A 910000-nucleotide genomic window follows, 5' to 3' on the forward strand; every position below is an offset into this window, starting at 1 on the left:
ACACTTTAAGTCAATTGTATGGAGAACCCAACCCGACCCAACAACCCCTCTCCCCACACACACACACACACACAGACATACACACTTCCTGCGAAGCCTGTAGTGTCCGCTGAGACTGGGCCCCGGACTATAAACGACGTCTGACAGCTTTTGGCGGACACGAGGAGCCGTGTTGGCAAAACAGAGCATGTAGTGGGGAGTTAAAATGGCACAAGCATGTGTTCTGGTGACACTCGGGCCCGACGAGGCCACGCACTCTCCGAGTCAACTTGGAACCATTTCAAAATAATGAAGGAGGGGACTGTTTAGGTACTTCCTGTAGGTGCTGCTGTTTTGGTGAGCAACAGCCTTGTAGTGTACTTTTATTATCATTGTTGGTTTCATTAATGCATGATTAACCCTCTCCAAGCAGGTGTTGCAGATTCACAACAAGTAATTGCTAATCCCCTAATTAATACACATTCATATTATATGAGCCCTTTTTTTTTTTTTACTCAGAAGTACTACTGAACTATAACTAAAACTTAATTTTAGCCTCAGGGGGTTAAAAAATCTACATTTAAATTTTTTTTTTTTTTTTACTTTTATAATTTTGATTTTTTTTTCCTTTTTTTAAAATATATTCAATAATTTCAGGACTTAAATATGTAATAATAACATGAGATGGAATGAAAATGCCATTAATCGGTTCCAGTGTAATGTGAAGTGAGTTAAGGTGACTGCCACCATACAGTACTCGCATAAAATTTTTAAAATAAAGTTCAGATAAACGGCCGATTAATTAAAAATAATATAATGAATAAAATAACTTATTTTTTTGTCCATTAGTGATTTGCAAAAATAAAGACATGAATTACAGGCTGAAAATTCGACTGTTTTACAATACTTTTTATGAACTTGGCAATTTCTTATTATCTTTTTTTTTTTTTTAAATAGGCAATTTTTGGGGGTGATTTTATTTTAATGTTTGAATGTCATTATCTTTGTCTTATGTTGTACTGTGTTAATGTGTAACAAAGAATTTTTTTAAAAAAACGATGGGCAAAAAAACCAACAAAAAAAGGCAGATTTTTGCTGCTTTTAAAAGGGCTAATATAAGGCAATTAAATTGGTCGGCCAATTAATCGGTCGGGTCCTAATGATGATAAAAGTACACCACGAGGCGTCATTTTGCATTGCAGCTAGTAATAATAATAAGAAACCAATTTTATATTGCGCTTTTCTCGACATTTAAAGATGAGTAAGGGGTGAAGAAAGGCCTCCATCTGGGACGTTTGTTTCATGGTCATTGAGCTCATTTCTGTCCTGCTTTATGTTGTACTTCCTAACTCCATTAGAAGCAGACTAAAAATAAACGTAGTTGGGCATAATGACGGCGTCTTAATGAAGCTGTCTAATATTGTTACCAAAATAAAACAAATTCAATGTTGTTCCGTGTGAGACGCTGCTGCACCCGCCCGCCAAATGTTTAGAATTATTGCTCGACTCCTCCGTGATTCATACGTCCCGACATTCAAGCTCGCTCTCTTTCTCCTCCTCTTTTTCTCTTTTTTTTTCTTCTCCCCTCACTGCCACTGTGATGTTAAAACCGCTGGCGATTGCATAACGTGTTAAAACTTGCATCACCAATTTCCTGCAGTAAAATACTCCCATTAAAAACACGAGAAGAAGAAACCCGCGTTTGCTTTTTGACACACTTGTAATGTGGGGGGAAAATAACCATGCCGTTGCTGTAATGATTGACAGGTGAGAGGCTCCAATGAGCAGTGCTTGGAAATGTGCCTGTGATGGAAGTTTGTCATTCATGTGACACTTTCTTATTAAACCAACACATATTGAGATTAAGGAATCACAATTCTGTGATTCATAAATTTTGACATTAATTATACTGTATTTTAATTAATCATTTTAAAAATATTTAGTTTTGAAATGAAAATTATTTTTTATCAAAAGGTTCAACACGATCCGAATTGTGACTTATGTGATCTGTTGTTAATGGTCAGGCCTGCTCAGAAATTTTACATATTTATGTTGCTTTATTTTATTTCATTTAAAAGAATACAAAAAAAACTAAATTTTCTTTAGATTATTAATACAAATAAATATAAAATACTGTATATTTAAAAAAATAAAAAATAAAAATTGTCTGGTCACGCAAAAATAAGTGACTTTATTTTAATTTATTTTGTATTATACATGTTATTTAAAAAAAAAAAAAACTACCTTCATTTATTCAAAATTTGTGAAATTGTACACAAAGGTATTGGACTTGATTTTAATTAAGCAATGTAGTAGTTAAAACAATTTTTGATTAGAATTTCACAAAATATAATTTTCAAATAAATCCCGCCTCGCCCCCCCAAAAAAAGACATAACCCCCCCCCTAAAAATCAGGTCTAATCTATATGTGAACTTAAACCCTGACAATCAAAGTTCCTCACATCTCCAAACCTTTGCTTTTATTTTCCTGCTTTGACAAAAGCAGTTGTTCTCTAATGATTGACACGTGACATCGTCCAAACAGTGTGCCTGTAATACCAACTACGATTGAAGGAACCCCTGCTGCCTACATCTGCTTATTCTCCGTGATTTAAAGATCCCGACATCTGCGTCAGACTTTTTCCCCCTCTCGCTGTGATGTGAAAAGCGCTCTCGATTGCATCACCGATTTCCCGCATAACCACAGCAGCGTTTCAAACCGGGGGAATAACTTCATCTCTCCTTTTTTGACACACATTTTACACCTAGCGCTTTTTTATTTCTTTCCCCGTTGTGTTTCCGCGAGGCCGATCAGGGCTGACGGGTGGCAGGCTGCGCTTTGCACGCGATTTATGACCTGGCAGGATGAACTCGCCGCCGCTAAATTTACTGCCGAGCTGATTCAGTGCCGCGTCTGCTCGGTGCCTGGCTTTACTGCTGTGGGACCAGCGAATGAGTGAGCGACCGGAGGAAAGACGGGACAAAATGCCGAATGGATGAGTCACCTCGGCGGAAAAAAAACAAAAAAGGGGAGGGGGGGAAGGTGACTTAACGAAGCTTGACAAACGAGCCTCTTGTGCCGTTTACGAGGACAAAGTTTGAGGAGATTAAATGAAGAAGAAGAGCGGACGATGATGACTGACAAAGAGAGGAGGGATGCTAGAGAGACAAAAAAAGAAATGTGGCTACACGAAAATAACATCAAAGCTTTCTCGAAAATGGCGGCGATGGATCGGACATGCTAAAGTTAGCGTTACTAGCACATTTTGCCATGCGAGAGATGAAGAGTGAATAGCAATGACTCAAAAAAAGTGGAAAGATGCTACTGGGAAAAGACGAAAATAACATGGTTGAGTAAAATTAAGGCTTTTCAAACTTGGGTCGGACATGCTAAACTTGGCCTTATTAACTTATTTAGCCCCGACAACAATGACTCACAATGAGAAGAGAGATGCTAGCGAGGCAAGCGATTAAGCGTGAACAGAGATGATTCAAATAGGGACGAGTGATACTAGCATGATGAAACAAAAAGTTGAATTAAAAAAATGCAAACATTAAAAAGCTTGACAAATGAGCCTCTTGTGCCGTTAACAAGGAGAATGTTTGAGGGGATGGAGATAAAAAAGAAGAGTCGACGACTGTGACTCACAAAGTCGAGAGATACTAGTGAGACGAAAAAAAAAATTGTAGTTCAATGAAAATAACGGCAACGTTTTTTTTTTTCCCCCAAACATGGCCATGATGGACTGGACATATAAGCTAATTTACCTGAAATGACAATATTAAAAACAGAACAGATGCTAGTGAGACGAGCCCCAAAAAATTACAATACAATAAAATGGAGCAGATGGATCGGACATGCTAAACATAGCATTGTTAGCTCATTTAGCTTTTATGAAGATGACTGACAAAGGGAAGAGAGATGCTACGAAGACCAGACCAATCCAGTTAATTACAGTATTTGAAGAGTGGGAAACGTAACACACTGACTATTCCCGCCCTGTTGTGTTGATAGCAGTTGTCACTGTGTATATGTATCCTGTACCGTTAGAGATAATAATAACGATATACACAGATATTTCGCCCTGCCGCTGGCCCAATAGTGTTGCTATTAGAGTCCATTGTTTGGACAAGAGTCGCGGAAACTCCCTCATGTTTTTTGTCTAAGCATATTTCCTTGCCTGGGGGAAGCGAGTGCGGAAAAAAAAAAAAAATATCGGCGACCCACTGCTGACCCGCCGCAATGTCACTCCGACTCATGACATCAGCCAACTACCGCCAGGCTCTTTGTCACTTTCTCTCGGCAACCGCGGCAGGAGACGTTGCCTAAAGTCCAGAGGGGTCACTTTCTGCTGCACGGTGGGATTATAAGGCGGAGAGGCAGTGCCGGGCCGGAGCAGGACGTCGGCGGCACTCCTGCCACCTTTTGTTCTGCGCAGGGAAGCCTGATGTGTGGCCCGTCATGTTGAACGAAAGTCCGAGACGGACGACACGGGGTTCACTTTCAGCTGCCGAGCGGGACTTAAGGGGGAGAGGCAGTACCGTGTCACGTTATCAGCCGGAGTGAGATCGCTGCACCCCTGACACCTTTTATTCAACACAAGAAAGCCTGATGTCTGGCCCGTCATGTTAAACTAAACTCCATGTGGTTCGGACAGGTTTGTCAAAATGTGTCTTCAGTGCGGTAGTGCAAAGGGGCAAGGTCAGGAAAAGCGAAAAAAGAAAAAGAAAAAGCCCCCACTACGCAAGTTTTGAAAAATTTGAATATGACGGACGATACATCAGACCACGATGAGACCTCTTTGCGCAGAGCAAAAGGTGGCAGGGATGAAAGCAGCACCGCGATCTCGTTCCGGCTCGTACAAAGTGGCCCAGAACTGCTTCGCACGCCTGATGCGTGGCCAGTCATGGTAAACTAAACTGTGTAATTTGCCGAAACTTGAGCGTCCAAGAACAAGAGAAGAGAAGAACAAGAGAATCCTCAACCTCTATTTTTCCACATTTTCCTGACCTTATAGTGCAAAGTGCCACGTCAGGACAAAAGTGGAAACAAAGAAAAGGTTGGGCGACTCTGGCTCGGAGTAGGATGGTGGAACCTCTTCCACCACCGCCACTTTACCCAAACTCTGCCTCTTTGACCGTATTCTGCAGAGGAAGTGCAAAGTGCAAAGTTCTGGAAAAGCGTGAAAAAGGGTCAGGGCTCTGACTCTGCACCGTCTTGTTTCTGGAGCTGCCAGTCGTCCATTCGAAAGAGAGGGCTCACTTTTTGCTGCCAAGCGGGTTTCAGGCTCAGTGGCAGGGCTACATTGTTCAGGTCGTTGCGAGCCCGTTTTGTCTCCTTCCATCGGTGTGCCTTCTTAACCACATCATGGTATGACATTTCTCTTATGTCCCAAAGCTTAGGACACTTGGACACCGCATTTATTCTTTTAAGTCCTCCAAAATGTTTTGCTGTCAGCAGTCTCAAATCACTCCTGCCAACTCCTCTCCGATTGGATGTGCCGTCCGACACCGACACCTTCAATTTCTTATTCCGAACAGTGGTGGACTGGAGTGATCTGAAAAATCCAACTTCTGCCCAATCCCAGCCTCTGAGTGGCTCATCACATTGAATGAAATTGAGATTAAGATCACTTACTGTTGCCAAGCAACATTTAAAATGCACAGGCAGGCCAAGATGACACCTTGATCCTGGTCTGATGCGTGTGCCAAACTAAACTCTACATGATCGAGTCGAGGTGGTCAAAACTTGTCCGGTAAACCAAGTGAGTGAAACTATTTGCATTGAGGTAGTGCCAAGTGCCAAGGTCAAGAAAATCGGGGCGAAAAAAAAAGGGTGGGAGGCTCTGGCCTTGTGCCATCTCGTTCCTGGACCTGCCAGTCGTGCGTACCGGCATGCAAATGTACTTCGGAGGCAGCTCACACCTACACTCAAGAGGCCAGGCCAGGTCAACTGAGTAGAAACTTCAGCTCAGCACACATCCGGATGAACATTCCGTCAAGGAGTGTCACAAACATTCAGAGTGAGAATGTCACAAACAATTTGTTGGAAAATACGTTTCGAGGTCGCAGAGGCCGAGAGCGAGGTCCCCATTTGGAGGATCAATCCTTGTCTGTGTGACGCACTCACACCTACGCACACGTTCAAGTCAAATGGTGAAGAACACGCCATCGCAGCAATTTGTTTACGTAGCTCAGAGGTGCAGCGCCAAAAGGATGCCTGGGGCAGCCGTCAAAGATTGTCAGGTTGGGATACTGTCGAGATAATCGCGCTACACGCTAGCGTACCTCAACAGAAAGAGTTCAGGCGAAGTATGACTTGACAAGACAGTACTGTATGGTTTTTATGTCCCGTTACATATCTTGGGACCACTGTGTTGCTATTTCGTAGCATCTCAACTATTAGCATGTTAGCGTCATTTGTCATCTTCAACATTGCTAATCTTGTACGGCCTTACTGGGGGGTGCAGCTGACTTCAGGTGAAAGGCCAACTACACCCTGAACTGGATTAGCATGTTAGCATTGAAGCTATTTTCAAATTAAAATGATCAAAAATGTAAATCAATGTTAAATCTTTATCACGTTGCCTTAGCACTTTCTCCAATCAGTTTGCTTTCTTACTCCTCATTTTTTTCCTATTTTCCACAGACTTGTCTATTAATTTGCTTTTGTCATAACCTGGATTGTAAAGAGACGCTACGGGCACCCTGTACATCTCTTCGTCCAATATTGCTGGTTATGTGAGCGAGTGTGTAAGGAAAGAAACGGCTATTGGCAGCATTCTTTACTTGTTCCGGTACAATACTAACCTCTCGGAAAGGCAGAATATAAGGATCATAGCGGCATCTTGATGTCATTGATGTGACTTTAATTTGAGCTGACTTTTTCCCGCCCACACACCTGTCACCACTCCCCGTGACGGATATGCGGGTCGTCACATGCAGACGTGGCCATGCGTTCAGGGCCCCCTCTCAGAGACTGCAATACCCCCCAACACACTCCTCACACACAGCCCTGTGTTGAGTCATCAAATAGTCATATACGTATGTCTGTGTGTGTGGTAATTGACTTGTGTACTTTCACACGTAATTAAGTTTGTGTTAATTCCTCAAAGGAGCCCAACAATTAGACAGCACCGGTATGAATGGGATGGCAAATGGCAGCGTGTTGGCTCACTTGCCAAAGGCAATTAGCGTGTTTGGGTGGCTAACAGCACTGCATGCTAATTTTCTGCCCATCCCAGCCAAGTGATGATATTCTTGCGATATTTTGACAATACATGAGTTGGTGTGAAAAATGGCATAAAGCGAGATAAAGATAATAGCGGCCTTCAAAACTTGCATCAAGACATTAAGGTTTTATTATTATTATCCCTTACCTCATTATAATTTTTCTTTACTTTTTATATATTTTTCCTTGCATAACATTTTTATCTATTTTTAATTTTTAATTTTATATATTACATACATGCATATATTTTTTATATTTAATTCTTTCTTGTATACTTTTTCATTGATCGGTATTTGTACGTTTTGGATTTTTTAAAAACTTTTTCGTATAAACATTTGTATTAATATATTTAAATCTTTAGAGTTTTTTTCACTTTTGCAGTCATACATTTTCAATACAATTTTTTGCATAATATCTTTACCTATGTTAGTTACTTGTAAAGATGTATTAGACAGTATTTTATTTTTTTCATGTTTTTACTGAAATATTCTTGTGTATAAATATTTTTATTTGACACATTTTGACATATTTGTATAGCTTTCATTTTCATGTTTTATAATTGTAAAAATATTTACATATATAATTTGCAAAAACATTTTCAACTGTATACATATATTTTTGAAATATTTTCTATCTTCAAAATTTTATATATCTCCTTTATATTTGAATTAGGAAAATATTTCTTTGCAACCTTTTTTTTTTACCTGCATAAATATCTGCATCCATTTTTACTTTAACTTCTATGAATATTTTTACATGTTTTCTTTCTACTTTCTGGTTCTGTGCAAAATAGTGCTGCCTTTTCTATTCTATTTTCTATTCTATTTTGCACCAATTCTGCATGATCTCTGCTTGAAAAAGATTACTTACTTAATTACTGTAAAAGTTATTTATTTTTATATGAACAGCACCAAGATGGCTTGACTGTGCTGTTTGCCGGTAGTAACAGTGGCAGGACACCACCTGTGTGTATGGGTATTTAAAGGGGATTAAACGCAGGAATGGATATTGGACTGCAATATTATTTATAAAAAATAAAAAAAATTTAAAAAAAAAAAAAAAAAAAAGGATTTTTTTTTTTAGGATGGCTAAAAGTGCGACAGTACGGGATAAAAGGTCTCACCGTTGAATAATGGCAGCATCAAGTTTAAACGGTGTTAATCTGCTGGATTGGGGCTAATGCGGATTGCGCCTCCATTTGAGGAGCGCGACACGAGCTCACAAGGCCTTTAAGCAGCTCAATGTGTTGTCACTAGTTGATTAAGTGCTCTACAACAAGATGACAGGATTACTATTACACAAACACACACTACTCCACTGAGTGGGTGTGTGTGAGCGTTTAGTCATTTGTCACATATACATAATATTCTCATACAGCGTGTTTTAATGACATCATTTCCTTGCTGCTGTACAAAAAAAACACTTTTGTTTCTGCTTCCATTTTTCACGATCAAGACTTTTTCTATGTACACAAAATTTTTCTCTCAAATATTCACAAATTTGTCTAAATCTGTGTTGGCGTGCGCTTCTCCTTTGCCGAGAAAATCCATACATCTGTGGCATGATGATCTAGAAACTGATTAGACAGCATGATTATTGCAAACGTTTATGTATCATTTAGAAAACATATTTATATAGATGATATTGTATACATTGAATATTTTTATTTAATGAATATTGTCTAATATTTGTTCTAAATTTTTTCGAAGTATCAATTTTACATTTCTTGTTTTTTCATATTTTTATCATACACATTTTTATAATATATATCTTTACATTTTTGTTTTGTACATACCTGTATGTATTTTTATATGTATTTATATACATATATATATATATATACATATTATATTATATTATATATATCGTATTAAAAAATATTATATATATCGTATTAAAAAATATATTTTTGCAGTATTTATTTACATGCTAATAACTGGCCAGAAAAAACATCTAAAACGCTAAAACTCTATAAATCCAAGGTAATTTAAGTATTAAGACCGCACACCTCATAAACGCATTTAACATATGCTTTAAATCATACACATAAAAATCATTCTTGAAATGTCTTTGCGTATATTGTAGCAAATGAATAATATAAATAAATAACTAAATAAATAAATATTCCGCCTTCATTATGCGACTGAAAAGGAGAGTATGAATAGAAAATGAAGTGCGATTTGGCTGTAGAATGAAAAGACGAGGAAGGTTATGAAATCGTACTTCAAACTTGTATTACAATGACCTCAATCGCTCTTCAAGTAATGGTTATGCTCCGAATCATTTACTCGTTCCCCAATCCTTAATCACAAAAAGGATTCCTGTGTGTACTTTTTCCTGAACCATATAGTCCACCATATACATTGCATACAGAGTCTACACACCCCTGGTCAAATACCAGATTTTTTCATGAAAAAAAAAAAATAGACCAAGATGAATGAAATCAAGACACACCTGCCACTATTTAACCACCTCTGACCCCAAATAAACTGCAGATGTTCTAGTAGGCTTTTCCCTAAAAAAAACCCTCCGACCCCCGTCCTTTCTTGCAGAAACCAAGAAAGAAACAATTTTGAACTTTTCACAATTCCTTGCACCTCGTCTAAGGCCCCGAGTTCTATCTGAAGAAAAACAGCCCAAACGCATGATGTTGCCACCACCATGCTTCACTGCAGGTATGATGGTACTCTTCTTTGTTTGCGCCAAACATACCTCTCGATATTACCACTTTAGTTTCATCCTATAATAACATATTTTCCCCACATGTGTTTGGGGAGTTGGTATGGTTTAATGCAACCAAGGTTGAACTTTCTGAACAGCTGATACCTTTATTGGGGTTAATAGGAGGCACTTTAAATTGTGGCAGGTTTGTACTACCTCCTTCTTACTTTGTAATATGTGATTTCATTTTATGTGGATAATTTTGAACAGCCATGTGCCCAGTTTGTAACTAACTGACTAAGTAACTGAAATGGTAACTGTAACTAAGAAACTAAGCAACTGCAACAAACTTCACCTCAGTAACTTGTACAGGTACATGGAACTAACTGTACCTAAGCAACTGCAAATACGTTCTAATGTTATTGAGTATCTGAGTTCATGTAATGTGTGCAAAAATTGTCAGGAAAAGCCTACTAGAACATCAGAAATGTGTTTTGGGGGTTAATCAGAGGCACTTTAAACAGCGGCAGGTGTGTGCTGACTCCCATTTGACATGAGTTTGAATGTGATTGGTTCTTTCTCAACACAACCACATTCCAGTTATAGGGTATGCTCACCACATTATCTCAGTTGTTTATTTTTACTTCCCTTCTTATAGCTTACAGGTCACCTATTTTTTTTGTTGTTGTGAACTACAGTATATATTTAGTCCACCACATAAAAATACCTCTATAGTGATTTGGGAGACTATATATAGCGGCATTTGTAGTTGTAAGAAAAGAAGATGAGAAAGCAGCGCGAGGGCAGGCCTTCATCAGTCAACCACGTTTGACTGACAGGTCAAGGCCGCGCGAAGGCAGCGATACGGCCGCCGTCATTTCTTTGCAATAAGCTCGCTTTTGTAGCACGCCAGATAATCGTCGTAATTACATTTAGGCGGCTCGGTGTCCGTCACCTCGGGGATGCTTGGAGAAATCCTGGCAAAAAAAGAGGCGGAGGACAGATTAGGTTTTATTTTCTTTTAACAGTTATCTTTATCTCGTCACAAGGCGTTTTTCAATGTGACCTTGACGCACGTAGAGCACGTTGACAGTAAACGGACGCGTGGACGTTCACATTCTTGTTCATGTTTTTCGCAGACCAGAGTGACAGTTCTGCACGCTTCTGTTTTTGTGTACATTCAACCCAAGTACACCAGATTCAAAACCACAATGGCAGATTTGATCACAGGATTTTTTTAAAATACATTTTTACAGAGAAAATAAATCTTTTCTGAATAAACATGGGTCTTCTATTCTTTTATATTCTTTAGATTATAGGGATGTCACAATATCCAAATGTCATGATACGATGAGATCACGATATGAACCTCACGATAGGATAATCATCACAATATTGTGGGGAGGTTGGTGATGTATAAAAAGCTCATGATACTATATAAAAGCTCACGATATTGTAATAAAAAAATATAAAAAAAAAAAAAAAATCACAATATTCTGTTTTTGTACATAACAGCATTCACAAATATATATATATACACATATGCATATTTCCTAAATATTATAACCTGAATATTTTCAACATTTTAATATTTTGCCAAGAGCAATTTTTATTTATTTATTTATTTACCTACTGCCATTTTTACATTTTTATTTTATGAATATTTTTATTCATCGGCAGCTGGACTGTCCAAAGGGGCCAATGCGGAATTTTCCAGTTTTGGCAGTCGGTGAAAACAGGGACCAGGGTGCACATTCGTCCCAGGGCCGAAGAGCCTTGAAGTGCGCCTGTCGGTATATTCCTCGACTGATTGCCTTGAGTCTGAGGCAAACTTTTCCTCTTCCTTCCTCACAGGGGAGCGACACTTCTGGAGCCGCCGTCGTAATCGCAGGGGAGACGCACGCGGGATGGGAATAAAAGGAGGAGGAACGACTTCCATTAAGGAATTCCGATTTTCTGCGCCGTGCTTTTTTTGATCCTGCGCCAGAAGAACATTTATGCTGATGAAATGCATAAATAAAGTTCCTCAATTATCCCGCTTGGAGAAGTTCCAGACGAGACAGGCACAATCGCAGTGAGTGCCTCGCAAACGGGAAGATTTAAGAGACACGGCCGGGCGCCACCTCTCCTGCTTTCGCACGCCTCGTACACCTACAGCGGCCGCAACTTTCTCGTCCATGCCCATTGCAATGAAAACCACCTTGAGATATATGAACCACAAAAAAAGGATCCATTTATGTGTTCTGCTGTTTCTTTGGCACATTTTTTTTTAGTCCAGTCACTTGATTTTGAGTATCTGCTGATACTGAGTCTGATCCAATACGGCGATGCACTCAGAATCTAATTTAAGCTTCAACATTGTATGTATCTAACCTCCACCCCAAACCATTCACTGACCTTATACCTCAGCCCCTAATCCTAAAACATCTCTACCAGTCCAAATTGAAGTATTAGAGCAAATAAACTGTTGAGGCCTTGGTGGTGGTCCGTATTCATCTGAGCGCTTTGAAGTAAAAGTGACTGACGACTTCTTCCAGTAATTAGTGGCGCGTCAAATCGCTGCTTATGAATCGAATCAGTGTTGATGCAGAAAATGGCACAATCCAAATCTAACATTTCCACCCCAGAAGCGATCAGAAGAATTCAAACTTTTCTTTCTTCTTCTCCTTATCTGCCCGGAATAGCTAATTAAAAAACATTCCGACGTGCTTTTGACATTTATTAAATACACAAAGAGCGGTGGAATGCCAGCTTATCGGCGTATCGCCGCCATCGACTTGCAGATAGCATCGGCTCCATCAAAACACGAATAAGAAGAAAAAAAGTCAAAGAGAAGCTGAGATGATTATTAAGTCTTTGCAACTTTGTCTTTTTACTCATTTACGCTCGCAGTACATACAGACATTGTTTAACTATAGTAAACAAAATCCATAACTGCCCTTAAAAAAAAAAACCTAATGAAAGAGAATTTAAAGAAATCAATTGGTTTTGTATTGTAATCACTGTACGTACTGGAGTATCCGTGGTATGAATGCGTGCCTTTAAAGCGTAAGTCAACCCAAACTTTCTACTCATGGTGGTTCGCTTTGAGACTTTTCTAATCAATCTGTGCCTTGGCTCAATAAAGGTCAGGAAACTTTTTTCAAGGGCCAGCGGCGTGGTAATGACGAGTGTCAGTCTGGCTATTAAAAGCCCACGGGTTCAAGTGCGACACGCTTTGAAGAAAAAGCGGCAACGGCACTCACCACGTAGCAGGGCTCACAGTAGGCCTTCTTGTCGACGGCATAGAAGGGTTTGCCGCGCAGCTTGCCGCTGCAGGTCATGCACACGAAGCAGTCCACGTGGAAGACCTGGTCCATGGCCGTGCAGCCGGTGCCCTCGCCCACCACGTTCTCCCCGCAGCTGGCACAGCGCCCTGGGGGGAGAAGACAAGAGGGAGGGTGAGCGATGCCTTCAAGGTCACACGCAGATCGGAAGTAAACATGCTCGGACAATAAATGCAATGGAAAGTCAAGTGGGGATTTTTTTTTTTTTACTGACAACGGGACATGAGTGTGACACTTACCACCTGACACTTCTCCCAGTCCATTGTGCTGAAGGGTAATTGGTAAAAGTGGGATTCTTTAAAGTGACACAATGTTACAGGGAAAAAAAAAGTTGTATCGTTTTAGAATTTCGAGGGATCCCATAAAAAAAAAGGTTTTTTTTTTTTTTTTTTTTTTTGAAGAGGCATTTTCATGTTAAAAAAATAGAAAAGATATACTGTATTTTTTAAAATAAGATTTAGATTTTTGAGAATTTTTTTTTATATTCTTCAGAAAAAACATTTTGGAAAAAAAGTGTATATCTTCAAATGTATAAATAGTAGTGTATTTCTTTTTAGTTAGATTTTCATGTCATTTTTTTATGTAATATTTTTTTTATTTTTGTGGAAGTCAAATTTTTGGGGGAAAAAGTCCAAACCTTCCTAAGTGTCAGGCAGCAATGTGAATTGTTTTTTTAATCCTAAATTGGACATATAGTACATGTTTTTCACAGGACAGCAACGAACGATAAAAAAAGGAGCATTAAGAGAAAAAAAGTTTGAATTGTTCAACCAAACCATCTTGAAAAAAAAAGTCATATTTACAAGATAAAGTTCAAGAAAAAAGTTGTGGATGTTTGAGAAAAAAGGCATTGTTTTGCAAAAAGAAAGTATTATACTAGTATGTTTTATTATTATGCACCAAAAGAGAAGTGGTATGCTTGTCTGTCTTGTTTTCGCACTTCTAATATGAAAATGTGCACAAATGGATGGGCAAACGGCCACTATTTCCAAGACGACCACTTCACTTGACTTCAGATCCCGTCTCGGAAGAAAGTCGACTTCCCGCGTGTGCGTGGCTTCAATGTAATCCCACAAAGAGAAGCAACAAAAGAAGAGAATAAAGTGTCGGTGCGATAAAACAAACTTTTTAAAGGGGTCACGAGCTATGAGCTATGAGATATGATTGCCGGCGAAATAGCCCGATTGCGCACTGGTGTGGCATTTGGATATCTTTAATTGCGTCGGCGATATCTTTAATTGGCTTTAAGATGTCCTCCACTCAATGCCACTTATCTGCACGCCCAATTAATGCCACTGTCAATTTCATTAGCGCTATCTCACAATAATAGCCTTGAAAGAGATATCAGAGAATGGGTTATTTTTTGACACATCTGACGAGCGATGCCATCTCTGACGGCACATTTCATTAATTTCTCTTCCCCTTCAATTTGGGGCGATTTGGCGGATGATTGGCAGCCCGTGAGCTTGTTAGCGTGTGTACTGCTATCTGATATTTGATTGTATTGACGTTTGGCAGGTAGCGATGCGACGCTTGTGGCTGTTGGGCCTTCTCATCTCAATCAAGTCATTGATTGGATTACCAAAGTCAGCCAGGAGTAAAGTTTTTTCGAATGTTGGCTGTGACAGAGGGAAAAATAAAGGCGGGATTTATACAACACGCTTCCGGATTTTGGCGCCCAAGTTACAATTCTGATTTGCGTCACCTGGGAAACAATTACTGTAAAATTATGTGAATAGCAACCATGAAAAAAAAGCATGCAGTGAAAGAACAAGATTTTCTAAAACGGGATTTTAAAAATACTTTGGAAGACCTTAATACAATACAATAGCAAATATTTAAAAATACAATTAAAGATGGATTTCTACATGTGTCAGTTAAACAGGATATCATCAACACCTTGACGACAACACACTTAAAGACGATACAAAGATCCCATTTGTTAAAAAAAACAAACAACAAAAAACCTTCAAGTTTGAAATTGATTGGCATGTTTTCATACAATATCATCCAATGATTCCCACAATCATGAGCTCCCTCTGCGCCTCAATTACGCCACCGATACCGATTGCGCGGAACGGGAGTCACATTAAACAAAGGAGGGAAGGCTCGTCTCAGGGGAACATGTGGGTGTCGGTGGAATCACGAGAGGGGTAATCACTTCACACGGAGCGCATGTGCGTGTGCGCGTGCGTGTCGACGGAGCCTGTTAGTGGCTGGGGATCACAGGCCATCTCCGGTGAGCTGATGGGAATGCCAAACGTGTCCCGCGGGGCTCCCACTTTTAAACAGCGAGCAGGAAACCTCGCGGAAATCCTCACGCCGCTCCCCTTCCCCACTTTTTATGCTCAAAATTGAAAGAAAAAGAAAATCGGAAGTTATTGTGGCAAAATGATTCTACTTTATTACTTATAGACCAACTGCATTTTTGGGGGGTAGAAATTTCTTTTGTTTTTTTGCTCGGGGATTTTGACAGTGAAATTTTTCTTGCTTCAAAGTGCAACAATTTTATGTATTCTTTTTCGCTTCGCTTGATATTTTCTCATAGTTTTCTCATAGTTTACCAGATTTAAAAGAAATAATTTTGACCGATATATATCTATGAATATATTTAATACTCATTGGTGACACTTTTTTGTTTTTGCAAGTTACAAAATTCGCAATTTTCTTTCTTGAATATAATGAATTTTTTTTTTCCTCGTGACCAAAATGTTCAAATTTTCAAACCTGACAAAAATATGATTTTTTTCCCCCACTTACAAAATTACGATTTATTTTTTGCTTGCTAGTGACAAAATTCTTTTTCTTTTTTACTTACTACTGACAATATTTCCATTTTTTTCTTGTGAGTGACAAAATTTGATTTTTTTTTCTCTCATAAATGAAAATAAAATGCTCATGAGTCCCCAAATTCAGATTTATTTTCCTCATTAGTGCCTATATTTGGGATTTTTTTGTTCACACATGATAATTTTTTTTTTTTATATTAGATGACAAAATGTTGATATTTTTTGGGCTTTTGAATGACAAATATATATTTTTTCATGTCAATGACGAAAATCAAATAGAGGAAGTCCTCAAGTTACGCAGTACTCCTGTATTTTTTGTTCATGGGTCACAAAATTAATATTTTTTAATTTTGTAAATGATAAATTTCCTAATTTTCTGCTCCAAACTTAAGCATTCTCCAGAAACAAAATTGGCTTCAAAAGTGAACAATTCCATTTTTCCAAGTAAGGCTTTTATTGCAAGCGTGTAACTTTTCCACAGCTCCATATGATCACGAAACAAATGTTTTTGCGTGAAGATGTGTTTCACATCAATAATTCGTAGCCACGAGACCCGACGTGATCGTTCTTGCTGAATAATACAATTCCGAGCGCTGCGATTATTTACCCGAAGGACGGACGGCGACCAACCCTTTCCACAATTTCCAAACGGTCGGTGGCGGGCCCATCAAGGAATCATGAAAGACGGCCCGGGCTGTCCCGAGCGTCCCGCGGAATAGAATGGAAGCCTTAATGTCTCCACTTCAAATGTTTCCTGTACAAGCAATGCAAGTGTGACGGGGAGGGCGGGAGCTTCATTTACACATGACTCGCTCTCTTTGCTTTCATTCTCGCCGCTTCAGAAGTGTCTCTTCTCTGCCAAAGTCAAAAAAGAAGAAAAAGAAGAAGAGGAGAAAACCTTTTTTTTGTGCACGTTCCCCGCGAGCTGCCTGGCGATGCTTAGACAATTTAATTGGATAAAAGGCAAAGATTAAAGGGACCCTGACTCTGGGCCATTAATAATTGATTTCTAATGTATCGGCAGTGACAGGGAGACGGCATTGTTTGGGGACGAGAGTAGAGGGCTGTTGAGTGGCAGGAAAGCCTTCTTTTGTTTTTTCTGTGCGTGTTTTTACACACACACTCACAGGCAAAAAAATCTCACACGCGCACACAAACACACACATGGTGATATCAAGGCAGTGAGGGAGCGCACATTCGCGCCTCAATTTGATCTTACATCCTCGCAAATCAAAGACGCGGCGTGTAAAGGAAAAAAAAAAAAAGGCGAGAGCATTCGCACGCACGCAACTTTTTCTTGTGGGAGAGGAAAAACTTTATTTCCAGCCACTTGTGTGAAAATGAAGAACGGCACACTCGCTGGCGCAACCGTTGCGAGCAACCAACAACACCCCAGCCCCCCCCCCGCCCCCCAAAAGGGCACGCAGACGATGTCTGCAGGCAAACTAATGAACAAGGAAGCTGAATGTAACTAACTCCCCAACTAACTCAATCAATCAATAATGACATAAGTCAACATCCACCAAAACAAATGCCTAACCAACCAAACAACCACATGACTAACTAATCAACCAAATAAAATAGGAATTTAAGTATCCCTTCTATCGACAAACCAACAAACCTAACACCTAACCAAATGCCTTACGAACCACCAAACCAAACCAACCGCCTAACCAACCTAACAATAAACGAAACTAACCACCCAATGAACTTAACTAACAACCAGATATCCAATGACAGTCCAAGGTAAAACTAACCTGTCTCACGACGGTCCCATCAAATTAATCAACCAAACTAGCAAACTGAGTATGCGTGAGTAAAACCCATCAAACACTTATCCAATCACCTAAACAATTAACAAACCAACAACCATCAAACCAAAACAACAACCTAACTTAGCAACCACACACCAAGACAATTCCGTAACCAACTAAGAAATAAACTAATAACGTAGGAAATGACATAAGTAACCATCATCAAAACCAAACGAACTACCCATCGACCATCTAATTAACCAACCAAAGAACCGTTGACATAACCTAACCAACAGTTAACCAACCAACCTACCAACCAAATAAACTTGCAAAGCATCACTAAACTAACTAAATTTGTTCCTTTCAGGCTAACAAAAATAAAGATAGGATTTCCAGGCAACACCTTTGACCGTTTTACAATACTTTGCCCAACCGATTAATCCCTATTGACGACATGACTAAGTAACCAACCACTACAACAAATTCCTAACCAACCACCTCGTTAGCCAACCAACCACAAAATTAATGACATAACTATCCACCTAACCAACAGCCTTGACTAACCAATCGCCCATCCAATTAAACCAGCAAACGAAGCATGTGTTTCCATTCATCACTTGGGCTCCACTATTAAAACGAGGCATGACATTCACGGCAACTCCAGTGCAACGCGGCTTCGGTTTCCTGTTTGGCGTCCACGCTGGTTCGCCCTAAAACGCGCTGTGGCCTACGACAGCCCGTCATGGCCGCCTCTCCGCGCTTTGCGTAACCCTGCCTTTAATCTCATTCCCAGTGTCAGCAAACAGCAGACCAACCCATGCCACTCGACATTAGCACTCACCCCGTCGGGGGCTCGCGGTGGGGCAGCGAGTGTAGCTTACATGTTTGAGGAGCAGGTCGGCGTGGAGTCAAGGCAGGGAACAGGTGATTTTATGTATGTGTGTGTAGCATGTGTGTGGAGCGTGTGTGTGTGTGTGTTTCGGGGGGGCGGGGTTGGTATAGCGCCTGTTTTTCCCTGTGTGTGCTTGCGTGCGTGAGCATGCAGATGTCTGCACACTCCCGAGGTCAAACACTCGCTCACAAATGAAATCTAGCAACAACGTGAGCGCCCGGCAGCCTGGCATGCGCTCGCACGCCAGCTGATCTTGCAAGCCTGACTGGAGCTGTCTCAACGAGGCAGGAGCGCCGGCGAGCGCCCCGGCCCGAGGGGGGAGACGATGGGGGGACGGGGAGGGGAAAGTGGGGGCGGTCACCTCGCATGAACCGCTGCCAGAGAGAAAGAGAGAGAGTGAGTGGGGGAGAGAGCGAGCAAGAAGCGCAGACTCGGGTCGCCAAGAAAAGGGAAGAGAAGAGAAGAAAAGAGAAGCGCTGGCACACGGCGGCGCGGGAACTAGAAAGCAGAGCTGATGCTGCGGAGTCCGTCGTCAGGACCAGGGAGATGCAAAGTGGGCGGGGTCATTTTTGTCCCAGAGCAAAACAAACAAAAATCACATTTTGCTGACTTTTTTTTTTTTTTTTCAAAAAAGAAAATTTCAATTTAAGTGATCTGCACCATATGAGTTAAAAGAGTTTAACTAACATGCAAACTAACAAAGTAAATGACTAAGTACTAAACTCACCAACCAACAACCTAAAACAAAGACACCAAACTAACCAACCAATCAGCCAACTCACAAACCTGCAGTAACAATTCTATTCAACAATACATTTGCTGTCTGTCTACTTCCTGGTTCGAGCAGCACACTGATGGATCATGTGTGGCCATTGTGTGTTTTCATGTGGCCTTTTTGCAGTCACGCACGCGCGCGCACGCACGCACACACACTGCATCCTAATCCAGTGTAGGTGGAAGGACACTGATGCCAGGCTTAAGAGGAGAGCTGCCATGTCACCAGACTGATGGCCCCTGATGCCCCCGGCTGCTGGGTGACCTCCTTCCAGCCGCATCATAATAATGCGCGCACACATACACACGCACACACACAAGCACAGCATGACAAAGAGGCAATGCTGTGATTGAGGAAATCCTTAAATAGGAGTAAAAAGAGGAAACAACTAAAGGGCCTGTAAGGAGATTAAAAGCGGGGAGAAGATTTGGAGGCAAAAAGCTAAAAATGATCCCATGGAGAGCCACAAAAAAAAAAAAAAAAGAACATGAAGCATGAACATGAAGCAACTTATGATTTATTATCTCTGTGGTTATGTGTCTGTATACATCTGTATTTTGGGCTGTAGTATTTGAATTTGGAAGTGTGTTCATTCTGGTGATATTTGATGTTTGGTAGGATTAGGGACCATACTCCCCCACTTGTTCAGATTTGGCACGTCTATCCTGAGGAGACCCACAAAAAGTCTCAAATCTGTCATTTTGGTTTGGGGTTGCCATTTTACAGTAAGGGAGAACATGAGGGATATTCCGCAAAATAGTGATTTGCTTGGCTTACCAATGACAAAAATGAAGTCATTTCTAAAAATAACGCAGTGTTTGGAAGATGGTGGATGTGGAAGGTGGTGGTGCAGGGTTTATCCTTTCAGTCTCCTCTGACACCTGTATCTTTCATTTGGATTTGATATCGCCTTGTTCTGACAAGCCAGGCAGCACCTAAAAGCAAACTCCCGAGAGGCTGCTAAGGGCGACCTGCGTCAGATGAGCTGCTGTCTAAAGAAGGGGTCTATTAATACCTTCACCAAATAAGAAGAAAAAGCAAAACTTCCACCTGACCCAATTACCTCAGCTGATCCGCCGTCCGGAGTCTTCCAAGATTCCTCATCAACATTTCATGCGAGGTGTCTCATGAATTATGACGCCTCTTCCGCCTGACATTTCCCGGAAAAACGGCAAAAGGTTTCCCACTTTTTCCACGCTTGTATCGACTCCACTAATTAAAATGAAAGAAAAGTCACACGGAAGCTCGGGAACCTCACTGGAGAGTAACTTTATGTCAATACTGACTGGACATGATGAAAATTATATTTGATTCCATACCGTAAGAAGTCGCCAAGGGGAACAGAAAGGACTTTTCAAACTCACAATGAAACGATTCAAAAGGAAAACTGGACATGATCAACGTTTTCAAATAATGCAGATCCTCTCATCTTTTGAATTATTTGCAGCTTTATGTAACCAAACTAAAGAACTAAGCAAAAAACCAACCGACCGACAAACTACCAAACTAAGCTAACTAGCCAACCACGCCTACCAAGCCAAACAAAACACCCACCTACCACCTAACAGGTCTACCAAACTACCCACCTAAACCAACTAAGTAACTCACTATTACTATATACTAGTCAACCAAAGTAATGAAACACCTAAGAAACTACCTAGCTCACTACTGTCAATACATGTGAATGAAAATTCCGAAGACAGAGAGAAGACGAAGGAATTGTCGTTTCCGCATTAAAACAAAACACAAAGCAAAAGAAATAAAACGCCATCATCACTAATTGTAAATAATGCAGAGCCGCTCATCCTTTTTCAATTATTCAGCTTTTTGTCCTGGTTTTTGCTTGACAGCCGTGTAGCGACGACAACATAACGTACAAATGCCAGGGAATTTGTACAGCCGCTGCTGCGTCTTATTAGATTTGCTTGCACGCTACACACACACACGCGCACGCACACAAACACGCACGCAGAGTACACCTACGCAGCAGCTAAGTGGATTAAACATGACGGATGATGACATTTGTACAAGAGGCTCCTTCAGATTACTCCAATCTAATCTAAGACTCTAAATCAGGGGTCTTCAATCCAGTTCCCCGAGGGCCGGTGTCCTACCTGTTTTCCGTCTGTCCCTGCTGCAACACACACCTGATTCAAATGATCGGGATCGTTATCCAGCTTCTGCAGACCTTTGGTGAATATCTGTAGCCGGGAGGGATGGGAAAACAGGCAGGACACCGGCCCTCGAGGAACAGGATTGAAGACTCCTGCTCTAAATCAAAGATGCTAACACGTTCATTTTTTTTTTTTTGCGCCATGCGCGTTCATTTTCAGGTTTTTCCCCAGATCAAGATGAGTACTTGACCACACTCATGAAACGCAGACTGGCCAATCACAGCACAGAGATCATTCATTAAATTCTTTTTTTTTTTTTTTGTTAGCTCAAAATGCTAACGCTATAGATAAAGTTTTGGGTGTCGGCAGTCATTTGTTAGCTTGTTAGTCAAAATATTAAATCATATTAATTCATGCTTCATTTGCATTTGTTTTAGCGTAAGCCTCACTTATGCGACCAAAACATTTAGCTATGATGAATCTCATATTGTTTATTATAATACAGATGTATTTATTCCTTCCAAATGGGAGGAGGACCTTGAAAAAATAATCACATATTCAAATACGATATTGAGGGGGGAAAATATATAAATTAGATAATTTTTCAAAATCAGCCAGCCTTAATTTATAGTTATTAGTACAGTTATAGAGGAGAGTGGGCAGGCCTTTTTAAGTCTGCCTTGAGGATCTCTCATAGCAGGCCTATAACATTAATTCAATTCAACAAAGCCCCGGTGGACCAATGAGACGTCGCCGTTTCAACTTCATCAAAGACCCTGGCGATAGCGGTGGAACTTTGCTCGGGAAAGACAACGATTCGGTCCAGATCACGGCCTACTTTGATTAATCTCGTTAATTACTCGCCCCGGGGTCTCGGCGACCGAGAGCCCCCCGTCAGAACCCCCCCAGCCCCCAACCCCCATTCCCACTCTTAAAACAAAGTGTGCAGAGGCTTATGCGCTATTACATTCTTTGTAATTACAAAAGTCTCATGCTCTGAGACTGGCTCCGGAAAACATGGCAGATTTAAGTGATGGATCTTAAGGTTGCTGTGGTGACTGAAGGAAGAAGAGGCGTGGGGGGCTTGTTAGCGGGGGTCTCTCTGTGGACGGCCAACCGACTCTGCTAATGAGTTCCTGCACTCACCTCAGCCAGGCCTTAATCTTTTCCCGATCCTGGTTTACAGAGGTTCATGAAGCATGAGATGGAGTGTAGTGGCTATCGTGGCGAGTTATCAAACTTCGCCATCGCCGGTGACGTAAAACGCAAACTCCGGGATTGAATTTTCAAAACTGTAGGGATAAGCGTTTCCTATTTTTTACTGACCTTTAGAAATCTGCGTAAAACGAACCACAAACTTCTAACCAAAATGGTAGCCTCCGAGTCGAGACTTTTTTTCGTAGGTCTCCTCACGTCAGACAAGGCTATTCAATTTCATTTTGGTCAGGGAATTCGTCTTCAGGGACTGATTTTTCAAAATGTGGGAGTTAGAATTTCAATTTTTCTTCTATCCCCGTGGAAAGGAGCCTAAAATTACTGCTTCGACCTAAATTGGCAGACATCCTGTGTCGTTTTTTGCAATGTCTTATCGAGACTTTCTTGTGGGTCTACTCGTGACAGACAGATTTTAAATTGTCTTCAAAGGAAAACCGTGTCTTTGTGAGCTACATTTTCAAAATTGTGGAGTTAGAGCCGGTTTTTCTAAAACACAACATTGCTGAACTGTCTGGCAGGCAAAGCTAACCGGCTACCTCGGCTGACATGCGACCCATCCGTCAACTCACATGTCCGCACGCCACCCAAAAAAATTGAGGCCAGCGAGGCTTTGAGGGTCTTTGAGGGTCATTTCTCTGCTGTGCTTAAGCCAGGCAGGCAATTAAGGTCTTCGTCATCATAGCCTCTCTAAGCAGAAGCAGTTTAAATACATGTCCCCGGCAGCGCTAATATCATAATACACCTACACGCCACCGCCGCAGCCAGCCATCTAATGGGCACGTGAGGCGACGCCAGCCTACCCGCCCCGCCACCCCCGAGGGGGATTAAAGGCTCCAGAGGGGAGAGAGGGCGGGAAAATATCAGCCACGTATAAATGCGGAGAATCCTCGTTCAATCCCCGAAAGAGTATTAACGTTTAATCCTGGCAGTTATATTTTTATTTATGAAAATGAGAGCTAAATTAATTATCAAACACCTCAGAGGAAAATGGAAAAAAATCCCCACCCAAAGAAAAAGAAAATAGTGTGCAATAGAAAAGAACAAATATTACACAAAATCAATCAATAAATAAAGTCCAAACAGCATGCTTGGGAAAATGTGGTCTTTCCATCTAATTACAGTAGATCGTTCCTGGCAAGTTATTCATGATATTCGCGACTTTGCACAATTGAAATAAACCGAATGACTAGAAATAATCAGGCAACAGAAAATTATTTCATACACCATGTAGACGTGGAATTCAATGAATTCCAAGTTGCCAGTTGGTCATGATAACGGCAACCCTCCACAAAAAAAAAAAAAAAAAAATCTACGCAAAAATAAAAAAGTCCAGGTCACACCCAGACGGATGCACAATAGAAATAAACAGAATAACTAGAAATAAAGCACAAATAACAAATAAAGTCAAATAAAAAGTTCATGGCACAGTTGGTCGCGTGCTTGTGTCATATGATGACTACCGCTACCTGGCACAATAGAAATTGATAAAAGTGAAAATAATCCAGAACAAAACTAACTAAACACTTACCAAAATATTCCTCGGATGGAGGGTGGTCCATGTCAAAGAGCATTTTTTTGGTCAGGCGCTCCAGCTCGTCCTCGGGGTGAGCGGCGGGTGGTCCGCCGCCTCCTCCGCTCTGAAGGAAACACAAACAAACATAAAGTTGAAAATAAATGAATACAAATAAAAAGTGCTGAGTCATGAAATAACAGTCGTGACCTGCGTCGATTTCCACCTGGCTGCTGAGCATCACCTGTGGTCTGTTTGTGGTTGCGGGGGAGTAAATGAGCAAAATTGAAAGGCTTGAATTAACGCACTCAGGTATGCGCACGCACACCATGTTAATGAAACACCGCCTGAAGGTCAAAGTCGGCGAGTGCGATTTGCATGCATGCGGGTGCTGCTGTTGGTGTGTCTCCCCCTCCCGCGAGAGTGCTGACCCTGGATCAGGCCCCGGCGGTGCGCTACAAGGAGGTCGCTCACGTCCTGCCGTGGAACAAAGGCCGACCCTGACTCATCCTTGCATTGGGCCCAAAAAAAAGAATAAAAAAAAAAAAGAATACAAAAAAAATAAATAAATTCTTGAGCTGTTCATTTGTGTCAGGACGTATTCACACGAGGCAATCTGTGCAGTACTAAAAGCCTGGCGCGTGCTATCACCTTGCACAATAGAAATAAACCCAACGACAAGAAATAATCGACAGAAAATCTATGTAGCATACAAATACTGTAATAACTTTGTTCCTCGCCATTTACAGTACAGTGGAACCTTAGTTTTCGCGAAGAATCCGTTCCACAAAGTCTGACTAAAATCTAATCTAATCCCTTGCAGTTATTCATGACAACTGCCACCTTGCACGATAGAAATTAACAGACTAGAAATAGAGTGTATGGATAGATACAATACATAGTTTTAAAAAAAAAGCCCCATTTTTGTCTGACATTTCCACCCGTGCTTATCTTGTGCCATCACAGGTGTCCTTTGTTCAGCGTTGCTCAACTGGCCTTTTTTTTTTTTTTCTGTCTTTCTTTCTTTGCATTTCTGACCTTCGCCACGTAGATCTTATGCCGGCTTTGATTTTCAATAACACACCTCGGGTTGACGTCTATCGTGACCTTTGAGTTGTTCCTCCTAATTGACACGTTTGGGAGCGGCGGGAAGGTTCCGACTCAATTCAATCCCAGATCAGACCAGTCGATGCGGATCGAGCGGAAGGTCTTTTGCTTTTCTAACGATAACGACGTGCAAAGACCCTCCCTCGTTTTATGTGTCCAAGTCTTGGGTAGTATCTATTTGGACAAGAGCCAGAGACAGCAACTAGTAGTGTGATGTTAGCATTTTGGCTAATGGATATTGGATTATGGATAATACAAGTACACCGGATCTTTGCCGAATTCAAAAGACGATGCAGACAAACCAGTGACCAGTTACTCATGACAACCACCACACCGAATAACAGAAATTAACAGAGTGGCTCGATATGATCCAGATTAAAAGTCCACCACATACTCACAAATACTGTAATGTGATCTTCCCTCAGCCGTTAAATAATGTTAAACAACCTTGCGCAATAGAAATGAACAGAAAAAAAACAGAAATAATCCACGGAGTAAAAAAAAATAAAACCACGGCAGACTTTTTTCATAGACGAGTAAATTGAGCTTGGTCACAAAACGAATTAAACTTGTCGCAAGTAGGGCTGCACATATCGACTATATTAATAATTTGAAAAAAGTATTGTACATATTTCCCCATCCATTAATCAGAAAAAAAATCATTTCTAAACAATAATGGTCACGTAAAGTGCAGGCAGTGGGCTCGTTAAGCCTATTTTGGGGAGTTAAGCTCCCCTAAAATTTGGTTGGTAAGTGATTTGGTTGCATTTTAATGTTTTTTTTTTTAAATAAAATGTACCAAATGTTCAATAGAAAGGCACCAGAAATGTATTTTAAATAAATATCCACCTAATTCATAATTATTCTCTTAAATATGATCATAAATCTGTGGGTTTCCCCCTTTTCCTCAGGACGCCCCTCGCCTTACGTCATTATCCAATCCATTCCACTTAATCAAATCCAGTTCATGGTTTTCCCCGCGACCTTGCTTGCAGCTGTTTCTCATTTATACACAGTATGCCAACGTAAGATGGCCGCAGGTGGCTTCTCCCTACGGCCATTGATAGTCCAGCCATATATAATTCCGTGCCCTAACTACACTATTGTTTGACTAATTAGCAAACAGGGCGATTCAAAGCAAGAAAGGGAGGTAAAGAATGTGAAGGATGGAGGTTTTTCAAGATAGCAAGTCTTCATTATTGCAGGTAGTAACAATTAGTAAGTTCCCGCCTCAATGTCATCGAATCATTTGTGATGCAGACTGTCTCGGAATGATATGTAACTCAATGCGGTTATGAAATATGAAACATTTCTGGCAAGGTGCATCAGATAAGACTTGTATTATTTAAAACTTGATTTAGGAAAGTAATTATTATAAAGTGGAGAGAGCCAAGGGAGAAAACCAAATGAGCTTGTCGCCGATATTTTCAATAGTGCCACTTTAATATTACCTTTGTTATTGAATTAAAACATCATTGAGGAATGTTTTTCTTGAATCAATTAGGCACATATGCACCAAAACATAATCTCTGCTAGAAAAGTAACAGTTATTGTGCCGTGAACCAAAGTTATTAAAGTTGAATGTGATTCGCCTCATGCACACAGTCACAATCGTGTAATTGAGTGATTTACCACCCTTGAAAACTGACGACATTCTTTGATGCTTCCACCCACCATTTGATTACATTATTAACTCCCAGAAGGTACATTTTTCTGTCATTTTTTTCCTGATTTTGCTTTGACCATTTTTTTTGAATGGAATTATTCGAGTTATTCGAATAATCACCGCAGCCCTATTGTGATTCAAGATACCACTGTACAGCGTTTGTGAGAGTCAAAGTGTGGTATTTTGTAAATAATACACAGATTTGAAGGGAGGCAAATTGGAGTACGTCGACTTAACCTCAAAGGAAGTGTATGTCAGGACCTATTAAGGACTCTGGTCTTGGTTTTTTTTTAAAGGCACAGTGAGATCTTACGTAGGTAATCTGAGCTGCACATCAAACGTGCAGCGGAAAAATGCAGCGATTACCCCAAACAGACTTTTTGACTTGAAGCTGGGTTTATATACCTGATCTGCTCGTTTGACAGCCCGCAGCGATGCGGTGGCAGAGTTTAAAGCGCCTTGTTAGGCTTCTCTTTTGTGACAGCACCCCAGACTTTTTCACTTGAATAAAAAAGAAATTGCTTTGCCGCCGCACGCTTTTGTGATGCCGCCGCACTTCCCGACGAGCATTTTTTTTCCCCCTTCACCAGCGACAATAGAAATCATCGACGCTCTTTTTTTTTTTTTTTTTTTGACTTCCATCTGTCTCAATGCAATCATTTGTTTGCCTCGGCCCCTCGGGACACTAACTTACATTTACCTTTGTGCTTTAAAAGCAGCAGACATTCTTTCCTCCCGTGTGCACAATGAGACACAATGGATACCAGGTAGCCAGATAATCCAAACTTTGTCGCCGTGATTCACAGATGCACAATTAAGAAAACTCAAATATTTGTATCTTAGCGTCAACAATCTGCCTGCTATACGTGGTTGAAATTTCGAAGTAACTGGACAAAATGTCTACCGCTATTTAGCCTTTGAACAGCTCCTAGAAATGACCAATAATGACCCTAAAATCAAATAAAATTCAATTTAAAATGGCAGACTTCCATCTCAAGACCTTGAAATAACGGGGAAAAAAAATCTAGTTTTTGAAATAGTATATGATGATGACAGGGCATCAAATTTAGCGTTTTATACTTCTTTCTCTAGAAAAGAGGAAATGCTGAATAACTTCCCTGTTCGTACACGAAAAAAATTTCCCAATTTCACATTCATACATCACGGGCTGAAGACATCTATGACACAGACAATATGAGCTTTCGATATACATACAGCATGGCGCCACCTAGTGGCGAAAAGAAATGCCATCTTGTCAACTTGTGGTGTCACATAACACCACACATTATGTTTAATTCTACCCAAACGCCACAGACCTATCAACACCCATAATACACACACATACACAATACACACACACACCCACACACCCGCACACACACGCGCCGCACAACAAGCGAGTGTGTGACTGATCCCAGCAATCCTTTCATTGTTTGGGTGAAAGCGAGTCGCCTAAGCTATAGTAATCACTCATTTAGCGGCGCCACACGACAACAAATTACTTATTTTTTCTAAAGTCACTCCAATCCAATAAAACATTTCCATCCCACGTGAATCCCAACAGACAAACATTGCGGTCCATTTGCCCTGCTCTTCTTTTTTTTTTGCTTATTGCCGCTACGCTAATAATAAAATTCTCCACTTCCATCTTCCGATAATTCCATTGTCTCGTCTGAAAAGATTGTTGAAGCTGCAGAAAACCTATATTAGATTATGCGGTAATGCCTTACACGAGACAGTAATATATTACATTATACAGTAATATATGACAGTACACTGTCACTTTTCTTAGTTTGCTTTATTTTTTTGGTACGCAAGACTACCAGCGATGTCCTTAAAAAAAAAGAGAAAAAGTCTAATGATAACCATAGAACTGTCAAACATCTGTCTAGTACACACGGTTCCAAAAAATGTGTCTATAAATTTTGTAATGAAAATGATAAAACTGAGTCTAAAATGGCAGCAACTGAACAAAAACCTCAAGGTCGTGTTTACCTTTTAACAACTCATAGAAATAACTAAACTGAGCCTAAAATGGTCACTTCCAACCAAAATGGCAGACTTTCTGTATCTTTTCAGGCATGCCTTCTTGAGACTTTTTTTGTGGGTTTACTCATGATGGCCATGTTTGCCAAATATCATGTTTGAATAAAACAGCTTTGGGGCAGAATTTTCAAAATTGTGGCATTATTACTATTTTGTTTACATTTCATCAAACTTTGCTTTCAAGCTGTGCCAACACGCAAGTGCAAAAACTCAAATTGTTCCCAATGTAGCGTTGCCCATCTGTCTAGTGCAAATTTTGAAGCACTGAGACAAATTATCAGGGACAATTTGATTTTGAAGGAACCCAAACCCAGGAAATAGCCAAATTGACCTAAAATGGTTCAAACCAAAATGGCAGATTTCCTGTCTCATTTCAGATCTGTCTTCCTCAGATTTGTAGTAGGTCTTCTCATGATAGACTAGCCCACCAAATTTAATGGCATTAACTCAAACTGGCTCCAGGGGCTGAATTTTCAAATTACACAGTGGCAAAAACTCAAATATTTCTGAATTAAACAGTATATTCCATACAAAAAAAAAGCAAATGTCTGACTTTCTGTGTTTTTTCAGGCATGGCTTCTTGAGACTTTTTTGCAAGTCTCCTCATAACAGACAAAGCCACCAAATTTGTCAACAAATCGAACAGGCTTTGGGGGCTGGATGTTCAAAATACACAATGACAAAATCCAAAATATTTGGTCTGACTCATATATGAGTTTCAAATTTGGAAGCGATTGGTCAAAAACTAAAGAACATGTTCACCTTCGAAGGACCCATTGAAAAATCAAAATGGAGTCTAAAATGCTTAATAGTTTAGCAGTTTGCTATGAAACCAGAAGAAAAAAACACGGCTGTGTTTGTGTGTGTCTGTATGTGCTCTCCAACATGAAGACATTTGTTTTGTTTTTGTTTTTGTTCGGGGCGACAAACTCGTGCCTTTTGCAAGCCGCCACTTGAGTGACATTGGAGACGACGGCTCTCAAATGTCAGTCGGCGACTGACGACGTCTGTCAAGTGGCACGAAGCGCTGCTGATGGGAGCGTGACACGACCTACCCATGTCCCGCCCACCATCGCAGCACTTCTGTATCTTCCGACGAACATCCAAATACAGTACATCATTCTAATCAACCTTAACTAAATGGAATTAGATGCAAGTCATGCCAGAATTGGAGGACATTTTCTTTACACACACCCATGAAAATCCAATAATCCATGCATAAAAAATAAAAAAATGCACTTATTGTGTAAATAATAGTTTTCCTGAGACAAAATATAAGAGTAGCTGTTTTAAAAGTGAGTCCTAGATGATATTCAATAGCTAAATAGTTGTGTCTCTCAACATACTATATTACGCAACCCGTACTGTACGTTACCAAAACAATCCAAGCAATTAGAGGAAGAGGGAAACAAAAGTGAGCGACATGACTCGGCAGAAATCAAGCTAATTGCTCTGACAATGGGTAGACCACAAGTAAGTCCCATCTTCGTTGCACAAACGCTCCTTCCACGCTGCCTGGAAATTCAGAAACCTTTGTCACGCCAAATTGACCCTAAAATGACCACCTTCAACCAAAATGGCAGACTTACTGTGTCATTTCAGGCATGCATTCTTGAGTTATTTGTGGTCTACTCGTGATAGACATGCCCACCAAAAGCATAAGTGAAATGGGCTTTTGGCTGTTTATTACAGCTTTCTGTTTCATAGCAGGTAATCAAACTTTGCTTCCAAGCTCCCTATAATAATCCCTTGGAAGTAGCGTAACATGGGCAGCTATGCTACTCCTTAGCTTCATCCAATCTAACTAGTTTCTTGATGAAACGCAGAGACGGCATCATGACTGACGATTGTGTCCAGTAGACGTCGACATGTAGTCGCTCCACAATGTCATGTGCTTCCATGTTGGTTTCGAGGGAAATTTGCTTCGTCATGTTCCCCTGCTAGCTGCATGTTTAATCTTTTTTTATACGCCAACACGTATTTTCATAATCCTGTTTGACGAATTTGCTGATTGCCAATATGATGCATTATGATTTTATTAATATTACATTTTTCCTCCAGAGGAAGCCTTGCAGCCCAAGGCCACCTTCCGCCTCATGAGGAGGAGCACACATAAGTCTAAATGTTCCCCAAACAAAATAGGTCATTCTCTTTCAGCTCCAATTAAATGCTGAGGGGTGCAGAGTGGGGGCGGACGGGGGAGGAGAAAATATAGAAATATAACTCTAGAGCAGCTGTGTACCGTAATTAAAAATTAAGGCTCAAGCCATAACGGACGCGTGTTCCCGTGCAGACGGGATTCCCGCAAAGAGACAACGTGTAATGTATGCGAGCCAGCGAGAGGGAATGGCTTTCTTTTTCTTTTTACGTTTGTAAGATTGTGCGTGAGTACAAAAGTAGGTCATGTGTTTGGAAGTGACACATGCGCCTGCAAACAGATATTTGAAAATCTGTTGAGTGCAGAGAGGGGCCGCCACCAGCAATCTGGAGGGGCGGAAAAAAAGAATTAAAAAGGCAAACAACATAACAACAACTGACGGGTTGGTTGTTGGGACAGAGGGGAATTTATTTGAGGTGTCTTTATCGTGTAGAGTTAATGACATTATAATTTTGTACTAATGTATTGATTTATATATAATATATATAATATAATAATATATTTTTGTGTTTATTTTCAAGATTTAAAGTGGACGTACTGGAGATTCCTGCACCTTTCTAGTAATGTTGTTCTATCAAATATTCTGTCTTTATATTTTTTTAATCTCAATATATTAATTTATCAATATTTTTGTATTTTCACTAAGCAAAAATATAAATCCAAAACTTGAGTTTTTGTTACCATTTTTCATGAGCTGAACTCAATGACTTTTCTAAGCAGAGAAAATTTCTGTGAAATATTCTTTAGAAATTTAAATTCATGCTCATGGGCACCTCTCCTTTGCCGACATAATCCAGCCACCTGACGGATGTGGCATGATTCGACAGTATGATTATTACAGTATATCATAACACATTATTACACTTTGTAATGGATATGAGTAAAATCTATTTTTCTTAAACAACTGAATCCATTTTTTTTCAAATAAAAGAAGATTTTAAAATGTTTTTTTTTAACAAATTAAATGTACCTTTACTCATGTGCAAATATTTTTTTTAATGTAGTTTTTTACACATTTGCCCAATGCTGTTCATTCTTTCATCAACGATACTGACTTTCGAATATTTTGACCTCATGTCGTGAAATAAAGAAACCGAAATATTACAAACTCTGTATTGCCACGTTGGATTATCAACAGTTCTTAACTTTTTGCTTTTTTTTGGTTTTGTTTTACACTTTAGGACACTGTGGTATAAAACGAGCCAGTAGGGGCCGCTGTTTCTGTGGTCAAGTGATGGGAGCCAGCAGCCACTACTGCCCCTACTGAGTGCACCTACAAAATAACCAGTGAGAATAGTAAGATACACAACACAATATCAGTATGAGGTGGCAATACTGTAACGCTGTAAGGTATGTATTTGGCTTGCAGAAGAGAGCGAGAGGCATTTTCCACCGAGCTGCATTCCCGACTGCAGCTATCGATTTGAGGTCGTTATTTAGCGGCCGCACCGTTTGTCTGGGAGCGGGCGAGCGAGCAATCGCTTATTTACGAGCATGTGTGTGACAAACTGATCTACGTCGGCTGACCACCGACCGAGTCAACTCGGTTCTTTACTTCACATGGAGGCCAGGGAGAGGATTTAATGGGCAATTTAAAATCTGCAAAAATCTGAAAAAATAAAAAATTAAAATAAAATCTGCCCCATTTTCGCGGGCTTATTTTTCTATTTTACACTGTAATTTACTCAGTGACAATCAAAATAGCCTTACCGGTCAGGATTTTTTATTTTATTTTATTTTTTTAAACGTCATACTTTTTAATCGTATTATTTGGCATGGCTGTCTGGTTAGGACAAAAAAAAAAATTTATACTGTTCTTATTATTTCCCAAATTTCTCAATTCAATTTCCAATTGAAATTTACCCCAAAACCTATGGAAAATGTTCCACGCTTTTTCAACTCTACTTCTAACAGTGCGTAACATGGCCGACCTTCTGGTGGACATTAGCCGCCAGTCGGGATTGTGAAATAATAATCCGCTGCTGTCAAAACTGCCGTCACTCAAGCTCAGCCGGCAATAACACGAGTCGTCATCCCGCTTAGCCTTAGCGTTCCCATTTCGGGGAGTGGAAGGGATTCGTGGAAATTGGTCGTTTATTTTTCACGCAGTGATGGAGAAAAAAAATGTAAAGATTTGGGTGTTGAACTTGTCATAACCTTCTGTGAATATTCACATGGTGATGCTTTAATGAAGACATCCATCACAGAGCATCCCAATATTCCGTCACTCAATCAAGCTAATGGACGAACTTCTTTAGTGTGGCTTTAATCTAAAACGGCATTTAAAGAGATGGTGGCGGTCAATTCATATCGCCATTTGCCAAGGTTACCAACAAGTCACCACATGATTAGGGAGCAAATGTTTTCATAACGTTGCAAATTTTAATTATCGGCAGTACCGTATTTAGCAGATCTGAGACGAGTTGTCAAAGAGAAAGAAAAAAGATGAGAAGCGTGACAAGAAAATGAAGGGAAAGATGAAGATGAGGTCTTGCGAAACATGGATGGATTTTATTGTTGTACATTTCAGAATTTTCTAGTTAATTTTTGTTGTCTGATTTGTTTCTAGGACTTGAGTAATTAGTCTAATATTTGTGTATTTTTATCAAATATTTTTTGCACTTTTTGTCTAGTATCAGTATTGTTCTCAAATATAAAAACATTTTTTTATTTTATGTATTTTTTAATGTATTCTGCCACTCTTTAGTGTATTTTTCATCTAATATTCATTATGCTTAATATTTTTCTAATTTTGTCATCATTGCATTGTTACTGTATTTTTCAAATATTTCTGTATTCTGTATTATATTGTTGTATATTTTGTGAACTATTGTTTCATTTACTGTTATTTTATTCAAATTTCAAATTTATGTATTCTTTCATGTACTATTTATATTATTTTAATTGTCATATTTATGAGGTAATTTTTTTATTGTAAATGTTAAATTGTGTTTTTCCTTAATAGTTTTGAATTTGTGGCATCATACCTTTGTATTATTGTTGACTTATTTCTTGCATTTTGAGGATTTTCATATTTCTAATTTACGTATTTTACATCTAATATTTGTTTTGTATTACAGTATTAGCGTTGTTCTTTAGTACGTTCCTAGTATTTCTGTATTGCTTTAATATTTTTGTTTTGTCAAAAATCTATTTAAATTCAATTTAATTGTATTATTTTTCTTTATATTTTTGCTATAGCTAGTGAAAAAAATTCTAAATGTTTGCTAATAGTTGCGCAATCTTATCTAGTCTAATCGTTGTGTTTTAAGTTTTATTTTTAGAACATTAAATCTTTGCCTTTAACATTAAGACTTATGAATTGGAAGTAATTATCTAATTTTGACACTTGATATTGCAGTATGGATAAGTCTGACTTTCAATCTTGCTTATGGGGGAATAGCTATATAACCTAGCATCCTTGACAGAGGTAACACACAGCAGAAAGACCTTAGAGAGTGAAGTCTAAATATATACAACACGCTCATTTGCTTTTATAGCATTTAATTAATTCTTTCCTTTTCTTTTATGTGGCATCAAAGGCAAACAAACGTACTAAACGTCACCTTTTGTGTTTTGGCGCCAAACTGGGACGTCGGGCGAGTGAGCTTTCAAGTAAAAAATGTAGATTTTCTTGTTTTTGAACAAATATAATTAGGCTTGCGCGTCTAATTTGTGTTTAGTAAAACACGTACGGTCCTTGATGAACGTCTCCCGCAGGACGGCGGAGGCGCTTTGTATGTGAACAAGAATCCTTGAATTAAAGGAGAACTCCAGGGCCTTCCACTTTCCAGAGATGTTGTTCACATTACAGCAAGTTTTTCTCTGCGGCATACGACTATACTTGACAATTCTCAGCACACAGACGCACGGTACTATTAAAAGCTCTGTTGGCAACGGTCTACATGCTGCAAACAAGTTGCTTTGTAATTAAATAAAAATACATTTTAAAAAATCTAAATTAAAAATGGATTGATTGTTTTTTTCCTTTATATACACATTCATACACATATTAAGTATAATATGAAATATAGGTATAATACGAACTTGAATGATGAGTTTGGTGGGTCAAGTAAGATGGAAAGTTTTTAGAGTGACTGAAAACAAAAGGTATTGACTCATTTTTTTCACCATTGTTTTATTTCATTTATTTTAGGCTGTTACCTTTAACATTGATTTTGCGCATTATAAACTCCAGCATTTCAAAACAACTGTGTTGAACTTTTTGCTGACTGCAGCATATTTTGGAGTGTATTACTTTCTGTATTACTCGCATTTGAAGGTCAACAGAGCTTCTCCATTTGGACATGTTGTAACTCTAAAAACAAACACATCTCCACCTGACACTAAATAAAGTGTAAACCTTTTAATCTCTGCACGAACGCTACCACCAATCACAGCGAGGGAGGCGTGGATGAAGAAAACGCAGCAACTAGTAACTTTTTCTTTTCGTTGCGAGACAAATGGATTCAGATAGCGCATAGCCCCAACGGATGCCATCTTTGAAAAATTTATAAAGGTTAAAACAACAGTTTATTCTGTGCATCACAATCAAAGGCCGCAAGCATCTCCCCAGTCACTTTACCGTGCATGTAAATATTGTATATGCATGCACACACATACACAGAAAACGTGTGCGAACACAAGGTTGAAACAGACACACAACATTGCGGAACAACCACATGTCAGAGTCTACCGGGAAACCATGGGAATTATAAAGGAGAAATATAACAAAACAAAGAACTTGTAAGGTGGATATTTCCTTCACGTCACAAACATGGATGCACATAACATTGTGGAGTGACCAAATGTCATCCTCCTGGGCTGGGGGGACCTATAATGGAGAAATGCAACAAAATTGCAAGAAACAAAGTTGACTGCACGGAATTAAAATGTCACATATGGTTCCTGGAATATAAATATAGTCCCTATTCATACGTGAAATGTTTACAAAAAAAAGAGCCTCGCAAATTTTATTTTTAGACTCGTAAGTTGGAGCATTCGTAAGTCACGGTACCACAGTGTTGTGGGACTGTTCTTACCTTTGGTGGAACAGCTGGTCCAGAATCATAGGGGTCCAGGCTCTGCGGCACATCAGTAATGTAGGTCTTCTTGGGCCCCGCCGCCTGGTAGGGTTGAGGCTCGGTTCTCCTGTAGGCCTGCTGCTCCTGATAGGTGCCCGGACCAACCGGGGAGAAGCCCGGCTGGGGCGGCCCGTAGGCGAAGTCGGGCCCTTTGGCCTGGGCCGGCATGTACTGCACCTGGGTGGGGCTGCGCGCCGGCTGCTGCCCCCCGCCAAAGTGCTGCCCGCCGGCGGTGGGGTGCTGGGGGCTCGGCTGGGCCGCCCGTACCTGAACGTTGAAGGTGGGTTGGCTAGGAGTGGAGGCGGTAGCGTAGGACGCCGCCACGGGCTGGAGCTTCGCCGGCAGCGTTGAAGACCCGCCGCCCAGGGCCTGGGCTTTGGGGGTGGACTTTTTGGTGGCGGTCAGAGGCGGCTGATTAGGGATGACCATGCGCTTGTAACCCGTCACTGGAGCACTGGGGGTGGACACCGAAGAAGGGCCAAGGGTCTAGGCACAGAAATTACAGAGAATGGTTAACGATGCAGACACACACAACATTGTGGAGCAACATGTCAGCGCCTACCAAGAAAATGTGACTATTACGGTGAAATAAAGTGAAACATCAAGAAGCAAGGAATACTGGTATGAAACTAGTAATGCATGCAGCTGCCCAGAAGAATAAGAATAAGATGTGTGGAAAAATGTTGGTAAACGTCAAAAACTGAGACTGACTGGGTTAAATTAATAAATCTTGTAGCTTTTTAAACTTTTGTCATTTCTCCACAATAGTCCCTTTTTTCCAGTAGAGTCTGACATGTGGCCGCTCCACAATGTTGTACGCATCCATTTATACTCTAAGTTCTATGGAGCTATGCCACTAATTAGCAGAGCTGGGAGAAAGTTTAGTCGGACTCGCCGACGGACGCCCGTTTAAAATCAGAGGCGGACTGGCCTATAGACGGGTACAATTCCCCCCCCCCCGGAAAAAAAAGCAAACGACGGCCGACGGATGGGTACCCACGCTGCAGTCGGATGACCAATAACTGACGCTCAATTTTTAGTAAAATTCCAAGCTCTGCTTATAATTTCTGCCAAATTTGCTTAATTTGTAGACTATTGTCTTTATTTCTCCATAACAGTCCATGTTTTCACAGTAGATTATGAAATGTCATTGCTCCACAATGTTGTGGGGTCCAAGTTGGTACTTGACATTTCCCTGTCGAAAGCAAAGTGTTGCCCTGGTTGAGCAGATGTCTGGTGGAATAGCAAAGGTCTTTTAGCGTAGATTGTCTCTTTTTCTCCTTGTGCTGTAACTTGTAGTAATTGACTTCTTTTTTTTTTTTTTGTCTTCAGGCGCTAACCTAATAAGGCCGTCCAAGGTTAATGACAGACCCTTTTTAGACGGGCTGCGTGTTTGACACCGATACGTGGCGTTGGGCGGAAAACAATTAAGACTGACACCACAGATACTTTAGCTCTGACGCCCCGTGATGGAAATGTTATTATTTTCGCGGCCTTGAGAGCCGGCCGGCGTCCGGCTGAGCGGCTCAGTCGCCACAACTCTTCCCAGGAAACGCGGAGTGCGTCACAAATCTCAATGATTTAACGTCTTTTCCCATCCGAGCCGCCCGAGTCAGCACAAGTGTTATGTGGCGTTTCCAGCCTGCGCAACCATTTATCCCGACCTCCGTCCTTCCCTCCGCCCATTAGCTGTACATTGTGTGGCTGCTGTCAAGATGCTTTGGAATTTACTCTGTTGCCTCACTACTGTCCATTTCACCTGAAAAACGAGTCATTCCACATTGTTGTGTGTGTTCATGTTCATGTCCGTGGAGCTAGGTGACATATCTGCCCAGTCTGCTTTGGCTCTTGATGTTTCACCGATTTTGTTAGAAACAGTCCCTTAAAACTGGAAGAAATGAAAAAATAAATAAATAACTAAATAAATAAATACATATAAACACATATATATATATATATAAATACACATATATATATATATATATAAATACATATATATATATATATATATATATATATATATATATGATTTTTTTTTTTTTTAAATAAAGAAACTGGTTATAACTAATAAGGCGCGTAGCTCCCTGTATGCACACAACATTGTGGAGCAACCACATGTCACAGTCTATTAGGAAAGTATTTACTATTAAAACGGAGTGAACCAAGGTAGATTGGATGGAACTATTAAATCCTGTAGTTTCCTGGAACATAAACATGGACGCACCCAACATTGAGGAGCGACCACATCTCGCAGTCTACTTAAACACTAATGGCCTAAGACACAGCCTCCACATAACCTCAAAAAACTAAGACTGGGCGGAAAAAATAAATGGCATAGTTCCCCAGAAACAGACTAGAACATACACAAAACACTGTGGAGTGACCACATCAGAGTCCACTGGAACAGAAAAAAAAAAATCAATTGTCTGATAACGTCTGGGGTATAGTGGAACACCTTTTTTATTATTAGGGAATTCCTCTGCCACTTTTTGGCGGAATGACACCAATTGCCTTTAGCATCTCCGTTGCTATGCTAAAGTTTGCAATAACATTTGCGTAAAGCAGTGTGTTAGCATCCGAGCCACACGCGATGTTTGTCTAAATCCCATCTAATCCACGTCGGAGGGGAGGCCCCTGAGGAACGTTAAAAAGCGCCAAAAAAACATGACGTGCCTCCACTCTGATTTTTGCCAGGCTGATTAGCGCTAATGTTCATTAAAAGGAAGAAAAAAGTCAAGGGTTTTTCTGCATATGTATGGAGCGAAATCTCCACTGTGCCCTTTAGGAAGAAACATTACTTCATTTAAATGTTTCATGGCTTTTAAACAGTGTCGATTATTCATTAATCTCTTCAGGCATCCAGAGCTAGCGTTTAAGTTAGCGCGTCCGCGGCTAATGCAAATCAAGGGGCCCCCTCCAAAATAATTACGCCGCCATGGTAGATTTTCTACCAATTACACCAGCGGAATGTGATGAAACGAATCAAATGCGCACCATCAGTCACTCTGCCGAGCGGGATACATTTTTAGGATCCGGCCGCGAAGATAGCATGTCTGCCCGAGCGGCCATTGTGACAAAGTTCACGCAATCACGCCCAAAAAAGACAAAACACGCTATCGTGTTTCTTGAGTTGGGCTGATAAGGTGTCGCCAGTCAAACATTCCGAAAGTCGTATAGTTTGGATCCTGATTGGAGTTAAACCCTTTGGGATCTACGTTGGCCATTCATGTCCACCTCACTTACTTTTAAAACAATTTTACATGTGATAATTAAAATGTAATGAAACTTCCCAAAGGTTTGGATTTTTTTGTTAATTCCAACTATTTATACGCATCAACAATATAATATTTACATCACATTGTATGTTTCAGCTCTATCGTGGCCATTTATGGCCAATTGAAATAAAATATGTTTTAAATCTTACTGTCTACAGAAAATATAATAAAATGTCAGAGAAAAAGAGACTCGGAACTGTTAGTAACTAACTTCATGAACATGAAAATTAGTGCACACAACGTTATAGAGTGACTATATATCAGAATCTACCGGGGTAAATAAAACTATATAAATGGGGAAATGCAGCCAAATGTCTGGAAATGAAATGGACTGGGAAAGACTAATTAGTCCGATATAGTAGCTGCATGAAGCAAACATGGTTGTACACAACATTGTGGAGTGATCACATGGCAGATACTCCAATCTGGAATTTGAACATTTTTTCTTTTTGGAAAGCCTCTAAAATCGCTATAATCCAGTCTTCAGCTCAGTATATTTTGCCTTTTATTTGGCTTGTTCTTTGTCGGTCACAAATTTCAGCTGTTTAGCCTCGATGCAAAGAGACCAGCCTCCCAGGCACCACAGACTGTTTAGACAAGGCAACAACGGCTAATGCTCGGATGGACATTTGTAGCCAACAGTGCAAAGCATCCGCGCATTGTGTGAGTAAAGAACAAAGTTTTGTGATGCATCAAAAAAAAAAAGATGAAGAGCTCCCTTCCTCTGGGGCTTTTCCTAAAGCTTAAAAAAAAAAAAAAAAAAAGAGTGAGAAAGACGAAAGACGATTTGAAATGCAAAGTTAACAGTTTTTAGCGAACAGCCCCCAAAGGCTGCTGGAGTGGCTCCTAATCTTTCCCTCACGTGTCGAAAAGGCTTTCTGGAGACTCTGACAAATTTCACACTCAACGTGTCTGAAAAGTCGCTGTGAATTCAGAGCAGAGGGTTGAGTGGTATCTTATTGTTTTAATTGAAAATGCATCACTGTGTTGCATGGAGTCTACCCGGCATCACAGGTGTGAAGCAGTTCAGTTTATATAGTAAATGTTGGAGGTAAAACCGCACACCTGACATGAGCTCTATTGAGGTACTGGAGTGGACCATGCAACACAGAAGTGAATCATTTTCCAGATGCGAAAATGGTTCACATCTGTGTTGCATGTTCGACTCCATGCAACACAGTGATGTAATTTCTTTTAGAACAGTAAAACGTACTTGACTGATGACAGCTATTTCAGCCACAGTGTCACATGGAGTCAACTACGCAACACAAGTGAGAAGCATTTTACAGTTTAGCGCAGTAAATGTTGATTACTGGAATGAATGTTACTGGGCAAAAGGAATAAGTCATGCAACACAGATGTGAAGCATTTTTCATTCCACAGAGTAAATGTTTGAGTTGTTACAATGAACTAAACTATTATCGAAATGAGTGCTGCTGTGGTTCTGCGTTGCATGCAGTGGACCATGTGATTATGTGTTTGCAGCATAATAGTGGCAGGCATGTCCTCACGAGTGTAACATTTTGTATTTTGCCTTTGATTGTTTGCACGACGCCACCCTAGCCAGTGGTGGGTGTTGACTGGAAGGTCAATCCGGCAGCAGGTTCAGAGTTTTGACAGGGGCGGCCCACTGCGGGCTAGCATAGCTTAGCCTCGAGGTGACGGAGGTGCGGGGCGCTCGCTGCATTGTTCCGTCAACGTTTGTTAGTCACCGTCTTTTTGTCTTTGATAAACAGGCCGAGTCAATGACAAACAAGGGTCGCAGCCGCTAACCTGACTCTTTATGGCGGAAAAAAATAATAAAATAAAGTCCTAGAAACAACGCTAACAGGCTCCCACGTCAACTGCTGTCACTGTAAATTATGACACACAAACACACACTTTGATGACATTGACACTGTGAGTAATATGCCCCATTTTTGGGACTGTTACTTCATGCAAGATGTCACAACATCCCCAGTATTCAATAAATGCGGCGCGTTGACTTAAATGTGGACAAAATTGTTGGTACTCTTCTGTTAATGAAAAATACCCACAGTGGTCACAGAAATAACAAGCATCTGACAAAAGTAATAATGAATAAAAATGTAATAAAACGAATCGATGAAAATCAGACATTGCTTTTGAATAGTGGTTCAACGTTATTAAATAAAAACAAATTCATGAAACAGGCGTGGACAAAATTGGTAGTACCCCTGGAACACTATATGGACATGTTCAATTAAGGTGAGTCCTCCAATTAGCATCACAAGTGTCAAACTTGACCTATTTCAAGGATGACAAGTAGTCACTGTGCTGTTTGCCGACATGGTGTGTACCGCACGAAACATAGACCAAAGGAAGCGAAGGACAGAGTTGTCTCGGGAGATTAGAAAGAAAATGATAGATAGGCTATAAAACCATTTCTTTGTTCCTGTGACTACAGTTGCACATACTGTACGATTGACAACGTCTGAGTTTTTCCAGTTACACGCATGGTCCGTTTTTTGTTTTTTTTTGTAGAAGTTCATGGGGCCCGTTTATGGAAAACCCTGCATATTCCCAGCCTAATTTTAGCTCATAAGGTAGTAGAATTAGTAAAATGATTAAAATAATTTGCTGAAGGGAATAGTCAGCTTTAGCAGCAGCACTCGTTCCCTACTCCCGAATCAGGATTTTTAGCGAGCTGTACGGGAGCTTAACACCCCCACCGTCCTCTGATTGGCCGACAGCCGACGGTGACTATCACCATCCAAAACGGCAAGTCGGTCAAGCGCACTGAAGTGTAAGTGAGCACACAAAGAAGAAGTCCAGTTGTCTTTGCGCATCACGATCACCATCCGCTCAGCTACCTTACACGCTATATTTATACTTGGGGTCAAAAGGCCCGATGTGGAGCTAATGTCATGTCGGGAGCGTGACATGCTGACAGAAGCCGAGTACTGGAAATGGCGCAGAGATGACGGATGGCTTCGGCGAAACGCCCCGAGGGGCGCCTGGCGTCACGGCGTGTCCGTCAAAGCGTCTTCCGTCGCGGGATGTCACAACACGGCAACGTGATCCACCGTCTGGATGCTCACTCCCACATTTCTCCACGTGTGTACAAACTGGAGACTGCAAAATGTTGGCCAAGAAATGATCATGTTACATCAACTTAAAACACTAACCCTGGTTTGAAACCCTCATTTGAAACACTAACCTCGACGTGAAACCTTAGCTTCAAACCCAATATGAAATCTTGAGTCTTGAAAAACATAATTTGCACACCAAATCCTGTTTAAAACCCTCAATTTTGGCCCTTACTCTAGCATGGAACCCTAATTTGAAACCCTAACCAAGGCTTGAGTTTTCACAGACACTTTCAAACCAAATATAAAACCCTAACTTGAAAACTTAACCCTGTCTTGAAATGGTCATTTCATTTGAAACCTTATCCATGCCCTTGGAACCTAATTTGAAACTCTAATCCATGGTTAAAACTAATTTATGACCCTAAATCCATTTTGGTACTCTAATTTGAAACCCTAACCAAGGCTTTGGACATTATTTTGTGACGCCGACTTTCTAATTTGAAACCCTTACCCAAGCTTTGAAGCCTTACTTCTAACCCATTAAGGCCTAAAGTGCCTGGCTCAACAGCCCTGAGCAGTTGTGATGTAATTTTCAGTCGACTGAAGTGACAAAATGGCCGCCCCAAGAGATGGCGAAGAACGGGTGGATTAACTCTTGTTCCACAAATGCAATATTGATCAGAATGCCTTGTTTCAACTAGTGAGCTTGCATAGAATATATTCTTGAAAAAAATATGTTTGACTTTCCTCTTTAAGGCCTTTTCACACTGCACTTAGCAACACAGCGCAGCATTGTCAAAAAAGGTGGGCCTTTGCTCCCTTGTGTTGGAGAATGTTCAACTCGAGAGCGGCGTTGTGGTGACGTAAGAAGGCGCATCCAATAGGAGAGGGCCTTGGCGGAGCGATTTCAGAGCGCTAAGCAATTGACCAACCAGTGGGAAAAGCCTCCCTGTTACTATCTGGTTGGTTGCTATGCAAGCACTCCCAAATATGCGCAAAGCATGCACCGGGGCGCTGTTGTCCATGCGCGCCGCGCCACAACGAACACCGAGAAAACAAAGTGAAGTATGAAACAGCCCTTAGAATGGTAACACCTCAGTCTCAATTCGAGCCAGGAAAAACCTTGCTGGCAGAGGTCCTGACCTCAGACATCTCTTACCATTATGATCCTTTGGCTTAGAATTGATGTCAAACAGCTCGACTTCACTTTCAAACTTAAATATGAACAAACACGGGAGAGCACTTAGTCCAAAACAAACGGCCCGATGATAACTTTTACAAGCTTGTATGCCGCTAAACGGGCGGAAGAAATACGCGGCTGGCTGACTGGTGTATTAATGAAAGATTCAGACCACGCGATGAGATGGTTTTGTACATGGGGAAAGAAGAACACAGCTTTGATTTCATAGCGGTGTCACGTGAAGGTTGTTAATGACGACATGGAACGATCAGCTCGCCGTTAGCCTTGTTCTGCGGCAAGTAATTTAAGGACAAACAGCAAAAGTGTTTTCCAGACTGTGATTCCTGCCCTAGAAAAACAGAAGCACAGAAATGCCAAAATTTTGTTCATCTTGCACGTAAGGCTCTTAAAATAATGGCTAAAGTCATATTTTGATTTTTTTTTTAAAAATGCCTTAAACTTCTCAGGATGATGGCCACCTCTGCAAAAATCTGCTAGATCCTTAATTCATTTCTTCCCCGTGAAATCCAAAATCTGGTTTTGTGTTTTCTGAAGAAAAACTGAAAGAAACTTAAAGCGGAAGTCAACCTCAAACATATTTTTTTCAAGAATATGTTCCTAGCAGGCCCACGAGTTGAAACATGGCATTCTGATTAGTTATGGCTAAAACAAGAGCATTTTGATGCTTAACTTATATTCCACAAACGCAAAATTTATCAGAATGCCATGTTTCAACTAGTGGGCCTGCCATTATTTTACAAGTTCTTTTTTCTTTTTTCTTTTTTTTAATCACCACATTGTTTGACAAATACATGCACAGCTAGGGGTGGGCGATCTGGCAAAAATATCATATCACGATTTTTTAAAAATAAAATAAAAATTTCATTTTAATATGTATATATATAATACGGTGTTTTAATATTTTTATAATTTAAACATAGCTAAAATACTAACATTCAAGGGTGTGGCCTAGTGAGTGGCATCAGGATCTGATTAGTGGACAATTAGTTTTTGCGAGAGTGTTTGGGCGTGAGTCGTGGCCTACAGCAGCTCCTTGCGAGTGTTTTTATTTTCTATTTGTCCCGTTCCACACAAGGCAAAAAAATGTACTATGTGTGACAGCTTGTAACTGGAAAAATAAGCAAGTCACTTACAGTAGAAGTGAAGATACCACTTGATGTGTCTTTTTCGCATCAGGGAGTGTTTGCGGCGAGCTGGCTAGATGTTTTTACTAAAATGAGGTTAACAGTGACCTCCAGTAACCAAACAACAGAGGCATCAAGTGTGTCTTTGATTTCGAGAAAAAAAAAAGAATTACCAGCGGTCAGCGAGGATCCGAGCAGGAGGTCAGCGTAGTGTGGTGTAGCGTAGCGGTGGCGGCGCTAACGCAGCGGCTTGACGAGTAGTCTATTTTGACACTGGCGCTCGCCTCCTTGTTAACTCACCAAAACAGAGATGATGAGCTCGGACAAGCGAGCAGCAAAACTCTCAGAGGGAAACATTTAGAGGGAAGGGGAAAAGCCGTGCTGTCGGGTTTGTCCTCGTGTACACTAAACACCAGAGTAGGTAGATATCATCACATCATGCACTTGCTCACTCAGCACAGCAGTACTCAAACCGGTAGAGGTGCTAAATGGAAAACAAAAACACCGTTCTCAAACTCAGGATCACTGAGGGCAAGTGGTTTCCAAAACAGGATTAGCGTCTCAAACGAGGGTTAGGTTTTCAAATTCTAATCCTAACCCTGGCTTCTTGAAATCATAGCCCTTTTGAGAAACCCCAATTTTAAATCCTAACCCTGACTATTTAGAAACCCTATTTTGAAACCTTCATTTCAAACTAAACAAAACACAGGTCTTGGAACCCAAATTTGAACTACTAACCCAGGAGTGATCAAACCCCTTTCAAGAAATCCTTATTTGAAATCCTAACCCCATCTTGAAACGCTATACATTCACTGAAACTGTAATCCTGTCTAAAAACTAGGGATGTTCCGATCAGGTTTTATGACACCGATACCAATCATGCATGAGTGAGATCGGCCGATACCGATTCAGATCACATGGGATATCTGTATATTTTTCGATTTATTTATGGTGACTGCTATTATGCAATATTATCTGAAAAAACAAACAAACAGGCATATTATTGCCGTAATTTTGACAAAAATCTATATATATTTTCAAAAGCATGAAGAAATACAAAACTGTTGCTGGCACAATACAACAATTACTCAGACACAAAGGTAACTGAAAAACTTAACTTCCGTGCAGGGCGGCACGAGTTATGCTTTAGGACTGAGGGACGTCGTCGTGTATTAAACAAATCAACTTCTTTGCCATTTCGTCTCGCGGCAGCCAAGCATGAGCTGCGGGTGATCGGATGTTTTGATCGGCAATAAAAGTCTTTGATCGAATATTCTGATCACGTCATTTTTCACGAAAATCGGCCGATCATAATCGTTGCCCGGTCGATCGGAGCATCCCAACTAAAAACTTAATTTGAAACCCTAGCCCTAACGCTTCTCTGAATTCCTAACCCAGGCTTGAAACCTTATCTTGATACCCTAATTTAAAACCATATCTTGAAATCCTTATCGTGGGTTAGGGTTAGGTTTATAACCTTAATGCTTTTTATCAGCACTAATTTGATACATGAATACAATGTTAATTCTTTCACACCTAATTTGAAACCCTTATTTAAATTTCCCAAAAACTAAATTTGAAACCTGAACTTAAAATCCTTGCCTAAAATCTTGAAACCCTACATACATACAATACTACAATGACACTAACCTTAACTCTGTCTTGGAACCACAAGTCTGGATAAAAACCTTAATTTCAAATCCTAACTTGAAACCCTAATTAACCCTAGTTTGAAATAACTCTTGATCCTAAACTGAAGGTTAACTTGAAACCCTGACCAGATTACTTTACACACATTAATACTAATTTGAAACCCTGAACCAGGCTTGAAACCCTAACCGCTTATTTCTGGTTGTCAACACCACAGTGGAAACCCGTGCAAACCATACCGTAGCAGACCTGACCTGTCCCACTTGGTGGCAACACGGCTACATCAGGCTCCCTTTTTGTGACTTTTTCCATCTTTTAACACTCAGGGCGCAACTGTTCCCGCCGGAGAATGCGGGTCAACCGATTGATTTTGACCGGCCTGCTCCGTAATTGCCTGTAAATCGTCCAGCAGTTACTCGTTACACTGATTCGGTTACGGCAGAGCGAAAGAATAACAGCGTGGAAGGAAGAAGTCGTCACTCGCCAGAGAGGTTGAATCAGTGTGTGTTTATCTCACAGGTATCAAACTCAAGGATTTGTGGCCCGCGAAAGCAAATCAGCAACTTCCATGATTCTGCTAAAATCCACATTTCAAATTGACATATGTATTGAATAATAACTTGAAAATATTTTTTTTTGTTACCAGAGCCATTTACAAAGTAACTTGAACAATAACTTAAAGTCGAACAAACTATTATCCTAGATATCTGATTTCAAAACTAGTCATTCATTTGTTATTTATATGTAAAGATATGATGGGTTGCTGAAACAAAATATGGTTTCTAGTCTTACCAGCCCTGTGAGAGAAACCTGAAAAACAATGTGGCCTGTGACAAAACTGACATAGACACCTCGGTCTATATCAGGTGTGGGCAATTCCGGCCCTTCCTGCCTGTTTTCCATCTTTCCCTGCTGTAACACACCTGAAAACATGCAGGGTATCGGACCTCGAGGGCTAGAATTGCCCACCCCTGACCTAAACTCAAGTGCGTTTTGAAGCATGCACACTACGGTGCCTCAGAGAGAGCACAAATCTACCACCAATTTCTTCAGAAGTGGCGCAAGCAAAACGTCATCACAACCAACGTATTCCCTCAAATGACCAGAGGTGGGTAATCCAGGTCCAGAAAGTATAAACCTATCACAGTTTGGCTTTAGGTAAACGAGCTCAGTTGTTCAGAAGTACCTGTGGCGAAAGCCAAACTGTGGCAGGGTTTTTACTTTCTGGACCTGGATTGCCCACCTCTGGTCTATATGTTCATAAGTGGTATATTGACTTAAAATTCTTTTTGTTAAAAGAAACATGTCAAGAACAGAAAATTTGCAGCTAATATTTTTTGCTTTTGTGACACCTCGCGACACCTAATTTGTGACACTATCGCGACACACACTTTCTACTACCTACCGTGACACATATTCGATTTATACTAGGGGTCGGAAACATTAAATACTCAAAGAGCATTTGAATTGTCTCCCACAGCAAAAACACCAGGAGCCACAAACCATTTGTGACATCTAAAATGATGATAACACTGCATACACACGTGTTGTTGTTTTTTTTTTTACCTGCATGTATAAGAAACTCGTTGCATTTATGAAAACAATGAACCATAGTCATAGCCATAGTCAACATGAAAATTTATTTCTGCATCTGCAAAACACTTTTTACTCTCCCTTACGATTGACGTGACAAGCCAAAATTCAATCCCTAATCGTTATCTTAAAAAAAAGCCATGAATCGAAATCAAAGAAATGTGTCTCTATTCTGCACTGTACATTTAAATAAATTAAAAATTAAAGCTAAATCTTCTCCATGTGTACGTCCATGCGCATCAAAAACAAAAGCGTCCCATTTAAAACATTTCATGATTAAATCATGCACAGGCATGTTCGCAGCAGCGCTCCTGTAGTTAAAAATAAAATGAAATTAAATAATAACGTGTTATTTTTTTTACCGCGTCAGGTAAAAAGCAGCGGGTCGGCCATACATTACTTAGCACAGACGCTAACCTGCGCGCTAGATCCTGGACAGGTGCCTATCAATTTTTTACGGCGTGTTGACAAAAGCTTTCAGGTCCCCTTGGCTAATATGGTATAGCACATGTTTTCTCCCGACTAACCTATGCACTTATACTATATTTTATTTACAAAACAAAAAAAAGCTAGCTCTATGAGCAAGAAAGAGGCGTACGTGCGCTTGTCAAGTTCCACCATGCATAGCATAAAGCTTTTGCTCCACACACTTTTTGAAAGGTCATATTCAAGTGCTTTTCAAGCACTTTCAGGTTCCCCTTTTCCAGGTTTTTCTGCACCTTACCACAATGACAGTTATGACACATATTTCATTTTACCATATACACTTGTTTCATTCCTTGATTTTTGTTGTTGTCATTAAAACTTTAAAAATTGTTTATTCATTTCAGCTTTATTTTATTTAATTCCAATCATAAAATATTTCTTAGATTACATTTGTGTAATGTAATAAATATTTGTATTATGCATTTATTAATTTGAGCTGTTTTTCTATTTTTTTTCTACCAATAATAATATCTATTTATTTTTCAATTTTATTTTTGGAATAAAACAGGTTTTTTCGCATTTTGTTTTGTACTAATTTTTTAATTTTATCCATCCTTCCATCCATTTTTTTCCACTTATCCAGGGTCGGGTCGCAGGGGCAACAGCTTTAAGGGAAGCCCAGACTTCCCTTTCCCAACCACTTCAAAGCCACTATGAATTAAATCAATAAAAATGATTTTTAAAACACACACACACACACACACACACACAACCAGATAAAGCTGTATTACTGAAACATTGTCTGAGACTAAACTACTCATGTTTTCATTTGTGCATTCGGTTGCGCCAACACACACACACGCACGCCCAAACGCACACAGTACATGTTGTATGAGGCCACAGGGTTCAAATGGGAGCTAAATGAACAGCCAGTCAATTATTTATGTCCGTGTACGTTAACCTTGTTGTCACTTTGTATGCATGTATAAATGTACAGTATGTACTCTATGTATGCACTAACACAACAACACTAACTGCGCCATAGGCTACGTTATCCATAACCTTTTTTTTTTTTTAATACATATAAATCACGTGTCTGTCCTACATTGATTGAAATGATTTAGTTTTGTGCCTAAGGCTTTGACTTTCTTTTAATATCCTTAAAAATCAACTCGTTTATGTAGGTCGAGGCACATTTAGTCGCTATCACCAAACAAAATGGGGCCTCGTTCAGGCTTCCCTTTTTTAATGAAGAAATACTGTGCTATTTCATAGTACTCTTAATAACATGTCTGGACACGTTTTCTTCAAAATAGCCCAAGGATCAACCATTAAGCAAGCATATGACACACTCCGTCTTGTTGAAAATAAATAGCCTTGAATTCTGAAAGTAGCCTGTTTTGAGGGGGCAGTACTGTGTTATGCAGATGAACTCCTGCTTACATCACAAGCATGGGCAGAGCGAGGACACTGCCACAAGGCAAGTAGCTTCTACTTTGCTGAAGCAGCCCAAAGTGTGAAAAAAAATTCAAGCGCTCAAAAAATGTCAATGCCCGTTTGGACAATAAAAGCATTTTTACCGAGGGAGGCAGCACTTCATATACCTTGTCATTAGCATAGCATTCATGGGCAATGCAGACGAAACGTTACAAAGTCTCAACCGACTCTGCTATTTTCTTTTTCGTTTAAGAATAATTAGTTGTTTGAAATGAAATTAAGTATTACTTGGCAAGGTATTATTAATTTTATGAAGAAAACCATCCAGGGAGCTCACAAAATATTTGCTGGGCTGTTTAATTTAATTTAAGATCTTGAGGCAAATTTTCTGGAAAAATAGGGCTCTAACGTGTCAGTAAACATGGAATAAGGAACTTGCGTTACCTGAGTGTTTCGTGGCTTGTATGGCGAACTGCTCTCCAGGTCGGCTAGGATGCTGGTGAGCGAGTCGATCTCGGCGTCCAAGCTGGAGCGTCGCTCCTCCAGAGTCTTCTCTGGTCCTCTCGTCTGCAACACACAACATCAGAGCAACATCAACAAAACACGTAGCCATTGGATATTCATTTTTGTACGTTTTTTCTATTGTCAAAAGTTGTGAAAGATACCAAAAAATCTCTGCTAAGGTTGAACAGGTTTGGTTGTTTGTATGTTAGCTAGCAGGCTACGTGAGATGTAAACTTTGGCAAACAGGACTCACCAATTTGCATTCTGGAGTGGGATGAGGGGGTATCACTTGAAAATAAAAAGGCGAAAGGAATTTATCACGTGAATCGTGACACTATTGAAGTGAAGATATCGACCATAGTTACTCCACAGATACCGTAAATAAGTGTAAAGTTGACTTAAAGTGGAAATCAACGCAAACATTTTTTTCCAGAATATGTTCCCAGCAGGCCCACTAGTTGAAACACGGCATTCTGATTAATATTGCGTTTGTGGAATATGAGTTAAGCAGCAAAATCCACCCTTTTTTAGCCATCTCAGGGGCGGCCATTTTGTAACTTGTCGACTAAAAATGACATCGCAAATGATCAGGGCTCAGGTAACGACCAATCACGGCTGAGCTTCAGAAAACAGGTCAGCCGTGATTGGTCGTTACCTGAGCCCTGAGTAGTTGTGATGTCATTCGACAGAAGTGACAAAATGGCCACCCCCAAAGATGGCTAAAAAACAGGTGGATTTTGCTGCTTAACTCATATTTCATATTAATCATATTGCCTTGTTTCAACTGGTGGGATTGCATACAATATATTCTTGAAAAAAAATATGTTTGGGTTGACTTCCTCTTTAAGGGCCAAAAATTGCAATACCAAAGTAAACATTGCACAAGTCCGTAGTAGGTCTGATGTTATGTTACATTAGTCTTTTTCTCCCAACCATTACCAAATTCCCCAGAATTTTCAGTCAATGAAATGGCAGCAATATGTTTATTATATCTTTAGTTTGTATATTGTGATCGCAATGCTCCAACCTGCCTGCAATGTGCCGCAAATGTTTTTGTTTTTTTTAGTTGTCTGGATCACTGACTGCTTCTTATTTTCATTTTATGTGTTTAGATTACCTGTCATCCAAAATTACAGGCACCATGCTATGCTTCTACGCTGCTGCAGCCGCTTTAAAACATCCGAGCGACGGAAAACAAAGTGCAACGCTAATGACACGTCTGGATAGCACAGAGGCAGGAGTGGTGCTAGTCAACCATTCCTGCTTCACGGAGGACACCTCAAAAATAAGTTACACGCAATACCATTTTACCAAAAACAACAACAACAAAAAATGCTGAGACACGTCATGATATCTGCGCAAGAGAAAAATGAAAAAGTCAGAAGTAAATTAAGATAACGGATTGCATAACACTATGTTAACATTTGTAAAAATAGTATTGAGTACAGTGCAACAAAGCACACATATTTTGTGTCTTACAACATTGAACCATATTTACAATTTCATATCCACCACGGATGAAAAAGACGGAACGTGATTTCGTGAGTGTCACACAAAGCTCGACGCCAGAGAGAACTCACTCTCATTCATCTGGCTGCCTCTCCGAGTCAACGGCTCGTCGTCTTCATTCTGCGGCCTCCGAAGCCCCCCGGCGGGCACCCAAAGCCGCCATTCCTGAGGCGGGGGGCCACGATCGATCGGGCCGGGGGCACAGCGAGGAGGCTCCTGCTGGAAACCTCTCATTCAATTGAGTGTTAACTCTGAGAGCAAGCAGTGTGTGTGCTGGCGAAATCTTTTAACATTAACTGTCAAAAATGTTTTCTTTAGTACTTATGAAATTGTAAATATGGTTCAGTGTTTTTGTCAAACACTATTATGTTTATTATATATACTGTATTTTTATGACTTTTGGCGACGCAGGCAGGCGTCTCGTCTAAAACCAGGAAACGGGCGTGGGCGGCGGAGCTCCTTGCTGCATTACCGTCGGCCAATCAGATAACAGTGACGACACGGCCACCGCTCGGCCCAAGATACCCGGCGTTTCAGAACCACCTCCGAGATAGTTCTGGTTCCACTGGAACCGCTCGGTCACGAATAAGTCTTGTGGAAAAGCTAAAGTTAAAAAAAAAAAAATGGCTACATTTTTTTTCTTGTTTTCCAAAAATGTACAAATACCACTTGGGCAACTATGCTATTAGGCTAACAATTTCTTAAAATAAACTTGTTGACATGCAGACATGAGAGATTGACAATGCGTGTTTTCATTAATTGTCACAAATGTTTGGCTGCACTAAGATAAAATGAATGATGGAATGGAAGCTAATGCAACACCACAGGAGATTGTGTAACTTTAGACACAAGTGAGGCTTTGTGGAGCAACACATCAAATCATCAAATGATCATTGTGGATTATTTTGGACTCATCGTTACCCACCACGATGGAATGTCAAGCATTGAAACAACTTGTTGCCATGTTTCATTGCTTCCACGTTCCAACGGATGTTCTATCGTCATTTGTTATTGGTTTTGTGCTCTTTTTTTGTCCCTTTTTACTATCAGGTTTCACCTGGTTGTGTTTTATTGCCGTTTGCGCTCTTTTCACCTTGTTTATCGCCGGATTAGCCAACCCGGTTCAAATTAGGTAGCGTGTTCCGTGGTCCATTGCTTTTTGTGTATATTTTTCTTTGTTCGTACCATTGCCCCAACGAGGCCCCAAAAGGTGTGGTTATTCTCTATTGTGGTGTTTGGTGTGAAAATATTTTAATCATCAAGTTTATCACCAGCCTTCAACAAATGCCCTTGGTTTTTACTTTTTGTTGTATTTTTTTTTAACTGGTTTAAGTCCAGCTTTCCAAAAAGGCGTCAATGTTATCATTTGTTACTGCTTTTTGTGATCTATTTTGCCCCCATGTATCCTCACTTTCCCCAATAATGCTCCGAAAGGTGTCGATGTCTTTTGTTACTGCTTTTTGTACTCTTTTTTTTGTTGTTTAACTTCTGAGTCAACACCAGGCTTGAACAGCTGCTGTCATCATTTGGGTATGCTTTTTGTGATCTCTTTTCACCTAGTTTATCTGAAGGTTCCCCAATAGGTGTTGCAGTCTTTTTTTTGTTTTTTGTGCTTTTCCCCCTCTCTGTTTATCCCAAGATTCCTCAACAGGTGTTGGCATGTTTTGTAATTGCTTTTTAAGTTCTTTTTTTTCCTCCCGCTGCCCCAATCAGAGTCCAACAGTCGTCGTCGTTATTAGTTTTTGTACCCTTTTCTCCTTGTTTACAATCAAGCTCCTCGACAGGTGTTGTTGTCTTTTGCCATTGCTGCTTGTGCTCTATTTTCTCTTTTTGATCCTCAGGTTCTTCACCTAGCATCGCCATCTTTTGTTGTTGTTTGTGTGCTATTTTGTCTCTATTTATCCATCAGCGTCAACTGATGTTGTTTTTGTCATCTTTTGTAATAAAATAGTTTTCTCTTCTCCTTACTTATCGAAAAGTGATATTCTTGTTGCCCTCATTACTTTTTGCACTCTTTTGTTTTTCCCCAGCTCGCCCTGTTCCGGCAGTTAGTTGTCTGTTTTTATTGCTCTTTGTGCTCTCTTCTCTCCATTTACCACCAAAGAGTTTCTTTGTGCACTCTTCACCTTATCGATCCCCAGTTTTCACAAGATGTCTTACTGTTTGTCGTCTTTTATTGCTTATTGTGCTCTCCAAGAGGTTAAGTTGCCATTTTTGTTTTTAGCTTTCTTTTCTCCTTGTTTGTCAGCAGCTCAGACAAACAGGCTCCAACATTTGTTGTCATTTGTGCTTGCTTAGCGCTCTTTCCTTCTTGCCGTCCCCAGGTTCAATCTGGTGTTGTTTTCTTTTCGTCTTCTTGCTATTGATTTTTACACTCTTTTCACATCGCTTAATCCCAGTTTCACCAAAAGGTGTTGCTGCTTTCTTTTGTGCTTTTTTTTTTTTTTTTTTTTAAATCTTGTTTACTCTCAGGTCCCAACAGATAGTCGTCTTTTGTTATTGCTATTTTTGTACACTCACTCCTTGTTTATCCACAGGTTCCCCCAACAAGGCAGGCATGACCAAGCTTCACCAACAGGTGTCAGCCTTCAGTCTTAACAGCTGAGAAAGTTTGTTTGCTTGCATGTGTGTGTGTGTGTGTGTTTGTGCATGTGTGTGGGGGGGTCCTGGAGTTCAGGCTCATAGCTGCGGGCGTGGAGCCGAGCTGCAAAGTATCCACGCTTGGCTGCGAGTCAGCGCAGACGAACGGCCGCATGCTTGGGCCGGACCTCACCACGTGAACTTGGGAGCACGGCACGCTCGCGGCGCTCCGCTTACTCCTCGCTGACACTTCGGACAGAAATGAGAAGGGAAAAAAAAGGAGAGGAAAAAAAGTGGCGAGCGAGCGTTTCTCACCTGATAGTCGTACGAGTTGTCAGGCGGAGGCGGCGGGAAGGAAGCGGCTGACGACGGCGGCAGGCGGATCGGATCAGCGGCGGGCGGCGGAGGAGGATAGTCAGCTAGGGAGGGGGGGAAAAAAAACTAAGACACTTGCAAGGCAACACTTCATATCACCAAAGGATTATTTCTACATTGTAAAATGTGTCATTCCACCTACTGTTGGGAAAAATTTGAGAAAGTGAGTGCTGAAAAGAAGCAGATGATGTTTATTCTGCCATGTGCAGTTTGGCGTAGAGCAAACAGCTTTTTAAAAATGTGTCCGAGTATGCTTGCTTCACCCTGTTTCTTGCTAATCCCTTTTGAAGTTAACTGTAAAACTACATATAAAACAAAGTTACCACCATTTAACCAAACCACCTATTGTAAAATTTTCACATGAAATTCTGCTAGCTTAATGCTAACACGAAATGGAAAAAGCCATAAACGGGCTAAGAAAATTATCATTGACTTTGCAGTAGTTATAAAACTTAAAACAACTAGTATGTCAGCATAACACATATTTATGCTCTGCACAAAAAGACTAATACTACTTCTAATTAAAATGTTTGTAAAAAAAAAAAAAAAATGGATGAAACCAAATTTGCAGAAACATATGACTGTAAACTTGTGTAAAAACTTTGCAGTTTGCATATCATGCTAGACCTTAGTTCAACAACCTTTGTACATGTGGTACAATCGGGAATTGGACTCAAAGCGATAAATGTGTTTAGATCATAGTGCCCCAAGCCGCAGTTACACCAAGCAATAAGAGTCAATGGAAAAAGCATTCTGATAACTAAATAAATAATGTTTAAAAAGTCCTTTTGCAATGAGAAAATACAGACATCATGGCAATTGATCTATCAAAAATAAAAGCCAACGTTCGCATGGTCCCCACTGAAGGTCGATTACTCACTATAGCAAATATTGCCCTGCAAAATGAATCAGCACCTGCGTCCTGTTTCATTTTGACTGGCATTTTATCCAGCGCATACGGGAGACAAAGACCTCGATTGTGTCGTGTTTGGAGGCCACCCAAATAAAATACAAGACTAAAATTGTAATGAGTGACAAAACAGCAGACACGCGACACGCCGTTGACCCGTTTTGGTTCATCAGCTGATGCCAAGCATTTCCTCAGTTGGTTACGCCTCTCGCCAGTTATTTGTGATAGCTGCCATCTTGGGACAATAAAATACATATAAAGAATATGAAAAATGCACTGATTAAAAAACAAAACAATGGCCACTGATCATTTTGTCAAACAGTAAACACTTCTGTAAAATATACATGTACAGTATATAATTAATGAAATCAGTTTTTGAAAAAAAAAAAATGTGTCCCCTTTAAATAGATTTCATTACATTAAAGAAAAAGCAGACATGTTTACATGAAAATGGAAAATTTGAATGACAAGAAGAAGAGAGAAGAATGAATATGATATTTTCTGACCCATTTTAACAGGAAATGTTTACATTATCACATTTAAATAACCCAAACACAAATACCCCCATTATTTTTTACACCCAACATTATTGTTAGGACGAAAAGATTCAATTAATACCATGATATGAATCTGAGCACATATTTCAGATCGATCAGTCTCTGTTAAGTCTCTAGCAAAAATATGGGAAAATATTGATACATAATCGTATATTTATGTACAAAGTACATGTACGTTATTACAAAATGTAAAACATTTTGGGGTTGAAAAAAATTCTATACACAATTACACGTGAATGCATATTTATACTTCACGGCAAGTAGTACAGTAGGTCTTGCCTTACTTGAACCATTTGTGAAAACTTGAAAAAGGACTGCCTCACTCAAAACTTCTTTACTGTCCTTGCATTATTAGAGTACTATCTTTTAATGTTTTTAATGATTATAATGGCATTTTTGTCATGTTTTGAAATGTTACTGTACATTGTGAATATTGCACTGAAGCTTTATTTCCAGAAAATCGCAAATCATATCGAAATCGCAATATCTGTCAGAAAAAGTGCAATAATTTCTTTTCCGAAAATCGTTCAGCCCTAGTGGATTGACACATAATTGCAGCAATTTGCCTAACGACGAAGTAGTAGTCTGATAATCTGGATGTAAGGTTGTTGGTGTTTTTTAGATTAGAAATGTAAAATGTGTTTTTTTTTTGGGGGGCGAGGGAAAGGAGCCAAATTTGCACTCCTTAAATCGGCGCTAATCCAAAAGGATTGCGACGGCAGCCACATGTTTCAGACGGGATAAGGAGTTCCGGGACAAAATTAAACCAAGACTTAAGACGGCGGGATCATCGTACACGAGGCGGACATGGACAGGAACTGGTGCCAATTCCGAGACTTTGACGAATTTCATTATGTCTTAATTGATGTCGTCGGTGTCGCTTATCCGAGGCAGACTGGCAAATTAATTTAGCAGACAGATAATATGCCGTGGTCCTAATTGGACACATGTCGTGACGTCTTGTGTGCTTAAGACATCGCGGAAATAGAGAGGGTCATGCCGGCAGCCTCCTTGGGGTTTTTTTGTTTTTGTTTTTCTTATGCAAAACATAAGAAACATGTGACACCAATGTGATCGCTGCGTGGAACTTTGAATCCAAAACTGCTGTTTTGGTTAATTATCATTTTGCTATATAATTAACGTTTGGTTTGCCGTTAATGGCCTTTACAGTTAGCTTTTTCATTACCAAGTTTTTTCGTAAGACATCTCGTTTCTTAATTAGTTCGTTTGTGACTTGGTTTCTTTGTAAGTTCCTGTAGTTTGCTCATTACTTCATTTTTTTTGTTACCGGTAGTTCATTACTCAGTTTGTCCATGACTTGTTTTGTTCATTAGTTGGGTTGAGTGTAAGCTACTTTGCTCCTTTATTTCTGTTTGGTCGTTACTTTTTTTTTTTTTGTAAATGTGTTCATTACTTAGTTTGTAACCTGGTTTGAAACTTAATTTTTTAATTAATCGGTTACTTAGTTTGTTTGAAAGATGTTTTGTTCATTACCAACTCTGTTTGTGACAGTTTGTATATTAGTTTGCTTGGTTTGTTCGGTACTTTGTTTGGTCATTACTACTTGGTTTGTTTGTTAGTTAGTCCGCTTGTTGCTTGGTTTGTTCATTGCATGATTTGTATCTTTGTAAGTTTCTTGTTTTGCTCACTATTTGTTTGTTTGCAAGATATTTTGCTCGAGCAAAAATACGTTTTTTCCCCCTCTTAAAATTACATTTCATACTGGAAAAATCCATCTTTTTCTTGAAAAGATTACTTTTTTTCAGAGTAAAAAAAATCATCACTATTATCATAATTACTAAAACTATTGTTGGGACAAATTAAGTATGCTCTTGAAAAGACTTTATTCTTGTAATATTACAACATTTTATCTTTATTATAGACAGAATGTTCTCTTTATAAAATTAAACCCATAAAATTATCTCCATAAAATAACCACTTTTTTCTTGTAAAATACCACAAATTTATTCCCATAAAATTTCAACTTTAAGGCAGACAAAATAAGTCTTTGTCATTGGAAACATTCTGACTGTTTTTTTCTTGATGAAATATGGCTTTATTCTCATAATAATCAAGTCAAATTTTTTTAAAATTACATTCTTATTATTTTCACAAAATTAGTCCATTTTAATGTCTATGGCATTGAGGACTAAGCATGGTTGTTAAATTTTACACGTTTTACACCAGTAATGTCCGGATTGAGAAAGCCCTGTATGAGGTTCTGCACCTAAAACGCTTGAGAGCCTCTGCTTTACAGGTTAGTCAAGAGGAGAAAATGAAAAAAAAACAACATTATTTTATTCTTCCAAAATTAGTTCAACAAGAACCCTTAAAAAAGCCAAAAACAGATTTTCATTGTTAACAAACATCCATGTGACAAAGAATGATCGGTCACAAGGTTGTCTTTTTCAAAACAATTACCACCCCCCTCCCCCTCAAGCTAAACGGATTTGTTGAAAGAAAGTGGCCCTTGTCGCCACATGATGTCGCAGTGCTGATCAGCATGGTCGATAAAAACACTAGGATTAAAAAAAAAAAAAAAAGTTTACCAAAAAAAAAAAACATCTGACGAGCTCTTTTTCTTATAAAACTTGCTAAAAGTTGCAAGTAAACTTACTAATTGTGGGTTCGCTTAGTGTCGTTAAGCGTTTGCATAAGCGCTTTTTCGTTCCTGCTCTGAGGCGAGGTGGATGAGCGACTGTTTAGTTGCGGTCCCTGGCGCGCCTCGCTGGGAGGATTGACAGGAAGTCCAGCAGCGAGCGGTCTCGGCAGCCCCGTGGAGACCGCTCGTTCACGCCTGGCGGCTTACACATCAATACATGCTTTATTTTGTATTAGCACAAGCCCTTGATGTTTCTTTGCCTTGTGACTGCACTTTTTATGCCCAGCAATGCCATCTGATGACAATCAGTTTGCACAGGAGAATTTTTTTTAAAAAGTGTTTAAAGTGAAAAGTGGAGCTTAGAACTAAACAAAAATGAGGATCAAGGCTACCTTGGAACTTAACATTGTTGAGCGACCAGATTTTAGCCTACCGGAGGGAAAATTGTCATAAATGAAGAATTATGAAAATGTAGACCCCCAAGGCCAGTTTCAGTTCACAACATGAAATTTGGCTGACATGTGTCATGGGGCGGCATGGTGAATGACACATCTGCCTCACAGTGCAGAGGTTGAGGGTTCGATCCCGGGCAAAGGCCTTCCTGTGTTGCATTTGCATGTTCTCCCCGAGCCTGCTTTGGTTTTCTCAGAGTATTCCGGTTTCCTATCCCATTCCAAAAATATGCATGGTAGGTTAATTGCACTCTCTATATTGTCCCTATGCGTGACGGTGAGGCTGAATGGTTTGTTTCTCTATGTGTGACCTGAGATTGGCTGGCAACCAGTTACGTCAGGGTTTACCTTGTCTACTTCCCGAAGTCAGCTGATATAGGTTCCAGCACGCCCACTACCCTCATAAGGATAAGTGGTTCGGATAATGGATGGATGGATGGATGGATAGATATCAGGAGTGTACCCCAAAAAAAATCTTAGGTAATGCCCGAAAATCCCCAGGAAGTGTGCCATTTGCTTCAAAGTGGCCATTTTCGGCTCATATTCGAGGGTCACTACGAATAGGAAACGAACTTCAGAATTCTGAAAATTCAGCCCACAAAGCTTAACAACAACAACAACTTTGACTTAACAACAAATTTGGTAATCATGTCAATTATGAGTTGGCCCGAAAAAAAAGTCTTAAGAAGCCATGTCCGAGAAAAAACACAAAAAGGCTGCCATTTTGGTTTGAAGCAGTCATTTCAGGGTCACTTGCTGTAGCACCCCATGGATTTTGGGGGGAAATTCTGCCCCCAAAGTCAGTTTCACTTAATCCATTAAGGCCGGGTGCGCCTAACCGTGTTTCTACCACTAGATCCGGGAGCACTGTTGCGTCTTTCTACCCTTAAAGCCAGGGAGAGCATATACGTTCTTTTTTTAATCAAATTCTTGGTCTCTTAACCAATGAAATGCATCAGAATATAACACGTAACGGTGTCTTGAACCCGGGGAGGATGTTCCGGGATTCTTTTGAGTCATTTTCACTTAGCAACATGACATTTGGTAGACATGACTATCATGAGTAGACCTATAATAAAGTCTCAGAAGCAATACCAGAAAATGCACAGGAAATCTGCCATTTTGGTTTGCATTGGACATTTTAAAGTCATTTTAGCCATTTCTAGGGGCCCTTCAATGGAAAACTAGTATGACAGCGACCAAATTTCAAATACGTATACTAAATGGGTTGCGACGCGAAATTGTGAAACATTTCAGATTTCGTCATTGTGGGCGAAGAATGGAGGCAAACTTTGAAGACTAATTCCCCATTTAAGGTTTTCATTGGACAAACATTTAAGTAACACTTTAAATGTCTAAGGCCTAGATAGACCAAAAAGACGCTGGCCAACAGGGACAGACGCTTACCCCCTGCGGCGTCCGGCCTGCTCTCGGCACGTCACGCTGGAGGAATACACCGCAACAACAGACAGCGACGCTGATCATTAAAGTACTTTCTGCGCATGTGTGAGATGTAATACCCTTCCACACCATCGGCGGTGGTAGTCACCATTTCTCATGGTTAGAAAAATCCAACCGGAAAGCTGTTGGCCGGAGGCGGATTACAAAAACGTAAACAAGGCTTTCAGCTATATTCTTCGCTCACGATGAACTCCCACGCGAAGTAAACCATCACGTTCTTGACACGGTATTGTGAAATACTTACGTTGTCAACCCTCGCTCTTGTACTTGTAAGAAGATTAAAGCAGCGGAGGCGTGCCCACTGTTTTTCCGCATTTGTCACTTCCCGTTGGTGCTCCGAGCGCTGATTTGCTAGGTAACAGCCAATTCGAGTGACCAAATGTCACGACTGGCGACGCCGATTCAACATACGTAAACGCCCCCAAGACGCTTACAGACGGGTTACGACACTACGACGGCGGCCACTACACTAAACAGACGGCGCATTCGGACGTCACGGCGCTTCACGACCTCCGACGTCGGTTTGGTCTGTCAGGGCCTTAATTTCACTGCACCTTCTCAGCAAGACTGCAGTCTGTTTCATGTTTTGACACATTCTCTCTCCACACACACACCCATACACACAAACAAATACACACATACGTACGCGCGCACACGCACACACGCGCACAGTCGACATTCATAGCGAACATTTCACAGCCGTCATTTGTTTCAACCCGTCTCAAATATTCCGATAAGGAGTCTGGCTGCTCTTTGAAAAGCATTCACCTTTTCTGCCAGGGTTTGTTTTTTTTTCCCTGCTACAATAAAATAATCCACCTATTGTTCCCCATCTCAATTTCTCATCCGGAGGGAATTCTCTTTTTTCAGGGTTTTCCTGCTTTTTCACATCTCCAAAGTACCCCAAAATCCTCTTGCTTTGTCTGCACTTGAGAGGACTAAAATGTCATAAATCTGTATTCTTCATCTTGTGTATGCATCTCGCTAATTAAGTGCTCCACTCCACGCTTAGCTTTTCTTTTCAATGTATTATTTATTTATTTGGTTGTTTTTGCCTCTCCAGACTAAAACAGATCCCGTAAGTATAATAATGTGTGCTCCAAAAATGGAGGAAAAACAAAACAAAAAAACAAAAAAAAAAAACAAGGCAGCTCATTCTCACAGCTTGGAACATTTCTTTTGTCTTGTGGGCCAGAACCAAATAAAATATTTTCTCTTTATTTTACATAACATTGTTGTTTATTACAGAGGATTGTAGGGTACAAACCGTATTGACACACTATTTATTTTTCAGTGGTCATTTTTCAATTGTCTTTTACACAATATTAACAATTTTATAGCCGAATGAAGGTGTATAATCACAATATAGTATTTTCTTAAAATGACATGAAATTAATGGCAATTTTGTTGATCTTTTCTCCATTTCTTTATAAAACACGTTTTATAAAGACAACATTTATACAATGACACATAAATAGAAATACAATAAAACACAAATAAGTGGAAAAATACTCGTGAAAGTATCTGGTAGCACACCAAGTTTTCGAGGGTCGATTTTCAAGGTTTCCGCAAATTCAAGTCACGGTTTCAAAACCGGTCAAATTTTCTCCCGTTTTTGGCGTGAACAGACAGTGAGGATATCGCTGCTTGATCTCACACTCTGTGCTTCTTTTTCAGATTTTTCTTTCGTGTACGAGATTGAAACTGCTGGGGTTGTGGATTATTTTTTACCCATATTAGGTTATCTTTTTAATCCATATTGGGTTTCATGCTTTTTTTTACACTGCTTTTTTGGGGGTGGGATTCTGTGCTTCTTTTTCCTGCTATTGTGGTTCCACTTTGTCACTCTGTGCTTCTTTTCCAGTTTCTTTTCTTCACTGCACGCTGTTGTCACGCTAATTTATTTTTCAAACTTTTGTGTAGCAAAGTGCAGTAATAATAAAAACTAAAATCAGTTTTCAGGCTTCTTTTGTGGAGCACATCAGTGTCAAGCTTTGACTTACTCTTGTCTGGCTTAGCCACGCTGTTACTCTGGGCCTTCTTTAGGTTTTTGTTTTGTGTAGCACACTGCAGTCACGTTATGACATACTCACTTCATGGATCTTTTTCTGATTTTTGAGTGTATCAAGTGATATGTTCCATTATTTTGTATTTGTGTGTATCCCTTTTCTGGCTTTTCTTAGTTCAATGCATTTCTTTTTCAGGCTTTTTTGTGTGCTTGTCACACTTACTGTGTACATCTGAGTAAATCAACATTACTATGAGGAAATACAACATTTTTAGGGTCGATCAATGTATCTATCAGATCAATGTTAGCACATTAAACTAACATGAAAAGTGACAGCACGTGTAAGCGGCTGCAGACGCTTGTCAAAAAGATAAGACGTCTTTATGAGCGCATTAATCCCTCCTATTTATTTATTTTTTTATCAATCGTCTGATGTAAAAATGAGGATTAGCATAGAAATTAAGAGACAAGTCAATTTGGCACCGCGTCTCGCAGTCGCCTTTGTCTCGCCTTGCTGCTTCCAATGGGATGGGGGGGAGGGTCTTCACTGAGGCCATTAGCGGGGTCCGCCGCCTCCAAATCTTTTTGCGAAGAACTCGTGTCGATTCCCAGCGGGAAAGGATGCGAGAGCCAGACGACGACTCAAGATGACTTACAACAGATTTGAGGGTTTAACTTGTCGCTATAGATTGATGCCATGCAGATCAGCTGCTCTTCCATACGCAGCATAAAGACACTTTTATATGGAAATACTGAAGATACTACAAAAGAGTAATAAAACGGGTTTTGAGCACTCGTTCAGAGTATGTTGTCTGCCCATAGAGGATTGCTACGACAGGCTTTGATATTTAAAATATATACAGTATATCATATAAATATGTAAGTAGCAGTGGTGCAATTGATCAAAAAAGTCACTGTTCGGATCAGTTTACGGATTTGGGTCATCAAAAGGATTGGGGTTTTTTTTGGATCAGCAAAAAAAAAAAAAAAATACAACTTTGTCTTTATTTACATTTACCTTTGCCCATTAAAGAAATAAACATTCAACTCAAAATGTCAAATATGCAACATAAAGCAGGATACCTCCTTGTTTTATACATGGACCGTTAAGTCATTCAGTACCAGACTTTCACAGACTCTCTGTGAAATGACATAAATGTCATTGGGATAGATTGAATTTTAATGAGAAAGACCTCAAAGTGCAATTTAAGGCACATCCTCTTGCTTGCAAACGAGAGAGCTCAATATAAAAAGGTTTTCTTGAGAATGAGCAAAATCACTTCATAATTTCTTACATATATTGCTTTGGCATTGTAGTGCCAAAAACGTTGCTTTTAGGCATTCCACATTTTCTTTTGTGTCAGTTAGTCACTTAATACACTTTTAGTGGCACCAGAGCTTAAAATAAACAAGAAATTGAAGAAAACATGGTAGTAAACAATGCGCAACAATACTCTTAAGTGAATATGAAAATCATAACAGATTTTTTTGGGTGACATTTGCATTTTTCGCTGTCACTCATCAATGAGACATACTGGATGGAACAAGACGTCATGCGTCTGTGACTTTTTCCCGTCTGTGCCGTGCATGCGGCGGCGTCCATTTTGACGTCAGAGGGCTTTGAAGCTGCGAACGCTAATTGAGAGAAGAAGCAGCGGGAAGAGCTCCTTAATCGCAACGCTTCCACTCGCTTTATTGAGCAATTAGCTTCAAGAGGCTGCTCGCTCAACAAGGAATCCTAATAGGCTGCTTTAAGCAACGAGCGCTCTTAATCGCCATCCGGAGTGTTCTTTATGGATCCGCCTGTGTCACCGGGACTAATATTGTACTAAGCCCCGTTTTTCACATTGGCCGGTCTAAAGAGATTGTGAAACTGCATGATTTTCTCATCTGCATGAACATAAATGGGATAGCAGGTGAAGGGCCTCATGTGTTATCCAAGTAGATTAGGTGGAGTGCTAAATGAATAAATTAAAAGAAACCCCACGCAGGCACAGGGAAAACATGGAAACCCCACACAGGAAGGCCGGGGCCGGATTTGAACCCACGACCGCCGCACTGTAAGGCGAACGTGCTAACCAGTCAGCCACCATGCCGCACCCATGACATACATGTCAACCAAAATTTTTGACCATCAGCAAACAAGTGTCAGGGGCAAATTTCCCCCCCTAATTTACAAGCCCTGGAATACTCCCCAAAATGGGTGCAACAAAACAAAATTGTTGATTTCTTGTTCGATTTCAGACAGCGGCCCAATAGACTTTTCCATGTATTAAATCTTGTGATTGCCAGAACAAAAATGTAGGGCTAATTCTTTCTCACTTTCGAGCACTCAAATTGGCCCCAAAGTGTCTGCTTTATGTGAGCCAAAATGGTCAAAAAAATGGCTGGGAAAAAAAGTCGACAAATTTGACCAAGTCGATCACAGAAAAGATGGTTGACTCAAAATGTTTTGCCCCCCCGAGTCATTGCCAGCACCATTATACGACATTTCGACAGTGACAGCGACACCAACAACTTGTTCAATTTTGAGCATAGGTCCTTGATGCTTTTTTGTGTGTCCTGCTAAGATTTACACATTTTCACCAAAATTCATCTCGACTGGTAATACTTGTCTTCATGTTCATGTTTGTTTGCGTTTACCTGCAGGATCCGGGTCAGTGGCATGCTTGTACGGGTTGAACTTGGGCTTGGGCGCCACCACAGGGGCAAACTTTTTGGGAGCCTGCTGCTGCGACACGGAGATGCTGGCGCTGCCCGGCGACGGCGTGGTCTCCATCCTAACAGCCACCTGACCACCGTCGCCACTGTTGCCTGCGTTCCACATGGTTCTGGTGAGCAGACAGAAAAAGAAAATCAACCACTATGGGACAAGCAAAACAGTGACTCGTCCACTCTGTGGCTAGCCCATAAAGCCAATGCAGTAGTCGACAGTTTCACTTTGGGAAATTTTGGTATATTTTCCAGACTAAAGTGAAAATCTTACAAGAACCAAGTTATATGTCTAACCCATTTTGGCCGGGAGCGCATTACCACGTTTTTACCACTGGTGCCAGGTTTCTGTTGCTGTATGTTCTTGAGAAAAAAAGTTGGATATTTTTTTTAAATATACAGTTGGATATTTAAGCCTTCCTATATTGATGAAAAAAAGTCTGAGGAAAAAGTCAAACATTTTTGGAGAGTAAAAGTTGAATGTTTTTCAGAATAAAGTCATTATGAAATAAAAATCTTTCTTGAAAAAGTCATGGTCTTATGAGAATGAAGTTGTATCTTTTGAAAAAAATATTCATATTTTGAGGACAAATCCTAATCTTGCGAGAATAACGACGTAGCTCTTCAAGGAAAATGTCATACGTCATAAACAAAGAATAAAGTTGTATGACTGAGAAATAGTTAAATATATATCTGTATAGTAGAAATAGAGAAATATATATTTTCAAGCAAGTCACTTAGTTAAATAAATCTGTATGTTTACAATAATAAAGTTATACATTTTAAATAAAAAACACCCTTATTTTGCAAAAACTGTGTATTTAAGAAAAAAAAATTCACAATAATAAAATTGTAATGCTACAACAATAAAGTTATATATTTTGAGAACAAAATAATATTAAGTGAATGACTGTAAAAGTAAATATCCTATATGCCAACATAAGAATATTTTGAGTTTTTCCAACAACATGTATATCCCCCACATCCCCCACTCCCAGTAATTAGGAAAGCATGAGACCTGAGTGAACATTTTAACTATTGAATCAGTGGAGAAGACAAGCAGAAGCGAGAAGTGATCCTGTGATCTTGACACCTTTTAATGTGTCCAAAAGGCTGGAACAAGAAAACTATCAAAATGACTTTGAAGTGCCAAACCTTTTGTTGCTCTTTTTCTTGAGCTACAAAGCCCAAAAATCAAATGAGAGACAAAAGCGCACTGAACACAACAACAACAACAGTAAAAAATAATTAAATAAAAACATTGAAAAATGCTGCAATGCTGCTGTAACCACTGGTGTTAGTTTGTATTTTGACGCACTTCTCAAAAAAATCCAGATTTTCATTAAAATACTGTTGGCTAAGATACTGTTGCTAAGATAAGGCTAACAAACAATAAAGACTAAGGACAACAATACAGTATAGCTTGCTGTATTTATTATGACAAACATTTTTTTTAAATGGAGAATTGTTGGAAAAAGCCCAGGGAGACCAGCTAGGACAGCGTGAGCAAACATGAGTGTAGAATTATTTTTTGCTTTTGTTACTCTACTACGACGGAATTAGTTTTTTTTTTTTTTTTTACGATTACACTACTATTGCTAAGATACTGTTGCTACGCTAATGCGAACAAGCAAACGTAAATACTTAACAGCAACTGTAAATATATAACTAAGCAAATGAGTCTTTGTAACTGTAACTAAGTAACTGTAACAAAGTTAATTTAACTATGTAACTCAAGCAATTTCAGTAAGCGAAGAAGAAAAGCCTACCGGAACATCTGATCGGAACTGCTGAATCCCATTTAACATTACCTTGAATGGGTTTGGTTAATTTTGAACACAGTCTTATCCCAAGATGGTAACTATGTAACTCTAAATAAGTAACTGTAGCTCAGTAACTATATAACTAATGCAACGTAAAGTTAGCAAAACAACTGAAATGTATTTAGAGCGGAAGTCACCTAAACCTATTTTTTTCAAGAATATGTTCCCAGCAGGCCCACTAGTTGAAACACCGCATTCTGATTAAAAGCAGAAAAATGCACTCGTTTTTAGCCATCTCTGGGGGCGGCCATTTTGTCTTCTGTCGACTGACACGGCTGACCTGTTTTCTGAATCTGAGCCGTGTTTGGTCGTTGTGAGCAGTTGTGATGTCATTTTCAGTCAAAAAAGGTTTCGAAATAATTTACCTTCATATAACTGAGCATTTGAACAGGGGTGTGTAGACTTTTTATGTTGACTTTACATTTATGTAAGCACCCCCAATTTAAGGTTCCAAATGGTGCCAATGTTAGCATTGTGACTCACTATGATGATGATGATGATGACGATGCTTTGTTCGACAAAAAGGTAAACAGTATGTTGACTGTTGATATTTGTCATCGCAAAACTGCAAAGAAATAAAAGAAGTCTCTATAACAAGAAGTCTTTTTAACCACGAATCACTAACTATTTCAAGTATTTATATGCCAACATTTCTGCCGTCCTCCTCTTCCTCCTTCCGTTTCCTTCTTGTTTGTTGGTTGTGCGGTTTTCTTATCCCGGCTGTGACTGATTCGTGGGGTTTACATTCTTTTGGCTGGGGCCCACGCACAATCATCTTTTAATATCAGCTGAAAACCCGGCTCCTCACGTTTGATATCTTAACGCGGGATGTCTCACACCCACCTGTCCTTTCACAAAACAAATGCGAGCGCAGGAAAAGGAAAATGATCTGAGACGTGCGACACATTCAACGCGCCGCATACAATACACGCCACCACGCTTTGATCGCGACGTTTACAATCGCAGCGTGTCGTCGTTTTGTGCTTCCCGGGTGCTAACATGCGCATTGGGCACGCCAGCGATCCAAACGTGTCGGTGCCAGAAAGCTAACAAATGACGTGATGGCCATAGAACAGCAAATGGGACTTAAGATACCACTCTGTCCCACTAACAAAAAAAAAACAATAACAAAAAAAAATTATAAAATACACACAAAAAGGCATGAAAGTGTACATTAATTTACAAGTGATGGCAAAGAGGAGATATATATATGAATATATATATATAGGTTTTTTTAAGGCTATATCACTGACCCTATTTTCAACTATCAAGGACTAAATATTTGGGATATCAGTGTCAATCTGCGTCACAGGAGGATACGTCGCGAATGTCAGGTTTTTACCATGTGCCGAGCTGATGACAGAGGGTATAAAGTTTGCCAGATACGTACGTGCCTTACTGGTGACGGTTAATGAAAATTTCACGGTTGTTTTTCTGAGTAATCACACAACACAATGCTGTATTAAACATTCTCCTACTTTGACAGAACATTTTCCTAACCCATGATTCCAGTTAGTTAGCACGAGGATACATAGCGTTCCACTTTTAGAGGTCAGACTCATTAAAAGTTGCTTTATCTGGAGCCGCACTAATGGAGGCATGTCCGAGGAAGATTACATTAAAAGATTGAGCGCGTGAGCGTGTGGATGGCATGGAGGCTTGTTGGCTATGCGCTACAACTCACAACTACGTACATGTTGACACTTAGGACAACGAGGTGATAAGCATAGGATAAAGTATTTGCAGTGTAGTAGACTTCTACATCAAATTGTAAACATTAGTCAGGAGTCACGACTAACGCTGCTGACCATGTTGTCACTAGTAACACAGGGTGATAAAACAAGCACCGGAAAAATTATTTGTAGTGTATTTCTTCTACTGCAAGTCCAAAATATCACACACGACTAACGTTGCTGACCATGTTTCCAAAATGAGCCACTGGCAACACTTAAATAACAAGAAGCACAAGAAACCATTTTTGGAGTGTCGTTGATTATTACATCAAGTCAACATTACTGACAACTAACACGACTGACCAAGTTTGCACGAGTCACTAGCGACACTGAAATAATAGAACAAGATCATGTCTTCTGTACATGATGTAGTCAGCATGACGCGCTCTTGGTCTTACGACTAACGCTGCTGACCGTGTTTCCAAAGAGTCAGATACTCGATCAATCAAGCATATGAAAACAATAGTTAATTTTAAATGGACACTTTTATTCGGATTAAAAACCTGATCGGAATAAAAGTGCTTCATGCACACAACCCATTTGGAATATTCTGACCGGATCAAGCCCATTCCGATGAAGATTTTATTCCAAACGAGAGGGGTGGTTCATGTTGATCGATAATCCGATCGGCGCGCATTAAAACAATTATTCCGAAATTTCGGAACAAACCATCTTTACCGTGCAAGTCTGTGACATCAGTATACACGATTTTGTTATTCCCAGAAGCTAGTAGAAGCAGAGTAAGCAAAAGACATGGCAGGCACAAGACTGAACTGGTACATTTGCAGCTCCATTAGGAAGTGTTAACTCAACAAAACAGCGCAAACAGGAAAACTGTGTGAAATAATGCTAACGTTAAAAGTAAAATTAAGAGCTATGTTTTGTTGATACGGAAGTCGCTGCGTTTTTTTCTGCTTCTCCTACTATTTCCAGTATAATTGGTCAATCTGTCAAAATAATTTGTTCTGACCGAAAGTGTGATGCATGGACATGCATGTCCTAATTGGGTCAATATTTATATTGTCCATGAAAACAGTGCATCCGATCATTATTTTAATCTGAATTCTGATCTGATTGAAGAAATTTTGTCCATGGAAACGTAGCCAATCATTGTAGTGATGTTGATTTCTACATCAAGTAGTCAGCATGACACAATTACTGAAGACGAATGCTGCTGACCGCGTTTCTAAAACCAGTTACTGGTGACACTGAGACGATAGAACAAGTCCAGTAAACAATTTGTGATGCATTTTAACTAGGGCTGTCAATTTAGGGTGTTATTCTCGGCGTTAATCCAACCCCCTTGTGACGCCATCAATTTTTTGGATCGCGTGATTAAGGTTTCCATAGCAACCAGCGGCTGCATTGATAAAGGCTGCTGGTCACCATGATCTATACATGTATATTTTTAAAAAAGCTTTTGAGTAGAGGAGGCGATGAATTGCTCAGCTGACACATGCACGGCTGAGTTCCCCTGCCACGCGGTGATAGTCGCGACGTACGCGTTGGTAATGTAACGCTTAAAAGTTGTTCTTTCTTATCTTCGGAGGCCGTGGTATGGCGGGTTACAATATAGGTTTGACTATGTATTTCTTCTGGCGTCTTCCTTGCTAAAGAGAAGGGACACGGCAGGACAGTGTTTTGTTCCGTCTTCGTATTCAGACGTGAACAGCCCCGCTCTAATTCACCTCTCTCTCCCGTTTCTTCTTCGGCACCGTACCAAACCAAATCGAAAAGGAATGACTACTTAAGCACAATATAAATATATACTCACAAAGCAATATTGCAGCATTTTAGAAAAATAATAAATACAAAATAATATGCCGTTTGCTCCAAAGCAGCAGGAACCATGGAGCGCGGTCGAGAGCCGCACGGGACAATCTCAGCGTTGCATCAACTGTTTCTCATTCATTTATCTGACACAATTTACATTAAAATATACCCACAACAGAATTTTAATAAACAAAATACCCTTATAAGATACTCGAGGGGGGTCGGCCATTTTATCACTTCTGTCGACTGAAAATGAGATCACAGATGCCCCGAGGGCTCAAATAACGACCAAGCTCAGTTTAAGAAAACAGGTGAGCTGTGATTGGTTGTTACCTGAGCTCTGAGCAACGATGTCATTTTCAGTCGACAGACATGACAAAATGGACGCCCCAGTGATGGCTAAAAACAGGAGGATTAACTCTTTTTCCACAAACGCAATAATTATCAGAATGCCTTGTTTCAACTAGTGGGCCTGCATAAAGCATATTCTTGAAAAAAATATGTTTGGGTTGACTTCCCTTTAATAAAAGATTTGCAGGAGAAAATCAATCCTCTTATACATGTCAAGGGTATTAAAATTCAAGAAAATAATGGGACAGAAAAATCAATTTTAATTTTAGAATCAATTTTACAATAAAATCTGCGATTAACTGAGTTAACTATAAAAAATGCGATTAACTATGATTCAATATTTTAATCGCTTGACAGCACTAATTTTAACTTTTACATCAAGTCATCAACATGTCTCATTGTTAATCCAGACTAATGCTACCGACCATGTCAATGTGGCAAAGATACTTTTTTTCTTTTATCCGGCACTCCATTTTGCTCCCAGACACCATTAACCACCAATCAATCTATTCATTTTTGTTGCAGACAACTCCATTCAATTGACTCACTTAAGCAATTAACGACTTCCTGGTGGGAACTAACAAAAAGGCCACACTTTCACTCAAGTTCGCCTCCCCGCCATGTTTTAACCGCCGACTGCACTATTTTTTCTCCCGCTTGTCATTGAGGAACTCACTGCAGGTGTTTCTCCGCTGCATTAATTTTTCATGGCCGCCATGGAAGCCATCAAACATAGACACTCTGGTACACTGTCAAACATTTTTCTTTTGGGAATGACGTGCTTTCTAGCAAGTCTTCAAGAAACAGACGTGAAACTGCCAGCCAAACTCCTTTCACGGGATGTTGCTAAAATTCCGCCTAGACGGGCTGCTGTCATCTTGATGACACCCACCCCCCGCCACCCCAAAAAAACGTGTTTCTGTCCTGGGAGTGGAGTTAGCTCGCTCGGCTAGGCACCAATCCAAACATCACTTAAAACAGACACTATCGTCGTACCGCCTCAACAGGCTTGCGGGGCGGGGGGGGTTGTTGGTGGTGACCGGGATTAGCACTTACGCTGGGTGACGCAACAAGCGCGGGTCGACTCAGCCAGGCGAGCGGAAGCTCTAAAAAATTCAACGCTCCCATCCTAGCAAGCGAGCCTATGGCAGTAGTGGCAGCGACGGCCTCCTTGAATATGCCTGAATGGCTGATTGGGTTAATACGGCACTATACAAACAGCATCGCAAAACTTGGCATTTTTCCGCATTTCTGGCCACTGTACCACCCGAAGACTTTTTAGAAAAACCGCGAGGAGCAAAGAGTTCAAGTGGTCCTTGTGGCTCACGAAGATTTTGAGGAGGGCCTTCCAAGGCTGCCTGACGTGGTGCTTTATTAAAAGCATGGAGAGCTGTTCGGGATGTCTTTTGGGTGTTAAAAGTTTAATAGAGAGGAGGCAACAACAGTGTCAGACCACCAGCGAAGTCAAACACTGTGTTCTGAAACATAGCTACTGAAAACGCTACATTGCAAAATTACATACTGTCTGACATAAATGATTTAAAAAATGCTCTAAATACTCTACATTTGTTTGTGATATGAGCACTTTTTTCCGATACTTCCATTGTACTTCTTTACATAAATCTTCCTCGTGAGGTCTCAATAAAGTTTGATCTTTTTGTATGCATTGCTTTGAATGCTATACACTTTTTTTGTTTAAAGCATATTGATGATACTTGAGGCTACGGGTGTCTACTTGAATGGAGCTCCTTTAACTTTCCAACACCTCCTCAGGGGGGAGAAGCTGTGACGACAAATCTGCCTGGCGACTTGTGACATGCTTCACCTGCGACACCTGCACGCAGTCACCCACGTGTGAGCCGAATTAGCGGACGGCTGACACAAAGCGGCCTCGACAACGCAGACGAGAAACGCCGCCAGCTAGCGTCACCTTTTTACAGTGTCCAAAGTAACTGCAAAAAAAAACAAAACTTTAGCTACCACTTTACTTTTTTCACTTGTAACCACACTCAAACACTTGCTAAGGGTTGAAGCTACACGCTAATGCTAATTGTTTGTGTCTGTCCACCATTATGTCTCCTCTAAGTTAAGGCAGCAAAGGTACTGATTCTCTTAACTTCTCGTAAATTAGATTCTGGTCAAAGTACTGACTGAACTGTTTCAAGGTACAACTTCTGAAACGTACTTTACTATAAAAGTAAAAAGTAAGCACTCAATGTTATGGTAATATCCTGCCGTGAATTGGGTTTTGTCTGTAAGGCAAAGTCACTTGTTGTTGACCAACAGGTGTTTAAAGGGAAGTCAACCCAAACATATATTTTGTTAAAGAATATGTTCTATACAGTCCCACTAGTCCAAACACTGCATTCTGATTAATATTACTTTTGTGGAATATGAGCTAAGCAGTAAAAAACCACCAGTTATTGTCCATATCAGGGGGTGGCCATTTTGCCACTTTCTGTCGACTGAAAATGACATCACAGGTGCTCACGGCTCAGGCGACAACCAAACATGGCTCAGCTTCAGAAAACAGGTGAGTCGTGATTGGTCGTTAGCTGAGAAACTGTGATGTAATTTTCAGTCAACAGAAAGTGACAAAATTGCTGCCCCCTGAGATAGCTAAAAACGGGTGTATTCTGCTACTGAACGCATATTTCACAAACGCAATATTAATCCGAATGCCGTGTTTAGACTAGTGGAGGCACATTACTGTCAAGGACATTTTTATGTTGACTTCCACTTTAATACCAGATGCTGGCTTTACAGGCGGATAAAGGCTGCGTTTTCAGTTACAGTTCTAATGCAGGACTTTTGCAGGATGTCTATGTGAGTTTGGGAAGGTACATGATTCCAGCAGCACTTTTTTGCCCCCCCCCCCTTTTTTTTTTTTTGAACACAACGATCTCTCAGCAGAGAGAGGGAGCACGGGATGTGATAAGGTTTATCCTGCTAAAGCCCGCCATATAATGAGGCTAATTACACAAAGGATAACGAGAAGGTTAATCAAACCATAAACACAAATACACATTTGTCCCCCGGTAGCTATTGTAACCGATAAGCATTCCGAATCTGATTGCCAACTGTGAATAGTACAAAGACATAAGACACACGTGCACGCACACCCCTACACACATGCATACACACACTCACACACACTTCTTTGGGGGGCCAGATTTTACAATGATTTTTTTGTGCCAATATGTGACAACAGCCCCATTTCTCCATTGAAATACATATAGGATTTAATTAGATACTGTGTATATTTATGTCACTGTGTATATTTAATTTTCTTACATATTGAATATTTAGTATTTCCTACATTACTACAAGCTGATATTTTCTATTACAATTGGGGCTAAAACGGGTCCTCGAGTACCCGCTTATTTACCTGTACACTGTCAGGAAGAAGTCAAGCTAATCGCAGCAATAGTTGTTCATACTATACATGACAGTAACACGCCAGCAACGCGGTAAGAAGGCCAACTTCAAAATAAACCTTAGTTACCTAATAATATACGGACATCATTGCCTAGGTACACTTATATTTTGAGGTTGTGTCCAGCAGTGTGTCGCAGCAGGCCGTTTTCCAGACTGTGTTTGGGGAGTCGTTTATTGTCATCAACTGTTGCTTCCGACAACATCAATACATTGTCCTGAAATAATGTTCAATGGCTAATTAAGGCAGCTAAAAAAAAAAAAAAAACCTACTTGATTACGCTAACACTATGGTACGGCGCTAGCCACACTAGTCGATAACGATTACAATTAAAATTAAGGAAATAAACAAAACCCAGATACACAAAGCAAAATACCTCAAGAAGACCTACAATCAACATCAACAAGTCCAGGTTTTCTAAAACAGTGATTGTATGCAGTTATTTTAGTTTTCTCATATGTACAATAAAGTTGTGTTCAAACGTCTTTAAATAACAAACCTAATGGATTATATTATAATTCTTACCATTAATCACATTATTGTTTTTCTTGATTCATTCAATTATTTTCTGCCGGAATAAATGGTCGATACCGCTAAAACTTGTTGACAAAACGCTCACGGTGTTGTTGATGCGAGTTCAAGTTGGCCTTTGCTCCCTAATGACGGTGCGGAGCAAAACTTGTTCCTGTAAATACACCGAACGTGACTTTAACGCTGACTGACAGCCGGCGTCGGCGGGGGAGGAATCAAAAAGAAAAACGGGACGGGCTTGCTCGGCTCGCTCCTTGATAAGTGCGCCGCGTCTCGGGAGTCGATCTCGCTCGCGTCTCGGGAGGTCGCTGAGTGACAGCTGTAAATATATCACGTCGCAAACCCGCGAGCCTCCGCCGAGGATTGCGCTCTTCTTTTAAAGGCAGGAACGCCACGCCGACAACAAACAAACCCAGGCATCTTCAAATCAATATGAGTCGCCTGATTAGCATGCCAAACATTCAGGTGCGGAAAAGCATGAAAGGCTGGAAATGAAGGCCGCACCTCTTGTGACACAAATTCATAACCTGCAACTTGTTCTATTTGGCTTCAGAGCAAGACTTTTTAGAAAGTTTTACTCGGGGTTAAACTGAACTTCGACCACAGTCTGTTCCGGTTAGTATTTTTTATTTTTTTTTATGGAGTCATCAAATTACTCCACCATGCTTCTATAACAGTCAGTGACAAAAACAAAAATGTGTAATTTAGCTTTTTACATCTGTCTAGTTTAAGTGGTTCGATTTTGGTAATGATCAAAAAAAAAAACTATTAAAAAAAAAAAAAGAAATCACTGTAAAGGAAATGGTCAAAGTGGCCTGAAAACGACCATTTCAATTGAAAAGGCTGACCTTTTTGTCTTTTCCAGCATTGCTTCTTGAGACATTTATTGTGGGTCCATTCATGATAGACATCAATAAAATGTCCTGTTGCTAAATTAGACCTGTTCCGGGGGCTGGATTTTCAAAATCAGGGCGTCCTTACAGATTCCTTTTTTTTACGATGAGATGAGTAGAGGTGCAACAACTAATAAATTATCAAATGAATCAACAAACATTTTGACAATCGATTAACCATTTAGCAAACTTGTCTAACTTAATATTGTCCAAATCCCCTGACAGCCTCTTCACAGTAAATCTCAGATTTCTGTAATCCTCATTGAAGGCAGACTGATTATGTTTGTGTCTAATTAAAATAAGACATTTGCAAACAGTTGCTTTTACTTTGGAAAACAATGATCAACATCGTTGCCTATTTTCTGACATGTGACGGACCAGAGTGAATCACAATCAATTTATGTTCGTGCATTGTCTGTACTGTCAATTTGGGGGATGTAAATTAATAAATGCTTTATTTAATCCAATTCATCAATTAATCAGGAAAGAAAAAAAACCTGATTAATTGTTGATGAAAATGATAGTTAGTTGCAGCCTAAATGATGTGTCTAGCCACGTTGAACAAACTTCTTGTGTATTTTCAGGTAAGGCTTCTCGAGATTTTTTGGTGCATCTTCTCATGATAAACCTGAGTACCAAATGTCATGTTGCTTAAATTAACCGGCTTTAGGGGCTGAATTTTCCAAATTAGAGACGTTACCATCCAGGTAGCCAGAAGAATAAAAGCCATGCGGTAGTGCTAATAACAAGCTCCAGGACAACACGACGCATGTCAGATGAGAGCATTTAATGCTGGTTTGATGTGACATTTAATCAATTCAAGGCAATGTTGTTCACTTCGAGATAGGCTTTACTGTTTTTCGTCTTTGCCAGAAACCTCTTCCAAAGCCAAAGCACTGATTTGCTTGTTTGTCACCTAAACCCCCCACTGCCTTAACACATGTAGCCGCTGGCAATGTTTGAATAATGTCCCGTCATTGTCACCGCTGTCATTTCCGGATTAACACGTTTGAATTTAATTTTCATCCCTCTCGCGGCGAAAAATTTTGGGGGAAAAAAAAAAAACAGCCAATTGGAATTTTGGGATGTAAAGACCAACCGATGAGTGCTTCAAGCTAAACAAGTCGAACGCTCAAATGTTGAGCATCAAAGCACAGTGGACTGCTTCAGGAAAGTAAATGCACTAGGGATAAAACTGTTTATCAATGAAACACGATTTTTTTTTTTAGACGATTACTATTACCGTTTGTGTTACTATATTTACTGCATTTAAGAGAAGTACTGTAGTGCCTTTCATCTTACTCCGCAACAGCAAACAAAAGCAGAAAGACGAAGATGCGAATCATAGAAGAGAAATGTTGAAAAAAGTTGGTTTCACTCATTCTGCAAACACACCCACAGCATTTGAGAGTAGAGACAACTACTTTATTTTCACAGTTTTCAAGCCTCATTATATGTAATTGATGATTTTCTTCATCATTCAAATTCGGCACACTAATTTAGAAGACATTTATTTTCTCTTTAGAGGGGCTTTAAGCCATTATTACATGATTTGTATAATTTTTATTGTATCGTGTATGTTTTTTGTTTATTTCAAACAAACTTTCTAAACTTTCATTTATTGGAGAATAAACAGGTAGCAGTTCATATTTTCTTGTTTCATTTCTTCATATAGTGTCATTCTAGTGTCTCATATGTCATTCTAATCTGGTCCCGTTTACCAAACTGTACCGAACATGACCATGCAACCAAGTTATGACCGGGACTGACCCACCGTTACACACCTAACATTTGCAAATATTACACAAAAATCTCCTTCATTGCTTCTTATTTACGGGGGGAGAGCTCTACTGTTTATTTACTGTTAAAACATTTTCAAGCCAAAGTAGTGGAAAACAAGTTTTTTTTATTTTTTTTTTTAACTACGCCCGCTGACCAGATGCTACACGTAACGTCAACTTCCACACAGCTCAACAACAACATTTGCTGAAAGGGAGCTCAGCTCAATGCAAAGCTAAGGAGGTAAACATGGGGAAAGTGGGAACGTATAATCCCCATGGTGAGTGTACTGTACAAGACTGCCGGATTAGTGTGGATTTTTGGATTTCTTCTCAGCCATATGATGCTAAAAAGCCACTACAGTTTGCTTAATGACAGAAACTATTATCACTGGCAATTAGAGAGTTGATTTATCCAATGTTTGGAGATGACAATAGGTTCGGTATTAGTGTTATTGTTTCCGATGTCGATATGCAGTCTATTCAAACTTGTATCGGGTTTTGGCTCGGGCATGTAATCCCTTCATCCCTGGCAAGGCCGCATAGCCACCGCTCAATAGCACTTTGTCTACAGATGACTTTAAGAGAGTCTTTATCTTCCTCATAGCAACAGTGTCCCTGTTATCGCAATGGCGGCTGATGAAAGGGGGTGAGGTTGATTCATCCACTCTTCTTGACTTACTACGATTTTAAACGTACGTGCACTTGTTCTTCGCAAACAGGCAAGAGCTTCTCCAGCCTTTAAGAAAGAATACATCATACACATAATGAGCAGCTGTAGGCCCCGTGAAAAAACTTCCATCATGTCAGAGTGTGCCAAGGTTCCCTCATATTGTCGTTTGCACAACACAAAATGACGCAAGAGAATAAAATGACACAAACCATAGAAGATGCAAACTGGAGAAGAGAAGTGGAGGAAGAATGAAACGTAAACCATAGACGACAAATTGTGAAAAAGACAAAACACAGACGATGACAAATGCCTCCGAACGTAGCGAATGTTGGGTTTCGTCAGGATTCATGAAAGGATGCAAACTTTGATTTGTCGCAAACAGTTTTTCTTACCATGTGAACATGCTCAAAATTTCCTTGCAAATTCGCTAACAGTGGCAAGTGTTTGTAAAACAGTCGGAAGCGTTTGTAAACTGTCGAAGCACATGTCGCCAAAGTTCTTTTTTTTTTTTACACGCCAATGCTCGAAACTACCATGGTTCTAATTTGTGCGCAAGCATTTACAAGCATTCGCCGCTCAGTAAGATATCAGCAGTGGTACCCATTCTTCACATTGATCATTATGCCAGGCAAGAGGAAATAAGGCACCAAGAGGAAGGCAATGACTCCTCAGCGGGCTTTTGGGGAGGTCATGCTGAAGTCCTAACCGAGGAAGAACATCCGTCAGTTTCAAAAGATGCTCCAGATCCCTCTGTTGCTGCTGAACCAGCAGGAATTCATTCAATTAATGTCTATATTCAAAATATATCAAAATTCATCTTCGAGGATGGGCAGCAGAAAATTGAATGCTGGGGAAGGTTTGCACACCTTTTCATTGGGTTGACTCCTAGTACTCGAGGAGTTGGCAAAAGGTACCAAAAGGTTGCCCAACATTCGTCAGAAATGTTGACAAATCCAACATTTGCAACCTTCGCAAGCATTCACGGCGCAGTGCCACCGTAACGGAGAAAAGCACAACCAAAACTGTAGAAGAAGACAACTGGATAAAGAAGATTCAAACCATAGAGGACAATGACAAAGAAGAAAATGCAAACCTTTGAGGAAAAGATAAACTGAGAAGGACGACAAGCACCATAACAGAAACTGGATGAGCCGAGAAAGAAAATGTGAACCGTAGAAGACAAAAGATACGTAGAAACGCCACATAGGCGGCCAGCGCACATCAATATCACTCGCAATTGCATCCACGTTATCTCAATGTGGCTCGATGAAAGAGGCCGGGCTTGATTTATCTGCTTGTCTCGACTTCTTACTGCATACTTGAACTTCTTCTCGGGAAAGTTGGCAGCCGCGTGGCCGTTTTCTCCAGCCTTTCTCGGAGAAAGGAGAGGAATACGGCCGAGACATAACAATGAGCAGCTCTAGGCACCATGAAAAAACTTCCATCATGTCACAGTGCGCCAAGGTTTCCTCATCCTGCCTTTTGCACACAATAGCATGCGGCTAAGCTCACCACGGGGTTCTTTTTTTTTTTTTTTTAACTTGAACTTCACAAGCATCTGATTTTGGAGGGCAAACGAAGGAGTGAGAAAAAAAAAAGTCATTTTATTAGATTTGTTTCATCAGTGTACTGTATTGTAACACAGATTACGTTGCATCACTATTAAACCCACCTGAATACTTGAGCTAACCTTTGCATGAACCACCAGCTGCCTGTGGATTCTTCCTTGGCTGCTTTTCTGTCATGACGGATGTTAAAATGTGGACTTTTTTTTTTTTTTTTTATTCCTTTAACTTGTTATCCGCAGAAGGCGAGCACCCTCGGAGATGTCGATCGCTGCGGGCCCGACGCAAGGTTTAGTCGGGTTTAATCCGTCCCTCAAACAGTTTCAGCGTTGCTAAACAAACGTGCAACAAAACAACCCCGTCCGCTGCTGTGTTTTAACAGAGCTGGCTGACGCATGATCATGTAATATACTTGTCATTAGATAAGGTGAAGCAACATGTGGCTCAATATCCAAACTTAGTCTTCTACATTATTTTTTAAATGATTGAGACAATTGTGTTGTTGTTTTTGTACAAGTGTGACCGATCAAACAATGCCACAGTCAAAAAAAGGTTCGGAGCAAAAATACACAGACATTTGTCATCACAGTGAACTTCAAGTTGTGTTATAGGGTGATGACAAAAAAAAAACAATTGCACATTTGTCACTACAAAGCAAGTGCGGCAGACGGAAACAGCACCATGGTTTACAAAAACAAGTTCTGTCTAGAAATATGCAGCAAACATTTGTGTTTGTTATCGAGAGATGCTCCACACATCCCCGTGTAAAAACGGACAGTTTTTGCATAAAAGTAGGCAAAAAATAATTCTCAGTAGGTAGCTCAATTTTTTTCATACGTGATAGAAACAGACCATCGACTTAGTAAAGACGCACAAGCTCCGTGTAAAAAAAATACACAAACAATTGTATGTTTGTCATCACGGGTTGGCTCATTGTTTTATCAGCTTCCCTGTTAATCAGAAGATGGGGCATACTTTTTTTTTCTCATGCAGCAGTTTTGCAGTTCACTGTATGAAAGTGCATACAGTTGCATTCCTGTTACGCTTAGTTCTGTGGGAAACACATTATTGTTTTGATGCGGCATGACTGTGTGAAAGAGGCTATGGAGACAGAAGAAAAACAAAATGCTTTAGTAAAAATCTTGTTTGCCTGAAAGCATCTGGAGGTTGAGGTCAGAGTTTTGGCCTTGGGTTGGGAGCTTCCAGCTGTTTGGCTCGTCGCTGCTCACTCCGCAGCATTTTGACCGCCCCAAAGGAGATTAATTGAAAAATTAAACTCGTTGTTTTTGGCCGGCTTTGGACTTAAATTGACTCCCGGCTCAGGCTGTTTATCCAAGCGGTATCTATATCAGCTTCTTAATCAGCGCGGCCTATCTTAATCACATCCGGCCAGCCTTAAGCGTGTCTTATTTACCCCTTTTTACGCGCCTCCTCACTTTCCTCAGCGAGGAGGAGGAGGATGATGATAATGATGATCGCGGCTCAGCTCGGGCTTTATCCCGCCCTTCGCTCCCTGCTCAAAACAGGCCTTATCCTCAGCGTAAGAACACGCCGTCGCGCTTTAAATTTCCTATCCAATGTATCAAAGCGACACAAGCAAATCTCGCAAAACAAGTTCCCTATCATGCAAATACAAGAAAGTCACCCATTCTCTGTTTACCACTACAAAGCAACAACAACAACAAATTCTAAAGGTTTTAAGCGGTTCAGATAATGGATGGATGGGTTATACCAAAAGTAGCAAACTCAAGGCCCACGGGCCAGGTCTGACCAGCCAAGGCAAATTATGTGCATCGACTTCATGCTTCTTACTAAAATACCAAAATTGAAAATTGTCTTCATTTTTAAAAATGTATACGTATTTAATACGGACTCCTTCAATTCCAGTGATCTCTCCAGGCTTTTCACCCTTTTAAAGAGGAACGAGTTCAAAACCAAATTTACCTTTTTTTATCCCCTCGTCTCATGCTGAATAATCCAACTAAATCTAAAGAGTAAACACAAAATCAATAGGATGATTACCCCTGTGACAGCGCGGCACAGCACTGCCTTCCTCACTCATTCCAAATGTGCCAAATGTGATGCTAATGAGGCGCCAAATCCCACACGGTGCCAGCAACAGAGCAATCAGGACGCTTTGTTAAACAGACGCTGGTGCATGTGAAAACACCGGAGGCAAAGTGTCACGAGCAAATAGTGGCACGTTCATTAGTAACATCCGCTCTGGACCACCTCGTATCGTCATGTCGTGGACTTTTTAACAACTGTGACAAACTGAAATGATGTCACGGCTGACTGTCCGGTGGAACCGCTCAAGTCCAATCGAGTCTGGCTTGCTGGGTTTGATGACAAAAGATTTGGGGTTTTTTTTCAATGCCAACGCTAGTAAACAAAACCTTTGATATCATTTGACATTCAGTTGAAAATAACGTGAGCTAAGATGCTTGAAAATGAGATCCAACGCCAGACATAATAATTCACAGTTCAAAAGCTTTTTTTCTTTCTTTTTTTTTTCTTAAATAAAAAGACATGGTGGAAATTCAGACCTAGTTAACATGACGATTAACTTTTCTGTTGCTCGGATTAATGGCACAGACATTCATAATAGCTGCCTTATTCCATAGGGAAGCCTGAGCTATATAATGTCAAAGCCACAACAAACGCACTCGCCACGGGAACGGCACGGGGCTGCAGTGTACACACGGCTGGCCGAGTGACTTGCCTGAGTCCGTGTCAGAACCAATAGTTCAATAATGCAGGCTACGGCACTTGTTTATACAAGGCTTGGTCTTGTTTTGATTCAGTTGCAGTGCAATGTAAACATGCTTAGACCAAGTTTAATAAGGCAGGTGTCAAAATCACTGTGACTGCCTCTTTGATGGCGGACGGAACAATAACAACAAAAAAATATCTCCATCTCAAATTCCTGGGCTAAATGTGGGGCCCGGTACGTCCTTAGCCACAGGCAAAGTGAAAATCATATTTTCGCATTCTTAAGTGTCATTGCGTGACAATTACGCGCTCACAGAGTTTAAGTTGTGCAAAATATGCCGAAGTCTCTGGGAATTTTTACAGGTTTTGCAAGATTTGCAGCGGTTTCCCACCGCCTTGTATGTGATGGTGGCTCAGGTAAAGTTCAAGAGGTTTGGCCCATCTATCTACCTGTTTATCTATTAAAAGCTTGTTCTACAAGAGTGTACTTACTGTAAGTCTGGGGTGTGTTAAGAGGGGCTTTGTCCCAATAACAGGGTCCAAAACAAGTCAGGCCGACAATCTAAAATATTAAACGTGTTCAATATTTATGACCAAAAACCTTCATGTGTGCGGGGAAAGCCGACATCTCTAGAGTCATTTGACTTTGTGGACGGTGATGTGAACGGAATGTAGTCAAGCAAAGAACCGCCCTGACTGACCAGCAAGGAAGCGAAGGTAAATAAAACAAAATGTCCTACCCGATGTCGTTTTCGTAAAAAGGTGGATTCCCCAGACGCCAAGAGGTATTTTCCAAAGTTATTTTTTTAACAACAATGCCATTTTTCAACGCTCCCAACCTCTTCTGAAATATCGGCGCATAACCGTGAATTTCTGCTCTTCTTCATTTTGGAGAGATCACAGCAAATTTCGTTTCGAGATTGGAGAGGAGGACAGAATCTTTATGTGTGTGGTAGTCTGTGTTGACATTACCGGAGCAGAACACACACAATATGACCAAAATTGCTAAATACCTGATTTTCTGTCTTTATGTGTGGGCTCTGTCAAAGATGAAAAAAGACACATCTGAAAAGTCCTTTTGTGTGTACCGGGCCTTAATTCTTAGAAATACTCACTGAGCTCAAATCTCTCCATATATGCAATTTTCGCAATATTGGCAGAGATCTTGTGGCATTAAAAAAAAACTGCAAACTGAGGCACTCAAAGTTATTCTGAATTTAAAGGTCTTTATTTTAACATGGCCAATTGGAAAAAATGCCTACGCGTTTCAGTCTCGGTAGGCCTTCGTCAGGGCAAGCTCCTCTTGTGGAATTTGTAGACATTTCATAAGATTTGTAGAAACCTCACAGGATTTGTAGACATTGCGTGAGATTTACAGAGAGTTCACAAGATGAGGAGAGGTTTCGGCAAAGATTTTGCAGGATTTACAGAAGTTCTGTAAGATTTGTCTTGTGGTATTGACGCGTTTCAGGAGATTTGGAGAGTTCTCACAATAATGGCAGAGGTCTCAGAGGATTTACAGATGTTTTGGAAGATTTGTAAGGGTCTTGCTGGATTTCTAGATGTTTCGCAAAACTTGCAGCGGTTTCACAAGATTTGTAGAGCTTTCCCAGGATTTACAAAAGATAAACTCATGAGATTTGCAGAGGTCATGTTTTACAGTGATTTTGAGAGATTTGGAAAGGTCTCGCAAGATTTGTAGACATTTCGTAATATTTGTAGAGGTGTTGCAGGGTCTGAACACATTGCGAAGTATTTGCAAGGGTCTTGTGGTATTTGCAGATGTCAGGTTGTGCCGAGATTTCACGGGATTGGCAGAGGTTTTGCGGAAGTTGCAGACGCCTCGCTGGATTTACAAATGACGTGCAAGATTTCCAGAGATTTCACGTGATTTGGAGAGGTTATTTTGGATATGTTTGCAGAGGTCTCACAGTACTGTCAAGAGTTTTCCTGGGACTTACAGATGTTTCATGAGATTTGCAGATGTTTTGTATGATTTTCAGACGTTTCGTTTTGCAGAAGTTTCGCAGGATTTGTAGCAGCCTCGCAAGGTTTGCAAACGTTTTGCAATATTTTCAGAGGGCACGCAGGATTTGCAGACGTTTCATGATATTTTCAGAGGTCTTGAGAGGTTTAAATCGGTTTTACAATATTTTCTTGCCGAATTTTTGCAATTTTCAGACATTCTGCGAGATTTGCACAGGTCACGTGAGATTTACCGAATCTCTGTGATAGTTGCAGATGTTTTGCAAGGTTGCAAGCTTTCTGTAATAGTTGCATAAGTCTGCTTGCAAAATACTAGGATGTTCTGCATGGCATGTTACAGACGTTTGCTAAGAGTAAAATGTTTGAGGCTTCTTTGGAGGAATTTTGTTCAAATTCAGACTTTTGTACAACTTCACAGATTTGTGAATTTTGTGCTTTCACAGTGACAATTTTCTACTTATCTTTCACAACATTTTTTGGGTGAAATTTCAGGGCCCAGTAGGAACATAAGCGTAAATTCACAGGTAGGAGAAGATTACAAAGAGAATGCCAGGACGAGCTTGAATGGAAGCGGGACTTTAAAGTACATCTATGAAAAGATGTTTACCCGGCAAAAAAAGCAGCAATCACACAATTACATAAGCACTACATTCACAACACAAGTCAACAAACAAGCACGTCCGTCAATCTCAAGCATTTAAAAATCTTAAACTGAGTTCTTGAAATTCACATTGGCAGCCGGCCTGGCTATTCATCCCGGGGTTTGGACAGCAGCTTGAAGAAATCTGGCCCCCGATTCAGCATCAGGAATGCGAGAAGGCGAACTGACAAGCATCCATCGCTGGCACGTCCCCCCCACACACATTTTTTCGAAGGAGCAACCGCAGGAATGCAGAGATGCTCCTGCGGATATTTTTAACACATTAAAACTCAGAACAGAGCTCGTTATTACGCTGGCTGTCAAATGAAACTCGCAGCCACTTGTGTAGCGCTTTTCGTAATGTGTTTTTTTTTTTTCCTTCTTTTTACTTGACTGGGTCAGCGGGTGCGAGGTGAATGCAATGACAGTCGACTATGTTTAGCCCTAACGACATAATTGCACACATTTTTTTCTCTGTTTTTTACAAAAAGAGGTGCAGCGGTATTCTTGAGGAGGAACATAGATGGTTATCAAAGCGTGTGATATGGAGGGATGAGGAAAACACGATTGGATTGTAATGAGGGCATTCACAGCCACTTTGTGCCACATTCAAACCTTTCATCTTTCAGAGTAGAGTATTTGTAGTTTTTTTTAATTATATTTATTGTCAGTCATTAAAGGTAAGGCAGTGTGGTTTGTGTTTTTTATGATTTCATATTTACAGCAGTGGACTTAATTTTACACTTGTATGAATGGATTATTTTCATTATTTTGTATAGGTATATTTTTTTTTACAGGCAATGGAATGAAACTGCTTATTTAATATGTTTGTAAAAACACAAAATATGGAAATGTTCCTTTTGTGTTGTAAAATGATGCTGGAAAGTTATTTTTCTTTTATCTATTAATAGATAATATCTATTGTTTTTTTGTGTGTGTGATTTGTCATATTAATTTAAAAAAAAAAACTTTAACAGGGACTAAGCCAAACATCAAACATCAACAACGTCAACCGTGAAAATGTGATGTTTTTGTCAATTAAAGTTTATCACACCAATTGTTTCTAAATGGGTGGAAAAATCGAGTGTTTTTGTAGATTGAAAATACAGATTATTATAGATAGCTATAGATATAATAATTTTGTATGTTTGAACAAATGGCAGCATTTTAAAGATGATTTTGAAAAATCCCTTAACTAATAGTACTTGGTATCTGATAATGTGTTTTATGAGATTTTATATGGATTGGACAATGCTTGAAACTCATATTTCAATTAATCCCACCTTTTTCTAATTGGTGTAAATTTATCACAAATATAAAAAAATACGAGCCAGATAACCATTTCCATGATTTTGTATAGGAAAAAAATGTTTTTATAAAGTGGAAGGTCTAATTAGGTCTAATTTTTAATTTGTGTAATTTGTCCTACTCATTTGGATGTTTTAAACATCAATTTTGCTACAGATTATTTCAATTATTTACAATAGGATCTTTTTAACATAGCTATGTTGAAAAGGTTCATTTTTAAAAACATTTTTTTAACCCGAGAGCCAATTACTCCCATTTCAATTCATATATGACCATGGAACCTGTTTAACACCATGCTTTCCAATAGACGTTTTCTTTTTTTTTTTTTTCCAGAATACAGTGCAAATATGATGATCACAACACATCAACGGCTGAAAAGTTTGTGAAGCCCATTTAAGAGAAATAACAGATGCAGTAAATAATGGATGACAATGAAAAAATCATGCCCCTTAAATGCCACCAAACCCTCCAAAATGTGACATAAAATATACATCATGTTGTACTACACCCACAACATGTATAAACAAATGTTACAAAGAGAGCATTGCATCACTTTTGTATCCTTTTCTCATACTGTGTAATAGTACACACACCAACACAGAGCGCACGGGATTGTTATTACTAGAAGAATAAAGAATCACTCTAGGAGCATCTGTTCAACCAGCAGCAGGCCATCTGTTCTTCAAAAAAATACATTTTCTACATTTTCATATTCAACAACAGTAATGCGGCGGCACAGTGATCGACTGGTTAGCACGTCCGCCTCACAGTTCAGAGGTCGTGGGTTCGATCCCGGCTCCGGCCTCCCTGTGTGGAGTTTGCATGTTCTCCCCGTGCCTATGTGGGTTTTCTCCGGGTACTCCGGTTTCCTCCCACATTCCAAAAACATGCATGGTAAGTTGATTGGACTCTCTAAATTGCCCCTAGGTGTGATTGTGGGTGCGGATGTTTGTTTGTCTCTGTGTGCCCTGCGATTGGTTGGCAACCAATTCAGGGTGTCCCCCGCTTACTGCCCGAAGACTGCTGGGATAGGCTCCAGGCTCCTTGTGAGGATAAGTTTATTTTCCATGACACCTTTGAGTATGCCAATGGTGACAGTATTAATTAGATTTTATTTACGAATACATTTAGGAGAAATTGCCACCTCAACATACCATAAGCTATGGTGGTTTGGTAAGTGCGAGGCAAAAATAATAGCAATGCATATAATTAAATTACAATCAAATTACAAATAATTCACCAAGAGGAGGCACGGTGGTCGACTAGTTAGCACGTCCGCCTCAAAGTGCAGTGCAGTGCACATTCCAAAAACATGCATGGTGGGTTGATTGGACACTCTAAATTGCCCTTAGGTGTGATTGTGAGCGCAAATGTTTGTTTGTCTCTGTGTGCCCTGCGATTGGCTGGCAACCAATTGGGGTGTCCCCTGCCTACTGCCCGTTGACAGCTGGGATAGGCTCCAGCACACCCGTGACCCTTGTGAGGATAAACGGTATGGATAATGGATGGATGGATGATTCACCGAGAATTCAGTGTACATGAACCTTTTTCATTTCATAAATATTTTTGCAAAATATTTATGTACAATAAAAAAATATTTATATACTAAATTACAAGTTTCATTACGAGTCCATGAGCATAATGCTAACACATTATGCAAAACGCCATTGACTGGCTAGAAATACCAGCATTAATATGCAGTAATAATAAACCTTTAAAAAACTTATACTTGAACAGAAGCAGTAGTATCACATTCGGGCGCAGCATATAAAACTACTAACAGGCATATATTCTTTATCCTCTGCGAAAAAATGACTAATATTGCAGCTTAGTTGAGACAAATCTACGAACATTATGTCTGCATGTATTATACAGTATTGCCCTCTGGTGGCCAGGATGCGCACAACAGAATGAGCAGCACAATGCCATTGAATTATCATGACGCACAAACGTTAATTCTTTATATTCTATTTAATCATTTAAATGTTACTGTGTGTTTCTATGACGTGCAATACACTAGAGTGGGGTTTTTTTTCCATTAAAAAAAAATTCCAAATGTTATTGGTGCTTTTTCGGCGAGGCATTTCTATTCTTTTTTATAGGGAAAGACAATTTTAGAAATGAGTGTTTTGAGTTAGCAGGGTCACAGAATGGATTAAACTCAGAAGTGACAGCACCAATGTGTTGCAGAACTCTTGATAATGTAAATGCTTGGCAGTCCAGATTAAAGAACGGAACGGACCATTTTTGTCACGCGGCTAATATTTTGCCCACCCCCGCTTTCAACTAAAAGCAACCCTTCCAACTGAAAACAAAACTGGTTACAGCAATTAGTGCATATTAAGGAAGTGTTAGGTACATTAATTAATCCTTCATCGAATCAGTTGCTATCTCTCAGTGGCCGACTGGCTGCAGTGTTGTTATGTGCTGATAAGACTAATGGTGCGACTAATTGATTGGAGAAAGAACAGCCGCAAGTCTAAGTCCTTATTTTACAGAAAACATTATGACAATAAATAAAGGTGAGGGTTATTAGTTTGCATTATAGACAGGACTGCACAAAAACGTAAGCAACCTTTTCAAAGAGCAGCAAATAAGATAATTTATAAAGACTGTTGGAAAAGAACGCTTATTTTGCTCAAGATGTTTTGTATGACTATACTTGGTGACCTCCCTCCCTCTAATCACAACACTGTCAAGAATGGAGATGACTGTCATAACTGTTTTAATATACTGTACTAAGTTTTTGTGGCGAAGTTTTCTCATTTTCGAAAAACTTTCAAAAATGGCCTAGGCAATTATGCTAATTGGCTAACAAAATGTGCCCGTAATCGGCTACATCTTTGGATGACGAAATGAAGTCAATTAGGGATTTCCCAAGAAAAAAAAAACGGTAATGGAACTGTAGTCAAAAGAAGGAAAAGAAATACTCACCAAAACTTTTGACACAACACGATGGCAACTATTACACAATGCCGCACCTGAAAGAAACAACCCAACACACATTCAGTATTACGCTGGCGTCCAACACAACGAGTATAAAAATACATGTCGTTTGTTTATCTGCGTTGTCCAATCTCCAGCGAACGTTTGCCTCTCGCGCGTCCGCATCGGCGCTTTTTTTTTTTTTTTTTTTTTTGCCAAGTTAGCATTAAAGTGCAATGCAAACAAAGTTAAACAGCAACTTTTGACTGCAGGGGATAAATTGAAAAAGATAATTGTGAGTGAAATTGCTATTTCTGGCGCGGGGAATGTCCTACATTTTCTTTGGATGCAGGTAAAAGTGGGGGCGGCATGATTTCTTTTTTATTTATTTTTTTATTTTCTTTTTGTCTCCAGGGCCCCCCAAAAAGATGTGCGTTGCTCTCGCTGAGGATGCCTTTTGTTCCCGTAAATTGACAGTGTCAGTTTCCCACATGGCGGCGTATACTACAGGGAACGAAGGTAGCGGCGGTGGAATATAACACAGATGCTCCGCACGATGGGCGTCAGTCAACATGACAGTTGTTGTTTTTTCTCTTCTTTTAAAATGAAGGAAGGAGGGAGGGTGGGTCTCCTTTTTTTCTGAACTTCCTAGCCGAGGAAGGCGAGGAAGGAATGGGAATTAATACACCTACACTCCCCTTTTTCCCTTTAGGACGCCATGCATCTTCTTCTTCTTTGTACTCGTATCGTAATTACTGGTGGGCGCCAGTTTGGATGTGATCCAGGCAGCCTCCTTCGCACTTTTTTTTTTTGCAAGTATAATTTTCTGACAAGCTAGACTTTTTCTCAACTTTTTGCTTGTTCGTGTGTTAGAGAACAAAACAGTGGTGTTCGCTTGCTTATTTTTTGACTAGTACAGCAAAAACGGAAACAAAAAAAAAGGACAAAAACTTTTTTGTGCCCCATTTCATTGATGTGCCAATTTACGACTTTTGTTTTGTTTTTTTTCACGATGTGCATCTTCATCAGTAAGGCAAATGTGATACATACTGTAAACTTTCAACAATACAATACACTGACAAAATGTATAATTGTACTTTTGATACAAAAAAACACCGACTCCAATTACAATGTGATGATTGCCCCATTAAATCAAAATCACTGAAGAATATTTAGTATATCGACTAACCTGCATTAAAATGTATGACAAAACCATTTTATTACCAATAGCTGCTTATTAACCAATTATTGTTGTTTATTTGATATTGTTTAGTGATTAAAAAACAACTAAACAACAATCACGCAATACGAGATGAGGGGGATTGAAATGAACGATTACCCAATTATTAAAATAGTTCTCAATTAACTTGATCATTGATTAATCTTCACACCTCTAATTACAATATGATATGATTCATTCATTACAATCATATACAATAACGTATAAAGCAACTACCATTCCAAAACTATTATAATTTTATATATAGTAATTGGTTTAAATTACGACGGGACATTATGATTCACTCAGTTTACGATGTGACACGATTCATTCCAATTATGGTACAATATGATTCACTCCAATTACAATGCGATACGTTTTCCTCAAATTACGAGAAGAAACAATTCACAAGGGTTATTTTCTTACAATATGATACGACTGACTCGAATTACAATGCAATATAATACAGTTCAGCTCAATTATAATACGACTTACTGAATTTACTAAATTCATCCAATTATGATGTGATAAGTTTGATGTTTACTGTATACCTAAGTTTGATGTTTACTGTATACCTCTCCCGATACAGTGATTTACTCCAATTACAATGTGATATAATATGGTACACTCAAAGTATGACACAATTCACTCCAATTTAGGCACTGACGGGTTATGCCTTGAAATTGGTCAAAGTATACCGCGATTTTTCTTTCTTTCTTCATTTATTTATTAACAATTAAGTCACATGTATGCTTTCCTACTAAAAGTGATGCACTTGTACCTTCATTGTTTTGTTTTTTAATATTAACGGAAAAACCGTAAAACAAATTTTTCAAGTACAGTACAAGGCTTTTCATTGATCACCCAGAAAAATATCATGTTGCAATTCATTTTCATTCATTCATCTAAGTAATAAAACGAGAAGGCTATTACTTGTTCCACTTACGTGCATTGAAAGACGACGATTGTCCAAAAACCCTGAGCAAACATTATCAAAAGGAATGGTGCTTCTTTCTATCCTTTTTTCCCTCTTTCTTCTGCTGCTGCTGCTGCTATTTTTGCGGACTACATAAGATGTTATTGTCTGTTATTTATTTATTTATTTGTAACTAGGACGTGGCACTTCCGTGGAGATGTGTTCCATCAAGCAGTGGACAAACCTTATTGGGCCATAATGCACTAATAGCCTGGAAATGGTAGAGCAGCGCCAATGAAAAATACATAGACTCTTGAACACACCTGGCCTTGTGGCTGTGTATTTATAGCCTCGTTGCAGCTACAGTGAATGCAGACATTCACTTTGTCAATTACACAAGGGACGGAACAGATGAATCCAAACAAAGAACTTTACCCTTTTGTTTAAAACGATTAGAAGATGACGAGAAGAACATACAGAGGTTGTTACTTCGAGTGAGCGCATTCAAAGCAGATTCCAGTGCTCACTTAGTATTTTATGCTTTTTACCCGACTATACACTAAGAATATATATATATATATAGCCACACCAAACGACAACTGGACACCGGGTTTTCGTCGTCCACTTTCGTAACACGTGAAAGTTACTTGAAAGGGGCCAAATGGATTTTACAGATTACAGGATTTGTCTGCTATGAAAGCATTGAGTGACCTCAAACCTGAAACAATGTCCTTCATCTTTCCAGCTCAAGTAACTCCACTGAAGAGACAACACCACCAACTGTGATCCACAACGCACGCTACACTCTATATACTGTGTACAATTGGTTAATCCGTCAATAAAAAAAAAATTCTGGGACAAGCCGCTAAAAATGTGTTTAGACATGACGAGAAGAAACTCCACACTCCCCTGTCACAGTCACGCACTTATGATGGCATTAACAACGCAGCGTTCCAGCTTTTACACGCACCACCAATAAATAGTTTCAATTCGGTTAAGCCGACTTTTTCTGTTTGTTTTGTTTGGGGCCTCAGCGGAATCTAATTTAGGTTAATCAGAATGAAACACCAAATGCAAACAAAAAAAAAAATAATTCAGAGATTGACAAGTGAGTCTTCCATAATAGATGCCTACACGCAGCTCTAAAATGTCAGCTACTGCGAAGCCATAGACTTTTTGATAATGTTTCGTAAAATTAGTCGCCGGGGTATTATCAGTTGAAAAGAATTAAATACCTGACTCTATTCTTGATATTCTTGTGTGGGGTCTGTAACAGATACATATACAATCTCTTATGGTTAAAAAAAATCCAGGGTTTATTCCAGAGGTGACGTCTCGTGAGTATGCCGAGGTCTCACGCCGATGTCAGGTTTGGCGATGTTCCGAACTAGAGATTCGATGTCTACTGTATTTCCTTTAAGACACCGCATTCATGCGATCAAACTTTTAAAAATGGAAAACTTTTAATTCAGTGGATGAATAATAGCCCGATGAAACATTTTATGGTGACAAATGTTTGCCTTACATCACACACGCTGGCTAACACGGGACATAAAGCGGTGCACCACTGTGATATATGAATGCTGTGTGAGGACTTCAGTCCCGAGTGTATCATTGCCACAACACACACACACAGGTGGCCGAGAAAATGATTTGGGTCAGTAGGTAATTGCATTCTGGGACCACGGGGAACTTGTCAGCAATTAATCCCACCGACGGCGAGCCAGTTGACGTACGCGTGCTCGTCCCATTTGCCGCCGTGTCAAAACAGTGACGGATGTTGACACATTTTGACTCAGCACAAAGTCCACGGAAAGATTGCGATGTTACGGGACAACCAAAAAGTGTTGTTTTATGTTATAGCGCTTGCCGCTTAATTCACTGCTAGCCTCAACTCTCATGTGGTGGCTAAGGGTTAAGGATAGGGTTAGGCTAGGGTTTAGCTAAGATTTAGAGTTAGGGTTACAGGCCAAGGGTTAGGTTTGGAGTAAAAGTTAAAGGAAAAAGGGTTACAGGTTATTGGTTAGGACTACAATTATGGCTTCGGTAAAGTAATTAAGAGGGGAGTTAAGGGCTAGGCGCAAGCAAGGACAGGTAATTAAATTAATTCAGGGTTTAGGTTGATGTTAGGTTTTGTGGTTAGGGTAGGCGTATTGGAGATGGATTTTGGCAAGGTAGTGCTAGGGTTTAGGTTAGGGTTAGCGTAGGTTTGGGTTTGAGTTCTGGATTGGAGTAGGGTCACAGGTTAGGGGTTAGGTTATTGTTAGGTTAAAGAGTTAGGGTAATCGTCAACTTTTCGAGTCAAATGTTTCCCTTTTGCACCCGGAAGGCCACATTTTTTACGTATATAATACCAGATATATTTTAAAAATGAGATGAATAAATACAAGGGTTTTTTTCCCCCTCATGCTTCCTCACATCCTTGCTGTTGATGTCATCCTAAACATTTGTGTATACTTTGTTGTTTTTCTAAACGGCGGTATGTTTTGGCAAAAGGCCTCCGCAGTCGTTTGAGAGTCTTTAGAGGCTGGCATCTGAGAGTGTATCAGTCACACACAGCGCAAAGTGTGTCCCATTAGCCTGCAGCGCCCCGGCTGCCTAATCTCGGTTTAATCACTTAGCGGCATCCCATGCTACACGAGAGAGGAGGAGGAGGCAGGAAACTTCTGGCACAGCGCTAGTTTGGCTGTCCGGGATGGTTGGCTTCATGACGGTGCATTTCCTTGACTGGTTAAAAATGCTCATTGACAGGAAGTGGAAATGTGTAGAAGATGACTTGGCTAATATGAACATCTTTCGTTTTGACTGCAAACATCTTGTGGCACATGCACTGCAACTATAAAAACTCATCCTCCAATGAATGTATAACTTTTAGTGCTCCAAAAATGCAACAAATTGTTAAAGTTCTTCTCAGAACAGTTCTCTCAAAAAATACTATTTTATTGTAATTGAGATTGAGATTTTATTCTAGTAATCGTGTGAAGTCATTCTCAAAAGATTCTGACTTTGACTAAAAAAAAACGTATTTGATTCCTCATAACGATTTTATTCTCGTAAAACCGTGACTTATTCTCACAATATTGTGAAGTTATTCTTGCAAGATGCAAAATAATTCTCGAAAAATACACATTTACTTTCTTCATACAATTACAGTATTGTCAAAAATACTCAAAATAATACGATTTAAGACTAGATTCTCCTAAAATTACGATTTTAAAATAAAACATCCAACTTTATTTCTGTAACTATGAATTTATTCTAAAAGAAATACTGTACAACTTTATCCTCCCAAAAAATTATGAGTTCCTTGATAAAAGACTTTTGTCAACTCAAACTGTGCACAATGTAATCAATCCCCGGCTAATTCACGCCAACGTTTTCTGGTCTTGGGTATCTCTGTCTAGCTTTAGGGTGGAGGTCTTTCATACAATTCCCAAATCATGTGGCTCACTCGTCGAAATTGATTTGGAGAAGATCCGACATATGCTTAGGGACTCCGAGAACAAATTCTATGCCATATGGACAAGTTTTCTCTCTTATGTCAGGAAATTGAATTATCCTGATTGGTTTTGTTTGTGCATTCACATTGATGGCCGTTCCCACCGACTGGACTGGGCTAGACCTCTGTTGTCTGAATGTATACAGTTTTGAGTACGCATATATAATGAGGTATTTTCATAGCCGAGTTGGACTGTTCGAGGTCACTGCTCCATTGTTGGACTACATAATATTGTATTATTGGATTTAAGGATGTCGAGGTACTGTCTGTCTGTGTTGTATTTTTTTTAATTTTTTCCTTTGCGTGTGTGTGCTTTTAGGGATGTTTGTCACTCTTAATGGTCACTGAGGGGGCTGCATATATATATATATTTTCTACAGACTAAGCGTGCTATGTTTATGCATCCTTTGTGACTGAAAAACTCAAAAACGTTTTTAAAAAATGATTCTAGATTTTATTTTAATAATACAACTTTAGACTTTATTCTCAGAACATTAGGACTTGATTCTGAAAAAAAAATCAGATTTGTAAGATTACATCTGTATTCTTTTATTAATTGTAATATGATTATGACTTTATTCTTGTATATATTCAATGAATTCTACAAAATATATAACCCAACCTTAACACGTATCAAACTGCATTGTGGCAGCAGAAGATTACAAAAAAAAAACAACTACCACAAAATTTCCCCAGGTCTGTCTCAAGACAAAGTGTAAATCATTATTACACTATTTCATTTCTGCTTCTCTGCTCGATTCCATGGAAACTGTCATCTCGTGACAATGACAATCGAGGTCAAGTATTGCCGTTTTGCAAATGCCAACACAAATGAGGCTAAAGGCCTGGATGCCAACAAAACAGAGGCCACAGGTAACGCTAGATTGAAGCCTCAGAGAGCGAGCGTTTATTAAATCACTCCAACAGGCTTGAACAGGGCTGGGGGGTTAACAGAGTAAATCCAAAAATCCTTCAAAAGTGCTTAAAGCCCAAGAGGAATAAATGGAAATACGCTGCCACTACGATGGCACATGTGCGTATAATCTCCAATCGGCACTCTAAAAGCATCAACAGTAAATAGCTGTTTGGGAAGGGCTAGCATTGCTTAAAGATGACTTTAAGCGGGAAAAACAGAAAGTAATCAAAACCTTTAAAGTGATTAATGACATGCAGATAATCTGCGCTTGAGCTGGTTCGGGATCGGCGGCGGTGTAATTGCTCCCGTTAATCATGTATTAATTTGTTGACTTGTTGAGATTTCTTTTCAGACGACTTGCCAGCATCTTGAAATTAAGGATGAGGAAAAGAGGAGTGAGGCCAGATTAAGTTTCTGAATGATGTAGTGTAATGTTCAGTAGGCCTTTTAAACTACTAGACAAATTACTGTTAATTAAAAGAACTACGCCAACAATTTTAATTCATGCAACAATTTCAAGAGGATGCTGTCGTTTAGCCGCAATCAGAAAGACACGGACGTTAACGAGTTCCAGCCTATCAGATCAATTCACAGATTCACAGACATTTTGACCAATTTCTGATTATTTTCAAAACACAAAGACTCATTTTCAACCAAAGTCGAAAATGACGTATGTGTTTTTTTTTGTTTGTTACCATTTTAAGTGAAAAGGGGGGATTTACTCGTTGGCCTGGAGAAAAAAATTCTAGAATTCCAAACCAGCTATAAACATGACAAGTAAAAATGTATTCTAACTAGACACCAGCAGTTTAAACAGGCATTGAACCAGCTTCAAAAGTGTATGATAATTATCGTACAATGACCTTTTTTTTGGCCATTTTCAGTTAAAAACGTAATAGGCATGATACCAGCAGGGTTAGGGGGCGCTAAACTACCTTAAAAGGTGAGCAATGTGTAATTTCCACAGACAAGCGTTTCCTGCCTTGAAATTGAAATGGTTGAATTCCAGCTTTTTTAAAACTGTTGCCGTGTAAAACAAACACTCAAATCACCGCATTTTTTTTTAACAATTTCCATTCAAAACAGGCCCTTCGGAATGCAACATTTCTGGCTTGGAGCTACAACTTGACGGGTGGGATAGGAGCAGCTAAACAATAGTTTAACTACGTGAAAATGTCATTTCTTGTAAATGAATGGACAACATAATACTTTTGGCAGTTTTCAGTTTAAAACAAGCTCTGTGTAACGTGACGTTCAGCAGGAGGGACCAAGCAAACCGATTTTTAAAAATGTAAATGTGCATTTGGGGAGTATATCTGTATTTTAACTTGATGAGCAGGACACACTAGCGCTAGCCAAATCAAAGGTATGCAATAACATTTTTCACAGACAACCGTTTTTTGCCTTGAAAGGGAAAAGGCCACCGTTTTCTAAAAATGCCAGACCTATTTTCAAATTGTCATGTGAACAAATGTCCACACATTTTTCCCACTTTTTGTTAAAAACAAAGCCCTGCGGAATGCAACATTGTTGGCCTCGAAGCACAACTAGACGGGTATGATAGCAGCAGGTGCACGGGTGCTTAATCGGCTTCAAAAGCTCAGTGATAATGTGGTAGCCCCTCGCGCCAAACCGACAATATAAGGACGTCTCTCGGCCCTCGCAGCCAAGTCAAAGTCATTTAGCGCTATATCACCCCCCCAACTCCCCCTCCCATGTTCTCTGCCGGGCCACCCAATGTTTGAAGTGTGAACGTGGGAGATGGAAGAAAGGAAGGAAGGTCAGCGCTCTTAAAGGTACAGTCGCTATCATCAGTCTTCAAAGGCCTTAGGGACAGCCAGAAAATTGTACCGAAATGAGTTTGTTGTTATGGTCTCGCAGTAACCATTTAAGCCTTAACACACACCAGACGGCGGCTTCTTCAGACACTATTAATCAATAAAAAGAAGATACTCACAATTTCTTTGGATGAGGGAAGCGCAACAGGAAAGCAAACGGCAGACAAACGTGTGTGCAGCCCAAGTGACTCACATCCCTTCTGTGCTGATCACTGTCGAGCATCGCAAGGAGGCAAACATTTCCAAATATGGAGAAAGTATGAAGTCGGCTATGGAGGGGCAATGTCACTTTTGGTTTGCTTTCACTGGGAATGTCAAGAGAGAGCCAGTACTGCGGTGGATAGCTTCGAAATCAAAATATTGGATGCCTCAAGCAGCGATGAACGGGCCTCTTTTTAATGGCAAATCCTCAATATGAACTAACAAAAACGGCAAGGCATTTTAGCCAACCTCTTCTAGTGTACCAAGTCGGAGTTCGTCAAGAGTACGAGTCCTGGAATTGCTGAAGTCTGTAATTGATTGCCTCAAACCAAAGTGAATTTCACTACCATCTGTGAAACTAGTACCTGGGGCTTTTTCTTTTTTTTTTTTTCAAAAATTCTGAGAACTTTGAATCCACCAAATAAACAAAAAAACTTTGAATCCACAAAATGATCAAACATTTACACCATGCTTCACCCACATTAGTTGCCCTAGGTAGGAAAAGCAATAAAATTGTGTCCATTTATCTGGGATATGTTTGTTCGAAATCCGAATTGTACAAACTCATAGTAGTCACAAGGGTAGGGCTGAACGATTTATCGTTTTGGGACAGAAATTGCAATCTCAGACAACGCGATTTCAAGATTGTCAAACCTGCAGTTTTTCCAAAGGGCTGTTATCCCCATGCTCATGAATCAGCAGCATGCCACTGCGGACCGATCGCACTAATCAGCGCCTAAATGGTGCTGGCGTAATATGAATTTCAGGCCATATTGCTAAGCCCTCAGTCTCTGTGTGAACTTAGTTAAGTGTCTAGCAAAAATATGGGAAAAATATTTACATATAATCTTACATTTATGTACATTTATGTTTTGGTTAAAAAAATATTTGTATATTTACTACATTTATATACCATTTCAAATAATTGCATATTTATACATGATGGCAAGTTATAGTGTAGGTCTTGCCTTATTTGAACCCTTTTAAAAACCTTGAAAAAGGGCAGCCTCCCTCATAAAACCACTTTAGTGTACTTGCATTATTAAAGTAATAGTTTTAATGTATTTGCTGTATGATGTCATTTTCTGTCAATTTGTAAATGTTGTATGTTGTAAAAGCTTCATTTGAAGAAAATCGCAAATTGAATCGAAATCGCAATATCTGTCAGAAAAATCACAATACAATTTTTTCCTAAAATAAATCAGCCCTTCACAAGGGTACATTAAACACAGTCAATAGTAAGCAAAGCAAGTGTTTTCATGTTTTCATAACAGGACGGCAGTTTGTCCCCCAGTAACTCCAATTGATGTTTGAATGAAAGACGTGTCCTAGAAAAATGCTTCTTCACAGAGTGTTTATCCCACTTACGAATTGAATTGCAATAATTACAGCACATTCCGCCTGTCCACCACTGCCTCTTCCACTACACCCCTGGTGGCTCTTTTTTCGCAGAGAAAATTAATATCCAAGAAACTTGTAATCTGCTCTTGCGTAACAGGAATTTGTCTGTGGCTTTTATTGCTCAATGTTGCAGGATACATCATGTGTTTGCTAAATGCGTGTTTGCCGCATGCAGCACAAATCATTGCTATCGGCCGCTCCAAAAGGGGGTTTGTATCCGCATACTGTAGATTACGAGAAAGTTCATACGCTTGCTTGGTAAATCACACAAACATGTAGAAAGTCGAATCCACTACATGGAATTGGGATGGAAAGTCGATCCATCTTTGGAAAGGGTATCACAAACCCTTTTCAAACACCATGATTCACCATTTCCTTCCCTGTGTCAATGGTGTGTACAAACAGCACTGGGATGAAACAGTGGTATGAAGTGACCGGGCAATTTTTCAGCGTTGAAGGTAGTATCAGGAGCCCCTTTCACGCAGCTTGATTAATCCATCATTTTTGCACCTTACTCTCTGGGTGTCTGTTCTTTTAAATGTCACTGGTACAGAATTGCTGTACTGAGTGACTGTTCTGTATAAGAGCACCGACGTAGAAAGGGGGTGTTAAGTCAACCGGGCAATTTCCTTCCCTTCCCGGTAGTACCAGAAGAAAAAGAATCATTCACAAGCACACTCTTGTGTTTCATCTTGACTTCATGTGCACCTTGATTACCAGCCAATATACTAACCACAGGCAGTTGGCAGGAGCTATACTGACCTAACAAAAAACTGCAGCGGCTTATATATTAAACCCAGGGAGTTAGCATTAGTAAGAGCGCTAACACTGGCTAAATGCAGCTAATACACAAACCTCACACAGGTAGCAGTAGTTAAATGTAGCTCACACTAGCTGATAAAATACCTTATAAACCCTACAAACAGTTAATACACTAACCACCTAAAAAAAAAAAAAATCCTTAGAAAAACTAAATGGGAGATAGCATACACTATGAAGCTAACATGAGCTAGAGGCAGTTAGCACTAGTTAAAGGGCGCTGAGGTGAGTTAAACAAAAAAAAAAACAGCTTGTAAAACCTAAAGGCAGCTAACAAAAGTGAGTTTAAAATACCGGTATATATTTTCCCTTGTAGATCAATAAAATATCTATCCATCTAAAACAAAAACAAAATAGACGCATTCAGTCTAAAAGACCACGATGATAAAAGAACCACTCCACGGGATAAAGTTATAAAATATAGTTTGTTTATAGACAACAAATATGATTTCTATATGCTACTTCTTAGGTCTACACAACATTAAATATGATTTAAATATGGTACAATATAGTTGTATTCATATTTATAATACATATACGTAATGCGTATGATAGAAATATGTTACATTATTGGTGTATAAACAATAAAAATGATGTTAATATGGTACATTAGTGGTACTAAATATGTTTATGTAAGAATGGTAAAGAAGAAGTGTACGGATAGAGAATTTTTTTTTAATTAACTATGGATGGTAAAGAGGTAAACAACACATTGAAGTACTTTAATGACGAGAGAGAGAGAGAGGGAGAGAGTCTGAAAAATATGATAATGTAAATATCGTACAATATGGCATAACCATTAGATATGATGCAAATATACTACAATATTGCAATTTTCTGTCTTTCATGTTCATGGATTACAGATATGCTGTGCATTGAGTTTGTCAGTAAACCCGCAGTCTAGTCGAGAGGACTTGCCTGTGTAATAATTTTCTGTCTATCTCTCCTTTGCTGCTGTTAATATCACCTTCATCACCGCTGACCCCTGCGGCACTCCTGGGGAGTCATCAGACTTTAATTATACCTTTTTAATCACTACAATGTAATCTGCAGAGTAAATGGACCCTCTTTTTTTCATACATTCACACAATCTGCTACTTTGATTAACGAAAGCGCTCATTTCTTTCCATTCAATGAACGTCAATGAGTCAGACTACTTTCTTGCCACATTTTACCTGAACCCCCAAACTCTTTCCTCTTGGAATTTCTGGTCATCATTATTCTTGTTGCAAATTCATCACCTTTTTGGGGCCACAATGTGGCCAAAAACACACCACTTTTTAAGGCATGTGTCAAATTTATGGTATTTCGTGGATCCCAACATAACCCCCCTCCCACCTAAAATCCAGTAATGATCCCCTAGAAAGTTAGCCCCACAAAAACAAGGCCACAGGAAAAAGACTAAAAAGGAGTGTGGTGGATTACCTGGGTGGATTTTCTCCTTGCATTACTTTTACTTTTATACTTTAAGTACCGGTAGTTTTGAAACCATTACTTTTGTAATTTTATTAAAGTTTGAGTTGATATTTTAACTTCTTTTTAAATCCTAATATATATTCAATAATATATATTCTATATATATATATATTCAACTTGAGTATTGAGAGTGAATATTTTTGACACCTCTGGTAAATATGTTACCAGGTAATAAAATATTACAGTATACCTTTGATAACAAGAGACGAGTAGAAACGTAATAGTTAGCAGCTAATGTTAACAAACACGGAATAATAGGTTAACAATTCATTGTAGTGTAAGGTGTTACCAGAATAAAACACTGTACCATTGACAACACATGCGAAAGCACAAGTAGAAAATATGGCAGGATGGAGTTGGCCGGCTAGGAGCTGGTAGTTAATTGCCCAAAAATCACCTATTAGCGTCACATAAGATGTTACCAGAATAAAACGTCCTTTGACAACAGGTGATATTAGAATAATGGGAGTGTTAGCAGTTGGCAGCTAGTAAGCTAGGTAACAGCTAGCAGCTAACAATACCACTGACTATTGATAAAAAGTGGCTTGGCCTCTCTGTGGCTAGTTACCAAGCAGCAAGAAACAAAACATAGTAGTCCCTGAAAAATAAATTAACCAATCGTGTTGTGAAAAACAATAAAAATAAAATATTCTACCTGAGACAAAAAGTGATATTAGAAACTTGGGTGCATTTAGCCACTGGCCAGTTAGCAGCTAGTGAGCTAGGTAGCAATAATGGCTAATATCAGGACTGAAAACACTTCAGCATGACTACAAATGAAACACAACCATTCGTAACAAGTGATTGTAGAACCAGTAGCCTAGCTGGACCAGATAGTTAGCTAATGACTAGCAGCTAATGTCAGCCGTGGACAGCGTGACATCATCATTATGCACAAATAAATCCCAACAGGTGACGACACGTTTTGTTGGCAAGCTAGCAAAAGGCAGCTAACATTAACAGTCGACTTCATTGTCATATTGTGATGTGGAAGCACTGCGATTCATTCCACCCTATTTTGGAGAGAAGACACATTCATAGGGACTTATACATCAATTACAATCAGTGTAATGTGATTTTACAGAGGTGGCGGTTAAGAAACAAACAGTATTGCGATGTCAACTCGTTTTGACTTGGCACCGGAATAAACGAATAGGAAAAAGAGCCTGACTGTAGTTGTTAAAAGGAGGACTCACACATAGTCTGAATTTCAAATCAATAATACGAATCCCATCCCCTCCCACCCTACCGCCCCAGTACCCCTTGAGAGCAGCCGCTATCAAACCGCATACATCTGCGTCGCTCAGAACCATTTCTGACTGCATTAAACGCGGCAGAGCTCTTTTAAAAAATAAAAAGGACACGTTTGACAGTGTTGATGATGTTAAAGTTGAAAGACGCTTTGAGCCGTGGACCCTCCTGGTGGGTTCATTGCAGTCGCTCAGGCACATTTTAATGGGGGTACGGCGGCGACTCAGCATGAGTCGTCTGAGAACTATAACGTTAACGTTAAGAACTTTGAGAGGAAGTTTGAGCTTCTACAGGTATGACCAGCATTATCTTTAGTCCATAAATGGCCAAACCAGTGTCCAACATTAAGCCTTTTTGGGTGGTGGCCCAGTCGGGCCACGATGAGCCATGTTGTGGTTACCCTGCTAAAACTGACACTTACCCTGCATATTCATGATATAGTACGCTTAAGTTTCAACGATTATGACAAATTTAGACTGTATTATTCATGCCTTTAGGAAAATATTACTTCTGTGTGGTTACTATTTTCCACTTTTTTTTAACAGTATTAAAATCTAACTAAATATTTGACATTTTCTGGGAGTTATATCTTGTTCAAGCCAATCTTTATTGAAGGATTTAACCTGATGAGCAAAAGAATGTGCGTGGTACAGTAAAAAGATGATTGACCTATTTTAGCAGATAACACTCAAAATTTGTGTTTGTTTTTTATAGCCGAGGCTGCCATGCAAGGTGCCGCCTGACCCACTGGAAGCAATTTGAGGTTCAGTGTCGGATCAAGCTCCTACTTAGCATAGCAACAGTATGCAGAAAATGGATTCCTCCACAGGTAAAATCTTTTAGAATTGCCTGAATCAAGTGTTTCTCAAACTTTGTGGGTCCAGGAGTCCCTTACATTGGAGATTTTTTTCCCAAGGCCACTCACCCCCATGGTCCTTATTACACCAATCCAACATAAATACCACGTGTACACATGATCATTTGTTTTCAACTTATTGCAACCCATCCATCCATCCATTATTTATACTATGTTGCATAAATGGTGTTTTATAGAGACGATATGCAAAGCGAGTATGATGCTCTCTAAACTGCAGCGTTGTTGTTGATGACTTTTTATGGTGCGACTAGAAGTGGTGGGTGACCAGTCATCAGTTTTTGAGAGAAAAAAAAAAGCTTTCCTGTAAAAATGTTTCAACAGAGAAAATATAATATGATTGCATTAAGCAATAAGCATTTACAACGCTCATAGGGTTTAAAATGTCTACTTTTCCCCACAAGGGCAAACTATCATACAACCTTTAACCTTTCTCAACTGTACACAATCAATTGTGTTTTTGTTGTTTTTTGCATTACCACGCTCATATTAATATATAGCACTTAAAAAAAAGAATAAAACACTCTTTAAACTCTTAACTGTCATAAAATTGTAAAATGACTTGTGTAAAATATGTGCCATGACGCAGTAAAGGTTGGGAATCATTGTTCCAAGCAAACAGCGAGGGTTCACTGTACCTAATGAAGCGGCCTCGTGTGAGATGATAATTCACCTGCCTTTCAACTTTGGCTGGGGCCTTTGCTCACGAGTGTGTTTTGCAGTAACATCATTATATTATCTGCTAAGTAGTGATTGGAATTCATTACAACAAACTTCGAGCAATAAAACCCGGTACGGTCTGCCTGATGAACACTACTGCTCCTTCATACTGCAATTCTGTGCTGTAAAACATCCCAGTGAACTGCTATACTTTTTTTCCCACCAGAACCAGCACTGACACTGATGTAAAAGAATACTTAACAGAATTTAGAATTCTATAGGTTGGCCTACCTCTGGGTGAAAGAATGAAGCTGCTGTCAGCAGCCAAAACGCACGCAAGTATGTGGATCAAGGCAGCTGCTTAAAAAAATATCCACATTCTGCACTCCCCAGATAATGTGATTGTAAAAAATATTTAATGAAATTCATAAATGTATATGTTGATCTACCATTGGATTAAGTAGAGAAGTGTGTAGTCTCACTGAACGAAATGTACACAAGTACATTGCGTCAGTGGACTATCAAGATGTTGTGATTCAAAACAACATTTAACAAAATTCAAATTATATATGTAGGCCGTTGTGTGGATGAAATAGTGAAGCGTGTAGACTCTGTGGCCAAAACGCATGCGAGTAAATACCGCATAATGTGTCAGTGACGGGAGCGACCAAATGTGCACAGAGAGGGGTAAAAAGAGCACAGAAGATTGATCAATTTGAGTGGCCAAAACGCAAAATATTGAATGTTACATATTAAGAAAGCATTAATTTCATCACAATTATTTATAAAAGTTTGTACTCTGGGCCCAACGCAGTCACATGATGGCCCTGCAGGGAGGGCCATTGGGCCACTGTGAACGTCGGACTTTGTCGCTTGTTTCACTGAAGGTAGAGAAACGCGAATCAGAGCCTAAGTACAGTTCAGTTGTATTCAACTTTTTAGTACAATACATTGACATTATATTTAATCTTTAAGAGCACTTTGTTTTAAAACTTTTATTTAGATTCACTTTGATTCACTTTATTTTATTTAAAGAGGAAGACAACCCAAACATATTTTTTGAATCAATTTTATCAGAATGCCTTGTTTCAACTAGTGGGACTGTATAGAACATATTCTTTAAAAAAATATGTTTGGGTTGACTTCCACTTTAAGACTGACTAATTATTTCAGAGCTGTGTTAATGTTCCAACTGTGCATAGTTTTACAGTGGCTTACATTAACATTAAATGTAATTTTTTATTAATAAAACTACTGTGTTTTAATGAGTACTTAATTATGTTAGTGGTACATAGAGAGATTTAAAGAAAAGAGTTTAGGAGTTTGGCATTAGTTTGAGAACCATTTATAGGCTAATATAATCTATATTGACTGAGGAACCCTGATCCAAAATAATAATAAAGTTTAAGTTAATAGTACACAACTAAAAACTGGTTATAATCACGAGTAACAATCGCATGTAAAGCCTCTGTGGCAGTTTGACGAATCTGCGTCTTCAACTCAAGGGCTAGATTTACTTCAAGGGGCTAAAAAACAAGCTAACAAGCTTTGCTCTTCTGATTTTGTCCCCCTAAAAAGTAACATTTTCTTGACATTTTTCAGCTCCATGGCTTATTGTTCCGTCTTCGGTACTGTCGCAGAGCGCCACCCGGCTAAAAACAGAGCAAGAGACGCCAACGTTTAGAGGGAAAAAAAACTTTCCCCAACTTCGCTTTGCTTCTTTTCATTAGCTAGTGACTAGTTAGCCCGGCTCGTCATGCTAGTTAGGCTAGTAGTGGAACGTCAACCCCAGGTGTGCCCACGCCCTCCGCCCGTCATCAATGTCCGAATCTCGGCCACACTCGCATTCTTACCGCTGCTAACACGGAGCACCAAAGATGAAGCAACTTCTTCCCCCACCCGAGCTGTCGCCAACCTCACGTCAAACACTTCTTAAAACCCTCGCGTCAGCTCAACGCAACCGCGCCCGGTTGGGTTCGGTTCGGTTCGACTTACCTTTTTGTTCGGACTACTTTCGAGGAAATCAGAAAGATAGGAAGACGGTCACAATCCTAGGGGGAAAAAACAGCCCAAACTTCTTGATCCTCAATTATGGGAGAGTTTTGTGGCCAGTGACGTCACGCGGTGAAATTCCAAGCCGAGGTTTGCCCATGTAAGGCAGCAGGCCAGCGGGGACAGCCAGCCGGGACACCCCGCTCCCGCGCACCGTCACCCGGCTAGCGCAGCGCCGACGCCTTCTTTGCTCATGTGGAAGTATGTTACCTCGAGCGAAAAAAAAACATATATTCATCAAATTAATTAAAGCAGTGGTAAATACCATGTTACACCACTATCTAAAAAAATAAATAGCAGTACAATTATCATGACCAACATTAAAATACAGTACCGTTCATCAAAAAGCATACAGAGGTATACCTTAAAGTTATATTTGTTATTATTGTAAGCCACTGTAACATTAATAAACATTAACACTGAACTAAATACGTGATTTTTTTTTCTAAATGTTCCACAAAAAGAGAATGTTTGATTGATTAAAATCAGTGGCGGCTGGTCAATTGAGGGCGCTATAGGGCCCACCACACCAGGTGGTCACCACTCACCACATTACTTTTGTTGAAGACAAAAAAGAAAGACTAAAAATACTAATAGATTAATTGAAATATTTTGAAAAATATGTATATCTATCTTTCCGTGAGCAGGAAATGGTGTAGAAGGTTTCAGAATTTTATGTGACTTCACAAAAACCCATAGGCCTATCTTCGGAACTGGCAAAGGTTGCAGGATATCACCGGTTTCGCTTGAAAGGTGAAAAAGTTCAAAGGTTTTCTGCTGGACTTGTCAGGCCATTGTTAAGGCCTAGATAGAAAAAAAAGACGCTTACCTCCTGTAGCGTCCGGCCTGCTGTTGGCACGTCACGCTGGAGGAATACACCGCAACGACAGACAGCGACGCTGACCATTAAAGTACTTTCTGCGCATGTGTGAGATGTAATACCCTTCCATACCATCGGTGGTGGTAGTCACCATTTCTCATAGTTCGAAAAATCCAACCGGAAAGCTGTTGGCCGGGGGCGGATAATAAAAACGTAAACAATGCATTCAGCTATATTCTTCGCTCACAATGAACTCCCACGCGAAGTAAACCATCACGTTCTTGACACGGTATTGTGAAATACTTACATTGTCAACCCTAGCTCTTGTACTTGTAAGAACATTAAAGCAGCGGAGGCGTGCTCACTGTTTTTCCGCATTTGTCACTTCCCGTTGGTGCTCCGAGCGCTGATTTGCTAGCTAACAGCCAATCAGAGTGACCAAATGTCACGACTGGCGACGCCGATTCAACATGCATAAACGCCCCCCAGACGCTTACAGACAGGTTACGACACTACGACGGTGGCCACTACACCAAACAGACGGCGCATTCAGACGCCATGACGCTTCACGACATCCGACGTCGGTATCAGGGCCTTTACATCACAATCAACATTTTTAGTTTTTGCGTAAAACACGGTCTGCACTGCTTTCATTTATATTTACTGGTAAGCGATGAGTTCGATAAGAATTAGTCATGCACACGTGTTCAACACAGATTTCGGATCGAATTTTCAAAGCGTTTGGCAGGAAATTGAATACTGTTACTGTGTATGCTGTGTAATCAAGCGCTCGCATATTGAACATTTGAGTAAAATTTAGTAAAACATTAAATACTTAAGACTTCAAATCAAAGAATCAAAGTTCACTTTGTTTCTCTGCTATAATTGCTTTTAATTTATTTCAAGTTTTACGTATCATCGCATTGTTTGGTATCATGCTGATTTGGTGTGGTGTTCACTCAATACAAAGAGCGAAAACATCATTTAGGGCAGCTACAAAACATTGTGAATAAAATGTTAGTAATGTCTTTTTCTGTGAGACTGATGAAACTAAAGTCAAGAATAAAGTGTTATGTTTTCAAGGATGAATTCATATTCGATTGAGAAAACAAGTCATATCTCATCTCAGGATTATATCACCAGATTTAACGAGAAAATAAGGCATGTTATCCATGAACAATTTTTGAAATTCACACACACATATGCACTTAAAAGTTGTTTGTTTTGTTTTGTTTTAATGCAAAAAAAAATGGAAAAGTCCCAATTTCACGAAAAATTAAAGTGAATTTCAAAATGCACACACCTAAAGAATCTGTCTTCTTTCATACCTGACAATATATTTTTTTAATGTGCTTGGGTTAGTGTTTGGCATTTTTAATGTTTGTATACATAAAAGGCTCCTGAATGACATAAAAACATCCCCCAATTTTTTTGTCTTGATTTTATGTACATAACCTCCGTTTTAAATGGGGGTGTATATGCCCGTTTAGATTGCCCGTTCATGAGTTCATGCAAATACCCCAACTGCTTCCTCCTATGCTCATCTTGATAGTTCAGTGTCTTCCAATGCTGGCATTGTGTAGTGTACCTAAAAACATGCAAATATACAATGATGCTATCTTTTATGAAAACCAGCGCCAAACATTTCCAAGGGAATTGTCACTCTGTCACGGGTTTAACACGAGAACGAGCGGAATTCTCTTGTCGCGCGACTGCATCTGATCACATTGTGCTGCCAGCAGTCGAATATTCTCTTGTTGTTTATTTCCCATCAGGAAGCGTAAAAGGCACACACAGATCCAGCATGCTGATAACATACCAAAGGATTTTGGCTATTTTACCATCGTCGCCTCGTCCGCGGGTCGCTAAAGCTAATCTCATTTGTAACGTGTAACGTCTTAGTTCCTAATTTCCTAACGGGACCGCTAGTGGCGACCGCTCCCCAATACACCAGCAAAGCTGATTTCAAACAGACACCCCGTAACAAGAAGTGAAGTTCGCAATCAAAGAGAAATTAGCATGCTGTGTTAGAGGACGTCGGGAGCTTTGATGTATTGCCTTTCCTTGATATGATGCCTTTCAATTTCACACATGAATGGGGTGGGAGGTGGGTTTTACGCTCTAAGGGTCCACCACCACAGATAAGTCACACTAGTACCACAGATAGGTTTTTATCGCAACGTCATAATTTTAGCAACATGCCGGAGAGAATAACGTCAATTGTTTTAGCATCCGATATACTGTTGCCAACATACAGTATTTCATTAGCTTATAGCATGTCGTATTTGAAAATTTTTGCAAACCACACACACGCACACGCACACAAAAACACTTTTTACAAGCACATTTGTATTTCATTGATTTGGTAACAGTAAGTTAAAAACGATTGTGGCAATTATGCTAACTATACTGCCTACCAGGCATTAACAATTCCACAAGTTGTGGCCAGGAGCAGAATTTTACCCAACTGCAGAGTGTGTAGGAATCTGTGATGCGGCGTAAGGCCTTTATTTTTGAATAATCTTAATCAACAATATATTACATTCTATGTCAAGTGAAAGTGAACAAATAAAAAAAGACAAGGATTATTATAGAGAAATGGAAAGAAATGAGCCAGACTAGGTGGAAGAATCAATGTCAAACATGAACATGGATCCACACAACATTGCGGCATGCCAATATGACAGAATCTACTGGAAATTTTTGGACTCTTATGAAGAAATTGCAGAACAGGTGGACCAAAGACTCACGCAAAACATATACATGGACGCACACATTGCAAAGTGACCGCATGTCAAAACCTACTGGAAAAAGTCACTATTATGGAGAAATGCAGTGAAATGTCAAGAAACCAGATGGGGTAGTACTAATAAGTGGCATAGCTTCGCAGAACATAAATATGAATGCACGACGCACTGTGAAATGGCCATATATCACAATGTACTGGAAAAAAATAGACTACAAAGCAAGATACTGTACAGAGAAAAGACAAGAAGGGAGGCAGACAATGTGGAACAAACAAGCGATGTATAGTTCACATGCCAATCTACTAGAGAAAGATGACTATCATCGTGACACAGACAAGGGAGCGACCACATCATCAGTGTCTCCTGGAGGGCTAAACGTTGCAAAAGACATTCGACTCCACATAGCGTTGGTGCTGCTGTTCTGGTCGGCAACAGGGTTCAAATTGCGGAGCGCATTAACCTTTTTGTGCATGATAGAATTCATGAACTGAAATAATTAAGTTCTTTCAACTGAATGTCGTAATTAGCCATACAGAGAAGATCGCAAGACTAACTAGAGGCAGATGAGCCACTTCAAAAGGGACAGACTGGGAAGCAAACCTCCATCGTCAAGTTTGTGGAAGACATTTTCTCACAGGTGTGTATAAAATGAAGGTTGGGTTGTCTTTGAGTAATTTCGCAAAACCGAAAGGCTAGTGTGTAAGTGTGCTAGCTAACGTAAGCTGTACAGCGCGCTGTCCATTTCAGTGTCAAGAGATGCTATGCTCCTCAGTCGCAAACGGGTGGAGTGCCCTCTCCAGGTCGGGGATGAGATTCTGCTCCAAGTGAAGGAGTTCAAGCCTCTTGGGGTCTTGTTTACGAGTGAGGGGAGGATGAAGGTGGATTGGTGAATCGCCTGCAGTGATGCGGACTCTGTAACGGTCCGTTGCGGTGAAGAAGGAGCTGAGGCGGAAGGCGAAGCTCTCGACTTCACGGCCGAGCTACATTTCTACCCTCAACCATGGTCACGAGCTGTGGCTCGTGAATGAAAGAATAAGATCCCGGGTACAATTCCTCCACAGGGTGTCCGGGTTCTCCCTTAGAGATAAGGTGAGAAGTTCGGACATCCGGGAGGGGCTCAGAGTCGAGCCGCTGCTCCTCCGCATTGAGAGGAGCCAGATGAGTTGGCTCGGGCATCTTGTCAGGGTGTCACCTGGACACCTCCCTGGTGAGGTGTTCCGGGCATGTCTCACTGGGAGGAGAGCTGGAGGACGACCCAGGACACGCTGGAGAGACTATGTCTCCCAGCTGGCTTGGGAATGCCTCGGGATCCCCCTGGAGGAGCTGGATGATGTGGCTGGGGAGAGGGAAGTCTGGGATTCCCTGCTTAAGCCGCTGCCGCAACCCGACCTCGGATAAGTGGGCGACAATGAATGAATGAATGAATAAGATACTATTAATCAGAGTAACAGAAAAGTCTGAATTAGACCAGGGGTGTCAAACTCATTTTTGTTGCGGGCCACATCGTAGTTTTGGTGTCTCTCGGAGGGCCATGACGACTGTGAACCCATATAAAATGTATGACCACCTTATATTAACAAATGTACATAACAAATTAATGGATAAGACAGTAAATAGTTTGTTCAACTATTTTTAAATGTATTTTAAATAAATCAATTTGAAAGAAACATGTCAACACACATGATTTGCCTATATGGGCCACATAAAATGATGTCGTGGGCTGGATCTGGCCCCCGGGACTTGAGTTTGACATTTGTGAATTAGACAATCCCTAAATGGGCACGTCAACTTAGTCTGAATTTCCACCACATCTATTTTTTAATCAACCTAACCTGATGAACTGTAAATTACGGCCAGCACTATATCTCACTCACAAGCATCTTACCTCACAAACCATATTATTTTGACTGACACTTATCTCTGGGTTAAATGAAATAGAAGTTATTTTTGTTAGAGGTTTTGCCACTTGGAAGTACATGGAACATCATGGTGAAAAGGTCTATTTGAGAAAGGAGGAAAGAAAGGAAAAGAAGAAGAAAGAAGCTTTTATTTGTCTTTAGTTGATGACATCGGCAGAGAGATTAACTTCACATTTCAATTTGTTCCAGGTCAGATATCCTGTTTGACTCGCAGGTTGTAATGCTGCCCACACACACACCACTTCCCCCCCGAGATGAATAAACCTCAAACTCAGAAGACAGCAGCTGCACTCCTCACTTCCTCTTTCAACGTCTGATTGAACGCTCACATTTCAAACCCACCGCAACCTAACATGTGCTCACTTCCGCCATATCAACAGTCTCCAGGAATCAGAGGTGGTTGATTCGAGTCAGGACTTGATTCGAATCAAACTTAACCCTGACATATTGGTCATTTTCCATGCACACATAGCATGTTGAGGCAGGCCAAAATATATCGTCACAATAATTGTCTATTTCAAATTATGAACTACATATTTTTGCAAGTTGTATTATTAGCCTTTCTGAAAACGAATGATGAATGCTTAATTGTTTCAAACCCCCACGTGAACACTGTCTTCACTGTTCCATAAAAATACACATATACTGACTGTACATTATGGAAATGTAACACAGCATTTCAGAATAAGAGTATCATACTAACAGTCAAACATGGTAGTGGTAGTGTGAAGGTCTGCGGCTGCTTTCCTACTCCAGGACATGGTTGGCTTGCTTGATTTGAAGTGTGCTGTTTATGGTGGCGCAGCCAATTATTAGGCTTAGGGGGCAAGTACTTTTTTTTTTTTTACCCAGGGCATTATCTGGATAGCAACTAGCATAATGTAGAAATATTTTGTAGGTCTCGAGTCCATAAGCTCGATTAGCAATTTACAAAACAGCTACTTACTCAATGCGTGTTCGTTTTGTCTTTCAAGAAGGTATCGGATGGAAATAAAGCCTCACACAAGTCGATTGAATTTTTTCGTCAGTTTTCTTTTCCGTCTCTGAAGTTCAGACGGGCGAGGGCAGAAAAGGAGCATGGTCTAACATGGGGCCCTCAAATTTATACTTTCTTCAAAATCTAAACATAATGTGGGCTGGTCTCCTCCCTGGCTGGCCCTGCCTATGGGGCTGATCTTCTCCAGCTGGTCCCGTGCTCAGATCAGGGCACGCTGACTCTGAGACTTTTAACTGATTACGCAATGTGTAATTCTTGGTTTTTGGTTAACCTGTTGGCTAACACAAAGTCATTCATATAGATTTAGATCCTTCAATAACCATAGCATTTTATTTTCTTACTAAAACTAAGTATTTACCTTGGGACTTGGGGATTCAAATGAATGTATGGACACACACATTTATCTGGGTTAATTTCGACTTTCTGAAACAAACCCAAAAAACTGTTAGAAGGAAAATATTGGTACAAAACTGTCATTCATCCCCCAGGAAAGTGTCAGACCGCTGGTCTGCGCTGTGCCCCGATTGGTCAGTCAGTGTTTGTAGGAGGTGTGGCCTAGTGACAGATCAGTTCTGACTCACATCTGACTCTCAAGAGGATTCTAGTGATGTTTTGTGTGTGTGTGTGTGCGGGTGTGGGTGTGTGTGTGCGTGTGTGTTGATTTGCAGGGAACAGTGGCAGGCCGAGAAAAACAAGACTTTTATAGCAGACAGGAAAAACAAGCGTGTCTGGGAAGCACATACGGCACCTTAATTAAGAGTGTAGATAGCGCAGATTAGTCTGCAAGCACAGCAACCACGTTAGCGGTGCGAGTCACGCCAAATAAGGAGCCAACAAAAGTAGGCAGCAGGCAAGCAGAGTGACGACAAAAAAAAAAAAAAACAATGTCCCAAAGCCACTCATCAAACAAGTTGGCGTCTTGATGGAGACCCCAGATTGCGCTAATGAATTCTAATTCTTGTGTTTGAGCATGTAAATCAAACAATCCCTGCCCGGAGCTAGCGCGTTAGTTAAACGTGGTGTCATGCACAAACCTTCAAAGCGCTTGCAGTTTTGTCATTGTTGCCCTGAAATCGGTTGTGTTGATGTGCCATGAAAAAACATTCCGACACGTTTGAAAACCCGACACTTTCACTGATTGTGTGGAGAGGAATTTTTTGGGACATTTTCGTGGAAAAAAACACTGCTGAAGCGGAATCAAGCTATAGCCTCATCAGAAATCTGCGTTGCCGCAGTTAAGCCCCTCCAGCATTTTATTTGATATTCTAAAGTATATTTATAAATTATTTTCTCAGCCCCCCATGTATCAGTCAAGCCCCACTTTAGCCCTGGGAGAGAAAAAATCCTGGAGCCGTCCCTGTCCACATCATTGCGCCCCCTGCTAGTCTCATGACGAGGATCCCCCGCAAAGGCGTAAATAAATACATCAGGCCTCCCTGACCTCACAATATGGAGCATCTCCCATTTGATCCTTCTTTGAAAGAATCCTCCTCTTGATGCCCCTTTTTCGTTCCTTTGAAACGACATCAGATGACAGCATAATCCCACCATCATTATCAACATCAAAAATTGCGGCAGGCTAGCTAGCAAGCTAGCGGGCGGCCACGCGTCGCCTGTGTGACGGGATGATATGGATTATGCCGGGACAACCGACCTTGCCCTCCCGCTTGTTGCTTGTTTTTTATTTTTTTATTTTTTTTATGCCTGCCAGTGGCACAGCAGCACTCGGCCAATAAAAAGCCAAATAACCCGCCTGATGATTAAGGTCATTCATGTAAGCCTCAAACGGCATAAAATGGGGGTAGTGATGCGTAGATTTTGTTGTAGTTTCCTCTTCAGAAGGTCCTTTTGATCCCTCTTTTTTTTTTTTTTTAAGTATTGGTATTGGTTGCCCCCGCAACACCCCCCCCCCCGCACCCCAAGCATTTTGGGAAAAAAAGCATTTTGTGCAACTCAGAGTGAAAAATGTACTTTCTGAAGTAATGTAGGTGGGAAAAACAAGTTTTCCTCACCTGTTGTTGGCTTCCACGTGTCTGTCCCAAACATGGGAAAAGGTTTTAATCCATCACGTTTATCCCGGGATGACCAGGGATCTGATAGTGAATTTTCCCGCCAGCGTCCCCCGAGGGCTCAGCTTGGCTAGCCCCTCCACAGTGATGGAAATGTGTTGGACTAATTTGTTTTAAAACGGGATTGGCCCCATATTAGTCCACTCATCCATCAGATTATCCCCCACTGGACGGTAGCATTCTCTCTAATGTCCGCATCGTCTCTTTGGGTGAGATTATCCGCACAGGCAGTGGGGTCATTTCAAAATCAGGTGTGAACGACATCATGTTAACTAGGAACGGTTATGTTCAAGATGTTAAGGTGACACTAACAACCAGAGCTGGGCATTTTACTAAAAATTGAGCGTCCGTTATTCGTCATCCATCTGTTACCCTTCCGTCGTCCGTCATTCGCCTTTTTTTCAGTGGGGAGAAAATAACAACCGTCTATAGGTCGGTCCGCCTCTAATTTTAAATGGCTATCCGTTGGCGAGTCCGACAAAACTTTCACTCGCCCGCTCGCTTTGAACAGAAAGAGTGACTCACTGTGCCATGGAAACAGTTCACAGCCCTGGTCCATCACTCGAATCTGTCCCACAGGCAACTGGAACTCACTATTGTTCCTGACGGTCATCGAAGCCCCGCCGCGAAAAATAGACTAATGACGGACTACAGACGACTGACTGATTAAATAGAGGGCTTCCAACTCTGCTTAGTCCGTCTATTTTAAAATTTTTCCCATCATTCGTCAACCGTCAGCAAAACGGGCAGCCGTCAGTGACATCACATAGGAGGAAGGCTAACAACTCTGCTAACAACAAAGCAAAAAGCAACAGGGGGCAGTTAGATTAGTCGGTTGGTTAGTTTGTTGCTTGGTTTGCGCAAGTTGCGCGCATTCTCCTAACGGATTAACGGTGCGGGAAACATCTGGATAATAATGCTCATCTACTCAGACCGATGCACATGCGCGACCACCAAATGTCAGCATACAGTATTACAGTCCCCTAGTTTGCTAGTAAATTGGTTGGTTGGTTGGCATTTGTTAGTCATCTTTCACTAAATTCTTTTTTTTAACTTAACTAACTAGCCAATGAAGCAAATAACTAACAAATGGGCTAGCCAACCAAATGTGCTCATTACGGTTGTGAGGTCCAAATGTCACAACGGTATTCTCAGACGGACCAACGAAATAACAAATTGGCTAGCAGACAGGCTGATGGATTGACTAACAAACCAATTAACCAGCCACCTTCGCGAGATATGTCAGTTTTGCAAGAGTTTGCCTTATCTTTTCAACATCAGTGACGTATTTCTCCCTCAATTGTTATTCGAATTCCGTTTTTGTGTGTGTGACCTTCCCAGGTTGAAGTTGTGACATCTGGCGTGATGCAATAACGTGATACCCCTCCTTCCCTTCTCCCCTGCGGACAAGTTATAAAGAGCAATATCTGCTTCCACAGATTGAGCTGAGTTTAGCTAGATTAATGCACTCAAATGTTTGTTGTATAAAAGCTGTGTTTATCAAACAATGTGTCTCTATGGCAGATGGCTCATCATCTCTGGACGCTCGCTCGCTTGCCATGCTAAAGGCACAGCTAGTCTGTGTGTGTCCTAATGGGATTGGAGACTTCTTCTTTCCAATGAATTATATGTAGAACAAGTGGGATTACTTTAATCTCTTTTCTGCCCCTCCTCCACAAAAAAATCAGAGTTTGTAACATTCATGGGAAAGCCGAGCAAGTGAGCACTACAATCTCTATCTCTGACTTTTCCAAGAGATTTTTGCGTCCTTCCATCTCTCTGGAGGACTTGATGATAGCTTTGTCCTTCTCACGTCTCCACATCTAGGAGAAGTCAAGTAAAGGTTCTTACCGTCGACTGGTGGATTCATTCAAGATTGAAGACCTTTTCCCAGCATGCCTCACTCCCTCCAGAGGAAAAAAGGTGAGATGGCTTCTGGTTCCACAATAAAAATTGTTCATCGACTGCCGACCCACCAATCAACCAACTAACTAGAAGATCAGCTAACCAATCAAATTTGTCTGTCTGTAAATTGGTGATTCAGTCGGTCAACCAAACTTTTTTCAAGTTAATTGGCTTGTGGATTTTTGGGGGGATCGTTTGTTCCTTCATTTGTTAATTAATTCATTGTAGTTAATGAAATAACTGACTAAATAAACAACTGGCTGAACAACAATCAGCCACCCAGCCCATTGGTTGTTAACTTGTTTAGTTAAACCTAACCAATTAAACATTACGTTGACTAGCCAACCAACTGACTAGCTAACTAACCATCTTAATTTGTTTGTCAGTATTTTTTTTTCGGTCGGATAGTATTTTTGTTAAATTGATTGGTTCGTTGGTGGGGTTTTTGGATGGGGCGTTGTTGGTTGACTTGTTCCTTTCTAGCTAACAATTAACTATGTCAGTCTACCATTGGTTGATTCAGTTACCAACTTTGTCCCTCAGTCCATTTTTAGTTGGCGAGTCAGTCTTTTAGTTAGTTGGTTCGTCAGTTAGCTTAGTTTTAGTCAGTTCATTGTAGTTAAGTAGATAACCAATCAACTAACCAACCAACCTACCGATAGTCCATTAGTACGTTTGTGAGTCCGTCGGTCTGGTCAGTTGGCCAGGCCATTTGTTAATTAGATTTCTTGTTTAGTTAGTTGGTTTGTTGGTTGGTTGGTCGGTTGATTTGTTCACTAACTAACTAGCTAACTAGAAAGCTAACTAATTGAGGAACCAAGTATCACATTTAATTAAACAATAGATAATGGATTAGCTGGCCGTCGAACCAACCTACCAACCAATCTACAGTATATCATCATCATAGTTAGTTAATTGGTTTACTTGGTTGGCTGGTTAATTCATTTCTTTGTTAGTTGTAGCTAGTTGTAACTAACTAACTAACTGGCTATCAGGATTGACTGACTGGCAAACTTTGTCTGCCAGTATGCTTGTTAGTGGGTCTGTCATTTGAGCATTCTGTTTTTTTTAGTTAATTGGTTGGTTAGTCAATTGGTTTGTTAGGTTGGTTGCTTATTTGATTCATTTGATAGTCTCTAGCTAGTTAGTGTTAAATAACGAACTGATCAATTTACGCAAATTGGCAACAAACCAACAGCTCAGCTAACCAACTAACCAACCACCTAAGCAACTAACTACTCTACATCAGTTTGTTAGTCAATTGATCAAATTTGATGAAATCAATCAACAACTAAATCAGTCAGTTGTTCTTGTTGGTCGATTTGTTAGTTAATTAAAAAAAATGTAAGTTTGTTTCTTAGCCAATTAGCAAACTAACTGTGTTGCAGTGAATCCATAGAACTGCATGAACTTGAACAAACAAAATAATGATAATAACAGGAATGTATCAAGTTAGTCAAATATGATATGAAAGAGCCACAAGTAAGCATAAAGGATCATGCAAAGTGTCTGCAAAACTGAGACCTGAAAGTGTACTTAACGTACCACTAGAGAGCACACGAGTGGCACGTGTACCACACTTTGAGAATCATTCCATTAGATAATTCACCATGTCAACTGGACATATGCACGCATCATCTCCATATCAGCGGAGAGTGGTTTAGGGATTGAGTTGATCCTGGTCAATCCCCCTGGTGTACCCGCGTGGGATTGAAATCTAGTAATGTACTGTACAATAATTCCTTCTGCAGGGACAATACGCCGTTATGCTAATGAATGTACAAAGACACCATTGCAGATTCATTGGGATTACACAGACCGCGACCTTTTTAACGTTCCTGAAGTTGAGTTGCGAGCTTGGTCAGAGAAGGAATTTAACTGGTAAATCACAGTAACACTGTATACCAGGGATGGGCAACTTGAATGGAGAGAACCACAATTTTTCATCAGCACTACACATTGGAAAACGCACTTGCAAACCAGATGTATGATAAAAAGGCTATGTTAAATATGGACAAAAGACATGCATTTGTCCGCTTTCTGTTGTTGTTTTTTTGCCAAGGCAGAGGGCTCTTGTGCAGAAAAAATAATTCAAGAAGCCATACAAGTGCTGAACAGCAAATCAACATCAAATGCAAGAACTCATTTTTCACAAAAATCAACTCACTCTAAATTTAAATATGATTGAGGCACTATGCTACTATGCTAATGCTATCCTACATTTCATTCCAAATCTGCAAACAATTATTAGGCCTACTCACGTTGTCGTATAGTCAGTTAGTTAGTTAGTTAGCAGAGCTGGGCAGTCCGTCCCTGGGCCGGACCGGTCGGACCCTCCCATTTTTGGGGCGGAGGGGTGAGGGGATGACAAATTTTTAAAAATAGCTGGACTAAGCATGGCCGGAAGTTGATTTTAGTCCGGCCCACTAATCGGCCCTCATGCGTGTGACGTGCTCGCGAGGCAGCCAAAAATCATCTCAGCCTACTCGGTGAAAGGCTTCTTTTTAGGCTTCTTTCTACTCCCGCGTCGGCGCGAGCGACAACTGCTGTTATAGAGATTGTGGTATTGCCCCCCCCCGCACCCTTTTGTAATGGTATGTCCCAGTTGCAGGTGGGAGGCGCGGGTTACGTGATGTGACGATAAGGAAATACAAACACGCTCGAGCGCACGTTGCTGTCTCAAGTGCCCAGTTCTGTTAGTTCCTTAGTTAGTTGGTTGGTCCTTCATTGTTTCTTTCATTGGTTTATTCTTTAATGCGTTATTTATTCCATCTGCCAGTTTTTTCTTTAGTTAATTTGTCAGTCAGTGAGTTCATCTGTCCATGAGTAGTTAGTTAGTTAGTTAGTTAGTCAGTTAGTCAGTTAGTTAGTTCTCTTTCATTATGTTAATGTATAATGAGTTATTCTCTGTGTCCGTTTGTGCACTCATCGGTTAGTTTTTTGTTCATTAAGTTCAAAATTTTGCTCATTTATTTGTTAGTTCATTTCTTCGCTAGTTATTTAGTTTGGTTGTTTTGGCTTTTATATTTGCTAAAATAGTCTGCGTAAACACACAGCAGTGACAGTTTCTGTTTCTATTGTTTCCTATGGGGCACATGATTGATGTTTAGATGAGTTTTTTTCCTGGCATGCATAAATGCATACTTGAACCATGATATGAGGAAGGTTGGTGAAAATGGGCAGGGTTTGATTTTCACTGGCAAAGAAATGAGAAGTTCTTGTTCACCTTTCCTGTGAGTTATCCTGCAAGTTGCATCCCGACTGAGCGAGAAGGCTCACGGTGTGGAAATTCCAACTTTGCAGGCCACATTCCTGCTTAGCTAAAAAAAATACTTGATTCCACATGATTTGTTTTCCCGAAAATTGGAATCAGGGCCAAGCAGTGCCAAAAAAACACCCAAAAAACCACACCCCTACTTCGACTTCTCAAACCTTGGCTGTTTAAGGTTATTCAAAAAAGCTGATAGAAAGCAATAACATTGATTTAGAGTGTGAATAAGTTGCACATATGATTTAGAGTCATACCTGCACGTACGCTACTTTGGCAAAAAAACAAACAAAAAAAAAACAATGTGGGCCGCCTGCGGGCACACAAAAAAGCTTTGATGTGGCATCGGGGAATTTCTGTGTGAGTAAACTGACAAGAAAATACACAGAAATCATTTTCACTTGCAATTAATTCTCATTCAATTGTCATGAGTGAAAATTAAAAAAAAGGGTGGTAATAGATGATATGCAGTCAAATATATACCGATTAACCACAACAACAGGTACACATGCACAATCAGATTCAATTGAATAACAAGCCTTTATTTTATTTATGAATTTAATTTTATGTATAAACGTGTTTTTATTATTGTATTTTATACTAATTTTACTAATTACGTTTTCTTTTACTTTAATTGCTGTTTCTTACCGAAAGCAGTTTCCAAAATATGTACATCCAAATTGTACTATAAAATTAATTAATTAATTAATTAATTAAATAAATACATACATAAAATTGGTTTTTAAAAAGTAAAAATACTAAACCAAGAATATATTGTAAAAAATGTAAATAATGTCCACTGAAGCATGTGTCATTCTTATTCTAATCCTATTCTTACACTTATTCTTGTTCATATTCTTATTTTTCTTATTATTATTATTAGGATAATTGATATATTTTAAATTATTTTAATTGTGCAGCTTTCTGTAGTGTATGATTGTGCAAAATCACACAGAAAGCAGTTTCTAATATTTTTGCTGCTTTGTACTTACTCTATTCGATTCTATTCCAAAAACTATATTTAGCGCTCTGGAAAAAAAAGAAAAGACCATTGCAAAAGGATCCATTTCTCTCATTGTGCTATTAATTTGTATTTGTTTTAGTAAAATTAGCATTTTTCTTTTATACTCTTTTAAATACCGACGGCATAACTCACAAAGTTCAAATACAAATATCGGCATTTAAAGCATAGAATAATAGCAATAATAATTTCCATAGCTGTAAGTAAGTGCTCATTTATAAATATATACACTGTATGCAAGGTGATAGTTCAAGTGCAGCCTAACGCAAGACAAATGATGATGATTAGGATCACGACCGTGGACATCTGCGGTGGTCTACCAGGGCTTTTTTTTTTTTAAAGTGAAAGTTAACAATAAGAAAAGAAAAGAGTTTGAAAAGAAAAGAAGACAGAGGAGGAGGAGGAGTAGCTGTGTCGCTAACAGTGCTAACATCTCTGTGTGTGTTTGGGTGTTACAGCCATGTTGCATCATGCTGCTCAGAACAAAAAAAAAACTCTTTGCTGACAATGAACGCTCAAGTCGGCACAATTTTGCTGCGAAAACCTCAGACAAAAGTGAAGCACTTTGCAAGTGAGGCAACCTCCGGGCCTCGGGCCTTTGTCACCCGCCGTCCGCGCGCCAAAAAAAAAAAAAAGTAGTGACGGACTTTTTACGCATTTTTTCCTTTTGGGCAGACCAAGTCAAGGCGGCCTTCAGAGATAGTATCTGTGCCTTAACAGATGGGAGCACAAGGAAAGCCGGGACAGAGGTGTGAAGTTTAACGCTATCTGGCCTTGTTGCGTCGAAAGCAATTGTCATGGTCCCATGACTCTTTCATACGAGTGTGTCACACTGCATGAGAGCATCATGTAATTATCTGATCGTGTAGTATAGCATAGTAATAGCAAGAAAGCAGGTGAAGTTTATCACCTCACATCTGTTAGGTCTGCCTGTTATGTCGAAAGCGATTGTTGCTGCCTGACATCCATTGTATAAATCACACCCAGATGCTGCTGTCATCCATACTGCGGCTAGCAGGGGGATAGTCAAAAGCTATTCAGATATTCCCAAAACTACTCTACTTCAGAAAATGCACTCCAATTTGGCACTTTTACGCATGTGTACTCCCAACGTAGATAGGACGGACAGACACAGGGAGACAGGACGCACTATCCAAACATGACCCTTTGACGGCAATATGCTATGACGTGTTTTTGACTCGAATGGGAAAATTCTGATTTAGCGTTCAAATTCAACGACCAGTTCGCTTTTTAATTCGACTCTCCACCGATTCGTGCACAGCCCGTAGTCACAACAGATGCTGGTGTTGATGCTAATATGGAGTATGATTGCCGTAACAGAGGCAAGTTTGAGAATTCTAGTACAATTAACGCTATTCATGTCAAGTTTCTGCATCTGTTCTTGTTACCAGCTAAAAGCCCGGTCTGCCGGGCAGCGGCCAGTACCCTCTTTGAAGTCTTGGAGGAGTGAGGTTGTACTAACGTACAATCGCGCAGCTCAAGCTGACATCTGTTACACTGTTACCGTCACGGAAGAAAACACCGAACTTCTAGAGCGGGCGTCTGCGCAAAGTCAAGGAAAGTCTATATGGAACCCAATGTTAACAAGACCTTGATTCAACAGATGCCTTGGAAAGTAATAAAGGTTTACCCGTACCAAATACTTCAAGCGGAAGATAACGATGCTGAACAAGTTGAAATCGGTTTGGGTAAAGCTTTATGACTTTCCTGGCTTTGCGCAAACGCCTGGTCTTAGGAGTCTTTTCATCAGTGGTGGTAGAACAGGCAAGTCGATGCCTGTTTGAAAGGGGATAGTGGAAAATCGGAACGGGGTGTGAAGTTTTTAATACGATTCTGAGTAATAATCTGTTACCACGCTGATACACCAATTTTGCCTGATCTCTGTGTGAAAGAGGCCGGGAATTTTCCGCTAGTTTTCCGTGTCGTTGTTCTTTACCGACACTAAACATTGGTGATGACGCAGTCCTGAAAATTTCCCACCTCGTGGGATAGTTTGTTTAATTGTTTTTACCTGTTTCCAGCTAAAAAACATGGCAATGAACAACTTTTTTCGCATCTTCGCATGACGATGTGGTACAAAAGAAGCGGGCAAACAATAACACCGATTCCAAAAGTCTTGTTATTTTCTTATTTTACGAAACACAATCAAAACTATTTTTTTATGATCTCCCACCATCTGGGGTCGATTTGTTTAAATGTTTTTTTTATCCATTTCCAACGACGGTAATAACCATAGCAGTAAACGTCCCTTGAAGATGTTTTTTCACATCTTGCCAAGGAAGTGGTAAGCATGCAATACATCACACAGTTATCTAGCATTTTTAAAAATTGTATTATTACATTTTTAATTTAAATGTAAAAGTTTGTTTGTTAGTTTGTTTTCTTGCCTTCTGAGGTATTTTTTCAAATTCATTTTCAAGCTAAAAACCATGGGAGTGAACATCACTTGAAAGTGTTTTCTCACATCTTGACAAAAGAGTGCAAGTATAATAACAGTGATGCCAAAATTATATATATACTGTATTTTTTTTCCAAAAACACAAAGATTTTTTTTTTTTAATGTTTTCCATCTGAGGTAATTTGTTTGGTTGCTTTTGTCTATTTACAGCTAATAACAGGGTGGGAAAAATATCTTCAAAGCGTTTTAAGAGTCCAAACAACAACACCAAAACCATTTTTTTTGTTTTTCTTTTCATCCTTAATACAAACAAAACTGTCTTTGATGTTTTCCTGCCTTCTGATTTACTTTGTTTTGTAGTTTTCATATTTCCAGCTAACAAGCAGCCGTGGTAGACGTTTAGGGTTTTGGCGTCTTGGCGATGAAGAGGCATACAAGAACAAGAACAGTGCAAACAGCAACACTGATACTAACAATTTTTGTTTTTCATTTTTTGGTTAATCTGAAATACAAAGCATTTTTTTGGTACATCTTGTCTCACCTTCTGTGGTAGTTTGTTTCATTGTTTTTATCCATTTCGAGCAAACAAAGTCCCTTGAAATTGTTTTTCCTTGCTGTGGCGAGAAAGCGCTACAGAAGAAGAGTCGTCATCGTTGTGAGAATCAATATCCCTCACGTGCCGCCACACTTGCGGTGCATTATGCATCAGCATGCCGGGAGAGCAGCGCCTCGAACATCCCCCGAGTGGATGGAAATAAAGTTGACGCTGCTCTTTGTTTGCACTCTTAATTATTTTTTTTTATTTTTTTTTAGCCGCCTCCCGGGTGGTTTGTTTACACCTGCAGTGATTTTTTTTTAATGGCGGGGGGTGGGGGTGTAACAGCGGATATAGATGGTCGGATGCTCCGGCGTTCCTCAAGGGGTGAAAAGCAATGTCAGATGCATTACGGCGGCGAGCGTCACGATACGAAAGGGTTAAACACAAAAAGGGAAACTGCAGGCGGCGTTGATTTGGGTCACGTCACGTGGATGCTTAATGAGCGGCGGAGCTCTGCTCACGTCCGTTGAATAGCGTTTATCGATCGAGAGCTTTCGTCTGGTCAAAGCAACTAAATTGATCGTTTTCAAGGTCCAAAAAGCGTCAAAATATAATAATAATATTAATAATAATAATAATTATTATTATTATTGTTATTATATATATATATATAATGTAAAAAATTAAAGTGCAAAGTGTACAAAGTTTCACAGAGTACACTTGAACAAAAATTATTTTTTATTTTTTAAGTAGAAATAACAAATGCAACACATTCATCGTAAAAAATTAAAGTGCAAAGTGTACAAAGTTTCACAGAGTACACATGAACAAAAAATATTTTTTATTTGTTAAGTAGAAATAACAAATGCAACACATTCATAGTATAAATGTTTTATACAAAAAAGTAAATAATAAATATTTTTAAAATCTATACATATGAACATTTTTGAATAAAATAACACTGACTTTAAATAACATTAAAATCTGAATATGAGAATTATATTTCAAAAATAAGAAATGTTAAAGAAAATCCATGTCTCATTTTTTTTTTGTTTATAAATAAATATTCCCTGTCCAAATACTGTCCACTCCAAAAGTATTGGAATGGCAAGGTCATTTCCTTTATTTTTGTTGTATACTGAAGATGCTGAAGGTCTTACACTGGCGAAGTCAATCACCGGACCCAAACCCAACAGATAGCATGCATTTTACCTCCTGAAGAAGAGACTGAATACAATACAATATAATTTGGGAGAAACCCCCAGAAACAAACAAGAACTGAAAGATTCTGCAGTAAAGGCCTGGAAAAATATTTCAAACGAAGAATGATGCAGTTATTGCAAGAAAGGGTTATGCCACCAAATATTAAATACGTTTAATAGTGTCCAGTCCGATACTTTTGCTCACTTTAAAAGTGGGTGGCTTTGCACAAAAGCTGCTCTGTCCTGAGTTGATTGATGATTTCCGTTTAACATTTTTTCCTATAATGCCACGGGCTATTGACTTGCGCATGTGTATACCCTGTGGCATTATGGGGAAAGCACATAAAATTAGGCACTGCAGAAATAATAAAACCATAAAATGATGCATAAACAATGTTTACTTAATTTTTGAATGTTTTGGGATAATAATGTAATAATAAAATGCCCTTTTTTATTTGCGCACAGCAGCACACTGTGGCATTATGGGAAAAAATGCTACGTTTGTAGCATTTAGCCTACAAGTATGTTCGAACGTATTCACGAGTACGCTCAAATGTCTTTGCCAATCAAAAATATTTACTCCGCATTGGTAGTTTGGAGTTACACACTTCCGTACTCTCCAGCAAATGGAGTTAGTCCAGTCGAGTTCTCAGTGACTCAAATGTACTATCTTAATTAACAATTTCTTGTTGGTGTGTATTATGGCACTAGCCGATGCATTTTTTGATTAAAGTAACATAATGTGGTGGTATTTTTGTGACTTCTCAGTGCAGAAATTGTCGCTTCTGTGCCAGGGAGTCAACAAGGACGGGGAATCCCTGCTTTGGAATCACCACAAGCAAACTTTCCAAGGTGAGTCAGCGGCCACTTTCTACAACCGTAGCGTTACTGTCGCTCAACAGCTTGGCCCTGACGCTCATCGTCTTCTTTCAAACTAAAAACACAAACAAGTTCAAATGGTGTTTTGTTGTTGTTGTTTTAATGAATCAGCTTATTGTGAGTGAGAAACAGCACGTGTCCTCCATTAGATGTGCTTGTCACGGCCTGTCATTTTTGTCTCGTACAAACCAATTCATTCTGCTTTACGTCAATAAGAGAAAGAAATTAATAAAACTAAGAAAAATAAAAATATCTTTAACACATTAAAAGGCAGTTGAATGTAAAAATGTTAAAATACAATACAATAAAAACAAATACTTTAGACTGAAAAATATACAATACAATTTTAAATATATATACACATATACATATATATATATATATATATATACATATATATATACAAATTTATTATAAAATATTAGACTCTATTAAGTATTTATAAAACAAAGTAAAAGGCAGATAATAAAGAATAATAAAATGAAATTAAAAAAAAAAATAAATAAATAAATATGAAATCTAAATAAAATACTATAAAACTAAAAAAAATAACCTAAATACTTATAATTAAACTTATAAAATAAATTATAAAATATTAGACTATACAAAGTATCGGACAGGCATAAAGGAAAAGCAAATAAGGATATCATAACAAAATAAATAAAAATAAAACATATACAAAAATCTACAGAAAAATATTTTTTTTATCAAAATATCAAAATGAAATAAAATTCAAATAAAAAAAAATAGAAATAGAAAATTAATTAAAATATTAGATGATTACATGATTACATGAAGTCTTGGACATAAATGCAGTGCCACAAAATTATAATACAATTAAATAATATGAGCAATGACTACAATTTAGTACATCCGAAAAACTTGGAATGATAAGAATAAATATCTACGGGAAAAGAAATGTATTTTACTATAAAATATTAAACACACACATACATACCATACATATATATATACACGCACACACATATACATATATATATACATACATACACACATATATACATATATATATACATACATACACACATATATACATATATATATATATATATATATATATATATATACATATACATTACATATACATACATACATTAAAATGTTTCATATATATATATATATATATATATATATATATATATATATATATATATATATATATATATATATATATATATATATATATATATGAAACATTTTAATACAGAATTAAAACAGGTCCTATTAACTCACAAATAATCAAAAAAATGTTTAATACTGAAACCTTTTACTCCATTACCACGACTGTAACTAATTTTTATGTCACATTCAATCGCTCGCTTTTTCCCAGTTTTTCAAACGCGTCCCAGCAAAGTTCAGCCCGGCTGCCACTTTTTTTTGTCACCGATGAGGCGTTCACGGACATGCAACAAGTACGCCACTTCCCTCATCTCCTACCAACGACATAAACATGCTTCGAGTTTGACACCAACCACGACCGCGACTAAACCAACCATCTACGCATACATTTAAATAAAAAGCGTCAAATGTGCTGTCCACGAACCCCCCACCGCTGGTGATGCCAACGTTAAGGCTCCTTAGTAGACTCTCTCGCTTCTACGTGACGACTCCCAGACACTTCTTAGCAGCTCCTCGGAGGGGCGGAGCTCACAGACGTGTGACGTCGACATACTCTGGACTCCACCAACCTCACCGGGGGAGTCCGGGCTAGCGTGCTTGTCCCGCTCTGATTATTTTACAACAAAATAGTCGATTTAAAGCCATTTAGATGTCAATTTGGTGTTTTGAGAAGACGTGGGAATGGATTTGGGGTGGGAATGTGGAAGAGAAGCGTTAAAAAATGTGGAATCGAAGCTAGAGGGGACTTTCGGCGTCTCCCCATGGCCGGGGACGTTGGTACGGTCCCGGGCTCAAATTCCGAGAATTGAGCTGGTCTGATTCTTAGAACTGGGCTTCTTAGAAGTGGTGATGCAAGAAGTTTCTAGGAAAGCGCTACCAGGTGATTTTTCAAAAATTTCATTTTTTTTTACATTATCCCTCCCCTCCTCGCCTTCTCTTCCCTCTCATCTTCCCTTGTTATTATTTAGCGGCCAACTTGTCTTGTCGCTAATGTCACCGTTTTTTGGGAGTGTAAATTTATTATGTGTGCATACTTGTTCGGTGGCGGCGGCGGCGGCGGCGGCTGTCCGGCTGTCAAACAATCGAGAAGCCAGAACCTTCTTTTCCCTTTCACCACCTCATCGCACCTTCCCATTCCCCTTCTTTCCGTGGCTCTCCGCTTCCCTCTCACTCTCCCACCTCCACCTCCACCATCAGCACTCCGCGTCTTATGTAGCCGAGATGAGACGCGCGTCAGGCGGCTGCAGCGAGGGCCAGAGCCGCTCCCCCCGACGCTCCTGGTTGTCACTCACCACCAACTTTGACTCGGGATGTTTTCGGTTTTTTTTGCCAAATTAATCATGTATTTGCTATGATTTCATGTTGAGACCCGAGTAGTTAACGTGACATTGTTGCGTGAATGTGCATAATGGTGTTGTGTCGTGCCTGTGTTTCCGAAGTGGAGTTGTCAACTTGTCTCTTTGCGTTCGCGCAAAGTGGGGTTGCGTGTGCACGTTGGATGCTTATTTTTTTCTCCAAATTAAATTTATAGCGTTGTTGTGCGAGTGTTGCCACTCGTAAAGAGATTCAATTTTCAGCCAAGTATGCATGGTGGAAAAAAATTGTGCAGAAATTACAATAAATGAATGAAGTAGAGTAAAGTCCAATAAATAGAATGCGGATAAGTGCATGGGGGCCGGGTGTAGTTCAAGTTTATCGACGGCAAAACATCACTTCAGCACGCGTTTTACTTTAAAAACTGTTAAATCTGTGTTTTTCACTCATAAAACGGTTAATGATGGGCACTTGTTCTTGGTTAAAAGAGTAAAAATTGCGTTTTAAAAGTTGCGTTTTAATAATAAAATGTAAATTGTTACGTTACTTTTGTGCTTGTGCATGTTTTAAAATGTTGTTTCTAATTTTTCTGTTTTTAAAAAATGTTTAAACATTGATGTATTAATTGCATCGCTCTAACACGCACTTTTTGCCCTGCACAACCCAATCGTTTATACGCTGTGCACCCTCACCCCACCCCTTATTGTAATTCACTTAAATAATTTGTTGTCCTCTTCTTGTCAAGCCGCGTTTCCCTCAAAGCTGCGGTTCTGGAGTAAAAAAAAAAAAAGGTGTAAAAATTTAAATGTCTCAAAGCAGCCTTGTAGTCGGCTAAATTGCGCCCTCGTGTGGCATTCAGATGAAATGCAACAGGCGCATTCAAAATATAGCTTTATCAAAAATCACATGCAACTAAAGCTTAAATGTGAATGTTTCTCCTCAACCCCTCAGAAGTCGGCAGGATGTCTTGCTTGGCCGACAGCTGCATCCAGTTCACGCGTCACGCCAGCGATGTCCTGCTCAACTTAAACCGCCTACGCAGCCGGGACATCCTCACCGACGTTACCATCCTGGTCAGCAGGCAGCAGTTCCGGGCACACAAGACCGTCCTCATGGCTTGCAGGTACATATTTAACTTTATTTCTTCATTTATCCCCAGAGGGTTCTTCAGCAAGACTGCAAAATTAGTACAGTACATACAGAAAGGTTGGAGCTGTGCCTCAGCTCAACAGGTGGGACGTTTTCAAACTGATGCTTTGCGTTATTGACAGAGCGGTATTGTTAGGCACCATCATCTAACACCGTTGAAAACAAAAACAAAAAAAACAAATGAGCACAATACCAGTTCCAAGATAAGACCAATTATAAAACAGCATCTTTTTATATTACGCTTGCAAAAGGGACTAAACTAATATTTAAGACTTTGGGTCTGTTTCTTCTTTCTGGAGGTTTGGTTTGTCTTGAGATTTATGACTTTTTGTAAGTTTGCCTGTTGTGTATACGCATGCGTTTTTTTCCCAAAGAGGGGCACAATCAGTACCTGGAGCCAGAAAGCAAAAGCTGAAAACGCCATGTAAAGAGAATGAGCGCTGTCAAAAAGGATGGCTGTGATCTTTTTGTCTTTGCCTCCACACAGCGGTCTCTTCTACACCATCTTCACCGATTCGCACAAGTGCAACCTCAACGCCATCAGCCTGGACCCCAAGGTGGACCCGGAGGGCTTTGCCATCCTGCTGGAGTTCATGTACACCTCCAGGCTAGCGCTCAGGGAGAGTCTGATCATGGCCATCATGAACACGGCCGTCTACCTGCAGATGGATCACGTGGTGGACACGTGCCATCGCTTCATCAAGTCCAGGTCGGTGAAGCAATCTCGGCACGAAGGCTCTCTTATTCGGTTCCAGCAAGCGGTCACGCTACATATCTGTCTATCGGGGCCTTTCTGTGTGGACTTGGTATGTTCCGCTATGGGTTACTCCTGGTGCTTTCCAATCAGACTTATTGACCAAAGGCTCTTGATTGGGTCCTCCGGGATGCAAACAAATACGGGTTCTGTAAAGGTGTGTCTGATGATGATGATGATGATGATGATGATTCAAAGGGCCCAATGAGGTTAATGAAGCAGAGCAGACAACCTTTTGGGGTCTTTCTCTGTGCAGCTGTCATGTTTCTAAGAGTACTCCAGTCTTCCAAAGTGAAGGACTTGTCATTTCCGGGCTTCGACTTGGTGCCATCTTGTGGCAACTTGCGGTATTTTAGAAAGCGTACAAAAGAAGCCAATTTGAGAGCTTTCAGTGAATTCGAGCAAAGTGACCCATAATTTTTTAATTTTTTGAATGAAGGAAACAAAAACCAAAACGAAAAATCAAAATAAAGGGTCAGTACTTATTTTAATTCAGTAAAGCTTATATGTTCAAGGGGAGAAGTAAAAAAACCTGTCGAGTCCTACCCCTTGGTCACTATAAAATATTGGAAATCATGTCCTATCCATACTAAGGTGGGTTATTCATAAATACATACACACATATACCTGAGCATAACCCATATAAAAACGAAACTAAAAACGCTTATTTTACATATATACAAAGTAAACGCTGTAAATAGAAACAAAAAAAGTATAAATATAAACAGACATGCACCTATTGTACACGTGTATAGATAATCATATTCATAAACTAAAGACTTCACTTTCATTTCCTGTGTCTATACTGTGAATATGCGAGGACTACTGCACCTTTTCCAATTGACAAAGTTCATGTTGTCTCTTCTCCTGCAGCGATCCAAGCGCTAAGCTTCCCAGGGATGAATTCCTGGTGAGCCCGCTCGTTCTGCCCCAGGACGTCCACGCATACCGCCCTCACGACGTGGTGGACGCCTTGCACGGCCGCGTGGCCCCCTTCCGGGACGCGCGGCCGGCGTACAGCTCCGGCATGCTCGGTGGCGTCAGCGCACCCGGCAACTACCACCTCTACGGGCAGTTCCCCATGCCGGGGTTCCCCTTCCCTCTCTGCAAGCTGACGGATGCTAAGAACGCATTCGGCGACCTGTCGCGGAGCGCGATCCACCACAAGCACCCGCACGACGCCGCCGCGGTCGGCAGGGCCGAGTACGCCCGGGCGGTGGGTCCCCCCGGCGTCCTACACGCGGCCACCTTCGCCCCCAGGGAGTTTGGGCGGGAGGACGAGGTGAAAAAGGAAAGCCACGAGGGCCTCGGGTTAGCGCTGGGCCTGGGTGGCAGGAAGCGAGTCTACCCCGTGTTGACCCTGGAGCACCACAAAGATAAAGAGCACGCCCCGCCGGCTGAGGAGGAGCTGATCCATCACCACTACCCGCTGGGGATCTCCTCCGCCGGGCGCAAGACTCTCATGAGCAGCCCGCAGAGCCCCCTCAAGTCAGACTGCCAGCCCAACTCCCCGACGGAGTCGAGCAGTAGCAAGAACGCCGGGCTGTCGCAGGCCGCCTCCGGGGTGCAGCAGGCGGGGGCGGGAACTCAAGACCCCAAAGCTCGCAACTGGAAGAAGTATAAATTCATCGTGCTCAACCAGAGCGCCAGGGAGGACGAGGCCGCCCTGAGGAACCCCGGCCTGTGCTCGCCCCAGCGCGCGGGCCTGCAGCCGTACCTTCACCCGGCCGACTCCGACAACTCGGAGGCGCAAAGCGCAAGGAAGAGCGTCGAGGATCATCCCATGCCGCAGAGCAGCCGACTCAACAACATCATCAGCGGGTGAGAAAAAGCCGCGGGCTTGATAAAATCTACTTGCTGGCCTCGCCCAGATCGTGGTTATCTGCAAAAGTAGAAATGAGCGAACTCTAACTTGTTGGAACGCAAAGGAGAGTCCAGTTTCTTCTGTTCTACCTTTCTGGTTTTTGGACTTCTACTTCCCTCTAATTCTTACGATCCACATTCTTCATAAATTGACTTTGCTAAAAAGTTCGTAAATTAGAGGAATCCAGTTGCTTCGATTCAACTGACGGGTTTCGGACACTCTGACTCCTTTGTTTTGTACTTAAACCCGCTATGCTCTCAAAAGTAGGAGACATTGTAATGTTTTTTTTGTTTTTTTCTTTTAATCGCGGCAACGGCACTCTTGTTGGTCTTTGGTTGACGGAAAACCCCTGGTTCCCTCAGTCATCCAGGTCATGGTTAAACCAAGTCAACGGTGCTCGTCTTTGTTGTTCGACAACATTCTATTTACATTTTGTGGGGCTTGACTTGCCTACCATCTAATCCTGGAACTTCAGACTTGTACTTTAACCGGCCAGCTTGTGTTCGGGTCCCACTCCGTGACCGATTTAATGGTTGTCTTGCCTTTTATGTGAGCTGTGATTGAGTGGCGACCAGCTCAGGGTGGAATCTTCCATTGGCTGGAATAATCTAACCGGCGACCCTGAACAGGATAGGCGGTATTAGATCCTTTCACCGTCAAGTTGGACGCACTTCTGAGTGACAATAGACAACAAAATCTTCACTCTCATTCGACCAAGGGGGCGCGATCGAGAAAATGGAGTCAATTCTCAACCGGCGTAGTTTGAACGTGCGACGTGTTAGTCCACATTCGACAAGCTGTTACGGGAGTTAAGCTGATTGGAAGTGAGAACCAACGCTGTCCGTAATTTGCATTTCAACAGGTAGGTTGATTGAAAAAAAATAGACATGGTGGAAATTCTGACATGGTAACCCGATCGTTGAAGGACTGTTGCTTAGAGTTAGAGGGAAGTCTTACAATCTTACAATATCCACTGGATTTATCCTGATCCACAGCTGAATTAATTTGGATTTTTTTTTTTAACTTTTTGACAGAAATTGGGGAAGAAAATCCCTGAAACCCCCTTTGAGAATATATGGCGATGAATTAGACTCCAGAAGAAAAATGGATATTTTTTTTTAACACTGATGTCTGTGTGTTTGCTCTGAAGTGCGCTGGATGGGTCTCTGAGAAACGCAGAGGGCCAGCACCCGACACGGTACCTGAATCGCCTCAACTGCTCGTCGTGCGGCGCCCAGTCCCCGCAGCACTCTGAGGTCTGCCCCTCCCGGTCGCGGCTGGGCGAGGACATGGGCGAAATGCACTCGGAGTACTCCGACTCCAGTTGTGGTAGGTCTGGGCGATTTTAATCAGTTTTATTGATTTAACTCCAGTTTATTACTCAGGATGATTTTTCTTTTAAAAATCACATTTTATAGGGTTAGGATTTCTGTAGTGCAAAAAGCTTGTTCCCACTGATGTGCGCCGCTTCTGCTAACAACATGGCGGCAAAAAGAGGGGAGCTAGTTTAAAAATGCAGTCAGTGTTGCCAACTTGGCAACTTTTTCAACCGCAATTTTTCAAAAAAAAAAAGCGGCTATATTGAGCTCCCATTATTTGCAGTAGATGGGGACCGAGCCCTGCCACGTATTGCGAAAAAAAGTCATTGACGCAAAAAGGTTTGTAATTTTTCCCCTTAACAGACACGGCTATAGCTTGACTAAATGACTTCATAATTTCTTGGCCCCAAGACGGTGCAAGAAAGCACCAAAACAATATTTCTATATTAGACATGGCTTTGTCCTGAGCGCTTTGGTCTGGGTTGCAACTATAAACGGGTTCCCTGTAATGTCATTGTGGTGTCCTTTTCTATAAGTGAAAGAAATTTAAAATTGTCGGATCATATTGCCTAACTGTTGTGAGTTGTCAATTTTTACTTTTTTTGGGGGGGGGGGGTCCGTCCCGTCATTTCCTAACTTGTGGTTTATCCGCACCTCCCTTCTGAACAGAAAACGGCACCTTCTTCTGTAATGAGTGTGACTCCAGGTTCGCCGAGGAAGAAGCTCTGAAGCAGCACGCGCTCCAAGTCCACAGCGACAAGCCCTACAAGTGCGACCGATGCCAGGCCGCCTTCCGTTACAAGGGCAACCTCGCCAGCCACAAGACCGTCCATACGGGTGCGCCCAAGCTCGGTCCTTCACGACCCCTCCCTGGCTGTGTTCCCAATGGAATTCTGCTTATTTATTTTTAATTCTGCCTGTTTTCTAAAGCTGAGCCGTGATTGGTCGTTGCCTAAGCCCTGAGTAGTTGTGATGTCATTTTCAGTCGACAGAAGTGACAAAATGGCCGCCCCCGGAGATAGCTAAAAACGAGTGGATTAACTCTTATTCCACAAACTTCCATAGAACATATTCTTGAAAAAAATACATATCTGGGTTGATATCTCCTTCAAGTCCCAGATCCGGCCCAATAAACCACATTTTGCGTCTACTTTGTTTCTTGCTAAATAGATTTGTTCAGAAAACCTGAACCAAAATCTAAAATGTTAAACAAATAATAAAAGTAGCTATTGTGTTTCACCAAACACTTTTTTAATATAGTGGACTATAGTTAGTAAAAAGTCTTGTAACTAACCATGTAAAGTATATTTTAGTCAGGAAAGTATCCCTTTTAGCGATTAGAGAATGATACCAAACACAGTCCCTGTTTTTTGTTATTTTTCAGCTCACCGCCTGTTGTTGTTGTTGTTGTTATTGTGTTTCCAGGTGAGAAGCCGTATCGCTGCAACATCTGTGGTGCTCAGTTCAACCGACCAGCCAACCTCAAGACTCACACTCGCATCCACTCAGGAGAGAAGCCATACAAATGTGAGACGTGCGGCGCTCGCTTCGTACAGGTGCGTTGTTTTTATTTATTTTTTCCTCTGCCTCACTCAAATAAAACTTTGGAGGGCATCAACGTGCCTGAACACACCAAATTTTGTGTATACTGGTGAAAAAAATGATGTACTGCAAAATATGTATTTGACTCGACCCTCGAACTTGAAACCCAGTAATTTGAAACCCTATCTTGAAAGCTTATCCATGAAACTAACTACCTGGTAAAGGACAGTCATTAGGACATTTTTAAAAACCAATTCCAATACAGTTAGGGCATCTTCAAACCTTAACCCCATGTTAATTTCAAAAACGGTCTTGAAATGCTACTTTGAAACCTTAGCCCTTGCTCGAAACCTTAACCGCTGACTTGAAACCCTGGTTTGAAACTAACTTGAAATCCAATCCTCCAGTTGAAACCTGAACCCCATCTTGAAACCCTAACATTACACCCAATCCCCGGTTTGTAAACCTTAACTCTACCTTCAAACCCTTACATGTACCCCCAACCCTGACTTAAACCTTACCTCTATAACTTGAAACCCTTATTTGAAACCGCAACCCTTCCTTCAAACCCCATGCTGATTTGACACCTGAAACCCATACATGGAAATCCTAACTTGAAGCACTAATTTGAAACCCTACCCCTCTAACTTTAATCCCAAACCGTGAAAACCTTCATTTGAAACCAGAACCCTGGCTAAAAACCCAAACCTTAACCCTGACATGAAACCTTAACCTTACATTGTTAATCCCTAACTCTGGCAAAAACCTTAATTTGAAACCCCAAGACTGTCTTGAAACCTCAACCCTTCTTTAAAAAAACAAACAAAAAAAAAAAAAACAATGATAATAACTTATTCAACAAAGTTCATTCTGTCCCTAATTTGTAATTGAAATCATTGGTTCTTTTATCTCAGGTTATTAGATTATCATTTATCTGACATGTTTCATGTTAATTAAGAGTTTCACTTTCATTTCCTGTGTCTGTACTTGATTCATATATATATATATATATATATATATATATATATATATGAGGCGAAACGTCTTCGAAAACAAACAAAAGTTACTCTGTTGCACCCCTTGGAAACTTAGAAATAATTCTCCCCTGACACCTGTTTTACCGATCAACACGAAATTTGCCGGCATTGTCTATTGTAGTCGACCACACAAAAAAAAAAAAAAACTCAGAAGAATACGTGACGGAAGTTGAACAGGAAGTTTTTGTGTGAAGCAGCCATCCATGGTTAGCTGGTGGTTTTCCTCATGACTAACTTGCTCTGTTTTTTATTATTATATTTTTTATGCTGTCAGGTTGCCCACCTCCGAGCCCACGTGCTAATCCACACGGGCGAGAAGCCGTACCCCTGCGAGATCTGCGGGACGCGCTTCCGCCACCTGCAGACCCTTAAGAGCCACCTGCGTATACATACGGGCGAGAAGCCCTACCACGTAAGTCACCATTGCATCACCATTTTTCTTATTATACATTTTTCCTGTCAACTCCTTGATTGAGAGAATGGCAATTTGCGTAAAAGTAATCAAACATTTAACAACTGGACTTTCAAAAGCTGACATAGTCCAATTAAGTTCATCTGTAAAGCTCATAGTACATTTTCAGTTCCTTCAAATTTGACCCCAAAGTCCAATATCACAAATCTTTTCTGTGTATATTATATATATATATATTTTTTCTGAGCTAGTGTTAACCTTGCGATTTGACTTTTTCTCCCTGTAGTGTGAGAAATGCAACTTGCACTTCCGCCACAAGAGTCAGCTGCGTCTTCACTTGCGGCAGAAGCACGGCGCCATCACCAACACCAAAATCCAGTACCGCATTTCCACCGACACCATGCCCACAGACCTCACCAAGGCCTGTTGAAATGGACAACGCCAAGGTGGTCAGCTTGATCCCACCCCACACCCCAAAAGCCCCCTTTGACGTGTACAATCAGCCAAAAACGCTAGTGGCCACACACACTGTTCGTTGGACTAATCAAAATGGCCGTTTCCAATGTTTTTTTGGGGTTTTTTTAATTTATTTTTTTGCAAAACACAGGTTGTAGTTTTTTCAGATTTTATGTGGTGGTAGCAGTAGTCAAGATCTGCACATGGGCCAAAAATGGTGTCACGTTCTGCAATTTTGATATTTGTAGCAAATTTTGCTGATGTCATTCAAAAGAGTAGCCTGTGTTCACAGACTAGTCAAAACTAGTTCTTTTTTTTTTTTGTCTGTGCGATTTGAAATGTTGCATATTAATAGAAGTTCTTGAGAGCTCTACACAGGCCAAAAATATTATTGCTTTATTCAGTTTTTATTATGTTGTTAAAAAAAAATCACTTTCCAATGTTTTTTTTGTGCAGTGAACAGAAGTAGCAGTTTTCTTCGGGGCACGTAAAAAAAAAAAAAATTACATTAGCCAGAGTCAAGTTTTCAACATGCGCTAAAAAATGTTTCTTGTTTTTGCGTCGGACACACACAGAGATTGCTTTGTCTCACAACGTACTTTTGACGCTAATTTAAAAAATGTCCTTACTTTTTTTTTTTTAAACATCAGGATTTTAAGCAATTTTCATTTTTTGGTTTTAAGTTTGACCTATAAAACCTTGCGCAATACAGATTTTACCATGCGTTATTTAAAGCTGACATTTTAGAAAAAAAATCCACCTGTTGCTGCACTTAACCATTAATTCCTAAACATTACTAAATATATTACATATATACTATTAAATTTCATTATTATGAAAATCTGATGTGTTAGAGAAAAAACAAGGGCAGATGTGGAATCAGCCCAAGAAAAAGCATCTAGAAAGGTTTATCTCTGATTTTAAAAAATGTTGAAAAGCGTAATGATTCAAAATACTCATGCCGCAGTGTATTCACTGGGGAAAAAAAAATCAATGTTTTCAGAGAACACAGGTCAATTTTATTCGAATCATGTTAAAATTTCATACATCAGGAGCACTACTTGAGATGGCAACACAAGCCCCAAAAAACCTTGCAAGCCAACCTGCCATTCAATGTTTTTTTTGTTGTTTTTTTTTTATCTGGCTCATGTTCAAATTTCAAATATCGGTAGCAGAATTCAAGACATCCACATGAGCCTAAACTGGTACAAACAGTTTGATGTGTACAATCATTCCTGATGCTAGTGCCACACTGTGACAAATCAAAATGGCGATGTTACGCTAACCAACGGGAAAAAAAAACGGGTTTCCACTACATGTGAACGTAGAGTCACTTTATGGTTTCTATACGTACAGAGCTATATAATTAGTATGTATATGTACGTTTGTGTGTTTCTAAGCTTCGAAAGTACGCGTATAAAGCTTTATTTTGTCAAAGGATGGAATGTATAAAAAAAGGTGATTTTTAAGGAAGAATAAAAAAAAAAATACAGTATTTTATATGAAAGAACTTACTTTTCTGGAAACATTGACTGACGAGTGGTAACATATATTTTAAAAAGAAAAGGAGTCAGCTATTCATTTTTAAGCACCATTGTGAAAAGAGTAAAAAAATAAAAAATAAAAAAAAAAATTTGAAAACTGCTTATGCATGAGCCACTCACTTGAGAGGTACAATTATAAATATTGTGACATATAGTGTGTATTTATACATATTTGTGGGATTGTTCTCTGCGGGCGGAGCAACGTCTTTGATGTTTAATTAAATTTTGATGTATTTGTATAGGTGTTTTTCTTCTATTTTTTTGGGTTGTTATTGGATTTTGTTTTTCATAAGTGAAGGTTTAGAGTTTTTTGGTCATTGTTATCGCTCCCGACGTACAGTTGTGTAATTGTCACTTTGTACATACATACACTGTGGATTCAATGTGCCTTTTCTCCACGGCAACGCAATTCATCTCTGTTAATGTACAACGCCCCACCCCTGTGTGAGTGTGTGTGTGTGTGTGTGTGTGTGTGTGTGTGTATGGGTGAATGTGTGTGTGTATTTTTTTCAATGCTTGTCAACAACCTTAAAAACATGCAAAATGCATCACTGCAAATCTTTTGGAATTGGGATTTTTTTTTTTCAAACAGAATTGAAAAACTATTGTTAAATGTCCTTTGATGTATGAATGTAAAATAAAGGTATTTGATTTCTATGTATTAACAGGAGTGGACAAACTTTTTTTACATTTGTTTTTAAACTGTTTAATTTTTAATCGCGATTAAGCGGATGAGGTCGTTGCGATTAATCGCCCCATTCTACACAAAAGCCCCAAAAATCAAAAGTAGTGTATAGCACACTTTTATTATGTATTGCCATATACCGGTAGTTGAAAGTGCTATAACATTTATTGGGCTAAAACCTTTGGCATAACTGGCAGTTAAATAAAATATTCACTGTAAATCTGAATTTAAATACAATGTACAAATATAATACGATAATTGAGTATAGTACGGTATGTATTCTTGTAGATGAACATGACACAATGACCCTTAAACATTTATGAATTCCGCCTTGAAAAATATATAGGAACCCTGTGTAACACCCACAAATATTCTCTACATATTAATGCTGCACACACTATTTCTCTCTTACATTCACACATGACAGGGTAGTGAGATATATGATGTATTGTAAATCATACCTGCAATGCTCCAGTAGCGTTTCCAACCTGTGCAGTTTGTCCATTTCAGCAGTTGATGGCATCGCAATCTTAGTGTGTGGGTTGAGGACAGCCCTCGGCGATTGTTCATTTCTGATGATGTTTTTTTTTTTTTTATCATGGCCAGAGTTGAATTCCATCTGGTTGGAATATTCTTGCATAAGCGACTCCTTCTTTTATCCATGTTCAACTTGACGTTGCTCTAATTCCGCAGCATTTGCTGGACTGTTTAAAATGGCCCACAACTTTTCTGCACTTCGCCGGGGACATTGTCAAACGCACTGTTTTGCAGAGAAACAGTGACAGAAAGCTGGAGAATGTGCGCAAAGCAGGGTCTGTGTTCGAAAGGCAGGTGTCTCGCCGCAGCAACTATATTTCTTGCAGTCTTTGCGAAGCGTGGTGACTTTGACACGTGCCACTACTGTGCAACTTCAATCAAATGTCCTGTGCACGTTTCGACATAATGTCTCTCTTCGGTTTTCATTATAGTCAAAGCATGTGAACACAGCTCACAATGTTCATCAATATAATGCACTATAATCCCGAGGTAATTATGGTTACCCAGTGACGTCCAGTAGTCCCCGGTGAGAGCAACACAAGGTGTACGTTGTAAAGTCATTTCTTTTGCAGTCCTCTCCATTTCACACAACTCGCGAATTCTTCTTGTGATGGTGCGTCTTGAGGGAATCTCATACCTGTCGTCATTTGTTTCGATTCTGGAAGCGTTTCTCAAGCAGACGTCTTCCACAACACTCACTGGCCATTTTTAAGCTTCTGTTGCTTTTGTTTATCATTAGGTATTCCACACGCCGCATCTCACGTAGTCTGCTGAAGCACCGATCCACTGTTTGATTCGTTGAATGGTTTGCTGGTGTCAACTGTGTGTCTCGCATTTAGATGGTATTTCAGACTGGATGTACTCAGGTGATAACAAAATTCAAGTCTGCAGTGGTTATAAACGGCTTTGGTTTTGTCGACCGCATCGTTTGGAAGAACTTTAAAATGAAAACGGCCGTGTAAAAGTTCGGTGCTCTTCTCCATGTTTGCTTTTGATCTGACCGCCACTATTCTTTCTTTTCCGGTTCCAGTGAGCGCCGCAGTCGGAAGTAACAGACTTTCACAATAAAAGAAATAGTACGACCGGTTTTCATGCGCGATCAAATTGTCGGCATTAATAAACTATTGAGTTATCGCTAAATTAACGCATATATTCTCATAATATTCTGATTTATTACATAATTTTCTTAGTGTAGTCCTAACACTCCTTTGCAAAAAACTCAAGACAACAGCTAATTTTAAAGATGATACCTTTAAATGACAATTAAAATGCACGCATACAGATTTGCCATGAAATTTTGCATCTTTATTTCCCAGAAATGAACATTTACAAATCAACATTTTACATCTTATTGAGGCCCAACATAACATCAGTTAAAAAAAGAAGAGGCATCAAAACATGACATTAAAAAAATACCTGGTTTCATATAAAAGTTTGTCATTTGTTTTTGTTTTTTTTTAAACAGTAAACAAACTAAGAAAGGTATGAAATCTGCTGGCCGTTGTTGACTCAATGTTGTTTTCACTTGGAATTAAATCAACCAAACCCTTCTAAGGATATTGACATGATTACTATAACAACAACCATCATCGTTTATGTCTTTTTTGTTGAGATGTGTTCTTAATATCAAATATGAAGTCGACTAACCAAGATGGGTCAATACTTGACCTCTTTTTAAATCAACGCAAAACAATTCAAGTCTTCTTTTTGACCTGAATAATAAACACCCTAACCACCCATGCCCCACCCACACCTGCAATCACTGCTTCTGCTGCATGGCCTCTTTACGTGCAGCGTCTTGAAGTAGCTGCGTGTCCACCTCGTCGGCAGGCAGCTGCACGTAGCGCACGACCGAGCCGCGGATGAAGCAGTTTTTCACTGACAACTGAAAGCAACCACCGCAAGTGTTCTTGTCAGTAAGAAGCCCATAACATTGCGGAGGGGCCACATATCAGAGTCTACTGGAAGGCTTATTGTCACACTTCACATTTTACTACGATGTCAGTGTATAGATGGTACAACAGTATAAATTTACTGTCTTCGCAACAATGTCACATTGCTTACCATGTGTGGGTATTTTTCTGGATCTGTGACGCTGATGTCTGTCAACTTGATGTTGAGGTACTGAAACAGGAAAAGGAAAAGAGCCAGAGCATGTCAAGCCATGTTCAAAAGTCTTGGGTCAGCAATTCAGCACAAGGTTTGGTGGTGGTTTTAATTGCGTCCATTTTGACACACTCAAACAGTACATTCACTGCAATAGCTCAATTCGAATCAAGATTAAATTATAGGGGTAACAAAAAACAATTTGAATGGGAAAATCGGTTATGATTTCAAAGATGTTTGTCCAAAGTGTTCCACTTTAAAATATATTGATATGTTTCGATTCATCATTTATAGTAAAGGTGCATCTTTGAAGGTTTACTTCTTTTTGTTTTTTTTAAATCTTGCCAAGTACAATTTTTCTCTTCTATCGTCACATGTATTATTTCTCAATTTGTTACTCTTGAAACACATTTTCCCCTCGTTGGGACTTTTTTCACAACACATACCGGTATTTCATAAATATATCAACAAAACAAACACACACATACATACAGTATATTAATACAAACAAAATGTATTCATACCTGGTCAACCGAATGAAGAGTTCCACATATGCTAAAAACACAAATTGATAATAGGTAAAACAATACAGCCGCGCTTCCGCGCGAGTTACAATGAATTTTCGATTGATTCACTAAACGTTATGTTATCAGTTTTAACCAATACAACAATTAAGCTCACCTCAGGTCGTTTTTCAATTCCACCACCACGTCTTTGCCCACAAGCGACTTGAAAAACGAGTAGAAAAGCTGAACATAAAAAGAGCACAAAACGACACAACAACGTTAGGCTAGCAGCAAGCTAACAGTGCAGAGGACGCACTTAGCACACAAACAAAGCCAACATTTTCTTCGTTCCGACGAATTTTTCTATTAAACATCGCAAAAAAAGCCTAAAACCGTGACAATTTCATTCATTCGAGCCGGTTTTCTTACCATTGCTGCGCCGTTTTGATTTTTGCGGCGTTTGGACTGACGTCTATGATGTAATTAGGGCGTGCTTGACGTCAATTCACTGCGACACAGGTTGTTGATGAAGGCTGTGTCAGTACACTCAGAGTTCCACCAAGTGGCGTCATTTAGCCATAGTGTATGCTTTTTTTGCCTACTTACGCTGAAATGCTTAATGCGTATAGTCGTATGTTAATATGTTTATCATTAAATGTTGGTTCTGAACGAAAGTAAATGTTTTTGGCGCTTTTCCTATGATTAGCAACACAAGAAGGCTAACACGTGGAGTAATTGAGGCTTTATGCTAACACGGCTAAAACTTATTTATAAGAGGTGTTGACTTCATGTTATGTTTGTCAGTTAATTAAGTATATATTTAGGACATGTACTCGATTTTTCCTCCTCGTCCACAGGTTCCACGGGATTGTTATGTATGTATATATGTATATATATATATATATGTATATATATATATATATATATATGTATGTATGTATGTATGTATGCAAGTCGAAAATAAGAAGAAAATAAAGAAAACTTTGGTTATGTCTGACAGCACCCCAAACACATTGTGTCATGGTTTTATTTCAGGTCAGTGGAGCCACTCACTTGGTAGCCATTCACTTTTACTTCTATTTAAGTCAAATGTGAAGAGAACAACATATGTTATGTAGCATTACTCAATTGTGATTTTTTTTTTATATACTGCTAAAAAACACAAGTACTGTACATCCAGATCTTGTAGTTACGTTTATTGGAGCAATGATCATACATTTCAGTGGCATCAAATGTACAATATGTACAAGATGCGACTGTAAACATTCAGTGGCACGGGAAAGATGGAACACAATGAAGGAGTAGTGAGGCGGGAAAGCGGTGTCCCTAGCTGCAACCACGTCTCACTTCACAGAATGGCCCATCTTAGAAACGTTGGGATGCGCTGAATAGAAAGAAAGACCATCACGAGACAAACTGGTCTGAAAATGTGGGACATACTTGTTAGGACATCGTTAAGTCCGTTTTCCCCCTTTTGTACGGTCAAATTGTCTGGTGTGATTGACAAACAACTAAATAGTGTGCCGCAATTTCAGATAGTAAATGGATGTCTTATGGAGCATGTCTCTTACAGTTTTTGGTTTGCCTAGGAACCGAACTGGGGTGAAAACGGACCAAAGCAACAACTGATTTGTGAACTATAGGTATGGAAACTCCTTACGGTCTTTTTGGGGGAGCGTCTGGCTGGCTCTTGATGGTGGTCTATGCTTGCTTGGAAGTTCAGAGCTATCCCTGTAATCTTTGGGTTTGGGGGCCTGTGGATCTGGAGGTCCTGGGCGAGCTTTGGTGGGCAGCGGTGGTCGGCTGTTGACCACACAGCCTTGCGAGCGTGATGGAACCACTGGCTTTTTTTGCTGGTCGACAACGGCTGGAAGAAGAGTCTTAGACTCGGAGCAGGTGAAGGAACGATTGCGAGGGGTGGGCACCGGGGGGCGTTCGGGGTCTCCGTCAGGTGGCTTAGATCCAAAAATAGGATCTGGCTGCATGAGCTGGTTCTTCTGTGTGGTATCCTGGTCCTTGCACTGACTTTGTGATGTTCTCATGGAGCCGTAGAGTGGATTATCAAACATCGCTGATGCCTCCACACCCCTAAGAGACAAAGTAACATTTCCACCAAACAGTTTGGTTCAGTTCACATTGTATGTTGCTTTGTCCCAATTGAAAATGCCCCACTTTACAATGCAAAAAATAAATTTTGCCTAGTTGCACGGTGTTGCTTCTTTTCCGACAGTGGAAAAACAAGACCGATTGGGAGTTAGCGGTCAAAACCATACCATAGTAAACTGAACTGAACTTCAGGTGAAAAACGGCTCTCACGCAGTTGTCAACTGTGAAACCAGGTACTCACGCTGGCTTCAAAGGTTTTCCGGTGGGACTCTTCTTGGAGTCTATCCCGACTTGGCCGCCAATGGGCAGGCTCCTGGGTGGCATGCTGTAACTCCAGCCTTTGTCAATCACGCTCCTGTACGACACCTCCATGTAGCTTGGGTTGGATATGTCATGGCTGACCGGAGTCCTGTCGCCACTTTTGCCTTTGGAGTCATCCCTCTCCACTTTGACGAAGTCTGAGGGTCAACGAAAAAAACGGATGAAGCTAACGTTTCCAACTAAATGAAGTGATCTGACTCACCGTATAACTTCTCCGTGGGTTTGCCTTCGGAGGTGTGCAGCTGAATACCGCCGGTCAGCACGCCAGATTTCTCGCCGTGGTGCGTGAGTGCCACTTGGAACTCGGTGTAGCAGAACTGGGCGGCTCGTAGGGCCACACAACCCTCCCCTTGTAACAAATGTAATAAAAACCCTTCCATTTGATAAAAAAAACAACAACTTATATTTCGTGTCTTTTCCACCGTGTTTTTCAGCCGTCTTTACCGTATGACTCATCCGAGTCTGTGGACTTCACACAGATGAGGACGTGCTGGTCAAGAAGGTACTCGGCATCCGAGATGATTGGCGTAAGCTGCAAATAGACAAGATTCACTCGATTCCGCGACAGGCCCACTTTCTTCGTAGCGGAATCCTTACCTCAACTTGGTTGCCGAACCACACTTTGATGGACCCATCCGAATGCTCTGTGTTCTCGCCTTCGCAGGTCCTGACAGGTTCTGAAGAAATTCAGCAAAACGTTCAGTTTTGGGGAGTTTCTGCCTGCTGATGCGATTAAGATACGATGGACCGGCTGAAGTCAAGATAGCACAATTCAGAATTGATATTCCTGTAAAGTTGCATTAAACGGCGGAATTCAAACCACCTTATCATTATGTATGACGATATAGCGAAAGACTCCGTTGACCAATTAGAGGCATTAGAGGGTGAATTCTAGGCTCTTGCTTTTTCTTTGGCTTTTTTTTGCAACACACAATCAACAAGATGGACCACAAGATGTCAAAATTATTTCAAAATCAAGACTTGAACATACCAAATATTTATTAGTGTATGTGAGACTCCTCACAGTAAGTATCGAAGGAGGAATTTGGGGTGTTATGCTTTTTTTTGGGGGGGGGGGGCTTTTCTTTTGGCAAAAAAAAAAAAAAAAGGAACATCGTCATGGATAAAGTCATGCAAGGTGTGAAAATCATGTGACGTCCCTAAGAAATACTCAGATCAGCAAGCATCACATAATTTCCCATTTGCATCCTTTTTGCTTTGTCTTTAACATTTTTTGGAATGGAAAAATAAGATATCAAAACCACAAGAGACCCTCAAATCATGCCAAATAGCCGAGCAGTACCATTCCATTCAAAGTCACGTTAGTGTTTATTTATTTTTTTTACCTTATAGTATCAACAGTGGTCAAGTAACACAGTACAAACAAGCATGTTCAACCTAAGATGTTCCAACTGTGGCATTGGCCAAAAGGTCTGTTAGCTTACTCTCCAAGCAGCTGGAGTGGTATTCAATAAAGAACTTGGTCTTTGACTTTGTCAGCAGGGTGGCCTTGCAGTTCATGATCTGGATACCGCCTTGGGGCGCACTGTTTGGATCTGGAGAAAAGAAAAAGAATGTAAACAATTAAAGCGCTTTTGGAGAAGATGAGTGGAAATTCATCCATAGCATGAACAAACCTCGCTTGGAGACAAACTGCGAGGCGACGCCCACTTCAAATGAAGCGAAGACCGGTGAGTGGTCGCTGGTCATAATGTCGTTTGTGCAGCCTGGCCAATTGAGAAGAAAGACTTGAATCAAAATGCTTTATGGTAGTTTTTTTTTTTTTTTCTAACTTCTTCTAACTTAGAAGACATTTTTTACTAGAAACGACTCACCGTAGGCTTGACAGACCACGTGGACCAGAGGGTACGACTTCCGCAGGACACGATCACACCATGACGGCAAATTATATTTAGTCTGAGAGATTTCAGTGAAAAAAAAAAGATTACATTAAAGCATGTATGCTTGGACATGTCAAGGCACCAAGCAGTTGGGGGGGGGTGTAGAACATCTGGCAAAACACAAGCGTACCCCTGTGGTTTTGGCCTTTGTGTAGGCATACTTGTCACGCGTGTAGCGCTCAAAGCGATATGTGGGCGCAAATGTGATCTCCTCCTCGGCTGCGATCCGAAATTTGAGAGAAGGAAAAGAAGTCTCAGTATTTTTCAAAACATTTTCAAAGTATGAGTCTGATCAATCGAGACGTACCAAAATGCAGGAAGACTTTGTCGTCGTTGATCTCCATGTTGAGCTGATCTCTGCACAGGAGTTCCTGGTACTGCTGCTGCTTGATCTTTGATACCACATACTCTGCATCCTGACAAAGTGTAAAATGGTACCCCGAAACACCAGTAACAACCTTCATGGGGTCATTCATGTAGCCACCCATCTTTACAGAGCTATAACAACACTTAAACTCTGTATGAGATTTTTCCTCGATTTTTGCAGTTTACCAGATTGGAGAAATCCACCCGATAGTTGAGATCGCCGAGCCAGAAGAGGTGTGTGAATTTATGGGTGATGTCAAACGGATTGAGCTTCTTGTCTCCCAGATTGAGGAATCGCAAGATGTTCAAGTAGTTTTGGTTACGTCTGCAAAGACAGGAAATGTACACTTTTGAATTCCAAGCTTGTTATTTGAGCAGAACCGGCAGCGCTGACAGACGACTGTCCTGTCCTGCGCTGTCCTGCCCACCTGAGCTTTTTCTCGCTTCCCGACGTTAGGTGGCTGTTGACAAAACCGAAGGATGTTCCGTTGAACATGAAGGACACTCCTACTGCTCCTTTGTTTCCTGAGAAAAAAAAAATGAATGTCACGAGGGATACACTTGCACAGGACAATTCGTGTGGGGGCATTTTTAGGCTTGCGTACCCAAAGTGTTGGCGATCCCTGTCTTGACACTGTCAGAGAAAACATGTGAGATCCTGTTCTCATGCTCCGGCTTGGCCAGGACCATAATCCGAATGTTCCACAGTGTTTGGATAGCTACCTGCGGGGTGGGAAGGTGACTTAGGATGGACACCTCCAGAACTGCCGTTTCCTGATGCACTGACCTGTTTGAAGCTGATATTTGTGATATCCCTCAAGACCCCTTTCACCGTGTCGGCCCACTCCCTCTCGCCCAGAGGGTCCTCCTGTGTTCCGATGACGTAAATGTCGTGCGGGATGTGGTCAGCCGTGTCATCCTGCGTCTTCCCTTGGCCTTTACACTGAAACCAGGAGTTGATGTTGTGCGGTGGACCCGCATTTCCTACAGGTTCATTGGGAAAAAGCGTTTCAGTACAACATGGTCCCTTTTGGCCTGATGGGTCCGATTACTGATTTTAACCGGGCAGCCCAGGTTTGACTCCTCGCATGGGAATGTTTTTTTTTTTTTTTCCAGAATTTCTGACCTACTTGATGTGGCCAGAATTGAAGAGTCTTACCCAAATTCCAGGTGCCGACAAAGACCGTGATCATGTCCGGTTCTGGTTTTTCCGAGTGTTTGTTCTTCATTTGTTGAAGAAGCTGACAGAAGCCTTCTCTTTTCTGATGTAGGAAGAAAAATGTCACCCTAATAAACTTTGAAATGAGTCTTCACTTAAGCAGGGAACAGACATCTCGATTCATGGACGAATTAGAGCATTTTCCCCTTTTTTGCAAAAGGGGGAAATTCTCCGATTTTCCTGAGGGATTATCTTGCAGGGTGGAGTGTGTTTGGAGTGATTTCTCCTCATTGTCAGCTCGCAAAACAGTTACTACTGATAAACGTTAAACCTGTTCAGTATTTACCATGGCAAATCTTGATCTGTGTGATCAACACAAGAGTTCAATGAAGTGTTTGCAACTGCAATCTACTGTAGTTACCAGGTAAGTGACTAAACAATTAGTCTGGCTTCTTGTTTGTCTTCATCTACTACAATTCAGTCTTCTTTATATTTTCCGGCCATCCTAATACCCTGTCGCACCTTGCTGTCTCTCACAGATCAGTCCCCGTACCGCGACGGACATTGTTTCGAGGAGGAGGCTCACGATTGTTGTGGACATGTCGCCGTGCGTGTGTGGGTGCTATTTTTCTTAACCCGAGTACACACACATTTTTAAAGGTATCAAAAAGCAGCATGTGCGTACTCTGCTCGCCGAAAGTGTGTCTGACCTTGGTGTTGTCAAAGACAAACTCCTTTCGTAAAATCTTCTCTTTCTCCGTCTCCACCACTATGACCAGTTTGGCGTGCATCTTCTGCGACTTCACCAGCTGTCTGACTGGGTAATAGTTACAGTACATGGTTTAAAATGTTTCACATTCACACCAGGTCAATAGTGGGATCGGGTCATTAAAAAAAATGGCAGTCAGGAGCCACCGCGTGTGTGGTTAAAAAAAAAAAGAAAGAATCCTTACTTTTGTTGTGCACAAAGTACTTGTCGTCAGGCCCGTCCTTTGCCTTTTTGATGTGAAGCTTCCCGCCTTCCACGTCTACTTTCACGAACATCTTGGTGGGGATTCCCAGAGATTCTTGCTTGACCTTCCAGGTGAGAGACGACGATCATTCATATTGACAAAGCATATGTTCCACAAGGTGCCAGGAGTACCTCAAAGACAACAGGCGGTATAAGAGACTTTCTGTGTCGTCCTTCATAGCCGACAGAGTTGAACACAGCGTTTATAGCCTAAATGGAGGGAGCAGTGTTTTAAACCCGACAGCATGGCTCATAGTACATTTCGGAAAGAACATTAGAAGCTACGTTATCCTCGATGGAGTAGAGCAGTTTTGTCAGTTGCTCCAGCCTCGTAGACACAGATTGGCCTGGATCTGGTGGAATCTGAAAAAAAAAAAAAAAAAAAAAAAAGCCCAGTGACAATTTTTTGGGGTTGAGTTCAGTAGTACATAAAAAGGAGCATGCCTCTCACTTGTTTTGGAAGCAGTCCAATGCCTGGCGAGAGCTGATTGTCCAACGCTCTGTGGCAAACCTCCAGAGCTGGTAGGATGCGGGAAATTTCACTGCCACCCCAAATAGAATATGTCTTATTATTTGCTAATAATACATTTGTCTCGGTTATCTGCTGCCGATGAATGGGTGGGCAGTACGGTGAAGCATGAGGTTGGCACAGAAAAAAAAAATCTAGGGTTGAATTTTGGCTTGGGCCTAGGAGTTTCCCGTGTGGAGTTATCAGGTTGTCACCCAGTAGTCCGATTTGCAGTCGAAGACTGTAAAGGTGTGGCTCATGACTCTGTACGGAATAAATGTAGAAAATGGATGGACGGACAGTCGAGGAGTTTACCTGTTTAGATTCTTGCAGATTGCCACCGTGAGCTTCTTGAGACCGGGAAGGCTGGTGTTCCCATTCTCGACTTGTTCAGCATCCAGACAGATGGAGGTTCTGAAGTAGTCAAAAATGAGGATTTGCTGCTCCTCTGATATCCTGAAAATACATGTAAAAAAAAAAACCCTTTAATCCCGAGAAAAAGTACCTAGCTGTTCAATTTTGCCTAAAAATGAGCATACGTGGCCATGTCCATTTGCTGCAGCCTCATCAGGAAGGTGTCTGACAGGCATTTGCCGACTTGCTCGCAGGACTTGATGTCGCTGTCCTTCGCCTCGTTGGCCATGAAGTTCCTGGGTGGAAGCTGCGGCGGAGGATTGTTGGCTTCTGGCGGACAAACCAGAGCTTTTAGGACCTTTTGTCGCTCATCAACATTTAGTGGAATGTGCCCTAACCCGGTTCCTCGTCGAATTCCTCCTCCCTTTGGACGGCATACTGCAAATGCGTGATGAGCCCCATGCTAGGGTTGTGATAGGCCTCCACCAGCTCTGGAAGCATGGAAAAGAACCTGATGGGAACGCCTTCTGATGCCTGGTGGGACGAGAGAAGCACAAACACAAAATCCTTTCCAGGTCTTTGGAGGAGATCTTTGGTTGTCAACAATCGAATGGAGCACTTAAGTGACATCCTGCAATTTTAGACCCTTCGCTCCAGCCTTCAACTTTTCAAGTATCCTACCTAAAATTGATCTCCCCAATGCCCAATTTGGAGTGAGGATTACTTTACTATTTTGTATTTTCTGGTTAGTTTTTCTTCCAGTGAGTGTCCAGTGATTATATTTGACCTGTTCCATTCCACCTGTGTCAACCAATCAGCTCTTTGGCTGTCCTGTTCGGCCCCTTCCAACCAACTATCCTTTTTCACCCAATCAGCTTTTTCCCCCATCTTGCTCTGTCCGTCCCCATTAAAAAGATCTTTGCCTGTCTTTTTGCTGTATCAACCACTCAGCACTCCTCCTGTCCTCTTCTGCCCACTGCATGCCCACCAATCAGCTCTAAATTACACTGCTCAATGCTCATTCTGTCTCAGCCGATCAGCTCCTTGCCTATCCTAACCTCGTTCTACCCAGCTGCGTCTGGTCTGTGACGCATCGATTTATTTCAGCCAGTTGCACTACAGTCTGTCACCTGCCAAGAAAATGCCACAAGATGACAGTATCACTCTTCAAACACCTTCCTGTTCCCTCTCCGCCTTCATAGGACAAGCCGTTTTCATTTATTTTAGTTTGATTTAGTTTTGCCACACATGGGATGACGTTTTTTTCTTTAGCCTTGTACAACAGTTGGAAAGTAAGTTTATAAACAGATTGTGACCCACCTGGACTGACAGCTTCTTGTCTTCATTGGGTAGGATTCTGTACGTGTATACCTGGTTCTGGAATCTGTGGTTGACATCGTAAAAAGTGCAACTATGTCACTGACGTATTTAACAAGTACAAGGAGGACTAGAATGTTGTATACTTACAAAACACACAAGGCGAATGCTCCTTGTATGGACTCGCTGTCCCGAATGAGGAAGCTTCCATCTTTGGCCGCCTTAGAGAGCAGATCCTCTGTCTTGGACCGAGTGATATTGCCATGACACCAAGCCTGGTAGCTGTGCATTATGACCCGTCCTGTCCCTTTTGCATCTAAACTAGACTAACATTAATGCTGATTGTTTTTTTTTGGGGGGGGGGGGGGGGGGGGGTGGGCAGCTTCATCTTTCACAAGTGTGCTCTTTCATTCTCACTTCCTCATTTGAAACAGACACCCACATCCCCGCACGCACACACACACACACACAAACACACACCCATATGCCAGAAATGGCACGTATCCATAAATGCAAATACATGTAGAAAAATTACGTTTTTGGTCATCTTAATACCTTTCTTTTGTAAATTGCAGCTTGTCATTTTTGCAACGGGATATTATAACGGTGACAAGGAAAATCAAGAACTCACAAAAAAAAAAAAAAGGAAGTACCAATAATAACATATTTAATAAACATAATGCATTGTTTCTACTATAAATAGATGTGAGACACTGCTACAAATAAAATGAATCAACCTGGTGTTCTACACTTAAGTTAATGTGATCTGATGATCGGCTTCATTGAATTTAAATGAGAAGTCGGGTCTTAATATTCAGGAAGCACCGGTTTAAAATGGCTTGCCATTTTCATGCAATGGACAGGAAGCATTGCAGAAATAGGAGGGGGAAAATAGACGGCTGAAGAAAACCACAACTCAGGTCACATGACACGAAAAAGTAGATGTGCGGATGACAAACCCTGCCTGAGCTTTAAATAGCTTTAGTCACTTTCACAGTAAACCGTGATGGCGAAATGTCCTATTTTTTTTTTTAATTAAATATGCTCATAATAATGAGAGATTAACTACACACTTTTTTCATAATACATTTATTGTTGACAATGTAAAGTCATAAAAGGCTCACACTGTTCCAAACTCTCTATTTAAAATCACATGAAAGCACAAAAGCAATAGGACTATGAAAATGTCACCCTGTTAGCTTAGCTGGCCTTTGCCGTAGCATTTTGGTTAACAAACAAACAACAGCGTACCATTAGTATACAAATACAGTCAGGGGCGGAGCCAGAAAGTGGCTAATGGGTGGGCCTGGAAAATCCAGGGTGGGCCTGAATATTTCTCTCACTGAGTACAATTCTCCTATCCTGACACATGCTATATAGAAATAAAATGACAAACTGAATAATATGAAGTTCAGATCTTCCTTCAACAACCACAATTATGCCATTCTTAATATTCAATCAAATAAAAAAATCCAATGAAACACAAAATCATCAATAATTTATAATAATTTTCAAACAATTTTAAAGTATAGAAATATTTTTATGAAACTCACTGGGTGGGCAGTCTGTCAATCTGTGTGGGCCTGGGTGCGCACAGGCCCACCCATGGCTCCGCCCCTGAATACAGCACAAGTTTTTTCTTAGTTACCGTACATCAGACAAAATGGATGAAAGGAGACAGGGCCATACGGAAGAGAAAAAGGTAACATGAGTTTAAAGACTGAAGTTTACGAAATGAAGCAGTATATTTTTCAGGGAAAAAATATTTCAAAGAAAAAGTTGCCACACCATTTTTAGGGAAAAAAAGTTGTATGCTTTTGCGGAGAAAGGCACATTTTGAGAAAAAAAAAAAAAAAATTGGGAAAAATTGTATTTGAAATGGTTTTAAAGTTGTGTTTTTTCGAGAAGAGTTGCCTGGATAAAAAAGTTAGAACGTTGCGAGAATAAAGTTGTAATATTGTAAGACTAAAGGTCATAATATGAGAATAAAACCAATTTTTCGCGGTAAAAAAAATGCTTTATTTTCAAGAAAAAGATGTATTTTGGAGGAAAAGAAGTTGAATATTTGAGGGAAAAAAGTCAGTTTTTTTTAATTAAAAAAAAGTACATTTTTCTGAAAACGATTGTATATTTTTCAGAAAAATAATTGTATATTTAAAGTTATAACAAAGGTTGTTTGTTAGTTTGAGTAAAGAAGTTGTATATTTTTAACAACGTTTTTATATTTTTGAGAAATAAATCAACAGTATTTAAAAAGTCAATTTTTTCTCAAAAAAAAGTTGCTTCTCTGGACAATTCATCAATTACCCTTTAAAAAAGTATAACTTTTGATTGAATTCAAGGGCAACTTTTCTGTTGGACACTATGCTGTGTTTGGTCGATCTGCATTTCCTGGGGTGTAGTTTAGTGACAGGTCAATTCTTAAAGCAAATAAAACCTCTCTGGAACGCCTCCAAAAGCCCCAAAACATGAAATCCACAAATACTCAATACGATTGATTAAAAACTGAAATGTAACAAAAATAGTTTGTAAGGTACTGGACAATGACGTTTATATTTACAATGGCGATTTGTCAAGCACAAGTAAACATGATACTGGTATCAAACTGTGATGATAAAATATATACATATATTTATATGCAAAAATATTCAATTGGGTTAGTGCTTCTTTGAGGGTTTTAACAGGAAACTTAAGGTAAATGCTAACATGCTAGTACTCTGACTTATGTTCATGTTATATGATAAAATTGTTCCCGCTAGTAATCCATTATCTTTGTCTTTTGGCTCTCACTTTGGCTGACATTAGGATTATGATGGCAGAATGGACTGTTAGCATTATCCTCCATGGTGGAAAAAAAAAAAAAAAAAAGCAGTTTTGTTAAGTGTAATCTTTTCGTCTTTTATCTTGGCTCTCTTTGTCATTTTTTAAGTTCATATTGTCGTACCCGCTATTAATACTATGGCTACAATGTTTGAAATACGTATGTGTGTAAAATTTCAAAGATAAGTTCATTTATACTAGACCAGATTGTGATATACTGTTAATAACATTTCCTGAGACAAAAATTAACGAGGTTATGACAAAAAAACAGTACACTAACTTCTGGTCAACGCATGAATGTAAAGCCAACAAGTGTCGCAATATCAGGTGTGACTAAGCCTGAGCGATTTATCGTTTTGGGGCCGAAATCGCGATCTCAGACATCTCAAAACCTGCGTTTTTTTCGAAAGGGCTGTTATCCCCCAGGCTCATCAAACAGCGGCATGCTACTATGGACCGGTCACTATGGCCGAAGCGGCGTCAAAATAAAAATAAAAAAGTCCACGTCACGCTCCCGCTGTCACCCATACTCCCGAAAGTCACGTCTTTCGCGGCCGCTTGGCAATGCTAGCCGCTAGGCTACCTTGCTTGCTCCGCAGCTCCCAACGTAATGTCTGCGAGCTCAAACTAAGTAATGTTTGGGATGCATTTGGCCGATTACGATCCAGTTCAAAACTCTGACTTGGCACTAACAGAACTCTCATGGGTTCCCTTCAACTCCCCACTGGTAGCCCCGGTTACCCCCGCCGCTTTGTCTTTGCACAGCAGTCGTATCAAGGTACCGCGGAACTTTTCCGCGCCAAACAGGTAGATGAGCGGGTCCATGGCGCCATTGAGGCATGTCAGGAGTGACGTTAGCCGGTTGGCCAGGCTCAGGCCTCGGCGCGTCTGGCATGACACATCCGGGTGGCCGTAGCCCAAGATGAAGGTGGCTCGGCTGGCGTGGTAAGGCAGGAAGCACACCACGTAAATGAGCATGACCAGACCGATTGTCCGCAGCGCCCTCAGTTTTAGGGTGGGCTCCAGCCGAGACCCTCGGTGCAGGCCGCGGATGATGAGCAGGTAGCAGGACAGCGTAGCAAGGAAGGGTGGCGTAAAAGCAACGGCGAGGGAAATTAGCGCCTTGCGCGACGCTTTTTCCCGGTAGAGCTGCAAGCAAACGGTGGTGCCGTCCGCCTCCAGCGTCTGGCGGGTGACCAGCAAGGGAGCCATGGAGACGGTGACCAGCGCCCACAAACTGAAACTGATGATGTGGGCATAGCGGGCGCGGCGTACCTTCAGCGACCGGACGGCATGAACCACCGCCAGGTAGCGGTCGCCCGCCACGCACGCCAGGAAATACAAGCTGGCGTACATGTTGACGTAAAAAAGGAAGCCCGCCAAGCGGCAGGGCACCTCGCCGAAGGGCCAGTGGCCCCCGGTGAGGTGGTAGGTGGCCCTCAGGGGCAGGATGACCACATAGGACAGGTCGGCCACGGCCAGGTGGGTCAGAAAGATATTGGCCGGGGAGGACGTGCCGCGCTGGTGGGAGAAGATCCAGAGTGCCAGGCTGTTGCCGTTGAGCGCTAGGAAGAAGATCAGGATGTAGAAGCTCCCAAACAGGACGTTCTCCATTGCTGACTCCGCCGCACAGCTTTGGGACGTCTGATTGGACGCCAGGGAGGGCAGCTCTGTCGTAGCCAGCTCCATCTTGGTGTCTGTCAAACAACATTTGTAAAAAAAAAAATAAAGCAGGATTTTATTTTTGGAGTAGGAGCCTAAACCGGCTGACTGGGTCAGCGACGGGCTACGGAGGTCACTTCGAGACAAGTATTCGCACTCACATCCACACCTGTGGAGAATTTAGAATCTTTAAAACATCCAAGATGATTTTAAGCAGGAGAAGTGGGGTACACCATGGACTGGTTGCGATCCCACCGTAGGGTACATATAGACAAACAAGCGTGCACAACCATATTCAAACTAATGGACAATTTAGAGTCTTTCATTGCAAATGTCGATAAATATCTTCCCAGTCCTAAATATGTTCCCTTATTTGCTGCCAAGCACCGGATATGCATCACATGTAAATAGACCATCGGAAAAAATGTAGCCTTAGCTAGCAAACAATCCGTCGCTGTTTTTGTTGCTAAATTCGGATTAGCAATCTGGAAAAAAATAAAATAAAGACTGAGCAACGTTTTAGACTCTTGCTTTGCACAGAGGAAGTCTTGATCTTTAAGCGAGTCAAAATGAAGTCACTTTCAGATTTTTTTTTTTTTTGCCAGTAACGACACTAGCATCTATTGTTTGGAAGTGGGGACTGGCCTGTGACAAACACCCCCCTGCTGCGTGGAGTTTCCTGTCGTCGTCCGCTTTTCTGCTAATAGCAGATGGATGGTGAAGAGATTACGGTTAAATGATTTTACGACGAGGGCAGCATGGTGGTGTTAGTAGTCATGTCGGGGTTCAAATCTTATCTCCAGCCTTCCGTTAGCATGTTCTCCCGTTCTTGTATGAGATTCCCCCCCCCCCCCCCCCCCCCGTTTCCAAAAATATGCATGTTGGGTCAGTGGCGGGGCCAGAACGTGGTTAATGGGGGGGGCCTGGAAAAATCAGGGTGGGCCTGAATATTTCTCTCGCTGAGCACAATCCTCCTGTCCCAACATATCGTATATTCAAATATTCAATTGTCAGATCTTCCTTAGACAATCACAATTATGCCATTCTGAATATTCAACAAAATAAAAACAAACAAAAAAATGCAAATTAAAAAATAATTTGATAATAAATAAAAATGTTTTTTTTTTTTTTTTTCAGGAATCTCACTGGGTGGGCAGTCTGTCAATCTGGGTGGGCCTGAGCACACCCAGGCCCACCCATAGCTCCGCCCCTGTGTTGGGTTAATTGCAAATAGCCCATAAGTGTGATTATGAATAGGATTGCTTGTTAGTCGATAGGTGCCGTCTAATTGGCTGGCAACCAGTCCAGTGTGTATTCTACTTTTCTTGCCAAAAGTCACCTTGTAGTTGAAAAATAAAATAACTTACCGGAACTTTGGAAAGCCAAGCGCATCATCAAAGTGCTAAAGGTGTCTCCTATTTTCAAAAAATGCCTGTTCAAAATGCCCGGAAACCCTGAAGTAACCTGGGTGGATATCCCCCAGTTGCATCTATATCAATCTAAAATGGAATAAAGTTTGACTAACACATTCCCACATTCCACTTGGGATTGCGTGTTATCTTTGAGACACACCTCGCACTTAATCATCCTCGACTCTTGTCCTCTGGGAGCCCCCCTGACAGACTGCATCGCCCCCGCCTTATTATTACCATGTTGTTATGGCATTCCTTTTCATCCCGACGGCAGGGTGGGAACAACGAAAAAGTAAAAAGTAATGACTTGTTGCCGGTGTCTTCATTTTTTATTTCTTTTTTGGGGGGGGGGCCTCACAAGCTCACAGATGTTGAAAGGAGTGGCGGGTCGAGGATATGCCGAAAGGAATCGGTGTCGATTGCAGCTGCCCTGACTTTTGGTGCCTTGAGAGTCAGCCAGACATTGTAATGTGTGCGTTTGTGTGTGACGGCTTTCAATGAGGGGGAATCAGGCTGCCGGCATTCAGAGGCTCAAATAGTGAAAACTAATTAGAGGCAGCTGACAAGAGTGAAAATTACCCATGTCAGTAACCCGACAACAAAATCATAGGGATCTGGTCCCGAAACCACTGGTGGTGTACGGCAAGGGAAAGCAAGGCAGTTTTTTTTGTTTTTTTTCCATACATAAGTCAACTCAATGTGCTTCACACAACCAAAAGCACAACACCTAAAAGCATTTACAAACATCTTAAGAAAAAGCAAAGCAAAGAGAGCAAAAGTAACTTCCTAAGAATGACTCAAATTTGTGTGCAGCATAGCAGCTAAATGCCGCTTCACCATGTTTACTTTCAAACCTGGTCTCCGCTAATTGACTCGAGTCTGCAAACCTCAGGGCCGTACTGCGCTTATAGTCAATGAGTATTTCTTTAATGTATTCAGGACGCAAACCATTGAGTGATTTATAGACCAGTAGTAGATTTGGGAAAATGTATTCGACAGCTGATTGGGAGCCAGTGTAAAGACTTTAGGACTTGTGTAATATGCGAGTCGGAACCTGAGCGGCAGGATTCTGAATAAGCTGCGGTTGCTTGATGCTCTTTTGAGGGAGTCCATTGAGAAGACCGTTGCAATAATCAAGTCTACTGGAGATAACTGCTGAAATTCAGGACTGAGTCTATCAGCGCCCCAAGATTTCGGACTTCGGTCTTTGGTTTTTAGAAACGGTGACTGTTTACAAACAGCAACACTAGGGTGTGATGATAACTCCCTGGATATACCATACTGCATGTATTTTTATAAAAACAGGAGCTAATAATCGATTTTAGACAGAATAAAGGAACCCCAAAAGCAAGCCTTATACATGACAAAAAAAGTTCAACTCGTTGAATCATACTGCGAACACAACAGCGTGCTCGACCGAGAGTTAACATTTGACTTGAAACACAGATGCAATCGTAAATCAAGGTCGACAAAGGATACATTTATTGCAAAAGCTTTACTCCTTTTCTCCCTGACATGCTATTTTATCAAATTTTTCTCAGTCTTTTATCGAAAGCCTTTAATGTTTTCTTCTATGCGTTGCTTCAATGGTTTGTCAGTCAAAGACAAGAAAAAAAAAACGCCCAAAGGGATTTGTCAAAGTGTGCTCCGAGATATTTGGAGACTCGGGGGCGGGGGAGGGGCTCTCATTGAGAGAAACTGAAAAAGCCACAAAATTACCAGACAAAAAGAACACATTCTTGCCACGGAATTTGTCTTGATGCCCTTGGGCCGGCAATACTGCGTGCCCCCCAATCAGGACACATTCTCAAAGTCTTTCATTCCTTCTGCCATTAGGCTGCTCGACAAATTAAACGAATGACTTTTCTCTTCATCTTTCATCTTAACCTTTCATACGACGTGGCTTGTGTTGCACGTATCTCATTGTTGTTATCTATCGCTTGCATCCGGCCTCGTAATCTATTTGCCATGTCTTTTCACGAGGTTCTTTTATGAAGTGCAGTGATGCCACTCAGTTACTTTTAGTCAATAATGGCTGCCATTTTGAGAACTAGTTAATATATTTAACGTAGTGGTCAATTGAAAGTTATTACTCATTTGACATTTTAGTTTGTAACAAAATAGAGCTCCATAATATTTACCACTTAAATGCAGAAGTGAGTCCACTCTAAAAACAATTGGGTTAAAAATGGACCGATACACAAATTGGGTCAATTTGCCCCACTTTCTTGCATTGTTTTGTACAAAACAGCCCATTTTTGGGGGTTGTTTTGTACAAAAACTACCCGTTTTTGTGTTGTTTTCTGCAAAATCAACCAAGAAAGTCGGTCAAATTGACCCAAGTTGTGGATCGGTCCATTTTTGACCCCAAATTGTGTTATTTTTAACCCAGCTGTTCTTAGAGTGTAACATAAGGCCCAAGTCATTAATCACCACAGCAAAGTCACATGTGGTCCACGCGGAGTTTGCACTTGCAACATGTTAAGAAATAACATAAAGGAGGGAAAACACACTCTTTTAACTAACCAACAGGCATACTAAAGAAAGAAAGGGAAACGATTTTCATCTTTAATCATGAAGGATTATGGGAAGAGGTCATTCGCGCCCTATCGTCTGAGCCAAGTCGTGTTTTCAGCATATTGACATTTCCCATCGATGGACCAATGGAGGACGTTTTCAAGATGGAAATACAGTCCTTATGTTGAGTTTGTGACAGCCAAAGATGAAAATATTCAAGGGATACGTCACTAATTTTGCAATTTTCAGCAGTAAAAAAAAGTTAATATTTTGTCTGTAATGAATTTGGTAACTTTTATTTTTTGTACAACTCACACTTTCCAAAATGCATTTTTGCCACTTGCTGTCGACTGAAAATGACATCACAAGTGTTGAGGGCTCGGGTAACAACCAATCACGGCTCACCTGACGTTCACAAGCTGAACCGTGAAGTATTCATAAACAATGTAAATTACAGGTTTTTTTCTGGCACTCCTCGACACAAAAGTTTGGGAGGAAATGGAATTTCGCGACAGTTGCGAATCTGTCAAAATGGCAGAAAATTGAGCTCCCTAAAAAATGCTGTTTTTTCCCTTTTTGGAATCAATATTTTTTCTGTTCATGATCGTGCAGGTTCATGTGATTCTGACTGAATCTGGCAGAAAGATTCATCCAAAACAAAATCTAATAATTCTATTTTTTTTCTTTATTAAATTACAGAGTGTTTCATAAGACTATGTCACGTTATCTTAGGATCTGTCAAGGGTAGCAAGCTAAAACCGGTGTATTTGAAAGGGGAAATCTTCAACTTTTCTGTTGCAGTGGTCTTGTCAGACCATTGTTATGTCGCAATCAATGTTTTTACTTTTTTTTGCGTAAAAAGTGATTTGCATCGATTTCTTTATTTCGAGATAATGTCGTTCACTGGAAAGGAGAAGGCGCTTTGTGTCTTCGTTTGGCAAGAATGGATGATCTGAAGACTCGCATAACTGAGGCTTTCACAACCACTGATCCCCATTTGCTTGTTCGAATTTGGTAAGAAAAGGAATACCGTTTCGATAAACAAGGACTCACATATTGAACATTTGTGGGAAAAAAAAAAATTCATAAAACATTCATTTCTTGGCATTTTGTGTTTTTTTTTGCTTCAAAATTTACAATCAAAAGCTTTCAGGAAATAGTTGGGTTTTTGTTCAACTGTAACGTATAAATATATTACGTAACATAAAGTAATCTAGACTTATAAAACAGCCTGTACTTTCAAGAGGAAAAGGAGGAGTTGAAAAAAAAAACTCACCTGATATTCTGAGAGAAAGCCCGAATGAAAAACTGATGACAGTAAGACCGGCAAAGAAGATGAAGACGTCAGGGGGGTGGGGTGGGGGTCCCTGCGAGATAAACAGATCGTGATTCTTCTGAACCTTCCCTCGCCTCTCCTCCCTCAAGATGTTCTCGCCGTTGAGACGGCGGCTCTTTTTGTGGCTGTACAAATTTGACAACACAGAGAGGGAGTCCCGACGGGAGGCTTGGGTTTGAACCCTGAACCCTCCCCTTTCTTCTTCCTCAGAGAGCCACTTGTTGCACTCCACAATAGCCCCGAGTCAGACTAAGTGGAGAAGAATGGCATGCTTCGTCCCGGCCGGAGACCCGCTTGTCGGGCCGCTGCTCCATGGAAACCAAGAAGGCCCCCGGACTCGTCTCCCCCCCCCCCCCTGCTGATAGAGAGTGTTGTCAATTGACACGTTTATGAGGGAAAGCCTCAGAGATGATGGCTCGGAGATGCTCTGTTAAGATTCCACAGAGGGCCTCATGCACGGGAGCAAAACAAGAGTGTTGCTGGTGGGAAGAAGGAGCGGGACATGGGGTGGGAGGGCCTGGTCTGGGGGGGGGGGCGCTCGAGAAACAGAGGCCCTTGTTGGTCTCCTAACCCCTTGGGGCTATGCCGACTCACAACGCCCCAAAAATAATCAGTCACATAGCCAGCGGCACAGATGTGGAAAGCAGAGAGATATTTCTTTCATAGCACAGCTGTCCTTGCGCACACACATCAGGCCTTTCTGCTCTTTGTCCCTGTCCTCATGCAAATGGACCCCATCAATGAGGCCACTATCTGCGCCTTGACATTGCTACCCTGTTAATCGGCTGCTAATTGGGACAAAGAAGGCCCGCCGCCCCGCCGCCCCCCGCCACTTCAACTATAGGCTTTGTCGAGGCCAGACGCTGTCTACCGTGCATGCGCCCCTCCCTTTCGCACTCCTTCTCCCGTCTGAAAAAAAGAAAAATTGCCTTGTGAAATTTGCATGCATTGCTAGGCATTTCTTAGGGGGGGGTTCTTGGGTTTTGTTGCTGTGTGTTAATCTGAAATGAACAATACTACAATTGGGTCCGCAGTAGAGTCCTATTCCTTCACCATAGTTGATCAGTAACTTAATTGTGTTTGTGTTAGTTTTTTTTTGTCTGATTTTTAGCAAATTTTGTTTGGTTTTATTGTATTTTGGTTCAAGTTTGGTTAGCTTGTTGATAGTTTTTGCTGAATTTTTGCAGAGTTTTACATTTTTGTAATGTATTTTTGTTAGGTTTTTGATTATTTTTTGGGCACAGATTTTTTTTTATTTTTATACTATTATTTTTATTATTATTTTTTTTTATATTATTTTACCAATTGTGGGTTCAGATCCCAGTCAGTGATATGTGAGTGTGAATTTGTCGTCAGATTTGAATCAGGTTTGGCCTTTTCGTGTGCTAACGTAGTTGGAAAGTCACGTGGTGTACACAGAAAAAACATGTTGTCCATAACTTGAATCTGATGAAAAAATATGTACAGCACTAAGTGAGTGTGCTTTCCCGTGGCAAGTATTCTTACACCACTGTATTTCCCTGCGTATCATTTGTAACCTCAAAACCTCATGTCAGCAGCGCCGTAAACCAAAGACCTCCTGTCTTTCCTTGACCATGTCTACATTCCAATTGAGTGACTGATCAGACGTGTTTACTCAAATAGTGACTGTGCACACCATTATCAGCGGCAAAGTTATTATTTTAGTAGTGAGGCACCATCGGAGAAAATGCTGAAAAAGTTTGATATTTCGCTGCATGCTTTTGAATGGGGTAAAAAAAAGTAGCGCAATCTGGCGGACAAATGTAAAAGCCAGTGTAAGTGATGTAGTTGTCCGTCGGCTCAATGAGCAGGTGAAACGTTTTTTGACCAGTGCTTCGCTTTATGTACAGATTGGTGCAGTCATCTAACACTGGGAAAATTAAGTAGAAATATCAGTTAAGATCAGGACAAAATACTATGACGCCTACAATTGTCTTTTTATAAAGAGGAAAATAATCTCCTTACGCTTGCCAATGGAGCAAATCTGAGACTGAAGATTTGGTTTAGGCTACGGTTTAACCCGTGACACTCTGATGTCGCAGTTTGTCTCCTGTGGCAGTTTTGTTGTTGTTGTTGTTGCAGTTAAAAGCAAAGGCAAACTCGAAAGTTTCTGAGGCAGGTCGATTTGGAGGAAAACATTTGATCTGTGTGCAAAAAATGAACATTTATTTGTGAAGAATCAAATCCGATCGAGCAAAGTGGTGAATGTAAATATGATTCCAAGGAACTTGAATAAATACTTCAAATGCATTCCAACAATTCCTACATTAAAGTTGCAACACTGTCACAGACTATCGCATGAATTTTGAGTTATGTAGGGCAGACGTTTGTGATGTCTTTGTACATGCAATAAGCAAGTCGGTCAAGTAAATATTTATTCTTGCAAATAATTGGGACTCCATACGCGGTGATGAGTCGAGCCGGACGTGCAGGGATCATTTGAAGCGCTGGTTCCTGCTCTGCACTGGCCTCCTCTCTTGCATGTACATATTGACATATGAGGTGATAAGGTCGTCCATCTTGTAGCCCTTTTTTGAAAGACGAAAGGGACACAAACGCACATTAAACATTACTTTTCAGATATGATCTTTTCAGGTTTGATGTCCACGTTTCACGTTGCTAGCATTTCCCGTTGTATGGTGAGTCATCAATTTTGACCAATCACGGCTCAGATTGAGAAAACAGGTCAGCTGTGATTGGTCGTTGTGAGCAGTTGTGATGTCATTTTCAGTCGACAGAAGACAAAATGGCCGCCCCCAGAGATGGCTAAAAACGAGTGGATTAACACTTATTCCACAAACGCAATATTTATCAGAATGTTTGGGTTGACTTCCGCTTTAAGGGGGAATGAATTTGTCAAATTTTGGAGTTTAATATTAGAGTTTGCTGTTTTATGGAATGTCATTATACTTTGCAGCCATGCTCTACTCACAGGTAGTACCGGTAATACAAATTTAAATCCCTCACAATTTAGCTTTGCCAAATCATCTAGTACGCACCTATAAATGGTTCAATTTTGGTAGCACTGAAACAAAATCTCAGGTAATTTTTTTTTTCTTTGAAGGACCCTGGGCTTTGTGTGCTGAATTTTCAAAAGTGTGGTGTGATAACGTTTGAGTTCTGTGATGAGTCATCAAAACCTTGCCACCGTGTTCAAATTTGGCGGCAGTTGGAAAAACTCTCGAGGACAAGTTTGTTTTGAAATGGCCCAAATGACCCGAAAATAGCCTCCAAACGGTATTTGGAATTCGGAAGATTGGGTGGTATGCACACAAAGGTGACAAAAAAAAAAACAAAAAAAAGTACTCACCAGCGACGTTTCGCACAGGAATTTGCTGCCCTTCACCAAACTGCCGACGGTCATGTGGAAATACGTGCTCCCACTGCACCAGCTGGCAATGCGGTTAAACGGGTGGTTTGCCAACACTTCCTACGTGAGAGAACAGACGTCTTAATAACATGGATGACATTCATCACCACCAACATGAGAGCGTCTGTCTGACTTTGCTTTTGGGGTGTATAATTGTCAGTCCTTGCTTGCTGATGGCAATCCGCACAATGTCCGGAAAATTTTGCTCGGATGTTTGCTGAAATGATGGAAAACGAGAACACGCCCTCAAGGTCGTCAACTGTGTAAGAAAAATAATATACGAATGGAGGAGCGGGGGAGGGGATCACCTTAACTTCGAAGAAGGCACAGCCAAACGTCGGCCAGCGGCAAACAGTCTTCAGGAACGCCACCTTTGCTTCCTCCACGGTCATTCCCGCTTGCTTGTTGAAAGACGCCACGATGCTCTAATGTCAACGAAGCAAAAACTATCAATTGCAATAGTTCCGTTGAACACACAAAGAGACACAACATGCAGGGAATTCATTTAGTGACAAGATGCTGCTGTTTTGGTTAGCAAACGCGTTCGGCAGTTAAATCCCGCGGTCGTACCTTCTTCCACTCGTTCTCAGAAAAAGTCTTGAGCTGGTCACCGGGTACTAGTTCTTTCAGCATCTTGGGGATGGTCACAAATTGACTCTTGTCGTTCCCAACTTTAATGCGGAAGAGCAGGGATGCGATGTGGGTCATGTCTTCCTTGGTGCACACGTGATAGCCCCTCAGATACTTCGGGACTTCCTGGAAAACAAAAACAGCCCAGAAGCACAGTCTGGTTCTAGGAATTTGGTGGCAATTGGACAAAATCTCTAGAATGAGTTGGTTTTTGAAGGACCCCCGGAAACAGCCAAAATTGAGCCTAGAATGGCCACTTTGAACCAAAATGCAAGATTTATTGTGTCTTTTCAGACATATTTAGACTTGTTTTATGCCTACTCGTGATAGATATGACTATCACATTTTATGGTGCAAAGAGAAGCGGGGCTGAATTTTTTAAATTGTGGCTTAGCAGTTGACTGCTTGGCTTGAGTCAAAAATGGTCCCTTCATAACCACATTAGCAGACTTGCCTGAAAAGATTTTTCAAGTATGGCTTTTTTTTTTTTGGTGACTTTTTTTGTAATTCAACTCCCAATAGACGCTCCTGCCAAATTTTACAAACCCCATCTGTGCCTTCTGGTTCTCAGATTTTGGTAGCAATAGAATAAAATCTCTAGGACACGTTTTTACTATAAATGTAAAGTAAAGTTTTCCGTGTAAATGAACAAAACTGATCCTAAAATCACTTCAAACAAAAAATGGCAGACTCCCTAAGACTTTTCAGGCATAGCGTTTTGTGTCTTTTTTGTGCTTCTAACCATGATCACATCTAACAATGATAGACATGCCACATTTCACAAACACCAATTGTTGTTTGTGAAAAGGAATTTGACAGCATTCAGACAACTTGAATTCGTCTTTGACCACAATGGCATAGCCTACTTCTTTTTTCAGCCACGGCTTCTTGAGATTTTTTTGATCTAGAGCTACTAATGATTGATAAACATCTGCCAAATTTCACCAACACAAACTATCCAGTTTGCTTCTGGGACTGGAATGACTTTATTGCTTCTCCGTGTGCACCTGAGGGAAGTGAAAGATGAGGTCTGCCTCCAGGTCTCTGCCAGGGATCACGTTGAACCACAACTTCCTCATGAAGAAGACCAGGTAAGACAAGCTGACTTGACCACCTGCGGAAAAAAATCGTATGCTCCGAAAATGCCCACGTAGAACGTTATATCAAGAGTGTCCAAGAATTTACCGTCTTTAATGCGTTTGTTCTTTTTGGACCAGTCCGTGATCTGCCTCAGACTGTCAAAGAAGTAGTCGCTGTCATTCAGACTGAGGACCTACAAGGAAAAACAACTGAATAAAGCCACAGGAAATTCGTCAGTAACGTGTTAAAAGAAAGGTATGCAAGGACCTTGTTGTGCGTCTTAATGAAAATGCTGAAGCCGTCGGCCGTAGTCAGTTGCAGCTTGTTGGAAATGTTCCTAATGAGATCCCTGATCTTGGTGCTGGTCGCCACCTCAAAGATCTACACACGGGCGACACGTGCGTGAGGTTCTTCTCCAGCATTGAGCGCGCAGCACGAGTTTGTCGTTACCTCCCCCGTGTCATTAGGAAAGTGGACTTTGTGGAAGATTTGCGTGCTGTTCTGCTGGATAGCGTCTACTTCCACCTGGTGCGGCGGAAGCTTCCTGGGCTCCATTCTGCAGCGGGACAGAATAAGTTTGACATGAATCCAAATTAAAAAGGAAAAATAAGAGAGTAGAAGCTCTATCGTATGTATTGATGATGTAACCTGACGCTAAATCTAGCAGAGTCTTCCTGTTGTTGAATTTACTGTAAATGCGGGTTGTGTGGTCACCGTTTGTTGGGCGCTGTTTTGTGCATTCGTGTTTGTGTTCCCATTGTTATCTGCACCCATGTTTGTGTTGAAGCACCCGGGGCTTCTCCTGACCTCAAAGAGCTCTGCAGTCGTTGCAGGCAGTCGGAGGCCAGCGGCTCCATGCGCCGCGACTCCAGGAATCGCTGCGCGTGCTTCAGAAGTGACTGGCTGGGAGGGAAGAGGCCGCAGCACAACCACAGCAGCTGCCACCCCTGTTCCACGCTGAACCTGCCAATGGATTCATTACAGTAGTTCGTTATGATACACAAGGGGGAGGGGGGGGGGTATCAATGCCTGGTCGTCGTAATCACGAGAATGTGACTCCACCTTACCGGTTGTTATTGCTGCTCATTTGCTTCATAATTTGGCAGTAGATCTCATCTCTGAGGGTCTCGTTTTCCGTGGAGGGCCCAAAGATCTGATCGGTGAGTTCAAGGGGACTCTGCATCTGCTTGGTAGGGTAATCGCCCATGTATTTTAGAATTGGTGAAAAGGGAGTCAGGGAAGAAATAGGAACATTTGGATTCCGGCGAGGCAATTTTCAAACTGGTGGAGATGCGAAAAGGCATCATCGAGAGGATATCGGTGAAGGCTAGACAGGCTTTGTGGCTCAAATCCGAGTTGCCCACGAGCTTCTTGAGGAGCGGCTGTCTGATGGGCTCGCGCGAGTTCAACCACAGCCTCTCGGGAGCAGCGTTTCGTGACATCACCTGCCGGTTCACGTCCTTTGTGGGCTGCCTGCAGAATCGTGGACACGAGATCGTTCCTAGAATCTCCTCGAGCACATCGAGGTTGCCACAAACAAGGTGAAAGTACCTGAAGTAGTCGAGGGAGAACTCCCTCAAAGTAAATGGAGCTAGTCGCTCCACTGTACCGCTCTCTTTCTGGTTGGCCAGGATGGTCTGCCGCTGGTTGGGGGACAGGTTGAGCAGGCTCTGACATGGAGATGGAAAACCAAAATCAAAACAATACAAAACCAGCGCAGAGAAGACGCACGACATCAACCCGTCTCCGTACCATGACTGCGTTTGTGGGTTTGTTGATCGTGGGCAGGATTAAGATGGCCTCCATGGGAACGGCTCCCGTTTTTCCCGTGCTGTCATTTCGCCCGTTTATCCAGCCGCGCTGCTGCGAGAACTCATTGTGTTTGAGTATGACGATGAGCTCGCCCTTCTTAAAGCTGAGGAACGTTGGGTCATCTGTCAGAAAGACGCGGACGTGGTTGGTTACCAATGAACACGGTCTGTGATTCTATGACAAACCTTGCTTGTCCATCTCCTTCAGGGTCACGGCATACTGCGAGCGCTCAGTCAGTCCACTGAGGAACATGGTGGCCAGCTCAGCCATGTCCTCAGCCGTGGACCCACTCAGCGTGAAGTCTCCCTTCAGAGTCAGCAAAGACACCGCTGGGCCTTTAGCACTTCTGGATGAGAAAAGATGCCTTTAGCGATCAGGTATGGAGTACCCTCAAATCGCTTCTTGCTTTCTAGCCTCTACCTCGTGGAGTTAACGCCAGTTACTTCTGGGAAGGAGAGTTCCAGCAGCCTCTTTTCTCGCTCATCCAGGAAGGTGATGCCAGTCCAGTTAATGGCCACGATGAACTTGTTCTTTGGCAGTGGAGGACCTGGAAACAAGCCAAAAGATATCTTCAGTTCTAAATTTTAGGTCAACTCCACATCTAAAATTTGGGACTAAAAAATCATTTGGAATTAAAAGTGAAGCATCTTCAACAACCAGGAAGAATCCAAATTCCTCGATTGCACTTTTTCGGATCACGGGTGGACCGGTATAGCCGGAACATCCAATATTCTTATGAGCAGGCATGTCGTAAAGTAGGAAAACGTTCTAAAGATTCGAATGAAGCATGACTAGCAACCACCACCTGTTGCTTCTGAGGGTGTGTAGCTGGTCCAGGCCTCTGTGCTTGGGACAAAGACCTTATTGCACCTCCTGTACCTAAGGTTCAACTCCAGGCCGGGTTCTCCTCGGCATTATCCTCAGGGAGGCTTAAGAGGGTGATCGCCTTATTGGACATTCCCTGTCCGTTTTTTTTTTTTTTTTTTTTTTAAGTTTCCTGCTCATAAAGTAGATACCTGATGGACTGAAGGAAGTCCTACCTGACAGCTTGGCCACCTCAAAGAACCTAGAGAAGAAGATGGGCCACTTCTCACGGGCGTAATCCACAATCTCCGCCTTCACCGAATCCGCTTTTTGCAGAGAACTCAGATAGGAACCCTTACACAAAAGAAGGCAAACATCAGACACGAGGGGTTGGACGGTGACAGTAGAGGAATGCAACTGACCTGTGTGTGGGCCGTGGTAACCATTTGCACCCATTTGCCTTCAGACTTGGCCTCCAGGAGGGAGTTGCTGATGCAGGCCTGCACCGCCTCCTTCACCGCCTCACTGCTGTTATTTGAGCCGTGCTGGATATAGAGATGCTTGGCGGCAAGTTGAACAATATCATCTTCCTGCATCGATTTCAGAAGGGAACACAAAACATCGTTTACTCATGGAGCATCGGTACCATCCAGGTCTGAGCTCACCTTGTCCATTTGGTACTCTCCGAATTTCAGGCCGTGGACGACCTGCTGGTAGATGAGCTCGGTGCTGATCTTGTCCTCGGCGCAGTCGTGCCATGGCGTGAAGATCTCCTTGCGGAAGAACAGGCGCCAGGGTGCATGCTGCTCCTGACCGCCGCGCCGCTTCACCTCCTGCTCGCACTGGGAGATGGCGTCCATCACATGCTCACGGCCGCCGCCCAGGGCCCACACCTTGGTAACGAGAGTCCACAAGTTATGGCGAGCTTACCTGCACTTTGACCCCGGATAAGGTCTCATTGATGGCAAAGGTGGGAGATTTATGTCATATGACTTGGCACAAGTCAGACTTAAGTCACCAATTTTAGTGGGTACTTGGTACTCAACTTGACAACAACTCTTTCCTGTTTACATTTGACACTGTTTACAGGACTATAGTTCCACTTTTTTTTGTTTACTAGTCCGATTAAACCTGGCAACCCACCAATTTGCTGTGATGCGGAGTGCAGAGGCAGCCTCATTAAGCAAGTACGGAAGGAGAGCCACAAATTTAGATTCAAGGATTCCGTTTTTGACCAAATTGGGAAAAAAGAAAAACTCAGATAAGAGACAACTATAAACCTCACAAAGCTTCACAACTTAGTTAACCGATAACTGGGTAAAAATCAACCCTAGTACACTAACGTTAAAATTAGTAAGACCATCACTACCATTGGGTATATTTAACCCGATATAATAAAGTCTTCATCAACTTATGTAAAAGTTCAACACTGTATGCCAAATTGGAACTTGTCTTCTTTAATTTCCCAATACAAAATATCACCAAAAAAATTGCGTGGGTGAAAATCACCCGACGTGAGTGTTCTAGGGTTAATTAAGCTTCATGTCTGTAAATGCCTTTAATTGAGAATAGACCAAAAAATAATGGACAACACAGAGACTGGTTTGGTACCATTAAAAAACTACAATATGTTAAGTTGTGACCGAGCAAGATTGTAGGATTTCACCTATGACTTGTTTAATCCATTGAAATTTAGTGCAGCCTCAACTTGACTTTCTTGTTTTTTTCCACAGTAAGTCGGTAATGTTGAAACTTACTGATATTTACCTTTTCATACAGAGCAACGTAGAGAGAAAAGCCAAATGTGTCTTTCAGTTTGACTTTGTTAGCAAGAAGCTGGCAGAGTTCCTTGGACGTGGAAGCCGAGTCCAGGGGAAGGTTGACGGAGTGCCCGTCCATGAGCGTGACTGACACCACCATGGGCTTCTTCGTCTTGGTTGCCTGCCATGTCAACAAATTTGGTAAACGTGCTCCATGAAATTCGCCGCTAAATCAGCTGCAGTACCTGTAGCTCAAGCCAGGCGGGAGGCTCCCCTCGCGCGCCGTTGGTAAGGGTGCGACGCAGCCTCTCGGCACAGTAGGATGCGTAGCCGCTCGGAGCGGAGCGGATGAAACTCTGGATGTACTGTTCCAATAGGAAAACAGGGGGTTGGGGGAATAGAAATGGCTGAACTGTAAAGAAAGGATTCTCCAACCGGGATGTCCCTAAGGTTTGATACTTGTGTGGAAAGAATGTAAATAATAACATTGAAAATGATGTTATTATTCTATGATGTATAATAAACGTAGCTAAAGCTACAAGTGCCAAGTTCACCAACCAGTTCGCTGCCATATGCTTGTCACTTGCAAACAAAAGGTAGTTTATTTCAATGTTATTTTTTTTAACATGTTCTATTACATTTGTGTGACGATGTAGACTTTCCATGCTTGTTAGCCGCAAACTAACTTGCTACAGCTGGTTAGCTGCCACGTTTGTTACTTGTGAATGAAAGGTAGAATGTACAACACGTGTCATTTTTTTACGTTTTACATTAAATTAGTGTGACGATGTAGACTGCTATGTTAGCTGCTTGGGTAATTTCTCATGCTTACTAGCCACTAACTATCTATCAGATGTCTGTTTAACAGTGTTTTATGTATTTATTTTTTGTTTTAACATGATCAATGTAGAGTAGAGTCTTATTAGTTTTCCCATGTGTCTTTTACCAACAAGGGTAAGATTGTTTTATGAATTTTCATTTCACATTTTATTTAAAAAAAAATCGAAGCGAAAGTGTAGGACTGCTACGTTAGCTTGAGAGTGTCAAAATGGCCTCTTCTTACCCTTATAATCCTCTCACTCGGCGGGAAGACGCCCAGACAGAGTGAGAGCAGGATCCATCCTCGGAAGTAGCTGTTGCGGTTGTTGTTGTCCTGCAGCTGCTTGCAGATCTGGCAATAGATCTCATCCCTGAGGTCGCGCCGGACTATGGCATAGCCCACGATGATGTGCAGCTTCTCCAGAGATGTAAGGGGTCGGTCCAAGGTGGGACCCTCTCCAATGAAGACATCGCCACCATCCTCCTTCACCGTCTGTAGGGCGGGAGCCTTGGACACCTCCGTCTGATCCTCAAACTAAAGAGAATATAGACCTTTTCATAATATTTGTAAACAATGAAGCCAGGTACTTCCGCATGGCGGAAAGAGTCACTACCACTGACTTGATCTGAAACGTTGACAAAAACTTGTGTTTGCGATTACTCTGCAAGCTATACCCCAAAAGATTTTTTTTTTCTATTTTCTTGCATAAAAATGAATCCAGCAGAATTCATGAGTGAGGAGGATAAATCACTATTTCTTATAAATATTTGTATAAAAGGGAGAGGAAGACTGGCCAAAGTCTTAGGACAGTTGCAGTCTCACCTCTTCCATAATGATGGAGGGTTTCCGGAAACTCGAAGAGGATTTGGGAATTCCATTTTCCTGAATGCTTGAGGTTTTCCGACTCCGGGACAGTAGGTCTGTGAAGGTGGAGCCCTTCCTTGTGCGAGGGCTCCCTTCAGGGACGGTGTAGACCTTGGCGTTTGGGGCCACCTCTCCCGGAGCGGCCCTCTTGTTTCTGGACAGGAGATCCGTGAAGATGGACGCCTTTCTGTTGGAAGTGGACTCCTCCTGAACAGGAGAAGGCTGCGGGTCCTTTTTGTTCCGGAGCACACGCTAAAACAAAAAGGTGTAAATACGGAGGCCTCTTTAGATGCAGAGTTTTTGCAAAGTTGGTGTATCGGGAAGACTACTTTGAAACTCTAACCCTGGAAATCCTAATGTCAAACCTAGCGCATGCCTGAATACCTAATGTGAAACATAAACCCTCACTTAATGCCCTACTTTGATCCCCTAACTCTTGTTGAAACTCTAACTTGAAACGTTAACCCTGATTTGAAACCTGATGCTTGTAGTTACGCTTTGAATTCGCAACCTAACTGTTACTAGAACCATTTGGGCTGGAATTTATCCCAGCCATATGTACTACTAGACCACTAGTGATGTATTTCAAGGGCCATTTACCTGATCTAGCCCGACCATGTGGCTGAGACGTCTGTCCTTTCTGTTGATGGCATCCTGAGTGAGAAAGCGTTCCTGTGAGGATCTTCCCTGGACCTGGAACTGCTTTTTTGGCTCTGGAAGATCCCCCATGAACCTCAGGATGATCCACCAAACTGTCAGCGAGGCCTGGTAACCACAAAAAGAACAGGAACAGCTAAATAATTACATCATAAGAAAATTAGCTAACCTTGCAGAGTGATTGGGGCTATGTCCCAGACACCTGGGAAGTCGTTAACAAGCTAGTTGCTAGCTTGTCGCTAACTCACCACCGACCGGCTACCTGTCATATGCTTGTCATAGTGATTAAGATGTAGAATGTTTTATTTGTATTATGTTGAATAGTTAACATTGCATTCATGTGACGATCTCTACGTTTATATTTTCATTTTTCATAGCCACTACTTAGCAATCCAACTGTTTTGCTGCCTTTTGCTTGTCATTTGTAGACAAAAGGTAGTGTTTTATGTTTTAACATTTTAGATTACATTAATGTAAAGATGTAAACCGCTCCATAATCACTTCTTACAGTGATCTAGCCAGTGATCTAGCCAGTTATCAACTCCTACGTTAGCTTCCTGTTCTAGTTGCTGGCTGGTGACTGCAACCAACTGGTATGTCACTGAAAAGAAAAATGAGTTAATGTTTTAAGTGAGTCTGAAGATGTAAAGTGCTTTGCTAGCTTCTCACACTCAGTCAGTCGACAACTAGGTAGTTAGCTATGTTATGCTTGCCGCTTTGTGATCAAATACAGTGTTTTGTGGGTGTTACATTTTAATTTTACATTAGCATGAAGACGTAGACCCCTGTTAGCTTCTCACGCTAGATGCCACCTGGGTAGTTGCCAAATGGAAAACGACCAACTTCCCGGCTGGTCTGGAATTGAGCTGTTAGTGGATGGAGAAGTACCAGCACATCTCCCTCGTCCTCGTGGTAGAGCAGCGGACGTCTCAGCCTCTGGCGGATGTGCGAATGTGACGCACCGCCCTGGAAGTACATCGAAGCCAATTTGGAGAAGGGGTAATCGTCCAGGTCATCCTGGTCCTCTACGGGTAGATCTTCATCCTCAATGGAGATGGTATCAATGTCGATCTCTTCCAGGAGAACCCGCTTGCTCTCCAAGGCCTTGAAAGCACACATAAACAATCTGTTGACATCAAAGCAGGACTTAGGGGAGTTTTGTGTGTCCTCACCTCGAACCCTTCAGGCGCCTGCCCCTCTTGGCCCCCCACCATGACGGGCAGGAAGCCAAAGATGTCGTCCACCTGCTGATCCATGATGGATTCGGACTGAGCTCGAGCCTCCATCTCCTTCTTCTGCCTGAGCACGTCCTCAAGATGCTTCTGACGCTTCAGCATGGCCAGACGCTCGGCCTCTTTCTCTTTAGCTGAGAGATACTTAAATGTATAGATAGATACATATAAATCAATACAATACAAAAAATACAGATGGATACATATAAAGCTATGCAGTACATCTACAGACAAAGAGCAGAAAATGTTTTCATGCCTCACTCATTAGGTCATAGGCATTAGCTGTGAAATGCTAATTTTAAAGCCTAACCCTTGCTTGAAACCATAACCTTTTGTTTGTAACCCTAACCCTGTCTAAACACCCTAATTTGAAACCCTCACCCAGTCTTGAAAGCCAAACCCTTGGAACAAAACATGACTTGAAACTCTTAATTCTGGTATGAAATTCTATTTTGAAAAACCTAACCCTTATTTGAATCCCTCATCCAGGGGTCTTCAGTCCTGTTCCTTGTTTGAAACCATAACTCTGTCTTGAGACTCTACTTCAACCCTGACGTCAATCTTGAATTCTTACATCTGGTGGAACTCTACTGTGACCCCCTTGCTCTGTCTTAAAATCCTAATTTTAAGATGCTAACCTTGTTTATGAACACTAATTTGAAACAGCATGACAGGCTTGAAACCTTAATTTCAAAACCTAACCCATGTTTGAAACTTTATCAAGGCTAGAAACCCTAACTTCGAAGTTTTTGGAGGTCTTCAGTTGGCAAAACCATTAAAACCGGGCGGGACATCAGTGTTATGATGACCTTCAATTACATTTTAAATGTGTCGGACGTTGTCGGTGGTCTTACGTTTCTCCTCATGTTCTTGAGAGCCCTCCTGGCCAGCAGGCCTCTGGTGTGCGCCTGCAGGAAGACCACGGCATCCCTCTTGCGTTTCCAGTCCTTGCGGGCCACATAACCCCGCACCTGTGCCTGCAGCAAGATGGCCGCCTGCCGCTTTCTCTTGTACTGGAGGTGCAACTGGCGGGAGCGAACCTGTGCCTGCAGCCTGGCAAAGCCCTTCTGGACCTAAAATATATCATATGAAGAGTGAGGGATCATTTTTATCGTTAGTGGATAGCAATAGACACAACTCACAAAAAAGGGATATTGGGCTAAAATTTCAGGATGAACCAAAAATGCGCTATAACCTTTACAAGTGAACAAAATATTTCAACATTTGGATGCACATGTCCAACCATTCAATGTTTCCGTTTTTGTATACTTTGCTGTTCTCTAACAAAGAGGTGAAAAGGGCATGGAAGAACACATTTCCATCCCGTCTATGCCTTTCTGTGCCACTTTCAGTTTCTTTATCTCTGTTTCAAGCTGCTGATAACATTATAAACTTGTGGTGAGACTGCAAACGGGATGTTCCAAGAGAGAAGTGCCCACTAATCTTAGAGTGTCACAGAGTGTCGTCAGCAGGTTGCATCAGAGATACAGAGAGACTAGAAGAGTCGCCAAAAGGCAGAGAAGTGGACATCCCTGGAAATGTTCATGGATCAAACACCAAGTTGTGCAAAACGTACTGAAACATTAAACAGGTGGACATTCGCAAGTTTCGAAAAGTCAATTAAGTTCAGTTGTAAAGGTGATGTAGTACATTAGGTTGATCCAGAAATTTCAACCAAAAGCCCAATACCCTCAACTTTTGTGAATAATGCATAATAAGAATATAAAGTTGCCTGGACTTACCACACGGTACACTTGTCTCCCTTTGTGTCCTCGCCAGTGCTTCTGGATGACGAGAGCAGCTGCTTTTTTCTTCAGGAACTGTTTCCTGCAAAGAGCCATGACTCATGAATAATAATGATCAGAATACATGCAAGGGATAAGTTATCTCTTCTACCTGTATTTGTAGCCTCGTAGAACCTTCTGAATCAAAAGTGCCTTGGCGTTTAGTTCTTTCATCCGCTCCACTTCCAGCATGGTGTCATGGAAGTCCTAAGGGCCATTTGTTATGATAATAAAGGTTGTTGTTTGGGCAGGGTTAGCATATTCATTCGTAATTCCAAGGCAGCTCACCTTCAGGAAGATCTTTGTCTTTCCCGTCTTCCAGTCCCCCTCTCCGGCCAACACAGACTCACAGATGCTTTCGCAGCACTTCTCTTTGCTTTCCTGTCCATACAAAGTTGGAAAAATAATCATCTGACAAGTCAAAAACCACATCCAGACCAATAATTTGTACAGTTGAGAATGAGTCAAGACTATGAGGAGCCAAACCAAGACTTTGAGGACTGTGGACCATGTCAAGAGCAAAACTTTGAAAAGCCAAGACCAAGAGATGAAGGAGTTGAGGCCGGGTCACAAACGAGCCAGTAATCAGTCAAGACCAAAACGAAGGAGCCAAGCCAAAATGTTGCAAAGTCAAGAACAAGACTTGGACAAATGACTAATCAAAACCAAGATATTAAGGAGGAGAGACCAAAACAAGACCGAGCTTTTGAGGAGCCTAACGAAGGTGTTGAAAATTTAAGAGTCAAGACCAAGACGTCCAGTCCAGTCCAGAATTTGAGGGATGAGAGCAAGTCAAGACCAACAATTTGAAAGCGAGGTGACACAAACAAGCAAAGACCAATAATTTGAGGAGCCAAGACCAAGAGTTTGATAATTCGTCAATACCAAGGAACCAAAACCAAGTCAGAACCAAAACTTTGAACAGTTAAGACCAACTCAAGACAAATAATTCAAGGGGGTGAGAGAGTCAAGACCAAGATTTGAATATGCAACAAGTCCACACACCTTTTGTGGGTCACAGATGTAGGTCTTGAGAAGCACCCTGTAGCGGTCCAGGAACTCGTCAAATGTGTAGCGTACTGGATAACCGGCTTTGCGGATCCTGATGGTCTCCATCATGCCGGAGTAGCGCAGCTGACGCAGGCACAGCTCCCTGTCAAACAGCTGAACACACGAAAACAAAAAAACGGACACAAATCAAATGTGTGTGCTGTTGTGCGTTGGAGTGGGTTGTGCTGACCATGGGCCTCTTGTAGTCGTTGGGTTTGATGCACCGGATGAAATACGGCTGACACACTGTCAGGGTTTTCATCAGAGATTCTAGGGATTGGCGGAATTGACCAGTCAGAGTGGGAACTCGCTTCTTGCCATCATTCGTTTGCTGTCACACACAAACAAAAGACATTTTTATTATTACTTACACCAAGTCAGGTTTTTAAATTAGGGTTTTAGGAGAGGGTAATGGTTTTAAATCAGGGTTTCAGTCTTGGACTAGGGTTTCAAGCATAGGTTAGGGCTTCAGGCCTGGAATATGGTTCTAGAGAAAAGCTGGCATTTCAAATTAGAGTTTGAAACATTCAAGTAGGCTTATGGCTTGAAATGAGAGTTTCAGGACAGGGTTCAAGACAGCGTTATGGTTTCGAACCAGCGGTAGCTTTGTGGGAAGTGCTAACTGACCCTTAGTGTGTTCTTGGGTGTGTTGATGACCATCCTGGGGTTGGCTGTGTTCTTGGTGCTGTTGTTGTTGGTGGACATCTCATTGTGAAAGACCATCTTGAGCAACTTGTTACTGGATGTCTCCACCAGCTGAATGAGGTCTGGGCTCAGGGCGTCGCGGTTCTTCTCCAGGAAACCTTGGGGTGTTTCATTTGACAAACAGTAACTTAGTTAACTTTTCTCTTTGCCGCACAGATACATTAGGGCCAGTCACAATAATACTTTGGATTTTGTGTAGAAGGCACAATTAAAACCATAATACAGTCTTGAAATCCTAACCATGCCTTACACCCTAATTTGAAATCCTAACTCTGTCCCGAAATGCAAATTTGAAACCCCAACCATGTACTGAGATACCCTAATTCACAATTCTAACCCTTGTTTGAAACCCTCATTTAAAACTATAAACCTGTCCTGAATCCCTAACCTCATCTTGAAACCCTAATTTAAAACCCCAATTGTTTGAAACCCTAGTCCATGCCTGCAACCTTAATGTCCTGAAATACAAATTTGAAACCCTACCCCTACTGTGAAACCCTAATTTAAAATGCTAACCCTTGTTTGAAACCCTAATTTTAAACTACCGTATAACCCTGTCCTGAAACCCGAATTAATGGAATCCCTTGGCACCAAACCCTACTTCAAAACCGCAACTGTTTGAAACCCTAATCCATGCCTGAAATCCTAATTTAAACCATGTCCCTGTCCTGAAACTCTAAATTGAAACCCTGACAAGAAACCCTAAGACTGGCTTCAAACCCTTATTTGAAACCGTAACTCTTGTTTCAAATCCAGGCCTGCATTCATAATATGAAACCATGATCCCAGTGTCCAGAAATTCTAATCCTGGTTTGAAATTTGCCCTTAAATCCTAGCGCTAGCTTCAAACCCTGTTTTGTAACACTTGTTGGAAACCCTAACCCTGCCTTCAAACCATAAGGTGGGGCAGACTTTGATGGTTACCTTGCTGAAGAATGACTGTGGGCGAGTTTTTAGAGTTACCTTTGGAGTCGTAGTAGACAACGCCTGCGAAATGACTGACTCCAAACTGAGTCTCGTAGTTGTTCTTGGGTGAAATGTACATGCTTCCCTTCCCATGGACCTGATTCATTTTTTGGAGCATGGTGGTATCTGTACCCTGAAGAGTCAGACGGAACAACAAAACAAAACACTATGAAGCTGATTATGAAACAGGAACATTTTGACCTTCGGACTGAGAGAATTTGGACCTTTGGGAAGTTGCTTTCTTCATCTATGAGGGCCAGTATGTTGAGGGCCTTGTTGGCAAGCACATCCAAGGTTTCCTGGTTATCCTTGTAGTCAATGCGCTCCCACACGATGCTTTCTCGGGCATACTCCTCTTGCTCCAACTTGAACACGTGCCTGACGAAAAACTGCTGTAGCTGCTCGTTGGCGTAGTTGATGCAGAGCTGCTCAAAGCTGCAGTGGTCAAAAGTAACCAAGTAAAAAATACTTCCTTATTGTACTTACGGGTTAGTCCATTTTTCTGGTAGTTGTACTTTGCCTGCGTATGGTGGTACTCTTGACTCATGAATTTAATTTGTTAGTCGTATATCAAATCAGTAGTATTCGCCATTGTAATGAATTGAAAGGCGTCTATTCCATTTCGGTACCCCCCCAAAACACTACAATCATTTTTGTTGCAATAGCTAGTGACGATAACAATATAGCGTTGTTTCCATCTGATGGCAAATCGGTGCCAAGAAACTGTTGAAGTGCGTTGAGTGCCGTCATTTAGACAAAAGTAGTAGTTTTTCCACTTCACGCCATTGGTGACATACAGTATCTGAAGTTTACCCGTAACTTAAATTTTGGCTTGCAACACAAAGCAAAAAAAAGAAGAAAAAATACGTACTTAAAAATTCCTAAATTGGGGCACTCGGAAGTCAAGGTACCACTTTATTTATTTTTCTGACTTTTTGGTCTTTTTTTCCCCACAGATACAGTATTTGTACTTAACTGCGTAAGTACAGAGTGTGAGTACTTTTGCCATCTATTTGAAGTTACGAAAACAACATTGATAAAGACCGATCATAGATGATGCCAGAAAAGACACTCGAAGAAGAGAACACTGACCTGTTTGTGTTGAAATTCTCGAAGCCGAAGATGTCAAGGAGGCCGATGGACTGCCTGACCTCTTCGGACTCCCCGGGCGGCTTGTGAATGGCCGCATTGATTTTGTCCACCACCCAAATGAAAAGACGGCCGTAAATAGCCTGGCCGACCATAAAGCAAATAATTTCTGTCATAAAGTGTGTCCACCGAAGCACAAGAGCTTCACACGCACACACACAGTGAATCAACAGAACAAAATATCCACTTGTGAGACTCTCAACTTTATGCCTCCTTGCATTCTTGTTAAACTACTATTTAAGTAAGAGTGCTTACTTGTACTCATAGCATCCTATTGAGATCACCTCGTTTTAAAACCTGTTGAGAGTCCTTAAGACTTTGAGGAGGTCAAGATCAAATCAAGACTTTAAGGGGGTGAGTCGAGACCAAGATACAGAGAGACTAAAATCAAGTCAAGGCTATGACTTTGAAGGTTGGTTACCAAGACAAGACCAAGATTTTAAGGAGGCAAGAAGTCAAGATCAAGACTCAGAGTAGGGACCAAATTAAGACTAACATTTCGAACAGCTGAGACATACTCAAGACCCAAATGTTGAGGTATTGATATAAAGTCAAAACCAAGATTTTGAGCAGTCAAGAACAAGTTAGGACCAAGACTTCAAGAGCTTCAGATCAAGTATAGACCAAAATTCTGAGGGGCAAAAATCAACTCTTGACTGAGATTTTGAGAGATAGGGACCAATCCCAAGACTTTTGTTTTGTTTTATGCATTTGTTGCCAAGTTATACTGAAGCACAGTAATTAATTACATTGTCAACCAAAATCACACATTTGACAGGTTACTACAGGTTAAGGAGTGACTTCCTGTCACCTTGACAAAGGCATCCCTGCCATCCAGGGCCTGTGCTGAGGTCAGGACTTTGCTCACGCTCTCCCTGATGGTCATGAAGGAACGCTGAGCCAAACTCTTTTCCAGAACTTTAGGATCCACCTAAGAGACCAGGGCAATGGCAGAAAGTGTTGCAAAGCCTTAATTAGTACTACAACAACAGCAAACTCACATTTGCTATCAAATATTTTTACTCACCTCCAAAAGTTGGCTGACCATGTCGAAATGCAATGACGCCAGGACTTCGCAGCCCTCTAGATTGTTAACGATGGTTCCTGAAATGGAGGGGAGTGGGGGTATTTTACGATTGAAGACAAGTTCGACTTTGAGAAGCTAAGAGCAAGTCGAGACCAAGTCAAAAACCAAAACTTTTAGGAGGCAAGACCAGGTCAAAAGCTAAGACTTAGAGAGCCAAGACCATGATCAAGGCTTTGAGGAGTTGGGACCAAGTCCAGAACAAGATTGAAGGTTGAGAGTGAGACAAGATTCAGGATTTGGAGGGGAAAACAAGTCAAGACAAAGACTTTATAGCGCTAGAACTATGTACAATGAACAATACCAAGGTTGTCAGAAGCCGTGGCCATGCCAAAACCAAATATTTGAGGAGCTGAGACCAAAATCAAGACTTTGAAGAGCCCAGACCAAGTCAAAACTACATTTTGGAGAGCTGAGTCAAAACCAAGACTTTGAATGGTTGAGGATGTGTCAAGAGCAAGATTTTGAGGAGCCGAGAACAAGTCAAATACCAAAACTTTGAGAGTTAAGACCAAGAATTTGAAGCCGAGGCCAAGCCAAGACTTTGAGAAGAAAAAAACAAATCAAGTCCATGATTTTAGTAGCTGAGACAAAGTTAAATACTAAGACCAAGAATTTGAGGTACCGAGACCGAGCCAACGCCAAGAATTTGAGAAGCGCCGACCAAATCAAGACCAAGACTTTGAAGAGCCAAGACCAACGTCACGAGCGAGAATTTCAGGAGCTGGGACAAAGCCGGGACCGAGACTAAGATAAGATAAGAATGCCTTTATTGATCCCACAGTGGGGAAATTTTCTATACAAATATGCCCACCTTACACCTCTCTCACCTTCAAAGTTGACATTGCCGATGTGCAGGATGGCTGCGAGTAGCTTGCAGATTTCCCAGGTGTCATTCTCGTTGAACATGAGGATCTTCAGCGCCGAGCGGAAGTGTGCGTATTCCTTAATATCATCGCGACCCTCGCAGCTGGTGCACTTTCCCTGTTCATACGGCACAGTCGTGTGTGTTAATCCCCGCACAGTGGTGATATGTAACCAAGTACAAATACTTCCTTACTATCCTCAAGTACATTTTCAGGTATAAGTATAAGCTCCGTCTTTTGACTGTGGTTGTACTGAGAATATACGAAAATGTGATTTTTTTTGGGGGGGGGGTTGATTTACAACCTGTGCGTTGCACAAACAAACTGTGGTTCAAGTGTTAAAAAATACAAATGAGAGGATATGTTTTTAGCAGGAATCTTTCTAAAGGGCGTTCACTACCATCGTCAAGTAATTGTATTGATCGGCGCTCCCGAGGGAAAGGATCTTCTTCTGCTCGGCCGGCATTCCCATCAGCATGTAGTAGAAAACATGGTAGTTCCTCTCCTCGGATGCCTGCAAAGCAAACGTTCTTCTTCAACTTCAGGACACTTCAATAGATTTTGTTTCTAGTGGAACTGACCTGGCGACACACCCTGGACTTCTCCAGCAGGTACTGCTCGATGCGAGCCCCTTCAATGGCACCTCCTTTGGTAAAGTTGATGTCAATGTACTTGCCGAAGCGGCTGGAGTTGTCATTGCGGATGGTTTTTGCGTTCCCGAAGGCTGCAGGGTATTGGTAAAGGAAGTGAGAAGCTTTTCCCATCCATTTGTGCATTTTCTATAGCGCTGCTTATCCACGACTAACTTGTGGCCTGTACTCAGCCTGTACTAGCTGTAGCTGACTTTGGGAATACACCCTGGACTGGACTAACCACTTGCACCGTAAATATAGACCAAGAACCATTCATAGTCACATTTACACCGAAAGACAATTTAGTATTTCGTGTAGAACATGCAAACTCCACACAAGAAAAGACCATAACTTGGATTTGAACTCCCAACCTCAGAACTGTGAGATGGATGTGACAACTTCTACGGTTTTTCCAGGGTCTAAAACTTGTAGGCGGTCGCCTCCACCTAATATCAGGCCAACGCTTGCCCTAAAAGCTCTGAGATCATGAGAACTGGTACCTCTGCCTCAATTTGAGCCAAGAAAATCCCTGTTGTACCTTCCAAAATGGGATTGGCCTCCAGGATCTGCTGCTCAATCCAGGAGTGCTGGCCGCTCACCGCCGCTAGGAACTGCAGCATGAGTTTGGTGCTCTCCGTTTTGCCTGCCCCTGATTCACCACTGTGGAAGCACAACACACAAAAGTGTAATACACACTAATAGTTTTAAACTGGGGGCAAGTTTAACCAATTTCCGCGACAATGCTTGTATCTCAAATAATTTGTATCACAAGTCAGCTTTCCCCACTCAAATGAATGAAAATGCCATTAATCTGTTCCAGCCCCCTCCAAAACACTACCGTTTTTTCACTCGTAAGTCAAGGTACCACTGTACTTCAAGGTAAGGTTCCGACCGGGAGAAGAGATTATACTTGTTAATTTTTAATTTTAGAAGAACCCAAAAGGTCCCCAAACCTGATGACGCAGCATTGGTTCCTGCGGTTGCGGCGCATTTTGAAGAAACAACTGTCTGCGATGGCGAAGACGTGCGGTGGTAGCTCGCCCAGTCGCCGATCTGTGTACTGGTGCACGTGATCGGCCGTGTAGAGCGGCAACAGCTGGTAGGGGTTCACCGCCACCAGGATAGAGCCCGTGTATGTCTGAAAAAACACAGGCTCAGCCATTTAAAATCTTTTGCAGCCTTTGGAGCCGCCGTACTCCCAGAGTTGCCATTGGTAACAGTCTACCTTGGTTATTCTCATCGCACACTACTCTGTCCGTTTCCATATGAGTCTAATGCAAAAATATTTGAAGAGAAAATTTTGGATCTGAGGTAAAGTAGCTATGGTGCATTGAAAATGCACATACACACACAAAAAAATGCAAGCGTATATTCTTTATCCTCTGTGAAGAACACAAGAAATTTTACCATGACAGACAGGTAAACAGGTAACTAAAAACTAGGGGGGAAATGGTGCCCATTGTGGTTACGACCCCCCTTGGTCTGGAACTCAGCCCAACCTCCAGACCCACCATTTGACATTTAAAGCTTTCGTAACTACACGTGACAAAACGATTCTCAATCTCACTTCAGTTTCCTTTTTCCCAGCAGAGGCCGATTGGTCACCATGGAGACGAGTGATAAAACCCCAAGAGGAGGGCAAAGTCCAGGGCGGCGATTAAGCACTTCCAGCAGGGCGATTACGACCCCATAAACAGCGGGGCGGGATGGACTTACGTAGATGTGTCCGTCTTTGTGTCGCACCAGGAGGTTCCTGAGGAGGCCGGCCTCGTTCAGGTCCCCCAGCCGGATCATGTCGTCCACACCGTGCACCGAGGTAGGGTGCATGGGACGGAGGCCACCCTCGATACGCTTGGTTATCTTATGCTCCTGGAAGTTGGGTTCGTTAATACACATCATCAAGAAATTGACAGATTTATATTTTAATTTATACAGTACACAGGAGAGCGGATAATTCTTTTAAGTCTTTGTGATGGACCGGTACGTCTATGACACCCGTTTTGCTGACGGGTAAAATTTTAAAATAGACGGACTAAGCATAGTTTTACCTTTCCTTCGTCATCGATTAGCTGAAGCTGCCCCGTGTCAGTCAACTTCACCTGGGCCCCGATGGGCACGGCGGCCCCGGTGTCCACCCACACGAAATCCCCCTAATTGATGAAACATCCACAGTGATTGCATCCTTTACACACATAACAGCGCATTCAGAAAGTTTTCACAATACTTCAATTTTTCCACATTTGGTTATATTATAGGCAGCCTTATATCAAAATGTGTACGGTGTTACATACATTTTTTCCTCTTGAAATTCTGTGCAATTCCTCTACAATAAAGAAAGTGACTGAAAGTTGTTCTTTTTAGATTTTTGCAAATTTAAAACAAAAGACAGTATAGTGGTGTCTTGAGATACTTTAATTCATTCCGTTATCATGCTTGTAACTCAAAACATTTAACCCCATTGAAATGAATAGAAACACCACTAATCTAATCCAGACTAAATAAAAAAAAAAAAAAGGCCAACAATTTATTTTTTTTATAATAAATCGCCGCAATGATGGCTCATATCCCAATAAACATTTTAAAAAAACAAATTTTTAGCTGTTATTATGGGGTTTTGTGTGTTGAACTTTGAGGGGGGAAAAGAATGTATTACATTTTGGAGTTAAGGCTGTAACAAGATGTGGGAAAAGTGAAACCCAGTGAATGCTTCCCAGATGCACTTTATATACTGTCGCATCATTATTAGTCTAAAAAACAAAACAAACAAAAAGCGACCATTTACCTTGGACAGATGCATCACTGTGGAAATCTGGAAGAAAAAACACAATCATCAATCACGCTTCTAGGATTACTTCAGTGTCATGAACATCTTTTTCCTATCAAGGCCCATTTAAGGAAGTCATCCGAGGGATATCTATTACCTTTTTATTTGGTTTTTAGAATTATGTATGCTCTTCTGGGACCATTTTTGGACCCCAAGCCCAAGGTTGCCCACCTGTGCTTTATTTACACCATTTCATTTGGTCTTTGTCAGGACTACAATATCTTTATACAACATTCCAATGTAATCTTTTAAAGGCATTGAATTCCTGATTCAACAAATAGATACGCTCGTGGTGCCCATTTTGAGTTGACCTTATCAAAAAAAGTAGATCTCATCCTTTAAAATGGCATGAACTTGAATTTAAAAACATATACACAAATTTTAGCGTCCTTAATATGAGCGTCAAGACTTACCTATGGGTTTGGTTTCTCTGCGAGATGTTGTTCCCTCAATGACACTGAAGAAGGAAGTCTTTTTTTTTTTTTTTATGACTCTTTGACTTTGCTCCTGTAGAACCACCCAGTGACGACATAGTACACGGCAGAATCAGTACAGACAACACATGGATGACAGTAAATAACTACATTTCTTTTTTACACAAAGTACTGCACCACCTTTATCACAAAAGAGTAAAATACAGTAATAATGGAAATGTAATGGACTTAAAATTCAAATACACCTGAACTGTGCTTAATATACATTTACTGAATTCAAAAAGCGTAAGCCACTGTATTATGCAGTTACTATATTTAAATCAGTTATTCTTTTATGTACCGCTAGAGGGAGTCACACACCACACTGACGTTGAACTGAACTGCTGTGTTCATCCTAATTTAAATACGAAAAAATGTTGAATGAGAGACTTTGAAAAGGTATTTAAAAGATACAGGCACATTTTTAAAACTATCAATTAATTTGGGGACTCTCACAAATATGTGGAATACCCAATAATAAATAAATACATCATATAATTTGGGGTTGGGTTGTGAAAATGCTTCCCAAATTATCCTGAATATACTGTAATGGACAGTTAGAAGTGGAGTGTTTTGAATCAGTTCAGAAATGTGGAAGGTGGTAGATATGTAAAATTTCTGTGATGATTTGGGAATTTTGACTTTGGAATATGGAATAGTGACAAACAATATAGGAATAATAATTTTATCATTTTTTAATTTGGAATGGTATAAATTAGTTGAGAAATGTGTATTTGTTTTTTTGTTTGTAATTTGATAAATGTGTCATTCATTTGATAGTGATTTATTTTTAGGGAAAATATGGAATTGTAAGAAAAGTAGAAATTTGGAGAATGTGGAAAATGGCAGAGCTCGGCATTTTACTAAAAACCGAGCGTCCATTAGTCGTCATCAGTCTGCAGCGTGGGTACCCTTCCGACATCCGTCATTCGCCTTTTTTTTTCGTCCTGGATATTGTGAAGATTTTGAGATTGCCATGGTTTGAATCAATTAAGAAATGCAGGAGGAGTATAATAATGAACACAACCGAATCTGAATAATTTTGCTGCAGAATAACATCCGAGTACGTGTGCTGTTGAAGCATCTTTACTATACTTACAGACAAAAACAATGTACAACGTCTGGGCTGAATAATCGAGTCTCACTACAGCTCAGCCTCTTTGTGAAATTTTGTTTGTTTTTACACATCACACGGCACAAAATGTCTCCATTTTGAGGGTGGGGGTGGTGTACAAAAGAAAAGAGCACATTTAAACAGTAACATACGACCTTGTGAACATGAGGACGCTCCATTGCGATTCCTTCTCTACCTTCTTAATGAATAACAAAAAAAACATGGATGATTCGTGCCTATTACGAATATTTCCCCTACAGTGGACCTCTGCTATTATAGTCGTGAAACCCCACAATTGATGCTCAACCAAAAAGGTTTGACCTGCCGTTAGATGCCACCAGATGGTTCACAGAAAAACTAACTTTTTTGCTGTTATTGTGCTATGGCCAAAGCCAAGCCATATGTGTTGTAAAAATATTCCTTTGACACCATCGTGTGGCATTGATAGGCAATTGCAAACCTTTTTGTGTCAATTTGTGATGCGGATTCTCATCATTTGTAGTATCATAAACCACACACCTTTTGTGGGGGAGTTCTACTTGGGAGTTTCCAAAGTAATGACAAGATTTTAAAGAGAGAATTTGCAATTTAAAAAAAAAAAAACAAAAAAAAAAAAAACACTTTGTTAAAACATACACAGCATAAGTCACGCCTTTGGTCTCTGATTGGTTGTTTTTCCTCTGGCGACGTAGTTTCTTAAAAATCAAATGAGACGTAGAAGCTGGGGTCAGCTTTGGATGATTTTTTTTCACAGATCAGTTCACGAATGTACTTTTAAGCCTCCCGTGGACAAGTGGTGTGAATTAGCACGCTTGCTAAAACACTTAAAGCAATGTAACTGGTTTGTCCGATGTTTTTGTGACATCCGAATCAGACAAACAAATTCTACTTGATTCTTTTTAGTACTGATAGTTTTACAAATAACAAAAAAGTTTTTTTTTTTTTTTTAATTGCAACCTCCCCCTTGATAGAACCTGGGACTAATTTGAGCCTAATTGGGTGCTACAAAATGGAAGGAAACGAGTGACAAGCGCGCACACGTCGTTGGAAAACGGTGACGGTTAAATCATCCGCGGACACAACGAAGGCACCGATCAAAACAAAAAAACACAGCACGTTTGAGGTTGGTCTTCACGTTACCATTTTCAACTCCTTCTTGCCTCTTTAGCTCCACGGCTAGGCGACGCAGCGGAAGCTAAGTTAGCAAACATTGTCTCTTGAGGTCTTCGGAAATGAACAAAACAAAACAAAACAAAAAAGACAGAGAACCTCTTCCTAGAAAGATCCCCGCCAGCCACGTGTCGCCCACGGTGGGTGCTTGTGATTGTATGAAGCAGATCATAGCACCAGATTCTGAGCGGCGGTAAAGGGATGGGTGGGTTTCAAGGGAAGAGTTCTCACGCCCGCTCTTTGCGCTTGAGCTTGGAGGACTTCTTGACGGCACTGTTCTTGTTTAGCAGCTTCAGAACTTTGTCTTTGTGTTCCAGAACTTTCATCATGGTGTCCCGAGCCTCCGTCACTTGGTCCATTACCAGCTTGCACCGCTGCATGTTGCCCTGCGGGTAAACGACGCATGAGAGGGGCTAACAAATGACATGAATTTCTGTGGTGTTTTAAAACCCTTTAAGCAACAGATATTGAAACAGAAAGTGACAATATCACCATGCTCATCAGGTATATGTATTTTTTTGTCATCTACAAAAAACCCGAATAATACCTGTATTCGTGTGGCTTACTAATGAGTTTTGATCAGCTCCATGTATGTCTGTATTATACTGCTCCCAGTGGCCAAGGCACCAGAAGGAGTAGCACAATGTCCATTGAACTGAAGCAAAAATTGAATCCTTATAAAAAATAAAAAAAGCCTATAGTGTTCAAATTTGAAAAAAAAAAAAAAAAAAAACCTAAACAATTTCTTACTATATATTTTTTTTAATTATCTATATAGGTACCACTGTCTGAACTTTTTACTCGTGATTAAAGCCGGACCTGTATGAGTTCATTGATGCAGTGCAGGTCGTCGTCTGCGCTCGCTCTCTTCTTAGGGATGAGGCCCTCCTGCAGGGAGGACAGGCGGCTGTACACGTCATGCTCCAAACTAGACTGAAAACACAAAACCACCAGGAAGGCCGGTCAAATACGCAGACTCAAATATCGGGAATATGTTGGCATAAGCGAGTAAAAAGGGAAGACAAATTGGCTGCTTTCACTTGAATGGGAAGATTGTGTTCACAATTATCCACTCATTCGAGGGGTGGATGGGGTCTCTGTGGTCCTGTCAGTTCATGCCAAATACGTATGTGTCTTTGCTAAATAAAAGTTGGGAAACACTGCTTCAACCTCTTTACCTTGAACTTTTCACTCACCAGCTGTCTGAGCTGTGCGGCACACAGGTGAATCTTCCAGCCTTGCGCTCGACACGCCACCCCTCTCTGGTTGGCCATATCCTGTAAGGTGCCCTTCTTCTCCTCTGAGATACAAACACAAAAAATGAATTCATTACATTTAACTGATAATCCAGTGACATTTTGCCTCCATCTGGGAAGAAAAAAAATAATAAAAAAAACTCACCTTTGACACGGATATCGCTGTACCTCTGGAAGTGGTGGTAGGCAGCTTTCCAGGGGTTACGGTAGTGCCGCAGGAGGGTGACAGGTGGCCGGGGCCTGACGGGTACATAGCGCACCCCTTCCTCGTCTGAGAGGGGAACATTTTTCAAAGTTAAGCGACATTTGAATAGGAAAGAACAATAAAATGCATGTAAATATTTCAGAGAAAGTGTTTGCTTGAGCTAATAGAATGGTACCACTTTTGCCACGGTTTGAGCCAGGAAAAACCCTGCGTGAGCTCCCCCTTGTGCCAACGCTGTCTACGTACCAACATATTCTCTGGGGGGAGACTCTCTGCGCTCGGCCCTGCCGGTGACGGGCCTCCCGGGCGCCTTCTCCTCGTCGGTGCTGTTGGTCTCCATCATCTCGCTCTCTTCGATGGAGATGACGTGCTGCTGCTTGCGAGGCTTCTTCCTCGGGGACGCCCCGGGGATGAGGTCTCCCGTTGGGGGCACGTTGAGGGCGGAGGATTGAGCGTTCACGGCGGGGTTGGCGTCTGTGAGGAAAAAGCAAACATTTTTTAAAAAACATCATTGCGTTGTGGAGTATTGTAAAGCTCAATTCAATGTTTTTATTTTTATTTCTTATTTTACACAGCACTGGCACCAGCTCGGTGTAAAAGTGCTGCCGTCTCACCAGGCTGCGAGGTGTTCACGGAGTCCACCTCGTGCTTGAGCTTGATGTCGGGGCAGCTGGCAACACAGGCGGCGGTGCTGCTGGGGGCCGGCTGCGTCGGCGACGCCACTGTGTTGGCCATGGAAGCGGGGGTGGGCGGAGTCACCGCCATGGCTGCAGGCAGGGCCGAGAGGACGGCGGAGGGCTGCGAGGGCGGCGCGGGGCCCGGCGTGGCCAGAATGGCAGGCAGGGCCTGGGCGAGGTGCGGGGCGCCCGATGCCGCTATCGCTTGCTGCTCGCCACCCTGCGGCGGGGGCAGCGCATCCACGGCGGCCATGACAGGAGGGGCCACCGCCATGTGTACCTCAGCTTTGGGTTTTACTCTGTGGGGAGAAAGGTCAAAGTGCACTCAGAACTGTTTTCCAGGCTCACCTCTATTTTGCATGGTCGGTGTTTCCTTTGGTCAATTAGCACGACCACATCGAAACTTTATTTTACAAAAGGTAGTGTTAGCTTAAGGAACCTAACATGACCACATCGCACCTCTAATATAAATCGTGTTAGCTTCCCCCAATTTTTTAATAGTTAACACAACCGTAGCACAATACTGTTAGAATTAGCCGGCTAGCATTACCACGACGGACCTCAAATATACATTGTTTTAGCGGACCACAGCACACCTCTTCTTTTCATACTATTTACTTTTGCCAGCAAGCACGGCTCGAACCCACTTCCAATTATCTGGACAATTAGCATTAAGTAGCTGATATGATAATGGCACACCTCTATTTTTACATACGCTAAACGTTAGCTTTAGCCAAGGTCTTTCTGGTTGGAAGGGATCCATGTGAGGGATGCTCACCCTGCGGGTCGGGGGGAACTGGCCCCTCTCACGCCGCTTTCCATTCTGACACTGCTCGGTTCACTGGGCTGAGCGGAAATGAGGGTTTTGCGAACACAACTGAAAACAAAACAAGAAAAAGGAGTTTAAATCTGATATATTACAGGTGTATAACCATTGGTGTAGATATAAGTAAAATTAACGTTTTTGTCTTATACAATAAGCTACTCATGATATTAGGACATTATTCCCACATTCTAAATAGAAATATTTTCATTAATGTATTCATTTGCAGAAAATAGTGAGCTGTTATTATTTTATTTTTTCCAAACTGTATATTATAGGTTCACAAAAAATGTAATATGATGCAAATATGTACGTTAGAGGCACATAGTCATTAAATATAAAACAAACATGATCCGTTCAATGTATAGCACATCAAATACAATGTTAACAATGCACATTATATGTACCTAAAAGGAAAATGTGTGGATTCCAGTGCCACCTAGTGGTCAACTAATGTGCGTGCGTTTTGAAGCACAACACTACGGTGCCTCCGAAAGAACACACGGCGCAAGCCTACCAACCATTTCTTCAGCAGCGGTGCAAGAAAAATGTCATCACAAACGACTTCTAGTATTTCCTCAAATCAGGAAGTAATGCATTGTAGTTGTTTTTAGAAATGCAGCAGTCATGATGCTTAGGAACTACGGTCGCTATGTTTGTCTCCGAGTATCTGTAGCACAAAGATGGCTGTGAAACATGACAGCCTCCATCCAGTAGGGGAAAGTGCGCCCAATGTAATATAATTATAGATTACTTCACCTATGATTTAAATAATGAAGTTGATGTGAGAAAACATTTTTTTCATATTGTTGAAATAGTGGGTTTTCAAATTGAGTGAAAATCAAAACATTCTACACATTGTCTCTTTAAGTATGGTACAACATTAAATATGTCCATATTGAAAATTAGGGGTCTAAATACTTTAAATATGCTGGCGTAGAAACAGACCGAATGCGATAAACAATATGGAATGTTTAATATAACGTTTGTTTACTTCCTGCCCGATGATGATTGATCTTAATGTGTACAGTAGTTGACCTGTGTTTTAAGATGTAAACAACTGGAAGTACAATAAATGTAAACACCAGAAAAAGTATACCAAATGTGCATTAAGACCTGGCGAACGCCAGTTGTCTTCCTCTCACCTTTCGGCGGTGGGCTTCTTGCGTAGGATGCAGGGTCTCGACGAGGACACCTGGGTGGGCGTGCCTGCTTGCCCGTGAGCCTGCACCATGGTGCCGACTGGCTGAGCGGTACTGTTGATCGGGTTAGCCAAGAAGCCGTCAGCCAAGACCACGCCTGGATGGGGTTAAAACGGTTGAGTCATGTAATCCTTGAAACCAATTACTGTGCTACTGTCAAAAAAAAAAAAACGATGAATAGTGAACTGCAAATATTTATGGGAATAATGGTACCAGATTTTGCTTCAGCAGGCGGCTGCTGTTGCTGGGCGGCACCAGCACCCTGCTGAAGGCCCGGCGCGCCAATGGACGCCGTCCCCGGGTGAAGGCCCTGCACTCCGATGGGTGCCGGTTGGATGCTCTGCGTGGCGATGGGTGCCGGCTGGATGCCCTGGGTGCTGATCTGCGCCGACGGCAGGCCGATGCGATCCACGGCCATCAGCTGCATGTGGTTGAGGTGCACGGTGGTGGCCACCCCCACGCCGGCCTGGGCGGGTAGCGCGGAGCTCGGCGCTTGGGGAGTCACTTGGGAAGGAGGAGACACTTTTAAGTTAAAGTACAAAATACGGCCCAGTGTTATTTGGTCTAAAATGTTTTTCCACAGCTTTATATTAAGAATATGACCTGACCAATTAAACCAGCCAATGTTAGCTCTTTTAAAGTCATCAAAACGTGACTAATTTCTTTGCAGATTGTTGTTCTTGTTTTTGTTTTTTTGTTGTTTTTTTTTACACATAACAAAGATTGTGACATTGAACTCATTCAGTACCAGAAAATTTTTAGATTTCTCTTTTACCCTAACGTATGAAAAAATATAAATAAATTCCTGGGATTAAATGTCTGGACTGTGAAAAAACATAAATATGTCTTTGGGATTTAATGAGTTAAACACCCCATCCCTCAAAATAAAAACAAAAAGAAATTGGACGATTTTTCTCTGCTGTAACGTTATTGTTAATTTACTATTATTAAGTTAAATAAATAAGAGTAATGTAAAGAAATCCAGTGTTCTGTTTATCTTTCATATTTTGATTGTTGTACGCATTTAGAGACCCCAAAAAAGTTATTTTAACCATTATATATGCATTTATTAATTGATTCTATTCTTCCGGATATCGAAATCGGCCTAAAATAATCAATCTTCCCTGAGATCAACCTGCAAAAAAAAAAAAAATGCTCCTCAAAATTACAAAGTTGCTCCTCAAATGAAGCCTTTCATTAGCAAAAATGCTCCTCAAAGTAAAAGTTATATCAAGCCTAGAGTACTTATCTATGGTGCTTCTTACCAGGATACTGACGGATGGTGGACACAGAGCTGCTGATGGGGGTGTAGGTGTGAGTCAGGGGGTACGACGACGAGTACGTCGGCAGGAAATACTGGAACTGGACTGGAACGGGGGGCCTTGACAATTAAAGTTAAAAAAAAGGTTAGCCTGTACAAACAGTAGCACAGCCTGTTATGTCTAAGTCTGCATTCCGACCACCGATTATTTTCCCCAATTTATAATATATCAGAGACGTTTAGCAAAAGGTTTGACAGTTTTGCTCACCTGTTGTCACTTCTCGGCTCCATGGTGACGGGGTTGGGCGACGAGCGATGGCCCTGGATGGGTATGAGGTTGGCCCTCTCCCCGGGGTAGTCGGGCTGCACGCGAGACGACGAGTGGGCGATGGGCTGAGGCACCACTTTGGCTGCGAGGCGAGGTGAAAGTGAGGGAGGGAGCGGAAAAGTTCAAAATAACCAGCAAGACCCAACTCACCGACGGGGATGGTGGAGGTGGTGACGGCGGTGGCGTGCGACGAGTGGGAGGCCATCGTCATGGTCACAATAGTGTTGCTGCTCATTTGGGTGTGGGGCACGGAACCTGATTGCAACACACGCGCATCATATTGCATTATGGGTTCGTCCGGACATTTTAACTGAGAAAGACCGACACCCCTAACTTTTTGACAGTAGTGTCTTTCTTGTGACTATGAGTGTGTACCTATAGAGGTGGTCGAGGGCACCGTGTTGGTGGCAACGATGGGCGCCACGGTGGCTGCCGCGACTGGCGTGACGGTACTGAAGATCGGTTTCTGTGAGGGCAGAACAGAGCCTTTACCTTTTGTGTCTCTGAAATGAAAAACTCTTTCATTTGTCATCGAGGCGAGTAACCTGCGTCATGGTGTGCGGCGGCTGAGGCTTCTGAGCGCCGATGGCCGGGTGCGACGGCAGCGTGATGCGTGTGGCCGTGTCACGCGACGTCTGAGGCCTCTGGATGCTGATGCCGGCCGGCGGCGGGTGAATGGTCAGGCCGGGACGCCTGCAAGAGCACAAACCGCCCGCGAATCAAAAACGGACAGAACTGACCACCATAAACTTTAAGGCTACAACGAGGATTTTCTGCGATTAGGTGATCGTACATTCCCAAATGCGGATTGGGGGAGAGGGGGGTCATCTTACCCATGAGCCACCTCTGCAGAGTGCGTGACAGTAGGACTGATGACGGGAGACTGGGTCCTCGTGGCTGAAATGGGTGCCACCACAGTGGGAAGCACGGACGTAGATGTCGTCACAGCCGGACGAGACTGCGGAGGCAACGTGAAAGACGTGTTGAACGCCAAAGTCAAAAATGATGTTATGGGATACACAGTATGTGTGTACTGTACCTGAATAGTCTGGTGGATGATGTGTTGAACAGTGGGCTGGCCCGGGCCTGCGCCTGCTCCGGTGGCTGGTCGGAGGACCGTTTTAGAGCTGGACATGACCGCGGCTGCAGCTGCGCCTGTGGGCGAAAACATACGATGGAAATTAGCAAATTAAATAAATGCTACTAAAAATCAATTCCAGCATTTTCACTGTATGCACAGGAAATAAAAGCCATAATCCGTTTCATAATGTTTGGAAACATCATTTTGTTGAAATGAACTCTCAAGCTGTTTAAATTAACATTAGCATACGTGGAAAACCTTTGCGACTAGTTTGTAGTTAAGGACTGTATAAATAAACGTAAATTAAATGTTTTGCTAAGTTGAAGAGTGTTTAAAGCATGTAGGAGGTGTGGAATTATTTTTTTGTATTTCCTATGGTCCCTATATATTGACGATTTTCACAGGTGAACGGGATTGTGAATCTTGCAAAGTGTATAAAACTTTGCATCACGAATGTTAGAAATGATATTAAGATTTTATTTGATAAGATTCCAAATGAATAAAACACTGCTGAAAATGGTTCGGTGGCAAGCTTCAGCCTTCCGGGACACCTGCATGTCAGGGTATGGCAATGCTAAATCTAACGCTAATTTCTCGCTTTGTGTTGTTGAAAACAACTGTAGCTGTCAAACTAGCCTGTACGGTACCTCGTGGCAGATGTGACGTGAAGGTCTGCGGCGGCACGGCAGGGGCCCCGATCTGCAACGTGGGACCGCTGCCTCGAATGATCTGGATGTTGGCTGGCATTAAGTGGTGCAAATTGCTGGAGTGACCCTGACACAAAAAAAGGCAACCGGAGTCATTATGAACACATTATGGATGTAGTGCTGGGCATTATGGCCTCAATAAGAAATCAAAACTTGATTAATCATCAAGTCCTTTTTGGGTGTAAATATGACGTCACATCCTCACCTGCTGTCCGCTGATGGTGGCCACGGGAATAGAAAGTGTGGTGGCGCTGCTGTTCTCCGGGGCGGACGTCATGTGGCCCGGGACCTTGGGTGGGATGGGTATATGGCCTTGATTGGAAGCTGGCGCAGGCGCTATCAGGCGGCTCGGCATGGGGGACTTCAGGACTGCCTGGAAAATGTACGGTTAGGGGGTGGTTAACGCAATTATGTGTCCGTCAGGAGTCTTCAAAAGGGTGGTTATTTTCACTTTGATTTAGTTTTGTTTATTCTTATTTTTAAAAACATATTAGAAACAATGATGGTTATGAAACAAATTCAACTCGCAGACAAGGTACCTCTGTCTTAATTTGTAAAACACCAATTGAAGACATTACTTTGAGACTCACCTTCATCTGTCCGTCAGTGAGGACTGTGGGCTGGCCTTGCGGCAGATGCACCGGCGGAGCAGGCAAGGCCACGGGCGGGCCGCCGGTCTGGATGGGCAGCACCTGAGGGGCGGGCTGTGGCTGCCCGTGTGTCTGCACCTGCGGGTACGGTCGGACCACCATGGTCTCCTGCTTGTCATCCCGGAACACCACCGACCCGGCGCCAGCCGGCGGGTGCTCCTGCTGGTCGCCGTCCGCAGCCTCAGCACCAGCTAGCAATCAATCATATTTAGTTACAGACTACATGTCCTGTGTCAGACTTCTGCCAAAATTAATACAACGAATGTAGAAGAACTAACACCATTAATATTGATACTCACTATATAATTACTATTGCTAATACAATTTAAACAGTACAAACAACTCCCTTATGCCATCTTAAATCGGTTGCATTTCTCTCACTGCCTTATGCTCATCTCATCACTTGCAACCCAAATAGTCGAGAATCAATTAACCAAGTTTTGGGGTCTGGCCGACTAAAAAAAAAATCCTGTGTATTTCTTTAAGAATAAAATCTGATCATTTGTTTTGAGGCCATATTGCCCAGCCCTCAGAGCTTGCTTGACTGGAGGGCTGCTCACCTTGCGGGTTTGAGGACTGACTGACAGGCACAAGGTTTCCACCGGTGGGCATCAGCGGAGCCCCCCCTGGGCTCGAGGCGGGCAGCCCGTGTCGTGGGAATTGCTGGGAGCTCATTCGAATGTTTTTGCTTGACTCGACGACCTGAAAAAAGAAAAAGGACGTAAATACACGCGTGTCAAAAACGCTTGAGAAGAAACTGTGCGCATGCGCAGCGCTGACAACAAAAGTACGAGCACCTTAACATTGAAATGCTCGAAAATTAACCCTTAGCGGAACAAGCGAGGACGCGAAAGACTGAGCTGAGTTATCGTAATTGTAAACAGCCGACATTTTAAGACACCCGGCTAACATGAGCAAATCGATAGGTAAATTGATGAGTATTTTGGCTTGCGTTTATGGTCGAAACATTCACCTAACATCAAGTTTATCATGTGAAGCGACGTCTTTTTCGCTGCTTTGGGAAGAGAACCCAGCGCGATGTTAGCCCGGTGAGACTTTAACGGGAAACAGTCGACATTTTTGCTTCCATAACCTTACATAGTAAAAGCGATACATTGCTAGCCTAGCGAGCAGATTAGCAACAAGCTAACGTGAGACTCGCTAGGTCTTCTGGTGCCGCCTGTTTGTCACTCACGTCCAAATCCTCAACTTTTAAGGCGAACAACGGCATAAACCCAGTCGCGCTACACAAGCGAACGCGTTTCCAAGTACGCACAGGTGTTCGCCGTATCGCTGAATTCATAAGAAACGCTCCTTTTCTGGATTACAATTTTTCCATTCGTCTTTTCTTTTTCTTTTTTTCTTGGTTCTCGACAACATGTAAGCCGGAAGAACGCTTGCTGGAGGGCCGGCCCCCTTGACTTGTTTCAACCAATCGGCGAAGAGAATTGCGAGGCATTACCCAATGGGAACGTGGAAAATGCCTCGACCAACCGCAAACTTCGATGGAGAGCCAGCCCTTCTAACTTGTTTTAACCAATAAGAAAAGAGAAATCGGGGTGTTGATAAAATAGAAGCGTGAGAAATGCGTCGACCAACCTAAACCTTCAATAGATAACCGGCCCCCTTGGGTTATTTCAACCAATCAGCAAAGCGAAAACCAAAGCGACGACCTATGGGAGCGCGAGAATTGCTTCGCCAATCCCACTAAACACGGAACCAGGGAGGGCGGTGTGGACTAGGACTGGACTCCTCCTACCTCCACCACCTGCATGGCTACCGTCGTGCAAGTAAGGAAAATAAAAGGGATTGTTCACCATTACTTACGTTACTTGCACTTGTTTACTTTTTATTCGTCAATTAAAGTGGCAGCGACGTATTTTTCCCTTCTGTTGAGTGAAAATGGCAACCATTGTAGTGAGTTCAGGTTGTATCAGTCCCTCGTGAATCTCCCGCCTCTCAATCTCAGCCTTCTTCTAACTCCAGGCTGTGATATCACCGTTATACACTAGGTGGCGCCGGACAGCCATTTATGTATAGGCCGGCTTCATGGGAATGAAAAGCAGCATGTGCAAAGCGACAACGGCATAGTGCTTTAGATGTACCATTTTCACCTGGGAAAGTTGCATTTTATTGCCTGCACCTGTCAATCCGATGATGTTGTTCACGGCCCCAGTTCAGCAAGCATCAAACAACAACGGCTGTCGAGGAAATAAATTATTTTTCACATTTGCATGACAATGTCAAAATGTTTGCATTGGATCATATGCCCAAGCGCCACATACACACAGCATAGTGGATGAAGACGGCCAAAGGATGAACAGAATGCATGCACACACTCGCTGGTGAGATAAAGCCTGCTGCTACACAATACAGTTGCAAGCAGCCGGCACTGCATGCACTTATTGGTGTGATCCAAGCTCATCACTGGCAAGGTCCAAACTGCTGTTACACATGCACTCATTGGCGAGATCCAGCACATTGTGAGCACACACTCGCTGGCAAGATTCCACCCGCTGCTATGCATGCACCCGTTGGCACAAACTCAACGCAGTCTGTAGAAAACCAAACACCAGCCGGAATATGCAGACTCACCTGCGAGATCCAGCCCGCAGATATGCACGCAGTTGCCAGCGAGAAGACGAGAGTAAGCCTCTGTTTGTTGCAAAGCTACGCTGCTCGCCATGGTAACAGCCATTGGGCCAGCATTATTTATTTCCATTACTCTTTATGGAGTTTAGTCATTTGCATGCAGTGTACATGTGGCCATATAAAACCATCTGCGTGCTTAGACATGACTGGACAATTCGGTACAGCTGTGCTCAGACACACACACACGCACACACACACACACACACTTAGACACACGCACAGCTGTCAGCATGTTGATTTCAACAAGAAGCAGGGCATTCTTGACATACTGCAGCCGACTCGTTAAGAAAATAGTTAGGAGGATAACATGAGAGGTCAATGGGGGCAAAGTGAAGCAGCCCAAAAAAATGATGATGCATAATGAGGCTTATACATGCTGTTTTTTTATGTGTACAGTTTGATAAAGGATATTTACCACCAAAATGGCTATTACGAACCAAAATGGCTTGATTCCTCTTCAATTTGAATTTGAATTTTGGCCTTTTTTTCTGTGTGTACTTTTATGATAAACATGTCCACACAATTTTGTGTCAGTGAAACTTTTTTTTTTTTGTGTCGGGGAGTTTCAAACATGTTTTTTTTTTTTTTTAACTTTTAGTTTCCCTTAAAATACACAACATTTTACAAGGTTACAAGCACTGGTTCGCTGTCGGGTATTCATTCATGGTAGAAACAATCCAAATATCAGAAGCTTCATGGAAAAGCTGATGAGGTGGGGTGCTGGGGCGGGGGTTGACATTCCATGGAAGCTGTCGGCAGGAAGTTGTGGAATTTCCATGAAAATGAGAGCAAAGCACAGAGTTCCACATGCATATTTTCCCCTGTATTCTGTGTGGCTGACCTTTAACGACAATAATAACTATATTATGTAGAATACCTTAGTAGCGCCACATGGAAAGTTCGGAAAAAATGGGCTGATAGCTATTCCAACGATTGACACGGCTCAAAGTCTCGAAGACCCGTGACCGAAATTCAACAGGAAGTCAGCCATTTTTGTTTGAAGCAGCCATTTTGGAGCTGATCCAGGGCTTGATAGTTATATATTGAAAAGTAAATAATCCCTGACAACAGTTTCACTAATAATCACAAAATTTGGTCGACATGTCTACTATAACAGGACGCACAACCAATTCTCCTATACCTGACGCACAACCAATTCTCCAATAAGAACCTATACCTGAGGTACACTAGCTAGCAGCAGCTCCAAATTAAATTGGGTGGGCATGTTTATCATAACAGGACACATGAAAAGGTCTCAAGGACCTTTGCCATAAAGTGAGCAGGAAGTCAGACATTTTTGTCTGAAGCAGTCATTTTGGTGTTGAATTCCTAACCCTTAAAGTTGGAACAAATTATCCCCTGACGCTAGTTTCACCAATAAACACAACATTTGGTGAAATAGGAAAGTCAGGCATTTTGTTTTCAAGCAGCCATTTTGGGCGCATCTATGGCTCAAAAGTTGGAGAGAAAAAAACATTTCTGGACAACAAACAATTTGGTGGATATGTCTTTGATAGCATGTAAAAATAACCAAAGACCCATGCCGTAAATTGAACAGGACGTTTTCCTTGTTGATTAGAAGCAACCATGCGAAGTGAATTCCAGTTCTTGAAATTTAGAAAATGGATCCACCTAGACTTGAGATGCTAGCTAGGTCACGACAGTCCCAGGAGGAATCCAGATGTGGGGTGGGGGGGGTGTAGGATGGAATGACACGAGGCCTTAATTCCTGGGAGCAATGTTCCATCATTCACCGCTCCAACTCGGAACATTCCTCTTAGTTCATCGCCAGGCGAGGGAGGGTGATGCTTTCAGGAATTAATAAAAAATGTGGAGTATGTGAGTGAGAAATGGGCCAGAAAAGGGGGACGGCAAATCTCAGAGACACCATTTAGGAAGAGATTCTCCACCGCTTTATTCAACAAGTAAAGACAGTAGCAGTGAGAGAATGTGTGGCATCTGCGGAATGCCATCGCCGTCTCACCGGAGGGGGGGGGGCTTGATGAGGAAGGCATAAATATTGACATTAAAAGTCGACGCTTGCTGAGGAATTTTTTTTTTTTTTTTTTTTTTTTAGTGGCACAGCTGCACATGCCAAGTGGAAAGATGCCTGATAAACCACATCCCAGCATTGCAAGATAGACGATTTCATAGTTTACAGGAAATGGTTTTCAACTGAGAACTGATAATAAAATTGAGCTAATTTAACATTTTGGAGCCTAAAAATGCAAATAGTTTAAAACAAGTCTCAAAGTGCTAGCGTTTCCACAGTACAAAAAAAAAAACCTAACCCTCAGCCATGACTTTCAATCCAAAACCGAGCCTCTAACCCTAACCTCCAACCCTTAGACCCCTAACCTAACATCTTAAACCCAACCCATAACCCTAAATTCTAAAACCCAGTCCAAACCTAACCCTAACTCATGAACCTAAACTCTAAAATCCTAACCCTAAACCTAAACTCTAAACCCCTAAATTTAAACCATAAAACTACTTAATCGACCCCTTGACCTAAACTCTTTTCTTAACCGTAACCTCGTAACCATACCTACATCCGAAACACTTACACCAAAATGCCAAGAAACTTTTTTCGTCAGATCAAATTCTTTTGTATTGATTTTAGAGCACACCAATGACTAATAAAGGAGGGAGACATTTGCAGGACATATATTAATATCTTTAATCTCTCAGTGGGTGAAATATTAAGTAATACATACTTTACAAAAAAAGTTCACAACAATGTCCAAATGGGATCAGAACCTTTTGTTTATCCGTGTCACTTGTTATAACATGAGAACAAAAATCCGAGTACATCTTTGGCACCATAAAAGAACACAAACACAAGTTTATGGCTGAGAAAAAAAAAAACTATATACAGTATATATTAACTTAACTTCCATGTAAACACATTCCAAGGGAGCTTAGGGACATTTTAGTCAATCTGTCACACTGCATTGACCAGCAAATGCATTCATTCATATTTTGTGTGTACGTGTGTGTGTGTGTGTGTGCATGTTCAATAGAAAAGCATGAAGTGGAACGAGCCATTAAATGTCAGAATTTACGTGTGGATAATCCCCATTGACACCAACAGCGACAGTTCCAAACTGGATTAGTCTACCGAGGCGGTATTTCCCCCTTCCAGAGTGGGCATTCCAGTTTAATATGAAAACACATTCCAGGCAAACTTGGAGTTTGGCTGATGGTGGAAACCAAAGTCTATCTAAAGCGGGGAATGTACAACCTTTTAACGAGGGCTAAGGGACTTCACATTCCCCGCTTTAGATAGCCTTTTTTTCTCACTCCCTCGGCCAGGAATGTGAGAAGATTAGCTTCCAGTGCAGGGGCGAGGCAAGGCCAGGGGGAATTTGCGCCGCAAGGCCGCAAATATTAGCTTCAGAGCTGGAAGTTCTGATTTGTGTGAAGCCTAAACTCTGAAACTAAACCCTAAACCTAACCTAGCCCTAATCACTAAGCTTTACCATAACCCCTGACTTTCAAAACTGTATCCTACCCCATGAACCTAAACCTATCCTAAATTGTAACCCCTAAATCTAATCTGAAAACACTACAATCTCCACCCATAAACCTATCAATAAACCTAAACCATAAACTCTAAACCCTAAGCCAAACCTGAAAACAACCTCAAACATATCCCCAAACTTAACTCTTACCCTTACTCTAACACCTAATGCTGCAGAAGATGCGTTTTTGTATCATCACCATCTTGTCTCCTTGTCGCACAACATTGACATACAGTACGGGCCAGCGTCTGGCGAAAATACATCGGAAGTGCTTCGTTACATTCGGAAATTCCACGTACAGCACCGACAAGATGGCGACAAACGCGACTACTGTATACTTTCTTTCGGTCTGGATCTTCTAAAGCCGCTCCGCATTCAGAGGTTTGTAAACGCTGCATCCCCAAAGATAAATAAAGTTAAATACACATTGTCCTGTCACACAGAACAACCCTCAAACACACCGGATGCCTCCACCAAGAACATTGACAATCACTCCCATTATTTTAAATTAAAAAGACAAAAACATCATTTAGCTTAAAGGGAGACACAAAACAAATGAGCAGCAATAACACATGGGAAATAAATAAGATACAGCAACATGTCTGGACTTGTCTCTCAAATGAGGATCTCCACCATCTCTGAGTCAATTGTGTTGTTGACGCTCTCCGAGGCTTCGACTCCTCCCAGCTCGGCTTCCTCGGGAGCATCTGCACCGAACAGCAGATAAACAGACATCATTGTCATTACAATGATAACAACTTTGGTAAACTAAAGCCAATACAATCTTCCCTGACCTTGTGTTGCTTGACCGTGGAATTTATCATCCTAAATCTACACTAACCTTAAACCCTATTGCGTGTTCAAGATAAGCATTTTGACGAAAGAAATGGTGGACGCACCTGATTTTCAAAATAAGACTTCTGTAAGACTCTGACTCTAACACCTAAAGCTTACTCTTAAACCTAAACTCTAAAACACTATTGCTAAATCTACCTCTAAACGTAAATCCTAATCAATGAACCTAAACTGTAAAACTTTAACCCTAAACCTAACCCCGAAATGTATCCATAAATCGAATTTCTCTATAAAACTAAACCCTAATATCCTAATGCTAAACCTAACCGCTAACCCTTACCTTAAACCTTAACACCTTACACTAAACATCACCCTAAACTCAAAACTCTTAAACACAGCCCCTAAACTCCAATCCGTAACCCAAACTTTTTGTCTTTGCAAATGCCTACTTAGATTATATCAGTGTTTAAAAAGAACCAAACAGTGTTTGGCTATCAAAAATGTAACCCACCAGAGACGGGCACCACCAAGTTCTTGGATGACTTAGGCTCTACTTGGTCACATTGGGTGCTGGAGTCCCGGCTGGCACTCTTGCGTTGCAGCACGGCACCACCTGTCTGGTCATCCGAGAGGCTCTTTCCTGCAGATGCGGACAAAGAAAGAAGTGGCTTAATTACCCCCCGCTTACATCCACACTTACACGCTTGGTTCTTCCCATGACTATTCTGGATCGGGGCTATTCTGGAGGCGGGCGAGGACACGCATTCCAACTTAAAAACGCCTCGTCTATTTGAGGCCGCCGGGTCGTCGCCGTCTCGTTTTTTTCTTGTGACGTCCTACATTCTGTCTGACTGCCGGCCAGTTGTCGCTCGATACCATCGCAAGTTAGTCACAGTGCTGCATTAACAAGGGGGTCGGGGGTGCCGACTCACCTTTAGTCTCGGTATTGCCGGCTGCCATGGTGATGGACGGGACGGACCTGGCCAGCCGAAGACCTTGTTTCTCCAGTTTGCACTGCTCCCACCTGGAGCGCTGCTGTAGGACCTTAATCATGGCATCCTTCTCCAGGAGCTGTGCGTGAAGGGCTCGGATTCTGGACCAAGACGCAAGGGCGCTCGTGTTAGCCGATAAATAATAAGACTTCATTTGGGTACTTATTTGAGGTGTTATTTTAAAAACACAAAGGCCATCTTGTCTTCTTGTCGCACAGTGATCATATCTGATCGATTACACAGAACACAAAATGTCAGATTCTTCCTTATCAGCTGGAACCAGAGCACTTGGTATCTTGGAAGGTCAATTTTAGGAGAATTCTGCTGGTTCTCAATGTGTGAAAAGTCCTGGATCCGACCCATTGTCGAGTAAACATACCCTCAATCATAATTTAACGAAAGACCTGAGATTCGCAGTGTTCTGGTGGTCCAAAGATTGTAATATTTGTAAAAAATGGAAGTTCCTAAAGATTAATTGTCATTCACCCAGATTTTTAGGAATTGAACATTTTCAGTGCTGAGTTCTTGGTACCACCGTCATTCTTCTACAACATCGGGAAGGATCTGACCTGTAATTTTGTGTATTTTGGTGGTCTATGGATCGTTAACATTTAAAAAACAGAAGGCTAGTTGGGATTAATTTAACCTCTATCATCAGGAAGTATCCAAATCTTAGAGTAGTAGGAAGTATCCAGTATCCAAATCAAGGTTTAAGAGCTTTAGGTGTTCTACAAAACTGTACTTTTGCGGGGTAGAACGGAAGGTCATACAGGGATGAATTTGAATCTTGGAAGGTCATTTGGTGGAATTCTGCTGGTTCTGTCCTGTATCTGGAATTGATCCACGTGACCCTAATCGTTGGGTAATCATACCCCGCATCTGACATTTTTATTGATTCAGTTCTCTAAGTACAACTCCTACATATTTGGATGATAATCATTAGAAGATCCCTTTGACAAGGTGGCAGCTGGTGTCTCTACCTGTTCTCCATCTCCTGATGTCTGTGATTGGTCAGAGGCAGGTCCTCGTTAAAACTGCTGTCGGGTGAATGTCGAGGCGAGTTGTTGATGATGGTGGTATCTCTGTGAAGAAACAAAAACAGTTCAAGATGCTTGATGGCCGACAGATGTTTTCAAGCACCCGTGCCTTTGTCATGGTACCTCTGTGCCGCTGCCGTGGCGGCGGCGTCCATGGCAAATTGTTTCATGGTGCTCTCCTCAAGGTACTTCTGTTCCCATTTGGTGATGTCTGCTTCCAAGGCTAAGATACGTTCCTCGCGCTCCCTCAGCTGCGGCTGCGACACAGAGGAGCTCAGCTCGGAAGCCAGGGGGCCTGAGTTCTGGTTCTAAAGACAACATACGGGGATGTAGGTTTTAGTTTCCTTTGGGGTTAATTTTTATGGAAGTATCTAAATCAGGATTTGGGGTGTTTCTGCAGCAGATTGTTAACAATTGGTAAAAAAAAAAAAACAGAAGTTAATAATGAGGTGAATTTAATTTCTACCCTACACAGTTTTTGGACTGCACTTTCCAACAGTGCCACCTTTTCATATCATAGTCGGATTCTGGGTGTTTCTGGTATTTACAGAATAACAGTTGGAAAAAACTTGGAAGATTACAAGGGGATAAAGTTAAATTCTACCCCAAGACTTCTAGAATTCAGATGGCCTACAGTACTGTGCCACCCTCATCTTTCTGCAATGTCGAGAAACGTCCAAGATCTGTTTCGGTAGCCACAGATCTTTAATGTTACAAACCAGTTAGCTAACGCTAACAGTTGAGGTAACGCGTGGGTTTGGTTAAAGTTTTGAAGATGAAACGTGACTTTTGCAAACACACAAGGCAACAATTGAATGGTGTTAAAAGCAAGCTCGCTAATCAAAGAAGAATTCAACTTCCACCCCAACATTGTTAGGGTTCGGTTTTGATTGGAATTAATGTTTAGGGTTTACCTTTACAAGGCCACCACACTTGTCCTTCTACAGTGTTGCCAGCCCAGGATTTGGGATATTTTTGTTTTCAACAGACTGCTAACGGAAGGTCATGGAAGGGATGGATTTAACTTCCGGCCCCACATGTTATTGGACGGGGCTTTCCAAATGTACCATGCTTATCCGTATGATGTCAGGAAGTATCTTAATCAGGGTTTGGGGTGTTTCTGTGGTCCATGGATTGTTAACATTTGATGACTGTTGAACAGAGAGTCATACAGGAATGAATTCTTCTGCATTTTAACAGTTAAGCTTTCCAATAATAGCGCCCTTATTTTTCTATGATACTGGGAAGTACCCAAATCATAATTTTGGCAGATCTGTGGTCCCTGAATTTCTAATGTTTGAAAGAACTGAAGAAGACCCAAAGCTCCTACTACGATGTCAGGACATATCCGAACCGAGATTTGGGGTGTTTCGGTATCCACAAATGGTTCGGCGTAACAAAAGAGAAAAGAGTTCCTCACCTGTTGCACCCGCATGCTTTTGAGTTCCTGCTCAAGGCGGGTCCGCAGCCGCATCTCCAGCTCTTCCCGCTTCTCGCACGCCGCCTGCAGCTGGCCCAATGAGCTCTGGAGGCGCTCCACCTTCTCCACGTAGGCGCGCTTCCTGTGCAGCTCGTCCTCCAGTTGCCGGTTGCGGGCGTGCGCCGAAAGCAGAGCCTTCTCCAGGAGCTCGCGCCCACGCTGGCTCTCCTCCGCCGACACCCGCAGGTTCTGGATGGACCTCTCCAGACGCTCGCGCTCGCGCTGCTGCTCCTCATCTGGACACATTTACACAGTTAGAGCAGCCTGAATGAAACCTGTTGGCTCGTTTTGCAGAACCAGGTGGGCATTAGCGGTAGCATTCTAGAATGATTTAGATCCTATTTTTGACAAGCTTTTGTGTTAGCCTTGGTCGCTCTGAGTCCCATTCTGCCCCACTGTCATATGGTGTTCCACAGGGTTATTTTACGGGCCCCCTACTGTTTTCATTGTATTTGCTGCTCCCATAGCAAAAAGGACACTTTTTCCTTAAATCCACTTTGTCCAGTCTAGAGGAAATCAAAGCCTGGATGGCACTAATCAAAAATAAAACAGAAATTATGGTGTTTGGTTTCAGTTGCCCTTTTTCCATCTCACCCTGTTGACTTGGGGCCGCCTGGCATCCTAGCGAAAGCCATTTGGGTTTTAAATTAGACAGTGATTTTAAATTGGACCAACAAATTGGTGCTGTTGTTAAATCCAGCTTTATTTATTTATTTTTTTATCGTAGCATGGTCACTTTCCAACGCCAACTATTGTCCTGTCATGCACACTGCAGCTTTTGTACTTGTTTTACGGTATCTCCTCAATGAAACAAACTGATGTGTCACTTCGAAAGGGGCTTGATTACACAACCACCACCCCTGTGCCGTGACTGCATGCCTGCCAGGGGAATGCAGACTTCCTCTGATCCACTTACAGGCACACACACACGCACACACACGTACATACACAAGGCGTAGCTTTGTACTGCCAAAAGCTGTGGAATGCCTCCACGGAAGGCAGAGTAAACAAGGAGCTGAAAATATAAGAGCGCCAGAGAGATGGTGAAGTAAACGCCCTACTATTGTCCAAGTTGCGTCCACTCCACAAACAAGCACATTCGCAGTCTGGTGTGTGTGTATGCATGCGCATGTTGACTGAAAGACACATCCTCAAAATGTCTGTGATGGATTTGTTAGGTATTCAAGCCAGGGTTAGGGTTTGAAAATATCGTTGGGGTTTTAAATTAAAATTACAAGGAAGAACGAAGATTCGAAGTTCGGGTTAGATTTTCAAAGTAGGGTTTCAAGGCAGAGTAAGGTTTTCAAGATAGGGTTTCAAAGTAATCTTTCAAGTCACTGTCAGTGTTCAAGGCTTTGCATGCGTTGGTTAGGGTTTCTAATCGTGGTTTTAACATCAGATTTAAAGCCTAGGTTGGAATTTTAAAGAGAGGTCAGGTTTTCAAAACAGGGTCAGCTATTCAAAGTAGGTTTTCAAAGTAGGGTTTCAAGCCAGGGACAGTGTTTCAAATTAGGCTCAAAATTATGGCTTTAAGTCACCGTTTTGTCGGGATAGGGTTTCAAACAAGAGTTTCTAGCTAGGCCCTAGTTCTCACTTTGAACTCACTTTGTTCGAGTAGCTTGAGGAAGACGTGCTGCTTGTGTTCCGAGCATTCTGCTTCCTTGTCCGCTCTCTGCTTGGCGGATGCGCACACTTGTTCTGCAAAACAACGCACATCATCGTTAGGCATTCAAGTTAGGGTACAAAGTTATGCTTCGGAGCCGTGCCGTACCTTTCAGATCCCGGTTGAAGTCGTGCATCCTTTTTATCTGGGCCTCCAGCTTGTTCCTCATGGTCTTCTCCAGCGCTTCACGCTTGGCCGAGCCCTTCATCAGAGTCTCGTACGCCTCGGAGATCCTGGCGATCTCATTCTCCAGCTAGCGGGAGATGTTGGAAAACGCATCAATCGAACGGTCCGAGAATGCAAGGAGGACTTGAAGAAGGACGTGAAAGGAAAGATAAAGGGGAATGATAGAGTGGAATGAGATAAATACTGTCGGTGTAAGGAAGGATTAACAAGGGAAATGCAGTGATATTGAAGGCGGGAAACAAGGAAAGGACGACACACAAATGAGAAGGAAAGAGAAGGATAAGAAAAGAATGACGCCAGGAAGAAGAGACTTAGGAAAGGGTTGAGAAAAAGAAATATTGAGGATTCCAAAGCAGGAAACAAAAGGGAAAAAAGATGGAAAGAAAACAAGGGGAAAGGAAAAACATAGGGAGAAAAAGAGAGCAGGATGGAAGTGGCAAGAAGATGAAGACGAAAAGGGAGCACGAAATCCAGAGGAGCAGAGACGGAAGCAAGGATGGAAAAGAGAAGAGGAGGAAAATGAAGGAAAGGGAAGATAAGACTTCTGGAAGGGAGAAGGACAGAAACGCGGAACTGCTAACAGGAACAAAAGCAAGGAAAATGAAAAGTAAAGGAGGAAGAAAAGAAGGACATCCCTCTCATTACTTCCTTTGAGAATCTACATATTCTTTTACCTTATGCAGGCGTGTGGCCTTCTCCGCATAGATGTCCACTTCCCGCCTCAGTCTCCAGTTCTCCTGCAGCAAGGCGTTGCCCTCGTCCCCGGACGCCGTCCTTGCAGGAACGTTGCTGTTCCTGGTGGGCGGAATGAAGTTAAGGGACCGCGGACTGTGAGCCACGAGTCAAGGCGGTCATCAATATACCTGTGCTGAGAATAGAAGTGTGGAGGCGCAGAAGGAGGCGTGAAGTACACCTCCTGCTCCTGGGGCGGGTACCCTGGCGGCGGCCCCCGCAGGTCCCCTTGAGGATGAGCGGCAGAGTTGTACAACTGCGGAAAACTCTGCGAGGAGCTCATGGCCGGGACGGTCCCAAGTGGCGCGCTCCCTTCCAGGGTGAGCCGCATCAGGCGCTCGCTGAGGGAACGAGCATGCTCCCGCTTGGCATCCCAGTGCACGTCCACGCCGGAGTCCAGCTCCCCTCTCAGGAACTGCGAGTGCACTTTAGCCTCCTCATAGGTGGGAAGCTCCTCCCCGTAGTAGGAAATCCTCAAGGGGTTTTCTGGATGAACGCAGTTTCCCTGGTATTCCTGGCCTTGGGGGTCCTGCCGGGTGGACATGTGCATATACTGGCACTCGTCTTGGGTCAGGCTCTCCTGGGAAGAACGAGGACTCCCGCTACCACCGCCGCTACCGCGCAGGGCCTGCTGCTGGATGGCCAGCAGGGCGCGGGTGTCCGTCAGGTTCCCAAAGCGGAGCTGCTCCTGGATGAGGCGATGCAGGACCGTCCCGGGGGCGGCCTCGGCGGTTCTCATGTCCAAGAAGGCGGCGGGCCGGCCTGGGTGGTGGGACTTGAGGAACAGCACGGATCACAAGGACTCTGAAGGAAAACACACTTGTCAGGAGACCAACCCCTTAATCCTTAATTAGGGTTTCATCATATGGGATAAACCAATTACTGGATGCAGAAGTTTGGTTTGGTGGTACTGCACTGAAACTGTCTGAAATTTGGTGGGCCTATCATGAGTTGACCCAAAAAAGTCTCAAGAAATAATAGGCAGCAAGCCTGCCATTTTTGTTGGATCCCCAGGATTTTTTTTTTTTTTTAATCCTACCCTGAAGTCAGTTCCCCATGTCTGTCATGAGTGCACCCACAAAAAAAGTCTGTATGTCACGAATCACAGGGGTTTTAAAGTAAAACAAAAGTTGACCAATCCTTGAAAACCCTTTAGAGACTGAGTACATCAGGAAAACATTAGTTTGGTAGAAGTCTGGACACTACAGCCAAACTGTCTATGATGATGGATTTTTCCAAAATTCAACCCCCAAAACCGCCTTCATTTAATAAAATGAGATTTGGTAGAAATGTCTTTCATGAGTCGACCCACAAAAAAGTCTCAAGAAGACATGACTAAAAAGACACACAAAATCTGATACTAATGATTATAGGACACCACAAAAATAAAAGGTTAAGATTAGGATAAGGATAATTAGGAGGTTGATACTAAAAATAGGTAAAATTAATATGAAAAAAATGAGGTTGTGGTTAGAGTTAAGAAAAGTTCAAGAGTTTAACCTATTTAGAAAAAAAATCATGGCAGGCCCAGAATTCCTCGCTCATGCGATGGACCAGTCACGACAAAATAACTACTGCTAATTAAATTTAAGGTTCAATTAACTTTTGCGTTTAAGGTATAGCAATGTGATGAAAATATTCTTGAACGTTTAAAAAAATGGTCAAAAATGTTTTTTTTTACTCCCAATAAAAAAGGGCAAAATGATAAAACATGCAATGTAAAATCCAAAAGCCAAGGAATGTATCGAGCTCTCCTTAAATGGTCAACATCATCATTCCAAATATGATATTGAAACAGCTTTGTGTAAATCATTTTTAAATAAAACAATATTTTTGCTCATTTTAACAAACGCTAGCTCTGCATGACCGAACGGGACTGCAAACTGCCAAATCCCGTTCCATGCATACTTCAGTTCATATCATTGCGCCGTTGTACAACGTCATGTTCCATTAAAAAAAGGGGAGAAAACAATCAATTTAACGCTCCAAACTCACCAAATCTTAGTCTCATCACACAAAGAACACGTCAAACTCCAGGAAAAAAAAGCCCCCGAAAAGCTCCTGGAGTGCGCAAATGCAGTCCACGCGCGTGTGGAGTGTGAGTGTGTGTGAGCAGAGCAGACGAGTGAGTGTGGCTCATAAAGGCTCACAGGCTGATTGTTGCGAGGGAGGAATGAGAGGAATGCTGAGGCTCCAAGTCCCCCGGGGATCAAACACACCAGGAGGAGGAGGGGGAGAGGAAAAGGAAGGTGGGAGGATACAGGGGGGGTGGCCTGGCCAATGGCATGGGGGCGGTGGGCAGGAGCTGATGATGAGGGGGCTGTCTAGCTATTTATTTATCTACCCATCTTTCATTCGAAGGGTCTGATGTTGCCTTCAGGGACTGTCAGAAATTCAAATCTTCCTAAAAATTCTCGATCGATTTATAAGGGCTGCACAATATAAATTGAAAAAACATCATCAGCACGGTAATGGCTCGATAATGGCGTATTGCAAAGACGTTGCGATACGTTTCATACGAAGTTGGATGCTTTTGTCTCAATTTAACCAATCAGATCAAGCCTTAAATGCGCATCACCAGCCAATAGAAGCACATTATCTCGGGGCAGTACTAACACTAATTAACTTAAAAACCGACATTTATAAAAAATACTTACATTACAATACATTCATATTCATTTATTACAATTGATTAGCTAAGTATACATTGAGTCTGGTTGGTGCATCTATTTCTTTAGATAATAAAAATGACATTTCTTTAGCTACATGTTAAATGTCACAATAATATCGATATCACAATATTCAACATCCATATTGCATGCTTTTCCAATATTGTGCAGCCCTATCTATTAAAAAGTCTGGTTGTGCCTTCAGGGACAATCAGAAATATTGTTTTCCTTAATAACTGCCTATATACACATCCATCCATCCATCCATCAATCAAAAAGTCAGGTGTTACATTCAGGGGCTGTCCGAAACCCTAGGATTCCTCAAAAACGGACTTTGAAGACTATCAACAAAGTAGCTACAGAAAAGTCAAATGTTGTCTCCAGTGACCGTCAGTAGTTCTAGTTTTATGGTTACACAAGTGTGCACATCGCCAGCTTCTGCTATAAGACGTGACTACAAAAAAATGTCAGCAAAAGCATCCTAGAACATCTGAACTTGATTTGTGGTTATTCTAGAGGCACTTTAAATGGTGTGTGCTGACTCCAATCGAACATGAGTTTGAATGCGATTGCATCATTCTCAACACAGCCACATCCCCAATTAATGGCTAATGGCGGAACAAGTTTTGATATGATTTGTAATTATCTGGGTCCAGGATTAATCATTGCGTTGCGTGTTTGCATGCACCCGGTAAATATTCAAGCCGGGCTCGTGACGAGTAATTGCGCGTGTCCTGTGTGTATGGGCGGGGGTCTGCGAAGGGGTTGTTGGTCTACGAGGCACGCTGCCTGCCAGCTGTCCACAAACTCACCCCCCCCAACTATCTCGCCTCCTTTGAGCAGAAGCTGTGAGAGATGCATTGTTCTCCCCCCAAAAAGCAGACATGACGGGGGCAGACCTACCATCTGCTATCCACCTCACCCCACCCCACCCCCTACCATCATTCCAGCTACTACTATACGTTCCTTTGGGATCAGCTGGCCATCCGCGGGGGGGATGACTAATATGTCGGCAGCTTGTAAACAAAACAGCGCTTGTTAGCGCTTGCCTCGCGGCCCGGAGATGTCGCAGTTTTGCCTTATCTCTGGCGGGCAAACGTCCACCTGCTCATTTGCATGGCAGTTAAACAGACACTAGACACTAGTCTCCAGATAAGAAGAGCCGTTATGCAAAGAAACGACCCCTCAGCGCTAAAATGCTGACTGTTTACGCTAATCATCAAAATGGCGACTTTGTGTTGACGGGGCAGCGCAGTTTTCAGAAAGTCAAAGAAAAAGTCTCAAAAAGCCATGCCTAAAAAAAACACAGAAAGTCCACCATTTTTTTTGAAGCAGCCATTGTAGGGTCACTTGCAGTATCACCCGCCAGAATCTTTCAAATATTCAGCCCCCCAAAGCAAGTTTGAGTTAGCAACATAAACATAACAGCAGCATAATAGCAACATAAAGTCATGCCTGAAGAATCACAGGAAGTCTGCCATTTTGGTTTGAAGCGGTCATTTTAGGGTCATTCTTGAAACCCAGTTTGCCTTATTTTTTTTTTGCTGTTTCTCTACAATGTCTATGCTAGTTCATTTTTTTTCCTAGTAGACTCCTATAAGCGGATGTGCACATTGTTTGTGCGTATGCTGAGGTTCCACTCAGCCCGCTCCATTTCTTCAGTTTTTACATATAAGTAAACTAGGGAAGGTTTGCGCTTCGTATTGAACGTAAATATAGAGTTAGCTTGGCCTACGAATGCCCTAATTTACAATTATTTGTAGTTACGATACGTTCCAGGGCGCTCTGTCACCAATTAGCCACCTTTTTGTCTTGTTGTTTCACTGTTGTCGTCGTGAAGTAGTAGTGTGTGTGTGCACTAAACACATTCTTTGTTTTCACCTGCAGCGTTTACACAAAAAACAGCACAGAAACCAGTTTTCCAAAGTCTCCCAAAGGCTGCTGTCTTATAAATAAACACACCTTTTTGTGTGTGTGTGTAGCTATCGGAAGTGCGGGCGCCACTGGTCGCGTTGCATCGAGGCCGGATCAGTTGAGCACAATAAAGTGAGCTGCTGTGTGCTGATGGTGATGTGAGCTGAGGTGGGAGAAGCTTCTTTTGTTTGAATCCCCCCGCAAAGGAGGAAATGGACACATTCCTCAAATTACCATGACCATGGCGTCTGACCTAGCCTGCAGTCTGCTGCTGGGGGGATTGGGGGGGGGGGAACCCCACATGGTCGTCCTAATTCATGACCACTACCTTTCCTCCAAAAAAACTACAGCAGTGCCTTGAGACATGAGTAACCTGACTACTGAGTTTTTCGAACAACGAGCCATCATTTGGGTGATTTTTTTTTTTTTTTCTCGAGTTGCAAATGTAAACTTGAGATAGGGGTGCTGTATGGTGGGAGTGTCAAACAAAACGAGAAAGAGAATTATATGTTGTGTATATAGAACAACAACCACAGCCTTTAGCCTGCTAGCTTAAAGTTAAGAGGCAATGATTAGCATCTGTGGCTGTGTCATAGCTTTTTAAGCAACGGATATTTAAACACATTTAGACAGGCAATATAACCGTATTTCTTGTCATACACAGTTGGAACCTCGCTTTAACCTTTTTTTCATGGCCTAAGAACACCCAATACGGTACAAAATGAGTGTTTTGTACTGTTTTCGTGAACTAAAACTGCACAGTACCATACTCAGTTATTGTAAATAAATATTTTTTAAAAACATCAAATTGTTTGAAACGCTTTTAAGTTCATCCCAACTTACCTTGTTCTAGTCGCAATATTAGTGCTTCCTTTTTTCACCTCCGTTACGATTGGATTTCATAAATACGAGCTTGCCATATCACATGCTCCTTTTGAGCTGCGTACCTATGGTGATGCTAATCTAATGTCCAGGGATGTTTGATACCACTTTTTTTAGGCCGATACCAGTACTCACTCACAGTAGTCACTCTTTGAGTTATCACCGATAACGAGTACGATACCTCTAGTAGTGCCAACTACTGTCGAGGAGCACTTACTCAATGACAATTTAATTTTTTTACTCAAATATCAGTAGCTAGTATCGGCAGCCTCTAAGAGTGCGGGATACCTTGAAATATCATCCAGATACCGATACCTGGTATCGGTAATCGCCCCTCCCTAATGTCTATGTTGCCTTTGTTGGGGAACGTCGCCACTGCTAACATGGCTGTCACGCAGGCTCGTCTGTGAACCTGCTCTCGTCTACCCTATATTGTAAAAACATCCCAGAAATATGTGCGCCAGTCTCTGTCTGTTGATTGCACCATTTCTGTGACTAACGTAATTTGACAACTACTGTACAAAGGGGCATTTTGAGTAGAGTTGGCACTATTTTCTTTCCGTTAAATCTGGAGTCCATTAGTGGCGCATCTGTTCAATGATATATAGTGAATTCTTTATCCTCTGCGAAAAACGACTGAATCCCATGACTGTTTGAATCCCACTTGAGTTCGTTGGGAAAACAACTTTTGCCATCGGCACTAGACGTGGGGAAAAAACATTTCTATTAAAAGAGTTGCTTTACAAGTCATGAATTTGTATATTTAGTACGTAAGAACAAAGAAGGTACTAGTATTTCAACGTTAAGCTGGATATAGAATAAATGCCCACTGAATCCATGTGGAAAGATTCATGTGAAGCCTTTAAGCAAAACGGCAGATGTTTCCGCACACAAAAGAACATGTCCCGCCCTGCAGCACTTACATGTGCACCTGTCACACACGCGCACACACACAGCATATGAAGCGCGACACAAAGGCTGTAATGCATGTTGAAGTGTGTTCGCAACAGACCTTTCACACTCATTTCACCATTCATGATTCGTTTAACGTGAAGCCTTATATAAGGTATGGAAAAAAAGTTGAAAAAGCATTCAACTGTAAATACACATTTTCAAGTTAAACATTTTTTTGGTGTGGATTACGCTACATTGACCAGTCAAAATACTATAAAAACAATGCTCCAACATTTTTAATTTGTCCTTATATTTCATTTTCCCCCCCTCATCATTAGTATATTTTTAATATACTAATGATGTAAAATTTCAGCTTTGTTTTTTAGTAACGTTTAACCTTTTTCTTAATTCTTGTAATATTTCAACTTCAATACATCATCGTCATAAAAGGTCTTCTTTTACCCCCAAAAAGTACATAATTCTTGTAACACTCATAAAATGAAGCCCCCCCCCCACCCCATCACCAAATTAGTCATCTTTCACAGTTTTCTTCTCTCAAATTATGTTTTTCTTACAATATTTCACCTTTTTGGTTGTGAAATTATTTTATTCTTTTAACATTTTGTTTTTTTGTATTAGCAGTATTTTGGAATATTCTTACATTTTTCTGGCAACATCATGACTTTGTTCTTATAAAAGTGTAACTCCCACCACGCTATGCCTTTTTTCTCTTAAAATGACAACTTGATCCTTCTATCATTCCTTTTATTTTTTAGCTGTAAGATTTTATTTTTTTAAACTTACAAAATTACAACTTTATTCTTGTAACAATGATTTTTTTTAATTATAAAATTATGACTTTATATTTACAACATTCTTATATTTATAATATTTTTTCTTCTCATATTTCAACTTATTCATTGTGAAATATTTTTTGTTCTCTTAACTTCTTTTCTCATATTGCAATTTTACTCTCATATTTCAACTTATTCATCATGAGATCATTTTTGTTCTCTTAACTTCTTTTCTTATTGCATCTCTTTCCTCATATTTCAACTTCTTCATAAATTCTAATTTTCATTGAGACAACATTTAAACTTTTTTCTCATAAATGACAATTTTTTTGTTTTGATTTCTTTGCTTTGTACTGATAAAATGTCAGTTTTACTTCTTACCACAACATAACGTTTGTTCTATACGGATGTTGTCATAATTCTGCCTTTTTTGCCCCTGACAAATGGATGCAAAGATGACAGAAATCTGAACAAAGCCTGTGGGGGTTTGCTTGTTATAAGCCCCGCCCCCTCCCAGATGGCCAGTAAAGAGCAGATAACGGGGTGACCTCCCTCAGGCAACAAGATGGGCGGAGAGCAGGTGGCCATGCTGCAAAGGTTCAACGTGATGCACGCAAAACACTCATTAGTCATTGGTTAACATTTTTCATTTTGTTGGTAGGCAGAATTCACAGGGGATAATCCATTGCGTAAAGTGGTACCACATCGGGAAAAAAAAATCAAATATGAAGTTGCAATATGAACCTTATTCTCCTGAATACAATGTATTGACTTTAGTCTTGTAGCTTTAGGAGTGTTTCTTTTTTGCTTGACAAATAACTGCTTTTTTCCTCTTAAAATGATAACTTGGTACGCGCAGTAAATTGACTTTAGCCATATAAAATTAACATCTTTTTCCCCCTATTATTTAAACAAATTTCCCTTAAACGTACATTATTATTGTCATTATATTCAGACTACCGGTAGTTTCAGTTTGGTGTGTGTGAATTGTGAATGCCACAGACCCTCACACACACAGGCAGGAAGTGCATGACTCTGGACTCAGTCAAGCGTCAAAGGAAAGTGACATTCCTTTCTAAAATTAAAATCGTTCATGTGTGTGTGTGTGCGTACCTGGTTGCTTTTTTAAAAAAAATCTATTTTTTGAAATTGAACTATTTTCTTACACAATTGCATTCAACTTTCTTTTGTTTTTTTTATGTAAGAGTACAAATCTTAGATTAAAAAAGTCATTATAGTCATTATATTACAAAAATATCAGTCATTATATTACAAAAATCCGGTATGTTTTTCTCAATCTATTGAGTCATTTTGTAAGCACAAAAGTGTATTTACTTTTCATTATTTTCCTTTTTTTTCCATGTAAAAATAATGTTTTATTCTGGAACAGTTTTTTTCTCTTGTAATACCACAACTTTGTAGTAATATGACAACTTCTTAGCATGTGAACTTTCTTCTACTTATTCAGTCTTTTTCTTGTTAATTACAACCGCACTATCAAAGCAGATTTTTTTCCGTAATAGTAAAACTTTTAGTAATATGATTAATTTGCACCAAAATGTTTTATTTTACAAGAGCGTTCTTGCTCTTTTCAAGTGAAAAGTTAACTTTAAAAAATATATATATACTTATATCTACAAATGTTCAGTTATCTTTTTCAAAAAATGGTTACTTTTTAATATACAACGTAGATTTTTTTTTAACCATTAAATTTTAATGCTGAAATGTTTATCATAAAAAAAAATGATGGTATTTTTGTGCCATTTAAGATTCAATTTAAATTTAAGACACTGCCATTGTTTTTTGTATGGTTAAAAAAATTTTTAGGTTTTATTTTTACCATGTATATCAACAGTTGTTAACGTAGACACTTCAAAAGATATTTAAAAAAACGAGATGTATCAGAACTCTTGTCACTTTTGAGACATGTTTAATGTGCAAAGTGTTAAAAAAAGGAAAAAAAAAAAGTAAGTAAGATTTTTGTTCCACCTTCATGAAGTCTTAGCACTGAGGCGCTTGGCTACGCTGGCGGCGTTGCTGTCGCCCATGCCGAGGATGTGCGTGTCCAGCTTGTGCAGGAACTCTTTAGAATGAAGCCTCTCCTTCTCCAGGTAGTGAGACACGGTGGCATCCACCTGAGATGACGCTGCGCAAACATCCTGAACAAATATCAAAGTCCATTTAGCGTCCATCGTCCTGGGAGTACACGCCAGAGGATTTGCACAGCCAGTATAAACATATTTGACTTCAGTTTTTTTTATTCCCTACATTTGAAAACAGATATAGTGGATACACAAAGTCTTTTTCACAATTAATGTGACCTGTAACCTGAACTTCTCAATTCCCCTTCCACCCAAAAAAACGAAACATAAACTGAGACAATGTGGTTGCATAAGTGTGCGCACCCTCTTCTAACCGACGCTGTGTTTCGAATTAGCCAATTACATTCTTGGAATTGTTCATAATTCCCTCCATCTTGACATAGTTCAAGCTAAAGAAAATGAACCGAAACGCAAGATGCTGCTTAGCTATGGTGGTGTTTTTTTTCTTTTATTTGTTCGTTTTTTTTTTTTTAAAATGTGATGACCAGTTTGTGTTTGCGCCAAACATTCCTTTTGGAATTATGGACAAAAATAACATGTATTGTAATTGTTCAGGTGAGGGGAAACTATATTCGAATAGAGCAAGGCAGCTAGTGTAAACAAGTTTTGCAGCACTCAAAATGTTCGCCTTAAGTGACAATTATACCCCCCTCAAAAAAAAAAAAAGTTCCACACTTAACTCTTGGTCGACCTCTTGTGTTCCAAGTCTGCCACTTCTGGCCAGCGTCACTAGTTAGCAAGTTTAGAATTTGTTGTGTTTTTTTTCTTGTTTTCCGAAAACATAAAAAAATGACTGAGGCAATTATCCTATTAGCCGAACAAAAATTTCCCACACACGTTTGGGAAATTTCCAAGTGTATGAACTGTGAACATGCATGGATTCTCTGTACTTTTGCAACCTGTGCTCACCGGCGGCGAGGGCGAGACGGAGCTGCGTCCCTCCGGAGCGCGCTTGGTCGGCGCAGACTTCCCGCCAGAGAGTGTGCCGTCACCGGGCGGTTGCCGAGAGCCCGACGGGCGAAGCTGAGTGAACTGACACTGGATGTTGCCGTCGTAGGAAGTCCCCTCACCGACAACGCCGCTGAAGTAGGAAGCGGTGTTAATAACAACGAACAAGTCCTTTAAAGCAGCGTTCTCATTTTTTGGGGGGGGGACTTTTGACAGAGTTGAAATTGTTCCAAAGCTATGTACAAATGGAAGCATGTTTCTTCTTCTCACCAGATGTAGTTACTATTAATAGCTAGTTTGCCTGGATTTCCTAACTTATTATTGTGTGAAAATGACAATAGGTGTGATAAACCATGAGTATGTGGGGGTCCATTGTATTAATAAAAGTTAATAGCAATTTTCTTCTTATCTTAATGCAGGAGTCTCAAACTCGCATCCCAGAGGCCATATGAATGATATTTTGCGGCTCTTTGCCATTAAAGTTTAATATTAGTGCAGGCCCAGTTTTTTTGCTGTGTCGGTGCCCTGGGCGTTTTGTTTTGTGTTTATTTTTTTTCTAACTTATAGGGAAATATAGCTCAGGCTCATGAAAGCTTTTGGCAAAATGTAATACTGAAGTGACACTTAATGGAAGGAAAAGACATACCTGTCACCCAGTCCCAGTCATGTCTTTTTCAAAACCTGGCCGTGAAGAGCAAGTTGGCGACAAGAACAACTATTTTCAAGAAAAATAGGCGATGGGATGTTTTTTTGTTGAGCAGAGGGGCACCGCCGAAAGTTGTGAATGTTCCGTCAACAGTCTTATTGTCAATCAGAAGAACCGTTCATGTTCTGAAGTGTTACTAAAAAGTTTGGATTAGTTGTACAAGACCCACCCAGACTATCTTCAGTGGCCCCCACATAAGTTCGGTTTGAGGCCCCTGTCTTAAGTGTGTAGGCTACCCCATTCATGCACGGCACCACATTGCCCCTCAGAGGCCAATGTGCGTACAGCAGACAGTATTTCTTTCTACTTTTTTTTTTTTAATTACTATTATATTATACTAATTTATTTTCTGGTTGTTCATTCAAGTTATATTTAAAGAAAATTTGGAGTAGAATACAGTACCGTATACCTTTCCGCAGCGGTCTTGGATTGGTCGCCTGCGGCATGTCCGTGCACCGCCGGCCTGTCCCCGCCCGCGGCCCACCTGGGCGGGCGTTGCGTCTGCGCGAGTTCCGGCCTCAGCTGCGGCTGGTCCTGCTCCGTCACGCAGCTTTCTCTGAGGGAGGCCAGCGACGCTGCAGACGGTGCCTCGGCCTGCAAGAACACAGGACCTCGCGAGACTTGAGCACAGTGAGCATCTCCAGAACTAACTCCACAAGCTTGATTTGCTTTTTCTTTGTCTTTTTGGGGGGGCGGGGGTGTCAAGTCACCACAGAAAAGAAAAGTGTGATGATAACCATAGAATAGACAGCCGGTACAGCGCAAATAACAACCAACCTGCTTCCTCATGACATCCACTTCTCCGCTGTGACGCTGCTCTGCCCTCGACAGCTCCTCTCGCAGCTGAGAATGCATGAAATGTAAACATGATATCGTTTAAAAAAAACAAAAAACAGTTGTAACAGTTGTCAAATAAATACACAGAGATGTTATTGGGGTACATTCAAATCGTAAATGTGAATAATGTGCCATTTCCCTATACGTATTGTGTAAGTAATATATGGAAATATAATTATGCTGTATGAAGCTTGAATGTTGTAAATGTTACATACACAATTTTTTTGAAATAATAAATATGATGTAGAAACATTCACTATACACCGAAATATTAACACTGTTGTGGTACATCAGAAGTATGGAGTATTAAATGTGTGTATAGATTTTAGGGATGCACGATATTGGAAAAACGTGATCTGGATGTTGGCTATAGCGATATTGATATCACTGCAATATTTAACCTGCACCTAAAGAAAGGACATTTTTATTAACTAATGACAGAATTACATTTTTTTACATGCACCAAAATAAGTAAGATCAATGTATTCTTAGCTAATTAAATGTAATGTTCAACTACTGGATGGTGATGCACGTTTAAATTTACACCTGACTGGTCAAATTCAGATAAAAACATACAGTTTCACAAAAAACTTATTGCATGTCTTTGCAATATGCCTATAGCGTGGGCTAATATCGCGATATCGATATTTTTTTCTATATATTGTGCAGCCCTAATAGATTTAAAAAAATAAAACACTGTGACATAATTAGCTATATTTTGAAACTATAGGTGGGATTAGTCAGACCAAACGAAATGAGAGGGAACATTAAGCGTAATGTTTGTTGACTTCCCGCCTGATGATGTCATTTCCTGTATTGTGTGTCACCAGCGGGTGAAAAAAAGATGTCGAACCCTTTTCACTTCTGCTACTGAAGTATCAAAGGCGTCTTTTAGGACCCTGGCTTCTTGTTTCGCCTTCACGTGCTCGACGCTCGTTTCTTCCAGTCTGAGCGCACACGAACACACAGACATCGAAACATGAATGCAGACAATACATTATGAACACACGCACGCCATACACAACAACAACAAGCAAAGAAAATGAGCGGTTACCTCTCTTTGAGTCGTGCCACCTGCGCGTTGAGGTGAGCCTCACACGAGCGAGCGTGGTCAAGCTCCGCGGACGTCATGTGCAGATCCTCACGAAGCTTCTCCACACTGGCAAAGTCGTGAGACGTCAAACACTCCTCCATTGAACTGAAACACATCAACACACACACACACAAACACATTAAAACATGTCGATTAACATAGACAAAAAAAAAAAGACATTTCAATTCAGTACATACACATTAATACACAAACACGCAAATACACACTACTGCGCACACACACGTTAATGCATCCTCACACACAAGACTTGAAAACACATGCACTCACACGCAGACACAGCAACACGTTAACACTCGCTCACATATTAATACATAATATTGCATGCACACATTATTAAATAAATTATTACACACTCACACACACACCAACTCACAATCACAAACATATTTGTTCACGCTCTCAAACACACACTCATTGACACAGACACATATATTGACACTAAGGTTATTATAATTAACAAAAACTTACCAAATAAGTAATACATATTTTTTTTTAAATTCCGTTAACAAAATAAAAATAAAAATGAGAGTGCTTTTAAGAGAAAGAAAAAAAACTGTCACTAAGTGAAACTACATCTTACGTTTCTAAAACTAACTAAAACTAACGTAAAATATCCTTCATTTTCGCCTTTGTGAATTAATATCATGCATGAGCTTTCGGAGTTCATTTTGAATGTATTCATTTGAGTACCGCTGTAAGTCCGTGCAGAAGAAGGAAAGCCAAACAGTCATTTGGGAATTGTAGTTTACTTTACTGAACAATACTTTAAGAGCCCTTTTTTTCCTTGCACTCGACTCATACTAAAAGTAATAACGACTAAACTAAAACAAAATATTTTTGAAAAAAATAATAGCTAACTATCCTGCTGTAAATACTAAAACGAATTTAATTCAAATATCAAAAACTATTATTATCATAACCCTGGTTCATGCTGAAGCATGTTTAACACACTCACTACTCACAACTACACACACATAACAATCAAACTTGCTTACACACAGACAACCATGCCCTCTCTCACACATACGCATAAGTGTGTAGGAGACTGCGCACCGTATCGCTTGCTCCTTATCGTGCAGCATGTGTTTGAGTGTGCTGACATCATTGTGAAGCCTTTCAACCTCCTCGGTTTTGTCCTGTCAGTCAAAACACAAGTTGACTGGTTGTCCCAATGCTTTTGTCAGCAAGGTGTTGTCCCTTACCTGATGCTCCCTGTGGTCACGTGCCAGCCTCGTGTTTTCCAGGGCTCGGAAGCGTTCCAGTTCCACTTCCTGCGTGTGCAGCTCATGGTGAACTTTTTCTAGCTGAGCGCGCATTCGCTGGACGTCACTGCAGCAGTCTGCGTGTTGGCGCTCGGATGCACGCTGTGCCTGGACACACCAAAAGGTTATCGTAAAAAAATATTTTTAAAAAGGCTTCTAATTAAATTGTTGGATTAAAATTTGAATGACATGTTTTTTTTTTTTTTAATCAAATTCACATCTACATACTGTGATGTGAATGAATATGTAACAGAGAAAATACGAGACAAAATGACACAATTTTGAATTAAAATAAAGCAAAACAATACATTGATTTATGAAACTGATAATACATTTTGAAATAAAAAAAATACTGAACTGATCTTTAAAAAGATATAAATATTTCAACTATAATTTAAGAGTGCTTCAGTAGTTCTACAAATTTATTACAATTTAATTCTACAAGTCATACTTCCTTTAATAGATAAGCGTTAAGTTCATTAGTTAAAAATGAATTATTCTAATATGTAAAAAATAGCAAGAAAAAATAAATGTAAAAACTATGACAACTTAGGTTTACATCATTTTAAAACATCCATCCATCCATTATCTGTACCGCTTCTCCTCACAAGGGTCGCGGGGCGTGCTGGAGCCTATCCCAGCTGTCTTTGGGCAGTAGGCGGGGGACACCCTGAACTGGTTGCCAGCCAATCGCAGGGCACACAGAGACAAACAACCGCACTCACAATCACACCTAGGGGCAATTTAGAGTATCCAATCAACTTACCATGCATGTTTTTGGAATGTGGGAGGAAACCGGAGTGCCCGGAGAAAACCCACGCAGGCACGGGGAGAACATGCAAACTCCACACAGGGAGGCCGGAGCCGGGATCGAACCCGCGACCTCTGAACTGTGAGGCGGACGTGCTAACCAGTCGACCACCGTGCCGCCTCATTTTAAAACAACAAAACTCAATTAAAAAAAAAAGATTACAAAATCCATTATATGTATAAGTAATGATATAATGATATAAGCAAAAAAAATACAAATAATATATATATATAAAATAATTATAAAAACTACACTTTTAATTAAATGAGCTTTTTTGCTCTATTATAATGGTAGTTTATGATGTTAAAATAATGATTAAAAAAAACATTATTTTTACAAACTAAAACAATCAAATAAAATATGAAGATATAACAAATATGAAATAATCAGTTATTGAATTGAATAAAGTGCTAATGTGCGTTTACTTTAACGTGTGCAAGCTCATCATTTAGACTCTTCTTATGGGCCTCCAACTCTGCCAGCTGATTCTGGTAGACCGTCAACACCTGACTGTACTCCTGAAGCCAGGATGGAAGTCAGTCATATCACCAGCACGTGGCAGCAAAGGGACATAGACAGAAAGTGAGTGTTATATTATTATATTGACTATTGCTAACCTGAACTGAGATCGAAGGCAAAAATGTGTTGTTAGCTTAATGCTAACACAGAATGCAAAATGTCATAGACGAAAAGCATTGTCATTTACGCAATGCATAGTTGATCACAGATTATATATTCTTTATCCTCAGTGTCACGCAGGAGTTTGTATGACATCCTAATGTAGTACCTCAAGCTTGTCCTTCAGAATCCTGACTTCAGACATGTCCTCTTCTTTGGATTTGGATTCTTCAATGATGGCCTTCTTGACATGTCTGCGCTCAAGCTTCTGGTAACTCCTTTTTAACTTGTCCAGCTGAAAAAAAATAACACAGAACCAAGTCAAGTAGGATATTAAGGAAAACTTACAAACAGCAGCGCAGCATCCCACATCAGACAAGTCGATTGTCGGACAGTGACAACTGCTTTCAAGACAACAGGGCGGCAGGGATGAGTGCTTGGTAAGGGTTTAATGGTACGCTAAATGTTTCACCTTTCGGTTCGGTCCGTTTTTTTGGTAACTTCGGTTCGGTATATTTTCGGTACAAAAAAACTGATTTTTTTTTAATATGTTTATTTTGAAAAGATGACAAGTAAACTGTACTTTTTTTTGTAAAAATAAATAAAAGCGAACCATTCGGGTGTAAGAAATTACACCAGAATAAAAAATACACTGACAATAAAGATCTCTTAAGTTTGTAAATTATTAAGACACTAAAATCTTTAAACACTCAGCAGCAACAGCCTATGACACATCTAAGTATTCAAGTTAAAGCCTAGTTGTCATTACAGTACATATATACACTTTTTGTGATGAAAAAAAAAATGCAGTAACAGTTACAACTATTGCTAACTATATTAAAACTATTTTTATAATGAAAAAATACAGTAACTTTAAAAAGTCTTTTTGAAATTGTATACACTTTTTAGGCATTGAAATCAGCATATTGTAACAAAATGGGTTAGCTGTGTTGTGGTCGGATTTGTGTGTTGCTGAGTTGTTATGTTTCTGAGGTTCATGAATGCATCATACGGCAAGCGAGTGGAGCAGCGGAGAAAAAAGATCACGAGCAGTTGTACTTGGATTAATAAAAACGTGATAATCAAACTACGTCTGACGGCGTTCCTGGAAGACGCTACAATATGATAAATCTCGCTATTTAAGTTTGACGTTTTTGCAGTGGGCAGAGTACGGGGGGACCTTCGAGCTCTGGCTCTTTTCTGGCTCTCACTGTTGTGCCGCCACTGTCCTCTGCCGCATTCAACAGTCAATAGCGCCCGTGCGTAAGCTTGCGCTAATAAGTGGACCAAACGGAACCCAAGTGGACCGAACCGAACATGCCATACCGAAACGTATTAATACACCCTTGTGTACCGTTACACCCCTAGTGTTTGGTATTACAATTCAAACCTCAGTCCTGGGTTTTCTGGCATTTGTTCACACGAAGGATGTTGTTATGTGTTCAAAGCAACTGTGGTTGTCTGAAGAGTATTTTTACACATCTTGCATCTCATTCTCTGATGTTCTTGTGATCTTAAAAGTTGCTGTCTCTCTGTGTGAAAGCGACCTAGACTAGCGCCTCACCTCCTCGCTGACTTTCCCCAGCTGCGTCTCATACTTGGATGCCAGGTCCTGTCGTCCGGCTTGGACGTCCTCCACCTGCTTGCGGAGAACTCCGATCTACAATGGCAACGGCAAAGACAAAGATCAGAGGCTCAGCAACAAACTAGTACACTTGAGCCTTAAACACACAAACACATTACTACACTCAAATGCATTAACAGACACAAACACATTAATACATACTACAATACACGAAGACACATGTACGCACACATTTTTAACACTCGATCAGTCTCACTCCCACTCTCTCTCTGTGTCACACACGCAAACACACACACACAACTAAACTGGTTGTAAGGTAGTATCACACGCCCCCTCTCGTGTGCTTCACCTCCAGGTCCTTGCGCTGGATGAGCACCCTGGAGGCGGAAATTTCCTCCTGGCTGCCCTCCAGCCGCACCTGGAGGTCCCGCACCTGCACCTCCCACTCGCTCCTCTGCTGGCTCATCATAATGTCGATCTGCCGCATCAGCTCCTGGAGTTCCGGTTCGCACGCAGACAGCACGGAGCTGGAGAATATGCAGACAAACAGTCAAACGAATGAAATAGCCGTCATCGCAAGTTACTAAACAAGTAGCACGACTCTACCTGACGTCCGAATTTAGCAACGAGCCCAAACACGCCTCCATATAAGCTCATAAATGTTTTCCAAGGATCAATTTACCATATAGCCTTATTAGACTATACAGTTTCGTAGATAGAGTCAAGTTGCAGGCATTTGGCGAAACGGTGGGTTTGCAAACGGCTAGCAACCACCAAGCTAATCAACCTCTACGGCGCCACCAAACGTTCAAAGCGACGTGACGTCACGCGTACTATAGGTCTCCAAAAGGCTAACTGCTAGCAGCTGGTTCGTTAAACGTATGAAAATAAACATTTACGATAGCCAACTGGGCATTGAGGAAATAACTGCTATGGTACATTAAAAAATAAATAAATAAAACGCAAACTACTTCCTGTTGTGAAGTGGTAGCCCCCGCCCCTTGCTATACGTCATTATGACCTACGTAGGCAGCGAGCATGGGCAACACTTTTATTTCTTTACTGTTGTTATTTGCTTATGTTTAAAGTTGGATTTGGTTGTTTTGTACAATGAGATGGAAAAAAAGAAATACGCAGGCGGCAAAGTTAAAAGACAAACCAATACCCGCCCCTTGCTGGTGACGCCATCATTTCGTACGCCATGGGCAGCAAAAGTGGATGGAAACCTTGGAAACGACGCCAGCGGAGGAGAAAAAAAAAACGTCAAAACACATATCACATCGTCACAGTTTCGCAGTTTGTTTCTAAAAGCTAACTGCTATCAACTAGCTCGTTGAGGTGTGATATAAATACTTACAATGTCAATTTGACTCCGGTGGAAGAACTTTAAATAAGTTACGTTAATAAACAACTACTGTGCTTCAGTAGTGAAGCAGCAGCGTCCGCCCCTTGCCTTCGACGTCATAACATCTCACGTAAGCAATAAGGACTTTTTTCAAACCAATCTTTATTGAAAAATACTCAATTTCCAAAAATAAAACACACAGACAATGTAGCCATTAATACTATACATAAAATAATATAAAATAGTAGCCAGGAGGATTTTAGACTTCATATCTACATAAGCAGGGACTTGGAAACCATGGAAATGGTACACGAAGCTGAGGGAAAAGCGTTCAAATGATGTGTTCCACAGTTTATGTTGCAAATGTAGCTGCTCTCTCCTTAAATGTTGATACCAATACTCATCGTGTAATAACTTTTTAAAAAGTGAGTCGTTCCCACGGAGAGAGATGCCTGTAGCTGTGAGTATTGTAGTATGCTCTCTATGTGTTGCTGCTCTGTGAGTGTTAATGTAGCAGTTAAAGGTTTTTAACTACTGCAACATCTAGGCTAATTTCCGTTAGCCCATCTATGACGTTTCACATTATATGTTAATGTTAGCATTAAGCTAGATAGAAGAAGTCGTTTTGGTTGATCATTATGGTGTCAATATATGCTAAAATTACAATGACTATCGTAATTCTCTTTTGTGTTATGTGTCACTTGTACAGTAAGTCAACATGGATTGGTAACGTTGTACGGTAATCTCCCATTTCTTAATGGCAAAGAGTGAAAATAGGTATGGTGACACAATAGAAAGTGAATAACCTACTGATTTTTATGATTTAAAATGAATTGTATTAATTTATTTATTATGGAAATATCTTGTATGTCACAAATCATGTCAACTCGTCAGTGAAAGTGTGAAACAATTGTGATTCTAATGTTAAGAGTCAGACTTTGCTCTTGTGACAGTGCATCAGTGCATCCCTCAGAGCCTCCAGCACCATATCGGCACACGAAATGCTGCTGTTGCATCCCATCAGACCAACGCGAAGAACCTGCAATTGGACATGCTAGTTAGATAGGTATGTGGGTACCAAGATAGGTTGCCAAGATGTCGGTAAGTGACACCAATTTACCTGGTGCTAGCTAGTTTGGCAGATGATAGACTGGTAGGCAACAAGATGGCTAGATAGGTTGCTGACACGCTCACAAGATATGTTGGTGAGTGCCTAGTTAGGCTGCTAGATAGTTAGGTAAATAACATGCCATGCTTGCTAGATAGGTAGGTTGGGAGCTGGCTAGGTTGCTAGATACATATGTCACTTGATAGCTAAATAGGTAGGTGTGTAGCAGGCTCTGTTGTCAGACAACTCATTAAGGAGACAGCTAGTCGGGTTTCTAACTAGATAGGTAGGAAACACTCTAGCTCGCTAGATAAGTAGATGAGTAGGTTGCACACTACCATGCCGGCGGAGGGTCCCAGCCCCCCGGAGATCTCCAAGTTGTGTATCTTCATGACGTAGGCTGTGATCTCCTTCCAGTCATATCCGTCCGGAGCCACGATTGTCGTCACCGTCGGCAACCTCAATGCCTTAGAAAAAAAACAACCATCACAATACTCACCGACATATTCAGTATTCGTTGTCCAAAAAAACGGTATCTCAAGGCAACACTGTATTATTTGCATAAGCTGATTGGTACACTCAGCAGTTTTTACATTTAAAACAACTCAAACATTTCACCTTATCCTCGACGAAGAGTGTAAGTCCTATACGCTCTAAACCGGCGTGGAAATACTTGGCCACTTTCCTGTGTCTCTCCCAGGAAGGTTCCAGACCCTAATGAGCAACAGACAATTAGATCCAGTGCATCCCTTACTATTTAACATTTACTGTGTACAATACAGTTGAGTGTTTTGAGCCACTAAAAGGATGATTCAGCCTCACCTCCTCCACCAGGATGGCCAAGCTCTCCCTGAGGGAGTAAAAAGCAGAGACAGGGCCCGTGTGATGGTACCTGTGCATTGGACAAAAAGGAGGAGTTGATTAGTTCATGAAAAGATTTCTGCTTCGAAACGTTTTTAATGGCGTTCTTACACTCGGCTTGCTTTGCCGTCACATCCCCAGTAGTTAGACAGCCAGCTCAGGTCCAAGAAGAACGACACCGGCTTTGTTCTGCGGTTGAATATTTTACGACTGTGGAGGAAATCGGTCATACAACAGCATTGCAAGTGATAACTGACACGTGGTCGCTCCACAGTGTAGTGCGTGTTCTAATTTATGCCCCGCGGTGCTGCATTTCTACATGGAAGTCCTTTTTTCAAATTGTGGTCGCTCCACAATGTTATGTGTGTCGATTTTTACGCTCTGGGGACACTAACATTCTTCATTTTCCACAATGAAGTCTCACCATGCTCGCTCACTGAAGGAGATGGGTGCTGTTCCCGGTGGGGCGTTCAGAACCTTTTGAGAACCCGTGTACAGGATGTCGATCTCTAAACGTGGCCGATAGAGAGATAGAAACTTCTTTCATAGATAGATTTCATATTTCATGTTGTTTTGATCAACAGTTCTCTCAATTGCAAAAGTTAAACAAATTTCTGTGAAAATTATTTCATAAATCCGAACAAAGCAGATTGTTCCAGATGTCACACCACACCTTGTTGATCCATGTACACTGGAGCTCCGCCTATTGACGCCACAGAGTCCACCAGGAACAAACAGTCGTACCTGTTGGGGCATTAAAGTTATCGTCATAATTGTTTTACGCTGCTGCTTTAATTTTTAATGTTTTTACTTGTGACACAGCTGTCCGATGCCGTCCAGTGGGTGCAGGACACCAGTGGACGATTCTCCGTGTGCCAGGAAAAGCAGCGCAGGCCTGTGTTTGATTAAAGCCTAGCACAGCACATCCATCATTTGACATTGGCTTGTTAGCTTGTTAGAGTGTGTGTCCATTACCTGCTCGATTTCTGCATTGGTAAAGAATCCGCCAGGGTTCACAACAATGGTGTTAACCCGAGCACCTGTTGAGTCAAAAAAATATATAGCATATCGATCCACTATTTAATTGTCAAAACTTGTGATGGAACAGAGGTTTTTGGGATCATTTTGATTACATTTTAGCACTTGCTGTGTATTCAGCTACCTAATATCAGCTAACGTTACCGCTCGTCGCACATAGTGCAACGAGATCATGGTAGCTAAAACGATTAAAACGTTATCTCACTGGGTATCAGCAAAATGTCATTGGACTGTCACATTTTCAGATGGGACTGCGCTATTTGGTATCTTGGGATGGCATTGAAGCACTTTAAATATGTCTTCATGCTAACATTAGCTCACGTATGTTATAATTGTACGATACACGAGTAAACGATCAACACTTATTTCAGGGAACATTGGCAGAACAATAAATGTTAAATTCGCCATCAAATTCGAAGTTGATTCTGTATTTGGTATCTTTTGGACTGGATTTCAGCACTCCCGGTGTGCATTCATGCTCACTAGCTAATGTAAATAGACACATGTTATTATTGCGTAATGAGATCATGGGCAAAGGGATCAAACGGACACTAGTAGAAGGGGAATATTCCCAATCAATTTCTCAAATGTAACCACACTATTTGGTCTCCTTTGGACTAGAGCGTAGTATTTGTTTTCAAGCTAACTAGCCAAAGTCAGCCCACCTATGTCATCATTGTGTGACAAGATCATGGGTAAAACATTTTAAACTACAACATGAAAAACATCTCAGCAGAAATTTTAATGAAACTCCAATCTTCTGATGAGTATGTTGCGGGTGATGCTCATTAAATGTGAATTGTAACAAGCTAATGCTAACTGTTACCTATCCTCTCTGCCATGTCCGCTGCCCGCTCTCCCCAGATGCCATTGACTGCCGCTAGCATGCTGTCGCCGGCCTCCACGGCGTTGAAGATGGCACACTCCATGGCGGTGTGTCCCGTGCCGCTCACCGCCAAAGTTACCGGGTTCCGAGTCTGGAACATGTACTGTATTCCGCTCCGGATGTCAGCCATTATCTGCAAACCAACACAGGCATTCTGGGGAACGTAGATCCAGGACATTAACATCTCATTCAACGTTCTACCAGGACCTTGCCCTCTCATTCAGTTTGGACTATGCAAGACTAATCAAATCCTCTTAGCATCCAAGTCTAGCATCCAAGTCTAGCTAAAACCTCTTCCAAGGTGTCTCATTTAACGCGCTATAACTTCCAACGGAGGCATCCCAAATTGAGATCTACTTAAAACCTACCGACATAGACCAGTACCTTCTCTTTGACTCACATCAGCCACTGGAACACAAGCTAGAGGTTATCAAAATCCCAGGGGACTCAAAAATCCCCACCATAACAATGCAAGACATAAGGAGCAGACTCACATCAAAAAGTCTCTTCCTAACTGGACGTTAGGGTTTTCTCCAAACCGAGTATACTGTACCAGTGCATTTCACACCCACTTACACCCTCAAGAAAAAAACTGTTTGTGACCAGATTGGATTTTGCAAAGAAGATGCAAATATCATGAAATAAAAGACGGAATTCTGGACTTTTCTCTGATATTCATCTCCTGAAACCCACGTCTTCAGCATACAACAAAAACAAAGCAATTGACCTTTGTTTCCTGTTCTGTTGAATGAATGATTGCCATGAAGACAAAGAACTTGTTAAACTGCAATTAAACGTGAGGCGTAAATTTATGCAAGATTTCACAGCACAAATGCGTTGCTATTACTATTGTAAATACGACCTGTATTAAGATGCCTAGTTGACTGATGTGATATTGACAATATAATCTTTTCATGTCTTTTTTTTTTTTACGACCCGTGGAAGCTGGAGCCATTTGGCTGAAGGGAATCATTTTAAATAAATAAAAGTCCTGATTGTTTCTTTAATGCACCCAAGTGTTTCACTGTCAAATAAAAAGCCAAATGACCCCCACCCACCTCCCCTTGCTCAGTTTACCTCGAAGGTCTCCGGATGCATGTGCCCAATGATGGGATTGGCTCCCGCCCGCAAGATGCGCGGAGGAACGTTAGAGGGTCCGGGTCCAAACATGTGGCGTTGAGGAACCGTCAGGGGGGTCCGCAGACGTTGAGGAGGCGGCACCGCCAGCGAGGACATGGTGATAGATGTGTGGATATCTGTGTGAACCCAGGCAGACTGAAAGGCAATGAGTTTACCAACTTTGTTTGTCTTGGTGCTAGGCTAGTGTCAATGATTAACAAATGACTCTGCACATTTTTTTTTCAGCTTCATTGTATAATCCAGTCAAGTTGTAATTTAGCACATTTGGTGATACAAAATGATCAATTTAAAGTCTTTATCATAGTGTGTCATGTTTCTTTGTTTTTCTCCATTACAGTTTCCTCCAGTTTTTATTATTGTGTTTGTTTGAGACAAATAAAAATCAAATGAAATTCTATTCTTAGGGCATCTATCATCAATATCGTTGTTTGGGACCTTTACAAGTTTTATATTTGTTCTTTTTAGAATATAAATGAACAAATATATCAAAATAACTGTATAAATATATATATTTTTTAAATACACAAACATACATAAACATTATATATTTTTGTATTCACTTACCTGTATAGTTTTTGTATACATTTTACAGTCACATGTGTACATATTCCATAGTATATTTACATAATAGTTTTGACATACTAATTTTTGGAAGATTCTAAAATATTCAAACCGGACACTTTATTAAGAACACAATCTCATGACACTCAGTACAAGAATGCGTTAAAAACATTACAAAATTACAATGCTTGTTTTTAATATGATTTATTACTCTGTTTAGCCTTTTTAGAAGTTATATGGGATTAGAAACTGTGCTGAAAAGGGATCAGGGTCTAAACATTTGAAACAGTGACAAACTACATCTAATATATATAGCGCTTTTACATTTATACTGTCTGGTTATATTTTTTGTGGGTACAATTCGATTTTAAAAACACTTGACTTCATTCCCACATCCTCGTTCTTTATGCGTCATCATGAGGGGTGGTTCTCGGGGGTACGAGAAGTGTCTTCCCCAGGGGCTCTGCGCTGAAGGAGCCGTCGCGGTACACCAGATGTCCCCTCACGATGGTGGACCTCACCACGCCTCGGAGCGACATCCCCAGGTACGGAGTTATCTACACACACAAAAACATGGTGTGATTGTCAAGGGAGAAGCAAGTTGCCACAAAGAGAAGAAACGGGCCAGAATAAAGAAGAGAGGATATTTTGGGAGGCTACCAAAAATGTTTGTGTGTGTGAAAGCTCATGTACATTTTTGATTTGACTATTACATCTGAGATATGATGATGTACGGCAACAGCAATTTAATTCGGTGTGCGGTGTGCTTTAGAGAACAGGGCCGGAAGGTTGTTTTTAACTCATGTAAAGCACTGTGAGTTGCATATTTTATATGATAAGTGTATGGAATGTGCTGTATAAATAAAGATTTATTGAACAGTAAGTTATAGTTATTGTGCATTTTAGGTTCATTCTGAAATTTCACCTCAAAGCCCAATATCCCTACCTTGGGTGAACACTGTAGTGTAGGTTTATATACAATAGATAGATGTTATATAAATAAATGAATACTGTAGTGAACGGTATAAATGATGATGGATTGTTGGTAGTCTCCTACCTTATTCTTATGATGTATGCCTTCTTCTTTAATCTGTAACAGAAGGAAACAAAGCTTTTACCAGTCATAAATGCTTCATCACCCCCTTGTGGACTGAAATATAGCCCACTATTCTTTCAAAATATAATATTGTACAACCAGAATCAAGTCCCAAGCTCACAAGAGAGGTATATTTTGTATGTGTGCGCGTGTGCGTGTGAAGTATTAATAAATGACATATTTTCCCCCAAAATACATTGTCACTTTATCTCGATAAATAAGTTGTTTTCTTGAATACTAGGGCTGCAGCTAACGATTACTTTAAGAATCAATTACTCTGTTGATTATTTTGTCGATTAATCGATGAATCCGTTTTTTTTTTAATCTTACAAATAATAATGAATAATGGTTTTTCAAATTTAAAAAAAAGGGAAAATACGCAACTTCATTAAAGTTGAACTGTAAATATGTGGCGGTTCACTGTATTACTATAATAACTGACAAATGTCTGAGTTTTGGGCTAATTGTTCAGTAATTACGATAAGGGAATCTATTCAGTGATTTGCTCTCATACCGTAAGTTATGTGTTTATATTGGTTTGTCCCCCTATTGTTTCTTTGTTGTTATGGCAACTTTTAGAACCTGACAATAGCAAAGTGGTTTTTTTTGTACTCATTATTTTCAGTTGCTATTCATGCAAACCTCAAATTCTCTCTCAGGGTCCCAGATGACCAGGTCAGCGTCATAGCCCGGTACCAGGCTGCCCTTCTGCTGGCCAAGGCTGCACAGCTGGGCTGTGTTCTGGCACAGGAGGCGGACCGCATCCCCTAACTGAAAGCCCTTCTGACTAGCCGAGCTCCAGAACAGAGGCAGTCCTGCCCAAAAACAGAAAGAAGTCATAAACGTTTGGAGTTATGACAAAAAAAAACAACCTTGAAATTCCATTTTTTAAAACTTTTTTCCTGGGGGGTTATGCCTCTTTTTTACCGGAGTGTAGTTGGGATGTCATAAATCACCTAAGGGTCATAAATCAATATTTTTGCACAAACTCAAATGTTTTTCACATTTTTGACAATGTTGTATGACTTCTAAAGTGTATGTGTTGCTGTTATTACCAAACTGAAGAGATGAAATTCCACCCCAGGCCTGAGTAAAGTCTCCAGAATCCAGTTTCTTAAGATCAGGTGTGCAGGGGGAGTGATCCGAGACCACCATGTCAATATGGCCCGCCTTTAGCGCCGCCCACAACTGGTCCTGTGGGGAAAAGTAATCATTCACAGTTTAAGACCAGCACCGACACACATACACACACACACGCAGCAATACTTTTAATATTTTTATAGATTTTGCAATAAGTGACAGAGTCAACATATGAAAATAAATATTCTCCTTGTGCATTGTTATGGTTCAAATATGTGTGTGTACTGTAGATGACCAACAGAGCACAGCATAGACAGAAGTGGAGGATGACCAGAAAAAAGGAGAGAAGGAGGAAGATGAGGAAAAAAGAGAAAGGGAAAAACATGAGGAAGGGGAAAAAGAGTAAACAAAGAATGATGGACAGAGAACGGAGGGAGGAAGGAAAAACGTAAAACTAAGGGAAAAAAGAAGGGGATGAAAAAGACTCAGATCGGATAACAGATGAGGAGGAGGACAGCGAGGGAAACAAGCAAGAGGGGAAAAGAGAAGAAAAAGAGGAGGAATATGAGGAAAACTGAGAGGAAAAGAGGAAGAAGGGAAAGGTTGGAACGGAAATGAGAAAAGTGGAGAAGAGAAGTTAGACAGAGGGAAAGGGGAAAAAAGGAGAGAGTAAATTAGGTAATGGGGAAGATGAGGAAAAACAAAGAAAACTGGAAGAAAACGAAGAGGAATTTGAGGTAAATGGGAGAAAGAAGAGGGAGGAAAATGATAACATCAAGGAAGTAAGTAAAATGAGAAACAATGGCATGCTGCTGTTGACCTGGTTGTGAGACGATCTGATGGGTGGGCAACACTTGAACTGCGTGCCCCCCGCCGGTACGTTCTCTGCGCTCAGGCTCAGGTAGTGGTGGGTGGTCTCCACTGTCAGAGGGGCGCCACCCTTCTTGGCCTCTTGGATGATGGGCAGCGCCTGGGCTGAAGACAAGTGTACCACATGGCAGCGCACCCTAAAGCACAAAAACACACACTGTACAATATAATATTGTATAATATAATAATTATATATTATATCTATTATATAAAATATTGTGGTTCTTCATTCACATATTCCCGTAATATCGCAGAATTTTAGATTTTATACACTCTTTGTATGTGCTGTTGCTCACGCTCCAGGACACCCGTAACCCTCATGAGGATAAACGGTTCAGATAGTGGATGGATGGATGAATTATTGTTAACACCGATGCTAATTTCTCTTTGCCTGTTGATGGTGTTTGACATTATATGTTAGCATTAAGCTAACAGACTTTTGTTGTGATTGGGTGAACTTTTGGTGTTTAAATATGCAATGTTTAATTCTAGTTTGTTTCATTTGTTAGTTTTACAGTCAACGTCAACTTTCAGAGTGACAAGAAACTTTAAGCAAGCAACCTTTGCTATTTTTATAGAATGGTCTCTCTGTATTGCGAATCCCTGTGATAAATGGGAGTTCACTGTGTCTGGTTGCTGTGATGATCTTACTGGTAGTCAGTGCAGAGTTGTACCACACTACGGATTGCCTCCACCTCCATGATGTCAGGTCTGGACTGCAGGAAGGTGTCATATTGCTGAGCGTCTGACGTGGACACAAATCAACACAAGTCCATATCGACGGGTGTGGCTGTCAAGGTACATTGATAGTTAGGCATGTACGGAGGGTTACTAGCTGTGTTGCCAAGTTGACAGAGTTGAATACATAGGTGGGTGACATGCTAGCAAGATAGGCAACCTGAGCCACATACTGTACCTAGCTAGCTAGCTAGAGAGTTAGCTGACATGCTAGCTAGAAATTAATTAAGGTTGATGGTTAAATCGAACAGTGGCTGAACGAGACAACTAGACGGTTAGGCGGGTGGCAGGCTAGAAGGCTAGCCTTGGTTGGTGCCGCTGAGCCTGTTTGCGATAGATAGTTAAGTGGCTTACTAGCTAGACTGGTTGGTGGATAGCTGATTGGTGGCTAGATAGGTAGCTGAAGTGCTCACTAGATGAGTAGGTGATATGGCCACTGACTGTGATCGATAATAAAAGTATTACAGCAAATAGAATGTTACCGCCATTGCTCTCACTGGTCTGCTGAACTTCCTTCTCAGCGTGAAACTAAAGGAGACAAAGAAGATTCAGTTATGACCTTCCATAATAAATCTCTTTTTTTTGTGATAACGTGCTAACTTTGTAAGTAAAATAGAGGTGTCATGTGGTCAGGTTGAATGGCTAATGCTTTCTGTATGTGCACTGTGGTTGTACTAGCAAACTAAAGCTAAATGTAACTAAAGCTAATGCTAACTATGTGTAGTTTGTTTACGCTAGCTGGCTAAAGTTAACTGTAAATTAGGTGGGCCTGTGGTTGTTCTAGCTAACTAGCACCATATAGGGTAGGACAGGATGCTATATTATGAATAGGGAGTGATTCCCAATGCAGCCCTGTCTGTAGTGCATTTAGGTACCAGTAGGACACTTCCAGTTCCTCTCAGCTGCTCCATGGCGTCGTGCAGGTCTCCGTGGCTCACGTGAGGGAATTCGTCCACGCCGCTGTTGATCAGGAAACACTTGAAGCCGGCCACTCCGGCCTGGATCATGGGCTGAAGTTCTTGCTTTAAGCAGAGAGTTTGACACTATGTTTTTCGGTGTCTATTTTATATAATATTTTGTGTTAATTTATTGATTTCACTTGTTGTATTATGGCTATTTTGTTGTTGTATGTAAAGTGCTTTTTTACAGCTGTAGCTGTTGTGAAATGCGCTCTATAAATAAAATTGTATTGTCTTATCCACCATGTGCATGTGCTGAATTTAAAGGGAATGAGAGGACCTGCTTCCATTGGCTGGGAAGCAAGTCGGATGTGTTCACCCCCACAACGGTGCAAACACAGACTTTGCGCTTGGCACGAAAATAGGGCCCTATGTCTATGGGTAATGTCTAAAGAACAGTAATATAGCGCCCCCTTACCTGATTGCCAGGAATCACGCCACCCCAAAAGGCGGTGTCCACGAAGCATTTACCCATGGCCTCGCGCAACTTCTCCTGTAAATTAGCCAGCGTGGTGGTGGGAGGGATGCTATTTCTGGAACAAATGGGTTATGTACTGTGTTAGGTACAGGTTGGGAGGGTTACTTTGAAAATGTATCCAGATATATTGTTACTAGTTACCTGTTAAAAATATATAGTTAGTAACATAATGATAAAAAAAGTGGATGGGTGGATGGATGGATAGATAGATAGATAGATAGATAGATAGATGGATGGATGGATGGATGGATGGATGGATGGATGGATGGATGGATGGATGGATGGATGGATAGATAGATAGATAGATAGATAGATAGATAGATAGATAGATAGATAGATAGATAGATAGATAGATAGATAGATAAAGACGGACACAGACAGATACTTTATTCATTGCTTTATTCATTTTCGGTGCATGACAGCTGCACAGTCACTCAACTAGGTATACTGTCCACCTACTGAGCTTTCTACCCATCTGCCTATTTAGTCAGCATTTCACATGCCTAATTTCTAACCTACCTAGACAGACATGTAACTGACATGAAGGCTAAATAGATGGGTAGGTGACTCACAGCGGCATGTCCACGATGGTAGTGACGCCTCCTGCTGCCGCTGCCCTGGTGGCTGTCCAGAACCCTTCCCAGGAGGTGCGTCCCGGTTCGTTGATATGGACATGACAATCTACGATTCCCGGCATCACTACACTATTGCCTGCATCCAACACCTGCAAACAAGGCAACAGGGTTAACTGGCCACCTACCCGTCTAACCAGCATGTAAACTATCTGCTTAATTAACAGCCTAGCGAGCTATACTTCTGGCTAGTACCTAATATGTTCCCTCGGACATAAGCAAGTTTTTCTATTTGGTGACCTATCTCTATACCGTACACCCTACTTATTGAGCTAACATGTCACCTACTTATCCAGGTAGAAAGGCATACCTGACTGGTGTAAAATGCTAAGCACCTACTGAGCTATCTTGCAATCTCACCAACAACCCACTAACCTGCTATCTATCTAGCTACCAAGTTACTACTCAGTAGGATATGTCACCTCGAAAATTAACAAGTTACCTACCTATCTAGCTGTCAGGCAGAGTTAAATTATAAATTTAATAGTATGCTCTTACCTCCACACCCTCCATATCTTCCCCACCAGGTAGCACCTGGTGGATTTTCCCATCCCGTATGAGGATGACGGCAGGCCCAACTTGTTCATTACCCAGAAACACTCTTGTGCTCTTCACCGCTGCCACAGTGGATCCCAGCTCAATGTCTGCCTTCATTGCTAGTGAAGACGAAAAACAAGTCCGATGAGTCTCTTTACTCGTCCCAGATCATGTGGCATACTCGTGTTCATTCTTGTGTATCCCCCGCCCGCCGTCCAAAACGGTTCAAAGGATCAGCATAAATAGCTGACTCATATCACCATGTGATAACTATCAAAACAATCCATACAAGAAAGAAATGTAATGTTCCACTGAGGGACTACTAACATTTTACACTATTTTTAACAAATGCCACTGTCTTTTTGGCTCTGATACACCAAACCGACGTCGGAGGTCGTGAAGCGCCGTGGTGTCTTTAAGAGCTATCTGATTGATGTAGTGACCACCGACGTAGTGTCATAACCCATCTCTAAGCGTCTGGGGGGCGTTTACGCATGTTGAATCGGCGTCGCCAGTCGTGACATTTGTCACTCTGATTGGCTGTTAGCTAGCAAATCAGCGCTTGGAGCACCAACGGGATGTGACAAATCATTATCATGGCCAGTTGTGTATCCATCTATCCATCTATCCATCCATCCATCCATCCATCCATCTAGCAAACCTAGCTAGGTAGCCCCCTACCTATCAAATGAGCAAATACGTTATACCTGGCTACAAAACAAGCTATTGAGCAACACATCTAGGTACCCACCTACTTATATAGCTATCATACCACCTACTGAGCTATCTACCAACTTAGCCAGCTACCCACCCGCCTAGCTAGTTGTATACTGCACCTGTCTAGTTATAGTAAACACGATACACTGCATAAAATCAGCTACCTAACCTAGACTTACTCTTAATATCAAGCCAAAAAGTGTTTTTGATCTTGTTTTGAGAATAATATACGATACAATGCAGAATTTGTAAGATTACTAATATTGTTTAAAGATTATCTTTTTTTTCTTACTTAGTTTGTCGATCCTAAAATTGATTAATTTACATGTAAAATAAACTGAATTACTCTCAAAGTTTCAGTTATGTTTTCAGAGAACCTTCAGCTGTAAAAACTTGTTTCAAGAACGTGTACCAATATCAACCCACTTCATTCACACGTTTTGTGTAATGTACTCCAGGACGGCAAGGTAGTTGACTGGTTAGCATGTCTGCCTCACAGTGCGGTGGTTGTAGGTTTGAATCCGGCCCCGGCCTTCCTGCTTGGAGTTTGCATGTTCTACCTGTGCCTGCATGAATTTTCTCCATCCAAGCATTCTTGTTTAATCAGGCCAATCAAATTTATTTAAAAGTGCACATCCGTAGTTAATACAATACAATACAATTTTATTTATATAGCGCATTTCATAACAGCTAGAGCTGTAACAAAGCCCTTTACAAACAGTAGACAATAAATAAAGACAATAAAAAATGTCGTATTAGTGTGTGATTCCATGTGGCCAATGTTTATTTTCAACCCAATTTAAAAAAAAACATTTATATAGATAAAAAACGCAGCAAATTCGCTTGTTTAACTTTATATTTCATGCTAGTACAAGTGACGTAATGACGCAAGTCTCGTCGCGTCACGTGGCTGTTTTGATTACGTAATGCACCGGATGCTGCACAACCGGGGAGGACGAGGCGGAGAAAGCGATGGATGGCTAGTTCGAAAAATGGAAGAATGGATGAATAGTGTGAACGTGAGAGGCGGGCTGCTTTGACGATTAACCTCGACCACCCGCATTATCCTCATCTTCATCACACAAGCAGCGATGGCGGGGCCGGAGCAGCAGAATCAGCATCAACAGCAGGTGGAGGAGGAGAAGGCCGAGAACATCGATGACGCCGAGATGGCGCTGCAAGGCATCAACATGCTGCTCAACAACGGCTTCAAGGAGAGCGACGAGCTCTTCCGGAGATACAGGTGACGTGCGCGCGTCTGCCTGGCGACGTGTGTCCGCGTATGGGCGTGTGTTAACAAATAGATGCGTTGAACTGGTTTAAGGTGAAGTCGACGTCATGACGTCACATCCCGAGGAGCGTACATTGATTGGTGGGTGAGGTATTTTTGGGGGGTATCTTCGAAGTTAAATGTTTTTGTAAATAATAAAAACAAGAAATTGATCTTGACGTAGTAAATTTCAGCTTTACAGATGCCCCACCTGTATGACACTTGTACTTTAGACGTCTACCGTGGCACATGCTAGTAGGAAACATCAGCTTTGCAGATACCACGTCTGTGGTCAAGACGTCTACAACGACACGATTGTAGCAGGCGTAATAAACGTCAGCTTTACAGATCCCATAACTGTGGTAAAGATATCTACTCTGATACTTAGTCATATCAGTTCTCATAAATGTCAGCTTTACAGTTGCCAAGCCTGTAGGAAGGACAAGCACTGCAAGAAATTGTATCAATAGTTGTAAAGTTCAGCTTAACAGATGCCAGGTATTTAACTGCTCTGGTAAAGACAGCTTCTGCATGATGGTATTGGTTGTTGTAGATTTCAGCATTACAGATGCCACTGTGATGTGCCTTCACTTGTTTGTGTCCCCACTGCAGGAGTCAAAGTCCGCTGATGAGCTTCGGGGCAAGTTTTGTCAGCTTTTTGGTGAGTTGTGTCAACGTTAGGGAAAAGTGCGGTGTGTGCAAAATAGATGCAGTGCATTTTGGCTCACTGGTGTAGTTAGCGTTTTACCTCATTAGCTAGTTATTTAACCTATATTCCACAAACGCAAAATTAATCAGAATGCCATGTTTCAACTAGTGGGCCTGCTGGAAACATATTCTTAAAAATATATGTTTGGGTTGACTTCCGCTTTCAGTAGCACCACCTAGTCAGCTAGTAGTTGTTTTTTTAGCAAGCTAGTTAGCCAGTTATTTTTTAGTATTGCTATTTAGTTATTCAGTTATTTAGTTAGACAGCTAGTTTAGTATGGTTGTTAACTAGTAGTTAGTTACTAGTTATTAGGTAATAGTAACTAGTAGTTAGTTTATTTGTTCCCTGCCTAGTTAGTTAGCATGTTCGAATTTGAAGTTGTTAGCTTGGTACCTAATAGTTGTGGGTGTTAGTGGAGTTAGTTTTTTGCTTGTTAGGTAGTTATTTCATTTGTTGTTGAGGTAGTTTGTTTGCTATCTAGTTTGTTAGCCAGTTCATTTTTAAGTTCACTAGTTAGTTTTCAATTCCTGTGTGTGATTAGGTAGGTCCGTAGTTTGTTGGGGTGTGTTTGGAAATTGACTCCAAACATGTCCTAACACCACTCTGAGGTTGGGTGTGTTTAGAGAGGTAGAGTGTGCTCCCCTCGAACGCACCGCACCCTACGTTATAAACCAGTCTGCAGCTCATGCTTGAACTGTTTCCATCTGTACTGCCTGACGCTGTGGGCACGCCGTGTCCACAGTTGGAGCGCCTAGAGCACCCTCCAGCATTCCTTTTTTGGGGCACTCTGAATATTCGAATGGTATATTTGAACGCTGCTCTGAGTTTCCAAACAGGCAGAGTGAAGCAGAGCACGTTCAGAGAGTATTTCCGAACGCACCCTTAGTTGCAGCATCATCAGTTGTAAGCGGTTCAACCTCACATACCATCAGCTTTTCAAGTGGCACTTCACACACTTAAACCATGGCGGGAAAGAAGAATGCTAAACTCACCATTTAAGCCAATTTACCCTGTTTTCAAAATCACTCTGCCTTATCCAAATGACATGTAAGGGATTTTTTTTTTTTTACCTGTGTAGTCATCGGAGCGGCCTTCGGCTTTTGCCGCGCGCAAGTACTGTACATGTAATGTCATGGTGAAACGGTCAGTTGAGGTGAGATGAATTGTGTTTTCAGAATGCCATGATGACATTCGAGGAAGAGAAGATGCAGACGGCGAGCGATGACCTGAAGACCACCGAGAAGCTGTGTGAGAGCGACAGCGTTGGTGTGCTGGAGACCATCAGAAACAAGATTAAGAAGAGTGTCAGTGTATATACCCAATTTATTGTGCGGAATACGTTTCAGACCCACCCGTGAAACACTGAGAATTATACAGTATCCAATATATGTAGTTTTACCCCTCCCATCTGCTTTAAACAGTTGAATGTAATGCTACTTTACACACCAAGTAGCAAGTTATACAAACACAGCATAAACCAATAATAATGGGTGTATTCTCTCTGCTCTGTGGGAACAACAACTGTTACTGCAGCTTAGTAGGGGAACTTAAATGCAAACGATGCACCATGATATATCGTTTGGTTAATTTTATGCAGCAGCATTGATGAAGACAGGTGTGTTCTTGAATGTGCTGTGTGTGTCCAGATGGACTCTCAAAGGTCCGGCGTGGTGGTGGTAGACCGCCTGCAGAGACAGATCATTGTGGCCGACTGTCAGGTTTACTTGGCTGTGCTCTCCTTCGTCAAGCAGGAAGTCTCAGGTCAGTTTCAAACTTTCCGCCTCACCTGTTGTGTGGAGTAGTCACTAGTTAGCAAATTAGTTAGCTTGTTGGAGAGTTCATTAGAAAAACAAACATCATCTAGGCTGCTAGTGAGATATTAGCTAATTAGTTTGCTAGTTCATTAGTTAATAAGATAGTAGGTTGTTATTGTGTTAGCTCGCTAGTAAGTTCATAGGTAACTAGATATAGTTCATAGAGTTTTACCTAGTTCGCTAGTAGTTTGCTTGGTAGCCAGCTAGTCATTAATTTAGTTTGTCATCTAGGTGTCTAGTAGTTAGTCAGATAATTAGTAGGTCAGTTAGATAGTTAGATGCTAGTTACTTAATATGCTTGTTTGTTAACTGGTGTTACTCATTTAGGTGGCTAGTTAGCTAGGAGTTTGGTCATGAACAATGCAACTGTTTCTAGAGCACTTAACGAATGCAGCTACAACCAGTTAGGTAGTTTATCAGTCATTTTTTTTGCAAACTACTCAATTATTGGTTTTGTTTGATAGTTATTTAGAAGTTGGTAGTTAATGATTAGGTTATTAGCTAATTAGGACGCTAGCAGGTTGGTAGTTAGGTCAGTTATTTTTGTTAGCTGGCTCGTTGAATAGTTAGCTAATAGGTTAGTTAATGAGTGGGTTATGATTAACTTGTTAGTTTTTTAGCTAGTTGCTACTAGTTAATTTGTTTCTTAACCAGCTAGTTTCTAATTTAGTTAATCATCTAGGTAGCTAAAAGTTTTTTAGTTGATTTCATTATTATCATTTTCTACCTAGGAATTCTTTATCTAGGTAGCTCGCTAGTTATGGAGTACTACTCTACTGAGAGCTGTTTTGTGTCTTTCTGATGAATTTTTGCTCCAAAAATGTATTAAATGATGTCTTTTGTGTCGTGACAGCATACATCAAAGGTGGTTGGATCCTCCGCAAGGCGTGGAAGATGTACAACAAATGTCACAGCGACATCAGCCAACTGCAGGCCACTTGTCAGCAGACAACCACCGAGACCACCACCGAGGCCACCACCACCACCACCATGCCCGACAACGCCAACCACAATAAGGTGGAGAGCGGCGTAACGACTGAGGCCCTGGACCGCCTGAAAGGCTCAGTGAGCTTCGGCTACGGGCTGTTCCACCTGTGCATCTCCATGGTGCCCCCGCACCTTCTCAAGATCATCAACCTGCTGGGCTTCCCTGGAGACCGCCTCCAAGGCCTCGCCGCACTCGCCTATGCCAGCGAGAGCAAGGACATGAAGGCACCCCTAGCTACGTGAGTACGCCACATACAGGTAGCTATTGTATACAGGTATAGCTGTTAGTTGTTTAGATTAGTGGTTCTCAAACTTTTTAAACCAACTGCCACGTCAAAAAATGCTTACATTAGCTCTCCAAGTACCACAATTATGACTAACATTAAAAATGTAGGGTTTTTTTTCTCTAATGATTCAGTTAAGTGGCATCTTGCAGGTTGGCTCTCTTGTGGTACCACACGGTAGTGCTGCCCTTCTTTGCGCTAGACGGTTGTGATTCTCACGCTGGTCTGACGGAGGCCAAAGAGATCCTGCACAGGAAGTCGCTGGTCTACCCGAACTCCTCCCTCTTCATCTTCTTCAAGGGACGTGTACACAGGCTGGAGGTAGGGCTGCTTATGCTACTGGGAGGTACAAGTCGCAACGCCAGAGAAAAAACATATACCCCGACTTCACCGACTGTCTTCAATCTGACGTCACTTGACAATGGCGACCCCCATGGAGACACAGACCGTGAATGGCAAAACATAATTTACAAGAATATAAAAATATATTTATTTGTCTTTATTTATTATTACAGTAATTTACTTTCTGTTAAAATATGCCACTATCTCCCTACATCAAGTTATTCTGTGAAATGTATGAAATGGTTAAAAGATAAGATATTCCTTTATTTATACACCAGTAAATAAAGCAAATTATGAATGCATAGGTCAAAATGTGCTTTCAAGAACAAAACTAAAACAATTTATCACAATCAGCCAGCTTTGTTGTTTACATTCGCCTTGAACGCTTTGTGGTTGCTACTGATACAATCCGAGTGGGCTAAATCCGAATTCCTACTTTTCTGAAATACAATATTAGATTAAATTAAATTGGCATGTCAGCAAGTTAGCTTGTTCTGTAGCTACTGTTGCTTGGTATGGTGAAGAGATGTTGGAGGGTAGCTAGATAGGGAAGGTTGATAAGTCGGTATCTGCCAAAGAAACTAGATAGTTAGGTAGGTGGGTATTTCAATGGCCATGTCAGAAGGTAAGATGGCGTCTAGGTGGGTACCAAGCAAGCATGATAGATAGCAAGTTGGATAATTGGGTCATTCGCTGGTTTGCTAGATACTGTAGATGCTAGGCACTTTGAGGGTACCTTGGTAGATTGTTAACACGGTTAGTTTGGCCAAGCAAGTTTGTGAGAAGTTTATGAGATAGCTGGCTAGCATGTACCTGTAGTTACAGTATTTAGCTTACTTGCTGGGGGTACAATGATTAAAAAAGCTACAGTGATGCGTTCGGGATCATGTGGGTGTTTTGTGTATCCTTAGTGTCACATCAACAGCGCTCTGGCCTGCTTCAACGATGCACTGGAACTGGCTTCCGACCAAAGAGAGATCCAGCACGTGTGTCTATACGAGATCGGTATGTTTGCAACTAGTCAGGTCTGGTGCGACTCATCGGGCCTTTACAGTGATGGATTGTTTCTATCTGTCTTGTCAGGCTGGTGCAGCATGATCGAGATGAACTTCGAAGACGCTCACCAGTCCTTCGAGAGGCTGAAGAATGAGTCAAGATGGTCGCAGTGTTATTACGCTTACTTGACCGGAGGTGGGACGCTACCTTTTAGCGTTAGCATTAGCATTGGAGCACTGCCGGGCTTGTTTTCAGCTCGGTCTTCTTCTTTAGTGTGTCAGGGCGCCTCGGGCGACCTAGATGGTGCCAGCGGTGTCTTCAAAGACGTGCAGAAGCTGTTCAAAAGGAAAAACAACCAGATTGAGCAGTTTGCCGTGAAACGGGTATGCATTGTAAAAAAAAAGGTTGTTCTCTCTTTGAAGTGTTGTCGACTGTCTGTGATGTGTCTCAATGATGAGAATCTGTGATGTGTGTCTTTGATGAGTGTCTGATTGAATCTAGGATGAGTTTCTACGGGATGTTTTTGATGTATGTATCCGAGTTGTGTGTGTGATGTATGACTTTGGTGTGTTTAGTGTTGAATTGTTGTGCACCTGTGATGTGTCTTTGAATTGTGTCTGTGATCTGTTTGTCGTGTATCTTAGATGTGCATCTATGATGTTCATCTGTGAAGTGTGTCTGTCGTGTGTCTTGGATGAGTGTCTGATGTGTGTCTGTGGTGTTTGTTTGTGATGGGTGTCATTGTGTTTTGGATTAGTGTCTTCAGTCATATAAAATAAACTTTATTCATCCTGAAATGGGGAAAACTTTGTCGTTTCAGCATCAGTAGTGGCTACAGGGTATTAAAATACCTATGCATTTATTTAGTTATATATTTCTATCCATTCCCATATTTCTTAGAAGGTGTGTCTTTTTAATGTGTGTCTTTGATAATGTATCTATTGAATTTCTTTGAAATCAGTCTTTTATGTGTGTGTGTTTGATAACTGGTTTGTGATGAGTTTTGGGGCGTGCTTATGTGATGCGTGTCTATGATATGGATCTGTGGTGTGTGTTTTGGATGAGTGTCATTGATGTGGATGTGGCTTTGATGTGTCTTTGATGCATGCATGCAGGCTGAGCGTTTGAGGAAGATCCCTCCCAGCAGAGAGCTTTGCATCCTGGGCGTCATTGAGGTGTTGTACTTGTGGAAAGCACTTCCCAACTGCTCCTCGTCCAAGCTGCAGGTCATGAACCAAGGTACAAAAGTGATGGCGCTGCCACGGGTATGACAAAGCCATGAGTCAATGTTTGCCTCAACAAAGCTGTGCAGTTCAATGCTCAGGAATCCTCTGGAAATTCTCTAGTTGATGTAAAAAGGTAGTTGATTAATACTCCATAGTTTCATAAGGGTGTTCATGTTACTGGTTCACAGCATGAGCAGTGTGGAACAAGTGAAGAGCAGAGCTGGGAAAGATTTGTCAATCTGTGTTGTTGGTTTAGTGCTGCAGCGTCTTGACGAGGCGTCGTGTCGCGGCTTGAAACATCTCCTGTTGGGCGCCGTCCACAAGTGTCACGGAAACACCAGAGACGCCGTCCAGGTAGCTTAACAGAGTCTAAAAATGACCCCATGTGGTGTTTATCATGGGACATTTTTGTGCAGTCCTTCCAGATGGCAGCCAGAGACGAGTACGGACGTCAGACAAATTCATACGTTCAACCGTACGCCGTCTACGAGCTGGGTTGCGTGCTGTTAGCCAAACCCGAGGTCAGTCCAGTCCTCTTCTGGCTGTTTATTAAAGAAATTCAAGTCAAACATTTTCTTTGCAATAACTTATATGGGCCAACACCAATGTACAACAACACTGTATTCTGATTAATAGGGATGTTTGATAACACCTTTTTCAAAACAATACCAGTTTGAGTACTCAACTATTGAGTAACTGACACCACTAGTACTTATGGTAATGTAAAATTTCTATGACAAAAGTTAGAACATGAAAAAGTTATCTGATCAAAATAATAGTGATAATAATTTTGAGCTACACTTTTTGTATACATGCTGTGTTCTAACATTACTTTTGTTTTGCCACCAATCAGACAGTGGGTAAGGGGAGATCGTTCCTACTTCAAGCAAAGGTAAAAATGATCATCAAAATCGCTTCTTTGAATTTGTAATGTTTTAATCTGCTACTGCTTCGTTAACATGCACACATTACAGGCTAACGTGATCGTTCTTTAATTTCTTGATTTGTGTTTCCAGGAGGATTTCACGGGCTACGACTTTGAGAACAGGCTTCATGTGCGCATCCATTCGGCATTAGCCTCTCTGAAGGAGCTGGTGCCTCAGTGACTCCAGAGGGGGTTGATGTTAGCCTTTTTACACCATCTTGTAACCCATGGACTGGGACTTTTAAGGGAAACCTCCAGACCCGATGTAAACAATTTGGAAAAAAAATACACTTGTTTACCCAGTGTACAATATTAAGATATCAGGTGCCAGATGCAGGAAAATTAAGTCAGTGCATACAAGTACTGTATATTTGTCCCACTTGCAACAAATGGTGCCACTGACATAATTTTTGTCCGTGCAAAAATTATTTCACCCACAGTATGATTTCGCTAATCACAAGCACCACATGTATACGACATAAGAAATTGGGTGCCGGATGCAGGGAAACAAAGTGAACGCGTACATAGATATTTGTCGTGTTCGCATCAAATACGATTTTAACAGAATTTTTGTCACACAAATGTTTTAAAAAAACGTTTTTAACAGACTTTTTGTCCATGTAAAAACACATTCACCTGCTGTGAAGTATGTTCCTTTAGCCAATCACAATTAGTGTATGATGCTAAGGAATTTGGTGCCGGATGCAAGAAAATTAAGTCAATGAATAGGTCACATTCGTAACAAATGTCTAAACACATGTTTTTAAACAAAATACTTTTCCGTATAAAATTTTCTCCATGTTTAGTGAAGTATTATTCAGCCAATCTGGCACCGCTTTTACTACATGTAAAAAAAAAACCCCAGCTACTTTATCTCCATTTTGTGTTTTTTTCCTTTTAGTTGAGGCACAAAGAAATTAATTTTTTCTTTTTTTTTTGGGATAAATTTTTCTCTTAAACATACAAAATTTGGACTAACATGTTGTTCGCCAGACAGAGCGATGTTATGCTAAAATAAGTGTGTTTAAAATAATCATGTACGTTTGTCATTGAGAGAAATTTAATATGTTGTATAATCACAATCATAAATTAATCATTTCATTTAGTGTAAGGATATGTTTGATTTATGTCGCAACAAGTATGTTGAAAATTTTAAACCCTTAAAGAGAAGTCAACGGAAACCTTTGTTTTTCAAGAATATGTTCTATGCAAGCCCACTAGTTAAAACAGGGCATTCTGACAAATATTGCGTTTGTGGAATAAGTATTAAGCCACTCGTTTTTAGCCATCTCTGGGGCCATTTTGTCTTCTGTCGACTGAAAATGACATCACAACTGCTCACACGGCCCAGATTCAGAAAACAGGTCAGCCGTGATTGGTCGTTGTGAGCAGTTGTGAAGTCATTTTCAGTCGACAGAAGACAAAATGGCCGCCCCCAGAGATGGCTAAAAATGAGTGCATTTTCCTTCTTAATTTATATTCCACAAACGCAAAATTATTCTTAATGCCGTGTTTCAACCAGTGGGCCTGCTGGGAACATATTCTTGAAAAAAATATGTTTGGGTTGACTTCCGCTTTAAACGTTATCGTTTCAACACAAACCAAGCCAAAGTGTTTTTGTTGCCAAAGGCTAACCAGCTAGCTATTATCTAGTTGAATCTGCGATGTTTCGCGGTTGGGCTTGCTAACTTGAGTCAATGAATTTATTAAACTGACTCAGAAACAACCGAATCATCCAAGTCCATTTTTATGGTTTACGGTGAGCCCACTAATTCGAGTCAGTGGACTAAATCACCTGTGTTCGCCAACTCGTGTCAGAAAACTGATATAACCAAATCACCAAAGTTCGCTATTTCAAGTCAGAGAACCAACACAAGAGAATCATCAATCATCAGCAGCGTTACTGGTTAGTCCGACAACTCGAGTCAGTTAACTTATATAACCAAATAATCTGAATCTGTGGCATTTTTAGTGAGTTTGCAGACTCGAGTCAGTGAACCCATCCATCCATTTTCTTCCACTAGTCCGGGATTAGGTCTCAGGGGCAGCAGCTTCAGCAGGGAAGCTAAGACATCCCTCACCCCAGCCACTTTGTCCAACTCTCCCATCCTGAGGCGTGCCCAAGCCTGGGCCCCTGATCAGCGAACCCATATCAAGAAAACACCTGAGTCGACTCTCGATTCAGTGAACTGAAATTTCATGTGAACTTTAACGTTTTCGGAGAGTCAACTAACTTGAGTCAGATACCCAATACAACCAAATCAGTCAGCGAAGTGGTAAAACCGAATTAGAATCAGAATTTCCACTAACTAGAGTCAGCAAACCAAAACAACTGAATCAGCTAACTCAAGTTAGTAAACCGATAGAATTGAATCATGTGAGTCGGCTGCGTTTCTGGTGATATATTTTTTTTTACTCAGGTCAGTGAACCCATATAAAAGAATCACCAGAGACTGCTCTCTCGAGTCAGTGAACCGATACAACTGAACCATGTGAATCTGTGGTGTTTACAGAGTCATCTTACTTGAGTTAATAAACGGCTAAAACCAAATCATCTGAGACTGAGTGTCAGTGAACCGATATTACCAATCCGCTAACTTGACTTGAGTCAGTGACTCAATACGACACCATCGGCTAAATTGAGTAAGTCAACTGATAAAAATAACAGAGGACTCATAGCATATGGTTTAATTAAACTGGTGATTTTTGATTCAAAAGATTTGACTCATGAACCCAGAATTTTAGTGTGCTCTATGCATGGTGGAGCTTGTACACGAGAGTGACTTAATTCTTAAATGTATACGCATGTCCAAATTGAGCAAATCTGACTTCAAAGGTGCTAGTAAATAATCTTCAATCTGCATAGTGTCCTGATAGTGACCATTTACATCGGTTTACACTGTGTCATCCTGAACTGCTGTGCGTCTACTTTAATTAAACTTCAACGAAAAAGCCATTTTAGTGAGGCTACTCCAAGAAAATGTAAGAAATAGTGCCATTGTGTTTGTTTTTCCTCACCTCTTTGTTGTGAACGTGGAGGTGTGTGAGTGGCCTGTGTGTCCAGTAACGTTTAGATCTACATTTAAGTTCAATCATTAAACTCTACAATAAAAAACTCTTTTCCCTCAATTCAAACAACTACTACTGTGTTTTCTTCTATAGTTGTCCTCCCTGCCTTCCCGCCTCCTTTTCATATTTTTGAATCCTTCAATCCACCCTTCCCTTCTTTCCAGCCTTGCTCCATCACTTTCTTGTTATGCATCCTTTTTATTTCCATCCTACCTTTCATACATCCCTCCTCCCTTCCATCCCCTTCTCCATTGTATCCCCCTTTCTTCCTTACTGTCTCCCTTCTTTCTTTCCTTCCTTCCACCATCCTTCCTTAAAGAAATACATTTCAAAAGTGTCCACTGACCGTGTTGTACGGACACTATGACATCTGAACAAAGGGAAGAACTGCCTGTCACACTTAGCTGGAGGGAAAAAGCTGGTCTAATTACTCCCGCCACTGCGTTTCGACACTGTAGAATAGAGATAGAAGTACCTATAGGGGGCGCTCTTAACCTGACTATTTATAGTAGTAGCTACATGCTGGATTGCTAAATAGCTAGGCAACATAGGTCAGCGATATGCTTCCAAGTCGATTTTTTTCTAGAAAATAATTATTATATCCTTCTTGTAGGTGTCCTGAAGTGACCCACTTGGTCATAAATGTCCATCTTAAGAGATATGTTTCTATAGTCATCATACATTTGGAAAACTATTCATTAAGATGAGCGAATGACAAGCTGAGTGGAAAGCTCTTAACCAAGTCATGACCTGATGGCATAGACATCATTATGAATGTGCATGAAACTTGACAATATTAGCATAATTACTGTAGGTAGCGAGAGCTAAATCTAGGTGGGTAGCTACCAGCGAAGTTCTCAAACGTTGCTTCCCACCTACCTCGCAACCTAGCTCAGCTACTCTGTTTACTGTAGCTAGCCTTTTGCCTATCTACCTGCTTAGCAACCTATCATGCACGTTGCCTAACAACTAAACGTAGCTGGGAGCTAATCATCACCAACTTGTGTCACTCCGCTAGCTTTCACAGAAACCATTTGGTTGATTCAAAAACGAGCATTTAGAATTTTTAGAATAAACAACAGTAGTTTTTGGTATGACGTCAAGCATCGGCGGGGTGCACTTCCTCCTCCCTGCTCGCTCTTCCTCCTCTCCCCTCATCCCCCTCCGCGCTCTTCCTACCACCGCATTGATGCTGTTACCTCCCTCGGCGGTGACGTCATCGCCCTGTGGTTCGGTACAGCATCCTCCTCCGACACAACCATTTTGGACATCACCATCCACTCCAGACCCAAGCCCGGCTGTCAGCGGCCGCCACGGCCACCACCTACCCCGAGAAGGCACCTCCTTTCCCGGGTCGATAGAGGACACCGAGTCCTTCTGTCTTGATGGAGGCTGCTAATAGGCGGGAAGGATCCAATTGAAAATACGACGGAGCTCCACACACACGGCGCTAACATCACGTATGTGGTATTTGATAAATATTTGGCTTTTATTCCACACATTTTGTACGTTTTGGTGTTTTTGTGTGTGTTTTAAATCCCACCGGAGGACGTGGGCTCAGGGTGCGGCCATTGAGGAGGCGGCTACTGCCTCCCCCGGGACACTTGTCATGTTTACACGTTATTGTATATGTATGTAATATTAACACAACTTGGAGGGCTGAATTGAATTAACATTTTCGACAGAATTACAATAATTGACGTGTAATTTCTTTTTCAAATGACATCTCTATGCTGGTGACTGATTATTTGTTATAAAAAATGTGCACATTTCTGTCAAAATGGTTAAAATTTGATGTCTTGGGTGTGACATGAGGTGTAGTCTTTTGTCACCAGCAACCCGGTGACCGCCCTGACTGTCCTGCATCGTCATTACCAGGGTAAAACATATACAAAAATCCTACTTAATGTCATCTTTAGGTATAGAAATAAAATACACTGAATCATTGTTCGCTTGTGTGTGTGTGGAGGCTACACTTGAGTGCCAAGCGACTGACATAAACAAGATGCCACTCTTAACAGCCTCAATGCGTGGCACATGATGTTCGTTTAGGTGCTACTTGGCAGAGGCGACAACCTCGATGACTCAGCAAAAAAATACCAGCGTGACTCGACGCTGTCTCTCAGTAAACCTAATTTCAGCCAGTATCAAGGGAGTATCCTTGCGAGTGTGCCCTTTTGATGAAATAAAACCCAAACCGAATATAAAGCGGAACTTAGCAGGAAGTAAGCGGACGCCTATGTGGCAGAAAACACCCAAGCGGTGTCCAATTACTTCTGTCCAGCCAGCGTTTCAGTGTCCGACCTTCTTAGCATCATACTTACAATGTATATAAAAACTACTAGTAAACTACTAGAACATCTGAACTTTGTTTTGGATTAATCAGTCATTTTAAATGCTGGCAGGAGTGTTGCTGACTCTAAGTTAACATGGGTTTGCATGTGATTGGTTAGTCAATTATGATCACTCCAACATCCCCAGTATTTAAAGTGGAAGTCAAGACAAAAATGTTCTTTACAATAATATGTTCTATGTGCCCCCACTAGTCGAAACACCGCATTCTGATTAATATTGCGTTTTTGGAAGATGAATTAAGCAGCATCTCAGTTGGCTGCCATTTGACCACTTGCTGTCGACTGAAAATGACATCACAGTTGATCGGGGCGCAGGGAACGACCAATCACGGCTCACCTGTTTTCTGAGTTTGGTCATGTGACGCTCACAAGCTTTGTGGCGCTAGCGAGTTACCTACCCACCTACTTAGTAACCTAGGTGGTAACGGGTGTCCTAGCACTGACCTACTGTGCTACTCACTGTCTCACTAGCACGTTGCCTACCTACTGTTTTAGCAGCTTAGCATCTACCTACTCAGCTACCTATTACCAATTATCTGTCTGCCTGAATGCTTCCTGTGTTCCCACTGTAATTGCGTCATCCCGACCGCCCTCTGACTGCTATTGATGAGGATCGTCATTAATTCGATTAGCAGCGATGAGTCACGCTTTTTCCCGACACACATTAGAGTGACAGCATTGTGGCTTTTAAGTTCCGCGAGGTCCGGGAATGTGGAGCTCTAATCCCGGGACACACGTTTTAGCTGCGCCTGCACTTCTTTTGTCGGCCCCTCACTTCATCTCGCGTCGCCATGGCAGCAGCTGACCATGCACGCGCCGCCATTGTCCCAAACATCCGCCCCAAAGGTCGTATTCCATCTGTAAGAGCAGGATGTCTTCACTTGTGCTGCTAAACTCTGAGTCACTCACCAAAGAGATCGGATTCGCTGGAATCACTTGAGTCAATGGTGTTTACAGTGAATCCGGTAAATTGAGTCAGTGAACCGAGATTGTGGAGTTTGTTGTGTTTCTGGTAAGTGAACCAAATCATCCAAGTCTGTGGTGTTTCCAGTGAGCCTGCTGATTGGCACCGCACTTTTGGTGAGCCCAGCCACTCCAGCCAGTGGACTGATAAAATCGAATCAGCTAATTTGAATCATTGAACCAAATTATCCGACTTTTTCTGTGAGTCTGTTGACTGGAGTCAATGAACTGAATGATCCGAGTCTCCAGTGTTTCTGGTGAGTTCATTAACTTGAGTACACCGAATCATCTGAGGCTGCAGTCTTTACGGCAAGTCCAATTACTCGAGTCGATTAATTGCATCATCCCAGTCTGTGGGGTTTATGGCGAGTCCGCTACCCCAAGTCAGAGAGTCCACTACTCTGAGTCAGTGAACCGGTAGAACTGGCTCATCTGAGTCTACTGTGATCCCACTGAGTTCACTAAATTGAGTAAGTGAACTGATACAACTAAATTATCAGAGTCGATTTGACTCAGTGAATCATCTGAGTCTGTGGTGTTAGCAGTGAGTTTGCTAACCCGAATCAGTAAACGGAATCATCGGAGTGGGCGGTGATTCTATTGAGTCCACAAACTCCAGTCAGTAAACCGAATCATCCAAGTCGACTGTGTTTCCTGTGGGTCTGCTTACTCAAGTCAGTGAACCGAATTATTCGGCTTTGCGGTGTTTCCAGTGAGTCCGCTAACTTGAGTCAGTTAAACAAATGATCAGATTGCTACAATGAGTCGAAACATAAACCCAGGTTATTCTGGAACTGTCCAGCTGCAGTCTACAGGAAGTTGTCAGCCTTTTCTATTTATTGACATACAGTAAATGTAACCAGGGTTCCCTGTTCGATTCCCTCCACAGAGTTGCAGTGGTCCAACTAAGAAAGACAGTGCACCATGGCGGGAGCCTCTGTGAAGGTGGCGGTCCGAGTCCGCCCTTTCAACTCCAGGGAGATGAGCAAAGAGAGCAAATGCATCATCCAGATGTCAGGAAACACTACGAGTGAGTAGTAACCACACCCATATTTCAATTTAGGGGGTAGTATCAGCATGGAACAGCAACTGTGTTGTTTTGTTCAATAACTGTACTGTACTGATGTACAACTGTGCATTTCAAGTGGACTTGTTGCGGTGTGTGTGAAATTTCACCTTTAGAATTTCCATAATGTGTTTTGTCACCCTACACAAACAAGGAAGTACAAGAAAGTGGCCTTGGCTGAGGTCAGCACTCTACTTGAATGCTGTTTTGTTTACATGGTGGTAAATAGGGCCCGGCCGATATGGATGTTTTATGAGGCGGATGCGGCTACCGATATTGGTCAGAAAAAAAATACAGATTTACCGATTAATCGGCCGATTACTTGGAATAATATATAATACATAAAATCACTTTTTATGGTGCCCTATAGTATTTTCCCTTAAAATTACATAAAATGTATGGCAATTTTATATTATATTTTTTTACCTGGTTGTTCAGAAAATATATCATTTGTATAGAACTCACAAATGTATTTACAAGGTGGAATATTTGGACAGTGATTTACTAAGTCACAGTAGGATTGGCATGGCTCATGTGATAGTGGCCATTTCCCAACTTGAAGGTTGTGGGTACACTCCTCAATTTTTGAGTGACTTTTTAAAAATAATAAACTAATACTATGCAAGTAAAATTTACTCAAAAACTGTCCTTGAAAAATGTACTCAGAATTTCTGAGTGAACAAATTTAACCATGTTTTTCTGTGTAAAATTTACTCTTGAATATTTTACTCTCTTTCAAGTGTAAATTTGACTCTGTTTAGACTGGGACCAAACGTAGTCTTTTTAGAGTAAATTATGAAATTTACAGTGAAGCATTGCCCTCGGAGGAGACACTGGATATGTGGTCTGCTCGCCGAGTTAAAGCCACATGTCAATAATAGATGAAGCCTTGTGAAATATTTAACGTTTGGCCTAATTTAAACCCTTGCCCTCCCCTGTGCCGCGTCACGGCTGACTAAACGACAACATGGCTTCTCAGCTGTGTGACTTTTTGATTTTTTCAAAAAACAACTGCGATGTGCAGTCACTCCATAATGTTGTGTGTATCCGTGTTGATGTTCTAGGGAGATGCATTATGTGTAAATTCCACTCAAGATGGTTCGTTTTCTGGCATTTGTCTTTTCCCAGTAGACTCTGATTTGTGGTTACTCCGTGGAATTATGATCATTATTCTTTTCAGATTCCAGTCTACGTTTTCTGTCGTTTCTCTGTATTTTTACATAACAGTCACTTTTGGTCAGTAGATGCTGGCATGTTGTCGCTTCACAGTTTTGTGTGTGTCTGTGTTTACATTCTGAGAAGCTACACGTCTTAATTATTGCAGCCAGTTGTCCTTATTTTTATGTTTCGCAAAATTTCTCAATAATACTCTCTTTTTTTTTGTGGAGTTTGACATGTGGTCACTCCACAATGTTGTGTTTACGTTCCGGTGGGCTACAATCACATTTTTGCTCTGCATAGTCTGCATTTCTTGTTGTTTCTTTGTATTTTGCCATAATGTTCCCTATTTTCCCCAAGTAGATGTTGATGTGGTTGCTGCACAATGTTTACTCCGGACGGGTTACTACAGACTACCCCGTTTTTTGTCATTTCTCCAGAAAATCTGTGTTTTACTGTAGACACTGACATGTAGTCACTCCACATTAATTTGTATTCAACCCAGTCTGCTTTGGTTCATAATAGTCCTTTCTAATGTCTTTTAAACCCCAATTTCACATAATCAGTTCATTGCAATGCAACTGTGTCCACACAAAGACTCGCCCATAGACATTCACTGTTGAGTGGATGTGTCTTGGGAGAGTGTGTGTGTGTTGTGTGTGTGTGGCAAAAGGATGTGAGCGAGTTCATTGCTTCTGCAGTGTGGACGGCATATAAACGTCTCCTTGTCTTCCTGTCGTCTTTGTTGCCATGCTGGTCGACAGGCTGCTTCCCACATGGCAGGAGAATGGCAGACATCTTGTTTTTTTTTTTTTTTATAAGGGTAGGGCTGTTGGGATTGGGAGGGGTTCTCCCACGCTGAGATGAATTAAGATGCAAGGCACTGAGCCAAAGCATTAATAGGCCTCTTTTTGGAGAGCCCTTAGACTTAGTTTAAAACACCCATGGATCCCTTAAGCCAAAATGACGGACTTCCTGTGCCTTTTTAGGCATGGCTTCTTGAGACTTTTTTTGTGGGGCTGTTCATAATAGACATGTCTACCAAATTTCATGTAGCAAGTTTTCTGCTTGTGAATGTTCTCACTCAATCGGAGTTTCCTGATTTATGGGCGTATCAACAAACTTGAAATTTGGTACCAATTGGACAAAATCAAGCCCATCTGTGAAGGATCCCTAGAAAAGGACAAAAGGCCCGCTTCACATAAAATTGGCAGACCTACTGTGTCTTTTTGAACCTGGCTTATTGAGACTTTTTGTGGGTCTGTTCATAATAGACATCCATCCATCCATTATCTGTACCGCTTCTCCTCACAAGGGTCGCGGGGCGTGCTGGAGCCTATCCCAGCTGTCTTTGGGCAGTAGGCGGGGGACACCCTGAACTGGTTGCCAGCCAATCGCAGGGCACACAGAGACAAACATCCGCACTCACAATCACACCTAGGGGCAATTTAGAGTATCCAATCAACTTACCATGCATGTTTTTGGAATGTGGGAGGAAACCGGAGTGCCCGGAGAAAACCCACGCAGGCACGGGGAGAACATGCAAACTCCACACAGGGAGGCCGGAGCCGGGATCGAACCCACGACCTCTGAACTGTGAGGCGGACGTGCTAACCAGTCGACCACCGTGCCGCCTTCATAATAGACATGTGTGCCAAATTTCAAGTTGCTATGTGAAATAAGTGAAATAAGAATTTTCAAAATTGTGGAGTTATTGGAGTATCCTGTTTTATGACTAATCTTCAAACTGCCAAGCTGCACCCATACAAATGACAATCACAAACTCTTTGTTATTTATTCGGGATGGGAGCGTACCGATACCAGGTATTGGCATCGGGCCGATACCGGCCCTATTTTTAAGGTATCAGGTACTCATGGAGCCTGCCGATAGCAGCGACCGATACCTAAGGCAAAATAAAAATCTGACATGGACTAAGTCCTCCTTTGCAGTAGTTGGTGCTACACTGTGTAAGTTTGGCACATCGGTGAATCATTCCTTTTTTTCTCATCCTTCGCATCACTAATACATCCAGTTTGCATAGTTCAGATTACAAATTCATATTACCCCAAAATGGCCGCTTTGAACCAAAATTCAAATGACCCCAAAATGGCCGCTTTGAACCAAAATGGCAGACTTCCGTGTCTTTTCTCGCAAGGCTTCTTGAGAATTTTTTTGGGGTCTGCCCTCGGTAGACACGCTGATGAAATGTCATATTGACAAGTAAAACAGGCTTCGAGGGCTGAATTTAAAAAAGTGAGCATTGCTCACGTATTATGATTCGCTTTTACGTCTAGCTCTTGCATTGGACGTCACAAGCTTGTGTACCAACTGTTGAGAGCGATGCGCGCTCAGCTGCTGCCACGCCCGCACTGCCCTCGTGAAAAGAAATGCATGCGTGGTACACGGAAGGACGTGCTCGGCGTGCTAATAGCGCCGCTCAGAGTGGCGTCACCAGCAGAGCACAGCGAGGGCCGCTGACGTCAGCCCAAGAGCTCATTAGAACATCCGCCGCTCTAGGTCACGTCCTCAACGGCCGGCGAGGTGCTTCGCTGTGCGGCCAACTAACGAGTTGTTCATCTTCTAAATTGACAGGCCAGTAATCGGTTTTACTGGATGGTTTCCGCCTGTCCTTTTTCCCCCTGATACATTCACACAATGCTTGACAGATACAAATAAATGTTCTAAAAATATCACTATTAATGTTTTAATAATCATTAAATAATCATTTAATCACGTTTTTAAATTTCTTTATTAAATCTAATCAAATTAAATTTTCTCTCTCTCTCTCTGGCTCTCTCTCTGTGTGTGTTAGATATATATTATTTAATAAAAATGGACAATAATAAGTAATACATAAAATATTACTATTTTTAAACAATTTTTAAAAAATGTATTATGATATTTATTTACAAATAGGTTATCACTTTTATGTATATTTTTGTTCATACAACTTTATCATTTTTCTTGGCAGGCACCATGCATGTTAGCTCCATTGACAACTCCAAGTTGTCCATAGGTGTGAATGGTTGGTACACGTGCCCTGTGATTGGCTGGCTACCAGTCTAGGGTGTTGTCCGCTTCTCTCCCAGAGTCAGCTGAGACAAGAGCCTAATGAGGAAAACGCTATAGAAAATGGATGGATGGATAATATCTTTTCTTAATACGCTCTCTACGTCCTTCTGTCTTATAGCCATCATCAACCCCAAGCAGGCCAAAGACAACAAGAGCTTCAACTTTGATTACTCCTACTGGTCACACACCTCGGTAACATCCCACACCCACGCACACACCTGGATGCTGTACATTGTTCATATTCACAAATATGTTTTATTGCCACCGGCAGCCCGAGGATGTGAACTACGCATCTCAAATGCTCGTCTACAAAGACATCGGCGAGGAAATGCTGCTGCATGCCTTCGAGGGTTACAACGTCTGCATCTTTGCGTACGGACAGACAGGCGCTGGCAAGTCCTACACTATGATGGGAAAGCAGGACGTCAAAGATCAACAGGGCATTATCCCGCTGGTACGCACGTGTACTGATGACTCATCCATAAACCTTTTCTCCATGACATCACACGTAATTACGGGCGGCAAAGGGTTCCAGCAATTTCTGATGGCACCATTAGTAAACAAAGCCCTTTCGTGTCATTTGACAAAGGCAGAGGATTTGATTTATCCTCCTCAATCACAAGTTCTGGTGGATTCATTTTAAAAAAATTTCAGGGGGCGGGTGGAGAATTTAAAAAAACAAAAAAAAACCTCAAGCTTTTGTGGTGCATCAGGCGGTGCATCCCTAAACACAAATTTTTGTCACTGTTTTCACTTCAAGTTATATAACTTTCTGCTGAAGTACCCCGTCACCTATTTATTACAGACATTATGAAAAGGTTCATTTTGAAAATAATTGTGTGATTGTGAAGGAATCCTGATGAATGTCCTTTCCCTGCTTGCAGCTGTGTGAAGATCTCTTTACCAAAATCAATGACAACACAGACAACAGCATGTCCTACTCTGTGGAGGTAAGAGCCCACATTTTGTCCCTCTTTTCATAGGGCTGCAACTAACAATTATCTTAACAATCAATTAATCTAAATTATTTTTGTCGATTAATCGATGAATGTCGGTTAATCGATAAATTGGATGAAACATTTGAATTTCCAACCCTTTATACAGAAACAGGACATTACTTGAAATTGACAGTGCAGAAATGCACAAACATAAATTCATTATGATTCAGTTACTCGTTTGGTCCGTAACATGTTAAAAAAATTGGCAAAACTGTAGATAATTTTTAAAAGTAAAAGCAGAAATTTGCTAATGTTTTATTTTCATTCAAAACAAAGCTCAGTCTGCTGCGGGTTAGAAACGTGTGTTAGGTTAACTGAAGACTTTTAATTGAGTGTGAATGGCTGTTTGTCTATACTTTATGTCTGCTACGAGCGGTGTACTATAACTTTGTGGTTCAGTGCTGACTTGCTGCCTCTTGGTAGGTGAGCTACATGGAAATCTACTGCGAGCGCGTGCGCGACCTGCTCAACCCCAAGAACAAAGGCAACCTGCGGGTGCGAGAGCATCCGCTGATGGGTCCCTACGTGGAGGACCTGTCCAAGTTGGCTGTCACCTCCTACAATGACATCCAGGATCTGATGGACTCTGGCAACAAAGCCAGGTAGGGCAGACTGACACCTCAATTGCAGTTGTTACTTGACTTACAAGGCCTCTAACTCCAGAGTTTTTCGAATGACGAGCAATCGCTGGGCTGATTGATTTATTTTTCTTTTTTTAAGACAAAATTTGAGTTACAAGCAAAACGAGAACACTGGCAAGCCGCCACAGTAAGCCAAAACTCACGTCCAGACGCTCACACGATGGGTAACCGGTCATTTTCCGATGTTACTTACTAGGTGAATGGTTGCCGGTCTGCAATAAGCATTTACCTGTACGAACAGGTCTGTGCTGGTAAAAATTTTGGGGACCACCACTGTAAAGCATTCTGCCGACAAACTCAAGTGACAGTCCTTCTCCCGACAGGACGGTGGCTGCTACCAACATGAATGAGACCAGCAGTCGCTCACATGCCGTTTTTAACATCATCTTCACTCAGAAACGCCACGACGCTGACACCGACAACACCTCTGAGAAGGTAACACACACACAACGTTGTAGTGACCACATGTCAGAGTCATTGTAATAAATAATATGAAGAAGCCTTTTTTCATATTTTCCTGACTGGAGTCTCCTCAACTCTGCACTTTCAGGTGAGTAAAATCAGTTTGGTGGATTTGGCCGGCAGCGAGAGAGCTGATTCCACTGGAGCCAAAGGTACCAGGCTGAAGGTAGGACAGTTTTTTTCCCAAAATAGTTTACACAGGCAAACGCATTCAAATCATCGTTGTCACATGTGACCTTATTTGTGTTGGGGCCCAGGAAGGAGCCAACATCAACAAATCTCTAACCACGCTGGGAAAAGTCATCTCAGCTTTGGCAGAGGTGGTGAGAATTATTCCTAAATCCTTCTCATTATACTAATAGGACCAGAACTGGATCAAGTCTCAGGACTGAGACATGAAACAGTACAATAAACAGAATTTGAACAACAACTAGAAAAAGAACTACAACAATCAAAGCTACAACTACAACCAGAACTAGAGCCTGCACCAAATCTAGGACAAGTACAAGGACGCCAACCCGAATAAGAAGCAAAACTACAACAAGAATAAGAACAGTTTCCTATACTAGAAGAAAAATAAGAACAAGAATTACAACAAGTAGGATCTAAGACAATATTTAGAACAAGAACCACTACTAGAACTACAACCAAATTTAGAGCCTGCACCAGAACTAGGACCTGAACCAGTACAAGAAGCAGAGTCAGAGCTGGAATTCTAACTAAAGCCTGAACCCCTTCATAAAACTTGCACTAGAACAAGATTAAGTACTTGGACTAGAAGAAGTGAAAGCAGACCCACTCTTGAAAAATAACAAGAACAACAGCTAGAACTATGTGCAAAAGTAGAGCTAAAATAAAAACAAGAACTATAGACTGTACTAGATTTTGAATTAGACAAGACCCAGATGCAGAACTAGAACCGTTCACTTTTATTCATGTTTATTAATTATAACGATGTTCACACTGTGCTTCATTTCAGGACTCTGGACCAAACAAGGTACGCCTTTTAATTGATTTTCTGGTAACTACCTAAACATAAGCTATCTGGTGGAGGTAATAACCAGGCCTTAACTAACATGCAGAACAAAAAGAAGAAGAAAGTGGAAAGTTTCATTCCTTATCGCGATTCAGTGCTGACTTGGCTACTCCGAGAAAATCTTGGTAGGGATCAGCTAACCTCTCACGAGTGCCTTTTTTTATTTAAAGTTTGCTAATGCCACGTGTTTCCACCTTGTGTCAGGTGGGAACTCTCGCACCGCCATGGTGGCTGCACTGAGCCCGGCGGACATCAACTATGACGAGACACTCAGCACACTCAGGTAAAAAAAACAAAAACACGCTGACATCTCTACTTTTGCCATATAAAATCCAATCAAAATGTATTTAAAGTTAAAATCCTGGTCAACTTTTACACCCACATTTGGTACAAGGTGCAAGGGGGTTAAGGAATTGAGCACAAGTGCTCGAGTCGTTTTTCTACATTTTCAGTTCTCTGGGCTTTTTAAATAATAGCGCCACAGGTACAAACAAATAGAAAGTAAACAAGCCCCAGAATGGAACCCTGGAGAACTCCATGTCAAAAGGAGCAGATGATAAATGCAATTCACCAAGAGAGACAAATGCTCTACCTTACCTAAAACAACTTCTGGTAATGTGTGTTCATGATGGCAGGTATGCCGACCGCGCCAAGCAAATCCGCTGCAACGCGGTTATCAACGAGGACCCCAACAACCGGCTGGTGCGCGAGCTGAAGGAGGAGGTGTCCCGCCTCAAAGACCTGCTCTTTGCCCAGGGCCTGGGTGACATCATCGAGAGTGAGCAACATTTTTGGGGTTTGGGGATTTAAAAGTGCTTATGAAGTAGTGATACTTTTAGGACAGCAAAAGTGTTCATGTTAAAAACAAGCACGGCTAACAACAGTAATAAGATAATAGTTAGCAAGTATACAGTATTTGTAAATAAGAACAAAAAGGTCCAAAAAAAGTCTGCTAGCTTATTGCTAACATATAATGCGCAATGCCATAGATGGGCCAAAGGAAATTAGCACATATGTTACAAACTTTTAAGCAACTGCTATTTTAACCCACAAGGAGCTGCTTTACAAAAAAAAAAAAACAACGCAGGTGCATTCTGTAGAGCCCGGCATGTTGTGGCACAACATGGTACTGCAGCATAGGCCTGCAAATCCAAAATGGGACTTGCCTGTGTGGTGTAAAAAACCATAATAATGATCACTAAAAATCATTGATGAGGTGATATTGAGTGAGGGTTTACTGTAATGTTGGATAATGTTAAAGGAAGCATTGTAATTAATGCTTAGCTCATTAGCCTTTGATACTTGTCTCATACTGTCTCTCTGTCTCTTTTCAAGCATTTCGAGGTTCTGCTGCAGAGATTGAGGGTTTGAAACGTGTGTTGTTGTTGGTTTCTTGCTCTTCTGCCAGCTTTGCATCATATTGAAATGTCAGCTTTATTTGTGCTTTGCTCAGCAGACACTCACACAATCTGCGAATGTCACGGTGCAGCAGAGATAATACGTATGTTCTTGATATAGTATTTTAACGCCCTTAATTCATTCTGTAGGCTTTTTTGAAGCAGAGTTCCCGATATTGAACCTTATTCCGTTCTTTTGTAATTAAAGGAAAACAGGGTGTTTTCATCGAAAACACCGGTTTCTTACCAAAAAGTGGAGAAAATATACTTTTGTGGAAACATGTCAAGCAGAGCAGTGACTTTAAAGGGAGACTCAAAAATAGTTTTTACAATAACATGTTCTATGCGCCTCCACTAGTCGAAACACGGCATTCAAATTAATATTTGTGGATTATGAGTTAAGCATCAAAATCCACCCGTTTATAGCCATCTCAAGGAGCGTCCATTTTGTCACTCGACTGAAAATGACATCACAGTTGCTTAGGGCTCAGGTAACAACCAATCACGGCTCACCTATTTTCTGAAGCTGAGTCATGATAATTTGTTTACCTGGTCCCTGAGCAACTGTGACGTCATTTTCAGTTGACGGCAAGTGACAAAATGGCCGTCCCCGAGATGGACAAAAATGGGTCGATTTGACTGCTTAACTCATATTTTTAATTGTGACACCTCAACCTGTAAAACAACGACTTTTAACGACGGCAAAATCAGTATGAATTTACATATTTACAACTAAGAAACGCGCTGTGAGCGATGCCGACTCACTTCAAGTTAAACGGCAGTGCCTCCGCACTGAAATGACACAGCTGGCGGTTGGGCTGTATCAATTAAAGTCCAAAAATTACAATTACAGCAAAAACCGCAGCATTGAAATGAGATGCACTGCTCATTAGTCACAGAAATGGCCTCGCTGTTCTATTTCATTTGTGTTGACTGTAATCCTCGCTTATCTGAAATGGCATACGAGCAAAATACATTGTGCAGCTTGTTTATTTTTAGCTTGATGGCCGCAGTGTTAAATCTCATTTTGTTTTCGCTTGTTGGCTTGCTTGTCGCACGACGAGAGCAATAATAACAGGAAAGGCCCAAGTTATGAGTCAAAGGTTTGCTTTCTTTCTCTGTCTCGTGCTTTCCGCAGTGACCAACGCCATGACGGGCATGAGTCCCTCGCCATCGCTGTCAGCCCTTTCCAGCCGTGCCGGCTCCATCGCCAGCCTACACGACCGCATCATGTTCAGCCCGGCCAACGAAGAGGCCATTGAGCGCCTGAAGGTGTGTGCGGTGGCGCAATTAAAAACATCAAATTCAAATTTGTCCACAATTTTGAAAATTCATCCCCAAAGCCAGTTTCTCTGAAAAACATTGAATTTGGCAGGCGTGTCTGCGCTTAGGATACACACAATAAAGTCTCAAAAAGCCAAAGGACATACAGTAGGATGTCAGCCGTTTTGCTTTGAAACGGCCATTTTAGGTTATATATCAAAGACTAACTACCACAGACGGAAATGTAGAAATGCGACAACTCTGCTGCTTTTTTCTAAACATCAGGAAACTGAGAAAATCATCGCAGAGCTCAACGAGACGTGGGAAGAGAAACTTCGTCGGACCGAAGCCATTCGAATGGAACGGTGAGCTCCAACTTCCCTTTACTGAAAAAGACTCACACGTATCATGGGAGCGTCTTGTTACGTCGCGATTAGCGTCTCGCAGCTAACTCAAGCGTTGTTTTCATCCACAGAGAGGCCCTGCTGGCAGAAATGGGCGTGGCCATGCGCGAGGATGGCGGCACAGTCGGCGTCTTCTCCCCCAAGAAGGTAATCAGACATCCACGGAGTTGACTTCTCAAAGTGTTTTGAAGCATTTGAAGAATAAACGGCTCTTTATCCGATCCCCTAAGCTGTCAGACAGCCACAGAAAGCCCCAAGCTGTGTTTATTGACACTGTCGGGCTGTTTTCCCCTAACGAGGTTTGTAGCTGCGAAGTGTGCGGGTGCTTTTGAGTCTCTGACCTTCATTAAGTTTTATCTCAAGAGCTCCAGAGACTGCCTGACAGGTTTGAAGATAAAGATAGACAAGGCTCGCTTTATCTGCATGTTTTTTCTCTACAAGATTGCTTTGTGTGGGTGCTGTGATGTGCAGTGTTTGCATAATGTTCATAATTCATAAAGGGATCGTAAAGAGACAGACAGAAATTGACTTGTACAGATGACTCATTTTATTGTTTTACGTTCCCCCTCAGACGCCTCATCTGGTGAACCTGAACGAGGACCCTCTCATGTCCGAGTGCCTGCTCTACTATATCAAGGATGGAATCACCAGGTTAGATGCAGCCAGGCTTCTATTAATGAGTCACATGCTGCTTTACCAATTCTAGAGACATTCTTATCAGATCCCATAGAGAAAGCCTGTTCGGGTGCGTTTATCTGTACTTTTGGTAACTTGGATAAGGCACCAGGCAGGCAGCTAACTAACCAACTGACCGATTAACCGACTGACCAAACGACCAACCGACTGACTGACGAACTAACCAACCAATTAACTCACCAAGTGACCGACCAACCAATCAATTGACCGATTGACTAGTCTAACTAATCGACCGACTGACTGACCGATTAACCAATCAAGTATCCAACAAACTCAACAAGTAACCAACTAGCCAGTCAATTGAACGACTGAGTGATGAACTGACCGACTAACTAAATGATTGACTGAGGAACCAACCAACCAACTACCTGACCGACCAACCAACTGACTGACTGACCGATAAAAAAACAAGTTCAGTGACTAGTTAACCAGACTGACTAACTCAACAACTGAGTGATTGAACGAATCACTAACAACTGACAGAATAACGCTCTGTACCAAGTAACTCTTGCATTGTTTGTGTTTTCTTATATATACATTAAATATACTATGTATAAACAGTGCCATGAAAAAAATGCTTGCTTCTTTACATCGTTTCCCCACTTTAATGTTTAAGATAATAAAACAAATGTAAATACCAGACATAGATAAGATACCCCAAGTAAACATAAACTGCAGTTTTTAAATGGTGATTTGATTTAATAAGGAAACAAAACTATTTAAAACATCCTGACCTTATGTGAAAAAGTACCCCCTGCTCCCCCGCCTTGTTAAATCATGAATTTACTGTAGTTAGTCACAATTTTCAGTTCATTCGCACTGATCACACCCAAGTCTGATTTTCCCCAGTCAAGAAATTGCCATAACCATCCCTTTCTGACAAAATGAAGCCGTTTTAAGCAATTGCTCCTCTTTCACATAATCCCGCTAACCAACCAAGAAAATATTTTTCAGGGTGGGCCGCGTGGACGCCGCAAGCCGCCAGGACATCGTCCTCAGTGGCCACTTCATCAAGGATGAGCACTGCACTTTCACTAGCTCCACTGGACCGCAGGGAGAAAGTGAGTGTTCTTAGAACCAGACAGGCCTCGTTGTTGTTGTCTCACATTGTTGCCGTCTTTGTTGCCGAGTAGCCGTTGTCCTGGAGCCCTGCGAAGGAGCTGAGACCTACGTCAACGGCAAGAGAGTGACGGAGGCCACAGTCCTCAAATCAGGTCAGGAAAATATACTCCCTTGCTATTGTCTTAAGAAGGACATCATTGTATGAATATAGAACTATTACTAACTAACTTACGGACTGACTGGTTGACCGACGTATTACCCAACCAACTAAATAATCGACAGACTTACTAATTGCTATTTTGGTCAAACTACGGTCATCAACCAATTGACTACTGTGTTTACAATCCCTATTTAGTATAATCATATCAGTATATACACACACACCTTGATATGATGCTACTGTGATGTTCAGGTAATCGTATCATCCTGGGCAAGAGCCACGTGTTCCGCTTCAACCACCCCGTGCAGGCGCGGGCCGAGAGGGAGAGGACCCCGTGCGCTGAGACCCCAGCGGAGCCCGTGGACTGGGCCTTTGCTCAGAGGGAGTTGCTGGAGAAGCAAGGCATTGACATGAAGCAAGAGATGGAGCAGAGGTAAACAAATTGAGGGCATATACTGTACACCAGTACATTGTACGTCAAAATGAATGCTTAAACTAACAATGTTTGTGTTTAGGCTGCAAGAGCTGGAGGATCAATATCGCAAAGAAAGAGAGGAGGCCAACAACCTCTTAGAGCAGCAAAGACTGGTACCTGACTCTCTTTTCCAAAGTAGATCACCTGTCAGATTAGTAGAACTAAGTGAGCTTAGTGTCTAAACATGGGTTTCCGTCTCATTTGTTAGCTAGCAGGCTACTTTGTTTTTCATGACATACTCCATACATGATACTCTGCATGGTACCATTCACGACATTGTGACTCAAATGGCGAAAAATTATGATATATAATTATTATTGACTGTCTAACCAACTAACAAACTAGCCAACCAACTGACCACCGACCAACCAACTGACAACTGGCTAACTGATTTGCCTTGATGATTGACTGACCGAGCGGGCATTTGACCAAAAAACTAACTGGCTAACTAAAAACTACTAATAACTAACTAGCTATCTGAATAACTGACCCTGACCGACAAAACAACCTACTAATGAGTCAACTGACTACCAAGCAACTAACTAACCGAGCGATCGACCGACTGTATGAAGGACCAATGATTCAGCTTGCTGAAAACTGACTAAATGACTGACTGACTCTGTCCAACCAATTCCCCAACAGACTGACTAACCTACTGACCAACTAATCAAGCCAACTAGCCAACTATTTCACGAACAAACTGACTGACCACCTAACTAACTAACCAAATATTATTTGACTGACCAACCAAATAAGCAAGCCAACTGTCTGACCAATCGACTGTTTGAGTAACTAGGGAAAAAGTCGTTTGCATTTTGCAAACTGCACTGCGCCATAACGGGAGGTTTTTCTAATATTTTGACACAAGCAAAATATTATTTCTCAGTGTTATAATAGAGTCTCGCTTTGTACTACTGGGAACATATTTTTTTGTATTCTAGCTCATTATTTTGTGAATGAAGTGTGCGGACGCATTATTTTTCAGGATTATGAGAGCAAGCTGGAGGCTCTTCAGAAGCAAGTGGATCGTTATTACCCGGAAGCTCCCGAGGAAGAGGATGAGCCAGAAGAGGAAGGTAGTAACCCATGAAGCGAATTGACGCTTGTATGTCATGTGAGTAAAAGCTGAATTTCGAGGTTGATTCCGTCTCACAGTTCAGTGGAGCGAGCGTGAACGAGAGCTAGCCGAATGGAGCTTTCGCAGGTGGAGGTGCTACCAGTTTACCTCCCTGCGGGACCTCCTGTGGGGCAACGCCATTTTCCTCAAGGAAGCCAACGCCATCAGCGTGGAGCTAAAGAAGAAGGTAAAAAAAACACCTAAAAAAACCACCAAAAAAAAACACGTGGCTGCGACGGCCATACCGTTAGCTGCCGTGACGCTAAAAAAGCGTTGTGCCTGGCAGGTTCAGTTCCAGTTCGTTCTGTTGACCGACACCCTCTATTCTCCGCTCCCGCCCGACTTGCTGCCTCCTGAGACCAGCAAAGAGCGCGAGAGGCGAATCTTTCCGCAAACCATTGTGGCTGTGGAGGTGCAGGACCAGAAGAATGGAGCCACTCACTACTGGACACTGGAAAAACTCAGGTTCTCATCGGATAGTCAAATTTGAGGAATTTTCAAAGTTGGAAACTTCGCTTGGGGAATTGTGGTAATAACAGAGATTTTGAAAGTTGAAGCTTTACTTTCAATAGGAAACCTTTTCATCTTAGGAGCTGTTGCTTGGTTCATTTAAAACTTTTTTTTTTTTTTTTGCTTTGTGTTGTCAGCCAAAATTTGAGGTAAAAGCAGAAAAAACGGAGCATCTAAGGAACCGTTAATGCCCTCGCAAGTTGGTAGACGGGAGACATGTCTGCTTATGGCAAAACAAAATGTTTGTATTTGCAGTTGTAATGAACCTAATGATACCTTTCCATTAAAGTATCTTCAAGTTCAGGCCAATAATATCGATTTGTGAAAAAAATATGAAGTTTACCATATTTGGACACACACGGTTTCTGCCTAACAGCAATTATATATACACTTCAATTGACTCCAATTAAAATGCGATTTGATTCACTTCAGTTACGTCAATTTATCTTTGTAGGCAAAGACTTGACCTCATGCGGGAGATGTATGACCGTGCCGCTGAGGTTCCCCCTGCCACTGCTGTTGCCTCCTCAACGGGTACGAACTCCACCACAGATGACGGTGAAGGCGCCATGACGGGTGGCGACCCTTTTTACGACCGCTTCCCGTGGTTCCGTCTGGTGGGCAGGTACGCTCTTATACTGTGGTAAAAAAAAAAAGAGTCTTTTACCATCCCTAAGAATATTTTTTTCCCCCACTGGACATCAAAGCTCATCATCTGACGATTGCGGCGAAACATTCCCCCGCCTGGTTCTTGTTGCATCCCGTCCTGGTGTGCGTCCACTAACAGGCGGGGCCGATCCATATTCAGTGTGTGCTTTCTCTCTACTAACCCGCTTCCCCCAGAAACCCTCTTTTCAACACGTGCATGAGCGAGCGCATGAGCGACCCCACCCCGTCCCCCACCCTCTCCGCCTCCGAGACCACCGACTCCCCTCAGCGGGATGCCCGCGGCGGCGCCGAGGACGACGAGTCGGAGGAGCTGGACGATGATATCTTTTTGGATGAGCCGAGCTCGGAGCTGGCGGGAGAGGAGGAGGAGGATGATGAGGATGAGGAGGAGGAGGAGGAGCGAGAGCTGTGCCGAGGCTCCAGCGAAGGCCAGGATCCCTTTTACGACCGCTCGCCATTATTCAGTGTAGTGGGAAGGTTGGTGAGGTTTACGGGGAGAGAGCGCGCGCTGACGGGCGAAACTAGCTCTTTCACGCTGAGACGCATGGGCGACTTTACGGATGACCAGCGGGATAAAGTGCGTGTGTGTTTTTCGGATGGAGATGAGCAAGATTTTTCATAGATGAGCTCAAACGTAAAACCTATCCTCTATAGGTGAAAAACTGCAATATTGATTAAGCTGTATATGAAAGATATTGAATAAATGCCAAGTGACTTGCAGTGGTTTACAAGGACCGGTTTATGTTCTGGTCTTATGATGTAACAAATATTTCCTATGCAACTATCCGATTCTGGAGTAGACATTTCTGGGCTTTTATTTTTTTGACTATTTCCCGTCCTCCAACTCATGTTCATTGCTAGCAATTGTAACACGCCAACACTCATGTTATATAACAGCTGTGATGTTATCATACCAAGCAATGTCAACGCTCAATGACCTGCTTGTGTTGCGAGTTAGTGCGTGCGTGTGTCATGTCTGACATGTCTAATCACTACGACACAGGAAGTTGACATCTCAAGTTGAAAGAGCTGGTTTCTACCTCAGCCGTCTCTTTTTAGGCATGCCAGAGCACAAGTCCTTTCATTTTTATTTGTTTAATTAGTGTATTTCTTTTTCATGACCTCCTCGTGGCCTTGGCGAGGTGTCCTTTGATTTGATTGGTCGGCTGTGTGGCTGAGCCGTGTTTGCCCCGCCCTTACCCCGTATGATGATGATGATTTTTGTGTCATTTGAACGTCCAAAAAAGCATTGTTTAATTTATTTTATGTCCTGAGCATGCCTTTCTTAACACCTCACCAATCTTGTCATAAGCCTGCCCCCCGCCGTCTCTCTGTTTTAACACCCTTAAATGTCTAGCCCCTCAAATTGGCACATGGAGAGGTGGTGCAGTCCGATATGTGTGACGTACTACATTTAGAAAACATTCCAGAAAAATTACAGGCTATTTCTGCACACTTATGAAAACAAAATGGTCTTCCACGTGGCAAGGCAATCAAGTGCACATTATTTTCAAGTGTGTGGGTGTTTGAACCAATCAAACATCAGAAGAAAGTCACGTCTGCAAAAGACGCAATGGGTGCCAAAATTAAATTGATATGAAGCCAACTCCATATGCAATTAATATATTTACTCATTCCATGAATTTTTTTTTTAAATAGAGGAATATTCATTTACTCGGTTGTAAAATATAATCTTACATAATCATATTCAACTTATTAAATATTTTATTTCATGAGCTTGTCTGATATTTAATGGCAATTTAATTTGTATTTTGGTTCAGTGAATAAAGAAATCAAATGTAAATTTTATATACATCTGTTTGTAATTAAATATGATTAAATTAGTGACCCAATTATGTAACACATTTTCAATGTATTAATTATATTGTGAAATATAATAATATAATTGGTAACCTTTTAAATTCATTTATGATGTTTTTGTGGATTTATTTGCATTTTTAATTAAGTGGAATTTGTATGATTGTATGTTTTCGTGCAACTAAATTATGTAAATTAATGCATTTAGTTACCCATTAATTAATTACATAGCGGTCAATAATTAAATATTTAACCTAAATAATTGTTAGTTTATTTTGCAACCATTATTTTCCTAACCGATGTATATTTTTCTAAATAAATAAAGCTAACCAACTATGTCCTTAATATATATGATCAAAATTGCAATAAAATGTAATTGAAAAATGTGTATAATTGTTTCATGTTGTATATTAAATAGACAATTAATCGAGAATTCTGATACAACAGTAGTAGTTAATAAGTAATTTATTATTTCAGTAAACTGTGGTAATTTAGATTTGACTTGTTTTGTAGTTAAGAAACAATTTAATTTTGGCACAACTTTTATACCAGCATAACTATTATACCAGATTGCAATGATAATTTAAATCCGGTGCACCTCCTGGAGGCTGTTTGTGCACCCCCAAGGATGTCTTAAGGAATTACTCATGTTAACTGGTTTATTTGTTTTGTTTTTTTTAATAATTACAAATATAATTAGTCTACCAGAGTTGTGATATCATTGTTAATTAAGCGCACCCACTGGCCGCACCACATTTTGGCAATCCCTGACCTAATGCAAGCCAGACAAAAGAATCTTAAAATATGAACAGTGAAAGCAAGAGTAAAGGGCAGCCATGGCCATCGCTCAAGAGCAGTCCCAGCTTTTGTTTGGTTGCTTCGCAGCTCAGTGTTCTTTGTATTGTGATCTGTCATCCTGTCCTGCTTGACTCTATCATTTTGTCCTCCTTCTATTTCCATTTCCTGTCCAGGTCATTCGTGTACTTGAGCAACCTACTGTACCCCGTTCCACTGGTGCACCGTGTGGCCGTCGTGAGCGAGAAGGGCGATGTTAAGGGCTTCCTGCGTGTGGCGGTGCAGGCAATATCGGGTAAGGCTTAGAGGAGGGGCGGGGCTATATAGTGGGGTTGCGTGTGATTGGCTCATAAATGCTGTTGTTTCCACACTCCAGCTGATGAGGAAGCCCCTGACTACGGGTCAGGGGTGCGACAGTCTGGCACTGCCAAGATCTCCTTTGAAGATCAACAATATGAAAAGGTCTGTAAACAAGACATTACAGTATATTTTTAGCATTAGTGGGTTAGCATAGCATGTAGCATACAGTGAAACCTCTTTTCGTTTTCTATTGCCGTGCGATCTAGGGGTATAAGGGTAGCGGCAGCTGTCGCTTTTTTTTTTTTTAATTAATTTTTTTTTTTTTAAATTTGTAACTTTTTGTCTCGCAGCACAATTAGGAGGATTTTACGTGCTGGAAAAACCCTGTCATATCAAACACCTTTGAAGTTACTCAAAACCTCAGTGTACGAGAGCTTGGTTGGAACGACAAATGATTTTTGCTTTATTTTTTTTCCGCAGTTTCAGTCAGAGTCCTGCCCTGCGGGCCTGTCCCACACTGGAATCTCCCAGGAGGAGCTTCGCATCGTTGAGGGCGAGGGGCAGAGCGCGGAGATGGGACCCTCAGCGGACGAAGTCAACAATAATACATGTGTGTCATTGTATTGTAGAGGGGGGCACAAGGTGGGAGGCGCGAATAGAGTAAAGGGTAGGAGGCAGTGGTGAGGAGAGTTAAAATAGCTCTTATTTTAGCAATATTTCTTAACTGATGATAGAAGGACAGGTTTAGTTCATGGATATGATAGTCAAATTTCAAGTACTGGTCGAAGATGATACAGAGATTCTTAGCAGCGGTGAAGTGGGCCAATAAACCGAGTAGCAGCAGTAATAAATATTTCAGGATCAATGAAAAGAAGTTATTGGGTTTAGCAGAGAGACTAAATCTGATTAACATCGGCATAGCAGTGCTATGACATTTCATGAAAGTAGCTGAGCAGCTGATCCAGAGGGAACAATGAAAAGATAATTGGACCAAGGATGGAACTTTGAGGAACTCCACTATCGTGAGCAATCCAGGCCATTGTCTAAGGTTTTGTTTTGTTTTGTTTTTTTGCAATAATGGCAGCTGGAGGTGATGACGACGACGTAGCAGGGAAGTCGGAACTGGACGGCCAAGTGGATGTGATAGCGGAGCATTTGAAGATCGGGAATGTTTTTACCTTTCGTGTGACCGTGCTGCAAGCATCCAACATCTCCACTGAGTATGCTGACATCTTCTGCCAGTTCAAGTAAGACATCCCTCCAACTGAACGCACTTTGAACAGTCTCGTTCTTCCTATTTCCTTTTGAAAATATAATTTTTCTCCAAACAAATTTACAAGATAAAGACTTATAAGTACTTATTAGTAAAAAATGTTTTTTCCAAGGAAAAGTTGGAATATTTCAAATAGAAAAGACACATTTTTAGGCAATCGTTCAGGGAGGAAAGCCGTAATGAAAAAAAGTCCCAATGTAATAAATGCTCAACAAAATGGTATTTTTTATATATGTATATATCCAGTATATCGAGAAAAGGTTGTAAAAAAACAACAATGTAAATACTTTTGTAAAAAAAAATAAAAAGTATTAATCGTGTGTGTCTTTTCTTGTGCACAGTTTCATCCACCGGCACGATGAAGCCTTCTCCACGGAACCCTTGAAAAATACGGGCCGCGGACCCCCGCTAGGCTTTTACCACGTGCAGAATGTAACAACTGATGACGATGATGATGATGAATTCTCGTAGCTTGTTTTTGTTCATCAGTAGCTCGCATTGTGGCTTGTGTTTCTTTTCAGATCGCCGTTGAAGTGACCAAATCGTTTGTGGACTACATCGGCACTCAGCCGATCGTGTTTGAGGTGTTTGGACACTACCAGAAACAAGCTTTTATTCCTCTCTGTAAAGATGTTATTAGGTAACACTATTTATTATCGATCAGCTGTTTTATAAAAATGTATTTAATTTGAATAAATCCATCAGAATGCAGCATTAAAGAAAATTGAAAAACAGGTGAAAGTTTAGTCGGACTCGCCGTCGGACGGCCGTTTAAAATTAGAGGCGGACCGGCCTAAGACGGGTACTATTTCCCCCCCCCCCCCCCCTGGAAAAAAAGGCGAATGACGGACAATGGAAGGGTACCCACACTGCAGACAGATGGTGAATAACGGACGCTCAATTTTTAGTAAAATGCCCTGCTCTGGTTAGCATATAATGCGAAACCCCATAGACAGGCTAATGGAAATTTGCATAGATACTAGGGATGAGCTGATTATTGGCCGGGCCGATTATTCGTCAAAACACTGAATATCGGCATCCGCCTTTTTAAACATTTGATGGCTGATATTGTTGGCTTTTCCCTTCAGGATAGTAATTCAATTTAAAACTGAGTTTACTACAAGGAACAATTTGTTAAATTTTCAGTTACCTTTATCAGAGATTCTACTGACCCTGGCAACACTCTGCACTTTCCTTTTAGATACATGATATGTGAAATTTTAACATTTCTGTCATTTTTACATTTTGGAGGACTGTTATTTACTGTAGAAAACTACATGGAGCTATTGTGTAAGTTTTTATTTAACTTTTGAAGAGATGCTGATGACCCTGCACAATCCCTTTTTGTTAGAATTTTACAAGAAAGGCGTATATTGGCAAACATTAATAACAATAATAATAATATATTCTGCACATCTAAAAAAGTGTTCAATAAACATATCCTTGAAGATGTTTCAACTAAGTTAAGAGTTTACATTTTTTTTTAATTCTGACGCCAATATTTTCCTTTTCGTTAAAAATGAATATGGGCTCCAACTATTGATTATCGGCCCCCTTGACCACTAATAATCGGTACCGGCCCTGAAAAAAAAAATATTGGTCTATCGCTAATAGATGGTAATTACAAACCTCCAATACTATACTTTGATACCGCAACACTTTAATACTTCTTTAACACCCTCTTCCTTCTCCATAGTCCACTGCGGCCCTGCAGGAGACAGTTCCCGCGCGTGATGCCTCTGTCCAAACCAGGTGAAAAAAAACAAGCACAAAACTGACTGTTTTGTGCACGTTGTTGTGATGGTGCGCCGCCGGCCGCTTGTCAGTCATGTTGGTGTCGTTGGCTGTGAGCAGCAGACTCGGAGCAGAACCAGGAGAAAGCGCTGGAGCTGATTCGCTACCTGGTGCCCGACGCGCTCAACGGGGCGCTGGTGGACTCTCTGTCTGGCCACGCCCTCTCCGCCGCGGGCCTGGCCGCTTCCTTCCTGATGGAAGCGAACGAGCCTGCCTGGGCCGCCGTGTCCGCCACCATTTGTTCTGTTGTTAAAGCGCAGACGCCTGGTTGGTTCATGATGATCCCAGACAATCCTGACATTAGGCTTTTTTTTTTTTTAACTCTCGCTCACTTTGTTGACTGTTGGGAATAGGGCCCGACCCGTATGGGTTTTTTGAGACTGAAGCCATTTTAGATATTTAGCTAAATACAATTTCACAAACCGATTAATTGGCCGATTAATTGAAAATATATATAATGAATAAAATAACTTCTTTTTTGGTCCATTAATGCTTACAACAATAAAGTTATGAATTACAGGTCTTTGTCTTATATTGTAATGTGTTGGAAAAAAATAATCGTCAAAAATTGGCTGACGTTTGCCAATTTTAACAGAGCTAATATCGACTGATTTTGGAAAATGTGTTTTTCCCAAGAAATAAGTAAGCATATTTAATGGAAAAATGTCACGTATTACCGGAAAAATAATTTAATGAATACAATGAATTCGATTTTTTTTTTCAAGAAAAAGGTTATATTTTTTTGCAAGAAAATTAATGATACGGTATGACGAAAATTGCATTTTTAAAAACTTTATTTTCAAGATCTCTCTATACCTGTTATCAGTATTTTTACATCCTAGTCTTTATGACACGTATGTACTGTTTATGAATTGTCACTTGAATCAAGTTGTGTATGTCCAGCTTTTTTATGATCATGCTTCATCAACCAAAATTGAACCACCTCTAAACAAACAGACATTATTAATAGATAAACCTCAACTCAAAATATCCAGTTTCATTTTGAAGAAAAAGCAACAAAAGTGAAGTGACATAAAACAAGCATTTGTTTGAAGTGTCAGGATTGGTCACTTGGATTCTGGCTTTTTTTAGTGTCGCGTGTGTTTTATCCTCCCCTGTTCTTCCTCCTCTGGACCGCACGGACTTCATTCAATGGCTCTTAACTTACATTTAAAAGATATACTTTGTATATGTGCATTCATATATGATGAATTCCACAACATTAGATACACCTGACCACCTCGCAATGTGCAACACATTTCATCACCACTGCAAACTGCAAACACATAAGATATATAGTTAGATTGATACCTCTCTGACATTGCCAATCAAAGGTGATCATGCAGGTGTACCTAATGATCTGTCGAGTGATGTTTTGCTTTTGTAAACTCTCACTTTTACTGAAAGACTTCACTTTTTATTTTCAAAGACAAAAACCTAGTGGTTTTTTTGTTTTGTTTTCTTTTTCAGGAGTTTTCTGGTGTTGGAAATGAGCTGAGTCATTCCTATTTTTTGCTGACTTTTTGTTTAAAAATAAAAAATAAATCACAATTTTCAGTGAAAAACACAGATTTTTTTTAAAGTAACTTTTTCCTGAAATAGAAAAAAAAGCTGTCTTGAAAAAGTCATTTTTTCCTTGGTAGAATGTTTTTTTCTTGAAAAAGTAATCATTTGAATTATATAAGATTTCTTGAATTTTTATAAGAAAAAAATTATGTTACAAAACAAGTCATGATGTACAAAAGAGAGCAAAGTTAGCTGTAATATTACTATAAAAATGTGTTGTATGTAATTCATTAAGCATGTTTTATTTAAACGAAAATCTAAGTGCGAAAGGGATAAAAGGGCTCCTAACATTTCAAAAAAAACGTTTGTTACTATTTTCAGAAAAAAAGTCAGATTTTTTTTCATCTGGCAAAAGTCTTTTTTTAATCACCAAAAAAGGCAGACTTTTACAGGAAAGTCATCAAGTCATGACAATAAAATGTCTTTCTCTTCATCGCTCCATGACCGCAATCCTGTCTTGTTCCCTCTCTTGCTCCCATATAGGACTAGCTGGCATTACTTCCTGTCTCGCCTGGTCTACTTCCTGTCTAACCTGCTCTATTTCCTGTTTAGTGCCGGCCACCAAGCTGACGGCGGTGGCACGTCCGCAGGTAGGACCGTGCCACTGCAAGTACGATCTGATGGTTTTCTTTGAGATCTGTGAGCTGGAAGCCACCGGAGAGTAAGTACTGTATATCCTGTTGGGGTCTCTGCAAAATAAAATGTTGTGAGGTTTCAAAATAAAATAAATGAATGTGTGTTTCTTTCTTTGTTTTTCAGATACCTCCCTGCTGTGGTGGATCACAGAGGAGGAATGCCTTGTCACGGCACCTTCCTCCTGCACCAGGTTGGTCCCTTTTTTTCCCTCCACCAAGAAGGCCAAGCACTCGTTCTGACTTTTGTGTTGGAAAAAAAAAGGTTTTTTTTATATTTGTAAGAAACCAGTGACTCCTATTGTAACATCTCAATTTTTTCCAACTTTTTCAGACAGAAAATATATATATATTTTAATATTACAACTTTTTTCGTGATTTTACAACCTCTTTCTTGAAAAGATTGACTTACGGTAACTGTAACATTATAAGTTTTTTCCGCAAAAGATAGAAAAAAAATATTTAATGTAATATTGTAACTTTTTGGGTATTTTTTTAACTACTGAATTTTTTTCAAAATATAACCACTTTTTTCCAATTTTTTTGTGTAAATTACAGCTTTTTTCATCCAAATATAAAAAATGTGTTGCTGTAATTTTAAACACTTTTTTTTTAATGTTGTAACTAAAAAAAAATAGAAACTCAAAAAATGTTAATGCAATATTCCAAGGAAAAAATTACATTTTCACTTAATGTTAAACTATTAACAAAGTTGTAATATATTGAAAAAACTGTTGTGGGCTGATTCTTTTTGTAAAATAAAAACATTGGAGTATTCAGAAAAAAAAAAAAAGGTGTCTTTTCTATACAGGGCCTCCAGAGGAGAATCACCGTGACCATTGTGCATGAGTCTGGCGGCGACATTGAATGGAGAGATGTGCGAGAGCTCGTTGTGGGTACGTTGTGGCTACATCGTTTATCTGCGCGTTAAATTTTTTGTCTTCTTATTGGTGCGCTCGTTTTCGACACCAGGCCGTCTCCGCAACACCCTCGAATCTGACGAGAGCATCGTGGATCCCAACATTCTGTCCCTCAATATCTTGGCCGCCGGCTATGTCAGGCCCTTGCACGACGACAGGTACTTGCGGTGTTAGTGTCCACTCTCACATCATAACATAGAGAGCCTTCGAAAAGCTATTTAAGCATTTATCCATATCCTTGATTACTAGCTTAAGGTGCACATACTAGTATGCTCTTTGTCCTCACTAGTAAGACAATTCAGCGCTCTAGTAGAACGACTGTCTTACTGATAAGGTTTTTTCCACTTCTTTATTGCACTACTGTATAGCATTTTTGCACACTATTGCACTACTGCACTTCTTTTCTAGCACTAGTAGTACTGCAAGTATTATTAATGACATTATGAAGCTCCTACCAGCTATTACCTAGCACTTTACTAGTTGTACTAGTAGTGCTACTAGTACTACTAGTGACATGACTTTCTACTAGTTATCTAGTACTTCACTAGTAATAGTACTGTAATGCTATCAGTAATCTTAGTGCCTTTATAAAAAATCTAGCACCTCACTAGAACTATTAGCACTACTAGTAGTACTTTTAGCACTACTAGGTATATTTGTAAAATTCTACGTTATCTGCCGGTTCACTAGTAGTACTAGTAGCGCGACAAGTACCATTAGTGACATTATAAAAGTTCTAGTAGTTATCATCTAGTGCTTTACTAGTAGAACCGACAACACTACTAGTACTGTCAGCGACATAAAAATTCTAATAGGTATTTAGCGTTTTACTTATGGTAGTAATGCTGGTAGCACTACTACCTATTATGTATCACTTCACTTGTAGCAATAGTAACACGAGTATGATCAGTGACATTCTAGGAATATTACTAGTCATTAGCATTTCACTAATAGTACTCGTAGCGCTACTAGTACTATTAAGATCTACAGGTTAACATTTTGTGCTTCACTAGTAGCGCTAGTAGTACTATTAGCGACATAAGAATTCTGCTCGTTAATATCTTGGGCTTCACTATTAGTGCTTGTCGTGTGCAGTTTTGCCTAACTGTTAAGATGTCGTTGTCCCACTACTATTATGCCAAATTTGTCTCCTAATGAGGCCAAAGGGCATACTAGTACATGGACCTAAAACCGGATTTGAAGGATATGGAATAAATGCTCAGAAGGCTTCCCATACAAGCATACGATAACTCTATCATGCATGTTCAACTTACAGGAGCTCACATGCAAAATGGTCACTGCGACTTGACATCAATCTAGCTTTGCGAGCTTCCAATGTTTGCTTTCACGTTTGTCGTTTCGCGTTTTGTCATGTCACGCCAGTCATCCCGTTCACTGTCACACATCATGGCGACTAAGCGCAAAATTAACCTACTCCATGCAGACTTAAATGGTCATTTTATTACATTTTTTTACATCACTTGTTTTGTACATACTTTACTAATCAGCATAAGGTCACAGGGAAAAAAATGTAAGTCCAGTAAATGTTTAATGTTGCGAGAAGAGATTCATGTTAGTTGAAAAAGGTTGTTAGGTTTTACTAGAAAAAAATATTGAATTTTGCGTTAAAAGTGACAATTATTCAAGGAAGTTTACTTTTTTTTAACAGAAAGTTATTTCATAAACTTGATAAACTATTTTTTTTAAAAAAGGTCTAATTTTCTCAAAATAGAAACATTATTTTTAGGCAATAAAAAAGTCATATTTGCTAGAAAAGTCACAGTTTTTAATTGGCAAAGTCTTTTAATAGTATAGTTTTTTTTAATAGAAAGAGTAATTTTGAAAAATTATATAATTATTTTTCCACAATAATTCTTATGTATAGTTTTAAGTAATAAAAGTTGTTTTTTAAAATAGAAAAAGCCATGCTTTTTTCATGGGAAAAGTCTATTTTTTAATAAAAACGCATTTTGCGGATAGAAAATGTCAAAATCTTCGACTGAATTAATAATATTTTTTTGATAGAATTAATATTAATAGAATAGGAATACAATTTTTTGGGGGGGCAAAGTAATATTACATCCTGTTATGTTATTTTTGCATTTAATATTTTAGAAAAATATTATAACAGAAGTTCTCAGAGAATAGAGAAAAAAAAATGTTATAAGAGCCTTAATATTTTATGGAACAAAGCCTTAATGTTGCGAAATACAGTGGTAATATTACCAATATACCCTAAATTTGTCGTACCTTGAGGGAAAAAAAATCTTCTTTTACCAAAAAGTTGCTAGCATTTCTGAGGCATTGCATGTTTTTTTAACATTGCAAGAGGCATGTATGAGAAAACACATTTCATCAGCATATTATTACTATTGTAAAAAATCCCGCTAACATATCATTTGAAGTAATTCCATGCCAGAAAGTAACACAGCATGCAGTACATTCATATTTACTCTGTTGCATAATCACTCTTTTTATTATAACGCTTCTAGCCTAAGCATGCTAATCCTAACATTTATTCCCCAAAAATGTCAGTGAATGTTTTACATGTTACATGCAAGAATGACTTGTATACGTTGTGTCGAGCATTTTGAATCTCAATTTATGAATTTTTTTTGAGGGGCGGGTGGGGACGGGGGCGATTCCGTCGCTTTGCCGAGCTACCTGCCTAGCCCGGCCCGCACTGGCTGCTGTTAAGTAGCCTGCATTTGGTCCTTTGCGTTGCTGTGCATTGAGGGACTAACATGAAAAATTCGAATGGCTGCTAATGTTTTTTCTCCCTCCAGTCCACTAATGGAATGTTTTTATTTATCAATTGATTTGCTTTTTTCAGACAGTTTCTTGATTCGGACATGCCTAGGTATATTTTATTTAATTTTTAAATTATGTACAGTGAACCCCCGTTTTATTGCGGGAGATAATGTGTGAAGGAATAAAAAGTAATCCTCCAAATAATTACTTGTGTTGGAGTAAGTCTTCAGTGATTTAAAAACTACTTAAGTACTGAGTCACTGATGAGAAACTTCTGATATATTTATTTTAATCATGAATGTCAAATAGAAACAAATACTACAAGAATGTTCAAGTGTATGAATTGAACAACAATATCACAATTTTGTAGACTTACCTGTATACTGTAAAAATAAAAGTAAATAAATTTTTTTTAAAAAAGTAAAAATCTGTGGAATAGCGGAGGTGCAAAAGTTGAACTGGAATATAGCGTGGGTTCACTGTATTGTATTTTACGCCTTATCTTTTCACATGTGCCCTCATGGTCATTTCTTCGTCAGCTGCACCTGAATCACTGTTTTGTTGTTTGTTCTCTTCATACTTTGCTTGATGTGTGTCTGCATGGCTGGCTTCGCAAGGGGGGATCGGGGGGGTGTTGCTTTTGTTGCTTTTATCACATACACACGTGACCCAGCAGTTGTAGCGCTACACCGTAAAAAAAAAAAAAATACATGCATTCTCTGTGATGGAAACATTTGGTATGAAATTTCTTGAACTTTAAACCGTATTTTCTGTAAACAATGTTTACTTACCGGTACTCAGTTTTCACTGTTGCTGAGCTTTGTCCTGTCCTCCTGTGAAGTGGCTGTAGTGCAAAATTGCGCACGTCAATTACCCCTGGCATTATGGTAAAAAAAAAATCTAATGTTTTTATTATTTACCCTATATGTTACCCAAAATAACTATTACGATTTTTTTGTCATTGTACTTCCAGATTTATTTTTTTTTGTAATTGTTTATGAAAAAATAATTGTCAAGATTTTTAAAAATCTATTTAATAAATAATCAAATCCAATGGTATGATGAAAAAAAGAGAAGAAAGACGCTATGTGGTCGTGTGCATATTTGATGACAGATTCCAGGGAACCATCCAGAGCATTTTCTCTGACGTATTGACCCACAGTGTCCATAATCTTGTTTTTTAGTCTAAAGGTCGGCCTCATCCACGCATGAAGTCACTTGCGGAACTAGTAGCATACACAGCCCACTTCCTGCCTCTCGACCTCTCTCACTCTTCCTCTTCCTCTGTCATCTCTTCTTCCTCACAGCATCTCCCGTCTGGGACTTGACCCGAGGTATTGATCCTCTGTCTCACTCGCACTCTATGGAAAGCCTTTGAAAACTTAGATCCATGTATTAGTACACTCTTTGTCCTCATTGCTAGGACAGCTACGTCACTCGTGAGGGAAAACTGTGCTCTAGTTGACAACTATTACTACTACTGATGTTATAAAGTTCTACCGGTTAACATGTGCTTCACTGGTAGTAGTAGTAGCTTGCATATGTCCACTAGTGCACAGTTTTGCCTCACTAGTAACAAGCAGTTGTCCTACTGATACATCAAAATTGTCTTACTGGTGAGGACAAAGTTTGCACAGTACATGGAACCTCAGCTGGATATCGAGGGTATCGAATAAATGTTCAAACAGCTTCATGGAAAGACATTTGAGCGTTTTGATAAGGAAGCTAGTAGTGCATGACACATGGCTACTAGCCGGGCTTAGTTGTGTTTTTAATGCAGCACAGTAGTTTACTGGTTGGATTATCTGCATTCTAGTAAGACAAAAGTGGCACGAGTAGTAGAAAAACATTGCTAGTAAGATAGCCATTCTACTAGTGCACCTCAGTTGTTCTACTAGTGACAGCAAACGGCATACTATTAAACAGACCTGAAGCTGGCTATCAAGGATATTGAATAAATGCTCACATGGCTTTCTTAATGGACATTTAACTGATATCCTTGATATTGACTAGTGAGGCTAAACTGTGCGTGATACTAGTGACATTATAAAATTCCTGTAGTTTATGTCTAGTGCTTAACTGGTGGTAATAGTAGTATGCAGAGGTCAACTAACAGTACTACTAGCAAGCCAACGCTGTCCTAGTGCATAGTAGTACATGCACCTTAAGCTGGATATCGAATAAATGTGCAAATAGCTTCATGGAAAGCCTTTATTCAACGTCCTTGATGAGGAAGCTACTAGTGCATGATACATGCCTAGTAGTTGTGCCTCATAGTGTTACTAGTGCAGCACTGTTATTTATTAGTAAGGTTTAATTGCAAACTAGCAGGTGAAAATTAGCATTAGCAGTGATACACATTCATTCGACTAGTCTTTGCCATTCCACAAGTGCGTAGAGTTGTCTTACTAGTGAGGACATGGAAGTACATGGACCTTAAACCGGATATGAAAAAAAATGCTCAAATGGCTTTCCGTGCTCATCTTCTTCATTTGTTCATCGTCTCAGCCAGTCAAGCATGACGCCATCGTTTCTTCACCACTCGCAGTAACCTAACAGTAGCGTCTTTCCGCGTCTCATATTGATTGGCCGCGTGTGCCTCTGTTGCCACCGGTCGCCTTTAGGACGTTCTACCGCTTCGAGGCAGCGTGGGACAGCTCCATGCACAACTCCTTGCTCCTCAACAGAGTCACCCCGTGCGGCGAGAAAATCTACATGACGCTCTCGGCTTACTTGGAGGTGACCCTTGAATGGCAGTCACGTGGATGATGAATGTATGCACGTACGTTGACGGGCCGAGATAATAACGTCTGCGTTTTTCAGATGGAGAAATGCACACAGCCGGCCGTGGTGACCAAAGACGTGTGCATGGTCTTCTACTCTCGCGACACCAAACTGTCCGCCTCGCGCTCCATTCGCAACCTTTTCGGCACGGGAAGCCTGAGAGCGGCTGATGGGTGAGTTTAACTCAGACTCCTTCTCGCTCAAACCAAAAAGAATTAACATCTCGCATACATACAAAAAATGTTCACACGCACACACCGAAAAAACCACCTCGTCGAAAAAAACATTCACACAAAGTAAACAATCTCTTACATTCACCAAATAACCTCTCTCTCTCAGCCACACACACACACACACACACACACACATAAAAAATGATTGTGAAAACCCCTCACACTCTTAAGCGATAGTCATTATTTGTGTGAAAGATTGCTCAAAACTTTAAACTGAAGCTCAAATCTCGAACACAGCCAAATAAATCTCACAACCACCCCCCCAAAAATCACCCTGTGAGTCAAAATTGTGTGTAAATAGAAGGCATCTCAAATCTGAAACACACGCAAAAAAACCAAAATGACGCTAATTCACACACGCACTAAATAACACTAACACACAGCAAAACACCTCTTATACACAAAAAACTCAGATTCACCTAAAACCTCTCTCTCACTCTCTCCCTCACTCTCTCGTTTTACTCTCTCCTAATCTCTTGCGCACGCACGCGCGCATAACATAACAAAACACTTCTCACTCACCACAAAAAAATCTTTCACACACCAAATAACTCACTGATACCAAAAACCATTTCACAACACGTGCACACAAACTCCCTCTCTCACACACACAAAACCACAAACACAGACACTCACACACACACCAAAACACCACTCACACATATCAAAAAGTGCCCACCCTCTTCCTAAAACAAAAACTAAAAACTTACACACACAGAGAATTAAAAAGTAATAGTGCGTAAGGTTTTTTTTCTGGCCTGAGATTCATCTGTGACAGTCAAAAATTGTGAAAGTCTCAGCTAAAACCAAAAAATGGAAACATTCTCCCAATTTTTCCTTCATCATCTTCTCCTTCTTCCACAAGGAACCGCGTGACGGGTGTGTACGAGTTGAGCCTGTGCAACTTGGCGGACGCGGGGAGTCCGGGCATGCAGCGGCGCAGGCGGCGAGTGCTGGACACGTCGGTGGCGTACGTCCGTGGCGAGGAGAACCTGGCCGGCTGGCGGCCTCGCAGCGACAGCCTCATCCTGGAGCACCAGTGGGAGCTCGACAAGCTCAGCCTGCTTCAGGACGTGAGTGACTTTATTTGGCCTTCTTGTTCGTCTTCTGTTTGGGAAATGTCAACCGGTGATGCCCAACTAGAGAAATGCGATGATGATGAAAATGTTACTTGAAACAGATTTTGCAGGGATGAGAATTTACTGCCAATCGGCAGCTTTGTGACTTTTTTAGACCAAAATGAGCATTCTCGGGATAAGTGCAAATCCGTTGAGAAATGCGGGGGGCTCAGGTTGATAAGCAATTAAAGAGTGGGGGACTGTTAAGAGATTGACGACCCGTCAAAGGTGTTGGTGTTTGAAGAGAGTTTTCGTGCGCCTTTTCCAGTGTGTGTCCTAGAGAGGTGAATGGCATTGCCATTTAATGTGTAGTGTTCTTTTTTTCGGTTTGCTACCGATGGACGCGCGCTAACGTTCGCATTAGCTGGCGCTAAATTGGCCGAGTGCATAATGTCATTTGTGTCTGTTTACCTCAGTTAATGTGCCTTATATCCGTCGGGTATATTTGATAAGCACATTAGCATCCAAGTTTTTGTCGCCCTCTACCCCTACGTCGACGTTTTGGCTCAAGGCGGTTGTAATGATGAATAGAATACTGTATACAAAAATAAATATTGAGATACACATGTATTGAAGGAAAATTCCAGAAAAAATGAATTAATTGAATTATTTAATTAAAAAAAGAATAAGGAAATGATCAAAACACCAATACTCTATAATTCTTCAAGAAGAAATGAGGGGTTGGACAACTAAGGATTTTTTATATTGTGATGAGATTCTCGTCTAAGTCATTAATTGGGCCAACCCTTTGAGGAAATACTACTACTAATAATAATAATGCATCCGATTTATATATACTAATACTCAAATGTAAGAAATCTCAACTTTGTTTGTTTTTGTCCGTCAGGTGGAGAAGACCAAACATTTCCTGCTGCTGCGGGAGAAGCTGGAGTCCACCTTACCGCTGGCGGGTCGGGAGGCTCAGCAGCCGGCGGAGGAGGAGCCCGACGACCGGTCTCCGCCCGCCCGGGTTCAACCGGAAGTCTGCGCTGCGTCCGACATCACCACTGAGAGGCAAAAGGAGCTCGCCACTAAGGTCACATACATTCCCACTTGACTGCATTGAACTTTACCACTGCTGCACACTTTAAACACGTTTATTGAAGCGTAAATAAACTGATCAGAACACACTTCTAAAAGTATTCCTTAGCGCCGGTTCACATTCTCTCGCTGTCAAGAAAAGCGAGAATATTGGGTAAATGAAAGGAAGACTCCAAATAAGATCCTAAGCGTGTATGCTTCAAGCTGTTGTCACTCCACTCACACGTGAAGTGTACTGTAATACTGACACGTATAACAGAAATGATTCAACCAAATCATAGTCATTTCATCTTAACAAACATCCATGAGCTTAAAGCTAACGATAATGTGAAACGTCTTTGAGGGGCTAATAGTAGTTAGCATAGATGTTACATCAATTATTAACCTGTAACAATTGCTAATTTAATAGACACGGGCAACAACACATTCAAACAGCATACAGTATTACTCCCATAACAAAATATAGTGCTGAAATGAAAGCTATATTGAAAATGAAAAAAAAATACAAATTTTAATAAATGAACTGCTGTAAAAACAAATTACAAAATTGACATGCAACATTTTACAATAAATTGATAGTAAATGTTCAAACCAATTGGGCGCTTTTTGTCCACACAGTGTTTGCGGCTGCTCACTCACTCCTTCGACAGAGAGTACACTCACGTGTGCATCAGTGCCAGTGAAAGCAAGGTACTTCCTCTTCATACCACAACAACTTCCTTTCACGTTAGCCCTAACATAACACACCTGTGCACGTTTGTTTCAGATCTCTGAGATGTCCGTCACCACGCTGAGAGACTCGGCCTCCACCTCCGCCCTCAACACCATCACGCCCTCGTCTACCTGCCCTTCCCTGGTGGAGGGTTGCTATGGCAACGCTGAGCTCAGGTCACCCCTGAATATGTCAATATTGTAAATTAGCAGTATAGACATTAACTCAAGGTTTTTTTTGTGTGATGAAAGAAGAGTCCAATCTTTCATTTGGTAGTTTCGGTGTTTACATATGTGTCAGAAAACACAATATTCTGTGAGATTCTGAGCGAAAGACTTAAATATGATATAAATATGCTACATTAGAGGTGTATTGTCATTAACCATTTTGTAAATATAGTGCAATGGAGGCATATACAATAAATAAGATGGAAATATATTCACTTTTCTGCAGACCTCCCGCTCCGCGCTCCCGCGCTGTCAGTCCAAGTCCCGACGCGCAGCCGGATGCCGACGCCAAGAAGTGCGTGGGCGCAACTTCTGAAGTGAAACCTCGCATACGTAGATTTGTCCCTGACATCCAAGAGATCCGAGTCAGGTGAGGCGGTCGCGTCCGCTGGAATGACTGATGCCGTATAGAAGAATCTACAAACGCTGATAGCTGACACAGACATACAGTACCTTGTTGGAGGTAATGGCGTTGTTGCCTCCTCGCAGCCCCATCGTGTCCAAAAAGGGTTACCTGCACTTCCTGGAGCCGCACACCAACGGCTGGGTGAAGCGCTACGTGGTGGTGCGCCGGCCGTACGTCTACATCTACAACACGGAGCGTGACGCCGTAGAGCGCGCCATCCTCAACCTGTCCTCGGCGCAGGTGGAGTACAGCGAGGACCAGCAGGCCATGCTCAAGGTGTGACACGTCATCTATTGATTAGCGATTGACACCTAGCCAGCTCCCAATCATTTTCCTTATTTTTTTTTTTCCTCTCCAACAGACCCCCAACACATTTGCCGTGTGTACGGAACACCGCGGAATATTGCTTCAAGCCACAAGTGACAAAGACATGCATGACTGGCTGTATGCCTTCAATCCTCTCCTGGCGGGGACTATCAGGTATAGTGTCGGATGCTAACATGCTAACATTTGGCATGCTAACAGATAACAATATCAGTTTAAAAAGCACTGAGGCAGATCAATAAGTATCTTACATCCCACCTCTGTAGTTTTGTACCATAACAAATAACAATTGATCAAATGTTACAAGTTAGATAAAAATGCTAACATGTTAGATAAAAAATGCTAACATACATCGAGATATCAACCTGAATAGAGAAAGCGCTAAAGTAGATCAATCAGGTTTTTACATGACTCTCTGTAATTGGACACTATTATAAATGAGAATTATTAAACATACTAATATTCAAGTTAAAACGCAAACACGCGAATAGCTTGCGCGATATCAGTTACCAAGATAGCAACCAGAGTAGAGCGCACAGGCAGCTCAATAAGGATTTTCCTATCCCTGTTAAGTACTATAACAAATAAAAATGCTATCATGTTGATAAATATGATGCTAAAAATGGTGACATACAGCAAGATATCAACTTGAATAGAGAAAGCACAAAGGCAGATCCATAAGGTTTTTACATCCCTCTCTTTAGGAGGAAACTATTCCAAATGAGAATTGTTAAAATGCTAACATTCTAGACAAAATGCTAACATGATAGGTGGTACAGTAATATGTAAAATAAAAAAAAGTGCTCAGGCAAGTCAATAATGCTCTTGTGTTCCTCTCTGTAGTTGGCTACTATTACAAATAAGGACTATCAAAATGCTAACATTTTAGATATCATGCTAACACGCTAGTAGTTGACATGCTGACACACAGCAGGATAGCAACCTACATAGTGCTATGGCACCATTATAAGTGTCTTACAACCCGCCCTGTAATTCATGTCTATTAAAAATAAGTTAGGTGATAGAATGGTAGCATGCCAAATGAAACGCTAACATGCTATTTGGCCTCCGTCCCTCAGATCCAAGTTGTCCAGAAGACGAGTGGGACAGATGAGGATGTAATGGAAAAGACTTGAGATGTACATAGACCACCGCCCCATCTCCATTTCCACCACCACCGTCGCCATATTCCTTCCCCCTGCTAGCGTTCCTCGACGCCATCTTGTGTCAGGACTTTTCTAATCAGTCCGGTAGTCAGACTCCATACGTGTGTGGTGATGTCATGTAGTCGTGTCAGTGGCGCATCCGGCCTTATACATACAATACATTACATACTGTACGTCTGTGCGTGCGCGTGTGCGTGGACACGCAGGAAGAAAGGAAATCGGAATTTGGGCAAAGGTATTGGGACACTCACAAAGTGAGAAAACTGGATATTAGGGCAAAAGTATTAAGATACCCAAGAAGTAAGAAATTTTGCGTTTTTACAAAAGTATTGGGTCATCCAAGAAAGAAGAAAAATGGAGTTTGGACAACTGTATTGGCAAATCTGTCAGAAGCTATAAGTGAAGACAGTTTGGACAGAAGTATTGGGACACCAATAGGAAATGGAAAATGTTTGAAAAGTTGGATAAAATAATAGAACATTGGCAAAGATATGTTGGAATGTGTCTTGGATTGGGAATTTGAATTTTTTCTGTCTAGCATGCATTTTTGGCCTCGGACGGAAAATGACCTTCCCCCAACACCTGACCGGTTAATCCACGAACAAGTGTGTCCCAATACTTTTGTCTTTATATGCAGAAAAAAATGTTTATCTTTAACAGATCTCTTCTTTTTTTTTTTTTTTCCATTTCTATGACAAATTTCCTCACGCGCTGCCTTCCATGTGTGCACATCTGCACTCGCGCAACACAACAGCGACGCCACATTCATCCTCACATTTTGAAACTTCCACTCTCTCTTTATTTATTTTTGTATTAATTTTCCATCTGCATGTATTTATTCATTGACAAAGACGTTTACAGTATATTTGTAAAGTGGTGCAATGTCTGCACACGGCACTTTGTGAGACGCTCCCTCCCATATTGTTGTTTTGAAACAACCACAAATACAACCACAAATACAACCACACTTTTACTTGAATGAATCCCCTCCACCCTTTAAATTGTCAGGCCAGTAGGAAGTAGTATGAAATTATACATATAAAAACTGTATACAGTTTACTGTATAAAGTGCATATGGATGACATGTAGTGCCTCACGGTTGCGTTCTATCGCACAACCTTCACGCTGCTATTTGTGCTCTTCATCCCTACATCATCATCAATATGTGTCATCATATACACGTCTCCACTTTAATCTCACAATAATCTCAATCCGAGCATTTGTAACACAACAGAACCTCCAAAGTGGTACACCATTAGAAACGTTTTTGTTGAATATTTATTGCCATTAAATTAAAATAAGAATGTAACTCATTTTAAGTTACATCTTAGTTTTATATTTGATTATATATTTTATTTATTTTTATTGCTATGCAGTATATAATTAACATATATTACATTTTATATCATTTATACATGCCTCACGACTTTAAATAAAACAATTTTCTTGTGTGACTTTTATTAAAAATGGACAACAATATTGTTGATAAGCCGAAGTCTCGTCAGATTTGCCAAAGTCAAAATCCTGCGTGATGTCACATATGACGAATATTTGTGTGAACTTTAAAAGACCAATTTTTAATGGGCTTTGGAGGTTCTGATGTACTCTACTTAGCCCACCCCGCCCAAATTCAAACTTGAAACGTAAGATTATTTTTTTTTACATTAATTGGTAATCCATTTTTCACATCTCGGATGAGGTGAGTGTGCGTCAGGTCAACCAACCTGAGTGCACGCTCACAAAAAAAAAAAACGTTTCCTTTACATTCGTGCGCAATGGTTCTCAGACTTTTTACATCAAGTACCACATAAAAAATATAATATCACCATCAAACATTAAAATACAGTAGCATAGTACATTGCGCTGAAATGAGGAAAAGATGTAGTTAAATAATCAATTCAAATGTGTGGCACAAAAAAGTTACAATTGAGCTGTAATTTAAAAAATGTACTGCACTACCTCAACAGTAAAAACATCGAATGTAACATCAACATGCACATGCGCTTAAATATAGGGAATTAAATACTGCACTTGAATAATGATTCAATTAGAATTTACTGCGCATAAAAGTCAAATACAACTGAACTGTAAAAATGTACTGTACTAAAAGCGTATTTTTTTATTTATTATACACAGTATAAACATTAAATCTGCGCTGACATACAGGAAGATAAAAAAACGAATTAAATATTGATTCATTTCAAATGTATTGCGCATAAGTTAAATACAACTGAACTAATGTACTATGCCAGTTGAAAAAAAATACACGAAAAGTACAAACTGTGCTGTTCTGGATTTAAAAAAAAAAAAGCCAATATCATTATGCACATTTCGAACATCAGTACTGCGCCAAAATATAGGAATACTGTAATGTACAAATGGAAATGGTGAAATATAGAATATTAATTAATATTAAATACCGATACAATTAAAATGTATTGAGAATAAGTTAAATAACAATTGGATTGAAATAACATACACTACTGTACTGTATTAAAAAGTTCAATACAACTGAAAGTTTTCAAGAATTACTGCCCTTAAGCGTACGTCGTATACATGTCCATTCATATGCAACACATTGACATTTTGACTACATGTACAACCAATGTCATCACGTTTTCATCAGGCCTTTTCATGTGTGTCACATTGCATCCAACCAAAGTTGTTGCAGTCACTCAACACTGAATGTACAAGCCACATTTTTAAGCTCCTACCACTACTGAAGTGCTCGTGTGTGCGTGTGCTCCCATAAGACCTCACGCACTTCAAGACGTGCACTTATGTGTGTTAATGTGTGTGCGGCACCACTGTTGTTATTACGCACCCGTTGGCTGTCATTTTCTATCACCCTCCGCTCTGAATGGAAAAAGGCAATTTTTGTGCTTCCACATTTCTTTTTCCTTCTCTCTCTCGAAGAAAAAAAACGACATTGCATTGTATATAATAAACATGATTGCTGTGAACGGTGTGTATCATATCATCAAGCGGCCGAGATCTTACTGTAAATGGGCTGTAGGAGTTCAGTGTGCGTCTTTTTTTGAGTGTCGGAGTAAAGCGTCCAAATGTTTGTGCGTGTGTTTGCACTGAAGCACATTGTCATATGTGGAATAAAAATAAAATAACAATGATGCAACACTTACTTGGCCTCAGTTATTTATTTTTTTTAGGCACCGCTGGCAGTTATAGCTGCAAGTGATTCAATGTTATTTATGAAACGGGGCTTCTTGAGATACACAGAATGGTGATTTTCAGTGCTGTACTAGTAGTACACGGGTGCCCTCTAGTGGCATGCACAACAATCACTGTCAAGTACAGTTCAGTTTTATTTCACTTTTGAGTACAATACATTTATGTTTAATTTTTAAGAACTGTTTTGAAACTCCTTTTAGATACCTTTTTATTTCATTTTATCGAAAAATCATTGAATTGAATCATTAAGTAATGTTTTATTGTTTTGTGTTTAAGATCAGTATTTAATGTTGAAATTATGTTAGTGGCTTCAACTTTTTATTTTTAGTTCTGTACAGTACATTTTTTTACATTGAGGTACTGTAAAGTAATTTCTTTTATATTTCAAGTAGTACGGGATTTTTTAGTACAATATTAAGTACAGTTCTGTTGTATTTAACGTTTATGTGCAGTACATTTTAATTGATTATTTGAGTACAGCTTTTTTTTATTTTCCTATTTTTAATCACGATATTAATGTTCATACTTTTCATGTTACAATGGCTCACAATAATATTAAGTACAATTCATGGGAATAAAACCTTTGTCTTTTGACGAACACTCGGGTCGCAACCTTCTACTGTATTTTAATTTCCGTCATGATAGTACTTGAAGAGTTGAGGATTTTTTTAGGTATAAAAAAAATCTGAGATCCAATGGCTAAGAATGAAACTGCGGTTTTTGTTTGTTTGTTAGTTTTTAATAAATTGATTAAATAAAACTAAATGTGGTTGAAAAAAATCAAGATCAAATCTGGCAACCCAGTCATGGAGAGTACATTGAAGACAGCAAGGTTGCCATAATCAGAAAATCAAATGAGTAGTGTATGAGTGCATCTTTAATACAGAGAAATCAATAAATCACCATACATATAGTAAAAGTATTAATACAACTAGTGATAGTAGTAATAGTAGTAGTAGTAGTACTCATACTACTAACGACGATTCCGGCACCGTAATTCGTTATCTGGATATTCCATTCTGGAGGATATTATAGTATACTGAACATGAGTGTACATTTTAATCATGTGAAAACACCTTTGAAACAAACACATTTATTAAATAAAAGGATTGTGGTTGTAAAAACGGAACGACTGCTTAACTGAATTCGTTAAACCTGGCAACCCAAGTAGAGGAGCGTCTATCACTAGTCTCCTCTGCTTTCGCTTGGCTAGCAGATTATTCACGAGCGAGGCGCAGTAAGAGTATCTCCGGGACAACTTGACATCACTTGACAAGGTCAGAGATGAAGATGAGCATCTAAACCTGCCGTGGCGCTTCTATATTGAACATATTTTATGACTATTGAATCGCTATAATTCTGCTAGTAGGTATACCTGCTACTTGTAAGTCGAGCTCACTTCACGGCAGCAACTGTAGCGACCGGTAAAACTCATTTAAAATATGTCAATACAGACTGACTTTTGTCGCTAATTAAGTAGTCGTGCCACTCTTAAATCATACCTCGGACATGTCTTTTTGTTACTTTCAATTCATTTTGTTTCAGTTTCACAATGTGTCATCACTAACGACACATCAGTTGACACACACATTCTGAATTTACCTGTGTGTATGTTGTAGACACGTTCTTAATGTGATTGTATGTTGACTCATTGGTCAAAATAATTGTTTTGCCCTCCTTTTTAGTGTAATACCTCAGTGATGATGTTTTGGATCAACTGGCTTTCCCGCAAGCATCTTGAACATGGCGCGCTCGGATGACGCAAGGGTTTCGTAGGCATGTTTAGCGCAGCCATATTGGAGCGGTACATGTCGGGTTCCTCATCGCGGTTCATCGTTCGCCCTCCCTTTATATCGAGGATTCCCCAACCGATTTTTAAAATGGATTTACCTTGACATACGAAGTTAATTGGTTTTGTGTCAATGCTCAGAACGCAAAATATCACAGATGAAATGAATAAAAAACACATCAACGTGTTTTGTGACTGATTCAAACCTTTTCAGCTTCAAAATGTTCAGCTCATTGAGGACATCTAGACAACTATTCCCGTTCACTAAAGTTACACATTTTTTCACAGTACAATCTCAAATATAAGAGATTTTTTTCTCTTATGCATTTACCTCCAAGTTCCACATTTCGGAACTGAATCAAACCATCCAACTTTCAGACATTCAGATAATTCAAGACATATTCCACATTCCCCCAAATTCCACACTTTTGATGTAAAAAAATTCCAAATTTTCCACCGTAAATTTCTTACACATTTGCGTACCTCCTCCTGTTACATTTCTTGACCGATTTGAACCATTCCAACTTAAGATGTTCAGCTCACTGAAGACATCTTGTGAACTATTTCCATTCCGCAAATCTTGGCAATAAAATCCCAAAATGTAAGAGATATGTTACACATGTACTGACCAATTCAAACAATTCCAAGTTTCACATTCTACATTGCAATTCATTCCACAGTGTTTCAGTTCAGCTTTTCAGCATCTATCATCCATCCATCTATGGATCCATTGATAGTTAAAAGTGCTTTTTCCCCAGATGTCGAGTCAATGCAATGCCGAAACATCCCCCAGACATGGAAGAGAGTTTGGTAACACCGAAAAGAGCCACGACAGGTGGGACCTTAAAAAAACGATTGATGAGTCAACGTCACTGCTAATGCTAATTGCTAATAAACACACTGATTCAGCATATATATGGACTATAATGCTACGACGCCGGTGGCACCTGAAGTGATCCAGGCCACATACGAGGCCATGCGGGACGCCTGGGGAAACCCAAGTAGCAGCTATGTTGTAGGTGAGGCTACTTTTGCTGAGAATGTAAATTCAAAGACATTGAGACCATTCCAGCTTCAAACTGCTTAACTCATTCAGGATATCTACAAAACTGTTTCAACATTCCCTAAATTCCCCTATTTTCAATATTCCACATTTTCCAAGATCAAATTCCCAACTTCATGCGCAGAAATTTCACAATTTCTACCTACTCCGAATATCTACACATTTCTCAACTGATTCAAAGTATTCCAACCAGCTCATTCAGGACATATTGGGAACTTTTTTTCACATTCCAATAATTCCCACTTTTTTAGAATTCCACGTTTTAAAATGAGCAAATTACGAGACATTTGACATTTGTTTGCTCTGCCCACATTCCTTAACCGATTAAAACTATTCCAACTTGTACATTTTTAGCTCATTCGGGACAGTTGCTTTCCATTTTGAAGTTACTATTTTGCTGTATGTTAGCATACCTACTGTTAACATTGAGTAATTCCCTTTAGAGCTAGTACTTGAATACTAGGCAAGATGTAAAATCTGCTTCGACTGCACTGATCAATATTATTAATCAGTATTTTAAAAAGATTACAATTCTGACATTCTACATCAATGTTAACCTTAATTCCTCAGTCTCAGCTCTTCAACATTCACATAAAATTTCAACACAAATTGCATTATCTTTTTGCAATTTGTCCTTTTAAGGCATGAAAGCAAAGGCCATTATTGCTCAGTCCAGGGAGAACGTGGCGAGAATGATCGGAGGCAACTCCGAGGACATCATTTTCACCTCGGGCGGAACTGAGGTAATGCATCTCTTTCCCCGCTGACATTTTAGGAAACTGAAAAATTAAAAAACGGAATTCATTCCAGTGCAACAACATGGTGCTCCACACTGCCATCGAGCATTTCTGGTTTAACCAACGTGACGCCAGAAAAGAAGACGACAGAAGCTTGCCACACATCATTGCCTCCAATGTGGAGCACGACTCGGTTAAACTGTTGGCCGAGCATCTGAAGAAGAAAGGCAAAGCGGGTACGAGGACGGCAACAATGAAATATAATTGTCTTTGTTGAAGTTTAGTACTGAACTGCAGCCTCTTGCCTTTTGCATCAAAATTAAAGGAATGTTCTTTTGCAGATTTTACCTTTGTGCCGGTTTCCAAGGCGACTGGCCGCGTGGAGGCAGACGACGTGGTCGCCGCCATGCGTCCCAATACCTGCCTGGTGTCCATCATGCTGGCCAACAATGAGACGGGCATCCTCATGGTAAGAAAAGAAGTTGGGGAAAAAGACAGCTTTTCAATCAACACAGAATTGGACATGGACCCATATCCAAAATTCAACAGGAGGTCGGCCATTTTGCTTTGAAGCAGCCATTTTGGGGCAAGAAAAAAAATAGTCCCTGACTCCACGTCTACCAATTTACATCAGTATGGGTGGGCATGTCTATCTTAACAGGAAGGATATTATATTATTATATTTTTTTCAAGAATATGTTCTATGCAAGCCCACTTGTTGAAACAGGGCATTCTGATTAATTTTGCGTTTGTGGAATATAAATTAAGCAGCAAAATGCACTCATTTTTAGTAATCTCTGGGGACGGCCATTTTGTCTTCTGTCGACAGAAAATGACATCACAACTGCTCGCAACGACCAATCACGGCTGAATCTGAGCCGCAATTGGTCGCTGTGAGCAGTTGTGATGTCATTTTCAGTTGACAGAAGACAAAATGGCCGCCCCCAGAGATGGCTGAAAACGAGTAGATTAACATTTATTCCACAAATGCAACATTTATCAGAATGCCCTGTTTCAACAAGTGGGCTTGCATAGAACATATTCTTGCAAAAAAAAAAAATGAAATGTTTGCGTTGACTTCCACTTTGAGGATTGCCCAAAATTGAACATTCGGTCAGCTATGTTGGTTGAAGCAGCCATGGAGCGAATTCAGGGTTCAAAATGTAGGAAGAAATAATTAGCCCCCAACAAACTCGGTGGACATGTTTCTTGTATTGTATTATAACTTTCCATTTGTATGTCAGCCCATCCGCGAGATCTCGCAGCGCATCCTCTCACTGAAGCAACAGGATGAGCGTGTGCGTGTCTTCATCCACACGGACGCCGCTCAAGCCCTGGGGAAGATCCCAGTGGACGTCAAAGAACTGGGTGTGGATTACCTCACCATCGTGGGTCACAAGGTGGGCAGTGTGTGAACATTTTTCATCAAGGCGCAATCACCTTATAAAGAGTTTTTATTAGTTCATTTGTATTTTTTTTTTTTTAGTTTTACGGACCCCGCATTGGTGCGCTGTTTGTAAACGGCTTCGGGGTGAAAACGCCGCTCTATCCTTTGCTGTTTGGCGGCGGGCAGGAGAGGATGTTTCGACCCGGGTATCATGTTGAGATTTTAGAACTTTTTTATAAATGAAGCAGCGAAAACAAAATGTTAATACATGTGGTGCCTTTAGCTTGTTTTTAGAATATACCTTGCTTAAAGGGTTGTAGCTAGTGCAACTTCAAACCTAGTTAAGCGCTAAGCTAGCGCTTAGCTAGCAATAAGTTAGCAGATTTTGGTGAGGCAGAGTTAAGTGGTTTGGTTAAATACACAAGGTGAATTTGTCTTCGCTTTAGCTTTAAATGTAAAAACAAAAATGTTTGCTCGCAACTGAAGACTCAAAATTGGGTTAGCAAAGGCTTGTATCTCGAAAAAGTGGTTTGTCGGGTCACTCGTGAATCGAGGTACCACTGTATTCATAAATAGAGGAATAAACTAACGTTTCTGTCTTCGTTTTTAACATGGCAGCACAGAAAACACACCAATGATTGCTGCACTGGGAAAGGTATGTTTTAAGGGTTAATGATTATAATAATATTGATAGATAGGTACTTTATTCATACCATGAATAAAATTGTCAGAACAATAACATTCACTCATACACTTGTAGGAGTGCATATTAGTAGCCACGAAATACAGCCCCCCTCCCCAAAAATGTACTCAAGTAACAGGACTGTAATGTTACAGTATTTGAATTTTACTCTTAAGTATTGCCTGGTAATTAAAAAATCTACTTACGTTCTGAGTAAGTGGTAAGTACTGTAACTTTGGAATTACTTATTTTTTTAAGTAGTGCATTAATCCTGAAATACACAAAAAATGTAAAACGGGAAGTTGCAAATGACCGCCATTGATCACTTATAAATACATATTTCTGTGTAAAATAATATAAACTAAAGCTCATTCAATTTTTTTTTTCCAAGTTAACTTTCACATATGAAACAGCACAAAAAGTTCACCAGGCAGAAATTATTCATTGTGTAATATTAGTATATAAATTGATAATATTGAACTTTGATAGGTGGGTTTACCCACATTTATCAGCAAATGACGTCTGTTTCATTACTCAAAAACAATTTGAGTTCTGCCACCTTACATATTCATCTTCAGTATTGTCCACACATTTCTGGTTGCCAAACAGTTGCCATAAAAAAACAACAACATTTGTGTATGTAAGGCATATTTAATTAATAACATTATTTATTATTCAATTGTTTATCATATTTTCTTCAGTCATAATCACCTATAAAAGGCATCCAAATGACTTCCTAAATATTATGAAATGCTACATTTTTCTTATTGTATGATACATACCAGCCCTCGCGGATCCTGAGGTCCTCTGGCGCCGGCCTTTTATTTATTCCAAGGGTGAGGACCAAAATGCATGGCGAGGCTGCATTCAGCCGTTTTGGTCCTCACCTTTGGAATAGCCTGCCAGAGGACGTCAGGTCTGCAGAGACTGTTGATATTTTTAAGAGGAAGCTCAAGACACACCTTTTTAGTTTGGCTTTCAACAACTTTTAAATAATGTATCTTTTCTTTTGATTGAAGATAATTCTATGTTTTGCTTTGAATGTTTTAAAGCACTTTGAGTTGCATTTTTATGTATGAAAAGTGCTATATAAATAAAATGTGATTGATTGATACTATTTTGTTTGTAACTTTTTTGGGGGGTGTCCTTTAGGCTGCTGAACTGGTGACGGCTCGCCTGTCCGACTACGAGAGTCACATGCGAGACGTAAGAGAATACTTGGAGGAGCGCCTCAAGGTTAGTTTGAATATGGTCTAAAAAATGAAATCTCCGATTTTATTGACACTAAATTCCAATTTCCGAGTAGCTTATAAGGAAATGATGATGACATTATTGGAAAAGTTTGACTTTTTAATGGGCGCAGCAAACTCAACCTGCTTCACAACAAGCATCACGATGCAAAACATCAGAGACAGGCTAAAGAATAGCATCAGTGTTGCAGCGTTCTAACACTTGAAGCAATGGATATTTGAACACACAGACAACACCTGTATAGACAGACGGTAAAACTCACAGGTATATATTCTTTATCCAAAATTACTGCATCTTACTGAGCAGGTGTGACCGACTCCATTTATATCTTTAGGATTCATATTTGACATGTGGCCAAAGTACGCACATGAGAAGGAGCCGCACAATGAATTAAACATGAAGCCCAAACTGTTTAATTCTTTATATTCTTTTAAATTATGATAGGCACAATACCGTAAACTACTATTTTTTTAGATAAAAAAAAAAAAAACATGTTGCAGAAATTTTTGTTTGTGCTTTTTGGAAGACTGAAACAGATTCATTCATTGATTCTCATACATATCACTGACTGGTGTCTTAAAAATATTTGCGAGGCACCGCTGTACGGTTCTGTTTTTCTTTATTAAAATCATGTAACAAAGGAATTTTGTTTTTTATTTGGAAGGTTTGAATAGATGAATGGCATTTCCATTCATTTCACCACGTTTATGTGTTCCCCTGGCAGGCCGTCTTCAAAGACAAGCTGCACTTCAACAACCACTTCCAGGGTTCCGATTGCCTGCCCAACACTTGTAACGTGTCCATCCTGGGTCCAGGCTTACAAGGTGTCCTTTCGACAGCCTCCTGAGCCACTTCAAGCTGCTTTGGGATCATTTATAATAATAATTCAAACTTTGATTGTTGTCGTTCTGCCTCAGGCTGGCGAGTTTTGTCCCGCTGCAAGAAGCTGCTGGCCAGCGTGGGCGCCGCCTGCCACTCGGACCAGGGAGACAGGTGACGTAGCTTCGAGGGCCACTGAGCACGCTGCCAGCTTGGCTCGTGAAGTGCTGGAAATTTTCCGGTTCAGACAAAATGGACTCTTCAACTCCAATTCCAATCGAATTTGACTGAATTGTGTACAACGGTCAATCTTAAATCCAACGCGCATCCCCACCTGGGTTGATTCACACCACCGATCTTTTTGCGGTCCGTCAGGCCTTCGCCCATCCTCCTGAGCTGCGGCGTGAGCCCCGAGGTGGCGTCCAACGCCCTACGGCTGAGCGTGGGCCACACGACCAGCAGAGAGGATGTGGACGCCGCTGTGGAAGACCTGCAGGAGGCCGTGAAGCTTCTGGAGCGCAGCCAATAAAGCCTCTTGATCACACAGGCAGGCACACGCTTTTTTAACAGATTTTACGATTATATCTCAACTATGCGCAATGGCTCTTTTTAACCATTTCAATTTGCATTTGCACCAAATTGTACCCGTCTTATTTACTCTATGTAACTGAACAGTATTCATTCATGCATCTTCTACTGTATACGGCTTGGCCTCACCGAGAAATTATGAATCCCAATAAGCTAGTTCGACAGCAGCAAAATTATATCATGTAAACTGAGTCACTCAATAAATACTGTACAATGAATAAATCTTGTTCTGGCACTGTACATTCTTTTAGTAATTTTAATAAGATACTCTTAAGTTCTTTACTTTGCATTTAAATGTCTTAAATTATTTTTTTGGGCGAGGGATGTGTTTAAATGTTGCATTTTTAATTTTGTGAAGCACACCTTGTGTATGAAAGCTGCTTTGCCTTGTAGCTGGCATCGTTGCAGAGCTTGGTTTTAAGATCAGCACAGCTTTTGCGTAGAAGATAAGATTAGGCGGTGAATCTCGACTTGTCACATCGATTATGGGGGAGAGAAACGGCAACACGATGAAAGTCGGGACAAGTTGAGGTACCTCGCACTCGAATGGACTGTATATGTATGGTAGAAGCGGAATATGTTTTTCACGGTAAGTAGTAGAAAGTGTGTCGAGATCGTTCTTTTGTATTTTGCTACCCAAAGCAATTCCTCAGTCTTGTTTTTGTTGTTTTATAAATTGGGGTGTCACATAAGCAAAAAGTAGCAGCATCAAAGTTGCTATTCTGTTTGACATGTACATTTAAAAAAAAAAAAAAAAGCTTGTTTTCCCTGCTTGTTGGTCATAAACTTGTGTTTTTGGGAAAACCAGCCCATATTCCACTGCACTAAACGCATCTACTCTTTCTTTTGGTAGGTTCAGTCACTAAAGTGTTTATATTGTCAGAGAACACAGCATTCTGTGGGCTTTGAAAGACGAGTCGAAATACTTTCAAATGTCTGGAAATCAATGACAAAAGGGGGAAGAATCGCATTTCCATTCAGTGGCATCATGCTATCCCCCTGACTTGAGTCATGGGTCAGCATGTGGTCAGCGGCACACAAAAGCAACTCAGCAGTCTTTCGTTACCTTTCCGAGCGGTTGGCTCGGCTGCCCCTCCGCAGCCACGCCGGCCAGCTGGCTGCCTCTCAGGTGTCACTTTTCCGCCACGGTAGGAGGAGACAATGACACGTTTAACCTCCGAAGAGCTCTTTGGTTCCCAAAACTAACTATGGTCCTCCACCAGGCCATCCGAGCGGCCCGAGCGGGCGACCTGCACGCCCTGCGGGAGCTGGCGTCTCGTGGCCTTCTCTCGCACGCCGTGGACGCTCAAGGCGCCGGCCCCGCGCACCACGCCGCCCGCTGCGGCCGCCTGGAGTCCCTCCGCTTCCTGGTGAGCGAGTACGGCCTGCCGCCCGACGCCCGGGCAGCCAATGGGGCCACGCCGGCCCACGACGCGGCGGCCACGGGACACGTGAGAGAGCTGAAGTGGCTGCTAGATGAGGCGGGATGCAGCGTGGAGGTGAGTCATACATTGAAGCCCCTCGAAATCACGCCGTTTATGTTTCGCGTCCACTGCTCTTTTGCAGGACCGGGATGCCGCCGGTGCCACGGCGCTGCACCTGGCCGCCCGCTTCGGCTGCGTGGAGGCGGTCCGCTGGCTGCTGTCCGTCGGAGGCTCGGCGGCGGAGGAAGCGGAGACCGAGTGCGGCGCTGTGGCGGCTCACTACGCCGCCTTCTACGGGGACCTCGGCTGCGCGGAGCTGCTTGTTGACGACGCGCAGCGGTCAGGTCACACAGGGGTCACGCGTGTGGCGCTACTGAAAGGGCTTTACTTTTTCTACATTTTGTTATGTGATTATTTCAAAACTGAAATGTTTTTTTCCTCTCAAAAACTCACAGAAACCCCGCAATGATAGCATATTTTTTGCTATTGTATTCACACTGCTTCACTTCTTCATCGGGTTATGTTAAACTTATTCCAAAATAGAATAAATTCACTTTTTCACCCCAAAATTCTACACACAACTCCTCATAATAAAAAAAGAAAAATGAAATTGGCCATTCAGTGTAGTGCAGTGCTTGACCTATTCCATCTTATCTTGCAGTGCCTTATCCCACAATGGAATACAATCATTTTTTCTCCTCTAAAATCTTGACACAACACTATAATTTGAAAAAGAAAAAAATGTATTCATTTTTTTTGCAGATTTGTGAATAAAAACTTAAGCTACTGATTATTCTCTTTTTTTCCTAGAAATGTATTTCATGTTATCATGTGAAGAATTTTGAGGGAAAAAAAAGAATGTAATCAATTTTGGAATATGACCACTACATAGCAAAATATGACGCCTCTGTGACATTCCTTTTAGATGCGTGAACTGGCAGATGTCCACGGGCGTCACACCGCTGTACTTGGCGTGCCAGGAGGGGCACGTGAACGTGGCCCAGTACCTCGTAGAACGCTGTGGCGCAGACGTGCACGTGAGGGCGCACGACGGCATGAGCTGCCTGCACGCCGCTGCACACATGGGCCACGTCCATGTGGTGGCCTGGCTGGTGGGTAGATGTTGATTTCGATTGTGTGCGACGTCCAAATAACAGACATTTGACATATTGACTTCCTCCGTCCGTGTTTCTTGACCGATTCAAACCATTCCAACTAGCCCCACCTTCTACATTTTGATCCAACATTTCATTTAATCTTCATCTCTTGAGCATTCTCACACATTTTTGATGACTCTTTTATCCCCCCCAAAAATTACAGTTGACCAACACTGACGTGAACCCATCCTACCAGGACCGGGAAGGTGCCACCGCGTTGCACTTTGCCGCCAGCAGGGGGCACTCTTGTGTCTTGGAGCAGCTGCTTTGTGCTGGGGCAGAGATCCTCAAGGATTTGTGGGGCGGGACGCCACTACACGATGCCGCTGAGAACGGAGAGATGGAGGTTGGCCTCTAATCTTAACCTTTGTCCACTCTTCAAATCCATTACCCAAACAAGCAAACTGCTCTAAAATCATCGCACATCAATCGTTATTTTCAACTTTTTTTTCCCTATAAATTGCTTCCAGAGGGTCCAAAATGTGTCGTCAACACTGTATAAAAGACATGTAAGTGGAAAAGCCACTGGGTTTAAAAAAAGAAAAAAAAAATCTCCAGCCACTAATTGTAACACAACAAAAAATGATTGCCCCTTCCAAAAATGAGCAAAAACCATGAGAAGGGCACAATTGATAATTAAAAAAAAAAGAAAATAGTAAATACAGCTGTAAATCATCTGTGCATATTTTTCAGTGCTGTAAACGGCTGATCTCCAGCCAGGCCGACCCCTCTGACAGAGATATGGACGGGTTCACCCCTGCCCACCTGGCCCACTACAACGGACACCACCAGTGCGCCAGATACCTGCGAGCCCACGACAACCACGTAAGATGACCTCCTCTAGCGTGAGTTTGCCTCTGGTTCGGCGCTGACCATCTGCTTCTTGGCGTGCTCGGCGGTGGGTGTGGGGGTGGTATGGGGTAAAAGCGAAACATCTGGAAGCATCTCGCAACAATCATTTTCTCCATTTGTGACACTGAGGTCACTCGGCTTTGTTGGCTGGGAAATGAAAGCGCTGGTGCGCCTACAACTTGGACCAAGGGGACTTTTGTTTTAGACAAAAACGTCTCAGGGCTTCCATTGTGTGCCTGAACAACATTTCTAAACAGTTTCCTTATTGGAAATAATGCAAGTACATTGTTTCCTTGACTTTTGAGTACCCAGACTTTGGAGGGTTTTTTTTTGCTTCGGTTTTATGAGCAAAAATTTGAGACATTGTTCGGTGGCAGTGAACTCAATTCACTTCACAGCAAGCCAAAGTTTGGCAGATAGTGAACAATTCTTCAAAAAAAAGAGGCTTCAAGCTGTTTAATGCCACTGCCAGTTGAAGTTCGCTGTCATCTAAACAGAAAACAAATGAATTACATGTGTATTTAAAACAATGAGCTTTATAATACAATAGCTTTACAATAGTTTTGCTTTCAGTTAGCTTCATGCTGACAAACGATACAAAGCACCATAGACGGGGTAACAAATAGCATCAGTGTCGCCGTGTTGGAATCCTTTAAGCGGAGGAGCAAATTAAGTTCACCTTTACTGTAGAGGTTATGGTTCATTTTAGGTTGATACAGAAATTTCAACCGAAAGCCCAATATAACTAACTTTTTGCGAGCGGTGCTATAAAAAAAACAAATTTATGGGGTAAAAAGTAAGGTATTAGAAACTAAGTTAGGGGAAAAAAAAACCTCAGGATCAAGGGATCACTGGGTTTCATTTGAACCGTGTACAGAGGTTCCAATGTACTTTTTACAATGGTCTTGAATAATAAACAAAGAAAAGTTTAAAAAAAAAAAAAAAGTTTAAAGGCACGAGCTCAGTCAGTTTGCGCCATGTCTTCTTGAGATTTACGGCCCCCCCAACGTGCGATCAAAGGCGGCGTAGTAATCAGGGAATGCTGTCCGCCGACAGACCTTAAAGCCTCCCAGGTGTCTCGGCGGACCACCGGCCAGGCCGACGGGAGCCGGCAATAAGTCAGGAAAAAGCAGCGCAGCTGCACTTGTTCTTCGGGATCCATGCCTCGCCACCCTTAGAACAATGGCCGGGTAATTAGCGCAGACTCTGCCAGCTGCCGCCGGGCGAGGGGTCCTATCAGCTTTCCCCCCCACTCCTCTCAGGTGGAAGGCCCTGAGGTCTGTTATGAGATCCATGGGGCATCTGGTTTCACACTTTTCACCAGCTCTGTGCCTGGAATTGGCAACTTAATCCAACTAAGGAGCAAGACTCAAGGAAGACTCTTGAGCTGGATCCTCCTATTACCAGAGATCATCTGAGCTTTAATTACATCTCTGCAGATGTCTTCAAAGCGGAGGTTCAGTTCAGATCATTCCCTTGCGTGAAAGGGGGCGCAAGAGTGACATAACACAAAACAGATTGGGCGCAACCAGTCGAGGGCAAAATTGTTCTAGGCCCAACTAGTAATTATATTGAAGCAATGGAGGCAAAACAGATTGCCAGCACCCAGTAGAGGGCACATTTCATTCAGGTAAAACAATTTTGTCACCTAAACGGGTAGAAGCAGGAAGTTAAAGCAGCACTGAGCAAGAATTCGACCTTAATAAAAAAAATTCACAACTCCTTTGATGAAACATTGACTTACAAGGAGTTGAACGGGACTTTTGTCATGCCCTGGGGGAAGGGGGGGGGGGTCTGTATCGTTTTTACTGCCACTAAGCAACTTTGAGGAGGATGGGAGCAACCCTAGCACACAAAAAAAATACAAATGTCCTGCTTTACGCCATACTCGCTTCCTCTTTTCGTTATAAGGTCGGAAGTTGATTCGAACGTTTACGCACTATTACTTGTGTCATGGCAGAAGCCCCAAAACAAACAAAAAACAAAAGTATCGTTTGAACAAAATTACATTCATTACCTCATCGCAATTCATCTTTCACACAGCCACTGGAAATAGAAATGTAATTCAGTCCAACTTGCAGGCCGGCGAGAGCTCAGGATTTCACGACACACCGCTGGCGCGCATGAGAAATGTGGTTGACTTTTGTCAAAACACTACCTCTTTTGTCCACACGGCGCCGCCATAATCAACAAAAACTGACATATGACACAGTGTTGCTTTAAACTAACCCGAAGGAGGCATAATGGAATTCTTTCAGGCCCAATGAGTTTGTTGTCTAAAATGGCTCGCTGTAGAAACGGTAAGTAACAAAATAACGCGACGGAGACAAAATAGATTGGCAGCAACCCGGGGAAGATACAATCGTTACCGATCCAACTTTGTCCACGGGTGGCTTGCCGTTGTTGTTGAAGCGTCCCTCAGGCGTGACGGTGTCACATTGTCTTTCCACTCCCGCCTTTCACGAGTCCTCTCCAGCTGAGCGTCCGCTCCATTCAACGGAAAAAAAAAAAAAAATCCTCAGGATGCGACAGGATAAAATGTCTCTTTTCGAAAAGGCAATTCCGCTGATACCTGCTCCGTGCCAGTGCGCTGTTCGCATTAGCGACATTAGCGGCCACCCAATCCTTTCCCCCTTCAATTATTCACACCATCCTCCGCCGGCTTTATTGTTTACGGGCCCTCGGCCACAGCGCAGACGGCGCCGGCGTTGAACCAGCCGTTGCCGCCGCCACATCCTCAACGTGCAGCCATGCTGAACCGCTGACGACAAGGTCGGTTCCTTTTTACCTTGTTAGAACTTTGATATGCGTCTCTCGATATGTGTACCTTGGCTTTTTTATCTACCTGCCAACTACCAGGGCAGGAATCACGTCGCAATTTGCCGTGGATGATATCACAATACGGTGATACGGTCCATATACGATGGTGCTTTGAGATGCAGTGGAGTCTACTCGGTTCATTTCACAAAAGTTTGTCAGTTAAAGAGCAATATTTGACAATTTCACTCTCAGTTGAAGTTTACGTTCAAGTTAATCATAAAACAAAGAGAATTATACATATGTTGAGCCTTTCAAACAACCAAACAATTTTGCCTTAAGAATGCCCACAATGCAGACAGCCATTGACGGGATAATGAACAGCATCTGTGTCGCGGTGTTATAAAGCTTTCTTTAACTCATTCACTGCCAGACATTTTCAGACTCTCTTTTACCCTAACATTTGAAAAAAATTGAAAAAAATATAAACAAGTTCCCGTAATGAAATGGCTGGACTGTGACGAATAAATCCGTCAATGGCAGTGAATGAGTTAAGCAACGCATATTGAAACACAACCTGTGGTAGACAGATAATATAACAGTAGTCATAGATATATGTTCTTTATCCTCTGCGAAGAGGATACCTCTAATATCACTGCGGCTTACAGCGGAATTTTGACCGGAGCAACGTGGTACTATACTGAAGACGCGCAATACAAAATTCAGATTGTAAAAATCCATACAGCGGGTGCACTAAAGATGAACTGCGAGAAAACATTGGTTCACTACAGTGGTTCACATAGCTGGTGTTTGCACTCAATGCCCCTGTGATTGATTGCCGATCCGTCCAGGGAAATGGACTACCCGGAAACTCGAGAGTGTGAACTCGTGAGAGGATGTGTACTTACACCCGCAGCCTTGTGTGTGTACACAGTGTGTGTGCGTGTACTATAGTGTGTGTGTGTGTGTGAGCGTGTACATCCCCCACGTCGCTAATGCAGAAGAAAAAAAAAAGATGGAGGAAATGCTCCAAGTTTGTTGCAAACACTGGCAGGAGCGAACTGTAGCGCAGTGCGAGGTTGTGAACTCTTGATGTGTTGTGATCGGGGTCTTTGATAGCGTGCGGGTGTGTGTGTGTGTGTGTGTGTGTGTGTGAGCAGCTGAGAGGTGGCGTTGATGAAAACCAAATGCTGGCTGCCACTGGGTCCAATTAAAGGCACGCACAGGGACGTTGAACTGTTACGAGAAGGGTCACCCAGGAAGCACCACCTCCTTCTCTTCCTCTTGTTCTTCCTTCTTCTTCTCCTTGTTTATCTTTTGGGGATTGCACAACTTCGGGGAAGCTGTAGCGCCGTGTGAGAGGAAGCGGCGAGGACCAGCCCCCGATTTTTGACTTTGATGTGGACTCGCGATGCGCTCGGAGGGCGGAATGCGATACGGCGCGTTGTCGGTGGAGCACATGAGGACAGTGTAAATTTTTCAACACAACTGCCATGCATGGTTTGCTTTATAGTCCTGATTTTTTTTCTTGTTTTTTTTTTTTTTTTTTTTTGGTGCATTCATCATATAAATTGTTTTGTTTGTAGTAGATGTGTCACGTTAATCAAATGCAAAACCAGCTTGAATTTTGTTTAGGAATTTCCTCTTTGTGGGGACAAATAAAGCCGATTTTTAAAGTCCCTGTGAAGTTAAAATAGGTACAGTATGTCTAAATTTCACAAACCGCAGAGAAAAGTGTTGACAACCTTGCCAAATTTGAAAGATTAAAAAAAAAAAAAAAAAATCACCAAGTATATACAAAGGCTTTAAAATTGTGTCAAAAAAGAAGACCCTACTAGGGGGGTAGTACTTTTATCTCAGAATTCAGAACTTAAGGGCAACCATTGTGTGTTTGGACAACAGAAACGACTCCATTTTTTTTTGTCTGGGTAATATATGATATCGAAAAAAGTACTTTTAAGAGGGCTAGGAACGGACATCATCAGGTACTGCAGGAACTTTGCTTGATATTGTTTTGTGGACCCTGTAACTTTAGGACAAGTGTTTGAAACTATCCTTCGAGAACTATTGTGTGTTTGGGACTTGGGAACTAATCCATATGTAGTTATGGGCGGGAAATAAAGACTTTGTACTTTTGAGAGATGCAGGGACTTTTTGAGGCGGTTTCTGCATCAGCTCATACTTATTTTTTTGCGCATTTCGACTGCAGGGACTTTGGGACAACCGTTGTTTGTTTGGAGCACCGGAGTGTCAGTTTGCTTTGTTTATATATGCTACGTGAGTTAAGCCTGAAGGCAACTTGAGAGCGACACGGATACTCGTCACGCGTCGTCCGTTCCGTATGTTGCGTGTCCTGGCTTACAAGCAGAGGAAGGTGCCTGGGAAGAGGAGTCAGAGGATTGGTCACACGAGTGGAAAAAAATCAAATAAATCGCATTCACAAATTTTGCGCACAGGCCGACGGGCAAAGCAATACTTTTATCGCTTCGGCACCATCTTGTGGCGTTTTGATGCCAAGGCACTATGTCAAAGTTAGTTGAGAAGCTTCACCCAGCAATAAATCGTGCTTTTCCGCCATCTTGCAGCATCTTGACGCTCATGAACAATGTGAGTTTAGGAGCTTCATCCAGACAAAAGTAGTCCTTTGCCGCCACCTTGATGCCAAGCAGCAATGTTAATGTGAGTTGAGGAAGGTTCATTTAGACAAAGCTTTCTGTATCATTAATCCTGTTAAGGGCCATGTTTACTGTATGTGCCCTGCGATTGACCAGTGACTTGTCCAGGGTGTACGCTGACTCTTGCCCAGGTTCAGCCGGGATGAGCTCCAGCTCACCCGTAACCCTAGTAAGGATACGCGTTCCGGAAAATGGATGGATGGATGTTGTTTTTCTGATGCTACCAGGCCGCCGTCCCAGCAGCGCAGGGAGACGACACGGAGACGGCTGTGACCATCATGGACACCTTGAAGGTGCGTTGTCAACTGCAAACGTCAAAACAACGAAACAAAAAAATCACCTCCTCTTCGTCTTCTTAAATCAGCAACCCGACAGCGAGGAGACGGTGGCGGCCAGGTACCCTCTGCCTTCTAAGAGCATCATCCCGCGCATTGAGAAGGTCCAAACGGCCACTTCTGGTAAGTTTATGATAGGTTGGGCGAAGTGGAGGAGGATGTGACGACATGACGCGGACGGTTTGTGTGTTCAGTGATTAAAGGTCTGCATCAGCCAAAGAAGGCGCCGCCCGACGCCAACAACCTCCTCGCCGACAGAAAGCTCCTCGGCGACATGAAGCCCATCGTGTCACTCAAGCAGTCCTCCCTTTCGGGTGTCTTCACCGGACAAGCCGTATGCGCAGCTGCCTCCATTTTAGATTTGTCATTTAGCATTCATGTTTGTGGTGGATTTTTGATTTACATGCACAGTACAGATAAACGGAAAATCTACTTGAAGAGGTTACTTTTTTTTTTTCAAGAATATGTTCTATGCAAGCCCGCTAGTTGAAACGGGGCATTCTGATAAATATTGCGTTTGTGGAATAAGTGTTAATCCACTCGTTTTTAGCCATCTCCGGGGGCGGCCATTTTGTCTTCTGTCGACTGAAAATGACATCACAACTGCTCACAACGACCAATCGCGGCTCAGATTCAGAAAACAGGTCAGCCGTGATTGGTCGTTGTGAGCAGTTGTGATGTCATTTTCAGTCGATAGAAGACAAAATGGCCGCCCCCCCGAGATGGCTAAAAACGAGTGGATTAACACTTATTCCACAAACGCAATATTTATCAGAATGCCGTGTTTCAGCTAGTGGGCCTGCTGGGAACATATTCCGGAAAAAAATGTTTGGGTTGACTCATTCACTGTCATTCACTTGTCTTTTCACAGTCCAGCCATTCAATACCAGGAATTTATTTCTATTTTTTTCAAATTATTTCCAACGTTAGGGTGAAAGAGGGTCTGAAAATGCCTGGCAAGTGAATGAGTTAAATGTGCTTGGTCACAGTCACAAAGTATTTGTATTTGGTTCCTTCCCACCGCTGCCCGTTGCAGAGTAAGATGGTGGTCTTGCCCTCTGAGGAGGCCAACCTGGCGGACATGGACTACCTGGTGCCCAGCCACGACGAGAAGGGCCGGCCCATCGCCGAGTGGAAGCGGCAGGTGATGGTGAGGCAGCTGCAGGCCCGACTGCTGGACGAGGAGGACCAAAGGTGGAAGGTAACGCCAGCCGTTTTGCCTAATTGCCTTATCAGAGCCGTAATAGCAGAATTTTTTTTTGCCTAACTTACAAGATATCAGAGTGCCTTAGAAAATTGCCTAGTTTCAGCAGTGGCCCGTAAGGTTAAAATATATTAATAGAGTATAAAATATCAATAATATAATTTGTTTGTTTTCACAATTGAGTCCTGAGTTTTGATTTTGACTTTTGAGATCTGCACAATAAATGTTCTCAATTTACATTACAGTAGAGCTTTTCTTTTTTTAATCAATTTAGCTTTGTTTCTAGACAAGATAATACAGTTAGCTGGTATAAACAATGTGAATTTAACAAATAAGAAACTTTTGATAATACAAAACAACAAAACCAAATGTTCATTCGTTAGATGTCACATTATCATTGTTTCAAAAAACCCTTTGCCCAGGTCTCTAGGATTACTAGCAAAACATAAAAATGCTCCACAAAATTAAAAAGTTGCTGCTCAAATGAAGTCATCGCTTTGCAAAACTGCTCCGCGGAGAAGAAAAAATATTTTGAGCCTTGAATACCCCTAAATTACGTAAGAAATTCAGGCCAACGCAAGCAATGAGACTCTTTTGGTCATCTGTTCAAGGAGAACGGCCGGAGCTTGTCCAAAGTCAACTGGCGCTACTCGCAGGCCCATAACGCCATCCTGGGTCCGTCGGGCGAACTCCTGACCGAGCACGACCTGGTCTACCTGGAGCGGCAGATCGCCAGCGTGTCTCACCGCCGCCACGCCGGCGAGGGCTACGAGCCGGAGCTGGCGCGGCTGGCCGACGAGCTGCGCCACATCCTGCCGGCGCCCATCGTCAACATCAGCGCCCACGCCCGCTTCGCCGACCCGGCCGGTCGGCCGCCGCTGCTGCCCGGCTGGTGCGGCCGCATCTCGGGCATCGTTATGAGCATGTCCCTGCTCATGAGCGACCTTGCCGAGCAGCCGCACTGCAAGATGCCCGACAGCCAGCTGGCCAGCGTCTTCTCGCAGGCGCCCGACCGCCGGGCCTCCACAAGGGGCCGGCGCCAGAGGATCGAGGACGAGATCCAGCGCTTCGGCGTGTCGGTGACGACGCTCAAGTCCAATTTCGAGACGCGGGACAAGCCCGATGAAGAGGAAGAAGCCTTGACTCCAACGCCGGATGCTGAGGAGAAGGCCCCGGGAGTGGTGGAGAGCACCAGCCTCAGGAAGGAGCGCATCGTGGTGCTCTTCCTGGGGCACTGGAAGAAGTCGGCCTACGCGGTGACGCTCAAGGGCAAAGACGCCGCCGAGAGGAAGAAGAGTAGTGACGGTGGAGGTAGTGAGGAAAGCGGGCGGGAAAAGATGATGAACAGTTCCTTGGGCCACTTCTTCAAGCAGAGGAGTGCTGTCAACAAGATGCTGGGCAACTGGAGGAGGATGATCTCCAGCGTGCCTTCGCGACAGATACGACGGTAAGCTCGGAAATGTTTGCTCACTAACCGGATGAGTTGCATCCTCTTAGCCAGCGTTTCTCTATTCTTCTTTTTTCAATGAAAACAAAATCATCTGATGATGTCCGTCCATTTCTACCAGGGACGGGTTCACGGCGGTGAAGATTTTTTGCAGACTGATAACAATAAGTTGACGACGGGGAGGTTGGCTGCTAAGAAAATCAAATTAAGACGTGGGCATGTGTAGAAACCAAATGCAGTACAGCAAACTAGAGTAATAGTTGGAATTGACCTTTAACAATCATGTACCTGTGAAAAGTCTCAGCAAGGGATGGCTAAGTAGCAATGCAGCTAACCTCAAAGTCCGGATAAAGCGTTTAAAGCTTGGGAATGAGTTAAGATGCAAAATCCACCCGTTTTTAACCATCTCTGGCGGCGGCCATTTTGTCATTTCTCTCGACTGAAAATGACATCACAACTACTCAGTGCTCAAGTAACGACAAATCACGGCTCAGCTTCAGAAAACAGGTCAGCCGCGATTGGTTGTTACCTGAGCCCACTATTCAAGTTGTGATGTCATTTTCAGTCGACAGAAATGACAAAATGGCCGTGAGATGGCTTAGAAACGGGTGGATTAACTCTTATTCCACAAATGCAATGTTTATCAGAATGCCTTGTTTCAACTAGAGGGCTTGCATAGAACATATTCTTGAAAAAAACATGATTCCTCTTTAAATAGGCAGGCAGGTATGACTGACTACGGGTGGGCACCACTGAGGTCCATCCTTTGAGTGTCCTCAAACTGTGGTTGGCATCATGTTGTTTCCAATGTTGTGGTCAATGAAAACAAATGCCACATTTAGACTCATCCCAAAGTGTTTTTTTTTGTTTGTTTGTTTGTTTTTTACTTTTATTCTTTTTAGGCTCCACAGGCAGCAAGCCCTCTACTCCCCGGAGCAGTTCCTCCCACGCATGGACGGCGTACCGCTGGAGTACGACAAGCTGACGTTGGACCTCTTCATGCTGGGCTACTTCCACATCCTCGAGCTGGACCTACCGGTGGACGAGCGCAAGATGAGGCACCTGCTGTGCTTTGAAGTCTTCGACCACGTGGGCAGCTTCCCCTGGGAGCTGGTGCGCGACTTCCACAAGGCTGTCATCCAGGACATCGAGGCCGGCGACCGCGAGTGGAAGGACGGCTTCGAGGACCTGAAACTCAAATTTTTCGGCGGGGTGACGGCCGGGTCCGCGGAGGCCAATCCCAAGGCAGAGGCAAAAACAGAAGCTGAGACGCACCAGCTTCCAGAGTTTCGACCGCTCCCCAAAGTCATCGTGCAGACACCCACGCCGGACGAGGGCTCGCTCTACGCCGGGACCGACATCTCCTGTTTCAGCAACGAAGAGATATGCCAATACATCGACCGCAGCTTTGCCTTTTGGAAGGAGAAAGAAGCGGAAATTTTTGATTTTGAGTAGTTGCTCCGCTTTTCATAAATGATACAGGTACAACACATTTTATCTAGGATTGTAGGCACCTTTCTGAAAAAAAACAAACAAAAAACAAAAAAAGAAAACAATGTACAGTGAACTCCCGTTTACATACATTCCAGACCCACCTGCAATAGGTGCTAATCTATGACTGAAAAAACCTTTTCCCTCCCAAACACATTGAAATTCATTCAAATACATAAACAGAGCATACAACAATACTTTAAGGCACTAGTCGCAAATCGGATGTACTGGAAATGACCTAAAAATCCCGTATTAGTCGGTTCAAACCAAAATGACCGATTACAATGAACCCTGATGTTTTGAAGGGGATAGCGACCGAGCCCCGCCGCGGGCAATTGACTTCCATCCAAAAAGGTTTATAATTGCCTACAGATTCCACCACATGCCACCAAATCCATATTTTAAAATTAAACATAGCTTTGGCCTGACTGAATGCGTGAGTTGGCGAACTTGCAAATGCCAGGCCACGAATACACAGGGGTTTATTGTAATACCTTTTACAAGGTTTTAGATTTCTATATTGCAATGTAAACTGTTTTGCTATTGAGTCTGACCTAGACGCTAGTGTGCTTACACTGAATTTAGCAGTTTGTTTTTCATGGTGAGAGGCAATAAATGAGCAAATGTGCACATGAGCAAACCGGACCATCACTCGTCTTTTTGGTCATATGAGCTTGCCCTGCAATGTGTCTGTGTGTGTGCGACAGCAGCTGCACGTTGTTTGGAATCTGACTTCAGCCCTTAGCGTCACTTGTCAGTTGCAGCCCAAAATAACCCAAAGGCAGCACGACGCGAGGCTGCCAGCGTCCCGGTGACTGAGCACAACGTTCCCCTTCTCTCTTTCATGTTGATTCCCAAACAAAAAGCCCGGTGATATCGCAGCATGAGTCGCCCCGGTGAGTCTGTTAACCATTTTATGATGAGGAAGCTTGCTTTTAATGCGCTTTGAGGCCTTAGTTTTCTTTTGTGTTGTTGACTCAACCATGGGGAGCCGCGTGTCGGGCAGACAGTAAATTTGAAATATTTCCTCAAATGGGTTCATTTGAAACATCTAAGTCTATCGCGAGGATACTTTCAAGACCCATAAAACACAATTAAACGTATTTTATTAAAAAAAAACACTTTTTAAAGTATTTGTTTGTTCTCACTCATGCGTTACGAAATGGGAGACATCACTTGGAAGAAACAAGACTCTAGCTGGCAGAGTTATATTATAGTTATATAGTTAAATTAGGCAAAGTTTGTTTGTGTCGAGCCGTTTGTCACTCCCAGTTGAAGTTTACTGTAAAAACAACAACACAAAGAAAGATAACTAAACATAGTGTTTTAAAACACCAAAATGTTCAACCAAACCATATCCTATAAGAGCAGTAGTCTGCTAGCTTAATGCTAACTTAAAGCGGAAGTCAACCCAAACATAATTTTTTTCAAGAATATGTTCCCAGCAGGCCCACAAATTGAAACACGGCATTCAGATTATTATTGCGTTGGTGGAATATAAATTAAGCAGCAAAATGCACTTGTTTTTATCCATCTCTGGGGGCGGCCATTTTGCCTTCTGTCGACTGAAAATGACATCACAACCGCTCACAACAACCAATCACGGCTGACCTGTTTTCTGAATCTGAGCCGTGATTGGTCATTACCTGAGCCCTGAGCAGTTGTGATGTCACTTTCAGTCGACAGAAGTGACAAAATGGCCGCCCCCAGAGATGGCTAAAAACGAGTGGATTAACACTTATTCCACAAACACAACATTTATCAGAATGCCCTGTTTCAACTAGTGGGCTTGCATAGAACATAAAAAAAAATATGTTTGCGTTGACTTCCGCGTTAATGCCGCAGCTATGATGTGAAATGGCATGAAGGGCTAACGGAAATTTGCATAGATGTTACGGTAATTGTAAACTTTCAAACTTAATTGTTTACATTGACTTTCAGGTGAATGACTTGTTGCCACTGAGAGTTTCTTCTTATATCTCCTATTTGGCGTTGAGGTGGTTGCACAGTTGAGTACCTTGACCTCTTCGTTACTTTCCATCATTCAGGGTATTTGTCTCCCAAGAAAATACCTCACAACTTTTTTTTTTTTTCTTTTTTAAAACACATTTATTTATTTTTTTCAAACAGCTTCATTATTTTCATGTGAAGTGGTACATGGACTTCAGAGCGTTTCAAGATGCAATTACAACTTTCCTCCCAAGAAAACATTTTTCATTTTGTCTTAACTTTCAGGTAAATGACTTCATGCAGCTGTGAGTTTCTTCTTGACTTATTTACTTGGCCTTGAGGATGGTGCGCAACGTGGACGACCTCGACTTCTGCCTGCCGTCGCACGCGCAGACCATCCTGGAGGGCCTCCGCTCTCTGTGCTCTCAACCCAAGATGGTGGACGTGACGCTGAGCGCCGGGGGGCGCGACTTCCCGTGCCACCGCGGGGTCCTGGCCCTCTGCAGTGCCTACTTCGGCAGCATGTTCTCGGGCGACTTCGCCGAGAGCATTGCGGCCCGCGTGGAGCTCCAAGAGGTGGACCCGGATATACTGGGCTGTCTGCTGGACTTCGCCTACACGGGCAAGCTGACCATCAACCAGAGCAACGTGGAGGGCTTGATCCGCACCTCCAGCCGGCTACAGTTCCAGACCGTCCGCGCCGTGTGCACGCGCTACCTCCAGCACCAGATTGACGCCACCAATTGCCTGGGCATCCTGGAGTTTGGCGAGATCCACGGTTGCCCCGAGGTGGTGGCCAAGGCGCGGGCCTTCCTCTTAGAGAACTTTGAGGCCATCCAGATGGGTGAGGAGTTCTTACTCCAGGAGAAGGACCGCCTGGTCTACTCCCTGAGCCACGAGGGCTTGCAGATCCGATGCGAGCGCGCCCGTGTGGAGGCCGTGCTCAGGTGGGTCGGGCACCAGCGGGAGCCTCGGTTGGGCCACATGCCAGAGCTGCTGGGCCTGTGTAGACTGGAACGGCTCGACCTGGACTACCTTAGGGGGACGTTGATGCAGGACGCTCTGGTCAAGGCCTCGGACGGCTGCAGGGAGGCTGTGGAGAAGGTCCACATGGAGGTTTGGACATATTAAATGCTAGGTTGCTAGCATTTCATTTAGAATTCACTTTACATTTGGAGGCAAATCCCAAAGCGATCGGTAGAAGCAACAGTAAAAAATAATACAGATAAAAAAGAAAACAGATAAAAGGAGGGGGGGGGAAATGCAGTCAATAGATAAAATCAGCTAGGAAAAGCTTTTTAATATGGAGCCACGTAGCATTGTAACCACAATACTAGGAGACCACATATTAGCATTGATAACATTTTATTATTTTTTTTTTTTTTACTTTTTATAGTCATGATATAAGGTTGCTATCTATTAGCATTGCTAAAGTCCCCAATTTTATTGGTGATTTTTACCTGACTGACTTATCTGCATACGTAGGCATGGATTTGATTGATTGGCTGATTGATTGATTTCTAGAAAATGCATTTAGTCCCGGAGTACACGGGCCGAGTGGACGGACAGAGTCCACAGCCCAACTTGCAGGAGGTGCTCTTTGTCATGGGGGGTCGCTCCCTGGATGACGACTCCGACGACGATTCGGATGATGACGATGGTGAGCGAGCGAGAGCAAGAGAGCGCAGAGCTCAGCCCAGGAACTGTGCCTTCTACAACACCAAGACAAGTATAAACCCTCCTTAAGCAATAAAATAAATCCAACGTCTCAATTTGAGGCTGTTTACCGTTCTTTTCAATGACTTTCCACAGCTAAGGGGCTACTTTGTATTATATTAAGACTACTTTATTTTTTGTCCAAACTCCAAATGTTTTTGGGTTTTTTTCACATTTCACTTCCTGTGCGTATACATTTCATGATTTATCAAGGCGACTTTCCATAATTTGTGTCTCCTTTACGTCTTCGTTTGACACACTTTAGCATTATGTTGCGATGCTTGTTTCCCATCTCTGAGTTTACAAAACTCCAAATGTTTTTACTTTTTGCTCCTTGTACCTGTCCCAATATCTTTTTCCAATAGCTATCTTTACATTTTTTGGCATCATCTATCAAGTTAGTTTTAATTTAACGTGACTTTCCATCATTTAACGTGAATCCTTTTTTTCCCCCCAATACTTTTGCCCGAATTCCCTATTTTTTCGCTTTTCACTTCTTGTGCCAGTACTTTACCCCAAACATAAATGTTTTTTTTTACTGGCATAATTTATTGAGGCTACTTTCCGTCATCTAGGGTGACTTTCCACCATCTGAGGCTACTCTCCGTTATTTGTGGTGACTTTCCATCAATTCAGCCTACCTTTCCATCGTTCGCAGCTATATGTCGTAATACTTTAGCCCAAACTCTCAATTTCTTCACATTTAACTTCCTGCACATGTCCCAAACCTCATATTTTTTTTACTTCATGTATACATTTGCCCATCTTTGTTGTCTTTCCAGAACAGTGGCATGAGCTCCCAAATTTCCCCAACCCCAATAAATGGGGCTTCTCTATGGTGTCCCTGAATAATGACGTCTACGTCACAGGTGAGCATCCATCCGTCTGGCTGTCTGTGTTTCAGCCATTTTTTACGCTCAAAACGAAACGTCTCACCGCAGGAGGCTCGCGGGGCTCCAACACCAACACCTGGTCCACGACGGAGACGTGGAAGTACATCACCAAGGAGGGGCGGTGGGTCACCGTGGCGCCCATGCTCAGACCTCGCACCAATCACTCATCAGCCACGCTCAACGGAGAGATTTACGTCATTGGAGGTAAGCGAGTACATCGACAACAAACTTCCCGTCTGATTGTCCAGCTATTTTTAAGTGTCCCAATACTTTTGCCAACATGTTTTCCACCATTCGCGCCCGAATAGTTTTGCCCAAATTTTTCCAACTTTCTTTGTGTCCAAATATTTTATGCCCACGTATTTAACGTTTTTGCGAGTGTCCCAATAATCTTAGCCAAACCCCACATGTTCACTTCCTGGATACTTTTGTCCAATCATGATCTTTTCCTTGTGTGTGTGTGTGTTCAGGTACGACTCTGGACCGCGTGGAGGTGGAGCGTTACGACCCGTACCACGACACCTGGACCTCTGCGAGTCCCGCCGTCAAGTACGTGACCAACTTCACGTGTACGGCGTGCCAGGGAAAGCTCTACGTTATCGGCTCCTGTGCCGTCAAGTACAACGCCTTGACCATGCAGTGCTACAACCCCGTCATAGGTGAGGATGTGTAAGACTTTGTCATTTGAGGCAGCTTTTTTTTTTAGAGTGCGGCGATGCGGTAAATAATGAAACGATGACCCTTTACTCCTCCCAACAAAATTACGTTTCCACACAGGCAGCAGAAAGGTATTGAGTGCATCCGTTACGAATGAATGGAAACAAAGACTGCATGCTAAGTGCAGTTTGAAAATGGCTTTCGTCTTACAAAACTACGCACTTTCCTAACACTTTTGTCCATTTGTTTTTTTTCTTTTTGTCCCAGACAGCTGGATGAGTATCTGCTCACCATTCATCCCCAAGTACCTTTCATCTCCTCGCTCGGTGTGCATGGAGGGAAACATCTACCTGCTGGCCGACAACACCAAGAAAGTCTACTCCTACGACCCCGATGCCAACATGTGGCAGAAGGTGGCAGCTCATTAACATACAGTGAAGCTTTGCTATATCACCCATTCCAGAAATTAATGAAATTAACACCATTTATTTCCCATAACATGATCTTTATCATTTCAAATTATTGCCTAATTTTCATTCAGATATCATATATTGTATACTATAATGCTTATGTGTGTATATGTAGCACATATTTAATCACATTTGTTGTATATTCTGTTTGTATGTGTGTTAAAAGTAGCAGTTGTTTGAAGGGTTGTATTTACCGTTACATCGTGCTAAATACCTTTAGCCCATCTATGGTGTTTCGCATTGTATGTTAGCATCAAGCTAATGGACTTTCATTCAACAAAAGGATGTGGTTTGGTGGAACATTTTTGTTGTTAACATCTTATTTAGAGAACCTTGTTGGAACATATAACCAGGAAAAACGGTTCACTGTAGCGGCTCTTTCGGGACGATATCATCATAGTGCAACTTTTCTTCCCGTAGATCCAACTGCTCCACATGCTGCATGAGAACGGCGGCCTGGTGTCGCTGGACGGGAGGCTGTACGTGACAGGCGGCCACTGGAAGGGCATGGAGGGCGACTACGGCGTGGAAATGGAGGTGTACAACCGGGCCTCTGACACCTGGGAGTTGGAGGGATTCCTGCCCAGACTCTGGTTCTACAGCGGCGTCTCCACCATTTTCCTCGACCCCACCAACTGGCCTCGCGTCTTCCCCGCCGACGCCACGTAGGTGATGTCACGTGATGGGTGTTGGTGCGGGAGCTTTGCGGTTGTTTATTTATATGCAGTGGCGCCTTGACTTATGAATGCATCAACTTTACGAGTTTTTCAAGTGACGAGCAGTTGCTTGGTCCATTATTGGCTTTGCGAGTGTCAGATACGCCGCCGCTCGGAGCTATGCTAGGTACTGTGATGTCCTCGCATGTGGGCAAGGAGAGCCAAAGTCCCCAATGCACTTTTAGCTATTTTCTGAACAGGACAAACACGTCAACAGACACAAATACAAAATGAGAGCACTCATGGTTTATCAATTATCAATCAATAATTTGATACTTGATTAATTGGGGATTCATTATTGCACCTCATGTTTATATATAATACAGTCCTATTTTTCTTTATGAATGATGTAACAAAAAATGATGTTTTTCTGGCAGCTGGAACAGATTTGTATCAGTTCAACTGAGGAATATTGTAACTTGTAAGTCAAGTTACCACTGTACATTGTTTTCAACATATTTTGAATCTTTGGTGCTGTTTTGCAAATGACCCCACACACACATGCACACACATAGTTATACCTTGAGAATAAAGTTGTAATCGTACAAGAATGAAGTGATGGAGAGATTTGAATGTTTTACAAAAATCGCCTAGCTAACGTAAAAAAAAAAAACAAATCTAATGAGTAGTTGTTTTTTTTTAGAAAAAGTCACAATTTTACAAGAATACCATAACTTGTATATCATATTTCATATTTTGTGTCATATAATAATATTTTTAGAGAAGTAACATTTTTCCAGAAAAAAGTTACTTGCAAGTTTACTTGAATACGTATTTTCATGATAAAAAAAAAAATCATACACGGTCACATTTTTTCAAAAGTTAAAAACTTGTCAGAAAAAAAACAACGTCCTGGGACATCAAAAAATTAAAATTTTATGAGAACAAAGTAAAGATTGCTTTTTTTCCCTCCCAAAAGATCCTTTTTTTTTAACTTAAAAAAAGACATACAATTCCTGTAAGATTATGACTTTATTTTTTTTTTTTAAACAATCTTAGTCTTGCGAAATACGCTTTGTGGTTAAACACACGTTCATTTTCATATGACTGATTTTATTCCGGTTGTGTATTTATTATGTATTTATTTTCAGAGTGTCCCTCATCATCTTTGGTAATTTTTATGCTTTTTGATTGAGAAATAAAATAATATAATGGCATTACGTGGTATTGTGATCATTAACCCTTGAGGAATCCAGTCCTAGCAGAGGCTGTCCGGGCAATAGTCAAACAACACTCAGTTTCCCTGGCAACGACCCCCACCCAGGACTTGTGTGCGGTCACCATGGCAACCACACGACCTGGCCGGTGGTCGTGAGGACGCCAAAATCTCTGCTGCCAACTAAAAAGTTTGACTTGCAACTTTTGCCGTACTTAATTTTTATTAAGAGTATTTTTTTTAATCCGCTCTTTCTTTTTTATTGGGGATGAGTTCCTCGCAGGAGGAGGACGGCACACTTTCACCTACACTAGACCTCGTCATTCAGGCTAGTAAACTTTTATTTTTGTATAGCTTGTCTCATTTAATCGTTGAAGGTTTGAACAAAATATATGTATTTATTTATCTTGTACGTACATGTGGAGAGAATGCATTTTACTATGTTCTGTGGGTATAGGTTTATTATTGATTAAAATGTTGCACATGCAAAACGCATGCAATGCCTCGTGATGTTGGAGCCGTCTCCTAACTTGGAGTTTGTGATTAGTAACTTTTCAGAAATGTATTTATTTAAAACAACTTTAAAAAACAACCACATAATTATTATTTATCATTATTATTGTTTGCAAGCGATTAACAGACGGCAGCGGAAATAAATTAAGCTAACTTCCGGGTTGTCTTCCGGGTTTAAACGGCGTCGAAAATCATCAAAAATCAACGTTTAAGTCAGTTTTATATTTATTACAATAGCTGCTTGTTTTAACTTTTTGTGCTATATATTTTTTGTTCTATTCAAGCACAACAATCACTTGACAAAAGAACACCAAAAGAATTAACTCATGAAAATGAGAGTCACTTCAGATATAGAGGACAATTTAGGCAATAATAGGCATCAACATTGTTTTTAAACTGACCGCTATTTTATAGTATTTTGTTTTGTTTTCCAGACTAACAATTCATGAACCCTCAATTATAATTTGATATTTGTCATATATCTTTCTGTGTTTGGCGCTACCTTATTGTTACAGATCCCAAGCCACCTGAAAAACATTTGTTTAAAAATATTGCTGAGTAATTCCTTTAGAATTAAAGAAAGTTGCTTACTAGGGTTACAGTTGGTCCCAGAACAGCTATAATAGGCACCAGAAGTGCATGTTTCCGTAGTTTGTGCATGGAATATTTGACATTTCATGAGGGGAGACAGAAATTGTCCTCCAATAGAATCTGAATCTGAAATAGAGAAAGAAAGAGAAAGAAATAGCTCCACTTAAACCACCTTGATACTTTGTATGCAGATCCTAAAATATCAAATAAATTAGTACTTTTGCACTGAGTCACTAAAAGTCAACTCGCATGTACAAATTCTTCTTATAAATGAGCCAAAATACATTTTAAAAGACATTTTTAATTGTTATCAATGACTTGCAGAAGTTGGAGGAATCTCTGCTTGACTTTGAGAGCCATGAACCGGACTCTGGAGTTGCACCGGCACTGGTGTCAACCCGCATCCGCCGCATCATCACCGAGAACCTGGCCGAGTCACCTGGCGGTTGGTTGGCAAAACGAAGAATCCAATAAAGCACTTTGGAAGAAAAGTCTAATTTTGTGTGGTTTTCTTTCCTGGTGGCAGGTGAGGCAACCAAAATGGAGGAGAACCTAAAGGATGCGGGTTCTTCGACTCAGACAGGCTGCAAGGAGAAAGTCACACAGTGTAGCCTCACTGAGAAGGTAACAAGTGGTGATTTAAACTTCACTCCTAAGAGATGGGAAATGTATCACTTAAACCTGGAAGTGGAGGAATTAAGTTATTTCATGGAGAGTTAATTGGAGAGTCATTGAAAAACGAGGAATCCTATGACAAAATATTTTTTTTCCCCAACACAAAACGTCATAAAAGAAATTACAAGAAAAAAAAAAAAGAATTACTTAAACTGAGAGTGAAGTCATATTTTCATTAAGAGAAAAAGTCAGAATCTTATCAAACCTTTGTTTGAAACTTAAGTTTTATTGTTTTGTGTAATTCAGTGAAATTTGACTGATTTTCAAAACTTTTCCCGAAAAATTTGGCCTGATTGTTGGACTTCAGCGGGCATTTACGGAATGCATTACAATGACAACGACTAACTAGCCAGGGTGATTTCTGAATGTAACTGTGACTAAAGATTTTGCGGATGAAGGGATCCATGAAGGCTTCCCTTGTGGTGTCTACACTGCCAAGGGCCGCCGTCTCCTCTGTGTCCCCCTTCCTCTCCTGCCGTCATGGTGAAGAAAAAGCTCTTTTTTTTAAGCTGCCACACAAAGTCGCCATTCGTGACAACACTGCGCTCATTCTATCTGCTCGGACCAGACTATAAAAGTCAGTTCATTAGTTTGACACTTATGTTTACGTTTACCTCAAAGGGATACATTTAAGTCCCAATTAGCAACCAGACGTCTTTACTAGGTTGTTGTGCGGTTCTGACACACACGTTACACTTTACTGTAAAGCTAACGCTCAGCATTTATCAGTGACTTTTTCTACAAGATGCTCAAAGAACTTACTAATCGTCCCAAGCGGGTTGCAATTCATAGACACTAGGAGGTATTTTTTTGGTAATTGGTGATTGGTGAATAATTTAGTCAATTTAGATAAGTAAAGTAACCTTTATGATTTTGCCAAGAATCCAAACCACTAACGGACAGTGTACAGTGTAACGGATGATGTAATTTTTTTCCCCAAGTACAAAATATTGATTGGCTTTATTCTGCAAGAAAATCAAATCCAAAATGATAGATCTTGTTAAATCTCTGTTCCCATACCGGGAGTTGAACCCGGGCCACCTGGGTGAAAACCAGGTATCCTAACCGCTAGACCATATGGGATGATATGGTGGTTCCTGCAGGAGGTTTTCCTCAAGAAAAGAACCAGGAATCTGGAAGAATCATTTTACCAGTTCACCAATTTAAACCTATTTCTCCACTCCTCCCCAAAAGGGAAGAAAGAGTAGTAAGATTTGTTTCCGTACTGGAGTCAGGCCCGGGCCAAAACCAGGAAACTAAAACACTAACACTAACTAATTTAGGATACAGCACTTATTGTCTTTGAAAGAGTGTAGTTCTTTTCAAGTACATAATTTTGTCTTTTTTCTGCATGACCAGAGCCAAAATGGAAGATTATGGTAAATACCTGTTCCCATACCGGGAGTTGAACCCGGGCCACCTGGGTGAGAACCAGGAATCCTAACCGCTAGACCATACGGGACACCTCTTATATTGTCTTAGTCTTTCTGAAATAGTATTTGTCCGACCAAAATCGTAGATTTTTATTTATTTATTTATTTCCCCACAAGAAGTTCAAGACTAAAATGGTAGCTTCATGGTAAAACTGTTCCCATACCGGGAGCCAAACCTGGACCACTTGGTTAAAAACCAAGAATGACAACCAAAAGAAACCAATGTCAAAGCATTGCCTCAAAGCATTTACTAATCACTCAATCAGATCTGTATTCCCAGCCAATAGCGTGAATCTCTTTTCGGTGCGGACTCCACAGTCTCCGCTTTTCCGCCGTGGCCCTCAGTCTCTTCATGGATAAAACAAACAGTTCCCAGCTTTCCCAGCTAGTGCTCTCAGCGTGAGTCCAGCGTTGACATCCGCCGCAGCTGTGTTTCGGAATCTTCCAGATAGCACGCTCCACGAATTCCCTTTATTAAGCCCCTTGGCTCGAGGAAAAAAATGGCGGCAGCTGGGCTAAACCTTTGCACGGCGGCCGGGCCGGGCCGGGCCGGGCCGCCAGATGTGGCAGATGCGGCCCGAGAGGTTCGATCAGCTGCTCGCAAGAAGCGTCACGAAAACCCCAACCTCGGCCATCTCGGTTTGGCGCCGACACCAAAGGCTTTCACGGGGGCCTCCGGAGCGAGCCTCCGCTTGCTCACTGGCAGCCGCATCAAAGCGTCTCCTTCAAGTATTTATCAGAGGAGACAAAAGCGAGGAGGGGCACAAATCATACGTATCAAGGAAAAAGATAATTCAAAGCACGTTTCCAAAGGCAAAGAGGGCGGTGGAAATGTGCGCATACGCCCAGGGTGCGGCATCAAAGGCAACCATGGCAACCATTTAAGAGTCCTGAAATGACATGAAGGCTTGTGTGCTAAATAAATAGTACGTACGTACAATTGACACACTCCCAACAGCTTGCCAGAACCTTTAAACTTTTAAACCTTTAAATCTGGTCATGTGAAACAACTAATGTGGTGATTATCCGTTGTTTCTAAACCCTGCTAAAAAAAAAGAAAAAAAAAAAACAGCATAGGGTAGACCATGGGGTTTTTGTTGTGTTTTCGAGCTGGTCTTGCAAAACAAAACAGATTTGAACAATTGAACCTTGGACAACCCGCTCAACGCGGTCGTCCAGTGACTGAAGGTTCAGGTTGAATCTTGCTTGTTTTGTTTTTCCAGCACAAAAACACATCAAAATCCATGCTGATTTTTTATTTTATTTTATTTCTTTAAAGTGGAAGTCAACGCAAACATTCTTTTTTCAAGAATATGTTCTATGCAAGCCCACTAGTTGAATTGGCATTCTGATAAATATTGCGTTTGTGGAATAAGTGTTTTGCACTCGTTTTTAGCAAACTGTGGGGGCGGCCATTTTGTCTGGTGTCGACTGAAAATGACATCACAACTGCTCACAACGACCAATCACGACTACAGATTCAGAAAACAGGTCAGCCGTGATTGGTTGTTTTGAGCAGTTGTGATGTCATTTTCAGTCGACAGAAGACAAAATGACCGCCCCCAGAGATGGCTAAAAACGAGTGCATTTTGCTGCTTAACTTATATTCCACAGACGCAAAATTAATCAGAATGCCCTGTTTCAACTAGTGGGCCTGCTGGGAACATATTCTTGAAAACAATATGTTTGGGTCGACTTCCGCTTTAAGGAGGGAAGTCACCTTCTACCCAGAAAGCATGCCAAATAAAATCCTATTCCACTAACCCAAACTCCAAATGAACATCGACCAACTTTGTAGCTCATCCAAACTCAATCGAATTCTCTCGCCATCCAGCTGGATCACATGCTGAGCATGCCGTCGCCGGCAGACTCGGACCAAGAAGGCATGTCGCCATGGCAACAGGCAGTCCAGGAGCAAGGGTACAGGCGGAAGCTGTTGCTCTTCCAGGAGGCCCAGCAGAAGCAGGCCCAGCTGGTCCAAAGGCTGCAGACCAAGGTAAAGAAACACTCATATGGAAGGCAATCCGAGCATTTATTCTCATAGCCTTGATCTCCATCTTAAGGTCCGTGCACCAGTACTCTCTTTGTAGTAAACATCAACGATATGAAATTAACGCTGAAACGACTTTTTGTACAGTACGCTCCGCAATCTGAATCCTGTTTTTTTTTTTCCTTCCAGGTCCTCCAGTACAAGAGCAGGTGTGGCCAGCTGGAAGGACAAGTCCTGGAGAAGACCTCAGACATGGAGAAGATGAGACTCTTGGTATGTACCAATATATCTGTCTTGTATATACATAAAACCAACTCCTGTTTCTGTGTGTGTGCGGGTGCGTGTGCAGTTGGAGGCTCACAAAGACTCTGCCCAACGTCAGGTGCGAGATCTCAACATCAGCATCCGGAGCAAGATCGCTCAGCTGGAGGAGGAACAGAGAAGGTGGGCGGAGCTACTTCTGTCTTACCCAGTCCTCACCCCGAACCAGTTCTATAACCCTAACCTCTAAACCTATCAATATCCTAAGCACTGACATGGGCCGATATTAGATTCTGACGATATGACAAACGTGAGCAAAAATACTGCAGAATCATGGTATTAAGATTACAGCTCTAAATTCCTTTTAACGATATATTTCGGTAAATAAAAACAGCCCTTTATTGTACTGAACACCATCTTGAAAGATGACCAAGCAATATAGTGTGGGTTCAATGCACTCATGCTGCATTTGAAGTTGCTGGGAATCGGAAACATCCCGCTTGAAGTTTACGATGCATGTGTTAAATTCACCAACAAAACAAATTCTCAAAACATTACTGAGGTCCTCAGCTGCGTTTTTTTGTTTATGGTTGCCTGGAGGTGTTTACCGTCGGACCCCATAAGCTCCAAATAGGATCTTTCCGAAATCCCAATTGTCATGAATGCAGCGTAAATCCACCGCAAACATCATTAGGTAATACAAAGCATCATCCAGCATGTACGCACACAGATCGCATCAGCGCATGTAACAGGATGTGTGTGACTCGAGCTAAGCTAACGCAGATGTGCTAAGTTGGTGTTGTCGTATTTCCAGATGTGGCAGCCTGGGCCAAGTCAACTGTGTGCTACGAGAACAGCTGGAGGAGGCCGACGCCCTCAATCAGGGCCTTGTAGAGAGCTTGCGGAAGGCCCGCCAGGACGCCGAGCTTTGCGATACGCGCCTGCGCCACGTGCAAGAGGTGAGCAGCATATCATTTTAAATGAACCCCCCAAAAAGAAACAACTTGATAACAAAAAACTAATAATGGCAAAATGACATTATAAAATATAATTAATATAGTATTTTTTACTTATTTGGGGGGATTTTAATTCAAAAATAATTTAAATGTAATAAAACTTAAATAATATATGTTTTTAATATATATATTTTAATAATAGATATTTTAATATTTAACAATCTTTCAAGCTGAAGAAATGTAATCAATGTTTGGGGAACTTCAACTCTTTAAAGGCCAGTGTGTTTGCGTACTTTTTATTTTAAAATGAACATAAAAATACAAAACAATAACATTTCAACGATTCAAGTATGAATAATATTTGAAAATTTAAACTCGTTATATTTGGGTGCTATAAAAGCAAAATGAAAATATAGTCAGTATTATTTAATATATACTCTATGTATTTAAAAAAAAAAAGGAACAGCGAAATATGCAAAATGGTGAAATGCATATTTTATAAGACTATTTCAAAGTGAAGATGAATTGCATTTTGGTCATTTTAAGACTTTGAGTTAAAACAAACAATGAGATAAAATCAATAGTTGCCTTTTTTCTAAATAATTATATTTTGGAGACTTTTGATAAAAACCAAAACACCAAATATTAAAGATGTAATAAAATAAAGTTAAGGTACATTACAAGCTGAATTTTAACCATTTATTATTGAATTAGTTTACAGCATAAGGCGCAGTGTGCACTTCAAAGACCAGTTGCAGGGCACCCTTGCAGAAAACAATAAATAAAAATAGATAAAATTGCTGCATGCTTTGAATGGGAAACAAGTACCGCCATCTGGTGGAAGAATGTGAAAATCAAAACTTGCAAGCCAGTCTAATGTCCCCAGCATCTGTCAAGGGTTAACCTTAAGTAATGTCATTCGGAGTCAACAGTCACTCTCGCATTATTTCTGCTGTTGTTTTTTCCTCTGAAAACATTCCAAGTGGCCAGGGTGGGGGGGGGTGTGGGGGTTGTAAGAGGCCCCCTTTGTTGCCGTAAACGTCGGACGTGTGTTTATTCAGGGAAATCCAATGACTTGTGTGTGTGCCAGCACACTTCCAGGACAGCGTCTGTTTGGAATCACAATAACATGAGAGGTGCCATCTCTCGCTAACGTCTCTCCCACAGCGACTCACACACACACACACACACACACACACACACACACACATACATATGCTTACCCCTTCACAGACGTCGTCTTGCCACCTGAGTCGGGAGCAGGCTCGCGTCAGAAGCTTGTGGCGCCAGGCCGCTTCCCTGAGGAACGCCTTCACGCAGCTCAGGACCTTCGCTGACAGGTGAGTGTGCAGTCAACAAAAAGCACACGCAATAACACATCAAAGACAGTTAGCGTTACTTCCTGCCTTGTTGGGTTCTGGGTAGAAGACACAGGCAAAGTGTGTAAAGTTTTGTAAAGTTTAGTCGTAATCGCCGACGGACGCCCGTTTAAAATTAGAGGCCTACAGTGTATATTATTTTTTTGCCGCCGGAAAAAAAAGGTGAATGACGGAAGATGGAAGGGTACCCACGCTGCAGACGGATGACGAATAACGGACGCTGAATTTGTAAAATGCCCAGCTGTGCCGGTAACATCTCTGATACGCCTTTCAGGAGGCTGTCCGACATGCGAGGCGAGTGCGCCGCCGCCGGCCAGCAGCTCCGCGAGGCCTGTCGCCATCTGGAGGCCCCGGCCGTACAGGAGAGTGCCCCCGGTGGCGCGGAGGTGTCGACGCTGGAGCGGCAGCTGAAGGACAAACTCCGTGAGGCCATGCAGCTTCAGGGGCGCTGGGACGCCGAGAAAGTGGAACTCAATTCCAGGTACAGAACAGGAAGGAGCCTGTTTTCTCTTAACAATGAAAATGTTTTTTTTTTTTTTTTTTTTTTTTTAATGCCTCTGCTAAGGAAAAAATACAGCCCCAACACCAGTTTTCACCGATCAATGGCAGACAGGTTGAGCACAATGGGACGAAGTTGCAAGGATCAATGCTTAAAATCAAACAGGATGTCAGTCATTTTGTTTAGAAGCTGCCATTTTGCCATTGAGAGAAATGATTCAATTTCACATAATTAGGCTGATAATTATTCTGCATTCATTATAAATCTTTTTTATCCGTCTATGCAAGCAATGTATAGTGCCAGGCAGAATAATTAAAAGCTCATCACGAAATGCCAAAAGGTACAATCATTCCTTTTCAGGTTAGAGGACCCCCAAAACAGTATTCAGAAGCTATATGTAATGCCAAATGGCATTTCTGACTGACAATCGGACCAAAACCAAACAAGATAATGAGCTTTTTTTCCCCCCATGTCCGATTCAGGATCATGGAGCTAACGGACGCAGTGAAGCACCTCCGCAGCCAAAACAGCGAGAAAGACGCCAGCCTGGACAAGATGGTGAGATTTTCAGGATGGGTTAGGTTGGCTGAAGTCTGCTCTCAAGGCTTTGATCAACTTCCTGGTGTTGAGCAGCTGCCGTCTGGAAAATGTCGGGCTTAAGTTTCCAGTTTGTTTGACCTACACGGTCAACCCTTCAGGAGACGAGCAGAAGCGAGGACAAAGGAGAGATGGAAGTCCTCCAGGCCGAGAACCAAGCCTTGCGCAATGTACTCCGCGAGGTCCACCAGGTCCGAACAAAAAGTGTTCATTGTGTGCAAATAGCCACAGTCTAACAATGTCCGCAATGGATCGCCAGCTGGTGTCCAGTGAAGGTGATAGCGGTACGTCCGGAGGTCTTCTCGATTGTTCTCCACGGAGGATCGCCATCGCTGTGCAGGGTGCCCTCGAAAAACACAAGCAACAAACCCAGGTCTGCCTCCCTTTTCCTCGCGCTATCTATCCCAAACAATTCTCCTTGACATGGTAGGAATGACACCCAACCAACCTTCCAGGACCTTTATGATAGCCTGGAGGTCTCCCTGAAGGCAACTGACTTGCTCCGTACTCAACTGCATGAGAGCGACTCGGCCAGGACGGAACTGGAGGCGAGGATCCGGGCATTGACGAAGGAAAGCCAAGAGGTTCAAAAGGCTTTGGAGGAAACTGTTCGGGAGAAGGATAGATACCACTCCTCGCTGGATGTCATCTCCAGGTACCGCATTCACCCTCACTTCAAAAACAAGTAGTCACATAAGCCACACTGAAGAGATACTAACCTTATAACTTGTCACATGGGTAGTAATAAGGACTAAAAACGAAAAAAAAATGTAGCAGATGCATTGCACTTGATGTTTTGAACAGCATGAATTATTCATAATTAATAATAGCATATAATATAATAACAAAAGGTCATTTGAGCAAATGTGTTATTTCAGATGTATCAAATTGGTAGGCCTTCATTATCCGATTCATCTTTCTTCCCAGTGAGAAGTGTGGTGTGGAGCAGCTTTTAGTAGGAGTGCGGCAGGAATGCGACTCCCAGCGCTACGAGCTGGAGACCCTCAGACGGCAGCACCTAGACGTCGAGCTGCATTTGGAACGGCTGCGCGCCGAGGTCCAGCGAGGGTGCGACTCACACACACACACACACACACACATTTGTGTATACTAAGTCAAAAACGTCATTAAAGGGCTAATAGGAAAGTAGAACACGCTAACATCCTGACACTTCCGGTGTATTTTTCCCAAATCAAATAGCTTGTAAGACATTTATTTTTGAGGGTAATGTTGTACAATGAGTTTGAAATGAAATGAAAGTGTTTTGGGGATCCTAGCGGAACTTGCAATCCAGCTCGGTCCCCCATGCATGGCGGCCTTTGGCGCTCCATCATTCAAAGGCCAGATGGGTTATCGCTCGGGGGCTTTATTTTATTTTTTTTTCTTGTTTGCGCCATGACACAAAAGCGTGAGAGAATACGCTTACGTTCCAGCGAGCGGAGCCTGGAGGAGCTGGAGGGAAAGCACTCGGACCTCCGGCGGGAGCTGGTGTCGGCGAGGGAGGCGCTGAACAAGTCGGGCCTGGAGAAGGAGGTGCTGGAGGAGGACAAGGCTAGCCTGGCTCTGGCTCTCACCAAGGTTCGACCACCGCGACTGCGTCCGAATCCGCTGTCTGAGCAAAATGAGGCTTCCTTGCGCAGGCGGAGTGTCGCGGCACGGCACAGGAAGCGCTGGTTGCCAAACTGCGCCATCAGGAAGCGGGGCTGAAGGACTCCCTGGCCAAGATGGTGGCCCTGAGTGAAGGCCTGGCCGAGGACAAGGTGGAGCTCAACCGCCTGCTGCTGCAGGTTAGCAGCCGTGCCCGCAAACAGAATGCTGAAATCCGCGTTAACTGCAACGAAATAAAATGAAATTACACAAAACCTTTTTTTGTCCATGTGGGACCCTTCACAACTTTTTTCACCGGACCCTAACGCGTTCCGTCGGGTCCCCCGTTTCAGGCCGAAGCTGAGAAGGCGGAACTTTGTGACCGCCGTCGGGAGGCGGAAGCAGAGCGGACGGTGGCCCGGGAAGAGGTGGCCCAGCTACAACGGGAGAAGGCGAACGCTCTGGCGGAGAAGGAATCCCTAAAGTGCTCACGGCGCCACCTGTGGGACCTGCGGCGCAAGACGGAAGAGGACCTGGACCGACTGCAGAAGGAGAACGCACGCAACCTGGAGCAGCATTTGCAGGTAACGGCTGCAGTTGTAGCACTCACTTTTTTGGGGGGGGAATCAAATCAAAAATTACATTTTTCACTTGGTAACACGGAATTTGGTGCATCTTACGATCAGACGTAGACCCACAAAAACATCTGAAGCAGGAAATCTACCATTTTGGTTTGAACCAGCAATTTTATGGTTACTCCACAATTTGGAAAATTCACCCAAATTTTCCCAGAGCCACTTTAAGTTGGCAACATGAAATTTGGCATCCTGAGTAGACCCACCAAAAAGAAGCCACGCCATTAATAGACACAGGAAGTCTGCCATGTTGGATGAAAGCCATTTTGGGGTCCTATTGGCCCTTTTTAAGACAAACTCGGTCTCATGATTTTGCCCTATTACCCACAAAAAGGAGGTAGATGAAGAAAAATGTCTGCCATTCCTTAATGTCATATTTTTGTGAAGGCTCTTAAAAAAGTGAAGGTCTACATTTCTCGCTCCACATTCTAAGCTACTGCAGAGACGAAGGCCAGTACATAACTTTCAGTATCATTACTGTCTTTTTTAAACTGATATTTTCTTAAGTCTGAAGTGCTAATAATAGTATTTATGAGTCAGCGGGGAGAAAGAATAGTGCACAAATGCGAGGAAGATAAATGGAGCGTCAGAGTGCTTTTTTAAGTTGAGAGACTCGTAAATTTGCACCGCCAAAGTCTTCTCATTCTTTGCCCGCTGAAGAATGACAAGAATCCTCTCTCGCTTTATTATCACTCGAGCAGGACCTCCGCGTTTGAGCTCAGGTAGTTTTTAACAAACCAAACAAATGGACAAATTCCATCCAAACACTTGGAGATAAGCGAGCTGTGAAAATAAATGTGAAAAAGCTTGGGTGTCATCCAGCCTGAGCCGGGAGACGTGGTGCGCTAATATTTAGTTTGACTTCAATTTAGCCTGGATGGAAATCAAATTACGCTGATTGTTGCTTTTTTAAACCTTCCGCCGTGCTGGAAAAAATATAATAAACATGAGAGGGTGCTGAGGTCCATTATAAACTCGGCCATTGTGTTACAGCTCCAAGCAAGTGCACTTTTTCTCTCTGCTTTGTCTCATAGATTTATACATACGTCCCACCCCAAAGGTTCCTAGACCTCTGGAAAGTACTACGTACTCTCAGTATATGAGTTATTTTTTGTTCCTGGATCTACATTTAGACAATCGTTCCTGCAGTCCAAATGCACAATAGCCCTGCAAAAATTCATAGTCCCCATGTGAAGTTCTTTCAATCTCTGGCCCTCAGTTGACCTCTTGGTACTGCACAAATTTGAAAGCAAAAGCGACGTTTCCACTTAAAGAGGGGAAATCGACCCAAACATATTTTTATCAAGAATATGTTCCCAGCAAGGCCCACTAGTTGAAACACGGCATTCTGATGAATATTGCGTTTGTGGAATATGAGTTAAGCGGCAAAATCCACCCCTTTTTAGCCATCTCAGGGGGGCCGCCATTTTGTCATTTCTGTCGACTGAAAATGACATCACAGATGCTCAGGGCTCAGGTAACGACCAATCGTGGCTCAGCTTCGGAAAACAGGTCGGCCGACAGAAGTGACAAAATGGCTGCCTCCATAGATGGCTAAAAACGAGTGTGGATTAACTCTTATTCCACAAACGCAATATTTATCAGAATTCAACTAGTGGGCTAGCATCAAACATATTCGTGAAGAAAATATGTTTGGATTGACTAACTCTTTAAAGTAGGTACGTACTTATGTATACTGCAATCATGTGTCTGTGTATTCGTATGCAGGTGAGCAGACAGGCGCAGAGCACATCGGAGGAGCTTTGTGAGAGCAGGAGGCAGCTGGACGAGCGGGCGGCGGCGCTGGAGAAAGTCGCCGCAGACAGAGACGATCTGGCCAAGGACAAGGCCGCCTTAGAGGTCCGACTCTGCTTGGCCGAGCGCAAAACATGTGACCTCACGCAGGAGCTGCTGGCACTCAGGTGTGTGTGACAAAAACAAAGATCCGGCACGCCCGCCACCATCCGTGAGGATAAGCGGATGGATCTTACTATAAAAAAATCTGATTAAAATCGGGGGAAACAAAGTCATTTGAAGGCCGTTTCACCCAGCCAAATGTGAGACCGTAGCCTCTGACTTCACTTGTACTTCCAGAGCCGAGAAGCAGTCCCTGGAAACCGCCATCTTCCAGAGCCAAGAGCTGGCCTCGTCCCTGGAGGCCGAGTGCTGCCGCGTGGAGGCCGAGAGGCGCAGCTTGATGTCGGCTAACGAAGCCTTGACGCGTGAGTAGACCCCGTGCACCCCCCTCACACACACACACACTTTAACCTACCCCACCCTCACCCATGTGCCAACCCGCTCGGGTTCCGTGGAGCATTTCCATTGGGCCCACATGAGAACCATATTTTATGTAGCTCTGCAACAGCTGCACATGTATGGAGATGAATTTCCCAGCACATCAATCCCATTGTGGTGCCAAAAACATGACATGACAATGCGAAAACCACCTCACACGTTCTGGATCATCTATTTTTAGTTCCATGCGCGTACTTTATTTCAGAACTAAGTATTTAAAGCAACATTGTGTCTTTGGACGGCAGGAACCAATGTCGAAATGTTGTTTTGTAATTTTACTTCCATTGGCTTCTTTCCACTGCAGGATTTTTCCTGGGAATGCGAAACTGTTAACAGCACCAATGTTTGTTTGGACGCAAGTTCTAAATTTAGTTCCGAGGTAATTCACCAGGGCATAAAGAAGACCCTGCTTGGGGGTCTAATCTGTGTCAATTTAAAACCATGTTATTTGTCCCCCGGGGGAAATTCACCAGCCTGGAACGATTCAGGAACCGTCTGATTTTTACCCCAGGATGAAGCGCTTTTAGAGGACCATTTTGTGTTTGGACTGCAGACTCTAAATTTAGTCCTGGGAGAATGTATCAAGGTGGAAGCAAATCGTGCAAAGGAGTTACTTCAATTCTAATGAAGAAAAAAAAAAAAATCTCAAGGTGACAATTCAAGAGTCTCGATTTTTCATGGGCCATTGTGTGTTTGGACTGAAGGTTCGACCTAATCTAGAACTAATTAGAAGACAAGAAAGTTTACCATGTTGGTTCGAAGCTGGCATTTTAAGGTCATTTCGATTATTTTCCGGGGCCCTTCAAAGACGCGCTCGTCCTAGAGAATTTCTCCGATTACGACCACGTTTAACAGCCCCAATTTCGTGCAGGTGATGTTGCGCGAGTGCGTTTGGATGCTGAGCGCGAGCTTGCTCAGGTTGCGCAGGAGCGCAACGACCTGGAGGAGAAGCTGGTCCAAGCGGAGAGGAAAGCCCTGCGGAGCTTGAAGAACAGGGGTGACCTTCACCGAGAGCAGCTGGAGGACGCACACAGGCAAAAGGTTTGACCACGATGAAAATGATGACGATGCGTCACAGACGGCCCTGGCGGTCTGCAGGAGCAGCAGCTTACAGAGCTGACGAGGCAGCAGGAGCAGCTGCGCTCGCTCAACAAGGAATTGGCAGAGCGCAGCGGGGAGGAGGTGCAAAGGGCAAAGGAGGAGATGCTGAGAACCCAGCAGGACTGCGAGAGGAGCATCAGGAAGGCCCACAGCGAGAAACAGCAGGTAGGTAGGATGCAAGATAAAACGGAGGGAATATGTAGGTAGTTATCTAGTCAGGGTGGGTACTGGGTAGGTAGGTAGTTAAGTAGGATGGCAGTCAGATAGGCAGGGGAGGTATTTAGACTCCTAGACCAATGAGTCACAACAAACCTTTTTTTGGACCGGAAAGCAGGGCCTCTCGCACCAGGGGCGGAGCCATGGGTGGGCCTGGGTGTGCACAGGCCCACCCAGATTGACCCAATGAGATTCATGAAAAAAAAAAAAAAAAAAAAACGTTATAATTTTAGTGAAATTATTCAATTATATTTGAATTTGTGTTTTTTATTTGATTGAATATTAAGAATGGCATGATTGTGGTTTTCTAAGGAAGATTTGAACTTCATATTCAGTTGATCATTTTATTTGAATATACGATGTGTCGGGATAGGACGATTGTGCTCAATGAGAGAAATATTCAGGCCCACCCTGATTTTTCCTGGCCCACCCATCAGCCACGTTCTGGCTCCGCCCCTGTCTCGCACCGTACGTCAAGGCCAATGAGCCACAGAAAAATGGACCAAATCCATCGCTTGTCATATGGGTCACCGTGTTTAAAACTCCGGGGATTCATCACCGTAGGTGTTTTGAAGGAGGACTTGACAGGGATTTGCACGCAAGATCTCCCAAGACCCAAAGTGAGAATCATCCCCCTTGGGCGCACACAAGGGTAAAACCTATTATAAGGAGGCTTCTTTGGGGATTTAATAACCACAAAGAGGAGAAAAAATACATCACTTGTCACATCAATTGCAAGGAGGGCTCATCTGGGATTTGAACCCAGGACCTCTTGCACCCTAAGCAAGAATCATACCCCTAGACCAACGAGCCACACGATTTCTGCGATGACCTAATGGTTCATGTGTGACATTTCCAGAACCCTTGCTAGCTTGCCCAGGACCTGTCACATCTAATGCAAGAATGACCAGACCAACAGGCCCAAAAATTCATAATAGGGACGAATGTATCTGGACAGATAGATACAGTAGGTTTGGTTAGAGTTGTGATTGTCTGTCTTCGGTGATCAGGCGTTGTCCCAGAAGGAGGTGGAGAAGGCGTCGCTGTTGGAGAAGCTTGCTGCCCTCCAGAAGGATCTAAACGCTGTAACCAGTGATCTGGATCTCGCCCGGAAGGAAGCGCTCGCTGCGCGGGAGCGGGACGAGGTCACCATCACCACCCTTCCGTCCTTGAAGCTTCCACAATTTAACCGCACGCGTCCTCTTCCCATTGTCGTTGTCCAGACCGAAATGTCGGCCCTGCGGCACGAGACGCAGCAGCTGCGAGCCGACTTTGAGGCCTCGCTTAACTCGCATGAGGCGGCCCAGCAGAGTGGACGCGAGAAGCTGTGTGAGCTGAGCCAACGGCAGCAGGCGGCCCGGCACCAGGTCAGGAATTTCTGTGGGTAGCGACTTTCACCTGGATGTGATCCCTGTTGGTTTTTAATAGGGCCCTTTTTAAAAAGTGTTTTTTTTCTGTTTGCATGACAACATTGTTTTTGGTGCCTGAAGAAAAACAGACTTCCACCAATATATATTACATAATATCTCACGAGTAATTCCTTTTTGTTGTATCCAGTAGTCAAAGACAAGTTAAGTCTATTGGAATTTTATTTTGATACAACATCACATTAGAGTCGTGGAGAAGGAATTCCACTGTGGATACTTTTTTCTTGATTAGGTCGCAGGGCAATTCCCGGGCCTCGTCTAGGAATTCCTTACATAACTGAGACTAACTAACTGACTAACTCGTTTGTAGACAGACTAAACCTTTGAACTGACTGACTGACTAAGTGAATAGTTGACTTAGTAACTGACTGACTAAATAAAGAATCAGTTACCGACTGGAAAACTAACTAAGTATAAATAACTAAAAGAGCTGCTTTCCAAAGTCACATGGCCAACATGTAGCCTGGCATGTTCCATATTTTTTTGTGATTAGGGCTGTTCGATTTTGCCTAGCAAGAAAATCCCGATTATTTTCTCTCAAACCCGATTTTACGATTACGATTTCTTTGTAAAATAGAAAATAACGAAAAATGTAAAGCTATTTTGAATGTCCTTTATTTCAACTGAATTTTTCTTTCTTTGAACTCAAAATGGCAGTCAATTTAACTTAATACACACAGAACAATCCATTGGGATTAACAGCATTTTACTTACACAATAGATTTCAGATCTGTTCTTAATCAAACCAATAATGAAAGAAGAAAGTGCACATACCATCTGAAACGAAATCATCAACATGAGAGAAGGTAGACAGTCAAGTCTGTAAACCAAACAGTCTGTCGGCAAGTCATTTTGCCAACCGTTTGCCAAATCATTTATTAACTAAACGCTCACTTGCCTGAGCAAATAGCAGAATCGCCGGTAGCCATGGATGTTGTTGTTGTTGTTATCGGAAATGCAGAGGAAACTACGGTGGCTTAGATACACCAAAAATGAAAAAATGGAACGTGCCGATTTGAACTTTTTAACATCGTTTTATCCAGAAAATCCAATTTCGGTTCAAAATCGCTTAATCGAGCAGCCCTAATTGGAGGTGTACACATTTTAACAAGAAAACTTTCCTGTACCTCTAAAACAAAGGAGATCTAGCGCCCACTCTGAGGACTGCCCTTATTTTACCTCAGAAACGACAAAAGGACAGATGACAAGGTCGCCGGGTCCTTTTCTCGTAGCGGTGAGCTCACAGTCACCTCATAAAGTCGTAAGGAGGCTCGCTGTGCCGTGATTTAGTCACTCGAAAAGAGCAGATGTTTATCTTTGAGGGAAATTTGTCTTTCAGCAGAGGGGATCATCTTGTCTTCAAGTTGTCAAATTGTAGCAAATGAATGCAGACGCCTCCCAAAAGACCACCGCCACCATTGGAAAGGTTCCCACGGTTACGTGAAATGTTTTAAAACAGTAGCATACCCAATATTAAAGGTGACTTTTATGCTATGTGGAGATTCCATGTTAAGCGACAGTTCGCTTTTCTGGTCTCTGCCATGCGGTCACTCATGTTGCGTGAGTCTGTTTATTTTCGGGAGAACTACGACATTTCACCTCATTTCTCCATAATAGTCCACTCTCCCCATTGGTTCTGACACGTGCTTGCTCCCCAATGTTGTGTGCATCCATGCTTACGTTCTCTTGACTAAAGGCACTTATTCATCCCGCCCAGTCTGCCTCGCTTCTTGTCGTTCGTCTCCGCATTAACCAAACAATGCTCCTTCAGTCATTTGATTTGATGTTATTTGTATATGAGTGGCAGAGCAGGAGAAGCTGGACAGCATCAGTAAGAGGAGGGCCGGGTGGGAGAGCGTTGGGATGAGGGGGGGGGGGGGGGACCCTGGTACCGTATTATGAAATCAAAGTTTGTGTTAACCCCCTGTGTAAATAAGCCAGCAGTAAAGGGGGGTGGGGGGGGTGCGGGTGTAGGTGGTGTTTATTTTCTCCCCCTTGTAACAGCAAAAGGCTGGCTCCACCGGGACCCTCAACCCCACTCCCACCTCTCCCCTCCTCTCTCGTCCATATAACACAACACTGCCCCATCTCATCCTGAAGAAGAGGGGGCGAGGGGGGGAAAAAATCACATAAAATTAAAGCTGCAAGGAGCGATGAACAGACCCTCACACCTTCAGGTCTCAGGGGTGTGTGATACATTTCTGCCAGTCGGTAGCGCCAGCGATTCTCTTCGGGGCGGAACCGTCATCACACACAAGACGTTTGTGAACTTGTGACATTAATAGAGTTTTCTGTTTTATGGCTGCCAAGCTCCGCCCACAAGCAATAATGAAAGCTCAAATGTTGCGCAATTCACCATCATCCGTCTGTCTAGTAAATGTAGTTCGGTGGCAATGGGACAAAATATCTAGAACAAGTTCATTTTTGAAGGGCCCACACGGTCAAATTGAATCTAAAATGGTTGCTTTAATTAAAATGGTTTTCCAGCGTGGCTTCTTGAGACTTTTTTTGTGGGTCGAGTCATGATAGACTACATTTTATGTTGCTAAGAGAAACTGCCTTCGGGGCTGAATTTTTAAAATTGTGGTGTGATTAGCGTTTCACGTTTTATGGCGAGTCATCAAACGCTGCTGCCAAACTCCGCTTACACGCAATAATGAAAATTCAAATTTTTTGCAATTAAGCTCATCTGCCCACAGTGTCCAGTACACTGTACATGGTTCAAAGTTTGCCTCTGAAACAACCCTTGAAATGTACAGTAAAATGCGGGCTTCAAACCAAAATTGAAGATTTCCTGGATCTTTTTAGGCATGGCTTCTTGAGACTTTACCAAAATGAAAGACTTCCTGTGTCTTTACGGGCTTGGCTTCTTGAGACTATTTTGTGGGTCTTCTCATGCACACGTATACTAAATTGGACGTTACTTGTGAAACTGGCTTTCGGGGATGATTTTTTTTAAAAAGTAAAATGAAATCAACTGAAGTGCATAAGTGAGTCAAAATGGTTTCTTCAAACCAAAATGTCAGACTCACTGCGTCTTTTCAGGCCTGGCATCCTGCGACTTTTTTTTGGGCCTACTCATGATTAGACATGCCTACCAAATTTCATGTGACTAAGTAAAATAGGCTTTTAGGGCTGATTTTTTTTTTTTTTTTATTTCATTTTTTTTTTTTATCTCAAGTGCACTACTGAGTCAAATGTCAGATTTTCATGTGTCGTTTTCAGACATGGCTCCTTGAAGCTTTTTTGTGGGTCTACTCAAGGATGAATACATAGATACATGTTGCTGAGTGAAACTGTCTTTGAGGGCTGCATTTTCCAATGTTCCTAATAAAGACTAATTGGTCGGATCAGCTTGTTATTCCTCTCATGCGTTTATGAGCAGGAATCATCCTGTGTGGCCTCCTCATCCTCCCCCACACATTCAGAGGTTCAGGGGGTGTGCTGCTGTTTATCACGCTGCTCTGTGGATTCTTGACACAGTGAGCTTAGCGAAGAGACGCAAGATGGCCGTGTGCCCAAACGGCTCTTAGCTGGCCCTGATAAGCCCCGTCCTCCCCCGAACCTAATATAAATATCCAAAAATATATATACACTAATATAGGTCATGTGCTCACTCTGCTTTGTTTACATGAGCTCATTCACCCATTTGGACTTGAACTCAACTAACTCCTTGTTACTTTTACTTTTTATCACCAGTCTCATCTTTTCCCCTGGTAGCTGCTTCGACATTTTTGGAGTTGTTCCACTAAATTAAGCAATAAACTGAGAACTTGAACAGTGGAACCATTTTTTTTTTTTCCCCGCATAGGAAGTAATGAAAATTGAATCCTGTATTTATTGTTTTAAAACCTTTATTATCCGTCCTGATCATATTTTTTTTCTCTCATTTGAACATTTTTAAGTGCCATACAAATGCAACCACTGTGAACAGAAACGCTTGAAAATATGAACAACCATCATTTCCTGTAAAATTGTAATAAGATGTACGGATTAAAAAAAAGATTGGTTAAAAATTTGCGATGGAGTGGGGCCGATAAATATGAACAACAACATGGCGTGTAGTTCATTGCTCTCTAGTGTTTGATTGTGAGTTGCAATGTTGTCTCCTTTATGTGTTGTCCGTCCTTGACCGTCACGCGTAAGGTGGAGACTCTTCAAGGGCAGCTGCAAGACGCCGAGGAGCGACTGGGAGAAGCCCGGGGGGAGCTGGCCAAGGCCCGGCAGTCCCTCCGGGAGAGCTCTCAGATTTGTGAGAAGCAGCACAAGGAGGCCCTCAAACTGCGACGGTTACTGGAGGACGAAACCGGTGAGAAGGAAGCAATTCGTGCCTCCAACCAGGAGCTCAGAGCCTCCATCAAGCGGGCGGAGAGCGACAACAGCAGGTGAAAAATCGGATTCTTTCGAATATGTAATTTGCATAAATCTGAATCGAAATCTGAAGCTGCCCGTGTGACAATTTAGGCTCATTCGCTGTCATATGCGGTCCCTTGGTCTCGGTGCAGGATTGTTGTGTAGGAAGCAAGGTCGTTATAGTGAACAAATAAATGACCTATTTTCTGTCACATGGACCACTGTGTGACAATTTCCAGGAGAGAGAACCTTTTAAAGTAGAGCCTACTCAAGAGCTCTATCAAAGGGTGAATCATTCACCTAGATTGGTGAGCCACAGGGAAAGGGGTAAAACCTCATCACTTGTCACATTTTCAGAAAGAAGAGTAAACATTAGTCACCCTGTTCATGTTCGGCTTGTCTGGGATTGGAACCCAGGATACACTCTAAGCGAGCAGCATAACCCTACACTAAAGAGCTACAATTTTTTTTTATTTTATTGACACTCTTTTTGGTGGACTACAGTGTGACTACATGATTATTAGAGAATGGTTTAAAAAAAACACACAAAAAAAACACCCTTCTTTTAATTCCCCTTCTCGCCATCAGTTTGAGGCGAGCGGCGGAGGAGCGTGAGCAACAGTTGTCCGTCTCGGAAGAGCGCAACGCCTCCATGCAGCGGGAGGCGTCCACCCTGAGGAGCAGCGTGCGGGAGGTTGAGAAGTCACGGCTGCAGGCACGCCGACGCAACCAGGAGCTGCGCAGACAGGTCGCAAAATTGGACATGAAGTGAAATATACCTAAAGTTCATTTGCACACAGCTAAACACAAAACCGTTACTACAAAGTAGAACATAATATATGTCTAGATGGATATCTTACTCATCCCGTGAGGGGAGTTAAATTGTGCTTACTGTTTATCATTATCTTCAAATTGGGAAATGTCTCCCTTGTAAGTTTGAGAACCACTGCCTTCACGACACCTTTATTCGCCAAAAAGATAAATAAAAAGACTTGATTCATCAGATTTACTGTATGTCACAATCATATCAGAACTTTAAAAAAAAAAAATTTGGATGAAAAATGAATTTTTCCAGCCATTGAGGGTCAAACCCGCTGGCTCTGTGTTTTGGGGGAAAATCGGTGACTGACGTGACCAGAAGTTACGTCTACGAATAAAAAAGCTGGTTTATCGCAGGTGAAGGTCCTGGAAGGTGAGAAGCAGCGTCAGGAGCAAGAGCTCAAGCAGCTGCAGGTGCAACTCTGTCAGGAGGAGCAGCAGCAGGAAGAAGCGCGACGCCAGATCTTCGGCCTCAAGCAGAGAGTGTTGGAGTGCGAGGCAGCCAGAGATGCAGCCAGCAATCAGGTAATGCCTACCGTTCGCCGTTAATATATATATATATGTATATATATAAATATAAAATGTTTACGTAAAATAGTTTGACAACTAAATCGATTATCAAATTAATTGACAACTATTTTAATAATAACCGAGTAAACAGAGCTGGGTATCGTCCCCCCATCCCCGGGTCTCCGTCCTGCATATTTAATCGCCCCATCTACAATACTAAATAAATAACAATAATTGGTTAATGAACAGTAATCGGGAAAATTTGTTTGGTTATGCAATGTAATGTAAAATAAAATTGTATCCGATTATTCCATTGTTATTAATCGATGATTTTTGATTTAATTTATTTTTGATTTACCAACTTTAGGAAAAATGGCTAACTTGATAAAACAAATATTACTTCACTCTCTATTGTCTTGGCTAACACTTAGTAGGCCGCATTCCAAAATCCACACTCTCTATTTTGGAGGGACTTTTTCTTAATGCAATTTACTTTCTAATAGTCTTACTCACCAGACACGTTCTGAACACTGTCATCTGTCATCTTCCAAACCGCTAATGCCGTACCGGTTCGCGGGGAGGTGCTGGCGCCTATCCCAGCTGACAATGGGCGAAAGTCAGACTACACCCTGAACTGGTGAGCGGGAACCGATCCCACGCTGCCCGCACACAACTCAGGCGTGTGTACCACCACACCATCGGTGACCGTTCTAAACACACTTAAACTTATTGAAAACCTTCTCATCTAATTCTTAAAGTATTAAAGTGTAAAGTAAAGTATTCCTAAATACTCTTAACAATCTCACTGACAATACCCTTTTATCTTTTTGTAAGCCACTGTAACATTGTGGATACTTTGGACATTCACAATGTGCTTTGCCTACCACCCTTTGAGAATCACTGTGTGCTTTACCGGAAAATGTAATTGCAGCTCTGTCCCATTTGATCAGGCGTCATCCCTGCAGCGACGCGTATCGGAGCTGGAGGAGGCTGAGCGTCAGGGCTCGGAGCTCCTGCGGGTCCGACAAACCCAGCAGCAGCTGGCCGACCAGAAGCATCGAGACGAGGCCGCCCGGCTGCAGCGAAACCTGGAGGACGCCGCCCTCCAGACCGGAGAGGTGAGCGCCCGGCTGGGCCGGGCAGAGGCCGCCGCCCTGGACCTGGATCGTCGGCTGGGGGCGAGCGAGGGCCGGCGGCGCGAGCTGGAGCGCAAAGTGTTGGCGGCGGGCTCCGCGCTGCGCCGTCTCGGCCTGACGTCTCCCAGGAGGAGACTTCCTCTTCAAGGTTTGTCTTGTTGGTTGTTAGTTTACATGCGGCTGTCAGGAGGTTTACACACGCTCGCCGCAGGCTCGGCGGGAGACGCCGTGACCGGCATCTCCACTTCCTGTGCTGATGATGAAGAACTGGACTTGGACTTCATCCAGGCCAGCCTGCAGGACCTCCAGAGAGAACTCAGGGACACACAGAGAGAAAGAGTATGTCTTCACTTCTTACCAGTTCTCCTAACCCTAAACGCTAACGCAGGCTCTAAGGCAAGCGTCATCAAAAACCCGACACGGGGACTTTATTTCTGAAAAGTGCATTTCATATTATTGTAAGATACTGAAACTTTATGCACAATTTGAACATTGACACTGCGCTTAAAAAAAGCTGTACTTAAGAAATGATTCGATGAAAATGTCTCCCACATAAACGTTAAATATGAATTGCACATTAATAAATGTTTGAAAATATATTGTTTTTAAAAGTAAATGTAACTTCAAAGTTAAATGCAACTGAACTGGACAGTGGTGCCTCGGGATACGAGTCGAATTTGTTCCGTATAAACACTCGTATTTTAAATCAACGTATCCCATTGAAATGAATGGAAATGCCATTAATAGGTTCGACCTTAAAAAAAAAAAAAAGGTTATGTGTATTTTAAACAAGAAAAATACCACTCCATAATATTCCGTAATATTGTATTTTATGTAAAAACATATAGAATTTAAAAAAAACAACCTTTTATTATAGTTTTTGTCAAGCTGCATCAATTCACTGCTGCTGGTTCTGATGTCCCCACCTGGGGGACAGTATAAGACAGACAGAGTGATACTGTTCATTGAGACATCTCAACTCCTCTCAACTCATCAGTACGGCACTAATATTAGTCGTTCTTTGCAGAGGATTAAGAGTACAAAAAAAATACAAAAACCTGCAAATGATTTATGTTTATTGTAATTGCCATGAAAAAGCATAGCGTTAGCTAGTGGACTGGAATGCTAATTTGTATTATGTTCGGTTTGAGAGTAAACCTCAACTGGAAGCAGCAATAAACAGCTTGAAGCTTCTTTTTTGAGGAATTGTGAAAAAATAGTGAACCATCCAGCGCTCGCATCTCAAGTCTGCGCTCCCAAGTCAAAGCAAAAAAATTGAACGATGACAACTCTTAAAGTTGAGTCGCTCATATGTCAAGGCACAACTGTACTTAGAGAAGGTCTATTTGTTTTTGTTTTTAGGATGACTCCAAGGCGCAGCTAGTCATTTTAAGCGAACGGGTGTCAGCGCTCCAGGACAACTCGGCCAGCGAGGTGATCAAACTCCACAAGTCCCTGAAGCAGTTCAAAGACGGTAGGGAGTGGACGCGCTTGAACGAGAGCGACTCTACAAAATGAAACGCAACTCCTATTTGCAGGAAATCGGGAGATGGACGAGCGACTGCGCGAATCCCAGACCTCCCTTTTCCTGCAGCGGGAAGCAGCCGAGCGAGACAAGATGGGCCTGGAGGAGGAGGCGACTCAGCTGCGGTCCGCTCTGCTCGCTTCCCAGGCTGAATCGAAGTCACTCAAGGTGTGTCTTCAGACAGCAGGCTACGGGCTGGACGAAGGGCAGCTTCCTATTTTACCTGAAAGACACCATTTTCTTGACTTCCACTGGTGACGGGCCACAATTGCTTGGCCCTGTCCTAGATTGCCACTTTGATGATTCTCTCCTAGGATAAGCTGGATAGCTCCCAGGCTAACGCACATGCGGAACGCGAGAGACTAAAAGAGGCCCTGGGGGAGGCCCAGAGGCGCACGGTCCGCCTGGAGCTGGAACGGCGCTCCCTGGAGGCCGAAATGCAACGTGCCCGCCAAAGAGCATCTGAGCTGGAGGCGGAGACGACGGCGTTACGGGAGAAGCTGGCCGGGGCGTCGAGGAGCGAGGCGGCCGGCGAGGGGCGGCAGAGCGCAGCGCTGGCCAGGGCCGAGCGGCGCCAGGGACAGCTGGGCGAGCAGGTGCGAGCGCTGACCGCCGCGCTGGCTGAGCAGCGCAGCAGCCAGGGGGCGCTGCAGGAGAACCTGAAGCAGCTGCACAGAGCCATGACTGACAGCGAGACGGAACGACGACTCTTGCAGGTCCCCCCCGCCCCCGTCATCGCCATGAACAGTTTGATCTTTGTTTGTAATCGCCAGTGTGAAATATTTGTTTAAAATTCTCCATTTGTTTCAATGGCAATCTCTTGTGCGTCGACTTGATTTGGGTTGACGCCAAACATACCCGACCAGTGTGAGCTTTGACCTCAACGTCCCGACGTGTGACATCACAGGAGCGTCTGGACGAAAGCCGAGACGCCCTGGCTAAGAGCAAGAAGCTGAACCGCTCTCTGACCGAACGCAGTCGGACGCTTAAGAGGGAACAGGAAGACTCGGAGCGGAGGAACTATGAGCTGGACAAACGCAACAAGAGCCTGCAGCAGGTTAGAGCGCGAGACACTTTATTAGGTACGGTGGTACCTCGACTTGGTACTTCGCGTTGCGTATTCAACCAAACCAATTTTAACATTTGAAAAAAAGGGTGCCGCCATATTTGATGATGAAGATCCAACACGGTGGCGCACTGTAACAGTTCCAAATTTTGGCACGCTTGTAACCTGCGCACTCGAACCCTATGCGCACTTCTACTAGGCGTATACTTCAATGAGGATCGTGCGTTGTATTGTGCGTATTGGGAGTGAGCCTTATTACATAGTTGAGACATTGTATCCGATATTTTAAAGACACCTTGTCCTATATTGTCGTAATTATATATTATGAGCTTACCGGTGGTTTTCGTTCGCCTAGTGGCGCGGTTTTGTTTCTTCTTCACGTGTGTGTTGGTGGACGGTTAGGCGGAGACGGACAGGCGGAGGACGGAGGAGGCGGTCGCCAGGGACACGCGGCAGGCGTTGGTCTGCCTCGAGCGGCAGCTGCTAGAGCGGCAGAACCAGGTGACAGCCCTGCAGGTTAGCACCGCTTTGTACGTTGGATGCCGGGCACATGATGTGTTATGCTTTGGATCATGCCCTGTCCCATTTCATCGATGGATTGATGGATGTCGGGCATAAGTGTGTACTTGTACTTGGAGTATTTTGTGGGTAATTTTGTGCACTACATGTAATCAGGCGCACGTGGGTCAGCTGGAGCAGGCCCAGGCCCAGCGCCTCCTGGAGGTGACGGCGCACCATCACCAGGAGATGGAAATGGCTACGGAGCGGATGCGCAATGCCCAGCTGCAGGCCCAGCAGGCGCTGGAGAGCCGGGAGAAGGCCCATCGCCAGAGGGTCAAGTGTCTGGAGGATCAGGTGGGTGTCACTGGATAGTAAACCAAGAGTAATTGACACCCACCCCTAAACATTTTTTAACATCAGCGTGTGCTTACTTCAAGCTCACTCCCAGCTGAAGTTTACTGTAGGGTAATCGTTTAGCTGGAACTGGTTAGTTAAGGTGGAGGGAATTATGAACAGTTCCAAATAGCAGTCAGTGTTGGCGCAAACATTCTGCTCAAAGAGTGAAAATTGTCAGGAAAGGCCTACTAGAGCAACTGACCTTAATTTGGGGCTAATCAGAGGCATTGTAAATGGTGGCAGGTGTGTGCTGACACAGTCACGATAAAGGGAATTATGAACAGTTTCAAATAATGATAAGCATAAAATGTTCAAGCTTTTTCTGGAAAGCAAAATATAAATGTCAGGAAAAAGCCTTCTGGAACGTCTAAACTTTATTTGGGGGTCAATCAGAGACATTTTAAATGGTGGTAGGTGTGTACCGACTCAGCCTTGTACAAGGTGGAGGGAATTACGAACAGTTCCGGATAGCGGTCAGTGTTGGCAAAAATACATTCAGGCTTCTGCTAAAAGAGTGACATTGTCAGGAAAAGCCTACTAGAACAATTGAGGTTTACTTGCGGCTAATTGGAGACATTTTAAATGGTGGCAGCTGTGTGCTGACTCAGCCTTAGTCAAGGTGGAGGGAATTATGAACAGTTCAAAATAGCAGTAAGCCCGAAACAGTCAGGCTTCTGCCAGAAAGCAACAAGTAAAAAAATGTCAGGAAAAGCCTACTAGAAGATCTGAACTCTATTTGGGGTTTATCATAGTTTGACTTTAATTCTCTTTTGAAGTTCTCAGTCAATGAAGGTACCGTACATGTGGTGCGCAGGTGTCCACGCTCAAGAAGCAGCTGGATGAGGACACGCGCAGGCCACAGGCCAGCGTCCACAAGATGCTGCAGCCGGGCAAGCACTCAAGTATGTAGCGAGCGACCGCCACAACAGCAAAGGTGATTTTGTTTACCACGTTGGACTGACTGGACGAGACGAACTGTTGAATTCCTCTGGATGACAAACAACTCTCACTTGGGCGCAGACCATCAAGCTTTTCACTCATCAACAGGCTGAACAGGATTACTTTAAAAAACGTATGCCGATACAGTTGCTAGTTAGCTGGTAACATGGAGTTAGCAACGTGTCCTTTGCTAAAGTCGGGTTGGAAAAGCTTTCAAATGGACATTGAAGACAACTTGGTGTTTATTTGACTCTCCGTTGTTTTTAGCAAAACAAAAAAAAGACTGTGTGGATTTAGTGTGGTGGTGTCTGTGAGAGTTTTCCTACTACACTGGAAAAATTTGTTTAATGAACTCAAAATTTCAAGGCAATAAACCGATAACATTTTAAGTTGGGCATTCAACTAAATATCAAAATTTTTGCTAACGTGATAATTGGCTTTCCCGCATTTTCAACAAAGAAATCAAGAGTTGGCAGAACTAATTGTCCCTTGTATTGTCCCCAACTTAAATATATACTGAATTTAAAAATAACTCAGCAAATTGTTTTGGAGCAAACAATGTGCTTGCAACCTTGTTGCCCTAAATGTCAATAATTTAGATTTTAAAGTTGTTCCAACTTAATTGCTGTTTTGGCCCCCAAAAATTCAAGTTGTGTTTTTTACAGTGTACCAGTAGCCCGCAAGTTGCAAACTACTAAAGCAACGCGCAATAGCTGTTTGAGCAATTATTCACTATCCGTACTAATAGTCCAAAAGCGGCACTAGTAGTAGAAAAATATATTACTATCAATCAATCAATCAATCAATCAATCAATCAATCACATTTTATTTATATAGCACTTTTCATACATAAAAATGCAACTCAAAGTGCTTTGGGCATTCAACTAAATATCAAAATTTTTGCTAACGTGATAATTGGCTTTCCCGCATTTTCAACAAAGAAATCAAGAGTTGGCAGAACTAATTGTCCCTTGTATTGTCCCCAACTTAAATATATATATAATATATATATATATATAATATAATACTAGTAAGACACACTCATTCTAATGCACCGAGTGTATTACTAGTGAGGACAAAGAGTGAATTAGTACATGGATCTTAATCTGAATGTTGACAATATGGATTTGAGGCCCAGGCGGCTTTCCGCAGTTGCCATTTTAATTGTGTACTAGTAAGACAAAAATGGCACTAGAGGATACAGTCATTCTACTGAATTACCTTACTAGTGAGGACAAAGAGCGCACTGGACCTTAAACTGGATATCAAGCATATTGAATAAATGCTCAAAAGGCTTTCTCTCGTGTGTGTTTGTGTGTGAGTGTGTGTGCACGCTCATTTCATGAGTGCGCCTCCTTGTGCGCTCGTCTCCTGAGCGGCCGGGCTGGGCTTCAAGCGGCCCTTTGATTTCCATAGCCCCGCCCCCGGCCTCACTCCGGTTACCCGCCCCCCGCGTCGCCATTGGCTGGCACCGGCTAATTATGCAAGGTGGTCTATCCCCGCTGGGGGCGAGCGGGTGGGTGTGGCCAAACAGTGAAAGAAGTCCTTTAGCAGGCTTAGAATAGAGCGCTTTTATTGAGGATATCTCACAAGCTCAGTCATCAGGGACCCCCTAAAAAAACAAAAATTGCAGGATTGTTTACCCCCTCCACATAAAAAAAAAAAAAAAAAAAAAAAAAAAATCAGCTCCAGCTCCGGCTGCTGCTTGTTCATTCCCAGAGCAGAATGCGAGGAATCCCCAGTATTCCTCACACGCTGCGGAGCTGAAGGACCAGCGAGAGACCCTCCGAGACGACTTGTTCCCCCCTCCCGAGGTGGGTTCGAGTCGGGGCCTCCTCCATCCGCTCCCCCCCTAGGGCGGCTGAGGCCATGCCGCCGCCACCGCCGCCGCTGCCCTCCTTGCTGTGCGCCCTGCTGCTGCTGCTGCTGACGCCTGGAGGGGCGGAGGCGGCCGTGCCCCTGGAGGACTTCTACCCCTTCGGCCCCGAGCGGGGGGACGCGCAGACGGTGGCCCAGGACGACGGAGGCTCGGGACTCTTGGACATCTCGGTGGCGTTCCCCTTCTTTGGAGACAGGCACACGGGGCTCTATGTGAGTGTGTTTATGTCTTTTGGTGCGTGCGTGCGTGTGTGTGTGTGTGTGTGAGGCAAAGTGACAGGACTCCAGGGGGATGATACAGAGCAGGGGGTCTGGCGGCCAAGCACTACACTGCACAGTTTGTGCATGTTTTGTCCCGTGTGTGTTTTTACTGTAAAAATAGGACTTTTTTGCTTCAAAGTTTTTTCTCGTGGAAGAATAGATGTCCATTGTTGATAAATACAACTTGTTTATTTTGGGGCAGGAAATACAGATCACTCATCCCCACCCAAAGATTACAACATTTTCCAAAGAAAATCTGAATTTTTGCAGAGTTTTGTTTTTTTTTAAGTGAAAAATGTTTTTTTTTTCTAAATTTAAGAGGTTTTGCTTGAAAGAAACGAGGCATTGTTGTTCTAAACTCATTGACTGGCCACCGTTTTAGAGCATTTTGAGTTTTCAAGACCTACAGAATATTGTGTTCTCTGACAAGAGAGTAGCTAAGTTTGTTTGTAGCTTTTTTCATTCTTTACTAATCAGCATGGGTTGGTTTCACCAAACCCCTTTTTTTTAACCCAAAAAACTGAGAAAATAAGCTTTTTGTGGAAATGAATCGTGTCAAGCAGGAAAGTGACATTGACACTATTCAATTTTGTTTTGTGACCACTCAAACTATAAAACAACAAAAACAAGACCGAGGGGCTTTTAATGACAAATACAACTGAGAAACATGCCGTGAATGACGCTAACCGCTTGTGATAAACACTTTCTACAGCCTGAGATTCACTACTTGAGCTTTATCTTCAACTCAAAAGCTGTGCTGATCTTAAATCCAGTGTTGCAACGCTGCCATCTAAAGGGATCTGTTAGTTATTACAGTGATTGACAAACTTAATTTCACAGGCAAGCTGGTAGAGAGACCTTCTTCCACACCTACTAACTGAAAAACGAATATATCAAAAAGTTTTTCTTTTCCTCCTCATTTTTTATTCGCCAAAAATAATTTTTGCTTGAAAAAAATAGGCTTTTTTTTGCCCCCCAAAAATTTTTTTCCCTCAAAACAACAATTTTTGCAATTTTTGAAATGTGCATACTTTTTGTCCAAAAACACAAATTCTCCTAAGCAAATCAGAATTTGCATTCTCAAACAAGACTTTTTGCTTGGAACAAAAAAAGGCATTTTTGTTCTTAAAAAAATGGGCATTTTTTTGTTAGAAATAAAAACTGACCATAAAAATACAAAATACTTTTTTTTTTCCTTAAAAGTAAAATAAAAATAAAAAAAAGACTTATTTCTTCCATTACAATGCTTTTCCCATGAAAGAATATGATCTTTCCTTTTAAAAAAAATCTGGTTGTGTATGTTTGTGGTCGTGTACACGTAACCAACCCCCATTTGCACCGTATTACGTTTCCACCGTACCATGCGACCCGCAGAGGAACCTTTTGCCGGCTTTTCACGCGCACACACTTTGATGTGCCTTAAATCAGCACCACCTGTTGTGTGCTGATGCATCCCCTCCTCCTCCTCGTCCTCCTCCTCGTCCTCCTCTTCTTCCTCCTCATATCTTCAAATGGCCACCAGGGGATGCTGAGGAACCACAGCAACAATGGGCAAAAGTCAGTGAAGTTAGTGTACTATGCTGCATTTGAGAGTGCAAAATGTTGTATTCGCAAGGTCGAATGTAAACAAAAAACATTGTTTGATATATAACTTGTATTTCCCCGAACCCCTACCTAGGAATCTCCAAACATTTTCCACTGAGAGCAATATAAAGAAAATGTCTTATTTTATTATAATAAAAATATTAGAAACTATAATAACAAATACATTAAACATCGATGTAAGTAGAACAATAAAATAAGACACAATTCGTAATTGAAAAAAAAATCTTTTTAGCAAAGTAACATCAATAGTTTGGGACTAGGAGTGGGACAAAATCGCAAAAGTGAAATATATATGATAAATGTCAATATTGTCATGTATGGTCTCATTTTAGGTTACAGTTTTGACCAGTGAAAAAAAATGTAGCTATCGCCATACAGCTTTATGGTACAGTGTCAATCCACAAGCAGCAAGTAGTGATATTTTCGTGGTTCACTTTGAGACCATTTGTTACTATTTTCCCAATGTGTATCCAAACGGCCACAGAGAAAAATATCATTATTGTGATATAACGTATCACTTTCACGTACAGTATCCATACGGAAGCAGCAAATATGGATAGTGACGTTTCTTTACAATTTTAGTCCATTTTGACGATCTCATGTCAACATGATGTATCAAAACAACTGATGAAAAATGTTGATATTGTCATGTATGGTTTCGTTTCAGTATCGATACATAAGTAACCCATTTCGATATTGTCAGGGTCCGATTTCCAAGTAACCATCCATTTGACCATTTTGAATGGATTATTATGAATATTCTTTTGTCAACACTGTGGATTTAAACAACCAATGAAAATGTCCAATTTTGCAATGTGTGGTACCAGTGTCACTTACAGTACAATATCAATACACCAGCATCCAATATTGTTATTGTCACTTTAGTGTTTTTCCGTATGTACAATTTATTAGAACAATTTAGCTTTTTTTAAATTTTTATTTTTATTTTTTACTTTGTCCGGTCAAAACCTCCAATGAAAACTAATTTTTTGACCTAACCATGTAAATAAAATATAGACCCTACGGTATAGTTATAACTGGCAGAAAAAGAAAAAAAAAGATTTAATTTCTAGTGCAATCACTGTATCACTATTTTGGTAGAATTGTTGGTAAAGTACGGCAAAAAAATCTGACCATGAGCTACTCTACCAATCACAGTGGTTGGGTACCAAAAGTGGACGGGGCAACACACTTTACGACATGTTTATTGATCAGCAGAGAGGACCCAAAAGAAACCCAAAAAACTAGTGAGGCAACACTATGCACCAGTTGACATCCATGCTCTACTTGTACTACTAGTGAAGCACTTGATGTTTAATGAGTAGAAATTTATGTCACTATTAGCATGCTAGTTACATGTACCAGTAGTTGTTCTACTAATATGCTTAAATTGTCGTACTAGTGCTGATCAGCATGTACTTGTCACGGAGGTTAAGCCGGCCATCGGGGCTATCGAATAAATGCTGAAAGGGCTTTCCATATGTTGCCTTGCCTTTATTTTGGTCTGCTGTGATTGACAAACACGGAGCCTCAGTAACCAGGCAGCCTGCCGGTGTGTTGTTGTGCTTTGTGAGTGGGAGTTTTCAACTGTTGCTGTGGGATCCCACCCCCCATAAGCCCCCCTCTGTCCCACCCTCCTCCTCCCACGCCTCAGATAACATGGCAGGGGTCTTCCCCCTGGAACTGTCCAGCTGCTTTATCTTAGAAATGACCAATCAAGGCTTAACGCAACCCAGATGTCAGTCCCGTGCGCCGCGGCTCCCAAAACCGAATGCTCCCCCCCCCCCGTTTATTTTCACCGTACTTTTTTAGCGCAGAGGTTCAGGAGCGTGAAGGTCAGGGAGGACAGAGCACATGTTTGGAAGCAGATGTGAGCGAGAGATAGTTACGATCTGCCGCTTTTTATTGCGGGAGAAAGTGGAGAGAAAGAAGTAGGCGTTACCGGGAGTGAAGCACATGATACATGTATGTAGAATCTTACAGAGTATCTGGCCAACATCTGCAAGCGCTCATCTCCAAAGATTTATTTATTTATTTATTTTACAGTGTTCCATTCTGAGCAGGCCAACAGCCAGTCATAGTTTAGCTTAGCATAGCCTCTGGGAGCTAAAAAAGGTAGCGCAAAGGCATGGTGTCTTGGTTAGACTAATGACTCAACTCTCTATACTTTGTATCACTTAGTTTTTAGCTTGTTTTAGTTTAGCTTACCATAACCACTGGGAGCTAAAACAAGCAATGAAAAGGTATAGGCGCTAATATCTCTATCACTTAACTTAGCATAGCCACTGAAAGCTAAAACAAGCAGTGGGAACTGAGAAGGCCTCTATTTAAGCCCCCTTTTACACTGCCAAGTACTGACTGAACTTTATATGTATATATGTTATATACACATGATACAAAGTACGTATCACTTAGCATAGCTTATCTTAGCACTGTAGCAGTGTGTTAAAACGAGTAGTGGCCTTAGCTTTCTACCTTAGATTTTGACCAGATCGCATTACTTATTCTGAAAGAGGTGTTTAATGGCTTGCTGTGCTACAATGGAACAAATGATTGACACAATTTCGATTTTTAAGAAGTGGAAACTCCCTCTGCTGAATGTAGAAAGGATTGACAGTACTATCAACAGAGCTGGGCATTTTACCAAAATATCCCGGTCCATTTATCGCCTTCCGCCTGCAGCTTGGGTACCGTTCCGCCGTCCGTCCGTCCACCTTTTTGTCCAGCCGGACAAGTCATCGCCTATAGGCCATCCGCCTATCATTTTAAACAGACTTCTGTTTGCGTTTCCATCTACAAACTTTGACCAATTTTTTTTTTAGGTTATACAACCTGCTTAATGTGCTAAAAAACAGGAGCTTAGCTATATGGCAAAAAAAAAAAGAATGTCTATTTTCTGCTAATGACAAGAACTATTGGATGAAAGAAAATATGTAGTAAAAGAAGTGAAAAAACAACTAGAAAAAAACACACAAGGCCTGTTAATGAGATGTGAGATAGTCTCACCCAGCGTGCGTTGTTATGTTTGGCTGAAAGTGGGCTAGATTTGTCATGACATCAACTGACTATTTCCCTTCATTAAAAACGGAGCCTCGCAATTACCCGCAGAGTTGCCGCCGTATTAAAGTTGTTCCAAAGAGGATTTATGAGCCGAAAAGCCTTTGGAGTAGCGGAAACGTCCATCTTTTGACAAGAAAGAAGTAGTGTTTCCCCTCCTGTTGACGCCTAGGCACCTTCTTCTCCATTCGGCAGGTTTGCTTTGGCCCAGCGTAAACCACATCAAAGTTTGTTGTGCTCCATAAAAGCGCCTATGCCGGCAGAAACGCACCCAAGCTAAATCCTGGATATGTCCACCACTCAATAACTCCCCCCACCAATCCTCCTCATTTTTTTTCAAAAAGAAATATGGACACAGAGATGTTTCTCCTGTGAATCTGACCTTGGCACTGTTTCGACACGACAACGCCGGGCAGCACTTGAACCCGTTCACTCTCCCACATAAGTGCAAATCTTCAGACGCCATCCACTGCTTGCTCGGACTGATTTTTTTACTCAGCAAGCAAAGAAAAGGCCCTCAGTTTATCTTAAATGCTCATAAATTCGGTCGGTTACATACGACTATTCTTGCTGCTCGTGTTCAAATTCAGTTATTTAGCATGTGTATTATGGTATAGTATTATGTTAATACTGTCCCTCCCCCAACACTTCCCCCTCTTGTTGCCGTTGTTACCGTTTACAGTACATTTGTATTCGTTCATTCATGACAGTTGCCAAACCACTTCGGTGTTTCCTTCACAACTGTTTCTGTAGATATAAACAATTTGTTTCTGTTTGCTACATAAAATGCTGCTGACTATTTTTGCTGCAGTTTATATTCACTTAAGTGTATGTATGGAATCTACTGTATTTATTCATGTATAGTTGTCAATACACTGATGGTGTTTATTTCATTGTCAACTGCTTATAGATAGCTGACTATTTTCGCTGCTTCACATATTAACTTCCGTATACTGTATATACTATTTACTGTATGGTTGTCAATCTGCTGCTGGTGTTATGTTCTTAACTGCTTATAAATAGACTCATTATTGCTGTTTGCTACATGCCAACTACAGTATCCTCGCTGCATGCATTTGTATATATATATATATAGTGTCTATGTATTCATGTACAGTTCATCCAATGTCATCTGAAGGCCCTTTTACACAGAAACACATCATTAGCGCATCTCTCTGCGGGCGTGGGAGCTTCACAACTCCCGAGCAGCCGTCCTTTTCATCCCCACCACTCATCGTGCTATCGGATGGGCTGACCTATGCGGCCATGCTCCACACACAGGCACACACGCGCACACAGGAGTCCAGGTTCTCACCGCATCCCGCTGATGCGAAGGGGAAGAAAACTGCGGTGGGGATCATTAACTGAGCTTCCATCCTTGTAGCCAAACAAAACTTCCTGGGCTGTTTTTACACCAAATTATGTTTTGGAGGCGTGAAGCCAAAGCTGGCCGGGTGCCTTCCAGCAACTCTCCCTTAGGGTTGTTGTTTTGTCACATACTTCTTGGCCACGCGGGAATGGAGACAAAGCTCGTCCCTGCCCATTAGCTGCCCTCAAACCTTCTACCTACCTACCTATCTACCTACCAGCCTGCCTACCTACCTTGCTAGCTAGCTAGCTAGCTACCGACTACCTACATAGCTACTGACATAACTACCAACTATCTACCTTACTACACTGAAAAAAAGTACGTACTTGATTTTCGGTTGCACATGATTGAAATGTGTTAAACTAATACAGAAAACACAGAAAAATGACATTTTCCCACATTTTAATCATATGCAACCGATGTACAAATTTGAATTAAGTAAATCTAAAGGATTTTTTTTCAGTGTACTTATCTAGCTATCTACCTACCTACCTACCTACCTACATACCTCTACCTAACCACCTATCTACTTACTAACATAACTACCTAGCCACCTCCTCAGCAGAAGTGTCAAATCCAGGTCCAAAAACTAAAAACCCTGCCACAGTTTAGCTTTAGCCACCGGCACTTCTACTCAAAGGAGCTCCCCAGGGCTCGTTTACCTGCCGGTTGAGTAGAAGCACCTGTGGCTAAAGCCAAACTTTGACAGGGTTTTTACTTTCTGGACCTGGATTTGACACCTCTGTTCCTAGTAACCTACCTTCCTTCCTAGCTAGCTAACTAGCTACCTACCTACTTAGTTTCCAACTACCTACATACTTACTGACATAGGAAGCAGACGTAATGACATAACTCCCACCTATCTAACTATTTAGCTATCCACCAACGTAACTATCTGTAGGTAGGTAGCACCGTAGTGAAACTGGGAGCTAAGTGTAGTAGTCGTTAGGATGTCTTACTTTATGGTTATGAGGGTTATGATTTCTAAGTGGAAAATGTCTGAACTTTCCATCCTTTTGAATGACATCCCAGTTGCCAATCTGTTGGTTTGCTCAGCTGCAGCCTGTCCTTCCTCGGAATAAATGAACCTAGCATGTGTTTGCCACTCGGGAAGCGCAAACACCTACCAGGCCGACGCTGAGTCACTGATGATTCACTTGTCTCCTTCGCAGGTGAACAACAACGGCCTGGTGTCCTTCCTTAGGGAGGTGTCGCAGTTCACGCCAGTGGCATTCCCCATCGCCGGGGACCGCCGGGTCGTGGCGGCTTTCTGGGCCGATGTGGACAACCGGCGGGCGGGACGCGTCTTCTACCGACAGAGCCGCGAGCCGGACATCCTCCGCCGGGCCGCCGCCGACATCAAAGTGTATTTCTCAGACTTCCCTGACTTCAATGCCACCTGGGTGCTCGTCTCCACCTGGCACCAAGTCACTTTCTATGGCGGAAGTTCTACCACGCCAGTATGGACGTCTAACTCGATGAGCCCACATTTAAAAAAATATAATAAATGCTTAAAATGAAAATGAACACTGTATACTAATACAAACACAAATGTGTTCTCTTGTTTTTCTGCAGGTGAACACATTCCAAGTGGTACTCATTACTGATGGTGAGCTCTCGTTTACCATCTTCCAGTACAGCAACATCACCTGGACCACCGGAAGGCATGCCAGTAGCGGGGGGGATGCAAATGGCCTGGGAGGCATTGCAGCACAGGTAAGCATGGTAGATAGCGAAGGAAGTAGGTAGGTAGATAGGTGTATAGTTCATTAAAAAGATAGGTAGGTAAGTAGAAGGTTTAGTGTAGTGTTGGTAGCTAGCTAAATTAGCAGGTCGATAGGTAGGAAGGAAGTAAAGTAAGGTAGGTAGGAACTGTATCCAGGTACTACTAGGCAGCACCCTCCAGTCTGTTTACTTTGTCAACCCTTAAAATCTCATGCAGTGTTCCTGGTAAGACCTCTGATCGGCTAGCAGACTCGAATTAGTTAGCAGGTTCTGATTGGCTCCCCCACTTCCCGTCTCCAACCCAGGCGGGTTTTAACGCCGGCGACGGCAAGCGATATTTCAACATTCCCGGCTCGCGTACCCAAGACGTGGCCCACGTGGAGAGCACCACCAACGTGGGCTTCCCGGGCCGCTGGGTTTTTCGCATCGACCACGCCAACGTGGAGGTGGGCGGCTGCAACAACTCAGGTAAGAGAACCCCCCTTTTGACCAACTGCGGGGACTATTTTCACCCAGTGACTTGTTGCCGCAGCGTCGGTGTGCCCGCACCTGAGACCCTGCCTTAACGGAGGCCGCTGCATCGACGACTGCATCACCGGAAATCCCTCGTTCACCTGCTCCTGCTTGACGGGATTCACCGGACGACGGTGCCAAATCAGTGAGTTGCAAAATTTATTTTGATTATTATAAGGGCCACTCAAAGTGTGACAGTTTCCCATCCCTGTTCTGTATTACTTGCAGTGTGCCAACTAGCTGAAAAGTTTGAGTATTAAATTAACCATCTACGTATATTTTGCCTATTTTGCCTGACATTTTTTTAGGCTGAAAGTGGAGTCTACTGTTTTATCTCTTTCATAGGGTGCGTAGAAAATTAAAAGATGGGGGGACAAGATATGAGTAGATTCTAAAGAGAAACATAAATTACAGCTTAATGTATTTTATTATTATTGTTATTGTTAGTATTATTATTATTAGTATTAGTATTATTATTTACATTTGAAAATTGTTTTGCCTGTATATTTGTAAGAGATGTTGCCAATGTTTTAGATGTGTGTGCCTTTGTGCAAGCCCGTGCAAATTTTATTCAATACAAAAATGTCAATTGTTGATGAGGTGTTTTTAACTTTTTGCATTGTGGACCCCTGAGACAGACTTGGCCCCTGTATTGGTATCTTTCACGCACCAAAACTGAATTGATGGACCTTTTTAAATCCCTTTCACATTGTGTAAAAAACATTTGCCTTTGCAGATGTGGACGAGTGCGCTTCGTTTCCCTGCCAGAACGGAGGAACGTGTCAAGACCACGTCAACAGTTTCAGCTGTCAGTGTCCACCTGGATACACCGGGTCTCTGTGTGAAACAGGTACCACCGCCGCTTATGTGCAAAATATGAATGAATAGTGTGAATTAATGACAATTTACTAGATAGATATGTGTATATGTGTGAAATTCACTATTTAATTCTGTGGAGTTTTCATGAACATTCCCACAGCCCGTCGGCGTGAAGATGTATCTGACCTCTTGTGATACTTTATTTGACGGCCAGCGGCGCATACTTGCAGCACGAGGGGAGCCGCGTGGCGGATATATCAATCGGCTGAGTAAATATTGAAATATGGATGTAACATTCCGTTGCAGACATGGACGAGTGCAGGGACGGGCCGTGTCTGAACGGCGCGCTGTGCGTGCAGACCGCCGACAATTTCACCTGCGTGTGCCCGCCAGGCTACACCGGCGTGCTGTGCCAGACAGGTGGGACACAGTTTGTCAGGCTTGACAGTGAACTCCCGTTCCTACAAACAAAAGTTTAAAAGTTTAGCGCCTGTTTGCACTCTGTCGCTGTCAAGAAATGGGAGACTATCGTTTGACATCACTTTGAGCAAATGAAAACAAGACAGTCTCGCTCCCAGTTCTCCAAATAAGAGAATTTGTCAATTCCAATTCAGGTTTACTGTAAAACAAGCAAAAAAGACAATTAAACATCACTGCTAGCTTTATGCTAACATGTAGTGTGAAACAGCATAGATAGGCGAATAGAAATTAGCATCATTTTTCGGTGAAAGGCGATGTTGCGGGGGTTCACTGAACTTCCAAGCAATGTTATTTGTACAAAATATTTTTTATTCCCATAATAATTTGAGTTTGTCTCATATTACTCTGCAGAAAGGGACAAGTGCGACTCGCAGCCCTGCTTGAATGGAGGCCAGTGCGTCAGTAACGGCAGCAACTTCACCTGCCTTTGTCCTGCTCCATTCACAGGAGTCGTCTGCGAGTCAGGTGAAATTCAGGTCAAATTTTCAAGAAAAAAAACAACAGAAGTGTTTTGGTCATTGTGTTGTCAGATGAGGGCATATTGACAAAATAAGTCAAATCTAAAGGATATAATGTATAAAAGATAGGATAAAGTTGTTTTTTCCAGAATAAGGTTATATTTTTTTCAGTAAAAAAATTAGGATGTCTCAACATTAAATCTGTATTTTTCCACGGCATTAAAAAGGCATAAATTATCAGAATAAAGTTGTACATTTGTAAAATAAAAGTGTGTATTTTTCAAGAGAAATGCAAAATAAGTTATATTTTTTCAAGAGTAAAGTTATATTTTGGGGGGGGGTCATAATGTTGCAAGACATTCAAAAAAAAAATTACAAGAATAAAATATTTTTGTAGCATAATTTAAAATTCTTAAAATTGAGACAATTTTAGAGAGAAAATGTTGAAATAAATATATTTATATATATATAAGTATGTGTGTGTGTGTGTATCCCAATTGAAATTTGTCATTTTGTTTCCCACAGAGCTGATGGAGCTTCAGTTCAATTCAACCGAGTCCAAAAACCAAACCGGTGAGCTCTAAGACGACTTTATTCGACACGTCTGCTTGTTGTTTTGTGGTGACTTTTTTTTTTTTTCTTTTAGATTTAGATTTTTTAAATTGTTCTTTTTCTTTTTCTACAGACCCATGCCAACCCGACGACTGCGGCAAAAACAGGATCTGCCAATTGGACGACGTCGCCGGAGCGCACAAGTGCTCGTGTGCGCCGGGATACTACGGCGAGATGTGCCAAGGTAAGCGCGTCTGTGTCCGGACCGGTAGCTCCAGCCGCAGGAATTTCGACCCCTGCCTTGGAAGAGGTCGCATGCTGATACGTTGTTGTAATCATCAAAACCGACACATTTTTGTTGAACCCGGGGGTTAGGCGGGCCGCCTCTTGTAAATATTTGTTTTATGGAGCTTTTGTTTTTATGAGTTTACCAACAAAAAGAGAATGTGCCTTGTTTGAAATGCCCAATGGCTTTTTTGAGGGGGTACCATGGAAATATGTGGCTACTTGCCCCTCTGGAACATGAGGATAAAGTCATATTAGATTAGTATGAGAATAAAGGGATAATAGTGCACAGTAAAGTTTTTTGTTTCCTTTTTTCAAGTAAAAAGATGCACTATTGCAAGAGTAAAGATGTTACTTATCTAGAATAAAGGGGGGAAGAATTACTGGAAAAAAGACATACCGGTACTATCACCAGTATGTGAATAAAGACGTGTTATTTTCTTGTATAAGGTTGTATTTGTCATGAAAAAAATAGGTATATTTTGCATGACGGTTTTCTAGAATAAAGTTGCATTTTTTTTCAAGAGAAAAGATGCACCAACATGACAATAATACCTTTTCATAAAGTCCTATTTTTAGAGAATAAAGTTGTACTTTTTTGAGGAAAATGCTACTATTATAGGAATAAATCTGTGTTATCGTTGTAAAATAAAGTTATACTTTTTCAAGAAAAAAATCATACTGTACTAGTATGAGAATAAAGATGTGTTATTTTTCTTCAATAAATCTCTATTTGTCGGGGGAAAAGGCATATTTTTATATGAAGAGTCATATTTTTAGAGACAAAGGTTGCACTATTATGAGAATAAAAATAAGGTATTTTTCTCGAATAAAGTTGTATTTTTGGAGAAGAAAAGTGATACTAATATGAAACTAAAGACTTTCTATTGTCTAGAATAAAGCTTTGTCAAGAAAAAAGGCACATTTTTCATGAAAATAATCATGTTTTTACAAAACAATGTATTTTTTTCAAGAATAAAATGATTTTTTTGCAGAAAAAAATCATAATACAAAAATAAAGTAATATTTGCATTGAAAATAAAGTTTTAATAGAAAAATGGGGTATATTCTAGATAAAGGTGTATTTTTTGAAAAATTGTTATTTTTAGGGAAAAAAAATCAGAGCCTATTATAAGACGTTTTTTTTTTTTTTAAGAATAGCATTTTTTTTTTTCAAGGCGTAATATTCCGAGAGTATATACATATTCACATTCATTCATCATTCAATCCAACCTGAGGCAACATCGGTTCCTCTAAATATTTGTTTTATGGAGCGTTCTTTATGAGTTTACTAACAAAAGAGGAAGCGCTTTGTCTAGACGACCAAATGTTTCTTTATGAGGGGATGCCGCACTCCGTGGTATTCAGCTCATTGCTTCCCGCCGCAGAAATATGCGGCTACTTATTTGCTACTTTGGAACACGGCCAGAACGCCACACTGAATACCAAAAACGGCCAAGCCGCGTTTTTCGAGAAAAAAAGGAAAACCGAACAAAAATGGAGTTTTAATAACGTTTTTAGAAAATATGACCTAGTGTTGTATTATGACGACAAAGGCATTTTTTTCTAGAATAAATTGTATTCTTTTGAAAAAAGAGTCCCGGTAGTATTGCAAGAATAATCTTATATCGTACAAAGTTGTATTTTTTAAATGGTATATTATTACAAAAAGCGTTTTTGTTTTGTAATAAAGTTTATATTATATTACATTTGTATATCTTGAGGAGGAAAAGGCAAATTTTCACAAAAAAAGGCTTGGTAATTGTTTCGTCATATAAGGGAATATTGACAAAATAATAAGTGATCTTGAAAGCCCTCATTGTGTCCTTCAATTTGAGGTACGACTCGACGTGGTTTGTTGCAAAAATTGTTTTACCTTGTTACTGGTGCAGTTTGACCTTGGGTAGTCCCTTTAAGGTCAAAGTCAATCGCCACACAAAAATAAATCAAGCAAGCGTTTCCCTCCCTCCTATGTGTTCAATGAGTTTGAAACAAATGGGGTGAAAATGCGGCAATATTAAGGTATTTGGTATTTGATGCGTTTGACTTTGCTGTGATCGTAAAATTTGTCTTAAACCTTGACACTTTGACTTACGAATATCTCTTAATCCAAAAAATCCATGTGGAGACTATCAAGTGTTTCTGTGCTGATTTGTGGCGGCAAAAGAGCGGAACGCAGCAGCAGATCGTGCCTGGCTGTGGCGAAGCTCTTTAATAACTGGAGCTCCAGCAAACAGCATGCAACTTGTCACCCCTGAGCTCAACTAAGCGTCTCCTAAATCTTCCCCAATGCTTTCCTTGGAACGGCAAGTGGAAAAAAAAAAAAAAGCAAGCAGGACACCAGGGAACGCCTCATGGCTTCAAAGGTAGCCAATGAAAGAGCACGTTGTGCTAATGAAGCGTCTGCTAATGGGCCCCAGGGTTCTCGCCACATCGGCTCCGTATCACGAGAGGAATAAACTTCAAAGGCCAGGCATTTTTGTTTTGCGTGATACGGCTGCTTCCTCCGCCTCGACGCTTCAATTAGGATGCTGAGGGTAAACAACAACATCTTGGGGGCCCCCGAGGTGACTGGTAGTAATAACTGGAGAATTCATGCAAATTCTTTAGAAATTGCATGTGGATGCTGAATCTGCGCTGAAATGCTGTGAAATTATTTAATTGATGAAAGTGAGTGGTTTAGATCATATTTAGCTGACAGAACTTTTTGTAATAGCCTTGTTTGCTCTGAGTCTCGCTCTGTCCCACTGTCATGTGGTGTGCCACAGGATTCAATTTTAGAGCCCCTGCTGTTTTCATTGTATTTGCTGCCCTTGGGTTCCATCTTAAGAAAAGATGGTATTTCCTTCCACTGCTATGCGGATGACTGTCAGATCTATGTCCCGCTGAGCAAAAAGGACGCTTTCTCGCTCAGGCCACTTCTGTCCTGTCCGGAGGAAATCAAGTCCTGGATGGCACTGAATTTCTTGAATTTCAATAAAAAGAAAACTGAAGTTATGGTGTTTGGTCCCAGTGGCCCTTATACCTCCCACCCTAGTACAGGGGAAAAGTACAGGCCCCTTAGTGCCTTATCTAAAACAAACAGTCTCTAATTTGGGTTTTAAATTGGACGGTGATTTCGAATTGGACCGGCAAATGGGTGCTGTCGTTAATTGAATCCAGCTTTTTCATTTTAGGCAGCTGGCTAACATAAAGCGTTTCCTTTCTCAACACCACTTAGTAATCCATGCGTTCGTTACATCTCGGCTGGGTTACTGTAATGCACTTTATTTTGGAGTCAGCCAGTCCTCCCTCAAGCGTCTTTTGTTTCCAAATCTTTAAATGGTCTCAGCCCAAGCTGTCTGAGCTCCTCCACCCCTACGAGGGAGGAGGTCACCGTGTAAAATACTTGCATTAACGGTAGTTTGGGGATGTTGTTTTTGAAAATGTGGAATAATGAAACGTAGAAATGTTGTGGATGTGATAGTTCCCTGAGCAGGTTAAAGTTGGAATGTTTTAAATCAGTTGAATGAGACTTGAAGTTGAAATGTTTGGAATCGGTCAAGAAATGTGGAAGGAGGAAGTCAGTATGGAAAATAGCTCTTTATTTGTGAATTGCATTGTGAAAATTTCTGAATTTGGGGAACGCTTGTCAAGATGTCTTTATTGAGGAGAACAATCGGAATGTTTTGAATAGGTCAAGAAATGTGGAAGGAGCAGGTCCCGTCTTAATTTGGCAATTTGACTGTGAACATCTGAGGAATGTTGATGAATGAATAGGTCCTTAATTGTTCTGAATGAGCTGAGCAATTTAAAGTTGGAATGGTTTGCTCAAGAAATGCCAAAGGAGGAGGTCAATACGGAAGATATCTCTTAATTGTTTTTTTTTTTGGGAGGGGGGGGTGTAGAAATGTGGGAATTTGGGGAATGAATGTCCTGAATAAAATAATGTCTTTTAGTGGGATTATTTTCCTGGGAAAATGTGGAATTGTGGTAAAAGAGAGATTTTTCTTCATGTCTTGAAATTTATGGATCGGGATGTTGGAATGGTTTGAATCAGTTGAGAAATGCGGAAGCAGTAGGATGTCAAGTGGCCAAAATAATAATAGCTTTTTTTATTTATTGCTGCAGAATAACACGTGTGTGAATGGTCTTCAGCATTCGCGCAATAATAAGTCACATGACAGTTAATCAATAACAAGATGAAAGGCGCTCGGTATCCGCAACAGATGGTCGCCATTCATTCATTCCAGCCCGCAGACTGCCTTTTGTTTACATTTGGATCAGCACCCAAATCCATTCGCTAACTTTTGCTATCCGCGTGTGTGTGCATGTATTTGTGCGTGCGTGCAGAGGAATGTTTGTGCCAGAATGGCGGCGTCTGTGTGGACAGCAATGGGACGTGTGAATGTCCCGCCTCATACACGGGACTCTACTGCCAGTTCGGTAAGTCTGGACTCGACCCTGTTTATTGTTTATAAGTTGCTTGTTAAACTGAACAGAATGAAACATTTCAATCAAACCATATCATTACGTTAAACAGAAGTCTGTAGCTTCATGCTAACTTACAGTATAATGTAAAACAGTGTTTTTCAAACTTTTTGGAGTCAAGGCACATTTATGTCATTAAAAAAATCCCGCGGCGCACCACCAGCTGAAATTGTGGGGAAAAAAAGCTGATTTTAACAATATAAGTGTTATATTGTTGAAGCATTTTTTAACATTGAAGAATGACGTTATATTATAACATCGTAAATAGGAATTAAATAAACACAAAGAAAAAAGTATTTTATAATGTTTCATATTGATACTTACTCAGTGTGAAACACGGGCCTGTTTGGATAAACATGAGTCACTAATTCGCTTGTCTCTAAACAAAGACAATTAGCTACCTGCTGCTGCTACTGCTACCTGCTGGTATGGAAGAGTACTACAATGCAGTAAAGACATGATTACGCTGCCAGGCGCTAGATCGCACAGGCTCACAAATTAGATAATTTCCCACGGCACACCTGACAATATCTCGCGGCACACACAGTTTGAAAAACACTGATGTGAAACACCCTCGATGGGCTAACGGAAATTAGCCAGCAATGCATACAAACAGTGCATCCTACAAAATCGAATTAACCATTGTACTGACTGTTGAACCAAACCATATCATTTAGCCTAACATTGCTAATAACAATAACGTAATAATGTGAAACACCATAGACCTGCTAACAGAAATTAGCATTGATGTTATGTAGTGAACACCCTCCTTTACTTTAACTTTTTAACTTTAACACACAAGGAGCAGAAACGGAAGATACAACAGGCATATACTGTATTCTCCAAACCAAATGTTCAACCAAATCTTATTAGTTAGTCTAACAAAAGTCAGATAGCTTAATGCTAACATATAATGTGAAACACCAGAGATTGGCTAACAGAAATTATCCTCATGTGTTTTGTGGTTTGTGTTCAGAGGTGACGCAAACACCGTGCAGCAACAATCATCCGTGTCCCGACGGGGGTCCGTGTTTGGAGTACGGGGGTGCGTACTTGTGCACGTGTCAGACCAGCCCCACAGAACTGGACCAGCAGGACTTTTACCCTTATGGTAAGAGCGCTCAGCCTTGGCCATTAAGGTATTTACAAACAGCCTACAAGTAGTAGTGCCCAGTTTTCCTATTAAAGTTATCCTATTAAAAACATAATTAACAGATATTTTTCAGGACAGAGAAGGCAAAATATGAATAATATATAGCAATATACTGTATTATTTACATAATATATGATGTTGTATTTTTTCAATGAAAAAAAATGCTGTAATGAGAATAAATTACATTATTTTTTTCTAAAATAAAGTTATTTTAATAAGTAGTAGTAGTAAGTAAATGTGGATTTCTTCAAGAAAAAAGGCATAACAATAGAAGAAAAATGCATTTTTTTCAAAGAATATTTTTCAAGATTAAAGTAAGAATTTATCGAGGAAAAATGGTGTCATATTAAAAAGTTTGTTTTTTTGTAATCTTTCCACTGTGGTTGCTCAAATAGCCCTTGGCGGGTTTGCGGTTTTAAAAAGCAGACGAGACGGAAGGAACACAGTCAAGTGTCGCTTTGTGTTTTTCAGTACAGCCCCGATCCGTCTGTGACTCGACCCCGTGTCTCAACGGCGGCTACTGCTACGAGCGCGACGGAGGGTACACGTGCCAGTGTGCCCACGGACACTGGGGCAAGCACTGCGAAAAAGGTACCCGCGCCCTTTTGGAGGTTCACACAAGTGGGCTTGATGAACAACACAAGCAGCCGAACTCGTAAATACAAAATGACCAAATGTACCCAACTTGTGGTTGCAGTACGACTCAACACGTGCGCCTCCGGTCCGTGTCGCAACGGGGGCTCGTGCAGGGAGGAGGCGGGCAGCTACAGATGTGTGTGTCCTTACAGGTTCACCGGTAAACACTGTGAAGTGGGTGAGTGGGCCTCACACAGACACACTCGCGCATGCACAAAAATGGATTGAATGCATTTTGGAATGAGGCTTTTTTTTTTTTTTTTTTTTGATGAAAGTTTGCAAAAATGTGTCATTTAGGGAAGCCTGATCCATGCGCGTCCAGTCCTTGTGTGAATGGAGGGACATGCTTCCACTACATTGGGAAGTACAAGTGTGAGTGCACAGACTTGTTCACCGGAAGACACTGTGAGGTCAACACTGCCACCGCCATTCACCGTCACGCAGGTCAGCCATCACAACATGTACTGTACCCGCCCCCACCCAAATATCTTAAAAATAATATACAAGTTATTGTTTTAAAAAAAATTACCAGAAACATTGTTTATATAAAAATCTGGATTTTTTTTTTCGCGTAAAACGCAAAATGATTTTTATAGGATTAAAAAAAAAAAAGTACGGTATTGTCTCACTATTCTAACTTTTTTCCCCAAAAATGAAAAGATTGTTATTCTTGCAATATGCTGATTTTTATTCTTGTCAAAATACATTACTTTTGTAAAATACAAAATCACAATTTTATGATTCTTTTTCACTCCAAAGAATTAGTATTATTCTTGTAAATGTGATTTAAAAAAGAAAAGTTTAATCTTTTTCAGAAGAAACTAATTTGTCAGTGAAAAATACCTCATTATGTTCATAATATTTAAATTATCCAAAAATGAGACTGATATAGAAAATAACATTTTTCATGTTCACTTTTGATTTAAAGGGGTTGTCACTCCCCCAAAATTATTTGCAATATTATGCGTACAGTATAATAATGTGTGCCTTGTTTAAACATGGCATTCTGATCAATATTGTGTTTGTGGAATATAAGTTAAGCAGCAAAATCTACCCGTTTTTAGCCATCTAAGGGGGCAATCATTTTGTCACTTCTGTCAACTGAAAATGACATCACAACTGCTCAGGGCTCAGTTAAAGTTGCTCACCTGTTTTCTGAAGCTGAGCCATGATTTGTCGTTATCTGAGCCCTGAGCAACTGTGATGTCATTTTCAGTGGACAGAAAGTGGCAAAATGGCTGCATCCTGAGATGGACAAAAGCGGGTGGATTTTACTGCTTAACTCATATTAGGCAAAACGTAATATTCATCAGAAAGCTGTGTTTCGACTAGTGGGCTTGCATGGAACATATTCTTGTAAGAAAATTATGGGGGTCTTTAACTCTTGCAATGTAACACTCTGCCCCAAAATAGGACAATATTCTGGTACTATACCACTTTGAATCTGACGCACCAGTGGGAATGGTGCTCCGATGATCCCGGCTGTGTCCGTGTGACGCTAATCTTAGCGTTGGTTGCTGCCCTGTAGCAGCTCGAGTCCATATACAAGTACAAGCAAGTAAAAGCTATTTCAAGTCAAAGCCCAGGACACATGAGCATTGACGGCCAGCTCATTTTAGCCTCAATGTGCCCCTGTTGCCATTGCCATGTCCTGGTGGCCCACCTCACTTTATATATATTTTTATTTAATACAGAGCAGTGATTTAATCTTTAAATCAATGCATTAAAAAAAAAAAAAAAAAAAGAATGGCTCCAAGATCGTCTATCAAAAAGCTCAATGGACGTGGCTGCTATGTAACATTTTATTTCCACTGTTCCATGGTTCTAGTGGGAATGAGCCCCATGAATTCTGCCTAGTGACAAGTGACAATGCAAACATGACCCAGGAAGTAACCTCCAAGCTGGAAATGTTGTTGTTTTTTCACTTTTTGGTTGATTTCTCTATTTTTCTCAACAACAACAAAAAATTGAAATTATGTTTGCTATATTATACTTTTATATTATACTTACGCTTGTAGGATTACGACTTTCCGCCCCCAAAAAACATTTTTTTTACTTGAATAATACACTATAAAACATTTTTTTTTCAACTTTTTTCTTCTAAAAGAATGACATTGTTCTTTTAAGATTACTTTTACAGTACAATTATTTTTGCAATATTATAGGATAATATTGCAATTATAGTATTACACTTGTAATAATATTAAAATATAAAACAATATTAGATAGTATTATATTGTAATATTATGACTACTATTGCTATTACTGTTATTTCACCCTCAAAACCTTTTCTGAACTAATACAGATGTTAAAAAAAAAAAATTATAGCAATTTTTTTCCCCCCCGAAAAAATCAGATGTTACTTTTTTCCTGAAAAAAAAAATTCAAAAAAATATCTGACATTCTTTCTTGCTAACATGCTAACAAACGCGACATGATTGCTGATATCTCAGAGGTGGGTTGCGGGCCGCCGCCGCAGGTGAACCACGCCGAGGTTCAGTTTTCGTCCACCTTGCCGGGATCAGTGGCTGTTTACCTGTGCCAGGCGGGATACGTGGCGGTGCCCAGAGCCACACAGAGCGTCTGCGGCATCCAGGGCGACTGGAGCCAGCCCCCCGTCTGCGAGGGTGCGTCACAACAACACACAAATACGCACTGATAAATCTATTATTCTACATCCTTGAGATCCAGTTTTATCCATGTAGAAGTACACTCACGTTTCTTGGGCAGAATCTATCCTACGATATTTGCATAAAAACTACATTCAACATTATTAACATGAACAACAACAACTATATTGAAGTGATGTTGAGGAATTTCATTTAAACACAAGTGGCGCTTTGCTGCCATCATGAGGCAGCTACGGGCAATTATTAATCTTTTTCAATTACTTTTCGCAGAGCGGTAGCTACCTACAGGGATTTAGCAGGATATCAAAAATATGAAAGAAACGTTCAAACGGATTTTCATACACAAATGATGCTAATATTTAGTTATATCGGTCCTTCAGAACTTAACGAGTGCTCATCTGAGCCTTGCATTAATGGCGGGACGTGTCGCAACCACGGAGAGTCTTACGTGTGCGACTGTGAGCAAGGCTATAGTGGGAAACAGTGTCAGACAGGTGAGTGCTTGGTTATTATTTATTTTAATAAATTAGCAAAAATGTAAAAAAAAGAAAAAAAAAAGAATTGCTTTTATAAGATGTTGAATGTAGAATTTCAAGGGGGGAAAACACTGTTTTAATACATTTTGGAGGCAGGCTCTAATATAATAGAATGTGGAAAAAAATGAAGGCCTGAGAAGTGTGAATACTTTCCGGATCCACGGTTCATATCAGTAAGTGTGTTGTGCTGACCCTGTTTAAACTATAGTTAATGTCCACTCTATTCTATGTAAGACATAAACGAGTGCCTGTCGGAGCCCTGCAAAAATGGAGGAACCTGCGAGAACCGGCCGGGGTCCTACTTTTGTCGCTGCCCAGCCGGCCTCAAAGGTCGCCACTGCCAAACAGGTACACCTAAAACCACACTCTTAACTGCCATTCAAACAACAAGTTAACCACACAAGGTGCAGTTTAGACCAAAAATAACATCTACTTCTCACAGACACAAAAAACATCTTACGTTTACCAAAAAAAAAAAAATTTCACCAAGGAAAAAAAACTCATACTTTCAAGTGGTTGTGCTCATGTTGACTGTATTGTTTATGTTAGAAAATAAGGGCCTCAAACGTGGTTGTCATCACATTGTGTACGTGTTTGAATGTGTGTTTGTGCGTGTGCGTGTGCGCGTGTATGTGTGTGCTTAGAGCAGGACAGCTGCGAGTCCAACCCATGTCTAAACGGCGGCGTGTGTCGTGCCTACAAGAGGACGTACATGTGCACATGCAAGGATGGCTTCTTTGGCGACCAGTGCCAGATGTGTAAGTGGCTTTCACTCCTCCTCCTCCTCCTCTTCTTCAAGTTCAGTCAGTTCACACTTTTTTGAGAGCAGCGTAGTAGCAAGTGTTTGACTGTGTCGCCCTCCAGTGGAGGACCCCTGTGTACTGCATCCCTGCGGGAGCAGGGGCGAGTGCAGAAGCGACAGGAGAGGAAACTACAACTGTGTGTGCAAAGCCGGACACACCGGGAAAGACTGTGAGAAAGGTCTGACATCTGCATTTTATTTTATTTTATTTATGTATTAGTTAAAAGGTTTCATTTTATTTAGCTGTTTTAGCTAGCTCCATCCCTAACCACCTACCTTATCTGCATAAGTATACATAGCTATCTATTCAAGTTTCTCCCAAACTATTTACCTACCTAGCTCCTTACCAAACTAGCTACCTACCTACACTCCTAGCTACCAAAGTAGATATCTACATACCTACAGAGCTCCTTAACTACCTACCCTCCGACCTACCGACCTAATTAACTATCTGCCGACCCACATAGAAATCTACATACCTAGCTAGCAATTTAGTCACATGCCTACCCACACTAACTAACTAACTAACTAACTAGCTAACTAGCTAACTAGTTACTTACCCACTTACTTACATACCTAGTAGCAACCTACCTACTGTACCAAGACAACAACCTACCTACAACATAAATTTACTGTACTCTACATTACTTTACTTCATACCTAGTTAGCTACCTAGCTGGTCACCTTCCTAGCAACCTACCTTCCTCCCAATTTAGCTGCCTACATAGTGTTCCAATTTAACGAATGAACTAACTAATGAACTAACTAACTAACTGCTGACCTACTTAGCTTCCCACATATCAAGCTACCAAATTACAAATTCTAGCTAATTGGCTATCTACCTAGCTCCTTAAATACTTAGCTAGCTGCCTACACACCTAGTTCCCAAATTAGCTAATTATCTACCCACTTAACTAAGAACCTGCCATTGTACCCAGCTATTTACCTACCTTCCTACCTACCAAACTACCTGTGCACAAAACTGTGAAAAGCTATAACCACGGGGGCATCCCCCTGACTATGTTATGACGGCTACCCTTGCTGGGGGTCATATTCTGCCAACTGTTCCCAGATCTGCTGCCCCCCTCGGGCCTGCACGTGCAGCATGTGGAAGAGAGCGAGATGGAACTGCGTTGGGACCAGCCGGAGGCATCCTCTGCCGGGTGGCTGAGTGGCTTCGTGGTGACATACGCGCCGCACGGCCGCGGAGGCGCTCGCAAGGTTGACTTTCTGGACCGGCAGAGCCGGCGGCACGTCCTGCGAAGTCTGGTGCCCGGCCTGCTCTACAACATCTCTACCTACTCCATCAAGCGCAACGCCAACAGCGACCACGTCAGCAGGCCAGCCACCGCTCTCATACGCACCAGTCAGTGACAAACACACTACACACTTTTCTCATAGTTACTACTGAAATGCTCTCACACGCATATCGTCTCCCACATCATACTGAAATATGCTCATGTATTATACTGAAATATACCCTTTAATATACTGAAATACATTAAGTAGTGTGAATAAGAGCGTTTCAGGAGTGTGCATGAAAGCATTTCAGTGCGGTGTTGAGATATAATCCTAAATTGTTCCTGACGACCCCTTATATGATTCAGTGTTACGCTCTCACACATGATACTGAAATGATCTCGCACACATACTACTAAAACGCGCATGATGAAAATATTTTAACTCACATAACATTCTCTCACACATTTTTTTAATCCTCATATACTATTGTTTTCACCCACATACACTACAAACAAATGCTCTCACGAACACTAACATTTTTTTGCTGACACACACTACCCACTACCATAACGCTCTCTCTCATTCTACTGTAAGGCTCTCACAATTCTACCGAAATGCTCTCATCTATACTAAGTACTGAAAGCCTCTCATATAATATATAGATTATTTTATATATTCTACTGAAGTACTCTCATATATTACGTGGTTCAGTTGTGTGTGTGACGGAGTTTCAGTAGTGCTGTGAGAGCTTTTCAAATGTTGTATGAGAGCGTTTCAATAGTATGCCATCTTGAATGATGTCCCGGGCAGCCTCTCATTCTTTCAAATGGTTGTGCTCATGTTGACTGTACTGTTTCTGTTATAAAACGAAGGGCCACGGCGTGTGGAGCATCTTCAGGTGCTGAACGTGTCGTCGTCTGAGGTGTGGCTGAGCTGGAGCCTCAACCTCAAGACGACTCGCCACGCTCCCGTCAGCAGGATTCGAGTCACACTTACGCCCGAGGATGACGGTCAAGCGCACACGGCCCTGCTCAACGCCACCACCAGCGAATGCACCTTCAGGTCAGACCCTGAACCTACAGCCAACCAGTCATTGATCACTACCATCTATTTGAGGACCTACCTAGCAACTTGCCTACATTGCTCCCTGCTTGCCTACAATCTCTGCTATTTTGCTACAAAGCTAACTAGCTAGCTAGCTAGCTACATTCCTACTTTTCAACTACCTAGCTAACTAGCTACGTATCTATAGACATTACCTATTGAAGTTACTTGGCCAATGTGTGTATTTTCTTACCACCAGAGGGTACTGTTGTACAACTCTTCATGTTGTAATGTAACGTTACTAAAATGTTGTTCTCAGTTCTCTACTTCCTGCCCACAAGTACACGATAGACGTGTTGACCCAAAGTGGACTCAGACCCGACGAGTTTCCCTCCACAAGCCACTCGGCAGGACCCTTGCACTTTTGGACAAGTAGGATACTTTTTTTTTTTTTAACCTTTGAACGCCAGCTATCTTAATGCTAGCATGTAATGTGAAAGGTCATAAACGGGCTTACGGAATTTAGCACAGATGTTATGGTAATTATAAACGTTATAAACTCAAACTACTAGTTTAACACATTTGGAGCAGCGACACATACAAACAGAGCATACGACAATACAGGCATATACTGTACTTTAAAAAAATCAATACAATTAAATGTATTCTTCCCCTAAAAAGTTGTCATCTGACATTTTTTTTTCAAGAATAGTTATTCTCTGAGAGAAAATAAAAACTATTTACTCTAGAATAAAGGCATATTTTTTGTGATTTTTCCAGCAAAAAATCTGTATTGTTTTTCAATTTCTTTTTTAAAACGATTGATTTTTTTCCTAAAAAAATTTAAGAATTTATTTTTTCAAGAATAAAGTTTTTCTAGAATAAAGCCATATATTTCAAGAATAAATGTTACATTTTTCTATGAAAAAGTCTCAATAATTTTGTGAAAGAAAGTTATTTTGGGTGAAAAAGAAGTAATCCTACAGGTTTATTTATTCAACAATAAAAAAATCCTGGAGAAGGTTTTTTTCCAAGATACAGGCATATTTTTCTAGAGTAAAAGGTCACATTTTTATAGTTGTATTTTGTGAAGTAAAAAAGGAAGAAAAATGTTGTTAGAAGAGTTTGCATTTTCACCGACTAAATAGAAAAATAGTAATCTTGCATGTTGTATTTCTTCAAGAATACCCACAAATAATAGTTTTTATCCCCCCCCCCAAAAATCTAAATTTGAATTGATATTTTTTTCTTGTTTTTAAAAGAATAAGCATTTACCTTGTTTGGAGAAAAAAAATATTTTCTGAAAAATAGTTTTTTATTTTCAGTAAATAGTATTATTATTATTTTTTTAAATGAAGTTATTTTTTGTCTTGTTGCTTTTAGGGCCCCTCCCCCCGCAGAACCTGTCGCTGGCCCACATCACTGCCAACTCGGCCGCCATCACGTGGACCCGCCACCCGGGACTCGTATCCGACGGCTTTGTGGTGAACGTGACGCGAGGGCTGACCACCAGGAGCCGCTTTCTGCCCGGCGGCCTGCTGGGCTCGTATACGCTGCGAGAGCTGACGCCGGCTCAGCTCTACCGACTCGCCCTTACCTCCGTCAAGAAGGCGGGACAGGAGCAGGTCCACAGCCAGCCTCAGTACCTGGAATTCATCACCTGTGAGTACCACAAGTCAACCCAACCTGGGAATTTTCCACGTTCTTAGGTAGTTTCAGGTGCCCCCTTTTATACTACCTGTAAATTTTCAGACTTTCTTCTGTACGGCACAAATATGGAATAAGGGGACCCAATAATTTTTCACTCTTCGTAGGTAATGTCTTAAGCCCCTTTAACATTGACTGTACAATATCCTACTTTGATATGTTCTGTGTTGAAAACATGCAGATAAATACCAGATTTTTTTATTACGCCTCTGAATCATCTGTTTTTCGATTACCGGTATATTTTACATAGATTATGTAATCTATTAACAGCAACAACAACAACAACAATAACAAAAAAACGCTTTGCTTTTCTTTGCGCACAGCGCCCATGGAGGCCAGGCCCGGAAGAAGAGAACGACCGAACAAGGCAGGACGAAGGACATCGCAGCCTCAGGACCTGGGAGGTGGCGTGGAACCGAGGTACGAAAATAAAAAAGCAAAATGATTGATGGAGCGGTTGTGAAAAAGGTGGGCGGAATAATAATGAAAAACAAAAAATAATTGGACTGACATGGATGTTGTCTGCAGGTACACTGAACTGATTGACAGGAGGGGAAAGATCACAGCCAAGTTCACCCACTTGCCAAGAAAAGCCATTCGACATCGGACCAGTAAGCATAATCGCTGTGTTTTTTTTTTCAAGATACGAGCCATTATTAGGAAGATTTTTTCCTTTGACTTGTGAGCAAAAATTTGAAATACGAGATTTGTATGGTGGCTGTGAATTCAATTCACTTCACAACATGCAGGAATTTGGTAGTTTACAAGCCTTCAAAAAAGAGTCTTCAAGCCATTTACTAACACACCCAGTTGAAGTTACTGTCAAACTAAACTAAAAAAAGACAGTTACACATTGTGTATTTAAAACAACTATTTCTTTTTTTTAATTCATTTTTACCTATGTTGTATTTTGATGTTGACAGTTTTGGCCATTTATGGTAGTCACATTTGAGTTTTTTCCCCCACTTTAGTTTTTCTACATCTGCGTGTTTGTGTGACGTTTGTTTACGTTGAGGAGGCCCCCAAAAATCTCTTGCTTAAGTCATTCCATGTGTGTCTCCAGATTAGGCAAAAGGATCTCTTGTGTTGTTTTTGTTGTTTTTTGACATGTTAAGATGTGTTGTTATGCTTTGGTAATTGAATCATGCTGCTCATGACATCATCAGCTCCTAAAAGGTCACAAGCGTGACTCCACAGTGTGTTACAGGACTCCTCAGTTGAAGTTACTGTAAAACACTCAACTTTTATCATTCTTTTTTTTTTTTTTTTGCGGAAAAAAATAGTAATCGTACAAGTTCATTTTCAAGAATAAAAAGTTTGTTTTTCTGTCAAAAAATTGATTCTCCAAAATATTTTCCAAGAATAGAGTCACATTTTTCTAGAAAGAAAACGCATATTTTCTTTCAAGATTTTTTTCAGTTGTATTTTTCACTAGAAAAGTAATGCCATAATCTGTGCCGTAAAAAAAAATTACATTGTGTGTTTAATATTAAGCTAAACTGACTTTTGTAAATGAAAGCAGTGTGTTGTTTTGAATACAAATTGTGTCATTGTCTTTGTTTTGTTTAGTTTGACAGTGAACTTTAACTAAAAGTCGCATTACACAGCTGGATGCAAATTTTCTTTTTCTTAAGAAGAATTGTTCTGCCAAACTGCTGCTTTGATGTGAAGTGAGTTGAGTTGAAAACTGTATGTTTTTGCTTGGCAGAACCCCAGCCGCCGGTTCGATTGGAGCGGATGGAGGAGACCACAAACAAAATCAGCCTGGCGTTGGAGATTCAAGAGGAGACCACATCCAGGGCAAAACTTGGTAGGTGTGGCGCAGTCGCACTGAATTTTCTTACTAGTGAAGACAAAGCTTTGCTCACTAGTACCGGTACAACCGCTACCAAATTATGTAATACATGCCCATACCGCAATCTGTATGGAGAAGGCTCGTTATATTTTGGGGTCTGCTTTGCTACGTCCAGTATTTGTGCAGGATACAAAATCTTTCATGCCAAATTGGTGTTAAATCAAGTTGGATTTGCTTGAAGACTTGTGGGTCTTAACGTTTCAGATTATCATTTTGTCTTGCGTTTGTTGTGTTGTTTCAGAGTCGGCCCAGGACTGTCTCGGTGTGCCCTGCCTGAATGGCGGCACATGCAGAAATGGCGACGGCAACTCGCACGTCTGCGACTGCACCACTGGGTTCAAAGGCAACCAGTGTGAATTGTGTACGTTTGCCTAGACACCCACACGCGCCTCCACTTCGTTGTAGTGTATAAAGCCCCATTTATTGCCAGGGATAAGTTGTAGACCCACCCTAGATCAAAAACCTTCTAAACTATATCAAATAAACCATATCATTTTTTACCCCTCCTTTATCCTTTCAACATGTTGGTCTAAGGGTATGATTCTAGTTTTGGGTGCAAGAAGTTCAGGTTCAACTCCCAGACAAGCCCCTCTTTAAAACAGTGACGCCAATCAGCTGGTTCCTTCTGATGTGGCTGATATGATCAGTAATGGGGTCATTTTATTTCCTGTGTGGCTCGTTGGTCTAGGGGTATGATTCTCGCTTCGGGTGCGAGAGGTCCCGGGTTCAACTCCCGGACGAGCCCCTTTGTTAAATCAGTCATCGATTTGCTGCTTTTGTTACTTTTTGGCCCTTGTCACATGGGCACCATATGACAAGAAATGGGGTTGTTTTCATTTACTCTGTGGTTTGTTGTTCTGGAGGTATGATTCTCGCTTAGGGTGCCAGCAGTCCAGGTTTCAACTCCCGGACAAGCCCCTCTTTAAAACATTGATGCCCATCAATCTGCTGCTTTTGCAGTTTCTCACCACTTGTCACGTGGACCACCATATGACAAGTAATGGGGTTATTTTTGCTCACTGTGTGGCTCGTTGGTCTTGGGATATAATTCTGGATTGGGTGCGAGAGGTCCCAGGTTCCAGTAGTGTACAAGCACCTCTTCAAAATTATGACACCCATCAATCTGCAGATTTTGGTTCTTGGTCCTTGCCACATGGGCCACTCTCTGACAAGCAATGGCGTATTTGTCACACCTGTGTGGCTCATTGCTCGATTGTATGATTCTCACTAAGGGTAGAGAGGTCCTACCTTCCAGGTCTGGACAAGTCCTTTATAAAAACACTGAGGATGACCAGTCTGTGGCTTTTGAAATACTATGGGCCACCGTATAACAAGTAATGGAGTGTTTCTTTGCTGTTGGACTTGGGGTATGATTTTTGTCCCAGATTTGAACCCAGGACCCATGGCAACCAAAAGCAAGAATCATACACATAGATCACCGAGCCACAAGGCTTTAATGACACCCCTACTTGTCACATGGCAATTAAAACTTCTCGGACTGTGGTACACGGTGGTCAATGTGACAAGTAAATGGTTTCTTTTCTTCACACTGTGGTTTGTTGGTTTATGCGTATGAGTCTATCCTGTGGTCAGAGAGGTCTGTGGTTCAAATCCTATAGGAGCTCTTTCCAGTTTTCTTTGACCATATTGTCCCCCAGAGGATAATTCTTTTCTGCAAGCCCTACATGGACTCCACAAGATTGACATCATCAAAAACAGACAACACTTTAGAAAACGCAACAAACATTACAATGCCATGCTCTACGGCACCTGTTGAGTCTGCTATGACTGTGGGAGTCTTTGCAAAAAGATGCATCCTGCACTTTACTGTTGTCTACCAGCACTTTGGCGTACTTGCTATTTGGCCATGAGTCTTGCTTCAGAAGACAGAAGATTATCAATTTTTTTTTTTTAATTAAAAAGTAGCAATCTCTCGATTCTAAAGTCTTGAGTTTTTTGACAAACAAAATACCACAGTTAAATTGTAATCTTGTAATATTTTGGTAAGATTTAAATGTTTTTTACAAAGTAGTAATCTTACAACAATAAAGTCTGATTTTTTCCTGTCAAAAGTAATATTTTTTTCACCAAACAAAATATCAGACAAAAATTGTATTTATAAATTGTAAATTGTATATATATTATATATAATATATACATATAATATATTATATATTATAATATATATATTAAATTGTATTTAATATAAATGTTGTATTTTTTGAGAAAAAAATATAATTTTACAATAATTAAATCAATACTCAAACAAATTTAGTAAGAGTTTTTAAAATAAAAATGCAGCAATCTTACAAGAATAAAGCTGTATATTTTTGACAAAAAAAAACTTTTTTTATGACAAACAAAATATCTGATATTCATTAAGTTGTCGTTTTTGAGAAAAAGGTAGTAATTTTAGAGGAATTAAGTTGTAATCTTACGAGATTTATATCACATTTTTAAAAATAAAAAAATAGTCATCTTTAAACACTAAAGTATTATTTTCTGGATGGAAAGTCGTACATATGATTGATTAGCAAGTAAACTTTTGGCCTGTTTAGCATAGCACAGCATAGCATATCATTGCATAGGAGTTTATCCCATCTGACTTTAAAGCCTCAGGCAAGGCGCATATAAATGTTTTATTCAAGCAACACCTTGTTTGTGTCACAACAGACGGCGGGGCTCTGAAATAGTTATGATAATTTACTCTAAGCAAGTTAGCATGCGCTCATTTGGCGCTTAGACGCTGCGTTAGCATGAAAACAGTTGCAAAGTGAAAGTACAACAAAAGGACTCGTATGGAGGTAGGAATAAAGTTGGTCAGAGTAAAAATGATTTGTTTGACAGCACCTATCGGCTCGACTACCACTCAGAACCATGAGGGAAAAAAGTATATTGGAAAATAATCATTGTGATGTTTTATTTTTGCGCAGCATGCCAGCGAGTGCCTCACCCATGCACCCGACTCTACTCTGAGACAAAGAGCGTGCCCGTGTGGGAGGGCGACGTCTGCCATTACGTGTAAGTCACCACCTTCATCAAGTTGCATTTCGTTCAGAAACGAGAGCAGTTTTACAGCGGACTACCAGAATAAAAACACCACCAGAATAAAATTGTAATCTTGTTTGAAAAACATTTTTTTCAAGAATAAAAAAAAAAATAGATGCGTTAAATTGCCATTCAGCAACTGTAGGTATGTTGTATGTAAATGAGTAAAAATGGAGAGGTATAAATAGGGATAAAAAGTAACAGCGTCTCTTTTTTTTTTTTTTAATTCATGTATATTTTTTTCAATTGAAAACCCATTTTAAAATTGGGGAAAAAAATAACGAAAGAAGCGGTTATCTTACAAGAGTGAAGTTGTGTTTGTTAAGAGAAAAAATGAAAAAATTACAAGAATAAGCATTTTCGTGAAAAAATATTTAACATTACACAAATAAAAAAAACAAATTCCTCATAGAATTTAAACTTTAATGTTATAATTATGTATTATTATTATTGTATTTATTTATGTGTGTACATATATGTATATATATATTTTGTTTTGCAAAAAATGACTCCTCATAAGTTTATGACTTTATTCTTGTCATGTTATTTCTTTCTAATCCTTGTTCATTTTTTTTCTAATGTTTGTTCCTTTTATTGTTCTTGCAGGTACAAAAGAACATATAAAGTCCAGCAGGACGTTTGCTACCAAGAAGTTTGTGAATCGACGGTGCCAAAGAAAAGTAAGAGTGCGTTCAAATCTGATGTCACAATAATAATAAAATAAAATAAAACCAAGTACTCAATTTCTGTCAATTCATACTCTCCTACAGTAACAGTCAGAAGACCAAGCGGACAACAGTGAAGGTTTGTCTGCTTTGCTTAAATCGCATACTAACAGTACAGTAATCACAAAATGCAGTTGTAAAATCCCCAAATTTGAATGGCTAAAAAGTCATATAAACTTCGGAATTAGACAAACCTTTCGTGGAAAAATATCCGGTCAGACAAGACCCAAAACATCAGCAAATTACTCAAGACTTCACTGTACTTTATGTGAGTTCAATTAAGTGCTGTTTTTTAATAAATTTTTTTTTTTTTACTTATTCCATAAGAAGGAGCAACCAAAACAAAGGGAGAAGTCAATAGCTAACTGTAATGTTAGCCGCTAACAAAAAAAGCTAATCATGGACTTGCTAGCTGGAAAAATAATAGTAAGAGTAAGAAGAATTGTAAAAACTAATTGCGATTTTATAAGAATAAAGTTGTACAGTTTTACCGTCTGTTTTTATTTTTTTCTTTGTCTTGCGAGCAAACAAATCTGACATTCGAGTGATCTTCAGGCACTCCACCTTTAGATGGCGGCAGTGAACTTCACAACAAAGTGTAAAAGTGCAGGTAACTGTTTTGTATTATGACTCCCAGTTGAAGTTCACCGGAAAACTAAACATAGAACAAATAATTATTTGTCGTGTATTTACCCAAACTACATTACTTTGTCTTACAAAACTCCCCTAACTTAATGCTAACACATCATAGGAGGCTAGCATCCATGTTGTAGCCATAACCCTTTAAGCAACAGACACGATGCCGTATACGACACATATATTCTTTATCCTCCGCGATAGATGACTAAGATTACCGCAGTTTACTGAGTTTTTTTCCCCTACATCATTTGTAATCATTAAGGAAGGAACTAAACGTGTAAGTCAAGGTAACAATGTATTTGTGCTTCGTCGCATTTCCTAACGTGTTGTTTTTTTTAAATCCTAGAACATTTGGAGGCCGGCGCAAGAACTATGGAAATGTCCACGTTGGTGTTGATAATGTACTTGAACTAGCTGGTTGCAAGATAAGATAAGACGAGGTTATGCTGGTGTTGTTGATGCCGTGCAATCCTGTCATGACACACTGTAACATTTCAGGCCCCAGAACGTCCGACAATCTCATCGCGAGTCGCAGGAATTCATCTCTCCCTCTCTCTTATGATGGCACAGTGTTTTCTTTGTAACATATCTTGATTTTATTATTATTATTATTATTATTATTATTATTATTATGTTTTAGCAGGCATCGCTGCTCGTTATGCTGTAAATAGTGTTCAAAGGCCAATTTTGTAGGTGAATATTTTAATAATAAAAATGTTAAAATGTCCAGTGTGTTTGTGCCTTTTCTTTCTATAATAATACATTTATTTACAGTAAAACCAGATTTACAAACACAACAATAGCGTCCATAAAAAAAAAAAAAACACCTACCAACAATCATGCTCATATATTGTATAGTAAAGTGCCAACAAATAAAATTGAATTGAAATTGGATTCTTGTACACTCACTTGTTATTATTTTTTATTCACAAAGCATAGTATTTACCATTTTGACGTAAGTTTATAGTTCTGTGAAAGTTTTGGACTTATCTTTTTGGAAAAAAAAAAAACCTGAAGTTGTCTGGTTTTGTAATGAAATCACTTTTTCAATAAAAAAGTTTGATTTTGTTTCTAACCAGCCTCTTTATTTCTTAATTCATATTAAAGTTGTTAAAATAAAAAGTAGTAAACTTAAAAGAATAACATTTTATGTTTGCTAGCCAAAAGCATTTTTGAGAAAGTCGCACTTTTTTAGGCATCAAAGGAGATTTTTTTTTCAGATGTGTATTAATCTTACTGGAATAAAATCATACTTTACCAAACCTACATTTCCAACAGCATAAAGCGACATTTGGACTGAACGGTGCCTTCGGGAACATCGGAATTTGAGTATTCGCCTGCATTTCAACCACATATCAGATTGCCTTATGAATTTTGTGAAAATGTGGCGCTGAAACCACAGTTAATACACTCAAATTCGCAGTATTTTCAAACGTTCCCAATTTGCGTGTTTAGTTTAAAGTGATAAATGTGGCGTGATCGCCAATCTTTATATTTACCACTTCCCTAAATGCGTTTTTTATAATAACGTAGTATTTTTGTAGTAAGGACACTTTAGCATATACGTGGCACTGAAACGATAAATACTGTATATGGCTTAATGCTTTTAAGCGGCGTTATCGCAAGTCTTCCTCGGGGAGTGTTTCTTTTTACCATAGCACGTAGAGGCGTCATTTGGACAACCACAGCGGTGCGCGCCCCCGCGGTTCCCTGCGCGCTCTCCCAGCGAAAAGTGAGCTAGAGGCGGTGGGGAAAGAATCGGGACGGGACAACCATGAAGGGGGAAAGCTGGATATCTTAGCCCGGTTTAGGAACACTTTTAATTACTTTACCCAACAGTGGAGGCTAAATGTGCTTGTTTTAGTGGTTCATTGTTATGTGCGGCGGGTGGGAAAGTCGTAAATCTCCCAATTTGAAGCCCGCAGTAGCACTGAAAAGTTAGCCAAATTAGCTTGCCTCGGCTAAATTAGCCCGCTTCAGCTAAACAAGCAGAGGACAAAAACAGGCCCGCCCGGGGGAACGAGCGAGGCGGCGAAGAGTGACGAGAAATGTCGCCCCCCGGGATTCGGAAGTTCACCTATCGATGAGAAGAAGGAGACTCGGGAAGGCGCACGACAACTTGCACGCCAGACGACCGCTGCCATGTTGGGGTTGCTGCCGCTGCTCGGCTCCGGCGGCCCGTCCGAGCGCCAGCGATGGCCGCCCTCGGTGGTGCCTTGGCGCCCGCTGGAGAGCTTCTTCGTCGGGCTGTTGCTGCTGCTGGAAGGGGCCCTCGGCTTCGGCGTTTCAGTTTCGGGTCTCGACAACGACAACAGTGGCAACAACCGCAGCGTCAACATTTACATGAGTGTGGACGAGCTCAACAAATTACTGGGTATGGCAAACTTATTTTGTTGGGGGAATGTTGTCATCTTGCCACTTGATTTCAAAAGAGTGGAAAGTCATTGTTAGCTATCACTTTTGCTTGTTTTTAACCCACACTTCTACGAACAAGAAAACACAAGACAACAAAATATTTGACAAACAAATTGGGGGGAAAAGACAATATAAAAATAATATTGTGAGGGGGAAAAAACTGAAAAGTATCAAAATAAAATATTTGAAAGTTATTGAAACACAATCAATATTTTATTTACACACTAGTTATTGAGGCCAATATTGTGATCCACACGCTTTAAAAGGGCTGAAAATCCTTAACCTCTCATATTTACTTTCATGCGCCTACTTTTGTCTTTTATAGCTGTGTAAACACAACGCCAAGCCTGTTAATGTTAATTATTCCACTTAAAATTTGGACTTGCTGCTGATGCGTCACCTGATTCAGGAAGTGACATCAGCGTGCATTTTAATGGCCTCAAGTGGCAGTATTTGGGTCAGAGCCTTGGTCACAGATGTGAATGTGCTCTTCTGGACAAGAAAACGAGTTGTCAGAAATGTTTCTAGGGCTAGCGTCACAAAAAATCAACTTATAACTAGTTTTCATATCTAATGTGGGCCAGATGATCGACCAGCACCTCTGCAAAGCCGTCCTGCTCCATTTTCTTTGTTCAGAGCGTGAGAAGAGGCAAAAGTTGTTGCAGGAGAACTCGTGGCTGCGTCACAATGACAACACGCCTGCTCACAGTGCCCTGAGCATCTGACAGTTCCTGGCTGAGTCGAACAGCGCAGTTCCCAGTCACCCGTGATTTTTGTTTCCTCTTTCCTTAGCTCAGAGGGATAAATAAAAGGGACCCCATTTGACATGTACTACACCAAGAGGCTGCAACTCATACAAACAGAGCATACAACATTACTCATAGGCATGTACTGTATTCTCACTTCTCTGTGGAAAAAGGCCTGTTTCATTTAAATGAGCTGCTGCCTCAACTGCAGGGTGTGTTCTCAGCATCCCTCCCTTTTTAAATGTTCTTGTATTGAGAATAGAAGTGCAGTATCTGCATGTCAAGTCGCTCCGGGACAACAGATGGAATTCTTTCACCGTTAACTTAACCAAATGAGAGTTTTCTCCAGTGGACTGCGAGATAAACATTTGAGCCCAACTAAAATGTGCGCACTGCGTCTTGCGGAGCGATGAAGAGCGGCCATCGCCCTTGATCGCTTTTGCATGTGATGAATGTGTCATTTAAAAAAACAAAAAAACACGCACACACATTGGAATGTAGAAGATGTCCAGCGGGTTACATTTTGGTCCTCTACGACCGTGTATTTTGTGTTTACGATCCGTCGCAGCCTTTTATAATTTATATATCATCCTGCAACAGGGATTTGCTTGTGGCATTGACGTAGTCCAAATTTGAGGTATACATAGCCATGCAAATATTTGACCGAATATGTAGAACTATTCGAATCCAAGAATCTAAAAATAATTAAATGACATAAATTAGAAAAAAAGTTAGAAAGACATTCACTTAAAATTTAAAAAGCGCGCATAAGTATTAGACAAAATTTACAGGAATAGTAAATGAAAGTACAAAAATATTTGGAAAAATATATACTATTTAAAAATATATAGCTATTAGTAAAAATATACAAATTTATAAAAAAATATATACTGTACTGTACGTCAGTGCTTCCTCACGGTTTTCATAGAAGTTAAGATCAATAAGAATCTTTTTTTGTGTGTGAGGCTAAAAATAGCTTCTAAAAACATGTACAGTCTGTTAGGTTTTTAAATGTAGTTTCAGCTGGGTTTGACATTCTGTCAAAAGCATAGTGTTAGCTATGATGCGTGCTAGCCAGAGAGTGGGCTGCTCTGTATTTTTTTTATGGCGTAAAGTAGTGACTAGAGCACAAGTGAGAACAACAACGATGTCCCATGTGGGAACTTGGTACGACTCCGTATTGCCCCCCCCCAAAAAGTTAGCATACAAATAATTTTTTCAGAGCTGTCCGCAACTCACTTTTGGGGCCCGACCCACCAGTTGAGAATCGCTGCTGTAGATCACGGTTCGCCAACACGGTGCTTGCCGGCCCGTTTTAAAATGAGGAAAAATACATCCATAGATGCAACTGGGACACATCTTCAGTCATGTTCCTGAAATCGTTTGGTGTTTTGGGTCTCCATGTTTGTTTGCTATTTGTTCCCATGAGCGTGCCATGCGAGTTGAATTTAACCCCAACCCCCCCTCCCACCCTTCAATGATTTAGAGATGTGGGTTTGTACCCTTCCAGAAAATCTACTTAGCTAAATCAGGTATTTAAAAATATTTGTTCTCCTTAACGTCTAAAAATAGACGTCTTCATGATGAACTAATTCTCCCGACGTAATCGTTTCTTGAGCAACCTTTCCGATGTTTAGAGCAAACAAGCCCCCTCCCCTCCAAACAAGCATCAGTGAGGTGCTTATTACGGTATGGATGCAGACGGCCTGGCTGGGATTCTTGCCTTCATTGCCTTCATCCCCCGAGGCTCTCCATTGAATCAAAGCAGGCGGCTGATGTATGGTCCTTTTGAAGTGAAAGAAAACCGCACTTTGTGGCTTTGAAAAGTTGCTATTTTTGTAAGCGCCTTTCAAGTTTTGGCCCACAGTCCAAGGACAAAATACAGACGAGATTAGCATCCCGTGCTAAGATGCTACCTACCACTTCATCAGGAGTTAGTGTCAAGAGCATTATACGAGGGATGGTCCGTGATGCTGAGATAGAGGCGTGAAACATTCTAAAAGGATCTGCGCTGCCGACAATCACACCACCTGCCCTGCTGTGTCGATAGCAGTTGTCGCTGTCTGACAAATATTTCTTACGTCCTTCATTTTCCCGATGGGAGGGTTGAAGTTGACTCGTGAAAGTTCCGAATTTGCCCGACCGGCGTGTGAATTTAAACATGGAGACTCAACAGGAATCTCGTCTGCGACCAATTCGGCTGCCCCCGCAATCTAATTTCGCAATGATATGCCCAAAGAAAAAAACAAAAAAACATTTTGTCAAAGGCTATTCAATATATTTTGTCTGCCACATATTATCCTTTTGCCTGCGTGTTCTCGTGTGTCCGGTGTGGTAGGTGTAACGGGCATTTCTCCATTTTCTCCTGTTATCTTCTGGAGGTTTGTGGCTTGGGGGAGGTAAAGGTACAAGTGTGGGCTGCAAGGGGGTCTTTGTTAGATGCTACCCGGACTTCAGCACCTGCTCGCGGCCACCTTTTGTCCTCTCGCTTTCAACGCGCAATGTGATCCATGCTTCATGTCTATGTGAAATTTTGTCGTGAGTTTACTTGGACTACTTCACAAACTGAATGGAGCAATTAAGTATGACAGGTGTCTATTTTGCATGGATACCTGTTTATGAAAAATCTGAATGTTTGTATTTATGCTTGATACATTTCAATAAAATTACCACTAATTCTCATGGAGAATTTACAATTTGGAATACTTCCAAAATTCAAAATTTTCCCTCAGATTTTCAGAGTGGTGTAAGAAAAATTCAATTGCAGACAATTTCAGCTGTCACTTAAAAAACTATTTTCATTTTGTTTTTGACCTTGGCTGATTGTCGTAGTCAATAAACGACCGAAAGTGTATCAGTGAGCGTGGCTCTGCCGCTGTAATTATAAAAGCGCTAATAAATGATAGCATTGATGTTTGCCACCCATTAGGGAGGTCAAGTGCACTTGAGTGGGAGTGTTCCTGTCCCGGGAAGGTGATGTGTTGATCCCAAAGGAAGTGATCACTCAAAACAAAATAAACACGCTGCCACGCTGGAATTCAAAACACCAAAACCCCACTGGACAAACAAGCTTGTTAGCATCTCGGTTAGCTTTTAGCCTCACGCGGTGGAATTTGCTTGCAAATGCTTCCATTGAAGAGTTGTTGTTTTTTTTGGGAGTGACAAGCTCCTGTTGACTTTCCTGTCACTACCTGTGTTAAAGTCGTTCAGGTTGAGGGCTAAAATACTTCGAAGTAGAGGAGAATTGGTCACTCTTCCACGCCTGGTTGGGCCGCTTTAATTGCTATCAAAGCGCACCGCGGCATCACGTCGAGACAAGGGAGGCACACAGAGTTCAAGCCAGAGAAAGGCAATTATCACAGCACCAGGGCAGTTTTCTCACAGGAGGCCCATTAGACCGCTCATTGTGTGTTTGACTCCAGCTGTTTATTAATCCTCCGCCACCAGCACAACATGTCCTCAGTACAGCGACAAAGCACAGACTGTTGCCGGGCTACAATTTTAGCTGTCGCTAGTGCTAAACGGCATGTAATTGCACTCGTTTTTAACATAAGCACTAACCTGCTCCTTTAAAAAAAAAAAAAAAAAATCAAGTGGAAAACAAGTGCAAGTCAGTCATCCATCCATCCCAGCGTCCAACATTAGGCCTTTTTGAGTGGTGGGTCACACAGTGAGCCAAGTTGTGGTGGCTAGCCTTGCCAGCCTTGTATTCATGATCTAAACTACTGACAGCCTATTTTTTTAGTACACTTGATTTTTTTCAATGTGAAGTCTTCTATATTGCTAATCGAATTTACAAAAATGTAATGACATTGTTTTTTGTTACGAATGATACATTACAAGAAATATCAAGTTTAGGGATATCTTAAGGGAATTATTCGAGTAGATTTCGAAGTCAACGAAAAAGATTGTTAACCTGATACGCGCAGAAAAAAGTGCACAGTGCGGTAAAATCACCTTATCGATTTTTTTTTTTTCCTGCCGGAAGAGGTGCGGTGTGTTTACGAGCAAGAAGAAAAAGGCAGGGAAGGTCCCCTACTAAGATACAGTAATAGTCAATGCTCCCACAGAGCAGAGACAATATATGCCTGTGAGATTGGTTTGTGAAATTTGTGTGTTAAGGTGACAGTGATTTGAAGCTTTTTAATTACCGTGACATCATTTCTGTTAGCTTTACGGCGTTTCACTTTTTATGTTGGCACCAAGCTAGCAGACTTTCTCGTAAGAGTGAATGAAATGGTTTGGCAGACCTTTTTGCTGTTGAAATACACTATCCTTAATTATTTTTGTTTTATGTGTCAGTTTTAGAGCGAACGTCGAGTGGGAATAATTATTTGGAGGACTGTGCAAGCGAGAGACACAGTGTCCTCTAACTGCTCTTAAACAATACTCTCCCATTTCTTGACAGTGACAGAGTGACAACAGGTGCAAAGGAATGCCTTAAAAAGTGTTTTTTAATAAGTCAAAGTGTGTCAAGAGTCAGCGCGGCCGGTTGGAGCAACAGCGACGTGTGTGCCGTGCTTTGATCTATGCTCATAAGTTGAGGGGAAAATCAGCCCTGTAGGCTTGACTGTTAACACGCCCACTGCCACCCCCGCCGCCCACACGGGGGCCTTTGTAGATACCCCTTTAAGATGTCGCCCATCTGCTCCCTGAGCTGGCAGCAAATGCCTGAGATGTTTTTAATTGAGTCAATGTGAGAAAGTGGTCAAAGCCCGAGGCTGTTGCGCACATTCTTGCCTTTAAACGAGATCCTCAGTCAGGACGGAGAGCTTTAACCCACCCGTCACCCCACCAGCCTGGCTTTTTATTATTTTTTTTTTTTTTTTGGAAAGTTTTTCTTTGTCGTGATTTGTTAACAAAATAAACACGGTGAGACTTCACACTCTTATGTTAGCGCCTGTGACATAGTGACTTATGTGAACCGTTCTCTTAACCCCTTGATGAAATTGCACTCATTTCAGAGCTCGTTCGCACTTGAGCGTTTTGAACTTCTTCACTTTGGGCACGGAGAGGTTTCAAGTGCTAGCAGATGTGCTCGGGCCGTCGCTCTCATTTAGCTGGGGTGAGGGCGTACGTTGTCGTCCGCTGTTTGTGGCCAACGGGCAGTTTGAGGGTGAGCTTTACCAAGCCGGATGCTCTAATTCAGTATTTCCCAAACCTTTTTTGAGCCATGGTCACTCTCTTTGTTTAAATGTAATCACAAATGTACTTTTTGTGAAATCTGAACCTGTTTAATTGAACACAAAGGTGATACACGCACAGGGAGCTATGGCAACAGGTGGATACACATGCATATGTTCATTGTAGGGCTGAATGTTTGTGCAAAATAATCTAATTGTGATTTTGTTTTTGGGGGGGTCAAGATTGCAATTTAATGTACAGCATATCCATCCATGAAAGACAGTTTCATATATAGATTCTCTGAACTTTTGGTCTTTTACGATGTGTAACAGAATCCATTCTATTTTCATTTTTCAAACGTGAATAAAATCGAGGCCGACCAGTGTCAACATGTTCTCGAATGCTGCCAATTAAGGTCTGTCTTGATGTCTTCTCCTCACCCAGGTCTGGACGCAGAGCTTTATTACGTCCGTGACGACGTGGTGAACCAGAACGCCATGTGCTTCACAATGCCAGTGCCCAGTGAGACCAACAGCCTTCACTTCACCTGGCACTCCAAGTCCAAGGTAAATAAATGCCAACATCGGTTGAGACACCACAACAACATCAGAACCCATTTATAGGCTGAGTCCGTTTTTGATTCTCAGGTGGACTACCGCTTAGGTTTCCACGTGGAGAATCCTGCTGCCATGAACACACCACGCAGCAACATTTCCAGCCAGGGGGAGCTTCCACGCATTCCCTCCGGTTTGTTTAAAATACTGTACTGTTTCCCTTTTCCTCTGCTTGGATTGTTCCATTCACCTCATACAAGTTCTAAAATAGTCGCTCTTGGACACATGTAAATAGAGAGTTGAAAGCAAACCGTTTAAAAAAAATTACATGTGAATGTAAAATACTTCAATGTTAAATACATCGCAATGAATACATTGAACTGTACCGATCAAATCTGCCGGACTGGGTTTAAATACATTTAGGCCATTTAAATGTTTAATTCAATACGTTATTTCGCATACCACTGGAGGGAGCCCACTAGTAGAGAATCGGACTGCCCGTTGTCGAAGTGTCCTCGGGCAAGGCACCAAACTTTAATTTGCTCCCAGTGGGCCTGGCAGCACCTTGCTTGGCAGCAGCCGCCCGATTGGTGTATGAATGTGTGCGCGAATGGGTGAATGCGAGGCTTTGTAAAGTCCTTCGGGCAACTGCGATGGTGTAGATAAAGCACAGCCAAAGTATTCAATTGACCATTTTAGATTAGCGGTATGACTAAATGGTGGTTTTTTTGCGCACGCTCCTAACAGTTTTTCGAGTGGACCTTTTCTGTTCGGGCAAAGTGGACGGCGAGGCTGTCGTGACGGTGCAGCTCAACGTGACCCTGCACGGCAACAACTACACAGTGCTCAACTTCAAGAGGAGGAAAATGTGCTTCAAAAGTAAGGGGGGAGGGGGTGGGGGGGCTTATTAGCAAATGTTGCCTCGATCAATTTGCACGATTACGTGCAAACGGTTTGGCTGTTCACCCGCAAACGCCAACGTTGGTCTCTTTGTCCGTTTTCTTTCAAGCAGGAGTAGATTCCGACCCAAAGATTCCATTTCCTTTCAACAACCACACCCTTCACACGCTTCAGCAGCCCGACTGTGAGTATCGCCTTGTGACCTCTGAGTACATGCTCCTTCCAGAGCCCCTTCATGGTTTGCCCCAAAGATAGACATGGGCCGTTTCATAGACAAAAACAAAAAAGACCGTTCATAGGTACAGTCATAGACATTTTTCACTTTTTGTTTTTGGTGTTAATGAGCCTCAAGATTGAAAAGTCTGGATGCTTTTTAGACAATCACACGGGAAAATAGCTCGGTTAGATGCGTTTAAGTAAGTCTGTTTTGTTAAAAATGTCCTGTAATGCTTCTGTGCAGAAGGAACTAGTCAGACCCAATGGTACGTTGCATACAGATTCATTTCTGGCTATTACGGTGCTTAGTCATCTTATCGTTTTATTTATTGTTTCACTCATGACTCTAAAGACCTTTGAAAAGAAGTTTAAAGATGTAACCACCATAATTTGCTTTTGTGAAGTATTAGAGGCTGTTTGTCCGATTGGGGGCTCGGAGTGACTCTAAACTTTTAATCAGTGACAGAGTAATAAACTACCGTGTCCCCCGCAATATAAATTATCGATTGAAAATGATTTTGTCGCGGTGTTGTCTGATGGTGGTACTGAATATAAGGTACCAACTTAAACGGTGCTATGTTTGACAATATTGTGTGGTATTTTTGGCTGTTTTCATTTCCTGAAAGTAGTGACTTTGCAGATGCGAGGATTATGCTTAACCACCAACCAATATTATGAGTAGTACATATGATGTTCATGAATGGTCCATATCTATGAATAGTCTTTTTTTTTGGGGGGGGGGGACTATGAATCGTCTGGATACCCATCTTATGTAATGTTTGGCCTCCTTTGTGAGCTTATTGCCATTAGTACCATTAGCAGTACCATTAGTCGGTCTCCTTATTTCTGCTCCAGCAGGCCGGAACAACCTGAGGCATTCTAACGCTTTGAGTAGGAATGTAACAAGTGTCCGCCTTCTTTGTGGAATTTTCAGGGGAAGAAAAAAAAAAACCATGAAATGAGCACCTCGAATGCCTCTGAAATCCCCCCATGATAAAGACATTCGCAGAAAAACTATTTACTGCTGAAGCATCTCCCGTTTTCACACGCAACCATCATGGAAATGCATTCTAACAACTTTTTTTTTTTTTTTGTCATTCAGTAGATGGCATGACTGCCCCCACCACCTCCACCCAGGTGTTCTACATCAGCGTGAGCGTGTGCTGCATCGTCATCTTCCTGGTGGCCATCATCCTGGCCATCCTGCACCTGCACAGCATGAAGAGAGTGGAGATGGAGGACAGGTTGGCGCCTTTGCTCAATGGTTTGTCCATGGACTTCTTTGATTATCATTGTCTTTTTTTCCCCCCCTTCATTCTTCCAGTGTGAGCGACAGCGGAAGCTCACAGGGACTTTCTCAGCCTTCCACGCAGACCACGCAGTACCTGCGGGCCGACACGCCCAACAACGCTGCGCCCGTGTCCAGTAAGAGTTTGGCATTTATTCCTCACAAAGCAACAACACAATGTAGCACTTGCAAGTCTTTCGAAACGATAGAGATGTAAAGTCAATTCATCTGTTCCCTTAAAGCGGAAGTCAACCCACACATGTTTTTTTTTTCAAGAATATGTTCTATGCAAGCCCACTAGTTGAAACAAGGAATTCTTATTAATATTGTTTGTGGAATAGGAGTTAATCCACCCTTTTTTAGCCATCTCTGGAGGCGGCCATTTTGTCACTTCTGTCGACTGAAAATGACATCACAACTTCTCAGGGCTCAGGTAATGACCAATCCTGGCTCATCTTCAGAAAACAGGTGAGCCGTGATTGGTCGTTACCAATGAGATTGATAATAATTCTACATATTACCCTTTTACTTGATTACTTTTTCTTGTGAAAATTGTTAAAATGATACCATGTACCAAGACCACAACATGAGTGGAGAAAGCACTAAAACGGCTGGATAGAATTCCATTACTATTTCTAATGACAGTTGCTGAAAATGCTAACAGTGGGTGTGCTAACATAGCAGCACATGACACATGTTGTCATCCTGTGGCATTCCGCAATTTGCCTTGTCCAAATGTGGTTAGCGAGCGGGAATGCTGAAATTAGCTGAACTGCTGTCACGAGATGGCCACTCTGTGTCACCACTTGTTTCAATTTGTTTCATTCAATCTTTTATAGCAAGGGCATCAAACTTATTTTTGTCACGGGCCACATTGTAGTTGTGGTTTACTTTGAACCCAAATAAATGTATGATCACCTCATTACATACACAACACAAATTGATGAAATTAGAGGCCAATAAAAAATATTTGTTCATTACATTTATATTTAAGTGGGTTTTGGTAACAAAAACGCTTGCCATATCTCAACATTTTAAAAATTGAAGACAGTTTGCACTTTCTGTATTTTAACAAGAAACATGACATCGATGTACATAATTAGCTTTTGCAGGCCGCATAAATTGATGTGGTGTGCCAGATTTGGTGCCCGGGCCTTGAGTTTTACGCCTGAATTTTATAGTGGAAATATTTTTGTTTGCTTTCAGTTTTTAAGTCAACTTCCAGGATCTGGCACCTCTGAAGCTATTTTGCTAACACCTAGCATAACTTATGATTTTGACACATGCAGAGCTACTGTACGGTCAAGATTGTTTTTAGAAAGGACAAGAATAGCTAGAAGATGGAAATTCGTCTTTCAGGCTTTGACACTTACAGAATGTTTCCAACCGCATGATGACACAAGGGGGGGGAAGTCTTCCAAGTCCTCGTCGCCCTCTTGTGGATGCAACACTTATCTCACGCTGCACATTGTTTTGCGCTAGTGTTTTCACCTTCCACCCCCTTTATGCCTGACTTTTCATGTGTGTATGAGCTTATAACAAACACCTATGCAACACTTACTAGTCCCTTCATTGGGTATCCCTGCACAATGTCGTGACAATTTTTCAAATAGAAAATACTATCAAGTCATTTAATCTGTTCTCTTAAATTCTCTCAAATTGATAAAAGGTGGGGTTGTCACAAACAAATATGTAAGTTCAATTTCATTTTATGCAGGTTTTTTTGTTTTTGTTTGCAACACTTGCAACTATTCCATCTTAGTGTTTTGTTTACATACATAAACATTTATTTCATACTTTTTTAAGAAAACGGGAATCCTGTAGCTCAGAAAGTTGATGTGATAGGGAAAAAGTGAGATCACTTTTGGATTCCGTACCCCAAAATTAGTTAAAAATAGCAGTCAGCCATAACGCGACAAAAATTGAATCCCATTCCATTGTGCTGGTGTTCCTAATGAAGTGGCTTGTGAACGCCTTAATCATTAGTGTGAGCACCCCATTGAATCCTTGCCCCTCCCTCTTTGCCTCCCTATCCTCTTGTCAGACAACCACCCTGGTTCCGCACCCATTCTCCAGCTCGCCACCTCCTCCTTCCAAAACACCGGTGCCCCCCCTCACGAAACCAAAAGTAAGTGACCGGACTGTTGTGCTGTACCCCTGTCAGATCTTCACATGCGCCACTTTGCTGCACAGTTTCCCTCCAGGGGGCGGCATTGATGCACAAGACCTCTCCTCTTGCCCAACCCGCATGCCACCACCGTGCCTTCACCTTATCTCATAACACATAACAAGAACATCAAAACACTCAAATGACCGGTATTGCCTCCCGATGATATCTGCTTGTTTTGCTCTGTGCGCCCTTATCTCAAAGTGTACACACGGAGTGTGTGTGTGTGTGTGTGTGCATTGGGTCATGTTTACATTGTGTTATTCGGCCTACACATGGGGGAGGTTATGCTGTTGAGTTGTATTTTACCTAGAGGTAATATACAATATATATGATATTTGGCAGGGTAAAATTCAGATACCTGATTAATCGGCAGATTCATTAAAAGTATATATACTGTAAAGGATAACAACATATAATGAATAGAATATTTTTTGTCCCTGACACTTGCAACAATGGAAATCAGATGTACAGGCAGAACATTTGACTGTTTTACTTTACTTTGTGCTTTAATATTTGTCTAACTATAACAGAAAAATTGGCAAAAAAAATTGTTTTGAATGTCATTATCTTTATATTATCTACATATGTTCTAATTTTTTTTTTTTTTTTAAATGGGTAAAAAAATAGGCCAATTTTTTAAAAGACTTGATATCTACCCAGGTTTTTATTTTTTTATTTATTTTTTTACCCTCTCACCTTGTTTGTAGCCATTTTGACTATGTACACACATAGGCTGTGATAAAAAAAAAATTCTTGTTTTATTGCAGTTCTTGATGTTAGTATAAAACCTTCAGTATTACCTTTCCCTTCAAATTTCAGATTGTGCACAGACCCCCACCGTGTGTTGAGAAAATCTGCAAATAATTGACACATCTCTAAAAGGGCTTGTATCTGCACATAGGTGCCACAAGATGGCAGCAAAGCACTTCAAATGGAGAGGATCATGAAGCACCAATACCAAGCATTGAGTGTGAACAAAATCAGGAACCTGTGTTACATAACACTGGCATGTAGTTGAACGCTGGCATCTTCAAAACTATCATTGCATATTTGTTGAGTTATTGTCACTGTCAAGAGCCATTTTCAACACTTTAGATTGGTTAAAAATGTCAAATCTATGTGTGGACTGATCAATATTACACATTGGTGAAAAAAGATAAAATTGATCAAATTGGATTTTGGAGGTTTCTGTCAGACAGTGGCAACTGTATTCACTCTTAAAATTATCCAACATAAACAAACCACTTTCACATGAGGCTTATCAATAGTATTAAATAGCATACTAGCCAAAATGAACTAAACTAGCACAAATGGCCAGCATCAAGCCAAGAGGATTAAGAGAAACGTCATGTATACTGTCAAAGTGATGTAAAGCAGACACTGCTCCAGTAAATAGACCGAGCCAGGCTTTTGTGTTTACGCTTGGATCTTCTCCCTCCCTTGCTCGCAGGCTTCCCATCTCTCCGCATCGAGAAAAACGACCTGAGGAGCGTGACCCTCATGGAGGCCAAGGCCAAAGTCAAAGATATCGCCATCTCACGGGAGAGGGTCACACTGCGGGATGTCCTGCACGAAGGTATCTTTTTTTCCCTTTTTCTTTTTTTTTTTTTTTTTTCATGACATTAACGGCAATTTCCTCATGATCTTTTCTCCATTTGTTTAGAACTAGGGCTGATCAGTTAATCGAATTCAAATCAACATCTCAGTGTAGTAGAATGCAATTTTCAAATCGCAAAGGTTGAAATTTGGTGGTGGTGGGGGGGGGGCTGCTTTTTTATATAGTCTCCTCCAAAAGTATTGGAACGGCAAGGGTAATTCCTTTGTTTTTGTTGTATACTGAAGACATGTGTTTCCCGGCCTTTTTCCTTTTTAACGCAGCCTTTTGCAGTTATTTTTTTTTTCTGCGGTTTTCTCTCTTCAGTCTCCTTTTCAGGAGGTAAAATGCATGCTTCATTGGGTAAAGGTCCAGTGATTGGCTTGGCCAGTCTAAGACCTTCTGCTTTTCCCCCAGATGAAACCCCTTGTTGTGTTGGCAGTCTTGGATCACCCTGTCTTGTTGAATGACGAAGCTTCTCCCAATTAGTTTGGCTGCATTTTTCTGTAAATTGCCAGAAAAAAATGGTTCTGTCGACTCGAGAAGTCATTCTGCTGCTACCATCATTTGTTGCATCAGCAATGAAGACTAGTGTGCTCGTTCCAGAATTACCTCGTCCATTCTTCACAGATGAGCTTGTGTGTTTTGGATCATAAGCAGTTCCTTTCTTTTTCTTTATTTGGCCCTTCATCACTTTGTAGAGGTTAATTTTGCTCTCAGGAAAGGTGGAAAATGCCCTTTTTAAAACTCATTGAGATCGCTCATCATGCAACTATGTTAGTCTTCCAAGTATCCATTCTGTCTACATTGTCCTGCCTCGCTGCTTTGGAGGCTGCTTAGCTTCGTCATGGCGTGAACAAGACTGTACTTCAGTCTGCTGGAGTCTGGCCCACTGTGGTGGATTTAGTGTCCTTCCGATTCCCGAATGCTGACGCAGCACACTAGCCTGTGTCTGGGAAGGTGGAATCAGAACGTAAATATTTTAAACCTTACCGGTCTTTGATAAGCACCGTTAATAAATCCCACTTGACCGGTCCGAGTCATCCTGAATAAACTCGCTATTTCTCAAGACGGAGGTTAGCTCGTAATTCCTAGTGTACAAAAGCGGTGGATGAAGTGGCTGCCTGGCAACTTCACTGTCCGCCTGCAAGTGAAATTGATAAACATACGAGCGTAAGAGTTTTTCGTACGCTCGCCTGAAGTTGTTTAGTACCACTCCCATTTGAAGTTAGAGCAGTCTTTCTTTTAAACACTTATACTACATATTTTGTTTTTACAGTCATATGACATACAGTTATAGTCCTGAAATGTTACTTAACATCTTTTAAGTCAGTGTTGGGTTAATGACCCTGGAACATATAATTAATTCACTTTGCAGGATTTTTACTTACTTACTTTATAGCAGCTTGTTTCTACTTTTTTTTTTACACTTGTATGACAGTTAAAGATGTTTAAATGTTACTCAAAAACGTCTGTACAGGTTAATCAGCTTTCCATTACATTCTATGGGAGTGCTTGTAAATCTAATAAATTTTAAATCAGCTCAGGCTAAATAATCTTTCTTAAAATATTTCTGCGCCAACTATTGCGGCATACGCTCGGCAGAATGCATTTTGCCGCCGTTAGCATGACGGTGTGCAACTAAAAAGACCACGAACATTGCGGTGAAAAATGAACGCTTGCGGACTGCGAACTGGTCCGGACAGGCCCGATGCACACGCTCCAGGTGGGAGGGAAGGCGGTTAAACACTAACCTTGTTGTTGGGCCCAGTTGGCCTCAGGGCTCAGATGTTTTTCTAAACTTTACGTCCACGCTCTGTTGCTCACCTCATTCGAATTCCCGCCTCAAGCGCCCTTCTGACAGTTTAGACAACGGTGATGATGAATGCGCTCGCTTGGCTTCTCCTGCTCTTGTTCAAAGCACTGAAATGTCTTTGGAGCACAGACGAAATCCGTCTTGTTCTGCCCAATGTGACAAAGTGTTTTAAATCTGTAGCCTGACCCGGCGATTAGCCTGGTGTGACATTTAAACTTGTCCGGCGGTCTAATAGAAGCCATTGATTTATTTTATTTATTTATTTATTTTTTGGACAGGCACCTTTGGCCGCATCTTTCACGGCGTGCTGCTGGATGAAAAGGACCCCACCAAGGAAAGGCCAGTCTTTGTGAAGACCGTGAAAGGTATCCACGCTTGGTCATGCTAATCAGTTTTTTTTCCAGCCTAGATTGTGCCAAAGCACTTATTTTACATGTTTTAAAAATCTCAAGACACCTCAAAAAACAACTTGTTTTCAAAAGCTATTGATATTTGCGTTTCCGAATGACCGCTGAACTTATTGCGCAATCTCCCCAGAATATAAACATGGGCGCAGACGACATTGTGACCACATTTTAAAGTCTACTTGGCTGAAAGGGACCACCGCTGAGCAGTCAAATGTCCCATTACTTTTTGTCTCAAAAAAGTGGGGGACACATTTGCAGACTGTTGTAATTCCTACACTAATCACTTTAATTGGGTGTAAATACCCTCAAAAAATAGCTGAAAGTCTGCCATCAAAGCACATCTTGTTCGTTTCATTTCAAATCCGTTGCAGTGGTAGTTAGAGCCAAAAAGATGAGAATTGTCTGGCTGTCACAATATTTATGGACCTGACTGTATTTTGGCAAGATACAGAAAAACGAGGCAGACAGAGGAGGACAAATAATTGGCACATCTTCCTGGCAACATTAATGCGGACACATAACATTATGGAGCTACCACATATCAAGGTCTACGTGGGGGGGGCGGGAGGCGCTGTTTTGGTGAGATGCAGAAAAACAAGGCAGGCAGAGCGGGACAAATAAGTAGTTTAGCTCCTTGGTACATCAACATGGATGCACACAATATCGTGGAACAATCACATCATGTGAGAATGTACCAAAAAAAAAAGGACGCATAAGTCTCCTTTAAATAAGCACAGTATTCATGTGCGTGTTATGCTCCACTTATGTTTGTAGATCACGCGTCGGAGGTCCAGGTGACCATGATGTTGACTGAAAGCTGCAAGCTTCGCGGCCTTCATCACAGGTGAGCTTATTTTGCACAATTTGTCTTGCAACATGGGGGAAATTTTTTTCCCCACAGCGCAAGTTGCGCCAAATGACATGAAATTCGCTAAATATGTTCATCATAACAGGACACACTGAAAAGTCTCAAGGACCAATGTCAGAAAGTGAACAGGAAGTTGGTTATTTTGGTTCAAAGGTGCCATTTGGTGCTAAATTCCTGGCCTCAAAAGATGAAAACAAGAACTCCCTGACACCAGTCTCAACAAACAATACTGAATTGGGTGGCCGTGTCTATCAAAACAAGATTCAAGAAAAAGCCCCATGCCTGTAAGTGAACAGGAATGCAGCCATTTTGGTTTGAAGCAGCCATTTTGTGAACTCAAAACTCCTCCACCTGAATCTGACGAGCTTTAATTGGAAGCAAGTATCTAAGAAAAATGGGTGACACTACATTTCAAGGCTACAATTAGAGTTGGGGCCACTATTTGAGGTATTTGTCAAAACTGAATTTAATTAATGTTACGTACCTGGTTAAGGATGCATGCCATCCTATTCGAGGAGTCAGAGTTGTACTTTTCAGTAACTCTTTGGCAAAAAAAAAGCAACTTCTTTATTCCTGCTAAGTCCACAGAGAACTTGTTACCTAATTGTTCAGTGGGTACGGGTAAGTCCGGGATAACTTTCCATTGTGCATGCGTGTACATTGAATTTTGCTTGAAATGCTTCAAACAGTCAAGAGGAGTTAACCTTAACTGGACACATTTTGGCCAACACCTTTTCCTCCACACTATGCCAAGGTTTCCTTTTCCCCTTTGCCCCCGTTTAACAGTGTTTTGAAAGAAATCCCTGCCGGCGTAGCTTCCGTACCTAATAAAGTGGCCGGTGAATGTGTATTTATGCCAAATGTTTCCCCCCTCCTTCCAGAAACCTGCTACCCATCAGCCACGTGTGCACGGAGGACGGCGAGAAACCAATGGTGCTGCTGCCCTTCATGGCCTGGGGCAACTTAAAGCTGTTCCTGCGCCAGTGCAAGCTCGCCGAGGCTAACAACCCGCAGGTGAGGGCGCCTAGCTTGAAGCAAGCATTGACTCCTTTTGAAAAACTGCCGTTTGTTGTCTGCAAAACTGCACACCACACGCTCAGCAAGGACATAATAGTGTAGTTCGCGCAGTTTATCACATGCTGGTATCGGCTGGCCTAGTATCGGAGAGTTTGTGCAAGTACAGTCTACCACTATCGGTGCAGATGTTTCCAGACTCTCTTTTACCCCAACACTTGAAAAAAATATAAATAAGTTCCTGGGATTGAATCGGTGGGCTGTGAAAAGTAAATTCGTCAACGGCAGTGAATGAGTTAAGCTGGATATCAGGGATATCGAGAGAAAAAAAAAAAATGCTCAAACGGCGGCACCACTACCTGATTTGCAGCTGCGGCGCTTATTGCAACAGCGACGCCGTTTCTCCCGCCAGTGCCAAAAGGCGCATAATAATATTTCTTCAAACTAGCATGTTTATGTCAAAGGCTGCAAACGGAGTTTTGATCCAGTCGGCAAGCTCCATCTTGCAAATGCTACATCTACGGAGCTGATTGATGAAAAGCCTCTCTGTTTGAGCGCATACAAAAGCCCGATTGTCTTCACGTAGCCTGATCAGATGGCACACATCTACAGTCTGCTGGATTGACACCTGATCTGACAGCGTGAAAGAGTTATTGCAAATCATGCCAAGTCAAGCCTGATTCTCACATAAGCTTGCAAAGCTGTTTTGGATGAAAGCAAAAAAATAATCATTTGCAAAGGAACCCCCAAAAAAATGTGTCAAGGCTTTTACATACCGCGGTTCGAACCGCTGTCGCACAGGATGTAAGCGTGTCGTGAAATGTATTGGACGAAAAAAAGTTAAGTGAGCATCCCCAGAAATTTAGCTTGTAGGTTTTGCTTTGGGGAAAATATTGTGTTATTAGGACTGCGTGCAAATTGGTGGTTACCAGGGTTATAAAGTTGTGAATTTTTCATTGAAGTTAGTTTTTATTCATTTAGCCTTTTTTTAATACATTTTTTATTATGTTAAAAGTGCTTCGTTTTAGTTGAGTTTTTTATTAGTTTTAGTTCGAGCTGGGCACTTGACCCTTTTTTGCCCGTCCGGCCGGCCGCGACCCTCCACCCTTGACCTGGGTACCCTTCCGGCCGCGACCCCCCGGCCATATTCATAAACATGGTCGGTCCCCTCCTTCACACTTCCCGGCCTTCAAAATAAAAGCATGCCACCTATTTAGAGAGCACTTCGAGATTTTCCTCGCTTTCTTTTTTTTTTTTTCTACTGTTGCCTACAACACCACCAAAATATCCTGCTCGGTTCACTCTGAAATCAGTCCACCACCGTCTTGCCTTTTGGTTGCACCTTCTTACATCACGGTGGCGCTGTGCCCAGTTGAAACATTTTTCAGCCCAGGCAACACATACACAATGAATGGTTTTGTTGATGCCACACAGCGCTTTACCATCTGCAAAGTGAAGAGGAATTAAAAGACTCTCTTCATATCAACTCCAACATAGTTTCTTGGCAAGTCAAACTGTCCTGCATTTTTAGATGGCTAGTGTCCCTGTGTCCCACTAGAATGGATTCGCCCCTGCCAAATTCGGAACCAAAACAGAATCTCTAATACAGTGACCTTGACACGGAGCAGAAATTGCAGCAACCAGTCACAATTCACGCTAGCTGCTTCTGTAACTGAATTATCTTTATTCATCTGGATGTTATGAGCAGAAATGTTGCTATTTTAGTTATGCCTGATTGGTGGGGAAGCACAGAAGTAAGATGTGATAATAAATGTGGGAGGATTTTTCCCTCCTGCCTTACCGCCCAGTTTGAACTGTAACCACAGTGATTTTGTAAATGGAGTGCAATCAAATAGCGTGTTACTTTGTTCACACGGCGCCCAAAGTGTTTTCAAAAGTCACCAATGGGTGGCTGCTGCCATGCGCCCTGCCAGGCCCGCTGGAAGCAAATTAAGAGTTAAACGTCTTGCCCGAGGACGCAGTGCACAGTCGGAGGTGGGATTTAAACCAAAATTTGAATTTTGGCTCACGACACAAAGCAAAGTAACTCAGAAAGTGGCTTAACTTGCGGCAGTCATTAGGCAATGTACCACTGCAGGCAAACATGGGCAGATAAAAAATGGAGGGCAGACTGAAAATGGCGAAGTTTAGACTCCCATCTTCTAAATGATTCATTCCACTTTTTTTTTTTCTTTTAAAACCTAAAAAGGAAATGAGGGCAGCATGACACCTAATGTCACAGTCAGTGGCTACCGTGTGTTTCCTGTTCTCAAGCGCTGTGTCCTCCCCCTGCTTCCTGCCAGGCCATCTCCCAGCAAGACCTGGTCTACATGGCCATACAGATCGCATGCGGAATGAGCTACCTAGCCCGCCGCGAGGTCATCCACAAAGACCTCGCTGCCAGGAACTGCGTGTAAGTGTCTGTCCACGCAGGCCAAAATAAGCTCCCGCGAGCGATTTCTCCTGAACCCGGGTTTCTCCCTCCCGGCAGCATCGATGACAACATGCAGGTGAAGATCACGGACAACGCCCTGGCCCGCGATCTGTTCCCCATGGACTACCACTGCCTGGGGGACAACGAGAACAGACCCGTGCGCTGGATGGCTCTGGAGAGCTTGCTTGACAACGACTTCTCCAGCGCCAGCGACGTGGTAAGAACAGTTTTTGTTTTAATTCTATGTGTACCTCTCCTGGGCGCTCATCAATTTCCCGCTGACATGCACCGACCTCCACCGACAGTATGGTTGTAAAGAGAGGGGTGCTAATTTACAGTGTAATCAACAGTGAATCCCCATTTATCGCGCGGGATACATTCCACAGCCACAATAGCCAAACATACCCAATATAGAGAGTCAAAAAGGAAAAAAGGAAAAGGTTTTCCCCCTGCCACACGCTTTAAGGACAGTTAAACTTATTAAAACACGCTTTTTTTTTTTAAAACACACTTTTCATACTGTCTCTGAGCTACAACACATACTGAGCATATAACAACACTCACAGGCTTATATTCAGTGTTGTATACGTCACCTGTTTACTGTAAAAATTCAAATGATATGCTCTTTGTGTCATGGATTTGCATCTCTCGTTGGGGAGGCTGTAACGTATCCCCTGCAAAAAAATGAGGTTTGATTGTATTTCTCATGGGGAAAATTGCCCACCTCCGTTCCACCTTAGAGGTTCTACGAATTTAGGCCATGTTGGTTAAGGTGCAGGAATTCGCAGCGACGCCCTCTACTCAACCCAAACTATCCCCCACACATTCCTCTTACGGTCTCGGCGCCGAGTAGAAGCCCAAAACAGCCGTTCCGCAGAGACCTGCTATTTAGCTAACAGCTGAGCTTCAGGGGGAAGTCCAGACGAGAAGACGATGAAAATGACAGCGTGACACATTTAGATTCACCATGCGCACGGTTGTTTATCATGCCGAGCTGGAACGCTCTGGTCTTGATTTTCCTTTAATGAACATGTTGCTCCTTGACATCATCACTGCCTCCGAGTCCTCAGTGACGTCTTAGAACGGTCCAATGGGATGCGAGAGTATCTGAATAGTCACCATTGACTAAGTCTTCCAACAAAGGGTAATTTCGCTCACACGTCCAAATGTAGTAAGCAGCGGTGAATCACACACACCAGCGTGTCCTCACTCGCGGCGTTTCGCTTGGTTTCGTAACGGCAGTTACACGCCGGCTGTTTGCAAGTTCACTAACAGGTGTTTGGCATCACCGATTGGTATTGCGCACAACATTGTGGAGCGACCATGTTTGCTTACTGTGGAAATTGTCAATACGCGAGGTACACGTGACGCAAGAATCGCCGTGGCTCCCCAAAACAAACATGGATGCACACAACACTATGGAAAGACCACATGTCAGCACTCACTGGAAATATGGCGAAGATGTAAACAAGAAAGACTGGACAGGACAAATAAGCCACGTAACTATAGAGCCTTTTGGTTTGGTTAGCAACAAGAGTCCAACGGGCTGGGCAGTTAACTTTGTGATGAGATAAAGAAATTAGATTCTCTCTCTCTTTCTATCTATCTATCTATCTATATATTAGAAGTAACAACAAAAATAAAATCTATATTTTTCTTATTTGGGATTCCATTTTTAAAATTGTGTGTTTTTTGGCGTTTATTGTATGTCTCTTATGGTCTATTGAAGCAAATTCACCCCATTCACTTGTTAGCAGCCTCTCTGACAACAAGTAATTTATCCTGCATGTAAAATGATTTCAGCATTACTTCCATGTATTGTTTGTCCCGCCAGATGTTCACAAATGATTTCCATAATAAATCATTTTTTATTTTCCCGGCACAGTGGGCTTTCGGCGTGACGCTGTGGGAGCTGATGACTCTGGGCCAGACGCCGTATGTTGACATTGACCCCTTTGAGATGTCGGCATACCTGAAGGACGGATACAGGATAGCGCAGCCAATCAACTGTCCCGATGAACTGTACGTGCCAATCGCGCACTCATTTCTAGTTTGCTCCACACGGAAGGTTGCGAGGTTCCAACAGTTTTTGATCATTTAATCTGCATTTTTCTTAATATGCAGTGCATCTCGTCTTGTTACAGCCTTGTTGCGAAATTAAAATAGATATTTTCCCCCTCAGAATTCTACACACAGGACCCCATAATGACAACATGCAATCTTTTATTTTTTTTCATTAATTTTTTTTTCTAATTTATTAAAAATGAAAAAAATTAGCTTAATATTGAGGCACCTTGAATACGTTACAGTGCATTTGGAAAATATTTACAACACTTTTTCTGCATAATATTTTAGCCTTAGTTCTTAATTTTTCCTCAAAATTCTACACAAACCACCCACCACTTATGACATAATGATAAAATATATACAGCCAAGCCTAAAATTGTTCATACCCTTGGGTAATATTTTATTCGAAAATGTTGGTTTAACTCCACATTTTTAGATTTTTGAGGCATATTTTCACAGAAAATGTTTCTGAAGTTAACAGCTTTAGACTTTTGAAAGTCATTTTCTCCCCAAAAGACTTTAAATTTAAATTTCTGTCCTTTGGGGCATATTTTACTCGAACTTGTTGGTAAAAGTCCACATTCTTTGACTGACGGATGTTTCCCCCAAGAATGTTGATATTTTTTTTTGTCGCGTGTTTTGAGGCGTGCAGAGACTTCCTGCAAGTACAAAAGGTGATGAGGTGACTGTTCCAAAATATTGCAGGCCACAAAATAAAGCACACCGATACCGCTTCCTGTTGTGTGTGCCCAAATTCTGCCGCCTTTGCTGATGTCTTCCCTCCTTTGCCTGTTTGTGTTGCAGGTTCGCCGTCATGGCGTGCTGCTGGGCCCTGGACCCTGAAGAGAGACCCAAGTTCCAGCAGCTGGTCCAGTGCCTCACAGAGTTTCACGCCGCCCTGGGAGCTTACGTCTGAAAGCCTTTCGGATCCTACTTGTGCCTTATCAAAGAAAAACTAAATGGAGGCTGGTGACTTTTTCCATATTTGTACAGGTCTTATTTTTTTATATAGCTTTTTACATAGCAAGTATTTTTCCGTAGGATCTTTTCCCACACGAGGACCCTCCCGACGGGAATTTTCCGCCAACATTCACGTGCCGTTTTAAAGGCACTTTGACATTCACTTGTATATGTACTGTAACCCCAGTAAGACGCAACAACGTGGTACGATAGCGAGAAACTTGAGCACAGATTTCTTCGTGTGCCGCATTACTTATTATGCCAACATTAAGCATCGGTCGCTTTCACATTGTCGGGATTTTTTCACGCTTGGGAATTGGGCCACAAATTCAGCCTGGCAACCCTCGGAGAGAGTGTCAGAGCCGTAACAGAGACAGGACACCACCTGTGTATAAGATCATTCCAGCGTCAAGGGAAGGCCATCAAAATGTAAAAGTCGGCATTCTTTAGCCATTATGAGGGTGGCAGAGTCACATGAGTTTGTAAGTTAGCATCCTAAACCAGAACAGAAGCAGGGTAACCAAAAATTTGCGCATGTAGTTGGCTGCCTTGGGAAGAATTCTGACTCTTTTACAGTTTCTTGTGCAGGATCTGTTTTTGAAAGACTGTAAAAGATGGCATTTTCTGCCAGGATGAAGTAATTTCACACCTTCAGAGGTAGTATTGGACACCAACTGTGTGTAAGGGTATTCCACAAATTCTAGGTTTCTGTGATAAATTCCGGATTTCTTGTTACGGTTGTGATGCGTTTTTCTTGAGGTATCTTTGTATGACAGAAGTTTTATATTCCACAAATTCAGTCAAGAGTATCAGGGCTCTCCTGATGTTCCGGGTTGGCCGCTTTTTCCTGCCATTTAACACCACCCATCACAGGATTCATTGATCTTCACAAATTTCTCGGCATTTCTGTAAACAGTCAACATACTTTGATGGGTGTTTTTTTTTTGTTTTTTTTGTGGGTGGTGTTTTTTTGGTGTTTTTCTGGTCACTGCATGTCAAATGATGGTGCTTGGATTCATTCATTCATTCACTATTAAATGTTATTTCTTCAATGTATTATACTACTTGATTTTGTCGTAAGACAAACCAACTAACATCTTGGTGTGTGTGTGCGTGTGTGTGAGAACAGGGTAAAAGCACTGCTACAGTCCAGGCATTTTAGGCAAATTTTCCAATGCTGACTTGTCCTTGAGAATTTGTCCGATCGCTACCACATTTTAACCACATATCCTCACTGTCCAAATGTGGTAAATTTCATATTTTTTCCCAAACTATTGGTCTGGCCTCATGTTGTCTGTCATTTATATGCATTATTATCCAATTAAGAGTGTTGAAAACTGCTTGAGAGCAAATCTATTAACTCTTGAACACTTGAACTATCTGAAAAGTGAAAAATGGTCAGGTTAGATACAATTGAGTGAGCCTGTTTTGTTAAAAAATGATTGCTGGGCTTCAGTGCAAAATGAAGGGGTCAGCCATGAAGGTATGTTGCGTACAGGTTAATGTCTGCCAATTATACCGCTTAGTCAGTCATGGCTCTAAGACCTCTCAAAAAGAGTTTTGTAAGATGATGTAACCACAGTAGTTTGCTTTTGATGATTTTCCATAACACTTGGGAGACTTGTCTATCATAAGTCAGGCTTTTTACAGCATGTAAAACATAGGCGGCCACCTCCGCCTATATTTGTTCCACCGCAGGCTCTAAACTTCCACATCATGAAACTTATCTGTTTCCAGTGTGGCAACAGTTGACATTTTTAACATCAATTGCAACACTATCAGAAACAACTGGAAGTCACTCCAATGAGGAAATACTTTTCAGGGCAAAGTGACGATGAACGTTTTTGGAAAGATAAAACATTAAAGAACATTACAATAACATAAATGAACCACCTCTGCCTCAATTTAACCTCGAGAAAACACTCTGCCATACACCCACAAAAAAAAGTCTCAAAAAGCCTTTTTGCTTTCCAGCTCATGGTCAATTCGTGAAACATTTTTGATACGATACGATCCACATGAAGACATTTTGCTTGTCTTGCTCATTAGTCTTTTTGTGGAACACCAGAGAATTGCGAGCCACGCCAAAATGCTTTCACAGGAATTTTGCAATGTCCATCATCATCAACATAGTAAAACCTTCCATTTACTCCCAGACAGTTTCCACAGTCAACAGATTTGGATGCGTCATCATATTGTTGACCATAGAAGTTTCTCTTATCTGACTCATTTTACACAATTTTTACTATTTAAAAAATAGTAAAATATTTACCAAAAAAACATGCTGTTGACCAACTACTGAGGTCGATAGTGAGGTTAAACACTGTCAAGGACACAAATTTATGTTACCTTTCTCCCTGTTTAAGGGTTAAATAAATGCAGCAACTCTTATCTGAACAAAATGGCCATTTGCCAGCCAGCCATCTAGCAGCAATCAGTCATTTACCATCTTAGCCAGCTTGTTCACGTTTCAAGCATATCCATCTAGTATGCTTTTAAATGGACGTCCATATCAATCCACGTTAACATTATCTTAGCTATCTAGTTAGCATTTTCTATATATTTGATCAGTTACTTTCCATTTAGCCTCTAACCCTTTCAATCTTAGTTAGCTTTAGCTTAGCTAGCTACATACAGTATATTTCTTAGATGTGTCCATATTAATCTAAGTTTGTCTTATCTCAGTTATCTAGTTAGCTTTGACAAAAATAATAAATCTTTATTTGGAAGGGACAATGCAGTCAAACATAGTTACAAGCTTGCAGCTGATGTGATGCATATAGAGGTTATAGCTAATGCTAATTCTCAACTCTGGTGGGGACCACAAACGTCTTAGAACATTTACAAAAGATTTTCATTTTGAAAAGTCATCTAATTTTAGGGTGTTGCTGTCCATTGTCAAAACTGGTCAATTTTGACCTGACCGACAATGTAAGAGTTAAGTACAGTGTGAGTACTTTAGCCACATCTTCATTTAGCAAAGAAATGAAAGCTAAACTATCTATAACCACTATGGTCCCAGCTCCATTCATTAGCACTAGCTTCCAGCCTCCACTACTTCCTCATTAGCTTCAATTATCCTGTCACCAAAGTGATGACTTAATGAGCAGATAATTCACTAACAATGCTTCCTTGCATTATGTCCTCTGAGCATGCGGGAACATGTTAGTAATTGACCGATTTGTAATCACAATTATTTTTTATTATACAATGAAACCATGCTGCATCACAGTTCACCCTCCACGCCCACGGCCACACTATAGCACATATTTTTAAGCAATTTTTTAAATGGGATTTCACTTTACAGTGTACAGGCCAGTCCGAAATTAGTTGCACCTTCAGTTGTATATGCTCTGTTTTCATGTGTTGCTGCTAATTTCCATTAGCCCATCCATAGCTGTTTGCATTATATTTTAGCGTTAAGCTAGCGTACTTTTGTTAATACAATTTACCCTTGCTATTTGTGGGAGACAAGGACTGACCACCGCTGCGAATCGCAAAAGTCTGCTTGTAATTGTCGCCACCCAAAAAGCGTTTGTAATTGCCTATAGATGCCTAAAGATAAGTAAACCACTTTTTTTTTTCTATCACGCCAAGCAATGGCCTGACGAAATGAAGCTCTTCCCCTCAGTTCAACATAGTTGATCGGCACCAATATTCCCCCAGATGGTGCCACAGCAATATTTTTTTTAGACTTGGCTTTAGTTTGAGCATAGAAATAGAATAACGGAGGATAGTTTCACCCCAAAAATTGAAGAATGCTAAACCAAGAAATGCAGGGCTTCAATGTTTGATTATCTTGTGTTCTAAGTGATGATGCTGTTGTGTTGAAGTAGCGGTTGGTTGAAGTTTTATGATTACCATAACGTTTTGCAATATATGTTTGCATTATGATAAAGCACTTTTGTGAAAAGCTTGAAGCAGGCACGTTTTGGTGCTTATTTGGAGAAATGTTGTGAGTGAGTCTCCAGCACACAGATTGACTGGTACAAGGCACATACTCTTAATTACGTTCAATATTTTCCATAAACGTTATGCTTTCAATGTGTTAAAGTACGATCATAGTGAGTTTTAAAAAGTATTGCTTAATAGGTTGGAATACATTGGTTATAACACCACCACATAGACGCATTCATTAGCATTCCTAATACTATTAGTATTAGCACTAGCAGCAAAGCTTTGTGGTTGTTTTAACCTTCACTGTCATTGACATATATTTGTCTTTAAAGAATTCAGGCATTCAATCCCAGGTACGTATACTATTTAAACATATATTATAAAAATAAATCATGTTGTAGGGTAGAGGGTGTGAAATGGTTGGCAGTATACAGTGACTGTGTGTATACAATACACAAAGTGTAATTCTTATGTTCTGCTTGACAGTGAACTGAAAGAATAAAGAGCAATAAATAACTAGAAACCTCTTTTTTGAAGAATTCTGACAAATGCTGCTAGTTGTGAAGTCAGTCAAGTTGAGTTCATGGCCACCATAGAGCGCTTGTATTAACTTTGCGGTCGCAACTCAAAGCAAAAAAATCGGACGAATGAAAGCTCATATCCAGAAACACTTCATAAGGTGAGTCACTCGTATCTTAAGGCACCACTGTGTTTAAAGCGTGTGGAAGGTATACATTCGTAACTGAGTAAAAATATCTATATACTGTATTTTTAATACATGATCTCGACTCAGCAGGTGGCTCTGGAACGTAAATGGCGGTCGACTGAATATGAAGCGCCTGTGACTCAGCCAATGGCTGGCACGCGTTGTACTGTGATGTCACACGCGGGCTCTCACCGAAGGGAAAGTAAATAAAAACTAAGCGCATGCGTACTAGTAGCACACCGCACACGGTTCATTTGACTTCATTCCAGCATAGACGTGAAGAGACAAACAGGAGGACCATCATGTTCCGCAGCATTAAGGTAGGAGCTAATTTTATTATCCGTCCACTTAAAAATAGTCACAGCTCAATTTAATCGCATTTTAAGTCACCCGGTAACTGTGTAAATTTGCAGGTGAACGTCCCCCCCCACGATGCTAATGTCAACATTTCTTCGAGTGAGACTCGTTTAAATAACAAAAATGTCGGGTTTTTTAGATCACCGGAATCAAATGGACATGTGACACTTGGTTTTAATGTTCTTGAGTCATAACAATCAACTTATTAAAATGTTATGCGTCCCCAAAACTTCACGTTTCAGTTAATTTAGTGATGTTAATGGCAATTTCAACCATCCATTTTTTAGCTAAATGTCCCATGTACATTTCTCCCCATTTTTAAATAAATTGTGCCACACAATGGGCATATTAACATGTAAGATGTGCCAAGACCAATATTTGACCAACATTAAACCGCAGTAATTGGCTAGTAGGGCCAAGGTTTATCAAAACTCCGAAAAAAAATATATTTTTGTATGTCAGTGTGACATTTTGTCGTTTTGAACATTCAGTTAAACTGTAAATTTATCTACATTGGACTTAAAATCACTTCTCAAAGATTAAATATCTTGAGCTTGAAAGCCAAATACAAGTTAAATATCATATATGCCGTTTGAAAGTTACAGGAAATACAACTACAAATTTAAAATAATAGTAATAATAAAATGAAAAATACCACTCTATAGTATTTAGTGTATATTATGAAATCATACAGTACTTAAATAAAATGAAAAAGAAAATTGTTTTGCCACACTATTTTTTTCAATTTATGGACATTGTGCTGCTCCTTCTGGTGTGTGTGCCTTGACCATCAGGGCCAGAAAAAAAAAAAAAAAACCTGAAGAAACAATGTTCAAAAAAAAAAAAAAGTAAGGCGATTCACTCGTATCTCAAGGCACCACTGTATAGTCCCCTCCAAAACCTTTGGAACGACAAGGTGACTTCCTTTGTTTTTGTTTTTATACTGAAGACATTTGGGTTGTCATGTCATGTGATTTTCGACTGCGGTGAGGTGGGCATTCATCTATGCTTTAGTCCGTCAATAAGTTCACGTCAATATTTCAGATGCACCCGGTCGGTCCGAGTCAGCCAAACAGTGTCGAGAACGGACTTTACCGGTACCACGTCACACACAGGTGCCCCACTCCTAACATGCAGCCAAACAAAGAAAAAATAAAACTGTGTTGTATACCTTTCGGTCCCACAGATGCAATGACATATGCCCCTTTTTATTTATCACTGATCACCACGCTGTGTGTGTGTGTGTGTCTGTTGTTTTTATTTGATATTTTCCCTTTATTTTTTCTCAATGCCGATTGATTGTCGCCGACGGGAAACTGGCTGGGACCACGTGGGTCGGCTAGAAATACCGCCCAGAAGTTATAGACGATGCACAGCTCTGATTTTCGACTCCGCATATCCTGTACATCAGATTAATATGAGACAAAAGTTCAGAAATCCAACTTTATTTTATGGTATTTATATCCAGCTGTGTGAAATAACTTTTTTTTTTTTCCCTTGCTCAGGGAAATCAGGGGATTTCGTTTGTCAACTGTGGGTATGTGAAGCCCTCTCAGACGTTTCTATGATCAACGGACACTATTTAATGAATTTAAATAACGTCAATAACGTTTAATATTTGGTGGCATAACCCTTACTTGCAGAAACTGCCTCAATCATGCGACCCACTGACTTCGCTAGAATGTTGCATTCTTATTTGAAATGCTTTTCCAGGCCTTTACTGCAGCCTCTTTCAGTTCTTGTTTGTTTCTGGGGGGTGGTTCTCCCTTCATTCCCCTCTTCGGGAGGTCTAATGCATGCTCTATTGAGTTAAGGTCCGGTTATTGAACCGTTATTGGACCTTTCCATCACTTTGGTTAGAGGTCAAACTGGGTCTCATCAGTCCATAAAACTTTTTTTTTTTTTTCCAAAAGATTTGTGGCTCATCGCTGATCGTCTTTGCAAAATCCAGCGTGGCTTCCAATTCTTTTTGCTGATGAGTTTGCATCCTGTGGTATGGCCTGTTTATTTCTTCTCTCAAAGTCTTCTCGGAACAGTGGATTGTGATACCCCCACCCCTCACTGACTCTGGTTTTTTGGGGTGTTTCTTTACACCTCACAATGTTTCTTTCTGTTGGCAACTGCTGTTGGTACCCTTGGCTGACTTGTTTGACGTCTGCTGCTCAGTACACCTGTAGTTTCTTTTGCCGGACATTCCACATTCTTGTATTGGCTATGCCCAATGTTTGCGCAACTAGCACTGATCGATTTTCCCTCTTCTCTCAGCTTCAAAATGCTTTGCTTTTCTCTCATGGACAGCTCTCTGGTGTTCACGTTTGCTTGACAAATGTATTTTTGCTGAAACCGAAAAACGAGCACGATCGAATGTTTAAGCAATCGATGTATAAGGCAACACCTGAAGAAGTTTTTTAGGGTCGGTCATAATGTTTTATTTATTTTTGGTGTGAACATTTTGTGAATCGCTGATCTATGTCCTACCTGATGTGGTTGCGCTGCACAGCCCTGTTCTGTTGTGTTTTGATAATGGGAGTAGCGCTGCACAGAGTGGAGGCCCTTTTGTGTCGTAACTTTGTTTGTTCATCTCCTTTTGCACCTACAAAAAACACTTCATAATAAATCCATCTTTTCTTGGCTCCGGAACACAATGTTCATTCAGCGCTCTGTATTTGCTCAATTCCATCGGGACATTCTGCACACACACACACACACACACACACACACACACGGGGCAGGATTGCAACATAAATTCTTCAGGGATATTTCCGTCATCGCCATTGTAAGAGACAAAAGGGAATGACAGATTGATATTGATACGCTTAGAAGATAAATCATCAGGCACACCAGCACTATTATCTAACGACTTCCAATCCAAGATGCTGTGTATGCTCATCAATGCTAACTCCTTGATTGGCACTTTATTTTTTTTTTTAAACATCCGAGAAATTCAATGACCCACAAAAAAAAACAACGTACATTTTTTTAAATGCACTTTAGATGCTCCAAGTAAACTAACATTTGTCATTTTTTGCAAACATCAAAGACACATTTTCTGTTATTTTTATAAACTGTGACCGTTTCAAATCTCCGGTTTACCCAAGATTCATGTTTTCACAAACAGTAAAGGCAATTTGTCAATTTCCTAACATATTTCCGCGCACAACAGACGGTATCATCGGGACTTGAAATCAACAATCGCGTTCAGATGTAAACATCACAGATAATTTGCTATCTGTGGTTGCACCAAAATAAAAATTTGCTGACATCAAAGACCATTTACAGTCTTGTCGTGAGGACAAGCGGTTTAGAGGATGGATGGATGGATGAATCTGATGTACATTTTCCTAAACATCAAAGACAATCCTGAGTCGTTGACCGTAACGGGTTTGTTTGTAGTTATTTTTTTAACATCAAAGACAATTTCAAGCCTTTGTTTAATCTTGCATATTTTTGATCATTTTTAGCCTTGTTGAACCTGTTTTCCTAAATGTCACAATTAATTTCAGAGTGATTATAACAATAACGATGCTCACATTTTGACACTGGTGTCCCATTAACTCATTCAGCGCCAGACATTTTCAGACTCCCTTTAATATTTAAAAACATTTAAAAAAAAAATATGAATAAATTCCTGGGATTGAATGGCTGGACTGTGAAAATACAAGTACATTTGTCAATGGCAGTGAATGAGTTAAATGAACATAATTCTTTTTAACGATCCGTCAAGCGGTTCACTTTTAGTTGCGTAAAATCTTAACTATTGTGTAGCCAAACGCCTTTCATGTCCTCTACACAATGAGGGGAGTTGATTCCGTGATCTATCTTGGGAATTTTTGTGCATTTCCTTTGTTTCATTTTCTTTGACTGTATAGGTCAGGTTAAAAGACCAAAAACAACAACAATAACAGTCGAGATTTCCGCGTGGAAATCCACAGACACGTCAGGCTCTCGTCCCTTGTAATGAAAGCGTTTGAAACGGGAGTGCAAACTTCCCTCAATTCTTCCCGTCGCAGCAGGTTTGGAGGAAAACGAGCGTGTTTAAACAAGGACGACGCTTACGAGCTCACATCTCTCGTCATAACACTTCACGGATCAACACAAGGTGTCATAAGAATGACATAATGGTGCTTTGCCACTTTGCGGCATCATTCATTCTTTCATTCGTTTTTCACTTTTGGGTCTTGTTCAACCTAAGGTGTTTCGGGGAAAAAAATGAAAGACACTCTTATTGAAACTGGCATAGTTGTTTTCATAAAAATAAAAGTCAAGTTTGAGTCTGTCAAAATCTGACACGTTTTTGTAAAGTTCAAACAGTATTCTAAGTGAGCCAAAGACACTTTTTTTTTTTACATTGAATTAAATACATTTTTGGGAAACATCAAAGATTTGTCTCGTTCAACCTAACATACGTATTTTGTAAACATCAAAGTCGAACCTAACGTGTTGTGAATGCTAAAAACTTTCAAGTCCCTGATGAACTTTTTTTGTAAACGTCAGACAGTTCTATTCATTCAACTGAACGTACGCATTTGTAAACCTCAAAGACACCTAGCATACGTTTTCGTAAATGTCATACGTTTGAGTCTCACTGAGCCTAACTTCACGTTTGTAGACATCAAAGACGGTTGAGGTTTAAACCGAGGGTGTGTTTTCATGAACATCAAAAACACTTATAGTTTCCCTGATTTGCCTAAGATACATGTATTTGTAAACATCAAAGACAATTCTGAATCATTCAATGGGACATACCGGTATGCAATTTTGTGAACATAAAAATTGATTTCTTTTTATTCAACCTAACCTATGTTTTGTCAATATCAAAGACACCTTTGAGGCTTGTTGAACCTAGCATAGGCCTACATATTTTATAAAAATCAGACACGTTTGAGTTTGAACCCTAACATTTAGAAAACAAAGTAGTTTTTTGTTAATGTCAAAGACACTTACGTACGTTTTGATAACGGAGACAATTTAGTCTTCAATGAACCTAATTGTTTTTGTAAACACTGAACACCATTTAGAGTCTCTGACACAAACCTACATATTTTCATAAACATCAAAGATATTTATAGTCTCGTTGAGCCTAATGTCCATCCATCCATCCATCATCAATACCGCTTGGGTCGCGGGGCATGCTGGAGCCTATCCCAGCTGTCTTCGGGCAGTAAGCGGGGGACACCCTGAATTGGTTGCCAGCCAATCGCACGGCACACAGAGACAAACATCCGCACTCACAATCACACCTAGGGGTGCCGTACCGCCTGAGCCTAATATGTGTTTGTAAAAATCAAAGAGCCTTCTAAGTTTCCAATTAATCGAACATATGTGTTTTCCTGAACGGAATTTTCACAAGTTTCAGTCTGCTAATCTAATTCGTAAACATCAAGGGAAATTTAGAACCTTGTTGAACCCAATTAATGAGTTTTTGTAATCATCAAAGACGGATTTGGAGCCCCATTGAACCAAACTGGGGGAGTTTGCCACTTGACCGCACCATTCAAATGGCAAATTGGGCCTGCTGTCATTAATTTACAACTGCTTTAATCTACATCGGCAACAAAGGCGCCCTTGTTTCCAGAGAATTGCCGTTCCAGTCCAGTACCCCGTTTTTACAGAGTGAACCCGAACGCATCGTTTGTTTGCTAACTAACTGTTACCTCAAGTCAGAGCGTGATTGTTTGGACCCTACCATCTATGTTATGTTGTATGTACGATTTTTCTGTTCAACCTATCGTTATTATGCAAACGATTACTAATCGTTAAATGTTTGTCCAAGGTATTCGTGTTATGTCACGGTCTGCTGCAGTTCTCCCAGCTGCTGTACAGCTCCTACTTCAAGAGCACTCTCAGCACGGTGGAGAAACGCTACGGCCTCAGCAGCTACTCCGCGGGAACCCTGTCCTCCCTGCACGAGGTAAGGGAGAAAGAGCGAGAGCGCCAACAACAACACTGGCAAGGCTAGCTGGCCTGGCTTCAAGGATGTACTCGTGACAAAAGGGGAAACGGCGAACAAGAGTCACGATCGGATTTCCTGGCTAGCGAAGTGGGGTCTTGACTGTTTAATTGTCTTTGTTGTCATGTGGCATGATTCCTACACCCAAATGGGACCTGAACGTGTCAAAGAGATACTGTAGATAGATATCGCTGGCATCGGGCCAAAACCTCATAGGTCACATTTTGGTGGATTTCATCTTTTTTCCAAAATAGATACTGTTGGTCAGTCCGCACGCGTGGGTGTTATTTTTACACATTGACCAATCTAAAGTGTTGAAATTGGCTTGCTCTTGGATGGACAAACTTGGCCATTTTGGGGGTCTCCTGAAAAGCAACTGTTTTGCAGTTACAAGTTTTTGGCCGGATGCCAGCGAAATGATAGATGAAAAGGCTTGGCTTGATAGAGGGATACTGTTAATTGATAGCTAGGGAGTGACCAGCACAGTCATTCGCGTGCGCGACAACGACAAAGTGAATAGAGAGACACAAGTTTACTGTAAGTGCCGTGTTTGGAACAGGCTTTATTGTTTGCACAAGAATGCACCATTAGGCTTTTTTCCATGATGTTTATTTGTGAAAGTTACCGGTACAAACATATCAATCATGACGACGCAAGCGACGTCAGCTACCGGAAGTGGTGCGCTTTGTCTTTCAGAATAAGAGAAATATATCGCTTCGCTGGCGTCGGGCCAAAAGATATTTATTTATATGTATGTATATATATATATATATATATATATATATATATATATATATATATATATATATATATATATATATATATATATATATGTGTATATATATATATATATATATATATATATATATGTGTATATATATATATATATATATATACATGTGTATATAGATAGATAGATTATGCTATCTGCGTAAATGTTGCTAGCATAGCATTCTTCATAATTAATGAATTCAAAAATTAAAATAAAAAATATTCACAGCCTTTGCAATCACAAGTCTTTTTGTGTATGATATGAGCTTGGCACGCTTATTTTTTTGAACAATTTTGCCATTATGGGGGTTTGCCGTGTAGAGTTTTGAGGGACAAAATGATTTGAATTCATTTCCAAATAAGGCTGTAACATTTAAAAACCTGCAGAAAAGGTTCCAGATTCACGATCGATAAACCTCCACGGTGCATCTGTCTTTCCAGGTGAGCAACTGCGTGTTGATCGTGTTCCTGAGCTACTTTGGGAATCGTGTACATCGCCCTCGCATCATCGGCATCGGCGGACTGTTGATGTCCATCAGCGCCATGATGCTCGCCTTGCCACACTTCCTGTCACGGCCGTATGAATACGACTCGGTGCTGCAGAGTAAGAACTGAAACGCGAGATCACGCTTCACAATCTTTTAAACATCAGAGACCATTTTTAGTCTCTTCAACCTAATTTAGCAAAGGCCAGTTCAAAGTGTTTTCGTTTCGAACAATTTCAAGTCTCCGATTGCCTAATATACATGTCATTTAAATCGTCCGTCATAATACATTGTCTCCAATTAACGCCTATTTCCCCGTTTACTGCAAATGAATATCGGCTCCAAATATTGGTTATCAGCCTGCTTGACTTCTAATAATTTAAGACAATTTAGTGTTCGATGAACAAAAATGGCCTCAAACAAGCTGGAAGGGTCAAACAAGGCCTAAATGCGAAGTGAACTTAACGTACGTGTACTTGTAAACATTGAAGACAAATTGAGTCTTGCACATGCAAATTCAAGGAAAAACGCATTAACTAATTTCCTTCTAACTATTAACTAAATTGAATATCAACAGTTTTTAATCTAATGAATGTCTGCATGCTGGAGGGTTCGTCATGCCATGTCCAGCACAACATAGCGCCCGATGTTATCTTCGTTGAACCTCGATTACGCACTCCAGCTCAACTTTCCATTAATTACAAGGAAATTCATCATCGCGCGTGCATTATCTGACATGAAAATCACCATTCATTCATTCATGTGGCCTCCAGACCTAAAGTTCAGGAAATTGAAATAATTACACTTGTCACGAAAATGTTGGGACTATTGGGTTTGCGGGTGAAATTTTCCAGATGAACCTAAAATGCACTAAAACCTTCACTGCCTGTAAAAAAAAAAAAAATGGCAGAAAAAAAAAAATCTCCGAAGCAAGTGGTCACTGAGCTTATAGTGTCACCAGCAGAGGGACCGGAAGAGTCACAGAAAGGAATCGAAATAGACCTGCTTGCAAATATGTCAGCCCATCTCCTTTTTTTCCTAGATCGTCAGGACATTTGCGACCTGCAGAGGAACTCCAGCGCCTCCGAGTCTTGCGGCCGGGACGAGAGCAGGCGATTGGCCGACACGCAAACCCTGTGGATGCTCATGGCCGCCGCCCAGCTGCTGTTCGGTGTCGGCTCGGTGCCCATGCAGCCCTTTGGCATCTCGTACATCGACGACTTCGCCGCGCCCGGGAACTCTCCGCTCTACATAGGTGAACGGCCCCGCCGTGGATCCCTGCTGCTGTTATTGAACAATCCGCACACGGTTCATCGCCCTCATAGCCCAACTTATTTGTACAGGTCGTGTTTTGATTGCCTTTGATACCCGCCTGCTAGAGGTGAAAACAACAAAGACATTTTAGAACCTTTATTGAATTTGATGGTAAACATCAAAGACACTTTTGTTAAACCGAGTGTACGTTTTTTGTAAACATCCCCCTCAAAAAATGTGTCGGGTTGAACCTAGCGTACGCGTTATTAGAGGCGATTGGATTCGTCTCGATGAATCTTTTTGTAAACACCGAAGACAATTTCGAGTCTCGTTAAAAACCTCGCATACGGTTTTTTTTTGCAAATATCAAAGACAATTTCAAATTCTTGAATTTAGCTTGTTTTATAAACACCAAAGACAATGAGTCTCATGAATCCTAATGCACAGCTTTTTGGAACCTTTGAAGACAATTTAATCTGGCAATTTATGTTATTATGAACATCAAAGACAATTTAGTCGCCGAGCCGACGTGTTTTTGTTAACATTCAAGATCATTTTGAGTCGAATGTTTTTGTAAACATCAAAGACTATTTCATGAACAGAAGACAATTGAGTCTCAAATGTTGCATGTTTTTGAAAACAAAACAATTGTGGGTGGTGTCATTATTGAACCCAACGTATGTGTTTTTGTAAAAATCAATGATTTAGATTCTCAGTGAACCTGAAGTACTTTTTTGTTACCGCGTACAAAGAAAAAAATAAATCTAGCTAAACCGACTGTTTCACACTCTGATCAATCCAAAGTGTGTGTTTTTGTAAAAATCAAACACAATTTTGAGTCTTATCAAGCCTGAATCTAAAGCATGTTTTTTAGAATCCATGGAAAAAAGTGTCATTGAACCAAGACTGTGTTTGTCATCAAATCAAAGGCAGTTTCAAGTATTATTGAAGCTAATGTATGGTTTATTTTCATTTGCAGCCATCTTGTTTACCATTTCCGTCTTTGGGCCCGCCTTTGGCTTCCTGTTGAGCTCCGGGATGCTTCGTATCTACGTGGACGTGGACAAAGTCGCTTCAGGTCACGCCCACCGCTCATCCCGACATGCTTTTACACTCTCTTGACATGATTTTTAATGCTGTTTGTTTTTCTTCCTTCCATGCAGACGGCGGCGTGGATCAGGCGCTGAGTCCGGCCGACCCCCGCTGGGTGGGCGCCTGGTGGATGGGCCTCCTCATCACGTCAGCCTGCCTGGCGCTCGCCTCCCTGCCGTACTTCTTCTTCCCCAGCAGCATGCCTTCAGAGGGGCGGGTAAGAACATCTGGAGGGATTTGCCGCCATCTACTGGCTGGATCTCCTCACTGCAAACAGAATAGCTTTGACCTGCCTTCACAATATCGATCAAATATCAAAGACAATTTTTTCATTGAATCGATAGTTAATTGGATTTTTCATTGAATTAGATTTTTTTTTGTAAACATCAAAGATAATTACAGCGTCTTTTTGGCCTGAACCTACGTGTATTGCTGTAAACAAAGTTCATTTTTACACTTTGAATGGCAGGTAATAAAAATTAAAGACAGTTCTGGGTATCTGAAAACCTTACATACAAGTTTTTTTAAGCATCAAAGACACTTCAAAGTCTCTCATTGAAACAAAACTTTCATAAGCATCAAAGACAGTTTTAATACTCCAGTGATGCTAACATTAGCCTTTTTGTAATCAGCAAATATTTTAAGTCCCTGATTAACCAAATATATGTTTTTTCAAACGTCAAGGACAATTAGTGTTCTTCAGTGAGTTTCTTTTTGTTTTGGGTGTTTAAAGTGTGGTGGTTCTGGAGCATATACATAACGATAAGAAATATACTCTTTAAGAAGCAGCAAAAAGAGACCAGGGTTCTTGAAGTCCGCGTCGGATTCCGGTCAGCTGGACGCATACGTACAAGTCCAAAAGTTGCGCGGCTAAAATTAAGACTACCGTAAATCCTCCTAAAGTTGTGCAAGTTCAAATAAAATGACTGTAAAAGAACCAAGAATTTGGACAGGTAAAACTAAAATAACTGCAAATTCCACAAAAAGCCATGCAGGGAAGCCCCCAAAATGTGTGCAAGTTAAAATGAGCCTTCCATAACCCCCCATAATTTTGTAGTTTTGCTTTATCTTTGTTGTATGACACAATGTTGAACTTACTTTTACACTTGTTTATTTCCAGATGATTGGGAGCGAATCCAACGTGGACTTCAAGAAGCCGCGCGTCTCTTTGTTCGATTTCTTAAAAAGTATGTTCCTTGAATTCCTCATTCTGGAAGGTCTTTTGTTTGTTTTACAGTGACAAGAGATAGCTTTATGGGTCCCTAAATTTTTTTTTGTCGCTCATTTAAAAAATAAAAATAAAAAAAGTGTGTGTGTATGGCAGACGTGTTTAAAAGTCTGACATCCACATAAACGCCTAAAAGTCAACTTTTTTATATATCTATATTAGGAATGTAATGATTCACTCAAGCCCCGATTCGATTCGTTTTTCAGTTCCCAATTTTCGATTCAATTAGATTTTTTTAAAAATTGCCACCATGCTTGTCTCTGTGCACTAGTGTGGTTCTGCAGCCATCCAAAAACGCAATACGCAATGATTTTTGGTGCAAGCGCATAATTTGATCTATACATTCAAAATGTGCTATGCATCTCTAATGAAAAAACGTTTCAAGACATCATTTTCCAGATGAATTTATTCATAATCGATTGATCGTTACATCCCTAATATATATGTATATATTTCATGTTTTTAAGTTTCACCTATAAAAACTTGTGCAATAAGGATTTTACCACGCGTTGTAATTTATAGCTATGATGTTCCAGAAAAAAAATATCCCTGTTGCCAATGAACTGAATACGATTTTGGTCTTTCTATATGCTCAGTGTTTCCCAGGATGTTCTTCCACCTGCTGCTGAGTCCCTTCTTCCTCTTCCTGATCCTGGCTCAGTGCTGCTTCTCCTCTGTGATCGCCGGCCTCTCCACCTTCCTCAACAAGTTCCTGGAGCGCCAGTACAGCGCCTCGGCCGCCTACAGCACCATGCTGGTCGGTGGGTGTCACACACACCGCGGGGCGGGAAACGAGATGAGCCTTGGCAGAGGTCTCGTCGTCGCACGGGACTTCACTTGAAACTCTTTGTGTGTCCTCCGCAGGTGCCGTGAATCTTCCCGCCGTGGCGGTGGGCATGCTGGTGGGCGGCGTCATCATGAAGCGGACGGGAATGTCTCTGAAGAATATCCCTCGCTTCTCTGTGCTCATGTTGAGCATTTCCACGCTGATGTGCGTGCCGCTCTTCTTCATGGGATGCTCCACGCACAAAGTGTCCCAGGTCAATCACTACCAGATCGGACAGTACGGGTGAGCTTTCGTCATCTCTCTTGCTGTAATCCTTTTTTTGTAAACATCAAGGTGTTGTCTTCAATCTCGTCCAACCCACCCACCGTACGTTGTTTTGGGCAATGTTGTTCAGGTCTCCGTCCATGTGCTACGCCAACTGCTCGTGCCCGTCCGGCGCCTTCAACCCAGTGTGCGGCTCTGACGGCGTGGAGTACATCTCTCCGTGCCACGCCGGCTGCACCAACTTCACCAAAAACCCAGACAACACACACGCCGTCCAGGTACAGGAAGTCACCCATTCAGCAAAAGTAATAAAGTGTCACAATATATGTAACACAATCAAAATTGTGGAGCAACCGCATGACAGTCTATTGGGGGGAAAAAAGGCAAAGATCAAGGAAGACTGGGTGGAATTCTTTATGTGCAGTATGTGGTCTGTCACAAATTTATTTGAAAAAAAAAAAGGCCTGGGATTAGAAAATTCCTGATGTGCTTACCAGGTCTTAAAATCTAGAGCACCGTTTCCCCTCGGTGTCCAATTGAGTGTCGTGTGTGTTTTTAGCTGTACACCAACTGCAGATGCATATCGGGCAGCCAGGGTCACGCGCGGCCCTCACCCTGCGCCAACCAGTGCCCCCACTTCCTGCTGCCTGTCATCCTGATGCTGTCGGCCGGGGCGCTGGTGGCCTGCCTCACCCACAACCCCATGTACATGATGCTTCTCAGGTCAGGCCGCCAGACCGTCCTTCCGCACCAAGCTCATCCGAATCTCAGACTTGCACATCCATGTGACCGACTGACTAACCACGGGCTTTGTTGTCATAATCAGGAGCGTAGCGTCAGAGGAGAAGTCCTTTGCTATCGGAGTTCAGTTCCTCCTCCTGAGGCTTTTGGGTAAGTCCGAATATGTTGTGCTATATGCTAATAGCATTATTTGATTACTGTTTTGGTTCAAGTGGGGCCGGTTAAATATTGAATTTTGCGTCCTCTCTCCGTCTCAGCGTGGCTTCCGGCTCCGGCGCTGTTCGGCATGGCCATCGACACCTCCTGCATTTGGTGGAAGCGCGTGTGCGGCAGGAAGTTCAGCTGCGGCTACTACGACAACGACGTCTTGAGAAACAGGTTGGAGGCACACAAAAACGGCTCACCTGTTTTTTGTAGCTGAGCTGTGATTGGTCGTTATCAGAGCCCTGAGGGTGCGTGATGAGATTTTAAGTCGACAGAAGTGACAAAATGGCCGCCCCCCTCGGAGATGGCTAAAAACGGGTGGATTTTGTTGCTTAACTCATATTCCACAAACACAATATTAAACAGAATGCTATGTTTCAACTAGTGGGCCTGCATAGAACATAATCGTAATCAAAATATGTTTGGTTAGACTTCCACTTTGTCTTGTTTACATTGGAAAAATCTGCATTTTCAGTCTGGCTTTAGTTGTCCCTCAGCTCAGTGAAGAGGCGAGTTGTTTTCAGATGGGCAGTTCACTTTTTTCCGATTCACTGACCTCATCTTTTGTCTGCTACTCCAAAGCTATTCTGATCTCAAATCCATGTGTCTCCCCCTTTTGCTATTTTTGCAGGTACCTGGGCTTGCTGGTGGGCTACAAGGTGACGGGTGTGGCGCTGCTGGCCATCCTGGGCTGGAAAGTCCTGCGGACACAGGAGTACAGTCTAGAGAAGAGACCTGATGGCGTGCTATAAAATATGACTCCCTCATCCCTCCCCCCTTCCCATTTTAAGGTGGGAATGCTCAAAAGACCAAAATGTGGTAATACCTCACAGCTTCTGCAGGACTTGTACAATAACATGTTCACTACTGCCAGTCAGGTAGGTTCTAATGCACAGCCCATTCATTGTATAGCTTAATATTTAAGTAATATTTTTTTTATACTGTCCAAGTGCACGCTGTTCATTTTATACACTGATTTCTTTTTTGTATTTACTCGTATTAATCACATATTTTTCGGTGCTGCACATTATGCTTGCTTTCTAATAAAACATGCTGGACAACAATCAATTTATCGCTAAGTTTTTTGGAATTGTATTGCTACCTCCTAAATCGCTGGTAAATGCCTAATAAATGAAGCCTTAGATTGTCATATGATAAAAATGTGTTTCTCACTGTTTGTTTTTATATAAAAATATGAATTTTGCATTTCATATTCAGAGAGGGTGAGTAATAATAAAACGCTGAGATAATTTGGTTGCAGAAGTGTGCACACTCAATTTTAACTGGGGACGTGGCTGTGTTCGGAATCATGATTTTTTTTTTCAGAGTAAATTTTTTCTCCTTTTTTGTGGGATTATTTTTCTTTCATTAAACAAAAATACGAAAACAAATAAAAAATCCAAAAACAGAAAAAAATAAATCCAACAAAAAGTGTTCCATTTAAGTGACTGCAATACGCTTCCGTACATTTAGCCTCAAAATGTTAATATTAATAATTTTGCTTCGTTTTTATTTTTTGGCGCCTCTTCACATGACGTCATTTCACCGTTCGTCTCAGCTCAATACGCATGCGCACAAGCCTCCGGGACGTGCAAGGAGCGGGGCGGTAAAGATTCCCCCCCACACCCAGCACCGCGAGCACCACCGGGAGGGAGCGAGCTTTAGGTTCGGTTTTTTTTTTGCTGAGTGTCGACTTGTTACCGTCACAAAGTGAGTGACAGAGCGTGGAAGAGAGACATAAAGACTAAAGAAGGAGGAGAGAGGAAGTGGGGAGGGTGTGCGACACCGCCGCCTTTTTCTTCCTCAGCATCTTCATAGCTGTCCGGCAGCACTGAGAGTCTGAAGAGTGCGTCCTCCGGTGTCCACTGGCCGCCCTTTTCTTCCTTTTCGTCAACATGTCCGTGGCCGGTGACTTTGGCAACCCTTTAAGGAAATTCAAACTCGTCTTTCTAGGAGAGCAGAGCGGTAAGACATAACATTTTATTTACGCTTTGTGGGGAAAGTTCTGGATTTTTGTTTTTCTGTGGGAAAAGGGGTGAGGGTGCTCACGTGATGCCGATGCACCTGCCAGGTCACCAAGTTCATATTTGGTCAATTTCAAGCTAGCTCGTCAAATTCAAGCTTTAAAAACAAGCATCCTGAGAAATCTCAATGCTTTGATTTTAGCTTAGCATAGCCTAAGGGCGTCTCTTTGAATCGAATGAACCATTTAAAGAGTGCTGTCATTCATTCATAGACGTTTTAAAGGAGCCAAAATGGAGGTCAAGTGTGATGCGGTGGACGGAGTGAAGTTGTCTGATTGACAGTGTGGGACACACCCAGCTTGTTGTTGGCCGTGGGAGAACTTGTCAAGGTTCTGGTTCCGCGTTCAAGTCAAATTTGTCCGCCGTCCTCGCCGAATATAAGATCCATTTAAAGAAGGCTAACTTCTCCATGATCCAAAATGGACCCGCAGTTACGCAGCTTTCTTCCACGAGATCCTTGTTTGATCTTCCAAGCTTCTCACGATGACGTAATCTTGGCAACCAAAGCTTTTATCCTTATTAATTGTCTATGGGCAAAGGATAAACACAATTGAAGTCCATAAGTTGGATGGTACACTTTTAAAGACGACTAAACCGTTACAGTGGATGCTTTTAACACCACCTTCATTTTGTTTTTCAAATAAATTTTCCCTTACGGGAGTACAGTGGTACCCTTGCAAGTATACTCGAGTTCCCTATTTGAATAAACTAAAACGCCATTAATCTGTTCCGTCGTCTCCCTAAACTTTTATTTTCCAGCCGATCATAGAACACTTATTGACAGACAACCATTCACACTCAGTTACCTATTGACAATTAGTCTTCAATAAACTTAACATTAGGGCTGAACCATTTTCAAAAATTACTTAATCGAGCCCCCTCCCCTTTTCAATACTGCGATTTAGTATGCAATTATTTTTCAAGGTCGACTTCCCATTCATTTTTTTAACAAACAACAAATTAATCAGTTTTGCAATGAACAATATCAGATTTATTATAAGTAAATGTTTTGGTCTTTTAGGTGAGGCTTACACTAGAATAAAGTCAAATGAACCTTGAATTAATAGGAAAGAGTTTTATCTACTTCAATTAGAGTTTTTAACCTCTTCACAAAATTCTACCGAACGGTGTGGTGCAAACATAAATCTGCAAGTCATGAGTCAGGTTACAACAAAAATGCAAACAAATCTCTGTGGCTTTATCACTTCAACTTGATACACAATGATATGTAAACATGCGGACTGCACTTCAGCTTTTCCCTGAACTTATCCAAGCAGCACCAAATAAAGCTAACCAACTAGAATGAATCTGAAGTACCTGCAGTATAGGCACGCAAGTACAGGGAGAATTACCTTTCCTCTCGTTTATCCCGTTTTTTTTTTTTTTAGTTACTGCATCCTCCATTATTCACTGGAAAAAACTCAACTGTTCGCTGTTTTTGTGCCAAGGCAACTATCACCATTGTGTTGCATCAAGAGGCAATTACCAATCCTTTTAGTTGCTCGCGGATTTTCACTCTTTGCAGCAGGGCTCAGTCCCTGTGGGTTTACTGTAATCAGTTTGCCTATAGGACATTTCACCATGATGTCACACACCTGGATTTACTGGTTAAAAAAATAAATAAAAAACTTCAATAGCTTGACATTACGTTTACCATGAATATTTTTATTATACTTTTAACATTTTGACGTTCTAAACAGTCAGGATTTTGGACAACTAGTTAGCGCTCGGCATCTTTTCTGTCTTATTTGAAGTGTGTACCATCAGGTTGTCCAAGCTCAAACAAGACAGCTTCTATCTTGATGAGTGACATGTGAGCTGTAATTGCAGCCACTGAATCCCCGCAGCTCCACCCGCGGCAGATAACTACTTTTTCACAAAGGACCAGTTGCTTTTTCAATCTGGTATTACTGGCTTGCGGGTGCAATTCTGGTTAAATGAAAATTGATTTTCGGACTAGCTCTGTTTTCGTTACACCCCAAAGAATTTTTTTCACTTTAATAAAATCACCGATTAAAAAAAATCCCTGCAATTTTTGTTTGTTATTTTTGTCTGATATTTACACTTGTTTGATTATCTTAAAGTGGGGAAACTGCAAAAATAAAAGAGAGAATTTGAGAAGAGGTCACATACTTTTTCATGGCACTGTATCTAGACATACCTTTTCATAATGTGAGGATGTTAATCACGTCGCAGGTGTCTGGGGAACAGCCCCCATCACTTAAAAGGTCAAAAGGGGATTTGCAAAGTCATTACGATTCAAACAGAATCACCACACTCGGTGGGAGAAAAGTTGATTTAATTAGCGCCAGCCAATGCACTCAGGAAATCAAGACCTGATGCTAGGCTAAAGGTTCACAGTGTTCCAGTGACACGTTATATTGGACGTCGTCATGCTTATTTGTACATCAACACTGGAGGGGGAGCTGCTTCGTGCATATTTAACCAGCAGGAAATGCATAGCGCAATCGATAAGCTCACACTAATGCTACCTTATATGTAAACACGTGTGTGTGTGTGTGTGGAATGTCTGTTCCACAAATGCAATATTAATCCGAATGCCGTGTTTGGATTAGTGGAGCCACAACGAATTTATTATTGCAAAGAAAAGTTATCACTAGAGTTCAATATCAAAGATAAGCAGTAATTGCCTATGCGGCTTACCATATGTGTGTAAACACGTAGCCTCACTCCATCGCTATCTGTGGTGAGGAAATCTTAGTAGGCCATGGCTTCCTGCTAGCGCGCACACACACACACACACACGCTGATTGATGCCTAAGTGCAGCGAGCAGACTTTGCAGTTCAACATACTGCTCAAAGTGATTCAGCACTATTGTCAAAACAGCCAAGGAGGGGGGAGGATTACACGACACCTCAAGCCAAACTGTTGCTTTGGCATCATCTTGTGACATCTTGGTGCTTAATTTAGTCAGGCCATAGCCTTGTCTAACAGAAAATGTGCTCTGCCACCATCTTGTGGCTTCTATAAGGAATGACAAACCTAATCAGGTTGGTGTCAATTACTTGTGGATTTTCCTAATTCCACGCTAGGCTGCTGAAAAATGCACTGTTTGTATTTAGCCGGGTCATTTCTGTCTTGTTCAGTTAGCTCACAGACTAACTGGGTAGTTTCTGACTTGTTAGGCTAACTCAGAATTTATCTGTTGTTTGCACTCGTTACTTACTCAATTAGCTCGCTAGTTTGTCACTTGTCCAGTTGGATCACAGGTCATCTGGCTAGTTTTGTCACAGGTTAGCTGGCTAGTTTTGTCACGAGACAGCAAACGGCATCATGTATTTTCAGGTGTAGCTTCATGAGACTTTTTGTGGGCCTACTGAAGGAAAACGTCCTCATTTGTACTGCTTCCCATCTGCCTGGAGGATGCAATCTAATTGTACGCATTAAAGCAACAAGTGTGTCCTCTCATAACAGCCTCATGTCTGTTTTCCTCAGGCTAATTCGATGAGTCTAACATGGTGTCACACACACCTGGCTGCATTTGTTATTTTGTCCTCAATATGTACGTTTGTGTGTTCGTTCGTGTTTGGCCCACGGTCAGAATTCTCCATTAGCCCACGACGGAGCTGAAATGGATTTTGGTGTGCATTTGTGGAGTTTGCTGACATGTTCATCCATTATTCAGAAGCTACTGCTAAATGTGTCTTATGTGTATGCCTTGAAGAGTTTTACACAGGTGTCATGGCAACCTTGTGACAGTTTCTCTTTTTAGTTGGCCGGTAATTCTTTTTTTTTTTTTTTTGTTGTCACTAATTGTTCAGGCTGCTCCGAAGTTAGCCGGCTAGTTTGTCACTTGTTCAGTTAGCTCACAGTTTAGCCACTAGGTTTTGTCCCCCGGTGGTTGGTAAATTAGCCCACAGGTTAGCTGTCAGATTTGTCACTAGATAGTTGTCAAGTTGGCTCAGAAGTTAACAGAGAGTTAGTTATTGCACTAGTTTCTCACTCATTCAGTTAGCGGGCTAGTTTTGTCACTAGTTTCTTGTTTGATTAGCCTTGAAGTTAGCCGGCCAGTTTGTCGCTTATTTATTTAGCTGACAGGTTAGCTAGCGAGTATTGTCCTTCAGCTGTCGGCAAGTTCCCTCACGGGTTAGCTGCCTCGTTTGACACTTGAGTTAGAGCACGGTTTCAAAAAACACTTCAAACTATAGAATGTTGAAATCATCGTGGTAAGGTAAACCAGCTGATATTTGCGGTATTTTGCAATTATAGTAACAAAATGAGAATCTCTATACAGTATAGTGATTGGGGAATAGGGAAAGAGTAAATGATTGCAAACACAACCTGTGTGTGTGTGTGTTGTTTTAATGTGGTTCAAAATCTACTGTGTGGCATCCTGCTGCTGCTAAAAGTGTGGGCAGTATCTGCATTTTTCCTTATTTTTCCTTGGTAATTGGCCCGCACGTCGCTCCTTTAATAGCTTCAAGCACCAGCCAGACGGGAATCCACGCCATCACCATTTGTGTGCCAGCGTGTGAAGAAGAACAGAAAATGTCTGCCATAGGATGTGAAAGATTCAGATGCTTTATATAACTCCGATGACTTTGCCCTCCCTCAACCCTCCAGTGGCGACGTCATGCACACTCGCCTCTTCCACAGATGCAATCGAATCATCAACGCAATATCTGCCAGAAAAATCCCAATACGAAATTTCCCTGAAATCATTCGGCCCTATTATGGCTTACGGTAGTATTTAATTCCATAGATACTTTTCAATCAACTCTTATTAGATCGAGCGCTTAAGTGCCTAAAAGTGCTGAACGCAATCACTGCCAGATTGGCTGCTACGTTGATCTAAAGTTAGCTCAGATGAGGCGTTGATTAAAAAATTAGCCAGGCATCATTAGGGTAGTCATTCTCGATGCGTCACATTGTGACTGGCAAGACATGCACAGCAGGCGCGTGTAATTAGTCTCCTTGATTAAAAGTCTTGGCGAACACAGCGGAGCTCATTAGAGATTGGTGATGTTCATTCCTGATAAGAGCTCGCGTGATCCCTTTGGGCACCATTTTGTGTCAAGAGTGTTGGATGGCAACTCGTAGCTTTTGGTACATAGTATCCCCATGGGTGTATCGAAAGAGAATCACAGTAATGCCGCATTTGTCCATTTAATAAATATAATTTATCAATGACTAAGCAGTCGTTCCCCCTGGCTAGGGAGGGGAAAGTCTGGGCTTCTCTGTTTAGGTTTCTAAGCTGAAGTAAATGGATGGATTCTCAGTCATTGATTGTGGTCCGACACTCTCAAGAAACTACCAGTCAAGTGTATTTTTGTAAGAAAACGCTGCCTTCATTCAAAAAAAAATAAATAAAAATACAATCCATGCCTTTTTGTTGGCACTGGCATTATTTAGACTCGAGCAAAATAGCTTTGTGCCTAGTCATCATGCGAACAAAAGGCCTACTCTCTTGGCCCAGCAGTATTCAGAAGTGTGCTGGTAAGACAAATCAGAACACTATTAAATTGTACAAAAAAAGAAAAAAAGTCATTTCGTGACAACTTTGCAGTCTTCTCCATTAACAACGTTTTCTCTTGCAGTGGGAAAGACGTCGCTGATCACACGCTTCATGTACGACAGCTTCGACAGCACGTACCAGGTAAAAAAAATTAAAAAAAACGAGCTTAAAAGCACCGTCAGTTACACAAAGACTGTCTCATACTCTGATCAAAAGGCATTCAAATAAAGCTCGCAAAGCCTCGTTCTAAGTGGTGTTCGCGTGGGGTATGCAAGCTATTACCTCAGGGAAATAGTAATCGGATTAGCGCCACGAGCGCTGAGTTGAGCACCATGACAAATGCACGATTGTTCAATCATTTTGGTCTATCTTTTTGGGGGCATATATCAAGATGTGACGGATGTTATTGTGATGAGGGGAGCACACTCCTTCGAGTGAACACATTTCACCTTTTGCCTCTGGTCTGCTGTTGACCTGAATGCTGCTGGATAAATAACGGCCTCGGCGGTCATTCTGAAGGAAAGTACCAAGAGAAAATGGCCGCCGCCTTGTCCTGATGTAGATGAGCCCCGAAGTCATGGAGTTCTTCCCTCACCCTCCTCCCTTGTTCTGCTTTTCAGTATGCTGGCAAAATTGCATCTGCTGTTTTAATCATGTCCCTGCAGAGAGCGCCGTATTTAATAATATCAGCGTCGGCCACAATCTATAAGCTCATTTCACACTGGCACCTTTTATTCTCTAACTCTGGATTTTTACACTGCGGGTCCGAATGTCCATTTCTGATTTAATGCCAGCGGTGCAGCGACACATGCAGACAGACCATTTTACAATATTCACAAGCATGTATTCTTTATCCCCTGCGAAGAACGACTGATATTACTGCTGTACTGAGGAGCCGTACAGTACAGTACATCCGTATGTTTGACTTACACAAGGGGTGGGCAAGGGGCGCACATTGAAGGAGAAAGTATGACAAATATTGTTAACTATTTTGAATTCAATTCATTTATGTTGCATTTAATGAGAAAACATCTCAAGCAGAGGATACACAATCAACGAAATCCGTGCATCGTTTTCCTTCTTCCACAGGCAGAACGGGCACGGAGCCGGCCTCCCTGACGACACGTGCTCATTAATCATTCAAAAAGACATCGTGAAAAATTCACAAGGTTTTAATGTGTGTTCATGTATAAGCTAGCTGTCTGTGTGGGGATCCTATTTTTAACATCTGGGCCAAAAGGACCCCAGAAACCTTTTACTCAAATGACTGCAATGTCAATACCTCAAAACGGCGTCTTCACATTGTTAAAGATTATTTACGTGAATCCAGTGATTTTTGCGCAGTAAAAAAAACATTTATGCAGGTCCAGACTGATGGACGAATGTCTTTTTTTTCTCGCCGGTCGCTGGCATCGCCAAGGAAACGAGCCCCGCACGCCTCTCACGGACCAACACAAAACTGGATAGCTACGTGAGGTCCCAAAACCTTTGCAAACAAAACCTAAAATGGATTTTAATAAGACAAAAGATCTGAAAACTGCCTCAAATGGCAGCAAATCCGCACAGAACAGGAATTCGAATTTGGCAAAGGCTGTGGCCACTCTCAAACTATATGAGCTGTACACCCAATTAAAAATCACAATATTTTATTAATTTTAGTCATAGCTTTAAAATGCCAGTAGGTGACAGTAGAAATAAGTAAATACGGAGGACAGGCTGTGTAAAAGTACGTGTGACGTCACGATGGAAAGGTCTGTAACGAAGGTTAACGTCTCTTTACACTTGTATGACATGTCAAAAGTGATTTAAAACATGGCCTGTATAGTTTTTATGATGACGACAGGTTGAGTCCGGATAGAATTGACGTGCCTTCCTTTCAGTATTCTCGATTTGAAAATGGAAATATCAGGATTTATTTTGAGCCAGATCACCTGAGGACATCATAGCAGGAAAAGCTGTGCGCTTAGCGACGCACTGTAAACACCCCGCCATGAAGGAGCGCAGAGCCATCTGCTTCGACGCAGACAAAAACAGCCGTACCCAAGCAAATTTGATTCAAAAAAATAAATAAAACAATGACAGATTTGTCTTTGAAGAGCCTGGGAAACGGCCAGCATGAGCCAAAAATAGCCGCGTCGAACTAGAACGGCTGACTTCCTGCTTGTTTTCGGGCATGGCTCCCTCAGTGTATTTGTTGAAAAAGTCTCCAAAAAATGTCATGTTGCAAAGTGACACTGGATTCAGGGGCTTCATTTTCAAAGAATTCTAGTACAAAGCGACTGCCAACTAGTGGCGTGGCATGCATATGACAATTACATTTTTGGGATTCTGTAGTTCTTCATCCCGTATTGGCAAAGTGCACTTCCATTATAGAGTTTCTTTGGAAAAGCTGTATTTCTCTTTTTTTCTCTCTATCAATTAAGGTTGCAAGTGGTGTCAAAATTTCAAGGTTCCGGTCAATTTCTGTGAGGATTTAAGATGGGGGGTTTGGGAAATAATCAGCATAAATGCATTTGGTTTTGTGATAAGGCATCTATGAAAAAAGTCTGACATTTCAACGCATTAATGTGAAAGTCCATTTTTTTTCATTGAAAAACAGGAGCCAAAATGCCAGCATTTTTGTTTAATTGTGCTCTTTAACTGTATTGTGAAATCTGCTTGTTTTAGTCATGATTACGCTAAATTATATTGTTCACTGTTATATTTAAGTTCCTTATTAAGAACCATTATATAATTTTGTAAGTTCCTGGTTTAGTACCGTTGATTCCAATGGAAAGTTTCCAAATATGAAAATCCCCATGATTTTTCATCCCTCCTAATCAACTCACCTCTGGATTTTCTCTCTCCGCCCACAAGGCAACAATCGGAATTGACTTCCTGTCGAAAACCATGTACCTGGAGGACCGAACGGTAAGACGCTGAGTCGCTGACTTGAGTCCATGTTTATCTTAATCTTGCGTTCAACATACTGACTGCGTATGTGTTGCTGGTCATCAAACCTCAGGTGAGGTTGCAGCTGTGGGACACAGCGGGTCAAGAGCGCTTCAGGAGCCTCATCCCAAGCTACATCCGTGACTCCACGGTGGCTGTGGTCGTCTACGACATAACAAGTAAGTTTCATCCTTTTCACACGGTCCAGACCGACCCGCGATTGGTCTTTTGTTGAAGAGGTGATCACCTCTATTAGATAGCTAAATACTAACATATAATGGGAAATGTCTCAGACGGGCTAACGTAAATTAGCATAGATGCTACGGCAATTCTAACCCTTCGAACAAGTCAGAGCACAAACTGAGCATATGTGTTTTATTTTTCATCTTTCTTTTGCAAGTATTTTTATGTTTGTGTGTTACCGCACCCCATGTATCGAATCGTCTTTAATCGGAGAGGTTCACACCCCTCTCAAATAGCTAAATGCTAACATCATGCGAAACGTTTCAGACGGGCTAACGTAAATTAGCGTAGATGCTACGGTAATTTTAACCCTTCAAACAACTCGGAGCATCGTCACATACAAACTGAGCATACAAGTTTTTTATTTTTCATGTCTTTTGCAAGTATTTTATATGATTGTCTATTATTTTACTTGTTTGTTTGATCAATAGTATATGTTTACGAAAGAGGATTAGGGCCAGTGGGGGGGAAAAATAAAGTTGGTAAGGTTCTCACTTTTATTTCAGAATTCTGACTTTTTTCTCAGAATTCCGACTTTAAAGTGAGAATTCTGACTTTATTCTCAGAATTCTGACTTTAAAGTGGGAATTTTGAAAAGTGAGAATTCTGACTTTATTCTCAGAATTCCGACTTTAAAGTGGGAATTCTGAAAAGTGAAAATTCTGACTGAGAATAAAGTCTAAAGACTTTAAAGTCAGAATTCTGAGAATAAAGTCAGAATTCTCACTCGAAAGTCAGAATTCTGAGGTAAAAGTGAGAATCTTGCCAACCTATTACCCCCACCCCCCCACCCCCCCACCCCCCCCCCACCCCACTGTCCCTAATTTTCTTCCGTAATGTTCGACCGATGCCAGCGATATTCTTTCTGCTTTGTGGGAACAACGAATACTGCATCAAAACGTCAAAATGAGATATTGTAATACACTAAAGGGCCGGCCTCTTCTTCACTTCCACTCCATCTCTTCCAGTAGAGCTCAGTACTGCCTGGCATGTTGTGGCATGACATGGTACTACACTGAAGGCACGTAACTTTAAATGCAGACTTTCCTACGTACAAAGTACCATAAATTCCCATCAAAATGATAGCTTAAAAGGAGAATGTGTAGAATCCAGCGCCATCTACTGGTCAACTAATAGAATGCAACGAGCTAAGACGGAAGCGCGTGCATTTTGAAGCCGGGAGACCACACGTCGCAAGCCTACCAACGGTTTCTTCAGCAGAGGTGCAAGAAAATTGTCATCACAAACGACTTGTAGTATTCCCTCAAGTGGTGAAGTAAATGCATTGCATTTGTTACACATGCAGTAGTCAGGATGCTTAGGAACTACGTTCGCTAAGTTTGACTCTGCCGAGTATCCGTAGCACAAAGATGGCAGCGAAACATGGCAGCCTCCTGTAGGGGAGGCCATGTGATATAATTTACAGATTACTTCACCTACGATTACATAAAAATAATTACGTTGTGATCGAGCGTATTTTTTTTTTTTTTGCATATTGTTGAAATGAATAGTGTTTTTTTAAAATGAATGATCATTGAAAAATTCAAACATTCTACACATTGTCCTTTTAAAAAATCTGTGAAAGGACTTGTGGATGGTTCAAAGTCCGGCCTTCTTGATAAGGCTTCGCCTTGTCTCAACAGACGTGAATTCATTCAGGCAGACGTTCAAATGGATTGACGACGTGCGGACAGAGAGGGGAAGTGATGTCATCATCATGCTGGTGGGCAACAAAACAGACCTGGCAGACAAGAGGTACACGCTGCCCGGGAGAAACGGACCTTGTTTATTTTAGGACCAGGGTTATGCAATCTTCTCTCTGACGACGACGACGATGATGGCGTCAGCTTCAATAGCAACACACACACAGAAATAGCAGTACTCAGGCGGCACTGTTACATTAAAGGAATTTATTTGGTTATTATTTCAAAAAATCACTGTCAGGTGTATTTATTTGAATAATCATAAATGTCCTTAGACTTGGAAGTCTTACTTTGAAGACATAACCCTAAAAGAAGTTCAGTGGCGCTTAACGTGACATCACTTCCTGCGTACGCTCCTCAGGCAAATTAGCATCGAAGAAGGAGAGCAGCGGGCTAAAGAGCTCAGCGTCATGTTCATCGAGACCAGCGCCAAGACGGGCCACAACGTCAAACAGGTGAAACACGAGCCTCGAGGAAATGGAAGTGGTAGCATAAGTCGAATATACCGTACATGGATGTCTGGTAAGCTTGGACTTCTCGGCTCCTTGCAGAGGATAAAGAATATACGGCAAAGAGTACTGTTATATGAAATGTTTTAGTATAATAATAAATGTCATTTCAATGGGGAAATTTGATTTGAAAACGGATTAAATTGAATCACCACTGCACTGTTGTTTTTGGACATTCATGTCCTTCATTGACTTTGTTGAAATGATGAAAGCATTCATTTTAATCAGACGGAAGAAACACTGAATATTCAGGGTTCCTCTTTCTTTTTTTTTTTTCTTGCAGTTGTTCCGCCGCGTGGCCTCAGCTCTTCCCGGCATGGAGAGCATGCAGGAGGCCAGCAAGGAAGGCAGTATCCTTCTTTCTAAAATGTCCATAAAGCCACGGGGAGGCTGCCCGACTTCGAATAATGCTCATTGCGGCCTTGTTCTGCAGTGTACACGCAACGCGCTACGCTTGGGTATGGTCACGCAAGTAGCAGAGCATCGCTAAAGTGACATCCGGTGACAATATTTCTCGTATTATACACAAAAAAACATGATCTTGCCACCAAATCCAGTCGAAGCCTTCAAGCCTTAGTATGCGTTTGACTGAAGCTAAACAGCACCGCCAAGTGGTAGTCAAGGAGCACTACATTACAAAAACTGCCAAATTTGATCGCCTTGCTCGAAATCTTAACTTGAAATCAAGGCTTCAACCCCTAAATTGAGACCCAACAGCAAAACATCACCCTGGCTTCAAACCCTTCAATAAATTCTTAACCCTTGTTTGAAATACCAACCCTGACTTCAAACCCCAACTTGAAGGTCCATCCTCATTTGAAACCCTGTTATTTAAAACCTTGATTTGAATCCCTAACCATTGGCTTGAAATTGTACTAATGAAAACCTTATCCCTCATTGGAAACCCTAACTTGAAATCTCACACCTTGCTCGAAACCCTACCCTCGGCTTTCAACCCTAACCCAGGCTTTCAACCCTAATTTGAATTGTAACCAACTTCATCTTGAAATTCCTCTCCAGCTTTGTCGTCCGGCGGAGTCGCTAAGCTCCGTCTTGAACCATTTAAATTTCCTTCACGATCTCCTCCAGTGATCGACATCAAGCTGGACAAAGCACAGGAGCCGCAGACGAGCGAGGCTGGCTGCTCCTGTTAATGGCCGCTAGCGTTACTTGCTAGCAGCTAGCGGTCATCATGTGCAACCCCCCCCCACCCCCAACAGGCCCCACACCCTCCCCATCCAGACACGCTTCTTATGCTAAATTGAGGCTTCCTATTGGTTAACATCGTCCCGACTGCTGGTCAGTGCTTCAAGAGAGAAATTAAGTCAACACTCAAGCTCCCAAAAAACAAACAAGTTTACTCAATTTTTTTTTTTTTTTTCCTTTTTTTGGGGGGTGGGATGTGGGGTTAAATGTCAAGATCAAGTCTTGCCCACGCTTTGTTTTTGTATTTTTATATTCAGGGACATTTCTCTTCATGTTTGGACCCCCTTAACTTTAAGGCAGACAGCCACATGAGAGCCTTTAACGTCTTTTTGTCGCGTCCACGCATGCTTCTCTAGATGTCAAGTAACATCTCTCACACACGCAAATGTTGAACTTTGCATTGTTTCTATACATTGTGTGTGTGTGTGTGTGTCACTTTTGTTCTTTATGTACACGCAACATTCGGGCATTGTCACTGTTGCCATTCTAGGACGTGTGTGTAAATATGAGTGCTGACATGAAGACTAAGATGCACCTCGTTCAAGTGTTTGGACCACTCGGGAAACATCCACAGTGGAACCTTTACAGTCCAAATAGCAATTTGACCCAATTACACTTAATAGTATTTGAATTATGACATAAGAGACTTCAACAGACCAGTTCAGCGAGCAGCGAAGGATTTCTATGGGTTTTACTTGTTCGTGGGATTTTTTTTGGGGGGGGGGGGGGGACATAAGATAGTGTCACCAAACTCTGGACTCAAACCTTTGCCCAATCTTTAGTTCAGATCTTCAGGTCTTAGTCCAGACTTGTAAGATCCAGAGCCAGACTATTGTCTAGAATTGTCAACACCTACGTCCAGACATTGCTCTAGATCTTGACTCAGACCTTGGTTTCGAATCTGATCTGATGGTGCATCACTCTGGTAGTCAAGCACTTTCTGAAACTGGAAAGTACTCCGGCACCTATTGTTTACAAACAATTTGAAATAGTCTTTTGTTTGGAAAATGAAAGCTGTTTGTAATGGTCTATTTTAAGTTTTTTTTTTTCTTTTTTTTAGCTTTCAATGCATTGAAGATATGCACTGGATTTTGTATATCATCCCATCACAGGTTGTTTTTATCATCGAGGTTCCACTGTAATCGGGGGCATCAAATGTTTTAAAATTGAGAGCACGGTTTAGTTTTGCCATTTTCCAAAGTCTCAAGTTGAGACTTTGACACTGCCCCGCCCTCTACACACTTTGCTGCTTATCATTTCATATTCATTATTTTACAACAGGAATGTAGAACACAACATGCAGCCTTACCGTCAGATGAGCACTTTGTTTTTGTTTTTTCTCATTGAAAGAGGATTCTACAGATGGTTCTTTGTATTTATTCCTGGTGAATAGGAACCCTGGTGTCCATATGCCAACGGACGTGAGCATTGTAGTGATGCTTGTGCACTGAGGGGGCAGGGACGACCACAGCTCTCCTCTCACTAACTGTACAGAGCATGTCTCCATTAAACGTCTTGCCAACCACCACACGGCTCTCTGGTTATTCAGACAAACCAGACCAAGAACTCGAGACGGACTTTTGTCCACACCTTAGTCAAGATGACACTCCAGACTTTGGTTCAGACATTGGTCAAGTCTTTTGTGCAGAATCATAACTAAAGCTTTTGTCCAGCTCTTGGTACAGACTTCTGTCCAAACGTTTGTCCAGATTTTAGTCCAGCCCTCGGTCAAATCTTGGTCCTGACTTTTGTCAAGTCGATAGTCCGGACTTTGGTTCCGACAACGGTTCAGACCTTGTGCGGGCTTCTGTTGTCCGAGTCTGGATCCAAAAGACTTCTGTCCACACCTTTTTCCAGACTTGAGTCCAACCCTCTGTCCAGAATCCAAATCTTGGTCCTCACTTTTATCCAGATCTTAGTTGAAACCAAGTACTGTAGTTTGCAACAATTCCCACAAAAAAAAAAAAAGTCCTTAAAGGCAAACTGTCACAGTTACTCAGCGTGGATTTCACAAGCTGATCTGACTTGTTCCAACGATCCACACCAAACCGGATCAGCAACAAACGGATTTCTTGCGCCATCCCACTGGGACACCACCCTGGCCCAAATGTGCATCATCAACCGTGACCCGAAACTCGAGACCTGTTTCGCCTTTAATCTCGTGCTTGTTTGTTTGCTTAGTAATGAAAGTGATGATCCAGTATTTTCATCATCTCCCAACGGAGACTTTTTGACAGATGCTGGATGAATGCTCTTCATAATCCTCTTTCATGCTTCAGCGAGTCTGTTGTCGCACACTTTTATTGTGTGGCATTGTGCTATGAAGAAGCAGTCTCCTCAAGTGTGTCATCATTCACAGGCAGAGGGACTGGTGTCTACAAGCCGATTGTTGTCCTGTAAAACTGTGCATGATACTACCAAAACAGTATCCAAAATTAAATCCTCTCACAGGTACTTTGTGGTCATGAATAAAAAGCGATAGTTTTAATTCTAATTCAAGGCGTTCACAAGAAGGGCTGGTGTCTTTAAGCCGATTGTTGTCCTGTAAAGCTGCGATGCTACAAAACAATCCACAATATATACTCATAGCTACTTTGCTTGTCATGAATAAGCGATTGTTTAATTTAACATCCTATATGCATTTTTCACCAAAAACGGGCGGGGAAATGGAAAAAATATATTTAATATATTTTTTTTTAATGTGAGAAAAATAAAAACAGCAAACATGCAAATCTGCGGGCCCTGAACTGTGAGGGGGGGGGGGGTCAACTGTAGTTTATTTCAGGGCATTCACAGAAAGGCAGCCTGGCGTTTTTCAGACGATTGTTGTCCTGTAAAGCTGCATGTGATGTTACCATGACAGAACATACAGATCTTCATCTACTCACAGCTATTTTGGTCGTCATAAATTTAAAAAATAGTTAGCATTCAGGGCATTCACAGGACGGGTGGGGCTGATGTCTTTAAAGCAATTGTTGTCCTGTAAAACTGTGTACGATGCTACCTGAACAGATCGCGCGCGCATACTCGGCAGCTACTTTGTCATCATTGGTAAGAAAAGAATGGTGTTCATTAAAAATTCGGGCAGGCCATCTGTTCCTTGGGGGTCCCTCTATATGTTTTAGTCCTGATTGAACCAAATCCCCGAGCAGCAGCTGGGACAACTAAATCCAGAATAAATAAGGGGGAGTCTGAGGTTGCTTCATAACATCTCTTCGCTGGAGAGCCTACGCCAGGATTTCATTTCCCTTCAAGGATGGAAAAAAAAAGACAATTAATCCAGCGTTTGCTTAAGCGTCCACATTACAGGGGGCGTCCAACTTACACATTACTGCTGGGCATGGTCTGCTCTCGGGGTCTCTTGGTCAGCGTAAACTTGCGAAAGAAAGAGCGAAACTTCAGCTTGTTCCTGGAGGAATTCCTAAGACGACAGTGGCCTTCAAGTTTGTTTTTTATAGTGCTGAACGATTTTGAAAAATAATGTAATTTAGATTTCATGCGGTTATTTTTCAGGGTTAAATCGCATTTGCAATACTGAGGGGAAAACAATTTTAAAATTGTTCAGTCTCAGTCTGTTTTCAGACAATTTTTTCATCATTCACGCATAACTTTCTCCAGAGCCCCTAAGGTGACATGGAAATAAAAAAAATAAATAAAACTTTGCGTTCCCTCGCAAAGATTAGCGTTCCCTCGCAAAAATTGCGAGATAACGCAAAATTTTTTGCGAGGGAACGCATTTTTTAAAAATGCGTGTTTATGTACTTCCGGGTCAGTTTAGCAGCTAGCCTAGCCTAGCCTCTAATGTGCGGCTGTTTGAGGGACGACAGTACGTCAAAGACGGATAAACCGTGCTTGATATCAAAAACTGATTTTAGGTCTTTGTATTACAAGCGAATTTCAAAGCAATTTCATTAAACCCACCCACAGCTGAAAACGCTCACTTTGTTGCTTTTGTTTACCCGGAAAATGACCCGTAAGTACATAAACACACATTTTAAAAAAATGCGATCCCTCGCGAAAAGCGTTGCGTTATCTCGCAAATTTTGGAGAGAGCGCAAAGTTTTTTTTTGTTTTTTTTTTACTTTCATGTCACCTTAGGGGCTCCGTAATTTTCTACATAATGCATTCATAATGAAGTGGTTGTCCAATAGCTACCATTGTGGTTGGGGCGTGGCCTCAGTCGCCTCCACACTGTCGTCTTTCATCTCGCCTTCGTTGTCGTCGTCGTCTTCCTGATCGCTGGGTATCTGCTCCCACAGCGCGCTGTCCACCCACAGCGCCTCCCGCAGGCTGAGGCCACGCCGCACGCAAGTGACGCGGCGGCACAGCGGACAGCGAACGCTCAAAGACGGCCCGACGTTACCCGGCGCCGAACGCGCCGCCATGGCCTCCAGGCAGGCCTGGCAGAAGGCGTGTCGGCAGTGCAGAAGCCGAGGCACGCGTTCCGCTCGGGAGAAAGCCAGCAGGCAAACGCTGCAGTCGCCCTCGCCGCACAGCACCATGGAGGACCCCAAACTAAAAGACGGAGTGACGCAATTTCATGTTTACTACGTACCGTCCGCCCTGGACTTGTCGCCAAGACAGTCACAATGCACATATCGACAAGCATTCACACGTTCACATCTATGGACAATTTTAGACTTTTGGAAAGCGTGAGGAAGCTGGAGTAACCTGGCGAGAACCCACGGAAGCGGGTTCTCCAGGTGCTCCAGCAAACATACTAAACCCTCAAAGGAAGGTCGGATTGTTTTGGGTGTTTTCAGCTGGCGTAGAACAGCACTTGAGGTCCTTAGACTTAGCAAAGACATTAACTTTTAATCAGCACATAAGTACAAGACGCAACGCCTGGGTGAGTGTTTTGATTCATTTCAGTTTTACTTTACAGCTGTTCTCTTATTTTTAACACTACATAATGTAAAAAAAAAAAAAAAATCACGTTGCTCTCTACTTCCTTATAAACAATCTACTTGGATAAGTAATTATAGATTTTTCACTTTAACTAGTTAACCCAAAATGTGACCGGAAACATGCCTGTTTAAGACACAGCAGTATTTTGTTGTATGTACCGGTACTTCAACGTTGGAACTTATTTTTCAGAGTTGGGCATCGCCTAACTGCAACCGCGTTTCGCCCTGCATATTTAATCGGTCCAGCTCTCGTCGGCGACAGCCAATCGGCGACAAGAACGTATTTTCTTACGTCACAAGCTGGCGCCAGACACGCCGCCAAACAATATCAGACAAAAACAACTGACACACACAAGCACAGTGTGGTGATCGGTGAAATCAAAACAATATGGGGCACGTGTCTGTGGGACCACAAGGTACACAACACTGTTTGATTTAGTATTTTTTCCTTACTCGGCCGCGTGTCAGGAGTGCGGCACCTGCGTGTGATGTGGTACAGGTTAAGTCCGTTCTAGACGTCGTTTGGCTGACTCAGACTGGGACCACGTGGGTCGATTAAATATGCAGACGGGAAATAAGCAATGCCCAATTTTTACACTTGTGACCATTCAGAATGATTAAAGAAAAAAACCCGTGATGCTTGAAGTCCAGCAGCACTTCCTTTCCTTGTACTGTAAATGATGTCTGGATGAGTCGATTTAAGTTTCTTAATAGTTTCCTTATACAATGGTTAATTATTTATTTGTACTTTGTTATACGTTCATTACAATATGCAATAAACAGTAAATGTATAAAAAAAAGTAATTGATGTACAAGAATATATATTGTATACAAATGTATACAATTATAAAATATACTAGTATACAATTACTATAAAATCTAAAATATATACAGTATCCATCCATCCATTATCTATACCGCTTCTCCTCACAAGGGTCGCGGGGCGTGCTGGAGCCTATCCCAGCTGTCTTCGGGCAGTAGGCGGGGGACACCCTGAATTGGTTGCCAGCCAATCGCAGGGCACACAGAGACAAACATCCGCACCCACAATCACACCTAGGGGCAATTTAGAGAGTCCAATCAACTTACCACGCATGTTTTTGGAATGTGGGAGGAAACCGGAGTACCCGGAGAAAACCCACGCAGGCACGGGGAGAACATGCAAACTCCGCACAGGGAGGCCGCAGCCACGACCTCTGAACTGTGAGGCGGACGTGCTAACCCGTCGACCACCTATATACAATATATTAATTAAATTATAATTAGTATTACAGTACTGTATGTAATTGTAAAAAAAACGTAAATATATACATAAAATATTTTTACATTTGTAGGTTGAAATGTGACAAAAGATTGGCTGCTTAAGAATGCGGGGGTTAAGCCTGACATGAAGTCGACTGAGCACTTCCTTGTAAGCAGTGAGCACCTACGCCAACGTTTGTATTTTACTTTTATACAGTGGTTCACCCGTGGCTCACCCATTTTTCCACGTATTCACATTATTATACACTTTGTCATATTTTGTAAAAATGATAAGCAATAAAAAGAATGGATGATCAATTTACCGGTACATGACATTTTTGAAATAAGGTAGTATTATGGTGTCAATTTGACTTGATTTATATTGTCCATTACTTTCATTCCAATATGCCCATTATTTTTTCCAACAATTTAATATTACTCTATTACCGACAGAGCAAGTTGCATTTATCTTGACTTCCCCACAAAGTGTGTTGGGGGGGACAAAAATACAAAACACGTACTTACACAAGGCTTGATGAGTAGAAATCAAATCTGGAAGAGTGGATGCTTGCTGCTGAGAGATGCTTTGGTTTATGAATGAAGGCTGCGCAGCTTGTTTCTTTGCTATTGTGCGTATTGTGGGGGCGGTTCCCGGTTGCCTGCTGTAACGTCCACAGGAGAGCAGCTGTGGAAGCAGACAGCACGGAGGAGGAGCGCTGTCCTTTATCAAGGGCAGCTGGCCGACGGACACGGTGGGTTTAACACGTCGGGGATGCTGCTATTAGCCATTAGTGAATACATGGGAAGGGGGTTCATCTCTAATATTATTATGGGAAAAAAAAAAAAAAAAGAACTGGGCTCGTCCGGGATTTGAACCCGGGACCTCTCGCACCCAAAGCGAGAATCATACCCCTAGACCAACGAGCCGCTTGACGGAGTACAATCTTTATAAAGATTTAAATCTGTTTAATTACGAATTCAGTGCAACACTAAAATGGGGACAGGTTTGAACTTTTTAAAATTGGCGAATTTGAGCCATAAAATAGTAGAATTAATTCTGGTAAAAAATAAAATAAAAATCTGTAACGTCAGAAGACTTAAAAAAATTGTAATAAAAGAAACCAAAAAAACGACATTTGCAAGTTTTATCCTAATGTTTAAAGAAAAAATCTTTGATTTTTAAAATGGGTCACTTTGAGCCCCAATATAACGGATTAATTCTCGTAAAATTGCTTTTAACTCCTGTATTGTTACTTTATTTTAATCAATTAGCATTTTCATCCATCCACCATTATCCAAAGCACATATCCTCACGAGGGTCGGGGGTCAAAATTAAATGAATAAAAACATTTTGAAATATTTACTATTTTGATAAATAAGAAACAAATATACAGTATAATCTGGCCATTAAATTGTAAAATAAGATATTATTATGAAATACGTTCTTAATATTCGTGAATATCTATTGGTATTGATTTATTATTTTACTTTTTATTTTATTATAATTAAATATTTCATAATGATTCTTTGAACAATGTCATGCTTTTTCAAATAACTGTTTATTTTCCAACATTTCATAAAATTAAACAAACGGTTCTTTTTTATTTCAATGTCCTTTACCTCTTGCACAATGGCCTTTTTATTTCATAATGCCCTTTTTCAGCACAATGACTTGTTCTGTCAATGAAGTCACATTAGGCGAGCCAGTTAAACAATACAATACAATACAACTTTATTTATATAGCGCATCTCACAACAGCTACAGCTGTAACAAAGCACTGAAATAATATGAAATAATAAGGCCATTGTGGAAAAGGACTTTATGAAACAAAAATTGACTTTGTAAAACAAAACCTTTTTTTTATCATTCAATGAAATCTTGGAAAATAACGTTATTTTAAAAATAAAATGACATTGTTCAAATAATCATATTGAATTATAATAAAATATTTAAAAATAGATTTAAAAGAATATTAAGAACGCATTCCATAATAATATTACCTTATTTTACAATTCAATGGCCATATAATACAGTTGTCTGTTATTTATTAAAATAATATTTATTTCAATTTTTTGTTTATTTATTTATTTATTTAATTTTGACTCTTTTGGGCTTCCAAATATACTGGAGCCTCTCTCAGCTGTCTTCGGGCAGTAGGCGGGGTATACCCTGAACTGGTTGCCAGTCAATCACAGAGTTAAATTTTTTTAAATTGCACTTTGCTACTGGATGTTGATACATAGTAATTTTGTACCGTAAGCCACCACAAGATGACCATGTACTCATTCTATACTAGAGAAGCAAATCAACCGGTTCAACGTAATCATAGAGGCCGCCCAGGAGTGTTGATTCCGTGGCTCCGTGTGGAACCAAAATATCGGGCTCGTCCGGGATTTGAACCCGGGACCTCTCGCACCCGAAGCGAGAATCATACCCCTAGACCAACGAGCCACGTGTCTACTTCTGAGGCCTTTTTGGTAAATAAAATTATAAAATTATCAAATACCAAACCGTCAGGCTAAATCCTTATCATAAAAACGACTCAGTATACAATACCCTTTCTGTATCTCGCAATTGTCATTTTGGACACGAGCGAGACGACTGCGCTAGCTTCTCTTTTAGCTTAGCCATTGCAGTTAAGTGCGTCGCTTCCTCCTACGATCCACAGTCGCTGCTTGCGTACGACGTGATGACGTTAAACAAGTGGAGGGGCCTTGTGACCCCCAACGGACAGGAAGTGCTGCTCTCAACTTCCGTGTTTACCGTTTACGTTTTGTGCGCGCGAAGAGCACTCGGGCGACGTCCAGCGTTTTGTCTGCCGGTATGGCGGCCAAGCGAGGCGCGCTCATCGTGCTGGAGGGGGTTGACAAAGCCGGCAAGACCACCCAGTGCAAGAAGCTGGTCCAAGCGCTGCAACAGAGCGGACACCCGGTGGAGATGATGAGGTTTCCCGGTGAGGCCTGACAAAAGCATGGCTAGTTTAGCTTGCGTAGCCTCGAAATATGGACGTGCGTCGATCAACAGCTCTCAACTCAACTGTTAATTACATTTCCTGTGCACACATTAGTATTGTCCCTCATAATGCCAATATCAAATTATGAACTAGATCTTTTCAAACTATATTTATAGACTGATATTAAAAGATAAATAATGCCTCAACTTTTCAGAAGAAAAGGGCAAGTATTTTTTATGCTTTACACCAATCGTTTTGGGATGGAAACATCTGCTGTCAAACATTGTGATCTTTTGCATGTATGGTCATTCTTAAGCTGTTGTGAGATTCTCTGATCCCTTTACAGTCTAAAAGAAACGTGCAGAAATGTGGTAGTAACACAGACAGTTTTCTTGACTGGCCTCTCAAACAATGATTTCCCATCAAGAAAAGACATTTATGGAATTCACTTTCAAGACTCCCGACATGTTTACATGTTTGTGTATATTGGGGCGCTCAAGGAAGAGTCATCCAATTTCAGGGTGAAACGATGTTTTAAGTATTTAAGTGATAAATGTTTGTGCTCGGTTGTTGGCAGACAGAAGCACGACGATCGGAAAGTTGATCAGCGCTTACCTGGAGAAGAAGAGCGAGCTGGAGGATCACACGGTGCACCTTCTCTTCTCCGCCAACCGTTGGGAAATGGTGTAAGTACGACCGGATCTATATGGAAATCATTTTCATGATCATGCTGTTTGGTTCTTTTGCCAAGTTGTTCACTTGGTGATCACGTTTTCTGTTTTTTTCCACCCATAGTCTCCTTTGACGTGACCTAGTTTTTGTCTTTTCCCCCTCTTAATTCTGCAAGCTGATTTTGGAGAAAGAAAATCACTTTTAAAAAGTTGCCAAAAATAAGGTTGTAATATTATGGGGAAGACATTTTAAAATGCGGAGAAAATTTTACCACAAGAAAAGTGTTGTAATGTTATAACAATGTAATGATAAATTAAGTCATTAATTTATCAACTTAATTTGACAAGAAGTCACGTTATGACGTTATTGTAACGTTATTGTAACGTTAAACGTTTAAAAAATAATAATTTTATGAGGAAAAAAAGGTCAACATACCATGAGAACGTAATTTTACCAGTATAGCTAGAAATTATTTAAAAAAAAAATCATTTTACTTAAATAGTTGTAATTTGATGAGGGGGAAAATGAGGTAATTTTTCTCAAATTGTAGTAAACTTTGAGAAAAATGTCATTTTACTTAGTTGTAACTTCACATGAATAGTCATAATCGTATGAGGAAAAAAATTCATTTTAAAAAGTCATCATCCCACAAAAAAATGTCTTGATTTTACACTTGGAAATTGTACAGCATTGACACTTTTTTTGTGTTACAGCTTTATTCTTGCAACTCTGTGACTTGATATTCAATTTGCATTGACTTTTTGTCTTTTGACTTTTCAGACCTTATTCTAATGCCGCAACTTTGATTTTTTAAAATTTTTTTTAGGACCGTTTGTCTCCAAATTTTGCACCTTTTTCCTCACAAGTGGATGACTCAAGCTTTATACTCGCAATAATAACATGACTTTTAATTTCCTCCCAGGCCTGAGATGAAGAGAAAGCTGGAGCGAGGCACCACACTGGTGGTGGACCGATACGCCTTCTCTGGGGTCGCCTTCACCAGCGCCAAACCGGTGAGGTGCTCTCTCCTCAGCCAGTGTATCAACCCAAAAACGTCAGAATTTTACTAAACCAGTTAACCAATATTACACAAAACAATGTTATCATTTTACAAGAATAAAGTTGATATTTTGAGGGAAAAAAAAGTTGTGATTTTACCAGAATAGTCTTAACATTACGAGCAAAGAATGTACAATTTTACGAGAATTACTTAAAATATTGTACAAGCAAATAAGTTGTTTGAACTAAGTCATATCTTTGAGAAAAATTTCATTTTTTGAGGGTACCGTCTTATGTTTTTACTTCCAAATGTTGACCATTTTAGGCGGATCAGAACTTGTCCAAATTTCACTCTAATGTGTGACTTTGACAAAAATGTCATTTTAGTTGATGTGACTTTAATTGTGAAAAATGTTTTCGCTCGAAAAAATGTAAATTTGTTTGAAAATTTGGGGAATTTTACTCACTCGTAACTTTGAGAAAAACATTCTCAAACAAGCCAAACTGAGAATTTTAGTCGTAACAGAAAAATTGAATAGTTGTGACTGAGAAAAAAATTGTTTTCACTTGAATAGTTATAAAACAAAAAAAATAAATTAAAATTTTGGATTCTACTCACTCTTTGAGAAACTGTGAGAAAAATGTAATTTTAATCAACCAGACCAAACTGAGAATTTTAGCTGTAACAAAAAAAAGTCAAAATTTTACTCGCATAGTCGTGACTTGTGAAATGTTCGAATTTTACTTTAATAGATGTATTTTTATGCAAAAAATAAAAACATATTTTCACTCAAATCGTTTTTTTTAAATTTTAATTTAACTCTATTAATTGTAATTTTACGCGAATATGCCTGAATTTTAAAGGGTTTCAGTTTGGACTGGTGCACCAGGTCGGACGTGGGCCTGCCCAAGCCGGATGTGGTCCTGTTCCTGCAGCTGAGCCCGGCCGAGGCGGCTTTGCGAGGTCGCTACGGCGAGGAGCGCTACGAGGACGCCGCCTTCCAAAGCGCCGTGCTGGACCGCTTCCGTCAGCTCATGGACGACCCAGACGTCAACTGGAAGGTGAGGACACCAAAGACCATACCACGCTCAATCCTCTTCCTCTCTCATGTTGTGTCCCCGTCCCGCAAAGGTGGTGGATGCATCGGGGAGCGTGGGCGACGTTCACGACGATATCACCCAGAAAAGCCTGCATGCCATCCGCGTGGCGCAGACGCAACCTCTAGGAGAGCTCTGGAAGTGAACTCTCACCGCTACGTTTTTAGAAATAAAGGCTAATTATGCTCAAGCCTCACACAAAACATTAGTAGAAGTCGAAGGATACAGTATTATATAATAAAGTTGTAATTTTCTCATATTTTACGAAATGGTAAATATTTGAGAAAAATGTAGATTTTACAAGAAAAAGTGTATAAATAGTGGTGCTTTGTGATTAGTTACATTTGGTCCGTTACCAGGCTTGTATCACAAATCATCAATGAAATGAACAGAAATGCAATAAATCTGTTACAGCCCCCTAAAAAAAAAGCACAAATTGGATTTTTTTTGGGGTGGAAAATGAGTTAAGCAGAAAAATCAACGCATTTTTAAGCATCTCAGGGGGCGGCCATTTTTCCTTGTACTCCCACTTGCTGGCAACTGATGATGACATCACAGTGGCCAAGGGCTCAGATTGCGAACATCACACAAGTGACGGTCAAATGAAAGCAATACCTCAAAGCTTGTTTCAGACTTCACGCTGCTTCAAAATGGTGGGTGAAAACATTTGGATTTTTCTGCTTAATTCATATTCCACTAACGCAATATTAATCAGGATACAATGTTTAGACTAGTCGGTGGCGTACAGAACATATGGTAAAGAATTTTTTTGACTTGCCTTCCCCTTTAACTCGGTGTCCTTTCGTCACAATGCAATTTTTTTCCACCGTTTGACGCATAATCAGCATGGAGATGGAAAAAGTGTCACCCTGCCTGACCACCTCGGAGTGCACTTTCACCGGGAACATGCGCCAACATTTACGACTATTCTAGTAGCACAATTACTCCTTTTTCCCTCCAAGACTTCCTTCTGCGTGAAGTTATTATTTCCTTAAGATGACAGCGCGGTGCTTCTGACTCACTCAAAAGTGACTCCAGACGTGTGAAATATTATCAGTTTATTACTCACTTCCCTCTCGTATGCGTGTGTTTGTGTGTGTGTGTACATACACCACTCCCAAAAAGTAAGTCAGTTTGGGTCAAACGTCAGGATGAACCTAAAACGCACTCTCACCTTGACAGGAGGTGGGGGAAAATATCTAAAGATGCTCACTTCTATGCCTTTCAGTGACTCTTCCAGTCTCTGTTGTAATGTGCAGTGTAACCAGTAGACAACCTGAAAGAGTCACAGAAAGGCATAGAACTGGGCACGCTCGGGAATTTATTGGCCCAGTTATTCGCATTCAAAAGTTCAGAGGTCATTCGGTATGGACGTGTAGCCTAGCTTAGCTTTTGAGAGTAGTGTATGTTGGTGAGTAAATAAATAAATCTGGTGGCCAAGGATACTTTTTCAATGCGTGGTCACGTAGCGCTAGCTGAAGCGGGTTAAGGGATGGACTGCGGGTTGGGGGGGGGGGGGGGGGATTGAAGTTAGGGGAGGGCAAGGCACCGTTCTGCTCTCCTTCCTCAACGTTAGTTAGTGATGTAGTTAAGACTCCCACGGAAAAACGTTTGCAGGCGAGGACGCGCACACCAGTCCCATCCTGCCTTTCGGGGCCAGGGCGTTCCCGAGCTGGATCGCGGCTTTTCCCCCTCGGAGCGCGGGAAAACACGAGAGAATCTTTTTTTTTGTTTGTTTGTTTGTTTCGGCGTCAAACCGTGTTGGAACCGTTGGCGTGTTCCTCACAAGGAGAGGATCTCAAACTCTTCGTCCTCAGAGTCAAAGAAGCGCTCGAGACGATCCGAGTCGGAGAAGTCTAGAAACAGAAAAGAGTGCCTTAAAATGAAGTCGTAAACGTCAGGATGTTGCAAGTTTTTCGAATTTTAAGAAAAAGTTGTATTTTAAGAAGTTGTAATTTGAACGTCAAAAGTCTTTTTTTTTAACAATACAAGTCATTACAATAAAAGAAACAAATAATAAAATATTTCAAATAAAAGACTCATAAACAGCCCAATTTTACTGACTTCTTGCAATATTTCAATAACAACACATGTTTTTTTCCCTAACTTTATTTTCACTAAAAAAATATGGCTTTAGCTTCCTTACGGTCTAACTTCTTTTCTTGTACAACCTTTTTTATACAAACGCCCAACATTTTTCTTAATTGAATTTAATAACTAATAACTTTTAAAAACTATTGTTAAATTATTTACACATATTAATCAATAAAATGAATTCCTTTATTATTACAATGCAGTACAGGTTTTACTTTCTTTTTTTTTTTGGGTTGACCTTATCTACAAAAAAAAAAAACGTAAATTTCACAAATCAAAAGTTGCTGCGACAGAGTTTTTACCAGGAGTAAGGTTGAGTGCGTCCACGCTGACCATGTGTGACGGCTGACAGTCCACCAGCTCAAACATTGGTAAGCCTCCTCTGTTGCACGACAACTAGAGAAAAAATTGAAAACGGCATAATGGAAAGGGAGTATGGAGAAGTCAAACTTTTCATTTCCTTCAGGTCCAAACCCTTTTGTGTGTCGTTTCAACATTCAAGTACTCACCCTCCTTATGCGCATGCACCAGTCATCAAAGTCGTCTTCTGTTCTGCAGAAGAAACCCTGGAGGACACATGGATATGGGTTCTGTTACCAATGCGATCCGGGCACAAAATGGCTGCCAGCGGTCGGGAAGATTCATTACGGCGGCAATGGACGGGTCCAGTTCGCAGATGTGCATGCGGCAGGGCGGGTGCTGGCAGTGGTACGTGTCGTCGGGCACCTGGCCGTCGTCGCAGGGTTCCACGGCGGGCTGCGTGGTGTGAGGGTCCAAGTAGATCAGCTCCTCGCCTGCAAGGCGGGAAAGCACGAGAGATGAACAAAATGGCTGACGGCGGACAACGGGTCAAGTGGGGGGAGACGGACCGACGTAACCGATGAAGTAGTGAGCGCTGTTTGGTTTCCCGCCAATGACGCCCAGCGACTGAGGCAGCATGAAGCATTGCTGTGTAAAACAACAACACATTTTTTTAATACTGTCAGGCCTGGATAAAAATATTGGGACACCAACAGGAAGTTGAAAAAAAAAAATGCAGATTAAAGTATTGGCACACCTACAAAGAGATTTGTCCTTCTAATGTCCCAATACTTTTGCACATCCAATCAACTTGCTGTAGGCGCTTCAGTAGCTTTTGTGCAAAATAATCAACTTCCTGTTGATTTCCCAATCCCTTTGCCCTCATGTTCAAAACTTCAACTTCATGTGAGTGTCCACATTTCCTGAAAGTTGAACTTCTTGTGGGTTTCCCAATACTTTTTCCTCCAAACTTTACAACAGGAAGTTGTGTGTCCCAATACCTTTGCTCAAATGTTTTCAACTGCAATTCCCAGCGGGTGTCCCAATACTTTTGCCCACATCTTTTTCACATCCTGTGTGTTTTCCAAAACCTTTGCACTCACCTTCAAACTCCCTGTAGTAGTCCCAATACCTTTGTCCAATCTCTAGTTTTCGCAACCTGTCAACTTCCTGCGGTTGTCACACTACGTTTTATCCCAATTTTTATTTGTATAGCTTTTGAATTTCCTGTAAGTGTCACATAACTTTTGCCCGCACCTTTTCAAGTCCTACGCAGTGCCTCACAGACTATTTACGTGTGGACATGTGAGCGTCACCTTGAGTGTTTGTATGTAGGCGTCGTTGATATCGCTGAGTCCCAGCCTGAGCGGTATGAGGAGGACGAGCGGCCTCCAAAGTTCCACATCTTCCCCCGGGAGAGCGCAGGCGCCCTCCACGCAGCCGTTCAGTTCGCTCGTCGCCGCCGCCGCCGCCGAATCGCCACATGCTCCGAGTCCCGCAGCGTCCAGCCAAGGCATGCAGAGACGCTCTGCGATGTTGACACCGCGACCGCTCGTCATCACTCTCGGCCGTCTTCATGCGACCGATCGGCGGCAACTCACTGATCTCCTCGATGACCACCGTGTTGTCCATGGCCACGTGCACCACCAACCTGCTCCACGTGTCAAACGCCGCCAGCTTCCTGGGCAAAGAAAAACAATGGACTGGCGTCATGCTAACTGGCGGCATGCTAACCGCCAACACACCGCGCTGCCGCTTGGATGACGGTTAATGTTGAAAAAATACTCACTTGAGGACCTGTGCGACTGTGTTTGGTCCGTACCACTGTCCTATGGGCTTGCCCTCGCCAACTCCCATTTGGGCTGCGGGATTCATTCCACAAAGCCAAAGAATAAGCCAAGTGCCTGACGCAGGGGGGGGGGGGGGGGGGATGTCGGTCGGTGCGAGGCGGCCGCCACTCACCAATCTGATGTATGGAATAGTAACTGTCCTTCTTGTCGATGAAGGCGTTGAGGATGCTGACGTACTCTTCTCTCTGCTTGTGCCCTGACGACCATCGCCAGTCTGCCACGGAGGAAACCATTACAAGCACTGGGACGTGTCTAACGGCTGGTTACCCACCACACGCTACCTCTGCCCAAGTGTCGGCACGTCAGCGCCTCGCCCAGGATCATCTGCCCGCACCGCAGCATGCAGCCCCAGCCCGTGTCCGACGTGGGCCCCGTGCCGCCTGAAAGCGTGCGTATGCGCTCGCGCTTTTTCTTTGGCTTTAAAAAAACATTTCAAAAGTTGTTTTGCGCCGGCGCCCATGGCACTCACCTATGGGGGGGAAGTTTTTTCTGTACGTGAACCAAAGTCGCGAGGTGACGTCTGATAGGATGTCATCTTTCTCTGTCGGGTAACACACATTGAGTCACACAGTCACACTTTGTGATTTAATTCAGTGGTCATTATGCTGCTCCTTCTTTTGCGATCGTGGTCCAAATAATCGCCAGTCACGAGTTTCGGCAAGAACATGGACGCCTGCTGAAATAAATAGGTGGTGGGTTCGTGCAGCAAACTAGCAGTGGTGCCTAAAGTGTGTGGCAATACTTTAAAAAAAAAAAATTTTTAAACGGTTAACACATTCATCTGCAAAATGAGCAAGTGTATGCTCAAGTATAACAAAAGCATAAGACTATTTTTCACATAGTGTTTAATTTTATTGTCATAAAAAGAAGGATGGATTTTTTCTATTTGCCATGTTTATTGCTATTGTGCTTCGTGACCTGCAGTGTAGAGCCATAAAGAGTCCTTACCTGTGAGCGCGTTGTATTCTCTCCCTAAAATCCAGACAGGGTCCGAGGTCTCGGGGAAATCCTCAAACTCACCAAAGCGAAGCGTGTCGTATGTCAATGTCGCTGTCGAGAGAGAAAAACATATGAAGCCACGTCACAATAAAATAAAAGAGTTCCCAAGTGTCTTAATCAAATAAAAGGGCCCACAGTTTTCACCCCAGAGAAAAAGCCAAGTTGAAATCAGGAAGTTTTCAGGTGGCTGTCCTGTCTCATTCCTCGCCATGGATTATATTGATCATATTTTAATTTGTAGGATTCATGAATTTGTAATAGTACAGATCTTTTTCGTAGTCAACAGACTACTTCCTGGTTCACTGAGGGTAACGTAAGACAAGGTGATTGTACAATTTTTGCTTCCGGGAAAGGGGCAATGGGTTCCATTGACAAAAAATACATTCATCAAACAAAAGTGTTTAATTGTGGAGTGTCATCATATTTGTTTGCTGGTTCGCCCGTATGCTATGCTACGTTAGCAGTCTGCTTCCTGATTGACTTTGGATGGCGTACGACAGCAGGACTATACCATTTTTTTATATACAGATTAATTTGTTCCTTGTGTTTGTTAAAAAAATACATGGGGAGAGGACCTTAAAAAATAATTGCACATTAAATCGTAGTCGCAATATTGAGGGAAGAAAAAAAACCATTAGATTATTTTCTAAATCATTCAGCTCTAAAATGAACCTACAGGCGTCACTTCCTGTTGGCATGAAAAGCAGGATTGAAGGCGACTGACATTCAATTATCTTCAACAATAAATAGGGTGAGCTGAACATTTTCACAGTCTTTAGTCACATTTAGTGTCAAACTAAATAGCATGCCACCATCTAGTGGTCAACAGTGGCATTACATCAAAAATAAACAGGAGGAAGAACAGCTGGGACAGATATGAACTGCACAAAAAAAATGCAAAAAACAGCATGATGGTTTACTGTACTTTTTGGTTCACTTACGATGACGTAAAACTACAGGATTGAACCATCTAATATTCTAGGACGGCGAAACTGTTCCATTGTGGCTAAATTACCTGTCACAACAGTGACTAAATCACAAGCACCAAATATAATTGATGTGGGGAAACTATTGCGGGGGGCGATCTGAAATAAATGCCACAAACAAAAAGTGATGTATAATACATGTAATATACATTTATAAGAGTTTGTATATTAGCTAGGCAGCTACTGTCTGGTGTACTTAGGATGACGTCAGACAAGACAGTACCATTTCCATTCTGGGACATCCCCCTTCCCCCAGACACTTATGGAACGATCCGATTTTGAGTTTTTCTCCCACTTATTTCACATCTAACACCTTATTATTCACAATAAGTTGGCATTTATCAAGTACCAGCCAAAAGGGACGCTATTTAGCACGTAGTCTTAAACAATGTGAGAGTTGTCAATCATCTTTTGATAATGATGACTGAGCAAACACTCAAATATTAGCATTACCAAACCAAGCACGACCGACTTATCAAATCGTGTTACAAAGTACAGAAGGCTTCGACACACAATGTAAGATTTTTAAAGAATAAGAAAAAAAAAATCACAAAATCAAAACAAAACAGCAAGCTAGCGTAATTTAGCAGTTAGCTTTGGTCATCACTCTAGCAGGGCTAACGCCAGCGAAGCTCCAAAGGAATGTCGCTTCTGCGTTAGTGTTGGCAACCCGAGCCGACTGTCGCCCGGAGTGAACTTTTCTTGTTTACATGTTGTTGTGTTGTTTTGATACGATATAACGTTATGGAGTTATTTTTCCTCAAAAATCTCGCCTTACCTGCGTCCATCCCGAAGATCTGTTCCTGTGCTGGACTTGTTTGTTGTTCTCGAGCCAGTCTGGACCCAGATCTACCAATAGCGAGAGAGGACTAGTGCGGAAGTTGGGAGAAAGGCGGGATGATCGCGAGTATAGCCAGTAGCATTTGATATACGGCAAGTGCTGACCAATCAAAAACTGGTGACGTGTGATGGGGCGCGCGAATGCCTTTGAACACTAGATGGCGCTGTCACTCCACCAACACGTACGCAAAATATATACGGACACCATAACGTGACTTCTAATAGTTGCAAAAATTCTTACTGTCCACCGTGTTTTGTTTTTTTTTTGGGGGGGGGGGGGTGGCGTGGGGGTGGTTGGTTATTATTGTATCATATATGACTTTATAAATTATGTAATTGTATGTAATTTTGTAGTCGGTGCCGTGAACTTTTTTTTTTTTTGATACGTCCCTATATTGGTCCAGCAAACCTACATGTATAAATCATGATACCTTAGTGTAAGGCGTTTTTATTTCATTGTGTTTTATTTATCCAAGTCCTTTATAAAACAGAATTAACTAGCCCCACTCTGCTAAATAAGACCATACAACAACGTGTCAAGAATGAAAGAAACATTTATTAATTACTTATATAAACATTTCTGGTCCAACATTCAGAATGTCTGAAATAAAACATAGCCACAATAAAGTGAAAAGTGCTCATCCATGTATCAAATCTATAACTATAGCACAGAAAAGGATTACCACATCCTTTTGTCATTATTCTTATCAAACAATTTAAATGCTTAAAAATGAGCATAATAGGCAGTTTTGTGGAAAGCTAAAAAATAAAAATTAAAAAATGCGCACATAGTAACAAAATATGCGCTTTAATAATTAATAAACAATTAATAAGGTGCAGCTAGTGTGTGACTCTGTGCAAATAATTATAAACACAACCAAAGGCTGTATTGACAGTCAGCCATGTTGCATTATTTATAGTGGTTGTGTTTATTTCAAGGTGGTGGTCATCTTAATAACTGGCATAGGTATTAATAACATGACACGTACAATGTGCACGTGTGGACTTTTTTTTACCCTATGGATAATTGTATGTGTGTGTGTGTGTTTTGAGAGTTGGAGGGGCATCATGAACCAGGGACCGTCACTTGTCCCTAAGCAGGTACAGCACCACAGCCTTGACATAGTGTCCAAAGGTGCACAGAGACAATACCAACCAGTGGGAACGCAAACCAACCTCTGTGCTCACCACACATTTAGTCAGGTCTGCCTAAACAAGAAGAGCAAGAAGTACAAGTAAAACAATATTTCATATTAAATACAATACCACACTTGAAACCCTACTTTTCAACATTTATTTTCACCTGAAACCCTACTTTCAAACCAAACCCTGGCTTGAAACCCTCCTTTCAAAACTAATTCAGGCCACGGAATTACGTGTACTTGAAGCCCAACTTTGAAGCCCTAACCTAAATTTAAACCCCTAATTTCAAACGCTAAAGCAGGTTTCAAACCCTACTTTGAACGACACTAAACAGTTAAAGTTAACATTGGTGTGTGTGCGTAAGTGAGAGCGCGCTTACCCAACCTCCTCTGCGTTTTAACCACGTGGACAGACTTTTACGGACAAACTCCCCCATGCAGTCCACAATGGTATGAACCATGGCAGGGTGGCCGTGGCGAACGCAGTCCACGGCAAGAGAGCCAGCCACCGCATACAAAGACACAACCTTACCCCACGTCACACCTGGACACACACATATACACACATCTTGATTAATTTCTTTTACCACCCTAGAAGCATTCTCCTGGGGCAGCCAAGAATCCCCCCAAAAATTCCCGTCATCCTCAGTGAACCAGGAGGTGGTCTGCTAACGTAGCACAGCCAACAGGCGGGCAAACAAATAAATATGGTGCTCAGTGATTTATTCCCTTTTTTTCAGGAATCGTATTTTCTCTGTCAGTTTTAGTCACAAAGAGCTCTCCAATTTCCAGAAATTTAAAAAAATGATGTAGCCCCATCGTCTTATGGCATCCTCAGTGAACCAGGAAGTAGCCTGCTAAGTGAGCTCAGCACTAGTAAATGAAAAACAAAACAATAAACAAATATGGTGCTCTGTGATTTAGTCACTTTTGTTTCAGGAATCTAGTCACAATGGAACCCGTTCTTCCTGTCCCAGAATCAAAAATGGTATGGTCCTAATGTCTTGTCATCCAAAGTCGACCAGGAAGTAGCCCGCTACCGGTAATCAAGCATAGCATTCAGGTGTGTAGACAAATTAACAACAAATACAATAAGGTCATTTGAGTCAGAACGGAACCGTTCCCACTGTCCCCCAATCAAAAGATGGCCCAGTTTGTCTCCTTACATCATCCTCAGTGAACCAGGATGTAGCCTACTAGCTTAAACACAAACACACACACACACACACACACACACACACCCACACACACACACACACGACTGGACAATCAAAAATATATCATTCCACAATTTTCCCCCATTTCTGTTTGAGAAATCAGGTTTTCTCTTTCGAGTTTAGTAATGCTAGAACTGTTCTCTTCTGTCCTATGTGGTACATTCCTGTCATCATAGATCATTCTCAGTGAATTAGGAAGTAGCCTGCTAAATAGCACACATGTGGAAGACAAAGAAATACAGCCCTAATTTTCAGTTTTTGCTATTTGAGTCACAACAGAAGTGTTACCACTGTTCTACAGTAGAATGAAAGATGGTGCCGTCCCATTAACCTCCAGGAACCAGGAAGTAGCCTCCCTCAACACAAAGATAATTTTCTTTTATTTTTGTTCACAGATGATCCTTGGCAAGGTCCTGTGTTCTTCCGGCGGCAAAGTTGGCAGCAGAGAAGGTTTTTTAGGGCAGAAAAAATGCCCCTGTCTGCATATTTTCCGGCTGGATGAGATGTGTTAGTGTTACAATGTCCCATTGAGAAGGGTGAAAAAAACCAAATCAGAGCAGTGTGTATCTCATTTTACAGGAACCTCTGTCGACCATATTTGTACCGTTTAGACGTCCCGACTTTGGCTTCCCGTCCGTCTCCACTTCCCATAAACACACTTGACTCTGTGTTTGTCTTCCATGAGTATAAAGTGCAGCATGACATTGCTTTGCTGGCATTTTACAGCTGCACTGCTGTGCAACGTTTTAAGACAGAAACATTTTCTTTAAGAGAAAAAGTCCAAAGTTTTCCCTTTGTGGATGATCATGTGCAATAAATTCTCCATAGCCAGATTAAGATAGATCAGTGATTCATTTTACATCAAGCACCACCTCCAAAAATTCTTAGCTCTCCAAGTACAATCATTTTGACAAACATTCAAATACAGTAGCTAGTTGGCCTAGGGGAAAGCTGTTCATTTATTGTCGAAAACAGCTTTTGTTTTACATATCGGTGAGGAAAATCGGTGCTAATTCCACAAATAAATAACTACGCAATTTTTTAAAAAATTGCAAAGGCTGAGAAGGACGAGACTACTGTGACTTTCTTGGACTTCTCTTATTGGCTCGTTAGTGTTCCCGTAGGAAATGTCTGTTGACCAAATATCTAACTAAGCATTTTCTGAACCCTTGTTTGATTCACCTTAGTGGCTTCATGATTTTACTAACCTGATGACTGATAACAAGTTCCCCTTCATGTCAACTCCACTTCCCTAAGCTAAAACCATATTTTAGTCGTGAGAAAACATGAAGGCTTGCAGCCCAGTTTCAAACCTGGAACCTCAGAGCCGCGAGGCAGACGTGCGACCCACTAACCCGAGACTCCTAAACTGCGGACTCACCCGTAGAGAAGATGTCGGCCGCGACGGCCAGGAAGGCATCTGTCACCGCGCTCTCTGCGGCCACCGTGATGTTGAGCTGCCTGGCCACATTGCGATAAACGCTGGGACGCAGATACTCCAGCTCGTCACCTTAAACACAAACAGGTCACCACGCAACATTCACTTCAACCCATGTAACAAACAGGGTTATAATGGTTTAGGATTTTTCATTATAGGTATAGTTTTTATTTCTTTTTGACTTCAGTTTTTTAAATTCAGTAAGTTATAATTAGTTCTTAGAGCAAGTTTGTTAGGTTTTAGTCATTCAAAAATGTTTCATTTTTGTTTAGTTTGTGATTTTAATATTAGTTTTATAAATATATGGTATATTTGCAGGCATGGCAGTACATCGGGGCTGGGGGGCGAGGGCGGGGTATAGCCACGTCAGAAATCTGTGTAGCCCCAGTTTAAACCCTCCAGCATTTTATTTGACATTCTCAACTATATCATAACTGGTGGATGAAAAGGCTCAGATGTGGCGCTCACCCAACCACAAGAGCACTGCCGACACGTCGCCGTGTGTCCCCCACGAGGAGGCGAGCTGCTCGGGCTTGGACCAGCCGATGCCAGCGCGGCCCAGCCTGGATTGGATGTAGTCCCGGCACAGCGCCTTGGCCTGGGACACCAGCTCCTTGTCAGTAGGCGAGCGGTCGAACACCTCGGCGGCGAACACGGACGAGCGGCGTAACATCTCCATGTCCTCTTTCTACTCCCCCAGCAAACTCCAGGAGCGCGCCGCTCAGCGAGCCGCCTCCGCGAGCTCCTGGAGGATAGCAACGACGACTTACTCGGTGATTGTGTGTTGAGAAATGTCCGGCAAATTGGTCATTCTACCTATCGTCACGTCACTGAAGAAAAAACAAAGTTAAAGTTTCCTTCTAAGGACACATTTTTATATCTAGACCATAGGCCCGCCCCTGAAACAAGAGCATGCGCACAAGACACGACCCAAGAAGCATTTTTAATTTTTATTTCAAACCAATACAGTATATTCTGAATTAAACATTTTCTAATCTCTTAGTTTTTTATATATATATATATATATATATATATATATATATATATATATAATTTTTTTTTTCAGTGAGATTTTTTTAAAATACTGTTAAAAAGCATTTTCAAATAAAAATGAACCATTTTTTTCATCAGTATATATGTAAAAGGATACGTGCAGGCACAGTGTGTAGTCTGAAATGATATTTTTATTTGACAGCGTTTTAAAAACAATCAATGGGAAGACTAAACAGGCTCCCCGCACACATGTACGCATGCACGCACACTACACAATAAATAGACGACTAGACCGTAGCGCCTTCTGACATGATCAGACGCATAAGACGGCCCTTGTTATGAGACGAAACAATACGGCTTGAATTGTTTAAGAGCATCCATCTTAGTAGGGACCAGCCTTGGTTAATGACAAATACTGATTCAACGCCAGCACGAACAGCAGCACCGACACACTCAAGTCTTTCGTGTGCACTTTCAGGAACCTTCTTCGTCATCGATATCTTCACACCTCACTTCCTTCAACATTAGACCTGCTACACCCTTTTTGCTAAGTTGGTCCTGTAAAACTTGAAGAGCCTCCACGCAGTAATCAATGTTAAGGTGGTTAATGTAAGGAGGCATGCAGACGTGGACTCCTCTGCGTCAGCTTCCATTCATCTCGGTAGGAAGGCCTCCATCTCCATCTCCTTTGGTGGGGACCAGCAGACTCACGCGGCCTGTAGCGCTGGCTGCGCTTTTGATCACCTCCATCCACCTGAGAGTGCAACACGGCTGTTAGCGGTTAGGGGCTTTAAAAAAAAATAAAATAAAATTTAAAAAAAAGTAGAGGTATGACAAAGCATTGGAAACAAGATACTGACCTCTCAAAGGTGTACTCGCTCTCGGCCCGGAAGAAGTACACGTGCGACTTGAACTGCAGCTTGAAGACGTAATCCTTGTGGATGGCGTCCTCCTCCTCAGGCGTGCTCACCGTGTAGCCCAGCAGCGGCAGGCTCGCCAGCGGGAAGTCGTCCTGAGCACAACCACACAAATTTTAAGAAATAAAAAAGAAATCTGAATCAAAAAATATGCTAAATGCTAAATATTGGGCGCAAACATTAGATGAAAACTACACACATGCTGGGAAAACATTGATTATTCCAAAACATTGATGATTCCAAAATAAGAAAAAAGGAATACAAAGACAATACAAAAATATTGTGAAATAAGTTAACAAAATACACAAATATGAGAATGAAAAATAAAAACATTGAGTAGAAAATACAATAAAGTAGAATACAAAAACTATTGTAGTAAAATATTAGAAAAATACAAAACAAATACTGTATTAGACATAAAATGCAACAGACTAAAAAAGGTTACAATGAAAATACAAAAACTCTAGGAAACTAAAATTTTACACCAAAATATCTGAAAATACAAACTATTAGATAAAAAAAATGAAAAACTACAAAAATCGGGAAATGACATTTCATGAAAAATACATAAATATGAGTATTGAATTTAAAAACTGTGGCGGAAAATACAACAAGTACGTCAATAATACAGACGCAAGGCTTGGACTTGTGATGATTGTGACATGTGTTTTCCATTTCCATCATGTCCTATGAGAACCATTTTTATCACATCGGAACAAAATCGAGAAAATTTGGCCAATGTTCAACCGTTTGTGTTTCAGTGTGTGTGTGTTTCCACACCTGGTGCGTCTTGTAGAAGAACAAGCAGAAGTTGGTGAAAACCACCCAGAGTTTCTGCCAGCCGTTGCTGTTCTTGAACTTCCTCAGAAGGTACCCCGACAACTGGTTCTGCACACCACATCACAGCATTTATCTAATATATTCAACCACAATGAGATTATGCACAATTTGAACTTTAACACTGCAATAAAAACAAGAAAATAAAAAAAACTGTACTTAAGTAATGATTCCATTTGTGTATTGCCTATGTACAATAAATAATAATAATGACCCCCCCACATTTTTTTTCTTATATGAAGCTGTTAATTTTTGCCAATTTTCCTCTCTGTTGTAAAGTCAAATACTGACGTTACATGGTATGAAAAACAGTAAAATGTTGTGCCTGTAATTTACATCTTTGTTGTTGTAAGCATCAGAGCTGCATCACCTATGTGACGGACCGGTCCATTTATCAGTCACTGACGGACACCCATTTGGCTGACGAGAATTTTTTTTTTTTTTTAAACAGATGGACTAAGCATAGACTTTATATAGTCCGCCATTCGTCACTTGGGGGACAGATTTGAGTGAGGGACCAGGCTGTGAACAGGCTTCCAAAGTGCTGTATCGCCGACGGACAGCCTTTTAAAATTAGAGGCGGACCGGCCTATAGTATGTACTATTATTTTTTTTTTTTACCCCCAGAAATAAAAACGAATGACAGACGACTGAAGGGTAACCCACGCTGCAGACAGATGACGAATAACGGACGCTCAATTTGTTGTAAAATGCCCAGTCTTTATATATACACACCTTTATTAATTGGTCGATTAATCAGTTATCGAAATATTATGCTGACAGAGGCATTGGCCTTAAAAAAAAAAAATCCTTTTCAGTCAGGACTTAATTTTTATTATACATTTTCGCAGCTCAAATATGCCATACCATATGAGGGAGCCCTTGCACCACACTAAGAATGACCAATTTATTCTCGTGCGGACACTGTTGGACACGCAAGGCTATCTAGAACTCATTCTACTCCCGTGGCGCTACCTGGTTCATGCGCAGGTAATCAGTGAGCGAGAGGTTCTGGTTGCGGTACCAGCAAACGTGTGTGATAGTGTTTGGTCTCTGGCCCTGACCCAGAAGGTAGCGAGGAGGCAGCTCAGGTGACGCGGCGGGAGAAACTGAACGCGACGGTCGGGGAACAAGGAAAAAAAAAAAAAAAAAAAAAGGAAAAAGAAGCGTTAGTGTGTTACCCCAAAGAGAATCCGTGTTAATGTGTTACACAGGAGTGCAAGAGGAAGAGGTGGCGTGTTACAATGGACAGGAAGAGGAAGTATGGATGACTCGGGAAAAGAAGAGGAAGTTCATGTTACAGTGCACAGGAAAGGTTTAAAGGTTTCATGGGAGAGTTGGCGAGTTACCCTGTGGAGGAGTGTTAGCGTGTAACACTGGAAAGGAAGAGGCCTGGTTATAGTCACACTGACGAGTAAGTGTTACGAAGAGAGTAGTTGTGTCTCGCTAGAGTTCGCGTGTTATAATAGAGAGTTAGCATGTTACACAAGAGCATTAGCGAAGTACACTTGAAAGCTTGCGTTTTCTACTAGAGTTAGCAAGAGGAAATCAACCCAGACATTTTTTTTTCAAGAAAACGGCTCCCCTGTCTTCTGAAGCTGAGCCGTGATTGGTCGTTACCTGAGCCCTGAGCAACTGTGATGTCATTTTCTGTCGACAGAAGTGGCAAAATGGCCGCCCCCCTGAGATGGCTAAAAACGGGTGGATTTTGCTGCTTAACTCATATCCCACAAATGCAATATTAATCAGAATGCCTTGTTTCAACTAGTTAGCCTGCATTTCCCCTTTAAACTTGAAAACATGTTACACTAAAGAGGAAGCGGAAGTATTCGCATGTTACAATGGAGAGAAAAAGGAAGAGTTAGTTACACTAGAGACAAAGTGGAAGTAACCACAGTAAAAGAAGAGGAGGGAGATGTCATCCATCAGAACATCAGCGAGTCTCCTTAGCGACACACGAAAACGACCCGCTGTGTTCCAACGCGTTTATGCCTCGTACGTGCGTCTGACATGAAGTGGTTGGGGTCAGGTGGCAGCAGTACCTCCACAGCCAGGCTGTGGTCTGACATGGACACGCTGGTGTTGCGGTGCCAGCACACGTGCATGGTGGTGTTGGCGCGGTGGTGGGTCTGCTTGTCCAGGGACGTGCGCGACGAGTTCATGTCGTCCTCGGACTCCTGCTCCAGAGAAACCTCATCCGAAGAGCCTGACCGGCGCCGGGGAGGAGGCCGGGGAGGAGACGAGGGGAGGGATGGAAGGAGGTGAGCGAGGTGGAGGGTGAGGCAGGACGGGAAGCTAACACGCTCAGCGGACACTTCATTAGGTACACCTGCGCAATGTAAGCAATCTCACAAAGCACTTAATTAAAACACTCATCTTGTCTTGTCTATTATATTTGAACCTAACCTGTTTTAAAACCGTAATCTGAAGCCCTAACCCCATTTTAAAACCTTAAACAAGGCTTCCTACCTTAAACTAAACCACTGAGCTCTGCTTGAAACCTAAACGCTAACGTGGAATCCTAACCCTGGTTTGAAAGCCCAAATTCAAACCTAACTCTGTCTTGAAACCCAAACAAGATTTGAAACCCTACCAGACTTCATTTGATACTCTGATTTCAAACCCTAATCACTTCTTAAAACGATAATGTCAAACACTAACATATATCTTGAAACCTTGAGCCAAATTTGAAACCCTAGTTTCTTTATGTCCGGTGTTCCTAATAAAGTGTCCCACCTCCAGGTCACATTGACTCGCTCCCTCTCTTACGATTGGAGTGATCGGCGAGGCCTCCATCCAGGAAGACGCTGGACTTCTCCTGAGACTTCCTGGCCAAGTCGATGGCCATGTTGAGGTCCTCGATCCACTTGCTCATCTCCACTTTGGAGCTGCGTGAACACAAACAAAACATGAAGGGCTTGCGCGCAGAGCAACAGGAAGTGATGTCACGGACAGACAGGAAGCGATGCCACTGACCTGGCCGCCACCACGATGGTCCTGTGTGCAGAGTAGATTGTGAAGCAGTGAGGCACCGCCCATTCCATCTCGCTCTCCTCCACCTGTAGATGCAGAGAACACAAAAGTCACACACCTGTTGATGCCCTACTTTGAAACCCTAAGCCAGGCTTGATACCCTACTTGGACACCATATGAAACCCTAACCTGTGTTTGAAACCATAAGTCAGGTTTGAAAACCTAATTTGAAACCCTAACCCTGACTTGAAACCCTAGCTGGAAAATATATGCCCTGACTTGAAATGCTTATGCAACAGTCTAATATACGCTTGCAACCCAAACTTGAAACAATAACGCTGCCATGACAACCTGACCCTGAACGTCTAACTGCAAACCTTAATACTGACTTCAGACCTTAACTCTGGCGTGAAGCGCTAACCCTGTCTTGAAACCTTACTTTGAAACCAACACCTTGATTTAAAACAGCAACCCTAACTTGACACCCTAATCCTGGCTTGAACCAAAACCCCAGCGCTTAAAACTTAAAACCATATCGCCTGGTCTGAAACCAAAATTCCAAACCCTAACCATGTCTACACACAAGACTTGAAACCCCAACCCTGGCTTGAACCCTTCACTCTGACTTAAAACCACAAACCTTATTCAAAATCATATCCCTGGTCTGAAACCATAATTCTAAACCCAAACCAAGTCTTGAAACACTAACTGTAAACCACAACATTGCCATTAAACATGAACAATAACATTGACATGAAACCCAAACCGGACTCAAAACCCAACTTGAAACCTTAAGCCTGTATTGATACCCCAACAATAATCCTGTTTTAAAACCCTAACCAGCTTTTGGGACATTACATAGTTTTTTGGGGGATTGCCAGGAGTATGTGTAGGATGAGTTCCCTGCTATTAAGCAAGGAAGTAAAAGGAAGCCGAGGAAGAAAAAGACGAGGAGGTTTAGCAGGTGAGCTGACTGACAGCACATCAGACTTACCGGAGCATCCAAAATTATGAGCTGCGGCCGGAGTTTAAAAGCAGAGACACGCAAACGTCAGCACGAACCCGCCCTTCACACCTTCTTTCTATCCCCCCCGTAATGGGAAAAACTCACAATCATGCCGTGGAGGGGCAGCTGTCCGTGCACTTTGAACTGATTGGTTGCCGTGACGCCTTTGCTGGTGTAGAGGAGCATGTCTGAGAACTGACAGATGACAAAAAAAATAAAAAATGTAAATAAAAATAAAATTCAGTCAGACCCTAGTAATAACATAACTAAACAGAATGTAAAGAATTAAACCGTTTGTACATGCTTAATTCGTTGCAGCTCCTTCTGGTATGAGTGACAAGGCCAGCAGGAGGCAGTATAAAACAGTCATACAGACAAACGAAGACGAATAGTTTCACAAGCACTCAAGTGACTCAGTGAGCAGCAATAATATTAGTTATTTGTTGCAGAGAATTAAGAAAATATGCCTGTATTGTTAAGATTGTCCTTCTACATGTGTTGACGGACCATTTGTGTCCAAATAGCCGTTGCTTAAAAGCGTCTTAACAGCACGACTATCAATGCTATTCGTTAGCTCGTCTTTGACATTTCCCTCGCACCACTGCATTGGTAATGTGAGATAAAAACGTGGTACTGGTGGTTAAAAAAATGAAAACAAATGTCTCTTTTCTACTAACGACAAGAACTGATGTTAGTTCAACACTTTACGCAGTACAAGTAGCAAAAAACAAAGTAAGAAAAATGGCCACCAATAAGCTTTGAGGGTTATTAACACTTGGTTCATGTAATTGTTGATATCTCCTCACCAGGAAGAACATTCTTTGCTGCAGTCCCTTCTTGGTCAGCTTGTACAGGCAGCCCTCCCGTATGAATTCCTTCAGAGAGAGTCACAGCACTTTATTTATGCCACCATAAGACACTGCTCCCACTTAACCCTGACTCGAAAACCCAAATGAAAAATCTCAGACCTGACTTTAAAGCCAAATGAAAAACCCAACCTCAGATTGCAACCCTAAACCAGGCTCGATAACAGCCTAGTATAATCCTAGCTTGAAACCCAAACCTAACCTGAAAGCCTAACGCTGATGAGCAACCCTGACTTGAAACCCCAAACCCTGACTTGTAATACCAAGTCGAAACAACACATATTTAATACCCTAACCCAGGATTAAAACTCTCATTTCAATCCACAAGTCAATACTACAACCCTAATTTGAAAAGCTATAAAGGTTTGAAACCCTAATACTTTGAAACACTAACCCTATTTTTTAAACCCAAATCCTGACTTGAAATGCAAATATTAAACCAAACCCTTACTTAAAACCCTAACCTGACTTGAAACCCTAACCTTGAATTGAAATGCAAATTTAAAACCCTAACCAAGGCTTGAAACCCTAACTTGATCACAACCAAGGCTCAAAGCCCTACAGTATCTTGAAACCTGAACCCTGACTTACAACACTTACTCTACCTTGAAACCCAAAGCTTGACTTGAGATACTAATTTGAAACATTGTGTTTGATACCCTAACCCAGGCTCAAAACAATAATTTGAAGCCACAACTCAGGCTTCAAACCCCAATTTGAAATGTTATAAACCCTATCTTGAAAAACTAACCTAAACTTAAAATCCTAACCCTGACTTCAAACAAAACTATTTTGAAACCCCGATTTGAATTGCTCTATGAAACTCTAAGCGAGGCTTGAAACCCTAACGTGAAACCTCAATTTACAACCCTAACTCAAAAGCCAAACTCACCCTCCCGGGTGCCGTCAAGTTGTCGATCCCGATGAGGTCTCGCTGCAGCTCAGTGAGCTTCTGGAAGTTCTCCAGACGGATGAGGCTGCTCTGGAGCTGCGCCGTGATCTCCGCCACCTCCTTTAGAGCCTCTGCACACAAAATTATTATTAATTCAATTCCTTTATGCCACTACTGGCCATTTAATTTCAATTCTCTTTTTATGAAACATTTTCACGGTTTCATTTAAAAAAGAAATAAAAAAAAAAAAGAATGAAACAAATGTGTTTGTTTTTTGCAGAGCCTTACATTCCTTTCAATTGGCAAAAATTATGTAAGTGTTTTGATCGAGGCGTCACTGTATTAGATTTTAGGTTGTAAATGTAGGTCAATGCTTCTGATAGTGTTAACGCCAGCTGAGATGACTTTGCTAAGCTTGACCGACCACTACCGCTTCTGAGCATGTGTTTTTTTTTTTGTTGTTGTGCGTGCGCTCACCTTTGCAGTCGGTGTGGTGGCGGTGGGCGGGGCCGTAGTGCTTGCACAGGCGCTCCAGGATGAGCTTGTAGTGCATGAGGCGCTGGATGGGCTTGAGCAGGAAGGTGTTGAGTGGCAGGTAACACACCTTCTGAAGCTCAAACTCCTTGTAGACCGTCTCCAGCTTCTTCAGCCGCTTGCTGGCCTTCTCCAGCTCCGTCAGCACCTCGTCGTGCTTCTGCAGGTAGCCGGTGTAGCCCTGAGGGGAGGGACAGGCATGTCAAACGTTTTACACATTAAGTACAATGGAAAAAAAGAGAAAAGAAAAGCTCTCAGTATCACAATAGGTGAATTCTCACCTTGAGAGCCGACATATTCTTGAGCATCACGTCACCAATCCTCTGGTAGTCGCCTTTGACGTGAGCATTAGAGCGGCCCTCCCTGCGGGGAAAACAAAACTTGTGTCTTCATTTCACGAGGCCACACCACCTGGAAACTCAGACTGATCAATCAGAGATGACTTTAGGAGCTTCTTTTAGACAAAAGTAACTTGTGGCATCTGTACGCAATTACGGTAGAGTAACAACCCCTTCAGAGAGAGAGAGAAACCTCAGTTACTTGCGGATTTTCACTGTTTGCAGCAGGGTCTCGGCCTTTATCCGCACGGGGATCAACTATACTGAAATGAGGGCAAATCCCCGCAAATGGCATTGGCAAGTTTAGCCATCCAGCTTCGTCTGCTCCAAGTTAACATGGAATAGAGGTTAGTTGTAGAACGCGTCATTGTAGTTAGCTCACGATGCTTAGTTACTATCTAAGCTGCTAGCGATCTTAGCCGGCTAAGCTAACTTGGCTAATAAGCGTTACGGGAACAGTGTTGCTCCTTGATAACGGCGTCTTTGTCGCCACGTTGAGTCGGTGGTTTGACTTGTTGCTTCTGTGATGTGTATGCAAAGTTAGCTTAGTATCTCGCACCCACCAGAGAGCCAGCCGCTGATCAAGCTCCTTGAGGAAGCCCCGGTGGAACTCATAAATGGGGTCAATGTTGGAGAAGAGCAGCGTCATCAGGCCGTCAGGCATGGCGTTCTCCTTGATCACCGCACTGCGGAACCACTGGGGGGGAGGGGGAGACGGAGAGAAGGACCACGTAAATTATGTTTCCTATCCTTTATTGAGCCAAGTCGCACAATTTAAAGTAGAAAAATCCAACAAACGTTTGCACATTTTCTACATGACAAAAAAGGAGCAAGTGGAAGGCAATCGTGGAGTCACTCTGAAGACTTCCAAAGACCTGGTGCGAGGAGTGCCCGGTAAATAAACGTAATAAATTTGGCCAGTGATATATATTTGGACTCGACCAATCAATCGCGATTAGGCTTGTTTACCACATCATCGTATCGGCCTCAAATGGTTTCGAGGACATCTGCTCGCTAACTACTAGGCCCTAAACTAACTTGCTCAACACCAATTACAAACTGCGGCTGGCCAGCTAACATGGCTAAACACTGTCCTTCTGTGGTGCTGAGCTGATCCACTACGTCATTATTCCTGATGTGTAAGGTAAATGTTATGTTAATGTTATATATTTTAGTTTTATTGTTGCAGTTTTTAACTTTGTTTCAATCATTTTAGCTTATCTTAACGACTATGTAACAGTCGAAGTAATTCTGAATAGAATTATTTTACATTTGTTGGTATCACAATATATAACATTACATGAAAGGAATTTATACTGTAAACTTACAAAGTGGCCATTTAGAATGTTGCAAAAGCAAGTGATTTATCCCGGTTGGAAACTTGACTCAAGGCATGTGCTTCCAAGCCACACATATTGGGCCGCAGTCGCCCTGCCTCAGCTGTACAACGCTCTCTCGTTTAGAAATGCCAATTTATGAAGGATCGCGTTTATGTATAGACACGCACACAATATACATGTTTTAACAAAAAGGGAACTTTTCCAAGTAAAAAAAGAACACGTTTTCACATTGTTCTGTCGTGAAAAAACATTCGATTAAATTATTTTTGTGGAAGTTAATTCAATGGGAAAATGTTGCTTGGTGTTAGGAGAAATAAAACAAATCCTAGATGTGGAAAAAGCAAAACTTGCTTTGCCATTTGCTTTGGATTGTTTTTGTAATCGGAAATCAGATTTTTTAGGGGGGGGGGAATAAATTTAAAAAAGGGATTTCTTTGAGAATTAAAAAAAAAAAAGTTTTGGGGGGGAAAAAAACATAGATGTTATTTAAAGCCAAATTGCCCTTAAAACCACCAATGTTACTATATCCACTCACCACAGTGATGACTTCCAAGTCCTTCAGGTAGGTTCTCTCTGTGGTCAAAATCTCTTTGGCAATGAAGTACGCCTTGTCTGCGGGATACCTCTGAGAGCAAATAATGTTTAAAAAAAAATCTCAGGAAAAGGTGCACACTTTTGCTGCAGCTACTACAGTGGAACCTTTAAGACCACCTTTAAGGAGGTACTAATTTGAGTAAAAAAAACTTTAAAAAAAATACTATACATTGATGCAAAAAATTTTACAGCACTCTTGAACATGGAAATGCTCGGTGAGCCAGATTAAAGAAGGAGCTTGGCCCATACTTGGGTCACTCTTGCTTTACACAGTAAAACGTGGGATGTGGGGGGACTGAGGCAAGGTGGTAGGGGGGCGTATACCTTCCTCCTGCCCTCCTCCTCCTCCTCTAGTCTGGCATTGCTGCCCACCTCGCTCAGGACGGGGCTTTGCAGTGGCGAGGAGACGTTGACGGCGGCCTGGCCCGGCAGGCTGAGTGTAGACATCTGGAAGGAGGGCGACAGGGAAAGGGGGCCGGCAGCATCGAAGGGGGACATCTGGGGGCTTTCCAAAGCCATGTCTGCACACAATGACAACAATAAGGACACAGCTGTCAAACCCTTGTTTGTTGGGTAGAAAATGTGATTTACATATGCGCAGAAATGAGCATATTGCGGACTCAGTGGATTATTTAGAGGGTTCATTTTTAATTAGTAAGAGGTGGCAGTTACCGTTAATAGCCATCAAAAGAGGCAATCACACGACATCATGAGCAATCAATTATATTTAAGTAATGGTTCTTCATGCACAGGAGTTCGCACTTTAACTAGGTTTTTTTTCTTTACTCAGTAGATTATTTCCAGTCTGATTCATTCTGATGTGCAAAGTGGCAGTCACCCTGAAAAACGTCTGTGAGGAGTGATCGCATTACAGTCACGGAATGACATGACATGACCATGTGTGTCCACGCGCGACTGACCGTACCGGGGACGTTGTGGATTATTTCTAGCCATTGTGTTTATTTACATTTCATTTTATTGTTTATTTACATGAATGCCTGTCAAGATCAGCAACGCGAGTAACTTGTTTACAATAGTGCTTCACGTCTTCCAGTGCATGTGGCCTGCATGACATGGACTTGTCTTTGTTTTATTTAAACTGTGGCTTATTTTTTCTAATTGTTCTGTTTATTTCTATCGTGCAAGGTAGTGGCTGACACAAGGAAGCAATTACAATCATATGACGCGACCATTGCGCACACCCGTACGTGCGCGTGCGAGACGTGGCCTTTTTTGTTTTGTTTACTCTGCAGATTATTCCTAGTAGTTTTGTTTATTTCTATTGTACAAGGTGGTTATCAGACTGCTGACATGAAGAAACAAACCAGACTTTCCGTGTTAACCGTGGGCCCGAGCACAACACGGAGTGAATATACAATAGTCGCTGCGGCAAAAACTGTCCTCCAAAAGTTTCTGGGTTAAATTCCTGCGGTCAATGAAAAAGTGCCTAATGTTTCCCACATTTTCTCCTTCCTCTGCTATTGTTTGGACAAGCCACAGTGAGAAGAATGGATGATTCAGACTCAGAATCCAAATCAAACCACAACAAAAACTGCACAACTCCTAACATCCTCCTGCAGCCTCCTCTTAGGTCAGCACACAGCTGCTCTTCCACTTGTCTAAATACAAAAAAAAAAGGGGTGGGAGTGGAGGAAGGAGAAAGGGAAGAGAAAAAAAAAGTCTCTCCGTGACCCGGAAACAATTGCTTGCGACTAATCAGGAATGTGGTCCGTCTGGAGGGCGTGGAGTTGTTTATAGTTTATCTCCAACGGGCCCTGCACCAGACAAGAGGGAGGGGCAGCTTTTTTGGGGAATGACTTTGGCTACGAGTTTGTCCAAATAGAAAAAAACACACGCACACAAAACTAGGATCCAGTCAATCCTGTTGCTGTCTTTAACGGCAACAGAAACTACTATGCATGTTTTGGTTGTTTTTTTGTTTTTTTTACCCCCCAAAAAGAAGTATCAATGCTGGAAATGTATTTGTGGTATAAAAAGTGGATTTGTACAGGTATCTCCAAAAAGAATGTTTAAGTCCAACATGTGTGGTACTTGTCTTTATTCTTCTTGAGAGAAACATACAAAACATTTAAAAGTACATTTGGACTTAAAATACACATGTGTTGGAAATTAGCCGGCGGTTGCAGTGCTGAGCGGATGTCTATGTAAGTGCATACAGTAACTGTCAGCCCCGCCTTGGAGAATCTAACAGTGGGTATGGAAAGGGAGTTTGTAGGATCAAGTTTTTCAAATAAATGAAACTGCTAGAAAATAATTTGTTTTATCTTGAAAAGAAAAACTGAATCATAACCAGTACAATTCAGCCACGAATAGACAAATCTTCATTTTAAATTTATATATTTTAAATTGGCAGAATTTGTTTTTTATTGTACTTTTTTAAAATTAAAACAAATTTTAGGTAGCAGAAAAAAAACATCAGTGACCCACTAATTACTGAATACATTTTGTGATTCAAAATTGTCTTGATGCACTTAAAAGTACTTAAAAAAACATTTCCTACCAACATATTTTGTTCTTTTTTCAATTTTATCGTACAGGTTATCATTTTGTGGTGTATTTCGACATCAGAAAAAGTTGATGTATTTTAACAGGGTTTAGCCTTCAATACCCACTGCAACTAATTAAATTTGCAAAGCGCACCATGAAAAATATATTTAAAATCAATGCTCCGACGGATCACAGACGTCTAAGTGACATCCGACCGGTGAGATATAAGAAGCAGAATTTTAAGAGTCATTTGACCATTTCCCGAGGTTGTAGACTAACTTGTCGAAGAGAAATTGTCCCATGGCTACCAAAATTAAACCACTTTTACTAGAAAGATGAACAACAAAAACACATCGGGATTTTTTTGTCATGGAATGTGGCTAAACGCGGTAGCAAAGTTTGACAACTCAACATAATTAAAACTTGAAGCTCTAACTAGTCAGGCAACATGGCTATGGCAAAAAGACGTGGCACAACCTGTTGATTTTTGTTTTCCTGAGGAGGGGAAAGGGGGCATCTATGTGGGGAGAGGCCACCATTTCTTGCTCTACGCTACCTCTGAGATAGTCAAAAGTTCCCATGCAAAGAAAACCCTGAAATTAACTCATGCCAAACAACCTTAACAGGCCCTGAACCCCACATCTTGCGACACACTAGCGGTACATGATGCCCCACAAGCGCCACACCTACAAGTTTACAATGAATCTTTTAAGCGGATACATTCACAGGGGACAAAATGGCTCAACAGCAGCCGATAATCTTCAATGCACCAAATTGAGCAGTGGTGGGGATTCACCGTAACAGAAGTTCAACAGCTGCTTTAACCAGCAGGTGTCAGCGAAGGATCACTGCAATTACTTCCAACTCCACCCTAAGACTCATAATTCGCAACCAAGAAGCACCAAGGATAAGATACCGGCCATCCCTAATGATCAGGATTTACAAACCACAGGAAGTAGAGTAATACAATCTTTATACACATGTTTTAAAACCAACACATGCAGAAAGAGATTCTTGCATGTGTCTGGATATGGACAAAGTAAGAAATAAAAGACCTTCAATTGCAACTAGTCACTGTGGGGCGGAAACCTCGTATGTCTTACTATCGTCTTTTTCATTTTACATGAACCTTTTTAAAGTGCAGAAAAAAAAAATGAAAATGAACAAATCTATTAATTGAATGCTGGAACTCCCTGAGAAGTGTTGTTAAAAACTCTGCCTTTTATCTCACTCTGTAGGGGCCGTGCGGGTTGACGTTGCCACACCACTGAACGTCTGTTTTATCTTCAAGAGGACTGAAAATAGGTGAAATGCATTTCAGGCAGCTTGTTTTGTTAAAAATGGATAGCTGTAATGCTTCAAGGAAGCTGTCAGCCCCGAAGGTAAATTATGTACAGATTATATAATGGTAGCAGGATAAGGTATAACACCAACATGAACAATGCAGTGTTTGGTAACTTAACATGGCTTTTTTTTTTTTTTGGAATTCTTGAAAGTAGTGATTTTGGACATGAGGATTCCGCCCAGCAGCAAGTAGTAGATTAAGATTTAGTAGTTGAGAAGAAGTGCTGCGCAGCCGAGTTATCAATCTAAATGTTACTTCAGTACAAAAAAAAAAAGGTTTTAAGTGCAGATGACTACATTGTGGCATGTTGTAATACGCATTTAATATTAAGGTTTATTATCTCAACGGGCACATAAATTAACACTGGTCCAGGTGGGCTCAGAGAAGGTCAAGGCGACCAGGAACTCGACCCCAGGAACAGGAACAGGAACTTTAGGAGAACCATTGTGTGTTTGCGCCATGGGGTAAACTTTAGTCTGCCTTTTGTTCCATACCAAAAGATGACCATTTGGGGTAGGGGACTGCTGCACCAAAGTACTTGACTGGAACCTTTTTTTTTTTTTTTTTTTTTAGTATTTTTAATTTTCAGGAACTACTGTATAAGTGCTAAGAATAAAAGTTGTAAGAACTTTAGGTTTACAGCATTTACTGTGTAAACCATATCGGCCAAAGCGACATTTTCTTTCTTAGGTTCTGAACTATAAAGAGCCAATAAATTTGCACTGATCCAGGTGGGACTGTGAGTGCCTACAGAAAACATTACCCCAGAACCAGTAACGTTGGGGCGGGTTTTTTGGACAGTTACAACTATTGGCTGAATTTAGTTCCAGAACTATTGTACACGTGCCAAGGATTTTTAGACAGAACTGCTGTGTCTGCATTATCAGGATCCAGAACAGCATTTTTGTGACACGGTTTTGGGCCCCTACTTTGTCAGAATTTAGTTCCAGGGCCAAAAGACGACCAGTGGGGTAATACTCTCCAGAGGTTCAGGACCCTTTGAGGTTGAATCTGAAGCGACGGATTGGACTCCATTTAGCTCCACGAGTACCAAGATCTAAAAGTTCCTTAATCTTGTGGCTTTTGTGACCCGTTTGCATTCTCCAAAACAGCGTTTTTTGCGTATGGTCAAAGCGACACGGTTTTGTTCGAATTTCAACTAAATTTGCGCAGGTCCAGGAGGGTCTGAGAGGGCCAAGGCTTGCAAGTTATGGCACTGAAGGAGAAAGTTCTCAATCCCAGCATTCCCGGTGAGCGAGTTGCTGTAAAACAGGTTCTGCTCCGGCGGCAGGACGCTGTCTGAGCCCCAGTCCGAGTCCGAGTCGGAGCTGCCGTTCCCCGAGCCCTCGGTAGCGGTGGGCGGGTAGCTGAGCTGCTCCAGCTGCTCTACCAAGTCGCTGAACTGCATGGCCGAGCTGCTCTCGGAGCGCACCGAGCACGCCGGGAAGTTGACCATGGAGCTGGCCTCCGACTGGACGTCGGAGCCCGGCAGGCGCAGCGAGGAGGCCGAGTCTGGAGCGGCAGACATGGACTCGCCCGCAGAACTGAGTCCCAGGTTGTCCAGGGAGCTGCACTCGGAGCGGTTGTTGAGCAAGGAGCTGGTCTCGGAATGACCCACCACGCTATCGGGGAAGGGGTTGACGCTGCTGTTCAGGTCTTCGATACCCACGCTGAAGAGGCTGTTCTTAGCCGACTCGCGTTCATAATCAAACTGCTCCACATTGTCATTGCGCCCGTAAGGGTAGGCCTCCACCCCGCCGCCGTAAAAGGACATTTGCGTGGGATCGTCGTCTATAAACTCCTCAGTGACGCGTAGCGGCGAGAACATTTGTTTGGTACGCAAAAGCTCGGCCTCGAAAGCCTCGGGTGTGAGAACCCCTTTCCTGCCTGACCTCCTCGCAAAAGGCTTACTGGCCTCATTTTTGGACGCCGGCAACTGCGGGGTGCCACCTTCTACACACACAAACGCGGGGCTGAAGTGAGCGGTGGTGGGAGCACCTGGGAAAGAGTAGTGAGTCGGGGGACTGGCGCCGTTGACGACTTCTTCCTTCGGGAGCATGTGAGGCTGCTGCTGCGGTGGCAGCTGTTGAGGGGACGCCGGCGAGGGAGGCACGGCGGGTGAAGGCGCCTGCTGCTGCTGGTGGTGAGCTGGGTGGTCTTTTCGCGGGCTGACACTGGTGATGTGCGGCGAGTGGAAGGACACAGAGGACGAGGGAGGGGAGCACGGCGTCCGGAGACGCTCGTTGAACGAGAAGCTCTGCGACCGCAACACAAGACCGTGATGACAAAAATATACAAGAGCCACTTTTCAACCTTTGATTCCAGCAACTTTTAGTTCTTGCTACCAGATATCAGAAACATTCAGTACTGCAGACGCCTTGGAGCTCCTCAAAGTATCTAGTACTTTGAAGAGCTCCAGCTTTATATTTGTACATACCTGTCAACCCCGGCCGGGCTGTGCTGAATCTTACAAAAATTGTAATTTGCCCGTACATTTCTGTATATAATCTTACACAGTATTTATCGCTCAGCGGGAGAGGTGGGGGAAACGGAACGGATATTTCGATATAGAATCTTACACAGTGTTTATCGCCCCACTATGGGGGTCGGAACTTGGCGGAACTTTGCTCGTGAAAGTCGGCCGAAGTTTGCAGTCGGAATCGCTAACGGACGATCCGGATTAGAGCCGAAATGGGTAAGACGAGATCGGTCTGACAAAAAAAAAAAAAAAAAAAAAAAAAAAATTTTTTCCCCGTCCAAAAATTGATATACGGCGTACACAATTTGAAATGATCAAAAAAATTATAAAATACGGGGAAAACGTACAAGATGACAGGTATGTTTGTAAACAAAGATAATGTAATGAATCTCATGACAGTAGGTGTACCTAGCGTTCTGGCTACAGTGCATATAAAATCAAATTTCAGATGAGAATCAAACTGACTGACCTGTTTTGGCACATCAATGGTAAGGGAGCGAGACGACGTTTGTATTTTACTGTTCCTCCTGCCAAATATCAGACGTATTATAAAGACATTGTGGGATCAAGTGATAACCAACAGAAAAAATCTAATTGGTTCATTTCAAATCAACACACACCTCTGATACGGTGTTCTCTTGGCTCCGTTTTCCCTCACGTATTCCACAAGCTGCTTCTGTGTCCGCCCACTGAAAAGAACAAACTACAATCAATAACGTGAAAAAGTTGTTTGCCTCAGAGTCTAATTACCAAAGTCATTTTTCAAGTTAGGAAGTCATTTTTTAAGACATTCTCAGTCAGCTCGGTAGGTCATCATAATCTGCAAAATTTGAATTGAGGCAACGATGTGTTTGTTGAATTTATTTTCCTTATTTTACGAAAATGTTCAAAAATGACTCGGGCTTCCTACACATACACGCACAACAGTTTAAAAAAAAAAAAAGGGTGCTGAGAGTGGGAAAAAAAAAATATCCAGTCTGCTTTTACCTGTGTTAATTTCAGAAAGGGAGCACAAAAAAAAAAATCCTACCCTTCAACCTCTCTGGAGCATGTAGCTAGCCTAGTTAGCAGCCAACTCGTGACGCCTCACGTCAGTATTGGCGATTTCATTCACAAGCAAACAAGATGGATCGCTGACGACCAAATAGCGTTAACCAGGGACTATAGTCATCTGGTTTAGTTTTGGAGGGTCGTAGCCAAAGGTGGCACACAAATCCAAGCATACCTGTATCGGAAAGACGAGCCTCTGGTGAAAAGTATGGTTTTGGGTTTTGGTTGGGGTTGGTCAAAGAGACGGAAAAAGGAGTGATACTCCACGCAGATCTTCCAGAAGACCTTGCACTGGTCCCTGCTGCCCATCATGAACTCAAGAGTGTCTTGATGTGGGCCCTGGAACCGCAAGAGAGACCACGTCCATCAAATCTGACCTGAGATCAGTCATCTATGAGCTTTCATACGTACGTGAACTTCCGGGTGAAGCTTGATCAGGAAGCGCTTCCTCTTGAAACTCAGCTTGCGAATCTTGGACCAATTGAAGGTGTTTATTTTGGTGTGGCCCTGAAAAACAAACCCGAGCATATTCAGGCAGGAGTTTGGTTGTAACCGAACCACATGAGACAGAGAGAGTGAACAGAAGATCACCTGAAAGACCTGAAGGCCCATGTGAGCCACGGCCAGGTTGATCTTGGTGCCTTCCCGGTCGGCCGCCGGGTGGAAGCGCACTCCATACATCTCCAGCTTGCGAGCAATCTCTAAGATTTGGAAGTCCGATTCGGCGGGGGTCTGGCCACTGAATGGGGTCAACAAACAAAGACTTTTACACACGCTTGCATCTGTCACACGGGACAACAACAGCAAATGGAGTGCTGCAAGGTTCAGACCTTGAGCCACTTTTGTCTTGGACGCTATGCTCACACTATGAACTAAAACGGCCAACTTCCTGTTCAATTTCAGGCATGTGGTCCTTGAGACTTTTTTTGTGCATCGTGTTACGATGGACATGTTTATGCAATATTGTATCAACTGATGAAACTCGTGTCGGGGCCTAACTTTTTCTCATTTTGAAGCCCTGAAACTCACAGAATTGCTGCTTCAAACCAAAATGGGCAACCTGCTGTTCAATTTCAGACATTGATCCTTGATATTTTGCCCCCCCATTCATGACAGACATGTCCATCAATTTTCATGTCACCGGGTAAAAATGGCATCAGGAAGAAACTGTTTTCCTAGTTTCCAGGGGTTGCGAGTGAGTTCTCGGGTGGTGCTCATTTGTTTACATAGTTACCATCCACACCAGAATACAAGTGTTCAGTAAACCTTTGCTGAGTTTTATGTGAAACACAGCCCACTAAAACGATCTGGACGTCCGGGATTTAAGCGCCATTATCAAAAATAAAGCAAAAGAAGTGATTACAAACATGTTAGGAGGACATATTCATCCAATCATCACCGCATTCTAATTTGGGTGATCCGTTAAGCGGTTAAATCTCCTTAGAGCCCTCCCCTGCTGCCCTACTGGCCTTAAGGCTAATAGACCGAGGACAGAGAGGGAGACTGAGGACGATGGGGGATTAGGCTGCTTGTACGTCCACTCTGGCAAGCGAGGGAAGAGATTAGCAAACTAGTGCACAGCGTTGAAAAGAGACTGTTGGAAGAGAATGGTTGGGGGGGGGGAAGCACTCTTTACGAACTAAAAATGCAAGGTCATTGCATAAAAGTAAAAACATCACTTTATGCAATGACCAACAATTATAAAAAAAAAATATATATATATACAGTATATCATGAAATATGAATAAAATATATGTGAGTAAATAAAATACAAAGTATATACACATCATTAGCCTTATTTTGTGTTTAAAGACACCAAATATAGTCCCTCAAATATAATTAAAATATACGAATAAATTGTTCAAATATTGTGTTTAAAATGGCAAATTTGTTCACTCAAAGTAAAACTAAAAAAATAAATACAAACCAAAAATTAATATGTATTTTATAAAATATAAATAAAATTAAAATGTAGGACTTATATTTTAAAATATAAATTCAAAATAAAATAAAAAGACAATTTAAAATAAAAATAATAAATTTTAATACTGGTTATTTTAAATAAAAACAAACATCAAATACAAAGAATCATAAAATGCATTCATCACATAAACCAAATGGTTAACATGTATTTTAAAAGCACAACTAAAAATTAAGACAAAAAAAATTAAAAATCCAGACTTTCGCAGCAAAGTAAAACAAAGTGTAAAACAACATGTAAAAAAAAACACACATAAAAAAACAACTAAACAGCGCCATGAGAGCTCTAAGAGGTCACCAGCAGGAGGCCAAACACTTACAGGTGTCTGCGGTGGAAGTCCACAATGGCCTCCAGGACTTTCTCTTGGTACGGCAGCAGTTTATTGTTCATCAGGAAGTCTCGGTCGGCGGCCGCGTCGTAGTCGCCGATTTCGGCTGGGGATGAAAATCGGGACTATTCCATTTATTGAGTTCGGACAGCGATGCAACTTTTGAAAGGAGGAGGTTAACATGTAAAATATGTCCTGATTTGGTCAGCTCATTAAGGACATGTACAGAACTATTTATCACATTCCTTAAATTCCCACAATAAGATTCCCAGATTAAAAGATTGTCCATATCTACCTCCTCCTCCCACATTTTTCGATGCATTCATATCATTGCAAGTTCAAGCCTCACAATTGACATTTCAACACTTCACTTAATTTCACATTTCAGTTCATCTCAAGGTGGGCAGCATTCCTACAGAAATTGCATTCTCTACTTGCATGACGTATTCAGGGATACTTTAATGATAACCAAATATTTTTTTAACCGTACATTGGACGAGGTGAGAGGCGAGGAGGGCGCCGGTGTTTTCTGTGCAGATCAAACGTCCCTCCATCAAATCCCTTTTCATCTGCAGGGAGAACAAGTACCTACAAAAAAAAAAAAAAAGAAATAATAAAACACAGGTTTAGTGTCAAAATAAGCAGCATCAGGTTGTGTGTACAATGCTAAGTCAAGTCCAGTGGTTGGCTTGTTCAATGTTGTGATTTGTGAGTTTGTAATTTAGGACCTGGTGAACTCCTCCTGTAGCTGACCAGGGTCTGGGGGGAAGAATTTCACAGCCAGTCTAAACAGAGAATTTGCTGGTCCTGAAAAACAAACAAAACATTAGATTACACTGTATCCGGTGTTATTAAATTCATATTAATGTTATTCGAACTTACTTCTGACTTGCTTCACAATGAGTTTGGTGGGCTCCAGCCAAAGCTGAATGGACACAAACAGATAGCTGACTTTTAGATGACCACACGCCTGGATTATACAATTAAACAGGCAAAAGTATAGGAACACATGCCTCCGAGACTTTTAGCTTGCCATTTGAATCAATTATGCTTTTAGCAGTATGAATACTTGACAGTTCTTGTCGTCATCACCAAACAGTCAACTTTCAAGCCTTTGAGATGCTTGTTTGCCTTTGACAGTTTGGTCACAGTGTGTGTGTGCGCGCGTGTTGACATAGATCTACGCACCCAGTTCAACTGCATGTTCTGAAACTCCAGCCCAAAGTAATCACTCTCGATGAGGTTGCCTCGCAGAAACACCTCAGAGAGAAGATCCTGCCCGAAAGCTCTTGGCTGAAAGAACAAGGAAAAAATAAAAATAAAACAAATATTTGTACTATAATCTCATCCCTGTGTCAACAGCACAATAACAAACCTTCAACATGTCTGTCTGATAAAGTAGAGTTTGCGTAACAAGCACTCGTCCAAAATCAACAACGGTTTCAATGGAAGAAGAACTTCAGAATGGCCTTAACCAGACCTAAACCCAATAAAACGTGCTGGGTGACTTGAAGCGATGCGGCGCACAAGAGATACCTCGCACGCTTCTGTAATGAAGTCAACGTAGACTTCATGAGAACACACATGACCGTGTCGGTGGATGTATGATTTGGTGCCGAGCCTGTACAGAGGTCTGAACTCTTGATTGAAGTTGAAAGTGTCTCTGGATCTTCTCCAAACCGTGCTGCCAATTTAAGGGCAGGGAGATCGTGTGGCTAGAGGATTATGTAAAATATCTGGCATGTGATATGACAAGCCAGCGAAATTCTGAATAGCTCACTCACAGACATGTTTTTGACCAATTCATTTACTTGGTTGTGCAATTTCACACTAGATGGGTGGGCAAGCACTCCGGGGACTTAAGTATTTGTTTTGCAGAAATTAAACAGTCCCAAATATATCCCAACAAGAAAATAAATCATTTACAAATCGACAATTGTAAATGTTCCATGCGTCCGCTCCTATCATTTGATTTCCCCCCAGTAAGATAAGTAAATAACGGCAAACGGTTGCACGTTCCCATCGATGCGAGCAGGAAGCGTGCCCAAGTGCGGCTCCTGGCAGGCTTCTTCTGGGTTTATTTTCTCTGGGCCAACTAACTAATTACTACGTACTCAGCACACACGTCACTTGAGGTTTGGACATGTAGCATGCAAAATTATAGCCTCAACATCTGGTTGTAATGTAAAATTGTACTTAAAAAAAAAGGGGGGGGGGGGGGGGGGTTTAAAAGGAACTGGCCCACAATGTTAAAAGTAGTGCAAGTCAACTTGAGATGGAGTGTACCTCACCCATTACAATTAAAAAAAAAAAAAAAAATACAAATGATTACAGCTGACAACAGCTAATAAAGTGTTGTAAAACTGATTTTTCCATGAGTCTACAGTGTCTCATTTCAGTCGGTCCCAAACCAAAGAATAAAATCTGCTATGACATATTTTCCACAAATCGTCTTTGACTCAACTCACAATCCAGACGCTGCAATCCGAGGAACATTCAGAGGTGTTTTGTCTCACGTTACAACATTCTACAAAGTTCACGGAATGACTATGTCGTGTAATCCAGTATCCACCAATGTCTGGCCTGTTTTCATAAACCCAAAGTTGGATTCACCGTGAAAGGTACAGACATGCAATTGGTGTACAAAGCCGAAACAAGAATTTCCAGACACCGTCTATGTGTAAGTGGATTCCGCCTTCAATCGTCATCCCTCATCATGTCGCGGTTCAAAAACACATTCATAAATAATAAGCACATTCATTCACGAGTTGCCAATGGCCACAACTTCCGCCCAGTAATCCAAAACGTGGAATGGCTAATGGTTAGCCACTTAACTCGTTTAGTATCAGACATTTTCAGACCCTCTTTTACCCTAACATTTGAAAAAAAAAACTGCAAAAAATATATACACAATTCATGGGATTGAACGCCTGGCCTGTGAAAAGACATAAATATGTCTTTGGTATTGAATGAGTTAAAAGCTTAAAAGCCAGCGCAATCCTGGAGCGACACAGCCAACTCTACAAATCACCCTCCTTATAAAGCAACCGAGCCACCCACCCATTGATAAAAACAAATAAAACACAAAATGAGGTCCCAAATCTCATGCTCATGTTAAACACAAAGGTATAAAAATGGGTTTTAAGAATGGCAGCCAAAGGGCTTGTCTCATGTGCACCGACAGGTCATTTCATATTATAGGACCAGCGACAGAAAAAGACCCGTCCACTCTGAGTTTGTGGATTCAACTTCCTTATTTCTAGGAGCAGCTGGTCAGATTACCTGAGGCAACAGGCAGGAGTGCCGGGTTGGAGCAGCTCAGAGAGGTAAGGTGGGGGTGAAACCATTTTGAGATTTGAAAACAATGGCAGAATCTTAAAATTAATTCTAAAAGTGTACAGGTAGCCAGCGGAGGGAGGCCAGAACGGGAGATATGTGCTCCCTCTTACGTGTTCCAGTTAAGATTTGAGCAGCAGCATTTTGAACCAACTTGAGACACCTGAGAGAGAACCCTGAGAGAGAACTGCCTGACTCGGGATGCAGCGTTGCCGTGTGAAAACAGTTCGGGGCAATATCTTGCCAATACCTTTCTAGGTTCAGTGTAAAAGGCACGACGAGTACATCAACATCAACAATCTAAGCCGAAATGCGAATGAGTGTGTGCGCTACGACCTAAAAAGCACATCTGGCATTTGTAATTTCACACAAATCCACGACGCATTGACGTGTCAGTAAGCGGCATGTCTCAGAAGTCGAGCGCTAAGGCGGGTTAGCGGGTCACGCAATCACGTTCAGAGAAAGTGGTGGCCGCGGATTAGGACAAAGCAGCTGTTCAGCCTGGAGATGACATGTCTAGATGGCGTCGTCAATTCCATCGACGACCCAACGGACTAGTCAAGTACTTACTGCACATACCCAGTTGCCGTTAGCCGGCTAAAACGACCACAGTGCACATTTATTTTCCATCCGCAGGTGTTGAGGACACGTGTGAGAATACGCAGTAATCTGGATCAAATGCTAGTCTACTCAGTGCACCTGGGTAACCTGGATCAGGTCCAGCCTTAGCGAGCTCCATCTTCGACACCGTTTGCACAATCTAATGAGATTTAAAGCAGTAATGCTTGACATAGAAAATACATATTAAAACAAGAAGATAGGAGCTGGGAATAAAACTAAAAAACTAAATCATGAAAAACATATATATCCATCTATCCATTATCTGTGCCGCTTATACTTTATTAATAAAATTTTAATTTCTTTAGGTACGTGTTAGATGTCACAATCTCAATATTCAATACTATTCAATATAAAAATTTTTTTTTTAAAAATACAGTCTTCACTGTTCCTTGGTCTGCCTTCAACACATTAAATAAAAACAGCAGTAGCATATGATAACATTAAACTCGTTGCATAATCCACAACATTGCCGTAACTCTCTCCCCGTGGTTAAAATTCCTGACCCAAACTTCGCTTCCGTCCCCCTGCCGCCGCCGCACCCCCCCCCCCCCCCCCCCCCCCCCCGCCGACCAGCTCAAACTTTGCACTGCCTCCTCCTCTTTCTTGTACACGTCTTGTGGTTACCAACCTTGCTATTTATGTGCTTGTTTGCCTAAAAGCAGAGCCCGTCCACATCTAATGAATGCAGCGCCGTCTGTACGCGGCGAGGCTCCGCATGCGAGTGAAGGCCCAGCGGAGGGGCAAGGCTGTGCGCCGCATCAAAGGAGCCTGTGTTTCAGCAACCACAAGGCCAGGCTTTCTCTCCCGCGCCGTTGGCGGGAGGGGCCTCAGCGCAAGAACCCCCATGCAAGCAAATGTCATCTAAAAGATAAAATTTTAAAATGCAGATAATGAAATAATTGGTAAAACAGCTGATGCCAGTGATTCTCAACCACACCACGCTTCTTTGAGTAGTACGAAAAAAAACCCCATTACTGTTTCACTTGACTAAAAATGGAGTTACGTTACACATATTAATCAGAAATATTTTTCTCTAAGTCCCTCCCACCATGTACTGTTATACAAATATACACTCTAGGACACTATTTGCAGACATATGCTCCGTTCTATAGTCTTTTGAAATAATTATAAAATGGCTACATCATTTTTGAGCAGCATTTTACGCCACTTTTTCAACTCTGAGGTCTGAAATGTCCCACTTCCCATATTTCTGGAACGTGAACCAACCAACCACAGTACGATGCTCGACTGTCAGCATTCGTGCACCAGGCAAGGCCGTACTGCTTTTAGTGCGGCGGCGAACGCGTCAGTTCACATGGACCTCCAGCCAGAGTACGACCAAATGATGTGCGAGTGGGGGCGGTCCTTTGAAAGGCCACAACCATTTCAAACATCCAACACTGCAATTTGGTATCTATTCTTGTACACAGTGCACAGGAAAAGGGCACAATCCTGGAATTAAAAAGGAAGAAAAAAAAGCTACAGCTGCTCCTCAGACCAAGCACTAAACATTTGGAACAAGTTCTGCTGGAAGTAAAGCATACATTAGACCGGCCCACGATGCCTCGCACTGAATGAAGAGAGACACTCAGAAGCCATCTTGTTTCTTGGCAGATTACAGCCTGCCGGACAGGGTCACAGCCACACATACATTATGCTTTCCTAAACATTTGTCTGCTCGCTATGTCGAAAGGTACTAAGTGTCTAATGCTAGGTTCAGACCCAACACAAAATATCGCGTCCCCTCCCGCATGTCTCGCGTGCTTTTGTTCACAGGGGGAACTGCACGGGGGTTGCTTCATTACTTTGGCTGATGAATGCTATCTTGGTTGGCAGTTCAACAGCTGTAAACAAGTCAATACACTCGCCAGATAGCCAACTTCTTTGCTCCCCATTTCCAAGCCTGCTCCGTTTTGGCTCTGTCCCTGACGGTATTGGAAGCTAGCCGTGTTGTATACCTCTCTGTCCTCACAGACCGCAATGATATTGTCCTCCATTGTTTATTTCATCACACGGTCTGTTTGTGCTTTACTGCTGCTGCATGTGACGTTGTAAATGCGCCCACGAAGCCACATTAAGTTCACATTAGCATACCCGAGCGAAGAGCAACATTTTTGCTTCAACCGCTTCACACGTAACCACGCCTGACCATGCGAACTGCATTGAAACGTGCCGCCAGAAATGCGCAATTAGCGTTCGGTTTGACCACAGCATAAAGCGTGAGTTGTTAGCAAGAGGCCGTGAGCAGAGTGAGAAGTTAAACACCCGACACTCAAAGCCCAGACCACAGGGTGTCGAAAGCAATTTGCCGCTGTCCCACAACATCGTGAAAGCACACTACAGACACGCCGATGGTACTGTTTATCGTATTCTGCCTGACAGGCAGAGCCAAATATATACGTGCTTTACCTTTACCATTACAACAATTTGTCGCAAAGGTGGTTTGAAAAGGCCTTAGAACAGAATACCCTGACTAGCCACGACAGCCATAGCCGAAAATCGCACCTCCAACTGCGTGTCATACGACGGCTTTTTCCAGCGACCGTCATCTAACATGAGTGAGCAAAACTGTGGCAACCACTAATGTTGTTCAATTTCATAGAGCGGACCAGAGGAGAGGTAGAAACAGGGCTGGTAACCCTAAAATTGCGCACTCTCCACGATCATTAGTCCTATAACAGCTGCATAAAAGCCCACTACGCACGTGGCAAACACCACGCTTTAGCAAGGTTTGTCTAAATAAGCATGGCCGAATAAATGCCGGCTCCACCATTACATCAATTTCTCAGGAAGACTTAGATAGTGTATAGTGGCTTGTAAAGCAAAACAAGCTCGTTTTTACACTACCTAATTGAATCTGTCCTACACGTAATGCTGGATTTGGACCACTCCTGATTTTGGCCTGTTTTACTGCCACTTCTCTTCTCCAAATTTCCATCTTAACTGACTTTTTTCACAGCTCGCTGTACTGTGTACAACATAACCATCCAATTAATATTAATATTAGAGGTGGAATGCCACACGTTGTTAAAAGGGATAGCACGACGCCAGAGTGTCAAGTTTAACACCCCACTTACAGCCAACGCCCCCTTTGTGTCGAAAGCATTCGTTTCTGACATCGACACGCATCTAGTTAACAGAACAACATCTGTGCAAACATTCCACTGTATTGAAGGCTCAGGCAAATGAATGGTGGCGCTACCGTTACACCTCCGAAGCCCCGATGTCAGGAATGCAGTTTAAAAGAGGCTACAGAACTGCCGTTTCAAACGTGCTGACCATGTTATCTTGTGTACTTGTCAAATGATAATATCCTTTTATTTGCACAAGTCAGAGAAATGCACTTGGGATAACAAATGTGTTTTTTTTGCATATGGACACCGATGTTTTCTTACACAGGAAATGGAAAAATATACCTTTTTCAATATATAGAAGAACATGAGGGTCAAGTTTAAGCCAGTTTAAATTCATCAAGTCTTCAAAAAAATAAAAAATAAAATGCTTCAACTCTGCGTGGACCCACATCTAAACTAATTAAAATTGACTATTAGTTACAGAATTTGAGACAACATATGGCGCCTTGGATTATAAAATGTCCATCTCAGCAGTGTACCACAGAAACTGGCGAGGCTACTTGAGGATTTATTAGCGCGCAGTATTTAATTACACAACATCATCAGGGAGTCTTGAATGCTTCTTTCACACCAGTGATTTAACACCGGCCTGACTTAAAAAGACAGGAAAGAGGCTCGTTTCTATTGGCTTCCTTATTGCTTCCTATGTGAATGACTACTGCAAGCAAGTTGGCAGGCCGATAGCGGGCCAACAGGAAAGCACATCAATGGCGACTTCATTGTAAAGTCATTTTTATCAAAACAGGACAAAGATCTTTCAATTTGGGCATTGGAATTTCATGTTAATTATTTGAATGTAATAAGTAACGGTAAACAGACACTCTGACCAGAATAAATATCCTCTTTCACACATATCCTGTGAAACGTCCATCTCAGAGTCATAACAGAAGACAGCATTTTTCTGCCTGTGCCTTTTGCACAGAATCCAGCAATGCAACTGGGTGTGTTCTCACGTAGCAAAAAGGCCCTACAAATCCATTGTTACTCTGTGAAAGGGATGAACATGAAGGTGACATTTTCTTTACGGGGAAGTCAACCCAAAAAGTTGTTGTTTTTGAGTTGTCCAATTTTACCCAAATTAACCTTTTGATAGCTTAATAAATGTAACTTATACTCCAAATAAAAATAATTAGCTTTGACCTTGAACCAGAAATGACAAAAAACTCATTTTACTCAATTCACAAAACTCTTCATTTTAATTTCGCGGGCTTCAGGGCTTTAACTCTTCATTTTAATTTCATTTCAATGTTCATTTATTAATATTCGTGTTTACATACAGAACATGTTCTGATTTTTTTTTTAAAACTTAACATTACGAGTAAAGAAAAAAAAATACCTGTATCACAAAAGCTTGTAGGGTAAAAAAAGGATTTTATTATAGGGCCCTATCGCCTTGCCCTAGCTACACGTGTCTCAAAAGGTGAGTGGACATTGTGTTGTAAACATGACTCAGCAGTGATCATGTTAGAGCTAATCATTATCCTGCAAAAAATCAATTTGGGTTTACAGACACTTAAAATCATCACCAGATTGCGACAACAACACACCCAATCATTATCCAATCAAAAGAGCCGATGTCCTCTGCAAAGACAATACCTCAAACTTAGAGGAAAACGACTCCAACTTTAACAGCGTGGAGGTGGGAAATAAAGACGGCATAAGATGGAGGGGAAGGGATTTCCGCGGCAAAGCCACATTGCAGCTGTCACCAACACACAAACATGGCCCTGCTGTGCACGACTAACAGCAGACTTATCCCAGCGTGCGAGGAAGGAGGAAGAAACACTCACGTCTAAATCGAAGAACTCCTGGGACTCGTCCAGACCCTGAACACGGACCTGAAGCCCGCGACCGGGACCCTTGGCGGCGGGGGTGCCACCGACCACCACCACGTTGGTGCTGAGGCTCTGGCCTGGCTCCAATGTGCTGATGCCTGCGTTGAACTGGGCACCCAGTCTCGTGCCCGGGGTCTGCAGGACCCGGTAGGACCCCTCGATTTCCCCCATGACTGCGTCCAAGCGAGCAGCTCCTTTGAGAAAAGAATGAAAACAAGAGTCTCTATATGAGAAATGACTGTGACAGAGATGTCGGTAGGCATGTCGCGATAACTATCGATTTATCATTCAATGATTAAAATGGACACACATTTTTTCCCCAGACTCTATAAATAGTCATTTATATAGGTGCTTGTTGACATATGTGATCACCATCATTCGTGCTAACCTGAACCACTGTGGGATTCGGCACTCACACGCACACATACACACGAAATGTGGAATGGCGATTGAAAAACGGTTCGGTTTGACTGTTCCGGTTCAGGTTCGCATGTGTCCCGTCGGTGCACGGGCACATGCAACTCTTTTTTTTTCTTATGAATGAATGAGGCACAGCTGTGTACAGTAGCGCTAATGCTAGCTGGCGCAACCATACGCATCGACTAATAGCTATCCTCTTCTGTGCTTTTTTTGGACTATTTCATTGCTTGTTTATGCATTATTGATTCTACGCTAAAAGGCTTAAAGGGGAAATCAACCAAAACACTTTTTTTTTCAAGAATATGTTCCCAGCAGGCCCACTAGTTGAAACACGGCATTCTGATTAATATTGCGGGTTGTGGAATATGAGTTAAGTAGCAAAATCCATCTGTTTTTTTAGCCTGACCTTTTCCTGAAACTGAGCTGTGATTGGTTGTTACCTGAGCCCCGAGTAGTTGTGATGTCATTTTCAAGTCGACAAAAATGACAAAATGGCCGCCCCCAGAGATGGCTAAAAACGAGTGGATTAACTCTTGTTCCACAAACGCAATATTTATCAGAATGCCTAGTTTCAACTACTGGGCTTGCATAGAACATATTCTTGAAAAAAAATATGTTTGGGTTAACTTTCCTCTTTAAAGAGGCTTAACGTGTGTATGTGTATAGTCAATGCTGGACAATAGATACGCATTCGACAAAATGAGGAAGACACAAAGAAAAAAAAAGGCCACAATGCACTACAGAAATTTGCAAGGGGTCGGCCAGAAGCAGCAAACAAGGGGTACACAGGCATGTTATCCGACAAGTTTTATAAAAAGTGAACTTAGGCAAGTTTTGTCATGCACAAGACCAGGCAGACAGGCGCGCGTGTGCCGTGAACATTTTAGGGACAAGGAGTGGTTTACTGTTCAAGGTGGGATACAATACAATACAATTCTATTTATATAGCGCATTTCACAACAGCTACAGTTGTAACAAAGCACTTTACAGACAACAACAAAATAGCAGTAATACAACAAGTGAAAGCAATAAATTAACACAAAATACTATAGACACCAGAAAACTGTCAATCTCACATCGAATCAAAAGCCAAAGAATAGAAATGTGTCTTCAAACGGGTTTTAAAAATGGACAGAGAGGAGTGACGTTAAAGGCAAACGCCGTGCCCAGTATTTTGAGCAAACCAGAGGCGTGGGACCTGACCTGCCCTAGGGAGGATCTGTGATTCCTCTCAAACCTTCACCATCCCTGGCAGCGATTGCGGGGCGTTATGTACGAAATGCGAGTGGAGTCCGAGCTCGGAAACACTGAGACACTGGACAAAAGTAGCAATCTTTTGATCATGGGCACAAGGCACCACATATTAATTGGAGTATTGCCCATGTGGGTGTAGCTTGTGAACGAGTACCATGTCGCTGCACCTCCTGATCCACTCATTCTCCAAAGAGTATTTTGTGCCATCTAAAGACCATCAGGAGCATGTTTCACATCTAAAGTGAAATATCACTCGTTAAGACTTAGTTCATAGTATTGGCCAGAAACGATATGGCTTCTGACTTTCCGGATTAACGCTAGATACATTCCAATCGGCGTAGAGGTGTCGGTATGTTACGTGCTGTATGTCATTGTGCAGCGCAGTCTAGTCCAGCGTTTACACATGACGGTTATCCGGGGATGTGTTCAATGTACATAGCGGCCAGCTATATTGTTTTTAAATTGTTTTTAAAGTTATTAAATGTACATGTTATCAAATTAATTAGAGACAAAATATTAACTTTTTACTGCTGCAAGCGGGCCGGGTACATAATGTTGTAAGGTGAGTTTTGGGGGTATATTTTGGGTTTAAACTATCAATATAGACTATTCTAAACATAATTTTTGCTAGGTGTGTCAGGGTTTGGTGTCAAAACCCTGAGAAAAGTCAAAGTTGACAGTGTTTATGTGACATATGGTTTTGGTATTCAGGCTGTGCGGCTCACCATCAGTATGTCATCCATATTACAGTTGCATTCACAATGAATCAATTCTATACTGTAAATCGCATGCATTTTAACATTTGCGAGCACACAACGGGTGAATTTATATAGTCCAACATAACTCAAATTACACCATTATTTAAAATATGGCCTTCTAAATTGGTTGAATTTCTTAAATTTGAGACAAGCAAGCGAACACAAAAGATCAAACTCCCCCTGAAGGTTAGAAATAAACAAATATTGGATTTTAAAAGCGCTTTAGTGCGTCACAGTCCGAATGATCATTATTTAAAAGACGAGTCAAACGAGTTAAATGTCATATTCGAACGGGGAAAAAAAAGTTTAACGTGGCGTCATTGTTTTTTTCGGCTCCAAAAGTAAGATCGAGCTCACGAGTTTTAACTAACTTTGACGATGACATAAATGTGTCGCAGCACAAAAGAAAAACGATAATTACTTTGTTTTTAAGAAAAAGACACTTACCTTACGGGCTGGTGTCGAAAGAAGACTGTTAAAAGTTTGGGATCTTAACGAAAAGACTACTAGTCCCGTCCATGGCCCCGGCCCGTCGTCCAAAGTAAGTGCGCACCGGACGCCACTTTCTGATTGGCTGCGGCGCGCCAACTCGGTTTCTTATTGGCGGAGATGTGGCGTCTGGATTGCTAGCCCAGTTTGACCGCCTCCCTCCTCATTTTCGGCCCAAATTAGCCGTGATGGACGGGAGGGATTAACGCTTCCAAATAATGTCGGTAAATTCTGGGGAAAAAAATAAAGCTTCCTTTTTGGGGGACTAGAGTTTTATGCCTCCAAACAACCTCGGGACGTATCATATCGTTACGTTAATCTTGCCCCCAGTCGCGGTGTCTTCAACTGGGTTAAAGTTCGCGGTGACATGCAAACAGGTTTTACGACAAATTTAGACACGTTTCTCCGAAGAGGTCATGTGGCAAGTAAACGACGATATTCGTCATTTAAAGCAAATTAGAAGCAAAGTCAATAGTTCAGTTAGCTGTGTTACAGATACTTAAAAAAAATTCTAAACGCGAGTCAAAAGGCATAGAAATGGTACCTGTGGCAAGCAGCGCCCCCAAGTGCAGCGGAACCGTCAGTGCTCTGTGACAACTGACTGCTGTTGGTAGCCTCATGTTAATTAAAAAATATAGATGATTAATTTTATCATCTATTTATTCTCTAAATGCCTAAATTGCTCGTTAAGATGCATACATAACGTCCTCAAAATCCTTATTCTTAATAAAATCTACTTGTATTTGTAATCAACATTCAAAACATAAAAAAAGAAAAAAAAAACAAAAAAAGCATTTCTTCATCATTTTTAAGTAATCACACGGGGGAGAGAGTTATTTTTGTTGTACTGTATTTCAATGTAAAAACAATGGGGCAACTCAAGTTTTTTATATTACTGTATTGTTGTTTATATAAAAAATGTTTAGTTTTATAGAGTATTTGCATGTCACTGATAGTGTGGTGGTACACACGCCTGAGTTGTGTGCGGGCAGCGTGGGGTCGATTCCCGCTCAGTGTGTGCCCTGTGACTGGCTGGCGACCAGTTCAGTGTGTGCCCTGTGACTGGCTGGCGACCAGTTCGGGGTGTAGTCTGCCTTTGCCCGTTGACGGCTGGGATAGGCTCCAGCACCTCCCTGCGACTCTGTATAGGATGAGTGGTTTGGAAGATGACAGAGTATTTGCTTATTTTTAGTTTATGTGACAAATGTAATTATTGTTGGATAATTAATTAAATGCTATACTATATTTTAAGTTATATTTTAAGTGTGCCTGTTCATCTGTGAGGTAATGATAGCCATAGAACAGCAATTGGCACTTACTGCAGTTCAGTCAGTTTGTGATGTCAGCGATGTCAGCCACCATCTCCGTTCGCCCTGTGGTTGTTTTTCTGCCTCAAATTCATCCAAGCCTATCTTTATATGGAGCTGGCTTTTGTGAGCTAGGAACAGAAAAGGCCCTCCCCAAACTGTTCCCATTAAAGCTGGAAGTATATGATTGTCTTTGAATTAAGATAAGATAAGACAACAAAAGGCTCTGATTGATTGAGTGATTGATTGGTGTCAGTGTCTCATGACTTTTGTTCAGACACTATTGATTGATGAAAAGAGAATCATAATGTCATCCATGTTACAATGCTGCATCAGGCTGTATTGGGAATCAGGGTATCATTCCCTGCTCCCTAATCACTACATAGGGATTGTTTTTATAGTGGACTTTAAAGTTTATTTTAAAAAGTCCACTAAAAATTCCAAATCACTATAGAGTGGTGCCCTGAGATAAGAATGTCATTCACTCCATGGCTCTGCTCATAACTCAAGTAACCTTTCCCCTTTGAAATTAACAGAAGTGTCATTAATCCGTTCCAGACGCCCTCAAAAAACAAAAAGGAAACTAGCACTATACAATACGATATAGTACTTTATAAAAGCATATGGCAGTGACATAATTAAATACAATGTAAAGAATTAAACCGTTTGTGCATCATGAGTACATCATAACGGCAATATAATACAGTCATGGTGACACAAACTAAGAAAAGTTGCACAGCTACTATAAGTAAGCCGAAGAAATATTAGTTGATTTTGTCAGAGGATATAGGTGTTCTATATCCTCTGACAAAAACGAGTGTCAAACTCAAGGCCTGAGGGCCAAATCTGGCCCACTACATCATTTTTTATGGCCCGCAAAAGCAAATTGTGTGCATCGACCTCATGTTTCTTGCCAAAACACCAAAATTGCAATTGGCTCTGCTTTCAAAACAAGTTGTTTATCAATTCGGTGAGTACTGTATATGTAATATGAGGCAATCATAACATAATAATTTGGTTCACGTTCAAAACGACCCTCTGAAGGAAACCATATCGACGATGTGGCCGGTGACAAAAATTAGTTTGACATCCCTGAATAGTATGTTGGTGCGTACAGTGGAACGTACACGGGTACTCGGGTGGATGCCCGGGCCCCCCTTGGCCCCACTCTTTGAACACCGCTGGTTGGCTCACTCGTATCTCAAGGCATCACAGTAATCATTTGTAGGATTACTTTTTTCTTTTACTTGAGTCTTTTTATTTTAAAGTAACAGTAGGCCTGAGTCCATTTTTTGGCTACTCAACTCACATCCATGTTTTTCAATAATTTTGGGGCGTTAAAAGAAAAATAATTTTCTTTTCCAATACTTTTATAATGTGGATAAATTATACGATGATTTTCACTATTCGCGGGCCGGTCCTGTTCCTGTCTCCCGCATTTACAGGGGTCCACTGTAATTCGAGTGGGCGAAATCGTAGTTAAAGAGTACGTGGTGCTCCGGGCGTGTAATCGGACTCCGGCGTGACGTCAGTGGCCAACGATTGGTGGGCGTCGCTCGTATATATGCGTCACGCGTCACTCCCACCTCCTCGCCAGTGGAATTTCATCTCTGCTTCTGCACCTTTTGGGCAGACGAGAACACACAAAAAAGAAGTAAGTCGTCGCCTTTTCACCGTTTGTCACGTTTTGCACGTCGTTGACAACCGATGCGTTGGTGCAAACGTGGGGTCGGGTGGCTCGCGTGAACGCGGCGGGATGGGACTTGTTACCAGGCCGGGTTTCGTCGCCGAACCTCCGTCTCGCTTTTTTTTGGACATCGGCGTGTGTTCTGGCCTGGAGTCGGTGTCATCACGCTTCCTCCGCCTCCTCGGTTTGCAACTGTGCCTACGTGGACGTAGCCAGCTAGCAATTGTAGTCGTGGAAGCTAATGCTAAGTTAGTCCAACTTGGTACTTTTTAACAACCATGTCGACAAAATGGCTCACCGAACACACGTCAACGACAGTAACTGAGACTAAAAGATTTAGTAACGATTTTGAATATTTTTTATCCACCGTTTACTTCGCTGTCAGTTGAATGCTTTATTTACGGGGTAGCTCGGGAAGTTGTGTCGCAACGCTCGCTAGGACTTTGCAGAAAAAAAAATGCTAGGAGTTAGCCGATTAGCCTTAGCCCTCGCGGCTACGTGTCACTCTCTTCTCGCCCTTCGAGCAAAGTTTGTAGCCGAATGGGAGGATAATACGGACACGAAACGGCCGTATAGTCACAATAACACCCGTTTTATGTCTGCAATGTTGCTTTTCAGTCTGACACCTAATGTCATTTAGAGGAGTTGTCTTTTTTTCGTCTTGATTTTGTGTCGTTTCGAAGCTGTCAGTCAGTGGACATGCGCGCACGCGTGCATCTATTTAAATCCCTAATCTGGGATTTGCATTTATCTTTTTAAAGTGTTTGTATCGTCAATGCAAAGTGATACATTCAAATTGAGCCAGCTAGAGTAGAGGTGTTCAAAACTTAATACTCAAACCCGTTTCTTCAAAGTGAAATTCAAATATAAACATTTTCTCTGCAATATGTTCTCTGTGCCACCACAGTTTTTTAACACCGTATTCTGATTAATATTACGTTAGCGGAATAAGAATTGAACAGATGAATCCACCTATTTTCAGACATCCACGGAGTCTGACATTTTATGCAGTGCTGCGCCCTGCTGTCAACTAAAATTGATGTCTAAGTGCTCTCGGTTTACACTGCGAATGTCCCAGCTCACCTGTTTTTGTGTTTGGTCACCTTTATATTCTCTGGCAATTTTGCACATAGGGAACATTTTTTTCACTTTGATGCTGTTTCAAACAAGCACGTAACTACTTTAAAGAACAGCAGTTCAATGCTAACACAATATTCCATAGATGGGCTAGTGCATAGTATACATGACCCGCTGTCATATTCTGACGGTATGATAACCATGATATTGCATACTGCATCATGGTATTGCGATTGCATTTTTAAAATGTTTTATTTTGAGTTTTTGAACAAAATCCAATACAGTATAACTGCTGAGGAGTCGTAATGTCTCATCTGTCTCTATTTATATATGAATGCCTGTATTATACTGCCGCCAGGTGGCCAAAGTGCACACACCACTGAATTGAAGAAAAATGTGACAAAAAGTTTTAATTCTTTACATTCCGTTTAGTCATCTCATTTTGTTTTTTGTAAACTAAAGTATTAATCGTGTTTTTTCCTCATTAAAATGCAAAATGGAATAATTTTCAAATTTCATTCCCATTCATTTCAAAGGGGAAATATAATTTGAGATACATTTGTATCTCAAATGTAGAGTGCCATCTTGAGTTTTAAGCATGGTCACGGAAGAAATTACCCTGGGACTGCTCCTGGAATCTTCCACTGTGCTACTATTTACCGTCAAACCAGACAGCTTTTGGCTGCTGCCTGACTTTTCTGCTAAGATGTCACTTCAGAAGGAGCACATTGTGTGCCATCCAGGCACGTACAAAAAGCGCACAAAAATACACAAATCGATATGAATAGGTTCATTTTTCAAGATGACAGTTTATGTTCGAAAGAAAAACTGGTGAGCTGGAGAGTTTGTGAATGGGTGAGGTCTTACTGCATACTTTGAATATTGTGATTTGTCAAGAAATAACTTTATTCTCATAATGTTATATTCTGTGAACATTCAGACAATGCTAATCTCCACATTTCTTTTTGCGCCCCAAGGCAAAAGCTGGCAGGCTGACGGGAATTTGCATCTTTACAGGACGGATTATCTGGTAACTGACCATTTAGCTGGTGAGTCCATGCGCTTATTTTTCTTTCAGCAATTATGTGAGAGTTGAATTTTGCCGCTTACTGTTTTGTTTACCATCAAAACACCGCTGCCAGGTGTCAACATTTTTAACGATAACATCCAAGGCTTTGAAATAAACCTTGTAATTTTCATGTGCAATTCAAGCCTCTTGCATTTACAATCTGCTGCACACCGTTAGCCTGATCCCACAACAGCCACCTTGACACGCTCTTTCGTCTGATGCCCACATCACTCATCAGGCCAGGCCCACCTTTTAAACGCATACATAGTTGATTGTGAGGACGCAACTCTAATAATTAATACCTGCATCTCACGTGCTAGTGTGTCATAATGCAAAATCAATTTTTATCAAATAAAGTGATGGGATAATCAGTAGACTATTCAATACTACAAATATTTGATAGCTGCACCCCTATGAGTCCTATAATTAATGCGATTGCTTCCCCTTGCGGGTTATTCATGATAACCACCAATTTGCACAATGGAAATAAGCAGAAGGAGTTAAAGTCCACGTTGCTAATGTAAACATCCGCACATGCAGCGTGCGTGTCATAATAAATGAGATTGCTGTCCATACCGGTTGTTCATGATAACCGCCACCTTGTCCAATAGAAATAAACAACACACACTTGATTTCTTAAGCAATCAAGTCAAGAAAAAGTCTATAGTCATGCCTGTGTAGAATGTGCTAATCTTATAATCAATGTAACGCCTCCTCTCAGCAGATATTAGTAGTGATAACCACCACCTTTCACAATCGAAATAAGCAGAAAGGCGAGTGCGACCGGTGTGTAGGCAAACACGGCGTTGATATGTCATAAACGGGATGCAACCATCCCACCGATGACATTTAGTTACGGCAGATTAGATAATGGAGGAAAATCCCAAAGTCCAGTCACGATAATCCTGTTTTGCAACGCTTTACACGTGCACCATGACACAACTTTCCGCCTATGACGCTAACATCAGAGCCTGCATGCTGCCGGTGAGTAAGAGGAATAGAAGTGTGAACATTAACACCGGGCACTCACTCCTCCCGCTCTGTTGCGTTGAAAGCAATTGCCACCATCCAACTCTTGTCGTTGGATTCTGCCTAAAAGCCACAAATGGATAAATGCCAGCATTTGTTACGGAAAGTTAGCAGTCTCTCTTTGTGGAAGAGGCCAAACGTTTCACCCTCAGTTTAGATTTACAGTACCCTTATTTATTTGTGCAGACCATGTGCTTACTTCTTATCTGCCCTATTTAGGTTATCTTAAATGCCTGCTTTGTTCACTACTATTGGTACCTTAATTGCACAAGTGTGTGTATGTATGCATATATACTGGTGCTTCTCAATAAATGACCTTGTGAAAAATGTTCAAGTCCCACAGAATTGTTTTTGTTGTTTTATTGTTCTGTGACTATTTAAGCATCAAACCTACCAAAAAAGAGGAGACTTTTTTCTTTCAACCCCCCCCCCCCCCCCCAAAAAAAAACAAACAAACGCTTTTGATGCCTAAACTTGTTCGACGACTTGCATGGAGTGGCATTGCACTCCACTTGACACACTTTTTCAATTGAACTACTGACATACTTTTTTTTTTTACCCTCCCCACACCTCCAGTGGCACACTCGGACTCTGTGTTAAGCGTGGGATTTCAACCATGAGCTCAGTCGCCGTACTTACGCAGAAAAGCTTCAACGAGCACCGCATCGGGCTCTTGCCGGAGCAGAGCGGTGGTGAGTACTTTTTTTTTTTTTTTTTTTTTTTTTTTTTTTCCCCCCCTCCTACCTTCCTTCCTTCTGAATATGATATCGAAGAACAATGTCAAATTGTTTTCCTCTTTGCCGACCTAGCCGCCGCTGCCGCTGTGGCAGCGCCCGGTGCCGCCGGGGGAGAGGAGGAGGACGCCCTTCCCACTTATAAGGATGCGTTCCCGCCGCTGCCCGAGAAGTCGGCCACGCCCGAAGGCGCCCAGGAGACCGCCAGCGCCTGGGCCAACAAAATGCGTTCGCTGAAGTCTTCCGTCATCACCCAGGTATCACCGCCACATCGCCTTTTTTAGACATTTGCAAAGGGCCATGGATAAAAGGCTTCAAATTTACAATATACAACCCTCTTTCTTGATGCGTCAAACCAGGTTTTCCATGTTCCCCTGGAAGAGCGCAAGTACAAGGACCTCAACCAGTTTGGGGATGGAGAGCAAGGGAAGGTCTGCGTGGACATCATGCACAAGACTGGAGCCCACCTGGAACTCTCCTTGGCCAAAGATCAGGGTCTCTCCATCATGGTGTCCGGAAAGCTGGATGCTGTGATGAAGGCCCGCAAGGAGATTGTGTCCCGGCTGCAGACTCAGGTGGAGATCGTCTTTTTTTTTTTTTTTCCTCTCTCTCTCAGTTAGTCAAGTTGTACAGGTTAGGTCACATTCATGTTGGAAGTGGTTTTGAAATGACTCATCTAGCTGGATCTTGTCCCTACAGGCCTCGGCTACTGTGGGCATCCCCAAGGAGCACCACCGCTTTGTCATCGGCAAGAACGGGGAGAAGCTGCAGGAGCTGGAGCTGAAGACCGCCACCAAAATCCAGATCCCAAGACCCGACGACCCCAGCAACCAGATCAAAATCTCCGGCACCAAGGAAGGCCTAGAGAAGGCCAAGCACGAGATCCTGCTGATCTCTGCCGAGCAGGTATGATCAGGGGGGGGTCCTTCGAGTAATTTACCACGAGTAATTTACCAAAAGGTTTTCCAATTCCTGCTCTACCATACTTTATATTTCAACTTTTGGTTTCCAGGGTTTGAAATGTGCTCATAGTTTGCAAATAAGTGTGGGGGGAAAAAAAAACCAACCTTATTTTATTTTAGGACAAGCGTGCCGTGGAGAGGGTGAACATTGACAAGGTGTACCACCCGTTCATCACGGGCGCATACAACAAGCTGGTCGGCGAGATGACGCAGGAGACGGGCGCTCGCATCAATGTGCCGCCGCCCAGCGTCAACAAGACGGAGATCGTGATCACTGGGGAGAAGGAGCAGGTGGCCCTTGCTGTGGCTATGATCAAGAAGATTTACGAAGACAAGGTGCGCCTTTTGTAGACCACAAAGGCAGCTTTTGAGTAGTCTGATCGGCTCCTCACTTGGCGTTTTTTTTTTTTTTTTTATGCAGAAGAAGAATGCCACCACCATCGCGGTGGAGGTGAAGAAGTCTCAGCACAAGTATGTGATCGGCCCCAAGGGAAACACCCTGCAGGAGATCCTGGACAGAACCGGCGTCTCGGTTGAGATCCCACCTTCCGACAGCAGCTCGGAAACCGTCATCCTTCGCGGGGAGCCCGACCGTCTCGGTCAGGCCCTCACTGAAGTTTATGCCAAGGTGACTTGATCAAGGCGGTTCCCGATTAGCTTTGACCCGCTATCCACATTTTCAAATGGTCCCACTTATTGTAGATCAAACCTACACTGTGTTCCTAATTATGAGGTAAATCATTTTTATAGTCTGTAAATGGCGCTCGGCATAATTTTCAAGTAAAAAACTGTTAGAGAACAATTTGAATGTTATTAAAGATACCTCCCATAGCAGGCCCTCGACATCCTTTAGCTGTAATATTTACCGTTTTGGAGGTGAGAATTTGAACGTCGGAAGAGCTACTCTTAGTATTCGCTCTGCTGATCCCGAGAGATTTCAAATGAGCTCTCACGTTTGATGGACTTTGAAAAGCATACCACGAACCAAGACGTCTGCTAGCCAGAGCATGAGCTGGACTGTTTGTTTAGGAAGCACATTATTGAAACATTCTTTTTGACATGCTGTTATGAAACATACTTGGATCTTAAAAAAAAAAAAAAAAAAAAATGTTTGCAGGCAAACAGCTACACGGTTTCCTCTGTAACAGCTCCCTCTTGGCTCCATCGATTCATCATTGGCAAGAAGGGACAGAACTTGGCCAAAATAACCCAACAAATGCCCAAGGTGGGTCAAATGGGGTCGATTTTATCTATGAAGATTGTTAATACTCTTAGCTTTTTTTAATTTATTTTTTTCTTTCTTCCCTCTAAATGCATGTGTACTCCATACAGGTGCACATTGAGTTCACTGAGGGAGAAGATAAGATTACCCTGGAAGGTCCCACCAAAGATGTGCAGATGATGCACAGCCAGATTGAAGCCATTGTTGCGGACCTCGTGAGTTAAGATTCAAGCCCAGTCCGGTGTCCTATTGCGCTTGTTTTCATTGCACGTCTACTTCTCCTTAACAGATAAGTCGCATGGACTACACAGAGATCAGCGTGGATCCCAAATTTCACAGACATCTGATTGGGAAGGCTGGCGCAAACAGTAAGCACTCCGCTGTGCACATAACCACAATCTGCTTGGTAACCTTCCTTTTAAACGTTTTTTAATTTTTTTTAAAAAATATATAAAGTCAACCGCATCAAGGAGCTACACAAAGTGACCGTCCGTATCCCCCCCGACCACGAGAAGAGTACCCTGATCCGCATCGAGGGGGACCCCCAGGGTGTGCAGGAGGCCAAGAAGGAGCTGTTGGAGCTCGCGTCACGCATGGTCAGTGCACTTACCTCCCCCTGTGCCGAAACGGTTGTATCATTGTTACTCAGTCTGCGCCCGCCTCCTTGCAGGAGAACGAGCGTACAAAGGATCTGATCATCGAACAGCGTTTTCACAGAGCCATCATCGGGCAAAAGGGGGAGAAGATAAAAGAAGTGCGCGACAAATTCCCAGAGGTGAGCTGGAAACGTATTGACTTCAATGTAACATTTTAGAAAGGGTGATTTTTGGAAAAGTGAATTTCAATGACTTTGCTTGTATAGTTCTGTTTTGGTTCTTAGGAGTACCATCCAGTAGCTATCAGGTGTGAAATTACACAACCAACTAAATTGCATCTGACTGTTCACATTTTCACACTACTGTGATGTAACAGTTGGGGCAATTTACATAATCCCACCTAGTGCTGTCCTGATACCAAAATTTTGACCTTGAAAAGATACCGTGGCAGAAACCTAAAAGGTGGTGAATTTTTCTGGTGCGCATTTATTTTTAATGTGCACCACTGAACACCCTGAATGAATTTTTCTGAAGCTCTAACATACTAGTAAAATCCTGTTCTAACCGTGTGCCTCTGTAGTCATCGTGGTAACGCCAGGCCATACTCATGTTGTCACATCGCACAGTTGAGAGTAGCAGGCTGAAACAGGCCAGTCTGACATCTGTGAACTGTTTTAATTTGTCGAAAACAATGTCTCCTTCTGATATATATATATTTTCAGGTCATCATCAACTTCCCCGACCCCGCGCAAAAAAGTGACATTGTTCAGCTGAGGGGCCCACGAACCGAAGTGGAAAAGTGTTCCAAGTTCATGCAGAAGATTGTAGCTGAAATGGTATTGCTCGGAAACCCTTTGTGTTATAGTCAAGTACGTTGTTGTCATGTTAAATACTAACTTTGAGTCTTTCTACTAGATGGAGAACAGTTTCTCCCTTTCCGTCCCAATCTTCAAGCAGTTCCACAGGAACATTATCGGAAAAGGTGGATCAAACATCAAAAAGGTAGCGTGTTCTGAAAGTCTCAAATTGAATGAGAAGTCCTCGGTCTTATTTGAGTGTGTTTGAATGGGAAAGCCATACAAATGTTTTGGCCAAAAATACTAGCATAAAATGTACACGTCTTAGAAACAAACAAAAATACACAGATTAGATCAAATACACAAACTATTAAGCAACGATAAAAGGTCCAAATATTAGAAAATAAAAATATACTGAACAAAAACATTTGCAGGAAAATTTAAAAAAAATTAGGTTTAGGTCTGTTTGTATATTTTTCATCAAATAACTGCTACAAAGTCAAGGGTATTAACGACAAATAAAATGAAACTGTAATACTAATCTTCCAAGGATTTTTATCAGTAAACTGCATCATCCTTAAAGAACTTGTATGTAACAGTGCGATTTGGCTTTCTTTTGTTAGATTCGTGAGGAAACCAACACTAAAATTGACCTGCCTGCCGAGAACAGCAACTCCGAGATGATCATCATCACGGGCAAGAAGGCCAACTGTGAGGCTGCACGACTGCGCATTTTGGCCATTCAGAAGGAACTGGTAAGACACGCACTCGCCAGCAATATTAGAATTTGTTCACCGTAAATTGAGTTTTTTGATAATGAGCAAAAACAGAATTTTAGGCGAAAAAAAAAAAAAAAAAAAGATGGATGCTGGAATGTGTTAATGACCTTTCCATTCACTTCAATAGTCAAAGGTGTTTTGAGTTGAAAGTGTGCTCATCGACTGAATTAAACTTGTATCTCAAGGCACCGCTCTGCACACTCTAAAAGTTCATTTCTGGTCTCGTCGCTAGGCAAACATCACGGAGCAGGAGGTGTCCATTCCCTCTAAGCTGCATAACTCCTTGATCGGCTCCAAGGGCCGCTTCGTGCGCTCCATCATGGAGGAGTGCGGCGGCGTGCACATCCACTTCCCCAGCGAAGGCTCGGGCATTGACAAGGTCACCATCCGGGGCCCCGTAGAGGAGGTGGAGAAGGCCAAGCAACAACTTCTGGCTCTGGCCGAGGAAAAGGTACTCTTTTGACCTTGAATCTGTTCTGTGCAGTCCCTCCAAGAATCCACTGTATTTTGTCTTTTATCAAAATGTAAAATTCTCGATGTGTCATCCCTTCAGCAAACTAAGAGCCACACGGCCGAGCTGCGTGCCAAGCCTGAGTACCACAAGTTCCTCATCGGCAAAGGCGGCGGCAACATCCGCAAGGTGCGCGACAGCACCGGCGCCAGGATCATCTTCCCCACCGCTGAGGACAAAGATCAGGAGCTCATCACGGTCATCGGCACTGAAGAGGCCGTTCGCGATGCGCAGAAGGAGCTGGAGGAGCTCATCAAGAGCTTGGTATGACATTTCAATGTAAAAGTGGGGCTGGGCAAAATTTTGGGTTTGTCAGGAAATTTTTGGGGGGGCGGTTTCCGTAGTTCATACTGTTAATGCGATTGCTTGAGCTAACATTGTAGCTTCGGAGGGAAATGGTTTATACAAAGGCAGTAGTCATTGACAAATTAGGTCTTTTGTCACTTTTTGCATTTTTAAATTTATGCATTGAAACCTTTAGAGAAGGTGCATCATAGGTTCCTCTGAAATTTCACCCCAAACCAAATATGACTTGACTTTTTGTGAGCAGTTTATGGACCAGCCTGACTGCCCATTTTATGAGTTTGAATTGTCTAACATACTAAATTTTACTACTAGAATTGTGTTTACATAGATGCTTTGATGAAAAGGGGTTATTTTTCGCTAAGAGGAAATACTTATTTCATATTATCTCTAAAGAGAGAAAATTAATGTGTGGAAAAGGGAAAAAAAAACTCACTTGAAAAATGGCATAAGAAATAAAGCTAATCTCCATAGCATAGGTCAGTTCAAAACTTGTTTCCCTCCAAAAAAGTCATTTCAAGGAGAAGTCGACTCCAAAGTTTTCTTTACAAAAATATGTTGTATGCGGACCCACTAGTCTAAACACTTCAGGTAACGATCACTCACGGCCCACCTATTTTCTGAGTTTGGTCATGTGACACTTGCAAGCTGAGCCTGAGATGGATTAAACGTGTAGATGTTGCTGCTCAATTCATATTCCACAAACACATTAAACAGAATACCGTGTTTAGATGAGTGAGGCCACGTAGAACATACTGTATTATTACCACTAAGGTAAGCGGGAAAATAATACAAAAACATTTTTCTTGGGGGGGCACAAAAAAAGTCTAGGTTTTTTTTATTTTGTTTATTTATTTTTTTATTACAAGACATATTGCCCAACCTTCAATCTTAAAACAAACTCTCTACTCACAGGACAACGTCATTGAGGACACTATGAGTGTGGACCCCAAGCACCACCGCTACTTTGTTTCTCGCCGCGGTCAAGTCTTGCGGGACCTCGCCGACGAGTACGGCGGCGTGATGGTGAGCTTCCCCCGCACTGGCACGCAGAGCGACAAAGTCACCCTCAAAGGAGCCAAAGAGTGTGTGGAGGCGGCCAAAAAGCGCATGCAGGAGATTGTCGAGGACCTGGTGAGTACACGGTGATTTCGTCCTCAATTACAAAACCGTTTTAATGCTGTCCCCCCACCCCACCCCCTGCAGGATGCTCAAGTGACCATCGAGTGCACCATTGCTCAGAAGTTCCATCGTTCCATCATGGGCCCCAAGGGCTCCCGAATCCAGCAGATCACTAGAGATCACAATGTACACATTAAGTTCCCTGATCGTGAGGACCCTCAAGGTAAAAGAATAACTGAGAAGATGAATGTAGCTTTCAGTAGCTTCCTGCGAGTGCTTCAAATTGTATAACTGTGGCTATTTCGCTCCAAATAGTTTCTTTGGTTTAATGGCTGTTTGTTAGATAGAGAAGTCATTAACATCACACAATATGCAGACTTTTATGGTAACTCTCCAAATTTGGACTTGTTTGTTTTAGATATATGTTTTTAATTTCATTTTAATTTTTTTTTCTTTCACAAATGCATATCTCTCAAATCAAGTTCGTTTTTTAACCTTTCTTACCATCATGAAGCTCCCTTGAAAAAAAACAAAGCAACACGCATCTACCCAAATCTTTATTTATTTGTTTATTTTAACAAGCACCTATCTCAGTTTATGTGCACGTATCGCCATTTTGTTTTACAAGCTTGTATGTATTTGTTACAAGCACGTATCGCCAACTTAGATTTTTTTTTTTTTTTTTTAACATTTACATTTATTTACAAGCATATAAACTCAGTATTTAAAAAAAAATTCATTCTCCCTTCTTTTTAGTCTTCATGTCCAAAATTTCAGGTAAAAACTAAGATGCTTTTTACTGGCTACAGATTAGCATATACCGTATTCTCTCCACTTTTTTTCAAAAAAAGGCAAAACAATTAAAAGAAATAGAATAAACATTTTTTTTAAAACTCCTGAATAGCGCAAAACAAGAAGCATTAGGCAGTTTAGCGTTAATCTTGAACCAGAAATGAAATTTATTTTACTCGATTCACAAGAAACGGAAATGTCTGCTTTGCAAAGGCATTCCCCCATTTTTACCAAACTTTTTTTTTTGTATTTTATTTTTTTTTTAAGAAAACTTAAAAGTTTGGATAAACACACTTTTCACCGGCCTGTGACAGTATGTAGCTTAGCATATAAATTGCAGAAAGGGCGTAAAAGTTATGAAATAGTTTGAATTGACTTTTTGAAAATGGACGTTTTGTTTTCTTGTCCTCTGTCAGCTGTGGAGGCCATCCAGGAGAACGGCGAAGCCAACGGCGAGGTGAAGGAGCCCGTTGATCCAAACGCACCTAAGAAATGCGACGTGATTGTGATTTCTGGCCGCAAGGAGCGATGCGATGCTGCTGCGGAAGCACTGAAGGTTTGACTACAAAAAAGGAAAACTTTACTATTTTGTTTTTTTTTGTTTGTTTTTTGGGTTTTTTAGTAATTTGTTTGTGGCTCTTAGGCTTTGGTTCCCGTCACCATTGAGGTGGAAGTGCCTTTTGAGCTTCATCGTTACATCATCGGGCAGAAAGGAAGTGGAATTCGCAAGATGATGGATGAATTTGAGGTTCGTAGAAAGAGTGTAGTCTGGTTTAATGCATGTTTTTTGTTTTTTTTAATAAGCCTGTCTTTATAGAATCCATGCCCCAAAAAATAGTCTGCCATTGGTTTGAAATGGCCTAGAGAGTTTGTCCGGTTGCTACCGAAGAAGATCCAGTATGAAAATTTGATATCACAATGAGAAACATTGCCACTCCTATCAGTGTCGTCATAAAATAGTTAAAAGGCCATTGATTTAATTGGAGTTCCACAAGTCAATGCGTCAGATAAAACGAGCGCCATCAAATTGCAGAGGCAATAATCCTCAAAATACAGTATGTCAAAAATATTTTAAGATGCAAACTTGTTAAATGAAAAATACCCAATTCCAAAAGAGAAAAATACTCTGATGAAAACTGCAGTTAGAAAATAATATAATACATTACAAATTATCTGAAAGTAGTAGAAAATGCTAAATAGATTTTTTTTTCTTTTTTTTTTAAAGTTAACATTGGAAAATATTCTGAAAATTATGACAAATGAAAAAATGTTTACAATTAATAAATGGACAAAAATAACAAATATTATATCAATTATAAAAAAAATATGGGCATTTCCTCTTTAAAAAAAACCCAACAAAAAAGAATAAATAACCCCAACAAACTAATGAAACCCACTCAATTTTCTTTTTACTTCCAAATTTGAAATGTTCAAATATTGTATTTTTTTTTTTTAAAAAGCACAGACAGTGTATTTATTTTTTATTTTACCTTTAAAATGTCCACATGATGTGACATTCCAACCTCAGCTATATATCTGATTTTTAAGAAATGTGTCTTCCATGCTATGCAAAATCAGAATTAATCCATATTTGTTTTCCCTGACACAAAAAAAAATCTAATTGTAATATGTTGTAAGTAGCTTCCTTCTCTGGAAATGAGGTGGTTCTGTCGTGTCCTTTTCCCTCCCGGCAGGTAAACATTCAAGTGCCTGCTCCTGAGCAGCAGTCCGATAAAATCGCCATCACCGGCTTGGCCAACCACCTGGAGCGTGCCAAAGAAGGACTATTGGAGCGCGTCAAGGAGTTGCAGGTCGAGCAGGAGGATCGGGTCGGTGTTTTGACGCTCGGTGACATTTGCTGCTGATCTCAAACGTACGAGAAACGCCTAACTCATTTTTTCCACCTGCAGGCACTCAGGAGCTTCAAACTGACCATCACTGTGGACCCCAAATATCACCCCAAGATCATCGGTCGCAAGGGTGCCATTATTACCGACATCCGCACCAAGCACGACGTTAACATCCAGTTCCCAGAGAAGAATGATGAAAACCAGGTATCATCCCTGTCCTTGTGCTAACTAAACTATTTCATTTCGATTGGAAGTCTTTATTTTTGTATGTATGTTAGAGCTGGGAGCCCCACCCCAAAACTGTGTTCACTGTTTGTGTGGATATTAATGAGTGCGTTCCGAATGAACTCGAATCAATTACTTATTGTACTTTTCCCAAAACGGAATTGTGAATTATGCATTAAATCACAATTTTGAGGGGGAACAAAAATCTCAAATTATTTTTCAAAAATGTTCTGCCTTATATTGCCACCAAATTTGAACTATTTAGACAACAGTAGTGATGAAATGTTAGGACATTGTCACATCATGATTATAGTCAAACTATGAGAGTTAACAGTATTACAATATGTTTAAGTATTGTGTCAGTGTTACACCAATCACCGTACACAGGAGAGGTGTAGAATGAGCTCGAACTTTATTGCTTTAACAAATACAGCATTTGTACCAACCATCGCTACGACAACGTGCGCTTCCTTTTTAATTTTTTTTCACGGAGATGCTCCCTCCCTCGTTCATCTCGACAACCGTCTTTTTACACAAAATGCTCAACACTGGCCCCCTGCTGTACTGCACAACATCACATCTTAACACAAACTAGTACTGTACATGTGAAATGAAAGTCATCAACAAATTGCAATATTATTTAAAAGAAAATATACTGTTTCAGGTGCTACATCAGCAATGTGGTCATGGCAGTGGCATTCATAAACAACATGGTTTGACATTAAGCCTTTCTGATTATTGGCCTTATATGGGGGGGAAAAAAATGTAATGCCAATTAAAATAAAATCTCGATTTGTCTGAATACTTTTCCAACCCTACTATTACTACTAGACAGAGAGGTAACGCTGTATGTCAGACAGTTTGAGTTTTCTCTCTTTTCTCCACAGGACCAGATTACCATTACAGGGTATGAGCACAAAGCCATAGCTGCAGGCGATGCCATCCAGGCCATCGTGGAGGAGCTGGAGGAGATGATCTCCGAGGACATCACTCTGGACAGCAGGGTCCACGCGCGCATCATCGGTGCCCGTGGCAAGGGCATCCGCCGCATCATGGATGAATTCAAGGTGGGTAGGGCGAGTTCTACTTCGCGGTTAGTACTCACTTTTTATAAAGAACAATATGATAGAAGGCTGGTTTCCTTCTTAAAAGCACATGAAAGTGTTGGTTTTGCTTTTTTTTTTTGTTGTGGGCGGGAGTCTGGAATGGATTAATGGCAATTCAATGATGAAAGATTGTAGTCACGGAGCAAATGAAACTTGTTTCTCAAGGCACCACTGTACATTTCCACTCTGTTGACTAGTGTTGTTCTTTTCAGGTTGATCTCAGGTTTCCTCAGAACGGCGCCGCCGACCCCAACCTGGTGACAGTGACGGGTCGTCCCGAGCTGGTGGACGAAGCCATCGACCACCTCCTTAATCTCGAAGAAGAATATGTAAGTGTGTTGTTGTTTTTTTCCCGCCCCTCCCTACCATTTTAGGTGTGGCAGTGGATATTAATGCAGTTTGGGTTTCAGCTGGCAGACGTGGTTGAGAATGAGGCAAAAATGGCGTACATGAGGCCCTCGGGGGGCAGCCACGCGGCCACTGATGAGAATCGCGGCCCGTCCAAAGGCTTTGTGGTGAGGGAGGCTCCCTGGACCACCGGCAACGAGAAGGTGAGCCTTTCAGAGCCTCTGCTATCTTTTTAATTTAAAATGTCCTGTCCAGGAACATGTAAAAAAAAAAAAAAGAGCTTTGAATGAGGCATCCAAAAGTGCTGAGAAACAATGTATTTTATAGCTCTTTATTTTTTGCTTGTTTTAATTTAATTTATTTATTTATTTGAAATAGGCTCCTGACATGAGCAGCTCTGAGGACTTCCCCAGCTTTGGGGCCCCAGTGGCCGCCGCCAAGGCCTCCCCATGGGGACCCAAACGCTTTTAGAGGAGAACATCTTCAACCAGACACAATCTTCCCCCAGCCGCACCTTGAACCCACCCCTCCTGGACTGCCCGCTGACCCCTTCAGTACTCGGTCACCCGTCAGAGCTTCACAAAAACAAAACAAGCCTGACATCATATTTCATTTATTGGCAGAGCTGCCCTTTTAATCCAGAGTAGCCTTGGCAGGTTTTGGTAGAGGGGACAGCTCTATTAGTGCCCCCGGTGCACTTGCGTTCAAGTATTTGTCATTTGTGCGTCCATTTGCTCGTGACACCTCGTCGCCTTATCGTTCACTTTGACGCAAAACTGCCAGATGCTTGGAGATGATGCAACTTCCTTTAAAAACACAAAAACAAACAAAAAACCTACAACACTAATACACCTCTGGCGCATCAAACCTCACACTTAAAAGAAAAAGGAAAAAAAAAAAAAGAAAAAAATCGTCAACTGTCATCTTGTCCTATGTTTGGGGGTCAGTGTCCAGTCCTGTTTGTCTTCCAGTTGCTAGGCAGAATTTCTGTTTAACAGCAATGACCCCCCCGCCCATTTTTTTTTTTTTTTTTTTTTTTTTTTTTTTTTTTTTAAACATCAGCCTTAAAGACTAGGAGGTTGCAAACCAGGCCGGCGGTGATGTCGGTTGATGTCTTTCATTTTCCTCTGGGGAGTAAAAGTTGAGCGCACTGAACATCATCCCACCTGCGTTTGCGTCGCCTCCTAGCTTCCATGGAAAGTTATGCAAATGATGTGTGAACGGTTACGGATGACACTGGAAAATAAATCGTCCAAAAAATGTCAATAAAAATGGAAAATCTTTGTGTAACCGCTTGTCTTTATTTCATTACATTTTTGGGGGGCCAGCAGTTATGCTACAATGGACAGCTTCAGAAAATGTAACACATTTTGTTGTTTTAATCCTTAACGAAAGATATGTTCATGCAAAATCAAATTATTTTAATTTTTCAATGTACTTTTTTTCTAATTTAACAGTACAGTAGCTTCAGAAAGATATAACAAATTTAAACCTGCTGAATAAAATCAACAGATCAGACAAAAGGTTAAATTATTTTTGAAACTACTTAACTTGAGCTACATCTCTGGGCAAAATGTTTTTTTCATTGCACTGAAATGACGGGTTAAAAGGTTTTAATGTTAACATGTTCCGATTGTAAATGCATTGTTTTTCTTTACTATTAAAATGTCCATATTTTAACTTTCTACATTTCTAGTTTAAAACAGTTTCTAAGCGTGTTAAAAGAGCGTAAGCTACATAAGGCAAAACGTGTAATTTCTTTTTACCATTTGGTTGCTTTCTATCAATGCACTCCACTCTCCACACTAATAAAATTATTGTGGACGACACGATTAAACTCCAAAAGTAAGATCTTGGGCTGGACTAGTGACACTACTACATGGCCAAGCTATTAGGAATATGTCACGCACGAGGAGCCAATGGAACGAACTACCTACTCGTAGTTGTCATTCGTAACATGTAGTTGTCCTAATAATACTAGTGTGCAAAAATGTCAAACACTAGTTGAGAACCGTTGTTCTACTAGTTCTCCCACTTCTTAATAGTGAGGCCCTTCAACTGGAAAAAGACGCCGGACGGCGTTCGGCATATAAACCGGCGTCCCGACTGCCGTTCGGTGTATTTCCAAAGAGTTATGTATTTTGTCCATCAAAGCTTCCCGGACAGGTCTCCAAGTTGCCGGAAGTTGTACGCATGCGCAGTAAGCAGCAACGCTGAAATTAGCAACAAAGCTAAACGGAGCAGAGAGGCAACGAGATTGTCTTAAAATGTGTAAAGTCCGACTTCTGAGAACGCTGGTGAAGCAGCGAATAAACGTGGCTGTCGAGGAGATATTTGAACTGTTTGAGAAAACCATAGCGGAGTACGAGGAGGAGCTTTGTCGAACCAAACAGGAGAAAGAGCGACAAGGCGAACTACTGAAAGCTGTTCTTCAACCTCACGTTCTCCTTCACAGAGCAGGTTGGTTAACAATAGTTCTGTGTTCATGTGTTCGGTGACTTTGTTATTATTTTACACCACACCTTTTGTTGTCCAAAAATGTTAAATTAAAACCAATCGTTACCAAAATTCATGTGCACATTTCCATCCATGCCCACATATTTTTTTTAAATAAACATTATTAAATAAAATATCAAAACGATCGCATGAAATCTTTTGGATTACATGGCCATTAGCGTCTGACACTATCGTTTCTCGATGCAGCCTAATATCGCTTAATGAGGTAAACGCCAGATTTACCTTTGTGAGGCTGAAATCACAGAATTTGGATAATTGGCCTTTAAACAATGTATATTAAATGATTAACCGATGTTTTTTTTTAAGCTGTCTCGTTTTTTGTTTTCATCCATGAATTTTTTTTCCCAGTTTTATTTTGTCAGTTTTTATTCACTATAGTATTCTTGATCCCAACAAAACATCCATACTTTGGTCCAACAATAACTTCATATTTGTCCAAAAATTGTAGTTATCCCAACATCCCAGTTGCTTCCCTCGTCTGGCGAAGACGTCCAGCGGGTGTCGGTGGAGATTCAAGAAGAAAAGCAGGAAGAGTCTCCGGCAGAGCCCCTCCGCATTAAGGAAGAGAAGGATGGGGAGCCCCTTCAAGGGCTGAAAGGCGAAGCTGATGTCAACACATTCAAATGGACTGGTGTCCACGTGAAGTTCGAAGTTGATGAAGGTCAATCATCACAGCTTCATCACACTCCACCTGTAGAGAAGTTAAGTCAGCACACGATAACAGAAAGTGATGGACTACACTGTGCACCATCACAAGCAGGCTTCATTGCTCCACTATCAGATAAGGCAAATATGTCAAATTCGTCTGACACAGATCACAGCGACACCAAAACTTTGGAGGCTAATAACAAATCTAAAGGCCATTTGATTCATCACACTATCTACAATCAGTTTAACTGCTCTCAATGTGAGAAAACATTTGCCAACAAAAAAGCCTTGAAAAATCATGCGGTCTCACACTTGGGAGTGAAACCTTTCTCTTGCACCCTTTGCGAGAGAAGATTCTCCTTCAAACGCAATGTCAAAAGACACATGAGAAGGCATACAGGGGAGAAACCCTTCACATGCTCAGTTTGCGCTCGAAGATTTCACGATAAAGACGACATGAAAACGCACATGTCGATACACACCGGGGTGAAACCTTTTCCGTGTGCAGTATGCGGCAAAGCATTCTCTCGTAGGTCGTATCTGAGGATACACTTAAGAATACACACCGGAGAGAAACCTTTTACGTGTGCAGTTTGTGCAAGACGCTTCGCTCGTACGACGTCGCTCAAAAGACATGCGCGGAAACACATGGCGGAGAAGCCTCTCAGTTGCTCGAGTGAACACATGGCCCAACAGAAGCTAACAGGGAACACTTGACTTCAGCTGCTCCGAATGTGGCAAAATATTTGCCGGCAAAGAAGTTTTGGTAGCACCCATGGTGACGTGCAATGGGAAACAACGGGGAAATTAGTAGGGCTGAATGATTTTGAAAAAAATTATCTAATTGCAGTTTTTTTCCCCTTCAAAATTGTATTCTACTACATTGCAGTGGCGATTTGAATTTGAAACATTATTTAGCAGAGATGGGCAGTCCGTCCCTGAGCCGGACCGGTTAGACCTTCCGGCCCGGCCGGATGCCCATTTTTGGGGCGGAGGGATAGGGGGTGACGAATTTAAAAAAATGGCTGGACTAAGCATGGCCGGAAGTGGATTTTAGTCCAGCCCACTAATCGGCCCTCATGCGTGTGAGGTGCTCGCGAGGCGGCCAAATTTCATCTCAGCCAACTCGATGAAGGGCTTCTTTTTAGGCTTCTTTCAAAACAAACTTGTGTTCGGGAGTATATTCAAGCTGTGCGCAGCACTCAAGTATGGCACATCATGCACTTTCCTACTTTCGGAAATACGCCGTAGCAAAACTGCTGTGTAGTGGTTTGCTGGAATGCTTTTATTTTGAAGGCCGGGAAGTGTGAAGGAGGGGAAGTGTGTAAAATAAGTAACTTGTTGAATACTTGCAGACTTGTCGTCTGTTGGACCCAAACAAGGCGGGGGCCGACAATGTTTATGAATATGGCCGGGGGGTCGCGGCCGGAAGGGTACCCAGGTCAAGGGTGGAGGGTCGCGGCCGGACGGGCAAAAAGGGGTCAGTGCCCAGCTCTGTTATTTAGCTTTACTCTTTAAGTTGGTTAATGGTGGATTGGTTGGTTATCTGTTTCTGACTCTAGTAATACTGTAACTGGGATTGCCTTTTTTTTTGTTTACTTAAAAATTGGGTGAGTGTTGGTTTTGTAATTGTTGCCTCATATTTCCACACAATAAATCATATATAGCAGTAGCAGTGAACATTAAAGTGTGTTTAATGACTTTTTATTCAACACATCCTTAGTTTTATGTACAATCACCCAGTTTTTTACATCTTAGATTTCATGTTGTCCATATGAGATTTCCAACATAGTCTATCATCAATTACTACTGAAAGGGATTCATTTTAGTGATAATTTATTAAAGCAGCACTGGGCAAGAATTCGACCTTAATACATTTTCTTCACAACTCTTTTGATGAAACATTGACTTACCAGTAGTTGGATGGGACTTTTGTCATGCCCTAGGGGTGTCTGTATCCTTTTTACTGGCACTAAGCAACTTTGAGGAGGATGGGAGCAACCCTGGCACACAAAAAAATACAAATGTCCTGTATTGCTTTACGCCATACTCACTTCCTCCTTTCGCTATAATGACGGAAGTCGATTCGAACCTCTATGCGCTATTACTGATGTCATGGCAGATGCCCCAAAACAGACAAAAAAACAGAAGTATTGTTTGAATAAAATTAGATTCATTACCTCATCGCTATTCATCTTTGACACAGCCACTGGAAATAGAAATGTAATTCAGTCCAACTTACAGGCCAGCGAGAGCTCAGGATGTCACGACACCTACGCGCTTGCGCGCATGAAAAATGTGGTTGACTTTTGTCAAAACACTACCGCTTTTGTCCACAAGGCACCGCCATAATCAACAAAAACTGACATATGACACAGTGTTGCTTTAATGTCGATTAAGTTTTTCATTGTATTTTTTGATTTTCCACAGTACGTCTTCAGAAGTTGTTGTATTTTTTTTTCTTTTTTCCCTGAACTCTAAAGTGTTGTTCCATCAACAAATCAAACATATTTTAAGACTTTGGAAACATTGCCGATATAATTCATATATAACATAAATTCGGGCCCAGCACAGATCCTTGGGGAACCCTGTAAGTATTTTTAATGGATTTGAGTTTTCATGATTAAATTGTACATATTCAAATCTGTCATCCAAGTTACTTTTTATCCACTTGTATGCCAGACCATATGTCATATTCTGTCATTTGTTCTAAAATATTGTAACATACAAAATATATGTTATGATCAATAGTGTCAAATAAATCCAAACTGAATTTTTTATTGCCTGTGTTGGTTGATTTGCCTTCCACCAGCTGCATGACTTGCTATCAAGGTGGACCTTTTCACTCGGAAGACAAACTGGTTTTCACATAGGAGATGGTGTTTGTTGCTAGATTTGTCTAAATCAACATGTGGGTATTCCATACGTTCTTTATGCTTACTTTCAGTTGGAACAGGACTTGGGCCGCGACTTGACGTTTCATGATAAAAAGACACACTATATAACAGGAAAGCACCTTCTGGCAAATGTGATGTATGTGTCCAACAAGAGACTGTTTGGCATGGTGGAATGCTGAGTTTAAGACAAGTGTGGGAATAATTATTGGTACAATAATCATAATCATACATTTGCTGCTCATGATGCTTTCATAAATTAAACCGCAAAGAGGTCAGGTGAAACCATGCTACCGACTGCTGAGATGAAGATGATTGCTGAAATTTCCTGCCAGATTGTTGATTTCTCTACTCATGTCTTGCCATACATGTATTGAGTAATTTTTCACCTACATGCAGACACACTCAACCTGCAGGATGAAATTAAGGCAATGTGTAAATATGACAAAAAGAAAATGGATAAAGATGGTTATGTGTATACTGAGTTTTGGATGTTAATAGCCCAAATGAGGAAAAAAAAAAGGAAGTATCGGTAGTAGAGGCAGCTCAAAAAGAAAATGTGTTTTTTGAACACTACAGAATTATGTCTGAAAATTGTCTGCCTGATAAACCTGACAGTTTATGATAAGGAAAGAAGGAAATTAATAACTGTAACGAGGGAGAACAAACTTGCATTCATCATTGAAAAGCTTCTTGGAACTGCATTAACAACCAACATTCATGATCAGTTAATTTAGTGATAAAAGGGAAACAAGTTTAATGTTTTTTTTTCTACTGCTCCACACTCCAGTCCGGTAGGTGGCGGTAATGCACCAACATGTTGGTTTGCGAACCACCAAATGAACCACACAAGAAGAAGACTTCAAACGTTTCATGACATCACAAGAACGCGAATTGAGAAACGGCTTTAGTTTTATTTGAATTTTTCTTTTGCAACTGCCCGCCTTTGCCCTTTAATCTAAGTGGATTCAGCAATCGCTCGCGTTACCTTGTTAAGCATCGCAATAGACGCTGAAATTTGTTACACTGCTGAGCAAGGGAGCTCATCGCGGTTGTGTTAAAAATGAGTAAAGTGAGTATTCTGAGAAAGTTGGTGAAGCAGCGATTAAACCTGGCCGTCGAAGAGGTATTTGAACTGTTTGAGAGAACCACAATGGAGTACGAGGAGGAACTTTTTCGTACCAAAGAAGAGAACAAGCGACAACGTCAATTACTGCACGCGGTTCTCAAGCCACACGTTAAACTGCACAATGCAGGTCGGGTGACTTCTTTTCACTTACTCGTTTGAACGAGTTGAAAAGGGGATATTGGGAATTGTTGTATCCATGATAAAATGAGTTTGATTTTTGTTGCTCTGATTTATTCAGACTGAAAAACCTTGCACTAGACAAACGTGTTTTATGCTTAAAAAAACGTTATTTAAACAGTATACAGAACATGCAAAAAACGTCAACAATATTATAGAATTTCAACAAACTGACACGCTGCTGTGCTTTCTCGGTCTTGTACAGATGCAAAGTTGCAGGAAGATGTTCCCTCTGAGGAGCCAGCAGAGCCCCCCCATTTTAAAGAGGATAAGGAGCAGCTCCAAGGTCTGGAGGAGGAATCTGACATCCACAAACCCATATTAACTAGCGTTGATGTTAAGACAGAAGAGGATGAAGCTCGCCCCTTCCAGCTTCATCACAGTCAAAGTGGGGGAAAGTCAAGTGCACACAAGACAACGGAAGCCGATGGAGAACAATGTGAAGATCTCCACTCGGAACCAGACTCCCTCTTTGCTCCGATATCAGATACGGATGACGTGCTTTCACACTCATCTGACACTAATCACAGTTACCAGGACAAAAAACGTTTGAAGACTAAAAAGAAGTCTAAAATGGATGTGACACATGACAATGATAACAAGCTATTAAAAAAACAAACAAAGACGATCTTGAAGTGCTCTGAATGCGGCAAAACGTGGCCCTCCAAGTCGCATTTGAAGACACACATGTTAACACACACTGGCGAGAAACCCTTTGTTTGCTTAATCTGTGGTAAAAGATTCTCCATCAAGCAGAATATGAAGAGACACATGTTGATCCATACAGGGGAAAAGCCCCATTGCTGTTCAATTTGTGATAAAAGATTCTATGAGAAGTTTTACCTGGAAAGACACTTGCAGAGGCACACCACAGAGTAAAAAGAAAAGGCATTTTAAAAGTTCACTCCGTGCAAAACGTTTGTCATAGCAGTACACGCATGAGTGTACATGAAAATACACACTGCGTAGAAACCTTTGACCTTCAGCAGCTCAAGTCAGCACAAGCGAGGTTGATTGTTCAAGTGCTATATAAATCAAGTTGAGCATTTTGCACAGGATGAAGTAAAAAAAAACCGTGAGTATTGTTTTGTTCTCTCTGTACATGTTGACATACATGACATCACTCACATTTGCTACAAGTTTAGTTTGAATGTAAACAAACAACCATAGTTTCCCAACAAATGACTAAGGCTACATTATCAGTTTGTGCATTTTCAGTTTATTAGATATTTTTTTTCAATAGAAGGATGGAAAATAAGTTATATATTTTTTTGTCTAATTCAAAAACAATCTCCAGATTAATTATTAAAATTGTTAGTTGCAGCTGTAGTTATTACTATATGTATTATGAAGTATCAAGGTCTGTGTTCCTTATTAAACACAAACTTTTTGGGGAGGCTGGATGGATTAATTGCATTTAAACTGAGTCAATGAACAAATTAAACTCACATCTCAAGGCACCACCATGGAATTCATTTTTAAATTCAATAGGGGATTCCAATTTTTTGCCTACCTCATCATAACGAGGTAAAGCTAAATGATTACCCTTTTGTTAGCTTGTTGTACATTAGATGTATACTGTTTGAGTGAAACAGCAGTTCATTAATAAACGATAAAGTGATTTCAAAAGGTGGGTCTACCTGTATGTGTGTGTTAAGTGGACGACCTTTCAAATTTAACAGCCTTCAAATTATATGACATGAGGAGGAAACCTCCGGTTAAAATACTTTTTACTTTTACGAAGTAGATTTCAGAGCTTGTACTTTTTTTTTTTTTTTTTTTTTTTGAGTATTTGAATGAGTACTTTTACCAAAGTCATATTTTATACAAGTAGTTGTACTTTTACTTAAGTCCAGAATGTCAGTACTTTTCCCATCTCTGGTTATGAACGTATCACACATTGTCACATAGGCAAGGCAGAGGCTTCCTGTCATGTAGAGTCAACGTGTAAGTGTACCTTGCTTTAATCGGGATTTAAATGTCTTAACTTCTTCTCAATACCAACACATGCCATTAGTATCATTACCAGGCAGTTTTTGTTGGCATTACTGTTCAATCAAGTTGGTAGGAGTTAGCTGAAGATTTTTTTTTTCAAGCTAGGAAACGATCCTCCCTCCTGTAGGTAGCGGTAATGCAGCGTAAAGCTGTTTGCCATCCGCTAATTAAATGTAAGACGAAGAAGAAACATGGAACGCTAGCGACACGTCGCTGAGCTAAAAGTGAATCTGCTGATTTTACTGACTTTGTGCTTTTATTAGCACACAAGTCCGTCTTGTTTTAGACAAACGCTCTCACTGTTCCCCGTGGAGACAAATCGAAACTGGGGTTTTTAACGCGTTAGCTTAGCGCGTTAGCTGCACGTCGCTAAGCAGAGAGCGAGTGTGAGTGTGTGAACATGCTGACGGATTTGAAGAAACACTGACTAAACGTGGAAGCGTTGAAGATTTACTTGAACTGTTTCAGAGAACTATAGCGGAGTACAGGGAAGGAGGAAACAAAGAAGAAACTACTGTATGGTTTCCCCAAGCCTCGTCTTCAACTACACAAAGCAGGTTCGTGTAATTCCGTATTTAACGCTGTCAATTTCTTTATCCAACACTCGTTGTGATGTCTGTAAGACTGCATTGTTATCTTCATTGTTGAAGTCAAAAGTTGATTATTAACTCTACAAATATCGAGTTTAAAGTAGCCGCCATTTTGGGTGTGACAAATCACGTTCTAGGTCTCGCGAGCGCGGCCAAAACCTGAACCAGGGGTGTCCAGCTCCGGTCACCAAGGGCCGCTTTAATGCCTGTTTTCCAGCTCTCCTTGGTGCAACACACCTGATTTAAATGATCAGCTCATTAGCAATCTGTGAAGAAGCTTGATAACGACCATCAGGTGCGTTTGCAGGAGTGATAGATGGAAAACAGGGAGGACAACGGCCCTTGAGGACAGAGTTTGGACACCCCTGGTTTAAATTGTAGAGCCAGGAACGGCTCCAGGATTATTTGCTCTCCTGAATAATGATCTTGCAAAGAAAATGCTGAAGGGTCTTAACTTTGGCTATCCAGAGTTCTGACTGGGGTGTTGTACCCCCTTGCCATGCCTGACTCTGCTCGTCCTGCCGTCAGTGGAATGCAAAGTGGGGCTGGGACCCACTGAGATCCACACAACCCGTGCCAAAGAAAAACCCCTGCTGGGTCAATACACAATATGCATGTGTATCGAGAGCGGATTAAAGAGTATTCAGTTGATGTGATGATGTCATTTTCAGTGGACAGTTGGCCTTCACAATAATTACTATATCGACTTATCACTTGGGGAGGAAAAAATTGTCTTTTATTTTTATTTTTTGGGACTTGATGAATGGTCATTTGCTTGTGTGTATGTTTACATACATTACTGGCATTTACGCACATTGTATTTATTTATTTATTTCTTAATCATAATTTATTACTTCAAGAGCTCTGGTATGTTCATGGAGCAACCTTTGTGCACTTCTCTGCACTCCTACATTGATATGTCCAGTTTTTTCATTAAGGGATGGAAATTTAAAAAAAATCGGATTCCTTGATTTGATAAAAAAACAACAGATTAATCGATTATTAAAGTAATTGTTAGTTGCAACCCTCATTAACACGATTTCATCAGTGCTATTTCTGATAACCTGTCTATGGCATATTGCATTACGTGCCAGCATTGTGCTGACTTGTCAATCAATCAATCACATTTTATTTAACAGGTCTTGTGATTGTTTTAACTACACAACGTGTAGGTCTCTAGGTTTTACATTTAGTGTAGGTGTTATTTTTGTTATTATCATTTGTGTCACCATCCTCACATTGTAGTCTCTGTGACTCTGAGTGTGTGCGCCTTTAAAAGGTGGAGCCATGCCTGGTGAGTGACGTGTGCGTCAAGGAATGAGAGTGTTGTTGGCTAAGGTTCCCAACTGGCTGTTAGCAAGTCTGCATGTTGAATGACTGGGTGTCAGTGCATGACTGTGCTTATTGCGTGTTTTTTTTTTCTGTTCAATGTTAACCAAGTTATTCCATTCATCGTTTCTGCCGTACTGGAATTATTATTCTACTTTTGCAGCCTTTTTGAGGTCAGCAGCTGTGAGGAGCTTTGCTTAGCCTGACTGCCGTCATTTGGAGTAGTGAAACCAGCTTAATGTTAACACTGTGCACTGACACCCTGCTGTGGTTTCCTTGTATCACGCAGACATGAAGCACGAAGACGTTCCGTGTGAGCAGCAGTGCAGCTCCACTGTGAAGCAGGAGGATCTAGGAGAGCCACCCCACATTAAAGAGGAAGAAGAGGAGTCTGATGTTATCGCGTTCACCTGGACTGGCGTCCACGTGAAGAGCGAGCAGGATGAAGGTCCTTCCTCGCAGCTTCATCGCAATCAAAGTGGGGAGGACGAAGTTGCGTCCTCGCAGCTTCATCACAGTCAAAGTGAGGAGAGCAGAGGCAGCAGCTCAAGTCAAGCTGATGGAGAATCGCTAAAGACCGAGACTAAGAGGTCTAAAGGTGAACATCCCAGTGACAAAGGCCCCTTGAACTGCTCTCAGTGTGGCAGAACGTTTGCCTACAAAAGTGCTTTGAAAACGCACATGAGAACGCACAGCGGGGAGAAACCTTTTGCTTGCTCAGTTTGCGGTAAAAGCTTCACCTTTAAGCAGAATCTGAGCAGACACGTGGCAATTCACACAGGGGAGAAACCGTTTTCCTGTTCGGCTTGCGACAAGAGATTCTTAAGTAAGTTTGAACTGAGAAGACACATGAGCACACACAGTGCCAAGAATCCTTTTTCCTGTTCATTTTGCGCGCAAAGGTTTTTTCACATGTCCAAACTTAGAGTACACATGAAAACACACATCGGGGAGAAACCTTTGCGTTGCAGCAGCTCCAGTCAACACGTGATTACAGAAGCCGATGGAGAGCAGTGTGAAGAGCCACACTCAAAAGCAGGCGACTCGACGTCACACTCTTCGGACACAGATCACAGTGACGACACCAAAGAATCATCGGAGACTGTAAAGAAGCCTAAAGAGGATGCGACGCACGACGACGACAATCATTTTTACTGCCCTGTATGTGGGAAAAAATATGCTTATAAAAGTCATTTAAAAGCACACATGATAAAGCACAGCGGGGAGAAACCTTTCGCTTGCTCAGTTTGCGACAAAAGATTCACTGCTAAGCGCAGTATGATGAGACACACGGCGATGCACACGGCCGAAAAACGCTACTCCTGTTCGGTTTGCGGCACGACCTTCCCAGACGAGTCGGAAATGAAAAAACATAGGAGCACACACACCGTTGAGAAACATTTTCTGTGTTCGGTTTGTGCGAAAAGTTTCTCTCACAAGTCCTACCTCAGGCAACATATGAAAAGACACACCGGGGAGAAACCGTTCACATGTTCAACTTGCGGCCGAAGTTTCTCACACAGGTCGTATCTAAAAATACACATGGTGACGCACACCCGGGAGAAAGCTTTTACTTGTGCAGTTTGTTCGAAAAGTTTCTCTCACAGGTCTTACCTGGGAGTTCACATGAGAATGCACACTGGGGAGAAACCGTTTCTATGTCCGGTTTGCGCGAAAACATTCTCCCAAAGCTCGTGTCTCAGACAACACATGGTAACTCACACTGGGGAGAGACCTTTTCATTGTTCACTCTGTGACAAAAGTTACTCGCATAGGTCACATCTCAAACAACACATGATGACGCACAGCGGGAAGAAACATTTTACGTGCCCGGTTTGTGACAAAAGTTTGTCTAGTAGCGCTTATCTGAGAAAACACTTGAAACAACACAATTCAAAGGAGACTTCGGCCTCGGGCGGCTTGTCGGCAGAAGCGGATGGAGAACAAGCAGACGACAACCTGGCTCCACTATCGGATTCGGACGACGTGATGTCAGACGCTTCTGACGCTGATCACGTTGACAACACCGAAGAACCTTTAGAGACTCGTTAGCAGTCGGTTCTTTAACTAACTCTGACGGTCAGAAAACATTTGCCAGAGAAGGACAATTAAAAGTACATTAAACTCCCGTTTATTGCAGGGGATACTTTCCGTACCTTTCCGCAATTGGTGAAAATCCTAAAATCTAGAAATGAAAATGTGCTCAATAACTCGTGTAAAGATGCAACTAAGGATTATTTTAATCATCAATTAATCTGTCAATTGTTTTGTTCATTAAACAAGGAATTTAATAAAAATAAAACACCTATTTTTAATTTGCATCCCTGTATTCAAAAACAGGACATTTATTTCACATTGACAGGGCAGAAAATGCACAAACATGAATTAATTACATTGGTCAACACACAATTTGGTGCCATGAAACAGTTTTATAGTATTTTAATGTCACTAAATCGGTAAATGACATTTATTTATTTTTTTATTTTTTACGGATTGGCTCCAGTTTTTGTTTTCTATTGTTGTTGAAAAAAAAAGTGCTAATAATACGCAATACATTGGCATTATCTTTTTGCTAAAACTTTGCTGAGGCTGTATCTGTCTGATCAATGATGTCTATACAGCGTTCTTTCATTTTTGGTTCTGCAAATCATGTTTCGTTTCACAATCAAGCAAAACTCTAGGAAATATGGCAAGATCGCACATGCGTGATGTAAGGAATTCCGAGACGAGGCCACCCGGGGGAGAGGCCCTTTGGCCTCGTCGGAGAGAAAAAGTATCCACAGTGGAATTCCCGACACCCCATTTCTTGTTTGTTTACATGTGATATTGTGTCCAAATGAAATTTTGATACATCAAATTTGCCTTTGAGTATTTAATATAACAAATAGGAAATACAAAAACTATGGTCGAGTAGAAACAGCAGCGCTGGGTCCTACCTCCGTCTCCCGAGGGATCATGAAGTCAGGAACCCCCCCCCCCCCCTCCCCCTCTCCTGAGATATTGGGTTATAAATCAGTGCCAGCCCCTCCTTTCCAGGAAGAGCTGCCTCTTCTAAAACCTTTTTGTTATTGCATTATTATTCATTATCATCAGTTTTATCAGAACAGCTAATGTGTGCGTGTGTGTCCGAGTGTTCAGTGAAAGCTGCAGCACAGGAATATATCTAGAGCGAGTAGATGAAAAATACTTGCACTTGTCTCAAATCTGAGGGCAAAATGCCACCATTTAGGGGCAGTCTTTTTGTGTGGTCAATTGTTTTGTCTAAAAACATAAAAGGAATGTAGTAATAAGATCGTTTTTAGAATTGTAATTACGTACTGTAGTATGCGTGTGGGATGTGTGCCTTTAATGGGGTGTGGCCTAGCAAGTGACACCAGGAGCTGGAGTCAGGTTGGCTGTGTGAGCCTTTTGTGGTGGCCTACAGCAGCTCCTTGCAAATGTTTTCATTTTGTATTTGTGCGTTTGACTTTTTGTATAGTTAAACGAACGACTGTGGATGTCCTTTCCCACATGTGAGAGGGCATCACCGTATTGGCATTGCTCCGTTTTCTTTTCCACTTCACTCGTGTGACAACATACGCACATCTCACAAGTCAAACACCACACCACCACAATTTAAATGACCAGGAGAGGAGTTCCAAACCGAATCATTACTTTAAGATTTAAGGCTGGAAGCAAACAGTAACTGCGTTGAATGTGTTGTGGTGACTGTAAATATTGGGAAACTCAAAATGGAGCACTTGTCTTGTGGTCATTTGCTATTATCTGCTTTAAGACCTCAAAGTGATTGTGTATAATTATCATTAACCCCCCCATGAAGACAGGAGAAATGTAACCATTGTTGGCTTAAAATATAGATATTTGTTTGAACTATTATCTTCCTCTTTGTCATTTTTGGGTGGCTGGGATTGCGTGTAAATGATGAAATGTCCCGATTAAAAAGAAAAATCACTCTGTACACTGCAGGGTGTCCCCAACTTTTTCTTGTAATTTACCACAATATTTCGAGAAACATTACAATAGTATAACGTGACACGGGTAGCAAAAGTGTCATTTCTTCAGTGTTTTCTCATGATGATCAGGAATAATGAAATATTTCGAGAGATATGATGTACTCAATTTTGTGAGATACAATGTAGTGTATTCTATTTCAAACAAATGTAATATTTTAAGACGAATATGGAAAATTTGTCAAATGCAGAGGCACACGAATGAAATAAGCCTGAGCTACAGTCCTCAGCCTGAGGGTGGCGGTAATGCCTCCAAAAGTCATTTGCCACTGCTGATAACCTCACGAAGAAGAAAGAAGAAAAGGGATTAAATTAGCAGGATGTCGTTGTAAGAGCCCCCGCTAAAGCTCTATTTTGTCTTTATTTACCTCGTGCCTTTAGACCCACACGTTTCGTCTAACAGACAAGCATTTAAAATATCGACGGGTCTAATGGAGTTTCGTCAAAGCGCACTTTGAAGTTGTTCGAATTATTTTAGCTTGCTAACAGAGAGACGCTGAGGTTACGAGACGTCGCAAACGTCATCGTGTAAAAACATGTGCAAAGTCAAAATGCTGCGAACGTTGGTGAAGCAGCGACTGAATGTGGCCGTCGAGGAGGTAATCGAACTGTTTGAGAGAACCATAGCGGAGTACGAGGAGCAACTTTGGCGAAGCAAAGACGAAAACGAGCGACGACGACGGGACGATGTTTGCAAGCCTCGTGTTCCGTTGCCAAAAGAAGGTTTGCTTACTTCTTTTTCCTCAACGTTCTAACCCTTGGAGGGGAAGTTCATTAAACGAATACTCATAGCGATGTCTCTACAAATGCTCCGCCATGTTAAATGTTGTTGTGATAACAAGAAGTGCTGTTTAAAGGTGAAACAGTTTATTATTAACCGTACAAAAGCAGACTTTAAAAGGGCCGCCATATTGGATGCGACTAATCGCGTTCGAGATCTCACGACACGAGCTCTCAACTGATTTAATGTTGAGATATTGTTTTTATTCCACCAGTTTTGATGGTTTGGTTTTAAATTGTAAGTGCAGTGAACGTCATTCAATATCAGTTCAGCTCCTCGCCATTGGGGGCGTTTTAGACTGGTCTTTTTTTAGGCTTTTACAGTATTGACACCGTTTTTTTGTACACCATATGCACAAATAAGTTGCTGTGCAAATTTCTATTTTCAGATGTTTTATTGTTCAAAAATGTGAGGTGACTCCACATGTTCATATGAGCATAAAATAAACATGTACACCTTGTCATCAGATACTCTCATTATTAGTGCATTTCTACTTATTGAATCGACATTAAAGCATTGAACAAATATCAATATTGAAAAGAATCGCAACCTCAAGGATTAGTGCATTTCTACTTATTGAATCGACATTAAAGCATTGAACAAATATCAATATTGAAAAGAATCGCAACCTCAAGGATTAATTGTTCAGCCATACTTTTATCCCTGGATTTTTTAAATCAAGGCACACCCTGCTGTGCTTTTTCCTTGTGTGATGCAGACGTGGAGCAGGTGGAGCGTCAAGAAGGGCTTCCCTCTGATCAGCGTGAGGATCCAGCAAAACCCCTCCACATTAAAGAGGAAGAGGAGGACATGTGGAGCAATCAGGCTGAGGAGAAGCTTCCGGGGCTGCAGGCGGCTGAGGTTACAGAGTTCACATGGACCGGCATCCATGTTAAGAGTGAAGATGATGAAGGTCAGTCCTCACAGCTTCATCACACTAAAAGCCCGGAGAAGTCAAGTCAACACATGCCAATAAAAGCTGCTGGACAACACGGCGCTCCACTCTCAGATATGGACGACATGATGTCCCACTCGTCCGACACCGATCACAGCGATGACGACAAAGAACCTTTGAAGTCTAAAAAGAAGTCAAAAGGGACGCATCACACCGACAACAAACATTTTGACTGCTCCGAATGTGGGAAAACGTTTACCAACAAAAGCGTTTTGAAAAACCACATGGTAACGCACACCGGGGAGAAACCTTTCGTGTGCACGGTTTGCAATAAAAGATTCTCCTTGAAGCACCACATGAAGAGACACATGAGAGTGCACGTGGGGGAGAAAGCTTTTTTCCCCTGCTCAATTTGCAATAAAAGATTCCGAGACGAGGTCGCCATGAAGGAACACGTGAGAACACACGCCGGAGAGAAACCTTTGACGCCCGGCGGATCAAGTCAACACATCGCAGAAGCAGACGACTACGCGCCGCTGTCAGATTTGGACTACGTGATGTCGCAGTCGTCCGACACCGATCATAGCGACGACGCCAAAGAACCTTTGAAAACAAAAAAGAAGTCATCCGACGGCGATATGACGTATCACGCTGAAACCAAACTGTACATTTGCTCCGGATGCGGCAAAACGTTTACCAACAAAAGCGTTTTACGAAATCACATGGTGACGCACACCGGAGAGAAACCTTTCGCCTGCTCGGTTTGCGACAAAAGATTCTCCTTCAAGCAGAACATGAGGCGACACATGGCGATACACACGGGGGAGAAACCCCACTCCTGCGCGTTTTGTAGTAAGCGATTCTACGATAAGTTTGAAATGAAGAGACACATGCTGACGCACACGTCCGAGAAGCCTTTCACGTGTTCCTTCTGCACCAAAAGTTTCTCCCGCCGCTCACATTTTCGAATGCACATGAAAAGGCACGCGGCGGAGAAACCGTCCACCTCCAGCAGCTCCAGTCAACACGTGCCGACGGAAGCCGACGGGGAACACGGCGAGGAGCTCCACTCGCAAGCGCACAACTTCGCCCCACTGTCGGATATGGAAGACATGATGTCACAGTCGTCCGACGTCGACCACAGCGACGACCCCAAAGAACCATCCGAGTCTCTCAAGAACTCCGAAGGAAGCGTGACACATCCCGCCGAAAGCAAACAATTTAACTGCTCCGTATGCGAGAAAACCTTCGCCAACAAAGGAAGTTTGAAAACTCACATGCTAACGCACACCGGAGAGAAACCGTTCGCCTGCCCGATATGCGATAAACGATTCTCTATCAAGCAGAACATGAAGAGACACATGGCGATACACACGGGGGAGAAACCTTACTCCTGCTCCGTTTGCGACAAAAGGTTCTACGTGGAGTTTGAAATGAAACGACACAAGCGGATACACTCTTCCGAGAAACCGTTCACGTGCTCGCTTTGCGCCAAAAGTTTCTCGTGCAGCAATTACCTCACGCTGCACATGAGCACGCACACGTCGGAGAAGCCGTTCGCGTGTCCGGTGTGCGCGAAAAGCTTCTCCCATAAATCCTACCTCCGACAACACATGAGAATACACGCGTCGGAGAAACCGTTCACGTGTTCCGTTTGCTCGAAAGGCTTCTCCAGTCGCTCGTATCTCCGAATACACATGAGCCTGCACACGGGAGAGAACATTTTCACGTGTTCGTCCTGCGATAAAAGTTTTTCCCGCCGATCGCATTTCCGAAAGCACATGAGAACGCACGCGGGCGAGAACTCCTTCACCTGTTCGGTTTGTACCAACCGATTCGCGGGTATAGAGTGCCTCATTGCGCACATGAGAACGCACGTGGAGGAGAATCCTTTGGCCTCCAGCAGCTCGAGTCAACTCATGACAGCAGAAGCCGACGGCGAACAAGCGGTTAACTTTGCGCCACTGTCGGATATGGACGACGACATGTCACACTCTTCTGACACGGAGCACAGTGACCAATACGAAGAACCTTTGGAGACCAATAAGGACTCTGAGAGCGAGAACACACATCGCCTTGACAACAGTGGCGACATGTCCGCAATGTACACATACCCACAGGTTAATTGACTAAGTGTATAAAGTAGGGCTGAATGATTTATGACAATAATCGAACTGTGGGGTTTTTTTTTCCTCAATATTGTGATTTAATGTATGATTATTCTTTTGTAGGTCATCTTGAAATTTTGAACAAGCAATACATTCATCTTCATTACAATAAACTTAACACATTTATTATACATAAATGTTTTGGTCTCATAGCTTAGGCTTACGCTCAAATGACTTGACAAAGATGTACCAAAAAAGGGTGGCGTGAACATTTTTTTTGTTTCATGAAACAATTATATGTAAACAAAACATGTAGACTGCACTTCTTAAGCACTGCACTTATTTATGTACTATAAAATGAATAAATATAAAGATACATACAGTATATACAAAATAAACCTACCTTCCGACCGAAATGAAGCTTTTTTTTTATGGCTACTACATTGTAATGTCAAGTTGAATATGATTAATTGTTCAGCCCGAGTTTAAGGTACTGTCTGTTCGACTGAAAATTATTTTATTGCCACTTTGGTTCCAATTAGCTCAGTAATAGATAAAGGCTGAGTTCCTGGAGGGTGCAGTGAACTGCAATCGATGATCTGATTTTATGAAAAAAAAATAACTGTTGGGACCTGGGTAAAGACCCTGTAAAGTGATTGCAAAATTTTGCGAAATTTTTGTTTACCGGTAAATACAGAAGATAACACCGGTCAACGTATTTTTACTCCATTTTTTAAAATCTGAGATGTAAGTACATTTTTCTAGAAGAATGTTTTTTTTTTAGGCTGATTCCAAACTGCCTTTGTTTTTTTCCCTAGCACAATTTTCTAATGTGCTTTCTCTAGCACATTAGGTTTTCATATAAAAACAATTAGCCACAGGTTTTATTATAATATATTATGTAATATAGTAGTACTGTATATTAGTAGTATTTATAAATTGAGGGTTAGCTTTAGCAACAGGTGGATTTGCATGGTAAAATCCGTATGTGCAAGCTTTTATAGGTCAAACTTAAAAAAAAAAAAAAAAACTGCTCAAAAACCTGATGTCCTTGAAAAAAGTAAATACATTTTACAAGCGTTAAAAATCTGTTTACATATATAAACATAAATAGTCATCTTTGATCAAAATTTGCTGTTGACCACTGCTGGAGCAAATTATGTTTTGAGTATAATTTTGCTTTAAAAGGGCAGCGTGTAGAATTTAGTGCCATCTAGTGGTCAGCTAATAGAATGCAACGACCTAAGATGGAAGCGCGTGCATTTTGAAGCACTAAAGTCATTTTAAAATTAGCAATTGTGTCGCGTAGTGGCCAATAATTTGCGTGGATGTGTTTGGCCTCAATTGTTGAAACGAATATTAGGATGATAAAAAGTCTCTCTCTCTCTCTCTCTCTCTCCATCCCTCTCCCCCTCTCCATCTCTCCCTCTCCCTCCCCCTCCTCTGCTGACACACACTCCAGCGCAGTAGGTGGCGGTAATGTACCTTGAACGGCAGCTGCCGCCCTCTTATAAACGAGAAGAAGTAAAACGCGCAAGAAGAAGAACGAGAACGTGCACGCAAGGGTTAGCATTGCAATAGCTAGCGCGATTATTGCGTGAACATGTGTAAAGACAAAATGTTGAGAGAATTAATGAAGGAGCGACTGAACGTGGCTGCCGAAGAGATATTTGAACTATTCGAGAAAACTATAGCAGACTACGAGGAGAGACTTTGTCGAAACAAAGAGGAGAACGAACGACGACAACAAGAACTAGTTGCCACTGTTGCCGACCTTCGTGTTCGACTACACAAAGGTTTGACATTTTTTAATTGTAACTTTGTCTACATATGTGATGATGTTATTGAAGAAGGAAAACAAGAATGGGCGCGGGACGGGGGTGTGAGGGTGACCAATGGTGTTTCTTGGCCTTGTAAGGTAAACTGGTTGATTCTCTTTTGTTCTCTGGGCCAAAATGAACTGTTTGGAAGGAACGACAAATGTAGTCGTCTGAAAGCAGGACTCACCAACCTTTTTCAAATGGACCCGTACTTCTTGGGTGCTCATTATTACAACTGTAGGTTTATTGGCAAAATAAAATAAAAATATGCTTACATGCTCAAACACATTTAATATTCTTATTTTTTCCTGAAAAGAGCAAGGAATAAGCTTTGCAGTGACATCACGATCACATTTCTAGGTTAAAAAATGGTTATGTTATTCATTTTTGAATATTTTAAATGAGAGCAACTTTGAAACAAAAGAAAAACTAAATATAGTCTTTAACTGTTATTTATTTACACAAAACCGCCAGATGTTTATTGCGCCTCACCTGCCTATTCCAATGGTCATTTCCATGGTGCATCATTAGTTTGGCATTCATTGATCTTAAATTAGCCAAAGTGATCAAATATGGCAGTTCTAGGAAAGGACCACAACCATGCAAACAAGTGATCAAACTATTGTACTTGATAAACTGATTTTCACGGACATGAGTTCATGGCCTAATGTTTCCAAAACACAGAGGCTGACCACTCAACAAGAAATTAGATAGGCTCTATGATGTCAATCAGGAAAGACAAACAAATGTCAGCTGAAACTTTGTTGAAAGAAATCATCAATCACCAAGTTACTAGAACCTTCTAAATGCAGAAATCTCCCCAATAATTGGATAAAACAACTCAAAAAACATATATTCCAATTGAGTGTACAGTACAATTGAGTGTCAATTATTCCCGTCTACATGCAATAAATGATGGTTATCGGATTAAAATCACGCCTGCATGAGCAAAAGCAATATGGCTGTCATTCACAAGTTTGCAACCACTTTTGACAGCCAAAGAAAATCATTTAGTACGCACCAAATTAGGTGATTTATTTATTTTTTTCTCAGTACATAAACACGTCTTCAAAGTAGCTGACAGATTCTTACTCACATTTGACTACGTCCCCCCGAGCAAAAACTTTATTTTGTAACTTTATTTATGAAATGTGTAGCGGCCCAGTTGTCAGTCAGTGTCAACATTATGTATATTGGGAGGAATGGAATGGTGACTTAGTCTGCCGCCTCCTCGGGTTTAAGAAGTTGATGAGCAGAGGTGGGGCCATACCATGTAAGAATTTTAACACAAGAATAGCATCTAGCATGAAAATGTTCCTAATTTAGCAGCTCTTCTACTCTATGTACAAAGATGGCGCGATAGCGCCGAGCCAAGAGGAAAAAGTGCGTAAAAGACAGGAAATGTCCTGAGTGTGAGATCGTTGATGGTTTGTAATCAATAACGCCTTGGCTTGAAGCTCTAATCAATCATTCACTTGTGTTCACAACTTCATAATTGGAAAAAGAAGTCCTGACGCTCCTTTTGTTTAGTTTACTTTCCACATGAAAGCAATAGCACACAAAAAAAAAAGCAAAGAATGAGGCGTGCAGAATAATCTATCAGACGCCTTTATGGGAAAGGAAGGCCAAATGCTCAGATTTGCCATTTGTTGTACCCCGCTTTAATGGCCGGCTGTTTGAGTCAAATTTCATTTTAAATCACGTTTCTCCTCCCTTGTGCGGCGCAGCCGTGCAGCAACAGAGTCGCCAAGAGGTTCCCTCCGAGCAGCAGGAGGCGGCAAGCGTTAAAAAGGAAGCGGAGGACGCGTGGAGCAGTCAGAATGCGGAGAAGCTTCCCGAGCTATCGCGGCGCTGTCCAAGTGAGGAGAGCAACCCCAAAGCGGGTGGACAACACTGTGAGGATCTCCAATCGGAGCCGGACAGCCTCTTTGCCCCGTTGTCGGATGTAGACGACATAACGTCAGACTCTTCTGGCGCTGAGCGCAGTGATGACGACGATGACGACCACCAAGGGACTCATGAGGACCGTCAAGGTAATATGACGCATCACAATGACAACAAGGATTTTCACTGCTCTCAATGTGAGAAAACATTTAACAGCCAAAAAGGTTTGAAAAATCACACGGTAACACACACCGGAGACAAACCTTCTGCTTGCTCTGATAAAAGATACTCCTTGAAGCATTTTGTGAAGAGAGACGGGGAAAAACATGGCAAAGGATCACAAGCGGAACCTTCGGAGACGAATAAGAATTCCGAACGCGGCGCGACCGACGCCGACATTGAATTTGACTGCTCCCGATGTGAGAAAACCTTTTACAGCCAAAAAGGGTTGACAAAACATCTGGAAACCCACGCGCGAGACAAACCCTTTGCTTGCCCCGTCTGTGACAAACGATTCTTCTTGAAGCATCACGTGAGGAGACACATGAGTAAACATACAAGGGAGGAAGCGCCGGCAACAACGGGAGCCGCCCAAAGATCATCGCAAGCGCCACTATCGGATAACAACCGCAGCACAGAACCATGCGAGAGCAACAAGAACTCCGACTCCGGCAACTACGAATGCCTGCAGTGCGGCAAAAAGTGTTTGTCCAATGCGTATTTGGTCGCGCACATGGTCATACACACCGGGGAGAAACCTTTCGCTTGTTCGGTTTGCGGGCAAAGTTTCTCCTTCAAGCAGAGCATGCTGAGACACGAGAAGCAACACTACGGCCAGAAACCTTTTCACTGCTCAGTTTGTAGGAAAAGCTTCCGGGATCGAGGCCGACTGATATCTCACTTAAGGTCACACGTGGACGAGAAGGCTTTGAAGTGCAGCGACGCAAGTCGACAAGCGGCGACAAAAGCTGAGCCAGAAGACGGTGACGCTCCGCGCTCGGAACCAGACACGGGCAACACAATGCTGAACTCTTCGGACACGTATTACAGCGACGACGCCGAAGAAGCTTTGAGGACTAAAAAGAAGTTGAAAGGTGATATGACACGGCGCAATTATAGCAACACTAATAGGGTTGGGCAAAACACGGACTGGGCCGCATAAATGTATACTGTATGTTACCCGATATATAAATGCTTATTTATAGGGGAAATCAACCCAAACATATTTTTCTGGAATGTGTTCCCGGCAGGCCCACTGGTTGAAACAAGGCGTTCTGATTAATATTGCGTTTGTGGAATATGAGTCAAGCAGCAAAATCCACCCGTTTTTAGCCATCTCAGGGGGCGGCCATTTTGTCACTTCTGTCGACTAAAAATGACATCACAGTTTCTCAGGGCTCGAATAACGACCAATCGTGGCCTGCCTGTTTTCTGAAGCTGAGCCATGATTGGTTGTTATCCGAGCCCTGAGCTCACCTGTCTTCTGAAGCTGCGCCATGATTTTCAGTCGACAGAAGTGACAAAATGGCCACCCCGGGATGGCTGAAAACAGGTGGATATTCCACAAACGCAATATTCATCAGAATGCCATGTTTGGACTAGTGAAGGCGCATAGAACATATTACAAAGAATTTCTTTGGGTTGACTTCCCTTTAAAAAAAAAAAAAAAAAAAAAAACATTTGAATGACATTTTATTCTTACCAATAACACCTTCCATAGGATTTTCAACATGTGACACAAAGGTTGATGTCTTTCAAGGATCTATACAATAACTCCACGTTGCTGTCAGTTTTAGCCCATTCACTGTCTGTGTTCAATCAAATATTGCCTCTGTGATTTTCATGGACCACACCCTCTCCTTTAGCATAAAAGACGTCAAAAGGGCTAAGCGGCGGTGAATAAGACCACTCCACGACAGAAACATTTGCTGTCATTTACAGCCCCCTCCAAAAATATTGGAACGGCGAGGTCAATTCCTTTGTTTTTGTTGTATGCTGAAGTCATTTGGGTTTCTGATCAAAAGATGAATAAGAGACAAAAGTTCAGAATTCCAGCTTTTATTTCCATGTTATTACATCTACATGTGGTGAGTGTATATGTGGGCTGGATTTGGCCTGTGGGCCTTGGGATTGACACCCGTGCAAGACTTCCATGAACCTCATATGCATTTTTTGGGGGGAACCCTACAAAAATTGAGGATTAGTGTGTGTCTTTCAAGGAATTTGGTCTCATGAAACAAATGCGGTTTGTAAATCATATTTTGCTCTCCTGGTACAGACGAGCAGCAGGTGTCGGTGGAAAATCGGGACGAGCCCCCCTACATGACTGGAGCATGGCGCAGCAATCTGGATGGAGAGCAGCTTCAAGGGAGGACGATTGCGGAGGAGGCGCCAATATCAGACATGGACGATTCCTCGGATTCCGAAAGGGAGAAACATTTCGCTTTCTCCTTCAAGGAACAGGAAGCTAGCGGCTCTGCTTCCCAGGCCGGAGTGAAACTTGACTCAGACCTAAGACGGCACACCGACAAACAAATTGAAGACTTTTTGAACGCCGACAACAACAGACACTGCTCTGAATGCAATAAAACGTTTGCGTCGAGGGCCGGTTTGAAAAGACACATGGCGCAACACACCGGAGAGAAACCTTACTTATGCCCGTTCTGTGACAAAAGATTCAGTTTAAAGGAATATTTGAACAGACACACGATGATACACACTGGCTGGAATTGTCCAATTTGTGGTCAAAGTTTTGTCAAAAGAATCGATTTCACAAAGCACATGACAACACATGCGGGCGGAAAATCGGGGGTGGGGTGGGAGAAAACGACACACGCCGATGAGAAATCTGCGCCGTCCGAGAAGACGGCGCACGCAGACGAGAAACCTGCGCGGTCAGAAACGACGGCGCATGTGGTTGAGAAAGCTCTCCGTTCAAAGAAGCGGGTGAAAAAACGCATCAAGTCACACTCGGAAAAAAAACAGATTAGGTGTCCAGTTTGTGCGAAAACTTTTATGGACAAATCGTATATCCCAAAGCACATGAGAATACACACCGGGGAAAAACCTTACCAGTGCAGCGTGTGTCTGCAAAGATTCTGTTTTAAGTACAGGATTAAAAAACACAAATGTCCTGGGGACAGCAAAAGCGTAAGTGAAGAAGCAGGACCGCCAACCACTGAGGAAGTGACTTTGTAACAAGCTCACACAGTTTGTCTAGTTGAGGTAAAAAAAAAAATTTTTTTTTTTCCAAATGACCTTTATTCTTTTTATTATAATCATAGCTACTAAACATGTTTGATAGATTTTCTTAAAAATGTAATGATCGTTGTGTTTCAATACAGTTTTACAAAACATTTTCAATTTACTTTCTACAAAAATGTCCTGGCACTGATATCGCCCAGCTCTGCTCACCATGCACACCACCACCCACACTCTCCATTACCTAAACCTTCCCTGTTTTTGCTCACTCTTCTGGAACAAATAGAACTCGCCACATTCATCCCAATATCATTGCTTAAACAGTTAGTCAGGGATACGCGTACATTGGGGATGAGCGAGTGCCGATACGGCGTTATCAGGTGGAAGCTGCCGATACCAGCCACTGATACTTGAGGCAAAAGAAACATATCGAGTAAGTCTTCCTTGGCAGTAGTGAGCAATTCATCTGCTTCAGAAAGGTCTGCACAATTTGTTGTCATTGTGTTAAATGAAATTTTATGTATCAAATGCACTAGAGGCATCGGTACTCAGTATTGCTGAGTACTCAGAGTGAATATTCTGGTGTTGGTCTATAAAAGGTATTGAACATCCCTACTGTACATGATTGCTGCTCCTGTTTTTAATGAGCCTTTTATTCACCATGTGTGATGGTAAAATGTATAATGTCGCTTTATCACACTGTACAGTTTATGTATTTTTTATTTTGCTTTATTTTAGTCTGCAGCCGAGTCGGCTTTGCGAATGAGATGTTCTCAGTCGCATTACCTGGATATGTAAAGGTGAAATAAACATTCAACAAGAATTATGAACCGGGTTCTCCGGCTTCTCCGTTTATGCTCACCTGACTGCCGTTGGTACTGTTTTTTTTTTCTTTTTCATTTATTTGTTTTGTTTTGTGGACTACAACTATTCATGTAAATAACTAATCATGACCTCCCTACTGGGTTAGTGACAGTGGTCCACGAATTCGGGTTACAGCGAAAAAAAAAGGATAAATCATAAAAGAAAATCTACGGCAAAAAAATTGAACAGTCTGATGAAAATGAATAACAAAAATCAGGCGAAAAATATTATTAAAAACCTGACAGCAATCGCGCAAAGGACTAGACACACCTGACAAATACAATATATACATTTTGTAATTTCTTAATCCTATAAATTGTGTGACCTGATAAAGAATTAGACGAGGTTGTGCGTAAATCGCCGTAGATCGGTAAAAAGCACGGATCTCCCTAAGATGGTAGCAATGTAACGCGTTGGATATTGCCTACTGCAAATGACCGAGCGAAGAAGAAAAACGCGGAAATGACGTCACGAGTTCTTTGTCTTGTCTTGCTCTTCACACTCATTTAACGATAAAGGAATAGTTCCCCCCTTTAATGGGATAAAGCTGGTCAAAGCGAACTTGTTTGGAGTCTTTTAAATTAGTTCAAATTAGAGTGATTGTGTCAAAATGTGTAAAATCACAATGCTGAGAGAGTTAATGAAGCAGCGACTAAACGTTGCCGTGGAGGGAATATATCAACTTTTTGAGAGAACGATACTAGAGTATGAGGAGGAACTTCGTCGAACAAAAGAGGAGAAAGAGCGACAAGGAGAACTACTAGACGCCGTTTTAAAGTCTCGTGGTGGCTTTCACGGAGGTTTGTTGACATGTTTCTACTCAGTATTTTTTTTTTGTCATTTGGAGGCTTTAGAACGTACGTCTCAAACTTCGGGCCTCGAGGGCCCGGTATCGCGCATGTTTTTTATGTTGTCCCCCTCCAACACACCAGATTCACGCTGATGCTCACATTCACCAGGCGAGGCCCTGCCTTTTTATAGACTACACTGTCAAAGACGCCAATTCTACCTTGGAATGTGAGAATTATTGTACTGTACAGTACAATACAATACATCTTTTCACAACAAGGCAAAATATGTAACTGATTAATTTAAGGGATACTTAGTAGAATATTATATTCCTATTCCAGGGCTGCAACTAACAATTATTTCAATAATCAGTTAATCTTTCGATGAATCAAATACAATTTTTTAAATTTCCATCCCTTTATTCAAAAACAGGACAATATTTAACATTTATGGTGTAGAACATGCGCCAACATAAACTGGTCTGGTTTGTAACATGTTGGAAAATAGGCAGACATGAAATTCCATGGATTTGGAAAATGTTTAATTAAAAAAGGGATCTAAAACATTAATCGATCATCAAAAATAATTATCAAGTTATATGATCAATCATTGCACCTCTAAAATATTCACTACAGCCCTGTACGCTGATGGTTTTGGCTGACTTTTACTTTATTCTTGTACTTTTGGCATGTTGAGGACCTGCAGTATCATCTGACTTGAGAGAGCTCAAATCTTCACTTTTCCAATCCTGCCTGTATTTGCTTGCAGACATGCAGCAGTTGGTGGAGAGTCCAGAAGTTGCTCCCTCTGAGTGGCAGCAGGAGGAGGAGGAGGAGGAGAAGTGCCCTCAGAGCCAAAGCTTCATTAAAATGGAAGAGGAGAGCATTCAGGTTGTGGAGCAGCTTCCAGGCTACGAGGTAGCCGAGGTTGGCGTCAACACGTTCCCTTTGACTCATGTTCATTTCAAGAGTGAAAAGGACGAACCTCAGTCCTCACAATTTCACCACAGTCAAAGTGTGGAGAAGTTAAGTCAAGGTGAAACTGATGGCGAGCACTGCGCAGAATCTGACCAAATTATTCTGCTATCAGACGTGGATGACAAGGTGTCTTCCAAGACCGATGCCCCCAGAGTACCTTTGGCGAACTCCGGAGGCTACGCGCCGCATCACGCTAACAGTCCCGCCGGCGCGCAGTTAAGCTGCCCCGTGTGCAAGAAAACCTTCGCCAACAGGAGGAACCTGACCAGACACCTCCGCACTCACTTGGCCGTCAGGCCTTTCGTGTGCGCCTTGTGCGGCCGCGCGTTTACCCGAAGCCACCACCTGAAGAGACACATGGGCACACACACAGGCCACAAGAGGGTCCCCAGTCAATACAAGAAGACCACCTCTAAGACCACCCCAGTGAGTGCAGTCAGTATTCGCAATGAGCCTATTCCTTGTTTGTTTTGTGCCAAAGGGTTCACGAAAAAAGCTTATATGGAGAGACACATGAGGACGCACACGGGCGAGAAGCCTTTCAGCTGCGACGTGTGCCACAAACGCTTCACTCGTAAAGACTCCCTCAAATATCACGTGCATCGGAAACAAGAACTAAATGGACACTAGGCTTTTTTATTTTTTTTTAAAAATCTTTTGTCTCTCAGAGCAAAATGACTGCGTTCTTCACAAGAGCAAGACAAACCGAAAATGTTGTAAACGACGTGAATCCCGTCATGAAAGCAGAGTCCTCCATGGTGTTATTTGAGGTCGATAGGAACTGAGAGGGCGGCACGGTGGTCGACTGGTTAGCACGTCCGCCTCACAGTTCAGAGGTTGTGGGTTCCATCCCGACTCGGGCCTCCCTGTGTGGAGTTTGCATGTTCTCCTCGAGCCTGAGGGTGTTTTGGACACATATGTGGGCACTTACAACTGCCACCTTGTGGTCTCAGAAGAGTATTACATACTACAGTCAAAATACAGTATGCAAAATACAGTACAAAAAACTAAAAGATGATGCTTAGTTTTTCTTATAATTAGGTTCCAATAGGCCCAAATAGCAAAAAGAAGTGTGTGACAAACGCTTCGCTCGTCAAGAACGCTTCAGAAATCACAAGTGTCACTGAAGAGAACGGCAGAGCACGACCTTTTTGAGTGATTCTGGATCGGTTTAGGCCCACAACGCACCAAGCGATTGAGCAGCGTACGTCTGTCAACACTGCAACGAAAAAACGGTGACTCTTTATCTGTTTTTGTGGCTCCACAGACAGTTGACCATATTGTATTTTCAACTGAACCTCAAAAACATTGCGGAATTGTTAAGGAAGCGTGGATGGCCACAGAGTGCAAATGGTTTAAGTCTGTTGGTTACGAAAGCACTCAAGGGTGCTGTAGGAGTGAGCATCTATTTTTTTCATGATGTTATTCTCCTGTTTGTTGATTGGGCATCAGATAAGAGAGATGTTTGATCTTTATTACTTTTGGTTTAGGAAGTTTGATCAAATGGATACATTCAAGGACATTTTTGAGACATGTTTCTTATAAAATACATTGCAACAATCTTAATGTAATAATCACATCATTGTCATTGTGTTTGGTGTGAATTACAAATCTTAATTTTTGTCTTCAATGGTGTTGGAATTGTATTCATTTTCTGTGGCATTTTCTCAAATAAACGACTTTCTCAATTAAATGTGTTTTTTTAAATACACAGCAGTAAGAAAATGTAAAAATAAATGTAACAAGATATTTGTATTTCATACTGCTGAAATATTGCATATGGAATACATAAAAACAAGTCAGGTTAATTTCGTATGTTGTGTTGTAGTTTTTGTTCTCTACTCAAGTGACACACAATAAGAACATAAAAGTAACAAAGTATTCGTTCTCATCGAGAGGCAACAGGAGCTTTTTTTTTTTGTCGTGAACGCGCAAATAGGTGTTGGTTTACGTGCGCGCCCCCGTCCGTGGTGACGTCAGCTGCCAGAGCCTGTCTCAAACGTTGTGACGTGTGTTGTGGAAATGGCCGAGGAGTGACAAGCCCGCAAGACAATGTTAAGCTTTTTAACTCCGCCAAACAACCACCGCGGGTGAACGACGCTTCTCCGGCGGACAAGAAGGACGTCGCGGACGGGTTGGTAGTTCCAAGGAACCGACGAGCGACTCGAAGCCGCCCCGGACCAGCGCCTTTTCTTCCCCCGGGGAGGGGGGGCGCTGAGTGAGGGTTAGCGAGGGATCCACCATGGAGGACATCAACTCGAACATTAACGCCGACTTGGAGGTGAGGAAGCTCCAGGACTTGGTGAAGCAGCTCGAGAAGCAGAACGAGCAGCTCCGGGGTCGCTCCATGATGATGTCGGCCCACCACAGACCCCACAGCGCCGGCTACGAGTCCTTGTCGTCGTCATCGGCGGCGGCGCTGCTCTCGGGGGGTGACATGGCCGGCTTCGCCTCCGGGGTGGGGTTCGGCTACGGCGACCTGTTGGAGAACCGCCGCTGCCGGAGCCCGCGCCTCTCCTACGACGGCGTCAGCTTCAAGAGGCCGTACGAGAGCGAGGGCGCCTCGGCTGCCACCTCCGGGTCGGCCCGGAACTCGCGGTGCTCGGACGACGACGGCGAGACGTCCATTCTGGACCAGGTGGACGTCTTGGACTTGGAGGACATGGACTGTCTGCACGAAGACGACGACAGCTGGTGAGTGGGGTTGACAGCTGCCGGGTGGTGGTCCATGAACGCACCATGGGCCTAAAACCCCCAAACGCAACCGACAGTGTTGATCTGAAACCTGTTGTTTGTAAATCAGACTAGACCAGGAGTGTCCTAACTTTTCTTCCGAGAATTCCTTACAGAAAAGTGGAAGAATTGACAGGGCAATTCGACATTTTTAAACGTGGTTTATGAAACAGGCATAAAACAATCAAGCAATTCTGTATGGGTTTGGATTTACTCGATGCGAGTGCATCGAATTGAACCAAATCAAATCGTTCCACATAAATTACCGTCTATGAATCGTTATGTATCGCGATACATACAGTATATAATCGTCTATTATTGGAGAGCTGCACACCCTAAATATACAACATTGGAAAAAAATGAGACCGCCATGTTTTCTTCAATTTCTTGTTCATTTTACTATCTGGTACCACTAAAGGTATATCAAGTGACTAAGTGACAGAAAAGAAAACATGGAATGCCTAAAAGGACTTTTGGCAGTACAATGCTATTGCTATTGATGTAATGCTGTGATATACTGTGTACATTGGAACCTCGATTTAACAGACTCCAATTTAACAAATTTTAGATTCAACGGACGAAAAATATTGTCAAGTCGAAACGCCCATTCGTACAGTAATTGTCAGTCTGTTAGTTCCAGAATTAGCTGACGTTGTGGCAGAATTAACAGACTGGTACACATATTTCCGGGTTGTGCCGCTGTTGTTACAGACACGGTACAGACTAGAAAATGTTGTTTGCTTCAGTGTTTTGCTGCGCTCTGTTTACTTCTCGTTTCTCGTTTCAACTTGGAGTCGTAGCGTACGGTCGATTTGACTTTTTTCTTCTATAGCTGCTTCAGGTGTCTCTCCGTGCTTGCAATACTGTTGTTGTGCGGACCTGGAGGCCGAACAAAGTACTCTACAGTCTTACTGCAGCATTCTTGTCTGACTTTTCTTTTCCCCACATTCAAAGACTGTACATATTTTACAGGAGTGACTAATACACAACATGAAGCAAGCACAGTTAACCTCATTTTGGAGAACTTTTCACCATCTGCCGAACTGCGCAAAAGTGCTTCTACTGAAAACTCGTTGCATTGTTTAATTTTTGACATCAAATTATCGCTATACTTTTCTAGTACAGTATTCATATACCAAGCAACCCCAGTGGGGAGTAATGTGTAAAAAGTGAGACTCAAGTTACCGGTAAGTACAAACTGAAAAATGTACCTGAGTACATTAACAAGGTACTGTACTTCGTAATTTCTCACTATTTGTAACTGTATTGCTCTATTTAAGTGCACTCAATCATTGTCACTTACAGGTCCCTTTTCTGTCCATAAGAATGAAAATGACTCAAATGCTCTTCACTTTAAAAATCACCAAAATGCCCTTTAATAGAAGAAAACTGACACGGTACTGTAACACTGTCATGAGATGATGTCGCCAAACACACAAACAAAATACTAAAGCAACACAAAGTGACTTGTTGAATGAATTACAGCTGGGTTACACGTGCACATTGCTTGGCTCGTTCCAGCAGCGCAGCAGTTTTTCTGCCCGGCAGCCATGGTTACATTCCTACTCAGAATTCCCCGCAGCAAAACAAACACAAGTCGCCCGCAGAAGCTGGAGCAACAAAACGTCACCATAAAGGGAGACTATATATTTTTTTTCCTGTAGTTTCACTTCTCCCATATGCTTTAAACACACTTAAACTTATTAAACCATAATTTTTTTTAAATTATTCCTGAGTATCTGTCATCATTCTTTTGCTGTCAAGAAACAAGAGACTCTAATATAACATCACTTTGAGGAAAAATAAGGCTCGATTGTACAGTTTTCCAAATTGACATGAATGTAATATTGCTCACTGCTAATATTGCTAATGCTAACCCTTCAAACAACTGCTTCTTTAACACACAAGAAGCAGCAAGACACACAAAGCGCACTTGCAAGACTATCGACGGCATATTTCCGACGATTACGTGTTGTGATTTCCTAGTTTTCTGGAATGTAACTTCAGGAATGTGGACAGAGATGTTCCTGTCAAATCGCATCACAGGATGTTTACGTTATTTAGAAAATCCGAAGTGGATCTTCCAACCGCCTAGAGATTTGTTTGTGCGTCTGATCCGATGGCGATCAGAGATTAACCGTCTCCAGCCGTCCACTCCTGTAATTTGGGAATTAGCCTCCGATTGGATTTGGATCATCCCCGCTGATAAAATATCTCGGTTTGAGTGCAGACAGTCTCTCCTTTCATCATGAGGGATTTCCTGTAACGGCTGCGAGCGCAACTAACAGCTGATGGCTGTGATTTGCATTATTAGTGGAGACACGTCTTTCTTCTGCTCATCTCTAAAAGGGTCCCGACACCCTTTTTGTGCTGTTTGTGTTGGAAACAAAAATAAAAGTCAATTTTCTTTTTGCGTGGCACCTTTGAACCAGGAATCCAGGACTTTCCTATTTGTCGAAGTGCCACTCATACATTTATAAAAGCAACCGCAATGTGACAGTCGCTCTGTTTGTATGTGTTGCCGCTCCCGTGTGTGTCAAAGTCGAAGGTGTGTATTGACTGTAACGGCTGTGCTCATTTCCGTTAGCCTATCTATGACGTTAAAAGAATTAAATGCTGCGTTTGTAAAACACCCACATGATTATGCTTACATGAAACTCTGCTAGCTTAATGCGAACGCACAATACAAAGCGCCATAGACGTTTGTTCAGGTAATCATCACATCTATGCTAATTTCCATTAGCCCGTCAATGGCGTTTTGTATCATATGTTAGCATTAAGCTAGCTGGCTTTCATTAGAAATAGTTTGCTGGAACATTTTGATGTTTAAATATACAATACTTATTTTTTGTTTTGTGTCATTTTTATGCTAAACTTCAACTGAGTGTGACAAAAGAACAGCTTTGCATCTTATTTGCAAATTTATGTAAAGGAATACTTTAAATGTGTGTTATAATAAGTTTAAGGATGTTTTATGAAGTTCAATTGGGTTTACAAAAGGTGTAGAAGGGGTCAAATTAAAAACCTTTTTACCACAGGATGGATTTAAAAAAAAATTGTTTTAACTTTTTTTGGACACAGCTCTTGTATTAAATGTTGAATGTTCTGCCCACCGAGTACATTTTCCGCTGATCGTTACTGTGGCTAAGGAGGAATCTGACTTGCACCGAAGTCATAGCAAAACCAGATTGTTTCCACACGTGAGTCTGTATTAAATACACATTTGGTGGTGTGTGTTTTTCAGGCTGTACGAGGCCAAGCTTAACAGTCCCCTGCAGAAGGCGCTGAGCCCCGTTGTGTGGTGCCGCCAGGCTCTGGACAACCCGAGTCCGGACATGGAGCTGGCCAAGCGCTCTCTCATCCATAGACTGGACCTCACCATGTCAGGTAAACAGCGGCATTTTTCACTTTGTACTCTCTGCTCTTGCTCTTGCCCTCACGTCCGATGTGCCTTTTCCGCTCTTTGACCGCCACTAAATATAGTGTGCCCCTCGACCAGAGCGCTGGGGGGCGGGGGGATTCTCACCTCCGCGTGGCTAAACTGAGCGTTTCCATTTTGACAGCGGTATGCATCATGTGACGCTCTTGCCGAAGGTTGTACAGTGGTTACGGTAGACAATATTTTCTTTTAGCTTTCTGTTCTGAGCCCAAATTGTAGTCACGAGCGAGCTTCAGATATGCTGACACCTAAGTGGGAAAAAAATGGAGCATGTTTTGGAATGCCCTCGTACATGGGCAAGGAAAGCCGCAGTTGTCGATGAACTGGCAGCTGTTGATTGGATCAAACACAAATAAAACATGAGAATGATCACAAGGAGCAGCTGTAGGCCACAACCCCTGAAGTCAACTCCAGCTCCTGATGTCACTAGGCCACACCCCTTAAAGTCACATACCCTTGTAGTTAAAGGGACGGTGGGGCCGGTATGGCCATGTTTTCACTAACAAGTTCATTTTAGATATTTTTTGATCAGGAAAATGAAAAGAGTTGTCATTTTCAATTTTATCAATAAATTTGGGAGAAATGAGGAAATAAGGACTGCATGAATAACGCCCCTTGTTAATGAGGAGAATGGCCGCGCACCCCTGGCGTTCCATCCTTGTTCGGTCGGGATGAGATCACGTTTTATGTCATTAAATCCAAACTAGTGTGCAGAACACTTTTATACTTTCACAGGTTGAAGTGGACAAGAGTAGTAATGTGCATTTGCATTTTGGTGGCGATCGGTCGCCGTTTTAGACAACAGAACTGACAAAGCGAGGAATATTACCACGCTTGGCTCCCTCCCGTGACGTGGACAGCTGAGACCGAAAACATAACATAAGCCACGCCCCAAAAGGGGGCGGGGCACCTTGTCGTAAATCTATTCACCAAAAAAGTCCTTAAATCACGACAGAGTCTTTTGAGGTGTGCATTTTAGTACTAATGTCATTTTTACATGCAAATCTATTAAAGTGCCAATGTTAAAGTCACCCAAGTGTCTCTTTAATCTTCCAGATTCCATATCAATTTTAAAGAAGCAACTTATTTCCTATGATCTGATTATAGCCCAGAAAAACATTGTTGCATCTCGTCCCGAATCATGCGTTCAATGCGGCGTGATCTTTGTAGTTTCTTGCAGCACTCTTTTAAAAACTCCCATTTTGAAATCTCATCGAATTTTTTATGAAATGCGATTTCACAACACAAAACGCCGGGATGACCGCTGAGTGCAAACACAGTCCGCTGATGGATGACTAAGAGGACAAGCAACAGTCAGTGACCTCATTCCTGTAGGTGTGGAAGCAGGATCACGTCACCCTCCGGCACACTCATCCCTCGTGTCGCCGCCGACTGCACAAAACGCACGCACACACACACACACACACTCCTTCGCGCGCGCTCACATAAACAGACGCCTGGAAACGCTGTTGCCATGGACTATGTGTTAGTAAATGGGGAATCCGCAGGGAAGACGATAGAAGGGCGCTGTTTAGTTTACACACACACACACACGCACATAGGGTGGAGACACATTTGAGATAATTGTATGAGTGAGGCCTCGCAAGCGTGAGTGAGTGGATACTTGTTTTGCTCACCCCCTCCCTTACCTGCTTAAGAGTCTGTAACATACACAAATATTTCATTATACTTCATTTCTATTTTGTTTAGACTTTTGTTTTTTTTTCAATTCAGTTACTGTATTTTTCGGACAATAAGTTGTACTTTTTTTTTCATAGTTTTGGCTGGTCCTGCGACTTAACTCAGGTGCAACTTGTAGAAATTAGAGCTGGGACTGGCACCCAAAATCGCTGTTTCCTAATTGTGTTGACTTTCTTGTGGCAGTTGTCGAATACTTTTGGTGAATTACTGCCCATGAGAAGAAGGTGGCGGCAAGTATTTGCCAACCGCCAGAAGAAAGTAGAAGAAGAAATAGAAGAAGTAGAAGTAGTGGTAGTAGTAGTATTCACGGCTACGAATATGCTACGTTTCGCTAGCTTAGCATGCGGCTTCCGTACGCCACAACACGGGTTTAAAACAGCAAAATGCGCATTAACCGAGCAGGTTTCTACCTTTGGCCACACTGCGACGCGTTGTTGGAAGCGGAAGTTTGGTTCTACCCGAACTCATGGCGCTGGCCTTTCTTTTGCGTCCAATTGTGTTACGTGACAGCAAAAGGAGCGCTGAGCCCAGCTCCTCCATCCTCGTCAGCGTGAAATCCCCTCAGGGTTCTCTTGTCCTGGTGCGGCGTGACCGTGCAAACAGCGATGCGCTCTCCCCCGAAGCGACACCGATCACAGCTGATACGAAAAGCTCTCGGACAGCTCGTCGGTTCGTATGAGGACATCCAGTCAGTCGGTCCGGCCCTTATACACAAAACGTATCCCTGCGACCTGTTTGTTGCGGGGGATACGTTCCAAAACTTGACATAGAAATACTTTTGAAATGGTCTCTCTAATTTGTTTCCCACAAACACCCACCCAACCAGAAAAAAACTGTCAATTTATATCCGCAATTTAACGGGAAAACATGATTGAATGAATTGATTTCATTTCAAATTGCATTTTAAGGCCACAGACTCATTTGGATGATTTCCCTAATTGGAACCTTGGCATTCATTCCAAATAGCAAATTACTGTTCAATTTTGGGTTATTTGGACACGGGTCCTTGAGACTATTTTTGTGTGCCCTCTTATGATAGACTTGATTTAATCTTGCTGCGTCTCAGTGCATTTTTCCTTTTTATTTTTATTTTTTGATCAACATTCCCTGGGGTACTACTGGGTGAATTTCGAGAACAAATCAACTGCTTGTACTTGTAATTACTGCTTCAGGAAACGATCTCTCTTGCTGGTGTTGTGTGCGAGGACGTGCTCATGGAATCTGGAACGCGAGCTTAGGACGTGAGCGCTCACACGCGCCCGCATTGTGCTGTCGCTTGAATGCTCTCTATTGACACACACTTTAATACACCCCGCAGCAGACTGTGTGCCAACACTGTCAGCGTTGTTGCGCTCCACAGACTTGAATAGCTTCCACTTGCCATAAGATGTTGGAAGTGTGTCCGCGGAATTCAGTTCATTTGCAAGTTCAGGCCAGCGAACCCTTGTAGGCTAACGTGTAACATCACTTTCAGGAAACAAAAAGGCTTGTATTCACACAGTTCTCCAGATAAAAGGCAAAACGGGCTTGCTCTAAGGTTCCCAGTTGAAGTTGACCGTGAAACTGACCACTTGAACACACAGAGCAGCAAAACATACAAACAGGTTACGATCGCTTAACAATCCGTGCGGTTTATAGTCCGGTGCGGCTATTCTGTGGCTTTTTCTTCCACCGCTCGGGGCGCTCTAACCGGAATGACAGTACAATTCAATACAATACATTTCCCATTAACTGGATGTGACTGCAGGTTGAGGAGTTCAACAGGAGAGGGCGCCATGCACTAGGTTATTGCATTAGGTGCTGTAATGCTTTGATTTAATGTTTTCCTAGAGGTGCCTGAAGCGCACATGAATGCCATTGGCTGATGTTACGTCTGTTCTGTTGTTTCGATGTGAAATGCTATTGTTGCTTTAGCACGTCGTGTGTTAGATTGGCTGACTTTATTCACATAAAACAAGACAGGTGCAAATGTAGAATGTAGTAGAACAATAGATGGTGGAGTCTGGTGGACATTAGCTGACAAATTGGAGCGGCAGTCGGAAGTGAAATGAAGGGAAGTACTGTTTATTTTCTCTTGCTTCTCTTCCGTTTTAATCAGCAACGTTGCTGCAGTGTTAAAAGGCACTGTTAGGAAAGAATCTGCTCAGGTACACACATGTACATTTACAGTTCATAATCGTTCTGTAAATGCAGTAATTATAAAAGTTTTCAACATGGATAGGTATTTCCATCTTATAGCCCGGAAAATACGGTATATGTATATATAGTGGGAGTTCCTCAAAATTCAGACGCGTGTGTGTATGCTTGCAGCTAACAAGCGTCGCAGCCTCTACGGGAGCTGCTTCAACCAGCAGGTGAGCTACGGGAGCCCGTACAGCCCGAACGCCGCCAGCAGTCCCTACAGCAGCGGCTTCAACTCGCCCTCCTCCACGCCCAGCAAGGTGCCCATCGTCAGGCAGCAGCTGATGCCCGTCAACGCAGGTGCGACCGCAGGACAAAGTTGCCGCGGTATGCTCAGCAATCGGAAATGCCACCCACGCCATTCCACAAAAGGAGGCAACAAAGTCAACCAGCCCAGGCTCAGATTTTAAATGAGAAAAATCTCGCCACATAAAAAAGGTCACAAAATGGTGTCTACAGTCCTGATGTAATAACACAAACCCACAGCTGGACTTGAGTCCCTACTTTGAATCCCTTGTTTAAAAGTTTAAATATTGCTCAAGACCCTACCCTCAGGTTACCTTGAAACCTGAACCCTGAAACCCTAACTGTAGCTTGAAACCCTAAACCTGCCATGAAACCCTGACCTGAAACCCAAATCCATAATAGAACCCAAATTTCGAAATCCTAATCCTTTCTTGAAACCTTACTTTGGAACCCAAACTTGAAATCTTAACCCTGGCTATAAACTGTGTTTTGAAATTTACCCTGGCTTAAAACCCTATTTTGAAACCCTGGATCTTGTTTTGAAACATAACTTTGAAACCGTAAAAATCCTAAAAATTCCATGAAAACCTAACTTGAAACCCTAACCTTGTCTTAAAACTAATCCTGTCTTCCAACCTTACTTTGAAACCCTAAGCCTTCCATAAATACCGAACTTGAAACCCAAACCCCAGCTAGAAACTTTATTTTGAAACCCTAACCTTTATAACCTTTCATAGAACCCTCCCTCTACCCCGAAAAGCTATTTTGGAACCCGAACCCTTGCTTGAACACCCCAATAACGGGAAGCCTTTCTTAAGACATACGCCGCTTGCTGGAAGCATAAATGTAACGAAAGTGAAATCCTGCGCGGCTGCTTTAAATCAAAGAAGTATTTCCTCCGCAGCGCACCAGCGCAACGCGGCGGCAGAAAGGAACCCGCCGGCCGTCAGCCCCCAGTCGTCGGTGGACAGCGAGCTGAGCACCTCCGAGATGGACGAAGACTCGGTGGGCTCTTCCACGACCTACAAGCTCAACAACGTCAATGACGTCCAGATTCTGGCGCGCATGCAGGAAGAGAGTAAGTCGGCGCCTCCTGGCGGCTGCCACTAAAATACACCTGCCAAAAGTTCAGGCGCGTAACAGCGTGCGTGCATGTGTGCGCGCGCGGTCAGGTCTGAGGCAGGACTACGCCGCTTCGGCCTCCCGGCGTAGCTCGGGCTCGTCCTGCCACTCGCTGCGTCGCAGCACCTTCAGCGACCAGGAGCTGGACGCGCACAGCCTGGAGGACGAGGAGGAGGCGGTGCACCCGGCCTTCCACCTGCCCGCCAGCCGCTTCAGCCCCTCGCCTCGCCACTCGCCGCGCGCCTCCCCGCGCAACTCGCCGCGCTCGCGCTCCCCGGCCCGCTCGGTGGACTACGGCCGCGGCTCGCCTCAGCCCGCCATCAGCCGACTGCAGCAGCCGCGCCACTCGCTGCAGGGTCACGACACGCAGACCAACGTGGTCAAGAACGAAGGTGGGTGGAATCCATTGTGCTCGCAAATCGTTTTTGGGTGTCATGGGCTACATTTTAGTCACGGTTTCTATCAGAAGCTGTTGTGACTGGTAAACTACATGAATAAATAATCACCTCATTATGTTGTTAGGCTAGGGCTAGACTAGATTTAATGGGCTGATATTAGCTCTTTTCACATTGGTAAAAATCTTTTTTTTTTTTTTTTACACACTAACAAATTAAAACTTAAGACAAAGATAATGACATTCAGACAAACATTCCCCCAAAATTAGGCCAACCCTCTGCCGATTTTTGTCAATTTTTCTGTCTGTTGTGAAGTCAAACAAATCCTCAAGGACAAAGTATTGTAAAACATACAAATCTTTTGCCTGTAATTCATATCTTTATTGTTGTAAGAATGAAGGGACCCAAAAAATCATGATATCCTTTTCAAATTAATTAATCGCTTCTCTGAATTTTATTCTGCAAAATATCAGAATCAGAAAAAAAAAAAAAATCCATATCGGTCGGGCCCTGTTACACCCACGGCAAGTTGATGGATTACTAGTTTGGGAATCAAAAGTCAAGAAAAATACTTTGTGCGATGTATTAAAAAAAAAAAAAGACATTTGAAACAGTCCCATTGCTAATATAGTTTAAGTGCCATACTCCAGCACTACTGATTCTAAAGGCCCTGGACAGATTAGACTGACATAGTAACATACAGAGACTTAAATGTGATTGGACCAAAAGTCCAACACACAAGGAAGCAGTGCAGCCAAGAGAAATGCTCAAAAATGAAGAGAAAAGACTGTTGGGAATAAATGAACACAATTCCACAAAGAAACACTGTTGTTTTGGGGGACAAATTTGTGCCTCTGTGCGGCCCCGTACCAAATGTCTCATTACCGGTTGGGAAGTGCTGCATTACAAAAAAAAATCCCTGAAGTCGTCGTCATCTTTTTGTGCAGAAAAGCTGCGTCGTAGTCTCCCCAATCTCACGCGTTCCAACGCGGCGTCCCATCAAGGCCCGGAGCCCGTCAAGAACAGTCGAAGCTGCGAGTCCAACCTGCAGCTGCCAAATGGAGGATCGCCCAGACACCAGAGCCAATCAGCTCGTGAGTACCACCGCAGACACACACACACACGCACACAATGTCTGCATGTTTGTGTTAAGTCTTTCCTGGCAAACTTTCTTTTTTCAAACATCTTTTAGCAACTTCAAACACGTTTGACTGTAGGAGGAGCTGAGGGTATCATTCGCAGTTGTGGCTGAAGTGTAAAAAGAAGTGAACCTCCCTTAATAGTCAAGTTTGGGGAAAAAACACCCGACAATGCGTGTGGTGACTGCTTAGAGTGTGAGTCCGCTCACTTTACAAGAAATAGCTGTCGCACCTTTCCTTTCTTTTGGAAAGAGAACTGTTCCAATCCCTGCATAGTATTCCTTCTAGGGTTCAAGATGTGGCCACTAGGGGGCAATGTAACATAGACATTAAGACCCTCACAGAGAAGAGTTTTACAAATGGCTCAATAAGATATACAGTAAATAGTTTTTTTTTTCTCAGAGGATAAGGAATATATGCCTGTGAGTTTTGTTATATCGTCTGTCTACATGTGTTGTGCCACTGTTTGTGTTCAAATATTTGTTGCTTCAGAATTACCATAATGACAAATTCCAAAGTATTGAGTAGGAAATTAATGAATGATCCTTAACACTGCCGTCGACATTTTCACACCTGTCAACCCCCCGTCCCAAAATAACACTTGTAAATCCTGAGGTGGAAAGAGTTAATACATTCGTTAGTATTGCAAGTCAAAGTGAAGGAGGTAGTGATGCTGCGCTTCATCGGTTTTGGGATCCCGCTTTGTCTTCTCTCCTCACACACGCCAGGAAATCCTCTAGTCTCTTTATCAGCGAGTTTTTTTTTTTTTTATGTACTTAGTGAGATTAGAAGATCCCGCCACAACAGCCTCAACGATCCATTTGATGTAATCCTTAAACGTGGGATGAAGATAATGGTACTCCTCTTAATCCGAGAGCTCTTAATCCTTCTTCCTGTTACAAGTGGCACAGCGCAGGCGTCCGAGGGCAAGCTGCAGTTTGTTAAACACGCTTCTATCCTGTCGGAGCTTCATCTTTATCAGAATCCTTCCTTTGGAAAGCCTTTTGAACGCTTATTCCATATCCTTGATATCCTTTTTAAAATCCGTATACTGGTTTATTCTCATTAGTAATACAATTCACTGCGCTTAGTAGAACACATTTGTTGTTGTGTTTTGGCATTGACAAAATGGATGCCTGGCTCAAGCGCGTCGAAATATTTTCCCACAAAAATGAGATTTTGCGAACTATCCAAGTCTATCCTGAAATATAATGCTAATGCTAGCTGACAAACAGCTAACTTTTTTTAAAATTGTATGTTATTATCTTCTACTGTAGGTAGTAGCAACCCCGCAGCTTTTACAATTATCTGTGTTCGATATTTACAATTTGCGGCTGTCTGCGAGGCAGTGAAGGGGGAGAGTGAGCGAGCGTACTGTTTGGAGGCGGCGCACTGCTAATTTGAAATAAAAAAAAATAAAAAATGGCACCATGCACTAATCAAAGTCGACTTGACTATCGTTACCTTAGCGTCGACTACAGAAAAAAAAACAGAATTCATTCTGCGTTCCATTACTGTATGACATGTATACACGCTAGTAGCACAACTCTGGCATGCTAGTAAACATTGTTACTAGTGAGGAAAACTATTGGTGGACATTTTGGTTTTACCTCTCGGATCCAGGAAGGTTATGAGTGTCTGACGCATGTCCAGTTTGGCGTAATAGTGTCGCAAAGTAGTTTTCTAGTGAGGTTTAATTGAGTTTTCGTTCGGCCAAAAGTGGGCTTTAATCGTGTTAAATCATTACTAGTAATTTACAGCGGTTCCACCACCCTGCCCTAGTCCTTCAACTTATACACCAAATTGTTTATCTAGTGATGAAAAAGAGAGTACTAGTACGTGGAACTTAAACTTGATATCAAGGATGTGGAAAAATCGCTCAAATGTGGTCCACCCCTTCCTTGGCTTTGGCATGTAGCGCTGACTCCCTCTCGCCGACTGCCGAATGGAGCTACAGGCTGGCAAATTTTGTTTGTCTGCGGCGCCCTCTAGAGGCAAGCGACCACACATACAAAGGCAGGACTCAGCAGTGTAGTGACAGTGTGTGTATGTGTGTGTGTGTCCACAGCAGCACCTCAGCTCCCAAGACACTCCACCCCCAAAACCAAACAGCACCTCCAAAGCCCGACAGCCCGGCGAGGTAACGCAGCTTGGACGCTCGCCGACGTCCGCTTGGCTGTGGCTACGCTTACCCAGTACAAGGGCTGAGGGGATGTTAGGGTTACTCGGTAGAAATATATGAAAGGGGGCAGAGAAGGCTTGACAGGCTAAACTGTGTCAGTCAGTCGACCGCAGACCTCCACCAAGGCCAAATTCGTAGCAAAAGTGGAACAACAAAACAAATGTGGAATGAGTTTGCTGTCACTGACCAATAAATGGCGCTTATTTCCAAATTTAGTTTTCTCATTAGTTGTGGTCAACAATGTTTTGCTACGTTTTTTTAATCAGAAGGAAGTAAACTTTTTTTTTATTATTATTTTTTTTTTTCTCTCTGTAAAATCAGTGTTGCGCAAACTTTTATAGGTCATATTTAATATAAATATCTCCAAAACCTGATGTGCTGAAAAAACCGAGTGAAGGAATTTTTTAAATCAGTCTCAAATAGGTTTAGGGCCACATAAAGACATCTTCAAATTTGCTGTTGACAATTGGCCACTTTAAGTATGAAATGTCTCATTTGTCTTCCAGCAAAAATCATGTATTGAATCTACACGTTTTTTTTTTTCCCAAGCGATTTTTGTTTTTGTTTTATCTGTAACACGTTATTTTTTTATTGTACAAAATATCAGAAATTTGGAGTTGTAAAACTCGAAATTTATTTATTGTCCCTTTGATTTCATTTTTGTTTTCTAAATTTTCATCTGAAAATATTTTTTTTCCTGTGTTCCTCCCCCCTCCCCCCAGCCACAAAGAAATAATAATTTGGCATGTTACATACATGTGTGTGATCCTGTTATCAACAAAAACAAACCTTCACATGAGGCTCGCCAATCGCATTAGCGAGCATACTGGCCAAAAACTACTTTCACTTTTACTTTTGACTGTAATCGGTTCCCGCAAAGCGCGGCTGGGGTGGGCGTTCACTCTACCAAGATTCTCACCAACAGGTTCGTCTTTGGTGCACGCGTCACCCCACGTGGAATTCGCTGGTGTCGCTTTTAACTGACCAATCAAATTTCTGCCATAAAGGAGGCAGAAAGTTGATTATGGCTAAAGAATGTTGACTGGTGCCGCACGTCTCGGGCATCTTGAACGCAGACCTAAGGCTTGTGTCTCTGTTGTGTGTGTGTGTGTGTGTGTTGTCTTTGTCCAGTCCCACTCTCCTGTTGCTTTGGCGACGAAGGTGACTTCAGTGAGTATTTCACTGACGGCTTGCCACTGTTGTTGTTCTCGTCGTTGTCGTGGCTCCTCGGTGTGCTTTGTGCTGTATCTCATTCGTGTTGACGCCTCACAAGAAGTAGACCTCCACCAAGGCCCCTTTTTCTCCCACTGCACGGCAATGACACTAGCGGGTACCACAAGGCGCTATTTCCGGTCTCGCCATTGTAATAGTCGAGGGATATCTGGGGGAAAAAAAATCCAGGCAAGTACAGTAATGCTCCCGTTAACAGCCCTGGCTAATCTCAACACCTGCCCGACATACAAAGATTATTTCTCACTCACGATGTATCACTTCAACATACTTCCTTGACACCAATGACTTAGTTTCCAATGAGCCAGGGTTGCGGCGCCACCTTGTGGCATCTTAGTGCTTTATGGCATGAGCACAGACAACATTCGACTAGATTTACATTTGTGAACTGGTGCAGAATCGCATATGCCGAATCAAACCAAACTAGTACTGTGCAGTGGGAAAAGGCGGAGTCATCCTCGATTGGATTGAGGTGTAGTGTACATGTTAGATCTATCCTTGGTACTTTTTGTCATTGCTAAACATTGTGAACGTGGTGGCCGTAGTCATTGAAGACATCTTTCATGCTTGGCTCTCAAATCCCCGTCATTCATCATTTTCGTGGAAACATTGGCGCCGCCGTTGTCGCGTCACGTTTGAGACTTGCGTTCTTGTTCCCCGTCAGTTCCGCCGACCAGCAAACTGCGGGCGCCGGCCGCACCCTCACCCCTGGCCTTGAGGCAGCCCGTCAAGGCCACAGCCAACCCTGCCGGCTCCACCACCACGCCCGGCCGCTCCCTGGTTCCGCCCCGCAGCGGCCTGCCTCGCCCCAGCGCCCCAGCGGGTGGCGCCGGAGGAGGAGGCGGCGGCGGCGGCATCCCTCTGCCTCGCAGCAAGCTGGCACAGCCTGTGCGCAGGTAGGAAAATGGCTGCTGTCCCGTGTGCCCGCCTCAGGCTTTTTTTTTCTCCACTTTCTAAAGTTTTGTATTTGGTGATCTTTTTAGCTGTTTTACAGCTTGTGGCAGGAATTTTCTTTTTAGTACATTTTTCAACTAAATATTTGAAGTAGTTAAAATAAATACTGTAAAATAGCAAATGTGATGATTTTTTTTTTTCTAGCAGTCTGTGCATTTTTTGCCACTATGTTGTACAAAAGGTAGTACAAGGATGTACATCTGAGGAGGGCCCAAGTGTTAAATGTGACTTTTCCCTTTTCCAGAAGTCTACCTGCTCCTCGCATCTACGGCGGCACCAGAGACAACCTGAGGGAAAGCTACTAGCTGCTTGCCCAGCAGAGGGCGCTCCACTCAAACTGTCAATCTGGCGGGGAGTCAGACCGCATGGCACTTTATCTACCTTGATGACTCTCAACAGTCACAATGTCCCAGGAATTGAAAAAAAAAGAAAAAAAAGAAAAGATATCGACACAATTCATTAGAGGAGAGAGGCCTATGAGAACGCCAAAGAACAAACTCAGCCTTCTCTACCATGGGCGCCACAGCACTCATTTTGACCCTCGCCTTCTTTACGCTTTCGTACATGTCAGCGAGGAACCTCAAACAGGACATCAGCAAGCGACCTTTGTGACGATGTCAGTGCGCAACCTTCATGATGACATCAGCAAGCGACCATCACTATGACATCTTTGAGGACGCTTGACGTCAGTCAGCGACTGCCGCAATGACATCAGCAAGTAACCTCGAAGATGACGTCGGCAAAAAAAAAACAATCAATGTCAGCAGGCACCCTGATGACATCCTTGAGTAACCTCGATGATGTCATCATCGAAATGGTGGCGATGATGCCATTGAGAAACCCAACGATGAGATCAGGGAGTAACGTCCGTGACGGCAGCGGCGAGACAATTCGTTGACGACAGTGAGCGACTCGTGGTGACCTTGCCGAACGGCCTCGATGATGTCATCATTGTGCGTCTGCCACGATGACATCGGCGAGATGCCTCGATGATGACGATGGCGAGTAACCTCGATGATGTCATCATTGAGCAACCACCTTGATGACATCAGTCTTCCTTGTCCAACCTGACAAGCCAGCTGACCTCCGCAATGCCACCAATGCGTGGCGGCCATACGCAAAACAATCTTTCCTCATGAAAAGAAAAAAAACAAAAAGCACCCATAGAGAATGCACAAGTTTATGAAAATGGTTTGAAAGGATCCTCCATTGTTTTGACACTGCTCATGTTCCTATTACAGACGCCAATTTGTCTTCACTGCTGACATTGGCGCTTGCTTCATATGCTGCATTCATGAAAACTGGGAAGTCTGAAATTCCCAAGCTCTTCTCTTCCTTGACACACAAAAAAAAAACAGTCCACACTCAAGTGACTGATGACAAGTACTAATCTTTTAGCTAGCACTTTGGCGGCATTTGATGGTGGTTAAGAAAGAGCACAAAAATACGCCACGAATATGTGTCCCAACAACGGAGGATCCTTTAAACACACCATATGCCCATATCAGTATTTTGACTTTATTTTTTGTTTGTTTTCTAATGTATGTTTGAACCTCAATTTCCATCGCTAACGCTCCAAAGCATTTTTGCTTTTCCAAAGGCTCGACTCGAGATTGAAGTGCTTTAATTCTTTTGGTTTCAGTTCAAGTGTGAAGCTCTCAGGCTGATCCGACAATAAGTTGACAATTTTTTCCTTCCTCTCAACCATGACAGCCTTGATTGTTTTGCTGACGCCGGCGGCCATTTTGCCGCCACTAAAAGTGCGAGGCGGCCTTTCGTTAGCTTGTGCCAACTTTGGACTTTTTTCTGTTTCAGCCAACGAACATAAAGGGAGACATATTATGGGAAATGTATTATTTAAGGGCTTCAGGTTGCCTACCCGCTCGTCAAGTAATGAAGTGCTGCCGTCACATGTGGGGGGGGGCGAGCATGGGCTCATTCACATGAGACAAAACAAGCTCAAAGTGTGCTGTAATTCTTGATCCTTAGCCTATTTTGACTAAAGCACGTCACATATATGTTTGACATTTGGGAACTGTGTAAAATTGTAAACAAAAAAGAGGCAAAAAATAATTTAAAAGCATAATATGTCCCCTTTATGGTTTCTTAAATCCCCACAGTAATCCTCAATGTGTCATCCATGTTAAAAAAATAAAATAAAGGAAAAAAAAGAGGGGCGTTATCAGAAAGATTATATTTGTGTGCCGATGTTGGTACTCACTGGTGTGGTGGCTCGTTTATAAACTAGTGCCTCTATTTTAAAGTGTCTGTTTTTATTATTTTGCTTTTCATTTTTGGTGCCAATTTATGGTTTTGCAAAGCTTTTATTGATTTGCCTGCCTGCCTATTTTTGTAATGGAATTGAATGACATTTATTATTATTATAATTGCTTTGAGGAGGGAAAAAAAGTTTGACTACACGCCTTCATATTTATATCTAATGTGTAAATTAAAAAGTTATTTATTAAAAAGAGAGAAGAGGTGCCTCAGACAGGAAGGTGGGAAGCTGGAGAGAATGTTGCAAAAAATAAATGAAAGACCAACAACGGCAACCACACCTTTTGTGGGGCACTTTTTTTTTATTATTTGACCTTTTTTTAAGAGCCACAAACATGACATGACAAAGTTTTTTTTCCCTGTGTAAAGTCACTTTTTCAAATAAAAGCTCAAAAACCTTTTCATCTTTTTCTTCTATTTTTTTTTATTGCTGTTTCACCACATTGCAAATGATACAAAACAGCCGACACATAGTCGTTTGATCTTGTGGACATTGTGCTATTGTGAATTCGACTTTGATTTTGAAAAAAAAAATCCAATATAGTGTAATACAATACATGAATATTATCTTGCCCGTCTTCAACAAAGTGCTCATGTTGTCCTTTGAGTGACTTTCAGTCCACCGAGTGAGGACGCTGCTATTAAAAGTAAAAGCGTACCAAGAATAAAAATGACGGAATTTCTGGGAATGGCTAACGCGGGAGGGCAAAATGCGTTTCTCTTAAGCGTTCAACAAGTGCCGTCATTAACATCAAAGACCTAAGTGAACCCCACATACGTTTTTTTAAAGCATTTTTTGGCTCCAGTGACCATTTTTTCAAATATTAAATACAATGTAGTCTTCGATAAAACCCTTTTACATTTGTGTTTTGCAAAAATAAGTTCAGTGCCGTCCACATGTTGACATGACATTGTTTCATGAAAAGGTGAAATGATAAATAAAGGTACAGATTTGTTTGCATTAATTGTTGTCATCGGATTTATGACTTTCTGACGTCTGTTTATGCCACACTTGTTTGGTAGAATTTAGGGACGTTGTCAAAGTAAATGCTTAAGAGACTGCAAGTCAAAGTAAGTTAACAACTCTGATTGAAGTCGATTAAAACAATTTGTTTTTCATATGAAGTCATGGTTCAGTTGCCTTTATTTTAGCGTAAATCAAAATCATAAGATTAAAACATTTATGTATAGTAAATCTGATATTGTTCAGTATGATACATATGAATGTATTGGTTGTGTTTGTTAAAAATAATACATGGGAAGAGGACCTTGGAAAAAAAAAAGATCCCATATTAATTGCAATATTGAGGGCAAAAAAAAAAAAATCGCAATTATATTTTTCAAAACCGTTCATCCCTAGTCGGTAGGGACGTGAGTGTTGTTATTAAAACCGTCTGACAATGTGAGCACATCTCCAGCATCGCTTGCAGATTGGCATCAGCTCAAAATTGTCACATTCATCAGACTTTATTTGAATAGGTGCTCTCGCTCTCTCTCTCTCTGTCGGTCTCTAGTATTGCAGCAGTGACATCATCGAAGAATAACAGGTATCATCAAAGCATTGGGAGGGGCATCCATCTTGGACAGGCGGGCATACAGAGCCCATCAGACAGCAGATATATGATATGTGTAGCAATTTACCAATGGCTGACCACCCCTATCCGGGTTGATGAAAATATTGCATCCGCATTACACGAGGGGGCATCCAGCCAAACAGACGGCGGTTGTATATCGACAGTAAGTTTCAAATATGTCCAACTAGGATGCCAAAGTTGCCTCACTATTGTGCAGAAATGTCAAACACTAATGCAAAAAAAGGTCACTTGTCCTGAATACATGAAGGAAATGCTCATTGAAAATCAACCCAGTGGGGCTTAGAGGTCTGCAAACTCGGGTCAATTAGTGGAACTCATGTTTCAAAGCCAAACATGGTGAAGCGGCATTTTGCTGTTATGCTGCACACAAAAGGAATTACAGTAGTTGGCAATAAATTCAGCCCCAAGTATAAATGCTTTTAAATCCAGATTAAAACTATGCTTTGTTTTCACATTCCTTTAAGATCTTTTCAACATTTTTCAAATCAAATTCTCTATATATTATCTTTTAGCTAATTTTTATTTATTTCTTTTGCTTTTAAAATGACTTTAACATTTTTTTTTTTTTTGTAAATGTGTCAATTTATGTTCTTTTAGTCATTTTAACTCATTCACTGCCAGACATTTTCAGACCCTCTTTTACCCGAACGATTGAAAAAATGTGAAAATAATATAAATATATTTCTGGGATTGAATAACTAAATCCGTCAATGGCAATGCATGAGTCAACCCAAACATATTTTCTTCAAGAATATTTTCCCAGCAGGCCCACTAGTTGAAACACGGCATTCTGATTCATTTTGCGTTTGTGTAATATAAATTAAGCAGCAAAATGAACTCGTTTTTAGCCCTCTCTGGGGGCGGCCATTTTGTCTTCTGTCGACTGAAAATGACATCACAACCGCTCACAACGACCAATCACGGCTGACCAGTTTTCTGAATCTGAGCCGTGATTGGTCGTTGTGAGCAGTTGTGATGTCATTTTCAGTCGACAAAAGACAAAATGGCCGGCCCTAGAGAGGGCTAAAAACGAGTGGCTTAATACTTATTCCACAAACGCAATACTTATCAGAATATCCTGCCTCAACTAGTGGGCTTGCATAGAACATATTCTTGAAAAAAAAAATGTTAGCGTTGACTTTAATAAGCTACTTTGCTTCTCTTTGCTTTGCCTTTGAATGTCTTTAGCTGTTTGTAAATACTTTTAGGTATTGTGCTATATAGTGAGTGCTATATAGCTAACATTGCCTCTTCTTGCCTGGTAAAACCGTTGTCCTACTAGTGCACTGAGTTGTCTTACTGGTAAGCACAAAAAGTGTACTAGTACATGGACGTCAACCCTAAACGCTCAAACGACTTTCCATAGGTGACACATGAGCAAACATTCTTTCATTACATACCTGGAGTTGCCCATTAGTTTAATGGCTGTGTTTGACGACAGCTCTGAGTCACCCTCTTCCTCCTCTTCGTCTTATTCCCGCCCGTCCTCTCCCGGCGAGACGTCGCTGCTTTTATTTCCTGTGCGCGATGTCAGCGCCTGATAGCGCAGGCCGGCGTCTGCAGACACACAAACAAGCAAACATGTCAGATTACGCTCCAACTCTGATGAGATGCTGAGATTTCACCGCAGGGTTTTTTGTAAACATCAAAGGCAATTTAATCTTTGATGAAACATACATTTCGCCCAACATAAAAGATCATTTAGTCTTTGAAGAAGGTCGCCTATACGTTTTTGGTAAACGTCAAAGCTAATTAGGTTTTCAATTAACCCTTGAAATGTCTTCGCGTACATCATAAGATAATTTAGTCCTCAGTGAACCTAGTCCACAAACATTAAAGACAATTTAGGGAGAACTTTAGTCTTTGATGAACCTTGGTCAAATCTTTGCAAAAGATTCGTTGCAGGCTTAATTAGCTTCGATGTTTAGGGAACATGTGAGGTTCTTTAAAAAAAAACAAAATTTGCTCTGATATTTATGAATAGATGTCCACAAGGTTCGTTGAAGACTGTACATTTTCCCAATATTGTCTTTGGTGTTTGCAAATAAGGTTTTAAAATGTTCCTCAAAGATGAAATAGTTTGTTTCCAAAATATGTTTGTAATGTTCCCTGCAGACTCATTTGTCTTCCCTAAATTATTTTGGATGTTATGAAACCCTGTAGATGAGGTTCCTTTGTTTTAAAGGGAAAGTCAACTAAAAATCTTCCTCACAAGAATATTTTATATATGCAGCCTCGTTAGTCTAAACATGGCATTCTGATTAATATTGCGTTTGTGGAATATGAGTTAAGCAGTAAAATCACCTGTTTTTGTCCATCTTTGAAGTCGGGGTCATTTTGCGACTTTCTATCGACTGAAAATGACATCAAAGTTGCTCAGGGCTCAGATAACGACAAATCGTGGCTCGGCTTCAGAAAACAGGTGAAACCATGATTGGTCATTATTTGAGCCCTGAGAAACTGTGATGTTGTTTTCAGTCGACAGAAAGTAGAAAAATGGCTGCCCCTTGAGATGGCTGAAAACTGTGGATTTTGCTGCTTAACTCATATTCCACAAATACATTAATCAGAATGCTGTTTTAGACTATTGGACACGCATAGAACATATTATTGCAAATACATTTTTGATAAAATTTTATATTAGTATTTTTTAAATATATTTTAAGTGTAGGTATTTAATTAAAAGATGTTCCCACTGATTATTCATCAACTTCACCAAAATATCAAATTGGTATTAAAACAAGTTGAATCCTGATGAGATTCTGATCCAAAATGTGCATTTCGTGCGTAAAATCCAGGTGAGCAGCTCTGCCAAACGTCCTCGGATGATCTTGTCATTTATCGGTTGCGTTTGTGTATAATTTGATTGTGATACCAAGACGTAACTTGGATGATGGTTGCGTCCCTCGGGTGCGCACGCACGCACCTCACACGCATCAACTCGGGATGGGCGCGCTATAAAAGGGGGGTCCGGGACACCAGGGTTCGGTCCTTCCTCTCCGGCTGTCGCGCGGCGCGGAAGCCCACCATGGCACCGTCGCGTCCTTTCGCCCCCGCACGGTAGCGAGCGAGCGAGCTGTGCGTAACGACGTGGAGTTTCGAGGGCGCCGCGCCATGGCCAACTCCAGCGCACCGCCGCCGGGAGGCTTGGAGCTGACAGTGGGCTCGCCGCCGTCCGAGAGCCCCGCCGCCGCAGCCGCCGACGTCCTGCGCCTGGTGCCCGCCTTCTGGGACTCGCCGCTGAGCCACGGCATCAACGTGTTCGTGGGTCTGGTGCTGTGCTTCACCATGCTGGGGCTGGGCTGCACGGTGGACGTGAGCCAGCTGGGCGAGCACATTCGGCGGCCGGTCGGGGTGTTGCTGGCCGTCGTGTGCCAGTTCGTCATCATGCCCCTGGTGGCCTTCCTGCTGGCGCTCGCCTTCTCCCTGGACGACGTGGCCGCCATGGCCGTGCTGCTGTGCGGATGCTGCCCCGGCGGGAACTTGTCCAACATCATGTCGCTGCTAGTGCACGGAGAGATGAACCTCAGGTGCTTCCACAGCAACTTTGTTTTTTGTTTGTTTTTCATTTTTCACATTCTTTCACGCAAAAAGTAGTCGTCGACACCATCCATCCATTTTCGAGATTCCGGCTACATCCTGGATTGGTCGCCAACCAATCGCAGGGCATATAAATTAAGATGACAAAAGTATTCATACAAAAAAAATTATGATGAAAGATTAAAATCTACCTGTCATTAATTTCAAGTAAATATGAATAAAAAGAGTATTTTCAAGATCCATATTATACATTCTCTCATCCCTAGTTATAATGTTGGTTTTCTTCATTGAAAGGTGTTTAGAAAAATCTAAATGACAAAAATATAAAATTCGTACAAAAATACCACAATGAGAGATTAAACATATCAGAATATTTTTAACAAAATACTATGATGAAAGATAAAAATACAGTATTGACATGACAAAAATATCCAAATATTCATACAAAATACCATAATGAAAAATTAAAATGTACTATCAGGATGAGAAAAATATTAAAATATTCATACAAAAATACCCAGGTGAAAGATTAAAAATCAAATATTAAGAGGACAAAAATATTTAAATATTTCACAAAAACACAATGAGGAAAGCTAAAAAAAATGGAGCAAAATGACAAAAATATGACATCTATTGATTCATAACCACAGTACCATGGTAACTACTGTTATGGCTGTCGCAACATCCATTCATGGCACAGTTTTGCAATCTGCCATATTGATGCAGCATTGGAATGATATCAATGCAATACATGCTGATATTGATTTTTTTTTGTCCCACTCCTATTATGAGCCACTTAAGCAAACTGCATTACGACTAAACGACAGTTTACTTACAAGCGCTGAACACACTCAAGGACACTCTAGAAAATGTTACAAAATAAACAAGACAATATGAACTTCAAACAATAATAAAATCTGAACATTTACAGTAGTTTTTTGACATGATTAAAACCTCTAGATGGATTCAAAGATGACAGAAGGCTTTCAGGATTGCTTTAAAGAGAAAGTCAACCCAAACATTTTTTTTTTCCCAGAATATGTTCTATGCAGGTCCACTAGTCGAAACAAGGCATTCTGATTCATTGTGTTTGTGCAATATGAGTTAAGCAGCAAAATACACCAATTTTAGCCATTTCGGAGGCGGCCATTTTGTCAATTTTGTCGACTGAAAATTATTGAATAATGAAAGTTACCTGAACCCTGAGCAACTGTGATGTCATTTTCAGTCGACAGAGGTGACAAAATGGCCGCCCCCTGAGCTAGCTAAAAACGGGTGCTACACACAATACTGTGTTGCCACCAAGTGCTCAAAAGTGGAATTACACCACAAAATAAAGAACAAAATTGAAATAGAAATACAAAGTAGTAGGCTGCAAACCCGGAACCCAAAATGGAGTGGAGTTTACTGTAGTGGCTTTTTGCTTTAATACTAGAGAGACTCCAACTACCGGAGACAATTCTTGTGTGTTTAACCATCTAAAATCAATCAAATTTTAGTTATATAGCACTTTTCATACATAAGAATGCAACTCAAAGTGCTTTAAAATCACATGTTCTTTCGAAAAAATTGCACATTTTGCAGAAAGATAATTTATTTAATAGAAAAGTCATGTATTTGGAGGGAAAATAAAAAATGGGGTGAAAGTTTAAAAGTTTTTTTTTTTTTAAATCAGAAAAAAATTATTTTAAATGAAATATCGGCCATCCAATTAATCAGCTAGGCCCTAGTTATGAGCCAGCTTCAGATACACCGCCACTGAAGTAAAATATATAAATAAATAAAATGAAAAATAAAAATAAACAATTAAGAAAGATGTCACAACTCACCAGGCCACGCCCATTGAATGCACACATCCAACTCATGCATACTACAGTCCATACAGTAAAAAAAATGTTAACAGTTTATTGCTTTACATCCTCTTGCTCTTTTCTTACATTTTCCTTTAATAATTTTTGAGCGTCAATAATATTCAGATTTTCGCCATTCGCGGGCCAGCACTGTCCCTATCCCCCCGTGAATAGACAGGGTACACTGTATTTAATTTCCTAAAGTTGCATTTACTAGCATTTGCCAAAAGAAAAAGTGTTCTTTGCAATCGAGTTGACCGTCAGGTTTCCCCATCGACAGCATCATCATGACCATCTCGTCGACGCTGTTGGCGCTGGTGCTGATGCCGCTGTGCCTGTGGATCTACAGCCGCGCGTGGATCAACACGCCCGTGGTCAACCTCATGCCCTTCGGCACCATCATCCTGACGCTGTGCAGCACCCTCATCCCCATCGGCCTCGGTGTCATGCTGCGCTACCGCTACACGCGTGTGGCCGACACCGTCTTGAAGGTAAAGCTCTTCCGAAATTCGGCATTTGTGCGGAATTGCTGTGATCGATTATGAATTTTCTCATTTAACAGGGGTTCAAAAGGTTTCAGGAACGGTAATTTTGTCCTTAACCTGAATGGTCACAGATGCCTTTTTGGTTTGATTAATGTGCATTGTCTATAAAAATAAAAATAAAAATAAAAAAACGGTGCCCTCGGGTACTAATTAGCCCTAAGGACAGCAGGAGTAGCGCACGGGTCTGTTCTGAAAACAGCTCACCGGTGATGGGACACTGTGACTTACTAAGAAGAATTAAAACATAAGGAGAATGTTAGCATTTATTTTTTTATTTAAACTTACCATGATACATTTTCCATCTGTAATGAATATTCAATATTTTGTTTGTTTCCAATGGGGATAAAAATGCTGTTTTTATTTACCCAAATGTTTTTTTAAAAAGTACATGTTAGTAAGGAAAATGGAATACCTTGATCTACGTGCTCACGGTTATCATTCCTTCAGAATCTAATATTGGCCCATGCCTACCCCAGACTAAATTTGCATTTCCAAAATAACTTCTCGACTTAGACGTGCCCCAATTTACAGAACCGATTTCAGTGCGCCATCTAGTGGGCCAGCGTGGAAATGTCAGCGGTCGACATGAAATCTAAAAGCTAAAACACTGAAAAATACAGCAAGATGTTAGCGGAGCTGGATCAGCATTGTGTTCTTGCCTCTAGTAATGGCTTGAGTGAAAATGCATTTTTTAAGTTTTTACAAAAAAACGTACATATTCCAGGTTTAAAAACAGCTCAATTTTCTGGATTATTAAGTGACTACCTCTGAAAAGTTGAGCATTATTTTTAAAAAGGCGCAGTTTCCTGCATTGGGCGTCATTAGATAAGATCTCCGTAATGTTAGATGTACAAAATGTATACGTGAGCGTACCTGACGGAGCGCTCCGCTGGTGTCTCCTCAGGCGTCGCTGTGGTCTCTACTCATCACCCTGGTGCTGCTCTTCATCCTGACGGCGGCCATGCTGGGCCCCGAGCTGCTTTCGGCCATCCCGCCGTCCGTGTACGTCGTGGCCCTGCTGATGCCCATGTGCGGCTACGCGGCGGGCTACGGCCTGGCCGTGCTTTTCCACCTGCCGCCCAACAGCCGCCGCGCCGTCTCTCTGGAGACGGGCTGCCAGAACGTGCAGCTGTGCACCGCCATCCTCAAGCTGGCCTTCCCGCCGCAGCTGATGGGCGGCATGTACATGTTCCCGCTGCTCTACGCGCTCTTCCAGGCGGCCGAGGCGGGCGTCTTCATCCTGACGTACCGGACGTACCGCAAGCGGGTGCTGGGCAAGGAGGAGCCGCCGGCCCGGCGGGGCGGCGAGGACACGGACATCACGTACCAGCGCTTCCAGGATGATGACGGCGATTTTGACGCTTCGTACGGGGCGATGACGGTGAGCGACCCAAACACCATCATGCTGGACCCCTGCCCGCCGGACCCCACGCCTGTGTGACGAACACAAAGTTAGTGTGACATAGTGAGAAACAAAACAATACAAGACGGGCTGATGCATGGAAGGCCTCAATAATCCGTGTTTTTCCCTTTTCAATTGGCAATCGTGAATAAAAAAATGGTTACTGGTTATGAAAAATTGAGCATTTTTCATCCTTTGCGAGAAATTACAAAATGAGCAGCCACTTTCTCATGTTTTTTGATATTCTATTGCCAATTGGAAGTGGAAAGAAGGAATGCTACACGGATTCTCAATGTTAATCACTTCAATCAAAAAAAACATCAACATGCGTGGAAACACATCCGTCTGTGAATGTAACAATCAGCCATTTTGTGTGTGTGACCAGCTGTGCAATGTGTATATGAAAAGAAATGTATGGAGGAAATTAAAAATGTACAGATGTAAAATCTCGTTTCTTGGCTCAAGACCCTAAGAAGCTAACCACTGATATAAAGAAGAAAAGAACAAAAATAAGGGCAGCAGAATTTGTTTTGTTTTATTTTCATGTATTTATAAGACTGCCGGTATTTTCTCTAGCTTTTGAAACTTGAAAACTAGTAAATGTAAAAATGGATTTGATATAAATTTCCCGTGACATCACGCACCGCCATATTGGAGTTTGACACGTTTTGTTCCAGTACTTTGTGCTGCACACATTTGAGCACAAAGTCGTACAATGACGACAAGGAAACTGGGAATAACCTTTCACAAGTTCAATATTTGTATATTTTGTTATACTATTACTTTCTTTCTTTTCAAATTGTCCATTCTTGATAGCAGACGTTTTGGCATTGACAAAAAAGTAAACTTTTAAATCAATTGGAAAGGGTTTTTCTCAAATTACGATTCAATTTCAATGTCAATTAATTGCCTTTGGTGTTAACTAGCCTCTCCCAAGATGTAAGCAATGTAAGTACTGTACATCGAGCAGACAAAAATCAATAAACTTGTCCGTGGGTGGAATCCTGGACACGCCCCCCACCTTTTGGCGGGAACACGGCTGATTTGAATCAGTCCTAATTGGTATTCACACGTGCGATTTAAATGACGTCACCTGCTCAGACTAGTTGGTTGAAGAATAAAAAAGAAAAACAAACAAAATGGCAACATACGGCGACGAGCCAGTCGACCGCTATTTCTATCCATCTTACAACCACAACCCTTACGCGGGCCGATACCGGCCCAAGGAGGCTCCGTGGAAGTACAAAAGTTACCTGTCCCACTATGGCGACGCCTCGGAGGCCTTCAACAACCAGCAGCGGGCCCAGCTCAAGTCAATCTTGTCTCAGATCAACCCCAAGCTCACGCCGAGACTCCGCAAGGCAAACACCAAGGACGTGGCAGTGCAGGTCAACCCCAAGCGGGATGCCTCGGTGCAGTGCTCCCTCGGGCCGCGAACCCTCGTCGCCATCAAGCGAGACTTCCGGCGCAAGAAGGCATCCGAGAGCTCCGTGACGTCCGGCGAAGGTGGAAGCCCCAAGACTGTGGTGCGGTACCCGCGAACACTGGCGCTCTACTCACCCGTCGCCTACCGGAACATAACCTGCTTCGTGGCGGAGGACAAAGAGTCGTCGCCCGGGGAGGCTGATGCGGCCAAGCCGGGTGACGAGATCGAGGCTGCTGCGGCCAAGCCGGGTGACGAGATCGAGGCTGCTGCGGCCAAGCCGGGTGACGGGATCGAGGCTGTTGCGGGGGACGTGGAGGAGGAGGAGGAGGTGGAGGAGGAAAAGGAGAAGGAAGTCGGGGGGGAGAAGCGGGCCACGCCGCTCAAGTCAGAAGAGCTGCTAAAGGTAGAGGACACCGTGGCAGCCGTAGAGGAGGCGTCGAAGGGGAAAGTCAGAGTTCGCTTCCAGGTAGGTTCTGTTAAAAAACATGTACATTTGCGGGTGCCAAACCGCGAGTATGCGGGGGTCCATTTTGTCATGACTATTTGCTATTCTTCAAATGAACAAAAAGTAAACTTTAAAATTTTTTTTTTTTTTTTTTACAATTTTATATCCAGTACTTCATTTGAATTCCTGCAATCATTTTAGTATTTCTTGCTGCCCACTTATAAATATTAATTCACTGGTAGATAATAATAATAATAATGATGACAATAATAATGTTAGTTCTGAAATTTAAGTTTCAACGTTTGTGGACTTGTTTTTAACCACCCAATAAATTTTGCAGTTGTCTACTTTGAAAATATGTGTCCATTGGTAATTTAATTATAACTTGTAAACCCAGTAACTCATTACCCTGATACTTAGGTCATCCAACAAATCATCTTATCTATATCTTTATTTTAAACAGTACTAGTCCTTTGGGAAAATCCAAAGATGCTTTTGAAAATTTGAATTTTTTTTTTTTCCAAAATAATTTTGAACCATAATTTTGTGGACTTAAAAAGTTATTGAAGTAGTAGTAACACACAAGTGGTAGAGTAATTTTTAAGCAGAAATAGGCCTTTTAAAGCCTGCAGTTTATAGAACAATGTTATTAAATCTGAAAATTAGTATTTGTACATAAAAAAAAATGTTGCTGAGAAACTTGTTTCGTCTTTGCTGTCATATCAGTTTCTGGAGCAGAAGTATGGCTATTATCACTGCCGAGAGTGCAATTTGAGATGGGAAAGTGCCTATGTGTGGTGCGTTCAGGGCACCAATAAGGTAAGGACTTCAGAGTTTCAGGTTGTACATGTGGGTCAGTGCTCTTGACCATCCACCACTGCTGCATTGCAGGTTTACTTCAAACAATACTGCAGGAAATGCCAAAAGGAGTTTAACCCGTACCGTGTGGAGGACATCACATGCCACGTGAGCTACTTGTTTTAAGTAAACCTGGAAAAAATAAAAAGAGCTTGTTAGTCTTGACTAAACTGCTGTCCATCTTCTGTTCAGACTTGCAACAAAGCCCGCTGCTGCTGCGCCTTAACTCAACGCCACGTGGATCCCAAGCGTCCGCACAGGCAGGACTTGTGCGGCCGCTGCAAAGGCAAGCGGCTCTCATGCGACAGCACCTTCAGCTTCAAGTACATCATCTGACCACAACTGCAATCGGATTCTGTATTCTTTCAGTACAGCGATGGTGTCTCCACGCACATTCATTTCTATTAAAATGTCTACCTTGCACTTCTTGGAAGTGTCTGTCTTTTTGTATTTGATACATTTACAACCTAAATTCTAACTTAAGAAACAAAACCAAGTTTGAAGACTATTGAAAGCAATATTGAGGGGGAAAAAAAAAACACCAGATGTGCATCCACGGGTACTGAACCACAAGTATGTGGGGATCCACTGTATTACAAAGGATCAAAAGATTTAAAATAGAAATAAGGCAGAAATTAGCTTTTCTTTTTAATGTATTATTACATAGGGACATTTTTTTTTTAGATTATGAAACTGATGTCCATTGATGAGATGAGTGGCTCCTCCCCCACTATTTGAGCCCCGTTGACCAGTGACGTTACCACTGCTCATCCACCCCTACTCTTGCCTGTGGTGCACCATAAGGGTTGATTTATTTTTGCCTGATTTTTTTTTTTTTTATTTACATGGTGTCAAATGAGCGCCGCAAGGTCTCCCTTTCACTCCTATGCAAACAACACACAAGCTCTCTGGAAGGCCCTGCAACAACTGGGTGGGATAGATTCCTACGTTTACATGGATATTTTTGTTACTCAAACATGTACTGTAGTATTGTGTAGGGATAGGAAGGTTACTAGGCGAAGTATGTTTTTCAGAGCGGTTTGGATTCACACATTCAGTGGACACTGAATAGTAATAATTTGTGAAAAGAGTGAAATTGAGCAAATTTGAACATAGGTTTATGCCCTACAGCAACAATATTAATTTGCTTTGTTTTTAACTACTGTAGTAGACTTTTCTCTCATATTCATCGAGATGCACTGGAAAAAGGGCATACATTTGCTTCTTCAAAAGGACAACGCTATCAGCGATGACATATCAAAGCATTCCAAACAGTCTGGACTGTATTAGATCTTTATTCATCCAGAGAGAAGGCTGGTATGTGAGTGAACAAAAAAAAAACAATCCACCTCTAAAATCAAAGCTCTCCCAGGTCGAGAAAGAATCTTTAAATAATAAACAGCATTCAGAATATACCAGACAAGCAGTGACCGCCAGGGGAGAAGAGTTCTGCTTGCTTGGCGGACAAACGGGAAACAGTCTTCCTCCTTATCTTTGGATTCCGAGGCGGAAGAGGGAAGGAATGCGTGTGGTGGGATACAGATGCTACAGTAGAGCCCTCACCCCCTTGCCCTATTCTCTCGGCCATGACGTCACAAAAAAGGCAGCTCATCCCACCATGGAATAAAAAAAACAAAACAAGAGGTTGGGTTATGAATGACTCATCACATGAGCATGGCGTGTTCTCTGCAGTGCATTAATGTACAAGGAGGGCGAAAAGACTGCTTTTTAGACTTTCTAAAATATATACAGAGTAAGTTATGAGCTGTGTGCATGTGTATATCTATTCATCACACAGTTTCTAAAGGCAGCTGCATATTTGGTTAAACGGGCGATTAATAGCCATTAAGGACGCCTTGAAAGGGGGCAGGTATATATTTATAACTCTATATGTTTCTCTTTTTACAACTTACTTCCCTGAGGATTTCCCCACAGGCGCTCGCGCGTTAAATATCCCAACATTTACAACCGAGGAGGTTCAACTCTGAATCATAAAAAATACATTTCTCCCCAAAAAATACTCTGCTTTTCATCTCTCTCAAGCATGCTTTTTTTTTTTTCTTATTTTTTTTTTTTGCTTATGAACGTGTCGTCGATTGGCGTGCAGGGTAGGGAAAAAAAACTGCAAAAAAAGCACAAAAAAACAAAATCAATCATCCCACTGCTTTGCCAGGCACGCTGACGTGTGTGTGACTTATTGCAAACGGAATCTTGCATGAGGTTTTTTTTTTTGTGTGTGTGTGGGGAAGATACACTACTCAAAAAAAGGTCGGAATTTGGGGCTCTTGGGGGAAGTTTTGGGATGAACCTAAAATGCACTAGGACCTTTACAGGTAAACTTAATTCAACTGTTTGTCAATGTTTCACTACTTTCTGCACAATTTTTTTTTTTCCTAACAAGTTGCTGCCCGGCAACATTCATAAGTGTTTAATCCATGAAAATTTCCAAGGACTCACTTCTGCCTTTCTATGACTCTTCCAGTATCTCTGGAGATGACACTGAGATAGTTCAGACTCAGTGGTAACAATATTGCAACAGAGGTACTGGAAGACTCACAGAAAGACACAGAAGTAGACATAGCTGCAAACGTATTGGTCCACTCCGACTTAATAGTACATTTTAGGTTCATCCAGACATGTAACCCCAAAGCCCAATATCTCAAACTTTTCTCAAGGAATGCCTTAGCTCCTAGCGTCCATCCGGCATGAAGAAGAAGTCTCTTATTCCCGCACATCCTTTTGTAGCCCTTTTGTACGCCGAGTCCCCCGCCACCTCAGCTCACGGTGTTCCTCCGCCGGGAGCCTGCGCCCGACTCAGCGCCTCTCGGATTTGCAGGTTGAGCTCCATGAGTCGTCCACTGGCCTGGGAGAGGTCCCGGCTGGGGCCCACCACGGCCAGGCAGCCCGTCTGGCCCAGCGTCTGGTGGCGAAAGTAGATGTGCAGCAGCGTCTGCACGGCGTCCTCGCCCTCGCTGCCGAAGATGTCGTTGGGCCACAGAGACCTGGCGCAGGGACACATGGGTGGACTTTTAGAATAGTTATGTATGAGTTGAACAGTTAACATTCGCATACAGGCAGGAACCATCAGTGGCGAGTACGATGTTATTTATTTATTTACATTTTTCAGAGTGATAAAAAAGTGATTGTGAAGTACTATATTGTACTGTTGAGGTTTGGAGTTGATCAGGATGTATTGGAAGATAAAGGTAACTGTGTTTTTTGCTTTAGTAATGGCCTCAAATACGTGAAATGCTCTTCTTTAAATGCCACACATCAGGCTCTTTCGTATCGATGCGTGCGGGTGAGAGTGCTTGGAAGGAAGACTATACAATCGTCCGTGAATCTGCAAAGTTGTTTTTCGTAACAGTTTAGTAACACGCTGTGCAGTGTGAACGTAGCCATAACTATATAGCGGGTTTCTTTCCATGTTATTTTGTGACGTGATGGCGTTATTAAGTGGTGGATTAGGTCACTAAATACCCACTGAAGGCCCACTGCATTACCGTAACATCTATGCTAATTCCTGTCTTGGCTTTTCGCATTTGTTAGCTTTCAGCTAGCCAACTTTAGTTCCATGAAATGAACATTTGGGTGTTATAATATTCACATTCTAATTCTCTTCTGTCTTATACTCTCTTTGTATGTGTTGCTACTACAGCAACAGAAGCAGCTCTGTTAGCATTTAGCTAGCAAACGTTCATTTCAGGAAAAAAATGAGATTGTTAGCCTGCTAGTATTATGACCCAAGTCTTTTTTTTTTTAACTTACTATCACAACATCAATTAAAAAAATACAAATGTGCATGGTAAAAATGTATTTTTTTCCCTTGTCTATATAGATTGTCAGTCATCCAGGTGATGGTAAACTACCTGAAGACTTTGACTTGGGTGAGGGCCGAGCAGAAGTCGCGGGCTCTCAGCGTTTCAACCAGCGACTGGATGGCTGTCTCCGTGTTGGCGTGGGCGGCGTCCGGCATGCACACGTCTTCTTGGCTGTCATTTCCCCTCTCGGCCGCCTTCAAGCAGCTCTCCAGGGCGCTGAGTTCGTCCGACATGTTGGTCACCTAGGTGACGGGAGATGGATGACAGATAGATGGGAATGGCGTGGGTGCATGTGTCGCATAGAAGAATGGAGCAGGCGGGATAGCAGCAGCAAAATAAACATGTTGATTGAATTTGAGCGCTAACTGCAGCTGACCCCATCAATCCCCATAAGAAATTATTCAATTTCATTCAGTAGTGTAATCCATTTAAAGGTGCATTAAGATGCAGCCTGGATAGAGAAGCCGCACAGCCGTGCAGTCAGCAACCGCCCTGCAATGTTTCCTTCAAGCTGTACACTTCCATTAGCTAGGCAGTTTTTTTTTTTGTGTTGCTTTTCCACTGTCAGATTTTGGGACAGGTGCCAAAAACATTTGTACTAGAATAAAACAGTACGCAAAAAACCCACACTGTTTGAGTTTTACCTTGGTTTTAAGGTCATGGTTCAGCACAACAGAAAATGGCTTTTTGGGCCCGAGCAATTAATCTGCTGGCTGATTTCCAACTGCCCCCACCCTCAAAAAACTCTCTGTTGTAAGGTTAAACAAATACAAAAGGAAAACATTGTAAAAAAGTCAAATGTTCTGTCTGTAAATGATATATTTAATGTTGTGAGCATTGAAGGACCCAGAAAGTTTTTCCATTACCGGTATATATTTTTATTCTGCCAAATATTGGAATTGGCACTGGTCTAAAAAAAAAAAATCCATATCAGAAGGGCCCAAGTAAAAAGCAATGCATTTAATAATATTTAAAATAAAATAAAAATATATTACCAATGAAATATTCTAAAATATAATAGTTAAAATCTATGTGTATCAGTGAAACCTCCACATTTTGTCCTTGAGGAAGATGTAACATCAAAACTTTGTCTTTAGGGAAGTGCAACATCAACAGTGCGTTTAAAAAAAAGAAACAAATTAAGGAAGGTGCACCATCATTAGTTTACGCAATTAGTAGTAAATACTTTGTCTTCTTTTGGTCAAAGTCTTACATCATGAGTCTTTTTTAACATTTTTTTCCAAAGAAAAGTGCAACATCAAAACCTCGTCTTTTTGTTTGGGTTTGTTTTAAAAAAAAATGTATGAAATGCAACGTCCTTTCTATGCTTCTGGCTCACCTCTGCCTCCCTCTTGATGGTGTCCACTCTGCTAATGAGCTTGCAGTAGGCCTGGTAGAGCAGCAGCAGCTGAAAGTGCAGCTTGTACAGGCGGCGACACAACTCTAGCTCCTAAGCACACACAAAAACGCAAATTGCGGAGGTGAGGAAGATGTAAAAACGTACGAGCAGACGGCTGTGCGGGGTGAAATGGTTAACGAGGCCTGGAGTAGAGCTCCATCCGGATGTCGGGCGTTGAGAGTCTATTGCTAGCGGAATTAGTCGATTAGAAAAAGATCCATCACGGAGTGGCTGTCTGTATGAATGAGTCGATGATGTCACTAATTACAGGGGGTCCTCAGTTTGTGACAGTATGAACGTACCAGAATAAAAACGGCACACAATGAACTGGTTTGTGCATCAGTCTAAGGATACGTGGTCAAGCGGCACAAGAAGGTACACTTCACTTACTACCACCATATTTACAGGTTTTTCAAACATTTACTAAAGTTATGACATTACTAATGCATTAGCATAGTTTAGCTATTGCACATTCTGACTTTGATACAAATTCAAGTTACGACAATGAACTCCTTGGCCAAAAAGTACTGACAAAAAAAAAGTACTTAGATTCAGTAAGAACCTTTATAAACGGCCAAAAACTGATAAGAAAGGACTAAAAAAGACCCGAATACAAATCTGGCAAAAATATAGATGTCTATTTTTTGTCATTAAAAAAAAAAAAAAAAGTCTGAAATTGAAAAAAAAGGCAAATGAAGATAAAAAATTATGACAAAAACAATGGAAAAAAAAGAGAAAAAAACAACTTAGAAAAGTGAAATATCTGATGAGAACTTACTCCCAAAACGGCTATAAATCTAACAAAATCTACCCAAAAATATGAAATAAGCTCACAAAAATCTGGCAACAAAATAAAAAGAATGACAAAAAAATGAATAGTTTTGCCAGAAACAAAACACAAAAACAGATAAAACTCAAACAAAAATAATCACAAAACCTGAACAAAAATCAAACAACTGATACAAACTGGAGAAATTATTAGGAAAAAACAAAAACACCGCAAAGGCTGATACAAATGTGACAAAAAAGGACAAGGAGAACCGATAATGAGGAAAGTCAATTAAAAAAGTGGACACAATCAAACACAAAATGACCAAAAAATTGATACGAATTCGACAAAAAATATGGCAAAACTAAATCAGACAAAAAACAGATACGAATCTGAAAATAGTTGGACAAAATCAGACGAGACAAAAATATTACCACATCTAAAAAATAAAAATAAAGTTAAGACAAATGAGAAAAAGTCTGTCAAGCAAAAGGCAAAAAGATGACAACATTACGGCAAAAAATGAGAAATTCAACAAAAATCATGCAAAAAAAAATTAATTAAAAAAATGATAAAAAGTCAGACAAAAAGCTGACAAAATGCAACAAAAAACTGAAATAACCTGGCAAAAAGTAGGCAAATAAACAAAACAAAACTGACAATAAGTAAAATGGTGCATCCCTACGTAAAAATTGAGGTTATGTAGCCGCAACTGCAAGCGAACACCGTCACAAACTGAGGACCACGTGTATTCATCTGGGAGGGTACACAACTCATTTGAAAAGGGGGTGGAGCAGCAAACATGCAAAATCAAAATAACAAAAGAACCCCCCCCCCCCCCCCCCCAAATCCTCCTTGGTTCGTTCGAGCACCACAGGTCCTCCATTGGATCCAGGCAGCACAAATGATTTGTTGCCATTTGGGGGTAACAATATGATTGGATGAGCGCGTTCCATGTTACGTGGCCAATCAGGGCAGAGGTACAAGGGGGTGTGATGAGGATGGTTGATGTTGTCTATTAAAACAGGAGAACCACTTACTGCCAGACTCTCCATGTGCTAAGCAAGAAGAAGGTGACAAGGAGAAGGAGAGAAAGAGCAAAGAATTAGTTGGAATTCACACGCCGTTTGAGGGGGTGGAAAGAACTGCGTAAAAAATGTGTGCTTGACTTGATTTTAAGGAAACGTCGTTTCCCCACTATGTTAGCGTAAAGCTAGCAGACTCGCTAGGTTAATGATAATGTCAGTTATGTTGTAATACCTAAAATGAACATTTATGATAAAAACATCCTGAAGCAAGGATACTTCGCTTATCTTCAAACTACATTACCACATTTCTCAGCATGAGAAAGTTAACTTGAACATGGAGCTTCTAAGAAGAATTCATAAACAGCAAACACAATTTTGAGTTAAATTAGACAAAACTGAAAAAAGGCAGCACACTAACAAACATGACCAAAAAACACCCTGACAAAATACAAGTATTTTTAAAAAACATTTACACACTGTTTGAATAAAACTGTTAATAAAAACGTAGTAAAAAAAGAATACAAATCTGACCCCCAAAAATTACAATAAAAAATGTGACCAAATATTGCAATAATTTGAAAAATGTGACCAAATGGCAAAAAAAAAAAAAGTGACCAAATGGCCCAAAAAAAAGTCACGCCATACAAAAATCTGGCAACAGTTAACAAAAACATCAAACAAACAAAATTATGACAAAATTCAGGATTTTTTTTAAATGTGTCAAAAAAGATTTAAAAAAATACAGTGGGATAAAATGACAAATTCATTCCCCCCCAAAAATGTGAAAATACTGAAAGTAATAAAAAAAATCTGAACTGACAAATCTGAAGAAAACAACAAAAAATCCCAAACTGACAAAATCCAGAAAAAAATTGAAAAAAAAATACAAACAAAAAAAAGACTAAAACCTCATGCAACTATGATTTAAAAAAAATTGACAAAAACAATGACGAAAAAAAGGATAGCAAACGGACAAAAACCCTGATCAAAAAGTTGTGCAAAAAACAACAAAAATTGAGCAAAAATACTGAAACACAATATGGCAAACTGATAAACAACAACAAAGAAGTAACAAAACCTACTACCAGTAAATATGTGTGATTTTATATAACAACGTGAACATTTAACATTTCAACATGAAGCTTTTTGAAAAATTCATTTGCGGTAAATTTTGGGAATAATGGACGAGAACGTGACGCTGCTGGGATCAATCCGCAAACAAGCTTCAATGTGGGGGGTGTATGGGGGGTTGTGGCTTATAGTCTCAACTCTCAATTATATTTTGGCCTCTATATTCGCGAGTGGGATGTTTGTTTACTCAATGCAGAAGGCGGCTCGGCCTACCTGTGCTTGGGTGTTGAGCCGCTGGCAGATCTGTTTGTCCCCGAAGGTTTTCCTGCAGTTCTCCAGCCACTAGAAAAGCAGGAAGATGAAAGATGTTTAGGAGGGACGCTGGTGACGGTGGACTTTGATGGCCTGCATACATCAGCAGGGCTGCTCAGCCAGGGGATTCAATAAGAGCGTTGTACTTAACGTATTAAAACAAAACAGCCTGTTCAAGACAACGAGTGGATAACGGCTGCGTAGTATTTGACCCTGCGGGGGAGCGTGGTTTTCTCATTCAATTAGCGGCCACGCACGCCACCCTTGCAATCTCATCTCCCGAGCGCCTCCCCCTCACCAAAATCCCCCTCCCCGGCCCGTTCTAACTGATTTAGGAGGACCGCGGGGTTATTTTTAGCCCATGGCTGCCGCTGATGTGAACGCTGACGCACTCGTGAGGCAAGGCAAGGCCCATCGCGACGTGGATATGGACAGAATTTTTTGGTACGGTACAAAGGTGTGCGTACCCACAGTGGTGTGCAAGGGAGGGGGTCGAGGGGGCCATCCACCTGAGGGGGGCGTCGCCTACATCTACCAGCAGCCCCACCCAACCCGTGAAAATTTTTGAATGGGCAGCAACATATACCAGGCAGGTATCCACAAAAGCAGTAAAAAGTAAAAATAAATAAATACATAAATGAAAATTAAAAAAAGAATAGAGCACTCACGAGCTCCGCCGCCTCCCTCTTGGCGTTGTACGTGTCCAGGTGCTCTTGCAGCTCCAGCACGCTAAACTTGAGCGTCTCCAGCAGTCCGCACGAGACCAGCTAGGACAGAGAGAGACACGCGTGAACACCCGACCCCTGACCCGAGCACGGCGCGGGGGCAAAAGGCAAATGCGCAAAAGGCAAACTTGGGCGGCAGAGGCCTCACCGTCTCAGCGTCCAGCAGCACGGTGGGACACCGCGAGTGCGACGTCATGACCTCCAGGGAGCTGAGGAACTGATTGCCCATGCGCTGAAGCTTTTCGCCGAGGAAGTGGACGGACGCGTGTGTGATGGCGCCGAATTTCCTCTGAATGCTCTGGATAGGAAGAGTACAACGTATTAAGAAAAGCTATAGTCTCACATTTCTTGCCAGTGAGAAGGAAAAAAATGGAAGAAACAGGCGCAAAGGATTAACAATTAATCAAATTCAAATTGACATTGCAATATCATAGAATGTAATTTTCAAATTGCAAAGGCTTCAATACAGAAAAAAAAGGGCTATATTTTTTCTATATACTGTTGGCCTCTGCATACTCAAACTTAGGCACTCGCGGGTTATTTGCAGATTTTTTTTCCTCCAATATTTTAATACATTTTCACCAACGTTTTTCATGGAAATAGCATTATGAATGTTTATCAGCATTTTTTTCCATCCCCGGTGCATTCAATATGCATAATTTATACCCACATTTTCACTTGACCAGCCTGGTCCCTATACATTGTATATGTATAATTTATTTATTTATTTAGTGTCAACATTAGTTCAATGCTTAAGAAGTGCCGTCCACATGTTTACATTGCGTTTTTTTCATGAAATGATAAACTGAAGTACTAAAGACGCAGATTTGTTAACATTTGTTGTTGTAATCTGATTTACTCACTTCTGTTTATAACACACTTGTCTGGTAGAATTTTGTTGTCAGATGACCTGTGTTTCATATGAATTCATGGTTCATTTGTCTTTATTTTGGTGTAAACCTAATCTACAGAACCAAAACATTTAAATCTGATATTATTTATTTAAATGCAGATTAATTTATTGCTTTTGTTTGTTAAAAAAATAAATGGGGAAGAGGACCATGAAAAAAACAATTCCATATTAAAATGCAATTGCAACTTTGAAGGGAAAAAAAAAAAAAAAAAAAATCACGATTTTTTTTTAAAAAATTGTTCAGCCCTAGTTTGCTGTACATAAAATGGACTTAACTTCCAGATGGACTCGTTTACTTGAGTCTACTTTCCTTATGCACTATAGTTTGCCCGCCCACTCTACCTGAAAGAGCTGCGAGAAGACGTGGAAGGTGTAGACGGCGGACGATCCGTCGACGTCCGACAGCATCTGGTTGACGTGGCAGCGCCAGGCGTCCTCCTCGTCGTCGTAGGCGACGGGCTGGAACGCCGCCAGGATGGCCGACAGGAAGGGCGACGGTGGCGGCGAGGCCTGGGTCTCGGGGAAGCAGTCTGTATCACCTTCATCTTGGCTGCAACGACCCAAAGAAGAATAAGTAGTATGGAAAACAAACAATACATAGCTGGCATCGAGCCAAAACCTCCTATGTCACAATTTGGTAAATTTCAAATTTTTTCACGGATCTTATAATCTTGGTCAGTCCACACGCACGTTTTTATTTTATTTTTTTTAAACAAATTATTGACCCATCTAAAGTGTTAATAATGGCGTGCTCTCTTTGAACGGTCGAATCTTCATGTTTGTTTTGAAACAATCATTTTTTTGGCCTTTTTTGGAAAAACGCAGCTTGGAGGTACCGGGATTCTGCCCAACAGCAGCGATATATGCCTGTGAATATTCTTATATTCTCTGTCTACATGTTTTGCTACATCATTTGTTTGAATATTTGTTGCTTGAAGGGCTGTAGCATGGTGACACCAATCTACTCGTTAGCCTGTCTTTGGCGTTTTTCATTGTGTGTTAGCACTAAGCTAGCAAAAGTCAAATTTGGCTTAAATACACAATGTGTAAAGTTCTTTGTTTCGCTTCGTTTGACGATCTAAACTGTGAGTGGCAATAAACAGCTTGACGAATCTTCTTTAGACAAATTGTTCACTACCTGCCAAATCGCTGCTTGTAAGTTGTGAGTTGCGTGGGGACAAAAAAATTGTCCAAATGACATCTTATATCTAAAAAAAACGTACAAGTCGGGTCTCGTATCTCAAGGCACCACTGTACGAGTCAATGAAGTTACGAGCCAAGTAAACACGCAACTCAAGGTACCACTGGGCTGTAAGTATTTCTTGTGCCATTTTTCTTTGGTGGTGTTTACTGAGATTCTCTCTCATGTCAAATATGCGCCTTGGCTCAATATATGTTGCTCAACCCGGATGTAAACAAACGCTGGCTCACTTCATGATGGATTTGCTGCAGTGCTCGAGCACAACAACATGAGCTATTAGCCACTTAGCATCGCGCATTGCTCTCCCTCTCTCGCTCCGTTTCTCCCTCTCTGGCATACACACACACACACACGTATAAATGTAAATATATATACTGTATACAGTACTCACAGGCCCGTGGGACCAAAGAGCCTGAAGAAGCAGACGGAATACAAGTATCTGAAGCCGGCACTGCCGAGCACCGCCGCCGACACCGTCTCCGTCCTCATCCCCGCGCTCTCTCTCACTCGCTCTCTCTCTCATTGCTCTAGCGCAGTGCAGACAGCCTCCGCATATTCGCTCTGTGCAACTCGCGGCCTCACAGCAGCGAGGGGGTGGGGGGGGGTTTGAACAGTTGGGCGTAAATCCCCATGATGGTCTTGTGCTCAAATATTAGTGCCCCCCGCTGTCAGTGCACAATCACTCAGAGTGCACCCCAGCATCCCCCCCCCTGCAATCGAGCATCAGTCATGCATGCTTTATTGACAGGTGGCTCACAACGTGGACGGGCCACGGTGAGCTTGCGCTCTGCTCCTTCCTGTTGTTCCCAAGCCGGCATAAATTCCCAAACGGGCGACCGTCCTCCAGTCGGAATTGGCCCACCTTGAGAAGGAGGGAGGCCTTCGTCATTCAGGCCCACATGAGTGGGAGCCAGGCCAGAGGAAAGATTAACTGTCATGCCGAAGTGTTCAACGCAGAGAGCGGGCCAAAACAATGATGGTAAAAGCAGCGGAACCTCAACTCCTGCCAATGCCATGAAAAAGTGTTTTCCAATATTTGACATGAGAAAACTCTTATGGCAAACCACCAAACAAAAATGGTGCAAAAAAAAAAGTATAAACGGTGGTACTTTTATTTACAAGTTGAATTCATTCTGTGACCAAACACCTAAGTCCTAACTAGGGCTTTGAGCAATATGTATTTTTTTTAGGCATATGCCGATTCCCATATTTAGCTGAATAAAATTTTGAGTCATATTTTCTGTCTTCATGTGTTGCTCCGTTATTTGTTTTCAAGTATCCAGTGCTTGGTTATAACATGTGACGATTAATGCTAACCCTTATTATAACATGTGACGATTAATGCTAACCGTTAGCCTATCACTGGCAATTTCCATTATGTCTTAATATTAAGCTAGCAGGGGCATTCTTAAGCAATATTATTTGGTTGTTTTGAATACAGAACATGCGTACTATTTGTTTGATATGTAGTTTGACAGTAAATTTCAACTGGGAGGAGCATTAAACGCCCTGATGACTGTTTCTTAAAAAAATCTGCCCAACTGATGCTTGTTATGAATTGAGTGCTTGCAAGTCAAGGGAAAAAAAATTGGACAAACAACTCAACTCAAATCTAAAATAAACCTTGCAAGTCATGTCACTCTTATCTCAAGACATCACTGTACTGAAAAATGGATTAGTTTTATCATGTTATTATAAATCTATCAGAGATGAACAATGTTAAAGTGGCCCTGGCATCCTTCAATTTTTCTAACGTAGCCCTTGGAAGAACAAGTTTTGACACCCCTGTTCTACGCTAAAATGTCCATACATGTCTCGGTGGAAAACCATGTAAGGTTAAAATCCCAAATCCCAATAAACTCACCTGGACATGCCGGAGTAGTCGGCTTCCTCCTCCTCGCAGCGCTCATCTAGCTCCTTAAGGGCCTGAGTCACATCCTCCTCCCACACGGAGCCACAGGTGCTGTCCGGATCCGGGTCTAAGTCCGGGTCGAGGTCCGGCTTGGTCTCCGCTTCCGCCGGTGGGTACAGAGGCAGGACCGTTTGGGGATCCTCCTCACAGAGGGACCCCGGCGGAGTGTCTATGGCCGGCGGTGGAGGGGGGGCCGGATCCAGGTCCTCCCGAGACTCCATGGGAGCTTGCGCATCCGGGAGATTGCACAGGTCCGGACGGTCGGTGGGCGGAGGGGGCGCGCTGCCGAAGCCCGTGTCCTCGCTGACGCTGCTGCTCAGCTCGTCCGCCACAGTCGTCAGGCCGACGCCATCCTGCAACATCAGCGCATCGTACATCACCGGGGAGAGCAGACTCCAGACCGTCATTAAGGCCTTTACTTAAGAAACTGCCTCATCTCAATGATCCAAGGGGGACGTTAAAGAAACCATTTTTACTTCCTTCGTACGTTAACCTCTCCCGCGGGAAACCCACGAAAACGAGAAAGGATCAATAAACATGAGGCAATATTAATTTATCACGGAAAACGGCATTAGAAAGTGCACCCTGGTGCCAACAAAGCACATGAGGAAACGACCGGGGGGAAAGAAGGAGATAAATGACATCTCCGTTGAGTGATATTTTCAGTACTTCATAACGGTGTGCCGCAGCCCATCCCGACTAAATGGAAGAGAGAAGTTTGGTACATCCTGGAGCGGTTGCAACCCCAAAAAATACTTGAAAAAAATGTGACTGGCTAAAAGAAAACTTTTCATCCAGGCTCGAGTTTGCAGTAACTTGTGGAAAAAGATCACGGAAAAATCTCATGATATAGTGAAAAAAATCCACAATATAAAGTTGGATATGCCCTTAAAAGCTGCTATAGACACTGAGACCGCAAAAAAGTGATCTGCAATATGGCGAGGGTAAACTGTAGTATAAATTTCCATGATTTCTGATTCAAATCTAATGTTGCTCACAAAATATACAACAATCTAGTGCAATTGTACATGGTGGTGCGTAATAATACATGATGAGATGACTACACATTTACGTTACGCACAAACACATGAGAACATGCAAGCTACACACAGGAAGGCCGGAGCCCAGATTGGACCCTCAACCTCAGACCTGTGAGGCAGACATGCTAACCACTAGAACACCGAGCTCCCCTGACTTATGATGGTGATAAAGCAACAACACATTTACATTCTATAGCCGTGACCTGCTAAGAAATTTCGTAGCAGCATCCAATGAATCCAAACAATCAAATGAAAGCACTTGTTTTGAACGTTTTTTTTTTTTTGTCCCATTAAAAGTCTAATGCATTCAGCTAGGCCAGTGTGGCAGACGGCCAGTACATCACGGAGGAGAGACGGGCCGCTATATTACAGAAAGCTTTTAGAAAGTGGACGTCCTGCAAGGGAACGAGCCCGAGTATTGATGGTTTTTATCCGGGGGGCTCATTACGCTAAGAGCTGCGGCTGTGATGTCCTTGGGGTGACATTGAAAGCATTGGCTCCTTTGGGGAAAGCAAAAAAAAAAGTTGAGATTACATCCGGGAATACCCACTCTCGTCATTCATTCACACACATTCATGTTCAGAAAAGGAGATTCCTCCTATCGATAACATGCAATTCAGATCGTGGCCATTTGGAAATCCATGAAAACTAAACTTAATTCCTTGATATTTACTGGCTTGAATCCTAAGGGTTGAAAAATAAATTAATGGATGTTTACCGCAATACTAATGGCTAGCCCTGTTAGTTAAAAAGATTAATCAGCAAACTAACCGAAAACATTTTAATCACACAATTCACAAACATGCTGAAAAGCGTAGTAAAAATCAAACACATATTTTAAGAAACTATGTATTTATTTAATATACAGTATCAAGTGTATTGTAATTGTTGATGCTTGGGCTATTTTGAAAGAAACATTTTTTATAAACTACATTAACTTTTCCTTTTTATTTTATTTTTTTAAACTCATCCACAAAAGACGTGGACCATCTGTCCCTTCTAAAAATCGAAGTAATAAAAAAAGTTGATTTCTTGAACACAAATAACTAATTCGACTTGGTAAACATGGTCAAGACAATGCAAGAGGGCTCAGAAACAGAACACAGTATACTGTACATGCACATGTAGTCACCATGGTTAGTACATGTGACAATTTTCAGGAGGGTAGCTGTGAATGCCAGTCAGTGTGTTTAGTTAACAAGTGAGTGGACTCAAGCCCACGTGTCATACTCACACATGCGTTCCATGGCGGTTACGGCGGCGACGTCCGGTTCACAAGTGTTTAAATGGGAGGATTTCTTTCTTTTTTTTGTTGTTTTTTTTGTGGTTTTTGGAGGTCAGCAGTTACAGCTGACCTGAGGTGAGTTTTTCTTGCATTTCTCCCCCAAATCAAATGCGAAAGCCCCACCACACTCATTATCACCCAAAAGGGGGGAAAAAAAGAGAATAAAAACAGCAAGTGCTACACCACCAAGGAACGGAGCAGAAAGAAGAACATTTTTATAAAAGCAGTAAAAGTGGAAATAAATGAGCAGCCAAGCACCATCCCGACCAGTGCCGCCATGAATGATAAGAGTTCAAGTGAAGAGTTGAAGGCAAAAAGAGACAAGCTAGAAAGCACCCCAAGAGCACCACAATTTGTCACTGCTCCCCACTGATCGCACCTCAGGCAGCTGGCTGCTGGTGCTGTCTGAGCGGGCCGTCTCCAATGCGGGGCTATCCGGCCGTGGGAAGGCGGCCGGACGACGGAGAGGCGCCAGGGCCGAGGCCTCCTCAGCAGGGGTGCAGCCCGACGACTCGTGGGACTGATGCAGGGAGTCCACGTGGTTGGATGCCGTGTCGTCCGTGGCTGAGTCGCTGTTGAGCTGGGGAGGAAGGGGAAGATATTTTCAGCGAGGGTTAGCTGCTACAGTCTGAGCATGCGGATTATGTGGACAAAAGCACTGGGACAAGAGGCCTTTTCAACCACAGGAAGGAGAAATGGAAGGGAGTTTCAGATTTTCTGAGACGTTTTATTTTGCATTAATTTTACAGTCGTTTTAATAAACCAATTTGAGGTTTCAGTTACCTCAGTAAATAAATTCATTGTACAAAACATCAAATTACTAGTACACAATATTTAATTATTTTATATGTAATTATGACTTCATTATAATTAATGACATTTAAAAAAAATATTAAAATAGGTTTATCCATTTAAATGTTTGAAAAACAACATAGTTTATGATGTACAGGTAAATTATAAACAAGCAACGACCTGTATCAAAAACGTCTCTCAAGGCACCATCGTTTTTGTTTTTGTTTTTTTTTTAAATAAGAAAGGACATTTATTTATCCATTTCTTATGAATATTGGTACCTGTTTTGTTTTGTTTTAACTGTTCTTGTTGTTTCAGCTAGGATTGTTTTCCCAAGTGCTCTATAAATTATGAATAAATTATGAATTTGTGTACAAAGACTCATTAACCCTTTCATGCATGAATTATGATAAGGTACTTCAGGATTTTTTTTTAACATCCTTTCATAAAGAAGAAAGCAACTTTTGAATAGCCGTCCACTGTATTGACCATGGTCCTGGCAAGGTTAATATTCGCTCATTATACTTTTCAGCTTTCCTTCAGCTACTACGCCGTACTTACCAACCAGAAAGTGTGTGTGGGGGGGGCAACAGAGAGCTTAAAGAGGAGCGAGTTACAACCGCCACAGCAGAGGTTCATAGAAGGGAGACCACCAGCCAAGAAGCAAGCAGCAAGCCCCTCGCGTCCACACAGCTCCAGTTCAACACGCACTCAAGAGCACATACGCAGGTGTGAGGAGCATGGCAGGTTGGGGGGGGGCGGAAGAGGAGGGGTTGGGGTGGGTTGATTTTATGGATCTGATTAAAGTACGACTTACGCGGCCAGAGCGGCTGAGAATCTGGCTAGCGCTCAGTACCTCCTCCTCGGACGACTCGTCCGTGTCCTCGTGGTTGGTGAGGTTGAGGCTGGGCGTGCTGCCGGCGTACTGACACTCCTGCAGAGACGGCGTGTCCCCCTTGTCCATGCTCTCCAGGGACCGCCGCCGGACGCCCCAGTTGAAGTTGTCCATGCTCTCCCCCTGTGGGACGGTCGTGGGTACAGCAATTAGGCCGAGCGGAAAATAGGGAGCTGGCGATACAAATGCATGACACTTACACACACACTGTGCGTTTCACTATGAGCCACACACACACACACCTGAGAAACTAACAAAATCAAGATGAAGTAAAGCATAGTTGTGATTGTATATCAAAACAAAAATAACACAAGACACAGGGACACCAGACAAGAGTGCAAAAGACATCCAAAGCAGGGTACACATATACTGATAATTGGGTCCGATTTTAGATTTTTTTTTTTTTTTTAAGCTTTCCCTTCAAATTCAGCAAAGGATTTATTATCGCACCTCTAAAATGTTATCCTTAGAGATTATACTGTGGTGTGGGGTGTGTTAAGAGTGATTTTCCTGCCTCAATCTTTTTGAAAAAACTGTCAGGACTGACGGTTTGACCCCTTGCGATGGCTTATGTGTGCGGTCCATACTAAGCAGGGGTGAGCCACATGCGTCATTACTGAGACGTCAAACAGACCGGTAGCCAGGTTACTGTTGCTGGACAGAAATTGAACAGTTGTACAACGTGGCAACAATAAGTCATTCAGAACAATAAAAATGACAAGAAGAGTTTACCACTGCGGTGTTAAAGGTTGCCACCCCTAGCCTAGCTGTTTCAATTTTATGCAGTTTGGATGCCCTGTGTCACTGTACTGCCTCCCAGAGGTCAGTCGTAGTACTACGGCAGACAAGATTACATGCGGGACCGACACGGCAAGAGCTTTTGTGAGCTACTCCAGATTTTGATAATTGACTGGGATGTTAAAACGGAGTACAGGTGTACCCTACTTGAGCTGCTCACAGACTTACCTGCAACTCCTTGTGGCAAAAGAAGAGAAGGAACAAGGGTGTTATAAGACACTCAGGACAACCAAGATACACGCTAAGTACAAACACGGTCAATCTCCTCATGTGACATAAGAGGATTAATTGGATTGAGTCAACAAGGGGGGAAATTGGATGAGTCACATTTCCAGAAAAAGATGTCAGCGAATTCCCAGTATGCCGGGGGTGAAATTAGTCAGTGCACGAATTTGTGTGTATTTTCTCACCTCGGCGTCCTCCAGCTCAATATCCAAGAAGTCAAAGTCTTTAAATACGCCAAACTGCTGCTCGCTGCCCAGCTCCTCTGCCTGTGCCTCTTCCTCTCGTACCACCTCCTCCACGGTCGGGATCAGGCTGGTCTGCTGGTCGGCCGAGTCCAAGTCCTCGCTGGATGAGAAGACCACCTGCGTTGACGGGCGAAAGGACAAAGACACAGTTGTACAGTATCCCTAAAACTGACTACACACCTCATGTTTTTAAATATGTTTTTTGGGCACAGCACAAATTTGCTACAATGTACAGTAGTCGGTCTACAGATTGTATAACTGTTAATGTACTGTCCCCTCGAAAATCACTCAGCACACAGCCATTAATGTCGATACCCCTGCGAGCACAGCTGATCCCTGCATACTTCTGGTTCAGCACTCAGGGTTTCACCTATTCACTGATTCTGTTTTAAATATTTTTCGATTCAAAATTCTTTATATTTTTCTTTTAGGGTTTTTTGGGGGGAGATTTTTCTAGGAAGGAACCCGTTTTTTTGTGCAAAATGCATATTAGATGTTTATCAGCATTGTTTTAAGAAGTTTGAGGAGTTCATTTAAAATATATTTTTTTCAATGTAAATTATGCGCGGATTTTCATGGGCCAGCCTGGACCCTATCCCCTGCAAACGGCAGGAAAGCGGGGTTAGCTTTACAACCTTAAATGAAAATGTCCAAATTGAGCCTAACTAGCCATGTTATATGATGATCCGAATTCAGTAGTTAAACTATTCAACACAAACCACCTTCGCATAAGACGCATCAATATAATTAACTGGGCAGACTAGCCTAGATGACATGCTGCTTCAAAATTATGTGACCCATGGACAAACATGCGCAATAGCACTTTATACAAACTGTTTTAAGTAGTTAAACTCACCTTTTGGCTTTTACATACTATAATGAATGCTAGGGAATGCAGGCAAATTGTAACGGCCAGGTAGAATACACAAACTACTAGTAGCATTGGGAGGGAACCAAAAACTACTCTGACTGTCCACTCGGCCCGTTCAATGATCTCAAACACAGACAAAAAAATGCTCTTAATGAATTAAACCTAACAACAACACCACTATGAGTCCATCAGATGTCACCAAAGTAATACTTCTATTGTTTGGGCGCAAGCACAAAAACAGTGAATAGTCAATATTTTGGAAGATTCAGAAAAAGAAAGATCTGTGAAATCCGTGTATATGAGAATTCGTGAATACCAAACTGCATATGTGCGGGAGTTCACTCCATGCGAAATTGACCTAGACCTTGTTGGAAGTCATAAGAGTAGGAGAGGAGTCTTACAGATGGATTTTTGGGAATGCCGGACTCCGGACCGCACAGACACAGAACATTCATAAGTCTCTCTCTGGTTCGCCTCTGCAAAAACAAAAATGAAGGGAACATTTAAAATCCAGCTGTTGGGGGGTTGTGTACCGTTTTTTTTTCATTTTTTTACCTGAGAGAGTTGCGGCCTCTTCCAGCTAACCGGCACCAGGCCGTTGGAATTGGATCCGGAGGACGTAGACGACGTACTCCTGGTGACAGCGTTCAGCTGCGGTTTCCCGTTCCGACCGGCCGCCGTGCGCTGATCACCATACTTATGTCCAATGATGGGCGTCTAGAGTCACATGATTATTAGTGAGACTTACTTGTACCTCTGCGAGTAACTGACACCTCCCCCGAAAAAGGTGTGCCTATAAACACCACAAGACGGTGGCGAGTACTGTTTTTTAACTCGGCATGGCGATGGCCTGTTTAATTTTTTCAACATAATTCGTTGTAATCAAGATGCAACAAGATGGTACCAAAGCACTACATTTATTTTAGAAAGGGATTTTTTTTTTTTCAGTGAATAACAGAGCATAGGTTTGTGAGTACTGTATATCGTTAAATGGTTGATGAGAACGGATATGTTTTGATAGCATGAACCAACGCAAGCTAGCTCCAAAACAACATCATGCCACATGTATCGTGATTTTTTTTTCTTCATTTCAGAACAGAACAGTGTGAGCACTTTAGCTGCCTCTGAACAACAGAATAAAAATAACCTCTGAGATGTCAAAGTGGAAGTCCAGCGTCTTCCCAGGCAGCTCCTTGGAGGAGTTGTTGAATATGCGCGTGAAGGCGATTTCCGGCGAGCCGCACGACTCGCTGCTGTACGAACGTTGCACGTCGTCAGGCACCACCAGGCTGGCCGAGCGGGACACCACCAGCTTCAGAATGTTCTGCGCCTCCTTCCAGTGAGGGCTCTGGAAGGAAACACGAGAGAGGAGAGGCAGCTGAGGGCAGGTGAGCCGAGTTTTGGGTGGAATTAAGGAATGTGAAGGGAAATATTTTCACCGATCCCTGCCCCTGGCTCACAGCAGTTAAAACAGCAAACCAGTACATCAACAAGATTAAACACAAAAGGGAAAAACTAGAACAGAATTAGGTGTAGGAGGTCATAGCGTGCGGTGGTTTTAACTGTAAAAGAGATGATAAAAAGTTACTAACATCTAGCAAAAAAATGACAAAATTATAAAACTTAAATGAAACAAACATCCGGCAAAATGTGATATAAATTGAAAAAAAAACATTTAAGAAAACTAACAAAAACAAATATGTGACAAAAATCCAACAAACACCGCCAAACACCTGACAAAATAACAAAACATGGACACAATTCATGAAAAAACTGACAAAAACTGAGAAAGAAAAATACTAAAATTAAAAAAAAAAAGAAATGGAGAAAAATCTGAAACTTTGAAACTCATATCTGATAAAAAGCTGACAAAATTTGAAACAAAGAACTATGGAAAAACGTGACCAAAAACACCCTGTTTAACAGCTAGAAATCTGGCAAAAATCAAGACCATACTGCAATTGGAAGTGAAGTACGAATTGTTATTATCATTGGAGTGCATTTTATTGTATTGCTATTCACGACAGGACTTGGTCCCTATCCCCCATGTGAGCCGCATACTACAAAGGCACTAAATATGAATTGGTCACTTGTGTCAAACGGCGTTTTATTAGTGTGTGGTGTAGGCTGACCTGAACATATTTGCCTATGATCTTCATTATCTCCAGGTTGAACTGCTTGACTGGCGCAGCCGAAAGGTCAATATGACTCAGCAGGCTGTAGATGATCTGCAGCAACGACTGCTGCATGCCGGGAAGGCCCTTCTCCAGCAACTAGCAACAAAACATTCGGTTAACCACGAACGCACACAGGCACGGCTGGGTGGAGTCTTTTTTCGGCGCACCTCGGCCAAGTAGGTGACCAGATTGAGGGTGATGTCGGCGAAGGCGTCGTGCACGTAGCGGCACACAACGTTGATCCAGTTGGCGCAGTCACGAGAGTAGCTGTGCGTGCTGTATAGGCTCATCATGTGCGCCAGGTTTGAGAGCGTGGCCGACTTGTCGTCGGCGCACAGTTTGGCGATCTTGTCCGCCGTCTCCTTGCAGAAGGCTGTGGGGCTGTCAAAGTGCTGGATGAGGTGCGGCAGCAGGCACAGGATGTTCAGTGGGAAGCCTGTCGTGGGGGCATGACCAATATGATTTTTAAAACAAAAAAACCCTGGCTCGGCTATAGGATCTAGGCTAAAGGACAAAAATCAGACCAAAAAATACAACCAAAAGTGACAAAACCTGCAAAGCGGCTAACAATATTACAATTAACTGCCAAAATGTGTAGCAAAAAAACGAGAAAAAACATGACAAAAACAAAAAAATTGTAAAACGGCGAGAAAAAATTACCAAAAAACAACCCAATTGGCCAAAAAAACCTTCCAAAATTAAATGTTAAAAATCCTGAATCTTAAATAGCTGAAAAAACTATGTGGCAAAAAAGAAAACCCCCAAAAAACCCAAAATTAAGTTGGGGAAAAAAAAAAAAACAATCAACAATCAGACAAAAAAATGACAAATAACCCTGACAAACAAGCATTTTGTTACTAATATCTGTTGCAACAAGTGTGACAACCATTGCTGTTTGCGTTGCCGCAGTGGGCACGGGCACCGGCCCAATGCGACAGAGGATCAAGTTGACTTGCCTGCCAGATGCGAAGGGTCGACGAGCGTGTGCCTGGAGACGCTGATGAGCTTGCTGAGCAGTTGGATGGTGAGCTCCTGCGTGGCCGTGGAAGTGAAACCCTTGAGGAAGAGCTGCAGCAGTCCCGGGAAACTGTACCACTTGAGCTTGGCCTGGATCCTCTCCAGATGCTCCCTGTTGTCATCCCGCTCCAGAGGCAGCTGTCCCAGCAGCTTGTTGAGCAGCCGCAGCGCCAGCAGGTACTCAAACTCATAGTCCGACTCCAGCAGCGAGGCGGCGATCCAGAACACCGTGGCCATGAGGTTGGTGGGGTCCACCGGGGGGTCGGCGTCACGGCCCGGCCCCCCGCCGCCACCCGGCCCCCCGCCGCCACCCGGGCCCCCGCCGCCACCCGGGCCCCCGCCGCTGCCGCCCAGCGCAGATAAGCTGCGGGTGCGCGCCAGGTTGCCGTGGCTGCCCCCGAGGCGGTCGGCCACGTCCAGGGTGTTACTGCGCCGTCGGTCCGCTTTGCGCTCGCCCATCAGACTGGCTCGCAAGGAGTTGCTGCGGTTGTGCACGCAATGGAACAGCCCGCCGCTGCTCAGGTTGAGCTGGCCCGTGCTCTTCCTGTTGGCCGCGAACTTGGGCCACAGCAGCTGATCGCAGGTGGAGGTTCTGAAAGGGACAAAAACACATTAAGCGCTAAGAAGATGAGGCCAGCACGAGCGCACAGGAATGACAGGACGTACTGTACTAAGGCGGTGAGGAGGTCGTAGTTTTTGACAGTGTCCGCAAGTGTGTCGATGCCAGACTCCAGTGTGAGAAGAAGTTCAATGACAAAGCCCTGAGGAGACAAAAATAACAATTAACGACTCACATATCTGAGCATTGAGCCCGTGTACAGTGTCCAATAAGCACTAAGTAAACTAACTTTTCAATCAGACTGGATGACGGCCTGTCTAAAAGAAGCTCCTCCCCTCACTTAACAGGCTCTTTTCACTGAAATACCACCAGATGGCGCCACAGCAATACAAGTCTAAAAGGTCCTGACCTGAGCCTCCTCTCCAGGGTCACCCACAGTCTCGACCAGCCTGGACAGAATGTCGGACAAGGTGGCGGGAGTGAGCGGCTGCTTGAGTGCCCGGAATATCTGGAAGGAGCGGCCGGCGTAGTGGCGGGAGGAGCACGAGAGTGCCGTCTGCAGGGCCACGTCGCTCAGTAGCGAGTCGAGCTGAAAACCTAAAGGGAGGGACACACACCAAAAATTTTAAACTCCTGGCAAGTAAAAGCAGGTACAGTCAATTACTGTTTAATATAGGGAAGAGTTTTTTTCTTTTAATTGATACTGTAAGCTGCAGTAATAGTGATGTTTATGAAAAGGATAAAGAATATATGCATGTGAGTAATGTTATATAGTCTGTATGCTTGTTTGAGTTTAAATATCCAAGGGTTATAATAAACAGCAACATCAATGCTTGTTGCGGGGCGAACACTGCTTAGACAAAACGCACCTGGCTGGGAAAGTTTGAATACGGTCATAACGTGTCGGACAAACACGCTCAGCTGCTCAGCGCTTTTGATGTTCGGGTTCTTGGGCGACACATCCTCGTGGTTCCAGAGTGGTCCGCGCTTCCTAACAGACATACAGAAGGGAGAAATAAAAAAATTAAAATGAAAAAAAAATATATTGAATGCCCAGCTGAATTTCCAAGTTGGCTGTCAAAGAAATGAAATCTGGCAAAAAACTGTTAAAAATCTAACAATAACAGACATGATCAGATGAAAAATTGACAAACCTGGGCAAAATACGCACATCCAGCAAAAAAAGAAAAAAAAAGAAAAAACGGATACAAATCAGACAAAAATAGTGCAAAAATGGACAAAACTGACAAATGAGGTTAGAAAGTGACAAATATGGCAAAACTGATCAAATCTGAAAATAAATGACTCATAAATGGGAAAAAAAGAAATTGCAAAATCTGACAAAAATGATAAAAAAATAAGACAAAAACTTCCAAAAACGACCAAAACTGTAAATACAAAATGACAAAAAAAAAATCCTTAATAATCTAAAAAGAAAAATGTCACAGACCCTAACAAAAACAGAAAAATCTGACAAAACATGGACAGATTCTGCCCCAAACAAATCTGACAAAAAACGATAAATATATGACAAACCTGACAAAAATGAACAAATAGCAACGGCACTCTGTGGTAAACCTAGAACCCCCACCTCAAATTGATGAAAAGGCGTTTCTCACCTGGAGGTGATGAACTCCATGAGCGCTTTGACCTTCTCGTCCTTTTCGGCCGTGGCGTCCACCTCGCTGAGGATGGAGGGGGATGTGTGGGACAAGTGGGACAGGTGGGACAGGGACGAGCCGCCGGCACCCAGGCTGGAAGACGTGGAGCTGAAGCTCAGGCCCGAGTCCGTCACCGGCGACGGCTGACAGTCGGGCAGCAACTCTTGCACGCCTGCACAAACACGCAACGTTACATACACCTACACACAAACACAGCGTCTCAGGTGACATTTGTAGAGAAGGGACCTGTGAAGTGGAACTCAGGCGGGGGCGGCTTGACTGTGAGCACCCTGGGGTCGTTGAACTCCCTGTTGCGGAGGAGCACCATGGCGACGCCCTGAACGCTGCTGTTGGCGCCCTGCACGATGAGCAGGTGTAGGAGGAGGCGCTTGCAGTGCTCGTACACCTCCGGGTGCTGATGGTCGAACCCTGGCGGGGACACGGGGAGGAGAGGGCGTGATGGCATTTGCGTGAAGCCAGACCTCAAGCGATATTGACAAGTGAGTTACCTATAAAAATGGCATGCAGCAAGAGATGCAAATAGGCACTCCACTCCACTTTGACGCCGTGGTCCACTATGAGGTCGGTTAGTAGGATGACGGCAATGTTACATCTGAAACAACAACAGCAAGTCCACCTGAGCATTTGAATACTTTTGAACTCTACAGGACTGATCATAAGCCTGATATCTTTTTTTCATAAACTTTGAAACAATGTTTGTCATTTTAATGTCTTTTCTTGCTCAGTTTTATCAGGGTTTGCACAATTTTTAATCACATTATAATTATATTTTTCACATATTTTGTCAGATTTGGCATCATGGTGATGACGTTTTTGTAACGTTTTAATCATGTCAGCTTTTTTTTTTTTCTATATTTTTGTCAAGGTTTTTGCCAGTAATTTCCACCACAGGAGTTCCGTTCCAATGTCAGTGAGGTAACCCGAATTGTGCTTTTATCAATTTTTGCCTTATATACATTTTTGTCTTCTATTTTTTAAATATTTTTGCCCGACTTTTGTCATGTCTTTGCCGTATTCTTTTAGGCAATCTGGAATACACCACACACTACAGTATATTGTATTTTAAACATTTTTCCCTCGTTGTGTGAGATTTCTTCAAAAGGGGTTAAAGTTGTTAAAAGTCGGTAGAGGTGTACCCCCCCTTTAGAGGACCCCAGACATGGTGAGAGGCCTGGATAGCATACCTGTGCAGCGCTACAGCGGGGGTGTTGGTCTCAGGCAGGTAATCCAGCAGCGGGGACCAGCAGCCACCCGTTGGGGGGAAGGGGAGAGGCTCAGGCCGGTTGTGATCCATGACTTTCAAGCGCCAGTTGGCATAAAGCGGCATGGAGTCGCCTGGAAGAAGCGGTTGGTTAGGGGTTAGGGTTTGTACTGAGGGTCGCGTGAGTTTGGGCTTACTTTTCTCTTCTTCGTAGGAGCCTCCCGAACTGCTGCTGTAACGAGACTCCAGGCGATGGTGCTGGCGGTTCAAGTTGGTGTTCAGACCACCGTAGATGTCCAGGTGCGTGTAACTGCAAAAACACACACACACTTCTGTTTTACCTATTATCTAAAATCAGAAGCCCTGACCAACATTTACAACTGAAATTCTAATATTTGTTCCATGAAATTGTATAATTTATTGCCAGCAGTCTATTCGCTTCATTTCATAGCATTTCTCCTGGCTGCACTGTTTCCAGTAAATGTGAATTAGTTTCACCCAATCCGAATTCAGTCGCTCCGTTGCCATGTCAATCTAATTTGCCCAGGGACTTCAGAATCAGGGGTGATTTAAATAATTTCAATTATACCAAGAATGGGTCTGTTTTTTTAGGGGCATTGATTGAACTTGAATGACAACAGCAGTTTTCCATCCTCTGATTGGTTGGTCAGAGTAAAATTTGTTACAGCCAACTTCGACTAGCAAAACGCATGTGTCGCGATCCGTACACATTAATACATGTAATAATAAGCATTTCTGGTGAGTATGATATATTTACATTTTCTAATTTTTTGTCATCCCGGTATTATGTAATACAGTTTCCTGCAATGACTGTACATTGCATTTTTGCATAGTATAGATGTTTCTATAATTACAATGTGAGAGTGGTCGTATCAAAAGGTGAATTAAGTCAAGAAATGCACGTGAGAGGAAAAAAAAAAATAATAATCAAATTTGAACCATTTAAATACATCCTTAGAGAAAGCTTTGTACCTGTCCTCCATGTTAGAATCTTTGGCCTTGCCGTCATGATGACTGTCATGTCCTGGCACCATGGTGTTACTGCTGGATGTCGTACCTGCGGGACAGCACACAGACGTGACGCTACGTGATGTGGCGTTATAATTCTTGCAAAATGTAGCAAAGACTCATGCAGCTAACCTGAGGCGACAGATGGGATCTTGTAGCTGGAGCTGATGCGGTAGTGCGGCGGGTTGTCCATGTGAGCGACGGCTGAACTAACGGCGTCCGTCAACTCCAGCTCGCTCATCAGCTCCTCCAGCAGCTGCATAGTTTTGTCTCGGCCCAGGTACACCACCACTCGCTTTACCTGCAGGGACATGGGAGAGGGACAAGTGTTGGGGGCAACGCGTTCAAGATATTGCAACATGTAAAAATGACACTCACGTAGGGAAGGAGGCTGGGCTCGCTGTTGACTCCGGACATGCTGATGAGGAAGTGCAGGATTATTTTGAGGTTCTTTGGCCAGCTATCTGCTAAGGTGGTCCACACGTTCTCAATCTCCGACCAGGCAAATTCGTCTCCGTACTGCAAATGAATAAAAAGTCATGTCAGGGATGACTGGCACTGAATGGTCAGTCCCATCACAAATCAGTATTACTACCTGGCTCGCTACTGATGTCCTGTCTCGTTTTTTTCCCTCTTGATATTTTTTTTTTACGTAATTTTTTTTTTTTTTTTAATGTTGGGATTTATAGCATTTTCATCAGATTTATATTGGTTTTTGTTATGTTTTTAGGCTGATTTTTGTCAGATTTGTGACTTGTTGGGCCTGATAATTGGCCTTTTTGGTCTATTATTTGTAATTATTATATTAACTTTTTTGCCAAATTATTTTTATATTTTTGTCCGATTTGGTGGCCATGCTGTTTCAATTCCAATCTGAATCCAACAGAGTACATCGGTTGACCCACCTTGGCCGTCATGAACATGAGGTTGTTGAGCACCATGGTGGTGGCCCGGGGCGAGCCCCATCCCTCCCCGTGTAGCCAGCGCCGGCTGTTGACCATCATAATGTCCCCGTCCTGCGTGTCCTCGTCCTCCTCGCTACTGCCGGGGTCCTCAGGGCGCTGCGTAGCGGGCTTGAAGTCCACCAGCTCCACGTTGTTCATCCAGGGCAAGAGGTAGTGCAACATCACCTGGCGACCGCTGGGGTGCGCCGTTTGGATACGCTGGCTCACCTCTGCATACCGGGTACAGGAAATGTTGAAAAAAGCTTGAGAACAAATCTTAACTCTCTTGAATGCTTGAAATTTCTGAGAAGTGTGTAACGCTGCAGCGACGAGTACTTTGGGACCTGGACTGCATTTTAAATTTTTTCTTTAGTGGAGCATATGTTAGCCACTACAACCCATCACGGCCATGAACAACAATCACCACAACAGATACTAGACTAGCACCCTGCTAAGAGCAGTATTTGTAAGAGCTGGTGACCTGAAAAGATGGGCAGCGTGAGCTCTGGGTACGTCCTCGCCAGCTCCTCGGATAGCTGATAGTACGACACGGAATAGAGGTGCGGCAGAGGCGAGGGCGGTGTCAAGATACCGTCTGCTCGCAGGATCTCCAACTTATGGGCATAACGGAAAAACTTAGGTTCCAGGATCTGTGCACATGGGGAAAAATAAATTACTACAAATTATTTGACAACATTTTCAATGTTCCTGTGACAGTGACAAGGTTCTATTATCTTATATTTGTATTTTAAAATGGAGTAAATTGAACATTCTGATTGCAATAAATACAGCAGTAATTTCAACGGGCACTGTTGTTCCTTATTGTGTGTGCACCTTGGCCACTAGGGAGCAGTATAATGCATTCAGAGGGTAAAAAATGTGTGTGATTATCATCATAATGCTGTCTGTATCTGTTGCTACCGCTTGTGTTCAAATTAAACTTGTTTACAGGCTTATAATTATAGCCCGCGATACAAGGTTTATAATAGCTAATTTTGTCAGCCTGCCCATACAGTTTTGCATCGTGTGTTTGCATTAAGACAGCAAACTCTCTTAAAACAGAGTTAATGTGGTTTGTTAAATACACATACAAATAATTCTTTTTGTTTTATATAAGAATTTTTTTTTTCCATTCTCTCACCTGTAACAGTTGCATGGCCACCTCGTAGATATCCCGGGAGGAGTCGGCGGCCTTGAACAGAATCAGGTTCAACAGCACCACAGTGTCAAACTGATAATCCCTGAGAGCAATGCAATAGAGTGTAAAAACAAAGTGGGATAGCAACAACAACAGACCATGTGTAAAGGTGGGATTGAGTCTGGTACCTGTTATGAAAGACGTTGGCGATGGCCCGGAAGCAGCCGGCAGCCACACGGCGGGAGCCCGTGTAGCAGCGGTCCACAGCCCAAAACATCAGGTTGCTCTGGTCCGGGTTCAACTCCAGCAGCAGCATCACCGCCTCACAGCCCAATTGGTGAACCTGAAAGAGACCGTAGTTTGTTTTTTTGCACGGAAAGGACGGAAGGCATACACACTACATGAGTACATGCTGGATCAGGGGTGGGCAATTCATTGCATTTGAATCAGGTAGGTTGCAGCAGGGTGACATACAAAACATGCAGGATACGCAAACCTTTATTGGCCCAAGATCTATTTTTCAAGGAGCCAAGCTCCTGAGATCAAGAAGTTCAGTGTCAACAACATAAACCCACACACTTTTTCGAGGCTGCAGTTAACTAAACCGTACCTCTGAATAACACTAGAGGGCCCTAGTTGCACACTACCAGTGGTGTGACCTCAACCTTCTGGGTTACTCCAAGCAAAACTCACTGGCTCATTGACATAGCACCTATGTTATGCAGTTAGAATGCATTATGTAATCACATTGCTCTTTAGACTATTGTATTCATTGACCGAGTGACTGCACAGAGGCGCATGATGAACCCGAAAAAAAAGGAAGTATGTTCAAAAAACCTTTTTTCCCTTTTTTCTTTTTTTCCAATTTTGGGTGTGACATTTCTGCTTCTGTAGACCGAGTTGCATTTAGACTTTTGACATGCTGTTTTGCAGCTTTTGTTGGTATGTGTGTAGGCCACTTTCAACATTGAACAAGTTTAACAATTACATGTCAACCCTGACTGTTTTCCCTGCAGGATTAAATCTCACCCACCTTCTTATCCTGGGAATCCAAGATGTTGTCCAGCCACTTGTAGAGGTATCCATCAGAGGAGAGGCCAACGTTGTCAGCGACAGGACCGCAACATAACACAGCAGACATGGCCTGGTAGGAGGATGCATTTGAGATCATGTAAAAATACTTTTTTTTATAAATATATACTTTCACCCCTTCCACACACTTCAGTCTTAAACGTGTTAAAAAAACACACACACATTGTATTTATTCCAAATTTATTTATTTCCAATGTATTCCCTTTATTTCGTAGCGTTTCTCTGCTGCCAAGAACATGAGAATTTTTTTCTCCATCCAATCAGATTCAAGCCACTGTGTGTTGCCATGTTAATTTAATCTGCCAAGCGCATAAAGAATCTGCATTGCTGGCCGATTTAAGTTATATTTGCAATGCAAAACAAGTCATTTCTCGATGTGTACCTTTAATGCGCAGTACTGATGGCGGTTGATCTGCATGTTCCGGTCGCTGTAGCGGTCCAGCGGCGTGAACATGATGCTGAAGGGGCCGGCCCAGTGGCTGAACAGCATGAAGAGGCTGTGCCGTAGAGACTGCTGTGGGAAGATGCTCCGGCGCTGGTGCACTGTGAGCGACAAGTGAGGCTATTCATGTTTCAACTTAAACAGAAAATTAAGATTTAAGGACAAAGGTTGGCAAATTTTTTCAGTGCAGGAAACCCTTAAAGGAGAGCCTTTTCTTTCCCCCCCAAAGACTGCCCTCTTAATACTAATGGCAATATAACTATCATGTGCACGTTTTAAATGAATTAGGAATAACCCGTTGAACTGAAATGAACTTAGTCCAATTCAGTTTAATTAAACATAGAGCCCATGCATGATTCTAAAATGAGGATGAAGGATACCTGGAACATTCTGGATGATGTTTGCCACAAGCGCGCTGAAGTGACAACGGATGTCCTTCAGCGTATCCGAGTCCTTGTCGTTCTCCGCTTCCAGCAGTTGTCGGGTCAGGTCCACGTACTCAAGCAGCGTACTATTTAGAAAGTGACTCTCGCCATCTAAGCCCCCACTGGCTCTGTGACAAAGGTGGAGAAGAAACAACATGTTTACTTTAAAGCCTCATCTTTAAATTCTGTGCTTCTCAAAATGGGTTCCAGGGACAAAACAATTTGCAATAAATTATGTGGTATAATTTGAAAAAAAAAGAAGTGCATACCTACCTACCTACGGGACTGGCACGCCAATAAAATAAATCCTTCCCTATCTTAGTTTTGGGCCAATTTAAAGTTGTGATATGATTGTGACAGAGCGGAAGTCAACCCAAACATATTTTTGTCAAGAATATGTTCCCAGCAGGCCCACTAATTTTGCGTTTGTGGAATAAGTGTTAATGCACTCGTTTTTAGCCATCTCTGGGGGCGGCCATTTTGCCTTCTGTCGACTGAAAATGACTTCACAACTGCTCACAACGACCAATCACGGCTCAGATTCAGAAACCAGGTCAGCCGTGATTGGTCGTTGTGAGCAGTTGTGATGTCATTTTCAGGTGACAGAAGACAAAATGGCCGCCCCCAGAGATGGCTAAAAACGAGTGCATTTTGTTGCTTAACTTATATTCCACAAATGCAAAATTAATCAGAATGCCGTGTTTCAACTTGTGGGCCTGCTGGGAACATATTCTTTAAAAAAATACGTTTGGGTTGACTTCCACTTTAAGTCTTTTTTTAAGAACAAAATATATAGTATTTCAGGAATTACAGTGGAGAATTATTTTGATAATACAGTCCTCTTGTTTCAGAATAAAAGACAAGAATAAAAACTACTTTTTTTTTTTTCCTTATAGAATATGACTCTCTGGTCCCTCTTCGATCTTAGAATAATACGACTACGTACAGTGGTGCAATGACATAAAATTTGAATTCATTTTGAGGTTTGTTATCATAACATTAAATTTTTTAGAGTAGAGAGAGACATTTTTGGGGTACAAGTGGAAGTTTAATAGGTGTTAGGGTCCTGAGAGGAATGCCTCCCTGTAAGGGGTCCAGGGACCCTAAAAGTTTGAGAACCCCTGGTGTAGACGAGTGTGTTGTGCATCCCGTACATCTGACTAACGACGCCAGCGTCAGCCAGGAGCTCAAAAATCCGGACCAGCTGGACCCTGAGGATGTCACGGCGCCGGCGTCGCTTCATGTTCTGCAAAGCAAAAAAAAGCATCGCTGTGTTTGATTCACTTAAAATGAACAAGACTCAGAATTATGTCCCCAATTTTAGTGACCTCGACTAGACTTTAACCTAAAATACTTTAGTGGTACTCGACTTGACTTGCTTGATTATTTGACACAGTGACTTGCTTGAAACTTGCAGAGGTATCAAATTGAGGTCCAGAAAGTAAAACCTGCCGGTTAAGTAGAAGCACCTGGGGCTAAAGCCAAACTGTGGCAGGGTTTTTACTTTCCTGGATTTGCTACCTCTGGAAACTTGAAGGTTAATACAATACAATTTTATTTATACGGCGCATTTCATAACAGCTAGAGCTGTAACAAAGCACTTTACAAACAATACAAGACATATGCGAGTCACTTCCACCTCTGCCCCCAACTTACTTCAGGTCTTCTTTCCAGAGCTTCTTTTATGATGGGATTTAGCTCCTCTATCAACTCTCTGTTGATGTAAAGGTTGCTCCATTAGCACGTGTGATATTCATAAGCATGTAAATGCCGGTTGTTGTGGAGGGATGCTTGTACCTGAAGGCCACAGGGTTGGTCCTGCCAAGTCCCAGCACGAGAGACTCTGTGATGTCCATGTTCTCGGAGCGCATCATCGGCACAATGTGTTTGAACAGTGAGGAAGGGGAGGGAGTGCCCACAATCTAGGAAGAGAAAAAAGCGAAACACCTAAAAAAAAAAATTGCTGTGGGAATTCTTGGTGCTAGTTGCTTATGATAAACAACAATAGCATGACAACAGTACAGTGAGGTTTAAAATCGCCAAGATGGCAACATGGCAGTTTTTTTCAATTAGACGAGGCTTTGGACTGACAAGATGAAGCTCCTCCCCTCACTTCAACATAGTTTGTTGGCCTCAAGATGGCATCAAAGCAATAATATTGTATTAGACATGACCATAGGAGTTGGATTGTATCTTAAAATGTGGACTGGGAAAGCAGCACTACACCCTGGAGGAAGGGACACAACGAGTAGCAAATTGGATTGGATGGGACAGGACATGGCGGGGATGTAAATGATAGGACAGGACAGAACATGTTAAGAGTAGGCCAGACTAAAATAGGCGAGGACAGGAATAGGCAGGACAGCATAGGAGAGAGCCGGGCAGACTCAGACTCGGCACGACAGAACAGAACAGCAAAGGACATGAAATGGAATGATGGGGCAAGACATTAATGGATAACCCTAACCCTAAACCAGAAAAGGGAAGGGCAGGACAGAGCAGCAGAAACCAAGACAGGACAGGACAGTACGGGGTGTGACAGGGCAGGATAGGACAAGACATAATAGCACAGGACATGATGGGACAGAACAGGAAAGACCAGAGCAGGACAGGATGGGATGGGACAGAACAGGGCAGGACAGAGTTGGACACCCGAGACCAGGGCGTAACAGGACAAGGCGCACAGAACTGGATGAAAAAGGGCATGAAATGTTAAGAATCTAGAGAACAAACAGGACTGGAGAGGGCAAGACAGAACATAACACAACAGTAAAGGACAAGACATGACAAGACAATACAGGACAGGTCAGAAGCAGTGAGCCAGGTGTGTGGTGGCATTAAAACCATCTAATTGGGGGATTCCCAAACTGGCGAGTCTCCTGACCTTGGAATCGTAGCTGTAGCCGCTGTCCGGCGTTGACGCCAGCGTCTCGGACGGAGAACAGCGGACGGAGCCCGAGGTGGACGAGGAGGAGCACGCGGGCGATAAGGACGAGGAGGCCGAGCTGCAGCACAGGATCAGGTAATTCCGCCAGAGGCTGACGTAGGAGTCGCTGCTGCTCAGGCTGTTCACTTTCTTGGCATTGATGGGGCTACTGTGGATGAACAAAGCACAGGTTACGTCAAAGTGAAATCAGTCAAATCCATATAGCGCACTTGATGTCACTGTACTTGATGTCAACTTGAGGAGAGAGCAGCTGCAGTCGGGTGTAGGCGAACATCCAGGCATAGTTGAGAGCGGTGGGGCAATGCCTGGGCAGGTTCTCCTGGCGCAGGTAGCTGGACAAGCTGATGACCCAGGGGTCCTGGCCCTGCGTGACGTGCGCAAACACCCAGATGTGCGACGGGCTCACCACGTCGAACTGGTGGCTGATGGGAGATGAACTCCACTCCGCCAGCGACTGGAGGTCGATGCCGCTAGGACAGTACAGCAGGTTGGTCTGAAAAGGAGGCATCAAAACGACGGCATCAGCAGTTTTTTTGGCCTTTCATCTAAAGCAGTGGTTCAAGATTTTTACACAAGTACTATCTCAAAGAATACTTGGCTCTACAAGCTCCACCATAATGACCAACATTAAACTATAGTAGCGTATTAGGCCCAATTGTTAGTCAAAAACAGGCGCTCACACACGTACAATTGACATACCACATTTTTTCCTGCCCCCAGCATGGGAAAGTGTGGACGTTTACCTGATCGGCACCAGTGAGATGAATGAAGCTCTCCAACACAGATGCGCTCAGTCTATCCATGACATCTATTGCCAGTTCCTCATCACCCTGAAAGAGTGGCGGAGAGAAAATGTTAAAGAACAACTCAAATGATTGTTTTGATGTTTAAAAAAGGGGTTCTCAAACTGAGGACCCTGGGGGGCCATAAGGTGCAATAAAATGTGTTGAATCATTTAAAATAGTACATATCATTAGCCTAATAGCATCCTCAGTAATCATTTTGTATAGAATAATGTGTCTATTCCAGAATAAAAGGCATAGTTTAACGAGAACGTTTTATTTTGGAAATTCACTTGATAAAATCGGACTTTGTTAAACTTTCACAAAATCTTGGAAATATTGATTTTGTTCTTTCAAGACTGTACTTGAAAATTACAGTTTAACTTGCTTTTCTTAATAAATATGACTTTATTCTCCTAACAGTACAACCATAAAAAAAACAAGAATTATCGTAACTTCATGACTTTTTCTTGAAAATTGGTAACTATTTAATTCCTGGGGCATTTAGCGATGCATATGGTAGCTTGGTTTAATTAACAATAGTACAATGCCTTTGCATATATAAAATGCAATAAATGTAAATGAGAAATTAATAAAAATTTGTTTTGTTTTGATAATTATTATCCTTATTACCTTGCCGATGCCCAGCGCAGTGTGCAGTGCCCGGACCTCCTTCAGGACGTTGACAGCCAGCCTGCGTGTGGCAGGGCGACAGCTGCAGAGCACCACCATGGCCAAACCTTCCACCACGTGCAGCACGCCCAGCAACGAACGCTCCACAGAAAGGGAATGGCTGCTGCACGAACTCTGTGGAGACAAGCTTGTGTTGAAGGGCGACGTATTAAGGAAAATTTACTTTATAATTGCTTGGATACAAACACTTCCATCACAGGAGTGCCTGCCCATCCATCTCGTGTGAACCAAGTAAATAGTTTGTGAGCTGTCTGTTCAGAATTTTGTTAATTTACATAAATACCGCACCCCAGAGTTTTTCTGCCCATGAATTGGCAGCTGGGCTAGACAAAGATCCGCCGTTTTCAAACAATTGTTGTCAAGGCTTATCGTAGTTGTAGCAAATCCTCATTTATTAAAAAAATCATGTACTATTCTTTTTATCATTTTTACCATGACTAATAAATCAATTAATTATTTAAAAAGAATTTTAAGAATTAGAGATATTAATTAACCATCTATGTGGCTGTGTTAAAGCCCTTTAAATAACTGCTCTTTTAACACAAAAAGTCATACATTACATGTGTACAGATAAAATTGCAATACTCAGACGCATATAATCTTTATCCTCGGCAAAGAACAACTAATATTAGTGTGGCTTACTGAGAATGAGTCACCGCTATGTATATCCGTACATCTGTATTATACCGCCCCCAGGTGGCCACAACATGCACACCAGAAGGAGCAGCACAATCAATGTCTATTGAACTGAGCAAAAAGTGTGACAACAACTGTCTTGTAATTTTTGGTGTGCATTTTAAAAAGTTTAAACATGTTTAAAATGTGTGGAGGTGTAAAACTAGGAAAAAATCTATAGATTTTTTTAATTGACTCTATATTGTGGATTTTCACAGATAGCAGGTGAACATAGAAAGTCTCGCCGGCGCTGAACAGGCGTTTACTGTATGTCTCATTTAAACAAGTGCGAATGTAGGTCCTCATAAAAGTGACTGACCTGCATATCGTGGCTCCTGTTGTTGCTCTGCGCCACTTGCCTCCACTGACTGATGAGTTGCAGGAGCATCTTGACTGAGTTGTCCAGCAGCGTGGGGTGCACGTCCGTCACCTCTCGCATGATAAAGTAGACGAAGCCCGACAGTACATCCTCGCGCCACTCGGGGAAGTCCACCATGAGGGCTTGGAGGGAGGTGAAGGCCAAGCCGCGGAGCTCCTCGTCCATGTGGATGGTCAGCCTGGGGGAGAGTGGAGAAGGTTGGCAGAAATTGGGGAAGAGTGGTGGTAGCTCAATAAAATCATTCAACCAATTGCGAATTTTCAGTTGGGTCACTCATCAGTCACGGCATCACTGTACTCAAAGACGACATACTTGGCAAGGAGCTCGATGAGATCTTGTCTGCTCATGCCATCTGGTATCAGTCTGGGGATGGCAGCGACGCACGTGCGGAAAAGATCGATCTTTGGTTTCCTTTCACCCCTGTCAAACAAGCAAGCCACAGTCAAAATGAAAGTAGAACACACACACAAGAGTGACACACACATACGTGATCATATCTTCCGGCTCCTTGTTGGACATTTGAACGCTGGTCATGCTCATGGAGCGTCCCACCTCCTTGTCCAGGTGTCTCAGGATGTTATCCAAGGCCTTCCTCACTTGCGGGTAGTACAGGGACATGCCTAGAAGTGACAAATGATCATTTAGCGCTTGATGCGCCATATTGCTGGTTTAAAGCAGGGGTGTCCAAACTTTTTCCAAAGAGGGCCAGATTTGCTGAAAATGAAAATGTGTGCGGGCCAACCATTCAGCTTCCAGTTGCTTTAATCGTTCCCGGTGTTCATTAGCAGTCACCGTGTTGTAGTTTGCATGTTTGGTCTGGTAGTGACTCTTGATATTGAATTCCTTGAAAACAGCCAATCTCTTAGCAAACTCGGCAGACGAAGTTGTTTTGTATTTCAGTGAAAAAATATGCCAATTTCCACTTGTCCTGGAAGCAACGGCCCTCTCTGCCAACTTTCTTTTTCTTCGCTACAGTCATTACTTTAGAAATGGGATGGAAAGTGCCACACAGAAGGTCATACAACAAAGTGTTCACTCTGACACATAACATGACTTTGAAGGTGGTGTGTTCGAAGAAGCAGAGCACCGCTGCCACAGATCTAATGCCATCTGGTAGTGAAATATAAAACTTTTTTTTTTTAACATGTGTATTTTGTACCGTGGTCAACACTAGTGACGGGTCACTCATTATTAATTTTATGCCAGAGGCTGGGGGCCGGTAGAAATTTGAACACAGGCCGCATTTGGCCCCCGGGCCGGACTTTGGTCATGTCCAAAGTTTGAAGTGGTTGGTTTAACTTAAATCCCTGTACCTATTTGTGTACTTAAAATGGTGGCTGGTGCATGCTGACTCCCGTTTAACTTGAGTTTGAACATGATTGGTTAATTATGAACACAGCCACATTCCCAGTTTTTGTAAAGTGTGCACATTTGAGCAATCACAATATCTCAGTTGTATTTTTACTTTCCCTTTGGTGGAAAAAGTCTGGTAATGATTTATCTTGTGTTTTTGACTCTTAATGTCCTTTTTTTATATACTGTATAAGAAAAACGGGCATTTAATTCAGTACCAGACATTTTTAAACCCTGTTTTACCCATTGGCCGCTTGTTAATGTCTTTGTAAATATGCAAACTTAGGCTCCGCTGCCTCTAAATGTGTCATGACTCAAGCGTACCGATGACCTTGGCCTCCTCGTCAGTGAGCGTGGTGTTGAGGAAGATCTTTTTAACGCGCAGTGTGTTCCCAGAGGGCATGATGATGCTGGTGGTGGGCATGGGGGGTTCGCTGTCCTTCTGCTGGAGGCTGTTGGCAATCACCAGGAAGGCTCGCAGGCCGATATTCATCCTCTGGAAGGGAGAAGATGACAAAACAATGGACTAAGAATATATTAAGAGGAAAAAAAACCCTTTGCTTGTGATGCTTTACCTCCGGGTTGATGGTGAAGGTTTTGTGAAACTTGCCCACGCACAGGAGGTCGTAGATGATCTCCTTCATGGCAAAGTCCAGTCTTTCCTAGCATTAGGAGACATAGGAGACAATCAATCTAAGGCAAAGGGACTCAAAAACAGGAGAAAAAAAAAAATCTAAATTCTGTTTTTGTTTTTAAGCTACCTGAGCAATGAACTGGATGATTCTGACAAATATGTTGAGGGGCGTGTCCCGCGGCACAACACTGCGGGAGCCTTTGGGGAAAAGTGCTGAAACGATGCTGAGTAGTCGACTAAGAGGAAGGAGAAAATAGAACAAGTGTCAAAGTTCGATATTTTTTCGAAACAATTTCTTTATACATTGCAAAATATATTTTTAATATGCATTAAGTTTTTAACTTACAGTTTCTCACAAAAGTGAGTACACACCCCTCACATTTCTGGAGATATTTAATTACATCTTTTTGTGGGGCAACAATGAAGAAATGACACTGACAATTAAAAGAAGTCAGTGTACAGTTTCTATAACAGTGCCAATTTAATGTTCCCTCAAAATAACTCAAAATACAACCATTAATAGCAAAACTCCTGGAAACAAAAGTGAGTACTGTACACACAAAATGTGAATGCCCAAAGTGTCGATATGTTGTGCGGCCACAATTATTTTCCAGCACTCCCTTCAGTCTCTTGGGCATGGATTTCAAAACATCGCTTCTTTAAAATATTGTACAAGATCACAATCAGTGTTTATTTGAACAAGTATGAGAACATAGCTACAAATAGTTAGAATGGACAAAAAGGGACCAATAAGCAAATGCACAGGTATATAACATGGGATGAGACACTTCACGCTTATCAAGGCAAATTTATCAAATATTAAGTCAGCAACATTACGGTAGTTCACACCGTACTTCCTGTGTGCGCTCTATTTGAAACCATTTTAAAGATAAATGTCAGAACTGACCTCTGCGTGACAGTGTTGCTCTCACACTTGATCCTGATAATGTACACCCACAGCAGCCTGTACAGTGACTCCAGGGCCACTCGTGACATTTTGGGGTCTTTGTTCTGCGGGAGTAAAAACAGAGATGCATGTGAGCAACCCAATTTCACATTTCACATTTAGGCTGGATTCAACCTGCAGATCCAAGTACCAGATTCTGATTTCATTTTTGATTTTCATTCAGAATCATATTTTATTTCGATGTCCATTATAACTGCTGCGCAAGTGTAGGTTAGTATTTAGACTACGACATGCTCCAACTTGTGTACAACTTTGAGCTACGTTTCAAAATAATTATTCAAGGCTCGAAATACTTTTTTTTTTCTTTGAGGTGCAGTTTTGCTAATGAATGACTTAATTTGAGGAGAAACCTTTTAATTTTTGACGAGCAATTTTTGCCAGTTATCCCAGGGACCTGAAGCAACTGTTTTAATAAAAAAATAAGAAAATAACCCACACAAAGTCTGGCAAAATCTGGATAAAAATCAGCCAAAAAAATAAGAACCTGGGAAAAATGAACATAAATCGGACAAATATTGATCAAAATGTCAATTTGACAAAATCAGACAAAGAAACTATGACAACTACGCGACAGCTTTGTGATGGACTACATTACAACATGCGCACAAATTCGGTTAAGGGCACAGAATAATTACATAAAACATTACAGATATCTGGCAAAGTAAGACAAAAATACAACAACTAACAAAAATATAAAAACTTTAACCCCACTTTAATATTTAGTCATGACCTTGCTTACAGCTATCCTTCACTGGAAGGGTGCTGCTAAATTACGTGCGAGACATCTGGCTCGACTGAAGCATTAAAAAAGGTGGAGCGACAGCATCGGCGTCAAACATTTCTGAATAACTAATCCCCAGAAAATGCTTCTCGGCAGGAGCCCGGCTAATCTGACTCGAAAGCTTGGAGAAGGAGGACGTAGGGCAACAGACCCGAGATCGGAACGTGCATGACTAAACTCATCATTGCGCTTTCATGCGCATATCTCGACTGGGCGCTTTCATCATGCAAATGTCAACTTGGTTTGCCAAACAGCAGGATGGGAGGATTTGTAATGCAATATGTATGGACAGAAGATTTTTTTTGGGCTTCGTCTCTGTCAAACAGTTTTTAAAAGAAAACACAATTTAAAAAGAAAAGACGCAGTGAGAAATACAGAAGTCCAAATAAAAACACAGGGTTTTGTATTAGTATAGACCCCCCCAAAAAAATGTTAAGATAATCAGATAATTGGCTACTTGATTTAGCCTAAACATTGGGAAACAGTGAACAATCTGAGAGAGAGAAAAAAAAGAAGCTTCATAATTTTTATTGCCACTCCCAGTTCAAATATTGTCAAACTAATAATGGAACAAAGAAATGACACATTTTATATTTAACCTAAATCACATAACTTTGCCTAATAAAAGTCTACCTTAATACTAGCACACAATATAGAAATGCCATAGACTGGCTCATGAAACTAGCACACGTCGTAATGCTATAACCCTTTAATCAATGGATATTTGAACACAACCGGTGCAGCTACAGATACTCATTCTCACAAATATATATTCTTTATCCTCTATAAAAAACACCTATTATTACTGCATCTTACTGAGCCGTTGTGACCGGTTCTTGTGTGAGTCCATATATCTGTATCATACTGCCCCCTGGTGCACACCAGAAGGCGACCTACAATGTATGATGCACTAACTGTTCAATCCTTTACATACCATTTAATTATATGTTAGAATAATGAACACGGCAATTCAAACTGAATATAAAACATGGCATATCCTGTAATACCGTTCTTCCCACATAGCAAAAATCAACCAACAAACGAGAAGCCAAAGAAGATTTTGCTAAACGCTGATATATAATCTACTCGACAAATAATCATGAATGCGAACCATCTCGACAACAACAACTTTCCTCATATTTTCGAGTTGGAAGCGATGGAAAGCCACTGTCCAAGTAACGTAAGCCTTCACTAGGCGGGCAGAGGCGTGACGACACTAGGACGCCCAACAACTCACCTGTAGCGTCTCAATCTGCTTTCGGATGCTGTTGTTAGACGGCATCTGGAGCGGGTGGACGTGAAAGTGGGGGTGGGGGGATAACATGACAGCAGGCAAAGAATGAAGGTTGGTGGGGAGAGTAAGCACAAAGACACATAAAACATGCGAGTTATGAACAAAAAAATTTGAAGAAAACAAAACCTCACATGCTAATACCAGTCGCACGAAAAATTTGGAATATTTAGCTAGAATATTTCAGGAACATTTCAAGATGAACCTAAAATGCACTATGACCGCTACAGGTGAATTTAAATGTGTTATTCTCTAAACCTTTGAATGTCCAACTATTCAATACTTCACTACTTTTTGTCTAACTTGCTATTCTCTAACAAGGAGCTAAACAGCTAAATTCACAGATGTTTGCTCCATGAAAATGTTGACCCATCCAAAATTTCCTGCTCATGACACTGACTAGGGCTGCAGCAATTATATATTAGTATCGGGAATTGTACCGTTTATCCCATCGATTAATTGGTGGTGAGTGATGTGGGCGTCAGCGAATGAGAGGGTAGAATCGGCTGGCTGTTAACTGGCTAACTGGTTGTGAGTGACTGCATGAGTTCTCACCATCGGCGCTCATATATAATTTGGCCTTTTACGCGGGTTTTCTTCTTGTTTGTTCAGTAAAAGGATTGAAAGAGCACTGGTGATGCTTGACTGCACTAGACCAGTTTGAACGAAACCAGGCAGTCACATGACCGCGCAACGTCTTCACGGTTTCACACAGAAGGAAATTTTTCAAAGTAACTAATTTTAGTGAACCCTGGCAAAACCAGAGAAAACTACCGTTAAATGGGAATTTAATTTAATCTCTGCCTGGTGAGCCTATTCTTCAGATTCATGTGTAAACAAAAAAAAAGATACTTTAGGCAGAATTTGCCTAAATTTGTTATTTTAGGAAGATTAAATGTATTATTGTTTCAGTTAACCCATTAAGGCTGTGAGTGCATAACCGTCTTTCTACCCTTTAAGCCTGGAGAGCATATAAGTAATTTTCTTTTTTTAATCGAATTTTTGTTCTCTTAACCAATGAAATGCATCCGAATATACACGTGACGGTGTCGTGAGCCCGCAGAGGATGTTCTGGAATTCTTTGGAGTCATAATGGCGGACGCCATTGATCGCGGGAGCTTTGAGCTTTGTGTTGAATTTGTGGGAAAACTTAAGGTTTTCAAGGGTAATTCCAAAGACGACCTTAGGTTTTGGGGAGCTGTTGAGCCAGGCGCTTTAGGCTTTAATCGGTTAAAGTCATATTGCTGGGCAACATCTGAATTTGCATATTGCCATTTTCTAATTTCATCTAGTTGATGGTCATACGGTGATTTTAAAAAGCAATCAGAAGTTACTACGTACTGTGTATTTTTTTTCACTGGCAAAGCAGAAAGTACTGAAATATTGAACAGTTGGACATGTGCACTCAAAAGTTTCAGATCAAATTACAGTTTGTAACATTTTAGGTTCATCCTGAAATTGCACCCCAAAGTTAAATATCCCAAACTTTTTATGAGCAGTTACAGTGCATCCGTAAAGTCTTAACAGCGTTCCTTTTTTAATATTACAGCCTCACCACAAAATTGGGAAAAAAATGTGAATTAAAAAAAAAAAAAAAGAATAAGTTTTTCCCTCAAAATTTTACACACAACACCCCATTAATGACAACGCCAATAACTTTTTATTTTTGCTGGGGCCTGGCTGGGCCACTCAAGGAAATTCTCAGAGCTGTCCTGAACACTGCCACTCCTTTGTTGTCTTGGCTGTGTGCTCACTGCTTAGTGTCACTGTCCTGTTCGAAGGTAAACCTTCACCGCAGTCTGATGTCCTGACCACTCTGGAGCAGATTTTCAGCCAAGATGTCTCTGTATGTACATTGCTACATACATCTTTCCCTCAATCCTGACTACGTAGTTTCTGTTCCTACCGCTGAAAACCACGCCCACTTCTTGATGCTGCCGCCGCCTTCGCTTTAGAGGTGGCATTGGTCAGGTGATGAGCGGTTCCTGGTGTCCTCCAAACATGACACCTGCCATTCACGCAAAAGGTCAGACCAGGGACCTTTTATGGACAGGTGTGTACCTTTCCAAATTCCGTCCAATCAACTGAATTTACCACAGGTGAAGGCAATTAAGCTGTAGGAACCTCTCAAGGATGATCACTGGAAAGATGATGCACGTGAGCTCAATTTTAAGATTCGTGGGAAAGGCTGTGATACTTTTGAATGATTTTCTTAGTTCATTTTATTTTTAATACATTTTGAGGAACAAAATTAATTTATTTCCATTTTGGAATGAGGCCGTAACATAAAATGCTGAAAAGGTGAAGCCCTGTCAATACTTTCCGGATGCACTGTATGTTCCATAATTGTAGGAGCTGTAAAAAAAACAAAAAAAAAACAAAAAAAAAAAAACGAATGTGTTGGTGATATGTTGTGGCCTGCAATTTAAGTCACATGAACAGTCAACAGAAGACAGAGCGGAGGAGATGTTAACACACATACAGAGCGTGAATTTCACATACAGTGGAACACCCAAAAGTTGAGATATTGCGTTCAAACCTAACGTTTTCCTTCAAAGGCAAACTTTCGTACTCAAGGGCCAATTTGATTTTTAAAATGGGTGGATGGGCCAAGGTAATTTGTTGATGAGGTTAAAATGGTTAAAAAGCGCACGTAAAATTATTTTAGAAATGTATAGATAGTGATTAAAATATAGTAAAAAGACACTATGCACGTGAAATATGCACTGATTGGCTGGTGGAGAACGTTAGAATGTTACTTAAAAAACTGCCTGCTCAATTCGTTTTTTTAAATGACATTAATTCACTTGAGGTAATTTCATAAAGTGATTTTTAATTCTCAAACAAGATTGAACAATTTGGAAGTTAATCATCATGTCGAGTTTTGGACTTTTGAGATTCCACTCTATGTTTGAAAAAAAAAAGAAAAAAAAAAGGAAATTGTGCTGAAAAGAAAAGGAAAATAAAACAAGTCTATAAAGTTTTCACCCGCAAAGCGACAGGCTGTGTTTTTGACAAGATTTGAGTCATCCAAGCATTGCATTTTAATCCTGTGGCAAATTTAAAACTGGACAGAACCATCATAGCAAGCAAATACCAATTGCTTGACACTGATAAGGGAGTGGGAGGAGACTGGTGGGAAGGCAATTACTACTCGACCCATGTGTTATTTTATACAGAGCTGTTGAGTTTTTGACAAATGACCCCTTTGTTCTCCGTGAGATCCTTGTCTGGCGTTCCCAGCCGAAGCAAAATGCCTCCCTCCATCCTGGCATGCAAATACAATGGCCGCCCCAATGCTCTCATGTATTTGGCACGATACTAAGCATTGACGTATTTGGAAAAGAAAACCTGACAGTTTGCTCCTAATAAACTGCTGATTTTGGCCTGTTATGACGGGGCGGTCCTGTCTCATGCAAATGAGCCACTGCTCAGCCCGCCCACCTCCACTGTGGGGCCAATGCCGAGTTTAGCTTTCATTACTATGATTACGGGGATGCGGCTACTAATAGTCCAGAGTAGAAAAAAAACAAGCATGCCCATTTTCGCGCAATTTTGTGTGGATGTCATTGTGCTACATTTTTGTTCTGCTGTTTAGGTTAGCAACATACTCTGGACATCAAAAATGCTGCTCAAGATTTGTGTGTGCTTAAGTCCTTTTTTCTTTTACTAGCTGAGATGCCACAGGGTTAAAAAATGGTAATATGGGAAAAATTATTCATATAATGACAACAACAACATCAACAACCCTAAAAATGATCACAAATCCTGAACTACAATCAGAATTAGCGTCCAGGGAGACTTATTGTTACTACTAAAAATCACAATGGTGGTACACATCCCACCGACACTCATGGAAATCACCAAACAATCTACACAAGGATCAATCAAGGTGAGAGTGGAAACAAATGTCATTGAGTTGGATCATTCTGTTCCTTAGAAGGTGATAAGGGAAGAGGAGACTCGATTTCATTGATTTCAGATGAGGCATTCACAGACCTTAGTAAAAACAGCACTTGGCAATACCAAAATTTTATTTTGGTGCAAAGTTAAAAAATTTCATCACCGAGTTTATTGAAATCCGAGGTTACTTAAGCGGGTACACATATACCGATAATCGTGTTGAATTTGAGCCTTTTACCATCCATCTGATTAAAGTCGAAAAGACCTGATTGTCGGATCTCTCTAAAAGATTATCCTAAGTAATTATCCAGTGGTGTGAGGTGTGTGAAGAATATTTTTTTTCCCCTCCAATCTGCTTCCAAAATAATATCGTGATGACTTGGTCATCTCGAATAGAGCAGAAAGAGCACGACAATGGTGGGCTCTCAGTTACTATGTTGAAAATCGTTATATGTGTACCCAACTTGTCATAAGCCACTTAAATTTAGATAGACCACTTAGCATTTTGTCCTTCGAGCATGGAATCATATTTTTTTTTCCCCACTCTGTGAACAAAGCTCGTACTATCAGCAAATGCAATCAAGTGCTATTCCTGTCCAGATATGCCGCTTGACAATTAAAGGGACAGAACATTATGATCTTCAAGACGGAACCGCGGGGCACACCATTCACAACCAGGCGGCTTCTAATTGAATCAGCAGCAACAAGTTATCCATCACAACAATGAAAGCAAAACAGTCACGCTGCTTTTCTATTACCAGAATACCAGCGCAGGATTACGTAACACTTGTCATGAGGACTCGAAAGTGAATTAAGGCATTATCGAGCCCAGTCCGCGGACTCCATACAGTCTTTGTGCGAGCTGTATGGATCGCAAATCTTGAGGCGTTACCTTTAGGTGCGAGAGGCAGTTCTGCAGGAAGATGTGCCAGTTGTTGAGGAAGAACTGTTTCTGACTGACACACAGCAAGCAGGTCACCAAGGGATACAGGGCCTGGACGGGCAAAAAACAGTAGGTGCATCAGGACCAGCAGGCACGTGGGGTATGGAAAGCAGTTTCAGCATTTATTCTATATCCTTCATAATATCCATTATAAGTCCCAGGTACTAGTACGTTCTTTGTCCTCACTAGTGAGACAATTGACTGATTTCTGGCCGAAGACACATGTCTTACTAGTTAGGTGTTTTTCCACGACTAGGGCCACAAGTGTCAGTTAAACCTTACTAGTGAATGACTGTGCCGCACTAGTAACACTATTAGGCCCAACTAGTAGGCTCATGTCAGGCACTAGTAGCCGACTGGGCCCTACTAGTAGCACCAAAATGCCCAAAAGCTGGCCTACAAGAATGCAAAAATGTCATACAGTCGCGGGAAAAAAAGATTACTAGTAAGACATGGTCAACTACATTTATTGCAGATGCAGCAATATTTACGTGCTTCGATGTTGCTGTTTTGGTTAGCAACAAAACTGTAATGTCCGCATGTGACAACACCATCAACGAAAAGAGATATTTTACAATTTAGTTGCTATTTCATGAAATATGGAGTTGGATTTTATATGAACGGTTGTATTATAGTTACGTGCTTCAGTGCAGCTGTTTTGGCTAGCAACCGACCACTATTATTGTTAGCGTAGTAATATAATTGCCTATGTCATCCTTAAATTAACCGGGGCCCGGTGCCCGGTTGCCCCTCTGTCACTACATAAGAACTTGACTTCGTTTGAATCAGTGATGATCTAATGTCCAGCATAAGAAAGACTCAACTGACCAAAGAGTGCTTCTTTCTGGAGCTAAGGTCAAACGTGGTCTGGTACAGCTTCTCCACAAAGTTCTTCAGGCACGGCACGTTGACTTCATTTTTCACCGCCTGGAGGACAAAGAAAAACGTATTACCAGGAGACGGCCTCCAAATAACACAATTACACTCCGAGAGAGGCATTCATATGGAGAGGACAAACTAAAGAGGGGAACTGGCTTCACTTACGGCCGCAACTGGGATGAGGATCTCCACAAAAAGGCCGGCGAGAGCGTGTTTTATGTCCTTGTCCTTGACTTCCAGGAAGTACTGGGCACACTCCTACAAAGACATGAGGTCAGACTTTAAAGACGTACTCGACTTGAACATACAACATTCAGCCAATGAGAAGGTCCAATTTCCAACTTTTCTGTGTAAACTAACTTAGCGATATAAAATTTGGGCTTCACTTTCTTCACATATGTTAAAATGATATCTCTCAAAGCTAAAATGTATTTCTGAAGATAAAATCCCTTAAACAGCTGACCAACATGTGCCATCAAATAATGGTATTTGACTTTTATTGATTATAGGGAGTTTTATTTATTTGTATTACTTATTTCTAAACTTGTATGCAAAGGAATACTCACCCACTACTTACAGGTAGTTTTATTAATTGTACGTTACTTTTTTGCACGCATTCAGAACGTGAACGTTTTTTACTTAAAAAACAGTGCTTTCATGAAAAAAAAAAGAATCTTTCACAATTGACGGATTATTTACCGTTGAACCAACTCCTATGGGGGAAATTGTTTTGACTTTGTGCTATTTTGTAATTTGGATGCAAAAAAAGCTATTTAATAGCCACGCAGTTTGAACTCAACACCGTTACAAAACCGAGGCGGAGTGAAATGAGGACATAAACCGCCATACGCTTCATTAAAAGCGCTTACGAGGCAACAACTAAGGCTTTGCAAAGAGATGAATGGGAAAAGGAATCTTATGAAGACATGCGCGTACTTCTTGGCAAAACCGGTGGCAGTTATTCATCGGGTTTTATGAGGCGCTACCGGCTTTGAACAGAGCGGTAAAGCTCTAAAAAAAAAAAAGAAACGTCTGGTGTGATTTAGCAAACAATCTTATCAGCAGATTGTTATTATGACAAACGTTTATAGGCGTGTCCTGCGTGTGAAAAGCAGTTGGAACATTTGCTCCACATCCTTTATATCTATCTTAAGGTCCATGTACTAATGGGTGCTTTGTCTTTGCTAGGAGGACAAATTTGGCGTAAAAGTAAGACATGTTAACTCTTTCACTGGCGCAATAGTGAGGCAAAACTGCACGAAATGACATGATGGTGGAAGGCAGTAGTGGAATTGTCGGAATTACATCAAGTGTACTAGTACATGAACCTTAAGATGAAGAGCAAGGATAGAGCATTTAAAAAATAACAGCTTTCAATAAATGGATAATTTACCTGCATGAACAGAAAAGACGCCTCGAAATCCTCCACAGGGTACATTTTGACCCGGAAGAACTTCATGCCCATGATGAGACTGATGATGCACTGCACGATGTAGGGACTCTGCTCCTTTTTCCGGAGCTCATCTAGCTCTGTGTTGAACTTTTTTGTCACTGCTAAAAACCTAAAAACATACACACAGGCGCAAGATAAGTTAGCTTTAATTCATTTTTTAGAGCAGGTTTGCTCGTTTTGATTAATTTGTTTTTAGATGATTTGTTTAGTTTTTATCAGTTTTAGTAATTTATTTGCGAGATTAAATATTTCACAAGATGTTTTGTGTAGTAAAAAAAAATTATTCAGTTAGGACAGATCAGCAACCACCCACAAATCAAATGTAAAATAAATAGAAAGTTGAACCACAATAAGTTTGTATTTATTTTGACTGTTGGTTGTTTCTATATGATTAATATGAGTGTGTACTGTATGTGTGACTCTTGCTGCTGCGACTATGTAATTTCCCTCACGGACTGAATTAAGTATCTGTCTGTCCATGTACAGTTAAATACAGTACAGTTTATACTACTTCTATAATTGCTGGCGGCAACTTGGTATAATTAGTTTGTTTTAATTATTATTATAAGCAGATCATGCAATTTCAGTTTTTATTTTCATTTCAATATTCATTTCAAATAGTGAAAACGCTGGCAGTGACTTGCAACACCATGTGTGGGGTGTAAGACAAACAACAACAACAAAAAAAAACGACTAACTTTGACTGTGTGAGAACTCCAATGACCTCTGCGTACAAGTCTGCGATGATGTGCACGTTGCCTGTGTTGGGGCCACAGTATCTGCAATGAGATAAAAGTATCGGCCGATCACGTTATTTAATATTGCACAACATTTCTTTAAAAATCACATACGTTTTTGCAATACTGCAGCGTGCTACTTTTCTTATTCAAAATCACAGAAAGGTTTTTGTTGGTGTTTTGGGAGCGTTAGAATGAGTTATTGCATTTCCATTCATAGAGCACGTAAAAAAACAACCACAGCTGAAACAATGTGGTGTACATGAATAAATATCAAACATAAAACAATTAAACAGCACAATTAAAAACAAAGAGAAATAAGACAAGGACAGAGCCACATGCTGTGTTCAAAGTCAACGAACGTGAATGTGGTTGTGTTTACTTACCCCTCTTTGTGTTTAAAGTGCTTAAATGCCAGGTTTAGAACTTCGTGTACTAACGCGTCCGGCACTGGATGAAGAGGAATCTGTGACAAACATGAACAAATTACTCTTATTAGTCAGTAGTGATACATTTTCTCTGTTTTTTTTTTTTTTCTTCTTCGCATTGCGACATTTCATTTCCTTCAGGAGCAGAGCCAAGGGCAAGTTGGAGCCGGTCTCCCGGGGGTACGGCTTTGGGAATGTTGCTTAAAAATTTGGATGTCTCCTTTGGCCACGCACCAAGGCTGGAAATGGTGGAAGTGTTGATTTACGAGGCACCCCCTGTGGGTGCAGGCCTCAATGACAACAGTACAGCACATTCCTTAAAACAATTAAGCTTTTGAAGGGAAGAAAAACCTTCCTTTATATGTGCTTTTCATAGATTAAGCTAATAATAAGCAATAATGCACATGCACCAAAGTGATTCAGTCGAGGAAATTTTTTGGGGGGGACACTCCCTGTTTTAGAGTAGTCCCGCCAGGCACCAGTGGTGGGAAGTGACAAGTGCATATACTTTGTTATTGAACTGAAGTCGATTAAATGGGTCAACCACGCAGTTATCATACTGCTGAACTAAATGAACGTGGAGGATCTCCAATTTCAAGGTTGTTTGTGGTACTAGCAAGTTTCATCCTCTCCTCCAGGATGAAACTGACGGAATAGAGGATGTAATTACCACTCAAAATACATATTTTTTAAATTAAAAATAGTGCTTCTCTTTATTACACTTTATTTTTACATTTTTGGTTGAAACAGTAAATAATAAGAAACTCAGGCCTGTGTGAAAGCTACAGGTCTAAACTCTCAAATTCTTTTGGAATTATGTTTCCACTACAAGGGCTAAGATATCAATTATTTAGTAGGTGTTGAATTTCCGGGAAAACTTTTTTAGAGGGGGACTCTATACTCGCCCATAGGTTTTAGAGGGATGTCTCGCCAGGCGCTTGATGCTTTAATGGGTTAAATTTGGTAGCACTGTGAGGTCATACAGCTGGAGTTGCAAGGGGCATCTCGATGTTCTGACATTTTCAATGCAACAACGGCTCATGTCTTAAGAGTAACGCGATTTTATGATTACAGGCTTATTTTAGCGTCTGTACTTTTTTTTTTTTTAAACTCTTAAGTGAAAAAGTTAAATTACCGCAGTGTTTTTTTCATACAAGTATATGTACTTCTACTCTTTCAATGGTATCCTTCCTAGATCCAATACATATGTGGTATCTTTAGCAATCAATGGCAGTGAATGAGTTTTAATTAAGTACAGAGTCCAAGTGCTTTTTCAATCTCTGCCAGGCGGATGGAAAACAATGAAAAATGCAAAGCAGGATTCAAAGCGGCAACAACGGCTCACCCGTTTGAGAACTTCCACTGACACCAGGCAAAACATGAAATCTATGGCTAAATCCCTCCTCTCCAGAAGGTAGTCTTTATCTCGATGCTGCTCATCTCTGCAAAAACAAAACAAAGAAAGTCACGAGAGGGAAAAAAATGCAGAAAAGAAAACTTGATCAACTTGAACGTGCATCTCACCCTTTGGATTTTGTGCTGGAACGAGGCCTGTACTCGTACGACTCGTCTTCGGTGCCGCTCTGCCGCCGGTACCAGTCGAACAGCGTACGCAGCAGGGAGGGCAAACAGTGTTCGGCTATGGAGCTCATAGAGCTTATTAACTGGAAAATTGGAGCATAAAAAAATGGCATCACAACCCACAAATACACAGTTCAACAATGTTCACTGCACATCGATAACATTGTACAGTGCACCCTGAGGTACTCAAGGTATTTGATCCTTTTATAATCACCAACGTATATACAGTATTTGTTAAGTAGATGCAAAAGACAGTCTCATCTAGCTTGTCTGTGAAATTCAGGTTTGTTAATGAATGGAATGCCAAGGGCCTGACCGATATCGATTTTTTTAAGCCGATGCTAATTCCAATATTTGGCAAAATAAAATTCCGATAACCAATTAATCGGCGGATTAATTAAAAATATATATAATTAATAACATTCATTCTTTTTCGGTCCCTTGACGCGCACAACAATAAAGATATTAATTACAGGCAGAACATAACTGTTTACAATACTTTTTACTTAAGTATGTTTAATTTTACAAAAATCGGCCGACTTTTAGCAGATTTATTTTGGGGCGCTTTGTCCTATGTTGTAACGTGTTGTATATGCTATATGAAAAAAAGGCATCAAAAAAAATAATGTGGGGCAAAAAAAGGGGGGCGGGAAATATCCTATTTTGTAACTTGTTAATGTGTTAAAAAGAAAAAGAAAAAATGGCATTAAAAAAACCATTTGAAGAAAAAAGGCATTTAATAAAATAAAAAATAAAAACCGGCTGATTTTTTTTGCCCATTTTAAAATGGCAAATTTAATTGAATTGTTCGATTGAATTGGCAGATAAATCGGTCGGGCCCCAGCAATGAGTAACAGATTCAGACATTTAGGAATATAGCTGTAACTTAAAATGTAGGAAAAGTGAAGCACTTTGAATACTTCCTAGATGCACTGTAAGGTCACAAAAACGTTGGAGAAACAACCAATGAAAGCATGTTTTATAACACCATGGTTTTAGTACCTCCATTAGCCACCAGTACCGTTACTACATAAAGAGGAAGTCAACTCCCCAAATTTTCTTGACATTAATATGCTGTATGCCTCACTAGTCTGAACAAGATATTCTGATCAATATTGCGTTTGTGGAATATGACCTAAACAGCAAAACCCTCCCATTTTTTCCCGCTCAGGGGGCGGCCATTTAGCCACTTACTGTCATCTGAAAATGACATTCAGTTGCTCAGAGTTCAGGTAATGGCCAATAAATAATAATGAATTTTTCTTCTGAGTTTTTGTCATGTGACATTCACAAGCTGAAATTAATCATTCATATTCCACAAACACAATATTAATCAGAATACCGTGATTAGACTAGTGGAGCCACATACAACATAGTAATGTAGAGACATTTTTGAAGTTAACTTCTCATAATAATTTTTTTTTTTTTTTTTTTTTTTTTTTTTTTTTTTTAAATCAAAGTGGGTCGATGTGACCACCGTCATAACACAAGGACTAAGAATGTTTAGTGAGTGACACATAACAGAGGGTTTTTATTCCTCTTCAAAGCAATGGACTATTTGAGGCTTTTCATCAGCAGAATGATCCACTTATTTCCACATAATGCATTAAAAACTCAATTTTCTTAATGTGGAACAATCTCCTGAAGTAAGTTTTCTTGAATTACATTCTCCTTGTAAAATAATTATCAAATCTGTCCAGAGATTAGTATCAATCAGCAATCTTAACAAACAGGAGAAACTACATATGCAAAAACCTTCCGGGACAACCTAAAACTCAAATGCTTATCATGTGTGTTCAGTGACAACAAACAAGCGACACAGTAAGAGATTTTGGACGTGGCAGGCGTCGGTCAGTGGGCATGCAGGGCGTCGACCGTGGATGACAGCCAGCGGAGTTACGCAAGCGGCACGCCCACCGCTGCCCCTCGTGGCGCCAGGCAGCCACACACGCACACGCACACACACACACAAGCAGACACACAAATACACAAACAAAACAGACACGACACATCAAGACACTTACACACAAACAGACACAGAGCCACGCACGCATGCACACACTTCAGCGGCGAGCGGCAGATTTGGCGGCGTGGATGACACAGCGCTTCGACGCGGGCTGACTTTCCCTCGCCGTATATTCTCCTCATCTGCCTCGTGTTGTTGTGAACAAAGCTCTGCAGCGGGCCCCATTATGCACATGATGGGCCACTGAATGGGCCATTGATTGGCCACAACTGGGGGGATTCAAATACTGCGCACAAGTGCAGTATGGAACTTGGCAGCGAGGGGCTGTTGGGTGGGGGGTGGGGGGGGGGTGATCGGTGTAGACACATTTTCACACTGCCGCACTGACCTGGTCAAACTGTGCATCCTCCCCTCTCTGGAGGGACCGAGAAAGAGGTTTCTCCTGGGGGAGGAAAAGATTCAAAGGTCAAGAAAGTGACGCAGTAGGGATAGTCACCGTGTAGTTAGAGTCCAAACAATTCTTATTTTTGACCACAATTTGCACGTCAAAAATTTTCCGATTAACTCGCTAGCATTTTCATCTGCCTTATTTCTACACTTTCAAAAACCGATTTTACACTTGCATGCAATCTACAATGAGTCTCATTACACTTTTGTCATTCATCATAAAAGTTATTTTTACGTACTATAATATAGTGGTCAACTTTTTTCTATTTTTTTTTTTTTAAGTATGACTGTTAACAGTAGGACTGAGTCCTGAAATATTTGTTGCATTTATTGTATTAATGTATATATTTATTGAAAATAATAAACATATTATACTAAAATACAAACAATTACATATTCTTAGATATTTTGTTTTACTAAATTGGTTAATTAATAAAATATACAAATTTAAATATTAATTTGTGGTCATTTACTGGATCTCAAATTGGTTGATTTTTAAATGACCAGTTAGCTAATCATAATTAAATTCTAATACATATGATTTTCTTATTAAAATTAACTATGAATTTTTTTTTAGGTATGTCCCCGATCACATTTGTTTTTTGCACCCAAGACTTGATTTTGCGTATCTGCCGATACAGAGTCCCCGATCAACAGCTCTGCAATGAAATGCAATGAAGAAAAAGAAGACCATATTCAAGTTGCCTCAATTACCTTCATTTTTTTCTCAAATAAAAGGTACCCCAAGACAATAACGTTTTATATAAAAAAATAAAATACAAAAATATTAATAAAATGAAAAATTATGTGTGTATATATAGTACATTTATCAATTTTGCATATACGAAATTAATCATAATTTGATTTCAAAACTGAGAATGAGCTATTTTTTTTATTCAAAATGAATATTTTACATCTTTCAGCGTTAGGGAGCGCTCAACCCAAATTGTGCAGCGGAGGACAATCAGTGCAGTGTGGTAAGCATTAATCCGGGCACATAAAGCTAACGAGCTTCCCGCTCACGTCTCGGGCGTTTACGAGGTCGTTAAAAGGGCCACTCACCAGCGGTTCGGCCATCACCATCTCGATCTTCTTTTCGGCCAGCACGGCGAACTCGGCGAACAGACTCTTGATGACGAACTCCCCGGGCTTGAGCTCGGGGTCGATGGTGATGATGGACATGGCCGCGAGGTTGTGTTTTTCCCACAAGAGGGGAGTTGCCAAGGCGGGGGCGCGCCTTCTACTCACGCTGTTGCTGCTGACCGGCGCGGAAGCTGCGGGTCGAAAGGCAGAGACCAGGGGTCAGGGAGAGGGCGATATAAGGTAAAATTAAAAATAAAAAGGTAAAAGTAGGGAAAGTCATAGACCACATATGTCAAAGTCAAGGAGTCAAGTCAAGAAGGTTTTCTACGGCCGCTGGGATTATATTGCTTTATTATTAGATCCAGCCCGCAGCACGCAGCAAGCCGCTGTGGGTAGCAGATGTGATCGGGTTCTTTGCGCCTGCCGATGACGTCACACTTTAAAATATATTGTAGCGTCTTCCAAGAACACAGATGTAGTTTAATTATCGCGTTTTTATAAGTCCAACCGGCTACTGTGGGCCACAGCCGAACGACGCCAATACAGTGCGACAACCATTCAGTCAAAAGAGCAACGGCTCTCCTCTTCGTCCTCCGCTCTTTCGCGCTTTCCCATCCAGCGAGCCGCGCGATGCATTCATTAACCTCGGAAACAACACAACTTGGCAAGACACAAGTTTGACCACAACACAGATAACCCAATTCGTTACACTATTTCTGTAATATATTTCTTTGCATCTATGTTTGCCCCCCCCCTGGCTGTTGTTATAACGAACTTTACCGCTACTTTTGCGAGGATCGTCCTTCGGTCGTCTACGTGCCGACTGAAGACTTCACGTCACTGTTTTCGTGGCTTTCAGAATCGGATTGTGGTGAAAAGTTATTCGGAGTAAAACATGCCTTATTAAGAAATACTTCATGTTAGAAATCTCACGTTTTATTATTAGTAATTGTTGGCATTTGATAAATTCATTGAGTTTGGATGTAGTGCTGAGATGTCCCACACTGTGAGCAGGCATTGAACGCTCCTTGAGCGCTAAGTGTTGATAGGGAGAGAAGTGGTTTCTTTTCTTTTTCCTCCTTCGACACAGCTAGTTAGTAGTTTGTTCGTGCCAGCAAAGTCAATAGTTGCAGATTTCCCGTGTTTCACCGCATTTGTTGTTGTGTGTAAATGTTAAAAGGTGAGGTAGTAAGGTAATAATTTAGGTTTGTGTCAGGTAACTGCTGTACATAATAGCCCAGATATGTTCTCGTGAGTGATGTCAAGATGAACACTAGTTAGTTATTTCGGCTAGTATGCTAACTATTCTAGTGATGAAACGTGTGAATGAGTATTGTATGTATTGTTTGGCTGTTTAATTGCTTAATACAGTGAATTGTAATGTTTAGGCAGATTGTTAACTAATAGTTATGCATTGGATGATGTTGCTAGGTTATTCTTTGTCTGTGTTGTTGCAGACCACAATAAATAGACGTGTCAAGTAGAATACGTGCCTGTGTTTTCTGACAGGAGCACCCACATTCATACCTTGCCTCATGTCTGTTTTTGTACGGTTTTTTTCACCTTGTTAGGTCACAGTGTTTTTTTGCATGTTGCCTAGTTTGCATGCAAACAAATAATAGTTTTGAGCGTTCGGGGGTGTTTAAAGGATATGGCTATCAGGTGAGTGTTTCTGGTTGGAAAAATGTATGTCATTTGACTAAATCACATTGCAGCAAGCTTTAAGGTCAACGAGTGATTCAATGAATTCACATGCGATAACAATAATAACAATACAGTAATGTAACTCTGACAAAGGCCCACATATGCTACATGACCCTAGCAAGAACAGCAATAGCGCACAATTTACTATTCAATAGCGTCGAGGAAAACGGCGCTAACCCCCATGAAACGCATTGTCACGCAGTCAGCTCACAGTCATAACTTTGAATAGTGCGTGTAAGAATTATGTGAGGGCTGTGGCACAACTTGCAGTCTGGGCTCACAATGGCTGTGAGTGTGGTCAAGTGCGCGGCCGGCGGCGACAACAAGTACACCTTTACTGTACCTCAGCATTTTTGTCAGCATTTTGTCATTTTTTCCCCATATTTTTGTAATATTTTGTCCATAAATAGAAGTAAAACCATTTACAATTTTATCTGTTTTTGTTACTGTCTGATGTTTGCCCATGATTCCATGGCCACGATTCCAATCTGTTGCTGTGAGTTTTTGTCATGTTTTTTGTCAGATATTTATTTTTTGTCAGTTGTGAAATTTTGTCATTTTTCTGATTTGTGTCAGGTTTTTTTTTGTCCCGTTCAACCGTGTGCTTATTTACAGTAAATATTTGTTTCAATAGAGTATTCAATTTCATTAACATGGACAGTGACTGTTTATACCAAACCACACAAATTTGGTTGGGCTCACCACCAGTGACCACTAATAAATCAAAATTTAAAACGTCTCAAGATAAGACAGTCATGGATGGAGAAACTCTAAAAAGTAACCAAATTGTGGCATTACATCTGGCTTGCTCAGAAAGACGTTTTGGGAAATAAACACCTCCCAGAGGATTGCCTTGGTCCATTTTCCATAATAAGTCCCCGCTAAACTATTTTGTTGGTATGTTGAGCACATTGCGTCGCACAGTAGTGTATCTTGGTGTGTGGCGGTCATGTTGTCCTGCAGCACAGAGAGCCCTTCAAGCCATCCTCGTCTTTGTTTACTGTACTACGATGATGTCACACAGTTGTCCTCTCCCCTAATAACCAATCAACGCTGTGGTTATCCTAATCTTCTTTTTCCCGCCTCAGGCCAGCTGGACTGCCACACACAAACGCGCCAATGCTCATTTGTCAACAACAACAAAGAAGAAAAACAACAAAAGCTTGGAGATAGCCCCCTCCCCTCACAAGTTGTTCTGTTTGTGACTTGCCAGTAATTTGTGGCATTCCAGGCTTCCATTCTTTTCCGAGGATGACCTCCAATGTACTAGGAAAAAGACAATTGTGATGCCATTTTGTGGCCATGTTTTCAGCAAATTCTCAGTTCTGTTTCAGTCACATCAGTCGTATGTGCATTACACTTTCTCAGCTGCCAATCATTGACTATGAGTAGCCATAATAATCGTTAAAACAAATTCAGGATCTAAACCGATATCCAGATCGGCACTCAAAACTTTCAGGGTTAAAAACATTCGGGGTATTAACACAAGGGAAATTAACTATATTTACTGCAAACAAAACTGATTTTGTTTCATTAACACCACGATCCGAAAAAGCTCAAACTATTTATAACTACCATATTTTATGTCTTTTTTTAATCCTACATATAAAATTACCTTTTTTTTTTTTTTTTTAAACCTCAACTACAAATGACCTTACCCATCGATACGGTGCAAGTTGAAATTCAAGACACCTTTAGCCCAACTAGACTTACTGTCAAAAACTGGTATCTGAGAGTTCTAAACAGCTTGGACTCATAAAAGATAAGCCAACTTGAAAGGCTAAGCTGCATGATTTTTTTTTTTTTTTTCTTAACACCTTGTTGCTCGAGGCATATAATGTACACGAACCCTGCTTTTCACTTCGGAAACACGATTACACAACCATAGTGACTCCACCTTGTCACAGTTAAAATTTAAAGAAAAAAAAAAAAAACTCCCAGCGGCCTGCTCACTTCCACTGTCAGGACAACCAGCAACAACAGCACAATCACACATACGGCTGGAATGCAGAGCTGAGAGTCCCCTCATTTATTTATTTTTTATTTTTTTAGCCAGACAAAAGACCTGCTGCTAATGTTTATTTGGCATGGCAGTGCCAAATGTGTTAGTGTCCCAACACGCTCTGAGTGTGACGAGTTACTATTAAAACAGAGATAATCCAGGACTTTTTTTTTCTGGTTGTTGATTGATGAGCTGTTAGCAAACACACGAACACCAACACGTAACAGTACTTTAACTTGCAATGAATTCCAAAAAATGAAAAACATTTTAGGTCGGGAGAGGACATCAAGAGACAGCATTAAAGGAAGGTGCTGTGTTTGGCTTTTTGATTTGATGATGCCCTCGTTTGTTTTGAGAGGCACTGGCAAGCAGAGTAAGGGACATTGTGGGGGGGGGGGGGCAGTCAGTATGAAAGAGTGGTGAGTGGAGAATAGCCTGCTTGTTGCACTATTGATCGCAATGCAGTTTTGTTTGGGAGTCATACAGGTACGAACGACTACGGCAACAATCCGTTAATATCGGTGCGGCACGGAAAATAAACTAGCGTGGTGCAAGCATTAAGCCACATTTAAACAGCCTCTCCTGGGATATTTAGATTGAGCCAAAGCAAAATGTCATTGTGTTTTTAAAGCATAACGATAACACATTGTTCACACAGCTGCACGTCGCTTTGTTTGTTTAATAAAAACAGGACAATCCATATTGCACTTCCTAGAGATAACTAATGTTGCAATTTCCTAAACTGAAGACAAACATTGATGTTACACTTTACTAAAATTAAAATACACTATTGATGTCGCATTTTCCTAAATACAGTATACAAAAAAATATTGAGATCGCACTTCCTTAAAAAGAAGATCAATTACTGAAGAAAGAAAATATTAAAGCCCTTTTCTTTTGTTCTTTTTAGGTTACAGCAAACAATATTATATTTCAACATATTACAATTATTTTTCACTTATTGGAGAATTTAGCTTGCGATTAGCTGGCCTGACCCCGCCTCTTGCCCTAAATCGGATCGGAACGGCTCCAGTACTCTCACAACCGGTAAAACACGGTATTCTGATTGATATTGCGTTTGTGGAATAAGAATTAAGCAGCAAAATCCACCTGTGTTTATCCATCTCAGGGGGCGGCCATTTTGCCACGTTATGTTGACTGAAAATGACATCACGGTGCCTTAGGGCTTAACTCGCAAACGTCACATGACCAAACCCAGAACGCAGGTGAGCCGTGATTGGTCATTACATGAGCCCTTTGGCACTGTGATGTAATTTTCAGATGACAGCAAGTGGCAAAATGGCCGCCGCCCAAGATGGATAAACACAGGTGGATTTTGCTGCTTAATTCATATTGCACAAACACAATATTAATCACAATGCCATGTTTAGATGACTGGCAGTACATAGAACGTATTGTAAAGTACATTTTTTACTTAACTTCCCCTTTAAATGTCTTCCTGTTTAGACAAAAGATGAATTAAATGTTTTGCATTTTGTTCCCTTACTGTTACAAATATGACTCACACCATGACCTTAAAACCAAGGTACGCACTGAACAACATATTAATGGCTGTGTGTTGAGTTATTTGGGGGGGGGGGGACAGTAAATTTACACTGTTATACAAGCTGCACACTGACTACTTTACATGGTGCAAAGTGTAATTTCTTCAGTGATGTCCCATTAAAAGATATAATAAAATATTTGCATACCAGTGAGGGGTGCATTCAATTTTGTAAGCTATTGTATGCAAAATATGGGTATGTAACTCAGACGGCAGCAATAACGTTTTCAAGTTTCGTCCCATAATACAAACACAACAAGTGCCGTCCAATCGGGTTGCGACTTTAGGCCTGTGCTTTCTAATGGGCAACTGTTGTTTCCACACATACTGTAGCTGCATGTTAATTACACTTGTGTGACACTGTGCTCTGCAGTAATGGCACAAAAACGATGAGTCATCAGTGTGCTTAAAACCCCATTGAAAGGTCATTATTGTGCTGAATATGGATACCTCCGGGGACATTAATGATCACTGTTGCATGATCGGACGTATGGACTGCATCATACTATCAATGTCTAGTAACAAAGATGACACAATGGGCCTACTTGGTGCTATGGTCCCAATTCATGAGTGTAGAGCAGAGCAAAAACATTCATCTTTGAGACTCCCAGCTGAGATTTGCGGCTGAGGTTGCACGCTTCCACAAAATCTCTGGCGCAATAAAACGGCGCGAGTGTCTCCATTTGTACATAATCCACAGGCTGGATTGTGGAGCGAGTGCCTTTTGGATTTCTTGGGAAGCTAATAAGGGGACAGAGGCGGAAGAGGGATCGATAGTCGGGAAACATTAGCTGCCCCCGGAGGGGATGGAGAGCAGGGTTATAAAAGCAGGCATGGGATTGGGGGTAGGGTTGGGGTGAAATGAAAGGACTGAGATTTGCGTTGAGTGCTCCTAAATGAAGCCGACAAAGTAGATGTGGGTGGTAAAACAGAGTTGACAGTGACAGGAAGCGGCATGGGCGCAGGTCATTTCCGGGTACCTGGTAAGTACAGTAAGAAGGCACGGGCCGGTATCAGATTCTGATGGTACGATAACCTCGAGCAAAAATATTCTATATCATGTATTGATATTATTGGGTCAATGACTTTTCCACAATTGAAACCACTTTGTAAGTACATTAGTACACATAAAAAGAAAATAACCAATGGGATTTTTCTAAATTAAATGAAGTTGTAGTACAACAGTCCAAGTACTTGGTTTTCAGGAACCGAATAGCTATTTGTCTGCTCTTTGTGACGTAAGGTCAAAGTGGAAACAAACCAATGCTAGCCATAACAGTTAGCTAGTTATCCGCCTCGGTAGCAAATCTATAGTATTAATTTTACATTTAGTCACACTAACTCTCATAGCTGGAAGCAGACGTCCATTTCAAGACCGCAATATTCTATATTAACATAAACTTGAATTTGTTTTCGAAGTGATAGGTAGTGCTCTGATAAACGTGATATTAGAAGTTAAGCTTCCTTAGCAGCTATTCTCCATTAGCACGTTTTTGCAAATCCAACCTCCACCAACCTACGGTACCTGAAAAATTCCCAACAGAGCCAACTTTTTCAACTAGAAGAAAAGTCATCGGACTCACTGACTGCTCGCACCAACAAAGAGATTGGGGGGGGGGGGCCACTTTTCCTGCACCGACGACTCACAAAAAACGGCTCATACTGCTGAGGGAAAGTCTTTTTTGGCGGTTTTGAAACCATGACTTGTTAAAACTACAGTATACATTGAATCCCGTAACAAGCTAGCACGTGCAATCTGCTCGGAAAACACTCATCCCAACAATCGAATTAAATTTGAGCATGCCCCCCCTTCCTATCAAAGCAGACAAAGACCAGATTCTCTGATGTCTCTGAAATATTATCCTGAGGTGCACTAAGAGTGATTTTGGTTGCTGCTGAGTACTGTAAATGTTAAACCAGTCGCTATTCAGGATAGCAAATCCTTACATGTACGGTCAACACGATTTGGGCTGATCAAGAGACTCCATGGTTGTGATAGAATTCGGGGCGATGGCCAATAAGAAAGTTCCTGGAGCTAGTACAGTTGCCCGACAAAAATAGAGGAGCAACTGATTGTTTGTATAACTCATAAGTCATTCATCACAGTAAAAAATAGCACGAGTGTGCATCCACAAAGTCATTCACAGAGAAGCAAAAGTTAACTTAGCTTCTTGTATTACTACTCTTTCTTCTTCTGTGTATTTTCCAGCAGTCTGGTAGCCCTGTGGAGCTGCACTGCTATTAACAAGTCACTCTTGCTACAACGTACTACCACACGTGGCATTATCTTTTATTTAAGACGATAGATAGTACAAAATAAACTAAGTCAGCAAAGCCACACGGCACGGGAGGGAACAGTATGGCCAAACAGTTTGCTGAACAGCATCGGTTTTCAAAGAGTGTCAGGTTTGCAAATAGGTTTGTCGTATTTAAACGACTTACTTTCAACAACAAGTCTAACGAGCTTGAATTATTTTGTGACACGCAAACTTGAGCTCACTGGTTGCAGTTGATGAGATATCGGCTCAGACTTGGTATCGGCCTATACTTATACTTAAGTGATTCAACTCTGACTCAGGTGAAAAATAAAATCACATCCCTACTCTGAATAATCTTTTAGAGACAGCCGAGATTATGGCCTTTGCCGACTTGGAACGCAAGGGAGGGAAAACGCTTAAATATGGCACGATTGTCGGTATGTGTGCAAATTGGTAGGAGAGCAACCTGCTTGCTACGCATCAACAGCCAGGTTTTACAGGAGGAAGTGAGAATCAAAGATGGGATTCAATGCAGCCACCTGCACTATGTGAGCCCGACTAGGTCTGGACTGAAGACAATCAGTCATCCTGACAGTCCATTAGTAATCCTCACACAGGTTCCAGATTGGAAGAGAGCTCAATGCAACAATGCTGCGCAGATAAGATTGCGGAATGTAAACACCAGGTACTCACAGCTGCTGCTCCACGACTTGAGCAGAGATTTGATGCTGATCTCGAAGAAGACCGAATCCTGCAGGCTCAGCATGGCGGCGCCGATTCAAAAGTTTGACATGGTCCAGCAAGGCACAATTTTCACACGGTTCCGCTCAATTTGACCGCTTCTCTTGGGAGCCATTCGTTAAATAAACAGAACTGGCGCTACCCCCCAGAGGTAGCGGCCAAGAGTGGCATCCTGAGATTGAGTGGTAGTAGACCCTGTAGAGGTGTCACCAGGTTGTTAGCTCCAAGTTTTGGGGCTAGTGAAGCAATCCACTCGAGTGACAATTCACCGACTCCTTCAAGCAGGACATGGGATAATAATCCAGGAAGTGACTTTAACTTGTCGTCTTGAAAAAGGAGGTGAAAAGCAACAAAAATAAAACAGCGCAAGGGTAAAATATGTATTAACAACGCACTGCGATATTTCCTCTCCGCTGCTCTTCCTGTGTGTGAATGTGCCAGTACTAGCCTGCTAGTACAGCCACCCCCCCTTCTCAGCTCCCCCTCGAAGCGCTCTCCCTCCCCATTCGCTCGCCGGCGGCCTCCTCCCCTTCCCGAGCATCGTTCTTTCACACAGACCAAAAGAGAGAGAGAGAGAGAGCGACAGAGAGAGCTTGTTTCGACAGCAAACAGAAGGAGGCGGGAGACTAGAGAGACTGAAAGAGAAAGAGAGGGTGGGCTCCGTGTCGGTGATGTCATCAAAATGCTGCCGGTGTCAGAGCGGCTACTGTGCGGAACACTGCGTTAACCCCCCCAACCCCCAACCACCCCCCCCACCCCCAAAACCCCCACCCTCCCAAGCTGCTGGCCTATGAAAAGCCACTTCCTGTCAAACATCACAGCAATAACTGATGCGTCATCGCTGACTGTTGCGGGCAGGGGAAGGAACAATGGGAGGGTCGCACGATCACAACACAACCAGCAGGGCTACGCCTTTGGAAAATAAATATATAAGACAATATGACTCTGCTATTCCAAAACAATATAATAGGAGACATATTATGCATTTTTGTTCACCACTTCAAACAATTTCCAGGTGTCCAAATATAACAAGGATGGGGAATTACATCATGTTTTGAGGGGGAGGTCCTGTCTCATGCAAATGAGCCACTGCTCACTCACCACACCTTCTTTGACTGTCAGCTTTTGGTAAAATGATGACCAGCCCCGAGTCTAAATAAAGAAAGTGTGAACTGCAGTGTGCAGGGTTAGGGTCAAGCCTATAAAGACAGTAAAAGCATGAAATTATTTTCAGTCGTGGGGACAGCACTTCATCAACAAGTTGCAGAATGACAATCAGTGCGTTAGGCACATGCAGCGGACAAGTCGGAGTTACGTTCAAAGCAGGTGACGAATTTGTATGGAATGCGCCGTAGTTTAACGTGAACTCAGGGGTGTTTTGTCTGATTTTGTTATAGATTTTTTTTTTTTTAATCCATTTTTGTCATGCTTGTCAGTTGCTTGTGTGCCACGTTCACACCTGACCAAACAGGATAATAACATACCAAACAGGATAATAACATATTATCATCTTAAAGGGTACGAGTGTGAATACTCACTTATAACACGCCCTTTTGCATGACATCAGTTCAGGCAGAGTGCTACTAACAAGGGAGAGGCAAACAGACACACACACACACACACACACACACACACACACACACACACACACACACACGCACGCTCCAGAAAGCTTACGCACATTGACGTCGCTCGCAGGCCTGAGTGGTCATTTCCTTTTGCTTGTAATTTGACAGCAGGAATCAATAACAGCTTCTTAGTAAGTCTAGTCAGACTAGTATTGGGCAAAAGAAAACATTACGTACAAGGGCATTTGAATGCGAGCCAGCTCAGTTTTGATTGACACTGTGTTAACTGCGGTTGACTTGAGATGCATACGTTTATGGTATGAATTTCAGATAGAATTGGGAAATATTCTTAAAAAAAAAAACCTTTACATTTTTTGTTGCCACTCTCAGTTCAAGTTTACTGTCACACTAAATGTAAAAAGAAGGACTATACTTTGCGTACTTCACTTAAGGCTAATTCTAACATAAGCAAATGACGATGTAGCTGTGTTACAACCCTTTACGCAACAGATATGTGAACACAAAGGATGGAGCAACACAAAGTAGACAGACAATTGTATTCTTTATCCTCTGCAAAGAACAACTAAATGAATCCCACTTTAGTCATAGGCAGGACACAACCCACCGGATTGATGCTGCACCATAGCAGCAAGTCAAGTATCACTTCACCTTTATAGTGCCCCCAGGTGGCAAAGGTGCACACACCAGAATTAGCAGCAGGATGCGTATTGAATTGAATGAGACTGTGACAAACATAAAGAAATGATTCAATTCAATTTAAGCATTTCACGGGTATGTGTTTTTATGAAGTACAATATTATAGATTTTTTTTCTCATTTAAAAAAAATCATTGTCCATTTTGGGGATGTTTCGGGGGCGGAGGCTGAACCAGATTAATGGCATTTCCATTCAATTTAAGGGGGAAATATTATTTGAGATACAATTGTTTTGAGCTCTAAACAGTGTCGCGGTCGAAACTAAAGACGTATCTAAAGGCACCACTTTATAATGTATACCATTGACAACATTTTTCCATACTGTGACACAACAACATAACCTGAAATCAACAAACGTTTCCTATCAATAAACAATCGTAATCACACACAGTGGATTAATCTGATATTCTAATCTCGTGTCGACGGTCGTCTTTCCAGGCTCTCCAAGCAGATCCGCGTGACATCAAGTCATTTGGCAGTTCACAGTGGACTATGTTTGTTAACAAAATATCCAAGGAAATGAGAGGAGGGGAAGGGCCGCGACAGACAAAAGGTCTTTGTCCCCTCTGGTTTGGTTGATTTCTCATGTCTCACTCGCTCGCTGTGTCACATGCCCTCCGCTACACAAGTTATGCAAAAACCAGGCAGAGCCGAGCGCAAACAATCAACACAAGCAGTCACTTTGTGGTGCCACCCCGATGTCTTTTAATGGACGAGTGTGAGATTCTCGACCGCAAATTGCATAATGCGCTCACTCGCACGATGTGGCCATTTGTGGCAAATGGCGACAAATCAAATTTCGGATTTAACTGCGACTTCTAACGTTTGGCTTCCTATTAAACGCACCGATAAATATCTCCCAAGTTTTCTCCGCAGGGAAGGAAATCTGCATTTCCACAAAATATACAATTATGCGTTTGAGGGGAAATGTTCAAATCCTGTGGTCGACAGCAGATCCGCTACTGCGTTACTTTTTTGAACTAGCATTTTGTCATTTGTCTAATGTAACTCTACTCTACTATCAATCTTAAAAACATGCAAAAACACAAAACAAAACAAAAAAAACATGACAGGAATATATGACATATAAGTAAGCTTTGCCAATTGGTGACCTTTGTGACATTTGTTCAATTACAACTGGGAAGTTGAGAGGTGTGAGAGATTACAAAACGTGAAAATGTAATGAAAAGCCTACTAGAACAGAGAACTATTGGGGTTAATCCAAGGCACTTTGAATGGTGACAGGCGTGTGCTGACTCCCTCTTGAGTTTGAATGTGATTGGTTATTTCACAATTAACACAACCAGTCATAAGAGGGTGTGAACACTTGTGCAACCACATTATCTCAGTTGTTTATTTTACTTCCACTCAGTAAAGGATTTTTTCTCCAATAGTTGTTGTTTTTAAATGATTTCTGTGTCTCATTTCTTTTTATATCAATAACTCCTGGTATTTGAACAGGGGATTGTAGACTTTTTATATCCACTGTAAATGTAAGCGGAGCTTTAAAAGGTTTAAGAATGGAGCCAGCAGACAAACTATTCAAAATTCGTTCACCGTGTTCTATGTTGGAGGTGTACCAATACACAATGACATGCGGTACTTAAAATGCGTTCCAGGAGTGAAAGTCTAATCTCGTTCCTGAGTGTCAGTTTACGAGCTGCACAGTTATGAATCTACTCAAAGGGGGTGTGGGAGGAGGATCAAGGCATATTTCACGATGCAATCCTTTTTGGAAGGCAGATATTTACAGTCTCGTTTTACTGTTTGCCTTGAAACACAGCGATTCGGCAAAACGTAGCCTAGCATAGCATAGCATATCATAGCATACCTACAATGTCAGTGCTGATGGGAGTCCCGCTGAGTGACGGATGGCTTGATTTATTCACCTGATTAATTTTTGGGGCCTGCATTCCATTCAAGACCCGCCCTATCCTGCCTTGGATTTGAAGAATGCATGCAGCGGGGTGGGTATGAATTGGAGGAAAATTACAGTGAAGAGGTTGAACTTGCAGCAGTTTTGAAAGAATTTTCACTTCTTATGTCATATTTAGAAGAACATGAGAAGAAGGACATTCAGTTATGTTAAACTAACAAGGACTTCTGATTTTGTAATAAAAAAAAATTTAAAATTTTTTTTTTTTAAAAAGCGCAAATCAACACAAACATTTTCTTTACAATATGTCACCTGTTTTCCTAAGATGAGCCATGATTGGTCATTACCTTAGCCCTGAGAAACTGTGATGTCATTTTCAGTCAACAGAAAGTGGCAAAATGGCCGCCCCTGAGATGACTAAAAATGGGTGGATTTTAATGCCTAACGCATATTCCACAAACGCAATATTAATCAGAATGCTGTGTGTAAACTAGTGGGGATGCATAGAACATTTCCTAGTAATTTTTGGGTTGACTTCCTCTTTAGGAAATACAATGTCACTGTGGACATTGTTACCGCTGAACCATTTTTCACTGGGTCCCTTAATATTAACAGTTAAGAATGTTTAATTATGAGATCTGCGATATTACACACTATTACTCACTCAAATTTGCCTGTTTTGATTGGCCAGTCCCATCTCATGCAAATGAGCCACTCTACTGCCCTCTACTGTGAGGGTGTGCCAACGCGAGAATAGATATCATTACATGACGAGACGAGCGGGCTGGTGCTAACTGCAAAGAATTTGCAAGCCTCCTTATAAACAGTGAGAGTATAACCGGCCTAAAACCATGTGTCAATTAATGTGCAGATCTCAACATATGGCGCATGTAGCAGAGACGTTAGCGACAATTGCTTCAAAATCCCAACATCCCAGAAGGCATTTCCTTCAACCCCCGCAGTAATAGAGCTTAAGGCTTGAAGTTGTTTCTGGTTATCGTCCAATTAAATGAGCTGAGTAATGCCCTCTTGAAGCATACGAGTATTGTGACACTGCTAACACTTCCCTCTTTGAGCAAAATACGGGCGACGTCATGTGTGTTTGTGAGCGAACCAGAAACTCAGGACATCGCATTATAAGCGCCGTTATCAGCAAAGAGGCCAGACTTCGGGAGGAACTGTTTAGTGTAAACCCAGCTCGCTTGTTTGAGGAATGCAGAGGAGGAACCAACAACATCGTCTCTCTCTGGGAACATTCGAGCTCGGAGGTGCCGACTTCCGCGGAAGCAGCGGCGGGAGGGGGAGGGAGAAAAAAAGCTGCTTGATCAAATAATCTCATGTGAATGCACATCACTGAGGCTCGTGATTCCGTTTAAAAAGTGGGCACAGTGATTGCGATTGGCAGTCTGGGTCCACCCTTACCGCAGGCCGGATAAGCCGGGGTACACACATACACATTTTTAATGTTATCGTAGAAGATTTCTTACAATGTGGTGTTTGACAGACTCACGGTTTACAATTGACATATTTAACTATTAATCATTTGCTGGGGGTAAGTTTAACCTGGGTTGTTAGTGGAAGTTACGCAAAGTCTTCACCGCATGTACAGGTGGACTTAAAATATTTTTGAGGAGAAATACGATGATCAGGGTTTTGCTGACTTTCTATTGGAAAGCCTGAAAAATCCTCAAATTAGGACTAATTATCAGTATATGTGTGTAATCCACTTGAGCCATCGTCAAGATTGGTGCAAAAAAATCAGTCGAACGCACGCCACACGAGAATCTATCAGAGACTCCCGACAATCGGGCCTTTGCAGACTCTGATCTATGCGTGTACCCTGCTTGAAGGTGATATTCCTCCCTAAAGCCCAGAGGCTGGAGGATGCATTTCCTGTCTGAAGGGCAGCATTGGGAACAAGAATTGATCGGAGCCGAAATTTGATCCTCGCCCTCTCTCCAGTGGTGCCTAAGCAGCAGAAGACGCGCAATTTAGATCCAGACGTGTCGACAACAGATGAAGACTCTAAGTGATTTCACCTAACAACCCTGGCTAAACATTGCTCATCCCTTAGAACAGTCGAGACGTATATATGCACTTTTCTGTTGCATTTTTTTGCAGACTCAAATCTGTCTGTAAGCCATTTACAATGTTGTAAAATGAGGTTCAAATGACAAACCACTTTGAGATTAAAAAAAAAAAAATGGTGGTGTATATTTTCTCCAGTGACAAAAAACACGTGGAAATCATGGACATCTGTAAGCCTCCCACTGACACTGCTTTCCAATCTGACACTAAATTCTCACACCGTACTTCAATGCACCATAGTAGGGATTCTTTCGCTATTCGTCATTTAACATTGAGGCTGTGCGGCAACACAATGCAGCCACTGTTCAGAGTGAGAATCAAACAAGGAGAACAAACAAATCTGCCATCACAAACACAAATCCTGGTGCTGTACCTATTAGTGGAACACTCTAATCAAGTCGTGGCTTTCTTTTAAAACAACAACAAAAATTAAGTGTACATCTAGTGACAACATAATGTGTGCACAGAGTGAGCCAAATGACAGCAGGAAAGTAGCACCACCTTAAAAGCCAACTCAGGCCTAGCCAGTTTTACAGAAGGGAGTGGCGCTCAGATCACAATGAGGCAAATGATCCTTTGGTATGAACACAACATGCTACCAACAGTATGTCTTCAATTTAACAAAACATCACTTTTTTTATTTTCCTAAAGATAACTCACCCTCACGGTCCCGGCCACGATGAGCATGCTGTAAGAAGGAGGTTTTTCGAAATCGGTGGATGTTTCCTGGTTGGGAAAAAAAAAAAAAAAGGTTTAAAATCAACCCTAAAATCCATGAGCGTTGTCTTAACCCATTAAAGACGGGTGCGCATAACCGCGTTTCTACCACTCGAGCCGGGAGCGCTGTTGCGTCTTTCTACCTTTAAAGCCGGGAGAGCGCATATAACATTTAATTCTCTGTCTCTTAACCGATGAAATGCATCAGAATAGACATGTGACGGTGTCGTGAGTTGTCGCAGGATATCCGGAGTTTTTTCGAGCAGGAATGGCGGACGCCGTCGATTGCGGGAGCTCTAAAATGAATAACGGCAATGATATAGACACTGCGATTGTGGACTTTGAACCAGTAATACTAGTCGAACGTGATATATGGTTAAGATATATGTTTGTAGATAATGACAATATCGATGTCTTTGTAACAGAAAAGAGGATGGTAATTACCACTCGATTTTTTTTTAAATTAAACATAGTGCTTCTCTTGTACTGACACTTTATTTTTACCTCTTTGATTGAAACAGTAAAGATGAATAAACTAGAGTCTGTGTGAAAGACACATGGCTAAGCTCTCAAATTATTTTGGAATTATGTTTCTGTCTGCTACAGGGGCTGAGATATTAATTATTTTTGTAGGTGTTGATTTCTGGGTTTTCAAGGGTAATTCCAAAGACGACCTTAGGTTTTGGGGAGCTGTTGAGCCAGGTGTTTAAGGCCTCAATGGGTTAACATGCATGATATCAAAATTAGCATAGACGATATAAACAAAATAAACTGAGCATTTAACCTCTGTCATTTGGATTAGTGCAACTGCAAATACTAAAATCATCTTCACAGAATATGTGCATTCAATATGGGTTAAGCTTCACACATTTTATGGCTGTGGAAGGTACGCTGGAATTAAAGCATCAACTCCAGAAATGAAGGGGAAAGAGCCAAACATAATTTTTGTGAATTTGTTTTATTTCCTGTATTATGAATGTATATCGATAACTGAGATGATTAAAGCAGAAAAAAGGACATACTTACTGGGTCAATTTTAACCAATATAAAAAAATATATATTAAAAAAATAAAAATAAAAATAAAAAACTGCTGTGACAGTCAGAAGTAACTGTTTTTCCTTTAGTAGTGGCAATGCCCCCACCATTGCAGGAAGATATTTTTAGACACAATTATTCAACCAATTAATTAATCGGTAGAAAAACAACAACGCAGTATTAAACAACAAAACACACATGTGAGGTTCAGGTATTATTGTTGTCCATCTGGGGTCACCAACCTCACTTTCCACACTTTAATACGGCCGTGAAGTTGAGGGTGTGTAACTTTAAAAAGTGGCCCATGGCCTGGTGAGTGACATGGGTGTCAGCGAAAAAGAGTGCTGAGCTCAGGTTTGCTGTCAGTTGTTAACTGGCTGATAGTCGATTAGAACTGTATGTAGCAACTCGTGTATGAATGTGCTTTGTTCAATGAAGCGATTGAAAGTTGTTCGTACTCAAATTAATCAAGGTATTTGATTAATCAATTCAGCACTACGTGCAATAATTAGTGACCAATATCTACTTAAAACGAATAAATTCCATCCTCAAAGAGATAGAGCCTCCCTTTTGCCTGGAAAAATAACACGTAGTAAGTGTAATTTCTCGCAAAATAATCGACCACAAATATCAACGTTAAAGAGTTGAATACCTGGCCTGTTTGAAGTTGGTTGCTAACCAAAACAGGAGCACTCACAGCAACAGTCTCTCATGAGTGTGGCGTTTGTCTGTGTTTGTACCCTGGACTTACTAGTGCACAAGCAGCGACCGCACTAAGGTCCCTATTGTAATAACAGTAGATTTGTTTTTCTCCGAAATGAACTCCACTGAGGGCCTAAACATGCACAAAAACTCACCAAATCTTGCATACACATCGGGCCGGGTGAAAAATTTGATATTTTAATGTCACACACAACACAAAGCAGACAAAGTTGACCAAGTGATGGCTCAAAACCTAAGGTTACGTTGGAAATCTAGTAAGTCAATATACCCCTGTACCACTAAAATGGTTCACTATTACTCCAATTGTTTGTACAAACAAAAACTGTTAACCCTAATAGATGGGCCTGGTCATTATTTGCAGAGGATGTACATAAAGCAGGCCTTTCTAGCTGTAGTCGACAGGATCAGTTCTGTCAGACACAACTGTGGCTGGATTTGGCAAGTTGGAATCAAGTATGTCATCATGAGGCCGAGCAAGCAGCGCATATCTGGGCTGCCACTTCCTCTTCCGCGTATCCGTCTTATTAGCAAATGAAGACGCAATACAGTCTCCCTGTTGACCTTTTTGGAGGATTAAGAGCAACAGAGGCATGCTTTGCTAGAAGTCTTATGAAAGTGAATGACTGAGATCCCCAAATCGTGTCCTTATACTCCAAATTGTATTTACAGTCCGATAACTTGAAAATATTTCAATGGAAAAGCAAAATGAGGCTGGGACATAACACTGATGTGTTAAAATACTGCATCATTATCTATAAGTCAGTGGTGGAAAGTAATGAAGTACAAACACTTTTCAGGTTTCTGTACTCAGAGTGTTTCTTTTTTACTTTTACTACCTTTATATGGAATCAGATATCTGTGGCTTTCTATTCCTTTGTCCAAATAGGCTTATTAACTTTTTTGAAAACACACATGTAAGGTGTATTGTTTCAGTCATTTTCATCATTTAATTTAGCGTTTTTTGTTACTCACATTCTTTTTTACATTCTTACAAGAACAAGCACTTTGCAAGTTAATAAGAAGGAAACTATTTTGGGCTCTGTCAAGTTTTTTTTCCTACTGTGCAAAGTTATCAAAATGTGTATTCTATTTAAATCAAAATGGGTATTCTATTTTAATAACTGAAAGTTAAAATGTACTTATGCTTTAGTACGTTAAGTACATTTTAAGGTCTAGATACACCAATCCGACGTCGGTAAGCATCGGGACGTCGGATTGATGTAGCCGTCGTCACATCGGACCCCGTCAGGAAGCGTCTGGTGGGCGTTTGAGCAAGTTGAATCGGTGTCGTAAGTCGTGACATTTGGTCACTCTGATTGGCTGTTAGCTAGCGAATCAGCGCACAGGGCAAGGACAGAAAGCTGCCTTAATCTTCTTACAAGAGTGAGGGTTGACAATTTAAGCATTCCACAATACTGTGTCAAGAGCGTGAGGGTGTGCTTTGCGCGGGAGTTCACCGTGAGCGAAAAATATAGCTGAATGCATTGTTTACGTGTCTATAATCAGTCCCCGGCTAATAGCTTTCCGGTAGGCTTTTCTAACCATGAGGAATAATGACTACTGCCGCCGATGGTATGGAGGGGTGTTACATCTCACGCATGCGCAGAAGGTGCTTTAATGGTCAGCGTCGTTGTCTGTCATTGTGGGGTTTTTTTTCCAGGGCGACCTGCCGACAGTCGGCCCGACGCCACAGTGGGTAAGCGTTAGTCACAGTTGGCCAACGTCGGATCGGGCTATCTAGGCCTTAATAGTCTGTACAATTTTACTTTTATTTGAATAAAGCGTTTGAATAAATACTTCTACTTTCATCACTTTTTTTACACAAATATCTGTACTTGACCTTCAGCACCGAGTGTGAGTACTTTTGCCACCTCTGCGATTGTTATTACTTTGTTTTAATAAATCACATACCGCACACACCAGGATAATATCTCAGAAATCTTTCACAGCATCTAACAAGCAGGTCATTGCCATCTTGGAAAACGCTTACATTTGTCCCGATCGGCATTATGCGTTTACCCTGCTGGACAAACCACCATGCCTGAGGAAAAACAACCCAGACAGGCACAGAGGGACCAAACACAGGTATGGCGAGGTATCATTTGCTGTGCAATAACAAACACACATAGCGGGAACACCCCTGGCAGCCTCGTGCTATCCTGTTACCTTTGGTTTCAGCAGCTTTGCTGAAACTATGGCGGACAATAAAAAAAAAAAAGACAATTCCTCATTTGCCAACAACTGGGCAGAAGACTAGCAAACAGAAGCAGAGCAAAAGGATCTCAGGTAGTCTGAGAGGAATTCATAAGTGACACATAATTATACACGCATATTTACATCAAAATGAAACTGTCAGGATAAGCTGTGCTGACGATTACAAGATGACCAAGAAGCCGAACAGCAACGGTTATAAAAAAAAAAATAATAATAATAATAATAAAAATTTTAAAAAGCAGAAGTAGACCAGCTACTTTCCAAAGGTGAATTCGGCACAAACTACAGCATCTAATGGAGTACGACATACCTTTGAAATGAGTTTTCCTATTTCGGAGCAGCCCCGCGGAGGTGACAACCTGGTCGCCGTCGACCGTGGTGTCTTCCTCCACAATAGTATCCCCCATGACCAGCAGGCCCATCCTCCTCATGCGGATGAGCTGCGGGCCGGCTTCCTGCGGCGAGGGAGCAGCGGCGTGCTGGTGAGGAGGCCCATGAGCATTGGACACCTGGGCCCCACCTGGCACCAGACTCTTCAGAAAGTCCATGTTCAACTTGCCGCTCATTCGCTCGGGCGTACCGTCCAGCAGCTTGTGCCACGCCATTGTCACCCCATCCTAAGGCACGAGAGCGCCAACGGGAGCGTCCACGCTCGCTAAGATGAAGGCCATATGTGAGCCACGGGAGCTACCACGCCAGTTAAGAAGGCAGGCTACATGCCGCACTCCCTTAAAAGTTGTCTGTCTGGACTAACTAGTCGCTGACATACTTGAACAAAGCGGAGCAACTCCCTGTGCTGCGACGCTACCTGTTGGAAGGCAAAGCGTCACAGCACGTGTTGCGGGCCGGTGATGTCACGGCAAGTGGGCACTATCTAGGGTGGGACTCGGACGTGTTCCACGGGAGATAACGCGGGAGGATGAGGCAGGCCACGCCCCGGCCGGCTTGCATTGCTCGGCCGGTCAAAAAGACGCACCGAGGCAAAGCGGGAGACTGACAGTCAGCGTGAGAAGTAGGAAGGCATCAGAAAGCGAGCTAAACTCGTCCGCCTGCGGGAGCCGATAGCCCTTATCACTGCACTCAAATGCTCGTCCGCTTCCATGCAAGCGCTCTCAATAAAAACAAAGCTTGTAGAGTTAGCCCACGTTCATCGAAGGGGGCACGCTCCAGACTGACACGCGATAGAGAGAGACCATATTAAAAAAAAAAAAAAAACAACTTTCATACAGTCATACCTTGACTTGTATTAATCACTTACGTTCTACAAATGCATTTATGTAATAATATTTCTGCCAGTGATGATTTTTTTTCTTTTTTTTTATATTTAGCACCGCAAACAGCAGCACTTTGTCTTAAAATCCCACCGGTGTCTATTTGAGGTGTGGTGTTTATTTTTGGACGATCCGCCTAGCAATTACTACATTCTACATAAAAGTTCATTTACAGCCATATTGTGTCACCGCCTGTTTATTTTATTTTACGAATGTGGAAAAGGGAGGTGTCTCTTTGAGGTGTGGTGTTTATTTTTGGACGGCGCACACGATAATTGATTGGTACAACGCATCCATATCCTCTTTCGAGCAGAGATACCCAAAAAATTGCCGCATCAGAGCCTCAACAGAAGATCCGTCATGGTTATCAGCTTTTGTTATGCATTCTCATAAACCCCACTGTAAACTATACAGCTTTACAGATGCCACAAGTGCAGAGACTTTATTAAGTGTATATACTGCAAAAATGACTGCGCCATGAGACGAAGATGTAAAGATAATGATAGTCATAAAGTCTTATTACTTGTTATTTTTGTTTTCTATCGATGGTGTAGTGTTCAGTTATTAAATCTTCAACAGGCATCCATACTTTTTCTATAGGGCTTGTCCTCATTACTGGGATGGATAATTGGAGCCTTTCCCAGCTGACTTTGGGTGAGAGGCAGGGTACGCCCTGCTCTGCTCGCCAGCCAACTGAGGGTGCATATAGACAAACATTCACACCTATGGACAATTTAGAATCTTCAAAGAAATCCTTCGCCAGCATAGGTAGAACATTCAAACTCCACACTGGAATGACGAACCAAGATCCAAACCCCAAACCACAGAACCGTGCAGCCAGCGTGAAAGCGGGTAGTATGCAGTTGTGTCGGCAAGGCGAATAGGATGCATTTTTACAAGACAGTGCCAAAAAAATACAGATTTAACAAATCCATCAACATCTAAGAAGGAACGCTGCCAGGTTGGTCTTCTGCCAGGATGGTGCAGATACTGAGGCAGCAGATCCTGCTAAGAATCACTACATAAGCCAGGGAGGTGGTGAGAGGGAGGGAGCAGTTACTGGTGGCAAGTAGGCTGGCAATGGAGTGCAACATTTCAGGAAGGTTTCCGGTAAATTTTCTTGGGAAGTTAATTTGGGGAACTTTGGAATTATCCCAAGTGGGAAATTTTCCATGGGAATTAATAAGCTCTCACTGTGTCATGTCAGTTTTTGTTGATTATGGCGGCGCCATGTGGACAAAAGCGGTAGTGTTTTGACAAAAGTCAATCATTTCCCATGCATGCCAGCGCGTAGTGTCATGAAATCCTGAGCCGTCCTTATAGCGAAAGGAGGAAGTGAGTATGCCGTGAAGCAATTCAGGACGTTTGTATTTTTTTGTGTGCCAGGGTTGATCCCATCCTCCTCAAAGTTGCTTTGTGAAAGTAAAAACGATACAGACCCCCTCAGGGCATGAACTCCCATTCAATTACTGCACTTGTAAGTCAATGTTTCATCAAAAGAGTTGTGAAAAAAAATTATTACGGTCGATTTCTTGCCCAGCGCTGCTTTAAGAGCAAACATTCATTTTTGTGAATTCCTTGTTTATTCAGTTGTATTCCCACAAATGCCCAAGGAAAATGTCCAACTTTGAAAACTGATGTAATTTTCCAACCCTAGTGACAAGCAGATCACCGTCACCGGGTGCAATGATGGCAGCTGTCCACGGGTCTGCTCGTGTAACTGCTGAACAGCGAGAACAATGGCGTCGCACAGGAGGCCAAGATCCCAATCAGCCCAGGAATGTGAAAGAGGAAGCCCCGGGAACAATGTGGAGCCGTGTCGTTCGGGGTCCCCCGCCTGCCCGCCCGCCTTGTGCTGCTTTCAAACGCAGGAGAAAACAGGAAAACTCGTGGCCTGGGACCCAGAGACCCACGTCTGTTCTGTCAGTGTGGGGGGTGGGAGGGGGCTGATACTGTACAGTCATGATGATCACTAGGATAGTGCACTTATTTGACCTGCCCCACAGCCACCGCTGGGCTTTGAAACAGTTACACTGCCCCCTGGTGGTTAAAAGAATTATACATGCATTTTTTGGATACAGTACTCTAAAGCAGCAGTCCCAAACCACAAGGCAGCAGACCAGTACCTATTTGTGGGCCATTTGGTACTGGTTCACGCAAAGAGACTGAATCATACAAATTTCATTCCTCGGTATGTGGAACAAGTTTGATTTCTAAAAAAAATCAGGTGCGTCCAGTTTCTCTCTCCAATAGACCGCAGACTATATATATATATACACACTCTATAGACATCTACTGTATATACTATGGATATAAAAAGTCTTCACATCCCTGTTCAAATACTATTTTTGTGTGAAAAAAAAAATTGAGCCAAATTCTTTCAAAATGTTCTCTATTATTGATGTGACTTATAACCTGTAAAACACATTTGATTTTTTTTTAAGGGTAAATTTTGCAATAGGCAACTGAGATAATGTGGTTGCACAAGTGCACACCCTCTTAAAAGTGGGGATGTGTTGAGAATTTACCAATCACATTCAAATTCATGTTAAATGAGAGGCAGCACAAACCTGTCACCATGTAAGGTGCCGCCGATTAACCTGAAATAAAGTTCTGCTGCTCTAGCAGGCTATTTGTTTTAAAATACATTTCATGTGACATAAATTACAAAAAAAACTTTTGGAGGAATCAAGGCATCCCTTCAATATGCAGACAATAATTTTGACCAAATCAACAAAATTCAGGCCCCAAAAAATCATCAGAAAAAAAAACTGACAATTCTGTGAAAATTGGGCAAAAATATGGCAAATTCATTATCAAAAAAAGAATAAAAGTAAAAATCATGACAAAAAAAAATACATCTGTCAAAACGACAAAGACCTGGAAATAAAAACGAACCAAAATACATAAAAAATGACAAAAATAAGTAGTCAGCCCCTCGGACGCTCACCGCTTGAGAAAGCTAGTCTTTGTTTTCGCGGTCACAAACCAAAAATGCTTGCTGCCACTTTCTGTTGTCTGTTTGGACTTTTCAGATCTGTGTGGCAGCCTTACAAGCGGGGAGGCTCGACAATTTTTTTCCCCCCTTGCAAGCGAGAACAAGCAAGGCTATGTTCAAGTTCTAGACAAGACGACAAAGAAGTCCGGCTGGTTTGGTAACAAGCCAGAACGACAGTCGTTAGGCGACCCAGGGGGAGAGGGAACTCGCTTGGCTGAAGAATGTGACCTGACCGGACAGGACCCTTCATCAAAATATTTTCTACCCCTGTCAAAAAGTAGCATTCGGAAACATTTTACACTGAAACTTTTCTGCAAAAAGGTTTAAACTGTTACAATATATGCATCGTAGTTATGTCAGGCCTGTCTTGAAATATTTTTGCAGTCAAGGCGCTTACTGCGAAACGGGAGTCGATGACGCGTGCAGTGATGAATTAAGGCACTACATCTGTTGGAGTCAAGTCACTATTTGATAGACTACGGTAAGTGCATGACTTTGTGTAACGCATCGTTCTTCTCTCCAGAATTTGTGCGACAATGAAAAGTTGCACAAGCTCAGAAGGATGGAAAACAAAACAAAAAAGCAGGGAAGAAAAGGCAACTTGGCACTTTTCACAATCGGGCCAAACAAACAAAGAGATTAATAGGCCCAGTTTGCTCAGTTCCCACACTACTTAGCTCGCAATCGCTAAGAAAAACCTCAACCACAACACACGCCGCGGAATGACACGTTGAACACGTGTAACGGACGCTGTGGCTTCTCCAAAAATGTCATACTTGTTCTGCATTGGTCTTTCATTTAGCATATTTCGCACTTAACTGTTCACCTCTCCCCTCATTTGTTGGTCTATATGTGCCCTGCGATTGACTGGCAAGCAGGCCGTTCTCTTGGCAACGGGACTGTGCTCTACTCTGCTCAGCTCTGGGCTGGGTTGGGTTGGGCTGGGCTGGGACCGGATTAAAACCTTCTCCCGAAGCGGCGGAATAATCTGAAGATTACCCTCCGACATCAAGCCGTTACATAACTGATCCCCCGGTGTGCTAATGTGTACTTTCCTCCCAGTTTAGCATCAGGGAGTCTGATTCCAAAAAAAAAAAAAAAAAATTGTCATTAAATTTAGTGCGCTGGTGTCAACCAGCATGCGGCCTCCAGAGTCAAACGCGCCTGAGGTTGTACTAAGGTGAGGTTGTTAGTTTAAAACTAGAAGTTTGTACAAGAAAGTCAGAATACACCGTAGTTTAGCACCAACCTCTAGTTTTGGTTCTGGTCTGTCCAGATTTTGTTAGAATTGGTCAGATTTTTATATTCACCTTGATTTTACATTTTGAATTTTGTCTATTTTTCTAAATAGTGTCATATTTTCTTCACGTTTTGGCAGATTTTAGTCAAAATTTTGTTCTTGTTTTTTTGTGCTGTACTTCTATCAGGTGTTACCTGTTTATTGTCAGGGCTTTGTTAAAATAAATAAATAAATAAATAAATAAATAATCGTTCTCTGAATTTTAAAAGTTTTTGTCTAAATTTCTCTGTTTTTGTTTCATGTTTTTTTTAATCTTTTTATTTGTTTTTGGCCATATTGTATATTTTTGACAGCTTTACAGTTTTGCCTTTTTTAACAATTTTTGTGCAATTTTTGTATGTTTTTGTAAATTTTGTGTGATGGTTTATCAGGTGTTGCCTGATTTTTGTCCAGGTTTTATCCTATTTTCATCTGTTTTTGACTATAATTTTGTCAGAATGTCTGCATACTGGCGGCACGGTGGTCGACTGGTTAGCACGTCCGCCTCACAGTTCAGAGGTCGTGGGTTCGATCCCGGCTCCGGCCTCCCTGTGTGGAGTTTGCATGTTCTCCCCGTGCCTGCGTGGGTTTCCTCCGGGTACTCCGGTTTCCTCCCACATTCCAAAAACATGCATGGTAAGTTGATTGGACTGTCTAAATTGCCCCTAGGTGTGATTGTGAGTGCGAATGTCTGTCTCTGTGTGCCCTGCGATTGGCTGGCAACCAATTCAGGGTGTCCCCCGCCTACTGCCCAAAGACAGCTGGGATAGGCTCCAGCACGCCCCGCGACCCTTGTGAGGAGAAGCGGTATGGATAATGAATGAATGAATGAATGAATGTCTGCATACTTTCATCAGGGTTTATTCTGGGTGTTTTTTGTCAGATTTCAAATTTTTATTTTTTTTTAGGTTTGTCATTTTTGTAAATTTTTGTCGGATTTTAATTTGATTTTGTATTGGTCATCTTTTAGTCCGCTCTTTGGATTTTTGGTCAACATGTTTTTTAAATTTTTGTTAGAATTTTTTTTACACTTTCATCATTTTTTTGTCAAAGTTCTACTCAAATTTTTATAATTTTTTGTAGGTTTGTGCTATAATTTAGTCAGTTCAGTTTTTGCCGTACATTTCTCAAAGTTTTTCAGGTCAACGTTTTACTATAAGGCAGCAGCTGCCGACAAAGCCGACATGTACCATTAACCACTATCAAGCTGCAAAGGAAGGAAGGCCACGTCACTGAGTCACCCGGTAGCCAGACGGAGAAGCTGTTGGGGTGTGTGAACTTCCACCACAGTGCAAAAAGTGGTGAGAATGGGGTCATAATGACACTGAGTCCAAACAACCCGACCAGCTGCCTAGAAGTCATGTCGCAGTGACGCGCCATATCCCGGCAAAAGACGTAATGTGCCGTTTTCTCACGCCGCCATACCTGTGAGTAACGCATGATCACACTTCCTGCTGCGATGCGGTGACTTCAAGCTCAACCCAAGTAAAAAGTGAGTCACACCATTGAGGTCAAAAAGGTTAAATGTTTTTCTCTAATGTCACTTAATATACTTAAAGTCCTCCACTCTTCAACCAGATTAATGACTTTGAAAGGCATTATGGTGCCACTACAACTCTCCGAGGATGAAAGGAAATGAGGCAAGTGAGGAGGGCGGCTAAAGGTCAGTGTAACGAAAAGCATCTGATCAATGATTAGCTCGGCCTCAACCGATATGACCTGCAATCTGTGTAAGTGCAGTGCAATAGGGATGCTACACCAAAGGGGCGGGAGATCTATTTGGTTATCACGATTTATAACTTCTACACCATACATTTGACAAAAGATATCTACACTGTAATGGAAAATGTCTTATTTGATCATGTATAATTTGTGTTTTTGGACCTCTAATCGCGAATCACAACATAGCTAGGTAGCAACGTATCTAGTTAGCAACATCCAAGCTGATTTGTTTTTCTTCTTAGAACGTGTCATATGTGAAGTGTTTTTATGGCTTAATAACATTTTTACACTTGTACAAAAGTTAAAAATGTTACTTCAAATGTCGCCTGTATTGCTACGAAAGGCGTTGGTGCAGATTATTTCCATCGTTTCCTATGGGAAAAACTGTAACAATCCAGACAAAACTGATGGCGGCCAGCGTCTCGGGACTGTGAACATTTGAGGTTTTACTGTACATTTCTGTGGTGGCATTTTTCCATATATAGGAAGAATTAAAAGTTACAAAACACAAAAAAAGTGTCAGACAAAACCAGCGAGGGCCTCTCTATATGCAGCTCAACCAGACGTTAAATACAGGTCCAGCCGTAATCACCACGTCTTTCGGCGGAAACATGACGGGACGAGGACGTTAACCAGTGTGCATTCCTCTTATCATTTTCCTCACCCCGGACAAGATCATATTTGAATGCAGGAACAGGACATTTCGTAGCGATGCAACTAAATACGGTGAAAACTCTCGCGGTCTCCTTCTCTCTGGTAAAAAGAAAAGGGTGGTTTCCTTCCCAAACATCAATTATGATCCAAAGCCTTGCTCCCGACGCTCGGGATAATCTTCCTCAGCAGGGCTCAATTATAGTTTATTTCCAGCTCCCCAGCTCAGCTCCACGCAATCGAGTGAAAGAAAAAATAAACATGTCGAGAGTTCACTAAGTCCTGTGCTGTTTTATGCTACACATAGGATAAACAACCTCACTTGCAACAAAAATCATTTTGTGGGAGATTATGTTCTATATGACCAAATTATTAAGGGTGGGACAAACAAGCGATAATGTATGTATGATATTTTTATCGCTACAGTATCAATAAACTGGATCACTGTCGATTACCACGCAATCACTGTCTCGGTATTGTTGGAAAAAATATTGCGATGTAAACAGGAGAAGTCAAGTAAAAAATATATATTTTGAGTAAGCGGTTCGGAAAATGGATGGATGAATATGACCATACGCAGAATCTCTGTGCTTACTTCCTGGTAGGCTGATACGTCAGCACTTCCAAATATGGGCACGGTGGATACCGTGGCGCTGTCATCTTTCCGCTCTGCTGCCGAACTTATTCACGGTGAGCGAGTGCAGCATGAAAAGGGCATCACTGGTCAACCCAACTCCACCTCCTGATGTCACCCACTAGGCCATGCCCCCCAAGGGCACACATCCCAAACGGATACTACAGTACGTACAGTGCATTCTCTTTTATGATGTTTTGTTATGCTTTTATACCCTACAGTGCTATTTTTTCTTTGTTAAAAACAAGTTGTTTTTTTTAAATGTATTTTTGGGCACGCTGGAATTCATTTCAATGGAGAAAATATAGTTGATAATACAAGTAATTGTCTTGATAATGGAAAAAACAATACTTGCAAGTAGGGATGTCACAATATCTGCAATACCTCAATATTATAATTGGCAGGATATCGTCGTCGTCATGTCACGATATTAATAGCAGCAAATATGTTTAAAAGCCCACGTTGTTTTCTATTTGTGCAGTTGCAGCACCCTCTGGGGGTTAATTTATTAGTGCAGCTAATTTATTAGTGCAACTCATTCACTGCCATTGACGAATTTACTTGTCTTTTCACAGTCCAGCCATTCAATCCCAGGGATTTATTTATATTTTTTTCAAATTTTTTCAAACATTAGGGTAAAAGATTGTCTCAAAATGTCTGTCAGTGAATGAGTTAATTTGATGCACTTGTTTGCCACCTATAATGAATGGATGGATGTATATATGTATGTATCATTAGGACCAGAGCTAATTAGCATTGTGTAGAGGCATGCTAATGCTCATGCTTATTTGTATTTTGTTTACTAAACAGATTATCGCTCACATGAACAAAACTATGCTCTAACCAATAAAAGGTCTCAAATCATTCATACCAGTAAATATCTTTCAACATCTCCGTCAGCCCGCTTCAGCCGAAAACAGGATTGTGAACTACATAGACCATGATACTTTGCGCTGCTGTGCTAAGCCAATAGGAGCGCATGACTGGCCAAGCCTATTTCTTTCTGAATACTGTTATTATGTACCAAAATAGAATATTGTGATGTTTGTTTTTTTTTTTTAATAAGAGTTATTTTTTTACAATATCGTGCCCTTTTTATATATCATCAACCTTCCCACAATATCGTGATAATTATCGTATTGTGAGGTTCATATCGTGATATTATGACATTTGGATATCGAGAAATCCCTACTTGCAAGTCAAGGTACCACTATCTGGGTTAAATGCAAAAAACGGGGGGGGGGGGGGGGGGGGTTCCCAAGGTGGTCTCATTTTTATTTAATCAATCTGCTGTGAAGTGACATTTACAAACACAACTGCAGATGAATAGCTGCCGCCCTTGTTGAAACAGGTGACCGGTACGTTGAATGGAGGTGATGGGCCAATGGAGCAGGTGCTAAAGGGCCTTCATCAGCCCAAATATTTGCTCAGTCCAGTGCGTCAACGCACTTTCCTCAGTGCAACGCCACCGTCAGCAAAAGCACGAGTAGGAGGTTGCTAATTAGAAAGGTGGACGACGCATAGAAAATGGCGTTGAGACCAAAAATGCGTGTGTTTTGATTTCACACAAGCATTTTAAGAGATTTTTACGCTCTGACTGCAATGCTGACTTGGCTGCTAATCCATGCAGGCCAGTTTAGAGGAGGGGTTGGGTTCTCAGTCTGGAAATTTCACAGGGCTCTCAGCTCAGTGTTTCAACCCTGTGCGCTTCACTACCATTAATGTCTCACCGGATTAAAACAAACACACTCATTCACGGCAATCTGGCTTCTGATAAACGTTGAAATATAGTGAGCTAGGGCTGAACAATTAATCGAATTCAAATCGGCATCGCAATGTAGTAGAATGCTATTTTGAAATCGCAACTAGATCTTTTTTTTTTTCATCACATTCAGCCCTACAGTGAGCCCCACATATACTGTATTCACAAATTCAACAGTCGGAACCTATCTCGAGCTCTTGCCTGGAAAGATAAAAAACATCTATTCCCAGCTCTCCATGCATTTTTGTGCTCTTTCTATAATGCACTGAGATACTACAAGATGGTGCCAAAGCTCGGGTAACACGACAGCGGTAAATAGTGCGAAGGAAGCATTTTGATACAATACGTCTCGACTTTTCTTTGTATCTTTGTATGTAAGGGAGAAGTAGAAGTACAACAGAAGGCCTAGATACACCAATCGGACGTCGGTAAGCGTTGGGGCGTCTGATTGCGCCGTCTGATTGATGTCGCGAACACCGTCATAACATCAGACTTCTTCAAGAAGCGTCTGGGGGGCGTTTCAGCATATTGAATCGGCTTTGTGAGATTTGGGCACACTGATTGGCTGTTCGCTAGCGAATCAGCGCACGGGGCATGAACAGGAAGTGACAAATGCGGATTAACAGTGAGCACACCTTTGCTAATTTAATCTTCTTACAAGTACAAGAGCGAGTGTTGAAAATGTGAGTATTTCACGATACTGTGTCAAGAGTGTGGCGGTTCGCTTCACGTGGCAGTTTATCATGAGCGGCAAATATAGCTGAATGCACTGTTTACGTTTTTATAATCCGCCCCCGGCCAATAGCTTTTCGGTTGGCTTTTTCTAACCATGGGGAATAGTTACTACCGCCGCCGATGGTATGGAGTGGTATTAAATCTCACGCATGTGCAAAAGGTACTTTAATGGTCAGCGTCGCTGTCTGCCATTGTGGTGTATTTTTCCAGCCGTGACGTGCCGACAGTCGGCCCGACGTCACAGGGGGTAAGCGGTTACAGTTGGCCAATGTGGGATTGGTCTATCTAGGCCTAGATTCTTCGTTTTTTCTTTGCTGAGTGACTACTGATAGAAATGAAAAAAAAAAAAAAAATCTGTAAGACATGTATTTTAAAGGGTAATGTTATGAATGATATTTAAGCCTTTTGGATCATAGTCCGTGGCATATGTGGTTTTTAACCTACATATATGGTCTCTGGTGATATCCATTATGTTCTGGCATTAAGGTGGTGGACTAAAGGCTAAGGTACGTATTTGTTTTAAATACACAAATGGCTTTGTTTTATGTTTAGTTTGACAGTAAACGTCAACTGGGAGTGACAAACAGCTTAGTCCCTTTTTATTTTTTTTTTTATTATTTTTTTTTTTTTTTAAGTATTGCTCACTATCTGCCAAAATGTTGCATTAAGGTGAGTTCACTGCTACAATACAGTGGCTGTATCTTAAATTTTTGCTCGCAAGTCAAACAAAAAATGAACATCGAATCATATCTCGAAAAAACATGAGTCGGGTTACTTTGTGTCTCAAGGTATCATTGTTAACGCAATTAAGTATGGAAAGCTTGATCCTTTATTCGATATTGAAACCCTTTGGGCATATATTTGATACTCCCGTATATGGTCGTATTCAGAAGAAAGACAGTCATTGTACTACCGTGGCCAAGAGGGTACTAGTGCATGGACTTTGACATGAATCTTAAGAATATGGAATGAATGCTCAAATAACTTTCCATAAATACATGAGGCAGAACAAATGCTTCATTATGGCAACTGACGCTGAGAATTTAAGTCCTCAGGTCAATCTCAGGCCCATCATGGCTGAGAGACAGAAAGAGAGAGAGAGATAAACAGAGAGAGAGAGAGAGAGATAAACAGAGAGAGAGAGAGAGAGAGAGAGAGAAAGAGAGAGAAACAGAGAGAGAGAGAGAGAGAAAGAAAGAAATAACAGTGACCTCCCCCAAGCTCAAATGCCATGTTAGGCTTGTTAACTTAGTCCTTTGTAAATGACATTCAACTTGGATGTTTTTGTGGTGTGTTTGACTATTCTAAATCTGGAGATGAGTTTAAAACGGCTCCGGTAGTTAAACGACTAAACGCAACATCCTTCCATCAGCTTTTTTTAGCTCGTGCATTGGAGGCTACTGTATAGAGAGATGCTAGTTAGGCACAAAAGCCAAGTTTGAAGTGAATGTTTTTAACACACCAGGAAAGGCTGCTGTGCTAACCGCCTTACAAAAAAGGAACTATGTGGACTATATGACACTTTTAACTCCTTGTTTGACTTGCTTAAAGGCTGCGTCCCCCCCACACCCCTCCTCCTCCTCCTCCATACGACAAAGTTAGCGTGCGGTAACGTTGCCTACAACATCACGATACGAATGACCACCACGTTCTTCGTTTTTTTCGACACAACAACGGCGTTACTTACAACTTTATTCCCCTCTATGTCTTCTCTTTCTCTGTCCGTCGCTCCCCTGTTATAGTTGCGCTATGCGGCCGGCTCGCATACTTCATTCGCCGAACAAGCTCCAACGTCCTGGCCCTCCTCCATTGGAAGGATTTGCGTAGTGGTGTGATTTGGGTTTTTTTCCTCCTCAATCTGCTTCGGTGTTGAAAGTGTCTGTCAGAGCAGCCTGTGGTCACTTCGCCCCGCCTTTCATTGTTTTGGTTGGCTTTACGACAGTACGCCTACATCAAGTACAGCTTGCCATAGGACCAAATTAAGTGTCGATCTACCAAAAGCGAACCGTTGATTGGACGATGCAGTGAGGGTGACATTCCTACGGGCTTGTTCGCTTTAGTTCTGGACTACGCCGGGATACTCCAGACGGGCGGGTGCGTCGCTTATTGATTGCAGATAATTCATCAAGGGCACAAAGTACCCTAAAAGGAAGACACCCCGACTGCTGCGTAGGCAGGCGACGTCACACACGTTATTCAAACTTTAGTTTCATTAATTAGAATACAAATAAAAATTACACACTATTAAGTAATAATTAAACACGAGAATATCAAAATAAATACAATTTTAAAAAATCAACAGATACGTTAAATCGTCCCTTCATTACTTTTTATGTCATAAAATAATAAATAAACAGTAGTATCTTTTAAAGATATTTATACGGCATCCAAACGTTTTCTTATTGTGTTACAACCATGTTTGTTTTATTTTTAGTAACCAACATTAGATGAATAAATGCAAATACAATTGACAATAGTAAAATAAACCAAACAAAAATAAAGATATTTTTCATTTCTCCCTCAACTGATTGTAATGTACACGTTTAAAAGTATTTATTTCTTACACCACCAAAGACTACAGTGAAACCAATGCACCAAAGTACTGTATACTGTACTGTAACGTTATTTATGGATGAAAGGACAACAACGCTCTCTAGAGGTGATTTGGTACAAGTGTTGTTTATTTATTTATTTATTTTAATGCAGCAAAAGAGAACATCAAAATGAATTTTGAAAATTAAGTTGCCGTTCTTTGTAATGTATCCCAGAATGACACATTTATTTAATTAGTTAGGTAGGTAGTTATTTTAATCATTCTGTCGGCGCAGACTGATTTTTTTTCTTACACTCTTGACACACATGTTCACAGGACCTGTGTCCGTAGTTAAAGGGGCCAGACCAGGGCCCAAACGGGGGCTCGATCCCAGGGCCGAGTTCTTGGAACTTGCGACGACAGGTGCTGATGTAAGATGCTTTCCCCATGGCAAAGCCAAGGATTCCAGCAACTGAAAATTAAATCATCTTGAGTCAGATTCTTAAAAAAAAAAAAAAAAATTGAACAGAAGTCACGTTCTACACCTGCTAGTTTTGGAAAGGGACCAAACCGCTTTGACTGTTTCCAAATACCTGCGTAGAAATACAACATTACATTATATTGGTGAAAGCATTGAGATTGTAACATGTAACAATAAGTAGTGTGTGTGTGTGTGTGTGTGTGTGCGCGTGTGTGCGTGTTTTAACCATTGTAGATGAGAGCCCCTGTGACAGCCATGCTACTCACAGACAGGGGAAGAGCTAAAGAAAAACAATGCAAAGATTGGGTCACTTTTTAAAGCGGAAGTCAACCCAAACATATTTTTTTCAAGAATGTGTTCCCAGCAGGCCCACTAGTTGAAACACGGCATTCTGATTAATTTTGCGTTTGTGGAATATAAATTGTAATATATAAGCTCACAATGACCAATCACGGCTGACCTGTTTTCTGAATCTGAGCTCATCATCCAAAGCATACCACGTCATATGTCAATGTCAATGAGACATGAGAGTCTGACTATTTTATTCCCTGTGTACTCAAACTGCACCGGGGCCCATTAAAAACATTGTATCAATGCTTCTATGGAAAGGGAAAGGTGATCCAAAGCATACGACATCATACATTATGTCAAATATTTATTGGTTATAAGGCATGGTAGGATGACCATTTATTAATTACTGAGTGCTCGAACTGTATTTTCCATTTTTCGTGGAAAATGGTTATTGGCGGTTTATCAATGTTTTTTTTCAAGAATTTGGAGGGGTTAAAGTATATATCCTGCTGTATACTGTATGTTGCATTGTTTCCAAGCAGATACTGTGGCAACTTTAACTACGTGTAGCACAACCTATTACATGGCAACTATTGACCCGACATGGTGGTGTTTCCAGAGGCCTCCCTACACAAGAATGTAAACATATGCTTGAATGCAGTCTTGATTGACGAGTCGGGCCCCAGCTCTTCCTAGTGGTTCCGCTTGTGCAATCCACTCATTTGTGTTTTTTTTTTTGTTTTTTTTTGCAAGGTACCTCTATACCAGAAGCTTTGCTGTTGGCATTCCTTCCACACCTTCCTCACGTCTTCCCTGTGGATGTGTCCTTGAGAGGTGGGGCACTGAAGGCACACAGACCGGGACACTTTACAGCAGGAGTCACCCGCAACCACATGAGTAGGTCATGGGCTTGTTCTAAAAACAGCTTACCAGTGATGGTACATTGTGATTTCCTTGGAATATTGTGGCGGTGATTGTGTATGCGTGTGGTGTGTTTGGCAGATAGTGAACAAGCTGTTTATTGCCACTCACAGGTTAAATTGTCTGTCAAACTAAACAAAAAACAAGTCGAAAGCACCTTCTGTATTCAACCAAACCACATAACTTGACATAATCCTTAGAGTAGCTCAATGCTAGCACATAACCGGAAATGCCATAGACAGGCTAATGTCGATGTCTCTGTCATCAGATGGGAGACTTTACCATGCATTTCCCAATAATGCTCTACCGGAGTGGCCAAGGCCCACACCCCGGAAGTATTAGCACAACATCCATTGAATTGAATCAAAAACTGTGGCTAAAAAACGTTTAATACCATAGGGATGTCACGATACGATAATATCACGATATGAACCTCATGATACGATAATTGTCACGACATTGTGGGGAGGTTGGCGATATAGAAAAAGCTCACAAAAAAAAGCTCATATTAAAAAAAAAAACATGACAATATTCTGCTTTTGTACATAATAACAGCATTCACAAAGAAATAGGCTTGGCCAGTCATGCGCTCCTATTGGCAATTAGCGTGGGTCTTAAATATAGGTAGCATCAAATTAAACTGCACTAATAAACTAACCTCCAGAGGCTGCTGGAACTGTACAAATGGAAAACTTGGGTCTTTAAACAGATTACCTGCTATTAATATCGTGTCACGATGATATATCGTGGCAATTTTAATATCACGATATCATGATACTGTGACATCCCTACCATAATATGTTTAATTATGGCATTACTGTGGTTTTATAAAGTGCAGTATTATAGAGTGCCGTTATTCTTACTAAATAACACATTACAAAACTCCTTGTTTCTTTTTTTGGCAGGCAGGACGGAATGATGCCATTTCCATTCATTTCAATATTGTATTTTGAGTTAAAATCATAGTCACCCAACAAATGTAACCTGTACTGTATCGCAAGGCACCACTGTATAATCAAAAATACACATATAATTGACAAAAATACACATATAATTGACGCCCACTGAAATGCATCGGGGAAAAAAAAATCTTTTAAACCCCCCCCAAAAATTCCAAAAACCAACCTCGCCCCAAAAATATTTAAAAAGATTGAAAAAATGCTTGACGAACATCCATAAAATATGTGAACCCGCGAGCGCCGAACTGCAAGCACGCGACGGACCGCTGTACAGTTATAATTGGACCAAATTTCAAGTGCGTATCAAACTGGTAGCCCTTAGCAGTTCTGAACAAGTAGCTGTTTCCAAAAGGTTGGTCACCTCTTCTTTACAAGCTCTACATTCACAAAAGTCACCAAAAACATTTCAAACTAACCTTCCAATCGCCATTTGTTGCATTTTCCTTCTTCCCGCTTGTTTCTGCACTCATGTTGGAGAAGCTTAGTTTACCTATGCACCTTTTCGCTCTGTGCCGTAACCCTTTAAGCACTCTTCCCTGCATTGTTTTAGACACCGCCCCAATTCAGAAAACACACGTGTGTAATAACACTTAATAACCCGCAGGTGGCCTAACTGTGGAAAGCTGTTTGAGATAAGTAAGGAAATTCAATGCAATAGGAGAATGACTGGAGCTCTGGAGTAGAAAGGTTTTCTGCCACTAGTGTCACTTTTGGTCAACTCTCCATCCATCCATTATCACAATTAGTACTAGTTAAAATGAGGGCAAAGATCATACTAGTATATTGACCTCAAGATGAATATCAAGTACATGACATGAATGCTCAAACAGCTTTGATACCGTGATATCAAACAAATGGGCCCAAAACATTGTACCTCCAAAGTAGTCACTTTTCAAGATACCCCCAAAACGGCTAGTTTGTTCAACCATTAGGATGAAAGAGAGCAAGCCATTTTCAACACTTTAGGTCAATAATGTGTAAAAATAACACCCACGCGTGTGGACTGACCAATACAATAGATTTTTTTTAAAAATATGAAATCCACCAAAATGTGACTTATGAGGTTTTGGCCCTACGCCAGAGAAATGCTCAAACGACTGTGCATACCTTATCCCATTCATGCCAATAATGTATGAGAATTCGATTCAAACGTATTAAACCTAGCTGTAGAGTGTAGATTTTCAAATCACTACAACAGAGTGCGTAAAATAACATACCTGTCAACCAGTGGTGTTACCATGATGCCAGGTGTGGGTCGGCATTAGCCTTACCTGGAGGGGGACGGGGGACGGGGGGGGGACTTCATCGAGTTTTCTTTGGGTGGGCACTGCCCACCCTGCCCCCCTCTGGTAACGCCCCTGCTGTCAACCCCCGGGGTGTACTGAATCTTAAGAAAGTTGTAATTTGCCCTTACATACGTGTATATAATATACATACGTGTATATAATCTTACACATTACACATTATTTTCGAACGACAACTGTCACCTGAACGGAAATCAGCGATGTACGGCGTACATATTTGAAAAGGTGTTTCCACCTATACAAATTAGGCCGAAAGTGTACAACTTGACAGGTATGAAATATGTGCAACATTGAATGTGAGTGTTATTGTGCTGTCTGTGACTAAAGCTCCGAGGACACACCTTTGTTTAACTAAGTCATAGTTTTTTGTATCACACTGTAATAGTGCAAAGGTCACAGGAAACAAATTTGAGACTCATGTTACCTTTATTTCCTAATATTAATAGTAATATTAATGTTGATATTAACATTAATATTAGTAATGTGGGAGTAGTATTAAAGTTAAAACCTAACCAAAATTATATGACTCATAAGTACTTTACTATACCAGTGGTTTATAAATTATATGACTCATAAGTACTTTACTATACCAGTGGTTTGTTAAAATGAGCACAGAATTTGACCACTTTGTATAATACTTCCGCATTGTCATGTATATCACTGCGCCAGACTTAATGTAGTGCTGTTTATATTTGGCAATATATGTTTATTATCGTTCAAAATACTTTTATTTAGTAATACAGTGGAGTAAGTGGGCAGGAAAAGACTTTTACACGCGTTTGTGAGAGCTCGTGTACGCAAACGCAATACCACTATCTGGTTTGGAAGGTGGGTGGTCGTCACGTGACTAAACTGACCAGTCATCTTTGTCGTGAGAGAGCTAACAAATCATATTGGCCTGTAGGCGGGGCCGACACCTTTGACAAGCCAGTTCGAGTAGCCAATCGAAAGGGAGGACAGCCGGAAAAGGCTTGAACCCGGTTTGAATCACGTTTTATCACAAAACCTTAAAAAAAGAAAAAAAGGTTTAAAGTGATTTCACATGGAATATTACATGGAAAAATACATAATTTTATCGTAACATTGGGAAATTAATTATAAGACATTGATTACCTCATTCAGTACCAGACTTTTTCAGACCCTCTGTGAAATGAAATTTAAATGTCATTGGGATAGAATGAGTTAATGATGGTACACGCCCATTTGGGATTCTTGATCAATCACGTTAGTGCGTGGGCGGAGTACTGACCGATTTTGTGGGCGGCGAGACAGCACTAGTAGCCAATCGAATAGTAGCACAGGCGGAAGTGGCACGGAGCCGGTTTGTCGGCTTCAAATCATGTTTCTATTAACAAAAAACTGGACCAATGAAGTATAAAGATGGGCCACGCCTATTTGGGATTAGTGACCAATCGCACAGGTGCATGGGAGGAGTCGCTACCGAGGCGTTTTAAACGAGACAACTGAAGTGGCCAATGGAATGAGAGCATGGGCGGAAATTGTACGGATCCGGTTCCAATTATCGTCCGCGGGGCGCGGCATTACGTCGACCTGTTCCGCCCATTGGCCGGTCTGCACTCTGCAGACTTCCCACAGACAGTTGTGTGTTTCATAAAGATGCACTCTGATGCGGCCAGTAAGTAGTAGCCTCTACCGGCTCTTTTGGTCACCTTACGACCGTTTACAGGCAACGGAACACATTCTGAACATGAATAGAAAAGTGTTCGACTCGACGGCGTACCCGTATTTCGCCAGTTCTGCGGGGTTCGATGAATTTTGTGCTGTTTTGCGTCGGTCTCTTTGTATTTGCCAGTGCGACAACAAAGGACGTGGACAGAGTCTAAATGGACTCCAAATTCCAATTCGTCACTACACTTTTTGATTGTGTGAAATTATGTAAATGCACACCCTTGTTGGCCGCCTTCTTCGAATACCGCCGATGTGCGTGTTTTTTTTCTCTCGAATGCGAAGCTTAGTCTCATGCCTATCTGCCTGCGTTGCGATCTTATTCCATATCTTTAAGTCTTCGGTGACGGACGAAGGAAGAGTTTCGGCTCGGGGGAGTTTAGTGGACGACGTAGCGGACGTCGAAATGGGTCAAATGCGTGTGTAGGTTTTTAAGAGAGTGAAAATTGTGACGCAGTTGAGTTAACATCTTCCATTTGGCCCTCTCGCTGCATTTAGCTCACCTTGTTTTCACCCAAATTAGCACGTATGTTAATTAGCACATTCGCGTGTCGTATTTAACAAATATTGACGTTTTCATTATGTAAAATCAAGCTTTTAAATCAGTCGGGTTACATGTGTGGTGGTGGTGGGGGGGTAGGTGGCTTTGAAAGAATCGCTAGTCTTGTCGAGGTCCTTGGGAATTGTAGTTTTTGGAGGCTGTGGACAGAGGAGCGTCTCCATTGTAACTCATAGCGGAAATGGACTACGAATCCCAAGATCACACATAGCTGGACTACTTCATAAACTCCGTGCAAGTTGCGCTGTTATTTTAGGTACGCAAGCTAACGCTAGCCCCCCCCCCCCCCCGTGTTCGCTTTTAACGACCACTTTGGACTGACATTTGACAACCAACCGGAAACCAATAAAACACATTTTCGAGTCACGTCAAGAGCCCGCCCCGTCGTTTCGTGGTCAAACATCACGCCGTGGCACTCTAAAGCTAAGCCGTGAACATCTATTGACACCGCTAGCGTTAGCAGACGGACGGGCTCGGGACTTTTGACGATGCAGTGATGTCACCTTCGTGCAACTTCGTGTCTCCTCGTACTTTACTTGAGTTTCATGTCCACAATTGTTTATAATAACCGTACCTCATATCTTTTATTATTATTTCTTTTGACAGATTTTCAGCTGAATTCTCACTTGACTACACTGGCCAGCATCCATAAGATCCACCACACTTTGCACAGGCTGGTAAATGCATACGACAACATGTTGTGTTTGTTTCTGAAGCGTATACTTGTTTGGCTTAAAAGCGTTTGGCATCTCTTCTGGCAGAACCTCGCGGAAGACGCTGAACAGGAGAGCCACACGTCAGGTAATGTCTGCAATGTTTTTCTCACCTGAATGCATTTTTTTAAATTCAATTTTACAGCAATATTAGAGAAAAATATGAGACGATCAATACTGTATAAAAGATTTTTGACAAAAATATTATAAAACAATACAAAAATATTTGACCCAAAAAATACACAAATAATGATTTTTGATTTATACTGCGATGATCTTTTTCTTTAGCTTGTTGCTCCAGAGCCATGCCCCCAAGGAAAAAGAGGAGACCCACTGCTGGAGATGACATGTCAGCGAAGAAGAGTCGGCAGGACAGGTAGTTTGTTGTTGTTCGTTTGTTTGTTTTTGTGGCCCAGTGCTCTACAACAACAACAGGGTGCATTTAAAGTTCAACAACTAACTCTAATATATTAGCTCTTCTAATCTATCATTTATAGAATAAAGTTATGTATTTGTTGGGGGGGAACCTTTCCCCCCCTTGAGATTAAAAAAGTTGTATTTTAGTGAATTTCTAAATATATTTCCAGACACAAAAACACTAGAAAACAATCATGTATTGTTCAAAATTCAAAAATTGATGAAGAAATATTACACTATTATAATATTTTATTAATTTTTACTATTATTTTGTATACTGTATATACAAAATTCGACAAACCAAGATCAGGAAAAAGAATATACCAACATCGGGGGAAAAAATACACACGTATTAGAAGAAAGTGCCAAAATATAAGCTTGAAAATACATAATAGAAAAAAATATTTTAAAACTATTCCAAATTATTTGATGTGATGAATAATACACACGTATTAATTAAATAACTTCCTTTCCTTTTGCACTTCCAGAAAAATTGACTCTCCACTCATCCGCGAGGAGGACACCTTTTCCAACAAGAGATGCTTGGAGTGGTTCTATGAATATGCGGGTGAGCCGACATTTTGTTGATTGAAATTGCATTGTTTTGGTCATGCGATGCATGACGCTCGTCTGTGATAGGCTGCGATGACGTTGTGGGACCAGAGGGAATGGAGAAGTTCTGTGAGGACATCGGCGTGGAACCCGAGAATGTAAGATGACTAGGTTTGGCGACCATGCAATTTTGGAATTTAGTAATGTCTAGCGGTGTCAAAATTCATCGACAACTAATCGGTCATCAAATTATTCAACAACTACTTTGATGATCGATGAATCGTTTTGAGCCATTGTTCATCTTAAAATGAACTAAATCCCTTCAGCCTCTCATCTGTAAATATTTTCTGTAGTCCAAGAAAGACATTTGCAAACGTCTGCTTTGTGGTACTTTGTGAAACAATGATCAACATGCACATTTCCTGACACGTTATGGAGCCAACCAGTGACTGAATTGTAATCAGTTAATGAGAAAAATTGTAGTCGGTTTAATCTATTGTGGAAAAAAAATTGCCACCCTATTCTATGAACAACCTGTAATAGGCATGGAATAGTAGTCCTTCACATTAATCAGTGCCCAAAAAGTATTTTTTTTTCCCAAAAAGATTGGAGAATACAACGGTGAGAGAAAAATATTAAAAAAAGGACAAATCGCAGACTAGCTTGATCATAAAGTTGAACAAAGTATCCCAAGTATTTGGAAAAAATATCAAACATTAGACAGAAAATACAGTATTTTTAGACGAATTATTTAAAAAAAAAAGGTCAGACCATTTTTTTTTAAAAATTGGGGGGGAAATCGCTAAAACAATACAATAAAAAATGACACAAATATTAAGAAAAAATACCAAACATTAACAAAACATACATTAAGACAAATGTATTAAAAACAATATTTTCGACATTAAGATGAGCAAATTTGCAGATGACAAAAAATAGAACAATTTGAAAAATGTCAGTATTTATTTATTTATTTATTTTAAATAATGGGGAAGAAACAAAAGTTTTTGTTGTTGTTTTCAACAAGTAGTGCCACCTCCTGGGCTGGCCGCCACTTCTTTCACCCTTTGTTTAGTATGTTTATGGGGGGGAAAAGTGACTTTAGAAATGTCTAAATCTGTACCTTTTATCCAGATTTACACCAAAATGTTGGAAACACTGTACAGTAAAGTGAGAATTTTTTTGTACTTTTACGCTTTACTTAGCTTAACTCTTAGCTGACATACACGTTTAAGACTACAATAAGCTACAATTACTCACCATCCGAAGTTAATTGACAGTACCGTTTGTTTGGAAACTTTACAAATGTGATATTAGATTAATTAAATTGCCCATATTGTACAGAGAAGCTGGATCCTTTGTCACAGCATCTTCCTATGAAAGGTTCCAAGCAGCAGTCAGCATAACACAAAACCTTCAACCTTCTGCTAGAAAGCAAAACCAAAAAAATAACAGGAAAAGACTACTGGAACATCTGAACTTTATTTGAGGTTAATCAGAGGCACTTCAAATAGTGGCAGGTATGTGCTGATCTCCCTTTTAAATGAGTGAATGTCATTGGTTAATTCTGAACACAGCCACATCCCAAGTGAGAGGAGGATGTGCGCACCTATACAACCGCATCAATTGTTTACTTTTACTTCCCCTCTTGAAAATTTTTTTTTTTTTTTCCAAAAGAGTTGTACACAGTGTAGACTTTTGATGTCATTTATAACAAGGGCCAATGGTGGTGTTTTGTGTATTGCAGGTGGTGATGCTGGTGCTGGCGTGGAAGCTGGATGCTCAGAGCATGGGCTACTTCACGCTGCAGGAGTGGCTGAGGGGCATGGGCTCGCTGCAGTACGTACGCAACCTTTTTTTTTTTTTCGGGTTAGGGAGGGTGGGGGTGTCCTCCATGTGACTGACACGCGCTCTCTCGCCAGGTGCGACTCTACCGAGAGGCTGAGGAACTCGCTGGACTTCTTGAGGTCCGTCCTAAACGACAGCACCAGCTTTAAGCTCATTTACCGATACGCCTTTGACTTTGCCAGGGTGAGTCTGCCAAAAGTGAAATCACAGTGTGTGTCTATCTAAACGAGATATACTAAAATAGAAGGTAGTGCTTGAGTACCATTTTGTGGCATTTTGGTGCCAAATATGATGTAATTTGAGGAGTTCCATTTGAGAAAAGTAGTGCTTTGCCGCCAAATCTATAATATGTATTTTAATGTTGGTTGTTATGGTGATACTTGGGAGACCTAGCTGTTTGTATACTATATACAAGCTAATAGGAATCAATTTGACAGAAATGTGTTGGCGGGAACGAATGAGTGTTTTTGAATTTGAATTTATGTAATATATATTGTAATTGTGTGTGCATGCCTGCTTTGGCAGGAGAAGGATCAGAGGAGTTTGGACTTAAACACGGCTAAGTGCATGCTGGGGCTTCTGTTGGGAAAGACGTGGCCCCTCTTTCCGGTCTTCAATCAATTTCTAGAGGTAAGGATGGCCAGCTGCCGTTCTGCTGCAGAGGAATTAATGGTAATATAAAGGCCCTCTTCTAAGTTTCAAATGTTGTACAGGCATTCACAACATTTGTGTAAGTGTTGGGGAAAAAAAACTATTGAAATAATGTTAAAACAAATTGTCAACAATTTTCTTTTGGGGGTGGCAAAAGTCAAAACATTAGGTACTCTTCTTACACACTAACAAGAAACAAAACAATGATAAAATTACCAAAATATTATAGATGAAAAATTCCAAAAATATTTGACCAAAATAGTAGCTGAAATATGAAAAAATATTAGATGAAAAATGCAAAACTGTTCAGAAATAAAACTAAAATATCAGGTGATGGATTAGAAAAGGCTAGATACAAATATTTCAGAATTTGATTGAATTTCAGACAAAATGCAACCAATATATATTTTTTTAAATTACAAAAATATCTGTTCCTAAAGGTTCTGGATGTTGTGGGGCTGTCCTGGTCGACACGCCTCTACAACATCGCATGGACATCGGGGACAGTGCCTCTGGATTGGCAGACCTGGGTGGTGGTCCCCCTGTTTAAGAAGGGGGGACCGGAGGGTGTGTTCCAACTGCAGAGGTATCACACTTCTCACCTCCTACCTCAAGTGGAGGAGTTCAAGTATCTTGGGGTCTTGTTCACAAGTGAGTCGTGGATAGGACAGGCAGATCGGTGCACTGCAGTGATGCGCCCTCAGTATCAGTCTGTCGTGGTGAAGGAGCTGAGCTGAAAGGCAACGCTCTCGATTTACCGGTCGATCTACGTTCCTACCCACACCTATAGTCCCAAGTTTTGGGTCGTGATCAAAAGAACATACAAGCGGGCGAAATCAGTTTCCTCCCCAGGGTGTCCGGGCTCTCCCAAGGAGGGTGAGAAGCTCGGTCATTTGGGAGAACTTAAATTCAAGCCGCTGCATTGAGTGGAGCCAGAAAAGGTGGCTCGGGCATCTGGCTAGGATGCCTCCCTAGTGAGGGGTTCTGGGTTCTGGTCCCAGCAGGAGAAGGCCCTGGGACAACCCAGGACACGCTGGAGAAACTATCTCGCGGCTGGCCTTGGAATGCGTTGGGTTTCCCCCGGAAGAGCTGGATGAAGTGGCTGGGGAGAGGGAAGTCTGGGCTTCACTGCTAAATCTGCTGTCCCTGCGACCCGACTCCCGATAAGCGGGAAAAAAATGAGTGGATCGACTTGCGACGATTCCTGCTGTTTACTTTTTTGTGCTGTTTTTTTTCCTCTTTATAAAAAATGAACTAAAACATTTTGAAAAACAAGTACAATGTATGAAAATACAGTACTATACAGGCAGTGTTTTAAGTAACATTTTAACATGCAAAAATTTCAAGAGTTTAGATCAAGATTGATTACTGTAATAAAATTTAAATAATGGGTGAGGTCGACACGTAATTGAGTTTGCAGAGTGTTACTCTCATGTGCCATTTTTATTTGTATTCAAATTAAGTGTGGTCAAGTGTGGAAGAATTCCATTTACAGTTGGTAAAAAATAATTTGGGTTTATGACCAGTTACAGGACAGAAACAATGATTGTGATGCAGTTTTGGTACTGTTTGATTCCCCAGCAATCCAAGTACAAAGTAGTCAACAAAGACCAATGGTGCAACGTGTTGGAGTTCAGCCGGACAATCAACTTGGACCTCAGCAACTACGATGAGGACGGAGCATGTAAGTCAGCCCCGCGTTGAACCTGACCGCTGGGTGGGACGTAAGAGAATTCCTACTCCGACAAATTGGATAAGGAACACGAGGTGGAATTTTCTCTCGCTCCAGTGACACGGGCACTCTGTGCAGTGCAGCTCAGGCTATGGCTAGCCAACGTGATGTCTAGCAATGTGCTTTTGGCTGCACTATTTGTTGTGCTTTGCTAAAAAAAATAAACTGTTGATGTTGCACTTTCCTAAAAAGACATATTTAAAATGTCCTTTGAATTTTTTCCCCAAATCTTATGTAGATTTGAGCATATTTAGTCCCAGCGCAATTCTCTCCCAACGCTAACTAAAATGCTAACTGCTACTTCCCTCTCTCCCACCAGGGCCTGTCTTGTTGGACGAGTTTGTGGAATGGTACAAGGAAAGACAGATGTCCTAGCTACAATTGCAAAAAAAGCGAACATCAGAAATACTGTGACGACCGCAATGATGCGAATCAACAACGTGAAAACAAACAAAAACAAAAAAACAGCCACGGGTGGGGGTGGGTAGCTGGTGGGTACACGTTACCAGATCCGGTAAAGTTGGTTTGCTAGCTAGCCAGCCTTAGCCCAAACCCTCCTTTACCATTTTCTGCCAGGAAAATGAGGAAGTATTATAGGTGGGAGAAAGCAAAGGGGTCCGAGGCTTAAAAGGTGAGCACATTTAGAAAATGTCACATGGTGGGATCCCATGGCAGGTTTCAGCTGCCTGCGCTGTTTACTTGATTAGTGCCAGTCATTTTTTTCCTTCCCTTTTTTTGGGTTATTTTTTTAGCACCAAACAAAACCACATTGCTGCTAATTCCATTCGGGCGGGCCAGAGAGCCCCTCCCCCCTCAGCATTTATTGGTCCTCGCACCGGGCCAATTGATGCATCCACTTAGCTGTGCCTCAAACTTAACCACACACGTAGATAACAGATGTACATACGTGTAAAGATTGGGAGCCTGTTTGACATCAAACCCGCTGTCAATTTTGTCCCCCCCATGTGTGGTTCAGTCTTCCTTTTTAGTCCGATAGTTTCAGGTAGCATCCCCCCCTTCCACCCCCCAGAGTGTTGGAACGAGCATTTCTAGCGCCACCTACGCCAGCGTGGGCCAGGTCGGAACTGTATAATAGCGCTCTGCTGTTTCTTTTGTTGTTTTTTTTTTTCTGTCTTTTTGGCTGTGCTGTGAAGCTGACTCGTCCAAATGATTTTAATATTTGCATGCAGCTCCCAACAGAGCCATTCTTTTTTCTGTACAGAAATTTGAGCAAACGTTTTGTGCTTGGATTTTTTTTTTTTTTTTTTTTTTTTTTTTTTTTTTTTGATATTCACCATCATGTTTATCGTTTGGTTTTTCCGACGGGAACTCATGATTGTGTTTGTCGTCGTCGTTGATGTTAAGACCTGGAAAAAAACATACGTGTAACCTCATGCGGTTTTTGTTTATTTATTGGCAGTGCATCCGTTGATTTGCGCTCACACACAAATGACACCACCACTAGTTTCACTGTATGTGAAATAGACAACATGCGGTTGTGTATAGATTTAATTCATGTTCTCATATGTTCTTGTGGCAATGCAAGAATGTGAACGTGCTTGTCCCAACTGTATATATGTACGTAAAACTATGTGTCTATATGTCGGTTTTCACTATAACCAATGTCTATATACATAAATAAAAAGGGTTTATTAACTTAACTCCACTTGGCTAGTTTGGAGTGCTTTATTTCTAACAAGGAAAACAATTTCACACCATGGTAGAGAATCATACCGAACTAGTTGCATGCCTTAACCTAAGACTGGATTGAACATCTTCGAATTCAGTACCCAAACCGTTAATTAGCCAAGGCACAATGTACATAAGAAATCTTATAGCACACAACCAAGTTACACAAAGTATATACAGTACTGTGTATTGAAATAATGGTCTTGTCTTAAATTACTCAAATGTACTTGGTGTCAAATCTAGGACTATATTAGTCGAACAAAGCTATTCTGTTGTGTATGGCAACAGGTGAAATGATGGTGAAACATGTCGCTTAGTGGAAGAGCATTTCATAGCCAATCTATGTTAACGGGCATATATACATAGACATCATTTGTATTAAATTGCAGTTTTCATGCCGATTAAGTGAAATTGTTTATTTAACGGAAGCCTGTAAATCAAATGTCATCTGAAACATTTTTTAACCAAAAAGGAATGCAAACAGCGATGAACAGGCTTATAACATCAAATTTGGACAACATGCTTTGTGCTCTCATTAGATAGCGTAGGCCAAAAAGTTTGGCAATTTAAGCATAGCCCAGACAAATATTGTGGCTCATTTGTAAAACTTCCCTCGTGGGTGATCAAAGTACAGGCCCTGCAATTTGCCCAAAATGTCTGCTTCAAACCGAAATGCTTGACTCTGTTGATGTTTTTCCCCCCTAATGCTGATTTGCAGAAAAGGTAAAAAGATCTCTATGCAATTTTATAACTCATAAACCATGATTCCTTCCTGGGGCCAAAGCTTACAAAAATATATTTGCAATTGTCATAACATGTACATATAAATCAATCATAAACACAAAAATTGAAATGTTTGACAATAATTAATATAGCTAACAGCTTTGTAGCCTGAAAACCGTTTCAAAAGGCTTTGTGGGTTTCCCCCCCCCCCCCCCCCCAATTCAAACCTGGCTAATGCTTGGGATATATGAACTTTTGGAATTCCACGTTAACTCCTCAGCCTCATCTGGCAGCGGCGTTTTTGGAACAGGAGGCGGATTCTCCTTCGTCAAAAGCGCATGCGTCCTGTAGCGGAGGATGTCATATGGAAGCTCTTCGGCAATGCTTGCTGAGACGAGGACTTCTGACCTGTTCTGGTTGAAATTGCCAGAAGCATCAATTGGTTGGAAGAGGTTCACTTTTTCATCTTCCTCGTCCCAGGTTTGTCTCTCGGATGACATGGCTTTCAAGGCGCTAAGTCCTCTTTTCTCCCTCTTTTCTAATGTTCTCTTCCCCATCTCATCAGGACTGAATGAAGGCAAGGAACCGCTGCTTAGGTTAAGAGATCTTGTGACGGTTGTGCTCCCTTTTTCGCTTGCTACTTCGTGGATAGATGACCCAGCTAGAGTTTTTGGGAGCCCTTCAAGTGGAGATGATAGACTTGAGTCGGTATGTTTGGAGAGATCAGACAGGCGGGTCCTTAGTCCTGTCCATCGTATCTCAGCTGGTGGGCCCTCATTCGAGCTCCTGAAGGGTCTCGGGGCAAGAGATGGAAGCTGGTATCTGGTATTATAGGAGGAACCACTTTGTGTCGTCATTATGTTCACACCTGATGAATCCCATGTGGGTGGAGTATCATCCCTAGAACCTGGGCTGGGCATGGTTTTCGGGGCAACATATGGGTTCTGGTATCCAGCCGTATAGGGTAACTGGTATTTGGCACTATAGGAAGACCCATGTTGTGTTGTCACTATGTTCACCCTTGATGGATCCATGGTGGGGGTATCATCCTCAGAGCCTGGATTGGGAATGGTATTCGGGGCAAGCGATGGGTTCTGGTGTCTGACATAGGAGGAGCTATGTTTATCCCTGGTGGAAGAGATATCATCCCCAGATTTTGGATTAGGAATGGTTTTTGGGACAAGAGATGGGAGTTGGTATCTGGTACTATAGGAAGAACCATGCAGTGTAGTTATTACATCAGTTTGTTGATCGCTGAGGGAGGTATCATTTGGTCGTGGCGAAGCTTTGATAATTAAACGCCTGTATTGTATTGGCGATTCGCTATCTGTTGTAACTGACCTCCTCTCAACTTCTGTCATCTCACTGGCTTCCACAACCTCACTTGTCTTGTCTTTGCTGTTGTTGGTGGAAGACTGCTTTGGCACAGTGGTCATTTGTGACTTTTCCGTTGTCTGTTGGGTATCTACTCTCCGGGTTGCATACGAGGAAGAAAAACTGAGACCGTGAGACTTTCCTCTCCATTGAGAATGTTCCTTGGATTCATCTTCACTGCTGCTTGATGAGTCCAGATGTTGTTGCAGAGTAGCAGGATGCTTTACATCCAAATACCTCTTTATATGCGGCATACCCGGTAGACTCAACTTTCCTTCACTTGTGGGATCAACTGCTGGTTTGTCGGCGTTGTTTTGAATTTGCACAGCAGTCGGAGGTGATTCTGTGCGTCTGATTCCTTGCCAGCCAACTGCTGTAAGCTTTTCTTTTGTTGCTCCTGGGTCACTTTCACTGAGGGGCACCATAGGTGGTTCACGGGCATGCGATGTGATTTCAAGACGCTTTCTGAAGCGAGAGAACCCAAGATGCATGTTGGCCCACCGCGACTGGAGCTCTGGGTTTATCTCTGGGGTCATGTTGCTGGTTTTGTCCCCTGTGGTCTCGGGAATAATGACATATTTTTCTAATTTAATGTCAGAATCTCTTTTGGGACTCTGAGGGATGATGATCACAGGAGATTTAATGGAACTGTTGTCTACGACATTTAGCGAGGCTTTTTCATCTTTGTTCTCTTCATCACTGTTACTTGTGGAGCAATTTGATTTGGAATACCAAGCCTCAGAAGAAACGCTATCAGGAGCCAGTCGTGGTTGTGGAGATGGCGCTCTGATATCCAAACATCTGCTGACACCCAAATATACCTGTGGCATTGGTTGAGTTTCCGTGGCATCAGCATTAGTATCGTATTGTTCGTTCGAGCTGCTTGGTTGATTTCCTCCCACTGTATGGTCTTGTCTGAAGCCATGTGACACATCAGCAGGTGCTGCTTTAATGTCCAAGCGCCACCTAAGGCGAGTATCTCTACCAAGGTCGACTAAGGGCCACGGTGTTCCTCTAGTAGACTCAACATGGCTTGATGCTACCATGCTATCGCTGCTAGAAATCCTAACAGGAGTCGGCAGTGGGGCTTTTATGTCCAGACGCCTTTTGAGTGCAGGATTATATCTAAGACTTGTTTCCTGGTCCTGGCTTGCGGTGTGCAAAGTCACAGATGTCCCTTTGAAGACTGTTGTCTTGCCGCCACTGTCATCATCGAGGCCGTGCTGCAATGATCCAGGGTACTGTTTTGTTTCATCCCCAATGGTAGAGGAAGGGGGTGATAGTGTTTTGAAATCTAGACGTTTGAATCTATGAAAATCAACAGTGGGGCGTTCTGTTTCTAGGACATGTTTGGATGGTTCATTTGGAGACCTTCCCTTTTGTGTCTCACAGTACCCTTGTCTTTGTACATCCAAAATTGTGTCCTCCTCACTGTTGCTATTGGAGGTTAACACCAGTGATGGTGCTTTTATTTCCAAACGCCTCTTGATTCGGAAAGAACCCTCAAGGTCAAGTGATGACCAAATTCCTTGTGGATCATGCCATGGTTTTGGCAATTCTGTATTGGGGTACCTAGCTGTATTTGCCGTCCCTTGTTCCTGTTTAATGCTGCTGGATGATACATCAGAAGTTGGTGACAGCACTTGGAAATCTAAACGCCTCTTAATTTGAAAAGAATCCTCAAGATTAAGTGCGGGCCAAGATGATTGTGGGTTAGAACTTGGTCTTGGTGATACTTTTATGGGATGCTGAGGATTTCTGGTCCCTAGCTCCTCTTTTATGATGTGATGAGTAATTTCATACTCATGGTCGCTGCCAGACAAAGAACCAGAAGTTGGTGAAGGTGCATCGATGTTTAGACGCCTTTTAATTCGGAAAGAGTTTTCAAGATCAAGTGAGGGCCATGGAGACTGTGGGCCATAAATTGGTGATGGTGACTCTGTAATGGGATAACTGGTTATTTTTGTGGTCCCTTGCCCCTGTTTTGGGGTATAGTACATTGTTTCATCTTCACTTTCACTGCTGGATGATAAATCTGAAGGTGGTGATGATGCTTTGAAATCCAAACGTCTCTTAATCTGGAAGGAATCCATAGGATCAAGTGAGGGCCAAGGTACTTCAGGGTCATAACTTTGTGTCGGAGGCACTTTAATGGGGTACCTAATAATGTTTGTGACTCCTTGCTTTTGTTTTGTGGGTTGAAGGGTCATTTCAAGCTCACTGTTGCTGCTAGATGGTGAATCTGAGGGTGGTGACAGTGGTTTGACATGTAGACGCCTCTTTATTCTGAACGTATCCTCAAGACCAATTGAGGGCCATCGTGATTGTGGGTCATAATTTAGTGTTGGATGTGGTTTAATGGGGTACTTAGTTACTTCAAAGGTCACTTGCTCCTTTTTTTGAGGGTAGTACATTGTTTCCTCTTCAGTGTCACTGCTGGACGATGAATCTGAATTTGGTAACAATGCTTTGACGTTTAGACGCCGCTTGATTCTGAAAGCACCATCAAGATCAACAGAGGGCCATGATGCTTGTGGGTCATAACTTGATGTTGTAGGTGTTTTAATTGGGTACTTTGTTACTTTTGTGATTTCGAGCTCCTGCTTTGCAGGTTGATAAGTTGTTTCATGCTCACTATCGCTGCTGAATGATGAGTTAGAAGTTGGTAACAGTGTTTTGATATCTAGACGCCTCTTAATTCGGAAAGGAGCCTCAAGATCAAGTGAAGGCCAAGGTGCTTGTGGGTCATAGCATGGTGTTGGAGGTGCTTTAACGGGGTGCCTTGATACATTTGTGATCACTTGCATCTGCTCTGTGATGGGATAAGTAATTTCATCTTCACTGAATGATGACGTTGGTAATGGTGCTTTGATGTTCAGATATCTCTTAATTCGGAACGAATCCTCAAGATCAACAGAGTGCCAAGGAACATTTGGGTCACAACTTGGTGTTGGTGACACTTCGGTGGTGTACCTAGTTACTTTAGTGGTAACTTGCTCCTGTTTTGTGACATGATGAATTGTTTCATGCTCACTGTCACTGCTGAATGAAGAACCTGAAGTTGGTGAAGGTGCTTTGACGTTTAGACGCCTCCTAATTCTGAAATAATTCTCTAGATTAATTGAGGGCCAAAATATTTGTGGATCATTGGTCATTTCATCTTCACTGCCGCTGTTGGGTGAGGTATTTAAGTTTAGTGATTTGACATCTAAACGCCTATTGACTCTGAAAGCATCTTCAAGATTAACAGAGGGCCATGGTGCATGTGGATCACAAATTGATGTTGGTGATGTTTCAGTGCAGTACTTGTCTCGTTGCTCCTGTTTTATGTGAGGAGTTGTTTCATGCTCACTCTCGCTGTTGGATGATGAATCTGAAGGTGCTTTGACGTTTAGACGCCTCTTGATTCTGAAACCATCCTCCAGATCAATTGAGGGCCAAGATGAATGTGGGTAATAACTTTGTGTTGAGGGGGCTTTAACGGGTTTCGTAATGTAATTAGTCATTTCATCATCACTGTCGCTGTCGGATGATGCGTCTAAAGTTGATGTTGCTTTGACATCGAGTCTCCTCTTGATTCTGAAAGAATCCTCAAGATCAATTGAAGGCCAGGGTGCATGTGGGTCATAATTATGTGTTGGTGATGCTTTAGAGGAGTACCTAGTTAATTTAGTGGCTCCCTGTTCATGTTTTGTGATGTGATGAATTGTTTCATGCTCACTGTCGCTACTGGGCAATGAATCCGAAGGTGGTGGAGGTGCTTTGATGTTGAGACGCCTCTTGATTTTGAAAGAATCCTCGAGATCAATTGAAGGCCAAATTGCATGTGGGTCATAATTTGGTGTTGGTGATTCTTTAGAGGAGTACCTAGTTACTTCAGTGGATCCTTGCTCATGTTTTGTGATGTGATGAATTGTTTCATGCTCACTGTCGCTACTGGGCAATGAATCCGAAGGTGGTGGAGGTGCTTTGATGTTGAGACGCCTCTTGATTTTAAAAGAATCCTCGAGATCAATTGAAGGCCAAATTGCATGTGGGTCATAATTTGGTGTTGGTGATTCTTTAGAGGAGTACCTAGTTACTTCAGTGGATCCTTGCTCATGTTTTGTGATGTGATGAATTGTTTCATGCTCACTGTCGCTGCTGAGCGATGAATCTGAAGGTGGTGGAGGTGCTTTGACGTTGAGACGCCTCTTGATTCTGAAAGAATCCTCCAGATCAATTGAAGGCCAAGTTGCATGTGGGTCATAATTTGGTGTTGGAGGTACTCTAATGGGGTATCTAGGTACTTTAGTGGCTCCTTGCTCATGTTTTGTGATGTGATGAATTGTTTCATGCTCACTGTCGCTGCTGAGTGATGAATCTGAAGGTGGTAGAGGTGCTTTGACGTTGAGACGCCTCTTGATTCTGAAAGAATCCTCGAGATCAATTGAAGGCCAAGTTGCATGTGGGTCATAATTTGGTGTTGGAGGTACTCTAATGGGGTATCTAGGTACTTTAGTGGCTCCTTGCTCATGTTTTGTGATGTAATTAATTGTTTCATGCTCACTGTCGCTGCTGAGCGATGAATCTGAAGGTGGTGGAGGTGCTTTGACGTTGAGACGCCTCTTGATTCTGAAAGAATCCTCGAGATCAATTGAAGGCCAAGTTGCATGTGGGTCATAATTTGGTGTTATAGGTACTCTAATGGGGTACCTAGGTACTTTAGTGGCTCCTTGCTCATGTTTTGTGATGTGATGAATTGTTTCATGCTCACTGTCGCTGCTGAGCGATGAATCTGAAGGTGGTGGAGGTGCTTTGACGTTGAGACGCCTCTTGATTCTGAAAGAATCCTCGAGATCAATTGAAGGCCAAGTTGCATGTGGGTCATAATTTGGTGTTATAGGTACTCTAATGGGGTACCTAGGTACTTTAGTGGCTCCTTGCTCATGTTTTGTGATGTGATGAATTGTTTCATGCTCACTGTCGCTGCTGAGCGATGAATCTGAAGGTGGTGGAGGTGCTTTGACGTTGAGACGCCTCTTGATTCTGAAAGAATCCTCGAGATCAATTGAAGGCCAAGTTGCATGTGGGTCATAATTTGGTGTTGGAGGTACTCTAATGGGGTACCTAGGTACTTTAGTGGCTCCTTCCTCATGTTTTGTGATGTGATGAATTGTTTCATGCTCACTGTCGCTGCTGAGCGATGAATCTGAAGGTGGTGGAGGTGCTTTGACGTTGAGACGCCTCTTGATTCTGAAAGAATCCTCGAGATCAATTGAAGGCCAAGTTGCATGTGGGTCATAATTTGGTGTTGGAGGTACTCTAATGGGGTATCTAGGTACTTTAGTGGCTCCTTGCTCATGTTTTGTGATGTGATGAATTGTTTCATGCTCAATGTCGCTGCTGAGCGATGAATCTGAAGGTGGTAGAGGTGCTTTGACGTTGAGACGCCTCTTGATTCTGAAAGAATCCTCGAGATCAATTGAAGGCCAAGTTGCATGTGGGTCATAATTTGGTGTTGGAGGTACTCTAATGGGGTACCTCGGTACTTTAGTGGCTCCTTGCTCATGTTTTGTGATGTGATGAATTGTTTCATGCTCACTGTCGCTGCTGAGCGATGAATCTGAAGGTGGTGGAGGTGCTTTGACGTTGAGACGCCTCTTGATTCTGAAAGAATCCTCAAGATCAATTGAGGGCCAGGGTGATTTTGGGTCATAACTTAGTGTTCGAGTGGCTTTATTTGGGTCCCCAGTTACTTTTAGCGTCTCTTGCTCCTGTTTTTGAATGTAGTACATTGTTTCATTTTCACTTTTACTGCTGGACATTGAACCTGAAGGTGGTGACAGAAGTTTGACATCCAGACGCCTCTTAATTCTGAACGAATCCTCAAGATCAATTGAGGGCCAACGTGATTGTGGGTCATAACTTAGTGTTGGAGGTTGTTTAATGGGGTAACTAATTACTTCAATGGTCCCTTGCTCCTGTTTTTGAGTGTAGTACATTGTTTCATTCTCACTGTCAATGCTGGACATTGAATCTGAAGTTGGTGACAGTGGTTTTACATCCAGACGCGTCTTAATTCTCAGAGAATCCTCAAGATCAATGGAGGGCCAGGTTGCTTGCGGGTCATATCTTGGTGATGCTTTAGATGGAGGTTGTACCATGCTAACCCTTGTTACCTCCTCACTGTCACTACCCGAGGAGGAATCAGGAAGAGTTGACTTTACATTTAAATGCCTTTCAATGCGAGGAATCTGCTGAAGGTCGATGGTAGGCCACCTTGTGTCTGTCTCCTGGCGTACTTCTTGATCTTGAAGCCCTGCTCTGTCAACCTTTTGTGATACCTCTGCGAGGCGTATTGATCCGTCCTCAGAGTCGGTGCCAGATGAGGAATCTGATGTTGGTGAGGGTGCTTTGATATCCAAACGTCTCTGGACTGAGATGGTATGCTCAAGATCAAGTGCTGGCCACTGTGTTTGTGAATCAAGTCTTTGTGGTACTGTAACTGGATGCCTTGTTTCTTCTTCTTCACTGTCACTGCTGGAGAAATAAGTTGAAGGTGTGACTCCTGCCGTGACCACCATCCCTGTCCCGAGCTTCTCCCTGAAGCTTGTGGTTTGACCATCAGCTTCACACATTTTGATATCCATACGTCTCTGAACGCGCATTGAGTGGTCAAGATTGACTGCAGGCCACCAAAGTTCTGTGTCCTCATCCAGGGTAGGTTCATATCCACTTGCAGACGTCAAACTAGCAAGTGTGTCAGAGACCTTGGTTTTAACATTGCTCCTTCTCACCTCCTCCTCTTCCTGGGGATCTGGGTTGACGGTGTATTGCGACGGTTCGTCTTCGCTCATGTATGAACTGGAGCTGGATGAGGCCTTCCTGTTCAGTCTTGGCATAATTTGTCTGGTGTAGTTAAAAGAACCCATGCGGCTGCTGGTTCTCGGCGATGTGCTGCGGACAGAGTCACTGAAGTCAAACTGTTCTTCGTCATCTTCTGGTTCCGCTGCTAACATTTGGCCATTGTTTGGATCGGTTATCCAATTTGGAATGGGCTCAGAAGAAAATCCTGAAATGTTATTCATTGAACTTTGAGGTAACTCTTTTGAGTTGTGCTGAACAGTGTCCACTTCTTTTCGGTCCTTGTCAGAAAGTGAGGAATCAGACAAACTTCTACTCCTCTTGAGGTTTTGCTCCAAAAAAACTGTTGTATCCCCTGAAGGCCTTCTCTCCAGACTTTTCTCACTTCCTGAATCTCCATCTGCGACCGTTTCACATTCAACGTTTTCTTTTGTTTCACGTTCCGTGTCGTAATATTTAACATCGTTTTCTTTCCTGAAGTCCACTGCGCTGAACGTGACTCGCCTTTCTCTGTGAGGCCGCAACTCTTCTGGGTCCTCGCCTTCCAAGTAGGCCTCGTTGTCATATTGTCTCTCCTCTGCTGACGAGATTGAGTTGGATGTTTTCTTCCTGGTGATCCTCTTCCAGAGCATGTCGATGCAAGGTCTTAGGAGAACTCCCAAGATGAAGGCGACCAGAAAGGTGATGAACACAGACAAACACACGGCTAACGTCAAGTCGGATTGTGTCACACTTTGGCGTCTTTCTCCAGCTGCGATTCTTTCAGGCACACTTCGAACTTTTCTGCTAGTTTGTGCAAAATGGAGGTGAAAGACAGACACCACCTGGTTGTCCTTGGACAAACACACATAAAGACCAGTGTTTTTCTCTGTGATAGCACTGACGAGGAGACCAGAGTGAGGTTGGTTCGCAGGTGCCAAACCATCGGGTGTCCACCATAATACACCTAGGAATAAGACACATGTAGTTTATTTGGTTTAAGATGGTGCAGAGGATTTATTTAGTAGTTACCTTTTGTGGCACAGGACAACAGAACCTGGGAACCCCTGTGGACCGTCACATCATTGTGGAGCTTTGGTTCTTTTTCAGCACTCCAACAGTTCAGATCGTCGTCCTCCAGGTGTAGAACGTCCGCACCGGCGAGATTGGGCGGAGAAGTGCAAACCAAATCCGAGGAATGTGAGCCTCTACTCTTTCCTAAAGCCATCCATCTTCTTATGCTATGCATGCTGCAGTCACAATGCCAACTGTTTCCAGTCAGGTGAACGTCCGCCCCAATGATGTGTAGAGAGAGGTAGATTGAAGGGTGGATGCTGGTCAACATGTTGAAGCTCACGTCGAGGATCTGCCATGAGACAAATTTTGGTGAGCGCCCAGCTTTAAAGCGGAAGTCAACCCAAACATATTTTTTTCAAGAATATGTTCCCAGCAGGCCCACTAGTTGAAACACGGCATTCTGATTCATTTTGCGTTTGTGGAATATAAGTTAAGCAGCAAAATGCACTTGTTTTTAGTCATCTCTGGGGGAGGCCATTTTGTCTTCTGTGGACTGAAAATGACATCACAACTACTCACAACGACCAATCACGGCTGACCCGTTTTCTGAATCTGAGCCGCGATTTGTCGTTGTGAGTAGTTGTGATGTCATTTTCAGTCCACAGAAGACAAAATGGCCGCCCCCAGAGATGGCTAAAAACGAGTGGATTAACCCATATTCCACAAAGGCGATATTTATCCGAATGCCCTGTTTCAACTAGTGGGTTTGGATAAAGATAAGATAAGAAGATAAGAATGCCTTTATTGATCCCACAGTGGGGAAATTTTCATTGTTACAGTAGCAAAGATATAGGTCACACAGGGGCGGCGGCATAATGTGGCCATTAATGTATAACATTGACGGCAAACATTTTGGATCAAACCTATGTAGATATACGCAGTAACATGTGTATATACACATGTATATACACACCAACCTACATCTACATAAAAAATATGAGGAACACTCATTTCGGCCTGTACATAGTACAGAGGAAAAAATACTCTAAGTAAGTGACAGTGCTGCAGTGCTGTAGTGAAATGTAAGGAACAGCATTGGATAAAAATAAAACTAGACTAACAGTAGTGGGGAATGTTGAGTATTGCACAGTATTACAGTAGTGGGGAATATTGGGTATTGCACATATTCTTGAAAAAAAAATGTTTGCGTTGACTTCCGCTTTAAGCATTTATTAATTATTGTCAGCAGCACAAGATCCAATAGGTCTTTGAATGAGATCTGATTCAAGATAATACTACTGATACCATTGCAGTATTGTATTATGTTTTTATTTACCTTGAGCTGGTGTAAATGTCGGAAGGCGTGCGGGTGTAGGCTGCTGATGAGGTTGCGTTGGAGGTGAAGCTCCCTCAGCTCACGCAAGTTGTCCAATTCCCCTAGCTGGATGGTGGCGATGCTGTTGAAGGACAGGTGCAGGACCTCCAAGGCCTCCAGAGCACTCAAGCCTTTCGAGCATGGCACACCGTAAAGAAAATAACCATCCAATTACCATTAGGAGTAACGCCGCAAACGTACTGTATTTTGCTTTTTTCTTTTGATTTTTTCTTTTGGTGAGTGCCGGTACATAAGTGTAGCAGTGATGATCACCACTGAGCAGAAAACAATTTGTGGCTAGGTAGGAAAACTCATCATGTGAAGAGACTCACCTCCCCAACATCCTCCCTCTGCACATCTGCCATGTTTGAAAGTTGATGGTGAGTAGGACATAATTTACATGTTGTTGTTTTTTTAACCTCCATTTAAAGTATTTTGGACAGTGTACAATTCGTTAGTATTTTTCTTTTAACCGCCAGTAGTAAAACAACTTTGTGTTCCCTTGTATTTCCTCACCAAGTACTATTTTTTATACTTAACCCATTTTTTTTTTAAACATCATATCCCTATTCATATTTTTACACCTAAACCTACTTTTAAAACTAAACCTCTGGCCCCCCTTTTGTTTTTTTACACCCAACCCCTGACCCCCCCCTCTTTAAAAAAAAAACAAAAAAACGAATGAACCAGACAACATCAAAACAGCCCCATTGGTGTTCCAGTTTTTATTCGAATTGATTTTAAAATTTTACAAATTACTTTTGGGCCTGGCTCAAAGCTAAGTGAACTTCTAGCCTCTAGTGCTCATGTGAGAGCACCTCGACTTTGGAGCGAACCGCATGAGGAGCTGAGATGGGAAAAATCAGTGCAATCTTTCAAATCACTTAGTAAACTCACTTTTCTTTGCTTGTATATGATGACATCTTCCTCCTAACCTTTTTTTTTTTTTTACATATCAACCTAAATTTGTTGTTTGGCCTTGGGGAAGGACTGTGTTCTCACGAGTGCTGTAATCTTTTGATACAGCATGACCAGATGTACCGAATGAAGCATTTACAACCCGGTGACTCACCCCGTGGTAGTCGTCGTAGTTGATTCCTCTCTACGGATAGCAGCTGCAGGTTAGGGGCCCAAGAGGCGCACCCTCGTCCCAGGACACGCCCGTGGATGCAGAGCGACAGGCGGGCAATGCTGTTGTTGGCCAAGCGTAGACTGTGGAGATGGGGAAATGTCCGGCGCGGCAACGTCACCCGTTCTAGGCGGTTGTGAGACACGTCCAGATGGGCCACAGAATGCGGCATTTGTGGCATAGCCCAAAGGCCCGCCAAGGAGCAGTTCAACACGGAAGGCTCGGGACGCGAGCACGATGGCGGACAATCCGGCAAGTGGCAGCGGAGCCCGGAGCCGGCGAGCGACAGCACCAAAACGAACATAACCCGAGCCATCCTAATAATCCACACCAACCATCTACTCGGCACATCTGAAGCGCTTTAAACTTCACGGCTAAAGTCTACTCGAGTACGAACCCGCCCAAAGACGGCATTCAATCATTTACGTGCAGTTAATGCCTCACTGTCTTCCCTTTTTTTTTTCGTCGAGATAAGTGCGTTCCTGACGGCCGAGCCCGCACATTCTATTCCATCATAAAAGGCCGTCATTTTCAAATGCAGCACGCGCACGCCCCGAGACCTTTAACCAAAACAAACGATAAGAGGCAGCAGCATGCTGACACGCCATGTTTTTATTCAAACAAATGACACCACAATGTTGTCAAGCAAATGTTATACAGATTTTTCAATCAATCCTCGTTTAGATTGTACAAAATCCCAAAGTACCTAATACTCACATTTGGTAGTATTAACCCTCCTGCTATGTTTGTTTCTTTAGAACACCAAAAATATTCATGAGTCAATATGCATGTGCTGGCTATGTTAAGTCATTTATTAAAAAAATAATAATCCAAATATATAGTGCATGTAAAAATTCTACACACCCCTTTTTAAAATGCAAGGTTTTTGTGATGTGAGACCAAGACGTGTCATTTCAAACCTTTTTCCTCTATTAATGTGACTCATACTCAACTCAATTGAGAAAAAAAACATCAAGAGGGGAAATAAAATAAACAACAATAATATAACTGGAGATGTGGCTGTATGCAGATTTAACCAATCCCACTCAAATAAATGTTAAATTCAAGTTAGCCTTGCCCTGCCACCATTTTAAGTAACTCTGATTAACCTCAAATAAAGTCCAGATATTCTAGTAGGCTTTTCCAGATATTTTCTTTAAAACCTTAATCTAATTTTTTTACGTCACAAAAATGTGGCATTTGAACAAGGGTGCGTACATTTTTTTTTAATAACAAAAATAAGGTTACCAATAGAATTTCTACTTAAAAAAATAGTTTCCTTGATTAATTTTTTGGCTCCTCAATTTGATCTGCTAAATAATTTATCTGAATTTTTAGAATATAATAAAATACAATCAACAGATTTTAGTATAGTATAATGGATCAAATTACAAATGTGTATTATAAAATACATATAATTAAAAGAACAACAAAAAAGGTCCAGGAGAAATGTTTTATCTGATCCTTCTTTTATATTATTTGCATTTTTTTTAAATTAGAACATATATTTTTAAACCGGGTCAATTTGACCCACAAGTTGATATATTTGAAAAAAAAAAAATGCATTAAAGAAGAAAAGAACAAAAATAAGAAGTTGAACCCGTTTTTTCTATGATGGACCCTGGCTATCATTGGGTTAATGATCCAGTGCTCCTGGGGGCCACTAAAACCTTTCCTCTGTCTCTTCCCCCTCCCCAGGTCACCATCTCCCGGACCCATACGGTGAACCATCATCTAATATTATGTTCACCATTTTGTCACTTAAAGACATCTATTTCTTTACGCTTGCGTGTTCTCCCCTTCTTTTATTGTGCTCCTTTGAACCAGGGGTCATAATAAAGTGGGGACTTTGTCCTATGTTTTTCGCATGATTTTCATTTGAGTTTTTTGTTTTGTTACAATTCTATTGCAGGCTTTACAATTTGTTCATTGCTTTGGCCTGATTGCTGATGCGCACCTGCTGTTTGAGGGAGACACGCAAGCGCGGACTTTTTTTTGGTTTTATATTTGTGATCTGAAGAGAAGGTAAGCTCTCCCTCATATGTTTTTTGGGGTCCTTCATTAGACTTTAGGGGTGGTCCTACAAGGGCTTCACCTAGTTTTTGTTAGTTAGGGCAGCGGTGAATGTCCTATCCTATCGGTATCGGGCGCATACAAACCCGCCAAGTGAGGTCATGAGAAGAGCTAGGGGGTGCGAGTTAGATCAATTTAGGTAGTGAGGGTGGGGGACTCCTGAGAGTCACGTTGGCTCTCAACCTTTGTAATTCTAATTAAAAAATTGAAAACATTTGATTTTACAATGGGTCAATCTGACCCGCAGTATAACAGGAGGGTTAATTGAACAATATCGATGAACCCCATCGTATCTGTGAGAGCCGTGCCCAACATTTGGACGCCAATGTAATGATTGACAGCTTGAGAGCTTTGAGCATGACTTCAGTGCATAAATCCTACTAATCACTTAGTGGTCAGGAAACACATCACACACACACACACACACACACACACACACACGCAGCTGCCGAAAAAGTCCCTGTTCAACCCTCCAGGATATAAATAATAATAAAAATAATACTGGATGGTCAAATGACACACTGCATCTTCCAAACGCTTGTGATCATGTAATCAGTTTTTTTTTTTTGTGTGTGTGTGTGATCGGGAGACAGGCTGGGGTTACAGTCCTTGGTGGGTGTTTCGGCACGGGTTGTCTGAGGTCTGGCAGCCCATGTTGGGATACTTGACCTGCACGCGGAACAGCGTCCCGTCGGCGCACATGCACAGCTTGTAGCGCTCCACTCCCTCGTCGAAGTACACGTCGCCCGCCGAGTTGGGGATGCGCGTGGCGTTGAACATGACCGAGCCGTTCAGCACGATGCTGTTCTCCTGTGAGCAACGACACATCGGCCATGTTTCACATTCTAATACGGAACAGTGACTGTAGTGTGAGAAGTGGAAATTCGTGACCAACGGCGGAGGTTGGAGGTAATCAGGTACAAATACTTTTATCTATTTAAGTAGATTGCCTCAATATCTGTACTTCATTATTCCATTTTTTTTTTACTTTAAATGTCTATATGTCGTGACCGCATGTACTTCTACTTACAGCTCTGAGCTCGATGTCGCCGCCCATTCTGAACTCGACGGTGCGGCCCATGATGTTGACGCCCTCGTTGCCGCGAATGATGGCCTTGCCGTCCCCGCGGATGTTCAGGTCCGACGCGGCATTGCTGGTGATCTGACGGGAGACCAGACGTACAGAGTCGGAACGACTGTAAATGTAACAAGAACTAAAAGTTCCTGAAACTGAAGGTAATACATGGCTTAAAGTGCATATTGCAACACAGAAATGACATCGGAACCAGGAACCTTTTGAGGAACTTTATATGTTTGGGAACTATTCCGAAAACATAGTTGGGTTTTGGTGAGCACTTGTGAATTGCGAAAATCCGTTTGTAATTGCATATAGATGCCACAAGATGGCAGCAAAGCAGTTAGAGGATCATCAACACGATGCTTCTAGCATGTGCGCAAACATGATGAACCCATGTTACATGAACAACTATATTAAATTGCGAAATAATTTACCACAAACCACCTTCACCATAGTATTAGCTAACATACTAGACTAAATAACACACTCGCACAAAGTGACGTGACATCACACGTTATACATGCAAACTTTTTTGGGCCGAAGCTTGCTTGGACGGTTATTGAGAGAGACAATCACCCTTTCTGTGGAGGCCTTCTTGACACTGAGCACCTTGACACCTTTGGGCAGGTGGAACTCATGGTTGTCGTAGTCGGTGCTGAAGAACGTGGTCTGGGTGCGGGGGTCCGTGAAGGATATCCCAGTGTCGCTGACCACCGACGTCTTATCCTTTTCCACACTCAGCTTGGAGGTTCCCTGCTGGAACACTACCTGCAACAAATAACATTTAACATCTGGATCAGGTGCTCTTGAACTTCTTTTTTTTTAACACAAAGTGGCATTAAAAAAATATATAAATGTTTAAAAAAAAAGCTGTTCTTAATGAATAACAGCAAATGTATTGAACTAAAAAGCACAGTTCATTTGTATTTAACTTTCAAGTGTAACTGCACTTACGCAGTAATTCCACTAGAGGGAACCCAGGTGAATTACTGATTTTCTCCTCTGGTGGAGAGTTTCACCCCCTCTTACCGGGTTGTTGTTGCCGACAATGAGCAGGTCTTGGTCCTTACGACCCCCGACAGTGCTTTTGTGCAGTGGGTGAACCACGCCCATGTCGGCCTTCTGCTTGAAGCGCAGCAGACCCGATTCGTGGAACTCCATGCTGTCGCACCCGTTCGGACCGATGCGAATCACCGTCCATATGACCAGAGTGATCTGAATGAAACAACAGCACAGTAGCAGACAGGATGCATTATTAACTGTCAAGTGTAAAAAAAAGTCAATTATTATATTTATTACATTACTTTTTTTTAAAAAGATATTATAATATTGTACAGTGCCATTTTTCATCTTTAGAAAAACATGTTACAAATTTTCGGTGCGTTTATCCGGGGACACTGCATCTTTGTCATTGCCGTACTCACAATGAGGTTAATCAAAGCGAGGAGGAAGAGGAGCACGATGACACACACGGCCATGTTGCCCTTGCGCCCGCGAAGACCCGTCTTGTGCAGACGCTCCTCCTCGATGGGCACGTAGCCCGCCTTGAAGTTGCTGTTGTGCTCCTTGTTGGCGCCGCGTCTCTCGATGGCCTTCTCCCGCATGGACTTCTTCACCGGCCCATTGGCGCTCTCCTGGAGAAAAGTTAACCGCGCAAGATGTTGTGAAAGATCATGTGATGCAACCTAGCATTTTCAATGGCCATAAACATCTGTGCTGCTGCGTTGCCGTTCACTTGCAGGTCGATATTTGGAATCGCAGCCAAATTGGATACTGACTAATGAAAAACTAGTTGCAGAACCACATTTCATCATGCAAAAACAATTGAGAATTTGTACACTAGTTTGTCCTTATTAGTAAGACAATTCAGCGTGCTAAAAGTACAACCGTGTGTTACAAGAAGTGTTTTTTCCACTACTGCCATGACAAACAGCTAAATGGAAAGCCGTTAGAGCATTATTGACTATCCTTGATATTTAAGTTGTTTGAGCATATATTCAATAACCATTATCCATCATAAGTGGGCCAAAAGTGGCGCTAGTCGTGGGAAAAAAACGTTACTAATAAGACACTATCATTCTACTAGTGAGCTGAAACGTCTCACTAGTGAGGACAACAAGCATACTAGGACATGGACATTAGGAACATCACAGACGTGTGCGGCCACACTGGGCAACATTTCTTGGAGGGGGGGCTACAACGCATCCGAAAAAAAGGTCGGACCGCCACTGATCTGTGGGATATGAATTTCTAATTTAGACCTAAGTGAACCTCTTCTCTTTACATTGACAATGGCCCTTTTAAACAGTCACACCACTTAATAAATGCAACAGTTCTGTTTAAATTTTCGTTGCACTGGAATGTGTCTTCTGCGAGACAGCCTGACTGCATGTGTGGCCATGGCTAAAAATACACCGTTCCCAATTTAGCATCAAAACAGACCTAGTAAAACGTTACCTATCGGCGCTCTTCGGCGTTAGTTCGTCGTCAGGCAAGCCTGGTAAATGTCACATTCCCTCCGCATTTTACATGCAATATAGCCTTTATTAAACAATTACGATACGGGAGGCCAGTGTTTATTACGATGAATAGACAGCGTGCTTGGCTTTTAAACACGAAGCGCTTAGGTGCAGACCACACACGAGCGTAATCGTCCCCTTAGTACACTCAAAATTGTGTCAGATAAGGAGAAAATAAGAATAAATTGAGAATATAACGGACCTGCTCGGACGCCATGTTGAGCCTCCCTCTCTCTCTTACCCGAATGTAGGAAAGGAACGGACCACTTTCCACGGCCTTGATGTTCTTCTTGTCGAAACTTATCGTGGTTTTGTCAGGTGCAAGCCATATTAAATATTGTATCGCTTTAAAACAAAGTACAGGAACATTGTAATATTTGTCGTGTCGACGAGGAGGTTTCAAAAAATGTGGACTTTCGTTTCTGTAGATGGTACGTTCCGATGCAACTAGCCAATGGCGGCAGGATACCAAAAATAGCAAACCACATTTTATAGACGTTCATATTTTCCAAAACCGGGAGAAGAAACTAGACCCTATTTTCGTTTTATAAAGTAATGTTGTTATATTATTGTTTTTACAGTTTTACATAATACTTAGTTTTGTAGCTCTTCAAATCTTTGAATAATTATTAAGCTAATTTTAAACGTGTTACACAATCCAAATGCACACTCTCAAACTGTAGATACAAGGACATTATTTCACCATAAAAAAACATACAGCAGTGCCAATTGAATTTTCCATTAGAGGAATGTTTCTCAGTTATTTTCTGTTATACCCCAATAATAAGAAGCAGACATTTCGCTCCCCCCCTACTCTCCGCCACGACAATATAAGTACACTTCTGCATAGCAGGTATATCCTTATTAACATTAAAGGGAAAAAAAAGAAAAGAAATAGAGTATAGATCAATTTACATTAAAGAATAACTTTATTAACATGCATGAAATATGAATAAATAAATAAGTGCCACTGCCATCTACTGTAGTGGATATGCAATTACACTTTAGTCTTGTATGCCCCCCCCCCAAAAAAAATAAAAATAAAAATAAGAAATAAAAAAATGCATGTTCCGTCAGGTCATACACTATGATTTTTTTTATTCACACTATACTCACACACGATTCTTTTTTATTCACATTATATGCTTTCATGCCATGCCTCATTTTAAGAACTTTGAATAGATTAAGAAATTAAAATTAGACGTAAAGATCATTTTAAAAGTTTATCTACTTAGCAAGTTATTTTCACGTAATTTAAAGTCCACATAAGACTCTATTTGTCCACAAATTCGGATTTTACCAACAACTCTATCATTTCTCATAACCCAACTGTGTGAATTAAACAACGTCGCACCCTAGTGCATTTACATTTACTTGCAGCAGTTTTTTTTTCGCTGGTTGAAAACACCGGTATGTTTTTGTCACTAACCCAAGCATTCGGTGTAATTTGACGGTGCGCAATTACATTTCGGTGTCCATTTTCAAGAGAATTGTGGAGGACAGCATTCAGGTGGAGCTCTTTCGCGCCATGTCTCCACTTAAGATGGCGGAATGGCAAACTAACAGGTAACAACGTTTCATGAATGGATTCAAACTATATTAAAAGCACATCACCGTCCACACGGACTCCGTGTGAGGAGTCCGGCTACTGTGAAACAAAGGTCGACAGAAGATGACGTGACGTCGGCTCACCTGTAGGAGGGGACAACTCTTTTAGTTTGTTGTTTTTTTCCCCTTCATTTTCACTCGCGAAAACCAACAGGTTTTTTGTTGTTGTTATTTTTGCACCTCTGAGGAGCACAGACATGGCGGATGCTTTAAACGCCCTTGTAACTCAGTCCTGCTTCTCCGTCTTACAGGACAGGTTGGTGAGATGGCAAAGAGAGTATCATGTAAGTTCTTTAAGAATTTAAAGTTCACTCAACATTACATTACGTCATGATGTAAACACGTAATGGTGGTAGCCTCACGTCATTCAAATTACAAATTAACTCGTTGTTTTACTTCGCTGTAGTAGTTAGATTATTTTTTGATTCACAATATAGGCTTATTTGGCACTTTACAGTTTTACAATTTGAGTTTGGTTGCTATGGGAACGAGTCGCCATCGCTACCGAGCGAAGATTGGCGACTCGATTTTAAATATTGTTCACGGACAGCTACTTCCAATTTTATTCACGCAAATCGGAAGTGATTTTGTAGATATTTAGCTCTGGTGTTGCGTTTGTTAAAAAGTGAGCCTCTTCAGTTTGCTATAAGGTGTGTCAACTAGGGAATGAATTTATGTATCAGGACATTCAACTGAATTTTATTAACAATTGACAAGATATCATTTAGAATATATTTGTATACATAAATAATATACATGTATTTAACTTTTGTCCGAGGACACCAGCAAAAAAACAACAACAACATTTTAGCAAGTTTGGTTTGTCATCAACCTGATGTTATATACTAGTTATCGCGGCATACATAGGGAAGCCCACTAACCTTTTTCCGAATTTCCGCGTTTGGTCACGTGACATTCCATATATAATTGATTACAAGTCTTCAATCTTGTTTTCATAGTTTTGTAATGTGGGAGGAAACCGAAATCACACCTAACCACGGTTTCAGTAAAAATGTAGAAATTATGTGTTTCCCTCAATGATCTTTTAAGATTCAAATAAAGGTATGAAATGAAAATGAAAAATTATTATTATATCCATTAAGATTCTGTCCTAATTTTCATTGTGTGTAACTGTTCTGGTTCTAGCTATTTTTCGTGTGGTTAAAGTCACCAAAACATTAGGAAAAAAATGTTAAATGAACGCCACTCTACAATCAATCAAAAATGACCATTATGATGTTTTTTTTCCCTCTCATTCATGAATGTGATTTTTGTGCTCCCTCAGGTTATTTCCTGTGATGAAAATATGAATCGGTGCTGTGAGATGATGGAATTTACGGCCAAAATCCAAGGACAGCTTTTTGCCATCCTAAACTCTGTAGCTGCTGAAGGTAACCACCACACATAACCTACTGTGGATGTAAATAATCTACACACACCTGTCCGAATGTTAGCTAGGTTTTTGTGTTATGAAAATGAGACCAAGACAAAACATTTGAATACTTTTGCACCATTAATGTGACCTATTACCTTTTTTTGGGGGGTGGGGGGGGCACTAGAACATCTGAACTTTATTTGGAACTGCATATTAAGTGTGTGCTGACAAGTGTGTACTTACTCTGATTTAACAGGAGTTTGAATGTGAGTGGCTAAATGTTGACAGCCATATTCCCAGTTATAGTAGGGTGTGCACACTTGTGCACACTACTCATCTCAGTTGTTTATTATTACTTCCCCCTCTAAATATTTTTTCAATTGAGTTGTACAGATTATAGGTCACTTTTTTTACCTTTATCTTGGTTTCATTTTTAGTATTACAAAAACCTGGCCTTTGAACTTGGGTGTTAACACTTTTTTAAAATCCATTTTATGTATGTGTGTATTAGTGTATGACATCCTTTTTCTCCTTGTGACTCAGGTCAACACACAGACGGAGTTTCCACGCTAAAAACGCGCCTGCTTCCATGGCTCGGGGCTTGTTCCTCACCATTACGGCCCCCCGTCCACAAAGAAACCAATTTCAGTCTCTTCCAGGTGACATCACCCTTGAAAGTGAACTAACGGCGGCCGTAACAACGTCTGCCAAGGCCGGACGATCGTAATTGGCGCTAAATGGACTGAATTTTGTGTGCTCACCAGGATTTGGCAGAGAAGGAGCGTAAGCTTACAGATCTTTCTAACAGCAACATGAGCGACATACAGTGGATGGAGTCTCAACTGTGCTCCACTCGGCTCCAGCTGGACTCAGTCAAGACAGAGTGAGTCTGACGCACAAGGAAAATAAAGTCAAACTTCTCATGCCAGGAAGGTGTTTTTAGAGGGATACTTTCACCTAGTTTAGTTTTATAGGCATTGAATTGGCCAAGTACCTAGTACAGAGATGGTCATCCTCTTTGTCATTCCTAGTAGCCTTCTGCGTTAGCATTGAGCTAGCGTACTTAAAAGCACAATTATGTGGTTGCAGTTAATCAGCAGCTAGTCCAGGATCTACCTCTTGCTCACCCACCATCCAAAAGTGAACAAGCACTATAGATAATGAATGAATGGATGGAATACAGTACGTATAGAGGATGTGTTTGTTTTTCCAGCCTGGATAATGCTCATAGGGATCTGAACAAGACAAAGAGCAAAACAGCCACCACACTGCAGGCCACTGAAGATGAACTACTGCAACTGAAAGACGAGTGACTGAAACACACACAAACACAAGCTGCATGTCATGTAATTCCAAAAGTAAAGAAAACCTTAGAGGAACTCTTACTCACCCCCCCAAAAATGAATGAAGTAGCTCCTGATAGAGAGAGAGAGAGTTTTTGTTATGATTTCTGAATGTTCAGTACTACAGATTAAGGCCTGAGCGCTACGTTTTTTTTTGAGGCAGATGCTGATGCCGATTTTTGGCAGAAAAAAAATACCAATTACTGATTAACCGATTAATTAAAAAATATATATAATGCATAATCCCACCATGCATTTCAATGACCGTCACTTATACATGCATTTACACTATTCACGGGCTGTGACTATATTGTTTAAATTTCCTTTTGGCCCCTATAAACCCCAGTATCTCATTTTACTTTAAAAGTGCATGAAATTAATGGCAATTATTTTTCCATTCGTTCATAAAATACTGTACATATTTTGTATAGAACACACAATAAAATGAACTAAAAATTAAAATAAGAATACTGTACAATGAAACACAAATATCCTGTGACAGGAAAAATCATTTAAGGAATGAAGTTATAAGGACACGAATCCTTGTCATGTGTGTTTGTGTTACCATTAGTTGAATGTGTGTTACTTAACACATTTACGTTTGATTTATGTCTCAATGTGTATTATTTATTTTTGAAGGGCCATAATCGGCCGTCCAATTTATCGGTCGGTCCCTATGATAGATGCAGATCCTTTTACCCCTTCCCTATGGCCTTCTTTTTGCCCCCAAAAGTTGCCAAGAACTACATTTTGTTAATAGTTCCCAAACACACAAGTTTCCCAGTTCCTGAGTAAAGTTCTTGTGGTGCAAAGTCCTGAAAGAAATATTCCAGGTATTTTTAGTTCTTGGTTCTGGTAGTTCCAGTCAGCTATGTTCAGCATTGAGATGCTACCCTGAAAATAATCACAAAAAAGTTATTTTGGGAAGAGTGAATATGCCCTTACCAACTGCAAATGCGCTATTAGATTCTTTTTTCCCGCCTGAATTGTATTCATCCCAAAATGTGGTCTGTGTTTTTTTTTTTAGCTTGCGAGCAGCACACTTACAAAATGACTTTTACAAGCAGAAGTTGGATTCCTATCAGGATTACGAGCGTCAGATGTCAAAGTTGAGGGACGAAGTGTCGTATCTGAGCTCACAGAGGTATGACCACGCTCCAACATGCATACGCTATAAACCTACAGTCCGCACCCCGCAAGCTCTCATGCCCGAAATCCCGTTTGTCAGGCTGGCCAGAAGCAATCCGGTGAGGCCTACGTCGAGCCTCCCGTGCAGCTCCGGCGCTCTCAGGTCCGAGACGACCTCACGCTCGCAGCTCACCGGCTCTTCCCGCCTCATGCGCGTGGTGTCGCGCTTCAGTGACCTGTACAATGTGGAGCGGAAGGAGGCGCAGTTACAGCTTCAGGGCTACTTGAATGACTTGGAGACGGTCCAGAGGATCATCTTCATTGCCGTGGTGGTAAGAGTTAGAATAAGCGCAATGAACTGACTTCAGGCCTTGTTTGATTTTACTTGCCTTTTAGCTTGTTCCTTTTTGGCCACATGAAAACATTTTCATGCGTTTTTTTTCTTATGCCACAATTGTGACAATATATCCGCGTCAAGGCCTGGAATATACCCTACCGGGGTCGTTGTGCGGCTTTTCCACGCTGCCACAACGAGGCACTCTAATGGCCACGCCAACCCAAGCCCAGTTCCAAGTCGGACTTGAGAAAACAAAATCCCCCCTCGCTTTTCGGCATTTCTCCATGAGAGATGCGCGCGCTCACAGCTGACAACGAGGCGCTCCAAAGTGGCTATGGCGGCGGACTGTAAAGGGGAGATGCATTTCTTTGACTTTGATTTATTTAACCTTACAAATTTTGATTTTTTTTTTTCCACAATGCGGCAGGTTGTAAAATGTCAAATTGAAATTTTGATATATGAAGCTTGGCATAAAAGCTTCCGAACTGGTCTCACAATAGATATATTTCAAACCCAAACTACAAACGAAGTTTTCCCTTCTCTGTGGGCCACACGCAAGTTTTAAAGTGTGTTTGTTTGTTTGTTTGTTTGTTTGTTGCGTGTCGTCACACGTCAGGAATCCTTCAAGGCAGCTAAACTGGCTCACCGTCTCTTCAGGCTGCGAGCTCGCAAAACTCTTTCCTCATGTCACTTCGGACCCGAAAGCCTGGAAGACACTGTGCTGGACTACATCGTCCGAAACCAGGACCTCTATGACGTGCAGAACAGTGTCGTGGTAAGAAAGAACAGAAACACATCATCCATCGCCCGAGGACCATTTTGCGTTTGTGACGTTTGTGTGCACCCTGCAACAGGAAGTACTCAGCGCCATGAACCTCAACCCTCGCATCGCCTCCATCCCAAAAGTCGACTTTTCCGTGGCCGCCCCGTTGATTCGGGAGACGTGCAAGCTGGCCTTTACCATGCAGACGTTGGACCCGCCCATCGACTTGGCCTTTGCCAGCGACGGGGAGCTTTACATCAGCAACAAGTATGGCGCCAAAAACACAACGACAACATATGAGCGTATAATACTGATGTGCATCGGCTCAAAAGGATTCGCTCATGCTTAAGGAAGCTATATTTCCTTCTCCTTTACTTCAGGATTTTGTTTTTAGTTTGATTGTCCTCAAACTGTTAGCGTAGAAAAAAAAAAATCGCATTTCCAGGCTTGTCAAGCACTTACTGTAAGGCCAGTTTAGCCGTGAGATATTTTAAAAATGACTTATATTAACTTATATATGACTTATTATTTTTTAATTTAAAAACTACAAAAAAATCGGGATTTTCAAAGAGTATTACAACGAAAAATGCAAAGGGGAAATGAATCGTGTAGTACACAGCTTCAGACACTCTGAGCGTACGGTCGTTGAAGCTTCTCTTGCCCACAGGTACCGACGCAGCCCCGACTCGGACCTCTCGGCCCAGTTGGTCTCGTACCACGTGTGGCCCGCTCTGATTCAGGGCGGCACCGTGCGCGCCAAGGGCCAAGTCGTGACCAAGAAAGGAGCTGTGGTACTGAACGTAACACGAGTGCAAGTTAAGATGGCGACATTCTGACGCCTACTTTGTGTTTCTGTTTAATCTTACAGTGGAGCAGAAGTCCGATCAGCTACATCCGCTCCCGGTCCCTCAGTCCAACTCGCAATCTCGTAAGTGTCCGTATGGTACCAGTCACATTTTTCAAATAGTCCTACATCTCTCTATACAGGCTAGAAACCTGATTTTGTATGCGATCTGCCACAAGACTCGCATATTCGTGGTTCACTATTCACAAATTCACTTACAGTAAACACTTATCATTTTAATATAGTTTTACCCATCAGCACACCTAAAACACACTTCAACTTGTTAAAACACTTTTGAAAATATTCCGCAGCCCCTGATCTCTCTCTTTTGCTGTCAAGAAATGAGACATCGTATAACATCATTGAAAGGAGAAAAAATGAAACTCACTCACAGATGTTCAAACAAATGGCAAATTTGTCACTCCCAGTTGAGGTTTTCCTTTAAAACTCGCATATAAAACAAACAAGAATTACACATTGTTTAATTTTCATCACCAAAATATTCACCCAAACTATATCATTTCGTCGAATTAAAGTCAGCTAGCTTCATGCTAACATTGATGAGAAACGCTATAGACAAGCTAATGGAAATTAGCATAGATATTACGATACAGTACATGCATGTGGATGTCTGATTTTTTTGTCCAATCAGATTTCAGCCTGTAAAGTGTTGCTATGTTAATCTAATCTGTTCGGGGCCTCTGGAATCACTCGATAATGCTGTTTTATGTATCTTAAACTATCTTAGCAATGGTACTGTATATGGTACAGTTGCACGCTGTTATATTGTGTGTTTTTATTTTTTTAAATAATAATAGTCGTGGTATTTCTAATACGTATATTTATGATACGTTTTGGTTGAAGTCTTCCTTTGCTCTTGACTTGATGCTTCCAGACATTTAACGATAGGAGATGCTTGTCTCCGGACGCTCTCTCCGCCAGCGTTCTGTGAACTCTTTTTGGGACCATGGCAGGAAGTAGATCGTCACCATGCAGAATAAAAACCGGATCGGACTGGTCAGTTTACATCTTCGCCCCACGCGAGAAAATGTCTGCCGGAGTTTGCATCCGTGTGACCAGAGGCCGCACAGTAAGTGGAGGCAAAGTAGCCTGGCAGATATGTGACTAAATACTCGGTGCTAATAGTCAACGTTTAGCATTTTCTTCAATATCCTTGATATCCATGTACATGTGCACTCTTTATATGGACCCTAAACTGGATATGAAGGATAGCTAATGAATGCTCAAACGGCTGCTTCAACTCCTTCAGTATAACAGTGACTGATATGCAGTATGTATTTTTACTTTAGTTTCATTTCCACTTCATTGCTTTGATGCAAAGCGCTTTACGCCAACAGTATGCAGCACTTCGACTATGACATAAGTAGCTTGTATCTTAACACGTCATTCATGAAACGACTCTTTTTCGCCACATAGATGTAACACGTTTGGTTTGCCATCAAGCTAGCTACAGTAGCGACTTTTATGACGCTTGTTTTTAGTATTTTTGCAGCAATAAAAATGCACATCATTGTTCCCCGACCTTTACTGAGGCTATTATTTGACATTGGAAAAAATGTAACAAGCACACCACCAAACAAAAATATCACAAAAAGTATTATTATTGTTGTTCTGATTGTCAGTATATGTCACTACATAGTTTGTCGTAGCTAAATGATTTTTCTAAATGTGAAATGGGATAAGGAGTCACTGATTTACACGAGAGTAAAGATGCAGTTAATCGTTTTGACAGCAGGTGGTGCTGCTGCTCCATAATTTATATTTATTTTTTTAAAGAAAAAGCGAGGAAACTGGGCCTTTGAAATCCTGGTTTCAAACCCTAAATTGAAAACTTAACCTTTGTTTGAAACTTTAATTCTGTTTTTTATCACTCATATTTAAACCCTAATTCAAAGCCATAACCCTTTTTGATACCCCAACCCAGGCTTTGAAACCACAATTTAAAACCCCAACCTCGTCTTAAAACTTTAATTTGAAGCTCAAACCGTTGTATAAAACCTCACCACAGGCTCAAACCCTGATCTGTGGCTTTAAAATTTCATTTGAAACTCGAACCATGGCTACAACCTTGATTTGAATTCCTAAACGTTTCCCAAATTCGATCTTCAACCCAATCTGCTGGGTTAAAATAATGAACCCAACCTTGGATAAAAGTAACCCAGTCTGCTCCAAATCCACAGCTACCCAGCAAGTGGGTTAGGAAAACAACCCAACATTTTTTAGTGTGCAGGCTTGAAACCCTAACTTTGTCTTTAAACCTTCATTTCAGATAAATCATCTTAAACGACTCAATGTCGCCACTAGATGTCAGCCTAACGCATTACTGCTTCCAAAGAATGAAGCCAAATTGTTGTTCACATGAGCGATCTTATGAGAAACATCCTGTAAAGTGTGTGCGTGTATGTGCGTGTACGTGCGTGCGTGTGTGTGTGTGCGCATGTGTGTATTCTGAGAAACTCTATTTTGTTCCTTGTGGGAAATAATGAACGGGGAAATCAGCCTCCCGTGGTTTTCTGTTCTGGGACGTACCGAGAAACCGGAGAAACCTTCCACGACACCTCGACAGGCACACCACACACACGCTGAACACACGCGCGCACACGCACGACGCACTGCGTGACCTGCTGCACACAAGCGAAGCTTGCTACCCCGGACCACCGACTGATGGACTCGTTACAATGTAGTCATGCAACGATGACGGATCCCTCACTAAATCCTCACTTGAACCTGTACCTTTGGTTTACACACTTATTTGAAACTTTATACCTAGTTGCAAACCCTAACCCTCGTTTTGAAACCTAACCCTGGCTTGAGCAAATTTCAAACACTAAAGCTTGTTTGAAATGATAAACTTGGCTTCAAACTCCAATTTGAAACCCTAACGTGAGTTAGAAAACCTAATTTGAAACACCAGCCCTAGTTTGAAACCATACTTCTAAACCCTAACCCAAGTTTGAAACCCTACTTCTAAATCCTAACCCTAGTTTGAAACGGTACTTCAAAACCCTAACCCTATCTAGTTTGAAACTCTACTTCGAAACCCTGTCCCTAGTTGGAAACCATACTTCTAAACCCTAACCCTAGTTTGAAAACCTACTCCTACCCCGAACCCTAAAGTTTGAAACCCTACTTTTAAACCTAACCCTAATTTGAAACGCTTCTTCTAAACCCTAACCCTAGTTTGAAACCCTACTTCTAAACCCTAACCATAGTTTGAAACACTGGCGGAGACACAGGGGAGCCCGGGGTAGCACTGGACCCCCCTGAAATCTGATTGGACCCTCCAGGTGTCAACCCAGATGATTGAAAAACGCCTTATTGTACATGGTCGTTATTTTTTTTTATTTTTTACGCCTTACTCTGCATGTTCATTCTTCTTTTTTTTTTAAAAAAAACGCCTTACTATACATGGTTGTTTTTTTTTCACAAAAAACGGCTTACTATACATGGTCATTTTTTTTCACATGCATAATTGAAAAATTGTTGCCAAATTGTTAATAAACTGCAAATAAATTAAATATACAGAAATCTCATCTCCTGTGTGCTTTGTATGTTCATTTTAACATTTGACAGTCCGATTGCAATTGATAAGTCGAGAAACAAATGTATTGTTATAGACTGTGGATCTCCTGAAATAGCCTTGGCCACCCCCTGGATAAAAGTCTAGTTCTACCACTGGTTTGAAACCCTACTTCTAAACCCTAATCCTAGTTTGAAACCCTATTTCCAAACACTAACCCTATCTTGAAACCCTACTTCTGAATCCTAACGCTAGTTTGAAACCCTACTTCTAAACTTTAATCCTTGTTTGCAACCCTACCACAAACCCTAACTAAGGTTTTAAATCCTAACCCGAGTTTGAAATTGTACTGCTAACTCTCCCCCTTGTTTAAAACACGACTTGAAATTCTACTTCCAAACCCTAACCCTAGTATGAAACCCTACTTCTAAACCCTAACCCCAAACCCTACCTCTAAATCCTAGTTTGAAACCCTTCTTTGAAACCCTAACCCTAGTATGAAACCCTACCTCTAAACCCTAACCCCAAACCCTACCTCTAAACCCTTGTTTGGAACCCTATTTCTAAACCCTAAAGCTAGTATGAAACCCTTCTTTGAAACCCTAACCCTAGTATGAAACCCTACCTCTAAACCCTAACCCCAAACCCTACTTCTAAACCCTTGTTTGGAACCCTATTTCTAAACCCTAAAGCTAGGATGAAACCCTTCTTTGAAACCCTAACCCTAGTATGAAACCCTACTTCTAAACCCTAATCCCAAACCCTACCTCTAAACCCTTGTTTTGAACCCTACTTCTAAACCCTAAACCTAGTTTGAAACCCTTCTTTGAAACCCTAACCCTAGTATGAAACCCTACTTCTAAACCCTAACCCCAAACCCTACCTCTAAACCCTAGTTTGAAACCCTTCTTTGAAACCCTAACCCTAGTATGAAACCCTACTTCTAAACCCTAACCCCAAACCCTACCTCTAAACCCTAGTTTGAAACCCTAACCCTAGTAAGAAACCCTACTTCTAAACCCTAACCCCAAACCCTACCTCTAAACCCTTGTTTGGAACCCTACTTCTAAACCCTAAACCTAGTTTGAAACCCTTCTTTGAAACCCTAACCCTAGTATGAAACCCTACTTCTAAACCCTAACCCCAAACCCTACCTCTAAACCCTAGTTTGAAACCCTAACCCGAGTATGAAACCCTACTTCTAAACCCTAACCCCAAACCCTACCTCTAAACCCTAGTTTGAAACCCTTCTTTGAAACCCTAACCCTAGTATGAAACCCTACTTCTAAACCCTAACCCCAAACCCTACCTCTAAACCCTAGTTTGAAACCCTAACCCTAGTATGAAACCCTACTTCTAAACCCTAACCCCAAACCCTACCTCTAAACCCTTGTTTGGAACCCTACTTCTAAACCCTAAACCTAGTTTGAAACCCTTCTTTGAAACCCTAACCCTAGTATGAAACCCTACTTCTAAACCCTAACCCCAAACCCTACCTCTAAACCCTAGTTTGAAACCCTTCTTTGAAACCCTAACCCTAGTGTGAAACCCTACTTCTAAACCCTAACCCCAAACCCTACCTCTCAACCCTAGTTTGAAACCCTTCTTTGAAACCCTAACCCTAGTATGAAACCCTACTTCTAAACCCTAACCCCAAACCCTACCTCTAAACCCTAGTTTGAAACCCTTCTTTGAAACCCTAACCCTAGTATGAAACCCTACCTCTAAACCCTAACCCCAAACCCTACCTCTAAACCCTTGTTTGGAACCCTACTTCTAAACCCTAAACCTAGTTTGAAACCCTTCTTTGAAACCCTAACCCTAGTATGAAACCCTACTTCTAAACCTTAACCCCAAACCCTACCTCTAAACCCTAGTTTGAAACCCTTCTTTGAAACCCTAACCCTAGTATGAAACCCTACTTCTAAACACTAACCCCAAACCCTACCTCTAAACCCTAGTTTGAAACCCTAACCCTAGTATGAAACCCTACTTCTAAACCCTAACCCCAAACCCTACCTCTAAACCCTAGTTTGAAACCCTTCTTTGAAACCCTAACCCTAGTATGAAACCCTACTTCTAAACCCTAACCCCAAACCCTACCTCTAAACCCTAGTTTGAAACCGTTCTTTGAAACCCTAATCCTAGTATGAAACCCTACTTCTAAACCCTAACCCCAAATCCTACCTCTAAACCCTAGTTTGAAACCCTTCTTTGAAACCCTAACCCTAGTATGAAACCCTACCTCTAAACCCTAACCCCAAACCCTACCTCTAAACCCTTGTTTGGAACCCTACTTCTAAACCCTAAACCTAGTTTGAAACCCTTCTTTGAAACCCTAACCCTAGTATGAAACCCTACTTCTAAACCCTAACCCCAAACCCTACCTCTAAACCCTAGTTTGAAACCCTTCTTTGAAACCCTAACCCTAGTATGAAACCCTACTTCTAAACCCTAACCCCAAACCCTACCTCTAAACCCTTGTTTGGAACCCTACTTCTAAACCCTAAACCTAGTTTGAAACCCTTCTTTGAAACCCTAACCCTAGTATGAAACCCTACTTCTAAACCCTAACCCCAAACCCTACCTCTAAACCCTAGTTTGAAACCCTTCTTTGAAACCCTAACCCTAGTATGAAACCCTACTTCTAAACCCTAACCCCAAACCCTACCTCTAAACTCTAGTTTGAAACCCTAACCCTAGTATGAAACCCTACTTCTAAACCCTAACCCCAAACCCTACCTCTAAACCCTTGTTTGGAACCCTACTTCTAAACCCTAAACCTAGTTTGAAACCCTTCTTTGAAACCCTAACCCTAGTATGAAACCCTACTTCTAAACCCTAACCCCAAACCCTACCTCTAAACCCTAGTTTGAAACCCTTCTTTGAAACCCTAACCCTCGTATGAAACCCTACTTCTAAACCCTAACCCCAAACCCTACCTCTAAACCCTAGTTTGAAACCCTTCTTTGAAACCCTAACCCTAGTATGAAACCCTACTTCTAAACCCTAACCCCAAACCCTACCCTTAAACCCTAGTTTGAAACCCTAGTTTGAAACCCTAACCCTAGTATGAAACCCTACTTCTAAACCCTAACCCCAAACCCTACCCCAAAACCTAGTTTGAAACCCTAACCCTAGTTTGAAACCCTAACCCTAATTTTAAACCCTAGCTGGAAACCCTAACCCTAGTTTGAAACCCTAGCTGGAAACCCTAACCCTAGTTTGAAACCCTATGTGGAAACCCTAACCCGAGTTTGAAACCCTAACCCTAGTTTGAAACCCTAGCTGGAAACCCTAACCCTAGTTTGAAACCCTAGCTGGAAACCCTAACTCTAGTTTGAAACCCTAGCTGGAAACCCTAACCCTAGTTTGAAACCCTAGTTTTAAACCCTAACCCGAGTTTGAAACCCTAACCCTAGTTTGAAACCCTAGCTGGAAAACCTAACCCTAGTTTGAAACCCTAACCCTAGCTGGAAACCCTAACTGAAAACCCTAGCTGTAAACCCTAACTAGAACCCCTAACCCTAGTTTGAAACCCTAGTTGGAAACCCTAACCCGAGTTTGAAACCCTAACCCTAGTTTGAAACCCTAGTTTGAAACCCTAGTTTGAAACCCTAACTCTAATTTTAAACCCAAGCTGGAAACCCTAACCCTAGTTTGAAACCCTAGCTGGAAACCCTAACCCTAGTTTGAAACCCTAGCTGGAACCCCTAACCCTAGTTTGAAACCCTAACCCTAGTTTGAAACCCTAACTGAAAACCCTAGCTGGAAACCCTAACCCTAGTTTGAAACCCTAGCTGGAAACCCTAACCCTAGTTTGAAACCCTAGCTGGAAACCCTAACCCTAGTTTAAACCCTAACCCTAGTTTGAAACTCTAGCTGGAAACCCTAACCCTAGTTTGAAACCCTAGCTGGAAACCCTAACCCTAGTTTGAAACCCTAACTGAAAATCCTAGCTGGAAACCCTAACCCTAGTTTGAAACCCTAACTGAAAACCCTAGCTGGAAACCCTAACTGAAAACCCTAACTGGAAACCCTAACTCTAGTTTGAAACCCTAGTTTGAAACCCTAACCCTAGTTTGAAACCCTAACTGAAAACCCTAGATGGAAACCCTAACCCTAGTTTGAAACCCTAGCTGGAAACCCTAACCCTAGCTTGAAACCCTAGCTGTAAACCCTAGTTTGAAACCCTAGCTGGAAATCCTAACCCTAGTTTGAAACCCTAACCCTAGTTTGAAACCCTAGCTGGAAACCCTAACCCTAGTTTGAAACCCTAGCTGGAAACCCTAACCCTAGTTTGAAACCCTAGCTGGAAACCCTAACCCTAGTTTGAAACCCTAACCCTAGTTTGAAACCCTAGCTGGAAACCCTAACCCTAGTTTGAAACCCTAACCCTAGTTTGAAACCCTAACTGAAAACCCTAGCTGGAAACCCTAACCCTAGTTTGAAACCCTAGTTTGAAACCCTAACCCTAGTTTGAAACCCTAGCTGGAAACCCTAACCCTAGTTTGAAACCCTAACCCTAGCTTGAAACCCTAGCTGGAAACCCTAACCCTAGTTTGAAACCCTAGCTGGAAACCCCAACCCTAGTTTGAAACCCTAACCCTAGTTTGAAACCCTAACTGAAAACCCTAGCTGGAAACCCTAACCCTAGTTTGAAACCCTAGTTTGAAACCCTAACCCTAGTTTGAAACCCTAACTGAAAACCCTAGCTGGAAACCCTAACCCTAGTTTGAAACCCTAGCTGGAAACCCTAACCCTAGTTTGAAACCCTAGCTGGAAACCCTAACCCTAGTTTGAAACCCTAGCTGGAAACCCTAACCCTAGTTTGAAACCCTAACTGAAAACCCTAGCTGGAAACCCTAACCCTAGTTTGAAACCCTAGCTGGAAACCCTAACCCTAGTTTGAAACCCTAGCTGGAAACCCTAACCCTAGTTTGAAACCCTAGCTGGAAACCCTAACCCTAGTTTGAAACCCTAACCCTAGTTTGAAACCCTAGCTGGAAACCCTAACCCTAGTTTGAAACCCTAGCTGGAAACCCTAACCCTAGTTTGAAACCCTAGCTGAAAACCCTAGCTGGAAACCCTAACCCTAGTTTGAAACCCTAGCTGGAAACCCTTACCCGAGTTTGAAACCCTAACTGAAAACCCTAGCTGGAAACCCTAACCCTAGTTTGAAACCCTAGCTGGAAACCCTAACCCTAGTTTGAAACCCTAACTGAAAATCCTAGCTGGAAACCCTAACCCTAGTTTGAAACCCTAGCTGGAAACCCTAACCCTAGTTTGAAACCCTAGCTTAAACCCTAGTTTGAAACCCTAGCTGGAACCCCTAACCCTAGTTTGAAACCCTAACCCTAGTTTGAAACCCTAGCTTGAAACCCTAACCCTAGTTTGAAACCCTAGCTGGAAACCCTAACCCTAGTTTGAAACCCTAACCCTAGTTTGAAACCCTAACTGAAAACCCTAACCCTAGTTTGAAACCCTAACTGAAAACCCTAGCTGGAAACCCTAACCCTAGTTTGAAACCCTAGCTGGAAACCCTAACCCTAGTTTGAAACCCTAACCCTAGTTTGAAACCCTAGCTGGAAACCCTAACCCTAGTTTGAAACCCTAACCCTAGTTTGAAACCCTAACTGAAAACCCTAGCTGGAAACCCTAACCCTAGTTTGAACCCCTAGCTGGAAACCCTAACCCTAGTTTGAAACCCTAGCTGGAAACCCTAACCCTAGTTTGAAACCCTAATCCTAGTTTGAAACCCTAACTGAAAACCCTAGCTGGAAACCCTAACCCTAGTTTGAAACCCTAACCCTAGTTTGAAACCCTAGCTGGAAACGCTAACCCTAGTTTGAAACCCTAAGTTGAAACCCTAACCCTAGTTTGAAACCCTAACTGAAAACCCTAGCTGGAAACCCTAACCCTAGTTTGAAACCCTAGCTGGAAACCCTAACCCTAGTTTGAAACCCTAGCTGGAAACCCTAACTGAAAACCCTAGCTGGAAACCCTAACCCTAGTTTGAAACCCTAACCCTAGTTTGAAACCCTAGCTGGAAACCCTAACCCTAGTTTGAAACCCTAGCTGAAAACCCTAGCTGGAAACCCTAACCCTAGTTTGAAACCCTAGCTGGAAACCCTAACCCGAGTTTGAAACCCTAACTGAAAACCCTAGCTGGAAACCCTAACCCTAGTTTGAAACCCTAGCTGGAAACCCTAACCCTAGTTTGAAACCCTAACTGAAAATCCTAGCTGGAAACCCTAACCCTAGTTTGAAACCCTAGCTGGAAACCCTAGCTGGAAACCCTAACCCTAGTTTGAAACCCTAACTGAAAACCCTAGCTGGAAACCCTAACCCTAGTTTGAAACCCTAGCTGGAAACCCTAACTCTAGTTTGAAACCCTAGTTTGAAACCCTAACCCTGGTTTGAAACCCTAGCTGGAAACCCTAACCCTAGTTTGAAACCCTAACTGAAAACCCTAGCTGGAAACCCTAACCCTAGTTTGAAACCCTAGTTTGAAACCCTAACCCGAGTTTGAAACCCTAACTGAAAACCCTAGCTGGAAACCCTAGTTTGAAACCCTAGCTGGAAACCCTAACTCTAGTTTGAAACCCTAGTTTGAAACCCTAACTGAAAACCCTAGCTGGAAACCCTAACCCTAGTTTGAAACCCTAGCTGGAAATCCTAACCCTAGTTTGAAACCCTAACCCTAGTTTGAAACCCTAACTGAAAACCCTAGCTGGAAACCGTAACCCTAGTTTGAAACCTTAACCCTAGTTTGAAACCCTAACTGAAAACCCTAACCCTAGTTTGAAACCCTAACTGAAAACCCTAGCTGGAAACCCTAACCCTAGTTTGAAACCCTAACTGAAAACCCTAGCTGGAAACCCTAACCCTAGTTTGAAACCCTAACTGGAAACCCTAACCCTAGTTTGAAACCCTAACCCTAGCTTGAAACCCTAGCTGGAAACCCTAACCCTAGTTTGAAACCCTAGCTGGAAACCCTAACCCTAGTTTGAAACCCTAGCTGGAAACCCTAACCCTAGTTTGAAACCCTAGCTGGAAACCCTAACTCTAGTTTGAAACCCTAGCTGGAAACCCTAACCCTAGTTTGAAACCCTAGCTGGAAACCCTAACCCTAGTTTGAAACCCTAGCTTAAACCCTAGTTTGAAACCCTAGCTGGAACCCCTAACCCTAGTTTGAAACCCTAACCCTAGTTTGAAACCCTAGCTTGAAACCCTAACCCTAGTTTGAAACCCTAGCTGGAAACCCTAACCCTAGTTTGAAACCCTAACCCTAGTTTGAAACCCTAACTGAAAACCCTAACCCTAGTTTGAAACCCTAACTGAAAACCCTAGCTGGAAACCCTAACCCTAGTTTGAAACCCTAGCTGGAAACCCTAACCCTAGTTTGAAACCCTAACCCTAGTTTGAAACCCTATCTGGAAACCCTAACCCTAGTTTGAAACCCTAACCCTAGTTTGAAACCCTAACTGAAAACCCTAGCTGGAAACCCTAACCCGAGTTTGAAATCCTAACTGAAAACCCTAGCTGGAAACCCTAACCCTGGTTTGAAACCCTAACTGAAAACCCTAGCTGGAAACCCTAACCCTAGTTTGAAAGCCTAGCTGGAAACCCTAACTCTAGTTTGAAACCCTAGCTGGAAACCCTAACCGTAGTTTGAAACCCTAGCTGGAAACCCTAACCCTAGTTTGAAACCCTAACTGAAAACCCTAGCTGGAAACCCTAACCCGAGTTTGAAACCCTAACTGAAAACCCTAGCTGGAAACCCTAACCCTAGTTTGAAACCCTAGCTGGAAACCCTAACTCTAGTTTGAAACCCTAGCTGGAAACCCTAACCGTAGTTTGAAACCCTAGCTGGAAACCCTAACCCTAGTTTGAAACCCTAACTGAAAACCCTAGCTGGAAACCCTAACCCGAGTTTGAAACCCTAACTGAAAACCCTAGCTGGAAACCCTAACCCTAGTTTGAAACCCTAACTGAAAACCCTAGCTGGAAACCCTAACCCTAGTTTGAAACCCTAACTGAAAACCCTAGCTGGAAACCCTAACCCTAGTTTGAAACCCTAGTTTGAAACCCTAACCCTAGTTTGAAACCCTAACTGAAAACCCTAGCTGGAAACCCTAACCCTAGTTTGAAACCCTAACTGAAAACCCTAGCTGGAAACCCTAACCCGAGTTTGAAACCCTAGTTTGAAACCCTAACCCGAGTTTGAAACCCTAACTGAAAACCCTAGCTGGAAACCCTAACCCTAGTTTGAAACCCTAACTGAAAACCCTAGCTGGAAACCCTAACCCTAGTTTGAAACCCTAACTGAAAACCCTAGCTGGAAACCCTAAACCTAGTTTGAAACCCTAGTTTGAAACCCTAACCCTAGTTTGAAACCCTAACTGAAAACCCTAGCTGGAAACCCTAACCCGAGTTTGAAACCCTAACTGAAAACCCTAGCTGGAAACCCTAACCCTAGTTTGAAACCCTAACTGAAAACCCTAGCTGGAAACCCTAACCGTAGTTTGAAACCCTAGCTGGAAACCCTAACCCTAGTTTGAAACCCTAGCTGGAAACCCTAACCCTAGTTTGAAACCCTAACTGAAAACCCTAGCTGGAAACCCTAACCCGAGTTTGAAACCCTAACTGAAAACCCTAGCTGGAAACCCTAACCCTAGTTTGAAACCCTAACTGAAAACCCTAGCTGGAAACCCTAAACCTAGGTTGAAACCCTAACTGAAAACCCTAGCTGGAAACCCTAACCCTAGTTTGAAACCCTAACCCTAGTTTGAAACCCTAACTGAAAACCCTAGCTGGAAACCCTAACCCTAGTTTGAAACCCTAGCTGGAAACCCTAACCCTAGTTTGAAACCCTAACTGAAAACCCTAGCTGGAAACCCTAACCCTAGTTTGAAACCCTAGCTGGAAACCCTAACCCTAGTTTGAAACCCTAGCTGGAAACCCTAACCCTAGTTTGAAACCCTAGCTGGAAACCCTAACCCTAGCTGGAAACCCTAACCCTAGTTTAAAACCCTAGCTGGAAACCCTAACCCTAACTGAAAACCCTAACCCTAGTTTGAAACCCTAACTGAAAACCCTAGCTGGAAACCCTAACCCTAGTTTGAAAGCCTAGCTGGAAACCCTAACCCTAGTTTGAAACCCTAGCTGGAAACCCTAACCCTAGTTTGAAACCCTAGCTGGAAACCCTAACCCTAGTTTGAAACCCTAACTGAAAACCCTAGCTGGAAACCCTAACCCTAGTTTGAAACCCTAGCTGGAAACCCTAACCCTAGTTTGAAACCCTAGCTGGAAAACCCTAACCCTAGTTTGAAACCCTAACTGAAAACCCTAGCTGGAAACCCTAACCCTAGTTTGAAACCCTAGCTGGAAACCCTAACTCTAGTTTGAAACCCTAGCTGGAAACCCTAACTCTAGTTTGAAACCCTAGCTGGAAACCCTAACCGTAGTTTGAAACCCTAGCTGGAAACCCTAACCCTAGTTTGAAACCCTAACTGAAAACCCTAGCTGGAAACCCTAACCCGAGTTTGAAACCCTAACTGAAAACCCTAGCTGGAAACCCTAACCCTAGTTTGAAACCCTAACTGAAAACCCTAGCTGGAAACCCTAACCCTAGTTTGAAACCCTAGCTGGAAACCCTAACTCTAGTTTGAAACCCTAGCTGGAAACCCTAACCGTAGTTTGAAACCCTAGCTGGAAACCCTAACCCTAGTTTGAAACCCTAACTGAAAACCCTAGCTGGAAACCCTAACCCGAGTTTGAAACCCTAACTGAAAACCCTAGCTGGAAACCCTAACCCTAGTTTGAAACCCTAACTGAAAACCCTAGCTGGAAACCCTAACCCTAGTTTGAAACCCTAGCTGGAAACCCTAACCCTAGTTTGAAACCCTAGCTGGAAACCCTAACCCTAGTTTGAAACCCTAGCTGGAAACCCTAACCCTAGTTTGAAACCCTAGCTGGAAACCCTAACCCTAGTTTGAAACCCTAGCTGGAAACCCTAACCCTAGTTTGAAACCCTAACCCTAGTTTGAAACCCTAACTGAAAACCCTAGCTGGAAACCCTAACCCTAGTTTGAAACCCTAGCTGGAAACCCTAACCCTAGTTTGAAACCCTAACTGAAAACCCTAGCTGGAAACCCTAACCCTAGTTTGAAACCCTAGCTGGAAACCCTAACCCTAGTTTGAAACCCTAGCTGGAAACCCTAACCCTAGTTTGAAACCCTAGCTGGAAACCCTAACCCTAGCTGGAAACCCTAACCCTAGTTTAAAACCCTAGCTGGAAACCCTAACCCTAACTGAAAACCCTAACCCTAGTTTGAAACCCTAACTGAAAACCCTAGCTGGAAACCCTAACCCTAGTTTGAAACCCTAGCTGGAAACCCTAACCCTAGTTTGAAACCCTAGCTGGAAACCCTAACCCTAGTTTGAAACCCTAGCTGGAAACCCTAACCCTAGTTTGAAACCCTAACTGAAAACCCTAGCTGGAAACCCTAACCCTAGCTGGAAACCCTAACCCTAGCTGGAAACCCTAACCCTAGTTTGAAACCCTAGCTGGAAACCCTAACCCTAGTTTGAAACCCTAACCCTAGTTTGAAACCCTAACTGAAAACCCTAGCTGGAAACCCTAACCCTAGTTTGAAACCCTATATGGAAACCCTAACCCTAGTTTTAAACCCTATATGGAAACCCTAACCCTAGTTTGAAACCCTAGCTGGAAACCCTAACCCTAATTTGAAACCCTAACCCTAGTTTGAAACCCTAGCTGTAAACCCTAACCCTAGTTTGAAACCCTAGCTGGAAACCCTAACCCGAGTTTGAAACCCTAACCCTAGTTTGAAACCCTAGCTGGAAACCCTAACCCTAGTTTGAAACCCTAGGTGGAAAACCTAACCCTAGTTTGAAATTCTAGCTGAAAACCCTAGCTGGAAACCCTAACCCTAGTTTGAAACCCTAGCTGGAAAACCTAACCCTAATTTGAAACCCTATGTGGAAACCCTAACCCGAGTTTGAAACCCTAACCCTAGTTTGAAACCCTAACCCTAATTTTAAACCCTAGCTGGAAACCCTAACCCTAGTTTGAAACCCTAGCTGGAAACCCTAACCCGAGTTTGAAACCCTAACCCTAGTTTGAAACCCTAGCTGGAAACCCTAACCCTAGTTTGAAACCCTAGCTGGAAAACCCTAACCCTAGTTTGAAACCCTAACTGAAAACCCTAGCTGGAAACCCTAACCCTAGTTTGAAACCCTAGCTGGAAAACCTAACCCTAATTTGAAACCCTATGTGGAAACCCTAACCCGAGTTTGAAACCCTAACCCTAGTTTGAAACCCTAGTTTGAAACCCTAACCCTAATTTTAAACCCAAGCTGACGTTCATGCCGAGGTCCCGGCTGAGGAAGAAGTTCCATCAGTTTCATATTTTGCATACCCTGCTGTTGCTGCTCAACTTGCAAGTGACTCCTCTTCCTCAACCTCAGATGACGGTGTGAAAAAGACGGACGGCAAAGAAATGTTGGTTGTCTTTTTTGAAGAGTGTCCGATGTTTTACAACACATTTGCGTGAGGACAGTAATATAGCAAAAGAGAGGTGGTGAAACTGATGGTTAAAAGAGAAATATGAAGACAAGGGCAGCCCTCACCAACCTGGAAGTAAGAACGTTTTTTTGGGTTAAACATCGCCAAATAGTCGCAAACGACAGAGGCGACAACCTGCCTTCTGTCAGAAAAGTTGGCGATTACATCACGCGCTGCCCTCGCAAGCCTTCGCTGCTCAGTGAGACACAGACTGAAGAGTCAACAAAGCCAGTGCATATCATGAATGGAAGCCGAGGCTCCTTCCGCCACCAATAACGCGACATTACGTGTTATTACCGAGCAGGAAAAAACGGCACTCGGTTAGACACGAAACTCTATAGCACATCTTTTAAAAAAATAATGTTGCTGTTTTCTACATACTATACCACTTATGTACAAGTGTTTACAAAGAAAATAAAGACCATTTTCATGACAAGATCTACATTACCGGTAATTTGGCACAGGGTGGAAAAAAACACAAGAGACTGTTGTATGAGATGCTAATTTGATGCTAAAGACGGGAAATTAACACGACAGCATGAATATTTACCGCAAACACCATTTACATCAATAATGCAAGAACAAAGTATGACCACATGCAAAAACCTAACAAAAATAAACAGTAAAAGTGACAAATAAAAATGTTAAGTCAGTAAGAATATTTAAAGAGGGATCAGCGATTCCTCACTGCTCAACTTCACTTTTTTATTGCACCATTTTGGCTTTTATTTTTGCCATGTTAACATTTTTTCTGCAAGATAGAATGTCACATAATGTGTACTGAATTCTCGTGTTGCTACAGGAAGCCGATACCAGGCTTACTACTGGCCAAAACCTAATCGTAACTTAGCAGATATGAGTTTTCCATATCTGGCTATTAACACATACTGAAAAAAGCTATGAGAGACTGGGACCTGGTATCTGCTGGTACTGACACCTGGGCTTGTTATTGCCCCCCAAAAAAACAACAACAAAAAAGTATAAGAAACCAGGTTCTGGATTCAGACAATAGGGTCACCTCGGCTTGCTGTTGACCCAAGACCTGTACCGACTGATACATCTGAGTTTTCCCATGCCCAAAACCAAAAAATGGTATCATCAAATTAGGACCTAGATGTGCTAGTAACCAAAAGCACTAGCTCATTTCAAAAGCCAACAGTAGATACAGGTTTTGGTATCAACCAATAAATTTGAGTATGCCAATGGCCAATACCATAAAAACTAAACAAAAAAGCAATATTAAAAAAGAAAAAAAAAAAACAAGATTGATTTGTTATCAGAAACAGGGTCTGATACAGTACGTCAGTACGATACAGACACCTGGTTCTTCCCTTTGTCTCAATCTGAAGATGTCATCAGTAGATACATGGTTAAGTATCAACCAATAATTCTTAGTCTGCCATTTACCAATTAAAAAAATAAATAACCAGGGCCTGGTGTTGAATAAGACAGAATCCTGGATTTGCTCTTGACCTGATCTTTTCATTAGCAGATACAGGGTCAGCTATCAACTGATACAGACCACATCAGTAGGTAGAGGATCAGGCATTGACCAATTTGTGCATTTGGGTTTGCAATTGACTAATTAAAAAAATAAATAAATCAGGTCCTGGTTTTGGACAATTCAGAATTAGCAGATACCCAGACCCGTGAAGGCCACTGAAATCTAGTGTTGCTACAAGAAATCGTGGACAAAAGTGCAATAATGCAAATAGCGAAGATTTAGTGTCTGCATTGCCAACATCAAATGTTTGAACAGGAATTTGAAGTTCTTAAGGTCCCATGAGATTTTATAGTTTAGGTTTATTGATTAGCAAAAAATAAACAAATAGTGTTCAAATCAAGAAACACATTTCAAAGTGAGGAAAAAAATAAGGAAGCCCATGTTTGACGGACTCTTAGAACTGGGACAATGCTGATGTCTGTGCTAACCACTGCTAAATGATTAAAAATAACAATAATAAAATAAAATAATACGGTTAGTGCTACGTTACAGAAATAAATACGTTCAATAAATAAGAGACTCCATCCGCAGAATGTGTTGTAAATGTGCTGTGTCAGCTGATCCCGTTGTTAGGTAGTTTGCCGAAATGAAAATCTCACTTTAAAACCCTAAAAAAATATGCATAGCAACCGAGAGGAATGAAAATGGGTCAATTTATACACCATCCTCTGTAGAGTATTTTTGTTTTGCATAAAGTGCGCTCAGATGCAGGTGAAGTCAGTTAAAAAGTTAAGGTGGGGGTTGGCACACATGGAGGAGGAAGACGAGGAGGTGGAGGAGGAGGAGGGGGGAGGAAGGGGGCGGGGGGTGGGTGGGGGGCGGTCGAGTCACTCTCTGGACTGGTAGAAGAGGATGTATCCCGACTCGGAGTTCTTGGAGATGTCTGAGGTAAGTCCGTAAAACTCTTCGATGGCGTGAGCGTCGATTTTCTGCGGGGCAGGTTTTTGACTGATGAGACAAACATGGCTCGCGAACAAAGAAGAACAAAGCGAGAAAGAGGGGTGACGTACCTCTACGATGTCATCGTCAAATAGCAGCCAGAAACCATGACTCTTCACGATGGTGATGTAATGCCCTCTGTTTGGACCACTGAACAAACACACAAACATTCCTGTACATGCGATGTTGGGCAGTAGTCCATCCAGGCAGACGGGAACGGAACGGAACGGAACGTTATATATCGTGCATATGTATGTGCATATGTTGATAAGGTTTATATCCATGCTTAGCGGGCATTATTAGACTTCCCGTTTCAGTTGAACTCTCTATCTGTACATTCGAAATGCAACTCTGTCAAAGATGACGAGAGAGAAAGGTCTCAGGTTTTTTATTTTGCAGTCATCACTTCATGGCAAAGAAAATAATGTAGGAGAAGAAATGTGATTTCATGTTTAAAAAGAGCTTATTTTGCCGGTAAATTCACTCATTATGTTGCTTATATGCTGCATACGTTGATGGCTTACATTTAAATTCATCAGTTCATGCCTTTAAAAAAATAATAAATTGAATGGGGGCATGTTTTTGTACTTGAAAACTCCTCCCTGTAGTAAAATTAAACAAACACTTAAAGCTGAAGTCAACCTAAACATATTATTTTCAAGAATATATTATATGCAGGCCTACTAGTTGAAACAAGGCATTTTGATAAATATTACGTTCCACCCGTTTTTTTGGCTATCCTTGGCGGTGGCCATTTTGTCACTTCTGCCGACTGAAAATGACAAATCACAACTGCTCAGGTAACGACCAATCACGGCAGACTTGTTTTCTGAAGCTGAGTCGTGATTGGTCGTTACCTGAGCCCTGAGTAGTTGTGACGTCATTTTCAGTCGACAGAAGTGACAAAATGGCCGCCCCCTGAGATGGCTAAAAAGAGGTGGATTCTGCTGCTTAACTCATATTCCCAAACAATATTTATCAGAATGCCGTGTTTCACCTAGTGGGCCTGCTGGGAACGTATTCTTGAAAAAAATGTGTTTGGGTTGATTTCCTCTAGTCTCTAGACAAAGTATTGAACAGTCAAACGCTCTGCATGCAGTTCATATATTTGTTGCTGTATGTACCAGTCAAGAGCTTATTTTATCCATTATTATTTTTTTTTAATTATTGGACCATTACTCTGACCAAATTTTTTGTTCTACAAAATATAGGAATCTAAACAGCCTAAAAAAAAAAAAAAAAAAAAAAAAAAATTATATCAGTCGGGCCCTACTATTTTTCCTTGTTAATTTTCTTTTTTCGTGAAAAATAATGTATGCATTCGGTTTAATACTACATCCGTACAAGGTGTGCGTTGGCCAATCATCAATACGTGTACTTCACCTGCCGCAGTGGACCACCACGGCCACCAGGTCATACATGCGATCCAGGTTGAGGGCGTCGCCCGACGTGTTGAAGAGGCGCAGCTCCAGGGGGAAGACCACGCGGTACGACAGCTTGGTGTAGCGGTGCAGCTGCTCCATGTACTTGAACCTCTTCAGGTGCAGCGCCAGGATCATGGGCAGCTTCTTCACGCACATCCTACCACCAAGACACACAAACAGGTGGGTGGTCCAAATTAGTGGAGTTATTTGATGAGTCAAAGTACCGCTGAAATTGAGTGTAAATTATTTCGCAGACCCCCATTGTTCTGAGGACCACCGTTTCAGAGCTGTTTCGGCGGCGGGGCGTTTACTGACCGCTTCTGCGCCTCCTGCTTGCTGCAGCACATCTCGCAGTAGTACTTATACTCGCTGCACAGCGTCTCCGTGTTGCTGAAATCCCTGCGGAGCGACACGGGTGGCGCAGAGGCGTTATTCAATCCGACCTACTTTCCCGCTTGGTGCCATTTCAAAATGTGGACTACCTGAGACAGTGCGTTATCGACGTGTTTTGCTCCACGTCCACGGACAGGTCGAGGAAATCCTCATCTTTGCTGCTCACCTGGCAAAGACATTTAGGGGGAGCCTAAGACACAGGTGGGCAAACCTTTGTATTCATAAATTCATTTTTGAAACGGACAGACCGGCCGGATGAGGTCTAAAAAAAAAATGATGAAAAATAGTTCATTTTGACAAAAATAATTTCATTTTTAAGTAAAAATGAATTAAACTATTTAATGAAATACAAAATTGTTCAAATGAATACTGCATTTATTTGATACAAAATCTTTTTAAATACATTTATTTTACACCTATTAAAATAAAAAAGTGACATTTATATGTAAAATATATATTTTTTTAATCTTTTAAGTTTCAAATAAATTGATTTGCATTATTGAGATGCATGAAAAACAAAACAAATTCCCCAAAAAATATTTTCATCAAATGAGATATTTTAATCAGTTTTTATTATTTATTATTCTCATTTTAAAATTTTAATCATAAAAAATGTTTTTGTAAAATTGTTAATTGGAATATTTTTAGAAATAAAAAAAGAAAAATATTTAAAATTATACTTCAACAAAATAAATTAGAATTAAAATAGTTTTATTTATTTTTAATATGTTAAATGTACGTATAATTGATTTATCACATAATTTCCAATTAATCAATACACATTTATTGAGATACATGAATAAAAAAATTTAAAAAACGGAATGCAAGGACGGAAGCGCTTTAAAAGGACGAGGACGGACGGCGATCATTTTTATGAATAAGGACGGAGGGACGGACCGGCAAAAAAAGCAGGTCTGACAATTACTAAAAAGAGTGCATATTTATTTCTATTCTACCATTTTTTTTCCCCATTTCCTTTTCTTCAACAAATCGACTTCCCGAATGTAAACTAAATGAATCAGTCCATCTGAATGAAGCAATTTTGTCTCGTGGCCACATACCGTCTCGCAGTTGAGGCAGCGGGTCTCGTTGGTCAGCGTGCCTTGGAAGATGTCGTGCACCCAGGTGGGCTCCGTCTTGTTCTCGGTTGTGGTCGTCGTCGTCTCGGGCTCGGCGGGGGGCCCGTTGCTCTTCGGGCGACCGTTCTGCTTCTCCTGCTTCTTTTCCTCCTGCAGGATGTCGGCCACCGTGTTCAGCAGGTAGTTGAGGAACTCGTGGGCATCCTGCTGCATGTAGTTGTCAAACAGGTCTGCAGAAATATCGCCCCCCGGCCCGGAAATTCGGATTACAAAACCGAGCGGAAAGCCGACCAAATTCACGTATGGAAAAGGCTCGATAACGATGACTCGGGGAAAGGAAATCTGCAGCCATTTTGATTTTTTCTCATTAACCTGCAGCATGCGTATAAAGTGCAGGTACACTGAGCCAACTTATTGAAACAATTCTAATTCGAATTACTGCAGTTGCTCAATTAATGATTAAATCCCTAATTTTTTGCCTTTTTTTTCACGGTCCAGAAACGTGTATTCTTTTTTTTTTTTCAGATTTGTAGTTGACTCGTAGCATGACAGGAAACAAGCAAAACAAGCAAAGACGACGCGGGCTCCTCACCGTTCTCCTTGCGCAGGCGGGAGATGAACTTTTTGGGCGGGATGACGCCCACCTTCTTCTTCTGTGTGGCGATAGAGTGGAAGAGGTCAGCCAGGCACGTGAGCAGGTTTTCCTTCTTCTTCTGCTGGGCCTTGTAGGCCAGCACGTTCTCGCGGAACGGCCGGCAGAAATAGAGCGCCTGCAGCACCGAGTTACAGTAGCACGTGTTGCCAAACTGCCGAGAAGCAATCGAAACCAACGCGTTAGAATGCATTTAACCCTCCTCTTACGGCCATTATGTTCGGGAACAGCAGTAATAGCCCCTGGGGTCAATTTGACCCAGGGCATGTTTGTTCAACCAAATTGTTTATATCTCATTAGTAACTCCATTACTAACCATTTCAAGGCATATTTAGTGCATTATGTCTCAAAGATCATACTTCAGTGGTTTCGGGAAGCCAAATTGGAGATGTTTAACCCTCCCGTTCTGTTCAGGAGCACAAATTGGGTCAAATTGACCTGGGCATGTTTAATGATCCAAATTGTTTATATGTCAACGCTTCAATTCACATTTTAGTGTACTGCCGATCATGGATCATGCACCATTGATTTAAGGAAGGAAAATCCAAGACGTTTTAATCCTTTTTTTATATTTGTTCCTCACAAGCAGCAATATTGCTCCTGGGTCAATTTGACCCGGCTTGTGTTTAACCATCTTATCGTATCAGAAGTGTATTTACTTTTTATTAAACACTGTTAATATCTCATTATGCCCATTGCTTGCCGATTTAATCCGTGTTTTATGCTTCACCTCACAGTTAATGCTTCAATGAGGATAATTCACACAAAACAACAAAACACAACCAGTGCTGCAACGCATGTAGACAGACAATACTCACGGCTATAAATTATTTTATCTTGGCAAAAAACTGCAAGTTTTACTGTAGCTCTTTTACTAGCAGATATGAGTTTTCCATATCTGAGCTGTTGTGACAATATCGTTTGAATTATACTGCCGCCCTGGTGGCCAAGACGCTGACACCAGAAGGAGACCCTTAACACTCATTGAATGATCATGATGAACAAACCATTTAGTTCTTTACATTCTTTATAATTGTTATTTAATGTATGTTTTTATTAATTTCAATACTGAACAGTGCTTTTTTAATTTTTTTTAATTAAAAGATACAATTTGGTTTGTGGTTTTGGGGGCCTGGAACGGATTAAAGGCATTTCCATTCATTTGAATGGGGAAAGACGACTTGATTGTCTTGAGTTACGGACGTGGTCACGGAACCAACTAAACTCATATATAAAGGCACCACTGTATTTGTGTTAATGCTTACATTGACCAGACCAAAGTAGTGTTCATTGATGGGGAACTGCTCGGGGCCGATGTCTTTCTCCAGAGCGGAGGCATTGGTGCCCTGCAAACAGAGAGACAACCACCAAAATTAGGAACGCTTGGCCTTGTCACAAGTCTCCAAAGGTATTTCCCACCGAAAACGGATCCGGGCTAAATTGTCCAGGTGTGTTTTACAGATGATTGCTGGGCCTGAGCTCTTATCTCTGCGCCGAGTCGGCTTTTTCCCTCCTCGAGCTCAAAGCGAGGCTTTGTTGGGACGACACGGGCGACAATTTAGCCGGCGGGCGCTTTTGACGGCCCGCGGCGCTCGGTTCCGAGCGTCAAAGCAAAAGATGCTGAATGCCGCTTTGTGCTAGCGATCCGGGGAAAGTAGTGGCATTAGCGCACTTATACATCAATCAATGTCTCTAGATTGATTGTTTGCTCTTCTATCAGCAGCAAGAGCTTTGAACATCCAGTCAGGAAGGAGCCTGATAGACAACTAATGGACACACAGGACTATTCACGATTCAGACAAATAAAATGGTTAGAGTCTAATCCAACTAGGAAGTAGCCTGCTCAGTGACAAATAGTCAAACAAATATGGAGGTTTTTTGTTGTTGTCACAACGAAAACGTCCTCTCCGAAAACAAAACGAAGAGTCAAGTCCAATTATCTTTAGTCAACCTAGGTGAACTAGGAAGTAGCCTGCTAGCTAGAAAATAGATAAACAAACAAACATAGCTTTTCATGTTTTTTTCCCCCCACTTACTTTTGGGCGTTATGAGTTCCAATAGGGAAATGAGTCTACTTCAAAATCAAGAACCAAAAATGGCACAGCCCAGTGTAGTATGCCAATCTCAGTGAGCCGGGAAGTAGGGTGCTAACTGACAAATGGCCGAATACATTTTGCATTTCGCCATTTGTCAATCTATTTTTTTCAACAATTCTAGACTAGTCATGATTAAACTGTTCTCTACCAAAGCAAAACAATAATAAAAATGGTACAGTCCAATTGTCTTAAGTCAACAAATAGAGTGGCACATTGACAGGGGCGCACATAACTGGTACGCAGGTACGCATGCGCAACAGAATTCGCTGATGCGTACCGTCATTTGCGTCACGACGCGCATTTGCGTACCTGTACACACTAGTAGTGCAGTGGATTGAATCATCTTTGATTGGTAAGGATCAGGCATCGGTTCAGAATGGGCACGATAAAAACTGGCGCGTTCACAATAAGGCAACGTGATTAGTCCGCATTCAGCAGAGGAAGTTGAATACCCTCAAGAATCAAGATCACGTGAGTTGCATGTACAGGAGCGTTTTGCAAACATACTCAACAAACACACGGCCTCCACAAAGGCTAACTTCAAAATAAAGTTTACCAAATAATACGTCAATGCAATAAAGCCTTAGTGGCTTTTACTTTGAAATTGGCCCGCGTTGTGGCGTAACGGCTAACTTGACTTCCGTTTTCGACTTATCGGCAGTTTTAACGCTTGCTACCAACACTAACACAACGCAGTCTCCAAATCATATTCAGTCGCTAATTTAGGACACGAACAAACCGCTGGTTAATTACGCTGTCATTGTATGATACGGCACAAGTCTCCGGCGTTAGTGGCTAGCAGTTGTTATCATTAGCTGGTAGCACAACAGCTGCCTCTTGGCTTACTTTTTTAAAAACGTTTTTCTATATTGTGGACATAGATTACTTTGTAATGTGCTCGGTCCATGTTTTAAGAAAGGTGCACTGTACCAATTACAGAATTGTGTTAAATTGTGTTCTTAAATCCTAAACAGCCATAATAGACATTAGGAGTTGATTTTTTAATATTTTTTTGTTTTATAAAATAAATTAAGACAGAGTTCTGTTTAGCCTTTTTTTGTTCTCGTACAAAAAAACGATCCGATCCGTGACTCAAAATCCGTGACCGATCCGAACTGTGACTTATGTGATCCGTTGGACCACTAGTGAGTACCAAAGAATCTCCTGGCAGTCATGCGAGTACCGCATGAAAAAAATTATGTGCGCCCCTGCACATTGACCTGATTCACGGCCACATTCACCACATTCATTTGTGGTGTTTAATGCAAAAAAAAAAAAAAATGTGTCAATTGGGACAGCTGGGGTCCACCGTATGGTTTTTCTCCTTTTTTTGGTTTCCCCAGCTTCTTTTTGTAATTTGGAGCGCACAAAACTGATGGCCATGGCAAAATAAAATATGGTACTTGATTACTGTATGCCAATCAATCTCAGTCAACCAGGAAGCAGATTGCTTACTTAGAAATAGCCAAACACATTTGACATTTCACTATTTGTTTATTTTTTTGCTGCAATTTTAGTCAAAACGAAACTATTCTTTCCCGAGGCAAAATGTAAAAAAAATATCTGCATAAAAAAGGGTGCAATCCAATTATAAGTCATCCTAGGCGACCCGGTAAGTAGCCTGCTAGAAAGCAAACAAATTTGGCATTTTCACCGTTTTTTGTGTCACCTTTTCCCCTCTTACTCTGTCAAGATGAAACTGTTCCCTCCCACAACAAAATCTAAATTGTACAGTCCAGTTCAGTCAACCTCAGTACCCCTGGAATTAGCCTGCTTGCTGCAAAACGATCAAACAAATAGTTTTATCATGTACTTAACTTTAAACATGTTATCAGCGTTTTGCGTTACAACTGGGAAATTCTTCCACTCTAAAATTAAGCAACAAAAAAATCATTTTGCGTCATGACGTCACAGTGATGGCATGGTGGGTTTACCATCCGCAGACGCATGCGTCCCTGAACGCAACACAAACCCGGATGACTGTAGTCGTGCCTTTCCGCCGCTCTCTCGTGTTAACTTCACACAACCACAAGGCGCTAACACACAAATAACACACGACAACAGCTATTGAACATATTTAACGGAGCCCGGCCAGCATCGTATCCGGCTCCGAGCGTCTGCTTTCAGCCACCGCACACCACAAGCCCTCGCTCGGGTCAACACGGAGGCTACTCCGGCTAGCACCACAGACAACCGATCACTTAGTACTCACCATATTACAAATGGAGGCGATGTTTCTGACAGTCATTTAGTTTACAGTGTCCCCCTGGCCGCCATCTTCAAGAAATAAACATGACTGAGAGCGCAAACAAGTTGAATTGGAAGGCCACACACACACAGCGAGAAGCCCCGGGGCGGCGTCACAACGCAGACCCGCGGCACCATACGGGCAGCGACGACCTCCGACAGACTGGAGAGGAACTCAGAGACGAAGCGGCTTCATCTCCAAAAGAGGTGAAAATACAACATCATGGAGACAAGTTACGAGAGGCAGGTTTGTTAGCAAACAAACAGGAAAATGCTTCCGCGGCGACGTCATGCAGCCCCGCCCACCTGTCGCCAAACGTAACGATTGGTTCAGGGGTAAGCATTTGATTGACAGGGACATGCAGCCAATCAGAGAGTGGGGTAGTGAGCCTTGGCTGCACTGTAACCAATCATTGGCATCTGCAGTTGATAGAGCGAGGCGCCAAATCGAATGATTTGGTTCGGAGGTAAGTCTTTGACTGACAGAGAACTACAGCCAATCACAGCGTGGAATAATAAAATTGGCTGCGCTGCAACCTATCATTGGCATCTAGTATTTCTCAATGGATGACGAAACAGTTAAGAACATAATAAAAAAAGTCCAACGATACGTTTGTTTGTATATAATATATATTTATATTCTTTATATTTCCACATCTTTAAACAGATACGGATGAAAAAAATATTAAATGTTGTTTTGTTCATGTATTCATTTTTACTTTTTACTATTTTCTTGTCTTCTAAACTGCCAGACAGACAACACCTATGTAAAACCCGTCCAAAATAAAGGTTTTACTTAAGAAACTAACTAACTAAGTGCCACATGTATTTTACTCAGCTAGTGTCATCTCCAATTAAATCAATCACGAGGCCGGACGTCCTCTGACATATCTGCCCCTGCTGTAGCTTTAATTGTGCTTGAAAGTGAGAGTAAAATGTGCTAATCGTGTAAATCACTCATCGATCAGTGAGATTGATGAGAAGTGATCAGGTCCAAGGATGATACGATTTCTTCACCGATCTTGGTCGCAATCAAGCGGGCCGATGGGGATCTTGAGGTTAGCCTCAACGAAGAAGAGGGCTGATTCAGAAAACGGAAAATAAACTCGACCGAGAGTAATGCGGAATTTGGGAACGAAGAGGTTAATGAAACTGCAGGAACAGAGCATGCATGTGGTGGTATGCATGGTGACCAGAGAGTGACGATAGGATGGAGTCTTGCCAATCAGAGTATTACAGAAAAACATGGACCGATGATTTTGTCTGTGAGAGTGAAGAGAGGGCCAATTAACTTGGCAGTACAGTTCACAGGGGTGGGGTTAAGTATTAGTTAAAGAGTCTGTAGTTCTAGAACACCTGTCACTATTGAAAGTACAAAGCATAATATCAACCATTTTAGTGTACTTACAGTATATAGTTATGTGAACCGTTTAGGCCTTATCTGCCTTTGAAGAAAAATATTTTCTTGGAGTTGTGTGGAATTGTGGATTTGTTCAAATGTAGCCTCTTAACTGCTTAATAAAAATAATTAGCTTCAACCTGGACCCACAAATAATAAAACTCATTTTACTCAATTCATTCAAAATGGAGATGCCTACTTTTGCCTTTAAACTCTTCAATAGTTTGTAATTGTTAAATTTCCTATAAGCCATGCCAGAGCCACATTGCATTATCTAGCGCGCCTGAAAGCACCATGTAGCCTTGGAGGGCTTTAAAAACAGTCCAGAATTCTCTCTGTAGGGGGTCTCCCACCCTCAGGCTGTACCATCCCACTGTGTTTGTGCTTTCACAACAACCCCTCCGCAATTATCTCCTTAGCATTTAAATGTGGAGCCCAAAAAAGAAAGGAAAACTACAAATAATTGGGATGAAAGGCACTTCAAAAGGGAAAGGGCAGCGGAGGATGGCGAGGGCGTCGGGTTTGGTATGCGGCTTCGTTTGCTTACATTATGTCAGCCTGTAATTGACGAGGAAACAATTGCAGCTGGTGGCCATTCAATACAAAACGTTCCACAGACGTGTTTTGCTTTTTCTGTCCGCGTGTGGATGTACTATATTAATTTGTCTGAGTCACAGCATTTTCTTGGATTGACTTTGTCATTGCTCTTTGTGTGCTTACATGTGGCCGTTTGGAGGGTGATGAGATGAACACTGTGGCATCCATGAAATCAAAACAGGCGGTGATGGAGATAAAATCGGAGTTATCTTCCTTTTTGGGCTATGGAGCTGATGTTCTGCTGTGGGCACCTTGGAATTTTGTTTCCACAACAAGTTCACGCCAGGTAGGCGAAGCGTGGCGTCCAGGCAGGATGTTTGCACTTTCACTACACATGCGAGACTTTTTTCATGCGTCGTGGTTCGATAGACCCGAGTGTGTTTCCGGTAAAAGCAAAAACAAAAGTATGAAGCCGCGTCGAACTAAAATGGCCATCTTCCAGTAAAAAATTCTGGGCGTGCGTCCTGTTTTGACAGACACGTCGACCACAAATTTGAACAACAAAATAACCACATACTGTATTTTTATATATTTTTTTCCAGTGCAAAGGGCTCTCTCATAAAAAATAAGATTCAAGGGCGGCACAAAACTGTTAAACAGTAAACTAACATTAAGTTCAAGGAAGCTTTATAATTTTTTTTTCACAAAAATCAACTCGCTCAAAATTTTAATCTTGCAGTCCTATGTTTGTCCTGCATATCATTCCAAATCCACAAAAAAATATTAGGTGTAGTCGTTGAGTATAGGGCAGTAATACGACTCAGTAAAAGCGCAACTAAGACATGTCTGCCATCTAGTGGTGATTGGCGATATTACAAATTCAAACTATAGTCGACCCCTCCGTATTCGCACTTCGTCACCCGCGGTTTTGCATATTCTCAGATTTGTTTACACTTTTTTTTTTCCAATTTTTTAAAAGAGAACACTCACAAACAGCTGCCCATAGGCCACAACGAACGCCCAGACACTCACGAGCAGACTAACATGCCAACCTGAATCCTGCTCCTAATGTCACCCGCTAGGCCACGCCCCTTAAAGACACACATCCAACCCATGAACGCTACAGTATCAACAGTCATTTATCAGTTGCACAAAACAACAGAGGATAGATGGGGAGTTATTATTATTCACACACACGCACACACACACACACACACAAGGCCTGGCATGACTCTTGGTTTTGGGACACGGCGTTCCCAACAGTCTCGTGGACTCAAGTGGACATGTCTGATGCAGAGGTTTCATTAAATAGATCAGCAGGGCATGATGAGGACACGGCAGATGGACACACAGGGATCATCATCATAAAAAACACTCAATGAAAGCAGGGCCAACATTTAGCAGTACAGCAGCTGACTGCATTCAACTATCAATTGTTTTTTTTTTGTTTCGAAATATTTGGGAATGGGACGGTAAAATGGCTCTGTGTTATACTCCTGTTTTATATATATATATATATATATATATATATATATATATATATATATATTTTTTTTTTTTTTATTTAAATTTTTTTATACCACAAAAACATGGGATTTGGACTGGGGTGTTTATGTGACAGACAGATAGACAGATAGAGAGATACATATATACATATATCTATATATCTATATCTATATATATCTATATCTATATCTATATATATATATATATATATAGAGAGAGAGAGAGAGAGAGAGAGAGAGAGAGAGAGAAGCACTAACTCCATCTGCAATTTGTTTTTTCCAACTGAAGAGCTAACCATATTTCCATATTTAACGATGACCCACTCACACACGCACACGCGCACACACTCGGCAATGCATCCCCTTCATCATGTCTTTTAAGCAGCCTGGCCCAATAACAAAAACACCGACAGCTATAGGAAGAGAGCTTGTTGACCCACTTTTTCAGCCCCTGTGGAAAGGGCATGAATGCAGCATGCTGTTTTCAAAGGACAGAGCGAACACGCAGCTACCTTTACACCGCTATCGACTTCCTCACTCCTAACTATCATTACAGTGCTCGTAAACGTCATTTAGACGTGAATCAAATCAATTTTCCCCATTGAAATGCCATTGACACATTTCAGCCCCCCCGAAGCACTTTTTTTAGTTCCATGATTTTGTGCATGACTTTGACTTTAATCTCTATTTATTCTACTGAACTAATTTCATGGGAACTTATGAGCTTCTACATGGTTTCTGTGTCCAAAATAACCACATTTGTACATTTTTATTGCCTTAAAGCAGTGGTCCCCAACCACCAGTCCGCACAAATTTGAGTAAAAAAAAAAAAAAAAAAAAAGAAAATACATATATTTTTTGTATCAGAACATATACATCCTGATTGAGAACGCACGTCAGCACTCGCCACCCCCCCCCCTTGGCAATTACCTAACTATCCGAAATATACCGTACCTCAGCACCCAACCCCTGCGTCACCCCGCCCCACCCGCTGCCTTGCCAATGTGCGTAAAAACTGCAAAATAAACGGCCGGAAAATGAGACTGCGGCTTTTTAAGCCACTTATTATTATTACTTTTTTTTTTTCACACCAAGTGTGCTACAAGTAGCGGTTTTGAAGGAGTCGGTTCAAGTTGTCTGACGCACGTGTCATTTCCTTTGTCGGTGCCAATTTACACGTACAGCGTGTACGTTGTACAGCGTGTACCCTTCGGAAACAACCGGCTCACACGTACACTGGCCCGGGGGGCCACTGTGGCCACTCGCTGTGGTTTTCGACTTCGCTGGCAGGGTTCCTAATGGACCTCAATGACAAGTGCGTCATGATAAGAACATTAACACGGCTCAAGTGTTGGCTTAAGGAGCGCAAAACTGGATCAAATAAACAGACTATGATTTAACATGTATTAACAAAGCGTAGATGCATGAATATGTCATGGGTAGATTGATAGATTAATGGATGGATGGGTGGATGAATTAATTGGGGATGGGTCGATTTTTCTGTGACAGATAGATGGGTAGATTAATATATGACAGAGTGAGAGTGACGATAGCCGGATACACAGATAGATAAGTCACCATCAGGCTATCAGACACCCGGCTCGCCTCGCTAGATTTGTTCCGATCCATTTGAAAGGCGTGATAGGAAGCAGGCACCCCGATTGCTGAGCGTTGGCGCCTGCGCGGGGCCTGGAGGGCAGTGGGAAGGGGGCGGGGGATGCACACGTGCGCGCCAAACAATGCCAGGCACTCGGACGGGCAAGTTCATCATCCAAGGCCAGTGGAGCGATGCAGTGATGCGAGGAAAGAAGCCAACATATTTTTCATGTAAGCAAAGAAATGCAGTGGTGCCTTGACCGACAATTTTCATTTATTTCCTGAGCAAATTAGGTGAAACGCCATCTAGTTACTAAGGAACTATGTTGAGGTAAGAGGGGGAGCTTCATTTCGTCAGGCCATAGCCCTGTCTAATAGAAAAGTAAAGATTTGCTGCCATCTTATGGCACCCATAGACTATTATAAAGCTTTTTAGGAAGAGGGTCAATTTACATGCAAGTTTTTTCACACAACATTTTAATCTGTTGTAGCCAACCAAAAATGTTTTAATAAAGAAAAATAGCACTATCAATATTTTTGGGCCAGTTGTACTGTATGTCAAGGTAGCGCCGAAATTCGCAGACTTTGGGATTCCCTCAGAAGAAGCGCCTCGAACTAGACGGCAACCCTCAAAATATCTCCTCAACGTGTTCATGTCTGTCACATCTGTTAGCGTAGCTGTGTTCACAGGTGTCTAATCCAGCCATTCTTATACGTGACGCTTTGTGACGGGCCTGAGCTCGTCCGTCGTCGTGTTCGGACCCAATGATGTGGGACAACAAGATGACAGAAAGTGTCAAAAGAAACCTGCTGTTGATAGCTATAAAAAATTGTTTTCGGAGCGTAGCTTTCTGAACATAGCTTTTGTTCTTTGTTGGCAGCAGAATCAGGCCCGACTCATTATTACGTGCCCACTAGATGGGTCACGGCGTCCTGCAGGAGATGGCAAAGAAGACATCGTCTGGATCATGTCACACACAATAAGGCAAGACACACACGTAGGCCCTGCATAAATTGTTTACGTAAGACCCCAACATTCATTCGGGGGCGGCGGAGGGGGGTGGTCAACCAGAGGCACCTTAATGCAGGCCAACATAATTCTAAAAACACATAAAACCTATGAGGAACTGTTGTAAACAAAAAAAAAAAAAAGACCCAAAGAATATTTAACTCGCAATTGCTCGCAACATGTAATTAGCAGGTGTTCCATTTTTGCATTCGATTTTCAAACATTTTATTAGTATTTTTAAATTAAAAGAAAAAAACTGCTAAATGTTCAATCTTATTTGAAAATCCCCCAAATATGTAATATATTTGGTTTTTTTAAATAAAAAAATACAAAACACCCAAAAAAAGGTCATTAATTAAATGTTTTACTGAATAAAATGGAAATCTTTTTTTTAATTAAAAGTCCCAAAATTTTAATAATGCAAAATCTGCTTTCTATATATGTAAAAAAATATATATATTAGATTTTTGAATAAAAAAAAAAAACCATTAAAAAAATCTTCAATATTAAGTAGGCTTGATTTACCAGTCTGTATTAAATATAAACATAAAAAAGAAAAAAGAAAATTTTTACCACTGTGCAAATTGCTGGATTTGGTGGGACACGTTCCAGTTTGCCCCTAACTGAAATTGAATCATTACTCAACATTAAATATAAAATATGAATTTGAAAGTAAAAATTGACACATTGATTCACTGAGTTCATCACTGTATCAAGCAGAGCTGTGCATTTTAATAAAAAATCTCGGTCCGTTTATTGCCTGCCATCTACAGCCGGGGTACCCTTCCGCCATCCGTTTATCCGCCATTTTGTCCGGCCTGTGCTGGATCTGGTGGGGCACACGGCCACTTGCCCCCAAAACAAAATTTTCATTGGGAAAAAGTAACAGTCTTTAGAAAAAGAAACAAACAAAAAAAAAAAAAACTCAGCACAGTGGCATCTGCTGGATACAGTATGGTGGGGCACTCGGCCACTTGCCCCAGAGCCAAATTTCCATAGGAAAATTGATTTTCTCACCATAGCCCCCCCATCCGCTGGATTGGTTGGAGGGCTTGGCCACTTGCATTTATGCAAAACTGCTAGTGATCCCAGCGTTCCTTGACCATTTCCTCCCTCAAAAGTTTGACTGTGCGAGAAGAAAAAAACCCAACATGTTAACGTGTCAACGTGAAGCAAAAATAATCAGGCAGTTTAAAGTCTTAAAAGCGCAAACTTACATGTCACATGCAGCGAAAAGACTCTCTGTGTCTTCTGTTATTGCTGCAACACTAAGTGCGTTTAATCTGGCGGGGGGTGCGCACGCGCGCACGCACACGCACGTTCGCACACACACAGGATAATAGTTCGTCCGGGCACGTGCACGACGGGGTCCAATTATCCACCGCCGTGCCAGAGATCAGCTTGCGGAATGTAAACAGGCGGCGCGACATGAATGGAGATTGAATCTGGATTGAAATATTTTTCAAGTTTCCTCACAACTTTGACTGGCTGCTTAAGGCTGGAATTCCTCAGGTGGGCGGAGGGGAGGGCCTGTGTGTGTGTCAGAAGTAGTTAAAGTACTCACACACTGTGACTACTTACGTAGAAGTACAGACGCTTGGGGGAAAAAAAAAAAAAACCCTAGTGAAAGAAGAAGCACTGATTACATTCCTGTACGGAAATAAAAGTAAATGAGTACGGATGCAAAAAAAATGAACTTACAAAAGTATAAAACTGAAATAAAAAAGTGTAGCAGTTTCCCCTCTTTAATCATCTTGCATAGTGCTTGTATTAGCTAGTTAGCATTGACGCCGGCTTTCATGTAATTAAAACTAGGGTCCGGCCGATATGGAATTTTTTGAGGTCGATACTGATTAATTGCCCAATTAATTTATAAAATACATCATGACTGAAATCATTTCTCTTTTGGTCGCTAACACGTACAACAATAAAGACAATACTTTATCCTTTATAATTTGTTTAACCAAAATCAGCAAAAAACAACTATTATTTTTTTTGCTCATTTTTGTTTGGGGGGGGTGTTTGAATGTCATTATCTTTATCCTATGTTGTAATGAGTTTAAAAAAGCAATAGCAGTTAGAAGTAGTATAGTTTCTGGGAAAATATATCATCTCAAAATTAATTTTTTTTAATCATGACAGGCCTAACCGTGATACATCTTCAGTCGAGATATCGCCGGAACCAAGTACAGTACTTCTACTTTGTTGTGTCTCACCACTAGTGTGTGTACGCGTGTATCTATTGTCGTTTACGCACGCGCGCGCACACACACACAGAAGGGCCAACCCCCCTCGTTCGTCCTCCTCCTGCCACTGTTGACACTGAGGGGTATGCAAATGGCGGAACATGACGGCAGGTTTGCATTTCAATCCCAAGCACAACAGGCGCCCTTTACCTCTGTGTGCGCTTGCGTGCGCCGACAGGCCAATAGCTTTTCCATGCATCGCTCGTTGCCAATGCTAATCTGGGCTGGCGTACGCACAAACAAGACAAGCACCTGGCCATGATCCACACGGGATGCCGATTAAGTCCATGAAAGGCAAATGTCTGCATTGTCTGACTTCTTTTAACTGAATTTTTCAGTGCACTAGATGTGAGTGAGTGATGTAATTCATGTGGGGATATCATCCACATTTACTATGTGACTAATACACTTTACGTAAGTATACAGGGGGGGGGGGTGCAAAAGTAGGTTCGGTGAACCCGTTTATCGCAGGGGATATGTTGCAAGTATATACACGTCCGACATACGAGTAGTATGTTACAGTCAAAGAGTAATTACATTTTAGGAAGCCGGTATACAATATATTTTTTTTACCCTCCTTTTCATTATGTTTTATCATAATTTTTTACAATACAGTTAAAACAACCACTGCGTTAGTGGCATTTCCACTCATTCCTATGGAGTTTAATGTCCCACGACAAATAAACTAAACTGAAACCAAACAATGGAGGCAATGAGCATCTATCATGCCCCCGGGGCTTGCCCGAGGGGGCTGGGCACCCTAAGGCTCGAATGCCTCGGGAAGTTCCTCACGTGTGTGTCAACAAGAAGGACATCCTTCAGGACAAAAAAAAAAAAAAAAAAACTCCCCCGTTTTTGTATTTCACTGCCTGCCCTCATCCCTTGGGCCGTCGCCCCTAATTATCCCCACATTCCATTTGCAATGAATACCCCAATGATCCTTGACAATTGCCCTCAATCCAGGTAACCCCCCTGCCCCACCGCCACACATATCAACCCCCACATTACTTACAAGCCTTTATAGGCATGTCAATGTGAGTGGCCTTCTAATTCCCTACAGTAGAACCGTTAACATCCATTCTGGAATGTTCCAGTGTCATACTAGTGTGACCCCCTACACCACCACCATCCCCCACGTCCCTGACACAGTTTAGATTAGATGTACATTTCGATCAATCTGTCTGTCTAAAAAGAAGCTAAATTTAAAAGTAAGACATACAAAGCACAGTCCTAACTTTAATGGCAAAGATGTAAAAATCAACACTAATCTTGGAAGACATCCGGTGGGGCACAGACCCACTTGCCCTTAATGCAAAAAGGCCCCCCAAGGAAATGTTTCTGAATAACTTCCCAATAACACATTAGTTGGATCTAACTAGGTATCAAATATTACCTATGTAAACACAAGTGTGTCAATACTGTCTATTTCATGTAACGGCAAAGGCATATTGTCAACAAGAATCTCGCACAACATCCGATGGGGCACTGATCCATTTGCCCCTGACGCAAAATGACCGAACTGCCCAGTAATAGACTAATAGAATCTAACTCTGTATCAAATATAAAATATGTAAACACAATAGCACCATTATTCTGTATCTAATGTAATGGCAAAGGTGTATTGTCGATGTGAGTCTCCTAACACATCTGATGGGGCACTGCCCCACTTGATTAAAAAAAAAAAATTGTTTCCCAGTTGAATCTAACTCTGTATCACATATAAAATATGCAAACACAATAGCACCATTATTCTGTATCTAATGTAATGGCAAAGGTGTATTGTCGATGTGAGTCTCCTAACACATCTGACGGGGCACTGCCCCACATGATTAAAAAAAAAAAAAAGGTTTCCCAGTTGAATCTAACTCTGTATTAAATATAAAATACATATAAACAAAATCAAGATTACAATATCACGCATTACAAATTGAATAAATTTGGTGTATTAAATATAAAATGTGTATTAAATGAATCAGGTCACTTTTGTACCTTAATTGCCATAAGCACTGGAAAAAGTCACAAGCTAAACGTATTTGGAAGATGCCAAGATGGGTGGTTTCGCGTTTGGGTGCAGCACGCTGTCATCGGAACTCTTATCAGAATGACATACCAGAGCGTAATCAGTTCCAGCATGACATGCCAACACGGTTCAGGGAACAAATGCGTGAAAGATGGACGACTACAACCGAGCAGCAGGAGGCTAAATGCCGGAAAAGTGGAACACAAACACGTCAAGTCATGTTAACCTGCTGCCGGTGTGGGTACCAGTGATTGGGTTCCTTCAGTGGCCCGCACGCCTGCTGATGACATCACGCTTTATAATATATATATCCGAGTTACTTAATAATTTGAAAAAATTCAAAAAATTAAGTACGTTAATGTTTCGTGGCTTTGGGAATCGGATTGTGGTTAATGGTTATTTGGGGGGGGGAAACATGGGCACATTTTATTAAGAAATATTTCATTTCACATTATATACATGCATTATATACCGTATTTATAATCTTGCAGCCCGAGTCAACCACAACGTCGTTGCCAATTCGTCCGGAGAAACGCAAACGTTTACTGTGCTTTTCACGCCACTGACCACAACTATATGTCTACTCTGTATTACATATAAAATACCTATTGTAAGACAATGGGGGTGCTATTAATCCACCATTAACCCCTGTGCGAGCATTTACAACATGTCCAGACAGGTCCCCAAACTGCAACACAACACTGACGAAACGTGTGAATTGGATGACAAATGCAGTCCAAAAATGTTTGATACACACTTTCCTTGATAATTAAATACTCTATGCAAGGCAAAAACAGTGATTCTGGTCGTGAAAAGCCCAAAAACAAAGCTTGTTTGTCAAGATGAGCCGAGTTTGAGCCTTGAGCTGCCACCTGTTAGAGCAGAAATTGGGATTTTGCTCCCACGTGTAGGCGGGTCCAACACCATACGCAACTTCGATGTCGGCCAATCAGAAGAAGGCACCGCTGCCTGCCCTATAAAATGCGTCGGCACTGCTTGGAAGCTCAGTCCTGTTGGAAGACTTTTCCCTGTTCTTTTGGGTCCGCTCGTTTATATATACATATAAAAAAGGATTATTTTACCACTACATGAAGCCTTTTGCTACGAGTTTTAAAACACTTGGACGGTGAACTTTCAGTGACGGAGAGAGAACAACAACAAAAATGCGTTTAATCCACAACATGACGACCATCGCTGAGTGCTCAACGCCGGACTGCTCGTTAGCGAACCGGGCGATTAAAATCGCCGTGATAGGGGGAGGCGGAGTGGGCAAAACAGGTAGGAACCAAAAGATACCTAAAGTTCTAAATGGCCGCATTTTTGAATGTGCGGCGTGGTGTTAAACGGCTACTTTGGGTTCATTTTCAGCTCTCGTTGTGCGGTTCCTGACGAGGAGATTCATTGGAGACTATGAGAGGAATGCTGGTGAGTTCACGAGCACCACATTTGAGTCGGACATTTGCCTCCTTCTAAGTATTGTTACACTTTTACTCGATTGGCGTTCTTTTTATTATGATCGGTTTTTAAAAGTGAAAAACGGCCACATTCTTCGTTTTACGTATTTAATACACATTACTTTTTGTAAAAATATAATGATTAACAAAAATGATGAAGTAGCCAAGCCTTCAGGCACGGTGTTCTAAGTAGGGAAAACAAACTAATCTTATTACTATATACTTAGTATAAGTATTCTTTATACTTTGTAGTGAAAATCTTTGTTCTATGTTTCAGGACAAAATAAGTCGATTCAAATAAAACAAAAGTAAAACTGTTTATTTTTATGAAAATTTTTATGAAAAATAAACAGTTTTACTTTTTGTTTGTAAAGTGCATGTAAAATGACACAAAATGGATTTATAAGACCGTAAAATGAGGAGAGCTCATTGACAACCCAAATGAACAGTTCAAATGTCTTTTTGTGTGTTTGGGTTTAGGTAACCTGTACTCCAGAGAGGTCCAGGTCGACGGCGAGCAAGTCAGCCTCCAGGTTCAAGACACGCCCGGTGCAGAGGTAACAGCTCCACCCTCTTCTGATGAGGTCATATTGAGCTGTGATGATGTTATCTGAGGACAATATTAAATACTAGTAGCCAAGGCTTCAAGCAGGATGTTCTGAGAGGGAAGTGTGAGACTAGAAGAGTCACAGAAAGGCATAGCAATGGAGAAGATGATCAAATTTAGTTGATCTGTGAAGGTTATAGTTCATTTGAGGCTCCTCGTGAAATTTCAGCCAATATCCAGAAGTAGTGCGTTTGAGTGATACATCTCGACTGTTCTGTGAGCTTAGTATGTGGGGGCGGAGTAAATATTAACCTGGGTCGCTTGCAAAGGTTATGGAGAGGTTTGGCCCAACTTTGTGAAGCTATTGTAATCCTTATTGGGCTGCTGCTGTTTTGAATGTAATATCTTTCTCAATTTATCCATATCAGCGACGTATTGTGACATATAGTGTAGTGGTATAGTAGCAGAAAGAATAAATTCTTTCTGGAGAAATGAAGTTGGTCAACTCTACTTCTCAGTAACTCAATTGGTGTTAAGGTTGACTCATTTGGTTGCCGGACAAATAAAACAAATAGGGATTTGAGTCTTGTATAATTCTCTGAACCTCACTTTTTGGGGTGATGGCCCAGTACTACACTGATGAATCAGGAAAAGAGCAGTGCAATAATGGACTGCCCCCTGTATGTCAAATTTGGAACTACACCTACACAAGTATTCATCTGACAGATTTGCCTTACTCATTTCTGCACTCAATTTTGAAGAAAAAAAAAACTGATGAAAATGGAGTCCTCAACTTATAGATCAGCTGATTATTTAAAATATGTTACGTGGTCCCACAATGCACAAGAACAAAAATTGAATTACAGGCAGAACATTTGACTGTTTTATAATACTTGAAAAAAATAATCTACTCAATTATTTTCTTTGCCATGAAATGACTTCAAAATACAAAACAGACATCGTTCTCATGCGTCACGTCACCATTGACAGAGTTGCATTTGAAATATGACGTAGAGAGAGTGCTCAACTCAAACGAGAGCTAATTTTAACACTAATGATGGGACATGAATATAAACCTCATCAATTGATGGGCATATGAAGGGACGGCCAAGGATTCACTTTACCTCCTGTCCATACCTACTTAACAGAATTTACTGTTCCATAAGAAAGATTATATCTGCATTTAATCTGCAAAACGGCAACTATTATGATAAAAGAAATCAGTTGGGCCTTAGTTGGCACCAATTAAGCCGCTGTGAACTCGAGTGGCTTAACTCTGAACCCCAAAAGTTTAATACCTGGGTTAATGTGGGACACGTGGTAACTAACCTTTGTTTTTGTTTTCCAGATGAGTGACAACGGCGCGCTCCTTCCCGACCACGTTTCATGCTCCCTGCAGTGGGCCGACGCCGTGGTGCTGGTGTACTCCGTCACGGACCGCCGCAGCTTCGACCTTGTCCCGCAGCTGCATCAGACGGTGTCTCGCTGCGCTATTAGTGGGGGCCCCCCCGTGGTCCTGCTGGCCAACAAGGCGGACCTGCTACACCTGCGCCGCGTGGACCCCCAGCAGGGCCCCTTGCTGGCCGCCACGCTGGGCTGCGCCTTTTACGAGGTTTCGGCCAGCGAGGATTACAGCCAGGTGCACGGGGCCTTCCACCGGCTGTGCTGCCAGCTGGCCAAGCAGCGGCCGCCGCTCGCGCCCTCGCCGGCGCCCGCGGAGAAAAGGCGCCCCAAGTCGCCCAACATGCAGGACCTCAAGAGGCGCTTCAAGCAGGCGCTCTCGGCCAAGGTCCGCACTGTCACGTCAGTGTGAGGCCTTCCTCCTCTTTGCGGTGGATTTTTCTTTTTTGTTTTTTGGGAGAAGATGCTTCTCAAGTGACGTCCTGAAGGAGGGTGACCACTAAGAGCGTGAGAGGCTCTTCGTCTTTTGCCTCTCGGAAAGGCGGACGTTCCTCCAGACCGCTCCGCCACAGCACACGCGCGAGGCAGGACACAAGTTCGGCTGGGTGGAGCAAGGCAGCGTGGTAATCACTGATGCACTTTCAAAACACTGTGGGCTCAACAGCCAACGTTTATTTTTCTTCAACCTTTTTTTGTGTTTGTTTTTGCTGGTTGGTGGTGGTATTTATTTGTTGACGATTTACACGGTTTGTGTTCAAAATAAAAGGATGAAGCCCATTTTGTCTGTTTTTTCAATTTTAACACGTCACCCATTTGCGTACAGAGTAAAATTCAATTAAAAAAACAAACATTGGTGCTGTTTCTACTGTTTTGGCCCTCACTGCGCTAAACGAAGGCACCAAAATATATTTTTTGAAACTGCTTAGGGATGCAGTGCAACCACATTTAAACAACAAACCCCATTGAACTGCAATCCAAGCAGAGCACTTTTTTTTTTTTTTTTTTTCACTATTTGTATAATTTTATTGGAATATACTGTACTTATAATACATTTCATATTTAAAAATATATATATTGAAATGTGTTTAAAAAACTGTTTAATCAAAAATATACAAAAATTCCTTCATTAAAAATATCCATTGATTTTCTATATGGCTTATCCTCACCAGGGTTAAAAACATTTTTTTTACTAAAACTGTTTAAAATGTACATATTTTAACTAAAAATAAATGCATTAAAAGTAACCATGTATATATTCAATAGAAATACACTAAGTATTGAAAATGAAACACTTATCTTATTAAATGATTACTATTAATAATCATTACAATTATTTTATTATTTTTGGGGACGGAAAGGGGGGATTGCAATCCCCCAGATGTTTACCCAACTGTTTATGTAAAGAAACAAACACAACCACACTGTAATTAATATGCATGCCAGGCCAGTTAGTTGGCGATGCCCCCAACCACAACAACACACTTTCCGCTCGTTTTGGGTTAAACAAGCTCTCAAGTTCAGAGTAAAAGTCTTTTCACAAGCGTGACAAATGATCAGCTCTTTCATCTTTAGTACCGCATTTGAGTACTTTTTGGTCGCCGCCTCACACTCCGATGTCCGGTGTCAGTCTTTGCGTAGCGAAGAGCAGCTCGGGAATGTCGGCGGGCCTCAGCAGCCTGGTGGACAGGACCAGAACCTACGGCGGAAAACACACTCTGTGATGAGACACAATTCACATTTCTTTTTTTCTTATGTTTAATAGTTGCCCAGTCACACATTTCTTTAATGTGTGTTAAGACTTTGGAGGAGTACACTGGATCACACAGAGGGTTGTTTGTAATATTTTTACTTTCATGCCGCTAAAAGTCAGGCATCAATGAGGACGAATGTCTCGTACAAAGCCTGGTCTAACTTTGTGCATGGGTGAAGTTTCCTTTCTTTTGGTATTTTTGCAGACACGAGCTCTTAGAAATTGGCATTTGCGCCGTAGTGGGCGTGAACACAGCTACTCGGCCAATGGAAGCGGCTCCTCTCAGAGGAGGGAGCCCATCGGTCTACAAGGCGGAAGCAGAAACGGACTGGCTGCAATCCGTGCAGAAGATGGAAGCGCACAAAGTCAGTTTTATAAGGAACTGCAAGATCTCCACTTGTGGATGATGTAAAGTTGGCCGCTGTGAAATGGACACCGGAAGACCGCCTTCCGCACTCCATTGTCCATCTCCGCGTGTGAAACCCTACCCCCCACACACATATAGATAGCCGCGCCACAGCTCAGGGAAATTATTTTAAAAATATAATACAAATGATAATAACAATAATGTGTTCAATTAATTAATTTCTTCAATGATTCGGAGGGTTCAATGCACATGGTTATCATATTCATAAATCATATACGATGACATCCCGCACACATTTATGCTGATCTCAGAATATGTCTGCCTGCACCTCCTTTAAAACCACCCAAATCGCGTTCCCCCACCTGCGCCACAACTTAGACCTGCTTTTAGCTGGACTAAAGTTTACTCTACTTTCAGCCACCAAATGACAAAAATGACAAAAAAACAGGACGCCAAGCATGGTACAGCGTGATCACAAACACTCATTAGTTTTGAAAGTCAATCAAAAACGAATATTCCTGGCTTCGCAAAATCATCAGGTTTTATCGGAATACAGATCAAATGTAAAAAACGTCAAGCAATTCTTCATAGACAATATTTAACTCATTCACTTCCATTGACAGATTTACTTGTCTTTCACAGTCCAGCCATTCAATCCCAGGAATTGATTCATATTTTTGATTTTTTTTTTTTTCACACGTTAGCATAAAAGAGGGTCTGAAAATGTCTGGCAGTGAATGACCCAAATTCGTATTTTGGGATAATTTCTTAAAGCACCCCCAAACGTCAACAAAAACATTTCATGGGCAGTTTTTACAGGCAATAAAACAGAAAGTTGACGCAAGCACACAGAGAACATGCAGAGCCCAGATTCGGACCCACAACCTCTAAACTGTGAGACAGCCGAGCTAACCGCTAGTCGGACAAGCTGTCAGCTTGTAATCAGCGGTATCCAAATAATACCAACACTAAGCATAATAGATAACTTCCAATGTTCTTCAAGTGTGCCACAGAACTCGTCCTTTGACTGCCCCCCCCCCCCCCCCCCAAATGCCAGACGACAAAAACCGCCGGCTTTTCATATTTGTTGAGTTTGTGCCGTCGCTTGGTGGACGTTCCCGTAACAACGCTGATGTCATTTGCTTAGAAATGGAACACGGAGTCGCTTTCGACTGTGAGCTCGCGTGCGTCCTTTTAAGGAGACCTTGCTTGATGCCTTTCATCCGAGTTTGCATTTTGTTTCTTTTTTTCACCCCTACAAAGTGAAATCAAAATTGATGTTTTATAATGAATATTTTACGATTGGTTGAATGTCCCAGACGTTGTTTTTTGTAGCCTGATCGGGAAGCGCAGTTGGCAGCAAGCGTGTTTGTACTAGAAAAGTGGAAATGGTCGCTACATATTCCCATATCCTCGATACCCAGCTTCAGGTCCATGTAATAGGACGCAATTTGTCCTCACTAGTAAGACAATTCAGCACACTAATAAAACTGTCGTACTAGTAACCTGTATGGAATTTTTGCACGTTATTGAGACGGCTAGTAGTCGGGAAAAACTGCACTGGTTGGCATCTGTGTGCAGTTTTTACTAGAAGCAAATCTCAGGTTACTAGTGAGGCAAAATTGTGCACTAGTTGACATTTGCATGCGACTAAAACAATTAGTGAAGTGCTATATGTTGACTACTAGGACATTATACTGTCATGTCAATAGCAGCACTACCATGATTTTGATATCGTTGATATCAAATAAATGCTGATTGAGCAGTACTAGTAGATCAAAAGCGGCACTAGTAGTGGAGCAAAACGTAACTAGTAAGATGCAGTCATTCTACCCGTGAGGACAAAGAGTGTTCCAGTACATGGACTTTAAGTTGGACATCTCGGATGTGGAATAAATGCTCACAGTTTTTCCATATCTATGTGGTGTTGGCGCGACAACGCATAGGTCAGCCATTTTGCGCTTTGACAAAGCCACGACAGTAAATACCGAACGTACGTGTGTGAGTGCGTGTGTGAGGAACTGTTATATAATGTGATGCTCGTCTCTGAAGCTTTTGAGACCTCACCTTGCCCTCAGCCTCCGACTCGCAACCTTGCATCAAAACTGGCCAACAAGGTCGACCTCGCCGCGTCATCCATCCTGCCGTCATGTGCAGCAGGCACGCTAACGCTACTTTGGCTCATTTGCGGCCCACTGGCAGACATGACATGACGGGATAGAGATCCATCTGCGTATTGAGGGCAACGCTTTGTGCACATATTCACATGTTTCCACTCACCAAACTGGGGCACCGGCGGGGCTACTAGAATGTCACAAGGCCTGCAAAAATGACTTCAAATGCTGTTACGTGCATGTCGGGCCAGTAAAGGATGACGTCTTACTGCTTGGGCTGCTAGGACTCGGAAAGGCTTTTTGGAATATGGGTTGTCAGTTGAAATTTGACGGATGTAAGTAACATTGTCAGATGCAAAACTTATTTTGATTGCTGTGCAGAACATATAACGCAAACTGCTTAAGACCGGGTGTGTAAAAATGCGGAAGCTAACCTGAAGCACCTTCCTAAAAAGAAGACAAATTATTGACAGAGCACTTTTTTGAGAAAAAAAAAAAAAAAAAAAAGAAACTATTGATGCCGGCTTTACTCAAGAGAACTATGTATGTTGCGCTTTCCTAAAAAGAAGAAAAACTACTCATGTCGCACTTTGCTAAAAAGAACACAAAATATCAATGATACACTTTGATAAAAAGATGAACTATTGATGCCGTCTTTTCCTTGAAAGGTGACCAGATATAAATGCTGCACTTTCTCAAAAACAAGACAATCTATTGATGTTGTCTTTTCCTATAAAGAAGACACACTGTACTTGTTTCCCTTTTCTAAACATAAGAAAAGATACTGGTGTTTTATTTTCCTTAAAAGAACACAAAATATCAATGTTGCACCTTCTTAAAAAGAAGAAAACCTACTGGTGTTTCGGTTTCCTAAAAAGAAGACAAACATGCTGCCTTTTCCTACAAAGAACACAAACTATTGAGTTTAGTATTTCCTAAAATAAAAACAATCAATGCTCACTTTTCTTAAACCGCTGACAAATGACCAATGTTGTACTTTACAAAAGATAAGACCAATTTTCAACCTTGCACTTTCTTAAAAAAGAAGAGAAATTATTCCTGTCTGACCCCGAACGTGGTTCACTCACCTGACTTCCTGGTTTTAAGGCAGCCACGGTGTCCTTGATGAGGCGGAGCTCCGAGGGTGTGACTCCGCCCACCAGGAAGAGGAAGAGCAGCGGGTTGTCACAGGGATGCGGGCGGCTCACCTGCAGGTGAAGGAGGCATCGGTCAGTGGATTAGCATGCAATCATTCCTTTAACAACCTCGACACACAACATTCGGATCACCATTTCATTTCGCTGAATTTTCTTTGATTTCTTTCAATTGTCGCCACAAATGTATTTATGTCAAATGGCAACCTGCAACGTGGACTTCGACAACGTCCCGCTTTGGCGAGTTTTGCGGTGCCGAAAATGATTGTCGGAATGTTTCTTTTCCACGCACCAAGGTAGAGTTGTATTTTTTTGTTGATGTTAGAGGATTTAGTCTATCACCAACCTATTGTCTGTAATTTTTGTCAGTTTCCCTGGCAATATTCTTGGCAAAACTGGCAACTTTTTACCACATTTGTGTCAGGTTTTGTTTTTAAATTTGTCATGTATTTGCCAGTTTTATTTCATTTTTTTGCCAGATTCTTGTCAATTTTTTGGTTGTATTTTTGCCTGTTTTTTGTAACCCCCCCACAAATTAAAAAAATATATATGAGTCAGATCTCTCCATACTCTATCACAAAGTTGTCGTTTTTTGTTTGAACTTTTTTTGTCAAATTTTTGTCAGTTTGTTATTTTTTCTTTCCCATTTTTTGATACAAGTTTGGTCATATTTCTGTCAGTTTAAGTCATATTTCCTTTTTGTCTGAATAATTATTTTTTGTTACAATTTTAATCTGTTTTTTAGGGCCAAATTCCTGTCATATTTGTTTATTTTTTGCAAGCATTGTAACCTTTTTTTTTTTTGATGAACTCACCTAATTTTTTTACGCAAATCATAAGCACACACAAAATAGCGCACATTTGGGTAGGATTTGAATGGCTGCACACGTTGAGAAACGTGGATGCCCCACGAGGTGGCAAACAAAGCCTCCACTTCACACCCTGGCGTCATGACAAGCAGACGACTCATCACGAACACGCACACACACGCGTACACACACACACACGTACACTCACGCACGCGCACAAAAACGAGGAGGCTTTCACATACATTCAACGGCACCATGTGAAACGGCAATTGAAGATGCATTTCTAACAGGGGGTCGGGCGGCCCACTGTGTGGGCCGGGCGCGATTGGCCAAGGCGGAGAGGGCGGCGGTAGGTACACGTGAGGTGGCAGACGGCAGGGATGAGTCGACATGTGTCGCCGGTGTGTTTCGCTCACTCTCTTGCTTTGTTTGTGTGTGTGCGTGCATGTGTGTGTGCGCGGTCAGTGGGCGCTTGGTGACACGTAACATCCATGTGCGGGTGTACAAGTGTGACCATGTGCTCGGGCATGGCACTTCCAGGGCGGGGCTTAGAGGAGGATAGGCTTTTTGCAGTCATGCACGCTGTATCCACAATCTACCCTACAGTCATAATATTAGGGACACCTGCACATTTGACTTGACAAGGAATGATTTTTTTTCTTAGCATTTTGTTTTTTTTCCTTTTTTTCCCCCCCCAGGAGAAGACTGGCGCATGTTTCGATGCAGCTCAGCCACGCTGAATTTTTCTTCGACTATTTTTATTCTAATTTTTTTTTTGTATTTTCATCACAATGTATTGTTCAAAATATTTTATCTTTAAATAATATTCTTTTTAATGTATTTTTGTGTCATTTTAAAAACTGCTTTCCAATTATTAAGTTTTTGTACTGCCTAATATTTTGAAAAAAAAAAATAATAATTTGGTCCCTTCCAATATTCAGCTATTTTTCATATAATATTTTTGTATTTTTTGTCCTACATGTTTGAAATTTTTTTTGCTTGGCTTTCAATAGTTTGTATTAGACATTTTATACTATCTAAAATTTTAGACATTTTCGTTTAATACTCTATTCCAATACTTGGGTTATTTTTCATTTTTATTATTTATTCATTTATTTATTTTTCAAAAGCCTAAAAACACAATAACAACAACATTCAACAATAATTCGGCACACAATACTCACAATATCAATATCAAGTGGTAAAGTTCTTTTTACAGTTGTAGGACAATTAAGAATTAGCTGACAAGTCCAAAAATGGTTCATAATGGCAAAAATTTCTCTTGGAACAGATTATTTCACTTTCCATTATTTGCAAAGTGGGGAAAAAAAAAAAAGAAGAAATCGCTTGGATCCCGTGGTTTGCCTCATAGAAGGAAATGTAAAAGAGTGTGCTGTGTTGTGTCAGCATCAGACGCAGTCCAAGCTTTGCACAGTGAGCACATAACATGCTGACAAACACATTCAGTTGGTTTAAGATGACACTTGGAAGAAAGCTCCAGCGGCTCTCCAAGACGACGTGCTCGGACCCACATAGTACAGTTTGCTGTACTAAAACAAATGATTAATAATGTCACTTACCAGTATCTATGTTTCAACAAGCCGGTCGGTGTATTCCGACAAGTATCACGCCAATAATGACCAAGTGCCGTTAAGTGTCATGGCGATTTTTATTTTGTGGTGAATAAAGTTCTTGTAAGCATACAGATGTTGTTTGCCAATTAATGCACATAATAATCTGGAAATGGAACTTCAATTTGTATCGCTACCCTTGTTCCTCGCATCTGATATAAATCTATTAAGGCTAGCGATGATAGGGGTTAGTCGTTAATTTTAGCTTTCATGGAATACGCTTTTTTTTTGTTTGTTTGTTTTAATGGTGTAAACTGCCCAAAAGTTCACTTTTCTACCTTCAGCCAGTCTGAGTTGTCCCAAGTCGCTTATTAATTTGTCTAAAATCAGGCCACAGTTATGTAAGCGCTCTAATTCGTCCTCCCGGAGGGTAATCATCACTTTAAGCAGGCCCAGATGTGGGATAAACACGCCGCGGACGGGTATTTATTTCCCAGCGGGCCGCAGCTACATATGTATTGCACGAAAACATCGGTGGCAAGAAACAAAAATATTAACACAACCCACAAGTTGAGGTTTGCGCGTCTCTCACAGACGAGCTTGACAAACCACCAAAGAAAAGCAGGATGGAGAGTAGCTCTAAGTGGAAGATTTGTGGTGACACAGTGGAGCCTCCAAAGTGGAACACAATATTAGTGTATTTAATGTTTATTTACTGATTAAATTACTATTGTATTGTTAGCATTAGCTTCCTATCCATCTTCTGTTGATGTTTTTGCACCATTCCCACAAATTGGGGGTGCGCTAGATGGAAACTAACATGTCAAAGTGCTCATTTTTGAGGCTCACTTACCAAATGTACATTTTCACCAGGATGTACACAAACATTGGTAAGTTTTTGTGGAAAAAAAACGGTGAAAATTTTATTATTTTGTTTAACAGGGCTTTTGAGGCACTGAAATGATCGGTTCAAACCAAAATGGCTGACTTGCTGTGTCTTTTCAGGCATGGGTTTTTGAGACTTTTTTTGTATGTCTACCCATGACAGACATGCCTACCAAATTTCATGTTGCCCAGTGAAACTGGCTTTGGCGGCTGATTATTTTTTTTTAAGTTGGGGGTAGCACAATAGAGACAATATTGGGCACTGAAAAGCCAAATTATGGGTGCTGCAAACTAAAATGGCTGACTTTCTGTTTCTTTTCAGGCATGGGTTCTTGAGACTTTTTTGTGGGTCTGCTCATGATAGACATGCCTACCAAATTTAGTGGTAGTATAAGTCAAACTGGCTTCAGGGGCTGATTTTTATTTTATTTATTTTTTAAAGTCTGGGGACCCTAAGAAGCCAAATTATGGATGCTTCAAGCCAAAATGTCTGACTTCCTTTCAGGCTTGGGTTCTTGAGTCTTTTTTTGTGGGTCTACTCATGATACACAAGCTTAATAAATCTTAGGTTGCTACGTAATGGGGCCACCACTGAGCCAATTTATTAGCAATTTACACCAAAAGGATTTTTTATTCTTATTTGTTTTCTTTTCTTATTGCGTCTACCAAAGTTCACATAGTTAAGTGAAACTGACTTTGGGGGCTTAATCTTCTGTCTGGGGAAGTACTACCAAGCTAATTTTTTGGGTGCTTCAAACCAACATGGCTGACTTCCTGTGTCTTTTCAGGTTCTTGCGACGTTTTGATGGCTTGAGTCATGATAGACGCGTACCAAATGTCATGTTGCTAACTAAAACAGGGGCTGTGTCCGTGCATAATGTCTGACCTTCATGAACATGCTGAAGCCCGTCTTAAGGAGGTCGGTGAGACCCGCGGACATGTGCTCGATGTCAGGACATTCGTGCCTGTCAGGGTGGAAGACTTCCTGCAGGATCTGTCGCAGGAAAGGTCGATAGGTAGCCTGCAAAAAAGGACAAATATCCACAAGAAAACACAATGAGCATGGGTGTCAAGGTCACGCTGATGCCAAAGGTGGCGCTATAACTTAGCGATGGCCTTAAAAAGAGACATAGTGATTCTTTCCAAAATTGTTGACACAATATCCCAAGAGCCAAGGATTATAGCACTATTTTTACTTTATTTTCCATTTTGAGTGAGGCGGTGTTCCTGTCTCATGCCAAATGAACTACTGCCCACCCCGCCTCACTCTAATGCAGGCCAACACAAAATACGGCTTCCCTTGAAGACCGGGGCAGACCTGAGATATTCTGATAAATATTCACCCGGTCTAGCCGCTAAGTCATGTTTGGCGAGACTAAATTAGCCCAATTATGATGCTACAATTCAGAAAAATTCTGAAGCGCTCACTCACAAACAATTTATTTGGTTTTTCACACTTGATCAACCAGCAATGACTCTTTTAAATTACGGTCATGAAAGTTGTCTACTTGAAATATTTCATAACATTTCCGCTGGAAGGCCTCCTTTGCAGGGGAAACTAAAGAGAAGACTCTGGCGTGCCAACTGATATTCTTAAAAGGGAATTCCATTCGAGCCGTCTTCCAGGAATGCACCATTTATAGCCTCAAAGTTAACACGGCGACCATTCCTGACGGCTTTTTCTTGATAACACCTGACACACTTTGAAATCCTTGCAACTTAAAAGTCAGGTGGATGACCCGGAATTTTGTGCATGTCATCTACTGTGCTTCCCTCAAATTGACCCTGTGCCCCAATTAGTCGTAGATAAACAAATAAAGTAGAGGTAACTGTAAGTTCTTTGCGCTATCGTTCGCATGTGGAACCGTGGATGTTAAAAAGCAATTTATTGTATTTTTGTTATTCTCATTTGAATTGATTTTATTATTATTATCATTATTATTACTAAGACAAATTTCCACCGCTGGTAGTCAATAAAGATATATTCTACTCTATTAACCACTAAAGGCATTCAAACTCAACGCTAACAGACACAGCAGCACCTACTTTTGTTAGCATATCGACTATAGGGAGTGAATATACTATTGGTCTTGTGTTCACTAAAGTTTTGCTTTGACACAGTTAACTTCTATTAGCAAAAGGACTTGCTGTAGTTTAGATGCAGTCGGCAGAAAGACTTACTAGAACCTTGGCTAAGAGTTATCTTCTGTTAGCATGCTGACTATTTGGAGTGGATATAAAAAAAAATTATACAGTACTATAAATAAACAATCATGTAAAAATCTAGGTGGTTGAATGATGCCAATGACGAACCGGAATATAGCGGGGGTCATTTTTCAAATTAATGTCCTCGCCTATGAATAAACACCTCCGCCCATCTGCAGTTGAGTAAATAAAGCTCTTGGCTGTTAATTGAATGCAGAGGATGTTTTAGACGAGAACATGTGCATATTGCTCATCTCAATATGCAGTGCAAGCCTCCCACTCATCAATGGTATGTTACTAATTACATCAACTAGAATTTAGCGACTTTACAAAATGGGTCAAGCTGCTCCTGTTAAGTGGGAGGTAAACAAAACAACGCTGACACCACAACATCTGTGTCCCACTTGCCAACAACATCCCTGAAAAAAAAAAAAACACGTTCGCAAAAATACACCCACAACATTATCATGAACGTCACACGCACTTTGCTAGCAAGCACGGAAGCACACGTGCCCCTATCGCTTTTCCTCCCACGTGGGATTTTTCTTGGCGCGGAGAGATGTGGATTGGTGAAATTAATTAGACAAAAAAAAAAAAAAAACACGTTTCATGAATACAAGACAGAAAAACATGTTAGGGAATGTAATGTTCTCAGAGAAAATGGAACATAGTTGACAAAGAAAAGCTCGAACTTGGCTACGGTGAACGGCTGTTAGCATAATGACTAACTGAGCCCTGAATGTTGTTAAATTGTATTAACATATAGTTAGCCGAAGAAGAAATAAGCAGGTTTTACAAAGAGTAATTACTGTACTTCGGGGACAGCCGAGTCAAAACAAAAACAACTGTAGTTTTGTATATGTGCATTTAAGTGGTGTGCCCTAGTCAGTGATATTCAGTTTGAGCTCAAAACTAACGAGAACTCTTGTGTGGTAATCTTGCTAGTTGGTTTCGTTTGCCTATAGGCTATCTGGAGGTTAGTGAAGTTAAGTTAGGGCTTCCAGACTAAGGTGAACTCTTGCGTCGTAAGCTTGCTATCTCATTTTGTTAGCATCAGGATGACCTGTCGGTTAGTCAAGTTAAGTTAGGGCTTCACACTAACCCTAAAACTCTTGTGTAGTAAGCTCACAAGCTTGTTTTGTTAGCATAAAGACAACCTAGAGGCGAGTGAAACGACTCTAAGTTAGGGCTCATGTAGCTGCTAGCGTTAGTTAGCATAAAGTCCAGCTGGAGTCTGGTTATTTTGAGTTAAAACAAGGACAAACAGGAGCCTAGATACAGTTAGTTTGTGTAAGCTAACATTTACGTAAGATGTGACTCAACATTTATCAATATAAACACGTTTGTGGAGGCTATCGTTCACATTGCAGGCAGCTTCTGTTTGTAAAGCTTTTCAATTTTCAAGGAGTAACTTTTTTTTCTCTCTCACAGTTACATAATATAATAGGGTGGCTAGATAAAGAACCAGGAGGCTGTTGAAGTGACGCAAGCAGGAAATAGTGGTATTAAAAACGTATAATTAAAAAGCGCTTCAATACTACAATGTTCCAGGACGCCCTTATTTGGACGGCGACACAAGCTGAGAGGCTGTTACCTGGTGGACACCGTCGCTGGCCGTGTAGACGCTACGCAGTTGCTTGAGGTGGTCTCGGGCGTGGCTCAGCCCGCCGAGGGTCTCGAACATACGCTCTAGTGCGGAATGGACCCGCTCGTTGCTGAGCTCCTCTAATTGTGTACAGCCTGGCAAAGCATAACAAGACACAAGATGTACAATTTGGAGGGAAAAAAAATGTACATTTGTTGTTGTATTTCTAAGGAAAAAAAGGCAGATATAGTTTGAAGGAAAACAAAGGCATATTTCTTTTAGAAAATCCCACGTTATGAGACAAAAGTAGTCTATATTTTTAAAATATTCAAAAAAAAGTTGTATATTTTCGGTAAACCAATATATATTTTGGAATCATTTAAAATATATATATATTTTTTCGATATTTATTTTGATTGAGATATGGTCAGGAAAATACCGTATGTTTTGGAGATGTAAAATGTTTTTGATTAAACTGTTTTCATCATTTTGAGAAGTAAATATTTTCAAGAATTGAAAACAGTTTAATATTCCAAAGAACATGTAAAAATTTGATATTGCTTTTAATTTTGAGAGAATAAAAAAAATCAATGTGACATTTGGGAGAAAAAAGTTGTCTGTTCTTGAGAAAATGTAATATTTGTGTAAAAAAGCAAAGCAACTCCAAAACATGTCAATATTAAAAAAATAAATAAATAAATAAGAAAAAAGTTAGATATTTTGCTAGTGCTGTTATATTTTGAAAAACTTACAAATATTTTTTTATTATGACTTTTTTTATTACAATTGTTTATATTTCCATGAAAAACGTGTATATTTCTGAGAAAAACAGCAAAAATGTATATTTTCAAGAATAGTATTATAACTTATACAATGAAGTTGTAGATTTTTTAAGAAAAATAAATCCTAAATGGCTTTGAGAAATGTTGTGGACTTTCAAGCAAATCCGTTGTAGATGTTCTTAGATGAGTTGAATAATTTTAATTTATAAAAGTTGTAAAACGTTTTGGAAAAAAGTTCTCGTCAGAATCAAGTCGAGACAAAGACTCATCTACTTTCCAGGCTGCTGAGGTTTTATTTTTTTCTTCAAATTGCAGGCCGTTCATCGCCTGCCTTTGGCGCATAAGCAAAAGTACCACCTGTGATGTTTTAACGTTAGCACGTTTCCTTACAAACTGACGCACAAAAAAGCCAACCCATGCAAGAAAACACTGACACTGGCAAAAAAAAAAAAAAGGCACAACAATATGTACGCAAACTAATTATAGAGTTAAAAAGATGGAAGCGAGAGGACAAGAGCACATTTTTCTTCAAAAAAGAAAACACTGTCTAAGGGAGGAAGCTGACGTTGTTGCAGAGTGACAGAAAAATATGCACCAGCATAAAATACGACTAGGATTAAAGGCATTTTTTTTTTTTTTTTTTTTTTTGCTGATTGGCATTGGCAGGAATGTAGCAAGCAATTAAAGAGACGCTCAGCTGTGTTGTAGTTATATACGACATCAGTAAAAAGCTGCGACCTGCAACTGTGTCAGCACGTATTCTGCATGGCTCGCAAGCAAAGCCAACGCTGATGACTGCCAGCAGTGCACAAAGGCGCATTGTGCACTGCTTGTGCCAGGTACTTCACAAAATGCAAACATGGCTCCTTAAATGTTCTTTAGCACCAGGTTAATTCTTCAGTGGAGTCTGCATGGGTGGAATAATAGCTACATTAAAAAGTGGCACTTTGGGCAAAGGCTTTTTTTTTCACATTAGAATAATGTTGCATATTTGTCAGGATTGTTTGTTTAATTTTGAGTTTAATAGTTGTAATCTCATGAGAATGAGATCTATGTCTGAGGACTGCGGTATTTTTTTTCTAAGATAAAAGTCATATCAAAAAAAAAAGAAAAAAAAAACACTCTTTTGAGGATAAAATGAAAGATTTTCCAGAAACAAGTTGTATTGTGAGAAAAAAGTAATGTATTTAAGAAAAAAAAGTCATGTTTTGAAGAAAATAAGTTTTCAAGAAAATTCGTAATCCTACCAAGAAAAAAAGTTGTATATTTTCTATTAAACTCTGCAGAAAAAAGTAATATAAATGATATAAATAAAATAAATAAAAGTAACAAACGCTTGATAATTTTGAAACTTAATTTGCATACAAATGTTTATTTTTCAGAAGTAGTAGGCAGTATTCTATAGAAAAAAAATTACAAAACATCTTTTTAGAGGAAAAAAAGTATGTATTGAGAAATAAAGTGGTCATCTTACAACAATAGTGTTGTGTATTTTGAAGTCTTATTTTCAAGAAAAAGTTTTATTTTTTCCAGATTTTTTTTATTTCCCCCCAAGAAAAAAAGTTGTATAATATCCAGAAAGCAGTTGTTTTTGAGAACAACTTCAGATTTTTGGAATAAAAAATGCAATATTTTGGAGAAAATAAGTTATGGGCCAAAAGAAGATGTTAAAAAACGTTTCGCATGTCTTCTGCCACTTTTGCATCCACTATTCACATCAAACTTGAAATAAAATTGAAGTTTAGAATAGGCACGCACATGAGCTCACATGTTAAACACGTCTTCAGACATTTCTATATACAGTATAAACATAGAGTACATGTGCAGTATATCCAATAGCAGTAGATAAGATCTCAAACATTCACATGGATGCCGACACATCACCGACACCCCCTCCCATGATATAAAGTTAGCGTTCCCGACTCTAAAAAGTGACCTCCTTCACAAATACTTTCTGATTTCATTTGGCCGACCCCTGCCTCCCTGCCACGTTACAGACGATATCCAAATTCAACGCGGCCAGGGTTTGTTTTGAGCGGCTGCCTGTCTACAGGAATGCAAAGCGTCTTGTAACCCAGCCCCCCCCCCCCCCCCCCCGCTCCCTGACGACTGGAAGGTAAACTCTGGTCCGGAGGACAAAGCGCAGGGCGAGACCATGGCGAGCATTCGGATGTGGGTCTTATCTTCAAGCATTTGCACCAACCCAAGCGTCTTCAAATAGAAGCAGGAGTGGCACGCTGCACCTTTTGGGAAATTGCGTGCGAGCGCTGACTAAAAATAACGTGATGAAAGGCCTTTTTTTAATCTGCATACTCTTTAATTCCTTTTAACACTGATGACTCAGCAGTTGAGATGTGTAGTCTCACATTTGTCTCGTAAACTGTGGTGTATGTGTTCGGGTGTGTTTCCCCATTAAAATGCAATTAATCATTTCCAGTCTCCTAAAAAAAAAAGAAAAATAGCACTCTATATAATATTGGGTCAATCACTGATCAGCGAGTTGAAAAAAGACGATAATTGACCACCGATCCGATCAGATGATGAACTAATATATCCGATCTATTTAAACAACTTATTTACTGTACAGTCGACCCCCGCTATTGGGACCGGACTGGCCCGGCCCACCAATAGCCAAAATGCACGTATGATTGATGCTCATTCAAAAGCATCCGGAAAAAATAATGAACTGAAAAATTCTCCCCAAAATCGAAAATGGGGTGGGGTTGTGGTTGAGCTTAAAAGCGTAATGGCAGTTTGGTGAAAAAAATTGGCACGTTTATAGGACATACTTTTAAGGTGGGGTGTTGACTGTGTCCAGATGTTGAGATTGATCTACAGAGACCCCCCCGCCCCCGCTCCCACCCCAAAAAAGACTCAGAACAAAGGCCCCCGTGTAAGCACTTGACAAAATATACATGCAATACACCTAACTGGCATATCACTTTATGTCTGGTGTACCCCTGGTAGGGCATTCGTGCACCCTCGGGGTTTTGAAAAGTCTTCGTCAGCATAGATAAATAGCTTTAAAATTGTGCGTTTCAGTTTATTTACAGCCTCCACGTTCCGGTTTAAATGAGCGTTAGCATATGGTGTGTATCCAGTGACTTTGCCAGGTGTCATCTCTTTGCCAGTTTCTCAACCGAGCTAATTGACGGGGCAATTAGATGTAGGCCGGCCGTGTTGCGTGCGTACGTACGTTTGAACACCTGCCAATGTGGCGCATCGCGATCTGCCATGTTGTCGGTAGCGTCAACTGAGCCCGGGCGAGGCCGCCAGGTGCCGACACACGAGAGCCCCGGCTTGGCCGCGGGCCCGAAACTCCTGCGAATCACCTCATCCCTGCGCCATGCGGCCACCGTGTCGGCCTCGAAGCACATGCCTTTTGGCAAGTGATATAATGTATTTTCTATAATTATTTTTAAATATCATAAGTTGCATGCTGTTATGTTTTTTTTTTTCTTTTTTGATTAAGGGCATATCAAACTCTTTTGCAGGGTTTTGACGGGAAATCGTAAGTGAGCGCACGTCGGCCCCTCCCCCTGTCTACAGCGACGCGTTCTCACACGACCCTCATATGACTCAGCGCAGCAGCATATCCACTTGTTAGCGAAATTAAAGGACGCACTCATCATTTGATATTGAAATAAGAGACGGTGAGTGGTGAGTCACTGTTCCTTTGTGCGGACGAATAGATAACCCGAGGACATGATTGTGTTTAAAATAAGTGCAAATGTAAAATTTCTGTGCTATTTGGGTTGCAGGAAATGGGTCACAATGTTTTTTTTACGCCCCAAGACAACCGGAGTCACTGTTTTCACATATATTTTGCAGACAGAGGAAATGTGCACGTGTCAAACCTTTAAAAATGTTCATGTTTTTACAAGGTTGTTGTTTACTAAGTTGATTACCATGCACTTATGTTTGTCATTTCTAGCCGTGCATTCTCAAATATTACATTGCCAAACATGCTGAACCAATGAGTCAAACAAATTGGTGGGTGGGGAAAAGGAGCAAAGGACATTGGCATATTTGGTGTCAGAAGATGGGTCCCAAAGGCGATTTATTTATTTATTTTTAATTTTTTTTTTTTTTTTTAAGACACACAGCTAGAAAGGGGCTTTTTACACAAGTCTGCATTTAACTAAAAACTGCTAAAAAGTGTTGTTTTGGCGTCAGAAAAGGAATCATGAAACCAACTGAAAAAAAAAGATGTTTATGGCAAAAGTATTTCAGGTGTCAGAAAATGTGTCCCAAAGTGAACTTATGTGAAGACATGCTGTCATGTCTCAAAGGAATGCAGAAATCCATGAACATGGCAGATCTCTGGAAATTACAAGCAGCTTGTGACAGATCCAAGCGCTTGTCACGTTAAATGTACTACAAAGAGTGTAACAAAAGAGAGAAAAGATGACACAGTCCGCTGATAGTGTAGTGGTACACACGCCTGAGTTGTGTGCGGGCAGCATGGGATCGATTCCCGCTCAGTGACAGTGTCTATGTGTGCCCTGCGACTGGCTGGCGACCAGTTCGGGGTGTAGTCTGCCTTCGCCCATTGACGGCTGGGATAGGCTCCAGCAACTCCCCGCGACCCTATATAGGATAAGCGGTTTGGAAGATGACATGACATGACAGAAAAGATGACATGGCACGATGCACACACACTACTAAACACTACTACTACTAAATAGCATGCAAATAGCTTGGGCATTTGTCAAATGTAAAATCGATGCACTGGTGATTATTTGTAAATACATTATTTTGCCACCAAAAGCACATTTTCATTGTTGTTGTTGGTATTTTAGAGAAGAAAAGGTCTGTTCAGCTGTTTAAGGCATCACTAAAGCAAAAACTATTATCATCAGTCACTTGTGCATAAAATATATCTTTTCTAAAAAAAACGTGTTTTCTGCATTTTTTGGGGTGCAAAATAGGTGGTTTGGGTGAAACCAACTCATGTTCTACTGCTGATCACTAAAAATGAAATAAGGTAGAAACAAAGTTTTTCAGTGCGATGAAAGAATAGAGTCTAATCTCGTGTCCTGTAGTTTTTGTGTTTCCACAAAAAAACGAGATTCTGTGAGCCTTGAAAGATCAGTCAGAATGCTCTTCTAAATTAGATACCACTTAAGAGGTTCTCTTTTTTTGAAAATGGCTGGCATTGAAAGAGTTGAACATCCATTTAGTGAGTAATTACATCTCCAACGGAAAAAAAAAAAAAATCAAAGTCGGAAGGAAGTAAGAAGTCATTACGGCCACAACATTTTTCGGTCGGCCATGTGGCCCGCGGAATCAAAACAGTGCGTTTCCTCAACAACCCTAAAAACACAACAGCAACCCTTTGTGGTGCTGCACTTATCACCGGAATGTACTTATTATAAATATCGCTGTCTGTTTTGAGGCCTGATCAAAACGGCTATTCTGAGGACAAAGAATGAGGGATTCAGGAAGGAGTGACAGTCCGAAAAGAGACCAAAGCAACTATTTCAGGCATTCTTATCACCCTGCGAAAAGCTCTTGAAGGCGTACACGGCAGGTCGGTCGTCGTTGAGCGTTCGCGTTATGTGATGCTCCACTTTCACATGGCGCTAACATGAGGATGATGTAAGCGAAATGTTCTTACGTCACTCTTTATTCCGGCTCAGTGGCTTCAGTTTCCCCTTGCTAGCTACTTGGCTGGCAATGCTAACATGCTAACACTACACAAACATATCATGCCATGAGTGCAGTAAACACTAAAATGGATTGAGGAAAAAATTACATCATACACGCAAAAAAAAAAATCGCTTGGTTGTTTTCTATGAGCAGATTAGGGTAGTTTTACCCAAGTTTGGTTTAAATATGAAATATGAGGATTGAGTTGAAGATGTTGCTTCTTCTTAGAAAACATTGGTAGTAAAATTAGTATTCTTTTTAACCACAGCTATACTGACAACAGACTAATCTACTTCTTGATAGCGTTAATTCATCAGTGGGTAGTTTTTACCCATTGTTGGATCAAAATATTTTTTTGTTGACACAACTAAGAAGCGCGAGATGAACGTCAGTGTCTTTTATACATGGCGTTCACTATTCACTTCATGAACTTCATATTTTCACACAATTGCAACACAACACACTTTCTACGACAGTACATACCCTAACACATTCTCTGTTCCAACCACACATACACCGTACATACGCTATTCAAGTGTCAGGTGCTAAACATGTCCGACTTCTAATTTCTCTCCTTCAAAATCGGCGTGACAAGATAAGAGTCACGCCTAATCCTAATCTTCTACTCAAAAGATCATATCTGAAATCTCAAATCCAAAGTGAGGCCATGGTGCTGTCTACAGGGCTGTGTTCGTCACTACAGTGTCTTACAAACCTGAATTTCACAGACAAACAGGGTGAGACACTCTTCCGTCTAACTGTTGAGAAACGTACTTGACGAATAATGTTTTTGTCGATGGCAGTAAACAGTTGGAGTCCAGTTGATGAATAAAAATGTGAGTGAATAAGTTAAATCGACTTAATAAAATGTTAACATTCTCACTGTTTATATGCTATCATACAGTACGGCAAAAATATCAACCCGATTATAGAAAGCACTTAGCTTGGGGATAAGCATTTTACTACATGCTAACATGCTAATGAATGCGCTTCTTTGATATAGCAACAAACCAAGCTTTTCGTTGATAAAACTAAGTTGATAAAACGTTAAAAGGTTTGAATTTTATACGCCAACATACAGCATGAAAGAAAACTTCAGAAAAAAAGACATATTACTAATGATTTTTGAAGTTTTTTTAGTACTGTACTACTACAAATGAAAATGAGAGAAATGGTAGCATGCTAACTTTTTCTATTTTCGGCTCCTCGTGGAGCTCATTTGATAGTGCAGGTGTACCTAATGAAGCGTCTGTTAGAACACTGCATTGCATTCATTTCAGGTTGAGCTGAATTGGACTTGCTCGTCTCTGTGGGACTTAAAAAAAAAAAAAAAAAACAAGGAAAAAAAAAACATTTTTCTTGTCATGGAGTCGCATTTTTTCGCAGAAATGAACCAGCGACGGCTGAAAACCGAGACTCCTCATGACTTGTCTTTCACCTCCACTTTGGCCAATGTGTGTGTGTGTGTGTGTGTGTGTGTGCGTGTGCTTGTGTGTGTGAGAAAGAGAGAGTGAGAGAGAGAGAGAGAGAGAGAGAGAGAGAGCGAGAATGGTGCATACTTTTGTGGTAGATCAGTGAAATCTACCACTCTCGACTCCACATACTGAAAAAGGAGCAAAAATTAGGACTTTGCACGCAATCCAATTTGAGTCCCCGCTTCACATGCAAGGAGGTGGTAGGGGGTGGTGGTGTGTATTATGGGATGTAAAACAAACCCCCCTTTTAGCACACATCAGGCCTGTCTGTACAGTGTGTCGAACTTCCTGCTTTGGCTTTCAGCAGTTATATAAGCGCAATGATCAGCATACACGACACTCACTGCAGCAAAAAGCAAGATACGCAAAAAAATAGATATCGTTAGCTTAACAGCATAATTGTCACAATATCAAGAAAAAAATAGCAGTGTGCCTGCCAAAAATTGTGCTTTTGTACTTTATCTATGTGTAGACTGTCAACCGTGCAGGTCATGGTAATCTGTTGTTTTCAGAAAATGTTTAAATATGATTTATTAAACTATGCTACTAGGCCAACAATTCGGACAAAGGTGTTCAAGCTCTTCCACATATATTCAGAATTTAAAGTTTGAACACTCAACTTGGGAAATCTTATATTTTCAAGAAAAAAGGTAATATATTTTCAAGAATTCGTTTTTTTTCCCTTGAGAAAAAAGGTTGTGTATTTGTAGTAGAGTTTAACAAAATATTTACAACAAATGTATTACAAAAGTTGCATATTTACAAAAAGTGTAATATTTTTAAGAATATTTCATATATTTTGAAAAACAAAGTATTATATTTTTGAACATTTGTAAGCATGTTTTACGGGAAATATTTTTTTATTTGGTAAAACTTTATGAAAATGATAAACAATTCAAAACAAATTTATGATAAAAGTCCCATATTTTCAAAAAGTTGCATATCGTTGTATATAAGAAAAATACATTAAAAAAGTAGCATCATCGAGAATTTGAATTTTGGGGAGAAAAACGGTGTTTATTTTAAACAAAGCTGTACAAAAATTATTTATGACAAAAATTCCACATTTTCAAAAAGGTTGTACTGTACATATATTAAAAACAAAATCAAGGAATTTGTTACATATTTTCAAGAAAAATGTAGTACAATTACTAAAAAGTTGTGTTTGAGGGTTGTCTACTTTTATAAATTGATTTACTAAGTGATTAAGCAGCATGCCAGAATATTGTGTCTATATAGCGTAGCGACTGAAGTGTGAATGTGAGCCAAAGAGGATAACAAAAAGATTAAAGTTGAGCTCTATAAAAGTCAGCACAAATGTTTGCCAAAGCTAAATTAACAAACAGCATGACTAAGAAGCACTTCAAAAGCGACTACATACGTATAAAAGCTCCAGTGCACCCTGTGAAGCATTTCCATTTTTTTTGAGCATTCAGCATCTTTCTTTTGTTTTTTTTGTTTTTTTGATAAGGCGCTTATCGGGCTACGTCTGTGTGATTTATGTTTCTCACATGGCAACACTTTCGGACAGATAACGGCAGCCCCTTGCCTCGTGAGTAATTGTGTGCTTTGAATTGGGTAATATGCGCAAAAGGCTTTTGCTTTTGGGAAGATAAAAGTCCTATAATCTTACATTTTTATTACTAAAACGCAAACAGTGCCGTGAAAAATAATTTTTTCTTTTCTCAAATTTGAACTTTTTGGCTTTTTTTCCCCCCACTTTGATGCGTAAGATCATCAAATAACAGACAAAGATAACCTAAGGCACCATAAAATGCAAAAAATGACATCCATGGCAGGTCATCACTAAGCTGAAGCGCATATTGGCATATTGGTTCTGCAGCAGGTCAACATTCCAAAAGATACGAGCAAGTCAACTTCTAAATGACTTTAAAAAAAAAAAAAAAAAAAAAAGAACAAATGAAACTCTCGAGCCAAGGAACCGTTGTGTTTGCTAAGGAGAAAAAGATTGAAAATGCGGCCAAATTGGAGGTGGAGCTCAGCGTTCGAGGGTCCGCGTGAAACTGGAGTTTTAGAAAAACACAGGGGCCTGATCGGGAATAACTTTTCGGGGTCAAACTTAACCTAATGATTCATTGAATGTTTCATCAAATCAATATGTTATATAAGCCATGTCTTTATTCAGCCAGTCTTACACAACCACCAAAGCATTCCAACAACTTGAAAAGAACCTTGTCTGTCAAAAGAGACCTATCGCAGCATTCTTCCTCCTCAGTCATTCGGTTCAATACTTATATATATATATATATATATATATATACATGTATATATATAATTTTTTTTTTTTTTCATGAATGGCCTTGCTGGCATACAGTGTGCATCACTCGTCAGTTGTTTGTTAAACAATCGTCGAGGGCATGTGAGTGTGTGTGTGTGCGTGTGAAGGAATGTCATTAGCCTGGCGATGACTGAACAAGTGTGCCGGGTCACTATTAGCATTATGATTATTATTTGCTGAAGGCCAGTAATGGAGAGCTGACCAACAGGTGTGTGTGCGTACGTGTGCGTGTATGTGTGTGCGTGCGTGCGTGCCCCACCTAACCGACCACAGAGCCTTTTCAACACTCCTCAATTCAAAATCATTCCTGTGGCCCGACGTCAGCCATTGCAAACAACAGCTTATTCCGCATAATAGACAAGAAAATATATTTATAGTGCAATAATCTTTACTTAGAAATACTTGACTTTTTACCGTTACCTGAGTACCATATTTCCCCTTTGGAAATATGTACTTTTTTTCTGGATGTTATACAACAACTGTCTGGAAAATATACAACAAAATAAAATAATTTGGATTGATTGGATTTAAATTTGTTTCCCCCCAAAATACCTGGAAAATATACCTTTAAAATAAGATATTATTGGCTTGAAATTAATATTATTATTATTTAAAAAATATTCAAATTTTGCCTATAAAAATATTTAACTTATATAATAATATTTTGGGGGTCAAAAACTACACACGTTTTTCCTGAAAACATGCAAATTTTCTCTCAAAAATATACTTTTTTTGGTCTTCTCAACAATATGTGATTTTTCCACAAAAGTATGCAAATCGTTTTCTTGATAATATACAACCTGTGTAAAAAATATATTACTTGTGCTACAGGAATTGAAAAGGTAATGAACAAATGCTGGCCAGTACTGCCCTCCAGAGGGTCAATAGTGGTACTACAGTCACCAGTCCACCTGGCCGTGATTGTATGAGACTCGTGTATACATTGCCCTCTGCCGGTCAAATGTAGACAAACACACTAAAAGTTATCTAAACCGAGCATTGACAAACTCAATTTCAGTATATTTTAATATAATTCAATGAATACAATAATACCAATAAATTTAAAAAAAGTAAAGTTTTATCCTTCCAAGGATTTATTTCAATAAAGAAAAATAGTCTACAATGTAGACTTTTTTCCTCTACTCTCCATTTGATATATGTGTATTGTATATGCAGTAGTTACAATTTATGTAATAGAATTATCAATAAAAATTAGGTTGAAAAAAAATACAATTCATTTGAAATAATCTACATCAAGTTTGGTCAAACTTTTGTGCTCAAGGGCCTCGTTGCATTTTTAAAATGAAAAGATAGGCCAGCTCATACATGGATAAGGTCATTACAAAAATAAATATTATAGAAATTATTATTTAGAATTATTTAGAAATCAATTCCATATAATCAACTCATGACTATTTAATAAAATAAAAATAATACACTTTAAAAGTTTGTGTGAATTGGGGTATTTTACAAATTTACAATGAATTAACCAACCAAATTATTTCTTGAGACATATTAATAAGGAACACATAAAACATTATCAATACAATTTATATATGCCAGTGACAAATCAAAGAGGAGTACTGTTAACAAAAACACTTCCTCAGGGGCCAAACGTGCACCTGGACTTTGCATCACTGGAAACGCATACACGTATACGCACGCACCCACGCACGCACACACACAAAAGGACCCCCAAAAGTACCTGGGGGGCCCCCGAGCCCAACCCTCCCTGGAGTTTTTACCACACACTGGACATGAGGAAGAGGGCCATCAATCAAAGAGGCCTTCTCTAAAAACACCCCTCCGAGAAAAAGTTACCATCAAACCTTGCCTCTTTGCCACACGATGGGTATTTGTCCTTCTGCAGAATTGGAAAGAAACAAGCAAACAAAAAAAAAAAGCAAGTGCTGACTGAAGCAGAAGGGATAGTTATGAGCCCTGCAATTTATCGCAAAAACCTGTGGATAATTGCCGACAGGTGTCAGCAAAACACTTAAAACGGACAGGATCATAAAGCATCAACAACATCGTTGTAGAATGTACACAACACAATCATGAACCCATGGTACAGAAATTATTGCTGTGTACATGCAGAATCTAAAGTATTCAACACAAATATACCACCCTGACATGAGGCTCATCAATACTATTCGCTAGCGTACTTGCCTAACATGCTCGATGACACAATAAAAACTTTATATGAGGTAAGGGCAAAACACAGGCAATTGCTAGCTGTGTCAAGAGAGAAAAACACACTTTCAGTATCACTTTTGATGTGCACAGGGTGCATTTAAGGACCGCCAATAAAATAGGACATCTCAAACGCACTATCAATAAATTAAACCTGACAACAACACTAAGGTTCCACTAGATGGCGCCAAAGGAATACTTTAATTGATTCGGTCTGAACTCAAGACAAAAAACGTCATCCGAGTGATGGCTTTGTAATTTCAAAAATGTGTAAGTCAGATCACTCTTATGTCAAGGCAATACTGCATGGCAATTTGCGACGGCCGAATCATAAAGTTTGGTGTGTTGTTTGAATTAATACTGAGTGGGTGGGGGGTCCGATGGTGGGGGTTTGCAAGGTCTTATTTTGACCGTCCGGGAGGTACAAGGGCCTCCGCTCTGCCGTGTTTGTTTTCCAAGTAGAAACATGTGAACATGTGTTTGTTGCTCACTGGGCTTGAGTTACACACCAGAATGCATCAACACATGTGCTCAGTTGCACGCACATACCTATGGCAAAAACAGCGTACAAACCAGTTGTTTTTGTATGATGTGTCCTTAATTAAGGGCACAATGGCAACTATTCCTCCTTGGGTGAATTTTCCCCCATTGGAAATCATGTAAACAATAAAAAAAATATTAAGCTTTCAAAAATTGCACAATTCCGCCAACAGCCGGCAGAATTTCAATGGCGCCAACATATCGGGAACTAACTAACCAGGGGACAGCTGTTTTCTATATCAAATTAAGGAGAACACAGACCCAAAGCTTATTTACATGTTGAATATTTTTCAATATTTATAATAAATTTCAAAATCACTGTTACTTGTGACTGACAGATACTAGCATTGAGAAAGGTCAACCTGCTCATTTCCAAGCCGAATTCTCCGGTGCTTTTGCTAAAGAAGTTCCCAACTTGGCCATTAGGATGCACTGCTAGACAAGCCTGCAGCCCGGCTCATGTAACAAGCACCCCCATCAATTCAGCCCCCCAACTCTCCATCCATCCAAAAACAGACCTCTGCCAGGACGACTGAGGAGATGTTTTTTCACGCTCTCCTGAGGGGGATAAGCATCTTTTTTTTCTTTTTTCTGTGGCGGCCCAGATGTGAGGCACCAAACCTGCTTGAATAAAAAACACAGTCACTTTTCTCCCCCTCCTCCTCCTCTTACTCCCCAACTATTCCATCCATTTTAACACATAGTGAGTATCGTCCTCCGCCCTTCCTCCAAAATTGACCTCGTCTCCTTTTTCTTTCCTCGGCATTGCGGGTTCCACTTTCCAAATAAATGCTCTCAAACGCGCAACACATGTGATGGAGAACAAAAGGCAATAAAGTGAGACATAACGGCTAAAAAAAAAAAAAAAAAACACATGCAGGCGAGTCACACAGTCCCAATGACCCAGTGACAGACACATCATTTAGCCTCCTCCACTTTGTTCTCCAGCTTATTGTTCTGCTCGTAAATTCCCCACATGTGTGTGTCTCTATGTGTGTATGTGTGTGTGTGTGACATGTTAGCGCACAACATTTGTTACGGCACATCTGGATGGAGGGAGGGCGCGGTGGCTCGCATGACTCAAATCCATATGACGAAGAAACATTTCGAGAGAAGAGGAACAGGATAGAATGTTTAAAAGCGCACTGAGCCCGAATAACCAACACAAGTTGCTGCAAAGTGAATTTGGGATTTACGAGGCAAGGTTGAGACTACGGTAGGTGTGCCGTCTGCGTGGATTAAGCCACTTTTTTCATGCGGCGATTCCACAAAATTTCTGCATCAGAAGCGAGGAAGACAAGACGTTCATCAGAACCAGGCGTAAGCGTTCGGGAGAAGTGACAGTTGAAGATTTTGAAGTCATTTCTGCCCAACAACAGCTTGACCCATTAACATTTTTTTGGTGGACATGAAATTTGGTGGACATGTTCAGGATGCGCAAAAACGGTTCAAGGACCCATGCCTGATCTGAAAAAGACATTGGCCATTTTGATTAGACTTAGCCATTTATTACTCACAAATATCCAAGATTATTACAGTTAACTAAAACAAACAAAATAACAAACTCAATTTGAAAAACATTTTTGGTAACAAAATAAAATACAAGCGAAAATGCTTTTACAAAAACGAAGACTAACTGGTACTATATCTTACATTCAGAATACTATAACTATAGTTATGTTGAAAATATCCTTCATGTTTGTTTTAAAATCTTGCACCCAGCAATACTCCATATATTAAAAAAACTCAAACTAAAACTAATAAAATGAAGCATTTTCGCCAAAATCAAAACTAATAAAAGCAAACAAACCTGCTCTGAAAACGAATTAAAACTAACTGAATTAAAAAAAAACAAAAGTCTAAACCAAATAAAAACTAACTATAATGAAAAATCAAAAAATATTATAACCCTGCCAATATCAAAATCAGCCCGCAATACTATTATTAACCATCGACAACTGATTTGGTGGACATATAACGCAGCCAAAGGATGTAGAAAAAAGTCTCAAGAACACATACATGAAATCAAACACGAAGTTGGCCATTTCGATTTGTATAAATAATTTATGACTAAATAGAACCCTCTGGAAAATTGGGGAAAAAATTATCCCTTGACACCATTTTCAACCATTAGAAAATAAATGTGCTGAACATGTCCATCATGACAGGTCACATGAAAAGTTTTGGACAAATGCCTGAAATAGAACAGAAAGTATGTAAAAGGGTCAAAACAAAAAACAACAACTTTGAACTGCAAAGTTAGCACCGATGCTACTAATATGACAGGACTGTCAACAAATATAAGCCTAAACCAAGCAAAGACATCAAAATTAGCTTTTGAAAAAGTCAGTCAGAGTGAACAAACCTGATGGCTAACAGTTTCCGGCAAATAAAAACGCACACATGGTCAAGCAAGATAACGCGATAACACACATGGCAGCCAAGCAGCCTCCGGTAAGGCCCCGCCGCCGCTCCAAGCCGCCACGCTACGCTGCACCATGCTAATGAAGAGCTAGTGGGAGGGGCTTAGCTAAGGGCCCAGCCTGTGGGTCACGTTGAGCAAATGTTCATTCCCCTCCCATGCCTGATTTTAATACCAACAAAACAAGCATGGACGTCATGCAAACTTTTCTGACCCATTACAGGGGAAGTCAACGCAAACATTATTTTTTCAAGAATATGTTCTACGCAAGCTCACTAGTTGAAACAGGGCATTCTGATAAATATTGCGTTTGTGGAATAAGTGTTAATCCACTTGTTTTTAGCCATCTCTGCGGGCGGCCATTTTGTCTTCTGAAAATGACATCACATCTGCACACAACGACCAATCACGGCTCAGATTCAGAAAACAGGTCAGCCGTGATTGGTCGTTGTGAGCAGTTGTGATGTCATTTTCAGTCGACAGAAGACAAAATGGCCGCCCCCAGAGATGGCTAAAAACGAGTGCATTTTGCTGCTTAATTTATATCCCACAAACGCAAAATTAATCAGAATGCCGTGTTTCAACTAGTGGTCCTGCTGGGAACATATTCTTGAAAAAATTATGTTTGGGTTGACTTCCACTTTAAAAGGCTTTCACGCAAACATACACCCCCAGAATGAATAAGCACGTCCCGTTGAAGTCACTGTGGGGGGCTTGTTCTTCCACAACTTCAAACAAAACAAAAAAAACTACAAGGTACAACACACTAATGGAATTAAAGACACGCTGAATTAAGTGAGTTAACTGGCGCGTGAATCACGTTTTATGACACTTAAATCAACAAACACCAACAATGAAGAGTTCAACAGACAAGAAGAAGAAACAATGGAGGACAGTAATGGACACAGCCATTAGACAAGAGGAGGACAGATAGAAGCGAGGGTGGTGCTGCTGATGAAAAGACATGATTAACCTTTGATCCTCACTCACTTTTTTGTGCGTGTGTTTGTGTATGTGAGTGTGTGTCAAATGATAAGTGTGCTATGTGCTTTGCCGCTCCCAGGAGACACACACAGATAATGTTGATGCTGGTCAGATACTTTGTATATCGTGTGCATGTGTGTGTACAAAAGTTTCCATATTGTGCTTTCGAGTTCAATTTCAGGATATGAACCTAATGCACACTAAGTACTGTTCATTTGTATTTAACTTAAAATTTGAAATTTAGGAATTGCTTTGTCAAACTAAATTCTAACCCTAACATGGCAGTTTACATCTTTGCGCTATGATCCTTCTTTTACAATGTCACAAATACATGGACAAAATCCTTTGTTTACAAAAACAAGCTAGCTAGCAAGACAAGCTAACGTAGCAGTCTATGTCTTTACTCAGTGCTCCTTCTTGCCCAGCGCAACAACAACGTGGACTCAAAGTCATTTTTCAATAAACAGCAAGCGAACTACTAGAAGTAAATGTACTCAGAGCTCCTTGTCAGGTATCACAAACTCAAAAGGACAACACCAGTGGCAGGAGATCCAAATTAATTAAAGTCCTCTGTTCAAAGAAAAAGCGAGTTAGCGAGAAAAGCTAACATAGTAGTCCACAGCTTCACTAGACTCTCATTTTTGTCAAGCGTCACAAAAATGTATAGACTCAAACGCAGCACACAAGTTGGATTTTAGATTTTAACCTCCCCAGTCATATATAAAACACTGTATCATCTAATTTATGTCCTGGGGACGCAAATGGCACTGATTCGGTGGAATGGCTATTTTATTTTGCACTGTGAATGCACCGTGATGTAACATGAAGCCAATATTAAACACACGTGTTGAGATAAAACACTGACTCACACATACTTCATTTATGGATTTCTTTATAGTGAAACAAGTTAGTCACTGACTTCCACGTAGAGGATGGAGGACTTGGTTGTTTATGCGTGTGACTCGCACTGGGATAAGTGATGAAGTGTTGCCTAAGTCTACACCGAGAACAAAGGGACATCTTTTTGCGGCGATCAGGCCTACTGAAGACACATTCTTGTTGAGATGGAACATCTCTACTTACACACAAACACACAGATGAGCACTAGAAAAACACTGATGAGAGCAAGAAAGACCACAAAAATCTGATGTTTTGACCAGTTTGGTTCACACGAATAGGGATAAAAATGGTGTTGTGTTGACTGTTTTTGATTTAAATAAAAAAACAAATTATACACATAATGTTTCGGGCCGTTGTTTTGCAATAAAAAAAAAAAAATAGCACAAGACTGCCTTATTTGGATGTTTAAAAAAAGTTGATTGTTTTGATTATAAGAAAATGCTCATGTTTTAACTGTTTACATGAAAATGGACACAAACTGTACTTTCGACCATTTGTTTGCATAAAAATGGATACGGATGGTGTGGTTTTATTCGTTTCTTGGCATTAGAACAGATTAAAAAAGTTTTTTTTTCATAATTTTTTGACATGAAAACAGGTGAACGATTGTTTACATGATAACATGCAAACGGTGTCGCATGTTTTTTGTTCACATGAAAACAGGTTAAAAAAAAAAATTACCATTCTGACCGTTTGTTGTCAGGAAAAGTGAAATACTGTATACAGTTTTGTTTCCACTGTTTACATGAAAACAGAAAAACAAATGTTGTTTTGAAGGTTTCTTTAAATGAAAACAAATAAAAAATGATGTCGTTTTGACCTTATGTTGAAAATGAATCAAAACCATGTACACATGGAAATGGATACAACCAAGTGTTGTTTTGACTGTTGACTGCATTTGACTTGTGTTGTTTTGATTGGGTACATGAAAATGAACTCAATCAGTGTGCTATGACCATGTTTGCATGAAAACAGATATAAACAGTATAATTTCAATTTGAATGTTTACATGAAACCGACACAAATGGCATTGCTGTTCGTTTACATGAAAACATTTTCTGACCATTCGTTTGACTGAAAACTGATATAAATAGCGGTGTTTTGACCGTTCGTTTACATGCAAACGGTTTTGACCGTTTCTTCACAGTGCTCTTACATTAATTCAATTTCCACTATTTCCTATGTGAAAAATCCTGCAAATCCTAACAAAACTGGAACTCAAATGGACGTTCCGCTATACACGACAAGTGACAAGATACGGCGGCGACTCTTCCATCCAGGGAGGAAGGAAGCATCCTATCACAGGAAGTCTGATCCTCCTAATCACGGCTGCGCTTCCCGTTCGCGTCCCTGAGCCTCATCATCATCAGACCTAAGAAGCCACGCAGACAGGCATCCCACACAAACACGCATTCATGCTGGACTGGAGGCGCAAGTGAAAGTGGATTACAGGGCGGACCGCGAGCAGACATAGTACTTAGCGTATTATACGCTGACACCGACACCATGACTTAAAAAAATAGCTAAAAACTGTCTGTACAAACTATAATTGAATAGTTTTCATACAGTCTCTAATTAGAGAGTGCGCTTGTGTCATGATCCAGATCTTGAGGGGGGGCGATTCTGTGCCAGACCGTCAGCCACAATAACCTCTGATGATGAGATGCTAGCGCTTAGCATTACACAAATAACACACACAGCCTGGCTAAAACACACAAACCTTGATCATATACTCTACTCTTACACACTGTGGAACAAGCTGAATAAGCAACCGTATTTTTCGGACTATAAGTCACTCCCGTCAAAAAATGCATTATGAAGAAGAGTAAAACATGCATAAATTGCTCCAGAGTACAAGTCGCTTTTTGGGGGAAATATTTTTGACAAAAGCCGAGACCAAGAAGAGTACAGCCCCGACTCGAACCCAAAATCGTGGGCGTTTTCGGAAATATTCTTCATGTGCACTGCTTCAATCCGACTCCTCAGAAACCCAGACCATTGTTCAAATGTGCCTTTTGGTTATTCACAGTGCCCCAAAAAAGGAGTGCTGGAGCCAAGTGCGCCGGCAGTAATGATGGAAAACAGTTCAAGCACGAGCCGCTCATTGCTTCATAACACGGGTTCCGTTCCAAAATTCACAGCTCTGCCGTTCTAACGTCAGAATGAATTTCGAACGCACCCCGTGTTGACGCAGTGAACGAGTTCCGGTCGGACAAAACTTCTGATTTTTCCGACGGAAAAGTTGTCCTTTTTAATTTAAGAATACTTATATTAACTGGAATCCCACATCATATTGCCGCAAAAGGTAGAAAGCGGCTCGGTTATTTCGCCTTTTGCTGCTGTAAATCCTTGTTGTGAAATAAGGAAGCCGCATGCTAAACTAGCAATACGTCTGACATTCGTTGACAGGCCACTGGCGGCAATTCTTCTCCTTCTCCAATTAGTTGGCAAATACATTTGGTGAATTACCACCACCTTCTGGCAAGCGGCGGTAATGCACCAAAAGTATTTGCCAACTGCCAAAGGAAAGTCAACACTTTAGTTGAACGGAGATTTTGGCTGCCAGCCTTAGCTCTATTTTTAATACATCCAAGTCGCACCTGAGTAGACCAGCCAAACTATGAAATAAAATTACGACACATCGTCTAAAAAATATGGTTATCAAATTATTAAAAATACAATATATATAATACTATTTCAAAGTTAGTATATTACAATACAGTAATCCCCTGGGCTTGTTCTTCTACTCTAAACTCCTCCAAGCGACGAACGCATTTGATTTCCATTTGTAATAGTGTGTTTTCATTAAGGAGCCTCCAGTTTGCATTGAGGGTCAAGGCCTTGTCGAGACAGACCACTATGAGGGCCAGGCCTCGCCTGAAGGCAAGTGCCAACACTTATGGAAGATGTGTGTGTGTGTGTGCGCGCGATTTGGAACGTGTTTATTTTCTGAGGTGGGGGTCCCTGAGCCGCAGACAGCCATTATCATGGCACACGTACACATGCGCGCCCACACGATAACACTAGCGATGATTCTCTTCAACCGGAACGTTTCCCACGAGGAGAGAAACAGTGCTTCATTCATGCCTTCATCTCACCACATCTGACAAGGAGTGTCTAGTCGGACTAGAGTTGGACGCCATAGGGTCGACCCTCAAAGAACGGAACAGTCGTCATTATCGTGTGGCCCGAGATTAAGGATACGTGAGACATAAAAGGGCGCTTTACAAGAAAATGGCAAAAAAACGCTGCTGTTTTGAATGTTTGGTCACATGAACAATAGTTACAAACACAGTAGTTTTGACCAATTATAATATTATATGCAGTAGAAATAATTAGATTGTAGAAATATTTTTAATAAATTCTAATTAAACATACAAAATGTTACTATTAAAAACAATAATTCAGATTTTTTTGTGTAAATGAAGTCATTTTTTGCATTAGTTTTTGTTTTACTGTATATAAAATAAAATTAGTATTATATATATTAATCCGTTTAAAATACTACATATATTTTGGGCATTTACTTTTAGTTTTTATTTACTTAATATATTTTTTAAATTATTATGAAAACAATAAAAAAAATTAAAAAGGGTGTGCAGCTATTTATTCGGATTTCTATTTAGTTATAATGTAGTAGAATATAATTTCAATTAAGAAAATAAAAATATAACTTCTTAATATTAAAATACATAAACATACAACACAAATATTCTTTGTTAATTTCATTCAAACATCAATTTTATTAATTATGTGGCTAAAGGATTTCAGGGCATTTATTTTTATGGTTAGTAATTCTGAAAAATAAAATAAAGATATTTTAGGGTATTTATTTGTATTGTTTTGAAAAAAAAAAGTATTTTTGCATCTTTATTTTGAATGTTGAGATTATTTATTTATAATTTATCAACAGAAAATCAACAAATTAAATATTTAAAAAATTTTGGGCCATTTATTTTACATTGATGTATTTAATTTATTTATACTGTATTAATTACAAATGACAAAAATGTAAATCTATAATTAGTGTATCTGATTTTGAGAAATATTTGAGCGCATTTAAATGATTTAATTTAGTTAATTTATTTCTAATTTTTTCATTAGAAATGACTAAAAACGCTTAATTTCATTAAGTCTTTACCTATTCATAATTGTGAATTTACAAAGTTTTAAAGGCATTTAGTTTGTTAAGTTATTTATAAATTTGTTTAATGTATTTAGAATGTGTTATTTCTAAAATAAATTCAACTTGACACTCTTCCGATAAAACTGCAGCTATGTTAGCATCTGCACTAAATTCAATCCCAACAACACCTATCCCGCCCACTCACGTCTTGTCACGTCAGCCCATAATAATAAGCAGCTCACAAGAGAACCATATATATGAAATACACACAGAGTCGCCGTCCTCCCTCCCCGCTGCATGTAAACCAAACCATGGACAAAAACCACAGAGAACAATCGACTAAGTACAAACATTCGCAGTGCAAAATAGGGGGTGGGGGGTTTGTTGGCTTTTTTGGGATTCTTCATCCCATACTATCTGCCTCCAGACCTGCATTCCTCTAACGGGACATTTTGATAAGACTCAGCGTTGCCTTTGGGCTTCTTTTTACGACATATGAAACCGAAGAGGGACTTTGGAAAAAGGGGGGAAATGTGTATTTGTTAGCCGATAGATGAGGGCGTGCAGGGGAACAAGTGTGTGGGGGGGGGGGGAGCGGTGGTGTTCCCGCTTGCTTGGGCTTTGATTAACACCAGGCCTCCTGACAGGAAATGACCGGTCCGGCACAGAGCGCCAGGAGAGCTTCCATCTGGTGGTGCAGCGGAGCCTTGGAGGAATTCTCCATTACGACAATGAGATCTCTGCGCAAAAATGACACTTCTGCTGCCATTCCGAGGCACCAAGGCAACGTGGACAGTGTTTCCTTTTTTTCTTTATTTTTTTTATTCTAAGTGATCATTTTTTACACTATGTAAAAAGGACAGTCCGAATTTAGAGTTGCACGCCTTCTGTGTAGTACCACGTTGTGCCACAATATGCAATAGGCAGCATTGAGCTCTCAAGGAAGACATGCAGCGTAATTTAGAGCAAGAAGAAGCAGAGCACCTAGCTACTGTAACTCCAACTAATCTTGAGAACTACCGTAATTCCCTGTGAATAGCATGCACCCTTATACTGTCTAATACAGGCACGGACAAACTACGGCCTGTGGGCCATACCGTAGTTTGCCTTTTTAATCCGGCCCGCCGAACTTGTCCAACTAAAAAAAAAAAGAAATCGGAATCATTCAATGATATCAACTTGTCCTTGCAGTGCCCACGTTTCCCCAATAGCTGGCTCACTGTCCACTGGTGGACCTTTGTGTGAAGGGCAATGTGTCTGGCAAGCCACACCCACTGTCTTTCTGCACGAAAGAAATGGGTCTTGTCTAGCGATGACGTCATTCAGTCACGCAGGGCGCAGGCCATCACGCACGCTAAAATACATTTGCGGGTCTGGAAGCGAGCGAGATTTTCCCGCCACTTTATGAAGTGGATTGTAGCGAAGGTGCAATAAAATCAAATTATTCTTTACCAAACTCTGGGTACATTTGCCACATTTGCATTGATTGTACTGCTAATGAGTCGTGTCAAAAGGGAATTTATTTGCAGCACCTGCATTACACAGCTAAGTGGAAAGCGTCACATGTAAAAGCGATGTCCAGTGGTTGAAGGCTCACGAGCTGACGCGCGTGCGGGGGCCTCATGCACGTACGCATGTGCTAATGTGTTTTCGGCCCTTGTGTGGCGCGTATTTGCGCGCGTATGAGTGCGCGTGGGCTGCCGTCTGCTGTCTCCTATTTCCATCGACACGTCCCCGCGGACAGACGGGCCGTTTTATGACGAGCATTTCCTGTCGTAAATAAGACGCAGAGGAATTCTAAAGCAAACACAGGCGTCAACCGCACACGAAGAGCCGCAAAGCGACGCCGCCTCGCTACCGCACCGACTCGGATATGACAGACAAGGTTTTCTGGAGCATCATCACGCTGTATTTCTTTCAATTTTCATTTATTTATTTTTTTGAAATGTAAACTAATAATGATGCATTTGATTCCCTACAATTTACAACAGTTCCCACTGGGTCAAACTAAACATAAAACAAAGTTACACAAAGTGAAATTAACTTAAGAAAGTCTGCTAGCTTAATGCTAACGCACAATGCAAAATGTTATAGACTAGCTAAAAAATAGCATTGATCTCCTTTTAAGCAACGGATGTTTGAAGACCAGCACTGCACAATACTCACATGCATCCACAAGATGGTAGCCAATGACTTTTTTTTACCCTAATTGAAGCCCCTCAACTCACTTCAAATTGTTCCTCGATACCAAAATGCCACCAGATGGAGCTAAAGTTGTTGTTTCTTTGTCCTGACCATAAAAACAGTATATTGATGGGAAGTTTTCAGGATATTCCAGAGGACAGATTCATCAACCTAATTCCCTCCCCCCAATATTTTTCTATTCTCATCTGTATTTTTCCTGTTTGTATTTTTATTTACTATTATTGTGGTTCTGTCTAATATTTTTTATTTTTCCCCCAAAATATTTGTTAATTTGTATACTTTTCTTCTACTATATATTTTTTGTAATACAGTGTTTGTGATTTATTTAAATATATTTTAGTCTTATTTTTCTATATTGATCCCATTCATTTGAATTGATTTAATATTTGTTTTTTCGTCGACTATATTTCTATTTTCATCCTAATTATCTTGTATCTTTTGTAATGTGTGTATTTGTCATGTAATATATATTTTTCCAATTTGTATTTTCAAATTTTTGTTGTATTTTTTCCCCCTTTTATTGTCCATTATTTTTTTGTCATGCAATATTGTTGTATTTTTCAGCCAATATTGAATTAATGAACAAAAATATTTGATCATATTTTCTATTTCTTTGGAATATTTGTGTTTTGATTCAATATTATTCTATTTTCATCCTAATATTTCTTCACATTTTTTCCCATTTTCATCTAATATTCTTCTATTTTCCATCTACTTTTCCAATATTTTTACATTTTTACCAATATTTTTCAAACTATTTCTGGTAATGTATGTATTTTTCCCAAATATTTTTCCCCAATATCTAATATACTAGTATTTTTGGTATATAGGAAAATATGTGAATAAAAAACTGAATATGCAGCTGCTTTGTATGTTTTAGAACAGTAAAAAAAAAAAAAAAAAAAAGAATCAGCTCATTTTTGCCATTTTTTGGGGTGAGGGGTATTTGAATATCTATCTTTGTCTCGTGATGTAATATTTTATTGTCTATAAAAAAAAGCACAAACTGGCTGATTTTTGCCCATTTTACAAGAGTTAATATCGCCCGGCCTAAGTAAAAAAAATAAATAAAAATTGCGATACGGTGCGTGTGCAAACAGGAACTCTGTATTTTACCCAACTCTGTATTTTAATCATGACACCTGAGAAGTGTTTCAAGAAGTGAAAACAAATGCATAATATGTCGAACTGAAAACATTGCCTGTGCAGTGAATAAGGGATTTAGTATGACCACACTTTCTTTTCCTATGGGAAAGTGGACATAAAAAAAGGCAATCGCGGTGACCACGGTGAAACCCCTACCACAAAGCTCACCACTTGGGGTCAGCTTGCTGTGTGGTCAGATTCTGAGGAGCTAGACGGTCTGTGATGGACCTCTCTTTTTAATTACGGCCAGTGCTCAGTGTTCACCAGCTTATCTGATCAAGTCAACTAGCGGGAACAAGAATAGCTGCTGCTTTACCAATGAGTATGCACTGTATGTGTTTATACAGTATGTGTGTGTGTGTGTGTGTGTGTGCTGAGAGTTTGAGAGGAAGTGAAAGAACCACCGCCAATTAAAAATAATTGAGACTAATTTCAAAAACACGGTGCACATATTTAATCAGGCGCGATCGTTCGACCGACTTCTGCTCCACTTCCTCCAGCGACAAGCCCCCCCTGGATTCTTTTGGGGCAAAGAGGAGGAAGCCCCATGGTGGTGGCGGTGGAGGAAGAGGAATAAAGGAGTGCAAGCAGACATGGAAAAGGAAATGAGGGAGAATAAGAAAAATAAAGAGGAGAAGGAGAAAAAAAAAGTTTGCGACGTAGGCAAAATAAAACGGAGTCCAATGTGACTCCTTTCATGTCGATCACTTGGCCCGCGCCAAGGCAAACAGCCGCCTTGGGGGAGGTCCGGGGCTCTCGCTGAGGCAACCCCTCCAGCCTTTACCACCCCGTCCTCGTCCCTCACAGTCTTTCTTAAAACACACACGCAGGACAGGATGAATAACAAACCCAGCGTTGAATCAGCAAGAACCCTGCATCACTTTTTGGCGCGGATCAAGTTATTTTCATTTTTGCTGTTACAGGCCGCTTGCATCGGGGTCAAGCGGGGCAGTGACCCTACATTAGCGCTACTTAACCAATTCTTACACAACTTTACAGACAGCTAGTGCATGTGCGGCGGAAGAAGCTATTCAAATTTGGTGCGGATCAAGGAATTTCTCTTGCTACAGTCAGCTAGCATCGGGGCCACTGGTCCAAGCTAGCTGTGTGTGGCATTTAGTCTTGTATAAAGGTATGGTAGGAATGGTACAGCCCATATACAAGAACATGTCAAGGACTGTCTCGACTCTACTTCGGGGTCAATCATTTCATTTCAGGATGTCTTTGCTTCTTGTTGTTACCGTCCGCTTGCTGACGGAGCTGTAGTGAAAAAGGTCGACCTTGTGCCTATCCACTTCTTATTATTTAGAACTTTCCCATCTATGGAGTGGGCATTAGTCCCCATTCCCAGCAGTCAAAGTCAGGCCTCATCGCACTGAGCCGATGTCCCGAGTCGAGGAATTAAGAAGGTTTGGCTTGGCCCGCTCGCCTCCTCTCTTGCTGAGGAGGATGTTTGAGGCGCACCAAAAACAACAAAAACGCCACCGCGGCTGACAGGAAACACATCCGCGGGGCTCGGCGACATCAGCGTGCAGACCGCAACAGCGGCATTTACAAGCAGCGTGGCAACAGCCAATCAGGCTCCGCTGATACAGCGCGTCTATGGGAAGCCTTTGGAGCATTTATTCACATTTATTTTTCACATTTACATGTAGTAGCACGCCCTTATCCTCACTTGTAAGATATTTTAGCAAACCGGTAGAATGATGAGAGCGCACTAGTAGATGGACTGTCTTACTAGTAAAGTGTTTTTCCACTACTGTATGACATTGGCATTATAGTATGTTACTAGTGAAGCAAAACTGTACACAAAATTGTCATATGCGGACTACTAGTGAAGCACAAGACTGTACGCAGTAGATATTTTGAACATTACTAGTAGTACTCGTAGCACACATCTGTCGACTAGTGGACAGTTTTACCTCACTAGTAACATGTAGTAGTCCTATGCCGAAGTTGTCCTACTAGCGACGAGTCTGACGACAGAGCATACTAGTACAAGGACAAACTGTTTTATAGCAGACTCGAGCGCACTAGTAAAACGACGGACATTTGAACAATAGTGGGACAGCTTTGGCATACTCGTAGAACAACTACAGTACTGTACATGTTGCTAGTGAGGTAAAACTCCTAATGGTCATTTTGGTGTTATTAGTAAGGTATTGGAGACTACTAGAGCTTGACACACGCCTACTAGTTAAGGCTGGTCGTGTTATTCGTGCTGCACAGGAGTTTACTAGTAAGGTTTGATTGCGTACTGGTATGATAAAAGTGCCACTGTGGAAAACATTTTTTTTAAGTTTAGCAAAAAAATGTCAGTGCTAGTACTTGTGACAAACTGAGAGAGAATTAACCTCTACCAAAGTGATAGAAAGGCCAAAATATGGAGAGAAAAAGGATCTGCTTATGCTCTAAAACACACAAGCTCATCTGTGAAGCACGGTGGAATAATGTCATGGCTTGGATGCTACTGGAACGGGTTCACTCGCGTTTATTGATTAGTAACACATGACGGTAGAAGCAGAAGGAATTCGGAAGTCTACAAAACCATTTTGTAGTATTTGCCGCGCTAATACTTTTGGAGGGAACTGTAAATATGTCTCAAGAACCCTTGTCCTAAGTCGAACAGGAAGTCGGCCATTTTGGGCGGGTTCTACGGCTCGTACTATGCTGAACCCCGACTACTGCACTCGTGGTGACCAGGTTCCATACTATGTCTGGTTCTCATTTTAGGGCTTTAATTGGGGGAGGGGGGTGGGCGATGTCACGATCAATGTTTTTCTCCGCCTCATGTTACTTCATAAAAACTCACTTGGCGTGTACACACTGTTCAAAAAGGGGAGGTCCGCACGCACACACGCACGCACCCCCACCCACACACACACACACACGCGTGCTGACTAAAACACAGCTGGCACACCACGACGGGGTCACTTCTAATGAAGTGTTTATAACGCAGAGTCGAGGGTTTGGAGGCGAGGCCCCTAACGGAGAACAGGAAGGCGAGACAACTTGCATGAGGAGGAAAAAGGAAAGGAAAGAAAGAGAAATAAAGAACACGCCTTTATTAGCACTTTACATAGATTTACCACCCATATATGAGCAATATGAGTGTGTTATTTGAGGGTATGCGCAAAGGTGCACGGGCAGGCCACAACTAAACCTAGCTGTAATTACGAAGAAGGGGAGTGTGTAAGCTCAAGGTTAAAGACGCTATTACTGCAGTGCGGTCGTGGACAATCCATCCATCTATATAGTCGACCTTCATACGCGCCGCCACATACCAGACTATAAATACACACACTATTGCAAGTTGACCCAACAGGTACAACGCTCATTACTGTGCCGATTGAGGGCTTGTTAAAGGGTATTATGGGGTATATGCACATCTTTTCGGCATTTGTGGCCATGGTGTGCAGAAAGAAGAAATGGCTGTGAAGGCCTAATGCAGTTCAGACAGTCACAGCCTGTAAAAGGTGCTTTTTTTTTTTTGTGCCTTTTTCAGTGGCAGTACCAATATTTTGCCGTGGGTCTTTTTAAAAAATTTTTTTAATACAAATAAATCAATTACATATATTCTTCTAATAGTTATAATACTATTATCATACTACTATTATAATTATAATATATAAAATATATTACATGCTAGTCAAATAAATTTGTATTAGAGACCTTACTCTTTAATTAATAATCAACAATAATATTATATATATATATATATATATATATATATATATATATATATATATATATATATATATATATATATATATAAAATACTGAGAATTTACTAACTTCTAGTAATACCGACAATTTTTGACTGAGGTGCTCAAGAACATCCTCCCGCTAAAGTCAATGTCAAATAGTGACCTGTAGTACCTGTACTTAGTAAATGTGGTCAAGTCAACAGGCAGCAGCTGTCTCACCTGTGAGTTTTTGCAGCAAAGGGCTGAGTGTGGTCTCCCTGGTGATGGCCAACGTGAGCCCGCCGATCAGCTCCCTCTCCAGCTTTTCCAGCTTGTCCCTCGGCCAGGCATCCTCCCGCTCAGCGTGCTGGGCCTCGTCGGCCAGCGAGTACAAGTAGACCAACAGCAGGATCAGCTCGTCGGGCCCGCACTCGTCCTCGGCGAAGCCGCCGCCGCCATCTTGGCCTCCACGGGGCTTCATCAAGGGCAGCATTTGACTCAGCACCGAAGGGAAGTCGGCATCTCCCAGAGCCTGATATACAAAGATACGTGCTAAGGTTATGATGAGCGGATACTGTCAAATCACTCAGTAGAGCTTCCACCAAGGCCTTAAGTTACATTTCTGATACTATCTCCAAGGCCAAGAATTACTTTTTTTTTTTTTTTGCATCTGAAATTATGTTATGTTAAATGTTCTGTAAGGCGCTTTGTAACAGCGGCATATAAACATACAAATACTGTATTGTATTGTAAGAATTGAAAAATATTGGATGAAAAATACATAACACATCAGGAAAAATATATTAAAATATTAGAAATACAAAACAAAAATGTTAGGTGAAAAATAAATGTTGAACGAAAAATACAAAAATACTGGCTCAAAATATTTGGGGAATAGAAAAAACATACAATAGATGAAAAATATGAACACATTAGAAAAGAAGATAATGGGAAAATGTAAGAAAAAAATAAGTTAAAAAAAAAAAAGGTATCAAAATAGAACAATTTTGACCAAAGATATCTGAAAATACTAGGCTGAGTTTAAACTTAAATTTAAATTCCATTTAATAATAAAAAAATTCCCTCTTCTAGGCAGCGTGGCACTTTTCAGTTCCACTTCACGTTCTTACCAACACATTTTTCTTTTTAACAAAAAGCAGAAAGCAGCATGGTCACTTTTTTTTGCGGTGGGGCTTGACTGAATAGAAACAACAGGCCTTAACCCTAACGGCCACACCACTCTTCAATTTAGGCAAAACAGTGCGCATTGAAGGCAAAAAATAGTGTGTCAAGCCACTGAGGTAACACCCCATTGTGTTGCTTGGCAGGGCGACTCAACAAGCTCCGCCCTTGCCAACATTTCGGGGCAGCGTTTCAGACCAGTGACCTGATTTGGGGGCCGCAACAACAACCGGTCCCAATCCTTCCCTCACATGTGCAGCCGGAGTCCGAGATGGCATACTGTCGATCGCCAGACTGTTTATAAAAGGCTGAGTGCTCGCGCAACAAGGATGAGCTCATAGGAATTGGAACACAAAAGGGCGGGGATCTACTAACTAAGCTGTCTGATGAACAGCGTGAACGAGGGAGGGAAGAAAAAGGAACAAAAATGAGTTGGTATTGACCGCTTTTTTGATTGGATCTGTTTTGAGTATTTGAGTCCACCAAAGTGTGCAAGCTAGAGAAACTAGTCCTTTGTGTACAAAAAGCTGGTTGATGCAGCTAGCTTGCTTGTCACTTGTGATCAAAAGACTGTTTAATGTATTATATTATTACATTTTTCATTACATTCCGGGTTGATCCTCACCTGGAGCTAGTACTGACCCGCTTTTTGTAAACCATTGACTCTCTTTATATCTTGCTTGTAAATGGTGATCAAAAGGTGTGTTGGATGTGTTATGTGGTTGATCCTCAGCCAGGGCCTGTATCGACCAGCTTTTTGAAAATAAAGTACTAGCTAGCTACATTTGCAATCAAAAGGTTGAAGTGTTCTGTGTTACTATTTTCCATGAAAATTGTGGATGACCCTCAGCAAGAGCCTGTAATGCCCACCTTTTTGTAAACAAATGACTAGATAGTTAGCTTGTTTGTCAATCATGACAAACAAAAGGTAACATGTTTTATTTGTGTTATGTCATAATATTTGGTATCAAAATTGTGGTTTATCCTCAGTCAGAGCCTGCTTTTTACAAACAAAGGACAAGCTAGCTATGTTGTTTGTCAATTGCGATCAAATGGTGAAGTGTTTTATTTCTGTTATGTGGTACAATTTTCCATGAAAATCGTGGTTAATTCTTAGCCAGAGCCTGTATTGACCAGCTGTTTGTAAACAAAGCACGAGCTAACTAGCTTGTTTGTCAATTGTGATCAAAAGGTAAAATGTTTTATTTGTGTTGTATTTACCATTCTCCATGAAAATTATGGTTGACTCTTAGCCAGAGACGGTATCGACCAGCTTTTTGTAAACAAATGACTAGATGACTAGGTTGTCTATATATTGGGATCAATAGATAGTGTTTTATTTGTTATTATTTTCAATGAAAATTGTGGTTAATCCTCAGACAGAGACGCCTGTATCGACCAACTTGTTGTAAACAAAGGACTAGCTAACTAAGTTGTTTGTCAATGGAGATCAAAAGGTAAAATGTTTTATTTGTGTTATGTAATAATATTTTGTTTAAAAATGGTGGTCGACCCTCAGCCAGAGCCTCCAACAACCAGTCTTGTGTAAGCAAAAGACATTGTTTATTTGGATCTGCTGTAACTGGCTTGTTTTTAGACATAAATATTAAATCGGTTAACTCCCGCTGATACTTGTATGACGGTTAAGACTGTTAAAATGAAATTTCAAGTACGTTACAATACCACTGCAGTGAGATAATACAGTATTTACAAGACAATGAGTTTGTTTTGAAAGGGTGTACAGTATTTCATTGCTAATGCGAGCGAGTGGCTTTGAGAGAATTCAGGCAGAGTGGTGGTCCCGCTGGGGGGGATCCAGTGTCTGACCCAGAAGAAATGCGCACTGAGCCAAAGAGCAAAGACTCAGGGATGGACGGGGGCCAAAGCCTGACTGACTGACCCTCGTGAAGAGAAGTCACATGACTGCGGGTTGAACTAGCCAGCTCATCCTTTCCAAGGTAATCTCGCTGCATTGCAGCATGCCATACCTCTCCAAGATGGACACCAAGGTTGGGGGAATTTCCAGTGAGTCAGTTAGTTAAAAAAAAAAAAAAAAAAGTGCTACAAAATGCTATACTGGTCCAGAAAATATTAGCTTAACCTTTTTTCCAAGGCTTGTAACATGAGACTCGTACAAATTTCGCGAGACTTCATAAAATAAACTCTTCAGGAACAGTTTTCCGAAGACAACAGTGGAGTGAAGAAGAGCAAGGAGAGGAGCTGTGTGAGGAATCTTCCAGATATATTCGTCAGCCGACACTCCAAGCTCCATCCAAAGAGCTACTTCCTGAATACTCCAAATATTTAATGTGCGCTACAGATTTGACATATCGCCTTGTTCAAGTTCATAACCACTCAACATGTGCTCCTCGACAAAAAGCTGTACAAAGGTTACAGCTTGTTCATTTTCTTGCTCGCATGCAAATACTAATATAAGCCTATAGTCACTTTTGAATAGCCATCCATCCATCCATAACTTAGTTTTCAATGACTATTTAATACATTAATAGATCCAGAGATACGATGGAAATGGTCAATTTATTCGGCTAAAATCGACTTTGTTGCTAAATGGAGTAAATAGCACTAGGTTACATAATATTACATTCAAGTATTACCAATATATATTTTAATTATAAAAAAATACCAATGTGCTTACTAAACATTTTTTTGCGGGTGTGTCGATTCTGAGTCATCCAGGTCACGACAAAGGTCGAATCCAGGTAACTGGACTATTCTTGTTTGTTGAAATGGGTTTTTTTCTTGTTTTCCGAAACCTTCCAATAATGAGTCAGGCAACTGTGCTATTACGCTAATGAGTTTTAAAACTTCACTCTGGAATTGGAGCACACAAAAGGTGAACTCCTGAAGAACAGACGACCATTTTTTTCCCCATTTTGTCCATCCTTCTGATCATTGCAAACCCTCATTCTGACATCTGTTGCATGTCCACTTTGTACTGTGCCATGTTTCCTAGCACGGGCCGTAACTGGCTCTCCTCAGCAGCTCTATAAAAGCTGCTGTCAGCGGCCTGTCGTGATGGCGCCACGGCAGGAAATGGAGGCCTTAGGTAGAGAGAAGCCAGCTTGAAATCCAGAGAAGCCGACCGACTTCCAGGACTGAAGCAAATATCAACACACACGTACACATTGAAGGTGTTCTGATGGGAAGGTGTTGAGACGGCGGATCTCGGCTAACCGTGAGACTTTGGATAGCACAAGTGGGGCTTTTGTTTGATTTATGAACTGGGGTCGGTTGGGTGTTTGGTTCCCCAGTTTTGCCATTTGCGATACACATATCGCAAGGGCCATTATCACAATGACAATATTTTTTTTAATCTATATATTGTGCAGCCATAGGGAACATATTTTTTATGTTTTAATGTGGTCTCTTTCTTTTCACGGATTTTTACCAATTGCGGGTAGGTCTGGAAAATATCTTCCGTGATAAACATGCATTACTTATTCGAATAGATCCGAACCATTCAGGACCGTGCTAAAAAAACAAAAACAAAAAAAACTATGTATAATATTTCAAGTGCAGTTAACTAATACCAACTGCCTTAGTATGGTAATATCAGGAAATACATATTATTATAGATTCTAACTCTACTGCCGCTATGCTTGAAAGGGACCATTATGCGTAATTATAGAATAACAATCAAAACAAAGTTAAAATTGGCTCTCTCAAATATTCAAACACAGCTGTTACGTTAAAATAACGTATGCAATAAAGATGTATTGTACTGCAATGCAAATTGTGAACGTCCACATTTCTTTGTTTCAGCTTGTTGGAGAATTTAGGTTAGCTGGCTCATTGGCTCCTTGCACCCACCAATCACACACGCACAGGGTTCTGGTTTAAATCGGCGCGCGGCTGATTGACCGATCATCGTTTGGCCGTTCTTACCATCCCGGGATCCATCAAGGCTCAGCGTAGCCCAATCACAGAGCCGGGCAAGGCTCAGCGAAAAAAAAAAAAAAAAAGCTCCCCTCAGACAGGAAACCAGCTCCAGATGCAACCCCTGGAGGAAGGTAAGCGTTTCACATGCAGCGCTAACCAGAAGCAGGCCTCGCTGGCCGCCTTCACAATGAACCTTTTTCTGGGTGCGGCGATTGGCAAGGGGGGAGGGGCAATTTGTGGAAGGTGGCTCGGGTGGTTCGGCTTGCCTGTCCGTCAACGCCGAAATGCTAAATTGCATTCTTTGACAAGCACTCTGCGAAGCACAAATATGTAATCATATCGGCCAATCTGGAAGCCATACATGAGACCTCCAGAGACCGGCCGTAAATCTCCATGTCGGACTCAATCGTGAACAGCAGGGCTGCTGCTTTTTTCCACAAACAAAAGCGTCCTCACCCTGACACGCGACATGAGAGTCATGGTCACCATCAGAGGAGGCAAAAGTACACACACTCTGCGAAACATAACAACAAACAAAAAACTCTGACTCTGAATATGTACATCCAGAAATAAAAAAAAAAAATAATACTTTAAATTAATGAGATATCATATCGAATTTCTCGTGACCAGTAAAAAAGTGTGAGAGCAATGACACTAAATTCAACACAACTGCTCCCCATTCACACCTGAAACACTAACAAGTCACATGACAGTGGGGAGGGAAAATGGCAATTTAGAGCTCATGTGGACATTTTCACTTAGGCGTGTGCTCACTTTTGTTGCCTTCAGTTTAGACACAAATGGCCATGTGGAGTTATTTTGAACGGACAGCAAATTTACACCGTTATACAAGCTATTACGGGTGCACATCTCTCCACAAAAGACAATTCAATCCGTATCTCGCGATACGATTCAAGGATGCAATGAAATTGTTTTTTGTTACACCCCTACAATCTATACATTGTCATTTCTTCAGTGTTGCCCTATAAAAAGTTATAAGGAAATGTATATATTTTTAAATGCGAGTAGGTGTCCTCACTTATTTTTTTTATAATTGATACAATGAAAAATTTCCTAAAGTGCAGTACCATGTATTTATACTGTTACTTCCCACCACCGGTCATGCTCATCATAATTGTTGCCGTTATGTGCTGGGATGACAATGATGAATCTGACAGTAGGAAGCTGCTGTTTGAAAAAAAAGACCATTTTCTTTCCGAAAGTTGAGCGTGAACGGAAACCTAACGTTTACTTTACGCCTATAAAAATCCAGTGATGGACAACATCCCCGTACAGGCCACGGAAGAAATGTGTGATTTTAAACAGAAAGACTACAAGTTATAAATCTGACCAAAATTCCAAGAATCAACAGTGGAAGAGCAGAGATTATACACATGCTAAGAGTTTTAGCATGCGAGCGTCAGGACAAATGTTTTCGCTTGTGAGAACTGTTCCATTGTGACTCACTCGGTGAAGTAAAATACAAAAGACCTAAAGGAGACAAATGATTCAGTTTCTTTACGCAATTTGTACACTCTTCAAAGTGCTGGGTGAAAAGTAAACCAAACTGAGTGAAATAGCTGACTTAGCGCTGGGTCCAAAAGTTATCAAGTCAATGTTGGGTTATTTATACGCAGTACATTGGGTTGCGGATTTGACCCAGCACGTCGGGTTAAGATTTTGATCCAACAAGAGGTAAAAACGTTACATTAAATTTCCTTCAACTTCAGAACACCACAAACATTTTTGCGTTTGCCTTGCTGAAATTAGCATTCTACTACAATGCCATGTTGATTTGAATTTAATTAATTGTTCAGCCCTAGTTCGGCTGTATTTACCTTTGAGGTAAGAAACATTTGCATTTAATCTTGTGGAATTGTTTTTATTTGAACATTTATTTTGGTATCATTTTATTTTCCTTTTATGTGCAATACATTTGAATCGAATCATTCGTTTTTGAATGTGCCGCTTATTGGAAGCTCACGCATGTAAAAAAAAAACAAAACAAAACAAAAAAAAAAAAAACGCTAAGGGCCGTGAAATCGTGAGAAACACTTAAAAGTAAGGCGACCTCTCACTTTGGCTGTGTCTCTGTGTAACGGCTGACATAAATCTCTGGCCTGACTCACCACAGAGTGGGAGCTTGCTCAGTTTTGTTTCTGATCGCAGCGTGCTAACATGTTAAGCAGCACAAATCAAAAAAGCAGCGCACTGCACATGACTGGAGATACACTTGAAATGTCCTCACCCTGCACTTTCCCCACTTATAATTTAGAAGCGACTCACAGACAAAAACAGCGGTCACTGCGGCTGGAACATCTGCTTGGCACACGACACCCCCCGCCAAGTGGTACAGTCCAGTTTAGATCACCACGCCACAGTACGTTTTGGAGTGCTAAATCTTAATCTGTCTTGTGTTTATAGGGTTTTATAGACACGAAATGTGTTTTTCTTAGAAAAAAATTCAAGTACAGTGGTATCTTGTCACAAAACTTGCAACTTAAATTTATTTGTACAGTGAAACATTTTCACCAGGATAAACACGCTTGCAAATATGTAGTTTTCGGGCATGTTGGGGCTCCTCAAAGAGGAAGTCAACCCAACCATATTTTTTTCAAGAATATGTTCCTAGCAGGCCCACTAGCTGAAACCCGACATTCTGATTAATTTTGCGTTTAGGGAATATAAATTAAAGGGACACTTGGGTGATCTTAACATTGGTACTTATATAATAGGTTTGCATGTAAAAATGACATCAGTACTAAAGTGCCCCCCCAAAAGACTGTCGTGATTTATGTTCTTTTTTTGTGATTATATTTACGACAAATTGCCCCGCCCCCTTTTGGGGCGTGGCTTATGTTATGTTTTCGGTCTTAGCTGTCTACGTCACGGGAGGGAGGCAAGCGTGGTAATACAGCTCGCTTTGTCAGTTCTGTTGTCTAAAACGGCAACCGATCGCCACCAAAATGCAAATGCACATTACTACTCTTGTCCACTTCAACCTGTGAAAGTATAAAAGTGTTCTGCACAATAGGGGGGGCGGCCATTGGCCTACTTAACGAGAGGCGTTATTCATGGAGTTATTTATTTCCTAATTTCTCCACAATCAATGGATAAAATAGAAAATGGCAACTCTTTTCAAAAAAATATATAAAATTAACTTTAAGAAGCAAAATGCACCCGTTTTTAGCCATCTCTGGCGGCGGCCATTTTGTCTTCTGTCGACTGAAAATGACATCACAACTGCTCACAACGACCAATCACGGCTGACCTGCCTTCTGAATCTGAGCCGTGATTGATCGCTGTGAGCATTGTGACGTCATTTTCAGTCGACAGAAGACAAAATGGTCGCTCCGGAGATGGCTAAAAACGAGTGGATTAACACTTATTCCACAAACGCAATATTTATCAGAATGCCCTGTTTCAACTAGTGGGCTTGCATAGAACATATTCTTGAAAAAAATATGTTTGGGTTGATTTCCACTTTAAAAATCCAAATACATTTTCGGATTATTTCTTGGTAAACACGGAGAAGGTCTCTGCACCACAAATTGAACGTCAGGGTGCTAAAAAGTGACATTTGACAATTGGAACCCCCTCGTGGGAAAACACATGCTCGCCAGCCTCACAGCTCTTTTGCTCGACTCCAAAGCTCTGAAGTAAGACCGCGAACTTTGACTGCGGTCCTTAATGAGCCTACATATTGGCCTGTGACGCATTACGGCGCTTGTCCCCTTCCCACGCACACTGCGAGAATCGCAATGGCTCATCAGGAAAAAAGCAGCCAGGACAGTTACATGCCATCCTCTAATTAACTCAGGAGGCCACGGCATGGAGGAAAACATCCTTGAGTAAACACACACTTGATTACAATAAACACACCAAAGCGGACAGTCAACATTGTCGCCTTTTTATTGGGGCCCGAGCTTGTATTTTTGAGGGCCTAAACATGAACAAAAACTCACCAAACTTTCGTCACACATCGGGCCTGACGATAAATTTGTTAGTGTAAAGTTGTCACATACCAGTACCAAAAAAAAAAAATGTTGTGGAGCACCCCCTAGAGGTTTAATTGTTATGATTAGCATTATTATCTTCAAGCATGAAGGATCAATTTGATACAATAGGCTGGATTTACAGTATACTGCAGATGCATGTGCCCATTTCCGAATGACTGCCGGTATTTCCAGGATGGACAAACCTTTGTGCTCATATTTTATTTTTAAAAACAATACATGGGCTAGGTCATTCGTATGTGAAAAGAAAAAAGATAAAAAGTTAAAATCTGCATAATAAACCAAAGATGCGTGTGTAAAATTCAAAAATAAAAAAAACACAGTAAAACGGACACGTTGGAGTTTTAATTATTTTTCCAACAGCACAGAGAGAATGAACGCCTGGCAGAATTGTTGTATGCTCTCTTTTTATGTGTTGCTGCTCCATGTGTGTTAACCCATTGAAAAATGTTTTTTTTTTATTTGTGTTGTTTGGGCAGACCCCGGAGTATTTTGATGAGGTCAAGCCGGTACTGATTTTGACGATTTGCACGTTTATTAACCACATTTAGAGAAAGCCCAATTCAGAAGATATCTGATGCCATGCTTTTAAAAAAAAATATTTACACTTCCATGACATATCCCAATTGCGTCACCAGACGACAAAACATTCAGAATTGTGTCACTTGAACCATTCAGCGTAAATCCCGCCCATGAGTTCTCTTCATGTACGTGCCTAATTAAGAATTGTGTACTGCGAGGGATTAAAGCAGTCGGTTTCTGCCTCGCACATGGAGAGCAGCAGGAGAAGGGTGGGGTAACCAAAAGTGGGCTGAAAAGGGGGGCAGGGGGTGGGGGTTACAACGAGAAAGCAATTCCGAGTAATTCCATTCCCAAGGGACCTGATGCATATTATTTGAAAAAGATTTTTTTTTTTTTAAGCCACTCCATTCAAACATTAGGGGGCAGTGTTGGACCACCTGAAAGCCCACCAGGGTCCACACAGCTTTCCCTCCAAAAACAAACGGCTTTCGAACTGTTTCAGCCCATTAGCTGTACCTTCGCTGCGTCCCAGCTGTGTCGTTAGGAATTCTGCAGTGCTGAGATCAGCAGGCGTTTGGAAACGGGTACTCGTCACCATCCACCATTGTGCAATTTCAACTAAATGGAGGTAACGTGCGCATCTGGATGATATCAAAAGGGGTGCGAAAGCCTCAGTTGGGGCCAGTGGCGGAAAGTAATCAATTAAAAATACTTCATTACTAAGCTGAAATTGAGTTTACAAAATGTATATAAGTGACAATAAAAATCAATTTATATTTTTGTACGTAAGTACATTCCAGAGTCTGTGCTTAGTAAAGTAGTTAAATCAGTGTCCATTGAGTAAATCCCTAAATCCACCACACCACACAAAATAACACAAAACTATAATTGCCTATAGTTGCCACAAGATAGTGGCAAAGGCCTACTTTTGTCTAAATGAAACTCCTTAACTCTCATTAAAAAGGTTCGTGACACCAAGATGCCACAAAACTTTTACCTAAATGAAGCTCCTCTACTCTTTCCAACATAGTTCCTTGGCACCATGACACCATAAGATAGCAGCAAAGCACTATTTTTGTCTGAATGAAACTTGAACTCACTTCAACATAGGTCCTTGGCATCAAGCTACCACAAGATGGTGGCATAGCATTACCTGTGTCTAAATGAAGCTCTTCAGCTCCATTTAACATAGTTCCTTGGCACCATGTTGCCAAAACATGGCACGCAGTTAATACTTTTATTGTTTTGGTCTGAGTACAAAAATGCAAGAATGAAGTTTACGTAGTCACAGATATCAACTTGAAGGTGAATTTGCAAATGCTAAACTGCTAATATGCGCCACATTGCACTAAACTTCTACTTTTTTACACAAGTATCTGAACTTCTACTCTTTTGCCCCTTCTGGATAGGACAAGCTGCATTTCCTTTTTTTTTTTTTCATAAGACTGTTGCTTTGTGTGTCCACACTTGTAATTATTATCCCGACCTCTGTCACCGGCATGGACAAACATGTCGCCTACACACAGCTGAGTTCCCCCCAAACATTTATAAAATGCATCCAATGGAAAAAAAAAAAAAAAATCTGGCAAAAGTACGCACCTGGGGGAAAATGAATTTTGTGAACAGCGCCAAAAACCACAGGAATGTTCAAAAACTAAACAAAATGAGGACGGCGAGGGGGGAAAAGTAATCAAGTTTGGAATGATGGGAAGAAGAATTAAGATGGTATCACTGCTGGTGTGCGTCTTCTAAGTCAGAGAGATGTTCAATTACAAGTCAATTACCATCAATTAAGATTATTTACCGTCTGAGCCTGGGCTAACTAGCCGGGCATCCGTGTCAATATTAAATGGACGACGTGTTCCCACAAGAAATGAGGAAGTAAACTTGTCTTTGTTCATAAGAAAGTGCAACATTAATAATCTGTCTTCTGTTTGGGAAAGTGTGTCCTCAGTGTGACATGAAAAGTTTGACTTCTTTTCCGGAAAGTGAAACATCAATAGTTTGTCTTGTTTTTGGGATAGGTAAAGTGCAATAAGTTTTTCTTCTTTTTTGGAAAGTGTCACATTAAAGAGGAAGTGAAGTCAAAATACTCTGTACAAAAAATGTTCTATGCGACCCAGTAGTATAAACAAGGCATTCTGATTTAAATTCCGTTTGTTGAATATGAATTAAGTAGCAAAATCCACCTGTTTTTATTCGTCTCAGGGGGAGTGCTGGGTTTAGACTAGTGGGGCTGCATAGAACAGGTTATTGTAAGAAAATGTCTGATTTGACTTCCTCTTTAATGGTTTGACTTCTTTTAAGGATAGCACAGCAAAGATGGTTTGACTGAGTACAACGTAAATTGTTTGCTTTCTTTTTAGGAAAGTAAAACATCAGTTGAGGAGAACCTTACGATTGCAGAGAAAAAGCCCTGAGCCTAGATTCCCCGGACCTCTCGACTGTGACGTAGACCTACTAACTACTAAGGCACCGCCCGAGTCCTATTACAACGATTAAAAATAAATAGCGCTGAATGGCTACACTCACTTTCAGATTAGGGCGTTACTTGGAAAGTCTGCATTCACACTAGTGGTATCACCAACTCGGAAACCCGAGAGCTGTCTCGGGCTGAAAAACAAGCAATTGTTATGAAAATCGATCCGAGCCATGACTCAAACATTGGCCGTCGCCAGTAAAACCAAGACAAAAATCAAATAGGGTAACATTCGCACGCCACGTTTCAAATCAATCTGATAGGAGGTATCTAGGTCAAATGTAGCGCCACCATCCGACCATGTGCGGTGCTGTTATTCATTCCCCGGGTTCCTGTCCCTGACTTGGTTTCCAGCTTGTGGCAACGCGATCCGCGGCGGAAGACAAACAATGACAATAAGCCAGGAAAAACACAATGGGACTCCGTAGCCGCGGGGCTCCACCGGAGCCTGTATAAGCATGCACACATACATGCACACACAATTAAATAAAGGCATTAATGAGTACCAAAAGGCATAATAAACACTCACGGGCTTATTTTCCCATCCTGGTTCCACACAAAAAAAAAGATAGCAAAGGGGAGGAAATGATCAAAATGAAAGAAAAAAAAAAAAGTGAATTTACGATTTGTTTTTCATATTATTGCCATAATCTAACTGGCCAACGGGGAGGTTTGACCTTTTTTCCAAGCACATTTTCACACATGAATTCCCACCGTATGATGAAGTGTATCATGTCAACACGGCGGTCCCTCCCTTGGCTCTTAGAAGACTTAATATCGTCAATGTGGTGGCATTCAGTGCACACACAGCGGGCTTCTGTCACACACACACACACACGCCCACCAAAACACTTGGTCCAACACACACATACACAAAGATAGATGTGTTGCGCTCATGTTTACTCGAGTATCACCGGCCGAGCGGACACGACACGCAATGAATGAGCGCACACACCCGTCGTAATCCTTTTGCAGCCCGCATGTCTGCACTTGTGCACTGCATGAATTATTAAAATGTTGTGTTATCAAGGCCAAGGATATGTCACATTTCACATACTTATTCAACGGGGTATTTTTAGCGTCAGCTCTGATACGGAACGTGACGAAATCTCCTAGCTAGCCAGAGCCTTAATCTGCGTAAATGCAAGATCGTTACCTTTGTTTGAGAAATACAACAGGAACAGTGGAGGATGGCCTGATGGCAGTCAATATTTATGGTAGGATAACAACTTGAACGAAGGCAAGTCGCAAAGCTAAGTCGTAAATCAACCATTAGCTGGCTTGATAATTGTCGCAGGATATATAAAAAGCTGTCTTGCGTAATTAACTCATTCACTGCCATTGACGAATTTACTTGTCTTTTCACAGTCCAGCCTTTCAATCCCAGGATTTTTTTTTTTTTCAAACATTAGGGTAAATGAGGGTCTGAAAATGTCTGGGAGTGAATGAGTTAACATTAAAGAAATTGTCTAATTTGGCCGAGGTGTAGCTTTTCACTTGTGAATATTTACCAAATCTGTCTGTTTGTCTTAAATAAAGTGTGAAGTAGTGTCAAGACCACACCAACCGAGATCAAGACATTATCGAGACTAGAGAGTATCGAGACCAAGACAACACCAAGACTTTTGGAGTTCGAGACCAAGACAAGAACAACATTTTGTGGCGACATATTTTTTGGGCTTGACGTAAGTGACTTTTTTTTCCCCAGCCGACACTCACAATCTTGCAAATTCGTTCACTCCTAAGAGTGATCCCAAGAGTGAAAAGGCGTATGTACACATGGCAGGCAACATAATGTATAAACATTTTTTTTTTTTTTTTAGAAAATACTTTGTAGATTTATGTAAACAGCATCAGGTAAAGAAAATATGCACATTTAAAGTATATCAAAGTTTTTACATATTCGGTTTAGTTCCACTTCAAATGGTCTCGATTTCGCAGATCATCACCTATTGTGGGTTGCTCTGGAATGTATCACCTGTGATAAATGGGGATTAACGTTACACTTGGTATAGATTGGAGAGATTAGAGACTCTTGGTATGACAATTAAACTACGGAGTTCACGAAAAAAAACAACGGGGGAAGGTTTAAAGTCAGGATGGAGACAAGCCGGGTGAGGATTGCATGGTTGATTTTCCAATATGCGTGAAAGGAAAACATGCTCCCGTCATGTTGACAACAGCACAATACAACACACTGAAATCGAACAATACAAACAACATCAAGCTGAGCTTCCGCTGCACAAACATTCCCAGAGTCGTAAGCCGGGCAGCTCAGCTAAATACACGATATGGGGGGGCGACCAGGCAAACCTAATTCCCCAAATCCACCTCGACACATCCATCTTTCTTGCTGCAACTGTCAAACATTTTCCCAGATTTATCGGCAAATCTCTTTCCTGTCTCTTGAACACAATGTCAGCAAAGTGAAGAAAGTGCAAGTATGGAAATTGTGACGCGCATCTCCGTCACTGGCCGATATCATTCTTGATGAAATTTAAAATGAAACAAAAAAAATTGTAACAGCTAGCTGTAAATTCACCAATAAATACAAGATAATCAAATAAATAGAATATTGTAAGTGATAAAAATGAAAAAAAAAAAAAAAGTATACACAACAGCACAAGACGGTTACACTTCTTGTCTTAAAGCGGAAGTCAACCCAAACATATTTTTTTCAAGAATATGTTCCCAGCAGACCCACTAGTTGAAACACAGCATTCTGATTGATTTTGCACTTGTGGAATATAAATTAAGCAGCAAAATCCACTCGTTTTTAGCCATCTCAGGGGGCGGCCATTTTGTCTTCTGTCGACTGAAAATGACATCAGAACTGCTCACAACGACCAATCACGGCTGACCTGTTTTCTGAATCTGGGCCATGATTGGTCGTTGTGAGTAGTTGTGATGTCATTTTTAGTCGACAGAAGACAAAATGGCTGCCCCCAAAAATGGCTAAAAGCGAGTCATTTAACACTTATTCCACAAACGCAATATTCATCAGAATGCCCTGTTTCAACTAGTGGGCTTGCATTGAACATATTCTTGAAAAATATATGTTTGGGTTGACTTCCGTTTTAATACGTACTTGCAGTGAATCTTCTGCAGTGAAAAATAAGATGTAATGTTACAATCCTAATACATACTGACCCAGGAATATGATGGCAAATTTCAAACTGTCAGACCGTCAAACCTTCGGAATTGTGAGGGTCCAATGTTATGTTTCCCTGTGTACAAAAGGCGAGGATAAGGGAGGGCCTTTATTCTTTCGGAACAGTTTGAGAGCCTTATCATATTTCCTTCAATCCAGAAAGGGAATCATAAAAAGTTTGGAAACCAGCTGTTTCCATCCACTAAAGTGATCATTCCAAATCAGTTCACTTCCTATAATACCATGATATACTACAAAAAAAAAAAAGGCATTTTCTTGACTAAATACAATTTTGTGAAACAGACCATATAACGCAAAACAAATCCACATTGGACAGTTTTACAAGTCCTGTAAGACGCGAGGCGCTGATGCCTTGTTGGACTGAGCTTGGCGGCAAAGATGGATGGCGACATCAAATTCTGGGCAGGCAAAGCTCATTCCTCCTGTCTTCAGACCTTGTAATCCCTGGAGTCTAATGGATCACCTTCACTTCCTCGGACCACAGACTACCAACCCAGCACGTGGCCAGCATTATAAAATAGAGCTCGGCAAAGCTAACGCTGACTTCGACGAGGACGTACAAAAGAGGTTATAACCAGGGGGTGTACATTAATGCTCCAAATAAATCAAGCACATCGCAGCAAAGGACGAGTGGGCTGTTTGCATATTTATAACATTTGGCACATGGGTACTTGCTCACAAAAGTGTTCAGTTGAGTACATTTCAAAAGCAGTAAATTGATGTTGTTTTCCAGTGTTTACAGAGCGCTTGTTTGCTCATTTATTTCATGGTTACTGGGTTACATGCTAACAGACTTGAAAGAACAATTGTTTGTTAAGATTTCTTTCCAGCATGATGAAGAATGGTGACGGGTATATTTGGGGGGCTGCATTGCAACACAGATGCAGGGTAGAATGAAAGCGCAAGACTGTCGAGGGATTCTGTAATGTAAAGTGCTTCTATCTCAGCCTTAGGCCTCGGGAGCAACACAGTGTAAAGACCCCAAAACACACAGCAGAAAAACCCAAGAACAAAGCATGTTCAGAAGAACCCTGATATAAAATTGCTGAATTATGCAGTCTGGAGTATTGAGAAGATACCGTTCAACTCAGATCTGAGCCAGCTGGAGTGTATTAAAAATGTATGAGGGCCAAATGACAACATACTGCATGCCAGGAGTCTTCATTCCTGTTCCTCGAGGGCCGGTTTCCTGGATGTTTTCCATCTTTGCCTGCTGCAACACACTTGATTCAAATGATCAGGACCATTATCCAGCTTCTGCAGACGTTGCTGATTATCTGATCAATTGAATCAGGTGTTGTTGCAGCGGGGAGGGATGGAAAAGTTCCAGGAAACCGGCGCTCGAGGAACAGGATTGAAGACCCCTGCTGTATGCGCCGAAGCTTCTTCACTACATCCGACATCTTGTACCTATGCAGGGTACAATGAAATCTCAAGGCCGATCAAGGCAATCTGAAGCCCCTAAGTGATGTGACACCCCGATCAGGGCTGTAGTCAAGTCCACCTTTATCAAGTCCAAGTCAATTTCGAGTCACAAAGTCAGAGTCACAAAGCTCTGAGTCCAAGTCAAGTCAGAGTCCACAAGATCCGAATCCACCGCGGTCAGGTTAACCAATCAGATGGCGATTTTGATCATCTGAAAAACTTTAGTTCACGTTTCTTTTGAAGGAGGATATTCATTTTCACGAATAGAAACATAGTTGGACTCGGTCGAGTCGCTAAAAATATTTTGCGAGTTCAATGGCCGAGTCTGAGACAAGTCAGGTCGAAATGCCAAGGAGTCCGAGTCAAGTCCGAGCCAACAAAAAAACGTGTCGAGTCCGGACTACAGCCCTGCCCCCGATCATCTCTCTGCCTTTGGGGGGTTCATCATGTCCCAGGTGGCTGCTGTCATGCAACAAGTCAGCATCACTGACACTCCCTGACCCGTGTTCGAAATGAAGAACGTCAGGCTGCCATAGAGGCAACAACGCTGTTTGACTCTCCCGAGGTGTGATGGATGATGTCTCGCGGTAAAGCCTCCTAAACAGTCTTTTGGTGCCTCTCTTCCCATCCTCGCCCCTCTTCCATCACGCCCCGTCCTTCCTGAGCAGATGGTAAACGCATCGCTAATGCCTAGTCTGTCTGTTTGCCTAGCGCCTGATGCAGCGCAGAGCCCTGGCCCGCTAAACAACGCCTCGCGGGCAGGCGTTGAAGGAGGCCCCTCTTCAAACAACACCACCGGCCAGCTGAGGAACGACACTGTCACAGTGTGCTTGAAACGTGCCAAAGTGCACCACTTAGTGTACAAATGCTGCTTGTTAGAATAAGTCATTTTCACACGACCAGTGTTTACACTAGTCAGACAGGCAGCATTGTATCGGGCTGTCCAATCAGGTACTTACGAGTGAACCCACTTAGGAGTTTTTCTAGTTACAAGCTGATGAGTGATGTTGAAAAAAAAAAAAAAAGGAAGCCATTATAGTATTGAAAAGCCCGCGCATGTGGGCAACGAGAGCCTGAATCCCCGACCTACCTTCAGCCGTTTTTTTGAACGGGACAAACACTTCAAACACACAAATACAAAATGAGAACATTTGCAAGGAGCTGCTGTAAGACACCCAGGCGTTCACACTTAACTATAACCGGCCAACCTGACTTCAGCTACTGATGCCACTTGCTAGGTCACGCACCTTGAAGGCACACCTCCAACACAAAAGCATACTAGACTACGCGCGGTAATATCTTAAACCTTCTAAAAACAGTTGATCTAAATCGCCCAAACGTGTAAATGGGAATGTGAGTGTCAAAGACTATCAGTGTGAGCGACTGATCCGCGACCAGTTGAGGGTGTAACCCCGCTTCTTGCCTGTAGCTAAGAAAACCTAGCTAAGGGTAGTCATTTGGATCCCAGACTTAGCTTTTAATATTTATCGTACGGGATAACAGCTGTATCTGTTTTTGCGCTCAGCGTTCAGTCGACTTGTGCTTCTTAGAGGCCAAAAAGTATAAAACTATAGAAAGACTACATTTAAAGACCCACAGTTGGCAGATGAAGGGGAGTACCTGGGACTTCAGTGTCTGGAGGAACAGTTACGGAATTTTCTAGATGGTCGCTCGATGAATCAGCCATCCAGACCACGATCATCCTTGGGAGTCTATGAGCTATGAACTGAACATCTTCAAAGAGATTTTTGGGGCTTTCCTCTTCCCTTTCAGCTTGAGACGTTAGGGTGCCTATCGGTCTAAAAAGATGCCCCCAGGCTTTCTGCCAAGGTCTGGAAGTGGTTGAACGTTGCTCGTATTCTCAGTTATGACTACGTTCCAGAAACGTTTTCTCAAGTAAATTGTGACTCGTGCGATGACAACTGATCATAGGAAGTTCTTGCCGCTTGACTGCAATATGTCAAGGTTTTATCCATTTAGCAATAAAAGGGGACATTTGATGAGGAATTGCATTTTTAAATGCTGGTATTGAAATTTCCAAGTAAAGAACTGCATAGCAGACGTGATAACCACTAGGTTCGTTTTTACTCACAGAAATGCTGTTGTTGTGCATTCCGAGAGCCAAAATGACACGATTTCATATAGTTTTATTAAAAAAAAAGAAAAAAAAGAGGCTTTTGTAAAGGGGGCCTGAGACCAATTCCGTTGATGTGGACCTGCACGCTTCAAGAAAATATTCAAAAGCGAATCTGCCGGCGGGGTTGAGACATACTTGCCAGAAAGGCTGCATTCGCTTAGCCCAATTACAACAAATGGAGACCAAATGCGTCCATGTTCGTAGAGGAGAACATACTTAAGCGAGTTACACGTCTACAGGCCCGCTGCCATGATGAACACGTGTACGCAGAGCTCTGATTGGCCCGCAGAGGCTTGCTGATCAATTTTCACGGTCACGGTGCGCACCGGTCGGTGCCAAAAAGTTAAGCCGATCCAGCTCTCAGCACTACTCAGGATCCAACGACTTTTTTTTTCTATCTGCGTATTTGAATTCAGCCTGCGTCCTATCTGGTTGCCCATTGTTTTTCGCTCGGTCCTCTTGGAAACACACGTGGCTCTGTTTGGGCCTTTGTGGATGTTTAAGAACGAAAAGTCACCCAGAACAAGCACCGACAATGTGCTGGCTAATGATGAGCAGGAGGAGGAATGCTATGCCCCTAACTCTCTATTTTCTCAATTGTTGCTTTTTCTATTCGCCACCGCCTTCATGTTTTTGCAGTCATGTTGAACCGCAGACTTTATCGACATGCTGTCTATTGTGTGTTTAACATAGACATTAAATTATGTGATGCGCGTTTGTTCAGTTTGGGTGGTTATTGGAGTTCACAGACGTTTTTAATCGGAGGGAAAATGAATGACTAACAGCACAATAAACATGGGGAGTTCAAATAGCACTCCTCATCCTCTCGTAAACATTGCATGAAGATCTTTTGTTGGTGCCTGAAGCTATGAGACAATCGTTGTAGAATCAGTACTATGCTTGAAATACGACGATGACAGTAACATCCATCTAACAAGTTGCTATTATGCTGTTTTAATAAGAATGCTCTATAGGTTCTCTTTACACCATCCATCCTCTAATGTTTTTTCCTCATTAAAGTTAGGTTGAGCTGGAGATTTTTGGGCGAGAGGCGGGCTACACTCCAGACCAGTGTTCTCAACTGTTGTCATCCTGGGACACGCAGCTTTCCATTGTTGATAATAGAAGGTATAAAGCTTTTTTTGCTGTATAAAAATAGCCCTCTGAAAAGACATGTACAGCATGTGATATTTTTGACCCTCTTTTATGCTAAAGTTTGAAAAAAATTGTAAAAATATATATAAATAAGTTCCTGGGATTGAATGGCTGGACTGTGAAAAGAGAAATACATTTGTCTTTGGGAGTGAATGATTTAAACGCTGTTTCAAAACGAGTTTGACGCTATCAAAAGTATATTGTGATCTTTGATACTCGCTATACTGCTGTACTGTAGTTGTTTACAGAGTAATCTATAAACAAGAGTACAACTAAGGAACATTTGCTTTCACTTATCTAATATGTTCCATGTGGGAACTTGGTACGCTTCTGTACTGTACCAAAAAAAAAAATAATAATCTGAATATGAACACATGAAATTCTTCACTAACTGTCCTCCTACAGTAGTTGCGGGGACCCCTCACATCAAAAATTGGTTAAAAATTGGTGTGTGTTACCCTGAATTGCTTTCACCATTACTCCTTTGCATGCAACCCAAAATCTAAAGAAAACCAAAACACACAACCTGAGTCACTACACCGAAGACTTTTGAGACACGTCTTTCCCGAAATTCTGTTTGTTCTGACATAGTTGAACCACAACAATCAAACACTTCACCTGATCACACAATGACCCCCCCCCCCCCCCTTCTTATTTAGCTATGAGGTTACAAGTAGACCAGCGCCCCAAGGGAACTATGGGTAATTAATGGCAGAGCAAGGGTAGCCAGAGTCTGTAAACGATTGACCCAGATTGACCCTCCTTGGTTTGTTGCCATGGCGATGGGTTATTCTTCTCTCTGGGTGACTGGTCGAATCCCTGGGGCAACAAGGTGGGCACAAGGTGGGCGGGGGGACAGGGAGCTTCAGATGGGTACAATTACACGCTTAGCAAAGAGGAGTCCTTGTGTCACCTTTGCTTTACCACCAGAGGGGATCGACCCCCACCCCGCCAAATCCTACTTATTGCCCCTTTTATCTCTACTGATGCAAGTCAACGCTCACCCCGGGCAGTAGGGGGCACTGCCAGACTACTGATCTTACGGCACAGAAGAACATTCATCACTTGGCCAAGCGCTAACTGATGTCAATCGATGGGGGCTGATGGTTGTCTCGGAGAGCATTGTTGTAGTATCCACCACAACGTTTCCACAGGGAATATTTTTCGAAAACATTACCACGGAAAACAAATACTCGAAGCCAACCAGAGCCACATAATGCTTTTGCAACACTATTGACGGCATTAAATAGGTCCATGTTACAGGATTTGTAGTATTTCCTCATTCACTTTAAACGAACTGTCAACGGTTCATGTGTGGACGGGAGATCACTGTTGTTTGTGTACTTTTGAGATGTGTTGGAGCCGCAAATCTTTCGTGCTCATAGCGTCTCGAAATGAACTAGGCATAAAGGTTTGCCGTTTAATTCGGGGGGGACATCCGCTTCCTATTTTAACGGAAAGACACCATTTTCCTGACATAATGCAAAAATGAATCGAGTGCCATTCCAAGAGTGGGCGGGTACCCGGGGGGGTGCCAGTTTCCTATCCTGGTGTACGAAGACCGGACTATCATTTCATCATTCCACAACGGTGTTTTATAGGTTGCTGCATTTTTCTGCTGTTGACCCCCACACACACACACTTCTTCCTGGGCCGAAATGTGGCTGTATCATTATCTAATCTAACAAAAAGAGACAGTCATAGGTGTTGGAATGTTGCTGTCTCCATTTCAGATGGGACACAAAGACACACACGCTACGGTCGGCTGACCTTTGCCGGCCCGCGCTCAGCAGGTAGTGACAAATGAGCTGATAGTTAATCTGTCCTGAGGTGGAGCTTTTTGGCCGAGGCAGTGGAGGACACAGGGCTTGTTTGTGACAACAGGAAGCTGAGCCCGCCGTTAGCAGAGTAAGCACATTAAAAGGATGAATGGATGAATGCATGCACGACTTCACACGGGCAGCTGAGTAGGGGTCTCAGAGTCACCCTAAAATTGAATAAGGGATATGAGTGGAAATCTGGGTACATGGGTATCTTGTCTTGCGAGTGCCCCAATTTATTGGGTTTTCCCAGTTATGAAATCTCACTTGGTGGATTTTTTTTTGTGCCAATCAGAAGTGGTTGACTGGTCATTTCTGTTCAGGACACAGGTTCATTATGGGGGGGTTCTCGCAACCGAGGCTCTTCTACGGCCTTGTTTGTTAACAATCTTAACGGTGAATGCTCGGCACTGTGGGATTTTTGATTTTTTTTTTTCCCCCCAGAAGTCTGCGGCGTCTTCGTGGTGCATGCTCAAATGGAGCCTGACGCCACGAGACCAAGTCAGCAGACCACACTGACCCGATTCACACTGTCGAGGGCTCTGAGAGACCCTCTCCTGTGAGCTGCCGAGACCACCTCATACAAACGCCGCTCAGTGCGGCTTTGGAAAAAAAACACGACGGCAAAGAAATATTACATTTGTTGTTAATGTGGTATTGCTTTATGGTGCTGACTATTCTTGCTGCTTTTGTTCTCATTCGACATATATCAAATGGACACGATAGCATTTCGAGTGTTTAGTTCACTCGCCAGTCCTTATATATAGAATATGTATTGATATATGTGGCGTTTATTGCTACACAGTAGACAATACTGCTGACTATTTTTGCTGCTTTTATAAACATCTGCATATGTTGTATGCATAGTGTAGTACAACTGGTGTTTATTTCTTTCTGAACCGCTGATACAGTATATAGACATACATGTACAATTTTATGCAATACAAAATGCTGCTGACGCCTTTGCTGACATTTGCATCTATATATGCATAGTCCAGTGTTTCCAGTTACATTTTATTCTCAACTGCTTATGTGTAGATTATTTACTGACACATATTGTAAATAGTTTGCAACATACTACGCTGCTCATTATCGTTGCTGATTTTGTACACTTTGCGTATGTCAAGGGTGGCACGGTGGTCGACTGGTTAGCACGTCCGCCTCACAGTTCAGAGGTCGTGGGTTCCATCCCGGCCCCGGCCTCCCTGTGTGGAGTTTGCATGTTCTCCCCGTGCCTGCGTGGCTTTTCTCCGGGTACTCCGGTTTCCACCCACATTCCAAAAACATGCATGGTAAGTTGATTGGACTCTCTAAATTGCCCCTAGGTGTGATTGTGAGTGCGGATGTTTGTCTCTGTGTGCCCTGCGATTGGCTGGCAACCAATTCAGGGTGTCCCCCGCCTACTGCCCGAAGACAGCTGGGATAGGCTCCAGCACGCCCCGCGACCCTTGTGAGGATAAGCGCTATCGATAATGGATGGATGCGTATGTCAAATCTACATTGTAGTATAAAGTGCTTCCATTTCATTGTCCACTATTTATATGGAGACTAGTTAATGACACTTTTTTTGCTACAGTACATGCAACTGCTGCTGACTATTCTTGCTGTTCACATATGCTTGTGTACATGTAATGTTCGTCTGTACAGTGGCATCTTGACCTACAAATTTAATTCAAGCTCATTTCTCACCAATGAAAAAGAAATGAAATGACATTAATCCGCTCCTCAAACTACCAAGTGACGGCTCATAAATGGAAAAACTTTTAAATTGAGGCACTCGTATAGTTTGTCACGGTATCACTGTACATAGAGATTTTGCGATTTTTGATATCATAATATGTGCTGCGATTGTCCACTTTACTGCCGTAAGAACAGATTCCCCCCCGACCCATTTTGAGACTATCCATCCATCCATCCATTTTTTTTGTACTGCACATTCTCACAAGAAACCTAACATAATAAAGGCTTAATAAAAAATACCATAAAGAACATTGCCCCCGCAGTCACCACAAAATAGAATGCACATTTGCAACTTGATACAAAACAGTACAGAGAGGGGAGGGAGGGGGGGAAAGTGCTGCTTAAGGGCGTGGTGGCATCCAATTTAACTTCCCCTGCCTTTCGCAACGCTCCAACTCAATTGAACAGCTATTAAAACCAAGCAATTCCCCCACGGTTTCAATTCAGCGAGGCGGGACATGGGCGACATTTAGCAGAAAGACGCTTGGCGGAACAATTAAAATGCAAGCGCGTGCAAATGACAATCGAGCAGCAAAGTCGTTTAATACGAAGCGGGTTGATTAATTCCCGTGTTCATTGATTTTCCCGCGGGACACGGACAGAAAACTAGTGCGAACGACTGCCAGCAGGACGGCGAGGCGATTAGGGATAAGTGATACGGAGAGCAGAGCGAGCGAGGTAATGATAACAGGAAGTGAGATGAGTTTGTGTTGCCCCCCGGCCCAACACTCCATCACCTCTGTTAAAAAGGTTCCCCCTATATAAACAGCCCGCTCTCCTCCTATTAAACAGATAGTACATTAGGCCTGAGCTGCGCTAAACAATGTAAACACAGCCGTCTCAAGGTACCCGGGATGTGAGGGGTGTGTGGTGGAGGGCTTTGTGATTGGGGGAGGGGGGGGGGCGATGCTATTCCGGGGGTCTTCCTGGGGAGTGAACTGCATCAGATGTGATCATCTCTAACCAAACAGAGGAAGGAAGACGCTCGCTTGATAATCCCCCCCCCCCCCCCAACCCCCTTTTAGTATGTATAAGGGAGGCTTGCTTCAAACACAGATGTTGGATAAGCAACAGTTGCTGCAATGCGGTGTAAATATACCACAAAGGACAAGCAGGACGATGCGAGAAAGACTTTTCTAAATTGAAATGAGAGATTTTATGGAAAATGATGTTTTTAATGGCTTGTAGACAATTAGTCGTCTCTGGAGTGCCTGTCCAAGCATCAAGTGTGAAATTAAACAACCGAGTACTTATCTTTTTACATCTTTTGTTTGCGGCCCCGTTTCTGATAATGTGTCTGTGGGGAAGCTGTGTTGGCTGCATGCGCCACATGCACAGATCCACACACTCGTTCGCAAGGCTCATTCGGCGGCTGAAAATACAATGATGCATTTTTTTTTTTCCCTAGCACTGCTTATTTTCTACCATGTAAACATTTTACTAAAATACAACACAATACAATTTTATTTATATAGCGCATTTCATAACAGCAACTTGTGGTAGTTAATATTCCCCCCAATTAATGATAATTGTTGTCTAAAGTATGCATGTCATTTAACATTATTAAGTGTGAAAACGTGGTGCCTTAACTTGCAAGTTTAATTTGTTCTGTGACCACGCTTCTATCTCAAATCATTTCCCCACTGAAATGAATGGAAATGCCATTACTGTTACAAAATGTAAGCGAATTTTTAGCAAGGAAAAAAAAATAGTTGACAGTACTGTACTTTATAAAAACATAAAATAAAACCAAGCAGTAATAACAAAATTAAATAGAATGTAAAGAATTCAATATTTTGTGCATCATCAATGCCCATTGACATTGTGCTCCGTCTCGTGTGTGAGCCTTGGCCACCGGGGGGCAGTATAATACAGACATACATGATGACAGTAGAAGAGCTTCACAAATAAGTGATTCAGTAAGCGACAGAAAATGAGTTATTTAGTTTTTCACGAGGTCAAATAATATATGCCTGCGTTATTTGATATATTGTACGTACATTGTTGCACCGTTCAAGTAGATGTTGCTTAAAACTAGAATACCCACAAGATCTGTTCTCGTTTTGTTAGCTCATCTATTACATTTTGCATCGTGCGATAGCATTAAGCTAACAGACATTCATAAGTTAGGTGACTTGTTTTAATAAATGTCTTTCTCTACAGCCTATCACAGGGATGGGCAAGTGGCAGCCCGTGGCCCCTTGATTAACATTTTTTGTTAAATTATAATATCATATATTATATTGTTATTTTGCACATATGCACATATTTTATATATACATCTGGTTAGGATGTACGTGGTCTTATGTGCCCCCCCCAGTAGCACTGATGAAAAATTGTGGACCCCTCCATCATTGAAGTCGCCCATCCCTGGCCTATCTCAACGGACACCCCAAACTAGCCGTCAGTTAACTGCGGTCCCTTTATAGCCGAAGCAACTAAAGCTTCAACAAAACAAATAATTTGAAAAACATTAACGGTCCAAAATGGGACGAGACAGCAACGTCACTGACATGGTATGAACCTTTTAGACTTCTTTGAGGAGGACAGTGCTGCTTGGGGGCCGACAAGGGGATAAAAAACAAGAAACGTGGCGGGACGGGGGAGACAGTCGGGCCTGGTTGTGCGGCTGTTAAACAGTGGGGCGACCGGAGGAGGTCAACGCTGGACAACTCGAGCCCCGCAGTCATTTACACCCCTTTGTTAATATGCCCGGCACCCTTCATCATCTTCTAAGCTGGGACGCTACCAAGATGGAGAAGACCAAGGGAATGTCTGGGCTTCGGGGACAGACTCCGAACCCTGGGGGGAGAGGACTATTACAGACTTAAGCCTAGCCCTCCCCCGTGACTTGTCTTGTGGCATTCCGCTCAGATAAGATGAAAGTCAACTTTGGACCAATATCAACATTTTGCTGTGTCACCCGTCGGAATTATGCGATCCAGATGCTTCATATGCGAGCGGACGCAAAGCATTCTGGGGGATAGGCGCGACCTCGTAAATCTTGAAATAACAGGGCCGCGACACGGGCTTTATTGTCAGTCGGGATGGCTGCTGGGCATATACAGCGTGACTTTTACAGGTCAACGTACGTGTAGGAGAAAGGGGCAAAGGATAAAGGTGAAGGGTCTGGCAATTCCGCAGCAGCATAAACTGACACTTTGCCAAAATCGTTAATAGTGGTCCAACGATCGTGCTTCCAGAAAAAAAGGAGTAGGGAGCTGATGTGTGCGCTTTGGCCATCAGGGGGCAGTATCATGCAGAGAGATATACTGCACATGGAGCTCTCAGCTCCTCAGTAAGCCGCAGCAATATTAGTTGTTCTTCAAAGAGGATAAAGAATATATGCCTGTGATTATTGTTATATTATCTGTCTACATGTGTTGCTCCACCTTTTGTGGCTCCATTACTAAAAACTTACAGCAACACTGATGTTATTCGTTAGTCTATGTCATTTCCAATTATGTGTTAGCATAAAGCAAGGGCACATTTTTTGAAGAATTCTTCACTATAGCCCAAAGATGTTGACATTCCAAGGATTTGGACAATCTGAAGTTAAACAAGCTCTCTCAATGATTTATTGATTATCAAAATAATTAGCAATGTATGTATCAATTAGTTGTCGATTAATCGTTGCCCCTCTAACCTTAAAATAATCTTCAACACTTTGTAGGGAACACAACACTCCACATTTTAATTCTCTGAGAGACTGTTAATGTGCTCTGGTACTGCTCTTCTAATTAGAAAATGAGTCGGAAAAGCTAAGCAGATAGATCGCCAAGCTGTAATCAATCTGAGAGATTGTAAACTTGCTTTGGTGCTGCTGTTTTAGTTCGCAACAGAGTTAAAAATGGGCTCTGCAGGTAACACTACATTCATCGGAGACCAATTTTGTGCTTTGGTGCTGCTGTTTACAATTAGCAACGGGGTTGAAAATGGGTTCAGCAGTTAGTTTAATGTAATGGTTAATGTATAAACATCTATTTGAGGAAACACATCTAATTCTAAAACCGCATATACTCCATGTAGATGAAAACTATTCAAAAGATGGTTTCACCAGTTGCTGACATTACCAACTGCAGTCCTGGCATGCATATCACAGCCTTCTTTGTCATTTTTGCAGGCCTGTACGAAAGAGGACACTTCGGAAAAACTCGGAAAAGGAAAAAAAAAAATACTTTGTCGTTTTCCATAAACACACCCTGAGATAAGACGAAGGCTGCAGTCACAGAGGCTGTTTTTTCGTGCTCAGTTTTGGCGAGTATATACACAACATTTCATGTCAAACACAAGACACGCAGATAAGAGCCAGGCGGGCGGTTAGCGCGACCCCGAGGGAGACGAGGCGACACGGGGGTCTGTGCAGTCTTTGCATCTGTGCAGCACAGTGACCACTAATAACTCTTGAGCTTGAATGTTTGCAGAGGCATGGCCCCCTCGCTAATCCCAGCAGAGCGAGGCAAGCGGCCGCAGGGTTAGAAGTGAGCTCGTCTCGGCTCCGCGCCTGTCGTCAGAGCAGCGTTCGGGGACAAACACACGCGCGCACAACCACCAGAGGTGGCAGAAGTACTCATGCAGTATTTCAAGTTTTTGAGAGGCAAAAATAAATGTCTTCTAAATTTGACAGACCGCAGAGAAGACTGTTGTTAACAACAGTGCCAAATCGGACTGATAAAAAAAACGTCTCAAATACCATGACGTCGACCTGAAAAACTGATGCTACTTACCTATAGCAAATATATTTTGTCATGTTTATGAGATAGTTTTCTCAAGTTCTTACTGGGGGGGAGGGGGGCTCTTGCAAGTCGCCCAAATACGGCCCTTGGCATATTTTAAGCAATTTATCGTCAAACATGTATAATGTATTTAGAAGGAAATCATAGATTTACTGAACAGGGACTTTAAGTAGAAGTTCAGATACTGTAAAAAAAAAAAAAAAAAAAAGCAATGTAAAAGTGCTGACTGAAATCTTTTACTTCAAGGTAAAAAAGTACAATCAGAATTGTATTAAAATAAAAACTCTAATTGAATACTACTCGTCAATTATATGCCATACACCATTTGAAATCTTCGCACAATAATATGAGAGAAAAAATCTCAACACAAATGTCTTTTATTGCCTTGCATAGAGTTCAATCTGATTGAAACAAAAAAAATTGCTGGACACGGCATTGCTGCAATCCAAATGGTGACAGGACTTAACATCTACACAAGTCCTGCATGAGCAAAACCAAACAATAACAAAAAATGCTAAATCAGCAAATGATAACTGAAAGAATACACCTTAACCATATGTGTTTTCAGATTAGACTGACCTGTTTTTTTTTCCGCCTTCTAAGACCCCAAGAGCTCAATCAACAAATATTTCAAACACATTTGACTTTTACCTCCCAACTATTTGTCTTTTTTACATTGTGTCGCCCTCCTGTTGAAAAAGTAATGACCTTATTTTGACAAAATAGGGAGCAGAAAGCACAGACATCAGTTGTGAAATGTAAGGAGTACAAGTAAAAAGTCGTCAGAAAAATAAATCCTCAGGTAAATCACAGACACCTTCCAAATCTACTTAAGTACCCACCCCTGACACACACCCACGCGAAAATGATGTAGCGTCAACATGTCTTGCCAGTCTACCCGCTCTGTGGGTGGCTTGTTGCGGTAGCGCCTGTTTAGCTTGGTGCGCTCCGGGAGCATGCGACGTTGATGGGAAGCTCGGTATCGCGTGCCCTGCGGTGTGCTGGGAATCGGAGAAAGGGGGCGTCTGTTGAGTTTCCCCCCTCGAACGGCCGTGCCACCCATGTCCGGCATCCGCCCACCTCAATTCCAGCCTTTCACACCGTGCCCTCGCCTCTTGGCGGTCCACCAGAGGAGGCCGTAGGTGCGAGGTGGCCTTCTCCAAGAGCTGTGGCCATTAACCCGTGGGCCATAAATCCTACCAGAATAAACACTATCACATTGACCACATTTATGTTTCAACTAAACCAGCACTCTGGAACCGCTGCTTATGACCTCACAGCGGCAAGACCCACCAAGGTGCCTGCCTTCAAATCCGCACAAATCGCTTTCATTCACAAGAGGAAAGAACTGGCAAAATTATGAGGAAAATATGGTTCCAAATTTCAGCAAGTATTTGACTTAAAATTTCCACATGGCTCAGAAGTCCAATCTCGCTTCCAATCGCTACTGCTTAATGTTTCGCAACATATTGGAGGGTGCGAACTCACAGCCAAGCACTGAACTCAGTGACCCTTCGCCTCAGCGGCCTGACGTGCCATCCGTAGCACGGCCCGCAGCCGGGGTGGGCTTGAAAGAACTCCCACTGTCCCGAAGGCGACGGTTGCCCCCGCAGCGGCCCGAGTGGCAAACACACGCCGACCGCCACGCCGGGCTAAAAGGAATTTTGTCGTGCGATTAATTCCGCCTCCGCCCACTCGAAACCACAGCACGCACAACTCATTACCTCTAATACCTCAATAAAAGGGAGGCCAAAATCAACTTCTCGCATTGTGAGATTGGATTCGCAAAGCGCGGCCGACGGCTAACCGGCTAAAATGTTCTAATGTGGCAGTTAGGCTGAGAAAGTTGAAACTCAGGTAGTGCAGGCAACCAGCCATGGGAGAGAGGATCAAAGTGGAGTTAATGGACGCTGGAACTTTAAGCCCTGGAGTCTTCCTCCTCGTTTTAATAAAACAGCTACAGCCTCTCGCTGGGGAACAGGAGGTTTTTACGAGCATGTTTTCAAATTTTGACTTTTGGCACCGGGCCGCTTGATTTTTCCATGATTTACTTTGATTAAGTCGGCTGAATTCTCCTCAGTCCTGCTTTGCTTTGTGAAAAGTGAGACGAGTTTCAGGACGATTCGGTTCAAGTCATAATGACACGTGTACCCCTTAACCCTCCAAAGATCATTGGACATTTTCCTCCTTGCAGTAGTATTTACTGGATGTGAATATTTTCCCTCCAAACAAACTTGTTGACGAGGAGAGGAATCTGCATTTTTTTCCCCCCTCCCGCCCACTCTGTCAGTTCTAAAACATGTTAGCCACCGGCGAACAAAACCGCAGACACCCACTTACCTGCCCAGTTCGAGTCAAACTAAATATTTACACAAGGAAAAGGTGTGAATGGCTAATTTCAGAAGATAATTACAATATTCTGCTGGTTAATGGCATCTCTGAAGTCGTACAGTCGGGAATTTCGACAAAAACACGCCTCTCGAGTTGCTCATGATGAATTTTGCATTTTCTGTTTTGTTTTTTTTCAACGCTAACCCCCCTCGCCCCCGAATTTAAAATAGTTTCCACATTTCTTAAGTTTTGAAAAAAATATTTCAAGGGTCAACAATTAGAGCACGTTATATGATAGCTGATAGATGATTGGTTGTACATTTTGGTGTTCAAAATATACATGTGTTGATTACCATAACATTTATGCTAATATCTGTTACTTCATTTATTGGGTTTCTTATTATATGTTAGCATTAAGATACATGACATCTGTTAGCCAAAATTATATGGTTTGGTTGAACATTTTTGTTGCTGACCTATGTGTTAAAGTTGCAGTAGTTTGAAAGTCAATATAACTATCACATCTACAGTATGCTAATTTGAGTTAGCTTGTCTATGACGATTTGGAACATGTTAGCTTTAAGCTAGTGGACTTTCACTAGGGGAAATGATAAGGATTGGTTGAACATTTGATTCTCTTATGTTGCTGCTCTGTGTGTGCTACAGTATGTTGTTTGACGATTTACAATTCACGTAAAATCTATGCTAATTTTGGTTAGCACTTTTATGGAATTTTGTATTAAATGTTAGCATTAAGGTAGCGGACTTTGTGTTTGATAAGTTTAAGTGTGTTTAAAGCATGCTTCAGGAATGAAATTCAGAGTTTTCCGATTAGGGTTTTATGCTGCCAATTCCGATACCGATCATCCATGAGTGGCCAACACCGATTCTGATACTGATCACATGGATTAGGTGCAAATTTTTCAACTTTAGAGCTGCACACCAACTTGAAATCCTGAAATCAAATAATCTGTCAATATTTTTTTTTTTGATGAATTGATGAATCCGATTAAAAAAAAAACATTCTATGCAAATGTCACTGTTTTTATACAAAAAGAGGACATTATTTCAAATTGACAACGCAGAAAATGCGTAAACATATCAGGTGTTAAGCGAGCTGCGCGTGATTGGCAATGAAAGGCAATGATCGACATATGCCGGTCACGTACTTTTCCATGGGAATCCGCTGATTACGATTGGTGGCCGATCCGCGAGGTAAAAACCACATGCGGTCTCTCCATATTACAGATTTTCACTGCGGTTTGTTGTGGAATGCATCCCCGCAATAAACCGGGGTCCACTGTATAATTTTTTTACCCCGAGGCGAGCTTTGACTGACCTGTAGCAGCAGCCTCTCAAAGGCCAGGCACGCATCCCAGCGGGGTAACAGGGGGTGTCGGAGGGTCTGCGCCGTGGCCAGGCCCAGCTGGAGCACCCCGCAGTGAGTCTCTAGCGCCCCCGCGTCATCTCGGAACGGCCGCGCGTACGAGCACAGCTGTTCGGGGGTCACGCGGCCTTGAGAGGGAAGGGAGAAGATGCCATTATTGCTGCAACATATACATAATCCGCAACGTTGTGGTTTGAAAATAAACAAAGAGGCACAAGGATGGAGCGGACACACAAATCGGGTAATGCATCCTGATGGGAACAGCGGCATGTGGTAACAGTACAAATAGACAAGAGGGGGTGAACGACACCCTGCGCGCAAGCGAGTCAACATAATGCCGAGGTGCACTAATAAGAGTGTGACTAATACGTGCGAAGCCGAGCTGCTTTTGGATTATTTACAGAGAGTCCCGTGAAGACGCGCGGGGACGCGGGAAGAGCAACATTCAGGGGATGGACGGTGGGGCCTGGAGGTACGGGGACGGGGGCGGGCATTAACTCCGCCGTAACGACCACGTCTTCATGTTGACGCTCTGAACCAGCACCAGATGTGGGAGTATTTCCTGTTGGACTCGGGCGGCCAGTGTTTTTCTTTAGCGGAGCCAAACACATGACTCAAGCGGCATCAGGACACATGGACGGGAACCGTCCAGAATGCTGAATATTTACAGGGTTCACGAAAACTTTTGGCCACCGTGACGTTTGGTCATTTGACCATATCGTCGCTGTCCTGTGAAAAAAATTTGTCCATTTTTTTTCAATGTTCTTATTTTTACGTGACTAGCGTTTCCGCGTTACAGACATCGCATTAACGTGAAAATTAAAAAAAAAAAATTGGACGTAAGTGTTTTTCACAGGACAGCGACGATATGCAGAAAAATCCCTCAGTTATTCGTGGTTCTCGAGTCACAAATGCATTAACAGTGGTCCCTCACTTTACGCGGGTGATACGTTCCATGATAACCCGCGAATTACCGCCCCACACGGTTTCCACCTTCTAACACAAGAAAGACGTCTCACTTATCCCATCAGGAGAAACTAAGAGCGATAACTGTGAATATCTTCATAGACAGTTGTTCACGTGCGGACATCAAATCGTTAACCTCTGAGCCCATTTGAACTATTTTGCTATTCTCAGATGGATTGTGGAGTCATACCGCATGTTGTAAATTAGTTCTCAGGGCAGTATTAAAGATGCTCTTTAAATATGTGGAGAAACCGTCTTTAACAATAATTAGCAATTAGCTTGAATCAGCAGATTTCCAACAACTGCAGCAATTCCGTTAGCGGTTTGTATCAGGCAATTATGAAAAATGTTAAGCACCTGTGGCAACCCAGAATACATGGCAGTTTCGATTACATGGGCAAGAGAGGATACTGACATTTCCCGGCATTAAAAGGGAACATAATTACAAAACTAAACTACTTTAAAGCAAACTGACAGTTTTCCAGTGAAAGACTCATGCCAAATATGAGCATGTACAAAAGGTAAGGTCAAAGTTTCGTGCTAAAATTAAATCATTTTCACATAATAAGCTTCGGTGCGTGAGCCTGAAAAGCTCTATTGTGAATATACCCCGCCATAAAAAAAAAAAAATCTCCCTGCAGCGTAAACCTCTCGGCTTCACCGGCCTTGATGTGCCAACCATAATTCAGGCACAGAAACGCACCCAGTGCCAGGGCCAAGCTAAACTCCAACTGGATAATGGTCGACTAAAAAGTTGCGCTGTGTGTGTCGAATGGAATCAAACATTTAGCGGCAAGGCCTCCGGCCCACGTGCGCAGAAGTCTGTCCTCGTTATCAAAGAACTGGGATTGAACCGTCGCTCTTATCTATGCTAATGAACGTTCAGCGCCAGTCAATCCGGGACACCACCTCAAAGGAAGTATCGAGGTTTTAGAAAAACAGAACCAGGGAAAATAGGACACCGTGGAACACCTTGCACTGAGTGATTTGATCACGAGTGAGTTCACACTTGGCGTCACTCTGTGTTTCAATTGGCCACATGAGATATGAACCGACTACTCCGCCCTACCAGCAAATACACAAGTCCCATATTCCCCTTTCGCGAGGACCAAAAGGTGCGAAATGAGCGTCACAGACATATTACGCGTTATTTTCACAATTAAAAGGTGTTTTAATAACAAAGACGGTCAAAGCATTGATGGTGTTTTTACACGCAGAGGCAGCACTTCGTCAACAAGCAGATGAATTACACGTTTTTTAACAAAGACAATTGCACTTTATAATATTGTACTTTTTGCAATAACATAGCTGGTAAAATTTTTTACAGTTTGTGCATTATGCTAATTAATTGCGAGCTGGTTCGTCTCCGTGTGAGTGTCCAGGCATGAGCTGTGGCCGACATCGGCTCCTTGGGAGTGTTCGCTTTCTGTAAAGACCGAAAGCGCAGAATCGTGCTATAAATAAACCGAGCAGCTGGATGTGCCGAAAGAGCGAGTGAGGCCGACCCGACGATGAAAGTCTTCAGGGATGCAAAGAAGAGCAAAAGGGCAAGCGATGATTTAGTCCGGCTACTTGAAGACGACTGTAGGTGAGCGGGGGTGAGTTTGAGGCTAAGCGATGTCTGCTGTCGTACGGGGGGCTTGGGGGTTGAATTGGTGGGGCGCTGAGTTGTGGCCCACCTCAGCGGCCGGACAGACCCATAAGTAACTCTCCGTGAAAGGGGGACACCAGGAACAAACGAGATCATTTTATTTACGGACCCAGAGAGCGGAGAAGTCGAGGTAATTTTATGAGTGCTTGACCACTGAGGCCCCCTTCCAAGCTGTAATACGTGTGATTGGCGATCATGGGCTAAAAGAGGGCACCGCAGATACAGTTCTTCAGAGTTGGCTTCTGTTTGGAATTAAGAACAGATTTTTCATTGTTAAAGAAGACGTACGCATTTTCCACAATGGAAAAGAGTTTCCAAGTGACAAACTTTTCTCAAAATTCTTCAATGTTGACGATGCTACAGAACCAATATACGATCGCCCTCTTGTTAAAAAAGCAGTTTTGCAGTTTTCATTTTGTTCCCTCACTGTAGCCAATGTGAACTGAACCGTGACCGGATTTCCACATCGCATCTCAATGTGAATTTTGGCGTACCGTTACACCCCTAATAAATCTACAAGATAATACGCACGCAAGCAGATACAGACGGACGGACGGTGATGATATAGCTGCTCCAGAAAGGTTCCCAAACACCGGACACAACTACATCCACACACAAATGTGCACACACGTACAACACGGCAGGGGAATTTCATCATCCGATTGTGCAGTGAGAAAGCTGACGGGTCAAGCGGAGGCTCTGAGAAAGTGGATTATTTTCTCGTTCTCTCAGTGGATGATGTTATCCTGTCGAGACGACAACGAGCCAAGTTGGATGTGAGAATGTTGGCGTACTGTGTAGTGGGTGAAGTGAATCGAGGGATGGAGATTTTTTGTTTTTTGGGGAGCTGTAGAAGTATGACTGATTTTAAAACGCCCAAGCGGACTTGTGAAAAATGCAGGTGTGAATGTTATTATATGTGTTATTGGGAAGATTTTTTATGATGCTTTTGTAATGTCGTTGATCATGTTTTTGATATCCTTTTTGCGCGGTTTATTTTAAATTTGTTTTTCGTTTTTGTGTGGTTTAATGGAGGCGGCAGAATGAATTCTGATGTCTTCAAAACCATATTGTCAGGAAATGTACGGAAAATGCATCCAAACTTATCGGGAGAAGCTTCATCACGCAACAAGACAACGACCCAAAACACACTGCCGACAAGACGGGACTTCATCGGGGGGGGGGGAACTGGAAGGTCTTAGACTGGCCAACTCAATCACCGGACCTTAACCCAATAGAAAATTAATTTTACCTCCTGAAGAGGGGAGTGAGGGGAGAACCCGCCAGGAACAAACAAGAACTGAATGAGGCTGCGGTAAAGGCCTGGAATTGAAGAATGTAACAGTCGGGTGAAGTCAATGAGTCGCAGGCTTGATGCTGTAATTGCAAGTACGGGTTATGCCACCAAATAGTGAATATCATTCACTTTGTGAGTTTAAATATCCGGAACACTCAAGTGTTATTAGGCGTAACGTTCATTGATTTCCCTCATTTCGACAATATGGCCGACCTGTAACGTTTCCACTTTCTCTTGGAGCTGGCCATACAATTTCTGTCACAGTTAGCGGTGAGCGTGAAGGGAGATACAATAATGAAATCAAAATGCGTAACCACGACTGGTCGGTAGGATCCAAATCTCTACCTTCAGGCAAATTCATACTTTCTCTTGAATATCCCGCTTCTACTGCGCAGCCCTGGATACAACTGTACTTAGACATAACAGAAAATGTCTTTTATTGACACGGACATTGCCACACATTAATTGCCGCACAAGTGAACCGTTTAATCCTCTATCATTATTCCGGCCCTCGCCCGAAAGGAGATTTGTGTCGAGCGTAAATCGACTTTTAAATGGCGGGTTTCATCCCGAGGTTAGCGTTTGTTTGCATCTTACATCGGCGGCCGGCCACCTCATTGATCGCTGTTAAATGTTCAGACGGCCCGCAAATTGCGTTTTTAAGCACAAGGTAGTGAAAGGAAAACCACCGTGTGTGTCTGTGTGACCTCCGACACATCAACCAACCCGCTTGTTACCAGACCCTTTTTTTTTTTTTTTTCACCTCACACATTACAGGAGCTGAGGGACCGAACAGGGCCTGCCCATTTTTGTGCCAGATGCTAGCATTCACACTAACTCTCAATGCGTGTGTGCGCATCAGTCATGCAATGTGAGTCAGAAGGTTGCATAAAGGTGAACGTGCAAGGTGGGAATCAGAGGCCCGTGCGTGCGTTTACGTGTGTGTTTGTGGGCCGACTTTTATTTTTTGCACGCCGACACATTTTTATCCCTTTGCCTCGGCCTCTTTTGCTTCATTAACAAACAACAAAAGTTTGCGCACATGTGTGTGTGTGTGTGTGTGTGTCACAGCTCCAACATGTGGTTCACATTTCCTCCACAGCCACATGTGCAAACGCACAGTCTGAGCAAGGGGATTTTGACTTTGACTCAGTAGGTGGCGCTAAGGGGCTGTAATATCGCGCGACGACCCGTCCCTTGTGGAGTCATTTTAAATTTGGTGTCATACAAATAAATGCCAGTCAAAGTGTTAAGTAAGTCAACAAGTCTAATTGAAGTGGATGAATAAACAGTCTTTTCGCATCCTTGCAGACAAAAGAAAGGATGGCTGAATAAAATTCATACCCATGCTCATCTTAATGGGCAGCTTCGCCTTACTGGCCGCTTCCACGAGCTGCCGCCGGACCTCCATCACGCCTTCCTTGTGCTTGCTGGTGAGCATGGCGTCCCACAGGGAGCGGGCTGCAGGCGACCTGGCAGCAAACAAAACGATGACGTTGAGGTTTGTGTTTGCATTTCAAACCGTAAATCCCGGCGGTGCAGTGCGACGTCTGTTTGGGGTTCGCATTCTAAAAATGTGCGCTACAGCTTGAGGAATTTGATTTTTTTCTTTTATTAACTGTGACCTGGCGGCAAACAAAACAATGACGTTGAGGTTTTTGTTTCAGTTTCAAACTGTAAATCCTGCCTAGTGTGATGGAGCATACGTCAGCATAATGTTTATGACTATTTCATTTTATTACACACGAAGCACTGGATGACCGTTATGTGGGGTGTTCCACAAGGCTTGGTTCTACGCCCCATGCTATTCTCCAGTGACATACTTCCTGAATACATTAAAGAAAGGCTGACTGATCAGCAGACTTGGATCAATTAATGAAGCCCAGATTTCAAAGCAAACATGGTGCAGCAGCAGTTAAGCTGTTATGCTGAATGCAAATGGAATAAGCTGCCAACAAGTTAGCGCCAAGTGTAAATGCTTTTAAATTCAGGTTGAAATCTGTGCTTTTTACCCCCCGTGTACCTATGATGAAGGTCTTTTAGAGGATTTTTATAATGTCGCCGCTTCACACTGTATTCCTGGTAAATTGGCGAATCAGGGTAGAGCAGAACTCTTTTACGTATTGTATAGCTGTGTCGTTTACAAAGAGCCTGCATGGACAAAATGGACGAGACTGAATCTTGTCAGTTTGATAGTCGGAGCGCGTCGACTCCCCTGCGGGACCCCGCACAGGAAAAAGCCAGAATTAACACTGACTCAACATTTGGAATGTTCTCCCCATCTATGTTAATACTGTGGTAGTGTGTCAGAGCCTGAGGAGAGCAAAGCTCCTCTTGATAGCATCTCTCCCCGGTCTCCTTATCTCCTCGCTTACGGAACACTCTGATCCGCCTCGCTAATGGGAACTTTGCACAAGGCATGTGTGTGCGACACGATCAAAATCTACCGGAACGAACATCTAGGAAAATGAGTGTTACTTAATACATTGCTTGTACCGTATTGAACATTAGCTTTTCATGACCTCAAAAGTAATACACATAATAAATACTTACATTTATCCATCCAGTACAAATTTCCAAAGCCACCCTAATATACAATTGAGTGTCAGCTTCACAATCGCATGTTTGAACCCAAAAGACAGTTTTCTGGACTGAACGTTGGATGCATCAGCAACTAGGAGCCTAAACAGTGTTCCCCCACTTTTTTTTATTTTTTTTTTTAACCTTTTTTACAGTATGTCGTTGCTACCTGTGAAAAACACTTACCTCCATTTTTTTTTATTATTATTTTTACATAAATGGTGTTTCCACGTTACATGCATAGCATTAATGTGAAAATTAAAAAACTGTTTTCAAAATTGAAGAAAAGTGTTTTTCAAAAGGACAACGTCATACAGGGAACGCTGAATTTAAAATTGGGGGCTTTCAATCACAATGTGCAGCAACGTGACAGGCAGCACTGAGGTCTACCGCAAGCAGAATTAAGAGCAAGCAGAAGAGAAAATATGCATGTATTGTTGTATGCTCTGTTAGCATGTGCTGCTACGCCGTGTGTGTTAAACTAGCATTTGTTTGAAGTTATAGATTGACCGTAACTTTTATGCTAAATGTCCTTAGCCTGTTTAGGACTTTTCACATAATATCTTAGCATTAAGATCACGGGTTTTGTTTTAGAAAGGTTTGGTGAAACATCTATATCCAATGATGAAATATCTGTTATTCATGTATACGTTTTGCAGTAAATTTCAACTGACGTGACTGACAAGCAGCTTGAAGCAAGCACGCCGGGCCTCTTATTTGGAGAACCGTGCGAGCGAGAGAGTGAGATATTATGTATGTTTCAATATTTTTTTTTTTTACCTATCATGGATGGGTCGAGAACGTATCCCTGCGATAAATGCGGGTTCACTATAGATTTTTCGTCATAGGCGAAACCCAAGTAAAAAAAAACCCACCTGTCAGCCACTCCAAATGCGAATGAAGCGGCAATACAAGGAAATCAAAAGGCACTCGATCTCATTCAACAGAATTCAAACACCAGTGACATTTTTATTGCATTTCTCCTCTTTGATTTCCTGCAGCACTGACAGTTTGTTGTCTGGGGAATAAAAAAAAACGGTTCCTGTGTTTTGCATCTCTCGTGAAATATTCCGAGACGGCGGCAGGCAGCAGGAGAAGCGGACAAAGAGCGAGGGAAGGTAGATGGAGGGAGGGGGCGCTTGTTGACAAATGTGCCGCCTTTTTTTTTTTTTTCTTCTTCTTCGTCATCGTCGTCTTTTGTGCTTTCTAACTGCTGCCATGTGTTTAATATCAGATGTAATCTGTTCCAGACCTCAGGGCTGGACAAGGAGGAGAGGGGGGTATCGCGCTGGGACGCCCGCCATCTTCACAGACGAGAGTAAAACAAAAAGAAAAAAAAACAACCAAACACGACACAGTCGGTTTAGTCGTTGCGAAAAAAAGATTCACAAATATAAATCAGCTATTTCCCAACAATATGCAGGCTTGCTTAAGATGTGGGGAATTCCAGACGTTAGTCCAGACCCATGACATGGTTCCATTTCTGGAGAACATTATTATTCTTTTTTTCTTCTTTTTTTTTTTGGCAAGGGAGGACGCAAATCGTGAAGTAACATCCCGCGTGTTTGACGTGTTTGAAATGCTACGCCTCGACTCGACCGTGTCCGAGAACGCGTACGTCTTCTTCTCTAGCGTGTTTGCAAAACATCTGACTGTGTGTGCATGTGTGTGTGTGTGTGTGTTCCCCGAGGACCATAGAAGTGGATGAAATATGGTTCTCATTTGGCTCCGTGCCCACCCTTCACCACATACGCGCGCACGCACACACCCGCACACGCACACCCCTTGACGCATTCCCTGCCGGGCCATTTGGTCAGAAGAGGGCGGGGCTTCAAGCCAAAGTTCATAATGGTCCCAAACTAGGTGAGCAACACTGCACTTGGGAGCTACTGGGGGCTGGGAGGTTGACAATACTGCTATGAACCACCTGAAGGGGGCACTCTTGCACTCCAACATAAGAGCTGAGTGCATTTGTGTGTGAATGCAAAAAAGGTGGCTGAACATCACATAGTGTAAAACAGGCGGAGGAATGAGTAGGCATATTTAAGTGATGAAATAACAGATGACTGTCTGCATCCATTAATGAGTGAGGGGGGTTAGGGAGAAAGGGAGGGGGGTGGGAATTGAATTGTTCCTGGAAGTGTGTGAGAAGGCAAAGAAGAATGTTTCTGTTTCCTGTGTGCATTTCTATATGAATTGTGCATTTTCTTTAAGTACAGAAGAAATTCTAAGAGTGGCCGGCCTCACATTTGGTTGGATTTCTAAACAATTTTACCAAACCTGAAACGGGTTAGGGTTAGGGTTTTAACCTAACCTAACATAGGTAATGACAAATGACAAAGCTGTAATACTGGAAGAAGTGGGGCAACAATGCCACAAAAAGCCAAATAAAGCACACGAGCAGAATTAAGCTGCACTCGATCCACATGATCAGTTTGGGTTTTAGTTGGTACGGCGTTCGGGTTTGGGTTCAGCATAGGTTCAGGGATTTGGGTTAGGGTTCATCAATTGAGAATGAATTGAAAAGGCAGACTTTCATGATTCCACGATTCCAATGAGCAATATCTACTACTTGGATTGGAATCGTGGAAGCTGGAAACAAGTTGTTGGACGTTTCTTCCAAGTCCCATTATGGAAGTTGGAACTTCTAAGTTTCACTTCCAAATGATGTTGCCTGGGTTTTGGAACATGTCGGAAATCCGATTTTGTTTGCATAATTGTGGCTAATAGCTCAGATCTCACGCGGGCGTGATTGCCCAACACTGGAGTCTCCAAAATCACCCTCAGATTTTTGTCAAATTTGGAATTTTCTTCCACTTGGAAAGTTGGAATTAAGACAGCCATGTTGCTCAGGAGGTCATCAGGGTCAATTCCATACCAGTCCCGTCTCGGTTCGAGAATGTTGATTTGGTTTTAGGACGCACCAGTCAGTCAGAGAGTCCAATATATATTTTTTTTCTGGATGGGGAAAAAAGGAGGCGTCGATTTGAGGTAGGCGTTTCTAGGCCATGCTGGAGCACGCTATGTGACAGCTCAACCACAACTCAGAGTCCATGTTTTAACGCGACTTTAGAAGTGCACTTTTATGGATATTCGCTCAAATTTCGACGATTGTACGACATCAAGGACTGTCTCCATTTATGTATGACGCACTCTTGTACTGGCATGAAAAGTTCATGTCATGATTCATGGCTGAGTCACACAGCATAAATACCACGCTCCAGGACGGGATTCAAATTTCTCGTAGGGGTCCATTAGCTTTTATTTTCCCTCTCACCTCTAGCAGAATAATGTTGTCCGTTTGGCTGAGCTATCTGCCGCAGCTGCAACACACAATTAAGTTTCCGGCGTTTTCTGTGTAACGGGCAACAGAACACAACACACACACACAAAAAAAAAACAAGGTCCAATAAAAGCCATAGGAGGAACCGCAACTGGAGTGAGAACATGTGTTTGTGCGAGTCCCGTCCAAAAACAACACAGATTTTACGTCGCCTTTCATTTCAGACAGTTGTTGACCTGTCTGTTGTTGACAGCTGGGAAAGTTCAAACCGCGGCGCTTGAATCCTTCATTTTCGCGGGGTGGGGGGGTGGGGGTAGTTTGGTGCGTGTCAGCACCTACGCACGTCACACCTCCCGACCCAAGCGCACGTTATGGCGACTTTAACGCAACGGACTGCGCTCCAATGTACGAAGCCGGTTGATGAAATTTGTGCAACAGATGTGTCACGGGGAGAAGACGAGAGGCAGAGCCCTGGCCTTGAGTGTCTGTGTGTCCTGGCAAGAGCGACAGAAAAATGACCCAGCAGATTTATAGACATCTGGGGGGAGAGGAGGGGGGGCGGCGCAGCAGGAAGTGAGTAGAGGGAGGGAGATAAAACTCGACTACAAATAAAACTCGAATGCAACGAATGGACCCTCGCACCCGCTTTTTCATGTCGAATTTCTGGTCGAATTCCATCGCAGGAGCTGCTAGGAGTCTTGGAGTTTGTATACTGTAAAAACAAGGGGTGTATGTCTTTCCAATAAAAGATGATTTGATACCGACGTCGATAAATGGGGTACGATTCAAGGAGGTACATTCCGTAGGAAAACGATTTGATTCAGCAGGATAAAGATTTAATTTGAAAAGCTACTGCTCAGTTTGAGAGGGTGTGATGCAATTTTTTTTTTTGTTTGTACAAGGAAAATTAACTTGTCGGTTCTGTAAATGTGGCAGTTATTAAGAAGTTTAAGTGTATTATTAGCTGTCGTCCTGTTTATTAACATGTCAAAAGCTCTCCCAAACCTAAACTATTCACGTTAATTAAATACAAAGCAACAAAAAAAAAAAAAAAAAAAAAAAATCAGCAACGTCAACATGATTTTTACCGATGTATAACTTTCGGATCGGTTCGAGCCATATTGAGACCGATTCATTTGTTTGTGTATTGTTTGATGCACTCACATCTTTTGAATCAAAACTGTTTCTCCGGTTCAAATCGGTTTTCGTAAAGTAAAAATTTGCGTTTAAAAATCTGCAACATAGTGGGGGCGATGAACCACAATATAGTTGTAAGGATTCGCTGCAAATGAAAATAAATGCTACGATCGCTGTTGGTACAAAGTGAGCTCTTTATTGTAAGCACTATGGAGGAAGTTTAAGGGGGGCTTTTTTAGCATTTCAAATGAAAAGCAACAGCGTGGGCCCTTTGAAGGGAATGGGCACGAGGATCTGAAGCGTTATCTGTGCGGATGTTTGATCCGGGTGTTTCCGAATAAATGCACAGTGTCCTTTTGTGGAACCGCAATAAAAGAGCATCAAACGGACAAAAAAAAAAAAAAGGGTTATGTTATCTTGGGCTTGAAGGGAACAAGCTGTTCAGGTGAAAGCTGTTCACTGGCTTCACGCATGGTGGACGTTTTCAGGATGGGAGGAGTCCAACATTGCTGCGACTAAGACATACACCTTTTTTAATATCAGTCTCATCTGAAGTTGAAGCCATCGCAGTTGATTAAATCCCTGTGATAAAATCTTAATAGTACATTTAAAAAAAAAATCCAGAATGGTTCTGTCTTGCTACGATAAAAGGCAGACTTCCTCATTAATTAAACTGCTATTTTCGTTTAATCTTCAATTTATGATGGAAACAAAAGACGAGCAACCAACATAAGGCAATTCTGTAAAATGAATGGCAAATCACAACATAGCGCTGGTACCTTAACTTACAAATACGGATTAATCATGATTATTATTTTTTCAATTTATTCAGGATACATTTCAATGCTGGTGTTAAATATTCTTGAGAAATTTAAATTTAGTTGGTCTTAAAAAGGATGTACTTGAAATATTATGCTCTAATATTGTTATATCAGTGGCATTAATAAAACCCACCAACAATACTATTGTTTATCGTGGTAGCTTCTGGGAAAGTACAGTACATCGTCCTAAAAAATGTTTTTATCGCGACAGGCCTAGCAGTTTTTGTGGTAATTACACTCACGCTTGTTGCAATTTCCTAAAATGAAGACAAACTATTGATGATGCACTTTCCTGTAAAGAAGACATACTTTTGACCCTGCATGTTCCTTAAAAGAAGACATACTATTTATGTTGAACTTTCCCAAAAAGAAGACATAAAATTGGTCTTGAGCTTCCCTAAAAAGTTGCCAAATGACTGATGTTGCACTTTCGTAAAAAGAACAACTATTAACACTGCACAAAAAGAAGAAAATTTACTACAATTTATAAAAGCGTTTATTTCTTTACATTTTTTTTGTACTATATAGTGTCATTTTTCTTCATTAAAAACATGAAACAAAAAACAGATTAATGACATTTCAATTCATTTGAAAGTGGAAAATTGATTTAACTCACTCACTGCCAAAGACACATTTATTTGTCTTTTCAGTACAGCCACTCAATCCCAGGAACTTATTTATATTTTTTTTCAAAGTGAGGGTAAAAGAAGGTCTGAAAATGTCTGGCAGTGAATGAGTTAATACACTAGTAAACCGTCATCTCAATATCCAATCACAGGATGAGTCAATGTCCCATTTCGTTGGGCTGGCAAAGACCAATAAATACCAGAACCTCTTTTAAGGCTCTGCTTTGCTTTTTTTTTTTTTTTTTTTTTTTGCAGGACCTCTGTTTCAAAGTCACTAAAATTTGTGTCAGCACGGTTCACACCAGCCCCTAAGTATAGTCTGTGTAACTTAGAATGAGTGTGGCCAGTTTTCCTTCACCTCTGTGAGCTTGTCTGTCATTAGCACGTCTACCTCTGTTTTACATGCGCCAATACTGCAATTTTTTTTTTTTTTTTTTTTTGGGGGGGGGGGACCCCAGCTTGTGTTCTCCAGCACGGGACAGAAATAGGTGTTTTTTTTATTCTGCGCAATATGCCAGGCACATTTGAGGGAGATGGCAGCGCCGCCGTGTTTTCTCATGGCTTGGGTGCGGTCGGATACGCGGAACCAGATCCCCACCTTGGCCACCCATGCACTCACACACACGCGCGCGCACACGCACACCTACACGCGCATACACACCCTCCCAACAGGATCAAGGTCCGAGGAGGAGCCAGGTTGGGGGAAACTCGGTGCCCTCTTCCAATGGGATTCAGACACACCACACAGGGCGAGGAAAGGACTCTCGGAGCCAAGCACAGCACAGACATGGCGGCGAAGGTAGCCGACCACAAACTTTAGCTCCACATGGCACACGTTTATTAAACTCCGCACTCTGGGTTTATTCAACGGCTCAGGAAACGTGAGAGAAGGTGTGCAGAGACTCGGTGGCGTGGACACGAGAACCGCAAGGTCAAGGGCGGGCGGGGTTGCAGGATCCTAACAATCCCCTCGGCAGGTTACGGACCTAAAAAAATTTGACAGTAATTGCAAAGTAAGTGTGGGGTCTCCCCACCGCCCAGCGAGTATTTGGGGATGCGGGACACGCTAATCTACTCAAATAACCTGGAATCACAGCAAGGAAATACGCGACGCCAACCTAACATTTAAAAGGTTCGAGCCGCTTCACGCAATAACAGCAGAAGAAAACCTCTCATGAAAACACAGCGAGGTTTAAAAATAACGGCACAAATCATACCGTAGGTGTGTCAACATCCAGTAGGAGGAAACGCTTCACGGAGACTCTAAACGGCGCAAAGACGACTGGGTTTAATGAGGTGCAGCAGACTTTTGATGAACGTAAACCTAAGGGTGAACAACAGTGGATTCGCGTAGAGAAAAAAATATTTTAAAATACAGGACACACACACAATACAATAGTTTTTCTTCTTTTTAGGAAAATGAAACTTCATGTTTGTATTCAATCTTAGTCAAGTGTCACATCATAGTAAGTCTTTAAGAAAGTGCAACATCAATGTTTTTTGTTCTTTTTGTGACCCATAGTTTCAACCACATCCATAGTTTGTTTTCATTTGAAGGAAGTGCAACATTAGTAGTTGGTCTTTTTATTGACAAAGTATAACATCAATAGTTTGGGAAAGCGCAACATCCATAGTCTGTCTTCACTTTAGGAACGTACACCACGTAGTTTGTCTTCTTTTTAGGCAAAAGCAAAATAAAAAATTGTCATCTTTTTAGCACAGTTCAATGTCAAAGGTTTGCCTTCTTTCTAGTAAAGCGCAAAATCCATTGTTTGTCTTCATTTCAGAAAAGTGCAACTTTGATAGTTTGTCTTCTTTTTAGGCAAGTGCAAAATCAAAATTTGTAATTTTTTACGAAAGTTCAACATCAAAAGTTTGTCTTCTTTTTTAGGAAAGGGCAACATCCATTGTCTTTATTACTGTGATAGTTTGTCTTCTTTTTAGGAAAGTGCAACATCAAGTTTGTCTCCTTTTTAGGAAAGCACAACAGTAAATCAACTGTTTTTCTTCAGTTTGGGACTGTGCACCATCAATTGTTGCCCAATGTTTTGGAAAGTGCAACATCAGAAGTTTGTCTTCATTTTAAGAAAGCAAAACACAATAGTTTGAATGATTTTTGGGGAAAATGATAACATTAATAGTTTGTGTTCTTTCTAGAAAAATTGATCATCAACAGTTTGTCTTCTTTTTATGGAAGTCCAACATCAATGGACTGTCTTATTCATTAGAGGGAAACGTGAAACATCAGTTTTACAGTTTCTCTGTAAAAGGAACGACGTTGTTTTATGTTAACGTGCATGTCGGCGTAAACACAAGCTGCTTCCTTTTAGAGGATTTGCACGAAAACATTAAAGAGCATTGTCTTAAACATGGCACTCGAACAAACTGGCAAATCTGTGTTTCGTTGCCATGTTTTCCCTCCAGAACATCTGCAATGAGGCTCGATTGGGACATCTGTTCTGCAAAATGCGAGGCCATAACACTCTGGCTGATCGCTCATTATGGCAGCGCACTGCACACACTCCACATCATCTTCCTTTCAGTAGATTTTAACCAAATAAATCATTGATATGTCCTCAACGATTTACTTGGCTTTAGTATGTGAGGAGGTTAAGATAACATAAAAGGGACATCATTCACTCAAGACGAGGGAAAATACGCTATGTAGGAGGTGATTCTGGGAAATCAAAAATATCCCGAATACATTCAATCTCAAAGCTTTCAAGTCCAGTGTTAAAAAAAAAAAAAACAGCTGATGAGGAGGGTGGTGGCCATAATAATCGAGTAAACTGATCGTGAGGAAATCTGTCGATTGTGTGGAATTAACTACAAATTTTTCAATTAGGCTGTTGACCAAAAAAAAACGACAAAAAACGACAAAAAAACGAGCTCATATCCATTTGGAAAAGCAGACCACTTTTTTTCATTTTTTCTGTCTTATCTCTATCAACAACTGAGACAGTTTAGTATTTGTTTTGTTTGTGAATATGTACATCATTTTACCAAATGACTTAATATAGTAATCATGTCGCAATTTATCGATAAAATCTAAATTGAATTTTGTAATTGCTATTTTGCCTAATATTAAGGTATAATCTACAAATGAAATGGCAATTCATTGACTTAATCAAAATTGAATTTGTAATTCCTATTAGTTTTCTGAATAACTTAATATAGAAAGGATACAGTGATGTAGGTTTATAATCTAAATAATATTTTTATTATTAAGTTAGCAAATATGTTAATATAGGAACGATAGATGATAAACGTATTTCTAAAATTATTAAAACTAAACTAGGAATTTTATAGGGATTTATATATGTACGTCATCCAAATGTAACTTTTAATTATTATTTTAGTGGAGAACTTAATATAGAAAAAAAATACAGCAATTTATTTACTTAATTTAAATCCGATATTTTAATCATTATATTATTTTGCAGAGAAACTTAATCTAGAAGTGATATCATGATTAATTTACAGAAATATATACACAATCACAGAAACATACAGGTTGAAAAAAAAAATCATTATTAATTTTTACTTCTACATTTATTTAAATGTCATTATATAATAAAGTGAGGATGTAGTGATTCATCTACTGTACATAATGAATTTTTTTTTCCATTATTCTATGCTCTTTTATAACTACCGGTACATAAATTACCAAGTAACTCAATCTCAGGCAAAGCTATTGCACAAAGTACTGTTTTAACACAATTTTTTGGTTAGTCTTTTTTAATTTAATGCTATTTCTGACCCTCTAACGACATTAAAATGATGTCCGGTGGCGATATATAGAGTTTATAGAGTTTACATATGCAGTACGTGCACTTGGTGTGTTTGTGTACACGTCGCCATGCATTCCGGTGTTCTCTTCCAGGGACTAATAAAGCAATAAAAGCCACAAGACGTCCTCTCGGTCCCAGTCTCCCTGCGACCACATGAATGGGGCGAGTCGGGAATGGAACGAATGATGTGGGCCTGATCCCGGCCATGTACAACACGTGTTGGCCGCACAGCTTGACGCAACCGCTGGAACCTTGCTTGTGGCGCTCATGTGCCAGGCAGTCCTATTCGGTGCGTGTGTGAATGTTATGGGCTCAAGTGGAAAAAAAAAAAATCCTCACAAATGACTTCATTTGTGCAAGCTGCGTGAGTCTAGTGCAACCATTATTAGTTATAGATATTTGCATTGTCAATGGCAAATTCTAGCTACATTCAATTGTTGTTGTTTTTTTTTTTTTGGATACAGTTACATATACGTTCCAGACACACCCACAATAGCTGAAAATCTGCAATATAGAGAGACCGTATAAACACATTTTAAAATAGTTTTACCCTTGCCATCAAGATTTGTAAGCTAATATATATGTATTTTTAAATACATTTTAACAGCTTACAGGCAAGTCTGAATTTCGAATTGGGCACCTTGAGTGTAGTACCACATGGTGCCACAACTTTCTGGGCAGCATTGAGCTCTACTGGATGTAGATGCTGCATGATTAAGAGCAAGAAGAAGAGAAGAGTTTTTGTTCCCATGCATGCTTGGTTTATATTTTAACATTGAGCTAACGGACTTTCAAATTATACAATTTGTTTGAACATTTCGGTATTTAAATCTACAATTTTGAAGCCTCTTTTGTTATTATGTCAGCTTTACAGTAAACTTCAACTTGGAGTGACAAATAAATAGCTTGAAGCAAGCACGATATGCCTCTCATTTGGGAAACCGTGCGAGCGATCAGTGAGAACAGGCACACTAAGGAATACTTAAAAACATATACAACCATCACCTAATAGCACTATTTATCCTTCCGTGGCAGCATAACAAAAAAAGCCAAAGAAAAGAAATACGGTAAAAAATATTAGAAACTCACTGAGTTTGTGCCAGGCAACCCGGTGCCACGCAGCTCTCAGAACCAGGACAGATTAGCACGCCAGTCAGTTCTCGCATGTCGACCTGCACGTCCGTCACGTGACCCGGCAGAGGTTTCAGCACCGTCAAGATTTTCTCTGCCAGGCTGTCACCATGGTGACCGACTGCACCTGATTTTTTTTTTGGAAGCGAAAAAAACAACATTGTTTCATTATGAAACACAAATCACACTATCTGCTTTATTCATTTTGTTTTACAAGTTATTTGATTCATTTTGCATTTTTTTAATGAATAGGCCGATTCAACGGTTATCCTAAGTCCATCCTGCCAAATATCGTAATCGGCCTCAAAAAAATCCATATCTCTCTCTCCATATAACACCACATGTGACCTGGCAAACAAACAAGTGGTACCTGTCAGATCCATGGTGCGGTCGACAAAGATGATTGAGGCCTTATTGGGGGCCGTCTTCCTGCGGTTCTTGGCCTGTGGGTGAGCTGCCAGTTCCCCCGCGATGAGGCGACTCATGGGGCCCACGGCGAAGCTCTCCTCCCTGCTGCCGGTGGCCTCAAACAGGGCGTTCAAGGCCCCCGCCAGCGCCTTGATCTCCAAATGCAGCTCGGCGGGGAGTGTGGGCATGTCCACGTCCAGCAGGCTGGTAAAGCGCTTCTTCTCCGGCCGTTTGGCGTTGAGGGCGCGCAGGTCGGGTGGCAGCAGCGGGAAGAGGCGGGCGAAGGCGGGCGCCAGGAGCAGCTGCTGGGATACGGGAGCGAAGGACAGCGGCACGTGCAGGACCTCGGCCGTGTTGTTCATGTTGCCCATCCACTCACACAGCTTGTCCTCCAGCTGCTCGAAGACGGGCGTGGAGCCGTCCGCGTCGGCCGCCGTCACGTTGTTGGCGAGCAGGTGCAGCGGGTGGGACACGGACGTGACCACGACGCAGTACTGCAAGTGGCTGAGTGAGATGATGTCCTTTAAGGTGTCCACTGTGCGTCCCTTCAGCAAGGTGCTCACCTGGGAAATGGAAAAACATGTAAATTAAAAAAAAAAATTCACGTCAATTTGACCCGCTGCATTTTAAATCATGCAAAAATATATACTAAAGGAAAATGTAAAGGAATAAACTGGTTTCATGAAGAGTAATTACATACACAAACGATATGGATTTTTTTACGCCAATGAAGATTTCGACATTTGCCTGACAAAAATTCTGATAATCAATTCATTAGCCTCAATTAATCGAGCTTTTGTCCTAAAACTGACTGGTATTTGGATTAGGTTTCAGGGGAAATTTGGACCCTTTCTTTCTAAATTACCGTCCATCCCGAGTGGTTAATAAACACGTACTCACTTCTGTTCATGTTTTAGGTTCGTTTTTGTAGGCTAACTTGCAGTTGTGCTCATTTCCACTTTACTCCTTACAGCTTCTGAACGCAAGCATCACAATTCTCGTGGTAAATTATCCAGGCTAAGCATTTGTTATTCTTATCATTACTCACCACAAACACCGCTTTGGGCTCGTCCTCGCTGCACGACTCGAAGCTGGAGAACTGCTTCACGTTTTGGGCTCCGGCTTCGAACAACGCAGCGGCACCGCCAACGCTCCAGTGGAGGATTTCCGCACAGGGGTCGTCCATGAAGACCACCGCACGGTTCACCTTGGACAGAACCTGGTCCCACATTTGCACCGGGAAGTGCCATACCGCCTCCGGAGTAAGCATTTCGGCCACACAAGACAGTCGGCGGCTAACCCAGTGACAGCTCAGCCCGGAGGAAAACAAACACGTTGATGACGTGTCAGTGCTGCGTCGCGTATATTATACGTCACAACTGCGGAGCAGTGTTGCCATGGCGAAGCATTATGCAACAGCGCGATAGCTTCAGCTGGATAGCTAACTAGCCACTATTATTTTACATATTACATGTTTTAAAGTAATATTAAAACCCAATATTAAAGCCCAGGCCACATTTCAATACAAAATGTTTTATACTAATGCCAATTGGACTCTTCATTAGGTACACCTAAATGTGTAACTGAGGTCCAAGACTCCAAGCAGTATTTAATTTAATTTTTGATTGATTTGATTTTGAATTATATATTTCGCTCCTGATTTTTAATTTTTACTAATGATGATTTACTAATCATCTTCCGTAATATGCAGTCTTATTACAGTATAATAATTTTTGAATGATTTATGTATTATGTAATTTAATTCAAAATGTATTTTAAAACCATGGGTGTTATTTAATGTACGTAAAAATATTTTTATTTTGAGTATATTATTGAGTTTAATTAATACAATGCATGTATCTAATTTTGTAGTCAAATGTATTCTTTTTTTGTTATTAATCACGTTTTGATGTATTTTTAATTGTAATGATCCAATTGATTTTGAATAATATATCTTCTAAAGTTGTTTTGCCCTTGATGTACAATGCAGCTCATAAAAAAGGAAGCCAAATATAACAACAAAAACATTGTTAAATGAATACAATATAGATTGTGAAGGTGTACCTAATGCTGACCACTGTATGTTCTTCAGCATATGATAAACACGGGTGATAGGTAAGAAGGCTAATTTACATCATTCCCCCCTTCTGCTGACGTTCTATTTCATGACATAAGTGCATTGTAGTCAAGTGTATTTCACTTTTAATGCTCATTATGGTTGCAGTATATGTGAGTGACTGCAGTCCCGTTGAAATGTAGCTAATGCTGAAACCAATTGTGCGTGAAACAATGGGAGCTTTCAATTCAAATCCCGTTAAATCCTCTACACCAGGCCCCATTCCATTAACACTTGATACTTCCAACTGGATGTGAGTGCCATTGAATTGTGGTGCATTCATGTTATGTCAGACCATAGGAGAAAAGAAAAGCGCCCTAAGTTCCACACTCTGATTAATAATGTGTTTGTGGAATAACAATTAAGCAGATTAGCTTTCATCAAGTTGAGAACGCTGCCATTTTGAGCCTGTGCCGCCCTTGTCTCCCGATTGAAATTGAGGTCAAAGTGCCCTCGGGCTCGCATTGCTAAGGTCATGGCTCACCTATTGTATGGGTTTGGTCATTTGATGTTGGTCAACTGGGAGTGACCATAAACAGCTTGAAGAAAACACTTTGCAAGAAATATCCAGCTTTTTCTTGTGAGGTTCGCTGCTGCAATCTCAATTAAAATTTTTGCTTGCAACTCAAGGCATAAAATCAGACGAGCAGCGGCTTGTATCTCGAAAAACTTTTTAGTCAATTGACTCGTAAGTGGAGGCACCACTGGATTTATTTTTATCCTCTACTCTTGACTAACTCCTCGTGACAGAAAGAGGTTAGTGTCCCATCTGCGTGTACTTGTGTGTGTGTGTGTGTGTGCGTGTGTGTGCGTGTGCGGGTGAACATGCTTGGAAGGGGGTGTGAATGTGATGACTATAAAGAGCCTGTTTGGCGAAGATGAGCCAAGATGACCCAGTTAAGAAGTTTTAATGCGTTAATGGAGCCGCGGGAGTTGTCGTGTGGACGTAAGGGAGCGAGATTAGGACGTGCCCTGTTTTCTATCTGTTAAAAAAAAAACAGCGTTACATAAACGCGCAATTTAGATTGTTGTTCAGATTTAGAAATCCATTTTCCTGCAAGGTTAAGTAAGGTAGTAAAATGTACGAACTGCTAAATTTAAGCAATATTTCAACAATTCCAGACACAAGATTTAAGACATCAAGAAGTCCGTTTTCCATAATATGAGCCATTTAAATTGTGAAAGAAACACATTTAGCCGCACAACTGCTGTCAGTAATTGAGATGGTTTCTTTTGTCTTTACTATGAAAATGTGCTTTATTATGAAAACTTGTTGGCTGAGTGAACGGGGAGCAGCTGCACTGCACAAAGCGCTGGCACCAAAACGGAATTGACAATCATGTTAAACAGCCTCAAAGTGGATGTGCAGCAGCCAATTCAATTTATAACAATGCACAATTGGCTAACGTTTGATTCTTTTGCGGCACAGCCTTTAGCAACACCTCTCACTGCCCGAGAGATGGACTTTATATGATTTTCCTCTGATGGAGCTTTAGCTCGGCTGCGGCGCCTCCTATTTTTAGCTATAATGAAATAATTGAGGTAGGTTGAGTACTGTGACCACTTGCTGTTTGCGGGGGTTAAGGACCAAGCCCCAGCACAAAAAGATACACATATATATATATATATATATATATATATATATATATATATATACTCATACTAAACACATTTTGCCAGGTCCGATAAAGCAGACTGAGTCAAAGGTTCTGCTGTAAATGGCCTTGATTTAATTTTTTTTATTTTTATTATTAATGCCCACATCGTAACACACAATCCGTTGACACACACAGAGTTCCTTTGAAGGCATAAAGAGTCATTCACATCTGGATACCATCCCCTGGCTTTTCTTTTTCTTTCCAGAAAGACCCCTGCTTAGCTTGAGAGGGGGCTCACAGCAGTTTTTCGGCCACACGAGGAGCACCAAAGCGCTTGAAACCAGAGTAAGAATAATAGCAGTTCAATGGCGAACAGGGAGAAAAAAGTAGCATAGTGCAACATGCATCACAAGTCTTGCAGAATTTGAAACAGGGGCTCTCAAACTGGAGTTTGGGAATCATAGCTTGCGAGTCCACAAAATAATTTGCAAAAAATTATGTTGCAACGTCCAATTTGCCCATCAATGGTGTTTCGCAGTATATATTAGCATTTAGCTACTCACTCAGTATATGTTAGCATTAAGCTCCCAGATTTGTGTGAGAGAAAATTATTCTGTTTGGTTGAACATTTTGCTGTTGAAGTACACAATTCTTAATTCTCTTTTACAGCAAAACTTCAAAGGTCCTGAGACTGTGGACTATACACACGCAGGCTCACACACACACACACACACGCTACGGTTAGCGTGAGTAATTGTTTCCTACCTGTGGTGCTCTTGCAGTGAATGTTTGATGAGGGGCACAAAGTTGCATGCTTGGCAACGAATGAGAGCACTAAGGGCTAATTGCAGCCCAAATGTGCTTGCGTGGCTTCTTGGCGCTCTCATACAATTGCTTCACATAGCACACTTGGAGATGGAGCTGATAGACTTCACGCGAGCGCGAGGTGAACGCTACTGTCGTCGACACAGTGGGAACACATGTGCACCTCGTTTATGGCTTTCATTGAAACTGACTTTAAAGGAGAAGTCAACCCAAACATATTTTTTCAAGAATATGTTCTATGCAGGCCCGCTAGTTGAAACAAGGCAATATGATTAATATGAAATATGAGTCTAGCAGCAAAACCCACCCGTTTTTAGTCATCTTAGGGGTCGGCCATTTTGTCACTTCTGTCGACTGAAAATGACATCAAAGTTGCTCAGGGCTCAGAAAACAACCAATCACGGCTCACCTGTTTTATGAAGCTGAGCTGTGATTAATCGTTATCTGAGCCCTGAGGGTGTGTGATGTCATTTTCAGTCGACAGAAATGACAAAATGGCCGCCCCCGGAGATGGCTAAAAACAGGTGGATTTTGCTGCTAGACTCATATTTCATATTAATCATATTGCCTTGTTTCAACTAGCGGGCCTGCATAGAACATATTCTTGAAAAAAAATGTTTGGGTTGACTTCCACTTTAAACTATGTTGTGGATAAGACTAATTCATGTAGGCATTCAATTTATTCCAGTGGCGAACAATGGATGGTACGAATCTTTTCCAGATGATGAAGACCCCAGGCTGAATTCCATGGGGGCTCAAATCCTTCGATGTCCTGGTGCCAAATCCCTTGCAGGTGTAGGGATGATTCCCAAGTGGATCCGGTGTCTAATCCTACGTGAACCAGGAGCCAAATCCCTTCTGGACCAGGGGACCTATCGCATGAGGTCCTGCGGCCAAATCACTTCTGAACCCGGGGACTGTGTTCCATCTGGAAGCAGGGGCGTATCACATGAGGTCCCAGCTGTATCCGTTTTAGACTCGTAGCAGAATCCCATCAGGACCTCGGGCCAAAAGTGAACACAAGACCATAGCCAATGCCTGTGAGGCCTCCAGAAGGCCCTGGGACTCAGGTCTGTGCGGACCTCTGGAAGATTACCATCTAGACCTGGACCCCCCCGGCCAAATCTGATGTGGAACTCTGCAAACACTGCAGACGCTGGATAACGATCGTGACCATTTGAATCAGGTGTGTAGGAGCAGGGAGACATATTAAACATCCAGGATACCGGACCTAGTTGCCCACTTCTGCGCTACGTGGATGGCGATAAGACAAGAGCGTAAGCTAACGATAGCCGTCAATAGCTGTGATCTTTTTTATAGATCAGAAGATTCCCATCCGGTCCTGGGGCCTTATGCTTTGTGGACCTACTGAAGTACTTTGCTACTTCCCACCGCCGGACCTGGGGCTCCCTTCATTGTGACCCAGAAATCCATTGTGGTTCCCGTGCTCGGAAGGGACTGCAATTAGCCGTCTTGTATGACACATGTACTGTACACTCAAATCACAAACAAAAACATCTGACGAAAAGAAATGTGCCTCTCTCTTTTATTTTGCTTCTGGCGAGGTCCCTGTGGGGAGCCTGTTCAGCACATTTCTCCCGGAGAAAATCACACCGTCAGCGCTTTTTTTTTTTTTTTTTTTTTTGCAGGGGGCTATTTTTATCACGACAAAAAAAAAAATAAATAAATAAAAAAAGGAGGCAGGCCAAATAACTTAAAGAAAAATAGAGTGTTATGGATAAAAGCTCTTGAAAAATTGCCTTCTGCGGGATGTTTGTCAGTCCAAGTGTATTTTGGGGACTCTTGGCACGGCTTCACCTGCTGGCAAGATGGCGGCTAACAGAGGGTGAAGGAGGCTTGAATGAGATAAAAATAGAGATTCTATTTTGGGATCTTTTGAAGATAAAGATGTGCTCCTGCTGTGAAGCCTTCCTGGATCGTCTGTGGCTTCACTCCAGAAAGGTTCCGCGCACACCTGGCCTCAGGAAGACATACAAGCACCCCTTAACTTAATGCACACCATCCTACACACGATTGTTTATTATGACACTGCAGCTTGTGCGCCCCCAATTGCAAATCAGTCATTTTTGCAGCTGCATGCACGCATGATGTGACCCACAGGAGGTTCTCCAAGGGGGCCTTTTGAACCCCCCCAAATTTAACCCAATCGCCCCCCAAGGGCCTCTAAAGACAACACGAACTACGCATGAAAAGAGACATGAATACGCGCATTTGGTCCGTAGGGATCGACTGAAGAAGCAAGTTGAAGTGTGTTGACTTTATAAAAAGAAAATTTACTGCAAATAGGTAGGAAACTTTGAGTTTTGCCCCCTGATCACAAACATAAAATTGTTTCCACCACTCCACTTCTGACACCGTGGGTCAAAGAACTCGAAATGCACCACCTCTTGATCCCACTTCTGACATTAATATTACCATCCCATTTCTGAAACCGTTTGTATTGAATTAAAAGGATACGAATGAAGCGTCCCACTTCTGACACATTTTGTTCCAGATCTCCAATGATATACACTAACCGCCCTACTTCTGACACCACAACATTCCACTTCGGACTCACTTTGTGACAGAACTCTCAAGGATAGATACCAGAGGTCCTACGTCTGACACCTTTAGGTCCCACTTCTGATACAATTCGTACAGAATTAAAAGTACACTAATTAACCATTCTACTTCTAACACTCTTACATCAAACTTCTGAAACAGATGGCTACAGAGGTCAGAGGATACAGACTGAATACCCCACTTCTGACACCGATACATCCCATTTCTGACACCGTTTTTACAGAATTTTAAGGACACAAATTAACCATTCCTCTTCTGGAACTGTTTTAATCCACTTCTGACACATCACAACCCACTTCTGATAGTTTGTTATAGAACTAAATGGATACAAAGTAACATTCCACTTCTGACGCCATTTCCATCATACTTATGATTCCATTTCGCCTTGTGATCACAAACACAATTATTTACTCGACTCCACGTCCGACACCATTTGCCAAAGAAGTCTATAGCCACGAATTAGCAAAAAACAACGAGACCCACTAACCATTCCAATTTTGACGTGCTACATCCCACTTCTGACATCACTCCCATCGTACTTCTGACATACTATCAACATAACTCTAATTTAACCAATGAAGAACCCCACCTGTGACACCATTTGTCACCTAACTCTTTGGGCAAAAACCTACCATCCAACTTCTGACACATCCTCATCATACTTCTGACATGACTCTGCTTCATAATCACAAACACACAATTAGTTGCAGTGGCTCCTAACAGGCTTTTGGCTCAGGAGCCATTTGCTGCTTCACCACCACTAAAAATCAAACACCTTACCATCTGACGACAGGTCCCTGCCTGCTCTGCTTAATATCTTACGTTGGCATAAACGCACGGATGTAAGTATTACACTCAGTCCACTGGCATCTTTAGCAGTGTGAACCTCTGCCAAGGCTTAAATATGTAACACACGCACCCACACACACTAACAGCGCTGGCAAATCCCCACGCTTCCTCGCTAAAAATAGTCAAGATCACTTTCATTCGTCATGGCAGGGGAGGAGAACACATAACCTCAACAGTACGTACTGTATGTGTGTGCGTAGGTGTGAAGAATGAGACTACAATGTAGGACACACACGCACGCGCGTGCACGCACACACATTGAATGGGTGACATTAGGATGGAAGGGAAGAGCAATCTATAAATACCTCCTATGTGTGTTTGTCACGCACATCGGTCTCCCGCTTCCCCCCATTTGACCCACGAGAGCGTCACGCTGCAATAGACGAGCACTTTAAGAAGTGGATGGAAAACGGAGGCTGACGGACACTACAGAGTTCCCACTTCTGACACCGTTTGTCAGATAAAGATACCGACTAACTGTTGCATCCCATTTCTGACAATGTTTGTCACAGAATTCTGGAGGGGGATGACACCTTAGAGAAGTACCTCAAACATACCTTTTGAGTTCTTTCTAACCATGGAGAGAAAAAATATTTGCGTAGACTAGCCATGGGCAACTGGCAGCCCGCAACCACACTTTAAGTGGCCCTTTTATTATTTTTATTTTGTCCATATTTAAAATAGCATTTTTGGAATACATGTGGTTAGGAGGTGTGTGGTCCTATGTGACCGCCCCCCCCCCCCCCCCACAAAAAAAAATGCGGCCCCCTCCAGCAATGAAGTGGCCCATCACTGCTGTAGACTGAAAAATTCTTGCTTCGTAAGCTAATTCCAAACCCCAAAAAACTAAAGCGATGGTTGAGAAATCAGATAAGTGGATACTGGTGGATGCGCTTGTGATGGGATTCACCTGGACGCGTGCTGGGAAGCATTTCATTAGAGAATCCTGACTTCACCTGCAGTTGACTCTGAAGTCTTGGAGTATCCGCCGCGACCATCCATCCATCCAGCCAGAGCCCCTTTGACGCGGAGCCAGTCACTTCAAAGACGAGTGAGCTTTGAAGGATGTTGTTGCGCTCTCTGATTCATCTGTTTGTATGTTGGCTCGCTCCCTCTTTCTTCTGGCATTCCCTCAAATGAAAGACATATTGCAAACACTGCCGCTCACGGTTAGAAGGGAAAAGACGACGGGGAATCAGTGTCAGATTTTCATAAAAGCGCCTACAAGTCAAACAGGGCTTTGGAGCCGGCCTAAAAATGTGATTTACATTTGAGAAAAGATGATGATGAAATAGCAATTTTTCATCTGATATTAACCAAGCTAATTTTTGTAATTTAAGGAAAGTTCGATTTTTTTTTTTGTGTGTGTCTCCAGTCAGATTTCAGCCACTATCTGCTGCCATTTCAAGGCTCAGGGCCTTCAGCATGAGTAGCGCTAACGGATTTAACTTAAACCTTACTAGCTATGGGACAACGTCTTTAACAAATCGGATTTCAAATTAATTCATCCTCACTCTGATTGGCTGGTCGGAGCAAAATTTGTTACAGCCAACTTTGACAAGCGAAACACATCTGTTGCTATCTAGAGACATTCATGTATTGAATCAACAGCTTCTCTTGTGATTATGAGGTGTTTTTTTTATATCAATTTTGATTCTGAATTTTTCTACATCATCTACATATTGTAGCTGTAACAAACCGAAACTGAAGTGGGATGATAATGGTGCCAGATGTGAGATGTTTAGGTGGCATTCATTTATGACAGCTAGTTTGGTTTCTTTTAAGTACTGTGACAAACTTTGTCTCAAGTCGCACAGTAGCGGTGTCAGAAGCGGGAACGTTTGTTACGACGCTTACATCTGTGTGTGGGTGCAAGAAGAGATGAGAGAGACAGCTTCTTTTTTTTTTTCAATTTGATCTAGTCTTACGGGAAAGCCATATTTTTTGGCTCTGTATTGTAGGACATAATATAAAGTTATTCTGAGAAGTATACATTTTGCAAGTCAGTCATTTCCTGGCCACATGTCTTCAGTCAGCCTCAAACGGGAGCAGCTTTGTAAATTTAAGAGCAGGAATACCAACTTGTGATGCCAGCACCATTTTTCCTTCACTCCCGCTCGCATTGTTCTCTTTGAGTCTTACAAATGTTGTGTACATGTGTGCGTGTGTGTGTGGAAGTGAGGGCTGACTGCCAACGTGCATGGATCGAATGAGCCCAGAATAGAGTGCGTTGATGGAGCCGGACAAAAGAAATGATTGGTTTCATGATCAGAGGGCCACAGCTGCTCGACAGACCGTGTTAAACGTCACACGACGTCTTAGCCGGAGATTTAAAATCAAGCATTTTTATGAGATTTTTTTTGGGGGGGAGAGATTGAGATTTAAGACATTCAAGAGTCTTCGTTGTTATGCGCACGGTCCCAAAAGTTGATATTTCATATATTTAAAGCCTTATTAAAAAGTCAAATAAATTTCAATTTGGAGAGCAAAATCTTTAGAGAATGAATAAAAAAATATGAATTTAAATGTGCACAACTTTTATTTTCATCTTGTAGTGTAAGTAAAAATACAGTACAAAACTATGAAGACCCATATCACCTGAAGTTGTACAATTTGACAAAAACATTTGTGGAAAACATCTCTCAAAAGATGCACAAAGAGTTCTGTGATCATTGGTGTCGGAAGTTTGAGAGTTAGAAGAGACACCTGACAAATTGGTGTTAGAAGTGCCATTACTCGTGTATTTCTGTGAAGAATTGTGTCAGAAGTGCATTGATTCATAGAGGAGTATGATCATTTGTGTCAGAAGTGGGACGGTTGGTTTTCTGACCAAAGGTGTTAGAAATGGGGAGGTTAGTGTATTTCTGTGAACGAGATTATCAGAGGAGGAGCGGTTAGTGGAGTTCTATGATGAATGGTGTCAGAAGTGGGCTGGTTTGTGAAGTTCTGTGATGAATGGCGTCTGAAGAGGGGTGGTCACTAGTTTTAGTTTTTAATTGATTTCAGAAGTTGAACTGTTAGTCAAGTTTTCTGAGAATGGCATCAGAAGTGGGATGATAGTAGCGTTCTGTGAAATTTATTTGTCAGAAGCGGGATAGTTAGTGGAGTTCTGCGATGAATGGTGTCTGAAGCGGGGTGGTCAGTAGAGTTGTATGATGGTTGATGTCAGAAGTGGGACAGTTAGTTAGGTTCTGTGACAAATGGTGTCAGAAAGAGGATCTTCCTGGACTTCTGTCATAAATGATGGCAGAAGTGGGGCAGTTTATAAGAGATCTCTTCAGATCTTATTTCAGAAGTGGGATGCAAGTGTAGTTCTGTGACAAAAGTTGTCAGAAGTTGGATTAATGAGTAAAATTCTGTGATAAATGGAATAAACAGAAGTGGAATAGGTTCAGTGATAAACAGTGTCAGTCGCAGGATGGTTAGTAAAGTTTTGCCATAAATCTTGTCAGAAGTGGGATGTGATAACTGGTGTCAGAAATTGGATAATTTCAAGTGTTCTGGGATAAATGTGAAAAGTAGGACATTAGTAAAGTAATAATCTATAATAGATTATTCAAAAGTGAAATCGGGTTAGTTGAGTTCTGCAGTAAATCGTGTCAGAAGTGGGATGATTCATAAGTTGCACCCTATAAAAGACAAGTCAGACATTTGATTCCAAACTATGAGCACCAGTGTCTAAAATATCCCATTTTGAAGGCAAACAGACCAAATACGCACATGCAGTTTTCAGATTTGGTGGTGGTCCTCACGTAAACAACCCAAGTTTCCACGCAAACTTGTTTACGTTTTTTGTCCTTGCTCAGGCTTTCCCCTCGTCCACGTCGATACGCCACAACGCTACAAATGTCCAAATAAGGCGGAGAGACGGCCGAGCGGTTCGCGCTTCGAATTTACTGTTTATCAGTGGCGGCATCCTCCACCCCCACACCGGGCGCCTGCGGACTCCAACTTCCCGCTTTTGATTTAGACGTGCTGGAGATCGGCGAGCTCAAGGCCGGAAAGCTTCGCAACTTCAAAAAACCAGTCGCTGCTCTCGCTTTGCTTGCTTGCTTCCCTCATTGTCTAGCGCTCGTGTGTTTTCTTTTCCGTCAAGGACTTTTCTCTTCTCTTCTCTTTATGAATCATTTCCGTTTTACCTTCTCCCGACGCACACGTGTGCAACATCTCCGCTCCCCCGCTGCTGCTGCTTCTGCTCAACTTCTCCCACCGGGATATTAGGAACAGCAGGTCCTCCTGGCACGAGCCTGGGCCATATTTAGCGTTTGACAGGGGGAACGGCTGCTTGTTAACCTCAAGAGACAGCCCGATGGGATGTGAAGCTCACAAAAAAAAAAAAAAGAGGCTGGAAAGCAGCGTCCGAAGTAGGGGAAAGAAAGAACATCCTTCACCGGGAAAAGGCATCCTGTTGAGGTGTTCGGATGGTGATAAATGGTGTCCGAAGTGGCACAGGTTAGTAAAGTTCCGTGACAAATAGTGTCTGAAGAGGGCTGCTATTATGTGATAAAACTGTGTCAGAATTGAGACATGTTCTGCCAACCAGTGGTGGCAGAAGTGGGACATTAGTAGAGTTTACTGATACCACTGAGTATGTGAGCAGAGTTCTGTCATAAATGGTATCATGAAGTTGGATAGAGGTGTAGTTTTTTTGGGGGACATATTGTTTCAGAAGTGGGATGCTAAAGTAGAGTTTTGTGATACCCAGCGCCAGAATGGCGTCAGAAGTGACCACATACGCGGCGATCCAGCATTTCTACGTGGAAGTCCCTCCCACCTACAATAGGAGCCTATCAGGTTATGCCAAACAAAATGAGAGCCAATCAGTGTCCACTTCAAAGTGTATATATCCAAATACACACACACACCTGATCACACAAAACAAAAAAATAATATCCAAAGAAAAGTGAGGAGATTTCCTGACGTTGTGTTTTTCCAATGACTTTTATTGACCACTGAACCAAGTGTACCGATATCAGATATACGACACGGGCCGAAGCGGACACAAACAACCACGGCGGACGGCCTCCTCAGACCACCGACGGATACACGGCAACCAAGTCAGTTGTTTTTTTTTTGTTTTTTTAAATCTCTTTAAAGTAAGAAAATGAGTAAGGCCTCCACAAAGTCACCTAATTATTTAAATAGTTTCTTGAAACATCTTATGAACACATTTTATTTTTTCCGTTAAATCTGAAAGAAATGAGTCAAACGACACAAACGACTACTTGGCAACGTGTTGTATGATAAACAGATGTAGTACAAGTGCTTTAATCAGTAGGGTTTTTTTTGTTTGGTTTTTTTTTTTATACACACCTGACATTTACAGTAGTGGCACCTCAAGCGTTCAGTGTCCATGAGACAAAAAAGTCCCATCTCAAGAGGGCGCCACTCAAAAGTCCATTTACATCAAGCTTCCCGGCCACGACACGATGGTCAACGTGATCCTTCCCCGAAGTTCTTTGAGGAGACGTACCAACGCCATGTGGGTCATGCCCCACGTATTCTTCCCATTCACCTCCAGTAAGATGTCCCCGCACCTACAAACACACACATCAGTAAATAATTCACAGGGACAAAAAAAAACAACAAAAAAAACGGACTTGCATCTTACCGTATCCCGCCATCGTTGTAGGCCGGCGTGCCCTTGACGATGGAGCGTATAAAAAAGCACTGGTTGCAGTTGACTTCCTCCTGGTCGCCCACGATGCTGAACCCCAGGCTGCCCGACATGCTCCGTCGCAGCACGATGTCCTTGCAGCTATACAGGTGCCTGCGGGAAAAAGCGGAGGGCGACGCTGTGTCTATAAATGGACATTTTTGGCATCATTGTGTCATCACACGTTGACGTTTGGGCATAATAATCACAGAGCTGGAAAGACTTTGGCGTTGCCTTTAATTTGAGGCGTGAGTCGATGGGTCGCATTGTCGATTTTTGCTTTCGCTATAAATGTGCACACACTTGCATGGCACGATGCACGCACACACTACTAAATACGACTACTGTGAAATAAGTTTGTCAAATGTAAAATGGTTATGCTTGTGAATATTTGTAAAAACATTTTGCCATCCAAAGCACATGTTCATTGTTGTTGGTTGATCAGTGTGAATGCTTTAAATTGGCTGGCACTCAATAGGTCCTCTACACTGCGGTCCTTTTTTGTGAGGCAAGTCTGAATTATGCTAATGCTAATGCTAATTCAAGTCTTTGCTGTGGTGTTTTATCCCAGGACTGAAGACAAATGTTCAGCAACAAAATGCACTGTAAGAATATCATAGTACTCACAGTCATATCCTCTTTATCTTCTACGTAGAATTACATTTAGGTGTTTTTATTACAGAGTGGTCTTTGAAACAACCGCTACAATGACAAACCTGGGCAGCTGCAGCCATGACACCCACAGCGGGGAGTAGTCACTGTTGGGCAGCGGGCTCTTGGTGCTGCTGTCGGGCGAGGACGCCAGGCAGGGTGGCAGCTCGCCCTCCGGCAGACCCTCGTCGGGGGGCCGCATCTCCAGGACTTTGAGCACCACGGGCGACGAGGTGTTCTTCAGGTTGGCCACGGCCTCGCTCCGCGTCACCCCCGTCAGATCCACGCCGTTCACGTTGAGCAGGATGTCGCCTTTGGGGGTGAGAGGAGGGCGAGCATGAGCTCCATGAAATATTCAACAACTTCCAAAGGCGCCCCAAAGCGAGCGCCACCTGTGCTTTTGAAAAGAGCAAAGGGTGCTTTCGAGCCGCTATCTGAAGGACAAGTTGCAGTGTGAGCATATGCAAATGCCATTCAGCCTCTTGTTAAGTTGCGGGTTAAATTGACCCATTTCATTTAAGAAAAGAAATCCAAATTCTGCTTGGCTTAATAATGTCACATATTTGCAGAGCAATGGTTAGATGACTGGAGTTCATGAGATTGGGATTTTTTTTTTACCCCTGTTTTTGACACTTTTGGATATGAAAATATATCACTTGGATAGGAAACATTGTTAAATGAACAGTGTTAAATCGATATGAAGTAAGTACATTTTACAAATACATCCGACCTAACTATTTTCACTCATTTATAAACAAAAACGACATCCAGACTTTAATTTTGAGCCGACAAAATGCAGCAAGGCTCCCGCAGGGCGAGGGATGAGGCAGAATCATATTTTACAGGTAGTAGGAGAAAAAGTGTTGAATTACGCTTGTATTGTGTTCAGAAGCTCAGTTAAATCATTCCCAAAACAAAACATTTACATTTGAGTAACTCTGATACCTTACAGTTATCATTTATACACAAAATGAATAAAATTGGCCCACGAATTGATCCCTGGGGAATTCCGCATGTTACTTTTGTTAACTCTGATTTGACTTCATCTAAATGCACATTTTGTTTTATGTTTACAAGATAGTCAATAAGCCATGCTTGTGCTTTTCCTCTGATTCGCTGTCTTTCCAATTTTCTGATCAGTAGAGTATGATTAATTGTATTAAAAGCCTTTTTAAGGTCAGTAAAGACCCCAACTATAAACCGTAATCTTCCTTAACACACACACACGCAAATGCATATAAGCTACATTTACAGGGTTAAACCTGCCCTGGATCAACATTATCGCTATAGCGCTAAGAGGGAAAAAAAAAAAAAAAAAATCATAAACGAGTGTGAAAGAGCAACAATCATGTTCAATACAGCAACGTGAAACATTCAGCCTTCATAATGCCATAAAGAAAGATTCATACTTGCAGGGTCAATGACATGCTTAATATGCATTAAAGACACCCGAGTCAGCAAAATCTCACTCGCGAGTTTTGCCATGACATGAAATTTTCCGGCAACCAGTTCCCTCCTTCCTGGTGCTATGCTAATGCACATTTTTTTTCTCTGGGTTGAAGACGATTTGCGCAGAGCTGAACCACCGCCGCCGATGATTAACTTCCCTAATTAAACGCGTGTTCGTCAATCAGCACACGCCACAAACCATCATCACTGCCTGGTGCAATGAAATTGTGGCAGGTAGTGCACAACATGCAATGTAAATGGATTTTATTCATCACATATTAAAGATACACCACTTTTTTTTTTTTTTTTTTGTCTGTGTTTGACACAGATAAATAGTATGACAATCGTTTTCAATAGAAAGTGTGCATCCGGATGTTACCTTTACGTATGGAACCCTCCTGGCCGACAACTCCGTCGGGGTCCACATTGGTAACGTAGATGGGCAGGTCCCACCCACGGCTGGACATGCCGCCGGCCACGGCCATGCCCAGCGAGTCGTACGGCTCCTTGGTCAGCGTCACCGTCTTCTCGTAGCAGGCGGGCTTCTGGCACGAGTCCTACGAGATGAGCAATCAATTAAGTCCAGATTCACATTAGATGTTATTTGGTTTGTGTGTGCGCTGACCAGCAGTGTTTGCTCAATGTCCACGGGGGAATACGGCGGGGGGCCGTCCATGGCCCATGGAGCTTCTTGGAGGATGTCGGGCGCAGGCAAGCAGATCTGACGGGACACGACAAAGTGGACGCCTTCCTCGCTTGCCTGGTGAAATCACATGAGCTTTGTTAAATATGGTAAATATGCTTTTGGGTGAACATTTCATCACTACACTAATTACCTTTAGCTCGTCAATGACGTTTTGCATTACATGTTAGCATTAAGCTAATAGAGATCCATTCGACAAAATCTTATGGCTTGTTTGAACATTTTGGTGTTTACGTATAAAATGTTTAATTCCTTTTTTTTTTTTTTTAATGTGTCAGTTTTATCTGTAAAGCGCACGCATAGAACTGCGAAAGTGAGAGAGTGAGAACGGGTGCTAAAGAATAGTTTGAAAAATGTGTTTTAAAAAGTTAACGTGTTAATAGTGTGTGAGAGGTGTAAAACTAAATAAATGATATGGTCTGTATTTCCAGTGCATCTGGAACATATTCTCTGCAATAAACAGGTCTTCACCTTATAACGTAATACAATATGTTTACTTTATGGAAACTTACAAAAAGCAAATGTGTAATAATTCATACAACTAAGTGGTGGTACATCCTCTACTATCAATGCCATTCCTGACCCAGCTATCTGGCTAACGTTAGCTAACTGCTTAGAAGACGACAAAGTACTTTAACCTTACTTTTACTGTAACAATGAAAATTTCCCCACTGTGGGATCAATAAAGGCATTCTTATCTTAACTTTTTTTTGGTTACAGTGGCAGCATAGTAAGACTTCCATGGGTTTAGTTAATAATTCAATAGGTAGTGGTGGTAGATTCCATCCTTTAGATTCCATTTGACACCTAATTCACTTCTGCTAGCCAGCTAACATTAGCGGATCCTAGGGAGATGCACTAAAAACACAACAAAATACTTTATTTAGTATTACAGCGATGTCATAGGTTTTATTTCTGGTTCCGTTTCAAGATAACTAGCAAACATGTACAAGAAGATAGAAGTGGTACGTCCCACCCTATTGATTCCATTTTTGTTACCTAAAAACATTAGCTAGCAGGCTAAAGTTTGCATAGCCTGAGAGATGCCACTAAAAACACAACTGAATACTTTGCGGGTTGTACTGGTATTGTTCATACATCATTTTATTTATTTTTATTAATAAATGGATGGTAACTTTTTAAAATAATGATTAAAAAAAACGAATTTATAAAAAACTTCTAAAGGGCTATAATGACAATATCCATTACTTCATACATCATACATTTTTCTCTGCCTAAAATAGCTTGTGGCAATATAATTGAGTCTCATTTCTTATTGAAGTCACTCCCTTAAGGAGCACACACGAGTGGCTCATTTGTTCTGGCATTTTCTTGATTGGCTTGGAGCGTGGTATGAGAGCTTTTAGGTATATGTACATAGTTGATACTTTTATTTAAATGACTCTACCCTTTCTTGCATTTGCCATCTGGTGACCTCCCACTCACATGCACTTATTCACACTTTTGCCTGACGACTAACCGACTGTTTCTGTCTCCTAACCTCCTCGGAGAGTCAACCTGGTCCCTGCAGCGCGGAGCTCAACTCCTTATTAAGCCAGTCCTGGGCCCATTATTGCCTTAATTGGCCTAATTTAATTTCAGGCCCGCTGGCTGTTAATCTCTGTCAGAAAGTGCCTGCTCGGGGAGACCAATAGGGAGTACCCGGCAGAGCCAGTCAGTCAGAACTTCAGGCCCGGAGACCCCGAACGACTTAACAGCAATTAAACACTATTAGCCAGCAAACGCACCATCGACAACAGGCATGGGTTTGTCAGGGAATCGGTACAATCAAATGTAGACAACAGCAACGCAATTATCACAAATCACTACAATTGCCTTTAATACTTCTTGGAAACAGAGCCATAGGAACAATAATGGAGTTCTTCAAATAGCGGAAGGCAATTCCCGGTTAGGCAAATAAACACCTTTCTTTTTCCATGACGAGGAAAAAAAAAACCTTCAGTATAATTATTCATTTCATAGAGGCTATTGTTCACTCGCAGACTTTTGAACTTGATTTTAATCATGTTGCTAACCAAAATAGTAGCACCTACAGAGGCACGGCTTCTCTCTGATGAATGAAAGTTTTTTTTTTCCCCCACAAGTAATGCAAGGCAAATTATACCCCCGGCCACTATTTTGTCCAATCTTGACCAACCTGTATAAGCAGTGCAGCATGCTCCGGGGCTCCGTAGCGCAGATCGTGTCCGTTGATGGCGAGCACGCGGTCGCCGACCCACAGCTGTCCGTCTCGCGCTGCCAGGCCGCCCTCCAGCAGGTCAAAGATGTACAGGCCGGGCTCCTCGGGCCGCCGCACCAGCTTGATGCCCAGCTGCTCGTCGGGGGCGCTTTTACTCAGCACCACGTGGACGCTGTCGTCCCGGAAGGGGTGGTGATGGGGCAGGCCGTGTGACGGGTGGCCCCCGCCGACGGTGGCCACGTGCGGGTGGCGGTAGCGGTGGTGCTGCTCTCGGAGGATGGTGAGACGCAGGAGTTGGCACGGCTGCTTGAGGGTGGCCACGGCGTAGCAGTGCGACACGTTGCTGATATCGATGCCGTTCACCTGACAGGCGCAGCAAATGTATTTAAATGACGTGGAATCAATAAACAATATTCATTCATTTTACAATTTTCATGATCATTATTTTCAATTCATCAATATTTAAATCCAGACAGATCTTAAAATAACAATTTGGGATATTTTATACTATATATTGAATTTATAAAAATAAAAATTTGACATCAATATGCTATGCATTTTCAAACATTTTCATTTAATTTATTTAATATATATATATAATCTGCACTGTATCCTAATTATTATTCTTTAAGAGGGCGGGGCCTAATGAGTGTCACCAGGATCACTGACTCCAGCGCCAGTTGGCCTTTTACCTTGTGGTTCATGTTCAGTGTTAGCATGTCCTCCATGCTGTGTGTGTGACTGTTTGTCTGCTGCTTTGGAAATCAATAATCAAAATGTTTGCACATTTTTTCACATCTTACGGACCAAACCATGAGCCGAATCATAATTTATGTTTGTGCATTTGTTGCAATTTGAAATCATTTCCTGTTTTTGAACAAATGGATGGAAATCAAAACAAGTTTAAAAAAAAAAAAAAAAAATCGAATTCATCAATTCATCGACGAAATAATCAGCAGGTAAATCGATTATTAAAATCATGATTAGTTGCAGCCCTCCAATATTGTGTCCCGGTGATACCTTGAGGATCATGTCCCCGGGGAGCAGGCGTCCATCTCGGGCGATGACCCCCTCCCTGTAGATATCCTGGATGAGGATGCGCACCAGCGGCGTCTCGTTGCCACCGACGACGCTGATGGCGAGCGGCTCCGACGGCTCCGCCCGTGTGATTTTAATACTGGTCACTTCCCCGTCGGGAATCAAGTGGTGGAGCTGCGGCAGGGCCAACACTGACGGAGGAGGAGAAGAAGAAGAAGAAGAAAAGTTTGGAATCCAGCTGTACATTGCAAAGAAAAAAAAAAAACACATTTTGAAAGCCAAGTTAAACAGGAGAGGGAGTATTGAGGAGAAGTTTGAGAAAATGGCGGAGCAGCTGTCTCGACTCCCTCAGGTTACTCAAACAAACCGATGCGAGCCAAGAAAAAGCAAAAGGCGCTTGGCTGATTGTCCTCACTTGATGTTTGTGCAATTAGTCACATACATCTGTACGCAATGTGCATGGGAACAAGCTCAACTACAAATCTCCACTGCTGTTACACGCCAGCGTTGTTGTGAAACAAAGCATGTTCAAGCTCTGATTGCGAAGAAGAAAAGACAGCCTTCGTTTCACTGCAGTGCGTGCAGCACTGCAATTTGGAGGGATTTTACTTGGACGCCTTGCACATTTTTAATACGGTGGAAATCTGTTGTGACATCATTTGCTTAATTTTGCACTTTCCAAAAAAGAAATAATTGATGTTGCTTTTTCCGGAAAAAGAAGACAAACAATCAGGGGTGGAGCCAGACTTTTTCAGTGGGTTGGCCAGGGTGACACAAGAACTCATAAGGGAACTTTTAATGGTGCATTTTGATATAAACACAAACTACTTCTGTTGCACTTGTATTGACAAATTGAACAGAGCTAGGCATTGTGGGAAACTTGAAAAGAGAGTGACACGTATGCACCAAGTCACGCTTTCGGCACGTTGACCGCTCACATATCCATACTTCGTAAACCCAGAGGTTGCGGGTTCGATCCCTGGCCATTGTGATCATGTCGACGTGACCTTGAGCATGATACTGAACCCCGAGTTGCTCCTGCCTGCTGCTGCGTCAGCAGTTAATGAGAAGTCAGTGTAAAACGCTTTGAGTGCCTTGTAGGTGCAAAAACGCGATACCAATGAAAGACCATTGACCAAATACAGTACAGTGGATATTTTGAGTTTGTGTCAGCTACAAACAACAACAACAACAAAAAAACTCTGTGCTGTCCACACAGTGTTTTCTAGCTTCAATAACACTACAATAAAAGGGGGAAATCAACCCAAACATTTTTTTTTAAAGAATATGTTCCCAGCGGGCCCACTAGTTGCAACACGGCATTCTGATTAATATTGCGTTTGTGGAATATGAGTTAAGCAGAAAAATCCACCCCTTTTTAGCCATCTCAGGGGGCGGCCATTTTGTCACTTTTGTGGACTGAAAATGACATCACAACTGCTCAGGGCTCGGGTAACGGCCAATCACAGCTCAGCTTCAGAAAACAGGTCAGCCGTGATTGGTCGTTACCTGAGCAGTTGTGATGTCATTTTCAGTCGACAGAAGTGACAAAATGGCCGCCCCCAGAGATGGCTAAAAACGGGTCACTGCATGTAAAAAATGAATTGTTAGTTTTATCCAATTGATACATCCTGGCGTGACACAGGTGGATTTTGGCCAGCCGCCACAGGCCCCGAACGGCCGAAATGATGCATCCCTGCTTTTATTTCGGTTTTGCCGGCTGGAGATGAAAAATGTCTCCTCATCCCTCAGCGGCGCGTCGTCCGTTCCCCCGCCGCTCGCGTTGCACTTTCTCCATTTCCAGAGTCAATATTTTGTCTGCGCATCGCTTCAAGGTGGAGAGCGTACAATGCATTCACGCCGATTATGTAAGGCTCCCGACTCCGCATACTGCTCCGTTATCACTCTTGTGTTTCTGCTTGTATCCTCTCTCAATAGGAATGTTTAATCAGCATGTCTGCCGACAATTCATTCCCTGGTCGTTTGTCATCCGTTCCTCAAAGATGACTGTGCCGCATAGGCGCCGGGGTGTGCATATTAAAAGGAGATTTTTTTTTTTTTCTTCACAATTTAAAACAGTTCCCAGGTGTTTTAATAACCCGTCTTTGACGTGCGCTCATCAAACTATTCCAAGGATCAAGATATCACGGTACACTTTACCTGTCACTTACTTAATGTGTTCATTCGAAAAATAGTTGGATTAAAAATAACACATTTTGGTTCAAGAATGGACCGATACACAAATTGGGTCAATTTGACCCACTTTCTTTTTCGTTTTGTACAAAACAGCTCATTTATTGGGGTTGTTTTGTACAAAACTACCAATTTTTGGTGTTGTTTTCTGCAAAAACAACCAAGAAAGTTGGGTCAAATTGACCCAAGTTATGGATCGGTCCATTTTTGACCCAACATTGTGTTATTTTTAACCCGACTGTTTTTAGAGTGTTTCATGCGGGAACTTGGTACACCTTTGTACTGTAACCAAAATAATAATAGAAAAAAAAATAATATTTAAAAAAATAATAATAATAATATTTTTTACTATATACTTTACACCATGGCTGAGTAGTGAGTCATGTAACATTTGCTGTGTTAATTTAGCTGCTTCTCCCTAAAACGGGTTCATTCAAATGCACTGTATTTCTTTCATATTCATTGATCACTATAAACAATTATTAAATAATGTAGCAATTGAGTTCCAGCGAACCCCGCATATTCGGGGTATTTGCAAATGTGCCTTTTCATTTTTTGCGGGAAACCCATTATACACAAGTTAATTATCACCGAAGACGAATGGCTGCACCGGGTTGCACATGCTTTTACTCCCCGGGGACATTCCCATCAAAGTACTTGAGTGAGCGGATAAAGGAAGACTCTTCTCCCGTGATGACCGCTACGTCCCGTCCCTGTCCGAAAGCGCCTCGGGCGAGCGCTCTCCCCTACGTCCTGATTCGCCTCCCGCGATGCAACTCTTACGCAATGTGCAGCTGAATTATTAAAAGGAACATCTGCTTGGGCTCGGAGCCGTGTCACCGTCCTTGTTTCAGCTGGGGGGAGCGTCACAAATACACATGCACACACTCTTTGGGGAATGGTAAAGTGCAGATGAGGCAGTTAATCCTCTGGGCCCGTTGCGGGACATTTGTGACCACCTCTGTTGCTTTTTTATTTATTTATTTATTTTTTAACAATTTAGCTGTCCTAATGTAAATGTAATGAAACTTCCCAGTGGTGAGGAATTTTGTCTGTTTGTGGAATTTCTGACCTCAGCTCCTTGAATACATCAATAGTATACTGCTGACATCAAATTGTACATGTTACCTCTCTTTCAGCCAATTCTGGCCCATTGAAAGCCACTAATACTACTTTTTCTTTAATCATACAAAAAAATGAATGTCATTCTTGACTCAACACAAACATATTTTCAACCAGATTACATCTAATCTAATGTCATCTAATATTCAGAGCTGTCAAAAAAAGGCATTTAAATCCTGTAAAATATATGCCTGTGAGTATGGTTAAATTGTGTCTCTACATGTGTTGCACCACTGATTCTGTTCAAATATCCGATGCACAAAGGGTTTTAACACGGCAAGTAGCAATGCTAATCGTTAGCCCAACAATGGAATTTTCTATTATGTGTTAGCTAGATAGATAGATAGATAGATAGATACACACACACCTACACACATCATATTAATGACAAGAATTGATGTTAGCTAAAAATAGAGTGCAGAATAAGAATCCAAAAACATAACATCCAACAAGGCCTGAGGAATCGGATCAAAAGTTTATCCATGACTGGATAGCAAGCAAAAGGATTCCAAAAAGGCCCTCCTTGCTGATCCGTACCTCCTTGTGGCACGCTGGAATTCCTGGCGTTGTCCCGCTCCTCCGAGGTCTCATGATTGACAGCAGTGCCACTCTTGGTCCTCCGCAGGACGCTGAATGCCCGGTTGAGCCTCCGGAAAGAGCGGCTGCGCACTGGAAAAGGCAGTTGAAGAGTGAGGGGTTAGAGGGACTTTATAGACATGAGGAGTCAGCATGTCCGGACATGTCTGAAAAGGAGCTGCACAGGTTTGCGCCTGATTGGTCATCATTTGGTAACCACTTGGAAACCAAAGATTCCTTTCAGTGGTAATACATAACAGATGACTAGTTACTGCATTTGAAATCAGAGCAACAATCAGAAAATCGGCCCATCATTGGTTCTAGCCACATGTCAATCATTATAGCTATCTGTAATGTACAGTACAGTTCACTCGTTAATTCTATTTGCATTTAACTAGACCAACCTGCTATAATGATTGACCTGTCTCGGTCCAACAATGCCAGAAAAGTTGGGAAGGCCGGTCCGTGAGTGGAAACCAAAGTCATGATGGGAAGTGGAAGGGTACACGCCGACTGAGTTCATGGAAATCCCGAAATATGTTTCAAAAACCTTGCGGGACACTTTTTGGAGGGCCCAAAAATACACATTTGTTTTATTTGACCATTGGTCTCACATGTCAACCATTACCGCAGCACCACTGATCTATGAAGGGGCATTTACACCCCCAAGGCTACCACAAAGGGAATATACCTCCTCACATTTTACAAATAGTAACACGCGAGTTACTGCCCTTCAAAGGTAATTGGACCAATCGGCAGTGTTGTTATAATGAATGACACATCTCTGGTCTAATGACAAGACTGACTAAAAAGCCAGCCAATGACGCTGCAGCCAGTCCATAAACGACATAAATGGAAACTGAAGTCGCAATGTTTATGTAGGTCGGAAAGCGGACCCAAATGGAAGGTCAAAATGCGTTGTAGCGTGCGTTTTGACTTTGCCTGCGGTTCATGGTGTTGTTTGAGCGATACTTGTGGAGCTGCGTTCAACAAGCCCGAGCGATGCATCTGTTCTGTAAAGAGGCCCTGCTCGCAACCAGCTCGACAATTAGTCAACCCAATCTGTCCTGTCCTGTACTTGCGTAACGACAGCATGATGTAACGGAGCATGCACACTGTCATCCCGACGAACAAAGGTGGTGCGCCCCAAGACTCTCGGTTTCTAGTACAGTAAACTGAAGCAAAAATGGAAATGTCGAGGGGAATCTCATTTTCATATTCACTTGAGTTTTTCTTCTTTTTAATACATTAATATCTTTTGTAAGGAGGATTAGCGCTGGAATGACAGGTAACAAAAATACTCTGTACAGCAATTTGTTGCAGCTGCTGTGAGGCCTGGAGTGACCCATCTAGAGCACCGTGAAAATTCCTGGTGGGCCACCATGGGGCACTATTGAGTCACAAGGATGCGGTATCCTGAGAGCCCTTGCTACTTTGCCTTAATTAATTCAAATGAAGTACATTTTTTAAGATTAAAATGATAAGATTTCCATATCCAAACTCCAAAATACAAATGCTACTACTGTACTTCTCGGCCAGGAACTGTCGGATGCTCAGGGCATTACGAGCAGGATCTCTTTTGTAGATGTGCTGGTTGATCGTTTGGCCCACATTGAAGGGAACAAACGAAGTTTGTTTCAAATACATCCTTTTTGACATCAGTCCTGGAACTTTTATCACACATCGCGATCAACTTTATTCTGGTAAGATTACAACTTCATTCTTTTAGTATAACTGTTCAAACGTAACTTCCATATTTGAAACTTTGTAAAGACTTTGAAAATAGCGTAACCCCGCCCAACCGTGGCCTCGACACCGCCGCTCCCTTGCCGCCCTCTGCGGAGCCGAGGAGATGCGATGGATCCTGACAGCCACATTATTCTTTAAAAGCTGCGGTCGCTTCTGGCCGTGACAGCTTGCTCAGCGTTGGTGACGCGCACGGTGGCGACGGCCCGCGGTGCAAAGGGCTGCACGACGTCATTCGGAGTCCCCGGTGACTGAACGCTGAAGCTATGGGCGGGGACTTTTGACTGCGTTCAGGTGGGAGATGTTTTCACTTAAACGCATGCTAGCACTGGCTATATTTAAACTCCATCTCCATCGACTTGCATTTCTCCTTGACTGCATAGCATGCACGTTGAACAAAATTATGCCGTCCATTTAGCTTGTACTCGTTGAAATATTTAGCCCTTGAAGGACCCCTGGAAATGGCCAAAAGGATGTTAAATGGCTGATTCAGATCAAAATGACAGAATTCATGCGACGTTTTGGACATGGGTTCTTGAGACTGTGCTTCATGCCTGTCAAATTTCATGTCGCTAAAGGAAACTGGTTCCAAGGGCTGAATTTCCCACCAATTTTGGAGGTGCTAGGAAATTGGTCTCAGAATAGCACAAAACAAATTGCAGGGGGCCTTAGCAACCGCTATAATGACTGACTTTCTGTGTCTTTTCAGAAACGGGTTCTTGAGACTTCTTTGCGGGTCAACTTTTGCCAACCATGCCTGTCAAAGCTCATTTCGCTAAGAGAAACTGATTGCGGGGTTTGAATTCTCCTAAAAGGTGTTACTGAGGGAAGTGTTCAGACAATTCACGAGGGCTTTGATGCTACTAAAATGCCTGCTTCAAACCAAAAGAAGACTTCCTATGTCTTTTTGGGTTCTTGAGACATTTTTGTGGACCTCACACACTCATAGTAGAAATGACAACCAAATGTTATGTTGCTATGTGAAACTGTCTTCCGGCACTGAGTTGTCCAAAAATTACCAGGGGGGGGGGCTACTGAGAAAAAAAACAGGCAATTTCCTGAAGACTTTTGTTCTGCTAAAATGGCTTATTTGAAACAAAATGACACACTTTGTGTAACTTTTTGGGCAAAGGTTCTTAAGACTTTTTTGTGCGTCTACTCATGCTAGACACGATTACCAATTTTCATGTGGCCAAGTAAAACACTCATCATGGGCTGAATTTTTTTAATGAAATTCTGTGGCAGTACCAAGACACCTATCAAACAAATGAAAATAGAAGACTTCCTGTATCTTTCTGTGCATAGGTTTTTGAGACTTTTTTGTGCGTCGACATGGGCTGGACGCGCCTAGCAAATTTCATGTCGCTAAGTGAAACTAGCTTCAGGGGCTGAATTTTCCAAGAAGTGCAACTCACACTCACTCTTCTTGCTGCTGCAACGGGCCGCCAGGCTGCTGGTGCTGCCCGACTGGCTGTGCTCCTCCATGCTGGCGTCGAAAGCCGGGTTGACCAGACCCGCCTCGTCTGACAGCAGGGCCACCGCGGCGGAGGCGGGGCCGTCGCCGGGCAGCGTGGCGATGGTGAGCTCCGACGTGCTGTCGGTGCACTCGCCCTCCTGAGAGCGCCGCTTCCTGTCCGCTGAGAGCCCATAGTGAGAGGCGCCTTTACACCTTCATCGAGAAGCGGGAAAAAAAAAACTGCGTGTCAGACAGCATCAAGTATGTCGGGCAAATTATGCGTGGGTGATATTTTCGTGAATCTTTTGTTATGAATAATGTGTCGAAGCGGTTTTGGCAGCAAGTAGCTCCGAGTAAAAGTCAATAAATTCATGAGAAAGACCGAAAAGGTCACAGTCAAACAGACTTCCTGCTATGTATTTTAGGGGTCCCGAACACGATCATCCAAAACTAATTCGGTAGCCCCAGGAAGGTTAGGGAAAAAAAATAAAAATCACCTCCGACACCGGTATCAGACACCAACACGAAAATGGGTGGACACGTCTATCATAACGGGACGCATGAAAATGTCTCAGGGGCCCAAGCGTCCGAACCCGAACAGAAAGTCGACCGTTTTAGTTCGAGTCACTCATTTCTTATTGTGTGGCAGACTCTAAAAGGTAAATAAATAAATAAAAACAATAAAAATCAGCTCTGGACGCCAGTTCCACCAATTGACATGAAATTGGGTGGACACGTCTATCATAACAGGATGCATGAAAAGGACCTATGCCAATAAATTGAACAGGAAGTCGGCCGTTTTTTGAAGTAGATATTTTCTGGGTGAAATCCACGGCTCGTACTTATACTGTATAAACTATTAGGGGACTTCACCCAGCTGAGCCCAGATCGGAAGCAAATATACTAGATACTAAATTGCATGAGAATTATTAGCCCACGTTATCTTATGGGCGGAGCATGGCTTCAAAGTTTGAGGATCATTATGCGGATTTTCAGGAAGTTGAGCCCAAAACACCAGTTTCACAGATTGACATCAACTTTGGTGGACACGTCTATCATACCAGGACACATGGAAAATGTCTCTAGGACCCATTCCTAAAATTGAACTGACTAAACTCTAGATGGAATTCGCCCAACTGATCACCAATCAGAAGTAGGTATCTTGGAAAAAAATGGGTGTCACTAAATTGTGACACTGGTTCAGTTAATAAAGGTTTCATGAAATCAATTGTCTTATGTCTTCTGGCCTGTCCACAGTAATCAACACATACGCATAAACAGAGATACTGTAGACACGGTGTAGACAGGCTTTCCACAGTCAGGTAACACAATCCCATTCCCTCCATCTACGCTTCATCTGAGACAGAAAATAGCTCCGCCTCGCCTCCCTCCGCTCGTCTCCGCGGAGCCATCAGCGTGGACATTAACTGGGCCGTAATGAGCTGGATCAAACCCAGGCTCGGAGAAAAAAAAAAAAATCCATTCTCCGGGCCCGACGAGAGGGTAAAAAAAAAAAAAAAAAAAAAGATAAAGTGAAGGCCTGCAGAGAACTGGCTGACCTGACTGTGTCCATATTTCACTGGGAAAAAACGTTCCTTTGCTTCTACATATCGCTAACATCTTTTACTTTCAGTCACAGATCACAGCGGGTTGGAGGGAGCTTTACACAAAGCGCCCCCCCCCCCCCCCCCCCCAGAGTCGCCATCGATCCCATCGAGCCGCCGCACTCTTACGTAACACTGCCGGGGCCTGCCTCTGAGAGTTATTCCTGCCCGTTCAGTTAGTAAATTGAATGCCATCAAGCATGTCGGTGCGGCAACATGGAAGTTAACCTGCTAAAGTGGTTGAATAGAGCAATATGTCAATCCGCTTCAGAGCAGGGGGGGGGGTGAATGTGGGGGGGACGCAGTGCAGGGCTTTCGACGCGGCAGGGAAACGTCTTTAACGGAGGCGTATGTGTTCAATACGGCTATTAGTGTGCAAAGACAGCCTGTCTTTGAGTAGAGAGTACTAAGAATTTGTTCAGAACTCCAATATATTGCGTGTGGCCCGAGATAAAAGGGTCTCTTTACAAATGAAAATGTAATGTGGGGTAATTAAAATACAATACAACTTTATTTATATAGCACATTTCAGCTCCAGCTGCAACAAAGCACTTCACATTAACTCATTCACTGCCATTGACGGATTTATTAGTCTTTTCACAGTCCAGCCATTCAATCCCAGGAACTTGTTCATATTTTTCTTCATAGTTTTTCAAACGTTAAGGTAAAAGAGGGTCTGGAAATGTGAACTGTTAAGGTACTGTAACGCCCTCGTGTGTAGCCAAGGAGAGCAAAAGTCTTCGATGCACATTACACAACAATCCAAACTGACTCTACCTCTTGACTTTGCTTACTAAGCCACACCCCTAAAAGGCACACATCCAACACACAAATACTACAGTATGTGCATTAGTACACTTATAAAACCAGCTTATTCCCTCACATTCTCTTGTTTGATTTTAGAACATTTTTTTTTCTTTAATACCATGCTATTCTTATAGATCAAAAACATAGCAAAAACAAAAAAGGTTTTTGGGTGGCTGGAAACGATTAAGGGGACTTCTATTCCTTTCAATCAGCTAAACTCGTGTGGGAAAAAACAAAACGTAATCTGTCTGCAATAAGCAAAGAGAATATATTTAGCGTTGTCACATCACAACAAAATCCGTTTCGCAGCACAGAAAAAGCTTGTTTGATGTGAAAGTGCATTTATTAATAGCTTTGTCTCATATCTTAAAGGGAGAGAGTTTTTCAAGCACTCATATTGAAGTCTAACGTTTGGATTTTTTATTACAAGGCCACAGCCTGCCACAGGAAAAGCATGACTGACTGAATGGTGTCTACGGGTGCGGGGTGGATGCCGGCGAAGGTTGTCAGTCACTTTGAGAGGCACATACATGCGAATATTCCCTCCGTTATGCTGCTCTAAAATAAACATCGGAGAACGTACGCACGACAACCAGTGGTGTTTGTTTCCCCCGGGCGGCTCAGTGGATGCTTGTTAGTGCCCGCCCTATCCTCGTCCCGGCCTCGTTCTTGCATCATTCCTCGGATGTGGGACGAGATAAGACGCAAAAGATGCCCAGCAAGCCCCTTGTCCCCTTCATCTCTCATCTCCAAGCGCAGTCACAATTACACACAATGTTATGGAAACATAACAGGCTATCGTAATAGAAATGTGTCGAAAAATTGAGAAGATGCTTGGGAACTACAATGACAAAATGTAACTGCGTCATCGCAGGAATGAAATTAGAAACAAGAGCATGTTGTAGCTGGCCATCATTGCAGGAATACAATTAAAAATGAAAATATGTCGTAATAGTCCATTGTCACAGAAATCAAATCTAAAACACAAAACTGCCCACCATCACTGGTGTAAAACGAAATGAAAGGAAACAAGAAAAGAAAAGAAAAGAAAATAAACCAAAATGAAAAAAAAAACCCCGAAACCCTAACCAAAACAACCAAAACCAAAACCAAAAAAACCAAAACCAAAACCAAAAAAAAAAAAAAAAAAAAACCCAAAAAACCCCAAAACAAAATTTAAAAAAAACAAACCTGTGAAAATGTTGTGTCTATAAATAAACACAGAAATTTAATTAAAAATGAGAACATATCGTAATGGTACATCATCGCAGAAATACAATGGAAAAACAGGAAAATATTATAAACTGTCCATCGACGTAGAAAAAGAATTTTAAAAAGTTCATCATCATTAAAGCCAAACGAGCAAACATTGGAAATGTCCATCATTATGGAAGTAAAATGAGAAAATGTTGTGTCTATGATCGCATAAATTAAATTCAAAATGAGAAAATATTGGAACTGTTCATCCTCACAGCACTAAAACCGAAAAATGAGAAAATGTGACTGTCTATGACTGCAGAAACTACATTAAAAAGGAAAAAATATCATAGCTGTCCATCATCGCAGAGATAAAACAGAAAAAAGAACATTTTCTAGCTAAAACATAAAATGAAAAAATAAAATCGCCAACACAAAAGTAAAATGTCAAAACATCATAACCATCCATCATCACAGATATAAAATGAGAAAATGTCAAAACTATTGATCACCGCAGATAAAAAAAAAAATCAAATCTGTCCGTCGTCATAAAAGTAAAATGATAAAACATCGCAATCGTCCATCATCACAAAACTAAAACTACGAAAAAAGAAAATGTTTCAACTGCCCAACGCAGGAATACAATTAAAAACAAGAAAAAGTTGCGAGTGTCCACGGCAGCAGTAAAACGAGCGAAACCCTGCCCACGCACCCCCCTTCATTCCTCGTCTCCAAGTGCAGTCGCCATTACCCACAATGCTCCGGGGCGTGTGTGGATGCGACACAAACAGCCGTGTTCTTGCGCTGGGAAATAAACACCCGGCTCAAAAGTCATCAAAGCCTGTGAGACTCTCCAATCCTCTTTGGGGCGCGAATGGATTATCCGTCCTAACCCACATACTCTCGCTCTCCACTCCCTGGCAGACGACCGACAGACACCACGTCGCAAATTAACACCCCCCCCACCAACCACCACAGCTGTCGGGATGACTGCGGGTCAAAAGAGTCGCATTCTCACACACAGCAGGAACGCTTGGAAGGGTCTTTACTGTAGCTTGTGGGGGGGGGGGGTTGAAAATGTAAAGTATAGGCATATTTAGCAGCTACTTTGGATGGTAGCTAGTAGGGTGAAAACATGTCATTCTAGAAATAAAACTAAAAACTGAGCAAATGTTATAACCGTCTATGATGGCAGAAATAAAAATAAATCCTAAAAAAAAAAAAAAAAAAAAAAAAACGCTGAAATGTAATTGAATTTTTTTTTTTTTTTTTAAATGGTCCATCATTGCAGAAATGAATATGAAAAATGACAAAATGTGAACGTCTATCATCACAGACGTAAAACCGGACACGAGATTGTGTCCAAATGACAGAATGTAACATCACAAAAGTAAAACCCCCCAAAAATTGTTAATCGTAACTGTCCATCATCACAGAAGTAAAAAAAAAAAAAAAAAAAAATTGAAAACGCCGTGTTCGTCACAGACTTAAAATGAGAAAACTGAGTAACTGTCCATCATCACAGAAGCAAAATGGAAAAACAAGATTGTCTATCATCACGCCAATAAAACGGGAAAAACGAGAAAATCTTGTAGATGCCCATCATCGCAGGAATAAAACTGGAAACGAGAACATTTCATAACCAGACATCACCAAAGAAGTAAAATCAGAAAACTCTACAATCGCACAAAAAAACAATAAAAAAAATAAAATAAAATGTTTTTATAGACCATCATTGAAGGAATAAGATTAAAATGAGAAAATGTCAGCACTGTCCACCATAACAAATGTAAAACTTAAAAACAAGAAAATGTCGTAACTGTCTATCAATGCAAAAAAAAAATAAATAAAAAATAATCAAAAAACAATAAAACCTTTTTGTTAGACCATCATTGGAAAAAATACAATTAGAAATGAGAAAATCATTGTGGACAAATGAGTCAACTGTCCACCATTACAGACGTAAAACTAATAAACAAGAAAATGTCGCACTGGTCTATCATTGTAAAAACAGAATAAAAAAAAAAAAAGAGAACATTTCACAACTGTCCACCTTTATACAAACCCAATTAAAGCGTGAAAACATCACAACTGTCCTTGGTCATAGAAATGCAACATAAAAAAAAACTAGAAAACATCGTAACTGTTTATCATCACACAAAGTAAAACGGAAAAATAAGTAAAACGTCAGCCAGATTTTGAAGCACATTTGGAAGAAGCCAAATTCAAATTACGCGCAACTCAGCGGCGCCGCATGGGAGAAATATTGGAATTGTCTTGCTTGAGCCGTGTCTTGTAAACCCAGCCTAAGCCAACGTTGCTATAATCCATATCTGCATCCAAATGTGCTATAATACCGTGTTGGCTGAGGCAATTAGCAGCCATGAAACAAAGAGCGCAAAGACAATAAGGCACAAGGGAGATAAGCATGGCTCTACAAACTGCAAGTCTGACAAGACACAAGTCCAGAGTGTTTGTTGTTTCTCTCTAGTGTATTCAAGTCACATTGTGTTTTCACATGACATCACCTCGGAAAGAATTTTCGTCCTTTGTTTGCCGTCCGTCGACAACAAATCGACACACAAATCCTGTAAGAGCGGTCCGCCAGTTTCTCTGTGTCGGATGTATTGATCGGAAAAAAAAAAAAATCGGCGGACGTCGTTGCCAATTTAGGACGCTGACAGACAATTTTCTGAAGCGCTGGGAAAATATATCAGCGACACCGGACACGTCAAAAGCTGAGTGGGAAAGAAAACAAAAACAAAGGGGAAAAACATCTGCAGTGTCTCTGCCAGCCCGGAGGATGCCCGCGGCTATTTCTCACGGAAGAATGTGTGAAAAACAATGTGAAATGTTATGCATGGGAGAAGCTGCCAACGGTATCTAGAATGCAGATAGAAGATTAGTGCAGTCCTTGGATTTACACATTTCTTAGGTTAAATTTACATCTGCTTTCAAGTGAGCAATACCACTGAATATGAAGTTGTTGTCGTTTTTTTTGTTGTTTTTCAAAAAACAACTATTGTACATGCTGGTGCATAAAAGTAGGAGACAACATAGGGAAGCAACTACATGAGCTGTATTCATAGTTGCATATTCTTCAGTTAGCCTTTACATGGGTAAATATAAGCATCAGTCTACCAAGGGGTGAAATAAAATGGTTAAATTTTGCTAGCATTTGACCTTTTGAATAATTACAATCCATAAATATACAAAAATCTATGATCCGAAAGCACTTCAAATCATCAATCATCATCATTAGGGACGTAACGATTAATCGGAAATCGATTTAAAATCGATTCGATTAATCGAAAAAATCAAGTTGATTACATTCATCTCGAAAATGATATCTTGAAATGTTTTTTTCATTCCAGATGCATAGCACATTTTGCATGTGTGGATCAAATTGTGCTTTTGCGCCAAACATCATTGCGTATTGTGTTTGCAGATCCACACTAGTGCACAGACAAGCATGCCAGCAATTAAATCGGACACTGAAAATGGAAAATCGAATCGAATCGGGGCTTGAGTGAATCGTTACATCCCTAATCATCATCATCTTTTCAACATACTTCCTTGACACCAATTCCTACTTTGCTGTCAACCTGGGCTTCGTTGCCATCTTGTTGCATCGGAGTTTGCTACAGAAAAAGCATGACATCGCTAGCCGTGACGTCCACTAGCCAGAGGCTTAGCTGCACTGAGTTTGTTTACAGAGTAGACAAATGGCTCACGTACGTTGAAGCTACACTTCCTGTCTTTTGCCTAAAATAAAAGAAGCAAAACAAGACTAACATTAAACATGAAAAAAAAAAATGCCCTAGCTGGATTAGTTTATTAGTTAGACCTTCATCACGCACTCTCCACGGCTACGCGCCAGATGCACAAAGTTGTGTCGGAACGGCCGCCGGGAGTGAGCGGAGGCCCATAACGGCAGAATAATCCCGTTAATGGCGAATTAGAGAGGTGTTAATCAGAGGACGGCACGTTGATTGGATCCGCCCGATGCGCACGTTCATCCCATCTGCTGCACGAGCCGCAGCAGGCGTTCGGGGTGAAGTTCCGTGCAGGGATTACACAGACAACATTCAGGTGAGGCCCTGCGGAATCATTCGTTCTTTTTGGTAATGGAAAATTAAAAACTGAAAAGGTCACCCAAAAAGAAAGTCAGATGAGAAAAATCAATGACAATTAAAAAAAAAAAAAAATTGTTAAAAAAAAAAAAAAAAGACGACTTTTTCACTGTTTAAGTTTAGACTCAGATAAACAAAATTAAATTGAAAAACAGCCTCCATTGTTTTAGAGACGTAAGGATTCCAACTGATAGATTTAAAAAATAATATTTTTTGGTCATTTTGCGTTTTTTTAAATGTATTTATTTTTCTAAAACATGTTTTTCTGCCCCCAGATTTGAAACACAACATGAAATTGGTCAAAAATTCGCCTATGCAAAATTTCACAAAAATATTTCAAATACATGTATTAAAAAGGAAAGAACAACACTTTTTTTTCTCGCTTTCAAAACTATAGACTCAGTAAACGTGAAACATTGGAAATGAAACTCCAATCTGAATTTACACAACTCTAAAGGGAAAACACAGTATACTAAGATGAATACAACAAAAAATAAAGCCAACAGAAAATGTTTTTGTTTTTAAATGAAAGTTTCTAGCGTTTTTGCATTTAAAAGTAGTTTTAAATTCCTTTGCAGCATAAGTGTCATTATAAATTACAGATTTTTCATAATTCAATTTTAGGTTTGGATCAAATATATGAAATAGAAAAATAGACCAGGGATTGATCTTAATACTTAATTGGGTGCGTTTACATGATCCAGACATTTGATAATGAGCATTAGTAGCATAAAGATATGCTAGCAACGGAATATCATTATTTGTCCTTCTTATGACCTATCGTGGCTGCGTGATTGAGGCTAACAAGCTAACGCGCGATTGAGGCTAACAAGCTAACGTAGCTTGGCAAATGCTCGTTACCAAACTAAAAAGTGAATGCAAAAACCAGGAGACAGCGAGCGTTGACGTGTTTGCTGTCTATTTTCCTTTTGCAGCGCGCTCAGCAGATTTGGCGTGCTGGCTCAACTGAGTCACGGCTTCCCCGCCCAATCAATACGTCCCATCATAAGTGAAGTTGGCCTCCTGATAGCACTGGAAGGGTGCGATTATATTGTGAAGGTGTCTCCTTACAGCCGACCAGGTAGTAGAAGCTCCCGCTAGGCCCGTTTAGCACACCGCACCCTGGACCGGCCTCCACTCAATCTCAGGAGAGGATCAGGTGGGAATCTCAGTCAGCTACTTGCAACGATGTGAACCACTACGCTGGCTTCTCTGTAAATACGCTCAAAGCCACGCCCATAATCTTGTAATTGCCCATAATCACCAAATAAACACTGGATAACGGGTGACCTTTTTTTTTCTACTTTTTTTTTTTTTTTTTCCCCTTTGATGATGGCAAGCTATCATCACAAAAATCATACCGTAAAAGTAAAATGAAAAAAACATTCTGACTGTACGCCATGACGGTAGCGAACGACGATAACCTCGTAGCCGTTCGCCATGACATGAATGGTAAATGAAGAAAATGACTTAACTGTCCATCATTAAAGAAGTAAAATGAGGAGATACTGTAAATGTGCATGATTACAGAAGCAGAATGAAAAAACATCACAACTCTCCCCACAAAAGTAAAAAAATAAATAAAATAAAGGAAAAAATTAATTTAAAAAAATATCACTAAAGTAAAATGTGGAAAAAATGATCCGTCCACCATCAAAGATGTGAAAATGCAAAAATGGAAAAAAAAAGAGAAAACGTTTGAATTGTCCATCACCTCAGAAGCAAAATGAGAAGACGTCGTAATTCTCCAGCACGACAGAAGTGCAACTCATAAAACAAGCATTTCCTAACATTTATCCTCATTAGTGTCATGATGAGCTGGAGCCTATCCCAGCTGACATTGGGTCACCAGCCAATCACAGGGAGTAACTAAACATTGACAAAATAACCACAGAAGGTCAACAGAACCAAACAGCAACTGTCCACCATCACAGAGGTAAAACTACAAAACGAAAATGTCTTAATTGTCCCTTACAGCAAAAAATAAATAAAAATCTCCACCCATCTCCACCCCTTGTTCCTCGCTGACCCAACCCAGGCAGCGTCCTGGTTTACCGCCCTTCCACGTGCTGCCGGCGCCGGCCGACCCTGACCCCTGGAGCCCTGGCACTCACGGCACTCGCGTGAGGGATTAACGCCGCCCGCTGTCACTTCCGCCCTGCTGCCGACGAGCCAAAAAGAAGGCGTTGAGGAAACGCTCCGAGCGGCCGCAAAGAGCCGACATTTGCAGGCGGGGTGTCAACAGATTTAGCCTTCTTAAAGACATCTGGGCGACGAAAAGCACTTGAATGATTTGGGATCGGATATCAAAGCGAGTTGCGCCGCGGGGTAAAAACATTGAGCGAAGAGTTCGTTGACGACCGTGGCTCTCCTTTCCCACATGCGAGGGCATCGCACGCCAAAACGATTGATTAAAACAACGTAATATGGCGGGGGTCCGAGTGATGAAACTCAATATGGAGTTGGAACGCTGTAATGCACGTAGTACGGACTTTAGCCTAACAAGAAAATAAAGATTATTTACTCTCAAACACGATTTTACGATTACGATTTCTTTGTCAAATAAAAAATAATGAAAAATTAAGTATTTTGAATGTCTTTTATTTCAACTGATTTTTTTCTTTCTTTGAACTCAAAATGCCAGTCAATTTAACTTAATACACACAGAACAATCCATTGGGATTAACAGCATTTTACTTACACAATAGATTTCAGATCTGTTCTTAATTAAACCAATAATGAAAGAAGAAAGTGCATATACCATCTGAAACGAAATCATCAACATGAGAGAAGGTAGACAGTCAAGTCTGTAAACCAAACAGTCTGTCAGCAAGTCATTTTGCCAACCAGTTAGTGACTAGCCTTTCAGCTTTCTCCCTGGTCTTACTTAAACATAAATCAATGATTAGTGCAAAACGGTCACTCAAAAATACAATGCACTGTCAAGCTAATAAATACGAATGCATAGTCCGGCTGGACCAGAGGTCGGTTGTAGAGGAGAAAAAAAAGAGACGCCTTTCAGACGTTGAGTAACTTGCTCACGGGTTGTGTTGCACATGCGGGGCACACACTACACTACAGATCTATATTTGCCCGATTTATTCACTAAATGCTCACTTGCCTGATCAAATAGCAGACTCGCCGGTAGCGCAGGTGTTATTGTAGTTTTTCCGGACTGCGCGCTCGTGGGAGGAAGCGGAAATGCAGAGTAAACTACGGTGGCTTGGATACACCAAAAATAAAAAAAATCGAACGTGGCGATTTGAACGTTTTTAACATTGTTTAATCCAGAAAATTCAGTTTCGATTCAAAATCACTTAATCGAGCAGCCCTATAACAGGGTGTAGTAGAAATTGTTGCCGTATGTCTGGCGGGAGAAACAGGCCGAGCCGACGCTCACTTCGCCGCATGAATAAATGAACGCCGCATGCATGATTCAGATGCTCTCCGCTTGCTGTGCACACACGTCCGTTATACGTCATCGAGCGAGCGTTTGATGAACGTTAACTTGATTCTTTGTTTAATATATGTGAGTTGGAGCCTACCAAACTGAGATTCACACCCAGATCTTGCTCAAATCCAAATCCAATTCAGACTCAAATCCGGAGCTTGCCATTTGTGGAATTTCTGATTCAATTTCAGTTGGTAGCCAACGTTCGTCATGCTCACCATTGCCAACTATGTTGAAACTATCTTCTGGGCACTCAACAGTGTAACATTAAATTGTTGATTGATATTCGTCCTAAGTTTCACGGCAATTCGTTTTTTGTTCCATGTTGACCCACGTTTACAGGATTGTTATTGACCAATACATTCCAACTACTGCCACCTAAATACCGCAAATCCCAATATACTTCCTTTCTGAGGTATGCTCCAATATTTCTTTTGTATTTCATAACCCACACGTTATGAAATCCATATGTCCAAAGAGAATGAGACGTGGGCCCTGATAAAAAGTCAAATTAGTTAAGAGATTGAGTCATGAGGGGCTCTGACCCTATGACTCGGAACCAGTGACTCGTACAGTTGGGATCCAGCTAGCGCGTGCCTACCGGGTTGCTAATCCCGTTAGGGTGCGTCCATGCTGAAGCGTGATCAAATGCCCTGCAGATGCGGGCTGAAGGGTTGAGCACTGCCAGGGTAATGGTAGCATTTAAAAAGCTGAGCCCTCGAGGAGAAAACTCACTTGGATATTTGGTCCTTGCATTGTACCATGACTACGGCCCCGTAGGTGGCGCGAATGCACATTACAAACAGCACACTATTTTTTTAAGCACATGCATGTGCTTGTTATGCTCCACCTACATTCGAGTGTGACTGTTTTGGCGACACAGGTGTGTGATTTTAGGCCACAAATAATTTTTACACTGATTTTTTTTTAACTACACGGGTGTCTGATTGGTATACCACACATCACTGTGTGAGTGATTGTTTTGACTATGCATGCGTGTCATTGTTATGCTACATAGCGTTGAGAGTGATTGTTTTAAGGACACGGGCATGTGATTGCTATGCCACATACACAAGTTTGATTGTTATGCCACATAAAAGCAAGTAATTGTTATGCTTCATACACAGGTATGTGATCGTCATGACACATATGAGCATGTGATTTTTTTTATACCAGATGTAGCTTTGAAAGTGATTTTTTTAATACACAAGTAAGTAATTGTAAAAGTCACACCTTGTTTGAGTGTGATAATTTTAGCATGTGAGTTTGTGATTATGCCACACAGCTTTGGAAGTGATTTTTTTTTTTTAATACACATGTATGATTTTTATGCCGCATATAACTGAGTAATGTTTTTTTTTGTTGCATGGATGTGTGATTGTTATGCCTCATATGACTTTGAGAGTGATTGTCTTGACTACACTTGACCTGTGATTGTTATGCCAGGTGTGGCTTTGAGCATGATTGTTTTGCGGATGCAACAGTGTGATTGTGATTGTTATGCCACATACAGCCATTCCGCCAATCCATTCCTTTAGGACTATTCTATTGTTGTTGAAACAAAACTGTATCTCTTTTTGGGATACGACTGTAACTGCTTTTCCCCAAAAAATCCTTTGCCTTGCTCCTTGAATAAAGACAACGATTTCTCAAGAAATGATTTGTCCATTGCAGAAATTCCACTACCTCCATGTAACCCTGCGCTTTCCCCCCTGGCGGTCCACCCCTCTGTAGTACATTGTGCGATGCATTCAAGTCGGTTAAACCCCCGTACGATACACACACCCTCGAGAATAAAAGCAAGAGTAAAATACGAGTAGGGCGAACCTATTCCTGTCACCTTAGAAGACGAAGAAAAATGAAGCGCGGCCACTCTCTCCAGCCAGCCGGAAAAACACGACATCCACGTTTGTTCGTCACATCACAATCGACCGATCGCGGCTGTCATGAGAGGCGGACGCTTCCCCCCCATCCCCCCCCCACCATCTATGACTATTTGCCCCGAAGCTCGCCACGCTTCAACTGACCCATATACAGTAAGCGGGCACCATTAGAAGTCAAGCGGGCGTATGTGCGGGCAGATGGAGGGTAAAAAGCACAGGAAGCGACCTTATACCTTCTTGTCTTAATCTCATCTGACGCTAGTCTGAGTGGAAAGTGTACATCTTTTGAAACCATCCATCAACAGGCGACGTACACTCCCAGACGTCGTTTACCAATCGCAGGGCACAAAGCATTTCAACTGATGAACCCAACGTGCATCTTTTTGAAATGTGTGACAGGTGGAGTATCAAGGGAAAACATACAAACTCTATAGAGAACTACGCCAATGGAAATTCAAACACGGATCTACTGACTAGCAGCAGATGGGCTGACATCTATAACACTGTGCCGCCTTCTTCCGAAGTACCTTCATCAATTCTCCAATACATTGACAACACCTTCAGTAATCGACCCCCGTTCGAAGGCAAAAAAGACTTTGATGAGGGAATTTGCTTACATTTTGCCAAACAATTTGGACACTTGGAGCAGATTTGTTGGCGATTGATCAGAGTACAAGAGTGTTTGAAGCGGTTTTGCTTACAAATACATACTTTCGTATATCGCCTGTCCTCATTAGAGTCGCGGGTGTGCTGGAACATAAAGCATATATCACGGGTGGGCAATTCCTGCCCGTTTTCCATGCGTCCCTGTTACAACACACCTGATTCGAATGATCACATAATCAGCAATGTCTGCAGAAGCTGGATAGCATCATTTGAATCCGGTGTGTTGCAGCAGACCCTGGTATACATGGAGCATATCCCAGCTGACTACGGGTGAGAATCTGCGTACACCTTGGACTGGTTGCCATACTCACATTCACACCTGTGGACAATATAGAGTCCTTCATGAAGCTAACATAATTTTTTTTTTGGGGGGGGGGGAATGTTTGAGGAACCCGGAGTAACCCACACAAGCACAGGGAGTCAAGATTCAAACGGCAAATCTCAAAAACTGCGAGACGGGTGTGCTGCCAGGCTTGTTTTCAAACGTCGCGAATCCAATTTCTTGATGAACTATGAAACAAAGCGACAGAGTAAGCCAAACGCAAATTTTCAACACCCCATGCGCATTCACGAGCTAATCTGCGCTGTTTGTTTTAAAAAAGCGCATCGTTAAGGGTGGCTCGTTGGCAGTTTTAGTGGTTGTCACTGCCAAAAAGCTGCAGCATTCAAACAGTCCTGGAGAGCACGACGCGCTACCTGCAGACTCAAGCGCATCTAACGGTATGTGATCACCCCCCCACACCCCCCCCGACGCTTCTAGTCGTCTTACTGTATCGACGGGAGGATGTTTGAGGGGGAAACGCGTTGTTTCCACACAATCGTGGACGAGTGGAGTGGAATGGGAAGAATGGGCAGGTCGGGGAGGGTGTTGTTGATGTTATGGTTTGACGGCGTGAGGGGTTTGTACTCACAGCTCGGAATAGAGGATGTGCAGGTTGCCCAAATTGTCAGTGTAGTTGGCCGGGCTGAGCCAGGGCAGAACCAGCAGCAACAGAGCCTTCATGGTCGCCTCCTTCCCTTCCCTTCCCTGCTCTGCTGGCTCCTCGCCGCGCTCTTCTGGCTCCCTCTTCGTCTTCTCCTACTACTCCCCACCCCCCGCGCGAACCACCCTCCTGCCCCCCCCACCTCGTCTTCCTCGTCCACCTCCACCACTTTACACCAGAGCCCCGCCGCACTAACCCCCCGGCGCCAACCCTTCTTTCCTTATCTCGCCAGAACGAATCCTTTCCGTCCCGCAGAGCCGGACAGGTCGCTCCTCTGCCTCAGGACGTCGGAGGAAGGAGATGAAGAAGAAGAAGAAAAAGATGGAAAAGAAGGAGAAGGTCCCGCTGTGGTACACGAGGAAGAGGACAAAGTGCAGGAAGAAGAAGAATTAGGAAGGTGGCACATTTGGACTACAATCGGAGATGTGCAGACCCCCCCCCGAACCCCCCCCCTTTTAATCTGCTCTGGGCAGCGGCCAGTTGTAAGAGGATTTGTGCTCGTATGTGTGTGTGTTTGTCTCCATCCCTGTGTGTGTGTGTGTTAGAGACAAGAGCGCAGGCTGTGACTTATACTGCAGCAGAAACCAATGAGGAGGAGGGAGGGTGGTGGTGAGATGGAACGGACCAAATTGAGACAGGAGGGGGATTGGGGGGGGGAAGGTGGGCTACCTGCTTCCATGCTGTCATTGGCTCTTCCCTCACACACGTACACTCACGTAAAGTCCGACGCACACACGTGTACAAACTCTGCATTGGCTTCCGAACGGGAAGAGAGAGAGCAAGAGGACGGGGATGAGGAAATCACCCCCCCACACACACACCCCCCCCTCAATCCTCTTCATCGATGGGCCGCTCGCTGCGCAGCAGATTGGTGTGACGGCTGGAATGAACCTGCCTACTGGATATAGTAGATGTGCGAAGAGTCTACAGGAGCAAAACACAACAGGGAATTCAATGTGCAAAGTAGGGATGGGAGCTACTCTTCGCAGCACAGTGCCACCTTGACTGAGTTCCGTGACTGAAGTGAAGTGAAATGTCAACGAGCCAGTCCAGCTCCCGCAAAAACATAACCATTGTTATCGCGCGTTTTAAGAAAAATGGTGCGGTGGAAGGATCCAGTCCACTCAAAATGGCCTTTTTGTAGAATAGTTCTAAAAGTATGTTAGTTCCAGAATTTGGCGCTGTATTTACTTGGTGCCGTGGCGCAATCAACAGACAGAAACGAGTACGCGTATTCAACAGGCAGGATTCTTAGCAAGAATGTTCTCGCCTACGTACTTAAGAAGACCTTCCTTGGCGAGTTTACGAGATTGTACTCTGCTTTCTTCATATTGAGAAACGGTCATACACGACAGACCACATCCAGCTAACAGCCTACGCCTATGTGGCGGCCATGTTGGGGAAAGCATAGAAAGCATAGAAAGCGTTAGCTTAGCAGTCAGTCCGTTAGTTAGTTGGTCACAAGTCCGTTAGTACGTCAGTCGGTCCCCCTAAAAAAAACGTCTGAAAATGGGCGTCCGCCAGTGACGGACTAATGGTCATTTTTGTACTGTGTTGGGTGTTTTATGAAAAAAGGTGCTTCAATTTAACGGACAATCGGCTTTAACGGGCGACCCCTCTCCACTGCTAGTCCATTCAGTTGACATTCCGTAGTATTTTACTGTACACAAATGTAACAAAACCAGTGTTGTTTTCATCAACAATGACAATGACGAAAGGATGTAGCTGATGTCCCTTTTTAATTTCACGACGATAACAGAATGTTAACAAGCTAAACATAAGCTAAACATGGCTCTTTGGTGACTAAAACATGACTAGTCGTATGTGAGTTTTCATTAACGAGACGAGACTGGACAAAAACGTCTGTCAGATAGTCAACATACAAGTCCTCTTAAGATACCTCGTGAATAACGTTACTCTACAATTGGTTGTGAGGAATTTTATTGTAAGATTTCTGCATAATTCCGGGTGCAAATGGGCTGCTAACTAGCTAGCTTCAGACTGAATTCACACTGTGGGTTTGTTGTGCTAACGTGAATTCATTAGCTTTAGCGTGTGTTAGTTAGTGTAGAACATCACACACAGTGCGCTGTCACATTGTCTCACGTTTGAGTGACTGTCTGAACGATGGAGGGACATTTTGGCCCTGTTGCTGTTCCCCAGTACAGATACATTATAATGTAAAGTTTAAGTACAGTGCCAGTCATGCCGTTGAAATGCCATGAAAATGTATTTTTTGTTTTACTAGTCTGACGGTTATGTCCATACTATTTTCTTAACATGGTAGTATTTTGTTGAAGTTGAAACACGTGACTATGCCCATTTGCCTGTTTGCCATTTTCAATTTACTTAAACTAGACTTTGGCCCAATGTGACTCACAGCGTTGTTACTTTTGCTTTAATGAACCGACTGTGGACAGCCTTGGATAATGAATCGTGAATAGAACAGACAGGCAGTAAAGATCTGATTGATGCAAGATCAGGGGATGTCAAGATCTAGTTGTTTCCGGTGCTAAAATAGTCCAATAACAATCATTTTTAATTGCTAAACTTAAAACAATTGATTTTGACAGCTAACACACGTGCTGATTTTTTTTTTTTTTTTTTTTTTATGAGCTGAAATATCGCACATGGTCTATCTCATGCTGCTTTCAGCGGGGCATAAATAAACTAGGCTGCATGGACGTGCTTTGGTTACAGGCTCAATGTGTCGCTGTGGCGTACATTACATTTTGCTGTCCTATTTGAATAGTCCGCAGGGTATGCGGGGGAATGGAAATTGCGACGGGACGCAGTTTGCGTGTGCAAAGCGGCGTGGCCCCTCGAGGAGTCGTTTAATAGGTTTCTACATTAACGCTCCAAAACGTTCGCGTCTCAAATTTCCTTGTTAATTTCCCACCCACGGCACACAATTATTACTTGACTGTAATAATCACCCTGCCGTGTTGCTATATTACTATCACTTTGACTAAAAAGATGGCAATTGAAGCTATTCTATATACATAATGTATGAGTCGAATAATCACAGTTATGGAACATACCATTTGGAATCTTATGTTAGCAACATGAGAGGATCAACATATTAGAAACAGCTGTTATGATGCAGTGTACTTCTACTAAGCCGCAATCGACAACCCCAAACAGCAATTCGAGCCGCAAGCAGCGATGGAGGGGCCCTTGCACCCCTTTTCTATGATGAGTCCTCAAAATGATGGAAATGACGATTTCCTGTATCATTTCCGACATGGGTTCATGACATTATTTCATGTGCGATGTCATAATAGACATGTCCACCAAATTTTGTGTTTATCATCAAAACTGGTGTCATGGTTTAATTTTTTCCAAACTTTTCAGGGGGTGTTACTGAGTGAATGTTTGTTTAGACCCCCTAAAAACTCGGACCGTTGCACGAATTGGCGGTGAGCCTAACTGAGTTGTGAATTTGAAAGCTACATATGTAGTATATGATATTTTCAGTCAAAAAAACCTAGCTAGGCCTCATGCAAAGATGGACGCCAGAGCTGAGGAACAAACTAGCTTAGCGCTAGCTAGGATGAGGCGAGTATAACAGATCGCGCAAGGATTTAAAATGGGACCAACGAGAAAAATATCCTGGATTCTGTCATTGGCCAGGATACGGCGCGGGATCGTGGACATTAAAGTTATTTTAAACTAAAAAGGAAAACCTTTCCGTGGCTTGATACAGTACGTCGCGCCAACGTAGGCTGGACTCCGATACGTTTGAACAAGATAAGTGAATATGGCTTTGTGAAGATATGATGAAGATAAAGCACAGTATAAGTGCACTCCATTTATCATTTAGCTTTGCAAAATTTGGATTTTTCTTTTATTGGACTGTGAAGGATCTTTCTGAAAAGCGCAAGATGCAAATTGATTCGAACGTCATTCGCTGACATTAACATGATTGACGAATGGAGACGAGCTCTACTAAAGCAGCCATTTACATGAACAGTCACGCTCACCAAAAACTGACCCGTTTACGAGCCCCCAAAAAGGCCACTGACTGACTTTGACCAAGCTTTTGCATTGGATCCAAACAGCACGAGTCCCTATTCAAGTGTCCTAGCGCTGTGTGCATTGGCACCGCAGAAAACCTGTTGTCAACTTGCAGATCCACGAGACTGAATTCCAAGCAAGTTCCGACATGAGTTCCGTTAACGCCAGTGGGGAGAACAGACATCTTGGATAGAAAACGTCCTCCATTTTGCATTTGATTGTGCCTTGAATATCTATTCATCAACACTCCGATACCAAGCATGATTCAACAAGCGTGAAAGCAGCAATACAACCAGATGGCGCGGCACGGCGGTCTCAGCCCATGACAACACTTGAACCGCTGCCAGATTGCTCCCTGACAGTGCTGCCAGACCCTCCCACTGTGGGAAGTGTGGTGGGGGGTGTCATACACAGGAGTGGGTTATAATTGCTTTCCGATTCCAAATTACTGTGAGAATGTGCCGTCCCCCCCCGGGAGAAGCAACACAAGGTGCAAAGCTTCATGGACATGCTGTACTGCAACAGTACATACTAAGAGTCCTTGTTACAGTCAAGTATAAATTAGATCTCACCATGTGGATGTAAGTACATGGGGTCCTCACATACAAGTAAACCAATAAGGACCATGATCTGTCATGTCTAGCAAACAAAAAAACAAAAAAAAAAACACGCTGGTAGTTGATTGATTATAGACTATGATGCATTTCGACTGACATAAATATTTGATTTACGTTGCCAACATCGCAACGGAAACCTCAAAATCTAAAGCCTTTTGGGGGAAAAAAACGGACACAAAAAGTCACTATGTCAAGCACTAAAATTCAGTACATTAAAAGCTGAGGATTTTTTTGCTTTCTGTAGGCTTTTTAAAGCAAGAGAACAAGGATATGACAAAAGAAGAAGAAGAAAAAGATGCTAGCATTGGCTGCTAGTGCTAACTGCTTGTTGGTCAGTAGCCAGCTGATTGCAACGCTCATTTGTCAAAGGTGGAGCTTTTACGCAGCCAATAGTGGTGCAGTGTAAATCACATATACGCCGTACAGGAAAACCTGACTAATAGTTACTAATAGAAAAACATGCTTCAAATGTCGCATGAATTTCGGTCATGCTCTTATCATATGTAATGTATCAGAAAATCTAGCAAGACCTAAGCTTAGCCCACCAGTTCAACGAACATCAGAGGATTAAACTGTTCGGTTTACTATAAGGGAACGACAATTGGACAAGACGAAAATCAACACGGCTAACATTTACCTGTTAGCGATAACCACCAGCTAGGTAGCCACGAACAGGCTAACAGCTACACACACCATTGTCTAAGTTTGAGCTTTTTATCTTATTACAACGACATTAATGTAGCGTCTAATTTTTTTTTCTTTTTTTAAGGAGACTTACTTTGCCTTTTTTCACGATTTACAGCAGTTTCGAGATGTTTTAACATAACATTCTTTTGTTAAAATACTTGAAGAATTAATTTCTGAATTTAATCTTTTCTAAAACGAAATATAGAGCCTGTTTTGAGGGGGTGGTCTCTTGTGCAAATGGAGAAAACACAACAACAATCTCAAACACAAACAGAAAAAAGATGTGTGTGTTTTTTTTGTTTTTTTTTTTGAATGAGACTCTGTGGCTACGCTGCCCGTGTGTGATAATCTTGCTGGGATGCACTAATCATCTCAGAAGCCTTCAGGCTAGCCGAGTGCTAATGAGCGTTAATGAAAACACGGCGCGACCGAAAGGAAACCAAAACACAGTGCTCTTAATGTTGGATAAACATGGGGGCTGTGTTAGTTTGGATGAAAGCTTTCCCTTTTGGGCACAGAAGCCGGAGTTTGACAATTTGCAATAAAGTGGTTAGTCAGTTAAATACGGGGTGAATAGGATCTAGTATTCTGAAAAGGCAGTACATTTTTTTGTATGCGTTTGTTGCCCTTGGAGTTTTCTCCAAAGGCCTTGCCATATCTCCCTCCTTACCTGCTTTTGATGTGGTCCTCCAGGTCACCTCGGGCCAAGACTTCAGTGCAGTGATCCTTGAAGGGGCAAACCACAGTCAGCTTGTCCAGCAGCTTGTGCACCAGCAGGCTTGGCTTCCTGCAGCTCTGCAACATGAGGGGCGTGCGGCACACTGGGCAGAAGTCGCTCTCCAACAGGAAACTGGTGAGGCACTCCTGACAGTAGGTGTGGCCGCAAGGTGTGTCCAGCGGTCGAATGAGCGGCTGCAGGCAGATGTGGCACATCAGGTCGTTGTCCACCTCTTCTTTGTAAAGATACTCGTGGTTCTCCTCTAGCTGGTGGCCGTGGCCGCATGAGACGCACAGGTCTGGTCGCGGTGACCGACGACCCGAATCCGATGGGGAAACGGGAGGCGGTGGGGCGTCGTCCATCGCCACAGCAGGTTCCGGCTGCCCACTGGAAATGTTTTGGACGAAGAATGAGCCAGATTCAGAACTTGCCAGCTTCCCATCTTTGCTGTTTGGCAGAGGCGGCAATAGCGCTGAAACTCACTACCACTGGTGTTTGAAGTATCCTACCTGTTGTTTATAGGTTCCTCCGGGCTAACAAGGGCTTGGACTTCAGTGGCAGGGCAAGTCAGAGCCAGCTCCTCCAGCATCCGGTGCACCATCGGGCCGGGTTCCTTGCAGTTCTGCAGCTTGAGGGGCTCGCGGCACACCGGGCAAAGGTTGCTCTCTAAAAGGCAGCTGGCAAGACACGCCTGGCAAAAGGCGTGTCCGCAGGACATGTCCAATGGTTGGACGAGTGGCTGCAGGCAGATGTGGCAGACGGGGTCGCTGAAAGGTGGCGCAGAGGCCTCCGCCATTGTGAGTTGAGGATGCAGTTCTGGTTAGATCCGATCAGGTGGACACAAGCGGGACACATCGGAGGGGAACTTAGCTAGGGAAAGAAATTGCACGAAATATCAGTGAGCAAATACACACGTGTATTTTCTATATCACAAAGTTCTTCCCGCATCCCGGAAAACAAACTCGGGTGTGGTTCGATTCACTTCAGCTCAAGTGAGAGGACCTCAGAAAGCGCAGTTGGCTTTGGTGAGGTGTCAACACTACCATCTGAACCCTGGTGCGCAAACAACAAGCGGACTCAGACCACTGACTAATGACTGATTAGTTTGGTCGAATGCAAAAAAATCCTCCAAACACTGATACACATCAAACAAGAGATCCGCAGAGACAACCTCTCTATGTGTTGCTTGCAAGCATACTCCGGTGCGGCCGGCGCACTTCATCATAAGTGTGAATGCTCCACGGACCAAAGACCAGTGTTGCTCTGATTGTGCAGTTTGTTCGGTTAGGTGCAAAACACTCCCGTGAACACCTTTTCAAGCAATTTCCAGTCTGGTTCAGTTCACCTCGGGTCAAGCGTGAACACCATAACCCGATATAAGAGAACAGATAATAATGGATTTAAAGCCCGAAACTTCTCCCTGTAGGGCGCAGCGTTCTGCTTAGCACTTCTGCACCGATAATCTGTTGAGCTGCACGTATGCAGCCAACATGCCAATTCTCTCTGTTGTATTGCTACTCAGGTTTACGTCATACAGAAAGCGGGCCACGAACAGATGGGCTCACTCACACAAACGTCACCTTTGGCAATGGGTGTCTCAGTGGGGCTCAAACAACAGGATGCCACTTGATTTTTTTAGGACACATCATTGGATCTTGGCTGCGACATCACGTTGTCAACGCGACACATATTGCGTTGCCTTCCTTTGGTCGATAGAATGTTGTAAGATCCGCTTAAGAATTGTCAAATTACAGCCCGATCAGATGATACATGAAAGGCTAAATGGGATTTTCCGCGTTTGAATGAAATTGCTGCCAAATGTGCAAACGGGATCCCATCCAGATTGAACCTAAAAAGCTTTAAGCCCGTGTACACAGTACAAGATATTATTAGTTAAATCATCATTATGGAATTGAATGGCCTATAATAATACGATAATCAAAATCAACAAGACTCTAAAATTATATATATATATATATATGTATAAATAAATTATATTTTGGAATAAAATGCGCATTATGTTTAATTTTTAGCCAACAGGTTCTAATAATTATATTCAATTCAGATTAGATTTATATTGGGATATTTTTAATCAAAATATCATAATGGAATGGACTGGCATGCTAGATAATAGCATACACATTGAATGAAACTGTTAATTAAATTATATTTAATATGATTTACTTCATAATAGCTTCAGGAGTGAATACGTGATTTTTACATGCTGAAGTTTCCTTGTTTGTCAACAATTATTCGGGGGGTTAAATCGTCATCGTGGAAAAGACTGAACGCATGGATTAAATCAAATAATAAAAATGGAAAAATAAAATAAAATACATGGAGGACAAAAAAAATAAAGTAATGAACATGGAAGAAGTACAATGACATTTCATAAATGGAACAATAAAATAAAATTGGAAAATCTTTTTTTAATGTTATTAAAAAAATGGATCATTCTTTGAATACTTCCCTAAAATACAATAAAATAAATAAAAGAAATGTAATAATCGGTTGTGGGAATCTGTACATCTACATAGGTTAACTCAGTCCCCTCTACTCTCATCTCTGCCCAGTCCAGTAATTGGAATAGACAAAAGTGACTGCTTAATGGCATACAAGCTGCATCTGGAATGAGGATAATGCAATAAAAGCCTTTTCCAATGCATACAAATGTGCGTAGAGTCATGCACATGGCACACACACACACACACACACACACACACACACACACACACACACACACACACACACACACACACACACACACACGCCTTTACAGAGCGCACACACCCACTTGGGGTGGGGTGGGTGTACACCGGCATGATCCGATAAGGCGGTTGTTCAACTTGCACCCGAACTCTGACGTTTAATCAATAACTCACCCTGCAATCGACTACAAAAGACTGCAAAGTAATCACTCCTTGCCTTGTTATTTATGATAACAAAACAAGGGAAAGGCACTTGGCACGACGGGCTCATGTTTCAGTTTGTTTAAGAGCATATATGTTGATGATTTGCAGTTGATTTGCCTTCTTTTATTGTGTTTTGCCTTTTCACCAAGTATAACATGCAAAATATCGACAGCAATAAGATACAAAAATTATGCAAATGTGGAAATGTAAAAAGTTGAAATGGGGTACAGTTTGTCTCGATTACCGTTGTATTGGCATATTTAAATTTCATTTTTTTCTGCTAACTGGCAGTGCATTTGACGGATGAGTGAGCAGCTCTGATTAGACATGAAAGTAAACATTTACTCTGAGTAACAAATTAACATCAGGCATGTCAAAACACAATCAAGTCACTTTTTTGTTCAGGCATGTCGCTGAATCAGAAAATTCCAGGAAGGCATTTTTTTTTTTCATTCACAGTCACTTAGTTGGAATCAACTACACAAAGTATTAGACAAAAAAACAAAACAAAAAAAACACACACATCTAGCTCTGTTCTTCCTAAATTCAAATTGACACACTTTTAGTGTAGATTCTCACGCTATGAGAGACTACTTGCTGGTTGAAAGCTAGGCAACGAGCTAAGGAGACATTCAAAAAGATAGCTACAGTAGATATAAAAATCGAAATAACTAGTTACCTAGATAGCTAGCGAACTAGCGGGATAACTAGATAGCTAGATAGATGGCTAATCGGGTAGGTAATTAGTTAGCTACATAGCTAGTTCCATCTGTACTGCCTGACAGTGTGGGTGCACCGTGTCCCGAGTTGGAGCGGCTAGATCTCGCCCGGGCACTCCTTTTTTGTGGTACACTAAATAACCAAACGGCACAGTTGAACAACACTCTGAATTTCAGAATTTTGTTTCGAACAGGGACATTTTCTTAGCTGTATCTTTTTTTAGCACGTCGGCTGCTAACATGTGAGTTAGCAAAACATGTTGTTGGGCTATAACACAATTTGGCAGTGCCTTGCTACCTACATTTTCTGTAATGTAAATCATTTGGACATTTAGGGGCCTGTTTTTGTGCAATTCCCACGCATTGTGCAGTCTAACTGTGCCCATGGGTGGGGTTTTCTTTCTTTTGATATTTCTGTAGACATAGGCACAGCTAGAAAGGGGCGTTAGCGCCATTGTGCGATTGAACACAGCCAGCAACTTTCCCAGCCAATGGAAGAGGCTCACCTCGTGCCCTTTAAATTCACCACAGGAGTGGCGGACCATGCAGGAGATCGGCAAAGTACATTTCAAATTCCCAAACACGGTAAACTGGACTTGCCCCAGCACGAAAATGAAGACGCACCAGATTTTACGGCAAGCGCACGTGCACATGCCTACAAAAATAGAGTAGACAATAGAGTATAATAAGTTGAATGAAAAGATGTCTTACGAGGATTTCAAAGCAATCGCAGCCTGTCTATTCAGGTACAGAATGTAAATGTGTGACGTTGAATAAGTAGGGTGAAGCACGAGTTGAAGAGAACAGCTGCATGCATAAAGTGCCTATAACATCCAAACGGAACAGTGAAATCACAACATTGTGTACCAAACATGCACTGAAACACAATCCAAACACGCTTTAACCAAACCAGAACCAGACACCATTTAGAACAACTTAAATCCACTTGTTTTGATTAGAAACACTGGGTTTTTGTTCTTGTTTTTGAATAGGGGGAAAAAAAAGTATACTTACATGACTCCATGAACAATGCAGTTCACCTGGGCAGGTAGAATGTTGTAACATTAAACCGCAGAAGAAAGGGGCGGAATTCAGGACTTTGTCCCCGTCTGACTGGGTCGATCGGGAAATTTTACCCCAGCAGCGCTGCTCTTTGGGGGAATTCTCCAACCCGCAGTGACTTCACGGGCAACAGCTCACCTGCGACAGGACAAGGTGAGTATGAAGCAGGAAGTGGCAGCGCAGACAAGGGTGGGGCCACAGATACTGTAAAAAAGAGACAAACTTGACAAACCTGATCACCCAGCAGGGGACAGATAAGAAAACAAAATAAACAGATTTGAGCGTTTTGGTTAGACAGCACCAAGAGAACATACAAGGTAACTTGAGGCATCTTGGAAAACAAGAAAACACAGATTTTGTGAATATATAAGAGTTGTAGTGATATGGAAACAACATTTTTTGATTTAAAGAAAAAGCAGTTTTTCAATTAAAAAAAATAAGAGTAAAACATTTTGGATTAATAAAAAAAAAAGCCTTCATCTTATAAGAAATAAAGTTCTATAATTCAAGGATAATCCATTTTTTATATTTATTTTGAGGAAAAATAATTCTTTCGAGAAAAAGTCCTACTTTGTGAAAAAATGTTTAATTTTTGAGGGGGAAAAAGTTCTTATTTTGAAAAAAGTTGTACTGTATTTTCAAGTTGGTTATAATTCAAGAGAACAAGTTTTCTTTTCTTGAGTCTTATAAGTCAAAATTATGAATGGTGTTCAAATATTTAGTGCTTCAAAGGGATTATAACTACCCGCACCCTGCTACTATTCGTTAGCCTGCATACTGTATGCTGTTTTAAACTGTTTGTTAGCATGAAGCTAAACAGACTTAGCGAAAGCAAACCCGCATGTCCAAGCAAAAAATCGTCCTAAGTCAGGTTACTTGTATCACACAGGACCGTCTTTAAAAAAACAAAACAATAATAATAATGACATTACTTCTTACAACATTATATCTTTATTCTCATCAGATAAATGTTTTTTCTTTTCAGTGTGATGCTAATGTTTCATTTTAAAGATGAAACACAATTGTCACCAATGACATCTCGCATGCATTAATGTGCATCAGTTGTTATCTTTTGATACTCGCCGCTTATGGTCCAGCCAGGTTTTGCAAGGCTGACAACTAATCCTATTTTAAGATGTACTTTCCCCCTCTGATTGTTACACCCTCGAAACACATAACAAGCACTTAGGTCTGAGTCAGACATTGACGCAAACACAGCTGAATCATGGCTGCTACGGCGTGGGGTGTTGTGGCAGTATTTATGCAGCGCTAAAGAAAAAAAAAAAGAAAAAAAAACACAAAATGTAACCAAAGAGAACATAAAATGAATCTACCGGTAATTAAAATAATATAAAACAAATAATTTGTTTATGTTTTCTTCAGTTTCAATTTCCTTAGCTAAGCCGTATGTCAATGGATCTTTTTGCTCCGTGTTCTTAATACAGAAAAATAGCATTGTGTTATAAAATGAGAACATTTTTTTTTTTTAAATGTAATTAATCTAAGTAATGTATTATTTGTGTATTGGATGAGTGCCTTTAAGGGGCGTTGCAGAGTGAGTGACGTCAGGTGTTGGAGTCGGGTTGGCCGGTTAGTCTGCATGTGAGTGCCTAGGCGTGAGTTGTGGCTTACAGCAGCACCTTACGAATGTTCTCAATTTGTATTTCAATGTTTGCCCCTTCAATAAACTGGCTGAAAATGCAAAGGAATTAAAGTACTTTAATGCAGCTCTTTTTTTGGTCACTTAATTACAGCAAGGACCAAATGATGGCTCAAAAAATTCACAAGTTGGGGCACTTGTAAGTCAAGGTACCATCGTACTGTGAAATGTATCATGTTAGCATATTAGTTAGCACACCTCATAGCGTGTAGCAACTTATCATCCTCACAGCTCTTGCAACAAAATCTTTTTATTTAAAAAACATATTTTAGATGTAATTTGAATTAATTTGTTTGGTTTGGTTTGGATTTCAAATTTCCCAGATATTTTTCCATGTACAGTAAATCCACTTCCATCACAGGTTCTGGGTTTGTGGTCCCATTATATTGCAGATTTTTTTTGTGTGTTTATCGCTCGATTTCAGGGGTGGGCCACATACTGTGTCCGTGCCAAAACTATGAATGGTTCCGTTATTAATTTGCTGATTTTCAGTATTCGCAGTCTGCCACATATTTTTTTCATATTTCAAATGACATTTTTGTCATACATCTGGTTAGGAAGTGTGTGGTCCTATCTAGCCACCTCCATCGTTTAAGTTGCCCAACCCTCTTCTATTTTGTTCTGCCTCCTGTTTCTTTCGGGTGTAATTCCACTGCCGACCACTAGACTTGACCGAGTGTAAATTTGAAAGAAGACGAACGAAAACAGGAAGCACTTCACCTCGACCTTGATTCTCATGCTTTTCAATCCTGCTTTTTACGCTTACAGAAGTGACGGCTGTAGGCTCATTTGATCACATACATTTTTGGGTATGGTTAGTGATGTACAGTATATTGTGAGATAAGTTTGTTAGTTTGAGGAAAAAATATTTGGATACTAAAAACACAGTGGGATTGGTAGACTGTTACACTGTTTGTACAATATATTTGCTACTGTTATTTGTTATTCAGTGCTCTTGCTCTCCCTCAATATGTTTAAATGTGTTTTGTATTATTTTAAAAGTGTGTTTCAAGACATTAAAAAATGAAGTGCCATTAATGCTATTAAAAAAACACGCCTAGGGAGTATTTAAATAAAGTATTTTTATATTGTGGTTTCCACTTATTGTGATGTCGGCTTAGAATGTAACCCCCCGCCCCTGATGGAGGTCGAACTACTGTATAATTTGTTTCTGCTCATGTCTCCTAGCTGGACAAAAAGAAAAACCTAAAGCCATTCTATTTGTTGTTTGTCCATGCGATTGCAGATTATTTTCTTACAAGCCATTCGAGAGCTATATTGTGTCTACTTTATGTCAGTAAGCAATTTCTGCATAAAAATACACCGACAAAACAATAGGCGGGCACCCAAAGCTCGTAAAGATGCCAAATTGACGAATGTTTCACATCTGGAAATGGAGGAACGGCTCATTTGCGACCCCAACATTGTTACATTACTCATCTTTCCTTTGTTACGGGATTTATGCAGTGACACTGTCCTTTTTTTGCGTTCATTTCTTTGAGTTCCAGTAACGCGGGGCTCCTCTTATCAATCTGCGCTTGTTTGGATACAGCCGGTCACTTTTTAAAAATTTTTGTTTCATCATTTATTTTAGCAGCAAGGTCACATTGCGATAAAATCACACCTTTTGTCCAAGGAGGCTGGAAAGCAAACGATAAAAAGTTTCATAAACAGATACCAAGTAAGATAGTCAATCACTGTGAAGGGGGGGGGCGGGGCGATGAAAAAGATTTTTTTTAAAAAAGATGAGAAAAATGAAGATGTACTGGTAGAAAATATTCTATTTGTAAAAACAGTAAGTAATGTATGCAATGTGATGAAGACAAAAATACTTTTCACATAGAGTAGATATTTGCGTATCGTAACCAATCACGGGAAGACATGACTGATTGGGATTCGTAGTTTTAAACTGGACCAAGATGGGCAGAACTGAACTGTACTAAACCACTTGGCAGGGAATAAAAGTCGTAACTTTAATGCAAGCAAGATGTAATCCGAGAATTGGCCACTTTTATTTGTAAGAACAAGTCCTGCATTTGAAAAAAAAAAAAACAAGCCACATCTTGGAGTGACTGTTCTAAGCTTAAGAGGGGAAAATAATGTCATTTTTCATCAAAAAGACTTTCAAAAAAAGTTTTGGGGGTGAAAACACTTCATTTTATAAGGAATAATAACTTGCACTTCTCTCTCTCGACGGAAAACTGTCAAACATAAGATGAAAAACATTTTCAGAAAAAGCAAAACTTTTGTCATATATTGTGGGGTAAAATGTTATCTTTTGAGTAAAAAATGTGTTATTTTTCTGGGAATTTTTTTGGGGGGGGAACAAAAAGTCAGTCTTATGAGAACTAATGTAAAGGTATCTTGTCTCTGAAATATTTGTTTCCTCCTAATATTACACCTTAACGTGGAAGTCAACCCCCCAAAATTCTTTGCAATATGTTCTATGCGTCTTCACTAGTATAATCACGGCATTCAGATTAATATTACGTTAGTGGAATATGAGTTAAGCAGCAAAATCTACCTGTTTTTAGCCATCTCAGGGGGCGGCCATTTTGTCACTTTTGTCAACTGAAAATGACATTACAGTTGCTCTGGGGTCAGGCAATGACCAATCACGGCTCAGCTTCTGTAAACAGGTTCTGTTTGAGGTACGGTGGTCCCAAAGAGTCAAAAAGCCCGACTCCAGGGAATGCTACACGTCCAACAGAGGTCAATAAATGCTTTGCACAAATACGTAAGGGGCAAAATATCAAAGTCAAATTGTTTTTCATCATGCAAGTAGCATGTGCATTCTTGTTTGTGCTTAAGGTGATTTTCATGAAACCTATTTGCCTCTTATCGTCTTATTTGTATAAGAGTGATAAATTAAGCTAGTCAATTTCACTCCTGCATGGTGCTAATAGCTTTATTGAAGGATTCATCTGTCTAGTGTCTACTTTTGACCCAGGGAGGACTGTCAAAATTCCCGCACGAGGTGTTTGTGAACACCGTGACGCGTGGCTAGCGCCACTTATTTGGCAATTTGTCACCTGCCACGGCGAAGAAGAGGAAGGTATCTGTAGGACCTGTGGGACAGGCTAGACGTTAAGTATGATGTAGTGTCGGAAGCACGGAGATCGGCCGGTGGTGTGTCGAGATACTTTCTCAAGCATCAAACAGTGCTCGGGAGGTCCCGGCAGGCAGTTAACGACAGGCTGCAAATGAAGATGAATCCAGCTAATTTCTCGGGGTGTCACAAACACACCTTTTGATCATTCTGACTCACACCGTTACACGCACAGTGTTGAACGGATCGGGTATGAACGCAAGCCACAGAAAAAAGGGAGAATTTGACTCCATCCATTCAGTTTTTATAATTATTGGATAATTAACAAGGAACGCTGGTTGGGAAACATTGAGGTCGATAAAAGTGAATTACATTTGTTTTTAAGAGCTGTTTGTTGGTCTTTTGGGTGGCTAGTCAGCTAGCTAACAAGCTAGTTTTCCAGTGAGTTTGATTAGCGGTTTGAACTCCAAGTGGTGTTTGACTTGTGAGGCATACGCATCAAAACATGACTTTAATATCAGACCACAAGCGTTTGTCAATTTGTGACACTGATTATTTCTGTGCGTCTGTCGCCATGGTAACATACGACCAGCGCCTTCTATTGATGTTCACCTCGCTCTGGCGTGTTGCCGAGGCGACCCGTGATGATGCTCCTTTTGTGGTCATTGCCCTCAGTGGAACAGCAGCCTCTCGAAGATGGCCACCGGTGAATAACAACGCCGCCTTTGATGTGGAGCATTTACACAACGCCTCAGGGCTCACTTTCACAGCCTGGCATGGATCTGGAACAGGGCCACCTGGAACAAAGACTGCAGACGACATCACACGGCATCTGGTACTGAACTGATGCTTTGTCCTTGTTGAAAGGTTTACACATCCACAAACGCAAGGTTACCTAAAGCATTACACTTGTACATTTGTTGGTCTGTTGGCTGGGTGGCTAACTAGCCAGTTCAGTGACAAGTTAGATAATGTGTAAGATAACTCCATAGTTCGTTTTTTTACCCAACTAATTTGTACAAAATTTTGTGGAGTGAGTTAGTTAGTTGAAAAAAAAAAACCCTGATACTTCCTTATTTCATTCAATGAAATGTATTGGAGGCGCTATAGCTAGCTCCTATGAGCCTATGAAAACATTTTAGGGGAAGGGCTGGGAATGTTAACTATCTATTAAGGTAGTTCTTAGTTAGTTGAGGTGTGGGACAGTACGTAGTTGTATTACGCTAAAATATCTCAACCAATATCCAAACCTTTAGGTGTGGTTGGGGAATTAGCTAGTTAGTTTATTATAGTTGGATTGGGTACCGTATTAACAAACTTTGTAGACTCTGGCAAAATCGTTCCCCATCTCAGTGCACTCGGTTGCGTCACCAGCATCTGGGAAATGAGCACACAGCTGGAACAATCTCCCTGTAACCTGAGGACCAGATAATAAGACACCGACATAATCAGCAGTGTGGAACATAGAATGTGACGCAAATGGCGGTCTGGACACGGCTAATAAAAAGGCGAAGAGAGGTGATGAAGAAAAAGATGCTTCAGAGACAACGGGATTTGGTCATGGGGGTCAGGTAGGCATTGGAAATGGTGAGTTCGTTGGTTAGCTGGTTAGTTTGGTTGTTGCTTGGTTTGGTTGCTTCACTCATTTGTTCATTAGTCATTTGGTAGCAAAAGCTATTTAACCAAATCCTACTGAATTTGGGGGAATAGTGGGGATGTTAGTTACTTTCTTCCTTCCTCTGCTAATTGAATCATGCTAAAATTAATCAATTTTGTCCAAATGTTGTACATTGGTGGGAAGGTTAGTAAGATAGTAGCAAGGTAGTTTGTGCCTTCACTCATTCCTTCCTTAGTTCTTATCAATTTCGTTGAAATGATGTAGAAATTTAACATGGTAACAAGTAAGCCATGTATTTTTTGTTTTGCTCTTGCCGTGCATTTTTAGTCTAAAATAAATCTAAACTCTGATGGGCTCATTCTCTGTCTCACTCGGAAACCATCACTTCACTCGGTTGCGTCACCAGAGCAACACAGCTGGAACAATCTTCCTGTAACCTGAGGGCCACAGAAGACATTAACTCAATAAGCAGCACAGAGATTAGAATGAGAAGTGAATGGTGGTGCAAATGTGGCTAATTACAGGAAGCGAAAGGAACGTTAGAGCCGGTCAGGTGGGTCTTGTTCTCTCATCCTTCCCCCCTCCTTGACCTCCCCTCCGGCAGCTCCATGACGCTAGGCAAACGTGGCGGATGGAAATGGAAGAGGGGAGGAGGGGGCTCAGACATAAATAGACGCTGACCTGTCGTGAACACACTTAAAAAAAAAAAAAAAACACTAACTCGACTGTATTAACATAATCGCTTTAGTGTGTTTTGTGGGATTATGGCATTTGTAAAAATGCTTGATTCTCAGGAAGTAATGACCTCTATTTGACCTTCACCGTCAAACGTGGCAGAATCAGTGACTGTTCAAGTGTATTCAAGTCTAATTAGCAGTGGTGGGCTCTGGTAATAGAATTTCATGAAACAAATATTCGAATTTCGGTTGTAAACATACTGTAGGATGGCGCCAAGCGCAAAGAAGGCCTCGCTGGTTCTGACAGCCAACCACTGCTGATTAGGTTCCATTACTAACTAAAAGGGGCCCTAAAACGTGCGCTAATCCCTTTTGCGTGGCCCCTAATCCTAAAAGACTGCATGCTAACGATGAAGCCGAAATAGAGACATAACGAAGTGGATCGATAAGTCAATTGAAGGAGAAAGGAGAAGGCGGCCATATAAACCCGTTAACAGCCGACCTGGGAGCCGCGCACACACGCGCACACACGCGTTGCATTGACAATTCAAAAGACACGATGAGTTCGTATAAAAAAATCAGCAGTAAAAGATGACATTATTCATCTCCTCTGTGTCATTTTCATCAAAGCATCAGCCATTATGCTAAATTATTCAAATGGAAACGGTTGGCAACAAAGCCGTTACGTAATGCGACGGGCAGTGAAAAGGGAACAAATGGCGCGCACGCAAGTAAAAGAGGCGCGTACATGCTATTGATTGCAGGGTGCGTACATGTAAGGTTTAGTAGGCGTTCCTGCATTGGGTGTTCTGTAAACACACAAGATGCGAGGTGGAATAAACATCGCCGTGCGGCTGCGGTGTTCTGATGAATTAATTTCATATAAAAATGACTGGAATAATTGACATTAAAAAAGAATAATTTGTCATATTTCTTAATAAAAATAAATAATTTCATCACTCTTTTTTATGTTTATTTGTCATTTCCATTTAATAACGGATTATAAAATAATTTTTAAATGAAAGTAAATATGTTTCAACCTTGACAAATAATTTTGTTATGATTAGGTCTGTCTTATCTCATTTTCAAAACGTATTTAAAGTTATTTATTTTTTTAATTCAGCATGACATGTTTGTATTCATTTTTTTTTTTTTAAATAAATATTTGATTATTTTAATATTTTAATTCCAAACCATCAAAATAACTTTACAAAGAACCCGGAGTTAATTAGGAGGAAAGTGAATGAATAAATGAATAAATTTAAAAAATAAATAAATAAATAAATACATACATACATATATATATATATATATATATATATATATATATATATATATATATATATGTATAAAAACAATATAAATAACAATATTTAACACTGTCACTATTACTTTACTGTGGAATGCATTCTTTATTTCAAACGGATGCGGCAAGATCAGCGATACCTCAGTTTTCAATACGTTTTCATCGAGGTACGGCTCCCGGTAATGTGGAGAGGAACTGACACCGCTCGCGTTAATTTATTGTCAGGTTGCTCCTCTGACAATTTGACACATATTGAAACTGGCGGCTAAATAGCATCCAGGTCGGCCCCTGGGACAACTAGCAGCCCTGCAGACTTGATACACTATCAAGCGGCGGAACACTATTTAGCGGTAATGAGCCTGTGACTCAAAGGCACATCAATGAGCGGCTCATGCATAATGAAGAGCTGTGGTCCTGCAGACTGCATAGAAATAACCTGCAAGTTAACCCTGGAAACTCACATACATGGGATGCTAATAAGTTAGCAACAGGCAGTAATGAGAAAAAACAGACTCCAATTTGCATTGTCACCATGCAAATGAACCAAAGAAAGAAGACCAGAAGATTGACAATCGTTTTTGGAACTTGTGTGTGTTTAAAATGCCCCGTGGAGCCCCATTTTTTTTCATCTTAGTCGTGCCCACTGATTCTAAACACAATGTACATGTTTAAAGATAATTGCTGAAAATGTGCAAAGGCTGAGAAGGATGTAATACTCAATTGTGAAGCTACTGTATAATTTTAACATTTTTTGTTCAATATTTTCCTGATTTTTTGGGGCATGGCGGAAAAGGAAGCCCAGTGACACATTTGGTCCCCAGAAAGAGTATTCGGGATATGTGCTGGTTAAGTCCGACTTGACCGCCATCATGTGGACTGGGACTTCGGGCTGGGGTGGCCGCATTAGAGTGCCTCGTTGTCAGCCGGGAGTATGCGCAAGTCATTGCAAGAGACACATGTATTTTCACTTTGCAGGGACTTGTTGAAGGAGTGCATCAATATTACTTACATGGACGCTGACCTTTATCTGAGACCTTTTCCAGCGTCCAAGCCCGGCTGATGCTGACGGCGTCGCTCCAGGACTCCGCTGACACAACAACATCTGATGTTTTTGTTTTTTTTCTGCAATATCATTTTTTTTTCCTTCAAATTGTTCCAGTTTGGACAATCAAATTTACAATAAGACTCAAATGCTCGTTTGTCTGTGCATGACCTGCGATTGCAGGGCAACATGTCCAGGGCGTATACCACCTCTCAACCAAAGTCAGCTGATCAAGCGCAGGAGGTGGGAACGGGACTAGAAAAACAGACTTATGCAAGAGAAATGCGCGATTACACAAAGCTCGCTGCGGCCGTGGAAAGCTCGAAATAGCACAAATGAGGCAGCACACGGGGTGATTTATGGAGCCCGCAGCCGTCACTTACATCGAGGACGGCGGGGAGCGCAAGGTCCAGGCGAAAGGCTCCTGACTGGCACCTCAGGACCAAAAGGCTCCGACCGGAAGACTTCATTAGGCTGCAGATAATGGCTGTTTTATTATACAAATCTGGATAGAAGAAGGAAAGATGCATTATTTTTTCAGAACTTGTTTGGTCCTCTTTTGAGTCTTCGCTTCCAAAATGTGATCTGGGTAAAAAAAATAAATAAATAAAAAATTACAAAAAGTGGACATGTCCTTGGAGAAATTGACAAAAAAAAAATAATAATAAGGACAAGTTCTGGGAAAAGAGGATGAAATTGGACCTGTTCTGAAAAGAGGAGGAGCAACATTGGGTATGTCGGGAAGATAAGGTAATTAAAGTGGAAGTCAACCCAATATTTTTTTCCGAAATATGTTCTATGCAGGCCCACTAGTCTAAACACAGCATTCTGATTATTATTGCATTTGTGGAATATGAGAAATCCAGCTGTTATTAGCTAGCTCTGGGGGCGGCCATTTTGCCACTTCTGTCGACTGAAGATGACATCGAAGTTGGTCAGGGCTCAGATAACGACCAATCGTGGCTCAGCTTCAGAAAACAGGTGAGCCGTGATTGGTCGCTCAAATGATCAGGACGGTTTCAGACTTCAACCGAGCATGCTGATCATTTGAATCAGGTGTGTTGTAGTAGGGAGAGATCCAAAACAGGCAGGATATGGCTCTCGAGATCCCTCACCCTGCCATAAGGAATAAAATGATGCATATTTCAGTTAGCACAGCATACGGCTGATTTTGTGAAAACACGTCACAAATACATTTCTCAAGGGATATTTTCCACCCAGGTGTTTTGAAGATTTTTTTTTAGTATACAGTATACTTTATTTTAATCCATGACTTTAAATAGATATTGTTTGATTTAGCGGGGGGAAAAAAGCACAAAGTATTGTAGTAGGCCCATTTAGATGATTGTCATTTGAAATCTGTTGTTTTAGCATTATGTCTTGTGAAATGTGTTTTTCCCACCATGATGAATAATTCTATTTCTATTTCTCAGTCTGGCTTTTAATCATGTCGGCGTCGCACATAAATCACTGACCGACCCAGAGCGAGTGCGTTGTTCTTACTTGACGCTCATCATCTGCCTTCTGCGTCTTCAGATGCTATCCTCTGAGGCGTCTGAGGCGTCTGAGGCGGGGACGTCTGAGGTATCGATTGAAGTGCCTCCATCCGTCCATCCTTCCATCCTTTGAGTGGTGTTATGTAACTGAGATGCCAAAAAAAAAAAAAAAAAAAAAAAAACATCCCCAAAGTCATCGGATGGGAGGAGTAAGGGAATTTTAAGCAGAAGGAATGTGAGGAGGCCATCCTGGGATCTACTACTGTAATATTATTGTAACATTATGCACAGTTGCTTCAATACAGGAAAAAAAAAACTGCACTTAGACAATGATTCGGTTAAAATGTATTGGGAATATGGTGACCCACAAAACTGTGATTATGGATTAAATGCAAATTTATTGCTCTTAAAAGTTAGAAAACAACTGAACTGTACTCAAGCTTTACTGCTGGATTTTTTTTTTGTTTACATCAAGTACTACCTATAAAAATATTTTGCCCTCAAGTATCACCAAAATAACTAACATTAAAATACAGTTACATAGAAGGCCCAAGTGATCAACAAACGTGAGGCAGTGGTTTTAGTCCTAAAAGGTATATTTCAGATTTTTGTAAACTATAATAACTTTATGCAGAGTTTGACCAATGATACTGTGCTTTAATATAAAGGTGAAAAATGTTTAAAGCGGAAGTCAACCCAAACATATTTTTTTTCAAGAATATGTTCCCAGCAGGCCCACTAGTTGAAACACGTCATTCTGATTAATTTTGCGTTTGTGGAATAAGTGTTAATCCACTCCTTTTTAGCCATCTGTGGGGGCGGCCATTTTGTCATTTCTGTCGACTGAAAATGACACCACAACTGCTCACAACGACCAATCACGCCTGAGATTCAGAAAATTGGTCCTTGTGAGCAGTTGTGATGTCATTTTCAATCGACAGAAATGACAAAATGGCCGCCCCCACAGATGGCTAAAAACGAGTGCATTTCGCTGCTTAATTTATATTCCACAAACGCAAAATTAATCTGAATGCAGTGTTTCAACTAGTGGGCCTGCTGGGAACATATTCTTGAAAAAAATATGTTTGGGTTGATTTCCTTATTAAATAATGATTCGATTAAAAATTACTTCAAATTTTATGTATAGCAAATACATTAAAAAAAAACTCAAAAAAACAATAATCTATTCTTCAAAATGAAATATGAAAGGATACCTCTTAAAAGTTAAATATAACTGAAATGTATTTAGGCTACTTCACACGCTTTTAAACGCACTAGTCTAAATTTGTATCTCCTTTCATTTTCCCCTTAATGGTTGATGAAATACTTTTATTTGTTCTAACATATTTAATTCTATTTCATGTTCTAAAGGTATTTTATTGGATTTTCTATTAATTCACTGAGTTTTTTTGGGTACCACTAGAGGTCACCATACCAAACTTTGAGAAACTGCCATGGATCACGCATGCTGCAAATAGCGCGCTGAAATGGTGTAACAGTCTGAACTCCATCATCAGCATCATCATCATCATCATCATCATCAACTTCGGAGATGTGCAGACGTTTCTGTGTCAAAGGATGAACGCAAAAAAGGGGAAAGTGGGTTAATGTTCTCAAGAGGGACAGCGCGTTCACATTCATCAGAACAAAAAAAAAAAGACATCAATAAGCTCCCAAAGTTCCTTTTGAGGTTTATTGACTGTGAAAGGATTGATGCATTATTTGTAAGACCGGCAGGCAATTAACGCAAGACTCGATCTGGCTACATTCAGTGAATATTCACAAAGGTCTGTGCACAACTGTATGAAATATTAATTCAATCCACAGCTCAAAGTTCTAGCCCCCTCAAAAAAAAACAAAAAAAATCTGTTATATATTTTTTTTCAGAAAAAAATCGCCATAATCAAACAGTAATAACAGAATTAAATCAAATCAGAAACATGGTCACTGGGGGGCAGTATAATACAGTCACGCAGACCCAAAAGAAGACGAGTTTAACAAATACTAGTGACTCGGTAAGGTGCAGAAATACTAGTCGTTTTGTGCAGAGGGTAATGAATACACATAAACAAGAAGGATGGTCCTTGTTACACGAGGTCTCACTCTGACCCGAAAAGGCCCCCTCCTGCCCCCCAACCCCGCCGTGATGTACAAGCATTCTTCAAACGGTGCCACACATGGCTTGATATGTGAACTCTGAACCGCGTCCGCCGGACCACATTGACTATCTGAAGCACAATCATGTCTTCACTCTCTTCCGAATTGTCCTCCTAATCGAATCACATGGAGCCATGAAGCCCATCTCAAAAACAAAAACACAAAAAAACAAAAATCCTCTCTAAAAAAGCCAACTGTGCTTATGAAATAGAAACAGAGAGCCGGGTAAATAAATAGCACGTCAATGGAGCCTTGTAAAAAAGCTCCACGTGCAGTAAAAATCCATTTAGGTGCTCTTTGTGACTGTCTGCAGGAACAATAAAATAAAAGGGGAATAGTTCAATGAATGAAGCTTTTAGTGCCGACATGAGAAAGCCGAATGATTCATACATGGAGATGTTTGCCATAACATTAGACACAAGTCAATGAGGTTCCTTTTTTTTCCTAGTAAAAAGTCCACATTTCATGAGCAAAAAAAAAACTTGGAGTTTTATGAGCATTAACGCCACCTACATGACACTTCAAGGGAGGAGGATAAAAGAAAAGAAAACATTTGAGCAAAAAAAGGGGGAAAACTTTAAGGGGCACAAATTTACTTTTTTGTTAAAAAAAAAAAAATCTTAAGGGATGAAATGTTGGATGGATTTTTTTTTTTTTTTAAGAAAAAATGCACATTTTGCTAAGAAAATTCTTAATTTAACCAGGAGTTTAAAAAAAATGTATATGAAAATTAATTTGATGAAAACACAAAAAAGAATAATACTTAGGGTAATAAAAGAAAAAGGGAAAAAAACTTTACGAGCAATAAAGTAATTTTTTTTTTCGGGGGGGAGGCCAGATGCATCAAAAAGCATCAGGCTTTGGCCAGAAAGTAATACAATCGTCACTAAAACCCCACTAGAACATTTGAACTTTATTTTGGGTGAATCAGAGGCACTTTAAACGGGCACAGAGAAACAGAAATATTTTTAAGACGCAAAACATTATTCTTTTCAGACAGTTAGAAAAATATATAATCCAATCCCGGCCCTGAAATTTCAGTGTGGATCCAATAATTTGTTTTCTAATTAGGGCACTTATTGTCTGCTCGCACTGCCACCTACAGGACTGGAGTGTCAGCTTATTTTTTTTTTTGCACAGGTGTACCTAATGTTTTGACCAGTAAGCGTACTCATCGATACGGCATTTGATCTCGTCGCCATCACTGTGTATTTTTTCTTCTGCCGTAGTCAGAGCTTCCATCCATCTGTGGACTCTTGCATAACCCAAATGTGTAGTATGTATGGAAGTATGCATGAACACGCACAGGGAAGGGAAGGGAAGGGGCTCGTGTCGGGGGACATTTCCCTTCGTGTCAGAGCTCACATTGAAGTCGACATGTCGCGCCGCAATGTGACTCTGTGAAGTCGCATGCATGGCGGAATATCAAAAAGCCCATTTTGGCTGCGTTCTTTTATTGAAAAAGAAAAAATTTAAATAAACAGGCCTTTTCATGGTGAGCGGTCCTTCAAATGGAACATTAGCAGTCTGGTGTGGTTGCTAAGCGATATCCAGCCGCACAATGCAGACAAGTCTTACTTTGAATAATGTATTCAATCTTCAATGCAATGGGAATTTTAATCAGCTGTCATTATTTATAAAGATATCAACAATTTATGATATTGTTATAGCATTAGGTGGATGGTTTATCACGTGTATGAAGGTTTGTTAGCAGAACAATGTAACGCGGCACAAGGATATTATGTGGAAAATTTGTAAGAAAATGAGAACTTTTCATTTTGGGGTGTACTCACTTTTGTTGCCATTACCCTGTTTGTTAGCAGAGCAATGTAAAAACACATATAACATGGCAGAAGGCTATTATGTGAAAAAAAATGTAATAAATGAGAAGTTGTAGCACTAACAGGTCACGTGACCCGGGGCAGTTTCACTAAGGGGTGTACTCACTTTTGTTGCCAGGGGGTTTAGACATTAATGACTGTGTGTTGAGTTATTTTCAAAAGGAGGAAGTAGCTTGAAACTGTTAAAAAAAAAGCTGCATACTGCCTACTTTACACTGTAACAAATTTCTTTAGTGTTGTCCTTTGGTACTGTATGTAAAAACTATGTAACACTGAAAAAAACGACTGTATATGAAAATGACACCAAGTACGGCTATTGTATGGAAGAACGATGTCTACCTAAAAAAATAACGTGACGCTCTGAAAGATGACGTAAAAAAAGACTATGTAAAAAAAAAAAAAAAAAAATCCAGAGTAGCGCTAGTACCAAATGCAGACGTAAACATTATCTGTATTAATGAGCATCAACGTAAACACAGGAGGTCAAGCGGCAGGCTTGGCGGCGGCGCCCGCTGACCTTAAGGTCGTGCCGTAGGACGAAAGGGGGCGACCATCCATCAGAGGCCTGACGCGGCCAAGGTGAGCGTTTGCGGCGGGGCCGCACGCCGAGAGGATGAGACGGTCGACTGCGAGGGCCCGGGTCAAAGGTCAAAAGTGTTCCCACAGTAGCAAGGGGGCTTATCGCTGTTTGCTGTGTCGTTAACACACTGGCCGCTGTTAAGTTGTTAGAAAGGAAAAGTATGTTTAACTGCCGCGCATGAGGGAGGATTGTCTTAATAATCGCATGCTACTAATTTAAATGTGCCATTTCTGATTCTGGGATGGTTCTATCGTGACTGAAACTGAAAAAAAAAAAAAGAGAGATCGCTATTAGGTGCACCCGCCCCAAAACCCGCACAACCCCCCGAAACCTCCTCCATCAGATGGGAGAGCTCCTGCAGCGTTCTGACTTTGAGGGAGAGCCGCCTTCAAGCTTTTTACCCCCCGAGCGATCGATGCCACGCACCAGAGAGCTGTTTATCGCCTTCCTGCATGCTTCTTTTGGCCGAGTCAGATCGGGCGAGCGAAAGCGGAAACGAAAAGAACACCTTGCTCTTGCTGATTGTTGACTTTAAATTCAGGGCACACTGTTTTGACACCTTTGGAATTACCACAGTCCAACTTTGACACCCAGGAGATTAGCGGAGCATGGCCTAAAAAAAAAGGGAGTAGATGGGTAGAAATGAAATGAAAAAAAGAAGTTGAAATGTAATGTGAGAAAAGTTGTAGCTGCTCAGTACAATAAGGCTAATGAAGCTCACCCTTGCATTTTTACTGTATAGTGCTCACTATGAAACTCATTACATTAAAAGGAAATTTGATTAGGGTTTTTTGGGGTGGAGATAAAGGAGTAGAGGGGGAGGGAAAAAACATTTTGAAAAGGATGTTTTTGAGAGAAATTGTTAATTTACTGAGGAAAAAAATATTCAGAAAGAAAAAAAAAACGCAATATCCAAATTTTGAAATGTGAAGGTTTGCTCGCTGTGGCTTATTTTGCTTGGTTATTATTATTATTATTTTTTTTATTTGTATTTTTTTTAAAGTGACTATCCAAGCATTTACACAAAAAAATATGACCATGCTCCAGTGGCTCTGTGGGAGTAATCTGCTGCTGGTGTTGAGCTTTAGATACGAATGTCAGTAATCGCAGGTCTTGCTATCGCGACGGCTTCAAAAACATGACCTTAATCCCCACATCACAGTAGTATTTAGTTATAACCTATATACATATGCATACACATATATATATATATACATATACATACATATACATATATTAGGGACGTTCCGATATCCAAATGTCACGATCCGATATCACGATATGAACCTCACGATACAATAACTATCATGATATTGTGGGGAGGTTGCGGATATATAAAAAGCTCCAATACTGTATAAAAGCTCACGATATTGTAAAAAAAAAAAAAAAAAAAAAAAAAAACCTCGTGAAAAAAAACATCACAATATTTTTGTGCATAATAACTGCACTTACTTGCTAATGCACGCACACATTGTGAATCGGGTCACTGTGCGGAGGAACTCAAATGTGTTATGTTGTCCTTCATCTGGCGATTAGCGTCGATCTTAAACATAGGTGGCATCAAATTAAACGACACTAATAAACTAACCAGCAGAGGGTGCTGGAACTGCACAAATGGAAAACAACTTGGGCTTTTAAACAGGTTTGCTGCTATTAATATCGAGACATGACGACACCGATATATCGTGGCAATTTTAATATCGCGAAATTGCCGATATTTTGACATCCCTAATATATATGCAATATGTCTTGTAAACATCCATTTAAACATATTAAACAGACTACACTCACACTTGTGTGAACCGAAAATTATTAACTGCCGTATAGTAAAACCTAAAAACCAAAAGATGTACCACACATTTCCATACATTTGAATGGTAACCCTTGTGAAAGGTGCATCCAGCTCTCCACGCTCTGGCAGTATGCATGGAGGTGCCTGAGCCTGGTCAAGCGACTTAATCCCCTCGTATAGATCGTGGCTCACCTCGCCGCTCGCCTTCACCCGCAGCGTGTCCGACCTAATAGCAATTGTTAAATTGCGCTCGTGAATTAAATGACGTCGCCGCGCAGGACGGATCGGCTCATTTTCTACCGAGCCGCCACGATCCTTTACCCGAGACACATTTTTCCCGTTTAGCCGAGCAGCCGAGTGGAAGCTTGCTTATTTTGAACAGAAGTCAAATGTTCGTTATTTCCGCCCACTGTGCTTCTTTTAAAGATGAATATTGGACATAGGGCGGCCTGGCAAGTTCAGATACAAAAAACATTGAATATTGAATATTCCCTGGAGCTTTAGTTTCACTTAAATCCTGTATCATAATTTCAATTTGGCGATTGAACTGCTGCGGAAAGAACAAAGAAAGGAGTGCATAGCATAAAAGCCCAAGTCATATTTTAATGGTTGGCGAAAAAAGATTAGATTTAAAACAACTCAGGAAATTGATCATTCACTCACTATTTCACTAAAACACAACTTTTCATCTTGTAAAATTACAAAATTAATTCTCATAAAATTTTCCCCTGAAATATTTTTGCTTTTATTACCATAAGATTATTTTCATGAAATATAATGATTTCATTCTTGCAAAACCACAACTTTTTTCCCCTTGTTATATTGTCAAATTTTCACACCAAATGTAGACTTTTTCTGGATTTGTTTTCTGACTAAATGACGATTTTCACTACATTGCAACTAAACTACTACAACTGGATTCTCATAAATGACATACGACGACATAAATCTCATATAAGATTGCGACATTTTTCTTGAAATATTCCGTCATTTTCTTCATACGGTTACGTCTTACAGCTTCCATCTCAAAACACTGCAATAATTATATCCATACACACACACTTAACATGAGCATGTTTTTACAATTTTATGTCCGATCTCGGTTGGCCTGGAACATTTTGAGGGTGAACATCATAACACCCAAAGTGCGATACATGCCTAGTTTTCGCCACTAGCTGAGTACTTTGAGGCAGTGCCAGGACGCCTTTTTTGACATCAAAACGTTTCTGTCCACCATTTTATCAGCGCCAAATGTTACGCAACACCAAATATCAAAGATGTCGTTTGGACGCTCGGCATGTAGTTTTCGAGGCGAGTGAAGTTGAAGCTCACACTTCTGGAAAACTTGACGGCGTTCCATACGTCCTCGCTCGGGGAGGCATATGAATAATGTAAAGGAGTTATGAATATGCATCAGCTCCGGTGTAACTTGGAGGGAAATCCCAAGTGTTTGAAGCGTTGTGCTATTAATACGGCTACGGATCCTATAGCCTTCGTGTTCATTTATGCTGCTTATTTGATGAACACAGGAGGGCCCAAAATAATGTACAGTGAACCACCATCGATTGCAACACCCAAGGTGGACATTCCACAACATATTTTAAAATAGTTTTTTCCCCTTCCACACAATTTTAAACTTACCAAAGCACTTTTTAAAACACAGTTCTAAAAAAATGTGAAAAAAATAAATGCGAGGCTAAAATGTATAGAAAGCACTTTATATCATTTACTGTATCATCTGTGCGTTATGTATCCCAGTGCAGCCCGCTGACGGATGGGAGATGATTTGCGAAACAGTTTGCGTGGCCTAAATAATTACAAACGACAAGAAATGACAAATGCCATCAGTCGTCTTTGTCGGCCCGGAGCGGAGAATCAAAGCGGCGAACGAGGCAGGGACAAATTGAGTGCTGACATGAAATATGGAAACGCGCGTAGCCACCAGCGAGCGAGTGACGGATGGCGCAACGGGTGAGTGATGTTTGAGAGCCGCGTGAAATTGAAACAGAGGAATTAAACCTAAGTCGCACAGGTGGGGAGGCCACAATTAAGGGAAGACGGACGTAAAAAGAATTTGGCGATGCTGACGTACAAAAAATAGTAATTGGAACAAATCTCTATATTAATGCTAACAGGGTCATTGTAAGCATTCCAACAATTTATACTCTATTTGAACACAAACGACAGCAACACAGAGCATACGACAGTACTCACGAAGATATTTTTCTTTATCCTCTGCAAAGAACGACTTTTCTTTTTATTCGCCTAAAGATTCTGACCACTTTTTTCCCCCCAAAATGTCAGAGCTATTGAAAAGAGGCATTTAAACTCGTGAGACTTTTTCGCCAAATGACATGAATTTATTCTTGCGAGATTGTGACGAAGTTTTCCTTCCTATGCTTTCGAAAAACAAATTACAGTATGAATTCAAGTTTACAAAAATAACTTCTATTGTAAAATTACATTTAAAGATATATATTTTATAGAAATTAATGATTGAAATATTACAGCTTTTGTCTTTAAAAACAAAATTTGAATTCATTTTCATAAGGTTCAAACATTTTTTCCCCCCCAAAATTGGGAAGGATACAACTACTCTTCTGTTTCTGACCTGGAAAAAAAAATCTACCCTATTCACAAAAATGCTTTTTTTAAATATATATATATGACTTAATTATTGTGAGAATATATAACATTAAACCCAGAAGATTATAATTTGTTTCTGAAAAGGTTTCCAAATATACACGCTTAGCTTTCTCTCAAATCATGTCCTGATATTATATAAATAATGTGATTTTACTCTCTGAAAATCATGCAATTGACTCATAAAACAACAAGATTCCTAGGAAGGGAAATACTTTTTTGGGTGAGATTATGGCAGTTCTATGGAATTACGATAAATTCATACTCCTACAATGACTTTTTTCTCTCGAAATATGACTTGCACTCAGGCGATTAGGACTTGTTTCGAAATATACATTTTGAAAACTCTTTGTTTTCAAGTTTGTAAATTCTTGCGAAAGAAAAAACGTGACTACACTGATGACCAGCACCGAGTATTAATAACAACGATGAGTCAGTGTTTACACACACATGGAAGCAAATGGTACTAATGAGCTGCAGCGAGTCACATGGGACGCATTGCAGACACCGCGTGTGCGCGTGTACGAGTGTGTGTGAGAATGTGTGTGTGCAGCTCGCCGGGCTCTTTTATCTGCGCTGTGGCCGTGATCCACATGATGTAACGGCACCATTGAAATATCATCAGTGGAGCGGAAAGAAAGAAAGAAATCAAAAGAAAGACACACGCAGCAGCATGCAGCCCCAAAACACAACTGGAATATTCATTAAGCATTATGTAAGCCTAGACACAGCTCGGAGGAGCTTGATTTGTGTTTGTGCGAATCTTCTCCGTGTCGCACGACCAAGACATACGCTTGCATTTCATGTCGGACTCTTGAGACTGGCTCGTCGTACTTTACTTTTACGAGACAGTAAAAATGCTGTCATATGCATGCCAGGCCAGCAGGTGGCGATGTCAGTTTGTCAGTTTGACTTTATAGGAGAAAAGAAGGGTTACTCTTGTGGGATCTGTTTTTTTTTTTTTTTTAGAAAACGAAAAACTTTTTTTTTTCCCTAAAAACATTCTCTCAAAAACTTTATTCTTCGAATCTAAAATTTTTGTCGAAAAAAAGGTCTTTAACGTCACAAGATTGACTTCTTTCTCTCACAATAAAACAGATTTTTTTTGTAAAATGTTGACTTTTAAATCTGCCTTTATTCTCTTTTTCTCAGAAGATTTTGATGGGTTTTTTTTTTTTGCTTGAAAAGTAACTTAATTCCTGCAAAAAAAAGATGCAAAGATTTTTTCACGCAAGATTATGACCCCCCTAAAAAGTCTTTATTCTTGTAAAATTTAGCCTTTTCATAAATTTTTCCTCATTAAATGAGACTATAGGTTTTTCTTACTCTTTTTCAACTTTTATTCTGCGATGAAATACATCTTTATTATTGCAATATTATGGCTTTTTGTCCTCAAAAGAAATCAGAAGAAATAAACGTTGCTCTTTTAATTATTTTTTTCTCTTTTTTTTTTAAATTTCACTGATGATTACCTATTATTTCATGAGAAAACGCAAACTTATTCTCAAAAAAGTGCAACTGTTTTCTTATAGGACTGCCGCTTTCCCCCCCCCTCAGAAATTACACCTTTATTGCCGCGATAAAACTCCGTCTCATAAGAAACCAGTCACAATAAAGACTATTGACATGCTATTTTGAAAAGTCTATTCACTGGCTAAGACTCTTCTTCCAGCAAGTATCTTCAACTCAGTGGTATCGTCCTCCGAAATGCTTTCATGGTATCATTGCGCAAGGGCGAGCAGAGCAGAGATAACCCAATGAGACCGTCTTTATCAGAAAGGTGAGCTGGGGGTCTTTATCTCAGGAAGCACTTCATCTTTGCTGAGGCAGCTGCGCTGGTCGGCTAATGCGCAGGCGTCTCAAATATTTACATCAATTGCGTACGGACATTCAATCTCTGCCTCGCGCTTCCTCTCGCTCTTCCTGCGAGGTGAAGGGCTGGGGATTCTCTCCAAACACTTTTATGCGACGTATTAAGGGAAGCTAAATATTTGCACAAAGTATCAATGGAGGAAGAAGGGCACAAAAACTACTTTTACCATACTAACATTTTTTTTTGCTGACTTGCATTTCCTTTTTGCTATTTGAAACGTGGAAAAACACTTCTATGGTTGTTTGGATCTTCTGATAATATTCAGATGCCCTTCTACCGAGGATTAGAAATTAATTCATCGTCACCCACTAGGGGTGCTACTGAGTGAGTGATGTTATAATGTTACTTAAAACACTGGCTTTACAAAATGATTCATTCATGAATGAATAAGAGCCAAAAATCCTGTTCCCATTTTTCTTTCTGTACATTTCCGCATTCAGGTTTGTTTTTTAAGCATCTCCTCCGAGTCTCCCTGCGGACTAATATTTGTCTTTCCAGCTCCTTCCTCATCTGTGAACATCTGGACCGAAGCTTTGCAGAAACATAAACTTCCTTGGAGACTTTAGTGGCGTTTTGGTGCAGACATGAACTTCTGAGCGACAGCATGTAAGCGTTCTTCATCACTCACACAACACGCATCGTTACTATCGTTCGCTGGAGCACAGCGCTAGTCTCGTTAGCATAAGTGGCCTCATTTTAGTAGCATAAGGGCAACATTTTTTGTTCATGAAAAACATCACCGACAAAAAAAATTACTAAAGTCTGGCAAAAACAAATAAGAAAAAAATGACCAAAGACCAAAAAAAAAAAAATCAGGCCGAAAAAAAAATCTGACAAAAACTAACAAAAAATTGACTAAAATTTGGTAAAACATGAACCTTTTTTTTTTTTTAAACAAACATCTGGCGTGAAATCTGACAAAATGTAAATAAATATGACTAAAATTAGGGAGGGGGTAATCGGGACAAAAAAAAAAAAAAGACAAAACCCTGATGAAAATCAGGCAAAGAAATGGTCCGAAAATATGACCAAACTTGCCAAAACAAAAAAAATATATCAAAGTTTGGGGAGAAAATTTTAAAAATTTGACACAAATATGGCAAAAACTAAGTGAGACAGACAGACAGACAGACAGAGAGAAAGAGAGAGAAAACAATTAACTGTTTGTTCAACAGCGATTAGCCGACAGCAACAAGAATATAGCTATTAAAGTGGACATATGCACTTCATGGCCAAAACATGAGGCACACCTGCACCATCTGTGCGAAAGGGAAACAAAACGACAAAACCGGAGGCTCTTATCTTGTACTTTCTGGCTGAAAGAAGCGCAAACCAACCGGGGCTTCTACTTCGAGTCCAATTTCCAGCAAGTGATGAGAGTCATGATTGTTCTGCTTCTTGGGTCTGATTGAACTCCTTTTAGAAAGAAGGCACAATTGGTCTGGCGGTGGCGGAAGGTGCGGGCGGGGGGGGTTAGGGGGCGGGGGGGATCATGCTGAAAATCGACATCGAGAAAAGGCCAGAGGCTTCTCGGTAATCAGCCGATCAGGATTGGGAAAGAACGGGGAAACGCAAGGTGTGCTCTGCTGGTTCATGAGCCGGCACGATGCTCGAGTGTCGGATGGCGGGGACCAGTTCGGCCTTTCGCAATTCGAAAAGACGAGCAGACGGCCGCTAGCGTAGCATGTGTACCCTTGCGCTAAGCAGAGCCAATGAAGAAGAAGGAGAAAGAGGAATGTCAATCAGGCAAATGGCTCGCTGCTGAAAGAAGGAGATGGATGTGACCCGGTGGTTCGTCAAGTCCTCCCGTGAGGTCCTGAAAGGGCGGCCCTAACACTACCCCCCCCCCCGCCCCCCCCCCCCGCCTGTCTTCCCTCCCTCCCCGGGGCCCCATGCTGCACTCTGCTCCCTGACATCTGGAGCCTGTTTAGTGTCATCCACGCGCCGTGACACTCGTCGGAAAAATGACAAGAATCTGTGCTTTTAACGCAGCGAGGGTCTTATTTGCGGAAGGAGACGTTCTTCTGTATTCACTACAAATATAATCAAAAGTTTGGATCAGATGCTAAAAAATGTTCTCAAAGCAGAAAAATGTGAAAAACATTGGGGGGGGGGGGGCGAGGGGCCAAGCTAATTGACTCAGCCCACAAAAGGTTGCCTTTGAATGCGACAGAATGACAGCAAGGCACTACTTTTTGCTAAATGAAACACCTCGACGCACTTCAACATAGGTCCTTGGCACCAAGTGGAAAAGCACTACTTCTGTCTAAATGAAACTCTTCAACTTCCTTCAACAGAAATCCTTGGCAACAAGATGGTGGTTCAGCACTACTTTTGTCTAAACTCACTTAAACATAGTTCCTTAGCAGCTTGGCACCACAAAATGGCCGCAAAGCACTGCTTTGGTCCGAAACAAAACTCTTAACTCACTTTAACATAGTTACTCGGCACCAAAATGACAGAAGAAGGTGGCAAAGAGCTACTTTTATCTAAATGAAACACCTCAACTTATATAGATCATTGGCACAAAGACGGCACAAAGCACTACTTTTGTCTAAATGCAACTCCTCAACATAGTTCCTTGGTAATGGATGTGAAGTAGTTACTTTGAGATGTTGACTTCATGTGATTGTTATTGTTGGGTTTTTTTTTTAGCTATTCTGATTTTTGGATTGTCCAAGTCTTGCCTGATGGCCATTTCATGGCATGAAACTGTTTTTTAACGATGTCTGTAAGTGCATGCATGTGTGTGTAGGCGTGTGTGTGCGTGTGTGTGGTGTTTATACAGAGCTGTCACAATCTGTCTGTGAAAGTCTTCGCCGACGACAGATTTTTCACGCCGGTCAATCAGCGGATGAGCTCGCTAATTCTTTGTGTGTGTGCGTGTGCGCGCGTGTGTGTGCGCGTGTGTTTGTGTGTGATGACCCCCGCGCTCCTCACCTCTTTTTGCCCGTGGGAAACTATCCTAGCCCAAAGCAGAGGGAATGGGCAAGAAACAAAATTGTGATATGATACAAGGTTGACTTCGAAATGAGACGCAGCATCGGGTGGAACAGTTGTCCAAAGAAGATCCATAACAAGATCATCTTGAGCAACACGCAGCAAATTCATTTTCGACTCGTGCGTCAGGTACTCAAACGTGGACGCAAAATATTGCGGTGTGACAACAGACTTCGGGCTAGCCTTGGTCAGAACAACTAGCTTGATGGTGTTACTTATTTCTGCTGAGTCATGTCGCTCACTTTTCTTTCGTTTCCTCCTGATGGCTTGACAGGTGCTTGCATGTCATTTGGAAGACAACAGGGCATAGCTACTACTATTTAAAACAGGTCTGCGGTGACATAAAATGCTTTGAAAATGATAAGGAAGGCAAATTAAAGATTTAAAACTCATTTGATCTATTATATTTGAGGCGTAACTTGGTCAGGTCGTCGAGAGGAAGGAAAAAGAGAAACAAGACATTTTCGGTGGCCCTCAAGAGCTATTTGATGTTTGTGTGATGTCATTTTTGCTCTCAAGTCAAAGCAAACAAATTATCCAGCTTGTGACAAATTCTCACTCTCACTCATATCTCAAGGCACCACTGAGCAGAGATGCATTTTGTGTGTGTGTGTGTGTGTGCGTGTGTGGAGAAGGGGGGGGGGGGCGTCGTGTGAGAGAAAAACTCAAATATTTTTAATGACTTGAGCAGACATAGCCTGAACGTGCCGTAATGACCGACCAATATCAGGTTTAGGACACCACATGTAGTATGATGTGGTATGCTTTGGATCCTAGCAGCTATATCGATTTTTCAATTAAAATCAGCCATTATAGCAACATCTTGAGTTTAATTCTAAAATGTTTGTCTTGTGTAGCAAAAGCTTCTAAAACAGTGCTGACATGCAAATCACGGTGACAGGGGGACAATGGCTGTTAGAGATGCTGGCGGGGGCGAAGTGAGGAGCCCCGAGGTACATCCCCCATAAGATTAAAGTGATGGTATCACATTGTCATTAGATGGCTAAATGACATTTGCCTCAACCCCCACAGGAAATAATTTAACAATTCAATGAGCGCCAACAACGAAAACACAGCTGACATCCGGAAGCAAGCGTGCAAAGGATCTTTCTTGTTTATCGTCTGTTTCTCCCCAAAATCGTTTCATATAGGCAACATTTTGCTTTATGTGGGTGTTTTTTTTTAATTAATACTCATTCATTTTGAACATGTACTCAAGTAATCAGCTACATTGCCGTATTAATGTAAATCAGTGAATAAAAGGAAGTAGAATAGAATAGAATAGAATAGAATAGAATAGAATAGAAAGTCTATTATCATTCCACGGTGTGCATAGCTGTAGAATTGGGGTGCAACTTCAAGTTTTGTGTTTTAAAATGAAGGAAAATTGAAAAGAAATACACAACTACACGAAACAACACTCAAATACACAAT

The 910000-nt window shown here is 41.6% G+C and overlaps 49 protein-coding genes, 5 long non-coding RNA genes and 6 other non-coding genes across 135 annotated transcripts in view; 30 read left to right on the plus strand and 30 right to left on the minus strand.

Moving 5' to 3' along the window:
• Nucleotides 1–11855, plus strand: part of LOC147138732 (uncharacterized) — a 43468-nt gene extending 31613 nt beyond the window's left edge. Inside the window, exon 3 of the long non-coding RNA XR_015088862.1 lies at nucleotides 11726–11855. This is a non-coding gene — a long non-coding RNA (uncharacterized LOC147138732). The remainder of the gene's footprint in view (nucleotides 1–11725) is intronic.
• Nucleotides 1–107192, minus strand: part of lpp (LIM domain containing preferred translocation partner in lipoma) — a 116172-nt gene extending 8980 nt beyond the window's left edge. Inside the window, exons 1-8 of one of the 6 annotated variants that reach the window (XM_086046233.1) lie at nucleotides 106926–107192; nucleotides 89870–89916; nucleotides 65665–65852; nucleotides 54972–55075; nucleotides 50508–50630; nucleotides 36266–36793; nucleotides 24265–24373; nucleotides 13117–13286 (exon numbers count right to left, since the gene is read on the minus strand). In XM_086046233.1, coding sequence (XP_085902359.1) covers nucleotides 13117–13286; nucleotides 24265–24373; nucleotides 36266–36793; nucleotides 50508–50630; nucleotides 54972–55075; nucleotides 65665–65848 — 1218 coding nt within the window. In that variant the 5' untranslated portion in view covers nucleotides 65849–65852; nucleotides 89870–89916; nucleotides 106926–107192. Of the gene's footprint in view, nucleotides 1–13116; nucleotides 13287–24264; nucleotides 24374–36265; nucleotides 36794–50507; nucleotides 50631–52147; nucleotides 54906–54971; nucleotides 55076–65664; nucleotides 65853–89869; nucleotides 89917–98367; nucleotides 98456–106783; nucleotides 106901–106925 lie in introns of those variants that run through there. The other 5 variants (XM_086046235.1, XM_086046236.1, XM_086046237.1 and 2 more) reach the window with 5 other exon arrangements.
• Nucleotides 107193–117121: 9929 nt separating this feature from the next.
• On the plus strand, nucleotides 117122–139958 carry bcl6aa (BCL6A transcription repressor a). 4 transcript variants are annotated; one of them, XM_086046230.1, is made up of 11 exons: nucleotides 117122–117253; nucleotides 117362–117457; nucleotides 126656–126739; nucleotides 130172–130343; nucleotides 130857–131078; nucleotides 131997–132944; nucleotides 134138–134316; nucleotides 134976–135143; nucleotides 135732–135862; nucleotides 137160–137297; nucleotides 137584–139958. In XM_086046230.1, the coding sequence occupies exons 2-11, from the start codon at nucleotides 117430–117432 to the stop codon at nucleotides 137725–137727; spliced, it is 2214 nt and encodes a 737-aa protein (XP_085902356.1). In that variant the 5' UTR covers nucleotides 117122–117253; nucleotides 117362–117429; the 3' UTR covers nucleotides 137728–139958. The 4 variants fall into 4 exon arrangements, with proteins under 4 accessions (XP_085902356.1, XP_085902355.1, XP_085902357.1 ...); XM_086046229.1 differs by lacking the exon at nucleotides 117122–117253 and having other exon boundaries at nucleotides 117257–117457; XM_086046231.1 differs by lacking the exons at nucleotides 117122–117253; nucleotides 117362–117457; nucleotides 126656–126739 and adding an exon at nucleotides 128637–128786.
• A 1844-nt stretch (nucleotides 139959–141802) lies between these two features.
• lsm2 (LSM2 homolog, U6 small nuclear RNA and mRNA degradation associated) lies at nucleotides 141803–143699 on the minus strand. Its single transcript, XM_086047441.1, has 5 exons — nucleotides 143561–143699; nucleotides 143307–143374; nucleotides 143150–143180; nucleotides 142584–142643; nucleotides 141803–142404 (listed from the first exon to the last, which is right to left on the minus strand). Exons 1-5 carry the CDS (start codon nucleotides 143561–143563, stop codon nucleotides 142279–142281), a joined length of 288 nt encoding a protein of 95 aa, XP_085903567.1. The 5' UTR covers nucleotides 143564–143699; the 3' UTR covers nucleotides 141803–142278.
• Nucleotides 143700–144312: 613 nt separating this feature from the next.
• Nucleotides 144313–152516, minus strand: inpp5d (inositol polyphosphate-5-phosphatase D). Its single transcript, XM_086048026.1, has 26 exons — nucleotides 152326–152516; nucleotides 152179–152242; nucleotides 151257–151392; nucleotides 151044–151188; nucleotides 150820–150960; nucleotides 150448–150538; nucleotides 150282–150359; nucleotides 150129–150206; nucleotides 149938–150061; nucleotides 149695–149801; nucleotides 148985–149087; nucleotides 148613–148809; nucleotides 148431–148548; nucleotides 148254–148350; nucleotides 148012–148150; nucleotides 147767–147875; nucleotides 147590–147678; nucleotides 147394–147475; nucleotides 147196–147285; nucleotides 147004–147114; nucleotides 146156–146235; nucleotides 146003–146090; nucleotides 145761–145907; nucleotides 145479–145695; nucleotides 144792–145219; nucleotides 144313–144515 (listed from the first exon to the last, which is right to left on the minus strand). Exons 1-26 carry the CDS (start codon nucleotides 152463–152465, stop codon nucleotides 144475–144477), a joined length of 3240 nt encoding a protein of 1079 aa, XP_085904152.1. The 5' UTR covers nucleotides 152466–152516; the 3' UTR covers nucleotides 144313–144474.
• A 732-nt stretch (nucleotides 152517–153248) lies between these two features.
• gpr17 (G protein-coupled receptor 17) lies at nucleotides 153249–162164 on the minus strand. Its single transcript, XM_086048505.1, has 2 exons — nucleotides 161863–162164; nucleotides 153249–156692 (listed from the first exon to the last, which is right to left on the minus strand). Exon 2 carries the CDS (start codon nucleotides 156682–156684, stop codon nucleotides 155665–155667), a length of 1020 nt encoding a protein of 339 aa, XP_085904631.1. The 5' UTR covers nucleotides 156685–156692; nucleotides 161863–162164; the 3' UTR covers nucleotides 153249–155664.
• Nucleotides 162165–164140: 1976 nt separating this feature from the next.
• On the minus strand, nucleotides 164141–186471 carry myo7ba (myosin VIIBa). The gene is made up of 47 exons (XM_086046579.1): nucleotides 186446–186471; nucleotides 185991–186007; nucleotides 185257–185358; nucleotides 184925–185077; nucleotides 184162–184346; nucleotides 183747–183868; nucleotides 183158–183300; nucleotides 182977–183090; nucleotides 182541–182694; nucleotides 181654–181730; nucleotides 181438–181557; nucleotides 180570–180709; nucleotides 179702–179912; nucleotides 179475–179610; nucleotides 178434–178609; nucleotides 177997–178137; nucleotides 177762–177920; nucleotides 177045–177137; nucleotides 176869–176963; nucleotides 176715–176799; nucleotides 175827–176045; nucleotides 174913–175116; nucleotides 174629–174844; nucleotides 173684–173848; nucleotides 173042–173335; nucleotides 172463–172753; nucleotides 171645–171764; nucleotides 171407–171580; nucleotides 170305–170532; nucleotides 170062–170229; nucleotides 169876–169993; nucleotides 169256–169382; nucleotides 169021–169181; nucleotides 168776–168957; nucleotides 168575–168693; nucleotides 168342–168496; nucleotides 168091–168244; nucleotides 167831–167986; nucleotides 167474–167579; nucleotides 167291–167404; nucleotides 167129–167216; nucleotides 166951–167057; nucleotides 165884–166069; nucleotides 165622–165738; nucleotides 165447–165530; nucleotides 165254–165373; nucleotides 164141–164471 (listed from the first exon to the last, which is right to left on the minus strand). Exons 2-47 carry the CDS (start codon nucleotides 186003–186005, stop codon nucleotides 164379–164381), a joined length of 6687 nt encoding a protein of 2228 aa, XP_085902705.1. The 5' UTR covers nucleotides 186006–186007; nucleotides 186446–186471; the 3' UTR covers nucleotides 164141–164378.
• Nucleotides 186472–187575: 1104 nt separating this feature from the next.
• On the minus strand, nucleotides 187576–199734 carry sap130a (Sin3A associated protein 130 a). 5 transcript variants are annotated; one of them, XM_086048302.1, is made up of 22 exons: nucleotides 199575–199734; nucleotides 199123–199180; nucleotides 197540–197681; nucleotides 196920–197170; nucleotides 196535–196702; nucleotides 196270–196396; nucleotides 195581–195696; nucleotides 195375–195499; nucleotides 195087–195234; nucleotides 194917–195007; nucleotides 194692–194796; nucleotides 194482–194623; nucleotides 194218–194333; nucleotides 193166–193456; nucleotides 192896–193049; nucleotides 191706–191804; nucleotides 190865–191226; nucleotides 190497–190724; nucleotides 190191–190316; nucleotides 189986–190089; nucleotides 189609–189722; nucleotides 187576–189175 (listed from the first exon to the last, which is right to left on the minus strand). In XM_086048302.1, exons 3-22 carry the CDS (start codon nucleotides 197652–197654, stop codon nucleotides 189017–189019), a joined length of 3141 nt encoding a protein of 1046 aa, XP_085904428.1. In that variant the 5' UTR covers nucleotides 197655–197681; nucleotides 199123–199180; nucleotides 199575–199734; the 3' UTR covers nucleotides 187576–189016. The 5 variants fall into 5 exon arrangements, with proteins under 5 accessions (XP_085904428.1, XP_085904427.1, XP_085904429.1 ...); XM_086048301.1 differs by having other exon boundaries at nucleotides 199094–199180; XM_086048303.1 differs by lacking the exons at nucleotides 199123–199180; nucleotides 199575–199734 and adding an exon at nucleotides 198807–198910.
• Nucleotides 199735–202286: 2552 nt separating this feature from the next.
• On the minus strand, nucleotides 202287–210779 carry amotl2a (angiomotin like 2a). The gene is made up of 10 exons (XM_086046806.1): nucleotides 210172–210779; nucleotides 209983–210103; nucleotides 209231–209375; nucleotides 209065–209157; nucleotides 207400–207695; nucleotides 206103–206287; nucleotides 205923–206024; nucleotides 204883–205043; nucleotides 204462–204590; nucleotides 202287–203862 (listed from the first exon to the last, which is right to left on the minus strand). Exons 1-10 carry the CDS (start codon nucleotides 210777–210779, stop codon nucleotides 203771–203773), a joined length of 1932 nt encoding a protein of 643 aa, XP_085902932.1. The 3' UTR covers nucleotides 202287–203770.
• cep63 (centrosomal protein 63) lies at nucleotides 210705–228272 on the minus strand. Of its 2 annotated transcripts, XM_086046808.1 has the most exons (14): nucleotides 227783–228264; nucleotides 227526–227703; nucleotides 227156–227251; nucleotides 225761–225886; nucleotides 225399–225491; nucleotides 224103–224270; nucleotides 223954–224036; nucleotides 222841–222984; nucleotides 222640–222733; nucleotides 221727–221792; nucleotides 221359–221543; nucleotides 220205–220376; nucleotides 219183–219352; nucleotides 210705–210844 (listed from the first exon to the last, which is right to left on the minus strand). In XM_086046808.1, the coding sequence occupies exons 1-13, from the start codon at nucleotides 227821–227823 to the stop codon at nucleotides 219185–219187; spliced, it is 1614 nt and encodes a 537-aa protein (XP_085902934.1). In that variant the 5' UTR covers nucleotides 227824–228264; the 3' UTR covers nucleotides 210705–210844; nucleotides 219183–219184. The 2 variants fall into 2 exon arrangements, with proteins under 2 accessions (XP_085902934.1, XP_085902933.1); XM_086046807.1 differs by having other exon boundaries at nucleotides 221359–221792; nucleotides 227783–228272.
• A 391-nt stretch (nucleotides 228273–228663) lies between these two features.
• Nucleotides 228664–233761, minus strand: agxta (alanine--glyoxylate and serine--pyruvate aminotransferase a). The gene is made up of 11 exons (XM_086046811.1): nucleotides 233492–233761; nucleotides 232355–232547; nucleotides 231466–231530; nucleotides 231302–231402; nucleotides 231164–231234; nucleotides 230915–230999; nucleotides 230602–230700; nucleotides 230452–230521; nucleotides 230248–230343; nucleotides 229968–230096; nucleotides 228664–229560 (listed from the first exon to the last, which is right to left on the minus strand). Exons 1-11 carry the CDS (start codon nucleotides 233648–233650, stop codon nucleotides 229453–229455), a joined length of 1176 nt encoding a protein of 391 aa, XP_085902937.1. The 5' UTR covers nucleotides 233651–233761; the 3' UTR covers nucleotides 228664–229452.
• On the plus strand, nucleotides 228686–233425 carry LOC147138743 (uncharacterized). 2 transcript variants are annotated; one of them, XR_015088922.1, is made up of 3 exons: nucleotides 228686–229587; nucleotides 231313–232223; nucleotides 232393–233425. It is a non-coding gene; the product is annotated as an uncharacterized LOC147138743 (long non-coding RNA). The 2 variants fall into 2 exon arrangements; XR_015088921.1 differs by lacking the exon at nucleotides 228686–229587 and having other exon boundaries at nucleotides 229595–232223.
• A 142-nt stretch (nucleotides 233762–233903) lies between the features above and the next one.
• On the minus strand, nucleotides 233904–241088 carry LOC147138744 (allantoinase, mitochondrial). Of its 2 annotated transcripts, none has more exons than XM_086046810.1 (11): nucleotides 240467–241088; nucleotides 239909–240060; nucleotides 239277–239391; nucleotides 238775–238909; nucleotides 238382–238427; nucleotides 237813–237906; nucleotides 237112–237298; nucleotides 236267–236405; nucleotides 235854–236026; nucleotides 235173–235205; nucleotides 233904–234672 (listed from the first exon to the last, which is right to left on the minus strand). In XM_086046810.1, exons 1-11 carry the CDS (start codon nucleotides 240620–240622, stop codon nucleotides 234520–234522), a joined length of 1383 nt encoding a protein of 460 aa, XP_085902936.1. In that variant the 5' UTR covers nucleotides 240623–241088; the 3' UTR covers nucleotides 233904–234519. The 2 variants fall into 2 exon arrangements, with proteins under 2 accessions (XP_085902936.1, XP_085902935.1); XM_086046809.1 differs by having other exon boundaries at nucleotides 238775–238921.
• Nucleotides 241089–242171: 1083 nt separating this feature from the next.
• On the plus strand, nucleotides 242172–252904 carry LOC147138745 (tetratricopeptide repeat protein 39C-like). 2 transcript variants are annotated; one of them, XM_086048295.1, is made up of 14 exons: nucleotides 242172–242465; nucleotides 243105–243153; nucleotides 244377–244511; nucleotides 244848–244962; nucleotides 245869–246241; nucleotides 246439–246607; nucleotides 247540–247633; nucleotides 247712–247819; nucleotides 247898–248007; nucleotides 248740–248863; nucleotides 249107–249204; nucleotides 249267–249371; nucleotides 249704–249742; nucleotides 249867–252904. In XM_086048295.1, the coding sequence occupies exons 1-14, from the start codon at nucleotides 242314–242316 to the stop codon at nucleotides 249954–249956; spliced, it is 1761 nt and encodes a 586-aa protein (XP_085904421.1). In that variant the 5' UTR covers nucleotides 242172–242313; the 3' UTR covers nucleotides 249957–252904. The 2 variants fall into 2 exon arrangements, with proteins under 2 accessions (XP_085904421.1, XP_085904422.1); XM_086048296.1 differs by having other exon boundaries at nucleotides 244377–244505.
• On the minus strand, nucleotides 244512–253991 carry LOC147138746 (uncharacterized). The gene is made up of 3 exons (XR_015089096.1): nucleotides 252794–253991; nucleotides 247832–249392; nucleotides 244512–244987 (listed from the first exon to the last, which is right to left on the minus strand). It is a non-coding gene; the product is annotated as an uncharacterized LOC147138746 (long non-coding RNA).
• A 31-nt stretch (nucleotides 253992–254022) lies between these two features.
• On the plus strand, nucleotides 254023–295347 carry kif1aa (kinesin family member 1Aa). 10 transcript variants are annotated; one of them, XM_086048292.1, is made up of 50 exons: nucleotides 254023–254304; nucleotides 257051–257191; nucleotides 261577–261650; nucleotides 261730–261912; nucleotides 262343–262408; nucleotides 262880–263058; nucleotides 263421–263532; nucleotides 263648–263725; nucleotides 263817–263882; nucleotides 264539–264556; nucleotides 264642–264720; nucleotides 264800–264878; nucleotides 265231–265373; nucleotides 265931–265969; nucleotides 267131–267264; nucleotides 267541–267620; nucleotides 267731–267806; nucleotides 268231–268310; nucleotides 269310–269416; nucleotides 269489–269569; nucleotides 269830–270010; nucleotides 270093–270165; nucleotides 271038–271128; nucleotides 271208–271356; nucleotides 271456–271634; nucleotides 272134–272304; nucleotides 272523–272825; nucleotides 275138–275256; nucleotides 275338–275423; nucleotides 275742–275871; nucleotides 276346–276508; nucleotides 276876–276966; nucleotides 277056–277174; nucleotides 278231–278286; nucleotides 278389–278595; nucleotides 280447–280555; nucleotides 280654–280720; nucleotides 281338–281422; nucleotides 281499–281604; nucleotides 284280–284306; nucleotides 286822–286936; nucleotides 287021–287154; nucleotides 288080–288287; nucleotides 289180–289368; nucleotides 289992–290063; nucleotides 290140–290261; nucleotides 290539–290682; nucleotides 290802–290994; nucleotides 291080–291198; nucleotides 292122–295347. In XM_086048292.1, exons 2-50 carry the CDS (start codon nucleotides 257086–257088, stop codon nucleotides 292162–292164), a joined length of 5631 nt encoding a protein of 1876 aa, XP_085904418.1. In that variant the 5' UTR covers nucleotides 254023–254304; nucleotides 257051–257085; the 3' UTR covers nucleotides 292165–295347. The 10 variants fall into 10 exon arrangements, with proteins under 10 accessions (XP_085904418.1, XP_085904409.1, XP_085904410.1 ...); XM_086048283.1 differs by lacking the exon at nucleotides 278389–278595 and adding an exon at nucleotides 285505–285531 and having other exon boundaries at nucleotides 254024–254304; XM_086048284.1 differs by lacking the exon at nucleotides 278389–278595 and adding an exon at nucleotides 285505–285531 and having other exon boundaries at nucleotides 254024–254304; nucleotides 263817–263879.
• A 1208-nt stretch (nucleotides 295348–296555) lies between these two features.
• On the plus strand, nucleotides 296556–303935 carry scly (selenocysteine lyase). 2 transcript variants are annotated; one of them, XM_086047198.1, is made up of 14 exons: nucleotides 296579–296674; nucleotides 297083–297173; nucleotides 297945–298021; nucleotides 298096–298205; nucleotides 298892–298992; nucleotides 299060–299222; nucleotides 299328–299455; nucleotides 300231–300386; nucleotides 300473–300579; nucleotides 300992–301028; nucleotides 302208–302291; nucleotides 303031–303130; nucleotides 303224–303299; nucleotides 303501–303935. In XM_086047198.1, the coding sequence occupies exons 3-14, from the start codon at nucleotides 297945–297947 to the stop codon at nucleotides 303652–303654; spliced, it is 1293 nt and encodes a 430-aa protein (XP_085903324.1). In that variant the 5' UTR covers nucleotides 296579–296674; nucleotides 297083–297173; the 3' UTR covers nucleotides 303655–303935. The 2 variants fall into 2 exon arrangements, with proteins under 2 accessions (XP_085903323.1, XP_085903324.1); XM_086047197.1 differs by lacking the exon at nucleotides 297083–297173 and having other exon boundaries at nucleotides 296556–296674.
• An 87-nt stretch (nucleotides 303936–304022) lies between these two features.
• On the plus strand, nucleotides 304023–319396 carry espnla (espin like a). The gene is made up of 12 exons (XM_086047193.1): nucleotides 304023–305212; nucleotides 305280–305476; nucleotides 306063–306249; nucleotides 306458–306640; nucleotides 306988–307119; nucleotides 312806–312871; nucleotides 312943–313036; nucleotides 313108–313247; nucleotides 313950–314114; nucleotides 314729–315564; nucleotides 316467–317046; nucleotides 319291–319396. Exons 1-11 carry the CDS (start codon nucleotides 304922–304924, stop codon nucleotides 317017–317019), a joined length of 2844 nt encoding a protein of 947 aa, XP_085903319.1. The 5' UTR covers nucleotides 304023–304921; the 3' UTR covers nucleotides 317020–317046; nucleotides 319291–319396.
• klhl30 (kelch-like family member 30) lies at nucleotides 316952–324614 on the plus strand. Of its 2 annotated transcripts, none has more exons than XM_086047196.1 (8): nucleotides 316952–317046; nucleotides 319291–320121; nucleotides 320530–320734; nucleotides 321504–321590; nucleotides 321663–321818; nucleotides 322085–322273; nucleotides 322539–322684; nucleotides 323162–324614. In XM_086047196.1, the coding sequence occupies exons 2-8, from the start codon at nucleotides 319348–319350 to the stop codon at nucleotides 323408–323410; spliced, it is 1806 nt and encodes a 601-aa protein (XP_085903322.1). In that variant the 5' UTR covers nucleotides 316952–317046; nucleotides 319291–319347; the 3' UTR covers nucleotides 323411–324614. The 2 variants fall into 2 exon arrangements, with proteins under 2 accessions (XP_085903322.1, XP_085903320.1); XM_086047194.1 differs by lacking the exon at nucleotides 316952–317046 and adding an exon at nucleotides 317855–317951.
• Nucleotides 324615–324765: 151 nt separating this feature from the next.
• On the plus strand, nucleotides 324766–353801 carry crocc2 (ciliary rootlet coiled-coil, rootletin family member 2). Of its 4 annotated transcripts, XM_086048078.1 has the most exons (36): nucleotides 324766–324941; nucleotides 326042–326162; nucleotides 326244–326341; nucleotides 329660–329821; nucleotides 330005–330088; nucleotides 330165–330259; nucleotides 330891–331035; nucleotides 332266–332372; nucleotides 332686–332892; nucleotides 333393–333468; nucleotides 333609–333698; nucleotides 333767–333880; nucleotides 333963–334162; nucleotides 334435–334575; nucleotides 334941–335085; nucleotides 335148–335294; nucleotides 335448–335678; nucleotides 337458–337651; nucleotides 337824–337951; nucleotides 338896–339065; nucleotides 339123–339290; nucleotides 340352–340486; nucleotides 340565–340708; nucleotides 344915–345153; nucleotides 345710–345869; nucleotides 346298–346465; nucleotides 347401–347734; nucleotides 347798–347925; nucleotides 348949–349060; nucleotides 349125–349279; nucleotides 349426–349827; nucleotides 350019–350168; nucleotides 350580–350693; nucleotides 350853–351032; nucleotides 351889–352008; nucleotides 353733–353801. In XM_086048078.1, the coding sequence occupies exons 1-35, from the start codon at nucleotides 324882–324884 to the stop codon at nucleotides 351982–351984; spliced, it is 5400 nt and encodes a 1799-aa protein (XP_085904204.1). In that variant the 5' UTR covers nucleotides 324766–324881; the 3' UTR covers nucleotides 351985–352008; nucleotides 353733–353801. The 4 variants fall into 4 exon arrangements, with proteins under 4 accessions (XP_085904204.1, XP_085904202.1, XP_085904205.1 ...); XM_086048076.1 differs by lacking the exon at nucleotides 353733–353801 and having other exon boundaries at nucleotides 351889–352402; XM_086048079.1 differs by lacking the exon at nucleotides 353733–353801 and having other exon boundaries at nucleotides 350580–350678; nucleotides 351889–352402.
• On the minus strand, nucleotides 327404–327475 carry trnae-uuc (transfer RNA glutamic acid (anticodon UUC)). Its single transcript has one exon. It is a non-coding gene; the product is annotated as a tRNA-Glu (tRNA).
• trnae-cuc (transfer RNA glutamic acid (anticodon CUC)) lies at nucleotides 327783–327854 on the minus strand. The gene has a single exon. It is a non-coding gene; the product is annotated as a tRNA-Glu (tRNA).
• Nucleotides 340083–340154, minus strand: trnap-agg (transfer RNA proline (anticodon AGG)). Its single transcript has one exon. It is a non-coding gene; the product is annotated as a tRNA-Pro (tRNA).
• Nucleotides 353766–386229, plus strand: sned1 (sushi, nidogen and EGF-like domains 1). 5 transcript variants are annotated; one of them, XR_015089077.1, is made up of 33 exons: nucleotides 353766–354104; nucleotides 361356–361643; nucleotides 361759–361899; nucleotides 362214–362376; nucleotides 362441–362566; nucleotides 363158–363271; nucleotides 363547–363660; nucleotides 364072–364185; nucleotides 364704–364751; nucleotides 364864–364974; nucleotides 369348–369440; nucleotides 370462–370596; nucleotides 371110–371229; nucleotides 371336–371452; nucleotides 371572–371718; nucleotides 373728–373901; nucleotides 374285–374398; nucleotides 374675–374788; nucleotides 375085–375198; nucleotides 375305–375421; nucleotides 376315–376608; nucleotides 377357–377546; nucleotides 377848–377960; nucleotides 378912–379190; nucleotides 379559–379655; nucleotides 379764–379846; nucleotides 380944–381045; nucleotides 381332–381451; nucleotides 384024–384111; nucleotides 384745–384824; nucleotides 384909–384942; nucleotides 385419–385473; nucleotides 385849–386229. XR_015089077.1 is itself a non-coding variant. In XM_086048081.1 (32 exons), the coding sequence occupies exons 1-31, from the start codon at nucleotides 353883–353885 to the stop codon at nucleotides 384938–384940; spliced, it is 4164 nt and encodes a 1387-aa protein (XP_085904207.1). In that variant the 5' UTR covers nucleotides 353766–353882; the 3' UTR covers nucleotides 384941–384942; nucleotides 385849–386229. The 5 variants fall into 5 exon arrangements, 3 of the variants coding, with proteins under 3 accessions (XP_085904207.1, XP_085904209.1, XP_085904210.1); XR_015089078.1 differs by having other exon boundaries at nucleotides 353767–354104; nucleotides 384745–384818; XM_086048081.1 differs by lacking the exon at nucleotides 385419–385473.
• On the plus strand, nucleotides 381764–381835 carry trnap-cgg (transfer RNA proline (anticodon CGG)). The gene has a single exon. It is a non-coding gene; the product is annotated as a tRNA-Pro (tRNA).
• A 923-nt stretch (nucleotides 386230–387152) lies between the features above and the next one.
• Nucleotides 387153–411131, plus strand: ryk (receptor like tyrosine kinase). 5 transcript variants are annotated; one of them, XM_086048057.1, is made up of 16 exons: nucleotides 387153–387876; nucleotides 394232–394353; nucleotides 394435–394534; nucleotides 395089–395220; nucleotides 395351–395425; nucleotides 396563–396701; nucleotides 396782–396882; nucleotides 398790–398873; nucleotides 400366–400491; nucleotides 402604–402690; nucleotides 403507–403576; nucleotides 404482–404614; nucleotides 406918–407027; nucleotides 407106–407265; nucleotides 408934–409070; nucleotides 409920–411131. In XM_086048057.1, exons 1-16 carry the CDS (start codon nucleotides 387645–387647, stop codon nucleotides 410029–410031), a joined length of 1920 nt encoding a protein of 639 aa, XP_085904183.1. In that variant the 5' UTR covers nucleotides 387153–387644; the 3' UTR covers nucleotides 410032–411131. The 5 variants fall into 5 exon arrangements, with proteins under 5 accessions (XP_085904183.1, XP_085904185.1, XP_085904181.1 ...); XM_086048055.1 differs by having other exon boundaries at nucleotides 387154–387876; nucleotides 396560–396701; XM_086048058.1 differs by having other exon boundaries at nucleotides 387154–387876; nucleotides 395354–395425.
• Nucleotides 411132–414901: 3770 nt separating this feature from the next.
• Nucleotides 414902–428879, plus strand: slco2a1 (solute carrier organic anion transporter family, member 2A1). 2 transcript variants are annotated; one of them, XM_086048438.1, is made up of 14 exons: nucleotides 414902–414998; nucleotides 420809–420946; nucleotides 422198–422360; nucleotides 423284–423496; nucleotides 424475–424573; nucleotides 424659–424804; nucleotides 425708–425774; nucleotides 426412–426576; nucleotides 426680–426884; nucleotides 426997–427144; nucleotides 427426–427589; nucleotides 427693–427757; nucleotides 427865–427985; nucleotides 428443–428879. In XM_086048438.1, exons 1-14 carry the CDS (start codon nucleotides 414981–414983, stop codon nucleotides 428561–428563), a joined length of 1833 nt encoding a protein of 610 aa, XP_085904564.1. In that variant the 5' UTR covers nucleotides 414902–414980; the 3' UTR covers nucleotides 428564–428879. The 2 variants fall into 2 exon arrangements, with proteins under 2 accessions (XP_085904564.1, XP_085904565.1); XM_086048439.1 differs by lacking the exon at nucleotides 414902–414998 and adding an exon at nucleotides 420275–420736.
• A 509-nt stretch (nucleotides 428880–429388) lies between these two features.
• On the plus strand, nucleotides 429389–443432 carry rab6ba (RAB6B, member RAS oncogene family a). Its single transcript, XM_086048448.1, has 8 exons — nucleotides 429389–429776; nucleotides 435395–435453; nucleotides 438169–438222; nucleotides 438317–438422; nucleotides 440130–440241; nucleotides 440551–440644; nucleotides 440982–441048; nucleotides 441788–443432. Exons 1-8 carry the CDS (start codon nucleotides 429707–429709, stop codon nucleotides 441850–441852), a joined length of 627 nt encoding a protein of 208 aa, XP_085904574.1. The 5' UTR covers nucleotides 429389–429706; the 3' UTR covers nucleotides 441853–443432.
• Nucleotides 443433–444571: 1139 nt separating this feature from the next.
• Nucleotides 444572–450737, minus strand: LOC147138760 (uncharacterized). 3 transcript variants are annotated; one of them, XM_086048444.1, is made up of 5 exons: nucleotides 450611–450737; nucleotides 448579–448738; nucleotides 446060–446419; nucleotides 445230–445279; nucleotides 444572–445152 (listed from the first exon to the last, which is right to left on the minus strand). In XM_086048444.1, the coding sequence occupies exons 1-4, from the start codon at nucleotides 450633–450635 to the stop codon at nucleotides 445270–445272; spliced, it is 555 nt and encodes a 184-aa protein (XP_085904570.1). In that variant the 5' UTR covers nucleotides 450636–450737; the 3' UTR covers nucleotides 444572–445152; nucleotides 445230–445269. The 3 variants fall into 3 exon arrangements, with proteins under 3 accessions (XP_085904570.1, XP_085904569.1, XP_085904571.1); XM_086048443.1 differs by having other exon boundaries at nucleotides 445230–445325; nucleotides 450611–450728; XM_086048445.1 differs by lacking the exons at nucleotides 448579–448738; nucleotides 450611–450737 and adding an exon at nucleotides 447901–448546 and having other exon boundaries at nucleotides 445230–445325.
• Nucleotides 448909–448980, minus strand: trnap-ugg (transfer RNA proline (anticodon UGG)). The gene has a single exon. It is a non-coding gene; the product is annotated as a tRNA-Pro (tRNA).
• trnap-cgg (transfer RNA proline (anticodon CGG)) lies at nucleotides 450434–450505 on the minus strand. Its single transcript has one exon. It is a non-coding gene; the product is annotated as a tRNA-Pro (tRNA).
• A 38-nt stretch (nucleotides 450738–450775) lies between the features above and the next one.
• Nucleotides 450776–454035, plus strand: dtymk (deoxythymidylate kinase (thymidylate kinase)). 2 transcript variants are annotated; one of them, XM_086048446.1, is made up of 5 exons: nucleotides 450776–451007; nucleotides 451585–451693; nucleotides 452602–452692; nucleotides 453569–453740; nucleotides 453811–454035. In XM_086048446.1, the coding sequence occupies exons 1-5, from the start codon at nucleotides 450878–450880 to the stop codon at nucleotides 453954–453956; spliced, it is 648 nt and encodes a 215-aa protein (XP_085904572.1). In that variant the 5' UTR covers nucleotides 450776–450877; the 3' UTR covers nucleotides 453957–454035. The 2 variants fall into 2 exon arrangements, with proteins under 2 accessions (XP_085904572.1, XP_085904573.1); XM_086048447.1 differs by having other exon boundaries at nucleotides 450778–451007; nucleotides 453543–453740.
• atg4b (autophagy related 4B, cysteine peptidase) lies at nucleotides 454000–460909 on the minus strand. 2 transcript variants are annotated; one of them, XM_086048441.1, is made up of 14 exons: nucleotides 460784–460909; nucleotides 458969–459070; nucleotides 458490–458561; nucleotides 458302–458400; nucleotides 458133–458234; nucleotides 457960–458032; nucleotides 457772–457851; nucleotides 457487–457698; nucleotides 456740–456818; nucleotides 456519–456664; nucleotides 456380–456436; nucleotides 456173–456266; nucleotides 455563–455632; nucleotides 454000–455468 (listed from the first exon to the last, which is right to left on the minus strand). In XM_086048441.1, exons 1-14 carry the CDS (start codon nucleotides 460791–460793, stop codon nucleotides 455162–455164), a joined length of 1503 nt encoding a protein of 500 aa, XP_085904567.1. In that variant the 5' UTR covers nucleotides 460794–460909; the 3' UTR covers nucleotides 454000–455161. The 2 variants fall into 2 exon arrangements, with proteins under 2 accessions (XP_085904567.1, XP_085904568.1); XM_086048442.1 differs by having other exon boundaries at nucleotides 455321–455632.
• A 472-nt stretch (nucleotides 460910–461381) lies between these two features.
• boka (BCL2 family apoptosis regulator BOK a) lies at nucleotides 461382–465495 on the minus strand. 2 transcript variants are annotated; one of them, XM_086048504.1, is made up of 4 exons: nucleotides 465111–465495; nucleotides 464586–464714; nucleotides 462368–462531; nucleotides 461382–462050 (listed from the first exon to the last, which is right to left on the minus strand). In XM_086048504.1, exons 1-4 carry the CDS (start codon nucleotides 465319–465321, stop codon nucleotides 462045–462047), a joined length of 510 nt encoding a protein of 169 aa, XP_085904630.1. In that variant the 5' UTR covers nucleotides 465322–465495; the 3' UTR covers nucleotides 461382–462044. The 2 variants fall into 2 exon arrangements, with proteins under 2 accessions (XP_085904630.1, XP_085904629.1); XM_086048503.1 differs by having other exon boundaries at nucleotides 461382–462054.
• Nucleotides 465496–465808: 313 nt separating this feature from the next.
• Nucleotides 465809–497656, minus strand: farp2 (FERM, RhoGEF and pleckstrin domain protein 2). 4 transcript variants are annotated; one of them, XM_086047163.1, is made up of 28 exons: nucleotides 497429–497656; nucleotides 494505–494743; nucleotides 486812–486916; nucleotides 486506–486548; nucleotides 486352–486430; nucleotides 486114–486211; nucleotides 485615–485729; nucleotides 483906–484053; nucleotides 483726–483821; nucleotides 483490–483653; nucleotides 482885–482953; nucleotides 482734–482791; nucleotides 481784–482042; nucleotides 476257–476453; nucleotides 475874–475963; nucleotides 474562–474695; nucleotides 473942–474023; nucleotides 473604–473841; nucleotides 473127–473257; nucleotides 472175–472243; nucleotides 471474–471563; nucleotides 471357–471377; nucleotides 470366–470448; nucleotides 470159–470277; nucleotides 468365–468498; nucleotides 467333–467440; nucleotides 466496–466647; nucleotides 465809–466389 (listed from the first exon to the last, which is right to left on the minus strand). In XM_086047163.1, the coding sequence occupies exons 2-28, from the start codon at nucleotides 494718–494720 to the stop codon at nucleotides 466278–466280; spliced, it is 3210 nt and encodes a 1069-aa protein (XP_085903289.1). In that variant the 5' UTR covers nucleotides 494721–494743; nucleotides 497429–497656; the 3' UTR covers nucleotides 465809–466277. The 4 variants fall into 4 exon arrangements, with proteins under 4 accessions (XP_085903289.1, XP_085903290.1, XP_085903287.1 ...); XM_086047164.1 differs by lacking the exon at nucleotides 468365–468498 and adding an exon at nucleotides 469432–469595 and having other exon boundaries at nucleotides 476305–476453; nucleotides 497429–497650; XM_086047161.1 differs by lacking the exon at nucleotides 468365–468498 and adding an exon at nucleotides 469432–469595 and having other exon boundaries at nucleotides 497429–497647.
• Nucleotides 497657–500297: 2641 nt separating this feature from the next.
• On the plus strand, nucleotides 500298–516276 carry hdlbpa (high density lipoprotein binding protein a). Of its 3 annotated transcripts, XM_086047280.1 has the most exons (28): nucleotides 500298–500431; nucleotides 502519–502590; nucleotides 504216–504331; nucleotides 504449–504630; nucleotides 504733–504948; nucleotides 505073–505279; nucleotides 505456–505671; nucleotides 505757–505963; nucleotides 506453–506560; nucleotides 506668–506772; nucleotides 506847–506925; nucleotides 507014–507153; nucleotides 507228–507332; nucleotides 507876–507989; nucleotides 508069–508155; nucleotides 508574–508705; nucleotides 508962–509180; nucleotides 509283–509504; nucleotides 510459–510677; nucleotides 510750–510888; nucleotides 511874–512013; nucleotides 512101–512205; nucleotides 513152–513286; nucleotides 513368–513511; nucleotides 514420–514599; nucleotides 514851–514967; nucleotides 515049–515189; nucleotides 515365–516276. In XM_086047280.1, exons 3-28 carry the CDS (start codon nucleotides 504256–504258, stop codon nucleotides 515455–515457), a joined length of 3828 nt encoding a protein of 1275 aa, XP_085903406.1. In that variant the 5' UTR covers nucleotides 500298–500431; nucleotides 502519–502590; nucleotides 504216–504255; the 3' UTR covers nucleotides 515458–516276. The 3 variants fall into 3 exon arrangements, with proteins under 3 accessions (XP_085903406.1, XP_085903404.1, XP_085903405.1); XM_086047278.1 differs by having other exon boundaries at nucleotides 504216–504630; XM_086047279.1 differs by lacking the exon at nucleotides 500298–500431 and adding an exon at nucleotides 500694–500712 and having other exon boundaries at nucleotides 504216–504630.
• Nucleotides 516277–517196: 920 nt separating this feature from the next.
• Nucleotides 517197–520931, plus strand: LOC147138768 (uncharacterized). The gene is made up of 2 exons (XM_086046710.1): nucleotides 517197–517446; nucleotides 517952–520931. The coding sequence occupies exons 1-2, from the start codon at nucleotides 517254–517256 to the stop codon at nucleotides 518866–518868; spliced, it is 1110 nt and encodes a 369-aa protein (XP_085902836.1). The 5' UTR covers nucleotides 517197–517253; the 3' UTR covers nucleotides 518869–520931.
• A 906-nt stretch (nucleotides 520932–521837) lies between these two features.
• Nucleotides 521838–523747, plus strand: LOC147138769 (uncharacterized). The gene is made up of 2 exons (XM_086046711.1): nucleotides 521838–522301; nucleotides 522557–523747. The coding sequence occupies exons 1-2, from the start codon at nucleotides 522109–522111 to the stop codon at nucleotides 523228–523230; spliced, it is 867 nt and encodes a 288-aa protein (XP_085902837.1). The 5' UTR covers nucleotides 521838–522108; the 3' UTR covers nucleotides 523231–523747.
• Nucleotides 523748–524449: 702 nt separating this feature from the next.
• Nucleotides 524450–528584, plus strand: LOC147138770 (uncharacterized). The gene is made up of 2 exons (XM_086046709.1): nucleotides 524450–524903; nucleotides 526555–528584. Exon 2 carries the CDS (start codon nucleotides 526557–526559, stop codon nucleotides 528315–528317), a length of 1761 nt encoding a protein of 586 aa, XP_085902835.1. The 5' UTR covers nucleotides 524450–524903; nucleotides 526555–526556; the 3' UTR covers nucleotides 528318–528584.
• Nucleotides 528585–530574: 1990 nt separating this feature from the next.
• LOC147138771 (uncharacterized) lies at nucleotides 530575–534475 on the plus strand. The gene is made up of 2 exons (XM_086046707.1): nucleotides 530575–530998; nucleotides 531775–534475. The coding sequence occupies exons 1-2, from the start codon at nucleotides 530812–530814 to the stop codon at nucleotides 534078–534080; spliced, it is 2493 nt and encodes an 830-aa protein (XP_085902833.1). The 5' UTR covers nucleotides 530575–530811; the 3' UTR covers nucleotides 534081–534475.
• Nucleotides 534476–535573: 1098 nt separating this feature from the next.
• On the plus strand, nucleotides 535574–541794 carry LOC147138772 (uncharacterized). Its single transcript, XM_086046708.1, has 3 exons — nucleotides 535574–535855; nucleotides 537607–538857; nucleotides 540042–541794. The coding sequence occupies exons 1-3, from the start codon at nucleotides 535663–535665 to the stop codon at nucleotides 540959–540961; spliced, it is 2364 nt and encodes a 787-aa protein (XP_085902834.1). The 5' UTR covers nucleotides 535574–535662; the 3' UTR covers nucleotides 540962–541794.
• A 521-nt stretch (nucleotides 541795–542315) lies between these two features.
• Nucleotides 542316–545281, plus strand: LOC147138773 (uncharacterized). Its single transcript, XM_086047554.1, has 2 exons — nucleotides 542316–542628; nucleotides 543386–545281. The coding sequence occupies exons 1-2, from the start codon at nucleotides 542439–542441 to the stop codon at nucleotides 544222–544224; spliced, it is 1029 nt and encodes a 342-aa protein (XP_085903680.1). The 5' UTR covers nucleotides 542316–542438; the 3' UTR covers nucleotides 544225–545281.
• Nucleotides 545282–545546: 265 nt separating this feature from the next.
• Nucleotides 545547–563595, plus strand: slain2 (SLAIN family member 2). Of its 7 annotated transcripts, none has more exons than XM_086047546.1 (10): nucleotides 545547–546288; nucleotides 549572–549714; nucleotides 553778–553975; nucleotides 554799–554972; nucleotides 555067–555408; nucleotides 556359–556505; nucleotides 558619–558690; nucleotides 559864–559902; nucleotides 560627–560858; nucleotides 561161–563595. In XM_086047546.1, the coding sequence occupies exons 1-10, from the start codon at nucleotides 545837–545839 to the stop codon at nucleotides 561219–561221; spliced, it is 1860 nt and encodes a 619-aa protein (XP_085903672.1). In that variant the 5' UTR covers nucleotides 545547–545836; the 3' UTR covers nucleotides 561222–563595. The 7 variants fall into 7 exon arrangements, with proteins under 7 accessions (XP_085903672.1, XP_085903674.1, XP_085903675.1 ...); XM_086047548.1 differs by having other exon boundaries at nucleotides 553778–553948; XM_086047549.1 differs by lacking the exon at nucleotides 559864–559902.
• Nucleotides 563596–567766: 4171 nt separating this feature from the next.
• On the plus strand, nucleotides 567767–572571 carry slc10a4 (solute carrier family 10 member 4). Its single transcript, XM_086048250.1, has 3 exons — nucleotides 567767–568318; nucleotides 570459–570669; nucleotides 571628–572571. The coding sequence occupies exons 1-3, from the start codon at nucleotides 567903–567905 to the stop codon at nucleotides 572162–572164; spliced, it is 1164 nt and encodes a 387-aa protein (XP_085904376.1). The 5' UTR covers nucleotides 567767–567902; the 3' UTR covers nucleotides 572165–572571.
• Nucleotides 572572–573199: 628 nt separating this feature from the next.
• Nucleotides 573200–575277, plus strand: zar1 (zygote arrest 1). The gene is made up of 4 exons (XM_086048251.1): nucleotides 573200–574017; nucleotides 574723–574815; nucleotides 574888–574962; nucleotides 575047–575277. Exons 1-4 carry the CDS (start codon nucleotides 573265–573267, stop codon nucleotides 575188–575190), a joined length of 1065 nt encoding a protein of 354 aa, XP_085904377.1. The 5' UTR covers nucleotides 573200–573264; the 3' UTR covers nucleotides 575191–575277.
• Nucleotides 575278–576131: 854 nt separating this feature from the next.
• Nucleotides 576132–662039, minus strand: fryl (furry homolog, like). 10 transcript variants are annotated; one of them, XR_015088863.1, is made up of 64 exons: nucleotides 649302–649714; nucleotides 644962–645027; nucleotides 629764–629975; nucleotides 628643–628696; nucleotides 626232–626371; nucleotides 626053–626149; nucleotides 624666–624745; nucleotides 624241–624321; nucleotides 623483–623651; nucleotides 622255–622347; nucleotides 622039–622137; nucleotides 621160–621261; nucleotides 616311–616355; nucleotides 614233–614336; nucleotides 613453–613561; nucleotides 613267–613353; nucleotides 613016–613187; nucleotides 611826–611958; nucleotides 611651–611758; nucleotides 611279–611516; nucleotides 610225–610398; nucleotides 609553–609639; nucleotides 609034–609302; nucleotides 608747–608957; nucleotides 607660–607784; nucleotides 607519–607576; nucleotides 607017–607108; nucleotides 605818–605990; nucleotides 605378–605538; nucleotides 604937–605047; nucleotides 604092–604246; nucleotides 603907–604006; nucleotides 603247–603415; nucleotides 602727–602995; nucleotides 602200–602340; nucleotides 601954–602122; nucleotides 601786–601870; nucleotides 600990–601102; nucleotides 600776–600926; nucleotides 600080–600183; nucleotides 599817–599999; nucleotides 599529–599742; nucleotides 598779–598900; nucleotides 598319–598506; nucleotides 598017–598111; nucleotides 597290–597942; nucleotides 596501–596769; nucleotides 596289–596429; nucleotides 595304–595504; nucleotides 594712–594873; nucleotides 594558–594632; nucleotides 593226–593402; nucleotides 591940–592140; nucleotides 590710–590910; nucleotides 587958–588358; nucleotides 585235–585442; nucleotides 584128–584277; nucleotides 583923–584021; nucleotides 583216–583284; nucleotides 581884–581901; nucleotides 580015–580125; nucleotides 578724–578917; nucleotides 577498–577856; nucleotides 576132–577162 (listed from the first exon to the last, which is right to left on the minus strand). XR_015088863.1 is itself a non-coding variant. In XM_086046248.1 (63 exons), the coding sequence occupies exons 3-63, from the start codon at nucleotides 629881–629883 to the stop codon at nucleotides 577634–577636; spliced, it is 9303 nt and encodes a 3100-aa protein (XP_085902374.1). In that variant the 5' UTR covers nucleotides 629884–629975; nucleotides 644962–645027; nucleotides 661731–662039; the 3' UTR covers nucleotides 576132–577633. The 10 variants fall into 10 exon arrangements, 9 of the variants coding, with proteins under 9 accessions (XP_085902374.1, XP_085902375.1, XP_085902371.1 ...); XM_086046248.1 differs by lacking the exon at nucleotides 649302–649714 and adding an exon at nucleotides 661731–662039 and having other exon boundaries at nucleotides 576132–577856; XM_086046249.1 differs by lacking the exon at nucleotides 649302–649714 and adding an exon at nucleotides 657508–657654 and having other exon boundaries at nucleotides 576132–577856.
• Nucleotides 662040–662703: 664 nt separating this feature from the next.
• On the minus strand, nucleotides 662704–665799 carry ociad2 (OCIA domain containing 2). Its single transcript, XM_086047662.1, has 5 exons — nucleotides 665645–665799; nucleotides 664106–664190; nucleotides 663284–663337; nucleotides 663122–663169; nucleotides 662704–663048 (listed from the first exon to the last, which is right to left on the minus strand). The coding sequence occupies exons 1-5, from the start codon at nucleotides 665768–665770 to the stop codon at nucleotides 662855–662857; spliced, it is 507 nt and encodes a 168-aa protein (XP_085903788.1). The 5' UTR covers nucleotides 665771–665799; the 3' UTR covers nucleotides 662704–662854.
• Nucleotides 665800–668022: 2223 nt separating this feature from the next.
• dcun1d4 (DCN1, defective in cullin neddylation 1, domain containing 4 (S. cerevisiae)) lies at nucleotides 668023–676356 on the plus strand. Of its 4 annotated transcripts, none has more exons than XR_015089080.1 (12): nucleotides 668023–668168; nucleotides 669384–669454; nucleotides 669539–669578; nucleotides 669779–669866; nucleotides 670396–670475; nucleotides 670547–670617; nucleotides 672207–672298; nucleotides 672382–672490; nucleotides 672833–672937; nucleotides 673399–673544; nucleotides 674540–674642; nucleotides 675010–676356. XR_015089080.1 is itself a non-coding variant. In XM_086048091.1 (11 exons), the coding sequence occupies exons 1-11, from the start codon at nucleotides 668150–668152 to the stop codon at nucleotides 675063–675065; spliced, it is 834 nt and encodes a 277-aa protein (XP_085904217.1). In that variant the 5' UTR covers nucleotides 668034–668149; the 3' UTR covers nucleotides 675066–676356. The 4 variants fall into 4 exon arrangements, 1 of the variants encoding a protein (XP_085904217.1); XR_015089082.1 differs by lacking the exon at nucleotides 668023–668168 and adding an exon at nucleotides 668180–668296; XM_086048091.1 differs by lacking the exon at nucleotides 673399–673544 and having other exon boundaries at nucleotides 668034–668168.
• Nucleotides 676357–677323: 967 nt separating this feature from the next.
• LOC147138780 (uncharacterized) lies at nucleotides 677324–679522 on the minus strand. Its single transcript, XM_086047588.1, has 2 exons — nucleotides 678284–679522; nucleotides 677324–678070 (listed from the first exon to the last, which is right to left on the minus strand). Exons 1-2 carry the CDS (start codon nucleotides 679520–679522, stop codon nucleotides 677324–677326), a joined length of 1986 nt encoding a protein of 661 aa, XP_085903714.1.
• An 844-nt stretch (nucleotides 679523–680366) lies between these two features.
• LOC147138781 (uncharacterized) lies at nucleotides 680367–681283 on the minus strand. Its single transcript, XM_086047589.1, has 2 exons — nucleotides 680475–681283; nucleotides 680367–680415 (listed from the first exon to the last, which is right to left on the minus strand). Exons 1-2 carry the CDS (start codon nucleotides 681281–681283, stop codon nucleotides 680367–680369), a joined length of 858 nt encoding a protein of 285 aa, XP_085903715.1.
• A 229-nt stretch (nucleotides 681284–681512) lies between these two features.
• Nucleotides 681513–684253, minus strand: LOC147138782 (uncharacterized). Its single transcript, XM_086047590.1, has 2 exons — nucleotides 682137–684253; nucleotides 681513–681531 (listed from the first exon to the last, which is right to left on the minus strand). Exons 1-2 carry the CDS (start codon nucleotides 684251–684253, stop codon nucleotides 681513–681515), a joined length of 2136 nt encoding a protein of 711 aa, XP_085903716.1.
• A 434-nt stretch (nucleotides 684254–684687) lies between these two features.
• On the minus strand, nucleotides 684688–689153 carry lrrc66 (leucine rich repeat containing 66). Its single transcript, XM_086047591.1, has 5 exons — nucleotides 688766–689153; nucleotides 687655–687824; nucleotides 686334–686667; nucleotides 685256–686268; nucleotides 684688–685086 (listed from the first exon to the last, which is right to left on the minus strand). The coding sequence occupies exons 1-5, from the start codon at nucleotides 689136–689138 to the stop codon at nucleotides 684688–684690; spliced, it is 2289 nt and encodes a 762-aa protein (XP_085903717.1). The 5' UTR covers nucleotides 689139–689153.
• A 261-nt stretch (nucleotides 689154–689414) lies between these two features.
• Nucleotides 689415–694889, minus strand: sgcb (sarcoglycan, beta (dystrophin-associated glycoprotein)). The gene is made up of 6 exons (XM_086048390.1): nucleotides 694695–694889; nucleotides 693398–693607; nucleotides 693003–693188; nucleotides 692550–692741; nucleotides 691926–692057; nucleotides 689415–691705 (listed from the first exon to the last, which is right to left on the minus strand). Exons 1-6 carry the CDS (start codon nucleotides 694707–694709, stop codon nucleotides 691496–691498), a joined length of 945 nt encoding a protein of 314 aa, XP_085904516.1. The 5' UTR covers nucleotides 694710–694889; the 3' UTR covers nucleotides 689415–691495.
• Nucleotides 694890–696033: 1144 nt separating this feature from the next.
• On the plus strand, nucleotides 696034–703470 carry spata18 (spermatogenesis associated 18). 6 transcript variants are annotated; one of them, XM_086047603.1, is made up of 13 exons: nucleotides 696034–696208; nucleotides 696352–696384; nucleotides 697386–697491; nucleotides 698019–698134; nucleotides 698240–698358; nucleotides 698689–698784; nucleotides 699846–699962; nucleotides 700047–700278; nucleotides 700900–701058; nucleotides 701138–701313; nucleotides 701714–701837; nucleotides 701915–701974; nucleotides 702786–703470. In XM_086047603.1, exons 3-13 carry the CDS (start codon nucleotides 697407–697409, stop codon nucleotides 702840–702842), a joined length of 1341 nt encoding a protein of 446 aa, XP_085903729.1. In that variant the 5' UTR covers nucleotides 696034–696208; nucleotides 696352–696384; nucleotides 697386–697406; the 3' UTR covers nucleotides 702843–703470. The 6 variants fall into 6 exon arrangements, with proteins under 6 accessions (XP_085903729.1, XP_085903725.1, XP_085903726.1 ...); XM_086047604.1 differs by having other exon boundaries at nucleotides 696038–696058; XM_086047599.1 differs by having other exon boundaries at nucleotides 696034–696384.
• A 15337-nt stretch (nucleotides 703471–718807) lies between these two features.
• Nucleotides 718808–727669, minus strand: usp46 (ubiquitin specific peptidase 46). 3 transcript variants are annotated; one of them, XM_086047977.1, is made up of 9 exons: nucleotides 727324–727669; nucleotides 724281–724361; nucleotides 722956–723169; nucleotides 722346–722593; nucleotides 721374–721450; nucleotides 721207–721290; nucleotides 720851–721048; nucleotides 719539–719617; nucleotides 718808–719457 (listed from the first exon to the last, which is right to left on the minus strand). In XM_086047977.1, exons 1-9 carry the CDS (start codon nucleotides 727357–727359, stop codon nucleotides 719356–719358), a joined length of 1119 nt encoding a protein of 372 aa, XP_085904103.1. In that variant the 5' UTR covers nucleotides 727360–727669; the 3' UTR covers nucleotides 718808–719355. The 3 variants fall into 3 exon arrangements, with proteins under 3 accessions (XP_085904103.1, XP_085904102.1, XP_085904101.1); XM_086047976.1 differs by having other exon boundaries at nucleotides 721374–721474; XM_086047975.1 differs by having other exon boundaries at nucleotides 718808–719617.
• LOC147138787 (uncharacterized) lies at nucleotides 720857–728293 on the plus strand. Its single transcript, XR_015089063.1, has 3 exons — nucleotides 720857–721071; nucleotides 721146–721485; nucleotides 722889–728293. It is a non-coding gene; the product is annotated as an uncharacterized LOC147138787 (long non-coding RNA).
• Nucleotides 728294–738633: 10340 nt separating this feature from the next.
• On the plus strand, nucleotides 738634–741849 carry rasl11b (RAS-like, family 11, member B). The gene is made up of 4 exons (XM_086047750.1): nucleotides 738634–738948; nucleotides 739039–739095; nucleotides 739605–739681; nucleotides 741020–741849. Exons 1-4 carry the CDS (start codon nucleotides 738834–738836, stop codon nucleotides 741482–741484), a joined length of 714 nt encoding a protein of 237 aa, XP_085903876.1. The 5' UTR covers nucleotides 738634–738833; the 3' UTR covers nucleotides 741485–741849.
• On the minus strand, nucleotides 741653–832974 carry scfd2 (sec1 family domain containing 2). The gene is made up of 10 exons (XM_086047749.1): nucleotides 832664–832974; nucleotides 831578–832178; nucleotides 831166–831334; nucleotides 819183–819310; nucleotides 813877–814052; nucleotides 782163–782454; nucleotides 753522–753667; nucleotides 750609–750743; nucleotides 746392–746511; nucleotides 741653–742768 (listed from the first exon to the last, which is right to left on the minus strand). The coding sequence occupies exons 1-10, from the start codon at nucleotides 832883–832885 to the stop codon at nucleotides 742676–742678; spliced, it is 2082 nt and encodes a 693-aa protein (XP_085903875.1). The 5' UTR covers nucleotides 832886–832974; the 3' UTR covers nucleotides 741653–742675.
• Nucleotides 832975–840561: 7587 nt separating this feature from the next.
• Nucleotides 840562–846383, plus strand: LOC147138790 (uncharacterized). The gene is made up of 3 exons (XR_015089004.1): nucleotides 840562–840637; nucleotides 845814–845847; nucleotides 845925–846383. It is a non-coding gene; the product is annotated as an uncharacterized LOC147138790 (long non-coding RNA).
• lnx1 (ligand of numb-protein X 1) lies at nucleotides 844509–889971 on the minus strand. 2 transcript variants are annotated; one of them, XM_086047567.1, is made up of 14 exons: nucleotides 889847–889971; nucleotides 889154–889350; nucleotides 883785–883970; nucleotides 879649–880009; nucleotides 879092–879526; nucleotides 858336–858589; nucleotides 855136–855267; nucleotides 851266–851474; nucleotides 850204–850608; nucleotides 847968–848102; nucleotides 847722–847899; nucleotides 845959–846205; nucleotides 845198–845356; nucleotides 844509–845123 (listed from the first exon to the last, which is right to left on the minus strand). In XM_086047567.1, exons 4-14 carry the CDS (start codon nucleotides 879933–879935, stop codon nucleotides 844988–844990), a joined length of 2577 nt encoding a protein of 858 aa, XP_085903693.1. In that variant the 5' UTR covers nucleotides 879936–880009; nucleotides 883785–883970; nucleotides 889154–889350; nucleotides 889847–889971; the 3' UTR covers nucleotides 844509–844987. The 2 variants fall into 2 exon arrangements, with proteins under 2 accessions (XP_085903693.1, XP_085903694.1); XM_086047568.1 differs by having other exon boundaries at nucleotides 858342–858589; nucleotides 889847–889944.
• Between the last annotated feature and the right edge of the window lie 20029 nt (nucleotides 889972–910000).

Source organism: Filicampus tigris, chromosome 12 (genome assembly GCF_054856515.1).
Source record: "Filicampus tigris isolate MCC_2025a chromosome 12, RoL_Ftig_1.0, whole genome shotgun sequence".
Taxonomy (NCBI): Eukaryota; Metazoa; Chordata; class Actinopteri; order Syngnathiformes; family Syngnathidae; genus Filicampus; species Filicampus tigris.

Coding starts and splice junctions, on each gene's coding strand:
- bcl6aa (XM_086046230.1), top strand. CDS start 117,430: ATGCCTCACTCCCTCCAGAGGAAAAAAG. Junction 117,458..126,655: donor CTCCCTCCAGAGGAAAAAAG/GTGAGATGGCTT, acceptor GTGACTTCTCAG/TGCAGAAATTGTCGCTTCTG. Junction 132,945..134,137: donor CTCAACAACATCATCAGCGG/GTGAGAAAAAGC, acceptor TTTGCTCTGAAG/TGCGCTGGATGGGTCTCTGA.
- lsm2 (XM_086047441.1), bottom strand. Junction 142,644..143,149: donor CTCTTCATTCGGTTGACCAG/GTATGAATACAT, acceptor TTCCTGTTTCAG/TACCTCAACATCAAGTTGAC. Junction 142,405..142,583: donor CAGAAAAATACCCACACATG/GTAAGCAATGTG, acceptor GGTTGCTTTCAG/TTGTCAGTGAAAAACTGCTT.
- inpp5d (XM_086048026.1), bottom strand. CDS start 152,465: ATGCACAGCTACCAGGCTTGGTGTCATGGCAATATCACTCGGTCCAAG. Junction 147,679..147,766: donor CAAAGTCTTCCTGCATTTTG/GTACGTCTCGAT, acceptor TTCGGATCGCAG/CCGAGGAGGAGATCACATTT. Junction 144,516..144,791: donor GACGCTCCCCCAAAAAGACC/GTAAGGAGTTTC, acceptor CTTTCTATTCAG/CGCATCCCAACGTTTCTAAG.
- gpr17 (XM_086048505.1), bottom strand. CDS start 156,684: ATGGAGCTGGCTACGACAGAGCTGCCCTCCCTGGCGTCCAATCAGACG.
- myo7ba (XM_086046579.1), bottom strand. Junction 170,230..170,304: donor GAGAGTACCAAATGGACAAG/GTGAGCTCAGAC, acceptor AAATCGATGCAG/GAAGATGATATTGTTCAACT. Junction 167,580..167,830: donor CGACTGCAGAGCTCTTTGAG/GTCAGGAGAAGC, acceptor GTCCCGCTGCAG/AATGGAGCCCAGGAAGCTTC.
- sap130a (XM_086048299.1), bottom strand. CDS start 198,282: ATGAATTCAGCGATACGGCGAACACCTGTGCGTACTTGGAAACGCGTT. Junction 195,008..195,086: donor CGCCGCACACCATGACGCAG/GTTACTCGCCTC, acceptor CTGCCCTCACAG/AAACCGATCTTCAGTACCGT. Junction 194,334..194,481: donor GAGCCGAGAAGTGACAACAG/GTGAGCAAAACT, acceptor TTAATTGTCAAG/GCCCCCCGTTCCAGTCCAGT.
- amotl2a (XM_086046806.1), bottom strand. CDS start 210,779: ATGAGAACCGCCGAGGCCGCCCCCGGGACGGTCCTGCATCGCCTCATC. Junction 206,025..206,102: donor GCCACGGCAGCGGCACAGAG/GTACCATGACAA, acceptor GTTTCTTCACAG/AGATACCACCATCATCAACA. Junction 204,591..204,882: donor CGGCAATACCGAGACTAAAG/GTGAGTCGGCAC, acceptor CCGCATCTGCAG/GAAAGAGCCTCTCGGATGAC.
- cep63 (XM_086046807.1), bottom strand. CDS start 227,823: ATGGAGGCGTGTTTGGGCTCGTTGCTAAATTCGGACGTCAG. Junction 227,704..227,782: donor TTGCTAAATTCGGACGTCAG/GTAGAGTCGTGC, acceptor CATATTCTCCAG/CTCCGTGCTGTCTGCGTGCG. Junction 222,985..223,953: donor GATAAGGAGCAAGCGATACG/GTGCGCAGTCTC, acceptor GATGTGTTTCAG/TTCAATGGAGGAGTGTTTGA.
- agxta (XM_086046811.1), bottom strand. CDS start 233,650: ATGTCCTCGCTGGCGGTGCCGCCTCCTCAACGTCTGCGGACCCCCCTG. Junction 231,531..232,354: donor GGACATGGCAGAGAGGATAG/GTAACAGTTAGC, acceptor TTGACTCAACAG/GTGCTCGGGTTAACACCATT. Junction 230,522..230,601: donor GACGGCAAAGCAAGCCGAGT/GTAAGAACGCCA, acceptor TCCAATGCACAG/GTACCATCACACGGGCCCTG.
- LOC147138744 (XM_086046809.1), bottom strand. CDS start 240,622: ATGAAGGCAGACATTGAGCTGGGATCCACTGTGGCAGCGGTGAAGAGC. Junction 238,922..239,276: donor GCGTGATTCCTGGCAATCAG/GTAAGGGGGCGC, acceptor CTCTGCTTAAAG/CAAGAACTTCAGCCCATGAT. Junction 235,206..235,853: donor ACCCTGAGAGAGAATTTGAG/GTTTGCATGAAT, acceptor CTTCTGTTACAG/ATTAAAGAAGAAGGCATACA.
- LOC147138745 (XM_086048295.1), top strand. CDS start 242,314: ATGGCGGGGCCGGAGCAGCAGAATCAGCATCAACAGCAGGTGGAGGAG. Junction 246,242..246,438: donor ATGAAGGCACCCCTAGCTAC/GTGAGTACGCCA, acceptor GGCATCTTGCAG/GTTGGCTCTCTTGTGGTACC. Junction 248,008..248,739: donor AGCAGTTTGCCGTGAAACGG/GTATGCATTGTA, acceptor GCATGCATGCAG/GCTGAGCGTTTGAGGAAGAT.
- kif1aa (XM_086048292.1), top strand. CDS start 257,086: ATGGCGGGAGCCTCTGTGAAGGTGGCGGTCCGAGTCCGCCCTTTCAAC. Junction 269,417..269,488: donor CACTGGACCGCAGGGAGAAA/GTGAGTGTTCTT, acceptor GTTGCCGAGTAG/CCGTTGTCCTGGAGCCCTGC. Junction 290,995..291,079: donor ACCAGCAGGCCATGCTCAAG/GTGTGACACGTC, acceptor CCTCTCCAACAG/ACCCCCAACACATTTGCCGT.
- scly (XM_086047197.1), top strand. CDS start 297,945: ATGTCGAGTCAATGCAATGCCGAAACATCCCCCAGACATGGAAGAGAG. Junction 299,223..299,327: donor GAAGAAGAAAGGCAAAGCGG/GTACGAGGACGG, acceptor GTTCTTTTGCAG/ATTTTACCTTTGTGCCGGTT. Junction 301,029..302,207: donor TGATTGCTGCACTGGGAAAG/GTATGTTTTAAG, acceptor GGTGTCCTTTAG/GCTGCTGAACTGGTGACGGC.
- espnla (XM_086047193.1), top strand. CDS start 304,922: ATGGTCCTCCACCAGGCCATCCGAGCGGCCCGAGCGGGCGACCTGCAC. Junction 306,641..306,987: donor CTGAGAACGGAGAGATGGAG/GTTGGCCTCTAA, acceptor CATATTTTTCAG/TGCTGTAAACGGCTGATCTC. Junction 313,037..313,107: donor GGTCCAAACGGCCACTTCTG/GTAAGTTTATGA, acceptor TTGTGTGTTCAG/TGATTAAAGGTCTGCATCAG.
- klhl30 (XM_086047196.1), top strand. CDS start 319,348: ATGGTGCGCAACGTGGACGACCTCGACTTCTGCCTGCCGTCGCACGCG. Junction 320,122..320,529: donor TGGAGAAGGTCCACATGGAG/GTTTGGACATAT, acceptor ATTGATTTCTAG/AAAATGCATTTAGTCCCGGA. Junction 321,591..321,662: donor TAATGACGTCTACGTCACAG/GTGAGCATCCAT, acceptor GTCTCACCGCAG/GAGGCTCGCGGGGCTCCAAC.
- crocc2 (XM_086048078.1), top strand. CDS start 324,882: ATGAGTTCCTCGCAGGAGGAGGACGGCACACTTTCACCTACACTAGAC. Junction 331,036..332,265: donor GCCTGCGCCACGTGCAAGAG/GTGAGCAGCATA, acceptor ACCCCTTCACAG/ACGTCGTCTTGCCACCTGAG. Junction 332,373..332,685: donor CTCAGGACCTTCGCTGACAG/GTGAGTGTGCAG, acceptor TACGCCTTTCAG/GAGGCTGTCCGACATGCGAG.
- sned1 (XM_086048081.1), top strand. CDS start 353,883: ATGCCGCCGCCACCGCCGCCGCTGCCCTCCTTGCTGTGCGCCCTGCTG. Junction 361,644..361,758: donor GCGGAAGTTCTACCACGCCA/GTATGGACGTCT, acceptor GTTTTTCTGCAG/GTGAACACATTCCAAGTGGT. Junction 379,191..379,558: donor GTACCTGGAATTCATCACCT/GTGAGTACCACA, acceptor CTTTGCGCACAG/CGCCCATGGAGGCCAGGCCC.
- ryk (XM_086048055.1), top strand. CDS start 387,645: ATGTTGGGGTTGCTGCCGCTGCTCGGCTCCGGCGGCCCGTCCGAGCGC. Junction 398,874..400,365: donor CCCCCCTCACGAAACCAAAA/GTAAGTGACCGG, acceptor CCTTGCTCGCAG/GCTTCCCATCTCTCCGCATC. Junction 404,615..406,917: donor CCGAGGCTAACAACCCGCAG/GTGAGGGCGCCT, acceptor GCTTCCTGCCAG/GCCATCTCCCAGCAAGACCT.
- slco2a1 (XM_086048438.1), top strand. Junction 420,947..422,197: donor CCCTGTCCTCCCTGCACGAG/GTAAGGGAGAAA, acceptor CTGTCTTTCCAG/GTGAGCAACTGCGTGTTGAT. Junction 424,805..425,707: donor GCATGCCTTCAGAGGGGCGG/GTAAGAACATCT, acceptor GTTTATTTCCAG/ATGATTGGGAGCGAATCCAA.
- rab6ba (XM_086048448.1), top strand. CDS start 429,707: ATGTCCGTGGCCGGTGACTTTGGCAACCCTTTAAGGAAATTCAAACTC. Junction 435,454..438,168: donor GCTTCGACAGCACGTACCAG/GTAAAAAAAATT, acceptor TCCGCCCACAAG/GCAACAATCGGAATTGACTT. Junction 438,423..440,129: donor GGTCGTCTACGACATAACAA/GTAAGTTTCATC, acceptor TTGTCTCAACAG/ACGTGAATTCATTCAGGCAG.
- LOC147138760 (XM_086048443.1), bottom strand. CDS start 450,635: ATGACAATTGCGAGATACAGAAAGG. Junction 445,326..446,059: donor GCCACGCCCCAACCACAATG/GTAGCTATTGGA, acceptor CTGTCGTCTTAG/GAATTCCTCCAGGAACAAGC. Junction 445,153..445,229: donor ACCATGCCCAGCAGTAATGT/GTAAGTTGGACG, acceptor CCATCCTTGAAG/GGAAATGAAATCCTGGCGTA.
- dtymk (XM_086048446.1), top strand. CDS start 450,878: ATGGCGGCCAAGCGAGGCGCGCTCATCGTGCTGGAGGGGGTTGACAAA. Junction 451,694..452,601: donor GCCAACCGTTGGGAAATGGT/GTAAGTACGACC, acceptor ATTTCCTCCCAG/GCCTGAGATGAAGAGAAAGC. Junction 453,741..453,810: donor ACCCAGACGTCAACTGGAAG/GTGAGGACACCA, acceptor CGTCCCGCAAAG/GTGGTGGATGCATCGGGGAG.
- atg4b (XM_086048441.1), bottom strand. Junction 458,033..458,132: donor CTATTCCATACATCAGATTG/GTGAGTGGCGGC, acceptor TGAATCCCGCAG/CCCAAATGGGAGTTGGCGAG. Junction 457,699..457,771: donor GGTGGTCATCGAGGAGATCA/GTGAGTTGCCGC, acceptor TCAACATCGCAG/AGCGTCTCTGCATGCCTTGG.
- boka (XM_086048503.1), bottom strand. CDS start 465,321: ATGGAGATGTTACGCCGCTCGTCCGTGTTCGCCGCCGAGGTGTTCGAC. Junction 462,532..464,585: donor GGCCGACATCTTCTCTACGG/GTGAGTCCGCAG, acceptor GTGTGTGTCCAG/GTGTGACGTGGGGTAAGGTT. Junction 462,055..462,367: donor TAAAACGCAGAGGAGGTTGG/GTAAGCGCGCTC, acceptor CTTCTTGTTTAG/GCAGACCTGACTAAATGTGT.
- farp2 (XM_086047161.1), bottom strand. CDS start 494,720: ATGGGGGAAATCGAGGGGTCCTACCGGGTCCTGCAGACCCCGGGCACG. Junction 486,212..486,351: donor CTACAGGAGGAGTTCACCAG/GTCCTAAATTAC, acceptor TTTTTTTTGTAG/GTACTTGTTCTCCCTGCAGA. Junction 473,258..473,603: donor CCACCACACCGACTGCAAAG/GTGAGCGCACGC, acceptor TTTTGTGTGCAG/AGGCTCTAAAGGAGGTGGCG.
- hdlbpa (XM_086047278.1), top strand. CDS start 504,256: ATGAGCTCAGTCGCCGTACTTACGCAGAAAAGCTTCAACGAGCACCGC. Junction 510,889..511,873: donor TGATCGTGAGGACCCTCAAG/GTAAAAGAATAA, acceptor GTCCTCTGTCAG/CTGTGGAGGCCATCCAGGAG. Junction 515,190..515,364: donor GGACCACCGGCAACGAGAAG/GTGAGCCTTTCA, acceptor TATTTGAAATAG/GCTCCTGACATGAGCAGCTC.
- LOC147138768 (XM_086046710.1), top strand. CDS start 517,254: ATGTGTAAAGTCCGACTTCTGAGAACGCTGGTGAAGCAGCGAATAAAC. Junction 517,447..517,951: donor CGTTCTCCTTCACAGAGCAG/GTTGGTTAACAA, acceptor CAAAAATTGTAG/TTATCCCAACATCCCAGTTG.
- LOC147138769 (XM_086046711.1), top strand. CDS start 522,109: ATGAGTAAAGTGAGTATTCTGAGAAAGTTGGTGAAGCAGCGATTAAAC. Junction 522,302..522,556: donor CGTTAAACTGCACAATGCAG/GTCGGGTGACTT, acceptor GGTCTTGTACAG/ATGCAAAGTTGCAGGAAGAT.
- LOC147138770 (XM_086046709.1), top strand. CDS start 526,557: ATGAAGCACGAAGACGTTCCGTGTGAGCAGCAGTGCAGCTCCACTGTG.
- LOC147138771 (XM_086046707.1), top strand. CDS start 530,812: ATGTGCAAAGTCAAAATGCTGCGAACGTTGGTGAAGCAGCGACTGAAT. Junction 530,999..531,774: donor TGTTCCGTTGCCAAAAGAAG/GTTTGCTTACTT, acceptor TGTGTGATGCAG/ACGTGGAGCAGGTGGAGCGT.
- LOC147138772 (XM_086046708.1), top strand. CDS start 535,663: ATGTGTAAAGACAAAATGTTGAGAGAATTAATGAAGGAGCGACTGAAC. Junction 535,856..537,606: donor TCGTGTTCGACTACACAAAG/GTTTGACATTTT, acceptor TGTGCGGCGCAG/CCGTGCAGCAACAGAGTCGC. Junction 538,858..540,041: donor GACTAAAAAGAAGTTGAAAG/GTGATATGACAC, acceptor CTCCTGGTACAG/ACGAGCAGCAGGTGTCGGTG.
- LOC147138773 (XM_086047554.1), top strand. CDS start 542,439: ATGTGTAAAATCACAATGCTGAGAGAGTTAATGAAGCAGCGACTAAAC. Junction 542,629..543,385: donor TCGTGGTGGCTTTCACGGAG/GTTTGTTGACAT, acceptor ATTTGCTTGCAG/ACATGCAGCAGTTGGTGGAG.
- slain2 (XM_086047546.1), top strand. CDS start 545,837: ATGGAGGACATCAACTCGAACATTAACGCCGACTTGGAGGTGAGGAAG. Junction 554,973..555,066: donor GGCGCGCATGCAGGAAGAGA/GTAAGTCGGCGC, acceptor GCGCGCGGTCAG/GTCTGAGGCAGGACTACGCC. Junction 559,903..560,626: donor TGGCGACGAAGGTGACTTCA/GTGAGTATTTCA, acceptor GTTCCCCGTCAG/TTCCGCCGACCAGCAAACTG.
- slc10a4 (XM_086048250.1), top strand. CDS start 567,903: ATGGCCAACTCCAGCGCACCGCCGCCGGGAGGCTTGGAGCTGACAGTG. Junction 568,319..570,458: donor CACGGAGAGATGAACCTCAG/GTGCTTCCACAG, acceptor CCCCATCGACAG/CATCATCATGACCATCTCGT. Junction 570,670..571,627: donor TGGCCGACACCGTCTTGAAG/GTAAAGCTCTTC, acceptor GTGTCTCCTCAG/GCGTCGCTGTGGTCTCTACT.
- zar1 (XM_086048251.1), top strand. CDS start 573,265: ATGGCAACATACGGCGACGAGCCAGTCGACCGCTATTTCTATCCATCT. Junction 574,816..574,887: donor GCGTTCAGGGCACCAATAAG/GTAAGGACTTCA, acceptor GCTGCATTGCAG/GTTTACTTCAAACAATACTG. Junction 574,963..575,046: donor TGGAGGACATCACATGCCAC/GTGAGCTACTTG, acceptor TCTTCTGTTCAG/ACTTGCAACAAAGCCCGCTG.
- fryl (XM_086046242.1), bottom strand. CDS start 649,596: ATGGCGTGGCACAAGCTGCTGGACGGTACGCCCGAGCGAATGAGCGGC. Junction 624,322..624,665: donor CACTTTAAACACAAAGAGGG/GTAAGTAAACAC, acceptor ATCTCATTGCAG/ATACTGTGGCCCCAACACAG. Junction 604,247..604,936: donor TGGATTCCCAGGATAAGAAG/GTGGGTGAGATT, acceptor GGTCTCTTTCAG/GTTCACCAATTGGGCTGTGA.
- ociad2 (XM_086047662.1), bottom strand. CDS start 665,770: ATGCAGGGAAGAGTGCTTAAAGGGTTACGGCACAGAGCGAAAAGGTGC. Junction 663,170..663,283: donor AGGGGCTCTCATCTACAATG/GTTAAAACACGC, acceptor ATTTCTACGCAG/GTATTTGGAAACAGTCAAAG. Junction 663,049..663,121: donor TCCCTTTCCAAAACTAGCAG/GTGTAGAACGTG, acceptor TTTAATTTTCAG/TTGCTGGAATCCTTGGCTTT.
- dcun1d4 (XM_086048091.1), top strand. Junction 669,867..670,395: donor AAGAAGAGTCGGCAGGACAG/GTAGTTTGTTGT, acceptor TTGCACTTCCAG/AAAAATTGACTCTCCACTCA. Junction 670,618..672,206: donor TCGGCGTGGAACCCGAGAAT/GTAAGATGACTA, acceptor TGTGTATTGCAG/GTGGTGATGCTGGTGCTGGC.
- LOC147138780 (XM_086047588.1), bottom strand. CDS start 679,522: ATGGTAGCATCAAGCCATGTTGAGTCTACTAGAGGAACACCGTGGCCC. Junction 678,071..678,283: donor GATACCAACTCCCATCTCTT/GTCCCAAAAACC, acceptor GCCAAATACCAG/TTACCCTATACGGCTGGATA.
- LOC147138781 (XM_086047589.1), bottom strand. CDS start 681,283: ATGCAAGTGATCACAAATGTATCAAGGCACCCCGTTAAAGCACCTCCA. Junction 680,416..680,474: donor GAAAGTGAAGATGAAACAAT/GTACTATACCCC, acceptor ATCCCATTACAG/AGTCACCATCACCAATTTAT.
- LOC147138782 (XM_086047590.1), bottom strand. CDS start 684,253: ATGTACTACATTCAAAAACAGGAGCAAGAGACGCTAAAAGTAACTGGG.
- lrrc66 (XM_086047591.1), bottom strand. CDS start 689,138: ATGGCTCGGGTTATGTTCGTTTTGGTGCTGTCGCTCGCCGGCTCCGGG. Junction 687,825..688,765: donor ACTACGACGACTACCACGGG/GTGAGTCACCGG, acceptor CATGCTCGAAAG/GCTTGAGTGCTCTGGAGGCC. Junction 686,668..687,654: donor GACATTTACACCAGCTCAAG/GTAAATAAAAAC, acceptor GTCTCATGGCAG/ATCCTCGACGTGAGCTTCAA.
- sgcb (XM_086048390.1), bottom strand. Junction 692,742..693,002: donor TTGTCGGCAACAACAACCCG/GTAAGAGGGGGT, acceptor TATTTGTTGCAG/GTAGTGTTCCAGCAGGGAAC. Junction 692,058..692,549: donor AGAAGGCCTCCACAGAAAGG/GTGATTGTCTCT, acceptor GTCTCCCGTCAG/ATCACCAGCAATGCCGCGTC.
- spata18 (XM_086047598.1), top strand. CDS start 696,298: ATGGCGGATGCTTTAAACGCCCTTGTAACTCAGTCCTGCTTCTCCGTC. Junction 700,279..700,899: donor TCATCTTCATTGCCGTGGTG/GTAAGAGTTAGA, acceptor GTCACACGTCAG/GAATCCTTCAAGGCAGCTAA. Junction 701,975..702,785: donor TCAGTCCAACTCGCAATCTC/GTAAGTGTCCGT, acceptor TGATGCTTCCAG/ACATTTAACGATAGGAGATG.
- usp46 (XM_086047975.1), bottom strand. CDS start 727,359: ATGACTGTCAGAAACATCGCCTCCATTTGTAATATG. Junction 722,594..722,955: donor CCGCCTGCGCAAGGAGAACG/GTGAGGAGCCCG, acceptor ATATTTCTGCAG/ACCTGTTTGACAACTACATG. Junction 719,618..720,850: donor GTGGTGGTCCACTGCGGCAG/GTGAAGTACACG, acceptor GTGTTTGTTCAG/TGGTCCAAACAGAGGGCATT.
- rasl11b (XM_086047750.1), top strand. CDS start 738,834: ATGCGTTTAATCCACAACATGACGACCATCGCTGAGTGCTCAACGCCG. Junction 739,096..739,604: donor AGACTATGAGAGGAATGCTG/GTGAGTTCACGA, acceptor GTTTGGGTTTAG/GTAACCTGTACTCCAGAGAG. Junction 739,682..741,019: donor AAGACACGCCCGGTGCAGAG/GTAACAGCTCCA, acceptor TTTGTTTTCCAG/ATGAGTGACAACGGCGCGCT.
- scfd2 (XM_086047749.1), bottom strand. CDS start 832,885: ATGCTTACTCCGGAGGCGGTATGGCACTTCCCGGTGCAAATGTGGGAC. Junction 832,179..832,663: donor AGCCCAAAGCGGTGTTTGTG/GTGAGTAATGAT, acceptor TCCATTTCCCAG/GTGAGCACCTTGCTGAAGGG. Junction 746,512..750,608: donor GCTTCAGCATGTTCATGAAG/GTCAGACATTAT, acceptor CTTCACCTGCAG/GTGAGCCGCCCGCATCCCTG.
- lnx1 (XM_086047567.1), bottom strand. CDS start 879,935: ATGGCGGAGGCCTCTGCGCCACCTTTCAGCGACCCCGTCTGCCACATC. Junction 855,268..858,335: donor CAGCAGCAAGAAGAGTGAGT/GTGAGTTGCACT, acceptor TGCCTTTTCCAG/TGCGCAGCCGCTCTTTCCGG. Junction 847,900..847,967: donor ACATTGAGCAAACACTGCTG/GTCAGCGCACAC, acceptor CTCATCTCGTAG/GACTCGTGCCAGAAGCCCGC.